At 45.8% G+C, this 1,126,011-nt stretch overlaps 11 protein-coding genes across 18 annotated transcripts; 7 read left to right on the top strand and 4 right to left on the bottom strand.

Annotated features, from left to right (window-relative positions):
* The first annotated feature begins 95,356 nt into the window (after nt 1-95,356).
* LOC136610193 (adhesion G protein-coupled receptor E1-like) lies at nt 95,357-247,189 on the top strand. Its single transcript, XM_066589435.1, has 26 exons — nt 95,357-96,038; nt 97,128-97,931; nt 118,149-118,328; nt 122,753-122,854; nt 131,391-131,570; nt 131,977-132,069; nt 135,144-135,191; nt 137,488-137,535; nt 148,224-148,403; nt 152,066-152,158; nt 181,117-181,245; nt 181,326-181,421; nt 183,022-183,204; nt 206,269-206,336; nt 209,948-210,031; nt 211,209-211,377; nt 214,369-214,479; nt 214,563-214,750; nt 225,077-225,244; nt 225,986-226,180; nt 242,233-242,468; nt 243,080-243,140; nt 243,228-243,319; nt 243,952-244,120; nt 244,209-244,307; nt 246,792-247,189. Exons 1-26 carry the CDS (start codon nt 95,357-95,359, stop codon nt 246,858-246,860), a joined length of 4,527 nt encoding a protein of 1,508 aa, XP_066445532.1. The 3' UTR covers nt 246,861-247,189.
* Nucleotides 247,190-329,570: 82,381 nt separating this feature from the next.
* Nucleotides 329,571-416,175, top strand: LOC136610830 (adhesion G protein-coupled receptor E1-like). 2 transcript variants are annotated; one of them, XM_066590026.1, is made up of 20 exons: nt 329,571-329,639; nt 345,815-345,847; nt 348,194-348,241; nt 349,918-350,010; nt 373,181-373,309; nt 373,587-373,682; nt 375,438-375,620; nt 386,571-386,638; nt 389,135-389,215; nt 390,317-390,485; nt 394,797-394,907; nt 394,991-395,178; nt 398,286-398,453; nt 409,191-409,385; nt 410,168-410,403; nt 411,427-411,487; nt 411,576-411,667; nt 413,469-413,637; nt 413,752-413,850; nt 415,763-416,175. In XM_066590026.1, the coding sequence occupies exons 1-20, from the start codon at nt 329,609-329,611 to the stop codon at nt 415,829-415,831; spliced, it is 2,319 nt and encodes a 772-aa protein (XP_066446123.1). In that variant the 5' UTR covers nt 329,571-329,608; the 3' UTR covers nt 415,832-416,175. The 2 variants fall into 2 exon arrangements, with proteins under 2 accessions (XP_066446123.1, XP_066446125.1); XM_066590028.1 differs by lacking the exon at nt 375,438-375,620.
* A 3,961-nt stretch (nt 416,176-420,136) lies between these two features.
* Nucleotides 420,137-427,036, top strand: LOC136610192 (adhesion G protein-coupled receptor E1-like). The gene is made up of 8 exons (XM_066589434.1): nt 420,137-420,163; nt 420,241-420,435; nt 421,218-421,453; nt 422,477-422,537; nt 422,626-422,717; nt 424,500-424,668; nt 424,757-424,855; nt 426,771-427,036. Exons 1-8 carry the CDS (start codon nt 420,137-420,139, stop codon nt 426,837-426,839), a joined length of 948 nt encoding a protein of 315 aa, XP_066445531.1. The 3' UTR covers nt 426,840-427,036.
* A 20,332-nt stretch (nt 427,037-447,368) lies between these two features.
* Nucleotides 447,369-479,295, bottom strand: TECR (trans-2,3-enoyl-CoA reductase). 2 transcript variants are annotated; one of them, XM_066593224.1, is made up of 13 exons: nt 479,168-479,295; nt 467,960-468,010; nt 465,869-465,920; nt 465,012-465,056; nt 463,097-463,200; nt 459,759-459,874; nt 456,718-456,823; nt 454,492-454,564; nt 451,980-452,023; nt 451,358-451,415; nt 449,555-449,643; nt 449,402-449,447; nt 447,369-447,755 (listed from the first exon to the last, which is right to left on the bottom strand). In XM_066593224.1, the coding sequence occupies exons 1-13, from the start codon at nt 479,180-479,182 to the stop codon at nt 447,628-447,630; spliced, it is 927 nt and encodes a 308-aa protein (XP_066449321.1). In that variant the 5' UTR covers nt 479,183-479,295; the 3' UTR covers nt 447,369-447,627. The 2 variants fall into 2 exon arrangements, with proteins under 2 accessions (XP_066449321.1, XP_066449320.1); XM_066593223.1 differs by lacking the exon at nt 479,168-479,295 and having other exon boundaries at nt 467,960-468,878.
* Nucleotides 479,296-528,068: 48,773 nt separating this feature from the next.
* On the top strand, nt 528,069-535,937 carry DNAJB1 (DnaJ heat shock protein family (Hsp40) member B1). The gene is made up of 4 exons (XM_066593222.1): nt 528,069-528,198; nt 531,225-531,476; nt 533,431-534,005; nt 534,524-535,937. Exons 2-4 carry the CDS (start codon nt 531,266-531,268, stop codon nt 534,752-534,754), a joined length of 1,017 nt encoding a protein of 338 aa, XP_066449319.1. The 5' UTR covers nt 528,069-528,198; nt 531,225-531,265; the 3' UTR covers nt 534,755-535,937.
* Nucleotides 535,938-578,592: 42,655 nt separating this feature from the next.
* Nucleotides 578,593-596,108, top strand: GIPC1 (GIPC PDZ domain containing family member 1). Of its 2 annotated transcripts, none has more exons than XM_066593221.1 (7): nt 578,593-578,708; nt 583,056-583,377; nt 585,678-585,863; nt 586,078-586,258; nt 590,887-590,993; nt 591,340-591,421; nt 595,246-596,108. In XM_066593221.1, exons 2-7 carry the CDS (start codon nt 583,093-583,095, stop codon nt 595,395-595,397), a joined length of 993 nt encoding a protein of 330 aa, XP_066449318.1. In that variant the 5' UTR covers nt 578,593-578,708; nt 583,056-583,092; the 3' UTR covers nt 595,398-596,108. The 2 variants fall into 2 exon arrangements, with proteins under 2 accessions (XP_066449318.1, XP_066449316.1); XM_066593219.1 differs by having other exon boundaries at nt 590,887-591,002.
* A 7,131-nt stretch (nt 596,109-603,239) lies between these two features.
* On the top strand, nt 603,240-620,136 carry LOC136610829 (prostaglandin E2 receptor EP1 subtype-like). The gene is made up of 3 exons (XM_066590025.1): nt 603,240-604,124; nt 604,426-605,295; nt 619,388-620,136. The coding sequence occupies exons 2-3, from the start codon at nt 604,489-604,491 to the stop codon at nt 619,631-619,633; spliced, it is 1,053 nt and encodes a 350-aa protein (XP_066446122.1). The 5' UTR covers nt 603,240-604,124; nt 604,426-604,488; the 3' UTR covers nt 619,634-620,136.
* A 6,065-nt stretch (nt 620,137-626,201) lies between these two features.
* LOC136612689 (serine/threonine-protein kinase N1-like) lies at nt 626,202-725,517 on the bottom strand. Of its 3 annotated transcripts, none has more exons than XM_066593214.1 (22): nt 725,494-725,517; nt 682,993-683,377; nt 682,610-682,743; nt 671,999-672,113; nt 661,984-662,129; nt 659,262-659,466; nt 657,627-657,809; nt 655,855-655,964; nt 655,064-655,207; nt 653,139-653,214; nt 652,047-652,161; nt 650,272-650,326; nt 647,246-647,301; nt 645,864-645,939; nt 641,686-641,777; nt 641,398-641,574; nt 641,145-641,207; nt 639,384-639,460; nt 636,395-636,537; nt 632,474-632,581; nt 628,642-628,722; nt 626,202-626,567 (listed from the first exon to the last, which is right to left on the bottom strand). In XM_066593214.1, exons 2-22 carry the CDS (start codon nt 683,345-683,347, stop codon nt 626,364-626,366), a joined length of 2,715 nt encoding a protein of 904 aa, XP_066449311.1. In that variant the 5' UTR covers nt 683,348-683,377; nt 725,494-725,517; the 3' UTR covers nt 626,202-626,363. The 3 variants fall into 3 exon arrangements, with proteins under 3 accessions (XP_066449311.1, XP_066449309.1, XP_066449310.1); XM_066593212.1 differs by lacking the exon at nt 725,494-725,517 and adding an exon at nt 715,280-715,357; XM_066593213.1 differs by lacking the exon at nt 725,494-725,517 and adding an exon at nt 705,700-705,831.
* On the top strand, nt 725,050-738,466 carry LOC136612692 (ATP-dependent RNA helicase DDX39A). Its single transcript, XM_066593218.1, has 10 exons — nt 725,050-725,171; nt 731,145-731,388; nt 731,584-731,804; nt 731,887-732,070; nt 732,741-732,859; nt 734,255-734,386; nt 734,641-734,750; nt 736,019-736,163; nt 736,262-736,409; nt 738,297-738,466. The coding sequence occupies exons 2-10, from the start codon at nt 731,181-731,183 to the stop codon at nt 738,311-738,313; spliced, it is 1,284 nt and encodes a 427-aa protein (XP_066449315.1). The 5' UTR covers nt 725,050-725,171; nt 731,145-731,180; the 3' UTR covers nt 738,314-738,466.
* On the bottom strand, nt 738,156-1,105,410 carry ADGRE5 (adhesion G protein-coupled receptor E5). 3 transcript variants are annotated; one of them, XM_066593215.1, is made up of 22 exons: nt 1,105,120-1,105,410; nt 1,080,138-1,080,167; nt 1,070,804-1,070,926; nt 795,126-795,185; nt 791,787-791,891; nt 790,099-790,257; nt 783,820-783,942; nt 781,139-781,255; nt 777,279-777,398; nt 770,991-771,037; nt 769,550-769,636; nt 768,432-768,597; nt 767,123-767,224; nt 760,425-760,615; nt 757,644-757,802; nt 755,976-756,167; nt 754,411-754,628; nt 751,982-752,048; nt 741,060-741,151; nt 740,253-740,421; nt 740,019-740,120; nt 738,156-738,687 (listed from the first exon to the last, which is right to left on the bottom strand). In XM_066593215.1, the coding sequence occupies exons 1-22, from the start codon at nt 1,105,160-1,105,162 to the stop codon at nt 738,658-738,660; spliced, it is 2,502 nt and encodes an 833-aa protein (XP_066449312.1). In that variant the 5' UTR covers nt 1,105,163-1,105,410; the 3' UTR covers nt 738,156-738,657. The 3 variants fall into 3 exon arrangements, with proteins under 3 accessions (XP_066449312.1, XP_066449313.1, XP_066449314.1); XM_066593216.1 differs by lacking the exons at nt 1,070,804-1,070,926; nt 1,080,138-1,080,167; nt 1,105,120-1,105,410 and adding exons at nt 803,264-803,302; nt 804,849-804,887; nt 849,077-849,358; XM_066593217.1 differs by lacking the exon at nt 777,279-777,398 and having other exon boundaries at nt 1,105,120-1,105,407.
* On the bottom strand, nt 985,285-1,066,749 carry LOC136613168 (adhesion G protein-coupled receptor E3-like). Its single transcript, XM_066594013.1, has 20 exons — nt 1,066,643-1,066,749; nt 1,060,684-1,060,743; nt 1,059,040-1,059,080; nt 1,056,202-1,056,306; nt 1,052,313-1,052,471; nt 1,041,199-1,041,321; nt 1,038,243-1,038,359; nt 1,030,448-1,030,509; nt 1,024,551-1,024,622; nt 1,022,090-1,022,282; nt 1,020,948-1,021,049; nt 1,017,261-1,017,427; nt 1,005,019-1,005,189; nt 1,002,088-1,002,282; nt 998,387-998,622; nt 997,061-997,124; nt 987,667-987,758; nt 987,301-987,469; nt 985,677-985,760; nt 985,285-985,602 (listed from the first exon to the last, which is right to left on the bottom strand). Exons 1-20 carry the CDS (start codon nt 1,066,747-1,066,749, stop codon nt 985,531-985,533), a joined length of 2,391 nt encoding a protein of 796 aa, XP_066450110.1. The 3' UTR covers nt 985,285-985,530.
* Nucleotides 1,105,411-1,126,011: the final 20,601 nt, after the last annotated feature.

Raw genomic sequence — 1,126,011 nt, 5'->3', positions numbered from 1 at the left:
TACAATAATATGGTAATTAACATGTTAGTAAAGTATCAAAAGTGAAAGAATTTGCAGAAAGTATAATCTTATTTATAAGGGAGCAGTTTATCCAATTAATACACAACTGCTCCATGATAAGCATGTGTGGGAGGCAGATACAAGGGTCTAACACATTCTGAACACGTTTGTATATGAACACGTTTAACTGCTTGCTATTTCCTATGAAGGTGGATATAACAGTTGATAGGTAGATAGACAGACAGACGTGTTTGCCTAGTCTGAATTAAGAGAAACATTTATTATAATTACTACAACAGTCCCTCCTTTTTGTTTCTTAGAGCAGTCAGGCGAACGTCTCAGCCAAGTACTTACAAATGCCTAATAGAAAGTGCCAGTATTCCTACGTGACTTCCTGGATCCCCCAACCAACGTTCCCATAATATGCATAAACAAAAAGTATCATAGGAAGGCACTACAAGAAGAGAGGATTGATCGAAAGCAAATTCAGCTTCAGAGTCAGTAGTCAAAGGCAAAGCATCATCATTAGAGATGAGCCAGCACCAAAATGCTTGGGTGCTCGTTATTCGGGACGAAAATTTCGCGATGCTCGAGGGTTCGTTTCGAATAACGAACCCCATTGAAATCAATGGGCGACCCGAGCATTTTTGTATATCGCTGATGCTCGCTAAGGTTTCCATTTGTGAAAATCTGGGCAATTCAAGAAAGTGATGGAAACGACACAGCAACAGATAGGGCAGGCGAGGGGCTACACGTTGGGCTGCATCTCAAGTTCCCAGGTCCCACTATGAAGCCACAATAGCGGCAAGAGTGCCCCCCCTCCCAACAATTTTTACTTCTGAAAAGCCCTCATAAGCAATGCATACCTTAGCTAAGCACCACACTACCTCCAACAAAGCACAATCACTGCCTGCATGACACTCCGCTGCCACTTCTCCTGGGTTACATGCTGCCCAACCCCCCCACCCCGCACGACCCAGTGTCCATAGCACACACCAAAGTGTCCCTGTGCAGCCTTTAGCTGCCCTCATGCCACACCACCCTCATGTCTATTTATAAGTGCGTCTGCCATGAGGAGGAACTGCAGGCACACACTGCAGAGGGTTGGCATGGCTAGGCAGCGACCCTCTTTAAAAGGGGCGGGGCGATAGCCCACAATGCTGTACAGAAGCAATGAGAAATATAATCCTGTGCCACCGCCATCAGGAGCTGCAAACGTGGGCATAGCAATGGGGAACCTATGTGCCACACACTATTCATTCTGTCAAGGTGTCTGCATGCCCCAGTCAGACCGTGGTTTTTTATAAATAGTCACAGGCAGGTACAACTCCGCAATGGGAATTCCGTGTGCACCCACAGCATGGGTGGCTCCCTGGAAACCACCCGCTGTACATAAATGTATCCCATTGCAGTGCCCTGGACAGCAGAGCTAACGTCAGATTAAATGCAGGTGGGCTTCGGCCCACACTGCATGCCCCAGTCAGACTGGGGTTTTTTATAAGTAGACACAGGCAGGTACAACTCCCTATTGTGAAGTCCGTGTGGACCGACAGCATGGGTGGCTCCCTGGAACCCACCGGCGGTACATAAATATATCCCATTGCAGTGCCCAGCACAGCTGAGGTAATGTCAGGTTTAATGCAGGTGGGCTTCGGCCCACACTGCATGCCCCAGTCAGACTGGGGTTCTTTAGAAGTGGACACATGCTGTTACAACTCCGTGTGGACCGACAGCATGGGTGGGTCCCAGAAAGCCACCGGCGGTACATAAATATATCCCATTGCAGTGCCCTGTAAAGCAAAGCTAACGTCCGGTTTAATGCAGGAGGGCTTCGGCCTAAACTGCATGCCCCAGTCAGGCTCGAGTTTTTTATAAGTATACACAGGCACGTACATCTCCCTAATGGGAAGTACATGTGGACCGACAGCATGGGTGGGTCCCAGGAAGCCACTGGCGGTACATAAATATATCCCATTGCAGTGCCCAGCACAGCTGATGTAACGTCACCTTTAATGCAGGCGGGCAAAAAATTAATTGGATTACACTGTAGGCGAGGGCCCAAAAAAATTGGTGTACCAACAGTACTAATGTACCTCAGAAAAATTGCCCATGCCCACCCAAGAGGGCAGGTGAAACCCATTAATCGCTTTGGTTAATGTGGCTTAATTGGTAACTAGGCCTGGAGGCAGCCCAGTTAAAATCAAAATTGGTTCAGGTGCAAGTTTCAACGCTTTAATGAGCATTGAAACGTATAAAAATTGTTTACAAAAATTATATGACTGAGCCTTGTGGGCCTAAGAAAAATTGCCCGTTCGGCGTGATTACATGAGGTTTCAGAAGGAGGAGCAGGAGGAGGAGGATGAATAGAATACACAGATTGATGAAGCAAAAAGGTCCGCGTTTTTGATGGTGATAGAGAACGATGCTTCCATCCGCGGGTGCAGCCTACGTATTGCTTAGGTATCGCTGCTGTCCACTGGTGGAGAAGAGAAGTCTGGGGAAATCCAGGCTTTGTTCATCTTGATGAGTGTAAGCCTGTCGGCACTGTCGGTTGACAGGCAGGTACGCTTATCCGTGAGGATTCCCCCAGCCGCACTAAACACCCTCTCCGACAAGACGCTAGCCGCAGGACAAGCAAGCACCTCCAGAGCATACAGCGCGAGTTCAGGCCACGTGTCCAGCTTCGACACCCAGTAGTTGTAGGGAGCAGAGGCGTCACGGAGGACGGTCGTGCGATCGGCTACGTACTCCCTCACCATCCTTTTACAGTGCTCCCGCCGACTCAGCCTTGACTGGGGAGCGGTGACACAGTCTTGCTGGGGAGCCAGAAAGCTGGCAAAGGCCTTGGAGAGTGTTCCCCTGCCTGTGCTGTACATGCTGCCTGATTTACGCGCCTCCCCTGCTACCTGCCCCTCGGAACTGCGCCTTCTGCCACTAGCGCTGTCGGATGGGAATTTTACCATCAGCTTGTCCGCCAGGGTCCTGTGGTATAGCATCACTCTCGAACCCCTTTCCTCTTCGGGTATGAGAGTGGAAAGGTTCTCCTTATACCGTGGGTCGAGCAGTGTGTACACCCAGTGATCCGTAGTGGCCAGAATGCGTGTAACGCGAGGGTCTCGAGAAAGGCATCCTAACATGAAGTCAGCCATGTGTGCCAGGGTACCTGTACGCAACACATGGCTGTCCTCACTAGGAAGATCACTTTCAGGTTCCTCCTCCTCCTCCTCCTCCTCAGGCCATACACGCTGAAAGGATGACAGGCAAGCAGCATGTATACCCTCAGCAGTAGGCTAAGCTGTCTCTTCCCCCTCCTCCTCATGCTCCTCCCCCTCCTCCTCAACGCGCTGAGATATAGACATGAGGGTGCTCTGACTATCCAGCGACATACTGTCTTCCCCTGCCTCCGTTTCCGAGTGCAAAGTGTCTGCCTTTATGCTTTGCAGGGAACTTCTCAAGAGGCATAGCAGAGGAATGGTGACGCTAATGATTGCAGCATCCCCGCTCACCATCTGGGTAGACTCCTCAAAGTTTTCAAGCACATGGCAGATGGCTGCCAACCAGGCCCACTCTTCTGTAAAGAATTGAGGAGGCTGACTCCCACTACGCCGCCCATGTTGGAGTTGGTATTGCACTATAGCTCTTCGCTGCTCATAGAGTCTGGCCAACATGTGGAGCGTAGAGTTCCACCGTGTGGGCACGTCGCGCAACAGTCGGTGCACTGGCAGATTAAACCAATGTTGCAGGGTCCGCAGGGTGGCAGCGTCCGTCTTGGACTTGTGGAAATGTGCGCTGACCCGGCGCACCTTTCCGAGCAGGTATGACAAGTGTGGGTAGCTTTTCAGAAAGCGCTGAACCACCAAATTAAAGACGTGGGCCAGGCATGGCACGTGCGTGAGGCTGCCGAGCTGCAGAGCCACCACCAGGTTACAGACTTTGTCACACACGACCATGCCCGGTTGGAGGCTCAGCGGCGAAAGCCAGCGGTCGGTCTGCTCTGTCAGACCCTGCAGCCGTTCGTGGGCCGTGTGCCTCTTCTCTCCTAAGCTGAGTAGTTTCAGCACGGCCTGCTGACGCTTGCCCACCGCTGTGCTGCCACGCCGCGCGACAGCGACTGCTGGCGACGTGCTGCTGCTGACACATCTTGATTGCGAGACAGAGGTTGCGTTGGAGGAGGAGGAGGAGGGTGGTTTAGTGGAGGAAGCATACACCGCCGCAGACACCAGCACCGAGCTGGGGCCCGCAATTCTGGGGGTGGGTAGGACGTGAGCGGTCCCAGGCTCTGACTCGGTCCCAGCCTCCACTAAATTCACCCAATGTGCCGTCAGGGAGATATAGTGGCCCTGCCCACCTGTGCTTGTCCACGTGTCCGTTGTTAAGTGGACCTTGGCAGTAACCGCGTTGGTGAGGGCGCGTACAATGTTGCGGGAGACGTGGTCGTGCAGGGCTGGGACGGCACATCGGGAAAAGTAGTGGCGACTGGGAACCGAGTAGCGTGGGGCCGCCGCCGCCATCATGTATTTGAAGGCCTCCGTTTCCACAAGCCTATACGGCAGCATCTCCAGGCTGATCAATTTGGCTATGTGCACGTTTAACGCTTGAGCGTGCGGGTGCGTGGCGGCGTACTTGTGCTTGCGCTCAAACAGTTGCGCTAGCGATGTCTGGACACTGCGCTGAGAAACATTGCTGGATGGGGCCGAGGACAGCGGAGGTGAGGGTGTGGGTGCAGGCCAGGAAACGGTAGTGCCTGTGTCCTCAGAGGGGGGTTGGATCTCAGTGGCAGGTTGGGGCACAGGGGGAGAGGCAGTGGTGCAAACCGGAGGCGGTGAATGGCCTTCGTCCCACCTTGTGGGGTGCTTGGCCATCATATGCCTGCGCATGCTGATGTTGGTGGCTCCCCAGCTGATCTTGGCGCGACAAAGGTTGCACAACACTGTTCGTCGGTCATTAGGCGTCTCTGTGAAAAGCTGCCACACCTTAGAGCACTTTGGCCTCTGCAGGGTGGCATGGTGCAAGGGGGCGCTTTGGGAAACAGTTGGTGGATTATTCGGTCTGGCCCTGCCTCTACCCCCGGCCACTGCACTGGCTCGGCCTGTGCCCACACCCTGACTTGGGCCTCCGTGTCCTCGCCCGCGTCCACGTCCTCTAGGCCTACCCCTACCCCTCAGCATGCTGTATTACCAGTAATGCAGAAACAGAACGCTGTAATTAAATGTGCCGCTTATTGGCCTGTGGTTGGAGGCTGACTTCGCTTACGGAACGCACAGCAGAGCCAGGAAAGAATTTTGCGCAAGCCTGCTGTAACACTTAGCTGGCTGCGTATGAATTAGGACAACTACCCCCAGCAGAGACCCAGTACACTGAGGACGGTCACAGGCAGCCCAAATAGCTTTTTTTTCCCAAATGTTTTTGGAAAAGCCCACTGCCTATATAGACTGTATATGTCTTCTGTCCCTGCATCACCACTACTGGCCCTGGACTATGTAAAATTACTGCAGACTGTTTCACTGTGGACAGGAATACAGCGGTGATGTAACAGGCAACACAGAGCCAGGAAAGAATTTTGCACAAGCCTGCTGTAACACTTAGCTGGCTGCGTATGAATTAGGACAACTACCCCCAGCAGAGACGCAGTACACTGAGGACGGTCACAGGCAGCCCAAATAGATTTTTTTCCCCAAATGTTTTTGGAAAAGCCCACTGCCTATATAGACTGTATATGTCTTCTGTCCCTGCGTCACCACTACTGGCCCTGGACTATGTAAAATTACTGCAGACTGTTTCACTGTGGACAGGAATACAGAGGTGATGCAACAGGCAACACAGAGCCAGGAAAGAATTTTGCGCAAGCCTGCTGTAACACTTAGCTGGCTGCGTATGAATTAGGACAACTACCCCCAGCAGAGACCCAGTACACTGAGGACGGTCTCAGGCAGCCCAAATAGATTTATTTTCCCAAATGTTTTTGGAAAAGCCCACTGACTATATAGACTGTATATGTCTTCTGTCCCTGCCTCACCACTACTAGCCCTGAACTATGTAAAATTACTGCAGGACGCAATGCTCTGGACGCAATGCTCTGCACGGCCGATATACAAAAAAAAAATTTGTGCAACACTGCAAAAAGCAGCCTCAACAGTACTGCACACGGTCAGATGTGGCCCTAAGAAGGACCGTTGGGGTTCTTGAAGCCTACAATAACTCCTAACACTCTCCCTATAGCAGCTCCAGCAAGACAGCACTTTCCCTGAACAATGTCAGAATGCATCTGTGGCGAGCCGCGGGAGGGGCCGATTTATATACTCGGGTGACACCTGATCTCGCCAGCCACTCACTGCAGGGGGGTGGTATAGGGCTTGAACGTCGCAGGGGGGAGTTGTAATGCCTTCCCTGTCTTTCTATTGGCCAGAAAAGCGCGCTAACGTCCCAGAGATGAAAGTGAAAGTAACTCGAACATCGCGTGGTGCTCGTTTCGAATAACGAGCATCTCGAACACGCTAATACTCAAACGAGCATCAAGCTCGGACGAGTACGTTCGCTCATCTCTAATCATCATACATAAGAGGGACAGCGTTGTCAATAGTCTTTGGGAAAAATCCTTGAAGCCACGGAATAATGCAGTCAATAATAGCAATATCAGTAAGAATACTAACTAAAGTTCCAGCAAAAGATGAAATCCGGTGGCTCCATCTGCTGAAATATAAGTTCACCAATCATGAAAAGGGTTTGGAGATGCCAGAATTTACTGCTAGTTCTTTAAAGAGGCTAATTAGACCCTTCAGAGCCTTTGTTCTGGAACCAGAGCTGTGAGAAAGATAACAGGGATTGAACGACCTAGGAGAAAGCATATGTTTATCATGGTAAGAAGAATCTTGCAATGAGACCCGTGTATCCAATTGGATTTGTCCTTCCAGCTGAACATCTGTAGCAGTGGTCAGGAACACTTGTTATGGACCATCAAGTCTGGGCTCTAGAGCTTTACAAACGTGTCTTTTAGTAACCACCCAATCTCCTAGTTTCACAGAATGAGTTCCTTCTAAGCTGTCGGGATCTGGAAGGTAAGCAAACACTCGAGAATATACATTGGTTAAATGTTTTATAAGAGCAATAACCCAGTTTGTCAAGCTACCATGCTACATCTGGAGTTATCGCAGCAAATACAATCCTAACCTTGGGGCCGACCCAAAAAGTACCTCATATGGGCTGAGGCCTATTCTGTCAGGTGTGTACCTTATGGAGTAGAGTACCAGGGGAAGGCACTTGGTCCATGGTCTATTGAACTCTGCCATGGCCGTCTGGATCGTAGTTTCTAAGGTGCCATTTAAGCTCTCTGCTCTACCACTGCTTTGTGGATGGTACGGCACATAAAAGGCCAGTTCTATGCCCCACGCTTTTTTTACTTTCTGCATCACTTCTCCCGTGGAGGGAGTACCTCGGTCACCTCAGTTGTCTCTGGTACTCTGTACCTGTATACCACCTCAGATATCAGGTTTTGGCGGTGGCATTTGTGAGCGCATAGGCCAGACTGGCTACCCTGAGAATGGGTCTACCCTTTGCAGTTAGATGTAGTCTACTTGAAGACGCTAGAACGGGTAGTCAGGACAAGGGATGCACTGCATGGAAACCTATACAGACCTACCCATGTTTTTCTGTGCACAAATTAGGTAGCCCTGTGTGTGTTTAGCTGCTGTGACACTAAATCCTGGTGCAGTCCAGTGACTAGCAACCACATCTGTCATAGCTGTTTTTGACAGGTGTGTATTTCCATGGGAGCCCGGAGCCATGATAGGATAGGGGCCTGTGGGAGACAAGGCTTGTTGGATACCATCCATTTATCTCCAGGTGTCTCTCTGCCCCTCTTGCTGATTCCCATTGTTCGTTTTCCCCCCCTTTGGTTGCCTGCTTTTCTAACTGAAGCGACAGGTCATAATCTATCTGAGGAAGTACCTGTACCGCCCCAACCCCTGGAGGTTTAAGTCTGGGCTTCTGTGTGCTTGTCTTCACAGCCTGATCAGCCGGGTGATTTATAGTTGCCTCTTTTGTGCCATCCTTGAATGGCCTTTTTTACTTTTTAAGGCCACTCTCGGGCAACAAGAGGGCTTCCATTAGTGCTTGTATACATTTTTTTTTTAAATTTGCTTTCAAAAATGACCTCGCTCTCCAGATGGGTCCGGAGTAGAGATGAGCGAGCACCAAAATGCTCGGGTGCTCGTTACTCGAGTCGAACTTTCCGCGATGCTCGAGGGTTCGTTTCAAGTAATGAACCCCATTGAAGTCAATGGGCGACCCGAGCATTTTTGTATATCGCCGATGCTCGCTAAGGTTTCCATTTGTGAGAATCTGGGAAATTCAAGAAAGTGATGGGAACAACACAGAAACGGATAGGGCAGGCGAGGGGCTACATGTTGGGCTACATCTCAAGTTCCCAAGTCCCACTATTAAGCCACAATAGCGGCAAGAGTGCCCCCCCCCTCCCAACAATTTTTACTTCTGAAAAACCCTCATTAGCAAGGCATACCTTAGCTAAGCACCACACTACCTCCAACAAAGCACAATCACTGCCTGCATGACACTCCGCTGCCACTTCTCCTGGGTTACATGCTGCCCCCCTCCCCCCCCCCCCCCCCGCCCCGCGCACGACCCAGTGTCCACAGCGCACACCAAAGTGTCCCTGCGCAGCCTTCAGCTGCCCTCATGCCACACGCTGGCCTCATAGCCATACCACCCTCATGTCTATTTATAAGTGCATCTGTCATGAGGAGGAACCGGAGGCACACACTGCAGAGGGTTGGCAGGGCCAGGCAGTGACCCTCTCTTTAAAAGGGGTGGGGCGATAGCCCACAATGCTGTACAGAAGCAATGAGAAATCCAATCCTGTGCCACCTCTGTCAGGAGCTGCACACGTGTGCATAGCAATGGGGAACCCATGTGCCACACACTATTCATTCTGTCAAGGTGTCGCACAGCTCAATCCACACTGCAAGAGGAAAGCCGTCTGCGCTCTGCCCCCTACCCAAGTCAGTCAGTGTCTTTGTGCCAGACAGGTCAAACACCGCGATGGGAGCTAAGTTTGCACCAAAAGCATAGGTGGGTCCTAGGAAACCAAAGACATGAACCAAAAATTGATCTGACCGGCCAAACATGGCAGACTTGCACCGTGGCCACGACATAGGCCTCGGCCCCCAGCTTCAGCAATCCTAGGCAGGAAGCGGACTTTCACTGCACCCAGGACATAGGCCTCTGCACAAACCCTCAGCAATCGCGGGCCTACAGAGGACTCCAATGCTAGCATAGCTGTGCACGTCTCATTAGCGCTGTATTGCTCCAATGCAGTGCCCCAGATAGTAGAGCTAACGTCAGATTAAATACAGGTGGGCTTCGGTCCACACTGCATGCCCCAGTCAGACCAGGGTTTTTTATAAATAGTCACAGGCAGGTACAACTCCGCAATGGGAATTCCGTGTGCACCCACAGCATGGGTGGCTCCCTGGAACCCACCGGCGGTACATAAACAAATCCCATTGCAGTGCCCAGCACAGCTGAGGTAACGTCAGGTTTAATGCAGGTGGGCTTCGGCACACACTGCATGCCCCAGTCAGACTGGGGTTCTTTAGAAGTGGACACATGCAGTTACAACTCCATGTGGACCGACAGCATAGGTGGGTCCCAGGAAGCCAACGGCGGTACATAAATATATCTCATTGCAGTGCCCTGTAAAGCAAAGCTAATGTCAGATTACATGCAGGTGGGCTTCGGCCCACACTGCATGCAACAACCTGACTGGGGTTTTTAATTCATAGACACAGGCAGGTACAAATCTCCAATGTAAAGTCCCTGTGGACCCAGAGCATGGGTTGCTCCCTGGAACCCACCGGCGGTACATAAATAAATCCCATTGAAGTGCCCAGCACAGCTGAGGCAACGTCAGGTTTAATGCAGGTGGGCTTCGGCCCACACTGCATGCACCAGTCAGACTGGGGTTCATTATAAGTAGACACATGCAGTTACAACTCCGTGTGGACCGAGAGCATAGGTGGGTCCCAGGAAGCCACCGGCGGTACATAAATATATCCCATTGTAGTGCCCAGCACAGCAAAGCTAACGTCAGATAAAATGCAGGTGGGCTTTGGCCCACACTGCATGCCCCAGTCAGACTGGGGTTTTTTATAAGTAGACACAAGCAGGTACAACTCCCTATTGTGAAGTCCGTGTGGACCGACAGCATGGGTGGGTCCCAGGAAGCCACCAGCGGTACATAAATATATCCCATTGCATTGCCCAGCACAGCTGAGGTAATGTCCGATTAAATGCAGGTGGTCTTCGGGCCACACTGCATGCCCCAGTCAGACCGGGGTTTTTAATTCATAGACACAGGCAGGTACAAATTCCCAATGTAAAGTCCCTGTGGACGCACAGCATGGGTGGCTCCCTGGAACCCATCGGCGGTACATAAATGTATCCCATTGCAGTGCCCTGCTCAGCAGAGCTAGCGTCACATACAATACAGGTGTGCTTCGGCCCACAGTGCATGCCCCAGTCAGAGTAGTAATCTGTACCTTAACAGTAACCGCGTTGGTGGGAATGTGGTGGCGACTGCAGGCCTAGTAGCGCGGTTTTATTTTGTTGGTTTTCGGTATGTTTCCAGGATTAAGTGGGCCGTGGCGGGGGGGTGGGGGGGCTCTCTTGTTGTGTCGGTAAAAGTGAAATTCTGGGACTGCCACTAGACGGACCAATGCAAAGGTATTTGCCAAGAATGTTTTCATTGTTGGAGGAGAAGGGGGATGTTTTTGAGGAACTACGTGTCCTCTCCACGTGTCCGTGGTTATATGCACCTTAACAGTAACCGGGTTGGTGGGAAATGGCCTTGCCACCATCATGCCTTTGGGAAGCCTCCGTTTCCACTCCCCAGTGACATAGCATTAGCAGCGGTATAGGCAGAGCCCAGAATTAGTAACATTTCAGCTGTAGCATTAGGCACAGGCCCCAGTAACATATCACTAGCAGCATTATAGGGGGAGCACAGTATTAGTTCTATTTCAGTAGTAGTAGCAGTCCAGACAGGCCCCAGTAACAATTCCGAAGCAGCAGTATAGGGGGAGCACAGTATTAGTTCCATTTCAGTAATAGTAGCACTGAAGACAGGCCACAGTAACATTCCCGTTGTAGCAGTTTAGGGAGATAACAGTCTCTTTCACATTTCAGTAGTTGCAGTATAGACAAGGCCCCAGTTACACTTATGTAGCAAAAGTGTAGGCCAACCCCACACACCTTGCTGTACCATGAGTGCAGGCGAAGCCCATAAAAATTACTAGGATTACACTGTAGGCGAGGGCCCAAAAAAATTGGTGTACCAGCAGTACTAATGTACCTCAGAAAAATTGCCCATGCCCAACCAAGAGGGCAGGTTAAACCCATTAATCGCTTTGGTTAATGTGGCTTAATTTGTAACTAGGCCTGTAGGCAGCCCAGTTAAAATAAAAATTGGTTCAGGTGCAAGTTTTAATGCTTTAATGAGCATTGAAACGTATAAACATTGTTTACAAAAGTAATATGACTGAGAAAAATTGCCCGTTCGGCGTGATTACGTGAGGTTTCAGGAGGAGGAGCAGGAGGAGGATGAATATAATACACAGATTGATGAAGCTAAAAGGTCCCCGTTTTTTATGGTGATAGAGAACGATGCTTCTATCCGCGGGTGCAGCCTACGTATTGTTTAGGTACCGCTGCTGTCCGCTGGTGGAGAACAGAAGTCTGGGGAAATCCAGGCTTTGTTCATGTTTATGAGTGTAAGCCTGTCGGCACTGTCAGTTGACAGGCGGGTACGCTTATCCGTGATGATTCCTCCAGCCGCACTAAACACCCTCTCTGACAAGACGCTAGCCGCAGGACAAGCAAGCACCTCCAGGGCATACAGCGCGAGTTCAGGCCACGTGTCCAGCTTCGACACCCAGTAGTTGTAGGGAGCAGAGGTGTCACGGAGGACGGTCGTGCGATCGGCTACGTACTCCCTCACCATCCTTTTACAGTGCTCCTGCCGACTCAGCCTTGACTGGGGAGAGGTGACACAGTCTTGCTGGGGAGCCAGAAAGCTGGCAAAGGCCTTGGAGAGTGTTCCCCTGCCTGTGCTGTACATGCTGCCTGATTTCCGCGCCTCCCCTGCTACCTGCCCCTCGGAACTGCGCCTTCTGCCACTAGCGCTGTCGGATGGGAATTTTACCATCAGCTTGTCCGCCAGGGTCCTGTCCTATAGCATCACTCTCGAACCCCTTTCCTCTTCGGGTATGAGAGTGGAAAGGTTCTCCCTATACCGTGGGTCGAGCAGTGTGTACACCCAGTAATCCGTAGTGGCCAGAATGCGTGTAACGCGAGGGTCTCGAGAAAGGCATCCTAACATGAAGTCAGCCATGTGTGCCAGGGTACCTGTACGCAACACATGGCTGTCCTCACCAGGAAGATCACTTTCAGGATCCTCCTCCTCCTCCTCAGGCCATACACGCTGAAAGGATGACAGGCAAGCAGCATGGGTACTCTCAGCAGTGGGCCAAGCTGTCTCTTCCCCCTCCTCCTCATGCTCCTCCCCCTCCTCCTCCTCCTCCTCCTCAATGCGCTGAGATATAGACAGGAGGGTGCTCTGACTATCCAGCGACATACTGTCTTTCCCTGCCTCCGTTTCCGAGCGCAAAGCGTCTGCCTTTATGCTTTGCAGGGAACTTCTCAAGAGGCATAGCAGAGGAATGGTGACGCTAATGACTGCAGCATCCCCGCTCACCATCTGGGTAGACTCCTCAAAGTTTCCAAGGACCTGGCAGATGGCTGCCAACCAGGCCCACTCTTCTGTAAAGTATTGAGGAGGCTGACTCCCACTACGCCGCCCATGTTAGAGTTGGTATTCCACTATAGCTCTACGCTGCTCATAGAGCCTGGCCAACATGTGGAGCATAGAGTTCCACTATGTGGGCACGTCGCACAGCAATCGGTGCACTGTCAGATTAAACCGATGTTGCAGAGTCCGCAGGGTGGCAGCGTCCGTCTTGGACTTGCAGAAATGTGCACTGAGCCGGCGCACCTTTCCGAGCAGGTCTGACAAGCGTGGGTAGCTTTTCAGAAAGCGCTGAACCACCAAATTAAAGACGTGGGCCAGGCATGGCATGTGCGTGAGGCTGCCGAGCTGCAGAGCTGCCAACAGGTTACGGCCGTTGTCACACACGACCATGCCCGGTGGGAGGCTCAGCGGCGAAAGCCAGCGGTCGGTCTGCTCTGTCAGACCCCGCAGCCGTTCGTGGGCCGTGGGCCTCTTCTCTCCTAAGCTGAGTAGTTTCAGCACGGCCTGCTGACGCTTGCCCACCGCTGTGCTGCCACGCCGCGCGACACCGACTGCTGGCGACGTACTGCTCCTGACACATCTTGATTGTGAGACAGAGGTTGCGTAGGAGGAGGAGGAGGAGGGTAGTTTAGTGGAGGAAGCATACACCGCCGCAGACACCAGCACCGAGCTGGGGCCCGCAATTCTGGGGGTGGGTAGGACGTGAGCGGTCCCATGCTCTGACTCGGTCCCAGCCTCCACTAAATTCACCCAATGTGCCGTCAGGGAGATATAGTGGCCCTGCCCGCCTGTGCTTGTCCACGTGTTCGTTGTTAAGTGGACCTTGGCAGTAACCGCGTTGTTGAGGGCACGCACAATGTGGCGGGAGACGTGGTCGTGCAGGGCTGGGCCGGCACATCGGGAAAAGTAGTGGCGACTGGGAACCGAGTAGTGCGCGTCCGCCGCCGCCATCATGCTTTTGAAAGCCTCCGTTTCCACAAGCCTATACGGCAGCATCTCCAGGCTGATCAATTTGGCTATGTGCACGTTTAACGCTTGAGCGTGCAGGTGCGTGGCGGCGTACTTGCGCTTGCGCTCAAACAGTTGCGCTAGCGACGGCTGGACGCTGCGCTGTGGGACATTGCTGGATGGGGCCGAGGACAGCGGAGGTGAGGGTGTGGGCGCAGGCCGGGAGACGGTCGTGCCTGTGTCCTGAGAGGGGGGTTGGATCTCAGTGGCAGGTTGGGGCACAGGGGGAGAGGCAGTGGTGCAAACCGGAGGCTGTGAATGGCCTTCGTCCCATTGTGTGGGATATGTGGGGTGCTTGGCCATCATATGCCTGCGCATGCTGGTGGTGGTGAGGCTGGTGGTGGTGGCTCCCTGGCTGATCTTGGCGCGAAAAACCTTGCACACCACAGTTCGTCGGTCGTCTGCACTCTCAGTGAAAAACTGCCACACCTTTGAGCACCTCGGCCTCTGCAGGGTGGCATGGCGTGAGGGGGCGCTTTGGGAAACAGTTGGTGGATTATTCGGTCTGGCCTGGCCTCTACCCCTGGCCACCGCACTGCCTCTTCCAACCTGCCCTGCTGCTGCACTTGCCTCCCCCTCTGAAGACCTGTCCTCAGTAGGCTTATCACACCAGGTGGCGTCAGTCACCTCATCGTCCAGCTGGTCTTCCTCCGAATCCTCTGTGCGCTCCTCCCTCGGACTTACTGAAATTACTACTACCTGAGTGATAGACAACTGTGTCTCATCGTCATCGTCCTCCTCACCCACTGAAAGCTCTTGAGACAGTTGCCGGAAGTCCCCAGCCTCATCCCCCGGACCCCGGGAACTTTCCAAAGGTTGGGCATCAGTCACGACAAACTCCTCCTGTGGGAGAGGAACCATTGCTGCCCAATCTGGGGAGGGGCCCGAGAACAGTTCCTGGGAGTCTGCCTGCTCCTCAGAATGTGTCATTTTAATGGAGTGAGGAGGCTGGGAGGAAGGAGGAGCAGCAGCCAGAGGATTCAGAGTTGCAGCAGTGGACGGCGTAGACGTCTGGGTGGTCGATAGATTGCTGGATGCACTTTCTGCCATCCACGACAGGACCTGCTCACACTGCTCATTTTCTAATAAAGGTCTACCGCGTGGACCCATTAATTGTGAGATGAATCTGGGGACACCAGAAACTTGCCTCCCTCCTAATCCCGCAGCAGTCGGCTGCGATACACCTGGATCAGGAGCTCGGCCTGTGCCCACACCCTGACTTGGGCTTCCGCGTCCTCTCCCCCGTCCATATCCTCTAGGCCTACCCCTACCCCTCAGCATGGTGTATTACGAGTAGAGCAGAAACAGAACGCTGTAATTAAATGTGCCGCTTATTGGCCTGTGGTTGGAGGCTGACTTCGCTTACGGAAAGCAGAGCAGAGCCAGGAAACAATTATGCGCAAGCCTGTAGTGAGACGTAGGTGCGTATGACTGAGCTACTGGAATTCACAGCGCAGAAGCAGTCAAGTGGCCAAAGGCCAGTGGTAGGCCTTAAGTATTTTGCTTCTATTTTTTTAAATGGTGAGCTGAAACACCAGACAGACCCTGTATGCAGCGTATATTATGTATACTGTTTCCCTCTAGCGGTATGACAGCGGTGATGTAACGGGCACAGCAGAGCCAGGAAACAATTATGTGCAAGCCTGTAGTGAGACCTAGGTGCGTAGGACTCAGCTACTGGAATTCACAGCGCAGAAGCAGTCAAGTGGCCAAAGGCCAGTGGTAGGCCTTAAGTATTTTGCTTCTATTTTTTTAAATGCTGAGCTGAAACACCAGACAGACCCTGTATGCAGCGTATATTATGTATACTGTTTCCCTCTGGCGGTATGACGGCGGTGATGTAACGGGCACAGCAGAGCCAGGAAACAATTATGCGCAAGCCTGCTGTAACGCTTAGCTGAGTATTAATTATAACTACTACCCCCAGCAGACACGCAGTACACTGAAGACGGTCACAGGCAGCCCAAATATAGTATTTTTCCCCAATTTTTTTGAAAAAGCCCACTGCCTATATAGACAGTATATCTCTTTCACCTTTCCCACTGTCCCTGCCTCACCACTACTGCCCCTATACTCTGTAAAATGACTGCAGACTGAGGACGCAATGCTCTGCACGCCCGATATACAAAAAAAAAAAAATTGTGCAACACTGCTCCCAGCATCCTCAATAGTACTGCACACGGTCAGATGTGGCCCTAAGAAGGACCGTTGGGGTTCTTGAAGACTAAAATAACACCTAACACTCTCCCTATAGCAGCTCCAGCAAGACAGCACTTTCCCTGATCTCTGTCAGCATGCATCTGTGGCGAGCCGCGGGCGGGGCAGATTTTAATACTCGGGTGTCATCTGATCTCCCCAGCCACTCACTGCAGGGGGGTGGTATAGGGCTGGAACATCACAGGAGGAAGTTGTAATGCCTTCCCTGTCTTTCTATTGGCCAGAAAAGCGCGCACATTTCTCAGGGAAGAAAGTGAAAGTAACTCGAACATCGCGTGGTGCTCGTCTCGAGGAACGAGCATCTCGAACACCCTAATACTCGAACGAGTATCAAGCTCGGACGAGTATGCTCGCTCATCTCTAGTCCGTAGTCATGAGCAATGCCATAGGTATAGCGTGAGTCTGTATAGACATTAGCCGCGTTCTTGTGAGCATGCCTCCATGCTTCTTTCAGAGCTTGCAATTTGGCTTCTCGGGCTGACATGCAAAATGGAAGAGGTTTGGCTTTGACCACATCATGTAAGGAGAGCACAACATAACCTGTATAGAACCTGCCTTCTTGACCATACCTCGATCCATCGATCCAAGAGTGAAAAATCAGGGTTATTTAATGACTGATCAACATGACTGAATCCCTTGTCTCCTGGGCCATTAGCTAGTGCATAGTCATGTGTATAAAGCTGAAAGGAAAAAACTATCAGGTGATTATTCCCACTTTCCTCCTTTCTCCAGAGGCAGCAAGGTAGCGGGACTGAGGGCGTTGCAACGCTGGAACGTTGAGTGGCACGAGCAGGGGCACTGTAGGTAAAAGTGACATTTCATGAAGCAAAATCAGAGCGAAAACTTATGACAGTGTCCTAAATTGAAAGCTATCTTACAACTTTTTTTTTTTTTCTTCAGCTGCAGTTAGTATTTCTAACACAAGAGGGTGCAACACAAGCAACAGGGTGAATGCGTGTTGAGTAGAGATGAGCGAGCCTACTCAGCCATGCCCCTTTTTCGCCCAAGCACCGCGATTTTCGAGTACTTCCGTACTCGGGCGAAAAGATTCGGGGGGCGCCGTGGGTGAGTGGCGGGTTGCAGCGGGGAGTGGGGGGGAGAGAGAGAGGGCTCCCCCCTGTTCCCCGCTGCTACTCCCCGCTCCGCCACACCTCTCCCCGCCCCCCAGCGCCCCCCAAATTTTTTCACCCGAGTACTGAAGTACTCAAAAATCGCGGTGCTCAATCGAGTAATTACTCTAAACGAGTAGGTTCGCTCATCTCTAGTGTTGAGTAATATGCTATGCTACAGGGTGTTGCCAGCCAGCCTGTGCTGGAATGCCTGGGGAGGCAATGTTTATCCTGCTTAGGGCTCCTGTCCACGGACAATAGAGCATTGCATTACTACGATAATCTGACCGTGAGTAACGCAGTGCACACTTTCCATAGCGTTACTATGTCTGAACAACATAATACACAAAAGAACAACATTGGAACATGGTAATGAGGTGATTAATATACGACAACATATGACCTGCGAAACTGAACGAGTAGTCTACCTAATCGAGTGTCCCTGTGGTCAAAAATACGTGGGAAGAACAAAAAATAAACTCAAAACACGCATAAATAACTATAGACTCAATATTAAGAAGAACTTTCATCTACATAGTGTATCCAGGCACTTTAATCATTATCATGGGTGTAATTATCAGGATTCAAGAGTAACCTCGCTGGAACATGTACCCTCAAAAGGAAATGTTCTGGATATACTGAATAAACACTCTGGTACCATACAGTCTAAATGAAGTTTTAGAAAAGATCTAGTATCTTTAAATATGCATTATTTTAATTATTTAACACAATACATTGTCTAGTCAGAAAAATGTTGATATATTTATGCTGCTTAATATAATTGATGTCATCCGTGCCGTTCTATTTATGCATTTACAATGCTTTAGTACTGTGTTTCCCCAAAAATAAGACAGTGTCTTATGTTAATTTTTGTTCAAAAAGGTTTAACTTTTTTACATGTATAGCTTGACACTATTTAAATTGACTTTTTTAATTAACTGTTAGCAGGGCTTACTTTTGGAGTAGGGCTTCTATTTCAAGCATCCTCAAAAAGCCTGAAAAATCATTTTGCATCCTCAAAAATTCTGGAAAATCATGCTGTCTTATTTTCAGGGTATGTCTTATTTTCAGGGAAACGGGGTATTTATAATTCATTATATCTATTAATTCTTACATCTAATATTAAATAATACACCTTCCTTTTTAAACATAGTTTTATATGATAGCCATATTAATTCATTCAAGTATCATTGTTAGTTCTATACCATGGCTACCTCATATCTATCTAAACAATTATCAGAGCCACAGGTCCTTATCACCATCAGAGCCACAGGTCCTATCTCTTTATCTTTATACATTATTTTGGTGGTCTTTTATCAACAGTTAGGGATTTGTCTAAGCTGGAACTATTCTTTATACTAACCCTAGGGAGAGGATTGGCTTCCAACCTATAATAGCGTTTATTGCTATTATGAGGACACTATTCAAACTACTGCTCAAACTGTCCAATTTTAGCCCCTTGATACTGACAGCCTAAAAAATCTTGGTTTGCGGCTGAGGCTTATAAATTTGGGACATTTGGTATAGCATAATAGTGCAATTATGCACATATTATTTAAGCTAGAAAAAGCCAAAAATACAATACCTGAAGGTCTGCAAAGCAGACACGGTCGCCATAGGCACGATCGCCATAAGGCAGGCACAATCGCCAGCGGCACAATCGCCATAGGGCAGGCGCAATGGCCGTAAGCCCTGGAGATATGCAGTCAGCCAGCCCAAGATGTCAGTCAGTGTGGCCCACTTTAGAGATACAGGGAAACCCGCTGTTATATCAGCCAGGGTTGATATCCTGTATGGTGGGTCACCATCCATCTATGGCTGGCATCTTTGGTATCGTTCACATGTGCAGGCTATTAGTATATGCAGTCACTCCTTCCCAATCTGGGCTGGGTTGAGTGGGTGACTGCATATTAGCCTGCCAAGAACAAGCTGCTCCTCCACTTTATTGTCCGGCTGACTGCATATCTCCAGGGCTTACGGCCATTGCGCCTGCCCTACGGCGATTGTGCCTGCCTTATGGCGATCGTGCCTATGGCGACCGTGTCTGCTTTGCAGACCTACAGGTATTGTATTTTTGGCTTTTTCTGTGAATAATGTCTTAGTTTTTTTCCCCTCACCTCTGTGATTTTATATTATTTAAGCTACTACCCTAGTAACCCTGTATTGCCAGCAACCCAAAATCTGGTGCAGCAACTGGGATTTATTATCTGGCGCAATAGTTTGAGTAACCCGCCTCTCTAACATATAAGTGTGGTGGTATTCCATTCCAATACACCAACTTAAACTAATCTTTTCATATCCCTACTGTACTTCTGAGGCGCCCCGGTACCTTGCGGGTCGCTAATAGACACGGATACCATATATTTATAGGGTCAGTGTTGTACTGAACACCAAATCACATCGTTCTATTATGACAAGGGTGATTATCATATAAATCTACTTGCTTGGTAGATCTCAGTATAGATGACCGGTATTGTCCAGTTTCAGCTCCTGATGAACTGCTCATAACCAAGCAGGGAAACGCATCGAGCCGTTTCTTTATATTTTTGAAAGTTCGTTGATTAATTTTTGGATATATACGTCTTCCTATATGAGTCACTGAGTTACTATGAGCTATGATTTCAAACTAATTGTCGTAATCCTTCGACAGAAGATCCGACATATATAGTCTCCCTACCTCATATACAAAAAAGTTGTTCCACACTTGGATATATGTTGAGACTAGTTGGTTTTCTGTTCATTTTGTACCATTCAATGAGTAACAGCAGCAAGAATTATTAGCTGCACTGTATTACTCATCACAAAAACCCCTGTCTGTAGTGCGTTTGTTTCTTTTTTTGTTTGTTGGCCCATGTGTGTTTTTAAAGGATATTAATAAAAGTAATACTTTTTAGTCTATATCTGTGAAAAGTTATGTTACCTAGATACGAAATTTTTACAAGCACTTTGTCTCGTTGACAAAATGCAATAAAGTTTGATTTGAAATATGGAACGCAACGTTCGTTCCATGGAACGGGCGATCAGGTGACAGTTCCCACAGTGGGATTCTCTTCTGCTGTGACGTCAGAGGAGGACATACGGCGTCCTCTAACAGCAAGATTACAGACTATCTAAGTGCATATATACCTGTGTTGTGTAATTGTGATATCACTGTGAGCTTGAAAAAGGCATACAGCCGAAACGCGTTGCTCAGTGTATTAATAAAATAGTTTAATGTTACCGGACATCTCGAGGCTCATTGATAGCTAGCCTTATCCACATGAGTGCAGAGATTTTTTCTTCTATTTGGACTAGTGTATTCCATATGTTGTCCCAGGCTTTCTATGTGATATATTTAGGAAATTTCTTTCGTCAATTCTTATTGAAAACTAGCACCGTGGTCAGAGTGAATCCTTTTGCGACAGATAATTTGTGGGTGGCTGGTTGGTGCATTGAGCACCATCGTTGGACCGGGCGGTGACATGCATGTGCGCTCCTGTGAGTGCAGCTCTATGCACAAGTCCCTAGTTATGGGATTCTGCTGGGAGGTGGTCGCCTCCCTCTCTCCGTCCCGGGGTGGAGGCTTCTGTTTATAAGGCTGGCAGTGAGGTCCATTCACTGCCAGTTATTGGTTTCTGGCAGTGTGTTTGCTTCCTGCCTCTGTCAGTCTCCTGTTGTCAGCTTGTTTACTATATCTGCCAGGTTATCCCATCTGCCTCGGTCTGCTTGTATTTTCTGTTGGTTTATTCATCTGCTCTTCCTGTCGGTATTCAACCCTGTCCCATTTTGGTACGCCAGCATCCCTCCTTGGTCCCTAGCAAGAGTAGAGACCGCCGCCCAGTTGCCCACCTGGGGTAAGCCAGGAGTGGAGGCAAGTAGGTAGGGACAGGGGTTTCAGTTTAGTTCTAAGGCAACCTTGGCTGGCGTATCATCGGGTAGGATACCGTAACATAACTGGCCCTTAAAATTATCCTGTGGGGTTTTGTTTGCTCTCCAATGAAGACTATGAGGGTCCTTTTTAGTCAGCTGCAGGATCTAGTGGGCATGATCCAAGACCTGTCCGGTCGTATGGTGGCCTAGGAGCAGCGAGTGTTGGCGCAGGCTCCGGCCGCTCCGTCTATCCCTAAGCTCAAGTATCCTCTCCCTGAAGTGTTTTCCAGGGAGAGAAGCAAGTTTTTCGTTTTTCAGCAGGCATGTAGACTATATTTCCAGATGCAGCCCGGATCCTCCGGCTCCGAGTTACAGAAGGTGGGATTAATTATGTCCCTACTGCGGGGGCCCCCCATACATGGGCCTACTCCTTACTTGAGAGTTCGGCTTGCCTGCAGTCTGTTGATTCATTTTTTCGGGAACTAGGAGGTATTTTTGATGAGCCAGACCGGGCGGGGTTAGGAGTGTCTCACCTCATGGCTTTGCGTCAGGGGCAGCAGTGTGCTGAAGACTATTGCTCTAAGTTTAGACAGTATGCCAGTGAAACCTCCTGGAACGAAGGTGCCCTCAAAGATGTGTTTTTGTTGGGTCTTTCTGATGCTGTCAAGGATCTAATTATTCCCCATTCTGCTCCCGTAACACTTAATGAGGCAATGGAATTGGCAGTAAAGACTGACAGGAGACTGACATCTAGAGAAAAGGAACATCAGGCCTGTAAATCCAGGGAGTCCTGCAGATCTGCTCCCATTTCTCCCATGCCAACTCCTGGGGCTGAGCCTATGGAAGCCGGACATCGGGTAGCAACCTGTCCACAGAAGCAATAGCAACATCCGTCTGAACCGGCGAAAAAACTACAGATACTAGGCGAGGAGGATAGCTAGGATCACAGGTATTCCCTAAGTTGTTGGTGCCTTGTCAGATTGGCTTCTGGAATTTTATTCGGTCCGGTCAAGCCTTTATTGATTCGGGTGCTGCCACCAATCTGATTAATTTAAATTTTTTGAGACCTCTGATGACTGAATTTTCCAAGCTGAAGCCCCCAATACGCTTCATCAGTATTGATTCAACCCCTCTCTTTGCAGGTGTTGTCCAATGGAGGACTCCCATTCTACAGTTCACTGTGGGTGCTCTCCATTCTGAGAATCTGTCTTTCCTGGTTATGGAAAAGATGTCTGTTCATGTCATACTTGGTATGCCCTGGTTGGCACTGCACAACCCCCAATTTGATTGGTCCACCTGGGAATTGACACATTGGGGGTCGTCCTGTCATAATCACTTCACTACTATAGCCGTGTGCTCAGCAGACACTATACTGGTCCCAGAGTATTTGTCGGATTTTGAGGACGTATTCTCCAAAAAACTGTCTGAGACTTTGCCTCCCCGTATGGAGAGGGACTGTGGTATTGATCTGATTCCCGACAGTCCCATATATAAGGGAACCATTTTTTATTTATCTGGGCATGAGCACGAAGCCCTTAAAGGGGTTGTCTCGCGAAATGAAGTGGGGTTATACACTTCTGTATGGCCATATTAATGCACTTTGTAATATACATCGTGCATTAAATATGAGCCATACAGAAGTTATTCACTTACCTGCTCCGTTGCTAGCGTCTTCGTTTCCATGGTTCCGTCTAAATTCGCTGGCAGCTTGCTTTTTTAGACGCGCTTGCGCAGTCCGGTCTTCTCCTTTCAGCACGAGCCGCTTCAGTGTGCTCCCCGCTACAGCTCTTCTGCGCATGCGCAGACGAGCTGTCACTGCTCGGGAGCGCGCTGGAGCGGCCATTCTGTACCATCCTCTGTTAGAGGAAGGTGCAGAGCCGCCCAGCTGTCCGGAGAAGCCGCCCAGATGTCCCGCCGTCCTGGTAAGTGATGGGCCGGGGGGGCTGTCATCGCTGTGCCGGGGGGGCTGTCGTCGCTGTTCCGGGGGGGGCTGTCGCTGCGATGGGGGGGCTGCCGCTGCGATGGGGGGGCTGTCGCTGTGCCGGGGGGGGGCTGCCGCTGTGCCGGGGGGGCTGTCGCTGCGATGGGGGGGCTGTTGCTGCGATGGGGGGGGCTGCCGCTGTGCCGGGGGGGGCTGCCGCTGTGATGGGGGGGCTGTCGCTGCGATGGGGGGGGCTGTCGCTGCGATGGGGGGGGCTGTCGCTGCGATGGGGGGGCTGCCGCTGCGCCGGGGGGGCTGCCGCTGTGCCGGGGGGGGGGGGGGCTGCGCCGGTTACCTGCTGCCTGGCGGTGGGTGACTGGTTGGCCGTGTTCACTCCAGGGGTCCCGTCGGCGGCTGCGTGGCGTCTGGTTGTCAGGGAGACACAGCTGGTAGCGTCTCGGGAGCACGCACGTCGGGCTGCAGCAAGCGAAGGGAAAAGAGCCGGCGGCCATCTTGGGAAAATTTTTATAAGTTGCTGAAACGCTGGAACGGTAAGTACAAACCAGCTAGAAAAGTCATTTACAGGGGGGCTTAGTAATGTATGCTTAATTAGGGGGACTGGGCAAAAAAAAAAATTCACTCCTGCCTCGAGACATCTCCTTTAAGTTCTATATCTCGGAGTCGCTGACCAAGCGACATATTCGGCCGTCCAGGTTCCCTGCTGGGAAGGTCTCTTCTTTGTTGAGAAGAAGGATGGGACATTGAGGCCTTGTGTGGATTATTGGGCTTTGAATAAAATCACAGTGAAGAACCAGTGCTCCTTGCTCCTGATTCTGCACTTGTAGCATCAGGTGGTAGGGGCCCACTGGTTTTTAAAACTGGACTTAAGGTGGGCTTACAATTTAATTTGCATTTGAGAGGAAGATGAATGGAAGACCGCGTTCAACATCCCTTTAGGACATTTTGAATGTCTGGTCATGCCCATCGGACTCTGTACTGCCCCCGCTGTGTTCCAGGGTTTTATGAACGCGGTCTTCCACAACTTTATTGGGGTATTTCTGGTCATATATCTTGATGACATTCTGGTGTATTCCCCAGACTGGGATTCACATGTGCGGCACCTGAGGTTCGTTCTGACCCGTTTGCACGAGTATCAACTTTTTGTCAAGTTGGAGAAATGTACATTTGGTACTAAACAAGTATGTTTCCTGGGTTATGTGGTCTCACCTACGGAGATTCTCCCAATGGGTCAGACCAGACAACCTTAAGGCTCTCCAGCGATTTTTGTGTTTCACAAATTTTTACCATAAATTCATTAAGAATTACTCGGTTATCGCTCAACCCTTGACCAATCTGATTAAGAAGGGGGCCGACTTGGTAAAATGGTCGCCTGTGGCCCTAGAGTCTTTTAGTCATCTAAAAAGAGTGTTTACTACTGCCCCGGTGCTTGTACAGCTAGATGCGCGACGACCCTTTTTCATTGAGGTGGATGCGTCTGAGGTGGGGTCAGGTTGTCTCAGGAAGTCAGTGGAAGATCTGGCTATAGTCCATGTGCATTCTTTTTGCGGAAGTTCAGTTCAGCAGAATGCAACTACTACGTGGGTAACCGTGAGTTACTGGTGATCAAATGGGCTTTAGAACAGTGGCAAAACCATCTTGAGGGGGCTAGATACCCCATTACCGTGTATACCTGAGAAGGTACAGGTCCATAAAATGGAAGAATCTGTCTCAAAATGGCCGCTAGATACAAAATGGAGCATTACAAGCTTGTGCGTAGTGAAACAATAATTCAAGCAGAAATAACTTTACAGCAGGGTATTCGGTGCAATGTCTAATGATTTGTTTTTATTCTTCCGAGAGCCAAGCCTGAAAAAAATCGTTATCAGAAGAAACCCTCCCACGCCCTGAGCTCTGGGAAAAGAATGAATCGTGCTAATAAGATGCTGCGACCATCCAAACTCACAAGGGAGGAATAATCATTTGAAGGACATTTCACATATTTATTCTCACTGCGCTGATTGTTGAACAAAGCACAATTCTTGATGTTTTTCTAACCCAATAAGATTAAAGCTGTGACTAATGACGTATTCCTTTCCTGTATTGAGAAACGCTATGAAAAGTTAATAAAGATTCAGTGTACGCGCCTTAAGCAGAGTGGGCTGTATACTTGCCGCGGCTCATCTCTACATATCTGTGGGATCTAAAACTATAAATCATATAGTTTTTGGCCTCCCTGATGCATCCAGGTATGAACTAATTTGGAACCCAAGGCTTGAAAGGTTAATGTGACCGGTCATGTGTAACGGTCCTTAACATACCGATCACAAGAATTTGGTGACTCACAGCTCATCAAGCCAGGTGGGCGTTGTTTTTCGACAGTTTTCATTTCGTCGTGACATATATCCCAGGAGAGAAGAACGTGAAAGCAGACACCCTGTCACAGAGTTTCGGGGCGCCGGAAAGTGAGATTATGACTCTTGAGTAAATCTTGGCACCTGGGGTGGTGGTGGCAGCTGTAGAGTCTAACTTCGTCCCTCAACTACAGAACTGTCAGCAGGACGCTCCTGGAGGGCAGATGGTTTGTGCCAGAGACCCTATGTCTCAGAATCAGGGAAGAATCTCATTTGTCGGTGTTCGCAGGCCATCCGGGATTTCAGGGGACCCTGGATCTTTGTTCTAACCACTTCTGGTGGCCAGGCATGTCTCAGGAGATCCACAACTTTGTTAAGGGATGCTCTGCCTATGCACACAATCAATGTAGTCGGCGCCCTCTGGAGGGTCCTCTGAGACCATTACCGGTACCTTCTCGTCCGTGGTTGCACTTTTGGGTAGATTTTATCACCGATCTACCGGAATCCCAGAAGTTCACCACTATCTTAGTGGTTGTTGACCGATTCTCAAAGATGGCATATTTCGTGGCGTTAAAGAAGCTACCTTTGGCAATAGAATTTGCCAAGATTTTTGTAAAAGAAATCATTCGCCAACATGGGGTTCCACAAAACATTGTATCTGATCGCGGGGTTCAGTTTATCGCGCAGTTTTGGCGAACCTTCTGCAGAAACCTAGGAACGTTGCTTTCCTTCTTGTCAGCATTCCACCCACAAACCAATGGTCAGACTGAGCAGAAGAACCAAGATTTAGTGCAATATTATGGTTGTTTGCTAGCAAAAAGGCTCATCAGTGGGCAGAGTTCCTGCTGTTGGCAGAGTTTGCGCTAAACAACCGCACTTGTTCTTCCACTGGGGTATCTCCATTCTTTTGTGTATACGGTCAGCATCCTCGCTTCCTTACAGTGATCCCTACTCCATCTGTCTGTCCTGCAGCCGACGTCACCACAGATGTGCTGCAGGGAGTATGGAAAGAAGTACAGAAAAACTTGGGAGCAATGGGGGCACATATGCAGTTGCATAGTGGGAGGAGTTTGTTAGTATCTGAATCTTACAGGGTGGGACAGAAGGTATACCTGTCTTCTAAAAATCTCAAATTAAGGGCCCCTTCCTTGAAGCTGGCGCCAAGTTACGTGGGGCCCTTTGTCATCACATGTGTGGTGAACCCTCTCGCCTATGAACTGGGTTTGCTAGCTACATGGAGGGTTCACAGGGTGTTCCATAAGTCTTTATTGAAATCTTTTGTCCCTCCGTGTATCACGGAGCATAGCTCATCACTGGCTCCTTTATGATTGGAGTACGAGACTATAATTGCTGTTGCTTCATGTGCCTCATGGTGAGTTATGATGCAGTTGGAGAAAAGTGTGCAGCAAGTCTTAGTTGTGGCTATAAGTGCTGTAATCTATGAGACTGACAGGATTCTGCAAATGTCATCTGGCCTGTTGTGTAAGAATCAGAGCTGGGCTTGGCAAGTGAAGCTCGCTAATGCTGTAGATTTTGAGATCCTTGGCCTCTTGACTGAGTTAAACATAGCCTTGCTTGGGACTGCTGAGTCTGAGAAGAAACCTCTACCTGAAGCATACCTGGATAAAAACCTGGGGGTACTAGTAGATTTAACTGGAGGAATCAATGTCAGTCAGCTGCTGCAAAAGCAAATAAAGTCTTGGGGTGCATTAAAAGAGGTATAGGGGCGAGTGATAAGAACATTATTCTTCTACTATATAAGGCACTTGTCAGGCCTCACATGGAATACGGTGTACAGTTCTGGACACCGGTGCTAAGGAAAGATGTTGCAGAGGGGGTTCAAAGAAGGACAACTAAATTAATAAATGTAATAGGAGGACTGGAATACACAGAGAGGCTATCAAAATTCGGATTATTCACCCTAGAAAAAAGATGGTTACGGGGAGATCAAATAACTATGTATAAATACATGAGGGGACAATACAAGGATCTCTCCCATGATCAATTTATACCCAGAACTTCGACGGTAACAAGAGGGCATCCTCTACGTCTAGAAGAAAGCAGGTTTCATCACCAACATAGAAGGGGGTTCTTTACTGTAGGAGCAGTGAGACTGTGGAACTCTCTGCCTGAGGACGTGGTGATGACAAAATTCCTAGAGGGTTATTGATCCGGGTCTTGGAGTCAGGTAGGAACCTTTAAAACATTGATCCGGGAATTAGTCTGACTGCCATTATGGAATTGGGAAGGATTTGTTTCCCCAAATGGGCTAAATTGGCTTCTGCCTCATTAGATTTTTTGGCCTTCCTCTGGATTAACAAGGGGGGGGGTAGAAACAGGCTGAACTAGATGGATATTGTCTCTCTTCAGCCTAACATACTATGTTATCATGTTAACTAGGGCGGTTACAGATGATACCTTGAGAAACTACTGTGGGCTAAGAAAGCCTTTGAGAAAAAGTGTGCAATATATTTCTATCATTTAAACCCAATGCTCCCAAAGCAAGTAGAATCATAGAATCCAACCCCCTGCTCAGTGCAGGATCAATAAATCATCCCAGACAGATATTTGTCAAGCCTCTGTTTGAAGACTTCCATTGAAGAACTCACCACCTCCCGTGGTAACCTGTTCCACTCAGTCATCACTCTTACTGTCTGAAAGTTTTTGTTCTAATATCTAATCTGTGTCTGCTCCCTTTCAGTTTCATCGTGCAAATGCAAATAGGGCTGATCCCTCTGCACTGTGACAGCCCTTCAGATATTTGTAGACCGCTATTAAGTCTTCTCTCTGCCTTCCTTTTTGCAAGCTAAACATTCCCAGATCCTTTAACCGTTCTTCATAGGACATGATTAGCAGAATGTTCACCGTCCTAGTAACTCTTCTCTGAATTTGCTCCAGTTTGTCTATGTCTTTTTGAGGCTTCTTTCACATGAGAACATATCGGCCGGCCTTTTCACGGCCGGCCAATATGCGCTCTGATCTGATGCATTGGATTTACATAGTTCTAAAAACCTTGTTTTGTGCCGTAATACGTCGGCCGCTGCATGGGCTCTAATGGGAGCCCATGGCAGCGGCCGTAAGTTGGAGGGAGTTTAGCAGCGTGGCTGGTAAGCTCCCTCCCTCAGTTCTCCTCCCCCCATGCAGGCTCACCTGTCTTCCTCCCCGCTCGTTCTGTGCAATGGGAGGGGATGGGACAAGGGTGGAGCAAAGTGTCGGTCCGCCCCGCCTCCTCCCATTGATGCTATTGACGAGGGGCAGGGTGAGGGCGGAGCTAAGCACTCACCCTCTCCCCGCCCCTTGTCCATAGCCATCAATGAGAGGAGGTGGGGTGGACTGGTTCGTGGCTCCACCCTGTCCTGCCCCCTCTCATTGCACAGAAAGAGCAGGGAGGAAGACAGGTGAGCCTGCGATGGGGAGGGAAAATGGGCGATGGCCTGGTGAGCTTGGCGCATTTGCACAGGGCTCACCAGGCAATCTGAACGGGCGCACAAACGTTTGATTTGTGCGCCCGTTCACCAAATTTTTTTCAACCGTTGTAGAGTATATCCGCTCGTGTGAAAGAAGCCTTAAAGTGCTGTGCCCAGAACTAATCTGCATCTCCTCCCTTTCAGTTTCATCCCATTGCTTCTAGTCTTTCCTTGTACAAATGAGAATAGGGCTGATACCTCTGCACTGTGACAGCCCTTCAGATATTTGCAGACAGCTATTAAATCTCCCCTCAACCCTCTTTTTTGCAATCTAAACATTCCCAGATTTTTTAACCATTCCTCCTTAGGGTGACTACCCACTACTGTTTTTTTCACTGCGAAATTCGCAGGATTTTTTTTTCTGCTGGGGTCTATGGGACTTGTAATGTTAAAATCGCGATCGCGCAAAATCACAATTTACCGCGAAAAATGCTGCGAATTTCACAGTGAAAAAAACTGTAGTGGGTAGTCACCCTTAGACATGATTTGCAGACCGCTCACCATCTTGGTAACTTCTCTGAACTTACTTCAGTTTGCCCATGTCTTTTAAATTGGGATGTCCAGAACTGAACACTGTATTCCAGATGAGGTCTGACTAAGGAAGAGTAGAGGGTGATAATGACCTCATGTGATCTAGACTATGCTTCTCTTAATACATCCAAGAATTGTGTTTGCCTTTTTTGCCGCTGCATCACACTGTTAACTCATGTTCAGTCTGTGATCTATTAGTATACCCAAGTCTTTTTCACATGTGCTGCAGCAGTACACGGACCAGAGCCAGGTGGTGGAACAGCGGAAAAGCAGATTTTTGTCACGGTGGCACCGCTGTCCTCCTCCCTGGAAACGATGCATTGCTGGTGTGGTTTCCACAGGAGAAAAAAAGGCAATTGTCAAGTTCGTGAAACCAGTCTGTATACAGACCAAGGTCTGTGCTGGACAAAGGAAAAATATAAAAAGGAGAAAAATAAAATAAAACATTTCTTTCCCCTGAAGTGGAGTGTGAGACCTTAATGCATATTTTAAATGGTGGGAAGGGACTCCAGGAGGCAGAATTAATGGTGAACAGATTTATCCAAGATAAAATCAATAATGCAAAACTGAGTGGTATGTCTCAAAACAGGGATGATTACGGAGGCCTGGTTGGGATAGGCACATGGGGCAGTAAAAGTGAGTATCCCTCCTCCTCCCATTCTTTCTGCAAACCCAACCCTTTTTTGGGGGATATCTATTGACCCCAGTGACAGGGTCGGGGTGTAAAAAATGATGCTCTGTGAACCTCCTCAGACTGTAATGCTTCCTGAAGTGCAGTGGTCTCAAATATAAGACGCTCAACAACTTGTTCCTTTAATTCAAGGAAAGACAGCAGTCCCTGTAATTTTTTTGTACATAACATAGGCATTATAGGTAGCAATCTGAATAAGATAGATCGTTACCTTTTTGTAACAGGCCCTGGCACAAGCACTTGGTCAGAGAGGTCTTCACCCCCCATTTATTTCTTTGGGCTGTGGTAGCCCCCCTCTCCCTTACCCCGACTGAGCTGCCTGCATGCATGGTGGAGAGCATATAGACCTCTTTTTTATCGTGCCATTTTACTGCAAGCAGTGGCCCACTCACAAGTGCATATATTACCACCTTTCCATTCGCCTGGACACTGGCGGTTGCAGGAATCCCACTCTATTCTTCCTTACTGTCCCGCAGGCCCCTGTGTTTGCATCATATAGGGCTTTATATAATTGGACACTTGTATATTAATTGTCTGGGTATACATGGCATTCTTTGGGTAGGAATGTTGACATTAATTCCCATACAATTTTTTTATTTATGCCTATGTTCTCTGGGCAATTTAGGGGATTAAGTTTGTTGTCCCTGCCTTCATAAATGAAGAAATCACAGGTGTAGCCAGTAGCGCTCTCACACACCTTGTATAATTTTACGCCATATCTGGTGCATTTAGAAGGGATAAACTGGCGATTTTCTAAAATGGCTCATTTTGTGCCTCTGCCCGGTTTGCCATCCGGCAGTCAACTTGCCGAGAAATTCCTTGATCACATTTTCCGCCTCCATGACTTTCCAAAGCATATTGTGTCTGATAGAGGGGTGCCATTTACATCTAAGTTTTGGAGATCTCTTTGTAAATTGATGGATATATTATTAGACTTGCTTATCACCCACAGTCTAACGGGCAGGTGGAGCATACCAACCAGATCCTGACCAGATATCTCAGACATTTTACCAATGCTCACCAGGATGATTAGGTCAGTCTTCTGTCCTGGGCGGAGTTTTCTCATAACCAGCATGTCAGCAACTCCACAAAATGTACTCCCTTCTTTCTAGTATATGGGCATTAACCCAGAGTTCCCGTGCCAGTCTCCCCGACTTCCGAGGTTCCAGCAGCAGCTTCTTCAGCAGAGAGTTTTGCAAAGATTTGGCAGGAGACCAAGGTTAATCTGGAGAGGTCAATCATTTCCATGAAGAGATTTGCTGATTGCAGGCATCGGTCCTCCCCACAGTTTGTCCCAGGGGATAAAGTGTAGTTTTCCACCAAACATATAAGGCAGAAAGTTTTATTTTATAAGTTCACCCCACAATTTCTGGGTCCGTTTGAAGTGTTGAAGAGAATTAATTCTGTTTGTTATAGGCTGTGACTCCCTCCCTCCTTGTATATCCCCAAGTCCTTCCATGTCTCTCTCCTCAAACCACTTGTGCTCAATAGATTTTCCAAAAATCCCAGACCAGATGCCAATCGAGTTACTTCTGAGAACATCATTGAGGTGAATATTCTTGATGTTAAGAAAGTCAGGAACAAAACCTTTTACCTAGTAGATTGGAAAGGTTACAGACCAGAGGAGAGGTCATGGGAGGCATCTCAGAACATCAACACTCCACGTCGGATTCAGGAATTTCTGTGGAAAACTGGCAGGGGGAAGAGGGGGCGTAAGGGGGGAAGTACTGTTAGGTGCACTGTTCAGACACAATCTTCTGCTTCTATGTCTGGCAAATATGGGCATCAGCCCATTCTCTCTGTTCCCTGAGCTTATATTCACTCTCTTCCAGCACTCCTAGGGTTAATAGCTTCTGGTCCCCTGTTCCGCTGATGCTCCTTTTCTAATCACTGTCCTATATAGCTGCCCTGGGCCTTTCAGACTTTGCTGCAGTGTTGTTGAGAGTTTGATCCCTTCCCCTCATGTCCAGCCGGTGCTTCAGCAGTTACCTTGCTACCTTGCGTTCTGCTTGTGCTTTGTGTTCTTCATTCGTGTACTCTGTAGTCTGTTGTTCCATTGTCTGCTTCTCTGTTTATCCTTGTCCGCTTGTTCCTCCTTTGTTTCTTTACTCGCCGGTGTTGTTCTATCTTTGTCTTATAGGTGCTCTGGCCCGTCAGAGGAAGTCAGCGCCTAATTGAAGACCATGGGGTCGTACTTATCGGGATGAGTGCTCTACTTGTAGGCAGGGGTCTCCTTCTCCTGGTTATTAGTTCAGGGCAAGATACCTTCCCTAGTTTCCATCGATATATGAGGATGTTCATCTGGTATCTTACCTCCCACACTGGGGTTGGCTGTAAGCCGTGCTGGATCAGATCTTCACCTACCTGGTAGCTTGACACAGTGGTTCCATATCCACAGTCCTTACACTTAGGTTGTTAACAGGAATGACTATAACTCTTGCTTATTCTCAAGTGGATCAAAATCAAACTATTGATCATTGAAACTACCTGTAACTGCTTGCTGATCGCTTCTGAAGACTGTTTCAACACTAACCGCTTGCTTCTCCTTATATTTGATTGTCTTTGATACCACTATTTACAGGATATTATACATACAGTATATGACCCGTGATGTCACAAGATTTATGTTGTCAATACCTGTGATGTCATGAAAGTAATGGATAGGGCTAGCATTATTTTTAAATACTTTTTCCGGTCTTAGCATCACAAAATACAAAACCTCCCATCCATACGCTGGTATGGGAAAATAGTAAAAAGACATTGTCAAGTTAATGCTTGCTACATCTGTACACCCAACTTTTTGATAGACAAATGGTAGGTCCTTCCACGAATGACAAAATTAATAAGACAAGAAGCTTACTTCACACCTACTGTAGCGAGATAATTCTCAGTTTAGGGCAATTCCACAACATATAACACAATAAACCTGCATTGGAAAGGCATTTTGGACATTTTGAAGACTCTCTAGCCCTAAACCTTTGCAGAAGAACAGAATTATAAAAGGCCCTGTGTATTATAAAAAGTATTTAGAAACTCTATATGAATTAGAGGAAGACAAAAACCACACCGATGTAAGAATCTTCATCCAAACAACATACAGAATAGGCCCACAATCTTGTTGCATTTCACCCGAACACTCATAAGATCATTCATGCGTGCCCCAGAAACTGCCTCATAAATCTTAGAAATTCCAGGTTTCATCATTGGGTTCACAAATACAATTTTAAATCTCCGAGTCAATTGTTTGTGGCTTTAATTTTAATAAAGGGTTTATAATGTGGCGATGATGAAATGTTGCTGTTTTATGGTTTTATGCTCTGAAATAAAGGTTTGAACGCTTCCCTTTAGTGGTTAGTTATCTTATTTGATGATTCAACAACATTCTGTGATAAAATTATTCCTTGCCTATGGTCAATTTATCATAGTTAATTTAGAAAAACTCTAACCATGATAGGGACTAGGCCAGGGTTTTTAACTGGAAGTATTTTGTTTTTTTGAACGACTTATCCAAAAAAATCAGCTGACATTTTTAACAAACATATTGCAAAAACCACACTGAGTGATAAAGATTACAAGTAATTCATGTCTATATGTCAGATAGTGATATGAAGTCAAGAGTCTGGGATCCAGACAAATATCAAGGTATCAGAAACCTCAAAAGAAGCTGAAGAAAAATCATATATGTGTGGACCGAAATAAACTAAGGAGGCACTGCCAACCAGATAGATCCACGAACCGTGGTCAAGTGGAATGAATGAAGGGAAACAAATTAAATTTAAGTGCTGCTCTGTAATACATGTCATAAGACAGTTGGATAAATTATCCATTTCTCTTATTAAGTCAATTAAAACCAGCAGATACGTGTTTTGGGGTTAGCCCCTTCAGTCAAGCTGGGTAGAACTAGTTAATTCTATTTCTGATTATTTTTTATATATCATTGTTTCTACTTTTTCTGATTATTTTTGATAATTTATCCCACTGTCTTATGATATTTATTGGAGAACAGGTCCTAAATACCAGGATTTTACCTTCATTTACTCCAGCCAATGATTTACAGTTATGCTTTTTATGCACAATAATAGGGAGACAACAGTCAATCAGTGCTGGAGAGTGGGGTGGGCAGGACTAGCCTCCAGCTCCTGAATACTCAGGACTACTTAGAGTAGTCCGCTATACATGTGTTACTACTGATAAAATCCAAGTTTCTCCAAAACTACTGCACAGATCCACACAGCATATCACTGTGATTAGCATGCCTGTCACTATGCTCTGCTGCCCTCGGTCTCTGTAAAAAAAATGTGTTCCTCAATTGCAACCAAGAAGGAGACAATGGCATGATAGACAGAGAAAAAGAAAAATGAGTGTGAATGCATCCTTATTGATCCAGAGTAAGGCACAGTATCCCTATAAAATGAACCTTAATGCAAGGATTGACTAATTGCATATTCACAAATGTAAAATTGCAGGTAGGGTGCGACAAGAGCTCAGATACAGCAAAGCAAATGGAGGCAAAGCGCACAGGTTGTAATAAATCTAGTATTTTTATAGACTGCAAAAAAAATTCAGTTTAGAAGAAGTTAACAAAGGCAATGTAACTGCAAATATAACACACAACCCACGCACAGTGCAAATATAACACACAACCCACGCACAGTGCAAATATAACACATAACCCATGCACAGTGCAAATACAACACATATCCCATGCACAGTGCAAATATAACACACAACCCATACACAGTGCAAATACAACACATATCCCATGCACCGTGCAAATATAACACACAACCCATACACAGTGCAAATATAACACACAACCCATGCACAGTGCAAATATAACACACAACCCATACACAGTGCAAATATAACACATAACCCATGCACAGTGCAAATATAACACACAACCCATACACAGTGCAAATATAACACACAACCCATAACCAGTGCAAATATAACACACAACTCATATACAGTGCAAATATAACACATAACCCATGCACAGTGCAAATATAACACATGAACCATACACAGTGCAAAGATAACACACAACCCACGCACAGTGCAAATATAACACACAACCCACGCACAGTGCAAATATAACACATAACCCATGCACAGTGCAAATATAACACATAACCCATGCACAGTGCAAATATAACACATAACCCATGCACAGTGCAAATACAACACATAACCCATGCACAGTGCAAATATAACACACAATACATACACAGTGCAAATACAACACACAACCCATACACAGTGCAAATACAACACAAATCCCATGCACAGTGCAAATATAACACACAACCCATACACAGTGCAAATATAACACACAACCCATGCACAGTGCAAATATAACACACAACCCATACACAGTGCAAATATAACACATAACCCATGCACAGTGCAAATATAACACATGAACCATACACAGTGCAAATATAACACACAACCCATAAACAGTGCAAATATAACACACAACCCATGCAAAGTGCAAATATAACACATAACCCACGCACAGTGCAAATACAACACATATCCCATGCACAGTGCAAATATAACACACAACCCACGCACAGTGCAAATATAACACACAACCCATGCACAGTGCAAATATAACACATAACCCATGCACAGTGCAAATATAACACATAACCCATGCACAGTGCAAATACAACACATATCCCATGCACAGTGCAAATATAACACACAACCCATACACAGTGCAAATACAACACATATCCCATGCACAGTGCAAATATAACACACAACCCATGCACAGTGCAAATATAACACACAACCCATACACAGTGCAAATATAACACATAACCCATGCACAGTGCAAATATAACACATGAACCATACACAGTGCAAATATAACACACAACCCATGCAAAGTGCAAATATAACACATAAACCATACACAGTGCAATTACAACACATAACCCATGCACAGTGCAAATATAACACACAACCCATACACAGTGCAAAGATAACACACAACCCATACACAGTGCAAATATAACACATAACCCATGCACAGTGCAAATACAACACATAACCCATGCACAGTGCAAATACAACACATAACCCATGCACAGTGCAAATATAACACATAACCCATGCACAGTGCAAATATAACACATGAACCATACACAGTGCAAATATAACACACAACCCATGCAAAGTGCAAATATAACACATAAACCATACACAGTGCAATTACAACACATAACCCATGCACAGTGCAAATATAACACACAACCCATACACAGTGCAAAGATAACACACAACCCATACACAGTGCAAATATAACACACAACCCATGCAAAGTGCAAATACAACACATAACCCATGCACAGTGCAAATACAACACATAACCCATGCACAGTGCAAATACAACACATAACCCATGCACAGTGCAAATATAACACATAACCCATGCACAGTGCAAATATAACACATAACCCATGCACAGTGCAAATACAACACATAACCCATGCACAGTGCAAATACAACACATAACCCATGCACAGTGCAAATACAACACATAACCCATGCACAGTGCAAATATAACACATAACCCATGCACAGTGCAAATATAACACATGAACCATACACAGTGCAAATATAACACACAACCCATGCACAGTGCAAATATAACACACAACCCATGCACAGTGCAAATATAACACATGAACCATACACAGTGCAAATATAACACACAACCCATGCAAAGTGCAAATATAACACATAAACCATACACAGTGCAATTACAACACATAACCCATGCACAGTGCAAATATAACACACAACCCATACACAGTGCAAAGATAACACACAACCCATACACAGTGCAAATATAACACATAACCCATGCACAGTGCAAATACAACACATAGCCCATGCACAGTGCAAATACAACACATAACCCATGCACAGTGCAAATACAACACATAACCCATGCACAGTGCAAATATAACCCACAACTCATACACAGTGCAAATATAACACATAACCCATGCACAGTACAAATACAACACATAACCCATGCACAGTGCAAATATAACCCACAACCCATGCACAGTGCAAATATAACACACAACCTATGCACAGTGCAAATATAACACACAACCCATATACAGTGCAAATATAACACATAATCCATACACAGTGCAAATATAACACACAACCCATAACCAGTGCAAATATAACCCACAACTCATACACAGTGCAAATATAACACATAACCCATGCACAGTACAAATACAACACATATCCCATGCACAGTGCAAATATAACACACAACCCATACACAGTGCAAATATAACACATAACCCATGCACAGTGCAAATACAACACATAACCCGTGCAAATATAACACACAACCCATGCACAGTGCAAATATAACACACAACCCATGCACAGTGCAAATATAACAAACAACCCATGCACAGTGCAAATGTAACACACAACCCATGCAAAGTGCAAATACAACACACAACCCATGCACAGTGCAAATATAACACATGAACCATACACAGTGCAAATATAACACACAACCCATGCACAGTGCAAATATAACACACAACCCATGCACAGTGCAAATATAACACACAACCCATGCACAGTGCAAATATAACACACAACCCATACACAGTGCAAAATATAACACACAACCCATACACAATGCAAATATAACAGACAACCCATGCACAGTGCAAATATAACACACAACCCATACACAGTGCAAATATAACACATAAACCATACACAGTGCAAATATAACACACAACCCATACAGAGTGCAAATATAACACACAACCCATACACAGTGCAAATATAACACATAACCCAGGCACAGTGCAAATAGCCGCCTGCTTGGCAAAGGCACTGTTATGATTTGATAAGAGCACCCCCTCCCCTTAGGGTGACTACTAGAGATCAGCGAGCACCAAAATGCTCGGGTGCTCGTTACTCGGGACGAAATTATCGCGATGCTCAAGGGTTCGTTTCGAGTAACGAACCCCATTGAAGTCAATGGGCGACCCAAGCATTTTTGTATATCGCCGATGCTCGCTAAGGTTTTCATGTGTGAAAATCTGGGCAATTCAAGAAAGTGATGGGAACGACACAGAAATGGATAGGGCAGGCGAGGGGCTACATGTTGGGCTGCATCTCAAGTTCCCAGGTCCCACTATTAAGCCACAATAGCGGCAAGAGTGCCCCCCCCCCTCCCAACAACTTTTACTTCTGAAAAGCCCTCATTAGCAATGCATACCTTAGCTAAGCACCACACTACCTCCAACAAAGCACAATCACTGCCTGCATGACACTCCGCTGCCACTTCTCCTGGGTTACATGCTGCCCAACCCCCCCACACGATCCAGTGTCCACAGCGCACACCAAAGTGTCCCTGCGCAGCCTTCAGCTGCAGTCATGCCACACCACACTCATGTCTATTTATAAGTGCGTCTGCCATGAGGGGGAACCGCAGGTACACACTGCAGAGGGTTGGCATGGCTAGGCAGCGACCCTCTTTAACCCCTTAATGACGCGGCCATTTTTCTTTTTCCATTTTCGTTTTTTCCTCCCCCTTTAAAAAAATCATAACTCCTTTATTTATCCATCCACGTCACTGTATGAGGGCTTGTTTTTTGCGGGATGAGTTGTATTTTTCAATGGTGCTATTTAAAGTACCATATAATGTACTGAAAAACTTTCAAAAAATTCTAAGTGGAGTAAAATGGAAAAAAAACGACATTTTGCCATCTTTTAGTACGTCTTGCTTCTACGGCGCACAAATGGCAACAAAAACGACATGATAACTTTATTCTATGGGTCGGTATGATTACTACGATGCCAAACTTGTTTAGGTTTTTTTTTACTATACTCCTCTTTTTTTTTTAAAAAGACATAAAATTTTTTTCAATTATTTTCTGTCGTCATTTTGTGCGCGCGATAACTTTTTTATTTTTCCGTCGACGTAGTTGAGCAAGGTCTCATTTTTTGCGGTATGTCCTGTAGTTTCTGATAGTACCATTTTGGAATACATATGACTTTTTGATCGCTTTTTATTGCGTTTTTTCTTCGAGACAGGGTAACTAAAAAAGTGCATTTCTGGCGTTCTTCATTTTTTGTTTCGGACGACGTTCACCGTGCGGGAAAAATTATGTGCTACTTTGATAGATCGGACTTTTACGGACGCGGCGATATCAAATACATATTTTTAATTTATTATTTAGATTTTTTAATAATAGATATGGCAAAAGGGGGGTGATTTAAACTTTTACAACTTTTTTTTTTTCAATTAAAAAAAAACTTTATTGATTCTTTTTTTTACTTTACTTTGAAGTCCCCCTGGGGGACTTTAAGATGCGATGCTTTGATCGCTCCTGCAGTATGACGTAATGCTATAGCATTACGTCATACTGCTTTTTGACAGGCAGCCTATGAAGCCACCCCACGGGGACGGCTTGATAGGCAGTCTGCTAAGGCAGCCCTGGGGCCTTTGATTAGGCCCCCGGCTGCCATGATACGTGCATGGCTCCCCCGATCTCACCGCGGGGGGGCCGCGCGGGACCCCCGAACATCGTTCGGGGGATTTAAATGCCGCTGTCAGAATTGACAGCGGCGTTTAAATGGTTAATAGCCGCGATCGGGCTCGCGGCTATTGCCCGCGGGTGTCAGCTGTTATAAACAGCTGATGCCCGCACTGTATGAAGAGAGGTTGCCACGCAACCTCTATTCATACATACCCCGACGCTCCATGACATACCAGGTACGTCATTGGTCGTTAAGGGGTTAAAAGGGGCGGGGCGATACCCCACAATGCTGTACAGAAGCAATGAGAAATATAATCCTGTGCCACCGCCATCAGGAGCTGCACACGTGGGCATAGCAATGGGGAACCTATGTGCCACACACTATTCATTCTGTCAAGGTGTCTGCATGCCCCAGTCAGACCGCGGTTTTTTTATAAATAGTCACAGGCAGGTACAACTCCGCAATGGGAATTCCGTGTGCACCCACAGCATGGGTGGCTCCCTGGAACCCACCGGCTGTACATAAATGCATCCCATTGCAGTGCCCATCACAGCTGAGGTAACGTCCGATTAAATGCAGGTGGGCTTCGGCCCACACTGCATGCCCCAGTCAGACTGGGGTTCTTTAGAAGTGGACACATGCAGTTACAACTCCCTGTGGACCCACAGCATGGGTGGGTGCCAGGAAGCCACCAGCGGTACATAAATATATCCCATTGCATTGCCCATCACAGCTGATGTAACGTCAGCTTTAATGCAGGTGGGCAAAAAATTAATTGGATTACACTGTAGGCGAGGGCCCAAAAAAATTGGTGTACCAACAGTACTAATGTACCTCAGAAAAATTGCCCATGCCCAACCAAGAGGGCAGGTGAAACCCATTAATCGCTTAGGTTAATGTGGCTTAATTGGTAACTAGGCCAGGAGGCAGCCCAGTTAAAATAAAAATTGGTTCAGGTGAAAGTTTCAACGCTTTAATGAGCATTGAAACGTATAAAAATTGTTTAGAAAAATTATATGACTGAGCCTTGTGGGCCTAAGAAAAATTGCCCGTTCGGCGTGATTACGTGAGGTTTCAGGAGGAGGAGCAGGAGGAGCAGGAGGATGAATAGAATACACAGATTGATGAAGCAAAAATGTCCCCGTTTTTGATGGTGATAGAGAACAATGCTTCCATCCGCGGGTGCAGCCTACGTATTGTTTAGGTACCGCTGCTGTCCGCTGGTGGAGAAGAGAAGTCTGGGGAAATCCAGGCTTTGTTCATCTTGATGAGTGTAAGCCTGTCGGCACTGTCGGTTGACAGGCGGGTACGCTTATCCGTGATGATTCCCCCAGCCGCACTAAACACCCTCACTGACAAGACGCTAGCCGCAGGACAAGCAAGCACCTCCAGGGCATACAGCGCGAGTTCAGGCCACGTGTCCAGCTTCGACACCCAGTAGTTGTAGGGGGCAGAGGCGTCACCAAGGACGGTCGTGCGATCGGCTACGTACTCCCTCACCATCCTTTTACAGTGCTCCCGCCGACTCAGCCTTGACTGGGGACCGGTGACACAGTCTTGCTGGGGAGCCAGAAAGCTGGCAAAGGCCTTGGAGAATGTTCCCCTGCCTGCGCTGTACATGCTGCCTGATCTCTGCGCCTCCCCTGCTACCTGGCCCTCGGAAATGCACCTTCTGCCACTAGCGCTGTCGGATGGGAATGTTACCATCAGTTTGTCCGCCAGGGTCCTGTGGTATAGCATCACTCTCGAACCCATTTCCTCTTCGGGTATGAGAGTGGGTCGAGCAGTGTGTACACCCAGTAATCCGTAGTGGCCAGAATGCGTGTAACGCGAGGGTCTCGGGAAAGGCATCCTAACATGAAGTCAGCCATGTGTGCCAGGGTACCTGTATGCAACACATGGCTGTCCTCACTAGGAAGATCACTTTCAGGATCCTCCTCCTCCTCCTACTCCGGCCATACACGCTGAAAGGATGACAGACAAGCAGCATGGGTACCCTCAGCAGTGGGCCAAGCTGTCTCTTCCCCCTCCTCCTCATGCTCCTCCCCCTCCTCCTCAACGCGCTGAGATAAAGACATGAGGGTGCTCTGACTATCCAGCGACATACTGTCTTCCCCCACCTCCGTTTCCAAGCGCAAAGCGTCTGCCTTTATGCTTTGCAGGGAACTTCTCAAGAGGCGTAGCAGAGGAATGGTGATGCTAATGATTGCAGCATCGCCGCTCACCATCTGGGTAGACTCCTCAAAGTTTCCAAGGACCTGGCAGATGGCTGCCAACCAGGCCCACTCTTCTGCAAAGAATTGAGGAGGCTGACTCCCACTACGCCGCCCATGTTGGAGTTGGTATTCCACTATAGCTCTACGCTGCTCATAAAGTCTGGCCAACATGTGGAGCGTAGAGTTCCACCGTGTGGGCACGTCGCACAGCAGTCGGTGCACTGGCAGATTAAACCGATGTTGCAGGGTCCGCAGGGTGGCAGCATCCGTCTTGGACTTGCGGAAATGTGCGCTGACCCGGCGCACCTTTCCGAGCAGGTATGACAAGTGTGGGCAGCTTTTCAGAAAGCGCTGAACCACCAAATTAAAGACATGGGCCAGGCATGGCACGTGCGTGAGGCTGCCAAGCTGCAGAGCCGCCACCAGGTTACGGCTGTTGTCACACACGACCATGCCCGGTTGGAGGCTCAGCGGCGAAAGCCAGCGGTCGGTCTGCTCTGTCAGACCCTGCAGCAGTTCGTGGGCCGTGTGCCTCTTCTCTCCTAAGCTGAGTAGTTTCAGCACGGCCTGCTGACGCTTGCCCACCGCTGTGCTTCCATGCCGCGCGACACCGACTGCTGGCGACGTGCTGCTGCTGACACATCTTGATTGCGAGACAGAGGTTGCGTTGAAGGAGGAGGAGGGTGGTTTAGTGGAGGAAGCATACACCGCCGCAGATACCAGCACCGAGCTGGGGCCCGCAATTCTGGGGGTGGGTAGGACGTGAGCGGTCCCAGGCTCTGACTCTGTCCCAGCCTCCACTAAATTCACCCAATGTGCCGTCAGGGAGATATAGTGGCTCTGCCCGCCTGTGCTTGTCCACGCGTCCGTTGTTAAGTGGACCTTGGCAGTAACCGCGTTGGTGAGGGCGCGTACAATGTTGGGGGAGACGTGGTCGTGCAGGGCTGGGACGGCACATTGGGAAAAGTAGTGGCGACTGGGAACCGAGTAGCGCGGGCCGCCGCCGCCATCATGGTTTTGAAAGCCTCTGTTTCCACAAGCCTATACGGCAGCATCTCCAGGCTGATCAATTTGGCTATGTGCACGTTTAACGCTTGAGCGTGCGGGTGCGTGGCGGCGTACTTGCGCTTGCGCTCAAACACTTGCGCTAGCGACGTCTGGACGCTGCGCTGAGAGACATTGCTGGATGGGGCCGAGGACAGCGGAGGTGAGGGTGTGGGTGCAGGCCGGTAGGCACTTGTGCCTGTGTCCTCAGAGGGGGGTTGGATCTCAGTGGCAGGTTGGGGCACAGGGGGAGAGGCAGTGGTGCAAACCGGAGTCGGTGAACGGCCTTCGTCCCACCTTGTGGGGTGCTTGGCCATCATATGCCTGCGCATGCTGGTGGTGGTGGCTCCCCAGCTGATCTTGGCGCGACAAAGGTTGCACACCACTGTTCGTCGGTCGTCAGGCGTCTCTGTGAAAAACTGCCACACCTTAGAGCACCTTGGCCTCTGCAGGGTGGCATGGCGCGAGGGGGCGCTTTGGGAAACAGTTGGTGGATTATTCGGTCTGGCCCTGCCTCTACCCCTGGCCACCGCACTGGTTCGGCCTGTGCCCACACCCTGACTTGGGCCTCCGCGTCCTCGCCCGCATCCACGTCCTCTAGGCCTACCCCTACCCCTCAGCATGCTGTATTACCAGTAGTGCAGAACAGAACGCTGTAATTAAATGTGCCGCTTATTGGCCTGTGGTTGGAGGCTGACTTCGCTTATGGAACGCACAGCAAAGGAAAGAATTTTGCGCAAGCCTGCTGTAACACTTAGCTGGCTGCGTATGAATTAGGACAACTACCCCCAGCAGAGACCCAGTACACTTGTGGATAGGAATACAGCGGTGATGTAAGAGGCAACACAGAGGCAGGAAAGAATTTTGCGCAAGCCTGCTGTAACACTTAGCTGGCTGCGTATGAATTAGGACAACTACCCCCAGCAGAGACCCAGTACACTGAAGACGGTCACAGGCAGCCCAAATAGATTTTTTTTCCCAAATGTTTTTGGAAAGGCCCACTGCCTATATACACTAAATATGTCTTCTGTCCCTGCCTCACCACTACTGGCCCTGGACAATGTAAAATTACTGCAGGACGCAATGCTCTGCACGGCCGATATACAAAAAAAAAAAAAGTGCAACACTGCAAAAAGCAGCCTCCACACTACTGCACACGGTTAGATGTGGCCCTAAGAAGGACCGTTGGGGTTCTTGAAGCCTAAAATACTCCTAACGCTCTCCCTATAGCAGCTCCGGTATCAGCAGCACTTTCCCTGATCTCTGTCAGAACGCATCTGTGGCGAGCCGCGGGAGGGGCCGATTTATATACTCGGGTGACACCTGATCTCGCCAGCCACTCACTGCAGGGGGGTGGCATAGGGCTTGAACGTCGCAGGGGGAAGTTGTAATGCCTTCCCTGTCTTTCTATTGGCCAGAAAAGCGCGCTAACGTCTCAGAGATGAAAGTGAAAGTAACTCGAACATCGCGTGGTACTCGTCTCGAGTAACGAGCATCTCGGACACGCTAATACTCGAACGAGTATCAAGCTCGGATGAGTATGTTCGTTCATCTCTAGTGACTACCCACTACAGTTTTTTTTCACTGCGAAATTCGCAGCATTTTTTTTTTCTGAAGGGGTCTATTGGACTTGTAATGTTAAAATCGCAATCGCACAAAATTGCGATTCTGCGGTAAATTGCAATTTTGCGCGATTGCGATTTTAACATTACAAGTCCCATAGACCCCTGCAGAAAAAAAAACGCTGCGAATTTCGCAATGAAAAAAAGCTGTAGTGGGTAGTCACTAGAGATGAGCGAACGTGCTCGGCCCCGCCCCTTTTTTGCCCGAATACCGCGATTTTCGAGTACTTCCGTACTCGGGCGAAAAAATTCGGGGGTCGCCGTGGCGGCGCGGGGGGTTGCAGCGGGGAGTGGGGGGGAGAGGGAGAGATAGAGGGCTCCCCCCTGTTCCCCGCTGCTACCCCCCACGCCGCCACGCCTCTCCCCGCCCCCCGGCGCACCCGAGTACTTTTCACCCGAGTAGTGAAGTACTCGAAAATCGCGGTATTCGGGCAAAAAAGGGGCGGGGCCGAACACGTTCGCTCATCTCTAGTAGTCACCCTTAGGGCGCCTACCCACTTGCGATTTTTTTTCCTGCGATGTTTTGCGTTTTTTCTCAAGAGCAATTAGTATAGAATGTGTTCTTGTCCATCTGGGGTTTTTTTTCCGTTTCGTGGGTTTTTTTCACATAGGAACTGTCAGTTGCATATGTGTCCTTATTTTTCTCTTAATGCACCCATGATTGTCGATGGAGGGCTGCAAAAAACGCGCAAAAACGCCGCGTTTTTCACGAGCGAAAATCGGCAACGCAAGTGGGTAGGCGCCCTTACTGTTCAGATGGGTGCAGTAGTAATGTACTGAATACTGCTAGCGGCGTGATGCTTGTGTAGGAAGAAAGTTCTACAAGCCACCATGATCAGAATGCTGGCACAGTCGTACTTACAGTTGGGGGGGATACCCCTTTCTCATCTCACAAGTGTAATGTCCTCACCAAAAGTTCCCAAAATGATCAGGCAGTGAATTCTGAAGTTAGCACTTTCTCCAACATCTAGGTTAATGCAGGTAGGTGCCTCTTTTGCTCCACAGTAAATGAAGGGTTAAGCTCTATTTCCCCTTGCAGATCTTAGCACAGTCCAGCACTCTGTATCAGCAAACTCCAGTCTTTATATCTCTTGTCAGGCTTCTCTAGATTTCCGCGTGTGGTGAAGATCTGGTCACTTGTTCCTCATTGAAAGTTTCTATCTCTAGCGGCCAGAGCTCAGCACAGCCCTGCAGAACACTACTCCAAAACTGCTTAGAACAGCACAAAAACAAAATGTTCCCCGAGCATGCTCAGTTCACTTTCTCTAGGAATGCTGGGAATTGTAGTTTACAGTACATCAGGGAAGTATGCATATAGCTCAGGTTTTCTTGTATCTGTAGCCACTACTAAGGTGAGCCCCTTACACAAATACAGAACAGCCATTCACAGCACCTGACAGGCTTCTCTGAGTAAAGTCTGAGGTCTCCTTGGCTTTATGCTTCTCCATCTGTGGGGAAAAGTAATAAGAGAACAATGAAAGCCATAATAGTACACCAAGAGAAAGACAACACAATTAATTCTAAATTTTCACTTAAAAGCATTCTGATAATCCCACTAAAATGCTTAAAAGCGTCCTCTGCTTTGGACAATCCCCATTTATTAGAAAAGTTCCTTGACTATAAGTGGATCATACATTTTCCCCTATTGAGCCTCTGAGATCCCCAGTGATCAGCTGTAATTTGGAGAGGTAGGAGGATGGTGTAGACACTGTCAGGGGTGATGAACTACGACACAGGTTACAGAGGAGGATGCAGACAAAGTTACAGAAACAGAAACTTTTTATTTTAAAGAATTAATTGAAAAAGAGCAATGTTATACGATGTTAATAATGATTAGACATACAAGACTGGATGTAATTCATAACACAGTTGGGCAGTCCTTTAGCTCCCTCTTGTGGTAACTGCAGGTTGTACATACATAGTCTACATTCAAGAGACAATCAATATAATACATCTTCTACCACATGTAGATCAAAATAAAGCAATATATCTAAGGACCCTTTTTAGCCCCAGAGCCTCTGTTCTCAGAGCATTACACAGTATCACTTCCTCCTTGAACAGACTTGCAAAATCGTATAAAGCAAGAAAATGAAGATAATAAAATTAGCATTCTTCTAACCAACTGCCCCCCCCCCCCCCCCCCGCGCGCGATGAGATTGCAGGGATTCGTGCAGGTATCATAGCAGCCGGGGGCCTTCTGAAAGGCCCCAGGGCTGTCTTAGCAGACTGCCTATCAAGCCATCCCTGTGGGTTGGCTTGATAGGCAGCCTGTCAGATTGCAGTATGATGTAATGCTATGGCATTACATCTTACTGCAGGAGCGATCAAAGCATCGCTAGTTGTGGTCCTTGTAGGGGGACTAATAAAAAAAGTAAAAATAAGATCAATAAAGTTTTACTAATTGTAAAAAAAAAGGTAATAAAAGTTTAAATCACCCCCCTTTTGCCACATCTATGATAAAAAAATCTCAATCATAAACCAAAAATACATATTTGGTATCGCCGCGTCCATAAAAGTCTGATCTATCAAAGTAGTGCATTATTTACCCCGCACGGTGAACGTCGTCCAGAAAAAAAATAAAGAACGCCACAAATGCACTTTTTCGGTCACCCTGTCTCCCAGAAAAAATGCAATAAAAAGTAATCAAAAAGTGGTATTTATTCTGAATTGGTACCAACGTAAACTACAGGATGTCTCGGAAAAAATGAGCCCTCGCACAACTACGTTTATTAAAAAATAAAAAGTTATTGTGCGCAGAAGATGGCGTCAGAAAATAATTCTTAAAAATTAAATGTCTTTGAAAAAAAATAAAAGTAGTACAGCGAAAACAAAGTATACAGGTTTGGTATCGTAGTAATCGTACTGACCCACAAAATAAAGCTATGTCATGTTTGATGCAATTTGTGCGCCATAGAAACAAGACGCATCGAAAGATAGCAGAATGTCTTTTTTTGTTCATTTTACTCCACTTAGAATTTTTTTTAAGTTTTTCAGTACATTATATGGTGCATTAAATGGTACTTTTCAAAAATTCAACTTGTCCCTCAAAAAACAAGCCCTCATACAGCTACGTCAATGGATAAATAAAGGAGTTAATATTTTTTTAAAGGGGAGGAAAAAACAAAAATGGAAAAAATAAGGGCCACGTCCTTAGGGCTCAGTCACACAGGCGTTTTTACACGCGTATAATCACACGTAAAAAACTTTCGCACTGTATGTATTAAAAAAAATGAATGACCACGTCCATGGCCACCCATATGTTCTATCTTTGGTGGTCACGCTTTTTTTTAATGCTCACAGTGCAAACATTTTTACGCGTGTATAAACACCCGTGTGACTGAGCCCTTAGGTGCTCAATATCTAGTGGAGGTTTGGTCTCCAGTGTTGAATGGAGCTCATTCTGAGGTGAGCTGGACAGATATATTAACCCCTTAGTAACGGCACTATAATGTTTTTACATCCTGCAGATGCAGTACGTGTAAGAAGTGAAATTGCAGGGTGACCTCCCTGCATATATCCCAGCTGCTGGATGTTTCTCCCAGCTGACACCTAGCGGCTGTGCAGCTCATTGGGGCTGTTAACTCTTTAAATGCCTCCAACAATGTTCGTGGGCCCCATACGATGAGATCACAGGGAGTCATGCAGTTGTCATGCCAGCCGAGGGCTTTCTGAAAGGCCCAAGGGCTGTCCTGGCAGAATGCCTATCAAGCCATGTTCGTAGGGTGGCTTGATAGACTGCCTGCCCAATCACAGTATGATGTAATGCTATGGCATTACATCGTACTGCAGGAGTGATCAAAGCATCACAAGTTGCTGTCCCCTCTGGGGACTAAAAAAAGAATAAAAAGATCAATAAAGTTTTGCTAATTATTAAAAAAAATAGTTTAAAAAGTTTAAAAAAAACAATTTTGTCATATTTATAATAAAATATTCTAAATAATAAATCAAAAATACATATTTGATATTGGTGCGTCCATAAAAGTCTGCATTATTTACCCCGCACGATGAACATCGTCAGAAAAAAAAATAACAACAAAAATGGGCTTTTTTAGCTTCATCGATTAATAACTAAAGGAGTTACGATTTTTTAAAGGGGAGGAGGAAAATAGAAATAAACAAAAAAAAAAGCTCTGCTACTAAGGGGTTAAAAGGATTGAATAAGCAAACACCAGACAACTTGAGTCTCAGGGTATTCCCATAGGCAATGGTAAATGTCAATGAAGAGTAATGCAAATGTAGCAGTTATGACTCCTTCTGGGCGATATTTTGAACTTACTTCAAGTTGTAACACGGCTGATGAATTCCAGCTGCTAAAAATCATTAAAGCCAAATTTTATTAGCCATCGCGTGGTAGTATCATGATCATTTTAATGTGGACTGTAAGATAATTTGCACTGAAAGGGACGTGAGACGAAGCTTCTCTTTCTCAAATGCTGTAGGAGAATTAGCCATGCGTCTATTAGAACCATTGGTTTCCTTTGATGTGTTCACATGTCCGTGTTTTACAGGCATGCAAATGCGCGCACTTGCAAAAGATAGGACAAGCCCTCAACATTGGTCCATGCTGCATGTAAATATTCCCCACAGAGAGTCCCCTCATCACTGAACACTGTGACAGCACTGTCACAGTGTTCAGTGACAAGGGGATTCCCACGGGGAGAAAAGAATCCCTTGCCACAGCTGTGAAAGCAATGGGATGCTGGAAACCCCTGCAGTGATTTTCATGGAAGAGCTGCAAATATAAGCTCTTCCCTGAAAATCATCTTTATGTTGTGTAAAAAAATAAAAAAATATATACTCACTTCTCCGCTGCTATTGGGGCTTGGAGCGTCTAGCCGCTTGGTCCCCCTGCACTGCTCTGAAGCTCTTTCAGCAGGCAGGGATTTAAAATCCCTGACCTGCTGAAAGGGCGGTGTATGATTGGCTGAGCGCTCAGCAAATTACAGGCAGCGATCAACCATTCATTGAATGAAAGCTGACCGCTTCCTGTGATTGGTCACAGCACTCATCCAATCAAGCTCACTTTTAGGACCCAAAAATATAAATTCATAAAAATTAACTTTTAATAAATATTGCTTAAAAACCTTATGGACACACAAAACAAAATCCACTATCCGGTAGGGAATGTGAAATTGTATCATACAGTAACACTTCAAGATCAGTATCGATCTTGGACGTTTTCTTTATTATGTCTTTTACGTCCAAAAGATAGCTCTTTTTTGGGGGGGTTTCTTGGTTTTAATGTTCCAAAAAACCTATGCATTTTTTCCGAACCTGAACATGTCGTCGTAATCAGCCGGAATCTACATGCAACTCATATAGTCCAATGTATAATAGACACGAGATGTTTTTATGTACAGAATAGACCTTGTAATTGCCCAGATGTTTTTATGTACAAAATAGACCTTGTAATTGCCCTACGTGTTTCGCCCACTGCGTGGGCTCCTCAGGGGCTCAAGTATCTCCTGGGATGATTCCCTGGAGAAAGGTTATCAGTCATCAACTGAGTATAGAAAATTGTTTATAGATTAGGACTATAATCCATTAGAGGCAATGAGTAAGTATAGGTAAGGTACTGTATTGAATTAGCACCCCACTATGAGGAGTGATCGCTGCAATAATTCCTCCTAAGCTGATATGCGGTACTTGATAGCCTAATAAATTATATAATATTTCCTAGAGGAACTGTGCCCAGTTATCACTTAGAGTGATGTCTTGGTCAATACCCAGATAGTCTGCGCACTAAAAAAAGTTCCCCAGGTAATGCATCGCTGTCTATTAGATCCTTTTAGTAGGTGAGTTTTGATATACTCAAAGGCTATCAATAGAATAGCTCCCACTAAATAGGGTTTTTCTGCAGTCAGGCAGATTCTCAGCCTAGTGAAGGGTTGTAAGATCCCCCCCCCCCCCTATCAGGATCAGATAAAGCAGAATGAAATCATAAAATAAATAGAACAAGCGGCGGCATGACAGTCCTGGTGGTGGACTGCCAGCATATCTCATTCATTGAATTATCAATGAATGGCTGAGCGATGCCTGTGATTGGCTGAGTGCTCAGCCACCCAGACACAGCCCTTTCAGAGCAGTGCAGGGAGACCAAGCGGCTAGACGCACCTAAGCCCCGACAGCGACAGACAAGTGAGTGTATATTTTTTTACCACATGCTAGGGATGATTTTCAGGGAAGGGCTTATATTTAAAGCTCTTACCCAAAAATCACTGCGGGGGGTTGCCAACAATCCATTGCTTATAATGGGGCCGCCGGCAGCAGTCGTGGCCCCATTGAAAGCAATGGGCATGGAGCTTCATTCACATGTGTGTTAGCATGACCGTGGGCATGTGGATTTGTGCGCAAATGAGTGCGTGCAAATGCACGCTCGTGTGAACAAAGCCTGATTCATTCACTCACTCGCCACTAATTCTCTAACTACCCGGTATCGTACAAACTTAAAATTTAGCCCGACCATTCTTTAGATCCTGAATAGGAAAAGTAAAGGGGTCACAACTTGATTATTCAACACAAAAGTAAGTGACCCCTATGTTGTGTAACTTCCCGATGTCATACAAGCATGAAATTTGACACAAACATTCTTTAGGTCCTACATACGAAAAGTATAGGGGTCGCAATTTGATTATTCAATGCTGAATACAAAAGTAAGTGACCACCTATGTTATGTAACTAATAGCACACATCTGTAGTGCACAAACATAAAATATGCCACAACCATTCTTTACGTCCTAGTAGGAAAAGTAAAGGGGTTGCAACTTCAATATTCAATTTTAAGTGTGAAAAACTGAGAAAATCTGCGGTACATGACAGTTATTTTCTCAAAAACCCATAAAGCCTAGGGAAATTATTTGTATACAGAGGAGAATCTACCTCAACTATATATGTATATACTGAGGAGACTCTACCTCACCTCTCTGTGTATATACTGAGGAGAATCTACCTCACCTCTGTGTGCATATACTGAGGAGAATCTACCTCACCTCTGTGTGCATATACTGAGGAGAATCTACCTTACCTCTATGTGTATATACTGAGGAGAATCTATCTCACCTATATGTGTATATACTGAGGAGAATCTACCTCACCTCTACGTGTATATACTGAGGAGGATCTACCTCACCTCTGTGTGTATATACTGAGGAGAATCTACCTCACCTCTGTGTGTATATACTGAGGAGAATCTACCTCACCTCTGTGTGCATATACTGAGGAGAATCTACCTCACCTCTGTGTGTATACTGAGGAGAATCTACCTTACCTCTGTGTGTTTATACTGAGGAGAATCTATCTCACCTATATGTGTATATACTGAGGAGAATCTACCTCACCTCTGTGTGTATATACTGAGGAGAATCTACCTCACCTCTGTGTGTATATACTGAAGAGAATCTACCTCACCTCTCTGTGTATTTAATGAGAACAATGTAACTGATCTCTATCTCTGTATACTGATCTGCATATACTGAAAGGAACTGGCCATGTACTGCAAGGATTGAGCATGCCTTTAAGAGTAAGAAGGGGCTGCAACCTCAACTCTGGGGTTAAATTTGCATAAAAAGAGGCGTTATCATTAAGGGTAAAAAGTGAGGAGAGTGCAGTCTGAGGAGCATTTTAACACTCCTCTATTTTATTCCTTGGTTCCTCTAAAGTAACCACGACTTCATAAGATTTTCCATGTGAACACCAGATAAACACCTGTACCAAATTAACTCAGGCGAAGCCGGGTATATCAGCTAGTTCAGTATATAGGAATATATACTTAAAGAAAAGTTGTTTTTCTAAAGATTGTCCCCATTACCTTTGGGTATCTTGTGTAGAACAGTTTATATAATGTCTGAAGGCCTTTTTACATAGCATTGGGATTGGGCAAGATCGCTCTTCGACTATTAGGTGATGTGAAAGGCATAACAGTTAGCCGATGAATGAGTGAACACTTGTTTGTTGGCCGATCATTGATTTTCAGCAAGCATAAAAATATTCTCTGTTTGCCTGTACATATCCCCGTGTAAAAGGAGAGATGTGCAGCTGACCTATGGGGACAAATGATTGTGCGGTCAAACATTCATTTGCACTTACAGCTGCCATTCTTCTCTTGTGCAAAAAGGAAAGCAAATGAGTGTCGATCGACATGCCTGTTGACTGATGTTCATTACATTGGGCCAAAAATTGGCCAGTAGAAAAGGAGCCTTAGTTGTGAGTAAACAAACTAGCTACATAGTAGCAAGACATTTTTGAAGTAAGCCTTATCATAAGTGACAGATATAAAATAATCATTTATGAGATCTGAAATCAAGCTATAACCAACCGCTTGTAGATTAGTAAGCATTACAAGGAATAAAAACCTAAAAAACTTCCGCGCTCTTGTTGTAGGTTCCTTATGGTGTACAAGATGTTTTGTTCATGACAACAGCACTGCTACCTTTATTTTGATACTTTGGATTTTTAATACATTTTTGGATATCGGGAAGAGTATCCTGAGAGGTTTATTATACACCATAAGGAGCCTACAACAGGAACGTGGAAGTTTTTGTGTTTTTATTCCTTCATTTTCCCCATGTGGTTATCTATTTTGGGGTATCTTCTTTTTCTGCTGCTCTCCGAACCACACAGGATCGTTGCAGGACCCTAAGCAGCTGTTACAAGTCAACCAGGACCTCCGATGCAGGCGGGATGTTCCTTTCTTCCATAAGGGCCCTTCTTGGCACCAGGGGAGTTCATCACTATTTTATTCACACATTGAGCCTATGTTGGGTGGCGCGGATCGCCTTTTGTTTTGTACACATTACAAGGAGATGTTCTATTTAAAAATATAATTCATAATATCAGAAGCTGAATGTGAAATTAATATCTTAGTTTACAGAATGCACAATCTGTTCCCTTGTCTTATAGGAGAACAGATAGAAATAATCTATTGAAGGTCTTTTATTGTACATAGAAAGGTGAAAACTGCTTCTTAGCTTCCTTTTCTTCTGCAGCTGCAGGTGGAGCTGCAATGTGCAACAAGCGGGAAGAGGCCTGCACTCCATAAGCTGTTTCTAAGGGGTGGCTAAGGAGCTATGTCATGATGGCAATGAGTGCAGTGCCATCTATGCAATCTTGTGCACAGATGAAGGTGAACAACAGAATATGGACGACTAATGGAATTAGGTGATCGTGACGCCAGTGCCTGGTTTAACCCATTTAGGACCAGCCACTATATATATACGGTGGCTGGTCCTGGGCTTAGAGGACCGCCGATAGTAAAAATACGGCGGTGCTCTAAGTCTCCTGCCTCTGCAATCAGTCAGAGCCAGGAATGGGTTATCAGCTGTTAGTAACAGCTGATAACCCGGAGCAGAAGGCAGGAGAGGTTTTTAACCCTTCCTGCCTTCTGCTTCCCCGATATACAGTGCTCAATGAGCACTGTTTGGGCAAAGTGAAAGTAACATGTACTTTCACTACGGGAGCCTCGGGGGGTCATGTGACCTCCCGGGATTCCCTTCTATGCAGAGCTGGAGGGTCAGACTTAGACCCTGGCAGCTCTGCAGGTGACTAATGTCACCACAGGGGTTGCTTTCCCCTGCAACTGGGGATCCTATGGACGCCCCAGCTACAGTGGGAAAATGTCAAATAAAGAAAAAAAAAAAGTGAATGTTCCCCAGAGGTCTTATATGACGTCATGGGGGACATAGATAGTAAAAAACACAGTTACATACATAAGTAAAACAAAACAACAGAATAAAACAACAATACATACAAAAGAAAGAGAATAACACAAAGCAGACGCCAATAAAAACCGTCGCCGTAAGAGCCCTATAAACCAAAACCATACATACTATATATCAAAACGTCCGAAATAAATAGAAGAACCCATTTCCATACGTTATTTTCGTGTAAATATAAAAATAATTTTTTAAAAAACTATAAATGTTAAAAAAATCATTTTTTTTTAGCATTCTATCCCCAATAAAACTAAAAAACTGAAAAAAAAAGTCAGTGAAAAAGATATTAAAAAAAATAGTCCTAGATGTCATGGGGAAAAAAAGCAGCAAAAATAATTTTGGTAGCTAAAGGAAAAAAAATTGAGCAGTAAAACCGCCACATGGGTAAAATCCCTAAGAAGTGTCTGGTCCTTAAGGTACAAAACAGCCTGGTCCTTAAGGGGTTAAAAGAACTTAGTAGGGAAATAAGACTAACACATGTATTTGAGTAAATTGCAGGTACACTGTTTTTCTTTTGGAATGTGGCAGTCTGCAGGAATATTAAAACAGTAAAACTTGCATACTCCACAGTTTAACACTTGATACACAAATAAACAAGCCCTAGGGAGGCAGCACCTGAGATGAGATGAAGCCTTAGAGATAACTGACTATGACTGAAACAAACAAAACCTCTATTATCTGACTAACAGTAAATTGCCATTCCTCATATGTGAGCTAAAGTTCTCCAGTACTCACTCTTTCCTTATGGAGATTCTCTGCAGCTTATCTGTGCTGTATCCATGTTGCTGTTTGGTCAAAAACAGAGCTAGAAGGCTGGCTTGAAGGATGTCAGGTTTTGAAGAGAACAGGGGCCGGCTTCTCTCAAATCCCTGGTTGACTAAATAACTACAGATAGAAATTCTGAAGGTGTAATTAAAACATCTCTAGTTACAGGGCAGAGAGTAGGGGAAGCCTGGCTGTGGCCCCCCCCCCCCCCACCCCACTCCCTCGCTATACTGCCTCACTTCCGCCTTCTCAGACTGTTATATTTTCTATTTGCGCCACATATGAAAAAACAGTAAGTCCTCAACCCCTCAAGGATCTTATTTCAGCTCAGCTGTGATTAGCTCTGCCCCTCAACCAATTATGTGACTTATTCCTTCTGCTAGGTCATGTGATCTGTAACATCAAAGGTCCTGTCTATTTTGCTAGACATAGGAAGTCTTTACCCCAGATCCTGTTGGGTACATACAGAGATTCTCCTCTTTCAACAGTTTTACAGTGAAATGACTAATTTACATTAACACTTTAGTTCCTTATTCTGACTCCATCTTCTTATTAAATGAAATCCAGCATAACTACCCTTTGCTAAATGGGCTAGAATTAGGACAGTGGCTCTTGACTTGCAGTTAAAGTGTTCTTATTCTGTAGTGCCACACTTCCAGGTCACTACAGAGTTACACAATGCCCTTGTAGTAATAATATCCACATCGTATCAGGGTAGATTAGTGTTTGTTGCATATGTGTAAATATTTATGTGGATGGTGATTTCCATCAATACATGATCCTTATGGGAAAACTGAAATGCCAGAGGCAGAGCAGGAAATAGAATCATGAGGGGTCTACATGATGTAACTTCAAGAACTTCAGTACTTTTTTGTTTTTTATCCAAAGCCAAGTTACAGTTTTGTCTTGTAGTTATCTGGTCAGAGAACAAATGCAGATGAATGAGCCTGAAGAGCCTCTTGTTAGGGTCGGAAATATGTTACTCCTACTGGACATTGGCATATCTCATCTCCCTGTAGGGGACCATAAAGCTGCCTAATGCTGATCCTTAACAAAAGATGCTTCCAGTGGACAGGTGGCAGTTGGTCAAGCACCCCAGTGTATGGATACCTACTATCCACACTTGTGCACTTGTACCATAACTGATAGTCTTGAGGCATCTATAAAAGGTTCAATAAAACACATGAAAATATTACTGTACACCAAGATCTGGCAATAACCAAACATTCTCACCAAATATAGAAGATAGTTACTATCCTACCGCATGGATGAGAACAATGTGGATCAGTGGAAGGCTACATTAGGGAAAGTCGAGAAGGCACCATGGGCTATCTAAGCAATACTTTATGACCTGCTTCTATCAAAGACATGTTAATAGATAATTTTGATGTTATGCATGCCAATTTTTCTTTTAAATCTATTTCTGTGCTGGAGATTTGGAGCTGTGTATCAGTCCTCTGACTGTTAACAAGATATGTTAAGAAATGGCACTCAATTTTGCATCTAAAAATGACAGAGTGAATATTTAGGTATAGTGCAGTAACGCTTCCTGGTTGGAGGTCTGCAAACAATAATGGCGATGAATGATCACACAAACAATGGTGAATTATGGATGATCATTCGTGTGGGCAATCATCCCTAATTGCCCAGTGTAAAAAACATTTCTAAACCAGTGTGATCGACTTGCTATATCGATGACCAGCAGTTCTTACTGGTAATATATCTGCCTGTGTAAGAGGACCTTTAGGCACGTGTTAATTCAAGCTGAGCTTTAAAGTTTATTTATAGCTGATAAGGTTACTTCTTTTTTTAATTAGAACCTGAAAATCATGGAAAGATGGAAATCAGGTTCAACAATTACATTAGTGTAGTGGCTCAGAGGGTCCTCCAGAATAGACACACATTCATAGTTCTGTCACACGTTGCTATGTGTTTCCAGGAGACATAGAAAGTTCCTTACATTGGAGAAATCCTGTTTTCCCCCTCTCTTCAAGCTTAGAGCTTGGCAACAGCTGGCTGCTTATTGGCTGTATGTGATGCCCTCACTGGTTGGTCGAGAGGGATGGTGAGAACTCAGAGCAGGAAACTGTATAGTGAGCAAGTATGCTGAGGGGGAGGTGTAACGGATAAAGTGCAGGAACAAGAGAGGAAGTGAAGGAGAAGTTAGTCAGTAGTCTGCTTAGAGAGTCTTCGACTTGGTCGTGTAGGAAAAGGTCAGCAGAGTGAGCAGCTACAACACGATATTTTCAGCAGGGAAGCCAGGATTCATCAGCTTCCTAGTCTACCAGCAATGAGAAGGAGAGAAGCTGGGACCCGTTCCACTAAAACAGTGAGTTACACTAAACTCGGTGAAATCAAGCCCAGGGACAGTGCAGAGGTCCATTTTAATCTCAACTCAAATAACTGCATCACCAACTTCCAGTAAGCCCAAAACATAACTAGGCCTGTGGGAATTTCTACTGTGTAACCTCTAGATACAGTTAGAGAGAGTGTTAAAGAGGAAACTGCATTCATTCAAATTCAACTGTATTTCAAACTTGTTGTTCTACTGCATACGCAATTGCTCTGCCTAACTTCTGCAAGACTGCCATTGTTATATTGTATCATCAAATTCAAGCTTCACTAAAACTGTGCACTTCCAGTTTACTACCAGGACTCGTGTCAAATTATTTCCGTCATTGACCCTTACAGTCCTGAATGAAGTGCTGGTGTCCCGTGACAAACCACCATTTATTATAAAAAGGAATATATATATATTTTGTGCCACTGTGCAGCGACTGAGTAGGATACCTTTGCCGCCATTGTGGGGAGATATTGCAGAGCCACCTGTGACATGCATTTTGCAATCCCCGTGGTCTCCTCCACTTTGGTGTGCCTTGCTCTGACGCTGCATTAGTAAATCAGGAAGTAGCCAGCTTCTCCTAGGTTGGTTTCATTGGAGATCAGTTTAGTTGTTTACCTGTCACATAATTGTGTAAGAAGACAGATAAGACATGTAACAGTTCCATTGTTCATACTCAGGCATGGACCCTGAACAGACCCTGAATATTATTTTGTGTCTGCTTTACCGTATGTAATGTTAGTTTTCAGTCTGCCCATTTTGGACAGTATTTAGAGGGACATGACAGACAGTGTCATTTTAACTGCAGAGTGCCCAGCTTGCTGAAATGGAGAATAATATTGAAAAACATCAGTAGGTTGCCTGTCATTGTAAAGCCAGCTTCACACAGTAGTATTTTGGTCAGTATTTGAAAGTATTAGGCTTGCTTCTAAGACTTGCCTTCCTTCTGCAATTTCCAGCAGATGCAGGTGTCTCCCTGTTTCCACCTTAGCCTGAACTGATGTACACTTCTTTCCAGCAATGGAGGGGTTACTCCCTTCAGTGTTCCAGCTCAGCTGCAAGAAATGAGCAATTACTTTCCTATTTAGCTGAGCTGGGAGTTCTGTCTCATTGCCTTAGTGTTGGTGTTGATTGTTTCACAGTCACCCAGCCTGGTCTCTATTTCTACGTTCCAACTTATTCTTTGCCTAGTGCTTTTCTCCATGTACATTTTTTCATTGCTTTCCTGCCTTTGTATAATTTTCGTCTTTATGGTAAGCCTGTACTGTTTTGCATTTATTGTGCTCCGCAGTGTTTCTCGTGATCAGTACATCTCTTCTGTGTCATGTCAGGGAGAGATAGCCCCAAGGTAAAGACCGCAGGGCCATTCTTGTCAGGACATTCACCCTGCTTCTAGGCAGGGCACTTCCCATACCCCTGTTTAGCTGAGGGTGAGATCTCCATCGAAAGTTGCCTGGTTGGAGACATTGGCCTTTGCTTGTACTAAGTATACCTTAGTACTACTCCCACTCACCAGTCGGACGGATTTGCAGTATTGCGCTCCAGTACCTCAGCCCTCTGGGATCAGCTGCCAACCTCACCGGTTCTGGACCACAGCCAAGCTGGTAAGTTGGCACAGTGGGCCCACACCCGCCATCTGTAACAGTAAGCTAAAGACAGGAGAGGGTCTAGAACTTGGAAAAGGTGCAAATGTTTCCATTAGGCTACATTCACACAGGCGAGTGTGAGTTTCTCAGCTCGATATCTCACTTGCCACTTGTGTTTTACATGCGGATGCAAGGCATTTTTTTATTATGTGATATTGCGATCCTCAGGCATGTTCCATGCTTGCTAGAGGTTTGCAAGTGTTTCCCATTGATTTCAATAGAAAACATCACATTGCACTCGCATTCACATTGCACAGCACACAAGTACCATGCAATGTATTTTAAGGTCCCATTGGAAATAATGGATGAGGTGTTCCAAGGGAACATAAAAAGACAGAACATGCTGTGATTTTTAACCTCCCAGCATCACTGCGAGGGAAAAAAATTGCTCATGTGATTAACTTTATTGAAAAGAATGGAGTTTTGTGAGTCTTGCAGGGCACAAAATTTGCTCAAGATTCCCACTCGTGCTCATGTAGCCTTACACTTATGGTTCAACTCTTCGTTACGATTTAGAAGTACTTATGCAAAATGCTAACTATTATCCTGCAAAAAGAAACTAAAATACATATTAATGGAAAAATGTATTTTTTTTTTAAAGAGTTCATATTAAAATAATACACATTTGGTACCACTACAAGGATAACAACTAGAGATGAGCGAACGTACTCGTCCGAGCTTGATATTCGTGCGAATATTAGGGTGTTCGGGATGCTCGTTACTCGTAACGAGTACCACGCGGTGTTCCGGTTACTTTCAGTTTCCTCTCTGAGACGTTAGCGCGCTTTTCAGGCCAATTGAAAGACAGGGAAGGCATTACAACTTCCCCCTGTGACGTTCAAGCCCTATACCACCCCCCTGCAGTGAGTGGCTGGGAAGATCAGATGTCACCCGAGTATAAAAGTCGGCCCCTCCCGCGGCTCGCCACACATGCCTTGTGAGTTAGCTGAGGGAAAGTACTATCGTGCTGGTGCTGCTGTAGGGAGAGCGTTAGGAGTCAGTGTAGGCTTCAAGAACCCCAAAGGTCCTTCTTAGGGCCACATCTACCTGTGTGCAGGCTGCTGCTAGCAGTGTTTTGGTTTTTTTTCTCAAAATCGGCAGTGCAGAGCATTGCACCCGGCATTAGGGACAAAAGTGGTGCATAGGCAGGGAGAGTGTTAGGAGTGAGTGTAGCCTTCAAGAACCTCAACGGTCCTTTCTAGGGCCAAATTTAACCGTGTGCAGTACTGTGCTGGCTGCTGTTAGCAGTGTTGCATTTTTTTTTTTTTCTAAAAATCGTCTGTGCAGAGCATTGCACCCTCCATTGATACTACAGGGACAGAATTGTGTAGGCAGGGCCACAACACAGTTATTGTTCATTGAATATATGCAGTGGGTCCTTCCCTTTGCAAAAAAGGAAAAGAAATTATATTTGGCCTGCCTGTGTCAGTCCTAAGGTCTCCGTGTACGTGTGTGCTGCGTGGACAACGTACAAAAATCAGACGCAACCAGCTACGGTTTACTGCAGGCTTGTGCCATTGTCTTTCCTGACTGGCAAATACCTGCTCTGCTAGAGTTAATAACTCTGCTACACTAAAGTTGTGTGTGACTTTTTCAGGGCCACACTACAGTTCTAAAAGTTATTGTTCATTGAATATACGCAGTGGGTCCTTCCCTTTGCAAAAAAGGAAAATAAATTATATTTGGCCTGCCTGTGTCAGTCCTAAGGTCTCCGTGTACGTGTGTGCTGCGTGGACAACGTACAAAAATCAGACGCAACCAGCTACGGTTAACTGCAGGCTTGTGCCATTGTCTTTCCTGACTGGCAAATACCTGCTCTGCTAGAGTTAATAACTCTGCTACACTAAAGTTGTGTGTGACTTTTTCAGGCCCACACTACAGTTCTAAAAGTTATTGTTCATTGAATATACGCAGTGGGTCCTTCCCTTTGCAAAAAAGCGAAAACATTATATTTGGCCTGCAGGCTTGCGCCAATTTATTTCCTGCCTGGGAAATCAAATCACTGGTAATACAGCATGCTGAGGGGTAGGGGTAAGCCTAGAGGACGTGGACGTGGCCGAGGACGCGTAGGCCCAAGTGAGGGTGTGGGCACAGGCCGAGCTCCTGATCCAGGTGTGTTGCAGCCGACTGCTGCGCGATTAGGAGAGAGGCACATTTCTGGCGTCCCCACATTCATCGCCCAATTAATAGGTCCACGCGGGAGACCTTTATTAGAAAATGAGCAGTGTGAGCAGGTCCTGTCCTGGATGGCAGAAAGTGCTTCGAGCAACCTATCGGCCAGCCACAGTTCTGCGCCGTCCACTGCTGCAAATCCGAATCCTCTGTCTGCTGCTCCCCCTTCCTCCCAGCCTCCTCACTCCACTCCAATGACACATGCTCAGGAGCGGGAACACTCCCAGGAACTGTTTTCGGGCCCCTGCTCAGATTGGGCAGCAGTGGTTCCTCTCCCACCAGAGGAGTTTATCGTCACTGATGCCCAACCATTCGAAAGTTCCCGGGGTCTGGGGGAAGAGGCTGGGGACTTCCGCCAACTGTCTCAAGAACTTTCTGTGGGTGAGGAGGACGATGACGATGAGACACAGTTGTCTTGCAGTGAGGTAGTAGTAAGGGCAGTAAGTCCGAGGGAGCAGTGCACAGAGGATTCGGAGGAAGAGCAGCAGGACGATGAGGTGACTGACCCCACATGGTGTGCAACGCCTACACAGGACAGGTCTTCAGAGGGGGAGGCATGGGCAGCAGCAGGGCAGGTTGCAAGAGGCAGTGCGGTGGCCATGGGTAGAGGCAGGGCCAGACCGAATAATCCACCAAGTGTTTCCCAAAGCGCCCCCTCGCGCCATGCCACCCTGCAGAGGCCGAGGTGCTCTAAGGTCTGGCAGTTTTTCACCGAGACGCCTGACGACCGACGAACAGTGGTGTGCAACCTTTGTCGCGCCAAGATCAGCCGGGGAGCCACCACCAACAGCCTCACCACCACCAGCATGCGCAGACATATGATGGCCAAGCACCCCACAAGGTGGGACGAAGGCCGTTCACCGCCTTCGGTTTGCACCGCTGCCTCTCCCCCTGTGCCCCAACCTGCCACTGAGATCCAACCCCCCTCTGAGGACACAGGCACTACCGTCTCCTGGCCTGCACCCACACCCTCACCTCCGCTGTCCTCGGCCCCATCCACCAATGTCTCGCACCGCACAGTCCAGCCGTCGCTAGCGCAACTGTTGGAGCGCAAGCGCAAGTACGCCGCCACGCACCCGCACGCTCAATCGTTAACCGTCCACAAAGCCAAATTTATCAGCCTTGAGATGCTGCCGTATAGGGTTGTGGAAACGGAGTCCTTCAAAGCTATGATGGCGGCGGCGGCCCCGCGCTACTCAGTTCCCAGTCGCCACTACTTTTCCCGATGTGCCGTCCCAGCCCTGCACGACCACGTCTCCCGCAACATTGTACGCGCCCTCACCAATGCGGTTAGTGGCAAGGTCCACTTAACTACGGACACGTGGACAAGCACAGGCGGGCAGGGCCACTACATCTCCCTAACGGCACATTGGGTGAATTTAGTGGAGGCTGGGACAGAGTCAGAGCCTGGGACCGCTCACGTCCTACCCACCCCCAGAATTGCGGGCCCCAGCTCGGTGGTGGTATGTTCGGCGGTGTATGCTTCTTCCACTAAAGCACCCTCCTCCTCCTCCTCCTCCTCCTCCTCAACCTCTGTCTCGCAATCTAGATGTGTCAGCAGCAGCAGGACGTCGCCAGCAGTCGGTGTTGCGCGGCGTGGCAGCACAGCGGTGGGCAAGCGTCAGCAGGCCGTGCTGAAACTACTCAGCTTAGGAGATAGGAGGCACACGGCCCATGAACTGCTGCAGGGTCTGACAGAGCAGACCGACCGTTGGCTTGCGCCGCTGAGCCTCCAACCGGGCATGGTCGTGTGTGACAACGGCTGTAACCTGGTGGCGGCTCTGCAGCTCGGCAGCCTCACGCACTTGCCATGCCTGGCCCACGTCTTTAATTTGGTGGTTCAGCGCTTTCTGAAAAGCTACCCACGCTTGTCAGACCTGCTCGTAAAGGTGCGCTGGCTCTTCGCACATTTCCGCAAGTCCCACACGGACGCTGCCACCCTGCGCACCCTGCAACATCGCTTTAATCTGCCAGTGCACCAACTGCTGTGCGACGTGCCCACACGGTGGAACTCTACGCTCCACATGTTGGCTAGGCTCTATGAGCAGCGTAGAGCTATAGTGGAATACCAACTCCAACATGGGCGGCGCAGTGGGAGTCAGCCTCCTCAATTCTTTTCAGAAGAGTGGGCCTGGTTGGCAGACATCTGCCAGGTCCTTCGAAACTTTGAGCAGTCTACCCAGGTGGTGAGCGGCGATGCTGCAATCATTAGCGTCACCATTCCTCTGCTATGCATCTTGTGAAGTTCCCTGCAAACCATAAAGGCAGCGGATTTGCGCTCGGAAACAGAGCCGGGGGAAGACAGTATGTCGCTGGATAGTCAGAGCACCCTCCTGTCTATATCTCAGCGCGTTCAGGAGGAGGAGGAGGAGGAGGAGGATGAGGAGGAGGGGGAAGAGACAGCTTGGCCCACTGCTGACGGTACCCATGCTGCTTGCCTGTCATCATTTCAGCGTGTATGGCCTGAGGAGGAGGAGTATCCTGAAAGTGATCTTCCTAGTGCGGACAGCCATGTGTTGCGTACAGGTACCCTGGCACACATGGCTGACTTCATGTTAGGGTGCCTTTCTCGTGACCCTCGCATTCAACGCATTCTGGCCACTACGGATTACTGGGGTACACACTGCTCGACCCACGCTATAAGGAGAACCTTCCCAGTCTCATTCCCGAAGAGGAAAGGGGTTCGAGAGTGTTGCTATACCACAGGACCCTGGCGGACAAGCTGATGGTAAAATTCCCAGCCGACAGCGCTAGTGGCAGAAGGCGCAGTTCCGAGGGCCAGGTAGCAGGGGAGGTGCGGAGATCGAGCAGCATGTACAGCCCAGACAGTGCAACAGTCTTTAAGGGCCTGGCCAGCTTTATGGCTCCCCAGCAAGACTGTGTCACCGGTCCCCAGTCAAGGCTGAGTCGGCGGGAGCACTGTAAAAGGATGGTGAGGGAGTACGTAGCGGATCGCACGACCATCCTCGGTGACGCCTCTGCCCCCTACAACTACTGGGTGTCGAAGCTGGACACGTGGCCTGAACTAGCGCTGTATGCCCTGGAGGTGCTTGCTTGTCCTGCGGCTAGCGTCTTGTCGGAGAGGGTGTTTAGTGCGGCTGGGGGAATCATCACAGATAAGCGTACCCGCCTGTCAACCGACAGTGCCGACAGGCTAACACTCATCAAGATGAACAAAGCCTGGATTTCCCCAGACTTCTCTTCTCCACCAGCGGACAGCAGCGATACGTAAGCAATACGTAGGCTGCACCCGCGGATGGAAGCTACGTTCTCTCTCACCATCCAAAACGGGGACATTTCTGCTTCATCAATCTGTGTCTAATATTCCTCCTCCTCCTCCTGCTCCTCCTCCTGAAACCTCACGTACTCACGCTGAACGGGCAATTTTTCTTAGGGCCACAAGGCTCACTCATCTAATTTTTCTAAACAATTTTTATATGTTTCAATGCTCTTAAAAGCGTTGAAACTTTAACTTGAACCAATTTTTCGTTAAACTGGGCTGCCTCCAGGCCTAGTTACCACTTAAGCCACATTAACCAAAGCGATTAATGGGTTTCACCTGCCATCTTGGTTGGGCATGGCCAATTTTTACTCAGGTACATTAGTACTGTTGGTACACCAATTTTTTGGGGCCCTCACCTACAGTGTAATCATAGCAATTTGTATGTTCTTCGCCTGCACTCATGGTACAGAAGTGTGTGTGGGGTTGGCCTACACTTTAGCTACATAAATGTAACTTGGGCCTTGGCTATACTGCAGCTACTGAAATGGAACTAAGACTGCGCTCCCACTATACTGCTGCTTCGGAATTGTTACTGGGGCCTGTCTTGAGTGCTACTATTGCTGACATGGAACGAAGACTGCGCTCCCGCTATACTGCTGCTTCGGAATTGTTACTGGGGCTTGTCTTGAGTGCTACTATTGCAGACATGGAACGAAGACTGCGCTCCCGCTATACTGCTGCTTCGGAATTGTTACTGGGGCTTGTCTTGAGTGCTACTATTGCTGACATGGAACGAAGACTGCGCTCCCGCTATACTGCTGCTTCGGAATTGTTACTGGGGCCTGTCTTGAGTGCTACTATTGCTGACATGCAACGAAGACTGTGCTCCCGCTATACTGCTGCTTCGGAATTGTTACTGGGGCCTGTCTTGAGTGCTACTATTGCTGACATGGAACGAAGACTGCGCTCCCGCTATAATGCTGCTAGTGATATGTTAGTGGGGCCTGTCCTAATGCTACGGCTGAAATGTTACGAATTGTGGGCTCTGCCTATACCGCTGCTAATGGTATGTCTCTGGGGTGTGGAAACAGAGGCTTCCCAAAGACATGATAGCGGCGAGGCCATTTCCCACCAACGCGGTTACTGTTAAGGTGCATATAACCACGGACACGTGGAGAGGACACGTAGTGCCTCAAAAACATCCCCCTCCTCCTCCAACAGGGAAAAAATTCTTGGCAAATGCCTTTGCATTGGTTCGTCTGGTGCCAGTCCAAGAATTTCACCTTTACCGACACTACAAGAGAGCCCCCCCACCATCCCCCCGCCACGGCCCACTTAATCCTGGCCACATTCCGAAAACCAACAAAATGAAACCGCGCTACTAGGTCCGCAGTCACCACCACATTACCACCAACGCGGTTACTGTTAAGGTGCATATAACCACGGACACGTGGAGAGGACACGTAGTGCCTCAAAAACATCCCCCTCCTCCTCCAACAGGGAAAACATTCTTGGCAAATGCCTTTGCATTGGTTCGTCTGGTGCCAGTCCAAGAATTTCACCTTTACCGACACTACAAGAGAGCCCCCCCACCATCCCCCCGCCACGGCCCACTTAATCCTGGCCACATTCCGAAAACCAACAAAATAAAACCACGCTACTAGGTCCGCAGTCACCACCACATTACCACCAACGCGGTTACTGTTAAGGTGCATATAACCACGGACACGTGGAGAGGACACGTAGTGCCTCAAAAACATCCCCCTCCTCCTCCAACAGGGAAAACATTCTTGGCAAATGCCTTTGCATTGGTTCGTCTGGTGCCAGTCCAAGAATTTCACCTTTACCGACACTACAAGAGAGCCCCCCCCACCATCCCCCCGCCACGGCCCACTTAATCCTGGCCACATTCCGAAAACCAACAAAATAAAACCGCGCTACTAGGTCCGCAGTCACCACCACATTACCACCAACGCGGTTACTGTTAAGGTACATATTACCAGTCTGACTGGGGCATGCAGAGACACCTTGACAGAATGAATAGTGTGTGGCACATAGGTTCCCCATTGCTATGCCCACGTGTGCAGCTCCTGATGGCGGTGGCACAGGATTCTATTTCTCATTGCTTCTGTACAGCATTGGGGGCTATCGCCCCACCACTTTTAAAGAGGGTCGCTGCCTAGCCGTGCCAACCCCTCTGCAGTGTGTGCCTGCGGTTCCTCGTCATGGCAGACGCACTTCTAAATAGACATGCGGGTGGTGTGGCATGAGGGCACCTGAAGACTGCGCAGGGACACTTTGGTGTGCGCTGTGGGGTTTAGGGGGGGCGGTTGGTCAGCATGTAAGCCAGGAGAAGTGGCAGTGAAGTGTCATGCAGGCAGTGATTGTGCTTTGTTGGAGGTAGTGTGGTGCTTAGCTAAGGTATGCATTGCTAATGAGGGCTTTTCAGAAGTAAAAGTTGTTGGGAGGGGGGGGGGGCCCACTCTTGCCGCTATTGTGGCTTAATAGTGGGACCTGTGAACTTGAGATGCAGCCCAACACGTAGCCCCTCGCCTGCCCTATCCGTTGCTGTGTCGTTCCCATCACTTTCTTGAATTGCCCAGATTTTCACACATGAAAACCTTAGCGAGCATCGGCGAAATACAAAAATGCTCGGGTCGCCCATTGACTTCAATGGGGTTCGTTATTCGAAACGAACCCTCGAGCATCGCGAAAAGTTCGTTCCGAGTAACGAGCACCCGAGCATTTTGGTGCTCGCTCATCTCTAATAACAACCCATAGAATAAATGTAACTTATCTATACTGTAAGGCGTAAGGCATAAAAAAATTAAAAGATGATGAATTTTTTCTCTACCCACCCAAAAATAAATAAAATGAATGTATATGTGATATAAAATTGTACCAATGGAATTCAATCCCTGGTGTGTTGGTGTGATCTGCATCCTGTTCTGCTGTGGATCGTTTGCCATCTAGGGCGAGGTAGGTCCGTAGGTTCCAGTGTGGAGCCATGCTTATCAGGGAGATCACTCTGCATTGCAGGCAGGTGTCATGTGGAAGTTGTCTCGTTAGAGTAGGGGCCAGCGAGACAATGAAGACCCTAGAAGTGGGCTGGTGGGCTTAAGTGACTAGGCCAATCCACAAACTAATACCTCATACTTTTATAGCTATTCCATCTGGTTATGTGTTTGGTGTGTTTGATGCGTGTTTTGGTCGCAGTTCTGTCCTTATGTTATGTCTGTCTGTGAGTCCAGTTCCCAGTATGCAGTCCTTCCCTTAGGTGTTTTGTTGTGCATTCTGTGTAGTGCTTAGGTCTCCAACCTGCTCCAGGCGTGATGCGTGCAGCAGACGTGACACCGAGGATGTAAAAAATTTTGAAAATTGCTTGGCGATTAAGGGGTTAAGCAAAGTGTCTTCCAATTTTTGCAATTTCAGTTTTTTTATTTTTCAGTCACTCATATGCCTAAAAAAAGTTTTTATCTTCCTTAATAGATTTGTCCGTTTCTTCCCCATTTTGTTCTTTACCAGCATTAATGTGTTTCCCCTCCGTCTGTCTAATTTGTGACAACTCTCTGCCACTTACTGTACATAAATAAGCAATTTTCTTTTGCTTCCCCATTCTTTTTTATGAGAATGCAGTATTATCAATGAAGTAAAAAATAAAAATAGAAGCAATTCGAGGTTCCACTCTTAGTTATGACTTAAAATACTTATGCAAAATACTGACTAAAATCTTGCAAAAAGAAACTAAAATACATATTATTTGAAAAAATGAATTTATTTATTTATTTTTTTAAAGAGTTCATCTTAAAATAATACACATTTGGTACAACCACAATGGTAACAACCCGTAGAATAAAGATAACTTACAACTTATTTATACAGCAAGGCACGGGGCATAAAAAAGAAAAATATGGTAAATTTTTTCTCCAACCCACCCAAAAATAAATAAATGTATATGTAACACAAAATTGTACCAATGAAAACTGGAATTCATCCAACTCATTCTGCACAAATAACTACCGTATATTCCGGCGTATAAGGCGACGGGGCATATAAGACAACCCCCCAACTGTCACCTTATACGCCAGGAATACAGTGGAGCAAAAAAAAAAAATCATTACTCACCTTCCCCGGCATTCTGCGGCGCTGCTGCAGGCTGTCGCTCCCTCCTGGTCCCCGGCAGAACATTGCTTTCTGGACGCAGGGCCGTCAGCCAATCACAGCCATTCAATGACATCATTAAATGGCTGTGATTGGCTAAAACACACGTGCCTTCAGCCAATCACAGTCATTCAATGATGTCATTGAATGGCTGTGATTGGCTGACAGCGTGTGCTAGCCAATCACAGTATTAGCTTTCTGGAGGCGGGGATTTCAAGCCCTGCGTCCAGAAAGCAATGCTCTGCCGGGGACCAGGAGGGAGCGACAGCCTGCAGCAGCGCCGCAGAACGCCGGGGGAGGTGAGTAATGATTTTTGTTTTTTTTTTTACACTTTCTTTTTTTTGTATTACCGGCGTATAAGACGACCCCCGACTTCAGAGCAGATTTTTCGGGGTTCAAAAGTCGTCTTATACGCCGGTATATACGGTAGCAGTTATAATGGCAGTTTGATCGACAGTTTTGAGTGATCACTTTGTGCTCTGAGCACGGTATACAGAAGACAAGCGTGGCCGCTTGTCTTCTGTATACTTCTGCTGTCTTCACGGAGCGCTCTGAGTGGGGTATGCAGAACACAGCTGGATCGCTGTCTTCTGCATACTCCGGCTGTGTTCATGAAGCGCTTAGTTAGTATACAGCTGAGTGCTCTGAGCAGGGTACGCAGAACACAGCTTGAGCACTGTCTTCTGCATACTCCGGCTGTGTTCTCACAGCAGGATACTAGCTGAAACAATAGTATCAGCGGTATCCTGCTATGAACTCAGTTCGTGGTCCTGATAAGGCTGATTGTTCTCTTTCAGCATGCTGAAAAAGAATGTTCAGAGACTCGTTAACAAAAACTGCACGATGTCAGTGCAGTTAGTCACAACGATTATCATTCAAAAGACAGCTTTGAGCGATTTTTGAGTGAGAATCATTGTGTCTAAACCAGGCTTTGGCCAGGAAGCAGAGCTGGGGTATTGCTCCCCTCACAGTACAGGTACTCAACAGGGAGCTACAGAGACAGATAGAGGGGCTGAAGAGGAGAGCCCAGCAGGCAGAGTGCCACCATGTGTACAGTGGCCAGTCCCCAATGTGCAGAGACATTGCAGGGGAACTATCCCAGGAGCAGGAAATCCTGCAGCTTTGCAGAACAGGGGACAAAATCAAACTGGAACACAACCAGCTCCAATGCTAGATATATCCTACACAGCAGACAGTAAGTGGAGAGATTAACCCTGTGCAGTTATGTGACAAGCAATCACTCATGAGACCTCCTCCTCTCCCAGGCAAAACTCTGGCAGCACAGGAGTATGCTGGGCAGAGTAGTTCTCCAGCACATTCATATCATTCAGAGCTCAGGGCGTCTCAATCACTTGCACTGACTCCGTCCTCTGACCACAGTTCTTCATACCAAATATCAATCTCTAAAACAGCAAGTGAACCGCAGATCATGTCAGCAGAGATTTTACATGCTTTAAAGGAACTATGGAACAGTACTTAAACCTTGCCGACCAAAACAGATCTGGAGCTGCAACTACAGCATATGGAAGAAAAACATGCTTCTGACTTAAGGCCCATTTAGACACAATAATTATCGTGACAGTTTTTAAGCGTTCACTTTACATAAGTGTGTAAATGAAGACTCGCGTTGTATGCAGAAGACAAGCAGGACCGCTATTTTCTGCATACAGCTGTTGTCTTCTCAGAGCGCTCAGCTGGTATACAGCTGAGCACTCCGAGCAGGGTATGCAGAACACAGCAGAGCACCCCCGAGTGGAGTATACAGAAGACAGCTGGAGCGCTTGCTTCTGCTGTGTTCTCTGATCGGGATACCAGCTGAAACAATAGTATCAGCAGTATCCCGCTGAGAACTAAACACGCAGTCCTGATAAGCCTCATCATCGTCTTTTAGCTTGCTGAAAGACAACGATGAGTGAATCGTTACCGAAAACTGCACGATGTCCGTGCGCTTAGACATAACAATTATCGCGCAAAAGATGGCTCTGAGCGAATTTTGAGCAAGAATTGCTGGGTCTAAATGGGCCTTTACAGGAAATGAAGCAATTGGTATATTCCTTGTCTGAACAGGTGTCAACACTAGAGCCGCTACTGGCGATGACCTCACAAGATCTACAACTCAAAATGTCGACATTCATGATATATTGCTGAGAGATCTTGCTCTCCACCTAGATGGCATTAAGAACAGAGGGCGCTGCAACAATTTGAAAATCCACGGATTACCAGAGGAAGTTCCTCAAGATGCCTTCTATGACACTGTGGTCACCATTTTCAATAAGATGCTGAACAGACCAGAGGACAAGATCATCAAATTAGACCGGATTCACTGCCTACCAGGCCCAAAGTCCAGGAATTTCAACAATCCTTAGGATATAATTTGCCACATGCATTTTTACAAGCAAAAGGAGGACATCCTGCATAGAACTTGGGAACCGGGCCCACTACCCTATAGAAATACTGAAATCATCATATTAATAGATGTTTCTAGACGTACCCTCCATATGAGGAGACTAGTGCAACCACTACTAGAAGTGGCTCAAGACGCAGATGCAAAAGCCTTTTCATATTATCTTATGAAGGAGAGGCCACACACACATAGTCCACACATTGGCAGATTTGGATGCTGCGTTTAGCTTTCTGAACACTCTGCCCATTCAGATACTGGACTGGACCTTTCCGCAGTTCTTCCTATTGCCTAACACTTAGAGGTATAGGGACGTACCCAAAACCTCAACTAATAGAATAGGGAGACTTCAGGTGGCGATATACCTCATTCTGCTCTAAATCCAAGGCATGGCTGAACTACTCATAAGGACTCTTACCTTTAACTCACAACGCATCTCAGGAAGTGAAATACCCAAACTCAGGCCTGACAGGAACAATGGTTTTTATAATCCACGCAATTTAAGAGCTGAGTAAAGAAATATTCTCAAGATCTTGTTCAGAACGTTATACCCCGTTTTTTCTTTTAGGCCATGAACTACCAGTTTTCAGGCACCACATATACAAATCAGTATTTGTGGTATTCCAGACTCTGTATTATTCTGCTTGTTTAATGGTTAAACATAAAGTTCATGAGATTTCTCTTACTGTCTTACTTGCTGCCAATTTCACTATTACAGGAATTTAACTGCCTTCATTGAACTGCTGTTCCGTGTTTCCCCACTAGGGTGTCTGGGATCTTGTCTCAGGTTCAGGATTTTCCGTCGGTGACATTGCCCTAAACATTTAAGAATTTTCTGGCTAAACTTTTACTGATATTCGGGGTGTCTGGACTCATGTCCCAGGTTCTTGATTTTCCCTCAGGGACACGTTTCCAGACGCTTCAGACCTTTTTGTTTAGATTTTACTGATTTTTAGTGGGATCTGTTTGTCCCAACTGTTTTGTTACCTTTCTAGTGCCTTGCTGACTCACCTACGCCTCCTTACTTACCACACCCCATCTTCCCTCTTCACTCCTATATGTTTCCCAGTTGCTCCTTAAATCTGCAATATGTCCCCTGATCTCACCAATCTTGTTTTTGCTTCTATAAATGCACAAAGTCTGAATGTTCCTAAAAAGCGGTCTTTCCTCCTCCGGCTCCTGTGGAAGAAAAGGGCTCATGTATTACTTATCCAAGAAACACACTTCTAAACGGATGCCAATCCAAGACTCTCAAATGCCTGCTTCCCAGATGGCTACCACAGCGCATGTCCAGATTCTAAAACGAAAGGAACTTCCATCATCAAAGCCAGTTCCATTTCCTTGGAACATTTGCAAACACGACTAGACGGTACCAGTACCTGTTCGTCAAAGATAAGCTGGCCAATGTACTGGTCACCCTAGCATGCAATTATATACTTAACTCAAGTCAGGGTACCTTTATGGAGAGGGCCCTGGAGGAGTTGAAGGAATTTAACCCACTAAGGACCAGGCACTGTAAATATACAGTGCCTGGTCCTGGGCTTAAAACCCCGCCGAAAGTAAAATTACGGCGGGGGTTATCAGCTGTTAGTGACAGCTAATAACCCAGAGGAGAAGGCAGGAGGTGTTTTTAATACTTTCTGCCTTCTGCTTCCCCGAGTACACAGTGCTCAATGAGCACTGTGTACTCAAAAGTGAAAGTAAAAGTGTAACTTTCACTCCGGGATCCGGGGGAGTCATGTGACCACTGGGGTTTCCTGCTATAGCAGAGCTAGAGGGTCATACTAGACCATGACCAGTTCTGCCAGTGACTAATTTCACTGCAGGGGTTGTTATTCCCTGTAACTGGGGCTCCTATGTATGCCTCAGCTACAGTGGGGAACTGTCAAATAAAAAAATAAGTGAATGTCCCCCAGAGGTCTTAGATGATGTCATGTGGGACATAGATAGTAAAAAACATAATTACATACATCAGTAAGTCAAAATTACTGAATAAAACAACCATTTATACATAAGAAAGAGAATAACATAAAGCCAACACCAACCAAAACTGTCGCCGTATGCGCCGTGTAAACCAAAACCATACGTATTATATATCAAAACGTCTGAAACAAATAGAGGAACCCGTTCCCATACTTTATTTTAGCATAAATATACAAAATTTTAAAAAATAACTATAAATGCTAAAAAATCTTTTTTTTAGCATTTTACCCCCAATAAAACTAAAAAACGGGGGGAAAAGTCAGTGTAAAAGATATTTTAAAAATCGCCCTATATGTCACGGAAAAAACATAGGAAAAATAATTTTGATAGCTAAAGGAAACAAAATACGGCAGTAAAACCGCCACATGGGTCTTCTAAATGCTTCTTCCTCCGTCTTCCACGTGGTCCTCTTTTGCTGTAATCCTCTCTCTTTCTTCTTCCTCTCTTCTGACTCTCCTCCCACTTCCTCTCCTAACTCCACCCGTTCCCTACTATACTTGCTCCCACTTAACCCTTTCGTCCCTGGCCCCCAGTCTCTTGCAGCTACATTATGCATTTTGCTGCATGCAATTCTATGAATATGGTAACAAACCCAGCCGTACTCTAGCCAGAGCCCCAAGGAACATGAGACTATGCTCTTTCATTCCCTGTATTTCTATTCCGGGGAGTCAATCTCTACATCTACCGCAACAGATCACGTAAGCGTTCTGGGACTACTTCCATTCTTTATACAACTTATCCCCCACTATGACAGAGGATGAGAGGATCTCACAACAAACTCAGATGCAAACTTATATCCAAGCCTTTAATATGAGCTGCCTTCCACAAACCGTAGTTCAAGCAATGGAGGCGCCCATCACTCTGGAGGAATTAGCATATGTTTTGAAAGAGTCTAAGCCTGGAAAGGCTCTAGGCCCAGATAGATTTCCCCTCACCTACTATAAAGGATTTTCTGAGATCCTTTCTCCTCATTTTCTCCAGATACCAGCAAATAGAATATCCCCCGTCCTTCATCCCATTATTCACAAAGATCAGGTGGGTTTTATACTGCTACGTGAGGCAACACCGCCAGAGCTATCAGCTTTATTAGCCATGCAAAACAATTAGTTCTCTCATTGAGTCTCCTATCAAAATACACTGAAAAGGCATTTGACAGAATAAATTGGGACTTTATGTTAGAGTCTCTCCAGTACATAGAAATGGGCACTAATATGCTAACTGGGATCTCTAACCTCTACTCTTCCCCAACAGCCACAGTGAAGGCCAATAGACACTTATCCTCCCTTTTTAATATAAAAAAACAACAGAAGGCAGGGATGCCCGCTTTCACCTCTCCCTTTCATTATATGTCTGGAACCCTTTCTAGTACATGTCAGATCCAACCCCAGTATATCAGGGATTCACATAGGAAATGCAACACACAAAGTCGCAGCATACGCAGACGACTTATAATTCTTTATATCTTCACCACGCATATCACTTCCTAATTTATTACTGGAATTACGCAATTATGCCCAACTCCCCAAATGAATTACCAAAAATCGTCAGCTCAATATCTCTTCTCCCCAATCATTGGTGACAGAGCTCAAAGACTTCTTTTCCTTTGTTGGGCTACTACCCACATTTAAACATTCACTTGACCGGAGACGTGAAGGATTTATATATGGTCAATTTCCAAAACTTATTAAATGAAATTAGATCGGACTTGAACAATTGGACAAAAGGCTTATTCTTGTGGCTGGGCAGATGTTCTATTTTCTAAATGAATGTCCTCCCACGTATCCTCTATGAGTTTCAGCCACTAGCCATCTCTATTCCCATGCTCTTCTTCCAACACCTAAACTCTTTAATGAACAAATTCATATGGGCATATAAATCTCCACGTATTGCCAGGGCTATTCTTTACAGATCTAAACTGGAGGGAGGTCTGGGACTTCCAAATTTGATGGCATACATTAAGCATCACATCTAGCATGAGTCATAGATTGGCATAGGTATGAGGATCTAAAACATTGGATATCTCTACAACAAAGTGTTATATCTGTACCATTGACCGCATTACCATGGCTTCTAGATAAAATTCCCATAAGTATTAAAAAATCATATCACAGTAGGATCAACATTAAAAGTGATATTGAAGACCGTTCCAAGATTGGAGGTATCTCCGGCACCATTCCTCCTTTTCCCTGTCCTGGGTAACTCTGGGCTTTCCCTCGGGTATGGAGAAAGGGATATTTCAATATTGGCAAGATAACCATTTCCTCCAAAATTGATCATGGATGTCCTTGGAAACGTTATAACATATCTATGACCCAGTACCGCTGTCTCCATGGCAGATCATTCAACTCTGTCCCTTTCTTATTTCACTACCTTCCCTAAGACTTTTCTCTCGTACTAAGATGCTCTTTGAACAACTGTGCAACTTCACAGTCTGAATCACCAGATCCCATCTACATAAAAAAATGGGAGCAAGATCTCTCAGTGTGGTTTACGGAAGAACAAAAAAAAAAAAAAAAAACTGCACCTTTACGCATAAATCTTCTATATCCAGTAGATTTTAAGAGTCAGGGCAGGTGTCATGTGGAAATTGTCTCATTAGAGTAGAGACTCACGGGACAACGAGAGCCCTTGAAGTGAGCTTGCAGGTAAAAGTGACTTGGCCAATCCATCAACTAATACCTCATACTTTTATAGCTATTCCATCTGGTTATGTGTGCAGATATGTTTAGTGCGTGTTTTGGTCGCAGTTCTGTCCTTATGTTATGTCTGTCCTTGAGTCCAGCTCCCAGTACGCAGTTCTTCCCTTTGGGGTTTCATTGTGCATTTTGTGTAGTGTCTTAAGTCTCCGTTCTTTTGAGACACGATCCACCCTTGCGTCCATGCTGAGGAGTGGTGCGCTTAGTGGACATGACACCGAGGATATAAAAATTACAAAAATTGCTTGGCAATTAAGGGCTTAAGCAAAGTTGTCTTCCAATTTTTGCAATTCCACAGTTTTTATTCTTTCAGTCATTCATTTGCCTAAAAAAAAGTTTTTATCTTCTTTCTTGTCCGTTTCTTCCCTATTTTGTTCTTTACCAGCATTAATGTGTTTCGCTTCTGTCTGTCTAATTTGTTACAACTCTCTGCCAGTATAAGCAATTTTCTTTTGTTTCCCCATTCTAATTTTAGGAGAACAAAGTATTATGTGAGAAACTATGAAAATTGAAGCAATTAAGTTTCTTCATCCATTCCATGTAATAATACCTTCATAGAAGGCCTGCATCTTCTTACACAATGTGGAGCCTGTTGTAATGTTATATGTCATCTAATGGGTGTTAAAAACTTTTCATTTTTATTTGAAACATAACAGAATAGGCAATTATAGTAGAATGTTTAAAAAACAGATTTTCCATACATACATACTTATATGTCCACCTTTGGATGAGCTCTAATTTGGTTAAAGGAAACTTGTCGTCATGTCTTTACTCCATAAACTGCACTTACCAGCGTATGGTCGCCAACATAAGTTTTTCAGAGCAGTCCATATCATGGGTGAGAAAAGTGTGTGAGTTTTGTGTGTTACGAGACACACAACTCCCATGAAAATAATCACAGAGACGGGAAAGTCTATCGTGTTTAGTTTACCAATTGAGCCCTTTCACAGTAACAGACTTAAAATTTATTGATTCTTTATTAAAGATATTTCTAAAATAACAAAAACGGGCTGACAAACATAAACAACATAAAGGACGAAGGATACAAAAGATACCCTTTCTTGACAATGGTCTCCAATATAGTTTATTCTTGTGTATGAAGAAGACTCGATGGAAGATAAGTGCTAAAGTGAGACTGCTGGGGCTCAAAAGTCAGTTCACCGTACAAAGGTAATGTATCGTGTGGTGGTGAACGTTTTGAGCTCCTAGTTAGTTGATGATAGTACAAAAATCAGCTGAAACAGATAATATAAATTCAGCTGAAGTGTAACAGATGTCAAAATCAATGAAATACTGTTCAGCAATGATATTGTTTCGTTTATAGGTTACAATATCTCCAGCTCATTTGAGCGGGTAGAAGTAAATTGTTCTCGTGGTGAAGATATTAAGGTGTATAAAGCTCGACGCGTTTCCCCACTTAAAGAAGGTGGTTCATCAGGAGCCTAGCTAGAACAGATAATTAACAGCACTCTCCTTGTCAGATTAGACCAAAGTAATGAAAAGTTCAGGCAATAGGAGATTAAAGCACTGCCAAAGTTAGCTCATCGGTGATGGCGAAAAGGCATTGAGGTCAGAAGTTAACACTCATTTACGATGATGAAATCGCTTATTTAGAATGATACTGAGTGATTTAAATAGATCTTTGGTTAAATGAGTGATAACTGCTGAGTGTAATCACATAAGTCGATACATAGCTGGCATCTATCAGGATACAATATAGAGCCAGCGAGTGACCTCTGACTAGTCAATCTCTATGATGAAAAGCGATGGATAGTGGACATATAAAGTGGCCAAATAATGGAGGTATAGACCACAGTGGACCAAAAAATAGACCACATTAATTATCAGAATGAGCCAGGTAGATAGGATATTATAATAACCTCCTTCTATTGGGCAAATGGTAGACTCCTTGTCCTAGGTAGAAAATAGGCCAAGAGGCCAAGTATAGTCCAAGTAATAGCCTATGCTTTCAATAGTAGGTAGCTAAGTCCTTATTCAACAATAGCGATATGTTATATAAACAGTCTCTAGTTGGTATAGAGAGAGAATCTAGTCAATAGCCTATAGGCTTAATAGCTGTTAAACTAGAGCACTAGGGAGCAACCAGAAAATAAATAAATGAACAGAAAGGTGATGCCTGTGGTTCACCATCAGAGCCACAGGCCCTACATTTATGTGAGCTTGACAAAGGCCAACATGGCCGAAACGTTGCCTGTTTTTCTGTGATGGGGGAATAAAAGTTTGGATATCAATATGCACCCTGGATGCTGCCAAAGTCTTTTTTTCATTTCTGGCTCTAGTGGAAGTGGTATTAGTTGAGACATGCCTGGTCTCCCCTGTGGGTAATTTGTCAGGGCTATTTAGCCTGGCCTGGTGCTTGGCTTAGGTGCGGTTATTTGCTGGCTGTGGAGGAAGCCAGAGCTTGGCGTTGGTAACCCTGTTTACCTGTGACTACGCAAAGCTAAATACAGCAGTATATATTTGTTTTAATCTTGTTTGATGTGTTATTTCATGATCCCACATATGGTCTGCTAGCATCCTGGGTAAGGATGAGCGAGCATACTAGGTAAAGCACTACTCGTCCCAGTAATGTGCGTTATCCGAGTATTTCTCTGCTCGTCCTGAAAGATTCGGGTGCCGCCGCGGAGCGGGGAACTGCAGGGGAGAGCGGGGAGGAACGGAGGGGAGATCTTTCTCTCCCTCTCTCCCGCCCGCTCTCCCCTGCTCCCCGCTGCGACTCACCTGTCAGCCGCAGCGGCACCCGAATCTTTCAGGACGAGCAGAGAGATACTCGGATAAAGCACATTACTCGGACGAGTAGTGCTTTACCGAGTATACTCGCTCATCCCTAATCCTGGGTATAAAGAATAAATGCAAAGAATGTCAGAATAAGGCCTTCTTCACACAGATGACACAGCATCGCCACGAGAAAATTACAGCGATATCGCATCGCTAGTCCATTCTATATTGCTTCTTCTTGTGGCAATACAGCGATTTTGTAGCGCCACAAAGTCGCATGAGGCACTACAAAGTTGCGTGACTTTGTAGCACCACATGCAAGGATGTGGGGTGGGCTTGAAATATAAGCCCTACCCTGAAAATAAGCCCTAACTGCAGATTTTCTTTTTTTAAGTATGCATCACCTTAAAAGCAATGTCCGGGGCTCCGCTGCAGCTTCCTTCTAGTCCCTGACTCTGGTCTTCTTCCTCTCTTCTGGCCGGGGATTGAAAAATCCTCACCTCCTGGAAGCACTGGCTGTGATTGGCTGCTGCTTAGCCAATCACAGCCAGCGCTTGATGAATGGCTGTGATTGGTTCATCGAGCGCTGGCTGTAATTGGCTAAGTGTCTGCCAATCAGAGGCAGTGCTACCATGGGGCAGGATTTTCTCAATCCCGGCCAGAAGAGATGAAGGAGAATTGTTTTGGGGACCCAAGAAGAAGATGCGGCCTGACAGCGCTTCTAAGGTGATGTGTATTTTTTTACTTTTTTTCCTGCAGCTAAGGCTTAGATTAGGGCTTTGACAGTAGGATTTCTTACTGTCAAAGTTGCATCACACCGCACAAAAATCGTGTTTTCACGCGATGCAACAGAAAGGAAAGCTCTATAGCGAAACTTGAGCTACAAAACTTCACGAGTTGCAAAATTGACAATTCCCAGTAGCTGATTCAAGTATTGGTTGGTTTTAGACAAGCTACAATTTTTTTCCATCTCAAGCCAAGGAGATTGCTTAACAAGATGTTCTATAGGAAGTGTTCAACATCTATATATATAAAGCTGAAAGCCCTCACTGACTCATTGACTGACTCACTGACTGACTGACTCGCCAAAAGTTCTCCAACTTCCTGATATCGTAGAGACATGAATTTTGGCACGAGCATAGATTGTCTCCAAAATAGGAAAAGTAATAGGGTCCCAACTCGATTATTAAATTTTAGCGCAAAATAATTGGCGTCGAAATTTTACGTACATAATCTAAATCTGTCACTTCCCAATGCCTTAGAAACTTAAAATTTGGCACGGGCATTGATTATGACATAAATAGGAAAAGCTAATGGGTCCCAACTCGATTATTAAATTCTATGCGCAAAAGAATTAGCGTCCAAATTTTACGTACGGAATGTATTTTCCTCACTTTCCGGTGTCATAGAAACAGGAAATTTGGCACGAGCTTTGATTATGTCATAAATAGGAAAAGCTAATAGGTCCCAACTGGATTATTCAATTCTATGCGCAAAAGAATTGGCGTCAAAATTTTACGTGCAGAATGTAATTTTTTCACTTTCCGGTGTCATATAAACAGGAAATTTGGCACGAGCATTGATTATGTCATAAATAGGAAAAGCTTAGGGGTCCCAACTCAATTATTCAATTCTATGCGCAAAAGAATTAGCGTCCAAATTTTACGTACGGAATGTAATTTCTTCCCTTTCCGGTGTCATAGAAACGTGAAATTTGGCACGAGCATTGATTATGTCATACATAGGAAAAGCTAATGGGTCCCAACTCAATTATTAAATTCTAGCGCAAAAGAATTGGCGTCGAAATTTCACATGCGGAATGTAATTTTTTCACTTTCCGGTGTCATAGAAACAGGAAGTTTGGCACGAGCATTGATTATGTCATAAATAGGAAAAGCTAATGGGTCCCAACTCCATTATTAAATTCTATGCGCAAAAGAATTAGCGTCCAAATTTTACGTGCGGAATGTAATTTTTTCACTTTCCGGTGTCATAGAAACGTGAAATTTGGCACAAGCATTGATTATGTCATAAATAGGAAACGCTAATGGGTCCCAACTCTATTATTTAATTCTAGCACAAAAGAATTGGCGTAAAAATTTTACGTGCGGAATGTAATTTTTTCACTTTCCGGTGTCATAGAAACGGGAAATTTGGCACAAGCATTGATTATGTCATAAATAGGAAACGCTAATGGGTCCCAACTCTATTATTTAATTCTAGCACAAAAGAATTGGCGTAAAAATTTTACATGCGGAATGTAATTTTTTCACTTTCCGGTGTCATAGAAACGGGAAATTAGGCGCGAGCATTGATTAAGTCATAAATAGGAAAAGCTAATGGGTCCCAACTCGATTATTCAATTCTAAGCGCAAAAGAATTAGTGTCCAAATTTTACGTATGTAATCTAATTCTCTCACTTCCTGATGTCATTTTTAGAGATGAGCGAGCACCAAAATGCTCGGGTGCTCGTTACTCGAGACAAATTTTTCGCGATGCTCGAGGGTTCGTTTCGAGTAACGAACCCCATTGAAGTCAATGGGCGACCCGAGCATTTTTGTATTTCGCCGATGCTCGCTAAGGTTTTCATGTGTGAAAATCTGGGCAATTCAAGAAAGTGATGGGAACGACACAGCAACGGATAGGGCAGGCGAGGGGCTACATGTTGGGCTGCATCTCAAGTTCACAGGTCCCACTATTAAGCCACAATACCGGCAAGAGTGCGCCCCCCCCCCCCTCCCAACAACTTTTACTTCTGAAAAGCCCTCATTAGCATGGCATACCTTAGCTAAGCACCACACTACCTCCAACAAAGCACAATCACTGCCTGCATGACACTCCGCTGCCACTTCTCCTGGGTTACATGCTGCCCCCCCCCCCTTCCCCCGCACGACAGTGTCCACAGCGTACACCAAATTGTCCCTGCCCAGCCTTCAGCTGCCCTCATGCCACACTACCCTCATGTCTATTTATAAGTGCGTCTGCCAGAGGAAAAGCAGGCACACACTGCAGAGGGTTGGCATGGCTAGGCAGCGACCGCCCCATAAAAGGGGCGGGCCGATAATCCACAATGCTGTACAGAAGCAATGAGAAATCCAATCCTGTGCCACCTCCATCTGGAGCTGCACACATGGGCGTAGCAATGGGGAACCTATGTGCCACACACTATTCATTCTGTCAAGGTGTCTGCATGGCCCAGTCAGACCGCGGTTTTTTATAAATAGTCACAGGCAGGTACAACTCCGCAATGGGAATTACGTGTGCACCCACAGCATGGGTGGCTCCCTGGAACCCACCGGCGGTACATAAAAAATATCCCATTGCATTGCCCATCACAGCTGAGGTAATGTCGTGCTTAATACAGGTGGGCTTCGGCCCACACTGCATGCCCCAGTCTGACTGGGGTTCTTTACAAGTGGACAGATGTAGGTTAAACTCCGTGTGCACCTACAGCATGGGTGGCTCCCTGGAACCCACCGGTGGTACATAAAAATATCCCATTGCATTGCCCATCACAGCTGAGGTAATGTCGTGCTTAAAGGGGTTGTCTCGCGGCAGCAAGTGGGGTTATACACTTCTGTATGGCCATATTAATGCACTTTGTAATGTACATCGTGCATTAAATATGAGCCATACAGAAGTTATTCAGTTACCTGCTCCGTTGCTAGCGTCCTCGTCTCCATGGTTTCGTCTAAATTCGCTGGCAGCTTGCTTTTTTAGACGCGCTTGCGCAGTCCGGTCTTCTCCTTTCAGCACGAGCCGCTTCAGTGTGCTCCCCGCTACAGCTCTTCTGCGCATGCGCAGACGAGCTGTCACTGCTCGGGAGCGCGCTGGAGCGGCCATTCTGTACCATCCTCTGTTAGAGGAAGGTGCAGAAACTGGAGCTGCCCAGCCGAGAAGCTGCCCAGCTGTCCCGCTGTCCCGAGAAGCCGCCCAGGTAAGTGATGGGTCGGGGGTGATGTTCACTAACAGGTAAAGGTCCCGGGCCACAGCGGTAGGCCCCCGGAGCCCAGCGCTAGGTTCCGGAGCCCAGCGCTGGGCTCCGGAACCTAGCGCTGGGCTCCGGAACCTAGCGCTGGGCTCCGGAACCTAGCGCTGGGCTCCGGGGCCTAGCGGTGGGCTCCGGAACCTAGCGCTGGGCTCCGGAACCTAGCGCTGGGCTCCGGAACCTAGCGCTGGGCCGAGGGGCCTACCGCTGGGCTGAGGGGCCTTCGTCTGTTGTCAGGGTCTAGCGCTGGGGAGCCGGGGCGTAGCGCTGGGGAGCCGGGGCGTAGCGCTGGGGAGCCGGGGGCTAGCGATGGGAAGCCGGGGGCTAGCACTGGGGAGCCGGGGGCTAGCGCCGGTTACCTGCTGCCTGGCGGTGGGTGACTGGTCGGCGGCGTTCAATCCTGGGGTCCGGTCGGCGGCTGCGGGGCGTCTGGTTGTCAGGAAGACACAGCTTGTAGCGTCTCGGGAGCGCACACGTCGGGCTGCAGCAAGCAACGGGAAAAGAGCCGGCGGCCATCTTGGGGAAACTTTTATAAGTTGCTGAAACGCTGGAACTGTAAGTAGAAACCAGCTAGAAAAGTCATTTACAGGGGAGCTTAGTAATGTATGCTTAATTAGGGGGACTGAGCAAAAAAAAAAAATTCACTGCTTCCTCGAGACATCTCCTTTAATACAGGTGGGCTACGGCCCACACTGCATGCTCCAGTCTGACTGGGGTTCTTTACAAGTGGACAGATGTAGTAACAACTCCCTGTGGACCCACAGCATGGGTGGGTGCCAGGAAGCCACCGGCGGTACATAAATAAATCCCATTGCATTGCCCATCACAGCTGAGGTAATGTCGTGGTTAATGCAGGTGGGCTTCGTCCCACACTGCATGCCCCAGTCTGACTGGGGTTCTTTACAAGTGGACAGATGTAGGTTAAACTCCGTGTGCACCTACAGCATGGGTGGCTCCCTGGAACCCACCGGTGGTACATAAAAAAATCCCATTTCATTGCCCATCACAGCTGAGGTAATGTCGTGGTTAATGCAGGTGGGCTTCGGCCCATACTGCATGCCCCAGTCAGACTAGGGTTCTTTACAAGTGGACAGATGCAGTTACAACTCCGTGTGGACCCATAGCATGGGTGGCTCCCTGGAACCCACCGGCGGTACATAAATATATCCCATTGCAGTGCCCTACTCAGCAGAGCTAACGTCAGATACAATACAGGTGGGCTTCGGCCCACACTGCATGCCCCAGTCAGACTGGTAATATGTACCTTAACAGTAACCTCGTTGGTGGTAATGTGGTGGTGACTGCGGACCTAGTAGCGCGGTTTTATGTAGTTGGTTTTCGGAATGTGGCCAGGATTAAGTGCGCCGTGGCGGGGGGGATGGTGGTGGTGCTCTCTTGTTGTGTCGTTAAAGGTGAAATTCTTGGACTGCCACCAGACGGACCAATGCAGAGGTATTTGCCAAGAATGTTTTCATTGTTGGAGGATGAGGGGGATGTTTTCGAGGCACTATGTGTCCTCTCCACGTGTCCGTGGTTATATGCACCTTAACAGTAACAGCGTTGTTGGGAAATGGCCTCGCCGCCATCATGTCTTTGTGAAGCCTCTGTTTCCACACCCCAGTGACATACCATTAGCAGCTGTATAGGCAGAGCCCAGAATTATTAACATTTCAGCGGTAGCATTAGGGACAGGCCCCACTAACATATCACTAGCAGCAGTATAGGGGGAGCGCAGTCTTAGTTCCATTTCAGTAATAGTAGCACTCAAGACAGGCCCCAGTAACATTCCCATTGCAGCAGTTTAGGGAGATAACAGTCTCTTTCACATTTCAGTAGCTGCAGTATAGACGAGGCCCCAGTTACATTTATGTAGCTAAAGTGTAGGCCAACCCCACACACCTTTCTGTACCATGAGTGCAGGCGAAGAACATAGAAATTACTATGATTACACTGTAGGTGAGGGCCCAAAAAAATTGGTGTACCAACAGTACTAATGTACCTCAGAAAAAATTGGCCATGCCCAACCAAGATGGCAGGTGAAACCCATTAATCGCTTTGGTTAATGTGGCTTAAGTGGTAACTAGGCCTGGAGGCAGCCCAGTTTAACGAAAAATTGGTTCAAGTTAAAGTTTCAACGCTTTTAAGAGCATTGAAACATATAAAAATTGTTTAGAACAATTAGATGAGTGAGCCTTGTGGCCCTAAGAAAAATTGCCCGTTCGGCGTGATTACGTGAGGTTTCAGGAGGAGGAGCAGGAGGAGGAGGAGGAATATTAGACACAGATTGATGAAGCAGAAATGTCCCCATTTTGGATGGTGATAGAGAACGATGCTTCCATCCGCGGGTGCAGCCTACGTATTGCTTAGGTATCGCTGCTGTCCGCTGGTGGAGAAGAGAAGTCTGGGGAAATCCAGGCTTTGTTCATCTTGATGAGTGTAAGCCTGTCGGCACTGTCGGTTGACAGGCGGGTACGCTTATCTGTGATGATTCCCCCAGCCGCACTAAACACCCTCTCTGACAAGACGCTAGCCGCAGGACAAGCAAGCACCTCCAGGGCATACAGCGCGAGTTCAGGCCACGTCTCCAGCTTCGACACTCAGTAGTTGTAGGTGGCAGAGGCGTCACAGAGGACGGTCGTGCGATCGGCCACGTACTGCCTCACCATCCTTTTACAGTGCTCCCGCCGACTCAGCCTTGACTGGGGAGCGGTGACACAGTCTTGCTGGGGAGCCATAAAGCTGTCCAGGGCCTTAAAGAGTGTTGCACTGCCTGTGCTGTACATGCTGCTCGATCTCCGCACCTCCCCTGCTACCTGGCCCTCGGAACTGCGCCTTCTGCCACTAGCGCTGTCGGATGGGAATTTTACCATCAGCTTGTCCGCCAGGGTCCTGTGGTATAGCAACACTCTCGAACCCCTTTCCTCTTCGGGAATGAGAGTGGAAAGGTTCTCCTTATACCGTGGGTCAAGCAGTGTGTACACCCAGTAATCCGTAGTGGCCAGAATACGTGCAACGCGAGGGTCACGAGAAAGGCATCCTAACATGACGTCAGCCATGTGTGCCAGGGTACCTGTACGCAACACATGGCTGTCTTCACTAGGAAGATCACTTTCAGGATCCTCCTCCTCCTCTTCAGGCCATACACGCTGAAAGGATGACAGGCAAGCAGCATGGGTACCGTCAGCAGTGGGCCAAGCTGTCTCTTCCCCCTCCTCCTCATCCTCCTCATGCTCCTCCTCCTCAACGCGCTGAGATATAGACAGGAGGGTGCTCTGACTATCCAGCGACATACTGTCTTCCCCCGCCTCCGTTTCCGAGTGCAAAGCATCTGCCTTTATGCTTTGCAGGGAACTTCTCAAGAGGCATAGCAGAGGAATGGTGACGCTAATGATTGCAGCATCCCCACTCACCACCTGGGTAGACTCCTCAAAGTTTCCAAGGACCTGGCAGATGTCTGCCAACCAGGCCCACTCTTCTGAAAATAATTGAGGAGGCTGACTCCCACTGCGCCGCCCATGTTGGAGTTGGTATTCCACTATAGCTCTACGCTGCTCATAGAGCCTGGCCAACATGTGGAGCGTAGAGTTCCACCGTGTGGGCACGTCGCACAGCAGTCGGTGCACTGGCAGATTAAACCGATGTTGCAGGGTGCGCAGGGTGGCAGCGTCCGTGTGGGACTTGCGGAAATGTGCGCCGGGGCGGCGCACCTTTCCGAGCAGGTCTGACAAGCGTGGGTAGCTTTTCAGAAAGCGCTGAACCACCAAATTAAAGACGTGGGCCAGGCATGGCACGTGCGTGAGGCTGCCGAGCTGCAGAGCCGCCACGAGGTTACGCCCGTTGTCACACACGACCATGCCCGGTGGGAGGCTAAGCGGCGCAAGCCAACGGTCGGTCTGCTCTGTTAGACCCCGCAGCAGTTCGTGGGCCATGTGCCTCTTATCTCCTAAGCTGAGTAGTTTCAGCACGGCCTGCTGACGCTTGCCCACCGCTGTGCTGCCACACCGCACGACACCGACTGCTGGCGACGTCCTGCTGCTGCTGACACATCTAGATTGCGAGACAGAGGTTGCGGAGGAGGAGAAGGAGGAGGAGGGTGGTTTAGTGGAGGAAGCATACACCGCCGAAGATACCACCACCGAGCTGGGGCCCGCAATTCTGGGGGTGGGTAGGACGTGAGCGGTCCCAGGCTCTGACTCTGTCCCAGCCTCCTCTAAATTCACCCAATGTGCCGTCAGGGAGATGTACTGGCCCTGCCCGCCTGTGCTTGTCCACGTGTCCGTTGTTAAGTGAACCTTGGCAGTAACCGCGTTGGTGAGGGCGCGTACAATGTTGCGGGAGACGTGGTCGTGCAGGGCTGGGATGGTACATCGGGAAAAGTAGTGGTGACTGGGAACTGAGTAGCGTGGGGCCGCCGCCGCCATCATACTTTTGAAGGACTCCGTTTCCACAACCCTATACGGCAGCATCTCACGGCTGATAAATTTGGCTATGTGGACGGTTAACGCTTGAGTGTGCAGGTGCGTGGCGGCGTACTTGCGCTTGCGCTCAAACACTTGCGCTAGCGACGGCTGGACGGTGCGGTGCGAGACATTGGTGGATGGGGCCGAGGACAGCGGAGGTGAGGGTGTGGGTGCAGGCCAGGAGACGGTAGTGCCTGTGCCCTTAGAGGGGGGTTGGATCTCAGTGGCAGGTTGGGGCACAGGGGGAGAGGCAGCGTTGCAAACCGGAGGCGGTGAACGGCCTTCGTCCCACCTTGTGGGGTGCTTGGCCATCATATGTTTGCGCATGCTGGTGGTGGTGAGGCTGTTGGTGGTGGCTCCCCGGCTGATCTTGGCGCTACAAAGGTTGCACACCACTGTTCGTCGGTCGTCAGGCGTCTCTGTGAAAAACTGCCAGACCTTAGAGCACCTCGGCCTCTGCAGGGTGGCATGGCGCGAGGGTGCGCATGGTGGATTATTCGGTTTGGCCCTGCCTCTACCCCTGGACACCGCACTGCCTCTTGCAACCTGCCCTGCTGCTGCCCATGCCTCCCCCTCTGAAGACCTGTCCTGAGTAGGCTTTGCAAACCAGGTGGGGTCAGTCACCTCATTGTCCTGCTGCTCTTCCTCAGAATCCTCTGTGCGCTCCTCCCTCGGACTTACTGCCCTTACTACTACCTCACCGATAGACAACTGTGTCTCATCGTCATCGTCCTCCTCACCCACTGAAAGGTCTTGAGACAGTTGCCGGAAGTCCCCAGCCTCATCCCCCGGACCCCGGGAACTTTCCAATGGTTGGGCATCAGTAACGATAAACTCCTCTGGTGGGAGAGGAACCACTGCTGCCCAATCTGAGCAGGGGCCCGAAAACAGTTCCTGGGAGTCTTCCCGCTCCTGAGCATGTGTCATTGTAGTGGAGTGAGGAGGCTGGGAGGAAGGAGGAGCAGCAGCCAGAGGATTCGGATTTGCAGCACTGGACGGCGCAGAACTGTGGGTGGACGATAGGTTGCTCGAAGCACTTTCTGCCATCCACGACAGGACCTGCTCACACTGCTCATTTTCTAATAAAGGTCTCCCACGTGGACCCATTAATTGTGCGATGAATGTGGGGACGCCAGAAACGTGCCTCTCTCCTAATCGCGCAGCAGTCAGCTGCGATACACCTGGATCAGGAGCTCGGCCTGTGCCCACACCCTCACTTGGGCCTACGCGTCCTCGGCCGCGTCCACATCCTCTAGGCCTACCCCTACCCCTCAGCATGCTGTATTACCAGTCATTTGATTTCCCAGCCAGGAAATAAATTGGCGCAAGCCTGCAGGCCAAATAGAATTTTTGCCCTTTTTTTTTTAAAGGAAAGGCCCACTGACTATATTCAATCAATAAAATATGTCTTCTGGCCCTGCCTACACAATTCTGTCCCTGGAGTATTACTGCAGGGCGCAATGCTCTGCACGGCCAATTTGGAAAAAAAAAAAAAGTGCAACACTGCTAACAGCAGCCTCCACAGTACTGCACACGGTTAGATGTGGCCCTAAGAAGGACCGTTGGGGTTCTTGAAGCCTACACTAACTCCTAACACTCTCCCTGCCTAACCACCACTTCTGTCCCTGTAGTATTACTGCAGGGCGCAATGCTCTGCATGGCCCGATATAGCAAAAAAAAAAAATGTGCAACACTGCTAACAGCAGCCTCCACACTACTGCACACGGTTATATGTGGCCCTAAGAAGGACCGTTGGGGTTCTTAAAGCCTACACTAACTCCTAACACTCTCCCTACAGCAGCTCCAGCACGATAGCACTTTCCCTCAGCTAAGTCACAACGCATGTGAGGCGAGCCGCGGGAGGGGCCGATTTTTATACTCGGGTGACACCTGATCTCCCCAGCCACTCACAGCACGGGGGTGGTATAGGGCTGGAACATCACAGGGGGAAGTTGTAATGCCTTCCCTGTCTTTCAATTGGCCAGAAAAGCGCGCTAACGTCTCAGAGATGAAAGTGAAAGTAACCCGAACATCGCGTGGTGCTCGTTACGAGTAACGAGCATCCCGAACACCCTAATATTCGCCCGAGCATCAAGCTCGGACGAGTACGTTCGCTCATGTCTAGTCATTCTATATGAAGGAAACGTCGCATGGTTGCCTCCCCGTGGTATTTCCTGGGTAACGCAGAGAACTATGCAAAATGGTGAACATATTTTTTTTCCTCAGTATCTCTAAAGTAACCACGACTTCATAAGATTTTCCGTGTGAACACCAGATAAATACCAGTACCAAATTAACTCGGACGAAGCCGGGTATATCAGCTAGTTCTAACATATGTTCTTTGTGCATTTATAGACATGTTGGCTGGAGGCTTCAGTGACCGTAAATCTGTGAAAGACAGTGTGACATATCCCCTCCTGATGGGTATGAATGCTTCCTATGCCATGGGTGTCATCCACAGGATCCAACTGGAGAAGCCACAATCCAGGATGTGGTTATCTGGGTCAAAGGCTTTTGTCCAGGACTCAGTGCAGAAACTCAAGGACTGTTTTACTCAGCATTCCAGATGTCCAAGACGCAAGATGAGACCATTGCCCAGAACCTCATCTGATGAGGAGTTTCATACTCTGGATAAGACTTATTCTTCTTCTTCTGAAGATGAGGATGTTGAAGGAAAGTTATAGTTTCTAATAGAGAAAATTAACAAATTTTTAAAATCCATCTGGTCTAGGGACCGGGATGTTGATTTGGGAGTAGCCTTGGAGTTCACCTCTAGGGCACCTATGCTCTTCAGAGTGGATGCAAAGCAATGATAGCAGAGTGGAAGCACCTGCAGAACGTTCTGGCCCTCGCTGAACGATAAAAGTCTATGTTCCCGAGCAAATGAATAACTGAAAGCTACCCCTAAGGTTGATATGCCGATTGTGAATCTATAGCATCACACAGTAGTACCAGCAGGGAACGAATCAAGCCTGCAAGATCTGATGGACTGTTAAGCAGATTGCACCCGGAATAGGTTCTATTTAGCATGATCTGTGGAAGGTTCTTTAGCAGTAGCCTCTTGAGGTGGCTCATGCATTTAGGTAAGATCTAACTGTAGTCCAAACAAACACAGACAACGGGGAACCCAGAGATGATATTCGCATGGCCTCATTGTACTTGAAAAAGGCCTACTCGTGTAAAGGCAGAAACGCGTTGTACTGAATTAAAATTGTGAAAACGCTTCCGCTGCCTACTACTATTTATATCTACCTGAGTAGAAGCACCCCCGTGAAGTAAGTGACGTGTCTTATCATTTCATTTTTGCTTCCCTTAATCAGTAAACCCATCTGAGCGCTGAGATTTTTTCCATTGTTTTTATCTCTCTCTGCCATATTTTATGACCGGAGCACATTTCAAGCCGCTCTCACAACATGTGGGATTTCTAACTGATCGACGGATTTCTTCCTCTCTTTCATAACGGAAGAAGATCTGTGAAAACTCTTCATGGATTCACTTGGATGCAACAAAGTACTTTTAGAATGTTGTATCAGTTAAATTGAATCTGTTTCAGTTACTGTTGCATTTCCATATATACTCTTCATTTCTCCCTCGGAGCGCTGCCTAATTCTTTCTAGTTCATGGCCTAAAAATGATATGTTCAGACTATGTTATGGAGTTCACAGCACTTCTAAGACTGATTTATCTGCACCTCCCATTAGTGCTAAGAAAAACAGGTGGCCCTAGAGGGCGCAATCTCTGTATACATAAGCAAGGCAGCACTAGAGTAAATGCCCTTTTCAGAAGGAGGAACAGGTATCAACTCTTCAGTTTTTCTGATCTTCAGGAGGGTGGAGAATGATCATATATCTCAGATATTTAAATCACTATATACAGAAGAGAAGATTCAGAAAGGAGATGATAAAATCCGTTATAAACATTCTACAGCCGGCGGATTTAATGGCTACCTTAGATTTCGAAGATGCTTACCTTCATATTACAATTGCTGGTCTGTAAAGAAGATCTCTAAGAATTGCCATTCACGTGGCAGGGGTTATCAAACACTTCCAGCTTCTAGTCATACCTTTCTAAATCTCTCTGCTCCATTTACCTTCACCAAGAGGATTTCAACTGTAGTAGCAGTCCTCAGCGTTTGGGGATTGTCTATCATCCCTTATCTAGACGATTGGCTCCAGTTTGCAGTCTCCAAAGAGGTCTTAACCAACCAGATATGTTCAGCAGCAGAGTTTTTCCAACAGTTGGGCTTGGTAATAAACTGGTACAAATCAGAAACCTTGCCCAGAACAGAAAAGAAATTCCTGGAGTTTATAATAAACTCCACTTACGTGACACTATGATTAACCCCTTCAAGGAAGGAGAGAGTGATAGCTGCTGCCAAATTTCTATCAATACTGAGATTAAGAACAATCAGTACCTTGATAAGAGACCTGGGCCTCATGACTGCAGCTATACAGGCAGTACCGTGAGCCTGTTGACATTTATGGCCTCTACAAGAAAAGGTCTTGAGCCATTAAAACTATCTCCCCAAGGGGTTGAACCAGAAATGTACCCTGTCTTGTAGGAACCATCTCTCCGTTCATTGCTGGAGCAACTTGATAGACGGGAGATATACAGTTCAACCTCTTTGGACGCTATTGTCCATGGATGCATCCCAATTAGGTTGGGACAACCCCTTTAAGTACTACACAATAAAATTTCAATGGCATGCAAGCATTTTTTGTGAATTCAGTAATATTGGGGCTTGAATACTCCTATGACTACTTTTATATTCCCTGAATTGCTCTTCTTATAAAAATAGCAGCATATTGAGTTGGATTAGTCACATATCGAATGGAGCATGCTGACTTTTTTTGTAGACTTCCTTGCGGCATGCCCTTACACATCCACGGTTCCAACACCTCCTAACAGTCTGGTCAGAACAGCCCAGGTGGTGGGCAATTCATCCAGTACGACCATCCATTTTCTTACATTTCAATAATGCACCCCCTCTCAAACTCTGTTAACTGGGCGAAATCTCTTTAATTGCATCATAGAGGCGTCTAATGGTCAACAAGCTCTACACAAACAGAGAAAGAAGTCCACTACACAAAAGTAGCCTTTGAGAGACTTTTTATAGACAAAGTGTGGAACCAATTTTAGGGCCTCAAGTGGCAAGACGGTTCATCTAATTACCACAACTCTAATCATTTCATATCTGCCTGAGATGTAATTGCATGCCGAGTTTTGCAGCAAAATGACAACTCCTTCTAGGTCCTTGATTTTCCTTTTACAAGGGAACTGCCATAGGAGAATTGAGAATTGCTTGGACCCCTTACTATGGATAAATTGTCAATATTGAGAAAGTCACCACAGCCTACAGCAACTCAATGATGCACTCATGACATGTTTTTGCAGCATGGTTATCATACTGGGACATGTGGGAAAAGGAGATTTAATAGTTATAGATTTATGGGATTTTTTTGCCATCCCAGGAACTGCTCCATGGACCTTTATGCCCATCAAAATAGGTCTTTCTTTTTGGCAGACACATCCCTCTGCATGATCATACGGATAAGCTGCTGATTATTTAGTTGAAAAGTAATATTGTGATTTGCCCCCCTAGGCAGTTGCCTCTATCTCTTAGCCTTTGTCCCAGTCACGGTACTGACAGATCTAGGTTTTTGGGCAAAATAAAATTTCTCTTTAATTATGAGCCATGGCTTTTATTTTGTGGAAGGAAGTGTAGTTTATGATGTTATTACTGCAGTGGATATGGGTATATTGAACACTTCTCTATTCACGTCTCTCACTTCTACGCATCTCTGCTTACAATGCAGACCTTAGAAAGACTTCTGCTGTTTGGTGAGTAGCTGGGATTTAGTGTTTTTTTTTTTAACTAGGGCAGCAAATAGAGATGCAGGAGAGATGAACCTGTGCATATCGGGTACCCTGCAGTCCCCTTTATATTAGAAAACTGCTAAATGTATTATTTTGTACTTTTAGTACAGTTTCACTAAGTATTTGGAGTGTTTGAATGAGGTTTTAGTAATCCTTATTGTCCACAGAAGACTGTAAAGTTATGGAGTTTAGGGATGAATCCAACCATCCCATCATCATACCTTTACAGGTTAGCCTGGTTGATAGCACTATGGAAACCATAGCCAAATGTAGTAGGGCTTAGAGAGCAGACTAGGCTTAAACTGTTGTATCAAACTGCCTGTATAGCTGGTGACTATGCTAAACTAACTATTTTTGTGAGTTATAACCTGGTATGAAACCCTTTCTCTTCCAGTGCATGGCTTTTTAGTAGGGGTTTCCTTTTTGATGACTTGTGAATGTTCTTGAGTTTCTTGTGCCAAACTCAATCTGGACTTTGAGTCCTGAGGGATGCTTGAGCAGCAGTCTAAGCAGTTACCTGGGCAAGTATGGGTTTCCTTAGCTTTCGTGGGGAGTGGTCACTTGTTCTTGCAGTGCCTACTGGTGTGGAGGGTCAGGAATGGTCCTGGGCACTTTCCCACATAGGGCAGCTTCACACAATCGTAGTACTGTACTTTTTGCGCACGCAGAGCCAATTTTACTTGTGTGTGCAACACACCCTTTCCATAGATTAAAAGGTTATTTGGTCTAAGGAGGTCCAGATGTGTTTTCTTTTCGCACATCCCCTTGTGTATTTGCACACCTCCCATAAACTTCTATGGGGGCAGGAAAATAGAGCAGGTCCTACTTTTTTCTGTGCGCATGAAAAACACTTATGAGAACAAACCCATTGGAATGAATGGGTTCTATTGTCTGTGATTTGTACATGCAGATTTTCATATGGGCGTATTTGTGCAGAAAATGTCCGTGCACAAAACACAGAGATTAGAATTCATTTACTTAATGAGTTTTTTCTCATGAGAGCGTTTTACACATGCATTTTGCTTACGCAGTAAAAGTAGGACCTGCTCTATCTTTCTGCATTTTGTGCAAAGGTCCCATAGAAGGCTATGGCAGTTGTGCAAATACCCAAAGGTAAGGGTGGGACACTGCGCAAAATGTGGGGAAAAGATTAAATGGCTATTAATTCCACACATGCAAATCTACCTCAACAGCCTCGCTCGTGCAAAGAGGTCCCACAGAGGCAAGCATTTTTGCACATAGGCTCATGTGAAGCCACCCTAAATGAGGGATTGCAATGGACCACATTCCTTTGCATTGTTATGTCCTCGGTTTTGCACCTCAGTGAGAGAAAGCACAAAGCTAAAGTAACTGTGAATGTGGAAATCAGTTGCTATTTAGTTCTTGGATTCTTGTATACGGGGAAAGGTTGCATTCATGCATGAAATCATATAATACAGACCTGTAGGCAAGGTTGTACTGGATATATGGTGCATATGTTTTGGAGAGAATAGATCGAATTTGGCACAGTATGAGCCCATAGCTGACTCTGGGTGCCATACTACAGAAAAATATTCTGAAATACAAAAGAGAGGCAGCCGCACAACCAACAGATACCACTTCCAGTAGGGAGCAAAATATAATCCAGTGCACGCTTCTCAGTAAAGGCCGAGACTTCAATAGAGCCAGAAGTATCAGTCCATAAATAATTGAAGAAGCAGCACAGCAGGAAAAAGAGGTCCTTTACAATGCTATCAGATGAATAAAATCTTCATTTTTATTGTAACATCCATAAAAGGCAGAACACGACGTTTCGCCCGACACAGCGTGCTTTGTCAAGCTTGTTCTGCCTTTTATAGATGTTCCATTAAAAATGAAGATTTTTTTAATCTGAGGACATCGTAAAGAACCTCTTTTCCCCACTGTGCTGCTTCTTCAATTATTTATGGACAGAAAAATATTCTGTCGCGCACCATTCAGTAGATCTCAGGCAGAGCTTTCCCCTAGAAACACTTAAAAAAAACTGAAGACTTCTAATTGAAAATTGGGTCTAACAAACGGAATCCCATGGAGTATGCTAGGATTTTCTTTACATATGTGATACTTTTGTATAAAACACAATGCTTATAGATTACAGGGTTAGCACCGCTGCAGCATGACATGCCCTCTGAATGCCAGGGAGATGACTGCACTAGTAAGAAGGGGAACCCTTTGGTGATCTAAGTTTGGTTTAGGAAAACCGTCCATTTTGCCTGAGCATTTAGAGAGATGCTTTACAGCAGCTTCATGGGCCATTCAAAAAATGGACAGGAGATCTTTATCTCCTCAGCCTCAATGCACCAAATAAAAAACCCGAATATAGGAAACATAACAATCTCTGATCACGCACCTGTAACAGTCTCTCTTACCAAACCGAGCTCAGTGAGCAAAAACTGGTCATGGAGACTAAACGAATCTCTGCTGGAAAACCAGGAAATAGCGGAAAAAATAGCTAAAAATTTGGACCTTTTCTTTAAAGAGAACGTTCAAACTCAAGACAAACAACCGCTGGTCTGGGAGACTCACAAAGCGGTGATCAGAGGTATATTCATAGCCCTAGGAGCAACTCAGAAAAAACGTAATCAAAAGGAGATTGACGACATACTTTCACAGATTTCTATACTAGAACGGATAGCAAAACAAAAAAAAGCACAAGAAGCCCAACCTAAATTAACAGCGCTTAGAGAAAAACTCAAAGATATTTTAAATAATAAATTCGCTAAATCCCTACTATACTTTAAACACCAGTTGTATGCACACGGCAATAAGGGAGGTAGACTCATGACCTCATACATCAAAAAAGCGAGGAGTAAAACATATATCCCCACAATTGCTGACGGAGCGGGAAAATTACATCACAGTTCCATAAAAATAGCTCAAGCTTTTCGAGAGTTCTACACAGACCTATATAATTTGAACAAACTAGACAACACTGAACTAGAAGATAAAAAGAAAAAAATTGAGGACCTACTTGCCCCATTAGCTCTCCCAAAACTGAACGAGGAAGAGGCCTGCGACTTAACAAAACCAGTAACTTTAGAGGAACTCACATCTGTCTTAAACAGCTTCGCACAACATAAAAGCCCTGGGCCAGACGGCCTCCCACTGGCCTATTATAAAAAATATCAGGGAATTATCTTACCTCAATTGGTTTCCTCCTTCAACGCCCTGCTAGAGGGAGCACAACTACCAAAACAAGCCCAAGAAGCTTACGTTACCCTTATACATAAGGAGGGGAAGGACCCCCATTTGTGCAGTAGCTACCGACCCATTTCGCTTCTAAATTTAGACGTCAAAATATGGGCCAAACTAATTTCTAGAAGAATTAATAAAATAATACCGAGGCTAATTAACGAAGAACAATCTGGGTTTGTGGCTGGTCGAGAGGGGAAAGACAACTCTGCGCGCCTTCTTCACATTATGAGATACGCCAAGAATAAAAAACTACCCCTAGCCCTGCTAGGTATTGATGCTGAAAAAGCATTTGATAGAGTAAATTGGACCTTTATGCGAGCTGTATTAGATAAATTTAATCTCCCTCCCTCCCTCACACGAGCTATTTTCTCACTATATTCGAACCCGCACGCAAAAATAAAAGTCAATGACATATTCTCCCTACCCTTTTCAATCTCAAATGGAACAAGGCAAGGCTGCCCCCTATCCCCTACTCTTTTCATCCTCTCAATAGAAATTCTGCTGCAGATGGTTAGACAAAGCAAAGATATACAAGGCCTAAAATTAGACCAACATCAAATAAAAACTCTAGCTTTCGCAGACGACATATTATTCATTCTAACAAATCCCGAAAAGAGCCTGAACAAAATCAATGAATTATTGCAATTGTATGGTACAGTCTCAAACTTCAAAATAAATGCCGCCAAATCTACTGTATTAAACATCACACTCCCTGTAACAGCCGTAAAAACACTACAGGCATCCTCACCCTTCAGCTGGGCCAAAACTTACATCGACTATTTAGGGATACGGATTACAAAAAACTTAGAGAATCTGTATAATAAAAATTTCGCTCCTCTTCTAGAAGAAGTGATGATGTTACTTAAAACATACAACTTACCATTCTTAACCTGGTTTGGCAGGAAAAACCTGATCCAAACATATATTGTACCAAAAATTCTATATAAACTCCAAATGATTCCAATTCGCCTACCAAACTCATTCTTCAAATGCATTAAGTCAAACTTCTCTAAATTCCTCTGGAATAATAAGCGTCCTCGCCTTTCACATAAATTGCTAACACAGAAAAAGGAGAGAGGAGGAATAAACCTACCAGATATTGAAAAATATTATAAAGCCATTCAGCTAAACAGATGGCTTGAACTAGTGAATCCATCTAAAAACCAAGTCGTAAGCTCTCTGGCACATGCCTCATATGGAACAACCTTCTCAAAGGACTTATGGTGCCCCTCAGGCAAAATTTACAAAAAAGCTACAAATGACCCACTTATAAGCGGTGCCTGCGAGATTTGGGACCTTCTACAAGAAGAATTAGCTCCTTTCCCCTCTCCTATAACACCCTTAACCCTTGTTCCAGGGATTTTAAACATAAAGCTGGATAAACATACAGAAAAACTTTGGACCCTTCTAAACAAACTTACAATAAACGACTTGTGGTTTCATCGGGCATCCAGAGATACACAACTCACTGAAAAACTACTAGCTCTGGTCCCGCATCCCCCTCTCGACCATCTACAGACCTTGCATTTATCAAAAACCCTTGATAGGTTCAATAGAACATTTTCATCCTCCCGCCCGCTGACGGATTTTGAAAGAGTGGCCACAGCCAGACAGACACACAACAGGAAACTCTCAACTCTCAAAAAGAAATTCATCGATCGGCAGGATATTTCCAGACCCACATTTATTAGATCCTGGGAAGCAGAACTTAAGATTAATTTGTCAGATAAAGAGGTTAAAACTATCTTAGAAAACGCTCATGGACACTCCAGGTGCATCAGATTGCAAGAAAATCATTATAAGTTACTAACACGCTGGTACAAATCTCCAGAATGGCTTTTTGCCTACAAACTCGCGAACTCCAATATATGCTGGCGGTGCAGTGAACACATCGGCTCTCTGGTGCACATCTGGTGGTCCTGCCCGCGAATAAAACCCTTCTGGGATCAAGTTGAGACAAAGATACGAGACATAACTAGCAGCGACTTTAGCCTCCTCCCGGAGCATGTCTTTCTTGCTAAACCGTCTGCAAACTACAAGCCCTCCAAAATAAACTTGATCACGCACCTTTTAGCAGCAGCAAAAACTCTTATTCCCTTAAACTGGCTTCAACCCCAAGCTCCCACCTTCTCGCAGTGGCTGTCAAAAGTCAACGAAATCCGTAGATTTGAGGAATTGTCGAGCTGGGCAAACAGAACGCATACACAATTTAGGGAAACTTGGAGTTCTTGGACTAATTCTTAGACTTAGCTGTAGGGTTTGGAATAGCCTATTATCTTAGGTTGACACAGCCGATTAAGACGTAAGCTGATTACTGACACGTTTCATACCTCTTTCTCATAAATGTTACACCGCCGGAGATGCAAGAGGTGCCTACCCCCTATCCCCCCCCCCCCTCCCCCCCCCCTTCCTTTTCACCGCCCTCCATCCTCTCTTGCCCTCCCCACCTCTCCTGCACCCCACAACTCTAACTCTATTATTACTTTCTTTCTACTTTTCTCGTTAAAAAAAAAATAATAAAGGAAAATCGATCTCGTTTCTGGATTTTGTGCAGCTAAGATTATATGCAACTATTATTACCTGTAATGTTACGAATTGTTGTTCATATTTGACTTCCTTCAATAAACAAAGAATAAACAAAAAAAAATGGACAGGAGGGGACCCCCTTACTTGTATGGAGACTGTATTAGTCATGTCCTGTGATCTGTGCAGAGGTCATTGTGCAGGGAGGGAGTAGATAGCCACAGCTGATCACCTATTGTGCATGGTGGATCCTATGTTATCAACATAACTGACCCAAATTTTGATTTTCACAAAGTTTGCTGCTTCAGTGGCAAAGTCAATTAACTATAGATTTTTATGAAGGAGTGATCCAGATAATTTGCAGTAAATCGCAAAGTCATTCCTTGCCATGAAAATTAACTTAATCACAAAAACCCCATTTGCACTGAATTTAAGCCCTGCTAACTTAATTTCAGTAATCTTCTTATTAGCTCAGGAGGAATTGTAAACGACGACAAGGCAATTGATATCACTGTGTCCTGCTGATTACATTATTAGGCCTTAGTCACACGGGCGTTTTTTCGCGCGATTTGCGGATCGCATGACGGATGCGCATCCGCAAATCGCGTGACCGATGCCCAAAAATCACCCGAAAATCTGCTCCTAGCCGCGTTTCATTAGAAACGGGCCGGAGCTGTCCAGCGCATTGCATTCAATGGAGCCGGCAATACAGCCGGCTCCATTGAAAGCAATGGGTTGCCGGACAGCGCGAGATGAATTGTCGGTAAGGGCTTAAATATATAAGCCCTTCCCTGCAATTCATCCAGAAATGTTTTAAAATAAAAAATATATATATACTTACCTTGTCCCGGCAGCCGGAGTTCAGCGCGGCCGGCTTGCAGTGGGTGTGAAGGTGGTGTGACTCAAAGCTGCCCCTGATAGGCTCAGCCTGAGCCAATCAGAGGCAGGTCTCACTCACACCCATTCATGAATTCATGAATGGGTGTGAGTGAGACCTGCCTCTGATTGGCTCAGCGCTGAGCCAATCAGGGGCAGCTTTGAGTCACACCCCCTTCACACCCACTGCAGGCCGGCCGCGCTGAACTCCGGCTGCCGGGACAGGGTGAGTATATATATATTTTTTATTTTAACACATTTCTGGATGAATTGCAGGGAAGGGCTTATATATTTAAGCCCTTCCCAACAATTCATCCAGCGCTGTCCGGCAGCCCATTGCTTTCAATGGAGCTGGCTGTATTGCCGGCTCCATTGAATTCAATGGGCAAACATCGTTCTTCTCTGCCACAGCTGTTACAGCTGTGGCAGAGAAGAATGATTTGTCTTCTATATGTTCTGAATGGGGTCGGCGCTGCTGCCGCCGGCCCCATTGAGCGCATATAGAGAAGAGAACAGGAATCGCAGATCGCAGATAGGTGCGATCTGCGATTTCTGTTCTATAATTTATCGGACGAGCGCATAAAAAGCGCTCATGTGTCCGATACCATTGCAAAGCAATGGTTTTAAAAAATCGCCGGACGCATGCGCATGCACAAATCGCGTGGAAAATCGCCCGTCTGACTGAGGCCTTAGGGTGCGTTCACACGAGCGTGTTTTTGTGCGTACATACACACGCGCAAAAACACGCTTCCATTTGCAACAATGCATTCCCTATGGTGTGTGCACATGTCCATACTTTGCAGGTGCGTGCCTGCAAAGATAGGACATGCGTGCACCATAGGGAACGCACGCATTGTTTTCAATGGAGCCGCGGCTGCCGGCGGCTCCATTGAAGATAATGGTCTTTCGGCACCCCTGCATTCTTTTTCAGGGAAGGGCTTTACATATAAGCTCTTCCCTGAAAAAGAAAAATTTTAGTATTAAAAAAAAAATGCAGGCATTCTCTTCAATGGAGCCGCTGCTGTGTCCCCCGCGGGGATGAAGAACAGTTTCCTTCTTCCCCACTAGTTAAAAGAATTCCCTGCTGTTATACTAGTTAAAAGAATTCGCTGCTGCTACATCTGCCACATCTGTGGCAGATGCAGCAGAGGAATTCTTCAATTCTCTACCGCAGCTGTCACACATGTCAGCTGCGGTAGAGGATTCTGCTGCCAGCAATTGATTTCAGGGAAGGGCTTTGAATATAAGCTCTTCCCTGAAAATCAAGTGGAAGTGGTTTAAAAACCCCCAAAAAATAGATACTCACCTCCCTTCAGCTGCCGGGGGTACAGCCGCGTCTTCTCCTGCTGTCCCCTGCACTGTGGTGCTGATCTATCACAGGCAGCTCTCCCCGAATAAATGATGGGCGAGAGCTGCCTGTGATTAGCTGAGCACCTCAGCTGATCACATCCAGCTCTTTCAGCAGGCAGGGATTTTAAATCCCCGCCTGCTGATAGATTTGCACCACAGTGCAGGGGACAGCAGGAGAAGACGTGGCTGTGCCCCCGGCAGCTGAAGGGAGGTGAGTATCAATTTTTTTTGCTTTTTAAACCACTTTCACTTGATTTTCACGGAAGGGCTTATATTTAAAGCCCTTCCCTGAAATCAATTGCTGGCAGCAGAATCCTCTACTGCAGCTGACATCTGTGACAGCTGCGGAAGAGAATTGAAGCCCTTCCCTGAAAAGCCATTAACGGGGATGCCGGCAGCAGGATTTTCTACTGCAGCTGTCATGTGTGACAGCTGCGGTTGAGAATTAAAGAATTCCTCTGCTGCATCTGCCATAGATGTGGCAGATGTAACAGCAGGGCATTCTTTTAACTAGGGGGGGGGTGAAGGAAACATCTGCTGCATGCAGTAGATGCGTTCTCCACTCCCGTGGAGGTCACGGCAGCGGCGGAGAGGTAAGTTTTCTTATTTTATTTTTGCACTAAAATGTTTCTTTTTCAGGGAAGGGCTTATATGTTAAGCCCTTCCCTGACAAAGAATGCAGGGGGCCGGCAGAGCATTTTTACGATGGAGCCGCCGGCAGCAGCTGCTGCTCCATTAACAACAAGCACACAGCTGTGTTCACGCGTGTTTTTGCTCGCACCTAGGTGCGGACATATGTACGCAACTAAGTACGCACAAAAACACGCTAGTGTGAACGCACCCTTAGAGCTGGTGGCTTTAAAGTAGGGATGGTGCTTGAAATCATTGTCTTCTGATAACCATGATTACCTCCAAAGAAACATGTTCTGTCATCATTGCTTTACATCCAAAAGGCTTTTCAGGCACGCACATTGCTGCTTGTACGATTGCCCCTAAATAAATCATCTATTGGATCATCAAGAACTTCCACGGGGAACTTTCAATTGCTGTGAAGAAAGCTTCAGAGCACCCAAGAAAGCCCAGCAAATGCCAGGACCATATCTTCCTGAGCCCATTCATGTCTGTAGTTGCTTTTCATCCAAGGCAGTGGGCTCACTCACAGTTTGGCAGAACACTGCCATGAATAAAGAATCATATATAAACATCCTGCAAGAGCAACTTCTCCAAAATATCCAGGAGCAATTTGGTGATGGGATGATTTAGTGAATCTTGCAGTGAGCAGTGGGTTGGATTCGATGAGCCTAGAGGTCCTTTCCAACTATACGATTCTATGAGTAATGTTTCTTCCAGCATGATAGAGCATCATATCACAAGGCAAAAGTGATAACTAAGTGGCTTGGTGGACAAAACATTGAAATTTTGGGTCCATGGCCAGGAAACTCCCTAGATCTCTACTCAAAAAGTGAGCAGATAAATAAAAACAGAGAAATTGTGATAATTCCAAGCACCGATTAGGCAAGAATGGGTTGCCATCAGTCAGGATTTGGCCGAGAAGCTGATATCCAGCACCCAAGGACGAATTGCAGAACCCTTGAAAAATAATGGTCAACACTGTAAATATTGAATCTTTGCCTAAACTTGATGTATTTATCAATGAACATTTTAAAACATATAAAATGCTTATTATTGTAGTTCAGTAACCATAGAAACATCTGACTAAAAGATCTAAAAACACTGAAGCAGCAAACTTTGTGAAAACCAAAATTTGTGTGAGTCTTAAAATTATTGGCCAATAGTATTAATCTCTGTGGTCAGTGTGAAAAATGCAGGATTTGGGGGTTTTCTTTTTAAATATAGATTGTGACCGAAAGTTAAAAGCATTAAAAAGTTTCTTAAAGAAATCTATTTAACATAAAAATGTAATTTATATAACAGGTCATTTTCTGATGACATATTCGCTTTAACGTTGCTTATTGAACCATAAAACCAATATTTAACAGATTATTTCTTCCTTAGGGCTCCTCCTCTTCTTGAACTGCTGTACAGCGAGAGGTAAATCACAAGGGAAATAAAAGGTTAAAATAACATTGGATGCGTAAAGGGGTGATATGTTGGCTGGATTTGGAGGGTGTAATAGACAAAGAGACGCTGGCTATATGTGGAGTGTGAGTGACCAGGGTGTATATACATATCATAGGACCATTGAACAATTCCAGACTCCTATAGGAACACACCCCATTGACAAACTGGTTTGTAACTCCTAGTTGTCAGTTTAGGAATAAATCACCAGAAGGAATAACAAAGAAAGAGCACAATGCAGAATTATAACAAAATATGCTCCTGAATTATTAATTTATAGGGAAAAGCTGGTTTATACTATGTCCAACATGTAAGGGGGTCTGAACTGTCCCCTTTACAACACTACTCAGCTCATTCCAGGATATTCCTGTTGTATAAGCAGATGAAAAGAAACAGAAAGTAGTAGTGTAGATGAAGAACACCCAGGTGTGTGTATATGCTGTAGGAAGTTAAAGGGTGAAGTTGTGGATGAAGTATATCTCCCTCCCAAGCTCTTAGTCTGGAAAGGGTCCAGACTAAGTCCATAACTTCCCCTTGGTTCTCAACTCAGCTGTAGGCACTGACCCCGATACTGGGGCATAAAAGGCTGCAGGTCTTTGGAGTCAGTGTCTAACAGCCTGAGGAAGAAACTCTCTGAGCACCCTGCGTGGTGCAGAGTTTTACCTGTTATATTGCATGGACCTTTGTGTTGCTGTTTTGTTGCCTGTCAAGCTGAGGAGGGAGCAACACCTCACTGCATGGACCTGAGCACCCTGCGTGGTGCACCTGTTGTTTTGAGAGGACTTCTCTATTTTGCTTTGCTTGGACTTTGACTTAAAATAAAACTAAAGCAAGTTTTATTGACTTTCTGCTCCAGTGTGTCTTTGCCGCCCCCACTCCCCTGGAGGACTTTCTTATAATACATATATACCCCATAAACCAATCAGATGTAAACACTTTATGATCAGTTATCCTGGAATATGGGGATGTGGTTTAGGTATGTAGTTGGGCAGCATGGTGGCTCATTGGTCAGCACTGTGCCCTTGCAGCCCTGGTTCAAATCCTACCAAAGGACAACTGCAGGGAGTTTTCATGTTCTCCCGGTGTTTGCGTGGCTTTCCTCAGGGTACTCCATTTTCCCCCAACACTCCAAAAACATACTAATAGGTTAACTTAGAATGTGAACCCCCATGGGGACATCAAGTGATGTACAGCACTGCGGAACAAGTATGCTTTATATTAATGTGTGAAATAAGTAGTTATCCACTGCCATTTTTGGTAATTTACATCTGAATATATACCTATTTGGACACTCTCCTTATGTATTAGTGTAAAAGGGGATTATCATAGAGGCTGTACTACGTACATTAATTGAGGGAGTAATATAGAAAAAGTCAAGTCCCACAATCCTCCTGAATAATTTCACAATTTCTTAATTTTCCAAAAAGATTTAGAAATATTTTAAGAGATGCTGCCAAAGGCAGAGGAAATAAAAAATAATCCAGTACCTCACAGGCAGAGGAGTTAAGCTAGAAGAGCCTTTCATGGTTTGATGGGAGTGAAGTTGTAGTGGCCCAGAACATTCATTCCCGGCCCCTTCTATAAGTGTCATACATTTCATGTCTTGTGTAGGTGCACTGTGCAAAATGTCTTGTCTTTGTTATGTGTATTGCACAGCTGCAGCAAATGAAGAGTTAAAGTTTGCATGAGACCAGGAGATGTCTGCAATGTATCAATTTATGTCCTGTCACATGGTATGAGTGAGGATATAAATATCAGTGTGTGAGAGTGGGAAGAGGTTGTTTTCTGAGGGTCACGTTCTTCTGAGACTGCAAGACTGCCAGCCACATGGGGGAACCTTCTAACCTCATGTGTTGAAGAATGGAGGAAGCGCAGCTGTTTCTGTGGAGCACTATACCAGGAACCATGGGGGAGAGGAAGCAAGAGGAGTAAGAGAGTGAGTTTGAGAGCGAGCGTGAAAAAGAAAAGGCTGAGATCTCCGCGCAGAGGTACAGTCCCGCTAGAGTGTCTTTGGAGCGACCCTTATCCTCCTCTGGAGAGTTTCTCTTCCAGGAGCGGTTCCTGTCAGATGACTTGGCCTGCAGGACCAGTGTCATCCTGTGTTTCCTCCCTGACCTCTAATCTACTGTTTTGCCTGCACAGTCATCTTGTGATTCTGTACCTTGTACCAAGTTACCTTCAAGTAAAGTTTGCCAGGGCCTGACCGTTTCCAGAGCTTGAGGTACTCAAAGTTACACAGTTGTGGACTCTTTCTTTCTTCCGCCGAAGTCCTATACCGGTGGGAAGGGAATGGTGGCGTCACCCGTGACAACCTGTCATTCCTTTGACTGAATGTTTATTGGCCATCCCTGTCCCAGGGGTGTCCGGAAGAGGCCCTGTGGTGCTCAGGCTGAGGTTGCGTGTAGCCCTCCGGGAAGGAGCCTGGTGAGTGGCATTGTGACACGGGACCGCTTTACCCTCCCAGCTCCTCTATGTGGTCCTCGTGTCCTGAGTGGACCCTATACTGAGTGCTATGCTCAGTATTACCAAAGCATTATTGGCAGCCCATCATGCACTATATTATACTAAATGTTTTTTTCATGTGAAACAGCAGATCCTAGTTTGACCTGAACAATGGTAAGGATATGCTGAGCTTTGTAAATTTGCAAACTAGAATTCAGAGGACCTTACATGTGAACACAATACCAATACTCAGGGGCATAACTAAAGGCTCAGAGGCCCAATGCAAATGTTCAGTTGCCTACCCCCTCCCTTCCATCTGTATCTGTACCCATACCAAACCATCCTGCATACAACTGCTAAACAAATTTACATACATGGTGTAAGCTTTCCAAACATGACTAACTTCCTGGGCTACTTAAAATAGTGAAAATCTGTTTGTAGCCCCTTAGGCTGCTTTCACAAAACCAGGAAAATTGTGTGAGATTTGTGAATTGAGAGACGCACAAATCTTGCATGAATATGAACCCCATGGGGTCATACACATGAGCGATTTTTTTATTCTTTTCATTTTTCACCCCCATCGCGGTGAGAGAAAGTATTGCAGCACGTCCTATCTTTGGGGGTTCCCTTGGAACAGCTCGCATTGCCCATTATTTTAAATGGGGCTGGCACATCATCACATGGCGTACAAGGTACACACGAGTGAGATGTGATATTTACCCATTGAAAACAATGAGAAATACTCTGCGATCCTAGAAACAAGCTGCACTCAAAGATGGCGGAATTTAGTTTTTTTTTCCATTTTACTCCACTTAGAATTTTTTAAAAGTTTTTCAGTACATTATATGGTAGATTAAATAGTACAATTGAAAAACACAACTCGTCCTGCAAAAGACAAGCCCTCAGACAGCTACGTCGATGGATAAATAAAAGAGTTACAATTTTTTAAAAGAGGGGAGAAAAAACCAAAAATGGGAAAAAAATGCGTTAATTGTGTGTAAACTATGCAATCATATACAGGAGATACCCAGGTTATACCAGCATGATCTATATCACTATATACAGGGAGAGGTATAAACATCTCCTGTATACAGTGATATCGACCATGCTGGTGTAGGACGGGTTTCACATCTGCGTCGGAACCACCGGCCAGAGATTCCGTCTCAGATTCGTCTCAAAATACTGGAAGAAAAAGCGCCGCATGCAGCAGTTTTTCTTCCGTCCAAAGGCTGAGCAGCTGGCCATCAATTATATTGACAATGGAAACAAACCATCGCTGTTCGATGCGATCCAGCCGCAGGGATTCCCCTTACCTACTTCCTGAATGAAACAGGAAAGGGGACCCTCCCCCTCATAGACTGCAGTTGTGACCAACTGCAGTTCCTTCCAGCCCCACCATCTCTCTCTATCCCCGCCCTCTTTGCTATGGGGGAGTCCTCTTTAGCCCCGCCCTCTCTCTCTTCCTGCTATGGGAGACTACCTCGGGGAGTCCCATCCAGCTCCGTGGGAACTAATAGGTACTTACAGCGGGATATTTAAAACTTGTTGTTCGGGGCTGCTGCCACGATCTCTCTCACGATCCCAAACTCCCAAACAGCAGCACTGTTTTTCTGCATCACGCAGCTCCCAAACATGTGAATGGGTGATGTTAGTGCTAATTAAGCTTGGGACTTGTGCACACAAAATTCATCCATTCACACAAAATTTTGGCGTGCGTAAGTCCCTCGTGTGAAATGCCCTTATTATGCTTTATCTATATACAGATGCAGCTCTGGGTAGACACTCCCCTCTCTGTAGGTTGGTCATGTGACCACTGCTCATTAATACTTTGCAACTATTTTGGCGGCTCCATCTAACATTTGGTCTTTTTTTATCTAGTGGAAGGTTTTGGATCTGCTTCCCTATCTGCGTCCTACGACTATTTTGGTAAGTGAATATGGCCATACTTTTCTGTGATTTTTGTAAATTTTTCCCTTCTCCTGTTATTTTTTCATATTAGTGTAGGGGCTCACAAGAAAATGAGGACCCCTGATGAGAGCTTGTGAGCTTCCATACTTTGGCCAAAATATTAACCAATACCTCACATTTATCAGTATTTATCAATATATCAGTTATTTGGCATGTTGGCCTTATATGCTGAGGGAGCTTGGGGTATCAACACCAATTTGGTTCACCTTTGAGATACAGGTCAGCCTGCTGATTTAACAATGGTGTAACTAATTGGCTGTAATACCACTATGATGCATCACACGTATCAATTGGCCTGAATCCTTTTCTATCGTTTATCCCTTATTGTGCTAGGCAGCCGCCCCTCCCCTCTGTAGATGTGTGTTTGGCCTCTTTTCAGTATTTTGTACCTTTTACGATGCTCCTCCATGTTGCACATTGCTGCCTGCATGTTTGCTTTTATCAATATTGTATCGTCTGCAACATGCAGTCTGACTGTTAGGGCTGGTAGGGGACAGATAGCCAGGGGGGTTCCCTACACCAGCACACTCCCATATCCCTACCTACTTGCCCCCCTGGGCTAATCCGCCGGGCGACAACTGGGCGGCGCACCCTGCTAGGACCTATTGACAGGGACCCCAAGGGAGAGGGACAGGAGACTGATGGTCAAAAACAGCCGGGTCAAAACCTACCGAGAGCAAGAACGACCGAGGGTAACACATCGAGTAGTCAGGAGCAGAGTCAAAGGCATAAATGGGTCAAAGAACAAAACAGTCGGGAACAGTATATACGGGTGCTAGCAGAGCTAAGTCTAACCAAACACTGGCAACCTCTGCTAGCACTCAGCAGCCTGAAATGTGGAAGCACCCACCCAGACAGGGCGGGGAAAGGTGACACGCCAATAGGGGAGATGATAAGATCGGCTCTCCCCGGGGCTGCGTACTATACAGAGAACCGCGAGGCCGACCAGAGGGACCGCGGCGGGGCACACGCCACTGACAGGAGCAGGCCACCACCAACACGCGGGAGCCCTGACACCTATGGCGTCAGGAGGAGCAGAGCGCGACCCCCTGGCCGCTAGCACCCCCAGAGGTAACCCTATACCTGACACTGGCTTTTGATGCTTGTGGAGCCCGGGACGTCAGTGCCAATGTGAATTGCTCTTTTGCATGTTCCAGCGTGCTTTATCCCTATCTGGGGGTTTGGGATATGCATTGAGTGATACACATTTGGCCTGGCAACCTTATTATGCTATAAGCAGCTGTAGCACTGGGTAGCCACTCCCCTCTCTGTAGGTTGGTCATGTGAGCGTTGTTCATTAGTACTTTGCACCTTTTTAGCTTTTCTAGCTAGGATTTGGTCTTTCTTTCTCTAGTGGAAGATTATGTACCTGCCTCCCTATCTGCATCCTACAAGTATATTGGTAAGTGAATATGGCTATACTTTTGTGTGATTTTGTAAATGTTTCCCTTCTCGTGTGAGTTTTCTAGAAATAAATTAGAATACACTATGCCCCAGAAATAGGACACACTGTGACCCAAGAAATAAATTATAATCTACACTGTGCCCTAATAAATGTTTAATCATCTTTTCTTCTCCGTCTGGGCCCAGACCACCATGAAGACTTCCAGAGACGTGGTCCAGTAAGCATGGCCATGGACATTACATTTCTTTAAGGCCGCTTCCACACGGGCGACAACGATATAGACGCGAAAAAATCGCAGTGATATCGCATCGGTAGTCCGTACAATATAGCTGCATTTTCTTGCAATGTTATCGTGATATAGTGTTGCTACAAAGTCACGCATGGTGCTACAAAGTTGCATGACTTTGTAGTGCTCTTTTGCCAGGATTTTTGAGGGGGCTTGAAATATAAGACCTGCCCCCCCAAATAAGCCCTAGCTGCATAAAAAAAACCCACTATGAATGGCTGTGATTGGTTCATCGAACACTAGCTCTGATCGGCTGGGCGCCGTGGCCAATCAGAGACAGCGCTACCTGGAGGTGGGAATTTTCCAATCTCTTGCATCAAGACAATTGCCAGGAACCGGGCTGAAGGCGCAGCGAAGCTGACAGTACTCCTTAGGTGATGTATGTGGGGTTTTTTTCATGCAGCTAGGGCTTATTTTAAAACTTTGACAGTAGGACTTCCTACTGTGAAAAAAAACGTGTTTTCATGCTATATGATGCAACACAAAGGAAGGCTCCATTGGGAAATATGGTCTACAAAAAAATCGCAAATTATGGCTGTATAAAGCATGATGCGATTTTGTATTCTCGCAATATTGCATGCTACAAAACATTGTTCGTGTGGAAGAACCCATAGGAAAGCATGGGCCTCACATACATGCGATTTGTCGCACTGCTAGAAAATTGCCCATGTGTAAGCTGCCTAACAGCACACTGGGTTAATGTCCTGGAGGTGGGGCATGAAGTCGAATTGTCAATTATGCATACACCCAAGTGAAGCCACCCTGAAAATGCACCAATATTGCATTTATCCATATGAATGAGCCCTTATTGACTTGGGTATATTTCCCATCCGTGTTGTCTATATTTCACACTGACCCATTATAGCCTATGACACTACTCACATGGGCGAGTTTTCACACGGTTGGATGGTCTGTGTGAAACAAATCCCTGCATGTCCTATTCTGGTCCATATCACGGATGCTACTAGAGCATGCAATGTGCCCTGTTCATACAGATTAGACACAACACAGATACAGTAAGGCCCAATTTCCACGCCATGCACGGATTCTGAGTGAGGAATCCCACACAGACTCCGCCAGTGCCTGCGGCCACGGACAGTTTTCTTACCTGCCCAGATATGGTGCGGGTCTCCTGCCTCCCGGCTGAATCTTCTTTCCTCTGCATGACAGATGCAGGCGGGCCACCCGGCCGGCGCTCCTCGAGCATGTGCAGAGCTTTTTATTTTTAAATCTCCTGCTTTCACGCGGATTCCGTGTCCACAGAAAATGGAGCTGCTGTGAGTTTTTTCCCTCGCATGTGATCTGCACGCCAGGAAAAAATGACATTTGCATGCTTTTAATTGTTTTGCGGACACTAATGCATCCCTATTGGAGCTTGATTTGCAGATCTCCCGCATAGGTGCCACAAATCAAATCTGCCCGTGGACATTGCGCCTTATTGTACATGTGCTGATTAGAGATGAGCGAGCACCAAAATGCTCGGGTGCTCGTTACTCGGGCCGAAATTTTCGCGATGCTCGAGGGTTCGTTTCGAGTAACGAACCCTATTGAAGTCAATGGGCGACCCGAGCATTTTTGTATTTCGCCGATGCTCGCTAAGGTTTCCATGTGTGAAAATCTGGGCAATTCAAGAAAGTGATGGGAACGACACAGCAACGGATAGGGCAGGCGAGGGGCTACATGTTGGGCTGCATCTCAAGTTCACAGGTCCCACTATTAAGCCACAATACTGGCAAGAGTGGGCCCCCGCCCCTCCCAACAACTTTTACTTCTGAAAAGCCCTCATTAGCAATGCATACCTTTGCTAAGCACCACACTACCTCCAACAAAGCACAATCACTGCCTGCATGACACTCCGCTGCCACTTCTCCTGGGTTACATGCTGCCCAACCGCCCCCCCCCCCACAGCGCACACCAAAGTGTCCCTGCGCAGCCTTCAGCTGCCCTCATGCCACACCACCCTCATGTCTATTTATAAGTGCGTCTGCCATGAGGAGGAACCGCAGGCACACACTGCAGAGGGTTGGCACGGCTAGGCAGCGACCCTCTTTAAAAGGGGTGGGGCGATAGCCCACAATGCTGTACAGAAGCAATGAGAAATCCAATCCTGTGCCACCTCCATCTGGAGCTGCACACGTGGGCATAGCAATGGGGAACCTATGTGCCACACACTATTCATTCTGTCAAGGTGTCTGCACGCCCCAGTCAGACCGCGGTTTTTTAATTCATAGACACAGGCAGGTACAACTCCCTATTGTGAAGTCCCTGTCGACCGACAGCATGGGTGGCTCCCTGGAACCCACCGGCGGTACATAAAAATATCCCATTGCATTGCCCAACACAGCTGAGGTAGTAATGTCGTGCTAAATGCAGGTGGGCTTCGGCCCACACTGCATGCCCCAGTCTGACTGGGGTTCTTTAGAAGTGGAAACAGATGCATTTATAATTCTCTGTGGACCCACAGCATGGGTGGGTGCCAGGAAGCCACCGGCAGTACATAAAAATATCCCATTGCATTGCCCAACACAGCTGAGGTAGTAATGTCGTGCTAAATGCAGTTGGGCTTCGGCCCACACTGCATGCCCCAGTCAGACTGGGGTTCTTTACAAGTGGACACATGTAGGTTAAACTCTGTGTGCACCTACAGCATGGGTGGCTCCCTGGAACCCACCGGCGGTACATAAATATATCCCATTGCAGTGCCCTACTCAGCAGAGCTAACGTCAGATACAATACAGGTGGGCTTCGGCCCACACTGCATGCCCCAGTGAGACTGGGGTTCTTTACAAGTGGACAGTTGTAGGTTAAACTCCGTGTGCACCTACAGCATGGGTGGGTGCCAGGAAGCCACCGGTGGTACATAAATATATCCCATTGCATTGCCCAACACAGCTGAGGTAATGTCGTGCTTAATGCAGGTGGGCTTCGGCCCACACTGCATGCCCCAGTCAGACTGGGGTTCTTTACAAGTGGACAGATGTAGGTTAAACTCCGTGTGCACCTACAGCATGGGTGGCTCCCTGGAACCCACCGGCGGTACATAAAAATATCCCATTGCATTGCCCAACACAGCTGATGTAACGTCACGTCAGCTGTAATGCAGATGGGCTACAAATTAATTTGATTACACTGTAGGCGAGGGCCCACAAAAATTGCTGTATCAACAGTACTAATGTACCTGAGAAAAATTGCCCATGCCCAACCAAGAGGGCAGATGAAACCCATTAATCGCTTTGGTTAATGTGGCTTAAGTGGTAACTAGGCCTGGAGGCAGCCCAGTTTAACGAAAAATTGGTTCAAGTTAAAGTTCCAACGCTTTTAAGAGCATTGAAACGTATAAAAATTTTTGAGAAAAATTATATGAGTGAGCCTTGTGGCCCTAAGAAAAATTGCCCGTTCTGCGTAATTACGTGAGGTTTCAGGAGGAGGAGCAGGAGGAGGAGGAGGAGGAATATTATACACAGATTGATGAAGCAGAAATTTCCCCGTTGTGGATGGTGAGAGAGAACGATGCTTCCATCCACGGGTGCAGCCTACGTATTGCTTAGGTATCGTTGCTGTCCGCTGGTAGAGAAGAGAAGTCTGGGGAAATCCAGGCTTTATTCATCTTGATGAGTGTTAGCCTGTCGGCACTGTCGGTTGACAGGCGGGTACGCTTATCTGTGATGATTCCCCCAGCCGCACTAAACACCCTCTCCGACAAGACGCTAGCCGCAGGACAAGCAAGCACCTCCAGGGCATACAGCGCTAGTTCAGGCCACGTGTCCAGCTTCGACACCCAGTAGTTGTAGGTGGCAGAGGCGTCACGGAGGACGGTCGTGCGATCGGCTACGTACTCCCTCACCATCCTTTTACAGTGCTCCCACCGACTCAGCCTTGACTGGGGAGCGGTGACACAGTCTTGCTGGGGAGCCAGAAAGCTGTCCAGACCCTTAAAGAGTGTTGCACTGCCTGTGCTGTACATGCTGCTCGATCTCCGCACCTCCCCTGCTACCTGACCCTCGGAACTGCGCCTTCTGCCACTAGCACTCTCGGCAGGGTCCTGTGGTATAGCAACACTCTCAAACCTCTTTCCTCTTCGGGAATGAGAGTGGAAAGGTTCTCCTTATACCGTGGGTCGAGCAGTGTGTACACCCAGTAATCCGTAGTGGCCAGAATGCGTGTAACGCGAGGGTCACGAGAAAGGCATCCTAACATGAAGTCAGCCATGTGTGCCAGGGTACCTGTACGCAACACATGGCTGTCTTCACTAGGAAGATCACTTTCAGGATCCTCCTCCTCCTCCTCCTCCTCCTCCTCAGGCCATACACGCTGAAAGGATGACAGGCAAGCAGCATGGGTACCGTCAGCAGTGAGCCAAGCTGTCTCTTCCCCCTCCTCCTCATCCTCCTCATGCTCCTCCTCCTCAATGCGCTGAGATATAGACAGGAGGGTGCTCTGACTATCCAGCGACATACTGTCTTCCCCCGCCTTCGTTTCCGAGCGCAAAGAATCTGCCTTTATGCTTTGCAGGGAACTTCTCAAGATGCATAGCAGAGGAATGGTGACGCTAATGATTGCAGCATCGCCGCTCACCACCTGGGTAGACTGCTCAAAATTTCCAAGGACCTGGCAGATGTCTGCCAACCAGGCCCACTCTTCTGAAAATAATTGAGGAGGCTGACTCCCACTGCGCCGCCCATGTTGGAGTTGGTATTCCACTATAGCTCTACGCTGCTCATAGAGCCTGGCCAACATGTGGAGCGTAGAGTTCCACCGTGTGGGCACGTCGCACAGCAGTCGGTGCACTGGCAGATTAAACCGATGTTGCAGTGTCCGCAGGGTGGCAGCGTCCGTGTGGGACTTGCGGAAATGTGCGCAGAGCCGGCGCACCTTTACGAGCAGGTCTGACAAGCGTGGGTAGCTTTTCAGAAAGCGCTGAACCACCAAATTAAAGACGTGGGCCAGGCATGGCACGTGCGTGAGGCTGCCGAGCTGCAGAGCCGCCACCAGGTTACGGCCGTTGTCACACACGACCATGCCCGGTTGGAGGCTCAGCGGCGCAAGCCAGCGGTCGGTCTGCTCTGTCAGACCCTGCAGCAGTTCGTGGGCCGTGTGCCTCCTATCTCCTAAGTTGAGTAGTTTCAGCACGGCCTGCTGCCGCTTGCCCACCGCTGTGCTGCCACGCCGCGCGACACCGACTGCTGGCGACGTGCTGCTGCTGCTGACACATCTTGATTGCGAGACAGAGGTTGCATAGGAGGAGGAGGAGGAGGAGGGTGCTTTAGTGGAGGAAGCATACACCGCCGAACATACCACCACCGAGCTGGGGCCCGCAATTCTGGGGGTGGGTAGGACGTGAGCGGTCCCAGGCTCTGACTCTGTCCCAGCCTCCTCTAAATTCACCCAATGTGCCGTCAGGGAGATGTAGTGGCCCTGCCCGCCTGTGTTTGTCCATGTGTCCGTTGTTAAGTGGACCTTGGCAGTAACCGCATTGGTAAGGGCGCGTACAATGTTGCGGGAGACGTGGTCGTGCAGGGCTGGGACGGCACATCGGGAAAAGTAGTGGCGACTGGGAACTGAGTAGCCCGGGGCCGCCGCCGCCATCATACTTTTGAAGGACTCCGTTTCCACAACCCTATACGGCAGCATCTCAAGGCTGATAAATTTGGCTATGTGGACGGTTAACGCTTGAGCGTGCGGGTGCGTGGCGGCGTACTTGCGCTTGTGCTCAAACACTTGCGCTAGCGACGGCTGGACGGTGCGGTGCGAGACATTGCTGGATGGGGAGGTGAGGGTGTGGGTGCAGGCCAGGAGACGGTAGTGCCTGTGTCCTGAGAGGGGGTTTGGATCTCAGTGGCAGGTTGGGGCACAGGGGGAGAGGCAGCGGTGCAAACCGGAGGCGGTGAACGGCCTTCGTCCCACCTTGTGGGGTGCTTGGCCATCATATGTCTGCGCATGCTGGTGGTGGTGAGGCTGTTGGTGGTGGCTCCCCGGCTGATCTTGGCGCGACAAAGGTTGCACACCACTGTTCGTCGGTCGTCAGGCGTCTCTGTGAAAAACTGCCAGACCTTAGAGCACCTCGGCCTCTGCAGGGTGGCATGGCGCGAAGGTGCGCTTTGGGAAACAGTTGGTGGATTATTCGGTCTGGCCCTGCCTCTACCCCTGGACACCGCACTGCCTCTTGCAACCTGCCCTGCTGCTGCCCTTGCCTCCTCCTCTGAAGACCTGTCCTGTGTAGGCGTTGCACACCAGGTGGGGTCAGTCACCTCATCGTCCTGCTGCTCTTCCTCCGAATTCTCTGTGCGCTCCTCCCTCGCACTTACTGCCCTTACTACTACCTCACTGCAAGACAACTGTGTCTCATCCTCATCGTCCTCCTCACCCTCTGAAAGGTCTTGAGACAGTTGCCGGAAGTCCCCAGCCTCATCCCCCGGACCCCGGGAACTTTCGAATGGTTGGGCATCAGTGACGATAAACTCCTCTGCTTGGAGAGGAACCACTGCTGCCCAATCTGAGCAGGGGCCCGAGAACAGTTCCTGGGAGTCTTCCCGCTCCTGAGCATGTGTCATTGTAGTGGAGTGAGGAGGCTGGGAGGAAGGAGGAGTAGCAGCCAGAGGATTTGGATTTGCAGCACTGGACGGCGCAGAACTGTGGGTGGATGATAGCTTGCTCGAAGCACTTTCTGCCATCCACGACAGGACCTGCTCACACTGCTCATTTTCTAATAAAGGTCTCCCGCGTGGACCCATTAATTGGGCGATGAATGTGGGGACGCCAGAAAAGTGCCTGTCTCCTAATCGCGCAGCAGTCGGCTGCGATACACCTTGATCAGGAGCTCGCCCTGTGCCCACACCCTCACTTGGGCCTACGCGTCCTCAGCCACGTCCACGTCCTCTAGGCTTACCCCTACCCCTCAGCATGCTGTATTACCAGTGATTTCACAGGCAGGAAATAAATTGGCGCAAGCCTGCAGGACAAATACAATTTTTCCCTTTTTTGGAAACGGAGGGCCCACTGACTATATTCAATCAGATAAGATATAAGTTGCACAGAAATGCAGTTATATGAAGTGCAGCAGAGCAGTGACTTTTCCCAGGTTGGAAATAAATTGGCGCAAGACTGCAGGAGAGCAGGACAAATACAATTTTTCCCTTTTTTGGAAACGGAGGGCCCACTGACTATATTCAATCAGATAAGATATGTGTTGCACAGAAATGCAGTTATATGAAGTGCAGCAGAGCGGAGACTTTTCACAGGCAGGAAATAAATTGGCGCAAGACTGCAGGACTGCAGGACAAATACAATTTTTCCCTTTTTTTGGAAACGGAGGGCCCACTGACTATATTCAATCAGATAAGATATGTGTAGCACAGAAATGCAGTTATATGAAGTGCAGCAGAGCGGAGACTTTTCACAGGCAGGAAATAAATTGGCGCAAGACTGCAGGACTGCAGGACAAATACAATTTTTCCCTTTTTTGGAAACGGAGGGCCCACTGACTATATTCAATCAGATAAGATATGTGTTGCACAGAAATGCAGTTATATGAAGTGCAGCAGAGCGGAGACTTTTCACAGGCAGAAAATAAATTGGCGCAAGACTGCAGGACTGCAGGACAAATACAATTTTTCCCTTTTTTGGAAACGGAGGGCCCGCTGACTATATTCAATCAGATAAGATATGAGTTGCACAGAAATGCAGTTATATGAAGTGCAGCAGAGCGGAGACTTTTCACAGGCAGGAAATAAATTGGCGCAAGACTGCAGGACAAATACAATTTTTCCCTTTTTTGGAAACGGAGGGCCCACTGACTATATTCAATCAGATAAGATATGTGTTGCACAGAAATGCAGTTATATGAAGTGCAGCAGAGCGGAGACTTTTCACAGGCAGGAAATAAATTGGCGCAAGACTGCAGGACTGCAGGACAAATACAATTTTTCCCTTTTTTGGAAACGGAGGGCCCACTGACTATATTCAATCAGATAAGATATGTGTTGCACAGAAATGCAGTTATATGAAGTGCAGCAGAGCGGAGACTTTTCACAGGCAGGAAATAAATTGGCGCAAGACTGCAGGACTGCAGGACAAATACAATTTTTCCCTTTTTTGGAAACGGAGGGCCCACTGACTATATTCAATCAGATAAGATATGTGTTGCACAGAAATGCAGTTATATGAAGTGCAGCAGAGCGGAGACTTTTCACAGGCAGGAAATAAATTGGCGCAAGACTGCAGGACTGCAGGACAAGTACAATTTTTCCCTTTTTTGGAAACGGAGGGCCCACTGACTATATTCAATCAGATAAGATATGAGTTGCACAGAAATGCAGTTATATGAAGTGCAGCAGAGCAGTGACTTTTCCCAGGTAGGAAATAAATTGGCGCAAGACTGCAGGACTGCAGGACAAATACAATTTTTCCCTTTTTTGGAAAGGGAGGGCCCACTGTCTATATTCAATCAATGAAATATGTCTTCTGGCCCTGCCTACACAATTCTCTCCCTGTAGTATTACTGCAAGGCGCAATGCTCTGCAGACAGCCGATTTTGAAAAGAAAAAAATATGCAACACTGCTAACAGCAGCCTGCACAGTACTGCACACGGATAGATGTGGCCCTGAGAAGGACCGTTGGGGTTCTTGAAGCCTACACTCACTCCTAACACTCTCCCTACCTAACCACCACTTCTGTCCCTGTAGTATTACTGCAAGGCGCAATGCTCTGCAGACAGCCGATTTTGAAAAGAAAAAAATATGCAATACTGCTAACAGCACCCTCCACAGTACTGCACACGGATAGATGTGGCCCTGAGAAGGACCGTTGGGGTTCTTGAAGCCTACACTAACTCCTAACACTCTCCCTACAGCAGCTCCAGCAGCAGCACTTTCCCTCAGCTAACTCACAAGGCATCTGAGGCGAGCCGCGGGAGGGGCCGACTTTTATACTCCGGTGACATCTGATCTCCCCAGCCACTCACAGCAGGGGGGTGGTATAGGGCTTGAACGTCACAGGGGGAAGTTGTAATGCCTTCCCTGTCTTTCAATTGGCCAGAAAAGCGCGCTAACATCTCAGAGAGGAAACTGAAAGTGACCCGAACACCGCGTGGTGCTCGTTAAGAGTAACAAGCATCCCAAACACCCTAATATTCGCCCGAGTATCAAGCTCGGACGAGTACGTTCGCTCATTTCTAGTGCTGATAGATGCAAATTGCGCCCAAGATTTTCAGGTGCAACTCCCCCTTACCTACTGGTATGTGTAAAAGCCCTTACGTTTCATTTGGGGGGAGGGGGGGGGGGGCAAACTGGATCTTTTGCCCCGGGTGCAGAAAACATAGCTATACCTCTAGTGGATGAATACAATGTGGGAGAGGCATGCTTTAATCATATTCTAAAGGCGGCCATTACTGTATATACAATGTACTTCCTGTGATGTTACAGGTAACTCTTTGTTGAATGCTCTTTACTAGGATTTCTTTACCTGCCTCTTGAAGCCACTCATTTTCCTCAGTGCAATCAATCTCTGAATGAATGTCCCGCTAATTCTTCCTGCAAGACAACAAGCCACGGATACTACTGTGCATGTGACCACAACTTCCTCAACGTCAAGGAGAAGATGACCATCACTTACCCGGGTGGGGAGTGTCTTGGTAATGTGCGCCGTCTTACCCTGCGCCTTGTTTTATTACATATGCATTGAATTAGGATGTTTTTAAGGTCCAATTATTGTGTAGAAAGTTGGGACCAATTTTTGTCTAAAATAAACTGTTGTTGTGCCCCAATGCAAAATCTGTCACAGGGCCCCACCTATCATGTGCCATCTATAGTACTGGCATGTTTCAGCACCCTTAGATAGTAGGGCACAAGTGCGAATATTACCTCAGCACATTAATACTTACGACCTTGGAAGACTCCATTAACAAATTAAGCACCACCATTTATAATCTCTAGAAATGTTGCCTAAAAGTTTTCAGGATGAAAAGGCCTCCCAATGGTGTAAAAGAGTGCCAGGTACATGCAGTTCCCATATCACATCCCCAGGCACTCTGTCAATTTTTCTATGACTCTCACCGATCCTTATACTTTATCCTCCAGAACGTTGTAATACAGAAAAAAACACCTCCCCATGTGCCTGTAGACGGGGATCTGTCCGTAGGGTCAATGAAAATGGACTTTATGTTTGTGCAGGTAAGTATCCAGCCAGAAGGTGACGATAAGTTTGGATTTGAGAAACCCTTGGATCAAGTGAAACAATCAATCACATCCTTTCGACTCCAGTAGGGTCTATTTACAAACACGACTCAATATGATATTTCCAATATAATTTTATAAACCCTTGATGAGCACACTGGTACCTGTTTAGTTCAGCTGAGCTATGGACCCCCATGAACTCTTAGCCTGGGTTCACACAGGGCGGATTTGTCGCGGCAATTCCGCGTGGAAATTTGGCGTGGCAAATCCGCCCGCGGCCGCTAAGCTCGGAATTAGCCAGCCATGTGGATGAGATTTCTCAGAAATCTTGTCCACACGGGACGGCCAATCCGCTGCGGTAAGTCCGGCTGAAACCGCGGCTGCGCTCTCCTCTATGGGAGCGCCGGCCGCAGCAAAAGAGCGAGCGGCCGGGCCGCTTCAAAGCCACCGCGTCGGTTCTCCCGGCGGAAATATCGCGGTTTTTGCTGCGGCCAAACCGCGAGATTTCCGACGGAAATCCGCCCTGTGTGAACCCAGCCTTACAGCTCACTAGTTTGACCCCATTTACATAATGATTCATTTACTTAAGCCCTTCCCACTCCAGGGCGTACATTTACGTCCTGGAGCATCGGGGTATGTATAAAGAGAGGTCGCAGGACGACCTCTCTTTATACAGCTCGGGCGTCAGCTATTTATTACAGCTGACACCCGCGGGCAATAGCTGCAATCGACCGCGCGGCTATTAACCCTTTAAATGCAGCTGTCAATTTTGACAGCAGTATTTAAATCCCCTGAATGACATTCGGCCGCGCGGCTATTAAGCCTTTAAATGCAGCTGTCAATTTTGACAGCAGTATTTAAATCCCCCGAACGACATTCGGAGATCCTGTACAGCCCCCCCCCACGGTGAGATCGAGGGAGTTGTGTGAGTGTCATGGCAGCCAAGAACCTTCTGAAAAGCCCCATGGCTGCCTTAGCAGACTGCCTATCAAGCCATCCCCGTGGGGTGGTTTGATAGACTGCCTGTCAAATTGCAGTATGACGTAACGCTATATCATTACGTCATACTACTGGAGCGATCAAATCATCGCATGTTGTAGTGCCCCAGGGGGGTTTAAAAGAAAAGTGAAAATAAGATCAATAAAGTTTTATTAAAACATTTTTAAAAAGTTATAAAAGTTTAAATCACCCCTCTTTTGCCATATCTATAATAAAAAAATCTAAATCATAAAAGAAAAATATATATTTGGTATCGCTGCATCCGTAAAAGTCCAATCTATCAAAGTAGCACATTATTTACCCCACAAGGTGAACGTCGTCTGAAAAAAAAAAGAACGCCAGAAATGCACTTTTTTAGTAACCCTGTCTCCCAGAAAAAACACCATAAAAAGCGATCGAAAAGCTGTATGTATTCCGAATTGGTACTAACGGAAACTACAGGACGTCCCAGAAAAAATTAGCCCTCGCACAACTTTGTCGACAGAAAAATAAAAAAAGTAATTGCGCGCAGAAGGGGGCGGCAGAAAATAATCTAAAAAAAATAAATGTCTTTGAAAAAAAAAGAGTAGTACAGCAAAAAAAAGACTTTCCAAGTTTGGTATCGTAACACTTGCACTGACCCATAGAATAAAGATACCATGTCACTTTTGTTGCAGTTTGTGTGCTGTAGAACCAGGACGCACTGAAAGATGGCGGAATGTCGTTTTTTTTTTTCATTTTACTCCACTCAGAATTTTTTAAAGTACATTATATGGTACAGTAAATAGTACCATGAAAAATACAACTCGTCCCGTAAAAAACAAGCTCTTAGACAGCAACATCGATGGATAAATAAAGGCGTTACGATTTTTTAAAAGGGAAGGAAAAACGAAAATGGGGAAAAAAAGGGGGCCGCGTCATTAGGGGGTTAAAGAAGTTGTCCAGCCACTTCAATTAAAAAAAAAAACACTAACCACTCCTATTTCAATACTTTGAGTTTTCCACTGGTCTCTGTACTTCCTGGTCACAGTGATTGGCTGCAGAGGTCACATGACCATGTTGACAGACTGGCAGGGGACCCGAGAAATGTAGTTATGGGAATAGTGGGGGATTGGTTAAGTGAGAATTACTCTATCTGTTATTTTACACTATTCTTGGTGGTGTTTTAAAAAATTTAAAGAGGTTGTCCAGTTACATTGATTAAATAGCACCAAGTGACTTAAAACAACAAATGAAGCAGTACTTACCCATTCTCTGCTGTTGGGATCCAGTGCCATTGCCCAACTGTCCTCCTGGTGATTGTTTTGGAAGATGATATCAGCAGACGCCATCTGATGGCTGTAGCCAATCATGGGCTGCAGCGTTCCCGCCCATTCTCCAGACATGAGTACTCATGTCCTGGGCACCATGATGCCAGGAGTTCACAATAGAGATGCTGCTGCCTCTGATTGGCTGCAGTGGTCAGGTGACTTCATCTTCCACAACAGTCACTGGGAGGACAGCAGGGCTACAGTAGCAAGGGACAGGTACTGAATTCATGAATGAGTGAGTGATGCCTCTGAGTGGCTGAGTGCAGGGACTAATCAGAGCCAGCTCTCAGCTGTCATTCAATAGCTAAGAGCTGCCTCTAATTATTCACAGTGCTCAGCCAATCAGAGGCAGCCCTTTCAACAGGCGGGGATTTTAAATCTTCGCCTGCTGAAAGCTCCTCATAGCAGTGCAGTAGAAGAGCCGGCTAGACGCGGCTGAGCCCCGGCAGCTGCAGAGAGGTGAGTAAAAATTTGTTTTTAGTTTTTACACATTTTTAGGATGGTTTTCAGGTAAGGGCTTATATTTTAATTGCTGGCAGCCAATTGCTTTCAATGGCGCCGGCTGTATTGCCACAGCTATGGCAGAGGATCGCAATCTTCACTATATGTTCTCAATGGGGTTGGCGCTGCGACAGCATCCAGTGGTTACACATATACAAAACACCGGTTTGCCACAGTTACATATATTCTGCGAACCAGTGTCCTATAATTTTCGCCGCAGGCCTTTTTCCGCATGTAAAATTTGCACATGTGACCGCTTACATTGAAAAGCATTGGTTCTATCTAGTGCGATCTTTTTTTACGTGCGGAAAAACACCCGTGTGACTGAGCCCTACATTTGGAAGAAGGCATTTTCACACCTTAACCTTCTTCATCGTCGTATTCTAAAGCTCCCGCTAGATGTGATCCAAGTTATTATCCCAATATAGATCTCACTACTTCACGCACTGGAGGCATTCTTATAATAGAAGACCTATTTCAGAATTCAATAATAAAATCATTCACCCAACTTCACAAAATGTTCTCTCTTCCACATAAATTCTCTATCTATATGCAGGTGCAGCACTGGGTAGCCATTCCCCTCTCTGTAGTTAGTCATGTGAGCGTTGTTCATTAGTACTTTGTGCCTTTTTTAGCTCCTCCATCTAGCATTTTGTCTTTCTTTATCTAGTGGAAGGTGATGGATCTGCCTCCCTATCTGCGGCCTATGACTTTTTTGGTAAGTAAATATAGCCATACTTTTCTGTGATTTTTGTAAATTTTTCCCTTCTCCTGTGATTTTTCCATATTACTGTAATGACTCACAAGAAAATGAGGATCCTTGACAATAGCTTGTAAACTTACGTACTTTGGCCAAAATATTAACCAAAACTTTGTATTTATTGGTATTTATCAATATATCAGTTATTTGGCATGTTGGCCTTCTATGCTGGGGGACCTTGGAGTGTCAACACCAATGTGGTTCATCTTTGAGATACAGGGCAGCCTGCTGATTTAACAATGGCATAACTAATTGGCTGTAATACCAGTATGATGTGCCACATATATCAATTGGCCTGAATCCTTTTGTATCGTTTATCCATTTTTGTGCTTAGTACTTTGCACCTCTTATCGCTTCTCCATCCAGCATTTGGTCTTTCTTTATCTAGTGGAAGATTATGTATCTGGCTTCCTGTCTGCATTCTACAACTTTTTTGGTAAGTGAATATGGCCATAGTTTTCTGTAATGTTTCCGTTCTCCTATGATTTTTCTAGAAATAAATTAGAATACACTATGCTGTAGAAATAGAATACGCTGTGACTAGAGATGAGCGAGCACCAAAATGCTCAGGTGCTCGTTACTCGGGACGAAATTTTCGCGATGCTCGAGGGTTCGTTTCGAGTAACGAACCCCATTGAAGTGAATGGACGACCCGAGCATTTTGTATATCGCCGATGCTCGCTAAGGTTTCCATTTGTGAAAATCTGGGCAATTCAAGAAAGTGATGGGAACGACACAGAAACGGATAGGGCAGGCGAGGGGCTACATATTGGGCTGCATCTCAAGTTCCCAGGTCCCACTAGTAAGCCACATTAGCGGCAAGAGTGGGCCCACCCCCTCCCAACAATTTTTACTTTTGAAAAGCCCTCATTAGCAATGCATACCTTCGCAAAGCACCACACTACCTCCAACAAAGCACAATCACTGCCTGCATGACACTCCGCTGCCACTTCTCCTGGGTTACATGCTGCCCAACCCCCCCCCCCCCCCGCGCGCGCACGACCCAGTGTCCACAGCGCACACCAAAGTGTCCCTGAGCAGCCTTCAGCTGCCCTGATGCCACACCACACTCATGTCTATTTATAAGTGCGTCTGCCATGAGGAGGAACCGCAGGCACACACTGGAGAGGGTTGGCACGGCTAGGCAGCGACCCTCTTTAAAAGGGGCGGGGCGATAGCCCACAATGCTGTACAGAAGCAATGAGAAATCCAATCCTGTGCCACCTCCATCTGGAGCTGCACACGTGGGCATAGCAATGGGGAACCTATGTGCCACACACTATTCATTCTGTCAAGGTGTCTGCATGCCCCAGTCAGACCGCGGTTTTTTATAAATAGTCACAGGCAGGTACAACTCCGCAAAGGGAATTCCGTGTGCACCCACAGCATGGGTGGCTCCCTGGAACCCACCGGCGGTACATAAATATATCCCATTGCATTGCCCATCACAGCTGAGGTAATGTCATGTTAAATGCAGGTGGGCTTCGGCCCACACTGCATGCCCCAGTCAGACTGGGGTTCTTTAGAAGTAGACACATGCAGTTACAACTCCCTGTGGACCCACAGCATGGGTGACTCCCTGGAACCCACCGGCGGTACATAAATATATCCCATTGCAGTGCCCAGCACAGCTGATGTAATGTCATGTTAAATGCAGGTGGGCTTCGGCCCACACTGCATGCCCCAGTCAGACTGGGGTTCTTTAGAAGTGGACACATGCAGTTACAACTCCGTGTGGACCGACAGCATGGGTGGCTCCCTGGAACCCACCAGCGGTACATAAATATATCCCATTGCATTGCCCATCACAGCTGAGGTAACGTCCGATTAAATGCAGGTGGTCTTCGGCCCACACTGCATGCCCCAGTCTGACCAGGGTTTTTAATACATAGACACTGGCAGGTACAAATCCCTAATGTGAAGTCCCTGTGGACACACAGCATGGGTGGCTCCCTGAAACCCACCAGCGGTACATAAATATATATCATTGCAGTGCCCAGCACAGCTAAGGTAACGTCAGCTTTAATGCAGGTGGGCTAAAAATTACTAGGATTACAATGTAGGCGAGGGTCCCAAAAAATTGGTGTACCAACAGTACAAATGTACTTCAGAAAAATTGCCCATGCCCAACCAAGAGGGCAGGTGAAACCCATTAATCGCTTTGGTTAATGTGGCTTATTTTGTAACTAGGCCTGTAGGCAGCCCAGTTAAAATAAAAATTGGTTCAGGTGCAAGTTTCAATGCTTTATTCAATTGAGAATTGAAACGTATAAACATTGTTTACAAAAGTCATATGACTGAGCCTTGTGGGCCTAAGAAAAATTGCCCGTTCGGCGTGATTACGTGAGGTTTCAGGAGGAGGAGCAGGAGGAGGAGGATGAATATAATACACAGATTGATGAAGCTAAAAGGTCCCCGTTTTTGATGGTGATAGAGAACGATGCTTCCATCCGCGGGTGCAGCCTACGTATTGTTTAGGTATCGCTGCTGTCCGCTGGTGGAGAAGAAAAGTCTGGGGAAATCCAGGCTTTTTTCATCTTTATGAGTGTAAGCCTGTCGGCACTGTCGGTTGACAGGTGGGTACACTTATCCGTGATGATTCCCCCAGCCGCACTAAACACCCTCTCTGACAAGACGCTAGCCGCAGGACAAGCAAGCACCTCCAGGGCATAGAGCGCGAGTTCAGGCCACGTGTCCAGCTTTGACACCCAGTAGTTGTAGGGGGTAGAGGCGTCACGGAGGACGGTCGTGTGATCGGCTACGTACTCCCTCACCATCCTTTTACAGAGCTCCCGCCGACTCAGCCTTGACTGGGGAGCGGTGACAGTCTTGCTGGGGAGCCATAAAGCTGTCAAAGGCCTTAGAGAGTGTTCCCCTGCCTGTGCTGTACATGCTGCCTGATCTTCGCACCTCCCCTGCTACCTGGCCCTCGGAACTGCGCCTTCTGCCACTAGCGCTGTCGGATGGGAATTTTACCGTCAGCTTGTCCGCCAGGGTCCTGTGGTATAGCATCACTCTCGAACCCCTTTCCTTTTCAGGTATGAGAGTGGAAAGGTTCTCCTTATACCGTGGGTCGGGCAGTGTGTACACCCAGTAAACCGTAGTGGCCAGAATGCGTGTAACGCGAGGGTCATGAGGAAGGCATCCTAACATGAAGTCAACCATGTGTGCCAGGGTACCTGTATGCAACACATGGCTGTCCTCACTAGGAAGATCACTTTCAGGATCCTCCTCCTCCTCCTCCTCAGGCCATACACACTGAAAGGATGACAGGCAAGCAGCATGGGTACCCTCAGCAGTGGGCCAGCTGTCTCTTCCCCCTCTTCCTCATGCTCCTCCACCTCCTCCTCCTCCTCGTCAACGTGCTGGGATATAGACATGAGGGTGCTCTGATTATCCAGCGACATACTGTCTTCCCCCGCCTCCGTTTCTGAGCGCAAAGCGTCTGCCTTTATGCTTTGCAGGGAACTTCTCAAGAGGCATAGCAGAGGAATGGTGACGCTAATGATTGCAGCATCGCCGCTCACCATCTGGGTAGACTCCTCAAAGTTTCTAAGGACCTGGCAGATGTCTGCCAACCAGGCCCACTCTTCTGTAAAGAATTGAGGAGGCTGACTCCCGCTGCGCCGCCCATGTTGGAGTTGGTATTCCACTATAGCTCTACGCTGCTCATAGAGCCTGGCCAACATGTGGAGCGTAGAGTTCCACCGTGTGGGCACGTCGCACAGCAGTCGGTGCACTGGCAGATTAAACCGATGTTGCAGGGTGCGCAGGGTGGCAGCGTCCGTGTTGGACTTGCGGAAATGTGCGCAGAGCCGGCGCACCTTTCCGAGCAGGTCTGACAAGCGTGGGTAGCTTTTCAGAAAGCGCTGAACCACCAAATTAAAGACGTGGGCCAGGCATGGCACGTGCGTGAGGCTGCCGAGCTGCAGAGCCGCCACCAGGTTACGGCCGTTGTCACACACGACCATGCCCGGTTGGAGGCTCAGCGGCGCAAGCCAGCGGTCGGTCTGCTCTGTCAGACCCTGCAGCAGTTCGTGGGCCGTGTGCCTCTTCTCTCCTAAGCTGAGTAGTTTCAGCACAGCCTGCTGACGCTTGCCCACCGCTGTGCTGCCACGCCGCGCGACACCGACTGCTGGCAATGTGCTGCTGCTGACACATCTTGATTGCGAGACAGAGGTTGCGTAGAAGGAGGAGGAGGGTGGTTTAGTGGAGGAAGCATACACCGCCGCAGATACCACCACCGAGCTGGGGCCCGCAATTCTGGGGGTGGGTAGGACGTGAGCGGTCCCAGGCTCTGACTCTGTCCCAGCCTCCACTAAATTCACCCAATGTGCCGTCAGGGAGATATAGTGGCCCTGCCCGCCTGTGCTTGTCCACGTGTCTGTTGTTAAGTGGACCTTGGCAGTAACCGCGTTGGTGAGGGCGCGTACAATGTTGCGGGAGACGTGGCCGTGCAGGGCTGGGACGGCACATCGGGAAAAGTAGTGGCGACTGGGAATCGAGTAGCGCGGGGCCGCCGCCGCCATCATGCTTTCGAAAGCCTCCATTTCCACAAGCCTATACGGCAGCATCTCCAGGCTGATCAATTTGGCAATGTGCACGTTTAACGCTTGAGCGTGCGGGTGCGTGGCGGCGTACTTGCGTTTGCGCTCAAACACTTGCGCTAGCGACGGCTGGACGGTGCGCTGAGAGACATTGGTGGATGGGGCAGAGGACAGCGGAGGTGAGGGTGTGGGTGCAGGCCAGGAGACGGTAGTGCCTGTGTCCTGAGAGGGGGGTTGGATCTCAGTGGCAGGTTGGGGCACAGGGGGAGAGGTAGTGGTGCAAACCGGAGGTAGTGAACGGCCTTCGTCCCACCTTGTGGGGTGCTTGGCCATCATATGTCTGCGCATGCTGGTGGTGGTGAGGCTGGTGGTGGTGGCTCCCCGGCTGATCTTGGCGCAATAAAGGTTGCACACCACAGTTCGTCGGTCATCTGCACTCTCAGTGAAAAACTGCCAGACCTTTGAGCACCTCGGCCTCTGCAGGGTGGCATGGCGCGAGGGGGCGCTTTGGGAAACAGTTGGTGGATTATTCGGTCTGGCACTGCCTCTACCCCTGGCCACCGCCCTGGCTCTTCCAACCTGCCCTGCTGCTGCACTTGCCTCCCCCTCTGAAGACCTGTCCTCAGTAGGCTTAGCAAACCAGGTGGGGTCAGTCACCTCATCGTCCTGCTGCTCTTCCTCCGAATCCTCTGTGCGCTCCTCCCTCGGACTTACTCCAATTACTACTACCTGAGTGATAGACAACTGTGTCTCATCGTCATCGTCCTCCTCACCCACTGAAAGCTCTTGAGACAGTTGCCGGAAGTCCCCAGCCTCATCCCCCGGACCCCGGGAACTTTCCAAAGGTTGGGCATCGGTCACGACAAACTCCTCCGGTGGGAGAGGAACCATTGCTGCCTATTCTGGGCAGGGGCCCGGGAACAGTTCCTGGGAGTCTGCCTGCTCCTCAGAATGTGTCATTTTCATGGAGTGAGGAGGCTGGGAGGAAGGAGGAGCAGCAGCCAGAGGATTCAGAGTTGCAGCAGTCGACGGCGCAGAACTCTGGGTGGTCGATAGATTGCTGGATGCACTTTCTGCCATCCACGACAGGACCTGCTCACGCTGATCATTTTCTAATAAGGGTCTACCGCGTGGACCCATTAATTGTGAGATGAATGTGGGGACGCCAGAAACGTACCTTTCTCCTAATCCCGCAGCAGTCGGCTGCGATACACCTGGATCAGGAGCTCGGCCTGTGCCCACACCCTGACTTGGGCCTCCGCGTCCTCGCCCGCGTCCACGTCCTCTAGGCCTACCCCTACCCCTCAGCATGGTGTATTACCAGTAGTGCAGAAACAGAACGCTGTAATTAAATGTGCCGCTTATTGGCCTGTGGTTGGAGGCTGACTTCGCTTACGGAACGCACAGCAGAGCCAGGAAAGAATTTTGCGCAAGCCCGCTGTAACACTTAGCTGGCTGCGTATTAATTAGGACTACTACCCCCAGCAGAGACGCAGTACACTCAGGACGGTCACAGGCAGCCCAAATAGATTTTTTTAGCCCAAATTTTTTGGGAAAAGCCCGCTGCCTATATAGACAGTATATGTCTTTCACGTTTTTCACTGTCCCTGCCTCAGCACTACTGGCCCTATACTATGTAAAATCACTGCAGACTGAGGACGCAATGCTCTGCACGGCCGATATACAAAAAAAAAAGGTGCAACACTGCAAAAAACAGCCTCAACAGTACTGCACACGGTCAGATGTGGCCCTAAGAAGGACCGTTGGAGTACTTGAAGCCTAAAATCACTCCTAACACTCTCCCTATAGCAGCTCCAGCATCAGCAGCACTTTCCCTGAGCTATGTCAGAATGCATCTGTGGCGAGCCGCGGGAGGGGCCGATTTATATACTCGGGTGACACCTGATCTCGCCAGCCACTCACTGCAGGGGGGTGGTATAGGGCTTGAACGTCGCAGGGGGAAGTTGTAATGTCTTCCCTGTCTTTCTATTGGCCAGAAAAGCGCGCTAACATCTCAGAGATGAAAGTGAAAGTAACTCGAACATCGCGTGGTGCTCGCCTCTAGTAACGAGCATCTCGAACACGCTAATACTCGAACGAGCATCAAGCTTGGACGAGTACGTTCGCTCATCTCTAGCTGTGACCCAAGAAATAAATTATAATCTATACTGTGCCCTAATAAATGTATTATCTTTTCTTCTCCATGTGGGCACAGAACACCATGAAGACTTCCAGATATGTGGTCCAGAAAGCTTGGCCAGGGGCATTATATCTCTTTAACAGCACACTGGGTTAATGTCCTGGACATGGGACATGAAGTTGAAATGGGTGGCCCATGTTTCATGGTACCCTCAAAACTTGTGGGACATTTATCTGTCTATTACCTCCTCAACCCCCTCCTCCTTCTTATCCTCTCATGCCTAGTATAGCAGCTTAATCCTATTCACTTGAATGGTACTGATCTGCTTTCAAGCCATTTGACCAATAAACATGACATCACAGAGCTGAGAAGAGGCCATGGCTCTCATTCAAAAGCTATTGCCATTGCCTTTTCCTCGGGGTCTGAAGTAGAAAACACCTGCCAATAAACTATTGATAATGCAAACAAAAATTTGGGGGGCTCAAGGGTCAAATAGAGTTAAAGTTAGTTGGGTCCCCTTACAAAATAGCCTTTATTGATATGTATGTAGTACCCCAGAGTTGGGGTCACACAGCATCACTATTTCCATCTGATATAATGTATGTGGATATGGTTCTTTTAGTGTGAAAATGTGTGTATAATGGTATGAAATTATGTGTATTACTTTAAATGGTTAATAATGGGTTAATGTCTGGTGTTGCTACTACTTAACACTGCGTGACTATGCAAAATACACCTTAACCTGCTCTCACTCTTGTCAGTCATCCTTTGCTAGCATTGGATTGGTTAGTCAGTGTCCCCCTAGCTCAGGATTGGTTAGTGAGAAGGGTATTAAAGGCTGGACGTGGGTGGGGTTAGCTAGTCTAGTCCAGGTTTGGAGAAAGTCTAGTCCAGAGGAACCTGAGATAGAGACTCGGGTGGCCCAAGGAGATTATCTACTATAGCTGGTGCTGTGGGAAGCAACATCCAAATGTGAGTACAAACCAAGCTTGTGCTGGAGAGAGAGTCAGAAGAGGAAAAAGAGAGAGTGTTAACGAAAGAGAAAGCAGGAATAAGTCATCAGTTAACCTTTTCTTGTCCCAGACAACTAACTAAATCTATAGTGAATGACGCACATGGAGTCTGTGATCTCAAAAGGGTCACAGTAATGTTGTTGATTAGAGATGTGATAAATGCTGCCAGATAAACTGAGTCGGACATAAGCATAGCAGGACGGATATACAGGAGGCTCTGTGCTAAAACTTCCTTCTCATGCACATGCACTTCACACATTTGGAAAAAAATATTGCATGCTTTACTTTTGTGCACACTTAGGGGGGGTGCGTAAATACGTGCACGATGCACAATACGTGGCGTAACTCCACTGCAAGAAGAACACATGTGAAACTCATTAAGCTAAATAGCCATTTAAATCTGGAGTAGTTTGTATCTCCTGTGCAAAGAAAAACCTTCCAGAAAGCACAAATAATGCAGTAAAATACGCCAATACACGCATAAAAAGAGTCGGATGCAATACACCCATGTGAGGCCACCCTAAATATGCACCAATATTGCATACATCCATGTGAATGAGCCCTTATTGACTTGAGCGTATCTCCCATCTGTGTGTTGTCTGTATATCACACGGACCCTTTATAGCCTATGACACTATTCACATGGGTGAGTTTTCACACGGCTGGATGGTCTGTATGAAACAAATCCCTGCATGTCCTACTCTGGTCCATATCATGGATGATAGTAGAGCATGCAATGTGCCCTGTTCATGCAGGTTAGACAGCACACAGATACAGTAATGGTGCCTTCACACTTGCAAATGGAGTATTGCCGCATTTTTTAAACCAAATGTCAATAGGACTTTCTAATGATAAAAACGCACAAAGATAGCAAAGCACAAACTTGCGCGATGTGTTGTCGACATTAGAAAGTCCTATTGACATTTGCGCTAAAAATACGAAGCTATATTGCGATCGCAAGTTTGAAGGCACCCTTAATGTCCATGTGCTGACTGATGCAAGTTGCTCCCAAGAGTCTCAGGTGCAACTCGCACTTACCTGTGTGTACAAGCCCTTAAATTTCAGTTAGGTGGAGAAGGGGGGAGCAAACTGGATCTTTTGCCCCGGGTGCAGGAAGCATAGCTACACCTCCGGTGGATGAACACAATGTGGGAGAGGCATACTATTAAATCACTGTATGTAGAGATCAGATTCTAGAGGCGGCCATTACTGTATATACAATGTACTTCCTGTGATGTTACAGATAACTCTTTGCTGTATGCTCTTTACTAGGACTTCGTTACCTGCCTCCTGAAGCCGCTCATTTTCCTCAGTGTAATTTTTTTCTGAATGAATGTCCAACTAATTCCTCCTGCGAGATAACAATCCACGGCCACTACTGTGCATGTGATGACAACTTCCTCATTGTCAAGGAGAAGATGTCCATCACTTACCCGGGTGGAGAGTGTCTTGGTAATGTGCGCCGTCTTACCCCATGCCTTGTTTTATTACATATGCACTGAATCAGGATGCTTTAGGCCTCCTGCCCACGGCCGGGTCAGATTCCGCCTGCAAACTATCGCAGCGGAATCAGACCTGGTGCCCCCAGAGACCAATACTCACCTCTACGGATCCGCCGATAGTATCTCGCCTGGCGCGCACGTGCAGTGCATGACACCCCGGCTCTGGGAGTATGGCAGTACGGATGAAATCCATTGACTGCAATAGAAGTCGTCCGTGCGTTTTTCTGCACAGAAAGCCCATGAGTGCCTAAAACTTTTTAGGATGAAAATGCCTCACAAGGGTATAAAATAGTTCCCATATCACATACCCAGGCACTCTGTCAATTTTTCACTGATCCTTATATTTTATTCTCCAGAACGTTGTAGTAGAAGAGAGAACCGCTCCCCATGTGCCTGTAGACGGGGATCTGTCCTTAGGGTCAATGAAAATGGACTCTATGTATGTGCAGGTAAGTATCTGGTCAGAAGGTGGCAATATGTTTGGGTTTAGTAATATTGGCCGCACCAGTCTAAGAACTCTTGGATCAAGTGAAACAACGAATCAAATTCTTTCGACTCCAATACGATCTATTTGCAAACACGACCCGATACGGTATTTCCAATATAATTTTTGTACATTATAAACCCTTGATGAGCACACTTGTATCTGTTTAGTTCAGCTGAGCTATGGACCCCCATGAACTCTTAGCGCTCACTAGTTTTACCACATTTACATAATGATTCACTTACTTAAAGAAGTTGATCAGCCACTTCAATAGAAAAAACAAATGCTAACCTTCCAATCCCATTTCAATACTTTAAGTTCCCCACCAGTCTATGTACTTCCGCATCACAGTGATTGGCTACAGAGGTCACATGACCATGTTGTGAGACCGGCAGGGGACACGAGAAGTGTAGTTATGGGAATAGTGAGTATTACTCTGTTTGTTATTTTACACTATTCTTAGTGGTGTTTTAAAAATTTTAAGGGGTTGTCCAGTTACCAGATAACATTGATTCAATAGCACCAAGTGACTTAAAATAACAATAGGAGCAGTACTTACCCATCCTCTGCCGTGGGGATCCAGTGCCATTGCTCCATCGTCCTCCTAGTGATTGTTGTGGAGGATGATGTCAGCAGAAGTCACCAGACAGCTGCAGCATCCCCGCCCATTCTCCTTGTGTCTTGTGCACCATAATGCCAGGAGTTCAGAATAGAAATGCTGCTGCCTCTGGTTGGCTGCAGTGGGCAGGTGACTTTCACTGACTTCATCTTCCACAACAATCACTAGGAGGACAGCAGAGATACAATGGCAGAAGACAGGTAAGTACTGCTCTGTTTGTTATTTTACAACACTTGGTGCCATTGAATAAATGTTGTCCGGTAACCGGACAACCCCTTTAAGTGGCCAGACAATCTCTTTTGACTTGCTCCTGTCTCATGACAGTTGCTACTTTAAGGAGTTGGCAATCCCTTTTTACTCTTGTTAGCTGTTTAGTCATTCATGACACTCTGTGACCCTAAAGGCGAGCTCCCACCATGTTTTTTGATTTTGCACTGCTTCTTCCCCGAAAACAAGCTGATCACAGGGTGCAGTACTGTTGTGACCCCCAAGTAATCTGTGGGGAATGCAGCAATAAGTTTTTTTTTTCCATTTTACTCCACTTTTTTAAAAAGTTTTTCAGTACATTATATGGTACATTAAACAGTACCATTGAAAAATACAACTTGTCATGCAAAAACTAAGCCCTCCGACATCTACGCTGATGGATAAATAAAAGAGTTACAATTTTTTTAAAAGGGGGGAGGAAAAAACAAAAATGGGGGGAAAAAGTGCCGTGTCCTTAAGGGGTTAATTGTGTGAAAACTGCAATCATACATAGGAGATACCCAGGTTATACCAGCATGGTCCATATCACTATATACAGGGAGAAGTATATACATCTCCTGTATACAGTGATATCGACCATGCTGGTGTAGTGGCCCAAAACACCTATTTCTGGTCCCTCCGTAATTGTTATACAATTCAAGTCTTTTATGTGCATGCACTGTGCAAATTGTCTTGTCTTCTGTTATATTGCACAGCTGCAGCATGCAAGAGGTTAATGACTGAAAGTAGCTGGGACATGTCTGGAAAAGTATCAAGTCTGTCTAGTCATGTGGTGTTGTATGAGTATAAATATGAGTGATTGAGAGCCAGGTGTAGTCTTCTATCTTCTTCAAGGGTTGAGAGTGGAGTGAGAGTGCCTGCCAAATGGGAGTACCTTCAACCCTCATGTGGTGAAGTGAAGGAAGCAGAGGAGAGGTATCCTGATGTCCACAATTCCGGGAACCACCTCTGAGGAGGGAGAGAAGGAAAGGAGTCCACCGTGCAGTAGTTAATCTGCTGAGCTTCAAGTGAGTGTCTGCGGAGTGTTGTGTCCCCCTTCGGTGTTATTCTGCATCCCGGAGTGTTGGTCCAGGAAAAGAGCTATACAGAGAGCGACTGTTGGCCCAGTTTCACCCTGTGTCCTCCTCCCTGAGCGTCTGCTAAACTGTCTGTTCTGCACTGGCGAGTAAAGCTGTATTCTACCAAACAAGAAGTAAAGTTTTCCAGTCACTGTCCATTCCCAGTGATTGAGTTTCCAAGTTTAATCATGCGTGGACTCTTTTATTTCTACCGCCGGATGATCAACGGTGTGAAGAAACGGTGGCGTCAAGAGTGAAAACTTCTTTAGTCCACTACACAACTATTAGGTAACCGCTGGCCCAGCATTGCCTGGATGAGGCCTAACGGTGCCTTGGCCAAGGTTCTGTGCGTCCCTCTGCGGAGGAGTCTGGTAGAGCCACCTTGACAAGTGCCATCTCTACTCCCACAACCTCCTCAGCGGGGACCTCGTGTCTTGACCGCTGCATTGGTGTAAGACCGGTTTCACATCTGCAGCGGAACCATCGCCTGGAGATTCCGTTACAGATCCGGCTCAAAATACAGGAAGAAAAAGCGTTGATTTTTCTTTCGGCCAAAAGCAATTATAGACAATGGAGTCCCACTGGCACTGTTCTATTACGTCCAGAGACTAATCCGTTCAGCCGCAAGGATTCCCCTTCCCTACTTCCTGAACGGAACAGGAAAGCGGAGTCTCCAATCCTGTGAATGGGTGATTTTAGTGCTAATTAAGCTTTGGCACTTGCGTGCACAAAATTCATCCATTCACACGTTTTTTGCGTGCAGTTTTTGATGCACTAAATTTATGTAATATTGCCCTCGTGTAATAGTGCCCTGGGGCCTTGTGTGGCACAGAGCGTTAAGGCAGCACAAGGTTGCAGGTTCAATCCCCGCTTGGTTCAGGTAGCCGGCTCAAGGTTCACTCAGCCTTCCATCCTTCTGAGGTCGGTAAAATGAGTACCCAGCTTACTGTGGTGTAATACACAAATTACCTAAAAAAATACCTAAAAAAAAAATTGCCCCCCCCTCTCTGTAGGTTGTTCATATAAGCGTTGTTCATTAGTACTTTGCGCCTTTTTAGCTCCTCCATCTAGCATTTGGTCTTTCTTTTTATCTAGTGGAAGGTTATGGATCTGCCTCCCTATCTGCGTCCTACGGCTATTTTGGTAAGTGAATATGGCTATACTTTTCTGTGAGTTTGGAAATTTTTCCCTTCCCCTTGTGAAGATGAAAATGAGGACCCTTGACAACAGCTTGTGAGCTTCTGTGCTTTGGCCAAAATATTAACCAATACATCGATATTTACCATGTATATCACTTATTTGGCATATTGACCTTACATGCTGGGGAGCTTGGGGTGTCGACACCAAAGTGGTTCGCCTTTGAGATACAGAGCAGCCCGCTGATTTAACAATGGCGTAACTAATAGGCTGAATTCATACGGATGTATGCGTTTTTATGTTTGTGTGCCCATTCAGATGGCCCAAGCCCGGAGCATATACGCCGAACCCGCAATGTTGTTTGGAAGGGGAAGACACTTTAGCTCTGCTGAACTATCACCCTTTCCCATACCCTCCCCCTCTTCTGTCTCTCGGCAAGAGGAGGAGGCTGGACGGTGTAGGAGCTAGTGTGCTAATCTCCTGCCCACCTTTTTGCTCATTGTTGCAGCCAGCAATGGTAGGGGGTGGGGCAGAGCGGTGATTAGCTCCGTCCCTCCCATTGCAAACAGCTAGAAAGGGGCGGAGAGGAGCAGGGAAGAGGGTTGGAGTTTAGCAGTCACACTGCTAAACTCCCTCCCACCTCCCTTCTCCGGCAGCTGTTATAGGCTCCCAGAGGACTTGAAAGCGCCCGGCCGAAATGCAGTATCTTGGCTAGCCGGGCGCTTTTATGCTGTGGAAATAGGCCCATGTGCACTGATGCTTTGTAAACCACGTGAAAACCTGAGCGATATACGCTCCTGTTAATCCAGCCATAGGCTGTAAGCCCGTATGGTGTGTAATGGCCCAGAGTTGAGATTCCACAGCATTTTAATAGCTACCTCATGTGGTGTGTGTACATGTGTAAACGTATTGTCAATTGTGTTAACTTATGTGTATTGACCTAGACAGTTCAACATCTGGTGTCTAGCCTGACTAACATGTGCATGACTGAGCACAATTCATCCTAACCAACTCTGTGTGTTGTCAGTCATCTCTGTCTAGCCCTGTGATTGGATGGAGAGCTTTCCCTTTAGCTCAGGATTGGTTAATGGGGCAATACAAAAAGTCAGTACTTGGGTGTGGTTAGGGGGAATGAGTAAGTCAGTCAGAGACTAAAAATGTAGTCTAAGGAAGTCGAGGCTGAGCTCAAGGCACTTCTGAGCTCAAGTCAAGTCCAGCTTAACCTAGGCTAGATCAAGTCTAGTGAAGTCTGGGAGAATTCAAGTCATGGAGCCAGCCGCAGGAGAATCTTTTCCCACCCTACCAAAAGGAATCTAAGTAAGGGGAGGCCCTGCATAGCTGGAAGTAAATCAGGCCTTGTAACCATGAGTTTATCATATCGCTGCTTAGTCAAAAGCCAGTGTGTCCATGGGAGAGCCTGCACTATTCCCTCCATTTTTCCACAAATAACCTCCCAGCGCAACAACCTTATCCTCCAGGAGAGAGTACAGGAATCAATGTCTATAATTTCATGTTTATGTGAAGATTGTTCTTCTACTGGCTAAACTGTCAAGTGTGGATAATGTACCCAAACCATGATATTCAGTAAACTGTGTATTTTTACTGTAACCTAATTGGACTGGTCTCGTTATTTCACCACGACATTAAACTCATAGGCACTGGCGTCACACCGAATCTGCATCATTGCTCTAGCTACCGATAACAACCCTTGTGTAATCCGGCTGCTGCACGAGCCACCATTTTACGCCAAGTAGCCACCACCATGGCCAAGCCCAAGGTAACAATCCCACTCGAACTACCCTGGCCAACTCCTGCTCGCTGCAGGTGCACCACACATATCAATATGCCCAACTCCTTTTGTATTGTTTATCCATGTGCAATTTTTGTGCTAGGCAGACGCCCCTCCCCGTCTGTAGATGTGTGTTTGGCCTCTTTTCAATGTTTTGCACTTTTACGATGCTCCTCCATGTTGCACTTTAGCTGTCTGGATGTTTGTTTTTATCAATATCTTATCATCTGCAGCATGCTATTCGGCTTTTGATACTAGGGGAGCTCGGGGTGTCAGTGCCAATGTGGATTGCTCTTTGGTATGTTTCAGCGCGCTTTATCCCTATCTGTAGATTTTGGATATGCATTGAGTGATACACGTTTGGCCTGGCACCCTTATTAGGCTTTATCTATATGCAGGTGCAGCATTGGGTAGCCACTCCCCTCTCTGTAGATTGGTCATGTGAGCGTTGTTCCTTAGTACTTTGCAACTTTTTTAGTTTCTCCATCTAGCATTTGGTCTTTCTTTATCTAGTGGAAGATTATGTATCTGCCTCCATAACTTCATTCTACGACTATATTGGTAAGTGAATATGGCCATACTTTTCTGTAAAATTTTCCCTTCTCCTGTGATTTTTCTAGAAATTAAAATCTATATATATATATAAAGACGAAAGTCCTCACTGACTCACTGACTCGCCACTAATTCTCCAACTTCCCGATGTCGTAGAAACATGAAATTTGGCACAAGCATAGATTATGTCCAAAATAGGAAAAGTAATTGGGTCCCAACTCGATTATTCAATTCTAAAAGCAAAAGAATTAGTGACCAAATTTTACGTACGGAATCTAATTCTCTCACTTCCCGATGCAACAAAGAATTACACAAATTTTTACCGCACAAATGTGAAATTTGCCATGACCATTCTTTGCATACTATATATTTGAAAATTTAAAGGGTTGCAACTAGAGATGAGTGAACGTACTCGTCCGAGCTTGATGTTCGCTCGAGTATTAGGGTACTCGAGATGCTCGTTACTCGAGATGAGCACCACGCGGTACTCGAGTCAATTCCATTTCCTTCCCTGCATGTTTTGTGCCATTTTCTGGTCAATAGACATGCAGGGAAGGCATTACAACTTCCTCCTGTGACGTTACAGCCCTATCCCACCCCCTGCAGTGAGTGGCTGGCGAGATCTAGTGACCGCCGAGTAGTTAAAGCAATCCCGCCCGCGGCTTGCCTCAGACACATGCTGGCAGAGATTAGGGAGAGTGCTGTTCCTGCTGTTCCTGCTATAGGGAGAGTGTTAGGCTACTGTCAGCGTCTTCAAGAACCCCAATGGTCCTTCTTAGGGCCACATCTTACCATGTGCATTACTGTTGTGGCTGCTGGGAGCAGTTTTGCACAAATTTTTTTTTTCATCTTGGGCTCTGCAGACTATTGTGTTCTCAGTCTGCAGCCAATTATGCAGAGTATAGGGGCTGTACTGGTAAGGCAGGGACAGTGCTAATGTAGAATCCTGTCAACAAGTCCCCAAAAAAAGCTCCTGCTTAGGGCTACTTGTGACCGTGCGCATTACCGTTGTCGCTGCTGGGAGTTGTAGTGGCTCACTATTAGCCAGCTTGGCCTTTCTGCAGCCTAGCGTATAATTTTTTTGGCCTACAAAGTGTATTAAATATCCGCTGTGATCCTGCAAGTGCAGGCCAATAATTGCCTAATTTTTTACACCCCTCTGTGCGTCCTGTCAACTTCACGCACAGCGTACAGCCACAGCCGCTGATAGAGGGAAAGACATATACACGCTATCTAGGCTGCTGGTTTAAAAAAAAAAAATTGGAAAAAAAATCCTCCTTAGGGCTACCTGTGAGCGTATGCAGTTTACTGCGTGGCTGCTGGGAGTTGTGGTGGCTCACTATTAGCCAGCTAGGCCTTTCTGCAGCCTAGCGTAAAAAAATTTCGGCCTACGGCGTGCATAACATAAACGCTGTCAGCCTCCAAGTGCAGGCAAATAATTGCCTTTTTTTACACCGCTTTTTGCGTCCCGTCAACCTCACGCACAGCATACGGCCACAGCCACTGATAGAGGGAAAGACATAAACACGCTATCTAGGCTGCTGTTTTTTTCAAAAACATCTGAAAAAAAAATACCTCCTTAGGGCTACCTGTGAGCGTGTGCAGTTTACTGCCTGGCTGCTGGGAGTTGTAGTGGTTCACTATTAGCCAGCTAGGCCTTTCTGCAGCCTACTGTATAATTTTTTTTGGCCTACAGTTTGCGTTACATAACTGCTGTCAGCCTCCAAGTGAAGGCAAATAATTGCCTAATTTTTTACACAGCTCTGTGCGTCCCGTCAACTTCACGCACAGCGTACGGCCACAGCCGCTGATAGAGGGAAAGACATATACATGCTATCTAGGCTGCTGTTTTTTTCCCAAAAAATCCTCCTTAGGGCTACCTGTGAGCGTGTGCAGTTTACTGCGTGGCTGCTGGAAGATATCCAGTCGTTATTCAGACGCCTCTGCATTATGCCAGTCGCTGCATTGGCTGCCCATCCACTGCAGAACTAAATTTAAACTCCTCTGCCTCACTCACAAAGCTCTGCATGGCGCTGCGCCACCATACATCACCTCCCTCCTGTCAGTACACCACCCAGCCCGCTCACTCCGATCGGCTAACACCCTCAGACTAAACACCCCTGTAATACGAACCTCTCATGCTCGCCTACAGGACTTCACCAGAGCAGCACCCATCCTCTGGAACGCTCTACCCCAAGGCATCCGGACAATTCCCGATGCACGAAATTTCAGACGTGCCTTAAAAACGCACCTCTTCAGGGAAGCATACCAAATCTCCTGACCTAGTCCCCCGCCCCTCCCTATGGTGCTCCACCCTGTTTGCCTTCTGATAAATGATCTGTACATAAAATTTCCTATTGCCTATGTTCCCCAACCCCTGCACCTCCTGTACCACCCTCAACCCATTTGTGTCTAACCCAATGTACCTTATATTGTAATTGTTGTATTGTTTTGCATTTATCCATGCCTGAAAGCGCTGCGGAATAAGTTGGCGCTATACAAATAAAGATTATTATTATTTATTATTATGTAGTGGCTCACTATTAGCCAGCTAGGCCTTTCTGCAGGCAAGCGTATAATTTTTTCGGCCTACAGTGTGCATTACATTACCGCTGTCAGCCTCCAAGTGCAGGCCAATATTTGTCTAATTTTTTACACCACTCTGTGTCTGCTGTATTCGAAATACACCATGCTGAGGGGTAGGAGTAGGCCTAAAGGACGTGGCCGTGGATGCGGGCGAGGACGCGGAGGTCCAAGTGAGGGTGTGGGCACAGGCGAAGTTCCTGATCCAGGGGAATTGCAGCCGGCTGCTGCGGGATTCGGAGAGAGGCAAGTTTCTGGGGTCCCCAGCTTCACATCACAATTTATGGGTCCACGTGGTAGACCTTTATCACAAAATGAGCAGTGTGAGCAGGTCCTGTCGTGGATAGCAGAAAATGCATCCAGCAGTGTATCGACCACCCAGTCTTCTACGCCGTCCACTGCTGCAACTCTGAATCCTCTGGCTGCTGCTCCTCCTTCCTCCCAGCTTCCTCACTCCATGAAAGTGACACATTCTGATGAGCAGGCAGACTCCCAGGAACTGTTCTCGGGCCGCTGCCTTGATTGGGAAAAAATGGTTCTTCTCCCACCTGAGGAGTTTGTCGTGACCGATGCCCAACCTTTGGAAAGCTCCCGGGGTCCGGGTGATGAGGCTGGGGACTTACGGCAACTGTCTCAAGAGCTTTCAGTGGGTGAGGAGGTTGATGATGATGAGAAACAGTTGTCTATCTGTGAGGTAGTACTAAGGACAGTAAGTCCGAGGGAGAAGCGCACAGAGGATTCGGAGGAAGAACCGCCGGACGATGAGGTGACTGACCCCACCTGGTTCGCTAAGCCAACTGAGGAGAGGTCTTCAGAGGGGGAGGCAAGTGCAGCAGCAGGACAGGTTGGAAGAGGCAGTGCGGTGGCCTGGGGTAGAGGCCGGGCCAGAGCGAAGACTCCCCCAACTGTTTCCCAAAGCACCCCCTCGCGCCAAACCACCCTGCAGAGGCCTAAGTCTTCAAAGATGTGGATGTTTTTTGGTGAGAGCGGGGACGACCGACGAACAGTGTTGTGCAACCTGCGCTGCGCCAAGATCAGCCTGGGAGCCACTACTACCAGCCTCACCACCACCAGCATGCGAAGGCATATGATGGCCAAGCACCCCACAAGGTGGGACGAAGGCCGTTCACTGCCTCCAGGTCGCACCACTGCCTCTCCCCCTGTGCCCCAACCTGCCACTCAGATCCAACCCCCCTCTCGGGACACAGGCACGAGCGCTTCCCGGCCTGCACCCACACCCTCACCTCCGCTGTCCTCAGCCCCATCCAGCAATGTCTCTCAGTGCAGCGTCCAGCTGTCGCTAGCGCAAGCGCAAATACGCCGCCACGCACACGCACGCTCAAGCTTTAAACGTGCACATTGCCAAATTGATCAGCCTGGAGATGCTGCCGTACAGGCTTGTGGAAACGGAGGCTCTCAAAAACATGATGGCGGCGGCCCCGCGCTACTCGGTTCCCAGTCGCCACTATTTTTCCCGATCTGCCGTCCCAGCCCTACACCAGCACGTCTCCCGCAACATCAATCGTGCCCTCACCAACGCGGTTACTGGGAAGGTCCACTTAACCACGGACACGTGGACAAGTATTGGCGGGCAGGGCCACTATATCTCCCTGACGGCACATTGGGTGAATTTGGTGGAGGCTGGGACCGAGTCAGAGCCTGGGACCGCACATGTCCTACCCACACCCAGAATTGCGGGTCCTTCCTCGGTTCTGGTATCTGCGGCAGTCTATGCCACCTCCTCTAAACCCTCCCCCTCCTCCTCCTCCTACGCAACCTCTACCTCTCAATTAAGAAATGTGAGCAGCGCGTCACGGCAGCACAGCGGTGGGCAAGCGTTAGCAGGCCGTGCTGAAAATACTCAGCCTAGGTGACAAGAGGCACACGGCCCCCAAGCTGTTGCAGGGTCTGACAGAGCAGACCGACCTCTGGCTTTCGCCACTGAGCCTGCAACCGGGCATGGTCGTGTGTGACAACGGCCGTAACCTGGTGGTGGCTCTGCAGCTCGGCAGCCTCACACACGTGCCATGCCTGGCCCACGTATTCAATCTGGTGGTTCAGCGGTTTCTGAAAAACTACCCGCACTTGTCAGATCTGCTCGGCAAGGTGCGCCGCGTCTGCGCACATTTCCGCAAGTCCACCACGGACGCTGCCACCCTGCGGACCCTGCAACATCGGATTAATCTGCCAGAACACCGGCTGCTGTGCGACGTGCCCACACGGTGGAGTTCTACGCTCCACATGTTGGCCAGGCTGTATGAGCAGCGTAGAGCAATAGTGAAATACCAACTCCAACATGGGCGGCGTAGTGGGAGTCAGCCTCCCCAATTCTTTACCAAAGAGTGGGCCTGGATGGCAGACATCTGCCAGGTCCTTGGAAACTTTGAGGAGTCTACCCAGATGGTGAGCGGCGATGCTGCAATCATTAGCGTCACCATTCCTCTGCTATGCCTGCTGAGAAGTTCGCTGCAAAGCATAAAGGCTGACGCTTTGCGGTCGGAACAGGAGATGGGGGAAGAGAGTATGTCGCTTGATAGTCAGAGCACCCTCATGTCTATATCTCAGTGCGTTTTGGAGGAGGAGGATGAGGAGGAGGAAGGGGAGGAGCAGGAGGAGGAGGGGGAAGAGACAGCGGGGCCCACTGCAGAGAGTACCCATGCTTCTTGCCTCCCATCTGTTCAGCGTGTATGGCCTGTGGACAAGGAGGAGGATCCGGAAAGTGATCTTCCTAGTGAGGACAGCGATGTGTTGCGTACTGGTACCCTGGCACACATGGCTGACTTCATGTTAGGCTGCCTTTCTCGTGACCCTCGCATTAGACGCATTCTGGCCACTACGGATTACTGGGTGTGCACCCTTCTCGACCCCCGGTATAAGGATAACCTTTCCACTCTCATTCCCGAAGAGGAAAGGGGTTCGAGAGTTATGCAATACCACAGGGCCCTGGTGGACAAACTGATGGTAAACTTTCCATCTGACAGCGCTAGCGGCAGAAGGCGCAGTTCCGAGGGTCAAGTAGCAGGGGAGGCGCGGAGATCAGGCAGCATGTTCAGCGCAGGCAGGGAAACACTCTCCAAGGCCTTTGCCAGCTTTATGGCTCCCCAGCAAGACTGCGTCACCACTCCCCAGTCAAGGCTGAGCCGGAGGGAGCACTGTAAAAAGATGGTGAGGGAGTACGCAGCCGATCATACCACCGTCCTCCGTGATGCCTCTGCTCCATACAACCATTGGGTGTCAAAGCTGGACACGTGGCACAAACTTGCACTGTATGCCCTGGACGTACTGGCTTGCCCTGCCGCTAGCGTGTTGTCAGAGAGGGTGTTTAGTGCAGCTGGGGGAATCATCACGGACAAGCGTACCCGCCTGTCAACTGACAGTGCCGACATGCTTACACTCATAAAGATGAACAAAGCCTGGATTTCCCCAGACTTCTCTTCTCCACCAGCGGAAAGCAGCGGTATGTAAAGATTCTTTTCGCTGCAACCACAGATAAAAGCACTCTCCTCTATATCACCGGTTAAACGGGGCATTTAGCTTTGTCAATCTGTCTCTGACATTAGTCCTCCTCCTGCTACTCCTCCTCCAGAAACAACATGTCATCGCGCTGAACGGCCAATTTTTCTGTCGCCCAAAAGGGTCATCTACATCTACCAATTTACTTTACAATTTTTCTAAGTTTCAAAAGTATTGAGACTGTAACATGAACCATTTTTTTTCAACAGGGCTGCCTCCAGGCTCTGTTACAAATTAAGCAACAGTGAGCTGTATCTTTAAAAAAATGTTTATGGGTTTCACCTGCCCTCTCGGTTGATAAATTTTTCAGAGGTACACTTGTACTCTTGGTACACTAATTTTTGGGGCCCACGCCTACACTCTTATCCAACTAATTTTTCCGGCCTTCGCCTACGCTCATGGTATCCCAATGTTTCAGAGGTTGGCCTATACTTTTACTACAGAAATGTTACTGGGGTCTGCCTGCCTGGCTATACTTCTGCTACAAGACAGTTACAGGGGTCTGCCTATACTGCTGCCACTTACATGTTACAGGGGTCTGCCTATACTGCTGCCACTTGAATGTTACAGGGCTCTGCCTATACTTCTGCCACGTAAATCTTACAGGGGTCTTCCTATACTGCTGCCACAAGGATGTTACTGGGGTCTGTCTATACTGCTACCCGGTTAACTTTACTGGGATTTGCCTATACTTCTGCCACGTAAATGTTACAGGAGTCTGCCAATAGTGCCACCACGTAAATGTTACAGGGGTCTGCCTATACTGCTGCCACGTAAATTTTGCTGGGCTCTGCCTATACTTCTAGTACAGAAATGGTGCTGGGGTCTGCCTATACTTCTAGTACAGAAATGGTGCTGGGGTCTGCCTATACTGCTGCTACAGAACTGATACTGGGGTCTGCATATACTTCTGCCACATAAATGTTAAAGTGGTCTGCCTATACTTCTGCTACAAAAATGGTACTGTGGTCTGCCTATGCTTCTGCTACATAAATGTTTCAGGGGTCTGCTTATACGTATGCAACAGAATGTTACTGGGGTCTGCCTATACTTCTGCCACATAAATGTTACTGGGGTCTGCCTATACTGCTGCAACTTAAATGTTACAGGAGTCTGCCTATACTTCTGCTACAAGAATGTTACTGGGGTCTGCCTATACTTCTGCCACATAAATGTTACAGGGGGTCTGCATATACTGCTGCTACACAAATGTTACAGGGGTCTGCCAATACTGCTGCTACATAAATGTTACAGGAGTCTGCCTATACTTCTGCTAATGAAATGTTACTGGGGTCTGTCTATACTGTTACTACAGAAATGTTAATGGGGTCTCCCTAGACTTCTACAACATAAATGTTACTGTGGTCAGCTTATACCTTTGCTACAGGAATATTACAGGGGTCTGTGTATACTATGGGTGCACTAAGTCTTCCCATCGCGGTGTTCTACCTATCTGGCCCGCCCAAAAAACCCAGACTGACTAGGGCTTGGATTGTGGGCTGAGGCCAACATGTATTTCCTCTCACGTAACCTCAGCTATCCGGGGCACTGCAATAGAATTTCTTTATGTACCGTCTGTGTGTTCCTGCTAGCCACCCATGCTGTGGGTGCACACAGACTTGCCATAGCAGAGTTGTACCTGCCTGGCAGTTTTAAAAAAAAACAAGAATGTCTAGGATATGGCGTGTGGGCCGCAGCCAACATGTATTTCCTGTCACGTAACCTCAGCTATCCGGGGCACTGCAATAGGATTTCTTTATGTACCGTCTGTGTGTTCCTGCTAGCCACCCATGCTGCGGGTGCACACAGACTTCCCATAGAGGTGTTTTACCTGTCTGTCCCCGAAACACTGACAGACTTGGGTAGGGTGCAGAGTGCAGATGGTTTACCCCTTGCGTTGTCGATGAGGTATCCGACACCCAAACAGAATGAGTAGTGTGTGGACATATGGAGTCCCCATTGCTATGTCACTCACAGCACCTTGGGCCACACAAGGTGTTTGCTGTGACAGAGGCTGACCCAGGGCCCACTCACATACTTCCCACACCGAGTATTGCTACATTGTGGAGATGTGTAGAAGTGCTGGGCTGACAGCTGAGTCCCCTTTATGCCCACGTTTGCAGCTCCTGACGGAGGTGGCACAGGGTTGGAATGAAGATCGAATGTCAATTTCTTATCGATTCTCTACAGCATTGTGGGCTATCGCCCCCCCCCCCCCTTTTAAAGAGGGTCGCTACCTGGCCCTGCCAACCCTCCGCAGTGTGTGCCTCTGGTTCCTCCTCATGGCAGACGCACTTATAAATAGACATGAGGGTGGTGTGGCTATGAGGCCAGCGTGTGGCATGAGGGCAGCTGAAGGCTGCGCAGGGACACTTTTGTGTGCGCTGTGGACGCAGGGTCGTGCGGTTGACCCCCTGTTGCGGCCTAAGTAGTAAAAGGTGACCCCCTCTTGCGGCCTAAGTAGTAAAAGGTGACCCCCTGTTGCGGCCTCAGTAGTAAAAGGTGACCCCCATCCCTATTGCAGCCTCAATAGTAAAAGGTGCCCCCCCCCCCCCATTGTGACCCCAGTAGTAAAACGTGATCCCCGTATTGTGGCCCCAGTAGTAAAACATGACCCCCATTATGGCCCCAGTAATAATAGGTGACCCCCTATTGCAACCTCATTAGTAAAAGGTGACCCCCACTATTGTGGCCCCAGTAGTAAAAAGTGACCCCCTATTGTGGCCCAAGTAGTAAAAGGTGACCCCCTATTGTGGCCCCAGTAGTAAAAGGTAACCCCCTATTAAAGCCCCAGTAGTAATAGGTGACCCCCTATTGCGGCCCCAGTAGTGATAGGTGACCCCCTATTGCGGACCCAGTAGTAATAGGTGACCCCCTATTGCAGCTCCAGTAGTAATAGGGTCCCCCATTGCCACCCTCTGCCATTGGTCCCCACTCTACTCACCTCTGCAACAGCATCCGGGCAGGCTGTAGGGAGGAACAGGATCTGAGGTTGCATAGCGACACAAATTACATGACCGCAGCTCATATGATCCGCCTTGATATGCCACTGCAGGTGCTGTTTCTCACTAAAACCTGTCCGAACATTGCTACAGCGGTGAGTAGTGCTAGGAAACCTAGACTGTTTGCAGAGCACAGTTTGGGAAACACTGTATTAGACAAAACCAGTCTAAAAGAAACACTATCCTGCCTTGCTAATAATGCACAAATGTCAGGGTCATGACTAACACTTGCTGCAAATGGTACACGCTACCATGCAGCTGTACACTGCTATGTACTGAAGATTCAGCAAGTGATTGGATCTCTGCATAAACTGCCAGCGTGTGTGATGAATGCTGCAGATAAACTGAGCCTGACATAAGTATAGCAGGTTGGACTACAGGAGGCTCTGTGCTAAAAGCCCAGCTCTCCCAACATGTTCACCAGAACTACTGGTGGGTAAGTGACCAAGGGGTCACTAACTTCTGCACTTAGAATTGAATAATCAAGTTGCAAACCATTTACGTTTCCTATATAGGACCTAAAGAATGCTCCTGTTAAATTTCACACTTGTACGACACGGGGAAGTTACATAACATAGGGGTGCACTTACTTTTGAACTTAGCATTGAATAATCGATCCGTGACCATTTACTTTTCCTATGTAGAACCTAAAGAGTGGTCGTGCCAAATTTCAAATTTGTACGATGCTGGGAAGTTAGAGAATTAGATTAGGTAAATTACATAGGGGTGCACTTACTTTTGCACTTACAATTGAATCATCGAGTTGTGAACCCTTTACTTTTCCTATTCAGGACTTAAAGAATGCTCCTGCCAAACTTCACGTTTGTACGACACCGGGAAGTTACATAACATAGGGGTCACTTACTTTTGTACTTGGCATTGAATAATCAAGTTGTGACACATTTACTTTTCCTATTTAGGATGCACCTATAAAATGGTCGTGCTAAATTGCAAGTTTGTACAACATCGGGAAGTTACATGACATAGGAGGTCACTTACTTTTGCACTTAGCATTGAATAATCGAGTTGTGACCCCTTTATGTTTCCTATTTTGCACCGATAGAATGGTCATGCTAAATTTCAAGTTTTTACAACACCGGGAAGTTAGAGAATTAGTGGCGAGTCAGTGAGTGCATCAGTCAGTCAGTGAGGGCTTTCACCTTGATATATATAGATGAGATTATTCACATGGTCAAGTTTTCACAAGGACTGATAAGCTGTAAGAAACAAATCCCTGCATGTCCTATTCTATTCCATATCACAGATGAAAATAGAGCATGCAATGTGCCCTGTTCATACAGATTAGACAGCACATAGATACAGTAAGCATCCATGTGCTGACTGATGACCCAAGATTCTCAGGTGCCACTCGCACTTACCTGTGTGTAAAAGTGGAAGGGGGGTGGTGGAGCAAACTGGATCTTTTTCCCCAGGTGCAGGAAAACATAGCTACACCTCTGGTGGATGAATACAATGTAGGAGAGGCATACTATAAAATCACTGTATGTAGAGATCATATTCTAGAGGCGGCCATTAGTGTATATACAATGTACTTCCTGAGATGTTACAGATAACTCTTTGTTGAATGCTCTTTACTAGGATATCTTCGCCTGCCTTTAGAAGCCATTGATTTTCCTCAGTGCAATCAATCTCTGGTTGAATGTCCAGCTAATTCCTCCTGCAAGAAAACAAGCCATGGCTACTACTGTGCATGTGACCACAACTTCCTTAACGTCAAGGACAAGATGACCATCACTTACCCAAATGGAGAATGTCTTGGTAATGTGCGCTATCTTACCCCGTGCCTACTTTTATTACATATGCATTGAATTAGGATGTTTTTAAGGTCCAATTATTGTGTAGTAGGTTGGAACCAATTTTTGTCTCAATAAACTATTGTTGGGCCCCAATGCAAAATCTGTCACAGGGCCCCACCTATCATGTGCCATCTATAGTACTGGCGTCTTTCAGCACCCTTACATAGTACGGCCCAAGTACGAATACTACCTCAGCAACTTAATACTTGCAACCGTCGAAGACTCCACTAAAAAGATTAAGCACTACCATGACCTGGGTTAGTCAGAGTCACTGACCGCTGTAACCAAATATCCCCACCTTAATTCCATAAAAATCCAGACTCAGAGTTTTGGATAAACTGGCCACAGCAACAATTTATTAAAACATACTAATAAATCAAAATTATAATTTTTCCTCTTGAAAAATATGAGGGGAGCTTCTTGAAGCCACAAAATCTGAAAATCTGGTGCTTAAAAATAACATGTTAAAACCAAACCTCGTCCCCAACCACACAGACTGGTTCAGGGGAACCACTAGCCACCTTAGTTGGCTAATATTGACATATAATATATCGGCCTGGAGGGATTTCCCCCACAGGCCATGTTCCCAGCACCAGACACCAACCAAAACAGCATAAAGGAGGGAGCACTAAAGCTGAGGCCATACCCCCCCGAAACCCCACCTCCCACCTCCCCAGCCAATATAAACTGACTACAAGCCCCCCACCCACCCGCCATAGCCAGCAAGGTGTGCCCCTCAAGCCTGCGCAGACCCCACAATAACCAATGCACTCTCAATGCCTTCCTTCAATTCAGGGCCCACATATCGATACCCACATCATTTTAAATGTACCCCATCTGACAACCAAAAATTACTCATCCCGGACTCAAACTCCACGTGTTGCACACTCACTCCCCCATTCTTCACCACAAAGCCGAAATGTATCTGTTCAGCTTAATCCTAGCATTGCTGAGCTTCTACACCAACCTGGCGTCTTCACGGCACAATCTCGAACCAAACCACAACCATACCAGGAAAGAGTGCACCCAACCCGCAAAATGTCATACTGAATATCCCTCCTCATTTTCCAAGCTTGGCGACTGCCAAGCCCCCCCCCCCCCCCCACACACACACACACACATGCAGCACCCACTCTAACCCTTGCCGCATAACCATTCACTTCCGGAAGCACCGGAAACCCCAACCAACGAATAACGGCAATCACTTTTGGAAATCCCAACTGTCTACTATTATGCCGTATTCTCGCTCTTTCTGCTGCCCAATAAACAAAGGAATGGCCCAAGATCCATACCAAAGTCGGGGACTTGTGTCCTGTGTAAGGAGGAAAAAAAATGAATTACAAATTACACCATCGACCTCCACTATCCTTATTAATAACCAACTGACCACAACATTCCACAGCCCCCTCCTTACCCCGTAGACTTTCTCCTCTGATGCACACCCATTGACCGAACATATGAATTGTAATGGCTAAATTCCCCTCTCCCAATCCTTTTAGCCTCCATTTCCGCCCCGATGCGGAATGAATGGAATGACAACCCTGCCCCTGCAGACCCAAGTCTGACAACACCTTACCCAAAACCTCCTTGAACTGAAATTTTGACAGAAACGATCCATCCAAATGCCATAACAAAGGCCCAACCTTACAGTTAACAAAAGCTCGGTGTTCCACCAAACACTTCACTGGGCACCCTAAATAAACTCACCCTCTTACCATTTCCAATCTGATCTGCAACCAAATCTCCCCCCTCCTCTGTGGGGTACACATTCGATAGCAATAAACCTACCTCCTTCGTTCTACTGGGGGCCACCAATTCACTTAATCGAAATGCCCCGAAAAAGGCTAGAGAAAAGGCGCACTAAAACAAACACACCTCAAGCTTATTGATGCAAATGCGATCAAGCATCCCCCTCCATTCGCCCCAGTAACTGAAATGTCACTTCCCTGCATGTGTGCTAACTCACCCTTTCCTTCTGGAACCCCTTCAGGGCTTGACACATCAGAAAATGTTTCATGATATCAGGCAACTCCCTCACTTTAAAACCAAATGCTAACTCTGCTACTAAACGACTGACCTTTGAAACTGACCATCCCGTGGCCAACGCTTTACCTAAACACCACAGCAGTGCTCACACCTTATCGTCCTCCGATTGTACATCACCAACATCCAATGTTCCTACTCGCGTCACGCCGACTCATATCCCGTCCAAGTCCCCGATGCCAGCGATGCTTGAATCAGGTGCTCTGGTGCACGTTGACTATATTCCAGAGTTGAAACAAGCACTGACAACTCTAATCATTGGCGTCCGGTACCAGCGACCGAAACCAACCCCACTGCAAACGAGTAAAGAATTTGCTGTAGAATTTTCCACACCCAGAACGTGCACCGCTACAAGCTACGCATTACCCACAACAAACAAGATAAAACCAGAAAACGTAACAAATTGACCACAGGGGGTGAATGCGCCGTGACCAAATTAATCGCCTGCACCACTCCCAAGTTATGACAGTGGAATCTCACTTTTTTATTCTGAAACAATTCAGCCCACACCACCACCACCACAGTGGGGAACAGCTCCAACAGAACCAAATTCTTCACCAACTCAGATTCCACCCATCAACCAGCCACAGCAATGCACACCAATGTCCTCTAAAGAAGGCCCCAAAACCAGCCCCACCAGCCACATCTGTGAATAAGTCACAATCAAAATTGTTAACTGATTCCACCATGAACAAAGATTTCCCATTATATTTTTCGAGAAAAGTCAACCAAACATCCAAATCGGCTTTTGAATCCGTCGATAATGGCACAAAATGGTGCGGAGACTTAACTCCCGCTGTTGCGCTTTCTAGCCTCCGACAAAAAACCCTCCCCATCGGCATTATCCTGCATGCAAAATTCAATTTTCCCAGCAACAACTGCAGGTTCTTAAGCGCCCAATGGCCTGAACGGACTTCATCTGCCTTGCCGTCCCCTGCCCTTAGGCATAGAGCTAGGGCGACAAAGCAGAGGGTCCCCATATTGACTCCTGAGGCAACGCCGGGCACATGGAATCCCCTCTTCTGAGATCAGTCGCATGGGGGGCCTGCTTCTTCGCACTAGTTGCTCATGTGCTGCTTCTCCCGCCGCCGCCAGAGCATTCCTAAGCACCCCTGCCCCACAATCCTGCAGCCAGCCTGCGCCGTGTACGCTAGCAACTATGCTAGCCTAAGAATCCCAGAAACATGTGCCACTATCTTTTCTTCGTTCTACCTAAAATGACACTCCCTTCTCGTTAGCCCTACCTCTCTTATACCCTCTGACGCCCCCTCCCTTCTCAAAACACCATATCCCCTCCTGCCATACACAAACAGCACCCCCCCCCCATATTCACCCCTAGTGCTCTGTTGTTCCTTAACTACCCCAGTCATGTGGGGCCTCCACTAGTGGCCCATGCGGACCCCCACTCCGGACCCTATTTTTATAATCTCTAGAAATGTTGCCTAAAAGTTTTCAGGATGAAAAGGCCTCACAAGAGCATAAAACAGTACCAGGTACAAAATAAGTTCCCATATCACATCCCAAGGCACACTCTGTCAATTTTTCCATGACTCTCACTGATCCTTATGTTTTATTCTCCAGAGCGCTGTAGTGCAAAAGGGAACCGCTCCCCATGTGCCTGTAGACGTGGATCTGTCCTTAGGTTAAATGAAAATGGACTCTATGTATGTGCAAGTAAGTATCCAGCCAGAAGGTGACAATGAGTTTGGGTTTAGAAATATTGGCCGCACCAGTCTAAGAAACCCCTGGAGCAAGTGAAACAACAAATCACATTCTTTCGACTCCAATACGATCGATTTGCAAACACGACCCAATATGGTATTTCCAATATAATTTTTGTAGCTTATAAACCCTTGATGAGCACACTTGCATCTGTTTAGTTCAGCTGAGCTTTGGAGCCCCATGAACTCTTAGAGCTCACTAGTTTTACCACATTTACATAATGATTCACTTACTTAAAGAAGTTGATCAGCCACTTCAATAAAAATACAAATATCTACAATTATGACACTACTTAGCATTGTTTCCTCCTGCCACTACCACACCACTCTCGAAATAGGAATTTTTCCTATATAGTGATGGGACACAGGGGTATTTCCAAAGCTTATGCAGTATTAAACTCCTCTTCCACCTCGTATATATTTACCTTCACTTCTAATTGGGGAAAAAGACAAATAGAAATCATTTTCTGCAGACCAATGGGCACAGGCATATTTAATAAGCTCCAAATGTTCCCGCTGTGCTAAGCACTTAGAAAGAAATCGAAAATTATTATAACTATGTTACTTGTTTTGCCCCTTCCCTTCCACATTCCGAAACCAAAGAGTTCAAGCAGCAAATTTAATAAAATGTACTAATACAGACAGAATAGGATTTAGTATGACAGCTTTACATCATTGAATTACAATTTCACTAGGCAACATTATTTTGTTCCTGTTAGGTTATTGTAAAATATAATGAAAAATAACTTTCATTTCGAAAAAAGTTTGGTTTTGGGGTCAGGACATCGATAATTAAAAATATAAGACTTTCGAATGTTTCAAGAACATACAATCATGAGCCAAAGTCATTATACAATGCAGAGTATGCCCATACAGTTCAAAATTAATGTAAATGTCTGGTTCTCTTTGATTGAGGATTGTGTACTTGGTCACCTTCACGTACCAGCCCCCAGATGTCGTCGCCCATCATATTCTCATTGTGTTGTCCTTGTTAGCGATGCTCAAATTGCTGCATGTCTTGGTGGAACCTTTCTCTTTGTTCCTCAGAGTATGCTCCCATGTTCTGCTTGAATTAATGTAGATGAGAATTCAGGATATGAACCTTGAGCAACATCCTGCAGCCCATAGCGTGGTATTTCTTCACCATCGTTTCTACCAACGTCACATAGTTGTTTGCTTTGTGATTTCCCAGGAATCCCTTAACCACTGCAACAAAATTGTTCCAAGCTGCTTTCTGTAATTCTGTGAGCAGGTCAGGAAATGTTGGACATTCTATGATCCTCTTGATTTGTGGTCCCACAAAGATGCCAGCTTTTCCCTTGGCCTCAGTCAGCTTCAGGAAGATGTTTAGTAGATGTTTCATCACTGTAGATTCTTTATCTAGAGCTGTGACAAACTGTTTCATAAGCTCGAGTTTTATGTGAAGAGGTGACATCAGAATCCTCTTAGGAGCTTAAGAGTGAAGTAAATACGTTCAGGCCAGTCTGGTCGATGGTAGTGTTCAGTTTTGGCTCTGCTATCCCAAAGACAAAGATAGCAAGGAAACCTTGTGAAACCACCTTGAAGACCCATTAGGAATGCAACCATCTTGAAGTCTCCAATTACCTCCCAACCATACTGATCGTACTTCAGAACTTGCAACAGGAATTTGACACTACTGTACTCCTCCTTGAGATGTGCAGAGTGAGCCACTGGAAGGGATTAATGAAAAGAACTAGACATTTTAATTAATCTTGAACTGTATGGACATACTCTGCATTGTATAATGACTTTGGCTCATGATTGTATGTTCTTGAAACATTGGAAATTCAAAATCATATATTTTTAATCGATGTCCTGACCACGAAAACAAACTTTTTATCGAAATGAAAGTTAATTTCCATTATAAGCTAGGCTTTGACTTTTTCTGACTTGGAGTCCTAGTTCATTACCTTTTACAAAAAAATAATATGGTCAACAATAAAATCTAATGATATTATTGTTATGTGGAAAACTATAACCACTTTGCGATCACAGGTCTTAAAATCAATAAAACATACGTCGAAGAAAACACTAACATGTTCGGTTTTCAAAACATAAATACTTCACCGGAGCCAAGCACATAACATAAATTCAGCCCCAGAACCAAGTTCAGTACATAAATAAACCCCCTGAACCAAGCATATAACAAATACAATACCAGAACCAAGAACTATCGTCCTTCTGTGTATGGTCCATTTCAGACAAACATATTATGAGCACATTTTTGGAACTGTAAGAATCTATTATGCTTTGAATCTGCATCAGCAGTTCCACTGTCTAGCGGGGACACTTGTCTTTATTACGGGCACAAAATTGTGCCCTTCATAAGCTAGTCTGATGGTGATTAGTATGCAGTTACCTTTAGTGATCACAGGTTATTGAAGTCTTTCGCTTTCCCTGTTCTTCTGTTTCTGGCCTGAAAACTCCAACTAGCCCTCTTCTAGCCACAACTCATCTTGCAATCTTATTGCTACCTCCAAAGCCTCTCTCAGTCCTCCCTCAATAGTCATAGTGATGCCCTTGTGACCTAATTTAATAATAGTGTCCCCTCTGTGGCACCACTGGACAATAGTGTCCGCTTTGTGCCCTGTTTGGCAGTAGTGTCACCTCTAGGACTCCACTAGGCAATAGTACCCCCTCTTTTCCCTCACACGGCATAGTGCCTTCTTTCTCCTGAAAATGCAGAGACAATGTGAATTGTAGACCACTTCCAAGACTTTGATCCTGAATCCGACTACTGGGTCTATTTGGGTCTACTGGGGTAAGTGCATTGTAACCAGTGGAAGCACTGTGTATACTGTAAGTGGTTTCAGAACAGTGTGTACTTGTGCTGAGAGATTAAACATTGTCATCCTTGTCAGCAATGTCATCCCTCCCTGTAAATATAACCAAGAACCAGAGACTTAACTAGTGCCAAGTCCACAATGCGCCATGTTTACTGAGTATTGTAAGTTATCCCTGTAATCTTTAGTGATGAAGCCTGTTTGCACCTTGATGACCAACTACTTTCAGGTTTTTTTTTATCGTCTCATTCCAGGAGCCATAACTTTTTTTTCATTATAGCCATATGAGCCTTGTTTTTTGTGGAACAATTTGTATTTTGTAATGTCATCATTTTGGGGTACATATAATGTATTGTATAACTTTTATTAATTTATTTTAGGGGGATTGGGAAAAAAAATAATGCCATTTGTTTTTTGGATTTCATTTTTACGGCATTTAGTGTGCAAAATAAATAATGTGATAACATTCTCTGGGTCAGCGCGATTCCGGTGACACAAGGTTTATACAGTTTTTATGTTTTGCTATTTTTGTACACACAAAAAACTTTTTTTTCTTAAAAAAATGCTTTTGTGTTGCATTCCCAGAGCCAAAATATTTTTATTTTTTACGGTAGGAGGGTCTGGAGAGATGTTAGGGAGTTTGGCAGAGAAAGAGAGGAGGTTATGGTCCGAGCACGGAAGAGGGGAGGTATTTAAGTGGGAAGCAGAGCAGAGCTGGAGGAAGACCAGATCCAGAGTATTGCCATCCTTGTGAGTGAGAGGGGCTGTGAGTTGTGAGAGACCAAGGGAGGAGGTGAGCAATAAAAGCTGAGAGGCAGATGGGGAGATGGGGTCATTCGTAGGGATGATAAAAGTACCTAGGATGAGGGTTAGAATTTCACAGGATAGGAAGTGGGGGAGCCAGGCATCAAAGTGGTCCAGAAACAGGTAAGGAGCTCCTGGGGGTGGTAAATAACTGCCACTCACATGGACAGTGGACGGAAAAGCCGTAGTGTATGTACCTCAAACGACGGGAGAGTGAGGGTACCAGGGGGATGACCTGGTAGGTACATTTAGAGGAAAGAAGAGCACCTACTCCTCCATCATGCCTGACATCTGATCTCGGGGTATGGGAGAACTGCAGACCATTGTAAGACAGTGCAGCAGGGGAGGCCATGCCAGATTGCTGTATCAACCTTTCTGTGAGAGCTAGCAGATTTAGAGATTTAGCAGTAAAAAAGTCGTGGATGGTGGGGAGTTTCTTACATGGTGACTGGCAGCTCCAGAGCACACATTAAGAGGAGTCAGGGGAGGGTATGCATGGGCTAGCAGTTGGGCTTGAGGGTTTTCTTAGTGAATCAGCTAGGGGGTAATAGTTAGGAGCAGTGGAGGGAGCAGGATTGGGAGAAATATCCCCAGTTGCTAGTAGCAGCAAGATAGCGAGGGTTAGCAGATGGTTAGGAGATTTATGAGGGCAACTGTTATGTTTCTCAGTGGCATTAGGGGTTTGAGGCTAAGTAAGAAAGTAAAGAGTGCATGCAAGCTGTGCATAGGTGAGGACAGGAGAGAGGGGCTAATGTGAATAGAATGCCCCAGAGGTGGGCATTGGAAAGAGGTTCTGAGACTGACAGCAAAGATGAGGACAGAGGTGACAGCATTAGTGATGGTTTTGAAGTGCAAGGCATTTTGGCAGAGTTTGTGAGCAACTTGTCTCCTGCCCTGTCGAACTGCCATAGTCAAACTGCATAACACACTTGATACAGCTCACACTTCATATAGCGTACATTCGCGAGGCAGCCACTCACATGGCTAACATGCTTACAATTTTAAAATGAAAGTTAAGGTACAACAAGGAAACAGATGGGATTGGCTAATCAAGTTCCAATTGACTGGGCAGCTGAGTTTAGCATTGCAAACCTACTGACTAAAAGGAGGGGGGGGGGGTATTTATTGCTCTCCTTAGATAATGCAAGCATCTCAGCAAGGATGGGTGAAAGATGCTATTTAGGGGAGGTGGATGGCAGAAATGACTAAAAGTAAAGTTTCATTTAGCCAGTAAAACGTACCAATGCAGACAGGACAAATGCAAAATACACAAGTCACAGCGCAATCAGCACAGATGGTTTAAGCAGAGGGGAATAGCAGAGCGGGTTTAACTTGGAGTGGGGTGATGCAGATAGATGTATTAGATTGTGTCTAATGAAATAACTCTTATTTGTATTTTATGTGTTATTGTTTACTGTCTTGTGTGTCTAAGGGAGGATTTTCCTATGAAGTGAGTAGTCGTGGCATATTTGGAATATTTAGATAGTCAGACCATGGTTGCCAAATCTTGAGGAAACTCTTAATGCAATTATTTCTCATAGCACACAATTTTTCACGGATCATCATTTTGGGGATTCTGGCTATAAGGGGCTCTGGATTATTATCCCCCATACAAATAAACTGGAAGAGTTTATGTTATTGGTTGTTATACCCTGTCGGCATGTCTGCCAGCAGGCAAAACTAGGGGTTGAGGGGGATTTGTCTTGCCTAAAACTCTCAAAACCAGGCTGGTTACCTTTCTCCATAACGATCTCGCCAATGGGCATGTCCACCAGGTATGTAAAACAGGGCCCATTGCCCTGCCCGCATCCTCTAAAGCAATTAGGAGATGTAGTAGGGGAGAACTTTTGTATAGATGTGGGGATGTAGTGAACCCTATGTAATATCTTGTAGGAAGTCTTGGCCAAGATCACCTGGTAGATGCCCTTGGCAACAAATACACAGCAGTGGTGCCATCTTGCCATTGATAGTGATATCTTCAGGTCCGTCTCCCAGTGTCTCGTGAACAGGAGTTTGTCGTCATGTGAGGGTTGATTCAGATTATTACAGAGAAGGGAAATCGTCCCCGACTGAAGGGGTGACCAGACACACAGTTTCTCAAACTGTGTATTGTATATTTGAGAATGGGATTGGGGAAGTATAGATTGCAAGAAGCTGTATATCTGGCATGTCTCTAGCCACAGGTGGCCTGGGACTGAGTATTTTTCTGTGATTTGCTGTATAGTCATAAGTCTTTATGTATGTAACCCGACTATTAGGGGATATATCTTATGTGGGAGGCGATTGAAACCTCCAGGGATATGCATCAGGTGATACCATTGGATGTACTTTCTTGTGAGAATCCGATACCTGAAACAGAATTCTGGAAAAAGGAGAGACGGAGAAATGTGCTGGGAACTTTGCTGATTTATTGTATATTAAACGAGGGGGGCGGTAATTCATAGTATTGAGAGACATCCCATTATAAGAATTATATTAACCAGCATATATGTCATGACAAGAGATTATGCAGCATGGAGATTATGGGTATTATTAATTCAAGCCCCTTTTACTAGATGCCGTGAGTCTAACTGCAAATAGTGGAATTATGATAAAGATCCGTTTTCATAGCTTGGTTACTTCTGATCAGGTCTATCCTGCACATACATTACAGCCACCATCATACCACGCAGGCGCTGTGTATCCTTAGTGGATGAATGGCATGCTGTTGATGATGCTTGTTACAAAATGCGACTGCTATCATTGCACATGCGCTAACAATCAGTGTGGATTGCACATGCGCTAACGCCGTTGCACCATCACGTCGTATTGACGGGATGATATTATGCGCTACGTTCCACTGAACTGTCTGGAATTACATGGAACAACACTGGAGATGTGTCACGGCAGGTATGGATGCCGGAACCACACTCCTGCAAAGGCGAGGAGGCAAATATGGAGGGGAGTGGAAATTCAATTCTGAATATTATCATCTCTCTTCATCAAGGGGAACTTCAATACATCGATCAGGGTATCCAACTGAAGCTGGCGAACCATGAGCTATGTAGATAGGTGAGTGACAGGAAGCAGATCGATTCTCCCTCCATGCAAGTAACATTAGCCTTCTCGCCTCCATGATTACCTAGTACTGAGGGGAGTTAAGACACTATAGTAGGAGGAGCCCTTTCAAGCACTTTCTTGATAGAGAACGATTGGATAATGACGTAACACACCTCCTATGGGTGGATCTGTTGGCTATCTATATAAAGGCTGAGATTCTAGTGGCTCATTTACACCAACAGCCCTCCATCAGGGCGGATGGTTTATAGGCTCAACATTTTGTTTCCTTGTATTTATTATTTTGTTTTTTGCTGGGAATGAATGAATACTGCTAGCAAAAGCTAAGCAGGATCATCCTTTCCCTCCAGATAGAGATTGAGAGGGAGATAAGGAATAGAGATGAGCGAACGTACTCGTCCGAGCTTGATACTCGTTCGAGTATTAGCGTGTTCGAGATGCTCGTTATTCGAAACGAGCACCACGCGATGTTCGAGTTACTTTCACTTTCATCTCTGAGACGTTAGCGCGCTTTTCTGGCCAATAGAAAGACAGGGAAGGCATTACAACTTCCCCCTGCGACGTTCAAGCCCTATACCACCCCCCTGCAGTGAGTGGCTGACGAGATCAGGTGTCACCCGAGTATATAAATCGGCCCCACCCGTGGCTCGCCACAGATGCATTCTGACAGAGATCAGGGAAAGAGCTGCTATAGGGAGAGTGTTAGGAGTGATTTTAGGCTTCAAGAACCCCAACGGTCCTTCTTAGGGCCACATCTGACCGTGTGCAGTAGTGTTGAGGCTGCTTTTTGCAGTGTTGCACATTTTTTTTAATTTTTTTTTTTGTATATCGGCCGTGCAGAGCATTGCGTCCAGAGCATTGCGTCCTGCAGTAATTTTACATAGTCCAGGGCCAGTAGTGGTGAGGCAGGGACAGTGAAAGACATATACAGTCTATATAGGCAGTGGGCTTTTCCAAAAAAATTTGGGAAAAAAAATCTATTTGGGCTGCCTGTGACCGTCCTCAGTGTACTGCGTCTCTGCTGGGGGTAGTTGTCCTAATTCATATGCAGCCAGCTAAGTGTTACAGCAGGCTTGCGCAAAATTCTTTCCTGGCTCTGCGTTGCCTCTTACATCACCGCTGTCATCCTGTCCAGAGTGAAACAGTCTGCAGTAATTTTACATAGTCCAGGGCCAGTAGTGGTGCTGAGGCAGGGACAGTGAAAGACATATACAGTCTATATAGGCAGTGGGCTTTTCCAAAAAAAATTTGGGAAAGAAAATCTATTTGGGCTGCCTGTGACCGTCCTCAGTGTACTGCGTCTCTGCTGGGGGTAGTTGTCCTAATTCATACGCAGCCAGCTAAGTGTTACAGCAGGCTTGCGCAAAATTCTTTCCTGGCTCTGCTGTGCGTTCCGTAAGCGAAGTCAGCCTCCAACCACAGGCCAATAAGCGGCACATTTAATTACAGCGTTCTGTTTCTGCACTACTGGTAATACACCATGCTGAGGGGTAGGGGTAGGCCTAGAGGACGTGGACATGGACGCGGGCGAGGACGCGGAGGCCCAAGTCAGGGTGTGGGCACAGGCCGAGCTCCTGATCCAGGTGTATCACAGCCGACTGCTGCGGGATTAGGAGAGAGGCACGTTTCTGGCGTCCCCACATTCATCTCACAAAAAATTGGGTCCACGCGGTAGACCTTTATTAGAAAATGAGCAGTGTGAGCAGGTCCTGTCGTGGATGGCAGAAAGTGCATCCAGCAATCTATCAACCACCCAGAGTTCTGCGCCGTCCACTGCTGCAACTCTGAATCCTCTGGCTGCTGATCCTCCTTTCTCCCAGCCTCCTCACTCCATTACAATGACACATTCTGAGGAGCAGGCAGACTCTCAGGAACTGTTCTCGGGCCCCTGCCCAGAATGGGCGGCAATGGTTCCTCTCCCACCGGAGGAGTTTGTCGTGACCGATGCCCAACCTTTGGAAAGTTACCGGGGTCCGGGGGATGAGGCTGGGGACTTCCGGCAAGTGTCTCAAGAGCTTTCAGTCGGTAAGGAGGACGTTGACGATGAGACACAGTTGTCTATCAGTCAGGTAGTAGTAAGGGCAGTAAGTCCGAGGGAGGAACGCACAGAGGATTCGGATGAAGAGCAGCTGGACGATGAGGTGACTGACCCCACCTGGTTTGCTAAGCCTACTGAGGACAGGTCTTCAGAGGGGGAGGCAAGTGCAGCAGCAGGGCAGGTTGGAAGAGGCAGTGCGGTGGCCAGGGGTAGAGGCAGGGCCAGACCGAGTAATCCACCAACTGTTTCCCAAAGCGCACCCTCGTCCCATGCCACCCTGCAGAGGCCGAGGTGCTCAAAGGTCTGGCAGTTTTTCACTGAGAGTGCAGACGACCGACGAACAGTGGTGTGCAACCTTTGTCGCGCCAAGATCAGCCGGGAAGCCACCACCACCAGCATGCTCAGGCATATGATGGCCAAGCACCCCACAAGGTGGGACGAAGGCCATTCACCGCCTCCGGTTTGCACCACTGCCTCTCCCCCTGTGCCCCAACCTGCCACTGAGATCCAACCCCCCTCTCAGGACACAGGCACTACCGTCTCCTGGCCTGCACCCACACCCTCACCTCCGCTGTCCTCGGCCCCATCCACCAATGTCTGTCAGCGCACCGTCCAGCCGTCGCTGGTGCAACTGTTTGAGCGCAAGCGCAAGTATGCCGCCACGCACCCGCACGCTCAAGCGTTAAACGTGCACATAGCCAAATTTATCAGCCTGGAGATGCTGCCGTATAGGGTTGTGGAAACAAAGGCTTTCAAACACATGATAGCGGCGGCAGCCCCGCGCTACTCAGTTCCCAGTCGCCACTACTTTTCCCGATGTGCCATCCCAGCCCTGCACGACCACGTCTCCCGCAACATTGTACGCGTCCTTACCAACGCGGTTACTGCCAAGGTCCACTTAACAACAAACACGTGGACAAGCACAGGCGGGCAGGGCCACTATATCTCCCTGACGGCACATTGGGTGAATTTAGTGGAGGCTGGGACCGAGTCAGAGCCTGGGACCGCTCACGTCCTACCCACCCCCAGAATTGCAGGCCCCAGCTTGGTGCTGGTATCTGCGGCGGTGTATGCTTCCTCCACTAAACCACCCTCCTCCTCCTCCTCCAACGCAACCTCTGTCTCGCAATCAAGATGTGTCAGCAGCAGCACGTCGCCAGCAGTCGGTGTCGTGCAGCACGGCAGCACAGCGGTGGGCAAGCGTCAGCAGGCCGTGCTGAAACTACTCAGCTTAGGAGAGAAGAGGCACATGGCCCACGTACTGCTGCAGGGTCTGACAGAGCAGACCGACCGCTGGCTTTCGCCGCTGAGCCTCCAACCGGGCATGGTCGTGTGTGACAACGGCCGTAACCTGGTGGCGGCTCTGCAGCTCGTCAGCCTCACGCACGTGCCACGCCTGGCCCACGTCTTTAATTTGGTGGTTCAGCGGTTTCTGAAAAGCTACCCACGCTTGTCAGACCTGCTCGGAAAGGTGCGCTGGCTCTGCGCACATTTCCGCAAGTCCCACACGGACGCTGCCACCCTGCGCACCCTGCAACATCGGTTTCATCTGCCAGTGCACCGACTGCTGTGCGACGTGCCCACACGGTGGAACTCTACGCTCCACATGTTGGCCAGGCTCTATGAGCAGCGTAGAGCTATAGTGGAATACCAACTCCAACATGGGCGGCGCAGTGGGAGTCAGCCTCCTCAAATCTTTTCAGAAGAGTGGGCCTGGTTGGCAGACATCTGCCAGGTCCTTGGAAACTTTGAGGAGTCTACCCAGATGGTGAGCGGCGATGCTGCAATCATTAGCGTCACCATTCCTCTGCTATGTCTCTTGAGAAGTTCCCTGCAAAGCATAAAGGCAGACACTTTGCGCTCGGAAACAGAGGCAGGGGAAGACAGTATGTCGCTGGATAGTCAGAGCACCCTCCTGTCTATCTCAGCGCGTTGAGGAGGAGGAGGAGCATGAGGAGGATGAGGAGGAGGGGGAAGAGACAGCTTGGCCCACTGCTGAGGGTACCCATGCTGCTTGCCTGTCATCCTTTCAGCGTGTGTGGCCTGAGGAGGAGGAGGAGGAGGAGGAGGATCCTGAAAGTGATCTTCCTAGTGAGGACAGCCATGTGTTGCGTACAGGTACCCTGGCACACATGCCTGACTTCATGTTAGGTTGCCTTTCTCGTGACCCTCGCGTTACACGCATTCTGGCCACTACAGATTACTGGGTGTACACACTGCTCGACCCACAGTATAAGGTGAACCTTTCCACTCTCATACCCGAAGAGGAAAGGGGTTCGAGAGTTATGCTATACCACAGGACCCTCGCGGACAAGCTGATGGTAAAATTCCCATCTGACAGCGCTAGTGGCAGAAGGCGCAGTTCCGAGGGCCAGGTAGCAGGGGAGGCGCGAATATCAGGCAGCATGTACAGCACAGGCAGGGGAACACTCTCTAAGGCCTTTGACAGCTTTCTGGCTCCCCAGCAAGACTGTCACCGCTCCCCAGTCAAGGCTGAGTCGGCGGGAGCACTGTAAAAGGATGGTGAGGGAGTACGTAGCCGATCGCACGACCGTCCTCCGTGACGCCTCTGCCCCCTACAACTACTGGGTGGCCTGAACTCGCGCTGTATGCCCTGGAGGTGCTTGCTTGTCCTGCGGCTAGCATCTTGTCAGAGAGGGTGTTTAGTGCGGCTGGGGGAATCATCACAGATAAGCGTACCCGCCTGTCAACCGACAGTGCCGACAGGCTTACACTCATCAAGATGAACAAAGCCTGGATTTCCCCAGACTTTTCTTCTCCACCAGCGGACAGCAGCGATACCTAAACAATACGTAGGCTGCACCCGCGGATGGAAGCATTGTTCTCTATCACCATCAAAAACGTGGACCTTTTAGCTTCATCAATCTGTGTATAATATTCATCCTCCTCCTCCTGCTCCTCCTCCTGAAACCTCACGTAATCACGCCGAACGGGTAATTTTTCTTAGGCCCACAAGGCTCAGTCATATAATTTTTGTAAACAATTTTTATACATTTCAATGCTCATTAAAGCGTTGAAACTTGCACCTGAACCAATTTTTATTTTAACTGGGCTGCCTCCAGGCCTAGTTACAAATTAAGCCACATTAACCAAAGCGATTAATGGGTTTCACCTGCCCTCTTGGTTGGGCATGGGCAATTTTTCTGAGGTACATTAGTACTGTTGGTACACCAATTTTTTGGGGCCCTCGCCTACAGTGTAATCCAATTAATTTTTTGCCCACCTGCATTAAAGCTGACGTTATATCAGCTGTGCTGGGCACTGCAATGGGATATATTTATGTACCGCCTGTGGGTTCCAGGGAGCCACCCATGCTGTCGGTCCACACGGAGTTGTAACTGCATGTGTCCACTTCTAAAGAACCCCAGTCTGACTGGGGCATGCAGTGTGGGCCGAAGCCCACCTGCATTAAACATGACATTACCTCAGCTGTGATGGGCAATGCAATGGGATATATTTATGTACCGCCGGTGGGTTCCAGGGAGCCACCCATGCTGTCGGTCCACACGGAGTTGTAACTGCATGTGTCCATTTCTAAAGAACCCCAGTCTGACTGGGGCATGCAGTGTGGGCCGAAGCCCACCTGCATTAAACATGACATAACCTCAGCTGTGCTGGGCACTGCAATGGGATATATTTATGTACCGCCGGCTTCCTGGCACCCACCCATGCTGTCGGTCCACAGGGACTTCACAACAGGGAGTTGTACCTGCCTGTGTCTATGAATAAAAACCCCGGTCAGGTTGGGGCATGCAGTGTGGGCCGAAGCCCACCTGCATTTAATCTGACGTTAGCTCTGCTGTCCAGGGCACTGCAATGGGATACATTTATGTACAGCCGGTGGGTTCCAGGGAGCCACCCATGCTCTGGGTGCACACGGAATTCCCATTGCGGAGTTGTACCTGCCTGTGACTATTTATAAAAAAACGCGGTCTGACTGGGGCATGCAGAGACCTTGACAGAATGAATAGTGTGTGGCACATGTGGGCATAGCAATGGGGAACATGTGTGCAGCTCCTGATGACGGTGGCACAGGATTATATTTCTCATTGCTTCTGTACAGCATTGTGGGCTATCGCCCCGCCCCTTTTAAAGAGGGTCGCTGCCTAGCCGTGCCAACCCTCTGCAGTGTGTGCCTGCGGTTCCTCCTCATGGCAGACGCACTTATAAATAGACATGAGGGTGGTGTGGCATGAGGGCAGCTGAAGGCTGCGCAGGGACACTTTGGTGTGCGCTGTGGACACTGGGTCGTGCGGGGGGGGGCGGGGTTGGGCAGCATGTAACCCAGGAGAAGTGGCAGCGGAGTGTCATGCAGGCAGTGATTGTGCTTTGTTGGAGGTAGTGTGGTGCTTAGCTAAGGTATGCATTGCTAATGAGGGCTTTTCAGAAGTAAAAATTGTTGGGAGGGGGGGGCCCACTCTTGCCGCTATTGTGGCTTAATAGTGGGACCTGGGAACTTGAGATGCAGCCCAACATGTAGCCCCTCGCCTGCCCTATCCGTTGCTCTGTCGTTCCCAGTACTTTCTTGAATTGCCCAGATTTTCACAAATGGAAACCTTAGCGAGCATCGGCGATATACAAAAATGCTCGGGTCGCCCATTGACTTCAATGGGGTTCGTTATTCGAAACGAACCCTCGAGCATCGCGAAAATTTCGTCCCGAGTAACGAGCACCCGAGCATTTTGGTGCTTGCTCATCTCTAATAAGGAAGTATAAGATAAGCAGAATAAATCCAAATTCTGCTAAAGATAGACAAGAAAGTACATGAGAAAGGGAAATATCAGGGTTTGTAATAAGAAGGGACAGATAAGAAAATATATAGTGGAGCAGAAATTCTAACTGCTGCGAGAAAAATAAGGATTTACCAAAAGATAGATAGAAGTGCAAGTTGAGCACAAGGAAATAGAAACTCACTGCAGTGGGCACATCATGTAAGAAATGCTTCTTGGGTTTCTTCGGTCATTGTACTGATAGATTCTTTAAAATGGTCAAATTAAGCATTTTTTCGTTTTTCTTCTGCCCACCCCGTGTGAGTACCATGGGGGGATAAAAGAAGCTACTAAGCAATTTCCCTTATGACTGGATGGATGATCACGGGGAGTGTCAAGGACATCACTGTATGGATGATCTTGTAAAGTGTCCAAATTTTAAAAAAGATATTGTATTTATATATACATAAGGAGGGGTGCATTTGGGTCCCTGAGGAGCTTGCCTCGAGCGAAATGCGCTTGACTAATTAGGACCACTCATTTCACCTCTCAACGTCGAGATGGATAATGTAACTCGGCTGAGCTGCCCTGCCCCAGACCACCCTGGGGACAGTGATCGGCTTGACTGACATACAAAAATTTTCGGAATTCTGATAGTTCTCCATCCTGGCATTCTTACCCTCCCCAGAATACCAGGGGGCATGGATCCCTAATTCCCCTTCCCCAAGGTCCCACATTGAAGATGACGACTGGGACTGGAAGGCACACATAAAGGCTCTACCCACTAAGGCAGAGATTAACTCCTCATTTCTCCACCTTTAAAACACTCACAAGCAGGCGGTAGCCCAGATTCAGAAAGGGGTGCAGCAGATTGGCCACAGGGTACTCGTAGTTGAGGAAGCCCAGGACCAAACCCTAGCGACCATTGAGTATCACCGACAGGTAATTTTGGCCCAATCTACGCAGATCTCCAACATCCTTGCTCACATAGATGACCTCGAGAGCAGGCACAGGAGAAACAACATTCGTATAAGAGGTCTCCCAGAAGAAGTCACCAACACACATCTGGAACACTGGGCTCGGGACATTTTTTGATTCCCTTACACAGAGGCCTCAGGATAAGCCAATAGAAATTGACCATATACACAGATCCCTGGGCCCCAAAACCCTAGATCCCAAATGCCCTTGTGACGTAATTTGCCATATTCATTTTTTCAAGGACAAAGAGGACATTCTAAAGTGGGCTAGGCACTCGGAGAAACTAACATTTGGTGACACGCCAATTCTGCTACTACCTGGCCTGGTGAGAAGGACTTTGCAGCCTTGCAAGGCAGTGAGGCCACTACTGGATGCACTCCAGGAAAAAAACATCCCTTATCGTTGGGGCTATCCTTTCCAGTTGGTGCCTGGAAAAATGGCAAATCCGCTTAGGAGGTGCGAAGGGTAGCGGATTTCCCAAACTTTCTGGGAACTTTCAGCCTCCCTGTGATCTCCTTGCCGGACTGGCTGGCTCTACCAACCCTTCCTGCCCAGACATCAGCTGAGCCTTGGCACACAGTGGAACCGAGACGCAGGAGGGAAGAACATAGCACCCGAAACACTCCGACCTGAAGAGAGCTTCTTAGCTTTAGGATTCGCTAATTACCCGTGCTGTGGTGTGTGGAAGCTCAACCACTTCAGGTTACTTTGGGATGTTCCCTGGCTGGTCTCTTACACACAGTGAGTTTCTATTAAATGTTCTATCTCTTCCTCGTTCTTTTCTCCTCTTGCCGCTTTTATATCGCTATGCTAGCATGTTTCCCCGATAGACACCCCCGATTGTAAGACGTATCGGGGGTTTCAGGGGGGTCGGCTAATATAAGCCGTACCCCGAAAGTAAGACATATGTCTTACTTTCGGGGAAACACGGGAGGCGGGTATTGCCGCCTCCTGCCCACGTCCGCGCCGTCCCCCTCTCCATACGTCACTGCGCCGTCCCCTGCACTTGTCACTGCCGCCTCCTACTTAAAATACGGCAATGCACACAGTATTAAAGGGGTTGTCCCGCGCCGAAACGGGTTTTTTTTTTTTTTCCATCTCCCCCCCCCCCCCCCCCCGTTCGGCGCGAGACAACCCCGATACAGGGGTTAAAAAAGAAGACCGCACAGCGCTTACCTGAATCCCCGCACTCCGGTGACTTCTTACTTACCTGCTGAAGATGGCCGCCGGGATCTTCTACCTCGGTGGACCGCAGGGCTTCTGTGCGGTCCATTGCCGATTCCAGCCTCCTGATTGGCTGGAATCGGCACGTGACGGGGCGGAGCTACAGGGAGCCCCATTGAGAAAAGAAGAAGACCCGGACTGCGCAAGCGCGTCTAATTTGGCCATTAGACGCCGAAAATTAGACGGCCTCCATGGAAACGAGGACGCTAGCAACGGAGCAGGTAAGTGAATAACTTCTGTACCACAAGCAGTGCTTATACCGTATGCTATATTTTGCCCCTAGACATGAGCGCTTCCGGTTCCAGTGGTAAAAGGAAGAGTTACACCGTGGAGTATATATAAGACATACCCCGAAAGTAAGACATAGTGGGGCTTTTGGGGATAAAAAGAAAGTAAGACACTGTCTTACTTTCGGGGAAACACGGTAGTTGTCTTAATCACAAACCCTGGTTCCCTTTTGAGGAATGCATTCTCTTCAGTTTATCTTAATTGCTAATCTAGCACCTCTAACTAATCTACTACTAAAATGTTGCCTGATACTTCAACAAACCCCTCCTGGGGTTTCATTTCTGTTGTTTGGGGGCCGGGCAGGAGCATCTCTCCCGCTGTTGTCTCATTTCTGCCTCTCCAATAGGCTGCACTACACACCGTGAGGTCCGTTTCCTGGTCCCTGACTTAGTTCCAGAATAATTCCGGTTGTACAGTTCTTTTTCTATGTTTTGCTATCCTGTTTATCCCTTTCTCCCTTCCCTCACAGTTTGCAGCGGCAGGAATTCTTCTAGTGGCAACACGGTATAGATAGTTTGACTTTCTGTTCCTACAACACTAGGGGTCTGAACAAGCCTTCCAAAAGAGGCCAGATCCTCAAACAATTTCATAAAAGGGGTTAAGATTGTACTACTGCAGGAAACACACTTCACTACAGGTAACATCCCCAACTGCAATTCGAAACACTACCCAAGACGGTTTCAATCACCTAGACTATCTCTTTATTTCTCACGATCTCCTGGACTTGGCCCTCCCAGTTCTCTGGGTGTATTTTTGTGGTCTGATCACGCTCCAGTCATTGAGTCCCTGAGGGAATTTACGGAGGGGAGGATAGGCCAATCTTGGGATCTTAATGACAACCTCCTGAACGGCCCTCTGTGTTTAGAGGCAGTAAGACAGGCGATACTGCACTTCGTCTCTGACCATGAGGCAGATTCCACACCCTCACCTATACAATGGGAGGCCCTGAAGTACGTGGTTAGGGCGATTTTCATCTCCAACTAGGTTAGATTAAAAGGAACACAGCCAGAGCTTAAGGAGACTGCTAGGGAACCTAGATTTACTGGAGTCCTCTAACAATAGGACCCCTTCGGATGCTCGCAGGACAGACATTTCAGAAACCCAGGGGAAAATCTTCTCTGCCCCTGATCAGTACACACTCTGCGCTAGAGACAGATGGAGAAGTGGTTTCTATGAGTATGGAAATAAATGCAGTCGGGGGTTGGCAAGGACACTCCATCTCAGGACTTCAAATCCCTATGTTGTTTCGATTAATTCTCCAACCAAAGGTGTGGTGCACTCAAATTTTTGGAATGTTTCAGACTTTACTACCAGAATCTATATAACCTGGGGGGATAGCCAGGGAGGGGGGCAGCCTCAAAACTCAGTACTCATCGACAAGTATTTGTGGCAGCCATTCGGAGGCTCCCACCTTGCTTTCAGGCCAGACCAGGGTTTAGCAGTATTCCTACCTCTCCTGGAGCTGAGGGGTGTGGTGGCTGCAAGAGGGATGTCAGTCATCACCTGGTGCTGAGTAGCTCTGCTCCTATTTAAGCAGTGCTAGCATTGACCCCAGTGCTGGTCAATGCTTCAGTTGCCGCTGGACAGCTGCTGAGGAACACATCCTAGCTGAAGCTCCTCCATGCTAGCTAAGTCCTATTTCCTCTTTGTTTGGTTTTCTGTTTCCCTTTTCTTTTGGTTCTAGGGCTCCCTGATAGGGACTTGTCAGTGGCCCAGGCACGAGTGCGGGTCCGCACCTATCGGAGCGATCGGCCCGCCGAGTAGGCAGGGCCCCTCTCCCGGGTTAGGGGTTTATAGGGAGAGGTTTCCCGCCGTCTTATGTTTCTTTTGCACAGGTGTGCCTTTTCGTTTGTTTTGGATATTGCATGCCCGGTTGGACGCAACAGAATTCAGGGAAATTCTGTGTGTATAGTATGAATCCCCTTGAGGTTTTGTCGCACCAGCTTGGAACGCTGGCTGCAGAGGTCGCAGAGGTAAAACAGCGACAACTTGCTCTACAGGTTCCCTGCAAGGAACCCAAGATTGAGCCACCTGAAAGTTTTTCTGGTGATAGGCAGAAATTCGGATCTTTTCGGGATGCCTGCAAGCTCTATTTTAGACTGCATCCAGTGTCTTCAGGGGACGACGCCCAGAGGGTGGGCGTTGTCATGTCCAGACTACAGGGGGCGCCACAGGCATGGGCTTTTTCATTGCCCCCGACGTCTGAGGTCTTAAACTCAGTGGATAACTTTTTTGCTGCATTGGGTCTTATCTATGACGACCCAGATAAGATATCGGTGGCTGAGGGGAAAATCAGACGTTTACGACAGGGAGACTCCTCTGTCGAGGATTATTGTGCGAGTTTCGACGTTGGGCAGCAGAAACTCAGTGGAATGACCCCGCTTTAAAGAGCCAGTTCCATTGTGGTCTATCCAATAAGATCAAGAATGTACTGATAGGTTATCCAGTACCCCGCAGTGTAGATGAGGCCATGTCTCTGGCTATCAAAGCTGGGAGACGGATTAGGGAGAGGCATCAGGAACTCTCCATAGATTCTGGCTTTTTATCTGCGGATGTGGAGGAGCCCATGCAGTTGGGGTCACTGGCTGGCAGGGTTAGGAGTGAGAACAAAGTACAGTGTAAAGGTCGATGCTTTTCCTGCAACCGCATTGGTCATATGGCTCAGTGTTGTCTCTGTCATAATTGCCAGCCAGAACTGGATGGCTTGGAGAATAGTGAGAGGGCCCCTCTAGGCCATCAAATTGCTTGGGTATCACCCTCCAGACTGGTGCTTCCTGCTGAGATCCTTTGTGACAGTGTTGGCAGTCCCATAAGAGTCCTTTTGGATTGTGGAGCTAGTATTAACTTAATTCATCGGGAGACGGTCAAACGTTTGGGCTTAGAGATAAGGGCTTTGGAGTCTCCCATCCTGGTATCCGCCATTGATGCTGCTCCACTATCGCAGATAAGTCTGAGGTTTTGTGTGCCTAATGTCCATTTAAAAATTGGGCTGTTCCACATGGAGATTATAACTTTATATGTCATAGAATCCCTCCCTTCGCAAGTAGTCATGGGGCTGCCTTGGCTACGTTTACACAACCCGGTAGTAGACTGGGAGAAGGGGGACATTGCTAAATGGAGCCCTGGTTGTCTGTCTGGTTGCATTTCTGTTGATATAGCTTCTATTCAGGCAGAAGAGTTGCTGGAAGTCATCGCCGACCTCTCTGATGTGTTTCCCTGGAGAGGGCAGACAAATTACCACTGCACAGACGGGGGGATTGTAAAATTGAACTTCTCCCTGACTACAAGTTCCCCATATCTGCCCCTGAGAGACTGGCGCTCAAAGATTATACCCAAGAGGGTTTTGAGATGGATCCTGAGAGGGTCCGAGCGGTGCAGGACTGGGGCTTACCAGAGAAAGTGAAAGCCCTGCGAAGGTTCTTGGGATGTGCCAACTACTTCCGTAGATTCATTAGGAATTTTTCGGCGATTGTGAAACCTCTTACTGATATGACAAAAAAGGGGTGCTTTCCTACTAAATAGTCCGCGGAAGCAATGCAGTCATTTCAGAGATTGAAGAAGTGTGTAGTTACGGCTCCTGTACTGGTGCAGCCAGATTCTTCTGGGCCTATTATTACTGAGGTCCAGAGAGAGTTACTGCGAGCAGTTCGGCGGAGAAAGCAAGTTGCAGACAGTCATCGCTCAGAGGGGGCGGGATTCTGTGTTGGGGACTTGGTTTGGTTGTCTGCCAGAGATGTAAAACTCAAACAACCGTCCGCTAAACTTGGCTCGCGATATATAGGTCCGTTTAAAATAATTGAGAAGATTAACGCGGTTGCTTTTCGGTTAGAAATTCCCAGTGCTATGAAGATTAACAATGTTTTCCACAAATCTCTGCTTAAAAGAGTCATTGATTCTGGGAATGACCCACCACCCCCGGCTCCTGAGCTAGTGGATGGGGAGGAGCAGTTTGTAATAAGTTGCATTTTGGACTCCCGGCGAGTCAGGAATTCCTTGCAGTACCTTGTACATTGGCGCTGTTATGGCCCAGAAGAGAGGTCATGGCTTCCTGCAGCAGATGTTCATGCGGTTCGTCTGATAAAAAATTTTCACAGATCAAACCCTGGTCGTCCTGGTCCTAAGGGTCCTGGGGCCCCTCCTAGAAGGGGAGGTACTGTTGCAGCCGTTCGGAGGCTCCCACCTTGCTTTCAGGCCAGACCAGGGTTTAGCAGTATTCCTACCTCTCCTGGAGCTGAGGGGTGTGGTGGCTGCAAGAGGGATGTCAGTCATCACCTGGTGCTGAGTAGCTCTGCTCCTATTTAAGCAGTGCTAGCATTGACCCCAGTGGTGGTCAATGCTTTAGTTGCCGCTGGATAGCTGCTGAGGAACACATCCTAGCTGAACCTCCTCCATGCTAGCTAAGTCCTATTTCCTCTTTGTTTGGTTTTCTGTTTCCCTTTTCTTTTGGTTCTAGGGCTCCCTGATAGGGACTTGTCAGTGGCCCAGGCACGAGTGCGGGTCCGCACCTATCGGAGCGATCGGCCCGCTGAGTAGGCAGGGCCCCCCTCCCGGATTAGGGGTTTATAGGGAGAGGTTTTCCTGTTTTATGTTTCTTTTGCACAGGTGTGCCTTTTCGTTTGTTTTGGATATTGCATGTCCGGTTGGACGCAACAGTATTTAGACACATTTGCACCAGGAACAATCCCCACAGAGGAGGTTGACAACTTATAAGATAACATATCCGAGCAGGAAATAAAAAACGTGATGAAGGACTTAAAAACGGGAAAGTTCGGGTCCGGACGGTTTTATTCCTCGATTTTATAAATCTTATGGTGACTTCCTGATCCCACCCCAGTTGAAATCATTTAGTTGCATCTCAAGAACATGCCCATTTCCTCTCCAGGCCCTTAAGGTGATAATTACGGTCATCCCAAAACCTGAGAAGGATTACACTTCATGTTCCAACTACCGCCCAATTTACTTTTAAACATTGACATAATCCTCCAAGATATTGGCTTCTCACTTAAAACCACTTATCCTGATATTGATCAACCAAGAGCAGACTGGCTTCATTCCAGGCCGTGAAGCCAGGGATAACACTATTAGGACAATATCCTTGATCTGTGGGGCTCGACTAACCGGAACTCCCATGTGCTTATTGTCTGCAGATGCTGAAAAGGCTTTCGAAAGATTTGTTTAGGCCCTAGGCTTATAGCCTGGATCCTGGCCCTTTACAATGAGCTGACAGCTTGGGTGCGGGTAAATGATTCTATTTCCACCCCCTTCAAGATCAGTAATGGAACGAAACAGGGATGCCCCCTATCCCCTTTTTTATATGTCCTGGTGATGGAGTCCTTGGCCGATGCTCTCTGGAATAACCCAGATATTAAGGGGTATAGGACAGGCACATCTGAACATAAGCTTGCTCTGATTGCGGATGATCTGCTAATGTACGTTACAAACCCACGGATAGCCATCCCGGTCACATTGGCGCAGTTTGAGCGATTCAGTAGAAACAGTAACTTTAAGGACAATGTAAATAAATCTGAAATTCTCAACATATCAGTCCCTCTGAAGGAGGTCTTGGCCATTAAAGCTTCTTCAACATTAGAGTGAAAGAATGACCAGATTAAATACGTGGGGGTCAACATCAACAGAGACCCTAATGACTTGTTTGATAAGAACTTTAAACCGATGTTGACTGGTTTTGGAAGAAATGTTAAGAAATGGTGCACACTCACAATTTCGAGGTTTGGAAAAATTAAATTTTTTAAAATGGACTCCCTTCCCAAGTTCTTACACCCATTCCAAACCCTACCATTGAAACTACATATCTGTCTGGACTATGGAAACTCTCAATAGATTTTGTGTGGAGTAATTCGAGGCCCAGGGTCAAATACAAGACCCTAATCAGACGTAAAGAGGGTGACGAAGTGGGACTTTCCCGCTTTTTGCTATACCACAAGGCAGCCATATGTAATTGTGTCCTGGACATCTTACACAACAGAGTGTCCAAGCTCTGGGTAGACCCAGTATGTGAGGACTCCCAGACTCTGACCTTGGGCTCCTCCTGGCTCCCACCGTCGGTGTCTCAAAAAGGCCCAGTTGGCGCCCCCCCCCCCTTCTTGGGCCAGCTTTTGAGGGCTTGGAATGTTGTTGCTTCTCGTTTTGAGCTGGTCTCTTGACCTGGCCCGCTCACCCCATTAGTGAGCAATTCTGACCTCCCACCTCTCCTAGAAGGCTCATCCCTCTTAGGAGATCAGAGACGTCATAACAGAGTCGGAAGTCCGCCCACTAAGCAAGATTCTAGGTGAGAGGGGCCCACAGACTGGAGCATGGTTCCAATACCTATAGATCAGACACTTCGTTCAGTCCCAGGACCCCCTGGTCTCGCTTTTGACTCCTCTCTCCCAGTTTGAACTGTTATGTATGTCTCCCATTCTGATTTTGGCGGGAGTGTCCTTACTGTACAGTCTCCTTTTGGCTACGGAGACCCGTAACAACTCATTGAAATTTTGGGGCGGCTGGGAGAGGGTGTTGGGGAAATCCTTCCCGGAGAAGCTATGGACCAAGGCCTTTAAACTGACACCATTTCTTGGCAATCTCTTCAAAGTTCCAAAAAACAAACTACAAAATCTTATCTCAGTGGTACAGGACGCCTTCTCGGCTTGCAAGGATGTTCCCCCAGACACCTGCTGGAGATGCTCCGGGCCGAGAGGCGACTTCACCTACATTTGGTGGTCCTGTTTCCTACTCCAACCATTGTGGTAGGACATTATCTCTCTCTCTACAACTCTGTTTACAAGGATACAGTAGTACTTTTTATAGAAGCATTAATGCTGTCCATGATCCCAGGACCCATATCAAAAATAAAGAAAGGCGCTCTCAAATTTTTCATTATAGCCATGAGACAGACAATTCCAAGGTTATGGAGGTCATTCTCCCCTACTACAAGGATATATGGCTGTAAATCCTTGATCAAATAGCCCAGATGGAAGAGCTTATCGCTTCAGAAGAAGGGAAATCCCAAAAATTGTTTGAGATATGGTCAGCTTGAATCCTATTCTGGAATTGCCCTAACCTAACTAACTGGCTCCAAACAGGTGTTTGGAGCCAGTTTGGGTCCTGGTCGGATTGCCGGCGGAATGGTTATAACTGTATGTGACGCTCTCCGCGAGGGTTCACACTAAATGGGAAGGTGGATGATGTTGAAATATGCTATTGTTTTACTAGATAATGTGAGTATATAGAAAAATCTGGTCCAAATTATGTCTTGACTTTGTTTATTGAAAACATAAAATATATTTGAACAATAAAATCTTCTTTGACACTTAGTTGTAACGGTATCTTTGAAAAGGACCAATTAGGACTTGTTTCACCTCTCGGTGTGGGAGTTGATATTGTAACTCGGCTGAGCAGCCCTGTCCCATACCATCTAGGGGACAGTGATCGAATTGACTGACATATTAGTATCTTCTTTGACACTTAGTTGTAATGATATCTTTTGAAAAATTAAGAAAATTACCCCTATATTAGAATTTGAAGGGATCTCATGATGGGACTTTCCTTATACTTTTTACACTATCTGGCGCAGCTATTCGCCCATCCTTAGACAAATTAATACTCTAACTCTATTAAGAATTAAGAAAACATAACACCCCCGTATATAATTGGAAGGAGTTGTGTAGTAGGATTGTTTGAAAGTCCTTGTCATATAAACTTCAACTGCCCATAGTGGTTGTTCACCATATTGAGGACATAATTATACTCTAACCTTAGGTAGATGTGTTTGCTTTGTTTTGTCATAACCCTCCATCCATGTGTGTTTTTAATATATTATTAAGTTATATTTTATAAATAGCCTGCTCAGTGAAAAAGATAGTCATAAGTCTATTTAATGTGGTAAAATGTTGTAATGAAGTCAGACTATTACTTCGCCACCACGTAAAACGATCTGTTAGCTTGCTGGGACGGAAGACTTGGTTGGGGATAACGGGAAATAATGGTCTAAGGTTAAGGCATGTTTGATTCTATTTAATTTCCATACTGTAAGGAGGTGGAAAGTGAGAGGTGTTGTAAAGTAGAAGGGCTAGATTTTATGTCCCAGAAACTGCATCAAATTTGGCCATTGTGGCCTTAAAGTTTGGGAGAGTAGTCGGAGGTCTAGTTAGAGTGAGCAAAATGTCATCGGCAAATAAACTTATTTTATACTCCTTCTACCCTTGTGTAATTCCGGCTATACTTGGATTGTTCCTAATTAGACAAGCTAGGGGTTCCATGGCTAAGGCGAACAATGCCGGGAATAGGGTAAACTCCTGCTTTATGCCCCTCTGAATATGTATTAGTTTCTGGTTTGAGCACGGGCGTTTCAGTGTGGCGGATGGGAAGGAATACAATGAGTGAAGGGCCGTGCATTCCCACCTTTTCCAGGACTGCAAAAAGATAGCTCCGGGAAAGGCTGTCAAAGGCCATTCCTATATGCAGTGCAAGAGTCAGCATAGGTGTCTTCTGGTGTGCAATATAGAAAAGAGGTTAAGAACTTTCCTGACCTTGTCTGGGGCTTGTCTTGATGGTATAAATCCTACCTGGTCTTTATATATGAGATATGGAAGTAGCAGGTTTAGCGAGATACTTGTCAGGATTTTGTAATCTAGATTTAATAGTGATTTCTAGTGATAAGGAGGGTCTTTATTTGGTTTCGTTGTTATTGTAATATGGGCTTCTAGGAATTCTCTAAGTACATGCTTCCCTGCTGGAATTTCATTATAAAGAAGCGTGAGGGTGAGGTGAAAAAAGTGATACATTTTTTGTAGTATAAGACCATGCAGCCATCAGGGCTAGGGGCTTTGCCTAATTTTAGGTTTTTAATCGATTCTTCTATCTCCTCCTCTGTAATTGGGTTATTTTATTGTTGGTTATAAGAAGAGTTGAGTTTTGGAAGGTTCAGGAATAGTTAACTAACATTAATTGAGGGAGTTTTAATCTGTCCCCTGGAACATGACCTGCCCATAACACAAGGAGGAGGACCCATGCCAAGCACTCAGGGGAGAGACTGGAGAAATGCGAGTATAAAGAGAGAGGAGAAGAAGTTATAAAATATTTTCAAGAAGTGATCGGCCGATGTACTGTGCACATACCCCTGCCCCCAGCCGACACATCGCAGGCAGAACAAGGGAGTGGGGGATGAGGGGGAAAGCAGCCAGCTCAATCATACATTACACATCAGTCGAGGCAGCTCTCAGGTTGATGTTTGTGTTCCTCATCTCGTGACTGTGGACCAGACCCTGCCCGGTCATTGGGGCCTGGGAGATACTCCGCCCTATGATCCTTGGGTGATTCCCATCTCGACCAAAATTCGCCGTCCCTTGTCCAGGGACCGCAGCATGAATGACCTCTAATTGATACGGACCAAGAGAGTAAACGGAAAGTTCCATCAGTATCTGATGCCCTCCTGTGGAAGGGCGATTGTGATTGGGCGTAGATCTCTCCTCTACCAGTGTCAATGGTACAAAAATTTGCAGTTGTACATGTTAATAACACCACTTGTTGATCCATGGGACATTCTGATCAGTTTTTATTCTGTTTCTTGTAAGGCGCGATAGGCAAAAAAAATAACTATTTTCATCATGTTTTTTGTATTTTCTTTCATGATGTGCACTGTGCAGGTTACATTATGTACTAACTTTTTTTCTAGGTCATTACGAATGCAGTGATACTGCATATTTGATTTTTTGTTTTTACATAGTAAAAGAAGAAAGGTGGGGTTTTGGTGTTTTTTAATTAATTTTTTTTTTTAATAATTTTTTTAATACTTTTTTTAACTTTTATCCCACTAGGGGACTTGAATATTACCATATTTTATCACTCTTCTAATACACTACTAGCAAACTATAATCAAGCCACTGGGTGCCATACCAACCCATCAGGCCCACAAAATCAAATCGCAGGGCTCCAATTGGTGACAGAAGGATCCCCTACTTCTCTCATCTTTTTACATGCCGTGGTCACACTGATCGCTTGTATAAAGTGTTAAACCCCGGGGATCGAAGCACCCGCTGAGACTTCTAATGTAGTGCCATCAAAAGACGGCACTGTAGAATAGAGCCCCTTAACAGCTGCTGTCAAAAGACGTAAGGGGTTAACAGAGATTGTGCCCAGTAGAGACTATAACTATCAAGCTCTGTGCCTGCCAGAGACTGTAACGTTCAAGCTACTTGCCACTGTTTGTAACCATTGCAGTTTGCACCCCAGCCAAAGTAAAGTTCAGATCCCTTATACTGCCTCTATTATGCCCCATCCTTGAGTTGAGTACTATGTTATGGTCAAAGGCCCCATATGAAAAGTGGCCCTTTTACATGTTTGTTTATAGTTTTGTACTGTCAGCACTGTTTGGGTGGGCAATGTCAGACTGTATAGGGACACATCCCCAAATGCTAGCACCCAGCTGTCAATTTGTATATAAATTTCTAGGAGAAATAAGAGAGAAACATTGCAATGCAGCATTACAAAAAAAGATGCTCTAAAATTGTTATATGATGGAAAATATAACAGTTTGCTAAGACAGACACATCTAGAGTAGTAGGTGGTCCTCTTTAAAGGGAACCTGTCAGTGGCAGACATGCCAATTTCAGAGGTCTGTTGCCTATATGTATTTGGACAAATGTTTTTGAGAACTTACAGCTCAAAAGGGTTGTCCGGTTACTGGACAACCCCTTTTCAATAGGACCCCCTGTGTAAAAAAAGAAATTGAAGCATACTTACCACTCCGTGGCCATTGCGATCCAACACTGCAACCCGCAGTGTTCCTGGTGATTCCCATGACGGATGATGTCACAGGAAATAGGGTGACCGATGCAGCCTCTCATTGCCTGCAGTGGCCATGATGATTTCCTTCAACAACATGGGTCCAAACACACCTTGGGACCGCCGTGGGCTGCAGTGTTGGATTCGGGTGGCCACAGAAGGGTAAGTAAATCTCTGTTCATTATTTACACACAGGGAGCCTTATTGAAACAAGGGTTGTTCAGTAAAACTTTGCTACTTCTATGATATTCACCCTCCACCTGATTGACAGGTTTCTCCCTATGCATGATAAGGGTATGTTCACTGGAAATGCAGAGTCTGCAGCATTTTACAGTACAAAAATTACGGATGAGATTTAAAAAAAAATTTCATCCACACACTGCAGAGAATATCATATCATTTCAAATGAAGGGGTGGAATCTGCAGCCAATCGTCACCATCTCACACATGCGGACATTGACATGGATCTACACTAAAGTACGCAGCTAATTTTCCGCTATGTGCGAGCATAGCCTAAGGCCACCTTCACACAAGCGAGAAAATCGTGCAAGACTTGTGCGTTGCAAAAAAGACAAATCTCGCACAAATATAAACCCCATTCTATTGAATGGATTCATACACATGAGTGATGTTCTCCCGCATTGTGGGGCAAACAAATCGCGGTATGTTCTAGCTTTATGCATGCTCTCGCATAGCATTTCCCGTTGCTGTCAGTGGTGCTGGTGGCAGAATTTCACCTCATGCCAGATGCACGCGGTGCGATGTGAGGTTTTCCTATTGAAAACAATGCGTAAAACTCCGCCACGGTTGTCAGCCACGCTGGAGGATCGCTACTTTCCCAAAGTGATGCGAGGCGGTTTTAGGGGAAATTGCATGGTGGCAAGCTTGATATGCGGCATTGATTCACAGCCAGATCTCGCGCTCGCCAACATGCTATGATTGTTTATTGTTCAAAATAGCATTCAAAGAAGCAAAAGTGAATGATAAATGTTCGGTTTAAACGTGAGACAACGACTGAACGACAATTAAGAATTGTGCACTTTTCATTCATCATTTGGTTTCAGCAGGACATTTTAAATTGCACATTTTAAGAAAAAAATACCAATTTCAAGAATCTTGTCCCCTGCCCTTAGCATGCTTGCTAGATCATTTATTGTGGTCTCCAATAGATATAACCAATAGAACCCACAGGTGATGCATGCTCAGTCTGTAACCTCTTGAGAGCACACCAAGGGGATTAAAGGGGTTGTCAACCTGTAAACTATTGGTAGCCTATCCTCAGGACAAGCCATGAAATGCAGATCAGCAGGAGTCTGCTATCTGGGATCCTCACAGTACAGTTGTTCGTAGGGCCAATGTGCTCATGCACTGAGCTGATTTCTACAGGAAGCAGACAGTTCCATTCCCACTGCAGTGGCAAGATTTGGTGTTACAGCCAAACTTCCCTTTGAAGTGAATGGAAACTTTAACTGCAGTAGCAAGCCTGGCCACTGCAGTGGTAACAGAACTGTTTGCCTCATGCAAAAATCAGTTCAGTGCACAAGCAAACAGCTGATAAATGAGGATCCCAGATGGCAGACTCTTGACGATCTACCATTGATGACTTGTCCTGAGGATAGGCCATCAATAGTTTACAACTGGACAACCCCTTTAATTTTCATTGCAACTAGGGCCACATGAATGCCTGACAGCTCTATTTACTACAGTAAATTCTATAGGAATGCATACCCCTGGATAACGGTGTATAAAAGTTTTGGCTCAAGGTTCTTTAATGGGTTTTTTCACACATTGGGGAAATGCTGCAGATTTTCGGCAGCAGAATTGTCTGTGTGTGGACATACACTAATTGACTTTATTCCAGAAAGTGTCAGACTGCGGTTCCTTGCATCCACCTGAGGAGATGAATCTGACTGTCTACCCTTCTTCTATATAGCACATGTGCACATCCAGTTTTAATTCAGCCTTTGCTGTTACCATTGCACACAAAGGACACATCATCCATAAGGTATAATAGATTATTTGTGAATTATCCCACAAGAAATAGAGCCTAGTGACAAGTGACTGGATCCAATCACCTCCAAATAGGGTTGTCTTCTACTAGACAATTAGAACCCATCATTATGTTAGAATCTGGTGCCCTGTTGGGCCGGTAACTCTGAGTCCCCTGAATAGTCAATAATTCATTTTTGTGTTATTTTTCATGCAGATAGATGTAGGAATAACTCAGATTGTCCTTCTGAAGCCACTTGTACTGCGGGAAAATGCTATTGTAAAACTTGTAGACCGGAAGAAAATAGCTGCATTACTTTGGTGAGATTGGATGGAGTTTGTCCAGGTAACCAGCTATATGATAATATTCTAATATTAATTAAAGGAGTTTTCTGTCATTTTCAATTAAATCTTTTTCTTCATCAGACCCGAGAACCACGACTGCTCCACTGCTGACATCAACTGTGAACATAGAAGTCACAACAGTGTACACACAACCGGAATCTTCGACACCACAACCAGGTGGGCGTTTTATTAGTGCCAGCAACTCAATGTGAGATTTTAGTTCTTCCAATGCTTAATTTCACTCCTTACAATGAGGTGATTGGTGAGATGCTAAATACAACATGTCTACAGACTGTCTTTTGCAATTTACTTAATATTAAAAATCCATAGAATCATCATATTTCTTTTTCATTGCCAATCTAATGAAAAAACGTGCTGACCACAGACCTCCGGAGTTTGTGGAGGCATGGGAAAGGAGTTGAGATGGCATATTCCTGGGGGGTCCTGGCAGAAAGCTTTTACATTACCACATAAGGGGACATCTTTCTCTAGACTTAATTATAAGATTCTGTCACACTGGTACAGAACTCTGAAAGCTTACACAGTTCTCTCCCTTATGCTGTAAATTCTCTAGGGGCGGGAGCAATATGTTCCATATTTGGTAGGAATGCTCTCCAAGACAGCCCTTTGGTTGGACATTGTGGGGTTATACAATGATATATGCAGCCTACTTGTTGTTCTCACAATTGAGATGGCCTTGTTGTCTATATACCCGGGATATGGTTATTGAGGGGCTCTACATGTTGTGGCAGCCTTGGTTAGACTTCAGGTCATCCCCTAAACTTGGGGAATGGTTGCCTTCGGAGGCAGACTTGACATAGGGCCCACACCCTACCCCTCCCACTTCACAGGTTTGGTGGCTACTCTCCCCTCTGGTCTATATCCAAACTATCTACATTTCTTCTAAACTTGTCCCCTGCAGGAGCAATTCGCATAACAGCTATACTCATGGCTCAACCACCCCATTACCTTACCTTCCCCCCCTCTCTTCCTTTCCCAAATTATACAGTTTCTGGGGGGTTTTTTCTCACTCCAGTTCCTCTTTCTAATTTTAGCTTGCACATTGCAACAGTCCACTCATCTTTTTTCTATAATAGAACGGGTATTGTCCATGGCTCAAGTTGTCAAACTGCTGCCTTATTCATAATTTCTGTGCCATAGTTAACAGAGCTTCCCTATAAAACAAGTCATATGAAATAAGAAAAAAATCGTAGCCTTTTGGTTGAAGGTTGCAGCCTTGCCTTTTCCTGACTAGAGGATGCCTGGGGTATCTAACTCCATGTCCGTGGAGGACCATTGCTTCTAACAGACAGTCTTCATTCCCCTGCTTTTATCAGAGTTCAGGCTTAGTCCTAGGACTATAGGCAGCAATCTTCAGCCTAGACTTTGGGAAATCTTTAAACTGTTGAGTGGAAGTTTGTGGAAGGCCTTGTAGGAACATGCCCACCTGGTAGCCTGGGGAAAATACCAGACTTTTATTGAGCAACAAAGTTTTATTTTCATATTTTTGTGGAATGGGGGGGGGGGGGTGGAAAATAACTGATTCATTCGTCAATGTCACAAAACACAAACTCTGACACTTGATGCCAGATATATACAATACCAGGCTTCAACTGAGCAAAAAAAGTTTTACTTTTGTACAGGAGTTTGTTTTTTTTCTGAAGATCAATGGATTCATTCCTTAAAAGTTTTTATTGGATATTTGATGGTAAACATATTATGTCTGGGTTGGCACATTTTATTTCTCAAGATTTTATTTAAACGTATTCTTCTTAAGCCCCAAATGCCACCACTGGTCAATCGCTCACATCAAGCTGGAACATGGAAGACACAGCAGCATACACACATCAGAGGATCAGAGAAATCACCTTCTACCCATTTACCACATCAACACCAGTAAAGACACACAGCATGTCTCAAAGAACCACAGAAGAACCAGGAACTACAACACCACAACCAGGTAGGTCTTTCGAAAGAGTTGTCAACCCAATACGAAATCTTAGTTTTTGCAATTATGAATTCTACAATGAGGTGATGTGTAAGATGCCAAATATAACATGACTTCATGATTTCTTGTATATGGCATTAATATTTAGAATTCATGATTTCTTGTATATGGCATTAATATTTAGAATTCAGAGAATTGCCATATTTCACTTTAATTGTGTGTAATATTGCAGCTCAGCCCCATAAGGGTGTGCCTATTCTTCGAAGAAACAGTGCAACTCTTGTTCATGGACTAGCACTAGAGATGAGCGAGCATCAAAATGCTCGGGTGCTCGTTACTCGAGACGAACTTTTCGCGATGCTCGAGGGTTCGTTTCGAGTAACGAACCCCATTGAAGTCAATGGGCGACCCGAGCATTATTGTATATCGCCGATGCTCACTAAGGTTTTCATTTGTGAAAATCTAGGCAATTCAAGAAAGTGATGGGAACGACACAGCAACGGATAGGGCAGGCGAGGGGCTACATGTTGGGCTGCATCTCAAGTTCCCAGGTCCCACTATTAAGCCACAATAGCGGCAAGAGTGGGCCCCCCCCTCCCAACAACTTTTACTTCTGAAAAGCCCTCATTAGCAATGCATACCTTAGCTATGCACCACACTACCTCCAACAAAGCACAATCACTGCCTGCATGACACTCCGCTGCCACTTCTCCTGGGTTACATGCTGCTCAACCCCGCCCCCACGACCCAGTGTCCACAGCGCACACCAAACTGTCCCTGCCCAGCCTTCAGCTGCCCTCATGCCACGCCACCCTCATGTCTATTTAGAAGTGCGTCTGCCAGAGGAAAAGCAGGCACACACTGCAGAGGGTTGGCACGGCTAGGCAGCGACCCTCTTTAAAAGGGGCGGGGCGATAGTCCACAATGCTGTACAGAAGCAATGAGAAATCCAATCCTGTGCCACCTCCATCTGGAGCTGCACACGTGGGCATAGCAATGGGGAACCTATGTGCCACACACTATTCATTCTGTCAAGGTGTCTGCATGCCCCAGTCAGACCGCGTTTTTTTATAAATAGTCACAGGCAGGTACAACTCCGCAATGGGAATTCCGTGTGCACCCACAGCATGGGTGGCTCCCTGGAACCCACCAGCTGTACATAAATATATCCCATTGCAGTGCCCATCACAGCTGAGCTAACGTCAGATTAAATGCAGGTGGGCTTCGGCCCACACTGCATGCCCCAACCTGACCGGGGTTTTTAATTCATAGACACAGGCAGGTACAACTCCCTATTGTGAAGTCCCTGTGGACCGATAGCATGGGTGGGTGCCAGGAAGCCACCGGCGGTACATAAATATATCCCATTGTAGTGCCCAACACAGCTGAGGTAATGTCGCGCTTAATGCAGGTGGGCTTCGGCCCACACTGCATGCCTCAGTCAGACTGGGGTTCTTTAGAAGTGGACACATGCAGTTACAACTCCCTGTGGACCGACAGCATGGGTGGGTGCCAGGAAGCCACCGGCGGTACATAAATATATCCCATTGCATTGCCCATCACAGCTGAGGTAATGTCATGTTTAATGCAGGTGGGCTTCGGCCCACACTGCATGCCCCAGTCAGACTGGGGTTCTTTAGAAGTGGACACATGCAGTTACAACTCCCTGTGGACCCACAGCATGGGTGGCTCCCTGGAACCCACCGGCGGTACATAAATATATCCCATTGCATTGCCCATCACAGCTGAGGTAATGTCATGTTTAATGCAGGTGGGCTTCGGCCCACACTGCATGCCCCAGTCAGACTGGGGTTCTTTAGAAGTGGACACATGCAGTTACAACTCCCTGTGGACCCACAGCATGGGTGGGTGCCAGGAAGCCACCGGCGGTACATAAATATATCCCATTGCATTGCCCATCACAGCTGAGGTAATGTCATGCTTATTGCAGGTGGGCTTCGACCCACACTGCATGCCCCAGTCAGACTGGGGTTCTTTAGAAGTGGACACATGCAGTTACAACTCCCTGTGGACCCACAGCATGGGTGGCTCCCTGGAACCCACCGGCGGTACATAAATATATCCCATTGCAGTGCCCAACACAGCTGATGTAACGTCAGCTGTAATGCAGGTGGGCTAAAAACTAATTTGATTACACTGTAGGCGAGGGCCCCCAAAAATTGGTGTACCAACAGTACTAATGTACCTGAGAAAAATTGCCCATGCCCAACCAAGAGGGCAGGTGAAACCCATTAATCGCTTTGGTTAATGTGGCTTAATTGGTAACTAGGCCTGGAGGCAGCCCAGTTAAAATTAAAATTGGTTGAGGTGAAAGTTTCAACGCTTTAATGAGCATTGAAACGTATAAAAATTGTTTAGAAAAATTATATGACTGAGCCTTGTGGGCCTAAGAAAAATTGCCTGTTCGGCGTGATTACGTGAGGTTTCAGGAGGAGGAGGAGGAATATTATACACAGATTGATAAAGCAAAAAGGTCCCCGTTTCGGATGGTGATAGAGAACGATGCTTCCATCCGCGGGTGCAGCCTACGTATTGCTTAGGTATCGCTGCTGTCCGCTGGTGGAGAAGAGAAGTCTCGTGAAATCCAGGCTTTGTTCATCTTGATGAGTGTAAGCCTGTCGGCACTGTCGGTTGACAGGTGGGTACGCTTATCCGTGATGATTCCCCCAGCCACACTAAACACACTCTCTGACAAGACGCTCGCCGCAGGACAAGCAAGCACCTCCAAGGCATACAGCGCGAGTTCAGGCCACGTGTCCAGCTTCGACACCCAGTAGTTGTAGGGGGCAGAGGCGTCACCGAGGACGGTCGTGCGATCGGCTACGTACTCCCTCACCATCCTTTTACAGTGCTCCCGCCAACTCAGCCTTGACTGGGGACCGGTGACACAGTCTTGCTGGGGAGCCAGAAAGCTGGCAAAGGCCTTGGAGAATGGTCCCCTGCCTGCGCTGTACATGCTGCCTGATCTCTGCGCCTCCCCTGCTACCTGAGCCGCGGAAATGCGCCTTCGGCCACTAGCGCTGTCGGATGGGAAGTTTACCATCAGTTTGTCCACCAGCGCCCTGTGGTATAGCATCATTCTCGAACCCCTTTCCTCTTCGGGAATGAGAGTGGAAAGGTTCTCCTTATACCGTGGGTCGAGCAGTGTGTACAGCCAGTAATCCGTAGTGGCCAGAATGCATGTAACGCGAGGGTCACGAGAAAGGCATCCTAACATGAAGTCAGCCATGTGTGCCAGGGTACCTGTACGCAACACATGGCTGTCCTCACTCGGAAGATCACTTTCAAGATCCTCCTCCTCCTCCTCCTCCTCCTCCTCCTCCGGCCATACACGCTGAAAGGATGACAAGCAAGCAGCATGTGTACCCTCAGCAGTGGGCCAAGCTGTCTCTTCCCCCTCCTCCTCATGCTCCTCCCCCTCCTCCTCCTCAACGCGCTGAAATATAGACATGAGGGTGCTCTGACTATCCAGCGACATACTGTCTTCCCCCGCCTCCGTTTCCGAGTGCAAAGCGTCTGCCTTTATGCTTTGCAGGGAACTTCTCAAGAGGCATAGCAGAGGAATGGTGATGCTAATGATTGCAGCATCCCCGCTCAGCATCTGGGTAGACTCCTCAAAGTTTCCAAGGACCTGGCAGATGTCTGCCAACCAGTCCCACTCTTCTGTAAAGAATTGAGGAGGCTGACTCCCACTACGCCGCCCATGTTGGAGTTGGTATTCCGCAATAGCTCTACGCTGCTCATAGAGCCTGGCCAACATGTGGAGCGTAGAGTTCCACTGTGTGGGCACGTCGCACAGCAATCGGTGCACTGGCAGAAGAAACCGATGTTGCAGGGTCCGCAGGGTGGCAGCGTCCGTCTTGGAGTTGCGGAAATGTGCGCTGACCCGGTACACCTTTCCGAGCAGGTATGACAAGTGTGGGTAGCTTTTCAGAAAGCGCTGAACCACCAAATTAAAGACATGGGCCAGGCATGGCACGTGCGTGAGGCTGCCGAGCTGCAGAGCCGCCACCAGGTTACGGCCGTTGTCACACACGACCATGCCCGGTTGGAGGCTCAGCAGCGCAAGCCAGCGGTCGGTCTGCTCTGTCAGACCCTACAGCAGTTCGTGGGCCGTGTGCCTCTTCTCTTTTAAGCTGAGTAGTTTCAGCGCGGCCTGCTGACGCTTGCCCATCGGTGTGCTGCCATGCCGCGCGACACCGACTGCTGGCGACGTGCTGCTGCTGACACATGTTGATTGCGAGACAGAGGTTGCATAGGAGGAGGGTGGTTTAGTGGAGGAAGCATACACCGCCGCAGATACCACCACCGAGCTGGGGCACGCAATTCGGGGGGTGGGTAGGACGTGAGCGGTCCCAGGCTCTGACTCTGTCCCAGCCTCCACTAAATTCACCCAATGTGCCGTCAGGGAGATATAGTGGCCCTGCCCGCCTGTGCTTGTCCACGTGTCCGTTGTTAAGTGGACCTTGGCAGTAACCGCGTTGGTGAGGGCGCGTACAATGTTGCGGGAGATGTGGTCGTGCAGGGCTTTGACGGCACATTGGGAAAAGTAGTGGTGACTGGGAACAGAGTAGCGCGGGGCCGCCGCCGCCATCATGCTTTTGAAAGCCTCCGTTTCCACAAGCCTATACGGCAGCATCTCCAGGCTGATCAATTTGGCAATGTGCACGTTTAACGCTTGAGCGTGCGGGTGCGTGGCGGCGTACTTGCGCTTGCGCTCAAACAGTGGCGACGTCTGGACGCTGCGCTAAGAGACATTGCTGGATGGGGCCGAGGACAGCGGAGGTGAGGGTGTGGGTGCAGGCCAGGAGACGGTTGTGCCTGTGTCCTCAGAGGGGGGTTGGATCTCAGTGGCAGGTAGGGGCACAGGGCGAGAGGCAGTGGTGCAAACCGGAGGCGGTGAACGGCCTTTGTCCCACCTTGTGGGGTGCTTGGCCATCATATGCCTGCGCATGCTGGTGGTGGTGCCTCCCCAGCTGATCTTGGCGCGACAAAGGTTGCACACCACTGTTCGTCGGTCGTCAGGCGTCTCTGTGAAAAACTGCCACACCGTAGAGCACCTTGACCTCTGCAGGGTGGCATGGCGCGAGGGGGCGCTTTGGGAAACAGTTGGTGGATTATTCGGTCTGGCCCTGCTTCTACCCCTGGCCACCGCACTGGCTCGGCCTGTGCCCACACCCTGACTTGGGCCTCCGCGTCCTCGCCCGCGTCCACGTCCTCTAGGCCTACCCCTACCCCTCAGCATGGTGTATTACCAGTAGTGCAGAAACAGAACGCTGTAATTAAATGTGCCGCTTATTGGCCTGTGGTTGGAGGCTGACTTCGCTTACGGAACGCCAGGAAATAATTTTGCGCAAGCCTGCTGTAACACTTAGCTGGCTGCGTATGAATTTGGAGAACTACTACACCCAGCAGAGACCCAGAACACTGAGGACAGTGACAAGCAGCCCAAATAGATTTTTTTCTCCAAATTTTTTTGCAAAGGCCCACTGCCTATATTCAATCAATATGTCTTCTGTCCCTGCCTAAGCGCTTCTGGCCCTGGAGTATGTCAAAGAACTGCAGAGTGTTGCACTGTGAACTGCAATACAGCGGTGATTTCACAGCCCAGACAGAGCCAGGAAATAATTTTGCGCAAGCCTGCTGTAACACTTAGCTAGCTGCGTATCAATTTGGAGAACTACTACACCCAGCAGAGAGCCAGAACACTGAGGACAGTGACAGGCAGCCCAAATAGATTTTTTTTCGCAAATTTTTTTGCAAAGGCCCACTGCCTATATTCAATCAATATGTCTTCTGTCCCTGCCTAAGCGCTTCTGGCCCTGGAGTATTACTGCAGGGCGCAATGCTCTGCACGGCCGATATACCAAAAAAAAAAAAGTGCAACACTGCAAAAAGCAGCCTCCACAGTACTGCACATGGTTAGATGTGGCCCTAAGAAGGACCGTTGGGGTTCTTGAAGCCTAAAATACTCCTAACACTCTCCCTATAGCAGCTCCACCAAGATAGCACTTTCCCTCCTCTATGTCAGAACGCATCTGTGACGAGCCGCGGGAGGGGCTGATTTTTATACTCGGGTGACACCTGATCTCGCCAGCCACTCACTGCAGGGGGGTGGTATAGGGCTTGAACGTCGCAGGGGGAAGTTGTAATGCCTTCCCTGTCTTTCTATTGGCCAGAAAAGAGCGCTAACGTCTCAGATGAAAGTGAAAGTAACCCGAACATCGCGTGGTACTCGTCACGAGTAACGAGCATCTCGAACACGCTAATACTCGAACGAGTATCAAGCTCGTACGAGTACGTTCGCTCATCTCTAACTAGCACCTCAGAACCAAGATGCACTCAAGAGTCATTGTATCTGAAAGCTCTTCTTTCTGATTGCATGGAGGAAAGGATAAATATTGATCTCAAAGAAAAGCCCATAAATTATTAGATGAAGTAGAAGTTGACTGCCAAAAGTACTGAGGATGGTTTTTCTTTGTTAGTCTTTAACCCCTTCATGACATGGCCTATTTTGGCGTTGAGGACCAAGCGATTTTTTTTGTATTTTTCCATCTCCATTTTTCAAAAGCCATAACTTTTTTATTTTTCCGTGGACGCGGCCGTATAAGGGCTTGTTTTTTGCGTGGCGAACTGTAATTTTTATCGATCCCAATTTTGGGTACATAGACTATATTGTAAATTTTTTTTTTTTTTTTAATGATAGCAGAGAGAGAAAACGCATCAATTCTGCCATAGATTTTTTTTTTTTTTTTTTACACCGTATATCATGCAGCATAAATGAGACTTTCCATTTTTTCTGCAGACCGGTACGGTTACAACGATACTAAAATTCTAACATTTTTTTTAGGTTTTCCCACTTTTCTGCAATAAAAACCCTTTTTTTTGGAAATCTTTTTTCTATTCTAAATTGCTGCATTCAAAGTCACGTAACTTTTTTATTTTTTGATGTACAGAGCTCTATGAGGGCTTATTTTTTGCGAGACGAGCTGTAGATTTTATTGGTACCATTTTGGCGTACATACGACTTTTTTGATCACTTTTATTGCGTTTTTAGTGAGGCAAAATGCTAAAAATGAGCATTTTGCCTCAGTTTTTTAGCTTTTTTTTTAGCGTTTTTTTCGGTGCACAGTCAAAAGCATGTGCAACTTATTGTACGCATCGTTACGGACGCGACAATACCAAATATGTGGGGTTTTATTTTTTTTTTTTACCTTTTTTTATGCTAATCTGAGAAAAAGCATAAAAAATGGTTTTTTTACTATTTTTTTTACATTTTTTTTAATTCATTTTTTAAATCTTTCTTTTTTTTACACTGTTTGTGTCCCTCTGAGGGACTTTAATCACTGCCTTGGTGATCGCTGTCATAAGGCATGGCAGAGCTACTGCTCTCCCATGCCTTATCGCTCATACAGCGATCTCAGGCATAGGCAATACAGGACGCCAGTGTCTGGCGTCCTGTTGCCATGGTGACAGGCCGGGCTCTCGCGATGACATCGCGAGTTCCAGCCGGAGACACAGAGGGAGCCGCGCTCCCGCTGTGAACTCTTTCCCTGCCGCGATCTACTTAGATCGCGGCAGGGAAGGGGTTAACAGTGGCGGGCGCATCTCTGATGTCCCCCCGCTGCTGTAGCGAGACGCCGGCTGTGACTGACAGCCGGCTCCCGCTGCGGGATAGCGCTGGATCACATATGATCCAGCGCTATCTCCAGGACGTAAGTTTACGCCCTGTTGCGGGAAGTACCCCGCTCCCAGGACGTAAACTTACGCCCTGCAGCGGGAATGGGTTAAGAACTGGGTTGGAACATTTAATTTCTTAAGATATTATTAAAACTTATTCTACATCAGTCCTACCTACCACCGTTGGTCCATGGCTGACATCAAGCGTAAACACGGGAAACAAAGCAGCATACACACAACCGGGATCTTTGACTCCACAACCAGGTAGGCATTTCGTAGTAGACCTAAGGAGATTGATTTGCTGCAGAAGGGTGAAGAGAATCTTATGTTCTGTTTCTTCTTTTACTTTCTGGTAACCTTTTACTGTCAAATTAAACAAATTGTGGAAGATTTAGTTTTAAATGAAATACTTTGAAGGGGATGTTTTTTTCTTCTGGAAACAGCGCCACTCTTGTCCATTGGCTGTTTCCGGTATTGCAGATCAGTCCCATAAGGATCTGCTTATTTTTCATAGAAATGAAATCCCTTTTGTCCATGGGTAAGAATACATTGACCAATACCTATTCTTGTTTTCTATTTAACTCTCTCAGTGATGAAAATAGGGATATTGACAAAGCCACCATTTCCTATGGGTTGTGTCTGGTATTGCGATTGAACTCCATAAGGGTCTGCTTATTTTTCTCAGAAATTGAACCCCTTTTGTACATGGGTTAAGTTGCCAACCTGCTGCTGTATTGATAATTGCAGTGCCATGACTAGAAGAGATTCTTCATAGAACAGGACCTAAAAAAAACAATCGGGGGTTGCAAATTCTTAGCTTTTTATTCAATTAAGCATAGTTTAAAAGGCTACAGCTATCTTTTTTTTCTTGACCAGAGTATACCTGACATATCGAGCTCCATGTCTTTGAAGTTCCATTCTTCGCAACAGACAGTCTTCATTCCACTGCTTTTACCAGGGTATAGACTTAGTCCCTGGACTAAGCAATCTTCAGCTTTGACTTTAGGAAATCTTGGAACTCTTCAATGGAATTTTGTGAAAACTCTTGTGGGAGCATGCTCACCTGTTAACACTATAAAAAAAATACCTGTCGGTATTCAAATCTGGAGACTCCGGTCTCCCAAGAAGTGAGTCTTCTGATTAAGATACTGACTGTTGCTGGACAGCTCTTTGATACTTTTTGCCCTAGTTCCTGGAATGTTGGAAACTTTGCCTTATTTTGCCTTTGATTGTCTGATTGCCTTTATATCTCCAACTTCCTCTAAAAGCTTGGCCTTAGCTAGTCTAGCTACTTGCAACCTCCACTGCTGATATACTGACCTCTAGGTAAATACAAGACCACAGATTTGTCTGAATCCTCTACTGCTGACCTCTTGTTAACTACCAGATCATGGTTTTTATTAATTTGCAACTGCTGATATTACATGAACCAACCTCTGGATAGATAAGGACCTCTGTTGCCATAATTTGCACTGTCACAACACCAGAACGTTGATACCAGATTGTTACAATACTAGACTTCAATTGAGCAGAAATGTTTTATTTTTGTTCTGGATATTTTATGCTGGAGATTTTACAAATTCATTCGAAAAAAGTTTTCATTGGGGATTTGATGGTAAACATATTATATCTGGGTTGGAACTTTTCATTTCTTAAGATCTTATTAAAACGTATTAATCTTCAGTCCTAAATGACACCATTGGTCCATGGCTCACATCAAGAGTGACCATGGGGGACACAGTAGGATACAAGCATCAAAGGACCAGAGAAATCCACTCCAACCAATTTACAACAATAGTAGATAATCTCAGTAGCAACAAACAGTATGTCTCAAAGAATCTCAGAGGAACGTGTAGTCTTACTTTCTCGTAATTCAGCACTGTTGAACGTTAAATTAAAGCAAACTCTGGACCATTTCTGAATTAAAGACCTTCTACTTTCTGGAAACACCAACCATGTTCATGGGCTATGCCCAGTATCACAGCTCAGCCCCATAAGGGTCTGCCTTTTTTTTCCAAGAAACAGTGGCACCCTTGTCCATGGACTAACAGCTCAAAACGTTGATGCACTCAAGCATCATTCTAGTGAAATATTCCTGAAGGAGATTAAAAGGGGTAGTCCTGACTAAGCAAGTTCTAATTTGCCAATCGGTGGGGTTCTGACTGCTGAGACCCTGACCAATCCAGATATATTGCACCCTGAATATTAACAATAGTGGCCTCGCATGCACATCACGGAGCCATCCACTTCAATTAAAATACTGGAATACTGAAATACTGGAGTTAGCCGAATTTAAGGCTCGACAAACTCCGGTGGTCCCATTCACTTCATTGGAACCACTTAAGATTGCCGAGTACTTGAACTTGTCTATTTCCAGTGGTTCCACTGAAATTGATGATTCAGTGGCATGTATGTGCGACAGCCGCTGTCAAAATCTCGAGACTTGGACTTGCTAGGGGCAATTTCTCAAGATTAGTGGGGGTCCCGAAATGGGTATACCCCTTAAAGTTCAGATGTATAAGTAACCGTTCACAAGTTAGAAAATACAGTCCCTTATAGCCAACTCAGCAATCTCTGCCAGTCTTGTTGAAGTGAATATGCTGCCACCACTGTCAAACCCTCAGGAAATGGTGGGCCTGATATCTCTGGATTAGTTGGGGTCCCAACAATCAGACACCCACTGTTATCCCTTATCCTGTGGCTACGGTAGGAATAACTGCTTTAATCGCAAAAAGTGAGGCTGGTGGGGTGCATTTTGAAACAACCGCCTTGGGCACCAACAAAAAGCTTGTCTGCTCTAAATAAAGGCCTCTTTCACACAGGCTACAAAATCTCTCTACAAAATCATCACTACAAAACGCATGTATGTGAAGCTCATGGTTTCCAATGGGTTCTTTCAGGCTACAAAACATCGCTTGTATAAAAGAACCCATCGGAAACCATAGGCTTCACATACATGCATTTGTAGCGATGACTTCGTAGCGAGATTTTGAGGCCAAAAAAAAATAATCTAATAAAATAATCGAATAATTGCAAACTAAATGATAATCGGAACCTCTGAAATTCTCCAAATGAACTGTTTTAATAAGTGTATGTAAGGGCTCCTTCACACTGCCGAGAAAATTGTTTCGAGATTTGTTTGTTGAGAGACACATAAATCTCCCACAAATATGAAACCCATTCTTTTAAATGGGTTAAAGGGGTTGTCCCGCGCCGAAACGTTTTTTTTTTTTTTCAACAGCCCCCTCGTTCGGCGTGAGACAACCCCGATGCAGGGGTTAAACAAGAACACCGGACAGCACTTACCTGAATCCCCGCGCTCCGGTGACTTCTTACTTACCTGCTGAAGATGGCCGCCGGGATCTTCTCCCTCGGTGGACCGCAGGGCTTCTGTGCGGTCCATTGCCGATTCCAGCCTCCTGATTGGCTGGAATCGGCACGTGACGGGGCGGAGCTACACGGAGCTACACGGAGCCCCATTGAGAAAAGAAGAAGACCCGGACTGCGCAAGCGCGTCTAATTTGGCCATTAGGCGCTGAAAATTAGACGGACTCCATGGAAACGAGGACGCCAGCAACGGAACAGGTAAGTGAAAAATTTCTGATAACTTCTGTATGGCTCATAATTAATGCACAATGTACATTACAAAGTGCATTAATATGGCCATACAGAAGTGTATAGACCCACTTTGTTTCGCGGGACAACCCCTTTAATTCATATTTGCGATGTTTTCCTGCAAAGCACCGCGTTGCAATGCTATGCAGAAAACATCACAAGTTCTTTCTTTTAGCGATATCACCCATTGAAATCAATGGTAGAAAATCGCTAAACAGCCTATGGAGCTGGAGGAATCCCCGATAGCAAAGAGAGAAAGGGGGGCACAGCTACAGGTGATCTCCTAGAGATCTCCCCATATGGGGAGAGATAGGGGGCAGGACTAGAGGACTTCCTCAAGAGTGGGGCTAGAGGGGGTGGGGCTAGAGAGGGGGCAGGGCTAGAGGGGGTTCTCGTAATGATTGCTCTCTAGCCAAGATAGGGATGGAGCTTGACGGAACCTGCCCTCTCTAACCCTGCCCCTATCTTTCCAAATATGGGAAGATCTCTAGGAGTTTCCCTTTCGCTCCGCCTCCCTCTTTCTCCTTGCTATGGGGGGATTCCTTCAGCCCCACAGGGATACAAGGCTGTTTCCATGTGAATACTCCTCTCGTCAAGGGGTTTTCAGAAGGATTGTAAGGGCGATATTGGGCTGTGAATCACAGCCTGGTATTGCCCTCGCCAGTGTGCAGAAGCTCTCAGGTTGTGGTAGGGGTGCTGGTGAGATGAGAGGAACCCACTTGAAGATACTGGATTGTAGGATCAGAAAACACATTATTCCCTGGTTTCTTCCTTGGTTCTGTATGTAGTACATGATTCAACTTGGTCTATGCCTCTAGTGCCCCACTCTTGGTAGACGGAACATGAAAAGAAATATACAAACGAAGAGATGCCAGCTCTGTAAAATGAGATTGATATAAAAGTTATAAATGGTAAAAGATAGCAAACTGAACTACGTCCATGCTTAAACGTAATTTGAAGCACACTGGCTTCTTGATTAAAGCTTCTCTGAAGTAACTATACTACTCTTTCAAAACACATATGGTCCAATTACCTACATCACCGTTTTCAGACATAAGAATATACATACATGGGCACAGCATGAGTACTGGGTATAAACCTCCTTATATGTTATCAAATATAATCCCAATAGGGGCGTGGCCTGGACGCTGAGCAAGATGGAAGTGTGAGGGAAGTGCTCCATCTAAGCAGCACCACTCAGGCCTCTTTACAGCAGCAAGCAGCCGCAATTATGGGGAAAACAACAAGGGACAGGAGCACGGAACATCAAGGGACCCCCCGCCCGGCAAAAGTGCAGCCCGATATGCAGCGCTTCTTCAGGGAGAAGAGCGCTCACTTACCGAGGCCTCCCTCCAAGATGGCACCGGCCCGGGAGCTCATCTCATCTCACAGTAAGGGGGAGGAGGAGGGAGCTTCCTCAGATGGGGAAGATTGTGAATCCATTTCAAAAGGGTTCATGAGGAACCTGATTTCTCAAGCCCTGCGCCCCATCAGCACAGACCTTGCAGAGATTAAAGAGGAGTTTAAGCAGATGGGGCACAGACTGGAAGATCTTGAGTCCTCCTCCTCGGCAGTTATCTCTCATGCACAACAGTTAGAGCAAGCTTTGAAAGAGCAGCAGGCACATCTAAACAGAGCTTTACTGTTACAGGAAGATCTTGAGAACAGGAACAGGCGCAATAATCTGCGTATCAAAGGTCTCCCTGAAGCTTTTACAGGAGACTCTCTATATAAAGTCCCCAAAGAAATCTTTGTGTCTCTATTAGGTGCTGAGAGAGCTGCCTCCATCTCGATTGAGAGAGTACACAGGGCATTGAGACCCCCGCCAAGCGATGCAGAGCCTCCGAGGGATATAATCTGCAAGCTCCTCTCCTTCCCAGACACCCTCGCCTTACTGAAAGCTGCCAGAGCCCATAGGTCTGTGCCCTATGCGGATGCATCTCTGCTTATATTTCAGGACTTAGCGCCTACTACACTAGCCAAGCGCCGTCTCCTACGCCCCCTCTTGGAGGTTCTCAGGGAGAAAGACATAAAATACGCCTGGCTTTTCCCGTTTGGTCTTGGCTTCTCATATAAGAGTAAGAGAGTCAACGTTCGCTCGCAGGAAGACCTGGAAAAAGTCTGGCTGTTACTAGAAATTGAACCTATCTCCCTTCCCTGCTGGCAGCCACTTCCGGACCTCCCTCACTTCCACCCGCTGGAGGCACCGGAGGGGGGGCAAGCCTCCGGTAGCACTAAATCCCCTAGAGGGAAAAAGAAAAAGTCAAGAGAGGACTTTCCTTGAGATCTGGCAGCAAAGGAGTCTTTTGTCTCAGAACCCCTACCTGGTGACCCCATGGACAGGGTAGGAGGGTCACCATTGCCGATGCAGGCCAGCAGGCGAGTTCAACGACTGAAACTCGCTACATTTCAAATCGGAGAGTTTTAGAGACCCGGCTGCGAGTCCCGTTTCCCCGTCAGGACATAACTAATTCCAGCCCGGGCTCTCGCTCTCGCCTCCATAGGGAGGCTTTCGTGTTCCAGGTTGGATGTTCCGTATCCACGTTCCTGTTCTCCCTAAGCCTATTTCAAGAACTTGAGTAATATTGTTTTGCCGTTACACTAAGATATAGTTATATGTATACCCCATGATCAGCCCAAGGGGCCCATGAGGGTGCCTGTCAGACCAGGCTATGTTGAGCTTTTTTGATTCCGATTGAGTCACTGGCTCTACACACCCCCAGTAGTACGCCCTCATCTTGGAGAGGGGATTTGGGACTATAAGTATCCCACCCCCTCCCAAAGTACTACTTGTAATAGTTAGCGGACCTAATCGTCTGCGCTTGTACCTTACTCGATTTACCTTCCTCTTTCCCAATCCCATTAGCCTTCCCATCCTCCCCTTCCCCCGGACCCACAACTCTGTATAACCCCTCCCTTTCTTGTATCCTTTTACCTCCTAAGCTACCATCTCTATCGCCGGGTACCACAAATCGTCACCTTTCACCAGTACTGAGGTGCTGTGTTGCTAGTTGAATTTTTGTTCTTCTTCTCATCCTCTGCTCTCTCTTCTGAACAGGAAGGATCTGATGGGAGACCTCCGGCTCACTTCCTTTAACGTGAGAGGCCTAAATTCGCCCTCTAAAAGACATAATGTCTCGCTCCTAACCAAAAGGTATGGCACAAAAATTCTTTTTATCCAAGAATCCCATTTTAAGGGGGACAGAACCTTTAATTTGCCAGGTAAACACTTCTCCCAAGCTTTTCACAGCACTCACCCTTCATCGGCATCAAAGGGAGTCTCTATCTACATACACAAGGATATTCAATTCACGGTAGAAACACAATACAGAGATGAGGAAGGCAGGGTCTTATTTTTAAAAGGAACGCTAAATAATGTTAAAGTTACCCTAGCCAATCTCTACTCTCCAAACTCGAACCAGATTCAGTGGCTTGTTCATCAACTAGAGACCTTGAAACACTTTGCTGTGGGCCATCTAGTGATAGCGGGGGACTTCAATGTCACCTTAAATCCGCTTCTTGACTCATCCTCGGGCCGCTCACAAATTTCACAAACCAAATTAAGGAAACTAGGGAGGTGTCTATTCGACCTGGGTGTGGTGGACGCTTGGCGTCTTCTTCACCCCTCGACGAAGGACTTTTCCTACTACTCATTGGTCCATTCCTCGTTCCAGAGGTTGGACTACCTCTTTGTCTCCTCCGCTCTCCTCGCGACCCTCGAGAGGGCAGAAATAGACACAATAACGATTTCAGACCATGCTCCGATTCATTTGGTTCTTCGGTCCCCCCACGGTGTGCCAAGGGAGTGGAGATGGAGATTGAATCCGTACATATTAGAATCTCTAGAGGACAGGGAGCATTTAAATAAATCGCTTGAGGAATATTTCCAGTTAAATAGTAATGGCGACACCTCGATCCCAATAACTTGGGAGGCTCACAAAGCCTTCATTCGGGGCCAGCTGATCTCTCTTGGATCTCGCATTAAAAAACGTATCCAAAAAGAGATAGATGAGAAGCTGATAGAGATTGCCAAATTGGAACACTTGACCAAACTCTCTCAAACCAAACTGAATCTTGAAAGCCTAGCCGCTCTCAGGACAGACCTGAGACGTTGTCTAGACTCCAGATTCAACAAAAAACAGCTCCACCTAAAACATATTTTCTTCGCTCAAGGGAATAGAGGGAGCAAATATATGTCGTCCATTATCAAAAAGACAAAGACAAAAAATTTAATTAAATCAATAAAAACCGAAAAAGGGGACTCGGTCTCCGCCTCATCTGACATAGCAAGAGAGTTCCAGGCATTTTATTCTAAGCTCTATAACTTAAAAGCTAACTCCACCCCTGAGGGGCAAAAAGACTCAACTCTACTAATAGACCAGTTTCTACAGCAGATAAATCTCCCTAAGTTGAGCTCCGCAGAAACATCCGCTCTGACCTCTCCGGTCACCCTACCTGAAATTCAAAAACTGATAGCATCATGCCCTCCGAACAAGAGCCCGGGCCCAGATGGTTTAACCATACACTACTACAAGACCTTCCAGGCTACCCTAGCACCCAGACTCGTGGATCTCTTCAACGACCTGTTGAAGGGTGCCCCACTACCAAAACAGTCCCTAGAAGCCCACATAACCTTGATCCACAAGGAGAACAAGGATCCTGAACTGTGTGGCAGTTATCGCCCAATCTCTCTGATCAACCTGGATGCGAAGCTCTGGGCCAAGCTTCTCGCAGAGAGACTGGGTACTTGCATGCCAATTTTGATCGGAGAGGAACAGGCAGGCTTCTCTAGGGGAAGGGAGGGGAGAGACAATTGCCTCAGACTTTTGCACGCTGCCCGATACGCCCAATCTCATAACATACCCTTGGCCCTAGTAGGCACAGATGCCGAAAAGGCCTTTGATAGGGTAGATTGGAGCTACATGGAGGGAGTCTTGCATCATTTCAACTTTCCCAGAGAATTTATTACATCCATTTTCTCCCTCTACTCGCAGCCGTATGCTCGACTCAAGATAAACGAGGTCCTCTCCCCTCCCTTCGATATAAGAAATGGCACGCGCCAAGGCTGCCCTCTTTCTCCAGCCCTCTTTATATTAGCTCTTGAACCTCTATTGCTGAAAATCAGACAGGACCCAGCCATAAGCGGCTTAAACTGCGGGAACAATTCTCTATCTTCTGCAGCTTATGCGGATGATATTGTGTTCCTAATTACAAATCCAGAGGAGGGGATACCGAGACTTACGGAGCAACTCGAGGAGTTCGGTGTGGTCTCCAATTTTAAAATTAATTTTTCAAAATCAACAATTTTGAATATCTCCATTCCCTTGGCCCGCTATGACGCACTCCGGACTAACACGCCCTTTTCTTGGTCAAACACCTCTATCGACTATTTGGGTATTAAACTCACAAAGAAAGCAGAGGACCTATATAATGCCAACTTTGTCCCCTTAATTAGTCAAGTGAAGAACTTGCTAAGGTCTTATGATGTTCCCTTCGCCTCATGGTTTGGCAGAAAAAACATCATTAAATCATACATCTTGCCAATCATAATCTATAAAATACGAATGCTTCCCATTCACCTGCCAAAAAGCTTTTTTAAATGTCTCAGCTCTGCCTTCTCGGGGTTCGTGTGGAGGCGGAGGGGGCCGAGACTGGCCCATAGCCTGCTGACAAGGAAGAGGGCGGAGGGCGGGATCGACCTTCCGAATCTCTACGAATTTTATCAGGCCTCTCAGCTGGGATATTGGATATGTCTAGTTAAACCCTCTAAAGACGGATTACCCCGAATCCTTGCGGAAGGTTGCGACGGAGACTCTCTGGATGCAAACCTGTGGTTCCCATCAAAGACTCACCTTAAGGGTCGAGGCTTTAATCCCCTGCTCAGAGGCCCCTGCGAGGTGTGGAACATGCTGAGACCCATACTAGCGCCGGACCCCTCTCCTATCCTCCCTCTACGTTCCATAGGCAGATTATTAAAACATCCTTCCGATCCATGCTCCGCCTCGATTTGGAGGAGAGCCGGATCTTTGACAATTTCAAACCTACAATCTTTAGCACACCTTCCCCCGGAATCCATTGTTCAGGCATTGGGCTTTGCTGATAACCTCTCCTTCTTACACAAAGCCCAAATTAAAAACACTGTTGAGGAATTCTTCATCTCTTACCAAGCATCCAGACAGTCATCGCCCTTTGAAAAAACTTTCCTGGAAAACAAACCCTGCCTAAGAAAAATTGCGTTCCTCCGCAAAAACTTCATCACCCCTCCCACAGACTACAAACCGGCATTTCTATCCTCGTGGGAGAAAGAGTTAGGCATCACGCTCACCCCACACGAATCCTCCCTGATACTCAAAACTTCCTTCGGGTGGTCGCCCTGCATCCTTGCCCAGGAATCCCATTATAAGTTATTAGCTAGGTGGTACAGGACACCTCAGTGGCTGTCTGACCACAATCTGACCACCCAGAACCTCTGTTGGAGGTGCAAAAGCGATGTAGGCTCCTACCTCCATATTTGGTGGGCGTGCCCATCCATCATGCCTTTTTGGAAAGGAGTAGAAAAGATTCTCCAGAAAATCTCCCCTGATTTTGCTCTCACTCCGGACACAGTCTTCCTATGGAGACCCTCCAGGTCCTTTCACCCGCAGAAGAACAAGCTGCTGGCATCTCTGATTGATATCGCTAAAGCCTTGATTCCCCCTCTCTGGCAACAAAACACACCACCCACACTGAAACAATGGAAGGACAGGGCAGACCTCCTCTACAATTTAGAGGAACTGCATAGCTGGTCCAATAACACATATGATAAATTCCTGCTGACGTGGTACCCATGGAAAGCCATAAGTGACTCGGACGTTTGGACCCGGTGAGCGGAGGTCTCCCATCCTTTCCCCCTTCTAGGACGGTGAGTCCCTCTTCTCTTTTCTACTCTTCTAGACGACAACCATGCTGATATAAAAGGATACCCACTCCTCCTACCCCCTCCCCCCCTCCTCCCCCCTCCCCCAGCACCTTCATACTCCCCCCCCCCCCCCCCAGAGTTCATGATATTGTTTTACCAATGTTTGTTCTATATTTTTCATATTGACTGTACTCTTTTGCGGGGCTCACACAAGGATTTAACTTAGAGTGTATGTTTCCCAGCCCCACCTTGAATGTGACTTCAGCTAACCCAAAGCGATTTGTTGACGCGCAACCAGGAGCAAATTTATGTAACTCAAAGCTGACTTGTACTCATTCGGGCTCTTCGTTGTGTGACTGTGTACATGTTATATAATAAAATCCAAATAAAATTGATTTTAAAAAAAATATATATATATATATATAATCCCAATAAATATACAGCAAATCGTTTTTGAAATTCAAGCCAGGGGGATATTGAGTGCCTAATTTTAATATTTCCTCCTGTTTCCACTTCTGGAGGGCGTCTTAACCACTCAATACCAAAAAATTTGAAGATAGCTAAAGACTTGCATGAAGTTCAACAAAATGTCTAGAAAGTCCCGAGGCATTTTGTTACCTTTCTCTATATTATAGATGTGTTCCATAATTCTTATTTTAAGACCTGTGCATTCTGTATATATTAAATTGAAATCTGTGCAAAATACATGGTATACTGCTTAGTGTCACAATTAATAAATGTTTTTTTAGGGAAATTGAAAGTATTATCGTAGAGATGAGCGAGCATACTCGCTAAGGGCAATTACTCGAGCGAGCATTGTCCTTAGCAAGTACCTGCCCGCTTGGAAGAAAAGATTTGGGAGCGGCAGGGAGAGCGAGGGGGAACGGAGGGGATATCTCTTCTCCCCCCCCCCCCCCCCCCGCTCCCCCCTGCTCACTCCCGCAACTCACTCACCGCTCACCCGCACCGGCACCCGAACCTTTTCTTCCGAGTGGGCAGGTACTCGCTAAGGACAATGCTCGCTCATCTCTAATTATCAGTATTGGAAAACTTTTGAGTCTTAGCCATACCTGCACATCGCACTGCAGCGCATGTGAAAGACTTTTCTGAGAAAGCCAACATTTCTCAGTGCTACACGATTTAAAGCTACTAGGAGATAGTGTATTGTCTAAATTTCTGTTCTAAAATGTGCTTCAATACCGGATCCTGTTTCAAAATACGGAAGTAAAAAATTATACATTTTTTAAATTGCATCAATTTTCTGCTAAATGCAGTGGAAAAGACTAGTCTATTTAAATGTTTAATATTCTCTCCTATCCTCCAAAAAAGTACTCCTCTATGTTCTATGTTCATTCTGATAATACTCTTGATTTCCCTATAAAAACATTTTTTGTGTGACTGCAAGCATGTAGTGTACAATGTATTTTTCACAGGTTGCAATTTAATATATACAGAATGTACAGTTTGTAAATGAAAAGTAGGAATTATGGAACACACCTGTAAGACCGACTCTACAAGGACGTAAGCACATTTGTCCTAGCCTGAGCGCTGCGTTTTTTTGCAGAATGAACGGTGCTTTTTTGCATGTATATCAGAGTATTTTACTGAACTTTTGCAGCTGCAATCATGTTCATTTGCGTGTGGCAAACAAAGGCCGCCAATTGAGTTGGGTAATTAGTCCACATGCATTTGCGCACTCCCCGTCGAAAGTACACAGAAAAAAAAAATGTTAGATTTTTTCGCTCAATTGAAATTCACACTCAAAAACGGCATTGTGAACGAATCCATTGAAATCAATGGGTTCTATTCTCTGCGTATTGCGAGCGCGAACATGTGAAGCCAGCCTAATATTGAGAAAGATAAGAACAAAGCTTTGGGTGTTGCTAGATATTGTGTTAAATTTCATGTAGGGTCTTTGGCTACCTTCAAATTTTTTGATATTGAGGGGGTTCAGAGGCCCAACAGAAATGGAATCTGAAGGAAATTTCTACTAAGCAGAGAGGCATATTGGATATTAAAATTAGGAACTCAATACCCGAATGGCATGGTTTTTGAAAAGTAATTTTCTGTATATTTTTGGGGATTATATTTAACTAGCTGATATACCCGTCTTTGCCCAGGTTAATTTGGTACTGGTGTTTATCTGGTGTTTACACGGAAAATCCTATAAAGTCGTGGTTACTTTAGAGATACCGAGGAAAAAAATATGTTCACCATTTTGCATGGTTCTTTGAATTACCCAGGAAACACCACGTGGAGGTAACGCACGCTTCCTTTTACCAAAATGACATCAGGAAGTGAGAGAATTAGATTCCATATGTAAAATTTGGACGATAATTCATTTGCGCTAGAATTGAATAATCGAGTTGGCACCCATTAACTTTTCCTATTCGTGACATAATCAATGCTCGTGCCAAATTTCAAGTTTCTATGACATCGGAAAGTGAGAGAATTAGATTCTGTATGTAAAATTTGGACGCTAATTCTTTTGCGCTTAGAATTGAATAATCGAGTTGGGACCCCTTTACTTTTCCTATTTTGGACATAATCTATGCTTGTGCCAAATTCATGTTTCTTTGACATTGGGAAGTTGGAGAATTAGTGGCGAGTCAGTCAGTCAGTGAGTCAGTCAGTGAGGGCTTTCGTCTTTATATATATAGAGAGAGAAAATACAAGGAAGTTTATACCCAGTAGTCATGCTGTGTCCATGTGTGCATGTATGTATATGTTTATGTCGGAAAACAATGATGTAGGTAATTGCATCATATGTGTTTTGGAAGAGTATTGTTACATCTGGGAAGCCGTGATAAAGAAGCCAGTGTGCTCCGAAACGCGTCCAAGCATGGACATAGTTCAGTCCGGCACCTTTTACCATTTGCAACTTTTATATGACTTGAATAAAGAAGATTCCAATTTACGGAGCCGGCATCTCTTCATTTATATTACTGCGGCTTGGTTCATGGCTAGCGAGTGCACCATAGGATCTTCAGTAGTAGGTGCTTTACAATTATGTTTCTAACGGCCATGATAACTATAGATAAACAGCAAACACACTTGCAGAATGATTCCAACAACATCACATTCCTCCCCTCCTTACGAAGATAAAAAGAATGCGGTACAACCATTTTCAAGGGGCTACAAAGTTAAAGTTTTCCGGAAACTTTTACTAAAGAACATAATCCATTAGGTGATGTAGTGATCTTCAGCATTTCTGATAGTGTTGAGCTACCTCATTACCAAATATCTGAGTTCTTTAACAAGGTGGTTGGTGGAGTTACTGAAGCAGATGTCAAAGTTAGTGGATGTTTGGGAACAAATTTGTTTCTGAAAGGAGGTCATCTTCATCTAACTTTTGGTTACTCCTGGATCACACCTGCAACGCTTCTTGAAATAGGACACATTGCCTGCAACCTGTTTGGGACTGGTGGAAATTAGGGTAAACCGAATTGGTCGCTGCTAGAATTGCAATCCTGTATAACTGAAATACCTTTAGCAGCTAATTATGAATTGTTATCACCAGTTGTAATGTGGTGGGAGTGAAGGTGACACAAGAGGAATCTACATTGGGATACTGGATTGCAGAGCCAGAGACCACTTTATTCCATGGCTTTAGGTCGGCTACCTGTGTCTGCTGGCCTCTTGCTATTCCCAGCAGATGCGGGCATCGCTCCACTCCTCCTGATTTCCATCAACACTGCAGGAGTTAATCCTCTCTAGTGCTCTCAGCTCAACTGCAGGGTAATCAGCTATCACCTCCCTATTTAGCTGATCTGGGGATCCTCCTTATTTGCCTGAGTGTTGGCATTAGTTTGTTCTTGCTCTCAGCAAAGCTACTCTGTTTCTGATTCCCGTGCACTGAACCTTGGACTTGTTATTTGAATTTTGCTTGAACTCTACCTGCCCTGACCCTTGGAATTGTTACCTGGACTTGCTTGAACCCGGGTCTCTCTTGTATGCCGCTAGCGGACCATATCCTGACTGAGTGCTTTGGCCTGTCTCGTGTTGCATTGCACCAGTGTTGCTGACTCCTGTCGGTCAGCTGCCAACTATTCCGGGAATATTCCAGGAGGTAACGGCCTGTTCGGTTTTCCGCTGCGAAGGCCATATCCCTGTACAGAGATCAAAGGGTGAAAACTGGGGAGCCGTTGGGATAACGAGCGAAGATCTTGCCCAAAGTCAAATCTGTTAGTTGATACATTGCCCTGTATGTAACATCTGCCTCAAATTGGACGGCTTCTTCTTCTTAATTAATCACTGGGGCAGATTTACTAATATTGCTTAGTAGACAAATGGACTTGAACTGCACCAGATTAATCATAGTGACTGCTGGATTATAAATTTGGTACATTTCTAGACCGTCTAGTCTAACTTTACACCACCTATTAGTAGGATGCGGAATATTCAGCACCAAAATCCACACCGCTATTGTGCAGATTTTGATGCAGAATTTAAAATGGGATCCTGATGGCAATTCCACATCAAAATCCACAGTCAGCGGTGCAGATTTTGGTGTGGAATTCAGCTATGGTATATTCCATAATGCTGTTGCAAAATATGGAGCATCTGTGAGGCGTCTGTGACAAAATCTGCATGTTACATTTACCATGGATTTCACTGTAGAATTGTGGCGGATTTCCCCCCACTCATCTGAAACAGTGAAATCCGCAGTGAAACTTTGCTCAATAAAGTGACATGATGTAAAATTATATCCACACCGCAGGTCAATTTACACTGCAGATTTTTCATGCCACATTTAGATGAGAGATTTGTAAGTTTGATCCCCTTCGGTATAGTGTAATACGCTGCAGGTTTTCCGCAGTGCTGCATTTGAACATCTCTTATTGTCTCTTCTCTCTTCCCAGTGATTCAGAAGTGTAATACTGCTTCCAGAACTAATGAGAGAGAGGAATGTAAAGAGCAGAGTCACATGGTATGTGATACTATTACATATGTGCGTAAACCTATAGCCATATACAGGTTAGAGAAGAACACAAAACTTTTGTTGTCCGAGTTAAGAAAAACCCTGTCATAGTGACAACAATATAATTAAATTCCAGTTGTCATTCAATAAGAAGCCTTATCAGGGAGCGACAAAACTACACTTTAAGGGCGCCTACCCACTGGCGTTGCCGATTTTCGTGCGTGAAAAACGCAGCGTTTTTCCGCGCGTTTTTCACGCCTTTTTCGTTAATTTCCATTGACAATCATGGGTGCATTAAGAGAAAAATAAGGAGACATATGCAACTGACAGTTCCTATGTGAAAAATTGCAACGAAACGAAAAAAAAACCCCAAATGGACAAGAACACATTCTATGCTAATTGCTCTTAAAAAAAAACGCAAAACGCAATTTAGCATCGCAGGAAAAAAAATCGCCAGTGGGTAGGCACCCTAATAAAGCAAAATTTGATCAGCTCAGAACTATTGGTAACATTAATTGGGACAACATCCTCAAAAATATCAGTACAGAGGAGAAATGGGAGAAGTTTAAAAACATCCTAATTACCTCCTGAGAGCAATTCATACCATTTAAAAATAAAAGAACCACAAGTAGAAAGAAACCAATGTGGATTGACAAGACTGTAAGGGGGTCAATAAACAAAAAAGAAAGCGTTTAAATTACTAAAACAAGAAGGCAGCGAAGAAGCACTAAAATCATACAGGGAAAAAAGCAAATCATGCAAAGGAAAGATCAAAATTGCTAAGGCGGAGGCAGAAATACTGATCGCCACAGAGAGCAAAAATAACCCCAAACAATTCTTCAATTATGTAAACAGTAAAAGGATTTGTATTGAAAGCACTGGCCCTTTAACAAATAATGCAGGAAAAATCATAGGAGACGATGGGGGAAGGCAAATCTATTAAATTGTTTTTTTTTTCAAATGTATTCACGAATGAAAAAGAAATGTCACACGAGATGCAGGTGAATAAAACAAACCTCCTGCTAAATATTGCATGCCTAACACGGGAGGAAATGCAAGCCAGTTAAAGAGGATTAAAATCGATAAATCACTGTCCACAGATGGAATACACCCAAGGGTTCTCAGGGTTCTAAGGGAACTAAGTGACGTGGTAGCTAGACCACTATTTCTTATATTTATGGACACTATAGAGACCGGGGTTGTACCACTGGATTGGTGCATTGCCAATGTGGTTACAATATACAAAGAGGGGTCTGAAAGAGAGCCTGGTAACTACAGGCCGGTAAGTCTCACTTCAGTAATTGGAAAAATATTCGAGGGGTTCATTTACCATAATCATGGGCAATACCTAATTTAGTCTCATCTGAGTTCACCACATCAACCTTCTCTAAAGCTTTGAGCCACCTTCATAAGGAAAAATTTGCCCAGGGTCTCAGATGATTCACAGTCTCGGAGCGTCAGTATTAGCCTACCAGAAAACATAAAATATAGTAACTCACCCATTATGGGGAAAGTTGAGTAGATCCAAGATATTCTGATCCAGTAATCCGAATTTCCCTCTTCTTCCCTTCCCGCCTATTACCACCCTCGCATTCCTTTTCTTATTCATTTTTGTGTTTTCACAGTTAATTATTAATAAACTTATAGAACAGCAGTAGTTTTGTGCTAAGAATAAGAATATTCTTTTTATTTGTCAATATATATCAAGAGATAAGAATCCAATGTCTTTCAACAACTGAATGTATTACTTTTCACACCACAAATATTGGATTGCTGTAATTTTTTTCAGAACAGATAATATCTATGGAATTTGACAAATGTATTTGGTTATTGTTAAGGATGAGCGAGTATACTTGCTAAGGCACTACTTGTCCGAGTAATGTGCCTTAGACGAGTATCTCCCTGCTCGTCCTTAAAGATTCGGGGGCCGCCGCGGAGCTTGGAGCTGCGGGGGAGAGTGCGGAGGAACGGAGGGGAGATCTCTCTCTCCCTCTCTCCCGCCTGCTCTCCCCCGCTCCCCGCCACGACTCACCTGTCAGCCGCGGCAGTCCCCGAATCTTTATGGATGAGCAGGGAGATACTCGTCTAAGGCACATTACTCGAACGAGTAGTGCCTTAGCGAGTATACTCGCTCATCCCTAGTTATTGTATTGATTGCACAATCTGTTTTCAATAAAAATGATTGAACATTAAAGATTAAGATGGGAATACCCCTTTCAGGTCGTAAGGGCAGCAAATGTGCACATAAAATCCCTACATTTACGCCTGCTGACTCCATCCATATGGGATAGCCAAACACAAAACCCATGTGTGTCGGTACACAAAGTCCCTGTGGTTCTCACTTGCAACATTCGTGTTCTGGCATATGGTGCCTCGTTTTGCCCTAGAATACCTAGTTATATATCATGCAATGGAACACCACTAGAGATGAGCGAGCACCAAAATGCTCGGGTGCTCGTTACTCGGGACGAACTTTTTGCGATGCTCGAGGGTTCGTTTCGAGTAACGAACCCCATTGAAGTCAATGGGCGACCCGAGCATTTTTGTATATCGCCGATGCTCGCTAAAGTTTTCATTTGTGAAAATCGGGGCAATTCAAGAAAGTGATGGGAACGACACAGAAACGGATAGGGCAGGTGAGGGGCTACATGTTGGGCTGCATCTCAAGTTCACAGGTCCGACTATTAAGCCACAATAGCGGCAAGAGTGGGTCCCCCCCCACCCACTGTCAACATAAAGATCGTTCTCCTCTGCCATAGCTGTAACAGCTGTGGCAGAGAAGAACGATGTTAGCCCATTGAATTCAATGGAGCCGGCAATACAGCAGGTTCCACTGAAAGCAATGGGCTGCCGGCGATCACAGGATGAATTGCCAGGAAGGGCTTAAATATATAAGCCCTTCCCTGCAATTCATCCAGAAATGTGTTACAATAAAAATATATACCGTATATACCGGCGTATAAGGCGACGGGGCGTATAAGACGACCCCCCAACTGTCACCTTATACGCCGGGAATACAGCGGAGCAAAGAATAAAAATCATTACTCACTTCTCCTGGCGTTCTGCGGCGCTGCTGCAGGCTGTCGCTCCCTCCTGGTCCCCGGCAGAGCATTGCTTTCTGGACACAGGGCTTGAAATCCCCGCCTCCAGAAAACACACGTGCCTTCAGCCAATCACAGCCAATGACAATGATGACAAAGCGCGCAAATTTCTCAGGGAAGAAAATGAAAGTGACTCGAACATCGCGTGGTACTCGTCTCGAGTAACGAGCATCTTGAACACCCTAATACTCGAACGAGTATCAAGCTCGGACGAGTATGCTCGCTCATCTCTAAACACCACATAATTTTTCTCACAAATGCAATGTACATGCATGAGAAAACACTTCTGTATACCTTCATACTGGGGCATATGTAGGTACAGTACGTGCCCGTAGTTCTCTATAGGAGTCGTAGTACCGATCCATAATATGGCTGTATGCCGGAGCGGTTACACTGTACAAGCAGGAGTCACCTTGTTAATAGGATGCTTAACGTGGCAGCAAATAACACGGCAGAAGAAAAGATGGAGATCATTTTGTGTAGAAGCATTTTAAGACCGTCTCGTTCATTTTCCTATAGAAATCCCATTGTGCTCTCCTGGAATCCTTGCGGTATATTACAGAAAATGCTTGTGAGAAAAAGAACACCAATACTACTGTCCAGGTAAGAAAAAACTAAGAAAACTTGGAACCTCTTATTGTCCTTTCTTCTGTCCATCCAATGAGCAGAGATGTAATGTGAAGCTTCTGGGCTCAGTATAAAACCTGTGGAAGGACCTTCCTCTTCCTCCAACCATCTGCTATTTACTCTATAACGGTATGTTTACACGTAACGGAAATACGGCGTATTTTCCACTGCAAAATCCAAAGCTTTTCCACAAAAGGCAAAGGGTCAAAATGCGCACCATAAGTGTGGAATTTGACTAGAAATCAGCTGTGTTTCTACAGCCACAGGGCTCTCCCTCATCTCTGAAGTCTTTGCGCTGTCGGCGCTTCCCTTACCCGCCACCTGCCGGGCCTCTGGTGAGCACAGAGCCGGTAATCAGGTGATGCCACTTCTGCATCACCTGACCAACAGTGCTGCACTCACTAGAGGCCACCAGGTAAAGGAAGCGTTGACAGAGAGAAGAACTTGGAGGTGAGGGAGAATATAAACTCCACTGCAAATTCCGCAGATTTTCTGCATTCAAAACAAAGCCACAATCCACACCACTGTTGTGTGTTCTGACTTAAAATCAACTTCATTTCAGCAGCTGATTTTAGAAGATACAGCACTTCCCTCATCTCCAAAGTCTTTGTGCTGTCAGAGTAACACGACACCCAACAGCCTGTAGTGAGCGCCCCACCAGGTGCTAGAACTTCCATATCAGTCGACCAGTGGCGCTGCACTGACTGCCGGCTGCCAGGTGCTGGGATATGCTAACAGCGCAAAGACTTCAGAAGTGGGCAGAAGCGCTGTATCTTCTGAAATCAGTTGCAAATATGCAGCTGGTTTTAAGTCAAAATCCACACTAATGACTGTTTTGGATGCAGAAATGCAGAATTTTCTTGACTAATTGAAAATTATATTGAGACCCCTTGTTTGGGATTGTTCTTCACTCATCCAAATTAAGATCATTCTGTAGGGCTGACGAGATGAACACTTGGTAAAATAGACCCTCAACATGGACAGAAATCCCACTGCTAGATGTGATGGGTACAACAAGTAGACTGATGTCTTGGCACATCCACAATGCACCACGGGGGACAACACTAGTATTGTTGGTGAACTTTTTTTTTCTCTTCTTCTTCTCCTTATGTCATTGGGCTTGCTCTGGAATGCCCTGCATTCATCTCCATAGGAAGTGGCAACTCAGATCACTAACATTCTCAATCAAACTTCATTGACAACGCTCAACATCACCAAACTCCAAAAGGTTGTTATTGCAGTAATAGAAAATGTGGAAACCTCACTACTGGCATCTTTCACTGTAGAGCTCAACAACCAACATATAAACACCTCTGAAATTGGTGAGTAGATAGATATGTATTTGATAAGCTACTTATAGGCAGTGAATATATACCGGAGTGACAAAAGGGGGCGCTGTGAATGTAGCTAACTCAAAAAGTATAACTTACCGATTCCTGACCTCCTACATTGCAACATCCTGGTATAAATATCTCATGCCTAAGATGTTTCCAAACTTCTTTATAACCACATATCCAAACAACTATGACTAATGAAAGGTATAGAAGACCCTTTATAGAGGTTTTCAGGAAGTCTAGTTCAACGGGGGGTGGCCTTACCTCCAGTGAAGCCCCATGCAGTGTGTTCAGATAACCCCTTATAATGTGCCATATAGTACCAAAATACCACTACCTAATCCATTATCTAGGGAAGGCCCATGCCTTTCCATAGGATCAAGCACTATGTATGAGATAATGGGTGCATGCTTAGCACTTTAGGATCAGAGGGGGCCCCCTTCAGTAGTGGCAAGTGATGTTTCCTGTCTGTTCACACAGGTCAGATAACCCTAAAGCTGCCCATATACATTACACTACATTGATGAAAACAGATTATTTCAAGCAAAACAATTATTCATTGGGTAAAACTGAACAACAAATTATAGTTTCTGCTGACTGACATTCATCATCTGGAAAAAAAAAAAGTGATCCGTGCCTGAAATTTTCACCCAATGGTCGGAAGAAAGATCTTTGATTGAAAGAATATTCCCACAAAGATCATTTGTCCATCGTTCTGTGTTAGTGAACATATATGGGCAGTTTGAATGACTATATTGGGCACTGTGGACTAAAATGTATATGACTGCATATACAAAACAATCATTCACTAGACAATCATTCGCTTGAGGTTGTTCAACCATCAATTTACTTCTATCTAATGTCAGATCCTGGGACCATTTCCGTCCTCCAAGATGACCATCTCGATCTTGGAACTACATAATAAACACACTGTGCATTTGTGCAATGGCAATGTTGGACTACTGATGCGATACATTAGCACTCTGATTGGCCTAACCTATCTGACTTCATTCTTAGAGCAGCATGAAGTGCCTTAGACTAATGATGCTTAGTATGCATTAGGTAGTTAGAAGACTGAGGTGACTTGGAAGATGGAAACTGGAGTCGGAAACCGGAAAATCCAAGGGAATATGGCAGGGAGGAAGGACAACTGGTAATATAATCCCTCTCCGGTCCCTTGACAAGATTTTGTCCTAGGACCAGATGGTCACTTTAAAGCCAATTCTAAATTCAACTTGGAAACATAATCCTACTTTGTAAACCATTTGCTGACATACTGTATGACATAGCATATGATACTATTTGGCACTCTTTGTTGTCAGTAATTTACATACTGTATGTAGTCTCTCACGGGTTTAGTTATATATAATTCCTATTTATATAATTAAAATGGATCTTCAGTCTTCGAAGTCCAAATAGAACATCTAAGGGACAGAAATCACTTCTGTGAAATCTATCAATATTAGTAAGTGGATCTGCATAGACTGAGGGAAGCATTTCTTAACAAATTCCACACCCGAGAGTGCACGCCGTCTCATAGGGAAACATTTGAGATGTAATCACGATCTTGGATTTGTCACAGAGCCATGTTCACACGGGCGGAATCCACATCAGATTTTTCAGTACAGATTGTGCCTCAAGAACTGTGGTGGAAATTGGCAGCGGAGTCGCAAATTTCTGCTACTGCTATGCACCTGTTTGCCCGTTGACCCATTTACAGATTTTGGGTGGTTTCAGACGAGTGTGTTTTTGTGCGTGCATACCCATGCACTAAAACACGCGTCTATTACAAGCAATGCATTCCATATGGTGTGTTCACATGTCTGTGTTTTACAGGTACACTAAAATTGTTGTTTTTAAGGGAAGGGCTTATATTTAAAGCCCTTCCCTGACAAAACAATTACGGGGTGCCGGCAGATCATTGCCTTCCATGGAGCCGCTGGCAGCAGCCGCGGCTCCATGGAATGCAATTCATGGACCTTCATACACGTGTGTTTTTGTGCATACATAGGTGCGCACCTATGTATGCACAAAAACACGCTCATGTGAAGCCACCCTTAGCCCTTATGAATGGGCAAATCCACTTGGCCTTTCCAATTCAAAATTTGCATCAAGAAATGATGTTATTCTTTTTTCTGCATATGCATTTCAAATCCACGTGCAGAAAAATTTGCAAAACAAACATTGAAACTAATGAGGCACTAAGGAGATACGGATTTGTTGCGGATTTAATGCTGAATCCGTGTAGATGCTACTGTGAACATACTTGTGGTGTAGAAGATCTGGAAGATAATGGCAGAGAATTCCATCACCATCTATACCTCTCACCTCAGAGGGATCAGCCCTGTTCTCATTTGTACAAGGAAAGACTAGAAGCAACGATTCTTGATGATTCTTACTTCAACAAACCAATTTGCCTGTTTAAATAGGCTACACAAGAGCGACTGAGCTAGCGGTGACGTCACTCGCTCATTCGCTCCTTCAAACGAGAAACGGCTCGTCTAAAAGCACCCTAAACCACAGTGGGGGACAGAAAGAAGGGAGGAGCTATTGGCATTAGAGCCAAACTACATGAGATAACAGGGACAAACTTAGGACTCTTTTACATGGAACATAAAGGGCCCTAAGTTTGTTCCATGTAAAAAGGCTCTAAGATTATTGGGGATTCTTTAAGTAGGGGGGAAATGTAGTGGCCCACAGTACTTATAATGGAGTGCGTTTATGTTTTTCTGCATCTCAATGTGTGACTACATATATTAACTATTGTTGTGGTATGTTGGCCTTTCCAGGTCACTAATCAGTTAATGTCCGTGTCTGTGTTATCTGTGTCTGCATGATTCTGTAGATTGCCCCTTCTGTCTGTTGATCACTCCTAGAGAATTGTGGAAAGTGGCAGCATAAATGGTAGCTTTTTCAAGCTAGCTTGAAAAAAGGCATTTTTGGGGGGCCATGTGTGATCTTCTTTTCTATCTCCTATAGAGGCTAAAATGCAGGTTGCTCAGGACTTCTGTGTTGATGAATCTTCCATGATCCTAACCATTGATGATAATAAAATGAAAGTACCGTGTTCACTTGTGAACTTCACGGGTGGTGAGTGTGAAGCCTATTGTACTGGCTATACATGTCTATTACTTCATCATATACTTATTCTGTATTATATCCGTGTTTATCAGGTGGAGCCATGTTTATCTCCTATAAAGGCCTCAATGACAAGTTAAATGGCAGCATTCTTGCATCTTTCGGGGATTCAGGTCATACAAATAAAGAAGAAGTGATCTCCTCGGTGATTGGTGGAGCTATCACAAAGAACAATACAGAGAATCTGCCCTCTCCAGTCACCTTCGATTTGCAACATCTGATGGTCAGTAAAGGACTTATGCATTTCTACTGTCATCAGTACTAGAGCAAAAAGTTACAAGCAACACACTTCATGTAGATAACATAAGGGCAATGCAAATTGATCAAGACCAGGAATACTGAGGGCGGCGTACGCGGGAGGAAATTTCTGTGACTGCTTACAGGGTGCAAAAATACAGATATTCTTTATTCCTCCTTCACAATTGCTGACAAGGAAATGTCTTCTGATACTCATCATGCCATTACTAGTGACAGAGTGGCATTCATTTTTTTAACCCCCTTAAGGACTAAGCACTGTAAATTTACTGTGCTTGGTTCTGGGCTTTAATCCCACCCAATCACAGAAATACGGCATGAGATTATAGCCTCTGCTCCTACAATCGGGTAGAAGCAGGTCGGGTTGTCAGCTGTAATCACAGCTAAGAACCCGGAAAAGAAGTGAGAAGCGGTTTTTAACAACTTCTGCCTTCTCCTTTTCCCAGTACATAGCGCTCAATAAACAAGTAAGAAAAAACTACAGAATGGAATTTAAAAATTTACATAAATAAAATGACCCAAAGCCGACGCCAACCAAAACCATCGCTGTATGCGCCCTGTAATCCGAAACCATACATATATTAAAATGTCTGAAACAAAATGAATGGAACCCATTCCCATACTTCATTTTAGCTTAAATATTATAATTTTTAAAAAAAACAACTATAAATGTTAAAAAAATAATCATTTTTTTTAGCTTTTTTTCCCCAATAAGACTAAAAAAAACAGAAAAAAGTCAGTGAAAAAGATATTAAAAATATTATGGGAGAAAAAACGCAGCAAAAATAATTTTTGGTAGCTGAAGGAAACAAAATAGGGCAGTAAAACCACCACATGGGTAAAATCCCTAAAAAGCGTCTGGTCCTTAAGGTGCAAAACAGCTTGGTCCTTAACCCCTTCCCACTCCAGGGCGTAAGTTTACGTCCTGGCAGCGGGGTACCTCCCGCAACAAGGCATAAATTTACGTCCTGGGGATAGTGCAAGACCTTAAGCGATCTTGCATTATCCAGCAGCGGGAGCCGGCTGTCAGTGATAGCCAGCCTCCCGCTGCAACAGCGGGGGTGCATCGTAGATGCGACCTCTGCTGCTAACCCCTTCACTGCCGTGATCTATGTAGGTCGTTGCATGGGAAGGGTTCACAGAGGGAGGGCCGACTGGTTGCCATGGCAACAGGACACCAAATACCAGTGTCCTGTATTGCCAGTGCCTGTGATCGCTGTAACAAGCGATAAGGCATTGCAGAACTTCTGTCCGATCATCGGTGCTATGGTGAAAGTCTCCTACAGGGACACAAATGATGTAAAAAAAAGATAAAAATAATGTACCAAAAAGAAAAATATTCTAAAAAATAAATGTGAAAAAAAAGGTTTCTTTTCTCATATTAGCATAAAAAATGGAAAATAAAATTAAAATCCCACATATTTGGTATCGTCGTATCCATAACGACACGTACCAAAAGTTGCACATGCTTTTATCCTGCACGGCACAAAGCGTAAATAAGAACCACTAAAAAACTGAGGCAAAAATTCAATTTTTTTGCATTTTGCCTTCCAAAAACGCAATAAAACTGATCAAAAAAGCTGTATATACCCCAAAATGGTACCAATAAAAACTACAGCTTGTCTCGCAAAAAATAAGCCCCCACAAAGCTCTGTACATAAAAAAATAAAAAGGTTCCAAGGACTTTGAATGCAGCGATTTAGAAATAAAAGAAAAAGATTTCCAAAAAAGGTGGTTTTATTGCAGAAAAGTGGAAAAATCTTTAAAAAAATATAAGAATTTTGGTATCGTTGTAATTGTACCGACCCGCAGAAAAAATTGATCGTGTCATTTATGCTGCATGAATAATGCTGTAAAAAAAAAAATCTATGGGGGAATTGATGTGTTTTCTCTCCCTGTTATCTTGATTTGCATGATTTCCACTGAAGTCAATGGGAGACTCGAGCATTTTTTACGGTTACCCATGCTCCGCATAGAAGAAGTTGTGTGACTCACCTGAAAACATCAGAAAGTGATGGAAACACTACAGAAACAGATAGGAATCAGCAGGGGCAGCATACATGGATGCATAGGAGGCTCCCAGGTCACACTATTAAGCCAAATTATGGGCAAGAGCCAGGCGGTCACCCCCCCCCCCTAATAATTTACTTGGGAAAGACCATAATCAGCAAGGCACATGCGCTGGCACATCTAAGCTAAGCACCACACTAGGTGTAACGAAGGCCAAACACCACCTGCGGGTTACACCACTGCCTCTTCTCCTGTGTTACATGCTGGCATTGCTGTCCAATCCCCCCCAGGACGCAGGCATGAGCCTGTGTCAACAGCATACTCAAATTTTTCCCTGCGCAGCGATCAGCTGCCCGCATGCCACACGGTTGCTTGATAGCCACACCACCCACATGTCTATTTATAAGTGCGTATTGGATGAGGAGGAACCGGAGACACACACTGCAGAGGGTTGGCAGGGCCTGGCAGCGGCCCCCTTTAAAATAGTGGGCAATATCCCACTATGCTGAGGAGAATTGCTGATACATTAACGTATGATCAAAGGTCCAATCCCATGCCACCTCCATGACAATATTGTCTGGAGCCACAAACGTGCCCATAAAGGGGACTCAGATGCCAGTCCTTCTACCCATCTCCACAATTCAGCAAAGCATGCTAACACCAAAGATTGGTTTGAAGCAGGAGGTGTTGCAAAAGTTTCCACCACAGGTATACACCTGTGGAAGTCTCATTAAATCAGTTATGCTTCCTTGGATCGCTATGAGGACAGTGTGATCCATGAAGAAATTTGAGTGGCCAAAGCAGGACCCTGCGCTGCGCAGCAGATCTGGGGCAGATTCTACATACCGACCAGCGCTGTCCCCCAGGGATGTGTGCGTTTATCAGACCCAAACCAAACTGGCTGTTTACCACTCAGAGTATTTTATGTCCGCTTAAATCCAACAATACACAGTGTACAATGAGTTCTGTCTTGCTATACAGTGCTGATCAGAATTCCAATGCCTATGCCCCCTTCATCACAAAATTGTCAGGAGACACAAACGTGGCTATGAAGCGGACTCTGATGCTAGTACTTCTACACATCTCCACAATTGTGCAACGCATTCTAAAACCAAAGATTGCTTAGATGCAGGAGGTGTCGCACAGGTAGCCATCACAGGTATACAGTGAACCTGTGAAAGTCTCATTAAATCACTTACGCTTCTTTGATCGCTACAAGAACAGCATCAACCATGAAGAAATTTGAGTGGCCAAAGCAGGACAATTCATTCTGTCTATGTGTCAGACAGCTGAACACTGTGCTGAGAAACCTTTGTGTACCCAGAGTATAGGCGAATCCCTGAAACATTTGTGTACCAAGAGTATAGGCGAACCCCTGAAAGATTTGTGTACCAAGATTATAGTCAAATCCCTGAAAAATTGGTGTACCCAGAGTATAGGCGAAGGATGGAAAAATTTGTTTACTAAGAGTAGAGGCGAAGCCCGGAAAAATTTGTGTACCAAGAGTATAGGTGTACCCCTGAAAAACTTGTTTATCCAGATTGCAGGTGAAACCCAGAATTTTTTTTTTAACATAGAGCTCGTACTTGCTTAATTTACTAACAGAGCCTGGAGGCAGCCATCCGAAAAAATTAGTTTTAACAGTGAACCCACAACCCATTCTACAACAAAAGATTGTTTTACCCAGAGTGCAGGTGAACCCCTGAAAGATTTGTGTACCAAAAGTATAGGCGAACCCCTGAAAAATTGGTGTACCCAGAGTATAGGCGAAGGCCGGAAAAATTTGTGTACCAAGTGTACAGGTCTATCCCTCAAAAATTTGTTTACCCACAGTGCAGATGAAACCCCAAAAAGTTTTTTTAACATACAGCTCATACTTGCTTAATTAGCTAACAGAGCTTAGAGGCAGCCCTCCAAAAAAATTAGTTTTCACAGAGCCTTTTGGCCCTCTGAAAAATTGACTGTTCACCGTGCTGACATGCTGCTTTAGGAGGAGGAAGATCAGAGAAGGATAGACCAAGCAACTTCTCATAGAGGGTGCATGGTTCTCCTGTTCTAGCTTAAGGAATCTTCATGTTCCGCTGCTTTCCACCGGTGGAGGAGAGAAGTCCGGGGAAATTCAGGCTTTGTTCATTTTTATGAGTGTAAGCCTGTCGGCGCTGTCAGTTGACAGGCGGGTATGCTTATCCGTGATAATTCCCCCAGCAGCACTAAACACCCTCTCTGATAAGACGCTAGCGGCAGGGCAGGCCAATACCTCCAAGGCATGCAGCGCAAGTTCGTGCCACATGTCCAGCTTTGACACCCAATAGTTGTATGGAGCAGAGGGATCACGGAGGACGTTGGTACGGTTGGCTATGTACTCCCTCACCATCTTTTTACACTGTTCCCTCCTACTCTGCCTAGATTGGGGAGTGGTGACACTGTCTGGCTGGGGAGCAATAAAACTGGCAAAGGCCTTGGAGAGTGTTCCCCTACCTGCGTTGGACATGCTGCCTGTTCCCCGTGTCTCCCCTGCTAGTTGGCCCACTGAACTATGTCCTCTACTGCTCATCCTCCAATACGTGCTGAGAAACAGACGTGAGGGTGGTCAGGCTATCAAGCGACGTATTTTCACCCCCCATCTCCTGTTCTATCCGCAAAGCATCAGCCTTAATGCTTGTAAAGCCTGGCCAACATGTGCAACGTAGAATTCCAGCGCATGGGCACTTTGCACAACTGTCGGTGCACTGGTAGCTGGAAGCAATGTTGCAGTGTCCTGAGTGTGGCAGCATCTGTGGTGGACTTTCTGAAATGTGTGCACATGCGATGCACCTTGCTGAGCAGGTCAGACACATGGGGGTAGTTTTTAAGAAAGCGCTGAACCACCATGGCCAGGCATGCCATGTGTGTTAGTCTGCCAAGCTGCAGAGTTGCCACCAGGATATGCCCATTGTCGCACACGACCATGCCTGGTTGAAGGCTCAGTGGCGAAAGCCACAGATCGGTCGGCTTCGTCAAACCCTGTAACAGCTCTTGAGTGGTGTGCCTCTTGTCTCCCAAGTTGAGGAGTTTAAGCACGGCCTGCTGACGCTTCCCCACCACAGTGCTGCAGCGCCTCGAGCTACCGACTGAAGGCGACGTGCTCACACGTGGTGATTGAGAGGTGGAGGAGAAGGGGGGGTGTTTGGAGGAGGTGGCATAATAAGCTGAAGAAACTGTGATCGATGTAGGACCCGCAATCCTCGGTGTGGGTAGCATGTGAGTGGACCCAGGGTCAGACTCTGTCCCAGCCTCCACAAGGTTAACCTAATGTGCCATCAGGGAGTTGTAGTGTCCCTGCCGCCAGCTCTTGTCCATGTGTTGGTGGTTAGGTGGACCTTCCCAGTAACCACGTTGCTGAGGGCATGGTTAATGTTCCGTGAGACGTGCTGGTGTAGGGCGGGGATGGCACAGCGGGAAAAATAGTGGCGGCTGGGGACCGAGTACTGAGGGACCGCCGCCATCAGGTTGCGAAAAGCCTCCATTTCCACTAGCCTATATGGCAGCATCTCTATCTGAGTAGTTTTGAAATATGCACATTTTAAAGATTGTGGCTGCGTATTTCTGCTTGCGTTCCAATGCTTGGGTTATCGACAGCTGAACGCTGCGCTGGGACACATTGGTGGAGGCAGTGGAGGACCATGGAGGTGAGGGTGTGGGTGCAGTGCCTACATCCTGGGAGGGGGATTGGATCTCAGTGACAGCATGTGACACAGGGGAAGAGGCAGTGGTGTGACCCGCAGGCGGTGAATGGCCTTCGTTCCACGTTGTCGGGTGCTTAGCCATGATATGCCTACGCATGCTGGTGGTGGTCAGGCTGGTAGTGGTGGCTCCCCTGCTGATTTTGATGTGGCGCAGGTTGCACACCACTGTTCGTCGGTCATCCACACTCTCATTGAAAAACCTCCAGACACTCAAATACTTAGCCCTCTGCACGGGAACTTGCCGTGAGGAGGTGCTGTGGGGAACAGTTAGGGAAGTATTTGTTGTGGCCCTGCTCCTCCCCCTGTCCACCGACTGCCTCTTTCAACCTGTTCTGCTGCAACACTTGCCCCCCCCTCTGAGCGGTGTTTTCAGTAGGCTTAAAGGGGTTGTCTCGTGAAATCAAGTGGGGTTCAGCACTTCTGTATGGCCATATAAATGCACTTTGTAATGTACATCGTGCATTAATTATGAGCCATACAGAAGTTATTCACTTACCTGCTCCGTTGCTAGCGTCCCTGTCGCCATGGATCCGTCTAATTTCCCCGTCTTCTGGCGATTTTAGACGCGCTTGCGCTGTGTGGTCTTCTTCCTGGTGAATGGGGCCGCTCGTGCCGGAGAGCTGGTCCTTGTAGCTCCGCCCCGTCACGTGTGCCGATTCCAGCCAATCAGGAGGCTGGAATCGGCAATGGACCGCACAGAGCCCACGGTGCACCATGGGAGAAGACCCGCGGTGCATCGTGGGTGAAGATCCCGGTGGCCATCTTGGTAAGGTAAGAAAGAAGTCGCCGCAGAGCGGGGATTCGGGTAAGTACTAAACTTTTTTTTTTTTTTTTAACCCATCCCTTGTGTTTGTCTCGCGCCGAACGGGGGGCCTATTGAAAAAAAAAAAAAAACGTTTCGGCGTGGGACAACCCCTTTAACAACCCAGGTGGGGTCGGTCACCTCATCATCCACCAGCTCTTCCTCTAAATACTCAGTCTGCTCCTCCCTCAGACTTACTGCCCTAACAACAACCTCACTGACAGACAACTGTGTATCATCCTCATAATCCACAAATAGCTCTTAGGTAATTGGAAGTCCCCACCCTCAGGACCCTGAGTCTGTGAAAGGTCCAAATTTTAGGCATCGGTCACGACATACTCCTCATGTGGCTATGGAACCATTTTTTCCAACTCAGGGCAGGGACCTCCTTTTCCTGGAGTAACCAGGCTGGGAGGAAGGAGGAGCAGCCTGAGGATTCAGAGGTGCAGTAACTTGGCTGGCGTGAGTGGACTGCGTTATCCGCTATCCACGTCAGCACTTGATCGCACTGTTGTGCTTTTAATAATGGTCTACCACGCGGACCTGCAAAATGTGAGATGAAGCTGGGGAGGGGAAATACGCGGTGCTCTACTAATCCCTCAGCAGCAGGCACTGTTTCACCCCGCCCAGGACCTCGACCTCTGCCCACGTCCTCGACCTCGACCCTTACCCCTAGTCTTCATCATGTTGAATAAAGCACTTGGAGTAAATGTTACGCAAAATGCTAGTTATTTTGCGTATGCTTATAGGCCAAAATAGACACAAGAAACAGTGTATATTACTGTTAGCTTGGGCTAATTCACCGCCCATATAGACTGGTAGATACAGTACGCTATGAGCAGGCCCAGAAAAATCTAAAACAGTGTATACTGCTGTTAGCTTGGGCTAATTCACCACCCACAGAGACTGGTAGATACAGAAGGCTCTAAGCAGGGCCAGAAAAAATTAAAACAGTGTATACTGCTGTTAGCTTGGGCTAATTCACTGCCCACAAAGACTGGTAGATACAGTACGCTCCAACACAGCACCAACACACGGGTATATAGCGTACGCTTTGAGCCCACAAAAAACTAAAAATCAGAGAAATTATAGTTTTCTTTCTTCCTATGTACTATGAGTACAGCCCTGGCAGTACACTGCATAAAACCTGTAACAATGGGCAGAATACGGCCGAGATGCTTGAAAAAAAATTTATGCATACTACTGGTCCCAGCCAGCCAAAATGCTGATGTACACAATGAGAGGAGTAGTAGTCCTAGAAAGGACTGTTGGGTTCTGGTAGTAAGGATCCCTGCCTAACCGCAACCTAATCCCTACCCTAATGCATTTCCTATAGCAGCAGCTCCATCCCTAAGCTCATGTAGCATGCGTCTGAGGCGAGCCGCGGGTGGACAGAATTTAAATACTCGGCGGTCAGCTGATCAGCCCAGCCACTCACTGCTGTAGACGTGCAGAGGGTTGGCACGTCACAGCAGGAAGTGGTAAAGCTTTCCCTGCATGTTTAGTGGCTAAAAAGTGGTGTTAAACATGCGGAGAGGGGCCTTAATAGTTTCTTGAGCACCGCGTGGTGCTTGAGTGAGTAACGAGCACCATTGACTATTTTAATACTCCTCTCTAATAATGACTCAATTTGGACAAAATATAGTTACTCTTATTATTTTTAGGTCCCCTATACATGGCAGCGGCATTTGCCAAAAGACTTGTATAGATGCACACTGAGTCCTTGCAGTTCCTTACTACAGAGCCCCTGATACTTATGTCCCTCCACTGCTGACTGTTTAGATGCATGGTCAGCTTTGACAGCAACACCTAAATCTGATCGTAGCAGTTACTGGTGGGTGTCAAGTATCAGAAACAGTTTATAGCTGCCAGGAATGGAAAAATGTACCAATTTTTATGCTATGCCAACTGTATGCATGCTATGTATGGGTAAAACATCTTGTGTGCACATTGGGCCAGATGCAATATGTGTCCAGACGCTGTAACGCATCTTTAGCAGGAGAGAAGCTTAGTCTACTTATACAAGTCTGTTAATGCCACTATAGTCTGAGGTGTGGTAACGCTGATTGAGGGGATATGACAAGCAGCTAGGAAGAGCATGCTTCTGTTGCAAGAAAAGAGCTGTGTGCCTTATTAAAAGAGGATTCATGATTAATTACTGAGTGGCGAATTACCATTTCAGTGGAACTCTGTACCGATCACAGGTGGACAAATATGCTAGCAATGTCAGGAAAGGTTCAGTAGGCCCACTTAAAAGTCTAGGGGTGTCTCCTTGTAGTGGCCCGGTAGGTCCTACAGGATGGTTGCACAATCACTGGTCCTTAAACACCCATTTATGTACTCCTGAAGAGACATTTCTGGTATTGTACGTCAGAAAAATGCAGTCTTTCCCCCTTCTAACATCTGGCTCCGGATTGGTTGCTGTCATAAAAATTCTCGATTGGTAGAAAGGGATGCAAGCTCAGGAAAATGAGTAGGGCCAGGTAGGATGTGAGGAGGAGTTAGAGAGCAAGTGCGGGAGAATAGAGAGGAAGTGAGGGAAGAGTTAAGGGGAGTAGTCTGGAGATAGATGAGGGAGGAGGTGCACAGCAGTGCTGCAGGAACTAATGCTGTTCGAAGTGGAGGAGAAGAGATAACAAGCTTCTAAAGACAATTGCAGTGTGGAGGAGAGCAAGTTGGGATCTTTGCTACATGACAACAGGGAGTGTTACTAGCCCCTGTTAAACTGAAGACAGGGAAAATACAGTTAACCCAAGTCTCCATAACTACAAAATCTGCATAGCAATCCTTAGGAAAACAACCCTCAAATAACTTGGCCTGACGGGATTCTGTCTAGAGTAACCCTAAACCAAGTGAGAGAGCAATGAAGATAGAACTGCTTAATTTCCTGAATGTACTGAAACCAGCATTATTGATTGGCTAAACTGAAACCTGCATACTGTGAATTGTACAAATGCTTCCAGTTAACAAACTGCTTAGTAAACTGTGTGCCTTCAGTTTACATCAAAGCAAAAGTGGACTTTTCTCAGTTATTTCATTACCATCTATTGGAGATTCCACCCCAAATGTACTGGCGTCAAGTAATACAGCCGTTAGACATAGTCGCTATAAGTTTTATCCCTGTTTCCACTGTGCCATTTGCTGTCATTGTTGGGAGGGATCGCAGAGCCACCTGTGACAACCATCTTGTTTACTCGTGGCTTGCCCACGCTTGGCCGCTACACCGTATTACGTCTCCTCAGAGGTTGAACAAAGCCATAACTTGCTCATGTACAGTACATGAGCCTTAATGTTTGATAACTTTTAAACTAAAGCCTACCCTCATGTTTGACGTATAATCACATGGAAGAACTGTCCAATTTAGCCCAGAGCATTTAGATGGTCTTCAATGAAGATCTGCTGTAGGTGACCATAAATGATTGCTGTTGGTATCTTCATAGCCTGGACAGAACTACCTGCTGATATTGCAATGAAGAAAGGATTCTCTGTCTTAGAACTTGCCGTGGTCATTGTATGGAAACAAAAGTAGCCCTTCAGCAGGTTCATGCAATCCATAGAAAAGAGGCAAAGGTCCCCTCAGCAGCTGCATATATTAACTGGGCCTATGTCTAAACTCTTGCTGTACAACAAAGTTCCGTACATACGTATCTGGTGCACTAAAATTCTTTTCTTGACTATTATTTGAACCATAATCCATTAAAAACAGTCGTGAGATTTAAAAAAAATTGTCTGATCTTCTACATCTATTTTCACATAGGCTGTAAAACCATTCCACAATTTGCGGTGTGTATTTTGGGACATAAAAAAGGAAATTTGGTCAACCTATGGTTGTAGAAGTAAGCAGTTAGACGGAGGGAACCGTACACGTTGTATCTGCACACATCTCTCCACCTTTGCTGTCATCATGGCACCCACTAAAATTCAGGTGAAGTACATATGATGTTGACTCATTAACTATTTATTTTTATATAGAAGTAATTCCACTGCCCTTGGAAATCAGACAATAATATGTAATGGGGTATAAGATCCAGGGGCATAGCTATAGGGAGTGTACCTGGTTGGTCCCTGGTTTCTGAGAAGACTCTCCACCACTTAAGAACTTAAGAAGACACCATAAATGCAGATGATCGGTAGGGCCCCAGGAACTGTAAGTTTTATCCTTGGATAGACCTTCCAGTATGACCAACCAATCATTCCCTTGTCTTCTCATAGGGCCACCTTTTCTTTTGTTCACCTCAAAATACTTCCTCAGCCAAATCACCCAAGCATATGTAATCTGAACTGGGGATTTAATAATCTTTCACCACCTATCCTATGTTTATGGTTATAGTTGCTAAAAACAATGTACATGTCATTCTTCTAGTAGGAAAACATGAGCTGAGAAAATTACCACATATGAGGTTCAAAATATACATAAATATTTTCAAATAAGGACTAACACCACTCTTACACATGATCTAGTTGAAGATCATACATGTCAAGTATAAATCATGAACTACTTGGAGTCAATAAACTTATTATAATATAATGAACACATAGGAAACTGATATAATGTCCTATAGATGACCAGCATTTGCAAGACTGTTCAAGCACAATTCTCTGTATTAGGTAGAGTACTGTAACTTATACTGTCACTTCTAATCCCTTATTGTTTTCTCAATTACAGGTGGATTTTGGCTTAAAACTTCTCTCTGTTATTGGTCTCAGTTTATCTCTTGTCTGCTTGTGTCTTTCTTTTCTCACCTTCATCCTCTGTCGGTCATTGAGAAGTGCTCACACTTCTGTTCTAACAGTTCTTTGTGTATGCCTCTTCTTGGGCCAACTTCTCGTCTTGGTGGGTCTTCAACAAACCTCAAATAAGGTAACTATTGTTTCAACTATTTTTGAATTTCTGCAAGTTTTCTACAAACAATGGTGGTGTCACTTTTTTCTCCTTCAGGTCTCAGTAAGACATCAGTTCATTGTCTGTTTATAGTTACTTTGAAGAGGTTTCCAGAATTAGAAAAACATGGCTGAGGTCTTCCAAAAAGAATGCCAAGCCTGTCCACTGGTTGTGTGTTGTATTGCGACTTAGACAATTCACTTCAATGAAGCTGAGCTCCAATAGCAGACGCAAACAGAAGAACGCAGCCATGTTTTCCTAATCCTGGATGACCTTTTGTTAACACTGAACAATCCTAAAGATCTTTAAAGGGTTTTCTGGGACTAAGATATCGGATTGGTGGGGTTCTGCTGCCTGGGACCTCCACCATTCAGATGTTTGAAAAGGCATCTTCTCAGACCTGTGACGTTACATTCTTCGGCCATGCTACCTAAGAGCAGCTCAGTCTTGAGATGCTAGAAGTGTAAGCTTTTGTCTCTACTGGAGGAAAAAGGGCATAGTCTTCAAGAGAGAATAGCTACATTGAAACTAATTAAGGAAAGTGAGGATTTCCTTGACAGAGTAGAAGAAAGTCTTCAAAATGTTGAAGGGAAAGGCATGTCCAGTGTACCTGCAGAAGCAGAAGGATGGAAGCATGTGACCCAAAAATGTAGTAGGATCAGGAGTCAACCAGCACCCATACTGCTCAGGAACTAGTACCAGGTTCTCACTCAGGGGGACCTGGTACTGGTTTCTGAGCAGAAGGAGAAAGAGGTACAGCAAGAAATGACTCTACTAAAATAGAATAGAGCAGAGGAGAAAGAGGTACAGCAAGAAATGACTGTACCCAAAAACAACAGCGCAGAGGAGAAAGAGGTACAGCAAGAAAGGACTCTACCCACAAAGAACAGAGCAGAGGAGGAAGAGGTACAGCAAGAAATGACTCTACCTACAAAAAAACAGTGCAGAGGAGAAAGACGTACAGCAAGAAATGACTCTACCCACAAAAAACAGAGTGTTACCATGCGGCGTTGCTGGTCCTCCCAGGGCGGTGGTGTGTGGGGTCCCATGGTCGGGGCGCTTTCCCTCGGTTTGTTGTCCGGCTGCCTGGGGCACGGGTGCCTGGCCAGCGTGGTGCTGTTTCCCTCAGTGTGCTAGCTAGTCCACCTCAGTTGGTCTCCTGCTTCAGTTATCTTGTCTCCTATACTTTGCTATTATCTGCCAGGTTTTTCCATCTGCCTCAGTTCTGCTTAATTTTGCTCATGTTGGTTATTTACATCTGCCTTTACTGTCAGTATTCTACTCTTTCCTTCAAGGTTCGCCAGCGTCTCTTTTTCGGTCCCTAGTGAGAGTAGGGATCGCCGCCCAGTTGCCCACCTGGGGTTAGCCAGGAGTGAAGGCAAATAGGCAGAGACAGGGGTTGTGGGGGAGATCTAGGGCACTCGGGCTGGCGTATCAAGGGTAGTATACCGTAACATAATAACTGGCCCTTAAAATTGCTCTCCTATGGAGGCCATGAGTACCCTCGCAAGTCAGTTCGCTTCACTTGTATTGATTCTACCCCTCTGACTGCAGGGGTAGTACAATGGAGGACTCCCATGTTACAGTTCACTGTGGGTGTTCTCCATTCTGAGGATCTGTCGTTCTTAGTAATGGAAAGGATGTCTGTTGATATAGTGCTTGGTATGCCCTGGTTGGCACTGCACAATCCCAGATTTGATTGGTTCACTCGGGAATTGACACATTAGGGGTTGTCCTGTCATGGTCACTTAGCTACTATATCCATGTGTTCAGCAGATACCATACTTATTCCTGAGTATTTGTCTGATATTCATGACGTATTTTCCAAGAAACTGTCTGAGACTTTGTCTCCCCATAGGGAGTGAGACTGTGGTATTGATTTGATCCCCAAACAGTCCCATCCCTAAGGGAGACATTTTCAATTTGTGTGGGAGTGAGCACAAATCCCTTAAGTCCTATATTTTGGAGTCTCTGTCCAAACGAAATATCAGGCCATCCAGTTCTCTTGCCGGGGCAGGTCTCTTTTTTGTAGAGAAGAAGGATGGGACATTGAGGCCTTGTGTGGATTATCGGGCTTTAAATAAAATTACTGTGAAGAACCCTGCTCCTTGCCCCTGATTCCTGATTTATTGAATCAGGTGGTAGGGGTCCACTGGTTTTCCAGATTGGACTTAAGGGGGGCTTACAATTTAATTTGCATCCGAAAGGGAGATGAGTGGAAGACCACGTTCAACACCTCGTTCGGACATATTGAATAGCTAGTCATGCCCTTCGGACTTTGTAATGCCCCCGCTGTGTTCCAGGGATTTATGAAGCGGTCTTCCACGACTTCCTGGGGGTATTTTTGGTCATATATCTCGATGACATTCTGGTGTACTCCCCAGACTGGGATTCACATGTGCGGCACCTGAGGCTGGTTCTGACTCATTTGCGTGAGTACCAACTTTTTGTCAAGTTGTAGAAATGCATTTTTGGTACTAAAAAAGTGTTTTTTCTTGGTTAAGTGATTTCACCCACGGAGATTCAAATGGAGTCTGAAAAAGTGGCGGCAATCTCCCAATGGGTCAGACCAGATAATCTGAAAGCTCTCCAGTGGTTTTTAGGTTTCGCAAATTTCTGCCGTAAATTTATTAAGAATTATTCTGTTATTGCTCAACCCCTGACCGATCTTACCAAGAAGGGTGCCGACTTGGTAAGCTTGTTGCCAGAGGCCCTAGAGGCTTTTAGTCGTCTCAAAAGGGCGTTTACTGCTGCCTCGGTGCTAGTACAGCCTGATGCGCGGCTACCGTTTTTCATTGAGGTCGATGCGTCTGAGGTGGGGGCAGGGGCTGTATTGTCTCAGGAAGTCAGCAGGAGACCTGTGTATAGTCCATGTGCATTCTTCTTGCGGAAGTACAGTTCGGCGGAACGTAACTACAACGTGGGTAGTAGTGAGTTATTGGCGACTAAGTGGTTTCTAGAAGAGTGGCGTCACCATTTTGAGGGGGTAAGGCATCCCATTACTGTGTATACTGATCATAAAAGCTTGGTATATCTCGCCAATGCTGAGAGACTCACAGCTCGTCAGGCCAGGTGGGCGTTGTTTTTCGCCAGGTTTAACCTCGTCGTTACATATATTCCAGGAGAGAAGAACGTGAAGGCAGACGCCCTCTCCCGGAGTTTCGGTTCGCCAGAAAGTGAGACAGTGGCTCCCGAGAATATCTTGGCACCTGGAGTGGTGGTGGCAGCTGTAGAATCTGATCTTGTTTGTTATCTACCAAATTGTCAGCAGGACACTCCCTCAGGGGTGCCGGAGGGCAGATGGTTTGTGCCAGAGTCCTTTCGTCTCAGTCATTGAAGAGTCTCACTCATCTGTTTTCACCAGCCATCCGGGGGTTCAGGGCACTCTGGATCTTTGTTCTAGACACTAGTGGTAGCCAGGCATGTCTCGGGAGATCCGTGACTTTGTTAAGGGATGCTCTGTCTGTGCACGCAGTAAAAGTCGTCGTCATCATCCGGAGGGGCCTCTGCGACTGTTACCGGTGCCTTTTCGTCCGTGGTCGCATTGATCAGTAGATTTTATCGCCGATCTACCTGAGTCTCAGAAGTTCACCACTATCCTAGTTGTTGTAGACCGTTTCTCAAAGATGGCACATTTCGTGGCGTTAAAGAAGCTACCTTCTGAGATAGAATTTTCCAAGATTTTTGTAAAAGAAATCATTCATCTACATGGGGTTCCTGAGAACATCGTATCTGATCGCGGTGTTCAGTTTGTTGCGCAATTTTGGCGAGCCTTCTGTAGAAACCTGGGAACATCGCTTTCCTTCTCGTCAGCATTGCACCCGCAAACTAATGGTCAAACTGAGCGGAAGAACCAGGATTTAGTGCAATATTTATGGTTGTTTGCTAGTGACAAGGCTCATCAGTGGGCAGAATTCCTGCCCTTGGCAGAGTTTGCGCTAAACAACCGTAATTGTTCTTCCACTGGGGTATCTCCATTCCTGTGCGTATATGGTCAGCATCCTCGCTTCCTTACAGCTATTTCTACTCCAACTGCCTGTCCTGCAGCTGGTGTCTCCACAGATGCACTGCAGGGGGTATGGAAAGTACAAAAGAACCTGGAAGCAACAGGGGCTCGTATGCAGTTGCGTAGTGGGAAGAGTCTGTCAGTATCTGAACCTTACAGGATGGGACAGAAGGTATATTTGTCCTCTAGAAATCTCAAATTGAAGGTTCCATCTTTGAAACTGGCGCCGCCTTACGTGGGTCCCTTTGTCATCACGCATGTAGTAAATCCACTTGCTTATGAACTTGATTTGCCAGCTACATGGAGGGTTCATAGGGTTTTTCATAAGTCATTATTGAAACCTTTTGTCACTTCGGTGAGGACACCTACTCAGCCTATTCTGGACAAAGGCTCAAAATTGTAATTAAAATGGCTGAATGAAATCTAAATAATCATACATTAAAGGGGTTGTCCCGCGCCGAAACGGGTTTTTTTTTTTTCAACCCCCCCCCGGTCGGCGCGAGACAATCCCGATGCAGGGAGGTAAAGAAAGCTTACCGGAGCGCTTACCTTAATCCCCGCGCTCCGGTGACTTCAATACTTACCGCTGAAGATGGCCGCCGGGATCCTCTGTCTCCGTGGACCGCAGCTCTTCTGTGCGGTCCATTGCCGATTCCAGCCTCCTGATTGGCTGGAATCGGCACGTGACGGGGCGGAGCTACACGGAGCCTGCATTCTGCACGAGCGGCTCCATAGAAGACTGCAGAAGACCCGGACTGCGCAAGCGCGGCTAATTTGGCCATCGGAGGGCGAAAATTAGTCGGCACTATGGACGAGGACGCCAGCAACGGAGCAGGTAAGTATAAAACTTTTTATAACTTCTGTATGGCTCATAATTAATGCACAATGTATATTACAAAGTGCATTATTATGGCCATACAGAAGTGTATAGACCCACTTGCTGCCGCGGGACAACCCCTTTAAGTATTTTCTGAACATTCCACCCTTGATTATTTAGAATCATTTCTGGTTTTCATTACACAACTTATTTTATACTACACTTCCACATTGTGATTGAAAATACATAAAATCAACATCCAATTAAACGTTTGAATATACCTTTTGACATATGATTCTATTTCCAAGTTCTATTAGCAACTTCCAAATGTTTTCTATATTTTTCATTTCCATAATATATTACATAAACAACCAGATAATGTAATGTCACATTTATTACACTGTTCCCTATATTTTCATTTGCTATCAACATAAAACCAATCTTGTCAAGTCTGGGCTCGAGAAAAAATGAAAAACAAAAAATTAAAAAACAGTTAGATGTTGAATACAAATGTCTCTTCCTGTAAAATTGTTTTTTCTTCTCTTGATCTTCTTTAGACCCTAAACCTATAGGGTCTCTGATGCAAGGATGCAGGGGGATTATTATGCCCTTACTGCTTTCCCTGGTTAGCCAAACAGACCCTAAGGAGAAACATGTCTCTGCCCATTACATTGGTATCAAACAATCTTCTCCATTCTGCATATCCAGAAGTATCCACAGCTGATTATAGAGCCCCTTTATTCCAATATTGCAGATGCCCTCTCTACACCACTTTGTTGCCCAAGGTCTTCAGGGAGGAGCTGTGAGGATTAGCCCTCCTTTGACGTCATCAGCTGGCGGTTATTATGCAGAAGACTGAGGTTCACTCCGGTGACAGTTTAGCAGCAGTCGGGCACACTTGTCAGTTCTTCAGGCTCAGTTGGATAGTCACAGCGTCTGGATAGATGCAGCATGCACTTAGAGAAGATGAAATTTTAAATCACACTTCGAAAGTCCCAATGTCCTGGCGGAAATAACTCAGTTGATTAATTTACTCAGTCCCAAATAAACTTGATCCAAAATAATTCAGTCCATGGTAGATTAAACAAAAGCTAAATCGCAGTCCTGGGCCTTGTGTGCTTTTCTTCACCCCTCCATAGATAAAAGAAAATTCTGTAGGTCAAATTTATCAATGAAACAAACTCTGCCCAGAGTTACCTGATAAGTTTTCTGCTGTAAATGAATATTACTAATCTAACTATACTCATTGAAGAACAAATAACTTCTATATACAGTATACATATAACTCATGAATAGAGATGAGCGAGCGCACTCGTCCGAGCTTGATACTCGTTCAAGCATTAGGGTGTTCGAGATGCTCGTTACTCGAGACGAGCACCATGCGGCACTCGACTCAATTACATTTCCTTCCCTGAGAAATTTGCGCCCTTTTCTGGCCAATAGAAACACAGGGAAGGCATTACAACTTCCTCCTGTGACGTTCCAGCCCTATCCCACCCCCCTGCAGTGAGTGACTGGCGAGATCAAGTGACCCCCGGGTATTTAAATCTGCCCCGCCCGCGGCTCGCCACAGACACACGCTAAGAGAGATCAGAGAAAGTGCTGCTGATGCTGCTGCTGCTATAGGGACAGTGTTAGCGTCTTCAAGAACCACAACGGTCTTTTTTAGGGCCACAGCTCACCTAGTGCATTACTGCTGTGGCTGCTGTGAGCAGTTTTGCACTATTTTTTATGTATATCGGGCATGCAGGCTATAGCGTTCTCAGGCTGCAGTCTGTACTTGAGTATAGGGACAGTATTGGTCAGGCAGGGACAGTGGTAGTGTAGAATCCTGTCTACAAGAACCCCAACGGTTCTTCTTAGGACAACCTGTGACCGTGTGCATTTAACTCCGTGGTTGCTGGGAGTTGTAGTACCTCAGTATTGCACAGCAGAGCCTGCGTGCAGCCTTCATTTAAACATTTTTCTGTCTGCACTTTGCATTGCGTCAGTTTGGTCTGCCTCTAAGTGTATGCCAAGAAACCACAAATTTTCTACAACGCTCTGTGTTATACGTGTGCTGTCTCACAAGTGCACGGTGTGCCTGACGCCCATAGATTGAAAGTGCAATACACACTGCATAGCCTCAGCCTGCATTGCATCGAAAAAAAAGGAGATTTAAAAAAGAAATCCTTTTTACGGCTACCGGTGACCCAGTGTATTTGCCTGCGTGGCCTGTGAGACTTCACGTCCATCCAAACTGCATAGTGTACAGCAAGGCCTAAGTGCAGCCTTCATTCAAATATTTTTCTGTCGCACTTTGCATTGCGTCACTTCAGTCTGCCTCTAAGTGTACGCCAAGAAACCACACATTTTCTACAACGCTCTGTGTTATACGTGTGCTGTCTCAGAAATGCACGGTGTGCCCGACGCCCATAGATTGAAAGTGCAATACACACTGCATAGCCTCAGCCTGCATTGCATCGAAAAAAAAGGAGATTTAAAAAAGAAATCCTTTTTATGGCTACCAGTGACCCAGTGCATTTGCCTGCGTGGCCTGTGGGACTTCACGTCCATCCAAACTGTATAGTGCACAGCAAGGCCTAAGTGCAGCCTTCCTTATAATTTATCTCTGGCTTCATTTTGCATATGGCCTCATGTCTATATCTCAGCGCGTGGAGGAGGGGGAGGAGGAGGAGGAGGGGGAGGAGCCTGAGGAGGAAAAGACAGCTTGGCCCACTGCAGAGGGTACCCATGCTGCTTGCCTCTCATCCATTCAGCATGTATGGCCTGAGGAGGAGGAAGATACTTAAAGTGATCGTCCTAGTGAGGACAGCCATATGTTGCGTACAGGTAACCTGGCACACATGGCTGACTTTATGTTAGCATGCCTTTCTCGTGACCCTCGTGTTAGACGCATTTTGGCCACTACGGATTACTGGGTGTACACACTGCTTGACCCACAGTATAAGGAGAACCTTTCCACTCTCATTCCTGAAGAGGAAAGGGGTTTGAGAGTGATGCAATACCACAGGGCCCTGGTGGACAAACTGAAGGTAAACTTCCCATCTGACAGCGCTAGTGGCAGAAGGCACAGTTCCGAGGGCCAAGTAGAAGGGGAGGCGCAGAGATCAGGCAGCATGTTCAGCGCAGGCAGGGGAACACTCTCCAAGGCCTTTGCCAGCTTTATGGCTCCCCAGCAAGACTGCCTCACACCTCCCCAGTCCATGCTGAGTCGGAGGGAGCACTGTAAGAAGGTGGTGAGGGAGTACGCAGCTGATCGTACCACCGTCCTCCGTGACGCCTCTGCTCCGTACAACTACTGGGTGTCAAAGCTGGACACGTGGCCCGAACTCGCGCTGTATGCCCTGGAGGTGTTGGCTTGCCCTGCGGCTAGCATCTTGTCAGAGAGGGTGTTTAGTGCAGCTGGGGTAATCATCACGGACAAGCGTACCCGCCTGTCAACTGACAGCACCGACAGGCTTACACTCATAAAGATGAACAAAGCCTGGATTTCCCCAGACTTCTCTTCTCCACCAGCGGACAGCAGCGCTACCTAAAGACCTTTGTCAATCTGTGTATGATATTCGTCCTCCTCCTCCGGGTCCTCCTCCTGAAACCTCTCGTAATCACCGCGAACAGGCAATTTTTCTGTGGGCCAAAAGGCTCATATAACTTTTCTGAATAATATTTATCTGTTTCAATTCTCATTAAAGCATTGAAACGTCCACCTGAACCAATTGTTTTTTATACTGGGCAGCCTCCAGGCCTAGTTAAAAATTAAGCCACAGTACGCTAAGCGATTAATGGGTTTCACCTGCCCTCTGGGTTGGGCATGGGCAATTTTTCTGGGGTACATCCTCCTCCTCCTCCTCCTGCTCCTCCTCCTCAAACCTCACATAATCACGCCGAACGGGCAATTTTTCTTAGTCCCACAAGGCCAAGTCATATAATTTTTCTAAACAATTTTTATACGTTTCAATGCTCATTAAAGTGTTGAAACTTTCACCTTAACCAATTTTTATTTTAACTGGGCTGCCTCCAGGCCTAGTTACAAATTAAGCCACATTAACCAAAGCGATTAATGGGTTTCACCTGCCCTCTGGGTTGGGCATGGGCAATTTTTCTGGGGTACATTTGTACTGTCGGTACAACAACTTTTCGGGCCCTCGCCTATAATGTAATCAAAGTAATTTTTATGGGCTTCGCCTGCACTCATGGTACACCACTGTGTCTGGGGTTGGCCTACACTTTTGCTACAGAAATGTAACTCTGTTCTGCCTACCTATACTTCTGCCACAGTAATGCTACAGGGGTCTGACTATACTTCAGCAACAGAAATGTTACTTCGGTCTGCCGATACTTCTGCTCCTGAAATGTTACCTTGGTTGGTGTATACTGTTACTACTGTCATTTTACTAATACTGGGCTCTGCCCATAATGCTTCAACGGAAATGTTACTGGGGCTTCACAGACTTCACATTAGGGAGTGGTACCTGCCTGTGTATACTTATAAAAAACCCCGGTCAGACTGGGGCATGCAGTGTGGGCTGAAGCCCACCTGCATTTAATCTGACGTTACCTCAGCTGTGCTGGGCAATGCAATGGGATTTATTTACGTACTGCCGGTGGGTTCCAGGGAGCCACCCATGCTGTCGGTCCACAGGGACTTCACATAGGGAATTTGTACCTGCCTGTGTCTATGTATTAAAAACCACCCCGGTCAGGCTGGGGCATGCAGTGTGGGCCGAAGCCCACCTGCATTTAATCTGACGTTACCTCAGCTGTGCTGGGCAATGCAATGGGATTTATTTATGTACCGCCGGTGGCTTCCTGGGACCCACCCATGCTGTCGGTCCACACGGAGTTGTAACTGCATGTGTCTACTTATAAAGAACCCCAGTCTGACTGGGGCATGCAGTGTGGGTCGAAGCCCACCTGCATTTAATCTAACGTTAGCTCTGCTGTCCAGGGCACTGCAATGGGATCTATTTATGTACTGCCGGTGGGTTCCAGGGTGCCACCCATGCTGTGGGTCCACAGGGACTTCACATTAGGGATTTGTACCTGCCTGTGTCTATGTATTAAAAACCCTGGTAGACTGGGGCATGCAGTGTGGGCCGAAGCCCACCTGCATTTAATCTGATGTTACCTCAGCTGTGCTGGGCAATGCAATGGGATTTATTTATGTACCGCCGGTGGGTATCAGGGAGCCACCCATGCTGTGGGTGCACGCGGAATTCCCATTGCGGAGTTGTACCTGCCTGTGACTATTTATAAAAAACCCCGGTCAGACTGGGGCATGCAGTGTGGGCCGAAACCCACCTGTATTTAATCTGATGTTAGCTCTACTATCCGGGGCACTGCATTGGGACAAACTACAGGAGCAATACAGCGCTAATGAGACGTGCACAGCTACGCTAGCATTGGAGTTCGCTGTAGGCACGCAATTGCTGAGGGTTTGTGCAGAGGCCTATGTCCTGGGTGCAGTGAAAGTCCGCTTCCTGCCTAGGATTGCTGAAGCTGTGGGCCGAGGCCTATGCCGTGGGCGCGGTGCAAGTCTGCCATGTTTGGCCGCTCAGATCAATTTTTTGTTCATGTCTTCGGTTTCCTAGGACCCACCTATGCTGTTGGTGCAAACTTAGTTCCCATCGCAGTGTTTGACCTGTCTGGCACAAAGACACTCACTGACTTGGGTAGGGGGCAGAGCGCAGACTGCTTTCCCCTTGCAGTGTCGATTGAGCTATGCGACACCTTGACAGAAAGAATACTGTGTGGCACATGGATTCCCCATTGCTATGCCCACGTTTGCAGCTCCTGATGGAGGTGGCACAGGATTGGATTTCTCATTGCTTCTGTACAGCATTGTGGGTAATCGCCCCGCCCCTTTTAAAGAGGGTCGCTGCCTGGCCCTGCCAACCCTCTGCAGTGTGTGCCTCCGGTTCCTCCTCATGGCAGACGCACTTATAAATAGACATGAGGGTGGTGTGGCTGTGAGGCCAGCGTGTGGCATGAGGGCAGCTGAAGGCTGCGCAGGGACACTTTGGTGTGCGCTGTGGACACTGGGTCATGCGGGGGGTTGGGCAGCATGTAACCCAGGAGAAGAGGCAGCGGTGTGTCCCGCAGGCAGTGCTTGTGCTTAGTTGGAGGTGTATCTCACACTCATACTTTTCCTGCCTTCAATCCATTCATTCAATATGCAAGGAAGTCTCCTACCTACACAAAGAACTATACATTTGCATACCTTGGTGTTACAGTCTGCACTTTCTCAGAAACCTGTTACCAGGATCCATAAGCATTGAACATATACAAACATGTAGACAGACTACAGACAAACATTAGACATTGAACAAGGCTCTTCCTGCAGCTAATGTTCATAAGAAAGACAGTCTGTTGTTTTTTTTCTAACACACATTAGTTCTTCTGAACTCCATATGCACTGGAGCTCCAAAAAATGAAAATTAAAAAAAAAAAACCTTCTCTGAATTAAGGCCTTTTTTTTTTTACAAAAGTAAAACTAACATGATCTATTATTTGGTGATATCACATGTCAACGAGTGACCAAAGTTCTGCTCTTGTATTTCTACAAACAAGCAAATAGGTTGTTAGCATCTCATCCCCCAATCAAACAGCCTTGAAGTCTACTTTGTAAAACAAAACATTAGAAAAAGGAAAAACATTTTTTTTTTAAAGCCAAAGTTCTCAGCCAGTACATCCTTGTCGGAATATTTCTCATCACCTGTTATCTTGAAGAGGAAAAGGAAAAATAAAAGTACAGTGAGACAAGAAGCACATTAAACAAAAAATTATAATTATTATAGTTCCACATTGGAGCATTTGGAGTTCTATCAGATACATTTTTCCCCAATTCTCCCCCAGGGTCATATAATCCCCTTTTCTTATACAGTTTCCACATCTCATCTGTACGGATCCCATCTACTTTCTCCAGTGGAAATCCAGCTTTCAATAAAGCTATGAACATATCTGTCCTGTTTAGTCCATTTCGTTTCCTATTACAATTTGGATTTTTATCTTGCTGTGATCCATCCTCATTAAGGACCGGACCCAATTCTCCCAACTGCCTTACCGCTTCCAGAACCTCAGTCACCGGATGACCAGTCTGATTTATTAATAGAGGCATGATTACTTCTTTATATGCAGGGGAAGCAGTTTTGATCATCTTATTTCTAACACTCGTGGTCAACACTCTTCTCATCAGATCATTTTGCTCATTCATCACAATTGCACATTTCATAATTTCTTCCTTAATTTTCTGCATACAATTGGACAAAGTATACCAAGGCTTCTCTGTATGCGGCCAATCAGAATCAGTAGGATATTTATATGTTATAACCGTCGCCACCACATCTAGTAGAGTGGATTGACCCTGCTGGAATTGTAAAGTCCTGAATGCTTCAGCTACCACTGGATCAGTTGACAAGTTAACAAATTTGGGTGCGTCTTTACCATCTACACTTACACCATCAAACATTCTCGCTATCCAGGTTATCAATGGTTCATCTGGTTTCTGTGCAAATCTTTCTATCTATCTGTTAAAAGTCCTCCATTACATCGCTATTCACTGGTCCTTTTGGAGTACTCACTGTTCTGCACCTCATGACAGGACTTGTTTATACAGGAGGCAGATTAATTTTTCTATGCTCATTAAAATGTCCAACTTCCTCAGCAGAGTCCCAAATATCTCCATCCCACTTATTAGGGTCCCAATCAACTCCTGCTTTAGCCACTACAGTATGAACCTTTTTCTTATTTACTCTCCCTCTGCGTTTGCGGTATTTGTATTGTGTGACCCTGACAACTGCCTTTTCTGCTACTGTACTGTATTGATCTGCTTTATCTATAAGCAAGCTCTTCTGACATTGGGCCATCACCAGAGAGCTACGCACATCACACACCTCTTTTTCCAGTTGTTGCACTTCCTGCAACGCACTCTGATATTTATCATGCATTTTCCGATATGCACGCAACAATATCCATCGTCTCCGACAGTAAATTCTTTGCCCTTTTCTATCTTTTCTTTCTGCAGACATTTCACAACATTCAAAGGCTCTCCAGCCTCCAACACATCATCCCACGGCTCACTTAATTCAACACACTGCAACCACTCAGCGGCCAATACATTATAGGGTGCTTTATTCCACCCTGGGATAACTGACAATTCAGACACTTCTTTGTTCTTAGCTATTGACATTTTCGTACTATTGCAGATATTCTTAAACATCGACATTTTCACGCTATGCTAGAATATCAGAATTTTCCTTTAAAACAACCTAGTATATTACTCTCTGCGTAATCCTGTTCACAGCGCCATTTATGTATTGCTGCAAGTTTATATTACACTTTAAAGAGAGTAAGACACTATAGAAGGTTTAACAATAAGAATTTATTAAAACCAAATGACAATTGAGCATAGTGGGGAATAATTGTCCTACGTTTGTAAACTATTGGATCTATATACAAATTATAATAGCTATATACAAAACATAAAGGTTGCAGATGTCACATCACAAAGTATAAAGATAGCAAGTTACATTACATTATCTACACATTATTAACTAAAGGTTACAGATCACATATTAACATCACCAAAGGGTTCCCTCACTTCTAGGGATTCAACAGATGACATCCTCATTCTGTCTCTGAAGCGTCCGGACTACTCAGAGCTTCTTATCCTTCCATCAGAGATTCCAAGACATCACCTCATAGATTCCAAAAGCTACTACTCCCTCTTAACTTGAGAAGATAGGACCTTTTATATATTATTCTAATACAGCTCACCAAGTCCTCATTCCAACAGGTTATTATATGGCTGCATACCAAACACTTCTAAACAAAATGGTACCAGCACATTCCTGTGTGAAGTGGACATCAAACAGTTGCATATGGTCATAAATATTTACTCCATGTTGTCTGTATACAAACCTAATTATACCTCTTCCTTGACCAAGATCTAATCTTAAATATCAATCATGTTGACTTCCCCCTTGTGTCCAAATAAATGGAATTTGCACATCAAAAGAGGGGACATCTCTTCTGATTTGCACATAGAACTGGTTTAGCCACCTACTCAGTATATTCTGATCAAAGGCTCAAAATTGTAATTAAAATGGCTGAATGAAATCTAAATAATCATATAATCAGCATTTTCCTAACAGGCAAGTGTCAGAAAAGTTAAAGCTGATAATGAATTGATTCTTGCAGAGGCCAAAAGCAATAAAAAAGGATTTGGGGCATGTCAAAAGCAAAAGAAAAATCAAAGATGCTATTGGATGCTTACAAGATGAAAATGGTGAATTGGTAAAAAATAATCTTGAGAAGGCCGAACTTTTAAATTCCTATTTTGTATCTGTTTTCTCTCAGAAAGTAGATGGAACATCAACTGATCTTCCTTGTGCTATTGGGGAATAACAGAACGCAGGCTATCAATAAGCTGAGAGATGGTGAGGGAACACTTAGCTAACTTAAATGAATTCAAGTCACAAGGCCCAGATGAATTACATCCTAGGATACTAAAGGAAGCAGAAGAGGTAATTTCTGAGCCACTCACCATAATCTTTGAAAATTCCTGGAGAACAGAAGTCCCAGAAGATTGGAAAAGGGCAAATGTTGTCCCTATCTTCAAAAAAGGGAAGAAAGTGGATCCAGGAAACTACAGGCCTGTGAGCCTGACTTCTATACTAGGAAAGATCTTTGAACAAATTATTAAACAGCATGTATACAAGTATTTGGATAAAAATGGAGTAATTAACCAGATCCAGCATGAGCTTGTAACAAACAAGTCAAGACAGACAAATCTAATTTCCTTCTATGACAGAATCACTGACTGGATTGATCAGGGAAATGCGGTGGATATAGTATATCTTGACTTTAGTAAAGCATTTGACAAAGTATCTCATACCATATTTATTGAAAAAATGACTAAATTTGGGATTGACTAGTTAACTATTAGGTGTATTCACAACTGGCCGAGTGATCATACTCAAAGAGTGGTCATAAATGGCTGCACATCCAAGTGGAAGAATGTATCAAGTGGGGTACCACAAGGCTCTGTCCTAGGCCCAGTGTAGTTCAACCTATTTATAAATGATCTGGAGGAGAGAATTGATGGAAAACTGATGACATTTGCCAATGACACAAAGCTAGGAGGGATAGCTAACACTAGGGAAGAGAGGGAGAGTATTCAAAAAGATCTAGAAAAGCTTGAACAGTGGGCGGTGACTAACAGAATGATATTTAACAAGGATAAATGCAAAGTCCTACAGCTGGGCAAGAGAAATGAAAAAAGCAGATACAGAATGGGAAGAATTGGGCTAAGCAGCAGCACATGTGAAAAAGACTTAGATATACTAATGGATCATAGACTGAACATGAGTCAACAGCCAAGTAGTGCAGCAGCCAAAAAGGCAAGCACAATTCTGGGATGTATTAAGAGAAGCATAGAGGATCTGAGGTAATAATTCCCCTTTACTCTTCCATAGTCAGACCTCATCTGGAATACTGTGTCCAGTTCTGGGCACAACACTTTAAATAAGACAGACAAACTGGAGCAAATTCAGAGAAGAGTTACTAGGATGATGAGTGTTCTGCAAATCATGTCCTATGAGGAACAGTTAAAGGATCTGGGAATGTTTAGCTTGCAAAAAAGAAGGCCGAGAGGAGACCTAATAGTGGTCTATAAATATTTGAAGGGCTGTCACAGTGCAGAGGGATCAGTCCTATTCACATTTGCACAATTAAACTGAAAGGGAGAAGACACAGATTAGATATTAGAAAAAAACTTTTTGACAGTAAGAATGATCAATGAGTAGAACAGGTTACCATGGGAGGTGGTGAGTTTTCCTTCAATGGAAGTCTTCAAACAAAGGCTAGACAAATATCTGTCTGGGATGATCTAGTGAATCCTGCACTGAGCAGGGGGTTGGACCAGATAACACTGGAGGTCCCTTCCAACTCTACCATTCTATGATTGTTAATTGGCTTGAGGTGCTATACCATGTACAGTGCTGGGTCTGATAAGCAGTGAAGTTGCCTTTGCACACACATGAGCGCTGCAGCCACTTCAAACAGCTGATGGATGGGGTCCGATTTGATATTAATGACCTATCCTGGAAAAGCCTATTAAGATCCCACATGTTCTTATCTTAGCTTGATTTAAACCTCATTCGGATTTCATTTTTCCCTCTCTCATCCTTATTATCTCTATTTCAGATCCTCTGTTCGGTGATTGCAGGCAGTCTGAAATTCTTCTTCCTGTGTGCATTTTGCTGGATGTCTCTTGAAAGCATCCTTCTCTTTTTGACTGTCCGAAACCTGCAAGCTCTGAATTATATGAACTCTCAACGCTCTCATTTCCCATATGTCTGCCTGGTTGGATTTGGAATACCCTCTATTATAATAATTGTCTCGGCATCATTACATCCAGATATGTATGGGGAGGAGACACAGTAAGTTCCATCAGCAAATCTAGAGAAATTTAGGTTTAATAAAGCCAATAACCCTCCTAAATATCTCCAGTGGTCAATTGGGTAATAGCTGAAACCTGAAATGCCCTGCTAAAACTATAGATGGGGTAGATTCTTTAAAACTTAACTGCCGAAGGGGCTATGAAGTGACTATTATTTCAAGCTCCAGAGCCCAAGGTGATCTTAGTTCACCCTACCCCAGAGTGCCATACTAGAGTAGTCTTTTTACTATCTTCTCTGGTGACCCTTCCTGGGAAAACTCATTATAATTGCAATGTATTAGACAAGACAGATGAAGTAAAGCACCTCTCTGGCCCTAGACAAACCAAGATGGCAGCACAGATTCTCTGACTACCTGATGCACACCGTTTATTGATAGTCTAAGACACTACACACTGGGATGATTTGCCAGTGCTGCTCATATGAGCAAGGCCGGCCAATCATCACAGCATATAGGGTCTTAGACTACCTAACACTCCGCATTAGTAGTTTAAGAGGCGATGCGGCCATCTTGGTTTGTCCAAGACTAAAGGTTCTCTTTAATAAAAAACTTATTATGACCACTTGTGTTTTTCTTCTTTTTTACCTTTTAGTTGCTGGCTCAAAATTGATTATGTCTGGAGTTTCCTTGGTCCGGTCTGCATGTTTATTGTTGTGAGTATATCGTATCAGCCTCAGCATCCCCTCCTGGTATATCTTGATCACTCACAGATATTAATCACTCTATGACTCTTTCATTAGGTCAATTTCATTCTCTTGACCCTCACATTCTGGCTCCTTAGGAAGAAGTTGTCATCTCTAAACTCTAATGTCTCCACTCTAAAACATACCCGGTGAGTCCAAGATGGAAAAAATAAAATCTGGTTGGATGCCAGTCAGAAGTCACTAGTGGGAAAGTTCCATTTTTGACTATAAGGTTATCAAATATATAAGTTCAGATGTAGCAGATGTTAACTTGACATTTTAGGCTATTTTCATATCAGCACAGTCAATACTCACACGATTGCACAATACGCTGTGCAATTCCTTAGGAAAAAGAACACATCTGGAGCTCAGTAGGCTAAATAAAATTATGGCATGGGGTCCAATTATGGCAGCGCCCATGTTGACTGGCCCTGTAAGCATGAACAGTACAGTAATATGTGCAAAAATACGCTCGTGTGAGGCTGCCCTAACTGTGGACATAACTGTGCTATACAGTAATGTGAAGTTTTCAGCTATTTATTTATGCTGACCCCCTAATATAATTTGGATTAAATTTAGTGGAACTGAAGTAAATTGGGCAAGAACATAGGTCTGGGGAATATTCATGAGGGTGGAAAGGTATAAAAAAAAGAGTGGTCAGGTGGTGTTCGAAGTCCACATGAAAAGGGGATGTGATAGAGAGTAATGCCAATTAAGAGTTAATTTTCAGGGTTAAAGTCAGACGATATAATTGCACAATTTAACCCTTTCCTTCCCGCAGCTTATTGACGTTCAAGGCCTTTTCCCAGCTCTTCATACTAGGCTGTACATGGATCATTGGCTTCTTTCAGTTCGGATCTGGATCCATTATTGCGTCTTATATCTTCACCATCTGCAACAGTCTCCAAGGAGTGTACCTCTTCATTGTACACTGTCTACTCAACCACCAGGTCATGTGACGTTCATCACCCGCTATTTCCACCTTCTCTCAATTCGGGATACTGAAAATAACTCTGTTCTTCTTACCTTTACTTCTAGGTACGGGAAGAGTATAGCAGAGCATACCGCAGGCTTTACTCTAAGCAGCCCGCGTCGGAGACCGTGTCTGGTAGTACCATGGCCATGACTATAAAACCGGTAAGTCTTAGTATTGTCTAACATCCTACTCTTTGCTGAGGTATAGCATTAGTGTTTTCTAGCTAGATTATCACAGTTACAGAGTCTCCTGCATTAATTTATCCCATAATCTCATGTCCCATAAATTGTGTTCAGCACCTCCTATAAGGGTCATCTAAACCGTAAAACCCTAATTATATATTCCAGACTCAAAAATTACTTTTTACATTTTTGAGCCTTTTCCCTCCTAATTCAAATAATTACTAAAATAATTTGTATTTACTGCTTCCATCAAGGTTTCTGGCATTTATTTATTCTATGCTTTTTTTTCAGGGTTGTCTAGTTGTAAACTATCCTGAGGGTAGACCATTAATAGTAGATTGGCAGAGGTTCGCCACCTGGGACCCTCGCTGATCAGTGGGTCAATGTGCTTGTGTACTGAGTGGATTTATGCAAGAGGCAGACAGCTTCATTCCCACTGCAGTGGCCAGGCTGGTATTACAGCCAAAGTTCCCATTGAAGTGAATAGGAACTTTGCATGTAATACCAAGTCTGACCACTGCAGTGGGAACGGAGCTGTCTGCTTCCTGCGGAAATCAGCGGAGTGTACAGGCGCCCCAATCCAGTGAACAGCTGTTCTGTGGAAGTCCTCGGTGGTGGACTCCTGCCACTCTACTATTGATAGCCTACTCTGTGAATAGACAATCAAAAACGTGCAACTGGATGACGCTATGAAATAGAAATTCTGGAGCATTACTTTTATAATGTTGTGTTATGTAGTTCCTCTGTTATTACTACAGCAAATGTATGAATACATCAAATACTACCTGCGACTATTCCTCTTGTCAAGGGGGTATGTCCCTACACTGACACTGTTCAATCAGTGTGGACAATATTCGACTCTGTTGGACACACCCTATTGACAAGGGGGATGGTAACACTCAGTTGTCAAATTATTCATACATCTCCATGAGGGATAACAAAGGAATGTACAAAGCAGGATTCTAACAACAGATGCCCCAGCTTCTTTATTTTATGGGGAATAAAAGTATTTACTATAACAGATATTATGGAGAGCTGAAGAATCCTCTTAAACCCTTAACGTTCCATGTCATACAGTTTCTTACAGCTGACACCTGACCATAACAGCTGCGATCAGCACTCTCGCTAATCACAGCTGTTAACCCTTTAAACACCCCGATCAGAGTTTGGTGGTCCCAAACGGCCCCTCGCAATGAGATTGTGGGGTGCTGTTCAGTTGCCTTGGCATCTAGGGTTTTCTGAAAGACCCCAGGGCTGCCATTGCAGATTGCCTGTCATATCATGGCATAATGTAATACTTTCATCATACTGCAGAAGTGATCAAACCATCAAAGGTTCGTGACCCCTATGGGGCCTAAAAAGGACATGTAAAAATCTGTTTTAAAAAGTTTTATTAATTATTTAAGAAAATAAAAAATAATAAAAGTTTTGGAAAAAAATGTTTGCTTTTTTGATCACCTTTTCTTCAAAAGAAAAAAAAATGTAATACAAAGCCATCAAAAAGTCATATGTACTCCAAAATACAAATAAAAACTACAGTAGATCTCTCAAAAAATGAGTCCTCACACATCTATGTCTATCATGTCATTCGTGCTGTAGTGTGCACACTGTAAAGACAAAACAACCCCCTCCCCCCCCCCAAAGATGGTGCAATTGCACTATTGCTTCCATTTAACTCTACTTAGAATTTTTAAAAGGTTTTCCAGCACATTATATGGTACATTAAATACTACTATTAAAAAATACAATTCGTCACGCAAAGAACAAGCCCTCATACAGCTCTGTTGATGCATGAATAAAAGAGTTTAGATTTTTTAAAAGAGGGAAAGCAAAAAGAAAATGAATAAAAAACTACTTTGTCCTTAAGGGATTAAGGGGAACCTGTCATTATAGGTTTATGCTGTCCTAACCACGGGTAGCATGGACACAGCATAGCAGGCATGCGTGCCTTAGGGTCCTTTTGCTCAGGAATGATGACCCTTTAGTGAATGGAGGCGCAGCACCCTGGAGATCTCGTCTGGCCCACCCACGTCCATTCATAGTACACAGGCAGTCATTCATAGATGAATGATTGCCTGTTTACATGGACCGATCATCCTTTGACTTTTACGTCAGCATGAACTGAACGATGAATGATAAGCAAACAAATTATTATTCGTTATTCAGTCGGCAGCGTTTACTCTGAAAAATGCTTGTTCAGTTTTGCACGATCCAGCCATAGACTGGAAAATAAGCGTTCCATGTGAAAGAGCCCATATTCTGAAACATACTTTGAAAATCCACTCAAAACGAAGCTTGGAGTCACAAGTCCTCTCTCTGCCCAGTTCGGTTGACTGACAGGACTCTCCCTGTTTGTGTCTATTTTTGGTATACACCACTAGCCCATAGTATATTTTTCATTATTACATATACATTGTTGTAGTTACCCAGATTACCCTCTAATGTATTGTGACACTTTCACAGAGTCAAGTCTCAGAGTCCTCAAAAGATGAGCCTTCATGCAGCTGGGAGAACAAGGAATTACGAGAATGAATGGACTCAACTCTCCTGCACCATACACATGAAAATTATAGTTTCAAGTCCTCAGAGTCCTGTATGAACAATATGAAGACATTAGAGGCCCAGAACAAATGACCACCTTCACAGAGACGAGAACAAAGTTGTATTCATCTCAGCTGCCATTATGTTGGTGAAGACAGGGAAGCTGTGTCAGAATTGGGTCCACCAAAGGAAATGATTCAGCAGATCATCCTCCATCTGTACAGAACATGCGCACATTAACTTTTACTAGCATTTTATTCTTTGTACACACATATCATCAATAAGGTCCAATAATTTGTTATGGGAATAAATCATATTCCAGAAGATTCCATTAGTCTGCTCCAAATTGGTTATAATAAGAAGCATCATGCATAATACAATCGCTTTTACGGTCCAACGTTACATCACAAAAGAGGAGAATACAAAAAGAGTTATTGTACTCATACAGGATTGGTTAATACAATAATATGGTAATTCACATGTTAGTAAAGTATCAAAAGTGAAAGAATTTGCAGAAGGTATAATCTTATTAGCAAGGGAGCAGTTTATCCAATCAGAATACACAACTGCTCCGTGAGAAGCATGTGTGGAAGGCAGATACAAGGGTCTAACACATTCTGAACACGTTTGTATACGAACACATTTAACTGCTAGCTATTTTCTATGAAGGTGGATATAACGATAGATAGATAGATAGATAGATAGATAGATAGATAGATAGATAGATAGATAGATAGATAGATAGATAGACGTGTTAGCCTAGGTTGATTTAAGAAACACATTTATTATTATTACTACTACATTCCCTCCTTTTCGTTTCTTAGAACAGTCAGGCGAACGTCTAAGCCAGGTACTTACAAATGCCCTAGTGGCAAGTTCCGTTTTTCCCACATGACTTCCCCGGATCCCCCAACCAACGTTCCCATAATATGCTTAAGCAAAAAGTATCATAGGAAGGCACTGCAAGAAGAGAGGATTGATCGAAAACAGATTTAGCTACAGAGTCAGTAGTCAAACACAAAGCATGATCATACATAAGAGGGACAGCTTTGTCTATAGTCTTTGGGAAAAATCCTTGAAGGCATCGAATAATGCAGTCAATAATAGCAATATCAGAAAGAATAGTCACTAAAGTTCTATCAAAAGATTAAATCCGGTGGCTCCATCTGCCGAAAGTATCAGTCCACCAATCATCAAAAGGGGTCGGAGATGCCAGAATTTGCTGCTAGTTCTTTAAAGAGGCTAATTGGACCCTTCAGAACCTTAGTTCTGGAACCATAGCTGTGAGAAAGATAACAGGCATTGAACAACCTAGGAGAAAGCATAGGTTCATCATGGTGGGGAGACTCTCTTGCAATGAGATGTGTGTATCCAATTGGATTTGTCCTTCCAGCTGAGCATCTGTAACGGTGGTCAGGAACATTGTTATGGACCATCCAGTCTGGGTTCTAGAGCTTTGTGGATGAATCTTGTGGTACCCACCCAATCTCCTAGTTTCACAGAATGAGTTCCTTCTAAACTGTTGGGATCCGGAAGCGAAGCAAACACTCAAGAATATACAATAGTTAAATGTTTTGTGAAAGTAATAACACAGTTTGTCAAGCTACCATGCTGCATCTGGAGTTATCACGGTAAGTACAATTCTAACCTTGGGGCCAACCCAAAAAGTACCTCATATGGGCTGAGGCCTATTCTGTCCGGTGTGCACCTTATGGAGAAGAGTACCAGGGGGAGGCACTTGGTCCATGGTCTATTGAGCCATGGCCTTCTGGTTCATGGTTTCTAAGGTACCATTTAAGCTCTCTGCTTCACCACTACTTTGTGGATGGTACGGAGCATAAAAGTCAAATTCTACCCCACCCCCACGCTTTCCTTAGTTTCTGCATCACTTCTCCCATGGAGGAAGTACCTCGGTACTAGGTACTCTGTACCTGTATACCACCTCAGATATCAGATCTTGGCGGTGGCGTTTGTGAGCGGGTATGCCAGACTGGCTACCCTGAGAACGGGTCTAGTCAGACCAGAACTAACACGTACCTGCCTACCCTGGACTAGGCTGGACTAGATGGACATTGTCTTCATTCAGCCTTACGAACTATGTTATATATGTATGTTACCCTTGGCAGTTAAACGTAGTCTACTTGAAGACGCTGGAACGTGTAGTCAAGACGAGGGATGCACTGCATGGAAATCTATACAGACCTACCCTTGTTCTCTGCACAAATCAGGCAGCCCTGTGTGTGATTAGCTGCCATGATACTAAATCCTGGTGCAGACCAGTGACTAGCAACCACATCTGTCATAGCTGTTTTTGACAGGTGTGTATTTCCATGGAAGGCTGGAGCCATGACGGGATAGCGACCTGTGGGAGACAAGGCTTGTTGGATATCATACATTTATCTCCAGGTGTCTCTCTGCCTCTCTTGCTGGTTCCCATTGTTCCCTTTTCACCCTCCTTGGTTGCCTGCTTTTGTAACTGAATCAACAGGTCATAATCCACTCGGGGGGGGGGGTCGTCTGAGGAGGTACCAATACAGTCTGAACCCCTGTAGGATCAAATCTGGGCTTCTGTGTGGCTGTCTTCACAGCCTGATCAGCCGGTTGATTTACGGTTGAATTCAGTCATGTTGATCAGTCATTAGATAACCCTGATTTTGTGCCATCCTTGGAATAGCCTTTTTTTACTTTTTAAGACCACTCTCTAGGGCAGCAAGAGGGCTTCCATCAGTGCTTGTACACATTTTCTGTTTTGTTTTTTTTTAAATTTGTCAAGTTTATCCAGCTTAGGGCTCCTGTCCACAGAGGATAGAGCATTGCGTTACTCCGATAATCCGGCCGTGAGTAACACAGTGCACGCTTTCCATAGCGTTACTATGGAAAGCACAGCCCCCTATTCACAAGCGGAGAATTGCTATGATTCAGCATGCCACAATTCTCCATGGTGTGCCTATCTATCAGAGAGGCTCACCTTGGAGAGCTGACAGTGCACCCCCCTCCTCCCCTGCGGTAGAAAATCTTGAAGGCGCGGGGATCTTTTTTCATTTTAAACTAGAAAATCGCTAGCGATATTCTGCCTCGGCCATGGACGGGGCCATATCCTGAATGAATAGAATCACAGTTTCAGTGGAAACTGACACTGATATATACAAAGGCACAGAAATAGAACAAAAACAAAAATGCAGCTAAAATTGACATCCTACTCTGAGCTGTCATGAAAGTGAAAAATTTTATCCCCAGTCAACATCTGCATTACACATTTTACATTCATCACAGCTTGAATACTGCTCATTAACTCTCATCCATCTATGCAGTCAAGTCTGTCTCTCTCATATAAATATTAAGAACCATACAATGCTCCACATACAATGTTAACTGCTGTTATGGATTTCAGGAAATTGTGGATCCACTGGACCAACCAAACCAAGCTGAAGACAGTCCCTGAGTGGTAGCTGACTCCTCAGATAGACGACTGTAGACAGGGAAAGGGGATCTGACTCTTGCCTGCAGGGAGAATGGTAGACCCTTACGTATAAGCAGAGTGACCACTCTCATAAGAGCAGCCTTGCGCTGCAATCTCGCATCTGACTATCCCTGCAGGGGAGAAACTCAGGACCAGAAAGAACTGGCAGGAGACAGATACAGGAAGATACACATATATAGACAGAACTGGTGACCATGCCAGCTCAGAAAGCGTACAGCAGACTCACAGAGACATAGAAGCATGGGATAGTTCACACCAAACGCAGTAGGATGCACATCGTTCACAGCAGGACATAATGCAGTAGGATGCACAGCAGGATGTACAGATATGCTTGAAACAGGCACAACAAAGAGAAGGGTGAGTGTGAAGAACAAACAAACATCAATTGGAAGGCATTAAAGTGCCTCAGTTCAGCTTAAATAGGGGTGTAATGACTAATGAACCCCTCAAGTAAGCTCAGAAGGAGAGAGCTGGGTAACCCTCTCAGTGCTGGACAAAAGCAGACAGGGAAAGTAGAGGGATGCTAGCAAATGGCCACAACAGCATCACACAAATAAAAATTTATAGAAGTGCTACAACTCCTCATCCTGCATACAAATTCATTCAATCTCTACCATCTCCCTCTGAAATTCCTGTTATCAGGAGCAACAAACCAAAGAAAAACATTCAGTCTTTAACTGTTTGTAATAGTAGAACTGTACAACAGATTCCACAGCAAACACCAGTAACACTAATATTTTCCTATAATAGGAACACTCATTTATCCTACAGGACATTATCACACTGAAAACACAACAGTAACACCATTTAGCAAGTATACACACATCCAACCAATCACAGAACTGACATTTACACAAATAACAGCAAGAATGTACCTTAAAATTCCTATGTTTCCTATTTTTAAGACAGTATAATTAATTTGATTCATTACAAGTTTCTATTCCATTCACGCAAAAGAGTACCACTGCAAGATTTACAAAGTCAGTCACACTCTGTGCCCCTTTTCCCCCTCCGGTTATCTATCTAACTATGAGGCTGGGAGGCAAGAAGGGGGGCTTTATGCCCACAGCTCCTTGCAAGCACACATTCCTTCTCCCGCTGAAAATATATGACAAGTGCTGAAAAGGAGGGGGGCAAGGTGGAGCTGCACCTTTGTGAGAATCAAGCATTAATCATTTATCTATTCCTATATATGTCTATTATCATACATCTTTTCCTATATATCTATAGGTGGCACAATAACATTCTTGCACTGTCTCAAGACTATTAAAGGCTATTATCATGTATTGATCCTTTTTCTCTCTCTCTCTCTCTCTCTGAAAGATTTTCTACTGCTGACTGTCTACTATCTTCTGATCCATATCAATGCTACTGTCACCCATAGTGGCCTTTCCCCGGGGTGCAGTCACCATCTGATCAGTTTTAAGACATCAAAACATACAGAACAAACGGTCACATATTTGTAAACAGGTTCTGCATGAACTTGCTTCATGTCATAGGCATACACAGACTATGAAAGGATTCCCTTTCTTCCCATTTCTCCTTCCCCCTGCAGAGTGGAAAAGATTTTTCCAGTAACAACATATGTAGGCAATTAAAGAACAATGCTAGGCAAAACGACTTGAGGTGGGCGCTAAACATAGACTGCAGGGCAGCTAATTGGGAGGGGGGGTTGCAGCCAGGATGGAGGTGTTTTGAATATTCCTATGCAATTCAGTAAAAAGGCACCTATCATTGCAGTGCAAACATCGGGATGCCAGGTAAAAGATACATCGATGGGAGGTGAGAAACCAGCTCATTTCTGCTGTGGAGCTAAGATGGCACTTGGGTGGTGGATAAAGGTATTGTTACAAAAGATTCTAAAATGGCTGCTGGGCCATGGCTGGCAATGAAATGGCCACCAAAGGCGTGGCCTGACTGGGTGATGGTGACAGGTGGGTCCAGGAATATTTCATACTAAACACATATCTAGGTATGCAGATTTCTATTGGCGACAATAACAACATGGCCCTCTAGGGGCAGGGCAATAGGGAGAAAAACGTCATCCATGACACGTCCAGGGCGGTGCCCTTAGATGGTGAAGGAAGGCTGGCCTTCCTTTGTCTTTAACTCAAAGCACATTGAACAATTGCCATCTTGTAACTGCAACTACCTTACTTCAACTTTATGTCACCTACTGAAACATACTTCAACAGGTCTCTGCAAACTTGAGATATCATCTTTCAGCCAAAATTCCTTCATTATCAGCTAACACATTTTTCAAATCTTTACATCTAAACAGTCTGCTACCTCCATCAATCATTTCCTTTGCAACAGTCTGCACTATTTCTTCAGCTGAGAACATTTTTACTACATTAACATCCATTTTCAAAATTAGCATAACCCCCATACGGATAAAAAGCTACCTTTTATGATCTAACTTTTCACTGTCAACTACTTAGCAATCTAAGGTCTGAAGTAATTAAAATAACATTGAGAATAAATGTTTCTTATCTGAAGAAATAAACGCCTTATCTCAAGAAGCCATCAAATCTGCGTCCAGATTTGGAAAATGGGGGTTTGCTATGGACGATGATAACAGCTTATTAGATGTCTAAACAACAATTTCACAGCTCATAGCAACACAGAACCAGTGAAATCACAAATCAGGGTTCGTAAGTAGACGAGTGACCATGAAATTACTCACCAAGCCTTGGCAAGCAGAATCACAGATGCACAATTGGGGGAGGGGAGAATAGAGCTCACTTGGCTGCAGTGTGTCACCATTGTGGACATCCGGCAAACCGCATGCCCATCAGTTGGATTCATATTTCCAAAGATCACTCATCAATTTTTACAAGTCGGGTGCCAGATGTTATGGGAATAAATGATATTCCAGAAGATTGCACTAGTCTGCTCCAAATTAGTTATAATGAGAAGCATCATGCATGATAATGTATTTGAACTGACTGGTGTTATCCATCAGCCTCCAATGCCCTTCTGATTTATTCAAAGGAATACAATCGCTTTTACGGACAAACGTTACATCACAAAATAGGAGTATACAAATAGAGTTATTGTGCTCATACAGGATTGGTTAATACAATAATATGGTAATTCACATGTTAGTAAAGTATCAAAAGTGAAAGAATTTGCAGAAGGTATAATCTTATCTGTAAGGGAGTAGTTTATCCAATCAGAATACACAACTGCTCCGTGAGAAGTATCTGTGGAAGGCAGATACAAGGGTCTAACACATTCTGAGCACGTTTGTATATGAACACCTTTAACCGTTTAACTGCTTGCTATTTCCTATGAAGGTCGATATAACAGTGTGTGTGTATATATATATATATATATATATATATATATATATATATATATATATATATATATATATATACACATGCTTGCCTAGGATGATTTAAAAAACAAATTTATTATTATTACTACAACAAGGTTATTTGTAAATAATTTTCAAATGCAGTTGTCTTCTGCTGGACCTCTGGGTTTCTGGGATCCACTGGACGATCACCTGCTACATAAACAAAGTGATTGTGTCCAAAGTCACTTCCAAATGAAGGTGTGTTCTGCTGGACCATTGGGTTTCTAGGATCCACTGGAGGATCATCTGCTAGATGATGGGTTATTCAAATGCAGCAGTCGTACTATTCGTCTATGCAAATCATATGTAAATTGCTGTAGATCCATACCATAAACTTCTAAGAAAATTGATTTCTACATTTTCTACTTGTCGTGGATTTATCTAGGTACACGGCGTAATCAATAGGAATATTTGCACCCTTCCTGATTAATGCTGAGAGATTGTGTGTACACTGGAAGAAAATCACACTAACACAGGCGTTCAGTGCATAAAATCTTCCCTGACTCTGTTTATTAGTAGGCGTGTAGCGTCTTTCATAGCATTGTGAGTTAACTGCCCTTTATGGGCATGCCGGAAATAGTGTAAGCCATACGTGTAAGCGAGTGATAGGTTACACCATTTAAGGTCTTCTTGTATCCGATCCTGCGTGTGCGTCTGTCGTCATTGACGTCCTTTATCACGTGGTTTCAGGCAGATTGCAGGCGACATCTTGGGTGGTTGATGGGAGGGGCAGGGGCGTGGTGAGCAGTGTGTCGTCAAATGACGCCTGAAGGTTATGTGCGAACAAACTAAAATATGCCCTGAGGTTATGTGTGGGTGTTCAACTAAAAGCTGCATATACTGATAGCGGTTGGCAGTCAAGATGTGGCCAGCACATCCTGTTCTGCTGGCTTAGACAGTGAAATAGACATTTCACTTTATATTTTCTCCAATGCAAACCCCCCTTTAAGCTGTCTGTTTCACTAACTGTCCATACACATTCCCAAAGTCCTTACCGGTTGACCCCCCTCGGCAACCCCAAATCTAGGCAAGCTCACCGAGCCAACCATGGACTCTTCAAAGCCTTTGCAACTGGACCACAGCTAGCCTGTTGGTCCCCCGTAGACACTGTCAGCTGAATACCAAGGAAGTTGATCTGCCCCTAAAGCTGGAGTGTGTTGTAAATTGGGGTCAGAGGCTTCAAGGAGGTGTAAGGCTTGTTCACATTCTCTGAGGACATGTTCAGCAGGCTCATAGTGGGGGCAGCTCTGGCAGCAGTGGTTTCACAGGTCCTCCGTATAAAGGGGATTACACAGCAAGCTACATTAACAAAGATAATTAACACACACTGGACAGCGATCCCTACTTGGGCTCTGCCACCAGAGGTCCTAGCTGGTCAGCAATTCCCTGTGGAGCATCTCTGGTGTAGTTGACAAATCTCTGTTGGTTATAATAGATATAGGTTATCCAATCTACATTTTTATTAACAGTAACAATAGTATTTAATGACTCCTATGCTGCTTTAACCTGATCCCTGGCTTTCTATTCATCTAGTACCCCCTAGGCACCCCTATGGCATCTATGTACACGTGTGGGGCAAAGCTACCTCCCGGGGTCTCGACCTCTCTTTTTGTTCGGTGGGGGGAGTGTTCTCTGTGGCATCTATATTGTCAGGTAGTATGTGTAGGGGCATTAAGGCCTATTCAAGGGCACATTCTCCAGTCCAGTCCTCCATTCCCCCTCAAGTCTGGTGCGTTTCTTCCTGTCACCACACACCCAATAAACATCTCCTAAGGAGTGGACTTGTCTCCTTGCTGGGGTTCTATCCTTCCGGGAGGCACAGTATCCATCCTTAAAATTCCATAGGAATCTACCATTGCTGTAGTTGACAAAGCAGGTGCAGTTTCCTGAATATATCCCGATCCCCTTCCCTGGGTGCGGTACTTTAGCAATAATAGGGTACTCTTTTTTCCATTTTTCATAGCCTGTCCTTTTGGTGGTGGTGCTAGTATAGAGTCTGAGAAGATAATTCTCATGGTCCTCTGGGAGCTCAAGAGGGACAGTTCCTAGATGGGTCTTGCACTGCCACAGACAGAACAACCAGTCCGGTTGTGTGTGCCCGCATTGTACTTCATCTATTCTAACCACAAGTTGCGGTCAGAGTAGCCAGTCTCTATGGCCATTGTGTCCTCAGGAGATGGAGCCTTCTTGCAGTGGGAGGCAGAAGTATCTCCTGTCTAGTTGCACTGATGTGGCCGTGGTCAGTAGCACCTGGTAGGGACCGTCGTATTTCGGCTCAAAGGAGTGTTTTCTAGCAAGACCCAATCTCCGGGAAGCAGGTCATGGGTCCCCATGTCAGTCTCTGGATATGGAAGGGAAGCAAGTACTTGAGAATATACATTAGTTAGGTGTTTTATGAGAGCAATAACACAGTTTGCAAAGCTACCATGCTGCATCTGGAGTTATCACGGTAAAGGCAATTCTGACTTTGGGGCCAACCCAAAAAGTACCTCATATGGGCTGAGTCCTATTCTGTCTGGTGTGTACCTTACAGAGAAGAGTATCAGGGGGAGGCACTTGGTCCATGGTCTATTGAGCTCTGCCATGGCCTTCTGGATCATGGTTTCTAAGGTGAATGGGTCTAGGTTGACCAGAATGAACACATACCTGCCCATCCTTTGCTGCTGGAAGTAGTCTATTTGAAGATGCTGAAATGGGTAGTCGGTACAAGGGGTGCATTGCATGGGAGCCTATACATACCTATCCACGTTGTGCTGTGCCCAAATCAGGCAGCCCTGTGTGTGTGGTTGGCACGCTAAATCCTGGTGAAGACCAGTGACTGGCAACCACATCTGTCATGGCTTTGGACAGGTGTGTAGTTCCATGGGAGGCCGGAGCCATAATCTCCCCCCACCCCCTTGGTTACCTGCTTTTGTAACTGAATCAACAGGTCATAGTCCACCAGGGGTGATGTCTGAGGAGGTACCTGCACCGCCCCAACCCCTGAAGGAGCAAGTCTGTGCTTCTGTGTGGCCTGATCAGCCGGGTGATGTGCGATTGCCTCCTTTGTGCCATCCTTAGTGTGGCCTTCTGTTGCGTTTTCAGGCCACTCTCTCGGGCAGCAAGAGAGCTGACATCAGTGCTTGTACACCTTTTCTGTTTTTAATTGCTTTTTCATTTGCTTTCAAGAATGACCTTGCTCTCCAGATGAGTCCGTAGTCATGAGCAATGCCATAAGCATAGCGGGAGTCTGTGTAGATGTTAGCCGCACTCTTGTGAGCATGAGGTTTCGGCTTTGACTACAACATGTAAGGAGAGCACAACATAACCTGTATAAAACCTACCTTCTTGACCATACCTTCATCCATGCACAAAGAGTGCAAATCAGGGTTATCTAATGACTAGAGATGAGCGAGCACCAAAATGCTCGGGTGCTCGTTACTCGGGACCAAATTATCGCGATCCTCGAGGGTTCGTTTCGAGTAACGAACCCCATTGAAGTCAATGGGCGACCCGAGCATTTTTGTATATCGCCGATGCTCGCTAAGGTTTTCGTTTGTGAAAATCTGGGCAATTCAAGAAAGTGATGGGAACGACACAGCAACGGATAGGGCAGGCGAGGGGCTACATGCTGGGCTGCATCTCAAGTTCCCAGGTCCCACTATTAATCCACAATAGCGGCAAGAGTGGCCCCCCCCTCCCAACAACTTTTACCTCTGAAAAGCCCTCATTAGCAATGCATACCTTAGCTAAGCACCACACTACCTCCAACAAAGCACAATCACTGCCTGCATGACACTCCGCTGCCACTTCTCCTGGGTTACATGCTGCCCAACCCCCCAACCCCCCCCCCCCCCCCCGCACGACGCAGTGTCCACAACGCACACCAAAGTGTCCCTGCGTAGCCTTCAGCTGCACTCATGCCACACCACCCTCATGTCTATTTATAAGTGCATCTGCCATGAGGAGGAACCGCAGGCACACACTGCAGAGGGTTGGCACGGCTAGGCAGCGACCCTCTTTAAAAGGGGCGGGGCGATAGCCCACAATGCTGTACAGAAGCAATGAGAAATCCAATCCTGTGCCACCTCCATCAGGAGCTGCACACGTGGGCATAGCATGCGGAACCTATGTGCCACACACTATTCATTCTGTCAAGGTGTCTGCATGCCCCAGTCAGACCGCGGTTTTTTATAAATAGTCACAGGCAGGTACAACTCCGCAATGGGAATTCCGTGTGCACCCACAGCATGGGTGGCTCCCTGGAACCCACCGGCTGTACATAAATGTATCCCATTGCAGTGCCCATCACAGCTGAGGTAACGTCCGATTAAATGCAGGTGGGCTTCGGCCCACACTGCATGCCCCAGTCAGACTGGGGTTCTTTAGAAGTAGACGCATGCAGTTACAACTCCCTGTGGACCCACAGCATGGGTGATTCCCTGGAACCCACCGGCGGTACATAAATATATCCCATTGCAGTGCCCAACACAGCTGATGTAACATCAGCTGTAATGCAGGTGGGCTAAAAATTAATTGGATTACACTGTAGGCGAGGGCCCCCAAAAATTGGTGTACCAACAGTACTAATGTACCTCAGAAAAATTGTCCATGCCCAACCAAGAGGGCAGGTGAAACCCGTTAATCGCTTTGGTTAATGTGGCTTAATTGGTAACTAGCCCTGGAGGCAGCCCAGTTAAAATAAAAATTGGTTCAGGTGAAAGTTTCAACGCTTTAATGAGCATTGAAACGTATAAAAATTGTTTACAAAAATTATATGACTGAGCCTTGTGGGCTTAAGAAAAATTGCCCGTTCGGCGTGATTATGTGAGGTTTCAGTAGGAGCAGCAGGAGGAGGAATATTATACACAGATTGATGAAGCAAAAATGTCCCCGTTTTGGATGGTGAGAGAGAACGATGCTTCCATCCGCGGGTGCAGCCTACGTATTGCTTAGGTATCGCTGCTGTCCGCTGGTGAAGAAGAGAAGTCTGGGGAAATCCAGGCTTTGTTCATCTTGATGAGTGTAAGCCTGTCGGCACTGTCGTTTGACAGGCGGGTACGCTTATCTGTGATGATTCCCCCAGCCGCACTAAACACCCTCTCTGACAAGACGCTAGCCGCAGGACAAGCAAGCACCTCCAGGGCATACAGCGCGAGTTCAGGCCACATGTCCAGCTTCGACACCCAGTAGTTGTAGGGGGCAGAGGCGTCACCGAGGACGGCCGTGCGATCGGCTACGTACTCCCTCACCATCCTTTTACAGTGCTCTTGCCGACTCAGCCTTGACCGGGGAGCGGTGACACAGTCTTGCTGGGGAGCCAGAAAGCTGTCAAAGGCCTTAGAGAGTGTTCCCCTGCCTGTGCTGTACATGCTGCCTGATCTCCGCGCCTCCCCTGCTACCTGGCCCTCGGAACTGCGCCTTCTGCCACTAGCACTGTCGGATGGGAATTTTACCATCAGCTTGTCCGCCAGGGTCCTGTGGTATAGCATCACTCTCGAACCCCTTTCCTCTTCGGGTATGAGAGTGGAAAGGTTCTCCTTATACCGTGGGTCGAGCAGTGTGTACACCCAGTAATCCGTAGTGGCCAGAATGCGTGTAACGCGAGGGTCACGAGAAAGGCATCCTAAAATGAAGTCAGCCATGTGTGCCAGGGTACCTGTACGCAACACATGGCTGTCCTCACTAGGAAGATCACTTTTAGGATCCTCCTCCTCCTCCTCTGGCCATACACGCTGAAAGGATGACAGGCAAGCAGCATGTCTACCCTCAGCAGTGGGCCAAGCTGTCTCTTCCCCCTCCTCCTCAACGCGCTGAGATATAGACATGAGGGTGCTCTGACTATCCAGCGACATACTGTCTTCCCACGCCTCCGTTTCCGAGTGCAAAGCGTCTGCCTTTATGCTTTGCAGGGAACTTCTCAAGAGGCATAGCAGAGGAATGGTGACGCTAATGATTGCAGCATCCCCCGCTCACCATCTGGGTGGACTCCTCAAAGTTTCCAAGGACCTGGCAGATGTCTGCCAACCAGGCCCACTCTTCTGTAAAGAATTGAGGAGGCTGACTCCCACTACGCCGCCCATGTTGGAGTTCGTATTCCACAATAGCTCTACGCTGCTCATAGAGCCAGGCCAACAAGTGGAGCGTAGAGTTCCACCGTGTGGGCACGTCGCACAGCAATCGGTGCACTGGCAGATTAAACCGATGTTGCAGGGTGCGCAGGGTAGCAGCGTCCGTCTTGGAGTTGCGGAAATGTGCGCTGACCCGGCGCACCTTTCCGAGCAGGTATGACAAGTGTGGGTAGCTTTTCAGAAAGCGCTGAACCACCAAATTAAAGACATGGGCCAGGCATGGCACGTGCGTGAGGTTGCCGAGCTGCAGAGCCTCCACCAGGTTACGGCCGTTGTCACACACGACCATGCCCGGTTGGAGGCTCAGCGGCGCAAGTCAGCGGTCGGTCTGCTCTATCAGACCCTGCAGCAGTTCGTGGGCCGTGGGCCTCTTCTCTCCTAAGCTGAGTAGTTTCAGCACGGCCTGCTGACGCTTGCCCACCGCTGTGCTGCCGTGCCGCGCGACACCGACTGCTGGCGACGTGCTGCTGCTGACACATCTTGATTGCGAGACAGAGGTTGCGTAGGAGGAGGAGGAGGGTGGTTTAGTGGAGGAAGCATACACCGCCGCAGATACCACCACCGAGCTGGGGCACGCAATTCTGGGGGTGGGTAGGACGTGAGCGGTCCCAGGCTCTGACTCTGTCCCAGCCTCCACTAAATTCACCCAATGTGCCGTCAGGGAGATATAGTGGCCCTGCCCGCCTGTGCTTGTCCACGTGTCTGTTGTTAAGTGGACCTTGGCAGTAACCGCGTTGGTGAGGGCGCGTACAATGTTGCGGGAGACGTGGTCGTGCAGGGCTGGGACGGCACATCGGGAAAAGTAGTGGCAACTGGGAACCGAGTAGCGCGGGGCCGCTGCCGCCATCATGCTTTCGAAAGCCTCCGTTTCCACAAGCCTATACAGCAGCATCTCCAGGCTGATCAATTTGGCAATGTGCACGTCTAACGCTTGAGCGTGCAGGTGCGTGGCGACATTCTTGCGCTTGCGCTCAAACAGTGGCACTAGCGACGTCTGGACGCTGCGCTGAGAGACATTGCTGGATGGGGCCGAGGACAGCGGAGGTGAGGGTGTGGGTGCAGGCCGGGAGACGGTAGTGCCTGTGTCCTCAGAGGGGGCTTGGATCTCAGTGGCAGGTTGGGGCACAGAGGGAGAGGCAGTGGTGCAAACCGGAGGCGGTGAATGGCCTTCGTCCCACCTTGTGGGGTGCTTGGCCATCATATGCCTGCGCATGCTAGTGGTGGTGGCTCCCCAGCGGATCTTGGCGCGACAAAGGTTGCACACCACTGTTCGTCGGTCGTCAGGCGTCTCTGTGAAAAACTGCCGCACCGTAGAGCACCTTGACCTCTGCAGGGTGGCATGGCGCAAGGGGGCGCTTTGGGAAACAGTTGGTGGATTATTCGGTCTGGCCCTGCCTCTACCCCTGGCCACCGCACTGGCTCGGCCTGTGCCCACACCCTGACTTGGGCCTCCGCGTCCTCGCCCGCGTCCACGTCCTCTAGGCCTACCCCTACCCCTCAGCATGGTGTATTACCAGTAGTGCAGAAACAGAACGCTGTAATTAAATGTGCCGCTTATTGGCCTGTGGTTGGAGGCTGACTTCGCTTACAGAACGCCAGGAAATAATTTTGCGCAAACCTGCTGTAACACTTAGCTGGCTGCGTATGAATTAGGAGGACTACTACACCCAGCACAGACCCAGTACACTGAGGACAGTCACAGGCAGCCCAAATAGATTTTTTTCCCAAATGTTTTTGCAAAGGCCCACTGCCTATATTCAATAAATATGTCTTCTCTCCCTGTGTCACCACTACTGGCCCTGGAGTATGTAAAATAACTGCAGACTGTTGCACTGTGGACAGGAATACAGCGGTGATGTAAGAGGCAACACAGAGCCAGGAAATAATTTTGTGCAAGCCTGCTGTAACACTTAGCTGGCTGCGTATGAATTAGGAGGACAACTACACCCAGCACAGACCCAGAACACTGAGGACAGTCACAGGCAGCCCAAATAGATTTTTTCCCCAAATGTTTTTGGAAAGGCCCACTGCCTATATTCAATAAATATATGTCTTCTGTCCCTGCCTCACCACCACTACTGGCCCTGGAGTATGTATAATTACTGCAGGGCGCAATGCTCTGCACGGCCGATATACAAAAAAAAAAAAGTGCAACACTGCAAAAAGCAGCCTCCACACTACTGCACACGGTTAGATGTGGCCCTAAGAAGGACCGTTGGGGTTCTTGAAGCCAAAAATACTCCTAACACTCTCCCTATAGCAGCTCCGGCACCAACAGCACTTTCCCTCCTCTATGTCAGAACAAATCTGTGGCGAGCCGCGGGAGGGGCCGATTTATATACTCAGGTGACACCTGATCTCGCCAGCCACTCACTGCAGGGGGGTGGTATAGGGCTTGAACGTCGCAGGGGGAAGTTGTAATGCCTTCCCTGTCTTTCTATTGGCCAGAAAAGCGCGCTAACGTCTCAGAGATGAAAGTGAAAGTAACTCGAACATCGCGTGGTACTCGTCATGAGTAACGAGCATCTCGAACACGCTAATACTCGAACGAGTATCAAGCTCGGAGAGTATGTTCGCTCATCTCTAGCTATCTGCTTTGGGCTTAGATTCCCTAAGTATATTAAAGAGATCTAAATGTGGAGAGATCTCCCTCCAATGAATTCCTACGTGTCTCCTTAAATACTTGGAGATGCGTGGAGAGATTAGGGTTTGCCAGTTTTTAGACCTACTTTAGTGCTGTTCAAGCGGGATTCTGACCCACTGATTTCCATCCACAATACTTTATTGGAATGTGTGGAGTGGAGAAGCAGCTGTTTATATATTTGTATTGCTAGATCAGCTGTAGGCATTACTTCACTGCTCAATTTATAGGTCCTATACTAACATTCTGCAGCGCTGTTATCTGTCTTCTAGTAGAAGAGGGAGACAGAACCTCGACTGCATAAATAAGTAGGGGTTTAATACTGGTGGACATCTATTAACTAGTTCCCTGCCATAGACAGTCAGCCTTCTCTTTATATGTATATCGTTTGTCTCCATATTTTTAATTGGATTTAATAAAAGTTAGTTTTTAGATTTTTTTTCTGTGACAGAATTGATGTATTTAGGAGAATTGTACTGCTTCTGTGAATAACAAATAGTAGGTCCTTTCACGAATAACAACATAAGACAAGAAGCTTACTTCACACCTACTGTAGCCAGATAATTCTCAGTTTAGGGCAATTCCACAATATATAACACAATAAACCTGTATTGGAAAGGCATTTTGGACATTTTGAAGACTCTCTAGCCCTAAACCTTTGCAGAAGAACAGAATTATTAAAGGCCCTTTGCATTATAAAAAGTATTTAGAAACTCTATATGAATTAGAGGAAGACAAAAACCACACCGATGTAAGAATCTTCATCCAAACAACATACAGAATAGGCCCACAATCTTGTTGCATTTACTCGAACACTCATAAGATCATTCATGCGTGCCCCAGAAACTGCCTCATAAATCTTAGAAATTCCAGGTTTTATCATTGGGTTCACAAATACAATCTTAAATCTCCAAAGTCAATTTGTTGTGGCTTCAATTTTAATAAAGGGTTTATAATGTGGCGATGATGAAATGTTGCTGTTTTATGGTTTTATGCTCTCAAATAAAGTTTCGAACGCTTCACTTTAGCGGTTCCTTATTTTATTTGATGATTCAACAACATTTCACGATAAAATTATTCCTTGCCTATGGTCAACTTATTATAGTTAATTTAAAGAAACTCTAATCATAATAGGGACTAAACCAGGGTTGTCAACCAGAATTTTTGGTTTTCTTGAACAACTTACCGTATATACCGGCGTATAAGACGACTTTTGAACCCCGAAAAATCTGCTCTGCAGTCGGGGGTCGTCTTATGCGCCGGTAATACAAAAAAAAAAAAAGTGTAAAAAAAAAAAATTTATTACTCACCTCCCACGGCGTTCTGTCGCGCTCCGGCAGGATGTCGCTCGCTCCGGCAGGCTGTCGCTCGCTCCTCGTCCCCGGCGCAGCATAGCTTTCTGAATGCGGGGCTTGAAATCCCCGCTTCCAGAAAGCTAATACACACGCCGGCAGCCATGACAGCATTGAATGGCTGTGATTGGCTAAAGCACACGTGGCTTCAACCAATCACACTATTCAATGACATCATTGAATGGCGCACGTGTTAGCAATCACACCCATTCAATGATGTCATTGAATAGTGTGATTGGCTGAAGCCACGTGTGCTTTAGCCAATCACAGCCATTCAATGATGTCATGGCTGCTGGCGTGTGTATTAGCTTTCTGGAAGCGGGGATTTCAAGCCCCGCATTCAGAAAGCTATGCTGCGCCGGGGACGAGGAGCGAGCGACAGCCTGCCGGAGCGAGCGACATCCTGCCGGAGCGCGACAGAACGCCGTGGGAGGTGAGTAATGAATTTATTTTTTTTTCTCCACTGTATACCGGCGTATAAGGTGACAGTTGGGGGGTCATCTTATACGCCCCGTCGCCTTATACGCCGGTATATACGGTATCCAAAAATCACAGCCAGCTAAAATTTTTATGAACATATTGAAAAAACCACACTGAATGATAAAGATTACAAGTACAGATGAGCGAGCGTACTTGCTAAGGCAAACTACTCGAGCGAGTAGTGCCTTATGCGAGTACCTGCCCGCTCCCCTCAAAAGATTCGGGTTCCGTCGGGAGTTTTTTTAATTGTAAAAAAAAGTTATAAAAGTTTAAATCACCCCCCTTTTGCCATATGTATTATTAAAAAATCTAAATCATAAAATAAAAATATGTATTTGGTATTGCTGCATCCGTAAAAGTCCGTGCATTATTTTTCCCGCACGGTGAACGTCGTCCGAAAAAAAATAAAGAACGCCAGAAATGCACTTTTCTAGCTACCCTGTCTCCCAGAAAAAAATGCAATAAAAAGTGATCAAAAAGTCGTATGTATTCCAAATTGGTACAGGACATCCCGCAAAAAATGAGCCATCACTCAACTACGTCGACGGAAAAATAAAAAGTTTTTACACGCACAAAATGACCGCAGAAAATAACTGAAAAAAATTAAATGTCTTTGAAAAAAAAAAAGAGTAGTATAGTAAAAAAAAAAACTATACAAGTTTGGTGTCGTAGTAATCGCACCGATCTTTCTTTATCAGGGAAGGGCATATATGTAAAGCCCTTCCCTGAAAAAGAATGCAGGGAGCTGGCAGACCATTGCTTTCAATGAAGCCGCCAGCAGCAACTGAGCCTCCATTGAAAACAATGCGCGCATTCCCTATGGTGCACGCATGTCCTATCTTTGCAGGCACGCACCTGCAAAGTACGGACATGTGAACACACCCATGGGAATGCATTGTTCTAAATACAAGCGTGTTTTTGTGCGTGCGTATGTACGCACAAAAACACGCTCGTGTGAATACACCCTGATACAGCGACGTCGATGGATAAATAAAGGAGTTACGATTTTTTTGAAGGGGGGGGGAGCGAAAATGGAAAAAGAAAAAGGGGCCATGTCATTAAGGGGTTAATAAAAAAAAATTTCATAATTTTTTTCCAATGTCTCATTAAGACCACTGGGTATCAGAGTGTTCAACCTATAAATCTAGAACATTTCACGAGCACGGAGTTTGGAGAAGGAATTGCAGGTTATATGTTCTAAGGGGGTGATTGTTAATTTTGTTGAATCCCTATGATGTTCCACTGTAAAATGGTGCGATCGCCGGACAACATTTACAGCGTTTCCTCCCGCAGCAATAAACTCCCGCTGGGATTTTTTATCAGACACATTTTTCTGAAATGTTTTATATGGATTTATATGGATTTCCCTTGTTCCTCATTGGAAGTTTCTATCTCTAGCGGCCCGAGCTCGGCACAGCCCTGCAGAACACCACTCCAAAACTGCTTAGAACAGCACAAAAACAAAATGTTCCCCCGAGCATGCTCAGTTCACTTTCTCTAGGAATGCTGGGAATTGTAGTTTACAGTACATCAGGGAACTATGCATATAGTTTAGGTTTTCTTGTATCTGTAGCCACTACTAAGGTGAGCCCCTTACACAAATACAGAACAGCCATTCACAGCACCTGACACAGGCTTCTCTGAGTAAAGTCTGAGGTCTCCTTGGCTTTATGCTTCTCCATCTGTGGGGAAAAGTAATAAGAGAACAATGAAAGCCATAATAGTACACCAAGAGAAAGACAACACAGTGAGAACAGGAGTTTATAATTATAAGAATATATTAACTAATTATAAATTATGATTTAAAAGCATTCTGATAATCCCATCAAAATGCTTAGAAGCGTCCTCTGCTTTGGACAATCCCTATTTATTAGAAAAGGTCCCTGACTATAAGCGGATCCTACATTTTCCCCTATTGAGCTGCTGATCAGCTGTAATTTGGAGAGGTAGGAGGATGGTGTAGACACTGTCAGGGGTGATGAACTACGACACAGGTTACAGGGTCGGATGCAGACAAAGTTACAGAAACAGAAACTTTTTATTTTAAAGAATTAAAGGGGTTGTCCCGCGAAAGCAAGTGGGGTATACACTTCTGAATGGCCATATTAATGCACTTTGTAATATACATCGTGCATTAAATATGAGCCAAACAGAAGTTATTCACTTACCTGCTCCGTTGCTGGCGTCCCCGTCTCCATGGTGCCGTCTAATTTTCAGCGTCTAATCGCCCGATTAGACGCGCTTGCGCAGTCCGGTCTTCTCCGTGTTGAATGGGGCTGCTCGTGCTGGAGAGCTGCTCCTTGTAGCTCCGCCCCGTCACGTGTGCCAATTCCAGCCAATCAGGAGGCTGGAATCGGCAATGGACCGCACAGAAGCCCTGCGGTCCACCGAGGATGAAGATCCCGGCGGCCATCTTCGCAAGGTAAGTAAGAAGTCACCGGAGCGCGGGGATTCGGGCAAGTACTATCCGTTTGTTTTTTTTTAAACCCCTGCATCGGGTTTGTCTCGCGCCGAGGCTATTGAAAAAAAAAAAAAACAGTTTCGGCGCGGGACAACCCCTTTAACTGAAAAAGAGCAATGTTATACATTGTAATAATGATTAGATATACAAGACTGGATGTAATTCATAACACAGTTGGACAGTCCTTTAGCTCCCTCTTGTGGTAACTGCAGGTTGTACATACATAGTCTACATGTGAGAGACAATATAATACATCATCTACAACATGTAGATCAAAATATAGCAATAGATCTAATGACCCTTTTTAACCCCCGAGCCTCTGCTCTCAGAGCATTACACAGTATCACTTCCTCCTTGAACAGACTTGCAAAATCGTATTAACCAAGAAAATGAAGATATTACAATGGGCGTTCTTCTAACCAACTATTCCTTCACGTATAAAGTAAATAGTCTCACCTCGTTTTATCCATTCAGGCTTGTAGCATATATTTCCAATAGCGGGAGTCATATACTCACATCCTTCATTAGCCACTCGATCCAGTGGTTTTCAAACATAGAACAAATTCAAGCAGGTGGGAACCTGCTTGACCACAAGAATGGCATAACCAGAAGAGGCTTAAAGGGGTTGTCCCGCGCCGAAACGGGTTTTTTTTTTTTTCAATAGCCCCCCCGTTTGGCGCGAGACAAACCCGATGCAGGGGTTTAAAAAGAAAAACGGATAGTACTTACCCGAATCCCCGCGCTCCGGTGACTTCTTACTTACCTTGCGAAGATGGCCGCCGGGATCTTCACCCACGGTGGACTGCAGGTCTTCTCCCATGGTGCACCGTGGGCTCTGTGCGTTCCATTGGCGATTCCAGCCTCCTGATTGGCTGTAATCGGCACACGTGATGGGGCGGAGCTACGAGGAGCAGCTCTCCGGCACGAGCGGCCCCATTCAGAAGGGAGAAGACCGGACTGCGCAAGCACGTCTAATCGGGCGATTAGACGCTGAAATTAGACGGCACCATGGAGACGGGGACGCCAGCAACGGAACAGGTAAGTGAATAACTTCTGTATGGCTCATAATTAATGCACGATGTATATTACAAAGTGCATTAATATGGCCATACAGAAGTGCTGAACCCCACTTGCTTTCGCGGGACAACCCCTTTAAGGATACAATAAACGGTCGCCTATTCGTATAAAAGGCATGTATGTAATGCTAGTCTATTCTTATTTGAGGCACGTATGTAATTTATGGTAAAAATTGATCTAGGCTATATACTAATATATTATAATGAATTGTTTAGACTATGGTACAGAGTGATTATATTGAAATATATTGAATGATGTTTTTACTATCTATAATGTGTATATGTTAAATTAATACAGAATAATGTTGCATTGCGATTAACATACCCAGTGTTTTTGTGCAATAATAATTTATTGATCCATTCTGTGCAATAGATTTACATAAGTTTATTTATGATTCATGTATCCATTCTAATATACATAGATAAAAGGAGTAATTCTCACCCTCAGGGAGCGGGGGGAAAAAATCCTTGAGAAAGTTAATAAAGGGTTAATGATCAGGTGATGCTTTTAATTAGATTTGTTATTTAAGTAGACAAGTTGGTGTAATTTGTGAGAGGTGATCAAGGCTCAAGGCGGGCTGAAACGCGTCCTCCGGACTAGTGATCATAATCTGCACGGATTATAATAAAGAGGAGTTCTTTTATTCACAAAACTTCAAGCTCCCACCTGCTTGAATTTGTTCTATGTTCCTTCACGTAGCAGTTGGTAAACTGAAAACATTGGTGTTAAGCATCTCTTGAGGCCGTGTGCCAATAAATGCTTTCCACCAGGGGCGTAACTAAAGGCTCAGGGGCCCTGATGCAAAAGGTGAACTGGGCCCCCCCCCCCCCCCTCTATCTGTATCTGTACCCGTACCCATACCTAAACCATGCTGCCCAGAGACATAACTTGAAGCTTCTGGGCCCCAATGCAAAACCTGTAACAGGGCCCCCAACTATAATGCTTTATTCATAGTACTGGGCTCCCTATATGGAGAAGAGAGGCCTTATGGGCCCCCTAAGGCTCCTGGGCCCGGGTGCAACCGCATCCCCTGCACCCTCTATAGTTACGCCCTGCTTTCCACACCATAAACAGCTTCTTAGTTTCTTTATAAAGTACAGTTTCACTTTAGCCCATTTTAAAAGGCAAACTACTTTATTGTCAACAAGACTCAGGGACGGTGCAGTATTGTGCGCCTATTCTTGTAAACATAGCTGTTAACCCTTTAAATGCCACTTTCAATTCTGACACTCAGCACTATAATGTTTTTACGTCCTGCAAATGAAGGACGTGTAAGAAGAGAGATCGTGGGATGACCTCCCTTCATATATCCCAGCTGCTGGCTGTTTCTTACAGACGACACCTGATGGCAACAGATGTGTGAGCTGTGCGGCTCATCAGGGCTGTTAACTCTTTAAATGCTTCAAACAATGTTCAGGGACCCGTATACCCCCCTCCCCCTTTACCCGCGATGAGATTGCGGGGATTCGTGCAAGTGTCAAGGCAGCGGGGGGCCTTCTAAAAAGGCCCCAGGGCTGTCTTAGCGGACTGCCTATCAAGCCATCCCTGTGGGTTGGCTTGATAGGCTGCCTGTCAGATTGCAGTATGATGTAATGCTATGGCATTACATCATACTGCAGGAGTGATCAAAGCATCGCTGGTTATGGTCCTTGTAGGGGGACTAATAAAAAAGTAAAAATAAAATCAATAAAGTTTTACTAATTGTAAAAAAAAAAGGTAAAAAAAGTTTAAATCACCCTCCTTTTGCCACATCTATAATAAAAAATCTCAATCATAAACCAAAAATACATATTTGGTATCGCCGCGTCCATAAAATGATCTATCAAAGTAGTGCATTATTTACCCCGCACGGTGAGCGTCGTCTGGAAAAAAAATAAAGAACGCCACAAATGCCCTTTCTCGGTCACCCTGTCTCCCAGAAAAAATGCAATAAAAAGCGATCAAAAAGTAGTATTTATGCTGGATTCACACGAATGTATATCGGCTCGGTTTTCACGCCGAGCCGATATACGTCATCCTCATGTGCAGTGGGGGGAGGATGGAAGAACCAGGAGCAGTAACTGAGCTCCCGCCCCCACTCTACCTCTTCTCCGCTCCTCTGCACTATTTGCAATGAAAGGAGGCGGGATGGGGCGGGGCTAAGTTCCGTGAATTAGCCCCACCCCCGTCCCGCCTCTCCTCCTTGCAAATAGTGCAGAGGGGCGGAGAAGAGACAGAGAGGGGGCGGGAGCTCAGAACACTGCTCCTGGCTCTTCCAGGCTCCCCCCTGCAGAGAGAGACGACGTATATCGGCTCGGCGGGAAAACCGAGCCGATATACGTTCATGTGAATCCAGCCTTAGGGTGCATTCAGACAGCGTCTCTCTCTGCAGGGTGGGGAGAACTGAGCTCCCGCCCCCTCTCTGCCTCCTCTCCACCCATCTGCACTATGTTCAATAAGGAGAGGAGGGGATGGGGCGGGGCTAATTCACAGAACTTATCCCCGCCTCCTTTTATTGCAAATAGTGCAGAGGGGCGAAGAGGGGGTGGAGAGGAGGCAGAGAGGGGGCGGGAGCTCCGTTCCTGCTCCTGGCTCTTCCATCCTCCCCCCCCCCCTTGCAGATGAGGACATGGTCTGAATGCACCCTTATGTAAGCCGTGTACCGGGGTGGGCTCCCCAGGATACAGCGAAGTCAAAGAGAAGGAAAACATCTCTGACACCAGTTCAGGTGCAAACCAAATTTTACTAAAGCACTGTGGCCCACGTGACCACAAACAATTGGTAACCCAACAAAACTCACATACACTCAGCCAGATGGCTGAGGCCCTTCTGCTGTACAGTGCTGTACTCCCCAAAGGGCGCTACTAAAATAGACTAAGCTTTTACCTAACAGGCAGGCCTAAATAAGCCGGCCCCTTGTTATCTATTAATACCACTACTAAGGAACAAAGGAAAGGAAGAGTGATCTGAGTACCGGCGGTGCAGCACAACAGCTTACAAACTTACCCACACTGACTCTATCCCTCCAGACCCAATACAATATGGAACATGTATAAAGAACAGCGGCTATATAGCCAGGTGAATGTTGTCCAGAAGCTTCTTACTGACGGCTGGATGTGGCCTGCCAGCCACTATGCCGATCCCGCTGAAGTGTGGCCTGACATGGTCCATAACCCTACCTAATCTAACTACAGGCCAAAACGCAGTCCCAAGTAACTTGGCGCCAAAATATGGTGTCTCGCTGCACATAGACCAGTCTGCTGTATGATCAGCCAAAAAGTCTAGACAGATGAGGGGCTCCTCCAGAAAAGTGTGCGGTACCGCAGAGAGACGTTACTCACTTCCTCAGTGGCATCCAGTATTGTCCACACAATATCCAGTCTCACTCCGGTTGTTCAGCAACATCCCCAGCAGCAAGTCTTCTCCCATCCAGCGGGCATCTGGTCAAAATCTGAATCCACTGCAGCTCCGGTCCCTTCAGGACATGACCTCCTTTCCTCTTCTGTAGCTCCACTCAGATGGCTCTCTCGACCAACTGTCACCTCACAGTGTACGCACGCTTTTTATCTACTCCCCTCCCGTGCGCAGACTGTAACCAGGCAACGGGTGCTCCAATCACATGCTACAATGGTCCTGTCACCTCACAGCTTGACCAAAATCTTTTCTGTAGAACAGTGACCTCTTGTGGACAAATAATAAAACACACAGTAGTGGACTATATACAGTAACAAGAACAATGTGCACATATTGGAGGCTGTCTCACCCTCTCACACTTACTTTGTAAAAAATTAAAAATAAAATTACACATGTGGTATCCCTGCGTCGTAATGACCCAGAGAAGGAAGTTAGTACATTATTTAACCCCTTAATGACACGGCCCCTTTTTTTTCTTTTTTCCCCATTTCTTTTTTTCCTCCCCCTGTTTAAAAAATCATAACTCCTTTATTTATTCATCAACGTCACTGTATGATACTTGCTTTTTGCAGGACGAGTTGTATTTTTCAATGGTGCTATTTAAAGTACCATATAATGTACTGAAAAACCTTTACAAAGTTCTAAGTGGAGTAAAATGAAAAAAAACAACATTCCGCCATCTTTCAGAGCATTTGTTTCTACGGCGCACAAACTGCAACAAACACGACATGATAACTTTATTCTATAGGTCAGTACAATTGCTACGATATCAAACTTGTATGTTTTTGTTTTTTTTTGCTGTAGTACTTGTATTTTTTTCAAAGACATTTAATTTTTTTAAATGATTTTCTGCCGCCATCTTCTATGCGCAATAACTCTTTTATTTTTCCATCAACGTACTTGAGCAAGGGCTCATTTTTTGTGAGATGTCCTGTAGTTTATGTTAGTGCTAATTTAGGGTGCATTCAGATGACCGTTTATCGGCTGATATACGTCGTCTCTCTCTGCAGGGGGGGAGGCTGGAAGAGCTGGGAGCAGTGCTCTGAGTTCCCGCCCCCTCTCTGCCTCCTCTCCACCCCCTCTCCGCCCCTCTGCACTATTTGCAATGAGCAATTTGCAATTTCTCCTCATTGAAATTAGTGCAGGGGGTGGAGAGGAGATGGAGAGGAGGCAGAGAGGGGGTGGGAGCTCAGAGCACTGCTCCCGGCTCTTCCAGCCTCCTTCGCCTGCAGAGAGAGACGCCGTATATCGACCGATAAACGGTCATCTGAATGCACCCTAAATTAGCACTAACATGAATACCTGGCTGATATACGGTCGTCTGAATGCACCCTTAGAATATACACGACTTTTTGAACACTTTTTTGTGCATTTTTCTGGGAGACAGGGTGACTGAAAAAGTGCATTTGTAGCGATCTTTATTTTTTTTTCGGACTACGTTCACCGTGCGGGGTATATAGTGCACTACTTTGATAGATTGGACTTTTACGGACACGGTGATACCAAATATGTATTTTTATTTTAGGATTTATATTTTTTTATTATAGATATGGCAAAAGGAGGGTGATTTAAACTTTTATTACTTTTTTTTTTTTAAGTGTGAAAAAGTCGTGAAAAAGAAAAAAATGATTACAATTTGGTATTGGCATAATCATACCGGCCTGTAGAATTACTATAATATATTATTTATAGTGCTCAGGGAATGCAGTGAAAAATAAAAAAACATGCCAGAATTACAGATGTTGTTCATCTTGCGACTAGAAAAAATGGAATAAAAAGCGATCAAAATTTTACATGTTCCAAAAAAATTAGATAAATGAAGACTAGAGTTCATCCTGCAAAAAACAAGGCCTTCTGGGGCTCTGGTAATGGGAAAATAACATTAATATGGCTCTTGGAATGTGGCGACACAAAAGCAAATCTTTAAGAAAAAAAATGTTTTAAATGAACAAAAATAGCAAAACATAAAAACCTGTATAAACTTGGTGTCACCAGAATCGTGTGACTCAGAGAATAATGTTATCACATTATTTATTCTGCATGCTGAACCCCGTAAAAATGACATAAAAAAAACAAATGGCAGAATTTCCTTTTTTTCCCCTAATCTCCCTACAATTTTTTTTACAAAAGTTATACAATACATTATATATACCTAAAAATGAGGCCATCAAAAAGTACAATTTGTCCCGCAAAAAACAAGCCCTCATATGGCTGTGTCAATGGAAAAATGAAAAAGTTATGGCTCTTGGAACGCGATTGCAAAATTAGTTGAAATTAAATGATTAGACCATTTAAAAAATCTGCCCTGGTGGGTCTGACGGAGGGTAAGAAACCCGCCACTCAAGGGGTTAAATGGTACTTTTCGAAAATTCAACTTGTCCTTCAAAAAACGAGCCCTCATACAGCTACGTCAATGGATAAATAAAGAAGTTAAGATTTTTTTAAAGGGGAGGAAAAAACAAAACTGGAAAAAAAAGGGCCTTAGGGCTCAGTCACACAGGCATTTTTACACGCGTATAATCACACGTAAAAATCTTCGCACTGCATGTGTTAAAAAAAAATGCTTATCCACGTCCATTGCCACCTATATGTCCTATCTTTGGTGGTCACGCGTTTTTTTTAACGCTCACAGTGCAAACATTTTTACGCACGTAAAAGCGCCTGTGTGACTGAGCCCTTAAGGGGTTAATATCTAGTGGAGGTTTGGTCTCCAGTGTTGACTGGAGCTCACTCTGAGGTGAGCTGGACAGATATAATAACCCCTTAGTAACAACACTATGTTTTTACATCCTGCAGATGCAGGACGTGTAAGAAGTGAGACTGTAGGGTGACCTCCCTGCATATATCCCAGCTGCTGGATGTTTCTGCCAGCTGATACGTGGCGGCTGTGCAGCTCATTGGTGCTGTTAACTCTTTAAATGCCTCCAACAATGTTTGTGGGTCCCATACGGCCCCCCACGATGAGATCACAGGGAGTCATGCAGGTGTCATGCCAGAGGAGCGCTTTCTGAAAGGCCCCAGGGCTGTCCTGGCAGAATGCCTATCAAGCTGCTCCGGCAGCCCATTGCTTTCAATGGAGCAGGCTGTATTGCCAGCTCCATTGAATTCAATGGGTGAACATCGTTCTTCTCTGCCATAGCTGTTACAGGTGTGGCAAAGGAGAATGATCTTTATAGTATATGTTCTCAATGGGGTCGGCGCTGCTGCCGCCGTCCCCATTGAGCGCATATATAGAACACAAGGAATCGCAGAACGCAGATAGGCGCGATCTGCGATTCGTCGTGTCCTATAATTTATCGCATATCCGCATAAAAAGCGGACATGTGACCGATCCCATTGCGAAGCAATGGTTCTATATATGCGCAGATCGCATGCGCATCCGCAAATCGCGGCAAAAAACGGTCGTCTGACCGAGGCCTAACTCTGTGTGCATAAACTGAGGAGAATCTACCTCACCTCTGTGTGCATATACTGAGGAGAATCAACCTCACCTCTGTGTGTATATACTGAGGAGAATCTACTTCACCTCTGTGTGCATATGCTGAGGAGAATCTACCTCACCTCTATGTGTATATACTAAGGAGAATCTGCCTTACCTCTGTGTGCATACACTGAGGAGAATCTACCTCACCTCTGTGTGTATATACTGAGGAGAATCTACCTCACCTCTATGTGTATATACTGAGGAGAATCTACCTTACCTCTGTGTGCATATACTGAGGAGAATCTACCTCACCTCTGTGTGTTTATACTAAGGAGAATCTACCTCACCTCTGTGTGTATACACTGAGGAGAATCTACCTCACCTCTGTGTGCATATACTGAGGAGAATCTACCTCACCCCTGTGTGTATACTGAGGAGAATCTACCTCACCTCTGTGTGTTTATACTAAGGAGAATCTACCTCACCTTTGTGTGTATATATACTGAGGAGAATCTACCTCACCCCTGTGTGTATACTGAGGAGAATCTACCTCATCTCTGTGTGCATATACTGAGGAGAATCTACCTCACCTCTGTGTATTTATACTGAGGAGAATCTACCTCACCTTTGTGTATTTATACTGAGGAGAATCTACCTCACCTTTGTGTGTATAGGGGACAAAATCAAACTGGCGCACAACCAGCTCCAAATGCTGGATATCCTACACAGCCCACAGTAAGTGGAGAGATTAACCCTGTGCAGTTATGTGACAAGCAATCACTCCTGAGACCTTTCTCTCCCAGGCAAAACTCTGGCAGCACAGGAGTATGCTGGGCAGAGTATTTCTCTAGTACATTCATATCATTCAGAACTCAGGGCGTCTCAATCGCTTGAACTGACTCCCTCCTCTGACTACAGTTCTTCATACCAAATATCAATCTCTAAAAAAGCAAGTGAACCACATATCATGTCGGCAGAGATTTCACATCCTTTAACGCATTTAAATCCATGTAAGAGCAGTTAGACTGTGGAACTCTCTACCGGAGGAAGTGGTGATGGCAAAATCCATAGAGGAGTTTAAAAGGGGACTTGATGTCTTTCTGGAGAAGAAGGATATTACAGGATATAAATATTAGGTTAAGTGTCAATCCTGGTATATAGGCAGGTAGGAACTATTAGGGGTTGATCCAGGTAACAGTCTGATTGCCATTAGGGAGTCGGGAAGGAATTTTTCCCCCAAAAGGGCTAATTGGCTTCTGGCCTTGGGGTTTTTGCCTTCCTCTGGATCAACACGGTAGGATAGACAGGCTGGACTAGATGGACATTGTCTTCATTCGGCCTTACATACTATGTTACTATTTAGGCTGGGGTCACACTAGGCGGATTCCCGTCGGAAATCGAGCGGTTTGGGCGCAGCAAACCTGCGGCCGGCGCTCCCATGGAGGAGAGCGCGGCGGAAATAAAAAAAAAATAGACATGCTGCATATTCTGAAGCCGCGGCTGTGGTCGTCGCAGCCGCGGTTCCAGCCAAGCTTACCGCAGCGGATTGGCCGTCCCGTGTGGACGCGATTTCTGAGAAATCTCGTCCATATGGCTGGCTAATCCCGAGATTAGCGGCTGCAGGCGGATTTGCCGCGGCGAAATTCCACGTGAAATTTCCGGGGCAAATCCGCCCTGTGTGAATGCAGCCTTAAACCTTGCCGACCAAAACATATCTGGAGCTGCAACTCCAGCGTATGGAAAAAACATACGCTTCTGACTTAAGGCCCATTTAGACACAACGATTATCACTCAAATTTGCTCAAAAGACATCTTTTGAGCGATAATTATTGTGTGCCTTTACACGGCAAGATGATCACTCAAAATTTGCTCAAACGGCAGTTTGAGTGACAGTTTTGAGTGTTCACTTTGCATAAATGTGTAAATGATGGCTCACGCTGCATGCAGAAGATAAGTGGGACCGCTATCTTCTGCATAAAACTGTTGTCTTTTCAGAGCTCTCAGCTGGTATACAGCTGAGCGCCCCGAGTGTGGTATGCAGAACACAGCTGAAGCGCTGTCTTCCGCATACTCCTGCTGTGTTCATGGAGCACTCAGCTGGTATATAGCTGATCGCTCCAAGTGGGGTACGCAGAACACAGCTAGAGCGCTGTCTTCTGCGTACTCCTGCTGTGTTAACGGAATGCTCAGCTGGTATACAGGTGAGCGCCCCTGAGTGGGGTATACAGAAGACAGCTGGAGCGCTTGTGTTCTGCATACGTTTGCTGTGTTCTCCGAGCGCGATACCAGCTGAAACAATACTATCAGTGGTATCCCGCTGAGAACTCAACTTGCCTAAAGACAACGATGAGTGAATCGTTACCGAAAACTGCACGATGTCCGTGCATTTAGACCTAACAATTCTCACTCAAAAGATGGCTTTGAGCGAATTTTCAGTGAGAATTGTTGGGTCTAGATGGACCTTTACAGGAAATGAAGCAATTGGTACATTCCCTGTCTGAATGGGTGTCAACTAGAGATGAGCGAGCACCAAAATGCTCAGGTGCTCGTTACTCGGGACGAGATTATCGCGATGCCCGAGGGTTCGTTTCGAGTAACGAACCCCATTGAAGTCAATGGGTGACTCGAGCATTTTTGTATATCGTCGATGCTCGCTAAGGTTTCCATTTGTGAAAATCTGGGCAATTCAAGAAAGTGATGGGAACGACACAGCAACGGATAGGGCAGGCAAGGGGCTACATGTTGGGCTGCATCTCAAGTTCCCAGGTCCCACTATTAAGCCACTATAGCGGCAAGAGTGGACTGGTAACACTCAATCACTTACCCGCTCACTTACCTAATAAATAATCAATGTCTTACAACTTCTTGCTGAAATTGTGGGGTAGGCCACAGCTTTATTTATTAAACGATATCAACAATAACTTTTTTTTAACGAGCGATCACTATCCATGCTGTCCGTGTGTTAATTCTTACAGTTCGTAAACCGTCCACTGAGGACGTTTGTAAGCCCTGTTCCTTCGGCTTGCAAACCTTCCTCTATTCCCTAACAGCATGGACAAATTCCGGGCCAAAACCAGCTGTGACAACTTCCAACGACTGTCCTTTCCAACCAGCCCACCTCCCCTCCCTCCCTGACCTTACGGGCGGGTGGGCGGGTGTCTCTTCTCTGTTCTTCTCACTTCTCCTCTTGTCTCCCGACTCAAGCTCCTTCCGCTGCCCCCCTTCTTTTCCTGTCTAAACTACACCCCCTTTTGCTCGCTCTGCTTAACCCTTACTGTGCCTGTTCCCAGTCATGTGCCGCCTCCTTAATTAGCTCGCGGCATTCAGGACTGGTAACACTCAATCACTTACCCGCTGACTTACCTAATAAATAATCAATGTCTTACAACTTCTTGCTGAAATTGTGGGGTAGGCCACAGCTTTATTTATTAAACGATATCAACAATAACTTTTTTTTAACGAGCGATCACTATCCATGCTGTCCATGTGTTAATTCTTACAGTTCGTAAACCGTCCACTGAGGACGTTTGTAAGCCCCGTTCCTTCGGCTTGCAAACCTTCCTCTATTCCCTAACAGCATGGACAAATTCCGGGCCACACGGGATGTGCCGCATTACTGCGGCTCATTCCGTCCCCACTCCACCAACCCGAGCTAGAGCTTTCTCAACCCCATCCTGCAAGCTGGATAGGAACGTATCCAACCCCACCTCATTGAGGTGAACACTGTCCCTCCTCAATGCCCCCTTTTCCTTCTCTTCCAGCTCCCAATGGTGAACCGACACCCCTCCAATGGACTGCACAAACTGCGAGATTCTCATGTTAACCAACCTCCTCGCTCTATCTACCGCTTCCAGGTTTCTTGCTCCATTCCAGTGTCTTCGCGCAACTATGTCTGACCAAACGATGATGCATCCATTAAAACATTCACGAAAACGCAGCAAGTCCTGTTTCATAATGACCAGCAGGTCTCGTGTCTTCACCTTACCAAGATCATTCCCCCTGGCGTGAACAACCAAAACCACTCTCCGGGGGGTACTTCTGGCTATGTCCACCACCAACTTCCACATGTCAGGCCATATTAGCCCCCGGACTGCGTGCCAGGTTACGGATGTTCCGGTCAGGCCTAGCTCCGATCCCAACGGCCGTACGGCTGCCCTCCTTTGCGCCCAATTAATGTAGGAGTGACCGACTATATGCACCTTCCACGGCTCTGCTGCTGCGAACAAATAAAACAAATACAAGGGCAAAAACTTGTAATCAAGCGCATATATAGAACACAAGGAATCGCAGAACGCAGATAGGCGCGATCTGCGATTCGTCGTGTCCTATAATTTATCGCATATCCGCATAAAAAGCGGACATGTGACCGATCCCATTGCGAAGCAATGGTTCTATATATGCGCAGATCGCATGCGCATCCGCAAATCGCGGCAAAAAACGGTCGTCTGACCGAGGCCTAACTCTGTGTGCATAAACTGAGGAGAATCTACCTCACCTCTGTGTGCATATACTGAGGAGAATCAACCTCACCTCTGTGTGTATATACTGAGGAGAATCTACTTCACCTCTGTGTGCATATGCTGAGGAGAATCTACCTCACCTCTATGTGTATATACTAAGGAGAATCTGCCTTACCTCTGTGTGCATACACTGAGGAGAATCTACCTCACCTCTGTGTGTATATACTGAGGAGAATCTACCTCACCTCTATGTGTATATACTGAGGAGAATCTACCTTACCTCTGTGTGCATATACTGAGGAGAATCTACCTCACCTCTGTGTGTTTATACTAAGGAGAATCTACCTCACCTCTGTGTGTATACACTGAGGAGAATCTACCTCACCTCTGTGTGCATATACTGAGGAGAATCTACCTCACCCCTGTGTGTATACTGAGGAGAATCTACCTCACCTCTGTGTGTTTATACTAAGGAGAATCTACCTCACCTTTGTGTGTATATATACTGAGGAGAATCTACCTCACCCCTGTGTGTATACTGAGGAGAATCTACCTCATCTCTGTGTGCATATACTGAGGAGAATCTACCTCACCTCTGTGTATTTATACTGAGGAGAATCTACCTCACCTTTGTGTATTTATACTGAGGAGAATCTACCTCACCTTTGTGTGTATAGGGGACAAAATCAAACTGGCGCACAACCAGCTCCAAATGCTGGATATCCTACACAGCCCACAGTAAGTGGAGAGATTAACCCTGTGCAGTTATGTGACAAGCAATCACTCCTGAGACCTTTCTCTCCCAGGCAAAACTCTGGCAGCACAGGAGTATGCTGGGCAGAGTATTTCTCTAGTACATTCATATCATTCAGAACTCAGGGCGTCTCAATCGCTTGAACTGACTCCCTCCTCTGACTACAGTTCTTCATACCAAATATCAATCTCTAAAAAAGCAAGTGAACCACATATCATGTCGGCAGAGATTTCACATCCTTTAACGCATTTAAATCCATGTAAGAGCAGTTAGACTGTGGAACTCTCTACCGGAGGAAGTGGTGATGGCAAAATCCATAGAGGAGTTTAAAAGGGGACTTGATGTCTTTCTGGAGAAGAAGGATATTACAGGATATAAATATTAGGTTAAGTGTCAATCCTGGTATATAGGCAGGTAGGAACTATTAGGGGTTGATCCAGGTAACAGTCTGATTGCCATTAGGGAGTCGGGAAGGAATTTTTCCCCCAAAAGGGCTAATTGGCTTCTGGCCTTGGGGTTTTTGCCTTCCTCTGGATCAACACGGTAGGATAGACAGGCTGGACTAGATGGACATTGTCTTCATTCGGTCTTACATACTATGTTACTATTTAGGCTGGGGTCACACTAGGCGGATTCCCGTCGGAAATCGAGCGGTTTGGGCGCAGCAAACCTGCGGCCGGCGCTCCCATGGAGGAGAGCGCGGCGGAAATAAAAAAAAAATAGACATGCTGCATATTCTGAAGCCGCGGCTGTGGTCGTCGCAGCCGCGGTTCCAGCCAAGCTTACCGCAGCGGATTGGCCGTCCCGTGTGGACGCGATTTCTGAGAAATCTCGTCCATATGGCTGGCTAATCCCGAGATTAGCGGCTGCAGGCGGATTTGCCGCGGCGAAATTCCACGTGAAATTTCCGGGGCAAATCCGCCCTGTGTGAATGCAGCCTTAAACCTTGCCGACCAAAACATATCTGGAGCTGCAACTCCAGCGTATGGAAAAAACATACGCTTCTGACTTAAGGCCCATTTAGACACAACGATTATCACTCAAATTTGCTCAAAAGACATCTTTTGAGCGATAATTATTGTGTGCCTTTACACGGCAAGATGATCACTCAAAATTTGCTCAAACGGCAGTTTGAGTGACAGTTTTGAGTGTTCACTTTGCATAAATGTGTAAATGATGGCTCACGCTGCATGCAGAAGATAAGTGGGACCGCTATCTTCTGCATAAAACTGTTGTCTTTTCAGAGCTCTCAGCTGGTATACAGCTGAGCGCCCCGAGTGTGGTATGCAGAACACAGCTGAAGCGCTGTCTTCCGCATACTCCTGCTGTGTTCATGGAGCACTCAGCTGGTATATAGCTGATCGCTCCAAGTGGGGTACGCAGAACACAGCTAGAGCGCTGTCTTCTGCGTACTCCTGCTGTGTTAACGGAATGCTCAGCTGGTATACAGGTGAGCGCCCCTGAGTGGGGTATACAGAAGACAGCTGGAGCGCTTGTGTTCTGCATACGTTTGCTGTGTTCTCCGAGCGCGATACCAGCTGAAACAATACTATCAGTGGTATCCCGCTGAGAACTCAACTTGCCTAAAGACAACGATGAGTGAATCGTTACCGAAAACTGCACGATGTCCGTGCATTTAGACCTAACAATTCTCACTCAAAAGATGGCTTTGAGCGAATTTTCAGTGAGAATTGTTGGGTCTAGATGGACCTTTACAGGAAATGAAGCAATTGGTACATTCCCTGTCTGAATGGGTGTCAACTAGAGATGAGCGAGCACCAAAATGCTCAGGTGCTCGTTACTCGGGACGAGATTATCGCGATGCCCGAGGGTTCGTTTCGAGTAACGAACCCCATTGAAGTCAATGGGTGACTCGAGCATTTTTGTATATCGTCGATGCTCGCTAAGGTTTCCATTTGTGAAAATCTGGGCAATTCAAGAAAGTGATGGGAACGACACAGCAACGGATAGGGCAGGCAAGGGGCTACATGTTGGGCTGCATCTCAAGTTCCCAGGTCCCACTATTAAGCCACTATAGCGGCAAGAGTGGACTGGTAACACTCAATCACTTACCCGCTCACTTACCTAATAAATAATCAATGTCTTACAACTTCTTGCTGAAATTGTGGGGTAGGCCACAGCTTTATTTATTAAACGATATCAACAATAACTTTTTTTTAACGAGCGATCACTATCCATGCTGTCCGTGTGTTAATTCTTACAGTTCGTAAACCGTCCACTGAGGACGTTTGTAAGCCCCGTTCCTTCGGCTTGCAAACCTTCCTCTATTCCCTAACAGCATGGACAAATTCCGGGCCAAAACCAGCTGTGACAACTTCCAACGACTGTCCTTTCCAACCAGCCCACCTCCCCTCCCTCCCTGACCTTACGGGCGGGTGGGCGGGTGTCTCTTCTCTGTTCTTCTCACTTCTCCTCTTGTCTCCCGACTCAAGCTCCTTCCGCTGCCCCCCTTCTTTTCCTGTCTAAACTACACCCCCTTTTGCTCGCTCTGCTTAACCCTTACTGTGCCTGTTCCCAGTCATGTGCCGCCTCCTTAATTAGCTCGCGGCATTCAGGACTGGTAACACTCAATCACTTACCCGCTGACTTACCTAATAAATAATCAATGTCTTACAACTTCTTGCTGAAATTGTGGGGTAGGCCACAGCTTTATTTATTAAACGATATCAACAATAACTTTTTTTTAACGAGCGATCACTATCCATGCTGTCCATGTGTTAATTCTTACAGTTCGTAAACCGTCCACTGAGGACGTTTGTAAGCCCCGTTCCTTCGGCTTGCAAACCTTCCTCTATTCCCTAACAGCATGGACAAATTCCGGGCCACACGGGATGTGCCGCATTACTGCGGCTCATTCCGTCCCCACTCCACCAACCCGAGCTAGAGCTTTCTCAACCCCATCCTGCAAGCTGGATAGGAACGTATCCAACCCCACCTCATTGAGGTGAACACTGTCCCTCCTCAATGCCCCCTTTTCCTTCTCTTCCAGCTCCCAATGGTGAACCGACACCCCTCCAATGGACTGCACAAACTGCGAGATTCTCATGTTAACCAACCTCCTCGCTCTATCTACCGCTTCCAGGTTTCTTGCTCCATTCCAGTGTCTTCGCGCAACTATGTCTGACCAAACGATGATGCATCCATTAAAACATTCACGAAAACGCAGCAAGTCCTGTTTCATAATGACCAGCAGGTCTCGTGTCTTCACCTTACCAAGATCATTCCCCCTGGCGTGAACAACCAAAACCACTCTCCGGGGGGTACTTCTGGCTATGTCCACCACCAACTTCCACATGTCAGGCCATATTAGCCCCCGGACTGCGTGCCAGGTTACGGATGTTCCGGTCAGGCCTAGCTCCGATCCCAACGGCCGTACGGCTGCCCTCCTTTGCGCCCAATTAATGTAGGAGTGACCGACTATATGCACCTTCCACGGCTCTGCTGCTGCGAACAAATAAAACAAATACAAGGGCAAAAACTTGTAATCAAGCGCATATATAGAACACAAGGAATCGCAGAACGCAGATAGGCGCGATCTGCGATTCGTCGTGTCCTATAATTTATCGCATATCCGCATAAAAAGCGGACATGTGACCGATCCCATTGCGAAGCAATGGTTCTATATATGCGCAGATCGCATGCGCATCCGCAAATCGCGGCAAAAAACGGTCGTCTGACCGAGGCCTAACTCTGTGTGCATAAACTGAGGAGAATCTACCTCACCTCTGTGTGCATATACTGAGGAGAATCAACCTCACCTCTGTGTGTATATACTGAGGAGAATCTACTTCACCTCTGTGTGCATATGCTGAGGAGAATCTACCTCACCTCTATGTGTATATACTAAGGAGAATCTGCCTTACCTCTGTGTGCATACACTGAGGAGAATCTACCTCACCTCTGTGTGTATATACTGAGGAGAATCTACCTCACCTCTATGTGTATATACTGAGGAGAATCTACCTTACCTCTGTGTGCATATACTGAGGAGAATCTACCTCACCTCTGTGTGTTTATACTAAGGAGAATCTACCTCACCTCTGTGTGTATACACTGAGGAGAATCTACCTCACCTCTGTGTGCATATACTGAGGAGAATCTACCTCACCCCTGTGTGTATACTGAGGAGAATCTACCTCACCTCTGTGTGTTTATACTAAGGAGAATCTACCTCACCTTTGTGTGTATATATACTGAGGAGAATCTACCTCACCCCTGTGTGTATACTGAGGAGAATCTACCTCATCTCTGTGTGCATATACTGAGGAGAATCTACCTCACCTCTGTGTATTTATACTGAGGAGAATCTACCTCACCTTTGTGTATTTATACTGAGGAGAATCTACCTCACCTTTGTGTGTATAGGGGACAAAATCAAACTGGCGCACAACCAGCTCCAAATGCTGGATATCCTACACAGCCCACAGTAAGTGGAGAGATTAACCCTGTGCAGTTATGTGACAAGCAATCACTCCTGAGACCTTTCTCTCCCAGGCAAAACTCTGGCAGCACAGGAGTATGCTGGGCAGAGTATTTCTCTAGTACATTCATATCATTCAGAACTCAGGGCGTCTCAATCGCTTGAACTGACTCCCTCCTCTGACTACAGTTCTTCATACCAAATATCAATCTCTAAAAAAGCAAGTGAACCACATATCATGTCGGCAGAGATTTCACATCCTTTAACGCATTTAAATCCATGTAAGAGCAGTTAGACTGTGGAACTCTCTACCGGAGGAAGTGGTGATGGCAAAATCCATAGAGGAGTTTAAAAGGGGACTTGATGTCTTTCTGGAGAAGAAGGATATTACAGGATATAAATATTAGGTTAAGTGTCAATCCTGGTATATAGGCAGGTAGGAACTATTAGGGGTTGATCCAGGTAACAGTCTGATTGCCATTAGGGAGTCGGGAAGGAATTTTTCCCCCAAAAGGGCTAATTGGCTTCTGGCCTTGGGGTTTTTGCCTTCCTCTGGATCAACACGGTAGGATAGACAGGCTGGACTAGATGGACATTGTCTTCATTCGGCCTTACATACTATGTTACTATTTAGGCTGGGGTCACACTAGGCGGATTCCCGTCGGAAATCGAGCGGTTTGGGCGCAGCAAACCTGCGGCCGGCGCTCCCATGGAGGAGAGCGCGGCGGAAATAAAAAAAAAATAGACATGCTGCATATTCTGAAGCCGCGGCTGTGGTCGTCGCAGCCGCGGTTCCAGCCAAGCTTACCGCAGCGGATTGGCCGTCCCGTGTGGACGCGATTTCTGAGAAATCTCGTCCATATGGCTGGCTAATCCCGAGATTAGCGGCTGCAGGCGGATTTGCCGCGGCGAAATTCCACGTGAAATTTCCGGGGCAAATCCGCCCTGTGTGAATGCAGCCTTAAACCTTGCCGACCAAAACATATCTGGAGCTGCAACTCCAGCGTATGGAAAAAACATACGCTTCTGACTTAAGGCCCATTTAGACACAACGATTATCACTCAAATTTGCTCAAAAGACATCTTTTGAGCGATAATTATTGTGTGCCTTTACACGGCAAGATGATCACTCAAAATTTGCTCAAACGGCAGTTTGAGTGACAGTTTTGAGTGTTCACTTTGCATAAATGTGTAAATGATGGCTCACGCTGCATGCAGAAGATAAGTGGGACCGCTATCTTCTGCATAAAACTGTTGTCTTTTCAGAGCTCTCAGCTGGTATACAGCTGAGCGCCCCGAGTGTGGTATGCAGAACACAGCTGAAGCGCTGTCTTCCGCATACTCCTGCTGTGTTCATGGAGCACTCAGCTGGTATATAGCTGATCGCTCCAAGTGGGGTACGCAGAACACAGCTAGAGCGCTGTCTTCTGCGTACTCCTGCTGTGTTAACGGAATGCTCAGCTGGTATACAGGTGAGCGCCCCTGAGTGGGGTATACAGAAGACAGCTGGAGCGCTTGTGTTCTGCATACGTTTGCTGTGTTCTCCGAGCGCGATACCAGCTGAAACAATACTATCAGTGGTATCCCGCTGAGAACTCAACTTGCCTAAAGACAACGATGAGTGAATCGTTACCGAAAACTGCACGATGTCCGTGCATTTAGACCTAACAATTCTCACTCAAAAGATGGCTTTGAGCGAATTTTCAGTGAGAATTGTTGGGTCTAGATGGACCTTTACAGGAAATGAAGCAATTGGTACATTCCCTGTCTGAATGGGTGTCAACTAGAGATGAGCGAGCACCAAAATGCTCGGGTGCTCGTTACTCGGGATGAGATTATCGCGATGCCCGAGGGTTCGTTTCGAGTAACGAACCCCATTGAAGTCAATGGGTGACTCGAGCATTTTTGTATATCGTCGATGCTCGCTAAGGTTTCCATTTGTGAAAATCTGGGCAATTCAAGAAAGTGATGGGAACGACACAGCAACGGATAGGGCAGGCAAGGGGCTACATGTTGGGCTGCATCTCAAGTTCCCAGGTCCCACTATTAAGCCACTATAGCGGCAAGAGTGGACTGGTAACACTCAATCACTTACCCGCTCACTTACCTAATAAATAATCAATGTCTTACAACTTCTTGCTGAAATTGTGGGGTAGGCCACAGCTTTATTTATTAAACGATATCAACAATAACTTTTTTTTAACGAGCGATCACTATCCATGCTGTCCATGTGTTAATTCTTACAGTTCGTAAACCGTCCACTGAGGACGTTTGTAAGCCCCGTTCCTTCGGCTTGCAAACCTTCCTCTATTCCCTAACAGCATGGACAAATTCCGGGCCAAAACCAGCTGTGACAACTTCCAACGACTGTCCTTTCCAACCAGCCCACCTCCCCTCCCTCCCTGACCTTACGGGCGGGTGGGCGGGTGTCTCTTCTCTGTTCTTCTCACTTCTCCTCTTGTCTCCCGACTCAAGCTCCTTCCGCTGCCCCCCTTCTTTTCCTGTCTAAACTACACCCCCTTTTGCTCGCTCTGCTTAACCCTTACTGTGCCTGTTCCCAGTCATGTGCCGCCTCCTTAATTAGCTCGCGGCATTCAGGACTGGTAACACTCAATCACTTACCCGCTGACTTACCTAATAAATAATCAATGTCTTACAACTTCTTGCTGAAATTGTGGGGTAGGCCACAGCTTTATTTATTAAACGATATCAACAATAACTTTTTTTTAACGAGCGATCACTATCCATGCTGTCCATGTGTTAATTCTTACAGTTCGTAAACCGTCCACTGAGGACGTTTGTAAGCCCCGTTCCTTCGGCTTGCAAACCTTCCTCTATTCCCTAACAGCATGGACAAATTCCGGGCCACACGGGATGTGCCGCATTACTGCGGCTCATTCCGTCCCCACTCCACCAACCCGAGCTAGAGCTTTCTCAACCCCATCCTGCAAGCTGGATAGGAACGTATCCAACCCCACCTCATTGAGGTGAACACTGTCCCTCCTCAATGCCCCCTTTTCCTTCTCTTCCAGCTCCCAATGGTGAACCGACACCCCTCCAATGGACTGCACAAACTGCGAGATTCTCATGTTAACCAACCTCCTCGCTCTATCTACCGCTTCCAGGTTTCTTGCTCCATTCCAGTGTCTTCGCGCAACTATGTCTGACCAAACGATGATGCATCCATTAAAACATTCACGAAAACGCAGCAAGTCCTGTTTCATAATGACCAGCAGGTCTCGTGTCTTCACCTTACCAAGATCATTCCCCCTGGCGTGAACAACCAAAACCACTCTCCGGGGGGTACTTCTGGCTATGTCCACCACCAACTTCCACATGTCGGGCCATATTAGCCCCCGGACTGCGTGCCAGGTTACGGATGTTCCGGTCAGGCCTAGCTCCGATCCCAACGGCCGTACGGCTGCCCTCCTTTGCGCCCAATTAATGTAGGAGTGACCGACTATATGCACCTTCCACGGCTCTGCTGCTGCGAACAAATAAAACAAATACAAGGGCAAAAACTTGAAATCAAGCGCATATATAGAACACAAGGAATCGCAGAACGCAGATAGGCGCGATCTGCGATTCGTCGTGTCCTATAATTTATCGCATATCCGCATAAAAAGCGGACATGTGACCGATCCCATTGCGAAGCAATGGTTCTATATATGCGCAGATCGCATGCGCATCCGCAAATCGCGGCAAAAAACGGTCGTCTGACCGAGGCCTAACTCTGTGTGCATAAACTGAGGAGAATCTACCTCACCTCTGTGTGCATATACTGAGGAGAATCAACCTCACCTCTGTGTGTATATACTGAGGAGAATCTACTTCACCTCTGTGTGCATATGCTGAGGAGAATCTACCTCACCTCTATGTGTATATACTAAGGAGAATCTGCCTTACCTCTGTGTGCATACACTGAGGAGAATCTACCTCACCTCTGTGTGTATATACTGAGGAGAATCTACCTCACCTCTATGTGTATATACTGAGGAGAATCTACCTTACCTCTGTGTGCATATACTGAGGAGAATCTACCTCACCTCTGTGTGTTTATACTAAGGAGAATCTACCTCACCTCTGTGTGTATACACAGAGGAGAATCTACCTCACCTCTGTGTGCATATACTGAGGAGAATCTACCTCACCCCTGTGTGTATACTGAGGAGAATCTACCTCACCTCTGTGTGTTTATACTAAGGAGAATCTACCTCACCTTTGTGTGTATATATACTGAGGAGAATCTACCTCACCCCTGTGTGTATACTGAGGAGAATCTACCTCATCTCTGTGTGCATATACTGAGGAGAATCTACCTCACCTCTGTGTGCATATACTGAGGAGAATCTACCTCACCCCTGTGTGTATACTGAGGAGAATCTACCTCACCTCTGTGTGTTTATACTAAGGAGAATCTACCTCACCTTTGTGTGTATATATACTGAGGAGAATCTACCTCACCCCTGTGTGTATACTGAGGAGAATCTACCTCATCTCTGTGTGCATATACTGAGGAGAATCTACCTCACCTCTGTGTATTTATACTGAGGAGAATCTACCTCACCTTTGTGTATTTATACTGAGGAGAATCTACCTCACCTTTGTGTGTATAGGGGACAAAATCAAACTGGCGCACAACCAGCTCCAAATGCTGGATATCCTACACAGCCCACAGTAAGTGGAGAGATTAACCCTGTGCAGTTATGTGACAAGCAATCACTCCTGAGACCTTTCTCTCCCAGGCAAAACTCTGGCAGCACAGGAGTATGCTGGGCAGAGTATTTCTCTAGTACATTCATATCATTCAGAACTCAGGGCGTCTCAATCGCTTGAACTGACTCCCTCCTCTGACTACAGTTCTTCATACCAAATATCAATCTCTAAAAAAGCAAGTGAACCATATATCATGTCGGCAGAGATTTCACATCCTTTAACGCATTTAAATCCATGTAAGAGCAGTTAGACTGTGGAACTCTCTACCGGAGGAAGTGGTGATGGCAAAATCCATAGAGGAGTTTAAAAGGGGACTTGATGTCTTTCTGGAGAAGAAGGATATTACAGGATATAAATATTAGGTTAAGTGTCAATCCTGGTATATAGGCAGGTAGGAACTATTAGGGGTTGATCCAGGTAACAGTCTGATTGCCATTAGGGAGTCGGGAAGGAATGTTTCCCCCAAAAGGGCTAATTGGCTTCTGGCCTTGGGGTTTTTGCCTTCCTCTGGATCAACACGGTAGGATAGACAGGCTGGACTAGATGGACATTGTCTTCATTCGGCCTTACATACTATGTTACTATTTAGGCTGGGGTCACACTAGGCGGATTCCCGTCGGAAATCGAGCGGTTTGGGCGCAGCAAACCTGCGGCCGGCGCTCCCATGGAGGAGAGCGCGGCGGAAATAAAAAAAAAATAGACATGCTGCATATTCTGAAGCCGCGGCTGTGGTCGTCGCAGCCGCGGTTCCAGCCAAGCTTACCGCAGCGGATTGGCCGTCCCGTGTGGACGCGATTTCTGAGAAATCTCGTCCATATGGCTGGCTAATCCCGAGATTAGCGGCTGCAGGCGGATTTGCCGCGGCGAAATTCCACGTGAAATTTCCGGGGCAAATCCGCCCTGTGTGAATGCAGCCTTAAACCTTGCCGACCAAAACATATCTGGAGCTGCAACTCCAGCGTATGGAAAAAACATACGCTTCTGACTTAAGGCCCATTTAGACACAACGATTATCACTCAAATTTGCTCAAAAGACATCTTTTGAGCGATAATTATTGTGTGCCTTTACACGGCAAGATGATCACTCAAAATTTGCTCAAATGGCAGTTTGAGTGACAGTTTTGAGTGTTCACTTTGCATAAATGTGTAAATGATGGCTCACGCTGCATGCAGAAGATAAGTGGGACCGCTATCTTCTGCATAAAACTGTTGTCTTTTCAGAGCTCTCAGCTGGTATACAGCTGAGCGCCCCGAGTGTGGTATGCAGAACACAGCTGAAGCGCTGTCTTCCGCATACTCCTGCTGTGTTCATGGAGCACTCAGCTGGTATATAGCTGATCGCTCCAAGTGGGGTACGCAGAACACAGCTAGAGCGCTGTCTTCTGCGTACTCCTGCTGTGTTAACGGAATGCTCAGCTGGTATACAGGTGAGCGCCCCTGAGTGGGGTATACAGAAGACAGCTGGAGCGCTTGTGTTCTGCATACGTTTGCTGTGTTCTCCGAGCGCGATACCAGCTGAAACAATACTATCAGTGGTATCCCGCTGAGAACTCAACTTGCCTAAAGACAACGATGAGTGAATCGTTACCGAAAACTGCACGATGTCCGTGCATTTAGACCTAACAATTCTCACTCAAAAGATGGCTTTGAGCGAATTTTCAGTGAGAATTGTTGGGTCTAGATGGACCTTTACAGGAAATGAAGCAATTGGTACATTCCCTGTCTGAATGGGTGTCAACTAGAGAAGAGCGAGCACCAAAATGCTCGGGTGCTCGTTACTCGGGACGAGATTATCGCGATGCCCGAGGGTTCGTTTCGAGTAACGAACCCCATTGAAGTCAATGGGTGACTCGAGCATTTTTGTATATCGTCGATGCTCGCTAAGGTTTCCATTTGTGAAAATCTGGGCAATTCAAGAAAGTGATGGGAACGACACAGCAACGGATAGGGCAGGCAAGGGGCTACATGTTGGGCTGCATCTCAAGTTCCCAGGTCCCACTATTAAGCCACTATAGCGGCAAGAGTGGACTGGTAACACTCAATCACTTACCCGCTCACTTACCTAATAAATAATCAATGTCTTACAACTTCTTGCTGAAATTGTGGGGTAGGCCACAGCTTTATTTATTAAACGATATCAACAATAACTTTTTTTTAACGAGCGATCACTATCCATGCTGTCCGTGTGTTAATTCTTACAGTTCGTAAACCGTCCACTGAGGACGTTTGTAAGCCCCGTTCCTTCGGCTTGCAAACCTTCCTCTATTCCCTAACAGCATGGACAAATTCTGGGCCAAAACCAGCTGTGACAACTTCCAACGACTGTCCTTTCCAACCAGCCCACCTCCCCTCCCTCCCTGACCTTACGGGCGGGTGGGCGGGTGTCTCTTCTCTGTTCTTCTCACTTCTCCTCTTGTCTCCCGACTCAAGCTCCTTCCGCTCCCCCCCTTCTTTTCCTGTCTAAACTACACCCCCTTTTGCTCGCTCTGCTTAACCCTTACTGTGCCTGTTCCCAGTCATGTGCCGCCTCCTTAATTAGCTCGCGGCATTCAGGACTGGTAACACTCAATCACTTACCCGCTGACTTACCTAATAAATAATCAATGTCTTACAACTTCTTGCTGAAATTGTGGGGTAGGCCACAGCTTTATTTATTAAACGATATCAACAATAACTTTTTTTTAACGAGCGATCACTATCCATGCTGTCCATGTGTTAATTCTTACAGTTCGTAAACCGTCCACTGAGGACGTTTGTAAGCCCCGTTCCTTCGGCTTGCAAACCTTCCTCTATTCCCTAACAGCATGGACAAATTCCGGGCCACACGGGATGTGCCGCATTACTGCGGCTCATTCCGTCCCCACCCCACCAACCCGAGCTAGAGCTTTCTCAACCCCATCCTGCAAGCTGGATAGGAACGTATCCAACCCCACCTCATTGAGGTGAACACTGTCCCTCCTCAATGCCCCCTTTTCCTTCTCTTCCAGCTCCCAATGGTGAACCGACACCCCTCCAATGGACTGCACAAACTGCGAGATTCTCATGTTAACCAACCTCCTCGCTCTATCTACCGCTTCCAGGTTTCTTGCTCCATTCCAGTGTCTTCGCGCAACTATGTCTGACCAAACGATGATGCATCCATTAAAACATTCACGAAAACGCAGCAAGTCCTGTTTCATAATGACCAGCAGGTCTCGTGTCTTCACCTTACCAAGATCATTCCCCCTGGCGTGAACAACCAAAACCACTCTCCGGGGGGTACTTCTGGCTATGTCCACCACCAACTTCCACATGTCGGGCCATATTAGCCCCCGGACTGCGTGCCAGGTTACGGATGTTCCGGTCAGGCCTAGCTCCGATCCCAACGGCCGTACGGCTGCCCTCCTTTGCGCCCAATTAATGTAGGAGTGACCGACTATATGCACCTTCCACGGCTCTGCTGCTGCGAACAAATAAAACAAATACAAGGGCAAAAACTTGAAATCACACGAACATATCACTAAAAAGAAACGCAGGGTACCAGGTGCTAACTTAAATCTCCCACAGTAAGATCGGGTCTCACGTAAGACTTATATGCTTGGGACTTCCATCTCCCAAGCCGTTTCAAACCGTCTTCATTCATCCCTCCAGTATCCGCCGACGTGGCCGCTCCGATTCTAAAGGAGTGGGTCCCGAATTCCTTCAGGTCGAGGCCCACTGTCCACAAACACGCTTTTAACCCCGCCGTTACTTGAAAACGGGTGAGCGGGAGGCCTGACGCGTGGACCAAAAACTGCTCCCCCGCCGGCCTTGATGCCATGTAACTGGCCGCCGTATCTACCGGGCACCATCCTGCGCCTAATCTAGTGATCGGCACCCACTCACCCCTACCGTACACGTCGGTTTTTGATTTTTTAATCCTGAAGCATAACCCGTCGTCCACCGCTACCACGTCGTCAAACATTAATCCTCCCGACATAAACTTGCTCTTCGGAACTAGCTCGCCGATCCTTAGCGCCGCAAAAAACGCCAGCAAGAATGCCATCCTGAACAGCAACACCTCGTAACCGTTGTAACACGTGACTTCCAAAGAGTCCAATAACTTGCACAACAACTGGTACGTAATCGGGCGACGGGAATCTAAGCCGGCCTTTTCTTTTTTCCGCCCGCGCACTGGCGAAAAAAGAACTCTTTTGTAACGTCCTTAAAACCGTGCAACTTTAGGAAAAATGCCACGCCCGCGAGGTGCTTTTTTGCCGAATCTACCGACGCCCGTCTCTCCCGCAGGGACGCTAACATGTCCAGGGTTGCTGAATGGGCCCTCTTGCCCCCAGCCATACAACCACCCGCAAACAACAACCATTTTTGCCACACCGCGTTATAATTTTTCCAGGTTCCCACCGCCACCGATGACTCGACAAGCTTCAGCAGCTCTGCTCTGCCACTTTCCACAAGAAATGCGGGCAGCGTACCCCCAGTGCATCCGCCTGTGGGTGCCGCTCTCTGAACTGCTCCATCTGTGAACGAGAGAGCGCGTCAGCTGCCACGTTTTCATAACCCGGTACATGCTTTGCCCGTAAATATATATTAAGCTGTAAACATCTCAGAACCACATGTCTCACGAGCGCCAACACCGGTGGGGAAGACGATGACTGCCGGTTAATAGTTTGCACCACCGAAGCATTATCGGACCAAAAACACACCTTGTGGTCTTGTAACTCCTCACCCCATAGCTCCACAGCCACCACCAACGGGAAAAACTCCAACAGAGTGATGTTTTGATTCCATTGTTTCTCCAACCAGGATACTGGCCAGGGTTCCCTGCACCAGTGATTCCGGAAAATGACACCAAAACCTGTTGACCCTGCCGCGTCCGCGAACAAGCTGAGACCTGAACCCGACCACTCCTCCTTTGGGCACACCACCTGCCCATTAAAGGCTTCCAAGAAGATTTTCCAGATGTGTAAATCCCCTCGTATCCCTTGTGTGACTCTTTTACCCCCACCGTCGCTAGAGATAGCCTCCTCGAAAAGACACGGCCCATGGGTATCACTTTGCACGCAAAGTTCAATAACCCCAAAAGGACCTGAATCTGACGCAACATAGCTTTTTTACATCTTACAACGTCGTTTACCGTCTGACGCAGTCGGGCAATTTTTTCTATTGGTAATCTAAAAACCATTTCCTTGGTGTCGATCTCGATCCCTAGGAAAGTTAGCCTTGTAACCGGGCCCATCGTCTTTTCTTCTGACAATGGCACCCTCGCCTCGTGCATCAGTGACCGGAAAGTGTGTAACAAAAAACCGCAGACGCCCGATGATTCCGTCCCAATGAACAGGAAATCATCTAGGTAGTGGGTCACCGATGAGATGCCCGTTTCAAACCTGAGCATCCATTCCAAGAAGGAACTGAACAGCTCAAAGTAATAGCAAGAAATCGAGCAGCCCATCAGCAGGCACATGTCGTAGAAGAACTGGTTGTCTAACTTGCATCCCAACAAGTGGAAACACTCAGGATGAATCGGCAACAGCCTAAAAGCCGACTCGATGTCGGCTTTTGCTAACTGTGCCCGAATACCTGCTGCTCTAACCAGAGCGACCGCTTGGTCAAAGGACGCATAAACCCCCGATGCTTGTTCTTTAGTAATGCCATCATTTACCGACTCCCCTTTTGGGAAGGATAGATGATGGATCAGTCGGAACTTGCCGGCCTCCTTCTTAGGGACTAGCCCCAATGGGGAGACCCGCAAATTCACAAATGGTGGTTCATCGAAGGGGCCGGCCATGCGGCCGGCCGCCACTTCTTTATTAACCTTTTCTTTCACTAGCTCTATATTTTCCAAAGCCGATTTCAAATTTGCGCACAGGATGGAAGCAGGCTGAAAGGAAAACGGGATTAAAAAACCATCGGTAAAACCCTGTCTAAGGATTCTTGCTTCCTCCTTCCTGTGGTATCTGTCGAGCCACTGGAAGAGGTACTTGCTTCTCACCGGGGTTCGGTGCTCCACTGGCACAGCCCCCAGTGACAGGTTGTCTCTGTTTCCTAAAACAGCGTACCGCGGAGTGTTGGCCCCCGCAGACCGAGCATTCGTGCCTAAACTTGCACGTTGCGTAGAACCTACAGTGGCCCTCGTTATAGAGCCAACATGAACCGTTTGGGCGTGGAGAGGCCGCAGGGGGCTGTTGCCCGCCCCCACGGCTCCCCCTTGAAAAGTAGGTTTTTGAGGGCCTTGCGCTAAGATGAGTTGCAACCATACGTCCGTAGCTTTTGTCGCCCAGCTTACGCCAGTACCCGAAATGCGCCGACGAAAGTCCTCGTCATAGCGCCACCACGCGGCACCCCCGTGCAGCTTATATGCACTGAAAATAGTGTTAAGATAGACCAACATCTCGGGACCTTTTTTCGGGTGCTGCTGGCATGTAATATATGCCAATACCGTAAATGCTTGAACCCAATTACCGAACGTCTTGGCGACCTTCGGTTTTTTATCTGAACGCTCCGACACCGTTTCTTTATCAACCGTCACATGGTCCGGAGACAACAAAGACCATATATCCACATAAACGCCTTTCCGAATCTTATCCAGTAATTCATCAGACACACCGACCCCAAGCGGGGCCACCCCGCAGAACAATGAGTCTGCGTATCTCAACCCTTCCGACGGGTCAACATCACCACCGGCTGCTAAGCCACCACACTCCTGCCCCGCAGGCGGGCCCGAGCCCCCTGGGGATCCACAGGACACCGATACCACATCTCTTTGATCCATTTTACTCAACACCGATCTTAACACCAGAACCAAATCATTTTTCTCCGCCGCCTTAGCGGGATCCATAACATTTTTCCACGCATTTAAACAGTCTGACTCACCGGCATGACCGTCCTCCGGTGCTGCCAAGGGCAAGGTCCCTGCCATCCTTCCTCCGGGGCTCCTGCCTCTGCTGTGCGATGGCTGCCGCGTACTCACATGCGGAGCTTCTCTCGCTACAGATCTCCTCATTGAACCAAGGTGGCCCAGCTCCGGCTGTTCTTGTGGTGTATCCCGCCTCATGTGGCGTATATTGTGCATGCTTGCTGGAGGAGTTGACGGAGGTGCTGCGTAGCGGTTGGTTTCCTGGTGGTGGCGTTGACCTGGACCCCTAGACCCGTCGCCCAGAGTCTCTCCGCTTGGTCTCCTCCTGCTTTCGCTTGCCTCCGCCCCTAATCTAGCGAGCTCACTTTCGCGCCTTTTCTGGTATCTCTCCCTCCTGGCTCTCTCACAATGTCTACGTTTGGCACCCAGGCCTTGCCTATTGCCGCTTGAGCGACTGGCGTACCCCTGTGAAGAATCACCCCCCCCCCTGACGATGGGGCCACCATGAAACGTGGATTGACATAGCAGAGCCTATGTGCGCTAGGGCCCGCGGTCGCCTGCTGCTGTGGAAAGTGATGTCTGCGAGCCGCGCGACTGCTATGCTCGCGACCCTGGGTGCTGCATGCGTACCCGGTGCCAGCGGGTGGGATATAGGTGACATACTGGCTATGGCGCTGCCTATGTGTGGAGTGACCGACATAGGCCCCGATTGGGGGTCCCTCCGGTATGAGGGCTACCAAGGGGGTCCCACTCTCTCCTGAGGTCTCCCCACTTTCCCTGCATGGTGTCTACACTACTAGCAGAGCTGGTGGCCGGGCTATATTCCCTGTCCCTCCCCCCCCTTCCCCCTGTGTTTCCCTTCCCGGGCAATGGGTTTAAGGGCCTGGCCACCGGGCCCTCTGGAGATTCTCCTCCCCCCCTTCTCCCCGGTACCTGGTGCTGCCGCTTTACTATGCCGCCATCTTGGGAGGTCCCGCTTTCCCGCCATGCGTCCACACGTGAATCGGGCCTCCTCGACTGCTCCGTGTTGTGTCCTTTTGCCGCGGCCGTGCGCCCGAATGCGCGCTGGCTCCTGGACGTGGAGCACCCGCTTGATGCTGCCGCTGCGCCTCTGCTGCCTTGCGGACTGCCGGCCGGCTGTACCCGCTGCTCCTCCGCGGGCGCTCCATATGCCGCGCGGTTTAAATTTCCCGCCACAATCCTCGTGGCCGCTCCTGCGGCCGATCCTCTTGGCGGCGGGGCTCGGGCTGAGCCTTGTTGGGGGTTTTTTCCTTCTCCTCGGGCGGCCTCACCCGGCATCCCCCGGTTGCTGCACTCCCTCGCTTGCCGCCAGAACTCCTGTAGCCGGCCCGAATGGCTTCCCCGACTCCGAACCCGATCTGCAGCTTGCGATGAGCTCTTCCAGCCACTTCGCGTCGTCCCGCTGGATCGTCTCCTGGATCTGTGTGCGCAGGTCACTCATCCTTGGATCTTGGGACTTCTGGCTTCCGCGGTACTGACGGTGTTCCCTTCTTCTCCACTTGCAGGTACTCTTTGCCGCGCCTCTCGTCCTCTTGCCGCTCCTTCCCTCTGCTACCCTCTCGCTGCTTCCAAAATTCTTCCTTCGCTCCTTGGAAATCTTCTTATGCTGCTGTCTCTTCTCTGTTCTTCTCACTTCTCCTCTTGTCTCCCGACTGAAGCTCCTTCCGCTCCCCCCCCTTCTTTTCCTGTCTAAACTCTACCCCCTTTTGCTCGCTCTGCTTAACCCCTACTGTGCCTGTTCCCAGTCATGTGCCGCCTCCTTAATTAGCTCGCGGCATTCAGGGCCCCCCCCCCCTCCCAACAACTTTTACTTCTGAAAAGCCCTCATTAGCAATGCATACCTTAGCTAAGCACCACACTACCTCCAACAAAGCACAATCACTGCCTGCATGACACTCCGCTGCCACTTCTCCTGGGTTACATGTTGCCCAACCCCCCCCCCCCTGCACGACCCAGTGTCCACAGCGCACACCAAATTGTCCTTGCGCAGCCTTCAGCTGCCCTCATGCCACGCCACACTCATGTCTATTTATAAGTGCGTCTGCCATGAGGAGGAACCGCAGGCACACACTGCAGAGGGTTGGCACAGCTAGGCAGTGACCCTCTTTAAAAGGGGCGGGGCGATAGCCCACAATGCTGTACAGAAGCAATGAGAAATATAATCCTGTGCCACCGCCATCAGGAGCTGCACACGTGGGCATAGCAATGGGGAACCTAGGTGCCACACACTATTCATTCTGTCAAGGTGTCTGCATGCCCCAGTCAGACCGCGGTTTTTTATAAATAGTCACAGGCAGGTACAACTCCGCAATGGGAATTCCGTGTGCACCCACTGGCTGTACATTAATGTATCCCATTGCAGTGCCCATCACAGCTGAGGTAACGTCCGATTAAATGCAGGTGGGCTTCGGCCCACACTGTATGCCCCAACCTGACCGGGGTTTTTAATTCATAGACACAGGCAGGTACAACTCCCTATTGTGCAGTCCGTGTGGACCCACAGCAAGGGTGGGTGCCAGGAAGCCACCGGCGGTACATAAATATATCCCATTGCATTGCCCATCACAGCTGAGGTAATGTCATGTTTAATGCAGGTGGGCTTCGGCCCACACTGCATGACCCAGTCAGACTGGGGTGCTTTAGAAGTGGACACATGCAGTTACAACTCCCTGTGGACCCACAGCATGGGTGGCTCCCTGGAACCCACCAGCTGTACATAAATGTATCTCATTGCAGTGCCCATCACAGCTGAGGTAACGTCCGATTAAATGCAGGTGGGCTTCGGCCCACACTGCATGCCCCAGTCAGACTGGGGGTCTTTAGAAGTGGACACATGCAGTTACAACTCCCTGTGGACCTACAGCATGGGTGGCTCCCTGGAACCCACCGGCGGTACATAAATATATCCCATTGCATTGCCCATCACAGCTGAGGTAATGTCATGTTTAATGCAGGTGGGCTTCGGCCCACACTGCATGCCCCAGTCAGACTGGGGTTCTTTAGAAGTAGACACATGCAGTTACAACTCCCTGTGGACCCACAGCATGGGTGGCTCCCTGGAACCCACCGGCGGTACATAAATATATCCCATTGCAGTGCCCAGCACAGCTGATGTAACGTTAGCTTTAATGCAGGTGGGCAAAAAATTAATTGGATTACACTGTAGGCGAGGGCCCCAAAAAATTGGTGTACCAACAGTACTAATGTACCTCAGAAAAATTGCCCATGCCCAACCAAGAGGGCAGGTGAAACCCATTAATCGCTTTGGTTAATGTGGCTTAATTTGTAACTAGGCCTGGAGGCAGCCCAGTTAAAATAAAAATTGGTTCAGGTGAAAGTTTCAACACTTTAATGAGCATTGAAACGTATAAAAATTGTTTACAAAAATTATATGACTGAGCCTTGTGGGCCTAAGAAAAATTGCCCGTTCGGCGTGATTACGTCAGGTTTCAGGAGGAGGAGCAGGAGGAGGAGGATGAATATTATACACAGATTGATGAAGCTAAAAGGTCCACGTTTTTGATGTTGATAGAGAACAATGCCTCCATCCGCGGGTGCAGCCTACGTATTGTTTAGGTATCGCTGCTGTCCGCTGGTGGAGAAGAGAAGTCTGGGGAAATCTAAACACCCTCTCTGACAAGACGCTAGCCGCAGGACAAGCAAGCACCTCCAGGGCATACAGCGCGAGTTCAGGCCACGTGTCCAGCTTCGACACCCAGTAGTTGTAGGGGGCAGAGGCGTCACGGAGGACGGTCGTGCGATCGGCTACGTACTCCCTCACCATCCTTTTACAGTGCTCCCGCCGACTCAGCCTTGACTGGGGAGCCGTGACACAGTCTTGCTGGGGAGCCAGAAAGCTGTCAAAGGCCTTAGAGAGTGTTCCTCTGCCTGCGCTGTACATGCTGCCTGATCTCTGCGCCTCCCCTGCTACCTGGCCCTCGGAACTGCGCCTTCGGCCACTAGCGCTGTCGGATGGGAATTTTACCATCAGTTTGTCTGCCAGGGTCCTGTGGTATAGCATCACTCTCGAACCCCTTTCCTCTTCGGGTATGAGAGTGGAAAGGTTCTCCTTATACCGTGGGTTGAGCAGTGTGTACACCCAGTAATCCGTAGTGGCCAGAATGCGTGTAACGCGAGGGTCACGAGAAAGGCATCCTAACATGAAGTCAGCCACGTGTGCCAGGGTACCTGTATGCAATACATGGCTGTCCTCACTAGGAAGATCACTTTCAGGATCCTCCTCCTCCTCCTCAGGCCATACACGCTGAAAGGATGACAGGCAAGCAGCATGGGTACCCTCAGTAGTGGGCCAAGCTGTCCCTTCCCCCTCCTCCTCATGCTCCTCCTCCTCCTCCTCAACGCGCTGAGATATAGACAGGAGGGTGCTCTGACTATCCAGCTACATACTGTCTTCCCCCGCCTCCGTTTCCGAGCGCAAAGCGTCTGCCTTTATGCTTTGCAGGGAACTTCTCAAGAGGCATAGCAGAGGAATGGTGACGCTAATCATTGCAGCATCGCCACTCACCATCTGGGTAGACTCCTCAAAGTTTCCAAGGACCTGGCAGATGTCTGCCAACCAGGCCCACTCTTCTGTAAAGAATTGAGGAGGCTGACTCCCACTGCGCCACCCATGTTGGAGTTGGTATTCCACTATAGCTCTACACTGCTCATAGAGCCTGGCCAACATGTGGAGCGTAGAGTTCCACCGTGTGGGCACGTCGCACAGCAGTCGGTGCACTGGCAGATTAAACCGATGTTGCAGGGTGCGCAGGGTGGCAGCGTCCATGTGGGACTTGCGGAAATGTGTGCAGAGCCAGCGCACCTTTCCGCAAGCAATTCTGACAAGCGTGGGTAGCTTTTCATACAGCGCTGAACCACCAAATTAAAGACGTGCGCCAGGCATGGCACGTGCGTGAGGCTGCTGAGCTGCAGAGCCGCCACCAGGTTATAGCCGTTGTCACACACGGCCATGCCCGGTTGGAGGCTCAGCGGCGCAAGCCAGCGGTTGGTCTGCTCTGTCAGACCCTGCAGCAGTTCGTGGGCCGTGTGCCTCTTATCTCCTAAGCTGAGTAGTTTCAGCACGGCCTGCTGACGCTTGCCCACCGATGTGCTGCCGTGCCGCGCGACACCGACTGCTGGCGATGTTCTGCTGCTGACACATCTTGATTGAGAGACAGAGGTTGCGTAAGAGGAGGAGGAGGAGGGTGGTTTAGTGGAGGAAGCATACACTGCCGCAGATACCACCACCGAGCTGGGGCCCGCAATTCTGGGGGTGGGTAGGACGTGAGCGGTCCCAGGCTCTGACTCTGTCCCAGCCTCCACTAAATTCACCCAATGTGCCGTCAGGGAGATATAGTGGCCCTGCCCGCCTGTGCTTGTCCACGTGTCCGTTGTTAAGTGGACCTTGGCAGAAACCACGTTGGTGAGGGGGCGTACAATGTTGCGGGAGACGTGGTCGTGCAGGGCTGGGACGGCACATCAGGAAAAGTAGTGGCGACTGGGAACTGAGTAGCGCAGGGCCGCCGCCGCCATCATACCTTTGAAAGCCTCCGTTTCCACAACCCTATACGGCAGCATCTCCAGGCTGATAAATTTGGCTATGTGCACGTTTAACGCTTGAGCGTGCGGGTGTGTGGCGGCGTACCTGCGCTTGCGCTCCAACACTTGCACTAGCGACGGCTGGAGGGTGCGCTGAGAGACATTGGTGGATGGGGCCGAGGACAGCGGAGGTGAGGGTGTGGGTGCAGGCCAGGAGACGGTAGTGCCCGTGTCCTGAGAGGGGGGTTGGATCTCAGTGGCAGGTTGGGGCACAGGGGGAGAGGCAGCGGTGCAAACCGAAGGCGGTGAACGGCCTTCGTCCCACCTTGTGGGGTGCTTGGCCATCATATGTCTGCGCATGCTGGTGGTGGTGAGGCTGGTGGTGGTGGCTCCCCGGCTGATCTTGGCGCGACAAAGGTTGCACACCACTGTTCGTCGGTGATCTGCACTCTCAGTGAAAAACTGCCAGACCATTGAGCACCTCAGCCTCTGCAGGGTGGCATGGCGCGAGGGGGCACTTTGGGAAACAGTTGGTGGATTATTCGGTCTGGCCCTGCCTCTACCCCTGGCCACCGCACTGCCTCTTCCAACCTGCCCTGCTGCTGCACTTGCCTCCCCCTCTGAAGACCTGTCCTCAGTAGGCGTAGCAAACCAGGTGGGATCAGTCACCTCATCGTCCTGCTGCTCTTCCTCCGAATCCTCTGTGCGCTCCTCCCTCGGACTTACTCCAATTACTACTACCTGAGTGATAGACAACTGTGTCTCATCGTCATCGTCCTCCTGACCCACTGAAAGCTCTTGAGACATTTGCCGGAAGTCCCCAGCCTCATCCCCCAGACCCCGGGAACTTTCCAAAGGTTGGGCATCGGTCACGACAAACTCCTCCAGTGGGAGAGGATTCGGAACCATTGCTGCCCATTCTGGGCAGGGGCCCGAGAACAGTTCCTGGGAGTCTGCCTGCTCCTCAGAATGTGTCATTGTAATGGAGTGAGGAGGCTGGGAGGAAGGAGGAGCAGCAGCCAGAGAATTCAGAGTTGCAGCAGTGGACGGTGTAGAACTCTGGGTGGTCGATAGATTGCTGGATGCACTTTCTGCCATCCACGACAGGACCTGCTCACACTGCTCATTTTCTAATAAAGGTCTACCGCGTGGACCCATTAATTGTGAGATGAATGTGGGGACGCCAGAAACGTGCCTCTCTCCTAATCCCGCAGCAGTCGGCTGCGATACACCTGGATCAGGAGCTCGGCCTGTGCCCACACCCTGACTTGGGCCTCCGCGTCCTCGCCCGCGTCCACGTCCTCTAGGCCTACCCCTACCCCTCAGCATGCTGTATTACCAGTAGTGCAGAAACAGAACGCTGTAATTAAATGTGCCGCTTATTGGCCTGTGGTTGGAGGCTGACTTCGCTTACGGAATGCACAGCAGAGCCAGGAAACAATTTTGCGCACGCCTGTAGTGAGACGTAGGTGCGTATGACTGAGCTAGTGGAATTCACAGCGCAGAAGCAGTCAAGTGGCCAAAGGCCAGTAGTAGGCCTTAAGTATTTTGCTTCTATTTTTTTTAAATGCTGAGCTGATACAGCAGACAGATACTGTAGGCAGCGTATAATATTATGTATACTGTTTCCCTCTGGCGGGATGACAGCGCTGATGTAACAGAGACAGCAGATCCAGGAAACAATTTTGCGCAAGCCTGCTGTAACGCTTAGCTGCGTATTAATTAGGACTACTACCCCCAGCAGATAGATACTGTAGGCAGCGTATAATATTATGTATACTCTTTCCCTCTGGCGGGATGACGGTGATCATGTAACAGAGACAGCAGATCCAGGAAACAATTTTGCGCAAGCCTGCTGTAACGCTTAGCTGCGTATTAATTACGACTACTACCCCCAGCAGATAGATACTGTAGGCAGCGTATAATATTATGTATACTGTTTCCCTCTGGCGGGATGACGGTGATCATGTAACAGAGACAGCAGATCCAGGAAACAATTTTGCGCAAGCCTGCTGTAACGCTTAGCTGCGTATTAATTAGGACTACTACCCCCAGCAGATAGATACTGTAGGCAGCGTATAACATTATGTATACTCTTTCCCTCTGGCGGGATGACGGCGATCATGTAACAGAGACAGCAGATCCAGGAAACAATTTTGCGCAAGCCTGCTGTAACGCTTAGCTGCGTATTAATTACGACTACTACCCCCAGCAGATAGATACTGTAGGCAGCGTATAATATTATGTATACTCTTTCCCTCTGGCGGGATGACGGCGATCATGTACCAGAGACAGCAGATCCAGGAAACAATTTTGCGCAAGCCTGCTGTAACGCTTAGCTGCGTATTAATTAGGACTACTACCCCCAGCAGATAGATACTGTAGGCAGCGTATAATATTATGTATACTCTTTCCCTCTGGCGGGATGACGGTGATCATGTAACAGAGACAGCAGATCCAGGAAACAATTTTGCGCAAGCCTGCTGTAACGCTTAGCTGCGTATTAATTAGGACTACTACCCCCAGCGGATAGATACTGTAGGCAGCGTATAATATTATGTATACTCTTTTCCTCTAGCGGGATGACAGCGATCATGTAACAGAGACTGCAGACCCAGGAAACAATTTTGCGCAAGCCTGCTGTAACGCTTAGCTGCGTATTAATTAGGACTACTACCCCCAGCAGATAGATACTATAGGCAGCGTATAATATTATGTATACTCTTTCCCTCTGGCGGGATGACGGCGATCATGTAACACAGACAGCAGATCCAGGAAACAATTTTGCGCAAGCCTGCTGTAACGCTTAGCTGCGTATTAATTAGGACTACTACCCCCAGCAGATAGATACTGTAGGCAGCGTATAATATTATGTATACTCTTGCCCTCTGGCGGGATGACGGCGATCATGTACCAGAGACAGCAGATCCAGGAAACAATTTTGCGCAAGCCTGCTGTAACGCTTAGCTGCGTATTAATTACGACTACTACCCCCAGCAGATAGGTACTGTAGGCAGCGTATAATATTATGTATACTGTTTCCCTCTGGCGGGATGACGGCGATCATGTAACAGAGACAGCAGATCCAGGAAACAATTTTGCGCAAGCCTGCTGTAACGCTTAGCTGCGTATTAATTAGGACTACTACCCCCAGCAGATAGATACTGTAGGCAGCGTATAATATTATGTATACTCTTTCCCTCTGGCGGGATGACGGCGATCATGTAACAGAGACAGCAGATCCAGGAAACAATTTTGCGCAAGCCTGCTGTAACGCTTAGCTGCATATTAATTAGGATCACTACCCCCAGCAGATAGATACTGTAGGCAGCGTATAATATTATGTATACTCTTTCCCTCTGGCGGGATGACGGCGATCATGTAACAGAGACAGCAGATCCAGGAAACAATTTTGCGCAAGCCTGCTGTAACGCTTAGCTGCGTATTAATTAGGATTACTACCCCCAGCAGATAGATACTGTAGGCAGCGTATAATATTATGTATACTCTTTCCCTCTGGCGGGATGACAGCGCTGATGTAACAGAGACAGCAGATCCAGGGAACAATTTTGCGCAAGCCTGCTGTAACGCTTAGCTGCATATTAATTAGGACTACTACCCCCAGCAGACACGCAGTAAACTGAAGACGGTCACAGGCAGCCCAAATATAGTATTTTTCCCCAATTTTTTGGAAAAAGCCCACTGCCTATATAGCCTGAATATCTCTTTCCCTGCCTCACCAGTACTGTCCCTATACTCTGTACAATGACTGCAGACTGCGGACGCAATGCTCTCCACGGCCGATCTACAAAAAAAAAAATTGCGCAACACTGCTAAAAGCAGCCTCAACAGTACTGCACACGGTCACATGTGGCCCTAAGAAGGACCATTGGGGTTCTTGAAGCCTAAAATAACTCCTAACGCTCTCCCTATAGCAGCTCCGGCACCAGCAGCACTTTCCCTGATCTCTGTCAGAATGCATCTGTGGCGAGCCGCGGGAGGGGCTGATTATATACTCGGGTGACACCTGATCTCGCCAGCCACTCACTGCAGCGTGGGTGGTATAGGGCTTGAACGTCGCAGGGGGAAGTTGTAATTCCCTTGTCTTTCTATTGGCCAGAAAAGCGCGCTAACGTCTCAGAGATGAAAGCGAAAGTAACTCGAACATCGCGTGGTGCTCGCCTCTAGTAATGAGCATCTCGAACACGCTAATACTCGAACGAGTATCAAGCTCGGACGAGTACGTTCACTCATCTCTAGTGTCAACACTAGAGCAGCTACTGGCGACGACCTCGCAAGATCTACAACATATTACTCAAATCATCGACTGTCATGATATATTGCTGAGAGATCTTGCTCTCCACCTAGATGGCATTAATAGCAGAGGGCCTCACAACAATCTGAAAATCCACGGATTACCAGAGGAAGTTCCTCTAGATGCCTTCTATGACACTGTGGTCACCATTTTCAATAAGATGCTGAACAGACCCGAGGACAGGATCATCAAATTAGACCGGGTTCACTGCCTACCAGGCCCAAAATCCAGGAATTTCAACAATCCTTGGGATGTAATTTGTCACATGCATTTTTACAAGCAAAAGGAGGACATCCTGCATAGAGCTTGGGAACAGGGCCCACTGCCCTATAGAAATACTGAAATCATCATATTACCAGGCATTTCTAGACGTACCCTCCATATGAGGAGACTAGTGCAACCACTATTAGAAGTGGCTTGAGACACAGTTGCAAAATATTGATAGGGACAGCCTTTACATATTATCTTATGAAGGAGAGGCCACACACACATAGTCCGCACACTGGCAGATTTGGATGCTGCGCTTAGCATTCTGAACACTCTGCCTATTCAGATACCAGACTGGACCTCTCTGCAGTTCTTCCTATTGCCTAACACTAAGAGCTAGGACGTACCCGAAACCTCAACCTTATAGAATAGGGAGACTTCAGGTGGCGATACACCTCATTCTGTTCTTAATCCAAGGCATGGCTGAACTACTCATAAGGACTCTTACCTTTAACTCACAACGCATCTCAGGAAGTGAAATACCCAAACTCAGGCCTGACATGAACATTGGTTTTTATAATCCACGCCATTTAAGACCCGAGTAAAGAAATATTCTCAAGAAAGTTATACCCCGTTTTTTCTTTTAGGCCATGGACCAGTTTTCAGGCGCCACATATACAAATCAGTATTTGTGGTATTCCGGTCTCTGTATTAGGGTGGACACCGACTGGCGTTTTTTTATCCACTGCACTGCGAGAGTAAGTGAAAAGTCTCGCAGCGCAGTGCAAGAAAAAAAATGGGATCACGCCGGCATATTGCCAGTCTTTTCAATGGGGCCAGCAGCAGCAGCGCTAGCCCCATTGAAAAGATATGGAGAATACTGTGGACTTCTTCCACAGCTGTTACAGCTGTGACAGCTGTAGCAGGAGCTTCCTTCATCCCCGCGGGGACGGTGGGAATGAAGGAATCCTCTGCCACAGCTGTCACAGCTGTGACAGCTGTGGCAGAAGTGCAGCATGCTATTCCATTGCTTTCAATGGGATCAGCGCTGCCCCGGTCCCATTGAAAGCAGTGGTTTGTAGCAAACCCTGCAGTATGATTTTCGGGGAAGGGCTTGAAATATAAGCCCTTCCCTGAAAAGCATCAATAAGTGGTCAAAAAATAATTTTAAAAATTACTCACCTCCTCGCTCAGACGCGTCCGCCGGCTGGCTCCCCAACACTGCTGTCCAGCACTTTCAGCTGTGCAAAGGGCTGTGCTGATTAGCTGAGCGCTCAGCCAATTACAGGTAGTGCTTAGTTATTCATTCATGAATAGCACTATTTTAGCTATTTATAATTTTAGATTCTAAAACAAAAGGGACTTCCAAAGTCAGCTTTCATTTTCTTGGAACATTTGGAAACACAACTAGACGGTACCAGTATCTGTTCATCAAAGGTAAGCTGGCCAATGTACTGGTCACCCTGACATCCATTTATGTACCCAACTCAGGTCAGGATACATTTATGGAGAGGGCCCTGGAGGAGTTGAAGGGATTTAAAGAGGGCACCCTGATGTGGGAAGATATGAACATTCCACTAGACTTAACCCCTTCCCGCTCCATGACGTACCGGTACGTCATGGCAGGCTGGTACTTCGCGCAAAATGACGTACCGGTACGTCATAAGGATAGCGCGAGATCATTACTGATCCCGCGCTATCCCGCAGCGGGAGCCGGCTGTCAGTCACAGCCGGCGTCCCGCTGCAACAGCGGGGGGAAATCGGAGATGCGCCCCCCGCTGTTAACCCCTTCCCTGCCGCGATCTAAGTAGATCGCGGCAGGGAAAGAGTTCACAGAGGGAGCACGCTCCTTCTGTGTCTCCGGACGGCTCTCGCGATAATATCACCATGGCAACAGGACACCAGACACTGGCGTCCTGTATTGCCTATACTTATGATCGCTGTATAAGCGATAAGGCATGGCAGAGCAGTAGCTCTGCCATGCCTTATGAAAGCGATCATAGGCATAGTGCTGCAAGTTCCTCAGAGGGACTCAAATAGTGTAAAAAAAAGACAATAAAAATGTAAAAAAAAGAAAAATGTAAAAAAAACCCTTTTTTATGCTTTTTCTAATATTAGCATTAAAAAAAGTTAAAAAAAATTAAAACCCCACATACTGGGTATTGACGCATCTGTAACGACGTGTACAAAAAGATGAACATGCCTTTTATTTTGTACGACAAAAAGCGTTAAAAAAACGCTAAAAAACAGAGGCAAAATGCAAATTTTTAGCATTTTACCTCACAAAAAATGCAATAAAAGTGATCAAAAAAGACGTACTTTCCCCAAAATGGTACCAATAAAAACTACAGCTCGTCTCGCAAAAAATAAACCATTATAGTGCTCCGTACATAGAAAAATAAAAAAGTTACAGGACTTTGAATACAGCTATAGAGAAAAAAAAAGATTTCCGAAAAAAAGGCTTTTTATTGCAAAAAAGTGTAAAAACCTTAAAAAAATATAAGAATTTTGGTATTGTTGCAACCGTACCGACCCGCAGAAAAAATTTAGTGTGTCATGTATGCTGCATGATTAACGGTGTAAAAAAATAAATAAAAAAATCTATGTCAGAATTGATGCGTTTTCTCTCCGTTATCATGAAAAAAATAATAAAAGTTTTACGATATTGTCTATGTAACCAAAAGTGGCACCGATAAAAACTACAGCTTGCCACGCATAAAACAAGCCCTTATACGGCCGCGTCGACGGAAAAATAAAAAAGTTATGGCTTTTGAAAAATGGAGATGGAAAAATACCAAAAATCGCTTGGTCCTCAACGCCAAAATAGGCCATGTCCTTAAGGGGTTAACAATAGACTCCTCACAGAGACACAGTAGTATATCAACTTTCACACAACATAAGATTCGTAAGCTCTTACGTGAATACCAGCTAATAGATGCCTGGAGAATAGAGATGAGCGAGCACCAAAATGCTCAAGTGCTCGTTACTCGAGACGAAAATTTCGCGATGCTCAAGGGTTCGTTTCGAATAACGAACCCCATTGAAGTCAATGGGCGACCCGAGCATTTTTGTATATCGCCGATGCTCGCTGAGGTCTCCATTTGTGAAAATCTGGGCAATTCAAGAAAGTGATGGGAACGACACAGCAACGGATAGGGCAGGCGAGGGGCTACATGTTGGGCTGCATCTCAAGTTCCCAGGTCCCACTATTAAGCCACAATAGCGGCAAGAGTGGGCCCCCCCTCCCAACAATTTTTACTTCTGAAAAGCCCTCATTAGCAATGCATACCTTAGCTAAGCACCACACTACCTCCAACAAAGCACAATCACTGCCTGCATGACACTCCGCTGCCACTTCTCTTGGGTTACATGCTGCCCAACCCCCTCCCCCCGCACGACCCAGTGTCCACAGCACACACCAAAGTGTCCCTGCGCAGCCTTCAGCTGCCCTCATGCCACACCACCCTCATGTCTATTTATAAGTGCGTCTGCCATGAGGAGGAACCGCAGGCACACACTGCAGAGGTTGGCACGGCTAGGCAGCGACCCTCTTTAAAAGGGGCGGGGCGATAGCCCACAATGCTGTACAGAAGCAATGAGAAATCCAATCCTGTGCCACCTCCATCAGCAGCTGCACACGTGGGCATAGCAATGGGGAACCTATGTGCCACATACTATTCATTCTGTCAAGGTGTCTGCATGCCCCAGTCAGACCGCGGTTTTTTATAAATAGTCACAGGCAGGTATAACTCCGCAATGGGAATTCCGTGTGCACTCGCAGCATGGTTGGCTCCCTGGAACTCACAAGCGGTACATAAATATATCCCATTGCAGTGCCCAGCACAGCTGATGTAATGTCATGTTAAATGCAGGTGGGCTTCGGCCCACACTGCATGCCCCAGTCAGACTGGGGTTCTTTAAAAGTGGACACATGCAGTTACAACTCCGTGTGGACCGACAGCATGGGTGGGTCCCAGGAAGCCACCGGCGGTACATAAATATATCCCATTGCATTGCCCAGCACAGCTGAGGTAACGTCCGATTAAATGCAGGTGGGCTTCGGCCCACACTGCATGCCCCAGTCTGACCGGGGTTTTTAATACATAGACACTGGCAGGTACAAATCCCTAATGTGAAGTCCCTGTGGACACACAGCATGGGTGGCTCCCTGGAACCCACCGGCGGTACATAAATATATCCCATTGCAGTGCCCTGGACAGCAGAGCTAACGTCTGATTAAATACAGGCGGGCTTTGGCCCAAACTGCATGCCCCAGTCAGGCTCGAGTTTTTTATAAGTACACAGGCACGTACATCTCCCTAATGGGAAGTCCATGTGGACCGACAGCATGGGTGGGTCCCAGGAAGCCACCGGCGGTACATAAATATATCCCATTGCAGTGCCCATCACAGCTGATGTAACGTCAGCTGTAATGCAGGTGTGCAAAAAATTAATTGGATTACACTGTAGGCGAGGGCCCAAAAAAATTGGTGTACCTACTGTACTAATGTACCTCAGAAAAATTGCCCATGCCCAACCAAGACGGCAGGTGAAACCCATTAATCGCTTTGGTTAATGTGGCTTAATTTGTAACTAGGCCTGGAGGCAGCCCAGTTAAAATAAAAATTGGTTCAGGTGCAAGTTTCAACGCTTTAATGAGCATTGAAACGTATAAAAATTGTTTACAAAAATTATATGACTGAGCCTTGTGGGCCTATGAAAAATTGCCCGTTCGGCGTGATTACGTGAGGTTTCAGGAGGAGGAGTAGGAGGAGGAGGATCAATAGAATACACAGATTGATGAAGCTAAAAGGTCCCCGTTTTTGATGGTGATAGAGAACGATGCTTCCATCCGCGGGTGCAGCCTACGTATTGTTTAGGTATCGCTGCTGTCCGCTGGTGGAGAAGAGAAGTCTGGGGAAATCCAGGCTTTGTTCATCTTGATGAGTGTAAGCCTGTCGGCACTATCGGTTGACAGGCGGGTACGCTTATCCGTGATGATTCCCCCAGCCGCACTAAACACACTCTCTGACAAGACGCTAGCCGCAGGACAAGCAAGCACCTCCAGGGCATACAGCGCAAGTTCAGGCCACGTGTCCAGCTTCGACACCCAGTAGTTGTAGGGGGCAGAGGCGTCACGGAGGACGGTCGTGCGATCGGCTACGTACTCCCTCACCATCCTTTTACAGTGCTCCCGCCAACTCAGCCTTGACTGGGGAGCGGTGACACAGTCTTGCTGGGGAGCCAGAAAGCTGTCAAAGGCCTTAGAGAGTGTTCCCCTGCCTGTGCTGTACATGCTGCCTGATCTCCGCGCCTCCCCTGCTACCTGGCCCTCGGAACTGCGCCTTCGGCCACTAGCGCTGTCGGATGGGAATTTTACCATCAGTTTGTCCGCCAGGGTCCTGTGGTATAGCATCACTCTCGAACCCCTTTCCTCTTCGGGTATGAGAGTGCAAAGGTTCTCCTTATACCGTGGGTCGAGCAGTGTGTACACCCAGTAATCCGTAGTGGCCAGAATGCGTGTAACGCGAGGGTCAAGAGAAAGGCATCCTAACATGAAGTCAGCCATGTGTGCCAGGGTACCTGTACGCAACACATGGCTGTCCTCACTAGGAAGATCACTTTCAGGATCCTCCTCCTCCTCCTCCTCAGGCCATACACGCTGAAAGGATGAGAGGCAAGCAGCATGGGTACCCTCAGCAGTGGGCCAAGCTGTCTCTTCCCCCTCCTCCTCATGCTCCTCCTCCTCAATGCGCTGAGATATAGACAGGAGGGTGCTCTGACTATCCAGCGACATACTGTCTTCCCCCGCCTCCGTTTCCAAGCGCAAAGCGTCTGCCTTTATGCTTTGCAGGGAACTTCTCAAGAGGCATAGCAGAGGAATGGTGACGCTAATGATTGCAGCATCGCCGCTCACCATCTGGATAGACTCCTCAAAGTTTCCAAGGACCTGGCAGATGTCTGCCAACCAGGCCCACTCTTCTGTAAAAAATTGAGGAGGCTGACTCCCCCTGCGCCGCCCATGTTGGAGTTGGTATTCCACTATAGCTCTACACTGCTCATAGAGCCTGGCCAACATGTGGAGCGTAGAGTTCCACCGTGTGGGCATGTCGCACAGCAGTCGGTGCACTGGCAGATTAAACCGATGTTGCAGGGTGCGCAGGGTGGCAGCATCCGTGTGGGACTTGCGGAAATGTGCGCAGAGCCGGCGCACCTTTCCGAGCAGTTCTCACAAGCGTGGGTAGCTTTTCAGAAAGCACTGAACCACCAAATTAAAGATGTGCGCCAGGCATGGCACGTGTGTGAGGCTGCCGAGCTGCAGAGCCGCCACCAGGTTACAGCCGTTGTCACACACGACCATGCCCGGTTGGAGGCTCAGCGGCGCAAGCCAGCGGTCGGTCTGCTCTGTCAGACCCTGCAGCAGTTCGTGGGCCGTGTGTCTCTTCTCTCCTAAGCTGAGTAGTTTCAGCACGGCCTGCTGACGCTTGCCCACCGCTGTACTGCCGTGCCGCGCGACATCGACTGCTGGCGACGTTCTGCTGCTGACACATCTTGATTGCGAGACAGAGGTTGCGTAGGAGGAGGAGGAGGAGGAGGAGGGTGGTTTAGTGGAGGAAGCATACACCGCCGCAGATACCACCACCGAGCTGGGGCCCGCAATTCTGGGGGTGGGTAGGAAGTGAGCGGTCCCAGGCTCTGACTCTGTCCCAGCCTCCACTAAATTCACCCAATGTGCCGTCAGGGAGATATAGTGGCCCTGCCCGCCTGTGCTTGTCCACGTGTCCGTTGTTAAGTGGACCTTGGCAGTAACCACGTTGGTGAGGGCGCGTACAATGTTGCGGGAGACGTGGTCGTGCAGGGCTGGGACGGCACATCGGGAAAAGTGGTGGCGACTGGGAACTGAGTAGCGCGGGGCCGCTGCCGCCATCATACCTTTGAAAGCCTCCGTTTCCAGAACCCTATATGGCAGCATCTCCAGGCAGATAAATTTGGCTATGTGCACGTTTAACGCTTGATTGTGCGGATGCGTGGCGGCGTACTTGCGCTTGCGCTCCAACACTTGCGCTAGCGACGGCTGGAGGGTGCGCTGAGAGACATTGGTGGATGGGGCCGAGGACAGCGGAGGTGAGGGTGTGGTTGCAGGCCAGGAGACGGTAGTGCCTGTGTCCTGAGAGGGAGGTTGGATCTCAGTGGCAGGTTGGGGCACAGGGGGAGAGGCAGCGGTGCAAACCGGAGGCGGTGAACGGCCCTCGTCCCACCTTGTGGGGTGCTTGGCCATCATATGTCTGCGCATGCTGGTGGTGGTGAGGCTGGTGGTGGTGGCTCCCTGGCTGATCTTGGCGCGACAAAGGTTGCACACCACTGTTCGTCGGTCGTCTGCACTCTCAGTGAAAAACTGCCAGACCTTTGAGCACCTCGGCCTCTGCAGGGTGGCATGGCGCGAGGGGGCACTTTGGGAAACAGTTGGTGGATTATTCGGTCTGGCCCTGCCTCTACCCCTGGCCACCGCACTGCCTCTTCCAACCTGCCCTGCTGCTGCACTTGCCTCCCCTTCTGAAGACCTGTCCTCAGTAGGCGTAGCAAACCAGGTGGGGTCAGTCACCTCATCGTCCTGCTGCTCTTCCTCCGAATCCTCTGTGCGCTCCTCCCTCGGACTTACTCCAATTACTACTACATGAGTGATAGACAACTGTGTCTCATCGTCATCGTCCTCCTCACCCACTGAAAGCTCTTGAGACATTTGCCGGAAGTCCCCAGCCTCATCCCCCGGACCCCGGGAACTTTCCAAAGGTTGGGCATCGGTCACAACAAACTCCTCCAGTGGGAGAGGATTCAGAACCATTGCTGCCCATTCTGGGCAGGGGCCCGAGAACAGATCCTGGGAGTCTGCCTGCTCCTCAGAATGTGTCATTGTAATGGAGTGAGGAGGCTGGGAGGAAGGAGGAGCAGCAGCCAGGGGATTCAGAGTGGCAGCAGTGGACGGCGCAGAACTCTGGGTGGTCGATAGATTGCTGGATGCACTTTCTGCCATCCACGACAGGACGTGCTCACACTGCTCATTTTCTAATAAAGGTCTACTGCGTGGACCCAATAATTTTGAGATGAATGTGGGGACGCCAGAAACGTGCCTCTCTCCTAATCCCGCAGCAGTCGGCTGCGATACACCTGGATCAGGAGCTCGGCCTGTGCCCACACCCTGACTTGGGCCTCCGCGTTCACGTCCACATCCTCTAGGCCTACCCCTACCCCTCAGCATGGTGTATTACCAGTAGTGCAGAAACAGAACGCTGTAATTAAATGTGCCGCTTATTGGCCTGTGGTTGGAGGCTGACTTCGCTTACAGAACGCACAGCAGAGCCAGGAAAGAATTTTGCGCAAGCCTGCTGTAACACTTAGCTGGCTGCATATTAATTAGGACTACTACCCCCAGCAGAGACGCAGTACAGTCAGGACAGTCACAGGCAGCCCAAACAGATTTTTTTGTCCCAAATTTTTTTGGAAAAGCCCACTGCCTATATAGACAGTATATGTCTTTCACGTTTTTCACTGTCCCTGCCTCAGCACTACTGGCCCTATACTATGTAAAATTACTGCAGTGCAGACTGTTTTCCTCTGGACAGGATGACAGCAATGATGTAACGGGCAACGCAGAACCAGGAAAGAATTTTGCGCAAGCCTGCTGTAACACTTAGCTGGCTGCGTATTAATTAGGACAACTACCCCCAGCAGAGACGCAGTACACTCAGGACAGTCACAGGCAGCCCAAATAGAATGTTTTTTCCCAAATTTTTTTGGAAAAGCCCACTGCCTATATAGACAGTATACGTCTTTCACCTTTTTCACTGTCCCTGCCTCAGCACTACTGGCCCTATACTATGTAAAATTACTGCAGACTGTTTCCCTCTGGACAGGATGAAAGCGGTGATGTAACGGGCAACGCAGAGCCAGGAAAGAATTTTGCGCAATCCTGCTGTAACACTTAGCTGGCTGCGTATTAATTAGGACTACTACCCCCAGCAGAGACGCAGTACACTCAGGACAGTCACAGGCAGCCCAAATAGAATGTTTTTCCCCAAATTTTTTTGGAAAAGCCCACTGCCTATATAGACAGTATATGTCTTTCACCTTTTTCACTGTCCCTGCCTCAGCACTACTGGCCCTATACTATGTAAAATTACTGCAGACTGAGGACGCAATGCTCTGCACGGCCGATATACAAAAAAAAATAAAAAATGTGCAACACTGCAAAAAGCAGCCTCAACAGTACTGCACACGGTCAGATGTGGCCCTAAGAAGGACCGTTGGGGTTCTTGAAGCCTAAAATAACTCCTAACACTCTCCCTATAGCAACTCCAGCAAGACAGCACTTTCCCTGAACTATGTCAGAATGCATCTGTGGCGAGCCGCGGGAGGGGCCGATTTATATACTCGGGTGACACCTGATCTCGCCAGCCACTCACTGCAGGGGGGTGGTATAGGGCTTGAACGTCGCAGGGGGAAGTTGTAATGCCTTCCCTGTCTTTCTATTGGCCAGAAAAGCGCGCTAACATCTCAGAGATGAAAGTGAAAGTAACTCGAACATCGCGTGGTACTCGTCACGAGTAACGAGCATCTCGAACACGCTAATACTCGAACGAGTATCAAGCTCGGACGAGTACGTTCGCTCATCTCTACTGGAGAATTCTTCACCTTATCACCAGGGACTATTCCTTTTTCTCCTTCCCACATAACTCTTACTCTAGAATAGAATATTTTCTACTTCGTCATTCTAGTCTACACTTTCTTTCAAAGGCATCTCACTAACATTGTCCCTCCCAATATCTCTCTACAAAACCTGGCACTGGCATCTCTACAAGTCTCTAACACAAAATCTGCTCCTCAAAACAGAGATTACCCAAAAATTACAAGATTACTTCTTGATTAATACCACATCTTATATAAGCACATTGTTCACCTGTGAGGCTCACAAATGTTACATTAGAAGATTTTTAATTGCAATGGGTTTCCGCATTAAAAAAGACCATAATGCACATCTAAAAGCCCTGCTGGGGCACTTATAGGCTTTATAGACAACACACAAGGCCACGTTGGACAGGACAGTAGAGGCAGAGTTGGTACAGCTACGCAATCAGATGAGTTCACACTGTTTAAGGCAGACAAAGGCATCATTAGCGAAATGCAGACGCTATGACTGAGGGCACATACCCTAACCTTCTCGCTTCCTTACTTACGTATAACAAAAACTTGTAATACTTCTTGCTGTTAAAACGTGGAGTAGGCCACAGCTTTATTAAAAAACATGTAAATTAACTCTTTTAAAATTTTTCAAAAAAACTATAAACCCTTCCCATGCTATGATCTATCCCGATTAATTGAATCCGCAAAAAACATTATTCGTAAGCCTCGATCTCCTTCGGGCTTGCTAACCTTCCTCGACTTATACTGCAGCTAGCATGGAAAGCTGTGACGACTTCCGAAACAACTCAATACCTCCATATGTCCACATAGCCAAAACCTTGCCAGTAACCCTCAAGGGTGGGTGGGCGGGTGTCTTCCAAATCCTTCTTCTTCCATCTTCCATGTGGTCCTCTTTTGCTGTAGTCCTCTCTCTTCCACTTAACCCTTTCGTCCCTGGCCCCCAGTCCCTTGCAGCTACATTATACATTTTGCTGCATGCAATTCTATGAATATGGTAACAAACCCAGCTGTACTCTATCCAGAACCCTAAGGAACATGAGACTTTGCTCTTTCATTCACCGTATTTCTATTCCAGGGAGTCAATCTCTGCATCTACCGCAACAGATCAGGGAAGTGTTCTGGGACTACTTCCATTCTTTATACAAATTATCCCCATCTATGACAGAGGATGAGAGCATCTAGGCCCAGATGGATTTCCCCTCACCTACTATAAAGAGTTTTCTGAGATCATTTCTCCTCATTTTCTCCAGATACCAGCAAATAGTATATTCCTTGTCCTTCATCCCATTATTCACAAAGATCAGGTGGGTTTTATACTGCTACGTGAAGCACGTGACAACAGTCAGAGCCATCAACTTAATTAGCCATGCAAAAAAAATTAGTTCTCCCATTGAGTCTCCTATCAACAGACACTGAAAAGGCATTTGACAGAATAAATTGGGACTTTATGTAAGAGTCTCTCCAGTACATAGAAATGGGCACTAATATGCTATCTTGGATCTCTAGCCTCTACTCTTCTCCAACAGCCACAGTGAAGGCCAATAGACACTTCTCCTCCCCTTTTAACATAAAAAACAACATAAGGCAGGGATGCCCGTCTTCACCTCTCCTTTTCATTATATGTCTGGAACCCTTTCTAGTACATGTCAGATCCAACCCCAATATATCAGGGATTCACATAGAAAACGCAACACACAAAGTCACAGCATTCACAGACGACTTATTATTCTTTATATCTTCACCACGCATATCACTTCCTAATTTATTACTGGAATTCTACAATTATGCCCAACTCTCCAATTTCTAAATTGATTACCAAAAATTTGCAGCTCTTAATATCTCTTACCCAATCATGGGTGACAGAGCTCAAAGACTTCTTTTCCTTCATTGGGCTACTACCCACATTTAGGCATTCACTTGACCGCTGACGTGAACGATTTATATATAGCCAATTTTCAAAACTTAATGAACATCCTCCCACAAATCCTCTATGTGTTTCAGGCACTACCCATCTCTATTCCCAGGCTCTTCTTCCAACATCTAAACTCTTTAACCCCTTCCCGCTGCAGGGCATAAGTTTACGTCCTGGCAGCCTGGTACTTCCCGCTACAGGACGTAAACTTACGTCCTGGAGATAGCGCGGGATCACATATGATCCCGCGCTATCCCGCAGCGGGAGCCGGCTGTCAGTCACAGCCGGCGTCCCGCTGCAACAGCGGGGGGGCATCAGAGATGCGCCCCTCGCTGTTAACCCCTTCCTTGCCGCGATCTAAGTAGATCGCGGCAGGGAAAGAGTTCACAGAGGGAGCGCGGCTCCCTCTGTGTCTCCGGACGGAACTCGCGATGTCATCGCGAGAGCCCGACCTGTCACCATGGCAACAGGACGCCAGACACTGGCGTCCTGTATTGCCTATGCCTATAATCGCTGTACAAGTGATAAGGCATGGCAGAGCAGTAGCTCTGCCATGCCTTATACCAGTGATCATCAGGGCAGTGGTTAAAGTCCCTCAGAGGGACACAAACAGTGTAAAAAAAACAAAGATTAAAAAAAGAATTAAAAGAAAATATAAAAAAAGAGTAAAAAAACCATTTTTTAATGCTTTTTCTCAGATTAGCATAAAAAAGGTAAAAAAAATAATAAAATCCCACATATTTGGTATTGTCGCGTCTGTAACAACGTGTACAATAAGTTGCACATGCTTTTGACTGTGCACGGAAAAATCGCTAAAAAAAACGCTAAAAAACTGAGGCAAAATGCTAATTTTTAGCATTTTGCCTCACTAAAAACGCAATAAAAGTGATCAAAAAAGCCGTATGTACCCCAAAATGGTACCAATAAAATCTACAGCTCGTCTCGCAAAAAATAAGCCCTCATAGAGCTCCGTACATCAAAAAATAAAAAAGTTACAGGACTTTGAATGCAGCAATTTAGAAAAAAAAAAGATTACCCAGAAAAAGGGGTTTTATTGCAGAAAAGTGGGAAAACCTAAAAAAAAATGTAAGAATTTTGGTATCGTTGTAACCATACCGGTCCGCAGAAAAAATGGAATGTCTCATTTATGCTGCATGAGTACCGCTGTAAAAAAAAAAAAAAAAAAAATCTATGGCAGAATTGATGCGTTTTCTCTCCCTGCTATCATTAAAAAAAAAAAGTTTTACAATATAGTCTATGTACCCAAAAGTGGCACCGATAAAAACTACAGTTCGCCACGCAAAAAACAAGCCCTCATACGGCCGCGTCGACGGAAAAATAAAAAAGTTATGACTTTTGATAAACGGAGAAGAAAATCCGCCAAAAATTGTTGCGTCCTTAAGCCCAAAATAGGCGATGTCATGAAGGGGTTAATGAACAAATTAATCTGGGCAGATAAATCTCCACGTATTGCCATGGCTACTTTTCACAGATTTAAACTGCAGGGAGGTCTGGGTCTTCCAAACGTGATGGGATACATCAACTATCACATCTAGAACGAGTCATAGATTGGCATAAGCATGAGAATCTAAAACATTGGATATCTCTAAAACAAAGTGTTACACCTGTACCTTTGACCACATTACCATGATTTCTAGATAAAATTCCTATAAGTATTAAAAATCACATCACAGTAGGACCAAAACTGAAAGTGATATTGAAGACCTTCCCTCCTCTTCCCTGTCCTGGTTCATCCGGGCTTTCCCCTGGGGTATGGAGAAACGAATATTTCAACATTGGCAACTTCACCTGTCTGAATCACCAGATCCCATCTACATAAAAAAAAATGGGAGCTAGATCTCTCAATGTCATTTACGAAAAATTACCCCTTCACGCATAAATCCTCTATATCCAGTAGATTTCAAGAGTCAGGGCAGGTGTCATGTGGAAGTTGTCTCATTAGAGTAGAGACCCGTGAGACAACCAGGACCCTTGAAGTGGGCTTGCGGGCTTAAATGACTTGGCCAATCAATGAACTAATGCCTCATACTTTTATAGGTATTCCATCTGGTAAAGTGTGCAGGTATGTTTTGGTTGCAGTTCTGTCCTTATGTTATGTCTGTCCTTGAGTCAAGTCCCCAGAACACATTTCTTCCTTTTGGGGTTTTGTTTTGCATTTTGTGTAGTCTCCGTCCTTTTGGGATGAGATTCATCCTTGCGCTCGTGCTGAAGCATGGTGCGCACAGCGGACGTGACACTGAAGACATAGAAATTACAAAAATGGCTTGGCAATTAAGGCCTTAAGCAAAGTTGTCTTCCAGTTTTTGCAATTCCACAGTTTTTATTTCTTCAGTAGAGATGAGCGAACGTACTCGGATAAGCACTACTCGTCCGAGTAATGTGCTTTATCCGAGTATCTCTCCGCTCGTCCTGAAAGATTCGGGGCGCTCCGCTGCTGACAGGTGAGTCGCAGCGGGGAGCGGGGCAGAGCGGGCGGGAGAGAAAGATCTCCCCTCCGTTCCTCCCCGCTCTCCCCTGCAGCTCCCCGCTCCGCAGTGCGTCCCGAATCTTTCAGGACGAGCAGAGAGGTACTCGGATAAAGCACATTACTCGGACGAGTAGTGCCTATCCGAGTACATTCGCTCATCTCTATTCTTCAGTGACTCATATGCCTAAAAACAGTTTGTATCTTGTTCCTTAATAGATTTGTCCATTTCTTCCCTATTTTGTTCTTTACCAGCATTAATGTGTTTCACTTCCGTTTGACTAATTTGTTACAACTCTCTGCAAGTTACTGTACATAAGCAATTTTCCTTTGTTTCCCCATTCTTCTTTTAAGAGAATGAAGTATGTGAGAAACAACAATGAAGTAAACAATGAAAATTGAACCAATTAACCCCTTAGTGACGGCCCCATTGTCTTTTAACGTCCTGCCATCGCAGGACGTGTATTGTGTTAATCATTTTCAATAATTTTGTGTCATCTACAAATATTGATATTTTACTGTGCAATCTTCCTACCAGCTCATTAATAAATATATTAAAAAGAATAGGGCCCAGTATTGCCCCCTGTGGTACCCCACTAGTAACAATGACCCAATCAGAGTATATACCATTTATAACCACCCTCTGCTTTCTTTCACTGACCAGTTACTCACCCGCTTACACACATTCTCGCCCAGACCAAGCATTCTAATTTCACATAACAAACTTTTATGCAGCACAGTATCAAATGCTTTGGAAAAGTCCAGATACACAAGATGCAATGATCTCCCCAGTCCAATCTAGAAGTTACCTCCTCGTAAAAGCTGATCAGATTGGTTTGACAGGAGCGATCCCTCATCAACCCATGCTTATATGGAGTTATACAGCCATTTACCTTGAGGAACTCCAGAATAGCATCTCTTAGAAACCCTTTACACATTTTACCCATAATAGAAGGTAGTTTAGAGGTCCCTACCCCTTTTTGAATATTGGCACCACAATGGCACCACTGGAGCCAATCCAGTGGAACAAACCACATCACTAATCACTTAAATATTAGAAGCAATGATCTATCATGTTACTTAATTCCTTTAGATAGTGTATGCCATTATAACCCAGCAATTTGTCTATTTAATCTTTGTTAGGTGGCTCTGCACTTCTTCCTGGGTTAGACTTCTAAAGTTAAGGGCATCTCTAAGCCATTCAAACTTTGCCTTTCTAAAGTTTACTATTTTTGTAGCTGCCCGATAAAACTCTGTATGGAAAGACAAGTGAAAATTTAGTACATTATGACCTATTTCCCAGGTGCTCCTCCAACCTGCACCCCTGTTAGTCTGTCAGGTCTGTTGATTAATACTAAATCCAAAATGGCTGTCCCTAAAGTTGGGTCCTATATAAGTTGGGTTAGGTAATTATCTTTAGTCACTGACACAAACTTGTTACCATTATAAGATCCGCAAGTTTCAGCTTCCCAGTTTATATCTGGATAAAGTCCCCCATAATAATTACCTCATTGTTATTTGCCACTTCATCTAATTGCCTCAGTAATAGTTTTCCAGTAGCTTCCGTTATATTTGGTGACCTATAGAAAACTACTAAGAGAATTTTATTATTGTTTTTCCCTCCGTGTATTTCTACTCATAGAGACTGCACATGTTCATCTTCCTCACATATATTTACCTATAATGTGGGCTTTAAACAGGATTTTACATGAAGACAAACCCCCTCCCCTTTTCGGTTTTTACGATCCCTTCTGAACAGACTGTAACTCTGTAGGTTCACTGCCCAGTCACAGCTTTCATAGTCTCTGTTACTCTCATGATGTTGTAGTTTTCCTCAGACATTATTACTCCCAGTTCATCTACTTTATTGGTCTGACTTCTAGCATTAGTCACCATACAGCTTAGAAGGTTTTGGTTATTTATTAAGTGTATCCCTATTAACTATCCTGTCAGTTCTAACTATACTAACCCCTCCCACTGCCTCACCCCCATTTCCATTACTTAGTCCAGGACTAGCCTCCCTGGATCTCTTCCCTCTGCTCCTCCTTCTAACTGTTCCCCATCTAGCTGCCTGCTCATCCTGTTCTCCCAAACTACCATCCACCCCCACATCTACCCCAGTGAGTGCCCGCTTAGTGAGCAGCAAACGCCTTTCAATATTGTCAATAGATCTCAGTGTTGCAAGCTGCGTATTAAGATCCAGGATCTGGGCTTCCAAATGTGCAATGTGCTTACATTTCACACAACAGTATGCACCCTCAATGGTTGTTCAAGGACTGCATACATGGCACAAGATGTACACTGGACGGCATTGTCAATCATGGGGCACATTTTAAATGGGGACTGTATAGCTAGATTAGATAAAAGTAATATATGCAAAAACTAAAATAGATAAGGAATAAATAAATACAACTGACTCTTCCAAAGTCCCTGAATTCAAAGTCACTAATCCTAAATCACACCCTTTAGAAACAGGACACCTAGAATACAGAATACACATTTATACATGTTTGCTTTATACAGCTGTTATCTGTAACACACCAGCTCCTCCTCTGTTTGGAAAGGGTGTCCATGGAGGATCTTCATTCTGTAGGCTGTAAGATGAGGCTGTCCAAGTCTGCAACATGCTATGCACTGGCTATCACAGCACCAATTGCAGCATAAAGTAGTAGAGCCCATACAATTGGTACTGCCAAGTGCCAGAGATGAAGAGCAAAGATATACAGTATACATGCTGCCGTACTGCAGGAAGTCAGGAAGTTTGGGGCACAACAAAACAATGATGCAATGCACAATTATAAAGTTATTTTGTTACACTTCTTGGGCAAAAGCATACTTTTAAAATTAGGGTATTTACATTTGCCACATGGAATGCAAATTATTGCCATGTGGAACAGTGGGGCAGATTCAGCAGATTCATGGGCAGATTCAGTAGACTCAACTGTGCAGAAATATGTGCAATACACAATACACTATTGCACACTATTGAGCATACCTAACCATTCTGTATTGAAGGTCTGAAGGGAGAAGCCACACCAATATCTGTAGGAAACTTGCTGGAATTTTTTTTCCAAAAATACATATGAACAGGACTGAGGAAATATTATTTTTTGAAGTTCTTGGCCCTTTCCTGATTGTTCAAGATGTAAACCAAATATGTGTTGACCAAGGCTCTGTTGAGAATGCAGAAGAATATTGAAGAGGCCATCTTCAGATTCCCCTTGTGACTATGTGTCTGGCACACCAATGATCATAAGTGTCTACCTTATATGACTCATTTAATTCATCAGTAGGATCAAGAGAACTGAACAAGACCACAGCCTTATTTTGTTTTTGCACACATGAAATGTTGTGATTGAATCCATAGATGGAGCTATCAACAGGTCGTTATCTTTTGGTTTTAACTCCAAAGCATGTCCTACTTCAAGATCCTACTGAACAACAATATTATGTCACTTAAAAACTTAAAGATGGGGTTCTATTTGAGCCACAATATTTTTACTATAAGAACTTCATTATGGGGTCAATAGTGACCCCTAAAGAGGTATTACCCAGTACTGGTGTATTTTGACGCCACCGGAAGCTAGGGGTTAGACAGGGGTAGCGCCCCTGTCACACCCCTAGCTGTCAATTGGGTCAATATCTGAAGGCCCTACAAGGTGCTGTAAGGTCTCCCTGTGCTGTACTGCAGTTAGCTGTCTTTCTCTCGGCCCCCGCTGCTTTTGCCTCCCTGGTGTTCTCCAGTGTACCCTTCCAGCTGTGTTCTCCGTGCTGCCGAGCGCCCTACACAAAAGTCATATGGTGCCGGAGGGGTGGAGAGCGAAGGGGGCCAAAGCTGCTTCACCTCGCTCTGCACTCCCTTATGCCAACCCCACTCTGCGCTTTAACACAGAGGGGGGCTGCGCAGGCGGGGAAGGCCCTTTCCAATTTGGCAATGAGCGCCTGTAGCAGGGGAACTGGATGGCAACTTACAAATGTCAGTGCTATCTCCTGTGAGGCAAGGAGTGTCTCAGCGGCCGGCAGCTTTCAGTAAGTGTCCGAGGCCGCTGTGGCCTCCGTGCTGCAGCACCGACAGGGAAGCCGCTTCACACTGCGCTGCTGTCCCTGCTGATGCGGTGAATGGTCACCCCTGTGCGGTGAATGTTCCGCCGGCCGGGAAGGAGCAGCATGATTTTCCTACAACGCGTTCTAGGCGGCTGGCGCGTAAATACCTTGCAGCTGTGGCTGCCTGCCTGCAGCGGGGGATGCTGTATGGTTTCCGCAACAATCTTTAGTGGGCTGCCAGGACCTGCAGCCCATCCAGCTCGGCAGCCAATCAGGTACAGGGGGAGTAACCCGCCTGTCAAACTTGACTCCACCAGTACTTGCTGGTGGCGTCAAAATACACCAGTACCGTATTACCCATTTCTATAACCAGAAAGTAACATGGATACAGATAAATTATGGTATCTTAATAGACCTTAAGTACCTGACAAAGTCACAAATGGATGTGTCATTAGCCCAAATAAAAAAAGTATAAATTTGGGTATTTTCAGACCCTACAGTGAAAACCGAAGCAAGGCTTAAAACGTGGTGCTTATTCTAAACACATTAAACACTCAAGTACAGCAAAAAATAAGAAGAAAAGTCCAGTAAATTAAAGGGGTTGTCAATTTACCAGACAACATTGCCTCTATAACTGCAACTGTATTAAAGTAACAAAAAGGCAGTACTTACCCCTCCTTTACCGCAAGCATTCAGTGCTGTAGCCCTACCATCCTGCTCCAGGTGAAGACAATGCCAATCATACGCTGCATCCTCACTATTCTGAACTCCTGGCATCATGGCACCCAGAATGTTGTGAGCACAAATGCCAGGAGATCAGATGGTGACGCTACAGCCTCTGATTGGCTGCAGCATTCAGGTGACTTCCAGTAATCTCATCACAACAGCAAACACTGGGAGGATGTTGGGGCTATAGCACTGGACCCCTGGGGCAGACAAGGGGTAAATACTGCTCTTCTTGTTATTCTAACACAGTTCAACCATAGCAGCAATGTTGTCCAGTAACCGGACAACCCCTTTAAATAATCAATTGTTGCATTTCCTCAGGAATCCAAATACAAATCAACCAGGAGCAACCTTCTCCTGATCCACAAGCAAAATTGACAATTCAAAGTAGCTGATTCAAGTATTAAATGGGTTGTCCCGCGAAAGCAAGTGGGGTTATACACTTCTGTATGGCCATATTAATGCACTTTGTAATATACATTGTGCATTAATTATGAGCCATACAGAAGTTATCAGAAATTATTCACTTACCTGTTCCGTTGCTGGCGTCCCCGTCTCCATGGAGCCGTCTAATTTTCGGCCTCTAATCGCCAGATTAGACGCGCTTGCGCAGTCCGGGTCTTCTTCTTTTCTCAATGGGGCCGCTCGTGCCGGAGAGCGGCTCCGTGTAGCTCCGCCCCGTCACATGCCGATTCCAGCCAATCAGGAGGCTGGAATCGGCAATGGACTGCACAGAAGAGCTGCGGTCCACCGAGGGAGAAGATCCCGGCGGCCATCTTCAACCGGTAAGTAAGAAGTCACCGGAGCGCGGGGATTCAGGTAAGCGCTGTGCGTTGTTTTTTTAGGTCCCTGCATCAGGTTTGTCTCGCGCCGAACGGGGGGGCTGTTGAAAAAAAAAAACCCGTTTCGGCGCGGGACAACCCCTTTAAGTACCACACCTCAGTGATAAAATGTAGCATAAATGGCAATATAATTGATGCATGTAACAATGAAATCCTTCAAATCTCAACCTCTATTAGCTGACGAGTTTGCCTTAAGTCCAGATTCTTTGGGAGCATAACCTCTGATGCCACAAGAGCCAATTAATGACTTATTTATAATCATCGCTCCAACAACTCTTTTTCGGGGTAGCTGGCCCTTATCAGCATTGCAGCTTGTATGAATAAACACTTTTACAGAACTTTTAACAAGTTGGGAGCTGATTGCATTATGTCCACTTGCTTGTTTTCTCCTAAACAGAAAAATATGTTTTTTGTTTGTTTTGTTTTTTTTTCACATTTTTTAACACTTTGGAACTAGAAGAAGTGTATAATTATATAAACCAACTATAGTTAAATTAGGCACAGGTCACGCTTAGAAAGGGGCGGAGCTAAGACTTATTTAAAGCACACTTCCCCATCTTGCAGTCTCCTAGTGAGCTAGAATATAGTCTTTGACTGTGGTTTTAGACAAGCTACAATAATTTTTGGATACATAGAGATAAGCATCCATCTCAAGGCTAGAAGACTGCTTAACAGGATGTTCCATAGGAAGTGTTCAACATTCTAACATAAGTTCTTTGTGTATTTATAGACATGTTGGCTGGAGGCTCCGGTGACCGTAAATCTGTGGGATGTGTCACCCACAGGATCCAACTGGAGAACCTACAATCCAGAATGTGGTTATCTGGGTAAAAGCGTTTTGTTCAGGACTCAGCACAAGGACTGTTTTACTCAGCATTCCAGATATCCAAGACACAAGATGAGACCATTGCCCAGAACCTCATCTGATGAAGAGTTTCATACTCTGGATAAGACTTATTCTTCTTATTCTGAAGATGAGGATGTTGAAGGAAAGTTATAGTTTCTAATAGAGAAAATTAACAAATTTTAAAATCCATCTGGTCTAGGGACTGGGATGTTGATTTGGGAGTAGCCTTGGAGTTCACCTCTAGGGCACCTATGCTTTTCAGAGTGGATGAAGCTTTAAACAAAGCAATTATGGCAGAGTGGAAGCACCTGGAAAAAGGTCTGGTCCTCGCTAGACGATAAAGGTCTATGTTCCCGAGCAAATCAATAACTGAGAGCTGCCCCTAAGGTTGATATGCCGATTGTGAATCTATTGCATCACACAGTAGTACCAGCAGGGAACGAATCAAGCCTGCAAAATCTGACGGACTGTTGAGCAGATTGCACCCTGAATAGGTTCTATTTAGCATGATCTGTGGAAGGTTCTTTAGCATTAGCCTCTTGACGTGGCTCATGCATTTAGGTAAGATCTAACTGTAGTCCAAACAAACACAGACAACGGGGAACCCAGAGATGATATTCTCATGGCCTTTAAAGCCTTAAAGTTAAGTTTCTTTGCAATGCATCAGCAGACTTTGTGGCCCCAGCCATGGACAGCGCATAATGCCTCAAAATACCATCTTTGTGGCCTTCCATATGAACCTGGAAAGTTATTTGGCTCCGAGCTTGATAAAATCATGGTAAGACTATTGGATAATTAGAGGAAATCCTTACAGCAGTCCTTTCAGTGCATATATCAAGGGCCCTGCAAGCAAGTGTGCAGTATCAGCATCACAATAATTAGAGAAGGGGTACTAGACTTTCAAGAGGCCAGACCAGAGAGAAGTCAGATTTATGATGCCATGTTAGTGGCTCACCTGGCTATATTAGATGCTCCGGTAGGAGAAGCCAAAAAAGAAATATGGGCTCACCTCACCAGCAGTATCGTTCAGTGTTGCAGGGAGATCTGAAATTCAACAGGAGCTCCGTCCTCAAACAGCCGACGGCAAACGGCCAAATTCCATATAAACAAAAAATAGAAGTGGAGGGGAGCTGCTACCGTTAAAAAAATTTTAGGTAGGAGGGCATTTCAATCTCTTCCTTCAGAGTTGGTTAACATCAATTCAGGGCCTATGCATACTAAAAATTATATGTTTTTTACTATGCTATGGAGTTCTCAGCACTTCTAAGATATTGATTTATTTGCACCTCTCATTTGTGCCAAGAAAAACAGGTGGCCCTTGAGGGCGCAATCTCCATATACATAAGCAAGGCAGCACAAGAGGAAATGCCCTTTTCAGAAAGAGGAACAGGTATCAACTCTTCAGTTTTTCTGATCAAAAAATCTTCAGGAGGGTGAAAAATGATCATATATCTCAGATATTTAAATCACTATATATAGAAGAGAAGATTCAGAAATCCGATATAAACATCCTACAGCCGGTGGATTTAATGGCCACCTTGGATCTCGAGGATGCTTTAAGGGAGGCTCTATTACACTTTTGGGTTGCCTCTAGGTTGGTTTCGTATGGTATCTTGTGACATATCACTCCACATTTGCTGTAATTGAGCCTCTGGACTGTGCAAAGTAATTGGCTGTCAAAGTTGGCATCCAGGATGGTCCCACACGTGTTCTATTGCCGATAAATCTGGCGACCAGGCAGCCTTGGAAGTATAGCAACTTTGTGAGGCATTCCTGTGACATGAGAGACAACACATGTGGTTGCAGGATGTCCTGAACATACTGCTGAGCTTTCATTGTCCCTCAAACCACTACTAGGGGTGACTGACTTTCATATGTAATGGACATCCAGACTGTCACACCAGCAGTGCTCAAACTAAACTTGGATTTGTCACTGAGGCAACCCACTAATACTCCATAGCAGTACAGTTTTGTTGTTCAAGGCACCACTGCAAACGAAGGCGACGATGGATGTCAAAGGCAGTACATGTAATGAGTACCGCAAGATCAAATGTCCTTCAGCCAAGTGCCTGGAAATGTTTCCGATGGCAGACAAAGAAACAGTTGGAGCTGCTGCTGTTTGTTGGACAATCAGACAATGGTGGTCTGTTGAGGGGGCCCCAAGCTCTGTCACTTTGTCTGCATGCTTTTACACATCCACTGTTCCAACACCTCCTAACAGTCTGGTAATAGCAGCCCAGGTGGCAGGCAATTCGTCCAATACAACCATCCATCTTCTTACATTTCAATAAGGCGCCCCCTCTCAAACTCTGTTAACTGGGCGAAATCTCTCAATTGCATCATAGAGGCGTCTAGTGGGCAACAAGCTCTACACAAGCAGAGAAAGAAGTCCACTACACAAAAGCAGCCTTTGAGAGCCTTTTTATAGACAAAAGGTGGAACCAATTTTAGGGCCTCAGGTGGCAAGACCGTTCATCTAATCACCACAACTCTCATCACTTGCGTATCTGCCTGAGATGTAACTGCATGCCGAGTTTTGTCAAAATGACAACTCCTTCTAGGTGCTTGATTTTCCTTTTACAAGGAAACCGGCATAGGAGGACTGAGAATTGCTTGGATCCCTTACTATGAATAAATCGTCAATATTGAGAAAGTCACCACAGCCTACAGCAACTCAATGATGCACTCATGACATGTTATTGCAGAATGGTTATCAGACTGGGACATGTGGGAATGAAGAGGAGATTTGACAGTTATAGATCTATGGGTTTTTTTGCCATCCCAGGAACTGCTCCACAGACCATTATGCCCATCCAAATAGGTCTTTCTTTTTGGCAGACACATCCCTCTGCATGATCATACGGATGAGCAGATGATTATTTAGTTGAAAAGGAATATTGTGATTTGCCCCCCTAGACAGTTGCCTCTATCTCTTAGCCTTTGTCCCAGACATGGTGCTGACAGATCAAGGTTTTTTGGCAAAATAACATTTCTCTTTAATTATGAGTCATAGCTTTTATTTTGTGGGAGGAAGTGTAGACTATGGTGTTATCAGTGCAGTGGATATGGGTATATTGAACATTTCGCTATTCGCATCTCTCACTTCTTCTGCTTACAATGCAGACCTCAGAAAGATTCCTGCTGTGTGGTGAGTAGCTGGGGTTTAGTTGGGTTTTTTTTGTTTATGTTTTTTAATTAGGGCAGCAAATAGAGATGTAGGAGAGCTGGGCCTGTGCATAGTGGGTGCCCTGCAGTCTCCTATATATTACCAAATTGCTAAATGTATTATTTTGTACTATTAATGCAGGTTCACCAAGTATTTGGGGTGTATGAATGAGATTTTAGTAATTCTTATTGTCCAAGAAGACTAAAATTTATTCCACAGGACAGTAAAATTATGGAGTTTAGGGATGAATCCAACCATCCCATCATCATACCTTTACAGGTTAGCATGTCTGATAGCACTATGGAAGCCATAGCCAAATGGAGTAGGGCTTAAAGACAAGGCTTAAACAGTTGTATCGAACTGTCTCTATAGGTGGTAACTATGCTAAACTAACTATTTTTGTGAGGTGTAATCTGGTTATGAAACACCTTCTCTTCCATTGCATAGCTTTTTAGTAGGGGTTTCATTTTTGATGACCTGTGATCATTCTTGATTTTCTTGTACCAAACTCAACCTGGACTTTGAGTCCTGAGGAATGCTTAAAGGGGTTGTTTCGCGGCAGCAAGTGGGGTTATACACTTCTGTATGGCCATATTAATGCACTTTGTAATATACATCATGCATTAAATATGAGCCATACAGAAGTTATACACTTACCTGCTCCGTTGCTGGCGTCCCCGTCTCCATGGTGCCGTCTAACTCTGTCTTCTCCTTCCATTTAGACGCGCTTGCGCTGTGCGGTCTTCTGCTGTGTTCAATGGAGCCGCTCCAGCGTGCTCGCGCCGGAGAGCTGGTATGCGCATGCTATTTGGTCTAACGAGGTCCAGATGTATTTTTTTTCACACGCAGTGTTTCACACACCCCTTTGTTTATTTGTGCACCTCCCATAAACTTTTATAGGGGCAGGAAAATAGAGCAGGTCCTGTGCACGTGAAAACCGCTTATGAGAACAAACCCATTGAAATCAATGGGTTCTATTTTCTGAGAATAGAATTCATTTATCTTAATGGGTTTGTTCTCATGAGAGCGTTTTGCGCACACATTCCGCTTGTGCAGTATAAAGTAGGACCTGCTCTATCCTTCTGCATTTTGTGCAGCAAAAGTCCCATAGAAGGCTATCGGAGGTGCACAAATACGCAAGGGGAAGGGTGTGACACCGCAAAACGTGGGGAAAAGAACACATCTGGACCTCATTAAATAGCCCTTAAATCCAAGTAAAGGGTGTGTGAATTGCTCCTGTTGTGCAAAAAGTACAGACACACGTTCAAACTGCTGAAACAAAACCCTCGTTTGTGTGCAAAAAACTTCACGCAGGGGCGAGTGTTTTTGCGCATAGGCTCTTGTGAAGAGGGGGATTGCAATGGACCACATTCTTTTGCATTGTTATGCCCTTGGTTTTGCACCTCGGTAAGAGAAAGCTCAAAGAAAAAGCAACTGTGTGAATGTGAAAATCAGTTGCTATTCAGTTTTTGGGCTCATCCATACGGGGAAAGGTTGCATTTATGCATGAAATCACATAATACAGACCTGCAATGCTGTATTGTCATATGCTGCAGTACATTTTGGAGAGAATACATCAAATTTGGCACAGTATGAGCCCATAGCGGGCTCTGGGTACCATACTACAGAAAAATATTCTGCTGCGCACCATTCAGTGTAGGGCGCTAGATGCAAGGCAGAGCTTTTCCCTAGAAACACAAAAAAAACCTGAAAGTTTTTAATGGAAAATTGGGACTAATAAACGGCATCCAATGGAGCACGCTGGGAGTTTTTTATAGATGTGATACTTTTGTATAAGACAGAATGCTTATACATTACAGGGTTAGCACTGCTGCAGCACAACATGCCTTCTGAATGCCAGTGAGAAGGGGACAGGGAGTGCAGGGCAGGCTAGGTAGGTGCTAGTGGTCGGGGACTCAATTATAAGGGGGACAGATAGGGCAATCTGCCACACAGTCCGGGATCATCCTGTGTTGTCTCCCTGGTGCTCGAGTTTGACACATTGTGGTTCGGGTTGACAGGTTACTGGGAGGGGCTGGTGAGGATCCAGCGGTCATGGCGCACATTGGCATCAATGATAAAGTTAGTGTTCAATGAAGGAACTTCAATAACAATTTCAGGGACCTCCGATCTAAGCTTAGGGCGAGGACCCCTAAGGTAGTTTTCTCGGAAATACTACCTGTACCACAAGCCACACCAGAAAGGTAGTGGGAGCTCAGGGAGGAAAACAAGTGGCTCCAGAGTTGGTGTAAGAAGGAGGGCTTCAGGTTTCTGGAGAACTGGGTTGACTTTGCTGTCGGCTACAGGTTTTACAGTAGGAATGGACTGCATCTTAATGGGGAGGGTGCAGCTGTGCTGGGGGAGAAGATGGCTAGAATGTTGGAGGAGTGTTTAAACTAGGGACTGGGGGGGAGGGTAAAATGAGAAACAGGGGGTAGACAGCGTAGATAGCGACCTGGGACCAAGTAATGGGAATGCGGGTTAAGTTGGGGGTAGGGTTAGTGCAGTTTGAACTGATAGAACAGCTAATAGGACTATAAGCAGCATAATAAATATAAAAAATAAATTGTATGGCAACAAATGCAAGAAGTCTGATCAGTGAAGTGGGTGAGCTGGAAGCGGTGAATTTACAGGGTTACAATATCTTCAGAAGAGACTGTGGGAACCAGAAAGTGGAAGGGGTATATCTGTATGTCGAATCGTATTTAATGCCGAGGCTACGAGAAGATATAAGTGTAGGAGAGAAACACGTGGAATCTCTATGAGTAGAAATACAGGGAGAGAAAAATAACAAAATCCTGATAGGTGTTTTCTATAGGCCACCAAAAGCAACAGAAGAAACTGAAAACTTATTAATAAGACAAATAGAAGACGTGTCAAACCGCAATGAAGTAACTATTATGGGGGACTTTAATTATCCAGATATAATATGGGAAGATGAAACCTGCGAATCTCACAAGGGTGATAAGTTCTTGAGGACAATTAAAGACAACTATCTTATCCAACTTGTGTGGGAGCCAACTAGAGGGAGGGCCATCCTGGACTTATTATTAACCAACAAACTGTATAGAATCATGGGGGGCAGGTTGAGGGACACTTGGTAAATAGTAACCACAATATAATTAATTTCTAGTTGTCATTTAATAAGAAGCCTTATCAGGGAGCGACAAAAATGTGGCTCTAGAAGACTGTAAGGGGGGCTATAAGTGAGAAAAAGAAAGCATTCAAATTATTAAAACAAGAAGGCAGTGAAGAAGCACTAAAAACAAACAGGAAAAAAAAAATCTGTAGAGGAAGGATAAAAACTGCCAAGGAGGAGGCGGAGAGACTGATTGCCAAAAAGAGCAAAAATAACCCTAAACTATTTTTCAATTATATAAATGGTAAAAGTATTTGCACTGAGATCACTAGCCCTTTAATAAACAATGCAGAAGAAATCATAGAAGATGATGGGGAGAAAGCAAATCTTTCAAATAGCTTTCTCGCAAGTGTATTCGTGAAAGAAGAAAGAAATGTCACATGAGATAAAGGGGGACAAAACGAACCCCCACCCCGCAAAATATCACCTGCCTAACTGAGGAGGAAGTGTCGATCTGGTTACAAAAGATAAAAATCGACAAATGGAATACATCTGAGGGTTCTAAGGGAGATAAGTTTCTTATATTTAGGGATCTTTTGAGCCCAGGGTTGTACAACTGGATTGGCGTATTGCCAATGTGATTCCAATATACAAAAAGGGGCCGAGAAGAGAGCCCAGTAGCTACAGGCCGGTAAGTCTTACTATAATAATTTAAAAAATATTCGAAGGGGTTTCTGAGAGATGCCATCCTGGAATACCCCGAGGAAAACGGTATAACTACTCATCAGCGTGGGTTCATGAGGGGTCGCTCATGTCACACCAACATTATCAGCTTCTACAATGAAGTAAGTTATAGGCTAGACCTGGGAGAGTCTATTGGTTTCATATATCTGAATTTTTCTAAAACATTTGACACCGTGGTTGATATATAAAATGAGATAGCTCTGTCTGGGCGAAAATGTGTGCACCTGGGTAAAGAATTGGCTCAGAGATAGAAAGCAGGAGGGTGGTAATAAATGTTTCATACTCTGATTAAGCCACCTTTGCAAGTGGGCTGCCACAGGGTTCAGTATTAGACCCCATTCTGTTCAATATATTTATCAATAACCTGATAGAGGGAATGCACAGTAAAATATCAATAATTGAATGGCTGCAACTAATTTATCGAGTGCTACAGTGATTTAATTGAGCCGCAGCACTCGAGAACCAATCAGAGTCAGCCCTTCCTGGAGGCGGGGTTTTTGAACTCCTGACCAGGAAGCACTGTGGAAAAACTACAAGCAAGTGTGACGGGCACCTGCGAGGAAAAGCGCGGCTGAGTAAACAGTGCATGTTAGGTGATGTATTGAGGGATTTCTTTTATGCAGCCAGGGCTTATTTTCATGGTAGGGCTTATATTTTAAGCCCCCCTGTTAGGGATATTCTAGGGGCCCCTCAGGTAATATGTTGCCGGGTTCCAAATTAGTAATGTGTTTCAGGCCTGAAAAAAGTTATTGTGACAGAGCAGACAGGTTGTATTCCAAAGAATTCTAGGTTTATTCTAAAAACATAGACTTTTATTGAGTAAGAAAGAGAGTGGCTTTATGCCAAAGCTGTATACAAGTTGTTTTGAGAAATATTGAGATGACAAATGATAACAGGCATCACTGCATAACACGAACATAGTCTAAACATATAGCAAGTGTAATCATGAGAAATAGACTGGCTCGTTACTACGAGACAAACAATACATTTTATCACTAAATTTAAGACAAAACAATTAGATAATTTTCATGAGAAGCACTGCACTAGTGATGTTGGTTGCAGGCCCAGAAAATTCATATCTCAATGTGTATAAGAGAATTGATCTAAAAGGGCATGAGATACTTAAAGGAGACACTAGTTAGTTTGCAAAGAAAATTATTCTCAAGCTTATAAGATAGCTGACTGGAGACAAGATGGACAGTTAAAACTAGAATAATAACATCCCCCCCAAAAAAATCCAGGCAAAAAAATGCTACGAGAAAACTCAGCGATATTGCACAGAACACAGATACAATATCATTGCGATTTTCTCCAGTATGAAAGAGGCCTTATGGCTGCAATACCAAGGCCAGTAGAAACGCAGAAGGTCTAGGCATTGAATATATATTACATCAGCCACCTTATATTGTTAGAAGTAATCTGAGGCAATAAGGAAGAAATGAAATAAAATATGCATAAAATTAAATTTATTGTTTTTCTGAAACATTCTTTTTGTAAGACTCAGTTTTCTTTCTCTCTTGGGACTGTATGGTTAGATTTTGCATATCATTTTTGCATATCAGATGTTATGTGTGTATGAACAGAATTTGATATACTGTAATTTATTTCCTACCTTGTTGCATCGAACCAGGTGGGCATTTAAAAAAAAAAACACAAAAATACAGTAGTCCCTCTGAGAATCTCCTACTGGGTGTGAATAGGAGTTCATATCACTTTTAATAATACATATAGCATCTATCAGGCTAATGCTAATACACCCCTTCCATCCCACCAATGTTCCAACTGAATCAAACTTACATCAACATACAAAACTTTGGGGACCTAAGTTTGGTTTAGGAAAACTGGCCATCTTGCCTGAGCATTTAGAAAGGGGAGTAGATAGTCAGAGAATCATAGATCATAGAATCATAGAATTGTAGAGTTGGAAGGGACCTCCAGGGTCATCTGGTCCAAACCACTGCTCAGTGCAGGATTTACTAAATCATCCCAGACAGATATTTGTCCAGCCTTTGTTTGAACACTTCCATGGAGGAGAACTCACCACCTCCCGTGGTAACCTGTTTCACTCATTGATCACCCTCATTGTCAGATAGTTTTTTCTAATATCTAATTTGTGTCTCCTCCCTTTCAGTTTCATCCCATTTCTTCTAGTCTTTCCTTGTGCAAATGAAAATAGGGCTGATCCCTCTGCACTGTGACAGCCCTTCAGATATTTGTAGACCGCTATTAAGTCTCCTCTCAGCCTTCTTTTTTGCCAGCTAAACATTCTCAGATCCTTTAACTGTTCCTCATAGGACATGATTTGCAAACCGCTCATCATCTTGGTAACTCTTCTCTGAACTTGCTCTAGTTTGTCTATGTCTTTTTTAAAGTGCGGATCCCAGAACTGGACACAGGATTCCAGATGAGGTCTGACTAAGAAAGACTAGAAGGGGATAATTACTTCACATCGTCAAGACACTATGCGTCTCTTAATACATCCCGGAATTGTGTTTGCCTTTTTGGCTGCTGCATCACATTGTTGACTCATGTTCAGTCTATGATCTATTAGTATACCCAGATCTTTTTCACATGTGCTTCTTAGCCCAATTCCTCCTATTCTGTATGTGATTTTTTTTTTTTCAATTTTTTTTCCCTAGATGTAGGACTTTGCATTTCTTTTTGTTAAATACCATTCTGTTAGTCACCGCCCACTGTTCAAGCTTTTATAGATCTTTTTGAATACTCTCTCTCTCTCTCTCTTCCCTAGTGTTAGCTATCCCTCTTAGCTTTGTGTTATCTGCAAATTTGATCAGTTTCCCATCAATTCCCTCCTCCGGATCATTTATAAAATATTAAACAATGGGCCTAGGACAGAGCCTTGTGGTACCTCACTTGATACAGTCTTCCAGTTGGATGCGCAGCCATTTATGACAACTCTTTGAGTACGATCACTAAGCCAGTTGTGAATCCACCTAACAGTTGACTTGTCCTTCCCATATTTGGTTATTTTTTTAATAAATATGGTATGAGATACTTTGTCAAATACTTTACTAAAGTCAAGATACACTATATCCACCACATTTCCCAGATCAACCCAGTCAGTGATTCTCTCATAGAAGGAAGTTAGATTTGTCTGGCTTGACTTGTTTGTTACAAAGCCATGCTGGCTCTGCTTAATTACTACATTTTTATGCAAGTACTTGCATACATGCTGTTTATTAATTTGTTTAGGATCTTTCCTGGTATAGAAGTCAGGCTCACAGGCCTGAAGTTTCCTGGATCCACCTTCTTTCCTTTTGTGAAGATAGGAACAACATTTGCCCTTTTCCAATCTTCTGAAATTTCTCCTGTTCTCCAGGGATTTTCAAAGATTATCGCGCGTGGATCAGTAATTACCTCCGCTGCTTCCTTTAGTATCATAGGATGTAATTCATCTGGACCTTGAGACTTGAATTCATTTAAGTTAGCTAAGTGTTCCCTCACCATCTGTCTGCTTATAGATAATAGCAAGAGAAGATCAGTTCCTGTTCCATCTACTTTCTGAGAGAAAACAGATACAAAAAAGAAATTTAAAAGTTCAGCCTTCTGAACATCATTCTTAACCAATTCACCATTTTCCTCTCGTAGGCATCCAATAGCATCTTTGACTTTTCTTTTGCTTTTGACATCCCCCACAATCCTTTTTTTGCTTCTGACCTCTGTTGCAAGCCTCAATTCATTATTAGCTTTAGTTTTTCTGATACTTGCCGTACACTTTCTGCAGACTGCATTATATTCTTCTCTAGATATTCTCCCCTCTTTCCATTTGATAAACATATTTTTCTTCCTTTTTATCATGACTGCAAGTTCTGTTTTCTTCGATCCTGGTTTCTTAAAATGCTTCCCATTCTTCCTTCTTTTATGGATTGTTAACGATTGTGCTTTGAGAATCTCATTTCACAATATTTCCTAACCTTCGTGGGCATTTCTGTCCTTAAGAACATCCAGCCATTGCATTCTTACTATCCTCTTTCTGAGTTCATTGAAATCTCCACTTCTTTAATCCAACCTTGAGGTCTGAGTTTTCTCAGGTCTTCCTCCCCTTTTTATCCAAAATTCAAGGATAGCATGATCACTGCCTCCTAAGGACCCAGCCACCCGTACTTCCCCAACCATTCCCTCCCTGTTGGTAACAATTAGGTATTACTTTTACTTTTTTCTCTTCTACCTTTTGGAAGATAAAGTTGTCAGCAAGAGCGGATAAGAATTTGTTGGATAGAGATTCCCAACAACGGTCTGGATAGTTAACATCTGATCACCCATTGTGAATGGTTGATCCTATGCTATCTACATAACTGACACAAATTTTGGTTTTCACAACGTTTGCTGCTTCAGGTTTTATAGTGGCAATTGGCATTAACTATAGATTTTTATGAAGGAGTGATCAGATAATTTGCAAGAAATTGCAAAGTCATTCCTTGCGATGAAAATTAACTTATTAACAGAAACCTAAAACTGAATTTCAGCCCTGCAACAAAATGACATAATGCTAACATCATTTCAGTGATCTTCTCGTTAGCTCAGGAGAAATTGTTAACGAGGACAAGGCAACTGATATCACTCTGTCATGCGGATTAAATTATTAGAACTGGTGGCTTTAAAATGGGGATTGTGTTTGAAATCATTGTTTTCCGCTAACCATGGTTACCTCCAAGGAAACATGCAGTCATGGTTGCTTTACATCCAAAGGGATTTACAGGCAAGCACATTGCTGCTTGTACGATCTCCCCTAAGTAAACCATCTATTGGATCATCAAAAACTCCCAAAGGGAACTTTCAATCGTTGTGAAGAAGGCTTCAGGGCACTCAAAAAAGTACAACAAATTCCAGGAGCATCTCTTAAAGAGGATTCAGCTACAGGATTATTTTCTCTGATGAAACCCCCTTCAAAATGTTTGGGACATCTGAAGGAATGATTGTCTGGAGAAGAAAAGATGAGCGCTACCATGAGTCCTGTGTCATGTCAACAGTAAAGCATCCTGAGCCCATTCATGTGTGGGGTAACTTTTCATACAAGGAAGTGGGCTCACTTACAGTTTTACAGAACACTGCCATGAATAAAGAATGGTATATAAACATCCTCTAAGAGCAACTTCTCCAAAATATCCAGGAGCAATTTGGGGATGGGATGATTTAGTGAGTCCTGCATTGAACAGTGGGTTGGATTCGATGATCCAGGAAGTCCTTTCCAACTATATAATTCTATGAGCAATGTTTTTTCCAGCATGATAGAGCATCATGTCACAAGGCAAAAGTGATAACTAAGTGGCTTGGTGAACAAAACATTGAAATTTTGTGTCCATGGCCAGGAAACTCCCTAGATCTCAAAAAGTGAGCAGACAAACAAAAACACAGAAATTGTAATAATTCCAAGCACTGATTAGGCAGGAATGGGTTGCCATCAGTCAAGATTTGCCCGAGAAGCTGATATCCAGCACGCCAGGACGAATTGCCGAAATCTTGAAAAATAATGGTCAACACTGTAAGTATCGAATCTTTGCCTAAACTTGATGTATTTATTAGAGATAAGCGAGCACCAAAATGCTCGGGTGCTCGTTACTCGGGACGAAATTATCGCGATGCTCGAGAGTTCGTTTCGAATAACGAACCCCATTGAAGTCAATGGGAAACCCGAGCATTTTTGTATATCGCCGATGCTCGCTAAGGTTTCCATTTGTGAAAATCTGGGCAATTCAAGAAAGTGATGGGAACGACACAGTAACGGATAGGGCAGGCGGAGGCCTACATGTTGGGCTGCACCTCAAGTTCCCAGGTCCCACTATTAAGCCACAATAGCAGCAAGAGTGGGCCCCCCCCCTCCCAACAACTTTTACTTCTGAAAAGCCCTCATTAGCAATGCATACCTTAGCTAAGCACCACATTACCTCCAACAAAGCACAATCACTGCCTGCATGACACTCCGCTGCCACTTCTCCTGGGTTACAAGCTGACCCCCGCCCCCCCCCCCCCCCGCACGACCAAGTGTCCACAGCACACACCAAAGTGTCCCTGCGCAGCCTTCAGCTGCCCTCATGCCACACCACCCTCATGTCTATTTATAAGTGTGTCTGCCATGAGGAGGAACCGCAGGCACACACTGCAGAGGGTTGGCACGGCTAGGCAGCGACCCTCTTTAAAAGGGGCTGGGCGATAGCCCACGATGCTGTACAGAAGCAATGAGAAATCCAATCCTGTGCCACCTCCATCAGGAGCTGCACACGTGGGCATAGCAATGGGGAACCTATGTGCCACACACTATTCATTCTGTCAAGGTGTCTGCATGCCCCAGTCAGACCGGGGTTTTTTATAAATAGTCACAGGCAGGTACAACTCCGCAATGGGAATTCCGTGTGCACCCACAGCATGGGTGGCTCCCTGGAACCCACCGGCTGTACATAAATGTATCCCATTGCAGTGCCCTGGACAGCAGAGCTAACGTCAGATTAAATGCAGGTGGGCTTCGGCCCACACTGCATGCCCCAACCTGACCGGGGTTTTTAATTCATAGACACAGGCAGGTACAACTCCCTATTGTGAAGTCCCTGTGGACCGACAGCATGGGTGGGTGCCAGGAAGCCACCGGCGGTACATAAATATATCCCATTGCATTGCCCATCACAGCTGAGGTAATGTCGTGTTTAATGCAGGTGGGCTTCGGCCCACACGGCATGCCCCAGTCAGACTGGGGTTCTTTAGAAGTGGACACATGCAGTTACAACTCCGTGTGGACCGACAGCATGGGTGGGTGCCAGGAAGACCACCGGCGGTACATAAAAATATCCCATTGCATTGCCCATCACAGCTGAGGTAATGTCATGTTTAATGCAGGTGGGCTTCGGCCCACACTGCATGCCCCAGTCAGACTGGGGTTCTTTAGAAGTGGACACATGCCGTTACAACTCCGTGTGGACCGACAGCATGGGTGGGTGCCAGGAAGCCACCGGCGGTACATAAATATATCCCATTGCAGTGCCCAGCACAGCTGATGAAACGTCAGCTTTAATGCAGGTGGGCAAAAAATTAATTGGATTACACTGTAGGCGAGGGCCCCAAAAAATTGGTGTACCAACAGTACTAATGTACCTCAGAAAAATTGCCCATGCCCAACCAAGAGGGCAGGTGAAACCCATTAATCGCTTTGGTTAATGTGGCTTAATTGGTAACTAGGCCTGGAGGCAGCCCAGTTAAAATAAAAATTGGTCCAGGTGCAAGTTTCAACGCTTTAATGAGCATTGAAACGTATAAAAATTGTTTACTAAAGTAAAATGACTGAGCCTTGTGGGCCTAAGAAAAATTGCCTGTTCGGCGTGATTACATGAGGTTTCAGGAGGAGGAGCAGGAGGAGGAGGATGAATAGAATACACAGATTGATGAAGCTAAAAGGTCCCCGTTTTTGATGGTGATAGAGAACGATGCTTCCATCCGCGGGTGCAGCCTACGTATTGTTTAGGTATCGCTGCTGTCCGCTGGTGGAGAAGAGAAGTCTGGGGAAATCCAGGCTTTGTTCATCTTTATGAGTGTAAGCCTGTCGGCACTGTCGGTTGACAGGCGGGTATGCTTATCCGTGATGATTCCCCCAGCCGCACTAAACACCCTCTCTGACAAGACGCTAGCCGCAGGACAAGCAAGCACCTCCAGGGCATACAGCGCGTTCAGGCCACGTGTCCAGCTTCGACACCCAGTAGTTGTAGGGGGCAGAGGCGTCATGGAGGACGGTCGTGCGATCGGCTACGTACTCCCTCACCATCCTTTTACAGTGCTCCCGCCGACTCAGCCTTGACTGGGGAGCGGTGACAGTCTTGCTGGGGAGTCAGAAAGCTGTCAAAGGCCTTAGAGAGTGTTTCCCTGCCTGTGCTGTACATGCTGCCTGATCTCCGCGCCTCCCCTGCTACCTGGCCCTCGGAACTGCGCCTTCTGCCACTAGCGCTGTCGGATGGGAATTTTACCATCAGCTTGTCCGCCAGGGTCCTGTGGTATAGCATCACTCTCGAACCCCTTTCCTCTTCGGGTATGAGAGTGGAAAGGTTCTCCTTATACCGTGGGTCGAGCAGTGTGTACACCCAGTAATCCGTAGTGGCCAGAATGCGTGTAACGCGAGGGTCACGAGAAAGGCATACTAACATGAAGTCAGCCATGTGTGCCAGGGTACCTATACGCAACACATGGCTGTCCTCACTAGGAAGATCACTTTCAGGATCCTCCTCCTCCTCCTCCTCAGGCCATACACGCTGAAAGGATGACAGGCAAGCAGCATGGGTACCCTCAGCAGTGGACCAAGCTGTCTCTTCCCCCTCCTCCTCATCCTCCTCATGCTGCTCCTCCTCTTCCTCCTCAACGCGCTGAGATATAGACAGGAGGGTGTTCTGACTATCCAGCGACATACTGTCTTCCCCCGGCTCTGTTTCCGAGCGCAAAGCGTCTGCCTTTATGCTTTGCAGGGAACTTCTCAAGAGGCATAGCAGAGGAATGGTGATGCTAATGATTGCAGCATCGCCGCTCACCATCTGGGTAGACTCCTCAAAGTTTCCAAGGACCTGGCAGATGTCTGCCAACCAGGCCCACTCTTCTGTAAAGAATTGAGGAGGCTGACTCCCACTGCGCCGCCCATGTTGGAGTTGGTATCCCACTATAGCTCTACGCTGCTCATAGAGCCTGGCCAACATGTGGAGCGTAGAGTTCCACCGTGTGGGCACGTCGCACAGCAGTCGGTGCACTGGCAGATGAAACCGATGTTGCAGGGTGCGCAAGGTGGCAGCGTCCGTGTGGGACTTGCGGAAATGTGCGCAGAGTCGGCGCACCTTTCCGAGCAGGTCTGACAAGCGTGGGTAGCTTTTCAGAAACCGCTGAACCACCAAATTAAAGACGTGGGCCAGGCATGGCACGTGCGTGAGGCTGCCGAGCTGCAGAGCCGCCACCAGGTTACGGCCGTTGTCACACACGACCATGCCCGGTTGGAGGCTCAGCGGCGCAAGCCAGCGGTCAGTCTGCTCTGTCAGACCCTGCAGCAGTTCGTGGGCCGTGTGCCTCTTATCTCCTAAGCTGAGTAGTTTCAGCACGGCCTGCTGACGCTTGCCCACCGCTGTGCTGCCACGTGGCGCGACACCGACTGCTGCCGACGTGCTGCTGCTGACACATCTTGATTGCGAGACACAGGTTGCGGAGGAGGAGGAGGAGGAGGAGGAGGGTGGTTTAGTGGAGGAAGCATACACCGCCGCAGATACCACCACTAAGCTGGGGCCTGCAATTCTGGGGGTGGGTAGGATGTGAGCGGTCCCAGGCTCTGACTCTGTCCCAGCCTCCACTAAATTCATCCAATGTGCCGTCAGGGAGATATAGTGGCCCTGCCCGCCTGTGCTTGTCCACGTGTCCGTTGTTAAGTGGACCTTGGCAGTAACCGCGTTGGTGAGGGCGCGTACAATGTTGCGGGAGACGTGGCCGTGCAGGGCTGGGACAGCACATCGGGAAAAGTAGTGGCGACTGGGAACTGAGTAGCGTGGGGCCGCCGCAGCCATCATACCTTTGAAAGCCTCCGTTTCCACAACCCTATATGGCAGCATCTCCAGGCTGATAAATTTTGCTGTGTGCACGTTTAACGCTTGAGCATGCGGGTGCGTGGCGGCGTACTTGTGCTTGCGCTCAAACACTTGCTCTAGCGACGGCTGGACGGTGCGCTGAGAGACATTGGTGGATGGGGCCGAGGACAGCGGAGGTGAGCGTGTGGGTGCAGGCCGGGAGACGGTAGTGCCTGTGTCCTGAGAGGGGGGTTGGATCTCAGTGGCAGGTTGGGGCACAGGGGGAGAGGCAGTGGTGCAAACCGGAGGCGGTGAAAGGCCTTCGTCCCACCTTGTGGGGTGCTTGGCCATCATATGTCTGCGCATGCTGGTGGTGGTGAGGCTGGTGGTGGTAGCTCCCCGGCTGATCTTGGCGCGACACAGGTTGCACACCACTGTTCGTCGGTCGTCTGCACTCTCAGTGAAAAACTGCCAGACCTTTGAGCACCTCGGCCTCTGCAAGGTGGCATGGCGCGAGCGGGCGCTTTGGGAAACAGTTGGTGGATTATTCGGTCTGGCCCTGCCTTTACCCGTGGCCACCGCACTGCCTCTTCCAACCTGCCCTGCTGCTGCCCTTGCCTCCCCCTCTGAAGACCTGTCCTCAGTAAGCGTAGCAAACCAGGTGGGGTCAGTCACCTCATCGTCCTGCTGCTCTTCCTCCAAATCCTCTGTGCGCTCCTCCCTTGGACTTACTCCAATTACTACTACCTGAGTGATAGACAACTGTGTCTCATCGTCTTCGTCCTCCTCACCCACTGAAAGCTCTTGAAACAGTTGCCGGAAGTCCCCAGCCTCATCCCCCGGACCCTGGGAACTTTCCAAAGGTTGGGCATCGGTCATGACAAACTCCTCCAGTGAGAGAGGATTCGGAACCATTGCTGCCCATTCTGGGCAGGGGCCCGAGAACAGTTCCTGGGAGTCTGCCTGCTCCTCAGAATGTGTCATTGTAATGGAGTGAGGAGGCTGGGAGGAAGGAGGAGCAGCAGCCAGAGGATTCAGAGTTGCAGCAGTGGACGGCGCAGAACTCTGGGTGGTCGATAGATTGCTGGATGCACTTTCTGCCATCCACGACAGGACCTGCTCACACTGCTCATTTTCTAATAAAGGTCTACCGCGTGGACCCATTAATTGTGAGATGAATGTGGGGACGCCAGAAACGTGCCTCTCTCCTAATCCCGCAGCAGTCGGCTGCGATACACCTGGATCAGGAGCTCGGCCTGTGCCAACACCCTGACTTGGGCCTCCGCTTCCTCGCCCGCGTCCACGTCCACGTCCTCTAGGCCTAACCCTACCCCTCAGCATGGTGTATTACCAGTAGTGCAGAAACAGAACGCTGTAATTAAATGTGCCGCTTATTGGCCTGTGGTTGGAGGCTGACTTCGCTTACGGAACGCACAGCAGAGCCAGGAAAGAATTTTGCGCAAGCCTGCTGTAACACTTAGCTGGCTGCGTATGAATTAGGACAACTACCCCCAGCAGAGACGCAGTACACTCAGGACAGTCACAGGCAGCCCAAATAGATTTTTTTTCCCAATTTTTTTTGGAAAAGCCCACTGCCTATATAGACTGTATATGTCTTCTGTCCCTGCCTAACCACTACTGGCCCTGGACTATGTAAAATTACTGCAGACTGTTTCACTCTGGACAGGAATACAGCGGTGATGTGACGGGCAACGCAGAGCCAGGAAAGAATTTTGCGCAAGCCTGCTGTAACACTTAGCTGGCTGCGTATGAATTAGGACAACTACCCCCAGCAGAGACACAGTACACTGAGGACGGTCACAGGCAGCCCAAATAGATTTTTTTTCCCAAATTTTTTTGGAAAAGCCTACTGCCTATATAGACTGTATATATCTTCTGTCTCTGCCTCACCACTACTGGCCCTGGACTATGTAAAATTACTGCAGGACGGAATGCTCTGGACGCAATGCCCTGCACGGCCGATATACAAAAAAAAAAATGTGCAACACTGCAAAAAGCAGCCTCAACAGTACTGCACACGGTCAGATGTGGCCCTAAGAAGGACCGTTGGGGTTCTTGAAGCCTAAAATAACTCCTAACACTCTCCCTATAGCAGCTCCAGCATCAGCAGCACTTTCCCTGAGCTATGTCTGAATGCATCTGTGGCGAGCCGCGGGAGGGGCCGATTTATATACTCGGGTGACACCTGATCTCGCCAGCCACTCACTTGAACGTCGCAGGGGAAAGTTGTAATGCCTTCCCTGTCTTTCTATTGGCCAGAAAAGCGCGCTAACGTCTCAGAGATGAAAGTGAAAGTAACTCGAACATCGCGTGGTGCTCGTTTCGAATAACGAGCATCTCGAACACGCTAATACTCGAACGAGCATCAAGCTCGGACGAGTACGTTCGCTCATCTCTAGTATTTATCAATGAACATTTAAAAACATATGAAATGCTTATTATTGTAGTTCAGTAACCATAAAAAAATCAGACTAAAAGATCTAAAAACAATGAAGCAGCAAACTTTGTGAAAACCCAAATTTGTGTCAATCTTAAAACTATTGGCCACAACTGTGGTATTAATCTCTGTGGTCCGTGTGAAAAATGCAGGATTTTAGGATTTTCTTTTTTTTAAATACAGATTGTGACCAAAAGTTAAAAGCATAAAAAAAAATTCATAACGAATTATATTTTACATAAAAATGTGATTTATATAATAGGTTATTTTCTGATGACATGTTTGCTTTAAGGTTGCTTATTGAACCATAAAACCTGTATGTAACAGATTATTTCTTCCTTAGGGTTCCTCTTCTTGAACTGCTGTACAGCGAGAGGTAAATCACAAGGGAAATAAAAGGTTAAAATAACATTGGATGCGTAAAGGGGTGATATGTTGGAAGGATTTGTAGGGTGTAATAGACAAAGAGACGCTGGTTGTATATGGAGTGTGAGTGACTGGGGTGTATATACATATCTTAGGATCATTGAACAATTCCAGACTCCTATAGAAACACGCCCCATTGACAAGCTGGTTTATAACTCCTGGTTGTCAGTTTAGGAATACTCTACCAAAAGGAATAACAGAGGAACAGAAAAATGAAGAATTATAGGAAAATCTACTTCAGAATTATTAATATGGGGGAAAAAAGTTTATACTATGTCAGATATGTAAGGTGGCCTGAACTGTCCCCTTTAATGTACTACTTAGCTCATGCCAGGATGTTCCTGTTGTATAAACAGATGAAAAGAAACGGAAAACGTTAGTGTAGATTAGGAACCCCCATATCCATAAACCAATCAGATGTAAACACTTTATGATCAGTTATCCTGGAATATGGGGATGTGATTTAGGTATGTGATTGGGCAGCGCGCTGGCTCAGTGGTTAGCACTGTAGCCTTCCAGCGCTGGGTTCAAATCCTACCAAGGACAACAACTGCATGGAGTTTTCATGTTCTCCCGCTGTTTGCGTGGCTTTCCTTCGGGTACTCCGTTTTCCTCCAACACAACGAAAACAGTCTTCAAGGGGTTAATTGTGTGTAAACTGTGCAATCATATACAGGAGATACCCAGGTTATACCAGCATGGTCCATATCACTATATACAGGGAGAAATATATAAATCTCCTTTATACAGTGATATCGACCATGCTGGAGTAAAACCAGTTTCACATGTGCATCGGAAACCACTGTCTGGAGAGTCCGTCACAGATCTTGCTCAAAATACTGAAAGAAAAACCGCTGCATACATGCAGCACTTTTTCTTCCGTCCAAAAGCCAAGCAGCTGGCCGGAAAGCGGACGGACACCATTATAGACAATGGAGTCAAACCAGCGCTGTTCGATTCTGTCCAGCCGCAGGGATTCCCCTTCCCTGCTTTCTGAACAAAATAGGAAAGCAGAATCCCCCCAGTGCAGGTGTAAAAGCTCCCTAACCTGGATAATAGTGATAACAGTAACAATATTGGGTGAATTTGAAATGTTGTCGTGACGCCAGTACCTTTTGAGTGGGAATGATCTTGTTGGGTTAAAAATAAAGAGTCTAAATCAGCTTTGTTAACATAAACCAAAGGTACACAGTTTACTCTAGACCTGCAAAAAATTTCAATAACAGTTCCAACTTTGCAGTTTTTCAATTAGTAGTAACTCCAACAGTTTAGAAAATTAGATGTTAACAGCAAACACAGGTACCAATTTCTTACTCTTTCTCCATTCTGGAAGATGCGCCCATCAGTCTAAGTTATCAGAGGGCTCCTCTGTATGGCTATAACTTGAACTTGCTATTTTTCCTCTGAGTTCCAAGGGAACTGCTCTTCCAGCAGGGATGAAAAAGACTCCACTGTGTCCTGCAGAGCTTGACTTGAGCCCAGCTTGCTTAAGCTCCACTTAAACTCTCCATTTTCTGCTTACTTTTTATCTCTTCTTTTTCCCTTCTGTTCTCCTCTCAGCTTCTCTCCTTTTTGATTTGCCCCATGCCCTGGCTTTTTATAGTTAGTCTCTTAACCAATCCCAAGCTATGAGGTGATCTACCTAGGCCTACTTAGGGTGACTGACAAGACACATAGGGTTGGGATAACACAGACACCAGACAATGACCTAACAGACAAAGCTAGTACACATACCAACACATAGTCTATCACATTCAACAGTACATAGATATACACACCACAGGAGACAGATATTAAAGTGCTGGAGAGCCCCTACTCTGGGGGACGACACTGGTTTAACTTATCTCAGCTAAACATATATAAATACATACAGTACTTACCAACTGCATGTATGTTTCTCTGGTCTCCTCCTCTGCTTGCCTGTACTCCTGTCCTCTGGTGCCTGACAGCATCAGTGCACGACCGGCCAAACCAATCACGTGGCCGGAGTGCATTGATAGAATCACCTCTAGCCCCGCCCTCTCTCTCCCTGCTATGGGAGATTCCATCAAGGAGTCTGCTTTAGCCCCACCCTCTCACTTTCCCTGCTATGTGGGATACCCTTGGGGAGTCCTCTCTAGCCCTGGAGGAACTAACAGGAGCTTACAGTTTTTTACATGCTGAATTTGGGCCCTCGTATGGAAGAGCCCTTAATATGCTTTATCTATATGCAGGCATAGGACTCTCTGTAGGTTGGTTATGTGAGCGTTATTCAGTACTTTGCACCTTTTTTAGCATTTGGTCTTTCTTTATCTAGTGGAAAATTATGGATCTAAAGTTCTATTTGCATTGTACGACTATTTTGGTAAGTGAATATAGCCATACTTTTCTGTGATTTTGTAAATTTTTCCCTTCTCGTGTGAGTTTTCTAGAAATAAATTAGAATACACTATGCCCTAGAAATAGAATAAACTGTGACCCAAGAAATTATAATCTACACTGTGCCATAATAACTGTATTACCATATTTTTTTCTCCATCTGGGCCCAGACCACCATGATGATTTCCAGATACATGGTCCAGTAAGCATGGCGAGGGGCATAACATATCTTTACCAGCACACTGGGTTAATGTCCTGGAGGTGGGGCATAACATTGAAAGGGATGGCCAATGTTTCATGGTATCCCCAAGACTTGTGGGACATTTATCTGTGTCTATTCCCTCCTCACCCCCCTCCTTTTCTTCTCGTGTCTAGTATAGCAGCTTAATCCCAGTCACTCGAATGGTACTGAGCTGCTTTCAAGCCATGTGACCAATGCACATGACATGACAGACCTGAGAAGAGGCCGTGGCGCTCACCCAAATGCCATTGCCTTTTTCTCGAGGATGTCAAGTGCGAGACCCCTGGCAATAAACTATTGATAATGTGAACAAAAGTTTGGGCAGCTCAATGGCCCACTAGGGTTAAATTGCAACCAATCCCACCACTGCCTTTGCCATAAGCTGAAACCCACAGTTGCGTCCCCTTAATAAATAAAAATAACTATTCATTGATATGTAGTAAAACATATTGTAATAACAATGAATTAAAAAGATTAGAGTCTGGCCCAAAGTCCACGGGTGGATTTTAATTTAAAAAATCCACGCGTGGCCCCCACACGGGAGACCCGCAGCTCTAGCTGCCCACAGAGATGCATTAGCATCCATAGGACAATTTAATGCATGCGGATGTGATTTTTTTTATTTTTTTTTTCCCAGCGTGCAGATTGCGCGCAAGGGAAGAAAGCGCAGCATGCTTCATTTTCCTGCGGATCCCGCAAGGACGGCTTTCATTTAAGTCAATGGAAGCCATCCCCACCGCGGCACTCCCGCAGCTGTCACTGTGGAGGTGCCTTGGATCCACGGGAAAACCGGAGATTCCAAAAAAAAGAAAGAGAGCACTGCGCATGCCGTGATGAAGAAAGAAGATTCGGCTGACTTTTCCTGTAGATTGGCCATCAATATTATAGTCTGGGAAACCCTCTTTAACCCCTTCAGGATACAGCTGTGCATGTGACCGCAACTTCAACGTCAAGGAGAAGATGACCATCACTTACCCGGGTGGAGAGTGTCTTGGTAATGTGCGCCGTCTTACCCCATGCCTCATTTTATTATTACAATGCACTGAATTAGGATGTTTGTAGGGTCCAATTATTTTGTAGTAAGTTGGAACCAATTTTTGTCTCAATGAACAAAATCTGTCACAGGTCCCCACCCTACCATGTGCCATCTATAATACTGGCATCTTTCAGCACCCTTGTATAGTAAGGCCCAAGTGCGAATACTACCTCAGCACCTTAATACTTACAACCTTGAAAGACTCCATTAATAAATTAAGCACCGCCATTTATAATCTCCAGAAATGTTGCCTAAAGTTTTTAGGATGAAAAGGCCTCACAAGAGCATGAAAGAGTGCCAGGTTCATTCAGTTCCCATATCACATCCCAAGGCACACTGTCAATTTTTACATGCCTCTCACTGATCCTTATGTTTTATTCTCCAGAATATTGTAGTACAGAAGGTAACACCTCCCCATGTGCCTGTAGACGTGGATCTGTCCTTAGGTTAAATGAAAATGGACTCTATGTATGTGCAGGTAAGGTGACAATAAGTTTGGGTTCAGTAATATTGGATGCGCCAGCCTAAGAAACCCTTGGATCAAGGAAAACAACGAATCACATTCTTTCGACTCCAATACGATCTATTTGCAAACACGACCCAATATGGTATTTCCAAAATAATTTCTGTACATTATAAACCCTTGATAAGCACACTTGTATCTGTTTAGTTCAGCTGCTCTATGGACCCCCATGAACTCTTAGAGCTCACTAGTTTTTACCCCATTTACATAATGATTCATTTACTTAAAGAGGTTGTCCAGCTACTTTAATAAAATGCTAACCCTCCACTCCCATTTCAATGCATTGAGTTCCCCACCGCATATATCTATATTCCACAACACTTCTGCTCATTTCACAACCTGATTGGTTGTTTGGGTTGGCCGATTCACAATTCCAGCAACCTGATTGGTTGTTTGGATTGGCTGATTCACAGTGATTGGTTGGGTTGAATCCAGCAGAAGTGTTGTGGAATATAAAGAAGTGACTGGCTGCAGAGGTTACATGACCATGTTAAGAGACCGTCAGGGAACCCAAGAAATGTAGTTATGGGAATAGTGAGGGATTGGTTAAGTGAGTGTTTCTCTGTCTGTTATTTTACACTATTCTTCATGGTGTTTTGAAAAATTTAAAGGAGTTGTCCAGTTACCGGATAACATTGATTCAATAGCACCAAGTGACTGAAAATAACAAATGGAGCAGTACTTACCTGTCCTCTGCCGTAGGGATCCAGAGCCATTGCTCCACTGTTCTCCTGGTGATTGTTATGGAAGATAGTGTCAGCAGAAGTCACCAGACTGCTGCAGTCAATCAGAGGCTGCAACGTCCCTGCCCATTCCCCTCTGGCACCATGATGCTCGGAGCTCAGAATAGAAATGCTGCAGCGGTCAGCTATCTTCTACTGACTTCATCTTCCACAACAATCACTGGGAGGATAGCAGGGTTACAGTGGCAGAAGACAGGTAAGTACTGCCCTGTTTGTTATTTTACAACACTTGGTGCCATTGAATCAATGTTGTTCGGTAACCGAACACCCCCTTTAAGTGGCCAGACAATCACTTTTGACTTGCTCCTGTCTCATGACAGTTGCTGCTTTAAGGAGTTGGCACTTTGGACAATCCCTTTTTAGCCTTGTTGTTGTTGTTAGCTGTTTAGTCGTTCATGACCCTCTGTGACCCTAAAGGCGAACTCCCACCTTGTTTTTCGGTTTTACACTGCTTTTTCCCTGAAAACAAGTTTGTTGTGACCCCCGAGTAATCTGTGGGGAACCTTTGTGATAAGTATTCATTGTCCCTGCAATATCTCCACAGGCAAATTTATTCTCAAACAACTTTATTGGAGATTTGTGCAGTGCAGAGCATGCTATGAAGCCAATAGATTCCCAATATTAGTGTACCATGTCTTCAACCGAACTATGGGTGAAGACATGGGGTGGCAGCCTTGAGTTACAGGGAATGCCCAGGTCACGCCCACAGCATCCACCTGGACCCGCTGTGAGTGTCCCCTCGCTGTCTCCATGTGCTCTCCCCGCTGGCCTCCTTTGGAGCGAGCCACACTGGCATCACCGCTGCCGTGCCCGTATCCGCTGTAAGCATCCTTGCCGCCCCTGTATCCGACCTGGCGCTGAGCCCACTGTATCCGTGTGCTCTCCCTGCTGGCCCCCTTTTGAGCGAGCCACTCGCATCTCTGCTCTCGTGCCTCGGACCCACTGCCTGTGTTCATGTCTCCATCAATGCCGCCCCTCTCCGGCCTGTAGTGTGCTCTCTCCGCCGGCCTCCTCATCAGCGAACCATACTCGCATCTCCACTTTCATTCTCTTGCGGGTCATAGGCCGCAGGGGCTCACCAGCTGCCGCTGCCGCTCTTCACATTTCGGCGCAGGAACAGGGAGTAGGAGGAGGAGAAGGAGAGAAGGTGTGTCTGTAGGAGCCAATCTTTAGCTTTGCCCATGACATGCGCGTTCCCTGTAACTGAGGCCGCCCAACTTATGTCTCCACTCATAGTTCCGGTGGAGACATGGTACACTAAGGCCTTATGTTCACGGGCACACCTGGTGGAATCCCACAGCGGTTTCCACCCGTAGCCATAAGTCCAAAAATGACATTATACTCACCTGTCCGGACGCTGCCTGGCACTCCACTGTCACGGTTGGATCTTCTTTCTTCTGCCCGGCGGATGCACTCAGCATGCCAGGCGCATGCACCGTGATGACTTTTTAAAAAATCTCCTGATCTCCCGTGGATCCACGGCACAGCCACAATGACAGCTGTGGGAACGGCTTCCATTGACTTCAATAGAAGACGGACCTGCGGGATCCATGGGAAAATGGAGTATGCTGCGATTTCTTCGTGCATGTGCGTTCCGCACACTGGGGAAAAAAAAAATCACATCCGCATGCATTAAGTTGCCCTACGGATGCTAATACATCCCTATGGGCTTCTAGAGCTGCGGATCTCCTGAGCGGATTTTATAATGAAAATCTACCCGTGGACATTGGGCCTAATACCTAGATTCCCCTCATAGAGGGTACTCCAATATAAAATAAGAAATAAGCAAAGCAAAAAGCAACCAAACAAGGTGCTGAATATAAGTAATAGAAATTTATTACATTTTTGCTGTATGGCTCGAAAAATAACATAGCAGCCCCCCCCCCCCCCCTTCCTTCCCAACACCCCCCATCATTTACTTTCTATTTATTCCTGTCAAGTAAGAAGTAGTAAAGGCAGACCGGGAAGTTGATCAGGTTTGCCAAGCTTTAAAAAAGAGCTCCATCTTTTCCTCAATTAGAAGCTGCAGCGTCGCTTTCCGAACTCCCAATATCAGTGCTAGCATCCTGAGCACCATGATACCAGGTGTTTGGGACGGTGCTGCTGTAGCCTCTGATAGGCTGTAGTGGTCACCTGACTTTCAGTTTTGGAGGATGGGAATGGGCAGTGGGTCCCAGTCAGCTGTGCCCCAGGGGCCGAAGACAGGTGAGTATGCATTATTTTCTTATTTTAACTACACAACCACTTTAAGTATTACCAGTGCCTGTTATAAAACAATGTCCAAATACCCTAAACAGTTGCTGTGGGTTTCTTGACTCACTAAAAAATTTCTTACCTTTTCTTTTCCCACAATAGAAGCTACCCTATACATTTGGAAGAAGGCATTTTCACACCTTAACTATCCCCCTCTGCATATGCTAAAGCTCCCCTTAGAAGTGATCCAAATTATAGATCTCCCTACTTTACGCACTGGAGGCATTCTTAAAATAGAAGACCTATTTGAGAATTCAATATTAAAATCATTCACCAAACTTCACAAAATGTTCTCTCTTCCACATAAAGAATTCTACAAATATCTACAATTCCGACACTTCTTAGCATTGTTTCCTCCTGCCACAACTACACCACTCTCGAAATATGAAGCTTTTCTATATAGTGATGGGACACAAGTTAAGGGTATTTCCAAAGCTTATGCAGAATTAAACTCCTCTTCCACCTCGCATGTATACACCTTCATTTCTAAATGGAAAAAAGTCCTTCAGAAATCCTTTTCTGCAGACCAATGGGCACAGGCATATGTAACCCATTTAGGACCAAGTACTATATGTAAATATATGGCGCTTGGTCCCAGGCTTTAAGCCAAGCCGTATGTAAAATTACGGCGGGGATTAAAGCCTTCTGCTTCTGTAATAAATCAAAAGCAGGACGAGTTGTCAGCTGTTAGTCACAGTTGATAACCCAGAGGAGGGAGAAAGGGGTTTTAACCCTTTCTGCATCCTCCTTTCTTCAGTACACATCACGCATTGAGGGATATGTACTAAAAGTGAAAGTGGAAATGTTTCTTCCCCCACGGAAGTCCAGAGGTCACGTGACCACCAAGATTCCCTGCTATTGCAGAGCTGCAGGGTCTTAATAGACCCTGATCAGCTCTGCTAGTGACTAATGTCACTACAGGTGATGTTTTCCCCTGTAACTGGGGTTCCTATGGATGCCCCAACTACAGTGCGAAAGTATTAAATTGAAAAAAACAAAACATGTGAATGTCCCTCAGAGGTCTTACATGATGTAACATAATTACAGAATAAAACAACAATATACACATAAGAAAGAAAATAAGCCAACCAAAACCGTCACTATATGTGCCCTGTAATCCAAAGCCACACATTATATATCAAAATGTCTGAAACAAAATGAGGAACCCGTTCCTGTACTTTATTTTAGCGTAAATATACTACAAAAAAAAAATAACAAGAAATGTTGGAAAAAATCATTTTTTTTGCGTTTTATCCCCAATAAAACTAAAAAACGGGGGGGAAAGTCAGTGAAAAAGATATTTTTAAAAAGCCCCATATGTCACAGAAAAAGAAAAACACAGCAAAAATAATTTTGGTAGCTTAAGGAAAAACAATAGTTCATTACTAGAGATGAGCGAGCACACTCGTCCGAGCTTGATGCTCGTTCGAGTATTAGGGTGCTCGAGATGCTCGTTACTCGAGACGAACACTACGCGGTACACAAATCAATTGCATTTTCCTTTCCTGCATGTTTAGCGCCTTTTTCTAGCCAATAAACATGCGGGGAAGGCATTACCACTTCCTGCAGTGATGTGCCAGCCCTCCACCCCCCCACCCACAGTAGTGAGTCGCTGGCAAGATCAGGTGACTGACGAGTACTTTAAGTGGTCTAGGCCTGTTCCCAGACTTTCACTTATAGCGTTCTCAGCCTGCAGTGCATTACACCGAGGTCTCACCATGAAACAGCACTTTAATATTTCCTAGACTACTGCAAAGTATTTCAGCTATAGCGTTCTTAGTTTGCAGTGTATTATGCAGAGTTTAGGGACAGAGCTGCCTATATAGGGAAAGTTTTACAGTCGTAATCTTCTGTACAATAACCCCAATGGTCCTTTTTAGGGCAACTTCTCACCTTATGCATTATAGTTGCATTATAGGCTGGCTGGGAGCAGTAGTGCATCAAATTTTTTTTTTATTACGCATCTAGGCCTGTTCCCAGCCTTACACTTATAGCGTTCTCAGCTTGCAGTGCATTACACCGAGGTCTCACCGTGAAGCAGCACTTTAATATTTCCTAGGCTACTGCAAAGTATTTCAGCTCTGCAACTGTGCAGAGCGTCTCACAATACCCTTTCCTTTGGGGGGTTGAGATAGCCACACTTACCAGCACTATCCACTGGCTTTAGAGTCTTCTCCCACTCCATACAGTCTCTCTTATCTACAAGTGTCTGCGAGTGGTAAATTACCCCTAGGTATCAGCGCAAGACAGCGGGTTAATTTTTTCAAGTCACAGCATAGAGCCTCCGCTATCTACAAGTCTCTGTGTGCGGTGAATTAGCCACAGTTGTCAGCACTGTACAGTGGGGTAATTTATTTGGGTCCTGCTCTATTCTTGGGTCCGCGTGGTAGGCCTTTATTACAAACTGAGCAGTGCGAGCAAATGCTATCGTGGATGGCAGAAAACGCGTCCAGCAATGTATCGACCACCCAGTCTTGTACGCAGTCAACTACTCCCGGACTAGGGACTGCTGCAACTCTGAATCCTCTGGCTGCTCCTCCTTCCCCCCAGCCTCCTCACTCCAAGAAAATGACATCTTCTGAGCAGGCAGACTCCCAGGAACTGTTCTCCGGTCCCTGCCCTGAGTGGGAAAAAACGGTTCCTCTCTCACCTGAGGAGTTTGTCGTGACCGATGCCCAACCTTTGGAAAGTTCCAGGAGTCCGGGTGATGAGGCTTGGGGCTTCCGGCAACTGTCTCAAGAGCTTTTTGTGGATGAGGATGATGAGACACACTTGTCTGTCAGTGAGGTAGTAGTTAGGGCAGTAAGTCCGAGGGAGGAGCGCACAGAGGATTCAAAGGAAGAGCAGCTGGACGATGAGGTGACTGACCCCACCTGGTTTGCTAAGCCTACTGAGGACAGGGCTTCAGAGGGGGAGGCAAGTTCAGCAGCAAGACAGGTTGGAAGAGGCAGTGGAGTGGCCAGGGGTAGAGGCAGGGCTAGAGCGAAGAATCCCCCAACTGTTTCCCAAAGCACCCCCTCGCGGCAAGCCTCCGTGCAGAGGGCTAGGTGCTCAAAGGTGTGAATGTTTTTTAGTGAGAGCGCGGATGACCAACGAACAGTGCTGTGCAACCTGTGTTGCACCAAAATCAGCCGGGGAGCCACCACTACCAGCCTCACCACCACCAGCACGCGCAGGCATATGATGGCCAAGCACCCCACAAGGTGGGCCGAAGGCCATTCACCGCCTCCGGGTCACACCACTGCCTCTTCCCCTGTGACCCAACCTGCGACACAGATCCACTCCCCTCCCAGGGCACAGGCACGAGCGCCTACCGGCCTGCACCCACGCCCTCACCTCCACCGTCCTCCACTCCATCCAGCAATGTCTTTCAGCGCAGTGTTCAGCTGTCGCTAACACAAGCGTTGGAGCGAAAGCGCAAATACGCCGCCACCCACCCACACGCACAAGCTTTAAATGTGCACATTGCCAAATTAATCAGCCTGGAGATGCTGCCGTACAGGCTTGTGGAAACGGAGGCTTTCAAAAACATGATGGCTGCAGTGGTCCCGCGCTACTCGGTCCCCAGTCGCCACTTTTTTTCCCGGTGTGCTGTCACAGCCCTACACCAGCACGTCTCCCACAACATAAATCGTGCCCTCACCAACGCAGTTACTGGGAAGGTCCACTTAACCACGGACACGTGGTCAAGTACAGGCGGGCAGGGCCACTATATCTCCCTGACGGCACATTGGGTGAACTTGGTGGAGGCTGGGACTAAGTCAGAGCCTGGGACCGCTCACATCCTATCCACACCCAGAATAGCGGGTCCTACCTCGGTGCTGGTATCTGCTGCATTTTATGCCACCTCCTCCAAACCCTTCCCCTCCTCCTCCTCCTCTGCCAACTCTATCTCTAAATTAAGAAGTGTGAGCACATCGCCAGCAGTCGGTATCGTGCGGCGAGGCAGCACAGCGGTGGGCAAGCACCAGCAAGCCGCGCTGAAACTAATTAGCTTAGGTGACAAGAGGCACATGACCCCCGAGCTGCTGCAGGGTCTGACAAAGCAGACCGACTTCTAGCTTTCGCCGCTGAGCCTCCAACCGGGCATGATCGTGCGTGACAATGGCCGTAACCTGGTGGCGGCTCTGCAGCTCGGCAGCCTCACACACGTGCCATGCCTGGCCCATGTCTTCAATCTGGTGGTTCAGCGGTTTCTGAAAAACTACCCCCACTTGTCTGACCAGCTCAGCAAGGTGTGCCGCGTTTGCACACATTTCCGCAAGTCCACCACGGACGCTGCCACCCTGAGGACCCTGCAACATCAGTTTCAGCTACCACAGCACAGACTGCTGTGCGACGTGCCCACACGCTGGAATTCTTTGCTGCACGTGTTCCCTAGGCTGTACGAGCAGCGTAGAGCAATAGTGGAATACCAGTTGCAACATGGGCGGCGGAGTGGTTGTCAGCCTCCGCAATTCTTTACTGAGGAGTGGGCATGGATGGCAGATATCTGCCAGGTCCTCAGAAACTTTGAGGAGTCTACCCAAATGGTAAGCAGCAGTGCGCCCATAATTAGCGTTACCATCCCACTGCTTTGCCTGCTGAGAAGTTCGCTGCTAAGCATAAAGGCCGACACTTTGCGGTTGGAACAGGAGACGGGGATGACAGTATGTTGCTTGATAGCCAGACCCCTGTCATGTCTATATCTCAGCGCGTTTTGCAGGAGGAGGAGGAGGGGGAAGAGACAGCTGGCCACACTGCAGAGGATACCCATGCAGCGTGCCTCTCATCTGTTCAGCGTGTATGGGCTGAAGAGGAGGAGGAGGATCCTGAAAGTCATCCTCCTAGTGAGGACAGCAATGTGTTGAGTACTGGGTATAAGGAGAACCTTTCCACTCTCATTCCCGAAGAGGAAAGGGGTACCAGAGTGATGCAATACCACAGGGCCCTGGTGGAAAAAGTGATAATAAAGTTCCCATCTGACAGCGCTAGTGGCAGAAGACGCAGTTCAGCGGGCCAAGTAGTAGAGGGGGCGCGGGGATCAGGCAGCATGTTCAGCGCAGGCAGGGGAACACTCTCCAAGGCCTTTGCCAGTTTTATGGCTCCTCAACAAGACTGTGTCACCACTCCCCAGTCAAGGCTGAGTCGGAGGGAGCACTGTAAAAAGATGGTGAGGGAGTACGTAGCCGATCGTACCACCATCCTTCGTGATGCCTCTGCTCCATACAACTATTGAGTGTCAAAGCTGGACACATGGCACGAACTTGCGCTGTATGCCCAGGAGGTGCTGGCCTGCCCTGCCGCTAGTGTCTTGTCAGAGAGGGTGTTTAGTGCAGGTGGGGGAATCATCACAGATAAGCGTACCCGCCTGTCAACTGCCAGCGCCGACATGCTTACACTCATAAAGATGAACAAAGCCTGGATTTCCCCAGACTTCTCTTCTCCAACGGTAGAAAGCAGCGGAACGTAATGATTCTTTTCGCTACAACAGGAGAAAAATGCATCCTCTATCACCACAAAAAAAGGGGAATTAGCTTCGTCAATCACTCTCGGATATTATTACTCCTCCTACTCCTCCTCTTAAAACAGCATGTCATCACGCTGAACTGCCAATTTGTCTGCGGCCCAAAGCCTCTGTTTAAAACTTTTTTACAATTTTTAAAGTTTCAAAAGTTTTTATACTTTAACTGAAACCAATTTTTTTGGAGGGCTGCCTCCGGGCTCTGTTACAAGTTATGCAACAGCGAGCTGTATCTTTAAAAAATGTTTATGGGTTTCACCTGCCCTCGTGTAGCAGCAGTGTAGGCTGACCCCAGTAACATTTCATTTGCAGCAGTATTGACAGAGTGCAGTAACTTTTCAGTTGTAGTAACAGTATAGACAGACCCCAGTAACATTTACGTAGAAGCAGTATGGGCAAAGCAGCAGATTCACATTTCCCTTGCAGCAGTATAGGGAGAGCACAGTATTTGTAACATTTCAGTAGTAGCAGTACAGTCAGACCCTAGTAACATTTACGTTGAAGCAGTATGGGCAAAGCAGCAGATTCACATTACCCTTGCAGCAGTGTAGGGAGAGCATAGTGTTTGTAACATTTCAGTAGTAGCAGTATAGTCAGACCCCAGTAACATTTACGTAGAAGCAGTATGGACAAAGCAGCAGATTCACATTTCCCTTGCAGCAGTGTAGGGAGAGCATAGAATTTGTAACATTTCAGTAGTAGCAGTATAGTCAGACCCCAGTAACATTTACGTAGAAGCAGTATGGGCAAAGCAGCAGATTCACATTTCCCTTGCAGCAGTGTAGGGAGAGCATAGAATTTGTAACATTTCAGTAGTAGCAGTATAGTCAGACCCCAGTAACATTTACGTAGAAGCAGTATGGGCAAAGCAGCAGATTCACATTTCCCTTGCAGCAGTATAGGGAGAGTACAGCATGTGTAACATTTCAGTAGTAGCAGTATAGACAGGCCCCAGTAACATTTACGTAGAAGCAGTATGGGCAAATCAGCAGATTCACATTTCCCTTGCAGCAGTATAGGGAGAGTACAGCATTTGTAACATTTCAGTAGTAGCAGTATAGTCAGACCCCAGTAACATTTACATAGAAGCAGTATGGGCAAAGCAGCAGATTAACATTTCCCTTGCAGCAGTGTAGGGAGAGCACAGCTTTTGTAACATTTCAGTAGTAGCAGTATAGACAGGCCCCAGTAACATTTACGTAGAAGCAGTATGGGCAGAGCCCAGTATTAGTTACATTTCAGTTATAGCAGTATAGACATGCCCCAGTAACATTTCCGTTGAAGCAGTATGGGCAGAGCCCAGTATTAGTAACATTACAGTAGTAACAGTATACACAAACCAAGGTAACATTTCAGGAGCAGAAGTATCGGCAGACCGAAGTTACATTTCTGTTGCAGAAGTATAGTCAGATCCCTGCAGCATTGCTGTGGCAGAAGTAAAGGTAGGCAGAACAGAGTTACATTTCTGTAGCAAAAGTGTAGACCAACCCCAGACACAGTGGTGTACCATGAGTGCAGGCGAAGCCCATAAAAATTACTTGGATTACAATGTAGGCGAGGGCCCGAAAAATTGGTGTACCGACAGTACAAATGTACCCCAGAAAAATTGCCCATGACCAACCCAGAGGGCAGGTGAAACCCATTAATCGCTTGGCTTACTGTGGCTTAATTTGTAACTAGGCCTGGAGGCAGCCCAGTCAAAATAAAAATAGGTTCAGGTGGAAGTTTCAATGCTTTATTAAGAATTGAAAAGTATAAATATTGTTTAGAAAAGTTATATGAGCCTTTTGGGCCACAGAAAAATTGCCCGTTCGGGGTGATTACGTGAGGTTTCAGGAGGAGGAGCAGGAGCAGGAGGAGGAGGACAAATATCATACACAGATTGACAAAGGTAAAGGTCCCCATTTTTTGAGGTGATAGAGAACAATGCTTGCTACCGCGGTTGCAGCGAAAATAATCTTTAGGTACCACTGCTGTCTGCTGGTGGAGAAGAGAAGTCTGGGGAAATCCAGGCTTTGTTCATCTTTATGAGTGTAAGCCTGTCGGCACTGGCAGTTGACAGGCGGGTACGCTTGTCCGTGATGATTCCCCCAGCTGCACTAAATACCCTCTCTGACAAGACCCTAGCGGCAGGGCAAGCCAGCACCTCCAGGGCATACAGCGCGAGTTCGTGCCACGTGTCTAGCTTTGACACCCAGTAGTTGTATGGAACAGAGGCGTCACGGAGGACAGTGGTACAATCGGCTACATACTCCCTCACCATCTTTTTACAGTGCTCCCTCCGACTCAGCCTTGACTGGGGAGGTGTAACAGATAGTCATGCTAGGGAGCCATAAAGCTGGCAAAGGCCTTGGAGAGTGTTCCCCTGCCTGCGCTGAACATGCTGCCTGATCTACACGCCTCCCCTTCTACTTGGCCCTCGGAACTGCGCCATCTGCCACTAGCGCTGTCGGAAGCATCACTCTCAAACCCCTTTCCTCTTTGGGAATGAGAGTGGAAAGGTTCTCCTTATACCGTGGGTTGAGCAGTGTACACCCAGTAATCCGTAGTGGATAGAATGCGTCTAACGTGAGGGTCACGAGAAAGGCATGCTAACATGAAGTCCGCCATGTGTGCCAGGGTACCTGTACGCAACATATGGCTGTCCTCACTAGGAAGATCACTTTCAGGATCCTCCTCCTCCTCCTCCTCCTCCTCAGGCCATACATGCTGAATGGATGAGAGGCAAGCAGCATGGGTACCCTCTGCAGTGGGCCCAGCTGTCTCTTCCTCCTCCTCCTCCTCCTCCTCCTCAACGCGCTGAGATATAGACATGAGGGTGCTTTGACTATCCAGCAACATACTGTCTTCCCCCGCCTCCGTTTCCGACCGCAAAGCGTCAGCCTTTATGCTTTGCAGGGAACTTCTCAAGAGGCATAGCAAGGAAATGGTGACGCTAATGATTGCAGCATCGCCGCTCACCATTTGGGTAGACTCCTCAAAGTTTACAAGGACCTGGCAGATATCTGCCATCCAGGTCCACTCCTCTGTAAAAAAAATTGAGGAGGTTGACTCCCACTACGCCGCCCATGTTGGAGTTGGTATTCCACTATAGCTCTACGCTGCTCATACAGCCGGGACAACATGTGGAGCGCAGAGTTCCACCGTGTGGGCACGTCGCAAAGCAGTCGGTGCACTGGCAGATTAAACCGATGTTGTAGGGTCCGCAGGGTGGCAGCGTCCATGTTGAACTGAGGTCTGACAAGTGTGGGTAGCCTTTCAGAAACTGCTGAACCACCAAATTAAAGACATAGGCCAGGCATGGCACGTGCATGAGGCTGCCGAGCTGCAGAGCCGCCACCAGGTTACAGCCGTTGTCACACACGACCATGCCCGGATGGAGGCTCAGTGGCGAAAGCCAGCGGTCGGTCTGCTCTGTCAGACCGTGCAACAGTTCGTGGGCCGTGTGCCTCTTCTCTCCTAAGCTGAGTAGTTTCTGCACGGCCTGCTGACGCTTGCCCACCGCTGTGCTGCCGCGTCGCGTGACACCGACTGCTGGCGACGTGCTGCTGCTGACATGTCTTTATTGCGAGGTAGAGGTTGCGTTGGAGGAGGAGGAAGGTTTAGTGGAGGTGGCATACACCGCCGCAGATACCAGCACCGATCTGGGGCCCGCAATTCTGGGGGTGGGTAGGACATGAGCGGTCCCAGGCTCTGACTCGGTCCAAGCCTCCACTAAATTCACCCAATGTGCCGTCAGGGAGATATAGTGGCGCTGCCCGCCTGTGCTTGTCCACGTGTCCGTTGTTAAGTGGACCTTGCCAGTAACCGAGTTGGTGAGTACAATGTTGCATAAGACGTGGTCGTGCAGGGCTGGGACGGCACACCGTGAAAAACAGTGGCGACTGGGGACAGAGTAGCGCGGGGCCGCCCAGGCTGATCAATTTGGCTATGTGGACATTTAAAGCTTAAGTGTGCGGGTGCTTGGCGGCATATTTGCGCTTTTGCTCCAACGATTCTCTTAGCGACAGCTGGACGCTGTGCTGAGAGACATTGCTGGATGGGGCCGAAGACAGCGGAGGTGAGGGTGTGGGTCCAGGCCAGGAGACGCTCATGCCTGTGTCATGAGAGGTGGGTTGGATCTCAGTGGCAGCTTGGGGCCCAGGGGGAGAGGCAGTGGCGCAAGCCGGAGGCGGTGAACGGCCTTCGTCCTACCTTGGGGGGTGCTTGGCCATCATATGCCTGCTCATGCTGGTGGTGGTGGCTCCCTGGCTGATCTTGGCGCGACAAAGGTTGCACACCACTGTTCGTCGGTAGTCCGCGGTCTCAGTGAAAAACTGCCACACCTTAGAGCACCTTGGCCTCTGCACGGTGGCTTGGTGCGAGGGGGTGCTTGGGGAAACAGCTGGTGGATTATTCGCTCTGGCCCTGCCTCTACCCCTGGCCCCCCACTGCCTCTTCCAACCTGTCCTGCGGCTGCAATTGCCTCCCCCTCTGAAGACCTGTCCTCAGTTGGCTTATCACACCAGGTGGGGTCAGTCACCTCATTGTCCAGCGGCTCTTCCTCCGAATCCTCTGTGCGCTCCTCCCTCGAACTTACTGCCCTTACTACTGCCTCACTGATAGACAACTGTGTCTCATCGTCATCATCCTCCTCACCCACTGAAAGCTCTTGAGACAGTTGCCAGAAGTCCCCAGCCTCATTCCCTGGACCCCGGGAACTTTCCAAAGGTTGGGCATCGGTCACAACAAACTCCTCTGGTGGGAGAGGAACCATTGTTGCCCAATCTGGGCAGGGGCCCGAGAACAGTTCCTGGGAGTCTGCCTGCTCCTCAGAATGTGTCATTTTCATGGAGTGAGGAGGCTTGGAGGAAGGAGGAGCAGCAGCCAGAGGATTCAGGGTTGCAGCAGTGGATGGCGTAGAAGACTGGGTGGTCCATAGATTGCTGGATGCACTTTCTGCCATCCACGACAGGACCTGCTCACACTGCTGGGTTTTTAATAAAGATCTACGACGTGGACCCAAAAATTGTGATGTGAAGCTGCGAACCCCAGAAACTGTCCTCTCTCCTACTCCTGCAGCAGCCAGCTGTGATTCGCCTGGACCAGGAACTCTGCCTATACCCACACCCTCACTTGGAACTCTGTGTCCTCGCCCGTGTCCATGTCCTCTACCCCTACCCCTACCCTTCAGCATGGTGGATTAAGAATCGAGCAGACACTGAGCGGTGTAAAAAAAATTTTGAATTATTGCCGCGCAGTTGGTGCCTGCCACCGGTTATACAACGCAAAATGAAGCCAGAGATAAATTTTAAGGAAGGATGCAAGTAGGACTAGCTGCGCACTATGCAGTTGAGATGCAGCTCAAGTCCCACAGGCCACGCAGTGATATGCACTGGGTTACAAGCAGCCGTAAAAAGGATTTATTTTTTAAAATTTGTTTTTTTCCAATGCAATGCAGGTAATGGAGCGTGTATTGGACTCTCCCTCTATGGCTGTCTGGCACCGTACACTGCGCCGGCAGCTGACTGGTAACACAGAGCTATCAAAAATATTAGTGCTTTCTTGGGGTGCAATTGGAGGCGGAGAGCGCTTACGTTACACTAACTGCCCCCAGCAAAAAATGAATCTGAAGACTGAACTCAGGCCTTGCTGTGCACTATGCAGTTCAGATTCACCTCAAGTCCCACAGGCCACGCAGTAATGTGCACTGGGTTACAAGCAGACAGAAAAAGGGTTTCTTTTTTTAAATTTGTTTTTTTCCAATGCAATGCAGGCAATTGAGCGTGTATTGGACTCTCCCTCTATGGCTGTCTGGCACCGTACACTGCACCGGCAGCTGACTGTTATTAACACAGAGCGGTGAAAAATATTAGTGCTTTCTTGGCGTGCACTTGGAGGCAGAGAGTGCTTACGTTGCACTAACTGCCCCCAGCAACAAATGTAACTAAAGGCTGAACTCAGGCCTTGCAGTGCAATGCTGAGGTACTACAACTCCCAGCAACCACAGAGTTAAATGCACAGGTAGCCCTAAGAAGGAGCATTGGGATTGTTTTAGACAGGATTCCACACTACCATTGTCCCTTCCTCACCAATACTTCCCCTATACTACGTAGTACAGACTGCAGCCTGAGAACGCTATAGCTGTAATGGGGCTGCACGCCCTATATACAAAAAAAAAAATGCAAAACTGCTCCCAGCACCCACAACAGTAGTGCACTAGGTGAGCTGTGGCCCTAAGAAGGACCGTTGGGGTTCTTGTAGACGCCAACACTCTCCCTATAATATCAGCAGCAGCAGCACTCTCCCTAATCTCTGCCAGCGTGCGTCTGTGGCGAGCCCCGGGCGGCGCCACTTTATATACTCGGTGGTCACTTGATCTCTTCAGCCACTCACTCCAGGGGGTGGGATAGGGCTGGAACGTCACAGGAGGAAGTTGTAATGCCTTTCCTGCGTTTCTATTGGCCAGAAAATAGCGCAAATCTTTCAGGGAAGGAAATGGAATTGACTCGAACACCGCGTGGTGCTCGTCTCGAGTAACGAGCATCTCGAACACCCTAATACTCGAACGAGCATCGAGCTCGGACGAGTATGCTCGCTCATCTCTATCAATCACCATGTAATAATTTAAACCAATACTTGGTCACCATGACCCAAGTAACCATATAATTTATGAAAGCCTTGTCAACCCGATGCCAGCCCCCATCCCACCATCCCACCATCAACTTTGTAATAACTTAAATGAGGACTAAGTTCTCCAAACTCAAGCCCCCCTCTCAAACCAATAATTGGTCAGCACAATACAAGTAACCATATAACTTATGAGACTCCAGCCCCCTGAGGGCTTCCCTTTTAATCGAATACCGCGACGGGGTAACACAAAAGGGGATGGAGGGCAAGGAATTTTCACTTGGATTTGTTAACTGCTGTTGCCTCACTAATCTCCAGGATTCTTATAGAGCAGCTTCCCCCTTAGTTCTTCAGCCAGCCAATCATCTGCTGTTACTAGGCCAGCAATTCTGCTCCTCTTTTTCCCTAATTTCTGCCCTTGCCAATCAGACACCATTGTACGGCCAGCTGCTATTGGGGCACATATTCAAGAATCTTCCAATGATGATCTCATCTAACCCTGAAATAAACTCAAGCACAAGGTTACATCCCTAACCCTCATAACTGAGGTCATATATATTATACTTACCATTAAATGCTCAGATCCAATGGCGCTTTTCTGCTTAATGGTTATCAAGCTTTCATTGGGATCTTATTGTCACCACGACACAAGTAACCATATAATTTATGAGGGCCTTGTCAAGCCGACACCAGTCCCTATACCACCATCAACTTTGTAATAACTTAAATGAGGACTTAGTTCTCCAAACTTAAGTTCCCCACAAGCCATGTCACCTCAGGACATGGCCCCACCACAAGCCATGTCCCCCAAGGACATGGCCCACCATACCCACAGTCTTCTCCATCAATTATTGTAAATTCATAATAAAAACTCAGTGTGTCTAAAAACTAAATCGTCTTCAAAGAGGGAGAAATTTTTAGAATGCTCTGTTTACTCACTTACGTATTTTAGAAAACTAAACTCATGAAGGGACCAGAGAAATTGGGGAATTATTTCAGATAAACACAAAATTACCGTAGGAAACATAAATCTAATGTCCAATAAATCTTGTTTGACTTTACATAATAACTCCAGTGTATTGACTTTCCAAACAGCATTTCCTCCAATATGTAGAAGAATATATTTTGTTCTTGCTATTAAGTTCCTCTAATAAAATGAACCAATTTAGCCCTAAACAATCATCCAAATAAATATAACATTTGGGCTCATCTAAAGCAAGGTCGATGGAGTATAGCTTTTCATTTGCCCTAGTCCAGAAAACTAGAATGTCCAACAACCCAAACCATTTTACTTATTCCACCTAGAAATAGAAAGAATTCAGTCCACTAACATATAAATTAAAACAAGCAGATGCCCATTGTATCAACACGGGGGGTTAATGAGTACACCAAATGGTCACTTTTACCTCTTTGTTAGTTTATTCATATAAGTTTTAGCAGAACATAAATGACTTGGTCTCCAGAGAAATGATAAAGTTTGCAAAAGTCCTTTCTATTTAACCCTTCGCAGTCCACAGGAGGAGCAATATCAGCTTGCTTCAGCACAGCACTTTATACAAGTAAATCAACTTAAATGTCCTTTTTCATTCGGTTCAATAAACAGTCCAACTGTGGTTCTCACCCACTCTCCAGGGCAGCTTCATTCAGTTGTCTTCAGGACTCACTCTGTTTTCACCCCAACCTTCCTGAGGCACATGAACAGTCTCTTTCAGCGTCCAGGTCTCTCTCCAGACCTCAATCCCAGGGCCAGAGCTCCCCAAGCGTCCCGCCAGAACAATGCAGCTCTCCGCCTGGTAACAGCGTCTATCTCTGTTTACAACAGAAGTCAAGTTAACCAGAAGTCTGGTCACAACACAAGTCTGGTTCTCCCAGACACACACACCTCCTCCTTAGTTCTACCTGTCCCTTTACATAGCTTGCTGGTTCAGGTGGAAGATCTGGCCGGGAGTAATATTGGACCGATCTACATCACAGAAGCTAACAACTTCTGTGACATACATCTTCCATTCCATACTATACCTGTGGGGTGTTTTTCCTCTTGTCTCAGGCACCATACTGACTGTCTGCTGCCCCCTACAGGCCACTCTCTGCAGTGCACCCCTACATCATCAACCCATTTTTTTATTTTTTTTTATTCTTATTTATTTTTTTAAACTGGATATCCTTAGGCTTGCTTCACACTGGCGTTGGAATCACACATTTTCTCTGCATTGCGATTCTGCGAGAGATCGCAAGATTATGAATCCTATGGTTCCCTATAGTTAACGTCACATCTGCGATCCTGTGACGCTTGCAATCCTGTGATCTCTACAATTTGCGGCATGTACATTCTTTTTGCGATCTTGCCCATTGTTTCCAATGGGGTCGGCGGCAGCAGCGCCAGCCCCATTGAAATCAATGGGAGATGCTCGGGATTCTCTGCCATTGCTGTGACAGCAGTGGCAGTGGACTCCCCATGATGAGGATTTTCAGGGGAGGGGGGTGGGGGGGGGGCTTGAAATATAAACCCTGCCCCGAAAATAATCCGTAACTGTAAAAAAATATATATATAAGAATACATCACCTTAGTAGCGCTGTTATCTTCAGCGCGTCTTCTTTCAAGTCCCCGCACTCTTCTTCCGATTCCCTTCTGGCCTGCCGTGGATTGAAAATCCCTACCTCCTAAAAGCACTGCCTCTGATTGGCTGAGCACGGTGACCAATCAGAGTCAGCACCTTCAGAAGGTCAGAATTTTCAATCCCCAGCCAGTAAAGAAGGAGAGGAAGAGTGCGGCAGACCTGCTAGAAGACGCGCCAGAGATAAGGTGATGTATTCTTTTTTTTTTGCAGTTATGGATTACTTTCGGGGTAGGGCTTATATTTCAAGCCCCCCTCCTTCTGCCCGATAACCCTTGTTGTGGAGAGTCCCCTGCCATTGCTGTCACAGCAGTGGCAGAGGATCGCGATCGTGTCCCATTGATTACAATGCAGCTGGCGCTGCTGCCACTATCTCCTGCCATTGCTATGACAGCCACAGCAGGAGATTCCTTCATCCCTGCGGGGATGAGAGGCTGTTTACCTGCAGAAACACCTAGCATCCAGTGCTTCAAGAAGGATTGCGAGAGCGATATCGGGAAGTCAATCACATCCTGATATCGCTCTCGCCAGTGTGTAGGAGCCCTGGGATTGTCCACTTGTAAACTATTGATGGCTTATCCTCAGGATAAGATATCAATTGTAGATCAGCAGGAGTCTGCCATCTGGGATCCTCACAGTACAGCTGTTCGCAGGGCCAGTGTGCTCATGCACGTAGCTGATTTCTACAGGAAGCAGACAGTTCCATTCCCACTACAAGTCAAGTAAATGGAAACTTGGACTGCAGTAGCAAGCCTCGCCACTGCAGTGAGAACAGAGCTATTTGCTTCCTGCAGAAATCAGTTCAGTGCACAAGCAAACAGCTAATAAATGAGGAACCCAGACGGCAGACTCCTGAGGATCTACCATCAATGACTTGTCCTCAGGATAGGCCATCAATAGTTATCAACTGGAGGACCCCTTTAATTTTCATTGCAACTAGGGCCACATGAATGCCTGACAGCTCTATTTACTACAGTAAATTCTTACAGCTGCACACAAGGATAGGAATGCATACCACTGGATAATCTATATATATATAAAAATGAATGTATGTATGTCTGTCTGTCTGTCCGTCCTTTATGCGCTACTACACCATTCATCCGATCACCATGAAACTCCCCCCCCCCCCCACGTAGATCATTCGATTTTCATCTTTGCCACTAATTCTCTCACTTCCCGGTGTCGTAGAAACATGAAATTTGGCACGAGCATTGACTATGTCATAAATAGGAAAAGGTAATGGGTCCCAACTCGATTATTCAATTCTATGTGCAAATGAATTGGCGTCCAAATTTTACATACGGAATCTAATTCTCTCACTTCCTAATGTCATCTATATATATAAAAATGAATGTGGCGCGCATGCGAGCATCGTCGACAGTTATGCCCCCCAGACAAAGATCGTTTGATTTCCATCTCAAGCACGAAAGCAAAAGGCATTTCGAGCAACGGGATGCGTGTTCAACTACAAAATGATGCATCCGCCGAACGTTTCGCAAGACAATTGCTGGGTATTCAGAATGCTGAGGTAAAATGAAAGCTGTGCTGTGATTGGTTGCTATTTCTTATACTGCTGAGGTAACATGAAAGCTGTGCTGTGATTGGTTGCTATTTCTTATACTGCTAAGGTAACATGAAAGCTGTGCTGTGATTGGTTGTTATATATTATACTGCTGAGGCAACATGAAAGCTGCGCTGTGATTGGTTGCTATTTCTCTTACTGCTGAGGTCACATGAAAGCTGCGCTGTGATTGGGTGTTATATATTATAAAGTTGAGGTAACATGGAAGCTGCGCTGCGATTGGTTGTTATATATTATATCGCTGAGGTAACATAGAAGCTGTGCTGTGATTGGTTGTTATCTATATATATAAAAACGAATGTATGTCTGTCTGTCTGTCTTCGCAGCAACGAGCGACGGGTAACCTAGTCTATATGTATAAAAATGAGTGTCTGTCTGTCTGTCCTTTATGCATTACTACACCATTCATCCGATCGCCATGAAACTTTGAGAAGTTGTTGAGTACACTCCTGGGAAGGTTTCTGGCATAGTACATCTATCCTACGATAGGTGGCACGCGCGCGTGCGAGCATCGTCGACAGTTATGCCCCCCAGACAAAGATCGTTCGGTTTCCATCTGAAGCACGAAAGCAAAAGGCATTACGAGCAACGGGATGCGTGTTCCACTACAAAATGATGCATCCGCCGAACGTATCACAAGACAATTGCTGGATATTGAGAATGCTGAGGTAACATGAAAGCTGTGCTGTGATTGGTTGTTATTAGAGATGAGTGAACGTACTCGGCCACACCCCTTTTTCACCCGAGTACCGCGATTTTCGAGTACTTCCGTACTCGGGCGAAAAGATTCGGGGGGCGCCGTGGGTAAGTGGGGGGTTGCAGCGGAGAGTGGGGGGGAGAGGGAGAGAGAGAGGGCTCCCCCCTGTTCCCCGCTGCTACCCCCCACGCCGCCACGCCTGCCCCCGCCCCCCCGAATCTTTTCACCCGATTACTGAAGTACTCGAAAATCGCGGTGCTTGATCGAGTAATTACTCAAAACGAGTACGTTCGCTCATCTCTAGTTGTTATATATTATACTGCTGAGGTAACATGAAAGCTGTGCTGTGATTGGTTGCTATTTCTTATACTGCTGAAGTAACATGAAAGCTGCACTGTGATTGGTTGCTATTTCTTATACTGCTGAGGTAACATAAAGCTGTGCTGTGATTGGTTGCTATTTCTTATACTGCTGAGGTCACATGAAAGCTGCGATGTGATTGGTTGTTATTTCTTATACTGCTGAGGTAAAATGAAGGCTGTGCTGTGATTGGTTGCTATTTCTTATACTGCTGAAGTAAAATGAAAGCTGTGCTGTGATTGGTTGCTATTTCTTATACTGCTGAGGTAACATGAAAGCTGCGCTGTGATTGGTTGTTATTTCTTATACTACTGAGGTAAAATAAAAGCTGCACTGTGATTGGTTGATATATATTATACTGCTGAGGTAACATGAAAGCTGTGCTGTGATTGGTTGTTATATATTATACTACTGAGTGAGCATAAAAGCTGTGCTGCGATTGATTGCTCTTTCTTATACTGCTGATGTAACATGAAAGCTGCGCTGTGATTGGTTGCTATTTCTTATACTGCTGAGTTAAAATGAAAGCTGCGCTGTGATTGGTTGTTATATATTATACTGCTGAGGTAACATGAAAGCTGCGCTGTGATTGGTGGCTATTTCTTATACTGCTGAGGTAAAATGAAAGCTGTGCTGTGATTGGTTGTTATTAGAGATGAGCGAACGTACTCGTTACGAGTACTTACGCACCCGAGCACCGCCATTTTCGAGTACAGCGGTACTCGCGCGTAAAGATTCGGGGGGCGCCGTGGCGGCACGGGGGGTAGCAGTGGGGAGTGGGGGGGAGAGGGAGAGAGAGAGGGCTCCCCCCTGTTCCCCGCTGCTCCCCCCCGCACCGCCGCGCCTCTCCCCGCCCCCCGGCGCCCCCCGAATCTTTACACCCGAGTACTGAAGTACTCAAAAATGGCGGTACTCGGGTGCGTAAGTACTCATTACGAGTACGTTCGCTCATCTCTAGTTGTTATATATTATACTGCCGAGGTAACATGAAAGCTGTGCTGTGATTGGTTGCTATTTCTTATACTGCTGAGATCACATGAAAGCTGCGCTGTGATTTGTTGTTATTTCTTATACCGCTGAAGTAACATAAAAAGCTGTGCTGTGATTGGTTGCTATTTCTTATACTGCTGAGTTAAAATGAAAGCTGCGCTGTGATTGGTGGCTATTTCTTATACTGCTGAGGTAACATGAAAGCTGTGCTGTGATTGGTTGCTATTTCTTATACTGCTGAGGTAACATAAAAAGCTGTGCTGTGATTGGTTGCTATTTCTTATACTGCTGAGTTAAAATGAAAGCTGCGCTGTGATTGGTTGTTATATATTATACTGCTGAGGTAACATGAAAGCTGCGCTGTGATTGGTGGCTATTTCTTATACTGCTGAGGTAACATGAAAGCTGTGCTGTGATTGGTTGCTATTTCTTATACTGCTGAGGTAACATAAAAAGCTGTGCTGTGATTGGTTGCTATTTCTTATACTGCTGAGGTAACATGAAAGCTGTGCTGTGATTGGTTGCTATTTCTTATACTGCTGAGTTAAAATGAAAGCTGTGCTGTGATTGGTTGCTCTCTCTTATACCGCTGAAGTAACATGAAAGCTGCGCTGTGATTGGTTGCTATTTCTTATACTGCTGAGGTAACATGAAAGCTGTGCTGTGATTGGTTGCTATATATTATACCGCTGAGGTAACATGAAAGCTGCGCTGGGATTGGTTGCTATTTCTTATATTGCTGAGGCAGAATAAAAGCTGCACTGTGATTGGTTGCTATTTCTTATACTGCTGAGGTAAAATGAAAGCTGTGCTGTGATTGGTTGCTCTCTCTTATACCGCTGAAGTAACATGAAAGCTGCGCTGTGATTGGTTTCTATTTCTTATACTGCTGAGGTAACATGAAAGCTGTGCTGTGATTGGTTGCTATATATTATACCGCTGAGGTAACATGAAAGCTGCGCTGGGATTGGTTGCTATTTCTTATACTGCTGAGGCAGAATAAAAGCTGCACTGTGATTGGTTGCTATTTCTTATACTGCTGAGGTAAAATGAAAGCTGTGCTGTGATTGGTTGCTATATATTATACTGCTGAGGGAACATGAAAGCTGCGCTGTGATTGGTGGCTATATATTATACTGCTGAGGTAATATGAAAGCTGCGCTGTGATTGGTTGTTATATATTATACTGAGGTAACATGAAAGCTGCGCTGTGATTGGTTGTTATCTATATATGTATATATAAACGAATGTATGTCTGTCTGTCTTCGCAGCAACGCGCGACGGGTAAGTTAGTGGTGTATAAAAAGGTCTCTGAAGGTTCTTTAAAAAAAAAACCTTAAATAGTTTTGTTCACACATTGAGGAAATGCTGCAGATTTTCAGCAGCAACATTTTCTGTGTGTGGACAGACACTAAATGACTGTATTCCAGAAAGTGTTGGACTGGTTCCTTGCATCCACCTGAGGAGATTATTCTGACAGTCTACCCTTCTCCTATACAGCACATGTGCACATCCAGTTTTAATTCAGCCTTTGCTGTTACCATTGCACACAAAGGACACATCATCCATAAAGTATAATAGATTATTTGTGAATTATCCCACAAGAAATAGAGCCTAGTGACAAGTGACAGGATCCAATCACCTCCAAATAGGGTTGTCTTCTACTAGATTGTTGGAACCCATCATTATGTTAGACTCTGGTACCCTGTTGGGCCGGTAACTCTAAGTCCTCTGAATAGTCAATAATTCATTTTTGTCTTATTTTTCATGCAGATAAATGTAGGAATAACTCAGATTGTCCTTCTGAAGCGACTTGTACTGCGGGAACATGCAATTGTAAAGTTTGTAAACCCCAAGGAAATAACTGCATTACTTTGGTGAAATTGAATGGAGTTTGTCCAGGTAACCAGCTGTATGATAATATTCGAATATTAATATAAGGAGTTTTCTGTCATTTTGAATTAATAGTCTATCCTTAGGATAACCCATCAACAAATAATCAGTCGAGATCAGACCACCAGAACCCCATCCGATCAGCAGAACAATGGGGCCACATTATTCTTTACAATTCAGCCTCATTTATTCTGCTGCACAGCGGGTATCCTTGGGGTCGGCCCCCACTGCACCTACATTGATGGTCTATCCTAAGTAAGGCTTCTTAAATCTTCTTCTTTATCAGATACAAATACCACCGCTGGTCCTTTGCTGAAATCAGCTGTGAACACAGAAGTCCCAACAGTGTACACGCAACCAGACTCTTCGACACCACAACCAGGTGGGCATTTTATAAGTGCCAGCAACTCAATGTGAGATTCTACTTTTTTCAATGCTTTATTTCATTCATTCCAATGAGATGATTGGTGAGATGCCAAGTGCAACATGACTATAAAGTGTCTTGCAATTTACTTAATATTTAAAATCCATAGAATCATTATATTTCATTTCCATAGCCAACTAATGGAAAACGTGCTGACTACAGACCTCCAGAGTTTGTGGAGGCATGCGAAAAGGAGTTGAGATGGCATATTCCTGGGGGGTCCTGGCAGAAAACTTTTACATTACCACATAAGGGGACATCTTTCTCCAGACTTCAGGAGCTTAATTATAAAATTCTGTCACAGTGGTACAGAACCTCGGAAAGCTTACACAGTCCTCTCCCTTATGCTGAAAATGCTCTAGGGGCAGGGGCAATATGTTCCATATTTGGTGGGAATGCTCTCCAGTGGCGGCCCTTTGGTTGGACATTGTGGGGTTATACAATGATATATGCGGCCTATTTGTTGTTCTCACATTTGAGATGGCCTTATTGTCTATACACCTGGGATCCATTGCTAGCGTAAAGAAGGGTCTGTTAAGGTTTTTTATCTAGGCTGTCAAGCAAATTATTCCTAGATTGTAGAAATCCAATTTACCCCCATCTAGAGTCCAATGGATAGAAACGGTCAATACTCTTGTGCGGTACAAAGAGATAAGAGCAGTTGAGGATATGGTTATTGAGGGGTTCTACATGTTGTGGCAGCCTTGGTTAGACTTCAAGTCATCCCCTAAACTTAGGGAATAGTTGTCTTTGGAGGCAGTCTCGACATAGGGCCCACATCCTACCCCTCCCACTCCATAGGTTTGGTGGCTACTCTCCCCTCTGGTCTATCTCCAGACTATCTTCATTTCTTCTAAGCTTGTCCCCTGCAGGAACGGTTCTTATAACAGCTATACTCGTAGCTCAACCACCCCATTGTTACCTTCCCCCCTCTTTTCCTTCCCCTTTCCAAGTTATACAGTTTCATTTTTTTTTCTCACTCCAGCTCCTCTTTCTAATTTTAGCTTGCACATTGCAATAGTCTGCTAATTTTGTTTCTGTAATAGAACAACTATTGTCCATGGGTCAAGTTGTCAAACTGCTGCCTTATTTGTAATTTCTGTGCCATAATTAAGAGAGCTTCCCTATAAAACAAGGCATATGAAATAAGAAAGAAATCTTAGCCTTTTGGTTGAAGGTTGTAGCCTAGCCTTTTCCTGGCCAGAGGATGCCTAGGGGAACCTAGCTCCATGTCCGTGGAGGACCATTGCTTCTAACAGACAGTGTTCATTCCCCTCCTTTTATCAGAGTTCAGGCTTAGTCCTAGGACTATAGGCAGCAATCTTCAGCTTAGACTTTGGGAAATCTTTAAACTGTTGAGTGGAAGTTTGTGGAAGGTCTTGTAGGAACATGCCCACCTGGTAGCCTGAGGAAAATACCAGACTTCAATTGAGCAAAAAAGTTTTATTTTCATATTTTCGCAGGGGGGGGGGTGAAAAATAACTGATTAATTCATTAATGTCACAACGCATAACTCTGACACTTGATGCAGATATATACAATACCAGGCTTCAAGTGAGCAAAAAAGTTTTATTTTTGTTCAGGAGATTTTTTTCTGAAGATCAATGGATTCATTCCATAAACTGTTTCATTAAATATTTGATGGTAAACATGTTATATTTGAGCTGGCACATTTCATTTCTTAAGATCTTATTAAAACATATTCTTCTTCAGCCCCAAATGCCACCACTGGTCAATGGCTCACATCAAGTGTCAACATGAAAAACACAGCAGCATACACACATCAGAGGTTCAGAGAAACCACCTTCTACCCATTCACCACATCAACATCAGTAATGACACACAGCATGTCTCAAAGAACCACAGAAGAACCAGGAACTCCGACACCACAAGTTGGTGGGCCTTTCGAAAGAGTTGTCAACTGAATGCGAAATCCTAGTTCTTGCAATTATCAATTCTACAATGAGGTGATGTGTAAGATGTCAAATATAACATAACTTCATGATTTCTTGTATAGGGCATTAATATTTAGAATTCATAGAATTGCCATATTTCATTTTAATTGTCAATCTATTGAAAACATAGTGACCTATGCGCACCCTTCTAGCACACTACAACCAATTAAATAGAGCCATCTAAATTGGAGGACATTGGTGCGTTGTTCATGTCAAAAGCAGATTGTGTTAAATGCTGTAGGAGAATTAAGAAAATCCAATTCTTCATTCTAGTCTTGATTTCTGGTAATCTGGCACTGTTGAACATTGAATTAGAACAATTCCTCTTTTCTGGAAATGCCATTATGTTCACGGGCTGTGCGTGGTATTGCAGCTCAGCCCCATAAGGGTGTGCTTATTCCTCAAAGAAAGTGCAACTCTTGTCCATGGACTAGTAGCTTTGAACTAAGATGCACTCAAGGGTCATTGTATCTGAAAGCTCTTCTTTCTGATTGCATAGAGGAAAGGATAAATATTGATCTCAAAGAAAAGCCCCTAAAATTATTAGATGAATTAGAAGTTGACTGCCAGAGGAACTGAGCATGGTTTTTCTTTGTTAGTTTTTAAGACCTGGGTTGGAACATTTAATTTCTTAAGATATTATTAAAACTTACTCTACATCAGTCTTATCTGCCACCATTGGTCCATGGCTCACATCAAGCGTAAACACTGGAAACCCAACAGCATATACACAACCAGGATCTTTGACTCCACAGCCAGGTAGGCATTTTATAGGCATCCTAAGGACGTTGATTTGCTGCAGAAGGGTGAAGAGAATCTTATGTTCTGTTTCTACTTTTACTTTTCGGTAACCTTTTACTGTCAAATTTTAAAAAATTGTGGAAGATTTATTAATAAATAAATACTTTAAAGGGGATGTTTTTTTCTGGAAACAGTGCCACTCTATTCCATTGGCTGTTTCTGGTATTGCAGCTCAACCCCATAAGGATCTGCTTATTTTTCATAGAAATTGAACTTTTGGCCATGGGTCAAGTTGCCAACCTGCTGCCATATTCATAATTGCAGTGCCATGACTAGCAGATATTCTTCATAGAACAGGACCTAAAAAAAACAATCGAGAGTTGCAAATTCTTGGCTTTTTGATTCAATTAAACATAGTTTAAAAGGCTACAGCTATCCTTTTTCTTGACCGGAGTATATCTGACATATTGAGATCCATGTATTTTGAAGTTCCATTCTTCGCAACAGACGGTCTTCATTCCACTGCTTTTACCAGGGTTTGGATTTAGTCCCTGGACTAAGCAATCTTCAGCTTTGACTTTGGGAAATCTTGGAACTCTTCAATGGAATTTTGTGAAAACTCCTGTGGGAGCATGCTCATCTGGTAACATGATGAAAATACCTGTCAGTGTTCAAATCTGGAGACTCTGGTGTCCCAAGAAGTGGGTTTGCTGATTGAGATACTGACTTTTGCTGAACAGTTCTTTGATACTTTTTGCCCTAGTTCCTGGCATGTTGGAAACCTTGCCTTGTTTTGCCTTTGGATTGTCTGATTGGCTTCATATCTCCAACTTCCTCTAAAAGCTTGGCCCTAGCAAGTCTAGCTACTTGCATCCTCCACTGCTGATATCCTATGTACTGACCTCTAGCTAACTACAAGATCATGCTTTGTCTGAATCCTCTACTGCTGACCTCTTGTTAACTACAAGATCATGGTTTTTATTAATTTTCAACTGCTGATATTACATGAACCAACCTCTGGATAGATAAGGACCTCTGTTGCCCTAATCTGCACTTTTCAGAACACCAGAACGTTGAATCCTGATACCAGATTGTCACAATACTAGACTTCAATTGAGCAAACAACTTTTATTGGTGTTTCCAGAAAGTAGAAGGTCTTTAATTGAGAAACGGTCCAGAGTTTGTTGTAATTCAACGTTCAACTCTGCTGAATTACCAGAAAGTAAGACTACTCGTTCTTTTGAGATTCTTTGAGACATACTGTTTGTCGCTACTGAGATTCTCTACTATTGTTGTTGTAAATGGGTTGAAGTGGGTTTCTGTGGTCCTTTGATGCTTGTAACCTACTGTGTCTCCCATGGTCACGCTTGATGTAAGCCATGGACCAATGGTGGCATTTAGGACTGAAAAGAGAATAAGTTTTAATAAGATCTTAAGAAATCAAAAGTTCCAACCCAGATATAATATGTTTACCATCAAATTCCCAATGAAAACTTTTTTTGAATGAATCTGTTAAATCTCCAGCATAAAATATCCAGAACAACCATGTTCATGGGATATGGCCAGTATTGCATCTCAGCCCCATAAGGGTCTGCTAATTTTTCCAAGAAACAGTGGCACTCTAACAGCTCAAAACCCTGATGTACTAAAGCGTCATTCTAGTGAAGTATTCCTGAAGGAGATTAAAAGGGGTAGTCCCAACTCAGCAAGTTATAACTTGCCGATCGGTGGGGTTCTGACTCCTGAGACCCCGACCAATCCAGAAATATTGCACCCTGAATATTAACAGTAGTGGCCACACATGCACGACACATTCACTTCAATTAGAAATACTGGAGTTAGAGGAGTTTAAATGCTCAATAATCTCCGGTGGTCCCATTCACTTCAGTGGAACCGCTTGAGATTGCCGAATACTTGAACTTGTCTATTTCCAGTGGTTCCACTGAAATGAATGGTTCAGTGGCATGTATGTGCGACTACCGCTGTCAAAATCTTGAGATCTGCTGGGGCAAATTTCTCAGGATTAGTGGAAGTCCTGAGATGGGTATACCTATTAAAGTTCAGATGTATAAGTAACCGTTCACAAGTTAGAAAATACAGTTCCCTATAGCCAACTCAGCAATCTCTGGCAGTCTTGTTGAAGTGCATATGCTGCCACCACTGTCAAACCCTCAGGAAGTGCTGGGCCTGATATCTCTGGATTTGTTGGGGTCCCAACGATCAGACGCCCACTGGTAAGCAAGTTATCCCTTATCCTGTGGCTACGGTAGGAATAACTGCTTTAATCACAGGAAGTGAGGCTGGTGGGGTGCATTTTGAAACAACCGCCTTGGGCACCAACAAAAGGCTTGTCTGCTCTAAATTAAAGGCCTCTTTCACACGAGCTACAAAATCATTGCTACAAAACACATGTATGTGAAGCCCATGGTCTCCAATGGGTTCTTTCAGGCTACAAAACATCGCTCGTGTGAAACAACCCATCAGAAACCACCAGCTTCACATACATGCCATTTGTAGCGATGACTTTGTAGTGAGATTTTCAGGCAAAAAAATAAATCCAATAATTGCAAACTAAATGGTGAGCGGAGCCGCTGAAATTCTCCAAATGAACTGTTTTAATAAGTGTATGTAAGGGCTCCTTTAAACTACCGAGAAAATTGTGCAAGATTGATCTGTTGCAACACACACAAATCTCGCACAAATATGAAACCCATTCTTTTGAATGGGTTAATTCACATTTGCGATGTTTTCCTGCATAGAACTGCGCTGCAATGCTATGCAGAAAACATATTACAGCAAGTTCCTTTCTTTTAGTGATTATTTATCATCCATTGAAATCAATGGGAGAAAATCGCAAAACAGCCTGCGGAGCTGAAGGAAACCCCGATAGCAAAGAGAGAGCGGGGGTGGGCAGGGGGACAACATGTGATCTCCTAGGGATCTCCCAATATGTGGAGAGATAGGGGGCAGAGCTAGAGGGCTTCCCCAAGACCGGGGCTAGAGAGGGGGCAGGGCTAGAGGTGGTTCTCACAATGATTCCTCTCTACCCAATAAGGGGTGAAGCTATAGGGAACCCCTCTAGCCCGGCCCTCTCTAACCCTGCCCCTATCTTTCCAAATATGGGGAGATCTCTAGGAGATTCCCTGTAGCTCCACCTCTCTCTCTCTCTCCTCGCTATGGGGGATTCCTTCAGCCCCCGCAGGGATGCAAGATTGTTTCCATGTAAAAAAACTCCTCTTATCAAGGGGTTTTCAGAAAGATTGTGAGGGAGATATCGGGCTGTGAATCACAGCCTGATATCACGTTTGCCAGTGTGCAGGAGCCCTCATGTTGTAGGGGTGCTGGTGAGATGAGAGGAACCCACTTGAAAATACTGGATTGTAGGATCAGAAAGCACATTATTCCCTGGTTTCTTCCTTGGTTCTGTATGTAGCATATGCCTCAACTTGGTCTACTCCCCCCTAGCACCCAACTATCGGTAGACTGAACATGAAAATAAATATACAAACGAAGAGATGCCGGCTCCGTGAAATGGAATCATCTTTATTCAATTCATACATACAAGTTATACATGGTAAAAGGTGCCAGACTGAACTACGTTCATGCTTGTACGCGATTCGATGAACACTGGCTTCTTGATCAAAGCTTCCTGGGTGCAACGATACTACGCTTTCAAAACACATATGGTCCAATTACCTACATCCCTGTTTTCAGACATAGGCATATACATACATGGGCACAGCATGACTACTGGGTATAAACCTCCTTATATGTTATCGAATGTAATCCTAATAAATATACAGCAAATCGCTTTTGAAATTCATGCCAGGGGGATATTGAGTGCCTAATTTTAATATTTCTCTCTCTTAGTACAAGTTTCCTCCAGTTTCCACTTCTGGAGGCCATCTTAACCAGAGTAGAGTAGACCAAGTTGAGGCATATGCTACATACAGAACCAAGGAAGAGACCAGGGAATAATGTGCTTTCTGATCCTACAATCCAGTATCTTCAAGTGGGTTCCTCTCATCTCACCAGAACCCCTACCACAACATGAGGGCTCCTGCACAATACCAAAAAATTTAAAGATAGCCAAAGACTTGCAAGAAGTTTAACAAAATGTCTAGAAAGACCCGAGGCATTTTGTTACCTTTCTCAATATTATAGATGTGTTCCATAATTCTTATTTTCAGACCTGTGCATTCTGTATATTAAATTGCAATCTGTGCAAAATATATGGTATACTGCGTGCTTGGTGTCACAATTAATAAATGTTTTATAGGGAAGTTGACAGTATTATCAGTATTGGAAAACTTTTGAGTCTTGGCCATACCTGTGCATCTCACTGCACCGCATGTGAAAGACATTTCCCAGCGCTACACGATTTAAAGCTACTAGGAGATAATGTATTGTCTAAATTTCTGTTCTAAAATGTGCTTCAATACCGGATCCTGATTCAAAATATGGAAGTAAAAAATTATATATTTTTTAATTATACCAATTTTCTGCTAAATGCAGTGGAAAAGATTAGTCTATTTAAATGTTTAATATTCTCTCCTATCCTCCAACAAAGTACTCCTCTATGTTTATTTTCTGCATTCTGATAATACTGTTGATTTCCCTATAAAAACATTTTTTAGGCCTCCTTCCCACGAACGGATTTCCGCCGCGTAATTCGCAGCGAAAATCCGCTGCGTTGCCCGCAGCTATTAGGTTCTATTGAACCTAATAGCACAATGCTCACGATGCGTAATTCCACCGCAGAATTACGCACCGCGATTTCTCCCGTCCTCACCCGCAGCATGCTCTATTTTCTGCGGGTGAGGACGGGCTGTACGCACTGACGGCTTCCATTGCAGTCAATGGAAGCCGTCCGTTCACGCTATCTCCCGCTGTAACCAGCGGGAGATAGCGTGAAAAAACGCTTTCCCGCCCACCGCCGCGCGTCATATGACGCCATATGACGCGGCCGGCCGCGTCACGTGACACGGCCGGCCGCGTCACGTGACACGCTCGGTGACGTGGCGGCGGTGGGCGGTGACGGGCGGTGACGCGGCGGCGGTGGGCGGGGAAGCGATTTCACGCTATCTCCCGCAGGTAAGTATAGGGGCTCTGGGGGGCGCCGTGACGGGCTTCACAGCGTAATATTATGCGGCGGAGCCCGTCACGCTCGTGGGAAGGAGGCCTTAGTGTGACACTAAGTACATAGTATACATTTTTTTTTCACAGGTTGCATTTTAATATATACAGAATGTAAAGTTTGTAAATGAAAAGTAAGAATTATGGAACACAACTGTAAGGCCGACTCTACGAAGATAAAAAGAATGAGGTACAACCATTTTTAAGGGGCTACAAAGTTAAAGTTATCCGGAAACTTTTACTGAAGAACATAAGCCATTAGTTGGTGATCTTCAACATTTCTGATAGTGTTGAGCTACCTCATTACCAGATGTCTGAGTTCTTTAACGAGGTGGTTGGTGGAGTTACTGAAGCAGATGTCAAAGTTAGTGAATGTTTAGGAACAAATTTGTATCTGGACGGCGGTCATCTTCATCTACCTCTTGGTTACTCCTGGATCACACCTGCAACGCTTCATGAAATGAAACACATTGCCTGCGACCTTTTTGGGACTGGTGGACATCAAAGAAGGAAATTAGGGTGAACAGGCATGGTCGCTGCTAGAATTGCAGTCTTATATGAAAAAATCCTGTATTACTGAAATACCTTTAGCAGCTAATTAATTATTAATTGTTATCACCAGTTGTAATATTGTGGTGGGAGTGAAGGTGACACAAGAGGAATCTACATTGGGATACTGGATTACAGAGCCGGAGACCATTTTATTCCATGGCGTTAGGTCGGCTACCTGTGTCTGCTGGCCTCTTGCTATTCCCAGCAGAGCAGGCATCGCTCCACTTCTCCTGATTCCCATCAGCACTGCAGGAGTTAATCCTCTCCAGTGCTCTCAGCACAATTGCAGGGTAATCAGCTATCACCTCCCTATTTAGCTGATCTGGGGATCCTCCTTCTTTGTTCCTGCTCCCAGTAAAGCTACTCTGATTCTGATTCCCATGCACCGAACCTTGGACCTGTTATTTTAATTGTGCTTGAACTTCGCCTGCCCTGACCCTTGGATTTGTGACCCGGGTCTCTCTTGTATGCCACCAGCAGACTGAATCCTGACTAAATGCTTTGGCCTGTCTCGTGGTGCATTGCACCAGTGTTGCTGACTCCTGTGTGTCAGCTTCCAACTATACTGGGACTATTCCAGGAGGTAGCGGCCTGTTCAGTTCTCCCCTGCGAAGGCCAGATCCCTGTACAGGGGTTAAAGGGTGAAAACTGATGAGCCTTTGGGATCATGCCTAAAGATCTAGCCCAAAGTCAAACCGGTTAGTTGACACATTGCCCTGTATGTAACATCTGCCTCAAATTGGATGGCTTCTTCTTAATTAATCACTGGCGCTGGTTTAGTAATATTGGTTAGTAGACGGATGGACTTGAACTGCACCAGACTAATCATAATGACTGATGGATTATAAATTTCGTACATTTCAAAACTGTCTAGTCAAACTTTATACCACCTATTAGTTGGATGCGGAATATTCAGCACCAAAATCCACTCCGCTATCGTGCGGATTTTGATGCGGAATTGAAAATAGGATCCTGATGGCAATTCCACATCAAAATCCACAGTCAGCGATGCAGATTTTGGTGTGGAATTCAGGAACAGTATATTCCATAATGCTGTTGCAAAATATGGAACATCTGTGAGGTGTGTGTGAAAAAATCTGCATGTGTTACATTTACCCTGGATTTCTCTGTAGAATTGTAGCGGATTTCACCCCACTCATCTGAAACTGTGAAATCTGCAGTGAAAATTTGCTGAATAAAGTGACATGCTGCAGATTTAACCCCTTAGTCCCATCGGGATTCTATGTCCTGGCCTGCTGGGCTTTATTCCTAGAGGACGTAGAAATATGCATCCTTTAGGAATGAAAGCCCTGCAGGCTCAGGACGTGATAGCTCCATGCTGCCAGTTACCGGAGGTAGCCGACAGCATGGAGCTGTTATCCAGGGCCGCGGGACCGCACCCCCCCCCATCACGCGATCGCCGGTTAAAGCCGGCGATCACGTTAAAGTCAATGAGAAGTGTAAAACAATTAAAGTTTCAGCTCCCCTTACGGATTGGATCCGTAAGGGGAGCAGAGAGTACTCACCCCCGATCCTCCTCACCGTCCGGCGTCTTCAATCCTCTCCCTAGCCCTGCCGCTGGCGTCTGCGCTTGCGCGCCAGATGCATTGTGCCGCGCGCATGCGCAGAGAGCCGGGAGGCCCGGGAAATTTAAAAACTCCCTACTCCCAGCTAGTATGAGTAGCCGAGAGCAGGGAGCTGTCACCGGGAGCCGCTGTATGCGGTTCCCAGTCACATGATCGCTGCTATCCATTCAGCGATCATGTAAAAGTTTTAAAAAAAGTTTAAAAAGTGTAAAAAGAAAAAGAAAAAAAGTTTGTTTCATCTCCCCTCATTGATTATATCCATGATGGGAGATGAAATTAGGTACCTTAAGCCCCCAGATTTATCCATAGACCTTGCCCGGCTTCTGAGCACGCGTCCGTCGCCAAAATGGCAGACGCAGGCGCAAAAGCCACAGATTGGCGGGGTAATTTAAAATCTCCCCGCACCTGGCTACTAAATGTAGCCAAGAGCCTGGAGATTTCATGGGGTGCCATGGTACGCTTTTCCCAGATCACGTAAAAGTTTTAAAAAAAGCTCAATTTTCACCTCCCGTCATGGATCGGATTCGTGAGGGGAGGTGAAATTACTTAAAGGGGTTGTCCCGAGGCAGCAAGTGGGTCTATACACTTCTGTATGGCCATAATAATGCACTTTGTAATATACATTGTGCATTAATTATGAGCCATACAGAAGTTATAAAAAGTTTTTTACTTACCTGCTCCGTTGCTAGCGTCCTCGTCTCCATGGTGCCGACTAATTTTTGGCCTCCGATGGCCAAATTAGCCGCGCTTGCGCAGTCCGGGTCTTCAGCAGTCTTCTATGGAGCCGCTCGTGCCAGAGAGCGGCTCCGTGTAGCTCCGCCCCGTCACGTGCCGATTCCAGCCAAACAGGAGGCTGGAATCGGCAGTGGACCGCACAGAAGAGCTGCGGTCCACGAAGACAGAGGATCCCGGCGGCCATCTTCAGCAGGTGAGTATGAAGACGCCGGACCGCCGGGATTCAGGTAAGCGCTGTGCGGGTGGTTTTTTTAACCCCTGCATCGGGGTTGTCTCGCGCCGAACGGGGGGGGGGTTTAAAAAAAAAAAACCCGTTTCGGCGCGGGACATCTCCTTTAAATAAGGCCACCAGTGATGTCCTCTGATGGGACCCATATCCGCGGACCTTTCCCCTCAGTTTTAGCGCATGCGCCCGTCGCCAAAATGGCGGACGCAAGCACAGAAGCTGGGGAGGGCAAGAGGAAATTTAAAATCTCCTTGCTCCTGGCTACTAAAGGTAGCCAAGAGCTTAGAGATGTCACGGGGGGCTGCGGTGAGCGGTCTTCGGTCACATGATCGCCATTATCCAATGGATAATGGCGATCACGTAAAAGTCAAAAGACAGTTAAAGTTTGACGCTCCGTTCAGTTTGGGCTCCGTTGTGCATCCAGACAGAAAATTAGGGCCACAATAGGTATGTTTCTGAACACGGGACAAATGGGGGTATACATTTTGGGGTGAAAGTCTTCATTCCTATGTGTGCTGTACGAAAAAAAACATTTTTAAAATGACATAATTGCCAAAAAAACAATAATCGTAATTTTTTCCTTCTGCTTTGCTTCGATTCATTTAAAAACAGTGGAGTCAAAATACGCAGTACACCCCTAGATTAAAGCGTTAAGGGGTGTAGTTTTTAAAATGGGGTCATTTGTGGGGGTCCTCTGGTCGCTCATGAGTTCTACAAGTGGGCAATGGGGCCTGAAACACCTTCAACCAAAATGTCTGTTCTGAAAACCACCTGCTGCTCCTTCCAGTTAGGGCCCCGTTGTGCATACGGACAGAAGATTAGGGCCACAATGGGTATGCTTCTGAACACGGGACAAACAGGGGTATCCAGTTTTGGGTGAAAGCCTCCATTCATATGTCTGCTGTCAAAAAAAAACTGTTTTTAAAATCACATAATTGATGAAAAAAACAAAAATCGTAATTTATTACTTCTGCTTTGCTTTGATTTATTGAAAAACTGTAGGGTCACAATACGTAGTACACCCCTAGATTAATGCGCTAAGAGGTCTAGTTTCCAAAATGAGGTCATTTGTGGGGGTCCTCCGCGTTTTGGCCGCTGGAGGGGTCTACAAGTGAGCAATGGGGCCTAAAATGCCTTCAAGCAAAATGTCTGATCTGAAAGCCACTGGCTGCTCCTTTCGGTTTTGGCCCCGTTGTACATACGGACAGAAAATTAGGGCCACAATGGGTATGTTTCTGAACACAGGACAAATGGCGGTATGCATTTGAAGTGTAAATCCTGTTCATGTGCACTATTGAAAAAAATCCTGTGTTAAAAATTACGTATTTGCAAAAATATTAAATTTTTTTTTTCTACTCTAAATTGCATTAATTCCTGAAAAGAAACGGTGGGGTCAAAATACTCCTGACCCCCCTCAGTGAATACACTAAGGGTTGTAGTTTTTTAAATGGGGTCATTTGTGGGGTTATCTATAATTCTGACACCTATGAGCCTTTACAATCTTGGCTAAAGTGTTCCTCAAAATGTTGATAAGTAATGTTAAATTTGTATGTCTCCTAAATGGTTAAAAAACAACGAAAGCTTTTCAAACATGCATTCAGAATAAAGTGAACAGATGGAAATATATATCTTAGCTAAATTTTATACAGTATGTTTGCACATATTTGAGATATTACAGTTGAAAATGTGAAAAAAATGTAAATTTTTTCAACATTTTCCCATTTTTGGCGTTTTTAATAAATATACACTAAGGGGTTAAAATCTGCACCACAGGTCAATTTACACTGCAGATTTTTCATGCCACATTTAGGTGAGAGATTTGTGAGTTTCATCCCCTTCGGTGTAGTGTAATACGCTGCAGGTTTTCCTCAGTGCTGCATTTGAACATCTCTTATTATGTCTTCTCTCTTCCAAGTGATCAAGAAGTATAATACTGCTTCCAGAGCTATTGAGAGGGAGGAATGTAAAGAGCAGAGTCACACGGTATGTAATACTAAGGAAAACCCTGTCATGGTGACCACAATATAATTCATTTCCAGCTGTCATTCAATAAGAAGCCTTTTCAAGGAGCGACAAAACTACACTTTAGTAAAGCAAAATTTGATCAGCTCAGAACTATCTGTAACATTAATTGGGACAACATCTTTAAAAATAACAGTACAGATAATAAATGGGAGAAGTTTATAAACATCCTAATTACCTCATGTGAGCACTTCATACCTTTTAAAAATAAAAGAACCACAAGTAGAAGGAAGCCAATGTGGATCAACAAGACTGTAAGGGGGTCAATAAACGAAAAAAAAAAAAGAAAGCGTTTAAATTACTAAAACAAGAAGGCAGCGAAGAAGCGCTAAAATCATAAAGGGGGAAAAAACAAATCATGCAAAGGAAAGTTCAAAATTGCTAAGGAGGAGGCAGAAAGACTGATCGCCAAAGAGAGCAAAAACAACCCTAAGCTATTCTTCAATTATATAAACAGTAAAAGGATTTGCATTGAAAGCACTGGCCCTTTAACAAATAATGCAGGAGAAACCATAAAAGCTGCTTAAAGAGGATTAAAGTCGATAAATCGCTGGGACCAGATGGAATACACCCAAGGGCTCTGAGGGTTCTAAGGGAACTAAGTGACGTGATAGCTAGACCACTATTTCTTATATTTATGGACACTATTGAGACCGGAGTTGTACCACTGGATTGGCACATTGCCAATGTGGTTCCAATATACAAAAAGGGGTTTAATCCTTTCCAATCCAATTTGTATCCAGATTTTCCTAGGGGGCTTACTCTTTTTCTGCCGTTATACAACAGCGCTATCTGCTGGCTAAAGCCAGTACTGCATGAGGTGACACGTTGGATAGGCTCCAACAGCAGAGAGGCTGGCAATATACAGTAAGAGAACCCCGACAGATGTTTACCAACACCAGAGCTGTATAAGCCTTAAATCATAATGTCTTCAGATGTCAGACAGTGGATTGGAAAGGGTTAAAAGAGAGCCTGGTAACTACAGGCCGGTAAGTCTTACTTCAATAGTTGGAAAAGTATTCGAAGGGTTTCTAAGAGACGCCATCCTAGAATACCTCAAGCATATAGCACAATGAATAATTCTGTTTCCGCAGCTCCAGAGCTATGAAGATAGCACAGCTCACTGTGCTATATGGTTTGCAGAATTCCCATTGATTTCTATGTGACTTATGGAAACAGTGTAGTGGAGGATGCTCAGCTATTTCTGTCCTCCCAACCACACATTCAGTGTTCGGTGGTGGTGGAGAGCAAACCAGGAGATACGTGAAGGTCCTGCTTCTGGGGCTCTTATCTATCAGACTTTTATTGCATGCCATCAAAGTCTAAGATAGGATTGGGGGCCCTGGTTAAAACATTTCAAAACAGACCTACCCGTTCATTTACTATAATCATGGGGGCGATACCTAATTTAGTCTCATCTGAGTTCACCACATCAACCTTCCCTAAAGCTTAAAGCCGCCTTCATAAGGAAAAATTTGCCCAGGGTCTCGGATGATTCCCAGTCTCGGAGCGTCAGTATTAGCCTACCAGAAAACATAAAATATAGTAACTTACTCATTATGGGGAAAGTTGAGTAGATCCAAGATATTCTGATCCAGTAATCCGAATTTCCCTCTTCTTCCCCCTCCCTACCTTTCTTTTCCCTTCCCGCCTATTACACCCCCACACCTTTTCTTATTCATTTTTGTGTTTCCACAGTTAATTATTAATAAACTTATAGAACAGCGGTAGTTTTGTGCAAAGAATAAGAATATTCTTTTTATTTGTCAATATATATCAAGAGATAAGAATCCAATGTCTTTCAACAACTGAATGTATTACTTTTCAAACCCCCCAATTTGATTTCTGTAATTTTTTACAGAACAGCTAATCTATGGAATTTGACAAATGTATTTGGCTATTGTATTGGTTGCACAATCTGTTTTCAATAAAAATTATTGAACATTAAAGTCTGAGATGGGAATACCCCTTTCAGGTTGTAAGGGCAGCAAATGTGCACATAAAACCCCTACATTTATACCTGCCAGTCTCATCCATATGGGATAGCCAAACACAAAACCCATGTGTGTCGGTACACAAAGTCCCTGTGGTTCTCACTAGCAACACTCATGTTCTGGCATATGGTGTCTCATTTGGCCTAGAATACCTAGTTATAGATCATGCAGTGGAACACCACATAATTTTTCTCACAAATGCAATGTACCTCCATGAGAAAGCACTTCTGTATACCTTCATACTGGGGCATATGTAGGTACAGTACGTGCCCATAGTTGTCTATAGGAGTCGTGGTATCGGTCCATAATATGGCTGTATGCCGGAGCGGTTACACTGTACAAGCAGGAGTCACCTTGTTAATAATAAGATGCTTAACATGGCAGCAAATAACACGGCAGAAGAAAAGATGGAGATCATCTTGTGTAGAAGCATTTTAAGACCGTCTGGTTCATTCTCCTCTAGAAACCACAGTCCACTCTCTTGGAATCCTTGCGGTATATTACAGAAAATGCTCGTAAGAAAAACACCAAAACTTCTGTCCAGGTAAGAAAAACTAAGAAAACTTGGAACCTCTTATTGTCCTTTGTTCTGTCCATCCAATAAGCAAAGATGTAATGTGAAGCTTCTGGGCTCAGTATTAAACCTGTGGAAAGATCCTTCCTCTTCCTCCAACCATCTGCTAATGCAAAGGGTCAAAATGCGCACCATAAGGGTGGAATTTGACTGGAAATCAGCCGTGTTTCTACAGCCACAGGGCTCTCCCTCATCTCTGAAGTCTTTGCGCTGTCAGCGCTTCCCTTACCCGCCACCTGCCGGGCCTCTGGTGAGCACAGAGCCGGGTAGTCAGGTGATGCCACTTCTGCATCACCTGACCAGCGGTGCTGCACTCACTAGAGCTCACCGGGTAAAGGAAGCGTTGACAGAGAGAAGAACTTGGAGGTGAGGGAGAATATAAACTGCACTGCAAATTCCGCAGATTTTCTGCATTCAAAACAAAGCCACAATCCACGCCATTGTTGTGTATTCTGACTTAAAATCAACTTCATTTCAGCAGCTGATTTTAGAAGATACAGCACTTCCCTCATCTCCAAAGCCTTTGCATTGTCAGAGTATTACGGCACCCAACAGCCTGTAGTGAGCGCCCCACCAGGTGCTAGAATTTTCACATCAGTCGACCAGTTGCGCTGCACTGACTGCCGGCTGCCAGGTGCTGGGAACTGCTAACAGCGCAAAGACTTCGGAAGTGGGCAAAACGCTGTATCTTCTGAAATCGGTTGCGAATATGCAGCTGGTTTTAAGTCAAAATCCACACTAATGACTCTGTTTTAGATGCAGAAATGCAGATTTTTTTTTAAACTAATTAAAAATTATATTGAGACCCCTTGTTTGTGATTGTTCTTCACTCATCCAAATTAAGAACATTCTGTAGGGCTGACGAGATGAACACTTTGTAAAATAGACCCTCAACATGGAGAGAAATCCCATTTTTAGATGTGATGGGTACAACAAGTAGACTGATGTCTTGGCACATCCACAATGCACCACGGGGGGACAACACTAGTATTGTTGAACTTTTTTTTTGCTCTTCTTCTTCTCCTTATGTCATTGGGCTTGCTCTGGAATGCCCTGCATTCGTCTCCATAGGCAGTGGCAACTCAGATCACTAACATTCTCAATCAAACTTCATTGACAACGCTCAACATCACCGACCTCCAAGAAGTTGTTATTGCCGTAATAGAAAATGTGGAAACCTCACTACTGGCATCTTTCACTGTAGAGCTCAACAACCAAGATATAAGAACATCTGAGATTGGTGAGTAGATACATATGTATTGTCAAGAACCATCTTATAGGCAACGAATATATACCGATGTGACAAAAGGGGGCACTGTGAATGTAGCTAACTTAAAAAGTATAACTTACCAATTCCTGACCTCCTACATTGCAACATCCTGGTATAAATATCTCATGCCTAAGATGTTTCCAAACTTCTTTATGACCATATAGCCAAACAACTATGACTCATGAAAGGTATAGAAGAACATTTATAGAGGTTTTCAAGAAGTTTAGTTCAATTAGGAGTGGCCTTCCCTCTAGTGAAGCCCCATGCAGTGTGTTCCAATAACCCCTTACAATTTGCCATATAGTACCAAAATATCACTACTATGTATGAGATCAAAGGTGCATGCTTAGCACTTCAGGATCAGAGGGGGCCCCCTTCAGTAGTGGCAAGTGATGTTTCCTGCCTGTTCACACAGGTCAGATAACCCTAAAGCTGCCCATATACATTACACTACAGTTGATGAAAACAGATTATTTCAACCAAAACAATCATTCATTATGTAAAACTGAACAACACATTATAGTTTCTGCTGACTGACATTCATCATCTGGAAAAAAAGTTTTCAGTCTCTGAAATTTTCACCCAATGACTGGAAGAAAGATCTTTCTCTGAAAGAATATTCCCACAAAGATCATTCGTCAATCGTCCTGTGTCAGTGAACATATATGGGCAGTTTGAATGACTATATTGGGCACTGTGGACTAAAATGTATATGACTGCATATACAAAACAATCATTCACCAAACGATTGTTTGCTCACGGCTGTTCAACCATCAATTTACTTCTATCTAATGTCGGATCCTGGGCCCATTTTCATCCTCCAGGATGACCATCGCAATCTTAGAATTACCTAATACACTGTGCATTTGAGCACTGGTGATGTTAGGCTACTGATGCGCTTCATTAGCACTCTGATTAGCCTGACCAATCAGAGAGCAGCATGAAGTGCCTTAGACTAATGATACTCAGTATGTATTAGGTAGTTAGAAGACTGAGGTGACCATTTTGGAAGATTGAAACAGAAGTCAGAAACCAGAAAATGAAAGGGACAAGGACAGGGAAGAAGGGCAACTGGTAATATAATCCCCCTCCGGTCCCTTGACAAGATTTTGTCCTAGGACCAGATGGTCACTTTAAGGTCAACTCTAAATTCAACTTGGAAGCATAATCCTACTTTGTAAACCATTTGCTGACATACTGTATGACATAACATATGATACTATTTGGCACTATTTGTTGTCAGTAATTTACATACTGTATGTAGTTATAAATAATTCCTAATTATTTAATTAAATGGATCTTCAGTCTTCGAAGTCCTACCAAATAGAACATCTAAGGGACAGAAATCACTTCTGTGAAATCTATCTATATTAGTAAGTGGATCCTCATAGACTGAGGGACGCATTTCTTAACAAACTCCACACCCGAGAGCGGACGCCGTCTCCTAGTCATGGTAAACTTTTGGGATGTACCGGTAATCATGATCTTGGATTTGTCACAGAGCCATGTTCACACGGGCAGAATCCACATCAGATTTTTCAGTACAGATTGTGCCTCAAGAACTGTGGTGGAAATTGGCAGTGGAGTCGCAAATTTCTGCTACTGCTATCCTGTTTGCCCGTTGATCCATACACGGATTCAGTCCCTATGAATGGGCAAATCCACTTGGCTTTTCCAATGCAAAATTTGCATCAAGAAATGATGTTATTCTTTTTCCTGCAGATGGATTTCAAGTCCACGTGCAGAAGAATTTGCGAAACAAACATTGAAACTAATGAGGCACTAAGGAGATATGGATTTGTTGCGGATTTAATGCAGAATCCATGTAGATTTTACTGTGAAAATACCTACGGTGTAAAAGATGTGGAAGATAATGGCAGAGAATTCTATCACCATCTATACCTCTCACCTCAGAGGGATCAGCCCTGTTCTCATTTGTACAAGGAAAGACTAGAAGCAACGATTCTGAACGATACTTATTTGAACAAGCCAATTTCCCTGTTTAAACAGGCTGCACGAGAGCGACTGAGCTAGCGGTGACGTCATTCGCTCATTCGCTCGTTCCAGTGAGAATCGGCATATCTAAAAGCTTGTCTAAACCACACTGAGGGACAGGAAAAAGGGAGGGGCTGGTGACATTAGAGCCAAACTACATGAGATAACAGGGACAAACTTAGGACCCTTTTACATGGAATGTAAAGGGTCCTAAGTTTGTTCCATGTAAAAGGGCTCTAAGATTATTGGGGATTCTTTAAGCAGGGGGGAACTGTAGCAGCCCATAGTTGGGCCCCCACAGCCCTTATAATGGAGTGTGTTTATGTTTGTCTGCATCTCAATGTGTGACTACGTGTAGTAACCATTGTTGTGGTATGTTGGCCTCTTCAGGTCACTAATCAGTTAATGTCCGTGTCTGTGTTATTTGTGTCTGCATGATTCTGTAGACTGCCCCTTCCGTCTGTCAATCAACCCTAGAGAATTGTGGAAAGTGGCAGCATAAATGGTAGTCTCTTGGTTAATAAGTAGGAAATTTTATTAATTCCAGAAGAGCAACGTTTTGGACAAAAAAGGCCTTTTTCAAGCTAGCTTGGAAAAGACATTTTTTGGGGATTAATATGTTGTTCTTATGGAATTGTCAGGGAAATTTCTGCGTACAGCACCAATCAGGCCCACCCCAGTGCCCCGCTGCCGGCGGTAAAGAAGAGACACCACACACGGAGGTCTGGTATAGTTCCTCACACAGGGACGTAACTGCGCACTTTATTACAGATAACATAGGGTCTTATACCCTTTGGTCTCATCACTAGGAATTGGTGATGGTCTCATTGGCTCAAATTCACCGCATAACCATATATGTAAAGTCCGGATTTCCGGCTGAGGCACTGATAGTTATATACGTAGTTGAACAGTCGTTATCTAGATAGGGCGCTTCTGGGAAAACAGCCAAGCATGCGGCCTTCGTGTCCGGTTCTTCCTTGTGGTGTTCAAGATACATTTTGTCTTCGCCTTGCAAGGCCTTTGGAATATCTGATGTAAGGCGACAGATTAAGTTTTTCTCATTTTAACTTTAAATAGAACTTGCATACAGGTATAAAAGCATAAAAAACATATGGCAATATATACATATACCATCACAGAAGTAATAAAGTGTTCTACTCATTAACCTAGAAACTTGCCCCTTTCCACAATTCTCTTAGGTTGGATATTCCTGGAGACCATGGGTTTAGGTCACCATTAAGTGGCTTTGCATGCTATTCGCCTCCTCCTGTGTGGAGTTTATTCTGAGTGCCGTGGCTCTTTTTTTCTCTTGTCAATCACCCCTAGTCTGGGTTGGGATTGGATAAAGAGATTTCCCCAGCTCGCGATTGGTTATCAGAGTGGTGATATAAAAGATAGCTCAGGAGTGGGGAGAGAGGAGAGAAAAAGAAGTCGTAGTGACAAGAGAAGAGGAAGTGAGTCAACAGATGGGTGCAAGGAGCGTCGGGAGGTAAAACAGGGAAAGCAGGATCCTATGGTGCCTAAGGGAGAGCGAAGTCTATTTCAATCCTTCAAGAAGGAACCAGATTCAGGGCAGACTTCGCTAAAGCCAGAAGGAGAGCAGTCAATCTAATCGTGAGTGTAATCAGCCCTGGCATAGTCAACCTACCATGTGCCCTTTTGAAAGCCTGCACAAGTTCCTCCATTAGTAATTAAGGCTAATCAGTTTATCTTCCACAAGAGAGAAAGAGTGAGAGAGAATTTGGCTTTGGCAATCTTGAAATGTATATGTCATGCCTATGAAATCAATTGTTTAAGTTTCTACTGTCTGCAAAAGTTTTCTCAATAAAAACGTTAACCTGTCATGCCGCAAGAGTTAGTAAAAACTGTGTGCATCTGGTTTTACACAAACTCCTTGATCTGAACTCTTTATTCCTTCACTACATCATACTCAGAGGCACTGGCGTCACATCAAACTTTCACCATTGCTTTCACCAAGTGTTTCTGTGAAATCCACCTACTGCATAGGTAAGTGTTCTATACGGAGTAGTCACCACCGTGACTAGGCCTTAGGTAGAACGCCTCCCCCCTCGAGCTACTCCTGCCAACTTCAGCTTGTTGCACCGCCTTTTCTGAATGAGTGTGGTGCTTGACTACTCTTTCATGGCCCAGTCTGTAATATAAGATGAGTTGTATATCCTTTCATTGTAATATCTTGGAGGGTGTACGATAGCACCCATGTGGATGCTCAACTCATCACTATACACCCAAATAATCATGCACAATCTTCTTTTCTATCTCCTATAGAGGCTAAAATGCAGGTTGCTCGTGACTTCTGTGTTGATGAATCTTCCATGATCCTAACCATTGATGACAATGAAATGGAAGTACCGTGTTCACTTGTGAACTTCACAGGTGGTGAGTGTGAAGCCTACTGTACTGGCTATACATGTCTATTACTTCATCATATACTTATTCTGTATTATATCCGTGTTTATCAGGTGGAGCCATGTTTATCTCCTATAAAGGCCTCAATGACAAGTTAAATGGCAGCATTCTTGCATCTTTCGGGGATTCAGGTCATACAAATAAAGAAGAAGTGATCACCTTGGTATTTGGTGGAACTATCACAAAGAACAATACAGAGAATCTGCCCGCTCCAGTCAGCTTCGATTTGCAACATCTGATGGTCAGTAAAGGACTTATGCATTTCTACTATATGTCATTAGTACTAGAGCAAAAAGTTACAAGAAGCTTACAACTTCATATAGATAACATAAGGGCAATGCAAATTAATCAAGACCAGGAATACTCAGAGCGGCGTACATGGGAGGAAATTTTTGTGACTGCTTACAGGGTGCAAAAATATAGATATTCTTTATTCCTCCTTCACAATTGCAGTCAAGGAAATGTCTTCTGATACTCAACATGCCATTACTAGCGACAGAGTGGCATTCGTTTTTTAAACTTGATTTGCATTATTGCCATGGGTAAGAGTAATGACCCAATTTGGACAAAATATAGTTACTCTTATTATTTTTAGGTCTCCTATACATGGCAGCGGTATTTGCCCAAAGGGCTGTATGGACGCACAGTGAGTCCTTGCAGTTCCTCACTACAGAGACGTTGATACTTATCTCCCTCCACTGCTGACTGTTTAGATGCATGGTCAGCTTTGACCGCAGCACCCAAATCTGATCACAGCAATTACTGGTGGCTGTCAGGTATCAGAAACAGTTGATAGCCACCAGGAATCGAAAAATGCACCAAATATGTAGCCACTGTCATGCCAGGAAATGTTAAGCGGAGCCTCCTGAAATGTGCTGTAGGAGTGGAAATGTTAAACTTCAACCTCTCAAATCACCACCACAAGATCTTTCTTATATATCTGGAACTATTTCAGAATCAAAGCAGTTCCTAAAGCACATAAGAAGATAAAACTCACGTTTCCAAATAACATCATTTGGTGCCACATTTATAGTTAGGGAAAGTGGCTTTCCAACAACTTTCAAAGTACAAGATTAGGTGTCCCACAAGATGGGATCTTTGCTACTTTTCCCCAAGTTTTTTTTTTTACAAAATTTACTTAATGGATAACCAACATCGGGTATATAAGCTAGTTATATTAACAGGAGCCTGCGCCTTAAAAGAGTATAGTGATGATTATTATGTTATGCCAACTGTATACATGCTATGTATGGGTAAAACATCATGTGTGCACATAGGGTCAGATGCAATATGTGTCCAGACACTATAATGCATCCATAGCAGGAGAGAAGCTTAGTCTACTTATACAAGTTTGTTAGCACCATTATAGTCTGAGGTGTGGTAACGCTGATTGAGGGGATATGACAAGCATCTTGGAAGAGCATGCTTCTGTTGTAAGAAAAGAGCTGTGTGCCTTATTAAAAGAGGATTCGTGATTTATTACTGAGTGGCGAATCACCATTTCAGGGGAACTCTGTACCGATCACAGGTGGACAAATATCCTACCAATGTCAGGAAAGGTTCAGTAGGCCTACTTAAAAGTCATGGGGTGCCGTGGTAGTGGCCTGGGAGGTCCTACAGGATGGTTGCACAATTACTAGTCCTTAAACACCCATTTATGTACTCTTTAAGAGACATTTCTGGTACTGTACATCAGAAAGACGCTGTCTTTCCCCTTTTTTTCACGGGTGATGGCCTATTCTGCCCAGTAACATCTGGCTCTGGATTGGATGCTGTCACAAAAAACCCTGATTGGTAAAAGGGGATGCAAGCCCAGGAAAATGAGTAGGGCCAGGTAGGATTGAGGAGGAGTTAGAGAGCAAGTGCGGGAGAATAGAGAGGAAGTGACGGAGGAGTTAAGGGGAGTAGTCGTCTGGCAGTAGATGAGGGAGGAGGTGTACAGCAGTGCTGCAGGAACTAACACTGTTCAAAGTGGAGGAGGAGAGATAACAAGCTTCTAAAGACAATTGCAGTGTGGAGGAGAGCAAGTTGGGATCTTTGCTACACGACAACAGGGAGTGTTACTAGCCCCTGTTAAACTGAAGACAGGGAAAAAACAGTTACCCAAGTCTCCATAACTACAAAATCTGCATAGCAATCTTTAGGAAAACAACCCTCAGATAACTTTGCCTGACGGATTCTGTTTAGAGTAACCCTAAACCAAGTGAGAGAGCATTGAAGATAGAACTGCTTAATTTCTTGAATGTACTAAAAAAAAGCGTTATTAATTGGCTAAACTGAAACCTGCATACTGTGAATTGTACAAATGCTTCCAGATAACAAACATCTTAGTAAACTGTGTGCCTTCGGTTTACATCAAATCTAAAGTGGACTTCTCTCAGCTATTTTATTACTATCTATTGGAGTTCATACCCCAAAGGTTCTGGCATCCCGTAATACAACCGTTAGACATAGTCACTGTAAGTTTTATTCCTGTTTCCACTGTGCCATTTGCTGCCATTGTTGGGAGGGATGACAGAGCCACCTGTGACAACCATCTTGTTTACTCGTGGTCTCCCCCACATTTGGCTTGCCCACGCTTGGCCGCTACACCGTATTATGTCTCCTCAGAGGTTGAACAAAGCCATAACTTGCTCGTGTACAGTACATGAACCCTAATGTTTGATAACTTTTAACCTAAAGCCTACCCTCATGTTTGACATATAATCACATGGAAGAACTGTCCTGATAACCTGCTGATATTGCAATGAGGAAAGGATTCTCTGTCTTGGACCTTGCCTGGTCTTTTAATGGGAAAAAGTAGTCCTTCTGCAGGTTCATGCAATCCATAGAAAAGAGGCAAAGGTCCCCTCAGTAGCTGCATATATTACCTAAGCCTATGTCTAAACTCTTGCTGTACAATTAAGTTCTGTAGATACGTATCTGGTGCACTAAAATTCTTTTCTTGACTATTATTGAATCATAATTAGAGATGAGCGAGCGTACTCGGAAAAGCACTACTCGTCCGAGTAATTTGCTTTATCCGAGTATCGCTGTGCTCGTCCCTGAAGATTCGGGTGCCGGCACGGAGCGGGGAGCTGCAGGGGAGAGCGGGGAGGAACGGAGGTAAGATCTTTCTCTCCCTCTCTCCCGCCCGCTCTCCCCTGCTCCCCGCTGCGACTCACCTGTCAGCCGCAGCGGCACCCGAATCTTCAGACCCGAGCACAGCGATACTCGGATAAAGCACATTACTCGGACGAGTAGTGCTTTTCCGAGTACGCTCGCTCATCTCTAATCATAATCCATTAATAACAGTTGTAAAAAATTTTTAAAAATTGTCTAACCTTTTACCTCTATTTTCACATATAGGCTGTAAAACCATTCCACGATTTGCGGTGTGTATTTTGGGACATAAAAAAGGAAATTTGGTCAACCAATGGTTGTAGAACTAAGCAGTTAGATGGAGAGAACCGTACACGTTGTATCTGCACACATCTCTCCACCTTTGCTGTCATCATGGCACCCACTGAAATTCAGGTGAAGTACATATGATGTTGACTCATTATTACCTATTTATTCTTATATAGAAGTAATTCCGCTGACCTTGGAAATCAGACAATAATATGTAATGAGGTACAAGATCCAGGGGCATAGCTATAGGGAGTGTACCTGGATGGTCCCTGGTTTCTAAGAAGACTCTCCACCACTTAAGAAGATACCATAAATGTACATGATCGGTAGGGCCCCAGGAACTGTGGATTTTATCCTTGTATAGACCCTCCAGCATGACCAACCAATCATTCTCTTGTCTTCTCATTGGGCCAACTTTTCTTTTGTTCACCTTCAAAATTCTTCCTGAGCCAAATCAACCAAGTATATGTAATCTGAACTGGGGATTTAATAACACTGGTCAACAAATCAAAACATTTTTTCTGTATCTGGTTTGGAAACAGGTTGATTTCAACTAACTTTGGGGTGCTGAATTCAGCGGAAGAATCAGAATCTATCTATCACGTCACATTTCTGAAATGCATAGAACCATTACATAGACAATAATACAGTATTGACAAATAGTGTATGGTTTTAAATACAAAAAAAAACATAACACTCAGAACTCAAAAATGTTTTTTCGATAATGTATTTATGAATGAAACTGAAAAAATACCGATATGCCGAGGTAAGAATGAAGAGAAGTGCTTCACGCAGATTACAAGAAACACTAAACATCAGTACAGATAGGCTTATGTCAGTAACCTTCCTGCTCAACTTAATTGTTCTGCCATCTAGTGACCATTTTTCGAAATGCATCCACTGTGTATTACATTCAAATAAAGAGTTTAGCTTAGTCACTGATTTAATTCTATATAAATAATTCCCCAGAAAATGGGAAAACACAAAAGCCTTTTTAAAAAAATTGAAAAAATCTAAATTACATAAAAACTAGAGATGAGCGAGCAACCAAAATGCTCCGGTGCTCGTTACTCGAGTCGAACTTCCCGCGATGCTCGAGGGTTCGTTTCGAGTAACGAACCCCATTGAAGTCAATGGGCGACTCGAGCATTTTTGTATATCGCCGATGCTCGCTAAGGTTTTCATTTGTGAAAATCTGGGAAATTCAAGAAAGTGATGGAACGACACAGCAACGGATAGGGCAGGCGAGGGGCTACATGCTGGGTTGCATCTCAAGTTCCCAGGTCCCACCACCAGGACTGTCATGCTGCCGCTTGTTCTATTTATTTTATGATTTCATTCTGCTTTATCTGATCCTGATGGGGGGGGGGGAATCTTACAACCCTTCACTAGGCTGAGAATTTGCCTGACTGCAGAAAAACCCTATTTAGTGGGAGCTATTCTATTGATAGCTTTTGAGTATATCAAAACTCACCTACTAAAAGGATCTAATAGACAGCGATGCATTACCTGGGGAACCTTTTTTTAGTGCGCAGACTATCTGGGTATTGACCAAGACATCACTCTAAGTGATAACTGGGCACTGTTCCTCTAGGAAATATTATTAGGCTATTAAGTACCGCATATCAGCTTAAGAGGTATTATTGCAGCGATCACTCCTCATAGTGGGGTGCTAATTCAATACAGTACCTTACCTATACTTACTCATTGCCTCTAATGGATTATAGTCCTAATCTATAAACAATTTTCTATACTCAGTTGATGACTGATAGCCTTTCTCCAGGGAATCATCCCAGGAGATACTTGAGCCCCTGAGGAGCCCACGCAGTGGGCGAAACGCGTAGGACAATTACAAGGTCTATTTTGTACATAAAAACATCTGGGCAATTACAAGGTCTATTCTGTACATAAAAACATCTCATGTCTATTATACATTGGACTATATGAGTTGCATGTAGATTCTGGCTGATTACGACATCATGTTCAGGTTCGGGAAAAAATGCATAGGTTTTTTGGAACATTAAAACCAAGAAACCCCCCCCCAAAAAAGAGCTATCTTTTGGACGTAAAAGACATAATAAAGAAAACGTCCAAGATCGATACTGATCTTGAAGTGTTACTGTATGATACAATTTCACATTCCCTACTGGATAGTGGATTTTTTTTTTTTTGTTTGTTTGTGTGTCCATAAGGTTTTTAAGCAATATTTATTAAAAGTTAATTTTTATGAATTTATATTTTTGGGTCCTAAAAGTGAGCTTCATCTCAAGTTCCCAGGTCCCACTATTAAGCCACAATAGCGGCAAGAGTGTCCCCCCCTCCCAACAATTTTTACTTCTGAAAAACCCTCATTAGCAATGCATACCTTAGCTAAGCACCACACTACCTCCAACAAAGCACAATCACTGCCTGCATGACACTCCGCTGCCACTTCTCCTGGGTTACATGCTGCCCAACCCCCCCCCCCCCCCCCCCCACGCACGACCCAGTGTCCACAGCGCACACCAAAGTGTCCCTGCGCAGCCTTCAGCTGCCCTCATGCCACACGCTGGCCTCATAGCCACACCACCCTCATGTATATTTATAAGTGCGTCTGCCATGAGGAGGAACCGGAGGCACACACTGCAGAGGGTTGCCAGGGACAGGCAGCGACCCTCTTTAAAAGGGGCGGGGCGATAGCCCACAATGCTGTACAGAAGCAATGAGAACTCCAATCCTGTGCCACCTCCATCAGGAGCTGCAAACGTGGGCATAGCAATGGGGAATCCATGTGCCACACAGTATTCATTCTGTCAAGGTGTCGCATAGCTCAATCCACACTGCAAGGGGAAAGCCGTCAGCGCTCTGCCCCCTACCCAAGTCAGTCAGTGTCTTTGTGCCAGACAGGTCAAACATTGCAATGGGAACTAAGTTTGCACCAACAGCATAGGTGGGTCCTAGAAAACCCAAGACATGAACAAAAAATTGATCTGAGCGGCCAAACATGGCAGACTTGCACCGCGCCCACGGCATAGGCCTCGGCCCACAGATTCAGCAATCCTAGGCTGGAAGCGGACTTTCACTGCACCCAGGACATAGGCCTCTGCACAAACCCTCAGCAATCGCGTGCCTACAGCGAACTCCAATGCTAGCGTAGCTGTGCACGTCTCATTAGCGCTGTATTGCTCCTGTAGTTTGTCCCAATGCAGTGCCCCGGATAGTAGAGCTAACGTCAGATTAAATACAGGTGGGCTTCGGCCCACACTGCATGCCCCAGTCAGACCGGGGTTCTTTATAAGTAGACACAGGCAGGTACAACTCCGTGTGGACCGACAGCATGGGTGGGTCCCAGGAAGCCACCGGCGTTACATAAATAAATCCCATTGCATTGCCCAGCACAGCTGAGGTAACATCAGATTAAACGCAGGTGGGCTTCAGCCCACACTGCATGCCCCAGTCAGACTGGGCTTTTTTTATAAGTAGACACAGGCAGGTACAACTCCCTAATATGAAGTCCGTGTGGACCCAAAGCATGGGGGGCTCCCTGGAACCCACCGGCGGTACATAAACAAATCCCATTGCAGTGCCCAGTACAGCTGAGGTAACATCAGATTAAAGGGGTTGTCCCGCGCCGAAACGTTTTTTTTTTTTTTCAAACACCCCCCCCCCCCCCGTTCGGCGCGAGACAACCCCGATGCAGGGGTTAAAAAAGAACACCGGACAGCGCTTACCTTAATCCCCGCGCTCCGGTGACTTCTTACTTACCCGGTGAAGATGGCCGCCGGGATCTTCTACCTCCGTGGACCGCAGCTCTTCTGTGCGGTCCATTGCCGATTCCAGCCTCCTGATTGGCTGGAATCGGCACGTGACGGGGCGGAGCTACACGGAGCTACACCGAGCCCCATTGAGAAGAGAAGAAGACCCGGACTGCGCAAGCGCGGCTAATTTGGCCATTAGACGGCGAAAATTAGTCGGCTCCATGGGAACGAGGACGCTAGCAACGGAGCAGGTAAGTGAAAAACTTCTTATAACTTCTGTATGGCTTATAATTAATGCACAATGTACATTACATAGTGCATTAATATGGCCATACAGAAGTGTATAGACCCACTTGCTGCCGCGGGACAACCCCTTTAAATGCAGGTGGGCTTCGGCCCACACTGCATGCCCCAGTCTGACCGGGGTTTTTAATACATAGACACTGGCAGGTACAAATCCGTAATGTCAAGTCCCTGTGGACCCACAGCATGGGTGGCTCCCTGGAACCCATCGGCGGTACATAAATGTATCCCATTGCAGTGCCCTGCTCAGCAGAGCTAACGTCGGATACAATACAGGTGGGCTTCGGCCCACAGTGCATGCCCCAGTCAGAGTGGTAATATGTACCTTAACAGTAACCGCGTTGGTGGGAATATGGTCGCGACTGCGGACCTAGTAGCGCGGTTTTATTTAGTTGGTTTTCGGAATGTGGCCAGGATTAAGTGGGCCGTGGCGGGGGGATGGTGGGGGGGCTCTCTTGTTGTGTCGTTAAAGATGAAATTCTTGGACTGCCACCAGACGGACCAATGCAGAGGTATTTGCCAAGAATGTTTTCATTGTTGGAGGAGGAGGGGGATGTTTTGGAGGCACTATGTGTCCTCTCCACGTGTCCGTGGTTATATGCACCTTAACAGTAACAGCGTTGGTGGGAAATGGCCTCGCCGCCATCATGTCTTTGGGAAGCCTCCGTTTCCACACCCCAGTGACATAGCATTAGCAGCGGTATAGGCAGAGCCCAGAATTAGTAACATTTCAGCGGTAGCATTAGGGACAGGCTTCAGTAACATATCCCTAGCAGCAGTATAGGGGGAGCACAGTATTAGTTCCATTTCAGTAGTAGTAGCAGTCAAGACAGGCCCCAGTAACATATCACTAGCAGCAGTATAGGGGGAGCACAGTATTAGTTCCATTTCAGTAATAGTAGAAGTCAAAACAGGCCCCAGTAATAATTCTGACGCAGCAGTATAGGGGGAGCACAGTCTTAGTTCCATTTCAGTAGTAGTAGCAGTCAAGACAGGCCACAGTAACATTCCCGTTGCAGCAGTTTAGGGAGATAACAGTCTCTTTCACATTTCAGTAGTTGCAGTATAGACAAGGCCCCAGTTACATTTATGTAGCAAAAGTGTAGGTCAACCCCACACACCTTGCCGTAGCAGGAGTGCAGGCGAAGCCCATAAAAATTACTAGGATTACACTGTAGGCGATGGCCCAAAAAAATTGGTGTACCAACAGTACTAATGTACCTCAGAAAAATTGCCCATGCCCAACCAAGAGGGCAGGTGAAACCCATTAATCGCTTTGGTTACTGTGGCTTAATTTGTAACTAGGCCTGGAGGCAGCCCAGTTAAAATAAAAATTGGTTCAGGTGCAAGTTTCAACGCTTTAATGAGAATTGAAACGTAAAAACATTGCTTACAAAAGTAATATGACTGAGCCTTGTGGGCCTAAGAAAAATTGCCCGTTCGGCGTGATTACGTGAGGTTTCAGGAGGAGGAGCAGGAGGAGGAGGATGAATATAATACACAGATTGATGAAGCTAAAAGGTCCCCGTTTTTTATGGTGATAGAGAACAATGCTTCCCTCCGCGTGTGCAGCCTACGTATTGTTTAGGTACCGCTGCTGTCCGCTGGTGGAGAAGAGAAGTCTGGGGAAATCCAGGCTTTGTTCATCTTTATGAGTGTAAGCCTGTCGGCACTGTCAGTTGACAGGCGGGTACGCTTATCCGTGATGATTACCCCAGCCGCACTAAACACCCTCTCTGACAAGACGCTAGCCGCAGGACAAGCAAGCACCTCCAGGGCATACAGTGCGAGTTCAGGCCACGTGTCCAGCTTCGACACCCAGTAGTTGTAGGGAGCAGAGGCGTCACGGAGGATGGTCGTGCGATCGGCTACGTACTCCCTCGCCATCCTTTTACAGTGCTCCCGCTGACTCAGCCTTGACTGGGGAGCGGTGACACAGTCTTGGTGGGGAGCCATAAAGCTGGCAAAGGCCTTGGAGAGTGTTCCCCTGCCTGCGCTATACATGCTGCCTGATCTCTGCGCCTCCCCTGCTACCTGGCCCTCAGAACTGCGCCTTCTGCCACTAGCGCTGTCGGATGGGAATTTTACCATCAGTTTGTCCACCAGGGTCCTGTGGTATAGCATCACTCTCGAACCCCTTTCCTCTTCGGGTATGAGAGTGGAAAGGTTCTCCTTATACCGTGGGTCGAGCAGTGTGTACACCCAGTAATCCGTAGTGGCCAGAATGCGTGTAACGCGAGGGTCACGAGAAAGGCATCCTAACATGAAGTCCGCCATGTGTGCCAGGGTACCTGTACGCAACACATGGCTGTCCTCACTAGGAAGATCACTTTCAGGATCCTCCTCCTCCTCCTCAGGCCATACACGCTGAAAGGATGACAGGCAAGCAGCATGGGTACCCTCAGCAGTGGGCCAAGCTGTCTCTTCCCCCTCCTCCTCATGCTCCTCCCCCTCCTCCTCCTCCAAAACGCGCTGAGATATAGACATGAGGGTGCTCTGACTATCCAGCGACATACTGTCTTCCACCGCCCCCGTTTCCGAGCGCAAAGCGTCTGCCTTTATGCTTTGCAGGGAACTTCTCAAGAGGCATAGCAGAGGAATGGTGACGCTAATGATTGCAGCATCGCCGCTCACCATCTGGTTAAACTCCTCAAAGTTTCCAAGGACCTGGCAGATGTCTGCCAACCAGGCCCACTCTTCTGTAAAGAATTGAGGAGGCTGACTCCCACTACGCTGCCCATGTTGGAGTTGGTATTCCACTATAGCTCTACGCTGCTCATAGCGCCTGGCTAACATGTGGAGCGTAGAGTCCACCGTGTGGGCACGTCGCACAGCAGTCGGTGCACTGGCAGATTAAACCGATGTTGCAGAGTCCGCAGGGTGGCAGCGTCCGTGTTGGACTTGCGGAAATGTGCGCTGAGCCGGCGCACCTTTCCGAGCAGGTCTGACAAGCGTGGGTAGCTTTTTAGAAACCGCTGAACCACCAAATTAAAGACGTGCACCAGGCATGGCACGTGCGTGAGGCTGCCGAGCTGCAGAGCCGCCACCAGGTTACGGCCGTTGTCACACACGACCATGCCCGGTTGGAGGCTCAGCGACGAAAGCCAGCGGTCGGTCTGCCCTGTCAGACCCTGCAGCAGTTCGTGGGCCGTGTGCCTCTTCTTTCCTAAGCTGAGTAGTTTCAGCACAGCCTGCTGACGCTTGGCCACCGCTGTGCTGCCACGCCGCGCGACACTGACTACTGGCGACGTGCTGCTGCTGACACATCTTGATTGCGAGACAGAGGTTGCATAGGAGGAGGAGGGTGGTTTAATGGAGGAAGCATACACCGCCGCAGATACCAGCACCGAGCTGGGGCCCGCAATTCTGGGGGTGGGTAGGACGTGAGCGGTCCCAGGCTCTGACTCGGTCCCAGCCTCCACTAAATTCACCCAATGTGCCATCAGGGAGATATAGTGGCCCTGCCCGCCTGTGCTTGTCCACGTGTGCGTCGGTAAGTGGACCTTGGCAGTAACCGCGTTGGTGAGGGCGCGTACAATGTTGCGGGAGACGTGGTCGTGCAGGGCTGGGACGGCACATTGGGAAAAGTAGTGGCGGCTGGGAACCGAGTAGCGCGGGGCCGCCGCCGCCATCATGTTTTTGAAAGCTTCCGTTTCCACAAGCCTATACGGCAGCATCTCCAGGTTGATCAATTTGGCTATGTGCACATTTAACGCTTGAGCGTTGCGGCGTACTTGCGCTTGCGCTCAAACAGTTGCGCTAGCGACGGCTGGACGCTGCGCTGAGAGACATTGCTGGATGGGGCCGAGGACAGCGGAGGTGAGCGTGTGGGTGCAGGCCGGGAGACGGTCGTGCCTGTGTCCTGAGAGAGGGGTTGAATCTCAGTGGCAGGTTGGGGCACAGGGGAAGAGGCAGTGGTGCAAACCGGAGGCGGTGAACGGCCTTCGTCCCACCTTGTGGGGTGCTTGGCCATCATATGCCTGCGCATGCTGGTGGTGGTGAGGCTGGTGGTGGTGGCTCCCTGGCTGATCTTGGCGCGACAAACCTTGCACACCACAGTTCGTCGGTCGTCTGCACTCTCAGTGAAAAACTGCCACACCTTTGAGCACCACGGCCTCTGCAGGGTGGCATGGCGTGAGGGGGTGCTTTGGGAAACAGTTGGTGGATTATTCGGTCTGGCCCTGCCTCTATCCCTGGCCACCGCACTGCCTCTTCCAACCTGCCCTGCTGCTGCACTTGCCTCCCCCTCTGAAGACCTGTCAGTAGGCTTAGCAAACCAGGTGGGGTCAGTCACCTCATCGTCCAGCTGCCTTTCCTCCAAATCCTCTGTGCGCTCCTCCCTCGGACTTACTGCCCTTTCTACTACCTCACTGATAGACAACTGTGTCTCATCGTCCTCCTCACCCACTGAAAGCTCTTGAGACAGTTGCCGGAAGTCCCCAGCCTCATCCCCCGGCCCCGGGAACTTTCCAAAAGTTGGGCATCGGTCACGACAAACTCCTCCGGTGGGAGAGGTACCATTGCTGCCCAATCTCGGCAGGGGCCCGAGATCAGTTCCTGGGAGTCTGCCTGCACCTCAGAATGTGTCATTGTCATGGAGTGAGGAGGCTTGGAGGAAGGAGGAGCAGCAGCCAGAGGATTCAGAGTTGCAGCTGTGGACGGCGTAGAAGACTGGGTGGTCGATAGATTGCTGGATGCACTTTCTGCCATCCATGACAGGACCTGCTCACACTGCTCAGTTTCTAATAAAGGTCTACGTGGACCCATTATTTGTGAGATGAATTTGGGGACCCCAGAAACGTGCCTCTCTCCTAATCCCGCAGCAGTCGTCTGCGATACACCCGGACCAGGAGCTCGGCCTGTGCCCACACCCTGACTTCGGCCTCCGCGTCCTCGCCCCCATCCACGTCCTCTAGGCCTACCCCTACCCCTCAGCATGGTGTATTACGAGTAGAGCAGAAACAGAACGCTGTAATTAAATGTGCCGCTTATTGGCCTGTGGTTGGAGGCTGACTTCGCTTACGGAATGCACAGCAGAGCCAGGAAACAATTATGCGCAAGCCTGCAGTCAGACCTAGGTGCGTATGACTGAGCTACTGGAATTCACAGGGCAGAACCAGTCAAGTGGCCAAAGGCCAGTGGTAGGCCTTAAGTATTTTGCTTCAATTTTTTTAAATGGTCAGGTGAAAAACCAGACAGACACCGTATGCAGCATATATATGTATACTCTTTCCCTCTGGCGGGATGACGGCAATCATGTAACGGACACAGCAGAACCAGGAAACAATTATGCGCAAGGCTGGGTATTAAACAGCGACTACTACCCCCAGCAGACACGCTGTAAACTGAAGACGGTCACAGGCAGGCCAAATATAGTATTTTTTTCCACTTTTTGGGAAAAAGCCCACTGCCTATATAGCCAGTATACCTCTTTCCCTGTACCACTGTCCCTGCCTCAGCAGTACTGCCCCTATACTCTGTAAAATGACTGCAGACTGAGGACGCTGTGGTCTGCACACCCGATATACCAAAAAAAAGAAATTGTGCAACACTGCTAAAAGCAGCCTCAACAGTACTGCACACGGTCAGATGTGGCCCTAAGAAGGACCGTGGGGGTTCTTGAAGACTAAAATAACACCTAACACTCTCCCTATAGCAGCTACAGCAAGACAGCACTTTCCTTGATCTCTCTCAGCGTGCATCTGTGGCGAGCCGCGGGCGGGGCAGATTTAAATACTCGGGGGTCACTTGATCTCCCCAGCCACTCACTGCAGGGGGGTGGGATAGGGCTGGAACGTCACAGGAGGAAGTTGTAATGCCTTCCCTGTGTTTCTATTGGCAAGAAAGGCGCGCAAATTTCTCAGGGAAGGAAATGTAATGGAGTCGAGCACCGCGTGGTGCTCGCCTCGAGTAACGAGCATCTCGAACAGCCTAATACTCGAACGAGTATCAAGCTCGGAGGAGTACGCTCGCTCATCTCTAATAAAAACCTTACGTGATACATCATTTCTACACCCAAAAAATCCATAAGAATTGATATATTGCACATCAGCTGTTGAGCAGTGTAATCTTTTGCCAACTATCCCATGTTTATGGTCAGCTTATTATTATAGTTGATAAAAACAATGTACATCTCATTCATCTAGTAAGAAGTCATAAGCTAAGAGAATAACCACATATGAAGTTCAAAATATATAGAAATATTTTCTTAGAAATCTTTGATCTTTATGATTTCCCACAGTCCCAAGCAGGCTAAATAGTGGAAAACACAAATCTCAGTCTAAGCCCTTGTTAAAGAGATGGGACCTTTTTCTAAGTACCACTCTACTCAACTTGTAACTGCAGCGATAACAGCAGTACCTTCACTCAGATCACCCTGTACTTGCAGTTTACAGTGTTACTCCTGAACTTCCACTTTTATGCAAGAGGAGGGATGATGCTCTGTTATGCCAACAGCACATGGGCGGATTTGCATTGCGCAATCGGGAGTGGGCATCTACCTCCGGATTCCGCAGCGAATACTGCCCATAACATGCTATTCAAAAACCGCTTTTTCCTCTACATGAGAGGAAATGAATTGAAATTTTCCGCTCGCGTGGGAAAAATTGCAGCATGGTCTATTTTTGTGTGGATTCCGTGCGGACAGCTTCCGTTGAATAATATTCATTCCATTGAAGAATATTCATTCCATTCAATACTATTGATTTAATGTCCAATAGATGACCAGCGTTTTCAAGGATGCTCAAGTACAATTCTCTGTATCAGGTGGAGTACTGTAACTTATACTGCCATGTCTAATCCCTTGTTGTTTTCTCAATTACAGGTGGATGTTGGCTTAAAACTTCTCTCTGTTGTTGGTCTCAGTTTATCTCTTGTCTGCTTGTGTCTTTCTTTTCTCACTTTCATCCTCTGTCGCTCATTGAGAAGTGCTCACACTTCTGTTCTAACAGTTCTTTGTGTATGTCTCTTCTTGGGCCAACTTCTCGTCTTGGTGGGTCTTCAACAAACCTCAAATAAGGTAACTATGGTTTCAAGTATTTTTGAATTTCTGCAAGTCTTCTACAAACAATGGTGTTGTCACTTTTTTCTCCTTCAGGTCTCAGTAAGACATCAGTTCATTGTCTGTTTATAGTTACTTTGAAGAGGTTTTCAGGATTAGAAAAAAACATGGCTGAGATCTTCCAAAAAGAATGCCAAGCCTGTCCACTAGTTGTGTGCTGTATTGCAACTTAGACCATTCACTTCAATGGAACGGAGCTGCACAGACAACTGTTAGGTGTGGCGCTGTTTTTAGAAGAAAGCAGCCATATTTTCCTAATCCCTTTGCTAACATTGAACAATCTTAAAGATCTTGAACGGGTTTTCTGGATCTAAGATATTGATGACCTATCCTCTGAATAGCTTGTCAATATCTGCTTGGTGGGGTTCTGCTACTTGGGACCTCCACCAATCAGATGTTTGAAAAGGCATCTTCTCAGGCCTGTGACGTTACGTTAATCGGTCCCACTGTCTAAGAGCAGCTCAGTCTCATTGACGTTAATGGGATTGAGGTGCTATACCATGTACAGTGCTGGACCTGATATGTAGTGAAGTTGCCTTGGCGCACACGAGTGCTGCAGCCACTTCAAAGAGCTGATCGATGGGCTCTGATCTGATATTGATGACCGATCCTGAGGTTACATCATCAACATCTTAATTCTGGAAAGCCTATTAAGATCTCACACATTCATATTTAAGCTTGATTTAAACCTAATTCTGATTTCATTTTTCACTCTCTCATCCTTATTATCTTTATTTCAGATCCTCTGTTCGGTGATTGCAGGCAGTCTGAAATTCTTCTTCCTGTGTGCATTCTGCTGGATGTCTCTTGAAAGCACCCTTCTCTTTTTGACTGTCCGAAACCTGCAAGCTCTGAATTATATGAACTCTCAACGCTCTCATTTCCCATATGTCTGTCTGGTTGGGTTTGGAATACCCTCTATTATAATAATTGTCTCGGTATCATTACATCCAGATATGTATGGGGAGGAGACACAGTAAGTTCCATCACCAAATCGAGAAACATTTAGGTTCAATAAAGCCAATAACCCTCCTAAATATCTCCAGTGGTCAATTGGGTAATAGCTGAAGTCTGCAAAGCCCTAAAGAGCCCACTAAAACTATAGATGGGGTAGATTCTTTAACACTTAGCTGCTGAAGGGGCTATGAAGTGACTATTAATTCAAGGTGATCTTACCACTGAATGCCGTACTAGAGTTGTGCTTTTACCATCTTCTCTGGTGACTCTTCCTATAAAACTCATTATAATTGCATTGTATTAGACAAGACAGATGAAGTACAGCAACTCTCTGGTCCTAGACAAGCCAAGATGGCAGCACAGCTTCTCTGACTACCTGAAGCACACAGTCTATTGTTGACACTACATGTTGCAATGATTAGCCAGTGCTACTCACATGAGCAAGGCTGGCCAATCATCAGAGCATTACTAATGTAGAGTGTACATCATGTAGTCTAAGGACTCATTTCCACGGGGAAAATCAGGCCCGCTGCAGATTCTTCATGGTGAATCCGTAGCGGGTCCCTCCTGCCCCAAAAAATAAGAATAAACTCACCTCTTCGGATGCTGCGGTTCTTCCTTCCTTCCCCGCGGGATCTTTTTTCTTCGGCCCGGCGGATGTGCTCGGCACACCGGCAGCGTTAATTATGGTACGGGTGTTCCGCAGATCCGGATGGCTTCCATAGGCTCTAATAGAAGCCTGCGGGAGCCATCCCCGTGGGAGACCCGCACTAAAATGGAACATGTCCGGAATTTTTCCCGCACGCGGATCGCTGCCTGAAGGGAAAAATGACATCCGCAGGTATTTAACTACCTGTGGGTGTCCAATGCATCCCTATGGGGCGCGGATCCGCGTGCAGGAAAAACGCTGCGGATTTTAACCCTGTGGACATGAGGCCTAAGAAGCGATGCGGCCATCCTGGTTTGTCAAGGGCTAAAGGGTCTCTTTTTAATGAAAAACTTATGATGACCACTTGGGTTTTTCTTTTTTTTTTTCCTTTAGTTGCTGGCTCAAAATTGATTATGTCTGGAGTTTCCTTGGTCCGGTCTGCATGTTTATCATTGTGAGTATATAGTATCAGCCTCAGCATCCCCTCCTGGTATACCTTGATCACTTACAGTACTACTTCTTCTCTATGACTCTTTCGTTAGGTCAATTTCATTCTCTTGGTCCTCACATTCTGGCTCCTTAGGAAGAGGTTGTCATCTCTAAACTCTAATGTCTCCACTCTAAAACATACCCGGTGAGTCCAAGATGGAAAAAGAAAATCTGGTTGGATGCCAGTCAGAAGTCACTAGTGGGAAAGTTCTATTTTTGGCTCTAAGGAGATTGTATGTATATATGTATGTATGTGTGTGTGTACGTGTGTGTGTATATATATATATATATATATATATATATATATAGTGAGACACTGAAGGGGTTAACTATGGACGGTCAGTATGTTCCCTCTCGATTCAGGTATTGCGCCTAGTGGGTATGAAGTGGATATGACACAGGGAAAACTAGGGATGTGATGGGATCTCCAGCAACTATATGCTGGTTATGCTTTTTATAAAATGTATTGGGCCTGGTTTTTCTGGAATGGATGGCAGGCTTAGTAGTGGGGCTGTCCATTTCACCCCCTCCACTCCAGGTCTTATTAGGGGGATTACCTCCCCAGGTATAAACGCTGGGTAATTAACCCAGCCCACAAAGTCTGCAAAGATGCGGACAGAGAGGAGGCCGGGTGCAGCTAGATGCTAGAAGCTGATGGGCTCAGGAGACGCCTTATCCCTGACCAAGGGACAAACTGGACTTTGGTACAAGTGTGTGGCTTTTGTACAGCTGCAGCAAGCCATACGTATAGTTGGGGAAGGACTATGTTTAGCTAGTGCTGGATAAGCAGGATTCTGTTTAAGGCCGCCTGCAGACGGCCAGGTCGGATACGGCTGCGAGAATTCTCGCTGCGGGACCTGACCCGAGCCCCTGCAGAGAGCAGCGCGTACTCACCCGCGCCCCGCAACTCCGGCTCTTTCATGTGCCGGATGCCGGGCAGCCGGCACATGCGCAGAGCGGAGCCGTCGGCCGGTGAGTGACGTTTCTGTGCGAGATTTCGCGCGGACAAACTGCGGCCGTCTGCATAGTATTGCGTTTGCTAACGCAATCCTATGGCTGCCTCCAAGGGCGGAAAATCACGCCGCGGAATTTCCGCCCCTCTGCAGGCGGCCTAAGCCTGAAGTTAAGGCTGTGTTTTGTTTAATGTTTGTGCTTTTCTAATAAACACAGGCCAAGCCTGTATGGACTTTATTGCCGTTGTGGTCTCTAACTGCGCTCCCTAACTCCCTACGCTCTACCTGAGAGGTGGGGGAGAGCGGGGAGGAACGGAGGGGAGATCTCTTTCTCACCTCACCTGTCACCCGCGCCGGCCCCCAAATCTTTAGAGACGAGCGGGGAGATACTCTGCTAAGGCACTACTCGCTCGAGTAATGTGCCTTAGCGAGTATACTCGCTCATCCCTAATTATGTCCAAAATAGGAAAAGGAAAAGAAAAGTAACCGGGTCCCAACTCTGTTATTCAATGCTAAGTGCAAAAGTATTGTCACCCCTGTGTAATGTACCTAATCTAATTCTCTAACCTCCTGGTGTTGTACAAACATGAAATTTGGCAGGAGCATTGTTTAGGTCCTAAATAGGAAAAGTAAAGTGGTCACAACTTGATTATTAAATGCTAAGTGCAAAAGTATTGGAACTCCTGGGTTATTGTAACTTCCCAGTTGTCGTACAAGCGTGAAATTTGGCAGAGCATTCTTTATGTTCTAAATAGGAATAGTGAAGGGGTCGCAACATGATAGTTCAATGCTAATTGCAAAAGTAAGTGCACCCCTATGTAATGTAATTTCCCAGTGTTGTATTCATGAGGTTGGGAAGGTAGAAGTAAGAATACTCAGGTCAGATGGTGTTCAAAGTCTATATGAAAAGGGACTGTGATAGAGATTAGTGCCAATTTAGGGTTAAAGTCAGACAATCTATAATAGCACAATTTAACTATTTCTTTCCTGCAGCTTATTGACGTTCAAGGCCTTTTCCCAGCTCTTCATACTAGGCTGTACATGGATCATTGGCTTCTTTCAGTTCGGATCTGGATCCATTATTGCGTCTTATATCTTCACCATCTGCAACAGTCTCCAAGGAGTGTACCTCTTCATTGTCCATTGTCTACTCAACCACCAGGTCATGTGACTTTCATCGCCCGCTATTTCCACCATCTTTCCAATATTATCACAATCTGCTTCCCTCAATCAGGGATACTGAAAATAACTCTGTTCTTCCTACCTTTACTTCTAGGTACGGGAAGAGTATAGCAGAGCATACCGCAGGCTGTACTCTAAGCAGCCCGCGTCGGAGACCATGTCTGGTAGTACCATGCCCATGATTATAAAACTGGTAAGTCTTAGTATTGTCTAACATCCTACTCTCTGCTAAAGTATAGCATTAGTGTTTTCTAGCTAGGTTATCACAGTTAGAGTCTCCTGCATTAATTTATCCCATAATCTAATGTCCCATAAATACTCAGCACATCCTCGAAGGGTCTTCTTAACCGTGAAATACCTTGCATTGTCCGCTTCATCAAGGTTTTTGGTATTTATTAATTCTATGACTTTTTTTAGGGTTCTCTAGTTGTAAACTATTGATGGTCTACCCTTAGGATAGGCCATCAATAGTAGATTGGCAGAGTTTCGCCACCTGAGAAGCTCGCTAATTGCTGGGTCAATGTACTTGTACACTGAGTAAATTGAAAGAGGGATGGTAACACTCAATTTCTTACAGCTGTCACCTGCTCACAACAGCTGCAATCAGCACTCCCGCTGATCACAGCTGTTAACCCTTTAAATACCCCAATCAGAGTTTCGGGTCCAGACCGGCCCCCTGCGATGAGATTGCAGGGTGCTGTTCAGTTATCATGGTGGCCGGGGCCTTCTGAAAGCCCCCAGGGCAGTCATATCGCAGTATAATGTGGTATTACATCATACTGCAGGAGCGATCAAACCATTGCAAGTTCATGTCCCCTATGGGGACTAAAAAAAATGTAAAGAAATAAAAGATAATCAAAGAAAAAAAAATCCTTTTGCCATATTTATAATAATAGAATCTAAATTTAAAAAACTCAAAGAAATATTGGGTATTGCTATGTCCATAAAAAATAAATAAACAGCAGAATTGGTCACCCTTTCTCAAAGCAAAAAATTTCATAAACTACCAAAAAGTCATAAGTACTCCAAAATACAAATAAAAACTACAGTACATCTCGCAAAAAATGAGCCCTTACACAAGTATGTCAACGGAAAATTAAAAAGTTATGGTTGTCAGAAGATGGCGCCAGAAAATAATTGTACTTATGTTTTTTCTGTAATACTTAAAAAAAATTATATAAATTTGATATCGTAGTAATCGTACTGACCCACAGAAGAAAGTTATCATGTCCTTTGTGCTGTAGTGTGTACACTGTGGAAACAAGACTTCCTCCCCAGATATGGTGGAATTGCACTATTTTTTTTCCATTTCACACCACTTTGAATTTTTTAAAAAGGTTTTTAGCACATATCATACATTAAATAGCATCATTGAAAAATGCAACTCATCCCGCTAAAAACAAGCCATCAGATAGCTTTGTTGATGCATGAATAAAAGAATTTTGAGGAAAAGAAAAACCGAAAATGGAAAGAAAAAGAAGAAATAGACTGCGTTCTTAAGGGCAACCTGTCATTAAGTTCATGCCGTCCTAACCACGGGCATCATGAACACACTATAGACATGTACATTGCAGGCATATATGCCTCAGGGTCCTTTTGCTCAAGAATGATGCCCCTTTAGTGAATGGCGGCGCAGCACCCTGGAGATCTCTTTTGGCCCACCCGCTTCCATTCATAGTAAACAGGCAGTCATTCATAGATGAAAGCCTGCCTGTTTACACAGGCCCATCATCCTTTGACTTTTATTTCTGCGTGAATTAACCGATATCATAAGCGAACGAATTATCATTCATCAATCAGTTATTGGCAACATTTACACTGAAAAATTATTATTCAGTTTTGCACAATCCAGCCATAAACTGCACTATAAGCGTTCCATGTGAAAGGGCCCGTATTCTGAAACATACTTTAAAAATCTAATCAAAACGGAGCTTGGAGTCACAAGGCCTCACCCTGCCCAGCTCGTTTGACTGACGGGTCTCTCCCTGTTTGTGTCTATTTTGAATATACACCACTAGCCTATAATATACAGTATGCTACATTATTACATATATATTGCTGTAGTTACCCAGATTACCCAGTAATGTATTGTGACACTTCCACAGAGTCAAGTCTCAGACTCCTCAAGAGAAGCGCCTTCGTGCAGCTGGGAGAACAAGGAATTACAAGAATGAATAGACTCAACCCTCCTGCACCATATGCATGAAAATTACAGTGTCAAGCTCTAAGAGCCCAGAACAAATTACCACCTTAACAGAGACGAGAACAAAGTTGTATTCATCTCAACTGGCATTATGTTGGTGAAGACAGTGAAGCAGATCATCCTCCATCTGTACAGAACATGTGCACATTAACTTTTACTTGCATTATAATCTTTGTGTAGTGGGCCGGGTTGGCCCTTCGGTCGGAAAGACGGTGGGGAAAACCTGATGGTATATCACAAGTGGCTCTACCGTCTCTACCAAAGTGTATCCAAAGCTGTGGCCAGCCCAACCTTGTACAGGGTCCAGTATTAACAACCGTGTCATCGGGGGGGGGGGGGGGGGGGCTGGGGTGGTGTTGTGGTCGGGGTGAGGTGGGGTTTTGCTCCTGTCTGCCCATGCGCCTTCGGGCGCCCCTTTCTCTTTCTCTGCATCCTATGTGTGTCTTTGTGTTCTTTCTCTTTCCTAATTTCCATAAAAGGTTCTAGTCTTAGTTTATAGTTTATGACCTCAGTTATTTGTAATTGTAGAATCAATTGAAAGTAGGAGGAAGTGCTAGTCCAGAGGCGCTGGTGTCATGTTAGTCGTTATGAATATAGCGGCAATATTTTTTTTAGCAGAGGCTCCAGCTGTTCTGATTACTAAGATATTTGCCTTTCCTAAATTTTTGAGCCAATGTTGCGGTCCTGCGCGATCTGCTGTAGGTTGTTTTTTTTTGCTTTGTCTTTATGTATAAATATGTTAACATTTCAATAAAAACATATTAAACAGAACAACCGTGTCAAATGAGTTCATCAGTTCCTCTTCCCAAGTGAGCAATCACCCATAATGAATAAAAGAGTCAACACGTCATCAGTCTCTGTTATCTGATGGACATTCTCCGGGGGTACATTCCTGACCATGAAGAGGAACACATACAACTCTCTTCCACCACTTACTCTGTCTTTCCTTTGACTGTTACAGCAACACTCAGTAAACTCTTGTCTTACGCTCAATTTGTCCCTTGACTCAGTAGATAAGCAGGGAACATGCGATCTCGACCCCCAACTCCATGAGCAGGATCTGAACTCCTAACTTCAGTCCCTGGAGGGGATGCATCCCATGGCAAATGAGATAGGCCCGAGGCTCTGCCCAGGCAGAAGCACGAGAGCTTCAGCCTCCCGCTCACACGTCTTCCTCCCCCGACTACATCTCTACTCTCTCCCTGTCTTCCCTAGACTCCGGCTCCTAGCTTCTCCAACCCTCCAATCACGCCTCACATAACATGTTAGAAGGGACAGACTCACCAACACAAAGATTGGTGACACCAACGCAGACGAACACAAATACACACAAAAGACAGTCCACATGAAATAGGCACACATCACCCAAAGATATCACACTCTGGGCCACTACATTTGTAGATATCATTGTACACACATTATCAATAAGATCCAATAGGTTATTTGTAAATCACTTGCAAATGAAGGTGTCTTCTGCTGGACTTTTGGGTTCCAGGGATCCACTAGAGGATCATCTGCTACATGGTGGGTTATTCAATCGCTGCAGTGACAGTATTCGTCTATGCAAATCATATGGAAATAGCTGAAGATCCGTACCATAAACTTGTGAAAAGTATAAATGCTGTTTTCATAGCGATACAGAATCTTCACTAGTTTGTTGAGTTACTAATTCGGAAAATGAGAGTATCCTGTTCTCTCCTCTTAACGGAGAGTAACTGGTCTAATAAGGTCGAATGCACACGGCCGGGTCAGATTTTGCAGGCGGGATCCCGTTGCGGAATCCGACCCTGTGCCCGGCCGGCGACCCCTGCGTACCTGTCCGGATGATTCTTCTCTGTGCTGCAGATGTGCCATCCGGCACACAAGGACAGTGCAGAGAATGCCGCGCTGTCGCTAGGTGATGATGTGGATCCTGCGGTGATTTCAAAATTGACATTCCAGAATTGGACGTCTTCCATTGACTGCAATGGAAGCTGTCTGTGCAAGTGCCACACAAAAATAGAGCATGCTGTAATTTTGCCTCCGTGGGTGGAAATCGCAAGTGATTTCCGCTCGTGTGCGTGGAAGAAGCGATTTTTACATTGCATGCTATGGACGGACACTGCTGCATTTGGATTGCGGATTCCGCAGCAAAAATCCACCCATGTGCATTGGGCCTAACATTAATAAAATACAGTAGAAGGGAGTTACAGAAACTACTGAGAGTACTTGTGCTCCAGAGTACTACAGGATTCTCTGGGAGGCCCAGTTTTCTTAGGATAGGCCATCAATATTAGATTGGTGGAGATCCAAACTCTTGGCACTCCTGCCAATCAGCTGTTTGAGCGTAGCTGCATTTTCAAACTTTACATCAGGCCATTTAGTGTATACTAGCTGATATACCCGGAAAGGTTCTCCTTATACCGTGGGTCGAGCAGTGTGTACACCCAGTAATCCGTAGTGGCCAGAATGCGTGTAACGCGAGGGTCACGAGAAAGGCATCCTAACATGAAGTCCGCCATGTGTGCCAGGGTACCTGTACGCAACACATGGCTGCCCTCACTAGGAAGATCACTTTCAGGATCCTCCTCCTCCTCCTCAGGCCATACACGCTGAAAGGATGACAGGCAAGCAGCATGGGTACCCTCAGCAGTGGGCCAAGCTGTCTCTTCCCCCTCCTCCTCATGCTCCTCCCCCTCCTCCTCCTCCAAAACGCGCTGAGATATAGACATGAGGGTGCTCTGACTATCCAGCGGCATACTGTCTTCCACCGCCCCCGTTTCCGAGCGCAAAGCGTCTGCCTTTATGCTTTGCAGGGAACTTCTCAAGAGGCATAGCAGAGGAATGGTGACGCTAATGATTGCAGCATCGCCGCTCACCATCTGGTTAAACTCCTCAAAGTTTCCAAGGACCTGGCAGATGTCTGCCAACCAGGCCCACTCTTCTGTAAAGAATTGAGGAGGCTGACTCCCACTACGCTGCCCATGTTGGAGTTGGTATTCCACTATAGCTCTACGCTGCTCATAGCGCCTGGCTAACATGTGGAGCGTAGAGTCCACCGTGTGGGCACGTCGCACAGCAGTCGGTGCACTGGCAGATTAAACCGATGTTGCAGAGTCCGCAGGGTGGCAGCGTCCGTGTTGGACTTGCGGAAATGTGCGCTGAGCCGGCGCACCTTTCCGAGCAGGTCTGACAAGCGTGGGTAGCTTTTTAGAAACCGCTGAACCACCAAATTAAAGACGTGCGCCAGGCATGGCACGTGCGTGAGGCTGCCGAGCTGCAGAGCCGCCACCAGGTTACGGCCGTTGTCACACACGACCATGCCCGGTTGGAGGCTCAGCGACGAAAGCCAGCGGTCGGTCTGCCCTGTCAGACCCTGCAGCAGTTCGTGGGCCGTGTGCCTCTTCTTTCCTAAGCTGAGTAGTTTCAGCACAGCCTGCTGACGCTTGGCCACCGCTGTGCTGCCACGCCGCGCGACACTGACTACTGGCGACGTGCTGCTGCTGACACATCTTGATTGCGAGACAGAGGTTGCATAGGAGGAGGAGGGTGGTTTAGTGGAGGAAGCATACACCGCCGCAGATACCAGCACCGAGCTGGGGCCCGCAATTCTGGGGGTGGGTAGGACGTGAGCGGTCCCAGGCTCTGACTCGGTCCCAGCCTCCACTAAATTCACCCAATGTGCCATCAGGGAGATATAGTGGCCCTGCCCGCCTGTGCTTGTCCACGTGTGCGTCGGTAAGTGGACCTTGGCAGTAACCGCATTGGTGAGGGCGCGTACAATGTTGCGGGAGACGTGGTCGTGCAGGGCTGGGACGGCACATTGGGAAAAGTAGTGGCGGCTGGGAACCGAGTAGCGCGGGGCCGCCGCCGCCATCATGTTTTTGAAAGCTTCCGTTTCCACAAGCCTATACGGCAGCATCTCCAGGTTGATCAATTTGGCTATGTGCACATTAAACGCTTGAGCGTTGCGGCGTACTTGCGCTTGCGCTCAAACAGTTGCGCTAGCGACGGCTGGACGCTGCGCTGAGAGACATTGCTGGATGGGGCCGAGGACAGCGGAGGTGAGCGTGTGGGTGCAGGCCGGGAGACGGTCGTGCCTGTGTCCTGAGAGAGGGGTTGAATCTCAGTGGCAGGTTGGGGCACAGGGGAAGAGGCAGTGGTGCAAACCGGAGGCGGTGAACGGCCTTCGTCCCACCTTGTGGGGTGCTTGGCCATCATATGCCTGCGCATGCTGGTGGTGGTGAGGCTGATCTTGGCGCGACAAACCTTGCACACCACATTTAATGTCCAATAGATGACCAGCGTTTTCAAGGATGCTCAAGTACAATTCTCTGTATCAGGTGGAGTACTGTAGCTTGTACTGCCATGTCTAATCCCTTGTTGTTTTCTCAATTGCAGGTGGATGTTGGCTTAAAACTTCTCTCTGTTATTGGTCTCAGTTTATCTCTTGTCTGCTTGTGTCTTTCTTTTCTCACTTTCATCCTCTGTCGCTCATTGAGAAGCGCTCACACTTCTGTTCTAACAGTTCTTTGTGTATGTCTCTTCTTGGGCCAACTTCTCGTCTTGGTGGGTCTTCAACAAACCTCAAATAAGGTAACTATGGTTTCAAGTATTTTTGAATTTCTGCAAGTCTTCTACAAACAATGGTGGTGTCACTTTTTTCTCCTTCAGGTCTCAGTAAGACATCAGTTCATTGTCTGTTTATAGTTACTTTGAAGAGGTTTTCAGGATTAGAAAAAAACATGGCTGAGATCTTCCAAAAAGAATGCCAAGCCTGTCCACTAGTTGTGTGCTGTATTGCAACTTAGACCATTCACTTCAATGGAACGGAGCTGCACAGACAACTGTTAGGTGTGGCGCTGTTTTTAGAAGAAAGCAGCCATATTTTCCTAATCCCTTTGCTAACATTGAACAATCTTAAAGATCTTGAACGGGTTTTCTGGATCTAAGATATTGATGACCTATCCTCTGAATAGCTTGTCAATATCTGCTTGGTGGGGTTCTGCTACTTGGGACCTCCACCAATCAGATGTTTGAAAAGGCATCTTCTCAGGCCTGTGACGTTACGTTAATCGGTCCCACTGTCTAAGAGCAGCTCAGTCTCATTGACGTTAATGGGATTGAGGTGCTATACCATGTACAGTGCTGGACCTGATATGTAGTGAAGTTGCCTTGGCGCACACGAGTGCTGCAGCCACTTCAAAGAGCTGATCGATGGGCTCTGATCTGATATTGATGACCGATCCTGAGGTTACATCATCAACATCTTAATTCTGGAAAGCCTATTAAGATCTCACACATTCTTATTTAAGCTTGATTTAAACCTAATTCTGATTTCATTTTTCCCTCTCTCGTCCCTATTATCTTTATTTCAGATCCTCTGTTCGGTGATTGCAGGCAGTCTGAAATTCTTCTTCCTCTGTGCATTCTGCTGGATGTCTCTTGAAAGCACCCTTCTCTTTTTGACTGTCCGAAACCTGCAAGCTCTGAATTATATGAACTCTCAACGCTCTCGTTTCCCATATGTCTGTCTGGTTGGGTTTGGAATACCCTCTATTATAATAATTGTCTCGGCATCATTACATCCAGATATGTATGGGGAGGAGACACAGTAAGTTCCATCACCAAATCGAGAGACATTTAGGTTCAATAAAGCCAATAACCCTCCTAAATACCTCCAGTGGTCAATTGGGTAATAGCTGAAGCCTGCAAAGCCCTAAAGAGCCCACTAAAACTATAGATGGGGTAGATTCTTTAACACTTAGCTGCTGAAGGGGCTATGAAGTGACTATTAATTCAAGGTGATCTTACCACTGAATGCCGTACTAGAGTTGTGCTTTTACCATCTTCTCTGGTGACTCTTCCTATAAAACTCATTATAATTGCATTGTATTAGACAAGACAGATGAAGTACAGCAACTCTCTGGTCCTAGACAAGCCAAGATGGCAGCACAGCTTCTCTGACTACCTGGAGCACACCGTCTATTGTTGACACTACATGTTGCAATGATTGGCCAGTGCTACTCACATGAGCAAGGCTGGCCAATCATCAGAGCATTACTAATGTAGAGTGTACATCATGTAGTCTAAGGACTCATGTCCACGGGGAAAATCAGGCCCGCTGCAGATTCTTCATGGTGAATCCGTAGCGGGTCCCTCCTGCCCCAAAAAATAAGAATAAACTCACCTCTTCGGATGCTGCGGTTCTTCCTTCCTTCCCCGCCGGATCTTTTTTCTTCGGCCCGGCGGATGTGCTCGGCACACCGGCAGCGTTAATTATGGTACGGGTGTTCCGCAGATCCGGATGGCTTCCATAGGCTCTAATAGAAGCCTGCGGGAGCCATCCCCGTGGGAGACCCGCACTAAAATGGAACATGTCCGGAATTTTTCCCGCACGCGGATCGCTGCCTGAAGGGAAAAATGACATCCGCAGGTATTTAACTACCTGCGGGTGTCCAATGCATCCCTATGGGGCGCGGATCCGCGTGCAGGAAAAACGCTGCGGATTTTAACCCTGTGGACATGAGGCCTAAGAAGCGATGCGGCCATCCTGGTTTGTCAAGGGCTAAAGGGTCTCTTTTTAATGAAAAACTTATGATGACCACTTGGGTTTTTCTTTTTTTTTTTCCTTTAGTTGCTGGCTCAAAATTGATTATGTCTGGAGTTTCCTTGGTCCGGTCTGCATGTTTATCATTGTGAGTATATAGTATCAGCCTCAGCATCCCCTCCTGGTATACCTTGATCACTTACAGTACTACTTCTTCTCTGTAACTCTTTCATTAGGTCAATTTCATTCTCTTGGCCCTCACATTCTGGCTCCTTAGGAAGAGGTTGTCATCTCTAAACTCTAATGTCTCCACTCTAAAACATACCCGGTGAGTCCGAAAAAGAAAATCTGGTTGGATGCCAGTCAGCAGTCACTAGTGGGAAAGTTCTATTTTTGGCTCTAAGGAGATTGTATGTATATATGTATGTATGTGTGTGTATATATATATATATATATATATATATATATATATAGTGAGACACTGAAGGGGTTAACTATGGACGGTCAGTATGTTCCCTCTCGATTCAGGTATTGCGCCTAGTGGGTATGAAGTGGATATGACACAGGGAAAACTAGGGATGTGATGGGATCTCCAGCAACTATATGCTGGTTATGCTTTTTATAAAATGTATTGGGCCTGGTTTTTCTGGAATGGATGGCAGGCTTAGTAGTGGGGCTGTCCATTTCACCCCCTCCACTCCAGGTCTTATTAGGGGGATTACCTCCCCAGGTATAAACGCTGGGTAATTAACCCAGCCCACAAAGTCTGCAAAGATGCGGACAGAGAGGAGGCCGGGTGCAGCTAGATGCTAGAAGCTGATGGGCTCAGGAGACGCCTTATCCCTGACCAAGGGACAAACTGGACTTTGGTACAAGTGTGTGGCTTTTGTACAGCTGCAGCAAGCCGTACGTATAGTTGGGGAAGGACTATGTTTAGCTAGTGCTGGATAAGCAGGATTCTGTTTAAGGCCGCCTGCAGACGGCCGGGTCGGATACGGCTGCGAGAATTCTCGCCGCGGGACCCGACCCGAGCCCCTGCAGAGAGCAGCGCGTACTCACCCGCGCCCCGCAACTCCGGCTCTTTCATGTGCCGGATGCCGGGCAGCCGGCACATGCGCAGAGCGGAGCCGTCGGCCGGTGAGTGACGTTTCTGTGCGAGATTTCGCGCTGACAAACTGCGGCCGTCTGCATAGTATTGCGTTTGCTAACGCAATCCTATGGCTGCCTCCAAGGGCGGAAAATCATGCAGCGGAATTTCCGCCCCTCTGCAGGCGGCCTAAGCCTGAAGTTAAGGCTGTGTTTTGTTTAATGTTTGTGCTTTTCTAATAAACACAGGCCAAGCCTGTATGGACTTTATTGCCGTTGTGGTCTCTAACTGCGCTCCCTAACTCCCTACGCTCTACCTGAGAGGTGGGGGAGAGCGGGGAGGAACGGAGGGGAGATCTCGTTCTCACCTCACCTGTCACCCGCGCCGGCCCCCAAATCTTTAGAGACGAGCGGGGAGATACTCTGCTAAAGCACTACTCGCTCGAGTAATGTGCCTTAGCGAGTATACTCGCTCATCCCTAATTATGTCCAAAATAGGAAAAGGAAAAGAAAAGTAACCGGGTCCCAACTCTGTTATTCAATGCTAAGTGCAAAAGTATTGTCACCCCTGTGTAATGTACCCAATCTAATTCTCTAACCTCCTGGTGTTGTACAAACATGAAATTTGGCAGGAGCATTGTTTGGTCCTAAATAGGAAAAGTAAAGCGGTCACAACTTGATTATTAAATGCTAAGTGCAAAAGTATTGGAACTCCTGGGTTATTGTAACTTCCCAGTTGTCATACAAGCGTGAAATTTGGCAGAGCATTCTTTATGTTCTAAATAGGAATAGTGAAGGGGTCGCAACATGATTGTTCAATGCTGATTGCAAAAGTAAGTGCACCCCTATGTAATGTAATTTCCCAGTGTTGTATTCATGAGGTTGGGAAGGTAGAAGTAAGAATACTCAGGTCAGATGGTGTTCAAAGTCTATATGAAAAGGGACTGTGATAGAGATTAGTGCCAATTTAGGGTTAAAGTCAGACAATCTATAATAGCACAATTTAACTATTTCTTTCCTGCAGCTTATTGACGTTCAAGGCCCTTTCCCAGCTCTTCATACTAGGCTGTACATGGATCATTGGCTTCTTTCAGTTCGGATCTGGATCCATTATTGCGTCTTATATCTTCACCATCTGCAACAGTCTCCAAGGAGTGTACCTCTTCATTGTCCATTGTCTACTCAACCACCAGGTCATGTGACGTTCATCACCCGCTATTTCCACCTTCTCTCAATTCGGGATACTGAAAATTACTCTGTTCTTCTTACCTTTACTTCTAGGTACGGGAAGAGTATAGCAGAGCATACCGCAGGCTTTACTCTAAGCAGCCCGTGTCGGAGATCGTGTCTGGTAGTACCATGCCCATGATTATAAAACTGGTAAGTCTTAGTGTTGTCTAACATCTTACTCTCTGCTGAAGTATAGCATTAGTGTTTTCTAGCTAGGTTATCCTAGTTACAGAGTCTCCTGCATTAATTTATCCCATAATCTAATGTCCCATAAATACTCAGCACATCCTCGAAGGGTCTTCTTAACCGTGAAATACCTTGCATTGTCCGCTTCATCAAGGTTTTTGGTATTTATTAATTCTATGACTTTTTTTAGGGTTCTCTAGTTGTAAACTATTGATGGTCTACCCTTAGGATAGGCCGTCAATAGTAGATTGGCAGAGTTTCGCCACCTGGGAAGCTCGCTAATTGCTGGGTCAATGTACTTGTACACTGAGTAAATTGAAAGAGGGATGGTAACACTCAATTTCTTACAGCTGTCACCTGCTCACAACAGCTGCAATCAGCACTCCCGCTGATCACAGCTGTTAACCCTTTAAATACCCCAATCAGCGTTTCGGGTCCAGACCGGCCCCCTGCGATGAGATTGCAGGGTGCTGTTCAGTTATCATGGTGGCCGGGGCCTTCTGAAAGCCCCCAGGGCACTCATATCGCAGTCTAATGTGGTATTACATCATACTGCAGGAGCGATCAAACCATTGCAAGTTCATGTCCCCTATGGGGACAAAAAAAAATGTAAAGAAATAAAAGATAATCAAAGAAAAAAAAATCCTTTTGCCATATTTATAATAATAGAATCTAAATTTAAAAAACTCAAAGAAATATTGGGTATTGCTATGTCCATAAAAAATAAATAAACAGCAGAATTGGTCACCCTTTCTCAAAGCAAAAAATTTCATAAACTACCAAAAAGTCATAAGTACTCCAAAATACAAATAAAAACTACAGTACATCTCGCAAAAAATGAGCCCTTACACAAGTATGTCAACGGAAAATTAAAAAGTTATGGCTGTCAGAAGATGGCGGCAGAAAATAATTGTACTTATTTTTTTTTAAGTATTACAGAAAAAACATTATATAAATTTGATATCGTAGTAATCGTACTGACCCACAGAAGAAAGTTATCATGTCCTTTGTGCTGTAGTGTGTACACTGTGGAAACAAGACTTCCTCCCCAGATATGGTGGAATTGCGCTATTTTTTTTCCATTTCACACCACTTTGAATTTTTTAAAAAGGTTTTTAGCACATATCATACATTAAATAGCATCATTGAAAAATGCAACTCATCCCGCTAAAAACAAGCCATCAGATAGCTTTGTTGATGCATGAATAAAAGAATTTTGAGGAAAAGAAAAACCGAAAATGGAAAGAAAAAGAAGAAATAGACTGCGTTCTTAAGGGCAACCTGTCATTAAGTTCATGCCGTCCTAACCACGGGCATCATGAACACGCTACAGACATGTACATTGCAGGCATATATGCCTCAGGGTCCTTTTGCTCAGGAATGATGCCCCTTTAGTGAATGGCGGCGCAGCACCCTGGAGATCTCTTTTGGCCCACCCGCTTCCATTCATAGTAAACAGGCAGTCATTCATAGATGAAAGCCTGCCTGTTTACACAGGCCCATCATCCTTTGACTTTTATTTCTGCGTGAATTAACTGATATCATAAGCGAACGAATTATCATTCATCAATCAGTTATTGGCAACATTTACACTGAAAAATTATTATTCAGTTTTGCACAATCCAGCCATAAACTGCACTATAAGCGTTCCATGTGAAAGGGCCCGTATTCTGAAACATACTTTAAAAATCCAATCAAAACGGAGCTTGGAGTCACAAGGCCTCACCCCGCCCAGCTCGTTTGACTGACGGGTCTCTCCCTGTTTGTGTCTATTTTGAATATACACCACTAGCCTATAATATACAGTATGTTACATTATTACATATATATTGCTGTAGTTACCCAGATTACCCAGTAATGTATTGTGACACTTCCACAGAGTCAAGTCTCAGAGTCCTCAAGAGAAGCGCCTTCGTGCAGCTGGGAGAATAAGGAATTACAAGAATGAATAGACTCAACTCTCCTGCACCATATGCATGAAAATTACAGTGTCAAGCTCTAAGAGCCCAGAACAAATTACCACCTTAACAGAGACGAGAACAAAGTTGTATTCATCTCAACTGGCATTATGTTGGTGAAGACAGTGAAGCAGATCATCCTCCTACTGTACAGAACATGTGCACATTAACTTTTACTTGCATTATAATCTTTGTGTAGTGGGTTGGGTTGGCCCTTCGGTCGGAAAGACGGTGGGGAAAACCTGATGGTATATCACAAGTGGCTCTACCGTCTCTACCAAAGTGTATCCAAAGCTGTGGCCAGCCCAACCTTGTACAGGGTCCAGTATTAACAACCGTGTCATCGGGGGGGGGGGGGGGGGGGGCTGGGGTGGTGTTGTGGTCGGGGTGAGGTGGGGTTTTGCTCCTGTCTGCCCATGCGCCTTCGGGCGCCCCTTTCTCTTTCTCTGCATCCTATGTGTGTCTTTGTGTTCTTTCTCTTTCCTAATTTCCATAAAAGGTTCTAGTCTTAGTTTATAGTTTATGACCTCAGTTATTTGTAATTGTAGAATCAATTGAAAGTAGGAGGAAGTGCTAGTCCAGAGGCGCTGGTGTCATGTTAGTCGTTATGAATATAGCGGCAATATTTTTTTTAGCAGAGGCTCCAGCTGTTCTGATTACTAAGATATTTGCCTTTCCTAAATTTTTGAGCCAATGTTGCGGTCCTGCGCGATCTGCTGTAGGTTGTTTTTTTTTGCTTTGTCTTTATGTATAAATATGTTAACATTTCAATAAAAACATATTAAACACAACAACCGTGTCAAATGACTTCATCAGTTCCTCTTCCCAAGTGAGCAATCACCCATAATGAATAAAAGAGTCAACACGTCATCAGTCTCTGTTATCTGATGGACATTCTCCGGGGGTACATTCCTGACCATGAAGAGGAACACATACAACTCTCTTCCACCACTTACTCTGTCTTTTCTTTGACTGTTACAGCAACACTCAGTAAACTCTTGTCTTACGCTCAATTTGTCCCTTGACTCAGTAGATAAGCAAGGAACATGCGATCTCGACCCCCAACTCCATGAGCAGGATCTGAACTCCTAACTTCAGTCCCTGGAGGGGATGCATCCCATGGCAAATGAGATAGGCCCGAGGCTCTGCCCAGGCAGAAGCACGAGAGCTTCAGCCTCCTGCTCACACGTCTTCCTCCCCCGACTACATCTCTACTCTCTCCCTGTCTTCCCTAGACTCCGGCTCCTAGCTTCTCCAACCCTCCAATCACACCTCACATAACATGTTAGAAGGGACAGACTCACCAACACAAAGATTGGTGACACCAACGCAGACGAACACAAATACACACAAAAGACAGTCCACATGAAATAGGCACACATCACCCAAAGATATCACACTCCGGGCCACTACATTTGTAGATATCATTGTACACACATTATCAATAAGATCCAATAGGTTATTTGTAAATCACTTGCAAATGAAGGTGTCTTCCGCTGGACTTTTGGGTTCCAGGGATCCACTAGAGGATCATCTGCTACATGGTGGGTTATTCAATCGCTGCAGTGACACTATTCGTCTATGCAAATCATATGGAAATAGCTGAAGATCCGTACCATAAACTTGTGAAAAGTATAAATGCTGTTTTCATAGCGATACAGAATCTTCACTAGTTTGTTGAGTTACTAATTCGGAAAATGAGAGTATCCTGTTCTCTCCTCTTAACGGAGAGTAACTGGTCTAATAAGGTCGAATGCACATGGCCGGGTCAGATTTTGCAGGCGGGATCCCGTTGCGGAATCCGACCCTGTGCCCGGCCGGCGACCCCTGCGTACCTGTCCGGATGATTCTTCTCTGTGCTGCAGATGTGCCATCCGGCACACAAGGACAGTGCAGAGAATGCCGCGCTGTCGCTAGGTGATGACGTGGATCCTGCGGTGATTTCAAAATTGACATTCCAGAATTGGACGTCTTCCATTGACTGCAATGGAAGCTGTCTATGCAAGTGCCACACGAAAATAGAGTATGCTGTAATTTTGCCTCCGTGAGTGGAAATCGCTAGTGATTTCCACTCGTGTACGTGGAAGAAGCGATTTTACATTACATGCTATGGACGGACACTGCTGCATTTGGATTGCGGATTCCGCAGCAAAAATCCACCCGTGTGCATTGGGCCTAACATTAATAAAATACAGTAGAAGGGAGTTACAGAAACTACTGAGAGTACTGGTGCTCCAGAGTATTACAGGATTCTCTGGGAGGCCCAGTTTTCTTAGGATAGGCCATCAATATTAGATTGGTGGAGATCCAACTCTTGGCACTCCTGCCAATCAGCTGTTTGAGCGTAGCTGCATTTTCAAACTTTACATCAGGCCATTTAGTGTATACTAGCTGATATACCCGGCTTCGCCCGAGTTAATTTGGTACTGGTGTTTATGTGGTGTTCACACGGAAAAGCTTATGAAGTCGTGGTTACTTTAGAGATACTGAAGAAAAACATATGTTCACCATTTTGCATAGTTCTCTGCGTTACCCAGGAAATACCACGGGGAGGTAACCATGCGATGTTTCCTTTATATAAAATGACATCAGGAAGTGAGAGAATTAGATTACATACGTAAAATTTGGACACTAATTCTTTTGCGCTTAGAATTGAATAATCGAGTTGGGACCCATTAGCTTTTCCTATTTATTACATAATCAATGCTCGTGCCAAATTTCCCGTTTCTATGACACCGGAAAGTGAAAAAATTACATTCCGCACGTAAAATTTTGACGCCAATTCTTTTGCGCTAGAATTGAATAATCGAGTTGGGACCCATTAGTGTTTCCTATTTATGACATAATCAATGCCTGTGCCAAATTTCATGTTTCTATGACACCGGAAAGTGAAACAATTACATTCCGCACGTAAAATTTTGACGACAATTCTTTTGCGCTAGAATTGAATAATCGAGTTGGGACCCATTAGCTTTTCCTACTTATGACATAATCAATGCTCGTGCCAGATTTCACGTTTCTATGACACCGGAAAGTGAAAAAATTACATTCCGTACGTAAAATTTCGACGCCAATTCTTTTGCACATAGAATTGAATAATGGAGTTGGGACCCATTAGCTTTTCCTATTTATGACATAATCAATGCTCGTGCCAAATTTCCCGTTTCTATGACACCGAAAAGGGAAGAAATTACATTCCGTACGTAAAATTTGGACGCTAATTCTTTTGCGCATAGAATTGAATAATCGAGTTGGGACCCATTAGCTTTTCCTATTTATGTCATAATCAATGCTCGTGCCAAATTTCCCGTTTCTATGACACCGGAAAGTGAAAAAATTACACTCCGCACGTAAAATTTTGACGCCAATTCCTTTGCGCTAGAATTGAATAATGGAGTTGGGACCCATTAGCTTTTCCTATTTATGACATAATCAATGCTCGTGCCAAATCTCCCGTTTCTATGACACCGGAAAGTGAAAAAATTACATTCCGCACGTAAAATTTTGACGACAATTCTTTTGCGCATAGAATTGAATAATGGAGTTGGGACCCATTAGCTTTTCCTATTTATGACATAATCAATGCTTGTGCCAAATTTCATGTTTCTATGACCCGGAAAGTGAAGAAATTACATTCCGCACGTAAAATTTTGACGCCAATTCTTTTGTGCATAGTATTGAATAATCGAGTTGGGACCTATGAACTTTTCCTATTTATGACATAATCAATGCTCGTGCCAAATTTCCTGTTTCTATGACACCGGAAAGTGAGAAAATTAGATTCCGTACGTAAAATTTGGACGCTAATTCTTTTGCGCATAGAATTGAATAATCAAATTGGGACCTATGAACTTTTCCTACTTATGACATAATCAATGCCCGTGCCAAATTTTAAGTTTCTATGACATTGGGAAGTGACAGATTTAGATTATGTACGTAAAATTTCGACGCCAATTCTTTTGCGCTAGAATTGAATAATCGAGCTGGGACCCAATTACTTTTCCTATTTTGGAGATAATCTATGCTTGCGCCAAAATTCATGTTTCTACGATATCAGGAAGTTGGAGAACTTTTGGCGAGTCAGTCAGTCAGTCAGTCAGTGAGTCAGTGAGGGCTTTCAGCTTTATATATATAGATTAGTGACATCCGTTTCTCCTGCTCATGCGCATAACCTTACATGTATCAATATTAAACTTCATTTGCCATTTTTCTACCCGTCCCCAACTTATCTAGGTCCATTTGCAGCCGCATATTGTCCTCCATTGTATTAATTATCTTGTCTAATGCTTTCTAGCTCTGAGCCAGTTCTTTACCCAACTACACACATTTTTGCCCAGACTGAGCTGTCTTATTTTGTATATTTACCTATTTTATGTAGCACGGTGTCAAATGCTTTAGAAAAATCCAGATATACGAGATTATTAGACTCTCCCAGGTCCAGCCTAGAAATTACTTCATTGTAGAAACTGATCAAATTCGTCTGGCATGATCAACCCCTTGTGAACCCATGCTGATGAGGAGTTATGCCGCTGTTTTCCTTGAGGTATTCCAGGATGGCATCTCTCAGAAATCCCTCAAATATTTTTCCAATTATTGAAGTGAGACTTACCGGCCTGTAGTTACCAGGCTCTCTTCTTGACCCCTTTTTGTATATTGGAACCACATTGGCAATACGCCAATCCAGTAGTACAACCCGGGTCACAATAGTGTCCCAAGATATAAGATCCCTTAGGAACCCCGGGTGTATTCCATCTTGGCCCGGCGATTTGATGATTTTGAACTTTTTTTAACCAGCTCTGCCCTTCCTCCTGAGTTAGTAAGGTAATATTTGGTGGGGGATTCCTGTTATCCCCTTGCATCTCATGTAACAATTCTTTTTCCTTCCTAAATACACTTGAGATAAAACTATTTAATAGGCTTGCTTTCCCTCTATCATCATCTATGATTTCTCCTGCATTCTTTGTTAAAGGGCTAGTGTTCTCATTGCAAATCCTTTTACCGTTTATATAATTGTAAATAGTTTAGGCTTATTCCTGCTCTCCTTGGCAATCAGTTTCTCTGCCTCCTCCTTTGCAGTTTGTATCTTTTCCTTACATAATTTTTTCCCTGTATGTTTCTAGCGCTTCTTCACTGCCTTCTTGTTTTAGTAATTTAAGCGCTTTCTTTTTTATACTTATAGCCCCCCTTACAATCTTGTCGAGCCACATTCGTTTCCTTCTACTTGTAGTTCTTTTATTTTTAAAGGGTATGAACTGCTCACATGAGGTAATTAGGATGTTTTTAAACTCCTCCCATTTGTCACCTGTACTATCATTTTTAAGGATGCTGTCCCAATTAATGTTGCCGATAGTAGTTCTGAGCTGATCAAATTTTGCTTTACTAAAGTTTTTTTTTTGTTGTTCCCCGATAAGGGTTCCGATTGAATGAAAGCTGCAAATTAATTATATTGTGGTCACTATTTCCCAAGTGTCCCTCAACCTGCACCCTCATGATTCTGTCCGGTTTGTTAGTTAATAATAATAACAACTTAGTCCAGGATGGCCCTCCCTCTAATTGGCTCTTGCACAAGTTTGGTAAGGTAGTTGTCTTTAATTGTTCTCAAGAACTTATCACCCTTGTGAGATTTGCAGGTTTCGTCTTCCCATATTATATCTGGATAATTAAAGTCTCTCATAATAATTACTTCATTGCGGTTTGACATCTCTTCTATCTGCCTTATTATTAAGTTTTCAGTTTCTCTTATTTTTGGTGGCCTATAGAAGACCCCTATCAGGATTTTGTTATTTTTCCCTCCCTGTATTTCTACCCACAGAGATTCCACGTGTTCATCTCTTACACCTATATCTTCTCGTAGCCTCGGCATTAAGTAGGATTTAGCATACAGACATACCCCTCCCCCTTTCTGGTTCCCACGGTCTTTTCTGAATAGATTGCAACCCTGTAAATTCTGAAAGTATGTAAGGTAGGTATCACCAAACAAAAAATACCCCAGCGCTCCAAAAAGTGCACAGTAGTAAAGGTGGAAAGACCCTTACTTCACAGAGGTGCCTCCACGGAGTGCACCCCTAATCCAGAGAAGCAATAATTCTCCCTGCAAGGGAACAGGGAACATGCGTTTTGTCTGAACATGCGTTTCGACTCATTAAAGAGCCTTTTTCAAGCATGTTACCAGTTTTAACAAATATATATATATATATATATATATATACACACACATACATAAAACATAATGTGTCTTACCCGCCATTCCTCTCGGTCGGCGATGCAGTTGCGTCATCAACCCTGTAAATTTACTGCCCTATCGTGCTTATCATCAAGCCATTTTTCTATTATTCCTACTATGTCGCAATTTTCTTCAGACATTCTTGCTTCAAGCTCACCCACTTTACTGATCAGACTTCTTGCATTCGTTGGCATACAATTTATATGTACCGTATATACCGGCGTATAAGACGACTTTTGAACCCCGAAAAATCGGGTCTGAAGTCGGGGGTCGTCTTATGCGCCGGTAATACAAAAAAAAAAAAAGTGTAAAAAAAAAATTTCATTACTCACCTCCCCCGGCGTTCTGTCGCGCTCCGGCAGGATGTCGCTCGCTCCTCGTCCCCGAAGCAGCATTGCTTTCTGAATGCGGGGCTTGAAATCCCTGCTTCCAGAAAGCTAGTACACACGCCGGCAGCCATGACAGCATTGAATGGCTGTGATTGGCTGAAGGCGCACGTGTTAGCAATCACACCCATTCAATGATGTCATTGAATAGTGTGATTGGCTGAAGCCACGTGTGTTTTAGCCAATCACAGCCATTCAATGATGTCATGGCTGCCGGCGTGTGTATTAGCTTTCTGGAAGCGGGGATTTCAAGCCCCGCATTCAGAAAGCAATGCTGCGCCGGGGACGAGGAGCGAGCGACATCCTGCCGGAGCGCGACAGGACGCCGGGGGAGGTGAGTAATGATTTTTTTTTTTTTTCTCCACTGTATACCGGCGTATAAGGTGAAAGTTGGGGGGTCGTCTTATACGCCCCGTCGCCTTATACGCCGGTATATACGGTATGTTGTTATTCTTTATATTCATTATGCTACTTATGGTCCTATTAGCTGTTCTATCTGCACTAACCCCACTCCCTGCTCGACCCCCATTCCCAATACTTGTTTCCAGGTCACTATCTACACTGTCTTTCCCGCTATTACTCTTTTTGCCCTCCCCTAGTCCCTAGTTTAAACACTCCCCCAAGCTTCTAGCCATCTTCTCCCCCAGCACAGCCGCACCCTTCCCATTGAGATACAGCCCGTCACTATGGTACAGCTTGTAGCTGACAGCAAAGTTCTCCAGGAACCCGAAGCCCTCTTTCCTGCACCAACTCTGGAGCCACTTGTTTATCTCCTTAAGCTCCCGCTGCCTTTCTGGTGTGGCTTGTGGTACAGGTAGTATTTATGAGAAAACTACCTTGGAGGTCCTTGCCCTAAGCTTAGGTCCTAGGTCCCTGAAATTGTTTTTGAGGGTCTCCCATTGACCACTAACTTTGTCATTGGTGCCAATGTGTACCATGACTGCTGGATCCTCACCAGCCCATCCCCGTAATCTGTCAACCCGATCCGCAATCTGTCGAACTTGAGCACCAGGAGAACAACACAACGTTCGACAATCCCAGTCTTTGTGGCAGATTGCCCTGTCTATCCCCCTTATAATTGAGTCCTCCACCACAAGGACCTATCGGGCTTCCCTGTGCTCCCCTTACCCTTCTTACTGGAGCAGTCATCTCTCTGGCGTTCAGAGGGCATGTCATGCTGCAGTGGTGCTAGCTCTGTAATGGTAGCCCCTTCATCTTCCAACTTTGCAAACTTGTTGGGTTGTGCCAGTTCAGGACCAGCCTCCCTGGTTCTCTTCCCTCTACCCCATATAACTGTCATCCAGCTAACTGCCTGCTTGGCCTGCTGTTCCGAACTACCATCTGCCACCTCCTCTACCCCAGCGAGTGTCTGCTCAGTGAGCAGCAAACTCTTTTCCATGCTGTCAGTGGATCTCAGTGTTACCAGTCGCTCATTTAGATCCAGGATTTAGGGTTCCAAATGTGCAATGTGCATGCATCTTGTGCAACAGTATGCACCCTCGATAGGCTGATCAAGGACCGCATACATTGCACAAGTAGCACACTGGATGACATCGTCAAGCATGGAGCACATTCTAATGGGCATCTACAAATTTACTTACAGAAGTAACGAGAATCAACTAGATCACACTCCGTACGTGCCTCTGCCCGTTCGCTACTCCTCACATGCCTCTGCCCATTCGCAACCCCTCACGTGCCTCTGCCCGTTCGTGACGTCTTTTTTTTTTCCAATGCAGGAAAAATATCTTCAAAGGTTCTCCTGAATATATTGGTCCCTATCATCACTGAAAAAGTGAGGCTGTGTTCTTGCACTAACCCTCTTCACGATCTTCTTCAGTATGATGCTTCAGAGAGGCACAGCAGATCTGGATGACCAGGATGGTCTTTACACCATGGTGATACGGTGCTGATGGTAACACGTTTAATCAAGAGACTAAAGGCCCATACTAAGACAAGGGAACAACTAGTCTAAGAGCTACTTTTTGGTGCTGATGCTGCGCTCCCACTCAGAGGTAGCGCTGCGGCGCACAACAGTCCGCTTTGTAGAAGCTACCAGACTATTTTAGTTGGAGATTAGTTTGAAGAAAACAGAAGTTCTCTATCAGCCCACACCTCAGGAAGGCCCACACCTCAGGAAGACTCCATTGGTGAGTCAGAACAGAAAGCTGTCCAGCAGTTTAGCTACCTCGGGTGTATCATCTCCTCAGATGCCAAGATTGAAAAGGACATTGACAACATATTGGCAAAGGCAAGCCGCACATTTGGCTAGCATTGCTCGGTCTGTGTTGTCTTGGAGACTTTGAAGAGTAACGGTAATTCTAAAGAGCTCTTTGTAATAGTTAACTTTTGTTCTAGAAAGTTCTGGAACGAGCAAGCTACAGTGCCACTTAGTATGCTGTTAGCTGTCAAACTTTGTAGTTCTAGGAAGTGTTAGTCTGCATTCACACAGCAGTATATGAAGTGTACCTGAGATTCTCGGTCACAACTCATCATACAGCACACGGATGCACGTCATGTGAGTAGCCTAATTGGATAGAATGGGTCCATGTTAATGGGCCCTTAAGATATAGAAGTTGTTGTTCTCTACATCTGCCTGGGTTTGTTTAAAGGGCAACACTTAGAGCAACTTTACAAGCAAAGCCTAGTAGTGGTTAAACTAGCCAACAGTCAACACAAAAAACCAAAGAATAGCATCTGTAGGTTGCTGCATTGTTTCCCATAGTGATTTAACCATGAGTAGCTGCTATTGGACACTGCAGCCATGTGAGTATTGTAAAGTCATACCCTGTTTCCCTAAAAATACGACATACCCTGAAAATAAGACATAGCATGATTTTCCAGAATTTTTGAGGATGCAAAAAGATTTTTCAGGCTTTCTGAGGATGCTTGAAATATAAGCCATACTCCAAAATTAAGCCCTGCTAACAGGTAATTAAAAAAGTCAATTTAAATATTGTCCAGGCAGCTATACATGTAAAAAAGTTAAACCTTTTTGAACAAAAATTAATATAAGACACTGTCTTATTTTCGGGGAAACGCGGTAGTAAATGCATAAGAATGATGGTGGCCAGTGACAAGGGACAGAAGAATTTCTATGATTAGTATATCACTACATTGTTTTTATTTATACCTACAAGGTTCGGGTAAAGCCCCACAAAACCCCTGTATAATTATACATTTATCATCATGTGTTCAATTTATTGACAGCCATCAATACCTGAAAGGCAGGTGTAAACAAGCCCTGTGACTGAGTGGGTTGTGGTGCTCTAGCCAGGCCTGTGCATCAGGAAATAGTGTGCCAGGTTTCAGGATACGATGCAGCCAACGGAGTTACCAAAATTAAACAAGCTTTATTGTGGAATACAGAAATGTAAAGAGCAGATGTGTTGGAACAAGAAAGTAACTTGACTTTTGTTCTAGAGATACTTAATGTTACCTGCACTAACTTAGTGGTATAAATAACACTCATAGGATAATAACAATAGTGAGAAAACAAGATTAACAATATTTAGCATAAATCAGTCCTGTATCATCAACACACAGTTCGTGTAATACAAGTATAGCGTTTGGCTTCAGTCTGTAATCTGCGAGCGACTGCCAAACGACCAGCAGCTGCAGCAGCGTCTGCCTACACAACAGGCCTGTTTTAATTAATCTAGTCCCTTTCAGTGTGCACATATATTACTTGTATTGGAGTCGATCCCACTTACAGTTTGTCACTTGGGATAGAAAAGTTTGCTGTCCAGGTGCTCCCCCAGCCAGTCTCCAGTTGCAGAGTCCAGGGAACCTTTTGGAGCAGCATTTGCAATTGTTGTCCTTCCTGCAGATCGTTGCTCCTTCACTTACACCGTGTTCCCAATCGATTCAAGGGGATCCTGTTACCTCACTTCCCAGCTGTTGTCCTTTTCTTACTGGCAGGGATGCATCCCACAATGTCCTCCACTTACTGGCAGCAGTTACTCTGCAGAATATTGCGCCCTTTCTCTGTCCTTCCAGCAGCACTTCAGCCACTACTGCAGTCTTTGCTTTGCTGCTGTGTCAACACAAACAGTTCCTTTTATAGTTTAATCAGCAATCAATCATTCCATACTCTCTTCAAATTGTCGCAAAAATTGTTGCACAAGCAAATTTGTCACATTTTACAGCCCTCTACCTTGGCAACCAGTTAACCACCTTTAGGCAACCTATTACACCTGTGTCTTCAACATTCGTCTTTCCAGACACAGTGCCATACATTTGATAGTGGCTGCACCTGGTATTGCAGATCAGTCCCATTCAGCTGCAATACCAGGCACAGACACTACTAAATGTTTGGCACTGTGTCTGATAAACAACGAGACAGTGCACTTGCTGGAGCACCACAGCCCCTTCAGTCAGCTGATCAGCGGGGTATCAGGAGTCCAACCCCTACCATTTACATATAGAGCAATTGTTTTTAAGAATCTGAAAGCATTAACTTTTGCTTTAGCCTCCAGCATACTGGCATTCAAAGCCTTGTCCAGCTCATCGTACCAAACTGTACATGAATCACATGCCTCTTTCGGTTCAGCTCTAACTCTCTTGCCATGTCTCACATCTTCATCACCTGCAATAGTCTCTAAGAAGTTTCCTCTTTCTTGAACCTCTTGTCTTTCGACCGCCAGGCCATGTAATTCTCTAATTCCAGTTATAGACCGTCACGTACGTTAATAATTTGCCCAAGGAATAATGTAAGTAAGTACTTGAATACATCCTCCGAGTAATACAGCACCCATAGATGTTTATTAAAAGGGTTGTCCGAGCATAAAACGTTTAATTAAATGGTTGGGCATGCTATAAAGAAAAAAAAGGACCGGTATTTGCTTGCCTTCTCCTCCCAGGTAGCAACAGAGCAACTCTGGTGAATCTCCCGCTGTTAGTGCTAGTCAGAAATCAGATGACTGCTGAAGCAGCCCATCCCTTTCTCCTGGCATCAGCGTATCAAGGTTTTAGTTTTGTTTTTTTTTCTTTATAGCATGTCCGGCCATAAAAAGAAAACTTTTTTTTTATACTTCTTCTTTATATACCCATTAAAACCCCACAATATCTCTGTATGCCTTTGATTCCATAATTACAATTGCGTACTTGCTTTTGGCTTTTCTTCATACAAATCCATAGATATCCACCAGATGGCGCTATTTACCATAGAATACGTGATATAAGCACTGGAACTATTGTTTCCTACTTTCTACCTCGAAACTAATGTTAATGTTTTAGAGAGGAATAAACATGTCTGGAGTGGCGGAAACTATAATATATCATCTCTGCTTTGTATATCGGGAGTCTGTTGTCTAACGGCGAGCTCTCCCCTCCTGCAGCTGTAACGAGCGGACCGGACCGCCGCTTAGAGATGTTAGATGGAAGGGCTATTGTATCTTCTAATATAGAATTTTCTCATATAAATGTCCTCATAATTCAGTTGTATATCTTCGTCTCTGCACAGCTGAATAGGCAGGAGCGGCGTCCCATACCTGTATGTCAAGTGATGATAGGTTTTAATATCTTTTATATTAAAATGTATACATTCAACATAATGTGAGCAGCTCGTTAGACTGGAAATGTCTCATCTACCTTTTAACTTTATTCGTTTAGTCGGGGCGACTCTCGGACACTTTATGGATCAGCCCTCTTCACGCGGTTCTGTTTTGTACTGCTTTTTTGACTTCGATCATTTGAGTTTCATGGGCTTTCTAACGTACTACTATAGTAAAAGATGCAGATATTCAAGTAATTCAAGTAATGTACTAACTTTGACCTAGAAGAAAAAAGTTAGAACATTATTTAACCCGCACGTCATGAAACAAAATACAAAAAATATGGCGAAAATAGCTAATTTTGCCAATCTTGCCTTCCAAAAAATTGAATAGAAAGCGATCAAAACATTGCATGGATCAACAAATGGTGATATTAAAGAGCTCATCCTGAAAAAAAAACCCTTTTACAGCACCGTTGCAGAAAAAAAAGTTTTAGAAGGTCTTTGAATGCAACGATAAACAAAAAATACATTTTTTTATTTTTTTTTGTGTGGAAAATTTGCAAAAAAACCCCAAACCTATATAAATTTGATATTGTCAAATTTGAATCACATAGGAGGGCACTAGCATGGGAAACTTAATTTGCTAGATAAATATTAGAGACTACAGACTTGGTAGAAACGCTTACATTGATTTGAAGGAATGCTGCCATCCAATAGGTGGCGCTGCAGAGGTATTGTTCCATTTTTCTTGTTTGCAGGTCTGAAGGAGAGATTTCACATTCCCTGTCATTGTACTAATTATTTACTGTTATGGTCATCCCTCCATTTTATTAATCTAAATGTTATTAATCCCAACATGTCTCTGCCCTCTGACCCTCTGTCTCTGATATTTATCTCATGCAAATGAACTACACCATGTTTCTGCCCTCCCATGTGAATGTATTAAATATGTCTGCAGATGTGTTCCATTATGCCTGAGGAAGGACCCTCTGAGGTCCAAAAGCTCGCTGTAACATCATGTATTTTTGTTAGCCATTAAAAGTTATCATATCTAGAAGATTATTTGTTTTCTCTTACTGGGAACAATCACAAACCCCGCTTTTTTTCATTTTTTCCATATGGCATTAATATTACCAGCCCCACATCATTACCCCTCCTCCACCAAATGTCCTGGTACATGCTATGCACCCCGGTAAGTAGTGTTCTCAGAGCATCTGCCAAACCCAGATTCAGCCATCAAGCTGCCGCATAGTGAAATGTGATTTATCACTTCAGAGAACACATTTTTAGTCCAACGATGATATGCTTTACATCACTCCACCCGACACTTGACATTGTGCACTGCAATCTTAGACTTGTGTGCAGCTGCTTGATCATGGCAACCCATTTGTGGAAGCTCTTGCTGCACAGTCCCCATTCTGATGTCACTTTCCGAGGTCATGCGGGACTCTATGGTGATCGAGTGATACAACAGAGGGGAAATGATTTTTGTGCATCACATACTCCAGCAGTCAATAACCTTGATCTGTGGTCTTGGGTTGTCTACCGCTTCATGTCAGAGCTGTAACTCCAAGATGCTTCCACCACACAATACTATCACTTACAGATGACCGCGGCACATCTAGCCGATCAGGAATTCACAAACGGACTTGTGCGGAGATGGTATCCCATGATAGTGTCATGTTTAAAGGCCCTGAGCTCTTCACTGTGACCCGTACTGCTACTGACCTTTGTCTACGGAGATGACATGACTGGTTGCAATGGCTGAAACACTTGAACGCCGTATTTAGGAGGGATGTTCCAATATATATTTTTGGCCATAAGGCATAGCAGATACTAGATAAAAGGACTGCAGTGTAACGACACTAAACAACCAAATGTAATTGAATAGGAGACGGCATTAAGCAGCATTTATTTACATATGTTAATACTTAGTGACCGGCCTATTTTTTGCCTTAAGGACCATGGGATTTTCAGCATCGCATTGCAAGAGCCATAACTAATTGACATAGTAGTATGAGGGTTTGTTTTGTTTTTGGAGTTGGAGATTTTAATGGCCCCACACTGGGGTACATATAATGTGTTGTAGAACTTAAATGACATTTTTTTTTTGGGGGGGGGGGGGGGGGGAGATCTAAATCCCCCGCAGAAATTCCACAACTATTTTTCGATTTTTTACAAAGTTCATCATTCAGTAAAAATAATATGATAAGCTTCTTATTTGTATCAGCACGATTAGGCCAGGCTCACATGGCCAGAAGTGGAATCTGCTTGTGAAAGCCCGCAGCCGATTCCAGGTGTGAGCCCAGCCGTGGCCTTGCGTACAGCCAAGTAATGTACTGCGCAGACATACGTACTCACATAGGCGGTCATGCACAGTACAGCATATTTTTGTCTATATTTCCCACGCCGGCACTTAGCGATGATGTAGGTACCTGCAGTGCATGCAATGTAATTGAGTATGGGTGCGGGTACATCCAGGACCATAGAGAACAATTGGCTCTATGTCATCCGCGGTAAAAATAGAACCTGCTGCATTCTGTTTTTTTGCGAGCGGATCACACAATTCTGACCCACTAATGTGAGCGGAATTGTGTAATCTAATGCATTCGATTGATCATGTATTACCACGGACCAAACGCTTGAGGAAACCGCAATGACTATCCGATTTTGTGAGACCGGCCTTTCTGCGATTTTTTTTACATTTTTCACTTCTTTTGCACAACAACAAAGCAATTGAATCCGCATCGCCGGGCAGCAGAGCTCTTGGAGGGCTGGTTTTTTGTTTATATTAGTACCACTTTGAGGCACATGTGGCTTTTGCAAAAAAAAAAAAGCAATGCCGGTGTGACTTTTTAAAATTATTTTTATGGCGCGATAAATAACAAAACATTTCCATTGTCTGGGTCATTCTGGACGTGTCAAAACCTACTGTGTTGCTTTTCAAGGGGCATTTTGGCCATTTAAAGGGAAGTTTTTGTGGGGAAAGTGTATATATTTTTTTTAAAACTAGATTTTCTTTTCGTTAATTAAACTTTATTGAACTACTTTTATGCAATGGTTAGTCCCTCAAGCATATGGCAGCAGCCTAGTAGACTCCGCAAAAGTCCTCGTTAATTGTTCATTCAGAGCATTTACACTGAACAATAATTTATTAGCCCTATGTACCGCGTTCCCCTGAAAATAAGACCCTGTCATATTACTTTTTGCCCAAAAGAGGTGCTAGGTCTTATTTTCGGGAAATGTCTTATACTTACCTAGCAGACTCGGTCCACGTCCGTCTTGCTGCTCTCTGGAGCTCCAACGCGTTTCTTGCAGTCCTTGGTTGCCCGCAGATCACTTCCTGGTTACGGGATTCATAAATCCCGCCTACAGGAAGCAATGGCTGTGATTGGTCCTTCAACCGCTGCTCAGTCAATCAATGCAGCACACAATGTACCAATACGATGGCTGATTGGTTCATCGAGCGCTGCATTGATTGGCTGAGCAGCAGTCAAAGGACCAATCACAGTCATTGCGTTGTGGAGGCGGGATTTATGAATTGGCTGAGCTGCAGCACTGATTGGCTGAGCAACGCTCGAGAACCAATCAGAGCCATCCTTTCCTAGAGGTGGGATTTATGAATCCCATAACTAGGAAGTGATCTTCTGTGGGTGGCTGAGGACTGCAAGAAGTGCGTCAGAGTTTCAGAGAGCAGCTGGGGGCCCTTGATCAAGCCTGCTAGGTAATGTATTCTATGGGGTTTTTTTATGCAGCTAAGGCTTATTTTTGCGGTAGGGCTTATGTTTCAAGCCTCCCCATAAAATCAGAGTAGGTCTTATTTTTGGGGAAACAGGGTAGTAATACATGTAAATAAATCCTGTTTCGGATTCTTGCTTAGGTGTCCCGTTACTTCTGCTAGGACAGTGTGTACTTGGCCATGTCATGTGGACAAGAAGCAGGTCTGTGTATTATGTTTATTCTACATTTGGAACAATCTGAGATGAATTGGTTTGCATTTTATAAGCTGCGTCACTTCGCTGTGCATCATTCCGCTTTCCACATGTTCCCGGGAAGTTCCTTGGGCAGCGATGTCCTGAGATTGTTTTTCCTTTCTAGGGTCGGAAATAGCGATCGCCGCAGAGCTACGTACGCAGCTACTTGATGGATGATAAATACTTTACTATGTGGTCAGAAAGCTCCTTCTTCATGGCTTCATTCACAGAAGCCTAATTCCTCACACAATAAATTGTGTCTGCGGGGCTCCGCTTCTCAGCAAGTACGCAGGGATGAAGTCACCATCTAGCTACAAGAGGGGCCTTGATGTGTATTGCATGGCATTCCCGAGATATTCTCTTTATTTGAGAGATCACAGCCACCTTGTTAAAGGAATTATAGGAAGTATTTGAGCCAGAGTTACATAAAAAGAAAGCCTATTACAAGGTCATGGTCTTGAACAATTCAACAGCTGGTCCATGCTACTCTAACCTATAGGACAACCCTAGATATCTAATGCACAAGAGTAGATTGTCTACCGCTGCATATATTGTTATATCTAAAGTCTTACCCTTATACAGTTGCCCCACTTCTAGCTGTTTTCCTGCAGGAAGCAGACAGCTCCGTACATTGCGCAGTGGCCCAAGTTGGTACTGCAGGCCAATTCAGTTCAATAGGACTCAGCCTGCAGTACCAACCCAGGCCCCTGTCCACTAGACAGAGCTGTCTGCTTCCTGCAGGAAAACACCTAGAAGTGGGACAACCCCTTTAACAAAACATGCCAATTTTGGTCTTCAAAGGGTATTTCCATTTCAGACACTGATGATAGATGCCATATTTCTGATAACTGTAGATCCTACCTCCATTCACAACACTACCCCCTCTGGTATACCCCTTTCTGTCTATGGTGGGCAGGTTTATGGAAAGAGGCAAGCAGTCTGTTTAGTGCTATTTCCATGACCATTTTGGCACTTTTTAGTAATCCTGGCTGCTGGTAGCTGCGGAAAACAAACATATCTTTATTTCAGAGAGCGGTTGTTTTAATCATGTTACATATGTTCTTTTGTATTTGGTTGCTATATGCTTTTTTTTTTAAACTATTTGTATGATTCCACTAATATGCTGTAAGTAAAGGCCGTATTGCCTGAAATGCATTAGCAGTAGATCTCTGTGTGTATCTTATGCATTTTTATAGAAGATTCCATAAAGATTTATATAAAGGGCACATGCTGGGCTTTCTCTTGTCTGCATGTCTAAAGTGGTCCGGGCACCTCCAATAGGTATACAGGTGAGCCAGATAGTCAATTTCATGATAGACACTATCCCACCCAAAGTATATGGGCACCACTATCAGTAGAATGCAGCGTGTCTTATTAGCACATCATGTGTCCTTCCTAACTAGAGATGAGCGAGCGTACTCGGTTCGGGTGTTTTTGGACCCGAGCACCGCTTTTTCCAAGTAACTGACTACTCGGACGAAAAGCTGCGGGGGGCGGTGTGGTGGAGGGGGTGGGGGGGGGTAGCAGTGGGGAACAGGGGGGAGCGCTCTCTCTCTCCCCCCGCACCCCCGAATCTTTTCGTCCGAGTAGTCAGTTACTCGGAAAAAGCGGTGCTCGAGTCCAAAAACACCCGAACCGAGTACGTTCGCTCATCTCTAGTCCTAACCCATTCTAAAAAGGATGCAGACCCTTGGAGGAGTCAGGCATAATTTGTGACAGGAACTGCACACAAGCCGATGTACGGGTTATGCCGTTGCACACAAGCCGCCCCTCATGAAGCACAATGCATCGGCCCACTGACAATGGTACAAGGAGCGTCGTCATTGGACAGGTGAGTAATAGAAGAACGTTCTATGGAATGATGAATCACACTGCTCCATCTTCAGCTCAGATGGACGGACCTGGATGTGGAGGAGTCTAGGGAATGCCAACAGTTAAGTACAGCAGAGGCTCCATTATATTGTCACTCCATTAGTTGTAGAGGCAAGAACCACAACCTTGGAGGTGTACCTTGATATTCTATACAATAATGTGCTGCCAACAATGTGGCAATAGGAAATGGTCAGCCATACTTCCACTAAGACAATGCACCTTGTCACACATCCAATGCTGTTTTATGTTGGTTTGAGGATCGGGATGTTTCATGATACGACTGGTCTGCGGAGTCCCAACCTGAACTCTACTAAACATCTTTGGGATGAACTGGAATGTTAGGTGAGGAAATATGAACAGCATCCATCTTTTTTGAGAGAGCTCACCAGACATTTGTAGGATGAATGGAGGGAAATAGCAGATGAAGTGTATCAGATGTTAGAAGAAAATATGTCACAGAGAGTATTCAATGTCATTAGAAGCAAAGGAGCCCCACTAAGTATTAACATATGTAAAAAAAAAAAAAGGAGAAAGAAAAAAAAAAAATGTTGATCCTTGCTCACGCATCAAATTACTTTAGGTAGGGTAGTATATTCTCATCTCACAGGTGAGCAAGCAGGAGTTGCAAATGGCACCCACCACCAAGCAGATGGGTAAGTATATTACCAAAATGAGAAAGCTTTTAAACAAAATAACACATTTCAGGTCTGAACTAGACCCTTTGCCAGGTTTAGCTCCAGTTACATATTCCCATTTCAGCCATATCTGGTTGAGATAGGAATAGCCCTTTAAAGAGCAAGGAAACACTTTCTTTAGTACTGATTTTGGACACGGTCAAGACCAGTGTATACTCTGATCTTGGTATTATGGTCCTTTAACACTGAACGATCTGTCAAGTGGAAGATGCCCGACAGGTCATCCCAGTGATAATTGTTCCTGTGTTTTTACACAGAACTGATTATCTCTAGTAAATGAAGGTGGAGAGGGATGGGTATCGTTCTGGCCCACCCACCTCCATTCACAGTAAACAGGCAGTCATTCTCAGGCCGATTCCACATTCAGTTTTTTGTATGCAGAAACTAAACAACACCCAAAAAGCAAACTCCTGAGTGGAGGAAAGGCTGACCATGTCAGGGAAGAGGACAAGGCAGTAGAACCATCCTCCTGACTTCAGAGTTGGTAGCTGTGGCGATTCCTGCCCTACAGAACTGTAAGTGAGGCCGGCCTCATTAGGAGACAATAGGTGTACACAGCACTAGGGACAAAACTAGTTAAACAGGCCTGCTGTTACAAAGGGCACTTCGCCAAAGAATGTGGACTGTTTAGTAATCTGCTGCTGTTCATGGTTATGTACTGAGATTCTGATACAGCGGCAGGAGCCTTCGGTAACAGAGACACTTGAGTGGGTTTTTATACACTGTGTTTCTATAGCCTGTGGTGATAATTATGTGACAACCCTATAAAGGATAGACTGCATGATCTACATTTCAGTTTACCGCCATAGTATTATTGATATTGTTCTTTTAACCCAATCTTGTATTGTACCCAAAGTATTAATAGTGAGCCATAGTTGGCACCAGGTTATTCCAGAGGGGAAAAAAGGTTTGATTGCTTGCTCCAAAAAAAAACCTGGCATGCTCATGCCACATCAGACTCCGTATGTGTGGAGGTGTTGTAGTGCTTCCGGGGAAAATGTGTCCATACACACAGGGGAACTGCCATACATGCTGTTTGGACACCTCTTTTTCACACAGAAGGTTTCTCAGGCAGCATCAGAGTAGAAAATTGGGCAAGCAGTACTTATCTCCTGGAGGACCAGAGTATATCTCCCGGAGGACCACAGCAGCGCCCCTTACTGAAATCAATGAGCATCTAATGAACTCCATTGGATTCTTCTGTCCCTCGAATACCAGGAGCCTCATACAATTGAGCGCGGCACTGTTATCTCAAGCTGGGTCGTCCAACAAAAGGCAAGACTTGAAAGTACTGGAACATGAGTCAGATTTGCCAATTACCGGCATAATCCACATGCTACATCATGGATTTTGGCACAGATTTCACCCTAAATAACTGTTCTACCCCCAGATAGAAGATATAGCCAAAAGGCCTTGTAGGTCCAGATCCCAAAAGGGTTTAAACATTATTATAAACGGTACTTTTAAGCCCAATGGATTCCGTAGGAAAGCAGGAGTTTAAAATAAAACAAAAAACTGTACTGCGCATGTGCACCAACTTACCAGCGGACACTTCCAAACATACACAGTACAGAAAAAAGACGACCCAGACAGGTACGTGCGGTCACCGGCCGCGGCCAGGGTCGGATTCTGCTGCGGGCTCCCGCATGTGGAATCCAATCCGCCTGTGGACATGAGTCCTTAGTGTGAGCGGCTTACAAAAGGGGGTGTTAAAGTGATACCAATTTTCAGGATATGCTGAGGTTGTGGTAGAGCAGCAGTGAAAATTCCTACCACATCATCACTGGTACATGTCAACATACACTAAAATACGCAAACGGAGCGAAAGGTCAAAAGGTGATCGATACACAACATTCCACCAAAAGACAACTATCATCAACTTATAAAGATGAACTTTATAATACCCCTCTAATTTATGAGTACCAAAAACGTGCTGACAAATTCAGTTAAGAGAATTCATCCCATCTCTTCACAGTAGAAAAAGAAAACATTCTTCCAGAGACGGCCCATGATGAGACAGAAGTGTTAGCGTTAGACTTCAGTGCGAGGTCCTTCAGTGCATACTTGGGAGGTTAGAGAGTTCTAGATTAGGGTTATGAGGGCAGTTAATGACCATTGAGGAGGAGGTCCAAGATCACAGGATGAAGGGGATGATGGGAGAGCGGAGAGGAGGGTAGTCCTTAAACTCCTTCAAGTAGCTTCGATGTTTTCCTTTGGCCCATATTGTCATTTGGATGAAGCCAACCAAGGAGAAGAGAGCAACTATGACAAAAGGGAAGGAAGGAGTTAAAATATGATAATCTTATTACTGTAAAAATATTGTTTAGATATGATAGCTTTTAATATCCAATAGAAACAAAAGACGTTTCAGCAAGCTTTCGAGGCTACTAGGTCTCTTCAGGCCTGATGAAGAGGCCTAGTAGCCTTGAAAGCTTGCTGCAACATTACTTTTTTTCTGTTAGCCATGAAAGGTATCATATCTACAAGATTATTTTATCTGCATTTCTGAGAACAATCACATTTTATTCTACTTTAGTACGTCTCTACACAAGATAAATGTAGAATCTGCACATAAATCTAAGACATATAGGGCAGGTGACGCATGATCTTATGATCTGACATCAGCTTTAGGCCGCTTCCACACGGGCTACAAAATCGCGCGATTTTGTAGCACTGCAAGAGTGCCACAAAACACATGTATGTGAAGCCCATGGTTGCCAATAGGTTCTTCCACCCCAGTGATGTTTTGTAGCCTGCGACATTGCTAGAATACAAAATCGCGGCATGCTCTATACAGCAGCAATTTGCTACGTTTTTTTAACCTGTTTCCCTATGGAGCCTTCCTTTCTGTTGCATTGCATGAAAACATGGTTTTCGTGCGATGCAACTTTTACAGTAGGAAATCCTACTGTAAAAGCCCTAAAATAAGCCATAGCTGCATAGAAATAAAAAAATAAAAAAACAGATAAGTCAGTTAACAGCCGCAGACGTACTTGTCTGCAGCTCCCTGGCACTTGTCTTCAGTCTATTCTTCCTGGTACTGGGTTTGAAAAACCCTGCCTCCAAGAAGCACTCCCTCGGATTTGTTCTCAAGCGCCGCAGCTCAGCCAATCAGAGTCAGCGCTTCATGAACCAATCACAGTCATTCACTGGCTCTGATTGGTTTTCAAGTGCCGCAGCTAAGCTAATCAGATGCAGCGCTTCCTGGAGGCGGAGTTTTTCAAACCCAGGACCAGGAAGAATTGCCTGCAGACAAGTGCAACAGTGGCTGTTAGGTGATGTATCTGCTTTTTTATTGCAGCCAGGGATTATTTTCAAGGTAGGGCTTTTATATAGTGGTAAGCCACTAAAATGGGGGATCCGACCACTGGGACCCCTAGTGATCACAAAAAAGGGGTACCCAAATCTCACTTGAAAATGGAGTGGCAGTGTTCATCCTCAACCGCAACTACATTCACTTCAATGGGACAGAAGAAGATAGCCAAGCCCACCAATGGAGCAGCAATGTGCATTGCCACTCCATTCACACAAGGAATTTCAGGGACCCGAGTTCTCATGATCACTGGGGTCCCAGCAGTCAGACATTTATCAGCTACCCTGCGGATAAGTAATAGGGTAAATAAGTAATAAGTAAAGGGATAAAGCCCTTCAAATCACTAATAACTTTTAAAGCTACAGACACGTCGCAGCAGCGATGTGTAGAAACACCCAGCAGATGTGGTTTTATGTCAACTGATCGCGGATTTCAAATACTTGTAATGGTCTTTTTTGGTGAGTAAACAGCAGTTTTACCTACAAAAACCTGGGGTCAATCATTTGAGAACTGTGCCGACCTGGCAATAATCAATTATTTCCATCCGCTCATTAGCAACAATCAATTAAGTTAATCAAAAATATTTCCTACTCACCAGGAAGACACTGGGTCATGATGGCAAATCCAATCCAGGAGCCGACCTGAGGCATGAAGGTAGACGTTATATTGAAGTAGACGACATAACATCAGTACAAGGTTAGGTTGTATCAATGATGATTAAATCAATCATACGGGCTCAGCCGCTTACCTCGTACGTGTAGTTAGGGCAGGACACCAGCAGGAAGATCCATGTGAACGGGTTACGAGTTGGGAAGGGAATCTTCCGTGTCTTTGAGCCTTTGAGTCAAAACATAGTAACGGAGCGAAAATGAACTTCTAGTTATTATACAGCGGATATAATACACATCTATGTTCTAAGCCAACTTGTGGTTTAACCCCTCAACCCCAGAGGACACAAGTTTACGTTCCTGGCCGGGGGGGCACTTTACACAACAGGATGTAAACTTACGACCTATGGATGGTGCAGGTTCAGAAGAGAGCTCATGCCATCCCATAGTGGAAACCATCTGTAACTGATGGCCAGCTTCCTGCTGCAACAGCGGGTATCAATTAGAACACAGATCTCCTCTCTTAACCCCTTACATGCCACAATCAATGTACTTCGTGACAAGTAAAGGGTTCACAGATGGAGCGTGCTCCCTCGAACGTCATCAGCCCACACAGTAAAAAAAAAAATCTTTAAAAAGAAAAAATGAAGAAAAAAAAAATGGAGGTGAAATGCTTAATTAAAATAAAAAAAAGTAATCAAAAAGCCGTATGTGCCCGAAAATAAAAAGTACAACTTGTCACGCAAAAAAACAAGCCCTCACAGAGCTCTGTCCATGGGGGGAAAAAAAAAAAGAAAGTTATGGGTCTTTAAATGCAGAGGTGTTTTATTCTGCAAAAACATTTAAAAAAAACAAAACAATTTGGGTAACTTCGTAATTGTACCAGCCCGCAGAAAAAATGTAGCATGTTGTCTATTGGCATGATTAACACTGCATAAACAAAAAGGAAACGCAACAATGGCAGAATTGATGTGCTTTCCCTGCCCTTCAAAAAAAAGGAACATTTGTTTAACAATACATTATTAGTACCCCAAAATGATACCAATAGAAACTACAGTTTGCCACACAAACACAAGCCCTGATACGGTCATGGCAATGGAAAAATTTAAAAAAGTTATGGCCTTTGAAATGTGGAGATGAAAATACCACCACCCCCCCCCCTTCCCTCAAAAAAAAAAATAGTCGAGTCGTTATGACCAAATAGGCCACGTCGTTAAGGAGTTTCGTTCCAAATTGGAAAGGATTAACGGGGCAGAACAGGATAAGATGGATTGGAGAGAGAGAGGCCAAACAACGGGCAAAGGTATATGGCTGCCCCTTGTAAGCAGCAAAAACAATTACCCCTGTACCAAAAAAGATGACAGAAGAAGAAGACAAAAGAAGACAAGCAACAAGAAGACTAAAGAATAAACGTTTGTTCCAGGAACCGTTACTACTGTTCATGATGATGGACTGTGAATACGCAGGAACCTGTCATTCAAAGGACTAAATGTTGAGAGAGAGACCTCGGGGGGGGGGGGGGGGGGAGAGGGAGGGGAGGAGGGGAAACAGTTGTATACAAAAATGCTATAAAGATATGTAAAAGGTGGAAAACGTTCAATAAAAAATACATCTAATTTTAAAAAAAAAGGAGTTTCGTTCCATGCAGACACCAATTACAAGTATCTAGCTACAGCCCAACCAAAACTTTGTAGTGCAATGACATTACTGCAGAATTATTATATTTTCCTGCACTTTGGGTGTGGATGTCACCCAATACAAGGACAGGCTAGCGCTCCGAGAAAGAGGACTGGCCGATCGGACTACAGTTCCATAAAGAAAAATGTTGGACAAATCAAATTCCTGACTTTGAATGACAACCATGACATGCCAGTGTGGGTTAATGTATCTGAACCCTCAATATTCTGCAATAGACACATTAGCACTTATGTCCTAGGACTTACCGGCTGGCCGCAGGTTCCTCAGAGCGATGTGTATGGAGAAATTACCCAGCTGACAGAACTAAGAGAGAAGATGTACAATTATTATCTGGCTTACAGTATTTGATTTTTCCATATCAACAAGGGGAGGAGCTATTTTCACAGGCAGCTCCCCTTCATCTTCATGCACAGGCTGACAGATATGCAGACACTGTGATAACGATGTCCACAGTCTCTGCCTTTCCTGCTGTTAAAGCATGTGGATGTGTGTGCACACATTATACACACAGGTTATAGTGGGTTTACTAAATACTGGGCCAGAATGTCTCTAAATGTAATCCTAGGAAAGCAGAGGGGTGAGCATTCAGATACTGCCTCCCTACTGATTTGATGAGAGACAGTGCAACGAATCATGGGAAGTAAGGGCAAGAAAGTCAGGACAGTGAACTACTGGCAGAATGCTACAAGCCCCCTCCCTAATAGGGGACAGCAAACAAGATAACAATAAAGAAGACCACCTGAAAATCAGAACTTACAGAAATGAAACAGAGTGCAAACAGCAGAAAATGAGAGAGTAAAGAGGACCAGGTGTATTTTAGAAAACTTTAAATAAAGCTTTTTAAAAAGGCAAGGTGGAATCTCTTACCAAGAATATGATGGTTGCCAGCTTCACCTGTTCTTCTCCATACACTGGTTAAAAAAAAAATTACATGTCATGGTAAAGGTAGACCTGGATCATACACAAAACTCCATACCAAATACTGAAATATGCCTAAATGCCCCTAAAAGGCCCACAACAGGAGGTTTCGATTGTAACAAGATGTCTGAGCCGTTACCTGTAAACCCACCCCATGTCTTACTACTGCAGCTCTGCCCTGGTGGATTGGATGCTCCATAGAAGCAGCGGCTCACCAGGACGTCGCTGAATAAGGAGCTGATTTGTATCACAGCAAGAATGGGATAAAATAAAAGTACTGAAAATAAACCACAAGTGAAAACAAAACAGATTACTAGATGGTATTGTATTCCTGGTCATCCCACGCAGTCATGGTTGTTTTTGCTCTTACGTTCCAGAAATTTCAATACCCCAAACTACAATATTCGTTACTACACTTACTAATGGTGACAACCAGACACATTTCCTTTAAGTTGGTTATAGGGGAATTCGCATGTTTAGTACCCACTGATTTCAATCGGCTCGCTCACACATCCTTTTTTAGCGTGCGCAAAACATGCATGTGGAAAAAAAGCAGCCTGCTCTACTTTTGTGCAACAAGGGTCCCCAAATAGGTCTATAGGGGGTGAGCAATACACTGCTCAATTCCACTGGAAAAAGAATACATCTGGAACTTTTGGGCTAAATAGCCGTTTAAATTGAGGCATGGTTGTGTCCGTGTGCAAAAACTATACCCTGCGAGCGCAAAAAGTACAGTAAAATATGCCGATATGCTAGCAGAAAAGACTGGTTCACTGCACAGATATGGTGCGCTGAGGCATGTACAATCGCACACACGCCTGTGGGAAGCCTCCATAAGTCTAGGACGATACAGCAGTCACCCATACCATTTCCCCAATAGTCACAGCAGTCCCTTTACCACCTTCTCAATCGTTACAAAAAAGCCCCTCAAATTCTCCAATCGTCACAGCAGTTCCACAACATTCCCCCAATAGTCAGAGCAGCTTTTTACCACTCCACCCAATAGTCAGAACATTTCCTCACCATTCCCCCAATAGTCAGAGCAGTTCCTTACCACTCCACCCAATAGTCACAGCATTTCCTCACCATTCCCCCAATAGTCAGAGCAGCTTTTTACCACTCCACCCAATAGTCAGAACATTTCCTCACCATGCCCCCAATCGTCAGAGCAGCTTTTTACCACTCCACCCAATAGTCACAGCATTTCCTCACCATTCCCCCAATAGTCAGAGCAGTTCCTTACCACTCCACCCAATAGTCACAGCATTTCCTCACCATTCCCCCAATAGTCACAGCAGTTCCTTACCACTCCACCCAATAGTCAGAACATTTCCTCACCATTCCCCCAATAGTCAGAGCAGTTCCTTACCACTCCACCCAATAGTCACAGCATTTCCTCACCATTCCAATAGTCAGAGCAGCTTTTTACCACTCCACCCAATAGTCACAGCATTTCCTCACCATTCCCCCAATAGTCAGAGCAGTTCCTTACCACTCCACCCAATAGTCACAGCATTTCCTCACCATTCCCCCAATAGTCACAGCAGTTCCTTACCACTCCACCCAATAGTCAGAACATTTCCTCACCATTCCCCCAATAGTCAGAGCAGTTCCTTACCACTCCACCCAATAGTCAGAACATTTCCTCACCATTCCCCCAATAGTCAGAGCAGTTCCTTACCACTCCACCCAATAGTCACAGCATTTCCTCACCATTCCCCCAATAGTCAGAGCAGTTCCTTACCACTCCACCCAATAGTCAGAACATTTCCTCACCATTCCTCCAATAGTCAGAGCAGTTCCTTACCACTCCACCCAATAGTCACAGCATTTCCTCACCATTCCCCCAATAGTCAGAGCAGTTCTTTACCACTCCACCCAATAGTCAGAAAATTTCCTCACCATTCCCCCAATAGTCAGAGCAGTTCGTTACCACTCCACCCAATAGTCAGAACATTTCCTCACCATTCCCCCAATAGTCAGAGAAGATGCTCCATTATTTCACCAACAGCCATTCCCACTTTGCTGATAATTACACATGACCCCCCAATCCACCCATTAGTCAAAGCAGTCCCCCACTATTTTCTCCAGTCATGGCTGCCCACCCCCAACTTCCCTCCTAGTGTCAGCAGCCTTCTGGCACTTCCCTGGTAGTCAGAGGAAGCATCTGGCTGTTGATTGCATGAAGGGTAGCAAGCAAGAACAAATTAGAAACATTAGTTTAGCTGTAACTCTCCTTTAAGATGAAGTGATGGGGAAGCCATCTAGTCACAGCAGGGCAGCACGTATTAGAGTTTTGTCGGCATTTCTACAAGAGTGGCTCACGTGTCCTGCAGGTCGGAGGTACCTCCCATATACATCTGCTTTATAACACTTAGATGTGCCACAGACTGGGAACAGCCACAACTGGCATTCCAACAAAACAGTCAGGTATGGAAATCTGAGAGGTGTGAACACTTACCTGGGGGAGTATACAGGGGGTGATTGATGTAATACGCCATCCAGGCCGCAAATCCCCAGTAATACATACAGTTCTGCAACACAGAGCAAAGCCATGAATGGGGGAACGTTAGACAAGAGGCATTTATAACAGCGTGGTGACAAACGCGGTAACACTGCAGTCACAATCTCAAGGTGTAATCACTATCAAGTCTTTATCGTCTGCACATGTTCACATGTAAGTCTCCTTCAGTACATGAACATTGTACACTGGTGACGAAAACACCCCCCCGGAGCTTGTGCAAGAGTTAAAGCCTTGTATGAGGTTAGAAACAGTGCCACTCTTGTCCATGGGCTGTGTCTGGTATTGCATCCCCCTAGTCACTGGGAATCAGGACTTCTAGTAGCGTTCAGGATGACACATTCTGTACACTTATAGATAAGGGGGCACATGTACTGAGATTGTCTAATAATTAGGTGTAATTACTGTATTTACATAGGTGTACATTATTTAACCTCCGATTGCAACGCGTTTTGTGAGAAAAACCTCTGATCCCCGCTGCTTAACCCTTTACATGCCACAGTCAGTACACCCACGGCATGTAAAACACAGAGGGAGGGGGGCTCCCTTTCTCCCTCATCAGACCCCGCAATGTGATCACAGGGCCGATGGGTTGCTATCGCACCTAGAGATTTGAATACAGCCTCTGGGTCTGCCAGCTACGGTGACCAATGAGGCCTCTGACTTGGCTTCATAATACACCTCTTATACTGAAGTATTGCATTGTATTAGAAGAATGCTAAAATATGGTGATATTAAAGTCCCCTAGTGGGACAAAAACAAGAAAAAAAAAAAAATTATATATATGATGAAAAAATAAATAAAAAACTATTTAAAAAAACATCAAAACCTCTTTTACTATGCAAAAATCACATATGTGGTATCGTTGTGTTCATAATGACCCAGAGGAAAAAAAGTTAGTACGTTATTTAACCTGCAGAGTGAACGTAATGGAAGAAAAAAAATGGAAAAAAATAGCTAATTTTGCCTATCCAGTCTTACAAAAAACAAAATATAAAGTGATTAAAACATCGCATGGATCAATAAATCATACTATTAGAAAGTACAACAGGTTGCAAAAAGACAACTCTATAAATTTGGAACTGACATAATCGCACAGGCCTGCAGAATTACTGTAACATATTATTTATGCTGCACGGTGAATGTCGTTCAAAATAAACAAAAACAACATGCCAGAAATGCAGATTGTGTTAGGCCTCCTTCCCACGAACGGATTTACGCCGCGTAAATCCGCGGCAAAAATCCGCTGCGTTGCCCCCTGCTATTAGGTTCTATTGAACCTAATAGCACAATGCTCACAATGCGTAATTCCACCGCGGAATTACGCACCGTGAAATCTCCCGTTCTCACCCGCAGCATGTTCTATTTGCCGCGGGTGTATGTGCTGACGGCTTCCATTGCAGTCAATGGAAGCCGTCCGTTCACGCTATCTCCCGCTGCAACCAGCGGAAGATAGCGTGAAAAAACGCTTCCCCGCCTACCGCCGCGCGTCATATGACACGACGGCGGTGGGCGGGGAAGCGTCTTCACGCTATCTTCCGCTGGTAAGTATGGGGTCTCTGGGGGGCGCCGTGACGGGCTTCACTGCGGAATATTACGCGGCGGAGCCTGTCACGCTCGTGTGAAGCCGGCCTTAATCTTGCCTCTAAAAAGCAATCAAAATATTATATGTTCTCAAAAATTTGATAAAATGAAGACTGAAGTGTACCCTGAAAAAAAAAGCCCTGATAGAGCTCCATTGGTGGAAAAATAGAAATCCTATGGCTCTAATGGCAGAATCCCCCCCCCCACCCCCACCCCCAAAAAAAAAAAACATTTGCAGGATATACAATACATCATATGTACCCAAAAACTATGCCATTAAAAAGCACAAGCCTTCATACGGCTGTATCGGGGGAAAGATTAAAAGGCTACGGCTCTAGGAATGCGATGAAAAAAACCCGGAATAATTAGTTGGTCATTAGGGCCCAAACAGGCTTCATCACTAAGGGGTTAATATTTATCACAGTGACTTTATGAAGGATACATTTGGAACATGTAAGCATTTTCTGGCGCAATCTTCGAAAAGCTAACCTGCGCCAATGTGTCTGCGCTACACAGAATGTTACCCCAGTTCTACACAAAAAATAATAATTGGTCTACAGACGCCAACATAGCAGAACGTACCTTGAAAATATTCCTGAGCGGCATGGTGCCGTGAGAGAAGCGATGTACGAAGAGGGTTTCCAGGAGACGCTTAATGTAGTGGAACGAGTGACAGATACAGGCCAGGCTGCAGGAGACAAAGAGATACACAAGTACATATATGTATGATGAACCCACACGGGGCCACAGGCATCAATACCGTCTAACAGTGAGAGGTCCTTGTTGTCCATAACAACCAATCACAGCGCAGCTTTCACCTCTGAAGCCGCTCTGGTAAAATGAAAGCTGCGCTGTGATTGGTTACTATGCACAAGAATCGTCCTATTGAAGACAGTTTTTACGAGGCCTACAACGTTACACACTGCGAGTATCATCCAAGCAGGCGCTATATATACAGATATACATCATCAGGAGAAGCGTGGGAACTAGAAATGTAAGGGAGGGGCTTGGAAAACGGAACAGACTTCCTGAACAGTCAGTGCTGTAGGACATTTTTAATTTCTCCTCCTATTTTTCCATCGCCGTAGCTGTCGGAGGGCTTGTTTTTTGTGGGACGGTATGATTACAACAATAGCAAAATGTAGTTTGGGTTTTTTTTTTTCCATACTACTTTTATGTATTACAATATCTTAAAAAAAGTAATTAGATATATATATATTTTCTGCCACCATCTTCTGACAGCCATAACTTATCTTTAACTCTCTATTGGAAGGGTTGCAGTGCGAGGTCTTGTTTTTTGCGGGGCGTTCAGTAGTTTATATTGGAGTATAGACAACTTTTTGATAATTTTTTCTATTAAATTATTTTTTGGAGAAGGGGGTGACCAGAAAAAAAAAAAGACAAAAAAGAAAAAACATAATTCTGGTATTGCGTTTTTTTGTTTTCTCTGCCGAAGTACACCGTGCAGAATAAATATTCTATTAGGCCCAATGCACACAGCCAGCTTTGCACTGCGGTATCCGGAGTGGGCGTCCACATCAAATACCTGCCATAAGCATGCAACGTAAAAGCGGGTTTTCATGCCCACGAGCGGAAATCGACTGGGGGGGGGGGACGTCATTATCGGTACGGTGCACGTGCACTGGACATCCGCAGCACAGATAACGAGAATCCAGAGAGGTACGCAGGGGTCATCGGTCGGGCAAAGGGATGGGTTCAGCTGCGGGATCCCGCATGTGGAATCCAACCTGGCCGTGTGCATTCAGCCTTATTTTGATAAATAGCACTTTTGCCGATGCAGCGGTAACAAATATGTTTTGGGTATTTTTTGTTTCCTTTTTTTTTTATTTTAAAAACAAGGAAAGTTTTTTTTTTACTTTTAGTATCCTTTATCTTTTATAATATAGGTACATCATAATTTATTGAACCCCTCCCCCTTGCAGGCCATTTTTTTTTTTTAATAACTCGTTTTTATTGAAATTTTTATGGTATACAAACATGAGCATATTATAAATACAACTCAAAAAGAAGACCGTACAGCTTATATTACTTTTACAGATGAATTGCAGTGGTTGATTATAATACCATACTGAACAATTTCTATAGTTTATGTAAAGGTGATGATTAACTCTCGGTCGCCTGTATGTCTTCAAACATTTTATTCCCCTCTTCCCCCCTCCCTCCATATCCCTTTATTAATCTACATTTTAATAAACCTATAACATCCAACTGAATATAACTATCCCGCTTCGTATCCCCCTAGCTCCTCCTCCCTTCCCCGGTCAGTCACGTTACTTTCAATAATCCTAGTCGGTCCATATTATCATTATTATGGTACCAAGTAGTGTTGGTAAACTGGGACATACATTCCAGAATTTCCCCGTGGCCAAGAAATTTTCCCATGAAATCCCTCCACTTTTTGAAAAAGTTAGGGGCTTGAGATTCTGCACATCGCCCAATCTCAGTTCTTTCCATTTTCAGGAGGTGTTTTAGCTGTTGTAGGACCTCATTTATCCCCGGGGGTTTGGGTAGCAGCCAGTTATTCAGAAGGCACCTCTTGCCGATCAGAAGTATGGTATGGGTCATATTAACCTTTCTCATCTGTTCTGGAAATGGGTGAAGTATAAATACTTGTGGTGTTAATTGCAGGTTCTGACCTCCTATGTCTTGCACCAACTTTTGGATCTCAACCCAGTATCTACTTATCTTCGGGCATTGCCAAATGCCATGTAAGAAATCAGATTTAGGCGTGGTGCATCTAGGGCAAGCTTGTAACCTTGTTGGGCCATTTGGATTCTGCTGTTTGTCAAACCCATAAATTGCTCCGTGGATTATCTTAAAATATGTTTCTCGCCACCGTTCATTTGAGATCACCTTTCTCACAGAGATCCATCTCTTAATTATTCCCTCGGGAAGCTCCGTGTCCTGTAGGTCGCGGGACCATTTTTTGAATAAGTTAGAGCTGTTCGCCGTCCTTGCAGGCCATTTTAATGCTGCAGCATCTAAAGTGTTAACCGTCGGGATCCCAGTTATCTTCAATTCTAGCTGCTGCGGTTGGGCGTCGACTGTACAAAGATAGCAGACACCCGCTGTGTATGAAGCGGCCCTGGCTCTAGAGCCGGCTCCATACAGACCCCATGTATATCTGATGTACATGTATGTGGGATGTCACATAGGCAGCCTGTCCATATAAAGGGCTGCATTACAGAACGCTCACATCTTCAAGTTGCCATCTGGGATTCATGTTTTAATTAAAGTACAAGAATAAGTTGAATGCAAAAAGGGACTCGGAATGCAGTGACAAGAACACATTTTCATTTTACTATGTAAAAGTAGTAAAACAAAGCAAAAATAATTAAAAAAACAAGCAAAAATTTTTTTTAAAAAGGTAATAAAATTGAGCTCTTCTGACCCAGTCTACACAGCAAAGCCAGAGGAGAGTGAGAACTGGATTGTTTCTAGAATTTTTTTTTATGGATATTCAACTTTAAAAAAAAATGAATCAAGACAAGTTTATAATAAAACTCTAAATGTACAGAAGTTGTTAAGTCTAATTATTTGTACACAGGTAATGACTACAGAAACCCATGGGGTGTAGCTAACACACGGGCACCAATACTCACTGTACCACGGAGTGTCGGCTCGTGATGAAGTCGTACTTGGGGCCATAGATGAAGGGGACTCGGAAGTAGAATAGTAAGTAGATGACCAGCGGCCCGGCGTACTCTGTGAGGAACACCTGGAGGGGGACAAGCACGATGGAGTGTAACAGATATCCATCTTGAAAGACCGCAGCACCATGTGGCACAATATAAACATCTTGTAGTTAATGCGCCACATTTTTTAAAGGGAAGAGGGAACAGCAAATCCACATCCCGGCGTAACGTAAGCTGACATCTACAATTAAACAGCAGGAGCCCAGACTGAAGGCACTTGCTCTGCGGTATGTGCTGCAATCAAGAGGACATTTAGCTTTGACTTTGATGTCCAGTGATTGAGGCACGCCTGGCAGCACAAGAAACGCTGGCATACCGCACTCATTAGTCTGACCGGCAGTGCCAGGACCAGTATAACTGCTCATACAGTACATGTCTTTCCCTATGAAAATAGACTGATCCGTGCCTATATACTGTGTGGATGCTGTACGCTTGTCTCTATACATGGGGGGGCTATGTAGCCTGTAAGGGAGAAGGCAGAAGCAGTTAAAAACTGCTTCTACCTTCTCTTCCGGGTCCTCGGCTATAGCAAACAACCGAAGACCCGACCCGCTCCTGCTACATTGCAGGAGCTTTAAAGGGGCTTTCCAGTTAAATACTATTGATGACCTATCCTCAGAATAGGCCATCAATAGTTATTGGCCTGGGGACCCCAACCAATCAGCTGAGCGGGTACTTGCTGTCAGTGCTGCAATAACAGAGGTCGGAGTGGAAACCTCCACGCCCACCTCCGTGTATTGGCCGGTGCTTGTAACTGCAGCTCGCGTTGATTTCAATGAGAGCTGTGCTTGCAGTTACAAGCGCTGGCCACTACATGGGAGGTTGGCGCTCCGACCTCTGCGTTATTGCGGCGCTGACAGCATGCACCCACTCAGCTGATAGACCAGAGTCCCGAGCGATGGACCCCAGCTGATCTATCCTGATGATAGTTCATCAATAGTATTCACCCTGGAAATCTTCTTTAATCCAGTGCCATATTTTTACTATTGGCTTGGATTAACCCTTTCCAATCCGCTGGCTGACGTCTTCCTACATTCTGATTGAAGCTTGTACAGCTCCAATGTCAGAAGACGTCCGAAAGGATATTCTTACCATCTATTGCCAGCCACTCCACTGTCAGAGCCTCTCTGGCGCACACACACCGGCTTTAGCCAGCAGATGGCACTGTTGTATAACAGCAAAAAGAGAAAGCCTTTTAGGAAACCCTGAATCCAAAGTTAAATTGAAAAGGGTTAAAGCACAAGACCAAGCGCTGTACATTTACTGTGCTTGGTTCTTAATGGGTTAAAGGCAGCACATGACCATGTTCATGCTTACCAATCACAGGCCTCATGAATCCAGGCCAGGTATGTACATCCTGGCCATGTATGTAAACGCGGAGTTTGAGAATAAACGTACTTTAAAGATCCTGTCCAACTGGAGCTCCAAGTCATGGGAAGATGGCCGCATGCACCGCCTGGATGGCCTACACTGACAGCTCTCTCCAGTTTGTGTTACGGCTGGTACCACACTGCCGCCACGACTTTGGGCTCCATTCAGACTGAATCGTCAAAGTGTGTTGATTTTGAAACACCACAGCGTTCCAGAATAAGACCTACATGCCCAGAATGTACCTACCTGTCTGTGGTTCGGCCACCATGGTGACAGGTTCCCTTTAATGTGAGTCAAGAAGGAAGATTTTTTCCTAAGACTACAACGGTAACTGCTGCAGATTTTTTACTCCCCGACTAGGTTTACTATACGGACCGCTTACCCGTTCCACAGTCGCTGAGCTCTAAAATAACATAAAATCTTTATGACCCACTTAACTGTTTAAGGGCTCAGTCACACGGGTGTATGCAACCAATTTTGGCGTGAGAAAAACAGATCAACTTCACTGCGCGTGTTGCATGCATTTTTGTTGCGCATGTGTGTCTCTTTTTACATCCATGAGCCATCTGTTTGTTTTTATGGCATTTTTTCTCCACACTTTTTCTTCTCACCGTTTCCTGCTTAAAAACCGCAGCACAAATCCATGTTCATTTTTAATGCTCTCATAGACTTTCATGGGCAATCTTGGTCCGTGACTACAGACCAAAAACAGGACATGCTGCCATTTTTTTTTTCCACACAAATCAGTTTGCATAAAAAACAAAACGCACATCTGAATACATCACTTAACTTTAATGGGTCCGTGTTTAGTCAGTAATACTGGCAGCGCATGAACAGATAATACGCCGGTGTGAATGCGCCCTTAGGGCTGCCCGCTCTCTGTGCTCACTCTGGATGCTATACCCCCATGCTTCCTGCTGCTCAGTGTGTATATGTGCAACGCTTCCCTCTATACAGGTAATAACTGCACCAGGAGGGGAGCATCAAATTAAAAGCATTTCCAGCTTATAAAAGGAAAGCTTAAAGAGAGCCGGTCACTTACGTTTAGCCCTATGAGCCAGGCTTATGGACTAAAAGCAGGTGAACCGTGAAGTCCAGGGATGCAGGTCTTATATTTACCTCCCCATTGTTCTCCCGGTTTGAGCGCTGAAAGTGGTCGCTCCATGCATTGAGCAGCGCTAAGTATTCCGCCCGATCTAATTTATAAAGAGCGGACTACTTAGCAGCACCGCACACTGCATTAAGCGGCGCCTTCCAGCGGGAAAACGACAAGGAACGTAAGTATGACACTTACATCCCTGGACTCCGCAGACCACCTACTTGTAGCCCAGAAGATTAGCTCAAAGGGCTAACAGTAGGTGACCATGTCTCTTTAATCATTTGAGAATGAAAAGTTTGGCAAACTTCTAACATACTCAGGGTTTCTATTATTCGCAATATTCAAGATCTCTGCTTGCTGCAAGGGAACCGAGTCATCAGAGCTTGTTGCAGTGTGGATGCATGTAGTTATCCCAGTCTGCTGCTATTTTTTTTTTCACTAGTAGTTCTTCTGCTTAGACTTCAGTTTCCTGTGAAATCCCAATTTTATCGCAGTTCTACACTGGAAGCCGGGTCCAGACGATCGGACTCTGAGCCACCAGCGGATGCCCTCGTGTTCATGAATGCCTACCACTCCCCTTCCCTTGAGGTCTCTGAGGTTCTGGGGATGCCAGAATAAGGATTTAGGCTGTACTAAAAATGTAAGTTGACAAATGTTCTGAAGGATCACAGTAAAGTGCAGGGGTCTCCAGAGTGTGACTGTCCAGCTGCTGCCCAACTACCACTCCCAGCATTCCATCAGGCCGGACGTTGGATTATTGATGGTGTATACTCACAGTGACCCAGCTGATCTGCGCTCCCAGGTCCCTGAAGTACAGCGTAGCGGTGGTCCCCACGGGCAGATTCTGCAGAATGTCCTCGTCTTTCAGCGACCTTCCCTCTGTGATACAATTGATAAGGTCATACAAGTTCAGCGGGCCATTTATCAAAACTAAGAATGACAAGACAGCTGTCATTGCTGAAAGGGTTCTGACCGACGGCTGCGGCAGCAAAGACAGTTTTGTTTTGGACAGTTTTGATAAATGAGGCATAAGCAGCAGATTTATGTCAACGGTCTACGGCTGCGATCACATGTAGCAGGATGGATGCAGATTTCCCATTGATGAAATGAAAACAGTGTCAAAATGTGTGCCATTGGTCTGGATTATGCCGCAGACGTTCCTGTAGACCCGCAGCAGGCTCCACGCCTTCAAGTGAAAGGATGAAATCTGCTGCAAATCCACCACTAAAGCGCGTCAAAATCCATTCCACATTTGACTTCATAATTCCACAGCGAATTCCACCATGTGAATATACCCTTAGCGAGCAGGATGTTTTGGTACTTCTGCTTTACTTATCTTTGTAACTATTTTTTTTTACATTTCTGTCCCCCATGACGTTATCTGGGGGTAATAAACATTGACAAAAAAACACCACTTTTTCACTGTAGCTGAGGCATCCATAGGAGCCCCACTTACAAGGGAAGAATCAGTAGTCACTAACAGAGCTGATCAGGGTCCTGCAGCTTTGCTGTGAGGGGCACTCAGCGGTCATGTGATCACCATGTTGAATAGCAAAAGTGACACTAACTATGCTATGTAGCCTGTAAGGCTGGGTTCACACAGGGCGGAATTGCCACAGAATTTCCGTGCGGACAGTCCGCATGGCAATTCCACCCGCAGCTCCTAATCCCGGGATTAGCCAGCAAAATGGATGAGATTTCGCAAAAATCTCGTCCACACACTGCGGCCAAACTGCACAAAAACTAACATGCGGCACGGAATTCAATTCCGCAGCATGTCAATTCTCTTTTTTTTGTCCCCCTCTCTCCTCTCTATGGAGAGAGAAAGCTGCAGCAGAATGCTGACGGCGAAACCGCTCCAAAACTCACGACTAGAAGCCACGGGTTTTGAAGCTGCACTTTTCCAGCGGAATTCTTACAATTTTTTGGTGCGGCCATTCCGCAAGAATTCCACTGCAATTCTGTCCCGTGTGACCCCGGCTTAAAAGAAAAGCCTTCTCCTCTATGTCCTCAGCTGTCACTAACAACCAAGAACCCAACCTGCTCCTACTAGATTGCAGGAACATGAACTTTACCACCACGCCATATTTTTACTATGGGCTGGCATTAATGCCAAGGACCAAGCACCGTAAATTTACAGTGCTTGGTCCTTAAAATTGTAGATCCAAGTCAGAGAAATCTGACAAGGATCTGAAGCTTCGAAGGCTGTGCAGACGAGGCCTCAGGCTTCTTTCACAAAATGTTAGATTTAATAAAATGGTCTAAAAGGGAAAAAAAACTGCCCATAGCAACCAATCACAGTGCAGCTTTCATTTCTTATAGTCATCTGGTAAACTGCAATCTGCTCTGTGATTGGTGCAATGACGACTGTTTTTCTTTTAGGCGGTTTCATAAATCTGCACCTGTGTTTCCGGTGTACATTTGCTGTTTTCCTGGAACATATAGTGTATACGGATCCAAAGACCCTCAGCCATCCGGTTTGGCCTTTGGTCAGGTGGTTTCCGTTTAGTGTGGCATCGATTGTTTTATTACAATGGCAGTCTTTGTCTGATGGATGCCACTATGTGATATCCGTTAAATGTCACATAGGAAAACTTCAGACGTACAATGAAGATGTATCATAAAGGAAGCCTTATATATTCAGGCTCATACCCCATACCATGCACAGTCCAATCCGTGAAGTGACTTACTGGGATCCAGACGCAGCGACTGGCGGGCAGGATACCACTCAGGATCTAATGAAGAGAAACAGAAAAATGACCCACTGAACATCCTGCATATTGTTTCCCTTGGTCTAATGGCAGAACTAACAATCCCCAAACATACTATAAGCAGAATAAGTTTAGAAGAGTACAAGTGTCAGCTTCCCTGACTGTCCTTTAGCAGGTACCCCGTGTGAGAATCCGCACAGTTATGGGAGCAAGGGATATTGCACTACATCTCTCTGCAAGCTGGGTGACAACTTCAGAGTCAACAGCAATGGCAGCAATACTGCTCGTTACCCAGCTTTCCCCGAAATAGTCATAATACGCAGAGCAACTTGTGCAAGCAGTGCTATACTTTTTAGGAGGGGCAGGGGTATGCCAAAATGTCAAAGCAAATCTGTCACCATCTTTTTGCACCCCCCTATAAGAGCAACATAAGGTAGTAACAAGGATGTTGATTACAGTGATAGATTTGCTGTATGTAGCTGTGGGAGATATTCACATCTTATCAGTAGCAGCTCATACACTCTGTATACATATTACTGTGCATACAGAGCTGGCAGTCAGTTTCCCAGAGGGTGCGGTGGGAGTGGCTAGCTGAAGCTCATGAATATGGAGGACTACTTCCTGTAGTCTTCCATGTGTGGCTGCTACTAATGAAATGCAAGTTTACCACTGGATGGCACAGGAGTCATTTGGGGGAAGGGGAAAAAAAAAAGAATAATTATTGAGGTGGTGCAATGCAGTAAAAGCTTTGTGCCATTACTCTAATATCATTAGCAGCTTGATAATTAATCCATTCACATGGGGACAGGGTTAGTAGGACACTTGCTAATACGTACGGGACTTGTTGAACATGTTCTTAATGTCTGTTATAGTAGCATTGGGCTCCACCTAGAAAACAATTAAGTAAAATAATCAGATCTCGTATTAACTACAATATATACTATCACCCTATATCTGCAACATGACCTGCTTATCCTGGAAGATATCAGGGAACATATCAGGGATCCCTATGGACAATCTTGTAGAGTTGTGCTGCCCAAAATCTCAAAGTGTAACTAAACTTTTTGACAACTTCTGAAGTTTTAATCAGTGGGGATCAGGGTGAAGACACCCACCGATTGCTAATATGAAGGGGCAGAAGTGCTTATCTAGGCGCTGTACCCAACTGGCTCCGCTCTGAGCGATGTATGGGCTCAACTAAAAAAAAAAAAACTGTTCTCTGAGGAGCAGCAAAGCATTTTAGGTTTAATTCCAAGCTCCACAGGCCCCTTCCTTCTGGGCTCACGTAACCTCACTGACATTATCTTCCGAGAGCTTTCAAAGCCAAGTTCCAACACCTAGTAATGAGGGGATATTTGTAAGCCTGTGCATGAATGACAAGACCCCTCTCCATACTGAATAGACGGGCATTTCTTACAGTTACATTTAGGCCAAATCTGTTTGGGAAAACATGCATGCTGGTACATCGCCCTAAACCGGATACCTATGAAACGGATCCGTGGAAGATATATGTAATGCAAGCTGATGTTCTGCAATAAATCTCCTGCTTTCAGGTCAGTGTTATGCGACAAGCTCAGGACTATCTCACAGAGGAATCACCATTACACTATTATTGAACCCTTCCAGTGCAGTTCTCTGAAGAGTGGCCAACGTGGTGACCTCTTTCCTGGTTCAATCATTGTCTACCAATTTTTTTCCTCCCGTTGCTCTTGCAAAGTAATCATGCCCTCTTCTTCAATACCGGTGAACCAGTATCTGGACCTTACTTTCCTACTTCCCTTTACTGCTGCCCTATTTCTAATATTTAACCTCCCATGCTCACTTTTTGTGCCCAACAAAGCCGTTGCCTCATCCTGATATACGTTATCTTCTCTTCAACCCCCCCACCACCACCACCACCACCACCACCAAATATACATCTTCACTACCAGCTAATCTCATGGCCATGTTCTACGTAGAAGCCTACCTGGCTGTCTAGGTTTAAGTACCTACATCACATTACCTACCTTGCCAACTAATGTGCTCTTGATGTTGCTGCTGCCCCACAGACTACCAAAACATACACTACCCCCGAGATCACTATAGGTTCATCTTCTTGCCCCAAATCTTAGCAGGCATGCATCTACTTTACTCCAAGATTTAAGAAAAATCTCTCCCGATGCTCACCCTTCTCTATTTCTTTCCATGTACCATCCATCAAGTGCAGTAGCGGTCAGTCATGTATCGTGGTCATCCTATGCCCCCTTCCACTTCATCCTTCCCCCCAATGCCTAACCTTTCCACTGCTCTTCGCGCACTTTTTGCCTATTCTCTTACGTTCTTAATAACATTTAAGCTCACCTGGTGTCCTCTCTACTGGGCGCATGGCAGATCTATCATCTCCATTTACCATCATCAACTTTCCATTCTATGCCCAACAAAGCCATTGCCTCCTCCTGATATGCATTATATTCTCTTCAACACCCCTCCTACCAAATATACATCTTTACTCCCAGCTAATCTCATGGCCATGGTCTAAGTAGAAGTCTACTTTGCTATCTAGGCTCAAGTACCTACATCACATTATCTACCTTGCCAACCAAGGTGCTCTAGGCGTTGCTGCTGTCCCACAGACTACCAAAACATACACTACCCCCGAGATTACCATGGTCATCCTATGCCCTCTTCCACTTCAGCCTTCCTCCCAATGCCTAACTTTACCACTGCTCTTGGCGCACTTTTTGCCCATTCTACCTTTCTGATATCATTTTCACTCAGATTTCTCAACTCTCATAGGTTTTTCTGGTGTCCTCTCCACTACTTGCCAATGAGCTATCCATCATCTATAGTACCCGCCTACACAACATGGCCTTTCGAGTACCACCTAAACAACATATACCTTCTCCCATTGGACCCAGAAGAACCAATCCATGCAGTGGGCTCCTTACCTTGTCCAGGAAGCAGAGCTTCTCCCTCGTCTTGGCATCAAGGATCTCCACCTCAAAATAAACAGTAGCACGTTTAGCGGGGGCTTTTTTCTTTGCAGGTTTAGAACGTTTTGCACTTGCTGCACTATCATTCTGCGACTTTGCCCGTTTTATTTCCGAAACCACAGAGTTCATATCCATGGCTATAAATCTCTTAAAGAAAGCGTATTGAGTCTTCTTTTACCCCGTCCGTCACGTTGACCACCAAGCTACTTCTGTATTGCCAAGTGTCTCTGCTTCCTTTCCTTAGTGACTCCCGATGATCTTATTCTCGGGGATATATTACTATCTCATCAATCTTTTTGCTTCCTCGGCAGTCTCAAACTTTCTCCATAAAAACAGACCTCTCTCTCCCCTAGGAAGCTGTCTCTACGACAGGTGTAGAAGTTTAGAACCAACTCTTGGATGAGATATCACTTTCTCATGCGTCCCATGTAGTTGCTTACATCGGGTCCTGCTCTTACACTATCTTAATATCTTCTCGTACTTTGCAGAGTTGCTCAAAAATATTAGCACATACAGGTTCTCTCTTCTACGTTCTCCCCCTTGCAGTCTCACACCCGGACTGTCCAGATGTAATATGAGGCAGATCTCTATATTTATCACTCACTAGGCTATTTCACATCTGCCGGTCTTTCTACACTTCCCCTGAGACTCCCACCCACTAAGGCCCCCACACATGGACACGATCGACTCCTTGATAGACCTCATCTTGTCATCTCTGCCCACTCTCTCTGGGTGTGCCAATCTCCTTGAATAATTATCACTTCTTCACCCAACTTCTCAGTCATTCCAGTTTATGATCCCCCGGACATGCTGTCCTCTTTTTTTTCCTTCTCAGCCCTCCCTCTAGCTGAGGATGTCTCTCTACACCTCTGCGGTTGTCTCTTGGTATTCATTGATCTCAGCAAATACCTAGGCTCCGTCCCAGGAACCTAAATATAGGCTGCTCCCCATACTACCTCCCCCTACGCAGCAAACACAAGACCCCCATACAACATGAGAGTGAGAAAACACACACCGTATAAGAGGCAAACCCTGAAAGAGGCGCTCCAGCAAGACATGAGACCTACCACAACAGAGGTGAGTACTCTCTGAATCATAGATACTCTGTTAACCCTTTCAGACCGCAATGATATCGATCAGGATATTGTGAATTACCTGGCAGGGTCAAACCTGACGAAATCGTATCTCACAGCAAATCCCCTGGTGGATTAGCACCCAGTAAAGTCTAGCAGTCATACCTGAATGGAGGACATCGTCCTCCTGCAACAGACGAGTAGAGTCAGGCTAGCAGGTCTGATTTTTTTTTGTGTTTTCTTTTTGTCTTTTGGGGTTCTTATTTTTCTAATACAGGAGATTGAAAGGAATTAGTGCAGCGATGCACAGCAGATACGGTCCTGGATAAATGGCTCTGGCAGATCTCAGGCAATTAAGAAGCGCTAATTAACATGGTTTTCCGATGGTTGACTTTTATAGCCTAGCACGGTCATGGCGTTCTTGTAGGTTGATTGATTTCCAAAGAGTTGACCACATATGGAGTCCACATATGCAAAAATTAGCTAAAATAAATCTTCCTATTTGTATAGCACCAATTTATTCTGCAGCGCTTTCAGGTAATTTATTACCCCTCACTAAGCTGGGTACTCATTTTATTGACTTCAGAGCCGGCTACCTGACTCAAGCCGGGGTTGAACTCGCAACCTTCAGGTCGTGAGCAAGAGCTTAGCACTCTGCGCCGCACGAGGCTCTAACAAGGACACCAGAGGCTCTAACAATGAGGCTGCTGCAACAAGGACACTATTGTTCTTGACATCAGTAGGTATCCCATCCGATAGAAACCTACAATATCTTTGGGAGAAAATCTCTTAATAGAAGGACTGATGCAAGGGGGAGTGGCAACAAGAAGGTGATTGCTGGTTATCCCAAAACTTTTCATTAGGTTTAAGATTTTTTGAGCACAACTTGATCACTATCCTGTTACCACTGGGGTTGTAAGTAGACCAAGACCTCCCTCCGGCTATCGATGTCAAAGATATTTCTGCTGAGCAATGGTCACATAAAATCTGGAACAGGAATATTAAAATGGTTATTCCTCCAAAATTATTTTTCACCTATCCGCAGGATAGGTGATAAATGTATATTTAATGGGTGTTCGACCGCTGGGATCCCAACAACGGCGCAGCGCAGGTCTTCCTAGTGAACAAAGCGGTAGTGTACTTATGTAATTACTGCTCCATTCAGTGTCTGTGGAGGAAGACGAGTACATCCATGATCATCATCATCCGCCCCAGAAAAGTTAATAAAGTAGAGGTTACACAGGAGCGCCACTGCTCCATTCACTAGGCAGACTCACAGTGCGCTGTTTTTGGGATCTGAGCGGTCTATCCCCCAGTGATCAATCATTGATCACCTATCTTATGGATAGGAGATTTTGGTGGGAATGAGATACGTTTAAAGGGAATCCGTTATTTTTTAGTGGCTCTCTTTAGGGGGGCAAAAGGCACGCTGATTACAGTGATAGGTCTACTGTGCGTATCTGTGCAGTAGTTTGGGAGAAACTTGCATTTTATTAATAGCACTTAGACACAGAGGACTAGTCCTCGATCTTCATGGACTGCAACTAGCGATGCCCACCCAGCCCTCCAGCTGTTTCTCTATGCCCAGTAATAGGCAGAGAGCAGTCAATCAGTGGCTGGAGGGTGGGCTGAGTGGAGCTAGTCTACAGCTCATGAATATCGAGGACTACCTCTTGTAGTCCTCCATGTCTGAATGCTACTGATAAAATGCAAGTTTCTCCAAAACAACTACACAGATGCATAGAGCAGATATATCACTGTAATTAGTGCGATGGTCACTACTTTACGCTGCTTTTTGAGAACTATGAAAAAGATGGCAACAGACTCCTTAAAGTTGAGGTCCAGGTTTGTATATTTTTCTCTTAAAGCAGCAGATCTGGAAAATGCTCCAATGAAAAAATGCATGGTTTTGTACGCCATGTTTTTTTCCCTACTGAAATCAGTGGGTGTCCTAATAGTCAAACCCCCATCAATACATACTAATATCCTTGTGAGAACTGCAGCAAGCCCTGTGTTTGGGGGCAATTTTTGTAAGCCTGTTTACTACGATCCCATCTGGCCTCTGGGTAAACCAACCTAGGTGTCAATTTACAAGCTGGCAAAAAGTTTCATGGATATCAATAGAACCAGCAGAAAGTATCGAGGAAGTATTTTCCTCTTGGGATTTCTAGAATAGCTCCCTGCATCCCTGGCAAGCATTAAATAGGACCGCTTCGTTCTTCTGGCATGCCTGTTTTAGTAAATACTGTTATTTCCCATAAGTCCAGGCAGGTCATGTTTCTCCTTGTGGAGAGCATCACTGGGGTGTCTTGTATAGGTCATGCAATGCTCCCTGGGAAAAAGCCATGCAAATATGTTCTTAATGCAAATGTATGCATTTACTAAAATGTAGGTGTTCCCATTCCGCTTGTCTACACAGTCTGATTGGACGGTATTAGTGTGTAGTTGACAAGGGGGCATGACCCATCATCTAACAAGCTGCTAGCAGGTGGAAGATTCCAACAAGCAGAGCATAATCCCAGCTGACAGGTGCCTGGCTCTGGCTGGTGGCTGTGTCCACTGTTAAGCCCCAAGGTCCACAGATACGGGATGTACAAAGTGAGGATGAAGTGGTAACCGATACTGCAGAGACAACATGGTGGAACTCAGGGGTCTTCTCAGCCGGACCTGCCAGACCACAGGTTTGTGTCCCAGATCCCCAGTACTATGTAAGGCACCGGACTGGATGAGCAACGCTGGGTGCATATATGTAGCACAGCCTGGCGGTATACCAACGTACTGCACGCTTGTCTGGGTATACTAGAGTGCAGGGAGGTCAAACCCAATCTCATTGAGGGCCAAATCAGCCTTATGGCTGCCTTCAAAGGGCCAATTGTAATTGGAAGACTGTGTGGTAAGGGCTTATTAACACGAACGTATTTGCGTATGGCAATCGGCCATTGAAGTGAATGGGCCAGTGAAAATGCGTATTTGTGAGCCGTTTCAATGGGTCCGCCTGCATTCTCTTTTGTGTGCAAATATGCAGTGTATTTGCAGTGACTCCAATAGTGGCTGCAATAGTAATAATGCCCCCCAATAGTAATAGTGCACCCCGCCGTGGCCTCCAGTAGTAATAGGACCCCCCCACCGTGGCCCCCATTAGTAATAGGACCCCCCCCACCGTGGCCCCCATTAGTAATAGGACTCCCCCACCGTGGCCCCCATTAGTAATAGGACCCCCACACCGTGGCCCCCATTAGTAATAGGACCCCCCCCACCATGGCCCCCATTAGTAATAGGACCCCCCACTGTGGCCCCCATTAGTATTAAGTACTGCCCATAGTGGCCCCCAGTAGTAATAAGTACTGCCCATAGTAGTCCCAGTAGTAACAGCGACCTCTCCATTGGTCTCTAGCCGAGCAGCATTCCACTCACCCAGCCTGCAGGTCCAGTCCAGCAGTGCACTCTGTGACTGCTTACCTCTCCCCTTGGCGCCTGCGCTGTGTACAGAATGGCACACACAGACACCTGGGGGAAGAGGTCAGCGGTGACAGACTGCACTACTACTGCCGCCGCCAGACTGGACCTACTGCTGGCGAGGTACATAACGTAAGGTGGCAGTGCGAATCGGCTCGTGGGCCATGTGTTTGTCACATTTGCTATAGTGCACTGGCCAACATTTGTAGCCATGTCACTAAGAACATGCAGCGGAGCTTCTGCACAGAATCTGGGAGCGTTGAAATCTCTGGGTAACACCCAGCTGTCAATGTATTCATAGATTTCCAGGAGGAACAACAGAGGAATGTTATAGTTCTAAGAAAAGACGCTTCAGCATTTTTATTTTATGGGCAATATAAGTATTTCGGAGAGCGAGCACGTCCTCCTGACACAGATACAGCGCGCCACCACCCTGTCTTCTGCTGATGCAAGCGCTCACTTGCCTTCCCAGCATCGAGTGATTACAATATCAGATGCATATTTATCTGGTAATCACGTGCAGCTCTCCGGGGCTCATGGACGCTGTGTGCAGCGCTGCAACAGGGGGACGGGCACAGTAGCTGGAGGGCTTTCAGGCAGCAGTAATCTCACTAAGGTGTTAACAGCGTTTCCACATAGTGGATGCGCGGCAGAACAGCAGGAGGCATCCCAGCGAGGTCCGCGTGTAAACAGCTGCAGCCCCCAACCAGGGCCACTGGAGTTCATGAGTCTTCAGGAGAGAAGCCATTCATTTAAAGGGGTGGTGCTAAAATTGCAAGCTATCCCCTATCCTGCAGTGACACAAGAGTCCCGTTTCCATGATAGGCGGGGGTCTCAGCAGTGAGACCCCCAATATCGAGAAGGGGACTACCATGTCCTTTTCTGCCCTTCACTGCGGGACTTGCTTCTTCCCCTGCAGTCATGTCAGCACAAAGGGAGTGCAGGCCGAGCATGTGCAGTCTATTCATTGCAATGGGGCTGATGGAAATACCTGAGCAGGTGCAGCACAGGTGTCCGCACAGTCCCATTGAGAGTGAATGGAGTGTTAGTGCATTTGTGTGACCAGTGCTACCTTTGGTCTCCTCCTCACTGCGAGGGGTGCAGTTACACCGCAGTGAGGAGGACAGGGGATACAGGACCCCTGATCCCAAGACCTCCACCAATCCTGTGGATAGGGAATAACTTGTAATTCTGGTACAACCCCTTTATTGAGCAATGGATACTGAATGGTCACTTTATTAGAGACCCCCATCTAGAATCGTGTTGGACCTTTTTTGGCCTTCAGAACCACAACAATTCTTCATAGCATAGACTCCACTAGGTGTTGGAATCATTCTGCAGAAATATCGGCCCCTGCGGACAGGAAGCTTCTTGTAGATGCCGCCGATTAGATGGAAGTACTGACATGTTCTGAATAGCTAACGGGAAGGGTTCATCAATTCATGCTGCTTGCGCCAAATTCTGACCTGCCATCAGCACGGGGCCACAGAGATCTGGATTCATCTGACCAGGGGATGATTTTCTGCTGCTCGGTGATACAATTTTTGTGCTCTTCTACCCACTAGAGTTTTGTCTTTCTGTTTGTCATAGCAACGATACTGGAATTGGTCGCCTGCTGTTGTAGTTCATCCGCGCTAAGGAACGACGAGTTGTGCGCTTTGACACGGTAGTTGGAGGAGGAGCATTGGATTTGGCTCAATTTGCTTGACTGTCCACCATCTGTCCATCAAAGTGATTCTTCACCTCCTCCTCTGACACCTTTCAAGAACGAATTCTTTACACCCACATGACCCCTTTTTGTTGGATGTTTTTCCTGATCACACCATTCTCGGTATACTCTCCACACCGCCACACGAGAAAACCCCGGAAGGCTGGCAGTGTATGAAATCCTGGCAAGTTTAGTACCAATGATCAGGTCTCGTTGGAAGTCACTCAGATCGCTGAATTCTCCCATCTAATTCACACAAACGGATTCACGTGACTTTATGCTACACTCGGGGTCACGGCTCTAATTTCCATATAGGGAGATGCTGATTGTAAAAGAAATGGGAGCTACAATGAAGTGGCCATTCCGGGTATATTTCTACCCAGTATGGTGCTGTACCATTGCCTCCTGTGTGGAGGAGGAGGTGGCTGCATGATGTCATCAGGGGCTGATATTAGTTTATAACATGATAGGTTATCACAGAAATATGATACATCAGCACTTAACACAAATGCAGTCTCAAGTCCCTTTCAGCACTGTGACTAGGCGCTTTTATACTTTTATCTCCTCTGTGCGGTGACCAGCGGGCCACAACTGCGTCCGACCAAAACTGCCAGATCCATTTTATTTATGGGGATTTTTCATGATCCGCGCCCAAAATTATAGGATTAGAAAAACATGTCTGCTTTCTTCTTGAAACCGTCTCAGGTTCTGTGTGGCTTTGCAGATAAGGTGCATTCACTTGAAATGGGGCTGAGCAGCAATACCAGACACAACCCATGTGTGGCGCTGTTTTTTTGGAAATCAGGACAATCCCTTTTATAAATTCATGTGCCATGAAATGTCATCCATAAGTGCTAATTCAGCGCTTCATGGCACGAATATCCGCTGGTACGGTTTACTTGGGTTATGGCGCCTGGACTTTGGCAAAGCTGGGGCAGACTTGACAAGTGGGTATATGGTTAAATATTTAGACTTTTCATAAACAGGTTGCCGCTTCTTGAAAACTAATCTAGCAAGCAACCGAGCGCCATGAGTCCGGTCTCAGAGACTCTCAGCGATCAGCTGCTGCCGACTGGACATACCCCTCTAGCAGAAATGTACTTTTATGTGCCGGCCTTTCCAAGGAAAGAGGCGTTTGGTCTGTCTGAGCGGGACCGCCCGTGGTGTCTATAGGCACTAGAAGGACCTGTAGACGGCAAGCGTAGACATGAGACAACACTATCAGGGCTCATTCACACAAGGGAATTTGCGCAGCTAACTTAAACACGCAAATAAACGCGGTCATTAGAACCAATGGTTTCCTAGGTTACCGTTCAGATTAAAGAATTTTAGCGCGCAAAAGAAGAAAAAAAAAAGGGGAAATTCTCTGCTGCGCGAAAATGTAACGGTTGACCTATCTTTGGTGTGCAAAGCACAAGGGTGTCCATAGTCTCCTATGGGAGACTATGCAAGCCGGCCGACGAGGGGAGAACAAGGGATTCCCCCACAGCGGGGATGGAGGACGTTCCCTTGTTCTTCCCTGCAGGAGACATCCCTTAAACTTCTCCATCCCCACTGCGGGGAATCCCTTGTTCTCTCATGCAGGGGAACCCCTCCATCCCCGCTAAAATAAAGGAGGTCCCTGGTGATGAAAGGAAGCCCCGGGAGAACCCCCTTCATTGCAGACAAGGATGAAGGGAAGCCCTGCTGTGGAGATGTAGGGGGTTCCCTTCCTCCCGCTCTCTCCTCCAGGAGCTGCAGCGCATTTTTTCTGTAACACGCAGCTCCAGATCCTGTGAATGGACGATTTTCACACTCATGAAGCTCGGGACTCGACCGAGAAAAATGGTTCATTACGTGATTTATTTTATGCAGCTGGATGCAATTTTTGGCGCGGCTATCTTCTGCACGATTTCTACGCCCGTGTGAATGAGCTCTTAGGCCGGCCTCACACATTCCTGTAATTTCAGCAGTGGATTAAGCTGCAGATATTCCACAGCATTATTTATGCTGCAGATTTTAACCCTTGAAATACAAGAGTGAAATTCACAGCAGATTCGCCATAAAAACCGCGGCCTAATTCACACCATTTAGACCAAATTCCCACGGCCGAGAAAATCGTGCAAGATTTGTGCGTTACGAAACACACAGATGTCGCACGCATATGAACCCTATTCTTTTGAATGGGGTAAAGAGCTATGTACTAAGAAAATTGGATACCGCGCTCCTAGGAACATCCATCTCCCGGACAACAGTCTCTTTCTTTTACCCCTTTTGAATGGGGTCATATACATGCGCGACTTTTTCCCCCGCATCGCGGTCTGAGTTTCTCGGATCGATGTCGCGCTCACCCGCGGCAGATTTCTTGCAGAAGTTTCTGTGACTGCCACATTTATCTGCAAGGCTTTCCTAGAACTCCGTGTCTTTTGACTGACACGAAGGGTTAACAAAGCAGCGGCGTTATCAGAGAACTTTACCCCCTCGTACCAGGGTACTCGTCCAATGGGTCACTGGCGCTGCCAGACGATAGGCCCGGTGACAACGGGAGCAGGGTCAGCGACAGCCCATAGCTTGACCAGTAGCGGGGCACCGCAGGCAGTAGGGATTACCCGCAGAGCCCCCTCTAACACAGAAGTCCCCAACTCCAGTGCTCAGGGACCCCCAACAGGTCATGTTTTCAGGATATCCTATAGTAAGAACACCTGTGGCAATGTCTGAGGCACCGACAATAATTACATCCCCTGTGCTGAGGAAATCCTGAAAACATGACCTGTTGGGGGTCCCTGAGCACTGGAGTTGGGGAACACTGCTCTAACAGACCCTCAGTCCATTGTTGTCATGGAGACCTGTGTGCGCTCAACTCCACATTCACATCTACATGCCCACTTGTGCAAAAATGCCAGTTATGTGTGTCCATTAATGTATTTGGTACCACACAAGGTCTCCATGACAACGGCGCTTGTCTCAGTAGTGCAGCCTCAGGCTTTGGGCCTGGACTTTCAAGTGACCAAATCTGAGCGCAGGCGTAAGATATAACAGGACGGTTTCACATCTTTGATGACGTCTCCCGTGAGAAATAACGAACGCGTCAAAATCCGGATCCGGTTATCTTTTTGGGACTATGCTGTGGGAACTAAAACCGTTGTCTCTGCCTCACGCGGTCGGTCGGGGCTGCGTACTATGTGCGTATCTTTCACGCTCATAATACGCAGCACACCGCTAAATCTGCTGTACCTTGTGAACTTAATGCGTATTTTAAACCCCCCATAACCTATAATACGCGCAGGATGCGCCAAAATAGGACCCGCGGGGTTTTCTGTCACACACAATATGCTTGTGAAAAAAAAAACATGTCTGAATGTCCGCATGTAAATCAATGGGCTTCTAGGACCCCGTATTACACACGTGAAAAACACACGCTAAGGCCAGATCCACACAGGCGTATGCATATTTGTGCGTGTGTGAGAGTGTAGCGTTTCGGCGGAGCGAACAATGCTTCTTTGTGCGCACACCAGCGTATTTTACTGTACTTTTTGCGCCCGCATGCCATGTTCATTTGCGCTCAAAAAACAAAGACGCAAAAATCCCCCATGGAGATATATACGGGAGTGTAAAAAACACCACAAACACGGATGTTACATGCGTGTAAATGGCGGTTTTACGAATGTTGCTAGGAGACATTGAAAACAAAAAAGTGACAAAATAGAAAAAAATTGGACCTTCTAGCGGGGTTATTATTTTTAAGGTATGAAAGGTGTACGACACGCACACACACGCGCAGCGACACGCGCACACACACGCGCAGCCACACGCGCGCAGCCACACACACACACGCGCAGCCACACACACACACGCAGCGACACGCACACACACACGCAGCGACACGCACACACACACGCAGCGACACGCACACACACACGCAGCAACACTGGTCCGTTTTTCCCAGACCAAACTGCGTCCGCCCGTGCGCAGGCGCACTACACTGCATCATTATACGCTGCGTCCACAACGGGCGTTTCGCTCAATAAAACATCACCAAGAGGAGACGCCACAAAACCCAGCAGACTGCTTGCCGAGGCTAAAAGATACTAAAGCAAGAGGCGGCATGCTGGCGCTACCGCCATAATGGCTGAAGACACGCACCATGTCACCCGTCCGGCCAGGTACGCCATGTGGCGTTGGGCTGCGTTCACACTTTGCAGGTTTTTTGCTGTATTTTTGAACCAGAGGGGAGGGGGGAAAAAACGTATCAAAACGCACGCACGCTTTTTTTCTTAAGTTCAAAATTGCAGCAAAGTAAAACGCAAAGTGCGAACGCAGCCGTGTGGGTACAGATTTCAGATCTGCGGCTAGTGCTTTGTGTTGCGCCAAATACATGTCGGGACTGCACAGGGCACGACCTTAGGCTGGGCTCAGACGACTGTAATTCGCTGCGAGGCGGCATGTAGCAAGTACGCATTGACATTCCGTAGTTGGCGCCATTCTCTATTTTCGAGTGTATGCACGCATAAAACATGCTGCGATTTTTATTGCGCACATATGACGTGTGAGTGGCAATATGGGACCTATAGGAGATTGCTACAGCATATCCCGCACACGTAATACGCGGTGACAGTACGCTCGTGTAAGTCCGGCCTAAATACGAACAGCTCACAGGGCAGGCCTAATAGAACTGCTGAGTAATGTGTTACTAAGGACTATGGGAGACCCCACCAGCCATCAGGCATTATCCTCTATGGCCCAATGTAACATGCTATCACTTCTCGCGTTCTACAACTGTTTTGTCCCTCAGCGGCCCCCGTCTATCAGCTCTCAGCTCAGGCCATCAGTCACGGAGGATTATACCAAGTCTCTAAAAAGGTCGTTCTGCAGTCCCAGAACAGCGGCCCTCCATTCACCCCTCCAATGCACTCGGAGACCTTGCAGACCGCTCACCCCTCAACCTACCTCATAGTGCTTCATGGTTCCGCCGGGCACTTAGGCCACAGTGACAGCAAGTCGAGTACCTGCCGGGGATGCAGACAGGGGCGTGGCCAAGTGATAGACAGATGACTTAACCAATCAGATCGCGAAACGGGAGTCAATGGGTGAGTGTTTAGAACGCTCAGCCAGTCAGAGTTCCAGTTCCTTCTATGGGCGGAATTAGAGTAAGGTGCAATGGGCGGGACGCGAGGGAGGGGCTTGAATGATTGACATATAACCTTCCAATAGAAAGCAAGATATGTATCATGCTTTCTTTCCAGCCAATGCGCGTCGGAGGTGTGGCGGTAATGATGGACAGCGGGCAGGCTATTTGTAGCGCGGCACATGGGAGGGGCTGCTGGTTACTCAGCGCCAAATCTATCAGTCATTGTAGCAATAGGGGAAGTAGCTGAAAGAGTTAAACCTGGCTACAAATCACTTAAAGGGGATCTCCATTATTAGTCGTTTGCTGCGTTTAAACGAGCGAAACTCAATGATAATCCTCCAGTTTAATCGCGAAGCAGCGAACGACCGACAAGCGAGAATCGAGAGTTTCTCATTCGCCGTTCAGTTCTACATAAAAATTCATCGCCGCCCATGCAGTTTAAACCGGCTGGGCTCAGACGGGCGTAAACATATGTACATGCGCTTTTGTGCTATCAGTTTGCATAATGGCAATGTGTTTTTGCGTGTGCGCAAAAAAAATAGAAAAACCTGCACGCATGCTCCCATTGATTCCAATAGGCGATGAAGTTTAATAGGTGGTATTTTTGTACGTAATAAGGACGAAAATAAGACATGCATATTTTTTTTGCGCAAACAAAATGCGCATGTGGACGAACCCATCGAAATCAATTGGCTGTATTCACTGCGTATTAGGATTTACACACGGAATACGCAGCGTAAACGCGCTCATGGAAATAAGCCATACTTATGTGGGCAAGTGCGATTTTGGTCAATGAAAAACAATTTTCCGCTTTTAATGCGATTTTTGTGTGTTTTATGCCTTTTTACAATTTCTACGCGTGATTCGCTCCGGACTTCCTGCTTCGCGTGATCTGTTTTTTGGAACACTTCTTTAGAAAATATTGGGCGATTATTTCTCCAAGTGTAAGCTCGCTCGTGTGCGTTCGGCCGTTCAGCTGACTGTGAGCTTTTTCTGTAGCGAGTTCTGTCCATCTTGAAATCGGACAGAATGCACACGGGGTGACCGCAGTCACCCTGTATAGTACTGAGGCCGGATTCACGGGCCAGTGTGATATTGGAACGAAGACTCGGCGAGATATCGCGCTTGCGTGTCCGCTTTACACAGTGATGCCAGGCGTTTTTCAATCAAAGACGCCTCGTATCACTTCTCTAGAATTGTGGTCCACGGGCGCGCGTCATGTGCGTTGGAGGATCCCAAGGTTTTCCAATTGGTTTTAGTGGCAACCATCACATCGCACAGCATGTGAGTGCCATGCAATGTCTTTTAGGGTCCCAGGGGAACGGCCAAATATAGAGCGCCGCTGTGAAGGAAAAACTCATGTGAAAATTGCCAATCAAAAGAATGGATTTCTTATTTGCATGGTGTGTCTCGCAACGCACAACACTTGTGGGAGATTCTCGTGTAAATTAAGCTTAATAATGACTCCCTTCATGATTCTAATAATAAGTGACCCCCATAGTGGCACCAGTAGTAAAAGTCTCTCCCCAGTAGTAATACTGTCTGCCATAGTGTCCCCAGTAGTATTAGTATTAGTATCTGCCATAGTGGCCGCAGTAGTAATAGTGTCTGCCATAGTGGTCCCAGTAGTAATTGTGTCTGCCGTAGTGGCCCCAGTAATAATAGTGTCTGCTATAGTGGCCCCAGTAGTAATTGTGTCTGCCATAGTGGTCCCAGTAGTAATTGTGTCTGCCGTAGTGGCCCCAGTAATAATAGTGTCTGCCGTAGTGGCCCCAGTAATAATAGTGTCTGCCGTAGTGGCCCCAGTAGTAATAGTGTCTGCTATAGTGGCCCCAGTAGTAATTGTGTCTGCCGTAGTGGCCCCAGTAGTAATAGTGTCTGCCATAGTGGCCCCAGTAGTAATAGTGTCTGCTATAGTGGCCCCATCAGTAATAATGTCTGCCGTAGTGGCCGCAGTAGTAATAGTGTCTGACATAGTGGCCCCGGTAGTAATAGTATCTGCCGTAGTGGCCGCAGTAGTAATAGTGTCTGCTATAGTGGCCCCAGTAGTAATAGTGTCTGCCATAGTTGCCCCATCAGTAATAATGTCTGCCGTAGTGGCCGCAGTAGTAATAGTGTCTGCTATAGTGGCCCCAGTAGTAATTGTGTCTGCCGTAGTGGCCGCAGTAGTAATAGTGTCTGCCGTAGTGGCCCCAGTAGTAATAGTGTCTGCTATAGTGGCCCCAGTAGTAATAGTGTCTGCCGTAGTGGCCGCAGTAGTAATAGTGTCTGCCGTAGTGGCACCAGTAGTAATAGTGTCTGCCATAGTTGCCCCATCAGTAATAATGTCTGCCGTAGTGGCCGCAGTAGTAATAGTGTCTGCTATAGTGGCCCCAGTAGTAATAGTGTCTGCCGTAGTGGCCCCAGTAGTAATAGTGCCTGCCATAGTGGCCGCAGTAGTAATAGTGTCTGCCGTAGTGGCCGCAGTAGTAATAGTGTCTGCCGTAGTGGCCCCAGTAGTAATAGTGTCTGCCATAGTTGCCCCATCAGTAATAATGTCTGCCGTAGTGGCCGCAGTAGTAATAGTGTCTGCTATAGTGGCCCCAGTAGTAATAGTGTCTGCCGTAGTGGCCCCAGTAGTAATAGTGTCTGCCGTAGTGGCCCCAGTAGTAATAGTGTCTGCCATAGTTGCCCCATCAGTAATAATGTCTGCCGTAGTGGCCGCAGTAGTAATAGTGTCTGCCATAGTGGCCGCAGTAGTAATAGTGTCTGCCGTAGTGGCCGCAGTAGTAATAGTGTCTGCCGTAGTGGCCCCAGTTGTAATAGTGTCTGCCATAGTTGCCCCATCAGTAATAATGTCTGCCGTAGTGGCCGCAGTAGTAATAGTGTCTGCTATAGTGGCCCCAGTAGTAATTGTGTCTGCCGTAGTGGCCGCAGTAGTAATAGTGTCTGCCGTAGTGGCCGCAGTAGTAATAGTGTCTGCCATAGTGGCCGCAGTAGTAATAGTGTCTGCCGTAGTGGCCGCAGTAGTAATAGTGTCTGCCATAGTGGCCGCAGTAGTAATAGTGTCTGCCGTAGTGGCCGCAGTAGTAATAGTGTCTGCCGTAGTGGCCCCAGTAGTAATAGTGTCTGCCATAGTTGCCCCATCAGTAATAATGTCTGCCGTAGTGGCCGCAGTAGTAATAGTGTCTGCCATAGTTGCCCCATCAGTAATAATGTCTGCCGTAGTGGCCCCAGTGGTAATAGTGTCTGCCATAGTTGCCCCATCAGTAATAATGTCTGCCGTAGTGGCCGCAGTAGTTTTAGTGTCTGCCATAGTGGCCGCAGTAGTAATAGTGTCTGCCGTAGTGGCCGCAGTAGTAATAGTGTCTGCCGTAGTGGCCGCAGTAGTAATAGTGTCTGCCATAGTGGCCGCAGTAGTAATAGTGTCTGCCATAGTGGCCGCAGTAGTAATAGTGTCTGCCATAGTGGCCGCAGTAGTAATAGTGTCTGCCATAGTGGCCGCAGTAGTAATAGTGTCTGCCATAGTGGCCGCAGTAGTAATAGTGTCTGCCATAGTGGCCGCAGTAGTAATAGTGTCTGCCATAGTGGCCGCAGTAGTAATAGTGTCTGCCGTAGTGGCCGCAGTAGTAATAGTGTCTGCCGTAGTGGCCCTGCAGCTGGGCAGCAACCCAACAGCATCAAGCATTTATCTCACTAAGGGCTCCCGCACACTGGCGAGAGTGATATCAGGATGTGATTGACGCCCCGATATCGCTCTCGCAATCCTTCAGAAGCCCTGGATGCAAGACGTTTCCGCAGGGCTGAAGGAATCTCCTGCTGTGGCTGTCATAGCGATGGCAGGAGATAGTGATGTTCTCCCATGGACATCAATGGGGCCAGCGGCGGCAGCAGCGCCAGCCTTACCGAAACCAATGGAACACAATCGCAATCCTCTGCCACTGCTCTGAAAACAGTGGCAGGGGACTCTCTACGACCAGGATTTTCGGGGGAAAAGGGGAGGGGCCTTGAAATATAAGCCCTACCCCGAAAATAATCAATAACTGTAAAAAAGAAAAATACAGCACCTTAGTAGCACTGTCATCTCTGGCGCGTCTTCTTGCAGGTTCGCGGCCCTCTTCTTCTGCTGCTGTTCTGGCTGGGGATTGAAAAATCCCCGCCTCCTGAAGTGCTGTCTCTGATTGGTCACAGCGCTCAGCCAATCAGAAGCAGCACTTTCAGGATGCGGGGATTTTCAATCCACGGCCAGAAGAGAAGCAGAAAAAGAGTTCCGGGACCTGCAAGAAGACACACCAGAGATGACAGCGCTTCCCGGGTGGTGTATTCTTATTTTTTATTTTTTTCTTACAGTTATTGATTATTTTCGGGGGGACTTATATTTCAAAAGTCTCGGAACTTAGCCCCGCCCCCGTCCCCTCCCATTGCAAATAGTGGTGAGGGGGCGAGAGCTCAGTGCGTTGCTCCCAGCTCTTCCAGCCACCTTTCCCTGCAGAGAGGGACACGTTATATCGGCTGGGCGTGAAAACCCGGTCATCTGAATAAGCCCTAATACACACATGCGTGTGCAATAATCTGCCACTAATAAACTACAGCATGGATTGCCATTCAAGTCAAGGACGCAGGTCTGACCTGGACTCTATTTCTGCCTGTGTGAACGACAGTCTACATCATAGTTTGGGAATAGTTTAACGGGATATACCCATCTGTTTACATGATATGCTATATATGTGTAATATACATAGATCTCACTGCTGGGACCTACACATATGTTGGGAATAAGGAGTCTTCAACCCCCACCAGCCAGTACCTAGCTATACCCCTGTCTAGGGGCGTTTGATCATGTGGCGGAAAATAAAGTATAGCAAAAAAAATAAAAACATGAAACAAACAGATTTTAATGGGGGACACTCCAGGGAAAATCTATATTGTTTGCCCTGGGTGCAATTGCCATACCAAGCATATTTCTGCAGTTGACTGCCTTGTGAGAGCCTCAATGTGACTCTCATAGGCATGAATAGAGAAAAGTCACTTCTAGGACTTAGAAGTCATCAGAGCATACAGCTGGTCACAACTGAGATCACGTGGGATAACCGGAGACTGGGGGAGAGCCAAAGACTCAGCAAAGTAGGGATTGGAAAGTATGTCAACTGCCCTGATATGCTCGGTATGGTATTTGCACCCCGGTGGTAGTGGTAAAAAGTTTTCCTAGACTGACCCTTTAATAGAACCCATGTAAAGTGAAATAATATTTGGTTTCCCTATAAACAACATATAGTATAAATATTAATTGTCCTGACAAAAAAAAGTTATTTGCTGCAGGCTGTTCCTAACTACTCACTATTGTCTGCGCCTCTCACACATCTTCTGAAATAACCAGAAAGACGTGAAATAATACCAATAATTAGCAAATAATAAATCAGAAGCAGTGGCAAATAAACAGCTGATGATTGTGTGCTGATCCTGTACCTCCAAATCTCATGGACCTCACCAAATGATGCTGGGTCTGAAAAAAAAAATGTACATATAAATATGAGATGAGATGACAGCCGGTCAGCTCTCCAGCTTACCTCTCAATAATTCTGTCACCGTATAGTGTAAGTACTCAAATACCAGCTATACATAGTGATAGTGTTTACAGTGCAGTTAACTCCAGTGATCACAGGTGATGTCTTCTTTGATTGGAATCTTCCGTTTTCATTTTTTTTAATCTGGGCCCAGACCACCATGACGACTTCTTCTAGCCATTAGTTGTCTCTGCAGACTCTTGCCATCCTACAGCTACCCATAGTAAACCTCTCAGTGTCCCCTCTGTAGCCTTACTTACTAACATTGACCCCCTTTGTGGCCCACTTAGTTAAAGTGTTCTTCTTCTGCATTATATAGAGGTATACAAGGGCTGAGCCTCTGTGGTCTACAGTACTGCGCAAAAATTTTAGGCAGGTGTGGAAAAAATGTTGCAAAGTAAAAATGCTTTCAAAAATAGAAGTGTTACTATTTTATTTTTGTCAGTTAAGGCTGCCTGTCCACGGGCGTTGTGATATCCTGCGGTGGATCTCCGCCGCCGGAGAGCAGGAGCCAGCAGACGGATTTCCGTGGTGAGCCTATCTGACAGATAGGCTCACCGGGGAGAATCGCTATGATTCTCTGCTCGTGGACAGGGGGGGCTGCACTTTCCTTGGCAACGCTATGGAAAGCGTGCACTGCGTTCCCCATGGCCGTATTATCGCCGTGGGAAACGCAATGCAAAAACGCCCGTGGACAGGCAGCCTAAACAGGTTGCCAAAGGTTAGAAAAATATGGCTGCTTTCTACCAAACTTCACCACCTTTATCCATGGGGTTGTTTCTGGTACTGCAGGTCCATCGAAGTGAATGGGAGCTGAGCTGCAATACTACACAACCCACGGACAAAGGTGGCACTGTGTTTGAAAGAAAACAGCCATGTTTTTTTTAACTCTGGACAATCCCTTTAACAAAATGAAAAGTGAATTAACAAAAGAGAAGTGTAAATCAAATCAATATTTGGTGGGACCGTCCTTTTTCTTCAAAACAGAATCAATTCTTCCAGGTACATTAGCATAAAGTCAGGGGCTTTGTGGGATTATAGTCAGGTGTATGATTAACCAATTATACCAGATAGGTGATGATGATCAGCATTTTCATATGTAAGTACAGTCATTAACAGAAACAGCTGTGTAGGAGGCTTAAAAGTGGGTGAGGAACAGCTAAACTCTGTTACAAAGGTGAGGTTGCGGAGCACAGTTTCATGTCATAGGTCATACACCATGGCAAAACTGATCACAACATCATGACACAAGGTAGTCTTACTACATCAGCAAGGTCTCTGCCAGGCCACTGACTCACTGACTCGCCAAAAGTTCTCCAACTTCCCAATATCGTAGAAACATGAAATTTGGCGCAAGCATAGATTATCTCCAAAATAGGAAAAGTAATTGGGTCCCAACTCGATTATTCAATTCTAGCGCAAAAGAATTGGCGTCGAAATTTTACATACATAATCTAAATCTGTCACTTCCCAATGCCATAGTAACTTAAAATTTGGCACGGGCATTGATTATGACATAAATAGGAAAAGTTAATGGGTCCCAACTCGATTATTCAATTCTATGCGCAAAAGAATTAGCGTCCAAATTTTACGTGCGGAATCTAATTTTCTCACTTTCCGGTGTCATAGAAACAGGAAATTTGGCACGAGCATTGATTATGTCATAAATAGGAAAAGTTCGTAGGTCCTAACTCGATTATTCAATTCTATGCGCAAAAGAATTGGCGTCAAAATTTTACGTGCGGAATGTAATTTTTTCACTTTCCGGTGTCATAGAAACGGGAAATTTGGCACGAGCATTGATTATGCCATAAATAGGAAAAGCTAATGGGTCCCAACTCAATTATTCAATTCTATGCGCAAAAGAATTAGCGTCCAAATTTTACGTACAGAATGTAATTTCTTCCCTTTCCGGTGTCATAGAAACAGGAAATTTGGCACAAGCATTGATTATGTCATAAATAGGAAAAGTTAATGGGTCCCAACTCCATTATTCAATTCTAGCGCAAAAGAATTGGTGTCGAAATTTTACGTACGGAATGTAATTTTCTCACTTTCTGGTGTCATAGAAACGGAAAATTTGGCACGAGCATTGATTATGTCATAAATAGGAAAAGCTAATGGGTCCCAACTCGATTATTCAATTCTATGCGCAAAAGAATTAGCGTCCAAATTTTACGTACGGAATGTAATTTTTTCACTTTCCGGTGTCATAGAAACGTGAAATTTGGCACGAGCATTGATTATGTCATACATAGGAAAAGCTAATGGGTCCCAACTCGATTATTCAATTCTATTCGCAAAAGATTTTACCTGTGGCTCACCATCAGGGCCACAGGCTTTATCTGTTTGTTATTTTACTCTATGTTTGGCACACTAGGTAGCCTTATCTTGGGGACCTATTGTTTGAGCAGAAAAATTTGTTGAAGCCTATTGTTGGCTGCCTGCTTGAATATTAGATTGGTTGTCTGAACTTTTGATAGGAGTCTAGCATTTCTACATTAGTGTTGCTGACATTGCAACACTTGTAGGAGGATAGGTATGCAGCTTTAAATACAGGATCCTCTTTAGCTGACCTATCTGAACATGCACCTGACTTTCTATTAATGTCAGTGCATATACTAGAAATTCTACATTAGTGCTGCTAACATTGCAACACTTGTAGGAGGATAGGTATACAGCGCTAAATACAGGATCCTTATAGCTGACATATCTAAACACGCATCTGACTTGTGACTACTGTCAGTGCATAAGTCCTTTATCCGAGTCCTCCTTCCTTCTTTACCAACGTAGCCACTATACCATCGGACCCTGCTGGCTTTTTGTCTAACGGTGTCTGGTATATATATATATACCTGTTGGTATACATCTCCGCAGACAACCCACTTTATTGCCAATTTAATCCTACTGATTATATATCCTAGAAGAGGAAGATAGCTTAGTCAATTAAATGATTGACGCTATTAATCCCACTAAAGATTTTTTGGTCAAATATACATCTGTGGCTCCTGATGAACCGCTCTAAAGCGAGCGGAGAAACGCGTTGAGCCGTATTTCTCTGTGACTTCACCAGTCATTCAGAGCCGTAGTTCTCTGCGACCTCTACATACGACTGTCACCAGTCATTCAGTGCAGGAACTCTGTATATGCACTAAAGTTATCCACTTATACTGACCATGCTATTGTGACCATTATCTACATTGGAGACATTGGATGCATAATTCAAACTTGCACCGAAATATATCTTCTCCTCTTTTTTGTGTTAATGTATGTTAGTACTGTTAGTCAGCCCGTATATGTTTTTAAGAGTTTCTAATAAACTATATTCTTTTAGTCTATACCTGTGAAGGGCTTTTAAGAAAAATTTACATATAGACTTCCCGTCTCTGTGATAAACAACTTGATTATTCAATTCTATGCGCAAAAGAATTGGCGTCAAAATTTTACGTGCGAAATGTAATTTTTTCACTTTCCGGTGTCATAGAAACGGGAAATTTGGCACGAGCATTGATTATGTCATAAATAGGAAAAGCTAATGGGTCCCAACTCGATTATTCAATTCTATGCGCAAAAGAATTAGCGTCCAAATTTTACGTGCGGAATGTAATTTTCTCACTTTCCGATGTCATAGAAACGTGAAATTTGGCACAAGCATTGAATATGTCATAAATAGGAAAAGCTAATGGGTCCCAACTCCATTATTCAATTCTAAGCGCAAAAGAATTAGTGTCCAAATTTTATGTACGTAATCTAATTCTCTCACTTCCTGATGTCATTTTATATAAAGGTATGGTTACCTCCCCGTGGTGTTTCCTGGGTAACGCAGAGAACTATGCAAAATGGTGAACATATTTTTTTTCCTCAGTATCCATGACTTCATAAGCTTTTCCGTGTGAACACCAGATAAACACCAGTACCAAATTAACTCGGGCGAAGCCGGGTATATCAGCTAGTATATATATATATAATATATATATACATACATATATACCACCAATTCTAACATATTTCCCTATGCTCCATCTATGAGAGAATAATAATATAAGTAAGCACTGAATATATATTTGCAGTGAAAATAAAAATAGAGAACTGAGGCAAAATAAATAAAATGCTAAAAACGCATGTAAATAGCAATTGTAGCGAGCTCAAACCAATGCAATTTGGGTACAGTTTGAGTGCAATTGCTTTCTTCTCTGTGAAGTTCTGAAAATCAGTATGGAACATATGTGACTCAGGACCTGCAATGAAAGCCTCCCTGTTTGTGCATTGCACAGACTGTGGGGGAGGTGTGGGCATGTGTGGACTTGTGCACCGCTGCCATATTTATATGCAGCAGCACTCGGTTTAGGGACGCAATTTCATTTTTTTACAAACATGGTATTGCAAAGCCCTTTTATTTTTCAAGGATACGAGGGCTAAATAAAAATATACATATCCTAGAGAGCACCTTTAAGGGGTTATTCGGGTGACATTAAAGGGGTTTTGTCATTATAAGAAAAAAAATCAATACTTACCTATTCTACCCCAGGCAGTCTTTTTACCACATCTTCTCCCCGATGATCTTCTCCTGGCTCCTGCAGTCTCCCGGGTCACATAACCGCAAGCCAGCTGGGTCCTCTTGCTCCTGTTTTTAAGTGTCCATTCTCAGGAGTCTCCTTCCAGCAGGTCAGCGTAGGTTACGTCACTAGTGACACAACATTCACTAGTGGAATGCCAAGCTAACGTCGAAACTCCCCGCGAGTGTTCATATACTATTGTCTCGTGACAGCATGCATGCGCAGTCTCGGCAATAGCTTGGCATTCCTTGCTAGTCACTAGTGACATAGTGTACATTGACCTGAAGGAAGGAAACTGCCGAGAATGGCAGCTTCGTTACCCAAAGAAGAATCATCCGGCTTGCGGTCAGGTGACCCAGGGGACTGCAGGAGACAAGAAGATCGGCGAGGAGAAAATGCGGTAAGCAGCCTGATTGGGGAGGAATAGGTAAGTATAGATTTTTTTTTTTATGACAGAACCCTTCTAAGTAATGCCAATCACCAGATAGGGAATAATTAGCTAATCGGTGGGTTTCCAACTGCTTGGTCCCCTTTAAATCGTCAGAACCAGGGTACTGTTTTTCCCTAGAGACTGGCAAAATGAAGTATCAGTGCGCATGCTTGGTCCCTGTTCCATTAATTTTTAATGGGAATGCAGAAAATAGTTGAGTCATGCGGATAGAGGATACCTTAGTGTCACTGGTATACCCCTTTAAAGTTTGAGGTAAGCTAAAGGGCAACAGACTGTGGATTTTGATGTAGACTGTACATAATATTCTCTTATATTTTTTCATAATACAAACTACCCAGAAGCAGAAGCCAGATACCAAGAGGTGCATCAGGAACATCAAGCAGATTCCATAGGAGTTGAGCCATCATCTGTAGTAGTATCTGCATCAGATCCGACCAAGGGAAGAGACTTGCAATTTCTCAAGAGCAGCAGTCCTCTACATCAAAGCTACTTTAGCCTCCATGTTACTTTGCCATCTGCTCATGAAGGGCAAAGGGAGCCAGCCCTGGTGCAGCTATAGATGCTGGCCCATGGATCCAGATGCATTACATGGCCACAGCCAAGCAACGTTCTCAACAGAGTCCACCATATCTAGCAAAGTCCATCGTGCTGACATCGAGCTGCATAAATACTCTCCATTTGCTGAAATTCTTCACAAAATGACAGAGCCGGGACAGACAATAGTTGAATACTCTATTCTTCTTATGGTCAAGTAAATGGGCCGAGCACATTAGTCAGGTGAGCACAACCTTTACTGCAAGGATGCAAGTGGTCCAGTGTATCCCGGATGGGAGAGATGGGGAGACCCCAATCGATCCCGCTTCTATCACCAATTATCACATATCGACTATTCCGAGTACTCTCACTGCTATGAACACTCACGGCAAAGCCTTGATCGATCACTCGAGCGGAATTGCAAGTGCGGAGTCGTTAGAATACAGATGGATTTGTACCCAGATTTCCTGCATGCATTGAAAGCGAAAGCTCAAATCACCACCTGATCTGGTCTAATGGCTCCAGCACTCTACAATACCTACACAGACTCGCTGTGTGCGGGTATTGTTTCCCAGGTAAGCTAGAACTCACACTTATGAATTATTAACACAATCTTCAGCGTTATGGTTTGTATAAAATGGACAAAGTTTGACTAATAAATTGCAGATTTATTCTAAAAAAAAGACTAGCGATGCTAAATATTGAGATATATACATATATATACACACACATATATATATATATAGATAGATATATGTATATACACAAACATATACAGAAAAAGCAGAAAAAGATGTTACAGTGGAGATAAGGTTTACAGGTATACACAACAGTCAGTACCTAAAATAAAACCAGGAGGAGATACAACAAAATACCAGATTTGGGATGTTCAACCCAAGGTTCTGATTGTGCGGAGTCACTGAAAGAAAAACAGGAAAGTCCTTATGCTGTGGCATATCTCCAAAGGTCTGACACACGGCCTCTCTGACCCCCAAGTTTTTAAAGTTTTCCCAGAACACACCTCTCCCCTGCCCCCTCTAAGCTCATTCAGAGAAGGGTGGGGTAAATGCATACATACCTGTGAAAACCATAATTCCCCATTTCGGCCATATCTCCGCAGGAGATCCTCCGATCGGGAATATATGCCTAGCATAATTTCGGTCATGATTTTATCTACTCAGCGATATCAAACGTGACGCATCAACTTAAACCAGGTACGCAGATACGCCATTTGGGGGTGTTTTGGGGCTCGTATTTCAATGAGTTTAGATGTGTTTTATTCAGCTGGCTCATCGGATTCCAAAAATATAATTCACATCGGGTCAGGACCTTCACATGACCAATAATCATTAGTAAAAGATTTTTTTCCCTAATTTGAATCTTGGAGCTGGAGCGGCTATGAGAAACCAGCTCCTCGATGAATGATTTTCCTGAGAAACGTCACAAAATGGATGACAGTGTAGCCAGGCCTGACACACGTAACAAAATGGCTGACAGCCTACCAGTCTCTATATCACACTGTGGTTCCTAATAGAAGACAGTTTTAATATGTCCAAGAAAAACAGCTTGAGATAGACTCAGCTGTAATCAGGGGCCATTTCTCTGTATGTCATTATTGGGGTAATATGGAACACTGAATGTTTGCTGGGGCTACATCTGTTTTTCTTGAACTGATACAGTGGGAGGGAGGACCGTCCCACATATTGCACATGGGCATTCCGTGCCTACATTGTTAACTTGTAGGGTTCGGATGAGGCAAGATGCTTCGGCAGAACTCATTATGGAACCAGTGAGTCACATGGGTTAGCTATTAGAGATGAGCGAGCATACTCGCTAAGGGCAATTGCTCGAGGTACTCACCTGCCCGATCGAGAGACAAGGTTCGGGTGCCGGTGCGGGGGAGAGGTGAGTTGCGGCAGTCAGCATGGGGGAGCGGGGGGAAGAGAGGGAGAGAGAGATCTTCCCTCCATTCCTCCCCGCTCTCCCCTGCCGCTCCCCACCCGCCGCCGGCACCCGAACCTTGTCTCTCGAGCGGGCAGGTACTCGCTAAGGGCAATGCTCACTCGAGCAATTGCCCTTAGCGAGTATGCTCGCTCATCACTATTAGTTATATTTCCATAAGGCCTATTATCAACTGCTAAACCGTGATAGGGACCAGTAGCTTTACTATCCCCAGGCGTATGCTTACATCTTTGACTATTTCCTGGCACTTTTAATTTGACTGTATCTGTGTCCTTCCGCTCTGTCAGTGCTCCATAGAGCACCAGGCATTTTTAAAGCCTTACGGCGATGGAGTCCTAGGTTCAAATCCAACTAGACAGCATCTGCATGGAGTTTGTATGTTCTTCCTGTGCTTTTGTGGGTTTCCTGTGGGTTTTCCGATTTCCTCCCACTCTCCAAAAACATGCTAACAGATGAATTTAATAATTGTGAGTCCCAATATAGTCAATGGGGCAGTTCAGTTCCGTCACACGACAGTTCAGTTTTGCCATTTTCCTCCCCGAATGGAACAGAAACCAGAGTGCTGATGTGAATGGGCATTTAGTTACTCCTAGCATATTCTACTGGAGCTGTTCCTACCAGTGGTGTAGCAAGGTCAGGTGATACCCAGTGCGGAAAATCTTTTTGTCACCCCCACATCCCCCAACACCTCCATCCCTTCATTACTTGCCAGGCATAGCTTCGTAAATTTTGTAGTGGCTGTGACTGGTACTCCTGCTTACTGCAGATCAGTCCCATTCCAGTAAGTGGCACTGAGCTGCAGAAACAGGCACAGCCACTATAAAATGCATGGAGCTGTGCCTGGTAAGTAATGAAGAAGTCACAGCTTCATCTACTCCATACTACACTGCACTCCACTTCCGGATCCTGTCCTGTCAGAATATCGCATCCAGTCTTGGAGCACAGTGTAGAAGTGAAAGAGCAGCGCCACTCTCCCATTGATTTCAATAGGAGTGAAGTCAGTGCACGCGCTTCCCATGCTGGCCACTGACAACAACATCCAGCTGAGTGCTTCAGAGCAGCGTTGTTTCTGTAGCTCCCATTGAAGTGACTAAGAGCTACAGAAACAGAGTAGCACAGCGTACTAGGCTTTTACGTAACTCCCTGAGTTACGGAAACAGCGTAGTGTGCTGTGCTATGCTGTTTCCATTGTTCCCATTAATTTTAATTGGAGCTACAGAAACAGCGCTGTGCTGAAGCGCTTTTCTGTTTTTGTAGTTAGTGGCTTCCTATCCTTGCTATGAAAAGCCAAGTTGGGGATACCCCTTTAAATGTGAAAGATCAGCTCTTACCTGATCTCTGCTGTTAGAGTTGGGTGGCAGTTTTGTGTTAAAGTCATTGTCCCACTTTTGCTTATAATGATGCAATTAGAATCATACAATCATAAAATGGTAGAGTTGGAAGGGACCTGCGGGGTCATCGGGTCCAACCCCCTGCTCAGTGCAGGATTTACTAAATCATCCCAGACAGATATTTGTCTAGCCTTTGTTTGAACACTTCCATTGAAGGAGAACTCACCACCTCCCCTGGTAACCTGTTCCACTCATTGATCACCCTCACTATCAGAAAGTTTTTTCTAATATCTAATTTGTGTCTTCTCCATTTCAGTTTCATCTCATTGCTTCTAGTCTTTCCTTGTGCAAATGAGAATAGGGCTGATCCCTCTGCGACTTGACAACCCTTCAGATATTTGTAGACCGCTATAAAGTCTCCTTTCAGCCTTCTCTTCTGCAAGCTAAACATTCCCAGATCCTTTAACCGTTCCTCATAGGACATGATTTGCAGACCGCTCACCATCTTGGTAACTCTTCTCTGAACTTACTCAGTTTGTCTATGTCTTTTTTAAAGTGGGGTGCCCAGAACTAGATACAGTATTCCAGATTAGGTCTGACTAAGGAAGAGCAGCGGGGGATAATTACCTCACGTGATCTAGACTGTATGCATCTCTTAATACATTATTTTGTGTCGCTCATGACAAGCATACTTATGCTTGTCTCTCAGCACATGACCCTCCAGGGTCATCAGGTGCAACCCACTACTCAATGCAGGATCACTAAATCATCCCAGACAGATGTTTGTCCGGCCTTTGTTTGAACACTTCTATTGAAGGAGAACTCACCCCTCGCATGGTAACCTGTTCCACTCATTGATCACCCTCACTGTCAAAAAGTTTTTTTCTAATTTCTGATTTGTGTCTCCTCCCTTTCAGTTTCATCCCATTGCTTCTAGTCCTTCCTAGTGCAAATGAGAAATGGGCTGATCCCTCTGTGACAGCCCTACAGATATTCCTTCACACTAGCCATGTTTTCACTGATGCGATATTGCGAGAAAAAAAATCGTGGCATGCCCTGTTTTTCTGCAATGTACGATTTTTTTAATTTTATTTTTATATCGCCCATGTTTCCATCCTTTTTATCACATCGCAACACATGAAACTTGCAATTTTCGTGCAATGCGTCTTTAAGATTAGAAAGTCCCATTGACTTTCGCAATAAAAAGATGCATGATTTTATCACGAGCAGCAGCAATGCTATGCAAGATTATTCTCAAGAAAAAGCATAGCTGATGCTCAAAAATCGCGGGAATAAAAAAAGGAGTTTTGGCGCGATTTTCTCGCGGCAAAATCGCGATCACCTGTGTGAAACTAGCCTAACAGTTGCCTTGCAAATCTCATATTTGGTCATTTTTTCAATAAGGATGGTATGAGATACTTTGTCAAATGCTTTACTAAAGTCAAGACCTACTATATCTACCGCATTTTCCTGATCAAGCCTGTCATAGAAGGAAATTAGATTCGTCTGGCATGACTTGTTTGTTACAAACCCATGCTGGCTCTGGTTAATTACTCCATTTTCATCCAAATACTTGCATACATGCTGTTTAATAATATTGTTCAAAGATCTTTCCCGGTATAGAAGTCAGGCTCACAGGCCTGTAGTTTCCTGGAACCACCTTAATCTTTCTTTTGAAGATGGGGACAATATTTGCTCTTCTCCAATCTTCTGGGACCTCACCTGTTCTCCAGGAATTTCAAAGATTACGGCAAGTGGTTTAGAAATTACCTCTGCTGCTTCCCTTTAGTATCCTAGGATGTAATTCATCTGGACCTGGAGACTTGAAGTCATTTAAGTTAGCCAAGCTCCTTTAAAGGATTCGCTTGAAGGGCAAACCAACTAGTGCGTTAACCACGATACACGATTTCTATTAAGTTAATGCTATATCTAATCAGCATTCATGGGAACTAATTGTCACATTAATAAAAATACAAGCGATCTATTCTAGGCATAGGAGCAGTCCGCCTCCAAGTGCCATTCAGTGACATGTGCAAGTGATACCCCCTGTTGGAACAGCATCAGGTGAATACTTTGAAGCGGTATTTGGCCATAAGAGATGTGCATAAGCAGAATTACTAGGGCACAGTGCCATGATCTACATGATATGACTGCTCAGCCTTTATAACATTCTCATCTAGTCTGTTTTTTCTTACAATTTATAAGTCCATATTAGGCCCAGCAAAACCACATTTTTTAATCAACCCCTTCCCACCCCATGACATACATGTTGTACGTCATGGTAGTGAAGAGGTTCCTGCGAAATGCCATTAGCAGGGCAAGCCGGCTATGACTGACAGCCGGGGTCCAGCTGTAATGGCAAGAATCGCAAAGAACAGCAATCCCTACGATTAACACCTTTCGCGCTACTATTAATGTTAATCGCAGCATGTACAAGGTTAACAGAGGAAGGGGGCTCCCTCTGTGACGTACTTGGCCCTCCACCAGCCAATCACCGAGGGCCATGGCAACTGGACACCCGTCAATAGCTTCTGATGTAAAAGAATCGAAATAATACACAACTGTACATAATTAATGCCATGTATTATCTGAGCAATCATAAGATCTCAGGTTCAACACATAGAAAAAAGTTTTAAAAAAATCTATGTAAAAAAACTTTTGCTCACTTTTCTAATATTTTGTTTTAGAAAAAAATATGTTTGGTGTTGTTGCATCCATAATAACCTGCACAATAACTTGAACACACCTTTTATCCTGCATATCCAACACCTAAAAAAAAGTACAAACAAATCTGAGCCAAAATGCTTTTTTTTTGCTCATTTTGTCTTCCCATAAAATGCAATAAAAGCGATTGGAAAAATTAAAAAATTACAGGTTTCTAAATGCCGCAATGGCAAAAAAAAACTATTTTCCCAAAAAGGAGTTTTTATTGTGAAATAGTGTAAAACCTAAAAAAAAATAATTGTGGTATTGTCATAATCATCATACCTACCCACAGAAAAAAGCTATCATTTCATTTATACCGCATAATTAATGCCATAAAAAAAAACAGGGTCAGAACTGATTTTTCACTCTGCCCCCCCCCCCCCTTCCACAAATTTATAAATGTTATATATGTACTTCAAAAGACAATAGCTCCTCATGCAATGAACAAGCTCTCAATTTTCCTGGAAAATGGAAAAACTATGGCTTTTGAAAAAGCAGAGATGAAAATCCCCTAAAATCATTGTGTCCTTAAATTCACAGGAAGTCACCGGATGTGTCCTTAAAAGGGGTTGTCTCGCGAAATCAAGTGGGGTTATACACTTCTGTATGGCCATATTAATGCACTTTGTAATGTACATTGTGCATTAAATATGAGCCATACAGAAGTTATTCACTTACCTGCTCCGTTGCTAGCGTCCCCGTCGCCATGGATCCGTCTAATTTCGGTGTCTTCTTGCTTTTTTAGACGCGCTTGCGCAGATGGGTCTTCTCCCTTCGGCTCAGCTCGGCAGCATCTGCGTTTTGGCTCCGCCCCCTTGTACGCGTCATCACGTAGCTCCGCCCCTGTCACGTGCCGATTCCAGCCAATCAGGAGGCTGGAACCGGCACACGTCATGGGGCGGAGCTACGCGATGATGCGTACAAGGGGGCGGAGCCAAAACGCAGATGCTGCCGAGCTGAGCCGAAGGAAGAAGACCCATCTGCGCAAGCGCGTCTAAAAAAGCAAGAAGACACCGAAATTAGACGGAACCATGGCGACGGGGACGCTAGCAACGGAGCAGGTAAGTGAATAACTTCTGTATGGCTCATATTTAATGCACGATGTATATTACAAAGTGCATTAATATGGCCATACAGAAGTGTATAACCCCACTTGATTTCGCGAGACAACCCCTTTAAGGGGTTAAAATAGTTTTATTGAATAGAAGTAATAATAGACATAAAAATACACACATTTGGTATCTCCATATAATTGTAATGAAGCTAAAAAGCTTGTACGAAGATAGACTTTTATTACCGATCCATAAGGTAGGTGATAAAAGTTTGATTGGTGGGGTCTCAGCCGATCCTGAGAATGGTGGCCCCATGTCTGCCCCCCTTCTCATTGGAAACTCGTTGCACCCTCAACACTGAGAAAGAGATTGAATGGAGCGATGGCTACGCATGTGCCGTGTTACTCCATTGATTTTCAATAGAACTGCCAGTGGTGGATAAGTACAAGCATTCAGCTATATTCCTTAACCCTTTCCAATCCAATTTGTATCCTGTTTTTCCTAGGGGGCTTACTCTTTTTCTGCCATTATACAACGGCGCTATCTGCTGGCTAAAGCCAGTACTGCATGAGGTGACACGTTGGATAGGCTCCGACAGCAGAGAGGCTGGCAGTATACAGTAATAGAACCCCGACGGACGTCTTCCAACATCGGAGCTGTACAGCCTTAAATCATAATGTCTTCAGAGGTCAGACAGTAGATTGGAAAGGGTTAAATGATTGGAGTGGAGACCACAGATTGTAGAGGTGTTAAACAGGTCTTTGCCTCCTTGACTTTCTTAGTGTCAACTGCTTGAATTAACTTCATCTTTCAGGCACTGATCGTTCACCCTCCAACCTCCCCTTTTTTTGCCTCAATTTTTTCCTATGTCTACATTTTATTATCTAGTTTATGGGTTTATTGCTCGGAAATGCCTATGCAATGAGTCTACTCAATTCCTTGGTACCTGTGCATCATAGATGGTTGCCTGGCCTTCAGTGGAATATCAATTTAAATAATATTTCTAATATTTTGACTCTATTGCAGACTCTAAATAAAACCATTTTGAACCAATAATGAACGGAGTGGCAGCCATCATTCAGTCTGACATCACATGTGGGTGAGAGATGCATGCCTGTAGGACAGAAGAAGTAGACACCAGGACCCCAGTTCTCAAGATCGGTGAGAAACAATCGTTAATTCAACATTCATTCCCAATACAGTTTCATCATTGTTGGCAGCACATTCCCCTTTCACATGGGGAGATGTGCTGCTGACAGCAATGATTTTTTTTTTCAAATCAGCCGGTGAACAAGCAATTGCTTGCTCATTGATTGGCTGAAGGCATAGATTTACATGGCCTGACGATGGTGCATTGGGCGAATGTTCATTTGCGATCATAGGTCCATGTAAAAGTGCCTTGACAGTTCTGATTTTTTTTACCACATCTCTGTTCACGACCTCACCATGTTACGGTAAACCTGACCAAGTTGCATCAACTACCTCTTAACCAACTTTAATTCCTGAGTAACAGTCTGGAGTTCCCCTCAGCAAAGACCAGATCCTAATTGGTGGGATTAATGGGTGTAAACCAGAAACCCGCAGGTGCTGCCCTCAGATCTAACCCTAAGCCAAATCGGTTTAGAGGGAGAACTGATGCACATCTGCTGCCCTGACGGGGGGGTTTCCCACAAGAGATGTATATTGTATAATACATCAGCCAGATATATCTTGAATGTCAAGAGATGGAGCTAATAGAAGGGGAGCACTAAGGAGGAGGGTATAACTCCGCTCTTTTTAAATCCGTTCTAGAACGTTACAGGAGCCGTCCGCCCTCCACATTCACACTCTGTAGCCTGCACCTTGTTTCTTAATTTGTGTAAATGTTTTATTGCATTCCACAGATCACCCCATGAAGTCATTAGTAGGAGAGAAGACAGGGAGTAGTTTAAGATCTGATTTATGACAGTGTTGTTGGTATAGGAATTGGAGAAGAGATGGAGGCGGGTGATTTGCTGAAGGTGTCGGTATGAGAATAAAATTACAGACCTGGCAATCTTATTAATATCATCATTACTTGTGATATCCCACACAGCTCAGCAGTGTGTGCCAATTCTCCAAGATCCTAATGAGTCACATAGGTCATCAGCCCCAAAAGTATTATGGAGAGGCTGAAGGGGGGGTGGGGTCAGCATGAGGTCTGATACCAGGTTAGGAAAATTAGGGAAGCAGTTCAGCTTCTTTGCAATCTGCAGTGGTCTAGTATGTCCTGGGTTCACAATTTAGAAGGCTATGGACAAGAAATCCGCTCCAGTAAGATTCTTGTCAGTCAGTGTGTAAGAGGGTCAGTCTTAGTGTGCAGCCCTTGACCCTGATACATTACTCCGCTTGAGGATAGTGCCGCAATCGAGGCGGACACAGTACAGTTCAATTGAAAAGAACTTTACCCCAGCTGGGGCGTTGTGGTTACAAACAGTGGCATTAAGCTTGGTAGTTACGGTCTTTAGAAGATAGAAAGCTTCACTGTTACAGTCTCTAGCAGGGACACAGTTTAGCAGTTAGTTTTAATGCAGCACACAGTTTGTATTATAGAATCATAGAATGGTAGAGTTGGAAGGGACCTCCAGGGTCATCTGGTCCAACCCCCTGCTCAGTGCAGGATTTACTAAATCATCCCAGACAGATGTCTGTCCAGCTTCTGTTTGAAGACTTCTATTGAAGGAGAAGTCACCACCTCCTGTGGTAACCTGTTCCACTCATTGATCATCCTCACTGTCAGAAAGTTTTTTCTAATATCTAATTTGTGTCTCCTCCCTTTCAGTTTCATCCATTGCTTCTAGTCCTTCGTTGTGCAAATGAGAATAGGGCTGATCCCTGCAATTGGACACACAGCATGGTAGTTAAAGTGGTTTTCTGACTTTTTTTCTACTTTGGATAGGGTCTGCCACTCAGGATCCCCGTCAATTAGCTGATCGTCTGGCCCACTGTTACTGCAGCAGGCCGGATGCTGTCATTAGTGGTCAGCACAGGAAGTGGAAGTGCTGGCTTTCCTTCCATTGTAATCAATGAAAGTGCCGCATTGCTACTCTACTTTCTTCTTCTTTCCCGGTGACGGCGTCACATCCAGTCCTAACCAGGAGAGAAGCAGGAAGTGGAATAGCAGTGCGGCGCTCACATTGATTTGAATGGAATTGAACCCGCTGCCCCCACTTCCTCCCAATGTCCGGCCCATTGCACTGACAGCAGACAAGATGATCAGTGGATGGACAAGGAAAAAAGGGCAGAAAACCCCTTTAATGTCTGTTTTAAGCTTACAAGGCCAACTAATTAGTAGACAAGGGATCACTGTGGGGTTGTACCTGGCTCAGTCTTTAGTTACACCTTTGATTTAGGAAAACTGTAGAATGCTGTTGGTTAGGAAAATATTATAGTTCCAGAGTAAAATCCAGTAATGCTAATAAATACTTGAGGTCACGCTATAAATGCTGTGTGTTTACCCGGTACACTGTACATGTGTTAGAGCTAACTAGTGAGGGAGAGTAAAGTATATTACAAAGGTGTTATAGACACTAGGGTTATTAGGAGAAATGGCATTAATAAATAATGTTTATTATGCATATGCCATAGTGTTATAGGATACATGCCGCAGAGATAGAGTGATATAACTGTATTGTAACTGTTTATTGAGGAACTGATATTAGGGTATGGCCCAATGTGCTCAGACTGCAAAGCCCAGAGAAGAAAAGAAGGTCCTCCCTTAGAAAGGGGGGGGGGGAAGAAAACACTGTGCTAAGGATAGGCCCGGTGAGACCCCACCCTAGATGGTCCCAGGTCGTTGTATGCAGTCAAGTACCAACGTCCGCTGGAGTATATATACTGGGCTTATATTGATTGTATCCTCAATAAACTGAAATTTTATACTCCTGTGGACGTTGGTACTTGACTGTATACGATGACCTTGGACCATCTAGGGTGGAGTCTCACCGGGCCTATCCTCAGCACAGTGTTTTCTCCCCCCTTTCGAAGTGAGTATCTTCTTTTCTTCTCTGGGCTTTCTAGTCTGAGCGCATTGGGCCATACCCTAACTGCTTTTGACCCCCATATTACACATATGGGGGGTTCACCTTTCTCCACATGTCGCTCTCCACCGCGGTGGATCATTTGAGAATTCAAAGATCTCCCTCCTTCCCTCCACTACTTATATTGTCTCCCAAAGTGCTGTCCCTCCTTTGTACCTCTACACTGAGGAACTGATGGTTAGAGTATAGCTTATACTGTTTATGCTTAATTGTGCAGTTGGATATTTGCAGCAGTCTCTGTCATGGGCGATGCGGATGTTTTTGTGAGGTCTTGAACCCAGACCCAGTGACTATTTGAAAGCATAAAGCACCGAGTCAACATGCTGGTTGGGACTTATATGTCAGTGGACAAATGAGAGGATATGTTGTGCCCCCCAAGGTGTTATTGAGTGAAGTATAAAAGATGGGGTGTAGCATGCAAGTTCTTTTTGTGTAGCTACGGAGGTGAGGTGCACAAGTGTGATGAGGCGGTGCAAGGTTGGCATGCTCAAGAAAACCCTGGTAGCCTGCGTAGAGATATTGGAATAAGCTGCACTGTGTGAGCTTTGAGAGATTCTGTGGAGCCTCCTGTCTGGAAGACCCAGTGTTTGGACAATCGGACTGCAGAAGCTGTGGTACAGTAGCTCCGGTCATATACCACTGTGTTGCTGAAAGAGAGAAAGCTCTCCACCACAAGGACTGAGTGTTAAACACGGAGTAACGTGCTAAGTGTCCATGGAGCCACAAGAGGCCTGAGAGGTTCAAGAGACTGCGTGTAACTTAAGTGGCCTGTAACGTAACTAAGTGGCTGTGAATATATTAGAAGCTTGATCATTTCCAACTGGCCTGTACTTGTGCTAGAGACTGAGACTTGTTCCTGCAAAGGCTGCCACAATGAAACAATGTTGTCAAAGAGCAAAGTCAACACTGCTACACAGTGTTCCAAACTGTGTCGTAATGCTCTGAAACTGTGTGTCGAGTTCAAGTGAATATATCGCTGATTCTAGTTAAATTGGATATACCACTGATTCATCTGTAGCTTACTGCTGTTTACCAGATTCCGTGCTCCGTCTCTTAACCCCAAGTGACAAAGCCTGTTTGCGCCTTAATGACCAGGCCAAATTTTGGAAATCTAATATGTGTCACTCTAACATAGGATAATTATGTGAAGGTTTTGCATATCCAAATAATTCTGACATTGTTTTTTCGACCCATATTGTATTTCATTTAGGTGATAAAAATAGAGCAATAGACTTTGTGTATATTTATTAAAAACACCAAAATGGCAGAAATTTTTCTTTTTAAATCAATTTTTTTTTCATATTTTCTACTGTACTATATCAAATATGGGCAAACCTACTGTACAGATTTTGAAGAGATATATTTCCATCTGTTTGCTTTATTCTGGAAGCACATTTGAAAAACATGTAAGTTTTTTTTGAGTAATTTAGAAGATGTTCAACTTTAACTTTAATTATTAAAATTTTGAGGTAACATTTTGTTTTTCTACACCAAGCCACGATTGCAAAGGCTCGTGGGTGTCAGAAAGATAGATGCCCCCACAAATCACCCCATTTAAAAAAATACACCTCTTAATGTATTCACTGAGCGGTGACATGAGTATTTTGAAATTACCCCATTTTGAAAACTAGACCCTTTAACGAATTCATCTAGGGGTGCACTGCTTTTACCCCTCAGTTTTTGAATGAATGTTAGCAATGCAGAAGGAAACAATTAGGGTTTTCATTTTTTTAGCCAATGTGTCATTTTAAAGACAGGTTTTTTTTCAGCACACATATGAATGAAGACTTGCACCCCATAATGGATATTCCTGTTCTTCCCATGTTCAGAAATATACCCATTGTGGCCCCCAATCCTATGTCTGTACTCACAAGATGGCCCAAAGAAGCATCCAGTGGCTTTGAGAACAGAAATTTTGTTTGTGTTTCGGGTTTCATTGTACATTTTTAGAGCAAAATGATTAAAAACTCCCACATCTGACCTAATTTGGAGAACTAGACCGCTTAACGAATTCATCTAGAAGTGAACTCAGCATTCTGACCCCACAATGTTTAACAGGAATTATTAAAAACAGGTGGAAATTTTTTTTTTCACAAATATGTCACATTCATGGCAGCTTTCTTTCTTTCAAGCAGGGAGAACTTAGGAAACGCACCTCAAGTTTTTTTGCACTGGTTCTTCTGTGTTCAGCAATACCTTCCTTGTAGCCCCAACCTGCTTACTGGACACATGGCTAGGCCTGCACCTGAGGGAACACCCGTTGGCCATGAGAGCACAACTGAATAAATTCGAAGCCTCAGAAAAATAAATAAATAAATTGACTACCTAAAAAGAATCCCCCTCTTTTCAACATTCCCTAAATCGTAGATAAAGTTAATAATGTAAAACTGTGTGAAATTTCTCAAAATAGGGGTAATTACTGAGGCCTGGTTGGGATGGGCACATGGGACAATAAAACCAGGTATCCCTCCTCCTCCCATGCTTGATGCAAACCTGATTTTGGGGGTATTTATCGAACTCAGTGGCAGGGGTGGGGTGTAGAAAGTGGCACTCTGAGCCTTCGCACCTCCTCACACTCGTAAGCTTGCTGAGCTGCATTGGTCTCACATAGAAGGCGCTCAACAAGCTGCTCCTGGAACTGCAGGAAAGTGAGTGTTCCCTGGGACTTCTTGTCGAGCATCTGAATAAGGTAGATTGCTACCTTTTTGTACCTGGCCCTGGTTTTTCGCTTCACCAGGTATGAACCTGTTGGTCTCCATTTCAGCAGTTTTCTGTAATTGCCGAGATAAGTTACGACTGACGGAACCCCTGGACCAAGACAAAAATGTGATATCAACAGAGCAAGCACACAGAGTGACACATATCAAAACATCTTAGGCTGGTTTTCACATACTGGGTGTCCGGGCTATATTCTACAGAGCTGTAAAAACACGCTGGCCCTGTAGACTAAAGCGCCGGGATATGTGAGTGTGACAGCCATCGGCTACTGGAGGAACTTAGGGCCTGGAGATGTCACCAGGGGCCGCTGTATGCGATCCCTGGTCACGTGATCAGTAAAAAAAAAAATGAAAGTTTCACCTCCCCTCATGGATCAGATTCATGAGGGGAGGTGAAAATACTTACCCAAGGCTCTCGGATTTTTCCCCCGACGGGATCTTTATCCACAAACTTTTCCCCGGCTTCTGCGCATGCACCAGTCGGCAAAATGGATGCAAGTGCAGAAGCTGGGGAGACTAAACATATCCTTGCTTCCGGCTACCAAAGGTAGCTGAGAGCTTGGGGCAGCGACCGGAATCCTCATTAAGTGGTCCCCGGCTACGGGACCGCCATTATCTAATGGCATGAAAAAGTAATGATCTACCTTAGGCCAGTCTTACACGACCGTATAGGAATTTGACCCGCAGTTATATGCAGATCGATCAAATGCATTGGATTACACAATTCTGCTGACATTAGTGGGTCAGAATTACGTAATCCACTCGATGAAAATAGAATGCAGCATGTGCTATTTTACAGCAGATATCCGTGACATAGAGCCCATTGTGCTCTATGGTTACAGATATACCCACAGCCCATACGCAATTTTTTGCAAAAAACTGTGGGGTCAGAATGCTCAGTACAAACCTAGATAAATAAGCTAAGGGGGTCTAGATTTCAAAATGGGGTCACTTGAGGTGGGCGTTTTTTTGTTTTGGCAGCTTGATGGTTCTATAAGTGAGCAATGGGGCCTGTAATTTATCCAGTTGTGTCCTGAAAGCAAATGGGTGTTCCCTCCATTATAGGCCTAGCCATGTGTCCAGTAAGTAGATTGGAGCTACAATGGGGGTATTGCTGAACACAGAAGAACTAGTGCTATAAAATTTGGGTTGCATTTCCCCAGTTTCCCCTGCTTGAAAGAAAAAAAATATTAGGGCCACAATGCATATGTTACTGAGCACAGGACAACCAGGTGTATCCATTTTGGTGTGCAAATATATAACAATTGCATTAACTTCAGAAAAAAAACTGGGGTCAAAATACTCATGACACCTCCCAGTGAATACATTAAGGGGTGTATTTTTACAAAATTGGGTCATTTGTAGGGGTATCTATCATTCTGATACTTATGAGCCTTTGCAATCTTGACTTGGTGCAGGAAAACAAAGTGTTCCTTAAAATGTTAATAATTGTTAAATGTGTACGTCTCTTAAATGGTTAAAAAAGTAAAGTTTTACAAATGTGCTTCCAGAATAAAGTAAACAGATGAAAATATATATCTTATCCAACTTTTGTATGGTGTGTTTGCACATATTTTACATATTGCAGTTTAAAATGTGAAAAAATGATAATGCTTTTAAAATTTTACCAATTTTGTCACTTTTAATACATATACATAAATTTTATCTGTCTATTTTTACCACCTAAATGAAACACAACATGTGGCAAAAAAAGCAATGTCAGAATCATTTGGATGTGCAAAACCTTTACGGAGTTATTCTATGTTAAAGTAACACGTTAGATTTTTTAACATTTGGCCTGGTCATTAAGGCGTAAACAGGCTTGGTCACTAAGGAGTTAAATCCCTCACATATTGGAAGTGTTTTCGCTCTTTATGTATTGTGGTAAATTTATGAATAGTACTTTTCAAAAACTGCTTCTTCTTAACATAAGAGGGATCTATAGAGAAAACCTTGACAGCTTTACTTGATGTGTCTAACTGAACCTCTAATTTGACAAATTGCTTTTTTTCTTCTTCCAAAATAAAGCTCCTAAGTCTGAATGATGTGTCCGTGACCTCTTTGTACTATTTTTCTTGAAAAGTGGGATATTCAGTTTTCTCTGCTGGTACAAGGTTTATTCTTAACCTTCTTTTACATAGCTTTTAAGAGTTTTGATTTCCCACCAGGACCTAATATGGTCCATAAAAGCACTTGTTGGTTTCTTAAATGCTAATTTAACTGAAAAAGAGATAGAAAAGGGGTGGAGCAAACCTGGTGTATATGATAGTCTGGGGCCTGATGGAATGCCAGGGGTTCCGAGGTCTCAAAGATCTGAACAGAAAAACAGGTGTATGTGTATGTGAAACTAATTTCCACTAGGAGGCGCTGCCAACGCGATCCACCAGATGATGGTTAAATTGACTCCCTAAAAGAATCCCCCTCTTTCGACATTCCGTGAATCTCAGATAAAATCAATAATATAAAACTTGTGAAATTTCTCAAAATAGGGGTAATTACAGAGGCCTAGTTGGGATGGGCACATGGGACAATAAAACCGGGTATCCCTCCTCCTCTCATGCTCGCTGCAAACCTGACACCTTTTTTGGGGGTATTTATCAAACTCAGTGGCAGGGGTGGGGTGTAAATAGTGGCGCTCTGTGAACCTTCGAACCTCCTCAGACTTGTAAGCTTGCTGTGGTGCAGTGGTCTCACACAGAAGGCGCTCAACAAGCTCCTCCTGGAACTGCAGGAAGGTAAGCCTTCCCGGGAAATTCTTGTAGGGCATATAGGCATTATAGGTAGCGATCTGAATAAGATATCATGTAACAATGAAAAAAAGTTAAAGTTTCACCTCCCCTCACGGATCAGATCCATGAGGGGAAATGAAATTACTTACCCAAGGCTCTCGGATTTGTCCCCCGGCAGGATCTTTATCCACAGACTTTTCAACGGCTTCTGTGCATGCACCCGTCTGCAATATAGACGCAAGCGAAGAAGCTGGAGAGGGCCTGGGAAATTAAAAATCTACTTGCTCCCGGCTACTAGCCGGGAGCCTGGGGCAGTGACCGGAGGCCTCATTGAGCAGTCCCTGGTCATGTGATTGCCATTACACAATGGTATAAAAAGATAGCGATCTACCTTAGGCACTTGTTGGTTTCTTAAATGCTAATTTAACAGAAAAAGAGATAGAAAGGGATTGGAGCAAACAGGTGTATATGTATGTGAAGCTAATTTCCACTAGGAGGCACTGCCGACCCGATCCATCAGATGACTGTTAAATGTGGAGCAAATGAAGACACAAAACTGGTAAATCGGCACTAAACTCCAACAGACAGCAGGATAGATTTATTCAACTTCTTTTTTGGCTGCGGAATACCCAAAAGCGCTTTTCCAGGGAACACCAGGGGAAGTTGTCTTGAGCCCCAAGAGTTATGACTTACCCAGCCTGACTGATGAAGGGCCTACCCCGAAACACGTATCTGTTGGTTTTAATTAATATAAAGAGAAGTTGTATAAATTTATTCCACTGTCTGTTGGAATTCATTGGAGAGCAGCGCCGATTTACCAATTTCACTGAAAAGGTTGGTGAAGGGATATTAGGTTCAGCATCAGAAAATACATCACCTTCGACCCTAGGGCACTGTTCCATGTCTATTGGCTGTGACAATAATCCAGCCATAGTAACTCCAGAGCAATTAGTAATAGTCCCAAAATCCAGAGGATTGCTGATATAGGTCTATTACCCTGAGGCATTATATTGCACTTTAATTACCTGTTTTTTAGTGTGGTTTACACATCATGGTTCGAATTATCGAAACACCAAACTAACAATCTGGATGCTGCGCATAACCTCATCCTGAGCATTGAAGCATTTTATATATCCAAGGTTGAGGTGGTTCTGCATCAGTATTCACCCAGTACAAAGTTTCTGTCCCCTGTGCAGTTGAACTTGGCATGAGAGGGTCAGTCACTATTAGCATATCTATCAAACCCTATTTTTAGACTGATGATGAAGCCATACCTGGCAGAAACGCATTGGGTATTCCCTTAGGGTCAATTTCTATGCTAATAAAATTTATTTTCTTCCCCTTACCCTTTTTACCATCTGTTGGGTACTTTATGAGGTTTTTTTTTCATCATGTTTAGTACTTTTTATCCCACCAGTCCAGTACGACTGGTGTGATAGAAGTGGAAAAATTATTGCCGTTTCTGTTCTTTATTTTTTTTTTAACATGTCCTATATATATTGACACAAGTATTCTACATGGAGTTTGTTTGCTATATTTTTAATCGTAACGAATAAGAAATTAGTTTTTATCTACTATTTTCTGAGTAATAGCTACTATTTGCCTATACTATAAGTGATCCAATTAACACCAATGGCCCAGACCTATTGTAAGAGGGGTCTGCTAAACCCTTTTCTGGGATACATATACAAGTGTAATATATCTCACCGTTATTGTTTTGTAACTGTTTAAACAAGTTTGCGCCCCCAAGTGGTCAAAGAGCAAAGTGAGATATAGGGTCTGTTCAGAAGTGATAAAAGTAGCCAGGCCCACCGGTGGATGCGGCAGTGTAACAAGAGTTTGGCTGACAACATTTGTGCTCACTCCTCCAGCCAGAAAGCTGAAGGACCCATGAAGGATTCCTGCAAAAGTCTAAACTGCCAAATTCCTTATGTATGTTTGAATACAGTTAAACATTAGCAGTCTCTGAATCTTTTCAGTTTAAGATACGGCAAAGATCTGGCTCATCAGATCAATAGCCTCCTAAAGGGGTGTTCCTATCTCCCTTTCGCTGGCTACTTCCTGGTTTCCCCTGGGTGGGATCTCGCCTCCTGACTGACAGCCTGAATTTACACACTCCTGCTGCCCTTGTATAAGTTGCAGGCATAGCATTGTCACCATGAAAACATCCCTTGTCCAGTTTATCCAACTGTGCTAGTTGTTGCTTTGTTCTCTCCCCATCCCACCTTCTTCAATCCTCCCTTCCACTCAGTACCTCCTTTCTTCTGTTAGGCCAGTCTCACATGACTGGATTTATATTGTGCATTCCGCAAGCATGCTCTATTTTGCCACGGAATCCGTGCAGATAGCCTACATTGATGTCAATGGAGACATCCAACCCGCAGTCCACACACAATTAACATTCCGGCGGTGCAGGAATTACAAACAAATTATGTAAACATAACATCAAAACTGCTAAGGAGGAAACAGATAGACTGATCGCCAAAGAGAGCAAAAATAACCCTAAACTATTCTTCAATTATATAAACAGTAAAAAGATTTGCACTGAAAGCACTGGCCCTCTAACAAATAATGCAGGAGAAGACGATGGGGGGGAGGCAAATCTATTAAATTGTTTTTTCTCAAGTGTATCCACGAATGAAAAAGAAATGTCACACTAGATGCAGGGGGAATAAAATGAACCCGCCGCTAAATATCACCTGCCTAACACAGGAAGAGGTGCAGAGCTGGTTAAAGAGGACTAAAATCAATAAATCGCCAGGCTCAGATGGAATACACCAAAGGGTTTTATGTGAACTAAGTGAGGTGATAGCTAGACCACTATTTCTTATATTTATGGACACTATTGAGGCTGGGTTTGTACCACTGGATTGGCACATGGCCAATGTGGTTCCAACATACATAAAGGGGTCTAAAAGAGAGCCTGGTAACTACAAGCCGGTAAGTCTCACTTCAGTAATTGGAAAATTTTTTCAAGGGGTTTCTGAGAGACGTCATCTTAGAATACCTCAAGGGAAACAACGGTATAACTCCTCATCAGCATGGGTTCATGTCAGACCAATTTGATCAGCTTCTACGATTAAGTAAGTTCTAGGCTGGACCTGGGAGAGTCTATTGATCTCGTATATCTGGATTTTTCTAAAGCATTTGACACCGTGCCACATAATAGGCTGATATATAAAATGAGGCAGCTCGGACTGGGCGAAAACCTGTGTATCTGGGTAAAGAATTAGCTCGGAGATAGAAAACAGAGGATGGTAATAAATAGTTCATACTCTGATTGGGCCAACGTCGCTAGCAGAGTGCCACAGGGGGTAAGTACTAGGCCCCCTTCTGTTCAATATATTTATCAACGACCTGATAGAGGGACTGCACAGTAAAATATCAATATTTGCAGATGATACAAAATTATACAATATAATTAATACAATGGAGGACAATGTGCGGCTACAAACGGACCTAGATAAACTGGGGGATTGAGCAGAAAAATGGCAAATGAAGTTCAATATTGATAAATTTAAGGTTATGCACATGGGCAGGAGAAACGGATGTCACCAATACACCGCATGCAGAATGTGACCCGTTCGTGTGAGCCCGGCCTCAGCTTGCATCTGCTATTTTGTTCTGCTCAACTTCTCGACTGTTATCACTGTAATTTACGAAAAGATAACAGACACATATGGCCATTTTATACGGGCCACAGCTGTTTAAATGACTGCACGAATGCTGACATCACAGCTACGGTCATTAGCACTTTGGCATAGTGTTTACACTGAAAGACATCACAGGGTCCTCACTGGCTGCTCGCTCAGCGCTTCACCTTCTATGTGAAGCACTCAGTGGGGAGCTTTTACACGTAACGAGAAGTCCGCAATCCAGCAAAAGTTTTTTCGTTGACTAAAAGTCAGCGATAAACAACCGCGAACGAATAGTGAACATTTACAATGAATGATTATCTCTCAAATCCATAAATGGGCCATTAGGGTCCTTTTACATGATTGCCCCTCACAGGAGTAGTGAAGGGTGAATGGAGGCGGAGCTCCCTCCATATCTATTCTGGCCTCCTGACTCCATTCACAGTAAACAGGCAGTCGTTCACACATAAACAACTGCCTGTTGGCGAATTGTTTTCTAATTTGTATGCCTGCAGAAACTGAACGACGAACGATAAGCGAACAAATCATCGTTCGTCATTCAGTCGCTGGCAGCACTTACACTGAATGCGCGATCCAGTGAGAATCTGTACTATAATAATTCCATTTAAAAGGGCCCTTAGAGCCGGCACACTTACAGCCCTGATAAGCAATAAACAAAGATCTACTGACCTCCATAGAATGGCTTTTGAGCTACTGAGCATACCCAGAAGTCACCCTATTGGGATGAATTGCAGAGCAGTGGCTTGGTGATGCTTGGTTTCCTTGTCAAGCAGCTGTACACTGTGATGTTAGAAAACTAATCTAAATATCCCTGCAGCAGTACATTTTGGACACATGAAGCAAATTGGGCATCTGCTTCAGTTCACTTATTGAACACATTGACCTAGACATAATGAACATTGATTAATGAGATGGGAATACCCTTTAAAAAAGAAGTCTTTTGTGCTGTCTTTGGCTTACTACTTCTTACACCAGGTGCCCTTGGTTTACTGACTTCACACTGGTTGTGATCTATACCTGACGCTCCGGTTTAAGACTGACACTTCCCTTGGATCACCACTCTGTTCTGTAGCTGTCCCCACTTCAGTGCTGCTGCATTAATCAGTGGCCAGGTATCTTCCTGAGACACAGTCCCAGTGCTTATCCATAACACTACAAGTAATGACAGATGCCCGGATTTATCCACTGTTCACAGCAGTTCTCTGCTCTTCCTGCTTCAGTTTTCCTCACCCGAACCCACATGGTCTTGATACCACTACACTGCTCTATCTTGCCTTCGGTCACCATACTTTCCCCAGGACGCCAGTGCCCTCTTCTGCTGGAAACAGGTACACCCGACCTTAACATTGAAGTAGCATTTCTGGGTGGGTGCTACATGTCTAAAAGGCAATCTGTTTCAGAATGCAGTTGTAGAATGTACAGATATTGAAGTTGTGCCGGAGCCTCTGCCACAGATAACGGCAGCAGAGGAGCTTTTTCTTATTAATTGACCCTAATCTCAGAAAACATTATTAAAGTTTCCATTTGACAGCAAGCAGAGATCTACAGAATGGTGAGCAACGTTATTACAATGAATAGAAAGCTTTCATTATACAACAATCTCAACAAAATAAAAGGAAACGTTGCTGAAGTAGCAATTGGCCAATATTGTGTTATTACTAAACTTGCTTTCTCATCCGTGGGAGTAGTAATACAGCAGGTAAGTTGTAAGGGATTCAAGTTCTCTACAGCGACCCTGTCACCTGATTGGCTGGTTTATGCTCGCCTGTAGTCTGTTCTTCATTCACTTGTCTCATGAGTTAGGTCCAGTGCATAGAACATATAAGGATAGGATTTTGAATGTCCCTTCATTATAGGAAATGACAATGAAAACATAATAGGGTTTATTTTTCAGGTTAGGTGGGCATAACTGATCGCTTCTAGCAACAGTACCCATATCACCACCTGTAACTACCCTCTAGATCAGCTGTGCTATGTGCGAACAGCTGGTGACATGGATCTGTAAGGTGGACAGTCTGGCATCTACATTGCCTGCAAGCTGATATGTTCCTATTAGGGAGACCCCGCCTGACTTGTGCTGGTTGTGGACTTAGCATAGCATTAGCAGAAACCACACTTTAATGACATTCATTAAGCACAATTTACACTTCAGAATGGCTTTTCCTTATGGCAAAACAGGAATGCAGGCAAGGATTGGTCCTCGTTATGTGCCCTACTAGGGTCATTCCTCTATTAGCTGAAGCATAGAGCCAAATTCAGTACAGACTTAGGCAATGAAACGATCAAAGCGTGAGGTCACAGCGATCATTACAAGCAGTAGGCACAACAGAGGCACTCCTGTGAGTCTTCTGCTTCCATGGAAGCTAAAGAATGCGGCACTGACCTGCACGATATGAAGTTGGAGCTTCCGGAACCGAATGTGGATGTGATTTCTGCTGGAGTTGCTTCTCTGTTTGCACGGACAACACTAGCCAGATGCCGCCCGTAGCGATCATTAAGCACCTGTGGGCGGCCATTGAACTGTCCACTGTGGGTTGTAATGCCTTCTATGATATTTTCTCGGTGTGACATTGTGGATTGAGGAATGTTATATGCCCGCACAACCTTGGTAATGTGATGTCCTATCCGCCTGGCACCCACGATTAGGCCTTGTTCAATCTCTAATAATTCACGTCACCTTGCCATGAGCACGCCGGCCAGTTGTGAACAGTCGAGTGGAAGGAGTAATTCCTCTTGGTTCTTCCTTCCACCATATGTCACTCAGACATTGGGCCTGGATACATAAGTTGGAGCCAACGCTTTCTGAGACTGCATTAAATTCGCTGCAGATAAGTAATTTGCCTTGTTTGCATTTTGAAAAAATATGTTGAAGTTTATGTATCATTTATGGAACAGATGAATATAATGTATCTGCCTTGTGGGTCTATTATATCTTGACTTAGCTGAAATGAGTCTTTTATCATAACCAGAACACCTCCCGATGTCGTAGTAAAGTGGGATTGGAAGACTGTAGGATATCTTCCTATAGGGTGTTTTATACGGAAGGCATGTTTTGATACTATATGTGCACAAAGGACATTATCCCACATAAATGCCAATGTCCTTTAACACTTAGGCCGCGGGATTTCCACCGCTGAAAGCCTGCATAGGAGTGCATTACAATACGCACTCCTATGCAGACGGCCGCGGTTTGGCCGCGCGAAATCTCGCGCGGCAAACAATGCCGCGGCATGTCCTATTTCTGTGTGGGGCTCGCAGAGCCTCGCACAGAAACGTCAATCACCCAGCTGCCGGCTCCGGTCTGCGCATGCGCCGGCTGCCCGGCAGCCGGCACATGAAAAATCCGGGGCCGCCGGGCGCAGGTAAGTACGCGCTCGTCCCTGCAGGCTCTCGGGTCGGGTCCCGTGGCGAGAATTCTCGCCGCCGGATCCGACCCGCTCGTCTGCAGGCGGCTTAGTGATACTACTTTAAGCACCATGTTTAATAGTAAATAAAATAAGCATATTTACGTAGATCTTCTTACGCCATGTCAGCCAATGGTCATACCTGGTATTCAATAAAGAAAGAGACGGGAGAACACTCGACAGTCCTTCACAAACTTGCGGATGAGAAGGGAAGATGTAGCAGCTCTTCTGAAGCTGGTTACCATACTGTGTTTCCCCCAAAATAGCTCCTACCCCGATAGTAGGACCGATCGGGTTTTCGGGGGAGGCTTGAAATATAAGGCCTCTCCCGAAAATAGGACCTATTTCAGGTGCCCCCCCCCAAAGAAAAAATCAATACTCACCTGCTCCACGGTGTCCCGATGGTCTCCGGCGGCGCTGCAGCGGCGCAGCATCCTCCTCATCTCACAGCTGATCTTCTGCTGGAGACGGGGCTTTGAATACCCATTCTCCAGCAAAGCGAGCGCTGTGATTGGCTTATCGAGCGCTGGCTGTGATTGGCTGCCAGCACTCGCTTTGCTGGAGGCGGGGTATTCAAAGCCCTGTCTCCAGGAGAAGGCAGCTGTGAGACGAGGAGGACGCCGCGGCACCGACGGACATCATCAGGAGGCATCAGGACGCCGCGGACCAGGTAAGTATCAGCCCCCCCCCCCCCAAAAAAAATAAGACACTGTGCCCTTTTTGGGGAAAAAAATAATATAAGACGGTGTCTTATTTTCGGGGAAACACGGTAGGTGGGGGTAAAAGTTCTTGTCTGTTTCCGAATTCTGGATGAATCATAATGTCCTTCCAGCAGCCAGATTTGGAAGTCCAGTGTATAGTATATTGATTGTCACCTCATTTTCGCAAAAGCTTATACAATAAAGAAACAGAAATAATTTTGAAGTTAGTTTTGTGATTCATCCAGTTTCTTTTACTGGGTCATTAATCAAGAAAACGTATCTTAATAATAAATTATAGGAGAATACAGTTGAAAACCATCAAAGTCGGCATAAAAGAGTGTGATTTAAAGGGTTAAATAACTGGGCCATTGTTGTCACATTGCCAAAACCCAGAGTGATATCGTGCGCTTGCTTTCAGGTTGGCATCAAAGTGGTTTTAGACATAAAAACTGGCATCAAAGTGTGCAAACAGCCCCATTGTACTGCTGTGAATAAGTGATATTTTCAGTGGATCAAATGACATAAAATTAATGATAAAGACATATTTGTCCCAAAAGCTGCAGTTCATCTCACAAATAATAAACCTTCGCAGCCTCATCAACGGAAAAATACATAAGCAATGGCTCTCAGAATATGGCCACCAAAAGCTACGGTCATTTTTTAAAGTGGTTTGCCATAATTGAACTGATCTGCAGAATAATGTGGACATGTCATTTTTACCGCACTGTGAATGCCATAAAAAGATAACCCAAAATATAATGGCAAAATTGGGTATTCTTCTTTATTTTAACCTATTTAGAAATGGTATCAATAGAAATACAACTCGTCTTGCAGAAAAACAAGCCCTCTGATAGCCTCGTAGATGGAAAGATTAAAATGCTATGGTCTCATAAGGCAGGGATGAAAAACAGATACATGGCTGGTTCTTAAAGGGTATTTCCAAGACCTGATTGATGGTTCAGAGTATCCTAACTAGAAAACCACTAAAGGGAACTAAGTTATGTCACTCATGGGCCAGGCTACGAGGAGTCCGGGGATGTAGTTTCTATGCTCATCCCACCCTCAGTCCCGATGCTGTCACCTGTGGTAGTCGGCGGCAGTGGACTCATCTGTGCAGTTGTGTGAATGCAGTCCGATAGAGAGCAGTGTGTCCGTGCGTGAAAACCTGCAGAGGTAAGTTCACTGGTGCCTGGAAACCTAGCTGTCACGTGATGATAATTTGTGCTCCTGGGTCTTGTAGTACTATGCACTTTCAGGAGCACAGCTCTGCAGGTGTGGGTTGATTTGGCTGCTAGGTTGTGTGGATTGCTCCAGCCAGCCAATCACCTGGGGTCTGCTGCACATAAATACTAGCCCCTATTGCTAGAGGGTGCTGGTGGATGTATATACCTTTACATCTCCTAGCTAAACACAGGGGTTAGGATACATCCATGTATGGACGTGCGTGTCTGAACTAGGTCCTATTCCATCTGTAGATCTGCAGATGGCTGTCCAAACTATGTTCTGTTCCATCCATAGGTGGGTGGATGCCCGTGTATGAACTATTTCCTGTTCCAGCTTTAGGGATTTGGACGCCCGTGTCTGAACTAGGACCTGTTCTGCCCATAGGGGTGAAGATGTCCGTGTCTAAACTAGGTCCTGTTCCACCTGTAGGGGTGTGGACGCTCGTGTATTGAACTAGGTCCTGTTCTACCCATAGGGGTGCAGACGCCCGTGTCTCAACTAGGTCCTGTCCCACCTGTAGGGGTGCGGACGCCCGTGTATTGAACTAGGTTCTGTTCTGCCCATAGGGGTGAAGATGCCTGTGTCTAAACTAGGTCCTGTTCCAGCCGTAGGAGTACAGATGCCCGTGTCTAAACTAGGTCCTGTTCCACCTGTAGGGGTGCGGACGCCCGTGTATTGAACTAGGTCCTGTTCTGCCCATAGGGGTGAAGATGCCTGTGTCTAAACTAGGTCCTGTTCCAGCCGTAGGAGTACAGATGCCCGTGTCTAAACTAGGTCCTGTTCCACCTGTAGGGGTGCGGACGCTCGTGTATTGAACTAGGTCCTGTTCCAGCCGTAGAAGTACAGATGCCCGTGTCTAAACTAGGTCCTGTTCTAGCCGTAGAAGTACAGATGCCCGTGTCTAAACTAGGTCCTGTTCCACCTGTAGGGGCGCGAACGCTCGTGTATTGAACTAGGTCCTGTTCTACCCATAGGGGTGCAGACGCCCATGTCTGAACTAGGTCCTGTTCCACCTGTAGGAGTGCGGACCCTCGTATCTGAACTAGGACCTGTTCCAGCCGTAGGGGTGCAGATGCCCGTGTTTGAACTAGGACCTGTTCTGCCCATAGGGGTGCAGACGCCCGTGTCTAAACTAGGTCCTGTTTCAGCCATAGGAGTACAGACGCCCACTTCTGAACTAGGTATGTATAAACACAACAGGTCAGACAGCGCCAATGGATATCGAACAGGCTCCCCAATGTGCTTTTCTCCTATCCTCCGTGAAGGAGGAGAGCTGCAATGACAGTAAGGGGGGACTCTCACCAGGAGAGTGGACCCCCAATAAGACAACAAACAGTAGGTTTTAAGTAAAAAAGTTATGCGCTCGTGGGAAAAGCAGTTAGGTCGAGCAAAATGTATAAAGAGTCCGTCCTGTAAGGGACGGAAGAGATATAAAATAGAATGGCACTTACTCGGAAGGAGGGGGGTGTATAGAACAAGAAGCCCCCTCCTCTGTGTGCTGACTCCTCTAAGTCCTCTCAGTCGCCGATGGTAATTGCGGAAAGCAAGTTGATTTGTCCAGTTTTATTTATATAAAATCAAGTTAACAGGAAGGCAACGCGTTTCGGTGCGACATGCACCTTTTTCAAGCCTATGCGTACATATATAGAAAGGTAGATTTACTCACATTTATAGGTATCAGAGTATCACTTTCATTCTGTGTGTGGCGCCATTTTGTGGGTGGAGCTATGTGGTTCTAGAGGGAGGAGTCTATGGTGATAGGTTGGTGTATGTCACATGTTTCGTTTGGTGACGTGGCTGCACAATCCGGATGTGTTACGTGGCATTGTATGCTTTACTTTCACTTTGGAATTGCGTGGTCACGCTACTTGAGCGTGCCACGTCATCACGGAGGGTCCTTGGTCATGTGACCTGATGACGCGATCGCGCTGTCAATGCGTGCCGCGTCATACTAGAAGAACCAGTGGATAGATGATGCGGTCACGTCGGGCGTGCGTGCCGCTCGTGATGTGAGTCACATGATTGTAATTACTTTGTCTAAGCATCATGCGTTACTATGGAGAGCGGTGTGCGTGTTACGTCATGTACTGGGTCACGTGATTGTTGGATGTACTAACGCTATTCAAGCGTTCTCTGTCTCTATGGAGACTGTGTAGTTCAGTCATATGGTCATTGGAGAACATATATGAGTTGTTTGTAAGACAAATAAGTATTATTTGCACAACAGAATAAAACCATTGTAATTAAAGTTAAAATGCATCCTATTTTTGAAAAATAAAAAAACAACAACAACATTTTTGTTCTAGTTCATACGTTGATGAAGATAGATACCAGCGAATATAAATATATATTAATAGGAGCTGCATAAAAGAGACCTAATGATCATTAAAAACGTATAGGGTCATCATATATGTTTCTATACAAAGGTGTATCTTATGGCATATATAACATCTTAGATGGTATATTAAGATATATCGTAGGAAAAACGGTATGTTCACCACTATATGTATTTAAAAATTCTTTTCCAGTGCTTCATTGAGCCCCTGGGGAAATAATGTCTGCATTTTGAATATCCAGTACATTTCTCTTCTTTTTAATAAAGAGAAGAGACCTGGTTTGATTATTTCAATTGGGACCACTTTGAGTCCTGTGGGATCCATATTGTGTATTAATTTGAAGTGACGGGAAACACTGTGTTTTTCAAAGCCTTTGATGATGTTGTAAGTCCACCAGAAGACCACCATTGGTACAGAACACAGGAGCCCCAGGGAGCTTTTTGGAACTATAGTTACATGATCTATTAGTTAAACACAGTGATGTGAATGGGACAATAGGGCTGAATTTACTTTTATAACAAGGAAACTGTAGGTTTATTCTGGCTTGGAAGTCTCCATTTAAATGTTCTAACTATTTGGTTTTTTTTTTTTTAAATTAAAGGATTGTGGGCAACCCCTTTAAGGGTTAAAATTAGTTGTCTTCTTTAACCCCTTAATCTTCACCATATAGACTTTTTAAGGCCGCCAATCTGAGTGCTTCTTATGTGCTAACTTTTTACGGTGGCTTTTCAGAAGACATTTGCAGAGCTGTGTGCGCTGATGTCCTGATGCCTCAGGCTGTTCCTAACAGCATCGGGTAGTGATCGGCGACCAATAGCATTGGTCTTCAATCGCTTAAACTCCTTAGATGCTGTTTTGACCACAGCACCTATGTGGACTGGGGTCCTCTCCCTCATTCCTATCGCCCCGTCCTCCACATGTGATTGGACAAATAATATACTCCGGGTCTGCCATGTAGGGTGGTATTGCCAGATTTGTAATAACCCGTACTATAAAGTTATTATTCTATTTATCCAGGATGCTGCATGTTGTAAATAGAAAAAGAAAACAATGCAAGAATTGCTCATTTTTATCATTCCACCTCTGAAAACAAATGAAATTTAAAAAAAATAGATCAAAACGTTGAATGCTCTATAAAATGGTACTAATGAAGACCAGCCCATAGCTCCAGACGGAAAAATAAAAAAGTCATGGCTCTCTAAATATGGAGTTGGAATTTTTTTCCCCTGTTAAAATTGCTTTTATTATGTCAAAGTACCGTATATACTCGAGTATAAAATGAGTTTTTTGTGCTGAAAAAGCCCCCCTCGGCTTATACTTGAGTATATACTAGGTAAAAAAAAACGTAATACTCACCTCCCAGCCGGTGTGTGTGCCCCGGCACGAAAGTCTTCCCGGCAGTGCAGCAAGCTGTTTGAGATTTCCCCGCTGTCATCTCCCTAAGTTTTATAATAAAAAATATGGTATAACTTATTGACTCAAGTATAAGCCTAGCTATACTCGATTATATACTAGGTTAAAAAAATGCAATACTCCCCTCCCAGCCAGCGCCTGTGTCCCTGATGCGATGGTCTCTCCGGCGGTGTGGCAAGCTGCTTCAGAATTCTCCCCGCAGTCATCTCCTTGCTTGACTTTGAATTCCCCCGCCATCAACACTGTGTAAGTAAGTGCTGTGATTGGATCGAGCACCAGCCAATCACAGCCAGCGCTTGGTCTAATCACAGCACTGACTTACACAGTGCTGGCGGCGGGGGAATTTAAAGCCAAACAGGGAAAAGACAGCGGGGAGAATTCTGAAGCAGCTTGCCGTACCGCCGAGCAGACCATTGTGCCGGGGACACAGACTCCGGCTGGGAGGTGAGGATTGCGTTTTTTTTAACCTAGTATATATTCGAGTCTAGCTAGGCTTATACTCGAGTCAATAAGTTATACCATTTTTTTTGTGGTAAAACTTATTGACACAGCTTATACTCGGGTCGGCTAATACTCAAGTATATACGGTAAATATATGGTACTGCCATAATTGTAATGACCCGCAGAATAAATTTAGCATGTCATTTATGCCGTATGCAGTACGGCGTATATACATTTGCTCCCAAAACATGCCATAAAAATAGATGAAGGACTGCCTGTTTACATGGGCCAATCGCTGTTTGAGGTTTATGCCTGCTGAAACTGAATGACAAACGATAAGTGAATGAATTGTCGTTTGTCATTCAGTCGCTGGCAGCATTTACACAAAAAATTGTCGTTCAGATTCCCGCGATTGTGGAAATATTAATAATAGTGGCGTTTGCAATGCCAGTCCTAATAAATTTCCCCCAATGTGTCAGGAGAAAACTGTCTCAGTATGATATCATTTGAATAAGTAAAAAAATTCCATAGTTATTAGCCATCCCCGATCGCAGCTGTTTAACAGCTTACAGGCACAGTCAATCCTGACAGCATCATGTAAACTGTCAGTTGGAGAGGGGGTGTCCGACTCACCATTGGCCCCTAGTGATGCGGTTGCGGGGTGCTGATGATTGCTGTTGCACTTCTCGACCTAGTGAAAGCTTACAGAGCTGCCATGTATTTAACTATAATATAGGGAATCTGTCAGCTCAAACACGCCGTCTAAACTGCAGGCATCATGATATAAAGCAGGAGGAGCTGAGCGGATTGATATATAGATTGTGTTTAATTCATTTTTTATCTCTGCACATTTTGAGCTGAACAGTCCAATGGGCGGAGCTATCAGTGATTGACAACTGTATATGACTGCACATACAGGGATCGGAAAGATGTAAATTATAAGTTATACAGCTCTGCTCCTCCTGCTCTATAACATGCTGGCTGCAGTTTGGGTAGTGCGTTCGAGCTGACAGATTTCTTTTAAACCTTGCTTGTGGCAGGGCTTAAAGGAGATGTCTCGAGGAAGCAGTGATTTTTTTTTTTTGCCCAGTCCCCCTAATTAAACATACATTACTAATTACCCCTGTAAATGACTTTCCTAGCTGGTTTGTACTTACCGTTCCAGCGTTTCAGCAACTTATAAAAGTTTCCCCAAGATGGCCGCCGGCTCTTTCCCCGTCGCTCGCTGCAGCCCGACGTGCGCGCTCCCGAGACGCTGCCAGCTGTGTCTCCATGGCAACCGGACGCCCTGCAGCCGCCGACCAGACGCCGCGCAGCCGCCGACCAGACGCCCCGCAGCCGCCGACCAGACACCCCGCAGCCAGGCAGCAGGTAACCGGCGCTAGCCCCCGGCTCCCCAGCGCTACGCTCCCGGCTCCCCAGCGCTAGACCCTCAGCCCAGGTGAAGGCCCCGGAGCCCAGCGCTAGGTTCCGGAGCCCAGCGCTAGGTTCCGGAGCCCAGGTGAAGGCCCCGGAGCCCAGCGCTGGGCTCCGGGGCCTTCACCTGTCAGTGAACATCACCCCTGACCCATCACTTACCCCCCTGGCCCAGCGCTAGTTCCCCCAGCCTAGCGACAGCCCCCCCATCGCAGCGACAGCCCCCCCCGGCCTAGCGACAGCCCCCCCATCGCAGCGACAGCCCCCCCCCCGGCCTAGCGACAGCCCCCCATCGCAGCGACAGCCCCCCCCGGCCTAGCGACAGCCCCCCCATCGCAGCGACAGCCCCCCCCGGCCTAGCGACAGCCCCCCCATCGCAGCGACAGCCCCCCCCCCGGCCTAGCGACAGCCCCCCCATCGCAGCGACAGCCCCCCCCCGGCCTAGCGACAGCCCCCCCATCGCAGCGACAGCCCCCCCGGCCTAGCGACAGCCCCCCCATCGCAGCGACAGCGACGACAGCCCCCCCCGGCGCAGCGGCAGCCCCCCCCCGGCCCATCACTTACCTGGACGGCAGGACAGCTGGACGGCAGGACAGCTGGGCGGCTTCTCCGGACAGCTGGGCGGCTCTGCACCTTCCTCTAACAGAGGAAGGTACAGAATGGCCGCTCCAGCGTGCTCCCGAGCAGTGACAGCTCATCTGCGCATGCGCAGAAGAGCTGTAGCGGGGAGCACACTGAAGCGGCTCGTGCTGAAAGGAGAAGAACGGACTGCGCAAGCGCGTCTAAAAAAGCAAGCTGCCAGCGAATTTAGATGGAACCATGGAGACGAGGACGCTAGCAACGGAGCAGGTAAGTGGAATAACTTCTGTATGGCTCATATTTAATGCACGATGTATATTACAAAGTGCATTAATATGGCCATACGGAAGTGTATACCCCCACTTGGTTTCGCGAGACCACCCCTTTAAATGGGAAAGTGAAAAATACAATATACTGCAGTACTGATGTATTGCAGTGTATTGTAGAAACGATCGCAAGTTCAAGTCCCCTAAGTGGACTAAAAATAAATGTAAATTTTAAGTCAAATAAGATTTGTAAAAATAAAAAAAGAATAAATTAATAAATATTATTTCAGAAGAAACCATTTTCCCCACAAAGTTATCAAAACAATAATATTGGCACCGGCACATCTAGAAAAGACTAAACTATAAAAATAGCACATTATTTAGCTCCCAAAATGCTAGAACTGGGTTTTCCTGCTTACCCTGTCTCTTAATAAACACTGAATAAAAAGTGATCAAAAGTCATGTGTACCAAAGCATGGTAGTAGTAACAATTACAGCTCACATCACAAAAAATGAGCCCCCACATACCCCGACATAAGCATAAAAACGTTTGGGGCTCTAAATATCATGACAAAATGCATTTTCCTTTTTTAATTTTTAAAGTAGTGAAAAAAAAATCTATGCACATAGTAGTGTCATAATGGTGCCGACCCAAAGAATGAAGTTACCGTGCCATTTTTACTGCACTAGGCTTTTAATTCCCTGACGGCAACATTTGAGTATTTTACAGAGGAGAGGGGCTGCTACCTCTCTAATAGTTCGAGCCCCCATGGCAGTGGTGAGGGAGGGGGGAGACAGAGAAGGGAGGATGCCAGTTCAACTTTCCTAGTGTCCTGAACAGCAGCTGATGGGCAGCTGGTTGATACTGCATCAATCCCTATACCACACCTCCCCCCGGAGCAGTTTACCATTGGCGCCTGTGGCACTATGCAGCCAATTGAGCAGGTTGGTGAAGTCTGTTGCCTGCACAACCAGAGAGCGGGATAATGCAGTCTTCAGGGCCGCGAAGGAACGTTCACAATCAGTGGTCCAGTTTACTACCTGAGGAAGTTTTTTCTTGGTCAGGTCAGTGAGAGGCTTGGCCATGGCACTGTAGTAGGGAACGAACTTGCGGTTGTACCCTAGAAGGACATAATCTGTTTCTTGGTTTTGGTTGTGGGCCAAGCCAGGATGGAGTCCACCTTTCTGGGCTCTGGCTTTAGCATTCCCCCTCCTACTTGGAAGATGGCAATATCATCCAAGTATGTAACTGCACACTCTTCAAGACCCTCAAGCAGATGATTAACCAAACTGGAACATTCTTCATGCCAAATGGCATCACTTTGGACTCGTACAGTCCAAACTGTTCTTCTGGGGTCATGGGTATCTGCAAAGTTGGCTCTCCCACCACTCCCATCCACAAGGAAGATACCCAAAGCAGAGCCGGGTGTCTTTGGAGAGCGAGCACTCTTCTTTTTGTTTTTGTCAGGACAGGTAACACACAGATCAACTTTGCCACAGGGAAAACATCTGTGGGAATCCATAACCAGCATGGAGGGACGAGAGAGGGATGACCCCTGGGGGGGGAGGGATAGGGGTTGGAAGAGTCAAGTTTCGCTTTAGCTCCTCTCCAGCTGGTCGCAGCTTTCTGTGCTCTCGCTGCCCTGTTGGTGGCATAGTCGTCAGTGATCTCAGCTGCAATCTTGGGCTTATGGTGCACGACGAACTGTCGCATATCCTCCGAGTAGATCTCTAGAAACTGTCCTTTCTACATCAAGTCCCGCATATCCTCCACTGTCGTGATGGATAGTCCTTGAGTCCATTGCTGGAAGGCGGTAGCAAAGCCACTCTGCGAGGTGGCATGGCAGTCTTTGGGTCCGATCCATAGAGACGGTAACTTTAGGCGGCACACCTCCACAGTGAGGTTGTACTTGCAGGTCAAGGCTGCTTTGCATAGAGTTCCACGAACACCTCCAGGGCTTTGCCTCTGAGCCTTGGGGTTAGGAACTGAGCCCATTCTCCATTTGGTATCTTGTACTGGTGACACGCCTTTTCAAATCCCACCAGAAAAATGTCCAAGTCGCCATCACAGGAAAGTCCTTTGCCTAGGGCCCCAAAAATGCTATGTTGCTGGACCCACGGGCTTGTGGGATGGAGGCCTGGCTATTGATTCAGGCCATTTGCAGTAGGTCTCCACATGCTGCCTGGCATTCTGCAGCCTCACGCTCAGCCTGGCACTCTGCTTTGCGTTTGGCCTTGCACACTGTGGCCTCTCATAGCTGAAAAAGGAGCTGCACATACTGATCAGGGTCCATGGTACTCAACAGCCGTAGGGCCCTCTGGGTAAACAAGTCCAAGTCCTGCTGAGAGCAGCTGCTGCCTGGGCCTCCTGGGACTTTATCCCTGGCCTGCTCCATAGGGGGGGCATCAGTCCCTTGCTCAGGATCTGCAGCGAGTGGGTGTTGGGTTCCATTCTCTACCAACAACTGGATCAGCTGTTCCTTCATCTTTCCAGCCCCATCCAGACCTCTCTCGGAACAGCAGGCTATCAGCGCCTCCTTGTTCTGCTTCTGATAAGCAGCTGCTATCTCCACAGTTGCTTGCCAAACAAAAGATAGAATACAAAACAAGAAGAATGGGGGGGACTATCTGAGGGTATGCATAGTATCCTTACTTCGAAGAAAAATGATATATTAGCACTGAGTCTAAACCTTGTGAAAGTTTTGTGGCGATCTTTGCAAAGAGTCCGCTAACTTTTTTTGTACGAGAATTAATTGCTTAGTTCTAGCATGAATATTTTAAACATCCCACCGCTGCCACCAATTTGTCAGGGAGAGAGAGGGGACCCCAATCGATCCCGCCTCTGTTGCCGTTTTGTCACGGATCAACAACTTTGAGCGTTCTTGCCGCCATGACCGCTTGTCACGGCAGAGCCTCGATCAATCACTCCGACGGAGTTGCAAGGGCAGGGCTGTTAGAATACAGGTGGATTTGTACTCAGCTTTCCCAGGCTCCTGCATGCGTGCAGAACGAAAGCTCAAATCACCCCCTGGTCGGTCTAACGTCTCCAGCACTCTACAATACCACATACACTCACTGCCACCACCAGCTTGCATGTCACTGGTAAGCTTCAACCCGGAAAATATGAATTATTAACACAATTTTCAGAGTTATGGCTCATTTTAAAACGGACAAGGCATGACTAATAAATTGCAGATTTATTCTAAAAACAGACTAGCAGTGCTAAAGATTTATAAGCATACAAAATTATACAGAAAAAAATGTTACAATGTAGATAAGGTTTACAGGCATACATAGCAGACAGTCATTTAAAATAAAACAAGCTGAAAATAAAGAAAGGTATCAGATTTGGGATATTGGCCAAGGTTCTGATTTGTGCAGAGTCACTGAAGCAAACGGGGAAGCCTTACGCCATAGCGTACCTCCAAAGTCTGACGATAGGGGTTCATTGAGCTCCGAGTTATAAAGCATTCTCCAGGAAACACCTCTCCTGCCGCCACCCTTGAGTTCATTTAGCGAAGGGTGGGTAGATGCAGACAACCTCTGAAAAACCATAATTCCCCATTTTGGCCACATTTCCCAGAAGATCCTCCGATTGGGATTATATGCCAATTTCTGGTCAGGATTTCATCCATTCAGCTATATCAAGCATGACACATAAATTATAATCAGGTATGCATATGCGCCATTTAGGAGGTTTCTGAGGCCGATACCTCAATGTGTGTAGATGCATTTAAGTCGACTGGCCCACCCGATTCCGAAAATATAATTCATATCGGGCTAGGACCTTCGCACAACCAGTAATCCTTATTAAAAGATTTTCTTCTGATTTGAACCTTGGAGCCAGGATATCTGTACGAACCATCTGAGGTGTCACACCTCCCTGGCAGGGGGTAATTAGCATCCCCCTGACACTGAGTAACCTTATTGCCTTCATAATCAAAGACTTCCTGAGGCCACATGGTCATCAAAGGCCTGGCAGTTGTGAGGGAGGGGGAGACAGAGGAGGGAGGATGTCAGTTCAACTTTCCTAGTGTCCTGAATGGCAGCTGGTTGATACTGCATCAGTCCTTTTACCATAGTGGGGTTACTATTATTGTTAGGGCTGATATAGGGGAGCGCTAATACTAAGGGGGCTACCGTGGGGGTCACTATTACTACTGGGGCTGATATAGGGGACACTATTACTACTGGGGCCACTCTGCACGTGGCAACGTACCTCAAGCTGATATAGATGTTTACACGTGGTGGAAATGCTACGAATATCCGCAACGTTAATTTCCACAACTATGGCCGCCTGCAGACGAGCGGGTCGGATCCGGCGGCGAGGATTCTCGCCGCAGGATCCGACCCGAGCGCCTGCAGGGACGAGCGCGTACTCACCTGCGCCTGGCGGCCCCGGCTGTTTCATGTGCCGGCTGCCGGGCAGCCGGCGCATGTGCAGACCGGAGCCAGCGGCCGGGTGAGTGACGTTTCTGTGCGAGGCTCTACGAGGCCCGCACAGAAATAGGACATGCCGCGGTTTGTTTGCCGCGAGAGATTTCACGCGGCCAAATCGTGTCCATCTGCATAGGATTGCGTTTGTTAACGCAATCCTATGCAGGCTTTGAGCGGCGGAAATCCCGCGGGGATTTCCGCCCGTGTGCAGGCGGCCTAAAACACAGTCAAAATCTGTACCATTGATGCAGATTTTGACTGGAAATCAGCTGCGTATCGGCAGACAAGATGGCCGACGCTATTTTCTAGTTACACTATCCACCATCTGAGTCGCCAGCGGTTATCACGTGAGCAGCACTGGCCAATCACAGGCAGAGCGGGTCCAGTGCATTGGTAATCCTACAGATTACAGGGGGTTGTGCCTTGAAAAGCCCTTTAAGTAGTCTAAAGATGGCGGAGGGGGTATATTCCCTGAAGTTGATTTAGTCAGCCATTATCCTGTTCAGCTGGTTTTGGACTGTGATTTTGGGTGGCCATGATGGGCGCTGCTGCCGCCATCTTTGCACTACTTGTTAATAGTGATTTGGTAGTGTTAATCAATGCACTATACCTGCTCTATGATTGGCCAGCACTGCTCACATGACCAGCATTGGCCATTCACAGAGCAGTGTGTAGAAAATGGTGGCAGCCGCCTTGGCTGCCCAAAAATGGTGCTTAGCAACCATAGAACTGAACAGCGCCAAACACAATCAATTCCAAGTAATTCCCCCGCTGACAGGGTTTTGCTCCAAAACTGAACGCCGCTTTAATGTTCCTTTCCCTACCATTTTTATTTTTGCTCCATATGTTTTGACCTTTTGCTACTTATACTTGGAGTAAACCATGCTATAGAAGCTTTCCACTGCCTGCACTATACTGTAACACACAGCCTGCAGCCATCTTGCTGTCACTACAGGCCAGCTGCACGTCTCAAGCAGGCATTGAGGTCTCTTAGCACTGTGTGAGGACAGCTTCCCTTATCCAGCAGAGAAAGGGTTAGCTGCCGCTTCCGGCTCTCTGACAGGAACGTAGATCCCACCGCTCACCACAAGGGGCCGCTCGTTCGTTCCTTAACGACCTATCACTCATAGACCGCCTCCTACAATTTGCTGATTGGCTGCGGCTACCACTTGCCGGTGATTGGTTGAATTTCGCGCGCTGAGCGCTGTGATTGGTCTACGCGGTCTGAAGTTTCTAGAGTGCGGAAGAAAGATCTGGAAGGTTCTGGAGGCGGAGCCGCGTCCCTACAAGTGACGGGCTGTGGCAGAGCGCGAGGAGTCCAGCGAGCGCCGGGGTCAGGTACGAGGGGCTGGGAAGTGCGTGTGGTGGGAGCGGGGAGGGCTGGGAGCGCTACGCGTCAGCCTTCTCACAGCTGAGGGTTTGTTACAGTTGTGCCCCCTCTTCTGTAAGTCTGCTCGGGGCTCGCTCACACCTGGGTGGTTCCTGCCTGCCACATGGGCAGGTGGTATGGGGTAACTAACTTTACTGGTAATGGTGCCTGGCACAGGGCGTGTTCTGATTGCACCCACCATCCTGGTGCGTCTAGTATACGGGGATGTGGCGGTTCCGTCAGATCCGGCTGATAATACTGCGTTTTTCTTCCATTGGACGCTGTTCTAGTGTAATGGGCGTACAGAGACGGAAGTGCCCGGCCGCAGCGACCCTCCCTGCCCCGTGCCCACCGCTAGTGTGACGCCCCGGAAGCTTCCTGAAAGTTATTGGAAACTTTGAGAACAGAAGAGATTGTTGCTTGTGGTGTTTTCTTCAAGCGGACTGGATACATTGTAACAAACCCTGAGCTGTGAGCCGTCATGTCCTGGATACATTGTAACAAACCCTGAGCTGTGAGCCGTCATGTCCTGGATACATTGTAACAAACCCTGAGCTGTGAGCCGTCATGTCCTGGACATCAGTTTAGGCCGGCCGCCCACGGCTGAGGTGTCATTGCGAGATCCGTGACCATAAATCGCACGCTCTTCATTGGAGAATCTCCACCCCCCCACCCCACCCCCGCGCACAAAATAGAATCTGCTGCGATTCTTCCCCGCGAGCGGAAAAATCACAGTTGACTTCCGCTCGTGGGCGTGGAGGAATCTTTTAATATGGCATGCTATGGACGGGCATTGCGGTGGAATTTGTGGCAGGCGGTTGGCCACGAATTCCGCATTGATGATCAGTCCGTGGGCATTGGGGCCGTAGGAAGAGGGGAAAAGAACCCCGGGGATAGTGTAAGGCGCATTGTCCACGGGCGGATCTGATTTGTGGAATCCGGATTGGGTGATCCGCGCGGAAGATTCACACATCTAGCCGCCCGTAGGGAAGCATGGGCGTCCGCACATAAACTAAAGCCTGCGGATTTGTTTTGCAGCCCTTCTGTTCCGGAAAACAGATCTCAGCACGCTCCATTTCACTGCGGTTCCCGTACGGACGGCTGCGGGATCCGATCGGCCCGTGGGCATTGGGCCTAATTCTTTAATAAAAGGCCCTTTTACACGGAACGCTTATCATTCAAATGAGCGAAAGTGACCAATAATGGTTCAGTGTGAACGCCGCCGGCGGTGGAGAAATCGTTGGCTTCTCGCTCACGTTCTGTAGCCATGATAATTGTCGGCTCGTTCACTAATCGTTGGGTTTAAATACTCATCGTTCAGGCTCATATACAGCGAATGTGAGCGACTGAGCGATGTGTCTGCTGTGTAAACAGGCTGCACGGGCCGACGATGACATCCACTCGTTCAGACATAACCTTTGGCGTAAACGGACGATGATTCGCCTGGACAAGTGTGATTTTGGTCAGTTTCCATGTGTTTTACATCAGGCCAGCTGCACACGGGTACATTGGCATTGCAAAATCCGGAGCGGGGTTCTGCATCAAATCCAGCCCATAGCATGCTATATGAAAACACGATTTCCTGCCTTGAGCGGAAATCTATTGCGATATTTTATTTATTTATTTCCCCTCGCAGGGGAGAAATCACGGCATGCTGCTATTTTAGTGCAGGCTACGCACGGTCGGCTTCCATTGAAGTCAATGCAAGCTGCCCGTCCCGCGCCATTCTGCAATCATCATTGCAGAATGGTCTCAGGAGCTGCGGCGTCCTCTGTATGGCACATCCGCAGCAGAGGAGAAGCTGGTGGAGAGGTAAGCTGGGGTCACCGGCCCCGGGCACAGGGTCGAACTCAGCTACAGGAATCCCACATGCAGGGTCCGTCCCGCCCGTGTGCCCAGCGGCCTCCGTTTTTGTTCAGTGTTCTAATACACAAGTGTAACACAGCTCATTAGTTTTTCACACATGTGAAGAACAGAAGGCCCAACTGATGGGGTTTACAGGAAACCTGTTGGCATCTTTCTGCCCCCCTCACTGGGAGCGCCATAAGGCACTGATTACTGCGATCTGTCTGCTGTGGGGATCTGTGCAGTAGTTCTTGAACAACTTGCATTTAGCAATAATACAGGACTATCCAGGACTACTTTTAAGTAGTCCTCTATGTATGTACGATTGCTAAAGGGCAAGTTTTTCAAAAACTACTGCACAGATCCCCACAGCAGACAGATCGCAGTAATCAGCCGAACAGTGAAAATAACAGAAATGGTGGATCTGGCGCCTAACAGACCTTAGTGTGGGCCGTCTGCCTGACAACCCGGGGTTATATCAGGGATCTACGCCGGAGGGGCAGAGCGGAGCCTTTGTTGCAGACTTAAAAGGAATCTTAGCTCTGCAGTTTTAGGGCTATGAGTGTAAACCATGAAGCTCCCCACTCACTGACAGCAAGCGGAGATCTTAAAAAAAAAAAGTGAAACAAAGTAATTAGTTGCTGACCTTTCAGCTGTGTTGATCGGCTTTAGTGTCCTTGGAGAGTAATGTATGCATGTGGTACGTGGCGTTCCTCGCTGTGTTTACCTGTGTATTACGTGGTGTTTGCTCTAACTTATCTGCGTGTAGACAAGTACTAATAAGCGGGGTATGGCGGTTGGGCGCACAGTACTACTGCTGTATTAAGGCCCCCATATACATTAGACTAGAACTACTGACTGGGTGGGATGTGCATTCCATGGTAGCTGAAATGATGCCTCCTTGTGGTTGCCAACTGTAGCACAATTTTGCTGTAAAATTGTAGGACCACCAGTCATCGTGTGCAGGCGTAGTGGCCGTCCCAACATGGGATCCCGGCCGCGGGGGTTGGCACCTAACTTTCCCAACTTGTGATCACCTGCAGGGAAAGGCAGTTCTGTATGATATGCCCATCACCTGAGGGTCCCATCCGCCCTGCATCCCCCTTGTGCACATAATTATGATACTAATGTGTTTTCCGTTCCTCCGCAGGTCTCCGGTTACATCACTAACTGGAACAATCAGCCAGGAAGATGGGCAAAGATTATTACAAAACTCTTGGCTTGTCCAAGGGGTCCTCAGAAGAAGATATCAAGAAGGCGTACCGGAAACAAGCCCTAAAATATCACCCCGATAAGAACAAGGACCCTGGGGCTGAGGAGCGCTTTAAAGAGATTGCTGAGGCCTACGATGTTCTGAGCGACCCTAAGAAGAGGGAAATATTCGACAAGTACGGAGAGGAGGGTATGTGACGTGTCTGTGGACACTTGGGGAGGATTATACTGATACATTTCCAGGGGGAGAGGAAAAAGTGTCGGAGCTGCCTGTCACTATTCTTTCTGAGAGCCCCTTGGGGACATAAGAGCAGCAACCTGATTGGTTATTTGGGAATGCTCCACTTTTACCTTGTAGTAGTTTTGCTAAATTTCCCTCATGTGTAGTCTGTTTGTGACCTTGCTCAAGTGTGGCAGTGCTTGGGTTAATATATAAGGGAATTGCTTTATCTGCAATGCCCTGATATACTCGCCCTGAAAACCCCAGATACAGCCTTAATAATTACCTCCCCTTCTATTCTGATTGGCGAGTGGAGGTGCACATGGCCGGCTCAACAACTCCTTTTACATATGGTGGAAATGCTGAAGACTTTCTATCCGGATTTCTAGGTGAAAAATCGACTGGCAATATTCTAGCAGCGAGGTGGCCAAGGTCTTACCGAGTCTCATGCACACACTCGCAGGAAACTTCGGCACGTCCATTGGCTTGCATTGTGGATTTTTAAATCTGCAGCATGTCCATTCTTGTTGCAGATATTTCCTATTGAGTTCCATGGGGAAGTCCATATCCACAACAAGCCCAGGTGTTGCAGGTTACCTGCAGATTTGCAACAAGATCTTCGCCAAATTCGAGACTTATGAATAGGGGGGATAAAAACAAACTTTCTTTGAAATCCAAAATTGGAGAACCCCATTCTGTAGCCCCCCTTGTCTAGACCCCTGCTGGTCTCTGTACACCAGACCTCCTGCAGTGACGTCTTCTCGCATGTGTTTGTACTACCCTAAAGGTGTAATCCGTTTCATATGTCTTCCACTCGGCTAGGAAGTGGCATGCGTTCCCTGACCTTAGCATTTACTCGTAGATGGGTTGTTACCACAGTGACACGACTGGTATGAGCTTTCCTTCAGTCACGACTGCGGGTGTGGCATCAGGATATCACCTGGTAACCAGTATACCTTTCCACCCCACACGCCCTAGTAAACCTGTGCAGACATGTTGGCTAGCACATGGTGTCTAGAAGTGTGAGCTTACCCGGCGGTGTGCAGTACCCTTCCCTCTGCGAGTGCCCTAAATGCCATATCGGTCTGCTTCCTTATTGTGTCCATAAGGCTCCAGCTATTATTGTCTTGTTTGCTTTGGTTAATTTGTCACTGAAGGAGGCAATGATTTCAGACGACTGGGTGGAATATTACACCGTATCATCCATGAGCCAAACATGGAGCCCCTCACCTCCCCGCTGACCGCTGGTGCTGCTTCCACTAATGATCTATGGCGGTGCACTGAGCAGATCCCGTCCCGTCGGAGCCTCGGTGTTTCTGCGGATCAGGACATGTCGGCTCCTGTCTTTTTCCTTAGTTTCAGTTCACTTGAAAGAAAATGAGGGCATCAAATGCAGGAGCTTCCTGACGCTTGGGATTTGTCTGACCTTGCGTTCCAGTTTGCTGCTAGCACTACTAGAGCCTACTCGAGACCCCATTCAGAGCTAGAGCGGGGGGCTACTAACAAGCAGCTTTGATGGATTCAAGCCATCCCTATATTTGGTGTTCATGTAATGCTACATGCAGCAGCTGCAGTTTACCCTGCAAATTCATCTTTGCTGTCTGGCAACCTGCTGCTACAGTAGCTGCTGCTGCGGCTCCCCTTTGAGGAGGGAGCGGTCATCGGGACAAGTTCCCTTCCCATTAGGACCTCCTTATTAAATGGCCCCTCATAGTGTAAGAGGTAGGATGTCTCATCACGCAGTGTGTAAATGTCATGGAACTTCCACAGAGGAATGTGTTGTGAAAGATCTGCCGCATTTACAGTACGAGCCACCTTAGGCTTTAAGTGGCTGAGGGCTGGTAGAAAGAAAGTCATCAGCCTGGTAATGCTGCTGCTCTTTCAATGGCTATTTCTTTAACTTTTTTTTTTTTTTTTTTAACAGGCCTTAAAGGAACCCCAGGAGGTGGAGGAGGCGGTGGTCACAATGGTCCTTCCTTCAGCTACACTTTCCATGGAGATCCTCACGCCATGTTTACAGAGTTCTTTGGAGGTCGTAACCCCTTTGATTCCTTTTTTGGTGGAAGGGGAGATGAGGACATGGACACAGAAGACCCCTTTTCAGGATTCGGTATGGGCGGCTTTGGTCATTTAGGTGGCTTCCCCAGGGCTGCCCCTGGACGTCGTGAGGCAATCCCCAAGAAACAAGATCCACCGGTAGTCAGGGAGCTGCCAGTTTCTCTAGAAGATGTCTATAGCGGCTGCACCAAGAAGATGAAGATCTCTCACAAACGTCTTGGCCCAGATGGAAGAAGTGTACACAGTGAGGACAAGATCCTCACCATCCAGGTGAAGAGGGGCTGGAAGGAAGGCACCAAAATCACATTCCCCAAAGAGGGCGATGAGATGCCTAACAACATCCCGGCAGATATTGTGTTTGTGCTGAAGGATAAACCTCATTCAGTCTTCAAGAGAGATTCATCTAATGTTGTCTACACAGCAAAGATCAGCCTACGAGAGGTGAGTGACGTATCCCTGTGTAATAGAAGTCCGGACCAGATAGCGGCTTGTCCTTTCCTTCTCATTTGTCCTATTAGGCTTAGTGAAGTTGTTGGTTAAAGCCCAGAGCTACATTCAGAGAAGATCGCTTATTTGGGTGGGCATCGAATTTCCCCGGCAAGACATAACATTATGGATTTCATGCCACACAACCTGTCTAAAGTGACTCCAGACCCCAATGAGCGGCTGTGACACAATCACATAGGGCAGTGATTCTCCAGCTGCTGCAAAACTACAACTACTAGTCCTGACGGCTGCATGGCATACTCTGTTACAGTTTTGCAGCAGCTCTAGACTTCCGGTTAGGGGACACTTCCTGGTAGGTTTCCCTGACCCTAACACAATGGCTGACTAGCAGGGATCAGCTACACAACAAGACAGACTATAGGTTTAAAATCTCTGTTCTGATTATCCTCATGTTGGTGTTACTTCTTCAGTACTGTAGTTTCCTCACTTATCACTGGTTTCTCCTCTTCCAGGCTCTCTGTGGCTGCTCCATCAACATCCCCACCCTGGACGGTCGCACCATTCCATTTGTCAGCAAAGACATAATCAACCCAGGGACCAAGCGCAAGATTCACGGAGAAGGACTGCCGCTCCCCAAAGCCCCAGATCAGAAGGGAGATCTCGTAGTGGAGTTTGATATCCGCTTCCCTGAACGTCTGCCTACAGCTTCTCGGGAAACGCTAGAACGGGTCCTGCCTGTGTAATGATCACACTTGACCCCACTTAAGATGACACAGACCAAAGCGGCACTGACAGGCTGCCCCCCCTCTACACGCCTGCAGTGCCTGAGAAACTGGAGACACAACAAGAGGGGGCATCGTGCTCATGAGCAAAGCATCCAATGAGCTGAAAAATAGATTTCTTATTATTTTATCTCGCATTATAAAAAAAAGTCCTGAACCAGCTACCACGGAACGTCTTAAGATGAGGATTTTAAGAGCCCGCTGCTTATTCCACTTTTTAGTTAGAAGCCTCACACAGATTAATTTTGTGGCGGTTGTATGTGCACTCATTTTTTATATTTAGTGTTGTATTTTGAAGCTGATCTGTTGGCGTTTGCAAGGATGGAGAGCAAGTAGCTGTAGCTCAAACGCTGCAGCCCTATGTAAATGTCTTGCGGTAGAGCCCATTGTTTTCCACTCATCTCACTTTTCTTTAAATGTCATATCTCAATTCCAGCGATAGGTCTGTGCTGACTGGCGTGGCATCACTCTGCACTGTGTGGTATTGCAGACGGTGCCCAATACTTCAGGCAGAGATCAGTATGGTTGACAACTTCCTGGAAGTGGCATTTAAAATAGAAGAAAGGCCAGTTCAGAAAACCTTCATCTCTTATGATTTTGCCTAGCGTGCCCATATTATGTACACGTAGCAAAGCCTTGTTTTAAATGGGAGGCACGTGTAGGGTTTTTTTTTTTTTTTTTTTTAAATGGCCTATTTTGTTGCACAGTTGCAGTTATGTGAACCAGCCACTAGCTGGCACCAAGGAGCTGCTTCTTTAGCTCCAGTATAAAAGCTTTGCAGCTTATATAGATTTCAAATGAGGGAGGACTGACATTAGGAACTAGTGCCTGGCTTATTCCAGAGTCCCCAGTATACATTTGTGTTGTAAATATTATATATATCTTTTTATTTTCCTCTGTTCTGTTCTTGGTTCATGCTGTAAATACATGTCCTGCAGGTGACTGGAGCTGTGTGAGGTTGGCTGGTGGATTATATGGCGTTTGGATACAGATATTTTTGTTGTATTGTTTGTATACGATGATGACATTTCCTAGTACTGTTTCGATGTCCAGCGACTGGCCACTTGATACACTGTAAAAGTGACATGGCGTTCCTGGACCACATGAAAACATCTCCAACACTAAATAAAGTATTTTCAATAAATCTTTTCTCCATGTCTTATTTCTTGGCTTGTATGATTGGATGCTAAACCTTCCTATCATGTCTGCCCAGAAACTCAGTGGCAATTCCACCCCGTGTGAACCCAGCCTATAGGTTTTATTAAAGAGTCTACAATGGAGACAAGTGGATCAGGTAATAAACGTGTCTGAAAAGAGGAGTATTCGCATCTTATATTTAACACCTCTTAAAATGCTACTCCAGTCAGGTGAGAACCCCAGGTCTTCCATATTCTTGGTAATACCGGCCAATATTAAGGGAGGTATCTGGTTTCGGGGGGGGGGGGGAGGCTGGTAAGGTTACAAAACCATAATACCCACTACTTGCAGTGCTGAGGCACTTGCGGTCCTGCGCCAGTCTTTTCTTACAAGTGATCAGCAGTGATATTTCATAGTGCTGGTGACTACTGCAGCAGTCCTCTTCTGTACTCTTCGCTCCTGTTGCTGAGCAATGATACCAATGGGGGCACATGACCGCTTTGGCTGATTTGGCTACAGTGGTCACATGGTGTCTGCATGCAAACACACACCTGGAGGGCCCTGGGTGCTGCAGCTCTGGATCATTGGGGCAGAGGACAGGTGAGAAGTGGGAGGGGGGAAAGGGTCCTCTATTTTATCACATCCAGCTTTTGGTTTTTCTCCCAAAATCTGGTCACCCCTTTAAAGCAACTTTCCATGGTAATACACTGTAAAAACACCCGGTGTCTGATCCTGAAGTCAGGGACTGAGTAACATGACTGCAGGATCAGACGCAGGGTTTGTTTTATAGTGTATAACCCTGGAGACATACGCATTACTTGTAAAATAAAAAACAAGCACCTAGCAGGAGTTGTCATTTTGTAGCAAAACTTGGCATGCAGTTACATCTCGGGCAGATATGCAAATGATTACAGTTGTGGTGTGATTAGATGAAGGGTCTTGCTACCTGAAGCCCTAAAAATGATTCCATCCTAATCCTATAGAGAGGCTACTTGTGTGTAGTAGACTCCCCTCCCACTTGTGTAGAGCTTGTTGACCCCTAGATGCCTCTGATGCAATCTAAGAGATCTCGTCCAGCTAACAGTGTTTTGAGAGGGGGTGCAAGAAGCTGGTCTTATTGATAACCAGACTGTTAGACTGACTTCACACGGGTGGGTGTAATATTGGGCTGTGAATCGCTACCTGATATCGTGCTCTCCAACATGCGATTTTTGCCACAGATGCAAGCCACTTTTTTTGTATCAAAACTGCGCCTCATCACTTCAGGGATGTAGCGATTCTCTGCCATGGCAAGGAATCGTGGAGTTTCTCTCATTGTTTTCAATGGAGAAACCCTTGGATCTTACCACGTGCACCTAGCATGTGGTATGATGCTGCTGCTGCCAGCCGCATTTGAGGCCAATGGGCTATGTGATGCAAAAGCATGGTCAAAGATGGGAGGTTCCGTGCTTTATGTATGACCCCCATCGAAAGAATGGCATTCATATTTGTACGAGCTTTGGGTCGTGCAATGCCCAAATCTTGCTTGTTTTTCTTGGCTGAGTGAAAATGGCCATAAGCGGTGTTGGGACCAGTGGCACCTAGAAGTTGACCAAGCTCAGGATGCCCATGGCAGATCACCAGTAGAGAGTATCGGCTCTTCATCCAAGAAGGTCGAGCAGCTCCAACTCTTGTTATCTGCCATCCAGAGACAAGTGTGACTGTTACAGGCCCCAGTGTCTGTCAGAACAATTTCTAGGCCCTTGGCTGAAGGACATCTTTGTATACCAGCATCCATTACGTGTACTGCCTTTGACACCCACCGTCCTCTCCATTTGTAATAGTGTTATGTGTTCAATACGTTTTATTGATTTTACAGATCCATTAACGTACAATAAATATAGTTGAGAATATCAATTGGCATTAAGAAACCTGGTAAATAGGTTATGCTGAATAAAGTTAAAAGCCAAAATTGAAACAGTTTGGTTCGTAGCCAATCACCTAACAAACTATAACACATAAACCACACATGGGGGAGACAAGGGTTAGGAAAAAGAATGGAGTGAAGTGGGATCCAGGTATTAACTTCTTGGCATCCGCCTCTGTATGATCGAGTGGTTTACTCTCAGGTGCCATCCTGTAGCTATCTGGTGAATATGGAGGTATTCCGGATGTCTGTCCAAACGGCCCACGTGTGGCAGAAGCCCTCATAACCCAGCTCAGTGTCTGTGAGTCTAAGCCCCTCCATGTGCTTAATATCATCCATCGCCTCCACCCATGCAGTCCTGGGTCATTCGATACCCTGCTTCTAGAACCTGGGTATTACCTGCCTCGTTGCCATGATAAAAAAAAATTTCAATAAGCCAGAGTTAAGCAATGGGGCATTGCTGGGATAGATAGACAACACTGCTAGTTCTGGTGTCAGGACTAGTGGCTCTTCTCACTTTCCCATTTAGATGCGTCACGTCTTGCCATATGGATGCTACCATGGGACACTCTCACCAAATGTGAAGCATCAATCCCTCACCAGCCCAGCAATGCCAGCAGACATCCAAGGTTGATGGGAAAAGCCTGTGTAGCCTCTCCGGGGTCATGTACCTTTGTGAGATAATTTTAAAATTTAGCTCCTAGACCTTGCTAGATATAGACATCATGTGTGTTAACTAAAAGCTTCTGCCCCAGAGCTTCTTGGGGAACGACCTACCCAATGCCTCCTCCCATGCCTCTATCCATCAGACGCTCCTATATATGAAAATCCGTGACCAGCACCACTATAGGAACCTAATCGTAGGTGGGCTATCCAATGCAACAGCTGAAGCAGGAGACCAGATCCAAGCTCCCAATATATCCAATAGTCAGAAGAAAAAGAATGGCAACATACCAAAACGTCGCTTGCTTGTGTGATGGGAGAATAAAATCAACATTGCTTTAGCACCATTGATGCTGCTGGAACTCTTTTTCTTCTGACTATCCAGATGCTTCTCTCGCAACTGGTTGTAAATCAACGAGAGCGTGTGCCTGGGCGCCTCTGAAGCACACCAAAGCCTCTCAAAGGAGGCGGGTCACACGTTCCAACCCCGTTCTGCTCTTATTTTCTTCAAATAACTGTGTATCTGGAGGTGTTGCATCTCCTGCACTTCACAGGTCCGTCACAGGGTTGCAAGCCTCCTGGTCCCATCAGCTACCCCACTCTGGCCTCCGTACCCCCCTCCCCCGGAATAAACCCCAGGCTGCGAAAAACCCAATATAGACGGGAGCTGTGGATTCCCGGCTAAAGGAGTGAGAGGCCCCCTGATCGTCATCCCACTTTCCCCCTTCCAGGCTCTGAGTAGAGTGACCATCGTGACTGACGCTTCCACTCTTTCCCAGTTAACTTTCTCCGGGATACAAAAATCTCCACATGTCTCGAAGGGATTGCCCTCCCTTTCTATGGACACCCATGATTTGTCTAACCCATTATGGAACAGATCTGATATGCAGGTTCCTATCGCAGTCTTATGGTACAATCGGAGATCAGGGAGACCCCACCCCCTCCGTTCCTTCTATTTGGTCAGACTCATATCTAAGCCTCTTTGATCCCCCCTTCCATATAAATATCATCAGGCCTTGCAGTGTATCACAAAAAACCTGGTGGGCAGCAATGCGCAGCGTGAAAAATATTGAGCAATTTTGGGAGTACATCCATCTTAACAGCACTCATCCTACCAAACCATGTCATAGGAATCCCCTGCCCAGCCCTCCAAGGCCCTTCCAAGGGACAACAGTAGCAGTTTGTAGTTTAGATCATATATCTAGGTTGGGTCTGCTGGGATTCGGACCACCAGGTATTTAATTGATTTATGTTCCCCAAGAAATGATCATTGCAATAGTGTTATGAATGTGAAAAATATACTGCTATGCAGCGGGAACGGGTTGTCTTCAGCAACAAATCCAGGTTGAGTTTTGGCACTGACTATGTCTGTGTTTGTGTCTGGAGACTTAGGAGTGAGCACCTCAATCTTGCCTTTTTTGTGGTGCAGCACACTGCCTCCATTGCTGAGGTGAAAATCTGGGGAGCCCTCACATATGACAGTCTGTCAGCCCTAGTAGTGGTACGAGTGACAATGACAGCTAAGTGATGTGTTCAGGACATCCTGCAGCCACATGTGTTCCTCTCATGGTGGCTTCCAAGAGGCATTTTCCAGCAGGATAATTCTCGGCTGCACACAACAAGGGTGTCTCAGGAGCCCCCACAACATTGTCACACTTCCATGGCCCGCCTGATTGCCAGATTTATCACCAAAAGAACATGTATGGGGCAATTTGTGATGCCAACTTCATCAGCCTACAAGTTTGCACGATCTAGAGGGTCAGTTACAGCAAATGTGGACTGATATGCCACAGGATACTATACAGAATCTGTATGCCTCCAAGGAATTGGGTCCTGGTTTGTTCGAACTCTAGTTTTCTCCATTTTGATATAAAGATTTCTTTGGAGACGATCCAAGACTAGCCAGACATGCCTGCGATGGTCCTCCAAGCTGTCAAAAACTATAAGCGTCATCAAGATAAGCAATAGCAAATTGATCCCAAAAAAATCTCAAAATGCGTCTGTCAGGGTGTGCTGCTGGGATCTGTAGTACTAAGGTTCTAGGAGCACACCTTCACAGGTTGGGGTTAATTGAGCTGGCTGAGTGTGGTATTCTCCATCAGCCAATCTCCTTTTATCTGCAGCACATAAAAACCAGCATCGCTCATTAGTTGATGCTGGTCTTTGTACTGTTTGGATGTATCTGTTCTGTGCCCACTCAGTGCTGTGTTTGCACGTAGGTCTGTTGTGTCTCTCTGCTTCCCTAAAGACTGTTTGGACACTTATAGTCCTTGTCTGTATCATATGCTGACCCCCTCTTCCCTAATCCTGACAGGTGCGGCCTCCGAACGTCTTATGTCTTGTCTGTGTGTCAGTTGGTGGATCCCTGACACAGTTCCCTATGTCAGCTCAGTGGCCGACTGTCTATCTCCCCTGTATGAGGACACTGTTAGACTTGCTGTGGTGTTTTATCTGTGTGCATGTGAGCTCTGGGTGGAGTCCGTGTTGTATGCACTACCTGTTGCAGTCTGGTGTGAGCAGTCCTGTTCTGTGCTCATTCTGTCTCTGTTTGTGGTGTGAACAGGTTCTATGTGTGGTGGCTGTAAGAAAGGTTGTGTGTACAGCTTGCAGCGTGACTTGTGTCCTGTTGCCTGTCCTGTACAGTTTGCAGTGTGACTTGTGTCCTGTTGTCTGTGCTGTTGCAGCTTGCGGTGTGAACTGTGTCCAGTGCCGCTGGACTCCAGGTAAGTGTAGAGACTAGCGGTATAGCCAGGAGCCATGACGTGGCCTGCTAGCTTCCATGTTTTGATCAAAATGTCAACTAATACCTGGTATTTATAGCTTAACACCTGCTACTAGTGTTTGCTGCTGTATGGTGTGATTCCAGCTCTGTGTGTCAGCTTGTTTTGTACAGTTGTCCCTGTCATGTAGCATGTGTATGTTTCCTGTTCTGGTGGGGTGGTTGCTAGGAGCAGCTAGGGCCCAAATCCGAAGACCGCTGGGCCACCCTTCATTGGGGCAATATCATCCTCCCTGTAGCACAGGGCCAGTTGTCTGAAACACGTGTGTGTACTCTTTAGTCACGATTGTGTGCGCCCGGTGCTTAGTTGTCCATACGATTGTAACAGCGTCATTAATTAAAATGCCAAACGGTGGCAGGAGCTTTGCAAAGGCCAAAAGACATAACCAGGTATTCAAAATGCCCATATCTCGTTCTAAAGGCGTCTTCCACTCATCCCTTAGGCGGATCTTATGAGGTTACACCGCTCTCTCAGATCGAGTTTGGTAAAGATCTTGGTGGATGGAGTCTTTCCAACAATTCCAGGATTAGGGAAGAGGGTAGCGATTTTTGACAGTAACTTTATTTAGTTCCCTATAATCAATGCATGGCCACAAGGTTGAGTCTTTCTTATCTGCGAAAAACGAAGGTGTCCCAGTTATTCTCTGAGTACCTTTAATTCTGGTTTGGAAAGCTTGTAAATTCGTGTGAAAGAAATGGTTGTTCCAGGGAGCAATTCTATTAGACATAATATGGCCATTGAGGGGGTAGTTGCTTGGATTTTTTCTTGCTGCAGACATCTCTGAATTGCTGATACTGAGGTGGCAGTTCATCAGAATTCTGCTGAAAATCATCAAAGGTTGGGGTGTATTCTAGAGCCGGTGATGACATTTGACACTTTTTCTTATAGTACTCGGAAGGGAATGGCCCTTAAGTCCCAGTTGATGGAAGAATTGTGGGTAGAAAACCAAGGGATTCATAGGATAACTTGAAACTTGGAGAAGAAATAAGATGGAAACTAATCATCTTATGGTGATCGCGGTCAATAATGATTTCAAGTTCGATTGTCTCATGAGTCACAGGCCCTGAAGACGATGGCTAACGGCGATCACGGAAAAGTAAAAAAGGTAAAGTTTCAGCTTGCCTCATGGTTTGGATCCTCTGTCCTCCATGATCTGGACCTGCCGCGGGTTTCTGCACATGTGGCGCGCATACACAGAAGGCTGGAGAGCCCCACAAATATAAAATCTTCGTGCAGTTGGCTGTCAAAGATAGCCGAGTGCAGGGAGATGTGACCGGAGACCGCTGTATGCAGTTCCCGGTCACATGATCACTGTTGTCCATCGGATAACAGCGATCATTTAAAGTTAAAAAAAAAGTTTAAAAAGTGAAAGATCGTATCCGTGAGGGGAGATGAAATTACATACCTAATGTCCCCGGATATATAAGAAAAGAGTGAGAATTGCCCCTTGTGTATAATCGTTCTATAATATAACACGAAAGATAAAAGATAACTCATCTGCTGCACAGTGGGTTAACCCTTTCCAATCCACTGTCTGACCTCTGAAGACATTATGATTTAAGGCTGTACAGCTCTGATATTGGAAGACGTCTGTCGGGGTTCTCTTACTGTAAATTGCCAGCCTCTCTGCTGTCGGAGCCTATCCAACGTTTCACCGCATGCAGTACTGGCTTTAGCCAGCAGATAGCGCCATTGTATAACGGAAGAAAAAGAGTAAGCCCCCTAGGAAAACCAGGGTACAAATTGGATTGGAAAGGGTTAACCCTGGCTGAGGGATTCCCACTGGCAACCTGTGTCCGAGTCGGCATATGGATAAATCCTTTGTCCACGATCCAATAGGCTGGGAGAGACGTCTGGAGCAGGATAAGCTAACTGGTTAACCAGAAGTTTTCAATTGTATAAGACCAAGGAAAGTATAAAACTGCCCCGCGCTCTTTTAGGACGAAGGTGCACTCTTCCCTTCAGGGAAGTGCAAACCATGGACATCCGTAATGGGTTAAATCCATACGTTTTTATTGCAACGCATTTTGGCACTAAAAAGGGCCTTTTTCAAGCATAAGATAAGATACACACACACATCTACACACAGATACATTTAGAAAAACTTACAATGAGGCGTCCATCATGCGTACTCCGTGGTACACTCTGACGTCATCATCGGGGAGGGACTTCCCCTCTTTGACGTGGGTTGATCACGTGACCTGATTTTGAAACGCAACGTGCGTTTTAAAGTTTAACTGAACTTTATTAGACGTGTTTTTTGTGAACAGAAAAAACACACACTTCCCGTACGCCTTTGAATAGAAACATTTATTCTAATTTGTAACTATTGTCAAATGCCGCCTGTTATATAATGACAGCTCAACCTATAATTTCCAGCCTAGTACTCAACCGCTTACTCTTCGCCACCTGTGCGCAGCCGCTTACACTTTTTTTTTTTTTAGTTTTTTGAACTAACCTCACACTCTCTCTCAATCCGCTAATCCTGCTTCACTTACACACTCCTACTCTAATACCCCCTCCCTTAGTCACAGACACACACCTAGACCCACAGGCACACACACACTAAGACACACACTTAGACCCACACACACACACAGAGTATACTTATCGGCTCTATTGGCAGCTCCTCCGCAGCTCCAGTGACATCACCTGCAGTCTCACCGGCAGGACCTCTCTCCCGGCGGCCACGCGCTCTGTCCTCCTGCCGCTCCGGGACCTGCTGCTCCGCTGCTACCTGCTGAACCAGCCGCTCCCTCGGACTCCTGGCGGTGCCCGTTACCTGGCGTCTGACATCACTTCCGCTATCTAGTAATCTGTTAGACCAAAAATATCTATGCTTTAGAGACAGTTGCAGGTACTTCTATTATGAATATTCTAACAAAGCAGGAAGGTACATGTCTTGTTTACACCGGTGAGCTGCCTATACTTACATTCCTAGGATCAAGAAATCGGCAGGGTTGGACACTCAAAATCCCTTCGAGATCCTTGAAATATTTCAGACTTTCTACTCTCAACTATACAAGCTCAAGGGACAGTTTGCAGACATGAATCCAGCTACTTTGACAGAGCTCATTTTTGGTTATATTGCGGAGACAGCACTACCGACACTAGACATTGACTCTAGAGAAGCATTAACGCCCATTTAGATGGAACGAGTTTCGGGCAAACGATGCCCGACACTTGTCTCCGCACATACTAGCTCCCGTGCACCTGGTAACATCATAAAAACCCTGTTGATAACATCCAGGTCAGAACCCTTATACTTGCTATCGATAGACGCAGAAAAAGCTTTTGGCAGGGTCCATTGGGGTTTTTTGGAAGCATCCCTCAACAAAATGATCTAGGCCCAACTTTCTTGGACAGAGTCTTGGCCCTTTAGTCTCGCCCTACAGCTAGGGATTGAGTAAACGGATTGCTATCTTCTTCCATTCTTATAAGAAGCAGCACCAGACAGGGTTGCCCCCTTACTCTACTGATCTATGTGTTGTGATGGAGCATATAGCAGTAGCAATTAGGAATAACTTCATTATCCAAGGCATACAAAAGCAAGGTGGTCACTATAAGACAGCCTTATATGCTGATGACCTTCTACTCTACATTTCTGAACCCCGAATCACTCTTCCTTCTTTGATGCAGGAGAGAAACAGCCATTTATCTAATTTTAACATAAATTACTCAAAAACTGAAGCACTAAATACATCTCTACCAACAGCAGAGAATAGACACATCTCAGAGATATTCCTCTTCAAGTGGCAATGGGGAGCCGTGCAATTCTTGAGGGTGTTGGTCCCCACAGACCAAAATAAACTATTCTCCTTAAATTACCAGACCCTCTTGGAGCGAACATTCTTCATATGCGATAAAAGACCTCTCATGATTTAGGCGGAAAAACACCCTTAAAATGGAAGTGTTACCAAAGTTTTTATAAATTTTCCAGGTGGTTCCTATTATACCACCTACTTTGTTTTTTAGATCACGGAGATCGGTTTTGATGAAATTTGTGTGGGGACACAGGAGACCTCACCTAGTAATCCATACCCTTTTTCACATCAAGACGAATGGAGGCGACGGTCTGCCAAATCTTAGACTATGCCACTTAGTGGCGGTCCTAACACATTTTCTAGACTGACACATCCACTCTGCTCATAAGGAATGAGTGGATTTGGAACTAGCAAATAGCTTAATCCTTCTAAGACTACTCCCGTGGATCTGACCCTGTGACAGGGTTCAGACCCTTTCCCCTAATTACCCCATAAAAGGATGCTTAAGTTATGGGATTCAAAAACAGATCCTATCGAGAGTAGACAGTCCCCTTACACCACTATTTTCCAACGCTTTGTTCCCACCAGGCAATACCCAAGAACACTTCATGGGATGGGAGGCAAGAGAGGATCCAAGAGTTCCCCTCATCCTTAATGGTTCTTCTACACTATCCTTTCAGGAACTGAAAAATAGATTCACTGAACGTTATCTTTCCTGGCTGGAATTCTACCAATTGCGTTCTTTCCTTACCACTCAAGGCGACAGAAAAGCATCTGAATCTTTGCTCATACCCTTTGAGAATCTGTTTACCCAGGAGTTCCCTCCGACACATATAGTAGCCCTGATATATGGCTTGTTGATTTGTGAGACCTTCCTGATAGTCCCCAGCTTCAAACCGGCTTCGTGTTAGAGCTGGGGGACGTAATCTTGCAAAATGACTGTCAGAAGGTGTTTATCTTCACACATAAATTATCCATGGTATGTGCCGCTCAAGAAAAAAGGTGGTACAGATATCCAACTCACTTTCATACCATTTTCCCTTTTTTTCCTGAGGTCTGTTGGCGCTGTGGAACCAATAGGGGCACTATGACACACATTTCTACAAAGTATTCTCTACATATAACCGAAAAAGATAGATAATACTCCCCAGGTTGCCTTTCTCTCCATACTGCCTGGATTAATTAGTGTACAGAAGAAAGGCTTATTTCACTTTTGCCTGGCTGCACCTAGAACGGTCATCCCATGCCGTTGGCGAACCACCATTGTCCTCTCGATGTCAGGATGGCAACAGGAATTGCCCCACGTATGCCATATGGAGGAACTATGCGCAGAACACTCCAGGGAAACGGATACATTTCTCTGGAGTGACAACTATGGATTGACTTCTAATCCTCATTGGAGTTCCGCAACCTATTTTCTCGATACTTACATAAGACTCAGGGTTGACCTGCATCCTTTGCTTGATGACAGAAGTTTCTATCTTCAGCCACCCACCTCATCCTCCCCGCTCCAACACTACTTATATATCTGTTTATTATTTATCTATAAGTTTAAGTGCTTATTGGGAAGGCAATTTCTTAATAGAATTTGACTGAGTGATGGTAGGTAGGAAATATGGATGTAGGAAGAGAGAGAATAGAATGAAATCAATAATAATAACCTAAATGGACTTTGTGCCATTGTATATACTTTATGCAGAGTGAGGGTCAGTCAGACGGAGGACAAAAATAAAATGAATTGATGAATGACAATAAAGGAGATACACTTGGTTGCTAGTAAAGGGGTGCAGGTCAGGCGTGGGACGGATGGAGGGGAGGGAGGAGAATAAAAAAAGAAACGGGTTTGTTACAATATGCATTGAATGCTTAGTGGGGGAAAGTGGGGAAAAGTTTACTTAATTGTAGAGATTCTATAGACCTTTGTTGAGCCTGTTCAGTTTATAGATCCAGGATCTCTCTCAGCATGTGTGTTTTTCAAATCTGTTTTCAATATCTGGTGGAATTTGTTCTATGGATCTGATGAAAAATGAGTTAAAATAATGCCTGCAGCACACTTGTTATATACTGAAGCTCCTTAGAGGGGTTCTGTCATTTAGAAAAAATTCTATACTTACCAATTCCTTTCCAGGCCGTCTTCTTACCACATTTTCTCCTGGCTCCTCCAGTCCCCTAGATCAATGGTCCCCAACCTTTTTGGCACCAGGGACCGGCTTCAAGCAAGAACATTTTTACAAGGCCCGGCAGGGTTGGGCGGGACATGGCCGGGGCTTTGGTTATATGGGGCGGGGTTATGAAGGGGGTTGGAGTTTAGTGCATACTTATTTAATTATGACATTTAGAATGTCCTGGCAGTACATACATAAGGCAGTATAATATATCCCCCGCCTGGCAGCACACACATAGGGCAGTATATAATCTACCCCCCCCAGCACACACATAGTGCAGCATATGATTTATCTCTGCCCCTCCCCCCCCCCCCAGCACACACATAGGGCAGCATATGATTTATCTCCCCCCCAGCACACACATAGGGCAGCATATAATTTATCTCCCCCCCCAGTAATAGACAGCCCTCCCCAGTAATAAGCAGCCCCCCGAGTAATAACCAGCCCCCCGCAGTAATTAGCAGCCCCCCCAGTAATTAGCAGCCCCTCACCGTGTAATAAGCAGCCCCCCCAGTAGCAAGCAGGCCCCCCACCAGTAATAAGCAGCCCCCCCAGTAATAGGCAGCCCCCCCCCAGTAATTAGCAGCTCCCCCCAGTAATAAGCAGCCCCCCCCCAGTAATAGGCAGCCCCCCCTCAGTAATAGGCAGCCCCCCCCCAGTAATTAGCAGCTCCCCCAGTAATAAGCAGCCCACCCCTGTAGTAAGCAGCCCCCCCCAGTAGTAAGCATCCCCCCCAGTAGTAAGCAGACCCCCCCAGTAATAAGCAGCACCCCTAGTAATAAGCAGCCCCGCCAGTAATAAGCAGCCCCCCCACAGTAGTAAGCAGCCCCCCCAGTAGTAAGCAGCCCCCCCCCCAGTAGTAAGCAGCCCCCCTAGTAGTAAGCAGCCCCCCAGTTGTAAGCAGCCCCCCCAGTTGTAAGCAGCCCCCCAGTAGTAAGCAGCCCCCCCAGTTGTAAGCAGCCCCCCCAGTAGTAAGCAGCCCCCCTAGTAGTAAGCAGCCCCCCCAGTAATAAGCAGCTCCCCCAGTTGTAAGCAGCCCCACCCTCAGAAATAAACAGCTCCCCTAGTAATAAGCACCCCCCAACCCATATACTTACCTCCTCCCTGCTGTCAGCATCGCTCTCTCTCTGCTTGTCCTGACGTCAGTGTGCAGCCCGGCACACTTCCTCCCCGAGTCCTCTCCTACAGAACTAATGAGCAGGGGACTTGGGGAGGAGGATCCTGGCTGCGCACTGACGTCAGTGTGCGCCGGGATCAGCGCGATTACCAGCGGGGAGCTGTGGCACCCCCGCTGGTATTCGCTTCAGTGGTGAGCGGCGTCCGCACGCCACGGGCCACATAACACAAGGCAGCAGGCCGGATTTGGCCCGCGGGCCTTGTGTTTAGAACAAAAGTTCCCGGCGGTGCCACAGACCAGCTCTAGACACCTAACGGCCCAGCCCCGGTCCGCGGACCGGTGGTTGGGGACCCCTGCCCTAGATCACGTCACCTCCAGCCGTCCGGATCTTCTTTTTCCTGTGATGTAGCATACATTCTTGGTATTCTGCTTCCTGCAGGTCAGTGTATCTAGTCACTAGTGACGTAGCGTTCACTGCCTTGCAGGCAATGCCGAATTCTCGGCAGCCTGTGATTGCGCATGTGTGGTGTCTCGCCACGAGTGTTCATATACTGTATGGACATTCGCAGCGAGACCCCGCACTAGGGCACTAAAGCAGGATGCCGAGGATTTGGCATTCCCTGCTAGGCAGTGAATGCTATGTCACTAGTGATATAGCGTACACTGCCCTGCAGGAAGCGAATGTACACTACATAACAGGAAGAAGAAGATCCGGACTGCTGGAGGTGAGATGATCTGGGGGACTGGAGGAGCCAGGAGAAGATGCGTTAAGACGATGGCCTGGGAGGAATAGGTGCTCTACTACATGGTACATACATTATGATTCCCACACATCACACACATAGCTCTTCTACATCCATCCTGATTACTACACATTACACACACAGCTCTGCTATATTCTACATCCATTTACATCCATCCTGATCACACACTGCACATGACACACACAGCTTTACTACATCCTGATTCACACACATACAGCTCTGCTATTCCACACATCACCAGACTTCTGGATACAGTGATCACCTCTGGTCATGTGATTCCTGACTCCACCCACACAGGGGATCAAATGATGATGACGTCAGCACAGGTCCTGGTAGTAGCTGCTGTTGGTTTATCCAGTATACAGTACTTTCTACCAAACTGCACAATGGCTCCTCCCACAGCAGTGACATCACCTTAGGTCCTTCAGCCCACCGGATCTCTATGGTAGCAGTAGGTCAGTGTCTCCTGTCAGGACTGCTGAATTGTGTTAATAACTGAGATAATAACGGCTTAGTTTTATTCCCATTTTGTTATTTTTGTCCTCCCCTTTTCAAGAGCCCTAACTTTTTTGTTCTTCTGTCGGTCAGGCTCTGTTTTTTTCAACATGTTGACGCCACCAGGGGTGCGGAGTGATGACATGACCAGGGACGGAGCATGAGAAGCACTCACATACTAACTGACAAGTGATCATTTTTTTTTTCTAATGACAAAACCTTTTAAAAGCCAAATGCTAGATGCAGAAATCAATCATACCAGGAATCCACTGGAAATACGTTGCACAATTCCACCAATGTGATAATATTCAGTTATTGTTGATAATAAAATGAAAAACTTTCATTTTGACACTGCAGATGGGCTGTGGATCCCACGGGAAAGCAGGAAACTTAAAAAAGTACTCCACTGCGCATGCATTGCAGCACGCTGGTCGGCGCACCCGCTCACATCCGCACTGGAGAAGATGGAAGAACCGCACAGCCATGCAGAGGATCCGGACAGGTAAGTAATGGCCTCTTGCCGCGGGCAAGGTAGTATTCCGCTGCAGGCTCCTGCCCGGGGAAACCGACCGGCCCGTGGACATGAGGCCATAGTGTCCTCTTAATGGGACTTTTGTCTTTCTTTAATTTTTGAAAGTAATCAAACCCCAAAAAATATACAACCCTAATTTTTAAAAAGTCAGGGGGCTGTGTAAAAATGTAAAGAAATTTAAAGAAAAAAAGAATGCGATGATTTGGAAATCTCATATAATCATATTTTATTCACATAGAACACATCTCAGAAGGTGACAGGGAGACATTTTTCCATTTCATTTCAAAAATGTAACCCCTCTAGAAACTGATGGCAGCAATACCTCTACATGTGGCTATCCCCTTAGGGCTTTTACCCACTAGTGTTTTTTTTAACGCTGCGATATTGCTGCAGTTTTTTTCAATGGGACTTTCTAATGTTAAAAGCGCATCACACAAAAATCGCAACTTTGTGCGATGCGATTTTAACATTAGAAAGTCCCATTGACATTTGCATTAAAAAACGCAGCGATATTGCAGCGTTAAAAAAAACGCTAGTGGGTCTAGATAGAGTCTTGTCAGTCGGATGCATGTGTCAGACACATTTTCTTAGGGGTCCCCTTACCAGAATACCAACCGGACCCCCCTCCCCACTCTATCACGTACTGCCCCCTTAGCCCTGCAACCCTTTGCAATACAATTTTGGATTCAGGGTTTCCTAGGGGGCTTTCTCTTTCTGCCATTATACAATGGCACCATCTGCTGGCTAGAGCCAGTACTGTGGTATGTGACATGCTGGAGAGGCCCCGAGAATAGAGCAGCCAGTAATATACAGTAAGAATACCCTGCTGGACATCTTCTGACATCGGAGCTGTATGGCCTTCAATCAGAATGTTTATACCTAGACAGTGGATTAAAAATGGTTAACCCCTACAAATTTTGTTACGGTATACTGCGAGGTGGAAAAAATCAAATCGATAACAAGGTTATTTTATTCAATAAGTGTTCATAGTATACAAAAACTTTTTTTTTTATCAAATAATTTTTATTGAAAATTTTCCAATTTTTCCAAAATACACAAATTCTCACTTCCCCAAGAATCAAACGAAAACAGCAGTTTAAATAATTCCCTCCCCGTCCCCCCAACCCCCTCTCATATTAACAGACCGAATTATCCATTACTGAAAATATTGTTCAAAATTCACCATATCTTACAGTATAACAGTATAATCCAAGGTTCCATGAGTTGCATTTAGGACATTCGATATCATTATGAGCAGTGTACTCCGTGAACATGTGACCTTATAAGATTTAGACAATCATAAAAAACATTCACCATATATTAAAAATCAGTGAGAATGATGAAGTTACTGGGTTCATACAACGTCTCTATCCATGCATATCTCCTAAAGACAATATAATATATCTGTGGTAGGGTACTTAGCTACCCAGTAACATCATACTGATCAGATTAAGTGGCGCCAATCCCGGAGGGTCAAACTATTTTTGCCACATCGTTATTAATTTCATCCCTATAGAGAGGAGGAACTTGTGGCTGAACTCTTGGAGTGCTGCTGTTCCTTTTTTTCTTCTTATTAATTTCATCCCCGCGCTACGTTTCATATATGTAACTTTTTCCCACAGTTTGTTGACTCTGTCACGGAAATCTTTTATTGTAGGAGGTAGCTCATCTAGCCAGTGCTGCGCTATCCGTTTTCTTGCTAGATATAGATGGCGCACCACTGTCAACGTTTCCGGCTCCTCTAGCTGCAGGTGATCTACATACCCGAGGATACACACGAGTGGCGTGTCCTGCAAGCTAACCGACTTGTCCCAATTAATAACCAGGCCAGCGTATAGACCATATTCATTAATTATATTTACAGCTGTTTGTAGGGAGCTCCCTGCATCTTCCAGAAACAATAACATATCGTCGGAATAGAGCCTTAGTTTTTCCTCTTTTCCGTTTCTCGCAAAGCCCTTTATGTTCGAGTGTGCCCGTATTATAATTGCAAGTGGTTGAATTGCTAGAGCAAGTAGTAAGGGGGAAAGGGGACATCCCTGAGGGGTACCTCTACTTAATGAACAAGTGTCTGTAGTATCCCCACTTATACCTACACAGGTCTTAGCATCAGTGTATGGAAGGCGCGTCCATCTCAAGAAAGCAAGGCCAAAGCCCATTTGATCATAACTTCTCACAGAAACAAGCATTCTACACTGTCAAAGACCTTGGCTGCATCAAGCGAAACCAGAATCCTGTCCCCCATCCCCAATAGGTTCTTCGAATATTAATTACTGTAGATTTTGAGGGTATAAAACCACTTTGATCTGGGTGGACCCAAAACCTATCTTTTGAGTGTATTTAGTTGACAAACATGGCCATTCACATGAAAATATCCTAGGACAGTGGTGGTGAACCTATGACACACGTGCCAGAGCCCTCCCTGCTGGCACGCGTCACCATCGGCCGCTCACCACATTAGTGAATGCCTGCAGGGGCCGCGGCTCCCCTGTCGGCATTCACTCATCAGCGCTGCTATCTGCGCTGATCCCGAAGCACACTGTGAAGTCAATGTGCAGCTGGGATCCTCCCCCTTCTTCCAACGTCTCCTAATTGGTTCCACGAGAGCAGGGGGAGGAGGCGTCTAGCTGCACACTGACGTCAGTGTGCACCAGTGATCAGACAGAAGAGGAGCAGCGCTTCCACGAGGAGGAGCGGTAAGTATGTGGGTCTCGGGGGTGGGGGTGGGGCATTTTTACCGCTGGGGGTGTGCGCATTATTACTGCTGGGGGGACCGCTGGTGGGGGGCATTATTTTTGCTGGGGGACTGCTGGGAGGGGCATTATTATTGCTGGGGGACTGCTGGGGAAGAGGGGGCAATATTATTGCTGGGGGACCGCTGGGAAAGGGGGGGGGGGCATTACTGCTGGGGGATCGCAGGAAAAGGAGAAGGCATCACTGCTGGGGGACCACTGGGGAAGGGGGGGGACATTATTACTGCTGGGGGGGACATTATTATTGCTGGGGGACCGCTGGGGAAGGGGGGGCATTATTACTGCTAGGGGACCGCTGGGGGGGCATTATTACTGCTGGGGGGTGTCACTATTATTATTGCTGGGGGACCGTTGGGGGGGTGTCACTATTATTACTGCTTGGTGGCCGCTGGGGGGTGTCACTATTATTACTGCTGGGGGGGCGCTCTGAGGGGTGTCACTAATATTACTGCTGGGGGGGCAGCTTTGGGGGTGTCACTATTATTATTGCTGGGGGACCGCTGGGGGGGTCACTATTATTACGGCTAGGGGGCCGCTGGGGGTGTTACTATTATTACTGCTGGGGGACCGCTGGGGGGGTGTCACTATTATTACTGCTAGGGGACCACTGGGGGGTGTCACTATTATTACTGCTAGGGGACCGCTGGGGGGGTGTCACTATTATTACTGCTGGGGGACCACTGAGGGGTATCATTATTATTACTGCTGGGGGGGGGGCGCTGGGGAATGTCACTATTATTACTGCTGTTGGGCTGCTAGGGGGGTCACTATTATACTGGGGGCCACTATCGGGGTCACTATTATCGCTGGGGGGTGTCACTATTACCGCTGTGGGGTGTGGCTCTTATTGCCTGGGTATGTTTACATGTGGTGGAAATGGGCAGGGCTGTTTCAAAATAGACAGGGTGCAGATTTTGATTGCTTTCTGGATGCGGAAATGCTGCAGAATTTGCCACAGAAATTTCCGCTGAGGACATTCTGCAGCATTTCTGCATCCAAAAAGCAGTTAAAATCTGCACCCTGTCTATTTTGAAGCGGCCCTTTCCTTTTTAGAACGACGGGGGTAAAATCATACACGTTGGCACTTTGCAGTAAATAAGTGAGTTTTGGGTTGCAGTTTGGGCACTCGGTCTCTAAAAGTTTCGCCATCACTGTCCTAGGGTGTTGGGGGGACATGTCAGGAACCCAGGGATGTGATTGCTATACTTTCCGGGGTCTCCTCTGACAATCGGTCCTTCTCTGAAGCCAGTGGCATCTCAATCTATTACAGTAAAGTGAGAAGCCATACTGCTGCATGGGAGAAGATGGTTTGTCAGCAGGGCTCTCGTGAGTAAAATCACATCCTCGGGTCCCTATCATGTCCCCGGTATTTCTGCAGATCAGGACACGTCTTCTGCTTTTGTCTTTTTCCTTAGTTTCAGTTCATTTGAAAACAAGGGCACCAAATGCAGGAGCTTCCTGACGCTTGGGACTTGTCCAACCATGGGTCACAATGCTGACTGTTACTTAGCATGGTGGCCATGTGCACTACTGGAACCCACTTCACACCCCAATCCGATTAGCTAGAACGAAGAGCTATCAGCAAGCAGAAGCACTCGCTTTAGTGGATTCAACCGCCCATATATTACTTGGCTGCAGCTTCCCCAGCAAATTCAGCTATTTAATGGGAGACAGCCTGCTGGTCTGCTGATAGCTGCTGCGGTGGTCTGAGACGAGCCATCCTCTTCTACTCTATCTCTATGACAGGTTCCCTTTCTATTAGGGCATCCCTATTAAAGCTTAAAACTGAACCAACTATATGGCTACTCGTTAGTGATGAGCGAGCATACTTGCTAAGGGCAAATGCTCGAGTGAGCATTGCCCTTAGCGAGTACCTGCCCGCTCGAGAGAAAAGGTTCGGGTGCCGGCGGCGGGCAGGGAGCTACGGAGGGGAGATCTCTCTCTCCCTCTCTGTCCCCCGCTCCCCCCTGCTGACTTCCGCAACTCACCGCTCCCCCGCGCCGGCACCCGAACCTTGTCTATCGAGCGGGCAGGTACTCGCTAAGGGCAATGCTCGCTCGTGCAATTGCCCTTAGCGAGTATGCTCGCTCATTTCTACTACTCGTAGTGCCAATATGGCGGTCAGGAAGTAAGGTGTCATGTGACTCCCTAGGGTATAGCTAAGAGCAGAAACAAAAGCAAGTAAGATGTTTTTCAGCCCCATCTGACATTGTTCTTTCAGGGCCAGGATTATGATGGCATTACTAATATCAATGTAAAAACCCCTTTGGTGTATTCAGGACATTTCATGTATTTGCATGTAAACCAATGACCTAAACTCCTCTTATGTTAACAGGTCTTGAAGGAACCCCAGGAGGAGGAGGAGGGTCCGAAGGTCCCAATGAATCTCCCCTCAGCTACACATTCAGTAGATGACAACAAGGACACAGATGACCTCATCTCAGAATTCAACATGGGTAGCTTCCGCACAGCTGCCCCTCAGGCCCCCAGAAAGTAATGCACCTACCAATGAGTATACAGCACAATAATTATCAAATATATCAAAAAGTTTATTGGAAAAAGCCAAGTGTGTGCTTATTATATTGATTTATCCGCTGATTTTTTACTTTACTTATTTTCAGTTTCGGATTTGGAAAATGTATCTATTTATTTGACATTTAATTCAGTTTTAAGCTCCTTATACTGAGATCATGTGTTAGATGTGTATTTCATACTTGTCACCGGGGAGCGCATCTGCACTTTCATCTTTTTCTTTTTAATATTCAGGCTTCAATATATTTATTATTGATTTTGTATCCTCTATTACTTTAACTTATCAGGCAGAAGCACGTTTTTCTCTAGTGGCATGCATTCCAGCTTGGAACTCGCCACTATGCGACCACAGCATGTAAAGGGCTGAAACCATTGGACCCCCGCAATGTGATCAGGGGTTCCTGATGGGTCTCTGTGGAAGTCCCCTAAAAGGACAAAAATTTTAAAAAAGTAAAAAATTTAAAAGTAAAAAAATTATAAAAAAATAAAAACACCTGTCTCCCTTTACTTTGTAAAAAATGTAAAATTAAAAACAAAATTACACATGTGGTATCCCTGTGTCATAATGACCCAGAGAAGGAAGTTAGTACATTATTTAACCCCTTAATGACACGGTCCCTTTTTCTTTTTCCATTTTCGTTTTTTTCCTCCCCCCTTTTAAAAAATCATAACTCCTTTATTATCCATCGATGTAGCTGTATGAGGGCTTGTTTTTTGCGGGACGAATTGTATTTTTCAATTGTGCTATTTAATGTACCATATAATGTACTGAAAAACGTTTACAAAATTCTAAGCGGAGTAAAATGAAAAAGAAAAATGACATTCCGCCATCTTTCAGTGCGTTTGGTTTCTACGGCGCACAAACTGCAACAAAAATGACATGATAACTTTATTCTATGGGTCAGTACGATTACTACGATACCAAACTTGTACAGTTTTGTGTTTTTTTGCTGTAGTACTTGTATTTTTTTCAAATACATTTAATTTTTTAATTATTTTCTTCTGCACCTTCTACCACAATAACTTTTTTATTTTTCAGTCGACGTACTTGAGCGAGGGCTCATTTTTTGCGGGACGTCTTGTAGTTTCCATTAGTACCAATTTGGAATATATACAACTTTTTGATCGCTTTTTATTGCTTTTTTTCTGGGAGACAGGGTGACTGAAAAAGTGCATTTGTGGCTTTCTTTTTATTTTTTTTTTCGGACTATGTTCACCGTGCGGGTAGAGATGAGCAAACCTACTCGTTTCGAGTAATTACTCGATCGAGCACTGCGATTTTCGAGTACTTCCGTACTCGGGTGAAAAGATTCGGGGGGCGCCGGGGGGCGGGGGGAGGCGTGGCGGAGCAGAGGGTAGCAGCGGGGAACAGGGGGAAGCCCTCACTCTCTCCCTCTCTCCCCCACTCCCCGCTGCAACCCCCCACTCACCCACGGCGCCCCCCGAATCTTTTCGCCCGAGTACGGAAGTACTCGAAAATCACGGCGCTCGGGCGAAAAAGGGGTGTGGCCGAGTACGCTCGCTCATCTCTACGTGCGGGGTAAATGATGCACTACTTTGATAGATTGGATTTTAATATACGCAGCAATACCAAATATTAGAGATGAGCGAGCACCAAAATGCTCGGGTGCTCGTTACTCGGGACGAAATTATCGCGATGCTCGAGGGTTCGTTTCGAGTAACGAACCCCATTGAAGTCAATGGGCGACCCGAGCATTTTTGTATTTCGCCGATGCTCGCTAAGGTTTTCATGTGTGAAAATCTGGGCAATTCAAGAAAGTGATGGGAACGACACAGCAATGGACAGGGCAGGCGAGGGGCTACATGTTGGGCTGCATCTCAAGTTCACAGGTCCCACTATTAAGCCACAATAGCGGCAAGAGTGGGGCCCCCCCCCCCTCCCAAAAACTTTTACTTCTGAAAAGCCCTCATTAGCAATGCATACCTTAGCTAAGCACCACACTACCTCCAACAAAGCACAATCACTGCCTGCATGACACTCCGCTGCCACTTCTCCTGGGTTACATGCTGCCCAACCCCCCCCCCCCCCCCGCACAACGCAGTGTCCACAGCGCACACCAAAGTGTCCCTGCGCAGCCTTCAGCTGCCCTCATGCCACGCCACACTCATGTCTATTTAGAAGTGCGTCTGCCATGAGGAGGAACCGCAGGCACACACTGCAGAGGGTTGGCACGGCTAGGCAGCGACCCTCTTTAAAAGGGGCGGGGCGATAGCCCACAATGCTGTACAGAAGCAATGAGAAATAGAATCCTGTGCCACCGCCATCAGGAGCTGCACACGTGGGCATAGCAATGGGGAACCTATGTGCCACACACTATTCATTCTGTCAAGGTGTCTGCATGCCCCAGTCAGACCGCGGTCTTTTATAAATAGTCACAGGCAGGTACAACTCCCTATTGTGAAGTCCCTGTGGACCGACAGCATGGGTGGCTCCCTGGAACCCACCGGCGGTACATAAAAATATCCCATTGCAGTGCCCATCACAGCTGAGGTAGAAATGTCATGTTTAATGCAGGTGGGCTTCGGCCCACACTGCATGCCCCAGTCAGACTGGGATTCTTTACAAGTGGACAGATGTAGTAACAACTCGCTGTGGACCCACAGCATGGGTGGGTGCCAGGAAGCCACCGGCGGTAGATAGAAATATCCCATTGCATTGCCCAACACAGCTGAGGTAGTAATGTTGTGCTTAATGCAGGTGGGCTTCGGCCCACACTGCATGCCCCAGTCAGACTGGGGTTCTTTACAAGTGGACAGATGTAGGTTAAACTCCGTGTGCACCTACAGCATGGGTGGCTCCCTGGAACCCACCGGCGATACACAAAAATATCCCATTGCATTGCCCAACACAGCTGATGTAACGTCAGCTGTAATGCAGGTGGGCTAAAAATTCATTTGATTACACTGTAGGCGAGGGCCCACAAAAATTGCTGTATCAACAGTACTAATGTACATCAAAAAAATTGGCCATGGCCAACCAAGAGGGCAGGTGAAACCCATTAATCGCTTTGGTTAATGTGGCTTAAGTGGTAACTAGGCCTGGAGGCAGCCCAGTTTAACGAAAAATTGGTTCAAGTTAAAGTTTCAACGCTTTTAAGAGCATTGAAACATATAAAAATTGTTTAGAAAAATTATATGAGTGAGCCTTGTGGCCCTAAGAAAAATTGCCCGTTCAGCGTGATTACGTGAGGTTTCAGGAGGAGGAGCAGGAGGAGGAGGAGGAATATTAGACACAGATTGATGAAGCAGAAATGTCCCCGTTTTTGATGGTGAGAGAGAACGTAGCTTCCATCCGCGGGTGCAGCCTACGTATTGCTTACGTATCGCTGCTGTCCGCTGGTGGAGAAGAGAAGTCTGGGGAAATCCAGGCTTTGTTCATCTTGATGAGTGTAAGCCTGTCGGCACTGTCGGTTGACAGGTGGGTACGCTTATCCGTGATGATTCCCCCAGCCACACTAAACACACTCTCTGACAAGACGCTAGCCGCAGGACAAGCAAGCACCTCCAAGGCATACAGCGCGAGTTCAGGCCACGTGTCCAGCTTCGACACCCAGTAGTTGTAGGGGGCAGAGGCGTCACGGAGGACGGTCGTGCGATCGGCTACGTACTCCCTCACCATCCTTTTACAGTGCTCCCGCCGACTCAGCCTTGACTGGGGAGCGGTGACACAGTCTTGCTGGGGAGCCATAATGCTGGCAAAGGCCTTGGATAATGTTCCCCTGCCTGCGCTGTACATGCTGCCTGATCTCTGCGCCTCCCCTGCTACCTGGCCCTCGGAACTGCGCCTTCTGCCACTAGCGCTGTCGGATGGGAAGTTTACCATCAGTTTGTCCACCAGCGCCCTGTGGTATAGCATCATTCTCGAACCCCTTTCCTCTTCGGGAATGAGAGTGCAAAGGCTCTCCTTATACCGTGGATCGAGCAGTGTGTACACCCAGTAATCCGTAGTGGCCAGAATGCGTGCAACGCGAGGGTCACGCGAAAGGCATCCTAACATGAAGTCAGCCATGTGTGCCAAGGTACCTGTACGCAACACATGGCTGTCTTCACTAGGAAGATCACTTTCAGGATCCTCCTCCTCCTCTTCCTCCTCCTCAGGCCATACACGCTGAAAGGATGACAGCCCAGCAGCATCTGTACCCTCAGCAGTGGGCCAAGCTGTCTCTTCCCCCTCCTCCTCATCCTCCTCATGCTCCTCCTCCTTAACGCGCTGAGATATAGACAGGCGGGTGCTCTGACTATCCAGCGACATACTGTCTTCCCCCGGCTCTGTTTCCGAGCGCAAAGCGTCTGCCTTTATGCTTTGCAGGGAAGTTCTCAAGATGCATAGCAGAGGAATGGTGACGCTAATGATTGCAGCATCGCCGCTCACCACCTGGGTAGACTCCTCAAATGTTCCAAGGACCTGGCTGCCAACCAGGGCCACTCTTCTGTAAATAATTGAGGAGGCTGACTCCCACTGCGCCGCGCAAGTTGGAGTTGGTATTCCACTATAGCTCTACGCTGCTCATAGAGTCTGGCCAACATGTGGAGCGTAGAGTTCCACTGTGTGGGCACGTCGCACAGCAGTCGGTGCACTGGCAGATTAAACCTATGTTGCAGTGTCCGCAGGGTGGCAGCGTGCGTGTGGGATTTGCGGAAATGTGCGCAGAGCTGGCGCACCTTTCCGAGCAGGTATGACAAGTGGGGGTAGCTTTTCAGAAAGCGCTGAACCACCAAATTAAAGACATGGGCCAGGCATGGCACGTGCGTGAGGCTGCCGAGCTGCAGAGCCGCCACCAGCTTACGGCCGTTGTCACACACGACCATGCCCGGTTGGAGGCTCAGCGGCGCAAGCCAGCGGTCGGTCTGCTCTGTCAGACAGTGCAGCAGTTCGTGGGCCGTGTGCCTCTTCTCTCCTAAGCTGAGTAGTTTCAGCACGGCCTGCTGACGCTTGCCCACCGCTGTGCTGCCACGCCGCGTGACACCGACTGCTGGCGACGTACTGCTGACACATCTTGATTGCGAGACAGAGGTTGCGTTGGAGGAGGAGGAGGAGGAAGGTGCTTTAGTGGAGGAAGCATACACCGCCGCAGATACCACCACCGAGCTGTGGCCCGCAATTCTGGGGGTGGGTAGGACGTGAGCGGTCTCAGGCTCTGACTCTGTCCCAGCCTCCACTAAATTCACCCAATGTGCCGTCAGGGAGATATAGTGGCACTGCCCGCCTGTGCTTGTCCACGTGTCCGTTGTTAAGTGGACCTTGGCAGTAACCGCGTTGGTGAGGGCGCGTACAATGTTGCGGGAGACGTGGTCGTGCAGGGCTGGGACGGCACATCGGGAAAAGTAGTGGCGACTGGGAAGCGAGTAGCGCGGGGCAGCCGCCGCCATCATGCTTTTGAAAGCCTCCGTTTCCACAAGCCTATACGGCAGCATCTGTAGGCTGATCAATTTTGCAATGTGCACGTTTAACGCTTGAGCGTGCGTGTGCGTGGCGTCGTACTTGCGCTTGCGCTCAAACTGTGGCACTAGCGACGTCTGGACGCTGCGCTGAGAGCCATTGCTGGATGGGGCCGAGGACAGCGGAGGTGATGGTGTGGGTGCAGGCCAGGAGACGGTAGTGCCTGTGTCCTCAGAGGGGGGTTGGATCTCAGTGGCAGGTTGGGGCACAGGGGGAGAGGCAGTGGTGCAAACCGGAGGCGGTGAACGGGCATCGTCCCACCCTGTGGGGTGCTTGGCCATCATATACCTGCGCATGCTATTGGTGGTGCCTCCCCAGCTGATCTTGGCGCGACAAAGGTTGCACACCACTGTTCGTCGGTCGTCAGGCGTTTCTGTGAAAAACTGCCACACCGTAGAGCACCTTGACCTGTGCAGGGTGGCATGGCGCGAGGGGGGGCTTTGGGAAACAGTTGGTGGATTATTCGGTCTGGCCCTGCCTCTACCCCTGGCCACCGCACTGGCTCGGCCTGTGCCCACACCCTCACTTGGCCCTCCGCGTCCTCGGCCGCGTCCACATCCTCTAGGCCTACCCCTACCCCTCAGCATGCTGTATTACCAGTGATTTGATTTCCCAGGCAGGAAAGAAATTGGCGCAAGGCTGCACTCAACCGTAGCTGGTTGCGTCTGATTTTTGTACGTTCTCCACGCAGCACACACGTACATGGAGACCTTAGGACTGACACAGGCAGGCCAAATATAATTAATTGAATTCGCTTTTTTGCAAAGGGAGGGCCCCACTGCGGATATTCAATGAACAATACGTTTAATAACTGTGGTGTGGCCCTGAAAACGTGTCACACAACTTTAGTGTAGCAGAGTTATTAACTCTGGCAGAGCAGGTATTTGCCAGTCAGGAAAGACAATGGCGCAAGCCTGCAGTAAACCGTAGCTGGTTGCGTTTGATTTTTGTACGTTCTCCACGCAGCACACACGTACACGGAGACCTTAGGACTGACACAGGCAGGCCAAATATAATTAATTCGCTTTTTTGCAAAGGGAAGGCCCCACTGCGTATATTCAATGAACAATACGTTTAATAACTGTGGTGTGGCCCTGAAAAAGTGTCACACAACTTTAGTGTAGCAGAGTTATTAACTCTGGCAGAGCAGGTATTTGCCAGTCAGGAAAGACAATGGCGCAAGCCTGCAGTAAACCGTAGCTGGTTGCGTTTGATTTTTGTACGTTCTCCACGCAGCACACACGTACACGGAGACCTTAGGACTGACACAGGCAGGCCAAATATAATTAATTCGCTTTTTTGCAAAGGGAGGGCCCCACTGCGGATATTCAATGAACAATAACTGTGTTGTGGCCCTGCCTACACAATTCTGTCCCTGTAGTATCAATGGAGGGTGCAATGCTCTGCACAGACGATTTTTTGAAAAAAAAAAAAAAATGCAACACTGCTAACAGCAGCCAGCACAGTACTGCACACGCTTAAATTTGGCCCTAGAAAGGACCGTTGAGGTTCTTGAAGGCTACACTCACTCCTAACACTCTCCCTGCCTAAGCACCACTTCTGTCCCTAATACCGGGTGCAATGCTCTGCACTGCCGATTTTGAGAAAAAAAAAAATTTTCCACTACTAACAGCAGCCTGCACACACGTAGATGTGGCCCTAAGAAGGACCGTTGGGGTTCTTGAAGGCTACACTCACTCCTAACACTCTCCCTGCCTAAGCACCACTTCTGTCCCTAATACCGGGTGCAATGCTCTGCACTGCCGATTTTGAGAAAAAAAAATAAAAAATTTCCACTGCTAACAGCAGCCTGCACACACGTAGACGTGGCCCTAAGAAGGACCGTTGGGGTTCTTGAAGCCTACACTCACTACAAACACTCTCCCTACAGCAACTCCAATAGAACAGCACTTTCCCTCACTAACTCACACGGCATCTGAGGCGAGCCGCGGGAGGGGCCGACTTTTATACTCGGGTGACATCAGATCTCCCCAGCCACTCACAGCAGGGGGGTGGTATAGGGCTTGAACGTCACAGGGGGAAGTTGTAATGCCTTCCCTGTCTTTCAATTGGCCAGAAAAGCACGCTAACGTCTCAGAGAGGAAACTGAAAGTAACCGGAACACCACGTGGTACTCGTTACGAGTAACGAGCATCCCGAACACCGTAATATTCGCACGAATATCAAGCTCGGACGAGTACGTTCGCTCATCTCTACCAAATATGTATTTTTCTTTTATGAGTTAGATTTTTTATATTATATGGCAAAAGGAGGGTGATTTAAACTTTTATTACTTTTTTTTTTTTTTTTTTTTTAAACTGTGAAAAAGTCGCGAAAAAGAAAAAAACTATTACAATTTGGTATTGGCAGGATCGTACCCGCCTGTAGAATTACTTTAATATATTATTTATACTGGTCAGAGAATGCAGTGAAAAATAAAAATACAAAACATGCCAGAATTACAGATTTTGTTAATCTTGCCACTAGAAAAAAAGGGAATAAAAAGCAATCAAAATTTTACATGTTTCTGAAATTAGATAAATGAAGACTGGAGTTCATCCCGCAAAAAACACGGCCTTCTAGAGCTCTGGCAATGTTGAAAAATGTTTTAAATGTACAAAAATAGCAAAACATAAAAAAACTGTATACACTTGGTATCACTGGAATCGTGTGACTCAGAGAATAATGTTATCACATTATTTATTCTGCATGTTGAACGCCATAAAAATGAAATCCAAAAAACAAATGGCAGAATTTCTTTTTTTTCCCCTAATCTCCCTACAATTTTTTTTACAAAAGTTATGCAATACATTATATATACCCAAAAATGATGCCATCAAAAAATACAACTTGTCCCGCAAAAAACAAGCCCTCACATGGCTGTGTCAATGGAAAAATGAAAAGTTATGGCTCTTGGAACGCGACTGGAAAATTAGTTGAAACTAAATGATTGGCCAATTTAATAAACCTGCCCTGGTGGGTCTGACAGGGGGGTAAGAAACCCACCACTGAAGGAGGTAATGGAACTAGTAAAAAAATCCTCCATACGGTCATATTGGTCCACTAGTGCTGTTCATGCAACCCCTGTATTTGCGTTAGAAATTCCCCGACAGCGATTTGAAAATATAATGTGTTTTTTCCATTTTGTTGATAATACCTAAATCCCCCCTAGAAATGACCCTGCGTACGACAGGTCATGTAAATTGAGGCCCCTAATATCCCTATTAAAAGATTATTTTTAAAATATATACACCCCTGATAAAAAACGTTTCCGTGGACGAGTCGCTAATGAGCTTCAAGAACCGCGTCTCATTCTGTCACTTCATACCCTCTAAACACGCCAGGTATGGCGTTAAATTATACAAAGTGTGCAAGAGTACAACGGGCTATACCTGTGATTTTTTTTTATTTATGAGGGCAGGGATTGCCACCTAAATCCCCCTAACTGCCCAGATAACATCGGCACAAATGGAAAAATAGTTTGGGAGCTCATGGGCCCATTTTTACATAAGGGGTACTATGTGTATACCAATAATTATTATTCCAGCCTCCCACTTTATAAAGCCCTATATGACGCAAATACAGGGGCCTGCCAGCCATATCTGGTGAAGAGTAAGACCAGGTCCCGGTATAAAAAGGTAGCGATCTTTCTACTTCAGATCGCTACCTATTATGCTTACATCATTTATAAAATGTCCCGGGAACGCTGAGTTTCCTGCAGATCCAGGAGCAGCTTGCTGGGCACTTTCTGTTACAGTCTGAGGAGGTGCGAAGGCTCACAGAGCGCCACTTTCTAAACCCCATCTCTAATCTAATTCATAGGGAATGGCAAAAAAAAAGGGGGGGGGGGGCTTTTTAGGGAGTCTTTTTTTCTGCACAACCAAGCAATTGGGCCTGGAATTTATTCAGTTGTGCCCTGAATCCAATCTGTGTTCCCCCCATTATAGGCCTAGCCATGTGTCCTGTAAGCAGATTGGGGCTATAATTGGGGTATTGCTGAGCACAGAAGAACTAGTGCTATAAAATTTAGGGTGCGTCTCCCCAGTTTTCCCTGCTTGAAACAAGGAAAACTGTCAGGAAAGTGACAAATTTGTGAAAAAAGTGATTCTTTTTCTTTTGCTTTATAATAATTTTTGCAGACAAATGTGGGGTCAGAATGCTCAGTACACACTTATATAAATGGGCTAAGGGGTCTAGATTTCAAAATGGGGTCACTTGTGGGGGGCATTCTATTGTTTTGGCAGTTTAATGGCTCTACAAGCGTGCAATGGGGCCTGGAATGTATTCAGTTGTGCCCTGAAATCTAACGGGTGTTCCCTGTATTGTAGGCCTAGCCATGTGTCCTATAAGAAGATTGGGGCTATAATGGGTATGTTTCTGAATACAGTACAAACAGGGGGATCCATTTTGGGGTGAAATGTCTTCATTCATATGTGTGCTGTACAAAAAGAAAGGACACAATTCGTAAACAAAAATTCATTCAGAAACCGTGGGTTCAAAATACACAGTACACCCCTAGATGAATTCGTTATGGGGTCTATTTTTCAAAATGGGGTCATTTGTAGGGGTTTTCCATCATTTTGGCAGCTCAAGGGCTCTACCAGTGTGTTATGTGGCCTAAAAGGCCTTCAAGCAATATTCCTGTTCTGAAAGCTACCAGCTGCTCCTTTTATTTTGGGCCTCTGTTGTGCATCTTAATATAAGATTAGGGCCACAATGGGTATGTTTCTGAAAACAGGACAAACAGGGGTATCCATTTTGCGGTGCAAGTCTTCATTCATATGTGTTCTGTACAAAAGAAAACTGTTTTAAGAATAACAGAACTGCCCCCCAAAAAAGAGCGCTCGCCATCGACTCTCTGAGGACTTCAGAGGTGAGACGCGGCCAGGCCAATCAGTAGGCGATGCTTCACTTGTGACGCGTCGACCACTGACCCGGGGCGGCAGTACTTGCTGTCCAGCAGTGGTCGGAGCAGTGACGGAAGCTGGCACTTTGGCAGCTTCTGTACTACGATAGAGAGGCTGCCGGAGGGACATCAGGAGAACAGCAGGTTGGTAGTGAACAGCCCGGTAAGGCACAGGTGAGTATAATTTGTTTTGCTGACAGAACCCCTTTACAATCATTCAAAAACTGTGGAGTCAAAATACGCACCCCTAGATGAAATTGATAAGGGGTCTAGTTTTTAAAATGGGGTCATTTGTGGGCTCTACAAGTGGGCAATTGGGCCTAAATCATCTTCAAACAAAATTTCTGTTTTTAAAGCTACTGACTGCTCCTTTCATTTTGGGCCCCGTTGTGCATACAGACAGAAGATTAGAAGCACAATGGGTATGTTTCTGAAAACAGAACAAACAGGGGAATCCATTTTGGGGTGCAAATCTTTTCATGTGCACTATAGAAAAAAAATCCCGTCTTTAAAATGACATATGTGCAAAAATATGACATTTTATTATTTCTCCTACAAACTTCATTAACTCTTTAGAAAAACTGTAGGGTCAAAATACTCATAACCCCCCTCAGTGAAGACATTTAGGGGTGTAGTTTTTAAAATGGGGTCATTTGTTGGGGTATCTATTATTCTGACACCTATTAGCCTTTGCAATCTTGGCTTGGTGCAGGAAAACAAAGTGTTCCTCCAAATGTTGACAATTAATGTTAAATTTGTACGTCTCCTAAATGGTTAAAAAAGAGAGTTTTTCAAATGTGCGTCCAGAATAAAGTAAACAAATGGAAATATATATATTATCAAAACTTTGTACAGTATGTTTGCACATATTTGAGATATTACAGTTGAAAATGTGAAAAATAACAATTTTGCAAAATGTCCCCAATTTTGACGCTTTTAAGTGTACACAAATTCTATTGGTCTATTTTTACCACGTAAATGAAGTACAACATGTGGAGAAAAAACAATGTCAAAATCACTTGGATATGCAAAACCTTTATGGAGTTATAATATGTTAAAGTGACACATGTCAGATATCCAAAATTTGACTTTGTCACTAAAGCGCAAACAGGCTTCGTCACTAAGGGGTTAAAATGCAAGAAGATGTGTAGCTTTAAGCTCTGGCCTGGAGACACAGATAGCCAAAAGCTGTGGGAACTTCTAACCTGTCAAAAAACTCGTGTGAGAATGGAACTCGTAACTGGACTTGTTTTGGTTATGTGGTTAGGCTGGGAGGAGGTAGCCCACCAGTCAGTAGTGAGAGCCATTTAACCCTTTGCAATCCAATTTTGGATTCAGGGTTTCCTAGGGGGCTCTCTCTTTCTGCCATTATACAATGGCACCATCTGCTGGCTAAAGCCAGTACTGTGGAATGGGACATGCTGGAGAGGCCCCCAACAACAGAGCAGCCAGTAATATACAGTAAGAATACCCTGCCGGCCATCTTCCGACATTGAAACTGTACAGCCTTCAATCAGAATGTCTTAAGATGTCAGACAGTGGATTGGAAAGGGTTAACCCCTTAGTGATGGCCCCATTGCCTTTTTACGTCCTAGCTAAGTGGGCTTTAATCCTAGAGGACGTAAAAACATGCATCCTCTTTGGATTAATGCCCTCTTAGCTGAGGACGTGACAGCATAGAGCTGCCATCCTGGGCTGCGGGCAGTCTCCCCCGGCCATTGAATAGCGCCGATCGCAATAAAGTGAAAAAAAAGTTACAAAAAGTTAAAGATTCAGCTGCCCTGATAGATCGGATCCATCAGGGTAGCTGAAATTACTTACCCGCCTTCTCCGAGGTGTCCCGTGGTAAAGGGATCCTCCGAGAACCGTTGACGCTCTTCTGCACATGTGCGCCAGATTAATGATGTCACGCGCATGCGCAGAAGGGCGAGAGCCCCAGAGAATTTGAGAGGGGCCGGGAACCAGGAGATGTCCCCAGGGACCGCAGTGAGCGATCCCTGAGCCTGTGATAGCGGCGATTAAGAAAAAGTTGAAAAAAAGTTAGTTTCACCTCCCCTCATGGATCAGATGGGGAGGTGAAAATACTCACCCCGGGTCCTCGGTGATGTCCTGGTCCTCCGGGACCTGAAGTCCCCTTCTGCGCATGTGCATCAACGTCAATCATCGGGTGCGTGCACAGTAGGACTCAGGACCCGGGAAATTTAAAATACCCAGGAGCAGAGAGAGCAGAGAGAGGTCCAGGGGGACATGATCACTGTTTTCTAATGGATAACAGTGATCATTTAAAGTAAAAACAAGGTGTAAAAAAATCCGTAATTTACAAGAAGCCCCGGGAACACTTGCCTTCCTGCAGTCCCAGGAGCAGCTTGTTGAGCGCCTTCTGTGTGAGACCAGCGTACCTTAGCAAGCTTACGAAGCCTCACAGAGCGCCACTTTTTACACCCCATCCCTGCCGCTGAGGTCAAGAAATACCTATCCCAACCAGGCCCCTGTAATTACTGCTGTCTTCGAAAAAACCTACACAGTTTACATTATTACTTTTATCTAAGATTAGGGGAATGCCAAAAAGGGTGCAGAGTATGTGGGGGAGGTGGGGGGTTATTTTTAGGGAGTCAATTTTTTTCCCCGCACAAGTAAGCAATGGGGCCTGGAATTTATTCAGTTGTGTCTTGAAATCCAACAGGTGTTCCCTCCATTATAGGCCTTGCCAAGGGTCCTGTAACTAGATTAGGGCCACAACGGGAATGTTTCTAAACACGGGACAAACAGGGGTATCCATTTTGGGGTGAACGTCTTCATTCCTTTGTACACTGTACAAAAAAAACTTTTGAAATTGACACAATTGCCAAAAAAATGAAAATCATGATTTTTTCCTTCTGCTTTGCTTAGATTTATTCAAATACTGTGGGGTCAAAATATGGAGTACACCCCTAGATGAATTTGTTAAGGGGTCTAGTTTTTAAAGTGGGGTCATTCTTTATCGTTTTGGCTGCTCAATGGCTCTACAAGTGGGCAATGGGGCCTGGAATTAATTCCGTTGCACCCTGAAATCCAACAGGTGTTCCTTCCATTCTAGGCCTAGCCATGTGTCCTGTAAGCAGATTAGGGCCAAAATGGGTATGTTTATAATTACGGCACAAACAGGGGTATCCATTTTGGGGTGAAAGTCATCATTCATATGTGTGCTGTGCAAAAAAAAACTTTTTAAATTGACACAATTGCCAAAAAAATGAAAATCGTAATTTTTTCCTACGGCTTTGCTTAGATTTATTCAAAAATTTTAGGGTAAAAATTCAAATACTGTGGGGTCAAAATATGCAGTACACCCCTAGATAAATTCGTAAAGGGGTCTAGTTTTTAAAATGGGGTCATTTGCTGGGGTTCTCTATGGTGTGGTCCGCTCAAGGGTTCTACAAGTGGGCAATGGGGCCAAAAACACCTTTCATTTTGGGCCCCATTGTGCATCCACACATAAGATTAGGGCCACAATGGGTATGTCTCTGAACACGGGAGAAACAGAGGTATCCAGTTTGGGGTGCAAGTCTTCATTCATGAATGTGCTGTACAAAAAAAGCTGTTTTTAAATTGACACAATTGCCAAGAAACTCATAATTTTTCCTTCTGCTTTGCTTAAATTCATTCAAAAACTGTGGGGTCAAAATACGCAGTAACCCCTAAATAAATTCATTAAGGGGTCTAGTGTTCAAAATGAGGTCATTTGTGGGGGTTCTCTATTGTTTTGGCCACTCAGGAGCTCTACAAGCTGTGCTTATGGGGCATAAAAGGCCTTCAAGCAAAATTTCTGTTCTGAAAGCCACCGACTGCTCCTTTCATTTTGGGCACCGTTGTGCATCCAGACATAAGATTAGGTCCATAATGGGTATATTTCTGAAAACAGGACAAACAGGGGTATCCATTTTGGGGTGCAAGTCTTCATTCATATGTGTGCTGTTCAAAAAAACCTGTTTTTAAATTGTCAGAATTGCCAAAAAAACGAAAATCATATTTTTTTTACTTCTGCTTTGCTTGAATTCATTCAAAAACTGTGGGGTCTAAATGGGCAGTATACCTCTAGATAAATTCGTTAAGGGGTCTCCTTTTTAAACTGGGATCATTTGTGGGGTTCTCTATGGTTTTGGCCACTCAAGAGCTCTACAAGTGTGCAATGGGGCCTAAAAGGACTTCAAGCAAAATTTCTGTTCTGAAAGACACTGACTACTCCTTTCGTTTTGGGCCCTGTTGTGCATCCAGACATAAGATTAGGGCCACAATGGGCATGTTTCTAAACACGGGAGAAACAGGGGAATCCATTTTGGGGTGTCAATCCTCATTTTCATGTGCACTATAGGAAAAAATGTCTTTAAAATGACATATTTGCAAAAATATGAAATTTTATTTTTTCTCCTCTAGATTGACTTAATTCCTGAAAAAAGACTGTGGGGTCAAAATAGTCATGAACCCCCTCAGTGGATACATTAAGGGGTGTAGTTTTTAAAATGGGTTCATTTGTGACACCTATGAGCCTTTGCAATCTGTTAAATTTGTATGTCTCCTAAATGGTTAAAAAAAAGAACGAAAAAAAAGAACGAAAGTTTTTCAAACGTGCATACAGAATAAAGTAAACAGATGGAAATATATATCTTAGCAAAAATTTGTACAGTATGTTTGCACATATTTGAGATATTACAGTTGAAAATGTGAAAAAACTATGATTTTTTCAAAATTTTCCCAATATTGGCACTTTTAATAAATATACATGAATTCTATTGGTCTATTGTTACCACCTAAATGAAGTACAATATGTGGCAAAAAAACAATGTCAGAATCACCTGGATATGCAAAACCTTTACAGAGTTATGATAAGTGACACATGTCAGATTTCCAAAATTTGGCTCCGTCACTAAGGCGCAAACAGGATTCGTCACTAAGGGGTTAAGTAAATTTAAAGACGGAGAGGCTAGGTTTTATTTTGTGTTATTTTCTGAAGTGGCTGATGTCTGTACTGCTGCAACCTACATTGAAAAGAATAAACGTCATTATGAGTTGGAAGATCCAACTTGGATTGAAGGAGGGCCCTGTAGTATCTAGCGATTCCCAGCTAATTCCCATCACAACTAACACAAAAATACACAAAGTCAGGCAGATTGCTATACGGAGGAGCATTGAACAAGTGCAAGATACTGATGAACAACCACTCACACACCTATATGCTTAGTATGATGATGAAGATTTATTAGTTCGGTCGTTGCCAACTTTCTCTCACTTTGTGGATCAGCATATGCCATGCTTCCCTGTCTTTGGACGCTTAGTTCTCTACTAGTACGGAATTCATTCAGGGTGATGTAAACACCAAGTGGTGTCTCCTGAGCTGCATATGTGATAACTTTGGAGGGGCACACCAGCCAGAATAGATTAGTCAGGGTTCCTTGTCTGGACCTTTAATGGGACGGCACTGCAGCACTCAGAACGGCCACTACAAAAAGTATGAGCAGCATGCCTCCTTCAAATATCTGATTTGTGGCAGTCCCAAGAGTCAAACCAATCGATCAGATACTGATATTGATGGTTTATCCATCAAATATAAGCCATCAGTTTTATAACCTGGATAAGTTCTTTGAACCAACAGGGAAAACCAAGAAAATATTTTGGAACAGGTTTTGCACCTCTAAAACACTTACTAATTTACAAGGAACGTAGCCTTAAGTATACAAGACAGGACCATAAGATCATAAACCATTTCACCATTAACAGGTTCATGAGTCTTCAGCACAAAATGATAATCATCAGTTACTTTATGCAGTCCACAGAAAATAGGTATGGGGTGGAGAAGGTCGTGTCCAGGATATACTGTGTGACCTCAATTACGTAGCTATTTTGGGAGTGGTGCTGACTGGACTAATTACTGCTATACATAAGGAGTTTGCAGAACTGTGAGCGGTCTGCAAATCATGTCCTATGAGGAATGGTTAAAGGATCTGGGAATGTTTAGCTTGCAGAAGAGAAGGCTGAGAGGAGACTTAATAGTTGTCTACAAATATCTGAAGGGCTGTCACAGTGCCGAGGGATCAGCCTTATTCTCATTTGTACAAGGAAAGACTAGAAGCAATAGGATGAAACTGAAAGGGAGGTGACACAGATGAGATATCAGACAGTGAGGGTGATAAATGAGTGGAACAGGTTACCACAGGAGGAAGTGAGTTCTGCTTCAATAGAAGTCTTCAAACAAAGGCTGGACAAATATCTGTCTGTGATGATTCAGTGAATCCTGCATTGACCAGAAGGGTTGGACCCGGTGACCTTGGAGGTCCCTTCCAACTCTACCATTCTTTGATAGATACCGTAACAGTTGTTGATCAATTATCCCCATGGCGAGGGTCTCCTCCAATAACAATCTCAGACCAGTCTGAAGGCGCGCTGTAGGGTCACTCCTCAGAGGCTCATATACACTGCTGTCTCCCAATTGACCTAGGATCTCACGTCTATATTCAAGAGCATCCATGACGACAATAGCACCTCCTTTATGGGCTGCTCCTATCGTAATGGAGGAGTCAGTATGTAATTCCCTTAATACAAGACTTTCACTTTTACTGATACTTGTTCTATGCCTCAACCTGTATCTCTGGGCCCTTAACGGCTACATATCTTTATTAACAAACTGTATGAACGTTTCAATACAGTGTTCAGCTGATGGTGGTTGGAACATTTTTTTGTTGCACAGTCCAACTCCCCTCAAAGTAAATCCCTCACGGGGGCTGGACTGCGCACCAAAAACCTACTCCAAATGAGGTTGTTCGGAAGAAGCAAAATAAGATTTAAGCCACAGCTTTCTAAATAGACTCCTACAGTCAAGGTCCAACTGGAACCAATCATTTCTTGGAATTGGACAAAAGGACAATTCTCTGGACAACGGGTCAGTCGGTGCAACAGTTAGTTGTTTAGAGGAGATATTTACCACTAGAAGATCCTCATTTTATGTGGATGGCGTCTGGCGTTCACCCTCATGATCACACTCATCTGGCCTCTTTTTGGATCGATGATGCTTCTTGCCTCCCCGTCTCGATTGTCGCCGTTGCATGTTTTTTCCTTGGAGGTAACCGGGGGGGGGGGGGGGGGGGGGGCGCTGATCCAAAAAAGTTTGAAGCGCCAGTAGTGGCTAGCTCATCAGTAGTATCCGAATCTGCCGTTGTGAATCCGAATCTAGTGGTAGCTTTCCTCTGTTGTTGCCTAGGTCGTCACTTACATGCTCCCTCAAACTGCACTTAGCCAGGTAATATTCCCTCAGTGTTGCTAGATGTAATTTCAATGATATTAAATGTTTCTTAGCTCCATCCAATTTCCTTTGAAGAATATTCACATTGGGGGAACTTAAAAAGGATCCATCAATCTCAGTGTCAGCCAATATGCATATAGCAATGTCTGAACCTTTGCATATTCTGAGATTGATGCTGCCGCATATTGGCTGACACTGAGATTGATGGATCCTTTTCAAGTTCCCCCAATGTGAATATTCTTCAAAGGAAATTGGATGGAGCTAAGAAACGTTTAATATCATTGAAATTACATCTAGCAACGGTGAGGGAATATTACCTGGCTAAGCGCATCCCAAGGGGTTTGAGGTCCATATACAACCCACATTGATGATGGATAATGCTGTGTTTTGCGCTAAATTTGTCAACATCTCAAATAAATATGCATTCGATACTATGCTGTTTAATATGGAGTTTCTTCAGATTGAAATTCAGGCCCCCTGTCCACAGCAGTTTATTCGCCGGCCAGCATTGCTATGGAAAGCGCCAGGCACCTGTCCACGAGTGGAGAATCATTGCGATTCTCCGCTCGCGGTGGGCAATTCGCAGCATGCTGTGAATTGCCCCGATTCTCCGCAGTCAGCCTATCTATTAGATAGGGCTGACCGGCAGAGATTCGCCGGCGGCTCCTGCTACCGGCGGAGCTTCACCGCGGGATACCGCATCGCCCATGGACAGCTGGCCTAAGAAACAACAGGGTGTGATTAATGATTGTGAGACGCAGATAAAAGTGCTTATACCTGAAACTGAGTGAAAGTTGAAATGCCAAAAAATCAAGGATACATGCGGCCGCATGTCACAAAAAGATATAAATGGCACAGGGACATGGACAACTACAAGTCAGGCCATATCTACAACTAGCAAAATTCCAAAAAACTACAAAGTAACACACAGTTTGAGGGGTGACGTAAACGACGTCCTAGGAGACAACAGAGGAAAGCTACCACTAGATTCGGATTTACATTGGCAGATTTGGATACTACTCATGAGCTAGCCACTGCTGGCGCTTCAGGCGGTCAATCTTTTTTGGATCAGCGCCCGCTAGTTACCTTCAAGAAGAAACATGCAACGGCGACAATCGAGACGGGAAGGCAGGAAGCATCACCAATCCAAAAAGAGGCCAAATGAGTGTGATCACGAGGGTGAACGCCAGACGCCATCCACAGAAAATGAGGATCTTCTAGTGGTAAATATCTCCTCTAAACAACTAACTGTTGCACAGACTGAGCTGTTGCCCAGAGGATTGTCCTTTTGTCCAATTCCAAAAAATGATTGGTTCCAGTTGGACCTTGACTGTAGGAGTCTATTTAGAAAGCTGCGGCTTAAAGCTTATTTTGCTGCTTCCGAACAACCTCAATTGGAGTAGGTTTTTGGCGCGCAGTCCAGTCCCCGTGAGGGATTTACCTTGAGGGGAGTTGGACTGCACCACAAAAGTATGTCCCAACCACCAGCTGCTGAACACTGAGTTGGAACGTTTCTACGGTTTGTTGATAAAGATATGCAGTCATTAAGGGCCCAGAGATACAGGTTGAGGCATAGAACAAATATCAGTAAAAGTGAAAGTCTTGCATTAAGGAAATTACATACTGACTTCTCCATTATGATACGAGCAGCCCATAAAGGAGGTGCTATTGTCGTCATGGTTGCCCTTGAATATAGACGTGGATCCTAGGTCAATTGGGAGACAGCAGTGTATATGAGCCTCTGAGGAGTGACCCTACAGCGCGCCTTCAGACTGGTCTGAGATTGTTATTGGAGGAGACCCTCACCATGGGGATAATTGATCAACAACTGTTATGGTATCTACTGGTGGATTGTCCTTTGACACCTATTTTATATACCTTGCCAAAGATACACAAAGGCTACAGCACCCACCGGGACCTCCTATAATTTCAGGGGGAAAGTCCTTGTTTTGAAATGTATCATGTTTTCTTGACAAAGTATAAGGACAGTTCGCGATGGGAGCCAGGTCTATATCAGAGACACGACTGACTTCCTAACGAGGATTAAAATCCTGATGACACAAGATGACGCAGTTTTAGTGACCTTCGATATAGTCTCATTATACACCAACATTAAACACCCTATGGGTCTTGAGGCCGTATGCGATAGTTTGGTTGGTTCACAGAACTCACAGGATGACATACAGTTTATACTTGGGTTATTTACCTACATACTGGAGAACAACTATTTTTTGTATGAAAACACCTAATACCTGCAGCAGCAAGGGACAGCGATGGGGTCCAATGTGGCCCCCTACTTACGCTCATGTATACATGAGCTGCATTGAGGAGCATTATATCTTCACCTCCCAATTTTGGACGCAAGTCCAAATGTGGATAAGATATACAGACGATGTGTGTGCTATTTAAACAGGTTCTTTAGATATTCTCATTGAATTTCATGAATACATCAATAACATCCTGCCTGAACTAAAATTCACGATTACGTATTCTACAGAGTCTATACAGTTTTTGGACATGCGAGTCTCAAAAACTGGGGGTCCGCTAACTACTGACCTCTACACAAAGGTGACGGATAGGAACAGCTTGTTACGATATGATAATTATCAGCCTCCTAAAATGCTCCATTTATTACCTTGGAGCCAACTTCTTAGGGTGCGCCGTATTGTGGATGACGAATTTATTAATGAATGCCTTGATTCAGTGGCGAATACATATATATACAGAGGGGCTACCCTGTCGAGCCTGTCAGTAATATCAGTGCTGAAGCCTGACAGGTCGATAGGGATTCACTATTAAACCCCCATACTAGGATTGTTAAATCTGAGAGGATACCATTTGATACCACATATGGCCCCCTAAGTGGTCGGATTTCGTCCATCATTAGAAGACATTGGCCGCTACTCTCTAAACGCTGTTCCAACATTGAAGAATTTCAGAGACCCTCGATTCAAGCTTATAGACAGGGAATGAATTTAAAATATCGATTGTTCTTGACAGCCCATAGGAGTAGTGGAGTATCTTCGCAGCAGGTTTCGGCACCAGTGAAAAAAAGGCAATTTTTCTTGTCTAGGGTTTTCCTGTTGCCATAACCTGCTGAAAGGTGATAGATTCCAATACCCATTGACGGGACAGAAATACTTTATACGTGAGAGATATACATGCAGGTCGTCATATGTGCTGTATGTTATCTCTTGTCCACACGGCCTGATTTACATAGGTGAAACAACATACGAAATCAGAAGCCGCATTGCTAGCCACCAAGGCACGATAAGAACAAAGAAAATAGAACTTCCTGTTGCGAAGCATTTTGTAGAGGCTAGACACTCGATCAGCCAATTGAGATATCGGGTCATCGACAATGAACCCTTTAATCCTAGGGGCGGAGACAGGATAATGAAGTTGAATAAAAGAGAACATAAATGGATCCATGAGCTTGACGCTCTAGCCCAATATGGGATTAATCTTGAATACAATGTTTCAGCGTATATATATATATATATATATATATATATATATATATATATATATATATATATAGTGTTGCGTTCAACGTCAGTCTTCTTGGTATGTGACTTATTACATGTAGTTGGGCAAAGGATAATACTGGAGCAATAGGGCATCTAGAACTAGGTGATATTAGCCTAATACCCATGGTTTGCGAAGGGTTTCCACCTTTTGTAAAGCCTGTGACATATTGTACTTGTCATTATTTATTTTGGTTGGTTCTGTATGGGTTTTTCAGCATGGGAAAGACATAATTATGATATATTTCTATGTTCCTAGGAGCCCTGTAGAGGAATAGTGGTCCTTATCCACTGGAGTGTCATACTGTTATGAGCAGTGCACCAAAGGAGCGATGACTGGAGTGGCTGCAGACTTAAGGCCCATTTAGACACAACAATTATTGCTCAGAATTCGTCTTTTGAGTAAATCGTTGTGTGTAAATGTGCTCCTCTTTCACTGTTCTGCCGAACGATTAATTTCAGTTCTGCCTGAAATCCATCATTCAGCAGAACAGCTGATAAGCAGGACTGCAAGCTGTGTTCTGCCCAGGGAGCGCTGATAACAGCTGATTGCATTGTATCAGCTGTTCTCAGCTGTCAGCCCTGTGGCAGATCAAAGGGAATGTAATCAGGGAACAGCGGGGCGTCTGTTTACTGAATACAGCTCCCAGCGGCTCACATGCTATTAACTGGTACTAATAGGCATTAGTAGCAAGTAGCAGTTTATGCAAAATGATTGCTCAAAAGCCATCTTTTGAGCGATCATCTTTGTGGTATAAATGCACAGTTAAATGCCTCAGTAGTAATAGTACTCCCACAGTGGCTGCAGCAGTAATAATGATTCCCACAACGGCCTCAGTAGTAATACTGACCCCCACAGTGGCCCCAGTAGTATTTAGTAACCCCCACAGGCGCCTCAGTAGTAATAGTACTCCCACAGTGGCTGCAGCAGTAATAATGATCGCCACAGTGGCTTCAGTAGTAATACTGAACCCCACAGTGGCCTGATTAGTAATAGTGACCCCCACAGAACCCCCCCTGAAACCCATATACTTACCTCCTCCTGGTCTTTCAAGCGTCACCACTACTCTTTACAGCGCTGCAGCAGCACTTCCTCCCCTAACCTTTTCTCTTGTGGAGCTAAGGAGCAGAGGTCAGGGAAGGAAGATCCCGAATGCACACACTGCTGTCAGTGTGTGCATCCAGCCATCTTTCTTGGCCATGTGAAAATGGCCTATGGTAAGGTGACTAGACGTCTCGAAAGCAGGGTCCCGGCGGAAAGCAGGACACAGGGTCCCAAAGCGGGACTGTCCCACCTAAATTGAGACGTCTGGTCACCTTATCAGAGGCCATTTTCACACGGCCAAGAAAACCGTGCGAAATTTGTGTGTTGCAAGACGCAGAAACCTCACACAAATATGAACCCTATTCTTTAGAATGGGGTAATATACATGCGCAATTTGCGGCGTGTCCTATCTCTGGGCGTGCCCTCGTATTGCATCGTCCATTGTTTTTCATGGGGCCGACGGCAGCATCGCTAGGTGCATGTGGTGCGATGTTTCTCCATTGAAAACAACGGCAGAAACTCCGCGATTCTCCTCCGCTGCGGCTCTCAGCATGTTGACGAGTGCGATATCGCGCACTGATTCACGACCCGATACCGCGCTCGCCCGCATGGTTAGCCTTAGGTAACCAAACTAGGCCACATCCCTAAAGGAGTTAAACCGTCTGTCCCACATAACTGAGGGACATTTATCACAGCATTAATAATTGTGACTGAAACGACGTTTTCACTTCCACTTTATTATATACCCACAGCTTGCATTAGCCAAACAACAAGATGGCGGCAGCAGCCGCCCCGCCTCTACCTCCTGTACCATCACCATAGTAACCAGCTAAACTACCACATTCCAAACCATGGTTTACAAACAAGCTTTATTGACAACCGTCCACAATACACAGTGCGCCTTCAGGTGGCCACGCCCACTCCCGTCTAAACAGCGTCTATGATTGGCCTTCGTTTCGCACAGTTTCCTCTGTCACCACGCCCCCTCTGACTAATGTGAGGAGAGTCACCGAAACCGGAAGCGGTACCGGGAAGCGCCTGACACGGGCGGAAGCGGCGGGATAGGGACCGGGGGACGGAGAGCGAGGACGAAAAAAGGTAGGTGGCCGTGGTGATACGTACCTGTGTGTGCTGGTGTGTTATATATCGTTGTGGTGTATTACCGACATGTAATGTATGTTCCGTATTTGCTAGCTGTGCTCCCTGCAGTAATGGCGGCTGTGGGTGACGGTAATCAGGTGACAGGGTTATGGCTGCTCCAGTGTCAGGGTGGCATCACATAGGCTTTAGTAAGATTATGGGCGCCGTAGCGCAACTCTTTTACGCCACACACAAGATTTTTTGGGGAATCTGACCGACTTCTCGTGTGACCGCGCCAATGATGGATCTGCCCGTGTAAACGGACCGCCGAGCGTGCTAGCGGGACCTCGTTAGCTCATTCAAACGATACATCGGCGAGTCTAAAAGGGCCCTCGGGCGCCATTCGTACTCCGTGTAACACGGACGGCGTAAACCCCATTGGCGGCCGCCTTGGGGTTTTTGCGCACATAGAAATGCAGTGAATAGCTGAAAATACGCAGTTTTGGTCCGTGAGAACGCGGTGTAATTCATGGCCTGAACCGTCACGCGGCGGTGAGGCGCTCGGAGTACGCGGTGCACTTGTGGAGGAACTCGGGCCGCCCACACGAGCGGATGGGATCGCCAGCGACGGGCTAGTGAGTTGGCCGCTGCGCGTCTGATTGTACACACGAGGGGTTACCATTATTGGGCTGCGGTTTTTGTTTCCCCCGGCTGTGCGGCCGTTCGTCTCCGCCCTCATGTGGCGTCCGGTACTGTCAGCAGCAGGGCAGCTGCGTCCGCCGGGGGTTCGCTGCCGGCGCTTGTCTCGTAGGGAGCGTGGAAGGTGAGATTGACTCCTCGTTAGTCCGGTCGCTGCACAGATTTACGCTCGCTGATGAATGGCGATGACTGATCTGCATCAGATTCTGCGCCAAACATCATTTTAAACGTTTTTGGTGTTGTGTGTGTTTTTAGTTTACTTTTTCCTGGACAGTAGGACAAGCCCTGTAAATGCCCCTCCGTAAAGATGGCCGCCCCTCCGTAAAGATGGCCGCCCCGCCGTAAAGATGGCCGCCCCGCAGTCGTGCGCAGACAGCAGAATAAAAAAAGTCTACAGTCAGAAAATTAAACCGGATTAGAAAAATGTCATGTTTATCTGGTTTAAATTACTGAAACGCTAAATAAATTGGTGCTTATAGCCCCTCTGGGGGTCATTCACATCACCCGATGCGTAAAACTCTGCAAGCGGCCAACCAGAGCGTTACGGGTCTGTGTGAGCCGACCGCACTGCCTCACATGGGCCTGCGCAGCGTAACGTCTTTTGTAATTCCACGCTGTGTCTCCTAGCGGGTTGTGTGTCGCCACCCTACGCGGGTATTGTGTAGGGCGGTGTTGTATACACTGCGGTACGTGAGCACGCTGCCAGCTGTTTCCCACAGGTACCAACATGCAGCGTTTACACGCTAAGGGCTCCTTCACATTGGCGACGCGAGTGAAAACGAATGATTATGAAACCAATGGTTTTCAATGGTTTCATTCCCACTTGAGATATTTTCATGCTGGGAGGGGAAGCTACAGGGGATCTCCTAGAGATCTCCCTATATTTGGAGCAATAGGGGGGCGGGGCTAGAGAGGGTTCTCATAGTGATTTCTCTCTAGCCAAAAGAGTGGATCCCTCTAGCCCGCTCCCTCTCATCCCCACTCTTTCGGAAGCATATTTTTATATTCCACAAAACTTCTGCTCGACCCGACCCAAACGCCCAGTTGCTGTGACTTGGCCAACCCAAACGCCCAGTTGCTGTGACTTGGCCAACCCAAACGCCCAGTTGCTGTGACTTGGCCAACCCAAACGCCCAATCTGGTTGCAAATCGAGCAGAAGTCTTGTGGAATATAAATATATGCCTTGGGGAAGCCCTCTAGCCCTGCCTACCTATCTCCAAATATGGGGAGATCTCTAGGAGATCCCCTGTAGCTCCGCCTCCCCTACTCTCCTTGCTGCAAAGGTTTCTTTCAGCCCCGCAGGGATGCGAGGCTTTCTTTTTGAAAACTCCTCGCATCCAGGGGTTTTCAGAAGGACTGCAAGGACAATATTGGGCCATAAATCACACCCCGATGTCGCCCTCACCAGTGGGGCAGGAGCCCTAAGGCGGTCTGCACACAGCCGGGTTGGATTCCGCATGCGGGATCCTGCAGTGGAATCCCCCCCCTGTGCCGGCCAGTAGCCCTGCGTACCTGTCAGCAGTCTTCATAATCTGCTGACAGATTATGCCGCGCCGTCGCTAGGCGATGACACGGATCGCGCGACCTTTCTGCAGTGATGATTGTGGACGGGCCGCGGGTCAGACGGCTTCCACTGACTGCAATAGAAGCTGTCCGTGTGGCATCCGCCTAGGATAGAGCATGCTGAGATATTATTATTATTTTTTCTTTCGCCTGCGAGCGGAGAATCACAATTGTTCCGCTCACATTAGGCCGGCATGCTACGGCCGGTATTTGCTGCAGACCCCGGAGGCGGACCCCTGTCTTGAATTCCACAATGCAAATGCGGCCATGTGCAGCCGGCCTAATGTGAACGGATCAATGAAAGTCCATGTACTCTCACTGACTCCATTCACTGCGTGTCACACGGCCGCAATACCTGCCGAAACATGAACGAGCCCTTAAAGAAACAGCGCCTCCCGTTCTCATTCTTGGCCCTGCGTTCCTGCAGCTGTGACTTTATTTTCCTGTCAGCAGAGCGGCATGAGGCCCCGACTTCATTTATTGATTTTAACGTAGCGAGTTGTTTTTTCTGTGTTTTGTTCCCTTCCTGTTACCAGTGACTATACCGGACAATGTCAGATAAAATGGAGGAAAAGAGCGAGGTTGTCTTTACGCCACTCCCGCTGCACTAAAGATGAGAGGTCTACTGCGGCTGGTGATTGGCTGCAGTGGTCACATGTGGCGGAGACACAGACAGCCCTTTAAACAAAGCCCAGCAGACTACTTAACCCCTTCCAATCCAATTTGTATCCAGGTTTTCCTAGGGGACTTTTTCTGCCATTATACAACAGTGCTATCTGCTGGCTAAAGCCAGTACTGCATGAGGTGACACGTTGGATAGGCTCCGACAGCAGAGAGGCTGGCAATATACAGTAAGAGAACCCCGATGGACGACTACCAACATCAGAGCTGTACAGCCTTCAATCATAATGTCTTCAGAGGTCAGACAGTGGATTGGAAAGGGTTAAAGACCTTCCTAGCATTTAGAAAAAAAGGTAATGTCTCGGTCAGCCCCTTTAATTAGACCTGCGGTTTGGGGTGGTGGAGTGACAGCCCTTTGTTCTCCAGTCCGGACTCTGCTTATACTGTAATATAGTATCGGTGGATCCTCACAGATGGGGGTTTTATCCAATGGCGGCTTTTTAGATCTTATGTGATCCATCTACTTATCCCTCTAGTATTCTGTGTACGTTCATTAATCCTGCGGTACCTCCCGTTCAGCCGCTGACTATTTCCCCTGACCCCGCTACACACGTTCCCTCACTTCATGAGCGAGGAAGAAGCCGCTGCCAGAAGATTGAAGATATGTTGTAGTCCGCACGCCGGACCCTTCTGTCCCCCGACATTGCCCCGTACACAGTGGATGGTCATCCTTCATCTGCATACGGCCACCATCCGTTATGGCTGCCTGGGTGACGACTGCACATATTAGATCTCATGTCTTACATATCTGGGCGGCGTTACATTTCTCTCCGCTGACACGTATTGGGCGAGTGTTACCGCCTGCAATAAATGCATGTGTGATGAATGAGCCAAGTCAAGTGTTTGACCTCTAGTAAAGTTTAGCAATATTCTATACATCGGTGTGTAATAAGGTGATGCTCTATGTACACCGTCCTACCACAAGTAACTGGGCGCCTGAGCAAGAATCACAACTAGTAAGTAGTTCCATATGTTCATACTTAGTGGGGCTCCTTTGGCCCTACTGACATCGGATACTCTCCGTGGCATATTTTCTCCAAAGGTCTGATACACTTCGGATGGTATTTCCCTCCATTCATCCTGCAAACATCTGGTGAGTTCTACTGATAGGGGTGTCCACGGACTTCTGGCAGGAAAGTGTACATAAATGAAAGTATAACTCGTCCTCTTTTACGCAGTTGTTTCCTAATCTTGCCTATTAAAGCTCTTTTTTTTTTTCCCCACCTAATCTAGCATGGGTGATCTCTCCGTCAGTGATTAGCTTTACTTCTATCTGTTTCTAGGAAAGCTGGGTAACTACTAATCCGACCCCCACATCTGCTTGTTTCCCAGCCTCCGTGATGAGTAAATGTGTCCACTGACACAATGATATATCCCAGGTTTGCCAATAACTGACTTTATCTTCCATTTTTTCCCCCCAGTTTATCATCAAGGACCGTCCGATACAAAGGAGTCCCGATGCCGCTGGGCCTTGGCCGAAGAAAGAAGGCTTCTCCGCTGATGGAGGAGGATGATGTGGGCGAGCGCACCGCATTGGGGGTATCTCATGCCGGTGGGGTTTCCGGCAGCTCGATCTCCCCGCAGATACCAGGCCTCCCACCCCCAGCTCCTGCCCTGCGGCCTCGCCTGGTCTTTCATGCCCAGCTAGCTCACGGAAGCCCTACAGGGAGGATTGAAGGGTTCAGCAACGTGAAGGAGCTGTACGCCAAGATAGCCGAGGCATTCAATATACCTACGAGTGAGGTGAGCGCACGTTGTACCTCAGCTGCACCCAGGGAGACCTTGGTAAGGCTGCCTGTCCACTGGCGTTGCGATATCCCGCGGGAGCCACCGCGGGGAGCAGGAGCCAGCAGACGGATCTCCACGGTGAGCCTGTCTGACATATAGGCTCACCACGGAGAATCGCGGCAAGTGCGCTTTCCATAGCAACGCTATGGAGAGCTTTCACTGCGTTCCCCGCGGCGCCATTATCGCCGTGGGGAACGCAGTGAACATTCGCCCGTGGACAGGAGCCGTAATGCTGTTTTTACATGGCTTGATTTGAGTCAGATAAGGAGTGACTATCGTCGATCTTGGCGCTTGTTTAAAAGGCCGATGCAGACTGCATGGTGGGTGAACAAGCCTTGGCACATCCCCCATACACCTTCAGCATTGCCGGCAGCACATCCTCTGTTTACATGGGGAGTGATGTAAAAGATGTGATCACCCGGCAAACAAGCGTCTGATCGTTTGTCAGCTAATTACCAGGACCTTCACACGGTGCAATGATCAGGGGAACAGACTTTTGGGCAGTCGTTCATTCCTGATCATCGGCCCCTGGAAAAGGCCATTCAAAGAGCTGATGTCTAATGAGATCCATATGCTACATACAGGGTGATCAGAATAAAGCTAGAGGTCTTCAGGGTCTATAGCGAAAAACTATCATGCAGAACCCAATAGAAGTTGGTGTTTATACTCAGTGGGGTATGAGGTTTAGACTTCTCAAAGAAATAAGCAGTACCAGATATTGGCACCAGGGGAGTATTTGGCGCTGTATGTGAATGCAGCTGATGAAAGGATTCGGTTATTTAGATGGGTGCAGTACGACTGCCGGGCTCACACTGCCTGAAGTGTCGTACTGGTTACACTTTATTATCAGCGAGGTGATTACCAATTCACCGAACGTGCGCAAAGAACGCGCATTGAACCTTATCTATAAGGAGCGCACTGTACCCTATCTATAGGAACATGTACAGGGAGCACCCGGTGCACCCTATCTTTAGGGGCCTGTGTGAGGAGCCCACAAGGTGTTTACCATATCTACAGGGGGCCTGTGCGAGATGCCCGCCCCAGTCTTTACCGTATCTATAGGGGCATGTGCGAGGAGTCGTCACCCCACCCCTATTTTTGCCGTATCTATAGGGGCCTGTGCAAGGAGCCTGCCCCAGTGTTTACCGTATCTATAGGGGCCTGTGCGAGGAGCCTGCCCCAGTGTTTACCGTATCTATAGGGGCCTGTGCGAGGAGCCTGCCCCAGTGTTTACCGTATCTATAGGGGCCTGTGCGAGGAGCCTGCCCCAGTGTTTACCGTATCTATAGGGGCCTGTGCGAGGAGCCTGCCCCAGTGTTTACCGTATCTATAGGGGCCTGTGCGAGGAGCCTGCCCCAGTGTTTACCGTATCTATAGGGGCCTGTGCGAGGAGCCTGCCCCAGTGTTTACCGTATCTATAGGGGCCTGTGCGAGGAGCCTGCCCCAGTGTTTACCGTATCTATAGGGGCCTGTGCGAGGAGCCTGTCCCAGTGTTTACCGCATCTATAGGGGCCTGTGCGAGGAGCCTGTCCCAGTGTTTACCGCATCTGTAGGGGCCTGTGTGAGGAGCCTGTCCGAGTGTTTACTGCATCTATAGGGGCCTGTGCGAGCCCCCCCAGTGTTTACCGTATCTATAGGGACCTGTGCGAGGAGCCCGCCCCAGTGTTTACCGTGTCTCTAGGGGCCTGTGCGAGGAGCCCGCCCCGGTGTCTACCCTATCTATATGGGCCTGTGCGAGGAGCCCGCCCCGGTGTCTACCCTATCTATAGGGGCCTGTGCGAACTACTCGTGCTGATATCTTACACTTGAACTACACCACATATATCCTTGGTGGCGGCAGCATTTAGTTGTTTTTTTTTTTTTCTTTGTGAAATCTAATCCCCATGCCTCAGTGAATATACACACCCTAGCTTAATTATGAGCGTTGCCCCCATCTAATAAGAGGAGCTCGTTAATACTGTTGGAAGAGCTGATCGGATGGGTTTTATTTCCTACAAGCAGTCATGTCGTCCTGCTTGCTGTTTTGCAGTAAACACCTTGTGCTTGTGGTGTGAGCAGTCGTCCTGCTCTCCTCGCTGCCGGTGACGGTCACACGATGAGTGCGGTGTATAATTATCACTTCTCCTAGCATGTTTTAGTCAGCGAACACATTCTTTGTGGTGAAGGAGATGACAGACTGCCTCCTCTGCACTGCGTTGTTCTTGCACTTCCCCGGCGGCTGATGCTAATTATTTTTCTCACTTTGGGGCTTGCAGGTAATGTTCTGCACACTGAACACTCACCGTCTGGACATGGACAAGCTCCTAGGAGGTCAGATAGGCCTGGAGGACTTCATCTTTGCTCACATACGTGGCCAGAAAAAGGAGCTTGAGGTGTACAAGTCTGAAGACTCGCTCGGCCTTACCATCACCGATAATGGCAGCGGTTATGCCTTCATCAAGGTAGTATAAGAAGATCTAAATTACTCAAGATTATTGTATGACTTTGAGAGGGCAGGATTTGGTCAGTCTTTTGCATCTCTCCATTGTAGTTGTTCTCTGCAGGTCCCGCTGCAGGTCCCGGCATACAAATACTGATGCCAGATGCTGACCAAATACTGCCATCCGATTGTGGCCTCACCCTGTGCTTTCTAAACTCTGACTTCTGTATCTCCAGCGTATTAAAGAAGGCAGCATTATACACCGGATGCAACTCATCAACGTCGGGGACATGATCGAAGCCATCAACGGGAGGAATCTAGTGGGCAGCCGTCACTTTGAGGTGGCCCGAACTCTGAAGGAGCTGCCCAAAGGAAGAATCTTCACAATGAAGCTGTGTGAACCCAGAAAAGCCTTTGGTAAACTATTACAATCCCTATTTAACTTCATGTATTTTTTTAACCTATTATATTTACCTGTAGGAAAAAAGCCAAACCAGCAGCAGGGCCACCGTGAGAACGGTACTGGTGATATTTCTATAAGGGGCGCATCAGTCCTAAAAAGAAGCCCACACTCGCAAAGCAGCGGCCCTTGCAGAATCCTGTATGGTAAATCAGTCGGCCTCTTTTAATACACCATAATGTGTTTGAATGGGCCCATTTACTTTACATATATGAACCATCAGGCCCCAATAAGGCGCAGTGTCCACGGGCGGATTTAAATTGCGGACGATTCGCAGTTCAAGCCCCCCATAGGGAAGCGTGGGGCGTCCGCACTTCATTTAACAGATTTGATTTGCGGATGCCACGTGCGGAAAATAAATCGCAGCATGCTCCATTTTACGGCAGATGGACTCCATAGATCGCTATAAAAGCGAGTGATCTGCAATGCGTCCGCAGTTCAATTGCGGATTTGTACACAGATACCTCTCTGGTTGTTTGGAGACCTACCAGGGAGGCGGCAGGCACTTTGGGGGTGCGATTTTTATTTTTTTCTTCTTCCCGCGTGGACAATCCACAGTGCATCCGCCCAGAAAAAAGACCGCATCCACAATTGCCGGCAAGCATTTAAAAATAATTTCCGCACTGTCATGCAGGTAATCCGCGCATGCTGTGGACATGAGGCCTAAAGGTAGTTTTACGCGGCTCATTACAAGATGAATATCAAGTGCCAATCAACCAGATGGCCTGTACAGATGCTGTCTGTATTGGAGACCCATAAATCGTACATTCCCCATACACTTTCATTGCTTTCGGTAGCCAGTCACATACTTGTACAGGAAGATGATTAGGGCTGGGCAGTTAGTCAAATAAATTAGATTAATTGCCACTTTGTTGAGGCATAATTCTAGTTTTCATCAGAATGGTGAAATCAAGACTATCCCTGCCCTCTGTGTGTGGGGTGAATGCCAGGCTTGGGGGGCAAGTCGGGTGTGGGGGACACCAAAGGGTAAGGCTGTGGTAACTGGTGGGCAGGAAGGACATGGGGGCAGAGAGCAGTGGATGGAGTCTGTGGGGTGCATGCATAGTACATTGGGCTTAGATGACTGGGATGTTTGCATAGTACACAGGGGGCTGGGATGACTGGGGGATGTGGGACCTTATCCTTCATGTGTACATAAGTGAAGTTCATACCTTTCTTTCTTCATAAGTACTGATTATATCAAAATTGTTCCATTCAACTCTGATAGGCAGCAATTCCTTAATGGTTAATTACTATGTGATTCTCTCATGTTTAATGGAATAGGTGCACACGGTGTGAAAACATGGTTGCCTAATTGAAAACAATGGGAGCAACTCCAATCCTTCGCGCCGGAGGATCACTGCTTCCCTAAAGTGATGCGAGGCGGGTTTGACATAAAAATGCCTTGCATGTTGGCAAGCTCGATATCGGGATTGACTCATGGCCTGATATTACACTTACCCGTGTGTGAAGTTAGCCTAGTTGTTGTTCATTACGCACGTTCTCTGTTTGTTCCCAATTCATTGACCCATGTTAAAAAAAAGTCTTGACCCTGTTATCGCACCCAATGCTGCTTGTAAATGTGCTTATTTTTATTTTTAACTCTTGCATGACCACACGACTCCACATGGCCTCCTTTTTGATTCCATCTCTGAAAGTCTCAGACCGGCATGTGATGGATTAATGCTAAACATTTATTCCAGAGTCCAGACTTTGTAACGCTGACCGGCGTCCATATCCCACAATGTAGTACATGGGAGTATTGTAGGCGCTCAGGGCAGCGGTTCGAGGGTGCGGCTGTTTGCTCAATTCTGATGGAAGCAAGTTTCAGTCAACAGATCACTGCATAGAGTATGGTCGATACTGCTTCAAGGGGTTGTCTGAGGAAAAGAAGAAAAACGTGTGTGTGTGTGTGTGTGTGTGTGTGTGTGTGTGTGTGTGTGTGTGTGTGTGTGCTCGTGTGTGTGTGTGTGTCACATAATCTCGTGTTTCAATGACTACCCAACAACTTTGTAGGGAGGTGTGCGCTTCAGCGACCATAAATGAACAGTAACCGCTCTGTGTAGTACAGACACAACAGTCGTTCGTACGATGTAGCGACTATTTCCAGCGCCGGTTGTCCCGTGTAAGCTAGGGGTTGTCTGAGATTAAAATAAAAATAGTAAATAGACTAAAGGTATTCAGGGATCTAACTGCTTGTTTTGTCTAGGGGAGCATCATTGGGAAATGAAAATGGTTACATTCACATAGAACCCATCCAGCTAGGTTGGGTAGCATTATTACAGACATGAGCCCATGTAAGGGTAGTTCCACAAAGGTTGGGCAGAAAGTGGGCGCACCCCATTATAGTCAATGGGGTCCAACTATTAAGGCCTCATGCCCATGGCCGCATCGGATTCCGACTGTGAAATCTCAGTGGATTTGGACCCTGCGCCCCCCAGAGACCCTATACTCACCTCTCCAGATCTGCCGCAGGATGGACGGCTTCCATTAACTGCCATGGAAGCCTTCCGTGCCATTTTACGCACAAATTAAAACATGAGGCGATTCTCCCCTCCGAGCGGAAAATTGCAGTTGATTTCCGCTCGTGGGCAGGGGAGAATTATTTAAGATGGCATGTCCATAGACGGACATTGCTGTGGAATTCCACATTGATACTGCCGTCCGTGGGCATTGGACGATAATTAATAAACCTGTGACTATTTTTAGGTGCGCTGAAATGAATGACTTCTCGCTCATGGCCATGTTTACATGTAAACAGCTGTCGCCTACATTTGGTCTATCCATTGACTGTTGGGGCTATAGTTGTCCTGTGTGTAACGCCCCTAATTTTCCTTGATTTGCATTGAATGAGAGCGCAAATGTTGGTCATGTGACAGATAATCAAAAAGGAGCCTGGTCGGAGGAACTTCTGGTCACTGGATTTGCAGGGTGTCTCAAAAATGTGGAAACGCCCATATAAAATGAAACCGGTTTGGCAGACAGTGATCCAATTTTGCACACAAGCTATGGGGGAAGAGGAAACCTATTAGGCCACGCACCAACGTAACAGCCCTTTTGAATGCCGCCATCTTGGATTCTAATCTGCGCTTGTGGTTGCTGTATCAGTGACAGTTTCTGGTCGTCTAGATTTTAGTTCATCAGCGACAGAACCTGTTTTCTGAATTTGGAAAGAAGTTTGGGCAATGCATTGTGGGTAATGGGAAATTTTGGTCGGATGGCATGGATCGAAATCTGCTGCGACTCATTCACATTGCCTGCAATGAAGGAATATCACAGCGTTAACATGAGAACGTATAAAGTTACGTTAAAATGACGCACTCCATTGTTTTACTGGCGGTTAGAAAAGTCTATATCCCACTCCTATCTTCCCGTTGAATCCAAGATGACGGCCTGGCCTAACAGGTTTCTACTTTCCCCTGCAGCTTGTATGCAAACTGTGATCACCGTCTGCCAACACTTTTCATTCTGTATGGGTGTTTCCATACTTTCGGGACACCCTGTATAACAGGAACGTGTCGCTGACTACAACTCCCATCTGTCGGATCTCACATGGGAGGCTTGTTGTGTCGTACGGGGCGGAGATACATGGGCTTGTCAAATATCACACATGATATACATGAAACGGAAATTAGTAGAGGAAAGAGGGCTGTCTATGGTTCAGCCACCTCCCTGCCAGGGGAAATGCAGAACTCCTCACCACATGCTAGGATGCAGCTGTCCCAGGAGGGTTTTTTTTTTTGTACTGTTCCATGGGTACGCATATAGATGGTATATGGCTGGTACTCTTAAATGGGTACCGTCATCACTGCAACTCTTATATGGATGTTTGTAAGGCTTATACTGTTAGGCCTCATACACACGGCTGGATTTGCATTGCGGAGTCCAAAGCAGGCGTCCGCCTCTGGATTCTGCAGCAAATACCGCCCATAGCATGCTATGGAAAAGTGATTCTTCATGCACACAAGCGGAAACCAATTGTGGTTTTGCTCGCTGATAAAAAAAAAATCGTAGCATAATCAATTTTTGCAGTGGACTCCGTGTGGACGGCTTCCAATGTAGTCAATGGAAGCCGTCTGATTTGTGGCCCTTCACAACTGACATCGCAGAAAGGATGCAGATTCTGCGCCATCACTAGGCGATAACACTGGAAAAGCAGGAGTTTAAAAAAAAAAAATCTGTACCGCGCATGTCCAACGGCGAGTCGTGCGGATCATCTGCAGTACAGAAAAAGCAAAGAGGCTACAGGTACGAACGGATGCCGCCGCTGCTGCCAGAGTTGGATTCCGCTGTGCGCTCCCACATGCAAAATCCGACCCGCCCATGGGCATGCAGCCTTATGCAGCTGGTTGTAACACGGCTGGCAGTATGGGCATTGATGGGACTGGCACTACTCCATGCAGAATGCTATGTGACTAATAGTACTAAAGGCCAACTGCTTGTTTGTTCCTGGGATCTGTGATTGTGTAATGCAGTAGCCCTAGTATTCAGATAAGCTGCAGTAAAAAGTGTGAAGTGCAGAGATAAGCTGTATAAGGAGGAGTGCGGCTCCTCTGTGTAATCACCACTCTCTGTCCCTTCTCAGATATGATCAGTCAGCGGTCCAGCTCGTCGTCCAGTAGTGCCGGGATATCTTCAGGGAGAGGAACGTTACGTCTCAGAGCCAAGGGGCCGCCGACCGTGGAGGAGCTGGTGAGAGAGGTGGGGTCAGTGTATTGGTGGCTGTTGGTGGAGGGATCGCTGTGGTATGAATACAAAAATCAAAAATGTTATCAAGTTGAATAGTCGGTGATCCGGGGATTATTCCGATTACTGGAATTGGAGTCTGGAAGGAATTTTTTTCCCTTTAAATGGTTTCTAAATGGCATTGGGGTTTCTTGCCTTCCTCTGGATCAACATTGAGCGAGAAATAGGCTGAACTGGAGGCCTAACCTACTATGTTACTATGATTGTGTTGGGTTTGTACTGTTTGGTGCTACATTTTGGGGGGATGATACAGATTGACCTCTCTGATACATATTTCTTTGCCTCCATCCAGGTGTCGGTCATTGAGGAGAAAGCCATACAGAAAGTGGACGATCTCCTGGAGAGTTATATGGGGATCAGAGACAGTGATCTGGGTGAGTTGATGACCGGTGTACGTAGATGGCGCTGCTGAATACCAGCTCTGGAGGCATGATGGGCCGTTTACACTGCATGATTATCACTCAAAATTAATTCAAACAAATCAGCGATGTTCATGCAGTGTAAATGCAAAAAAAAAATGCTCCCTATTCGTTCACAGGTTCTTATTGCTGACTTCAGTCAGCATAAAAACCACCGCTGGATCGCAGGCCTGTTGTTCAGTGTTAACCCTCCCCACTTTGAGCTGCAACCTAGAGGTCAAGTCTGTCAGTCTAAACACTCTGCATGAGCGCTGACAACCTTAGGGCTCATGTCCACGGGGAAAATATGATTTAGGATCCGCAGCGGATTACCTGCACGCGGATCCGCACCCCATAGGGATGCATTGACCACCCGCGGGTACATAAATACCTGCGGATGGTCAATAAAAGGGATTTAAAAAAAAAATGGAGCATGAAAAAATCTGGACCATGCTCCATTTTCGTGCGGGTCTCCCGCGGGCTTCTATTGAAGCCTATGGAAGCCGTCCGGATCCGCGGGAGACCTAAAATAGGAATTTAAAGAATTTACTCACCCGCAGCGGGCCGGGAAGCTCTTCTCTTCCTCACGGCCGCATCTCCCTTGCTTCGGCTCGGCGGATGTGCCCGGCGCATGCGCGCGGCACGTCGACGACGTGCCGCCGGCGTGAGGAATTCATCCGCCGGCCGAAAAAGAAGATCCGGCCGTGAGGAAGAGCAGAGCTTCGCCGCCCGCTACGGATAGGTAAATTCTTATTTATTCGTATTTTCAGCGCTCATGTCCGCGGGGCAGGAGGGACCCGCTGCAGATTCTACATGTAGAATCCGTAGCGGGCCCGATTTTCCCCGTGGACATGAGGCCTTAGAGGTGACGTCAACACCCCTGCAGACATTTACCCGACTGTCGTCCCGATTTAAAAAGATAATTGGGCTCTGGAGTCACTTAAAGGGGTTGTCCCGCGGCGAAAGTGAAAAATTTTTTTTTTCACTTACCCCCGCATTCTGCGCTGTTAAAAAGAAAGCATGGGTTAGTTTTTAAAAAGCACATTGCGCTTACCTGCATCAGCGTTCTGCAGCTTCTTCTTTTCTTCTTGTGAAGATGGCGCCGCTGGTCTTCTCCCACGGTGGACCGCAGGTCTTCTCCCATGGTGCACCATGGATTTTCTTCTCCTTCCTTGCGTTCCATTGCTGATTCCAGCCTCCTGATTGGCTGGAATCGGCACACGTGACGGGGCGGAGCTACGATGACGACGCAGTGACCAGCTCGCCGGCACGAGCGGCCCCATTCACCAGCCAGAAGACCGGACTGCGCAAGCGCGTCTAATCGGGCGATTAGACGGCACCATGGAAACGAGGACGCTAGCAACGGAGCAGGTAAGTGAATAACTTCTGTATGGCTCATAATTAATGCACGATGTATATTACAAAGTGCATTAATATGGCCATACAGAAGTGTATAACCCCACTTGCTGCCGCGGCACAACCCCTTTAAGACTTCCATCACCTTGTCCTCAATAAAGGACTGTTTAAATAAATGGTGATTGACTTAGGATACTCTGAGAGGCGCTAAGGGGTCTAGAGCGTTCTAGCTGTCCTTTTGGAAGCAGACCAGTGGGGGGCTCCTGCTGCAGCCAGCTGCCTGAAGCCGCTATTTATTACACGGAATGATTATCATTCCGTTTGAATTTGAACGATAATCGCTCAATGTAAACACGGCCAGCGATTGAACAGCAATTCGTTCTCATCATTCATTTCATGCAAGCACGAAAATCATTGTTGGCTCATTCGCAAATTGTTTGTTTAAACCCCGATCGCTCAGTCGTTCTCATTCACTGATGCCGCCAAATGAACGATCCTGTAAAAAAAATAAATCTATTCATCTTTGTGTTTAAACTGTGACATCATTCACTCAGGCAAATAATTGTCGCTTCGTGTAAAATAACCCGTACAGCAGAGATGGAGACCGAGCTAAACTTGGGGGAATGAAGGAAGGGATGGATTGTTGGTGTAGTTCTCTCCTGTCTAACGCTCTCCGCATACATTCAGCTAAACATTGAAGGGAGAAGGCTCTCTAGGGAAGAGCAGGATCACCCGGGCGACATATAAGCAGCCTTACTGGAGCTCTGGCTTACATGCAGTAGCCAAAGAATTCTTTATATCGCTTGTATATTACTTCAGTGTTATAGCGGATCGTGGTTTATAATCACTTTGTCCTTTCTGCATACCTGGCCAAGTAGTAGCCGGTCTAGGAGGCCGATCCAAATGTTGGAGGCCAGCAGTGCACGATGTGGGCCTGGATTGGTACTGCAACGGGGCATATGGGAGCCTGGCCTCACCATCACTAGAGGTTTGGCCACAGAGGTAGTCAGAACGGCAGTATTGGCATTCCTTCATCCCCCGAATTCTTTCTTTGGCTGACACAGATGACTGACTGCTGCTCCGGGGAGAAGGCTCTTGTAGAAGCCTCGGACTGCTAAGTGGATGACCAGCAAGAATTTTATTACTTTTTTCCCCTAAGCTTTGTTATAATGGAAATCTGTTATCGGCACTCTGACTAAGCTGGCTTATGATGGGCTTGTGCTTATAATGCACGCCAGCCAGGCTGAACAAGCAGAGCTGCAGTGTAAAGCTTGGGGAAAGAATGGCACAGCAGTTCGGGTCACTGATGACATGGAAGGTGGATTTCTGACTGGCTTTTAAACTTCCATTTATCACCCAGGAGTCATTAAAGAGAACCGGTCATCAACTATAAGCAACATAAACTAAGGTATGGCGCTTATGGTGTAGGTGACGTGGCGTGCGCACACTGCCATAAAGACAAATGGGAATTCACATGCACAGCCTTCTGAAAGGAGTCAAGCTGGCTGGGCATGGGCTGACTTTGACGGGGACACCGCAGGAATGGGTAAGCATGAGACGCAGCTCTCCAGGCTCCACGTCACCTAAACTATAAGCACCATAACTTAGTTTATGCTGCTTAGGAATTGTATCAAAATCGACTTATCACCTGTCTGTAGGACAGGACATAAAAGGATGATGGGTTGGGGTCCACCGCTGAGACCCCATCAATCCTAAGAATAGGGCCCCCTCCCCTCCTCACTACAAGCAGGTGAGGTAGTGATACTGTACATATGCGATTTGCCACTCCATGCAATCTCTGAGCCCGCAGTGAGGAGAAGAGGGGGGTAAGGACTGATGTTCTCAGGATTAGTGAGGGTCTCAGTGGCAAGACCCTCACCAATCAGACTTGAATCACCTATCCCATACATAGATTAATCAGAACTGTGTCTTTAAGGGATTTTCCTGGACATGAAAAAAATGAATATTCGCCTATCTTGGTGGCTTCTCGTCCAGCGCAGAAGCCCCATAACCCACTTCTTCATTTCAAGCCCTTTTTTTTTTTTTTAAATGTCCTGAAAACCCCTTTAATGCAGTCCAGCTGAGAAGCCGTGTCACTAGTATAGCCCTTATGTAATGTTATAAAACCTTACGTTAATCTCTGGTCACTCCACACACCGGGAGTCGTGCCGCCGTCAACGGTGTGTGGATGATGAGGGTAGTTATCTGGCAGGTTTGCCGCACATCTTGTCCCGCCATGCACTGATGGTAAACGGTCCCTGATGGTTAAACTGTCGGCTTCACAAGGCAGCTGCACACATCAACTCCATATTATTACTGCTTCATGTTTCTTTTTTTCTTCCCTGATGCATCATTTATTTAATTTTGCTTAATTGGATGAGTGAATGTGAAATCCGTGCCAGATATTCTGCATTAATCTGACCTTGTTTTGCCCTCTCCTACAGCTGGCACCATGGTAGAGCTGGGCATGGATAAACAGAACCCCGACGACTTCTCCCAAGCCTTGGACCGCACGCTCGGGGACTTCGCTTTCCCAGATGAGTTTGTCTTTGACGTCTGGGGGGCAATAGGTGATGCCAAGGCGGGACGCTACTAAATGACCTTAACCCCTGCACCATTCCCTTCCCCCTTAAAGGGGGTGTATCCGCTGCTTCCCGTCCACATCTCTATCATGCAGTCCCTGGAGGTCGGCACATCGGTTGAGGGGGGATTTTCTAAGGGCTAAACCACTGCTGTGAAGATCCTGGTCTTATTATGTCACTCCTTCCTGCTATTACATCACCGTCGTCTTCAGCGGAGACTGTCGGGAGGCGCCTGGCCTTGACTGATCCTCCAGGGTGACTGCTACAAACGGGCATGAACGTTAATGCAAACCCAGGATATACTGAGCTAGAGGGAGATGGCGGGCACGGACAATACTGCACACTACAACCTCTAGAGTAACACTCCATTACATTCCTTGGATGGATATCTAGTGAATACTAAGCTAATGGGATAGTTGGACCCCCACATCCGATGGTGGAGATGCGGTGACGTCTCCCCCCGTACAGAACACTTTTCTAATGTTAAAGTCTATAACTGCTAAAAGAGTAGTATGTTACACCCTCTGCATTCGGAAGAGGCCGGTTACTAGCGCCACCTACTGTCTGGGTGGCAGAATTGCAATAATGATTACGGTGCTTCTTGCTGGATCAGAGGGGTCATTGACCTAGATAATTTATGTCGTCAACTCACAAGTTTATTTTCTGTGTTCCCGATTTATGACTGTAAGAGAAAAAGAATTTATTAAAAGATTTTATACATAGGAGCTTCCGGGGTTATAATTTACCAGTCGGAAAAAATTAGAATGTTATAACCTTACAGCCAACTAATTGATTCCCCATCTCACCTGGCAGCCGGCCGGTATAGAGGGGCGACATCTCCTTCTGTAGACGGCCGGGTCAGGGCCTCCTTATCTTGGCTTCATATCCAGACCGCACAATGCTTCCAGAACTTAATGCATAGACAGGACACCCCGCACCTGTGTGACATTAAGGGGTCTACTATAAGACGCGCTAGGATGGGTCATCAATATAAGACGTCTCAGACAATCCCTTCAACAATGGTTGATTGGTGGGGACCACCGATCAGCTGATTGTCGGGCCTGCTGTCGGTACAGACAGCACTTAATGCAGATAGCATCGTCTGTATTGCAGTGGCCCGGTTTGGTACTGCAGGTGGTGTTTGTATTGAATTCAGTAGGCGCTATACTGGTAGTACCAAACTGAGCCGCTGCAGTGCTGACAGCTTTATCTGCTTCAAGTGCTGTCCGTACTGACAGCTGGCCCGGGGTTCAGCTGTTCGGTGGGGTTTGCCACTTAGGATCCCCACCTATCAACTGATGACCTATCCTCCATGATAGGTCATCAATAGTAGATGCGGACAACCCCTTTTATATGTTCTCTGGTTGTCTAGAGTGCTGTAGGGGTTAATATTTTATTCCTTGGTGATATGAGGTAGAATTGCGAGGATTAAAGGGGCATTCTGGACACGGGCTAGCATTTTAAAATCTAATGCACATCATCACAAGAAGTCATCGTATAGTCTGTTCACTGTACCGGGGCTAGATACTCTCTTAATTTGCTATGTTAGGAGATCTTGCGCCTGAAAAATATCTCCACTTCCTACCCTGTCCGTGGCCTCCAACATCCTGTGAGCAGTGCATGATGGGAGGACGGGGTGGAAGCACTGCAATGTGTTACTCATGTACAGTTCAGAGTGACTGGTGGTCCTGTCTGCTGCAGCAGCTTCCTCTGGCACTGAGAGGGAGCTTGGTGCTGGTAAGTTGTAGGACCTGTGAGCTGTGGGCGGAGCTTGCTGGGAGGTGATGCATGCACACACAGCAACAGATCGGCAGCTACACGGGAAGTAGAAAAGGTAAACCTATGGGTAAATGAGCCTCGTGTGGCGCAGAGTGTTAAGGCAGCAGAAATGCAGTCCTAAGCGCTCTCACGACCGCATGGTTCAGGTAGCCGGCTCAAGGTTGACTCAGCCTTCCATCCTTCCGAGGTCGGTAAATTGAGTATCCAGCTTAGTGGGGGGTAATAAATAAATTACCTGAAAGCACTGCGGAATAAGTTGGCGCTATATAAATAACAAGTTTTATTGTATGTATTTAAATCCATAGCAAACGCCACCAGGTATGAACTTGCACTTATGTACATTTTAAAGGGACATGTCGGATTATATGGTCATCATGAACTAAGTCTATGGGTTCATAGGATATGGGGCGTGGAATCTAGGGTGTACTTGGTATACTACCGTTCTCACTGTCGGGCCCCCTTGGTGCATGCAATGGACTTACCTCTGCAGTCGGTGCACATGCACACCCATAGTTAACAGTGTGCGCGCATGCACACTGACTGCAGAGAGGAGTCCAATGCACGGACTGAGCAGCAGTTTCCAAGGCTGCCAACAAGGGAATGAGGGGATAAGTCATTATAAAAAATATACCCTGGACCTCAGCGGCCCCTGTCCTATGAGCCAATGAACTTAGGTCATGCAAGCACCATAAACCAACGTGTGTGCGTGCGTGCGTGATTACTACACATGAAGTAATTCTGTAGCATAATTTCTTAGAACTCTGAATTTTTCTGTTCCTCTGTAATTCCTCCTGGAAACATGCAGATAAATCGGACTAATTCACAACTGGGTATTACCATTTGCCTCGTCAATAGGGCATGTCCTTACAGTTTGACACTGTTGTATCAGAGCTGGACCTGTAGGGGGCACACCCATTGACAAGGGGAACGTTAACGCAGTTGTCAATTTATTAATACGTTTCCAAGAAGATTAACAGAAGAACATTGCAGTGCAGGAAAGCGATGCTCCAGAATTGTTGGCCCGTGGGGAATGCAAGTATTTACTAAAACAGAGATGTCAGCAGGGCCGACAGATCCTCTTCAAGTGCAATTAAACCTGCCGCTCCGTCCCCATTTATATAGGGAGCAGGATCTGTGCACAAATATCTTCATTATTAATTCATGTCCCTCCGGAGCAGTAATCACCGCAGAGCTATTACCACCCGTGTTTACAGGAAGCATGGATGTATGGCCGTCTGCGGTGACTGATGACGTGCAGCGGCACCCATGGTGTATATACTGGAGGGTGACGTGACCTCTGCACGGACCGGGCCTCGTTCTGCGTGTTGCTATATGTATGTAGTATGTGTTGCCTCGGAGATGGGTTGTGTGTGGGAATTTGTCAGCTGCTTCTGTGAGAAGATTAGCAGTTCCCTAAACACTGAGAGCCCTTAATTCCTCCGAGACCCGCAGAGCTTCGCTCCGTTAACCCTTCCACGGTCCTGCCTTGCGTGGCTCGCCTGCATTAGATCAGTGTTCTGGGGAAGGACAGAGACTAGAAAGAGTTGGGTCACCTCGTGTGTCATTGATGTACGGCTCCTGTCAGAAGCGCAGCACGTCACAAAGCGAGAGGCCTTGAATCATCAAAGGCTGTTATTGTAACTCCTAATGCTCCCAGCTGTCTCCATGCTTCTACAGTCAATACACATCCATCACTGAGCGGCCGGCGCACTATTCTGCCGCACGGATGCTCAGTAATGCGTGGAAACACACGGCAGACTGCATGGAGTTGTTCTCCTCTGCCCGAAACGTCTAGTCACAGTTGTATCTGGGAAAGCTGGGTGACATCGGTACAAAGCCAAGCGTTGTCAACCATTAGGAGTGATTACCTGCCCTACAAGGGGCAGTTTGCACCCAATGAACAGGCCATGTAAAGCCAGTACAAATGTAAAGGGTTAATCCAGGTAGGTGAAATACCTGGCCTGCTGGTGCCAGCCCCTCCACTTATGGCACGGTCATGTGCTATAAAGTTGCATCCACCTTCCCAGCAGTGGTGATATCATCATTGGTCCTGGCTGTTCAGCCTTAGGTTAGAGGAGGTTTTGTCATAAGAAAATTATATATATTGCAAAGATGGGCACAGATGCAGCTTGGTGAATAAATAATGTACCAGAACCAAGCTCATATCATAAATACAATACCATAACCAAATTCAGTATATAAATACTGCACCAGAGCCAAGCTCAGTACGTAAGTACAGCAACAGAATCAAGCTTAGTCCATAAATTATACCTTAAACCAACCTCTGTGCATAGATACAATACCAGAACCAAGCTCATAATATAAATTACCATACCATAACCAAGATCAGTATTTAAATACTGCACCAGAACCAAGCTCAGTACGTAAGTACAGCGACAGAATCAAGCTTAGTCCATAAATATACCTCAAACCAACCTCTTTACATAGCTACAATACCAGAACCAAGCTCATAACTTAAGCAGAATTAAGCAATTGTGCTGTAGGACCGCCAATTGGGCTGACAGCGGAGCCTTGGACTATCAGAGGGGAAAGGCAGAGCCAGGAGGAGGATGATTGATGTAGCTCCACAAGATACTGTTGCATGTTAGATTAACAGGCATGGTGGACCTAAGTGGGGCTACTTCTGTCTCATGCCTCCCAACCTCACACTGGTGGCCACCACTTTGTGCGAATGTACAGGCCACATGTAGCTAAGGCTGGCATATAAATGAGCCGAACAGCCAACCCCCCCCAATGATGCCACAGACGGTGGCTAGGTGAAGAGAGCTCAGGTGATAGAACCTGGTTATAAGGTATCTCCCCTTCCTAGATTACCCCATGGGTTAGCTCTCCTGACCTGCCAGTTTTAGTAAATACTTGAATTCTCCATGAAAACAATTAAAAGGCATCTTTTCTTAGATTTCTGCATTGTACTGTTCCTCTATTATTCCTCCTGGAACTGTATGACTAAATTGACAACTGGGCATCATCATTCTCCTTGTCAAGGTGGCGGTTTCCTCCACACAAAAGCATGGCAACTAGCTGTAAGATGCCTATAGTTTTGCAGAGCAGTAATTAAAGGGGTTGTCCCGCGAAAGCAAGTGGGGTTATATACTTCTGTATGGCCATATTAATGCACTTTGTAATGTACATTGTGCATTAAATATGAGCCATACAGAAGTTATTCACTTACCTGCTCCGTTGCTGGCGTCCTCGTCTCCATGGTGCCGTCTAATTTTCAGCGTCTAATCGCCCGATTAGACGCGCTTGCGCAGTCCGGTCGTCTTCTTTTCTGAATGGGGCCGCTCGTGCCGGAGAGCGGCTCCTCGTAGCTCCGCCCCGTCACGTGCCGATTCCAGCCAATCAGGAGGCTGGAATCGGCAATGGACCGCACAGAAGACCTGCGGTCCACCGAGGGAGAAGATCCCGGCGGCCATCTTCACAAGGTAAGTAAGAAGTCACCGGAGCGCGGGGATTCAGGTAAGCACTGTCCGGTTTTTTGTTTTAACCCCTGCATCGGGTTTGTCTCGCGCCGAACGGGGGGGCTATTGAAAAAAAAAAAAAAAACCCGTTTCGGCGCGGGACACAACCCCTTTAATGCTGAAAACCATCATGTCTGTGGCTGAGTTATAGGAGTTAGTTAGAAAAAACAATTTTTTCTCTAGAAACAGCGCCACTCCTGTCCATGGTTGTGTTTGATATTGCAGCTCTGACCCATTTGCATGAATATGCAGATATCAAATATTTTACACTGCTTTTTGTGTTTTATTCCCATTATTGTCAGGCCCAAGAAGTAGTGAAGTTAAAGAAGCCATTTTGTATTGGTTTTTGCACAATCTCATCCATTCCTCTCTTCACTTTGCTTTCCATTGTTTGTTTGAAAAAGGATACACATTGATGGCCTATCATTAGGTCGGTACAAAACCAGAAACCCTACCAATCAACATAGACAAGGTGCTTCAATTCCTTCTGTGTTTTTCTAGGCACAGCACCGCATACACACATGTGGCTGTACCTGGTACTGCAGTTTGGAGCCAGTAAGGCCTTTAACGCTTTGCAATCCAATTTGGATTCAGGGTTTCCTAGGGGGCTTTCTCTTTCTGCCATTATACAATGGCACCATCTGCTGGCTAGAGCCAGTACTGTGGTATGGGACATGCTGGAGAGACCCCCGACAACAGAGCGGCCAGTAATATACAGTAAGAATACCCTGCCGGACGTCTTCCAACATCGGAAGCTGCACAGCCTTCAATCAGAATGTCTTCAGACGTCAGACAGTGGATTGGAAAGGGTTAATTTATTATTTCAGCCTGAAAAGCTGCAATAATCAGGCACAATATTAACACTTTACTACTAGACCATAATGTTTTAATACACTCATCGACAGAACAAATAAGGCACCCAGAAGTTGTTGGAATGGAATGAAACTTCATCTGTGTGATTGTGATGATGATATGTGGAAGGAATTACAATATTAGAGCAAAAGGATAACATTTATTGAGGAGAACTGTATAATTCAGAGGAGGTTCTAGTACCTTCTTGAGCCGCCTCTAGCCTGAATACATGCTGGGATGCGGTTGGACATGGAGGCTTACAGGCTCTGCATGTTCTCCTGCGGCACATTTGCCCACAGATGTTGTAACTGGGCCTCTACATCCTGCACCCTGGTAGGCTGCAGAGGCTGGCATCCCAGAGAGTCCCATAAATGCTCAATCGGGTATTAATCTACTGAGTGGGCCGCCCATGGAGATGTGGTAACCTGGCAGAGGCATTCCTGGGAATCCTGCATGTGGGCGAGCATTATCCTGTCTGTTGGAAGCCCTGCTAGGAGAGCCAACATGTGGTTGTAAGGTGTCCTGAACATGTCATTGTCCCTCGATCACCACTAGGGGTGGCCGACTGTTGTATATGATGGCCCCCCAGACCATCACACCAACGGTTGGAACAATGTGTCGCTCCACAACAAAGGCAGGATTTAAGCATTCACCAGTAGGCTTCCATACTCAAACTCGACAGTCGGCTCCCAAACAGAACCTGGATGCATCGTGAAAGATGATATGGCTCCAGTCCGTAGCAGTCCAGGTTTCTCATTCAGGACACCCCTGCAGATAAAGGCGATGGTGTTGGGGTGTCAATGGCAAGACACATAATTGGCAATGTGACACCAAGTTTCATTCTATTAAGCACCTAGAAATGGTTCAGACAGAGACAGTACTGTAATGAAGCTGCCACCTGTGTCTGGATGGTGGATAATGAATCTGTTGGATCTGCTTGTTGGCATGTCGAACAATCCTCTCTACTGGTGGTCTGTCTGGGCCGTCCGGAGCCTGTTCGCCATATGTACGTGCCCTCATGTAACCACTGCTCCTAACGGCTTGGTCAGAATGACCATCCAGCTTCTCACATTCCAATAATGAGTCCCCTTTTAAACTCTGTTAACTAGGCAAAATGTCTCCGGGTGCATCGTAGAGACGTCTAGTGGTCAACGGTCTCTCAACAAGACGTACACTACATAAAAGTAGCCTCTGAGGGCAACGGGGAAGCACTTTTATGGCCACTGGTTTTAAGACCCAGTATCTAATCAGACCACAACTGCAATAATTTCCATATCCGCCTGAGACATAACTGCATGCTGAGTTTTACAGCAATCTGACATTTCTCTCTGGGTGCATTATTGTTTCTTCACTGAGTGCATAATGATCCAAGGTAGCATCTTCACTTGAAATGTTACAGCAATAAGTGTTCCTGCAATCTATGTACTTTCCTCTTTCCAATTAACCCCTCGGCACATCTATATCCCAGTGATCCTCCTTGTCGTAGACTACAAATGTACAGAAACCCCTCTAATACTGTCCTACTCAGCCCTCCAGATGTCCAACAAAGCCCTCTTCTTCATCATTTCTGATATTACATTGCTGGGCTAGCATCCTAATAGCCTGTATATAAAGTCCACACCTCTGTCTCTGCTGCCTCGGTTCGGATAGTGCTGCAAAGAATGAAGTTTTCCAAGGTCCCAGAATTGGGGAATCTCCAGGGATTTGCTGCCTTATTAGGAGCGGCACCCTGCTGCAGATCACTGTGTCTCTGAGGGGTGGGGGTTAGATTTGATATCATACAAAAGGCCAGAAGTCTCGACAAACAAGAATTTGTGCCAGAAGAAAGAAGAGAGAATTAGGCAGATGGGACGGAAAACAAAGAGATGAGGAGACGGTGATAGAACAGTGGGATATTGTTCTGTGTGTTTGTGGAGGTTTATGTCTCAGTTTTCACATATTGACCATTGAACATAGACCATATACTATGGATACATGGCTATGGAGAAGCTGCGGAGACACCAGCAATAGGACCTGTTGTAAGAAAGTCTTCACTTGTGGGACTGGTGAACACATAGGAACTTTATCTTTAAGTGTCATATAATAGTTCACGAGAAGATGACTTTAACCCTTCTATTCCATGGTCATTGCTTACAGGAAAATGTAAGTCCTGTTGGTCTCTATCTCTTGAGACCTTGACTGAGATTTGGGTTTCTTGTATGTTCCTCAAGTCAATTCTTGCCTCCTAACTTTCCCTATTTTTCGAATGCTTGTTCTCACTGTTTTCTGTCCCTTTATATTGTCTTGCATTCTCTTCTTCTGGTCCTTTCGGAAGGAGGAGGAGGTAACATCCAGGGGAGGATGAGGGAAGCGTTAGAGATCAGTGCAAGCGCGATAGGGAGATTGAAGTACAGACAGCAGGCTGAGCTCTGAGACATCGCAGAAATCAAGTTCGTGAAGAAAAGAAGACACAATAAGTAATGGATCTGTTGATATTAAGAAGACATTGAACAGAAAGGGACACCTCTACAGTCTAAAAGGACTTTGCATGACATTTTTGTATTTTTAGGCGGTGTGAAATAAGATCCTCGGACATCATGGACTGTGGGTAAACCAGGGACACACCCCGGGATTGTCACACAAGAAAGGGTGAGTGTCAAAATGTTGGTGTTGGTTGAAGGTGTTAGCGATTAGGCTATCGTAAACTCTGTGTACTTTTCTATATTCTATACAGATGTATCCGAGCCGCGTTTTCTATGACTAATTGTGATTGCTGGTAATCGTGCCTTGTGTATCCGTACGTTGTAGGACTATTATTAGTGACACTAACGTTGGTTTCCCTTTTATTTTTCTCATTCCACCTTCCATCCTTTGCATTCTTTGCCTATGTTCTTCCTCTTGTTTCCCTTTGTTGCACTATGCTTTCCAAATCCATCATCTTCTGCAATAGCGTCTTTATGATTTATAACATTTACTATACTCTTTACAAAAACTAAACCTGTCTTCTTCACCGATGTATCCACCGCTACACCCCAACACCTCCCTTTCCACTGTGTTTTCCTCCATCCCTCCAACTTCTTTCTACTCTACTTCTCCATCATCTCCTCCTCGTACATCTACCCCTCTTCTTCCATCCCTTTCCATGGCTATTGGGGCATTATCAAATGCCTTGGGCCTCTGGATCCTGGCACGAGCCTACTCCGTCTCCCGAAGACTACGACGATCGAGGGCACAGTTTCTCCTCTTGGCTTCAGGGCTCCTTTTGACAGACTTGGCTGGACATCTTATAACTGGATCCTTTGTCCTGTGGCTCTATTCTTATGGAGGATTACCAATGGCTGGATGTCAATTTCTTGGTGGTTGCATGGTATTTTTTGGACTTTCTCCACTACTACTTGGGCTTCTTATGGCATGTGAGCGTTGCATTGGCCTTACAAAACCACTGTGGCATTCGGCTGTTGTTACCCAAACCCGAGCTCGAATCAGCCTTGGTGTAGCTTGGTGTGTAGCTCTTCTGGTGTCTACTCTACCACTACTGGGTTATGGTACATATGGACTGCAACCTTCAGGGACCTGGTGTTTTTTACAGGACCCGCCAGGATTTTGCCTACTGTTCTCTGGACTTGGTCTTGGATCGTTGGTGGCTGCATTGCTGTGTAATTTGGTAGTTGGAGTTACCTTGCTTCGAGCTAGACTCTTACGAGCCTCAGGAGAGGATCGCAGAAGGAGCCTTCGGGGTGCCCGTTCTCATGACCTGGAAATGATGGTGCAACTGTTGGCAATTACCATAGTTTCTTGTGTCTGCTGGAGTCCATTACTGGTGAGGAACTTTTTTGTATCCAATTCACTCTTCATTTCGATTATGCAGTAGACCTATTGCATTTGTTATCTTATCCCTCCCCCATGTTGGCAAACTGCCTTCTTGAATATAACTGCTAATAGAGATATTGAAAGGCTGATCTCACATGAGCATATTTATGCACCCATAATATGGACGAGTGTCTGGGCCCAACCACAGGTTTTACTGACCCGACTCGAGGCATCATGGGGATCTATGACCTGCAGTAGACCGGTATTCAGTAGACCTGCAGTCAGCCAGGACATTTGACTCTATTACAGACACTGGTCTAATCATTGAAAAGTTAGGCACCGACACCATAAGATTTATCTAAAGGCAGAGTGGAACTTTTTACTAGGCACAGTTCTTCATGGGACTCCAACAAGTGGAAATAAACAGAAGAAGACATAGGGCACAAATATAAATGTAGTATGATAGAAAACTACAGAGAGAACACTTAAAATGCTCACCTGAAGGGGTTATGCTGGTTTGGGTACAACTGTATTGCATGCCAATTACTCTACAGAGATCACCAAGTTTTGGTACCACCAGCTTCAAGCCAGAATGCAAATGGGGATGTGTTGTCCCAACCTGTTCACAAAGGGCAATAAAATCATCTAAGATGGCACTGTCCAATGGCATCATAAGCTGGATACCTCTGACACCAGTAGCTGTTTCCAGATAGTGGTATACAGTACAACGCGTTTCAACCCCCTCTGATTAAGACCATAGAGGGGTTGAAACGTGTTGTACTGTATGCACTGCTGTCCGGTTTGATAAATTCACTTGGCTACATCTACTGGTGTCAGAAGTATCCAGCATATAATTCCACCAAGCAGCGGCATTTCGATGTTTCTTTCTTAGTTTTATTGACCACAATTCCTTGTGTCATTTCAATGTCATACCTATAGGTCTACAAGCCTATTGAATGATGTTATCTTAGTGAGTTTCTACAGTGCATAAAAGAAACCGTTTGCTAACAAACTCAGCTCTGCTATATCTATGTACACAATGGCACTGATGGAATGCATTAAGCAATAATCTAAATAGACGTGCGTCACTGCAGCGCACAGACAGACACTGCCATAATACTGCAGTCGGATGGAGACATTAAAGGGACCTTAGTACCAGATCTGAGAAAGAAAAATAGACACTGATCATACTGAAGGGGAAAACTGTCCATGTCTCCTTTCCTGTCTGCATCGGCACTGCATACACAAAACGGTAGAATTATTAACCCATTGATTTACAGTCCTTTAAAACTTAGGTAAGGAAGAAGAACAAATAAATTGCTATTGTGCACACGCTCTACTATATACAAAGAATGGCAAGGAGGGTTATATATAGAGAGAGACTAGCACTGCTGCATGGCCAAGGTTATATATAACAGGACTAGCCTGCTGGTGGACAAAATTATTTATGAAGAGACTGGCACTGTTACAAGGGCAAGGTTTTATATTGATGTACGGGCACTGCTACATGGATGGGGTTATATATAAAGATACCGGCTCTAATACATGGACAAGGTTATATATAAGAGACTGGCACTGCTGCATGGAGAGGATTATACAGCGTGAGGCACAAGTCTGGATACACCTGTTTAATAGGAAGGGGGTCATGTAATATATCAGTCTTGGCTAGAATGTACTCGGAAACACACTGGAAGTGCCAGTTCTACTCCATCTTTACTTTTTTAACGGTTAATTGAGGGCAAAGTTGGTAAATTGTGGCTAGCACCCAGGGCACCCTTTTTTCATTGATGGATCACTTAATGGTGAGAAGTACCCCCAGATGTTACGGACACCATATTCCCATCTGTACTCAATGCGAACACTGAGTTTCCAAGTTACTTTTTAACAGGATGGTTCACCCCCACACTTTGCTGTGGAGGTATGCAGATGGCTGGATGTGCAAGTCCCTGGGCACTGGACTGGATGTAGAGGTCCAGCAGAATGGCCGCCAAGGTCGCCGGACTTAACGCCTTTGCACTATTATCTCTGGGGCCATTCAATGTGCCTTGTGTATTTGGAAAAAAATACACAATATGGTTCACCTGAAATAGTGGATTCTACAGTGCTGTGAAGAAATATCACCTGCAGTTCTTCAGTATTCGTGAAGAACGGGTTAAATGTTTAGCTTCGTGCATCCGGCAGACACATTGAACACATCATGTAAAGCACGGTAACTCCTAAACAACTAACTCTAGGTCAAAACTGATACTCCCAGTGTGTTTAGGAGTCAATTCTAGCCCATTTGAAAAGCCTGAGCTGAATATAATATGGTAGAGTTCAAAATGACATCTTGTCAACCAAAAACTGCGGTCTCCCTCTCAATTAATACTTGTACCCATCGAAGTCAATTTTCTCATTATTACACCAGTTAAACAGATGTGTCCAGACTTTTGCCTCACCCGGTACATTAAGGGACTGGTACATTATAGATAAAGAGACCGGCACTGCTACATATATAGGATACTATATACAGAGACTGGCATGGGGTGAAGTAGGGAAAGATGCTATTCCTATTGGCATAGAAGCACAAGTGCTGGCATGAGGAGTAGAGTGAAGTCGGCACTACTGGGTCTGAAGAAGGAGCCTTGGCATTTCTGAAGGTCTTACATCTAGAGCCTTGTCTGCTGGCGCCCCGCTGCCAGCATTAGTGGGTGCTGCTCATTATTTCATCTTTTATGTTGCTTCTCTGCCTTTTCATTCATGCCTCTTCTCTGTGACGGTCTCTCCACCTTCGCTCTTTTTTCGTCCTCCGTCCTTACCCCTTCCATGTCCTTTCCTCTCATCCTTGAGCTTCGTCCGGCTGACGGATGAGGTGACCGTGTCATGTTCAGTTATTTATGCCAATAATCCATGTTCTTCGGCCATGGGAAGAGGGAAAATCCAATCTATACATTTTCCTGCTGGGGTTGTGCTATTAACCCTATATATTACATTACCTCCATGCAGAACTAATGCCCTTTTCGAATCATACAATTTTATATTTAGGAAATAAGAAGGCGCTGACTCCAAGCTCAACAGGTCCAGAAACTGGCACAGGCTCAGTCTGCTTTAACTAACTCCACAAATATAGTTTGGTATCTGATATGTCCAGTGATGTAGGCCACTGGTTCCCAACCCCGCTACCATTAAATGATTGTCCCGCTTCTAGTTGTTTTGCTGCAGGAAGCAGACAGCTCCATACATTGCGCAGTGGCCAGAGTTGGTACTGCCGGCTGAGTCCTATTCATTTCAATAGGATACCAACCCAGGCCAATGTACAATGGAGGAAATTTACTAAGCTCAGAATTTCCTGTGCCGAGATTAGTCATTTTTACCTGGGCGCTGTATACATGAAGAGATGCACGCATCTTCAGGTATTCGGCGCATCCCTGGTGCCTCCATGCGTCTGACCTGGCGTATATTTCTGGTATAATTTACTCCAGTTTCTGGCGTAACTAATACATAAATATGTTGATTTGGGGTGGCTGTGCCCACCAGAAAGCTCTGCCTACTTATTGAAAAAGTGGCGTGGCTGATGCAAAAAAGAGAAAAGTTGCAAATTTTGATCAATTACAAATTTGCGCAAAAATGTGACTTTTTTTTACACCGGTTTCTGCCGTAAACCCTTTCATGAATGTGCTCTAATGTACGGAGCTGTTCGCTTCCTGCAGCAAAACAGCTAGAAGTAGGACAACCCCTTGAAGGACTTGCTGGAAATTGTCGTTCCATCTCCAGGAACTCCTCCACATCCTGTTACCTGCTGTGTTAGATTTATGGCAGACAGTGGTTGGCTTCTTCGCCTGCTGATATACAAGACGTCTTCTAGTGGTGAGTTCAGTTTTATGCCCCTACAGTACATGCGAAGGTTCTTTCCAATGTGGTCTTCCAAGGAACGCTTGACCAGGTTCTGAGGAGCCTCAAGGCTCCTAGAAACACGGATATTTTTTGAGAGTCATAGGACCCATTCTGGTCATTAGCAACTTCTTGTTGAGTTATGTTATTATCCGTCACACCTCACATCATATATACCTATTTATATACAACTACTGGCCCGATCATACAACCGGAACCACTTTCGGGTACATAAACCGCATTGGGCCACATTCATGTGACAGTTTGATTTAAAGTCATGTTAAAATGGCTAAAATTATGACATGCAGCATTATACCTGCAAAATGGGGAACGTTTTTTGTTACTTGCCAGATCTGCAAAGGGATGGAAAAAATAGTGGGTGTGGTCTATAAGGGGGCGTAACTTAGCCCAGATTTGTTAATTAGAGTAGATGGTAATAAATCTACACTGCTCACCGCAGGCATAGAACTCTTCTCCTCACTGTCAGACCGCTCAAAATATGGCAAATTTATTAAAGGGGTTGTCTGATCAACAACTTTAAAAATATAGGTGAATCTGGTAAACAGCAGATTTTGCCAGGGGAAGCCAAAGCCATCTGGGTGTTACCCCTGTACCAGCCACCGAAGGGACAATGCCCAGCTGGCTGTGGCTTAGCTTTGCTAAATCCACTGCTTATCAGAGTCAGTGGGACAGTGCAGGGTTTTGGGGGCTGTCTTGCCACCCCTAGTGGCAGGAGGCCAGCAGGGGTATTGGGAATAGCATAATATTAAAAAAAAAGCTTATTTTCAACACTGTGCTCCCCCATTATATCAGTCCATGACGCTACGGTCTTACCCCGCTGCTCACTTCAGGGTAGTGTTAGCATGTGATTGCTGTGGCCAATTAGTAGCCTCAGCCAAACCAACACTGAGGCCAGGAATTGGCCGCAGCAATCATATGATCGCGCGGCTTAGAAGTGAGCAGCAGGGGGGCCGTAGCAGCACGGATCAGAGCAAGGGAAGTAAGTATAAGCTGTTTTTTTACTGTATATGTGTGTATATGTGGGCACTATTATTAAGGTTGACAGGACAGGAGTGGGTACTATTACAGTGAGGGGACACTCAGATGCACTATTACTGTAAGGGGATACGCAGGGGCACTAACAGTGAGGGGACACTCAGGGGCACTATAACAGTGAGGGGACACTCAGGGGCACTATAACAGTGAGGGGACACTCAGGGGCACTATAACAGTGAGGGGACACTCAGGGGCACTTGACAGTGAGGGGACACGCAGGGGCACTATTACTGTGAAGGGGACACTCAGATGCACTATTACTGTAAGGGGACACTCAGGGGCACTATAACAGTGAGGGGACACTCAGGGGCACTATAACAGTGAGGGGACACTCAGGGGCACTATAACAGTGAGGGGACACTCAGGGGCACATAACAGTGAGGGGACACTCAGGGGCACTTGACAGTGAGGGGACACGCAGGGGCACTATTACTGTGAAGGGGACACTCAGATGCACTATTACTGTAAGGGGACACACAGGGGCACTATAACAGTGAGGGGACACTCAGGGGCACTATTACAGTGAGGGGACACTCAGGGGCACTATTTCAGTGAGGGGAAACTCAGGGGCACTATTACAGTGAGGGGACACTTAAGGGCACTATTACAGTGAGGGGACACTTAAGGGCACTATTACAGTGAGGGGAAACTCAGGGGCACTATTACAGTGAGGGGACACTCGGGCACTATTACATTGAGGGGACACTCGAGTACTATTACAGTGAGGGGAAACTCAGGGGCACTATTACAGTGAGGGGAAACTCAGGGGCACTATTACAGTGAGGGGACACTCGGGCACTATTACAGTGAGGGGACACTCGAGTACTATTACAGTGAGGGGACATTGGGTACTATTACAGTGAGGGGACACTCGGGTACTATTACAGTGAGGGGACACTCGGGTACTATTACAGTGAGGGGACACTCGGGTACTATTACAGTGAGGGGACACTCTGGTACTATTACAGTGAGAGGACACTCGGGTACTATTACAGTGAGGGGACACTCGGGTACTATTACTGTGCAGGGGACACTCGGGTACTATTACTGTGCAGGGGACACTCGGGTACTATTACTGTGCAGGGGACACTCGGGTACAATTACTGTGCAGGGGACACTTGGGTACTATTACTGTGCAGGGGACACTCGGGTACTATTACAGTGAGGGGACACTCGGGTACTATTACAGTGAGGGGACACTCGGGTACTATTACTGTGCAGGGGACACTCGGGTACTATTACTGTGCAGGGGACACTCGGGTACTATTACTGTGCAGGGGACACTCGGGTACTATTACTGTGCAGGGGACACTCGGGTACTATTACTGTGCAGGGGACACTCGGGTACTATTACTGTGCAGGGGACACTCGGGTACTATTACTGTGCAGGGGACACTCGGGTACTATTACTGTGCAGGGGACACTCGGGTACTATTACTGTGCAGGGGACACTCGGGTACTATTACAGTGAGGGGACACTCGGGTACTATTACAGTGAGGGGACACTCGGGTACTATTACTGTGCAGGGGACACTCGGCTACTATTACTGTGCAGGGGACACTCGGGTACTATTACTGTGCAGGGGACACTCGGGTACTATTACTGTGCAGGGGACACTCGGGTACTATTACTGTGCAGGGGACACTCGGGTACTATTACTGTGCAGGGGACACTCGGGTACTATTACAGTGAGGGGACACTCGGGTACTATTACAGTGAGGGGACACTCGGGTACTATTACAGTGAGGGGACACTCGGGTACTATTACAGTGAGGGGACACTCGGGTACTATTACTGTGCAGGGGACACTCGGGTACTATTACTGTGCAGGGGACACTCGGGTACTATTACTGTGCAGGGGATACTCGGCTACTATTACTGTGCAGGGGACACTCGGGTACTATTACTGTGCAGGGGACACTCGGGGGCACTATTACTGTGCAGGGGACACTCGGGGGCACTATTACTGTGCAGGGGACACTCGGGGGCACTATTACTGTGCAGGGGACACTCGGGGGCACTATTACTGTGCAGGGGACACTCGGGGGCACTATTACTGTGCAGGGGACACTCGGGGGTACTATTACAGTGAAGGGACACTCGGGCACTATTACAGTGAGGGGACACTCGAGTACTATTACAGTGAGGGGACACTCGGGTACTATTACAGTGAGGGGACACTCGGGTACTATTACTGTGCAGGGGACACTCGGGTACAATTACTGTGCAGGGGACACTCGGGTACTATTACTGTGCAGGGGACACTCGGGTACTATTACTGTGCAGGGGACACTCGGGTACAATTACTGTGCAGGGGACACTCGGGTACTATTACTGTGCAGGGGACACTCGGGTACTATTACTGTGCAGGGGACACTCGGGTACAATTACTGTGCAGGGGACACTCGGGTACTATTACTGTGCAGGGGACACTCGGGTACTATTACAGTGCAGGGGACACTCGGGTACAATTACAGTGCAGGGGACACTCGGGTACAATTACTGTGCAGGGGACACTCGGGTACAATTACTGTGCAGGGGACACTCGGGTACAATTACTGTGCAGGGGACACTCGGGTACTATTACTGTGCAGGGGACACTCGGGTACAATTACTGTGCAGGGGACACTCGGGTACTATTACTGTGCAGGGGACACTCGGGTACTATTACTGTGCAGGGGACACTCGGGTACTATTACTGTGCAGGGGACACTCGGGTACTATTACTGTGCAGGGGACACTCGGGTACTATTACTGTGCAGGGGACACTCGGGTACTATTACTGTGCAGGGGACACTCGGGTACTATTACTGTGCAGGGGACACTCGGGTACTATTACTGTGCAGGGGACACTCGGGTACTATTACTGTGCAGGGGACACTCGGGTACTATTACTTTGCAGGGGACACTCGGGCACTATTACTGTGCAGGGGACACTCGGGCACTATTACTGTGCAGGGGACACTCGGGGGCACTATTACTGTGCAGGGGACACTCGGGGGCACTATTACTGTGCAGGGGACACTCGGGGGCACTATTACTGTGCAGGGGACACTCGGGGGCACTATTACTGTGCAGGGGACACTCGGGGGCACTATTACTGTGCAGGGGACACTCGGGGGCACTATTACTGTGCAGGGGACACTCGGGGGCACTATTACTGTGCAGGGGACACTCGGGGGCACTATTACTGTGCAGGGGACACTCGGGGGCACTATTACTGTGCAGGGGACACTCGGGGGCACTATTACTGTGCAGGGGACACTCGGGGGCACTATTACTGTGCAGGGGACACTCGGGGGCACTATTACTGTGCAGGGGACACTCGGGGGCACTATTACTGTGCAGGGGACACTCGGGGGCACTATTACTGTGCAGGGGACACTCGGGGGCACTATTACTGTGCAGGGGACACTCGGGGGCACTATTACTGTGCAGGGGACACTCGGGGGCACTATTACTGTGCAGGGGACACTCGGGGGCACTATTACTGTGCAGGGGACACTCGGGGGCACTATTACTGTGCAGGGGACACTCGGGGGCACTATTACTGTGCAGGGGACACTCGGGGGCACTATTACTGTGCAGGGGACACTAGGGGGCACTATTACTGTGCAGGGGACACTCGGGTACAATTACTGTGCAGGGGACACTCGGGTACAATTACTGTGCAGGGGACACTCGGGTACAATTACTGTGCAGGGGACACTCGGGTACAATTACTGTGCAGGGGACACTCGGGCACAATTACTGTGCAGGGGACACTCGGGTACTATTACTGTGCAGGGGACACTCGGGCACTATTACTGTGCAGGGGACACTCGGGCACTATTACTGTGCAGGGGACACTCGGGCACTATTACTGTGCAGGGGACACTCGGGCACTATTACTGTGCAGGGGGCACTATTACTGTGCAGGGGACACTCGGGGGCACTATTACTGTGCAGGGGACACTCGCGGGCACTATTACTGTGCAGGGGACACTCGGGGGCACTATTACTGTGCAGGGGACACTCGGGGGCACTATTACTGTGCAGGGGACACTCGGGGGCACTATTACTGTGCAGGGGACACTCGGGGGCACTATTACTGTGCAGGGGACACTCGGGGGTACTATTACAGTGAAGGGACACTCGGGCACTATTACAGTGAGGGGACACTCGAGTACTATTACAGTGAGGGGACACTCGGGTACTATTACAGTGAGGGGACACTCGGGTACTATTACTGTGCAGGGGACACTCGGGTACAATTACTGTGCAGGGGACACTCGGGTACAATTACTGTGCAGGGGACACTCGGGTACAATTACTGTGCAGGGGACACTCGGGTACAATTACTGTGCAGGGGACACTCGGGTACTATTACTGTGCAGGGGACACTCGGGTACTATTACTGTGCAGGGGACACTCGGGTACTATTACTGTGCAGGGGACACTCGGGTACTATTACTGTGCAGGGGACACTCGGGTACAATTACTGTGCAGGGGACACTCGGGTACTATTACAGTGCAGGGGACACTCGGGTACAATTACAGTGCAGGGGACACTCGGGTACAATTACAGTGCAGGGGACACTCGGGTACAATTACAGTGCAGGGGACACTCGGGTACAATTACTGTGCAGGGGACACTCGGGTACAATTACTGTGCAGGGGACACTCGGGTACAATTACTGTGCAGGGGACACTCGGGTACTATTACTGTGCAGGGGACACTCGGGTACTATTACTGTGCAGGGGACACTCGGGTACTATTACTGTGCAGGGGACACTCGGGTACTATTACTGTGCAGGGGACACTCGGGTACTATTACTGTGCAGGGGACACTCGGGTACTATTACTGTGCAGGGGACACTCGGGTACTATTACTGTGCAGGGGACACTCGGGTACTATTACTGTGCAGGGGACACTCGGGTACTATTACTGTGCAGGGGACACTCGGGTACTATTACTTTGCAGGGGACACTCGGGCACTATTACTGTGCAGGGGACACTCGGGCACTATTACTGTGCAGGGGACACTCGGGGGCACTATTACTGTGCAGGGGACACTCGGGGGCACTATTACTGTGCAGGGGACACTCGGGGGCACTATTACTGTGCAGGGGACACTCGGGGGCACTATTACTGTGCAGGGGACACTCGGGGGCACTATTACTGTGCAGGGGACACTCGGGGGCACTATTACTGTGCAGGGGACACTCGGGGGCACTATTACTGTGCAGGGGACACTCGGGCACTATTACTTTGCAGGGGACACTCGGGCACTATTACTGTGCAGGGGACACTCGGGCACTATTACTATGCAGGGGACACTCGGGGGCACTATTACTGTGCAGGGGACACTCGGGGGCACTATTACTGTGCATGGGACACTCGGGGGCACTATTACTGTGCAGGGGACACTCGGGGGCACTATTACTGTGCAGGGGACACTCGGGGGCACTATTACTGTGCAGGGGACACTCGGGGGCACTATTACTGTGCAGGGGACACTCGGGGGCACTATTACTGTGCAGGGGACACTCGGGGGCACTATTACTGTGCAGGGGACACTCGGGGGCACTATTACTGTGCAGGGGACACTCGGGGGCACTATTACTGTGCAGGGGACACTCGGGGGCACTATTACTGTGCAGGGGACACTCGGGGGCACTATTACTGTGCAGGGGACACTCGGGGGCACTATTACTGTGCAGGGGACACTCGGGGGCACTATTACTGTGCAGGGGACACTCGGGGGCACTATTACTGTGCAGGGGACACTCGGGGGCACTATTACTGTGCAGGGGACACTCGGGTACAATTACTGTGCAGGGGACACTCGGGTACAATTACTGTGCAGGGGACACTCGGGTACAATTACTGTGCAGGGGACACTCGGGTACAATTACTGTGCAGGGGACACTCGGGTACAATTACTGTGCAGGGGACACTCGGGTACAATTACTGTGCAGGGGACACTCGGGTACTATTACTGTGCAGGGGACACTCGGGTACTATTACTGTGCAGGGGACACTCGGGTACTATTACTGTGCAGGGGACACTCGGGCACTATTACAGTGCAGGGGACACTCGGGGGCACTATTACAGTGCAGGGGACACTCGGGGGCACTATTACAGTGCAGGGGACACTCGGGGGCACTATTACAGTGCAGGGGACACTCGGGGGCACTATTACAGTGCAGGGGACACTCGGGGGCACTATTACAGTGCAGGGGACACTCGGGGGCACTATTACTGTGCAGGGGACACTCGGGGGCACTATTACTGTGCAGGGGACACTCGGGGGCACTATTACTGTGCAGGGGACACTCGGGGGCACTATTACTGTGCAGGGGACACTCGGGGGCACTATTACTGTGCAGGGGACACTCGGGGGCACTATTACTGTGCAGGGGACACTCGGGGGCACTATTACTGTGCAGGGGACACTCGGGGGCACTATTACTGTGCAGGGGACACTCGGGGGCACTATTACTGTGCAGGGGACACTCGGGGGCACTATTACTGTGCAGGGGACACTCGGGCACTATTACTGTGAGGGCACATAAAGGGAGTAGCTTAGCAAAGGAGCATGGCCTAATGGAAAAAATTTGCTGTGGCACCCCTAGTGCACTGCAAGAATTATTCCTCTTTTGGTTCTTCGAACATTGAAAGGTATGGACTAGTATTACACACAGACTATAAGGCTATCTTTAGTGAGAAGCTAATTAATATGAGCAAACAAGTGAGGGGTAAACAGCCATAGGTTGATGCCAAGTGATGGAACGGTGTGGAGGTTGTAACAACATGCTGTAGGTCCTCCTGGCCTGGAGTGGAGCAGTATACAACTACAGCAAGTGGCTTCTCTAGTCTATGTACTGTCCCATCTCAAATTGATGCAGTCAATATTTTAAAATTTCCAAAAACATTGTTCCAATGCCTGCCGTACATGGAGAAGCATCAGGAGACATCACTGTCATAGACTGTAAGGTAAGCAGGGACCGAAACCTCTGATAACCATGAGTGGCTGATGAGGTTTGAATAGAACGTACAGAATAAGAGCAATAAGTCTGCAGATGGACTTGGGTCAACTTGGAAATTAGGGACAGCTGCTGACTGAACCCATCTAGGTGACATCTGGTGGCATGTTGGTACATGTTTAGCATCTGTGCTTGTTTTAACTCTCAGTATTTGCCTCATTATAAGGCCGCCTGCAGACGAGCGGAAATCCCGCCGCGGGATTTCCCGCGGGATTTCCGCCGCTGAAAGTCTGCATAGGAGTGCATTACAATACGCACTCACCTGGCCGCCGGCTCCGGTCTGCGCATGCGCCGGCTGCGCGGCAGCCGGCACATCAAAGAGCCGGGGCCGTCAGGCGCGGGTGAGTACGCGCTCGTCCCTGCAGGCTCTGGGGTCGGATCGCGCGGCGAGATTTCTCGCTGCCGGATCCGACCCGCTCGTCTGCAGGCGGCCTAAGAGACTTGGGTGAGGTTGGACTACCAGTAATCTGTTGTCTACTTTTGTAACTCCTCTTTTGTGGTTCCATATCCCAATACCCCCTGGCAAACTGCTGATTTTGACCCAATGAAGTTCATAAGGTCTTATAGGGTAAATGATGAGGTAGTGATGCACCTCAGAGGATGGGATTACTTACTCCATTGGTCATTCATTCCCTTTTCTTGTTTATGAATCAAGGTACAAAAGAGAAACAGAAGGGCTAGGGAATACTACGGTATACACAAGACAAATTGATAGAAAGGGGGATTGGCTGGGGTGTAACCATAATGGGTGCAGCGGATGCAGTAGCACCTGGGCCCTGGAGACTAAGGTGGCCCATAAGATCTTTCATTTCTATATAAGGGTACCAGTTCTATGAATGAAGCATTATAGTCAGTGGGGCATTACAGATTCTGCATTGTGGCCCAGTAGCTTCAGATTGCACCTCTGGGATGGGAAGATGGAAAGTCTGTATACTTATTTGCAGCTTCTGTGACTGGGCGACAAAATACACATTTCCCTGAAAATAAGCCCTAGCTCCATTTAAAAAAAAGGAGCTCCAATGCGCTTCTTGCAGTCCTCGGCTGCCTACAGGAGATCACTTCCTGGTTATGGGATTAATATATATCACCTCCAGGAAGCAATGCTCTGATTGGTTTTCGAGCGCTGCTCAGCCGAGCAATGCAGTGCTCGATAAACCAATGTGATTGCTGTGATTGGTTCACCGAGCGCTACATTGATTAGCTGACTAGCGGTCAAAGAACCAATCACAACCATCACGTTGTGGAAGCGGGAATTATGAATTGGCCAATCAATGCTGAGGCTCAGCCAATTCATAAATCCGGCATCCACTATGCAATGGCTGTGATTGGCTAAGCAGCAGTCAAAAAAACCAAATCAATGCAGCGCTCGATGAACTAATCAGACCCATTACTTCCTGAAGGCGGGATTTATGAATCCCGTAACCAGGAAATGATCTTCTATGGGCGGCCGAGAACTGCAAGAAGCACATCAGAACTCCGGAGAGCAGCGGGAGGGACCTGGACCGAGCCTGCTAGGTAAGTATAATAAGTCATCCTCCAAAAATAAGACCTAGCGCCTCTTTTGGTGCAAAGAATTTAATATAAGACTGGGTCTTATTTTCAGTGAAACACAGTACATTTCCCTGCAGCCTCCATAGTGATTGACTATGAAGAGAGTAGAGCACTCATAAGCACATCATTTTCTCTTTGTTTGTTCAATGATTTGTTTAACCCCCTAAAGAAGTTATCCAGGTGCCCCTAAAAATCTGAAAACAGAGTGCACTGAGAATATGAAAAAAAAGTCATACCTCACCCATACCCCAGCCAACCCCGTTCTGCAAACACCTAGTTACTACTTCCTACTACAGCAGCAATCACGTCCCAACATGGGGACATGTGACCGCTACAGTTCATCATTGCCCGAAGCAAGCCTGTGATTGGATGCATTGGTCACATGTCACTGGGATCAGTGATGTCATTACTGCAGCCAAGGACTGAACACTAGCGGGATGGGAGTGGGAGGGGATCTTTTTTTCAAGTTTTTTTTTTTGCCTGGAAACCCCTTTAAAGGGGAAACTAAAAGTGTTTACCAAAATAGACCTGTCGGGTCATGTACTGCAGCACATTTGCTGTATGCTAATTTCTTTCCATTCCTTTATACGCAGGTCTCTGTGGTGATGCTACAGGCTGGCACACCACTGCCCCGGCCCAACTGGCTGCTGTTCACGGTGCGCTTGGCTTCATGTAACCAGATCTTGGATCCTTGGGTGTACATTCTCCTGAGACGGGCTGTACTACGTCGCCTCTGCAGCATCTTTGTGAGGCTTTCCCGCGTGCGCGGTGGGAAGCCAATCCGTTGGGATCCAAGGGACTTTCGAAGCTCGAACCATAGTGAAATCAGCCGCTTATAGGTTCCATGCATGAAAATACTCCAATAATCTCCAGAGAAAATGCAGGGATTTCTCTGAGAACAACATATGGACCACTAAATGTATCAATGGACCTCGTAGTTGCATGGTTGACACAGAAGAATCCAAGAGGGTAATCTACGTAGACCGGCCCTTGTGGACATGTACATAAATGGACGACTCTTATGGATGACTGACTCATAAAGTATGGTGGTACAATTGTCTTACTGGTGAGCATGACTAATATTGGGATTACTGTAGTAACTGCACTCCGGTACTCACAGATGCTGGCGGGTAACGGCTCCGCACCATTCTTTTATACTGGGGGGGCTTCTGTTGATGGAACCTCACAAATTTGTGCGAGAGAGAAGTCGAAGGACTGTGTAGCCTCACCATCTTTGTAATAAAAATAGAGGTTCAGTCTCGGTTTATTTGGTTGATTGGCAATAAGTATCAGTAGGAGATATCGCCATTGTCTTGCCTTAAAGGGGATCTATCGTTGCATTGTGCTGGTATTCTGTTGTTCTTGCTGGAAATGTATGAATTTAAGGGGTTGTGTCAAAATGCCATCCCTTGTTCATATGCCCTATTAGGGAACATGAAAGTCACATAGAAGCATCCCCCGATTTGGACCCACCTCTATGACCAGAATGGAGAGCAGAAGAAATGTCTCATTGCCTGCAGCTTGCCAAGAGCGGAACCCACGGCGATCAGCTATTCGCCCCAACCATGGGTTGTGAAAAGGGTTGTGCATGTTGGTACAATCCTTTTAATTGACAACTAGGGTCTTACTATTCTACTTGTCAGTGGGGTGTGATCTTGAGTACTCTGACCAGGGCAGTACTGATTGGACAGTGTCAGGTTTCGTATGGAGACTCCATACTGACAAGGGGAATGATAACACCCAGTTGTCAATTTAGGGGCATTTTAAGCATATTTAGTTTCTTAAAATCGTATGTGCGGTATACATTTTGATCTATTTTTGATCTAAAAAAAAAGATAAGTTTTTAGCTTGACAGTTTTTTTTCTTTGATCGCAAAAATCATTTACGTTAAGCATATGGAAACATACAGCCGTACGTTTGCCATTGACTGCAGTGTTAAAAAAAAGACTTACATCTCCATATGAGTTTTTTTTTGTTGGACAGAACCGCGTAACCGGCTATGTATTTCAATCCCACAAAAAAAAAAAAACCACACACATGAAGATGTCTGTTAGGCTAAACATAATGAAAAGTATGCATAGTCGGACTATGTGTACCCATTATAGCCTGTGGATCCGTGAAGCACCAGGTGTTTTACAGGTGTTTTACATATGTGGCCGGCCGCTTAGTCAGCGCTGTGGAATATGTTGAAGAATAAAGATTATTATTATTTCCAGGAAGACTTACAGAAGACCAACATAATGCAGAGTTTTGAGAAAAGTTTGCTTTAGGGTCGATACTCACTAGCGTTATTTTTTTTCTTGCGCTGCGAGAGCACGAGAAAACTCTTGCAGCGCAAGAAAGACGCCGCTATAGAACCGGCATATCGCTAGTGGCTGCAATGGGGCCAGCGGCAGCAGCACTAGCCCCATTGAAAGCATTGGGATAGAATGCCGCGCGCGGACTTCTGCCACAGCTGTGACAGCTGTGACAGAGGATTCCTTCATCCCCACGGTCCCCGGCTGTGACAGCTGTGGCAAAAGTCCACGGCATTCTCCATCTCTTTTCAATGGGGCTAGCGCGGCTGCCACTGGCCCCATTGAAAAGACTGGCGATATCCCGGCGAGATGCCGGCTTTTTTCTCGCACTGCACTGCAAGACTTTACCTTTACTCTCGCAGCGCAATGGAGACAAAATCGCCAGTGTGCGTCCACCCTTAGAGTTACAGAAATAGAAGTATTGACCTCATGGAGAGCCAACAGGTCCTCTTTAAGTGCGCAGATTAGTTGCTTTAGGTTTCTAAAAGACAAAAAGTATTAGTTGGTATTGAAGTTTATGAAAGCTACAGATTCTGTAAGATCTTCATGACCAGTAGAGGGAGACAGAAGCAGAAGAGGTTCCCAATCTAACCAATCATCTAGGATCCCAGGTAAGTAAACTTTGTGACGGTGGAAGACCAATATAATTTCCTCTAATGCTGTAGATCACGTCTACTTACATTCACTTCACCTTGAGAATTCTTAAAGAGTTCCTGCACTTTCAGATGACTTTACAGAATAAGCTGCCATGTGGGCACATGAGGAGTAACACCATTTCTGGCCATTATAGGACTTGTACATGGCATTTATCATCGGTTTTTCATTCTGCAGACTGTATCCTTAATTTTCAGTTCTCTCTGGCACATTTCTGAGTATCTCTCCCTTCTCCTCCTTTACTCCCTCTACATTTCAATAGACAGACAGCATGACTCCGCAACCTCCTTCGCTTGATGTTATTCGTCTTGGTGTGTCTGTTACTAGAGACAGATTTCACTTGGCAACAGGCAGTGAACAGCAAAATAGAAAGAAGGGAGACCCAAGTGGTCATGTCTTGGGGGCTTCTTCACACTGGTGATCACGATTTTGCAGCGAGAAAATCAAGGCAAAATTGCGTCTTTGTTCTGACGCTTTTTCAGCGATGCTTTTTTCCTGAGAATGACCTCGCATTGCATCGCTGCCGCTCTCGATTTTACTGTGTGAAAGTCAATAGGAGTTTCTAATGTTAAAAACGCATTGCACAAAAATCGCAAGTTTTTGATTTTTCAGCACAGAAATGTCATTTTAGGTAAAGTGTTTTACACTTTTGCTAGTTATCACATTGGCTATTATATTAATGCAAGTTGTCTCAAAGTGCGGTGACCATCTAGGTAGTTCCATGTAGAATGTTTCCTGTGCTTGGCCTATTATGTGTATAAACCCACAGTAGTCATCCCACCCTACAAAATGGTCCTTATCATTAAAGGGCCACTCTGGTGAACTTTTTTAAAATTCATTAATTATGTAGCTTTCCCCCAGTATATATACATGAGTTGGTGTTACCTTGGTTAGTTATTTCTATCAGATACTCCCAGTCTCTTTTCCCTCAGATGGTCATGTGATCTCAGTTCTGACCTGCTCAGATCTACTTGAAGGTATATATTCCTTTTCTTGTGGATTTCTCAGTCTGCGTGATGCTGTTACACAAGACTTGGCTGCAGGAGGGCAAAGTCATTCCTGTCACAGTTACTGCTGCTGATCACACCGCTCCTGTCACACAGTTATAATAGAGGAGATCACAGCTCATCCTTCTGACTGTATACTTATGGTCTGTAGCTTATGTAGAAGACTATAGAAGCTAATGATAATTAAACTGTGCCCCCTGCAGCTGTGTATAGCTGTGCAGATGCATTATGGGATAGAGGTGAAAGTTAAATAAAAAAAACAGTTCAGCATCAAGACTGTGGCTTATATGGGGGCTACACTGCAGGGAAGTGTCTGGAACACACAGAGGAAACCTCCAGGGTGTGATAGGAAATTGGGTGAGTGGAACAGGGTAAAATGTGTCCCTTTATGAATAATTACTGTAATCACAGTCTATAGCGGTAGTACCAACTGTCTCACCAGCTGCTGCTGTCAAGAACGATAGTAGATGAATGAAGATCATACAGAACGTCCTTCGGCGGTGCACGGCTCTATAGATGTTGTGTTACTACAAGTCACTCATTTCACTGATGTGCGGTTTTTGATGTGGAAGAAAAATTGTCTAATTTTGTTGGCAATTCTGCATGAAATCCTGCCATGTCCACTAGAAAAATACAATCCGCGCAGAATCTGCCACGGATTTGCTTTAAAGGGTATTTTTTTGCATGCAGATATCCGCACACATTTCTATCAATGTGATAGCAAAGTTGCCGATCCGCGCGGAATCCGCGGCAGAATGGAGCATGCCACGTTTTTTCTCCCGCGCGTGAAAAAACGTGATTCTTTTAAAATGCCATCCGCGGGTGCAAAAATCAATTTATTGTCCCGCAGATGGCCAATGATTCCCTATGGGCAAAATCCGCTGCGGAGTCCGCAATTCCATTTAGCTAGTGGACATGAGGCCCAAATCATTGCTTGCAAGCCACAGGACAATGAATGTGTCCGCACATTGCGGCTTCCATTGTAAATGGGGTCTATGACGCTACTGTGAACAGTCTTAGCCAGCAGTAACTGATGGGGTGGTGCAGTAGGTATTCTTAAGGCCCATTTAGACCCAACGAGTCTCGCTCAAAAATCACTCAAAGCCGTCTTTTGACTGAGAATCGTTGGGTCTAATTGCACGGACATCGTGCAGTTTTCAGTAATGAGTCGTTCATCGTTGTCTTTCAGCATGCTGAAAGACACCGATGAGCCTTATCAGTGCTGCGCACTGAGTTCTCAGCGGGATACCACTGATACTATTGTTTCAGCTGGTATCCCACTCGGAGAACACAGCAGGAGTATGCAGAAGACAAGCGCTCCAGCTGTCTTTTGCACGCAAACCAAGAATAAAAACGGACACGCTTACCAGTAGAGTATTGTGTGAGTCTAATTGTCAGGTGACACAATACACAGCAGCGAGATACCACCCGCCGTCAGAGGGGTAGTTTCAAACAGGAAGAAAGTGGAATCCCTCAAGCAAGGATGGCAATAAGAGAGGTTCTCCGGACGGTTGTGTTTACTCACATCTTAGCAACCCAGAGGCTCATGACGTCACAATCCCTAGTTGTAAAGGGACGGGTACCATCTGAGTTCTCAAAATTCCTAATGGGGCTGCAGTTTCTGATATATAAATTCTGACAAACGTTGCAATTTCTGCATGGATTAACCCTTTCCAATCCACTGTCTGACGTCTTAAGACATTCTGATTGAAGGCTGTACAGCTCCGATGTTGGAAGACGTCCGGAAGGGTATTCTTACTGTAGATTACTGGCTGCTCTGTTGTCGGGGGCCTCTCCAGCATGTCACATACCGCAGTACTGGCTGTAGCCAGCAGATGGCGACATTGTATAATGACAGAAAGAGAAAGCCCCCTAGAAAACCCTGAATCCAAAATTGGATTGCAAAGGATTAAAATCTGCTGCTTAATTCTGCACATGATTTTCCCAATTTATTTTTCCATCACCGTGAGGGCCACCAGATTCTCTATATTCTTAGGGCCAAAAATTGCCTTATCCGGTAGGAGGGGACCAATTGTATCTTGCTTAAAAAGTGGCCAATATCTTTCAGCCAAAGTGAAAACAAATATCTGGAGGGATTTAGGATCCTCATAGTGACTCAATATAATTAGCAGACACAGAGGCGTAACTTGAAGCTCCTGGGCCCCAATGCAAAACCTGTATCAGGGCTCCCAATTGTAATGCTGTATTCAAGGTTCTAGGCTCCCTATATGGAGAGGAGAGGCCTTATGGGCCCCTTAAGTCTCTTCTGGTTCATTAGTGATTGTGTCATTAAGTTATTCTTTACCCTAGATAATCAAGGATGCTGCTCACAACCCCTTTAGTGCCCTAGCCCACCAGGGATCTAAGCATCAATACTATGCAGCAGTTTTAATTTCCAGCTGATATGGATTACACATTTTATAGGCAACAGTGTTCTCAAGCCTAACTGCCCCAGTCACTAAGGCTCCTTTAGCATCAAATTCATCATGGGTTCTATCCTCCATGCAGAAAACTGCATGGGGATGGAACCCATGAGGGAACCTGGATGGCGCCATAGGGTTTACTATGTGTGATGGATACCTCTTTGGTCTCCGTCTCATATCATTTCCATCCCAGTCAGTCTTTTACATGGATGGAAAAGTACCGAGTTTGGCGCTTTTCTGTCCAGTGTAAAAGGCTCATGAATAGAAACTATGAGAGACAGAGAGGTTTTCATCTCACTTACTGTTTCCCTATGGGGCCATCCAGGTTCCATCCTGGGTTTTTCCCATGCAGTTTTTTGCATGGAGGATAGAACCCATGATGGTTCCATTGCAAAAATGCGATGTGAAAAGAGACGAACCATAAACTTTGGGGGAACATTGCTTATAATAATTCATGATGTAAATGGAATCAGCCATCGTGTAACAATGTTGTATATTGTATGTTAGTGTTGTATAGTGGGACAGACTGGTCAGCGTGATGGGTATTAATGATATAACAATCATTTTGAGTTGATCCTTGTCCTAGTTGTTAAGTTCATCCAATATCATCGTCATTCCCATTATTTCCTGCCAATTATTTCCCATCCACAGCTGACTGACTGGAATAACACAAATGTGACTCATGTAGTATTCTTGGACCAGGAATCACGTAGACTACAATGCATTTTTACAGCATTGTCTTGGCAGACCTGGTCCTACAATTATATATGCCGAAACCACTATTCAGAATTGCAGGGGCAGATGGACTATACAGGTGGTCCTCTCAAACAGGAGGCCAATACACAACGGACATAAGGGAATTGAAAATCAAGTTCAACAACCTGTGGTCTACATGATGGGTGGTCTTTTCAACAAGCTGTTTTTTTTTTTGGGGGGGGGGGGGGGGGAGGGAGGTTGCACTATATGCAACAGACCTCCAGGTTTTGTAGACAACGCACATATCTCAGAGGACAAGTGAAGACTCTGTAGTTAATAAAGATCTTTATTTACAACATCTGCCTGAGGTAGCGGGAAGGACGGCGATGGGGATGGGGCAGGCAGAAATGTGTTGAAGAATTGAAAACTAAAACAATACAGTGAAGATAAAAGAAATGAAGAAGAAGGTCTCCAGCTGTGGATATCTTTCTCTCAGGCACCGTCCCTCACATAGTCGAAGCCCAGAAACAGGCTCTGTTCTTTGGGGGTCAAAATTCGAGGTTCCCTTGGAGGTGTCAGCTCTGGTCCTTCACGTGTAAATTCAGGGTCAAAGTTGCTGATGTCATGCGGTCCTTTGACAGACGGAGTGAATGGAGGAGGCAATCGGCGAGCAAGGAGAGCCTCAAAGTCCAATTCCTAGCATAGAAAACAAGTAAAAGTTATGGATTAAGAAGCCAAACAAAAAACTCTATGGGCAGAGACTGGTTGAAAATAGAAAAATAAGTCATACATCTTATGTGGGCCATGGTTCACCGCAAGTGCCTCAGTCCGCACCGGTCCAATCTCAGAAGAAGCTTCAAGCAACCCTCTGGTTTCAGGAGGGAAACGAAGGGTATATTTATTACCTGCAGTTGTTCTTTTCTGCTGCCTCTCTGACTGTCCCGAGCCTCATCTTCAGCCATCGAAGATGGCTGCAGCAATTTACCAACACCTAATGCACACTGTGCACTGTTCTCTGGTTGGCCTGTGCTAATCATATGATCAGCTCTGGCCTATCAGAAAGCAGGTATATTGCATTGGTAGTCTAACAATACCAATGCACTGTGGAGATTGAAGGTTGCATTGGCCATTTTGGAAGGTGAAAAATGGACCCTGGAACTGGCGGATCATAAGGAGAGCAGAAAAGAACAACTGCAGCTAATATATACCCACCTCCTCCGGTTATGGAACAGAATTTCGTCCTGAAACCGGAGTGTTGCTTTCAGCATTCACATGCCGTTCATTGTGCACATCATCACTCAACCAATCACAGGCTTCATCAGTGATGCCTTTATTTTTGTTTGGTTCATCGTTGCATTCTAAAAGTCAGGACTTTTTTTAATTTTCCTTTGACATAACCGTAAGAGGGCTTGTTCTTTTTTTTTTTTAAAGCCACTATCTTGGTAATGTAACTCATCGATTAACTTCTATTAGAGGGGTTGTCTGCCCTTTTTTTTTAAACTAACGACCTATCCTCTGAGATCCCTGATTAGCAGCCCCCCATCGATTGGGGGGGGGGCAAACAACCCCTTTAATTCTTTTTGTGGAAAATGAAAAAAAAAATCAAAAATTTTGCAATTTTTTTGGTAAGCTTTATATTTTCCACCTTTTTGCACATGGCATAAATAACGTTACCTCTAATTTTGTGCAATAAAAACACTTTTTATTTGTTCTTTGGATGCTATATTCTGAGACTCGTAACTTTTTTCGTCAACGGAGCCGTGCGAGTACTTGTTTTGTTGCAGGGTGAATTGTAGTACTATTAGTACTATTTTGGAGTACAAATGACTCTTTGGTCATTTTTTTTTGAGGTGAGATGACCAAAATAACAGCATTCTGACATTGTCATTCATTTTTGTTTTCTATTTTGTACGGTGTTCCCCATGCAGAATAAATAATGCATTTGTTTTATAGGCGTTCCGGACATGACCATACCAATTATACGTCCATTTTCATTATATATTTTTTAATGACAAAAAGGTTTTTTTTTTTTCCTTTTTCCATACTTTTAGACATTCTGTCATTTTGTTTTCATGTTTTACTTTTCTTTTAGCTTCACTATGGCATTTGATCTTCAGCTTGCTCATATAAGTATTCAGACGGGTGTATTTTCTGTCTGCGTATTTATCAGGCTATACACTAGAGCACTTTTTCACATGAACTGATGATGTGTGTCGAATGCTCTATTTTCGGTCATATCACAGGGGAGAACAGGACATGCAAATAGTGCACTGTCTACCAGATTGGACGGAGGTGTCCATGTTCTGTCCAAGGCATGTTACGCCTGAGATTTGCAAATTGCAATCTGGTTATCTGAATGAGGCCTTATACTTGTCAGTGTAACGCTGCAGGCGGTCCCTGATCCCAGCTGTTGTGGCTGACACCCGCTGCTGATGGCACGGGCACAGTGGGTAATACAGCTGTTAGTGGGAACAACTCTACATGCGCCAGCATTGTCATTAGCAAAGAGAACATAAAACAATCCGCAGACACATAATAGGGAGGACTTACCAGAATTCTGCCAAAAAACATGTCATGTGACAAATTTATTATGTGTTTATAGACACTTTGTAGATTGGAAAAGTGTCTTGAAAAAAAGGGGGCGGCCGTGAGCTACTGTGAAAGGTTTGGCGCAGTTTCTGTCTGTCTGGCCTGGATTTATCCTGTCTCACTTTAGGACAGTAGTAATAAATCTCCCCCCCGGTGTATATATTACTGTACCGTTACTCACCTTAAAGAATGGCTGCTTCTTGACATCTTCTGCATCCCGCTCTCCCGAGCCCAGGCGCCTCTCGGGGTTCCTGCGCAGGAGCTGTGGAGTAATGGTCCGTTAGTAGCAGCTCAGACGGGGCTGAGATGAAAACATTGATACAACAGTGTGATGTCACCAAACGAAGTTAAAAAAAACCCAGTGTGATGTCACCGTTAACATAACCTTTATATCACATCTTTACCGAGATGAAACAAATGAACTTGGACTGAGATTTTTTACTATGATGACACTTGAAGGAACGTACAAGTGAATATAATAGCCCGCTCTGAGCTTACCTAGGTACAAGACAGGTTTCCTTAAAGAGGACCCAATTGCTCTTCTGACAAGTCTGTTTTAGTAGTTACTGATTTTAAGCATTCTAGAGTACATTTCTTAGAACTCTGCATTGTAGCATTCCTCTGTTATTCCTCCTGGAAATGTATGAATAAGGGCTCCTTTACACTGGCGAGGGCGATTTTGGGCTGTGATTCATGCCTCAATATCGCCCTCACAATCCTTGAAAAACTCTGGATGCGAGGCATTTTGATCAGAAAATATCCTCACATCACTGCAGGGATGAAGGAATCCCCGGCACAGCTGTCACAGCCACGGCAAAGGATCGCGGTGTTCTCCCATTGCAAACAATGGGCAATATCGCAAAAAGATAGAACATGCTGCGATTTTTTTTTTCCTGCATAGCGGTGCCATGCAGGAAAACATCACTAATGTGAATGAACTCATTCAAAACATTAAGAATGACTTTTTGACACCAGTGTGCAGGACCCCTAAATTGACAACTGGGTGTTAAAATTCACTTGGTCTATATGGGGTTTCCCTACACACTGATGTTGTCCTATTAGTGTTGACAATGTTAGGCTGTGCAAAGATAAACCCTACTGACAAGGGGAATGGTAACACCCAGTTGGCAATTTATTTAGATATTTCCAGGAGGACTAACAGAAGAACAGCACGATGTAATGGGGTTTTCAGATGCTTTTCTAATTATCGGGGTTGCCCTGGCTCCTGCCTGTTGCGTACATTCACTAATTGTCTATGATAGTTTCCTATACTCGGAGACTACATCTTCCGCACCGCACTCCACTAGCATCTCCACCAGCTTCATTCTTGCCAAGTACATCTACTTAATTGTATCCGAGTTTGCTCCATCCACTTCAAAGCCACATCCCTATACTACCAGTCCATGTTCTGTAAACAGTTTGAACACCTCTGATTGAACGCTGGACTTTGGCGCAATTGTGATAGAAGAGCAAGGAGTTTTAGGCAGAAAGTGGCTTTATGCAGGTGCGGTGGAAGTAATACAACAAGCCTGTGGGGAGGACATACGCTCAACACCAATGGAGCCGTGTAACCCTTTGGGGGTGGCATCACGTGACCTGAAACAAAATTTAGAGATCTGTACTTTTTTGGCACCGTGACTAAATTGAAAAGTGGCTTGTTTTAGTAAGTCTAGGTCATTGGGCAACTGGAAAACCGCTTTAAAGGGGTTGTCCCACAAAAAATATTGTTTCTAGTTACATACAGGCCATAATTATACACACCTCTTGTAGTTAGACTTATTAAAAAATGTTTCTATCCCCAGATATTCCAGGACTAATGCTAGAATAGCGCCACCTGCTGTTTCTATGCCAGATATTCCAGGACTAATGCTAGAATAGCGCCACCTGCTGTTTCTATCCCCAGATACTCCAGGACTAATGCTAGAATAGCGCCACCTGCTGTTTCTTTCCCCAGATATTCCGGGACTAATGCCAGAATAGCGCCACCTGCTGTTTCTATCCCCAGATATTCCAGGACTAATGCTAGAATAGGGCTACCTGCTGTTTCTATCCCCAGATACTCCAGGACTAATGCTAGAATAGCGCCACCTGCTGTTTCTATCCCCAGATACTCCAGGACTAATGCTAGAATAGCGCCACCTGCTGTTTCTATCCCAAGATACTCCAGGAATAATGCTAGAATAGCGCCACCTGCTGTTTCTTTCCCCAGATATTCCAGGACTAATGCCAGAATAGCGCCACCTACTGTTTCTATCCCCAGATATTCCAGGACTAATGCTAGAATAGCGACACCTGCTGTTTCTATCCCCAGATATTCCAGGACTAATGCTAGAATAGGGCTACCTGCTGTTTCTATCCCCAGATACTCCAGGACTAATGCTAGAATAGCGCCACCTGCTGTTTCTATCCCCAGATACTCCAGGACTAATGCTAGAATAGCGCCACCTGCTGTTTCTATCCCAAGATACTCCAGGAATAATGTTAGAATAGCGCCACCTGCTGTTTCTTTCCCCAGATATTCCAGGACTAATGCCAGAATAGCGCCACCTACTGTTTCTATCCCCAGATATTCCAGGACTAATGCTAGAATAGCGACACCTGCTGTTTCTATCCCCAGATATTCCAGGACTAATGCTAGAATAGCGCCACCTGCTGTTTCTATCCCCAGATACTCCAGGACTAATGCTAGAATAGCGACACCTGCTGTTTCTTTCCCCAGATATTCCAGGACTAATAGCGCGACCTGCTGTTTCTATCCCCAGATACTGCAGGACTAATGCTAGAATAGCGATACCTTCTGTTTCTTTCCCCAGATATTCCAGGACTAATGCCAGAATAGCGCCACCTGCTGTTTTTATCCCCAGATATTCCAGGACTAATGCTAGAATAGGGCTACCTGCTGTTTCTATCCCCAGATACTCCAGGAATAATGCTAGAATAGCGCCACCTGCTGTTTCTATCCCCAGATACTCCAGGAATAATGCTAGAATAGCGCCACCTGCTGTTTCTATCCCCAGATACTCCAGGACTAATGCTAGAATAGCGCCACCTGCTGTTTCTACCCCCAGATATTCCAGGACCAATGTTAGAATAGCGCCACCTGCTGTTTCTATCCCCAGATATACCAGGACTAATGCTAGAATAGCGCCACCTGCTGTTTCTATCCCCAGATATTTCAGGACTAATGCTACAATAGCGCCACCTGCTGTTTCTATCCCCAGATATTCCAGAACTAATGCTAGAATAGCGCTACCTGCTGTTTCTATCCCCAGATACTCCAGGACTAATGCTAGAATAGCGCCACCTGCTGTTTCTATCCCCAGATACTCCAGGACTAATGCTAGAATAGCGCCACCTGCTGTTTTTATCCCCAGATATTCCAGGACTGATACTAGAATAGCGCCACCTGCTAATACATCACCTAAGAGGCGCTGTCATCTTTGGCGCGACTTCTTCCCTGAAGCTCCCCGACACTTGCTTGTAAGTCTTCTGACAGCCCTTCCTGGATTGGAGGATCAAAATCACCGCCTCCAGGAAGGGCAGGCTGTGAATCTTCACAAACGCCCCTAAAAATCCTGGCAAAGGAGCGCTAGAAAGTCGCGCGACTTCGTAGTGACACAAAATCGTGATATCGCCGTGAGAAAACACACAGAACACAGATGCGATATCGCTACGGTTTTCTCACGACGATATTGTGTCACCCATGTGGAAGCGGCCTTAATGTGGATCCACAATGACTGTGATTCCAGTTCTGTCAGTGCTATCATATAAGACGTCCTCCTAACAGTCCACATTTTCTGTTTATCGTTCTTTTATATTAGGCAGCTAGAATGGAAGCACTGCTGCGGGTCATCATTTTTGATGCATTCAATGTCCCCTATGACACTGCTGCCTGGTGTAAGCTTGTAAATAACAGCCAAACACAGTCCTAATTATGCCTAATTAGATGGCTTAATATAGAAATAAGTGTTTCTGTTGCATGCAGTAATTGTACGGACTATGAATGCTCTTACCCTCCTCATGATCGCAATGGCTTCAGCTGAGAGGAATCGAGGATAGCGGACTTCATCATTAACAATGCTGTCAAATACCTCCTCCTCCTCGTCTCCTGGGAATGGGGACTGAGACAGAGAAGGAACTGGTTAATGATGATGTACTGGATACAGATAAACTGGAGGAAAACTTTATGCAAACTTTTCTTCACTGTATCCAACGTAAAGTCAAAATGTACATCCGATAGAACATTTGGTATTTGGATACGGCATCTCCCCACTCGTGATGTGACCAGAAGAGTATGACCACCTTGGGCAGAGGGGGACCATAATCTTCACCTTTCCTCCTCTCTTTACCTTTTTTTATTTTTACGAGTTTCAAAATTTGGCAGTAACGTAAAGGGTTGTCCCTCCCCCCTCCTCTCACTGCCAATGGACTCGACAAGACCACAGCCACTCGTTTCAGAATGATCACCAGAAGTTAGAGAAGCTGGACGCCTACTGATGTTCTGATTCTAGGGTGGCTTCCTTCTTGTCCAGCTGGAGCAAACTCTTTAAGTCATCCCATAATACCAACTCAAAGGAAACTGAACATAGACCAAACATCCCTACCTTACAACACAACTTTAGGCCTCGATCACATGGGCGCGGTTTAAGCGCAGAATAGGCACATGAAGACATTGCATGTATTAGAACCAATGGTTTCCTATAGAAGCCTTCAGATGAAGAAACGTTGGACGTGCAAAAAAACTCACATCTTCAAAAGATAGGACATGTGTGACTGCAATAGTCGCATGTAAGGTCCGGGCTTTGTGAAAAGATAGGAACTGACTTATCTTTGGTGCGTGACCCGTAGGAGTCTCCATAGACTCCTATGGGAGCAGGAGTTTAGCTGTGTCAGATGCTCTGAAAATAAGTCATTACGAGGATTTCTGCAGACTGAGGAAATTCCACACAGCAGAGGCGCCGATACAACCAGAAGCACATTTTAAATGCCCCATTGTAAACTCCTGTTAGTCCCCACAGGGATGAGGTAAGCCACAAGTGTTCTGTTTACCTCCCCGGGGGTTCCCTTAATCCCCACAGGGACTAACAGGAGTTTACAGGGGAACATTTAAAATGTGCTTCTGGGCAGCAGGTTTTAAATGCCCCCACTGTAAGCAGCTGGCAATTCCCCAGCAGCAGGGGACTCTCATCACCTCTCTACTCAGCTTCGGGTTCCTCAAGGGATTTCCTTATAGCGGCAAGAGAAAGGGGGGCTACGTTAGAGGGCTTCCCTGAGAGCATGGCAGGAGAGGGTGGGGCTAGAAGGAACCACTGTTTAGCACTGCCGCTCTAGCACTATGGGGATATCCCTCGGAGATCCCCTGTAGCCCTGCCCCCCTCTCTCACTGCTATGGGGATATCCCTTGGGGTAATTAACCCATGATAGGGAAAGAGAGAGCGAGGCTATGGGTTAATCCCCCATAGCAGGGAGAGAAAGCAGGGCTATGGGGGATTAACCCATAGCAGGGAGTGAGAGAGTGGGGCTATGGGTTAATCCCCCATAGCATATAGTAATCAGTGAGTGGCAGCATACATGGTGCAAAAAATAGAAATCTCTTAATTAAAATTATGACGTTTTGACCGCCTCGTCACGCTCAAATTACAATGATACCATGACAGCAATAAATACATAGAGATGAAACACATCACCCAATCACCAAAGGTCCAATTCATTAACTAGCAGTACTAGCACTTTAACACTGTAGTTGCCTAATCCGAATGGCATTATTAGATACATTTAAACAAACTTGTAACATATTATCCAAGTTCCACATCACAGTACTGACCAAATATGGTTAATGGAGACACCAAGCGCCCTAATCGTCTAACAGCGCATGCGCGGAATTTCCCCACATCTTGAAGTCAGGTTAGGTTGATATTACATCATAGTGCATGCGCGAGGTCTAAAGAGACATTGTGGCACTACGCTACTGCATGAATACATGCACATGCATGTATCATGCATCTCCTAACATGACCTTCCCATAGCACATGCGCACGATCTAAAAGGACATCGCAACACAACAATCCTCTGCATAGCTTATGCGCATGCGTACAATACACATCACATAGCACGCCCCTCTGGCCAAATGGACAGATCGCATAGAGTACTATCTATATAAAGTTATTCAAAGTATATAGTGCGCATATGTAAATTATTCACATACACTCGCATGTCACACTTCAGTTACAATGGTAACTCTAATCCAACCAGGCAGACCCAGCCTGGAATAGGCAAAGGATACCGGGAATCTGTCAACTATCTTCTCATTTTAATACCCACTCCCATATATAATCTTTCATTTGTTTTCATGGGAATGAATAGATAATCGAGTCCCAATCATTTTACTGTATTCACCCTCAAGCTCTCACCTGTATATTATATGATATTAATTAGATACACCTGAAATATACCCGTTATTATTGTTGCAACGCTTCTTTCTCTCTTTGTGCTATATAATTTAATATGGGAATTATAGACCAAGGAATCTCATTATGGAGATACACCTACAGACACCAGAACTCTCCCTAAATCATACTTCCTTTAGTTTATTTATGGGGAAATGCAACAAGCATTCTTGTAAAATAGTGCAAAAAGGAGTTTTCAGGGGGCAATACAAAAAGCAACTTTTTCAACAGAGACGAAACAATAAACATATCAAATACGGTGTCTCCAAGCATATGGAGTCAGAGCGGAAGTAATAATCTCCGCCTCTCTCAAATGGTTTGATACCATCAATTACTCTGAAGCGCAATTGGCTGTTTTTGCTCAAGGAAATGTCTGCGGATAGGGAGATCCATGTTACCGGTGCGAATTGTACTTTTGTGTTTTCCAATTTGCTCCCTTATCTACCTGGACAAAAAGGGCAAACTAAGACAGCCTTCAAATGTGCCAGATTCATCACAGTGACTCAGGCTGGATGGTAAATTTGTTGAATTTCAAGAGTGTCTAGTCTAGGTTTATACCACCTCTTAGTTGGCTTAGCTTATGCCAAAAATTGTGCCAAAATTTTGGTAGAATTTGCCGCAATATTTGATGCAATTCAGGACACATTCCTCTTTCAAAAAGTCATGCCTTCTATTTGGATGAGTTGGAAAAAATATCCAAAAGTGTCTAAAAACCCAAAATAAATGTAGCACAAAGCATGTAAGACTTTTTTCGGCACAAGTTGCCAGAAAACGGTTGTATTTTTAATAGTAAATCTGTCCCAATTGGCTTCATAATGCATCCAATATATCACCAATAGAGATGAGCGAGTGTACTCGCTAAGGCAAACTACTCGAGCGAGTAGTGCCGTATGTGAGTACCTGCCCGCTCGTCTCAAAAGATTCGGGTGGGGGCGGGGAGCGGCGGGGAGGAACGGGGGGGGGGAGATCTCTCTCTCTCCCCCCAGCTCCCCCTGCTCACTCCCGCAACTCACCGCTCTCCCCTGCCGGCACCCAAACCTTTTGAGACGAGCGGGCAGGTACTCGCATAAGGCACTACTCGCTCGAGTAGTTTGCCTTAGCGAGTACGCTCGCTCATCTCTAATCACCAACCCAATACACTGTAAACACACTCTTTCCCCCTCTATTATTCTAAAGAGATCTGAATGAAGGGTTAAGTTGGTTATTTCTGAATGCCCAGCTTGCACAAACCAGAGAACTTAAGCCTTTCCAACCTAATTGCAGATTCTAATGTGGAATTGCCGGAAGGATTCTTCTATTTGCAATTCCACATCAAAATCCGCATGTTAGCAGTGTGGATTTTGGGGCTGAATATTCCGCAGGAGAGCATAGTCCTCAACGCGGTTACGGAATATCTCGCCCCCTGTGAAAGGTCACATAACCTAACCTTCCCAACAATGACTTTGCAGATCAGAATTATTACCAAATTATTAATCCTTCCAGTCTTACCTCTCCAACCATCATCTCATATATAAGAACTCCAAAACCCCACCAGTCCACCGCTCGAGTGTAAGAGGCATCTGTAAGAACTTCAGGAGCCAAAAACTCTGGTGTTCCACAAAATGTAGAAGTGCGATCAGCCGGACCCATTCCTAATACACATATGTAGAAGCAGAGGTAAGTTGGCACAAAACGGTTTAATTCTGTAGGTCATTTTTATGGCAAGCTCTTAAGGACTATCTTATGTAAGCCAAAGGACATTGGCCAGTTTCTCCATCATAACCTTCTTCACAAGCTTCCCAGATATAGTCACCAAGGCCCATTATGTATAGTCCATATATGTGGAAATGCAACAAATGTATTATGTAGAAGCAGAGGGGCAACAGTTTACTAACGTACTACTTATATAAAACAATTAGAGACGAGGGACCAAAAAACATTTAAGTTACTCCATTTGATGGAGGACATGAATCGTTTGCTTTGTCATCACTAGAGGTGAGCGAGCACGCTCGTTCAAGGCTGATGCTTGAGAGAGCATTGGTCTTTTTGAGTAACTGCTTATTCGTCCGAGGAAATGTGGGGGGGGGGGGGGGAGAGAGATCTCTTACTTTCCCCCGCACTTCCCTGCCGGCCCCCCGCATTTGCTTGGACGAGTAAGCAGTTACTTATACAGTTGGGGTGGGGGACTAGTAGGGGTTCCTCAGGGGAACAATAATTTAGGAGCCATTAAGTAAACAATTCAACAGTATTCAGGATTTATCGTGAGTTCTGAGTTTCCATCATTGATTTGTTTGCAGAATTCAGTGCAACATAAACAAAGTGCTAAGTAGGAAACAAATGGGATCTAGTGAGAAATTAATGTGAGACATGGACTGTACAGCTTCCTAGTAAGGTGGTCTGAGAGATTAATGTGAGACATGGACTGTACAGCTTCCTAGTAAGGTGGTCTGAGAGATTAATGTGAGACATGGACTGTACAGCTCCCTAGTAAGGTGGTCTGAGAGATTAATGTGAGACATGGACTGTACAGCTTCCTAGTAAGGTGGTCTGAGAGATTAATGTGAGACATGGACTGTACAGCTTCCTAGTAAGGTGGTCTGAGAGATTAATGTGAGACATAGATTGTACAGCTTCCTAGTAAGGTGGTCTGAGAGATTAATGTGAGACATAGATTGTACAGCTTCCTAGTAAGGTGGTCTGAGAGATTAATGTGAGACATGGACTGTACAGCTTCCTAGTAAGGTGGTCTGAGAGATTAATGTGAGACATGGACTGTACAGCTCCCTAGTAAGGTGGTCTGAGAGATTAATGTGAGACATGGACTGTACAGCTTCCTAGTAAGGTGGTCTGAGAGATTAATGTGAGACATGGACTGTACAGCTTCCTAGTAAGGTGGTCTGAGATATTGATGTGAGACATGGACTGTACAGCTTCCTAGTAAGGTGGTCTGAGAGATTGATGTGAGACATGGACTGTACAGCTCCCTAGTAAGGTGGTCTGAGAGATTAATGTGAGACATGGACTGTACAGCTTCCTAGTAAGGTGGTCTGAGAGATTAATGTGAGACATGGACTGTACAGCTTCCTAGTAAGGTGGTCTGAGAGATTAATGTGAGACATGGACTGTACAGCTTCCTAGTAAGGTGGTCTGAGAGATTAATGTGAGACATGGACTGTACAGCTTCCTAGTAAGGTGGTCTGAGAGATTAATGTGAGACATGGACTGTACAGCTTCCTAGTAAGGTGGTCTGAGAGATTAATGTGAGACATGGACTGTACAGCTTCCTAGTAAGGTGGTCTGAGAGATTAATGTGAGACATGGACTGTACAGCTTCCTAGTAAGGTGGTCTGAGAGATTAATGTGAGACATGGACTGTACAGCTCCCTAGTAAGGTGGTCTGAGAGATTAATGTGAGACATGGACTGTACAGCTTCCTAGTAAGGTGGTCTGAGAGATTAATGTGAGACATAGACTGTACAGCTTCCTAGTAAGGTGGTCTGAGAGATTAATGTGAGACATGGACTGTACAGCTTCCTAGTAAGGTGGTCTGAGAGATTAATGTGAGACATGGACTGTACAGCTTCCTAGTAAGGTGGTCTGAGAGATTAATGTGAGACATGGACTGTACAGCTTCCTAGTAAGGCCTGGACATAGTCTGGGGACACGATCACTTTTATTATACAGGGTTATTCAAAAGGAAGGGGCAGATTTGGGGATTTAATTAAAAAAGAGGTACACAATCCACACACTACTGAAAGGAGGAAAGTTCAACATTTTGGATGACCTACCGGTAAGTTCCATTTTCCATTTGAAAGCGCCTCTAAAACCACATTTTCATGAGACGTGCGTGGATGACTAGTACTTTTCTGCTTGCATATGCAAGCAAGTTCAACAAATTTTCTATGCCACTCATAAATTTGCATGCAAGGAGGCGGCTGTTTTGGGATTTCACGCTGCGCTTAAACAATGGATTCACAGTAAGAAAACTCAATTGCATAAAACAATTTCTCCTGTCGTGACGCCATTTTCCTATAAACAAGAAACAGCACTGCAGTGTGGCAGAAAATGGAACTTATTGGTATGTCCTAAAAATGTTGAACCTTCCTCTTTTCAGCGATGTGCGGATTGCGTACCTTTCTTTCTTAGTTTGTAATTAACCCTTTGCAATCCAATTTTGGATTCAGGGTTTCCTAGGAGGCTTTCTCTTTCTGGCATTTTACAATGGCACCATCTGCTGGCTAGAGCCAGTACTGCAGTATGGGACATGCCAGAGAGGTCCCCGACAACAGAGCGGCCAGTAATATACAGTAAGAATACCCTGCCAGACATCTTCTGACATCGGAAGCTGTACAGCCTTCAATCAAAATGTCTTTAGACGTCAGACAGTGGATTGGAAAGGGTTAAATCCCCAAATCTGCTCCTTTTTGAATAACCCTATACAAACAAGTCATTGTATATGCAAAAATATATATACAAAGCACATAGACCAAGTACTAACCCTCCTTACAGAGACCATAATCCGCCAACTTCACATATCCTTCTGAGTCCAGCAGCAGATTATCCAGTTTTAAATCTCTGCAAAGGGATCAAAGATCAGTTAAACCTCTGTAATCTAGCGACCTCTAATTATACACTGACCCATTGTAATGTCTTATTCTTTTCACTCGATCACATGAACAAACACACAAAACCAACTGAACCATATATTGTGCAACCCAACTATGGTCATACATTGTTGACTATGTTCAACTAGATCCCTCATTGCACCAGCGGCGGCTCCATCACAGGAGATCATCTACTTCTTTCCTTTTTTGCATGACGATGGATGAGTAGCACAATTGCAAGCTAATCTTTTAACAGGCTGCACCATGTTTAGCACTTCTGGTTGGTTCATCCCATGCATAGCTAGTTATATGTAGACTGTAAATGTAGAGATATTTCTGGCAGTAAAGGCCCATTTACACGCAAAGACACTCTTTCAAACCATTGAAAGACTGACAGTTTTAGTGATCGTTTTGCATAAAGTGTTAATGGACACTAATGTCCATTAACACCTCATCAGCTTCATTTGCATGTAAAAGAGCCTCTGGGAGCTGTTTGCAGAGCACATCATGTGGTCCGAGCTCTGCACACAGCTCCTTTGTTCTTGCAGGGGCTGTCAGCAGAATACAATGTAATCTCTGACTCCCATGTGTAACAGTGTGCGGTCCCTGTTATCTCTCTCTGGCTGAACAATGGATTTTAAGCTTACCTTAAAATCATCGTTCGGCCGAAGAGTGCCATCGTTTGAACGATTTTCGAGCGATAATTGTTGCGTATAAATGGGCTTTAAGGCAATGCAGTAAAATGCTTCTAATAACTGCATCAATCGAATCTTTTGTGCCTGTGGCCAGCAATAAATGGCACCACTTATAACACCTAGTTTGACATCAGATCTTATGTACAGTCAACCATCACATATACTGAATGGCAACTGTATTACATTGTATGGAATAATGTATGTAAATTACACAAGTGACTCGGAAACAACAGGTTAAAATCAAGTAAGTTTTCCGTGGATCAGTTTCAGTGTGACTCTACATTAGATGGGTAAATCCATCAATCTGAGAGAATTCCAATGATGCCTGGTCATCGGTGTTGGACTAGCCGGGGCCGGGATTTCATACACAGCCAACGATGTGGAGAGTATACCGAAAATGGTGTGATCAAGGAAAACAGCAAAAGGGGATCCTGTGGAGGTCAACAACTTGGCAACAAAAGGGGTCATAGGAAGTTGCAGACAAATACAACGCTGGTGCTCCAACTGTCTGGATACATTGATCGACGTTCCTTAGCACCGATGGGCTATAACAGCAGATGACCAGTTCCAGCGTCATTGCTTCCTTATAGAAACAGAAAGGTGAAACTCCAAAGGGCAAAAGAGGGCAAAACTGAATCACTGAGCAGTGGAAGAACATCTCCTGGTCAGATAAATCCAGATTTCTGTTGCACCGTGTGATGGGAGGTCAGAATTTGGCACAAGCAGCATGAATCGATGATCCCTTCCTGTCAGCTGTTCATAACATGTCAGTACCGACTACAAGAAGCTTCCTGTCCGCAGGGGCCAATATTCCTGCAGAACCATTTCAACACCAATGGGAATCTATAACATGACAAACTGCTGCAATTCCGAAGGCAACCCACTACTAGATGGGGTCTCTAATAAGTGGTCATTTTGGAGAATACAGTCCCTCCCACCGCCTAGGACTCCTCTTCTCACCTGTACACGATGTTCTTACTGTGCAGAAATTGAAGCCCAAGTAGTACACACGCTGCATAAAACCTGTGACAGGAAATAGTGCATGGGTTAGCAGGTACGGTATATACATGTCACTCAGCACTATATACAAATTCTTTAGGTGTAATGCGCAGTAAGACATTGGGAATTGTTTATTTTAGTTTTTGGTTAGTTGGTGTGCGTGACGCCAGGACTTTTTCTGTAGCGCACCCAACAGACATACATATATACTCACGTTGCTCGCTGTTGGCTGAACACCTCTGTATGTATATGGGTCATCAGGTCTCCTCCAGACATAAAGTCCATGACAAAACAGACATGGTCAGAAGTCTGGAAACATCCCAGCAGACTAAGCAGGAAGGGGTGTGAGGCTCCGCTCACTGCTACGAACACCCGCTTTTCGCACATGAGACTGGAGTAAAGCAGAGGGATATAGTGATGAAACAATAGGTTATAACTGATGAAGCTGGATTAAACAAGTGCCCCTCCTAAGCTATAACTTAGCGCTAATGTACATACAAACCTCTCAACCTCATCCCTGGCGATGATATCTCCTTTCTTTAGAGCTTTGATTGCAAATAATTCTTCGGTTTCCTTGTACTCAGACAGCAAGACCTGAATAGAAGAACAATGCAAATATAAAACAGACAATAAAAAATCCAAAAGATTTATAGGAAGGAGCTCAAGAGCAGCGTGATATAATATGCAGGCTATGATGATGAGATGGCTCTAGAGGAAGACACAGACAAAATGTAGACGTTCGGGTTGTAAGATTTATCACACTACTTAGAAATATAGTGCAATTTATAAAATCCATATTCATACACCCCATTAGGTAATTCTGATAGAGGGGGGTCCTCTGCTCAGGATCCTCAACTCTTGAGGTTGGCTATAAAGAGCATCCCTCGCTCTGGAGGACCTATCCTGTCCTGCATTACATAGACAACCCATTGATTTGAATGGACATTGTGTAATGCTTAGCTTTTCCCTGTGGGGGCAGTGCAGGCAAACGGAACACTTACTATTAGCAGGATTCTTCATAGATTATAGCTGAATTGTGTGGGTTTCAGCGAGGGGAAACTTTGAAATCAGCTTACTGTGAGCCTTCTAACAATTAGGGATTTTTCAAAGTAGAGAAAGTCTTTCACTAAACTCTTATTTCTTATACTCTTCCAGCATGGGAAAGTCCAAAAAGATTGGTGTTAATGTGTCACTTTCCATATTAGGTCTGACCAAGAAGTGACAATAAAGACATAAGAGTGAGTTGCCATGTAATCGGTCAGTGTCAACTTAACTCTCCAGACATCACTTATATGTGGGCACCAAATTCCATCTTTGAGCCCACTGTTTTCATAAATTTTTCAAAATTTGTTAAATTCCTTAAAAAAAACACAAAACAGCAAAAACTTTCTAATACATCACCAATAACAATGTAGCAGCCATGGATAGGATGACATAGTGTATCCCACTGATCAGAGGGCCTCTCCTGCTATATGTATACCATGAGGATATTTCCTTCATTTTGACAGACAGTTAATTTACATACTTTTCTCCCAAGCAGCATTGCCAGAAGTATTGCACATACATAAGGGAAAGCCAGCTTAACCCCTTAGTGATAAGCCCATTTTTTGCTTTAAGGACCAAGCGATTGTCATTGTCGCATTCCAAGAGTCATAACTTGTTGACATAGCCGTAGGAGGGCTAGTTTTTTGAGGAGGGGACAAATTGTATATTTCAATGAAACCACTCTGGGGTTCGTATAATGTATTGTATAACTTTTGTTACAATTTTTTGGGGAGCCGATGAAAAAACCCTCAAAAATTCCACCATTGTTTTGGGGTTTTGCTTTTACAACGATCACCATTCGGTAAAAATAACATCATAATGTTCTTATCTGGATCAGCATGATGACTGCAATACCAAGTTTATAGAGATTCTTTTATTTTTTACTACATTTTCAAAGAAAAAACTATTGAATCTACATCGCCGCATTCTAAGATTGATAGAGCTCTGTGTGGTCCTGTTTTTTGCGGGAAGCGTTGAGGTACATATGACTTTTAGATTGCTTTTTGTTGTGTTTTTTGGGGTTAAACTGCCAGGATCTGAGCTTTCTTTGCATCTGGCGGTTAGGGCAGGAGCCTGGCCGTCAGCTTAGCCATCGCCTTAAACTGATGTATGTGCAGGTTAGGCGCCCATTAGTGAGGTCAGTAAAAAGACGTATGGATGATTAAGATACAGGAATCTTCTTTATTTATAATCTGTAAAACATTAGGTCTAGAGATGAGCGAGTATACTCGCTAAGGCACAGTACTCGAGCGAGTAGTGCCTTAGCCGAGTATCTCCCCGCTCGTCTCTAAAGATTCGGTGGCCGGCGCGGATGACAGGTGAGTTGCAGCGGGGAGCGGGGGAGAGCGGGGGAGAGAGAGGGAGAGAGAGATCTCCCCTCCGTTCCTCCCCGCTCTCCCCCCACCGCTCCCCGCCCCCCGCCGGCCCACGAATCTTTAGAGAGGAGCGGGGAGATACTCGGCTAAGGCACTACTCGCTCAAGTAATGTGCCTTAGCGAGTATACTAGCTCATCTCTAATTAGGTCCCATAGAAGGCGTGGCGTGCGGATACCATGTTACCGCAAACACGTCTGGCTTCTTCTTCACAGCTAAATGGACCTTACGGTGCTCAGTGTTAAAAACTATCATGGGTCAATTAGTTATGCAGCTGACATATACAGATGGTCCAATCCACAAATAGGCACATACCGTATGTAAATCTACTTTTGCATATGAATCTGTGTCATAATATACACCTGGGAGATAGTTAATATATATAAAGCAGATCACTTTTTTAATTTATACCCTCTGGATGGCCGAACCCCCATTGTAGGATCTAATATGCCTCTCTACACAAGACGCGCTTCTTCCAGTCCCGACATCTGACAGGTTTCTTACCTCCTTCTATTCCAAAGACTTTAAAACTAGCTAGTGAGCCTGCATGGTCTTCACTTTGTCCATTTACCTGTGACCAAAAAGCCTGACGGCTTCGAAACGCGTTTGTGTAACATGACTATAAGTAAAGAAGATTCCTTTACCTTAAAGGGATTCTGTCAGCAAAACCCCTTTTTTAACACTACCCTGCATCCTGCTCTGCATCCCGAACTAATCTAAGCTGTTGAAAGAAAACCATTAAAAAAACAAAGTAAACTTACCTAATCCCGTTGTATTTTTGTCTCCTCTTCCATCGGCCGACCTGCCCGCGTCTATCCTCTGACATCCTTGGAGAGTCAACGGTGAGTGCACAAGCTCGCCGGGAAGGGGGACACATGCACACTTGCCATCGACTCTCCTAGAATGTCAGAGGTTAGACGCAGCCAGGCCAATCAGTGGGCGCCGCAACACTTGTCACACATCGACCACTGACCCGAGCAGCAGTACTTTCCGTCCGGCATGGTCGAAGCAGTGTCGGAAGCCGGAACTTTGCCAGCTTCTGCCCTGCGATAGAAAGGCTGCAGGAGGGACAGGAGAAGAGCAGCAGCTTCCTGGTGAACGGCCCGGTAAGGCACAGGGGAGTATAGATTTTTTTATTTTCCTGGCAGACCCCCTTTAAGCTGGCTTTCCCTTGTGTATGGACTTTTGTTGCCGTAGACTTATGGCGTGGTGTGCATGAAAGGAATCATCTTGCAGTGGATCAGTACTATATAAATCCGGGTGAGTGCATATTGTTTTTCTATTGTGCTTCTTTGAAAGTATCATTGGTTGCCAAACACCACAGGATCTCTTCAATGAGAACAAGTACACCCAAAGCAGTGTCAAAGGCATCTCATCCAGCCAATCAGTACCCTGCTAATGAACCCCTAAAAGCCGGTCCACATAACCTGAATACATCAAAATGTGATTGTTCCCAGTAAGAGAAACCAAGTTATCTTGTAGATATGATAGCTTTTAATGACTAACAAAAATACATGATGTTAATGCGAGCTTCCGAACCAACGCATGGTTCTTCTTCAGGCTTCAAATCTATGCATGTATGGTGATAGCATATTTAATCATGATTTGGTCTGCATGGCCTTAATGTGTTTTCCACTAAATTATGTTTCTAATGTGCCAATCAGACATGTCATAAAATTGCTTTCAATGGGAATCCAGCTCTTAAGACCTTCACACATCCCTAAAACGAGGGGCCCAATTTCTCATTCTACATGAAAAAATGGATACACATGTGCTTATAGAGGGGCAAACTTTCCTTTAAGCACAACATGCTTTAAGAGTGCATACAACAAGGGGCTATCCAAAACTTATAAGTAAACTTACAATGTCTACGATGTTCTTGATTTTGTAATGTTGGCTGCTAGACCAAGTCTAAAGCTGCCCATATATATAGTTTAGATGACCGTCAGCCAATAGCTCTTCAGGTCAACTCTTTCAAGTTATCCAGTATGTATTTTTTCTCAATGGGGAATAATCCAATGCCAGACTACTCTGGCAGAAGCTTAATTCCCACAGGTACAAAGAATCAAACATGGTGACATCCAACATGTCTGATCCTTAACCCAACAACTATCATCAGAGGAGAGTTAGGAGACCTCCATATTTGACCGATCTCATGGAAATTAAAAGATTTTTCCGACTTTCATCTAATGGAAGTGGCACTTTAAGTGGCTTCCTCTTCTGACTACTATTCAACATTCAACCCTAATCCACGGCACTCACCTTTCCAAAGTGCCCTCTACCAAGGACGGCCAACAGTCGGAAGTCTTCCAGAGATAGATGTGAGACGCTCTGCGTTCTGTAAACAGGACAAACAAGTAGTGCCTATAAAGAGTATTAACCTCCTGCCCTGGACTTTTTTTTTACGTTTTAAAGTCCGGGGTGGTAAGTATGTTTTATAGATGAACCAAAAGATTTGTTGCTATAGCTGAAGATACTGCGTCTGTGATAGCAGAGAAGAAAATGATCTAATGAATAATTCAGGCGAGGAAGTATTACTTGATGTAACGGTTCTGGCTGGAGATATAAATCTGTGCAACAAATCACTGCCTCGGTAGACATAACTTTACTTCTCTTAATATCTAATGGCATTAATGGGGCAACGAGGATTTATGGGTTATTAGCATTACTGGAGGAGCCTACTCTCTTGCTTTCATCTCCATATAAGATGAAGTTGGGAAGAGCCCGAGAACTAGTTATGAGATATGAGGAAATATCAGCGTTCTGTCACCCAGGGGACATCTTTTCCAGCAGACTGTGAGGCATTGTTTTTACTGGAATGATTGGGAGTTAGATGTCATTAATTAGTAATGACAGTCAGTGGGAAGAGATAAGCAAAATGACTTCATGAATCAGTATGATTGGACGAGATGAAGTGATAAACCTCATTATCTTTGTGACCTGTGCCTATTGGATAAAGACATATGTACTATAGAGGTAGCTCCAGTAAAGGGGGGGGGGGGGGGGGCAGCCGAATTAATCTACATAAAACAGTGAGTACCTTTCTAAATATATTACTTATCTTCTACTGATCCTTATTGGAATGATGATATCAGGCTCCAACTCCAGTAGTACCCGAGCCATTTCCTTCTGTAGTGATGACGTCATCGGCCCCATGGCCTGAGAGCATCTCAGTTCCATTCAATTCAAGTAAATGGGGTTGAGCTGCTATACCAGGCACAGTGCTTTCCCTGGTATTGGCTGAAGTAGCTGTAGCGGTCACCAGAGTGCTGCTGTCACTTCATTTCAGCTGATCGTTGGGAGTCCTGACTAGCAGATCTCTGTTGATCAACTATCGATGATCTATCCTCAGAATGAGTTATAAATTAGTCCTGCAAAGCCCCTTTACCAGTAGCAGTCCAGAACTGCATTTACAATGCTACTGGACTCAGAGCTGAACTCACCCAGCATTCCCTGCTTGTTCAGTGTCTGCGGCTTTAGAGGTAAAATCCACGCAGGAAAATCAGCCTCAAACGCCACTGTGTGAATGTACCCTAAAGCTTTCCTACTACCCATCTTGTCTACAGGGAGAGGGATTGTAGTGGGGGAGAACTGTAATGTAGGGGTTAAAATAACATTCATACATGAGAAAGGTATGTACTGACCGTCTCTGACTCTCCCGTCTTGTTGCTGGGCTCTTTAGTACTACGGGGGCATCTACCTGTGAAGAAGACAGTGTTAATACATGGCACCTCGTGTCAGTTATCCAATGTTATAACATGGATGTGTTAAAGGGATTTGCAGTCTCTTCCATCATATAATGAAAAGTTCTGAAACTTTTTAATAAATATTGTGTTTAAATTACTCATCGTTTTCAAGATCTCTGCTTGTTTTCATGAATAGATGTGACCTAGTCCTGGTGTGTAGTCAATGCTCTGGGAGCCAAGTTCAGCAGATGATAGACCTCTTCTTTATGTTGGACTACCATATTCATCTTAATGGGGCTTGCTGATTAAATGAGCTTCCCGCTGAAGCAATCCCATTTAGAGGAATAGAAACCATCTTCACTTGTAGAAATGTCTGCGGTGAATGAACATCCCCAAAACGTTTCACTAAGGAGACCTCAAAGCTAAAAAGCACATTCCGGAGAGACGCTAATATACAATCACCAGGAGGCGAAATGTGATATATAAAAAGGCAACAACTACAATATAAATAGTAACAATAATCATAACTGCAAACAACACGAATACAGAAGAGTTCATGTTGTCTGAAGCATGGGGAGCATGAAGCTGGGAGGGCTATGCTCATCACCCCTGAGAATAAACACACTTTGAAGTTTGACTCCAAGTCATGGAGGCGGTCAACCTCAGCCTCTCCCAGCATGCAGATTGACAGACTTCTCCCTATTTACAAAAGGTGGAAGAGCATGCAGCAGGCAGGAAGAAGCAGATATGCCCCCCCCCCCCATACCGTGACTCGAAGCTCAGTCAAATTTTAGGGCCTCGTACACACAGGCGACATGGCATTCCCGCAAGAAAATCGCAGTGATATCGCATCGCTGGTCTGTGTGATATCGCTGCAGTTTCTTGCAGTGATACCGTGATTTTGTAGCGCTACAAAGTCGCATGTGGTGCTACAACTTTGTAGAATCACATGCGAGGATTTTCAGGGGGTGGAAGTGGCTTGAAATATAAGCCCTACCATGAAAATAAGCCCTAGCTGCAGAAAAAAATGTTAAAAATAGTATACATCACCTAGAAGTGATGTCCGGTTCCGCTGCAGTTTCTTCCCAGTCCCGGCACTGTTCTTCTTCATCTCTTCTGGCCGGGGATTGAAAAATCCCCGCCTCCTGGAAGCGCTGGCTGTGATTGGCTGATACTGAGCCAATGAGAGCCAGTGCTCGATGAATTGCTGTGATTGGTTCATCGAGAGCTGGCTATGATTGGCTAAACATTAGCCAATCAGAGGCAGCGCTTCCAGGAGGAGGGGATTTTTCAATCCCTTGCTAGAAGAGATGAAGTAGAATAGTGCCAGGGACTAGGGGAGAAGCTCCGACCGGGCTGACAGCGCGTCTAAGGTGATGTATACTTTTTTTTTCTGCAGCCAGGTCTTAGTTTAGGCTTTGACAATAGGATTTCTTACTGTTAAAGTTGCATTGCATCGCACGAAAATTGCGTTTTTGTGCGATGCGATGCAACAGAGAGGAAGGATCCATAGAGAAACGTGGGTTACAAATCCTCACGAGTCGCGGGCATCTAGCGGGACCCGCAAGTTTTTTGTGTTGGAATGTCACATGCTACAAAACATCACGTGTGAAGTAACCCATAGGAAAGCATGGGCTTTTCAAACATGCAATTTGTAGCAACATTACAAAATTGTGCGACTTTGTCGCCCGTGTGACCGAGGCCTAAAGTGTATTTCTTCTGAAACGCTACAGCATTGCAGAGTATCCCATACACAGGGGTGATGAGCATAGCCCTCCCAGGTTCATGCTGCCCGTGGTTCAGACAGCATGAACTTGGTGACAGAATCCCTTTAAATAAAAAAAGTCATTCAATTTTCTTTTATGCACAGCTCCACCTTGTGGTAATTGGTTGTATTGCTGTTTTGACAAAAAACAAACATGGACCCTGTATTATTGGGGCCTCTAACCTTTGGCTCCAGAGCTGCTGTGAAACAGTATTACAAGCATGCTGAGAGTTGTAGTACCTCAGCAGCTGAAGAGCCATGGGTAGCTGAAACCTGCTAGAAAATGTTTGCTTTTTCACATCTCTTACATCACTGGCTTCCTTCCGGGGGCCGGCGGGGGAGAGCGGGGAGGAACGGAGGGGAGATTTCTGTCTCTCCCTCTCTCCCCCCGCTCCCCGCCGCAACTCACCTGTCATACGCGCCGGCCCCCGAATCTTTAGAGGCGAGCGGGGAGATACTCGGCTAAGGCACTACTCGCTCGAGTAATGTGCCTTAGCGAATATACTCGCTCATCTCTAGTCTCCACTCTTAGGAACTTTCCAGAAATGCTTTTGACTAGCGATTAGCTACTTGAGACATGGGGTGTTTCTAAACATTAAATTCAATAGGAGCCATGCCTGCACTACCTAACCCGGGCTGCAGCAATATGGATGGCACGGTCTGCTTCCTGTGCTGTCTGTACTGACAGCGCTGATGGGAATCAGCTGATCGTGGGGATCCCGAGTGCTGGACACCCACCAATCATCTATTGATGAACTATCCTGAGGATTAAAAAAAAAATCTCCGAAGTCCTGGACAACACCTTATCAGAGGAAAGTATCAGTGCAGTCCATGGGCTGGGACCTCCATAATCACTGGAACAAAGGGACCGGCGCAGCCTACTGGACGCAGAGTCCCTTCAATGCTCAACTCAGAGGTAGGATTGCTGATGGAACTACTCTTCTCAGTAAATGGACATGTAGCGCGATGCTCGACTGTTATAGGTCCTGTGATTCTAGTGATTGGTGGAGATCTCATCTCAAGGTTCTCATCATGGAACATATCACAAGGACTTGCCAGCGGAACTTTACTTTATCCGTAATTCTGTTAAAACAGAACTCAGACTGCAGCAGTCATATTCTATTCTCTATTCACTGTTCCAGGACAAGGATGGTGTCCGAGTCTTTACATTGTGCTGAATCGTGGGATCCTGGGAATATATATATGTGATATTTCTTACCTCATCCTTTGTTTCCTGACTTGACTGAATTGTAAGCGAATCCAGTTGCAGCTCTCTATCAATAAAATCAGAATATATGACCAGAAGTGAGAGGAGACCAAAATGCGACCCCCATTATGGTGCCAAGTTTTGCCATGCTGCGCTGACCCCCCCTTCGCATGGCCCTTGAGCCAATCCCATGCATCCTTACTTGCTAACAATGCAATTCCTCCAGATATGGAGGTCCTGCACAAGTTCTCCCCACACAGTAGCAAATAGAATAAATTATCCGGGCACCGTCTCTCCCGAGGTTCCATAACTATTGCATTGTTTACCTTTATGGTATATACGCCTTTATATAATACACTCATTGTCAGAAAAAATTCAAACATCTAGAAGGAGTTGTCAGAATCAAATAAAACTTTTTTACCGGTATGCGTGAGTGTAATGTTGATATAAGTAAGTGATTACAATAGCAGAGCAAAACCTGAAGCCTCTAGCTTGGATGCAAGATGTGATACGGGCCAGCATGGAGGTATACTGGTCCCGTATGGTATCCTGCGGCATATCTGATATCGGTCCACATTGTTGTAACTGAGACTCTAGATTGGCTGTCAAAGTTGGCATCCCAGATGGTCCCATGCATGTTCTATTGGCAATAAATCTGGTGACCAGGCCACAGAAGTGTGACAATGTTGTGGGGGCTCCTGTGACCCTCCTTGTGTGTGTGGCCGAGCATTATCCTCCTGCCTCTTGGAAGCCGCCATGAGAGGAACACATGTGGCTGCAGGATGTCCTGAACATATCGCTGAGCTGTCATTGTCCCTCGTACCACTACTAGGGGAGACCGACTGTTGTATGCGATCACCCCCAGACCATCATACAAGCAGGGGGCAGCGTGCCGCTCCACAGAAAAATCAGGATAGAGAAGCTAACCCCGGGCTCTCCAGACACGAATACGCCCGTCGTCAGTGCCTAAACTAAGCCTGGATTCATTGCTGTAGACAACTCGGTTCCCCTCCATAGCATCCAGTTTTGTCGTTCACAACAGCACTGCAAATGGAGGCGATGGTGGGTGTCAAAGGCAGTTCATGTAATGGATGCTGTACGATCAAACGTCCTTCAGCCAAGCGCCTGGAAATAATTTCTACAGACACGAGGGCATGTAATGATGGTGCCACCTGTCTCTGCATGATAAACAGTTGGAGCTGCTCATGCTTGTCAGATGATCAGATGATCCTCTTTACTGGTGGTCTGTCGAGGGCGTCTTAAGACCGGTCGCCTTGTATGTATGCCCTCATACATATACTGGTCCCAATACCTCCTAACATTCTGGTCAGAACGACCCGGTGGTGGACAATTCGTCAATACGACCATCCAGCTTCTCACATTCCAAAAATGCGCCCCCTCTTAAACAAGTAGGTTCACCTGAGTGGTTCCCCCCTTGGCCTACAAAAAGCCTCTCGGAGGCTCCTTGTGTGTAGTGACCTCTTCTTCCGCTTGTGTAGAGCTTGTTGACCACTAGACATCTCCACGACGCAGAGAAGAGATTCCACCCAGTTTACAGAGTTTGAGAGGGGCGCATTAATCCCACCACAACTCTAATCCTTTGATTATCTGCCTGAGATGGAACTGCATGCCGGGTTTTGCAGTAAAATGACAACTTCTTCTAGGGGCTTGATTTTTTTTTGACAATGAGTGTAAGAACTCATGGATGATTCGCTGTAGTGTTTAAAACAATCATCCTGGATGCTACAGATCGATGGACAGAATGATTAACAAGTCACATGACTCACTCTCCGTGCTCCGCAGGACTGTACGCTCCAGTACTGGCAGGGATCGCTCTACGCAGGAGGCGGAGCCAGGTGGAAGGATCAATGTTCATCTGCCTAGCACGAAGGAAGGCCTTTCCTGTGTACAATAATAACACAATATAGGACATAGGTTAATACTGATATAAGATATACACCCTATTCATTATGGCAGAACAATATCAACAAGTAACGGCGTGCACATACATTATGGCCACATTGCAGCTACGGTGCGTTTTTCCTGTGTTTTTCCAAAAAAACACTCTGGCTTAGCCACACTTTTAGGAAATTGCAGCTGTGATGTGGCTGCAATGTGTGAACACAACCTAAATCTATATCGTAACCTGTGGGAAAAGAGAGGGCTCTGTCCAGAAGAGCTTACAATCTAAGGAGGGAGCAAATACAAAATGTAATAGTCAGGAGAGGCGCAAGAGATTATGAGAGTTGGATAATTGTAATGAGATATTAGGATGGAGGTGAAGATGGATGTGAAGAGCTGAATATTAGGGGATTCATTAAACTACTTTAATCAGTGATGGAGGATAAAAAGAAAGAAAGAGCATTGAGAAGCTCTGTAGTTACAGATGTGGGAAGAGTATGAGAGGAGAACAGCGGGCCAGAAGATGACCAAAAAGGTTAGTTAGGAGAGTATTTGGGGGTCAGGATATACTATGCAAACAGTCGATGAAATGCGTCAGCAAGTGTTAAAAAGTACAAACTACTATACAGCATGGGGCGTCGTGGGGCGTGACATGTGGGGCGGAGCAGGAACGGTATCCGTTTCTGTTAAAAGGGGAGCCACTAATGTCTTGTCATTCAAGGCTTGGGTTTACTATATGCATGGAGCTGTTTGGTGGCTGTATATTGGTATTGCATGGTGGCATTGTGCTGCACTGCTACTTACACTGTACAGTATATTACTTTTGCAGTGTATGGTGGTGGCATCATGTGTATAGCATCGTTATTTAGGGAACTATATGGAAGTTTTATGTGGTCAATGTATGGAATTATCAGGCCCCATGTTGTGTGACACTATTAATGAAGTACAGTATAGTACGGTTATTTTTTAGTAGAGACCTTGTTCTTTGGAGAAAATCTTCTTCTGTCGTCGTAGTTTGGAGAACCTTTCAATCACCGGATTATAGAAGGTCACCTGAAATACAGCGCAAATAGGTTTATATATATATATATATATATATATATACAGTAGGCCATGTCCATATGGCGACATTAACACCTAACTTACAAAGTCATCCATATCTAAGGACATATCTCTTCTGTCGGGGTAGAAGTCCTGCTCCAGTCCCACATAGTGAGAGACCTGCACATCCAACTCCAGTAAAGTGTGAGTAGTGATGGGGCTGGGGGGGGGCAGTGAGAAGCCCAGTGGGTCCTTTGGAGATGCGGTTGAGTATAAAGACTCTTTTAGACGGAACAATAAGTGTTCCAAAAAATTGTTCAAATGAGTGAAAGTAAATGCTAATCGCTCCTCGTTCATTGTATGCAGACATAAAGATCATCGTTAGCTCGTTCACTAATTCGGCTTAAATACTAATCGTTCAGTCATTCTCAGTCACTTATACAGCGAAGGCGAAAGACTAAATAATTTACACAGGCTGCACGAGAATCTCTGACATCATTCGCTCGGTCAAACGCTATATCGCTTGGTTTAAACGGACCCTAATTGGCTCATCCTTTTTCCTACTTAACAAACTATTAGGCTGCTTCCACACGGGCGACGCGATTTCATCGGTGGTCCGTGCGATATCACTGCGTTTTCTCATGGCGCTGGCGCAATTTTGTCTCGCTACAAAGTCACACGTAGTGCTACAAAATCACGCGACTTTGTAGCACCTTGTGCGAGTATTTTCGGAGTGGGTTTGAAATATAAACTCTACCTCAAAAATAAGCCCTATCTGCATCAATAAAACAAAAAAAATACATACATCACCTAAGAAGCGCTGTCAGCTTCGCCGCGTCTTCTCCCCGATCCCCGGCAATTGTCTTGAGGCATCTCTTCCGGTCAGGGATTGGAAAATCCCCGCCTCCAGGAAGCGCTGCCTCTGATTTGGTGAGCACAGCAGCGCTCAGCCAATCAGAGCCAGAGCTCGATGAACCATTCATTCATTGATTGAATGGCTGTGATTCGTTCATTGAGCGCTGGCTCTGATTGGCTGAGCCGTAGCGCTAGAGAAGGAATCATAGCCAGTGCTTCCTGGAGGCTGGGATTTCAACCTCCAATCCAGGAAGAGCTGGCAGAAGACTAAAGACCGGGTCTGAAGAGTAGTCATGCTCTGGAGCCTGACAGCGCCTGAGAGGTGATATATTCTTTTTTTTTTATTCACATAGGGCATTATTTTAGGGCTTTGACGGTAGGATTTCCTACTGTCAAAGTTGCATCGCACCGCACGAAAACCGCGTTTCCGTGCGATGTGATGCAACACAAAGAAAGGGTCCATGGGGAAACATGGGCTACAAAAAAAACACAAAAAACACAAATCGCGGCTGTATAAAGCAAGACGTGATTTTGTATTCTAGCAGTGTCGCATGCTACAAAACATCGCTTATGTGGAACCCATAGGAAAGCATGGGCTTCACATACATGTGATTTGTAGCGCTGTTGCATTGCAGGAAAATTATCCGTGTGGAAGCGGCCTTATTCTGCTTTTCTACAAGTAAGAGTTAACTTGTGCTGAAGTTACAACTTTGGTTCCGTGGTCCCTAAGGATACGTTCGCTTAGCGCATTCCGTCTGTAAAATCAAGGCAGGAATCCTCAGGTATTCTGTCACAGATTTTGCTCCAGATCCGCATGCGGATTGAGCCCCGTCAATTGACATGAAGAGACAGAAAGATTGGAGCGAGACGACATCCATAGAAGATCTGCGGTTAGTTCTCCAAGATGTCTGGAACAACCTCCCTGCCGAGCTCCTTCATGTATACATGTACAGTGGTGGATATCCATGATAATTACATGGATTTGCCTATACATATGTGGCATTACCTCACATAGCAGGGTTCCTTGTGGTTCCAGCTCCAGATACGTTTCTTTCCTTTGATCATCTAGAAATTCTTCTAGTTTCACATATTTGATAGCACAAAGTGAGCGGAAATCTCTCCTGTACACCGAGACCTGCAGCTCGCGGGACTGAAAACAGAGAATATACGATAGTTAGTACCGGTATTCTGCACATCAGGTGACCTCCAAAAAGGGTCGGGGACTGGTGCCTGTTCACCCCATTATTCCAACCCCTTGTAGTAGGTAAATGATGTGACCTTCCCTGTGTATTATGGCACTTTTACTTTGGATTAAGGAGTATTTGACTGATCTAATTAGTATAATACTAACAATGCTTCTTAGAGTTTGGATCCATAATGTATGATTCCTAAATAGTTAAAAATAATGGTGGCCTTATAAGTCTCCTGACACACCCTCTAGGTGCTCTCCTTAAGGAGAAACCATACCCTTTAGGACCTGCGTCTATAGGCCTCTCATTAGCCAAGCCAGAAACCTGCTGCACACTGATGAGGGACAGAAACCCCGAAACAGCTGTCTGTGTATTGTTATTATTGCTTTGGCTCACAATTCCCAGTCATGGTTACAAAACTTGTTTAAAAACTTTGACATTGACTTGCAGGAATGCTGCCTTCCAATAGGTGGCGCTGCAGAGTTTTCCATCTTCCCATCTGCATATTTCCCATAGTAGCATGGATAGCTTTATAAATCTTCTCACACCTTCTGGGTGCTCTCCCTAAGGAGAAACCATACCCTTCCTGTCTTACATAGTTGCTCACCCTCTCCAGTTGTAGCTTGAACACTTGATCCCACGTGTCTCGCCCTTCTGTCTTCCAAGCAGTCTGCCCGACCACCACATTATCCAGCCGCAAGACAACGCTGATCTCATCTGAGGACATAATCCAGGACAGGATCAGATATGATGTACGGATATAAGCACACATCAACACCGTATACATCTACAAATCCATCAGTAAAGCCAGAGTGAAGGTATTACATAGAACGGCCCAACCTTTTTTATCCCGGGGACCTTTATAGAGAATATGCCAGACTCAAGTTACAGAGGATAATCAAAATATGTAGAAACAGGATCAGGCGATACGAGCCCAGCTTCACATTCCGTAGTTATACTTTACACCAGTGTACGGTGACAGCGTTCTGCTTCTACTTCTTCCTCATCACTTTTAGCGTGATCAATAAAGGAGAATTAACCATATTCAACTTTTTTTGTCTGATCTTCCTCAGGAAAAACTTGCAGAAATTCATTTTAAGGCTACCTTCACACAGCCGAGCGCGATATCACGCTTATCAACGTGCAAAACCGCCTCGCATCACGCACGATGGAAGATTTGTAAGAGTTCCATTGATTTCAATGGGAAGCATCACATCATACTCACATGCATAGTGTTTGACTATCCCATTGAAAACAATGGGAGACGCATTCCGAGGGAAGCGAATAAATAGGACATGCGTTTTTTTTTTTACTTCGCAGCAATGTGAATACGGAATCCATATTCGTGCGAGCTTTGTGAGTCTGGCAACGTACAAAACGCACGCAAGATTCACGCTCGTGTGAATGTAGCCTAATGGTGGAGATGGGCTATGTTGGGGCTTAGAACTGTAGTATGAGGGCTTCAACTGAATATAGCCCTATTGAAATAAATTGGTGTATTCAAAGGGGTTGTCCCGCGCCGAAATGGGTTTTTTTTTTTTCAATAGCCCCCCCGTTCGGTGCGAGACAAACCCGATGCAGGGGTTTAAAAAAAAAAAAAACGGATAGTACTTACCCGAATCCCCACGCTCCGGTGACTTCTTACTTACCTTGCGAAGATGGCCGCCGGGATCTTCACCCACGGTGGACCGCAGGTCTTCTCCCATGGTGCACCGTGGGCTCTGTGCGTTCCATTGCCGATTCCAGCCTCCTGATTGGCTGGAATCGGCACACGTGACGGGGCGGAGCTACGAGGAGCAGCTCTCCGGCACGAGCGGCCCCATTCAGAAGGGAGAAGACCGGACTGCGCAAGCGCGTCTAATCGGGCGATTAGACGCTGAAATTAGACGGCTCCATGGAGACGAGGACGCTCGCAACGGAGCAGGTAAGTGAATAACTTCTGTATGCCTCATATTTAATGCACGATGTATATTACAAAGTGCATTAATATGGCCATACAGAAGTGTATAACCCCACTTGCTTTCGCGGGACAACCCCTTTAATGTATTATTTTAAAAAATTGCAACACGTTCCATTTTGGCCTGTGTTCATGCGGTGAAGACAGATGTTACATATGGATCAATTACTTGTTTTACACGTTGTTACGAGACAGTGGGACACAAAATGACATCAGTGAGGCCTTCTTGCATTTTTTTTTCATGTGCATGAAAAAGGCAGTGAATATGGATGCAATACAGATAGAAAAAATGTGCGATCATACCCCAAAAACGCACATACCCACACACGGACCAAAATTGCAATTTGAGTACTTAGGGGTTCTATATGGACAACCATCAAGATTTCCAATGAAGACAATTCACAAAGTTGCTATATACTTACTGGAATACTCATCACTGCGGCTCAGGCTGGAGGCTCGTGAATACATACTGCGTGACGTTCTTGCCCTCAGCGTCTTTCCCTCTAGGGGGCTGTTTCCAGGTAACCAGGCAGGTGAAGCCTTTGTACGGCCCGGCACAGAGTCTAAAAGGTCTGTACATCCCAAGAGGCGGACTTGTAGGATGCCTACAAGAAGAAAGTGGATTTAAAACCATAAATAGGAATAGACATATTTGATTCTGTCCTGAAGAATGAAGCATTTCATCACAAGTCTTGTGTTCGTGGTGTAGATACAGTGTTGCCTCGTTGTAATTCTAGAGGGATTGTGTGAGACTAGAAGAACAGGTCTGAAATCCCCGGCGATCCAAAGATAGCAGTGTAGAGGAGTTGTCCCAGATTTCTACTGTGGATGCAATAGATACTCTTGCTATGTGCTAATCGCAGGGACTCTCCGCTTTGGCTAATAGAGGGAGTATGAGCAGATGTCTGTACATATTATGGGACATTTCACAAGGGACGGAATTTTCCACAAGACGCAGCACAAATGCGGATTTTGCCAATTAGCGCTGATTTGTTGCATTTTTAACTGTGGAATACGTTCTGTGGGATTTTTTTCAGTTTATTCCTTTAATTGCAGAATGACATCTCCCGTATGTTAGAGATCCGCCACAACAATTCCCCAAGACGTCCTTAATTCCTCAGCAGGGAGGTTTTCTACTGCAGAACTTAATCTTGCAGATTTTAAGATGTGCGGAATTCAAGTCCCATAGGGATAATATTGTGACCCAGAAAGGTCTGCACGGACTAATTCCGTCCCATGTGAAAGGTCCCTAATAGGAAATATGGTCAGGGGTTGTCCTAATGTAATGGGACGTCCCTTGTAAATAATTAGCAAAGTTACTCCATGGTGTAAAAAGTGTAATGGCTCTCCTAGTATAGAATACCCAACTTCCAGGGGCAGAGAAGTTTTTGTAGGGGTTCTGCCCTCTAGATAATGAAGGGTTCTGTTCTGAGCAGTCAATTCCCTTATATTACATCTATATGTTCTGACAGGGCACCCCTTTAATACATTTATTGTCCAATTTAGGCACTGTTCACAGCTCCATCAGAGGCTCCATTCGGGGTTTGATTGCCACTGGCAGTGGAGACCACCCATTTGACAGTAGATAAGTATTCGGTTTAGAAAGTAACTGGAGCAATAGCTGGGAATGGAAATGATAGAAGAACTCTAAAACCACTGGAGGAATCAGAGGGGATTTTGCACAAAAGCTATGCAACCCATCTTGCTGGCCAGACTGCACCTCAGATCTCATGATATTATGGATGGAGTTCTTTCCATCATTATTGCAAAATATGTGGCGCAGAGTGTTAAGGCAGCAGTATGCAGTCCTAAGTTCGCGCTCACGAGCTGTAGGTTGCTAGTTCAATCCCTGCATTGTTCAGGTAACTGGCTCAAGGTTGACTCAGCCTTCCATCCTTCTGAGGTTGGTAAAATGAATACCCAGCTTGGTGGGGGGTAATAAATAAATTACCTGAAAGTACTGCGGAATAAGTTGGCGCTATACAAATAGCAAGATTTATTTTATGTTGATAAAACCCCATCCAGCACACATTGGTAGTCTCCTGGTCATACATTACCTGTGAGTGGAGCAGATTTGGAAAGGGTACTGTATGGAGGAGATGGTGATGATGCACCCAGTCTTGTTGGAGAAACACACATGGCCATCTCCTCTCGCAAGAGACATCTCTTTGGGTGGTCATGAGGTAGGTCCTCAAGACACTTCTGTAGAGATAGTGTCAAGAGATCAAGTCTTTGCCGAGACTCCACAAGGCGAGCCTGCACCTAGTCAACAAGAAGATATAAGTGTAAGTTAGCCATTGAACTTTATGTTATACTTTGCATGTAGAGTTTAAGGGGGACTAATATTGATTACCTATCCTCAGGAGAGGTCATCACTACTACATTTTGGGGGGGCTGACTCCAAGTACTTCCATTGATGAGCTGTTTGAAGGGGCTGCAGCACTTGAGCAAGCACTGTGGCCTCCTCTCTAGTCTGCAATGTCACATTTATTGGTCAAATGGCTTAAGAGCAGCTTATCTCATTCAAGTGAATGAGACGGATCTGCAATACTAGTCACTGCTGCTGTAAAATAAACCAAGCTATGGCTGATATGCAGTGAGGAGGTGGAGGTGCTCACCCGTAGGCTGCGGCCCCTTCACACAGCTGATCGGCGAGGGTGCTGGCAGTTAGCTCCCACACTGAGGATAGGTCATCAATGTTTTAGTCCTGGAACGCTAAGGGGTTATCTCAGCATATGCATGGCTGGAATGGATGATTGTGTAGCTACATGGATGAAGTGGCACAGAACTTTCCTAGTAGTCAGTATGCTGGTTGGACTTTCATGACATATTCTTATAGGAGGCTCATTCTCATCTAAGGTTTTATTCACAATTCTTTAGGTTGCTGAGCTCACATCCCCCGGCAACCCTTACATGTTCAGTGTCTGTACAGAGCCTCTTTGGTGATTTGTATTCTCCAACCTGTGCCCTTTACACTAAGCATTGTACAACAATCTGATGTTAAAGGAACAAAAAAAAGTTTCCAGAAATGCAGCTCAGTGCATTACATTGTACAAGCTCAGCTAAGCTATCAGGCATGTGTCTGTCCAAATACAATTGGTTCCATCTGTAAGCAGAAGGATTGTGATTGCAGCTCCGGATTGTAATACAGGCTATAACTCAGGATCAGTACTGGATAAGTAAAGCAATGGATTTACAAAGTTACCTAAAGTTTTATATATACCATTCTCTAAACGATGTTCAAAGATAAGCCTACATTGTATATACAGTAGTATATGTAATACGGAGAAACTGGGAATAATACTTTGCGTCACTAATCTAGTTCTGAGTAGGAGTTATAGTACATTAGGGGTCCGCAGTGCTATTCTGTGTGGTCATCAAACATGTTTGCTTGTCCGAGTCTGGGGGCTGCTTATATGTATTTCCCATTTCAGAGACGGGTGGTGTATAGCAAAGACAGGTAAGTACTAATAGCGCACTGTGTGCTCATCTCTGGAACCCCCATATATTGGCATGATGGGTACTTGAGAAAGGAGTAGATGAGGTGGAGAGGTGGCTAAGCATGCAGCTTACTTTATTGTAGTCTATGGAAGTAGTCAACACTTGGTTGTTTTCAGCAACTTGCATAAACTACAATCGAGAGAGCGGCCTACACAGTCTACTTCTTTCTGGAGTGCCATCCTCTGGATACTGTGGGAGGACTGGATGTGGAACTGGCACTTATCATACATTTATGGGCAAAAAAGTGGCAAATAAGGTTTAACACCAATAAATGTAAGGTTCTGCACATGGGCAGGAAAATACATGTTACCATCACACAGTAAATGGGAAACCATTGGGTAACACTTACATGGAAAAGGACTTGGGGATTTTAGTTGACTGTAAGCTTAACTGGAGCAATCAGTGTCAGGCAGCTGCTGCCAAGGCGAATAGGATCATGGGGTGCATCAAAAGAGGTCTAGTGGCACATGACGAGAACATTGTTCTTCCTCTTTACAGATCACTGGTCAGACCACCCATGGAATATTGTGGACCGTTTTGGGCACCGGTACTCAAGAAAGACATATCAGAGCTTGAGTGGGTACAAAGGCAGGCAACTAAAGTAATAAATGGAATGGGCGGACTACAATACCCAGAGAGGTTATCAAAATTGAGGTTATTCACTTTAGAAAAAAAGACAGCTGAGGGGCTTCCTAATAACTATGTATAAATATATCAGGGGACAATACAGAGATCTCTCCCATCATCTATTTATACCCAGGACTATGGCTGCAACAAGGGGGCGCCCTCTGCATCTAGAGGAAAGAAGGTTTCAACATTAACCCATAGGGGACTTTAGTTTGTGATCGTTTGACCACTCAAGCATTATAGTGCAACACCATAGTTCTTTGTAATGTGGGAGCCTATCAGTATTTCATGCTATGCACCGTGTATCCACAGACAGGTTCCCTTTCAATTCTTGCCACGCTTGGTTCAATGAAGTCTACGATATGTCTGCATGTGACTTTAATAAAGCTAAGATTTCCTTTCATCCCCATTCTATGTGGTTTTTGGATAATGTAAAATGTTCTCATGGACACAATATTACGGCAGCAAAGGGCATGTGCAGCTGAAAGTATATGAGAAGCAGAAACCACATGAGAAGTAATTGCTCCAGTATGGCTCATTAACTTGGGCCCACAACAATCAATTTGGTGGTTCTGAACCTAATGGAAGCTACTTTTGTGGTCAACCATTTAATTGTACACAGCAACCATATCAATAAAATTAAATACGGACCTCGTTGACCGCACTCTTGTCCTGAGCCTTAACACCTCCCAGCATCCTCACGGCATTCTCTGCCCCCTCCGACACGGCCCACTCTATCCGGTAGTGGTGTCTCAGCTCCTCGATGTGCATTTCAGTGCAGGATAATTCAGACGTGCCTAGAAAAGAGAATCAGACTCAAGGTTTACATAGACTGTATATTAGGAAGAGATATCTGATCATCTCCCATCATATACTGAAGTTTCCGTAAGACCAACTGATGGAGTGGCGGGTGGGAGGTCTCAAGGCTAGCAGAACTGAGAAAAAGCAATATAATTACAGGACTGCGAAATAAACATGATATTCCAGGGCACCAAGTTAATGGTTCCATCTTGGCCTTGTCTAAGAAATCCTAAGTAGAAAACCTCCTTTCCTATGAGCTCAAGATGCCTTTCTAGAACATATGGTTCGGTATAAGTTGTCTAACACAGACACTTCCTTTACGTGCTTCTGTAATTACATACTAAAATGTCTGCATCATACCGGTATATTATATTACACTATCCTACCAAAAGTAATTGGACACTTGAGCACAAATCAAAAGTAGTATTTATTCCCATATGTAAATACTCTCTACTAACATCTGATACACTTTTCTATGCTGGAGGTATATTATATTTCATATCCCCGTTCTTATTCTACCTAGAATTATCATTTAATAAATCCTGTCGATTTTTAATAGCTACAATATGAGAAACATTTGAGGCACCAACTGGGTAACTCCATTGTTTTGACCTATCAATTGCCGCAAGTTGCTGTTGTTTATAGGTTTCTTCCCCAGGAGTGGCCCGGAAGGTCGTCCAGGCTAGCCACACAATCATTAGTTCTGTAACACCTAGCTATGTGCTCCTAGGCGACATAGAAGGTGCTGAATGTCAAAAAGACCCTATTTTTCCTCTTTCTTCATAAGTTTAAGCTCACTACTTGGCAACAGCTGGCTGCTGATTGGCTGCTTGTCATGCTATCACTGATTGATAGAGGGAGTGAGCCAAAAGTGGGAAAACAGCAGGATGAGGCAGGATGTTGGGAGAGAAAGTGCTGGAGAGAAGACAGGAAGTGAAGGAGGAGATAGGAGAGTAGTGAGGAGACAGTCGTTGGAGGAAGACATGGAGGAGGTGTACAGCAGAGTGTGCAGAGGAATAGTGTTGTCTGGAGTAAGGAGCCAGGATTTACAAGTTTCTTATTCGAAAGCGGTGTGGAGGAGAAAGTTTGGGACTCATCTACAAAACAGTGAGTTACACGAGCCCCTGTTAACAGTAAAACTAGGGAAAGTGAAAGAGGCCCATCTTAAATTAACTTCATTAACTGCAGAGTAATCTTCTAGAAAGCACCCTCAGATAACTAGGACTGTGGGAATTCTACTGAGTAACCTCTAAATGCAAATAGAGAGAGAGAGCGTGGAAGATTAACTTGTGTTGTACTAAACTGAACTGTGAAGCAATGTTATTTGTTGAATGCAAAGCAATACCTCTTCCATTACTGCAAGACTGTAATTGTTGTTTTGAATATTACTAAAGCTGAAGTAAACTGCGTACCTTTAGTTTGCAAATCAAAGCTATTGGGACTTGTGTCAGTTATTTCGTCATTAACTCTTGGAGTCGCTGAAGAGGTGTTGGCGTGACAAACCACCATTGATAATTGTAAACCGTAGTAACCCTTTTGCCACTATGCGTGACAGAGCCAGGCCCTTTGCCGTCATTGCCGGGAGAGATCACAGAGCCACCCGTGACATCCATCTTGTTTACTCATGGTCTCCCCCACTTTGGCGCGCTCTGCTCGGACGCTGCACTAGTACAAGCTCTTTTAATCCTATCTAGGTCTCTTACTGGTCTCGCTTTTATAGAATGTTGTGGATGCGAACTCTCAGCATGTAAAATGCCATTACCAGATATCTCTTTTCTAAATAAAGATGTAGTTACTCTTCTCTTACTCAAAACTCCTACTAGTCATTGGCGTATTTATAGGGGAGGCAGGAGTCGCAGTTGCGACCTGGCCCCTGAGCTGTGGGGGCCCACAGGTCCCCCTCACCACATTGAATAGGCTGCTCAGCAGGTCAATGCGCGAGTCGGTGTCTGTGAGTGTCGGCGTGCATTGGTGGCTCAGGGGAGTGGCTCCATTAGGGCAGCGGCGGCAGCAAGAAAAACCTGTGCTGCTTAGCAGTGAGCAGCGCTTCATTAGTGAAAGCGGCAAACAGTTACCAGGAGGAGAAGAGGGGCGGGGTTAGGGCCGGGTTAGGGGCGGAGCCAGCAGCAGGTTTCAGTTTGAACATATGAAGACTTACCACCGGCACCGATCATCCCTCCCCCTCCTCCTTGGTAAAGGCAGTGGATGGATGAAGCACCAGGTAGGTACATGTATGGGACAGTATTCCTGTGTGTGCATGTATAAGCCTGCCTATGTGTATATACTCTATGTGGTAAACTGTGTTGTTTGTATACACTATATATGTGCATATATATATATTATATGTGTACAGTGTTCTGTGTATACACTGTATATGTCCCTGTATATTTGTGTATATATATACTGTATGTGTACAGTGTTCTGTGTATACACTGTATATGTGCCTGTATATGTGTGTTTATATACTGTATGTGTACAGTGCGTGTATACACTGTATATGTGCCTGTATATGTTTGTGTATATACTGTATATGTACCTGAATATGTTTGTGTATATATATATTGTATGTGTACAGTGTTGTGTGTACACACTGTATATGTGCCTGTATGTGTGTATATACTGTATGTGTACAGTGTTCTGTGTATACACTGAATATATGCCTGTATATGTGTGTATATATACTGTATGTGTACAGTGTTCTGTGTATACACTGTATATGTGCCTGTATATGTGTGTATATATACTGTATGTGTATAGTGCGTGTACACACTGTATATGTGCCTGTATGTTTGTGTATATACTGTATATGTGCCTGTATGTGTGTATATATACTGTATATGTACAGTGTTCTGTGTACACACTGTATATGTGCCTGCACATGTTTGTGCATATACTGTATGTGTACAGTATTCTGTGTATACAGTATATATGTGTCTTTATATGTGTGTATGTCTATAGGGCTAACAACACTGTCTTCTGCACCAGTCATGCTTATGATGCTCTGAGTTCAGCTCTGGAGACCCTTCGGTCAGGCTGGGACGCATTTCCAAACTCTGTACATAAAACAGATGGCGCCGAAGACAGTGTGGTTATTCTCTGCCAGAAGCTCCTTCTGGTGTGTACTGGAACGGTGGCATCACCCGTGACAAACTCTTTCCTTGTTCTACAATCTATTGGGCATCCCTTTCCTAGGGGTGTCCGGAAGAGGCCCCGCGCTGCCCTGACCTTGGCTGCGTGCATCCCTCCGGGAAGGAGCGTGGTAAGTGCTGCAGTGACAAGCCAGCATCTTGCCCTCCCAGCTCCTCAGCGTATGCCATGTGTCCAGGGTTACCCTACGGGACGCTGTACTCTAGTACTCTGTTGCACCACCTGGCATGGAAGCTCGAGTACCCTTTTGTATTGCCTTCAGCTTGTATACAACAAGTGATACAGGCAGGCATGGGGGCTCTAGTACCCTGTTTTACCGTCTCTAGCTTGGATGCAAGATGTGATACAGGTGGGCATAGAAGCTCTAGTAGCCTGCTGTACCGTCTCTAGCTTGGATACAAGATGTGATACAGGCAGGTATGGAGTCCCTAGTATCCTGTTGTACCAACTCTAGCTTGGATACAAGACGTAATACAGGCAGGCATGGAGGCTCCAGTACCCTGTTGTACTGCCTCTAGCTTGGATACAAGATGTGATACAGGTCGGCATGGAGGCTCTAGTATCCTGTTGTACTGCCTCTAGCTTGGATACAAGACATGATATGGGTGTGGTATCCTGACACATATAGTTCCGCTTTTGCTTTTACGGAGCTTCTAGATCATCCAAACTTATTGGCTGTTGAAGTTGGCGTCCTAGATGGTCCCATATATGAATTTGGTGACCGGGCATGGAAGTGTGACATTGTTGTGGGGGCTCCTGTGACCCCCCTGTGTGTGCGGCTGAGAATTATCATGCTGGAAAATATATAGAAGATGTCTAACTTATACCAGCTATACATATCTAATTATGTGCAGGAGATATGAGGTCTCTGCAGCCCTATCATTTGGCGTGCCCTGGCATCGCATCTCCCATTGATTTCAATGGTGCCAGCGGCCGCATTGTACCACTTGCTAGGTGCATGCAGTACAATGCGAAGTTTCCCCATTGAAACTACTTCCTCGAAGTGATGTGAGACGTTTATGATACAAAGATGCCTCTTATCCACTGCGAATTCACATATTGGTGAGCACGATATTGGGCCATGATTCATTGCCCGATATCGCACTCACCCGTGTGAAATTAGTCTAAAGTCATCTTCATACTTGTGATAAAATCGGGCAATGCAAGAGTGAGTAAAAATGCATGACTTTAAAACCAATGATTTTCAATGGTTTCATTCTCATTTGCGATGTTTTCACTCACGCCAAATTGCAATTTAAAAAATCTGCGATATTGCCCATTGTCTTCAATTGAATGGACACTGGTACGGGTGTGTGTGGGGGAGGGAAGGGGGGGATGACAATGGGGGGCCCGAGCTAAACTTTTGCACCCAGGCCCCTGAGCCTTTAGTTACTCCCCTGCTACTAGTCTTATATCAGATGACATTTCGAGGAAGAATAAAGTCAGGGATACAAGGGATATTAATAATAGAAGTAAGGATAGTGGGAGTAAATTAGCGTTTTCAACTCAATGCAGTGTGAATTATAAGCAAATTATTGACTTGGTATAGAAAAATATTCTGAGATTATATCAGGATGCTGTTTTAGCTGATATTTTTCATGACAATAACATCACTGCTACCTGTAAAACCCTTTATGTTATAGAGCGTGTCATCTTAAATATATGGGCCGCACCATTCGGGAACTCAAGAAGTGAGTAATGATTTTTATTCTTTGCTCCGCTGTATTCCCGGCATATAAGGTGACAGTTGGGGGGTCGTCTTATACGCCCCGTCGCCTTATACGCCGGTATATATTTTTATTGTAACACATTTCTGGATGAATTGCATATTTAAGCCCTTCCCGACAATTCATCCCGCGATCGCCGGCAGCCCATTGCTTTCAGTGGAACCTGCTGTATTGCTGGCTCCATTGAATTCAATGGGCAAACATCGTTCTTTTCTGCCACAGCTGTTACAGCTATGGCAGAGGAGAACGATCTTTATGCTGACAGTGGGGGGGGGGGGGGGGGCACTCTTGCCGCTCTTGTGGCTTAATAGTGGGACCTGGGAACTTGAGATGCAGTCCACCATGTAGCCCCTCGCCTGCCCTATCCGTTGCTGTGTCGTTCCCATCACTTTCTTGAATTGCCCAGATTTTCACAAATGAAAACCTTAGCGAGCATCGGCGATATACAAAAATGCTCGGGTCGCCCATTGACTTCAATGGGGTTCGTTACTCGAAACGAACCCTCGAGCATCGCGAAAAGTTCGTCCCGAGTAACGAGCACCCGAGCATTTTGGTGCACGCTCATCTCTAATTAAAACCATTAAAAAAAATGTTTTTATCGCTGCTAGGCACTTCATTCTGGTGCAAAAGGCCAATATTTCTAGTTTTAAATTTTATGGTTAAGAAAAAGTAGATGGGCCGGTCCGAGGAGGTAATTGGCACTGAATGGTTTTCCAACAAGACGTCTTTTGGATTTTGAAGTTAAACACAAGGTTTCCATTTGACATAAATTATATAGACAGGATTTAATGTATTCATATTTGAGTTGGATTTTCTCTTTCATGCTGATTGGTTACAAGTTGGTAGGTTGTGGTTTTAAGTACTTTTCATTTTGTATATTGCCATGAGTTAGGGTGGATTCACACGAGTGAGCGTGTTTATGTGCGTACATACGTGGGCACAAAAACACCCGCCTATTAGAACCATTGGTTCCCTATGGTGTGTTCACATGTCCGTGCTTTACAGGCGTGCAAACGCACATACCTGCCAAATATAGGTCATGCGTGCACCATAGGTCTGTTGTGCACATCAATATTCCCCAGTGGGGAGTCCGCTTATCACTGAATACCGTGACAGCTGTGGCAGAGGATTGCGATGTTCTCCCATAGCTTTCAATGGGACCAGAACTTCTGCAGTCCTATTGAAAGCAATGGGCTGCAGGCAACCCCTGCAGGGATTTTCAGGGAAGGGCTTTAAATATAATCATCCCTAGAATGTGTTAAAAAAAAAAAAAAATTATACTTACCTCTTCTCGGCTTCTGGGGCTCAGGAGCGTTTAGTCTGTCTTCTTGCTGCACTGCTCTGAAGCTCTTTCAGCAGCTGGGGATTTAAAATCCTCGCCTACTGAAAGGGCTGTATCTGATTGGCTGAGCACTCAGCCAATCACAGGCAGCTCTCAACCATTCATTGAATGATAGCTGAGTGCTGCCTGTGATTGGTCACAGAACTCAATAGAATTCATAGAATTCAATGAATGGCCAAGCACTGCCTGTGATTGGCTGAGTGCTGTGACCAATCACAGGTAGCACTCAGTTGTCATTCAATGAATGGCTGAGGGCTGTCTGTGATTGGCTGAGCGCTATTTTTCTCCGTTTTATTTCAGTTTCTATCCTCCAGAAATGGAGCAGAGAGACAGAAACCCTGTTCTACCCAGTATCATTAAGGGTTGAGGTATTAGATCCTTTCAAATGATTATGGAAATGGTTTGAAGAAATTGTAGGGTGTCAGCAGGACCGACCATTGTTAGAACAATTTTCCCAGCATTTACTGCAGGACTGTTCAAGATTTTAGATGAAGGATTCCCTCATTGTCAGGCAAGCTGACAAGGGAAGAATCATTGTGGTGTCCGATAAACATACATATAAGAAAGCAGCTCTGAATATATTACAAGATCAGGGTACATATAGAAAGATGGAACGGAATCCAACTTTGGATTTCAAGTTAATTTTACTAGGGAGTGTTTAAATCTTGTCATATTTAATGAAAAACAAGCAGAATGTTTAATTCTGGATATACCTATACCTGTAATACCTATTTTCAATGATTTACCAAAGATACGTAAAAATGTGACAACAATACCATTTAGGTACTCCTATGCATATACAACCCACCTCCAGACTCGTTAGTCAATATAGTAGAGGGAATATCATTTGCTTCTCTATACCCAGATACAATTACCACATGCATGGGAGACCTAAATTTACAAATGGACCCTCTACTAGATCGTTTTGGAGGAGCTCACTAAAACAAAGCCCCTAATACCACTAGTAGGTTAGCTGCTCTAATAGCAGAAGTAGGCTAGATAGATTTATGTTTGACCCTGTATCTGTATTTACTGGTTGTCTTCTGGTCTCCGTCCTTATTGTGTTGTGTGTTTGACTCTGTCTTCCTCCATAGCCTCCCCACTCCTGTCTTCTTAGTCTGCTTTTTGCCTTTTATGTTTGCTGCTGCCTGATTCTTATATCTTTGCCTGGTGTGTGCCCACTCCAGTCACCCAGCACTGGCATCTTGTACCGTTTTCTATGTGTACGATTGTTTTCTGTCATACCTTGTTCCTGACCCTAGTCTGTCCCTGTCCTTGTTTGTGCCTTTGTGCACTTCTGTCTGCTGCCAGATCCAGTCTCGGCACCATCCCTGGTTCCGTGGTTTGTACAGCTCTGCCCTGTGTCTTTGGTGCATCCTGTGCCCAATTTTTCTCACCTGTGTCCCATCAGGGATAGTCAGGCCCAAGAGGAAGACCGCGGGGCCATTCTTATCAGGACGCCTACGCTGCTTCTAGGCAGGGTTACCTGCATCTTTCTGACTAGTCAAGGGCTAGTTTTCCCATCTGTCCACCAGGGGTCAGCTGACAGCCACACCAGGAGTAGCCTAAAGCCAAACGGTTGGTTGGTCCAGTGGGTCCACACTCTGTGTCCGTAACACTATGCTGGTCTGGGACACCTTTAAATGTTATCTACATGGATGTCTTAAATCCTCCATCTCATTTGTTAAAAGAACTACAGACCAAAGAGAAGGAGATCTTAAAATTAAAAGCAATGGATCACAAAAAAAAAGAAAAATTATATATATATAAAAACCCCACTGAAGCTAATAAAACTAGATGACTGATACGTGGAAGAGAGTATTCGCAAGCCTATAAAATCTATTTTTTATCAAACAGAGAGTGTTTAAATTTGGCAATCAAAACCAGCCATATGGTTCATCAAAAAGCACATACTTACTGACGTAAAAATCGGGCTATATTATTCTTGGATGCTGCAAAAGCCTTCAACTCAATGAAATGGCCCTATGTACTATCTATCTATTTATCTTGGATCCCATAGAAGCCCATGCATTCCGGCCCAAAAGCCTGACGTAAAAATGCCTGGCGCTATATTGGTCCGGATGGGCGCTTTTATGTCTCAGGAATACGGCCATGTGATCTGATGCATTGGAATCCATTCCATCAGATTACGGCGTATATCGGCCAACCATGAAAATGGCCAGCTGATATACACTCGTGGGAATAAAGCCTTAGTGGAATAAAACTAGAAATAAGAGAACGGGATAAAGACTTGGGTGCACTTGATACAGGTAAGCGAAGCAGTAGTACCAAATGTCAAGTAGCAGCTAGAAATGTAAGTATGATTTTAGGGTATACAAAAAGAGAGCAAAAAACCCACGACCCAAATATATTATCCCTTTATGACTGCCTTAGATATCTAAGATAGGCATTATATACGTGTCGTCAATACAAAGAACAGGCACATGATGTACAAAGGACCAGAGGACACTTCCTACATGTAGAAAAGGTAAATAAGACAGCAATATATGAAAGGATTCTTTACTGTTAGAGTCATCAGGCTATGCAAGGCCCTTTCATAAGAGGTAGTAATGGAAGATACAATGACAGCATTCAAAAAATGTTGATGGTTGATGCTTTTCAAATAACTAGATTGACCCGATGTGTCTTAAGAACCGACTACAGGTAGTCCCCGACTTGCGAACAGGTTCCGTTCCAGGAACCTGTTCGCAAGTCAATTTGTTCGCAAGTCGAACAAATGCTTGTATGGAGCAGGATCGCGGGTGGATCCCGCTCCATACAACGTCGGGTGCCGGCTGTTCTTACAGCGGGCACCCGCCAGCAGCAGTTCCGACGAGCCGCGCCGCTTGTCAGAACTGTTAACACTTTAAATACCGCTCTGACAGCGGTATTTAAAGGGTTAACAGTTCTAACGAGCGGCGCGGCTCGTCGGAACTGCTGCCGCCGGGTGCCGGCTGTAAGAAACAGCCTGCACCCGACGTTCAGGGGGCCCGTACAGCGTCCCATGATGAGATCGCGGGACGCTGTGTGGTTGCTAGGCAGCCGGGGACCTCCTGAAAGGCCCCAGGGCTGCCTATGCAGAGTGCCTATCAAGCGCACGGCTTGATAGGCGCTCTGCATAGACAGCCCTAGGGCCTTTCAGGAGGTCCCCGACTGCCTAGCAACCGCGATCTGACCGGACAGGCTTCTATCAGGCTTGATAGAAGCCTGTCCGCTCCCTGCACAGCATGATGTAATGCCATAGCATTACATCATACTGTGCAGGACAGATTGTTCGTATCTTGCGAAATTCGTAAGTCGAATGTTCGCAAGTCGGGGACTATCTATATTTTAATTGGCAAGGACTTCAGGATAATCGTTCTCTCTCTCTTGTTTGTAGGCACTATTCTTTATATGAACGTCAGTTAGCAACACTTGACTTTCCATAGCGGCGCTGTTGGCTCGAGTGCAGCAGCGCCTCTAGACTTAACCTAGGAACTTTGACCCGGCCTGACAGTCACTCAATGTATCCAACTCAAATTTTATGATTTTACGGTGGTGATGAGGATGTCACAAATGTAATGACACCAAGATCATCCACCAAAGGTCACGCAAAGGGGTCAAAGTGGTGCAAGATAAAGCATGTAGGCTATTTATATTAGATGTTTACCTGCCCCTCCCGCCGATGTCTCCTGGGCTGCCCTTCGGATCTGAGTGCGTAGAATATGGATCTTGGTGTCACTCTCGGATAACATCTGCTGAGCAGCAGAAAGCAGCTTCTTGTCCTGTAATACGATGAGATAAAATCAGAAGGTACCAAACAAGGCAACGTTTGGTAATTATGATGTTTTTACTTTAAGATATATGAGTGTTTTTTATTCATCTATGGCGACGATTTTTGCAAAAATGGCAACAGGAAGTGCAGCCATATTGGCCACTATGTTTGAATTATAGTAAGTTCTCAGAAAGTAATGCTAAGACCCTTGGAAGGAGACTGGTCCATAGACTGATGCACAGGAAGCCTACAGCCAATAGGGCTCTATTAACAACTTTTGTTTCAGCAGCGATTTGGCCTTTTCTGGAGTTGTACCCACTCACACATTAATGCAAGGAAAGCAGTAAACTGGGACATCATCTAGGTGAGTGATTCCCAACAGGGGCGCCATGAGAACCTGCCACGGGTGCAGCAACACCTCAACTCTTCAGGAGGCAGCCAAAAACAAATTCAACCCTCCTCTAGCAGACGTGAAGCAACATACAACATCCTGAAGCTGACTACACAAACTCGAGCTATCTCTGGGCCCTCTTCCTGTGCCCTGTCTATACTCCTCATCCCATCTCCTCCATTCTTTGTGCTTCCTAGATTTACCCAGCTGAGGGACACATCCTCTTGATTGCCCAAAATGTTTTTATCATTGGGCTTCTTAGATGTCTTGTACTCCTGCACCCCAGAATGACAATGCCCTTGCAAAGGCAATAACAGCAGGTGCCCAGGAGTCACGCTTAGCAAAGGAAGCATCAGCTCCAAGAGTTGGGGTCTTCAAGCTCAGAGCTGGCTGGAGAGCACCATCATTATACAGGTGAGGTGGCTAAGAGAAGCCATGGACTGGGTGGTGCCAGGACCATGGGAGGAATACTGTCATATTGTGATCCTGGATCCTGTTGTTCTGTGGGTTTCCAGTAGTACACTGCTTCAGGTGTGGCTGATTTGGCTGGCTGATGGTGTGAAGTTCTCCATCCAGCCAATTCCCACCGGTCTGCTGCTTATAAATACCAGCCCCTATTACTAGACGGTGCTGTTCTTTTTTCATTTACCATTTATCTCATTCCGCCTCAGAACCCTGGTCCTTGGTGTCATGCATGTTATGCTTTGGTTTGATGCATAAGCTTCTAGGTGGAATACCCTGTTTGTCAGTGTGAATGAGTACCTGTTCAGGGTGTATGTCACTTGTCTGTTTGTACGTGTGAATGGTGTCCTGTTCAGTGTATGTGTTGTTTTCCATCTATAGCGAGCAAGGCCCTTAGGCTCCAGCATGGGGCCGTCCCTATTGGGACAATCGCCTTGCTTGTAGTCAGGACTCCTGGGATTTAAGTTGGCTTGTTAGAGTAGGGACTTATGAGACAACGAGGACACTTGTTGTGGGCTTGTGAGCTTACGTACTTTGGCCAAATTACTAACTACCTTATACAAATTAGCTATTCCATCTGCTTATGCATGTCGGTAACATAGTAACATAGTATGTAAGGCCGAATGAAGACTATGTCCATCTAGTTCAGCCTGTTTATCCTCCTATGTTGTTGATCCAGAGGAAGGCAAAAACCCCAAGAGGTAGGAGCCAATTAGTCCATTTGGGGAAAAATTCCTTCCCGACTCCCTAATGGCAATCAGACTGTTCCCTGGATCAACCCCTAATAGTTCCTACCTGCCTGTATACCCGGATTAACAAATAACCTTAGATTTATATCCTGTAATATCCTTCCTCTCCAGAAAGACATCAAGTCCCCTTTTAAACTCCTCTATGGATTTTGCCATCACCACATCCTCAGGCAGAGAGTTCCACAGTCTCACTGCTCTTACAGTAAAGAACCCTTTTCTGTGTTGATGATGAAACCTGCTTTCTTCTAAACGTAGCGGATGCCCTCTCATTACCGTCGCAGTCCTGGGTGTAAACAGATCATGGGAGAGATCCTTGTATTGTCCCCTAATGTATTTATACATAGTTATTTGGTCGCCCCTTAGCCATCTTTTTTCTAGAGTAAATAACCCCAATTTGGATAGCCTCTCTGGGTATTCCAGTCCCTTCATTTCACGTAGTAGTTTAGTTGCCCTTCTTTGAACCCCCTCCAGCACTGTAACATCTTTCCTGAGCACCGGTGACCAGAACTGTACATAGTATTCCATGTGAGGCCTGACAATTGCCTTATATAGTGGGAGGATAATGTTCTCGTCACTCGCCCCTATACCTCTTTTAATGCACCCCAAGACTTTATTAGCTTCTGCAGCAGCTGACTGGCATTGATTGCTCCAGTTTAGTCTACAATCCACTAGTACCCGCAGGTCTTTTTCCATATCACTTTTCCCTAGCAGTACCCCATTTAGTGTAAATTGGTGACATCCGTTTCTCCTGCCCATGTGCATAACCTTACATTTATCAACATTGAACTTCATTTGCCATTTTTCTGCCCAAGCCCCCAGCTTTTCTAGGTCGGCTTGTAGCTGTACCTTGTCCTCCGTTGCATTGATTATATTGGAAAGTGTTTTGGTGTTTGTTGTTTGCACGTCTGGTTTATCTGTCGTAGCATTTCAGTACAGATTGTTGTTGGTTTCTGTTGGCTGTGTTATTGTGTATGCACGTTCTCTCTCCCTATGTGAACAGAATCTTATGTTCGTCCTGGGCGTGGTGTGGTGCATCTTGCGCTCAGGTTGAACATAATGGAATGTCCAGACCATGTTTGGGTTGCGTCCCTGTAGGTCGTTGTCCTCCCGGCCTGCGCGGACGTTACATAATGACCAGCCTTTTATTTGCCTTCACCCTGGACGTGGTGCACTTTACGATCAGGGAGAATGTAACAAATACCATGAGTAGATGTGACCAATCACAATCAACGTCTGGTTAATTTAGGAATCAGAAGTGTGAATTAACAGTGGGGTCTGATGACTGAATTTTAATTTTGCTGTTCTGGGTCAGATTTAATTTTGGATGTGAGGTCTTAATTAATTTTGCTGTGTCTTGCGTGCTACTGGTGTTGATTCCACAATAAAAATCCACAGTATGCTCATTATGTTGAGGAATTACCAAATGTTATACTTTGCAATGCAAAGAGTGAAATCCCCATATACCACATAAAGAATCATTGTAAATTTGATCTATCTATCTACCTACTATCTATTTCATATCTATCTATCTATCTCCTATCTATCCATCCATCTATCTATCTATCTCATATCTATCTCATTCCTATCTAATCCATCTATCCATCTATTTATCTAATTTCTCATTCCTATCTATTTCCTATCCATCTATTTATCTAATTTCTATCTCATTCCTATCTATCTTATATCTCTCTCCTATCTATCTATCCATCTATCTATCTATCTATCTATCTATCTATCTATCCATCTATCTATCTATCTCTCTCCTATCCATCTATTTATCTAATGTCCATCTATCTCTCTCATATCTATCTATCTCTCTATCTATCTCCTATCCATCTATTCATCTAATTTCTATCTATCTCATATCTATCTATATATCTATCTCATATCCATCTATCTATCTATTTCATATCTATCTATCTCATATCTATCTATCTCTCCTATCCATCTATTTATCTAATTTCTATCTATCTATCTATCTATCTATCTCATATCTATCTATATATCTATCTCATATCCATCTATCTATCTATTTCATATATATCTATCTATCTCCTATCTATCTATCTATCTATCTATCTATCTATCTATCTATCTATCTATCTATCTATCTATCTCTCCTATCCATCTATTTATCTAATTTCTATCTATCTCTCTCATATCTATCTCTCTATCTCATATCTATCTATCTCATTTTTATCTATCTATCTACTATCCATCTATTTATCTAATTTCTATCTATCTAATTCCTATCTATCTATCTCTCTATCTCATATCTATCTATCTCATTTTTATCTATCTATCTACTATCCATCTATTTATCTAATTTCTATCTCTCTCATTCCTATCTATCTATTTATCTATCTATCTCATATCTATCTATCTCATATCTATCTATCTATCTATCTATCTATCTATCTATCTATCTATCTATCTATCTCCTATCTCTCTCTCTCATTCCTATCTATCTCTTATCTATCTATTTATCTATCTATCTCCTATCTATCTATCTATCTATCTATCTATCTATCTATCTATCTATCTACTAGCTATCTATCTCCTATCCATCTCTCTCATATCTATCTCTCAATCTCATATCTCTCTATCTCATATCCATCTCTCTCATATCCATCTCTCTCATATCTATCTCATATCTATGTATCTTGATAATTTGACTTACAGCATTGTAGTACATTTGCAGTTACATTATAGCGCATTAAAAGTCCCGTTAACATTTGCTACATATCTAGCTATCTATCTAACCTGTTTTTGTCTGTCTTTCTAATGTGAGGGTGTGGGGACAGAGAATAATTTCTCCATATTTCATGTTTCTCCATCACTTTTATTATGTTCAGATTTTCCTGACTGCTCAACATTAAACAGTCATCTGATCTAAACGAAAATGCCACAACTTCCTCCATCTGTATTGCAGCAATGCACCCCCACCCTCCAGCATTCTGTCCACAGCAGCGAATCGTGAACCTGCCCAATCATCGGCATTTCCCGTCTGTTTCCTCGCGTCACATTATAACCTTCCCCTTTATGTAGCCTAAAAATGAGAGCTCAGTGTGGCCTGAATTGAGCTATTCATCCTGCAGTGCGCACATAGGTCACCATTCTGCATTGTATACCCTTCCCTGCAGATTACTCCCTGACTCTGCAACCATTCTCTAAATATAGACTGATCATGGAATAGAACCCATGCCGTAAATTGGGATGTCCTGTTTATTTCCCCCTGGATAAGAAGTGGCCTACAAAATCATAGCCGTTTTTTGCTGCTTCCAACAGAGTCTGAGTAGCTCTGCTGACCGAGAACCAACACCAAAAATGGCTTTTCCAAATGTAAATATCTTGTAAATCAAATTTTATTTTGCTTGTGGGCAAAATATCAAATGTATGCAGTATCCTACCAAAAGTCATTGGAAAGCTGAGCAAAAATCAAGTTTGGGATCCGTGGGAGATATTCTCACCTCTTGGTGAGTCCATTTGGCTCCTGACTTTGCTTGAAATTGTGTGTTGTGCAGAATGCTAAGCTCTCACTCACGACCTGAGGGTTGTGAGTTCAATCCCACATGGTTCAGGTAGCCGGCTCAAGGTTGACGCATCCTTCTGAGGTTGGTAAAATGAGTACCCAACTTGGTGGGGGGAAATAAATAAAAATTACCTGGAAGCTAATAATAAGATTTTTTTTTTATTTTGGGTCTTCAAATGGTTGCCTATATCTCCCCTTCCTATCCCAATGTTTCATTATGTGTCTGTCTTCACTCCCTGATTAATCGTGTTTTCCGTTTTACTCTGGTATAAAAATGCGTTCTATTTGATAGTGTTTGACTGAAAGCTTGGACGTGGTTTACCATGTTTTCATTTGGATACAAAGGACTACTGTATGTTATTTTGATCTTGATTTGACTTGTCACTCCATAGAACGCTCTTCCATTGCTCAACTGACGATGCTCCTTGCACCATTGTAGACAGCCCGATGGTCTCTTTTTTGAGAAAACTGGCCAGATGTTTGCAGGATGAATGGAGGGAAATATCAGCTAAAGTGTATCAGACACTAGTAGAAAGTATGCCACAGAAAGTGTCTAATGTCATGAGGGCCAAAGGAGCCCCACTTAGTATTAACATATGAAAATGTATTCTTGCTCAGGTGCCCAATTATTTCTTTCATTTTTTAGATTTATTTTTTTGGGGGGGGAGTGGGTGGGAAAAGGGCTTTTTTGCTTTTATTTTTTAAATGTTTTAAAATGTTATTAAACCATTTTCTACTACTTTGTAGTCTTCATAGGGGATTTAAACTTGAGATCACTTATACTATATACTGCAATACTTAAGTATTGCAGTATATAGTCATTTTAATATTGCCTATTAAGCCCTTTCACATGCAGGACCAAAAGGAGTTGTGCAAAGTTATAAAGTTTAGCCCCCATCGACAGTAATTGGTCAGTGTCCAACTACTGGAACCCCCACTGATTCCGAGAATGGGAATCCAGTCTGTCCCAGAGTGAATGGAGTGGAGGTCACGCAGGCATTTCGCTACTTCATTCACTTTAATGACAGCGCTGGAGATTGCCGGAATGCTTGAACTTGGTACTGTCATTGAGGTGAATGGAGTAACAGTGCACCTGCACGACCTCCGCTCCATTCACTTGGCGACCAACCAGACCCCTATTTTCAGGATCGTGGTGGTCCCAGAGGTCAGACCCCCGTGATCATAAAGTTATCGCCTATCCTGTGCATAGGGGATAACTTTACAACTTGGCACAACCCTTGTAATAAGCATCCAATCATTGCACCCTAGGGAGCTTTCACTATTATCTAATTAGTTAATTGCCATGATCAAAGCTAACTCCATTTGTGTCAGTTGCTGGTGGCTTTCAGCTGTCAAAAAGAGCTGACAGCCACCAAATAGGGAGCATATTCATCTCCTAAGGGTGCCTACCAATATTTTTTCTTGGGCTGCAAGAGCGAGTGCCTCACAGCACAGAGAAAACTCTGCGATATCGCACACATCAGAGGGTGGCATCAGCACCAGCCCTATAGAGAAATATATGGAGTACATTGCGGACTTCTGCCACAGCTGTGACAGCTATGGCAGAGGATTTCTTCATCCCCGCAGGGACCGCAGGAGTGAAGGAATCCTCTGCCACAGCTGTCACAGCAAGTCTGTGATTCTATTCCATTGCTTTCAATGGCATCGGCACTGCTGCAGCCCCATTGAAAGCAGTGGGTTGTAGGCAACCCCCGCGGCGATGATTTTTTCGGGGAAGGGCTTGAAATAAAAGCCCTTCCCTGAAAATCAGCCCTAGCTGTAAAACCCAGCCAATGACACAAGCGCTTTCTGGGGGCGGGGATTTTTTCAATCCCCAGCCTCCGGAACATAGAAGAAGACTGCCATGCCGGAGAGGAAAGCTGGACAGCTCTTCTAGGTGAGTATGATTTTCTTTTTTTTTACACTTATTTTGGAATGCTAGGGCTGCTTTCAATGGGACCACAGAAGCGCTAGCCCCATTAAAAGCAATAGGATAGCATCACGGACTTCTGCCACATCTGTGACAGCTGTGGCAGAGGATTCCTTCACCCCCGCGGTCCCCGCGCGGATGAAAAAATCCTCTGCCATAGCTGTCACAACTGTGGCAGAAGTCTGCAATATATTCCCTTTGTTTTCAATAGGGTCGACGCTGAACGATATTGCAGATTTTTTTCTCTGCACTGCGAGACTTCATTGGTTTCACAATCATCGCTCTAGCATCGCAAGAAAAAATATCGCTAGTGGGTAAGCACCCTTAGCCCACTCCATACACCCTTCATGACCATATAATGTATTTTAGGTGATGTTGTCAGTAAGTGGTTAAGTAACCAGAAAACCCCATTCCAACTCTACAGGTGGCAGGTAGGGTCCCAGCAACTGGTAAACAGCAAGATGACTCAATTTGTGGCTTGTAGGTTTTTTTCATAATTCTTTGCACTGCCCATTGATTTGAAGTCATAGCTTTGTAGCACCAGATCAGTCCAGACACTGAGTGCTGCCAAACCACTGTTCAAAGCTTATGGGCTCAGTTCCCAGACAATGCCTGTGGTTTGAGGTAAAGGGTTTTGGGTCAGGTATAGGTATGCAAATTCTGACCCACATGAAGACACGCACACCTCTTCACGTATTCCGCACATCCCCGTGCACCTTCACCGAAATGTACGCCGGGTCCCAACCAAGCATACATTTCTGGCATAATTGATGCCAGTTTGTGGTGTAAATTACACAGAAATCTGTTGGTCCGGGGAGCCACGCACCCTCCTGACAAGCACCACTTACTTTCTGGAAAAGTAGCAGGGCAGGAGCAAGGAAAGTCCCAAAAGTTTTGAAGAAGTGGGACTTGTGAAAAAATGTGCCACTTTTCTACGCCAGTATTCTGGCATAGATTAGTTAGTAATTGTATATCGCAGAATCAGGGAGGCAAACAGGTTATATTTGCAAAGCTCGGACCTGTGAAATGAAAAACTAGAGATAACGGATGCCTTCCTACACAACATATATTGCAGGTGCACATATGCATCACTCACATCTCCTATGGGGTCAGAGTTCATGTAAATTTCAGTTTTGTATTGAATTTTGGGCATATACTGTAAGGCCTAACGCCCACGGCACGCAGTGCACCCACTGTGATGCGGATATCCGCAGCAGATGCACTGCGGATCATCTATAAAATGCTTTAAAATGATTTTTAAATGCTTGCGGGTGATCACGGATTGTGAGGATTTTCTGCAAGGATGTACGCGGATCATCTGCGCGGAAAAATCCGCAACCCCACCTCCAAGCCTATTTCCCACCTCCCTAATTGCTTCTAAGCTTCAAATCCTCAGCAGATCCGCAAATGCATTTAAATGTATTTGTAGATCGCTGCGGATCCTAAGCTCCCATAGAGTTGAATGGAGCCACATCCAAGCGGTATCCGCGATGAAATGGAGCAGGCTGTGATTTTAGATCCATGTGGATACTAAATAAGTACAATAAAATCAAATCCACAAACCTAAAATCATTTGCGGAAGCCCCATTTATTTCTATGGGCAGCAATCTGTGCGGATCTTCGTGGCTCAAATTATGGTATATAGCCAGGTATCCTACTTTTTTTTAGTTCATTTGGAGGTATTTTGCTCAAAGAGAGTTAGGAACCCATCCAATAAGGTTCACCTGGATGTGGTGCTGGGCCTATGTGTTTTGATCAAAATATGCAGAACCTTGCATTTCTATGTGGTTAGTATAAACAACAGGTGTGCAAGTTTATTCAGATATTGAATGTGTATGAGTACTGAAGCATGTGTTTCTGTCTAGACCAAATGACAGCTGAATATGACCCTCTCTGTTAAATGTTCTCTCATATCCAATTTTTCACTCCAATAGTGTAGTCACTGTTACGTCTGCGCAACAGCAGGGCACCGAGCCTCATCACGGAAGCAAGACGTCGTACACACATGCCAGAAGCACACACAGAATGCACACTGAACACCAAAAGTAGGACTGCGTACTGAACTCACAGGCAGACATAACATATCCCTACTCTAAGGAGACAACCACCATATGAAAACCTGCCAGCAAGCAGGGTGATTGTCCCGATAAGGACGGCCCTGCGATGGACCTACCGATCCCTGGATGGCAAACAATCCACAGCAGGATAGGACGCAGCTCAGACCAACTCACAGAATAGGACTGTTCACACCTGATGTTTGGAAACCTACATAGACACTGAACATGTTACTGTTCACACCAACAGCCCAGGGAATTGCAAGCAAGGTAGAACAGGACTGTTCATACACCTTGTCTGGCACCTGCACAGACCCAAAGAACATAACACTGTTCACCACACATCATGCATAAAAGCCAAACCCTAGGATGACAGAAAAACTCAACACAGAAACCCCACACAGAGCTCACATGCATACAGAGAACCCATAACTAGCATAAGTGTCTTTACACCAAGGGGAAAGAGTCAGACACTGTACTGACATACAGGGAACAGAATCAGGCATCACTCACCTGACACATACATAAGACATCAGACATCTGGAAGCCACACCTGTAAAAGGAAAGGGGAGAGGGTGTCTGCATATGCTGCAGACGGGGACTACAGGTGTCCAGACCATCCTCAGGGAAGGTGAGGCACACTATAGACTAGAAATGCATAGCATAGCTCAGAGTGGGATCAACACAGAATGCATAAACAAGATAAAATGAGTAAAATGACCAGCATTTTCTGGCAAGAGAAGCTGGTATTTATATGCAACAGACCAGTGGAGATCGAACACCACATCCAGCCTACTCAATTAACCCCCACCTGTGAAGATGTGCTCATGGAAACCTGTAGAATCACAGGCCCCAGCCGCACAACCTAACAGTCCCTCTCCTCTTGCAGCAGCTTTAGACAAATTTGACCCAAAGTAAATTAATAGAAATCAACCTGCTGTGAGTTTAGACACTTGTACAGAATTAGTGAAATTCGGATAAAGGCCACTACAGACAATGCGCTCGCCATTTATGATAAGAAAAAGGTTGCTGATAGGTCGTAATGTCGCTATGCAAATCATGCTACAATGTTCAATAAGTCCTTTCGGTTTTCAACAATACTCTTTATTCGCTAAAGCATGTTTTCCACTGCTAAACTCAATGAGTCAGCCTTAATCGCTACAATATGCTAATGAATGCTGTCCTGCAGATCTGACACTGATGCAAACCTGCCATGGTAGACCTGCTCCGCAACAGTACCGCCTATCCAAAAAAAAGTAATAACTGGCAAGCACATCATTTGAAGTGGCCATTGTTTGAATTTTGTTTCAGTTGCAGTAACAGAACGCCCTGCGGAGGCCTCTGAGTTGGGGAAGTTACATTTCACTAACCCTAAACTTTATGCTTACCTTGACTGAGCCATTACTGTACATCTGGATCATATTTTCTGCTCCCTGTCTCATTCGCATCTCAATACCCAACTGGCGTTCTAATCGGGACACACGAGCTTGCTGGCAGAGGACACCTGGGGAAAGTGGGTTAACTGAAAGAAAAGAACAAGAAAAATAATACAACTTGTTAGTATGGGTCGAAGAGAGTTCTGATTTTAACTCATTTGTCCATTAGTTTCCCAGGAGATAAGCAGCAGCAGATATGTCTGGCAGCCATGTATCCCTCTTCGGAAATAAAATATACACAGAACACATGGTATGCATGCTTTACACACACACACACACACACATATATATCACATTGTATACTGTATATACCCAGCTTTAAGAAATGGTATTACCTGACTTTAGTTTTGGTGATGTAGGAGAGACATCAAGGTCTTCTAGGTCCTGTTTCAAGCTATTCAGTCTTCTCTCACAAGTCCTAAGCATGGTCTCTACATGTCCCAGGTTCTTGCGTTCTGTGGTTGCTCTCATGAGCCTCTCTGCTCCTTCCTTAATCCTCAACTCTCTGCAGATCTCTCTGCGCAGGCGTTCTCGCTCTTCCTCCAACCCCTGTTGATCCCCCTTGTCAAACTCCATGCCTGACAGGCTTCCTCCATCTATGCTCTGGAGCTCTTCATTATGATCCCCAACACTTGACCTTTCTTCTCTTGCTGTTTGCATCCCACCTCTGTCTCTCGGCCCCTGTTCCATATTGTCACTGCATGGAGTACATACATTAATCTGTAAAAAGAAAATGGTAGAGGTGAAGCTCACAGATAACTAGAAGTGAACTGAAAAGTTACATTATACGGTTTACACCATGCGTTGATAATGGCATGTAAGACATAAAAAGCACAAGACCCTCAGCTGCAGTATCTGGAAAAAAGCAAGTACAGTTACAGCCAAGTTCTCCTTACCTGCTCATTTGCTGCTGTTTGCACCCTGTTTCGTGTATGTAATTTCTGATTTTTAGGTGGTCTTCCCCACTTTATTGTTGCCCTGCTGTCTGCAATCCACTTTCATGCAGGGAGTGTGTAGCAAACCTAGTATTCTGCCAGTAGTACACTGTCCTGACTTTCTTGCCCTTACTTATCATGCTGCATTGCACAGGCCTGTGATCAAATCTGCATTGGGGCAGTACCTGGATGCCCACCTTTCCGCTGCCCTAGAACGATTCAGGCATTCTTGATAAATGGAAAATGAAGGATGAAATCCAAGGGCAAAATAAGGGCGAAGATGTAAAATCCTTAATACTTTATTATTGGCTAATCATAAAAATATGTAGAGATATACAAATGTCTGATAGCAACCGGAGCGGTTGCTAGCAGACATTTGTATATCCTACATATTTTTATGATTGTCCCACAATAAAGTATGAAGGATTTTACATCTTCGCCCTTATTTTGCCCTTGGATTTCCTCCGTCATTTTTCACTATTTTAGTGGATTCCGGACGCAGCTCCAAGGACTGTCCATGCGCCTTTTTGTGACCCACAGGTGAGCAGCACATTTTGCTTTTTCCATTTTTCCTATTCTGGATAAATGGTGATTAAACCCAATATAATATCTATACAGACACAGGCACACATAAACAGACACCCTCAGGAGAGGCAGCTTGAGGAAGGCTATCTGGCCGAAACGTTGCTGCTGTGGTGATGGGGCAATAAACTATGTCTTCATTGCATCCCTTTATGCTGCCAGTTCTTTCAATTTTTTTTTATGGTATACCCTCAGGAGACGCAGAGATCGTGGAGATTGTTATCAATGCCTTCAGTTCTGTCAGCCTGCAGCCTCTCAGTACACGGAAACCACATGTCAAGATAGTTCCTCACCCCTTTTTTAACCCCTTAGTGACCAGGCTTTTTTGCTTTTTTCTATTTTTGTTTTTTCCTACTCCCTTTTAAAAAATTGTAGCTCCTTTATTTATCCATCGACGTCGCTGTATGAGGGCTTGTATTTTGCAGGACGAGTTGTATTTTTCAATGGCACTATTTATTGTACTATATAATTTACTGAAAAACTTTTTAAAAATTCTTAGCGGAGAGAAATGGAAAAAAAACCGACATTCCACCATCTTTCGGTGCGTCCTGTTTCTACGGCGCACAAACTGCAACAAAAACGACCTGATATTTTTATTCTATGGGGCAGAATGATTACTACGATACCAAACTTATATAGTTTTTTTTTTGCTGTAGTACTTGTATTTTTTTTTTAAGATACTTAATTTTTTTCAATTATTTTCTGCGGTCATTTTGTGCGCGCAATAACTTTTTTATTTTTCTGTCGACGTAGTTGTGCAAGGGCTCAATTTTTGCGGGATGTCCTGTAGTTTCCGATAGTATCAATTTGGAATACATACAACTTTCTGATCGCTTTTTATTACATTTTTTCTGGAAGACAGGGTAACTAAAAAAGTGGATTTCTGGCATTCTTTATTTTTTTTTTCGGACAACATTCACCGTGCAGGAAAAATAATGCACTACTTTGATAGATCGGACTTTTACGGACGCGGCGATACCAAATACATATTTTTATTTTATGATTTAGATTTTTTAGTAATTGATATGGCAAAAGGGGGGTGATTTAAACTTTTATAACTTTTTTTTTTTACAATTTAAAAAACTTTATTGATCTTTTTTTTTTACTTTACTTTGAAGTCCCCCTGGGGGTCTTTAACATGCGATGCTTTGATCGCTCCTGCAGTATGACATAATGCTATAGCAGTCTATCAAGCCACCCTGTGTGGATAACTTGATAGGCAGTCTGCTAAGGCAGCCCTGGGGCCATTCATTAGGCCCCCGGCTGCCATGACACCTGCACGGATCCCCCGATCTCACCGCGGGGGGGCCGTGCGGGACCCCCAAACAGCGTTCGGGGCATTTAAAGGGTTAATAGCCGCGGTCGTCCGAGCGCGGCTATTGCCCGCGGGTGTCAGCTGTAATAAACAGCTGACGCCCGCGCTGTATGGAGGGAGATAGCGGCACTACCTCCCTCCATACACGTCCTGCAGCTGCAGGACGTAAAAACACTATAGCGTGGTCACTAAGGAGTTAAGGAAACGTGTCCTTGTTAACCCCTTAAGGACATGGCCTATTTTGGGCTTAAGGACGCAACGTTTTTTTCAAAAGCCATAACTTTTTTACTTTTCTGTCGACGCGGCCGTATAAGGGCTTGTTTTTTTGCGTGGCAAACTGTAGTTTTTGATGGTGCCATTTTGGGTACATAGACTGTATTGTAAAACTTTTATTATTTTTTGTAAGATAATAGGGAGAGAAAACGCATGAATTCTGCCATAGATTTTTTTTTGCAGCGTTAATCATGCAGCATAAATGATACAATAATTTTTTTCTGCGGGCCGCTACGATTACAAAGATGCCAAAATTCTTCTTTTTGCAATAAAACCCCTTTTTTAGGAATTTTTTTTTTCTAAATCGCTGCATTCAAAGTCCCGTAACTTTTTTATTTTTCTATGTACGGAGCTCTGTGAGGGCTTATTTTTTGCGGGACGGGTTATAGTGTTTATTGATACTATTTTGGGGTACATTCAGCTTCTTTATCACTTTTATTGCATTTTTTGGGAGGCAAAATGCTAAAAATTAGCATTTTGGCTTTGTTTTTTAGCATTTTTTTTTACACTTTTTGCTGTGCAAAATAAAAAGCATGTTCAACTAATTGTACATGTCGTTATGGACGCGTCGATAGCAAATATGTGGGATTAAATTTTTTTTTTTTACCTTTTTTATGCTAATCTGAGAGCATAAACAGAGCATGAAAGGACCTAAAAAGGGTTTTTTGACATTTTTTTGTACATTTTTTTTTTGTACATTTTTCTTATCTTTTTTTTTACACTATTTGTGTCCCTCTGGGGGACTTACAGCACAGCACTGATGATCGCTGTGTATCTGGTGTCCTTTTGCCATGGCAACCAGCCGGGCTCTCTGCAATTATATCGCGAGAACCCGGCAGCCTCACAAAGGGAGCGCGCTCCCTCTGTGAACCCTTCGCATGCCACGATCTTCATAGATCGCGGCAGGGAAGGGGTTAACAGCGGGGGCGCATATCTGATGCATCCCCGCTGTTGCAGCGTTAGGCCAGCTATCAGTGACAGCCGGCTCCCACTGCCGGACAGCACGAGATGTGTCATGATCTCACACTATCCCTATTACGTAAAGGTACGTCATTTTGCGGGAAGTACCCCGCTCCCATGATGTACCCTTACGTCATGGGGAGGGAATGGGTTAATACAGAAGCTCTGCAGCTAACGACAGAGAGTGGATTGCAAAGAAGCTGGAAGGGAGACCAATAATTGGTCGCCACTTCAAATGTGATTTACAGTGGTAGAATAACAAAATTGTTAATGCAAGTATATTACAGAAATGATGAGACTAACACAAGCGAGTAGATAAGCAGAAGTTGTCTGAGAAGTCTAGTCAGCTATCCTACTCAATGATTAACCCTTTCCAATCCAATTTGTATCCTGGTTTTCCTAGGGGGCTTACTCTTTTTCTGCCATTATACAACTGCGCTATCTGCTGGCTAAAGCCAGTACTGCATGAGGTGGTACATTGGAAAGACTTCGACAGCAGAGAGGCTGGCAATCTACAGTAAGAGAACCCCAACAGATGTCTTCCAACATCGGAGCTGTACAGCCTTAAAGGGGTTGTCCCGCGCCGAAACGGGTTTTTTTTTTTTTCAACCCCCCCCCCGTTCGGCGCGAGACAACCCCGATGCAGGGAGGTAAAGAAAGCTCACCGGAGCGCTTACCTGAATCCCCGCGCTCCGGTGACTTCTCTACTCACCGCTGAAGATGGCCTCTTCCTCCGTGGACCGCAGCTCTTCTGTGCGGTCCACTGCCGATTCCAGCCTCCTGATTGGCTGGAATCGGCACGTGACGGGGCGGAGCTACACGGAGCTACACGGAGCCCCATAGAAGACTGCAGAAGACCCGGACTGCGCAAGCGCGGCTAATTTGGCCATCGGAGGGCGAAAATTAGTCGGCACCATGGAGACGAGGACGCCAGCAACGGAACAGGTAAGTATAAAACTTTTTATAACTTCTGCATGGCTCATAATTAATGCACAATGTACATTACAAAGTGCATTATTATGGCCATGCAGAAGTGTACAGACCCACTTGCTGCCTCGGGACAACCCCTTTAAATCATAATGTCTTCAGAGGTCAGACAGTGGATTGGAAAGGGTTAAACCATTGTGCTTAGATAAACAACCAAGAGAGAAAGGCCACAGCCCCTTAATTGTTCTGCTCTTGAAGGCTGTATGGTTCGGACCCCGATGAAACACAAATTAATAGCCTATCCAATGTTTTTCCTGGAAAACTCCTCCATGAGTTTTTCCATGATAGACTTTCATGGCATATTAATCACTGGGGCCACTTGATTCTGAGAATGGGAGTGTACAGACCCTGTTCCTAACAGGGAAGTGGCTTCCTACAGATGTAGTAAAGTTTAACTTGACTTAACATGTCAAGATAACTTTCTGTGCCATGGTTTGTTTAGCTTTTCACTTGCTTTACAATGGCTTTTGTTATGCTAAGAGAACAATAGCTTTTTAATGCCTTTACATAACCTGTCATAGAAAGTTGTTACAATCAAGCTATACTTTGTTACATCTATATGTGTGTATAACTAGACAGATATGGCTAAAATATCAAATACCGACGCAGTAAACACCACGCTTAACGATGCGGTAAACACCACGCGCACCAACCAGACTTCCACCAAAACATATATCCAAATGTTACTTGTATAGCTTATAAGTGTGGTTAAATGTGAACCAAATTTCTTCCATATTGTCAATGTTTTTATCCTCAATCTTCAAGTTTAAGGGAGATTATGTGTCTAGAGATGAGCGAGTATGCACGCTAAAGGCAATTTCTCGAGCGAGCATTGCCTTTAGCGAGTACCTGCCCGCTTGAGACGAAAGGTTTGGGTGCCGGCGCAGGGGAGTGGTGAGTAGCGGCAGTCAGCAGGAGGGAGTGGGGAGGAGAGAGGGAGAGAGAAATCTCCCCTCCGTTCTGCCCCGCAGCTTCCTGCCCGCCGCCGGCACCTGAACCTTTTGTCTCCAGCGGGCAGGTACTCGCTAAAGGCAATGCTCGCTCGAGCAATTGCCTTTAGCGAGTATACTCGCTCATCTCTATATGTGTCCCTTCCGAAATGTTCCATGGTCTGCTGTTGCTGAATGTAGAGGATTTGCTAATAGTCTAAATAACTGTATATCTATGGATTGTGTAAACAGTAATTAAACATATCATGATGTGAGGATAAAGCAGTCTATCTCATATTATTATTCCAGTTTCCTGAACTATACAAGTATTGCATGGCTAAAGTATACCTCCATATAAAACAACACAATTTCACAAGCCATTAAGACCCCAACATGAGAATGAGAATCACACTGTCCTTCCATCAGGCAGAGATGGTACTGGCTCTAGCTGGTCATGTGATGCTGTGCTGATGCACCATGGGATTGCTAGCACAGCAGAGAGGAAGAGAAAGCAGGGATAATTATAAAAATCAAGAAGGTGCCTGATGCATTGAAGGGACTGCAATATACAGAGTGTGACAGACAATCAGTTGAGAGGGGCAGAGATGGAAAACTGAAGCTGCTCTTTAATTAACATCACTTCAAAAAAGAGAATTTATAACTACATACTTCAGAGAATTCTCAAGCTAGGTGGTGTCTCAAATTTGCAGTGTTTGCGCTGGGCCTTTGACTGTGCTGCACCACAGTTCATGTTCTATGGAGTGGGGGGGGGGGGGGGGAGTAACAGAGAAGTAATGATAGCAGAGGCTGGTCTGTTGTGAGGCCTGTCTGTCATTTAGCCGAGTTGCAATGACGGAGAGGAAAGAAGCCAGTGATGCACATGCCCTTTATGATGGCGCTCAGGTGCAGGCATCTGCGAACACTACTGCATATACTTTGCACTGTGTGGCAGCCCAGACAGCATTAGAGGTAATATTGAATATTGAGTGCGTGATCATGCAGAATGCACAGAACGCTTTGACCAACCTGATAGCTTTACTGCCACTATACAGCAAAAAGTTTGGGGGAATTCGCTTGCTCCTCCTGCAACCTTGCTAAGAAATGCTTATGAAACATCTACAGTTGTATTTGCAAGCTCTGATGGAACTTTTAATACATTAAATCACTTTGCTGAGAAGGGCAAGCATGGCCCTGTTTTATATACTTCATCTTCATCTGCCTCTGTGAATACTATTATACAGGCTATTTCAGGCTAGTGATGTGCATATGCATAGTGATGCAGAAAATGAACCTATTCTATGTGATGTTTTTCTAGCTGTGACTAAAAGCAATACTGTATTGGCTTCCCACTCTGCTTGGGTTGGTAGCCTGAAAGCAGATGTTGGATTTGTAAAACATAATTTGCAGAAAGTTACTTAAAGATTGTCTAAAGCTGAGATACCTATTCATTAAATGGAAGAAGAAACTGTCCCTATGCAGAATACAATTAGTAAATGCGAGCACTTTATCCGTACTTTGCAATATAAAGCAGATGATCTGGAAAATAGACTGAGGAGACATAATTTACAACGGGTGGGGGTCCAGCAGAGGTGAATGGATTGGATCTGAAAGAATTGTTTTTGAGGGATGGCTGAAATCAATTTTTGGGGAAACTTTCTTTGCTGTGGAAAGGTCTCATAGAGTTCCTGCTACACTACCTCCACCTGACGCCATCTGCGTTATTGTCTGCAGTTTCGTAAAAACGTATGTGGTCTTTGAATATCGCATGCAGGTATTTTTATGTGTTTTTCTTAATTGTGGTTCAAAAATACAACAAAGAAAAAACATGAACATACCCCAAGCATACTCTCACACATGTGTTCAGAAGACGCAGCTCGAAATTGTGGCATTTTTAACGCAATTTCGAGCAGCGTTTTTGCATTGTGATGGGTGAGGAGGTGCACTAAAAATGCAAAAACGCTAAAATAGAACAAACAGCTCTCAAAAATCACAGCGTTAAAAACACTAAATTCGAGCTCAGATCTGATTAACCCTATTAAAATCAATGGCAGCGATGTACCGCAGTTAGCACAGCGCTCGGGATGCTGTGCTAATAGCAGTAAAAACTGGTGTGTAAGAGTGGCCTTAGGGGCTGCAAACTAATTTTCCTGTAGTGCAGGAAATGGTCATGTTTGGAAAGATTACGCCAAGGGGCTAGCTCATGTATGCAGCACGATTTAGGTATGGGTACAGGGTGGAGGGGGACCCCGAGCTGAACTTTTGCACCTGGGCCCCCGAGCCTTTAGGTACACCCCTGCAAATGAGGTATGCACATGGGTAGAAGAAACCACTGGAAAACACTGACATGGAAAAGGACTTGGGGATTATAGTTAACTGTAAGCTTAACTGGAGAAAACATTGGGAGGCAATAGGTTGAAGTGTATGGACATATGTGTTTTTCGGTGTTACATACTGTGTTACTATGTTAGATACTTTCTTACTATTTACAGCAATTCCCACTGAAGGTAAAATAAAAATGGGAAAGAGATTTCGGCCATATTAGTGAAGATAAACGGGCCGCAGTGTTGCATACGATTCCAATGATATCTCTATCTGAAAGTCGACAAGTATCGCAATTGTATTTAGTCCATAGAATCTACTGTACTCCATTAACGTTGTTTAACATGGGTATTAGATTAAACTCAGACTGCCAGAAAGTTTATTTGGATGGTGCAGACTTAATGCATATGGTCTGAAATTATATAAAATTGTGTGAATTTTGGAATTGAGTACTAGTGATAATTAGAAAATATATCTTTTTGATATTGGTCTTAACCCCAGAACTTGTATACTGGGTATTATTGATGGGTATATTCTTTTGGAAATTCAGAGTGCATTGTATCAGGCACGGAAGCTGATTACTGCCCGTTGGATGCAGCCCCTCCCCCCCCCCCCCCCCCCCCCGCCAGTATGAGATTTTGTCACAAAGATCAGAGAGGTTATATCCTTGAATAGGAAGATGTATCAAAAAAGAGGCTGACTGGCTACATTTGAGGAAATTTGGGACCATGGTCTGATTAATATAATGGATAGTTCATATCCAGTGCTGGTTACATTGAGGTATACTAAGTATTGTAGAAAAGTTGATGGGAAAGGGTGAGAGAGAGAGAAGTGAGAAAGTGAAGAAGATTTAGGCTGGGTTCCCTCGGGACGGAAATCGTGCAGAAATCTCATGGTTTGGCCGCACCGAAAAAACACGAGACTTCTGCGGATAAGTGCTGCTTTAAAACCCGTGACAGTGTGCCACGGGTTTTGGAGCAGTTCGGCTGCTGGCATTTTTTCCTTTGCGGCTTTCTCTCCCCATAGAGAGGATTGAGGCTGCAATGGAAAAAAAAAGAATTGAAATGATGCGGCTGTCAATTCCCATCCACAACGTCGGCTCAGCGTGGCTTTACCGCAAAGCATTGGCTGCCCCGTGTGGACAAGATTTTTACAAAATCTCGTCCACATGGCTGGCTAATCCCGGGATTAGGAGCCGCGGGCGGATTTGCTGCACAGAAATTCTGCACAGAATTTCCGCGGCAAATCCGTCCCATGTGAACACAGCCTTAAGGTTTTTTTTTTTCCTTTTTGTGTGTGTCAATACTTTTTTATTGGAGACTAGCTTACCCGTCGAGCGTTGCTGTGAAGACAGACACACATACATACATTCGTTTTTATATATCTAGATAACAACCAATCACAGCGCAGCTTTCATGTTACCTCAGCAGTATAAGAAATAGCAACGAATCGCAGCGCAGCTTTCATGTTACCTCAGTAGTATAATATATAACAACGAATCGCAGCGCAGCTTTCATGTTACCTCAGCAGTATAAGAAATAGCAACCAATCACAGCACAGCTTTTATTTTACCTCAGCATTCCCAATATCCAGCAATTGTCTTGCGAAACGTTCGGCGGATGCATCATTTTGTAGTTGAACACGCATCCCGTTGCTCGTAATGCCTTTTGCTTTTGTGCTTGAGATGGAAATCAAACGATCTTTGTCTGGAGGGCATAACTGTCGACGATGCTCGCACGCGCGCCACCTATCGTAGGATAGATGTACTATGCCTATAACCTTCCCAGGAGTGTACTCAGCAACTTCCCAAAGTTTCATGGCGATTGGATGAATGGTGCAGTAATGCATAAAGGACAGACAGACAGACAGACATTCATTTATATATATCAGGAAGTGAATTAGATTCCGTACGTAAAATTTGGACGCTAATTGTTTTGCGCTTAGAATTGAATAATCCAGTTGGGACCCATTAGCGTTTCCTATTTATGACATAATCAATGCCCGTGCCAAATTTCAAGTTTCTATATGAGAAAATTACATTTCGTACGTAAAATTTGGACGCTAATTCTTTTGCGCATACAATTGAATAATCCAGTTGGGACCCATTAGCTTTTCCTATTTATGACATAATCAATGCTCGTGCCAAATGTCAGGTTTCTATGACATTGGGAAGCGAGAAAATTACATTCCGCACGTAAAATTTGGACGCTGATTCTTTGGCGCTTAGAATTGAATAATCGAGTTGGGACCCATTAGCTTTTCCTATTTATGACATAATCAATGCCTGTGCCAAATTTCATGTTTCTATGACATCGTGAAGTGAGAGAATTAGTGGCAGTGATGGAAATCGAACGATCTACGTGGGGGGGCGTAACTGTTGACGACGCTCGCACGCGCGCCATTTATCATAGCATAAATGTACTATGCCTATAATCTTCCCAGGAGCGTACTCAACAACTTCCCAAAGTTTCATGGCGATCGGATGAATGGTGTAGTAGCGCATAAAGGACAAACAGACACGCAGACAGACATTCAATTTTATATATATAGATGGAGGAGATAATGTTTAGCTTAAATATAGTTATTGTCTGGGTGGAGTAATGTTGTGTTCTATGTATATTATGCTTATACGTGTATAAATGTGTAGACGTTGAAGAGTAATTGTATTTAAAAACATAACTTCAATAAACACTATCTGATTTACAAAAAGAAACACCTAAATACCTAACTTTTGGCTTATTTATCAATCACACCTCTTCACACCCGGCCATACACATAAGATAAGCAATGTGGGGCTGCAACAAGAATAGTCCACACATCAGGATGGGATCTGCATCCTAAGAAGAAGTATACAAATCTATGATGCCTTAAATGTAACTATGAAGATAAAGGATCGTGTAAAGGCATAAAGAAAAAAATCCAAACACATCTGTCCTGCGCTAACCCAACAAACTACATCCACATTCCGGAATATTCTTTGTATAAGGCGTATGTATCAGCTGTCACATAGCCTGATATTCCCATCAATTCAGTATGAACTAATATTTTCCTATTTCCTCCTCCTTTGTTCTTCAGTCTTAGTATGAAACTGATTAGCTTGGGTAATTCCCGTGAGGATTCCAGGACTGGATGCCTCTACAGAATATATTTCATACCCAGGCATGAACATTCTGTACATATCCTACATGCTCTACTAACCTATTGAGTAGCTAGCAACCCTCTGTCAAAGTACAGCGTGTTACGGGCCTTTTCAGACGGAACTGAATTGTTCTGCAACACGCAGTAGAATCTACCCCAAAATCGTAAGTCTAAATTTATGGATTTGAGTCATTTTTAATTTCGCCTCAAAATCTGTACATTAGACATGTGGATCTTTGAGTGTTGCAGAACAATTCCGCCCATGTGAAAGGTCCCAAAAGGCAATGGAACATCCAAAAAGTGCTTGGTTTTGATAGAGAAACCGTGGTGGCAGCTATATAGTCATACCAACTCCTGGGGGCCTAGGACGTATTGATCAATGTGGTGCACCAGTAAATAACATAAAGGCAGTGTTGGATCTAACGGTGTTTAAGAAAGTTTATTAAACTTTGGGGAGTTGGTCAACTATTCATTCCCATGATTTAAAGGTTGACTAACTCATTCCCACGAGTTGAAGGTGTAGGCTGACTACAACTATGAGGAGCTTTCACTTTAAAGAATCCACCCCTCTCCCAGAAATAATGAATGCATGGGAAGTCAAGGCAAATAGCTATCCAACCTTAAAGGGGTTTTCCCACTACCTAAAATTGCTTCACAGCTACTCTGTTATTCCCAGTTACTGCTGACTAGGACATGTGACTGCTGCAACCAATCACTGCCTATAGGAGGTCACTGCTGTAGCCAGTGATTGGCTGCAGCAGTCCTGGTTAGCGGTCACCAGAAGGTACAGAGTGGTTGTGAAGCTATTATAAGTTGTGGGGAAACCCCTTTAAGATCCCTTTAACATAGTCAGAATATTTCCGCATTCTGCAGCTAAAAAGGCTGCTGTGGAATTCCACTCCCATTACCTGCATGTATATGTGTGGATTTTGGTGCAGAATTTTCTGCGTTTTCAGCTGCGGAACGCAGAAATGTTCCGCCCATGTGACAGGGCTCTAAAGGGGTTGCACAAAATGCAATATGGCAATTTTTTCCAAAAACAGTGCCACACCTGTCCACTGGTTGTGCAAAGTACTGCAGCTCTGCCCCTGTCACTGCTATTTAGCTATACCAGCCCCAAGCCATGGAGCACTCTTTTCTGTTGTTTTCCTATAGGCTTCTCTATGGAAAAAATGAACACAGCCTGTGAAGTTAACAATAGCAAACAAATCATTAAATAAAATGGTCTTTTGATTTCACAGCAGCGGGTTTATAATCTGTCCCATAATTGTTACACAATAAGACTTCCTGTTTTACAGAAGAAATCTCAACTGCGGGACTCTTGTCAGGCCTTGACTAGAAGTAACTGTGTGATCTGCAGAGGATAATTGTCACATAATTGTATCTGGCGCTCACAGCTTCCTATGTAAATAGGAAGAAAGTAAAAGAGGAGAGGAAAAAAACACCCGATGCAAGGGATTATGGGAGAGAAGAGTAGATAGAAGATGCAAGAGATTATGGGAGAGAAGAGTAGGTAGAAGATGCAAGAGATTATGGGAGAGAAGAGTAGATAGAAGATGCAAGAGATTATGGGAGAGAAGAATAGATAGAAGATGCAAGAAATTATGGGAGAGAAGAGTAGATAGAAGATGCAAGAGATTATGGGAGAGAAGAGTAGATAGAAGATGCAAGAGATCATGGGAGAGAAGAGTAGATAGAAGATGCAAGAAATTATGGGAGAGAAGAGTAGATAGAAGATGCAAGAGGTTATGGGAAAGAAGAGTAGATAGAAGATGCAGGAGATTATGGGACAGAAGTGTAGATAGAAGATGCAGGAGATTATGGGAGAGAAGAGTAGATAGAAGATGCAAGAGATTGTGGGAAAGAAGAGTAGATAGAAGATGCAAGAGATTATGGGAGAGAAGAGTAGATAGAAGATGCAAGAGATCATGGGAGAGAAGAGTAGATAGAAGATGCAAGAAATTATGGGAGAGAAGAGTAGATAGAAGATGCAAGAGATTATGGGAGAGAAGAGTAGATAGAAGATGCAAGAGATCATGGGAGAGAAGAGTAGATAGAAGATGCAAGAAATTATGGGAGAGAAGAGTAGATAGAAGATGCAAGAGATTATGGGAGAGAAGAGTAGATAGAAGATGCAAGGGATTATGGGAGAGAAGAGTAGATAGAAGATGCAAAAGATTATGGGAGAGAAGAGTAGATAGAAGATACAAGAGATTATGGGAGAGAAGAGTAGATAGAAGATGCAAGAGATTATGGGAAAGAAGAGTAGATAGAAGATGCAAGAGATTATGGGAAAGAAGAGTAGATAGAAGATGCAAGAGATTATGGGAGAGAAGAGTAGATAGAAGATGTAAGAGATTATGGGAGAGAAGAGTAGATAAAAGATGCAGGAGATTATGGGACAGAAGTGTAGATAGAAGATGCAAGAGATTATGGGAGAGAAGAGTAGATAGAAGATGCAAGAGATTGTGGGAAAGAAGAGTAGATAGAAGATGCAAGAGATTATGGGAGAGAAGAGTACATAGAAGATGCAAGAGATTATGGGAGAGAAGAGTAGATAGAAGATGCAAGAGATTATGGGAGAGAAGAGTAGATAGAAGATGTAAGAGATTATGGGAGAGAAGAGTTAATAGAAGATGCAAGAGATTATGGGAGAGAAGAGTAGATAGAAGATACAAGAAATTATGGGAGAGAAGAGTAGATAGAAGATGCAAGAGATTATGGGAGAGAAGAGTAGATAGAAGATGCAAGAGATTATGGGAGAGAAGAGTACATAGAAGATGCAAGAGATTATGGAGAGAAGAGTAGATAGAAGATGCAAGAGATTATGGGAGAGAAGAGTAGATAGAAGATGCAAGAGATTATGGGAGAGAAGAGTAGATAGAAGATGCAAGAGATTATGGGAGAGAAGAGTAGATAGAAGATGCAAGGGATTATGGGAGAGAAGAGTAGATAGAAGATGCAAGAGATTAGGGGAGAGAAGAGTAGATAGAAGAGACCAGACTATAATAGCTAAACTTCCATGATAGCTGCTAAGCTTTATCAATGTATGTCTCTATTGGAAACAGTATACATAGCTGCCTCTAGATAATTAAACTATTAGTGATAGTCCCTACACCTCCCAACGTCAGACAAACACGAATAAATCTCTATTGTGATGCCCGTGTGCTGTGCAACAGATTGCAGAAAGACAGCTAACTGACCCATTTCAGCCGGTGGGCTCTACAGACATACACTTCATTTCCTGTAAAAAAAAATTGCAGCATGACGACAGTCATCCATTCATCAGGAGTACAAAAAAAAATTAAAATGTGTCCTCCTACTGTCACTGGTCAGGGCTAAGCAATTCAGTTTTTTGTACACAAGAATAGAAAGGGGATGACGCACAGATCGCACACAGACGTAAAAATATACATGTGCAACACGAGAAAACGTGGATTAAAATGAGGTTATTTTTTTTAACCACCAAAATGAGACAAGTTCTTGTAATCAAAGACTTACTTTTTTTTTTTTTTGCTAGAACTCCCACCACCCAGGACTAATACAATACTGTTATACTCTACACACAGGACACAACACCTCCCAACATATCCGACCACTGGAGATGACTATAATACAATTCTATTATACCTAGACCCCTACAACCACCATAAGGACCGACCACTGGACATGACCATAGAACAACTCTATTATATTATACATATAACACTATAACCACCATCAGGACCGACCACTGGACATGACCATAGAACAACTCTATTATATTATACATATAACACTATAACCACCATCAGGACCGACCACTGGACATGACCATAGAACAACTCTATTATATTATACATATAACACTATAACCACCATCAGGACCGACCACTGGACATGACCACAGAACAACTCTATTATATTATACATATAACACTATAACCACCATCAGGACCGACCACTGGACATGACCATAGAACAACTCTATTATATTATACATATAACACTATAACCACCATCAGGACCGACCACTGGACATGACCACAGAACAACTCTATTATATTATACATATAACACTATAACCACCATCAGGACCGACCACTGGACATGACCATAGAACAACTCTATTATATTATATATATATAACACTATAACCACCATCAGGACCGACCGCTGGACATGACCATAGAACAACTCTATTATATTATACATATAACACTATAACCACCATCAGGACCGACCACTGGACATGACCATAGAACAACTCTTTTATATTATACATATAACACTATAACCACCATCAGGACCGACCACTGGACATGACCACAGAACAACTCTATTATATTATACATATAACACTATAACCACCATCAGGACCGACCACTGGACATGACCATAGAACAACTCTATTATATTATATATATATAACACTATAACCACCATCAGGACCGACCACTGGACATGACCACAGAACAACTCTATTATATTATATATATATAACACTATAACCACCATCAGGACCGACCACTGGACATGACCATAGAACAACTCTATTATATTATATATAAAACACTATAACCACCATCAGGACCGACCACTGGACATGACCATAGAACAACTCTATTATATTATACATATAACACTATAACCACCATCAGGACCGACCACTGGACATGACCATAGAACAACTCTATTATATTATACATATAACACTATAACCACCATCAGGACCGACCACTGGACATGACCATAGAACAACTCTATTATATTATACATATAACACTATAACCACCATCAGGACCGACCACTGGACATGACCATAGAACAACTGTATTATATTATATATATAACACTATAACCACCAACAGGACCGACCACTGGACATGACCACAGAACAACTCTATTATATTATCAAGCTACTAATGACGACCTGTCCGTCTGTGCGTGAATGAGTGGCTTTGTGAGTGCTCCACCCCTGATCACATGACGGTGACATCATCAACGGTCCTTCATCCCCAGTGATGGAGTTACATGCTCCAACCCTGATCGCATGGCAGTGACATCATCACAGGTCCTGTACGCACACGGCTGCTGTCCGGCTAGGTGTTCGTTAATATTCTATTGCAACTGAGGCTGCAGAAGGTTTGTAGTCCGCACGTAACCTGCACAAGGATGCAGAACCTTTGATGACGTCACCGTCATCTGATAAAGGGCAGAGCATGTAACTCCCTCACAGGCAATGAAGGACCTTTGAAGACTTAATCGTCATGTGATCAGGGGCAGAGCATGTAAGTCATTCATTAGGGATGAGCGTCACCGTTATGTGATCGGGGCGGAGCATGACGGTGATGTCATCACAGGTACTTCATCTTCACTGCTGTGCTGCTTCTGATCCCTGTTGTATGGGATGAACAATGTATGTAGCAGAACTGTGTGTGTGACATGCATGTAGCACAGCTGTGTGCCGCATTGCGCCACCAGATTCCTTGCTTCTAGGAGAGGTACATACATAATATGGCACCACATGGGGTCACTGTAAAATCCGATTAATAATGCTGGACGGCATGATTGCTGCCCCGCTGCTCCTCTGTTCTCAGCCAGCAGAGCGGTATCACTGCAACTTTGATCTGTACAGGTGAGTCATTGGAAACAGTCCAGTTACGGTATTAACTGTCTAAAGTAGCATTCAGATGGTCATTGGCGAGTTGCGCTTATGAACAATTCCTTTTTGCGCACGTACCCGCGTATTATGCTGTACTTTTTACACTCACAGGTCATAGTTGTTTATGCACAGGGCACAACCATGCCTCAATTTAAATGGATATTTAGCCTAATGACCTCTATGGCGACCTGTGGTGTACAAATGCGCGCAAAAGTAGAGCACGCTGCGAACGCAAAAGAAAGATGCTCCATTTGGTATATAAGGGATATGAAGTCTGATATGTGTTTTTAAACAGCAAGTTGTGAACATACTGAGGTTGCCATGAGAGACAAGTAATCAAATCCACTATACAAGGGGTCTTACAATTAATATATTGGTCAATATCGACTGAATGGCCAGTCTGGTGTTCATCATGTCACCCCACTCACACTATGAAGACTGCTCCAGTGGGGACGTTGCTTTGTCTAAAACCTAACTGTTCTAATTAATTAAATAGTTAGATTGATAAAACTATTAATTATTTGAAAGAACACAAATACCCATCATGAATGTCAAACAGAGGAATCTATTGTACACAATAGGGATCGATCTGATCTCTTACATAGGCTTCCATCTGTAAAACCCTCCAGTCTACCTGCGGTCGTATTCTTCACTGAACTTAGTTGCGAATTTCAGGAAATACCAGATAGTTAATAAATATACACCTGTTCTACATATTGATCTTATCTTTGTATCTATTCTCTGCAACAATCATAGGAATGTAGCAAGAAAAGCCCCAACTCTGGGTCAGTTATATGACCCAGTCTATTCTCTGACCATATCGGTCCACCGGCCACCGGGCTCAGGCATCCTGGGGCATTTATATGTAGACATTCCAAATGTGGGGTTTGTTATGTATATCTCAAAAACATTTATTTCATGTGTCACTGCAATTCATTCAATATTAAACAATGTTAAACAATATGTTCATTGTAACAGCCCTTATGTAGGGGAGTTCATCACTTGTGTGTCATGTCAACTTCAGTATGTTAAAAGAAACAAAGCTGAACTGCCTAAAGGCCCATTTAGACGCAACGATTATCGCTCAAAAGACGTCTTTTGAGCGATAATCATGGCGTGCCTTTAAGCGTAAGGTGATCGCTCAAACGGGGCCGCTTGTCTTCTGCATCCAGCTGTTCTCTGCTTGGAGCGCCGGGTTGTTATACAGCCGAGCGCTCCGAGCGGGGTATTCATGACACAGCTGGACTGCTGTGTTCTTCATACCCCGGTTGTTCACGGAGTGCTCAGCTGGTATACAGCTGTGCGCTCTGTGCGGAGTATGAAGAACACAGCTGGAGCGCTGTGTTCTTCATACCCCAGCTGTGGTTATCCAAGAAGGTTTCTGCGCATTTTTTCAGCATACATGCTGGTAATTTCCCATCTATTCGCGCGGCAGGCATTGAACGGGTCAGTTGTCCCATTAGGGGCGGGACCACCATCAAAAATGACTTAATACAGAAACATACTGGATTCTTCGGTTGTAAATCAGCAACCCCCTTGGTTTATAAGAGATCTGACCTGAATTTGCGTTACTAAGGGTTAATTGTCAGGCGTTAGATTTCCCTTTTTTCTGCTTAATCACATGGTGACTTTTTTGTTTATTTATTAACGCATACGCTCCTCTAAATAAGCCCTAAAGCCGTGATTTTATGCATGCTGGATGCTTTTCTTGCTGCATTCAGATGAATGGGTTCATCCTCTGTGCGAGTTCTGTCCGCGTCGGACACAGACAAAACTTCCGCGAGATCATTGGCTGTGTAAGGGATTATTCAGAAGAGCGTATGCGTAAAAATGTTAGCCGCTACGGAAAGTATTTTCGCATGAACGAAGTTGGGAGATGGCAAGAAGCAGGCTGATACGTCCGTGCTAGCCGATCGATCGCTTTTTCTTTTTTTGCGATCGAAGTGCCAGTTCACACGCTTGTGGGTTACACCCTTCCTGTGGAATAGAATGGCAATTAAATGCCTAATTAGGGCCAGCTGTCTTCTTTTATTTGCTGGGTAACTCCCTCCCCCTCCCTTTTCTTGAGCTGCCATAGAACCTATGGCAGCTTTCTGTGTAACCCACCAAACAGAGTAGGTCCTACCTTATATTAATGTCTTATATCAATTTTTGCCCCAAAAGAGGCACAGTATCTTATTTTCAGGGGGAAGGGGCTTATACTCACCTGGTCCGCAGCGTCCTGATGCCTCACAATGGTCCCCGGCGGTGCTGCAGCAAGCTGCAGTGTCCTCCGTGCTGACATAATTTCTTTCTGGTCAACAGGGCTTTGGATACCCCGCCTCCAGCAAAGTGAGCGCCGTGATTGGATCAAGCGCCAGCGCTCGATGAGCCAATCACAGCCATTCAGTGATGTCATTCGCTGAATGGCTTGAATGATCGAGCACCGGCTGTGATTGGCTGGCGCTCAATCCAATCACAGCGCTCGCTGTGCTGGAGGCGGGGTATCCAAAGCCCCGCCACCAGTAAGAAACTGATATGTCAGCGCAGAGGACACTGCAGCTTGCCGCAGCGCCGCCAGAGACCATCGTGAGGCACCGGGACACCGCGGACCAGGTGAGTATTGATGTTTTTTTTTTTTTCCATGTAGGTTAGCTAGGGCTTATATTTCAAGCCTCCCCCAAAAACCAAAGTAGGGCTTATTATCGGGGGGGAAACTGTATATTTTCACGGACGAAGATTTTTCGTAGAAAAAACACTTTCATCTGAAAGAATCTACTGAAATCACGGACATCGCTTCATCATGTTAAATGCTCTGGTACGGAGTTTGAAAAAGGTGGTGAAGGGGAAGGTTTGTGCCTACGGCCAACTGAGTAGATTCTCAGTCAGATATTGCACATTAAACTGCCCTGTGTGAATGCAGCCTTAGGGCTTTTACCCACTAGCGTTTTTTTAATGCTGCTATATCGCTGCGTTTTTTTCAATGGGACTTTCTAATGTTAAAATCGCATCGCACAAAAATCGCAAGTTTGTGCTTTTGCGATTTTTGTGTGATGCGATTTTAACATTAGAAAGGCCCATTAAAAAAACGCAGCGATATAGCAGCATTAAAAAAACGCTAGTGGGTAAAAGCCCTAAGGCTGCATTCACACAGGGCAGTTTGGTTGCAATAAAAACAGCACCAAAAAGTGCATTGGTGAAACCCTGGGTGTTCTTGTAGTAAAATGTAGCAATAACGCATGCAGTTTTGTAAATGCACTTTTTGGTGCCGTTTTTCTTGCAATCGAACTGCCCCATGTGAATGGAGCCTGAGGCTACTGTCGCACGGCTGAAAATCTAATGCATGCTTTGTGTGTTGCAAGACGCACTAAACCTGCGCGGATATGAACTCCATTCTTTTGGAGTCCCTCAGGGCCTAAACAGATGGGCATGTTTCAGTCCCACTAACAGGACAAAACCAAACCATTGATTTCAATGGTTTTGTTTCCACTAGAGGGATTCTTGCGCATCGGGAAGATCTATCTTCCCGCTTTTTTCTCAACCTCATGCAGACTAGTACGGAGCTTGAATACTAACCACCCCCTACCCCCCCCCCCCCCCCAAAAAAAAAACAACTGGTTCATGCGCTGATAGTTGCAGTGAGCGTATTAGCGCATGTGCTCATGTGTTTTGCCCTGAGGCTGCATCCGCACGGGCTACAAAATCTCATTACAAAATCATGGCCACAATGTCAAGCCCGTGGTTTCCAATGGGTTCTTTCACAGGAGTGATGTTTCGTAGCGAGATTTTGTAGTCCGTGTGGATGCAGCCTCCCTGCCAGGTCTCTTCACAGAATACAGGTCAGGGGCGTAAGTAAAGGCTCAGGGGCCCTGATGCAAAAGGTGAGCTGGGGCCCTTACTCTATCTGTATCTGTACCCGTACCCATACCTAAACCATGCTATACAGAGACATAACTTGAAGCTTCTGGGCCCCAATGCAAAACCTGTAACAGGGCCCCCAACTATAATGCTTTATTCATAGTACTGGGCTCCCTATATGGAGAAGATAGGCCTTATGAACCCCTAAGGCTCCTGGGCCCGGGTGCAACCGCATCCCCTGCACCCTCTATAGTTACGCCCCTGCAGGTGATTGTAGGGACCCTTCTAACAAATAGGGATTGTCCAAAACTCCAGTGAGTGCGGAATATGAATATTGTGGTTATGTATATCAACTGCAAGAGGGGTAATTTAATGCTCTTGGGCTCCAGTGCAAAAGCTGTAAGAAGGTTCCAACTGTGACCTATCATGTATGGCGCTGATCTCATGGGGAACAGAGAGACCTTTGGGCTTCCTTAGAGTTCCTTTATACAGACCGCTGCGCCGCCATTCACTGTGGGAACAATCTTTTGGACATCTGCGTCCAACAGGTCGTCCCATGTAAAATGGCCCTTAGACTCAAGCGCCCAGATGTCATTGCTGTGCCCTCGGTTACACCAAACGTCTGAGTCCTGATTGAAGTGTTGAAGCTATTTAAATCTATCAAATACTTACATTATCTGATACCTTTTTTTATTACATACTCAAGATTTGTTTCTCCAAGCTACGGCTTCATTGTAGGTGATTGGATTGTAAATGGGAAGGGGCAATAATTTAAAAGAGGAGCTGATATGGTTGGGGCTCCTGCACTTGCACAGCATTGTGCCCTCTGGTGGCGGTGACTGCAAATTTGAGAAATTAGTTCAACTTCTTAAATGGAAAAACCTTTCACCCACACAGGCAAATAAGGCACTTGCTTAAAAAAGGCAAAGACTGGATTACTTTCATTAACGCCCTCCCTCCCGCAATACTTACTGAAAAGGACAAGCCTCATACATAATGTAGGAAAGTCACCAAAAACAAGTCAAAAACATTTAACAATGCTTATTTTCAGTACATTAACTTAGGGAAGAATGAAACAACCAATGAAGCCTTTCGGTCATAGTCGTAGAGACATAAACTGTTGATGCATTGGGTCTAGTACCTCCTAACTTCCGTAATGGTTGACTTCCTGACCCTCACCCGCAGTGCTGTTTTGTTAACCCCTTCTTTGGAAACTTCTTGGATCCTGCCCAAAATCTAGCATCTTAGAAAATATTGTAAAGATTTCTTCCTTGCACCCGACTAAAACCACTTCAGCGACACGTAACCATGAGCTTATCAACCATTCCTTACACCTACCCCATCCAAGCATGTACATCGCATCTCAAACCCATCCGGTAGCAAACACCTCCTATGTGGCACAATGACCCCTCCCTTTACACCTGCCTAGTTTCCGCTTATGATAGTCTCTACAAAGGAAGTGATAAACACAAAATGACCCGAAACCGCCAATGTCTTTTGAGGAGAGGTCTAGAAGACTAATAATGACCAAGTGGTCAACGTCTTCGCCTACATCGGAGTATATCCCCGGCACCGATGACTTCTCCTCTACTAATATAGTGGTATAATAACAATATGACATTATTACAGAACTTTGTACCCTTTAATAAACAATAAAAAGACACAATATGGACCCCAGAAGACATACATAGAAGACAAGACACACTTCAGAAGACCACGCAGAGTCAAATGTGACTTACCAACATTCGAAAAGGCACCGGCATGAATACAGATTGGCACGTAGCTGAAAACTTTGTGAATTTTCAAGGCTCCCTGCTCTGAAGCTCAACTTTAATGATAATAACATAGCAGAGCCGAATTAGTCATGATTTTTCACGACTGCTTTGTTAGTAAATCCCAATATAACACAATAGGTTGAGCCGTAGATGACACATTGTTATGAGTTGTGGCGAATGACAAACCCAAAACTACTACGTGTGAAATAAACTCAGCTCTGCTAAGCGCCAGAAACAATAGATGCAAATACAATTAAGAAGCACAGAGGATAATCCTCAGACATGAAACAATACTAGAGCCCTGGCACACATGACAATGCCCCGCCGGCTGCACCCAGACATCAGTACCTCTGCATCCTGCTCCTCAGTCGGTGTGTGAGGCATTATTTAACAAAGTAAGTGACACTCGCTCGCACTGTGTCACTAATGCCGCCCTTTAGCCACACACAGGATGACATGGTGTGTCACACACACACACTGAGTGACGGTCTCTTTGTGCCGGTCCCTCCCTGCATTTCCTGTGGATGTTCAGTACAGCAGATAGGCTTGTGAGCCTGTAGCCCATAGACCTAATATTACTGAGTCTAAGAGGACTGCAAGTGACTGTATGAATAGTACCCCTTCATAGGAGAGCGTGGGAGTCAATGTTGGGGGTCAGGAGACGCTGGGTCTTTAATACTTAGTTTTTTTAATGCAGGGTGCAAGAAGAATGGTGCAAAAGTAAAGCCGATTTATTCATACATGAATGCACATACCAGAGCTAGGATGGCGTAAAAAGATAGAAGAACTCTTCAGGTTTTTATTGCACCTTACAGAGGTTGGATGTGGGTGCCGTGGTGGCACAGAAGATATCATAAGTAGTCAGGTTCTACCCACATGCATCCTGGTATAGACTCTGTTATTGATCCCGCTATGTATTGTTTTAGGTCATCTAGTGTCACCAACTGCGCCCACATTGATGGTTTGAAAGGTGCAATCAAAACTTGAAGAGTTCTTTTTTTCATGTCATTCTGGCTGTTGTGTGTCAATTCATGTGTAAATAAACAGCTTTACATTGGCAACATTATTTTTGTATCATCCTGTATTGACTTGCTACATTTGGCCCACATCTGTTTTATAATCATAGATATATAGAATGATCACACAAACATAATAGAGACAGGATGAGATATATAGATAAATAGAATTGAGAGGGATAGATATGAGATAGATAGAAGAGATATATAGATTTCAGCCTATTTCACACACACCCCTCCCCCGCCTGTAGGTCCAGAGCAAGGCAAAAAAAACAAAACAATGAGCCAATTTAGCTCATTTGGAGGAAAAAAAACTCCTTCTTGACTCCATAATGGCAGCCAGAGTAATCCCTAGATCAACATCTGAGATCAACAACCCGCTGGTCACCTAATGTCTATATCCTGTAATATCATAGCGCTCTAGAAAGATATCTAGTCCCCGCCTAAATTCCTAAATGGATTTTGCCATCACCACATACTCAGGCAGAGAGTTCCACAGTCTCTTTCTGCTTTCTTTTAGATGTAGCGGATGCCCTCTTGTTACTGTCGCAGTCCTGGGTATGAACAGATCATGGGAGAGATCCTTGTATTGTCCTCTAATGTATTTATGCATAGTTATTTGATCGCATAGATAGATAGATACAAGATAGATATATGATAGATAGATATGAGATAGATAGATAGATGATAGATAGATAGATAGATAGATAGATAGATAGATAGGAGATAGATAGATAGATAGATAGATAGATAGATAGATAGATAGATAGATAGATAGATAGATAGGAGATAGATAGATAGATAGATAGATAGATAGATAGATAGATAGATAGATAGATAGATAGGAGATAGATAGATAGATAGATAGATAGATATGAGATAGATGGATATGAGATAGATGGATATGAGATAGATATGCGATAGATAGATAGATAGCTAGATAGATAGATAGATAGATATGAGATAGATAGATATGCGATAGATAGATAGATAGATAGATAGATAGATAGATAGATAGATAGATAGATAGATATGGGAGAGATAGATAGATAGATAGATAGATAGATAGATAGATAGATAGATAGATAGGGCAGATACATGAGGTAAAACCATTACCACAGAAGGCTTATCTCCCTCACCCCCTGGACCAGACACATGCTCGGCCAAGCCTTGTACTGTGGTTTACATTGTTATGGGGTGTATTAAGCTTCCCCCTTTTATTCCGTTGAAGTGGCTGACACTGTTATGAAGGCACTGTGGCGATTATTTTATGGCTGGATTAACATGGCTGTATACAAGTTCTGGCGCAACTTTCAGTGGACAGCAGACGGACACCCATCCGTGTGCTGCCTGATCTCTACGTGCTCCTTGCATGTGCTGTTCTTGTCCGTGAAAACGGGTGACCCCAGAAGACTCACAGCCTTTATATACAGCCATGTAAATGGGCCCTAACAGTTCTCTCTGCCGGGTGGTACAATGGAGGGCACAATGCCAAATACTAGTGAAGCACACAGTAGTTCTCACTCTTACGTAGCACTGTAGCTGTTAGTGTTGCTCATCTTGATCATCTGAGCGATAAAATCATCTCGATTTTCGCTAAATTGAATAGGCTTAGTCCAAACTGAATTTCCCATAATGCAGAGCTAAGCATGCAGCCAATCAGAAGTCAGGATGCCTTGCTGATGTCACCAACTGTGTCGTTCATGTTGCATCACATGACCTAGCCATATATAACATAGGCACAGTGTAACCAAGAGTCATTTTACAGTTGAGCACAGGACAGAGAAGCTGCGTCACGTTTACATATCCTTAACAGTGCACTGAGGCCCAATGCTCACGGCCGGGTCGGATTCCGAGTACGAAATCTCGCAGTGGAATCAGACCCTGTGCCCCGGCATTGACCCCCGCGTACCTGTCTTGTCTTCTCTCTCTGCACTGTGGATGTGCCATGTTTCATAGTGCCCCCAAGAGTTATGGGACTTTCATTCTTGTCTGTCCTCTCACCCTTCTCTTCCTCCACCTCTTCATATCACCTTTCTACACCCTCCACATCAGCATAGATATCCGTATGTGACAAAATCCAACACGTGGCTGACCCTGCACAATCCGAAGCCAGGCAAGCTCATGGTTAACAATGGGGCCAACCTGCTGGCAGCCCTTCGCCTCGGCAATCTCACAGGTACCTCGCCTGGCCCATGTGATGAACCTGGTAGTGCAGCACTTCCCAAACAATTTGCCAAGTTTGCATCCAGTGCTGGAAAAGGCCAGGAAACGGTGCTCGTACTTGAGGGGTTAACACCAAGCCGGCTCTCGATTGGTGGAGTTGCAGCAACAGCTCGGTCTACCAGCCAACCGTCTCATCTGTGCCCTCAATGGTGGAATTTCAAGTTGCATACATCGTAGAGGTAAGCCAACAGCAGAGAGCGATCATGGAGCACCAGATAGGGTATGCCGTTAGCAGGCGCTGTATAGGAGGTCAGTCACTTGATGCCGGTGGAGTGACTGCAGACCGAAGAGGTGTGTACCGTTTTAGCCTGCTTTGAGGAAGCAACCAAAATGGTCAGTGGTGATTATATAGGATCAGAGGCACGGGACGGGGCTGCACAAAGTTCCTTCCATCCATCACTAACCCCAGCTATTCTATGTGGATAGTGGTACCAACTGGAGGACACTCTTAGGCCTGACCCCAAGGAATGTAGGCCATCACCTTTAGGGCTCTTGTCCACTGGCATATGCGTAAAATGCTGCAGGCCACTATGCAGTGTTTCACCAATTTTGTAAACACTGGCTCTGAGAGCAGAGTGCTGGCAGAAACCGCATATGGCTGCGTGTTCACTGCACATGGCCGCATATCACACGCACACGGATATGCACAATGTGAGTTTTTTTTCTTTTAAATTTCCCGCTCTGTTCCATACGTTACTCATACCGATGTATAGTATGGTGGCAGAGAAATAGAGCATGCTGCGATCTATCTCTCGTGTGTATCGATATGCAGTGTCTATATGCACATGTGCATGGCTCAATAAAAGTCCATTACTTTCATTGACTTCATTCCCTGCATAATACATGGTCAAAACACGGATGGGGACATGAGTCCTTAGGCACTTTGAGGCATATGAGTGCTTCTATACTGTGGTGCTTGCAGAAGGACCGTCGCATTACCCACATCAAAACATCAGATCATTACTGGGTGGCCATCCTCCTTGATCCCCGCTGTAGGGCCAAATGAAAAATCTCATTGCGGCACTGGAGAAAGACCATAAAATGCAACAATATCAGGGAAGACTGTTAAGCAGAGCATTTCGCCATGACCGCGGGGATGCATCTGCAATGAATCGCAGCTCTGTGCCTCATGGCGGATGTGCAGGAAGCTGTCACAGCAGCACCACCACCGGTGGCAGGGGAAGTCTAACAGAGGTATGCCATAGTTTTCTTATCCTGTTGCAGCCTGCAGCAGAAGTAGAAGTTAGAACTGACAGTCACAGGCAGTACTTATTCATGATGGTCCAAAGTGTAAGCTCCCTCATGGAAGCACTCAGAAATGGCATTGGCTCCTTTTACTTCTGGTTGTCTAAGCTGGATGAGTAGTCGGAGCATGCCCAACAAGCTTGAGAAGTCCTTGCCTGCCCCGCTGCCAGTGCGCTATCAGAAAGGGTGTTCAGCAGAGCTGGGGGTGATAACTGACAGGCATATCCGCCGGTCCACGGACAATGTGGATCACCTGACATTTTTATAAATGTACCCAGCATGGATTCCACCTGATTTCTGCACCCCCATGGTAGATTCCACTGATTAGCTAGCTCTTTGGCTGACTGATGGTGTGGAGTTCTCCAGCCAGCCACTCATCCACAAGGGCAGCAGCGTCCTCCTGGAATCCCACAGAACTACAGGTCCCAGAAGCACAGCGTGACATCATGTTTCCACGGGGAGAAACACTCATGTACCTGGAGTCCTGTGATACAAAGCATCTTCAAGTATTCCTGCTTCTTCCAAATTCAGCTTCCTTCAGGACCTACTCAAAGTAATGTCCCCAACAGCCCTGTATCCTGCATAAGTAAACACGCCATCTGCCGGATCCGGAGGGAGCATTTAGTTCTGTACGTAATTGGGTAGGTAATGACTCTTCATGTATGTACTAATCTGTTATTTCTGCAACGAGAGACCCCATATTTATGATCCGAGCAATGTAATGAAGGCCCATCAGCGAGATCAGCTCTCATTTACCTGGCCTTCACACAGGCCAATTTAGGGCTCTTTCACACAAGGAACCTATGCGGGCCCAAATTCAGAAAGTCAAAATAATGCGGCTAAACGCACGGGATGGGAGAGAGAAAGAGAGAGAGAGAGATTGGGGCAGCACGCCCAAAGTCCCGAGCAGAAAGTTTTAAACATCCTGCTGTAAGCTCCCTTTACTACCCGCGGGGTTAGCGGGGACTCCCCGAGGGAATCCCCCATAGCAAGGAGATAAAGGGCAGCGTTAGAGGTGAGCCCCCCCTCTCTCTCCTTGTTATGGGGAAATCCTTTGGAGAGTCCCTCTAGCCGTGCCCTTTCTCTCTAGTCCTGCCCCTTTCTCCTCCGCTATGGGGGATTCCCTTGGAGAGTCCCCTCCAGCCCTGCTCTCTCTCTCTCCCCTATAGCTCTGCCCCCTCTCTCCCTGCTATGTGGGATTTCCTCGGGGAGTCCCTTCCAGTCCCACTCTCTCCCAGCTAGCCCTGCCCCCTGTTTTTAGCCTCACTCTCTCTCACCCTAATATTGGGGATTCCCTCAGGAATTCCTCTCTAGCTCTGCTCTCTCTCCCCGCTGTGGGGGATTTCCCTGTAGTGGGGAGAGAAGGGTTTCCCTGCAGGAGGTAATTACACTGACTGTCATTATGCCTTTTAGCCCTTAAAGTACCCAGTAGTGGTCAGGTCCTATCTTTTCGCGCAGCAGGAATTTGGAGTTGCTAAATTTCAGTCAGTTAATGAGGTCCCTTTTTTGGCGAAGCGCTTTTTGTGCACAGCTAAAATTCCATGGTGGTTCTAATAGCGATCATTTGTCTTCCATACATTTGAACATTTTTGTCAGCACATCCCACATTCACACTGAGGGCTCATGTCCACGGGCGAGTCGATTTCCGTATGCGGGAGCTCGCAGTGGAATCCGACCCTGCTTACCCATCCGGGTATTCTTTTTTCTGTACTGCGGATGTGTGCGGAAGCCCCAGCCGATGCGCCGGTGCATATGTGCAGTAGAGTTTGTTTTTTTTAAAACTCCCACTTTCCCGCAGAATCCACAGTCCATCCACAATGTTAATTGCCGACCGGCCGCGGATCGGACAGCTTCCATTGACTTCAATATAAGCCGTCCGTGCGGGCGATCCGCATTGAAATGGAGCATACTGCAATTTGATTTCTGCACCCAAAGGACCGCAAATAAAATCTGCATGCTTTAATTCAGTTGTGGACGCCCATGTTTCCCTACGGATGGCTTGAACTGTGGATCATCTGTGCGGGTGCCCCGCATGGATTCAGCAATGCAAATCTGCCAGTGGGCATTGGGCCGGAGGAGATGTGCTGCTGACAACCATAATTTTTTCAGCAGCACAAAAGATGCGATCAGCCGATGGACTAATGTTTGTCTTTTCATAGGTTGACATCGGCCGATGATAGGGCAAATGAACATACCTATGAACTTTCGTGCCCATTAGGCCGTGCAAAAGGACCTGAACAACAAACATGAATTACAAACTTAACCCAATCTGGACACTTATCTACAAAACAGTGACAACTTTTTTTCTATTGAACTTTCATGAAATCCTTAGGAAATGTGTAGAGTGGTGGCCTGCGAATGGATGCGGAGCTACAAGTGCCCAGTGCTGTAATACCAGGCGGTAGGTCAACTGAATAATACTTCTCCTATTGCATATTTGACCTAGATGGTCATTTGTAAAGGATGAGTAGAGGAGGACCATGTAATGACTTCCAGAACACGTGGTCATACTTATATATTGCTACAACAGCAACCATCATTGTTTTGGGTCCTCTGGTTCTCAACATCAAGGAAGGTTACCATAGCCATGACCAGTGTGCCAGGACCACATTGCCTCACAATCAAGACTTCAATGTACTGGTTTTGCCCTGACTTTTAGCTAGACTTTGCCTCAATCACAGATTAAAAAGGTTGTGCCAAGAGGACATCCCAGGGCATATGAACATCATAGAGCAGGGTCCACTATTTGAGTCCTCCCCTCTATTACTGAGATGCTCAGTAAGGGCTTCTTCCCACGAGCATATGCGTTTTTACGTGCACCCGCCGGCACAGTAAAAACACCAGAACGGGGGCGCACAAATCTAACGTTTGTGCGCCCGTTCAGACGGCAAGGGCCCGTTGCATATATGCCGAGGCCACAATGCAGTTGCCTCCGCTTGCTAGCTCACCTCCACTCTCATTCCCTTCAGCTATTTGCAATGGGAGTGGGCGGGGGAGCTAAGCATCAGCCCCCTCCTCTTCTCCGCAGCCAGCAATTGGAGGGGGCGGAGCTTAGCTCCACCTCTGTCCCGCCACCTCCCATTGAAAACAGCCAGAGGGGAGGAGAGAAGGGGGAGAGAGTTTAGCAGTCACGCCTCCCTTCTCCGGCTGCTGTCATTGGCTCCCATAGACGTCTATGGCAGCATCCGTATTCCGGGCACAAAGATAGATCCAGGACTGTCTTTGCTGCCTGGCATAAAAGCACCCAGAACTATATTTGCCGGCCAGGCGCTTTTACGCCGCTGGAATACACCTGTGTGATTTCATGCATTGGAATCCAATGCATCAGATTGTAGCGTATATTAGTTGGCCGTGAAAACGGCGGCTGACATACACTCGTGTGAATAAGCCCTAAGAGTGGCTCCCATCCTGGCGTAGCTTCTGCTGCCTGTTATTGCAGAACAGACATTTATGTGATTAGCCTTGAATAGCTGGCTGTGGCTGGCCCTGGCACAATCAGTTGTTTGCCAGGGTTCCGGAGAATGAGTATTAGGGTGATCAGCTGATTGCCTTGAGACTTACATTCTCAAAGTGGTTGGCACAGCATAGGGGTAACTTTATGATAAGTGGGGTCTGATCACTAATATCTCCATTGATCCTGATGGTCTCCGCATGAATGGAGCAGAGGTCACACATGGACGCTGCTGCTCCATTCTGTTCAATGACAGAGTTGGAAATTGCTGTGTATGACCGCTCGGCAATCGCTGGTACGGTCATTGAAATTAATGGAGTGGTAGTGCATGGGCATGGCCTCTGTTCCATTCATGCACCAACCACAAGGGAACCCGTTCTCTGGATTGGTGGGAGCCTGAGCTCCAGTGGATCTTTACCGATCATAAAGTTATCCCCTATTCGTTGGATATATTAAATCTCCTAGTACAGTAACTTTCTGGTAACCCACTGGCACCCTGGGCACTTGCCCAAATTGTTCCCTAGCCAAGCACATATTGGTTATGTAACAAAAGAATTGGTCTTGTCAACAAAAGTAACCAATTAAAGTAGTGAGCAATTAGGTAATTAGCTATGAGATCGCAGGGGAACGGGCAGGTGTCATGAAAGGCCCCAGGGCTGTCATGCAGAATGCCTATCATACCATGCCTGTGGGGTGGCTTGATAGACTGCCTGCCCGATCGCAGTATGATGTAATGCTATGGCATTACATCATACGGCAGGTACAATCAAAGCATCGCTAGTAGAGATGAGCAAATGTACTCGGTAAGGCCGATTTCGCAATCGAGCACCGCGATTTTCAAGTACTTCACTACTCGGGTGAAAAGTACTCGGGTGCGCTGTGGGTGAGCGGGGGGTTGCAGAGGGGAGTGGGGGGGAGAGGGAGAGAGAGAGAGCTCCCACCTGTTCTGTGCTGCTACCCCTGCTCCATCACGCCACGCCCCGCCCCACAGCGCCCCCGAGTACTTTTCACCCGAGTAGTGAAGTACTCGAAAATCGCGGTGCTCGATTGCGAAATCGGCCTTACCGAGTACGCTCGCTCATCTCTAATTGCTAGTTGTTGTCCCCTCTGGGGACTAAAAAAGAAAGTAAAAATAAACTCAATAAAGCTTTACTAATTATTAAAAAAAAGTAATAAAAGTTTACAAAAAAACCCTTTTGCCATATTTATAATAGAATCTAAATAAGAAAACAAAAATACTTTTTTGGTATCGATGCGTCCGTAAAAGTCCGATCTGTCAAAGTAACGCATTTTTTGGTCACTCTGTCTCCAAGAAAAAATGCAATAAAAAGCGATCAAAAAGTCGTATGTATTCCAAAATGCTACTAACGTAAACTACAGGACATCCCGCCAAAAAAAATGAGCCCTTGCGCAACTATGTCGATGGAAAAATAAAAAAGTTATTGTGCGCAAAAGATGGCGTCAGAAAATAATTTAAAAAATTGAATATCTTTGGAAAAAAATACAAGTGCTACAGCAATAAAAAAAAACTATACAAGTTTGGTATCGTAGTAATCGTACTGACCGATAGAATAAAGCTATCATGTCATTTTTTCTGCAGTTTGTGCACCGTAGAAACAAGACGCACCGAAAGATGGCGGAATTTCATTTTTTTTCCATTTTTCTCCACTTAGAATTGTTTAAAGGTTTTTCAGCACATTATATGGTACTTTAAATAGGACCATTGAAAAATACAACTTGTCCTGCAAAAAACAAGCCCTCATACAGCGACGGCGATGGATAAATAAAGGGGTTTTCAAACAGGGGGGAAGGAAAAAACAAAAATGGCAAAAAACCAAAAAGCTTGGTCACTCAGGGGTTAACTAAGTTGTAATGGCAGCTTCTATCCAGAGATTTGCTCTACAATCTTCATCTTGGCCTTCTTTAGAAAAATAAAACTAACAGTAGAGTGAAACAGACTTGAGGAAAATGGGTAAAAAGTCAACATTACCATCCAGAGTGCGAACACAGCGTGATAAATGTCTACTGCTCGACCTCGTGGACTTGTTGTCATATCTGCCTCCTGGATACGTTACTCCATATCCTCCACTAATAGTAACATCTGCTGCAAGTCTAGACGGGGAAGATGGATTGTGGCCATTATTTCCTCATATCTTCTAAGCAACTACCAGTAACCGGTATAAAGATAAATCACACAACAAATAATATCCTCCAGCATGGTGACTAGTGGTGGCAAAGCTAAGATATATCATACCTGCTATGATATGCGCGGTCAGTATCTGGCAGAGCGCCAAGACACTGTCCCACGTGGCATACACTAACTATGGAAGGATTTTCTGCAGTTATAAGGTCCATTTACACGCAAAGACAAACTTTCAAATGATTGAAAGATTGACAGTTTTAGCGATCGTTTTGTCCAGTAACACTTTATTATCTTCATTTGCGTGTAAAAGGGTCTCCGGGAGCTATTTGCAGAAAACAGCATGTGGTCTAAGCTGTGCACACAGCTCCTTTGTTCTTGCACGGGCTGTAGGAAGAATACAATGTAATCTCCGACTCCCACACAAAACACAGCGAGCGGTCCCTGTTATCTCTCTCTGGCTAAATGATGGATTTTAAGCTCACCTTAAAATCATTGTTCAGCCGAAGAGTGAACGATGGCAGCGTTTACACGCAACGATTATCGCTCATATGCCATCTTTTGAACAAATTTTGAGCGATAATTGTTGCGTGTAAATGGGCCTTTACTGTATAATTCATTCAGTGACGGGGCAGACTGATCATTTGGGCAGTGTCTGAGGTGCAAGCTCTCTGGCTACACACTGCCTAAGGCCTCTTTCACACGAGCGCTTTATCGCGGCTATTTTGCCAAGATAAAACGCCGGATGAAAATCGCGACTATCTGAAGCATTGGACTCTAATGCATTTGTTCAGATGGGTGAATTTCCGGTGCATAAAGTTGGTTGGATAGAATAGGACTTTTGCTGGAATACACTGGCCGTTCCCATAGACTTCTATGGGAGCCTATTAGAGCCGACAGAAAAGGGAAGGGGGAGAGAGTTTAGCAGCAGCTCATGTTGCTAAAGTCCCTCCACCTCCCCTTGCCGGCAGCTCCCATAGGTTTCTATGTGAGCTTCTATTGCCGCCATCAGCTGGCACGGGGAAGGGGAGAGACCTTAGCAGGCAGTGCCATGAGAGTGGGGCGAGAAAACTCGTGGCTTTCTCCTGTTCATGCGATTTTCGCCTGTAATGTGGTTGAATGAAAATCGTAATGCCCGTGTGAAAGAGGCCTAATCCGAATATGTCCAAAGTTCTGTGCTGATTAATGTCTCAATATATCTTTATTGCTGTCCGAGCTCCATATCCCATTACAGTAGAGGAATAATGTGCATACTACAGGGATAATAGAGGAAATGATATCACACTAAGGCCTTACTCACAAGAGCGTTTTTACGCGGCTAATTTAGTCGCGACAAAAAATTGCGACCATCTGAAGCGTTGGTTTCCAATGTACTCATGCAGGTAACCGATATTTAGCCATGTAAAAAAGCATTGGGAAGGATAGGACATCGGCGACCGAATACGGCGGGCAGTTTTATATGCGGCCGTAAAAGATAGGTCTTGCATTATCTTTTGGGTGAGATATGCTGGCAGCTCCCATACACTCCTATGGGAGCTGCTAAAAAAACGCTGCGAAAAGCTTACAGCTGGCTCTATTGGGCCATTGGAAGTCATGACGAGGATTTATGCCGACCGAGGGAATTCCAGGCTGAGGCGTATTTTTTCGTTAATAAGCCACACCTGGCCATGTGAATGGCTGAGAAGATCGAGACTTAATCGTGTGAAAACGCCTTTTCATGATATTAAAGGGTACATACAAGCGAACGTATAAATGCGGTTGTGTGAAGGAGGCCTAAAGGAATTCCTGTCATGATGACATCACAGTACAGAGATAATGCACATAATGATGTCACTGTAAGGAGAAAACGTACATAATGATATAATTATCACTATTTACATCACAGTACAGGGATAATGTACAGAATGACATCACAGTGCAAGGAAAATGCACATAATGATGTCATAGAGCAGGGATAATGTACATTATAATGTCACGGTGCAGGGATAATGTACATAATAATGTCATAGTACAGGGATAATGAACATTATGATATCACGGTGCAGGGATTCATAGTACAGGGATAATGAACATTATGATATCACGGTACAGGGATAGTGCATCTTATGACATCACAGCACAGGGACAATACACATAATGAGCTAACTTTGGGGATAATGCACATAATATCATAGTAAAAGTATAAAGCAAATAATGATATAACAGTACAAGCCTAATGCACAAAATGGTATAACAATACAGAGATTATACACGTCCCAGTGCAGGGATAATGCACGTAAGGATAGCATAGTACAGGAATAGTACACATAATGATGTCATAGTACAGAGATAATGCACATGATGACATCACAGTACAGAAATAATGCACGTAATGACGTCATAGTACAGGCATGACATGCACACTGACATCACATATTAACATACATGATACAGGATTACATAGTGCTGCATGCAGTGCTATTTCTTCCCATTTACTAATAGAATTCAGTGAGGAAGTTTCCAAACGGACTCTCTGAAGTTGATGTGAACAGGCCCTAATGGCTAAAGAGCTTAACTCTATTTGAAAGCCCCAAGCCCTCTGAGTTCTTCCCCCAGCAGAGTCTGTCTGGCAGCAGCTACAACTGGGAGCTCACAGCATACAGTTTATACTGCCCCAGTTGTAGTCTATGTGTGAAACATTTGCAGTGGGCTCCCCCTAGTGGTAGCTAGTCAGAGGTAAGCTGCATCAGAAGTCAGCAAGGAAAGGGGAAGGAATAGGTAGGTGAGAACTCGGTACTGTCATGTGACATGAGTAATAAATCTATTGATGTTAGATATAAAGTATAATAAGTACAATAAAGACACAATCAATGGGAAACAAACATAAAGAATCACAGCACAGGGTCATCAAAAGAGCCAGATTACTGCACAGGTAAAACGCACATGAGTACCAGGAAAGTATTCCCAGCACATATGGGGAGCTGATCTGTATACAGCTGTTTATAACTGGTCAGGAATCATATAGATCGCCCCCTAGTGGTGTAATATGTAGCAAGAGATTTTTGTTGGAAAGAAGTCTGGCAGCAGCTTATCTCCCTTGAGGACAAAAGCATCTGGCATGTTGAAATCTGTTGTTTTGCGGGTTTTGTTTTTATGTTTACATATCATCTTAAATCTCTGGGTCACTCCGATTATAGCAATACCAGATTCATATAGTTTACTTTTTATGTTCTACTACTTTGGCACAATAGAAACACTTCTTGAAAAAATACTAGTTATTTTTGGGTTATTACATTCCGAAACCCATAGCATTTTTATTTATCTCTCCATGGAGCTGTGTGGGGACTTGTTGCAGAATACACAAAATTAGCAATTTTGGCATTTACACTCCTCAACATTGAAACTGCAAGACCAAGATGGAAAAGTCGTGGAATTATAGAACTCGCAGAATCGCCAGAAATGTTAATGATATGCAAATAATGAAAAATGGAAACAAAATATTGAAAACATTTTGATTTATTCAATATGGAGTAGGAGCGTCACGTGCAGAAATACACGCACTTACACGCCTCGGCCTGCTATCAATGAGGTTATTAATGGTTGTCCTGATGGCTCCCTTTGCAATTGCTGAACAATGATGTCCCGAATGTGCTTGATGGGAGACAAGTTAGGAAACGCTGCAGGCGATGGTAGTGAGTTTAGACCACGCAGGCGGATCACAGTTACACAAGAAACATGCGGCCTGGCATTGGGACATAATAGAGAAAGGCCCGCTCCACTGGTTCCATGATCACATGCATCTAGAGGGGTCTGGCTACTGTACATTACGCCACCCAACATCAAAATCCCGAAAGTAGGACTGGTGTGACATGCACTTCTGAAGGTGTCTTCATGGCGATGCCCACTTGGTTTCTAGATCTATCTCCAGCTATCATTGCATCCGAGACAATAGTGGAACTCATCTCTGAAGACGATAGACCTCCATTCCAGCCTCGTTGCCGTCTTGCTCTGTAGCATGGTATCCTTTGAGAGCGGTGGTGTGAGGTTAATGGAACATCTATCGCTGGACATCTGGCTCGTAGCCCAATGTCCTTCAGGTACCTTCTGATGCTTTGTGTAGACCCTGTTCGATGACTTAGTCTTGGGATGTGATGTTCCATTTCACTCGCAGTACAGACTGGATCACTATGCGCCATTTTTCTAATGTGATGATCCGTCCATGTAGAGGTTCACCAATGTGCACCTCTTGCTGTCATTCGAATTGTTGTTTTCCCAACCACTGGGAGATGCAACGTTGACCAATGCTGACCTCTTGGCCTATGTACGTAGCAATCTGCCGGAGTGATAAACCAAGGCCTCTCAGTTCAAGGATTTGGTCCTTCTCAGTTTGCAACAAGTGGCGATCACTGTCATATTTACGAAGAGAAGGCATCGCACAATACTACCACACGACTAAATCTGTTTTTTGAGGTTTCATGTGGCTGAAAAAAAATTAACTTTCGATCCGGCTTTTATACCATTGAAGCCAATGATTGGAGCGCGGTGCTTGAACACTTGTATGTCTCAGCGACACCATCTGCTTCCTCAATTTGTATAACCTTACAGTTTGTACTTCTTGGTGTTGCAACTTCACTGTTGAGGAGTGTGTTTTACATAATAAGGGAAGGGGGGGGGGGGGGCAGCATTTACTACATCTAAGGGGTTAAATGGCCAGGACCAGAGAAAGATTCCAGCGGTACCCATTGTGTGTTGGCAGGGAATACAGGTGATGGCCAATAATCGGGAATTTACAACGAAAAATTGCTAAAAGTGATCTCGGTGGTGTCTTATGTGTGCGAAGCACACCACAGATGGAAAGTCAGATTCCTCAGTTACTTTTAATAATTAGTGAAAAAATTACGAAAAGTTGCAGCTCTCCAGACTACTTCGGTCTCTTCATCAGGTATGGGCTAAGGGTACATTTAGACACAAAGATGATCACTCAAAAGATGGCTTTTGAGCGATCATTTTGCATAATCTACTAATTGGTACCAATGCCCATTAGTACCAATAAGTAGCTTCGGAGCCACCAGGAGCTGAATTTAGTCAGAGGACCACCCGCTGTTCTCTGAATACATTTTCTTTGTTCTGCCGGCGTGGCTGACAGCTGAGAACAGCTGAGACAATGCAATCACCAGTTATCAGCGGTTCCTGGGCAGAGCACAGCATGCGGTTCATCTCATCAGCTGTTCTGCTGAGCGATGGATTGGATTTCAAGCCGAACTGAAATACATCATACGGCAGAAAACTGAAAGATGGGCACATTTACACGCAAAGATTATTAAGCGATAATCGTGTCTAAATGGGCCTTAACGCTAAATCTGACTAATCACATAGTTGTACACAAATGGACATCGAAATAGTGAGGTGAATGAAACCATGATGTCAAGCAGAGCTAGGAGTATGAGGAGGAGAGGAAATAATGGGAGCAGCTCATAGATAAGGAGAGTGGGTGTCTTACAGTCCTCTGATTGAGGTCTGGTCCGTGGTTGTGATGTCTCCACAAGGTCTGAGGAGCAAATTTCTTAGGTGATGTAGAAGGACATAAATCCATGTGACACATTCCTGATCTGAGGGTGTCAAAACTTGTCACAAACTTATATTCCCAGACTCTCCGGTCTTGGTAAGATTTGTAATGACCTTTAATGCCAAAATTGTTACTTCTGTGATGTTATGGTCGGGGCTCCCAAAATGTTTCCTTACAGGTAGTTCTGTCCTTTTTTCCCTTTTATTGTGTAATGATGAGCCCAGGGGGAAGAGTTAATGTTTCTACACAAGGGTGTAGGCAGTGTTATATAGGCCATGCAATGCTCCCTGGGAAAAAGCTATAGAAATCAGTGATGGAATAATTGCTCCACACTGCCACCTATTGGAAGGTAGCTCCCTATGAGACAATATACAACCTTAACAAGCCTTGTAACACGACTAGGGATGTAAGCCCAACCTGAATATCCATGTAACACAGTGTGCAAGGCTTAAAAAGGAACATGTCCATCCATCGCAGCCTATTATCCTGAGCGTTGACCCAGAGGAAGGCAACCCCTGACCCTCTCCCAAGAGGTAGAAGCTAACTTTCCTCATTTTAGGGAAAAACATTTCTTCCCGACTCTAAGGCTGCATTCCCACGAATGTATATCGGCTCGGTTTTCACGCCGAGCCGATATACGTCATCCCCATCTGCAGGGGGGGGGGAGGATGGAAGAGCCAGGAGCAGGAACTGAGCTCCCGCCCCCCTCTCTGCCTCCTCTCCGCCCCTCTGCACTATTTGCAATGGGGAGAGGCGGAACGGGGATGGGGCTAATTCTCAAAAACTTAGCCCCGCCCCCGTCCCGACTCTCCCCATTGCAAATAGTGCAGAGGGGCGGAGAGGAGGCAGAGAGGGGGCGGGAGCTGAGTTCCTGCTCCTGGCTCTTCCATCCCCCCCCCCCCCTGCACATGAGGACGACGTATATCGGCTCGGAGTGAAAACCGAGCCGATATACGTTCGTGGGAATGCAGCCTTAATGTGCAATCAGAATAATCCCCGGATCGCCGACCCTTCTGAAGTAATCAGTGACTATAACATGTAATATTACAAATAAATAATCCCAATTTTGACCACCTCTCTGGGTATTGTAGGTCACCTATTCCGTTTCTTACTTTAGTTTCCTGCCCTTGAGTCCGCTGAAGCTGATATGTCTTTCTTGAGTACCAGAGCCCAAAACTGTCCACAATATTCCATGTGTGGTCTGACCAGTGACTTGTAAAGACGAAGAACAATATTCCCGACATGCGCTCCTAGACTTCTTTTGATGCACCCCATGATCCTATTTGCTTTGGCAGCAGCTGCCTGACACTGGTTTCTCCAGTTAAGCTTACTGTTAACTAAAATCCCCATGTCCTCTATCATGTACATACAGGTTTTTGGGGTTCTTGACCCTTATTAATCCACAGTAGGATTCTGGTTGGCTGAGTGAGAGGCCATCAATGTGACTCTGGGGTGTATAATGTTTCTCCTTGTGGAGGGCACCTTGAGGGTATAAAGAGTCTTACATAGGCCATGCAGTAGGTGGTACTGTGGAGGATCACGTTGTGTGCGGATGACAGTCTCTTCTTGTTCTAAGCTTCCGCCCTGTTTCCCCTACATCAAGATCCCCAGTAGGACATCAGGTAGATAGAATTAAGATGACCACATTTGGTGAAGCCCCCTGGGATCCTGTAGTCCTGATTTGTGTTGGGAGTCGTTATCTTGTCTCTGGTCATTATGTATGGAGGTTTTGCATTTCTTCTGGTTGCAGGGACATATTTCTGTTGTTGGAGGCCAGTGAGCTTCTGATCGTCATGTTTCTCGTATTACGGGGCTGCCTATAAGAGGGGGATTGGGAAATATTGATTGTAAGCTGTCATCTTTTTGTAATATTGGATGTAGTTTCCATGCAGCTTCCATCGGCATCTCCCACTGTGGGTTGTAGGTGACCCCAAGAGGTACCCAGCTGTGGGTTGTAGGTGATCCCAAGAGGTACCCAGCTGTAGGTTGTAGGTGACAGCAGGAGGTACCCAGCTGTGGGTTGTAGGTGACAGCAGGAGGTACCCAGCTGTGGGTTGTAGGTGACAGCAGGAGGTACCCAGCTGTGGGTTATAGGTGAGAGTAAGAGGTACCCAGATGTGGGTTATAGGTGAGAGCAAGAGGTACCCAGATGTAGGTTATAGGAGACCGCAAGAGGTACCCAGATGTGAGTTATAGGTGAGAGCAAGAGGTACCCAACTGTGGGTTATAGGTGACCACAAGAGGTACCCAGCTGTGGGTTGTAGGTGACTGCAAGAGGTACCCAGATGTGGGTTATAGGTGAGAGTAAGAGGTACCCAGATGTGGGTTATAGGTGAGAGCAAGAGGTACCCAGATGTAGGTTATAGGAGACCGCAAGAGGTACCCAGATGTGAGTTATAGGTGAGAGCAAGAGGTACCCAACTGTGGGTTATAGGTGACCACAAGAGGTACCCAGCTGTGGGTTGTAGGTGACCGCAAGAGGTACCCAGATGTGGGTTATAGGTGACCGCAAGAGGTACCCAGCTGTGGGTTATAGGTGAGAGCAAGAGGCACCCAGATGTGGGTTATAGGTGACCGCAAGAAGTACCCAGATGTGGGTTATAGGTGAGAGCAAGAGGTACCCAGATGTGGGTTATAGGTGACCGCAAGATGTACCCAGATATGGGTTATAGGTGAGAGCAAGAGGTACCCATATGTGGGTTAAAGGTGACCACAAGAGGAACCCAGCTGTGGGTTGTAGGTGACCGCAAGAGGTACCCAGCTGTGGGTTGTGGTGACCGCAAGAGGTACCCAGCTGTGGGTTGTAGGTGACCCCAAGAGGTACCCAGCTGTGGGTTGTAGGTGAACCCAAGAGGTACCCAGCTGTGGGTTGTAGGTGACCGCAAGAGGTACCCAGCTGTGGGTTGTAGGTGAACCCAAGAGGTACCCAGCTGTGGGTTGTAGGTGACCGCAAGAGGTACCCAGCTGTGGATTGTAGGTGACCCCAAGAGGTACCCAGTAGTTTTCGTGGCATGTCTTGTATTGTATCGTGCATTTAGTCACTGGAAATGGCCCTTGTTTCCAGTAGCTTTCGCTACTCAGTCTGCCGGTGGTTTTGCTTGTTGCTTCTTTGTACGGTATATTTTTGTTTACTCTTCTGACGGTGATGCCAGATTGGCGCGTTGTCAGACACACAACTGTGAACCCCTTTCTTTCGAATGGGGTCATATACACAAGCGATATTTTCCCAGTGAGGGAAAAAAAATCTTTTCTTTGGGCATTCCCTTAGAATGCCTCGCCCGTTGTTTTCAATGGGGCTGACAAAACATTGTACTGCGTTCGTGGTGCACACGAGCGCGATGATTCCATTGAAAACAATGGGAAACACTTGCCGTTCGCTACTTCCCTGAAGTGACACAACACCACCTCACAACGGCGGGGAGATGGCGCGTTGCCGAGCGCGATATCGTGGGACATGAGCCTCGCCTCTACTGCAGAGCGCCGTGTCGGCCATAAACTTCAACGCTGCTGCTGTTTTTGTGCGATTGCGGAAACGTAGTTTGATTTTGACAACAAGCAGTTGGGGGTCGGAGCCAAAATCTGCACCCGGGGACATTTTTACTGCTAGAGCTGAACTTTTCCACTTTTGGGGGCTCAGGATGTAGTCGAATTCATTGCGGTGACCTGCGCCAAGAGATGTTCAGGCGCAGAAGTGGCGATTTGGTTGTAAAAGCAATGATTTGGTTACCAAAAACATCCACAAGCATAGTGGAGGTCAATGATATAAATATATTAATGATTTTGACATTCTAATGTAAACGGACCGTCATTGCTGGCCTTTGCACTCATTTTGAATAGTAGAACTGTTTTGTTATACCGACTAATAAAGTTGGTTTAAAAAAGAAAAAAAAAGCTTTTCTAAACGGCGTCTCTAACATCGCCCTTGCATTGGTTCTCCCTGTAGTCCTGCCTTTCGACTTGTCCAATCAGCTGCCGTACTCGTCTTAACAAAAGCCCGGTATCTTCCTTGTTCCATTGAACGCTAGGCTCCTCCCACTCTTTTCACGGCCCATTTCAAGACGCGAATGTTCTGACGTCATTCAGAGTAGACCAATCAAAACGAGTGGGAGGAGCTTCTTTTTAGGCCTACTAGCTTCTGGGCCAAGCCGCGGGGTCGGGTCGCAGCACACGTGGAGGTGTAGCCGGAGGAGCGCAGAGGTAAGCGGGACGCGGCGTTGGCATGCTGTGGCGGAGTAGCTAATGGGTGCAGAGAGCGCGCGATGCGGGGTCTGGGAAGCTGGGAGTGCGGGATGTGTGGCCGGCGGGCAGGCAGCCGCAGTACATGGCGGATGGTCCGCCGTCTATTATGGGAGCGGCTGGTCCTGTGTGTGCGGCAGTAGGATGGGTCATGGCGGGGAGGACGCGGCGGGAGGGAGGCCTTCCTGCTCGGATCGCTCCTCTATACAGCCCGCCGTATTACACCCTAATGTTAGCTGGCTTCGTACTAATAAAGTTGGTCGTATCGAGCGCGTGCTCTTACCTCCTGCGCTGCACTCTCCGTCCTTGTCCGTTTCAACCAACTTTATTGATATGAAAACGGAAAGCACAGCGAGCTAACTTTAATATTTTTTAGCTTTTTCTTCGCATTTGCGGCTGGAATCCTCCACTGCTCCCTGTTATCAGTCATTTCAGTACGGGTGGAAGGTGTTTTTTGGCAGGGCTAAGGCCTTTCTCCCTCCAGCCGTGCTGGTGGCTCAGCTGCCACAATGGCCGCTGAGTCCTCTGATATCACCACATAGTTGAGATGCCTTAGGCCTGACATCAGATTGTCACATTTTAGGCCGGGCTCACACGACTATCGTAATGCGCTGTTTTACAGTCGGATGGAACTGCGCATTGTCACGTTTTTTGCTTGCGTGTTTCTTGTCTCCTAGCAACATGCGTGAAAACCCGGTGCATATGTAACGTGACTGCGTGCGCTCTTCGTTTCGAAGTGCCCATAGAGAACAGTAGGGCTGCATCGCACATAATACACGGGAAAACGGAACCCGCCGCGTTCTTTTCTGTGTCGTGCGTTTTACCATTAACCCTTTCCAATCCAATTTGTATCCTGGTTTTCCTAGGGGGCTTACTCTGTTTCTGCCGTTATACAACAGCGCCATCTGCTGGCTAAAGCCAGTACTGCATGAGGTGACACATTGGATAGGCTCCGACAGCAGAGAGGCTGGCAATATACAGTAAGAGAACCCCGACGGACGTCTTCCAACATCGGAGCTGTACAGCCTTAAATCATAATGTCTTCAGACGTCAGACAGTGGATTGGAAAGGGTTAAAGCCGCGTGCTGTTTTTTTTTCCCTCCTTTTCCACGTGGGTGACAAGTGGATGTGAATCTGCTGTAATCTGATCGGCTGGGGTCTGTCGCTTGGGCCCCCGACCGATCAGCTGAGCGGAAACATACTGATAGTGCTGCAATAACAGGTCGGAGAGGAAGCCTCCACACCGCCCTCCGTGTAGTGGCTGAGGCTTGTAACTACAAGCACGACTCTCATTGAAGTGAATGGGAGCTGTGCCTGCAGTTACAAGTGCTGGCCACTAGACGGAGTCCAGCGACCTCTGTTGTTGCAGCGCTGACAGCATGCGCCCGCTCAGCTGATCTGTCAGGGTCCTGAGTGACGGACCCCGGCTGATCAACTATTGATACCCTGTTTCCTTGGTCCTCATCCCTCCCGCTGCTCTCCAGAGCTCTTGCAGTCCTCAGCCGTCCACAGATGATCGCTTCCTGGTCATGGGATTCATAAATCCCACCTCCAGGAAGCAATGGCTCTGATTGGTTCTCCAGCACTGCTCAGCCAATTAGTGCAGCGCTCAATAAACCAATGCCATGGCAGCTGTTTGGTTCTCAAGTGCTGGATGAACCAAACAGCCGCCATCGCTTCCTGGAGGCAGAATTTATGAATCCCATCACCAGGAAGCGATCTTCTGTGGGCGGCCGAGAACTGCAGGAAGTGTTGGAGCTCCGGAGACCATCTGGAGGACCCGGACCGACTGTGCTAGGTAAGTACTAGAAGACCTCCACCAAACATGTGCTGCTTTTGGGTCAAAAATAATATAAGACAGGGTCTTCTTTTCAGGGAAACACAGTAGGTCATCAATAGTATTTCTACGGAAACCCCCTTTAAAGGGGTTGTCCCGCGAAAGCAAGTGGGGGTATACACTTCTGTATGGCCATAATAATGCACTTTGTAATGTACATTGTGCATTAATTATGAGCCATACAGAAGTTATTCACTTACCTGCTCCGTTGCTGGCGTCCTCGTCTCCATGGTGCCGTCTAATTTTCAGCGTCTAATCGCCCGATTAGACGCGCTTGCGCAGTCCGGTCTTCTCCCTTCTGAATGGGGCCGCTCGTGCCGGAGAGCTGCTCCTCGTAGCTCCGCCCCGTCACGTGTGCCGATTCCAGCCACTCAGGAGGCTGGAATCGGCAATGGAACGCACAGAGCCCACGGTGCACCATGGGAGAAGACCTGCGGTCCACCGTGGGTGAAGATCCCGGCGGCCATCTTCGCAAGGTAAGTAAGAAGTCACCGGAGCGCGGGGATTCGGGTAAGTACTATCCGTTTTTTTTTTTAAACCCCTGCATCGGGTTTGTCTCGCGCCGAACGGGGGGGGCTATTGAAAAAAAAAACAAAAAGCGTTTCGGCGCGGGACAACCCCTTTAAGTGCAACTGTTATCGCTAAAAAAAAAAAAAATTGTTCAAATTTGCAGGGTAATCGTTCAGTAGAAGCGCAGCCGACCACGAGTGAAAATTTATTCGCACATTGTTTATTTCATGCGAGCAAGAAAACCCCTGCTGCCTCGTTCGCTCGTTCTCACTATACAGCGGCTGAAGAATCAACTTTAAACTGAGCAGATCGTGTCATCGTTGGCTCGTTCGCTGCGGCGAATCATTATTGCTACGCGTAAAATTAGAAATAAAAGGGAGTCAGTTGTTCGCTGCCCCATAAACCCCGCCGTGGGTCGAATTCTCACAGCTGATATTCTCGCACAAGTTTTTACATGTTGCCAGGTGCGCAAAGTTTTGAAAGGAAATGCAATCCGTTCTATGTAACGGGCATGTTTATGTTGCTTTTTTTTCCTCTCGTAGCGATAAATTCACAGCGTGTTCTAATTTTTCTTGTTCTTTTCTATGGGAGCAATTAAAAAAAATAAATCTCGATGCAATTTTCATGGAAGTGCAATGTGACTTATTTTAGCTTTTTTATACCGTGTTTCCCCGAAAATAAGACAGTGTCTTATATTAATTTTTGTTCAAAAAGGTTTAACTTTTTTACATGTATACCTGCCTGGACACTATTTAAATTGACTTTTTTAATTAACTGTTAGCAGGGCTTAATTTTGGAGTAGGGCTTATATTTCAAGCATCCTCAAAAAGCCTGAAAAATCATTTTGCATCCTCAAAAATTCTGGAAAATCATGCTATGTCTTATTTTCAGGGCATGTCTTATTTTCAGGGAAACAGGGTAGCAATAGCTTTCAGTTTTCATACACGTTCAGTTACGGTTTTCTATCAGATCAGTGGGATCCCTGATGATCAGCTGATTGAGGAGGTCACTGCACCCAGGTGAGCGCTGTGGCCTCTTCGCAGGCCTGGAAGCAGCGGAGTCCCATTCTATCTAATATCGGGCACAGCTGCTATACAACGTGCCCAAGCAGCGCTGGCACTTCAGATGATCGTGGGGATTCCGAGCGGCAGACCCCGCTTATCAACTATTGATGATTAGTAGTGTAGATCCTCAAAAGTCCCTTTAACAAAACGGGGAGTTTGCCGGGTCCAAACTTCTGCAGAGCTTGCAGGATCATTACTAAAGTCACAGGCGGGCGCATTAACAATTATGTAGAAAAGGCGATTTGAAGTGTGAGCAAACCTACATTGTAAAGACTGCCAAACAGCATCTGACATCTCAGCTTCCTGGACCCTCCGCCTGCTCTATGGGTAATTCTTAGTTTCACATGTGGGAGTGCGTATATGGGTAGCAACGATGTAAAAAGTTGCGTCTCCTCTAAAGCTTAAAGGGGTGGTCTCGCGAAACAAAGTGGGTCTATACACTTCTGTATGGCCATATTAATGCACTTTGTAATGTACATTGTGCATTAATTATGAGCCATACAGAAGTTATAAAAAGTTTTTTACTTACCTGCTCCGTTGCTGGCGTCCTCGTTCCCATGGAGCCGACTAATTTTCGCCCTCCGATGGCCAAATTAGCCGCGCTTGCGCAGTCCGGGTCTTCTGCTCTCTTCAATGGAGCCGCTCGTGCAGAATGCCGGCTCTGTGTAGCTCCGCCCCGTCACGTGCCGATTCCAGCCAATCAGGAGGCTGGAATCGGCAATGGACCGCACAGAAGAGCTGCGGTCCACGGAGGGAGCAGACCCCGGCGGCCATCTTCAGCAGGTAAGTATGAAGACGCCGGACTGCCGGGATTCAGGTAAGCGCTGAGTGGTTTGTTTTTTTTAACCCCTGCATCGGGGTTGTCTCGCGCCGAATGGGGGGGGGGGGGGTTAAAAAAAAAAAAAAAACTGTTTCGGCGCGGGACAACCCCTTTAAAGGGGTTGTCCCGCGAAACAAAGTGGGGGTATACACTTCTGTATGGCCATATTAATGCACTTTGTAATGTACATCGTGCATTAATTATGAGCCATACAGAAGTTATTCACTTACCTGCTCCGTTGCTAGCGTCCTCGTCTCCATGGATCCGTCTAATTTTCAGCATTTAATCGCTCGATTAGACGCGCTTGCGCAGTCCGGTCGTCTTCCATTCTGAATGGGGCCGCTCGTGCCGGAGAGCGGCTCCTCGTAGCTCCGCCCCGTCACGTGTGCCGATTCCAGCCAATCAGGAGGCTGGAATCGGCAATGGACCGCACGGTGCACCACATGGTGCACCGCGGGTGAAGATTCCGGCGGCCATCTTGCTTAGGTAAGTAAGAAGTCGCCGGAGCGCGGGGATTCGGGTAAGTACCGGACCGTTTTTTTTTTTTGTTTTTTTTTAACTCCTGCATTGGGTTTGTCTCGCGCCGAACGGGGGGGCTATTGAAAAAAAAAACCCCGTTTCGGCGCGGGACAACCCCTTTAAGTAATGATAAGATGCTCGTGACGACATCCCACGTGTATGTAGAAGTAATCAAAACGTGACATGAGAGGGGATGTCAGGGATGTATCGGGACCTGTGGGTGATCATCATGGCAGCGGTCCCCTGTTTGGTTTGTGAGCTGTAGCAAGACGGTAGCTCTCGGTTTGGCAAGATTCATACTAATGTGCCATGTCTTGTAGACAGACCTGCTTTCCATTAAAGGGATTGTACCCCAATTGCATGGTATCTCCTATCCGCATGATGGGAGATAACCTGCTACGGTCTCACCACAGAAACCCCTGCCAGTGTGGAGAATGGGATTCCCGTGTCTCGCTATACCTGACACTACGGGGTCACTTCTTCTCCCGCAGTGACATCGCTGTGAACTGGGCTCAGGACGAGCGTGTGCAGTCAGCCCTCCATTCACTTCTGTAGGGCTGACTGAAACGCCCAAGGGTTTGCCCTTCGGCTATTTCCACCATTCTAGTTGAAGGTGAATGGAACACTTGTGCGACCAGCACTCCAGTCAGTCTCCTCCTCACTTTTGGGGGGCTGCAGTAACCCTGCAATGAGGACGAGGGAGACACAGGATTCCCATTCTCAAGATGGGTGGGGGTTTCAGCCGTTAGGCTGCTACCAATCAGCAAGTTATCCTCTGGATCGGGGCTAACTTGGAATTGTAGTAGAACCCCTTTAAATGGGTTGTCCCACAAAAATAATCATCCCATACCTATGGATAGGGGATAAGTTATGTGGTGGGGGTTCGGAAGCAGTGGCGGCTCTGGCATTTTCATTGTTTTGCTTCTGGGGATGGAGCTGGACAGAATTCGGGTGGGGATACGCCTGCAAGTGTGAATGTGCCCATAGCGGAGCAGAAGTGTGCCGCCATCTCTGGCAGTCCCTTAGATAGTGCCTGACCACCACTCCATTTAATCACACGTGACTTGTGGGGGTCCCAGCAATCCGACATCCACTATTCACATACTTATCACCCATCCTGCTAGTAGGGCACAAATTCTATTCATGGGACGACTCCATTAACGCACATTTCCTTTCTCTGACAGGCCAGGAACCTATTGACTTTACTCTCAGACTGCACCATGACGGAACAAGATGTTGAAAACGAGTTGTTGGACTATGAAGAAGACGACGAGCCCCAGGCACCCACCGAGGCCGCCGCACCAACCGGCAGAAAGGAGGTCAAAGGCTCCTATGTGTCCATCCATAGCTCTGGCTTCCGAGACTTCTTGTTAAAGCCCGAACTGCTCCGAGCCATTGTAGACTGCGGCTTTGAGCACCCCTCTGAAGGTAGGTGCGATGGAGAACTCTTCTCAGGCTATAGGCCCACCTTATGACCCTTTTACATTGGACGTCAGTCGAGTAAACTACTGCATGAGTGCTGACGTCACCGCTAAGGGGTTGATTACTGATGGGCACCAGATATGTTCAGACTATGTACTCTTTCTTAATTTTGCATTGACTTTCCTTATTTTCTTGTTGCAGTTCAACATGAATGTATTCCTCAGGCCATTCTTGGAATGGATATCTTGTGCCAAGCTAAATCTGGTATGGGGAAGACTGCCGTCTTTGTCCTAGCCACTCTTCAGCAGATCGAGGCGATCGAAGGACAAGTATCGGTTTTGGTCATGTGCCATACACGCGAGCTAGCATTCCAGATCAGCAAGGAGTACGAGAGGTTCTCTAAGTACATGCCTGCAGTGAAGGTAGGTGGTCTATGACTCGGCCTTGGCTGTATGTGGGGGGTTTCCTTTGCATCATTTATTTACGTTGTTTTTGTGGTTGCAGGTTGCTGTCTTCTTCGGTGGCCTTGCCATGAAGAAGGACGAAGAGACAATACGCAAAAATTGTCCTCATATTGTGGTCGGAACTCCGGGTCGTACTCTAGCGCTTGTTAAGCTAAAGATACTCAACTTGAAGAACGTCAAACACTTTGTTCTGGACGAATGTGACAAGATGCTGGAGCAGCTGGGTAACTGGAGTGTGAGCGCCGGGTGTATGGAGGCAGGCAGCCCTGGAACCCCTTAGTGACCAACATACGCCTTTTTACTGACCTCACTAATGTGCTTTAAACCTGCACATGCATCATTTGAAGGCGGTGGCTTGGCCAACTGACAGCCAGGCTCCTGCTCTAACTGCCAGGAGCAAAGAAGCCTCAGATCCTGGCAGTTTAACCCCTTAACGGGCCACAATCATTAGCGACTCCAGTGGTAAGCAGATGACTGGTGAAGGGACTCCTTTTATTACCCATTGACACCCATCGTAACTTAGCAATGAGTTCCCTTAGCAGCTGGAGGCCTGGCAAAGGCCTCCGTTTCTGCCATGTTGTTCGGCCTATTAGATTGACAGAGGCAGCGTTTAATAGGCTGATGTGTGCCCCCCCCCCCCCCCCCCCAAATCTTCAGGGACGAGCCAGCAGTTACCCGAAAAAGGCGATGCCCTCTCGCCTTACCGAGTGTGCTCGCTCATCTTTACCCTTTAGACCTTAAATAGGCTGGTCACTAAGAGGTTAAATCCTCTCTGGGAATTCTGAATTAGAGGGGGATAACCTTGTTCAGAACCCCCATTGGCTGGTGTTAATCCCTCTGGGATAGCTCTATTTCGGGGGCATGGTGTGATAAGTTTGTATGGTCTTCCCTTAGATATGCGCAGAGATGTGCAGGAGATATTCCGCCTCACCCCTCACGAGAAGCAGTGCATGATGTTCAGCGCCACGCTCAGCAAGGAGATTCGCCCAGTCTGCAGGAAGTTCATGCAGGATGTAAGTCACTGATGTTCTTGGAGTACACTGTTGCTGCTGATTGTTTTTTTTTTTTGCTAATTGTGGCCCATTTAGTTGCAATAAAGACCATTATCATAACTGGAAAATATATCAGTGCAGACTTCTAATGCTGTCTACTGTCAGGGGGTTCTTTACTGTAAGAGCAGTGAGGCTATGGAACCCTTTGCCTCAGGACGTGGTGATGGTGAACTTGCTGAAAAGAGTGTCTGGATGCCTTTCTTGAGTGTTACAATATTACATGTTGTATCACTGATTACTTCAGAAGGTCGATGATTATTCTGATTGCCAGATTTGGGCTCTAGAAGGATTTTTTTTTTCCCCCCCAAAATTAGGACAACCGGCTTTTAACCCCGATGGGGGGGGGGGTTGCCTGCCTTGGGATTTTACAGCCTGTAAAATCATGCAGAATCCAGCCCTGACCACAGCCGGCGTACCTGTAGTTACCGTTTTTGGCTTGTGTTTTTTTTTTTTTTGTTTTTTTTCCCTGTACTGCGGATGATCCGGACGGCTCACGGTCAGACATGTGCAGTGCAGATTTTCCCACGCCATCGCTAGGCAATGACGTGGGTCCTGCAAACTTTCCGCAATGTTAATTGTGGACTGCTCGGATGGCTTCCATTGACTCCAATGGAGCAGGATCCACTCAGGTCACAGCATGCTTCTTTTCTTTAAGTGTGCAGCTGGCCTAAGTTTCTGGCTGGAAATCTCCCAATATTCCCTGCAGGTTCAGTGTCTGCACAGAGCTTGCACTGGTGATTTGTATTGTACTTTCACCCCCTCCCCTCAGATGGTCATGTCTTATTAATTCTGACCAGCTCATAACTACTTGGGGTTATGATGTCTGAAATCAGTCAATTACATGAATCCAGCCACAAACTGGCTACAGGGGAACACAGACACTCTTATCAGTTACTGACGATCACATAGTTATACAGTCAGGGGTGAGGGGAGATATTCTCCCTTATATGTATGGTCTGGAGCGTATTTAGGTGAATATAGAAGGTAATGATAAACAAACTTTCCCCCAGCCGGCAGAAATGGTATATCCTCAGCTAATGCTTTGTTGATGCAACATGGGATAGAAGTGCAACAGGCAAAATATCACTTAAGATGGTGGCTGATAAGCATCAGACAGGGTTACACTTCATGGAAGTGGCTGGAATAACAGGAGACCTACAGAGGGGCAAGCATGGCAAACAAATATGTTCACAAGTGACCCTCTTATACTAGTTTTGACTGGCATTTTGAAAGACGAGCCGCTGTTTTCTTGGGAGACTTCATTAGTCCTAACACTAGTAACTGTTATTTACATGTCATGGTTGAATTTGTTTACTTTGCCATTTTGTGACTTTTTGGTTTTAACTTTGTTCATAGCCTATGGAGGTGTTTGTGGATGATGAAACCAAGCTGACACTTCATGGCTTGCAGCAATATTACGTCAAGCTGAAGGACAGCGAAAAGAACCGCAAGCTGTTTGACCTCTTGGATGTGCTGGAATTTAATCAGGTTGGTATGGAAAAGCTACAGTCTGGTCTGCAGGATTTAGTGCTGGTAAAGGGGTCCAAATACTGAATTGTACGACAACACTTATGAGCCATTAACATCGGAGTAGTTGTTCCCCACCCCACCCCCATTTCCCTGCTTGGAGAGTCAGATTGTGTAACTCTTCAGAGGGGTGACTGAACATTAGGGAAAGTTATCCCTAGGGTAAAGATCAGTGACTGATTACTGTACTGACTTTCTACATGTGACTCTTGTAGGTGGTGATCTTCGTAAAATCCGTGCAAAGATGTGTGGCGCTGGCACAACTCCTGGTAGAACAGAACTTCCCAGCAATTGCTATCCACAGGGGAATGCAGCAAGAGGAGAGGTGAGTTCTTGTGTTGGAGATTCATTCCAAAATTAAAGGCAGTGTCACATTTTCTGTATGTATGTGGTTTCTCTTCTGTCCTTCCAATCCACTGATTCCAGGTCCTGGCTGTCTGTCCAACCTTGCCGGTGCAACCTTCATCCCTGCTTTACATTGGTAGTGTAAGACTACTAATGCACTATAGCTGCTGTCTGATCGTCCAGAGTTGCTCATGTGGTGATCGGGGCACAATATGCGTTAGGTAGTTAAGTGCTGCAGCCATTTTGCTGCTGTAGAGTCTGTGCAGCTCCTTCACATAGCTGCTTGTCCTGCTGCTTCTGATGGCACACAGCTTCTCACAGCTCTCTGTTCTCCTTTCTTTTACTCGGTGTTTGAATTGGGCTGGTGATAGACAAGCTTATTCCAGTAGCATTTATGCATCCGTAATACAGGCTAACAACGTTTCCTGAAGTTGGAGAACCATAGATTTTTGCTATAAAGCATAAGAGTTTGAGTCAGGCCCGGGCACTTGTCTGTATTACAGACAGATAAACACTGCCAGAAAGTACTCATCTGCCACCGGCCTTGGCAGCAGTGAGCGGGTAGAGGCTTTACAGTGCAGATCAGAATGGAAAGGGCGGTGAAATGCATCAGTGAGGGCGGAATCATACCAACTGTAGATGGAGGGAGAAAGGGCACACAGGACAGTTTGCAAGGGGGAAGAAGATTAATTGGGCTGTAGATAGATTGGAGAGCATCCACTGCAAATTCTGCACAAGAAGGATGAGTTACACACTGCATAGCGTCCATGTTGGTCACCACTACAGAGAAGAGATCTCATGGGTTGTAGAAGAGATAATCAATACAGGAATAAAGTTGTGCTGAAACATGAGTAAGTGAAGGCAGTAGCATCCTGGACCTCACATCATCCAACATGTGTTACCACTAGGGACATGCTCACATGAAAATATAACTAGAAGGCTGTCAACTGCCTATTGGGGTCCTGAAAACTTAAGAAGTGTTCCAAAACTGCAGTCTGAAACTTGTGGAATTTTATGTACAAAACACTTCAATATTCATGTTGAAGGTGTCCAGAGCCTTTAATTCCTGATTTACAGTTCTAGTGGTTGTCATTGGAAACTTGGCTGAGTCCCAATAGTACGGTTCAGATTATTACCTAATGTAAGGAATATAGCTAAGGATGGGGAGACCCTGAGCCAGCAAGGAGTGCTGGTCTAATGCAAGCTGGAATATGGTGAACATGTATAACAAACGTCTCTGCTCCGCAGGCTGTCCCGATACCAACAGTTCAAGGATTTCCAGCGAAGAATCTTGGTTGCTACTAACCTCTTTGGGCGTGGAATGGATATCGAAAGAGTTAATATTGTCTTCAATTATGACATGCCTGACGACTCGGACACCTACTTGCACAGGGTAAGGGTGCTGAATGTAATAACTAACTTGTGTGCCCATCTCTGCAGTCGTATAGCCTTATATACCGTGCCAAATATGACTTCCTCTCCCCGGTCCAGGTGGCTCGTGCAGGTCGCTTTGGCACTAAAGGTCTGGCTGTGACTTTTGTGTCCGACGAAGAAGATGCCAAAATTCTGAATGATGTCCAAGACAGATTTGAAGTCAACGTGGGAGAGTTGCCCGATGAGATAGACATATCCACTTACAGTGAGTATTAAATATTGTTGGCACACTGAACAATTATACTGGGGTATTGGCTTTGGAGAAGGGTGCATATCGCTAGAGGAATGCCATTCGGCAGTATGAAAAGCTGTGGGATAAATGGTTACCTATGCCAGGCTTGCACACTTACACTTAGAGATAGAATAGGACTGGGTTGTAACATGGCGTGTTACGGCTCATTCTACAAACTATATTGTATTAGACCTTGTCCGGGTGTAGGCGGAGGGCACTGCCACGCAGATTAAAGACTTGTCTGATGGACACTTTTATGAGGAATCGCCTGACCAGTGGAACTGCGCTTTCTATAAGGCTGCTGCGTATTGGGTGAAAGGCCATAGACCTCCAATCCCAATTTGCAGAAATGCTGCAGAATCTTCTTGCTGTGGAAATTCTGCACCGTTTGCGCTCTGATCGTACCGTAGGACTAATTACAAGCAACATGCAGGCGGAGAAACGTTAGTTGCGTCCGGCACCTGGACTTGTCATGGTGATTGAACGGACTTTTCCAGGTGTTGCCTGTAATCTGCATTTTGTGTGCACCCAATATGCAGTGAATGGAACTCATTGACTTCAATGGGTTCATTCACATGAGTGCATTTCATTCGTGCAAAAGCAGCATGGCCTGCACACAAGTTGTACATATCAGACTAAACTAAACTGGCCATTGAAATCAATGCCTGCATTTTTATATAATGTGTGCAGATATGCAGGGGGGTGCACATCTCTTGCAGGTGTCTTGTCTGGTTTCAAAGGAATGGAAAACAAAACTTGGGGACCTTTCACATAAGACAGAATAGGACGCCCCGCAAGCCGTAGTAAAGTCCGCAGGCTGACTGCCATTCCACATCAGAATCTGCAGTTAGATCTGCAGTTTTGGTGTGGAATTCCATGGCTGCGCCCTTCGTTGGGTCTCCTTTTGCTTCTGCACTGTACAGGTTAATAGCTACAGCTTGCAAACTATACTTTTGTGGTTTAGTTACTCACGAGGTTAGTTATAACAGTTATAGCAATGCACCTCTGACCGCTACAGCAGTCAGTCAGAGCTATGGTGATCTCATTCAGACAGAAGGTCCATCTATTGCACTTGCAGCAGCACGCTGGGTGGCCTCATGTCCACTAGGAAATTCGGGCCCGTGTGAATTCTCCATGCAGAATCCCACAGCGGGACCCTCCTTTCCCGGGGACATAAGGCCTGAAAATAGATTTTTCTTACCTGTCCGGACGCTGCGGGTTCCTGTCTGTCGCGGCCAGAACTTCTTTCTCTCTGCCCGGCGGATGCGCTCAGCACTTTTTTTTTTTCTTTTTGAACTCCTGCTGTCCCGCGCCGGAGAGCAGAAATTCAGCTGCAGGTGTACAGTGGGATCGGACGGCTTCCATGGAAGCCTGCGGGAGCCCTGCAGAAAATGGAGCATACTGCGTTTTCTCTCACGTGCGGGAGAAAATGCAAATCCATTAAAATGCCATCCGCGTGCAAATTACAATTTAATCGCTCGCGGATGGCCAATGGATCTCTATGGGCAAAATTGAATGCGGATTCTGCAGCGGAATCTGCAGTTCGATTTTTGCCAGTGGACATAAGGCCTTAGTTCTATCAGTGCCAGTGATCAGGACCTTACTTGGGAAGGTGCGCCCTATTTCTTGCTCCTCAGTCCCTACATGGCGCTCTTAACTGTTTTGCAGCATCAGACCTGCTGACAGACTCCCTTTGAATAAGCTGATAATGACAAGCAGTACCTGTATTGCGGTTTATTAGCATGATATACAAATACAGTGCATTTCTATATAAATATGTAGCTTATGCAGAAGCTCTCTGAGAAGACTATTTACACCTGAAGTATGGAAGTTATTGACACGTCTTTCTTTTCTTCACAGTTGAACAGAGTCGATAACCCTGCCCTCTGATGTCCCGTCTGGCTGCTCCGCCCGTTCCAGGAAAAAATCTTGGTTTTAAAACATTGTGGGATTTTTTTTTTTTTTTTTTTTATTATTCATGGTTTTGTGTAAAGAAGGGAAAAATTAAACTTTTTTATGGTTTGATCTTGCATTTGTGACATCCTTCTGAAATCGTATTTGGGGTCTCTGGTTAGGGTTTTCATTGTGGTGGTCTGTGGGAGTTACTCTTCCGCTGTATTGGAGGCAGTCACTGTAGTCTATGGCCAAGCCGACACAATAGAGCTAACATTTTAGGAAGACCGCTGTGATACGGGGTCCCGTTGTGGCCACACAACCTTCATCATAAGCCAGACTCCTTGCCTTTCTTGCCCTGTATGAAGACACATTAGAAAATGCAGATTACTGTGAAGTGACCCACACAAACCACAATTGTCAAAACGAATGTTAAGGCTGTCCTCGTTGCCCACAGCGCTCCTTTTATATGCAGGCTGTTGGCCAGTAATAAATGAGGCCCAGTGCTGTTCACTGATGGCAAGCAGAGGTGTTACTTGGGAAAATTACATGAACAATGTGTGGCAAAAATATATACAGCGCTGGGGCTACCGCAGAGTCTAACAACCAAGGTGCATCATACAAGGAAGCTCAGTACATTAAGACATGCCAGTCTGTTGGCTCTGCAGAGCCTTTGATTGTTATAGGATGAGCTCTAAAGAGCAACAGTCTCCCATCCATAAGGTAGCAGATAACGATTTTATTGGATGGGACCAACTACAGAGACCCCTACTGATGAGAATGGGGGTCCCAAGAATTCTTGGATTAAGGGAATAGTGTTCATGTAGCATGCCACCACTCAATGCGCTTTATTGGGACTGCTGGAGATAAGAGTTCAAATACACTGGTTTTATAAAATTTTAAGTGGAGAGAAATGTGGAAAAAAATAAATAAAAATTCCCCCTTTTGCTGAATCTTTCTATGGCTCACAGCTGCAACAAAAATGACATTTACTTTATTTGGGTGAGTACGATTACCAAAATGCCAAACCTATATACTTTGGAGAAAAAAATTCCTTTTTTTAAAAATTTTCTGCCGCCATCTCCACGCAATAACTTATTTTTTCGTCAACCTAGTTGTGCGAGGGCTAATTTTTTGTGGGATGTCCTGTAGTTTCTGTTGGTACCATCTTGGAATAATACGACTTTTTGATTGCTTTTTATTGCTTTTTTTTGCGCCTGCCGTACATCATAATGTTATTGAGCAGGCAGTCAGATGGCTTGATAGGCATTCTGCCATGACAGCTTTTTAGAAGCCCCCTGATTGCCATGACAGCCGCACAACTCCCTGTGATCTCAACGTGGGGGGCTCTATGAACTACGTGGCTTATCAGAGCTGTTGCTGCCAAGTGTCAGCTGTAAGAAACAGCTAGCAGCTGCGATATATGATGGGGAAACTACCACGTGATCTCCCTTCATACATGTCCTGCAGCTACAGGATGTAAAAACACTAGAGGGCTGTCACTAAGGGGTTAACATAAGCACCAAATACACATTACATAGGTATTCGCTCTGTACTGCACGGTACGCAGGCCACATCCGCCCATGTGAGAGCCCTATAGTGGTTTTCCAAACAAACTTTATCTAATAGTAAAACAAGTTCTGACCAAGGCTCCTCCTGGACGCCTTCCTGTGATCCCACCCCTCTTACCTTGGTGTTTGTGTGTGAATTGCTGGTGTTGCTGAATTCGGAGTAAACTGGAGACTTGAAATGAGCGATTGCACAGAGCCACCTCTTGTAGTCGGCCCGCACCTGTGGAGGAGAGGACCGGGAATGGATATGGGAGACAGCATGCTGTGCGGTCTACTAGGACTATGAGCGACTGCAGTTGACTTTCCCATGTCCTTCAGCTGCCCCCACCCCACGTTGCGCCCCTTCTCTCACCTTTTTGTGCATCAGGCAGTGCAGACAGAAGATCTGTAATCCTTGCAGAGTAGTGAGGACAGTGAATGCATATATGAAAAAGGGTGTAGCAGAGCTGAACATGAAGAACCCGAAGGCCCAGCAACTACCCAGGATGCACAGCTGCGCCAGCGATGTGATGGTCAGGGTCCTAAAAAATTGACGACAATCAATTAGCCATATATAAAGTGAGTATACATGTACATACTATATAATACACACCCAATGCTATAATGAGCCATGGCTTCAAGGGTGCAGTTACAGGAGCGCCATTAACACTTGTATACTAGTGCTAATGCCACGGCCGCACCTGCACTTACCGGAATTACCAGAAAACCGTATGCAGTAGCTATTAGCGCATGTGTGATAATGCCCTAACTGATATTACATTGTGAGGTTTCCACTGTAACTGATGATGGACCAGAGGTACAACTACAACTCCCAGCATCCCATGATAGTCTGTAGATTACAGTTAGAGACTAATGGAAACGCCAATACCCTTTGAGCAGCCTTACTGGATTGCCATGCCATCAGATGTGTATGGGGCAGCCTGAGTTTCCACTCAGTGATGCAAGAATTGGCTCCCTAAGAGAAAACTGTTGCCAGAGATGTCTGACGGCTGCTTATCTCCATAGTGAAATAAACTTGCCAGCTCACCTGACCCCAGTATATGGTTATGATTGGCTGTATTCCAATCTTATGTGTCTGGAGAGATCTGTCATTGATAGAATATACAGCCTTTGCCCTCTGTGAATGGTAACATTCCGCCATGGAACGGAGGTCACTCACCTGATTCTTTTCAGTTTTCCTTGTTCTGGATTGACGGACGACATTTTCTCAGCCAGTTTCCACACAGTGAGCACAAAAATCCCACAGTTCACCTGAGCAGGAGAGATGTGTTAGTAGAAGCCTGCAGGGGGCAGCATGGAGCTACACTCTTGTCAACAAAAATCAAGCACCTAGAAGTCATTTTGTAGCAAAACTCAGCATGCGGTTACATCTCAGGCAGATATACAAGTGATTAGCGTTGTGGTGATTAGATAGACGGTGTTGTCACCGGAGGCCCTAAAAGTGGCCTATAAGAGGCTCTCGGAGGCTCCTTGTGTGCAGTGAATTCTTCCGCTTGTGTAGAACCTGTTGACCACTAGATGCCTCTACGACGTAGAGAAGAGATTTCACCCTGTTACCAGAGTCTGAGAGGGGCGCATTATTGGGATGGGAGAAGCTGGAGGGTCATATTGATGAATTGCTGCCCACACCGGGTCTGTTCTGACCAGACTGTTAGGAGGTGTTGGGACCAGTGGATATCTGAGGGCACACAAGGCGACCAGGCTCAGAACACCAGTAGAGAGGAGCGTGTATAGTTGTACAGTACTGGAAGTCCTGTATGTGGTGTGCGGAGCCTGCGGTGTATAGTTGTACAGTAGTCCTGTATGTGGTGTACGGAGCCCGTAGTGTATAGTTGTACAGTACTGGAAGTCCTGTATGTGGTGTACGGAGCCCGCAGTGTATAGTTGTACAGTACTGGAAGTCCTGTATGTGGTGTACGGAGCCCGCAGTGTATAGTTGTACAGTACTGGAAGTCCTGTATGTGGTGTACGGAGCCCGCAGTGTATAGTTGTACAGTACTGGAAGTCCTGTATGTGGTGTACGGAGCCCGCAGTGTATAGTTGTACAGTACTGGAAGTCCTGTATGTGGTGTACGGAGCCCGCAGTGTATAGTTGTACAGTACTGGAAGTCCTGTATGTGGTGTATGGAGCCCGCAGTGTATAGTTGTACAGTACTGGAAGTCCTGTATGTGGTGTATGGAGCCCGCAGTGTATAGTTGTACAGTACTGGAAGTCCTGTATGTGGTGTATGGAGCCCGCAGTGTATAGTTGTACAGTACTGGAAGTCCTGTATGTGGTGTGCGGAGCCGGCTGTATATAGTTGTACAGTACTGGAAGTCCTGTATGTGGTGTACAGAGCCCGCAGTGTATAGTTGTACAGTACTGGAAGTCCTGTATGTGGTGTACGGAGCCCGCAGTGTATAGTTGTACAGTACTGGAAGTCCTGTATGTTGTGTGCAGAGCCGGCTGTTTATAGTTGTACAGTACTGGAAGTCCTGTATGTTGTGTGCGGAGCCGGCGGTGTATAGTTGTACAGTACTAGAAGTCCTGTATGTGGTGTGCGGAGCCCGTGGTGTATAGTTGTACAGTACTGGAAGTCCTGTATGTTGTGTGCGGAGCCGGCTGTATATAGTTGTACAGTACTAGAAGTCCTGTATGTTGTGTGTGGAGCTGGCTGTATATAGTTGTACAGTACTGGAAGTTCTGTATGTTGTGTGTGTGGAGCCAGCGGTGTATAGTTGTACAGTACTAGAAGTTCTGTATGTTGTGTGCGGAGCCCGTGGTGTATAGTTGTACAGTACTGGAAGTCCTGTATGAGGTGTGCGGAGCCCGCAGTGTATAGTCCTGTATGTGGTGTGCGGAGCCCGCAGTGTATAGTCCTGTATGTGGTGTGCGGAGCCCGCAGTGTATAGTCCTGTATGTGGTGTGCTGAGCCCGCAGTGTATAGTCCTGTATGTGGTGTGCGGAGCCCGCAGTGTATAGTCCCGTCTGTGGTGTGCGGAGCCCGCAGTGTATAGTCCCGTATGTGGTGTGCGGAGCCTGCAGTGTATAGTACTGTATGCGGTGTGCGGAGCCCGCAGTGTATAGTCCCGTCTGTGGTGTGCGGAGCCCGCAGTGTATAGTCCCGTATGTGGTGTGCGGAGCCTGCAGTGTATAGTCCTGTATGCGGTGTGCGGAGCCTGCAGTGTATAGTCCTGTATGCGGTGTGCGGAGCCTGCAGTGTATAGTCCTGTATGCGGTGTGCGGAGCCTGCAGTGTATAGTCCTGTATGTGGTGTGCGGAGCCGGCAGTCTATAGTTGTACAGTACTAGATGTCCTGTATGTGGTGTGCGGAGCCCGTGGTGTATAGTTGTACAGTACTGGAAGTTCTGTATGTTGTGTGCGGAGCCCGTGGTGTATAGTTGTACAGTACTGGAAGTCCTGTATGTGGTGTGCGGAGCCGGCAGTGTATAGTCCCGTATGTGGTGTGCGGAGCCGGCAGTGTATAGTCCCGTATGCGGTGTGCGGAGCCCGCAGTGTATAGTCCCGTATGCGGTGTGCGGAGCCCGCAGTGTATAGTCCCGTATGTGGTGTGCGGAGCCCGCAGTGTATAGTCCCGTATGTGGTGTGCGGAGCCCGCAGTGTATAGTCCCGTATGTGGTGTGCGAAGCCCGCAGTGTATAGTCCCGTATGTGGTGTGCGGAGCCCGCAGTGTATAGTCCCGTATGTGGTGTGCGGAGCCCGCAGTGTATAGTCCCGTATGTGGTGTGCGGAGCCCGCAGTGTATAGTCCTGTATGTGGTGTGCGGAGCCCGCAGTGTATAGTCCCGTATGTGGTGTGCGGAGCCCGCAGTGTATAGTCCCGTATGTGGTGTGCGGAGCCCGCAGTGTATAGTCCCGTATGTGGTGTGCGGAGCCCGCAGTGTATAGTCCCGTATGTGGTGTGCGGAGCCCGCAGTGTATAGTCCCATATGTGGTGTGCGGAGCCCGCAGTGTATAGTCCCGTATGTGGTGTGCGGAGCCCGCAGTGTATAGTCCCGTATGTGGTGTGCGGAGCCCGCAGTGTATAGTCCCGTATGTGGTGTGCGGAGCCCGCAGTGTATAATCCTGTATGTGGTGTGCGGAGCCCGCAGTGTATAGTCCTGTATGCGGTGTGCGGAGCCTGCAGTCTATAGTCCTGTATGCGGTGTGCGGAGCCTGCAGTGTATAGTCCTGTATGTGGTATGCGGAGCCGGCGGTCTATAGTTGTACAGTACTAGATGTCCTGTATGTGGTATGCGGAGCCCTTGGTGTATAGTTGTACAGTACTGGAAGTTCTGTATGTTGTGTGCGGAGCCCGTGGTGTATAGTTGTACAGTACTGGAAGTCCTGTATGTGGTGTGCGGAGCCGGCAGTGTATAGTCCTGTATGTGGTGTGCGGAGCCGGCAGTGTATAGTCCCGTATGTGGTGTGCGGAGCCGGCAGTGTATAGTCCCGTATGTGGTGTGCGGAGCCCGCAGTGTATAGTCCCGTATGCGGTGTGCGGAGCCCGCAGTGTATAGTCCCGTATGCGGTGTGCGGAGCCCGCAGTGTATAGTCCCGTATGCGGTGTGCGGAGCCCGCAGTGTATAGTCCCGTATGCGGTGTGCGGAGCCCGCAGTGTATAGTCCCGTATGCGGTGTGCGGAGCCCGCAGTGTATAGTCCCGTATGCGGTGTGCGGAGCCCGCAGTGTATAGTCCCGTATGTGGTGTGCGGAGCCCGCAGTGTATAGTCCCGTATGTGGTGTGCGGAGCCCGCAGTGTATAGTCCCGTATGTGGTGTGCGGAGCCCGCAGTGTATAGTCCCGTATGTGGTGTGCGGAGCCCGCAGTGTATAGTCCCGTATGTGGTGTGCGGAGCCCGCAGTGTATAGTCCCGTATGTGGTGTGCGGAGCCCGCAGTGTATAGTCCCGTATGTGGTGTGCGGAGCCTGCAGTGTATAGTGCTGTATGTGGTGTGCGGAGCCCGCAGTGTATAGTCCCGTATGCGGTGTGCGGAGCCCGCAGTGTATAGTCCCGTATGCGGTGTGCGGAGCCCGCAGTGTATAGTCCCGTATGCGGTGTGCGGAGCCCGCAGTGTATAGTCCCGTATGTGGTGTGCGGAGCCCGCAGTGTATAGTCCCGTATGTGGTGTGCGGAGCCTGCAGTGTATAGTGCTGTATGTGGTGTGCGGAGCCCGCAGTGTATAGTCCCGTATGCGGTGTGCGGAGCCCGCAGTGTATAGTCCCGTATGCGGTGTGCGGAGCCCGCAGTGTATAGTCCCGTATGTGGTGTGCGGAGCCTGCAGTGTATAGTCCTGTATGCGGTGTGCGGAGCCTGCAGTGTATAGTCCTGTATGCGGTGTGCGGAGCCTGCAGTGTATAGTCCTGTATGCGGTGTGCGGAGCCTGCAGTCTATAGTTGTACAGTACTAGATGTCCTGTATGTGGTGTGCGGAGCCCGTGGTGTATAGTTGTACAGTACTGGAAGTTCTGTATGTTGTGTGCGGAGCCCGTGGTGTATAGTTGTACAGTACTGGAAGTCCTGTATGTGGTGTGCGGAGCCGGCAGTGTATAGTCCCGTATGTGGTGTGCGGAGCCGGCAGTGTATAGTCCCGTATGCGGTGTGCGGAGCCCGCAATGTATAGTCCCGTATGTGGTGTGCGGAGCCTGCAGTGTATAGTCCTGTATGCGGTGTGCGGAGCCTGCAGTGTATAGTCCTGTATGCGGTGTGCGGAGCCTGCAGTGTATAGTCCTGTATGTGGTATGCGGAGCCGGCAGTCTATAGTTGTACAGTACTAGATGTCCTGTATGTGGTGTGCGGAGCCCGTGGTGTATAGTTGTACAGTACTGGAAGTTCTGTATGTTGTGTGCGGAGCCCGTGGTGTATAGTTGTACAGTACTGGAAGTCCTGTATGTGGTGTGCGGAGCCGGCAGTGTATAGTCCCGTATGTGGTGTGCGGAGCCGGCAGTGTATAGTCCCGTATGCGGTGTGCGGAGCCCGCAATGTATAGTCCCGTATGCGGTGTGCGGAGCCCGCAGTGTATAGTCCCGTATGTGGTGTGCGGAGCCCGCAGTGTATAGTCCCGTATGTGGTGTGCGGAGCCCGCAGTGTATAGTCCCGTATGTGGTGTGCGAAGCCCGCAGTGTATAGTCCCGTATGTGGTGTGCGGAGCCCGCAGTGTATAGTCCCGTATGTGGTGTGCGGAGCCCGCAGTGTATAGTCCCGTATGTGGTGTGCGGAGCCCGCAGTGTATAGTCCCGTATGTGGTGTGCGGAGCCCGCAGTGTATAGTCCCGTATGTGGTGTGCGGAGCCCGCAGTGTATAGTCCCGTATGTGGTGTGCGGAGCCCGCAGTGTATAGTCCCGTATGTGGTGTGCGGAGCCCGCAGTGTATAGTCCCGTATGTGGTGTGCGGAGCCCGCAGTGTATAGTCCCGTATGTGGTGTGCGGAGCCCGCAGTGTATAGTCCCGTATGTGGTGTGCGGAGCCCGCAGTGTATAATCCTGTATGTGGTGTGCGGAGCCCGCAGTGTATAGTCCTGTATGCGGTGTGCGGAGCCTGCAGTCTATAGTCCTGTATGCGGTGTGCGGAGCCTGCAGTGTATAGTCCTGTATGTGGTATGCGGAGCCGGCGGTCTATAGTTGTACAGTACTAGATGTCCTGTATGTGGTATGCGGAGCCCTTGGTGTATAGTTGTACAGTACTGGAAGTTCTGTATGTTGTGTGCGGAGCCCGTGGTGTATAGTTGTACAGTACTGGAAGTCCTGTATGTGGTGTGCGGAGCCGGCAGTGTATAGTCCTGTATGTGGTGTGCGGAGCCGGCAGTGTATAGTCCCGTATGTGGTGTGCGGAGCCGGCAGTGTATAGTCCCGTATGTGGTGTGCGGAGCCCGCAGTGTATAGTCCCGTATGCGGTGTGCGGAGCCCGCAGTGTATAGTCCCGTATGCGGTGTGCGGAGCCCGCAGTGTATAGTCCCGTATGCGGTGTGCGGAGCCCGCAGTGTATAGTCCCGTATGCGGTGTGCGGAGCCCGCAGTGTATAGTCCCGTATGCGGTGTGCGGAGCCCGCAGTGTATAGTCCCGTATGCGGTGTGCGGAGCCCGCAGTGTATAGTCCCGTATGTGGTGTGCGGAGCCCGCAGTGTATAGTCCCGTATGTGGTGTGCGGAGCCCGCAGTGTATAGTCCCGTATGTGGTGTGCGGAGCCCGCAGTGTATAGTCCCGTATGTGGTGTGCGGAGCCCGCAGTGTATAGTCCCGTATGTGGTGTGCGGAGCCCGCAGTGTATAGTCCCGTATGTGGTGTGCGGAGCCTGCAGTGTATAGTGCTGTATGTGGTGTGCGGAGCCCGCAGTGTATAGTCCCGTATGCGGTGTGCGGAGCCCGCAGTGTATAGTCCCGTATGCGGTGTGCGGAGCCCGCAGTGTATAGTCCCGTATGCGGTGTGCGGAGCCCGCAGTGTATAGTCCCGTATGTGGTGTGCGGAGCCTGCAGTGTATAGTGCTGTATGTGGTGTGCGGAGCCCGCAGTGTATAGTCCCGTATGCGGTGTGCGGAGCCCGCAGTGTATAGTCCCGTATGCGGTGTGCGGAGCCCGCAGTGTATAGTCCCGTATGTGGTGTGCGGAGCCTGCAGTGTATAGTCCTGTATGCGGTGTGCGGAGCCTGCAGTGTATAGTCCTGTATGCGGTGTGCGGAGCCTGCAGTGTATAGTCCTGTATGCGGTGTGCGGAGCCTGCAGTGTATAGTCCTGTATGTGGTATGCGGAGCCGGCAGTCTATAGTTGTACAGTACTAGATGTCCTGTATGTGGTGTGCGGAGCCCGTGGTGTATAGTTGTACAGTACTGGAAGTTCTGTATGTTGTGTGCGGAGCCCGTGGTGTATAGTTGTACAGTACTGGAAGTCCTGTATGTGGTGTGCGGAGCCGGCAGTGTATAGTCCCGTATGTGGTGTGCGGAGCCGGCAGTGTATAGTCCCGTATGCGGTGTGCGGAGCCCGCAATGTATAGTCCCGTATGCGGTGTGCAGAGCCCGCAGTGTATAGTCCCGTATGTGGTGTGCGGAGCCCGCAGTGTATAGTCCCGTATGTGGTGTGCGGAGCCCGCAGTGTATAGTCCCGTATGTGGTGTGCGAAGCCCGCAGTGTATAGTCCCGTATGTGGTGTGCGGAGCCCGCAGTGTATAGTCCCGTATGTGGTGTGCGGAGCCCGCAGTGTATAGTCCCGTATGTGGTGTGCGGAGCCCGCAGTGTATAGTCCCGTATGTGGTGTGCGGAGCCCGCAGTGTATAGTCCCGTATGTGGTGTGCGGAGCCCGCAGTGTATAGTCCCGTATGTGGTGTGCGGAGCCCGCAGTGTATAGTCCCGTATGTGGTGTGCGGAGCCCGCAGTGTATAGTCCCGTATGTGGTGTGCGGAGCCCACAGTGTATAGTTCCGTATGTGGTGTGCGGAGCCCGCAGTGTATAATCCTGTATGTGGTGTGCGGAGCCCGCAGTGTATAGTCCTGTATGCGGTGTGCGGAGCCTGCAGTGTATAGTCCTGTATGCGGTGTGCGGAGCCTGCAGTGTATAGTCCTGTATGTGGTATGCGGAGCCGGCGGTCTATAGTTGTACAGTACTAGATGTCCTGTATGTGGTATGCGGAGCCCTTGGTGTATAGTTGTACAGTACTGGAAGTTCTGTATGTTGTGTGCGGAGCCCGTGGTGTATAGTTGTACAGTACTGGAAGTCCTGTATGTGGTGTGCGGAGCCGGGAGTGTATAGTCCTGTATGTGGTGTGCGGAGCCGGCAGTGTATAGTCCCGTATGTGGTGTGCGGAGCCCGCAGTGTATAGTCCCGTATGCGGTGTGCGGAGCCCGCAGTGTATAGTCCCGTATGCGGTGTGCGGAGCCCGCAGTGTATAGTCCCGTATGCGGTGTGCGGAGCCCGCAGTGTATAGTCCCGTATGTGGTGTGCGGAGCCCGCAGTGTATAGTCCCGTATGTGGTGTGCGGAGCCCGCAGTGTATAGTCCCGTATGTGGTGTGCGGAGCCCGCAGTGTATAGTCCCGTATGTGGTGTGCGGAGCCTGCAGTGTATAGTGCTGTATGTGGTGTGCGGAGCCCGCAGTGTATAGTCCCGTATGCGGTGTGCGGAGCCCGCAGTGTATAGTCCCGTATGCGGTGTGCGGAGCCCGCAGTGTATAGTCCCGTATGCGGTGTGCGGAGCCCGCAGTGTATAGTCCCGTATGTGGTGTGCGGAGCCCGCAGTGTATAGTCCCGTATGTGGTGTGCGGAGCCCGCAGTGTATAGTCCCGTATGTGGTGTGCGGAGCCCGCAGTGTATAGTCCCGTATGTGGTGTGCGGAGCCCGCAGTGTATAGTCCCGTATGTGGTGTGCGGAGCCCGCAGTGTATAGTCCCGTATGCGGTGTGCGAAGCCCGCAGTGTATAGTCCCGTATGTGGTGTGCGAAGCCCGCAGTGTATAGTCCCGTATGTGGTGTGCGGAGCCCGCAGTGTATAGTCCCGTATGTGGTGTGCGGAGCCCGCAGTGTATAGTCCCGTATGTGGTGTGCGGAGCCCGCAGTGTATAGTCCCGTATGTGGTGTGCGGAGCCCGCAGTGTATAGTCCCGTATGTGGTGTGCGGAGCCCGCAGTGTATAGTCCCGTATGTGGTGTGCGGAGCCCGCAGTGTATAGTCCCGTATGTGGTGTGCGGAGCCTGCAGTGTATAGTGCTGTATGTGGTGTGCGGAGCCCGCAGTGTATAGTCCCGTATGCGGTGTGCGGAGCCCGCAGTGTATAGTCCCGTATGTGGTGTGCGGAGCCTGCGGTGTTATAGTCCCGTATGCGGTGTGCGGAGCCCGCAGTGTATAGTCCCGTATGTGGTGTGCGGAGCCCGCAGTGTATAGTCCCGTATGTGGTGTGCGGAGCCTGCAGTGTATAGTGCTGTATGTGGTGTGCGGAGCCCGCAGTGTTTAGTCCCGTATGCGGTGTGCGGAGCCCGCAGTGTATAGTCCCGTATGCGGTGTGCGGAGCCCGCAGTGTATAGTCCCGTATGCGGTGTGCGGAGCCCGCAGTGTATAGTCCCGTATGTGGTGTGCGGAGCCTGCAGTGTATAGTCCTGTATATGGTGTGCGGAGCCTGCGGTGTTATAGTCCTGTATGTGGTGTGCGGAGCCCGCGGTGTATAGTTGTACAGTACTGGAAGTCCTGTATGTTATGTGCGGAGCCTGCAGTGTATAGTCCCGTATGTGGTGTGCGGAGCCCGCAGTGTATAGTCCCGTATGTGGTGTGCGGAGCCCGCAGTGTATAGTCCCGTATGTGGTGTGCGTAGCCCGCAGGGTATAGTCCCGTATGTGGTGTGCGTAGCCCGCACGGTATAGTCCCGTATGTGGTGTGCGGAGCCCGCAGTGTATAGTCCTGTATGTGGTGTGCGGAGCCCGCAGTGTATAGTCCTGTATGTGGTGTGCGGAGCCTGCAGTGTATAGTCCTGTATGTGGTGTGCGGAGCCTGCAGTGTATAGTCCTGTATGTGGTGTGCGGAGCCTGCAGTGTATAGTCCTGTATGTGGTGTGCGGAGCCTGCAGTGTATAGTCCTGTATGTGGTGTGCGGAGCCTGCAGTGTATAGTCCTGTATGTGGTGTGCGGAGCCTGCAGTGTATAGTCCTGTATGTGGTGTGCGGAGCCTGCAGTGTATAGTCCTGTATGTGGTGTGCGGAGCCTGCAGTGTATAGTCCTGTATGTGGTGTGCGGAGCCTGCGGTGTATAGTCCTGTATGTGGTGTGCGGAGCCTGCGGTGTATAGTCCTGTATGTGGTGTGCGGAGCCTGCAGTGTATAGTCCTGTATGTGGTGTGCGGAGCCTGCAGTGTATAGTTGTACAGTACTGGAAGTCCTGTATGTGGTGTACGGAGCCTACGGTGTATAGTCCTGTATGTGGTGTGCGGAGCCCGCGGTGTATAGTCCTGTATGTGGTGTGCGGAGCCCGCGGTGTATAGTCCTGTATGTGGTGTGCGGAGCCCGCGGTGTATAGTCCTGTATGTGGTGTGCGGAGCCTGCGGTGTATAGTCCTGTATGTGGTGTGCGGAGCCTGCGGTGTATAGTCCTGTATGTGGTGTGCGGAGCCTGCGGTGTATAGTCCTGTATGTGGTGTGCGGAGCCCGCGGTGTATAGTTGTACAGTACTGGAAGTCCTGTATGTGATGTGCGGAGCCCGCGGTGTATAGTTGTACAGTACTGGGATTATCTGGGGGGAGTTCAATAAATATCCTACATTGGACGAATCCAGGGGGCAAGAGACGTGCGCACCCCCTGTGCTGTGCGGGTACTACAGCTGTATACACTTTGTGTCATGACAGACTCTCATATGCTGAAACGTTTTGTGAGGCAAGAGCGGCTGCTGGAATAAATAGCTGCCATTTTGTGAGAGAACAGGAGACGCTGCAGCAGCAGAACAGGAATCTGTGAGGGGAAATCAGAGAGCAGCATTTTGTCAGAGAACACTAGCTGCTCAAACGGGCCACCATTTTCTGACAGGATAATATAAAGTCCAAACAACAAGCCACCATTTTGTGAGAGGCGGCAAACCACCATTTTATGATGATCTGGCAATAAGCCTCCACTTCATCCTACATGTGGGTGCCGATGTCCGTCCTCTCCACACACACACACACATACATACATACATACATACATACATATACACGCACACACACACACCCCTGTAGACCGAAGAAACTATCATAGGACCTCCAAGAATATGTAGGGACTAACGTATGTCTCTGCATCCTTATGGACATCAGTAGGTATTTATTTGGTGTAGTAAGAGGACGGTGATCTGAAGTGGATTGTCCTTGTTGTATCTGACAGGGTTGTGAGGTACAGCTCAGCGATGGAGTAACAGCAATGTGGCTGCGGCCCATTCCGGTGTGATCTTGCGGTCGCCGTTTTTTGTGGGTTTGTGGTGTTTCTACCGTACGGTTACCCCTTCAGCGGACCTATCCTGCAGTACTGGTCATGACCAGCAGGTGGTCATTATTTGTATAATCAGATTTTTTATATATTGTAGACAAAATATGGTTCCGATAATTTTCATATCTGACTCTATGGCCGCTTAGATGAAGATGCCGAATTAATATGACATACGAGTATGAAAACCGACCTACCAGGATGATGACGCACACGGGTCCCATGAAGGCCCAGATAAAGCCTCTCTCCAGAGACAGCCAGCAACTACGAGAGAGGAGAGAGTTTACTTTATGTCGCTGTTTGTTATGGGTTCGCTCACCGCTGTGATTCAGATTCATAGTCACACACTATATATATATATATATATATATATATATATATATATATATATATATATATATATATATATATATATATATAGCAGAGATGAGAATATACTTTTATCACAACGGATTCAAAATTCTGCACTGATTCATTTCTTAAAGTGACCCTCTGAGGAAAGTCTGACAATGTCGCTTTTGCGCACGGCGAGTCCTAAGTATCTCTTCACAGCTGCAGCATGAGAACTGAACAAGCAGGGGATGCGGCGTGCATGAAGATTCGCGGATTTGTGGACTGTCAGGGACCAAGTAAGTACAAATATTTGTACTTGCCTGTTTTTTGGGGGTATTTTGGAGGTCACCTTAATCCCCTAAGGCTACCTACACACGGGCGAAACTTGATCCTAATCTTGCACTTGATGGTGTGCATTTTCCCCCTGATGCGAGGTGTTTTTATGGCAAAACCGCCTCCCATCAGTACCGTGACGTAGCGATCCGGCGCTGCTTTCAGCCACGTTACAGCATCGGCAAGTGTTTTCCATTGCTTTGAGAGGGAAATCTCGCATCGTGGGCACATCATACGCCGTGCAAAGTGTTTTACTGTTCCATCGAAAACAATGGGTGATACGTTCCGGGGAAAGCGATAAGATAGGACATGTAGCAATTTTTTTTCCCGTGCCATGACGCTCATGCCTATGACTCCATTAAAAAAAAATGGAGTTCATATTTGCGCAAGAGTTCGCAACGCACAAATCTCGCACGAGTTTCTCCGCCGTGTGAAACCAACCATCACACAGGTAATATGGGGCCATATCACGCTCCCCACCAAGCGAAATTCTCAGGGATGCGAGGCGTTTTCATGTGAAAACAGCCTCGCGTCACTTCAGGGATGAGGGGAACCTCCAGCGCTGCTGTCACACCCGCGGCAGAGGATTGTGGAGTTTCTCCCATTGCTTTCAATAGGCCCGGCACTACTAGAGCATGCCGACAGATACAGCAGGCTGTGATTTGTTTCCTGAATCGTATCGCGGTGCCATGCAGGAAACAAAAATAGCTTATCTGTATGACTCCATTCAAAAGCATGGGGTTCATATTTGTGCGTCTCACAACGCACAAATCTTGCGTGATTTAATCGATTGTGGGAGGCTGGGCTGATGCAGCATTTGGACGGCTGTGTACGAGTTTTGTCTGAGATTCTTGGGTACAACTTGCATCGGACCGCGCCAGTAAACATGTCTTACTCTGGTCTGTGAAGCTATTTCACCATTTTGGGGGGGATTTATCTGTCAAACCACTTTAATGCCATGGTCGATGACTGTAAGGTTAAACTGCGTACAGGAGTAATTAGATGTGTTCAGCACTTTTTTTCTGGTGAAAAAAAAGACCTGCATGTGTGACAATCAGAGAGCAAATATGCTCTCTGATTGATAAGAGGAAGTGGTGATAACATGAAGAAAAGCCCATGTTACCCTCCTATGGGACAGACAGGAGCATCACAGATGGTTCTCTGTCACCTGCACCTGCTTACCCCCACTCTCCCCCTTCTGCTCTGCACATAGACTGAAGTATTCCCAACCCCACATCAAATGGCTGCAGCTCCGGCTCTATCAGTGCTACAGAGGAGAAGTGATTTTTGTATTATTCTGCTTGACAGATAATAGGTAGCCAACTCAGAATGTAAACTGCATCCATCCAAAGGAAAGGCATATCCAGACCATAATACAACATTTCGATCTATCCCAGACTCTATTCATACTGGGTGTAATGTGGACATATAAAGCACAGAATGAATATGGAGAGGAGCTTTATGCTTTATATGCCATAATAGACCCAGCTAGAATAAGGTTGGCTGTACCTTTCCTTTGGATAGATGGAGTTTATATTCTGAGTTATCTACCAATTATCTGTCATGCATAATAAAAAAAATCACGTAATGGGCAATGAAAATGTAAATGTATTCTTTGTTACAAGGAAAGAGCTTATTCTGTTGCTGATGTTAACCCTTTCCAATCCACTGTCTGACCTCTGAAGACATTATGATTTAAGGCTGTACAGCTCCGATGTCGGAAGACGTCCATCGGGGTTCTCTTACTGTATATTGCCAGCCTCTCTGCTGCTGGAGCCTATCCAACGTGTCACCTCATGCAGTACTGGCTTTAGCCAGCATGTGGCGCCGTTGTATAACAGCAGAAAAAGAGTAAGCCCCCCAGGAAAACCTTGATACAAATTGGATTGGAAAGGGTTAATACTTCTTTATACATTTACACTTAAACATGACCATCTTCCCTCATTGGCCTTTCACTCACTGTTTTTCAGTTCCGTATCCGTCAGGGTATATCGCTGCACTTATCGTGACGATCACAGCCGGCGTCCCGTACCCCACCGCCAGGAGGTATCTCTTCTTCAGGTGGGTTTTGAATACTGTGACCAGCATACGGTAAAGCTCCAAGCCTTCCAGAAACATCCAGCAAAAGGAGCAAAGGTAGAAAGTGTGAAGAAGTCCCGCAACTATCTTACACAGGACCTAGGATGCAAAAACGTGGCCGTTACCAAATGCTGAAAAGGTTTAACACAAGACAGGGTGTGATCACCGGTACTAAAGCAGTAGGGCATTCATTCCTCCACTGGACTGTAGTGATAATGGCTTCGTCCTCCTAACAGAGATCATTAAAATAAGTTTAGCGTCCAGTGACCACTGTGTTAAATATCTCCTTGTAAAAAGGAAGGATCAATGTACCTAGCAACGAGTCTGACCTCGGTAATCGGTTGATACAATAGCGCCGCCATCTTGAGGTACCAAAATCGTCATGCCACACGGATAAAAATTAATGTAGCTCTGGCAAATAGTGAACATTTGGGAAAATTGTGGTGTAAAGAATTGCAAAAAAATTCTTTCTTTCGCAAAACGTCCCGACATATGGCGAATAAATGGCATCAAAGTAATCAAAAAAACTCATCTGGGTGGATAGAGCGGCTCATGAGAATTACAAAAAGTCTATCGCGAGCGTCATGAGGGGAGTTCCGCGCTTCTGGAGTCCCAGTCGAGCACAACTGCTCTTACTTACACACTTTAAGCTTCATGAAAACACATTTTAATCTAGATTGTCTGCCCATCGAATCTTCCATGACTGGGTGGTAATAATATAGATGTAACTTTCGCCCGTCCATCTCTTACCATGTGTATGTGACTTCTCATATCACAGACCCGTTGGACATCCACTTTTTTTGGAAAATGTGTAAATTTTTTTAGAATTAGAGAAATTACATTCAAAAATAAAATTCCAAACCCATACCGACTAGATAATTTATTTCAACAATACCTATCTCGTGGCTCATGATAAGATTATAAATACTGCCTGTAAGGGCTCATTCACACATGGCTAGTTAAAGCCCGTTTACACGGGACGAATGTCGGGCAAACGATGCCCGACACTCTTGCCCGCATACACTCGCTCCCGTGCTGTTACACAGAAGCGAGTATTGCTGGCGCGCTCAGAGCGGCCAGCAGTGGGCCGGGGCGGCTGTAGGAGATTTCTCTCCTCACTCTCCCCCCGCCCCTCTCCATTCACTTAACACAGCGGCTGTTCAGTACTGAACGGCTGCTATTTACACTGAACGATCATCGCTCAGAATTTTATGCAGCTTAAACGATAAGTGATGATCATTCAGTGTAAACAGCAGCCGTTCACCACTGAACAGCCGCTATGTTAAGTGAATGGAGAGTGGCGGGGGAGAGCGAGGAGTGAAATCTCCTCCAGCCTCCCCACCCTCCTGCTGGCCGCTCTGTGAGGAAGGAACAATGGTGCAAAACAGATGAAAATATACAAGATTGTGTAGATATAGAGCTAAATATAAATATGACGGAGGTTACCTTGTAGTCACTGGCTGTGATCCCAAGTAAAAATATGCAGTTGCCAAGCAAGAGGCTGATGCACAGGTGCGTGTGAATTGTGGTACGGGTGCCACGGATGGAGCGGCAGAAGCAAAACGTGATGATGGCCAAAACAAGGCAGAAGATGGAGATGGAGAGCCCAATTTGTGTTATGAGAGTCAAGGACCAGCTCTGTAATGCAATGGGTTATGAGTTAGTTACACCATTTATTTTATACAGAATAGTTCCATATGTGCCGCCCGCTATAAAGTGTTTATTGACAATCTGCTACTTATATTACAAGCTGCGATACATCATGATCTACAGCTCACTGTGTCCTCCCTGCTATGTAGGTGAATCATCCCTACTGCCAGCAATAAAGAAGAAAATAAGATTATACTTCAAATAAGGTAAATCCACCTAAAGTTTCATTCTTCATAAGACCTAGCGCTTCCAGGCTGCTGTGTCTTATAGAACTATTGTAGTCATTGCATGAATGATCAACCACTAGACAGTGAGCCTACAAGATCGATATGTGATAAAATGAAGAAAAACCTAATGGAAGTAAACAAGGTAATAAAACACATGGCAAAACATTTCTGTATGGGATAATACACTGAAGCTAATGAAGAACCACTCTTTCAATAGAGAGGGAAGAGTTAAAACGGTTCTCCCACTTCTAGCTATTTTGCTGCAGGAAGCAGATGGCTCCATGCACCGCCCAGTGGCCCGGGTTGGTACCGCAGACTGAATCCCTTTCAGTTCATTAAGACTCAGGCTGCAGTACCAGCCTGGGCCACTGTGCAATTTACGGAGTTGCCTGCTTCCTGCACCAAGACAGCTAGAAGTGGGACAACCCTTTAGTCAATCAGTGGCTTACACAGTAGAAGAAACCTCCCACACAAGCAACTTCTATAAAAAGTTAAAGGGGTTTACTGAGTTAGATTTTTTTTCTGGAAAATCCTGCTCTCCATGCCCCAAAATAATAACATATATATAAATATACTTGCCCCTCCTGGCTACCCACATGCCCAGGGCTGCAGCTCCTTTCTCTGCATCTGGTCTGTTTATACAGGCTGCAGTCAGTCTGCTGCAGGGATGTCACAGCCTTCTGCAGCCAATCACAGGCCTTAATGCTCGAATACTGAGGTCTGTGATTGGCGGCGGTAGTCTGTGACGTCCCATAAACTTTTGAACAATTACTTGGGATAAAATGCACTCTTTGTTTATCTCATCCCTTATAAAGACACAGCAACACACGTTTCAGCCACACAGGGCCTTCATCAAGCAAGCATGAGGCAAATACAAGCATGATGCCTGCTTGATGAAGGCCGTGCATGGCTGAAACGTGTGCTGCTGTGCCTTTTTTATAAGGGATGAGATAAGCAAAGAGTACATTTTATTTTTTCATACCTCTGGTGCCTTGGGCTTTTCTCCATATATTAGTGTCAGTTCTGGTTTGGTGGAAAGACCCAGACCCCTACGAGCAGCACGGAGGAGCAGGTGGTGCAGGGGGAACAATCTTGTTGGCTTTCTAATTATTACTTGTAAACAGGTTACTGGAAAATGCATTTTAACATTATTATGTTACTATACAATCCACTTATATTTACAGAATATCCTACACACCAAATCATAAAAATGGTCAAACATATTGAAGCGTCTCACCTCATAATCTTGCAATAGCATTAAGACGGCAAAACTGGTCAAGTGGGAGCAGTTGCAGGTTATCCCAGTGTTATCCCTGTTCACCAACACACAACCTTTACTACTCCAACTGTTGTCCACCACCGACCAGGACACGCAGCTCAGGTTCTCGGAGCGCACCTGAGAAATAAACAGCTTTTGAGAAGAACGGTTATAGCATAGGGATGGGTCCAATTCTTGATATAAGGCTTGGAAATCATTCTTTAATGTGTAACTATAGGTTCGCAGGAACTGATCTCAGGAGAACATGAAGGGAAAGTGGAAATTAAATCCCCATGCCCCTCCCAAAAAATGAAAGTACTCTTAAAGGAGACAGTGGGGTGAGCACTCCTGAATTAGACTAACTTCACATGGGAGAGTCCCATATGGGGCCGTGAATCACAGCCCGATATCTCACTCGCCAAGATGAGATCACAACCACCTTGCTTCACTGCGGAAGTGATCTTCCAGTGCAGCTGACAGACGTTGCGCAGGATCACAGAGTGTCTCCCATAGTTTTCAATGGGAGACCTCGCATTACATTCGCGTGTACCCAGTGCGTGGTGCGATGCTGCCGCCAGACCCATTGAAAACAACGGGGAATGCGCTGTGAGGGTATGCCCAAAGATAGAATGTATGGTGCTCATGTGTATGACCCATTCAACAGAATGGCGTTCATATTCGTGCGAGGCTTGTGTGTCTTGCCGTGTGAAAATGGCCTTATTACTGGTGCTTTCCATCATTTTTTCATATAGATGTTGAGAGATATAGAATAAGGCTAGGGTGACACAGCAACTTTGGTTACAACACAAGTCACACAACCAAAGATCATAGCGAATTCCTGCGACATTACGGCATAACAGAAGTCAATGCAGTCACAATTCCGCAACTGTAACCTGCAGATTTCAAGAAATCGAGCGGTTTTGGATTCCTTGAGATCTGCGTGTTGCAGTCACTTGGGGGTTGTAATGAAGCCGTGTTTACTTCCATTATGTTCTGATGTTGCAGGGCTACTGCAGCATCCCGTAGGGTGACCCCAGACACAGGGCATATGTTGAGGAGGTGGGAGGACAAAATAGACACTGGTCACGGTGGCACTTACCATGCTCCCTCCAGGAGTGACACACGTAGCCTCTTCTGGGCACCCCTCGGAAAGGGATACCCAATAACTTTGCGAACAGGGATAGCAGATGTCACGGGTGACGCCAGCATTCCGTTACCCACCAGAAAGACCCTTGGCAGTAAATAATTGAGCCACAGACTGGAGTAACGTACCTCAGATCCCCCGGAACGGTCAGGGCCTGGCAAAACTTTACTTCATATAAAGGCACAGTTTACACAGAACAGACATGCAGGCAAACAGCAATATTATAGTACCTCTACACGGTGATCCCGAGGCACAGGATGGCCGCATAGGAACAGCAGGATTAAAGTATCTCTGCATGGGGATTTGGCCTTGACTCACCACCAACACGCTCACACTCTCTTGGGGCTCACTACTCCACGGATACTGCCATACAGCGAGAACCACTCTTACTTCTCCATTTTTCACCACATGGTAGTTAAAGGTACCCCCGTGTGGCTGGCACTTTCAATGGAACACCCAGAATCGAAGAACCATAAGCTCAAAAGCCCTCAACACACCCAAAGCACTCATATTTATATCCTCACTCACACCACGAGACAAGACAAATTGATACATTGCAGACATCTCCCCGTCTCTTGCAAACACCTAAGGCCGCCTGCACACGGGCGGCAAACAAACCGCAGCATGTCCTATTTTTGTGCGGGGCTCGCAGAGCCTCGCACAGAAACGTCACTCACCCGGCTGCCGGCTCCGGTCTGCGCATGCGCCGGCTGCCCGGCAGCCGACACATGAAAGAGCCGGGGCCGCCGGGCGCGGGTGAGTACGCGCTCGTCTCTGCAGGCGCTCGGGTCGTGTCCCGCGGCGAGAATTCTCGCCGCCGGATCCGACCCACTCATCTGCAGGCGGCCTAACTCCTCATTTGCTGCAGCTGTGCAATACACATAACAGAATGACAAGACACTTTTGCACAGCGCACCTACAAAAGATTCGACATGTATGACACTTATGAACGGACCAGCAACATAGACTTCTGGCCACTGCACTACAATGCAAACTTAGGTCTATGTGATGCCCAAAGTCGCCATGTAGTCCTAGCTTTTTAGGGTGCTTTCACACGGGCCAGACTTAGCTCGCATTACGCACCCAATTCTGTACCTTAGGCCTTACACACACGAGTGCATGCGCAAATACGCTCACTGCAATGGAACGCATGAACCAATGAAAAGTTTTTTGTTTTTTTTTACTGTTTAAATTTTGCGCTAATGTGTGCAAAAAAAAAAAAAAAAGCGGGTAGATAAATCCTGCCCTATCTTTTCTGGCGTGTAGTAATAATGCACGAAAATCCGGCTAGTCAAAATGAAACTATTGAAATCGATGGTTTCACAGCGGCATGTTTTGCGGCCATGATTTCTATGCCCACAAAACCTGACAAAATCACGGTCGCGTGTTTCGGCCCCTAATCTGCCGCTGCAAACACAGCACTAAAACCCACAAGTCTCATTCTGCATTTTGGATTAGAATGAAGTCATTTTCAATTCTGCATCAAAAGTCGCAAGAAGCCGCGTAGAATTTGGTGCGGGACCCACTGCAGTGTGCGGTGCTTCCTGCGGTGTAACTCCACCTCTGTGAGAACCCTTATGTGTTTGTGGTGCAGGCGTATGCATGGGAATCCTTACCGGCTTTGTGAAATTCAGCGTCATTGACACGGATTCTCGGAGACTGGAGGTGTTTTCGATGCCAAGGAAGATGCTGACCACGGGGGAGACGAGTGCAAAGCTGTGTGTGCTTGAGTTTTCTTCCAGAAGATCAGCCCCTTCCAGAATGTGATCGATATTCGTATACTCTATGCATCCTAATAACGCCACCGCTGTGGGAGAAACGCGGGGGGGGGGGGGGGGAGGAGAAATAAAACGGATTTAGAGGCTACAATTAATTATGGCAGAAGACTCGCATCTGAATCAGAGGAATGTCTACCGCAGATGACATAATATTTGATTATTATTATAAGGCCAGGTTCGCACGAACGTATTTGCGCAGCATATTATGCACAAACAATTTGCGCGCAGTACGCAGTGAATAGAACCCATTGATTTCATAGAAACGGAATTCATAACACAAATGTGAACACCGCTTAGGGCCCAATGCACACGGGCGGATTCCACAGCAATGTCCGTCCATAGCATGCAATGTAAAATGATTCTTCCACGCACATGAGCGCAAATCACTTGCCAAAGCAGCATGCTCTATATTCGTGCCGGACTTGCAGTTAATGGAAGCTGTCTGACCTACGGCAATTCAGAAATGTCAATTTCGAAATAGCCGCGGACCCACATCATCACCAGCTTTTTCTGCACTGCGCATGTGCGCCAACCGGCACATCGGCAGCACACAGAATCCAGACAGGTACGCGGGGGGTCACCGACCAGCACAGGGTCTGATTCCGCTGCAGGATCTCGCATGTGGCAGCCATCCCTACCGTGTGCATTCGGCCTCACAGTGATGATGATTAATATGGATGTTAGTAACTGAAAGGGGCTGTCTTATCAGAACAACCTCTGCCCGTATGCCCTATTAGGCCACTCTCACACCGGCCATTTTTTTTACAGCGTTTCAAATGCCTCTATTCATTTCAATGGAGCTTATCAGATAAGCGTTCGAGTGTAATGGGATAATTACACCCATGTGAAAGGCCCCTTAAGTTGCCCTCTCAGGACACCCCTCTATGAATGGATAGCAGGTGAGTAAGTACTATTCCCATTCTGAACCCACACCCCATTCAGTTAGGCCAGCTTCAAACGATCGTATTCGCGTGCGCAGTATGCAGAGCAAAGGACGCATTCACCTCAATGGGTTTTTCCACATTTCTGTATTTGGATTGTGCAAAAAAAAATAAAACCTGTTCTATTTTTCTGTGTATTTGCGCATCATGGTAAGAGCTGATCGTCGGGGCAAGACAAATACATTGTCCCTAATGAATTGTGCATTTTGTTTATATCTTGTGTACTGTGCATTCACACCAAAAATAATTCCTATTCCTGCCATGTGGGCCATGTTCTTTACTCTTCATGGGAGTGTGGTGATGGTCAGACCTTGGTTTCGGACAGCTGTATGAACAGCACACATCATGTAAGTCCGCAGCACTCACTTTATTATGTGCCCTGCAAAGTTTAAAATGCAGATGCAGCGCCACAAAATCCAGGAATCTCTCAAGTCACCATTAGCAGACTATGTAGTGACGGCATCCACTCCGTCACCCAGATGGATGCTGTTTTCTAAAAATGTATTAACTGCAACATTAAAAAAACAACCCTCACAAAAAGTCACATCAGTGCTCTACCAGCAGGCTGGCTTAAAATGTCAACCATATATCTATAGTACCTACCCAATCTAACATCAGTGGTGTAGAAACGATATTTTCACACTCCGGGCAATAGTGCAACAAATTTTAGAATGGTCATACAATATTAGATACTATTGTTGCAAAACATACTCTAAAAATAGCACAAAGAAAATGAAGAACGGCACCAAATTATTACATAAGGGACATTATGTTCCAAATTTAACATTTCCACCATTGTGGTAGCACATTTTACTGATGCTCCAGGTTCCAGGTATTGTTCTATTATCAGCTAATAATAACTATGGGCACAATTCATTGTGTGGCAACCACAGTACGTAAAATCAAATGGTTTCTATCAATACCTTAGAGTATGGTTTTCAGGCCTCGGTCACACAAGCGCTGTTTTAGCGCAGTATAGGTGCGCATAAATAAACGTGCCTATACTGTGCTTAAAAAAAAAATTTCATGAACAGGCAGCTGCTCACTGGAGCTTCTACACTTTAAAACGGTCATCTGCTCCAGGAGGAGAGAGAGAAGAAGCCCCGCAGCGCTTCGGGATTTCCCCATAGCAAGGAGAGAGAGAGCAGGGCTATGAGGGGTTTAACCCATAGCCCTGCTCTCTCTCTCCCTCTCTCCCTGCTTTGGGTTAATCCATAGCCCTGTTCTCTCTCCCTGCTATGGGGGATTAACCCATAGCCCCTCTCTGTCTCTTCCTGCTCTGGAGATCCCCAAGGGATATGCCCATAGAGCAGAGACAGTGTGCAAAGCTAGAGAGGGGGCGTTGCCTTAGGGCTTCTCAAAGGGATTCCCCATAGCAAAGATAGAGGGGGCAGGGCTAGAGGGTGGATCCCTCTAGCCCTGCTTCTCTTCCCATGCTTTCAGGGAATCCCTGTAACCCTGCCTCCTCTCTCTCCCCACTATAGGGAAATTCCTTGGTGAGAGAGGTGTAGGGAGTCCCTTACTGCCCCCCCCCCCCGCTGCTGGGGAATTGCCCAACAGCTGGGCAGGAGGAATACCCCGCTGCTTACAGCGGGATATTTAAAACATGCTGCCCAGAAGCACATTTAAAATGTCCCACTGTAAATTCCTGTTAGTCCCTTCAGGAATAAAGGGGACACTCAGGGAGTCCCCTCATTTCTGCGTAAGTTTACAGGAGGAGTTTACATTTAAAATCTTCTTTTCCTGCGCAGGAGTTTCTATAGACTTCTCCTCCTGTAACATATATATAAAGGTTTCCATCATGTCTCCCTTCTCTCCTCCTGTAACATATATAAAGGTTTCCATCATGTCCCCCTCTCCCTTCTCTCCTCCTGTAACATATATAAAGGTTTCCACCATGTCCTTCCTTTCCCTTCTCTACTCCTGTAACATATATAAAGATTTCCATCATGTCCCTCTCTCCCTTCTCTCCTCCTGTAACATATATAAAGGGTTCCATCATGTCCCCCTCTCCCTTCTCTCCTCCTGTAACATATATAAAGGTTTTCATCATGTCCCCTCTCCCTTCCCACCTTCTTACACATATATAGAGATTTCCATTATGTCCTCCCCTCTCCCTTTTCCTCCTGTAACATATATAAAGGTTTCCATCATGTCCCCGCTCCCTTCCCTCCTCCTGTCGCATATATAAAGGTTTCCATCATGTCCTCCCCTCTCCCTTCTCTCCTCCTGTAACATATATAAAGGTTTCCATCATGTCCCCCCTTCTCTCCCTCTCCCTTCTCTCCTCCTGTAACATATATAAAGGTTTTCATCATGTCCCCTCTCCCTTCCCACCTTCTTACACATATATAGAGATTTCCATTATGTCCTCCCCTCTCCCTTTTCCTCCTGTAACATATATAAAGGTTTCCATCATGTCCCCGCTCCCTTCCCTCCTCCTGTCGCATATATAAAGGTTTCCATCATGTCCTCCCCTCTCCCTTCTCTCCTCCTGTAACATATATAAAGGTTTTCATCATGTCCCTCCTCTGCCTTCTCTCCTCCTGTAACATATATAAAGGTTTCCATCATGTCCCCCCCTCTCTCCCTCTCCCTTCTCTCATCCTGTAACATATATAAAGGTTTCCATTATGTCGCCCCTTTCACTTCTCTCCTCCTGTAACATATATAAAGGTTTCCATCATGTCCTCCCTCTCCCTTCTCTCCTCCTGTAACATATATAAAAGTTTCCATCATGTCTCCCCTCTCCCTTCTCTCCTCCTGTAACATATATAAAGGTTTCCATCATGTCCTCCCTTTCCCTTCTCTCCTCCTGTAACATATAAAAGTTTCCATCATTTCTCCCCTCTCCCTTCTCTCCTCCTGTAACATATATACAGGTTTCCATCATGTCCCCGCCTCTCCTTTCTCTCCTCCTGTAACATATATAAAGGATTCCATTATGTCCTCCTCTCCCTTCTCTCCTCCTGTCGCATATATACAGGTTTCCATCATGTCCTCCTCTCCCTTCTCTCCTCCTGTCACATATATAAAGGTTTCCATCATGTCCTCCCCTTTCCCTTCTCTCCTCCTGTAAGACTGTTTTAGCATGTGGATGCTATTCTGCAAGCCCCGTGCAGGAACAGTCGCAGAAATCTCTGCAATAAATCATGCATGTGAATTAATCCTGATATGTAAATCCACAGTTCTCCTACTGTGAAGTAACATTTAAGCCCCATTTACTTACCTTACCATCGTTTGCTTTTCTGCCGAACGATGATTTTTAGTTCAGCATAAAAACAATCGTTTGGCCAGCCGTCTGATAGCAGGGACCGCATGCTGTGATTCTCCGCGTGAGTGCTGATAACATTGTTTCAGCTGCTGTCCCGCTGGAGAACAATGGAGCTGTATGTAGATAACAGACCACCCGCTGTTATAAGCATACAGCAAAGGGAGGCTTATTTGCACGCAAATGAAGCTACTAATGGGCATAAGTGCCCATTCGTAGTTTATGCAAAATGATCGCTCAAACTGTCATTCTCCATATCTTTTGAACAAATTTTGAGTGATCATCTTTGCGTGTAAATGGGGCTTTACTCTCTATTTAAAACTTTCATTTGTGATTAGACTTTTCTAAGCCCCACCGTACTTAATCACTAGTTAGTCCACATTCACCCTAATTAAAATGGCTTTTGCAAAAACCGTTACATGTGAATTTCCATGCTGTGAGTTTACACATTGAAATCAAAGACGAAAAGCTGTACCAGAAATGTGGTTTCAAGCACAAGATCGAAATGAGATTAAATATCTTTCTGTTACCGAGTGCGGAGGATGAAAATCCAATTTTACTTGGTGCCAAGAAAAGTACACAAAGCTGGATCTGATGGCGGCTATGGAAAAATAAAAGGGCCACTCCGGTGATTTGATCTAATTCATCCACTATGTAGCTTTCCCCCAGTATATATAAGTGAGTTGGTGTTACCTTCGTTACTTATTTCTTTCTGTCAGAAACTATTTCTTAAGATGGTCATGTGATCTCAGTTCTGCCCTGCTCAGATCTTCTAGGGGGTTATGTATTCATTTTCTAGTCAATTTTTCAGTCTGTATAATCTTGTGACATGGCTCTACTACTAAAACAGCTTACAGGACGATACAGACACAGCTACTGATGGTGATCACACAGCTCCTGGCACACAGTTATAATAGAGGAGATCACAGCTCATCCTTTTGACTCTGTACCTATGGGCTGTAGCTTATTTAAATGAATATAGAAGGTAATGATAATTAAACTGTTCCCCTAGCAGGCAGAAATGGTGTAGCTTTAATTGATGCTGGGCTGATGCATCATGGGATTGATTGAAAGTGAAGGTAAAAAACACTCACCATCAAGATATGGTTTCTGATTCTAATTTTTCTAACATGATTGATGTGTGGAATAGGGAGGATTATAAGCTTTGTAGCCCTGCATCAGACAAGCGATACCAACAGACCCACAGCTGAGTTAAAAAGTCTGTATAACTTACTCCTCTACTGGCCGGGCACCTGGAAGGTTGGGATAGACTCACTGTGCTATAAGCATCTTTTACATGCAACTGTGTGTAATGAAAGATACAAGGGGGTGCTAAATGGGGTTTACCAACACATACATAAGGGTCGGTAATAGTGCGAAAAATGTAAAAAAATGACCCCCTCATGGTGTTTTCTGTCCAGCACCGCTGATCTGTTTCCCTCCACTCCCCGCTGAAACACGAGGTGAAGAAGTCCCATTTAGCACTCACATGATCACTGCACTTAATTTTGACAGTACCTTTTCTGCTAAGGTACTTTATGCAAATACCCCACCCAGCTACCCACAGGTATAATTACCAATTTTGTAGTACCACTAATATAACTTTTATCGGACAGCTCTTGCGCACAGCGATCACCGCCTCCGTGGGCCAAACTCGGATTTCAAATAGCAGCGCAGGTTATTTGTTCCGCCAATAGAAGCGCAATCGTGGAAGAGGTTTTTACCCATGAAACTTGAATAAAAGATTCTATTCTGGAATCTACGGAAGTGTCAGAGTTTTGTTTCTATTGCTGTTTACGGTGTCCCTGCACCTGTCCGCGCACCCTGCGGGAAGTGTATGCATGGGTGGGCTGGCGTATGGGGCTGCATCTATTTGCTCCATCACATGCCAAATCCTGGAGATATTCTCCCATAGACGCATTCCTTCTAGGATGGACTACTGCTGCCACACGCTTGGTGCTTGTAATACACTCCTCTATCGGGTCTATGTGCCAACATACATGCGGTTTTGTTACGTGCATGAGGCTAATTTCACACGGGTGAGTGCGATATGGGGCCGTGACGCCAACATGTGATCTCACATCACTTCGGGGAAGCAGCTGACAGTCGCAGCAGAGGATCACAGAGTTTTCCCCATTGTTTTAAATGGTTAAACCTCAGACGGCCTGCACCTAGCGCTGCGATGTGAAGGCATGCCCACAGATAGGACGTGTTGCTCATGTGTATGGGGTTCAGATTTGGGCATATCACAACGTGACTTTCTCAGCCGTGTTAAAGCGGCCTAAGCACTAATACTACTAGCAGCACCAAAGAACAGCGGTTACCTGTATTCCCAGCGGCTGTTTTAGAGTCCAGGCTTATACGGCTTTTTATGCCTTCAAGTAAGAGCGTGCCACTATCTGAAGTCCCCGCAGAAAGCTGAATACCTGTGGGAACATAATTCGCTGTTAGGCTTCAATGATTTCCTGTCATATAAGTAATTAACTTTTTGTACAAAGTTTGACAATAAAAATGGCGTCTGGTAATTGTAACGGGTGTCAGCCTATGATAGGATTCCTCTGTCTGTACATCACATCCGCACACAACTGATTAAATGACTCCATTCATATGCTCCCTTAGCATTGATAGCATTGCTGGACCCCAGTCTGGCAGGGTCAAACACTGACCCCAGCAAACAATGCTAGGGCGGATATGGAGGTGTTGGGCCTCGTTCACAGGGCACTTGCAGTATCAGATCTACACCGGAGTTTCCCAACAAGGATGTGACTCTTTAATCTGCACCAGAAGGCTGAGCTCTAGAGTTTGATTTGGGTCTGCACACGGATTTAGCCCTGGCAATGGGACAAGTCCATGTGCGGCAATCTGTCAGGTCAATTACGGATCAAGCCATGCCGTATGAACTACGGTGCAGATTTCTATAGCATTTAGGTTTCGCCACAGATTTAGGAGTGGAATCTGTCATGCAAACAGGCTGTGTGAACGGGGCCTTAAGCTTCGGAGGCAGCTGTTGTGGACTGCAGAGTAGTCGTCATTCACAGTCGGTTTTCCCCGGCTGTGCTCTTTGGCAGAGCCCCTGATGGTATGGGCGAGTGGTATCATGCAATTGACATTGTCGGGGGAGATTGAAAGGACTTGTATAAATGGATTGCCTATTATTTAAACTAAGTTTTTTGGAATCCATATAAAAAAAAATTATATATCCTGAATTATTGCAGTTTTCACACTGATTATTATTTTAGATTTTACAATTGGTTAAAAAAGATAAAACCTTCACTTTAAGAGCTCTCTCACACGGGCGTCTTCTCCTACGCACCGCCGGCGTACCTCCCACACAGGGAGCAGCCAGCAGTATTGCCAAATCCCCATACCCTATCTTGGGGCTCATGCGAGTGTAATATGCGTAATAAGATATCTGTGTGTGAGAGGCACCGTTGTAGGTTATGTAAAGTTAGTTATCGCGTATTACGCGCGTGCAAAAAAAACCCACTTGTAATACGTGGCAAAAAAATGCTTGTGTGAGAGAAACATCCCCACATCAGTGGTCTGTAGCAGGAGAGCGTCAGTGTGTTCCCCAGCATACAAGTCCTATAAACGTGGCATCACAACAATCATGAGCGCCGCGGTGATACGCACTGGTCGTCGTCTTGTTGTTGACATAGGACTTAGTTTTCTGTTCCAAACGAGCCAAGGCCTGCACTGTTCGTTCCAGCTCCCTCAGCAAGGTCCCTGCTTCCTGGAGTCTGACCGTCTTATTGCCATAGTGGAACCCATCGATCAGAGAATCCAAGTCTTCCAGAAGCTTTCAGAAACAAGGAGGCCAAAAGTGGTTATTAGAGAGATCAGTGCTTCTCATGAGATAAAAACATTCTGATGCATCGCAAATATTAATTAAAAAAAAGTTATTTTTGCCCTTTAAGGGGGGGAATCCAACTAAAATGATCTTATGATGTCATATATGTGGGAAAATCTAATTGGTAAAACCTAGAGGGTTCTATAGAAAATTTGGTACTTGTGGGTTTATCTGTCACCACTTTTTTCATTCATTTCACAAATGTTTCACCAATACATATGCGTAAGACCCCATTTACACTGACAGATGATCGCTCAAAAGTCGCTCAAATGACAGTTTGAGTGACAGTTTTAAGCGATCATCTTTGCATAGTCTATAGTAGCTAAGTAGCTACTAAAGAGCTATGCAAGCGGGGCTGGACACAGCCACTATCACTCGGCAAACAATGCAGCTGTTCTGCAGAAGCAAACAGTTGTATTGTTCTTCCTGATTACAGCTTGTGTTCCACTGTGAACCACCAGCAGGACACGGCTGAACAATCTTATCAGTGCTGCCGACTGTGATAACAGCCTGCACCGCTGATAAGAGTTCATTGCTCAATTCTAGAAAACTAGAATTGAGCGAGGAACTAATTATGCGCGAAAACTGCACAATGTTCGTGCATTTAGATGCAACGGTTATCGCTCAAAAGATGGCTTCGAGTGAATTTTGAGCGATAAACGTTGTGTCTAAATGGGCCCTAACAAAACCCTCTTTTTATCCAAAACATAGATATTTATAATATTATTCAGGTATATCATAAACGCGGCAATAGCCTGCAAGGTAGCATTGAATGGGTAAACTCAAGAAAGTGGTGACTGATAAACAACAAGTACCCAAAATGTAAAGGATGGACTCCGTTGCACCGACTTGTTTGCTCTCTAAACCCCTGTTATTCATTACGGATTGCCTGGCTACTCACCTCCTCCACGGAGACCTCCGGCTGGCCGGGGACGTCCTCACAAAACGGTTTAAATTTATTTCTGAAATTCTTCAGCTTGCACTGAAACTGGATAAAGAGAGAGAAATGTGTCCTCGTTACATGACGCAGTGCTAATTATTACATATTTCCATCAGAGGCGTAACTATAGGGGGTGCAGGGGATGCGGTTGCACCCGGGCCCAGGAGGCTTAGGGGGCCCATAAGGCCTCTCTTCTCCAAATAGGGAGCCCAGTACTATGAATAAAGCATTATAGTTGGGGGCCCTGTTACAGGTTTTGCATTGGGGCCCAGAAGCTTCAAGTTATGTCTCTGTGCAGCATGGTTTAGGTATGGGTACGGGTACAGATACAGATAGAGGGGGGGGGGGCCCAGCTCACCTTTTGCATCAGGGCCCCTAAGCCTTTAGTTACGCCCCTGATTTCCATCATTCTGTTACCCCAAATCTAGCTTTATTTGCCCCCTCCAGTCACTCTTAGGGCTCTCTCACATGAGCGTGTTTGCTCGCGCAAAATATGTGCACGCACTGAGTATTGAGCCAATTTTTTTTAATGCGTTCATTCTTACTTTTCTTTTTTTGTGCGCACATTTCGCTCTAATTTTCTGTGCAAAGCACCCCATAGGAGTCTATGAGGGTGCGTAAACGCGCAAATATGTACACGTGGGTATGTGAAAAATACTGCGCATACCAGCGAACACCAAAACCTCATTTGCCTGAATAGTCATTTAAGTCAGGGGGGATTTCCCCGCCCAAATGAAGTAATGGTGCCTGCGCAAATATGTACAGTATTTGCACAGACACAAACCACTGCGCAAATTAGTTGCACAGCAGCGAGCGTTTCTGCGCTTACACTCATCCGAGTAACGGCAGATTTAGGGCTCCTTCACATACCCCTCCTTCACGTGGGGGTATTTTTCATAGTATTTTGTGAGCCAAAACCAGGAGTGGGTCCAAAATAGTGAAGGAACGCACGTCTTTCCATTCTACCTTCTCATACTTTCACACACGATGTCGGATCTAGATCAGAGTTTTCCGACGTGGATCTGACATTTTAATCCTCAGCAGAACTCCAAGTGCTCAGAGTTTTACTGCGAATCTTCATGTGGATCTGAGCACAATTTTAGTTGAGGCAATGGGGCAAATCTGTGTGTGATTTCCCTGCGGATATATCTGCAAAAATTGACAGGTCAGTTCTTTATTTATGTGATATGGACTTCAAAATTCATATTCGGAAAAATCGTTGCCGTGTGTACTGCGGCGTGCGTTTCCGTAAGATTCAGTAGAATGCTAAAATGATGCAGATCTGGGTGTGGAATGCGCAGCAAAATGATACCACGTGAACGGGACGGTAAAGGGTTTCTGAAGCTTATGGTGAAGGGTTATTGTAAACCTTGCAGGACAGCAGCAGGACTGTATCCCTTACCGGCTTATCTGCACACGGCTCAGAGCTCATATTGTATTTGCATTCCACTAGAGAGAAAACAATAAATCACATTTAAGAATAGTAATACGGGAACAAATGATTATAGAAGGATTTCCTTACAAAAGAACGATGACCATGCATGCAAAACGGCTCGTTAGTGGTGCTGCCTAAGATGACGATTACTAGAACGTGTACTCTCTGACAAGGCCGGCTGCACACAGGCGGATTTGCATTGCGGAATCTGGAACGGGCGTCTGCCTCCGGATTCCGCAGCAAATACTGCCCATTGCATGCAAGGGAAAATCGCTTGCAGCATATTCTATTTCGGTGCGGATGGCTTCCATTGAAGTCAACGGAAGCCATCCGTTCCGCGGCCCGTCCACAGTGATAGAATGCGCTTAGCCACCGCACAGTGTCACCTGCGCTGCGCATGTGTCCACCGGGGTCTAGGGCCGGGCACCAGGTCGGATTCCGCTTCGAGATCCCACATGCTGAATCCGACCTGGTCGTGTGCATTCAGCCTTAACCAACTCACCAGAGAGAAAGATCATCATTGCTAACATGTAGGTCATTGTTGTGAGATGTGTAACTGCTCAGCATGTAGCACTGGACACACGTGCCCCCCCCCCCTCTCCTTTCCCGATGCTGCAGGAGATAATCTAGAATTGATATACTACAATGATGGGAGTGACTGTGTATGAGACGGCTCTGTACATTCTACAGTGTTTAGATTGCTTCCACAGCTAAAGCTAAGCTAAAAAAAGCTGCACATATTATACATTGAAAACAACACCACTACTCACCTTTTTCATCCCACCGATCCAGCCGGTGCTCCATTGATTCCCTGACAGTCTTTGTCCATGACCTTTCGGTAATGACATGCTGTTACGGCACATGACTGTTGCAGCCAATCACTAGCCTCAGAGGTCATATGCCAAACGTAGGCTGGATATGTGTGTTCCACCTGAGTAACTCGGGCATAACACACATCAGATGGACACCCGTCCACGTGCTCTCCAGTCTCTACGGACACTGCAGACAAACTAGGGCCTTTCTTATTAAAACACTAGAAGTATCCTTAAAAGGGTTGGTCACCTTCAATTAATATAAAAAAATGCTTTAGAAATGTGATTCGAGGGACTTACTAATGTATTGTGCTTTTATTTATGCACTGCTCCATTCTCAAGAACTCGTGAAGCCCCCAACCCTCGTCCACTCCTGACTGCTCCTCACTCCATAATATGGCTGATTGTGGAGGGGCATGTGACCACAGACCACTCCTCCACTGTGCCGGCGCTTCTTGTATTATGGAAGAGGCTGAGTGACCTCTATGATCACATAACCCTCAATGGTCAGCTATCTTATGGATGGAGGAGCGATGAGGAAGCAATTCTCGCAGTGTGACCCGACCCGAGCCCCTGCAGAGAGCAGCGCGGCACTCACCTGCTCCCGCGGCTCGGATCTCTCATGCGCATGCGCAGACCGGAGCCGGCGGCCAGGGAGTGATATTTCTGTGCGGGGCTCGAGTATGCCGTGATTTGTTTGCCACGCGTGATTTTGCACAGACAAAATCACGGACGTCTGCATAGGATTGCGTTTTGTAATGCAAGCCTACGCAGGCGTGTACAGGTGGAAATTCTGCGGGAAATCCCGCTGCGGAATTTCCACCCGTGTGCAGGGGGCCTTAGGTTACAAACTTAATTATTTAGGATTTACTTTGACCAAAAAATTTAAAAAAAAAACAAGAGAGGACAAAGATGCAGATTTAAATGTAGCAATGGAGGACTGCTGAAGAGTATATGTAAAAAAGCTCTCAACTAATGGAATTGTGCTGAAATGGGCACATCTCCAATGAGCAGCCAATGACTCTGTGCATATAACCACTTCACGGTTCCACAAGCTGTGATAGAAGTGGAGAGGCATCGTCCAAAAAAACCTCAAAGCCACTGTAAAACGTAGACGAATGGCTAGAAGACCATCACCTAGAATCAAATGGTAGGAAATCCCAACGGCACTGTGACCACACCAGTACATACCGTATAGCCAAATGTCTTTAATGAATAGTATAGCAATAAAATAGTACAGTGTGTTTCCACGCCTCCTGGGGTCTTCATCAGGTACAGATATATGTCCTGGTGTGGTCATGTTGGGATTTATTAGCGTGTGGCTCTACAAATTGCTGACTTTGTGTGGCAATGGATGAGTGGAAGTTGCAGGGAAGGAAGGAAGGACCTGCATATTGTGTTGTTTTGTTTCTATCACTGTTCATGGTGAAAACAGTAGCTGTCCGCACTAGGATGTAAGAATCTGTAAATCACATATGGTTTTATACAATCAAAAGAATAAAAATGTATAGCTTTACGTCCCCAAAGGATAGAATGGGTCAAACACAGTTGAAATGCAGACTTTTGACTGTTTGACCTCCCATATGTTTCTGAACATTTTTTTGTAGGATGAAAAAGTGTAGCCTGCTAATTTTTCTGTGCCACAAAAAAAAAGTCTATATTTGCACACGTTTTTAACATTTCAGTCAATGAAAAACATATGGAAGCTTATGGTTGTAAGTTTCCATACGCTTAAGGGCTTATTCAGATGTATATCGGTTGGGTTTTCATGCCCGGCCGATATACGCTGCCCCTCTCTGCAAGGGGACGGGACAGAAGCTAGTGCATTGAGCTCCCGCCCCCTCTCCGCCCCTTGCTACTGTTTGCAATGGAGGAGTGGGACAGGGTGGAGCTAAGCCCCCTCTATCCCGCCACCTCCCATTGCAAACAGTGACGAGGGGCGGAGAGAGCTTGGTGAGGGGCGTGAGCTCAATGCACTTGCTTCTGTCCCGTCCTGCCTCCTCCCCTTGCAGAGAGAAGGAGGTGGGGCTTCACAAGCCGCACAACCTGGAGGGGGTGGGGCTTCACAAGCCGCACAACCTAGAGGGGGTGGGGCTTCACAAGCCGCACTCCAGAGCCATTTAAGCAGTGGATGCCAGCTGCTGCTGTGTAAGGGGAAGTGTGGCAGCGCTACCCCCGTACAATTTTATGTGGTGAATTAAAATCCATGCTGTTTGCTGAATCTGGAATTCTGTAAACTGATTTTATTATCTTTATGGGCTAGTAAAGAGAAGCTGGTATAAGTCACACTGTAGAGTAACTCGCTCCTTCATCAGAACGAGATGAATGGACGCTGTGGAACATCACTGTTTCTGCAGGAGATCTGTGCAGGCGCTTGCAGCTTCTCAGAAATAAGGGCTAATGCCCAAGGCCGGATTTCCGCCGCAAAGGCCTCATTCGGGCCAGCACAGATTCTTCATGCAGAATCCCGCCGCGGATCCCTCTTTTCCCGCAGACATGAGGCCAGAAATCCTTAATACTTACCTGTCTGGACGCTGTGGATCTCCCCTACGTCGTGGCCGGATCTTCTTTCTTCAGCTCGACAGAGGTGTTCGGCATGCCAGCAGTGTGCCGCGCGCATGCGTCGTGCACATTTTTTTTTTCATTTCTGCTTTCCTGCGGTTCCGCGGCAGAGCAGAAATTAAGCTGCAGCTGTGCCGTGGATACGGATGGCTTCCATAGGCTTCAATACAAGCCGCGGGAGCTGTCCGTGCGGCAGACCTGCAGGAAAATGGAGCATGCTGCGATTTCTTTCCATGCGTGCGACCCGCCGCCGGGAAATAATCCCATCCGCATGCTTTTAGCTGCCCTACAAATGCTAATGCATCCCTATGAGCAGCGAGACGCACTGATCTCCCCCCGGTGGACATTGGGCCTAAAACTTGTCTGAAATCCGCGGTGTTTCATCACGTCTATTAGGTTCTATTGAGCCTAATAGCTCAATGTGCACGCTGCGGAATTTCACCTCAGAACTCCGCAGCGTTAAATTACCCGCGGCATGTCCGATTTGCCACGGGTATACATGCGGACGGCTTCCATTGTAGTCAATGGAAGCCTCCCGTCATGCTATGCTTCTGTTGTAGCACATGCGTCATGTGACACTGCCGGTGCGTCATGCGCTGTACTGTGCATGCGTGCCAGCAGTGTCATACGGGTGCTACGTAGCGGATCCGGAGGTGAGTATGTGGTCTTTGGGGGGGACGCCGTGACGGACTCCGCTGCGGTATTCAGCTTGCAGAGCCCGTCACGGCCGTGTGCATGAGGCCCAATAGCTATATATAGATATGTATATATAATAGATATATAGTGTCCCGCTATACTGTGCTTGGGATCCTGATTCTGATCAGCTGTTGACACCCGGGGAATCTACGAGCTCTGAGTCACCATTTTGATGCATGGGAAGTTAGAAAGCTACAATCATTTAAGCAAGTAAGGTTATTCTTTGCACTATATAATAAAGTTATACAATTTTCTAATATTGCAATTAGCTTAAAACGCGTAAGCGGCTTGGCGGTTATTTTGGACACACAACATGTTTATAATGGAGTATTAGAGTGTAATGTTTTTAACTTTTATTGTGGCTGCTGGAGAACTGCAAGTAGTTTTTTGTTGCATGTGTTCCCTGGTCACTGGAGTGCTACTAGTGGACTGTACACTTAACTGGAGCAATCGATGCCAAATGTTTTTAAAAGCGCAGTCACTTTTAAGGAGTTTTTGGGGTCTTCATCTCCACTTTCCAAAAGCTATAACCTTTTCATTTTTGTCCACATTGCAGTATGAGGGCTCGCTCATTACGTGGTGAGCTGGAGTTTTCATTGGGACCATTGTGGGTCACATATAATGCATTGTATAACTTTTTTTTAGTGGGCAGGGTAAAAAAAAACCATCAATTCTGACATTTTGTTATGACGTTACCATGTGATATAAATGACATAATAACTTTTTCTATACATCAGTACAATTAGAATGATAGCAGCATTTTAGATTTTTCCACTTTTGCACAATAAAAGCCTTTTTCCTGAAATATAAATTATTTCTGGCCTTCCCAGAAAGTCCTGCAACTTTTTATGTTCTCCATCGATGCAGCTGTGTGAGGGCTTGTTTTTTTGTGACAAGCTGTAACTTTTATTGCTACCATTTTGGAGCACATACTTTTTTGATGACTTTTATGGCTTTTTTAAGGGAGGAGAAATTAACAAAAATAGCATTTTGCTTTTGTTTTTTTTTTATTCTTCTTTACAATTTTCGCCATCCATTCAATTAATTCTACGGGTTGTTACGGATGTCGGTGGTACCAAATGACTTATTTTTTAATTTTTATAAAGTGGGTATTTTTATCATTTTTTAAAAATATTTTTGGCCATATTATTATTTTTTTTTACATTTAGTCTATGTCCCTGTTGGGGATTTAAACATGCAATCAGATCATCATTCAGATAACACACTGCAATTTTCTGTATTGAAGTATATTATCGCTATTCTTTGAATTATAAAATTATAGAGCAGAGCTCCCCAGAATTGTCACATACTGAACTGAAGGTATGAGTCACCTGGGTGAATGGGAGTGACTTAATTAGTTGTCACCTCATCACTCCACCCTAAATCTAAGAGGGCATGTGACAATGGCAATTCCTTAGAATACCTGCCTAGAGGTTCTGCTTTGGTTGGGACCCGGACTCAGTAGGCTGGATCCAGGACACTGGCGTAACTATCAAGAATGCAGGGGATGCAGTAGCCCCCAGGCCCCGAAGCCTAAGGGGTGCCATAAGGCCTCTCTTCTCCATATAGGGAGCCCAGTACTATGAATAGAGATGAGCGAGCGCGCTCGGTAAGGTCAGTTACTTGAGCGAGCCTCGCACATCTCGAGTAACTGCCTTCTCCTCCGAGCGTGCTCGGGGGGGGGGGGGGGAGAGTGAGAGAGCTCCCTCCCTCTGTTAACAGCTTACATGTCGCAGTCAGCATTGACCGCAGCATCTAATGGGTTTTTGGCCAGAATCAGAGTGGTCTCCAATATTTGCCATTGAAAGGGGTCCCTGGCTGTCAGTTACATCTGCAATCTTGCGGCAATTCTGCAAATGTGAAATCACAGGAAGTGCTTGGTCCCTATGACGTAATAGTAAGTCATGAGGCAGGAGGGGGTTAACCATCACTCCATGCAGCACAACTCTTCTACATCGGCACCTATTCTCTATAAAGGTGCATTGGTAGATTTTGCAACAAAGTAGGTCCTACAAAAATCATCATACGTTTTTGTGAATATTAAGTTAGATTATAAGAATTGGTAGTAAACACAGAAGCATTGGTACAAGGAAGCAAGAAAATGATAGTTTACAATGTCACGCAACAGGAAGCACACATACATAAGGCAAGCATGTGCTAATACAGCAGGAGCACTGATATTCACCAATGCATAGTGGGGACGGTACTCCCAGGGAAACTGCTCTGTATCCTCTGTCTTGGCAGGAGTATGATATGGAGTTATTTTTTTTAGCACATATAACTCCTTTTCGACACGGGATGTCCGCTATAAAGGGAAGTGTACAAAGACAGTTACAGCACATTATATAAAGGGGGGTATTTACTAAGACCAGCATTTCCTGCACCGGGTTTAGTAAGATTTCCCCCAGTGAACGGTGCGTTGAATTCATGAAGAAGCGATTCCATTCATCGCATTCCTGCACATCCGTACGCCTTCACTGAAATACATACGCCTCGTCCCAGCGAGACATATATCTCTGGAATAATTTACCCCAGTTTGTGGCGTAAATTATACGTCTGTCGGCCTGGGGCGGCCACACCCCTTCCCAAAAGCCCCACCCATTTTCTGGAAAAGTGGTGGAACTTGTACAAGTGGGAGAAAAGTTAGTAAATTTTTGCGCAAGCTGGTCTTGCACAAAAAAATTGCGACCTTTCTACAACAGAATTCTGGTGTACATTAGATAATAGATATCCCTGTAAGTTTTATATCAATGGTCAACTTTTCACCCCACCTGGAGGATAATAGTCTGGTTCCTGCATGTCCGCCATATGTCAGTAAATTCCTATCTGGGAATACTAGGCAGGAGTTCTGATATGCAGGATCATATAAATAAAACTGTGTTGGATGTATCAGACATTTGTGATGAAATACACCTTGAGCTGATCAATATCAGCATCCATATCACACTTGTTGATGACAGCTGGGGACAGTCATAGATGACAGAAACAACATACAACTCTCTGTATTTGGGTGTATAGAAACACATTCCATCAGAAACTGTACAACCATACTATGAGATGACCAATCAGAACAGGCCACATTATAGTCAATGGCTAAATGTGGATAAAAAGACGGTCTAGAGAAGAGACAGAAGAAAGAAAGGAGGAAAAAAGAAGCCACCAGACCACAAATCCGGATGATTACTATCTTACCTCACTTTCCTATACTGTCTTACAAACCCCCCTTATATCTCTCCTTGTACTCTCTTTATCCTTTTTGTCCAAAGACCTTCCACTCAATCTTTCCTTCCTCCCTTCACAGTTCCCCTTTCATAGTTCATATCCTACACCCATCATTCTACCCTTTTATAGTCCTGTTATCTCATATGCTATTAGATTCCCCATAGCTATAGGGAGAGATAGAATGCCAGGTGGGGGACAAGCCATGTATGTATACAAGGCTAGGTTGGTGAGAAAAGGGTATTTAGTACTGGGGTCCTTCACCATATTGCAATTGTGTATTATTTTAGCATATGGATTGCATATTTGTTTATTTCTACGTATTGAAATATACTGATTTTATATTGCTGTTAGTGAAAGGAATATGACTCCATGTTCTAACCTATGCGTAGCGATTTTGTAAGCAAGTAGCCATCTTTTGTGTCTCTTTTCACTGTATTCATGTGTCCTCTTTCTGGAGGATTTATGGATTTTATAAGCCTTGAATGAATTACTAAGGCTTTTGCTCCAGAAGATAGTTATGTGGCATTTAGACTGGTCGGCGAGTCAAACTGACATGTTCCTAGCTGTTCACATATGTTCCAAAACATTCTCTCTAAAAAACCTATGGTTTAGATTTACTGTTCCAAGAAGTTAATAATGTATGGTCAAATCTGCGCCAGCGTATATTTGGTTGACATTTTAGATGTTAAATTCCTTATCTTGCATATTCATATTTTGTTTATGTTTCATTGATCAATGGTAATAAATTAATTATAATTGATTTTAATTATTGTAATTGAAGCATGTGCCTCTATAAAAACAGTTGCCTGTCAATCAATAAACAGATTACTTTGATCACGCCAAGTGTTTGTTGTGGTGAGAGTTAATCTCCTGAGCTCACCTTACCTCTAACTAAGAATTTGGACCCAAAAAGCAAATCATGTGGCAATTTTTTTTGCACTAATTCATAACCTACACCCATCATTCTTCCCTTTTATAGTCCTGTTATCCCATATGCTGTTAGATTCCCCATAGCTATAGGGAGAGGTAGTGTGCCAGGTTTATACATTAGGTTGGTGAGAAAAAAGTATTTACCACGGGGTGCTTTACCATATTGCAATTGTATATCATTTTAGCATATGGATTTCATATTTGTTTATTTCTATTTATCAAAATATACTGATTTTATATTGCGGTTATATATCATTTGTAATATACTGTGATGTATTGTTATACTAGTAGTCAACAAAACTGTTATATGTCATTATAGAGCCAGGTTTACTGGAGAGATTAAAAACTGCAGTTATCTTACGAGTGAGATACATGTATTTTACACAGACATGAAGGTATGCATGAAGTCTTAATTCATATCTACTCGAGAGGCCACAAGCCATACTTAATGCTCAACAAAAAAAATAAAAAATGTATCCCTTATCCACAGAAGTAAGTAAGTATCTGATTGGTGGTGGTTCGATAGCTGGGACCTGCACAAATCACGAGAGCGTGATTCTCAAGTTCCCTGTGCCCAAAACTATATATAATAAGTATATACATCATAACGCCTCTTCAGCTTTCTGGAATCTGGCCGGTGATGTCAGCAGGTTTTCTGTCCTGGTGACGTCCTGTAAACATGTCATGTGGGTTTCTAATGCAGAAGCCAAATGGCAGATTTATGGGATGTCACTGATGACATCCCTGTTGAGTCTTCTATCGGCTGCAGGGGTCATGTTGGTAAACAACTGACCTGACCGCTGCAGACAATGTGAACAAGGCACTGGAGGACAGGAGCGGTGACGGGAAAGCAGCACACCAGCAGGGAGGCGAGTATTCTCTTTTTTTTTTTTTTCAACGTGACCCATCAGTTCACTGACACCAATATTTAACTCGGAAAACCCCTTTAACAGAGAAATTGGTGCCCAAAAATTTAGTAATAATAAAAAAATATAATAAATAATGCTATTGAAAATTATAACTCGTCCTGTTAAAAAAACAAGCCCTCCTACGTTTACCTTGATGGAAGAATAAAAAAAAGTTATGGTTCTCTTAATATGGAAATGGAAAAAAAAAATGAAAGGACAAAACAGGACGTATCCTTAAGGGTTTAAGTATACATTGAAGAATATATATATATAATTTTGGTGTGGACTTCTACTACTGGGGAGGCCAAACAGATTGAGAAGTCCTGCCGACCAACCACAAGACTTCTCAATCTGTTTTTCTAGACTGTGAACGGATTGCAGGATAGGTGAACATTTATGATCGTTGGGTGCACCATCATTGGAACCCCCACTCATCACTACAATGGGGGTCCCAGTACCCCATTCCTCCTCCTCCTCAGAGTTGGGCAGTGCAGAATTTGATTGGAGCACTGGTCAAGTAATGGATACTGCCACTCCATTGAAAATCTATTGGACTGACGGAGATAACCAACTACAGTGTGCTACGGAGGACAGAAGAGCACATTCACAATACTGAAGACAAATGGCACTGAAGGACCATCTTGCATGGATCACTGGGCTTAAGTCATTGTGATGCAATCATGACAGATCAGATTTTCTAATTAAAGACAATCAGATTGAATATAATGGCATATAAAGTGAGCGTAATATGGGCATTTTTGGGCCCATATTACAGATAAGTGTCCTGGCCCGACCATGAGTCTACTGACCTGAACTCATAGTGTCGTAGGGATCAATGATGCTGTGAGTTCGGGTCAGTAGACCTGTGATCTGGCCAAGACATTGATCTGATGTACGGGCACAAAAATACATCTGTATTAAATTTGACTGAAAGTGTCCAAAGAAAAAGCAAAAAAAACACATGGAAATATAACGTTGTACTCACCTACACATCTGTTGGAAATGTTTTTGTATCCCTCAGTACAAGTACAGTAATATGAGCCTGGTGTGTTGCGGCAGATCTGGTTAGAACCACATTTAATCCCACCAGTTTTGCATTCATCTGTGAAGATAACATCAGGGTCGTCAACCTAACTAGTTCTGTGTTTCAGGACGGTTTAGCAACAACATAACTGACCGCTAATATTGTTGATGTGCAGATTGGAAAACCTTAATAAATGACAAAGAGCAGTGATAAATGTCTACAGCCCATAATACTGATATGAAGACATTAGCGGCATCCACTGGGAATAAGACCTACAAAACCATAATCTGTATAAACTCCTTCAGTTTAAAACATAGTCACAGACCCTTTTTTTCTTTCTTACAAACATTGCTAAAACATTCTTCTTCTGTGGACCATCCCAGGACTCCAGGATGGTTGGCGGCCCCGAGTGATGATGCCGCCTTGCTAAAAAATAACTTATATAAAACACTGATTTTGGATAAAGGTGACCTGTCAGCAGCATACAGATAGAATTGCCTTCTTGGTGCACACCGTGTGCTCGTTTGGGCTTTTCCGCATAAAAATTCTGCAATAGAGTACAGTACGATTTTTAACAAACAATATTCACTAAATAGCGGGGGAAAAAATGCAGATTTGAGTCATGTTTTCAATCTTCAACTCTGCAGGAAGCTCTAGTTTTTGTGAAAAATTCACTGCAGATTTTATCCATTTCAATGAGTGAAATCCTGCAGCTAAATTTGCGCCAAATCCACCAGATTTGTGCTGCAGAAACACACTGCATTTTTTCCCACTGTGTGTGAAAGTAGCCTAAAAAACCCCACTGCAATGGCTTATCCTCTCTTCGGCATACACTCTTTTTGTAAAAAGTTGTCATTTTGCTGTAAAATTTGTCCTGCAGTTCCATCTCAGGCAGATATACAAGTGATCAGCGTTTTGGTGGGATTAGATGAACGGTCTTCTCATCGGAGGCCCTAAAAGTGGTTCCCCCCTTGGCCTATAAGAGGCTCTCGGAGGCTCCTTGTGTGTAGTGACCTCTTCTTCCGCTTGTGTGGAGCTTGTTGACCATGAGATGCCTCTACGATGCAGAGAAGAGATTTCACCCCGTTACCAGAGTCTGAGAGGGACATTATTGGGATAGTGAGAAGCTGGAGGGTCATATTGACAAATTGCCGCCACCTGGCCCATTCTGACCAGACTGTTAGGCCGCCTGCAGACGGGTGGAAATTCCGCGGCGGGGTTTCCCGCCGCTGGAAGCCTGCATAGGATTGCGTTAACAAACACAATCCTATGCAGATGGCCGCGGTTTGGCGAAATCTCGCGCAGCAAACAAACCGCGGCATACTCTATTTCTGAGAAACGTTACTCACCCGCCGCCGGCTCCGGTCTGCGCATGCGCCGGCTGCCCGGCAGCTGCCACATGAAAGATCCAGAGCTGTGGGGCGCGGGTGAGTACGTGCTGCTCTCTGTAGGCGCTCGAGTCGGGTCCCGCGGCGAGAATTCTCGCTGCCAGATCCGACCCGGCCGTCTGCAGGCGGCCTTAGGAGGTGTTGGGACCAATGCATGCGGGTTATTTTCCGCTTTTATAGTCTTGTTATCCCATATATTGTTATATGACAAGCCGTGTGTATGTACAAGGCGAACTGGGTAGGAAAAAGGTATTTAATTCTGGGTTGTTCTACCATTTTGCAGTTGTATATCATTTTAGCATATAGATTGCATATTTGTTTATTTCTACATATCGAAATATGCTAATTTTATATTGTTTTATATATAATTTGTAATGTACAGTGATGAATTGTTATCCTAGTAGTCAACAAACCTGTTATATGTCATTATGACAAGGTTGTTGTGTATCACTGCACAGATTATAAGGTAAAAGGCAACAGAATAACTTTAATACAAGGAGGAACACAAGGTAACCCCAAGTGACCCTAATAGACAGGCGTTATTAACATTTAATAATTCTCCTAGCGGTATAACAGCCACCCGTGTTACTCTCTTTGTGGCAAAGAATAATAAAGGTTTTTTTAGGAAAACACAGAAAGACATCTTTACTTACTGGAGACATTAGAAACTGCAGTTATCATACGAGTGAGATACATGTATGTTACGCTGACATGAAGTCATGCATGAAGTCTTGATTCATACCTACCTAGTGTTAATGAAAAGAGATGATCCCCTATCCCCAGGATAAGGAGTTAGGCCACTCTCACACATGCCCTTTTTACCGTGGTGTTTTGAATGCCACGGTAATCGCGCTACAAGGCTCCCATTTTTCCTAATGGGGTCTTGCAGACCCACGCTTGAACGTGGCATTTTATAACGCTGCGATTTTCTACCTCTGCCTGCTCTATTTTGCCGCTTATTCACATTTTTTAACGCACCTCACCACCCATCACAGTGATGAAATGCATTAAAAAGCGTTGTCAAACTCAGTAACCTGCGTTCGAAAATACCGATAAAAATTCTGTTAAAATGCTGTGATCAAAATTGCGCCATTTTACTTACGCCATGTGTGAGAGTAGCCTAAGTCAGTAGACCTGCGGCTGACCAAAAACACTCATATGTTGTACGGGCACAAAAATGCATCCGTATTAAACTTAACTGAAAGTGGCCAAAGAAAGAGAAAAAACCACCTGGATATATAACGTTGTACTCACCTATACATGTGTTGGAAATGTTTTTGTATCCCGCAGCACAAGTACAGTAATATGAGCCTGGTGTGTTGCGGCAGATCTGGTTAGAACCACAGATACCCGGATCATCACTGCATTCATCTATATCTGTGAAGAAGGTAATATCAGGGTCGTCAACCTAACTAGTTCTGTGTTTCTAGACGATTTATCAACAACATACTGTAACTGACCGCTACTAGTTTTGATGTGCAAATTGGAAAACCATAATAAATGACAAAGAGCAGTGATAAATGTCTACAACCCACAATACTGATATGAAGACATTAGCAGCATCCACTGGGAATAAGACCTACAAAAACAAAAACCTGGACAAGCTCCTTCAGCTTGAGGGCTCAGTCACATGGGCGCATCGGCACCCGTACACCAGTGCCAATGTGCCCACGTGACTGACAGTTAGAAGACGGCCGTACCTGAAGACGGACGTCTCTCTCCAGCGCTGATGAAAGAACACATGACCGGCAATGGAGCCGGTCACATGTTCTTTCCTCTGGTGCTGCAGAAAGACGTCCGTCTTCATGTACGGCCGTCTGCTATCTGCAGTAACTGAGCCCTAAATCACAACACTTAAATGTTTCTTCTTTTTCACGGACATTGATAAAATGTCCCTACTTCTGTGGACCATCCCAGGACTCCTGGATGGTTGGCGTCCCCGGGTGATGATGCCGCCTTGCTAAAAAATAACTTGTGATACAAAACACTGATATTGGATGAAGGTGACCTTCAGCAGCAGATAGAATTAGTTAGCACAAACATTCCACAACAGCGTACAGTACAATGTTTAACCAACTCTATTTACTAACACCGGAAGAAACTGCGCTGTAGATTTGAGTCGCATTCCAGATCTTCAACTCTACAGGAAGCTCTATGTTTTGGGGAAAATTCACTGCAGATTTTATCCATTTCAATGTAATGAGTGAAATCCTGCAGCTAAATTTGCACCAAATCCACCACAAAATCACATGTGAATTTCATGCAGATGAAGTAACCAAAAGAGAGAACCCTGGAGTGGCTTATCCTCTGCATATTATGTAAGAAATGGGAAATGTGGACTTCCTTTGAAATTGAGATGTGGTTCTGGTGTTAAGACTGAGCTTGTTTTTCCATTTAGTAGTTTTTTTTGTTTTTGAAATCACAGTTTATAAAAAAAAAATTGATATGATTTTTCTGTGATTATAAAGATTGAAGTAAAGACCAAAAAATAAAAATAGCTCTGAAGCATATCACTGCTACTTTTTTTTTTTTTTAATGAAATCATGACCGGAAATATGCCAGGCACAAATGCACAATCAGAGGATCTTCTGCAAAGATATGGGGAATTATTATTTTTCCACAAGGGTTGCATAGCTACACACCAAACCTCCTGAATGACAACAGAAGGGGTGGGGGAAGGTGTGCTCTGAGTGACCCTTTATAATTCGGGGCTCCACAGACCACTGTTGTCAGACTTCAGAGATATGCCTTGGCGTAAGGCTGCTCCCATTGCTTCAGTGACTCTACACGGTCCAGGAATTCAACTGATATCCTACCGGGATATCTTTTTTAAAATTTTCTTCCTGTTTAGTTTAAAATACTGTCTTGTTGTGTATACCTGTATATCTTTATGCTCCCGTGTAACAGCCTTTTTGCATATTCTATGTATATATATATATTTATTTATTTATATTTGCACTGCTAGTCTTTTTCTAGAATAAATCTTCAATTTATTAGTTAAGTCTTGTACCTTTAAAAACGAGCCATAGTGCTGGAGTGCGTTAGACTGGATCAGGTAGTGATTTGAGCTTAAGATTCGCATGCGTGCACAAGCCCGGGAAAGCTGGGGACAAATCAGCCTGTATTCCAACGACTCTAAGCTTGCAATCCCGCTACAGTGATTGATCGAGACTCGGCCATGACATGTGGTCATAGCGGTGAGGCGCTTGGAATAGTCGAACAGTGACAAAGTGGTGATAGAGGTGGGATCTGTCGGGGTCTCCCCTTTCTCATCCATGATAGGGGTAATTGGTTGGGATGGGCACATGGGGCAATTAAACCGGGTACCCCTCTTCTTCCCATGGTTGCTGCAAACCCAACACTTTTTCTGAGGGTTTTTATATTGACCTCAGTGGCAGGGATGGGGTGTAAAAAGTGTCGCTCTGTGAACCTTGGTCCCTCTCAGACTCGTAAGCTTGCTGAGCTGCATTGGTCTCACACAAAAGGCGCTCAACAAGCTGCTCCTGGAACTGCAGGAAAGTGAGTGTTCCCTGGGACTTTTTGTAGAGCATGTAGCCATTATAGGTAGCGATCTGAATAGAGCGCTATCTTTTTGTACCAGGGCCTGGTCTTTTGCTTTACCAGGTATGGTTGAAGCATCTGGTCAGAGAGGTCTACACCCCCATAAATTTATTATATTCTGTGAAGCAGACAGGCTTTCTTTTGTCCGTGGCAGTCCCCCTTCTCCCTTACTGCTACTAAGGTGTCTGCATCCACAGTCCAGAGCATGAAGAGGAGTTTTTTGTCATGCCACTTGACTGCAAGCAGTGGGTCACTTGTAGGCGCTTACAACGCCCTCATTTCCACGCTCCTGGGCGCAAGGGGTTGTGGGAATTGCGTTCTGTTTTTTCTTACTGTCCAGCAGGCCCCTCTATTGCATCATGGAGGGACTTGAATAGTAGGACACTAGTATAGTAGTTGTATGTATACACACTGTACTGTTACCTAACTTACCTCCCAAACAATTTTTCCATTGATGCCAATATTGATTTGGCAATTTGGGGGATTAAGGTAGCAGTCCCTGCCTTCATATATAAAAAAAAAAGTCACAGGTAAAGCATGTTGTGATCTCACACACCTTATATAATTTGACGCTAAACCCGGCATGTTTGGATGGGATGAACTGCTAGGAGGAAAGCCGGCCCTTGAAGATCATTAGGGACTCGTCAACTGACATATTTTCTTCAGGGATATACATTTTATCAGAGAGATTAGGGGCCTCAATTTGTTGAATCGATCATAGGCGGGGTCATCTGAGGGGACTTAGGAATTATTTGTTAAATGGAAGAAACTGTGTTACGACTTACCAAACAACAAAAATTTAAGAGGAAAAAAGTTAACAGGGGTGTTCTTCACTTTGTGGATGAAGAGGGCGATAAGGGTGTGAAAAGGGGGGGAGTACTTTCTTTAACGCGTTCCCTCTCTCTACAGCACACGATCGGTAGCTCTATATCTTTCTTCTCTCACAAAACTACTTGGTAAGGGGAGGGAAGTAAATACTAATCCTGTGCTGTATGTACTAAACAAATGACATGGATCACTGTAATATGTGTGTCACATCGATCCGTGCCACCAGGGGCATGCAGATCTCTGAAAATAGGAAGCCATTACACTCTCCGGACCGCAACTTTATTCTGATGTGGTACTGTAAAATGACCGGGTATCAGAATAAAGCCCTTTAGTAGCCACTGTCAAAAGACATATGGGTAATTGTTAAAGGGTTAAATCCACAGCAGAAAGCTTCTCCGCTGCAAAATTTAATTTTGAAGTTTTAAAAATAAAGATGCAGATTTTTACTGTTGTGGTGCCCCATAGAGACAGCATTGTGATGCAGTAATATCCACACATCCTAGTTCCGTGCCATGAAAGGTCCCATACCGGGGATTCCTGCACTCATCTACATCAGCCAGGAATAAGGTAACTTCACCTCAATAGAAAATAACTTTATAAATGTAGTTTGCCTTCAAGGAGAAAACATTGCAATGGCTTCTCCTTCCTGCTACATCTTATGTGATGTATGTGGCGCCTCCTCGGAAAGTGAGCTGAGGCTTCCAATTTAACACTGACGTAAATATGCAGTAAATCAGAATTAACTTTTTCAGGGTTTTTTTTTTTTAGCAATATTAGTAATGAGTTAAATGAGTTGTATTAATCCAGCCGGAAGCTCGTTGGTGCCGCATTCTCTTGTTGTTTCTGCCAGCATTCAGTTATAGCATTCCCATAACCACTGTAGAACAAGAGTAACCAGCAGAGAGCAGGCAGAAGGGGCGATGGGCCAGAAGGGGTCCGACGTTTAGGGTTTAATATACGGGGTCTGTCACATGTAATGCCCTTTTGTAAGTAGTATAGTATAAACGGATGAAGAATTGGGCGTATGACTCATGCAGAGTCCTAACATCACAAGTCCATTCAAAAAATCTGAGGCAAACAGCAGCGTGCATGATGGCAAAGATCAGGAAGACGAGTTTCAGCGACTACAGAAGAAAAGGCTGCTGAATTATCAATATTGTCGTTACGAAACCCTCAAAAATCCAGTAATCATCTGTCAGGAGAACCCAGTGTTAGTGACAGAAGTGTTCGAAGGTTGCTGGAGAAAATGAAAACCAAGTCATGCATACCCCGTCTGGTACAGGGTGGAGCGCAGTAATTTGCTAATTTGGGAGTGAAATAAAAAAATAATGAACTTGTAAAAACTTTATTTTATATTTTATTTACATTGAACAGTAGTGGAATTTACAAATTATTTGGTTTTAAATATTGTATCTGGCAAATGTTGACCTTCGCTATCCACACACTGCTGCATACGTTGCATTGCAATGATCGAGTGGTTATTTGAAAAATACGCTTCAACACAAAATGAACGCTCCTCACGTGTCCACTGCATGATGGCAACTGAAAAGCAGCTGCAGACAAACTTCCCGTCAGCCACTATAAGCAACGCCCACTCTCCCCTCTCTTCGACCAACAGCGCTGCCACAACCTGCAACTCAAAAAAGCAACACCCTGGAAGACCTAAGGAACAATATTGACGCTGAGATTGCCAGAATACCAAAAATAAAGTTTTTACAAGTTCATTATTTTTTTATTTCACTCCCAAATTAGCAAATTACCGCGCTCCACCCTGTACATCCTTAGATGATGGAGGGTGCATTGTGATGTGATAAAGAGGAGGCTCCATAGGGAAACATGGGCTAGAAAAAGCAGCAAAACGCTTTCATAACTTTGTTTTCACTCACTCTCGCATCGTGCAATTTAATCGTAAGTGTGAAGGCAGCCTTGCTGACAAAAGATTGCATACACTATGTCGGAGGGATCGTTGCAGCCTCTAATATATCATATAATTGACATATCTTCATATATAAAACATTGAAACACATAGATTAACATATGACTACTAATTATTAGGAAATTATAGCACTTGTTTCTGGTGGCGCAATGCGGCATACAGCTCTGCTACATGCACGTCACACACAGCACTGCTACATACATTTTTCATTTCATACAACAGGGATCACAACCAGCACTGCAAACACAAATTACCCCCTGGTCATGTGATCCAGGACTCCCCCCACACAGGTGACTGATCACATGACAGTTACATCATCACAGGTGCTGTAAGCACATGGCTGCTTTACAGGTTTTTAATAAAGTGGAGGACTGTGATGATGTCACCGTCATGTGATCAGGGTCAGAGCTCAGAGACCCGATGACTGATCCCATGACGTGGCATCTTCACATGTAAAGGCCCATTTACATGAAACGATCACTTTAAAAATAAAATAAAAAATCGCTAAAAGGCGATCGTTTTAGCAATAATCGTTGCATCCAAATGTGTGCCCATCGTGCACTACTAGCTGATCGTTAAATTCAATCCAACCTAAAAATCATCAGTCAGTCTCATCAGCAGTTCTCTACTGGGAGTGCTGATAGCATTGCTTTCCCATGGAGAACAAAGAATCCGAATGCAGATAATAGCCATCACGCTAATAACTGCATTCAGCAAAGGCTTCATTTGGCTACTTAATTGCTCTTAGGTAGCTGAGAAGCTACTTAATAGTTTATGCAAAATGATCGCTCAAAGCTGTCACTCAAACTGTCGTTTGAGCGATCTTTGAGCGATTATCGCTACGTGTAAATGGGCCTTAACTCACACATTCACTCACTCACGGACAGGTGGTTGTTAGTATTTTGATAATAACATCTCTAAACTAATATGTGATATGGGATTAATACTTGATATGAGATTTATGACAAGTATTAGAATCTAGAGGAATGTACATATCACATATGAAACCTGCAAATGAGAAAGGGCAGAGATCATAGCCCAGTCCGGAACAGTCAACACTCAAGATTTGAGCCACTTCTCTCACTGGCCGTGTACAGTTACAGGAGTGCAAACACGAATCTGACTGCAGTAATGAATGGAATATGGAGGGTAACATATATTTACGTCCCATATGTAGCTCTTTGTTGCTTTTGCCGCACATTACTGACCTGTACACACGTTCTTCTTCTTGTCATTGGAAGGACAGAATTCTGTCTGATTGTCTTTCTGGTAGCCATTATTACATTTACAGCGATATCCACCCACCGTGTTTTTACAGCCAGTGTGAGCCCCACAAGCATCTGTGCTCGTGCTGCACTCGACTATATCTGAAAAACAAGAGAAAGAAGAGAAAACAAACCCGTGAGTGTCATTAGTTTGCCCCAGTATATTATAAATTAGACAGTATGGTCCCTGCGCTCTAATGGGCTTTGAACTAATTATACAGTATATGATGGCCAATCAATAGTAAATGGATATATTAGACTGTTTGCACACAGCATTAAACCCTTGGGGCTGCAACTCATATAGTCATGGCAGCGAGTAGCCTCACAATCCTGCGATAATGTTGACAAGATGATGCCATTGGCTGCTGCGGGTGGCAGGGCTTCAGTCGTAAGCAGTTTTTGCATGTGGAGACACAACCTTACATCTCATACTGTCTTCCTGCACTTTGCTTCTGTAGATACCAGTATATAGATTTTAGGTGATGTCTTATGTGCAGTAATATAAGGTGACCAGATTTTCCCAGGGTCAAAGCGGGACAAAGGGGTGTGGTCAGGGGAGGGGCTTATCACACTGTATGATTTTACCTCCGTCATTATAAAAAGAATGGGGTTGTTTAAAAAAAGACAGGGAGCAAATTCTGCAGCATTTCTGTATCCAAGAAACAGTCAAAATCTGTACCATTGGTGCAGATTTAGACTGGAAATCAGCCGCTTATCCGTAACCGATTTTATACTATCCAACGCTCCCCCTCACCTCCTCCTTATGACTATTTTTTGGATGCAGAAATGCTGTGGACATTCTGCAGCATTTATGCCACATATAAACATACCCCGAGTCAGCTTGAGGTATGCTACCACATGCAGAGTGGCCCCAGTAGTAATAGTGACCCCCCACAGTGGCCCCAGTAGTAATAGTGACCTTCCTTAAAACCGGCCTCAGTAGTAATAGAGCCCCGATATACGTACTTCCCACCTTCTTGTCTTCAGAGTGCTGCTGCTCCTTCGCTTGACGCTGCTGCGGAATAGGTTAAGGGAGTCACAGGGATATGAAATATGAGTTGGCCCAGACAATAAGATGGATGGCTTCTTCATTACTACCAGTATAACTTACAAAGAGGTGGGAATGGCCAGGAGTACGAGGAGGTTGTTAGGTGAATCAGGAACTCTAACAAGCTAGTTATTGTCAGGTAAATTGCTGCTGGGCTGTCACTGGGGTCACTCTTATGACACTATTATTGGGTGGCACTATTTATGAAAGGCATTACGTTGGGATTAATAATTGATGAAGACACTCTGCTGGCACTATTAATAAGGTGGGTTTTCTGCCACTATTAATTTTGGCACTTTGCTATCAATATGGACACTTTGCTAGATTTTTTGAAAAAAAGAGGCAAAGGAAGACAAGAGCCACTTATACACAGTCTGCCCAGCATTAATTAGTGGGCACACATTGTATGTTCGTGATGGATATCTGAATACCGCAGTAGATATTAAATCATTTCATGGCAACGTAAGGAGGATAGTAAAGTCTCAATTTTGCTGCCAGCTCGTTAGTTTTTTGGGGCTGGTCAGGAAGGGGTTAATAAATGTCCACCATTGTAGCTGTTGCCACAAACACACACAGCACTTACCTGTACAGTCTCCTTGTGTGTCTTCTCCATATCCTGGGATACAGGGGTATGATTTATCATAGGTCTCGTTTACTCCACAGATTCGATTATGGCAGTTTGTTTCATCTGAGGGATAATAAAAGTAGTCAGTTCAGCTTTTACTGGAAACCTCCCCATTTAACCCCTCGTGGCTTTATCACTGGTACACGTGTCTGTCACATATACTAATAATAGGTTTTATAGATGAAATGGAGAAAATATTCTAACCCCGGTCAACAGATCAGGATAACCACAGGAGTCCAACACAGCCGGACTCCCACAGTAATAGCTAGGATCGACGATGAGTCTACTCCTGGCCATTAAATCCTTAGATGCCATGGATAATGCTGACCAGAACATCCAGGTAGTTTGACAGATGGGAGGGGGGCTCCCTCTGTCCCCATCTGCCCCCATAATTGTAAATGCAGGGTGCTGATGTGTTGTCATAGCAACTGGAAGCCTAAGGAAGGCCTCTAGAGCTGCCTTCAGTACAGTCTAATACATTAGGTGCAAAACCTAGACAAAAAGAATAATACTCTGGTATACTAAAGTATTACAAAATGGATCAAGCAATCACATTATTACATTATTATGTTACAAAGTTATGTCTCTTTGAATGCGGCGAATTAAAAACTTTTTTTATAGTGAAATGTGCTATTATTGTAGAAAAAATAATAAAAGATAAAAAACTATGCATATTTGGTATCACAGAAATCACACCAACGCATAAAATAGAAGTAAGATATTATCCAAATCGATGGTTGAATTTTTGAGATTTTTTTTTTAATCTCTCCCCCCTCCAGAAAGAGTTAATCAATATGTTTCATGTACTCCAAAGGTGCTATTGAAAAATTGAATTCACCTTGCAAAAAACAAGTCTTCAGAGAGCTGCCTTAGGGCTCCTGCAGACAACCGGGTCGGATCCTGCTGGAGAATTCTCGCAGCGGGATGTGAGCTGTGCCTCTGCAGTGACCCCCACGGCTCACCTGCTCCTGGCGTCTCCTCCGCTTAGCTATGTGCCGGCTGCCGCCCAGCTGGCACATGCACAGAGCAGAGCCGGCATGTCACTAGTTCGAGGCTCGCACAGAAATAGGACATGCCACGATTTGTTTACCGCGCGAGTTTTCACGTGGTCAAATCGCGGCTGTCTGCAGAGGACTGCATTATCTAATACAATCCTATGGCAATGGGCACGGGCAGAAATTCTCCAGGAAATTCCGCTGTGTGCAGGAGGCCTTAGAGGAGTTTCCCAGGTACACATACTCTATTGATGAGGTATCCTCAGGGTAGGTCATCAATAGCTGATCTGCCGGTGTCTGCTGTTCAGGAGCCCAGCTGATCAGCTGAGCGGGAGCATGCTGTCAGCACCACTATACACAGAGGTTGGAGCGGAGGCCGCTGCTCTGATGCCTGTGTAGTGGCTGGTGCTTGTAATTGCAGGCTGGGTTCTCATTGAAATAAATAGAAGCTGAGTCTCTGATTACAAGCACCGGCCACTACACAGGGGTCAAAGCAGCAACTTCCACTCCAACTCCTGTGTATAGGGGCGCTGACAGCATGTGCCCGCTCAGCTCCCCAGTGGCGCACACCGGCTGATCAACTTGAAGATAGGTCATCAATAATGTTTGTGCCTGGAAAACCCCTCTAATGAAAAAAGTAAAACGCTATACCTCTCTGAATGAGCCAATACGAAAACAAAAAAATATTCCTGTGGGCCTTTATGCCAAAATAGCCTCAGTACTTAAAAGGGTTAATAAGAAGTTGGGCCCATTTACAGCTTAACAGCTTCCAATCTGCTGGAAAGGCTTTCCACTAGAGTGTAACCAAAAGATCGGAGCATTTGTGAGGTTGGGCACCGATCTTGGATGATTGGATGAGAAGGTCTGGCTCCTAATTAGTGTTCCAGTTCACCTCTGTAATAATATACCATTTGTTTGTATCACTAAGGCTGGATTCACACGAACGTATATCGGCTCGGTTTTCACGCCGAACCGATATATGTTGTCCTCGTGTGCAGGGGGGGGGGGGAGAATGGAAGAGCCAGGAGCAGGAACTGAGCTCCGCCCCCTCTCTGCCTCCTCTCTGCCCCTCTGCACTATTTGCAATGAAAGGAGGCGGAATGGGGCGGGGCTAAGTTCCGAGAATTAGCCCAGCCCCCGTCCCGCCTCTCCCCATTGCAAATAGTGCAGAGGGGTGGAGAGGAGGCAGAGAGGGGGCGGGAGCTCAGGTCCTGCTCCTGGCTCTTCCATCCTCCCCCCCTGCACACGAGGACAACGTATATCGGCTCCGCATGAAAACCGAGCCAATATACGTTCGTGTGAATCCAACCTAAGACTAGTTTCACACGGGCAAGCACGATATCGCGCTTGTGAACGTGTGATGTCCCTGCGGATGCGAGGCGTTTCTCTGTCAAACACGCCTCCCATCACTTTTGGGAAGTGGAGGATCGGCAAGTTTTTTTCGACCCCATTGAAAACAATGGGCAAGGTCTTCCTAGGGAACTCCCAAAGACAGGAAATGCAAAACTTTTCCTCGCACCGTGATGCGGTAAAACATCGCTCATGTGTATGACGCCATTCAAAAGAATGGGGTTCATATTTGTGCGAGATCTGTGCATCTTGCAACGCATAAATCTTGGGCAATATTTTTGGCCGCGTGAAAATGGCCTAAGGCCTAATTTACATGACCGTATGTTTACTGCATATTACGCGGACACTTTACGCCCATGTGATATGCGGTAACTTGCAGGCAATCAATTACATTGCCTTATGCAGTTACGCTTACAATAGGGTGTTGAAATTGTATAATAAGTAGGCGCAAAAAAGGATGCAGCATGTTCTATTTTGCCGCATATATAAGGAAGATAGAACCTGTTGTTCTCTGTGGGCGGCGTGTATACGCACCCTCACCAAATGACCAAGCAGGAAATATAAATTTAAAAAAGCAGGTGCACTGCGCATGACAGCATGCATGAGTACGTGGTCATGCGCAATACAATTACGCCGCCATATGCAGAGTCCCAGCCAGCTGAGCTTTACGCTTATGGCCGTGTGAGCCGACCTAATGCTAGAGCTACACAGCAACTTTGGCAATGATAGGAGTTGTGGGACCAGAGATTGTTGTGTAGTGATTGAGGGTAATGGGGTCACGTCGTGACCTCCAGTTTACCACAACTGCAACCTGCAGATTGCAAAATATACCCCAAATTTTCCAGCAAGCCAAGTAATGAATTTATTACATGTTTTATTACATTATTTGCTGTGTAGATATCGTTAACTACACCGTATAGTGCATCTCACACTATCAAACGTTGATACATACTTGGAAGTAGAGTTCTGATGGGACAGCTTAAGCTTGACTGGCTCGTTGATATGCTGAGAGCTGTAACAGAACAAAGTGTTACTCATATAAAAACACACAAATCCTAAAAGAGCAACAGTATAGACTAGTAACCCATGGTTCTTGAGAGGGGAACACAAGACCCCACGTGGACCGCTACTGGTTGTGGTTCCTTCAGAAGCCCTCCCAAGAAGCATGGGTTACTGGCATATATTGGTTGATTACTTTCACATATGCATTATCCCTTTTGTTGAGGTTTTTTGTATTGTTGTTCATCTATAGATGTGGTAGACTATCCTTGGGGGAATGTCCCCATGTGTATTGGCAATGCTTGTAATGCAGAGTAATATTTAATTGGGAAGCACATCTCAGTCTATCTAAGGGCCCCTTTAGACGGGACGAATGTCGGGCAAATGATGCCTGACACTCATCCCTGCAAGTACCCGCTCACGTGCTGTTGCACAGGAGCGGGTATCGTTGCTTCATAGCGGGGCGGCTGCAGGAGATTTCTGTCCTTGCTCTCCCCCGCCCCTCTCCATTCACATAACATATAGGCCGTTCAGTACTGGGGGCGACATCTGGGGGCGTGCCTGTCACTGATCGTGCCCAACCCTTGTCTCCACCCCTACCTGTGGGGGAGACAAGATACAACAGTACCATGAGGGGTTACAGCGGATGTGTGTATTGCACCACAGCACCAGTGGTTGTTGCTATATTCATGTTCTTAAGCGGTTTTAGCATATATATGGCTCTCTAATAGAGATCTTTGGATTTCTATATTGTTGATTATGTTATCTATGGTCATCTATTTTTGCACACTAATTTCCACATTGTACATTTATACACTGTCCTCCGCCCCCCCACATCTAAAAAAAACCAAAAACTAAAAGTAATGCAATAAATTATTCACCACACAATGAACAACCCCTCCTTTGGCTTTGTTGATGGAGGAATAAAGTTATGGTTTCTAAAAAGTAGAGATACAAAAATCCAAAAAACACCATATCCTTAAGTATCAAACTAGGCTTCGGCCTTAAGGGGTTAATGGGAAAACCCTGTCAAAGAAATGCAGTAATTACTTAGAAGCTGCCTTCTGCTTACTCGGATTCCCTTTGTCTACTATTATGCTTAAAGACAACTGGAGGAAGCACCTATGTTTGTTACAGCGCTGTACTTTATAATGACAGTGAGCATGCCACCTGTTTTTGGTTCTAGTTTTTATTGTTCTATGGCTCAATAATAATGATGGATGAAGCGGCGCCCCCCCAACACTCCCATCCTCCCATTGCAGATGGCAGCAACCTTGGCTCATGCCCCCAATACATTTCTTTTTGGCGGTGCTCTAGGTGTGCTGAATACATGAGGAGAAAATCACAAACGTCTGCAGATTTCCTCCAGAACAAATGCATGTTCAGGACATACAACTCTGCCTTTTACCATACCAAATAAGCCAACTTCACCGGTCTCATCTCCTCACTATCGAAAACCCCCCAAACAACTGTTTGAAACTTTTCATTCTCTCCTCAGCTCTAAGGTATAGCCCCCTGTGTCAGAGCTTGGTGTTGAAGATATAGACGCTTATTTCAAAGAGAAAATTGACAACATACGATAGGAAATAACTTCCCAGTCCTTGGGTAACTTTGATCCCCTTTTCTCCTGTACCCCCTCTAGTTCACTCTCAGCATTTGACCCAACAAAAGGAGAATTATCCAGGCTCTTCTCTTCCTGCAACCTGCATAAGTGACTCTATTTCCTCACAGCCCCTACGGTCTCGCTCCCCAGCTATCATCGGTCAACTCCCCTTATTCTTCAGTGCTTCAGAAAAAGTCTCTTGCAGATGTCCAATACGTTTCCCTAAGGGCTTTACTTCCCACAAGGAATTTGAAGATGTCCTGACCAGAGAATGAAATCTCGCATCGGCAGCCTCCATAGCAATACAAATGACCTTGTGGCTGAAATCCTGGGATGCTGATGCAGCGTCTAAAAAGGTCCTTAACTGGACTTCCCATTATAGGTTCTCATCTTTTCGGTGCTCGGCTAGATTAAATTATTTTGGAAGCCACAGGTGTTAAAAGCTCCAACCTTCTTCAGAACAGATCTAGCTGAACAAGATCTTCCCAGAAGAGGTGCTCTCAATTTTGTTCCTTTCAGTGCTCCAGTTCATGTACCGAGGATATCAAGAAAACCACCCAGGATTATAGGAAAAAACTTTCCTTCTGTCCCTGACCATCCCCTGGCATCCCCGTCCACAGGCTCTCGAGCCCTCCTCCACAAACTCCTCTGCATGAAGGGTGGCCCCCACCCCAGTCACTCAGGGTGGGGGGATGACTTTCCCGCTTCTGAGGCATCTGGTTTTCCCATGTCTCTAACACCTGGGTTCAGGAAGTCATCTCTTCATGGTATGCCACTCCCAATAAATGTGTTGGAACTTCAGGCCATGCTACTGTCGCTTCATCACTTTGTGCAACACCTGTCAAGGTTCCCATTCCGTGTCCAAACGACAACTCGTCGGCTGTCGCATACATAAATCATCAAGGCGGAACCCACAGCTCAATAGTCATGGAGGAAGCAGAAAAAATCCTAACACACCTTACGGCAATCTTGGCAATCCACAGAGAAAAAGTCGACCCGGGAGAATGAATACTTCATCCTGATGTCTTTCAACACCTGTGCCAAAGAGGGGGTCTTCCAGATGTCGACATGATGGCTTCCAGAATCAATTGCAAGATTGCAACCTTAATGTTAAAGTCAAAGGATCCTCAAGCATGGGCAATGCACGCTCTTGTAATTCAGTGGACAGACTTCAAGTTTCCCTACATATTTCTCCCATTCTAGCTCATTCATCACTTTCTCAAGATCAAACAGGAAAGTCTTCCAGTAGTACTCATGGGCCCAGATCTGCCTCAAGACACATGGTACACGGACCTAGTTGACCTACTCATCGACTCTCCGTGGTGTCTTCCATTTTGAGACAATTTTCTCTTGCAGGGACCCCTCTTCTACCAGAGTTTAGCCACGCTTTGTTTAACTCCATAGTGGTTGAAGCAGCATTCATGGGGGATCAGGGTTTTACTGAACATGCCATCCAGACTATGGTGAAAGCTCCTCCTCTCAGGTTAACCACTGGTGTGGAAAGCTTTCTTTCTCTTGTGTGAACAGTGTAGTTTTTACCCCATGTGTTTTTCTCTTTCCGAACTACCTCATTTTCTCCAAGCAGGTCTAAACATGGGATTAGGCCTCAGATCCTTGAAAGGACAGGTATCAGCCCTGTCCATCCTTTTCCAGTGCCCTTTGGCTTAAATACCGGCTATCCACAGATTCATACATGGAGTTGCCAATATTCCTTCTCCCATTTGTTCTCCAGATTCACCTTGGGACATAAACTTTGTCCTAGATGCACTTTTGACATACAAGGTGGTATTTTTGGTGTCTGTCACCTTCATTTGACAAATATCGGAGCCAAGCCTCCACATCACACCAGGGCAATGTGGCTCTCCATCCTGTGCCCTCTTTCCAACCAAAGGTTGTGTCATCATTCCACATCAATGAGGACATTTGCTACCATCCTTCTGACCTGTGCATGCACTCTTTGGAGGCAGAGGTAGCATTTGGGGAAATCCTAAGGCCCTTCTCTAACATAAGAAGACCCCAGCCAATATTATTAGTGGAACATAGTGGGTTGAGGACTGTTTTAGATTCTGCATTGGAGCTCTGGAGGTTCCTGTGTAGGGTCTCGTATTTCAGCATTCATATGAATGGGCTTAAGCTGCAAAATCAGGTTTATGAAATGTAAAAAAAAAAAACAGACCATTTTTTCTAATCCTGAAAAACCCCTCCAAAAGTAATTTTGCCTCCTATCTTGCAGGTAGTAAATCTAGAGGACAAGACACATAAGCAGGACTGAGATTTAGCCGCTTCTTTCCAGTTCTACTGTGTAAAATCATATTTTGTTACTGAAACTCTTGCCTCTGACTCCAATAGTCACATATAGGTACTTTTAGCAAACCAAGGCTCCATCTGGCCATTCGCCCACATTGTAAGCAGCATTTCCTGCCGCAGCTCTTCGCTGTCTGCGGGGAGCCTTTACATACTATGTGGTCTTTATAGAAAACAGGAAAGGCTGCAAAATAATTTTTATAATTATTTCTGATTGTGATTCTGAGAAACATCTGGCTGCATTTTCATCAATTTATTCAGAATTCTAACAAAACCAGGAAAGGCTTAGTCACGGCTCATCTCACGCATGAAGCTGGGGCTCCACAGTGACATTGCTCCACCATGGGACATGTTTTGTACTTTTAGCCCCTCTTCACATTTCCGTCATCATTTTACTTGTCCTGTCCTGTTACAGGAACAGAAAAACAATTATGACAGACACCAATGGCACCCGATAGAACCCACCGACTGTAATGGGTTCTGTTGGGTTTTCATCGTGACGTTCGTCATTCTAAAAGAAAAACATTTGCTGAATTCCGCACTTTTTAAAAAAAATTCATTATGCAAAATCTTACATGAAGGCTCCTGACGAAAGAGCAAGTCATGTGCAGTATATAGTTAGTATTGGTATTTTGAAACCTACAGCAGCTGGACAGGTGGGGTAGGCTAATGATGTGTATTTAAAAATATTGCTAAAATCCGACAGTTCCTCACTACAGACACGTTGAAGACACATGTTGTCGCCTCCATCCACTCCCGACTTGACTACTGCTACTCGCTATTTATTGGCCTTCTCCACACCAGACTCTCTCCACTCCAATCCATACTAAACACGGCAGCTAGGCTCATTTTTCTATCCAGTTATTCAGACGCCTCTGCACTATGCCAGTCACTGCATTGGCTGCCCATCTACTGCAGAACTAAATTTAAACTCCTCACCCACAAAGCTCTCCATGGCACCATGCCACCATACATCGCCTGACTCCTGTCTGTACACCACTCTGCTCGCATACTCCAATCCGCTAACACGCTCACCTCCAGGACTTCACCAGAGCAGCACCCATCCTCTGGAATGCTCTACCCCAAGACATCCGGACAATTCCCGATGCACGAAACTTCAGACGCTCCTTAAAAATACACCTATTCAGGGAGGCATACCAAATCTCCTGACCTAGTCCCCCTTCCCCACCCTATAGCTCACCACACCTTTCACCCTGCATATTGCATATGACCTCTATCCCTGCACCTCCTTACCGCCCCACCCGGTTTGCTTCTTAATAACTGATTTTCACATGCAATTCCCGTACTGCCTGTGTTCCCCCATGCCTCATCTCTCCCCCACCCTGTATCACCCCCACCTCGTTTGTTTCAAACTGATTGTATACCACATGTAATTGTTGTATTGTCTGTGTTCTTCCATGCTTGAAAGTGCTGCGAAATAAGTTGGCGCTATATAAATAAAGATTATTATTAATTATTACCTAAAACTGGACTCTTGTGAAATGGCATGCAATGCAAAATGATGGGATCTACTTAGAGGGATTTTTCACCTCCAAAATGTAAACAATACACTAGTTTCCACCATGGTAGCTATGTAAACAGTCAACTGTGAGTGAGTCCTATAACACATCTGGATGTATTTATATACTCTCGCCTGAAACAGGCCTAAGGCATATTTAAAGAGGTTGTCAAGATGAGGCAACCCTTTGAAGTGTGAAAGATAAGCAAAAAGGCATTATAGATTTCTTAATGATATAAAAAAGTGAGTAGATAGCATCCATATACCGTACATATTATGCAGATGTTTGAATCATGGAATGGTAGAGTTGGAAGGGACCTCCAGGGTCATCAGGTCCAACCCCTGCTAAGTGTAGGATTCACTAAGTCATCCCAGACATAAATAAATCTTGTTATATGTATAGTGCCAAGTTATTCCGCAGCGCTTTCAGGTAATTTATTTATTACCCCCCCACCGTACTGGGTACTCATTTTACCGACCTCGGAAGGATGGAAGGCTGAGTCAATCTTGAACCGCCTACCTGAACCAAGCGGGAATTGAACTTGCAACTTTCAGTTCAGGAGTGGGAGCTTTTGAACCTTCCTACCACAAGCGGGTAATGATTATTTGTCCATCACGTCTGATACCCAAACATTTTAAATCAGTTACTATTAGCTTTGCCATACTGTGTAGCACGGAGTTGTTTCCATTAAAGATCTGATCTCCAATTTTGTGGTTTTAGCATCTGCAAACTGTTTTACTTAAATCTGCAGATTCCGATGTGGTCAGTAAAGTCGTTTGCATTTAGAAAATGTCATCTTCGAACTCTTCTAAAATCTCTACATCTCTAATCGTGGTCATGACTGCTTCTGGGAACCACGTGGCCATCAACCCTCTGTAAACAACCTTATCAACTTCTGATCATCTTAGCTGCTTTAAAGTCAGCCACTTGCAGAAGCTTCCTGAGCTGTCTCTGTTCCCGTCCTGCCCGGCTCACAAAGACCCAATTGTGTTTTAAAGAATGGGCTTTCATGTGCAAATTAAGATAAACCTCAAAAAATTATTATTGATGCATTAGATTAAATAACTAATAAGAGCCTCAACAAGTGACAGCAAGTCTGAGGCCGCCTGCACAAGGGTGGATGTTTGCTGTGGAATCCACGGCGGGCGTCCACACCACAGATCCGCAGCAAACACTGTCCACAGCATGCTATGGGAAATCGATTTCTTCTTGAACATGAGCGGAAACCAATTGCGGATACTAAAGTGGCCACAGTGTCCAGTAACCAGACAACTCCTTAAACACAACAGAGCTTCAAACCAGGCAGCTAAAGTTGGGTAATACTCCAGTACCCAGAGTATTCTTTTTTTGTTTTTATGGTAACGAATGTTACATCACATGAACGCCTTATGTGTCTAATATATGTTTTCAAAATGTTGTGTTTGCAGCTTATGGCAACAGTGATCTAGGCACGCGGGCAAACAAAATGGCGGAGTCTAAGGCGATATTCACAGTAGATGAGAGCAGAGGAGTGATAAAATTCTTATTTCTGCAAGGAAAGTCCGGGAAGGATATTCATGGTGATATGTCGCAGACATTGGGGGATCAATGCTCTTCATATTCTACAGTTAGGAACTGACGGGCCACTTCAGCACCAATGATGAGGAACGTCCTGGACGACAGAGAGGTTGTTGTTCCGGAGATCGTCTATGCTGCGCACAACCTCATACTGGAGAATCTGACAATTTCAGCTAAAGGAATAGCAGACATCATGGGGATTTCTCGTGAATGTGTATCTGCTAAGTGGGTCCCCAAAAGTTTGACAACAGATCAGAAAAGCATGCAAATGAAAACGTTCCAGTCCATTTGTCAGAGTCTCCGGACTGATAAGAACTTCCTGGATCGACTGGTCACCATGGATGAGACCTGGATTTATTTGTATGACCCTGAAACGAAGGAGCAGTCAAAAGAGTGGAGGCACAGTGGTTCTTCTCGCCCAAAGAAGTTCAGGGTGCAAAAATCAGCCACTAAGGTGATGGCGTCTGTGTTCTGGGATAAGGGGGGCGTGCTGCTAGTGGACTACCTTCAAAATGGTTCCACCATCAATGCAAGGTATGACATTGAACTTCTGGTCCAATTGAAGGCAGCTCTGAAGGCCATAAGGTGCGGCAAGCTGTCCAAAGAAATCTTGTTCCTGCAAGACAACGCCTCCTCTCATACTGCACAAGCGACCATGGCAAAACAGGTGGAGCTAGGCTTCCAGCTGGTTGACCACCCACCTTATTCACCAGATCTAGCTTCCTCCGACTATCAACCTTAAGAAACACCTCAAGTGTACCAAATTTCACACTATTTCTGATGCCATGGCTGCCACAGATGACTGGTTTGAGGCACAACTGAAATCCTTCTTATAGCAAGGCTTACAGAACTTGGAATACCGATGTAAGAAGTGTGTTGGCCTCAGTGGAGAGTATGTGGAATAAATGTAAAGTCTCATCTTCCTATCTCGTTTCTTTCTGGGTAAAGCCAAAGACTTATCAGCAGCCCCTCGTACACCACCATCGTAGCATAACCTATTCTTCTACAAATCTAACTGTCCTACTTGGTATATTGAAATACTAAAGATACCCAATAGAATCGATTGAAAGAAGATTTTTGCTGATAAATGGAGAATACAATTATTACCTGTGTTTGTGAGTGATTTGATTGCTGCAGTTGGAGGATCTGGAAAAAGAAGATTGATTACATTAAGCCCCATACTACACTTTATTATACATGGCTGTGAATTCTTCTCTTCAGCTCTGTTGTAGACTATATAATCCTCAGTAGGTTTTAGAATATGTATACTTTTGTGACCATTTGTTATTGTTGCTACAATGCATCTAAGAATCCAAATGAAGCACTATGAGATGCAGATATGAGCACCTTTATTGGTTACTGGCTATCCACAGACCGGGGTGCAGTCTGACACTGCAGTTATGTGTTCTTCTACATGCCCTCTCTTCTACTCTCTGTCGGTTAAAGGGCTTGTGTGATTACAAAACTATTTTTACAGCTGGCATTAGGATAAAAATTAAAAAAAAACAAAAGAGAGAGCATACACACCCGTCTTTTCCCCCACCCCCACCCTCCCGGCACACAGTTAAGCCCTAGCTTGGATGTTCTCCAGAAGTTAGGTGACTGCTGCGACCAATCAGAGGCCTCAGCACCAACTGTTTGAACTCCTCGCATCAGCGCTTACATGCTGAGCGCCATGATGCCAGGAGTTCGGGATGGTAACACTCTGATTGGCTAAAGCAGTCTCCTGACTTCCTGTAGATGTGTCAGGAACAGGGCAGCGGGAGTCACTCAGCTGTGTCACCAGGGGCCAAAGACAGGTGACTATGTTCTCTTTTTTTGTTTTATCCTCATGCCAGCTTTAAGGCATTAAAACTACATTTGCATGGCGTGGTCTACCCTGTTCGAGAGTACTGTCGCAGAGCTTCAGAAAACAACGTCCAGATGGAGCCCTGAATGGCTCGATAGGCTGCTATGAAATGTAGCCTAAGATGGCATAGCGAGTGGAGTAAGACTGCTTTCACATCTGCACTGGAAGCTCCGTCACAGATCCCAAACGAAATACTGGCCCAAAAAGTCCTGCATGCAGGACTTTTTGGTCTAGTTTTTTTTGTGCCAGACAGCTGAGCAGAAACCAAATGGACCCATTATAGTCCGTTCAGTGATGTTTGATTCCATCATGAGACAGATCCATTTGGCCAGGCGATTTCCCTTTCCTGCTCCCAGAACGGAGCAGGAAAACAGAACCCTCGACACAGATGTGAAAGCAGCCGAACACATGAATGACACATCTGTATATAGTATATATATCATGTTCAGCTCTCCTCATGGGATAGAAGGGAGATAAGACTTAACATTTGTGTTGGATGTGGAGAGCGGATTAAAAACAAAATGTGAGACAGTCAACGAAGTGTCATTGTTTAGACAGAGTACAGACCCCATTGTCTTCTGTAATTGTTACAATGTGTTATGTAAAGGGGAAGGGGAAGTAGATGGCGCTGCATAAAGAAATATATAATGATAATTCTGGCAACTCTACCTGAAAAACTAAAATGAGAAAACAAGCAAAAATACATTTGTTATAAGTTTGTGCAGTTCCAGACTTTCAGTTGCCCCATAACCCAGTTTTCTAGAACTAATGAGTGGATAGATAGAGAACAAAACAAACATTAGAATTCCCATATAAATAGTAACTTGGGAGGTTTATTCTCACCTGTGCTGGATAATGGGTTGTTTGATGTGCTCATAAGGCCTGTAAAGAAGACAAATTCGACAATCATTTGAGACTCTCCACTGACATATAGTGGATTTGGTACATTTAGGCTATATGCAGACAGACATTTTAAAGTTGCGCCCAAACCCCCCCCCCAATTTATACTTTTGGTATGTATCTGTGAAACTCCCCCCCCCCCCACACACACTTCCACCTTTTTTTCTCTCTTTTTCTTCCTTCTCTTTCTCTTCTTTGTTAAATTCCTTTCTACTAAGCTATACATATTAAACCTATATAAAGTTCAATTTGGTTATGCTAAAAGTTGAAACTAAGATATTACCTCCTTTTAATTTGACAACATCGATGTATAGTTATCTATTTCATTATAATAACATTAGTAAGCCAGATCCATAGATTAGGCAATGTAGAAGCTTGAATCGTTAACCTCATAAGTCTTAGGGGATTTATCACATCTGTGCGGCACACGAGCACCTTGCTCAGCATGGACGCAAGGTGACAGTCACGCTCACTGCAGTTGTTAACTATGCACTGTAGAACAGTGCGCGCCACACCAGGAATATGAAAGACAGTACGGTATGTAAAGCCCATGAGGTACAAGAGCACCACACTCAGCACGGGCGCAGGATAACGTACACACTGCTGTAAATAGTAGAACAGCATGCTATGCTGATCAGTAGCGCCACTCCAGGGAGAAGGAAGCTTTGCCTTAACCTAGCAAGAAAGTGAAGAGTCCGTTCCTAAGAGGGGAGTCATCGCCTCGATAAAGGCAGCCACACTGTCTTCTTCCTGGGCCCTGATTGTCCCTATCGGAGCCCCTGGAGAGATGAACCGACACAGCAAAACAATACAAAGATGAAAACAGAAATACAACTGAATAGGAAATCACAGCACTTATCTGGATAGGTAGCAATACACCCAGCAGAGGAACACCACTCTCCAACTACTCCTCTGTGGAACTGAATAAGCAGCGGTGAGCAAAGGGAGGGGTAAGAATATAAAACTCTCCACACCTGAGGATTGGCAGAGCAACCAGAGAACTATACCTCCAACCTTCTCCCAGGAATGACTAATCATCAGCATGCACCAATGCAGCATAGAGAGACAGCAACCAGCAGTCTCTGCACATGGTGTATTAACCCTTGTCCTGCATAACAAGGTGACAGGTCTTGGCCTGTGTCGAGGCCACCATGCCATGACGCTGTCACGACCGACAAGTACCACGTAATCATGAAATCAAAAGGAGAAATACATAAACTAAAATGTGTTTTGAAACGACACAAGAAAATGTTCTGGTTAAATGTTTCAATTTATTTGGTCCTGCAAGACCTACGTGCTACTGTCTATTTTATTTTAATATAAATGCAACACAGAGCTCCAGAGTTATTTCATAAAGAATACAAATATTTAAAAAAGACATATCAGAAGGGGTGACAGGTCCACTTTAAGAAAATAGATGAAACTGTTCTCCAAGTTACATTGTGCCACTGCAAAATGATCAAAATATCCAAAAGTCCTAAAGCCAGTTCTCAAAGACATGGGTGTGTGCCATTCTTGTCCGAAAATCAGACAAAAATAGGACATCCTGCAGTTATTTATTTATTTTTTATTTGGACTATTTGACCGAGTTAAAAAAAGCCCACGTGGATACGTCTATGGGTTGTATTTCCGCCCAATTTTCATACTGATTTTTCAGTCTGGAAATCTGATGTCAACATGGTTTGTGTGAATGGATCCCTATATACTGGTTGAGCCCATAGTTAGGGTTTCAGTTTTTTTAACTTCACTGTTCAATTCTATTTCTCTGCTCCAAAAACAGGACTGAGCGATGGAAAGCCTGAACACCTCAGCCCTAAGACTGCATTCACATCTTTTATCTGTTGTAATGAATCTGTATTTTTTTTCTATTCAAAACTAAATTTGTAGCTGATGCAAATGGATCCTTCAAAAAACAGACAGTTCATTCCGTTTTCATCACTTTGATGTCCATAATGATCAGTTTTTAACATTGTTTTCTGCATTTAAAGTGCGGTTTCACATCAGCGTTCAGTTTTTTTCAGTTTTTCTATTCCATCCTCCTAAGGGCAAAACCACGTGGGCGTATGCGCCACTATGGAGCGTAGTTGAGCATGAACTTTTCTTTTTTCTTTCAGGCCATTCAAACTCTGCGCAACTTTGAAAAAAACTGTGTGAAGATTGGTCATGCCCTATCTTTCATCACCTGTACTATTAAGGGGCAAGAATACCGCTAATGAAAACTAAACCATTGAATTCACACCCATTTGAAGAAGCCCCGAGAACAGAGAAAAAAACACATCCTGTAAAACCACCATTGATTTCAAGAGGCCTTTTTTCTTCTCAGTCCACGTCCGGTCTTCTCCGTTCCACTTGGTTTACGTCTTTTTGGCAGAAAAAAAACCCTGAACTGCAGGGCTTTTTTTTCCCATCCAAAATTATGGAAGCCAAATGGAACGGAGCTTTCAATTTTTCTTAGCAGTGCTGTAAATGGGGTATAGACGCAAATGGAAACTGTTTGTATCTGTTTAACGGAGTCATTTAATACAACTGCGTATGTGCAGGAGCGATCTAGAGCTACATTCGAACAAACAAAAAAGGATCTGTTAGAAACTGATCATAATGGATTTCTAACTGATAGCAATGGGCGCTGTCTGTTTTTTTGACGGATCCGTTAGCTTCAATATGCATCAGTTAGACGTCCTTTTTTGGTTTTAAAAAGAGAAAAGATGGATCTATTAATAACAGATAAAAGAACACTTTAAGCCATGTTCACACTTCCGTCGGCTTGTTCCATCATAAATACTGCAGCGTTTCGGGATTAGTCACTTTTACGGATTGGCGACCGTTCTGTGTTGCGCGGATTCCCTGGCTGCATGTCTTTTTTTTTTCCATTGCGGTCTCGCTGCTCTTAATAGGAACGCCGGCCGCAACGGCAAAACATGCGGCCAAGCAACTCCAAAGCCTGTGGCTAAGTGCCACGGGTTTTGAAGCAGCACTTTCCTGGCAGAAATCTCGCAGTTTTTCGCTGCAGCAAAACCGCAAGATTTCTGGCGGGATTCCGTCCTGTGAGAACCCAGCCTAAAAGTACACAAACCTTGATGGACTAGACTGTTTCTGAGGGTGGTGGCTACCAGGATGTTGTGTTAGTGCTGTAAGCCCAGTGAAACAGCTGGTGATCACCATTATAGTACCTTGAGGGTTTCTTTTTTATTGTATTTTCATACAGCAAGGCAATGCAGTGAAACCTCTTCAAAAGACCAACTCTTTGAGAAGACCACCACCTCATCCAGGCTGGATTTTCTGTGATAGACTTTCAGTTCCATCATATGAAAACTGGCCATCTTCTTTGAGGAGACCCCCCAGAAGGCCACTTTTCAATGCAATTTTGGGTGGTCATCTCATGGAGGTTTCAATGTATTTGGGTTTTGTGGATGTTGGAAAGCTTTGATTCTAAATAATAGAACATCAAGGATGGAAGAGGCACAAAAATGTGATGGAAAGTTTAGGAAAAATCCGAGATATTAACAGACTGCAGGAAACAGAAATCTTCTGAAGCTCAGAGGTCGCTTTGAAGGGAGGAAGACTACAAGGTTATAAAAGTGAAGGACTCTATTTTTAATAAAAAGCTGGATAAATCCTTGGAACAGTCCCAGCAGTTATGGCGGGGCCTCTGTGATATAATTCACAAAGGCAAGAAACTAACACAGGGGAACTTAGCACTGCTTTATGATATTGGTCATTGTCTGACATTGGGATATTTATGACATTGATCACGGCATATAAGGGGTTAACAGTGGAGATCGGTGTTCTTACAATCCCCACTGTTGCAGCGGGAGGTTGGCTGTTGGTCACCACGAGCTCCTGCTGCAGATGGTGTGGACTCATCTCCTGAGCCCACGCCATCCATATGTCGTAAATGTATGTCATTATGTATGAACCTCTTCCTACCTAGAATATACCGTACATATACATCCTGGGGCGGGAAGGGGTTAATAATCAGTATCCTAGTATTGAAAAACCTACAATAATGTGGTTGCATAAATATTAGAGATGAGCGAACACCAAAATGTTCGGGTGTTCGTTATTCGTAACGAACTTCCCGTGATGCTCGAGGGTTCGTTTCGAACAACGAACCCCATTGAAGTCAATGGGCGACCAGAACATTTTTGTATTTCGCCGATGCTCGCTAAGGTTTTCATGTGTGAAAATCTGGGCAATTCAGGAAAGTGATGGGAATGACACAGTGACGGATAGGGCAGGCGAGGGGCTACATGTTGGGCTGCATCTCAAGTTCCCAGGTCCCACTATTAAGCCACAATACCGGCAAGAGTGGGCCCCCCCCCCTCCCAACAACTTTTACTTCTGAAAAGCCCTCATTAGCATGGCATACCTTTGCTAAGCACCACACTACCTCCAACAAAGCACAATCACTGCCTGCATGACACTCCACTGACACTTCTCCTGGGTTACATGCTGCCCAACCGCCCCCCCTCCCCCCCACAGCGCACACCAAAGTGTCCCTGCGCAGCCTTCAGCTGCCCTCATGCCACACCACGCTCATGTCTATTTAGAATTGCGTCTGCCATGACGAGGGACCGCAGGCACACACTGCAGAGGTTGGCACGGCTAGGCAGCGACCCTCTTTAAAAGTGGCGGAGCGATAGCCCACAATGCTGTACAGAAGCAATGAGAAATAGAATCCTGTGCCACCGCCATCAGGAGCTGCACACGTGGGCATAGCAATGGGGAACCTATGTGCCACACACTATTCATTCTGTCAAGGTGTCTGCATGCCCCAGTCAGACCGGGCTTTTTAATTCATAGACACAGGCAGGTACAACTCCCTATTGTGAAGTCCCTGTCGACCCACAGCATGGGTGGCTCCCTGGAACCCACTGGCGGTACACAGAAATATCCCATTGCATTGCCCAACACAGCTGAGGTAGTAATGTCGTGCTTAATGCAGGTGGGCTTCGGCCCACACTGCATGCCCCAGTCTGACTGGGGTTCTTTATAAGTGTACAGATGTAGTAAAAACTCCGTGTGCACCTACAGCATGGGTGGGTGCCAGGAAGCCACCGGCGGTACATAGAAATATCCCATTGCATTGCCCAACACAGCTGAGGTAGTAATGTTGTGCTTAACCCTTTCCAATCCAATTTGTATATGGTTTTCCTAGGGGGCTTACTCTTTTTCTGCTGTTATACAACGGCGCTATATGCTGGCTAAAGCCAGTACTGCATGAGCTGACACGTAGGATAGGCTCCGACAGCAGAGAGGCTGGCAATATACAGTAAGAGAACCCCGACGGACGTCTACCAACAACGGAGCTGTACAGCCTTAAACCCTAATGTCTTCACAGGTCACACAGTGGACTGGAAAGGGTTAATGCAGGTGGGCTTCGGCCCACACTGCATGCCCCAGTCAGACTGGGGTTCTTTACAAGTGGACACATGTAGGTTTAACTCCCTGTGGACCCACTGCCTGGGTGGGTGCCAGGAAGCCACCGGCGGTACATAGAAATATCCCATTGCATTGCCCAACACAGCTGAGGTAGTAATGTCGTGCGTAATACAGGTGGGCTTCGGCCCACACTGCATGCCCCAGTCAGACGGGTTCTTTAGAAGTGTACAGAAGTATTAAAAACTCAGTGTGCACCTACAGCATGGGTGGCTCCCTGGAACCCACCGGCGGTACACAAAAATATCCCATTGCATTGCCCAACACAGCTGAGGTAGTAATGTCGTGCGTAATGCAGGTGGGCTTCGGCCCACACTGCATGCCCCAGTCAGACTGGGGTTCTTTACAAGTGGACACATGTAGGTTTAACTCCCTGTGGACCCACTGCCTGGGTGGGTGCCAGGAAGCCACCGGCGGTACATAGAAATATCCCATTGCATTGCCCAACACAGCTGAGGTAGTAATGTCGTGCGTAATACAGGTGGGCTTCGGCCCACACTGCATGCCCCAGTCAGACGGGTTCTTTAGAAGTGTACAGAAGTATTAAAAACTCAGTGTGCACCTACAGCATGGGTGGCTCCCTGGAACCCACCGGCGGTACACAAAAATATCCCATTGCATTGCCCAACACAGCTGAGGTAACGTCAGCTGTAATGCAGGTGGGCTAAAAATTAATTTGATTACACTGTAGGCGAGGGCCCACACAAATTGCTGTATCAACAGTACTAATGTACATCCCAAAAATTGGCCATGGCCAGCCAAGAGGGCAGGTGAAACCCATTAATCGCTTTGGTTAATGTGGCTTAAGTGGTAACTAGGCCTGGAGGCAGCCCAGTGTAACGAAAAATTGGTTCAAGTTAAAGTTCCAATGCTTTTAAGCGCATTTAAACTTATAAAAATTGTTCTGAAAAATTATTTGAGTGAGCCTTGTGGCCCTAAGAAAAATTGCCCGTTCAGCGTGATTACGTGAGGTTTCAGGAGGTGGAGCAGGAGGAGGAGGAGGAGGAATATTAGACACAGATTGATGAAGCAGAAATGTCCCCGTTTTGGATGGTGAGAGAGAACGTAGCTTCCATCCGCGGGTGCAGCCTACGTATTGCTTACGTATCGCTGCTGTCCGCTGGTGGAGAACAGAAGTCTGGGGAAATCCAGCCTTTGTTCATCTTGATGAGTGTTAGCCTGTCGGCACTGTCGGTTGACAAGCGGCTACGCTTATCTGTGATGATTCCCCCAGCCGCACTAAACACCCTCTCCGACAACACGCTAGCCGCAGGACAAGCAAGCACCTCAAGGGCATACAGGGCTAGTTCAGGCCACGTGTCCAGCTTCGACACCCAGTAGTTGTAGGGGGCAGAGGCGTCACCAAGGATGGTCGTGCGATCCGCTACGTACTCCCTCACCATCCTTTTGCAGTGCTCCCGCCGACTCAGCCGTGACTGGGGAGCGGTGACACAGTCTTGGTGGGGAGCCATAAAGCTGGCCAGGCCCTTAAAGACTGTTGCACTGCCTGGGATGTACATGCTGCTCGATCTACGCACATCCCCTGCAACATGGCCCTCGGAACTGCGCCTTCTGCCACTAGCGCTGTCGGCTGGGAATTTTACCATCAGCTTGTCCGCAAGGGTCCTGTGGTATAGCAACACTCTCGAACCCCTTTCCTCTTCGGGAATCAGAGTGGGCAGGTTCTCCTTATACCGTGGATCGAGCAGTGTGTACACCCAGTAATCCGTCGTGGCCAGAATGCGTGCAACGCGAGGGTCACGAGAAAGGCATCCTAACATGAAGTCAGCCATGTGTGCCAGGGTACCTGTACGCAACACATGGCTGTCTTCACTAGGAAGATCACTTTCAGGATCCTCCTCCTCCTCCTCCTCCTCCTCAGGCCATACACGCTGAAAGGATGACAGGCAATCAGCCGGTGTACCGTCAGCAGCGGGCCAAGCTGTCTCTTCCCCCTCCTCCTCATCCTCCTCATGCTCCTCCTCCTCCTCCTGTACGCGCTGAGAAATAGACAGGAGGGTGCCCTGACTATCCAGCGGCATACTGTCTTCCCCCGCCCCCGTTTCCGAGCGCAAAGCAGCTGCCTTTATGGTTTGCAGGGAATTTCTCAAGATGCATAGCAGAGGAATGGTGACGCTAATGATTGTAGCATCGCCGCTCACCACCTGGGTAGACTCCTCAAAATTACCAAGGACATGGCAGATGTCTGCCAACCAGGCCCACTCTTCTGAAAGGAATTGAGGAGGCTGACTCCCACTGCGCCGCCCATGTTGGAGTTGGTATTCGACTATAGCTCTCCGTTGTTCATAGAGCCTGGCCAACATGTGGAGCGTAGAGTTCCACCGTGTGGGCACGTCGCACAGCAGTCGGTGCACTGGCAGCTTAAAGTGATGTTGCAGGGTGCGCAGGGTGGCAGCGTCCGTGTGGGACTTGCGGAAATGTGCGCAGAGCCGGCGCGCCTTTACGAGCAGGTCTGACAAGCGTGGGTAGCTTTTCAGAAACCGCTGAACCACCAAATTAAAGACGTGGGCCAGGCATGGCACGTGCGTGAGGCTGCCAAGCTGCAGAGCCGCCACCAGGTTACGGCCGTTGTCACACACGACCATGCCCGGTTGGAGGCTCAGCGGCGCAAGCCAGCGGTCGGTCTGCTGTGTCAGACCCTGCAGCAGTTCGTGGGCCGTGTGCCTCTTATCGCCTAAGCTGAGTAGTTTCAGCACGGCCTGCTGACGCTTGCCCACCGCTGTGCTGCCACACCGCGCGACACCGACTGCTGGCGACATGCTGCTGCTAACACATCTTGATTGTGAGACAGAGGAGGAGGAGGAGGAGGAGGGTGCTTTAGTGGAGGAAGCATACACCTCCGCAGATACCAGCACCGAGCTGGGGCCCGCAATTCTGGGGGTGGGTAGGACGTGAGCGGTCCCAGGCTCTGACTCTGTCCCAGCCTCCACTAAATTCACCCAATGTGCCGTCAGGGAGATGTAGTGGCCCTGCCCGCCTGTGCTTGTCCACGTGTCCGTAGTTAAGTGGACCGTGGCAGTAACCGCGTTGGTGAGGGCGCGCACAATGTTGCGGGAGACGTGGTCGTGCAGGGCTGGGACGGCACATCGGGAAAAGTAGTGGCGACTGGGAACTGAGTAGCGCGGGGCCGCCGCCTCCATGATACTTTTGAAGGACTCCGTTTCCACAACCCTATACGGCAGCATCTCAAGGCTGATGAATTTTGCGATGCGGACGGTTAACGTTTGAGCGTGCGGGTGCGTGGCGGCGTACTTGCGCTTGCGCTCGAACACTTGCGCAAGCGACGGCTGAACGGTGCGCTGAACTACACTGCTGGATGGGGCCGAGGACAGCGGAGATGAGGGTGTGGGTGCAGGCCATGAGGCGGTAGTGCCTGTGTCCTGAGAGGGGGGTTGCATCTCAGTGGCAGGTTGGGGCACAGGGGGAGAGGCAGGGGTGCAAACCGGAGACGGTGAACGGCCTTTGTCCCACCTTGCGGGGTGCTTGGCCATCATATGTCTGCGCATGGTGGTGGTGGTGAGGCTGTTGGTGTTGGCTCCCCGGCTGAGCTTTGCGCGACAAAGGTTGCACACCACTGTTCGTCGGTCGTCAGGCGTCTCTGTGAAAAACTGCCAGACCTTAGAGCACCTCGGCCTACGCAGGGTGGCATGGCGCGAGGGGTCGCTTTGGGAAACACTTGGTGGATTATTCGGTCTGGCCCTGCCTCTACCCCTGGCCACCGCACTGCCTCTTGCAACCTGCCCTGCTGATGCCCTTGACTCCCCCTCTGAAGACCTGTCCTCCTGAGTAAGCGTTGCACACCAGGTGGGGTCAGTCACCTCATCGTCCTGCTGCTCTTCCTCCGAATCCTCTGTGCGCTGCTCCCTGGGACTTACTGCCCTTACTACTACCTCACTGCAAGACAACTGTGTCTGATCGTCATCGTCCTCCTCACCCACAGAAAGTTGTTGAGACAGTTGGCGGAAGTCCCCAGCCTCTTCCCCCGGACCCCGGGAACTTTCGAATGGTTGGGCATCAGTGACGATAAACTCCTCTGGTGGGAGAGGAACCGCTGCTGCCCAATCTAAGCAGGGGCCCGAGAACAGTTCCTGGGAGTGTTCCCGCTCCTGAGCAGGTGTCATTGTAGTGGACTGAGGAGGCTGGGAGGAAGGAGGAGCAGCAGACAGAGGATTCGGATTGGCAGCAGTGGACGGCGCAGAACTGCGGGTAGACGATAGGTTGCTCGAAGCACTTTCTGCCATCCAGGACAGGACCTGCTCACACTGCTCATTTTCTAATAACCGTCTCCCGCGTGGACCCATTAATTGGGCGATGAATGTGGGGACGCCAGAAACGTGCCTCTCTCCTAATCGCGCAGCAGACAGCTGCGACACACCTGGATCAGGAGCTTGGCCTGTGCCCACACCCTCACTTGGCCCTCCGCGTCCTCGGCCACGTCCACGTCCACGTCCTCTAGGCTTACCCCTACCCCTCAGCATGCTGTATTACCAGTGATTAGATTTCCCAGGCAGGAAATAAATTGGCGCAAGACTGCAGGCCAAATATAATTTTTGCCCTTTTTGGAAAACGAAAGGCCCCACTGCCTCTAGTGAATGAATTATCTAAGTTTAATAACTGTGCTGTGTCCCTGCTTATGTGTCACAGAACGTGAGGGTAGCAGAGTTATTATAACTCTTGGAGAGCAGGTATTTTTTTTTCCCAATTAAGGAAAGCAAATGGCGAACCCAGCAGTAAAGCGTAGCTGGCTGCGTATGATTTAGCAATGTTTTTCACGCAGCTCACACGTCTACACAGGCGTAAGGACGGACACAGGCTGGACAAATAGATTTGTTTTCAGTTTTTTCCCACCAACAGGCAGCACTGCGTATATTCAATGAACCTGCGAAGTTTAATAACTGCGCTGTGTCCCTGCTTATGTGTCACAGAACGTGAGGGTAGCAGAGTTATTATAACTCTTGGAGAGCAGGTATTTTTTTTTCCCAATTAAGGAAAGCAAATGGCGAACCCAGCAGTAAAGCGTAGCTGGCTGCGTATGATTTAGCAATGTTTTTCACGCAGCTCACACGTCTACACAGGCGTAAGGACGGACACAGGCTGGACAAATAGATTTGTTTTCAGTTTTTTCCCACCAACAGGCAGCACTGCGTATATTCAATGAACCTGCGAAGTTTAATAACTGCGCTGTGTCCCTGCTTATGTGTCACAGAACGTGAGGGTAGCAGAGTTATTATAACTCTTGGAGAGCAGGTATTTTTTTTTCCCAATTAAGGAAAGCAAATGGCGAACCCAGCAGTAAAGCGTAGCTGGCTGCGTATGATTTAGCAATGTTTTTCACGCAGCTCACACGTCTACACAGGCGTAAGGACGGACACAGGCTGGACAAATAGATTTGTTTTCAGTTTTTTCCCACCAACAGGCAGCACTGCGTATATTCAATGAACCTGCGAAGTTTAATAACTGCGCTGTGTCCCTGCTTATGTGTCACAGAACGTGAGGGTAGCAGAGTTATTATAACTCTTGGAGAGCAGGTATTTTTTTTTCCCAATTAAGGAAAGCAAATGGCGAACCCAGCAGTAAAGCGTAGCTGGCTGCGTATGATTTAGCAATGTTTTTCACGCAGCTCACACGTCTACACAGGCGTAAGGACGGACACAGGCTGGACAAATAGATTTGTTTTCAGTTTTTTCCCACCAACAGGCAGCACTGCGTATATTCTATGAATAATAACTGTGTTGTGGCCCTGCCTATACAATTCTTTCCCTGCAGTATCAATGGAGGGTGCAATGCTCTGCAGAGGCGATTTTGAGAAGCCCAAAAAAAATGCAGCACAGCCAACAGCAGCCTGGACAGTACTGCACACGGATAAATATGGCCCTAGAAAGGACCGTTGAGGTTCTTGAAGGCTACACTCACTCCTAACACTCTCCCTGCCTATGCAGCACTTCTGTCCCTAATGCCAGGTGCAACGGTCTGCAGAGGCGATTTTGAGAAAGAAAAAAAAATGCCACTGCTAACAGCAGCCAACACACAGCTATCAGTGGCCCTAATAAGGACCTTTGGGGGGTCTTGAAGCCTACACTAACTACCAATTCTTTCCCTACAGCAGCTCCGGTATAAACAGCACTGTCCCTCATCTAACTCACACCGCATCTGAGGCGAGCCGCGGGAGGGGCCGACTTTTATATTAGGCGAACACCTGATCTCGCCAGCCACTCACAGCAGGGGGGTGGTATAGGGCTTAAACGTTGCAGGGGGAAGTTGTAATGCCTTCCCTGTCTTTCAATTGGCCAGAAAAGCGCGCTAACGTCTCAGGGAAGGAAGTGAAAGTAACCAGAACACCGCATGGTGTTCGTCACGAATAACGAACATCCCGAACACCCTAATATTCGCACGAATATCAAGCTCGGACGAACGCGTTCGCTCATCTCTAATAAATATACACACCGTAAAATGAATACTTTGCTGATGTACTCTTTACTTTATGAGAACATTCAGTCTTTTTGGGTAGGTGTGTATCAGCATGGCACATCTTGACTTGGCAATCTTTGCCCATTCTTCCTTGCAAAAGCTCTTCAAATCTATCAGATTGCGAGTGCATCTTGTGTGTAGCGCCCTATTCAGGTCAGCCCACAGATTTTTAATGAAATTCGGGTTTAGGCTCTGGCGGGGCCATTCTAAAACTCCGATCATCTTTTAGCAAAGCCATTCTATTGTTGATTTGGAGGTATGCTTCGGGTCGAAAGGTGAAATTCCTCTTCATCTTCAGCTTTTTAGTCAAGGCCTGAAGGTTTTGTGCCAAATATTCATAATTCCCTCTAACTTGACTAAAGCCCCAGTTCTAGCAGCAGGAAACAGCCTCAAAGCATAATGCTGCCTTCACCATCTTCACTGTCGGTATGGTGGTCTTCTGGTGACGCAGTGTTAGCTTTTTGCCAAATATACCTTTTGGAATTTTGGCCAAATAGTTCAGCCTTGTTCTCATCAGACCATAACACGTTCTTCTACATACTTTCGGAATACTTGATGTAGGTTTTGGCAAAACATAGCTGGGCTTTAATGTTTTTCTTTGTTAGAAAAGGCTTCTGTCTTGCCACCCCTCCCCCACAGCCCAGACATATGAAGAATACAGGAGATGGTTGTCACATGTGCTACACAACCAGTCCTGGCCAGAAACTCCTGCAGCTCCTTTAATGTTGTTGTTGGCCTCTTGGCAGCCTACTGGACCAATTTTTTTCTGGTCTTTTCCTCAATTTTTTTGTACCAAATGTGATCCCCTTCTTGCTGACGTCTTCACTCTGTTCCATGGTATAAGTAATGTCTTGGACATGTTTTGGTCCTCTTCTCCTTACTAATACCTTCCAATAATTCAACCCCTTTGATGTGCTGTAAGCTCTTTACGGACCAACTAAGGAAATGTCAAGAAAATGCAACTAGAAGAGCTGAACTTTATATGGGGGGAAATCATAATCCCTGTAAACAATGGCAGCGGGGTGCTGACTACTACTTATCATGAGTTTAAATGTGATTGGCTAATTCTGAACACAACCACATCCTCAAATATAAGAGGATGTTCACACATATGTAACCACATTATTTGAGTTTAGTTTTTTTTTGTGCACCCTAAATGATTTCAGTTTGTTTTTCAGTGGAAATAATTCCTTTGTAGTTTGCTCTTACGTTTATTTTCTGTCAGTCTGTCCCCCGCTCTGACCTACATCTGTCTGCTGCCAACACTGTCTGGTTCTGTCTGTGTGCCAGTTCTCTCTGGTTCTGTTTGTATGCCATCTCCGTGTATTAACGCTTCAGGGATAGTCAGGGCTGCCTTTATCTAGGGGATCGCCTTGCTTATTAGGTAGGGTCCTGCCATGCTCCCTGCAGTTTGGGGTCAGTTGTCTTGCTAGTGTTATGACCGCGGGACACGAGGACCCTTGATGGCTGGGCTTGCGGCTTACGTAACTTGGTCAATTCACGAACTAATCCCTCATATTGATATTACAGCAATTCCATCTGTTATGTGTGCTGTTATGCATTGTGAGTGTTTGGGTCCTGTTGGCATTCCCTATCCGGCTATTTCCGGTAACATTTGTGTGGGCCCGGTGCTCACTTGTCCGCACCAACATAACAAGGTGTTCTGGCTCTGGTGGGAGTGGTGCTTGGCTTCTGTGCTTTTTTAGCCTTCTTCTGGCTGTGAAGGAAGCCAGAGTTTGGAGCTAGTTCCTCTGCTTACCTGAGTCTTGACAAAGCTAAGTGCAGCAATTATTGTTGGTTACATATTGTTTGCTGTGGGTTTCTCCTATCCCACGTGTATGTGGTCAGGTGCGCCTTTCTCAGGGCAGGTTAACTGTGTATAGGCAGATCCCTTCTCTGGGTAGGTTCTTTAGGGGCAGCGTTTCCCTTGTTCCCGTTGTCTTTATTTTTTGCCACTGTTGGGTGTGCATTTACGTTAATATTTCAGGTTACGGATCCAGCGCATCCTGTTTGGACGTGATATCAGTTTTTTACCACATTTCTTTTTTACTTCCTCTGGATCAACATTGCAGGTTAATAATCTGAACTGGATGGAGGTATTTCATTTTTCAGATTTACAAACTATGTTCTATGTTGCTCTTGTAAAGCACCCACAAGTGTGATGTTAGGGTAAGACAACAGAAGGGAAGTCTATGGATACCTTTACAATACTATAAGGCAGAAATTTTCCTTCCATCAAGAAGTTTTGTGGGACCCTTCTTGTCTTCTTGCTATAGTAGATGAAGAGGAGGGAAAAATCCCTCCCACTGTGGGCTCGTTCTTCACCATTTACTGTGAATACAATTACAGGTCAATTTGCCAGTAAATACAAAGGAAGTTGTGCATATTATGTCTAAGTACAATTACAGTGACACAGTCAGTTCTGTAGAAGTATTTCTTAAAGGGTTTGTCTGGGACCTCAGGAGAGGTCATAGAGTTTCGTGTGGTGCAGAGTGTTAAGGCAGCAGAAAAGGAAGTCCTAAGTTCTCACTCACAACCTAAAGGTTGCAAGTTCAATTCCCACGTGGTTCAGGTAGCTCACTCAAAGTTAAGTCAGCTTTCCATCCTTTCGAGGTTGGTTAAGATGAGTACCCAGCTTGGTGGGGGATAATTAATAAAAAATTACCTGAAAGCATGGCAGAATAGGTCGGCACTATACAAATAACAAGTTTTATTTGTATTTATTTTATTTTTATCAATAGTTGATTGGTGGGGGTCCACCACTTGGAATCCTCTCCAATCAGCTGATCGCTGGGGCTGTCAGTGAGGACATTGGTGGAGCAGCTACTGGTAGTGCTGTCAACACTGCAGTACCCTGGATTAGTACTGCTGGCACAGTTTCCATTCAATTCTTCAATAGTAAAAGTCCCGGAAAAACACTTTAACCCTTTGCGATCCAATTTTGGATTCAGGGTTTCCTAGGGGGCTTTCTCTTTCTGCCATTATGCAATGGCGCCATCTGCTGGCTAAAGCCAGTACTGCGGTATGAGACATGCTGGAGAGACCCCTGACAACAGAGCAGCCAGTAATATACAGTAAGAATACCCTGCCGGACGTCTTTTGACATCGAAGCTGTACAGCCTTCAATCAGAATGTCTTGAGACGTCAGACAGTGGATTGGAAAGGGTTAATAAATACTTGTACATTACTGACAGTGTCAATGTAAATCTACTTAGGGGTAATTTGCACAACTTCTCCTCTATTTACCAGCACATCTGAGGATAGGTGATCAATAAATAAAGTCCCCGACAACCCTTTTAATGCAAAACCACTAGAACTGCAATACCAAATACTGAAACCACAACGTTTCTAAGAAAAAGCAATGTTGACTATGATTCTTAGCACAGACAAGCCAAAGTATGGTTTATAAGGAAACCAAATAATCTATAGAGATACAGTATATGTTCATTGCTGTTCAGATCTCATATACTGTATGAAACAACCTCCCATATCGGTCAGGAATAGGAAAAATTGTTATAAGGGACCTGCATGCTTCTAGGATCATGAAAGCCTGCATCATCCATCCCAAAACAATACCCAAGAACTTACCGCTTATCACACTTCAGCTCTCAAAACCTTTTTTTATATTTTCCTTGACATTTCTGAATCAAGCCTTGTTTTAAGGGGATTTTTGTAGCTTTCATGCTGATAACTTATTCGTAGGAAGTCATTAATCAGATCAGTGGGGTTTGACTCCCAGCACCCCTGCTATTTCGAGGGGCCATTGTGATCTGGTGAGTGCTATGGCCTCTTCATTGTGTACTAGGCACAGCGCCATACATTATATAGTGGCTATGCCTGTTATTACTGCTCAATCTCATTCACTTGAATGGTACTGAACTGCAGAAAAGGCATGTGACCACTAAACATGCCGTCACAGGCCAAGGAAGAGGTAACAGCTCATCGGCGGGGGCGACAACTTATCAGATATTGATGACCTATTCTAAGGAAGGAGGATGAGTATGGAAAATAAAAATGAGTCACAGTCAGCAGGACTGTAGCTACACAGCCAAACAGCCAGTCTGTTAAAAGAGATACTCCAGGCAAAATCTGAAAATACAGCTATTGTCCAGAGTGGAGGTGATGAGCCCCAAAATCTCCCTTATATAATTCAATCTGCATTGGTGTCTTCGGTAGGCCATTCTTGAAGCCTGCCTGTATGCTCATGTAGTCTGTGCATGAGTAATTTCCACTATGAATCCCCAAAACAGCAGAGACCATGTAGGTGACACTTTGGGAATGCAATGGGCTCCTTCACTTTAGGAGATAGCTATGGTTTTTGCTTCTGCCTAGAATAAAGAATATCACTTGGAAGACTTGGAGGTACATGCTAATGGGCTTCAAAGATCTGATCTTCTAATATGACATGTTAGGGGTTGCTTTTGAGTTGACTTTCCCTATGAAGGTTGATCCAGAGATTATTCTGATTGCCATTATAGAGTCGGGAAGGAATTTTTCCCCCGAATGGGCTAATTGGCTTCTGCCTCTTGGGGATTTTTGCCTTCCTCTAGATCAACTAGGGGGTTGAGACAGGCCGAACCAGATGGACATTGTCTTCATTCGGCCTAACCTATTATGTTACCATGTATGAGCAAACCAGTGGCTAAGCAGCATCATAAGTTGTTCACAACGAAAAGCATCTAAAGCTAAAGAACACATATAGAAGAAATACAAGAAACCCGTTGTTTCCTGCAAGTGTATCAATAAGGAGTATCAGATTGGGCAGAAACAAAAGCGGATTTGTTACCCAGATTACATTTTTTAAAATTTTGCCTTTAGAAGGGCAAGTGTTTCCCACAGGCCTACATGCTTAAATATCTGTTTAATAGCAGAAAACACTATAATAAAGCCTGTGGGGATGTTATATACGGGAGTAGGAGGCAATCTTCAAGGGGCACTCACTTTTCAGACAACTTCTGTTCAGGTAAGTCAATGGAAGCCGTCATATCGGCAGCACAGCCACTGTCATTGTAGCTGTGCCGTCGATCTGCGAGAGAGCAGGAGATTAAAAAAAATAAGTGAGCACAGCGCATGCACGCGGCACGCCGCCGGACAGAAGGGGAAAGATCCAGCTGCGATGGAGGAGAGCCCCGAAGTGTCCAGACAGGTGAGTAAATGATTATTTTTGGCCACATGCCCGCGGGTACGGGTGGAAACCGCTGCGGGATTCCACACTTGGAAACCGTGCGTGCCCGTGGGCATGAGACCTAAATCGCAGCATGCTCCATTTTATCGCATGCGGATGTGGCTCCATTCATCATACATTTAAATACATTTGTGGATTCACTGTGAGTTTGAAGGTTAAAATCCATTAGGGAAGTGTTGTTGCGGATTTTTTCTCAATTGTGAGGGAGCGGTCATCTTCATAGGTTCACTCCCTGCACTAACAGTCTGACAGATCTGCAGACACTGTGTAAACAATCTCCACATTCCCCACCCCTCCTGCTATTATAGCACCTGTCTGTACACATTACTTTGAGGTTACTAATCATTTGGCCAGAATGTCTCTGAATGCCCAACTACTACAATTGTCCTGGAACTGTAGACGAACGGGCATTCAAATTCTGCCTCCCTGATGATTGGACCAGAGACAGTGCAATGCAGTATGGGAAGTGAGGGAAAGGAAATACAGCTCAGTGAACTACTGGCAGAATGCTAGGCTTGTGACACGATCATTGCCTAAAAATAGACAGCAAACAGCAGAAGAATGGAGAAGACCACCTGAAAATCAGAACGTACAGACTTGAAACATGGTGTAAGCAGCAGCAAATAAGCGGGCAAGGAAAATCTGCTATATTTTGGAAAACATGTTGAAATACACGTACACTTTAAAGGTGTTTTACACAAAAATACTAATAATGACCTATCCTCAGTATAGGTCATCAATAGTTGATCGGCCAGGGCCCACCGCTCGGGATCCCGGCCAATCAGCTGATTGTAATTGCAGCTGCAGCTCTCATTGAAATCAATGGGAGCTGTGCCTGCAATTACAAGCTTCTGCTCTGACCCCAGTGTATAGAGGTGCTTTAGGCGGGCGCCCAATCAGTTGATCGGCCGGGGTCCCGAGTGGTGGGCCCTGATTGATCAAGCTATTGATGACCTATCAATAGTATTTTTGTGGAAAACCCCTATTGTCACTACGGGGGGATGTTTCCCCTGTAACTGGGGCTTCTATGGATACCTCAGCTACAGTGGAAAAGTGTGAAATAAAAAAACTAAAGAACGATTGACCCCCGGACGTCTTATATGATGTCATAGAGAACATAGATGGTAAAAGAAGTAGTTACAAAAATAATTGAAAAAAAATTACAGAATAAATGAAAAATATATTTATTAAAAAAAAAATGACTCAAAGCCAACGCCAACCAAAAGCATCGCTGTAATCCAAAACTATACAAATGATATATTAAAACAGAATGAGGAACCCGTTCCTGTACTTTATTTTAGCGTAAATATGCTAATTAAATAAAAATACATTTTTTTAAAATGTCTTTTTAGCTTTTTACCCCGAATAAAACAAAAAAAAATGTAAAAACATTTTATAGGTGACAGGACCGTTCATCTAATCACCACAACTCTAATCACTTGTATATCTGCCTGAGATTAGAGATGAGCGAGCACCAAAATGCTCGGGTGCTCGTTACTCGGGACGAACTTTTCGCGATGCTCGAGGGTTCGTTTCGAATAACGAACCCCATTGAAGTCAATGGGCGACCAGAGCATTTTTGTATTTCGCCGATGCTCGCTAAGGTTTTCATGTGTGAAAATCTGGGCAATTCAAGAAAGTGATGGGAACGACACAGCAACGGATAGGGCAGGCGAGGGGCTACATGTTGGGCTGCATCTCAAGTTCACAGGTCCCACTATTAAGCCACAATAGCGGCAAGAGTGGGCCCCCCCCCCTCCCAAAAACTTTTACTTCTGAAAAGCCCTCATTAGAATGGCATACCTTAGCTAAGCACCACACTACCTCCAACAAAGCACAATCACTGCCTGCATGACACTCCACTGCCACTTCTCCTGTGTTACATGCTGCCCAACCCCCCCCCCCCCCACGACCCAGTGTCCACAGTGCACACCAAAGTGTCCCTGCCCAGCCTTCAGCTGCCCTCATGCCACGCCACCCTCATGTCTATTTATAAGTACGTCTGCCACAGGAAAAGCAGGCACACACTGCAGAGGGTTGGCATGGCTAGGCAGCGACCCCCCCATAAAAGGGGCGGGCCGATAGTCCACAATGCTGTACAGAAGCAATGAGAAATCCAATCCTGTGCCACCTCCATCTGGAGCTGCACACGTGGGCATAGCAATGGGGAACCTATGTGCCACACACTATTCATTCTGTCAAGGTGTCTGCACGCCCCAGTCAGACCGCGGTTTTTTATAAATAGTCACAGGCAGGTACAACTCCGCAATGGGAATTCCGTGTGCACCTACAGCATGGGTGGCTCCCTGGAACCCACCGGCGGTACATAAAAATATCCCATTGCATTGCCCAACACAGCTGAGGTAGTAATGTCGTGGTTAATGCAGGTGGGCTTCGGCCCACACTGCATGCCCCAGTCAGACTGGGGTTCTTTAGAAGTGGAAACAGATGCATTTACAACTCCCTGTGGACCCACAGCATGGGTGGGTGCCAGGAAGCCACCGGCGGTACATAAAAATATCCCATTGCATTGCCCAACACAGCTGAGGTAGTAATGTCGTGCTTAATGCAGGTGGGCTTCGGCCCACACTGCATGCCCCAGTCAGACTGGGGTTCTTTAGAAGTGGACACATGTAGGTTAAACTCCGTGTGCACCTACAGCATGGGTGGCTCCCTGGAACCCACCGGCGGTACATAAAAATATCCCATTGCATTGCCCAACACAGCTGAGGTAGTAATGTCGTGCTTAATGCAGGTGGGCTTCGGCCCACACTGCATGCCCCAGTCAGACTGGGGTTCTTTAGAAGTGGACACATGTAGGTTAAACTCCGTGTGCACCTACAGCATGGGTGGGTGCCAGGAAGCCACCGGCGGTACATAAATAAATCCCATTGCAGTGCCCTACTCAGCAGAGCTAACGTCAGATACAATACAGGTGGGCTTTGGCCCACACTGCATGCCCCAGTCAGACTGGTAATATGTACCTTAACAGTAACCTCGTTGGTGGTAATGTGGTGGTGACTGCGGACATAGTAGCGCGGTTTTATGTAGTTGGTTTTCGGAATGTGGCCATGATTAAGTGGGCCGTGGCGGGGGGATGGTGGTGGTGCTCTCTTGTAGTGTCGTTAAAGGTGAAATTCTTGGACTGCCACCAGACGGACCAATGCAAAGGTATTTGCCAAGAATGTTTTCATTGTTGGAGGAGGAGGGTGATGTTTTGGAGGCACTATGTGTCCTCTCCACGTGTCCGTGGTTATATGCACCTTAACAGTAACAGCGTTGGTGGGAAATGGCCTCGCCGCCATCATGTCTTTGTGAAGCCTCTGTTTCCACACCCCAGTGACATACCATTAGCTGCGGTATAGGCAGAGCCCAGATTTATTAACATTTCAGCGGTAGTATTAGGGACAGGCCCCACTAACATATCACTAGCAGCAGTATAGAGGGAGCGCAGTCTTAGTTCCATTTCAGTAATAGTAGCACTCAAGACAGGCCCCAGTAACAATTCCGAAGCAGCAGTATAGGAGGAGCGCAGTCTTAGTTCCATTTCAGTAATAGTAGCACTCAAGACAAGCCCCAGTAACAATTCCCATTGCAGCAGTTTAGGGAGATAACAGTCTCTTTCACATTTCAGTAGCTGCAGTATAGACAAGGCCCCAGTTACATTTATGTAGCAAAAGTGTAGGCCAACCCCACACACCTTTCTGTACGATGAGTGCAGGCGAAGAACATAGAAATTACTATGATTACACTGTAGGTGAGGGCCCAAAAAAATTGGTGTAGCAACAGTACTAATGTACCTCAGAAAAAATTGGCCATGCCCAACCAAGATGGCAGGTGAAACCCATTAATCGCTTTGGTTAATGTGGCTTAAGTGGTAACTAGGCCTGGAGGCAGCCCAGTTTAACGAAAAATTGGTTCAAGTTTAAGTTTCATCGCTTGTAAGAGCATTGAAACGTATAAAAATTGTTTGGAAAAATTATATGAGTGAGCCTTGTGGCCCAAAGAAAAATTGCCCGTTCGGCGTGATTACATGAGGTTTCAGGAGGAGGAGCAGGAGGAGGAGGAGGAATATTAGACACAGATTGATGAAGCAGAAATGTCACCGTTTTGGATGGTGATACAGAACGATGCTTCCATCCGCGGGTGCAGCCTACGTATTGCTTAGGTATCGCTGCTGTCCGCTGGTGGGGAAGAGAAGTCTGGGGAAATCCAGCCTTTGTTCATCTTGATGAGTGTTAGCCTGTCGGCACTGTCGGTGGACAGGCGTGTACGCTTATCTGTGATGATTCCCCCAGCCGCACTAAACACCCTCTCTGACAAGATGCTAGCCGCAGGACAAGCAAGCACCTCCAGGGCATACAGCGCGAGTTCAGGCCACGTGTCCAGCTTCGACACCCAGTAGTTGTAGGGGGCAGAGGCGTCACGGAGGACGGTCGTGCGATCGGCTATGTACTCCCTCACCATCCTTTTACAGTGCTCCCGCCGACTCAGCCTTGACTGGGGAGCGGTGACACAGTCTTGGTGGGGAGCCAAAAAGCTGTCCAGGGCCTTAAAGAGTGTTGCACTGCCTGTGCTGAACATGCTGCTCGATCTCCGCACCTCCCCTGCAACCTGGCCCTCGGAACTGCGCCTTCTGCCACTAGCGCTGTCGGAGGGGAATTTTACCATCAGCTTGTCCGCCAGGGTCCTGTGGTATAGCAACACTCTCGAACCCCTTTCCTCTTCGGGAATGAGAGTGGAAAGTTTCTCCTTATACCATGGGTCGAGCAGTGTGTACACCCAGTAATCCGTAGTGGCCAGAATGCGTGCAACACGAGGGTCACGAGAAAGGCATCCTAACATGAAGTCAGCCATGTGTGCCAGGGTACCTGTACGCAACACATGGCTGTCTTCACTAGGAAGATCACTTTCAGGATCCTCCTCCTCCTCCTCCGCCTCCTCCTCCTCAGGCCATACACGCTGAAAGGATGACAGGCAAGCAGCATGGGTACCGTCAGCAGTGGGCCAAGCTGTCTCTTCCCCCTCCTCCTCATCCTCCTCATGCTCCTCCTCCTCCTCCTCAACGCGCTGAGATATAGACAGGAGGGTGCTCTTACTATCCAGCGACATACTGTCTTCCCCCGCCTCCGTTTCCGAGCGCAAAGCATTTGCCTTTATGCTTTGCAGGGAACTTCTCAAGAGGCATAGCAGAGGAATGGTGACGCTAATGATTGCAGCATCGCCGCTCACCACCTGGGTAGACTCCTCAAACTTTCCAAGGACCTGGCAGATGTCTGCCAACCAGGCCCACTCTTCTGAAAATAATTGAGGAGGCTGACTCCCACTGCGCCGCCCATGTTGGAGTTGGTATTCCACTATAGCTCTACGCTGCTCATAGAGCCTGGCCAACATGTGGAGCGTAGAGTTCCACCGTGTGGGCACGTCGCACAGCAGTCGGTGCACTGGCAGATTAAACCGATGTTGCAGTGTCCGCAGGGTGGCAGCGTCCGTGTGGGACTTGCGGAAATGTGCACAGAGCCGGCGCACCTTTACAAGCAGGTCTGACAAGCGTGGGTAGCTTTTCAGAAAGCGCTGAACCACCAAATTAAAGACGTGGGCCAGGCATGGCACGTGCGTGAGGCTGCCGAGCTGCAGAGCCGCCACCTGGTTACGCCCGTTGTCACACACGACCATGCCCGGTTGGAGGCTCAGCGGCGCAAGCCAACGGTCGGTCTGCTCTGTCAGACCCCGCAGCAGTTCGTGGGCCGTGTGCCTCTTCTCTCCTAAGCTGAGTAGTTTCAGCACGGCCTGCTGACGCTTGCCCACCGCTGTGCTGCCACGCCGCGCGACACCGACTGCTGGCGACGTCCTGCTGCTGCTGACACATCTAGATTGAGAGACAGAGGTTGAGGAGGAGGAGGGTGCTTTAGTGGAGGAAGCATACACCACCGAACATACCACCACCGAGCTGGGGCCCGCAATTCTGGGGGTGGGTAGGACGTGAGCGGTCCCAGGCTCTGACTCTGTCCCAGCCTCCACTAAATTCACCCAATGTGCCGTCAGGGAGATGTAGTGGCCCTGCCCGCCTGTGCTTGTCCACGTGTCAGTTGTTAAGTGGACCTTGCCACTAACCGCATTGGTGAGGGCGCGTACAATGTTGCGGGAGACGTGGTCGTGCAGGGCTGGGATGGCACATCGGGAAAAGTAGTGGCGACTGGGAACTGAGTAGCGCGGGGCCGCCGCCGCCATCATACTTTTGAAGGACTCCGTTTCCACAACCCTATACGGCAGCATCTCAAGGCTGATAAATTTCGCTATGTGGACGGTTAACGCTTGAGCGTGCGGGTGCGTGGCGGCGTACTTGCGCTTCCGCTCAAAGACTTGCGCTAGCGACGGCTGGACGGTGCGGTGCGAGACATTGCTGGATGGGGCCGAGGACACCGGAGGTGAGGGTGTGGGTGCAGGCCAGGAGACGGTAGTGCCTGTGTCCTGAGAGGGGGGTTGGATCTCAGTGGCAGGTTGGGGCACAGGGGGAGAGGCAGCGGTGCAAACCGGAGGCGGTGAACGGCCATCGTCCCACCTTGTGGGGTGCTTGGCCATCATATGTCTGCGCATGCTGGTGGTGGTGAGGCTGTTGGTGGTGGCTCCCCGGCTGATCTTGGTGCGACAAAGGTTGCACACCACTGTTCGTCGGTCGTCAGGCGTCTCAGTGAAAAACTGCCAGACCTTAGAGCATCTCGGCCTCTGCAGGGTGGCATGGCGCGAGGGTGCGCTTTGGGAAACACTTGGTGGATTATTCGGTCTGGCCCTGCCTCTACCCCTGGACACCGCACTGCCTCTTGCAACCTGCCCTGCTGCTGCCCTTGCCTCCCCCTCTGAAGACCTGTCCTGAGTAGGCGTTGCACACCAGGTGGGGTCAGTCACCTCATCGTCCTGCTGCTCTTCCTCCGAATCCTCTGTGCGCTCCTCCCTCGCACTTACTGCCCTTACTACTACCTCACTGCAAGACAACTGTGTCTCATCGTCATCGTCCTCCTCACCCACTGAAAGGTCTTGAGAAAGTTGCCGGAAGTCCCCAGCCTCATCCCCCGGACCCCGGGAACTTTCCAATGGTTGGGCATCAGTGACGATAAACTCCTCTGGTGGGAGAGGAACCACTGCTGCCCAATCTGAGCAGGGGCCCGAGAACAGTTCCTGGGAGTCTTCCCGCTCCTGAGCATGTGTCATTGTAGTGGAGTGAGGAGGCTGGGAGGAAGGAGGAGCATCAGCCAGAGGATTCGGATTTGCAGCACTGGACGGCGCAGAACTGTGGGTGGATGATAGCTTGCTCGAAGCACTTTCTGCCATCCACGACAGGACCTGCTCACACTGCTCATTTTCTAATAAAGGTCTCCCGCGTGGACCCATTAATTGGGCGATGAATGTGGGGACGCCAGAAACGTGCCTCTCTCCTAATCGCGCAGCAGTCGGCTGCGATACATCTGGATCAGGAGCTCGCCCTGTGCCCACACCCTCACTTGGGCCTACGCGTCCTCGGCCACGTCCACGTCCTCTAGGCCTACCCCTACCCCTCAGCATGCTGTATTACCAGTGATTTCCCAGGCAGGAAATAAATTGGCGCAAGCCTGCAGGCCACATAGAATTTTTCCCTTTTTTTTAAAAGAAAAGGCCCACTGACTATATTCAATCAGATAAGAAATCTGTTCCACAGAAATGCAGTTATATGAAGTGCAGCAGAGCGGTGATTTTCCCCAGGCAGCCAGCAAATAAATTGGCGCAAGACTGCTGTTAAACGTAGCTGGCTGCGTATGATTTTTTTACTATCTCCACCCACCACACACGTACACAGAACGCTGAGGACTGACAGAGGCAGGCCACATAGAATTTTTCCCTTTTTTTTTAAAGAAAAGGCCCACTGCGTATATTCAATCAATAATATATGTCTTCTGGCCCTGCCTACACAATTCTCTCCCTGTAGTATTACTGCAGGGCGCAATGCTCTGCACAGCCGATTTTGAAAAAAAAAAAAATGCAACACTGCTAACAGCAGCCTGCACAGTACTGCACACGGTTAAATGTGGCCCTAAGAAGGACCGTTGGGGTTCTTGAAGCCTACACTCACTCCTAACACTCTCCCTGCCTAACCACCACTTCTGTCCCTGGACTATTACTGCAGGGCGCAATGCTCTGCAGACAGCCGATTTTGAAAAAAAAAAAATTGTGCAACACTGCTAACAGCACCCTCCACAGTACTGCACACGGATAGATGTGGCCCTGAGAAGGACCGTTGGGGTTCTTGAAGCCTACACTCACTCCTAACACTCTCCCTACAGCAGCACCAGCAGCAGCACTTTCCCTCAGCTAACTCACAAGGCATCTGAGGCGAGCCGCGGGAGGGGCCGACTTATATACTCGGGTGACACCTGATCTCCCCAGCCACTCACTGCAGGGGGGTGGTATAGGGCTTGAACGTCACAGGGGGAAGTTGTAATGCCTTCCCTGTCTTTCAATTGGCCAGAAAAGCGCGCTAACGTCTCACAGAGGAAAGTGAAAGTAACCAGAACACCGCGTGGTGCTCGTTAAGAGTAACGAGCATCCTGAACACCCTAATATTCGCACGAATATCAAGCTCGGACGAGTACGTTCGCTCATCACTACCTGAGATGGAACTGCAGGACGAGTTTCGGCAAAGCAACAACTTCTTCTAGGGATGAGATTTTGTTTTTTTTTCAATGAGTGTGTTTATGGAATTTGGTCTCTATTTATTTAAACAAACTAATCTGGGGTCTGTAGTTATTTTGGGGGTCTTTATTCCGTTTGGAGTGATATATATATATACACACATATACTACGTGATTGGAAAGCATTAGGTTAGAACAGCCTATTTAAATGCTAAAAACAAAGTTTGTGTGATGCTTCCTTGGAATCAGATGTCACCCACCCAAAAATAGGCATGTTGTTTGTGTATATGCTATATATTTAGGTGTGTCTGTTTGGCTTGTTGCTAGTGTACGGCCGTCCCGCTGTAAGCTCTTCTGCGCAGGGCCCTCCCTCCTCAGATTGTTTTTTGCCGGTACATGTTCCATCTGATTTACAACGTCCGGCAGAATATGTTGGCGCTACATAGGATTAGTATTATTGTCAGTGACCGCAATCTCCTGCTATTTATATGCTGATAGTTCCTTTTTGCTGTATTTGTTTCTTTTTAATACATTTTATTGAGAACAGATTGTTAGAGAACTTTCGCATGGAATTACGCCGCGGGACGCAGCCAAATATAAAGCTGCGGAATTCCACATCAAGACCTGCAGATCTAAATCTGGATTTTGATATGAAATTGCCCGCACGTCTTAAGCTATTTTCCATTCTGCATCAAAATCTGCAGTTAGCCTGTGGATTTTCTTACAGACTGTACCGCGGCTTGTGGTGCGTCGTGCAGCCCATTCCGTCCCATGTGAAAGAAACCTACTGTATACTGATGAGGAGCAAACACCCCGAAACAGCTGTCTGTGTATGGATTCTGGTGTAACTGCCTATTCCCAATCATTGTTTCACAGACTTGTTAAAAAGTCAGACATTGATTTGAAGGAATGCTACCATCCAATAGGTGGCGCTGCAGAGGTATTTATTTGCATAAATTACCCAGAGCAGCATGTGTCGCCTTACAAGTTTCCTCACTCACCTTCTAGGTGTCTCCACACCCCTTCTGGATGCTCTCATTTGGCAAAGAAGATGCCATCCCCTGTTCCACTAACCCCCTTAGGTGTCTTTACACACTTTTTGGGTGCTCTCCTTAAGGAGTGATGACACCCCTCTTGAGAGATAGATATATATCTATGCACGCACGCACGCACGCACGCCCTTTGTAGACTGTGCTGTATAGAGCATTTTCACTAGTGCGATGGAGCTGACTCTGTATATCTGATAATACTGGCATGGAGCTGAGATGATCAGTGAAAGTGATAAACGCAGCGCTGACATATCAGGCAAGAGCACTGAAGCTGCTAGAAGTAACATTACCTGATTTTATCATGACTTGTGGACAGTGCTGTGCTTCTGATGGCCGTTTATGTGAAAGGGTTAATGTGATGGTTATAATTTCCTGTTCTTTGTATTGCATCAGCATATTGTAGGTGTTTCAGCATACTGCTGCGGGTTCCTGTGTCAGCAAGATACTTACATATCAGCTTTTACCCTTCTTACATTGGCCTGTGTGTATATAGTGTGTGTTAGAGGGGAGGGGGGCAGATGAAGTCGCAAGTCACACTTCAGGAAATCTCATTCTATACTCCAGTCTCCGCCATCAGCAGGACGCTGTTCCCACAACTACTTTGTGATTTGACTGGTAATTATATTAAAGTCTACATTACAGACAGCGCTGACCGGCTTCACAATCAGGTGGATTTACATTAGTGGATTTTGTTTCTCAGTGTCGATTGTCAATGGGGCTTTCTAATGTTAAAACTGCATCGCACAAAAATCACAAAGCACCAACTTGCAATGCGTTTTTAACATTAGAAAGTCCCATTGACATTCGCATTAAAAAAAAACCACAAGTGTGTGGGAGCCCTAAGGGTTCATGCCCACGGCCGGGTCGGATTCCGACTGTGAAATATTGCAGTGGAATCAGACCTGGCGCCCCCCGGAGACCCTATACTCACCTCTCCGGAATCCGCATCAAGAGTCTCAGCTGGCGAACCGATGCGCATGTGCAGGGCGTAACACGCTGGCTCTGGGCTGCGACACAGATTTTCGCGATACTTCCGCTGTGCTCACAGCGCAGAGTATCGCGGGACGGACGGCTTCCATCGACTGCAATGGAAGCCATCTGTGCGATTTTCTGCATGGAATAGAACATGCTGCGATTCTCCCCCACGAGCGGAAAATCACAGTTGATTTCCGCTCAGGGGAAGGGAAAAATCATTTAACACGGCATGTCTATGGACGGCTATTGCTGCAGGATTTGCGGTGGGCATCTGGCCACGAATCCCACAGTGATAATCTATCCGTGGGCATTGACCCTTACAGTGATTACAGAAATTGCCCCAAAAAAGCATAAGAATATGCAAAACATGTAAATATGCTCAAAATCTGCAGCTGCGGCCGCCTACACACAGAGGACTGTTTTATCTGACAGATTACTTGTTATTTAGTTACCTCTATGGAAAGGTCTATAAAAAGGTATCCGCTGTGTGTAATGTAAAACAAGAGGAAAGACACATTGTATGAATATATATACTATATGTTAAAGTAATATACCCATCGGGCCATGAATGTCTGCTAAGCAGGGTCCTACAACCCACATAGATAAGACACCTGCGGCAAATGTCCTGAAATGCGTCCAGCCATCATATACTATATAAAGATGCTATAGGCCTCCTGCAGGTGGGCGGAAATTCTGCAAAGGGATTTCCCAGAGAATTTCCGCCCGTGCCCGCCTGCATAGGATTGCATTACATAATGCAATCGTATGCACACGCACGGAAAACACGCACGGAAAACAAATCGCGGCATGTTCTATTTCTGTGCGGGTCTCGCAGAGGCCCACACAGAAATGTCAGTAGGGACTCGCCGGCTCCGCTCTGCGCATGCGCCGGCTGAACGGCAGCCGGCACATAGAAGAGTGTAGGAGACGCGGAAGCAGGTGAGCCGCACTGGTCACTGCAGGGGCACGGGTCGGATCCCGCTACGAGAATCCTTGCAGCAGGATCCGACCCGGCCGTCTGCAGGCGGCTTTGCAGCGTGAGCTTATCATATCTTACTGAATGCATGTCTTTCCCTGGTAGGTGGTTGTATCATGCTTACTTTTTACCCCAGGGCCCAACAACTAGGTTATGCCTGCCGCAGGATCCACCTGGCATTGAGAATTATAATTAAAAGATTATTTTAGCCCCCCCTCTAACAGGTCAGGTGTTCAGGATTTCCTCAGTATTGCAGAGGTGATGTCATTATTGCCAGCGCCTCAGACATTACACAGGTGTCCCCTCTACAGGATATCCTCAAATCATGACCTTTTTGGGGACTGGAGTTTAGGAAACACTGCGGTATGTCGCCCATACTGAAGTTCTGTAGGGCGTCAGCAGAAAGTGACCTATTGTACAAATCAAGCTTTTATGTTATACATATTTTTTTACAAATTTTTGTTGTTTTTCTTTTGTTAATTATCAATATCACAATCTGTATTTAAAAGGAATTGTAAAACCCTGCCAGTTTTCACACTGACTACTTGGCCTAATAATAGTGTGACACTTCGTGTAATCACCTCATTATCAGCACAGAGAGGTCACAGTGGAAGGTGACACCTTTATATAGATAACACAGGATCCATGGTTAATGTCACAGCTCACCTCCTCCCCGCACAGAACATGCCTAGAACACTCTCCAATAGAAGTCAATGGGTCAGCTCCTGTCCGTTGTGTGATAGTCCAGGAGTTCTGCAGTAAAGCATATCTCTAAATGCTGTTATCTGCAGCTCAAGTAAGTTGTCCGCCTCCATAGTCACGTACAGACATTAGAATAAAAATGTAAAGTCTGAAAAAAAAAAAAAATGGAATATGTTTCACTATCTGGTTTTAATTAGAAATATGGGTGATACATTCCCTCTCAGCTACTACAAGTAGTTCAGAAGGCAGGGGTTCTGCATAGTACTTATCCAATAAAAAGATAACTTTGTGTCCTTTGGCGGGGCAGGGTTAGCGGATTTATGCTTCACCCTTGTCAAAATGTTGAAAGGAGCGTTCCTTGAAATGTTCTATAATTATCCGGAGGTTCCCTTGACTTTTAGAGATAACAGGAAGTCATAGGTTATTTCTGAGAGTGGTTTTATACTGTGGGTTTCATCCGCTTTGGCCATCATATTCTTCTGGGGTTTTTTTTATGTTACTTTATTCCCTTTTTAACTCTGTAAAGTATTCAGATTCGTTGCCATAGTGGAGATGAATTTGCCATAGTTGAAGTTATTGTACTGATATTAAAGGGCCACTCTGACAACACACATTTTTCCATCCTTGCACCCCTCAACTGATTATCTATCACACTCTGGAGGTTAACTATGTATACTGCAGTCACTTCCATGGAGGACAGACTCCTGTTTGATGTTTATCAGGCACCATTTGATGCTGAGATTTTTACTTTCACTTTCACACCAATCCCATGATGCATCTGCACAACATTAAATGAGCAGCTAGAGACGTCACCATCTATGTTGCTGGGAGAACACTGTCATTATCTTCTTTATTCACCTAAATAAGCTACACACCATAAGTACACAGTCAGGAGGATGAGCTGTGATCTCCCCTATTATAACTGTGTGACAGGAGCTGTGTGATCATCATCAGTAATTGTGATAGGAGTGTCTGTATCCTCCTGTAAGCTGTTTTAGTAGTAGATCCATGTAACAAAATTACACAGACTGAAAAATTGACTGTGAATGTCTGTCCCCCCCTCTAGGCAGTAACCAAAAGGCATAACTAACCAAAGTGACACCAGCCCACTTATATGTACTGGGGGGGGGGGGGGGGGGTATAGCTGCATAATAAATGGAAAAAAAGGTACCGGAGTGGCCCTTTAAGAATATGCAGAAGTGCAGCTAAGCCTTTCTAATGTTACAGCATAGAAGACAATTATCCAGCTTGAATGACAGCCTTTCTAATGGTCAATCATACATGTATTACCCAAATGTTTATACCTGAATTCTGCCATAGAGTACCCAATAATACTCCCACATAGTAGTGCAATATAGTGCTCACACAATAATAAAGTTCACTGCCTAAATAATACTTCCATACTTGTGTCTAGGGGCGTAACTATAGAGGGTGCAGGGGATGCGGTTGCACCCGGGCCCAGGAGCCTTAGGGGGCCCATAAGGCCTCTCCTCTCCATATTGGGAGCCCAGTACTATGAAAAAAGCATTATAGTTGGGGGCCTTGTTACAGATTTTGCATTGGGACCCTGAAGCTTCAAGTTACGCCTCTGCTTGTGTCCACATAATATTGCCCTTTGCAGCCCAAGTAATACCTTCATACTGCGCCCACAAAACACCACAATAAACAGTAGCTCTGCTGAAAAACGGACATAAATGTGTTGCTAAACATGCCCCACTACTTCCTCTCCCCGATCATGAAGAGTGTCATCCTTGGTAGTCTGACGCTCGGAACCACCTTTACATCACAATCTAACAGTAAAATCTCTGGTTTCTTCAGAAGAGCTTTCAGGATTCCCATAATTACTATGATCTTATATGACTAATCTATTTCTGTTCCTCATATAGCCACACGATAGCAATGTGGTTTTCTGAAAACTGGACAGATCATACTTTAAATTTTTGCGGCCGTCTTCTTTCCATCTACATGGCAGAAGGACACTATATTCCTTCCTACCAAAATGGTGCAGAGCACAATATCCGCTTTTATCCGAAGTGCTAAGAATATGCTGTTGAAGAAAAATGTCACATGAAGACAATATGTTCTCTTACTCAAATGTCACACTTGGGTAACTCCCCAGTGCGTCTTGTCATAAGGGCATTATATCCTCTCCTGTTCAAATTCCAATATGGAAAGTTGTTGCAACAGTGGAAATAAATGTGCAATATTTGATATCAGTGATGAGCAAACTTTTGAAAGTTCTGTTCAGCCGAATTAGTTCAAACCAAATGGTAAGTTTACCAAAACCCCTAAAACGGGCGTATAACAATATCTAAGAGCCATAAAAGACCTGTATAACACTCTCAGAGTGCCAAATACAGGGCTTCCATGGCTCTTAGACAGTGGTATACACCAGGGTTAAGGGGTTTTGGTAAACGTCCGATTTGGTTCAATTAAACAGAACATTTCGCAAAAGTTCGGCGAACTGGCTGAACTAAACTTTTCAAAAGTTAGCTCATCACTAATATCAAATATTGCACATTTAGACAGTGTTAGACACCCGGGGTAGGGACTAGAGGTGAGTGAACTAAACCAGTAGATCTCTATGTTGCGTAGAACTTTGCTGAAAGCTCGGTTCAGGTTTGTGTAAAACCAAACTTTTAGCAAAGTTCTTCCCAAAATAGGGCTCTACTGGTTCAGTTCACTCAACACTAGTTGATCTTATTATTCTGTATGTGAAATAAAACTCCTTCCAGTTCTAATACCACAAGAACGCGATATACATAAGCAATACCATGCCCAGAAGGTCTATTGGACTGAAATCTGATGACTGTGCAGTGTTTAGCTTACTGTAGATTCATCGTCTTGTAAAAAGAGTTGTCCCATCAAAACAACCATTGCCCATATGCCCAATTTAGGGGTTCACAGCTCGGGTCCATCCTCTATTAGGTTGGGCTCACACAGGCGTGTTATTACCGCATGTGAGATATGCAGTACTTCTTAAGCAATCAATTATGCAGCTCCGCTCACATTAGCATGTCGGAATTGCGTAATACGTGAGTGCAAAAAAGGACGCATGCACTATTTTGTTGCGTATTTGCGCCCATTGTTCAGCTATAATAGTGAACATCTGTGAGCGATCTAATCAAAGTGCTAACGACCACTTGTCTGTCAATCTGTGTGTGTGTGATGTGTGAGTTACATGCAGAACCTGACCAGCACCTGTGGTGTCAGTTACCGGCTCTTAGCTCCACGCCCTGATCACATGACATGTGACATCATAACAGGTCCTTTATCCTCATTCTGCACTGAATGAAGAATTATGGGCAGACTACATGCCCCAAAAACCCCTGCGGCCTCAGCTGCTATGGATACATCAGTACTCAGTTGGCAGTTTGTAGCTGGACACCTGTGTGGAGACTCCAATAAATGACACCTCACAAATTTACACATACACGGCTCGTGTGCTGACAGGACCCGTGATGATGTCACCGTCATGTGATCAGTCACATGGTCTCTGAGCTGAATGAGGGATTATGGGCGGACTACATCCCCCACAAACCCCTGTGGCCTCAGTTGCTATGGATACAGCAGTACTCAGTTGGCAGTTTGTAGCTGGACACCTGTGTGGTGACTCCCATAAATGATACCTCACAAATGTCCACATACATAGCTGATAGTGCATACTGACCAACAACATTGCAGCATAGTCCTTCAACACTATCTGCACATCTTCTGAACATGATGTTATGTCATCTCAAGTGCTAATGCCACTAACACCAGTCCAGCCTTCATCTAATCATGAACCATTGTCTAGTGCTGAAACAAACATGTCACCACAGAGGGTTCAATGCTGCTGTGAAGCTAATGCAGCTTACATGACACAGCGACAAGCCACGATGTCACCTCAGCCACCAGCTGAAGTTTGTAAATCTTGTGCAGCAGATATGCGAAAGCTATGTAGCAGAGCTGTGTTTGTGTGACATGCATGTAGCAGAGCGGTGTGGTGCATTGTGCCACCGGAAATACTGGTGCTATAATTTCCTATTATTAGTGTCACTAGAAGAAGAAATATTTAAAAATGCAGTATCGTGAATAGTATCACCACCAGCACAAATACCACTAGTGAAGGAGCTACACTCATCAACAAATTAATGGGTTGTCCAGGGTTAGAAAAACATGGCTGCTTTCTTCCAAACACAGCGCTATACAAGTGAATAGGAGCTGAGCTGCAATACCAGACACAAACCACAAACAAGAGTGGCACTGTGTTTGGAATAAAGCAGTAATGTTTTTCTAACCCTGGGCAACCCATTTAATCTAGGTGCAGTATGTACCCACCAGATCACTCTATGTCCTCTATACTCCATCCACCCAAATGTCATTAGAATATTATATCACCTGCTTTAAAACTATACTCTGTAACCATTATAACCTTCCCAAACATTACAGCTTTTTCTGAGCCCCTATCACATGAGAGGCTTTTCCAACAAATTGGGAATAAATTATCCCTTCCCCAAATCTACTTCTTCCTTTATCAGTCAGAACCTTGGTGAGCAGCATAAACAACATACATGTATTCTAGTAGGGCATATGGACATCATGTAGGGGACCCCCTATATGAGGCAGAAGAGAGAGCTGGTTGTCTCTGGCAGACTCCTGCCATCCATGCTTAGACATATATGACATAGATAGCCATTCATCTGAATGACCTCCATATAATATTACATTCCTCCTGTCGTGGCCACACAAGGATTCCTTCAGCAAAATCGGCGGTTTGCCAGGGGTGTCGGGAGCAAGCATTCTGGAAGGAGTTGCCTCGCCGTGTCCAGTGTGACGTTCGTCTCTGGAATTCCACTCTGAATGCTCAACATACAATTATTTGTTCTCCCTGTAGCTTAGAGAACAAGCAACCATTGCTGGTGGACATCAGAAACAGTCTACAAGTTATTGTCCAACACACCCATAGCAGCTTAGCTTAGGGCCCTACATCATATTACTGTACAGATAACACTTTCCAGGATGCAAGTTACCAGGGCAATGCTAAGAGGCGTCTTTGTGGTGCCCCAGTGGCTACCTGAACACGAGGCCCATGCTGAGGAGCTAGGAGGGTAGAGTTGGCACTTGTCACAGTGGCTCTTACCAGACTCCTCCCCGGAGAGGCGCACGTAACCTCGGACCAAGTACAGACTGGAACAGCGATTACCTATAAACGTGTGGTGAACTGAAGACTTGTCACGTGTGACGCCACCGTTCCTTACTCACCGGAATAACCCTCAGCAGAGAAATGAAGGACGTCCACGCACACAATTATCTTTAGTACCTCAGTCCCTGGGAACAGTCAGGGGCTGGCAAAACTTTACTTGTAGCTTGACAGTGAACAGCTTAATATACACCAGTGCAGGTAGGACAGTAGACTTGAGGTCAGGGAGGAAACTCGGGATGATATGGGTCCTGCAATCCACGTTATCTGTCAGGCATCGCTTCTAGATGGGGAACTCTCCAAAGGAAGATAGAGGTAGGGTCACTCCACAGACACTCACTTGAAATAGACTTGAATCTCTGCATGGCGGACTCTTCACTTAGCTCTGTTTCTCACAAATGGTTCCTAGAATTGGGGACCTGAGGATACCTCTCTTTCTCTTCCATCACTCTTTACCACATGTGAGTTGAAGGTACCCCCATGTGGCCGATACTCCACTCTACTCTCAAATGAAGAAGATGATGAAAGGACCCCTCCTTGCTCTCAGGCACGCATACTTATAATCTCTAACATACCATGTGACAGGACATAAATTGATACTTTTTCAGACATTACGCAACTACATCCAGACATTAACTCTTTACTTGCTGAAGCTGTGCAATACACATAACAAAAGACTAGACAGTTTGCACAGTACATCTACATAAAAGATACAATATTTATGGAGGGGCCAGAAATAAGTGTTTTCGGGCCACTACATCTTCACTGAAGCCTGCAGAATTGTGAATGCAGCTCTGGAGAATAATACAGGCATTAACTAAAGATCAGTACAAGATAATTAATGTAAAATGGTTTTCCAAACGCAATCAACTTTTTAGGTAAAAACTGCTTATATATAAACTCTTAAATGCAGTGTAAAGGAGATCATACACTAAATAGCCACTTATTAAAGACAGCGGCCCTTCCATGATTGGAAATGATCCCCATGACCCCAGAGTGCTAGACTAGTCGGTGCCAGGAACTCAAAAACTGCCAACTTTGTGGGGTTTGACCGTACAACAGTGTAGAGAGTATTCCGAGAATGGTGTGAATGAAGAAAAACATCCAGTGGATGTAAACATCAATAATATAATGATACCAATAATGCTTCTGATGAAGAGGCAGTGCACAGTCAAGCAAATAGCAGCGAAATACAATACTGGTGTTATAAATAATACACAACCGGTTATTCAATAGCACGGATGGCTACAACAGCAGACAACCAGTTCCAGCATCGTGGCTATCTAATAGAAACAGGATGGTGAGACTCCAGAGGGCAAAAATTGGATCACTGAGCGTTGGACCGTTACCTAGTCAGATGAATCCAGATTTGTGTTGCACCATGCTGATCGGAGAGGTCAAACATTGCTGCAAGCAGCATGAATCGGTGAACCCTTTTTATTAGCTCTTTGGAGCAGGTCAGTACCTCCATGTAATTTGCAGCAACTATAAGCAGATATCCTGTTCAGCTTTATGCCACAAAGAATTGCTGTGGTTCAGAAGATCAAAGGAGGCCCGACGCACTTCTAGATGGGGGTCTCTAATAAAGTTGTCAATCAATGTTGGAAATGCAGCAAGGCCCACAGGTTTTGGTGGCTGTTTCTGTGGTGCTTTGAGCTGTGGCACTAGATATGCACCGTTAGGCCTCCCTCACAGGCGTTTGCAGAAACGTTGCGTTTTTCAATGCTGCGTTTACTGCAGATTTCGCCCGGTTTCAGCAGCTCTGACATGCCTTATGCCAGCGTTATGGCTGCGTCTTCAGCACAGCTGAAAGCGCAGCCCAGGGTGTTGATAAAAGAAAAAAATCAATACTCACCTAGCTGGTGAAGTCGCTGTCCCCGCGCCGCTGTCAGGACCTTGTGAAGCCAGCCTATTGCTCTGATTGGCTAAGCGCTGCTGAGTGACAGATGGCTGAGCGAGTCAGAGCCAGCACTGGATGCGTCCAATCACAGCCATTCAATGAATGAATGGCTGTGATTGGACGCATCCAGTGCTGGCTGTGATTGGCTGAGAGGGCTGTCAATCAGCGGTGCTCAGCCAATCAGAGCAATATCTCGTTGGAGGCAGGGATTTCAAATCCCCGTCACCAGAGAAAAATTTTTCCCTGCCGGCTGACAAGTCCCGAGAGTGCTGCCGGTGACAGCGACATCAGATGAGTATGGATTTTTTCTTTTAAACTCCGGCAATGTAGCTGGGGTGTTTAGTGCTGCCAAAAAGCGTGGTACCAAGTTGTGCCGTGTTTTCGGCAGCGCGGAGACCGCTGCCCATTCATTTCAATGGGCAACACAGGGCTGAAAACGGCCAATGCTGTCAAAGCGCAGCATTGAAGACGCTGCGTTTTCTGCCTTGTGTGAGCAACCCCATTGAAATGAATAGGAGCCTTGTACAGCTTTTAGGGCAGCGCTGAAAAAGCAGCCTGTGTGGGGGAGACCTTAGAGAGTTAACCAGAATGAATGAGGATAAACAGCAACTTCCTGGAAGAAACTCAAATCAGCAATTTAAAATTGGGTAATTTCACATTGATGAAACATTCCAAAATTTTGACTCAGCAGGATTTCCCAATGTAAACCGAGGTATCTGTTCCTCTTCAAACAAGAGTGGAGAATGTAATGCAGGAGTTCATGTAAATTCATCTCAACGTTTTACAAGGCAGGTAACACATGAAAACCGCGTGAACGACACCTCGTTCCCCTTCCGTCCTCCTTGTGCACACACTGCACTCTGCTGACAGCTGAAGATAGCACCCCAAATTAGTGAGAACGGCCACAGAAACAGCAGGGCTCAGTGACGTCAATCACCTAAAACACTTTGGACCACCAAGCTGCCAGATTTAGAAGCGCTTCAGATCATTGGACGTTGATATTAGGAACAATCAGTGAGCAATGACCATCAAGACATAGCTGAAAAACATAGGATCAACATTTAAAGGGATTTTTTTTTCATTCATTGTGGAGCTATCCACCCAATAGGCATAAATGGGCTATTATTACCTTGGTTAGTTGAAGGAACTCCTGGCATTCTTCCTCTTCATACGGTCATGTGATCTCAATTCTGACCAGTTCAGATTTACCTGGGTTTATGTGTTCTTAGATTAAAGGGGTTGTCCCGCGCCGAAACGTTTTTTTTTTTTTTTTCAATAGCCCCCCCGTTCGGCGCGAGACAAACCCGATGCAGGGTACCTAGATCCCCTCGCTCCGGTGACTTCTTACTTACCTTGCGAAGATGGCCGCCGGGATCTTCACCCACGGTGGACCGCAGGTCTTCTCCCATGGTGCACCGTGGGCTCTGTGCATTCCATTGCCGATTCCAGCCTCCTGATTGGCTGGAATCGGCACACGTGACGGGGCGGAGCTACGAGGAGCAGCTCTCCGGCACGAGCGGCCCCATTCAGAAGGGAGAAGACCGGACTGCGCAAGCGTAATCGGGCGATTAGACGCTGAAATTAGAGGGCAGCATGGAGACGGGGACACTAGCAACGGAACAGGTAAGTGAATAACTTCTGTATGGCTCATAATTAATGCACAATGTACATTACAAAGTGCATTAATATGGCCATACAGAAGTGTATACCCCCACTTGCTTTCGCGGGACAACCCCTTTAAGTTAATTTCTCAATCTGTGTGATGCTGTTACATGAACCTACCACATAAATTGCCTAGTGGTGGACACTGGCACTCCTGTCACAGTTACTGATGATGATCACACAGCTCCTGTCACACAGGTATATTAGAGGAGATCACAGCTCATCCTCTTGACTTGAAATTATGGTCTGTGGCTTATTTAGAAGAATATAGAAGGTAAGGGCGGTGTTTTTCCTGCAGCAGAGATGGTACTGTCTCTAGCTGCTCATGTAATGTTATGCTGTTCCATCATAGGATTGATGTGGATGTGAAAGTAGAAATCTAAGCATCAAGATGGTGCCTGATAAGTATCAAACAGGGGGCTACACTGCATGGAAGTAACTGCAATACACAGAGGAGAAATCTAGAGTATGATCGGCAATTGGGTGGGGAGGCAGGGATGGAAAAATGTGTTTTCACCAGAGTGGCCGTTTAAACAGTGTTCAAGTTCCCTGCAGCACCCCCAGAGAGGGATATGAAGCTTTGCAAAGTGGCCATTCACAGCAGTTAGTAGTTCGTGTGATGCAGGAATGAATGGGTCCTAGACAACCGCTTTAAGTCAGGTAAATGTAGTAAAACACTCACTCGGGTCTTCAGGCTTCCCACAGTACCAAACTCATGTAACAAACTGCAAAACTTTGGGTCAAGCAATCCCTTCCAGCAAGTATTGCTCAGACCGGGCTGTACAGGAAAGATGACCACAAGGGCTTTTCCATAGGTCTCTATTAGAATCTTAAAGGGGTTGCATAACTTATAGAAACCAATATCTGGGGGGTCCCAGCAGCAGGACACTATTGGTAGGAGACCCTTCTAACAAAAAAGGAAACAACCCTTTGAATGCAAGACCATTCCATAATTGATTGCTACACTGGGACTATTTTTGCTCGCTGCCAAGTTAGCTGGAATTCTGGACCATCTGGTGCGGGAATAAATATTCCTGTGTATATGTTATGCACATAGCTGTGTACAGCCGCACACCCCGCCGCGCCTGTGTGCCCACAATACTCTGCACCAGCCGTATGCCAGGGGGTGTATATGTTATGTATATAGCTGTGTACAGCCGCACACACCCCGCAGCGCCTGTGTGCCCACAATACTCCACACCAGCCGTATGCCAGGGGGTGTATATGTTATGTACATAGCTGTGTACAGCCGCACACCCCGCCGCTCCTGTGTGCCCACAATACTCTGCACCAGCCGTATGCCAGGGGGTGTATATGTTATGCATATAGCTGTGTACAGCCGCACACACCCCGCCGCGCTTGTGTGCCCACAATACTCCACACCAGCCGTATGCCAGGGGGTGTATATGTTATGTATATAGCTGTGTACAGCCGCACACACCCCGCCGCGCTTGTGTGCCCACAATACTCCACACCAGTCGTATGCCAGAGGGTGTATATGTTATGTATATAGCTGTGTAGAGCCGCACACACCCTGCAGCGCCTGTGTGCCCACAATACTCCGCACCAGCCGTATGCCAGGGAGTGTATATGTTATGTACATAGCTGTGCACAGCCACACACACCCTGCAGCGCCTGTGTGCCCACAATACTCTGCATCAGCCGTATGCCAGGGAGTGTATATGTTATGCACACACCCCGCAGCGCCTGTGTGCCCACAATACTCCGCACCAGCCGTATGCCAGGGGGTGTATATGTTATGAACATAGCTGTGTACAGCCACACACACCCTGCAGCGCCTGTGTGCCCATAATACTCCGCACCAGCCGTATGCCAGGGGGTGTATATGCTATGTACATAGCTGTTTACAGCTGCACACCCCCGCAGTGCCTGTGTGGACACAATACTCTGCACCCTCCATGTGCCAGGGGGTGTATATGTTATGCACATAGCTGTGTACAACCGCACACACCCCTCTGCGCCTGTGTGAACACAATACTCCGCACCAGCCGTATGCCAGGGGGTGTATATGTTATGCACATAGCTGTGTACAACCGCACACACCCCTCCGCGCCTGTGTGAACACAATACTCCGCACCAGCCGTATGCCAGGGGGTGTATATGTTATGCACATAGCTGTGTACAACCGCACACACCCCTCCGCGCCTGTGTGAACACAATACTCCGCACCAGCCGTATGCCAGGGGGTGTATATGTTATGCACATAGCTGTGTACAACCGCACACACCCCTCCGCGCCTGTGTGAACACAATACTCCGCACAAGCCGTATGCCAGGGGGTGTATATGTTATTCACATAGCTGTGTACAGCCGCACACACCCCGCAGCGCCTGTGTGCCCACAATACTTCGCACCAGCCGTATGCCAGGGGGTGTATATGTTATGCACATAGCTGTGTACAGCCGCACACACGCCGCAGCGCCTGTGTGCCCACAATACTCCGCACCAGCTGTATGCCAGGGGGTGTATATGTTATGTACATAGCTGTGTACAGCTGCACACCCCCGCAGTGCCTGTGTGGACACAATACTACGCACCCTCCATGTGCCAGGAGGTGTATATGTTATGCACATGGCTGTGTACAGCCGCACACCCCTCCGCGCCTGTGTGAACACAATACTCCACACCAGCCGTATGCCAGGGGATGTATATGTTATGCACATAGCTGTTAACAGCCGCACACACCCCGCCGTGCCTGTGTGGACACAATACCCCTCACCAGCCGTATGCCAGGGGGTGTATATGTTATGCACATAGCTGTGTAAAGCCGCACACCCTGCCGTGCCTGTGTGAACACAATACTCCGCACCAGCCGTATGCCAGGGGGTGTATATGTTATTCACATAGCTGTGTACAGCCGCACACACCCCGCAGCGCCTGTGTGCCCACAATACTCCGCACCAGCCGTATGCCAGGGGGTGTATTTGTTATGTACATAGCTGTGTACAGCTGCACACCCCCACAGTGCCTGTGTGGACACAATACTACGCACCCTCCATGTGCCAGGAGGTGTATATGTTATGCACATAGCTGTGTACAGCCGCACACCCCTCCGCGCCTGTGTGAACACAATACTCCACACCAGCCGTATGCCAGGGGATGTATATGTTATGCACATAGCTGTTAACAGCCGCACACACCCTGCCGCGCCTGTGTGGACACAATACCCCTCACCAGCCGTATGCCAGGGGGTGTATATGTTATGAACATAGCTGTGTACAGCCGCACACACCCCGCCGCGCCTGTGTGGACACAATACCCCTCACCAGCCATATGGCAGGGGGTGTATATGTTATGTACATAGCTGTGTACAGCCGCACACACCCTGCAGCGCCTGTGTGGACACAATACCCCTCACCAGCCAGCGTATGCCAGGGGGTGTATATGTTATGCACATAGCTGTGTACAGTCGCACACACCCTGCCGTGCCTGTGTGGACATAATACCCCTCACCAGCCATATGCCAGGGGGTGTATATGTTATGTACATAGCTGTGTACAGCCGCACACCCTGCCGTGCCTGTGTGGACACAATACCCCACACCAGCTGTATGCCAGGGGGTGTATATGTTATGTACATAGCTGTGTACAGCCGCACACCCTGCCGCGCCTGTGTGGACACAATACCCCTCACCAGCCATATGCCAGGGGGTGTATATGTTATGTACATAGCTGTGTACAGCCGCACACCCTGCCGTGCCTGTGTGGACATAATACCCCTCACCAGCCATATGCCAGGGGGTGTATATGTTATGCACATGGCTGTGTACAGCCGCACACCCTGCCGCGCCTGTGTGGACACAATACCCCTCACCAGCCATATGCCAGGGGGTGTTTACTTTGGAAGGGATACAAACATAACAGCAGCAAAAACCCCTTTTCCTCATCAGTACATTGTAATCACACGCTGCAGGATGTCCTTACATTGTAGTACACGCTGTACAGATGTAGCAGAGCTAACCGGGTCATTTAACTCTTTGCGGCTGCATTGTTTGGGATAATGCGGGAGGTTTGCATTCCTACAAAAAGCACAGGAAAGACGTTGTGATGGGATCCGCTGCTCCAGTGACAAACTCCTCTCTCCACTATCTGACCAGCTTAGTTCTGCTACATTCACTTGTTGAGTGAACATTATATTGTATAGATATCTCTACATTGTTTATATTACTACTAGCAGACTTCCTATATAAACAATCTATAATAGAGCCCATGTAACATAAGTAAGATTCCCTCTGCAGGGTTCGTCACATTATGATACCAGCCTAGTAGATACTCATGTAATGCCCACTTATCATCATCATCATCACTAGCGTACCCATATACTACAGAACAAAAAGTGCCAATTCTTCTTTTAACAAATTGAACGAGCCCCCACCCCAAATATTCCCCAAATTATCCTTTATTCGTGAAATTGATGTAAATACATGACTGCTAATAACACCACTTTATATAAGGGGTCTCCATCCTGAGTCTCTGCAGCCACACCAAGGGCTTATTGTGATGAGTAATGGGCCCCTGTGCCGTCCTTGTACTTCCCAGCCGGCGCACGGACCCATCGTAATCTATCAGGCTGTTCAGACGAGCGATCCTTCACATGGATGGACTAATTGCGTGGAAGTAATCGCAGCATGTCTACTCTTGCCTGTTTTCACGTAGAGTATAGCGCATACAATGCACGGAGTCCGAGTGGCTCGGGGACCACAAGGTGGGTGTCTGTGTGCTGTTCAATGCAGGTTGCGCCCGAGGGTCTTGGCGCAACTTGCACATGGCCGTCTGAGATACCCCACCACGGCCCTACAGCCACAGGACTTCACACGAGCGTATGAATAAAAACACCCGCCTCAGCGCAATGTATTAGCGCATGAACGAGGTTGGATGAGGTAGATTTGCGCGCTTGTCTGCGCATACTACTATACTTCTTGCGCTCGCAGGGCCAGTTCACACGCGGGTGCGACACACCCCTTCCGTGGATTAAAAGGCTATTTAGCCTAATAAGGTCCAGATACGTTCTTTTCCCCGTGGTTTTGCGCAGTGTCACACATTCTCTTGCTTTTTTGAGCACCTCCCATTGATTTCTATGGGACCCTTGCTGCGCAGAAATGCAGAAAAATATAACAGAACCTATTTTTGTGCGCCAATGAAATGTACGTGAAAAACACATCCCATGAGAATGAACCCGTTGAAGTCAATGGGTTTTATTCTCTGTTTTGTCCGCATTTATTTTTCGTGCGCAAATACAGTCGTGTGAAGAAGCCCTTAAAATAACAAAGAATTGAGCCAAGCTCTATGATTATATCAAAAACCAAGAATCACTTTTCAGCAGGTTTAATAAACTTTTCTGATTCTGCACTTTGTACATGTTGTACTTTTAATTGTTGCAGCTATCATTGGCCCTCCGCGTCCCCTTTACATTACAGTCCCATTCTATTATACACAGGTAGCGAAGCTTAACTCGCCTCTGATCACCTACTTCCACAAGTTATCTTAAAAGTCATTCAAAAGTAATTATTGGAGTATCTTAACACAACAAAACCCATTAAAAAGTTTTGAAAGGGCAAATAAACTGTACAAAGTTACCATAACACATTAAAAAGTCAAGTTAAACTTTGCTACATCTGTATATCCCGTCGCTTTATGACCTCATTCACCAATAGTAAGGCGGGGGTGCTGATAGCCCAGCAGAGAACTGCCGCTATTACACCAGAAATCACACCATTGTTTTTGTCCTCTGATATCAGAATGGAAAAGTGACACATTTTGCAGCACGCTGCGATTAAAGTAATAAAATAGTGTCGTAGGATCACTTCACATCAGATCCATTGACACAGATGACATCTGCATGCCCCCCACCCACCCCTCTTCCCATGAACCGGATTTAGGGACCACAAATAAAAGCATTTTCCAAAGTTTATAAAGTTCATAAAGTTTACCGTTCACGAGAAGCGTCATCAGGCAAATCCCCGTATTCCAAAAGTGTGACATGTCAGCTGTTGTATGTAATCCAGTGTATCCAGAAGAAGGGGCGCCCTTGTAAACTGTGTACTATATCTCTGTGCCCACTGTAACTTCACATAACTGCTGACTACTTCCTATCTGCAGACAGCCCCTCCATATAGGATGTAGGGTGACCAGTGCTGTATGCCCTCACTCTCTCTTCTGTATATGAGACTAGTCTGTCTGCCCTGTCCTTCCTGCTCTCTCATTCTATGTACATTTAGGGGAAGTGACTGATATAGGGGGGTGTAAGAGTAGCTCGTCATCAGGATACAGTAGTGAGAAGAAATCGGGGGTGTGGAGGAGAAGAGGAAAAAGAGGAGGAGAGACATCAAAATGTTCCAAAGAGGAAAAAAGTGCAATAAAAATAGAAAGTAATGCGGCGCGCCGGGAGTATTATATGATTATGTGTAGAGCAGCCTGGCATCAGGTCAAGTAACTACTGAGCCGGGAAGTAATAGTCATACGGGGCATCGGAGGGTGAATACAGGGGTTATAACACAGCACTGTATCATCTGGCCATTATAGGATTAACTAATAAGAACTCTGAACCTCCATAAAGCCAGCAGTTTATACAAGTGACTAAGAGGTGACATAAAGTAGTGATATGACGGCAGGGATATTCGGGACTTCCCTGACTTATCGCCCAGTCATACCGCGATATGTTTGCTGTATTACACATGTGAAAAAGCACACGTCCTATTTGGTGTGTATTACACACAGTAAACGCACAATTAGGGCTCCTTCACGCGGCCGTGTGTGCGCACGCTAAACCATGGAGAATGGATCCATTGATTTCAACAGGCTTGTTTCGTGTGTGCGCAAAATAATAGGTCCGGCTCTATTTTTATGCAATTTGTGCAGCGAAACTGCAATACAAGTCTATGGCAGGGGCGAAATTACACAGAAAGGGAGCGTCACCACGTGCAAACTGGGCGCGTGGAAATATTGCAGTAATATGCGCAGAAACACGCAGGCTGATTATGTGGCTCTTCAGACCTCGTCCATACGCAAATACGCTGCTGTCCTTACAGTCTAGTACATAAAATACACAGGGCTTATTCACACAAGCGTATATCAGCTGACCGTGAAAACAGCTGTACGATATACGCTACTGTGTGATGCACGGGGCGGCGTATACTCTGTTGGCTGGGGAGAGACAGTTTAGCTCTGCTAAGCTGTCTTCCCTCCCCCTCGCCGGCTCTCTGCAAGGGGAGGAAGCGGGACAGGGTGGGAACTAGTGTGCTGAGATCCCGCCCCTCTCCGCCCCTTACAGCTGTTTGCAATGGGAGGTGCGGAGCTTAGCTCTGCCCCGTCCCACCCCCTCCCATTGCAAATAGCGGCAAGGAGTGGAGAGGAGAAGAGAAGGGGAGGGAGTTTAGCAGTCACGCTGATAAACTCCCTCCCACCTCCCTTCTCCGGCAGCTGTCATTGGCTGCCATAGGGCACTTTTACAATGCAGAAATACACCCATGTGCACTGACACATTGTAAACCAATGCATAAGAGTGGCAGCGTATATCGGCCGGAGCATGAAAACCTGGGACGATATACGCCTGTGTGAATAAGCCCTTCAGCCAACTTCACATGACCGTATACATTTTTACGTTCACCCGTACGCGTCATATAATCACATGAATGAAGATTTGCCGCAACTGAGTCCCACTCTTTATTCACATGTTTCATGCCATTCACACGGGGCGCTGCTGCATATAGGCAAAAAAATAGGCAGAAGCGTTAAAAAAACAGCGATCCACAGAAATCCTCGGAATGACAATTAATGCTTAATTATGGCCGACTATCTTCTTTCCCCAGCGTTGTACGCAGGGTAACTCCCTGCCCCTCCCTTTTTTCCAGCTTCAATAGAAGTCTATGGGAGCTTGCTTGATATTTCAGCAAATGATAGGGCAAGACCTATCTTTTCACACGGCGTTAAAAAAAACGGAGACCGAAAACAGTCGCGTATGTGCTATTTTCCTGCCGCGTTTATTGTATGCGGCAAAAAAATCGTTCATCTGAATGAACTCATTGGAATCCAATGCTTACCATGGTCATATTTTTTCGGCAAATATTTTTTATGCGGGTTAATACCTACATAAATAAGGTCGTCTAAATAATCCCTTAATATGCATGTTACGTGTGTATTTGCTGCGTACTGCATATATCGCATGAAAAAAATACATGCACAATATGCAGGCTAAATGCGCTCGCCGAAGGCCACTCTCACACAAGTGTAAGCGCAGCATTTTAACCCTTTCCAATGCACTGTCTGACGTCTAAAGACATTTTTATTGAAGGCTGCACAGCTCCGATGTCGGAAGACGTCCGGCAGGGTATTCTTACTGTATACTACTGGCTGCTCTGTTGTCGGGGGGGGGGGGGGGGCTCTCCAGCATGTCACATTACGCAGTACTGGCTCTAGCCAGCAGATGGTGCCATTGTACAATGGCAGAAAGAGAAAGCCCCCTAGGAAACCCTGAATCAAAAATTGGATTGCAAAGGGTTAAAACAGTGTTTTTAACGCAACCCATCATTGCAATGGGTGATGTGATCCATTAAAAAAATGCTGCAACACACTAAGATAGAACATACAGCGTTTGATTTAGTGCACCTTAGAAACACTGCGCTAAAATGTTCGTCTGAGAAGCACCAGTGAAATCAATGGAGGCTCAGCACAGCGTTTTAGCGGGCGTTCCAAACGCTGCTAAATGCTGTAAAGAAATGCCTGTGTGAGATTGGCATAAATCAGCCTTAGGGCATATTCACATGTCTATATATCTGCTGGGTTTTCACACCCGGTCGATATACGGTGTCGCTTTCTGCAAGGGGAGGAGGCTGGCTGGGCTGGAAGCAGTGCACTGAGCTCCCGCCCCTCTCCATTGTTTGCAATGGGAGGGCGGGATGGGTGGGGGCGGAGTTAAGTTACACCCCCTTCCATTGCAAATAGTGGTGATGGGCAGAGCTCAGTGCATTGCTCCCAGACCGCCTCCTCCTCCTGCAGAAAGGGATACCGTATATCGGACGGGCATTAAAACCTGGCCGATATACGGACGTGTGAATAAGCCCTGAAAGTTTACCAAAACGTTGTATTAAAGAGGATATAAAAATCTGTGCATATAAATAATAAAGACGTAACCATCAGAATATGCTATATATTTACCGTTCTGATCGGTCACTGACATGGATACAGCAAGGTAAAAGGCTTGAGAGCACAGAGGTGTATCTCCATGGTGTAAAAGTGTTCGGATGGGTGCTTTTACGCTGGCGGCAACGGCTGCAGTGGCTCCTATGGGAGCCCATGACAGCGGCCGGAGAAGGGAGGTGGGACGAAGTTTAGCAACGTGACTGCTAAACTCTCTCCCCCTTCTCCTCTCCGCCTCTTGCCGCTGTTTGCAATGGGGCGGAGCACACTTCTGGCTGCATGAGGGGCTTTCTTAGCTGGAATATCCTATAGTGAACCCTAGCTAGCTAGTAGATGGCTGAGTATCGGAAGCATCCTCTCTCCCAGTTATCCTTGGGGAGCTGAAAAGCCTACAGCCAATATAGTTAGTGTGGGGCTTATGGATGGGACGGCTCTTATGATTATCTACGCCGAGCAGCCAATCTGGTTCAAATAGCGCGACCCTCTGCTAGCTGACCAACTGGCAGGTCTCAAAAATCTTTTTTGACCTGCCCTGAATATAAGGGATATAACTATCGGCTGAGAGGAGAGATATAATGAATCCCACCGGCCCTACAGATTTTCAAATATATCGATCGCGCTATAGCTCAGTCTCAGACTTATAGAAGGTTCAATTGAGTATACATAGTATGAACTCTTTCCATGAGTAAAGCTATAACAGGTTTCTGATGACACAGAAACGCGTCGAACTGCCACTAATCTGAACCGCTATTAACCCTTTCCAATCCACTGTCTGACGTCTGAAGGCATTTTCATTGAAGGCTGTGCAGCTCCAATGTCGGAAGACGTCCGGCAGGGTATTCTTACTGTATATTGCTGGCCGCTCTGTTCTCAGAGGCCTCTCCAGCATGTCCCATACGACCGTCCTGGCTCTAGCCAGCAGATGGCGCCATTGTATAATAGCAGAAAGAGAAAGCCCCCTATGAAACCCTGAATCCAAAACTGGATTGCAAAGGGTTCATCTTGAAGAGACGATCACTTTACTGACATGCTATCCATGAATATATGAGCCTAGAACTCATCTTATGCCCTTAGGCTCAGCAGTTTACAAGCTGTGCCACCTTCATGCACAGCTACGGCCAGTTTGTTAGGAGGTAGACGTCGGTTTTATCCTATTACTCCTGTATGAAACATCCAAACAAATACTGCTCCCCATATTACATCACGGGGGCCACTATTCGCCTCCTTTGGTAGCATTGTTGAGTAGGCACAAAATATCTCCTGAAGCAGGAGGAACACATTGAGGTACCCCTGTGCCAAATCAACTAAAATACTACTAGTTTAGACTCATGAGCCAAGGAGTTTTTTAGGCTGAAGGTTGATGGAAATCAAATACAACCCCCTTCCGTTGTAGTATGCTGTTTAATATCTGACCCTATATATGGCACTACATTCCTGAGGGAAAGGTCCCACCGGTTTAGTTTTTGTGTATGTTTGTCCTTGGTAGCCTTTATGTTTTTAACATTTAAATAATAAAGATTGACAATTTTAGCTGTCTACAACTGTGAAGGGCTTTGGAATTTGAACGTATGGATTATATAACTGCCTCAGTGAAAACGAAAGGTGTATTCTTGGGCTACAAACTAAAAAAGGTTAAATTCGAGCTGCTCAAAGAATGATAGACTTGTTCACACAGCATTCTGTGAAGGCTCAGGACCACTACCATTTTTATTTCACACACGGCAAAGATATACTTGAACATAATACAGTTTCAGGGTTTCTAACTCACAGGGTACCAGTCACTATCCCCCTCCCAGGGTGTTTGGAGGGTGTCCTTCTCTATCAGACAAGTCATGGGCCCTAGTTTGGTCCGAACCGGACCTCAGGCTTCCGGTTCCTGACACTGTTACCGCAGCCTCTCATTCTGGCTTTGTGACTGGAGCCAGGGAGCAAGGGACTGAATGTGTCTGGAGATTTTAGCTCTTCCAGATACACCCGTACAACTGTCCCTGCTGATTAGCATACCTTCCTGTACACAGAAGGCCTGTTTACAGCTCCCTGCAGGCCCTTCTGTGCACTGCCTTGCTACAATATATATACACGCACACATATGTGTATAGATACAGAGCACATTCAACCTAATGCATATATGGATATATATTTATATATATATCTATCTATATATCTACACACATACACACATACATACATACACACAAGCAAATAGAAAAAAAAGGGTTACATAAATAGAAAAGAAAACTAATTATCATCTATTTCACTATTCTAGCCAATTAGGGAGGTATCTGTCTCTAGCTCTTATCACTTATAATTTCTCACCCTCTTCTTTCCCAGTGAGCTGCAGGTAGTTCCCATCTAATTATACAAAAAATGATTGCACTTTTCAGACTTCAGCGAGGTGACCTTGTACTCCTCCGATTGCTTTAAACTTGAGCCAAGTATTTGTACACATTTTAGCAAAGAGAAAGATCTAAAGGAAACTTTTAGATAGAACAAGGCAACATGGAGTATGAGAGAACATTATGGCTCCTCTCACAGGATCCATCCGGCTTCCATCATGTCCTCTGGCATGTTCCTGGAGAAAAGTAAGTGTACTATGCTATTTGGGACAGATCTGCGTCTGAGGCCTTCAATGCAGATGCGAACATAGCCTAAATTAATAGATATCAAATATGAGAAAACATAGGCACAAGCAGGGGCGTAACTATAGAGGATGCAAGGGATGCGGTTGGACCCAGGCCCAGGACCCTTGGGGGGCCCATAAGGCCTCTCTTCTTCATATAGGGAGCCCAGTACTATGAATAAAGCATTATAGTTGGGGGCCTCGTTCCAGGTTTTGCATTGGGGCCCAGGAGCTTCAAGTTACGCCTCTGGGCACAAGTTACAAAAGGTGCTAACTGTAACAATATAAACCATAGCTATTAATGATGATCATGTTTGCTACTAAACCACAAGGAAGTTGCCCTTATGAAAGGACCTGTGCAGACAAGGTGGAGGGAAGGTATATCACATACCATGAGAGAAAAGGAGGAGGAATGTGAGGCACCAGAGAGAGTAGGAGGACCTGGCACTGAAAGCACCAGATACAGAGTGTGAAGGAACCGTTCAGACTTGTCATGTCTTATAATACTCTGGACAGCTTGTATAGGGATTTTTTAAATTTTGAGTTGTAAAACTAAAACATTTTCATGAACGTAGATTACAAAATTGATAAGACACACTCAAGCATTTAATGAACATAAGTTGTCTGAAAACCTTGGTGTGCTTTAAGATCTCGTTGAATTTGTTAGTTCGAGATCTCAAATTAAATAATTTGTTGATTTGGAAAGTGAGGTTAGTAGTGAATACCGGCAGGGGCCTCCTCTCCTAATGTCTCCTTATTAGTTCCGCGAGAGCAGGGGGGGGGGGAGAGAAGCGTCCGACAGCACACTGATGTCACAGGGTGCACTGGGATCAGCGCCGCTAGCAGTGCCGAGCAGAGGAGTAGCAGCGCTTGTACGAGGAGGAAGGGGTAAGTATATGGGGGTATTAGTGTATCTTGACGCCACCAGGAAGTCCTGGTGGAGTCAAGAGTGACAGGGGGGTAACGCCCCCTGTAGCTGGTTGGCTGCACAGATGGCAAGGCAGTAGGTCCTGGAAGGTGATAACATGTGTCTGAAAAAGGCATACAGCGTCGGGCACTTGCTGGGCCAGCCTACGAAGCAGTGAGGATAGAGAAGTAACTTCTCCTGCACACCACTTGGGCCCCCACCCATGTTACTTACTGATGGCGGCCGCGGCGAGGGGAGCCACTGTCATATCACGCCGGACGCACAGTGCAGCAGCAGAGCAGGGATGGCAAACCAGCGCGGACGCATATTGTCCAAGTTGTTGCCTTCTCCCGCAGGCCAGTAGCGCACCCCAGCATGTGACATTAGGGCCACAGCAGGGAGGGCTCAGCGTCGGGGAAAAATCACTGTGAGAGCCGCCAGGATGCACTGTGCTGAAGCACAGCAGCGATTGCAGTGCATCGCGGGACCACAGCAGGATCCTCAACGGCAGCACCGACACATGGGCACTAGGTGTGGGCAGGGGAGCCACCTAAGGGAGCACACAGGCCCCGGGCTGCTTGCAGCACGTAAGCCGCCCGGCAAAACTGAACGGACGCATGACAGACAACCAGCGGTGAGAGTCAGTGCTGGACCCTGTACATTACTGGTATGACCCTCGTCTCTTGACGCAAACCCCTAGCTTCCCGTGGCGTCAAGATACACTAATACCGTATATGGGTCTCAGGGGGGTGCTATTACTACTGAGGCTATTAGTAATAGTGTTCCCTATATCGGCCCCAATAGTAAAAGCATTACCACTGAATCCACTGAAATCCCGCCCCCATATGACCAAAGCCCCGCCCCAAATACTAAGCTCATTATAACTGGCCCCAAGGAAAATGGCAGGTCTGGATAGTCAAAAACTCCCATCTTCTCTTTCCACAGATGGAACATTTAAACAATGCAAAAATAGCACTTAGATGATCTGTTGGTTTATGCCAGATCCAAAGCACCTCGAACTTCATCTCTTGACTGTCTCCTCTGTACCAGGCCCAAGAGTGCACTTACAGTATCCACATGCGGTGCTCACTTCTTGTCTAGGTCCTGCACAGGCATGCCAAAATACATGTTGTAGGCACAGCAGAAGTTGCCTTCCATTATTCTACGCTTGACCTAGTTGGTGGTCAGGAAGACAGCACTCAAATAGCAAAAACAGTCTGCATGGTGTTTACAGCTACAAGAAGTCGTCAGCATTGGAGAACGTGAATCTGAAATGACAGCAGCATGCGGATTATGTAATCGACCACCGCAGTGAGAGAAATGTTTACATGTAAGGACTCATGAAATCTTACTTGTTACAGTACAATGGATGTTTGACGACTACATGTAGGGATTAATCAGGGAAAGTGACATCATTTACAATAGGAAGAGTATTTTTAGACAGAATTGTGTTTTCTATGACATTTAAGTGTTGTTTGATTTTACATTATTTTGACATTATTGCGTTGAATAGAAAGCCTTCAGCAACTATATTCTTAAAAGGATTTTCCGGGACTTTTTAGATTTTTTCTATTGATGACCTGTTCTCCAACAAATAAATTAAGTGTGAAGGTGCACAATAAGCCATGGCTGCAAGAAATACAGTAACAAACCTGCTTCAGCACCCGACACACTTAATATCTGCAAACAAATACATAATGGTTCTTTGTACTAACCGCATAAAAATGCGGGTCCTACAGAGTAGGCAAAGGGTTAATAGGTCATAGGGACCACGCTATGAGCTCTTAAAGGGACAAAGGAGGCACCCTTCAGGAAAAAAAAAACAGTTTTTCCCTGAAATCCGGGTAAAAGGGCATCTGCTTAGCAACAGCACCCCTCTGATTGGCTGCTGTCAGCTATTTATTTGATTGGTCATTCTCTCCATTTGAAAGGAGTTCGTTGATTGGAGGGAACTGACCATGTGACCGGAGACAGGGAGCGCCCTGGTCACATGGCCAGTTCCCTACAAACACTGATACTGGTGGAGTAGGAGGAGTTCGGAAAAAGCCCGGGAAGGTGAGCTAGGGTGGGGGAGAAGGAGTGAGTGAGCAGAGAGGAAGAAGCGAGAACAGGAGGACTGCAGCCAAAGGGAGAGCGGGAGAAGCAAAAATGATGCAGGAGTTGGGAGTCGTGACCTGGGTGTGCCCGGAGTGAGCGGAGTCATTCTTAACCCTGCCAGAAAGAACCTGGGACAGGGCGGACCCCGCGGGAGCTGTAAGGAAGTTGGCCATTGCAACTGTGAGTGGAACTTGTCCCTGCACAGTCAGAGGTCAGAGTGTCCACAGTAGAGCCTACACCTTTCCCTCCATTCCTCCACAAATCACCTCCAAAGTGCAGCAACCACTTCAATTAGTCAGGCAGCCTCACCCCATTCGTTAGGAGAGAGTCAAGGAGTAAATGTACGGCATTGCAACTGTTAGGAAGTAACTGGAGACTTTACTGTTTCTTAAATTGCCAAGTGAGAATTGCACCCAGTCTGCAAGTTTGAGTAAACTGTGTGCCTTTGGTTTTACTGTCACACCAAACTTACACTAATCACCAATTGCACTTGCCAAGAGTCCTATTGCAATCCCACCTATTTGTAAGAGCCACCATTTCTGGCAGAGTAGCAACCACCATGACGAGGTCAGAGTTAGCGCACCCACTCGAGCTATGCCTGCCAATTCCTGCTTGCTGCACGATTTGATCAAAACTGTGTATGCCCATCTGCCACGTCAAGGCGAACCTTAATGAATAAGTACCTAGCTCTATAGACACCTCTCTTCAGGTGTTTATAGAGCTAGGTACCCATCCATTAAGGTTCGCCTTGACGTGGCGGATGGGCATACACAGTTTTGATCAAATCGTGCACCAAGAACCTTGCATTTTTATGCTGTTAGTCACTAACTAAGCAACTGAGAACCACTGCACATTACGATATAACATGGGCCCCTGTTGCAATGATGAATACACAAGTTAAAAGCATTAGGCTTTCTCTGGGCTTCACCTTGAAAATACAGACTAACCAAACAAACAATGGCATATATAACAGTGTAATATGCAAACTCCAATCTCTTCCCCTGAGAGGGTCTCCACTGCTTGCCGGCTGAGCAGACAGATAATGCAGTCAACAGGGCTGATTATCTTGTATAGTGATAATATGTTCATCATGAAGAGTCTCAGACATTTATCATCATCATCATCATGGCACACAATGATAATCATGTGAGAATTTCCTGTGTTTTCTTGAGTTGCATGAGGAGAACAATAAAAAAAAATCAGTGTAAGACTACTTTCACACAAGTGCGAATCTCGTGTGAGTTTTGTGCGTTACGAGACTCACAAAACTCATGCGATTTGAACTCCATTCTTTTGAATGGAGTTATACACATGAGCGCTGCTGCCAGGGAAAAAAATGGCTGCATGTTCTATTTTTTTGTGTTTCTTAGAACACATTACCCATTGATTTCAAATGAGACCTTAAATACATTGCATGGCATGTGATGTGCCTGCACGTGCGATGCAAGATATCCAAATTCCATCAATGGAGAAGGCATTCGATCTTCTCTCACGTGTGAAACCCGCGCAAGAGGATTGGGATTTCACAGAAGCAATGCGAGATATTTTTGCCTGAAAAACGCCTATATTCACGGGTAGAACACATGTTGACAAGCGCAATATCTGGCAAGTTTCTCAGCCCGATATTGCGCTCGCCTGTGTGGAACCAGCCTTAACCCTCTCCAATCCACTGTCTGACGTCTGAAGACATTCTGATTTGAAGGCTGTACAGCTCTGATGTCGGAAGACGTCCGGCAGGGTATCCTTATTGTAGATTACTGGCCGCTCTGTTGTCAGGGGCCTCACCAGCATGTCCGATACCACAGTACTGGCTCTAGCCAGCAGATGGCGCCATTGTATAATGGCAGAAAGAGAAAGCCCCCTAGGAAACCCTGAATACAAAATTGGATTGCAAAGTGTTAAAGCATAAGATACAGTAATTGTGGAGGAGGGTTTTTCAGAAGTAGTTGCTGTAGTTATGAATGTTCATAAAGTGGTTTTCCAGAAGCGGAACTTAAGATATTGATGACGGGGGTGATAGAAGGGGCCACGGCATTTGATCAGATATGTGATGTCATCTTCATCAGTCACATGGCGTAACAGCAGCTCAGTCCCATTCAAGCCACCTGCTGTACAGGAAAGAGGTTGAACACTGGCCAGTGCGCTCATGGCAAGGTGGCGCAAAGTATCGGAGTGGTCTGGCAGTGGGTGCTAGATGGATGGGACTTTCCATTTCCGAAATTGTACCGGAACTTAACATTCCTTGATCTACAGTGTCATGTGTGTACTGGGAAAATGTTATAGAAGGTATTACCCCACTCACAGTGGCCATCTATGGGTGCTTAAAGGGGTTGTCCAAGTTAAAAAAAAATCTAAACAGCTAATGCTTTAAAATAACAAAAGAAACAATACTCGCCTCTCTTCTCGCCTAGGGAAAGAGTGTACTGACTCCTGCGGCTGTCCCAGTCTCTGTTAGCAGTGACAGTCAGGTGATGGCTGAGGAAACAGTGTGTCGGTTTCTGTGATGGTCCCGATCTCTGCCAACAGCAGCATTCAGGTGACTTCTGTAGCCAATCAGAGGGCACGGTGTCACTGCCCGTTCTCCTGACATCATCTCTGCAGTGCCATGATGCCAGGAGTTTGGAATTGTAACGTTGCAGCCTCTGATTGGTTGCAGCAGTCAACTGACTTCTGTTGTTGGCAGGGACCGGGACAATCGCAGACGCCATTACACTGTTTGCCAGGGAAGAAGAGAGGTGAGTATACTTTCTAATGTTATTTTGAGTCATGGCCAGCTGCTTAGAATTTTTTTTAAACTGACAACCCCTTTAATGATCAGAACTGGCAGCTTCTGGCTAGAGTTGTCTGTGTGAGAAGATAAGCAGCGTTGGCAGAAATCACACCCACATTCAATGCAGGAGGCCCCACACGCATATTGTGCAGATCAATGCAACATTCCTTAGCTTCCATGGCATACAGAAGCAGAAGACCCACCAGGGTGCTTCTGACAACACCATGACACTAGGCACAGCGCCATGAGGTTGCTAATTGGACCATAGAGGACTGGCAACATGTGTAGTGGTCCAATTAGTCATGGTATTAATTGATTTACACTGATGGTAGGGTTCATGTGTGGAGTGGACCCCATAAAAGCATGGAATCCAGTTGTCAAAAGTCACTGTGCAGACTGGCAGTGGTTCCATACTGGTATGGGGTGTGTTCTCCTGGCATGGGTTGGGTCCACTGCTCTGCCTAAATACATTGACCGCTACCTGCTATGTTCAGGCCCAAAATGTCCAGAACTGGTTCAAGAAGCATCCTGGAGAGTTCCTATGAATAGTGTGGCCCACATATTTGCACAATACGAGCCCTATTAAGCATCTATGGGATGTGGTGAAGAGGTCTATATGCACTTGAGATCATGCACCTACAAATAACACTGAGCTTTGGGTAACTATCCAGACGCCATCTCTCAACATACCTCCAGACGCATTCCATCACTTGTGGAATCGCTACCACATTGAGTTGCTGCATTTTGCTGTGGTAGAGCGAGTCCTATGGGATATTATTTCCTGTCCCATGACCTTTGGCATGTCAGTTTAGTATCCAACTGGAGCTCTGTGTCAGATATGAATCAACACAGAACCTATGACCTATAAAATGTTATGGTGTTAAAAGCAAATAAGGTTCTCGTTAAACGGTTCATAAACATTGGTCAAATGTCTGCTGTGGAGAGCAATCCAAACTGGACAAATTGGATTATACCTGACCGATAGAAGAGTTCTTTCTCTTGGTGATTACACAAGCTAGAGCTTTGATATATGGCCAGGTGAAGACTCTACTCTGAAAGGTCTTTGATGATTGACTTCCTGAACGAAGGTGTCATCCTAAGGATCAGTGATCATAAGGGTATATTTGCATGCAAAAGATTTGGGGCAGAACTTTCTGCTACATAAAATCTATTCTATTAATCTGAAAATAGATTTGTGCAATCTTGCTGATTATGTGAAAATTCTGTCCAGGGCAGCAGACTAGACCAATAGCCTGATGGGCGTTAGTAAAGTGGCGGAGATAATTTGTCAAGATCTGATTGGTATGTTACATCTACCCATTAGATTGTGGGCGCTAAACAGAAGAGAAGTCCAAAGATACGCCCATGAGTTTACAAAGGGACCTCCAGAACTTAGAAGTGAATTGGACCCCCCTATCGGACACTATGTGCAGGGGAAATGCATGGAGCTGGAAGGTATTATCGATGAACTTCTCAGCTAGCTGGTGAATGGTAACCTGGGCAACGGAACGAAGAGAGCCATTTTGGAGAACCAGTGGATGACCACCCATATGGCCGTGCAACCACCGGAAGGAGGCAAATCTGTGATGAAGTCCATGGCTATGTGCTGCCACGGAGTCTCGGGAATGGGTAAAGGAAGAAGAAGCCCAGCGAGTTTCTGTTTCATAGACTTGTTGTGGGTGAAATTAGTGCACACAGAGACAAAGTTGCGGATGTCGTTCATCGTGGATGTCCATCAGTAGAGATGACAAATTAATTTGACAGTCTTACAATGACTGGAATGTCCAGCTACTTTGGAACAATGTCCGCAGGACAAGACTAGCTTTCTTTTCGATTCGGGTGCAAAAGTCTTTCCAGCTGTCCTTAACACAGACAGGAGCCATGGTTAACATTCTGGCATGGTCTATGATAAATTGTGAGCTCTTCGAATACCCCAGACAGTGCGTCAGCTTCAATATTCAGTATCTACATACAATAGCCTCAGCCGCACAGTTGGTGGCATTATCAAGAAACATTGGCCTTTATTGACATTGGATGGCTCCACGATACCTGAGTTTAACAACACACCTCTATTGGCATATAGAAGAGGCATGAGTATAGGCGATCGTTTGGTCCATTCCCATTTTGTGCCCAAGAAAACTGGTGTCCAAACCACTTTAAAACCTCCCAAAAGGGCCAATTTTCCATGCCTTGCCTGTTGTTGCTGTAACAACTTAGTTAGGGGAGATAATTTTTGTCACCCCCTTAGAGGCAACAGGTACAAAATTAAAGGGAGGTATACTTGTGCTTCATCATACGTGATCTACCTCATCACCTGCCCATTTGGCATGGGATACGTTGGTGAAACCACCATGGAGGTGAGGTCACGTATGGTGAAGCACAAAAGCACCATTAGGACGAAAAATTTGCAGTTACCTGTATCACGGCACTTTGTAGAGGCTAGACACAGCATTAGCCAATTCAAATATAGGGTCATTGACCATGTTCCCTTGCTCCCTAGAGGCGGGGACAGAGAGTCATTACTGAAAAAGCGTGAGCTTAAATGGATCTACGAGCTTGATACGATGTCCCCCAAAGGACTTAATCAAGAATATGCCTTTCAGCCATTCCTCTAAGAGTCTTGTAACATACATCAGGATATGTATATGTGCATATATTCTTAGAGATACACTACCGTTCAAAAGTTTGGGGTCACATTGAAATGTCCTTATTTTTGAAGGAAAAGCACTGTACTTTTCAATGAAGATAACTTTAAACTAGTCCTAACTTTAAACAAATGCACTCTATACATTGCTAATGTGGTAAATGACTATTCTAGCTGCAAATGCCTGTTTTTTTGTGCAATATCGACAAAGGTGAATAGAGGCCCATTTCCAGCAACTATCACTCCAGTGTTCTAATGGTACAATGTGTTTGCTCATTGGCTCAGAAGGCTAATTGATGATTAGAAAACCCTTGTGCAATCATGTTCACACATCTGAAAACAGTCTAGCTCGTTACAGAAGCTACAAAACTGACCTTCCTGTGAGCAGATTGAGTTTCTGGAGCATCACATTTGTGGGGTCAATTAAACGCTCAAAATGGCCAGAAAAAGAGAACTTTCATCTGAAACTCGACAGTCTATTCTTGTTCTTAGAAATGAAGGCTATTCCATGCGAGAAATTGCTAAGAAATTGAAGATTTCCTACAACGGTGTGTACTACTCCCTTCAGAGGACAGCACAAACAGGCTCTAACCAGAGTAGAAAAAGAAGTGGGAGGCCGCGTTGCACAACTAAGCAAGAAGATAAGCACATTAGAGTTTCTAGTTTGAGAAACAGATGCCTCACAGGTACCCAACTGGCATCTTCATTAAATAGTACCCGCAAAACACCAGTGTCAACATCTACAGTGAAGAGGCGGCTGCGGGATTTTGGGCTTCAGGGCAGAGTGGCAAACAAAAAGCCATATCTGAGACTGGCCAATAAAAGAAAAAGATTAAGATGGGCAAAAGAGCACAGACATTGGACAGAGGAAGACTGGAAAAAAGTGTTGTGGACGGATGAATCCAAGTTTGAGGTGTTTGGATCACAAAGAAGAACGTTTGTGAGACGCAGAACAAATGAAAAGATGCTGGAAGAATGCCTGACGCCATCTGTTAAGCATGGTGGAGGTAATGTGATAGTCTGGGGTTGCTTTGGTGCTGGTAAGGTGGGAGATTTGTACAGGGTAAAAGGGATTCTGAATAAGGAAGGCTATCACTCCATTTTGCAACGCCATGCCATACCCAGTGGACAGCGCTTGATTGGAACCAATTTCATCCTACAACAGGACAATGACCCTAAACACACCTCCAAATTGTGCAAGAACTATTTACAGCAGAAGCAGGCAGCTGGTATTCTATCGGTAATGGAGTGGCCAGCGCAGTCACCAGATCTGAACCCCATTGAGCTGTTGTGGGAGCAGCTTGACCGTATGGTACGCCAGAAGTGCCCATCCAACCAATCCAACTTGTGGGAGATGCTTCTAGAAGCGTGGGGTGCAATTTCACAAGCTTACCTCAACAAATTAACAGCTAGAATGTCAAAGGTGTGCAATGCTGTAATTGCTGCAAAAGGAGGATTCTTTGACAAAAGCAAAGTTTGATGTAAAAACAATGTTATTTCAAATACAAATCATTATTTCTAACCTTGTCAATGTCTTGACTCTATTTTCTATTCATTTCACAACGCATGGTGGTGAATAAGTGTGACTTTTCATGGAAAACACAAAATTGTTTGGGTGACCCCAAACTTTTGAACGGTAGTGTATGTATATGATGATTTTAACTTTATATGTATGTATGTATGCATGCTTACTCTTGTTTGTTTCTATTTTTGCAGGACCCTCCTGTCGCTGGTTTCTTCGTCTCATGTCGGCTGTATTTGTTATTTCAAGCAATTTGTCTTTTATGCATTTGCATATATTTTCAATAAATCTATAAATTGGCATTTCAGAGATTTCCCCCCTTTTTTTTCTTGTTTATGTCAAAAAATTGTTTGGTGGATCAGTCACTATAGTATGGGCTTGAGAGAGATGTGCTTGTGATTTGGGAGCATAATAAATTGCATGTGATATGCATTCCTGGTAATCACCCATATATTATATGGTGGGGCACTATATAGACATGACTGATCTTTGGTTGTCTTTGCCATGATGGAATTATGAAGCAGTTAGTGTCACTGTGATTTGAATATAATCCCTTTGGTCCAATACTTTATAGTATCTAAATAGTCTTTTTCCGATGTGTTTAATAACATTTTTGCACACTTCAATTATATCCAGTCCACCTTGATTAAAGTCCATTTGTTCTAATAAGGAGTTACTATGTATTTATGACATAGGGTAATCATCTTTATTTTTATGTCTTGTATAGTATATTTTTATGACATGGATGCTTTGAGCTATGTTATGCAGCGGTCCGCTATGTTGCCGGCATATGAGGTGTTAAGAGGACCCTCTGCAATCCGGCGCATGTGCTGGGATAATCCTTGGCTCTTCCGCGCTCCATCTGAGCTCTCGCGATGATTGGGACCCCACGCATGCGCAGTTGCATCCGCGGGGCCGCAATGTCGGCAAGCAAATGATGTCATCAGCTGTGCGTCCGGCATTAGTCAGGACGTGGAAGACGGGGCAATCAGCGACGGATGAGGTATACCTGCGTATTGAATGCTGTCATTGGTTCTACTATTTCACATTTCACCTATATATATTGTGCACTTGTATGGATATGTATTAGCTTGAGGAAGGCCAACGGCCGAAACGTCACTACTAGAGATGAGCGAGCATACTCGCTAAGGGCAATTCCTCGAGCGAGCATTGCCCTTAGCGAGTACATGCCTGCTCGAGAGACAAGGTTCGGGTGCCGGCGCGGGGGAGCAGTGAGTAGCGGCAGTCAGCAGGGGGGAGCAGGGAGGAGAGAGGGAGAGAGAGATCTCCCCTCCGTTCCTCCCCGCTCTCCCCTGCAGCTCTCTCCGCGCCGCCGGCACCCGAACCTTGTCTCTCGAGCGGGCAGGTACTCGCTAAGGGCAATGCTCGCTCGAGCAATTGCCCTTAGCGAGTATGCTCGCTCATCACTAGTCGCTACCTTAACTGTAATGGGGTAATAAAGTATTTTGTATCTTTCTACATCCCTGTATGCTGCCAGTTACTACTATCTTTGTTTGAGCTTCAATATTCTTATCTGCAGGCTGAAAATGTAGGACAAAATCTAATCGGGAAAAAAATTAGGCCAACCAGGCTTGACGAGGGTTGAGTTGCTGTGCTGCCTGCAGATAAGGTAAGTTCTTATGGTCAGTATAAACCACTATAGGCTGAGAGGCCAATAGTACAGTGTCTCCAATGGAATAATTCCGTTCCGCAGTAGAAAAAGATTTGGAAAAGAATGCACACATCACCATTCTCCCCGAGACACCTCTCTGCGACAGGACTGCACCCGAAGCATAAACCTCTACAAAAAATTGTTTGGAAACCTCTGGTCCGTGTAAAACAGGTGCTGATGAAAAGGCTAGCTTCAGGGCTTGGAAGGCGGTCTCAGGCTTCGGAGACCACTGCTTGACATTCGCTCCTTTGCAAGTGAGAGCAGAGATGGGCGATGTTAAGGTAGAAAAGTGCGGGATGAACTGTCGGTAGTAGTTTGCAAAGCGCAAAAAATGCTGATGGACGAGGCCAGTTCAGTACGGCAGATACCTTGTCAGGATTCATCTGCAAACCCAGCTTGGACACTATGTATCCTAGAAAAGAAAGAGAATCACTTTCAAAAATACATTTTTCGAACTTGGCATAAAGATGGTTCTCCCTTAACCGCTGTAGTATAGTACGGACTTGTCCGCGGTATGATTGGACATTAAGCAAGAAGATCAGGATGTCATCAAGATACACCACAACACATTTGTAGAGAAGATCCCTGAAGATGTCATTCATGAACTCTTGAAAGACGACTGAGGCATTAACTAGACCAAAAGGCATTACTAAATACTCATAGTAAACCTCGCATATTGAAGGCGGCCTTACACTCGTCACCCCTGCGAATGCGTATTAGGCTGTAAGCTCCTCGCAGATCAAACTTCGTGAAGATCCATGCACCACGCAGACAGTCGAACAGCTCCGAGATTAGGGGAACTGGTATTTGTTCTTAATAGTAATCCTGTTCAGGCCCTGATAGTCTTTGCAGGGATGGAGTGACCCGTAATTCTTCTTAACAAAGACACCAGCAGGAGATGATTTGTGAATGAATCCTTCGGCTAGGTTGTCTTGACGTATTCAGTCATAGCTTGAGTCTCAGGAAGCGATGGGGGTATAACCTGCCCCATTGAGGTGAGGAACCTAGCACCAGCTCAATTGGGCAGTCATAGAGATGATGTGGTGGCAAACACTCTGCCTCCTTTTTGTCAAAAACATTGGCAAAGCCGCAGTAGGCCTCCGGCAGGCCATGGAAATTCTGGGGGAACTGTCAGGCAGTGGACAGGCTGAATTGGGAGTAGGCACTTGGCATAGCAGGATGTTCCCAAGCGTAACACCTTTCGTGACCTCCATTTTATACTGGGATTATGTAGACAAAGCCAGGGCAGAACCAGTAACAGTGGACTGGTTGCCCTTGGAAGGACCAGCAGGGAGATTTTCTCTGAGTGAAGAACACGTTTTCACAGCTCCAACGGTTCTGTGACAAATTGAATGGCTTCGGAAAAGGTAAAGACACATGAATAAAGAATAGCTGCGATCAAGTCCTGATGTTTAGATGCATATTTTCTGCTGTTCACACAGGCGGCTACATTGTAGAGGCAAAAAAATGCGCTGCAGCACAGAAATCCCTCAGTCGGCAGTTATCCATGGAATAAATAGAGCCAGCTGCCTTTTCCCTGCGTTGGACAAAGGTAAACTCCCTCCCCCTCCTTTTTTTTTTTAGCTCTGACATGAGTCTATGGGAGTTTCCAGCATATCTCAGCTAAAGATAGGGCACGGCCTATCTTTGGATACAGAGTATGAAAATTGACAGCCGAAAACGGTTGCCAATGTGCCTTATTTGCCAAAAAATTGCGACTAATAGAACCTATGGAAACCTTCAGATGAACAATTAGTAGCTGTGTCAAAAAATCGCAACAAAAAAGATAGGACATCAGCGGCGAAATTCAGCGACTGCAATTTCCTGTTGTGTCAAAAATAGGTCTTGACCCATCTTTCGGCAGAAAATCACAGAAGCCTCCATAGACTCCAAGGGAAGACTATGTGAGCCGTCTGGCAAAGGGAGATGAAGGGATTTCCCCGCAGCAGGGAGAGAAAAAGTGATGAAGGAAAGCCCTGGGGGAACCCCCTTCATCGACAGGACTCCCTTCATCTCAGCGGGTCTGGAGGAATTCCCCAGCAGCAGAGTTGGAAGGATATCCCTGCAGTGGGGAGAGAGGGATTCCCTTGCAGGGGAGAAGGAGGATTTCCCTGCAGCAGGAAGAGAGGGGCTCCCCTTCATTCCTGCCAAGATGAAGGGATTCCCCAGCGATGAAGGGAAGCTCAAACGGGCTTTCCTTCATCTCTCTCTTCTCCCACAGCAGCAGCGTTTTTTTCAACGACACGCAGTTTCCAGTTGTGTGAATGGGCAATTTCACCGCTAGTGAAGCTGGGGACATGATAGTGGGAAATCGTCTATTCATACGATTTTCTTGCGAGTTAGCCTCAATTTTTTTGCGTGGCTAACTCCTGTGTGATTTTGTAGCCCATGTGAACGTGAGCCTAAGACAGATGTAAACTATATCCATCATTAGACTCATTTACACTATAATGAGCCCAGAATTCACACAAAACGTCACTTTCACATATTGAAAAATTTCTCTAGGACTACTGGACAACATGAAGAACCTCATACTGCTCCTTTTAAAATAAGAGTATTATCTGTGACCTATGAACAGACTTGAGGAACATTTTACTGACCAGAAAGCAAAAACAATAATAACATCTATTTGACCATTGCACAATACAAAAACTGTATTATTGACCTCTTTCTTAATAGAAAACAAAGTTGTGGGCCAAATCATAAGACAGAGAACATTTAGATGATCAGTATACAGTGATTTATATGTACAAGATATACAAATATAGGAGAGATTAGAACCAGTAAACATAAAGCAGTTGTAGAACACTACATAATATATTCTAAATATCACCAACTTATAAATTAGCCATCCGAATACGGGATCTAACCAAGCAAGTGACAAGGTATAGGGTCCTCCCGTGTGAGACTCCTTTGTGGGGTAATAGAGAACACTCATCTTTATAAACTTCCTGATTGTAGATATTGGATAGAGCATGGAAGACCATCGTTTCACATCTATTTGTTGGGTTGCCTTCACATGGGCGAGAAAACCGCACAGGGTTGTGCATTGCGAGATACACAAATCTGAAACTCATTCTTTTGAATGGGGTCATACACATGACTAGGGTATAACGGAGTCGTTCCCAGCTGTAGCCTTAAAACATGTAAACCTCTGCTGATCACCCCTCAAATGCCAGAATAACCACAGACACCAATTATCTTTTTGGGTAATTTGGCCACAGCAGCCATTTTATTACAAACACAAATTAACATCAAATTAACATATCATTAACCCAACTCAACCATAATAATTAACATTTCCCACCAAAGAGGGAAGGGCCTTGGAGCCCCAAAAAACTTCTCGCCTCACCATTTTAGGGAAATATCTGAAATGCCTCCAATTGCCCACCAAATGATTCAGGAGACCTAATTTCTCAATTGTGTCCAGCCACAAGCCAACTGACTCAGGAGACCCAATATCGCCAATTGCCTCTAGCCGCCCACCTCCGGACTCGGAGACTCACTAGCCTTTACAAGACCAGACACTCCACCATCTTTGCAAGGACTCCGCCCTGTCAGGGTGGAAAAGGTGGCTATCCAGCCCCTGCCTTCACCCCACCCCACTTTTATGCCAACTCCAAGGACCTCCCCCACCCGCTGCTGCAATGACAATGCAACATATTCCCCCATCACCTACTCCAATTTCTAAAATTAACCATACCATCCCCTCACTATAAGTTCCCATAGGGCGGGAGGGTGGGACTTCCTCATTCTCCTTGTTTTCTCCTCTCTCTTCTTTCTTCAGCTGACGCTCCCACTCTTTAGAAACTCCTGACCCAGGTTTCCCGTACTTTGAAACCCCACCCCCTCCTTCTCCTCCCCCTTCTTTCCCACTCCTCATTAACCCTGTCATGAGCTTCCTCCACCCACGGGCTTGCAGGCCTCTGCTACGGCTTTTTGAGTGATGTTTTCCTGCATGGCACCGCAATATGATGCGGGAAACAAATCGCGGCATGTTCTATCTTTCTGCATGCGGCAGGGGATCGCTTCTTCTCCAAAGTGATGCAAGGCTGTTTTGACATGAAAACGCCTCGCGTTCTCGGGGAATTCACATGGAGGGGAGCACGATAGAGGCCTATTCTTAGGATAGGCCATCAATACCAGATCATTCCTGGCACCTCCACCGATCAGCTCAGTGGCGGGGCTGTAACGCTCAAGTAACAACTGCAATCTTATTAGTTTGTCAGGCACAGCTCTGTATGTCTTGAATGGGACTGGGCTTTTGCAGTGCCACGCTGGGATACTGCACAAAGTATGGCGTTCTGGGGCACAGTAGCTCCTGCAAACAATTGATGGGGGGCGACAGGTAACGGATCTCATGACGTCTGATATTGATGGGTCCATCACTACGGATAGGTCATCACTAAAAAGCTTCTGAAATACCCCAAGAGGTCTCTGCTCCGAGAGAGGGATGTTGCCTGCCTTTGGATCATAATTAGGTCTGAGAAAGGGAGATCTTGGAGGTCCTTTTTTAACCTACCCATGTAACTAGGTAACTGTATAAACAGTAATAATTAATAAATGACATCAGTGATCGTCTTCTCAGAAGTGGATGGTTTTACTAAGTAGAGCACTTCATGTTTGGGGATTTTTATTTTCTAAATTAGATTACTACTGGGAAAATAAAATGATGGAATTTGATAGTGGGAGACTGAAGTCTATTTCATGGGATGTATAATGAAGGAAACATTTCCCTTTCATGGATGAAATGACGGGCCTAGCCTTTCGGATTGAGAAATACTACTAAAAATGGACTTGCTCTGTCAAATAACTGACCGTAAAAAAACACTCTCTTTAATGAAATCTTGAAATCCAAGTGCATACATGCTGTTATGAGGCATGGGCGAGAAAATCGTGCGAGATTTGTGCGTTGCGAGACGCACAAATTTCGTACAAATGTGCATCTCATTCTTTTTTTCCTGCACAACACCACAATGTGATGGTATGCTGGGAACAAATCCCGGCATGTTCTGTCTTGCTGCGTGAACTCACATTGTACCGCCCATTGTTTTCAATGGGGCCGTTACTTTTCCTAAATAGGAAAAGTAAAGGGGCCACAACTTAATTATTCAATGCTAAGTGCAAAAGTAAATGCCCCCTTATGTAATGTAACTTCCCGGTGTCGTACAAACTTGAAATTTGGCACGACCTTTGTTGAGGTCCTAAATAGAAAAAGTAAAGGGGCCATGAAGTATGGAAAACTGAAAATCCACGATACATGTGGTTGTTCTTTTCCCAGGGAAAGGATTTATATACTGAGGAGAATCTACCTCACCTCCTTGTGCATATACTGAGGAGAATCTACCTCACCACTCTGTGTATATACTGAAGAGAATCTACCTCTCCTCTCTGTGTATATACTGAGGAGAGTCTACCTCACCTCTCTGTGTATATACTGAGGAGAGTCTACCTCACCTCTCTGTGTATATACTGAGGAGAATCTGCCTAAACTCTCTGTGTATATACTGAGGAGAATCTACCTCACCTCTGTTTGTATATACTGAGGAGAATCTACCTCACCTCTACGTGTATATACTGAGGAGAATCTACCCCACCTCTGTTTGTATATACTGAGGAGAATCTACCTCACCTCTATGTGTATATACTGAGGAGAATCTACCTCACCTCTGTTTGTATATACTGAGGGGAATCTACCTCACCTCTGTTTGTATATACTGAGGGGAATCTACCTCACCTCTGTGTATATATACTGAGGAGAATCTACCTCACCTCTGTTTGTATGTACTGAGGAGAATCTACCTAACCTCTCTGTGTGTATACTGAGGTGCATCTACCTCACCTCTGTGTGTAAATACTGAGGAGAATCTACCTCACCTCTGTGTGTATATATACTGAGGAGAATACACCTCACCTCTGTGTGTATATACTGAGGGCAATCTAACTGACCTCTGTGTGTATATACTGAGGAGAATATAACTGACCTCTGTGTGCATATACTGTGGAGAATATAACTGACCTCTGTCTGTATATACTGACGAGAATCCACCTCACCTCTATGTGTATATCCTGAGGAGAATCTACCTCACCTCTGTTTGTATATACTAACGAGAATCTACCTAACCTCTCTGTGTATATACTTAAGTGAATCTAACTCACCTCTGTGTGTATATACTGAGGAGAATCTACCTCACCTCTATATGTATATACTGAGGAGAATCTACCCCACCTTTGTGTATATACTGAGGAGAATCTACCTGACCTCTACATGTATATACTGAGGAGAATCTACCTCACCTCTCTGTGTATATACTGAGGAGAATCTACCTCACCTCTCTGTGTATATACTGAGGAGAATATAATTGACCTCTGTGTGTATATACTGAGGAGAATCTAACTGACCTCTATGTTCATATACTGAAAGGTTGTAAAGTACATAAGGAAGCAGCCATGGACTGCAGGGATGCAGCATGCCTTTAAGGCTAAGAAAGGGCTGCAACCTCCAGTCTGGGGGATAAATTTGAATAAAAAGGGGCGATACCTTTAAGGGTCAAAAGTGAGGAGAGTGGAAGGGGCTTCACATTCTGCAGAGGGACATCGATACATGCAGTCTGAGGAGAATCTAACGCTCCTCAATGTGTATACATATTTTATTCCTTAGTTCCTCTGAAGTAACCACGACGTCATAAAATTTTCTGTGAGAAAAACACATAAAAACCTGTACCAAGGTAACTTTGGCAAAGCCGGATATTTCAGCTAGTCAGATATAACCACATCTGCTCCAATCAAACAGACAGAAAGGAACATTTATACCACCTTTAAAGGACATTTTTAAACCAGGGCTACCATTGATGACCAAATCACTAGAGCCACCAGGATACCGCAATCAACTACTCCAATACACAGAAAAGGAAGAAAGCAATTGTGTACCTCCAGTAGTGACCTACAACTCACAGCTGGAGGTACTAAGGAAAACTGCAAAGGAACTCCATCATAGCCTACACAAGGATGTGACCGTCTGAAAACCATATTCCTGACCCTCCGCTTTTGTGTTATAGGCAAACTCCAAATGTGAAGAACTTTATAATCAGTGCATTGCCCTCTGACAGACAAAAAGGAACTTATCCCTGCACTGTAAGGAGCTGCAAGACCTGCTCACATGTACTGACCAGCATGGTAACAAGATCCCGGGGACATTCACATGTTGTGTACCTGATCCCGTGCAGTAAATGTCCTGTTGGAGCCCTTTATGTTGTGGAAACAGGAAAAAAACTGAAAGCCAGTATGAGATCGCATCGCCACCCGATTTAAGAGAGAAAGACAGAATTACCAAAGCATTTTTTTTGTCACGGACACAAAATACAACATATGAAAGTTATTATACTTAAAGGCAATTTTAAGTCCCAACGTCACAAAAGAATTTGGGGATATAAGTTATAAATAACTTTGATACCATCAAAAACAAAATGAATCTCTGAGTTTTTTTTTTTTGCATCAGTGGAGATTATGAGAAATGAGAAACCCAGAGCAGAGGTAACACATTGGACTCGTGGTGACCCCCTCACATCAATTTATGTTTAATCCTTTTATTAATTTTAAAGTTATAACATAATATATACAGATTTCAAAAGTAATAATTACAATTAACTATAGCAGGGTCGCCAAAGGACCAGCTGTGTATACTCAGGATAGGACTGTGAGCTGGGGGTGAAAGTCCATATAGTCCAAGAGGTCCTTAGCTTTTATATAAATTCCAAGTCAGAGTTGAGATCTCTTCTGGAGTGTTTGCTTAACTTTTTAGCTCAGAGTGAATCTGTGTTATGTGAGTTTTTTAGGGAATGGCTTGCAAATACCAGGACAATGCTTAATATTAACTTAAGTGGTTGTTAAAGCAACATTGAGGTAAAGGTATAGTAAATAAAGAGAAAGATCAAGGGACAAAGATATGAGAGGAAGACAAAGAGGGATGGAGTAGGGGATAGAAAAAAAAAAGAACCGATAAGCAAAGAGGGAGGTGAGGGGTGGGAAGAAACAGAACTATACGTATGGTGGGAGAAGAAACCAAAGAATGGGATATGGGAACGGAATGGGGGGGATTGTTGGCCCCATCCAATCGCTCCAATAGATTCATGAATTTTGGCATATGCTGGAAGAAGATCCATGGCCAGATCAAGGGCATCTCCTGCCAGCAATTCTTCCATGTGCATCAAATAGTTCAGCTCTTGAATATGCTCTACTACGGAAGGTGTGTGGGTGGTTCTCCAATGGCGCAGAATGACAGTTCGTGCTGCTTTTAAGAAATGACGCAATAAACCTTTCTTAGCCTGGGCAAACGATCCTGTAATAATAGAAAGTAGCGCCAATTTAGGTGTTGCGACAACTCGGTACCATCTTACCTGTTTATGGATCTGAAAAACCACATTCCAGAAGGGACTGAGTTCTGGGATGTCCCACCACACATGAAGCAAGGTACCTCTCGAAAAGCCACAGCGCCAACAGGAGTCCGATATTGGCAGATTAATACGGTGAATGAGGTCTGGACATCTATACCACCTGATGAATAATTTATAATTTTTTTCCTGTGCGCGCAAGCCAACAGCAATTTGTATGAAAATGTAAATGCCCTATCCCAATCAGAGTCCGATATCGAAAGAGACAACTCACTCTCCCACGAACTAGCAAACTGGGGGTATCCCTGAGTGACCTGTGATAATATAATGTACTAGATCTTGGAGAAGATGCGGGTAGAGGGGTGCTATGGTAGAAAAAGGGTCTTCAATTGGAGTCAGTAAAGAGTTTGATTGGTGGAAAACAGAAATGTTTTTTAGGAAAGAGGATACTCCATCCTGGAGATCTTGATATTGGGATGAGATGCCTGGAAGGATAGAAATGAAGGCAAAATATTGTCAGGCATTCTGTTGCATAGCCGGATGTCTTCAGTATCTTACCAACAAAAAAATGTACGCATGTACATTGCAGGTGGGAACGCTGGGTTATGAAAAAGGGGGGTTAAAGCCCCTGCGCAGGTTGGGAGGTCGCCTCTGGCCCTAAGCCCACCCCAAATTCTCAAGCAAATGGTGGAAAGGAGAGTATGGGGAACAGAATAGGGTCTATCCTCGGGAGACAGCCTCGGCAGTGTGTGTAAGTAGGGCCATGCCAACTCTGTCTCAAGGTCCACCCACTGTTTAGAAGCCCCAATGTACACGGTTGAAAGCCTTCTAAGCGTCAACAGAAAGAAGGCAGAATGGGTTATTTAGAGTCTTAGCTTTGTCTACCATGAGAAGGGTTTTGTTACTGTTGTCCCTCGCCTCTCTTCCCTGTATGAAGCCCACCTGGTCATTATGGATGATAGAGGGTAAAATGGGACTTAACGTGTTTGCCAGGACCTTTGAAAAGAGCTTAACATCAATGTTGATAAGTGATATGGGTCGGTAGCTCGTACATAGTAATGGGTCTTTCCCAGACTTCAGCAGCGCGGCGACACTTTGTTCAATATTGTTAGGATAAGTGTGAAGCTCTCACTGAAAAGTTTAAAGAACCTGCGCATGAACCCATCTGGGCCTGTAGATTTGCCTGCGGGGGAAGTTTTAATAACCTCACCAAGTTCTTCTTTAATGTCCTCCTCTATGGAGGCTGCAAGATCTTGAGGGATGGTGGATAAAGCAGTCTCATCTATATAGGATTTTATGAGTGCCTCAGGAGCCATATTCCTTGCCACTAGCCTAATTTAGTATTCACTGTTATGCTCCTCCCTTTCTGGTATTTATCTAAGTGCTATTAATCACAACATGTCTGCGCCCTCTTATCCTTTTTGGAATTAGTTTCAAGTGCAAATTAATCCCAACGTGTTTGTGCCTTCCCATGTGATCATGTGCATATGTTTTTATATAAATACATCTTTAGATCTGTTCCATTATGCCTGAGGAAGGACCCTGAGTAGGTTTGAAAGCTCGCTATAACATCATGTGTTTTTGTTAGCCATTAAAAGGTGTCATATCCACAAGATTACTTGTGTATATACTGAGGAGAATATAACTGACCTCTATGTGTGTTTACTGAGGAGAACCTATCTCACATCTATGTGTATATACTGAGAAGAATCTACCTGACTTCTACGTGTATATACTATGGAGAATCTACCTCACCTCTCTGTGTATATACTGAGGAGAATCTACCTCACCTCTCTGTGTATATACTGAGGAGAATATAATTGACCCCTGTGTGTATATATTGAGGAGAATATAACTGACCTCTGTGTGCATATACTGAAAGGCTGTAAAGTACATAAGGAAGCGGCCATGGACTGCAAAGATGGAGCATGCCTTTAAGGCTAAAGATCAATTTACATGGGATGAATGTCAGGCAAACAATCCCCGATACTCGTCCCCGCATGTCCTTGCTCCCGTGCTGTCACACGGAAGCTAGCAGAGCTGGCTTGCTCACAGATTCGTCCTGTGTAAATGGACCTTAAGAAGGATCTGCAACCTCCAGTCTGGGGGTAAATTTGAAAAATGGTTAGTTACCGTTAATGGTCAATAGTGATGAGAGTAGGAAGGGTGGCACATTCTGCAGAAGGATATCAGTACATGCAGTCTGAGGAGAATCTAACGCTCCTCTATGTGTATACATATTTTGTTTCTCGGTTCCTCTGAAGTAACCATGACTTAATAATATTTTATGTGCTGGTTAGAAAGGTCTCTTGACATTAAGATGATCGCAAAGAGTCCTACTGCTGGGACCTGAAGTGATCATCTGTAGTTAGTTTCCTGCAGCACCATCACAGGGGAAACTACATATTACACAGTACCCATTCATATCAGTGGGTTTTCTGTGTAAAGTAGGACAGAAAAAACCCTCCAGAGATGATTTGCTGCCTACTTTTGTCAAGGGATGAGGATCTTCCTCTACTAACTTTTAATTACCTAACAGGATGTATGAAAAATGGGTTATCTGCTTTCTTTCAATAGGCCAGACTAGAAGATATATGTTTGGACTTAAAAAGTAGAATATGATTAAAAGGAAAATACATTTGACGACGCAGGAGGTACAGTATGTGAGAAAGGAGAAATACAAAAAGGCTTCAGAGCAGAACAGGAAGTTCCCTTGTAAGCAATCTTTCCCAATTTTTGACATTGTGCCCACATACACAGGGCAGAGCTAGACATTGGCATGTAGACCATTTGTCCATATACTTATATTTAGCTCTTTCTCAGAGCCATGGATTAATGGGCTTTTGCAAGGCCACAGCAAGTTGGGGTGATTTTAAAATAGACATTTGGTGAAATTCATTTTTTAAATTTATGTGCTGCCTTACAACACTATTTTTTTCATTAAAAGATATGTCTACACATTGCCCCCTTGATATTTATGAAGCTGTCTAAACAAAACTTGTCTTTGTTGCCCATCGCAACCAATCAAGATCTTATATTCTGCTCTGTTGTATTTGTTAACATATATTTATTGCAGCCATGGCTCCATATTGCTTATACAGAGCTTCACCAGGTGGGTAAAGTGGTATTAGCATCTCAGAGAATGACCCCATCTTGACTCACAATACCCCATTGGATGCCACATCCAATGTACAAGAGGCGTTCAATGTGGAGTGTAGCGAAAGAGAGAGGTGAACTACAGTGAAGGTGTGCTTGAAAGTTGACTTGATGTACAGGTTAACTGAATCAAAAGCATATGGTAGGTGCTGCCATCCCGGGAATGCTGTCTAAAAATGTGGTCTAAGCATGGAGATAATGGACTGAGTACTAAAGATAAAAGGCTGGTATGCGGCACAACCTTATATAAGATGGAAAATTGTACTAAAAGATAATGGAAAAAAACACTTTTCTTTATTGAATCCAACAGTTAGAAGCGTTTCGATGCAAACAGCCTCTTCCTCAGAAAATGTGAGCGTACACTATTAGTATGAGAAAACAGTAATGGGTGAGTGAAGGCCACAGATAAGGAATAGAGATGAGCGAGCACCAAAATGCTCGGGTGCTCGTTACTCGGGACGAATTTATCGCGATGCTCGAGGGTTCGTTTCGAGTAACGAACCCCATTGAAGTCAATGGGCGACCGGAGCATTTTTGTATTTCGCCGATGCTCGCTAAGGTTTTCATGTGTAAAAATCTAGGCAATTCAAGAAAGTGATGGGAACGACACAGAAACGGATAGGGCAGGCGAGGGGCTACATGTTGGGCTGCATCTCAAGTTCACAGGTCCCACTATTAAGCCACAATACCGGCAAGAGTGGGGCCCCCCCCCCCCCAACAACTTTTACTTCTGAAAAGCCCTCATTAGCATGGCATACCTTAGCTAAGCACCACACTACCTACAACAAAGCACAATCACTGCCTGCATGACACTCTGCTGCCACTTCTCCTGGGTTACATGCTGCCCAACCCCCCTCCCCCCTGCACGACGCAGTGTCCACAGCGCACACCAAACTGTCCCTGCGCAGCCTTCAGCTGCCCTCATGCCACACCACCCTCATGTCTATTTATAAGTGCGTCTGCCATGACGAGGAACTGCAGGCACACACTGCAGAGGGTTGGCACGGCTAGGCAGCGACCCTCTTTAAAAGTGGTGGGGCGATAGCCCACAATGCTGTACAGAAGCAATGAGCAATATAATCCTGTGCCACCGCCATCAGGAGCTGCACACGTGGGCATAGCAATGGGGAACCTATGTGCCACACACTATTCATTCTGTCAAGGTGTCTGCATGCCCCAGTCAGACTGGTAATATGTACCTTAACAGTAACCGCGTTGGTGGTAATGTGGTGGTGACTGCGGAACTAGTAGCGCGGTTGTATTTTGTTGGTTTTCGGAATGTGGCCAGGATTAAGTTGGCCGTGGCGGGGGATGTTTTTGAGGCACTACGTGTCCTCTCCACGTGTCCGTGGTTATATGCACCTTAACAGTAAACGCGTTGGTGGTAATGTGGTGGTGACTGCGGACCTAGTAGAGCGGTTTTATTTTGTTGGTTTTCGGAATGTGGCCAGGATTAAGTGGGCCGTGGCGGGGGGATGGTGGGGGGGGCTCTCTTGTTGTGTCGGTAAAGGTGAAATTCTTGGACTGCCACCAGACGAACCAATGCAAAGGCATTTGCCAAGAATGTTTTCATTGTTGGAGGAGGAGGGGGATGTTTTTGAGGCACTACGTGTCCTCTCCACGTGTCCGTGGTTATATGCACCTTAACAGTAACCGCGTTGGTGGGAAATGGCCTCGCCGCCATCATGTCTTTGGGAAGCCTCTGTTTCCACACCCCAGTGACATACCATTAGCAGCGGTATAGGCAGAGCCCAGAATTCGTAACATTTCAGCCGTAGCATTAGGACAGGCCCCACTAACATATCACTAGCAGCATTATAGGGGGAGCACAGTATTAGTTCCATTTCAGTAATAGTAGCACTCAAGACAGGCCCCAGTAACAATTCCGAAGCAGCAGTATAGGAGGAGCATAGTCTAAGTTCCATTTAAGTAATAGTAGCAGCCTACACAGGCCCCAGGAACAATTCCGAAGCAGCAGTATAGTGGGAGCGCAGTCTTAGTTCCATTTCAGTAGCTGCAGTATAGCCAAGGCCCAAGTTACATTTATGTAGCTAAAGTGTAGGCCAACCCCACACACCTTTCTGTACCATGAGTGCAGGCGAAGAACATAGAAATTGCTATGATTACACTGTAGGTGAGGGCCCAAAAAAATTGGTGTACCAACAGTACTAATGTACCTCAGTAAAAATTGGCCATGCCCAACCAAGATGGCAGGTGAAACCCATTAATCGCTTTGGTTAATGTGGCTTAAGTGGTAACTAGGCCTGGAGGCAGCCCAGTTTAACGAAAAATTGGTTCAAGTTAAAGTTCCAACGCTTTTAAGAGCATTGAAACGTATAAAAATTTTTTAGAAAAATTATATGAGTGAGCCTTGTGGCCCTAAGAAAAATTGCCCGTTCAGCGTGATTACGTGAGGTTTCAGGAGGAGGAGCAGGAGGAGGAGGAGGAATATTAGACACAGATTGATGAAGCAGAAATGTCCCCGTTTTGGATGGTGAGAGAGAACTATGCTTCCATCCGCGGGTGCAGCCTACGTATTGCTTAGGTATCGCTGCTGTCCGCTGGTGGAGAAGAGAAGTCTGGGGAAATCCAGGCTTTGTTCATCTTGATGAGTGTTAGCCTGTCGGCACTGTCGATTGACAGGCGGGTACGCTTATCTGTGATGATTCCCCCAGCCGCACTAAACACCCTCTCCGACAAGACGCTAGCCGCAGGACAAGCAAGCACCTCCAGGGCATACAGCGCTAGTTCAGGCCACGTGTCCAGCTTCGACACCCAGTAGTTGTAGGTGGCAGAGGCGTCACGGAGGACAGTCGTGCGATCGGCTACGTACTCCCTCACCATCCTTTTACAGCGCTCCCGCCGACTCAGCCTTGACTGGGGAGCGGTGACACAGTCTTGCTGGGGAGCCATAAAGCTGTCCAGGCCCTTAAAGACTGTTGCACTGCCTGTGCTGTACATGCTGCTCGATCTCCGCACCTCCCCTGCTACCTGGCCCTCGGAACTGCGCCTTCTGCTACTAGCGCTGTCGGATGGGAATTTTACCATCAGCTTGTCCGCCAGGGTCCTGTGGTATAGCAACACTCTCGAACCCCTTTCCTCTTCGGGAATGAGAGTGGGAAGGTTCTCCTTATAGCGTGTGTCGAGCAGTGTGTACACCCAGTAATCCGTAGTGGCCAGAATGCGTGTAACGCGAGGGTCACGAGAAAGGCATTCTAACATGAAGTCAGCCATGTGTGCCAGGGTACCTGTATGCAACACATGGCTGTCCGCACTAGGAAGATCACTTTCAGGATCCTCCTCCTCCTCCTCCTCAGGCCATACACGCTGAAATGATGACAGGCAAACAGCATGGGTACCGTCAGCAGTGGGCCAAGCTGTCTCTTCCCCCTCCTCCTCATCCTCCTAATGCTCCTCCTCCTCCTCCTGAACGCGCTGAGATATAGACAGGAGGGTGCTCTGACTATCCAGCGACATACTGTCTTCGCCCGGCTCTGTTTCCGAGCGCAAAGCGGCTGCCTTTATGGTTTGCAGCGAACTTCTCAAGATGCATAGCAGAGGAATGGTGACACTAATGATTGCAGCATCGCCGCTCACCACCTGGGTAGACTGCTCAAAGTTTTGAAGGACCTGGCAGATGTCTGCCAACCAGGCCCACTCTTCTGAAAAGAATTGAGGAGGCTGACTCCCACTGCGCCGCCCATGTTGGAGTTGGTATTCCACTATAGCTCTACGCTGCTCATAGAGCCTAGCCAACATGTGGAGCGTAGAGTTCCACCGTGTGGGCACGTCGCACAGCAGTCGGTGCACTGGCAGATTAAACCGATGTTGCAGGGTGCGCAGGGTGGCAGCGTCTGTGTGGGACTTGCGGAAATGTGCGCAGAGCCGGCGCACCTTTACGAGCAGGTCTGACAAGCGTGGGTAGCTTTTCAGAAAGCGCTGAACCACCAAATTAAAGACGTGGGCCAGGCATGGCACGTGCGTGAGGCTGCCGAGCTGCAGAGCCGCCACCAGGTTACGGCCGTTGTCACACACGACCATGCCCGGTTAGAGGCTCAGCGGCGCAAGCCAACGGTCGGTCTGCTCTGTCAGACCCTGCAGCAGTTCGTGGGCCGTGTGCCTCCTATCTCCTAAGCTGAGTAGTTTCAGCATGGCCTGCTGACGCTTGCCCACCGCTGTGCTGCCACGCCGCGCGACACCGACTGCTGGCGACGTCCTGCTGCTGCTGACACATCTAGATTGCGAGACAGAGGTTGAGGAGGAGGAGGAGGGTGCTTTAGTGGAGGAAGCATACACCGCCGAACATACCACCACCGAGCTGGGGCCCGCAATTCTGGGGGTGGGTAGGACGTGAGCGGTCCCAGGCTCTGACTCTGTCCCAGCCTCCACTAAATTCACCCAATGTGCTGTCAGGGAGATGTAGTGGCCCTGCCCGCCTGTGCTTGTCCACGTGTCCGTAGTTAAGTGGACCTTGCCACTAACCGCATTGGTGAGGGCGCGTACAATGTTGCGGGAGACGTGGTTGTGCAGGGCTGGGACGGCACATCGGGAAAAGTAGTGGCGACTGGGAACTGAGTAGCGCGGGGCCGCCGCCGCCATCATATCTTTGAAAGCCTCCGTTTCCACAACCCTATACGGCAGCATCTCAAGGCTGATAAATTTGGCTATGTGCACGTTTAACGCTTGAGCTTGCGGGTGCGTGGCGGCGTACTTGCGCTTGCGCTCCAACACTTGCGCTAGCGACGGCTGGACTGTGCGGTGCGAGACATTGGTGGATGGGGCCGAGCACAGCGGAGGTGAGGGTGTGGGTGCAGGCCAGGAGACGGTAGTGCCTGTGTCCTGAGAGGGGGGTTGGATCTCAGTGGCAGGTTGGGGCACAAGGGGAGAGGCAGCGGTGCAAACCGGAGGCGGTGAACGGCCTTCGTCCCACCTTGTGGGGTGCTTGGCCATCATATGTCTGCGCATGCTGGTGGTGGTGAGGCTGTTGGTGGTGGCTCCCCGGCTGATCTTGGCACGACAAAGGTTGCATACCACTGTTCGTCGGTCGTCAGGCGTCTCTGTGAAAAACTGCCAGACCTTTGAGCACCTCGGCCTCTGCAGGGTGGCATGGCGCGAGGGTGCGCTTTGGGAAACAGTTGGTGGATTATTCGGTCTGGCCCTGCCTCCACCCCTGGCCACCGCACTGCCTCTTGCAACCTGCCCTGCTGCTGCCCTTGCCTGCCCCTCTGAAGACCTGTCCTGAGTAGGCGTTGCACACCAGGTGGGGTCAGTCACCTCATCGTCCTGCTGCTCTTCCTCCGAATCCTCTGTGCGCTCCTCCCTCGGACTTACTGCCCTTACTACTACCTCACTGCAAGACAACTGTGTCTCATCGTCATCGTCCTCCTCACCCACTGAAAGGTCTTGAGACAGTTGCCGGAAGTCCCCAGCCTCATCCCCCGGACCCCGGAACTTTCCAATGGTTGTGCATCAGTGACGATAAACTCCTCTGGTGGGAGAGGAACCACTGCTGCCCAATCTGAGCAGGGGCCCGAGAACAGTTCCTGGGAGTCTTCCCGCTCCTGAGCATGTGTCATTGTAGTGGAGTGAGGAGGCTGGGAGGAAGGAGGAGCAGCAGACAGAGGATTCGGATTTGCAGCAGTGGACGGCACAGAACTCTGGGTGGATGATAGCTTGCTCGAAGCACTTTCTGCCATCCACGACAGGACCTGCTCACACTGCTCATTTTCTAATAAAGGTCTCCCGCATGGACCCATTAATTGGGCGATGAATGTGGGGACGCCAGAAACGTGCCTCTCTCCTAATCGCGCAGCAGTCGGCTGCGACACACCTGGATCAGGAGCTCGCCCTGTGCCCACACCCTCACTTGGGCCTACGCGTCCTCGGCCGCGTCCACGTCCTCTAGGCCTACCCCTACCCCTCAGCATGCTGTATTACCAGTGATTTCCAAGCCAGGAAAGAAATTTGCGCAAGCCTGCAGCCAAAATAGAATTTTTTCCCTTGTTTTTCAAAGGAACACCCACACTGCGTGTATTCAATGAATACTACTAAGTTTAATAACTGTGTTGTGGCCCTGCAAATGTGTCAGAGAACTGCAGTGATGCAAAGTTATTCGCTACAGCAGATCAGGGATTTCCCATGCAGGAAAAAAATTGGCGCAAGCCTGCAACCAAAATAGAATTTTTTCCCTTGTTTTTCAAAGGACAAGCCACACTGCGTGTATTCAATGAATACTACTAAGTTTAATAACTGTGTTGTGGCCCTGCAAATGTGTCAGAGAACTGCAGTGATACAAAGTTATTCGCTACAGCAGATCAGGGATTTCCCATGCAGGAAAAAAATTGGCGCAAGCCTGCAGTAAAACGTAGCTGGCTGCGTCTGATTTTTTTTAACGTTCTGCACGCAGCACACACGTACCCAGAGCCCTGAGGACTGTCAGAGGCAGGCGAAATAGAATTTTTTCCCTTGTTTTTCAAAGGAAAAGCCACACTGCGTCTATTCAATGAATAATGTATGTCTTCTGGCCCTGCCTACACAATTCTATCCCTGTAGTATTAATGCCGGGTGCAATGGTCTGCACAGCCGGTTTTGAGAAGAAAAAAAAAAAATATGCAACACTGCTAACAGCAGCCTGGACAGTACTGCACACGGATAGATGTGGCCCTAGAAAGGACCGTTGGGGTTCTTGAAGCCTACACTGACTGCTAACACTCTCCCTGCCTAACCCCCACTTCTGTCCCTATTGCAGGGCGCAATGCTCTGCAGATCCAATTTAAAAAAAAAAAAAAAAAATACAGTGCTAACACAGTACTGCACACTATTAGATGTGGCCCTAAGAAGGACCGTTGGGGTTCTTGAAGCCTACACTGACTCCTAACGCTCTCCCTACAGCAGCACCAGCACGATAGTACTTTCCCTCAGCTAACTCACAAGGCATCTGAGGCGAGCCGCGGGAGGGGCCGATTTTTATACTCGGGTGACATCAGATCTCGCCAGCCACTCACAGCAGGGGGGTGGTATAGGGCTTGAACGTCACAGGGGGAAGTTGTAATGCCTTCCCTGTCTTTCAATTGGCCAGAAAAGCGCGCTAACGTCTCAGAGAGGAAACTGAAAGTAACCGGAACACCGCGTGGTACTCGTTACGAGTAACGAGCATCCCGAACACCCTAATATTCGCACGAGTATCAAGCTCGGACGAGTACGTTCGCTCATCTCTAATAAGGAATAAAAAAAGGAAAATACTTATGAAAAATTCTAAAGGATATCAAAGTATTGACAAAAAAGCAACACAAAAGATGGCAATTTAAACACACACACACACACATATATATAAGTTTGTGTTATATAGGGAGGTTTCACTATGTACTGCAGCAATAGCAGGAATGAGTGTAAAGTACACAAGTGATATGATACTCATGAAGCTAATACGATGCAATGAAAACAAAAATAACAGATCCGTAAATATCATAGAGAAATTACGTATTTGGCCAAAGCTTTGGCAGCTAAAATAGTTTAGAGAATTAACCCTGTAAAGCACCTCACATAAAAGTCCTGAGGATGTCAGAGTACCAAAACCCAAACCTACTGTGCAATCCAGTTAGTTTCTCTACGGGAAAACATTACAGACAACATTACACAATAACACAATAATCTCACTGATATTCGGTTCCTCATATTCCTCACCACAGTCATTAAACCATAAATATATGCTTGCAATTTTAAATCAAGAGTTGCAATTCTTTTATAATAGTTTGCTATTATACTGCATGTTCTGTATATGTTATCTTCAGTGGGGGCTAAGTTAGAGATATCCCCAGCACAAGTGTGAGTTATTCTATTGGGGCACCTCCTAGTACTTAGGGGCTAACATATGATGTATTTTGTCTCTGTTTTATGTATGGAATACAGAAGTGTGTTCTGGCCTAACCAAGGGTCTCCTGACCTATGATGCTCGGAGTTCGGGTCAGGAGACCTATGGTCAGGCAGGAACACACTTTTGTATTCCGGAAGTGTGGTTAGTCTCTTAGGAAGAATACCTTTGTACAACAACATGACATGAAATCCGACAGTCCATTATTACCATTTCATGATCATCAGAAAACTGGTAGTCACCTGTGTTAAGATTGACATACCATAATCTAAGGGGGCTTTTGGATTTTTAGTCCTATCTGATATGCAGTTAGGTGATGTTGGCCATGAGATTTGCGGACATAGCACACTAACTTTTATCATGTGGGCATTAAGGTGCTTTTACACAGAGTAATATATCATTTGCCTGAGCAAACAACCGAACAACTTGTTTGCTTTCAAATTTCTCGCCATTTTGCTCATTCGCTTGCTCATTTCGTAGCGTTTAGATTGAACTATTCATTTTTCAGGTGGGCTTGAATATGTCCGAACAAAGCTGTAAGTATGTGCGTAGAAGTACATGATGGGCTGTTATAAGAACAAAAGCGAGTTTCAATACGCCCACAAAGTGCTTTACTATTGGCTGTTAAAGCACCGGATGATCGCATACGTACATCATGAAGTACGCCACAAGAACAATATGAGAAAAACCTTAGGACTCGTTCGCTATTCTGATCGCCTGGAGAGTGCGGCTGACGCCTGTGAGATAGTTCTTTTCCTTTGACCTCTCCACAACAGAATGAGGATTACTTCATTCGATCGCCTGGAAATATTGCTCATTTCCTCGAGGAAATATTTTCAACAATTTAAATGGTCCCAACTATGAAGGCGAGTGTTCTCGCGTGTATGTTCTGTTACTACGCCCCAACAAACAACCACCACTCCCCTCGAGTCAGCGAATGATTGAAAGATGTCTGTTTAGACCAAACGAAATTCAAACAACGAATGATAATTTTTTTGGAAACATTAAAAAAAGCGTAGATGAGATAAAAGGTATCTGATGATGGTGAAAATAAAAACTTAAAGGATCTGAGTGCTAATGTAATGAAGTTATAGAAATATCTACTTATTGAGCACGGGTAAGCTGAGGAGCATTGCAATGTTTGCAAGGCTGATTTAGTGATCTCCTGCTCTTACATGAAGATTGTAAATGTGTATTTCTGAAGTTTGCAGTTTTATAGGCTCTGGAAATAGTGCAACCAGGCAGGTTCCTCTTTGACGCCTCGTTTCTCAAAGAAAGAGGAAATGATCATTCTAATGCAACACTTCCACTGTTCCATGTATCTGACCTATTGTAGCTACAGAAGCTGGAATTGACCAGACCAACTCCTAAGAAACAATACAAAAATTACAGAACCACAGTTACATAGTAATCAGTTGATGGAAACAATAGGGGTGAGGGTCCTGCTCCAACGAGCTTACATACTACAAGTAATGGGGGGATACAGAAGGTAAAGGGCTGGAAATGTGCACAGTATGGCGAGGTGGAGAGTGAGCGATGCTATACACATAGACAATGGTCAGACATTTAGCCGTGTGACGGCAGAAACAGTATGACTGCAGGAGCGGTTTATGATGGCTAGCAGGGATTGCAGTCAGTAGGTCAGGGAGCATGTTATCAGGCGGAGTACAGAGGGGTTTGTTTAGGGAACGCGGTATGCCTCCATGAAGAGGTGCGTTTTTAGAGCACGCCTGAAGTTCTGCGAGTCCTGGATTGCTCGGGTAGCCTTTGGTAGTGCGTTCCAGAGGACCGGTGCTGCTCTGGAGAAGTCTTGGAGGAGGGAATGAGAAGTTCGAATTAAAGGGGCGCTCAGTCTGGTTTCGTTAGCAGAGCGGAGAGCCCGGGCTGGGTGATGGATTGAGATGAGGGAGGCAATATAGGGGGCGCTGCACTGTGGAGGGCTTTGTGGATGAAGGTAGCGAGTTTAAATTGAATTCTGTATTTAACGGGCAGCCAGTGCAGTGACTGGCACAGGGCAGAGGTGTCAGAGTAGCGGCTGGACAGGAAGTTGAGCCTGGCTGCCGCATTCAGGATGAATTGGAGAAGGTAGAGTCTGGTGCAGGGGAGGCCAATCAGCAGCGAGTTGCAATAATTGAGCCGAGAGTGGATGAGGACAGCAATAAGCGTTTTTAGCGTGTCTACAGTGAGAAAAGAGCGGATTCTTGCGATGTTCTTGAGGTGCAGCTGACATGTTCGGGCCAGAGATTGGATGTAGGGGGTAAAAGAGAGATCAGAATCAAATATGACCCCAAGACAGCGGGCATGTTGTCTAGGAGTTATGGTAGCGCCACACACTAAGATGGAGATGTCAGGAGGAGGTCGGTTAGTGGAGGGCGGAAATACCAGTAAGTCAGTTTTAGAGGTTTAGTTTTAGGTAGAGAGAGGACATAGTGTTAGAGACAGCGGACAGACAGTCGGTGATGTTTTGGAGGAAATGATAAGGACATGCACATTTAATCACGCCTAAACACAGTTTAACCCCATAGATGCTGCAGTCATTGCTGACTGAGACAAGCAGTTTTATAGAAAAAAAATGTTAAAAACTTTTTCTCTCCTTACACAAGGCTTTAAATATTGAAGAGCTAAAAATAACAATAAAAAAACTACACATAATTGGTATCACCACATCTATAACAATTAGAGATGAGCGAGCACGCTCGTTTCAGGCTGATGCTCGATCGAGTATTGGTCTTGTCGAGTAACTGATTACTCGACCGAGCATCACGCGGGAAGGGCGGCGGGGGGCAGCGCGGGGGAGCTTGGGGAGGGGGGGGGGGAGAGAGAGAGATCTCTCGCATGGTGCTCGGTCGAGTAATCAGTTACTCGACAAGACCGATGCATGATCGAGCAACAGCCTTAACCCCTTGAGTGGCACGCCCGGAAATTTTCCAGGACGAGCTCCACTGCTCATAGCGACATAGCCCGGAAGATTTCTGCTGTGTTAACCCTTTACATGCTGCAGTTTATGTGACTGCAGCATGTAAAGGGCTGTCACTGCAGCATGTAAAGGGCTGTCACCATCGGACCCCCGGAATGTGATCAGGGGGTCCTGATGGGTCCCTGTGGAAGTCCCCTAAAGGGACAAAAAATAAAAATAAAAAAAGAAAGTAAAAAAAATTATAAAAACACTTTATAATAACTTGTCTCCCTTGTGGTATCCATGCGTCGTAATGACCCAGAGAAGGAAGATAATACATTATTTAACCCCTTAATGACCTGGCCCCTTTTTTTCTTTTTTCCCCATTTCTTTTTTTCCTCCCCCCTGTTTAAAAAATCACAACTTGTCTCTCACACATGTGGTATCCATGCATCGTAATGACCCAGAGAAGGAAGTTAATACATTATTTAACCCCTTAATGACATGCCCCCTTTTTTTCTTTTTTCCCCATTTCTTTTTTTCCTCCCCCCTGTTTAAAAAATCACAACTTGTCCCGCAAAAAACAAGCCCTTATATGGCCATGTCAATGGAAAAATGAAAAAGTTATGGCTCTTGAGACGCAACTGCAAAACTAGTTGAAATTCAATGATTAGACCATTTAAAAAAAAAACTTGCCTTGGTGGGCACGACAGGGTGGTAGGAAACCCGCCACTCAAGGGGTTAAACGAACATGCTCGCTCATCTCTAATAACAACCCATTCTATAAAATAATACATTACTTATTCAGCATGGTAGATTCCATTAAAAAAATCTTTTAAAGAAGCCAAAATAGAAGTTTTTTGTTTACTTGCTGCCCCAAAACAGAAATAAAAATAGTTAAAAAATCGTACAATAAAAACTGTAAGTTATTCTGCAAAATACGCCCTCATATCGACTGAAAAACAAAAATGTTCTAGTCCTGGAATGTGGCGCCACACAAAAAGTGTTTTTGTAACAAAAAAAAGTCTTTATATTGCGCAAAAATTGTAAAACAGAATAAATCTTCTATAAATTTCATGTCATAATTGTACTGATCTGTAGGATAAAGGTAACATAATATTTATACCACACTGTGAATACCATAAACATAAATTGTCAAAAACAGTGGGGAATTAGGTTTTTTTCCATTGTGTTCCCAGCAAAATCTAAATAATAAAAGTCATATAATACAGAACTCGTCCCGGAAAACACAAGTTGCCATACAGCTACACTGACAGAAAAATAAAAAAGTTATGACCACTGGAACAGAAAAGGGGAAACGATTTACTGACTCTTAAGGCTAAAATTAGTCATGCCACAAAGGAATTAAATATACACTTATGGCGACTGAGTTCTGCACCAAATATATTTACATGAAACATAAATCCAAAATCTACATTAAAAAGGGGCATTTTTGGGATGGTTTCTTCAATTTTAATGTGAGTGTTGGGGAGGGGTTAAGAGTCCATCCCAACTCCTATGTATGTCGCTGGATTATGGGTAACTGTGTGTACAACAATATATATTCTACCCTCATGAGGACAACATTTTTGACCACAAGCTAATTTTTGGTACAAAAAGTAAACTCTGCTCACATCACGTTTCAGCCTTGTGTTACAAGTATGAAGAATTCCAAGTAAAAAAAATTGCTTTTTTCTTAAAAAGTCCTTTATTTGCAATAAAAATGAATTTTTACAAATATGCATAATTGGTATTACTGCATCCGTAATGACCTTTTAAACTCTAAGTAAATAGCTGTGCAAACCTCTGTAGTTGTGTGACATCAAAAGGAAGGAACAAAAAGTCATTAGATGTTCTCTGCAGATGATGACCTCAGTGGGAGTGAAAGCAGAAGGATGAATAGAGCTGGTGAGAAGGTTCAGCAAGATGTAAAGTTAACCATCAAAGACACAAATGTTAAAAAAGGAGAAAAAAATACACTAGATAGGTTATGAACAGTTGATCAGCAGGAATCTGCCATTAAGGATCCTGGCCGCTCAGCCATTCGCCGGACTGCTGGCTCTCTGTGCTGATCTGGAAACAGAGAGCTTTGTACACTTTGCGGCTGCCCAGGTCAGTATTGCAAGCACAGCTCCCATTGAATTCAGTAGGTACAGTGGCAGCCAAACCAACCTGGGGCTTTTTAAAATGTACAGACAGTGGCAGCAAATAGCTGATTGGTGGGAATCGTGAGCAGTAGACCCCCCACCAAACTATTAATAAACTATGTTGAGAATAGGTCAATTATGAAAAGCTGGAAGACCCCTTTAAAGAAAGGCTTCATCAAACCATCTACATTTCCAGCAAGGGCATCTTTGCTCATTAGGGAAAATGGTGAGCCATTAGTGTTTGATGATCATTGATCATGCAGCATTGTGTCTACTTTTTTGCTTACATGGCCACAACAGCTCATTTGTGTCATCCGACCTGTGTCTGGTATTGATGTCCCTTCCCATTTATTTGCATATGTCTACAGTACTTTTTTCCCTAGGCTATGAGCTTTGTATATCTTCAGACATTGTAATTAGAAATATCTAGGTAGTACTCTGCCACGACTTTCCAACCCATTGACATGATTATAGAATGGAACTCGCTAGCATTCCTTGATTATGTGAGGGAGTGGTTCCCGCACAGTGCATAATTGCCAACATAATTTGGGACCTTTAAGTTTCATCCTCAGGACCAGACCCAAAATGCCCAGGAATGTCAGCTGTGGGGTATATTTGTGCAAACTCTGTCCCCTTTGAAGTTGTTTTCTGGAAGCAGTTTCATTCCATTCACCAACTGGAAGTAAAAGGGATGAGACAAGTTGAAAGCACAAACCCTGACTGACATGAGTAGGAGAGTCCACGGACTGTCCTGGTGAAATCAGATGGATTTGGAATTTAACAATGAAGATCAGGAGGTCAGACTATAGCTCCAAGAGCTATCTGGTTGGACTTGTACTTCCTGGTCCTGAATGGATTTACCTCGCTAGCCGTCGAGTAAAAAAAACCACTGAATTTCAGAGAAAAAGACTGCACACTTTTTACACCTGCGGGTCCTGGAGCAAAGCAACATTTTAATCTTCGTCTGGAAGTGCACTTTAATGTGTCATCCGTACCTGCAGAGAGTTGGTCGAGCGTCCCTGGGGGAAAAGATAATGTTTACATGATCATAGTTTTGGTTATAATCAGAGATGAGCGAGTATACTCGCTAAGGCACATTACTCGAGCAAGTGGTGCCTTAGCCGAGTATCTCCCGGCTCGTCTCTAAAGATTCGGGGGCCGGCGCGGGTGACAAGTGAGTTGCAGCGGGGGGGAGAGAGAGATCTCCCCTCCGTTCCTCCCCGATCTCCCCCGCCGCTCCCTGCCCCCCGCCGGCCCCCAAATCTTTAGAGACGAGCGGGGAGACACTCGGCTAAGGCACTACTCGCTCAAGTAATGTGCCTTAGCGAGTATACTCACTCATCTCTAATTATAATGAATAACTATTACATTAGGTGGAGGGTTCTTAACAGCTATTTCAATGAACTAGGATGTAAGCTTAAGGCAAGGACCTCCAAAATAGCATTTTCTGAAAAACTAACTGTGGTGTGGCACGTTTTGTGTGCGACGTGTCACATTAAAAGGCAGAGGGAGATTAGGGAGCTTAACAAGTGGTTTAAGAGTTGATGTAAGAAGGAGGGGTTTGGGTTCTTGAGGAACTGGACTAAATTTGCTGTTTGCTACAGGTGCTACAGTATGGACAGGCTGCATCTCAATAGGTAGGGTGCAGCTGTGCTGGGGGAAAAGATTGCTAGAAGGTTGGAGGAGTGTTTAAATTAGGTAATGAGTAGAGATGAGCGAACGTACTCGTCCGAGCTTGATGCTCGGGCGAATATTAGGGTCTTCGGGATGCTCGTTACGAGTACCACGCGATGTTCGGGTTACTTTCACTTTCATCTCTGAGACGTTAGCGCACTTTTCTGGCCAATTGAAAGACAGGGAAGGCATTACAACTTCCCCCTGCGTCGTTCAAGCCCTATACCACCCCCTGCTGTGAGTGGCTGGGGAGATCAGGTGTCACCCGAGTATAAAAATCGGCCCCTCCCGCGGCTCGCCTCAGATGCGTTGTGACAGAGATCAGGGACAGTGGTATCGTGTTGGAGCTGCTGTAGGGAGAGTGTTAGGAGTTAGTGTAGGCTTCAAGAACCCCAACGGTCCTTCTTAGGGCCACATCTAACAGTGTGCAGTACTGTGGAGGCTGCCTTTTGCAGTGGTGCACATTTTTTTTTTTTGCTATATCGGCCGTGCAGAGCATTGCGCCCTGCAGTAATACTACAGGGACAGAAGTGGTGGTTAGGCAGGGCCAGAAGACCTATTTTATTGATTGAATATAGTCAGTGGGCCTTTCCTTTAAAAAAAAAGGGAAAAAATTCTATTTGGCCTGCCTCTGACAGTCCTCAGCGTTCTGGGTACGTGTGTGCTGGGTGGAGAACTTAAAAAAAATCATACGCAGCCAGCTAAGTTTAACAGCAGGCTTGCGCCAATTTATTTCCTGGCTGGGAAATCACCGCTCTGCTGCAGTTCATAACAGTGCAAGACTGCAGTTCTGTGACACACTGCAGGGCCACAACACATTTATTATTGATTGAATATAGTCAGTGGGCCTTTCCTAAAAAAAAAAGGGAAAAAATTGTATTTGGCCTGCAGGCTTGCGCCAATTTATTTCCTGGCTGGGAAATCACCGCTCTGCTGCAGTTAATAACAGTGCAAGACTGCAGTTCTGTGACACACTGCAGGGCCACAACACATTTATTATTGATTGAATATAGTCAGTGGGCCTTTCCTTTAAAAAAACAGGGAAAAAATTCTATTTGGCCTGCAGGCTTGCGCCAATTTATTTCCTGGCTGGGAAATCACCGCTCTGCTGCAGTTCATAACAGTGCAAGACTGCAGTTCTGTGACACACTGCAGGGCCACAACACATTTATTATTGATTGAATATAGGCAGTGGGCCTTTCCTTGAAAAAAAAAGGGAAAAAACTCTATTTGGCCTGCAGGCTTGCGCCAAATTTATTTCCTGGCTGGGAAATCACCGCTCTGCTGCAGTTAATAACAGTGCAAGACTGCAGTTCTGTGACACACTGCAGGGCCACAACACATTTATTATTGATTGAATATAGTCAGTGGGCCTTTCCTTTAAAAAAAAGGGAAAAAATTCTATTTGGCCTGCAGGCTTGCGCCAATTTATTTCCTGGCTGGGAAATCACCGCTCTGCTGCAGTTAATAACAGTGCAAGACTGCAGTTCTGTGACACACTGCAGGGCCACAACACATTTATTATTGATTGAATATAGGCAGTGGGCCTTTCCTTGAAAAAAAAAGGGAAAAAACTCTATTTGGCCTGCAGGTTTGCGCCAATTTATTTCCTGGCTGGGAAATCACCGCTCTGCTGCAGTTAATAACAGTGCAAGACTGCAGTTCTGTGACACACTGCAGGGCCACAACACATTTATTATTGATTGAATATAGTCAGTGGGCCTTTCCTTTAAAAAAAAAGGGAAAAAATTCTATTTGGCCTGCAGGCTTGCGCCAATTTATTTCCTGGCTGGGAAATCACCGCTCTGCTGCAGTTAATAACAGTGCAAGACTGCAGTTCTGTGACACACTGCAGGGCCACAACACATTTATTATTGATTGAATATAGTCAGTGGGCCTTTCCTTTAAAAAAAAGGGAAAAAATTCTATTTGGCCTGCAGGCTTGCGCCAATTTATTTCCTGGCTGGGAAATCACCGCTCTGCTGCAGTTCATAACAGTGCAAGACTGCAGTTCTGTGACACACTGCAGGGCCACAACACATTTATTATTGATTGAATATAGTCAGTGGGCCTTTCCTTTAAAAAAAAAGGGAAAAAATTCTATTTGGCCTGCAGGCTTGCGCCAATTTAATTCCTGGCGGGGAAATCACCGCTCTGCTGCAGTTCATAACAGTGCAAGACTGCAGTTCTGTGACACACTGCAGGGCCACAACACATTTATTATTGATTGAATATAGTCAGTGGGCCTTTCCTTGAAAAAAAAAAGGGAAAAAACTCTATTTGGCCTGCAGGCTTGCGCCAAGTTATTTCCTGGCTGGGAAATCACCGCTCTGCTGCAGTTAATAACAGTGCAAGACTGCAGTTCTGTGACACACTGCAGGGCCACAACACATTTATTATTGATTGAATATAGTCAGTGGGCCTTTCCTTTAAAAAAAAAGGGAAAAAATTCTATTTGGCCTGCAGGCTTGCGCCAATTTACTTCCTGGCTGGGAAATCACCGCTCTGCTGCAGTTAATAACAGTGCAAGACTGCAGTTCTGTGACACACTGCAGGGCCACAACACATTTATTATTGATTGAATATAGTCAGTGGGCCTTTCCTTTAAAAAAAAAGGGAAAAAATTCTATTTGGCCTGCAGGCTTGCGCCAATTTAATTCCTGGCGGGGAAATCACCGCTCTGCTGCAGTTCATAACAGTGCAAGACTGCAGTTCTGTGACACACTGCAGGGCCACAACACATTTATTATTGATTGAATATAGTCAGTGGGCCTTTCCTTGAAAAAAAAAGGGAAAAAACTCTATTTGGCCTGCAGGCTTGCGCCAATTTATTTCCTGGCTGGGAAATCACCGCTCTGCTGCAGTTAATAACAGTGCAAGACTGCAGTTCTGTGACACACTGCAGGGCCACAACACATTTATTATTGATTGAATATAGTCAGTGGGCCTTTCCTTTAAAAAAAAAAGGGAAAAAATTCTATTTGGCCTGCAGGCTTGCGCCAATTTATTTCCTGGCTGGGAAATCACCGCTCTGCTGCAGTTCATAACAGTGCAAGACTGCAGTTCTGTGACACACTGCAGGGCCACAACACATTTATTATTGATTGAATATAGGCAGTGGGCCTTTCCTTGAAAAAAAATGGGAAAAAATTCTATTTGGCCTGCAGGCTTGCGCCAATTTATTTCCTGGCTGGGAAATCACCGCTCTGCTGCAGTTCATAACAATGCAAGACTGCAGTTCTGTGACACACTGCAGGGCCACAACACATTTATTATTGATTGAATATAGGCAGTGGGCCTTTCCTTGAAAAAAGAAGGGAAAAAACTCTATTTGGCCTGCAGGCTTGCGCCAATTTATTTCCTGGCTGGGAAATCACCGCTCTGCTGCAGTTCATAACAGTGCAAGACTGCAGTTCTGTGACACACTGCAGGGCCACAACAGATTTATTATTGATTGAATATAGTCAGTGGGCCTTTCCTTTAAAAAAAAAAGGGAAAAAATTCTATTTGGCCTGCAGGCTTGCGCCAATTTATTTCCTGGCTGGGAAATCACCGCTCTGCTGCAGTTAATAACAGTGCAAGACTGCAATTCTGTGACACACTGCAGGGCCACAGCACATTTATTATTGATTGAATATAGGCAGTGGGCCTTTCCTTTGAAAAAAAAGGGAAAAAATTCTATTTGGCCTGCAGGCTTGCGCCAATTTATTTCCTGGCTGGGAAATCAAATCACTGGTAATACACCATGCTGAGGGGTAGGGGTAGGCCTATAGGACGTGGACGCGGGCGAGGACGCGGAGGCCCAAGTCAGGGTGTGGGCACAGGCCGAGCCAGTGCGGTGGCCAGGGGTAGAGGCAGGGCCAGACCGAATAATCCACCAACTGGTTCCCAAAGCGCCCCCTCGCGCCATGCCACCCTGCAGAGGTCAAGGTGCTCTACGGTGTGGCAGTTTTTCACAGAGACGCCTGACGACCGACAAACAGTGGTGTGCAACCTTTGTCGCGCCAAGATCAGCTGGGGAGGCACCACCACCAGCATGCGCAGGCATATGATGGCCAAGCACCCCACAAGGTGGGACGATGCCCGTTCACCGCCTCCGGTTTGCACCACTGCCTCTCCCCCTGTGCCCCAACCTGCCACTGAGATCCAACCCCCCTCTGAGGACACAGGCAGTACCGTCTCCTGGCCTGCACCCACACCCTCACCTCCGCTGTCCTCGGCCCCATCCAGCAATGTCTCTCAGCGTAGCGTCCAGACGTCGCTAGCGCCACAGTTTGAGCGCAAGCGCAAGTACGACGCCACGCACCCGCACGCTCAAGCGTTAAACGTGCACATTGCAAAATTGATCAGCCTAGAGATGCTGCCGTATAGGCTTGTGGAAACGGAGGCTTTCAAAAGCATGCTGGCGGCGGCGGCCCCGCGCTACTCGGTTCCCAATCGCCACTACTTTTCCCGATGTGCCGTCCCAGGCCTGCACGACCACGTCTCCCGCAACATTGTACGCGCCCTCACCAACGCGGTTACTGCCAAGGTCCGCTTAACAACAGACATGTGGACAAGCACAGGCGGGCAGGGCCACTATATCACCCTGACGGCACATTGGGTGAATTTAGTGGAGGCTGGGACAGAGTCAGAGCCTGGGACCGCTCACGTCCTACCCACCCCCCGAAATGCGTGCCCCAGCTCGGTGGTGGTATCTGCGGGGGTGTATGCTTCCTCCACTAAACTACCCTCCTCCTCCTCCTACGCAACCTCTGTCTCACAATCAAGATGTGTCAGCAGCAGCAGCACGTCGCCAGCAGTCGGTGTCACGCGGCGTGGCAGCACAGCGGTGGCCAAGCGTCAGCAGGCCGTGGTGAAACTACTCAGCTTAGGAGAGAAGAGGCACATGGTCCACGAACTGCTGCAGGGTCTGACAGAGCAGACCGACCGCTGGCTTGCGCCGCTGAGCCTCCAACCGGGCATGGTTGTGTGTGACAACGGCCGTAACCTGGTGGCGGCTCTGCAGCTCGGCAGCCTCACGCACATGCCATGCCTGGCCCATGTCTTTAATTTGGTGGTTCAGCGCTTTCTGAAAAGCTACCCCCACTTGTCATACCTGCTCGGAAAGGTGCGCCAGCTCTGCGCACATTTCCGCAAATCCCACACGCACGCTGCCACCCTGCGGACCCTGCAACATCGGTTTAATCTGCCAGTGCACCGACTGCTGTGTGACGTGCCCACACAGTGGAACTCTACGCTCCACATGTTGGCCAGACTCTATGAGCAGCGTAGAGCTATAGTGGAATACCAACTCCAACTTGCGCGGCGCAGTGGGAGTCAGCCTCCTCAATTATTTACAGAAGAGTGGGCCTGGTTGGCAGCCATCTGCCAGGTCCTTGGAAAATTTGAGGAGTCTACCCAGATGGTGAGCGGGGATGCTGCAATCATTAGCGTCACCATTCCTCTGCTATGCCTCTTGAGAAGTTCCCTGCAAACCATAAAGGCAGACGCTTTGGAATCAGAAACGGAGGCGGGGGAAGACAGTATGTCGCTGGATAGTCAGAGCAACCTCATGTCTATATCTCAGCGCGTTGAGGAGGAGGGGGAGGAGCATGAGGAGGAGGGGGAAGAGACAGCTTGGCCCACTGCTGAGGGGACAGATGCTGCTTGCCTGTCATCCTTTCAGCGTGTATGGCCAGAGGAGGAGGAGGAGGAGGAGGAGGAGGAGGATGGGGAGGAGCATGAGGAGGAGGGGGAAGAGACAGCTTGGCCCACTGCTGAGGGTACAGATGCAGCTTGCCTGTCATCCTTTCAGTGTGTATGGCCAGAGGAGGAGGAGGAGGAGGAGGAGGAGGAGGAGGAGGATGGGGAGGAGCATGAGGAGGAGGGGGAAGAGACAGCTTGGCCCACTGCTGAGGGTACAGATGCAGCTTGCCTGTCATCCTTTCAGCGTGTATGGCCAGAGGAGGAGGAGGAGGAGGAGGATCCTGAAAGTGATCTTCCGAGTGAGGACAGCCATGTGTTGCGTACAGGTACCCTGGCACACATGGCTGACTTCATGTTAGGATGCCTTTCTCGTGACCCTCGCGTTACACGCATTCTGGCCACTACGGATTACTGGGTGTACACACTGCTCGATCCACGGTATAAGGAGAGCCTTTGCACTCTCATTCCCGAAGAGGAAAGGGGTTCGAGAATGATGCTATACCACAGGGCGCTGGTGGACAAACTGATGGTAAACTTCCCATCCGACAGCGCTAGTGGCCGAAGGCGCATTTCCGCGGCCCAGGTAGCAGGGGAGGCGCAGAAATCAGGCAGCATGTACAGCGCAGGCAGGGGAACACTCTCTAAGGTCTTTGACAGCTTTATGGCTCCCCAGCAAGACTGTGTCACCGGTCCCCAGACAAGGCTGAGTTGGCGGGAGCACTGTAAAAGGATGTTGAGGGAGTACGTAGCCGATTGCAGCACCGTCCTCGGTGACGCCTCTGCCACCTACAACTACTGGGTGTTGAAGCTGGACACGTGGCCTGAACTCGCGCTGTATGCCCTGGAGGTGCTTGCTTGTCCTGCGGCTAGCGTCTTGTCAGAGAGTGTGTTTAGTGTGGCTGGGGGAATCATCACGGATAAGCGTACCCACCTGTCAACCGACAGTGCCGACAGGCTTACACTCATCAAGATGAACAAAGCCTGGATTTCACCAGACTTCTCTTCTCCACCAGCGGACAGCAGCGATACCTAAGCAATACGTAGGCTGCATCCGTGGATGGAAGCATCGTTCTCTCTCACCATCCAAAACGGGGACATTTCTGCTTCATCAATCTGTGTATAATATTCCTCCTCCTCCTCCTGAAACCTCACGTAATCATGCCGAACGGGCAATTTTTCTTAGGGCCACAAGGCTCACTCATATAATTTTTCTAAACAATTTTTATACGTTTCAATGCTCTTAAAAGCGTTGAAACTTTAACTTGAACCAATTTTTCGTTCAACTGGGCTGCCTCCAGGCCTAGTTACCACTTAAGCCACATTAACCAAAGCGATTAATGGGTTTCACCTGCCATCTTGGTTGGGCATGGCCAATTTTTTCTGAGGTACATTAGTACTGTTGGTACACCAATTTTGTTGGGCCCTCACCTACAGTGTAATCATAGTAATTTCTATGTTCTTCGCCTGCACTCATGGTACAGAAAGGTGTGTGGGGTTGGCCTACACTTTAGCTACATAAATGTAACTGGGGCCTTGTCTATACTGCAGCTACTGAAATGTGAAAGAGACTGTTATCTCCCTAAACTGCTGCAATGGGAATGTTACTGGGGCCTGTCTTGAGTGCTACTATTACTGAAATGGAACTAAGACTGCGCTCCCCCTATACTGCTGCTAGAAATATGTTAGTGGGGCCTGTCCCTAATGCTACCGCTGAAATGTTAATAATTCTGGGCTCTGCCTATACCGCTGCTAATGGTATGCCACTGGGGTGTGGAAACAGAGGCTTCACAAAGACATGATGGCGGCGAGGCCATTTCCCACCAACGCTGTTACTGTTAAGGTGCATATAACCACGGACACGTGTAGAGGACACATAGTGCCTCCAAAACATCCCCCTCCTCCTCCAACAATGAAAACATTCTTGGCAAATACCTTTGCATTGGTCCGTCTGGTGGCAGTCCAAGAATTTCACCTTTAACGACACAACAAGAGAGCACCACCACCATCCCCCCACCACGGCCCACTTAATCCTGGCCACATTCCGAAAACCAACTACATAAAACCGCGCTACCAGGTCCGCAGTCACCACCACATTACCACCAACGAGGTTACTGTTAAGGTACATATTACCAATCTGACTGGGGCATGCAGTGTGGGCCGAAGCCCACCTGTATTGTATCTGACGTTAGCTCTGCTGAGTAGGGCACTGCAATGGGATATATTTATGTACAGCCGGTGGGTTCCAGGGAGCCACCCATGCTGTGGGTCCACACGGAGTTGTAACTGCATCTGTTCACTGGTAAAGAACCCCAGTCAGACTGGGGCATGCAGTGTGGGCCGAAGCCCACCTGCATTAAGCACGACATTACTACCTCAGCTGTGTTGGGCAATGCAATGGGATATTTTTATGTACTACCGGTGGGTTCCAGGGAGCCACCCATGCTGTAGGTGCACACGGAGTTTAACCTACATCTATCCACTTGTAAAGAACCCCAGTCAGACTGGGGCATGCAGTGAGGGCCGAAGCCCACCTGTATTAAGCACGACATTACCTCAGCTGTGATGGGCAATGCAATGGGATTTATTTATGTACCACTGGTGGGTTCCAGGGAGCCACCCATGCTGTAGGTGCACACGGAGTTTAACCTACATCTGTCCACTTGTAAAGAACCCCAGTCAGACTGGGGCATGCAGTGTGGGCCGAAGCCCACCTGTATTAAGCACGACATTACCTCAGCTGTGATGGGCAATGCAATGGGAAATTTTTATGTACCGCCGGTGGCTTCCTGGCACCCACCCATGCTGTGGGTCCACAGGGAGTTGTTACTACATCTGTCCACTTGTAAAGAACCCCAGTCTGACTGGGGCATGCAGTGTGGGCCGAAGCCCACCTGCATTAACCACGACATTACCTCAGCTGTGATGGGCAATGCAATGGGATATTTTTATGTACCGCCGGTGGCTTCCTGGCACCCACCCATGCTGTGGGTCCACAGGGAGTTGTTACTACATCTGTCCACTTGTAAAGAACCCCAGTCAGACTGGGGCATGCAGTGTGGGCCGAAGCCCACCTGCATTAACCACGACATTACCTCAGCTGTGATGGGCAATGCAATGGGATTTATTTATGTACCACCGGTGGGTTCCAGGGAGCCACCCATGCTGTATGTGCACACGGAGTTTAACCTACATCTGTCCACTTGTAAAGAACCCCAGTCTAACTGGGGCATGCAGTGTGGGCCGAAGCCCACCCGTATTAAGCACGACATTACCTCAGCTGTGATGGGCACTGCAATGGGATACATTTATGTACAGCGGGTGGGTTCCAGGGAGCCACCCATGCTGTGGGTGCACACGGAATTCCCATTGCGGAGTTGTACCTGCCTGTGACTATTTATAAAAAACCGCGGTCTGACTGGGGCATGCAGACACCTTGACAGAATGAATAGTGTGTGGCACATATGTTCCCCATTGCTATGCCCACGTGTGCAGCTCCAGATGGAGGTGGCACAGGATTGGATTTCTCATTCCTTCTGTACAGCATTGTGGACTATCGCCCCGCCCCTTTTATGGGGGGGTCGCTGCCTAGCCATGCCAACCCTCTGCAGTGTGTGCCTGCTTTTCCTGTGGCAGACGCACTTATAAATAGACATGAGGGTGGCGTGGCATGAGGGCAGCTGAAGGCTGGGCAGGGACAATTTGGTGTACGCTGTGGACACTGTCGTGCGGGGGGGGGGGGGGGGTTGGGCAGCATTTAACCCAGGAGAAGTGGCAGCGGAGTGTCATGCAGGCAGTGATTGTGCTTTGTTGTAGCTAGTGTGGTGCTTAGCTAAGGTATGCCATGCTAATGAGGGCTTTTCAGAAGTAAAAGTTGTTGGGAGGGGGAGGGGGGGGGGCCCACTCTTGCCGGTATTGTGGCTTAATAGTGGGACCTGTGAACTTGAGATGCAGCCCAACATGTAGCCCCTCGCCTGCCCTATCCGTTGCTGTGTCGTTCCCATCACTTTCTTGAATTGCCCAGATTTTCACACATGACAACCTTAGCGAGCATCGGCGAAATACAAAAATGCTCGGGTCGCCCATTGACTTCAATGGGGTTCGTTACTCGAAACGAACCCTCGAGCATTGCGATAATTTCGTCTCGAGTAACGAGCACCCGAGCATTTTGGTGCTCGCTCATCTCTAGTAATGAGAGAGGGGTAAGCTAGAGGGATAAGATAGTGTAGACGGGGATCTGGGACTAAGTAATGAGAATTAGGGTGTAGAATTGCAAGGGTTTAGTATAGTTATAACTGGTAGAACAGTTGGTAGAGATACATTTAAAATAAAAAATAACTAAAAGCTTCTGATCAGCATTGTGACTAACACTAGAAGTGTAAGCAATAAGGTTGATGAACTAAAAGTAATATTGTCTGAGGAAAACTATGACATAGCAGAAGTAACTGAGAGCTAGTTGGATAAGACCGTCTCCACACGGCCAGATTTGCATTGTGGAATACGGAGTGGCCGTCCGCCTCCAGATTTCACAGAAAATGCCGCTCATACCATGTTATGGAAAAGTATTTTTTTCTCTACATTCGAAGAAACTAATTGCGATTTTCTACTTGCAGAGGAAAAATCACAGCATGCTCTATTTCAGTGCGGATTCTGCACAGACAGCTTCCATTCCCTTACTGCAATGACATTGCGGAAAGATCACACTAAAAATAACTACTTTACCCAACTTGTGCAGTACCCAACTAGAGGAACAGCCATTTTGAACTTAAAGGGGTTGTCCCGCGCCGAAACGGGTTTTTTTTTTTTTCAACCCCCCCCCCGTTCGGCGCGAGACAACCCCGATGCAGGGACGTACAGACAGCTTACCGGAGCGCTTACCTTGATCCCCGCGCTCCGGTGACTTCTATACTTACCTGTGAAGATGGCCGCCGGGAACCTCTTGCTTCGTGGACCGCAGCTCTTCTGTGCGGTCCACTGCCGATTCCAGCCTCCTGATTGGCTGGAATCGGCACGTGACGGGGCGGAGCTACACGGAGCCGCTCTCTGTCACGAGCGGCTCCATAGAAGAACACAGAAGACCCGGACTGCGCAAGCGCGGCTAATTTGGCCATCGGAGGCCAAAAATTAGTCGGCTCCATGGAGACGAGGACGCTAACAACGGAGCAGGTAAGTAAAAAACTTTTTATAACTTCTGTATGGCTCATAATTAATGCACAATGTATATTACAAAGTGCATTATTATGGCCATACAGAAGTGTATAGACCCACTTGCTGCCTCGGGACAACCCCTTTAATATTAACCAACACACCTTACAGAATAATAGGGGAGCAAGTTGAGGGACACTTGAGAAATAGTGACCATAATATAATACATTTACACTTGTCTTTCAAAGGGGAGTTTTATCGGGGACCTTTAAGAATATTAAACTTTAGGAAGACAAAGTTCCATCAGCGGGACAAATTGTTCTCAGAAATAACAGTACAAACAATAAATGGGTAATGCTTAAAAACATCTTAAACACTCACTGTGAGTGGCTCATATGTTACAGGAATCATCATCATCATAGGCTATCACTCGTGGCTGAGCATGATTGCCTTCCAAGTATTAGGGGCTTAGCGGTGGGTCCAGATGACTATAGACACCTATTCTTGATCTGCAGATTCTTTCACAGTGGGGACACTGGTTTCCAAGTGGAAGATGGTGGCGATAAGGATTGGCTTGACGTTCTTTCCTCTTAGTATGTTTCTCCCTTTCACTATCCATTCGTGCCTCTTCAAAATTCACAGTGCTGTTGGTAATGGCTGACCCCCAAATTGAGTGCTCAAGGGCCAGGGCTTTCCAGTTCTCGATGTCTAAGTCACAGTTTTTAAGGTTAGCTTTAAACCCATTTTTAATTATCTTTTGCTGTCCACCAACATTCCATTTTTCATTCTTGAGTTGAGAGTATAGTAATTGCTTTGGGAGATGGTAATCGGGCAATCACATAACATGATGAGTCCAACAAAGTTGATGGTGATGGATCATTGCTTTAATGCTGGCGGTTTTTGCATCTTACAGAATGCTGATATTTGTCCGCCTGTCTTCCCAAGAGATTTGCAGGATTTTTCGAAGTCAACGCTGATGGAATCGTTCCAGGGGTTGAGACGGTTTCAGGGGTTTGCTAGCACTTCTTGCAAGGATTTTCCCTGTGGAAGTTAGAAGGGATATACCTTTTTGAAAAGGGTGATAATAGCGGCGTTCTTAAATTCTGCCGGAATTTTCTCGGTCGCCCACACTTTTTTAATCAGCTGGTGGAGTTGTGTCCGCTTAGGTCCACCCTCTTTAAAGATTTCAGCAGGGATCGCATTCGGCCTGCTGGCTTTGTTATTTTTTAATTGGCTGATAGGTTTGGATTTACAAGACGTAATGATAGTGCTCTTTCTAACATGGTGCAGTTGATTTTTTGTCCTTAAGAAGCCTGGTTCCATCTGATGAATGCTTGCGGTGTATACCATGATTTGTTGGACCATAGATGACCTTTGGGGCTTTAAAGAATCCTGTGCATCATGCATATTTGCAAAATGTTGGATTTCTTGATAAAACTGTTAGGAATAAGAGAAAACCAATATGGCTCAATAGAAATGTAAAGGGGGCAATAAACAGGAAAAAATAAAGCGTTTAAACTACCAAAACAAGAAGGCAGCGAAGAAGCGCTAACAACTTATAAGGAAAAAAAATAAGTTATGTAAAAAGCAGATAAAAGCAGCAAAGATGGAGACAGAGAAACGTATTGCCAAAAACTAACCCTAAACTGTTCTTCAATTATATAAATAGTAAAAAGATTAATACTGAAAGTGTTGGCCCTTTAATAAATAATGTAAGAAATGTTGTAGAGGATGATGTGGAGAAAGAAAATCTATTAGTTTTTCACTAGTATATTCACGGGAGAAAATAAAGCGTAAGATGAGATGCAAAGTAGTTAAGTAAACTCTCAACTAAATGTCACCAGTTTAACCCAGGAAGAAGTGCAGAGCCACTTTAAAAAGATTAAAATAGACAAGCCATGGGGTCCCCATGACATACACCCCTGGGTTTTAAGGGAATTAAGTAATGTGATAGACAGACCATTGTTTCGTATATCAAAGAACTCTAGAGTGACAGGGGTCTGTTTCACTGGATTGGCGAATATGTGGTGCCAATATACAAAAAGATGTCCAAAAGAGAACCTGGAAACTACAGGCTGGTAAGTCTTACTTCTATTGTGGGTAAAATGTTTGAAGGGTTTCTAAGAGATCCTATACTGGAATACCTCAAGAAAAATAGCTGTATAATCCTGTAACAGCATGGGTTTATGAGGGGTTGCTCCTGTCAAACCAATTTGATCAGCTTTTGAGTTCTAGACTGAACCAGAGAGAGTCATTGGATCTTGTGTATCTGGACTTTTCTAAAGCGTTTGATACTGTGCCGCACAAAAGGTTGGTATATAAAGTGAGAATGTTTGGTCTGGGCGAGAATGTGTGTAAGTTGGTACGTAACAGGCTTAATGATAGAAAGTAGAGGGTGATTATTAACCCCTTAATGCTCCAGGGCGTACAGTTACATCCTGCAGCTTCAGGGTATATATGAAGGGAGAGTGCAGGGGGGATCTTGCTCCATACAACACAAGTGCTCATCGGAGCTGTTAACCCTTTAAGGCCTTAGTCAGACGGGCGTTTTTAGCTGCGATTTGCGCATGTGCATGCGTCTGGCGATTTTATAAAACCATTGCTTTGCAATGGTATCGGACACATGAGCGCTTTTTATGCGCTCGTCCGATAAATTATAGAACAAAAAAATCGCAGATCGCACCTATTTGCGATCTGCGATTCCTGTTCTCTTCTGTATATGCGCTCAATGGGGCTGGCGGCAGCAGCGCCGACCCCATTGAGAACATATAGAAGACAAATCATTCTTCTCTGCCACAGCTGTAACAGCTGTGGCAGAGAAGAACGATGTTTGCCCAATTTTTTTTAATTTTAACACATTTTAGGATGGATTGCAGGGAAGGGCTTATATATTTAAGCCCTTACCGACAATTCATCCCGGGCTCGCCCACAGCGCATTGCTTTAAATGGAGGCGGCTCTATTGCCGTCTCCATTGAATGCAATGCGCTGGACAGCTCCGGCCCGTTTCTAATGAAACGCGGCTAGGAGCAGATTTTCGGGTGATTTGCGGGCAACTTGCGCGCACCGGTCACACGATTTGCGGATGCGCATCCATCATGCGATCCGCAAATCGCACGAAAAAACGCCCGTCTGACTAAGGCCTCAATGTCACTGTCAATTCTGACAGCGGCATTTAAATGCCACGACCAATGTTTGGGGGTCCCACACTGCCGCTTGCGATAAGATCGTGAATTGCTGTGTGGGAATTATGGCAGCCGAAGGCCTTGAGAACGGCCCCAGGGCTCTCATTGCAAATTGCCTATCAAGCCATTCCCGTGGCATGGCTTAATAGAATGCCTGTCAGATCGCGGTATAATGTAATACTATGACACAAAAAAAAAGTTAAAATAAGTTAAAAAAAGTTTTACTAATTATTAAATCAAATAAAAAGTAATAAAAGTTTAGCCCCGCCCCCTTTGCCATATTTATAATAAAATAACATAATCTAAATAATAAAATAAAGATATATATTTGGTATCGCTGCGTTCATAGAAATCAGATCTATTAAAGTATTTGCATTATTTACCATGCAAGGTGAACATTGTCAGAAAAAAAAAAAACAATTTAAAATGATTAAAAATTTGTATGTATTCAAAAATGGTACCAATGGAAACTACAGGATGTCCTGCAACAAATGAGCCCTCGCACAACTATGTCGACAGAAAATAGTTAAAAAAATAAAAGTAGTACAGCAAAAAAAACCTATATAAATTTGGTATTGTACTAATCATACTGACCCATAGAATAAAGTTATCATGTCATTTCTGTTGCAGTTCGTCCGCTGTAGAAACAAGATGCACACAAAGATGGCGAAATTAGTTTTTTTTCCATTTCACTCCACTTAGAATTTTTTAAAAGTTTTTCAGTACATTATATAGTACATTAAATAGCAGCATTGAAAAATACAACTCGTCCCACAAAAAACAAGCCCAGATACAGCTACATCGATAGATAAATAAAGGAGTTACAATTTTTAATGGGGGGGGGGGGGGGGGGAACAAAAATAAAAAAAAACCGGCCACGTTCTTAAGGGATTAATAGTACATACTATGATTGGGTCACCGTTACTAGTGCGGTACCACAGGGGTCAGTTTTGGGCATTATTCTTTTTAATATATTTATTAATGACCGGGTAAAAGGATCTCACAGTAAAATATCAATATTTGCAGATAATTCAAAACTATGTAAAGTAATTAACACAAGAAGACAGAATACGGTTGCAAATGGATCTGAATAAGTTGGTGGCAGAAAAGTGGTAAATGATGTTTAACACCGATAAATGTAAGGTTCTGCACATGGGCAGGGAATACATGTCGCCATTACACACTGAATGGGAAACCACTGGGGAACACTGACATGGAGAAGGATTTGGGGATTTTAGTAAACTGTAAACTTAACTGCAACAACCAGTGTCAGGCAGCTGCTGCTAAGGCAAATAGGATCCTGGGTGCATCAAAGGAGGTCTATAGGCACATGTCGAGAACATTGTTCTTCCTCTTTACAAGTCATTGGTTAGATCACACATGGAATATTTTGGACAGTTTTGGGCATCGGCACTCAGGACGGACATATAAGAGCTTGGGCGAAAGGAATGGACGACTAAAATACCCAGAGAGCTTATCAAAATTGGTGTTAGTAATTAGGTCACCCCTCAGCTCTCTAAAACTAAATATGTATAGAATAGATATATCAGGGTTCAATACAGAGATCTTTCTCACAATTTATTTATACCCAGGACTGTGACTGTAACAAGGGGGCATCCTCTGCATTTAGAGGAAAGAAGGTTTCTACACCCACCCAGGGTTTATTGCAATTGCCAGACTTGAAGGAATTTTTTTCTCTTACATGAGGAAAATTGGCTTTTACCCCATTAGCGTTTTTTTTGCCTTCCTCTGGATCAACATTGGGGGTTATAGGCAGAACTAGATGGACATTTGTCTTTTTTCAGCCTAACATACTATGTTATGTTACTATTGATGGAAAAAGAGGTAGCAGTCCGAGCAATTACTGAAAGGTTAATTTACAGTGACAGAAAGTATTCAGGGTGGAAATACAATATAGAGAACTACAGAGTGTCGTAAATTTAGGGGAATGAGAAAGAGGAAGAATGATAACCATCATAGTGTAATATTCATGCCATAACGGGGTTAATGCTGATGAAGTGATTACGTACATGAAATTACTTTCGATGCTTCCTTTGGGGCAGAAATTTCTGAAAAGAAAAGCGAAATTTAGAGTTGTGTGTGAAAGGGAAGAAAGAGCCACTGTGGGAAATAAAAGACCCCAGAGAGGATACGGCAGATGGCTAAAAAATACACATATTTTACAGGATTCGCTGGTTCTGCTTACAATAAAACTAGAAAATATCCACAAATGTGATGTAAATAGTTCATCATGTACACTTACAAAATTATTATGTTTTTTTTCGGCTGAAATTTTTGAAATTGTAACCAGAATTAGTCCATGGAAACAGCCATACTTTATATCTGGTTCTAGGAAAACATGCCATCAAACAGCAAGCTTTCGAGTTACCTAGGTCTGTTCATCGGGCATAGTATGACAGTGTCTGACAAAACATACACAGTACATGAACACAAAAGAGCAGAGACATCGTGTAATAAGTGGACATAAAAAACAGAACAGATTGAGATTGAAGGGTAAAGGACCTTTTACAGAGCCTAATTTCGGCTGGGCTCACACGGCCATAAGCGTAAAATGCTGCGGGGGTCACGCAGCGTTTTACAGCTCTGGAGTCGGGGGTGATCCAGCGTACTGCTGCGTATGGTGGCAAAATTGTACTGCGCACGAGAGCGGATTTCATATATGCTGTCATGCGCCATACATCTGTTTGTTTGCTTTTATTTCCCGTGACGGCACATATGCATGCCAGCCATACGCAATGTAATACGTGCCCATAGAGAACAATGGGCTCTATCTCGTGTATATATGTGGCAAAATAGAACATGCTGCATTCTTTTTTGTATTTGCGTATTACACAATTCCATCACGTTTCTGTCATCGGAACTACATAAGGCAATGTAATCGATTGCCTATAAGTTACCACATATCACACAAGCATACAGCACCAGCATAATATTGATTATTGTCTGGTGAAAACAGGTTATAGTTGTCTCTCAGCCACTAATGAAAAGCTTTGCAAGGAGGTGCGTGCGACTTCCACTAAAAGCTGTTTGATTCCCACCCTTTTTCTATATTTTGCCCTCCCACTTACTGCTCATTCATTCCTGAAAACACATAAATACGTACGAGTGATCGTCAACCAAACAATCCCCGCTGATCTTCGAAAGAATACTCGCTGCTACGGTCTTTCGCTGGTTTAGCCTTTAAAAGAGCAATCAGTGCTGTGGCCTCTTGCAGCAGCAGGTGTTCATTCAATGGACTCGGCAACGAACGAGTGTATTTTGGGCAGAGGGTCAACATTTCAAATTCAGACCCGCCAAAGAATGTCCCACACCCAAACTGTTCAGTGAACAATATTTACACCTGTATAAATACTCCTAACAATTTGATTGGTGATCAGGAAATTGTACAACAAATGACAAACAACTGCTGTTTGTTAAAGCAGACAAATGTCGCAGGCAGAGGTGTTGTGATACAGGCTTCAGAATACAGTACAGCAGAAGGAGTAACCAAAGTATACAATATGGAAACGGAAGTGAAAGGCCAGGTAAAAATACACAGCTAATTAATACATTTGAGATCCTTGCTATTAGAAATGGAATTAAAGTACAAAGACAAAAATTTCAGAAGGCAAGTAGAGGAGCAAGAGACACCGATCACAAACTAAATTGTTTCTACACAAATGCACAGAGCATGGGAAACAAACAAGGAGAATTGGAGCTCCTAACACAGGAAGATAAATATGATGTCATAGGCATCAAAGACACTTGGTGGAATGATGCACATGATTGGAATACAAGGCTTGAAGCATACAACTTATTTATAAGAAACAAACCTAAAAAAGGGGAGGAGGTATTGTGTTGTATGTTAGGAAAACAATAATCTCCACAGAGTTTCAAGCTTCAGAGCATGGGAGTCCTGTAGAAACTGTTTGGGTAAGAATACAAGAAGAAAACAACAGAGAGGACACCATTGTAGGCATTTACTATAGGCCACCTGGTCAAGCAGAAAATATGGATGAACTCTTTCTATACCAGATGGCCAAGCTCTCAAAAAGCAGGACATAGTAATTATGGGAGACTTTAACTATCCAGACATTTGTTGGGAATCTCTCTCAGGTAAAATTTATGGATCTAACAAATTCTTATCCGCTCTTGCTGACAACTTTATCTTCCAAAATGTAGAAGTGAAAACAAGGGGACCTGCTATCTTGGACCTAATTCTTACCAACAGGGAGAGAATGGTTGAGGAAGTAAGGGTGCCTGGGACCTTAGGAGGCAGTGATCATGTGATCCTTGAATTTTGGATAAAAAAGGGAGGAAGACCTGAGAAAACTCAGACCTCAAGGTTGGATTTTAATGAACTCAGAAAGAGGGTAGGAAGATTCCAATGGCTGGATGTTCTTCAGGACAGAAATGTCCATGAAGGTTGGGAATTATTGTGAAAAGAGATTCTCAAAGCACAATCGTTAACAATCCCTAAAGGAAGGAGGAATGGGAAGCATTTAAAGAGACCAGGATGGATGAACAAAGAACATTAATACATGCTAAAAAGGAAAAACAATATGTTTATCAAATGGAAAGAGTCAACATATCCAAAGTAGAATGTAATGCAGTCTGCATATTAGATATCTGACAGTGAGGGGGATCATCGAGTGGAACAGGTTACCACGGGAGGTGGTGCATTCCTTTTCAATGGAAGTCTTCAAACAGAGGCTTTGATTCTATGATTCTATATTTAGAATACAGAAGTAAAAGAATAATAATTTATATTTTTGAATATCTGTGCACTTTCTGCAGATGAAGAATCTGTACTAACAGCAATACCTCCTGAACAATATCAATAACTCTGTCTTGACTAATGTTGATACCAACTCAGAGAATTGCACATTACAAGGTATAATGCATAACTCCTCTTTCAGGTTTCATACTTCTCCAACCTCTAACATCATCTCTTGTTCCTCTCACACAATATCTCCACCAACGAATGGAAGGGGTTCAGGCGATAGTCACTTGGCAACAGTCCACTTTTTTCAAGCCAGTCTCTTTCTGTGAAGCTGGCTTGCTGGCTAACTGTTTGTGATCCTCCTCAGCGTGCACATGCAGTGTCCCTTTGAGGCTGGCCCCACTTACAATTTGTTGTACAGGGGTTGCAGCTTTTACCGACTCCAGTGGACCTACAGCACTGCCTGGGGGATCGGGAGCTCTATCAGTTGTCTCTTCGGTGTTATAACTGTTGTGCCCATGTTATAACTTTGAGATATATGTACACAATTATGCAACATTTACCTTCCATCAATGACATACAGCACATGTATGTCCTTTTGCAGGGCAATGGTTAAAGAGAAACCTCGAATAGTTACACTAGTGAGTACAATTGCACCGTCAAGAGAGCCAAACTGGGAGTAGAATGCAGAGAAGAAATTACTACAAGCACAAAAACATTTTATCTTGAAGAATGCGGAATTTAAATGAGTTTATCACGGAGGAGAGGTTGTCTTCAAGAGGGTCACTGACCCCTGCTATAGCTGGTCAGTAGTGGGGCAGAGGTTAGAAGTCTGCCTCTTCTAGAACATGTGTTATGTTTTTCATTTAGCTTTTCTATGTGAGTAGCAGCCAAACGGAAAGCAACTATTCCGATTACGTTCCCATTGATGTCAAAGGGGATGGAAGCGCTTCGGTTCAGTTTGCCTCCATTACCTTTAATTTCCATTTTTTAATGGGAATAATAGTGCAGACTGATTGGACGATTGTTTACATGAAAAGAATACGAAAAACACTTCCGTTTTTGGTTTTTAATACTTTAGTTAATGGGTGATTAGTCCTGAATGGAAAGGTTTCTGTTTGGTTCCATTTTTGATGTCCGTTTAATGGATCCTTCTTGAAATAAGTACACACAGAATGTTGGAAATACAAAAGAATACAAAACGTATTAAAAACAGATGTTAAAGGAAGAAAACGGAAACAAACTGGCAAAAACTGTCCGTTTTTTAACAGATCCTATTGGTTTACATTTGTTTACATTTGAATTCAAATTTGTTATCTGTTCCATATAAAAAAAACTGATCGGTATGAAGTGAAAATCAAATCGCTGATGTGAATGAGCCCTGATTATGATCCTAACATCTAACAATGGAAAGCAGAAAATCTGTACCTAAAGGGTCTTCCTCTCCTACAACACTGATGGCATATCACTACAGTATTGTGCAAAAGTTTTATCAAGCTTTTCAAAAATAGGATTGGCTCCAAATTTATTCTGCAGCCGGACAACAACCTCAAACATCCAGCCAATGTCATTAAGAACCATCTTTAGCGCAAAGAAGAACAAGGGGTCCTGGAAGTGTTGATTTGGCCCCCACAGAGTCCTGATCTCAACATCATCAAGTCTGTCTGGGATTACACGAAGAGACAGAAGGATTTGAGCACAACAACTTTCACAGAAGATCTGTGCTTAGTTCTCTCAGATGTTTATAAAAACCTAACTTCTGAGTTCCTTCAAAAATTGTGTACAAGTTTACAAAGAACTGATGCTGTTTTGAAGACAAAGGGCTGTCACACTAAATATTGATTTGATTTACATTTCTCTTTTGTTCCTTCACTTAATTGCATTTTTTTCATTGACAAAAAAAAACAAAACACGAATACGTCTATTTTTGAAAACATTTTTACTTTGCAACATTTTTCCACACCCACCTAAAACTTTTGCACAGTGCTGTAGATGAATGTAGTATATCCGGAATCGTCTGACAAGTAGGTGCTACAAGTAGGTGTCACATTGTCCTATAACAATACCTATCATATATCTATCACTGACTAAATACTTCCTTAGTACTATTCTGCTTAAAGGGGTTGTCCCGCGAAACAAAGTTGGGGTATACACTTCTGTATGGCCATATTAATGCACTTTGTAATGTACATCGTGCATTAAATATGAGCCATACAGAAGTTATTCACTTACCTGTTCCGTTGCTAGCGTCCTCGTCTCCATGGTGCTGTCTAATTTTCAGCATCTAATCGCCCGATTAGACGCGCTTGCGCAGTCCGGTCTTCTCCCTTCTGAATGGGGCCGCTCGTGCCAGAGAGCTGCTCCTCGTAGCTCCGCCCCATCACGTGTGCCGATTCCAGCCAATCAGGAGGCTGGAATCGGCAATGGACCGCAGAGAAGACCTGCGGTCCACCGAGGGTGAAGATCCCGGCGGCCATCTTCGCAAGGTAAGTAAGAAGTCACCGGAGCGCGGGGATTTGGGTAAGTACTATCCGTTTTTTTTTTTAAACCCCTGCATCGGGTTTGTCTCGCGCCGAACGGGGGGGCTATTGAAAAAAAAAAAAACCCGTTTCGGCGCGGGACAACCCCTTTAAAGGTGTTTTTAGACGGAACGATTATTGTTCAAAAAATTGTTCAAAGGAGCAGAAATGAACGATAATTAGAGATGAGCAAACGTACTCGTCCGAGCTTGATATTCGTGCGAATATTAGGGTGTTCGGGGTGCTCGTTACTCGTAACGAGCACCACGCGGTGTTCCGGTTACTTTCAGTTTCCTCTCTGAGACGTTAGCGCGCTTTTCTGGCCAATTGAAAGACAGGGAAGGCATTACAACTTCCCCCTGTGACGTTCAAGCCCTATACCACCCCCCTGCTGTGAGTGGCTGGCGAGATCAGGTGTCACCCGAGTATAAAAATCGGCCCCTCCCGCGGCTCGCCTCAGATGCCTTGTGACTTAGCTGAGGGAAAGTACTATCGTGCTGGAGCTGCTGTAGGGAGAGCGTTAGGAGTTAGTGTAGGCTTCAAGAACCCCAACGGCCCTTCTTAGGGCCACATCTACTAGTGTGCAGTACTGTGTTAGCACAGTATATTTTTTTTTTCTTTCCAAAATTGGATCTGCAGAGCATTGCGCCCTGCAATAGGGACAGAAGTGGGGGTTAGGCAGGGAGAGTGTTAGGAGTTACTGTAGGCTTCAAGAACCCCAACGGTCCTTTCTAGGGCCACATCTATCCGTGTGCAGTACTGTCCAGGCTGCTGTTAGCAGTGTTGCATTTTTTTTTTTTTCTCAAAACCGGCTGTGCAGAGCATTGCACCCGGCATTAATACTACAGGGATAGAATTGTGTAGGCAGGGCCAGAAGACATACATTATTCATTGAATAGACGCAGTGTGGGTGTTCCTTGTAAAAAGCAGGGAAAAAATTCTATTTGCCCTGCCTGTGTCAGTCCTAAGGGCTCTGGGTACGTGTGTGCTGCGTGCAGAACGTTAAAAAATCAGACGCAACCAGCTACGGTTGAGTGCAGCCTTGCGCCAATTTCTTTCCTGCCTGGGAAATACCTGCTCTGCCACAGTTAGTAACTCTGCAACAGTAAAGTTCTGTGACAGTTTTGCAGGGCCGCAACACAGTTATTAAACTTATTATTCAGTGAATAGACGCAGTGGGCCTATCCTTTTAAACAAAAGGGAAGAAAGTATATTTGCCCTGCCTGTGTCAGTCCTAAGGGCTCTGGGTACGTGTGTGCTGCGTGGAGAACGTAAAAAAATCAGACGCAACCAGCTACGGTTGAATGCAGCCTTGCGCCAATTTCTTTCCTGACTGGGAAATACCTGCTCTGCCACAGTTAGTAACTCTGCAACAGTAAAGTTCTGTGACAGTTTTGCAGGGCCGCAACACAGTTATTAAACTTATTATTCAGTGAATAGATGCAGTGGGCCTATCCTTTTAAACAAAAGGGAAGAAATTATATTTGCCCTGCCTGTGTCAGTCCTAAGGGCTCTGGGTACGTGTGTGCTGCGTGGAGAACGTAAAAAAATCAGACACAACCAGCTACGGTTGAGTGCAGCCTTGCGCCAATTTCTTTCCTGCCTGGGAAATCAAATCACTGGTAATACAGCATGCTGAGGGGTAGGGGTAGGCCTAGAGGATGTGGATGCGGCCGAAGAGGCGGAGGGCCAAGTGAGGGTGTGGGCACAGGCCGAGCCAGTGCGGTGGCCAGGGGTAGAGGCAGGGCCAGACTGAATAATCCACCAACTGTTTCCCAAAGCGCCCCCTCGGGCCATGCCACCCTGCACAGGTCAAGGTGCTCTACGGTGTGGCAGTTTTTCACAGAGACGCCTGACGACCGACGAACAGTGGTGTGCAACCTTTGTCGCGCCAAGATCAGCTGGGGAGGCACCACCAACAGCATGCGCAGGCATATGATGGCCAAGCACCCCACAAGGTGGGACGATGCTGTTCACCGCCTCCGGTTTGCACCACTGCCTCTCCCCCTGTGCCCCAACCTGCCACTGAGATCCAACCCCCCTCTCAGGACACAGGCACTACCGTCTCCTGGCCTGCACCCATACCCTCACCTCCGCTGTCCTCGGCCCCATCCAGCAATGTCTCTCAGCGTAGCGTCCAGACGTCGCTAGCGCCACAGTTTGAGCGCAAGCGCAAGTACGACGCCACGCACCCGCACGCTCAAGCGTTAAACGTGCACATTGCAAAATTGATCAGCCTAGAGATGCTGCCGTATAGGCTTGTGGAAACGGAGGCTTTCAAAAGCATGATGGCGGCGGCTGCCCTGCGCTACTCGGTTCCCAGTCGCCACTACTTTTCCCGATGTGCCGTCCCAGCCCTGCACGACCACGTCTCCCGCAATATTGTACGCGCCCTCACCAACGCGGTTACTCCCAAGGTCCACTTAACAACGGACACGTGGACAAGCACAGGCGGGCAGGGCCACTATATCTCCCTGACGGCACATTGGGTGAATTTAGTGGAGGCTGGGACAGAGTCAGAGCCTGGGACCGCTCACGTCCTACCCACCCCCAGAATTGCGGGCCACAGCTCGGTGGTGGTATCTGCGGCGGTGTATGCTTCCTCCACTAAAGCACCTTCCTCCTCCTCCTCCTCCAACGCAACCTCTGTCTCGCAATCAAGATGTGTCAGCAGCACGTCGCCAGCAGTCGGTGTCACGCGGCGTGGCAGCACAGCGGTGGGCAAGCGTCAGCAGGCCGTGCTGAAACTACTCAGCTTAGGAGAGAAGAGGCACACGGCCCACGAACTGCTGCAGGGTCTGACAGAGCAGACCGACCACTGGCTTGCACCGCTGAGCCTCCAACCGGGCATGGTCGTGAGTGACAACGGCCGTAAGCTGGTGGCGGCTCTGCAGCTCGGCAGCCTCACGCACGTGCCATGCCTGGCCCATGTGTTTAATTTGGTGGTTCAGCGCTTTCTGAAAAGCTACCCCCACTTGTCATACCTGCTCGGAAAGGTGCGCCAGCTCTGCGCACATTTCCACAAATCCCACACGCACGCAGCCACCCTGCGGACACTGCAACATAGGTTTAATCTGCCAGTGCACCGACTGCTGTGCGATGTGCCCACACAGTGGAACTCTACGCTCCACATGTTGGCCAGACTCTATGAGCAGCGTAGAGCTATAGTGGAATACCAACTCCAACTTGCACGGCGCAGTGGGAGTCAGCCTCCTCAATTATTTACAGAAGAGTGGCCCTGGTTGGCAGCCATCTGCCAGGTCCTTGGAAAATTTGAGGAGTCTACCCAGGTGGTGAGCGGCGATGCTGCAATCATTAGCGTCACCATTCCTCTGCTATGCATCTTGAGAAGTTCCCTGCAAAGCATAAAGGCAGACGCTTTGCGCTCGGAAACAGAGCCAGGGGAAGACAGTATGTCGCTGGATAGTCAGAGCACCCGCCTGTCTATATCTCAGCGCGTTGAGGAGGAGGAGGAGCATGAGGAGGATGAGGAGGAGGGGGAAAAGACAGCTTGGCCCACTGGTGAGGGTACACATGCTGCTGGGCTGTCATCCTTTCAGCGTGTATGGCCTGAGGAGGAGGAAGAGGAGGAGGATCCTGAAAGTGATCTTCCTAGTGAAGACAGCCATGTGTTGCGTACAGGTACCCTGGCACACATGGCTGACTTCATGTTAGGATGCCTTTCTCGTGACCCTCGTGTTACACGCATTCTGGCCACTACGGATTACTGGGTGTACACACTGCTCGATCCACGGTATAAGGAGAGCCTTTGCACTCTCATTCCCGAAGAGGAAAGGGGTTCGAGAATGATGCTATACCACAGGGCGCTGGTGGACAAACTGATGGTAAACTTCCCATCCGACAGCGCTAGTGGCCGAAGGCGCAGTTCCGAGGGCCAGGTAGCAGGGGAGGCGCAGAGATCAGGCAGCATGTACAGCGCAGGCAGGGGAACATTCTCCAAGGCCTTTTCCAGCTTTATGGCTCCCCAGCAAGACTGTGTCACCGCTCCCCAGTCAAGGCTGAGTCGGCGGGAGCACTGTAAAAGGATGGTGAGGGAGTACGTAGCCGATCGCACGACTGTCCTCCGTGACGCCTCTGCCCCCTACAACTACTGGGTGTCGAAGCTGGACACGTGGCCTGAACTAGCGCTGTATGCCCTGGAGGTGCTTGCTTGTCCAGCGGCTAGCGTCTTGTCAGAGAGTGTGTTTAGTGTGGCTGGGGGAATCATCACGGATAAGCGTACCCACCTGTCAACCGACAGTGCCGACAGGCTTACACTCATCAAGATGAACAAAGCCTGGATTTCCCCAGACTTCTCTTCTCCACCAGCGGACAGCAGCGATACGTAAGCAATACGTAGGCTGCACCCGCGGATGGAAGCTACGTTCTCTCTCACCATCCAAAACGGGGACATTTCTGCTTCATCAATCTGTGTCTAATATTCCTCCTCCTCCTGCTCCTCCTCCTGAAACCTGACGTAATCACGCTGAACGGGCAATTTTTCTTAGGGCCACAAGGCTCACTCAAATAATTTTTCTAAACAATTTTTATACGTTTCAATGCTCATTAAAGCGTTGAAACTTTAACTTGAACCAATTTTTCGTTAAACTAGGCTGCCTCCAGGCCTAGTTACCACTTAAGCCACATTAACCAAAGCGATTAATGGGTTTCACCTGCCCTCTTGGTTGGCCATGGCCAATTTTTTTGATGTACATTAGTACTGTTGATTCAGCAATTTTTGTGGGCCCTCGCCTACAGTGTAATCAAATGAATTTTTAGCCCACCTGCATTACAGCTGACGTTACATCCGCTGTGTTGGGCAATGCAATGGGATATTTTTGTGTACCGCCGGTGGGTTCCAGGGAGCCACCCATGCTGTAGGTGCACACGGAGTTTAACCTACATCTATCCACTTGTAAAGAACCCCAGTCTGACTGGGGCATGCAGTGTGGGCCGAAGCCCACCTGTATTAAGCACAACATTACTACCTCAGCTGTGTTGGGCAATGCAATGGGATATTTCTATGTACCGCCGGTGGCTTCCTGGCACCCACCCATGCTGTGGGTCCACAGGGAATTATAAATGCATCTGTTTCCACTTGTAAAGAACCCCAGTCAGACTGGGGCATGCAGTGTGGGCCGAAGCCCACCTGCATTAAGCACAACATTACTACCTAAGCTGTGTTGGGCAATGCAATGGGATATTTTTATGTACCGCCGGTGGGTTCCAGGGAGCCACCCATGCTGTCGGTCCACAGGGACTTCACAATAGGGAGTTGTACCTGCCTGTGTCTATGAATTAAAAACCGCGGTCTGACTGGGGCATGCAGACACCTTGACAGAATGAATAGTGTGTGGCACATAGGTTCCCCATTGCTATGCCCACGTGTGCAGCTCCTGATGGCGGTGGCACAGGATTATATTTCTCATTGCTTCTGTACAGCATTGTGGGCTATCGCCCCGCCCCTTTTAAAGAGGGTCGCTGCCTAGCCGTGCCAACCCTCTGCAGTGTGTGCCTGCGGTTCCTCCTCATGGCAGACGCACTTCTAAATAGACATGAGTGTGGCGTGGCATGAGGGCTGCTGAAGGCTGCGCAGGGACACTTTGGTGTGCGCTGTGGGGGGGAGGGGGGGCGGTTGGGCAGCATGTAAGCCAGGAGAAGTGGCAGTGGAGTGTCATGCAGGCAGTGATTGTGCTTTGTTGGAGGTAGTGTGGTGCTTAGCTAAGGTATGCATTGCTAATGAGGGCTTTTCAGAAGTAAAAGTTTTTGGGAGGGGGGGGGGGGCTACTCTTGCCGCTATTGTGGCTTAATAGTGGGACCTGTGAACTTGAGATGCAGCCCAACATGTAGCCCCTCGCCTGCCCTATCCGTTGCTGTGTCGTTCCCATCACTTTCTTGAATTGCCCAGATTTTCACACAAGGAAACCTTAGCGAGCATCGGCAAAATACAAAAATGCTCGGGTCGCCCATTGACTTCAATGGGGTTCGTTACTCGAAACGAACCCTCAAACATCGCGATAATTTCGTCCCGAGTAACGAACACCCGAGCATTTTGGTGCTCGCTCATCTCTAACGATAATCGTTTGATCTAATTGCGAGCCAATGACTGAATGATGAGCGAGAATCGTTCGCTATTCGTTCGCCGTTCACTTTATGCAGGCGTAAAAATCATTGCTGGCTCATTCGCTTATCGTTCATTTTGTTCAGTCTCTGTATTCGCTTATAAACGGATTGAACGATTCTCGTATGAGTTAGCGGTGACGTCATTCGCTCGTTCTAACAAGAATCAGATCATTTAAAAGGACCATTACTTGCATGTGTGTCAGTGTAGTGGGACATCAACAGCTCTGCAAGTAAGTGCAGCCATATAACAAGGAAGTGAGAACCAAAAACCAGACCTGTATTAGGTAAAAATAAGTTAAAGGGAATCTATCATAGAGGAACATGATGTCCTGCGGCTGGCAGGATGTAGCAGACAGGAGGAGCTGAGCAAATTGATGTCTAAAGGTTAAGGCAGTAGCAAAGGGAACAAGGGACACTTAGAGCGGATGCCGGGCATGACACGGGGGGGGGGGGGGGGGGGCAGGTCACCTAGAAAAGGGGGGAGGTTGGAAAGGGTTAACTAGAGTTAGGGGAGTGTAGAGAAGTTTCTGGAATAAGGGTGGTATGGCGGTGATTGGTAGAAAAATTAGGAGGCAGGGGGGATATATTAGGTAAGGGGTGCGAGGCAGCGCCATCTTAGAGCTAGAAGTGAGAGTGACAAGTGTGACACTTACCATGTCTGGAATAGAGACACTCTTGCAGGAGCTCAGGGCAGCGGCCAGTATCCACGGTCAGGACTGGCTGCAAGAGCAGGTGGCCGGGATGTTAGGTATGAGCAGCGGTGGTTCCGGCAGTTTAGGAGAGGAGGTCGCGGCGGGACAGACATCCGTCATGACTGAGGGAGGATGAGGTCACCCCTCCAACTCGCCGGCGGCTGCGGAGCCCCTCCGGGGACCCTCGGGGCTGCGGTTCTCTCCCTAAGGATCAGGGCAGGGAGCAGCAAGTCAGGAGGAATCCTGTCAGGCGTCCGGCGGGCACGGTGAGCAGGGGCCCTCGCTCCGGTCAGGGGGCGGGGCCTGCAGCATCCGACATCATCAGGCAGCAGGACTGAACGGAGGTCTCCCCTAGCGATGTACCGACTGGGGGAGCCTCTGGGAAGCAGCCGGAGAGTAGAGGAACGGCCGTTGGGGCTGGTGTCAGCGATGGGAGCAGGGGCAGAAGGAGCCTCTCTACGGTGGCCCTGCGTGGTGAAGTACCGGCCAGGGGTCAGACCAGGCAGAGCAAGAAGAGTCAACAACCTTCGGTCAGTCAGCGACAGAATGCGGAGGGCGCTAGCGGGAGCAGTGCACACAGAGTCCGGTCAGCAGTGTTTGTTCCGGGTTGGGAGCAACATGCGGGGACCAGTGGAAGTGCGGCAGTCGAGCTGGAGATACGGCGGCTGGAGGAAGGAGAAGTTGAAGAGTCGGGGAGTGACGACGAGGCGATGACGTCCGGGGATCCGGCTGGTGGTGACACAGCGGCCATGCAGCCTGGTGAGCATAGAGTCATGTCTTATATGTCTAATGCTTTACGTGATTGTGTTGCTTTGGATGAAAGGGGGGGGGGGTGTGAGTGTTGCTGGAGGTGGTGAATTTGGGGGTGAATTGAGGGAGTTGTTAGAGACGGTACGGGAGTTGTTGCAGCGTTGTGACAGGGACAGCGGTGCGGGTTTATTAACCCCAACTCCGGTGTCGGCTTGGGTTCCGGTAAGTAGCGGAAGTGCGTCGGGGGTAGGGGACGGCCCGGGTACATCAGTAGGTCACCGCGCCGGGGGGATTACAGTGGCAGTGCAGACGAAGAAGGATGGGGAAGCAGTTAGGTTAGACGACAGGGTCAAAGGGGAAGTTTATGTCTGTTTCGAGGGTCCGTTGGGGGCCCATTTGAGGAAAGAGGTGCATGAAAAAATCTGGAAAGACGAGTACGTCGAGATCTTTTCATTGCTTCCTCTGGAAAAATTTAATCTAGAGAAAGGTAAGCGAACGGAGTCGAAAAAAGAGGAGGAGGAGAAGAAACGGTGGAGACTTATCCCCCAAACGTTTGCAAATTGGTTGCAGGCGTTTGCTATTTTGGCCGGGGTCATTGGAGAAAAGGCGCCCGAAAATTTGTTCGGCCCTCTTCTGCTATATGGACTCTATCGGAGAGGCATATAGGACGTACGGTGGTCAGGCGTGGTTGCGCTACGACGAACAATTTCGTCAGCGCAAAGCGGTGCGCCCGATTATCCGGTGGGATCACAAGGATATTGGCTTGTGGCTCAGGGTTATGGCCCCGACGCGTTACGGACAGTCCTTTCCTGGGAGCGCCGGTCCGTCCGGCGCAAGCAGTGGAGGAAGCCTTGCCGCGGGGGGCGGGACGTCAGGAGTGCGAAAGGCGGGTTTCTGCTGGCAATATAATGAAGGCCAGTGTAAATTCGGAGCAAGTTGTCGTTTTAAACACAATTGCTCCGTGTGTAGCGGGACGTCCCACGGTACCGCCAAATGTTTTAAACGGGGAAAGTGTAAGACCGGAGGGACAGACGGGAAAAGGGAGGACGCCGGTGAAGGTTCACGAGATGGCCCCCTTTCTAAATAGGTATCCTGATGTAGAAAAGGGCCGGTTGTTGTTGCAGGGTTTTTCTGAAGGTTTTAAAATTCCAGCGCCTACGCATCGGGTGCCCTGCGTGTCGAAAAATTTGCGTTCAGCGTTACAATTTCCGTCTGTTGTTAGAGATAAGTTAGAGAAGGAGGTGCTGTTGGGTTGCATGGCGGGGGCCTTTTTCGTCTCCTCCGGTTCCCAATTTAGTAATCTCTCCATTGGGGGTGGTTCCGAAGAAGGAACCAGGAAAGTTTCGATTCATTCATCATCTGTCTTTTCCAAAAGGTGAGTCAGTGAATGACGGGATAGCTCCTGAACTCTGTTCGGTAGTTTACACGTCTTTTGACGCAGCCACGAGATGGGTGCAGAGATGCGGTAGAGGGGCACTGCTGGCAAAGACAGATGTTGAATCAGCGTTCCGGTTGCTCCCGGTTCATCCCGATAGTGTTCACTTATTGGGGTGTGTTTGGGAGGGGAAATTTTTTGTGGACCAATGCCTACCAATGGGGTGCTCGATTTCGTGCGCCCTTTTTGAGGCATTTAGTTCATTCCTGGAGTGGGTTGTTAAGGACGTGTCCGGTTTGCAATCTATTTTGCATTACTTGGACGACTTTTTGTGTGTTGGTCCGGCAGGTTCGGGTGTGTGCAGTGCCCTGTTGTCTACGGTGCAGTGGGTGGCTAAAAAATTTGGTGTTCCGCTGGCGCCAGAAAAGACTGAGGGTCCGGTTACGAGTTTGAATTTTCTTGGTATCACGATTGATACTGAAAGGATGGAATGTCGCCTGCCAGAGGATAAATTGAATTAACTTCGGTTAGATTTGCAGACGGTGTCGGGATCTAAAAAGGTTACCTTAAAAACGTTACAGTCGTTGCTCAGGAAGTTAAACTTCGCGTGTCGGATTATGCCAATGGGGCATGTGTTTTGCAGAAAAATGGCGGGAGCAACGACGGGAGTGAAGGCCGGTCATCACTTCGTGCGGATCTCAGCAGAGATCCGTGCAGATTTGGCGGTTTGGTCTTCCTTTTTGGTCAAATACAATGGGAGGTCGTTGTTTATCGAACAGGCGGTGGATAATTTTGACTGCGAGTTATTCACGGATGCGGCAGGGACGTTCGGTTTTGGGGCATTTTTTGGGGGGCAATGGTGTGCCGGTCAATAGCCGGAGGAATGGCGGCGATACGGGGCGGTAAAAAATTCAGTGCTACTGGAGCTGTTTCCAATAGTGGTAGCGGTATCGGTTTGGGGGGAATGGTTCAGGAACAAGAAGGTTCGGTTCCATTGTGACAACATGGGAGTAGTACAAGTGATTAATAGCATGTCAGCTCGGTCGCCGCCAGTAGTTGATTTATTGCATCAGTTAGTTTTGCTTTGCTTGTCGTTGAACGCGTGGGTGGTTGCGGTCCATGTTCCGGGGGTGGACAACAATATAGCAGATTCCCTTTCTCGTTTTCAGTGGGATCGTTTTCGGGAGTTGGCGCCGGAAGCGGAACGGGAGGGTCTGCGTTGTCCACCCGAGCTATGGAGTGTGGTCGACGTGCGGCGGAGCAGCTGATTGCCGGGTCGTTGACACAGGTCACATGGACAGCTTATCTTGCAGCTTGGGAGGATTGGCAGTGTTGGTTGGGGACTTTGAAGGAGGAGTTGTCAGAAGATGAGCAGGTTAATGCATTATTGGCTTGGTTGGGAAACGTAGCTATTATGCGGTGGTCAGTGGCGAAAGTCAATCGGTTTATGGCAGGGCTAGCATTCGGTTTCAAGTTTAGAGGACTGCAGGATTTGACTAAAGTCTTTTTGGTGCAGCAGGCATTGAAAGGATTCCGGAGGGGTAGGTGGGAGAAGTATAGGAGGCGTCCCATTACTTTTGAGTTGTTGGAGAGGATGGGGGCAGAGTTGGGGAGTTTTTGTTCCGATGTTTACGAAATGCGGTTGTTTTGCTGTGCATTTTCTTTTGCATTTTTTGGGGCATTCAGGTTGAGTGAATTGGTGTCACCCAGTAAGTTGGTGAAAGGGGGTTTAGATTTTGGTGACGTAAATGTGGTAGACAGAGTGTTGCATATTTGGTTGCGATAGTCAAAAACCGATCAAGATGGAAAAGGTAAGAAAGTGTGTTTGGCGCAGGTGCCGGGTGCATTGATGTGTCCAGTACGTTGCTTTGAGGAATATGTAGAGTTGCGGCAAGGGGATGGGGGACCATTTTTATGTCACAAAAATGGGGCCTTCTTGTCGTGCTATCAGTTTAATGTGGTGTTAAAGGGAATTGTGGCGGCTTTGGGTTTAGTTGGAGGAGGATATTCGTCACATTCATTTCGTATAGGGGCTGCAACGGAGGCGACACGGTTGGGTTTATCTGGAGAGGTTGTGAAAAGGATTGGGAGATGGGAGTCGAGGAGATTTCAATTATATGTTCGTCCGGATCTGGTGTAAGTGGCAGTGAATGTGCGGGTTATGTATATTAAAAAAAAATAAAAATAAAAAAAATAATAATAATAAAAAAATAAATAAAAAATTTTCTTTTTCTGGCAGTTGGTCGGGTGATTTGTGGAAATTATTTGTGTTTTTTTATTCCATTTGCAGGTCTCAGAGATCCAGCGTTGGTCTGGCTGATGAGCCATTCGTATGTTTATTGGGCTGCAGAGAGGGCAAAGGTTCGTCCCATGGGGAGACAGATGGGGTTCAGCAAGGAGGCGGTCGTAGTGCGTTGGCTAGGAGAGAGGGGTATGAAATGGGGCCAGGTGCTGCGGCAGGTGGACTCTTACGCCAGAATGGACAGGAGTCCAGATATTTTAGTTTTACACGTGGGAGGGAACGACTTGGGGAATCGTTCGGCGCGAGAATTGCGCCGTGACATTCAATACGATTTTTTGCGTTTATGTTGCCTGTTCCCTCAGATGACAGTGGTATGGTCAGAGATTATACCAAGAAAGAGTTAGAGGGGTGCCCGTTCCTTAGTAGGAATCAATAGGGCAAGGGTGAAGCTCAATAGGCATGTTTCAGCGTTTGTGGCAAGGAATGGAGGAGTCAGCGTTAGACATATCGATTTGGAGAAAGGGGAAGGTAATTATTGGGCTGGAGACGGTGTTCACCTTAATGATATCGGGATCGATATCTGGGTAGTTGGGATTCAAGAGGGGATAGAGAGGGCATTGGGTTTGTTGGGGGCGGCGCAGGCCTAGGGGTAAGCCGTGCTTGCATTGGCGGGTGGGGGGGTCCTTGGAGTCGGTGGAAATTGTGTGGGGGGGAGTTGGGTGGGCAAAGTGCTCACCTGTTTAGACTCCCTCCTTAGTATATTGGTTACTATCTGGTGCGGTTACTTGGTTGGTGGAGGGGGCAGTAGACTCCCTCCGGTTTAAGTAATGGGAGTGTTAGCCACCCAATGGGCGGTTAATGTTGCCCTTGAGCCTGTAGTCCGGCTGTGGGGCGAAGTATTTTTCAGAGTGGTATAGTTCCACCAGATTTTGTGGTTCCAAGGACCCTCCCCCGTAATGGTTTTTTCTGAGTAATAATTTCAATGTTATTTATTGTTAGTAATAAACTGGCTGCTGTGGCCAATTCATCCAAAGAAAGTTGTTGTGTCGTTATTAGGGAGGGGGCTACAGCATAGGTGGGTCTGCCCTTCCCGGGTCATGTCCCGGAGTAGAGTAAGGACTCCACAGCACTTGCTTGACTACCTCCTGTGCATTGGCTATGTGGAGGTGATACTGGAGGTACAAAAAGGGGGGGGGGGGGGAGATGAGGCATGGGGGAACACAGGCAGTACGGGAATTAAATGTGTAAATCAGTTATAAGAAGCAAACAGGGTGGGAGCTGTAAGGGGGTGCAGGGGTCGGCTGGTTGAGGGCCGAAAGACGAGGAGTGGACGAGGAGGAAAAATAGGGGTGGAGAATAACCCATACAGTTATGTTTGTTGTGAACAATGATACTATAAAAGTGGTGAAGAGAGTGAAGTGGTAACTTCAATAGTTGAGGTGCTGCCTGACCAGATGACGCACCACCTGGGGGGGGCGTGATAGAGTAAGAGAATAGAACTAAAAAACTGGCAGCGGAGACGGCACAACACTCCAGGTTAAAGCAAATAGGAAGTGACCAAAGGTTTGGGAAACTTCTCCTTTTATTTAAAAAGTACGTGATCAGCAGATCACGTACTTTATTAAATAAAAGGAGAAGAAAGACGAGGAGGTCAGTTTTTGAGAGTTTAACTTTGAGAAAGAGGGAAGACATGGTGTTGGAGATAGCAGTGAGATTTTGGAGGAATGGTGCTGAGATGTCAGGGGACTAGGTATATAGCTGGGTGTCGTCAGCGTAGAGATGGTAGTGGAGGACGAATTTGCGGATGGTTTGTCCAATTGGGGCTGTGTAGATAGAGAAGAGAAGGGGACCAAGGACTGAGCCCTGGGGTATCCTGACAGTGGGAGGGAGGGGAAAGGAGATAGAGCCAGCGAAGGAGACTTTGAAAGAGAGGTATAAGGAGAACCAGAAGAGAGTAGTGTCCTTTAGGCCAATAGAACGAAGCATAGTGAGAAGGAGGTCATGGTTAACAGTGTCAAATAGAGCAGAGAGGTCAAGGAGGATTAGTAAGGAGTAGCAACCTCTCGACTTTGCCATCATCAGGTTATTTGATACTTTTCTGAGGGAGGTTTCGGTTGAGTGTAGCAGCGGAAACCGGACTGGAAGGGGTCAAGGAGGGAGTTATAAGAGAGAAAGCATGTGAGGTGGGAGTACACCAGGCGTTCCAGTAATTTGGAGATGAAGGGAAGGTTTGAGATGGGTCGGTAGTTGGCAGCGTCGGTCGGGTCGAGGGTTGTTTTTTTTAGCTGAGGGGATATGATGTAATGTTTGAATGAGCAGTGGAAGGTGCCAGAGGTTAGGGAGGGATTGCAGATGGTAGTGAAGTGGGTAATGACAGCTGGGGAAAGGGACTGGAGGAGGGAAGGGGGTCGCTAGCGCAGGTGGTGGGGCGAGCAGCAGAGGCAGTCTGGAGACTTCTTCATCTGTCATTGGTTCTAACATACAATGGGTGGGAAAGGGCTAGCCGTGCAGTTTTCGGAGATTTCTTTTTGGATGTTGTAGATTTTTTTCTTTGAAATAGGCGGCTAGTTCTCCAGCACTGACATCCGTCATGGAAGCCTGTTCTTTGGGGCTGAGGAGGGAATGGAAGGTATTGAAGAGTCGTTTGGGGTTGTGGGATAGTTAGGAGACGAGGGAGGTGAAATAAGCTTGTTTGGCGTGGTAAAGGGAGAGGTTATGAGTTTTAAGTATGAATTTGAAGTAGAGGAAGTCTGCGGGTTGCTTTGATTTTCTCCACAGCCGTTTGGCTGCCGGAGAACACTGCCGGATGAATCGCATTGGAGATGTGAGCCAAGGTTGCTGTGGTCTATGGTGGACGGCTCAGGTCACGGAGAGTGCTGCTTAATTCACAGCATGTCTGAGGGTGGTGTGGTAATGTTGGGCAGCCAGGTTAGGGCAGGAGAGAAGGGAGATAGGGGATAGGGAGGACTGGATGGTCTTGCCGAAATGATGGGTGTGGACAGTCTGGAGGTTCCTAGAGGTGCGATAGATAGGAAACTCACAGGAGATGCTAGGGTGCCTGATGGAGAAAGAGAGGAGGTTGTGATCCGAGAGTAGAAGGGGGGAGTTAGTAAAGTGGAAGGCAGAGCAGAGGCAGAGGAAGATGAAAATTGAGAGGGTTGCCGTCTCTGTGAGTTGGGGAGTCTGACAGTTGTAAAGAGGGAGGTAGAATCGGACTGCTGTATCCACATTTTGGTGAGGGTGAGCAGGGGGAAGTGTTTGGTGGTGAAGAGGCTGTGGATAGTGGGGAGTTTGTTGCACGCAGATTGGGAGTTCCATCGGGTGCATTTGAATGGGGCAGGGGGGCGCATGGGCTAGTGGGATGGTTTGTTATGATTGGGGGGGGGATTTGGGTAGAGAGCAGTGGGGGGTGGGCCAGGATTGGGGGATATGTCCCCTGGGGCTAGTAGTAATAGGGTAGCGAGGATGAGCAGGTGGTTGGGGGTTTTGTGAGGGTGGCTAAGGTGTTTCTTGGTGGTGTGGGGGTGATGGAGGCATCTGAGGAAGGTGAAAAGTGCAGCGACCTTTTAATCTTGCCACATCGTTTCGACAGTGTGAATATACCCTAAAGCGGAGCTTCTCAGCTCCAATCCTCAAGTTTCCCCGACAAATCATGTGTTCAGGATTTCCTTAGGGTAGAGTCATACAGAGAGCCACTGACATGACTGCAGACCAGATTGGTGTGCAGCTGCTGTGATTTTAACATTGACTGGTAAGTGGACGGATGATTTTGCAGATAAACTGCAGTTTATCTGAAAAAATAATGTGTCTGATACAAGTATGGACTGACATTGCAGTAACTGCAGTAATGCTGGCAAGATCCTCAGTGTTGCCAATTATCCAGGAATTCCTGAACGTTCAGTAAAAATAGGGGAGTTTTTTCTAGTGTCTGTGAAAAATATTAGATGCACCCGTAAATTTTTAGAGGCTGGTGGCACTTGAGCAGGTTATTATGATTGCAATTATCATCCTTCTACACCTCACAGTAAATGCTGCTAATGAGTTCCTATCAGTATCTGAGCTGTAGACGAGCATTATATATAATCTTTAGTTCTCAGGGTTAGCAACCCTGAAGATCGTGTGGCCATTGGCTGCAGTAGGTGGGCAGCGTTGCAGTTGTATTGAGGTTACCACAACAACCTCATGTGAGTTACCCTCAGAGCCTCCGGGTGGGACAGCCACCTTTTTCAAAACTCAGCCATGGCGGCAACCGGGTAAAGCGCCCCTTCTGTCCCCACTACCCTACCACGAAGAAAAGGGAACTCGGAGGTAGGCGAGATTACTGATGAGTTCTTAGTGATAATAACCTTCACTAGAACATCAAGTATCTCTAAGCTTATTTTATGCTTCACTAGTAAGCATGAAATATGTTTTACATGTTCACATTGTTCAGAAGTAATTAACCCTCTAAAGTAGTGATTCCCAACTTTTTTACTGCGGGGGAACCACAAAAAGATGTTTCCACTCCTGGGGAACCCCCAATGCCATTCCTACCCCTGAAAAGCGTTGTGTAAGGACAGAAGAAGCTTCTATAATTCTATACCAGTGCTGTAATTTGCTTCAGACATGTTTACTGCTTTGCTCAGCATCTATCAGGAGCCAAAAATCAGTTTGACTTCCCTATAGTAAACGTGATCTTGTTCTTGTGCTCATGGGAACCCTGGTTGGGAAACACTGCTGAAACAACTCGTCTATTTTAGCCTTCGGGTCGGGTTGACTGTAACTTTATTTTGCTGTTTTTTCCATTGACGAAGCTGTATGAGGGCTTATTTTTGCAGGACTAGTATAATTTTTTTTTGCGCTATTTTGGATACACTTACGTTTATTGCTTCACTTATTTTGAGAGGCCATTATCTTTTTGTATATTTCTTTTTGGCACTATTTACTGTGCTGTATAATGTGTTCACTTTAGGCTGCCTGCAGACGGCCGGGTCGGATCCGGCAGCGAGAATTCTTGCCGCGGGACCCGACCCGAGCGCCTGCAGAGAGCAGCGCGTACTCACCCGCGCCCCGCAGCTCCGGATCTTTAATGTGCCGGCTACTGGGCAGCCGGCGCATGCGCAGACCGGAGCCGGCAGCCGGTGAGTGACATTTCTCTGCGAGCCCCACACAGAAATAGAGCATACCGCGGTTTGTTTGTCGCTCGAAATTTCGCGTGGCCAAATCGCTGCCGTCTGTATAGGATTGCGTTTGTTAACGCAATCCTATGCAGGCTTCCAGCAGCAAAAATCCCGCGGGAAATCCTGCTGCGGAATTTCCGCCCATTTGCAGACGGCCATATTCTACAGGTCAGTACAATGGCAGCAATATAAAATAGGTGCACATTTTTATGCTTTGGTATTTTTTTTACAATTAAAGCATCTTTTATGGTGAGTCGTATTTTGAGAGCCACCATTTTTTTATTTTCCCATTAACCTATCCATGTATTGGCTTGTTTTCAGTTGAACCCTTCGCAGAATAGACGTAACAAAAAATTCAACTTTTATGAAATGGAATATTAAAAATTATTTTTATATAGGGGTCAAGACACACACGCACAATGTATCGCCACACCTTCATCCACATAATTTTTGTTGTGGTGTGGCGATACGTTGTGTGTGTGTCTTGAGCCCTATATAAAACTAATTTTTAATACTCTATTTAATAAAAGGGAGGCCGGAACCGGGGCCCGCAGGGCTGTAGGTGAAGGCGAACATGACGGGGTTAACGGGGAGGAAAGGGTTAATATTTTAAATGAAAATAAGGTGAGGTGGAGGTTAAAAGGGAGGGGGTAATGAGGGGGAGCGAAAGGATTATGGGATAGAAAGAGCGGGAAGGAAGGGGGGAGGAGTCATTCCGGGAGCAGCAACGGAAGAAGACGGACCTGGAGCCTGGACGGGGAGAAGAGTGAAGACCGAAGTAGGAAGACAGCAGAAGAAGAATAGAAGCGCAGCGGCTGAAGAAGGACGGGAGGACCTGAAGCAGAGGACGATCGGGTGAAGACAGAAGCAGTAGAAGTCTTACCTTGAAGACCGGAGGTAGAAGACCGCTTGGGAGAAGACCGGAGGTAGAAGACCGCTTGGGAGAAGACCGGAGGTAGAAGACCGCTTGGGAGAAGACCGGAGGTAGAAGACCGCTTGGGAGAAGACCGGAGGTAGAAGACCGCTGGGGAGAAGACCGGAGGAAAGAAGACCGCCCGCGAGAAGACCGGAGGAAGAAGACCGCTCAGGAGAAGATCGGAGGTTGCAGCCATCAAGAAGAGACTAACAAAGTCGGCTCCGGGGAGAAGAAATGGAAGCACTGATGGAGAGGATCCGGGCAGCGGCAGCTGAACGAGGAATCGGTTGGCTCGAGAGACTGGCAAGTGAGGGAGAGGCGGCGGCAGTTCCGGAGAGGGAGAGGAGGCCGCGTCGGGCGCGTGCGCCGGAGAGGCTTAGCCCCGAGCACGCGCCGGCGCCGCACAGGGAGCCCATCCATGGAACCTCCAGCCGGGCCACCCCCCGCAGCGGCAGGCGGGGGGGCCAGGGCTGGGAGGAATCCTAATCGGCGGCGTAGCGCAGCGTGCAGCTCAGGTACCCGGGCTGGGAGGGGGCCGGGACCTGCGGCAGCACAGTCGTCTCCAGGAGCAGTTAGAGGGGGGGGGGGGGGCGCTCCAGCGGTGAGGGTAGCAGAGAGGAGCGCCCTTGTCCCAGTTCGTCAGGAGGATCCGGAGTGAGAGCGAGCAGAGGGTCCAGAGCTGCTGGAGGTGAGCAGTGTGGACTCAGTGGGAGGGTTAGCCGGGGGACCAGGGGGGGGGGGGGAGTCGGAGCAGGTGATCGAGGAAAGAGGGGGACAGCAGCAGGCTGGTCCGGAGGATGTCACTAATGCCGTTTTTTTGAGTTCCAGCGGGGCGGCTGCGCGCACAGCAGAGAGGCGGCAGTCGGCGGAGGAATCAGATGGACCGAGCGGAACATGGACGGATTCCAGGACGAAACGCCAGGAAGACGGAGCGGCGGCTGGTGGGCCCACAGCACCTGCGCAGCCCAGTGAGTTTACCACACAAAACACTTTAAATGTTATTGCTAGATCTGTGCCTGCCAGGGGGAATAGAGGTATAGCCTAGTGGTGCGGTCGGTTTTGCCGGTGCGCATGGGGGGGATAGCGATTTGAGGGCACTGGTAGGTTGTATGTGGGAGTTCCTGCGAAGGCAGGAAATGGGGCCGGTCGGCTTGCCGGGTAGTGGGTCGTCTGGTAGGGAGGGCTCCTTAATGGGAGCCCCCGCCGGGGCGGCGGGGGGAGTGCAGGCAACTGGAGCAGGAGGGCTAGGCGCGGGGCCGTCGCCGGTGGCGGCATGGAGTACTTCAATGGCAACCCCCTCCAGTAGGGTAAGTACGCTGGGGGGCAGCTCGGGGGGGGGGGGGGGGGGTTGAGGAAACGGCGTCGGGGGTGACAGTTGCCGTACAAACGGAAAGAGACGGGGAAGCGGTGCGGTTGGACGATAGGGCAAAAGGGGAGGTATATGTGTGTTTTGAAGGCCCATTAGGGGCACACCTCAAGAAGGAAACGAAGGAAAAGATATGGCGGGACGAATTTGTAGAGATATTCTCCCTCTTGCCTTTGGAGAAATTTAATTTGGACAAAGGCAAAAGGACGGAATACAAGAAGGAGGAGGAAGAAAAACGCAGATGGCGTTTAATTCCGCAAACATTTAATAATTGGTTGCAGGCATTCGCCATATTGGCCAGCGTAATAGGGGAGAAGGCGCCGGAGAACTGTTCCGGCCTCTTCTGTTATCTAGATTCTATAGGCGAGGCGTATCGGGTTTACGGGGGTCAAACCTGGTTAAGGTATGACGAACAATGTAGGCAACGTAAGGCGGTGAGGCCGTCAATCCGGTGGGACCAAAAAGATATTGGTCTATGGCTTCGGGTTATGGCACCTAGTAGATTCAGGCAGCCTTTTCACGGGGGAGCCGGGCCATCAGGCCTGGCTTCTACCTCACAGGGGGGAAACCAGGGGGGTCAGACGGGGGGTAACAGAGTCGGTTTGTGTTGGCAATTTAACGAGGGCCAATGCAAATTTGGGCCAGGCTGCAGATTTAAGCATATCTGCTCACACTGTAAAGCTGGGTCGCATGGAGCATCTAAATGCTTCAAGAAAGGAAAAGGAAAGGCCGCAGGGGGGGGGGGTGGAAAAAGGGAGGACGCCGGTGAGGCTGGAAGAGATGGTCAGGTTCCTAAATAGGTATCCTGACAGGGACAAGGCAAAATTGTTATTAGAGGGTTTTCGGGAGGGGTTTCACATTCCTCCCTCGATGCACGAGATTCCATTCTCGACAAAGAACTTACTCTCGGCCATGAGGAATCCGGAAGTTGTTTCGGAAAAACTCGCAAAAGAAATTATCTTAGGAAGGATGGCAGGCCCCTTTCAGGAGCCTCCCTTCCGGAACTTCATGGTGTCTCCCCTAGGAGTAGTCCCTAAGAGGGAACCGAATAAGTTTCGGTTGATACACCATCTTTCTTATCCGAAAGGGGCTTCAGTGAACGATGGTATAGATCCGGAGCTCTGTTCGGTGGTTTATACATCGTTCGATGCTGCACTGAGATGGGTAAGAAGGTACAGGAGAGGGGCGCTGTTAGCGAAAGCTGACATTGAGTCGGCGTTCCGCCTTTTGCCCGTTTCTCCAGATAGTATTCGCTTACTAGGTTGTTTTTGGGGAGGTAAGTATTTCGCCGATAGGTGTCTGCCCATGGGATGTTCAATCTCATGTGCATACTTCAAAGCCTTCAGCACTTTTTTGGAATGGGTAGTGAAAGACACTGCAAAGCTGCAGTCAGTAATTCACTACCTTGACGATTTTTTTGTGTATTGGTCCTGCAGAGTCGCCGATGTGTGCGACTCTGCTGGAAACGTTACAGTGGGTAGCGGACCGGTTTGGGGTGCCTTTGGCTCCCGATAAGACAGAGGGTCCCGCAGCTTCCCTTCAGTTTTTGGGTATCTGGATTGATACGGAGGCGATGGTATGTCAATTACCGGAAGATAAGTTGTGGGATCTAAAATGCGAGGTGGAAAAGACATGGAGCGCTAAGAAAGTCACGCTGAAGGGGCTTCAGTCATTATTGGGCAAGTTGAATTTCGCTTGCAGAATAATGCCTATGGGGCGAATTTTTTGTCGTAGAATGGCGTCGGCCACGGCGGGAATTCAAGCCCCGCATCACTACATCAGAGTGGGGAGGAGTTTAAAAGGGGACCTAGCAGTCTGGGCGTCCTTTTTAAATAAATACAACGGGAGGTCCATGATAATCTCGGAAGTAAGTGAGAACGTGGACTATGAGCTATTCACAGACGCGGCAGGGAGTGCTGGATTCGGGGCATATTGCCAAGGGCAATGGTGTGTCGGGGAATGGAGGGAGGAAGGTTGGACAAAGAATCTGGTATTGTTGGAATTGTTTCCAATAGTGGTGGCCGTCGCGCTTTGGGGCGATCGCCTTCAGAACAGGAAGGTGCGGTTCCATTGCGACAATATGGGGGTGGTGCAGGTGATCAATTCTTTGACTGCCTCATCACCCTCGGTGGTGAATTTGGTACGCCACCTGGTATTGGAAACATTGCAGTTGAATATTTGGATAATGGCGGTGCATGTGCCGGGGATTGAGAATTCAATCGCGGATGCTCTTTCTCGGTTTCAGTGGGAGCGATTCAGGACCCTGGCCCCCCAGGCGGAGGACCGAGGGAGGACGTGCCTGTCTCATCTTTGGAGTGTGGTAAGAGAGCAGTGGGGCACCTAATCGAGAGGTCACTGGCTCAGGGTACTAGAGCTGCGTATATCGCAGCATGGCAGGAGTGGGAAGGCTGGGTAGGACAGCTTAGGGTAGGTGAGGCGGAGGAGGATAGAGTGGGGGCGTTGTTAAGTTGGTTAGGGAAGGTAGAACAGGATAATGTTACGGTGTCGCGAGTTAACCGGTTTATGGCAGGGGTAGCGTTTGGGTGCAAGTTAAGGGGGGTGGGGGATATAACGAAGAATTTTTTAGTGAGACAAGCGTGGAAGGGTTTTAAGAAAGGTAAAGGGAGGGTGGATTCACGTAGGCCAGTCTCGTTTGAGTTGTTGGAAAAAATTGGGGGGGTACTGGAAGGCCTCTGTGATGCTTTGTTCGAAAGATCGTTATTCAGGCTAGCTTTTTCACTGGCATTTTTCGGGGCATTTAGGGTGGGGGAGTTGGTTTCCCCTAGTAAATCAATTGGGGGAGGTCTACAGGTGGGGGATGTAAGGCAAGTTGATGACCATTTAGAATTGGTCATACGCCGATCTAAAACGGATCAGGCGGGGTGGGGACAGTTGATTAGATTGGGTAGGGTTCACGGGTCAGTAATGTGCCCGTGACGGCATGGGTCAATTATAATGGGGTAGCGGGCAAGAGATTAGGCCCTTTACTGCAGCACGAGGGGGGCCAGTTTTTGTCACGCTTCCAGTTTACAGCGATCTTTAAAAAGGCGCTGAGGGAGCTCGGTTTAGATGAGTCGCAATTTGGGACACACTCGTTTAGGGTGGGGGCGGCGACAGAGGCACAGGCGCAAGGTTTGTCGGGCGAGTCGATCAGGAAAATCGGTAGGTGGCAATCTGGGAGATATAAATTGTATGTTCGCCCCCAGTTGCTGTAAAAGTGTTGGGGGGGGAAGGGGGTCTAATTATAAATAAGGGGTGTTGGTCAATTTTGTTTTTTCCCTTTTGTTTCAGGTCCACAATCGGCGTTAGTGTGGATTATGGGCCACTCATATGTTTATTGGGGGGCGGAGAGGGCTAGCGTAAGGCAGGACGGGAGACAGTTGAGGTTTCCTAGGTCAGAGGCGGTCTTGAGATGGTTGGGGATTAGAGGGATGTCTTGGTGCAAAGTGTTGCAGGAGTTTGAGAGGATGGTGGGTTTAGACAGGGCCCCGGACATAGTCGTTATACATGCTGGGGGGAATGATTTGGGGAAAAGGCCTTTTAGGGATTTATCAAGGGATATCAGGTATGATATCCTGAGATTGTTAGCGGCGCATAGGAGGATGGTGGTGGTGTGGTCGGAGATTGTGCCAAGACAGGTATGGAAATTTGTGCGGACGGCAAGAGGCTTAGACAAAGCGAGAATAAAACTTAATAGAGAAGTGTCTCGCTTTGTGGGAAGGAATGAGGGGGTCGTGGTGCGACACATAGACCTGGAGTCTGGCAGGGGGAATTATTGGAGACAGGATGGGGTTCATTTAAATGAGATAGGTTTGGATTTGTGGTTAGAGGCAGTTCAGGAGGGAGTGGAGCGCGCCTTGGTGTTGTGGAGGGCGCAGGATTGAGGTTTCAAGCCGTGCTGGCTGTGGTGGTTAGGGAGGGGTCCTTGGAGTCAATATACGAGGGGGTAAGGGGGGAGGCAGGGGTTAGTAGAGTTACCTCCTCCCCCCCTCTGGTTAGTTTTAAATTGTAGGTGGGTCTGTCGCCTCTTGTTTTTGGCAGGGGGTTACCTGCTAAAGTGGTGGTTGGTGATAGCCGGGGTATGGCTAGATAGCCTCGGGGTCGGGAGGTTGGTGACTCGAGGTAAAATGGCGAGTCTCCTGAGTCAGGTGATTGGAGACGGGAGGCGTGGTTTGGAAAATAGGGTCTCCCGAGTCAGGATTTTTAGGAGACGGGAGACAGTGACACCTATTTTCCTTGGTTGGTGAGGCGACAGATAGTTTTGTTGGGAACTCCAAGGATCTCTCCATAGTAGTTAGGGTCAGGGTTAAAAAAGTGTTATTTAGGATTTATTGTTGTATGTTTATAATAAATTGGCTGCTGTGGCCAAATTTAATCCAAAAAGAAGTTGTCGGTGTAAGAGGTCACAGCGACGACTCCGTTGTACCTAGTCAAGTTGAATTTTTAGTTACGTCTATTCTGCGAAGGGTTCTAAAATTACTATAGACTGCTTTTGCCTCTGAAATGTTTTCAGTTTCAGAACTATAGTGTTTACTGGTACCATTCCTCTTTATAATTTTGTTTGGGGGGGTGTTTAAAAAAAACTACAAATTGGCCTTTTTGTTGTTTTTTATGTTATGTGCCTTGCAGTATATATAGCATGTAAACCTTATTCTATGGGTCATTATGATTATGGTAATACCAAATACAATAGTTCATTTTTGTGCATGCAGAGGAAAACAGAGATCCATAGTGTGGTGCAGTGAAAGGTGCCAAATTTATTAAGAGGTCCGTGGGTGAGAATGTGAAGCCTGGACTACGCAGGTTATGAGCTGAATTTGATTTGTACTTTGATTTATGCCACGTTCTGGTGTAAATTATAGCAAATCTATCAGGCCATGAGGGGCCACAACCCTTTTGCTAAACCTCAATCACTTCCACAAAAGTGGTGAGCAGTGAGTAAAAATATCGGAAAGTTCCACATTTTTTTGCAAGTACAAGTTGCGTAAAATCGTTTGTCTTTTTTTATGCTAGATCAATTTATCACTTACAGGCAATCTATGAAGCAATGGCTCTGGCACAGCCTAATAGACAGATACCTGTGGCAGAATTGAGGTCTTTGATAAGCCCCCAGATGCCATGGTTACCCATTGGCACCTCACAAATCCCTCCACAACTTTGTGCGCAGAGCCGCAATGACCTTGAGTGACACCTTATTTGGGATCTGCGTGATACAGATTGCATATCCGCTTGTGCACATCCGGCTTGACTCATACTTGTGCACACCATAAATATGGAACAACAGGTACTGTTATGTAAGAGTAAGGAGTCAGTGACTATAAATAATCCAAACTATAACCTGACTGTGGTGCATTGCACTAATACTACTACAGGGAACCCGATGTGTACACCGTATCACACAAGATATTTTAGGATATATTTGCTGAGATGATAAACTTCCAAGTCCTCTTCAGACAAGAGGATGCACTGACTGGTATAATCCCCTCCTCTATTCACCTCATTGTGGACAAGTACATCATGTGGAGCTACAGCTTCCTGCAGATGCAGCGAACAGAGATAAGGAAGATACATGTGATATAAGTAATATCTGCTGGATGAGCTCTAAGCAGTAGCAGGGCTGCAGACTGCAGATAGGGCAATTGACTAACATCAGTACTTATCTGTTCATCATCTTCATCACTATGAGATGACTAATAGCTTCAGAATGTTACTTCTAGGAAATGTTCTGCAATTATTTTTTTACTGCTTAAAGGGGGTTTCCCCAAAATGTAGATGTTTCTGCTGTTTGCAGATTAGGGGATAATGTTATGATGGCTCGGGGTCTCACTGCTGTGACCCCCCCTGATCCTGAGAACAGGGGTCCCGTGTCCTCATCTTCTCGTCACTGCAGGGATGCTTCTTCAACCCATAGTGACGTCACACTGAATGGAGCAATGGCCGAGCATGTGCAGCAACTGCTCCATTCACTTCAGTAGAGCTGATGGAAATTGCCGAACATTTATACCTCGGCAATCTCCAGCAGTCCCATTGAAAGTGGACTGAAAGTAGATTTTAGGATAACCTCTTTAAACATTTTTTTCTGTGGCAGGTAGAGGTGTAACAATGCAGGATTCAGGTTACAATGTAGCAGAAGGAATAATCAAAGTCTACAGTATTTATTTAAAAGGCATAAAATTAAAAGTGAATAATTAAACTAAGCGCTGTCTACTATTAACTCCAACATAGGACTAATAATACCTTGTGAGCAATCCATAGTGACAGTAATTTCCTACAATAGGCCTGCTGAGTAACTATATTTTATTCCTTTCTGGTGTACATCCCCAGTGTCCCTCATGAGGCCGGCCTCACTTTCGGTTTGATGCACTACAGTTGCCACTTCTAATAACCCAAGCGATCCTGCCTTGTTGTCCAGGGGTCGGGAGCACTACCCTTTGTTCCTCTCTGTGCCTCGCTGCTGTCTTTGGGTGATCTGTTCCTCTCCGAGCCCGGACAGCGCAATCCCCAGTTCTTTCAGGCCCAGTCCAGCGTCACCTCAGCGCTGTAGTCTCTCCCTCTTCGGCCAGCCTGGCGGCAGGCGTGTGCGCAGAAGCCAGGGTAAGTTCTGTAGATAAATCTGGGGGCCTTAGTTAGATAATCTCATCTCCCCTCATGGATATGATTCATGAAGGGAGATGGAACTTACATTTTTTTTCTTCTTTTTAACTTTTTTTTAACTTTTTTTTAACTTTACATGATTGCTGTTATCCACTGGATAGCAGCGATCATGTGACTAGGAACCACATACAGCGGCTCCTGGTGACATCTCTCTGCTCTGGGCCACACATGGGAGCCAGAGAGATTTTTGCATTTCCTGGGCTGTGCGCCCTTCTGTGAACACGCCCTGCGTATGATGTCTGTTGCGCATGTGCAGAAGGCGCCATCGGGACCAGGAGGCCAGAACGCCGCAGGACATTGCGGAGGATGGAGGTGAGTGCTTTCAGCTGCCCTGATGGATCCAATCCATTAGGCCAGCTGAATCTTTAACTTTTTAAAATCTTTTAATTGACTTTCATACCAATTATTCGGTAAATACCGGCAATCATGTGACCTGGGGGAAGTCCCGTGGCCTGGGATGACAGCTCTGGGCTGACGTCTACCTCTGGTAACCAGCAGCATGGAGCTGTCATGTCCACAAGGTTTTAATCTCCACAGGGAGCATGTTTTTATGTCCCTGGGGATTAAAGCCCAGGAAGCTAGGACATAAAAAGGCAATGGGTAGGTCACTAAGTGGTTAAATGAAAAATGCAACCCGTCCTATCCTTGTTTCCCACTGTGGTGTCACCACAAAAATGAGACAGAAATACCCCGTCCTTGGCCAGCTGTACAGGGATCAGAGGCATCGCTGCAGAGTGTGTAGGAGGTTATAGATGCACCTCAGTGCCTGAGGGGGTCCAGAGACCCCTCTGTCACATAAGACACAGGTGCTATAATTGGTAGGTGGGGACCTGCTATAGATTTTGCCTTGCGGTTAACAAATGCTTTGTACAACACATCACAATGAAGATGCACTCAACAACTGAGAAAATATTTCTCCTTTGACATGTTGGTTACTGTCTTTCATAACTGCTTACAGAATATGAGCAAGAGATCTACGTAATGTATGTACTCAGTAAATGTCACATAAGCTTGGTGACTGGGGTCCGTATACTCTGGGTTTTCTTGGTTACTTGTATCTATGTTGTAAACATGTAGTTTGGGGAAGGATCATGGCCGCACCACTTCTGAGGAAGTTGTGTATCTACAAAAAACCAATGTGGTGACTACAACCGCGAGCTAACATTATGGTAGACTGTTATTACCATAGAGAACTGGAAAACAAGTAGGAGTCAAAATTGTCAAAATGTAGAGAAAGTTCTAGAACTATAGATACACTGCCTTGCGAAGGCATTAACTCTTTTGGTGTTTTTCCTGCTTTGCTGCAATACGTATAACCTGGAATTAAAATGGATTTTTGGGGGGATTTGTACCATTTGCTTTACAAAACATGCCTGCTAGTTTGAGGGGGCAAAATATTTTACTGTGATACCCAAAATAATGAAGACAGAGGCCAGGCTCACACGTGTGGAGCTCCGTATCACTGCGTTTGTGATCGCTCATGCCTACGCATGACAGTGTTTCACGCACGCTGTCACGCACTGGTTTCGTGTTTTTTTTTTTGCATTTTTAAGACATCTTTCACATGTTTCATAGACTCGATTGCGCATAATAAGCAGTAAAATAGAGCATGCTGCATTTTTTTTATGTGTACTTTAACCTATTAAGGACCAGGCACGGTAAGTATACAGCGCTAGGTCCTTAATAGGTTAAAGTACACATTAAAAAAAAAAAAAGAATGTCCTCCAGAGGTCTTACATAATGTCATGGGGGACACAGATAGTAAAAAAACATAGTTACATATATCAGTAAAACAAAATAACAGAATAAAACAACAATACATACATAAGAAAGAAAATAACACAAAGCCGATGCCAATAATACTAAAAAACGGGAAAAAGTCAGTGAAAAAGATATTTAAAAAATCACCCTATATGTCACAGAAAAAAAATGCAGTAAAATAATTTTGGTAGCTAGAGGAAACAAAATAGGCCAGTAAAACCGCCACATGGGTAAAATTCATAAAAAGTGTCTGGTCCTTAAGGTACAAAACAGCTTGGTCCTTAGGGCTTATTCAGACGACCGTATATCGGACGGGTATTCACGCCGTCCGATATACGGCGTCCCTTTCTGCAGGGGGAGGAGGCTGGAAGAGCCAGGAGCAGTACACTGAGCTCCCACCCCCTCTCCGCCTCCTCTCCGCCCCTCTGCACTATTTGCAATGAAAGAAGGCCGGCTGGGGGTGGAGCTACATTCTGTGAGTTAGCTCCGCCCCATCCAGCCTCCTCCCATTGCAAATAATGCAGAGGGGCGGAGAGGGGGCGGGAGCTCACTGAACTGCTCCTGGCTCTTCCAGCCCCCTCCCCCTGCAGAGAGGGACGCCGTATATCGGCCGGCGTGAATACCCGGCCCATATACGGTCGTCTGAATAAGCCCTTAAGGGGTTAATTGACTCCATTCACCACATATTAGGCATGCATACATGTAATTGTTCCCAGCAGGAGAAACCAAGTAATCTTGTAGATATGATACCTTTTAATGACTAACAAAAATACATGATGTTATAGCGAGCTTTCAAACCTCTGAGGGTTCTTCCTTAGGCATAATGAAATAGATCTGAAGAGGCACGCATATTTATACATTGCACATGTAATACGCAATTAAATTATGCTCGTGTGAGCCCAGCCAAGAGCAGAGAATTTTAATGTTTGGCATGCCTTGATAGACTGCCTATCAGAAAGCAGTATAATGCAATAAGTTCTATCCTCCATGCCTCACCAGAGGCTGCCTCACCTGATGTCTCCAGCACTAAGTGTCCAGCAACAAGTGTGTTATGCTGTCGAATGATGCAGTTATACAGCGAAGTTCGACAGAGCAGGAGACAGTTAACATGCACAACTGTCCAAAGCCTGGAGGGAAATACTCTGCTCTTTGCATTAATCTCCGTTACTATCCTCTTTTCAAGCCTTCACACTTTCTTCCAACGCCCAGCCCCAACACACTCCATCCACATCAGCCCCTCTCTCCTCTCATCACCTATGTATGGCTCCCATGCACTGTTCAACTTCCTAAGACGCCTTCAACCCCCCAATACTGCAAAGAAACACCTTAGCCACCCACACAAATCCCCTAGCCATGTGCTCACCCTTGCTACCCTGCTACTCCAGCTGCAGGGGACATATCCCCCAACCCAGGCCCACCCCGTACTGTTCACTACCAAAATGCCCCCCCCCTGCCCCATTCAAATGCGCCCTATGGAACTCCCAATCTGCGTGTAACAAACTCCCAACTATCCATGACCTTTTCACCAGTAAACACTTGAACTTGCTCGCCCTCACGGAAACCTGGATACAGCAGTCCGATTCTACCTCCCCCGCTGCATTGTCCTATGATGGCCTGCAGTTCTCCCACACCCCCAGATCAGATGACAGACGCGGCGGAGGAGTAGGCATCATCCTCTCCCCAAACTGTACCTTCCAGGTCATTCCCTCAGCTCTCTCGCTTACCTTCCACTCCTTCGAAGTCCACACCCTGCGACTCTTCCGCCCACTGCCTCTGCGTGTCGCAGTTATTTACCGCCCCCCAGGTCCCGCCCGCCTGTTCCTAGACCACTTTGCTGCCTGGCTCCCCCACTTCCTATCCTGTGAAATCCCAACCCTCATCCTTGGTGATTTCAACATTCCTACTAACGACTCTAGCTCCTCATCTGCCTCCCGGCTTTTAACACTTACCTCCTCCCTTGGCTTATCGCTAATCTCCGACTCCCCCACTCATAGAGATGGTAACACTCTTGATTTAGTTTTCTTCCGTCTCTGCTCTGCTTCTCACTTTACTAACTCCCCACTTCCACTCTCAGATCACAACCTTCTCTCTTTCTCAATCAGGCACCCTAGTATCTCTCCTGACCCTCCTATCTATCGCACCTCTAGGAACCTCCAGTCTGTCCGCACTAAACAGTTTGCCGAAACTATTCAGTCCTCCCTATCGCCTATCTCTCGCCTCCCCTGCCCTAACCTGGCAGCCGAATACTACCACACCACCCTCAGCCGTGCCCTGGATGAAGTGGCACCGCCCGTGACGCGAGCCGTCAAACGCAGACCACGGCAACCCTGGCTCACGTCCCAAACGCGCTTCATCTGGCGGTGCTCTAGGTGCGCCGAGCGGCTGTGGAGAAAGTCAAAGCTGCCAGCAGACTTCCTCCACTTCAAATTCATGCTTAAAACTTATAACCTAGCCCTTCACCATGCCAAACAAGTTTACTTCACCTCCCTTGTCTCCTCACTATCCCACAACCCTAAACAACTCTTTGAGACCTTTCACTCCCTCCTCAGCCCCAAGGAACAGGCCCCTGCAACAGACCTGACTGCTGGAGAACTAGCTGACTATTTCAAAGAAAAAATCGACCACATTCGAAAAGAACTCTCTGAAAGCTGCATGGTTAGCCCTGATTCCAGTTTCATCAGCACTGCACCAAGCACCTACTCACTATCTACGCTAGAACCAACGACAGAGGAAGAAGTCTCCAGGCTGCTTTCCGTCGCCCGCCCCACCACCTGCGCTAGCGACCCTCTCCCCTCTCACCTCCTCCGGTCCCTTTCCCCAGCTCTCATTACTCACCTCACTACAATCTGCAACCTCTCCCTAACCTCTGGCACTTTTCCCTCCTCATTCAAACACTCCATTATATCCCCTCTGCTTAAAAAACCAACCCTGGACCCGACTGATGCTGCCAACTACCGACCCGTCTCAAACCTCCCCTTTATCTCCAAATTACTGGAACGCCTGGTCTACTCCCTCTTTACTCGCTTTCTCTCTGACAACTCGCTCCTCGACCCCCTCCAGTCTGGTTTCCGCTCTCTACACTCGATCGAAACTGCCCTTACAAAAGTAACAAATGACCTGATGACTGCAAAGTCGAGAGGTGATTACTCCCTACTAATCCTCCTTGACCTGTCTGCTGCTTTTGACACTGTCGGCCATAATCTCCTTCTCACTATGCTCCACTCTATTGGTCTAAAGGATACTGCTCTCTCCTGGTTCTCTTCCTACCTCTCTGACCGCTCTTTCAGTGTTTCCTTTGCTGGTTCTATCTCTGCTCCACTTCCTCTCGCTGTTGGGGTACCCCAGGGCTCTGTCCTTGGTCCCCTTCTTTCCTCTATCTATACTGCCCCAATTGGACAAACCATCCACAAATTTGGCCTCCAATACCATCTCTACACTGATGACACCCAACTATACACCTCCTCTCATGAGATCTCTGGACCATTCCTCCAAAATATCACCGACTGTCTGTCCGCTGTCTCTAACACTATGTCCTCCCTCTTTCTCAAACTAAACCTCTCTAAAACTGACCTCCTTGTCTTTCCACCTTCTAACCGACCTCCCCTCAACATCTCTATTCCAGTGTCTGGCACCATCATAACCCCCAGACGGCATGCCCGATGCCTTGGGGTCACACTGGACTCTGACCTCTCCTTTGCCCCCCATATCCAATCTCTGGCCCAAACATGCCACCTGCACCTCAGAAATATTGCTAAAATATGTCTGTTCCTCACCACGGACACGCTAAAGACGCTCGTGGTTGCCCTCATCCACTCCCGGCTTGACTACTGCAACTCGCTACTAAATGGCCTCCCCCGCACTAGACTCGCTCCACTCCAATCCATACTAAATGCAGCAGCTAGACTGATTTTTCTATCCAGTCGTTATTCAGATGCCTCTGCATTATGCCAGTCGCTGCATTGGCTGCCCATCCACTGCAGAACTAAATTTAAACTCCTCTACCTCACTCACAAAGCTCTGCATGGTGCTGCGCCAGCATACATCACCTCCCTACTGTCAGTACACCACCCAGCCCGCTCGCTATGATCGGCTAACACACTCAGACTAAACACCCCTGTAATACGAACCTCACATGCTCACCTACAGGACTTCACCAGAGCAGCACCCATCCTCTGGAATGCTCTACCCCAAGGCATCCGGACAATTCCCGATGCACGAAATTTCAGACGTGCCTTAAAAACGCACCTCTTCAGGGAAGCATACCAAATCTCCTGACCTAGTCCCTCGCCCCTCCCTATGGTGCCCCACCCTGTTTGCCTTCTAATAAATGATCTGTACATCTAATTTCCCATTGCCTGTGTACAAATAAAGATTATTATTATTATTATTATTATTATGTTCACGTTTCCTACAGGTTAATCACAGAGTCTATATATATTGCATCCAACTAAGCCCTTCACAGATATGGACTAAAAAATAATAACTTTTATTTATATTCTTTAAAACAACATACATGGGCCGACAAATAGACTAAACATAAGAGACAAGGGGTATAATGATGGGTGATTCAGAAATATCTCATCAAATAGAATATCAGAAGATAAGATATTTAGGTCCACCGATACTGTCAATCCCAACGCGCTGTTATTCAAGGGACAGACTGATTTATGGATGTCGAATTAAGTATAGAACAGTCCCCGTTTATCTTGTAAGGCCTCATGTCCACGGGCTTTAAATCCGCAGCGTTTCTCCCGCACACGGATCCGCGCCCCATAGGGATGCATTGGACACCCGCAGGTAGTTAAATACCTGCGGATGTCATTTTTCCCATCAGGCGCGGATCCGCGTGCGGGAAAAAAATGGACATGCTCCATTTTAGTGCGGGTCTCCTGCGGGATCCGCAGGAGACCTGTACCAGAATTAAACTCACCTGCTCCGGACGATGCGGTTCTTCCCTTCTTTGCAGCCGGATCTTCTTTCTTCGGCCCGGCAAATGTGCCCAGCGCATGCACATGGCACGCTGCCAGCGTGCCGAGCACATCCACCGAAGAAAGAAGATCCGGCCGCGAAGGAAGGAAGATCCGCATTGTTCAGAGCAGGTGAGTTTATTCTGATTTTTAGGCCTCATGTCCGCGGGGCAGGAGGGACCCGCTACGGATTCTACATGAAGAATTTGCGGCGAACCTGATTTTCGCCGTGGACATGAGGCCTAAGATAATGATTTGATAGTTAGTCTGATATGTGTGAAAATTCACAAAAACTTCCCAATGGAAGAAGAAGCAACAGCTCAAAATCAGCTCGACGCGTTTCCCTACTCCATTAGGAGTAGTTCATCAGGAGCTGATAGGAGTAACTGACTAGTACCATTTAAAGATACTAATATATACTGGACAGCTTCACAAATTAGCCAGCAGCCCTTGTCATAATGGAGCAAAATGTGTTGGTGCACATTATAGTACTGACAGAGCGCTGATGATAGACTCTATGCATGTCATAGTAGCTAGTCATATCCTAACATGAGTCCTGTAGATGAGGGACTCATGAGGTAGGGATATTAGTTATGCTAATTTAGACACAGAGAGATGAGCTGACACCCAATAAATGACAAGGTGGTTAGCTCAAACCAGATGCTTAACCCCTTAGTGACGGCCCCATTGCCTTTTTATGTCCAGGCCTGCTAGGCTTAATTCCCAGAGGACGTAAAAACATGCCTCCTCTGGGAATGAAAGCCCTGCAGGCTCAGGACGTGATAGCTCCATGCTGCCGATTACCGGAGGTAGCCGACAGTATGGAGCTGTCATCCCCGGTCACGCGATCGCCGGTATCTACCGGATACCGGCAATCGCGTTAAAGTTAATGGAAAGGAAATTAAAGATAAAGTTTCAGCTCCCCTTACGGATCGGATCTGTAAGGGGAGCTGAGAGTACTCTTCCCTGTCCTCCGCGCCGTCCGGCATCTTCTGGGTTCTCCCCGGCCCTGCCGCCGGCGTCTGCGCATGCGCGCCAGACGCATTACGTCACGCGCGTGTGCAGAGAGCCAGGAGGCCTGGGAAGTTTAAAAACTCCCTGCTCCCGTCTAGTATGAGTAGGCGAGAGCAGGGAGCTGTCACCGGGAGCCGCTGTATGCGGTTCCCGGTCACATGATCGCTGCTATCCAATGGATAGCAGCGATCATGTAAAAGTAAAAAAAAGTTTAAAAAGTGAAAAAAAAAAGAAAAAAAGTTTCTTTCATCTCCCCTCATGGATCATATCCATGAGGGTAGATGAAATTAGGTACCTAAAGCCCCCAGATTTATCTGCGGACCTTGCTCGGCTTCTGCGCACGCGTCCGTTGCCAAAATGGCGGACGCAGGCGCAAAAGCCGCAGATTGGCGGGGTAATTTAAAATCTCCCCGCACCTGGCTAAATGTAGCCAAGAGCCTGGAGATTTCATGGGGGGGGGGGGGGGGGCATGGTACGCGTTTCCCAGTCACATGATTGCCGTTATCCAATGGATCACGGCGATAACGTAAAAGTAAAAAAAAGCTCAATTTTCATCTCCCGTCACGGATCGGATCCGTCATGGGAGGTGAAATCACTTAAATAAGGCCACCGGCGATGTCCCCTGATGGGATCCTTATCTGCGGACCTTTCCCCAGTTTTGGCGCATGCGCCCATCGCCAAAATGGCGCACACAAGCGCAGAAGCTGGGGAGGGCAAGAGGAAATTTAAAATCTCCTTACTCCTGGCTACTAAAGGTAGCCAAGAGCTTAGAGATGTCACGGGGGGCCGCAGTGAGCGGTCTTCGATCACGTGATTGCCATTATCCAATGAATAATGGCGATCACGTTAAAGTTAAAAGACAGTTAAAGTTTGACGCTCCGTTCAGTTTGGGCCTCGTTGTGCATCCAGACAGAAGATTAGGGCCACAATAGGTATGTTTCTGAACACGGGACAAATAGGGGTATAAATTTTGGGGTGAAAGTCTTCATTCCTATGTGTGCTGTACAAAAAAAACTATTTTTAAAATGACATAATTGCCATAAAAACAAAATCGTAATTTTTTCCTTCTGCTTTGCTTCGATTCATTTAAAAACGGGGAGTCAAAATATGCAGTACACCCCTAGATTAATGCGTTAAGGGTTGTAGTATTTAAAATGGGGTCATTTGTGGGGGTTCTCTATCGTTTTGGCCGCTTAAGGGTTCTACAAGTGGGCAATGGGGCCTGAAACACCTTCAACCAAAATTTCTGTTCTAAAAACCACCCGCTGCTCTTTTTGGTTAGGGCCCTGTTGTGCATAGAAGATTAGGGCCACAATGGGTATGTTTCTGAACAAACAGGGCTATCCATTTTTGGGTGAAAGCCTCCATTCATATGTCTGCTGTCCAAAAAAACCTGTTTTTAAGATCACATAATTGATAAAAAAAAAAAATTGTCATTTTTTACTTCTGCTTTGCTTTGATTCATTCAAAAACTGTTTTGTGAAAATATGCAGTACACCCCTAGATTAATGCACTAAGAGGGCTAGTTTCCAAAATAAGGTCATTTGTGGGGGTCCTCCGCGTTTTGGCTGCTCTAGAGGTCTATAAGTGGGCAATGGGGCTTAAAATGCCTTCAAGCAAAATGTCTGATCTGAAAGCCACCAGCTGCTCCTTTCAGTTTTGGCCCCGTTGTACATACGGACAGAAGATTAGGGCCACAATTGGCATGTTTCTGAACACAGGACAAACAGAGGTATCCATTTTGAGGTGTAAATCCTAATTTTCATGGGCACTATAGAAGAAAATCCTGTGTTTAAAATTACGTATTTGCAAAAATATGAAATTTTATTTTTTCTACTCTAAATTGCATTAATTCCTGAAAAGAAACTGTGGGGTCAAAATACTCATGACCCCCCTCAGTGAATATATTAAGGGTTGTAGTTTTTAAAATGAGGTCATTTGTGGGCTTATCTATAATTCTGACACCTACGAGCCTTTGCAATCTTGGCTTGGTGCCGGAAAATAAAGTGTTCCTCAAAACGTTGATAATTATTGTTAAATTTATACGTCTCCTAAATGGTTAAAAAAAAAAACTAAGTTTTTGAAACGTGCATTCAGAATAAAGTGAACAGATGGAAATATATATCTTAGTGAAAATTTGTACAGTATGTTTGCACATAATTAAGATATTACAGTTGAAAATGTGAAAAAATTATATTTTTTTTCAAAATGTTCCCAATATTGGCACTTTTAATAAATATACACAAATTCTATGGGTCTATTTTTGCCAACTAAATGAAGTACAATATGTGGCGAAAAAACAATGTCAGAATCACTTGGATATGCAAAACCTTTACGGAGTTATGATATGTTAAGTGACACATGTCAGATTTCCAAAATTTGGCTCTGTCACTAAGGCGCAAAGAGGCTTCGTCACTAAGGGGTTAAAGATGGACCTCAGTTGTCATATCCCATATACAGGGTAATAGACAGCTGTGGGCTACGTATAGCCAGGTATAGCACTGATTGAAAAAAGTGTCTGTATCTTGGTCAAAGACACTATCGTCAATGGCTTAACGATTTAACTGCCAATAGACGAAAAACAGGAGATCTAGCCTAATTTCTAGTCTTTCTAATGGGCATAAAAAAATCCCTAGCTAGTACTAATAGAGCACCAAAATAAAAATAGGAATGGAGAGATAAGGCCTGTGGCTCTGATGGTGAACCACAGGTGAACCATCATCTGGAATACTCTGTCCAGTTCTGGGCACCCCACTTTAAAAAAGACAGACAAACTGAAGCAAGTTGAGAGAAGAGTTACCAAGATGGTGAACAGTCTGCAAATCATGTCCTATGAGGAACGGGTAAAGGATCTGGCAATGTTTAGCTTGCAATAAAGAAAACTGAGAGGAGACTTAATAGATATCTACAAATACATGTTATCTGAAGCTCTGTCACAGTGCAGAGGGATCAGCCCTATTCTCATTTGCACAAGGAAAGACCTGAAGCAATGGGATGAAACTGAAAGGGAGGAGACACAAATTAGATATTAGACAGTGAGGGTGATCAATGAGTGGAACAGGTTGCCTTGGGCGGTGGTGAGTTCTCCTTCAATAGAAGTTTTCAAACAAAGGCTGGACAGTAGAGATGAGCGAGCGTACTCGTCCGAGCTTGATGCTCGTTCGAGTATTAGGGTACTCAAGATGCTCGTTACTCGAGGCGAGCACCACGCGATGTTCGAGTCAATTCCATTTCCTTCCCTGAATGTTTTGCGCCATTTTATGGCCAATAGAAACGCAGGGAAGGCATTACAACTTCCTCCTGTGACGTTCCAGCCCTATCCCACCCCCCTGCAGTGAGTGGCTGGCGAGATCAAGTGACCCCCAAGTATTTAAACTGGGGCAGTGCTGGTGCTGCTATAGGGAAAGTGTTAGTGTAGGATCCTGTCTTCAAGAACCCCAACGGTCCTTCTTAGGGCCACATCTGATCGTCTGCATTACTGTTGTGGCTGCTGGGAGCAGTTTTGCAAAAATTTTTTGTTTTTGTATATCGGGCATGCAGCCACATTACAGCCATAGCGTTCTCAGGCTGCAGTCTGTACTACATAGTATAGGGACAGCGTTGCTGAGATAGGGAAAGTGGTAGTGTAGGATCCTGTGTACAAGAACCCCAATGGTCCTTCTTGGGGCTACCTGTGACCGTGTGCATTTTACAGGTTGTCTGATGGGAGTTGTAGTCCATCACTATTGCACTTAGGCCTGTTTGCGGTCTTTCTGACTATTTTTTTCTGCCAGGAGTTTGCCCTACTATACTGCTCTCAGCGACAAAGACTATGCGCATAATTCCAAGATTATTTACACCGGCCTGTGTCTGCAGTGAATTAGAGACGCACAGCATACGACCACAGCAACTGATAGAGGGAAAGTGATATACACACTATATATCCTGTATTCTTTTACAAAAAAACCCCAAAAAGCTCCTTGGTTGGGCTACCTTTGACTGTTTCAATTTCACTGGGTGTCTGATGGGAGTTTTAGTCCATCACTATTGCACTTAGGCCTGTTTGCTGCCTTCCTGACTATTTTTTTCTGCCTGGAGTTTGCCTTACTAGACTGCTCTCAGCGACAAAGTCTACGCACATAATTCCAAGATTATTTACACCGGCCTGTGTCTGCAGTGAATTAGAGACGCACAGCATACGGCCACAGCAACTGATAGAGGGAAAGTGATATACACACTATATAGCCTGTATTCTTTGACCAAAAAAAACAAAAAGCTCCTTCCTAGGGCTACCGCTGACCGTTTAAATTTCACTGCGTGTCTGGTGGGAGTTTTGGTGCATCACTATTGCATTGCTAGGCCTGTTTGCGGCCTTCCTTCCATTTTTTTCTGTCAGGAGTTAGCGTTACGATTCCGCTCTCTGCATGAAAGTGTACGCATATAATTCCATAATTATTTACAGCGGTCTGTGTCTGCTTTATTCGTAATCCACCATGCTGAGGGGTAGGTGTAGGGGTCGAGGATGTGGACGCGGGCGAGGATGCTGAGTTCCAAGTGAGGGTGTCGGCACAGGCCGAGTTCCTGGTCCAGGTGTATCCCAGCCGGCTGCTGCGGGATTAGGAGAGAGGCAAGTTTCTGGGGTCCCCAGCTTCATATCACAATTTATGGGTCCACGTGGTAGACCTTTATTGCAAACAGAGCAGTGTGAGCAGGTCCTGTCGTGGATGGCAGAAAATGCATCCAGCAATGTATTAGGCACCCAGTCTTCTACGCAGTCCACTGCTAAAACTCTGAATCCTCTGGCTGCTGCTCCTCCTTCCTCACACCCTATACTGCTGCTGCAAATATGGTACTGGGGTCTGCATATGCTTCTGCTACATAAATGTTACAGGGGTCTGCTGATACTGCTGCTACAGAAATGTTACAGTAGTCTGCGTATACTGCTGCTAGAGAAATGTTACTGGGGTCTGCCTATACTTCCACTACAGAAATGGTACTGGGGTCTGCCTATACTGCAGCTACAAAAATGTTACAGGGGTCTGCCTATACTGCTGCTACAGAAATGTTCCTGGGGTCTGTTTATACCTTTGCTACAGGAATGTTACAGCGGTCTGTCTATACTATGGGTGCACTAAGTCTTCCCATCGCGGTGTTTTACCTATGTGGCACAAATAATACAGTGACTGACTAGGCCAGAATTGCTGGCCGAGGCCAAGTTGCTTGGCGGGGCGAAACTCTCCCATGGGCACTCTGATTACTTCCTGTGTAATACCATATTTGTACACTTACAGCATAGGCTAGGCCAAGGAACTCAAAGACGCCCCTTCCAGTGTTGAGCTATTTATGTTGCGACACATGGATTTCCCGTTGCTATGTAACTCAGGGCACCTTGGATCACAAAGGTGGAGGCTTGGAACTGAGCCTGACTCTGGGCCCGCTAACGTGCTTCCCACACAGACTATTGCGGGTCCTGGTCATGGTGTCTTGGGCTTGTAATGCCACCTCCTCCTCCTGCTTGGGGTCAGGGGATCAGCACTGGGTAACATGTATTTTCTCTCGTGTTACCAGTTATCTGAGACACTGGTTTGGGCCAAACAAGAGGAGCGTTACTGCATTGATAAGACCTTCACAGCTGTACTAGCATCGGAGTCTACTCTATGCCCACGATTGCTGAGGGTGTGTGCTGAGGCCTATGTACTCGGCACAGTGAAAGTCTGGCATGTTTGGGCAGTATCATTTCTTTATGTTTATTACTGTCTTTGGGTTTCTTCGGCTCGCCTACGATGTGGGTGCACAAAGACTTCCCATAGCGGTGATTTACCTGTCCGGCACAAAGTCACTGACTGACTTGGGTAGGGTGCATAGTGCAGATGCCTTTCCCCTTGCGGTGTTGATAGAGCTATCCGACACCTAGACAGAATGAATACTGTGTGGGCGCATGGACTGCCCATTGCTATGTCAGTCGCAGCACCTTGGGTCTCACAAGGTATTTGCTGGGACCGAGCCTGGCCAAGGGCCCACTCACATACTTTCAACACAGGCTACAGCGGGTCCTGGTCATGGTTTCTTGGCCTTGTAAGGCCACCTCCTCCTCCTGCTTGGGGTCAGGTGATCAGCAATGCGCATCATGTATTTTCTCTCGTGTTACCACAGTTATCTGAGAAACTTGTTTGGGCCAAAGGAGAGGAGCGTAACTGCATTAATGTTACAGGGATCTGCCTATACTTCAGCTGCAGAAATGTTACAAGGGTCTGCCTATACTTCAGCTGCAGAAATGTTACCGGGGGCTGCCTATACTTCAGCTGCAAAAATGTTACAGGGGTCTGCCTATACTGCTGCTACACAAATGTTACAGGGGTCTGCCTATACTGCTGCTACACAAATGTTACTGGGGTCTGCCTATACTGTTGCTACAGAAATGTTACTGGGGTCTGTCTATACTGTTACTACTGAAATGTTACTGGGGTCTGTCTATACTGTTACTACTGAAATGTTACTGGGGTCTGTCTATACTGTTACTACTGAAATGTTACTGGGGTCTCCCTGGACTTCTGCAACATAACTGTTACTGGGGTCAGCTTATACCTTTGCTACAGGAATATTACAGGGGTCTGTGCATACTATGGGTGCACTAAGTTTTCCCATCGCGGTGTTCTACCTATCTGGCCCAAAATAAAACACTGACTGACTAGGGCATGGAGTGTGGGCCGAAGCCAACATATATTTTCTCTCACGTTACCACAGCTATCCGGGGCACTGCAATGGGATTTCTTTATATACCTTCTCTGGGTTCCTGGGACCCACCCATGCTGTGGGTGCACACAGACTTCCCATAGCGGAGTTGTACCTGCCTGGCACTTAAAAAAAAACCCAGACTGACTAGGGCATGGAGTGTGGGCCGAAGCCAACATGCATTTTCTCTCACGTTACCACAGCTATCCGGGGCACTGCATTGGGACAAACAAGAGGAGCGATACAGCGCTAATGAGACGTTCACAGCTACGCTAGCATCGGAGTCTGCTCTATGCCCGCGATTGCTGAGGGTTTGTGCAGAGGCCTATGTCCTGGGCGCAGTGAAAATCTGCCATGTTTGGGCACTCTGATTTCTTTATGTGTACTGTCTTTAAGTTCCTTGGGCCCACCCATGCTGTGGGTGCACACAGACTTCCCATAGAGGTGTTTTACCTGTCTGTCCTCAAAAGACTGACAGACTCGGGTAGGGTGCAGAGTGCAGATGGTTTACCCCTTGCATTGTCGATGAGGTATACGACACCCAAACAGAATAAGTAGTGTGTGGACACATAGATTCCCCATTGCTATGTCACTCGCAGCACCTTGGGCCACACAAGGTGTTTGCTGGGACCGAGCCTGGCCAAGGGCCCGCTCACATCCTTTCAGCACAGGCTACAGCGGGTCCTGGTCATAGTTTCAGGGCCTTGTGAGGCCACCTCCTGCTGCTGCTTGGGGTCAGCATGGCGCATGATGTATTTTCTCTCGTGTTACCACAGTTATCTGAGAAACTCGTTTGGGCCACAGGAGAGGAGCATAACTGCATTAATGAGACCTTCACAGGTGTACTAGCATCGAAGTCCGCTTCCTGCCTGCGATTGCTGAAGCTGTTGGCCGAGGCCTATGTCCCGGGGGAACTGCAACGGCGCCAGGTTGGGCCGGTGGAACTTTTTCCTAGCTAATCCAGTCTTTGGAGCGGTGAAAGAAAACGTAACGGAATTACTGAGACCTTCACAGGTGTACTAGCATCGAAGTCTGCTTCCTGCCTACGATTGCTGAATCTGTTGGTTGAGGCCTATGTCCCGGGGGAGCTGCAATGACGCCAGGTTGGGCCTGTGGAACTTTTTCTTGACTAATGCAGTCTTTGGAGCAGTGAAAGAAAATGTAATGGATTTACTGAGACCTTCACAGGTGTACTAGCATCGAAGTCCGCTTCCTGCCTACGATTGCTGAAGCTGTTGGCCGAGGCCTATGTCCCGGGGGAACTGCAACAGCGCCAGGTTGGGCCTGTGGAACTTTTTCCTGGCTAATGCAGTCTTTGGAGCAATGAAAGAAAACGTAAGTGATTTAATGAGACCTTCACAGGTGTACTAGCTTTGAAGTCCGCTTCATGACTACGATTGCTGAAGCTGTGGCCCGAGGCCTATGTCGTCGGCGCAGATTAAGTCTGCCATGTTTGGCCACTCTGATTTCTTTATTGTTCATCTCTTGGGTTGCGTTGAACCCACCTATGCTGTTGGTGCACACTTAGTTCCCATCGCGGTGTTTGACCTGTCTGGCACAAAGGCACTGACTGAGTTGGGTAGGGGGCAGAGTGCAGATGGCTTTCCCCTTGCGGTGTCGATTGAGCTATCTGACACCTAGACAGAATGAATACTGTGTGGGCACATGGATTCCCCATAGCTATGTAACTCATGACCACGTTTGCAGCTCCTGACAGAGTTTGGCACTTTATTGGAATGAAGATCGAACGTCAATTTCTCATCGATTCTCTACAGCATTGTGGGCTATCGCCCGCCCCTTTGAAAGAGGGTTGCTACCTGGCCCTGCCAACCCTTTGCAGTGTGTGCCTCCGGTTCCTCCTCATGGCAGACGCACTTATAACTAGACATGAGGGTGTGGCATGAGGGCAGCTGAAGGCTGCACAGGGACACTTTTGTGTGCGCTATTGACGCAGGGTTGTGCGGGGGGGGGGGGGGGTTGTGCAGCATGTAACCCAGGAGAAGAGGCAGTGATGGGTCCTGCAGGCAGTGATTGTGCTTGGTTGGAGGTAGTGTGGTGCTTAGCTAAGGTGTGCCTTGCTAATTAGGGTTTGTCCGAAGTATTGTTAGGGGGGGGGGGGAGGGTGCACTCTTGCCACTATTGTGGCTTAATAGTGGGACCTGGGAACCTGAGATGCAGCCCAGCATGTTGCCCCTCGGCTGGCCTATCCATATCTGTGTCGTTTCCATCACTTTCGTACGTTTTGAAGATTTGCACAAATGAAAACCTTAGTGAGCATCGGCGATATACAAAAATGCTCGAGTCGCCCGTTGACTTCAATGGGGTTCGTTACTCAAAACAAACCCTCGAGCATCGCGGAAAGTTCGACTCGAGCAACGAGCACCCGAGCATTTTGGTGCTTGCTCATCTCTACTGGACAGACATCTGTTTGGGAAGCAAATAGGCAGCCAGCGGCACACTGCAATCATCCACTCAGTGGGGGAGAAAACAATGCTAGGTGCCAGCAACACAACGACTGTTGACCCACCGATCTTCTATACGCACTCCAACAATAAGAACAGGTGTGCAGCACTCAGGAACTAGTATCATACTCCATATGGTATTATGAAAAAATTCAAACCATTTGTGTCTCAATGGTATCCATCAGATATGCAACGTTTCGACCTATGTGGTCTTTGTCAAGCATCTGTCTGGGATGATTTAGTGAATCCTGTGCTGAGCAGGGGGTTGGACCCGATGACCCTGAAGGTCCCTTCCAACTTCTCCATTCTATGATTCAATTCTATGATTCTAGCTAAGTTGATGGATAAATAAAAGAATTATGTTTTTTTTTTTTTAAAGTGAGGAAGAACAATCGAAAATGGAAAAAAGGGCCGCGTCCTTAAAGGGTTAAAGTATGAAAACACATATAAATAGCTGTGAAGAACATACACAATGGAAATTATTTTAGTACCTGAAACTAAAATCTAGTTACCACTTAGGTAAAGGGAAACCAGACAGCAGGAAGTAATGAGCAAAACTTCTGAGAAATCATTGCTCTTCACACTTAGTGGTATGACTTTACAAAAGTACAGTAAGTAAAATGCTAAGGTGATGGAAAATTCAGAAAATAACTCTGTATAACCTTTCTTTTAAGATCATGGAAAACCCCTTTAAGCTTGCCACTCTCATGAAAGTTTGATCAGCGGTGCAATGCAGCCAATCACTCACCTGTAGGATCGTTCGCAAGAACAATGCCCCCAGCAGCTTGCCGGGCCACACTAGTTGGCAAGGGACATTATGATTTAAAGTGCAAAACAAGAGGCTGGCCTTGTGCCAAGTGGTGAGCGATTGGCTGATTTTGGCTGATCACGCCATACGCTTTTATTTTTAGTTGACCACGGACAACATCTTCAAACTTGACGGATCACTTTTGTCTTTGCCTGCCATTGGCCAATGCAAGTGATACTTCATGTTTTTTTTTTTCAAATAATGGCTTCTTTATATGGCTAAAATTGTACATTTTTGAAGACTTTAATCTGCCGTTTTTGGTGACTTCCTGCATGCAGCTAGCAGTAGACTTGCGTTGGGCAATAGGAGGGGGTGGGAGCAGCATAAAAAAATTCCCCTTCCTGTGTTCAGCACTTCCTCAACTATGAGCCTATAATATTAGAAATGACAGGTTCCCTTTAATTGCAATGCGATAAAATACTTTTGGGGGCAGGTGCTAAATCTCCCCCTGCTAGCTTCCCTTTTGAGATTTTTAGGACTAACATATCATGTCATTATTTGTATCATCATGCTCTCACCAAATATCTGACCAAACTGAATTCCTCTATAAATTTACCAAAGGAAATAATAATAGATTTTACAATTGTTATTTCTTTCAATTTATATCATATATTGATTGGTTTAATTTGTCAGTTTGGGAGATCTCTGCTTGTTGTCAATTAATTTAATCCCTTATTGACGAAGCTGTTTGCACCTTAGTGACGGAGCCAAATTCTGGAAATCTGACATGCGTCGTTCAACATAGCATAACTCCGTAAAGGTTTTGCATGTCCAAGTGATTCTGAGGGTGACTACCCACTACAGTTTTTTTTTACTGCGAAATTCGCAGCGTTTTTTTTTCTGCAGGGGTCTATGGGACTTGTAATGTTAAAATCGCGATCGCGCAAAAACGCAATTTACCACAAAATCGCGATTTTAACATTACGAGTCCCGTAGACCCCTGCAGAAAAAAAACGCTGCGAATTTCGCAGTTAAAAAAATGTAGTGGGTACTCACCCTGACATTGTTTTTTCGCCACATGTTGTACTTCATTTTGGTTGTAAAAATAGTCCGATATAATTTATGCATATTTATTAAAAGTACCAATATAGAAAAAATTTTGAAAGAATTGTCATTTTTTCACATTTTCAACTGTAATATCTCAAATATGTCCAAACATACTGTACACATTTTTGATAGGATACATATTTCCATCTGTTTACTTTATTCTGGATGTTTTTTTAACCATTTAGAGGACGTACAAATTTAACATTACTTTTCAGCATTTTGAGGAACACTTTGTTTTCCTGCACCAAGCCAAGTTTGCAAAGGCTCATAAGTGTCAGAATAATAGATACCCCCCTCAAATGACCCCATTTTAAAAACTACACATCTTAATGTATCCACTGAGGGGGGTCATGAGTATTTTGACCCCACAGTTTTTTTTCAGGAAATAATTACATTTAGAGGAGAAAAAATAAAATTTCATATTTTTGTAAATATGTCATTTTAAAGACATTTTTTTCCTATAGTGAACATGAAAATGAGGATTGACACCCCAAAATGGATCCCCCTGTTTCTCCCGTATTCAGAAACATACCCATTGTGGCCCTAATCTTATGTCTGGATGCACAACAGGGCCCAAAATGAAGGGAGTAGTCGGTGTCTTTCAGAACATAGTTAGGGCCAGAAATATTTGGACAGTAACACAATTTTCGCGAGTTGGGCTCTGCATGCCACCGCATTGGATTTGAAATGAAGCCTCTACAACAGAATTCAAGTGCAGATTGTAACGTTTAATTTAAAGGGTTGAACAAAAATATCTGATAGAAAATGTAGGAATTGTACACATTTCTTTACAAACACTCCACATTTTAGGAGCTCAAAAGTAATTGGACAAATAAACATAACCCAAACAAAATATTTTTTTTTCAATATTTTGTTGCGAATCCTTTGGAGGCAATCACTGCCTTAAGTCTGGAACCCATGGACATCACCAAACGCTGGGTTTCCTCCTTCTTAATGCTTTGCCAGGCCTTTACAGCCGCAGCCTTCAGGTCTTGCTTGTTTGTGGGTCTTTCCGTCTGAAGTCTGGATTTGAGCAAGTGAAATGCATGCTCAATTGGGTTAAGATCTGGTGATTGACTTGGCCATTGCAGAATGTTCCACTTTTTTGCACTCATGAACTCCTGGGTAGCTTTGGCTGTATGCTTGGCGTCATTGTCCATCTGTACTGTGAAGCGCCGTCCAATCAACTTTGCAGCATTTGGCTGAATCTGGGCTGAAAGTATATCCCGGTACACTTCAGAATTCATCCGGCTACTCTTGTCTGCTGTTATGTCATCAATAAACACAAGTGACCCAGTGCCATTGAAAGCCATGCATGCCCATGCCATCACGTTGCCTCCACCATGTTTTACAGAGGATGTGGTGTGCCTTGGATCATGTGCCGTTCCCTTTCTTCTCCAAACTTTTTTCTTCCCATCATTCTGGTACAGGTTGATCTTTGTCTCATCTGTCCATAGAATACTTTTCCAGAACTGGGCTGGCTTCTTGAGGTGTTTTTCGGCAAATTTAACTCTGGCCTGTCTATTTTTGGAATTGATGAATGGTTTGCATCTAGATGTGAACCCTTTGTATTTACTTTCATGGAGTCTTCTCTTTACTGTTGACTTAGAGACAGATACACCTACTTCCCTGAGAGTGTTCTGGACTTCAGTTGATGTTGTGAACGGGTTCTTCTTCACCAAAGAAAGTATGCGGCGATCATCCACCACCGTTGTCTTCCGTGGACGCCCAGGCCTTTTTGAGTTCCCAAGCTCACCAGTGAATTCCTTTTTTCTCAGAATGTACCCGACTGTTGATTTTGCTACTCCAAGCATGTCTGCTATCTCTCTGATGGATTTTTTCTTTTTTTTCAGCCTCAGGATGTTCTGCTTCACCTCAATTGAGAGTTCCTTTGACCGCATGTTGTCTGGTCACAACAACAGCTTCCAAATCCAAAACCACACACCTGGAATCAACCCCAGACCTTTTAACTACTTAAATGATTACAGGTTAACGAGGGAGACGCCTTCTGAGTTAATTGCAGCCCTTAGAGTCCATTGTCCAATTACTTTTGGTCCCTTGAAAAAGAGGAGGCTATGCATTACAGAGCTATGATTCCTAAACCCTTTCTCCGATTTGGATGTGGAAACTCTCATATTGCAGCTGGGAGTGTGCACTTTCAGCCCATATTATATATATAATTGTATTTCTGAACATGTTTTTGTAAACAGCTAAAATAGCAAAACTTGTGTCACTGTCCAAATATTTCTGGCCCTAACTGTAAATTTTGCTTGAAGGCGTTTTAGGCCCCATAGCACTTTTGTAGAGCTCTTGAGCGTCCAAAACCAAAGAGAACCCCCACAAATGACCCCATTTTGAAAACTAGACCCCTTAACGAATTTATCTAGGGGTGTACTGTGTATTTTTACCGTACAATTTTTGAATAAATCTAAGCAAAGCAGTAGGAAAAAATTACAATTTTCATTTTTTGGCAGTTGTATCAATTTAAAAACAGTTTTTTTTGTACAGCATGCAAATGAATGAAGACTTTCACCCCAAAATGGATACCCCTGTTTGTCTCGTGTTCAGAACCATACCCCTTGTGGCTCTAATCTACTTACAGGACACATGGCTAGGCCTATAATGGAAGGAGCACCCGTTGGATTTCATGGTACAACGGAATAAATTCCAGGCCCCATTGCCCACTTGTAGAGCCATTGAGCATCCAAAACGATAAAGAACCCCATAAATGACCCCATTTTGAAAACTAGACCTCTTAACGAATTCATCTAGGGATGTACTGTGTATTTTGACTCCACAGTATTTGAATGAATCTAAGCAAAACAGAAGGAAAAAATTCCGATTTTCATTTTTTTGGCAACTTTGTCAATTTAAAAACTGTTTTTTTGTACAGTGTACATAGAAATAAAGACTTTCACCCCAAAATGGATACCCCCATTTGTCCTGTGTTCAAAAACATTCCCATTGTGGCCCTAATCTACTTACAGGAAACATGGCAAGGCCTGTAATGGAGGGAACACCAGTTGGATTGCACGGCACAACTGAATAAATTCCAGGCCTCTTTGCTCACTTGTACGGAATAAAAATTGACACGTTAAAAAAATTATTCCCCCCTCCCTCCACACCCTTTTCGGCGTTCCCGAAATCTTAGATAAAAGTAATAATGTTAACTGTGTGGTATTTCCGAAGACAGGGGTAATTACGGAGGCTGGTTGGGATGGGTACATGGGGCAATAAAACTGGGTATCCCCCCACCTTTCATGCTTTTTGGGGGTATTTCGCAGCAGGTATGGGTGTAAAAAGTGGCGTTCCGTGAGTCTCCGTAAGCTTGCCGAGGTGCGGCGGTCTCACACAGAAGACGCTCAACAAGCTGCTCCTGACACTGCATGAAGGCGAGCGCTCCCGGGGCTTCTTGTAAATTATGTATTACAGGTAGTGGTCTGAATAACGCCGGGCTCACACGGCTGGATGTGGAATCCGCTTGCGGAGGCCCGCAGCAGATCCCAGCTGTGAGCCTGCATACGGCCGCGTATTGTACTGCGCATAACTGCCTACAATGTAGTTGCGTATGGGCTGCGGGTATATCCGCGACCATGGAGCACAATGGCCTCTATGTTGCAGATATCCGCAGTAAAATAGAACCTGCTGCATTCTCTTTTCTGCGAGTGGATTAAGCAATTCTGACCCACTAATGTGAGCGGAATTGTGTAATCCAATGCGATTAATCTGCGTATTACTGCGGGTCAGACGCATGCGGAATCCGTAATTCCTATCCGGTCATGTGAGACCGGCCTAAGGTAGATTGCTACCTTTTTATCACGTGACCGGCGACCGCTCAACAAGGTCACTGCTCCAGGCTTTCGGCAACCATTGGTCGCTGGGAGTAAGGAGATTTTAAGTTTTCTGGGCTCCCCGACTCCTGCGCATGTGTCCGGTGTTTTGCCGGTGGTCGCATGTGCAGAATCCGGGAAAGTTCACAGAGGAAGATCGCATCGGGGTTCAAATACGGAGGCCTCTGGTAAAAGATTTCATCTCCTCTCACCGATCGCGAACACGTGATCATGAACCGCTCACCTCAGCCCCCCGTGAAATCTCCAGGCTCTCGGCTAAGTTTTGTAGCCAGGAGCAGGGAGATTTTTAAATTAACCTGGCAATCCACGGCTTTTGCGCATGTGTCTGCCGTTATGGCGAAGGGCGCGTGCGCAGAAGCTGGGGTAAGGTCCGCGGATAAATCGGGGGCCTTAGGTACGTCATTTCATCCTCCCTCATGGATATGATCCGTGGAAGGAGATGAAATGTAAGCTTTTTAAACTTTTTTTTACTTTTTAAAACTTTTTTTTAACTTTTTACACCTTTTTTTTTACTTTAAATGATCACTGTTATCCATTGGATAACAGTGATCATGTCTCCATTGACATCCCTCTGCTCCTGGCAACACATGGCAGCCAGGAGCAGAGGGATTTTGATGTCCCGGGGCTCGAGTCCCTCTGTGCGCGCGCCCGATGATTGACATCGGGCGAGCATGCACAGAAGGGGACCTCGGTTCCCGGGAGACCAGGACATCGCAGAGGACCTGAAGTGAGTATTTTCCGATCCGATCCATGAAGGGAGGGGAAACAGACACTTTTTGAAACTTTTTAAAAACTTTTTCGCGATCGCTGCTATCCACTGGATAGCGGCGATCGCGGGCCCGGGGCCTCGGGGACATCTCCTGGTTGCCGGTTACCTTCAGGAGCCGAGAGCCAGGAGATTTTAAATTTGCCGGGGCTCCCGGCCTTCTGCGCATGCGCGTGACGTCATACGTCTGGCGTGCATGCGCAGAAGAGCGGCTCCAGGTCCCAGAGGACCCTTTCACCGCGGCAGACTTCAGGGAAAGCGGGTGAGTACTTTCAGCTGCCCTGATAGATCCGATCCATCAGGGCAGCTGAATCTTTAACTTTATTTACTTTTTTTGCGCTATCCAAAGATAGCGCCGATTGCATTGCCGGGGGGACTGCCCACAGCCCAGGATTATTCATCTCATTTCTATCTATGTATCCCATATCTATCTCATAATCTATCTATCTACCCATGTCATATCTATTTATCTATCTCATATCTATCTATGTCTGTCTATCTATCTATCTTTCTGAGGTATATGTATCTATCTATCTCATATCTATCTTATATCTATCTGTCTCATAATTATCTATCTATCCATCTAATATTTACCTCATATCTATCTATGTATGTCATATCTATCTCATATCTATCTATGTCATATCTATTTATCTATCTATCTATCCTATATCTCTCTATCTTATAATTATCTATCCATCTATCTCATATCTATCATATCTATGTATCTATGTCATATCTATCTATCTATCTTAAATCTGTCACAAAATTATCTATCTATCTATGTATCGCATATCTATCTCATATCTATTTATCTATCTATCTATCCATCTATCGCATATCTATCTATCTATCAATCACATAATTATTCATCTATCTCTTTTCTATCTATCTATCGCATATCTATCTCATAATCTATCTATCTACCCATGTCATATCTATCTATCTATCTATGTCATATCTATCCCATATCTATTTATCTATCTATCTTATATCTATCCCATATCTATCTATTTATCTATCTATCCTATATCTCTTTATCTTATAATTATCTATCCATCTATCTCATATCTATCATATCTATCTATCTATCTTAAATCTATGTCACAAAATTATCTCTCTAATATCTATCTATCTATCTATGTATCGCATATCTATCTCATATCTATCTATCTATCTCATATCTATCTATCTATCTATTTATCTATCACATATCTATCTCATAATCTTTGTATCTACACGTCAGATCTATCTATATATCCAATATCTATTCATCTATGTATCTATCTTTTTATCTATCTATCTGTTTTACTCTTCTGGTTGACAAGTGAACCATAATATGGGTTTTTACGTCCTGTACCGCCATGTGCTAAGCAACTGTTACTTCCTTCTTACATTTTTTATGCAGATTGTGAACAGAGTGTGAAATGTTCATTTCTTCTTGTTGTTAGCAAGCACCTTTGCAACTAGTCATTATTAAAATTTTCTTATAGTTTTGTGTCAACAGCTCCTATGAAGACCTATGCATCTTTAGGGTGAGGCTTTATTCATATGAGCATATATACGCGGCTATCTTGCTGTGTTTTCATGCCCGGCCAATATACGCGACCATCCGAGGCATTGGATTCCAATGTATTCGGTCACACGAGCGAATTTACAGTGTGTAAAATCGTTGCACCGTAAAAAAATGGAACATACGGGACCGAAATCTGGCAAGCTATTATATGCTGGGTAAAAAGATAGTTTTGGTTCTATCTTCCAACCGATATTCACTGGTGGCTCCCATAAACTCCTATGGGAGCTGGAAAAAAAGGTGCCTCTATTTAGAATTTTGAAGTCATTCCGAGGATTTAAGCCGAGCAAGGTTTTTTTGGGCGGGGGCGTACTTTTTAACTTAAACGTCACGCCCGGTTGTGTGAGTGGACGACAAACGCTAATTATCTCTGCCCGTCATCGCTGAAAATTGTTCATTCATGTGAATTTACGGAGCAGACGAGTGAACGTAAAAACACAAATCGCATAAACAAGAGAAAGCCGCGACCAAGTCTTAGCTAAATTTCACATTTTCTCACTCATTTACACGCTTGAGTGTGGTGCATATATGGCGCAGCTAGGAATTCTCCGTTGGCTGGGGGGAGAGAGTTTAGTGATGCGGCAATAGAAGCTCCATAGAAGCCTTTAGCCGCTGCTAAAGTCCCTACCCCTCACAGCCCCATCCCTTCATGGCAGCTCCCATAGGCTTTTATGGGAGCTGCAGGCTTATCGCGGCCAAAAGAGAGGGCAAGACCTATCTTTTCCAGCCAGCTGATTTTACGCGCCGGAAAATCGCCCATCTGAATGAATATATGGGACTCCAATGCTTCAGATGTGTGCGATTTTCGGCTGACATTTTATTGCGGCATAATAGTCACGTTAAATCGTTCGTGTGAATAAGGCCTTAAGATTTATGGCAAATATGCTTCATTTTCAGTTTAGATTCATTGGAACAATAAAAGATGTCTGCAAAGTTAGAAATCTGAAATAATATATAAATTAGGTTCTAATAAGCAATTTGGAAGCAGACAGACACTTTGTAGAGCAATATAGGAAACGTATTAAGAGGAAGCATGTACAGGAGGCTAAAGTCACGTACCACATTTTGCTGCTTATGGGGTTTCCGCTGGCTTTATCAAAGTGCTCGCTTCTTTGTCTAAAATGCTGTGACTAAATGTGGGATGATATAATGATTGGAATGCAAGGCTTGAGGATACAACTTATTGTTGAAAAGACATAGGTCGGTCTGACAAGAACACAATTTTCCAGTGCGCCACACGTGGTGCCAATAGCCCATTGATTTGTATTGGACCACTTAAAACTGTGATTAATTTTGCATTCATATTACTCGCCCCCCAAAAAATTGCAGCATGCACTACCTTGGTGCATATTATGTGCGCAGCACGGCGGCACGAGCCTGGCCTCAGGGCTCACACTCACGCAATAGATTTTTCTGCGATGCAAGACTAAGTGAAAACGCATGATAATGAAACCAATGATTTTTAATGGTTTCATTCTCATTTGCAATGTCTTCACTAAGCCACGCAGTGCTAAGAAAAACCTGCAATATCGCCTATTGTCTTCAGTGGGGCCAGCGGCAGCCCCATTGAAATCATATGGAGTACATCGCGCTCCCCTGACACAGCTGTCACAGCTATGGCAGGGGATTCCTTCATCCCCACGGTGACCTCGGGGATGAAGGAATCCCCTGCCACAGTTTGTTTTGAAAAAGGCATTTTTAATGCGATTGTTTTTTTTCCCCCTATAGGCTTGTTTATAAAAAAATGCATGGTTAAAATGTTTCTAAATAAAAAGCCACTAGAAACCCTTCTACAAAATGCCATGAAAAATGCTAGAAACGAATGGCAAGCCTTTAAAAATGATAAAGAAATAATGTGTGATGGAGACCTTAAGGCTCTTTTCATGCTACAATTGTCTTTGCTCTCCTGCTTTCTGGTGCAGGGTTCTATCTTATATCCCGAAACTGACATTAAAATGGAACCCTGGAGGAAACCAACGGCCATCTCTTATTTTTTGGATTTAGAAATATGACCTTATTGAAGATTCATTCATCATCATTTTATTGAATATTATCTGCAAGTACTTTTCTGTTTGATCGATCAGTTTTTGATAGGTGTCTGGTACTGTGATGAGCACTGGCGTAACTATAGGGGATGCAGGGGATGCGGTTGCACCAAGGCCCAGGAGCCTTAGGGGGCCTATAAGGCCTCTCTTCTTCATGTAGGGAGCGCAGTACTATGAATAAAGCATTATAGTTGGGGCCCTTTTACAGGTTTTGCATTGGGGCCTAGGAGCTTCTAGTTACGCCTCTGGTGATGAGAACACATTAAACTCCAAAGCAAGGCCATAAAGTACTTTTGTTTTATTGCCAATGTTGTGATTTTGTAGTCAAGGATGTTGGAAGAGCGTGCCGACTTTATCTCTTATCTCAACAACAAAGTCTCCAATATACGTACTTCTGATATATTCCATTTCGTAAACCATGGTAGAATTCTTGGATCTGCGGCTTCAATTGGACTGTAATGTAATTTACACTTTGCTGTTCAGAAAGGCCACGGCTGCCAACAGTCTTCTTGAAGCTTTCATGCTCACCGCACCAAAAGAGGAATTCCTATTGGACAACTTCTAAGGCTTAAATGTAGCTGTACCGACTTTAAGGATTTCAAGATGCAATCTAAGGATCTCACACAACGATTTCAGAAGCAGAGTTTAACATTATTGCTAGAGTCTATCAAGTAGCAAGTAACTGTGATTGGAAGGACCTCCTGGAACCAAGATCAAGGACTATGGATGGTAATTAGCAACTAATTAAACAATATAATAACCAGTTGGATAGGTTAATATGTATTCTGAGTTTACATTACCAGATTCTCCATTCTAATCCAAGGAATAGGGCAGTGATTCCTACTAAACCACTACTTACAGCCAGGAGGGCCTATAATCTTAAAGAATAATTAGTATTCCTTGGCCTCCATGTTCCCCGGACCTTACGCCTTGTGATTTTTCCTCTAGGGGAGGGTTAGAGTCTACATGCCCGCCTCACCACCCACCATGTATGATCTGTGAGGATGCATCACAGAAGTCCTTGCATCAATCAATCGTGACATGCTACATGTACATGGAACTTGACAACAGGCTCGATGTGTGGAGTGACAAAGGAGGCTCACATTAAAGACCACTGATGGGGAAAACATTTGTGATGTTGTCAACAAAACATTTTGAGTTTCTGTTTCCATTGATATCAAATTTATGTATCTGAGTGTCATTAAAGTTATCGGCGTTTCACATTGGAAAGATCATCTGTAATAAGGCCTCGTTTACACAAACGGTATTTTAGTGCTCCAATACTCGCGCTGAAAAATCATCCACTTCATTCCCGTGGGGAATCCTTTCATCCTATGAGTCGCAATTGCGACCCGGACCCTTAGTGAATGGGGGCCCTCAGGCCCCCTGCCATATGCCGTTTCCCTGCCACAGCCCATGGGCCGGCTGGGGGGAACTCAGAGTGGGAAGGGACTGTTACCCGGTGAGCCGGCAGTCAGTTGCAGGCTGCAAACTCCCCTGGAGCTCCTCCCTTCTACTGATAGACTGCAGTTGTGACTGGTCACAACTGCAGCCTATCAGTGTACTTCCGGCAGCGTGATTGGTCCGTCCGGCAATGGCTTATAGTGAAGAGTAGGGCGGAGTCAGCAGACCATACAGTACAACAAGATATGTACCGCATGTAAACTTGTATGTATAGCTAGTATAAGTTACACCAGCTGTACATATATAATTATATACAGGAGATCTCCAGGTTACACCAACATGCTCCATATCACTATATACAGAATGCACAGCTTATACCAGTTGTACATATATAATTATATACAGTACCCACGTTAGGCTGCTTTCACATCTGCATTGGGGATTCCACTTTTCTGCTCCATTTGGGGAGCAGGAAAGAGGAATCCCCATGGTCAAACAGCATAGAAAGGAATCCATTGACTATAATGGGGTCCGTCCGCTCTCCGGCCAGCTGCCTGCACTTCTGTTTCTTCCGGTATTTTGAGCCGCATCTGTGACGGAACCTCCGATTGGAGGTTTTAGCGCAGATGTGAAACCAGGCTTACACCAGCATGGTTGATATCACTACATACAGGAGATGTATATACATCTCACTGTATATAGTGATATGGAGCATGCTGGTCCACAAGTTTCTTTTTTGTTTATATTTCCTACGCCATGCAATGGTGTGTATACACACCATCCATACGCAATGTGATTATATATGGGCCGCATTGATTACACACCCATAGAGAACAATGGTCTCTCTTGCACATAATATTCCACACAATAGAACATGCTGCGTTCTTTTTTAAGCTTGGGTATCAGGCAATTTCTACTTGCAAATGTGAGCAGGACTGCATATAACAATGTATTTGCTTGCCTGCGAATTACCACATATCCCATGTGTGTACAGCGCACGTGTAATACGCGGTAATTATACGCTTGTTTGAGCCCGGCCTAAGAAGCTACCAACAAATTTTCATGCAGTCCAGGAAATGAGTCATGTTTGGAAAGCTTTTGCCAAGGGGCTAGATCATGTATAGAAATTTGTTTTGCAGCTGTAGACAGCACAGTTTAGGTATGAGTACAGATGAAGGGGGGCCCAAGCTAAACCTTTGCACTCAGGCCCATGAGCCTTGAGTTACGCCCTTGTCCCCATCTTTCAGAGTGTAGTAGCGGAGGTGAAAGGTCCTGGTGTGTGAAGAATCTTTTGGTGTTAAGATCCTGCGACCAATCAGATGTGTGGGAGGAGTCATAATCAGCCAGTAAGAAGGCAGGAAACTAAAGTCTTTCCACTCATTGCAACAATCATTTCTACCCTTCATTAGAATAAAAAAGATGGCTGCAGCAGAGTCGTATGTGTGTACACAGCGTAGCAGAGCTTTGTGTCTAGCAGATATGTCTGTATATAGCAGAGCTGCGTGTGTGCAGACCAGAGCTGTTTGTGTATAGTAGAGCTATGTGTATAGCATGTATACAAAGGATGAGAACACCAAGTATAAGGCTACATTCACTCGGACGCTTCTGCCCTGTGCCAGTCACTGCACTGGCTGCCCGTCAAATCCAGAATTCAATTCAAACTCTTCACATTCATCCACAAAGCTCTCTACAGCACCGCACTGCCCTACATTGCCTCCCTCATCTCAATCCACCAACTAACCCGCACCCTCGGCTCCACTAGTGAAATCGGATTGAGTACTTTTTAACTAAAACCTCTCATTCCCGCCTCCAAGACTTCTCCAGAGCAGAACCAGTCCTCTGGAACGCACTACCCCAAATCTATCTGGGCAATCCCTGACTCACATAACTTCAGTCATGCTCTAAAAACGCACCTCTTCAGAGAGTCATACCATATTCCCTAAACCAAACCCCTCTGTATTTCACCTGATAACATGCTCCCTGTCCTAGTGACTGCAACCCTGCTAGCCCCCATCAACTGCCCCTGTAGTCATACTGATTCAACCACTATACAGCTTAGTGTCTGACCATGTGTATAGCATCCCTAGCTCTCCACCCGTCATACTGTACACATCTCCTGCCCCTTTACCTTCTGTATCACCCCATTATCTGTAGTATGTAAGCTCGTTGGAGCAGGACCCTCACCCCTACTGTTTCCATCAGTTGATTACTACATGTACTTGTGGTTGTGTTTCTGTTCTCCTTGTCTTGTAAGCGCTGCGGAATATTTTGGTGCTATATAAAGATTATTATTATTATGGAGCCAAAACACTTTGGCCCGATATCAAGCTCGCAAACAGTTGATTCTCGCCGTTATACGTTGCATTTTTGCTTAAAATTCACATCGCAGCATGTGAAAGGAGAGTGACTGCTTCCCATTGTCTCTAATGGGAAAAATGGCACTTGTGTAGTGGCCCAGAACATTTAGTCTTCGCCCCTCCATAAATGTCATACATATAATGTCATATGTAGATGCCCTGTGCAGAAACTGTCTTGTCATTAGTTATGTGTATTGCACAGCTGCATTGGTTGAAGAGTTAATGTCTGTGAATGTATCCATCTCATGTCATGTGGTATATTTGTAGTCTATAAATATAAGTGATTGGGTGTGATAAGGAGTTCTTCAGAGATTGTTCATCAGAAGTTCTTCTGAGTGCCAGCCACATGGGGGTACCTTAAACCCTCATGTGGTGAAGAGAATGGAAGAGGAAGAAAGGTATCTTCAGGACATCAATGTGAAGAACCAATAGCAAGTGAGGAGAAAATGTGAGTGAGTGAGTACAAAGGTGAGCCCAGACCACCATGCAGAGGCACTGTGTCTAGAGAATATCTGAGGAGAGTCTGCCCCTTCCCTTTTTCTAGGAGCAGTCCCGGACAGATAACTAGGACTGTACGGCCGTTGTCATCCTGGGTATACCCTTTCCAGGCGTGGCTCTGTACAAGTCCTAAGTTTTCCCAGGCCCTGACTGTTCCCAGGGACTGAGGTACTAAAAAGTTAACAGTGTGTGGACTCTGCTTATTTCCGCTGATCATTGGACTCTCCTCTTTATCAGACCACTTGGAAAGTTATAATTAGTATGAAATATTTTTTGCTATCTTGTGTTGTCTACACCCGGGGCGAGTTTTATGGTCTGAAAAATTTGATTCAGGTTGTCAAGTTGTTTTTGTCACAATTGTAGTAAAATGTATATTATTTTGCATTCGGTGTCGGCACTAATCCGTCAGTAGTTTTTTTTGTTGCTCACAAAGCATAATTATAGCACATGTTAATTTATAGCAACCTAAATGACCAGTTTCCACATAGATTTACCCCAACATTGTTTGGAGATTAGACCATGGTTGGTTGGGACAGTTTGGCCGGAGTCACCTATAAACTTCTGCTGCACCTCCCTGACTTATCATGAAGTTTTCCTTCATGACAAATGGCATCATGTGGCTTCAGTTAGTTACGGTTCTAGTTGTCTTTGGCGCACAGATTGATGTAGCTTACTCCGCTGCTCATCCCAGTGAACATCTAGGAACCCTTATATTCCACCGGTAAAGTAAATGACTTCCATCAGACCTGTTCTGCTTCCTTTTTGAACTAGTTAATAACTGAATTGTTGAAAACGGAAGCCTATGATCACAGCCTAAGACTAATTCAGTCTTCACACATTGATAATATAATGTTACACACCACTAGATATTCATAAGTGTTTTAGGTGTCAAACATCATATTGTATAACCTCTTCCTCTGTCTCCTATAGAGGCCTCTAACACAACCAACATTCAATAACATAAATGAACGGCGACATCTAGTGCCCACTCAGCAGTACTGCACATGTAGAGACATCTATAATAAAGAAAAACAAGCATAACTAAAATATCAAACCAAATCCAGTATAGTCTTCACAATTCATAATCCGCAGTATATCCCATAGCAGTGCCAGACACTGTGGTTAGAGGGCCTCCATAGACCAGCCAGTGCTACTACCTTGCCAACCATCCTTAGTTATCCCATAATAGTAACTGCCACAGTGAACCCCAGCCACGGTGCCCCATAATAGTGATAGCCAACCACAGTTCCTCCATAGCAGTGCCAAGCAGCTTTACTACTCACATATGTGCACAGTGCCCCTAGAACTGTGGCACACAGTCACCCAGCACTATTACAGTGACTGGTGATTCCTCTGCCACCAACATAATGCATGCCAGCTCTTTTAAACCATGTCAACAACCCAGTGCCCCCATAACAGTGACATTCACAGTGCCTTCATAATGTAATATATTTACCTTCTTAATTCCCCTACAGTTTGGGATGAGCTCTGTTTCTTCTGCAAGAAAAGGATGTTACAGTTTTGGACAAAGAGAGCTTATTGTACTTTAAACAGCTGTCACTCCGGTTCTGTAAGGGCTTTTGAAAAGCTTCTGGTTCCATTTTAACCCTTTCCAATCCAATTTGTATCCTGGTTTTCCTAGGGGGCTTACTCTTTTTCTGCTGTTATACAACGGCGCTCTATGCTGGCTAAAGCCAGTACTGCATGAGGTGACACGTTGGATAGGCTCCGACAGCAGAGAGGTTGACAATATACAGTAAGAATACCCCGACGGGCGTATTCCAACATCTGAGCTGTACAGCCTTAAATCATAATGTCTTCAGATGTCAGACAGTGGATTGGAAAGGGTTAAAGCCAATAACCTGACTTAAAGTCATTTGAAATTGGGTCAGGAATTCTGAATTTGCAGGGGAACATCAACATGTTTTTTTCTTCATGATATCACTTCCCCCCTCCCGTTTCATTAATCAAACAGCATATTTACTCCCTGATTGTCACAAATGGGTGTCTTTTTTTCCCCAGAAAAGGAGTGAAAAGATGAGCACTTGCTAAACTAATCACTCCGCTACTCTTTTAACCCTGCAGATGCTGCAGTCATTGCTAATTGTGGCATCTAGACATTTTTACAGAGAAGTTTTACGTTTGTTTCACCGGTTTACACAAGGCTTTAAACATCTAAAGAATAAAAAATGCTCATAATTAATATGGCCACATCCATATCAACCCGTACTATAAAATATTACATGTATCCAGTTTCTTCACGGAATTTACTAGATATATTCTTCCTGCAGATATGTTATATTAGAATATTATTATATATTAGTATCTGCTCAGCACCTCAATTTGTAATAAAGTTTATTCGCAGTTATATTTTAATGTTTTTTCCCAGTGAGTGGATTGTTATAAATTATTCAGAAACTTTTCTGCTTACATAACTCACATATACATAAAAATAGCACCAAAAAACAGCTTAAAAGTGTTCTGCAAAACAAATAAGCCTTGTCAAGCTCTGTCAATAAACAGATAAAAATGTTCTGGTTTTCGAATGTGGCACCAGGAAAAAGTATTTTTGTAAAAAAGTATTTATATTGTGCAAAAGTAATAAAACCTCTATAAATTTGTTGTCATAATCATAATGGCTCCTAGAATGAAGGGAACATAATAATTACACCACAAGAGATTTAAAAAAAAAATCCCAGAAAATAATGGTGAGATTGATTGTTTTCCATTCCTCCCCCAGCAAAAACATTAAGAAAACGTACTCAATGCATTATATGTACTTAAAATGAGTTCTGCTAAAAACGAGAACTTGTCTCATACAATACAAAGTGTCATACAGCTACACCGATGAAGAAATAAAAAATGCCTCTGCATTTGAATGAAGTTGTGGTTAATTCTGCACGCTGCCGCTCTATCGAAAGTCTATGGGACTAAACGATTATTGTTTAAATGTTCATCCCCCGGTTGTTAGCATGCGATTAGACTGAACAATAATCGTTCACTTTTCGTTCGGCATTCATTTCATGCAGGTATAAATATCATTGTTGGCTCATTCACTAATTCAGTTTATATATAGATAAATATAGATAGCCAATCATTGTACTCACATATGCGTGCATACATGCATACTATAACATGCGTCTATTAGAACCAATGCATTCCCTATTTGTGTGTGCACATGTCTGTGCTTTACAGGCATGTGCCTGCAAAGATAGGACTTGCGTGCACCACAGGGAATGCAATGGAGCTGCGGTTGCTGCCGGCTGCTCCATTTCAGACAATGGTCTGCCGGCACCTCGTAATTGTCTTTCAGGGAAGAGTTTTAAATATAAGCTCTTCCCTGAAAAACAACCATTTTAGTGTAAAAGAAAAAAATTACATATATATATATATATATATATATATATATATATATATATATATATATATATATACTTACCTGTCCACGCTGCCATGTCCCCTGCGGGGATGAAGAACACATCTGCCACATGAGGCAAATGTTTTCTTCATCCCCGCAGGTAAAAAGAATTCGCTGCTGCACCTGTCACATCTGTGACAGATGCAAAGAAGGAATTCTTCATCCCTGGTAGAATAAAGAATTCCCTACCACAGCTGTCACAGATGACAGCTGCGGTAGAGGATCCAGCTGCCAGCATCCTGTAATTGTTTTTCAGGGAAGGTTAAGGTTAAGGGAAGGTTTAAGTTTTAAATGTAAACGAATCACAGGCAGCTCTCTCTTAATGAATGACAGGGGAGAGCTGCCTGTGATTGGCTGAGTGCCTCAGCTACTCAGAAGCAGCTCTTTCAGCAGGCGGGAATTTAAAATCCCTGCCTGCTCAAAGAACTGCATTGCAGAGCCTGAGGACAGTGCAGAGAGGATGTGGCTGAGCCCTGGCAGCTGAAGGAAGGTGAGTATATATATATATATATATATATATATATATATATATTTTTTTTTTTTTTTTTTTTACTTTGCCTTGTTTTTCAGGGAATGGCTTATATTTAAAACCCTTCCCTGAAAAACAATTGCAGGATGCCGGCAGCTTGGTCCTCTACTGCAGCTGTCATCTGTGACAGCTGGGGTAGGGAATTCTTTATTCCCATGCAGCATGAGGCAGATGTGTTCTTCATCCCTGCAGCGGACACGGCAGTGGCGGACAGGTAAGTATATTTTTATTATTTTTATTTTTTTACACTAAAATTGTTGTTTTTCAGGAAGAGCTTATATTTAAAGCTCTTCCCTGAAAAACAATTACAGGATGCTGGCAGGGTATTGTCTTCAATGGACACGCCGGCAGCAGCTGCGGCTTCATTAAAGACAATGCGCACCTGCATACACGCGTGTTTTTGCACATACAGGGGTGCGCACATATGTACGCACCTATGTATGCACACATTCGTGTGAAGCCACTCTTAGCCAATGAAGAGAATTGCTACAAAGAGCATCTCTGGAAGACCCAGCATGCTGGTGCATTACACAGAAAACCCATTAATTTCACTTGGAAGTATGTAATACTTCATTCCCCCTGTGGTGACGCTGCAGGGAAATTGAAAACTTTATGCTAGGTTGCCTCACATAGTTGATAACTGGGTGACCACTACTAGCACCTCAGTCACCAGCTTATAGTCAGAGACTTTTGTAACAGGTAAAGATTGTCCAAAGCAAGGAGCCCCTTTGACTGTTTAATTATTAGATAGGATGAGTCATTTTGCCCTGTGTGGAAGTGTCACACTATTATTGGGCTGTATGGTTGGTGTGAAAATGCAGGATTTTAGGATTTCTTAACACATCGATCATATATAATAATATATAAAATATAACTAATCAAAAACTCAAGACACACAGCCCTGCTAGGAAAAAGAAATGAAAATGCTCCTAAATTTTTATCACTGCATTCATAATCATCAAAAGTTAAGGCCCATTTGCACGGAACGATGATCAGTCAAAATTCGCTCAAACGACAGTTTGAGTGATAGTTGTGAGCGATGATCTTTGCATAACTCTAAGTAGCTAATTAGCTACTTAAGAGTTAATGCAGTTGGAGCAGGAAACCACTGATAACTCAGAGAACAAAGCAGCTGTTTTGTATATGCAAACCGCTGCTTTGTTCTCTGTGCTTTCAGCTGGTGTCCTGCTGAGAGCTGCCAGCAGGATACCAGCTAAAAGAATGCTATCAGCACCGCGCGCTGAGATATCAGTGTGCGGCGCTGATAAGGCTCATCACTCATTTCTAGCTTGCTAGAAATAAGTGATGAATGAATACTGCATGAACAGTGCACGATGGTCGCGCGCTTAGACGCAACAGTTATCACTCAAATAGTGGTCCTAGAAGTAATAGTGCCCCAGTTAATGGCCCTAATAGTAATAGTGCCCCGTTGGCAAACCCAATTGTAATAGTGCCCTCATTAGTGGCCCCAATAGTAATGGTGTCCCTTTTAGTGGTCCAGTAGTAATATTGCTCTTGTTAATGGCCCCCAGTAGTAATAGTGTCTCTGTTAGTAGCCCCAGTAGTAATAGTGCCCCTCATTCGGTCCCAGTCACTTCGCCTTCTCTGCTGCCTCTCCGTTCCACTCGCTGTCCCTTTGGATCCCGCTGATCTACTATGGCCTCAATCCCAACAGCCGGTCACATCCTTGATGGCACATGACCACTGCAGACAATCACTGGCCTCGGTCATGCTAACACTTAGGGTTATTTAGTTTAGATAAAAGACAGCTGAGGGGCGACCTAACAACTATGTATAAATATATCAGGGGACCATACAGAGATCTCTCCCATCATCTGTTTATACCCAGGACTGGGTGTCCTCTACGTCTAGAGGAAAGAAGGTTTCTACACAACATAGAAGGGGGTTCTTTACAGTAAGAGCAGTGAGACTGTGGAGCTCTTTGCCTGAGGATGTGGTGATGGCGAAGTTGATAAAAGAGTACAAGAGGGACCTGGATGCCTTTCTTGAGCGTTACAATATTACATGTTATATCACTGATTACTTCAGAAAAGTCAGTGATCCAGGAATTTGGCTCCTACCTCATTGAGTGTTTTTTTTTGCCTTCTTCTGGATCAACATTGCAGGAAAGTAGACTGAATTAGATGGGCATGGGCACAAGTCTTTTTTCAGCCAAAAAAACCCTGTTACTATGTAATGCTTAGGCCAGGAATTGCAGCGGCATGTAATCAGCTGCAGGGAGAGCAGTGGGATCGGAAGGTACAACGAGCGGAGCGGAGAAGGTGAGGCTTTTTTGTGCGGGGGTGGAGAGGTGCGACATGCCTCCTGCTGAATCAGGGACGGTTGGGCGGCATGTCTATAGACTTCTACAGTACTTCCCTATGCCTTCGAGCCTTTCTTTATGGCAAATGGCATCAAGTAGCTTCAGTTAGCCTCCGTTCCATACGGTCTCAGATGTGGCTGGTGAGCAGAATGATGGAGCTTAGTACGCTGTTCATCCTTGTGAGAATATCAGATCTGGTGCAGAGCCCAAGATTAATTCTGCTTTTACACAACGATAAAAATGTTACCGAGAACTATTGCATCTTTGGTCACATTGTTTTAAAGTATTTAACGTTTTCTTAGGTGTATTATGCAAATACCATTATGGATTTCTGTCTCCCAAGGAGGCCTCTAATGCAGCCAATGCTCAATAAAATAAAGGAACAGCTACATCTAGTGGCCACTCCATAGTACTGCACATGCAGAAACATCTGTAATAAATGTTAATACATATCACAAAGATATGAGAGAAAAGATCTGTAAACAACTGCCTGTTTACTGTGAATGGAGGCAGTTGGGCCAGAATGATCCTCGGCCGCTGCGGCTCCATTAACTGAGCAATGATCGTTCCTGTGTAAAAACACAGGAACAATCATCACTAGGACGGTCTGTTGGTTATCACCTCCCAACAGGTCATCCCATGTAAGAGTGTGGAAAGATATGATTACCCCAGGCAGCTTGAATTCATGCCCAAGTGATTTTCCAATCACATATGTTGAAAGTTTGTTCCAAGCATCTTCTATCTTATTTTTGTGTAAAGTAATATTCTTTTGACATTACTTCTGATCTTTCCCCAACTTATTTCAGATTGTAACTAGAGATGAGTGAGCACCAAAATGCTCAGGTGTTCATTACTCGAGTTGAGCTTTTCGTAATGCTCAAGAGCTCGTTTCGAGTAACGAACCCCATTGAAGTCAATGGGCGACCTGAGCATTTTTTAAGGTGACCAATGCTCCGTATAGGGGAGGTTGTGTGATTCACCTGAAAACATCAGAAAGTGATGGAAACACCACAGAAACAGATAGGGAATGGCAGGGGCAGCATGCATGGCTGCATCTGAGGCTCCCAGGTTGCACTATTAATCCAAATTGTGGGCAAGAGCCTGGCGGTCACCCCCTAGCAGTTCACTTGGGACAGATCATAATCAGCAAGGCACACGTGCTGGCACATCTTAGCTAAGTACCACACTACCTGCAACCAAGGACAATCACTGCCTGTGGGTGACACCACTGCCTCTTCTCCAGTGTCCAACCCCCCCCCGCACGACCCTGTGTCCACAGCATACTCAAATTTTTCCCAGCGCAGCGTTCAGCTGTACTCATGCCACACGGTTGCTTGATAGCCACACCATGCTCATGTGTATTTATAAGTGCGTACTGGATGAGGAGGAACTGGAGGCACACACTGCCGAGGGTTGGCAGGGCCTGGCAGCGACCCTCTTTGAAATTGTGGGCGATAGCCCACAATGCTGATGAGAATTGCTGATAAATTAACGTACGATCATAATTCCAATCCCATGCCACCTCCATCACAAAATTGTAAGGAGCCGCCAACGAGGGCATAAAAGGGACTCAGATGACAGTACTTCTACACATCTCCACAATTCAGTAACGCATTCTAAAACAAAATATTTCTTTTAAGCAGGAGGTGTCACAAAAGTAGCCACCATAGGCACACAGTGACCCTGTGAAAGTCTCATTAAATCACTAATGCTTCCTGTGAATGCTCCAATCCAGTATCTCAGATAACTGTGGTAAAACGAGAGATAAGACATGGGGACCAGCGCTGACCCCCAGGGATGCTGCGTTTATCAGACCCAAACCAAACGGGCTGATTACCACTCAGGGTATTTTACGTCCAAAAATACGCAATGAGTTCAGTGCTGATCAGAATTGCAATTCCATGCCACCTCCGTCACAAAATTATCAGGAGACACAAACGTGGCCATAAAGCGGACTCAGATGCTAGTACTTCTAAACATCTACACAATTCAACAACGCATTCCAAAACAAAAGATTTCTTTTAAGCAGGAGGTGTCACAAAAGTTGCCACCACAGGTCTACAGTGAACCTGTGAAAGTCTCATGAAATCAGTTATACTTCCTTTGATCGCTACAAGGACAGCATAAACCATGAAGAAATTTGAGTGGCCAAACCAGACACAGTTGCACCCCGCCCAGGACCTCTGCCTCTGCCCACACCCTCATTCGGGCATCCACGTCCTCGTCCTCGACCCTTACCCCTAGTCTTCATCATGTTGTATAATGTACTGAGTCAAAATGCTACACAAACTGCGAGGTATTTTACGCACACTTTAAGCCAAAAATAGGCAGCGTAAAATGTGCACAGTCTTGTGTGTCCCTCGATCTGCACTATATAACACTTGGGCCTATTATGCAAATGATTTCAGCCATAAACAAATGAAAAATGGGAGGAGTTTTGTTAGTTCTTATTTAGTCTCTGTACACCAGTAGCAGTATACTGTATAGAAGCGGTAACAGTATGCCGTATACAGCCAGGATGTTTGTGAATGCTTTGTGTGCACTACTGGTCCTAGGCAGCCAAACTGATGATGCACACAATGAGAGGAGTTGTAGTTCTAGAAAGGACTGTTGGGTTCCAATAATTGAAATCACTTGCCACCTCCGTCATAAAATTTCATGAGCCACAAACGTGGGCATAAATGGGACTCAGATGCCAGTACTTCTACACATCTCCACAATTCAACAACCCATTCTACAACCAAAGATTTGTTTTAGGCAGGAGGTGTCACAAAAGTTGCCACCACAGGTATACAGTGAAACGGTCAATGTCTCATGAAATCAGTTACGCTTCCTTTGATCGCTACAAGGACAGCATAAACCTTGAAGAAATTTGAGTCGCCAAACCAGGCACAGTTGCACCCTGCCCAGGACCTCGGTCTTTGCCCACACCCTCATTTGGGTGCCCGCGTCCACATCCTCGTCCTCGACCCTTACCCCTAGTCTTCATCATGTTGTATAATGCACTGCGTCAAAGTGCTACGCAAATTTTTGCATACGTTTTAAGCCAAAAATAGGCAGTGTAAAATGTGTACAGTCTTGTAATATGGTGTGGATCAACAGGACACACATTTAGGCCTATAATGCAAATGATTTCAGCCAAAAACAACGAAAAAATTGAAAAATGTTAGTTCCTATACAGTCTGTGTACACCATCAGCAGTATACTGTATAGAAGTAGTAACAGTATGCAGTATACAGCCGGATACTTGTGTGCACTACTGGTCCCAGGCAGCCAAACTGATGATGTACACAATGAGAGGAGTTGTAGTCCTAGAAAGGACCATTGGGTTCCAATAATTCCAATCCCATGCCACCTCTGTCACCAAATTGTCAAGGACCACAAACGTGGCTATAAAGCAAACTCAGATGCCAGTACTTCTAACCATCTGCACAATTCAGCAATGCATTCTACAACCAAAGATTGGTTTTAAGCAGGAGGTGTCACAAACGTTGCCACCACAGGTCTACAGTGAAACTGTCAATGTCTGATGAAATCAGTAACGCTTCCTTTGATCGCTACAAGGACAGTAGGACCTATGAAGAAATTTGAGTGGCCAAAGCAGGACAATTCATTCTGTCTAGGTGTCAGATAGCTGGACGCTGTGCTGGGAAACATTTGTGTATCAAGAGTATAGGCATACCCCAGAAATATAGGTGTACCAAGAGTATAAGCGAACCCCTGAAACATTTGTGTACCAAGAGTATAGGCGAACCTTTTAAACATTTTTGTACCAAGAGTATAGACAAGGGCCGGAAATTTTGTTTACTGAGAGTATAGGTGAAGCCCGGAAAAATTTGTTTGCTAAGAGTATAGGCGAACCCTGGAAAATTTGTGTACCAACAGTATAGGTGTAACCATGAAGAATTTGTTTACCCAGAGTGCAGGTGAAACTCCCAAATTTTTTTAACATACAGCTCGTACTTGCTTAATTTGTTAACAGAGCCTGGAGGCAGCCCTCCAAAAAAAATTGTTTTTACAGAGCCTTTTGGCCCTCTGAGGAATTGGCTGTTCAGTGTGCTGACATGCTGGTTTAGGAGGAGGAGGAGGAGGAAGATCACAGGATAGACCAAGCTACTTCTCCCCTTTTTTGGGGTGATAGAGGGTGCATCATTTCCCTGTTCCAGCTTAAAGAATCTTTATGTTGCGCTGCTTTCCACCAGTGGAGAAGAGAAGTCAGCGGAAATTTAGGCTTTGTTCATCCTAATGAGTGTAAACCTGTCGGTTCTGTCAGTTGAAAGGAGGGTTCGCTTATCTGAGATAATCCCCTCAGCAGCACTAAATACCCTCCCTGATAAGACGCTAGCGGCAGGGCAGGCCAGCACCTCCAAGGCGTACAGCGCAAGTTCGTGCCACGTGTCCAGCTTTGACACCCAATAGTTTTATGGAGCAGAGGGATCACGGAGGATGTTGGTATGGTCGGCTATGTACTCCCTCACCATCCTTTTACAGTGTTCCCTCCTGCTCAGCCTAGACTGGGGAGTGGTGACACAGTCTGGCTGGGAGCCATAAAACTGGTGAAGGTCTTGGAGAGTGTTTCCCTGCCTGTGCTAGACATGCTGCCTGTTCCCCGCTTTCCACTGCTAGTTGGCCCACTGAACTATGTCCTCTACTGCTAGCATTGTCAGATGGGAACTTTAGGATCAGCTTTTCCACCAGAACCTTGTGGTATTGCATCACGCTTGTAATCCTTTCCTCTTTGGGGATTAGAGTGGAAAGGTTCTCCTTATACTGTGGGTCAAGAAGGATAAACACCCAGTAATCTGTGTTGGCCAGAATGCGTCTAACGCGAGGGTCATGAGAAAGACAGCTTAACATGAAGTCAGCCATGTGCGGAACACATCGCTTCCCTCAATAGGAGGGTGACTCTCAGTCTCCTCCTCCTCTACAGCCCATACACACTGAAAAGATGTGAAGGAATTAGCATGGGTACCCTCTGCAGTGTGGGCAGCAGTCTCTTCCCCTTACTCCTCCTCCAATACGAGAAACAGACCTAAGGGTGGTCTGGCTATCAAGCAACGTATTTTCATCCCCATCTTCTGTTCTATCTGCAAAGCGTCGGCCTTAATGCTTAGCAGCGACCTTCTCAGCAGGCAAAGCAGCAGGATGGTTACGCTGATAATGGCCGCATCGCCGCTCACGATTTGTGTAGACTCCTCAAAGTTTCCTAAACCTGACAGATGTCAGACATCCAAGCACACTCCTCTGTGAAGAACTGCGGAGGCTGACTACCACACCGACGGCCATGTTGCAGTTGGTATTCAACAACGGCTCTACGCTGCTCGTAAACCCTGGCTAACATGTGCAACATTGAATTTCATCGTGTGGGTATGTTGGACAACAGTCGATGCACTGGCAGCTGGAAGCGATGTTGCAGTGTCCTGAGGGTGGCAGCATCTGTGGTGGACTTTCGGAAATGTGCGCATACCCGAAGCACCTTGCTCAGCAGCTCCGACAAATTGGGGCAATTTCTTAGAAAGCGCTGAACCATGAGATTGAACACGTGGGCCAGGCATGGCATGTGTGTTAGTCTGCCAAGCTGCAGAGCAGCTACCAGGTTGCGCCCATTGTCACACACGACCATGCCTGGTTGGAGGTTCATTGGCGAAAGCCACAGATTTGTCTGCTCCATCAAACCCTGTAACAGCTCTTGGGCGGAGTGCCTCTTGTGCCCTATGCTCAGGAGTTTCAGCACAGCCTGCTGACGCTTCCCGACTGCAGTACTGCAGAGCCTCGAGCTACCGACTAAAGGAGACATGCTCACACATGGTAATTGAGAGGTGGAGGAGGAGGGAGGTGTTTTTGGGAGGTGGCATAATAAGCCGGAGAAACTATGACCAAGGTAGGACCCGCAATCCTTGGTGTGGGTAGCACGTGAGCGGACCCAGGGTCAGACCCAGTCCCAGCCTCCACAAGGTTAACCCAATGTGCCGTCAGGGAGATGTACTGTCCCTGCATGCCAGCACTTGTCCACGTGTTGGTGGTTAAGTGGACCTTCCCAGTAACCGCGTTGGTGAGGGCACGGTTTATATTCCGTGAGGTGTGCTGGTGTAGGGTGGGGATGGCGCAGCGGAAAAAATAGTGGCGGCCTTGGGACCGAGTACCGAGGGGCTGCTGCCGCCATGTGGTTGCGGAAAGCCTCCGTTTCTACAAGCCTATATGGCAGCATCTCCAGGCTCAGTAGTTTTGAAATATGCACATTTAGCGATTGTGCATGCGGGTGGGTGGCTGCATATTTTCGCTTGCGTGCCAATGCTCGGGTTATCGACAGCTGAGCGCTGCGCTGAGACACATTGGTGGAGGCAGTGGAGGACCGTGGAGGTGAAGGTGTGGGTGCAGGCCGGAGACGCTCGTGCCTGCATCCTGGGAGGGGGATTGCATCTCAGTGCCAGCAGGTGACACAGGGAAAGAGGCAGTGGTGTGAGCCGCAGGCAGTGAATGGCCTTCATTCCACCTATCATATTCCTGCGCATTCTGGTGGTGTTCAGGCTGGTAGTGGTGGCTCTCCTGCTGATTTTGCTGCGGCACAGGTTGCACACCGCTGTTCATTGGTCGTCTGCGCTCTCAATTAAAAACCTCTAGACTTTCGAACACCTAGCCCTCTTGCCGTGAGGAGGTGCTGTGGGGAACATTTGGTGGGTTGTTTGCCCTGATTCTCCCTCTTGACACCCCACTGCCTCTTCCAACCTGTTCTGGTTCTGCACTTGCCTCCCCCTCTGAAGCCCTGTCTTCAGTAGGCTTAGCAAGCCAGGTGGGGTCAGTCACCTCATCGTTCCCCAGCTCTTCCTCAGAATCCTCTGTCTGCCCCTCCCTCAGACTTACTGCCCTAACAACAACCTCACTAACAGACAACTGTGTCTCATCATCATCATCCACAAAAAGCTCTTGAAACACTACTTGGAAGTCCCCAGCCTCATCACCTGGACTGTGTGAAAGGTCCAAATTTTGGGCATCGGTCACGATAAACTCCTCAGGTGGCTGTTGAAACGCTTTTTCTGACTCAGGGCAGTGACCTGAGAACAGGTTCTGGGAGAATGCCTGTTCAGAATCTCTCCTTTTCCTGGAGTGACCAGGCTGGGAGGAAGGAGGAGCAGCCTGAGGATTCAGAGGTGCAGTCCCTTGGCTAGCATCAGTGGACTGTGTGGAAGACTGGGTGTTGGATAAATTACTGGACTCGTCTGATATCCACGTCAGCACCTGATTGCACTTTTGTGCTTTTAATAATGGTCTACCACGCGGATCTGCAAAATGTCAGATGAAGCTGGGGAGCGGAGATATGCAGCGCTCTACTAATCCTTAAGCAGCAGGCACTGTTTCACCCCACCTAAGACCTCGCCTCTGCCCACACCCTCATTCAGATGCCCACGTCCTCGACCTCGACCATTTCCCCTAGTCTTCATAATGTTGGATAATGCACTTGGACTAAATGCTACACAAAATGCAAGTTATAGGCCAAAGTAGATACAATAAACAGTGTATACTGTTGTTGGATAGCGTAGATTCCCACCACCCAGGCACGGGTATATACCATAGGCTTTCAGCAGGCACCAAAAATATTTCAAGTGTGTATACTGTTGTTAGATAGCATAGATTCACCGCACCCAGACATGGGTATATACTGTACGCTATCATGTCTGCCATGCTATTCTATTGCTTTCAGTGGGATCGGCGCAGTGGTTTGTGAATGAATAGCTAAGCACTAGCTGTAATTGGCTGAGTGCTCAGCCAATTAGCACAGCCCTTTCAGCAGGTGGGGATTTTTAAATCTTCGCCTGCTGAAAGTGCTGGACAGCAGTGGCATGGAGCCAGCCTCAGGACGCATCTGAGCGGCGGAGAGGTGAGTAATTATTATTATTTTTTTTTAACCAGTTAATGATGATTTTCAGGGAAGGGCTTATATTTCAAGCCCTTCCCCGAAAATCATGCAGCAGGGGTTGCCACAAACCACTATTTTCAATGGGACCGGCAGCACCAATGGGATAGCACGGCAGATTTCTGCCACAGCTGTGACAGCTGCGGCAGAAGTCCGTGACATTCTCCCTATGCTTTCAATGGGGCTAGCGCTGCTGCTCCATTGAAAACACTGGCGATATCCCGGCGTCTTTCTTGCGCTGCGAGGTGAGTGTTTACACTTGCTCTCGCAGCGCAAGAGAGAATAAAATGCCAGTGGGTATCAGCCCTCAAAATGGGAAAGGTATTTAACATTAATTATCCTAATGTCTACTATGCCCCAGAAGAAGCTGTATGGCCGAAACTCTGGGTTGGCCGGTGTATGTGACGTGATTATCACTATTATTGTGGCGCTTTTTATACTTGTTCATTGTGAGTATAATCATGAAAGATATGTAGGATCTCATCCTCTGTCCCAGAGAAACGGAAATAAAAACAGAATTAAGCGTTTCACTTTTCTTCCCCATTGATTTCAATGAGTTTTCATAAAAAAAAACAGATATATAGTTCCATTTACCTCCATTCCGTTTTCAAACAGAACAACTAGCGCATTATAAAATGGGTAAAGACTCAGACCCCCAATATCTGTATACATTTATTATTATCAATCCATAAAACACAGGCCAAGTAACAGCAAACACAAATCTCATTTTAACCTCAAAGGTAGAAATCGGCGAAGAAAATGATGTATATTTTACATAACAGATAAAGAAACTGTTGGTGCAAAGAAAAAATACATAAAGGTCATCAAGCATAGAAAGCCTGAAAGTACAAATCTAATACTGCAATCACTTCACATTGGCTCCTCCTTCCCGATCCATGATGTCAGCTATGTCCAGTTGACAGTTCTGTCGGAGCTCTTCTCACTGCTCATGGGTTTAGTGATTTCAGATAAGTTCATCTGGGGGTAAAAGGATAGAGATTTAGGCTTTAGATTGGCTCTAAGGGAAAATGAATATTGTAGCGGACACTTACTGATTTATTGGTGGTGATCGGGGTGGTGTCATCTGATGAACGTTTCTGAGTTCTGCCGAACAGTTTTCTGTACTCTTGTCTCACCTGCAAAGTACACAAAAGTGCAATAGATAACTTTGGGGCTCCAGCAAATCTTTCCATGTTTACACTCTTATGGCACACGGGCGTGGTTACAGTCCACTTTTTGGACCGAAAACCGGACGAAAATAGCATGCATTGACAGTTGTTTTTTTTTTAATGACACTGATAGTCCGAGAACAAAATATCGCACCATGTCCTATTTTTGTCCAATGAGATTAGCACATGTCAATGTGTTGTGTCCAGCAAACAGATGGGATGTCCGAGTGCAGTCTGATGCAAGTTGTATCAGCCGCGGTGGAGGATCACTACTTCCCCATGTAAAATTAGCCTAAGGCCTCATGTCCACGGGCACGTACGGTTTCCTAGTGTGGAATCCCGCAGCGGTTTCCATCCATGCACGCAGCCATGAGGCCTAAAAATACATTTTCTTACCTAAGCCGGTGGGGGTCTTCTCTGTCACGGCCGGATCTTCTTTCTTCTGCATTGCGAATGTGTCTGGGACGCGCTAGCGCCGTGTTTTTTTATTTAAAAAAAAAATCCTGCTTTCCTGCGGATCTTCAGCACTGACACATTGTCAACTGCGGATGGGACGGCTTCCATGGAAGGAATCCGCAGAAAGTGCAGCATGCTGCGATTTGTATCCCGCGCGTGCAATCCAGGATAAAATGACATCTACAGGTATATAGTTACCTGCAGATGCCCAATGATTGTCTGTGGGCATATTGAACTGCAGATTCCACAATTCAATTTTGCCCGTGGACATGAAGCCTCACAAAGTATATGTGAGTCACAAAGTATATGATTTCAAACAGCGCATCCTAGAAGAGATTACCGGCAAAGATAGTGAACAAAGAAAAAAGAGATTACTACAAGTAGTAGGGTACAAGTAGTGATAGAGGGTACAAGTAGTGGTGGAGGGTACAAGTAGTGGTGGAGGGTACAAGTAGTGGTGGAGGGTGCAAGTAGTGGTAGAGGGTAGAAGTAGTGGTGGAGGGTACAAGTAGTGGTGGAGGGTACAAGTAGTGGTGGAGGGTACATACTGCACATGCCTAAAGATGTATGAGGAGCCTTGAAACATTACCGTGTTTCTCAATAAAGTGTGTTTTAATCCACTGATCTGCCTTTGAAATGATCCCAGGTTTGTTATGAAAGACTTTTTGCCCTTGGGTAATATTAAATGTAATTTTTAAAGACACTGTCACCTACTTTTAGCTCTATAAACTATGCCTATGGGCTGAAAGTAGGTGACCCATGGAGTCCGGGGATATAAGTTATACTTATCTTCCCCGTCATGCCGCTGGTGTGAGCGCTGGAAGCCGCATACTCTATGCATTGAGAGGCATGCCAAGTAGTAAGCCCATTATAAAATTACAACGGGCAGACTACTTAGCGCTGCACCGGGAAAACCACAGGGAAGGTAATTGTAACACTTACATCCCCGGACTCCACAAGTCACCTACTGCTGGCACATAAACTTAGCTTATAGGGCTAAAAGTAGATGAAAGATTCCCTTTAAAGATGATCCTTCACAAGCAATCATTACCTGGTTATTCAGGATACAATGTACAAGGAAGATGTAGACGCCTTGCAGGCTGTTACATATGGTGAATATATAGGATATGACCACGGCACCCTCTCCAAATTGGAAGTAGCCAATACCCCAAGTACAGCCAAGAATAAATAACTGAGCCAAGGCTTTGAACGTCAGTGACCTGAAGGGGCAAGAAAGGAAAATCAGGAATGAAGTGAATGGAAACTAAAACACAGTTGTAAAGAAACGTATATTAGATCTCCAGGTGGTATTTCTTATCCTGTTACTTCTTATAGGTTTCATCACCTCTCACCGTAGCGGCAGCAGCGGGTCGTGGAGTATTACCATACCAATGCCCGGATCCCCTCACATACTAACCTACTGTTCTTCAGGGTGGACACATTTGTGTTCAGAGTGGCGAGCCGCTTCCTGAGGAGTACGATGGTGCAGACCAGGAGGGTGGTGTTGGACTAGGAAGAAGAGGAATAACATAAAAGAGAAGGTATAAGGGCTTATATAATGAGTATATCCAAATGGCTTCAATCACGTAATCATAGTGGACTACAATATATGCACAGTATGAAGGTTGTAACAAGGGGGAATACAAAGAAAATCTCTCTATACCTATGGACACATTCAGAACTACATTCAAAAGGCCCTGCGAATCAGCAGTCTTCAAAGTCTAGTGTTCATAGCAGTCAGTGTCAGAGGACGATGGGGGAAAAAAATGTGACAATAGACCCCATAGAAGCGGAATCAACTCTCATGTTATTATTTATCTGCTGATGTTCACAGATCCAACGACACTATCGCGTTTTGGGGCTAGGCTTGAAGAAGGGTCCCTATAACCCCGAAACGCGTTGCGTAGCCATCTTTATTATTACTTGTGTTTTTACTGTATCTGTATGTACAGCCCTGTTATTTGTTAACTTCGATTAAAACGACTGGAAAAGGAGTCCTGTGATTTCCTGAGCAACCTTCAGTTGGGTGACTTGGATTGGGGGGAGTTGGGTAAACCCAAGGCCCCCCCCCCCCTGTGAGGTGAATCCATAACTTTTCCATACCTTTCAGGTACTTCAGTAACATGGAGCACACAACATACCTTTTGTGTAAGATAAATCCCTTCATGGAAAAGACTTTTCCTTTGGTCGTTCAGTTTTTCCCACCCTTATTGCATCCTGCTACATCCCCGTGGGTATATGTGCTGCTGTGTTAGGAGGCCAGGAGAGGCAGACCTCATTATGCCATTCTTCTTTCCTGCAGTCCTGACAGCGGCAGATATCTACCCTCAGGAGGAGGCGCTTAGGCCCTTTTTATAGGGTGTGTTCAACTTTTCAATTAACTCTTCGGGTCACCTGTCCAAAATACGTGGTTTCTAGAGATGAACGAGCACCAAAATGCTCGGGTGCTCGTTACTCGGGACAAAATTATCGCGATGCTCGAGGGTTCGTTTCGAGTAACGAACCCCATTGAAGTCAATGGGCGACCCGAGCATTTTTGTATATCGCCGATGCTCGCTAAGGTTTTCATTTGTGAAAATCTGGGAAATTCAAGAAAGTGATGGGAACGACACAGCAACGGATAGGGCAGGCGAGGGGCTACATGTTGGGCTGCATCTCAAGTTCACAGGTCCCACTATTAAGTCACAATACCGGCAAGAGTAGCCCACCCCCCTCCCAAAAACTTTTACTTCTGAAAAGCCCTCATTAGCAATGCATACCTTAGCTAAGCACCACACTACCTCCAACAAAGCACAATCACTGCCTGCATGACACTCCACTGCCACTTCTCCTGGGTTACATGCTGCCAAACCTCCCCCCCCCCCACGCGCACGACCTAGTGTCCACAGCGCACACCAAACTGTCCCTGCGCAGCCTTCAGCTGCACTCATAGCCACACCACTCTAATGTCTATTTATAAGTGCGTCTGCCATGAGGAGGAACCGCAGGCACACACTGCAGAGGGTTGGCACGGCTAGGCAGCGACCCTCTTTAAAAGGGGCGGGGCGATAGCCCACAATGCTGTACAGAAGCAATGAGAAATATAATCCTGTGCCACCGCCATCAGGAGCTGCACACGTGGGCATAGCAATGGGGAACCTATGTGCCACACACTATTCATTCTGTCAAGGTGTCTCTGCATGCCCCAGTCAGACTGCAGTTTTTTATAAATAGTCACAGGCAGGTACAACTCCGCAATGGGAATTCCGTGTGCACCCACAGCATGGGTGGCTCCCTGGAACCCACCGCCTGCACATTAATGTATCCCATTGCAGTGCCCATCACAGCTGAGGTAATGTCATGTTTAATGCAGGTGGGCTTTGGCCCTCACTGCATGCCCCAGTCAGACTGGGGTTCTTTAGAAGTGGACACATGCAGTTACAACTCCGTGTGGACCCACGGCATGGGTGGCTCCCTGGAACCCACCGGCGGTACATAAATATATCCCATTGCAGTGCCCAACACAGCTGATGTAACGTCAGCTGTAATGCAGGTGGGCTAAAAATTAATTGGATTACACTGTAGGCGAGGGCCCCCAAAAATTGGTGTACCAACAGTACTAATGTACCTCAGAAAAATTGCCCATGCCCAACCAAGAGGGCAGGTGAAACCCATTAATCGCTTTGGTTAATGTGGCTTAATTTGTAACTAGGCCTGGAGGCAGCCCAGTTAAAATAAATATTGGTTCAGGCGAAAGTTTCAACGCTTTAATGAGCATTGAAACGTATAAAAATTGTTTACAAAAATTATATGACTGAGCCTTGTGGGCCTAAGAAAAATTGCCCGTTCGGCGTGATTACGTGAGGTTTCAGGAGGAGGAGCAGGAGGAGGAGGAGGAATATTATACACAGATTGATGAAGCAAAAATGTCCCCGTTTTTGATGGTGATAGAGAACGATGCTTCCATCCGCGGGTGCAGCCTACGTATTGCTTAGGTATCGCTGCTGTCCGCTGGTGAAGAAGAGAAGTCTGGGGAAATCCAGGCTTTGTTCATCTTGATGAGTGTAAGCCTGTCAGCACTGTCGGTTGACAGGCGGGTACGCTTATCCGTGATGATTCCCCCAGCCGCACTAAACACCCTCTCTGACAAGACGCTAGCCGCAGGACAAGCAAGCACCTCCAGGGCATACAGCGCGAGTTCAGGCCACGTGTCCAGCTTCGACACCCAGTAGTTGTAGGGGGCAGAGGCGTCACGGAGGACGGTCGTGCGATCGGCTACGTACTCCCTCACCATCCTTTTACAGTGCTCCCGCCAACTCAGCCTTGACTGGGGAGCAGTGACACAGTCTTGCTGGGGAGCCAGAAAGCTGGCAAAGGCCTTGGAGAATGTTCCCCTGCCTGCGCTGTACATGCTGCCTGATCTCTGCGCCTCCCCTGCTATCTGGCCCTCGGAACTGCGCCTTCTGCCACTAGCGCTGTCGGATGGGAAGTTTACCATCAGTTTGTCCACCAGCGCCCTGTGGTATAGCATCATTCTGGAACCCCTTTCCTCTTCAGGAATGAGAGTGGAAAGGTTCTCCTTATACCGTGGGTCGAGCAGTGTGTACACCCAGTAATCCGTAGTGGCCAGAATGCGTGTAATGCGAGGGTCACAAGAAAGGCATCCTAACATGAAGTCAGCCATGTGTGCCAGGGTACCTGTATGCAACACATGGCTGTCCTCACTAGGAAGATCACTTTCAGGATCCTCCTCCTCCTCCTCCTCCTCTGGCCATACACGCTGAAAGGATGACAGGCAAGCAGCATGGGTACCCTCAGCAGTGGGCCAAGCTGTCTCTTCCCCCTCCTCCTCATGCTCCTCCCCCTCCTCCTCCTCCTCTTCAATGCGCTGAGATATAGACATGAGGGTGCTCTGACTATCCAGCGACTTACTGTCTTCCCACGCCTCCGTTTCCGAGTGCAAAGCGTCTGCCTTTATGCTTTCCAGGGAACTTCTCAAGAGGCATAGCAGAGGAATGGTGACGCTAATGATTGCAGCATCCCCGCTCACCATCTGGGTAGACTCCTCAAAGTTTCCAAGGACCTGGCAGATGTCTGCCAACCAGGCCCACTCTTCTGTAAAGAATTGAGGAGGCTGACTCCCACTACGCCGCCCATGTTGGAGTTGGTATTCCACTATAGCTCTACGCTGCTCATAGAGCCTGGCCAACATGTGGAGCGTAGAGTTCCACTGTGTGGGCACGTCGCACAGCAATCGGTGCACTGGCAGATTAAACCGATGTTGCAGGGTCCGCAGGGTGGCAGCGTCCGTCTTGGAGTTGCGGAAATGTGCGCAGAGCCGGCGCACCTTTCCGAGCAGGTCTGACAAGTGTGGGTAGCTTTTCAGAAAGCGCTGAACCACCAAATTAAAGACATGGGCCAGGCATGGCACGTGCGTGAGGCTGCCAAGCTGCAGAGCCTCCATCAGGTTACGGCCGTTGTCACACACGACCATGCCCGGTTGGAGGCTCAGCGGCGCAAGCCAGCGGTCGGTCTGCTCTGTCAGACCCTGCAGCAGTTCGTGGGTTGTGTGCCTCTTCTCTCCTAAGCTGAGTAGTTTCAGCACGGCCTGCTGTCGCTTGCCAACCGCTGTGCTACCGTGCCGCGCGACACCGACTACTGGCGACGTGCTGCTGCTGACACATCTTGATTGCGAGACAGAGGTTGCGTAGGAGGAGGAGGAGGGTGGTTTAGTGGAGGAAGCATACACCGCCGCAGATACCAGCACCGAGCTGGGGCCTGCAATTCTGGGGGTGGGTAGGACGTGAGCGGTCCCAGGCTCTGACTCTGTCCCAGCCTCCACTAAATTCACCCAATGTGCCGTCAGGGAGATATAGTGGCCCTGCCCGCCTGTGCTTGTCCACGTGTCTGTTGTTAAGTGGACTTTGGCAGTAACCGCGTTGGTGAGGGCGCGTACAATGTTGCGGGAGACGTGGTCGTGCAGGGCTGGGACGGCACATCGGGAAAAGTAGTGGCAACTGGGAACCGAGTAGCGCGGGGCCGCCGCCGCCATCATGCTTTTGAAAGCCTCCGTTTCCACAAGCCTATACGGCAGCATCTCCAGGCTGATCAATTTGGCAATGTGCACGTTTAACGCTTGAGCGTGCGGGTGCGTGGCGGCGTACTTGCGCTTGCGATCAAACAGTGGTGCTAGCGACGTCTGGACGCTGCGCTGAGAGACATTGCTGGATGGGGCCGAGGACAGCGAAGGTGAGGGTGTGGGTGCAGGCCAGGAGACGGTAGTGCCTGTGTCCTCAGAGGGGGGTTGGATCTCAGTGGCAGGTTGGGGCACAGGGGGAGAGGCAGTGGTGCAAACCGGAGGCGGTGAACGGCCTTCGTCCCACCTTGTGGGGTGCTTGGCCATCATATGCCTGCGCATGCTGGTGGTGGTGGCTCCCCAGCTGATCTTGGCGTGACAAAGGTTGCACACCACTGTTCGTCGGTCGTCAGGCGTCTCTGTGAAAAACTGCCACACCGTAGAGCACCTTGACCTCTGCAGGGTGGCATGGCGCAAGGGGGCGCTTTGGGAAACAGTTGGTGGATTATTCAGTCAGGCCCTGCCTCTACCCCTGGCCACCGCACTGGCTCGGCCTGTGCCCACACCCTGACTTGGGCCTCCGCGTCCTCGCCCGCGTCCACGTACTCTAGGCCTACCCTTACCCCTCAGCATGGTGTATTACCAGTAGTGCAGAAACAGAACGCTGTAATTAAATGTGCCGCTTATTGGCCTGTGGTTGGAGGCTGACTTCGCTTACGGAACGCCAGGAAATAATTTTGCGCAAGCCTGCTGTAACACTTAGCTGCCTGCGTATGAATTAGGAGGACAACTACCCCCAGCAGAGACTCAGAACACTGAGGACAGTCACAGGCAGCCCAAATAGATTTTTTTCCACAAATGTTTTTGGAAAGGCTCACTGCCTATATTCAATAAATATATGTCTTCTGTCCCTGCGTCACCACTACTGGCCCTGGAGTATGTATAATTACTGCAGGGCGCAATGCTCTGCACGGCCGATATACAAAAAAAAAAAAAAAAGTGCAACACTGCAAAAAGCAGCCTCCACAGTACTGCACACGGTTAGATGTGGCCCTAAGAAGGACTGTTGTGGTTCTTGAAGCCTAAAATACTCCTAACACTCTCCCTATAGCAGCTCCGGCACCAACAGCACTTTCCCTCCTCTATGTCAGAACAAATCTGTGGCGAGCCGCGGGAGGGGCCGATTTATATACTCAGGTGACACCTGATCTCGCCAGCCACTCACAGCAGGGGGGTGGTATAGGGCTTGAACGTCGCAGGGGGAAGTTGTAATGCCTTCCCTGTCTTTGTATTGGCCAGAAAAGCGCGCTAACGTCTCAGAGATGAAAGTGAAAGTAACTCGAACATCGCGTGGTGCTCGTCACGAGTAACGAGCATCTCGAACACGCTAATACTCGAACGAGTATCAAGCTCGGACGAGTACGCTCGCTCATCTCTAGTGGTTTGGTTTCGGAAAAAATCCCCATGTAAAAGTAGAGATAGAGACACAGCCGCCACCTGGAAATAACTATTCAAGTATTACGGCTCATTCACATGGTTCGTATTCTCACCGCGTATTATGCGGTGAATAGAGTTAATGAAAAAATGAAAGTAACTGGATTTTCATTGATCCATTCACACTTATGTATAGTCATTATATACGTTATCGCATGTTACGCGTGGAATTTTATCGCGTATTATGCGCGGAAGAGCCCTATTGTTCTCTATGGTTGCGTATGATATGTAACGCCAACGTAGGTTCTAGCGTAACGGTTGAGTTTATCACGCATGTTGCGTATAATAATTTTTTTTTTTTACAGCTGACTTTTTTTTTTTTCTTGCGAGCGTAACATACAATGTACATACGCATGTATACGTGTGCAAGAAGACACACGTACGCATGGAAAATTGGAGGGATACGCAAATGCAATGCTGCAATTTACGCATACGCCTGTGTGAATGAGCCCTTACACGCAATCACTACACGCAAGTGTGACTGAATTCTTGAAAATCAATGTATTTTCGTTGACTCCGCGTATTGTGCGCACGTATATTGTGTGAGTAATACGCAATGAAATTACGCTCGTGTGAGCCTGGCCTTAGTTACAGTTACTTGATATTCTCCCTGTGAAGGTCCTGTGTTTGTCTCTGAAGGTATGTAGTTCAACATTACAGGTAGGTGCACTATATGGTGATGATATGTGGCTGTGATGATATGGAAAGGAGCAGGTGGAGAGGGTTCGGAATCCGACATCCACCTCTACATCCGTCATTATTAGAGATGAGCGAGCATTGCCCTTAGCGAGTACCTGCCTGCTCGAGACGGAAGGTTCGGGTGCCGGCGCGGGGGAGCGGTGAGTAGCGGCAGTCAGCTGGAGGGAGCGGGGGGGGGGGGGTGAGGGAGAGAGAGATCTCCCCTCTGTTCCGCCCCGCTCTCCCCCACAGCTCCCTGCCCGCTGCCGGCACCCGAACCTTCCGTCTCGAGCGGGCAGGTACTCGCTAAAGGCAATGGTCGCTCGAGCAATTGCCTTTAGCGAGTATACTCGCTCATCTCTAGTCATTATATACTGACACGTTAATAGATGCTGAAAGGATGATTTTTACTTTGAACTGTACAAAACATGATGTATAGAAAGCGAACAGCACGGTACGGTCAAAGTGAAGTGGAAGCGTTCGCTATCATAAGACAAACACAATAATATAGTCAGCAAAGTCAATAGGAAATATAGAATTTGCTCTACATTTTGACCAACTTGCGTCTTGCTCAAGCATAACGGAGGACTGTATGACGAAAGGAAAGAAGTATGGCACAAAGGGAATAGGCAGCATAGCATAATAGGTGAAGATGGCAGCCCAGAGCTGGTCCAACTGGAGTAGAATACAGCTTTAACAGCGCTAATGCAAATCAGGTTACCATGGTAGGACATTGGCATAGTGTGCGACCCTTCAAAGTCAATGGAAATGGCAAATAGTGTAGATATTGGGACAAGCCTATGCTCCTTGCACAACACACCCAATCTCAAGATCTTTGGTAGATTAATTAAACAGATCTAGTAAACAAGATAGATGAGCAAAGTATAACAGGTAGTGCAGAGCCAATGTATACAGTAGAATGTACCCGAAATAGGAGACACGCATGACTTTGGGCATATGCTCTTGCTGACTTCACTCATTATATTATAGTGTGTTTCGTTACTCTATAATACACTTCATTATTTCTCTTGCTGTGATCCTTACATCCTTCATTATCGAGAGCTGCATTCATAATTCTGCAGGTTTCAGAGCTGACCTCACCCAGCATTATTTGCAGAATCTGATCCTGCTCTGGTGATTGGCATCTGGAAAACGTACTTTTTACATCAAGCACCGAGCACTTATCTGGTATAGAGGAAACTAACTCATCCAGGATGACACTGCGATATTGAATATTTACTACGCTGTTAGGAATATAAATTTTGATGCACATATTTACCATTTTTGCAGCGTCCCATAGGGTGACTGCGGACACATGGCATAAACTGAGATACTGGGAAGGCAAGATGCTGGCTTGTCACGGCTGCTCTTACCACCCTCTCTCCCAGAGGGACGCACACAGACATGGCCAGAGCAGCGCTGGGTCTCTTCCAGACACCCCTAGCATGGGGATGCCAATAAACATTTGAACAGGCAATGAGGGTGTCACGGGTGATGCCACCGTTCCGGTACCCCCGGCATGAACATATACGAGCCACAGACAGGAGTATAGTACCTCAGGTTCCTGGGAACGGTCAGGGTCTGGAATAACTTTACTTGAATGAACACTCTAACAATGCAAGGCAAAAATAGACAGTGTTCCAAGTGCAGGTAGCGTTATAGATATATACAGACAGACTCGAAGATGAGTACCTCCGCACAGCGATCCCGGACTTCAGGACGCTTGTGTGTGTGACAATTGAAGATGTGTGTCTCCACCCAAAGGTCCCAGACTTCTGGACACTTGAGCGTGAACAATTGAAAGAACTGGAAGAGTACCTCTGCACTGGGCCTTGTGTAGGAAAGACTTAGGACTGGCACACGCTCTCGCTCTCTGGGGCTCACTTACTGATCATGCTGATCCTTGCGTTCGGGAAATCTCTCCTCCTATTCCATCTTCAACACATGAGGGCTGAAGGTGCCCCCATGTGCCTCTGTACTTTCTCTCTCAGCTCTAGAAGATGGAGCACGATGGAAGAACAACAACTACCACAACCCTTTTCCTGCTCTCAAGCACTCACATTTATACATTCACTCGCACCTCGTGATAGGATAGAATTTTTACATTTACAGACAGTCAGCTCACAGTTTGCAGATATTAACCTCTCATTTGCTGCAGCTGTGCAATACACATAACAGAATGACAAGACAATTTTGCACAGTGCACCTACATAAGACATACATGTATGGAGGGGGCCATGAAAGCATGTACTGGGCCACTACAATTTCCACTAACAACCAACACAATTATAAATGCAGCTCTGAGCTATAATTCCACAACTCAGCATTGCGACTGACCTGAATGGAGCTTTCCTGCAGCCCAGTGGTGGCCAGGAAGCTGGACCGCAGGAAAAACAGGGAAGGCAATGTAGCTCCAAACCAGCACTGTGGCACCTTCATTATCAGGATCATGGAGGTTGCACAGGTAGAAACCCCACAGATCATAATGTGGTGGCATATGCTAGCAATATGCCATGACTTTATAAGTGGGAAAATGTGTTTTAACTCTTTTGATGATCAGTTTGATATTATAGTATGTACTTACGATGATGAGCACAGCGACCGGACCAAGGAAACTCCAAATCAGAGAATCGGGCTCAAGCCAACAACTGTAGGAAATATAAGATATAATGTAAACGTTTATGGAGGTTCATCTTATATTATACATCTAATAATAAGCTTTTCTAGGCCTGTAATGTAATTTTACTCATACTGTTTCCAATATTAGCCCTATTGGAAGCAGAAGAGGATAACTGGATCAACATAAGCGTTCCACATTCCAGTTTTAGCATATGGCAAACTGGGCAGTTGCCCAGGGTCTTGTTTTTTAAGTGGTCCTTGAGAAGTAGAACCCCAGGATTTATCTGACAGGAGAGAGTTAAATCATTCCACTTCATTGTCAGTCCTAGTATTGATATGTGAGACTGTACAATAGTGCTATTTGCCATTATAAGGCAGTGTTCTGACATAATAAATTGGGTATAAAAGGACACATTTATCTATGTTTTCATAAATATATATAAGGAGGAGAGAAATGGCCTAAAAATGGGGAGTGGTGGGATAAGGGCCCTATTAAAAAAAAGAAAACCCTGCACATATATAACGTACCCCATATGGAAGTCTATGATCATCTGTCTCATGTATACACTTGTTTGAATTGCCCATATGAGAGCAGTGTGTATTGTGCCAAGGGCAAGATCAGATCCTACAAGAATAAGGCTAGGTGCGCACTAGCTGTGTGTCCAAATGTGTCTGAGAGCCTCAACTGCAACCTACCCCAGGCAGCACATGGTCACAAGTCGGTGTGCTGCCCAATTTATGTAGAGGCGGTGCATTAGTATCCCCTATTTCTCGTCTAAGACATGTCATGAGTTTTTAACGTGGATCATTGGTCTGTGTGACAAAATTGTATTGTGCATGTCCTTATACGGCCCAAAATACACTCGTGTACAGGTGGTCCAAAGAAGAGAAAAGTGAAGGAATAACTTTCCTCTGGCAGAATCTAATCTTTCTTTTAATAAAAAGTGTTTGGCTGTCACACATAGCATTCATTCATGTAAAGTCTATGAAAGTAGTAAGACTACTCATAAAGAAAATCAATAATGGACTTCTCCCGTGCTGCACCTACACCCTGGGATGCTTTTGCTTGAAATGAAACCTTTGATCCACTAGATCTGCCCTGTTCAATTGTAAGTGCTATTAAGTATCTAGGAGTAACACCTGAAATATGAAGCAGGACACCACGTAAACTTGCCTGGAGAATGCCACCTACCAGAGTGCATAGTGTCTACTGTAAGGTTCACAAATGAAATATAATTTAGACATCTGAAAAATAGCTCACTGGACTTAGATAAGCCTGAAAAGGACTTACTAGAATTTTGTGCCATAGCCATGTGGCTGAACCGCTGCGGAGATCCCAACAATGATAGCAGGAATCCCAAAACCCAGCAAACACATCACTGGGAAATTTGAGCGCCGAGAGGTCATATAATTGACAGCTCGTAGGTTCCGGACGGTCATAAACAACAGAACACTCTCTATGGACATCCAGCAGAAGGCACAGAGGAATAAGAAGTGGAGGCCACCGGTAATGATAGAGCAGAGGATCTGTATGGAATGTGGAAGAAGAAAGTGAAAGCTGAAGATGTGAAACATACGAGGATAAGAAGTATATTTTATGAGCAGTGGGTAAGTGTTCTCATCAACATGCAAGACTTCAGGAAGCTCATCTCTTGCCCAGAGTGAAGAGTAGTAACAAAGAGCATCTCTAAGGCCTCATGTCCACGGGGAAAAGAAGAATTAAAATCCGCAGCGGATCCACGCCCCATTGGAATGCATTGACCACCCGCGGGTAGATAAATACCCGCGGATGGTCAATAAAAGTGAATAAAAAAAATTCTGTAGCATGAAAAAAATGGACATGCTCCATTTAAGTGCAAGTCTCCCGCGGGGATGGCTCCCGCAGGCTTCTATTGAAGCCTATGGAAGCCGTCCAGATCCGCAGGAGACCCGCGCCTGAATTAAACTGACCTGCTCTGGGTGATGCAGATCTTCCTTCCTTCGCGGCAGGATCTTCTTTCTTCGGCCCGGCGGATGTGCCCGGCGCATGCGCGCGGAACGCAGCCGGCGTGCCGAGCACATCTGCCGGGCTGAAGAAAGAAGATCCGGCCACGAAGAAGGGAAGACACGCACAGCCCGCAGCAGGGGAGTTTATTCTTATTTTAATGCCTCATGTCCGCGGGGCAGGAGGGACCCGCTGCGGATTCTCCATGGAGAATCCGTAGTGGGCCTGATTTTCCCCGTGGACATGAGGCCTAACTCTGGAGGAACGATCTGGTACTATATTACACTGACGCCACATTGATATGAATGAGTACTATGTAATTCCTAATTTGCACTTTGGTGGTGCTGCAGGGAAATTGAATATTTACTTACAGATTACAGCTGATCACTGGGGTTCTCAGCAAGAGGACACTTTGTGATCGGTTTATTGTCGAAGAAGAAAAAAGGATTGTCAGAAGCAGAGGACCCTTTTACCATTATATTAAAGGCGTAATCTCACTTAAGACACTGTTGGCAAACCACAATATGTAACTGTCATATCTCTAATCATTGTAAACACAGTGGGGCAGATTTGCTATTGAAAATGTGCCAGATTTCTGGAAAAAATTTCTCCAGAAAACTGTCTTAGACACTTTGCACTACATTTCTAATAGGTTTTAAACACTTTCAGGCATTTTTTTTGCTGCACCTGAAAAGGGGGCAGGACTTTGCAGGAAGAAGGATATAGCGTCAATGTGACATGGGGCAAGATCTGGCAAAAACTAAGCCAACTAATTAGTAAAAAAAAGTTAGATAGTAGTATCTAAAGATGGTCCAGATTTATCTTTCAGCATGAACCACTGTGATAAATGTTACGCATTTTAACACTGTCTAAGTTTACACTTTCTATTAGACAGTATTAGTAAATCTGCCACAATATTCCAAGATTGAAGTGACAGTCGCTTCAGGAATGTGGTGCAACCAGCCATACAGTGGAGGACACGAGCAGTGAAAAATGGTGGATATCACAGTGGCATAGCTACTCCTGTCTTTCATGGACAGCAGAATGTAGCCTGAAAAAATAACAATATAGCTTTCTGGCTTTTGGGTGCTACCCGCGAAGTCAGGCAGGGCAAGATGTTAGTTGTCAGTTCATGATGCCAGCCTGTATACAAGTCAAGGCCTGTGCTGGACAAAATAATAATAAAAAATGGGGGGAAAAAAATAAGACTTTTCTTTCCCGTGAAGTGTAGTGTGGTACCTCAGTGCATATGTTTGGTGGTGGGAAGGGACTTCAGGAAGCAGAATTAATGATGAAAACATGCACAGTTTATCACAATAACAGACTTCAGATTTCTTAGTGCAAATTCAGAGTTACTTTACTTTGAGATATATTATTTCTTAAGCAAGTACTATTAGAACACGGGCAGGCATGAAGTGCTGACTTTCCATCTGGACACAAACGGGCCCTCTAACAGTAATTAAGCATGGAATTTCTTTGTAAACAGCTAATAGCACTTCATTTTAGCAGTCAGCAGGGAACACAGCTATTACCTACACCCATTTGACACTGATGTAATATCCTACCAATATGCCATCAATATCCTACAGCGAGTTAGTCCCCTTACCTGGAATATAGAGTAGAGCCCTTTCTCTAATGAAGCATGGAATAATCAATTGTCAGTAGTTTGTGGTGTTGCACTTATTCCTAAAGTGCTTATCTGGTTTAAAAACCTCATTTTCAATTACCCATTTTGAAAATTTTGAGTTAATAGTTAGGAATCCTCTATTCAAGACCCTCATCTATTACCCAAAGAAAAGTGTGGCACCAAAGATCTAGCATGCCTATGCATTACACATAAAACTCATTGATCTCACATGAGTGTTATGCCTTATTTCGCCTGTGGTGGCACTGCAGGGGAATTGAACATTTGCTGCCAGGTAGCTCTCCAAATTACAGCTGATTTCTGGAATCCTAGTAGCAGGCCACCCAGTAATCAGCTTATCGCCAGAGACCTTTGTAACCAAGGCTGTGAAGTCAATGTCAGTTTTGGGTGGAGTTCGAAACGTACCAACTAGAACCCCGGTTTCAAGAAAAAACAGTTACATATTTAATTTAGTACAATTTTTATTAATACAGAAATTTTACATGAGGTATTTATGAAGAAAGCCTGCATGCTCCGTTCTGCCAACACACTCTGACTTGACTCCCCCCTAATACGAACCTCACATGCTCGCCTCCAGGACTTCACCAGAACAGCACCGACCCTATGGAACGCTCTACCCCAAAACATCTGGACAATCCCTGATGCACGGAACATCAGACACACCTTAAAAACATACCTCTTCAAAAAAGCATACAACTCCCCTGACCTAGTCCCCCACCCTCCAATTACGTCCATCATGTACATTTTCTGCCCCCATACCTCCTGTACCACCCCACCCATCCTGATTGAGCTCCCCGCTGTGGAATAAGTTAGCGCTATACAAATAAAGATTAATATTACTATTAAAAAAGCACAGTCAGAAGTTTGGCTTGTAATAAAAAAGATTGTCCAAAGCAGAGATCCCCTTTAACTGGAGTAACAGATCTATCATGAGAAAACAGATACCAGATAAACAAGAGGAAGTTGGGGTCTACTACGGTTCAAGCAGTATTAATTTACCATGCTAGACTTTTCTTAAAGGTATTGTACCATGATTTAAAATTGCTTCACAACCACTCTATCCTTCCTGGCTGCTGCAACCAATCACTGGCTATAGAAGGCCACTGCTGTGGCCAGTGATTGGCTGCAGCTGTCACGTGTTCTGGTCAGCCGCAACAGGAAGGACAGAGTGGTTGTGAAGCAATTTTAAGTCATGGGAAGACCCCTTTAATGTTACACACTAAACCCAAAATTCTTAAAATAAATTCTTGGCTGACGCAGTTGTAACTCAATGACTTTCCTTCCACAGTATTTCATTTTAAATGTAGCTTCATCAAAGACCGTCCACCAGGAAACTAACCGAGTGATATTCTGGGCAACTTACCTTGTACCTTGTTCCACGAAATCCCACCAAAAACAGAACTTGACCCAGGAGAAGACAACTGCACAAAGCTGTCAGAACAGACGTGTGAGCGCTCCTCAGGGAGCGACAGAGGATGAAGGTGAGAAGAGACAGCATCAAGCAGAAGATAGACAGACTTAGGCCAATCTCAGAAACAATGTCATGACCAGGATCACTCTATGAAGACAAATAATAATAATGAAATATTTCATAACATTGTTAGAATCTGTACGGGACTGGGTTACGTTGGACTCACTGAGGGTCCCCCTCCACTTACACAAAACAAGTACACAACGTTTCATTGCATCATAATCTTTCTTGTTATCATTGCACACACCTCACATATGATCAGTAAGATCTAAGACATTATCTATGAGAAATAGAGCCTAGTATCAAGGGATTGTTTCCAAAGTCACCTCCAAATGGGGCCAGCTTGTAGACCTCTCAGCCAAGTATTCTGTCTGGCCCAGTGAAGGACTCCCTAGTGCTCTGGGGGTGCCAGTTGGTTAAAACCCCATCCCTCACTAATTTACCAACAGCTCTAGATTGCTAGGGATATGTATTAATTTGAAGGATTCATGGCAGTAGATTTTAGTGATAGTAATGGGTTGGTCTTTGGTGATGTCAAAATTACACTTCATTACTATAATGAACTACTGTCAGATAATTTTGGGCACATGAACTGTCTGTATGGAGGATTACATAATTCTAATACGCACTAATGAAAAAAATGTTAATGTCTGTAATAATGTTATAATAATAATCATTCAAAAACCTCACATTCTGGTGTTCGTACCCAGAGGCATCACTGAATGTCCTGGGCCCCAATGCAAAATATGTAACAGGGTCCCCACATCTACCATGTGCCATTTATAATAATGGTGTCTTCTCATGTTAAAGAGGCGCCTTGGGGCCCTTTCAGATACTAGGACTCAAGTACAACTCAAGTGCTACCTCTGCCCACCATAGTTACACCAGTTCCCATGTGTACCTGAGAGCTACACAAAGATGAGGTCACACAGACCTCACTTTCCAGCTTCCTACGGTCTTTTGCCATTTCATTTTGTAGAAAGCGAATTCTCCAGTGCCAACCACTGATTGGCTGGAAAATGGTGCTCCATCTCCATTCAAGAATTCCATACCGAATTCCCTAAAACAAACCCCTCTGTACTCTGCCTGATAACATGCTCCCTGACCTACTGACTGCAATCCCTGCTAGCCATCATAAACCGCTCCTGCAGTCATACTGTTTCTGCCGTCACACGGCTAAATGTCTGACCATTGTCTATGTGTATATCACCCCTCACTCTCCACCTCGCCATACCGTGCACATCTCCAGCCCCTTTACCTTCTGTATCACCCCATTACTTGTAGTATGTAAGCTCGTTGGAGCAGGACCCGCACCCCTATTGTTTCCATCAATTGATTACTTTGTAACCGTGGTTCTGTAATGTTTGTACTTTTGTCTTTCTGTATCCCCCCTGTCTATGTAAGCGCTGCGGAATATGTTGGCGCTATACAAATAAAGTTTATTATTATTATTATTATTATTCAAGAAGAGGTTCAGTTATCAGCAATCAATGGTGGACAGATACCACCAATCAGTCTTCAAAGAAATTCTGCTGCAACTACACGGAATAATGTGTAGTAAGAATATTAGGAGACATCTGTGGTCTATATGGTCACAGAACTCCTTGGGGCCGCTAATATTCTTATACTTTACAGTGAGTGGGGCAAAATCCCTTATATGATCATGTTCAGCGGTCAGTTCTCTGGATTGTTTAGGTTTTATCATCTCCTTGTTTGGGTCTTACCTTGCGTTGAAATGTAACTTATGCAAGGGGTTGTCTAATCAAGATAACCCACTTATACAGGCTCAGACTGGTCCATAGGGGAACAGGTGAATCTCCTAGTGGGCCCCCAACGCCCACAGGAATGGTGCAGGCACTGTATACCCTCCGCAATACATACTAATAGGCAGAGTATAGCAATATTTGCATGACAACTGTTTATTGGACCCCTAAAATAAATTTTACTGGCGGGTACTGGGCAGCACATTGCAATACTGCATCTATATGCCCTAGCAGAGATGGGACTTTTCTGGTGGGCTCGAGATGCTTTTGTATTACATGGATTGTCATTCATCTTATAGGCTACTATGAAATACTACATTTTCCTGCACTAATGTTGGGTTGGCTATGGCTTCCCTCATCAAAATCAGTTGAGTGTCCCAGGAACGGCATTTGGAGTGATCTGCTCATTGCTCTGGTGGCTATGTTTTCCAAGAGGTTGTCTTTGGTGGGATAACCCATTTAAACAAAGCAAATAACAATTTTAAAGGAGTTGAAGCAAGATTACAAGTTATTTCCTATCCAGGGAGTAGCTTGCTGATCAGTGGGAGTCTTGAGATCCCATGTCCCCCATCCTTCTCACGGTGGGCTTACTAAACCTCCCCACAGTTAGGAGGAGACTGAATGCAGTGCTGGTCACTCAAGCGCATTTGCACTCTATTCATTTTCAATGGGATTCCAGAGATATTCAAGCGGCACGCGCTTGGGTATTTCCGTCAGCCTCATTGAAATTATTGGAGCACTGTCTGCGAATGTTCAGTCAGCACTGTTTATATACTGACATCACTGCAGAGGAAGAAGCAACCCCCACAGTGACAGGCAGAACAGGACATGGGAGTCCTGTTCTGCAGCTTGGTGGGGTTCTTAGAGTGAAACCCCCACCGATCAGCAAGTTATCACCTATCCTACAGATAGGTGGTCACTTGCAATTTTCGTACAACCCCAGCAGTGACCCATAACACAACTGACTCTCCTTAATCACCACTGATCAAAATTTCAATGGAACAGTAAATTAGAGGTCCATTTGCACTTAGCTTTGTTCAAAATCATAGCCCTTAATTACCTCATGTTTTGCTGGCATCAAAAGTAATGCAAAGCTGGATAAATGGTTGCAGGAGCATGTCGTGTGTGTGCTATTAGATTCAGAAGACTTTTTGATACATCCGTCTTCACTCCAATTATTCTTTTTAGGGTCCCAGAAGACACAGGTCAGCTCCTGAGAGGACTTGGGAACCTGAAATGATAACAATTTAAGACCTTCATTAATAAGGTTGTGCTCGTTACTGTATTCCTAACACGCTGGAGCATTGGGGAAAGTCATATGAACTACATCCATAGACATGAAAGCTTCCCAGTTGTTGCTGTTGAACGATTAAGTGAGATAAGGGAAAGATTTCCATCGTCCTCATTTACAGGACTTGTATGGAGGCCTAGAGCTCTGATTTCCCTCCCATGATCATGATTGACCCATACGGATTCCCTTGTAGCAGAGCACAAATCATTTTCTGATTGGCATTTCTCAAATTGGCATTTTGTGCAATGGTTTACAGTTGTAACTATTAAACCTGTTGATACATTTTCACAAAAGGGACTAGAAAAAAATCTAACCTCCTCAAAAATACCTTTGTATGCCAGGCTGTTTCATACCTAAAGGACCAGAGACTTTTTAGGTATTACCCATGTGGTGGTTCTACCATCCTATTTTTTTTGTCTTCAGCTACCAAAATCATTTTTGGTGTGTTTTTTTTTTTCCTGTGACATACGCCTATTTTTTATATATAGTTTATTCCCTGACTTTTTTTTGCTTTTTTAACATTTATAGTTTTTCTTTAAATTCGTATATTTACACTAAAATTAAGTATGGGGATGGGTTCCCCATTTTGTTTCGGACCTTTTGATATATAATATGTACACTTTTGGATTACAGGGTACATACGGCGATGGTTTTGATTGGCGTTGCCTTTGGGTCATTTTCTTTATAATGTATATATTTTTATTTTACTAGATTGAGCCAACGTTCTCTACATGAACATAAAATGTTTGGAAAATTGTAGTAAAGGTTTTAAGAACTGGTTATTTTAATTGGCAAGGACTTCAAGATAAACTATATTTTCAGTGTACAAACGTCCATCGGAGCGTATCCCTTGAAGTAAATCAGGGTATATTTAGACTTTTAAGCTCTCTTTCTTGGTGACTCTCGAAAAAGCTACATACAACATTCCATGAATGAACACAGGGCACTCAAGGTGAATTCAAACATTGTTGAAAGTCTGTCCCTGAGATTTGTTGATCGTAATCGCAAAGGCCAGTCAAAGCGGAAACTGTCTTTGTAAATAAAAAGGGCAACTCGGTTTCAGGAGATGTTAGCTTCATTTTCGAGATAATTGCCTCAAATCCTGCTTCTTCACCGGGTATAGCAGTACAAACCAGGCAATGATTTTGAATCTCTTTCACACTTAACCGAGTTCCATTCAATAAGCCCTCTTTCAAGTTAAGGTTTCTAATCAGCATTATGATAGCTCCAACTTTTAGAGTTAACTTAGGGGGTAGAAAGCCTGAAGGAGTAAGTGAATTGAGAAACTCAGTTGGATGGTTGACTGCTGTAGATAGATCATCGCACTCAATAAAATCAATTGAATTAAAAGTTACTGAGCTACCATTAATTCGGGATATAACTAGAGATGAGCGAGCACCAAAATGCTCGGGTGCTCGTTACTCAGAACGAACTTTTCGCGATGCTCGAGGGTTCGTTTCGAATAACGAACCCCATTGAAGTCAATGGGCGACCCGAGCATTTTTGTATTTCGCCGATGCTCGCTAAGGTTTTCATGTGTGAAAATCTGGGCAATTCAACAAAGTGATGGGAACGACACAGCAACGGATAGGGCAGGCGAGGGGCTACATGTTGGGCTGCATCTCAAGTTCACAGGTCCCACTATTAAGCCACAATAGCGGCAAGAGTGGGGCCCCCCCCTCCCAAAAACTTTTACTTCTGAAAAGCCCTCATTAGCAATGCATACCTTTGCTAAGCACCACACTACCTCCAACAAAGCACAATCACTGCCTGCATGACACTCCGCTGCCACTTCTCCTGGGTTACATGCTGACCAACCGCCCCCCCTCCCCCCCACAGCGCACACCAAAGTGTCCCTGCGCAGCCTTCAGCTGCCCTCATGCCACACCACCCTCATGTCTATTTAGAAGTGCATCTGCCATGAGGAGGAACCGCAGGCACACACTGCAGAGGGTTGGCACGGCTAGGCAGCGACCCTCTTTAAAAGGGGCGGGGCGATAGCCCACAATGCTGTACAGAAGCAATGAGAAATATAATCCTGTGCCACCGCCATCAGGAGCTGCACACGTAGGCATAGCAATGGGGAACCTATGTGCCACACACTATTCATTCTGTCAAGGTGTCTGCATGCCCCAGTCAGACTGGTAATATGCACCTTAACAGTAACCGCGTTGGTGGTAATGTGGTGGTGACTGCGGACCTAGTAGCACGGTTGTATTTTGTTGGTTTTCGGAATGCGGCCAGGATTAAGTGGGCCGTGGCGGGGGGATGGTGTCGGTAAAGGTGAAATTCTTGGACTGCCACCAGACGAACCAATGCAAAGGCATTTGCCAAGAATGTTTTCCCTGTTGGAGGAGGAGGGGGATGTTTTTGAGGCACTACGTGTCCTCTCCACGTGTCCGTGGTTATATGCACCTTAACAGTAACCGCGTTGGTGGGAAATGGCCTCGCCGCCATCATGTCTTTGGGAAGCCTCTGTTTCCACACCCCAGAGACATACCATTAGCAGCGGTATAGGCAGAGCCCAGAATTAGTAACATTTCAGCCGTAGCATTAGGACAGGCCCCACTAACATATCACTAGCAGCATTATAGGAGGAGCGCAGTCTTCGTTCCATGTCAGCAATAGTAGCACTCAAGACAGGCCCCAGTAACAATTCTGAAGCAGCAGTATAGTGGGAGCGCAGTCTTAGTTCCATTTCAGTAGCCTTAGTATAGCCAAGGCCCAAGTTACATTTATGTAGCTAAAGTGTAGGCCAACCCCACACACACTTCTGTACCATGAGTGCAGGCGAAGAACATACAAATTGCTATGATTACACTGTAGGTGAGGGCCCCAAAAAATTGGTGTACCAACAGTACTAATGTACCTCAGTAAAAATTGGCCATGCCCAACCAAGATGGCAGGTGAAACCCATTAATCGCTTTGGTTAATGTGGCTTAAGTGGTAACTAGGCCTGGAGGCAGCCCAGTTTAACGAAAAATTGGTTCAAGTTAAACTTTCAACGCTTTTAAGAGCATTGAAACATATAAAAATTGTTTCGAAAAATTAGATGAGTGAGCCTTGTGGCCCTAAGAAAAATTGCCCGTTCAGCGTGATTACGTGAGGTTTCAGGAGGAGGAGCAGGAGGAGGAGGAGGAATATTAGACACAGACTGATGAAGCAGAAATGTCCCCGTTTGGATGGTGAGAGAGAACGTAGCTTCCATCCGCGGGTGCAGCCTACGTATTGCTTAGGTATCGCTGCTGTCCGCTGGTGGAGAAGAGAAGTCTGGGAAAATCCAGCCTTTGTTCATCTTGATGAGTGTTGGCCTGTCGGCACTGTCGGTTGACAAGCGGCTACACTTATCTGTGATGATTCCCCCAGCCGCACTAAACACCCTCTCCGACAAGACGCTAGCCGCAGGACAAGCAAGCACCTCCAGGGCATACAGCGCTAGTTCAGGCCACGTGTCCAGCTTCGACACCCAGTAGTTGTAGGGGGCAGAGGCGTCACCGAGGATGGTCGTGCGATCGGCTACGTACTCCCTCACCATCCTTTTACAGTGCTCCCGCCGACTCAGCCTTGACTGGGGAGCGGTGACACAGTCTTGCTGGGGAGCCATAAAGCTGGCCAGGCCCTTAAAGACTGTTGCACTGCCTGGGCTGTACATGCTGCTCGATCTACGCACCTGCCCTGCTACCTGGCCCTCGGAACTGCGTCTTCTGCCACTACCGCTGTCGGATAGGAATTTTACCATCAGCTTGTCCGCCAGGGTCCTGGGGTATAGCAACACTCTCGAACCACTTTCCTCTTCGGGAATGAGACTGGGAAGGTTCTCCTTATAGCGTGGGTCGAGCAGTGTGTACACCCAGTAATCCGTAGTGGCCAGAATGCGTTGAATGCGAGGGTCACGAGAAAGGCATCCTAACATGAAGTCAGCCATGTGTGCCAGGGTACCTGTACGCAACACATGGCTGTCCGCACTAGGAAGATCACTTTCAGGATCCTCCTCCTCCTCCTCCTCCTCCTCAGGCCATACACGCTGAAATGATGACAGGCAAGCAGCATGGGTACCGTCAGCAGTGGGCCAAGCTGTCTCTTCCCCCTCCTCCTCATCCTCCTCATGCTCCTCCTCCTCCTCCTGAACGCACTGAGATATAGACAGGAGGGTGCTCTGACTATCCAGTGACATACTGTCTTCCCCCGGCTCGGTTTCCGAGCGCAAAGCGGCTGCCTTTATGCTTTGCCGGGAACTTCTCAAGATGCATAGCAGAGGAATGGTGACGCTAATGATTGCAGCATCGCCGCTCACCACCTGGGTAGACTGCTCAAAGTGTCGAAGGACCTGGCAGATGTCTGCCAACCAGGCCCACTCTTCTGAAAAGAATTGAGGAGGCTGACTCCCACTGCGCCGCCCATGTTGGAGTTGGTATTCCACTATAGCTCTAAGCTGCTCATAGAGCCTAGCCAACATGTGGAGCGTAGAGTTCCACCGTGTGGGCACGTCGCACAGCAGTCGGTGCATTGGCAGATTAAAGCGATGTTGCAGGGTGCGCAGGGTGGCAGCGTCCGTCTGGGACTTGCGGAAATGTGCGCAGAGCCGGCGCACCTTTACGAGCAGGTCTGACAAGCGTGGGTAGCTTTTCAGAAAGCGCTGAACCACCAAATTAAAGACGTGGGCCAGGCATGGCACGTGTGTGAGGCTGCCGAGCTGCAGAGCCGCCACCAGGTTACGGCCGTTGTCACACGGCCGTTGTCAACCATGCCCGGTTGGAGGCTCAGCGGCGCAAGCCAACGGTCGGTCTGCTCTGTCAGACCCTGCAGCAGTTCGTGGGCCGTGTGCCTCCTATCTCCTAAGCTGAGTAGTTTCAGCACGGCCTGCTGACGCTTGCCCACCGCTGTGCTGCCACGCCGCGCGACACCGACTGCTGGCGACGTCCTGCTGCTGCTGACACATCTAGATTGCGAGACAGAGGTTGAGGAGGAGGAGGAGGAGGAGGGTGCTTTAGTGGAAGAAGCATTCACCGCCGAACATACCACCACCGAGCTGGGGCCCGCAATTCTGGGGGTGGGTAGGACGTGAGCGGTCCCAGGCTCTGACTCTGTCCCAGCCTCCACTAAATTCACCGAATGTGCCGTCAGGGAGATGTAGTGGCCCTGGCCGCCTGTGCTTGTCCACGTGTCCGTAGTTAAGTGGACCTTGCCACTAACCGCATTGGTGAGGGCGCGTACAATGTTGCGGGAGACGTGGTCGTGCAGGGCTGGGACGGCACATCGGGAAAAGTAGTGGCGACTGGGAACTGAGTAGCGCGGGGCCGCCGCCGCCATCATAGCTTTGAAGGACTCCGTTTCCACAACCCTATACGGCAGCATCTCAAGGCTGATAAATTTGGCTATGTGGACGGTTAACGATTGAGCGTGCGGGTGCGTGGCAGCGTACTTGCGCTTGCGCTCCAACAGTTGCGCTAGCGACGGCTGGACGGTGCGGTGCGAGACATTGCTGGATGGGGCCGAGGACAGCGGAGGTGAGGGTGTGGGTGCAGGCCATGAGACGGTCGTGCCTGTGTCCTGAGAGGGGGGTTGGATCTCAGTGGCAGGTTGGGGCACAGGGGGAGAGGCAGCGGTGCAAACCGGAGGCGGTGAACGGCCTTCGTCCCACCTTGTGGGGTGCTTGGCCATCATATGTCTGCGCATGCTGGTGGTGGTCAGGCTGTTGGTGGTGGCTCCCCGGCTGATCTTGGCGCGACAAAGGTTGCACACCACTGTTCGTCGGTCGTCAGGCGTCTCTGTGAAAAACTGCCAGACCTTAGAGCACCTCGGCCTCTGCAGGGTGGCATGGCGCGAGGGGGCGCTTTGGGAAACACTTGGTGGATTATTCGGTCTGGCCCTGCCTCTACCCCTGGCCACCGCACTGCCTCTTGCAACCTGCCCTGCTGCTGCCCGTGCCTCCCCCTCTGAAGACCTGTCCTGTGTAGGCGTTGCACACCAGGTGGGGTCAGTCACCTCATCGTCCTGCTGCTCTTCCTCCGAATCCTCTGTGCGCTGCTCCCTCGGACTTACTGCCCTTACTACTACCTCACTGCAAGACAACTGTGTCTCATTGTCATCGTCCTCCTCACCCACTGAAAGGTCTTGAGACAGTTGCCGGAAGTCCCCAGCCTCATCCCCCGGACCCCGGGAACTTTCCAATGGTTGGGCATCAGTGACAATAAACTCCTCTGGTGGTAGAGGAACCACTGCTGCCCAATCTGAGCAGGGGCCCGAGAAAAGTTCCTGGGAGTGTTCCCGCTCCTGAGCATGTGTCATTGTAGTGGAGTGAGGAGGCTGGGAGGAAGGAGGAGCAGCAGACAGAGGATTCGGATTTGCAGCACTGGACGGCGCAGAACTGTGGGTGGATGATAGCTTGCTCGAAGCACTTTCTGCCATCCACGACAGGACCTGCTCACACTGCTCATTTTCTAATAAAGGTCTACCGCGTGGACCCATTAATTGGGCGATGAATGTGGGGACGCCAGAAACGTGCCTCTCTCCTAATCGCGCAGCAGTCGGCTGCGACACACCTGGACCAGGAGCTCGGCCTGTGCCCACACCCTCACTTGGCCCTCCGCATCCTCGGCCGCGTCCACGTCCTCTAGGCCTACCCCTACCCCTCAGCATGCTGTATTACCAGTGATTTGATTTCCCACGCAGGAAATAAATTGGCGCAAGCCTGCCGGCCAAATATAATTTTTTCGCTTTTTTGCAAAGGGAAGGCCCTACTGCGTATATTCAATGAACAATAACTTTTATAACTGTGGTGTGGCCCTGAAAAAGTGTCACACAACTTTAGTGTAGCAGAGTTATTAACTCTGGCAGAGCAGGTATTTGCCAGTCAGGAAAGACAATGGCGCAAGCCTGCAGTAAACCGTAGCTGGTTGCCTTTGATTTTTGTACGTTCTCCACGCAGCACACACGTACACGGAGACCTTAGGACTGACACAGGCAGGCCAAATATAATTTTTTCGCTTTTTTGCAAAGGGAGGGCCCCACTGCGGATATTCAATGAACAATACGTTTAATAACTGTGGTGTGGCCCTGAAAAAGTGTCACACAACTTTAGTGTAGCAGAGTTATTAACTCTGCAGAGCAGGTATTTGCCAGTCAGGAAAGACAATGGCGCAAGCCTGCAGTAAAGCGTAGCTGGTTGCGTTTGATTTTTGTACGTTCTCCACGCAGCACACACGTACACAGAGACCTTAGGACTGACACAGGCAGGCCAAATATAATTTTTTCGCAAATTTGCAAAGGGAAGGCCCTACTGCGTATATTCAATGAACAATAACTTTTATAACTGTGGTGTGGCCCTGAAAAAGTGTCACACAACTTTAGTGTAGCAGAGTTATTAACTCTGGCAGAGCAGGTATTTGCCAGTCAGGAAAGACAATGGCGCAAGCCTGCAGTAAACCGTAGCTGGTTGCGGTTGATTTTTGTACGTTCTCCACGCAGCACACACGTACACGGAGACCTTAGGACTGACACAGGCAGGCCAAATATAATTTTTTCGCTTTTTTGCAAAGGGAGGGCCCCACTGCGGATATTCAATGAACAATAACTGTGTTGTGGCCCTGCCTACACAATTCTGTCCCTGTAGTATCAATGGAGGGTGCAATGCTCTGCACAGACGATTTTTTGAAAAAAAATATATGCAACACTGCTAACAGCAGCCAGCACAGTACTGCACACGGTTAAATTTGGCCCTAGAAAGGACCGTTGAGGTTCTTGAAGGCTACGCTCACTCCTAACACTCTCCCTGCCTAAGCACCACTTCTGTCCCTAATACCGGGTGCAATGCTCTGCAGTGCCGATTTTGAGAAAAAAAAATAAAAAATTTCCACTGCTAACAGCAGCCTGCACACAGGTAGATGTGGCCCTAAGAAGGACCATTGGGGTTCTTGAAGCCTACACTCACTACAAACACTCTCCCTACAGCAACTCCAATAGAACAGCACTTTCCCTCACTAACTCACACGGCATCTGAGGCGAGCCGCGGGAGGGGCCGACTTTTATACTCGGGTGACATCTGATCGCCCCAGCCACTCACAGCAGGGGGGTGGTATAGGCCTTGAACGTCACAGGGGGAAGTTGTAATGCCTTCCCTGTCTTTCAATTGGCCAGAAAAGCGCGCTAACGTCTCAGAGAGGAAACTGAAAGTAACCAGAACACCGCGTGGTACTCGTTACGAGTAACGAGCATCCCGAACACCCTAATATTCGCACGAATATCAAGCTCGGACGAGTACGTTCGCTCATCTCTAGATATAACCTTATAGTTTAGATGCTCAACATCTTCGTTAAGTGGACTAAGGATAACTTTTGACAAATTAGTTTGGAAGTCTTTTATATGAATGTTGGCACCATAAATCTTGTCAATCAAGTATTTAGTCAAAATACATTCTTGAGGCACATTGATGCTGAAAGGTGATATTTTGTTGTTTATGGGCAATCTTCCACTTCCAAGTTTAAGGCAGCACTCGGCGTAGTTAACTTCATCCGCACCAACTCGAATGTTTTGTGTCAAGTGTCTTACTGTAACATGAGTCCAACATTTGCTTTCTGTGAAAGACTGTTCAACGATTGCGTTTTGGTTTCCATGTTTGATAACAGGTAGAACTTGCCTGAAGTCTCCACTAAAAACAACAATTTTTCCACCAAATGAATCTGTGTAATTATGGAAGCAATGCATTCAAACACAAGTTGGGTTTCTGTCTCCAAATGGACCATGAATCATCATTTTTGTTACCACTTCATATAATTCTGGTGCATCGCATGGGTCCAGGATTTTAGCGAGTATCAGGCAATTTGATGACATGTTTGGATTTTACTGTCTCTGTAAGCCAGTGTTTCTCAACTTCAGTCCTCAGGACCCCTCTACAGGTCATGTTTTCAGAATATCCTATAGTACGGACACCTGTGGCAATGTGTGAGGCACCAGCAATAATTATATCACCTGTGCAATACTGAGAAAATCCTGAAAACATGACCTGCTGGGGGGCCATGAGGACTGGAGTTGAGAAACCCTGCCAAGGGTCAATAAAATGTGTGCATGAGGTAGACCACGTTTCTGGAACTTAATTGTATACATGAATGCTTTGTGAGAACCAAAGAGCTTGTTAATTGTGAGGTCTTGCATCCATGCTTTCTGCTTCTCCTTAAACATTCAAACAGTCCAATCAGGTCTGGACTGTGGAGTTGATCCTCAAAATTAATTTTGTACTCTGGCCAATCAGGATTGCAAGTAACAGTAATGAACAAATCCTGTGCATCCGAACCATCACCATTACATCTTGCTTATTTTGGTAATAGTTTTGAGGACTGCCTGTGAAAGCCGATGGTAAATATATTTGATTGGCCACTTATGTCTGGCTCTCTGTGAGCGAGTTGATCAGCAAGTCCAGCATAGGTTTCAACATGTAAAGTTGACTGGTTAAACTTTATGCAGTTTAAACAATATTGTTCAACTTTTAAGAAAGCATCAATAGCATACTGTTCGAAGAGTTTACCATTTGCATGAAGAATGCTGAAGCCTTCACGGATCGCCAAGTGATATTGGCAGAACTGAAGTTGTGTAATAGGGTTTCATTCTGTTGAACTTAAATGAACTTGCCAACCACTGTATGGCATCCCACTTTCCCACCCATGGGTGCCATAAGGGAATAGAAGTTGGTAAACCAAGGGATTTGCAAAGTGAACTGGTAACAGGTAATATCTACATTTCACCAGCTTCTCAGCTTAAGACAAAAAAAATCACAGAGGTGAGGGAAAAAACAAAGACATTATTTACAGAAAAAGCCAAAAATACAATACCTGAAGGTCTGCAAAGCAGACACGGTCGCCATAGGCACAATCGCCATAAGGCAGGCACAATCGCCACCGGCACAATCGCCGTGGGGCAGGTGCAATGGCCGTAAGCCCCGGAGATTGTGCCTGCCTTATGGCGATCGTGCCTATGGCGACCGTGTCTGCTTTGCAGACCTTCAGGTATTGTATTTTTGGCTTTTTCTGTGAAATCAGCTTAAGACAATATGCTATTCTGAAGTCATCTCTCCATTGGTTAATTGAAAAACGGTTTCCACTTGGTCAGCTGTTGGAAGGTTTCATCTTCTATCAGCTCCACCGATATCAATTAATCTAAGGTTGATTTCATCTTGACATCCCCCGCTGTTTTCGGTGTGATAATTGGCAGCAGATTTGAATTGATGAATGTAAGGGTTACAGTCCAATAAAATTTGTTGAATTTTATCCAAAAGATCTTTTGAAAGGTTTTCATTTGCTGGTATTGATTGTCTTTAATTTGCTGCCTTTTCAAAGTCCAGGACCCAGTTTTGAGCAAAGCGCCACTGTTCACCAGGATTAGGATGAAGTGATCAAAGATGATGGTACACTTGTCCCTCAACAGTAAAACGTTTTGGACCTGAACCAAAGTGGCGCTGCTCAGCCGTAAATGCTGCCACAGCCATGCCGCTGTTTGGTTGATGGGTGTGTTTCAAGTATTGAGGACTGGATGCTGTTAACTCTTCAAATGGAGGATGGATTGGGAATGTTTCCAATAGGAGCTTTCCATTCCGGTAACACAGTTTGTAGTGGTCACGGTTCCATTCAGATTGCAAGTGGCGGGCGTAATGCTGGCAAATGTTGTCCATAGATCCCAGAGTTTGAACTGCAGTATGGAGTGATGTTGACCTACTAGAGATACACTTGCGATTATCGGCTCTATGTAGTCGAGCCAAGGATTAGACTTGAGCTGTTCATCGTCCACGGCTTGGTCTTCCATGTTTTGGGGACATGGCAACAGTCAAACTGGCAAGCACAGCTCTTGATATGAACGTCGCTTATCACAACTTGACTTTCCCTAGTGGCGCGGTTGGCTGAAACACAACAGCACAAAGGCCATTTTTTGTTTTTTCATTTATTGTTTTTTCCTCCCAACTTTCAAAAAAATTCCAATTTTTAATTTTTCCTTTTACATAGCTACAAGAGGGCTCTTGTTTTCTGGAAGATCACTTCCTGGTTACGGGATTCATAAATTCGGCCTCCACAAAGAGATGGCTGCGATTGGTTCTTCCAGCGCTGCATTGCTTGGCAGAACCAATCACAGCCGTTGTGGAGACGGGATTTATGAATTGGCTGAGCTGCGGACGTTGATATGAACATCGCTTAGCAACACTTGACTCTCTCTAGCGGCGCTGTTAGCTGAAGCACAACAACGCCACCAAACTTAACATAGGAACTTTGGCCTGACAGTCACTCAATACATCGAACTCAAATTGTAGGATTTTACGGCAGTGATGAGGATGTCACAAATCTAACACCAAAATCATCCACCAAAGGACACACAAAGGGGTCAAAGAGTGGTGCAAGAAAAAGCCTGCAGGCATTTTTATATTAGATTCTGTAATTTTGTTTCACTTATTTTTGTAACCATTTTCTTTTACTATCTATGTCTCCATGATGTCATATAAGACCACTGGGAGACATTTACATTGTTTTTGTTTTTCAATTTGACACTTTTTCACTGTAGCTGGGGCATCCATAGGAGCCTCAGTTACAGGGCAAGACATTCCCCTGTAGTGACATCAGTCACTAATAGAACTGATCAGGGTCTGTAAGGACCATGCAGCTCTGCTGTGCCAAGGGATCTCAGTGGTCACGTGATCACCGGGTCGCATAGTGGAAGAAACACTTCCACTTTCACTTCTTGGTACATAGCGCTCACTGAGCGCTATGTACCCAGGAAAGGAGAAGGCAGAAGCAGTTGAAAAAAAGCTGCTCCCTTCTCCTTCGGGTTCTCAGCTGTGACTAACAGCTTGCAACCTGACCTGCTCCTGCTTGATTGCAACAGCAGAGCCTTTAATCCCATGCCGTATTTTTGCTATCGGCGGAGATTAAAGCCCATGACTAAGCGTCATAAATTTACTGTACTTGGTTCTAAAAGGGTTAAACATGCATTGCCTACTGAATTGTTAAGCTAACCCTGATCCTTATTATACAAACCTGAATATGTGCAAGCTGGAATGTGACATTTTCAGTTAGCTTTCCGGTAATGGCACCAGTGACCACCCTTGAATTGATTACAAGCACCTCATCCTCTTCTTCAAAGGGAGATAATTTTCCATTTAAGCTGGATTTGAGGTCTTTGTAGACAATAAATATGGCACCATCTGAAAGAACAAAGTCAATATATACAATCCTTTATCTATGGTATAGGAGCAGGGTAGGAGCAGGATTGTGGCAACCAAGCTACTACAGTTGGTTGCCACGAGCAGGCAATGAAATAATGCTCGTGATCCTACTATATGCAGTCTGCAGCTCTATTTATGCAACTTTACACCCATACTGATGTCACAGGAGCCGTGGTGCAAGTCACAGTTTTTGCAACCTGCAACCCATGGTCCGGACAACCTGCGACTTGCACTACGACTCCACTAACTTCAATGTAAGAATAAGGTTGTAGGGCTACACAGCAGTCTTCGAACAGTAAGCAGCAGCACGCCCTTTGGAAAAACTTTGAGTGCTCACCCCCAGGCCACACCATAAATTGCCCATATACTCATAGAACAGCACAAATAGCACACACTCCAGGATCCAATGCAACAATGGGTACTTTATTGGATCAACTCCAGATGTCAACAATAGAGCAACATTTTGGGCGAATTGCCCTTTATCAAGCTACACAAAAAATTTGCATATGTGATTGTGCAAGTGCAGGTAAAACAAGCTTCAATTAAATACATGCACATAAGGAGTGCATAGAAAGAGATATCTAGGTAGTTGGAAGTCCAAAGGTAAGAAATATATGGACAACTGGAGGGCTGAGAGATATAAAAAGAGAAATAGCGTATATACTGTATAAATAAATAATATACCATATATACTCAAGTATAAGCCGACTTTTCAGCACATTTTTTTATGCTGAGAAAGCCCCTCTCCACTTATACTCAAGTGAGGGACTAGGTAGAGAAAAAAAAAAAACACACAATCCTCACCTTTTCAGCCGGCATCTGTGTCCCCGGCGCAATGGTCTCCCTGGCGGTGCGGCAAGCTGCTTTGTAATTCTCCCCGCTATGATTTCTCTGCTCGGCTTTGAATTCCCCAACGTCAGCTAGTAAGTGCTGTGATTGGATTGAGTGCCAGCCAATCACAGCCGGCGCTTGATCATTCACAGCCATTCAGTGAAGGACATCACTGAATGGCTGTGATTGGTTTATCGAGCACCGGCTGTGATTGGCTGGCACTCGATTTAATCACAACACCTACTAGATGATGACAGGGGAATTCAAAGCCGAGCAGGGAGATGACAGCAGGGAGAATTACAAAGCAGCTTGCCGCACCGCCGGGGAGACCATCGCGCCGGGGACACAGACGAAGTCTGGGAGGTGAGTATTGCGTTTTTTGTTTTTTTTTACCTAGTCTAGCTAAGCTTATACCCAAGGCACCTAGTTTTTCCAGTTTTTTTGTGGTGAAATTAGGTGCCTCGGCTAATACTCGGTTCGGCTTATACCCGAGTATATACGGTATATATACACACACAAAATTGGCAAACCAGGGGAAAAAAATAAAAGCAGGAAAAGAAAAACAATAATACCCAGACAAACACTAGGAGGGATAGTCTGTAGAGATGAGCGAACTAACTCGTCCGAGCTTGATATTCGTGCGAATATTAGGGTGTTCGGGATGCTCGTTACTCGTAACGAGCACCACGCGGTGTTCTGGTTACTTTCAGTTTCCTCTCTGAGACGTTAGCGCGCTTTTCTGGCCAATTGAAAGACAGGGAAGGCATTACAACTTCCCCCTGCAACGTTTAAGCCCTATACCACCCCCCTGCTGTGAGTGGCTGGGGAGATAAGGTGTCACACGAGTATTGAAATCTGCCCTTCCCGCGGCTCGCTACGGATGTATTCTGACATTAGTTCAGGGAAAGTGGTATCGTGTTGGAGCTGCTATAGGGAGAGTGTTAGGTGTATTGTAGGCTTCAAGAACCCCAACGGTCCTTCTAAAGGCCATAAATCGTCTCTATATGCGCTCAGTGGGGCCGGCGGCAGCAGCGCCGACCCCATTGAGAACATATAGAAGACAAATCCTTCTTTTCTGCCACAGCTGTAACAGCTGTAGCAGAGAAGAACGATGTTTGCCCATTGAATTCAATGGAGCCAGCAATACAGCAGGTTCCATTGAATGCAATGGGCTGCCGGCGATCGCAGGATGAATTGTCAGGAAGGGCTTAAATATATAACCCCTTCCCTGCAATTCATCCAGAAATGTGATACACTAAAAATATATACCGGCGTATAAGGCGACGGGGCGTATAAGACGACCCCCCAACTGTCACCTTATACGCCGGCAATACAGTGGAGCAAAGAATAAAAATTATTACTCACTTCTTCAGACGATCTGCGCCGCTCCTGTAGACTGTCACTCCTTCCTGGTGTTCTGCGGTGCTCCTGCAGGCTGTCGCTCCCTCCTGGTTCCCGGCAGAGCATTGCTTTCTCTACGAAAGGCTTTAAATCCACGCCTCCAGAAACACACGTGCCTTCAGCCAATCACAGCCAATGACAGTGATGTCATTGAATTGCTGTGATTGGCTGTGTTTCTGGAGGCGGGGATTTCAAGCCTTTCATAGAGAAAGCTTTAGTCCGTGGACCAGGAAGGAGTGACAGTCTGCAGGAGCGGCGCAGATCGTCTGAAGAAGTAAGTAATGCTTTTTATTCTTTGCTCCACTGTATTGCCGGCGTATAAGGTGACAGTTGGGGGGTCGTCTTATACACCCCGTCGCCTTATACGCTGGTATATATTTTTAGTGTATCACATTTCTGGATGAATTGCAGGGAAGGGGTTATATATTTAACCCCTTCCCGACCATTCATCCTGCGATCGCCGGCAGCCCATTGCATTCAGTGGAACCTGCTGTATTGCTGGTTCCATTGAATTCAATGGGCAAACATTGTTCTTCTCTGCTACAGCTGTTACAGCTATGGCAGAGGAGAACGATCTTTACGCTGACAGTGCGGGGGGAGCCCACTCTTGCCGCTATTGTGGCTTAATAGTGGGACCTGGGAACTTGAGATGCAGCCCAACATGTAGCCCCTCGCCTGCCCTATCCGTTGCTGTGTCGTTCCCATCACTTTCTTGAATTGACCAGATTTTCACACATGAAAACCTTAGCGAGCATCGGCGAAATACAAAAATGCTCGGGTCGCCCATTGACTTCAATGGGGTTCGTTACTCGAAATGAACCCTCGAGCATTGCGAAAATTTCGTGCCGAGTAACGAGCACCCGAGCATTTTGGTGTTCGCTCATCTTTAATAGTCTGTAAAAGACTGCAAAACAAGGCGGAAAATACAAGGTTGAAGAAGAGTAGCTGAAAACAAATGGGAGCTGAAACACACAAGATCTTCTCTATGCTTGTACAGGCTATTCCCACCTATTGTTTCTCTGGGTATTATTGTTTTTCTTTCCCTGCTTTGCCAATATTGTGTCCATACCCATTAATTGCTATTCCTTTATTTTTATATCCCACAGCCTTCCCGAAACGTTGCTTTATAGTTGTCATCTGGAGTTAAATGAAGTACTCCTTGTTACATTGGCACTTGGAGTCGGCGCTACCTATTTGTGCCTAAGTGTAGGACTTTCCGCACACATGCATCATTATAGTCTCCTAGTCCTTCCATATTTCGGGTTACCGTTCGCTTGATTTGACATGGGACATGGAACTTTCATAAGGTTGTCGTTCAAAATCAGTGCAAAGAAGCGGCAGCCATCAGGAACAAGCTGCATGGAGACATCTGAAAAAAAAGAGATGTAGATTTTGGGAAGCATGGATTTTTATACAGATTTTCATAAATGACACCTGGAGCGCGTGGCGGACAAGAAGTGCGAACACAGCCTTAGGGGGAGAGTTGTGAAAGGATTTTAGAATGTTCTATGGATTTTAAGGTTATACAAGTCCGAAAATGTCTCCGAAACATACAAGCGAGTGCTGAGTCTTTAAACACTTTATATATACAAGGAGAAAATAATCCATATTTGTCTATATGATGAGACCTTCACCCTTTCCTATCCAATTTCCCCGCACCCACATCCTCAGCAACTCTTATTTATTTTGGGTGGGAAAGCGAATTGTGGATTCCTTGAATTTACTCAATAGAAACACATAAAAATGATGTCAGGATGCTTTCATCAGCAATTGTATATGTATATTACAGTAGGTAGGAGAGAAGTCCGACATCAGACCTCTCTCCTGCATACTGTGATATACATATATAGAAGAGAACTCTGACGATGGCCCTCCCTTCTGCATAGTGTTAGAAACGTGTCGGACCTCCTCCAACATGGGAGCTATGCAGGGAAATCTCAATGTTGGACGAGGTCTGACACTGGATTGGAAAGGGATAAATGGGTTGTGTTAAGATAGAAAGTTATTCCATATCCACAGAATAAGTGATGACCTTCTGATTGGTGGGGGGTCTGACCACTGGGACCCTCACTGATCCAAAGAATGGGTGTGTGAAAAATCCCTGCATGGATGGAGCAGCGGTCACTTTGCTTTTATTTTAAACATCAAGGATCAGGAAGACAGAAAAAATGGACAGTGGAATCAAGTCGGAGCTTGTGGATAGAAAAGGATAGTGCAGAAATCTGCTAAAAAACTGTTCTTGGCATTTTGTATTTGAATTATTTGTAAATTGGGAAATAACAGCGCACTGATCTTTTACAAGCAGCTATTTTTGTAGGCACGTACATTGCTCTAATGTTTTCGTCCTCCTGGCCGAGTACAAAGTAATATAACTGGGGTTGGGGTGGGGGAGTGGAGACATATACTCACCTAGTTCAGCTGTTGTGATAGTTTGGTTCCGTGGCTCATCAATAAAAGATTTCAGCGTCAATCTCTCCACATTTTTTAGAATTTCTGTCCTCCGTTCATTGTTTTTTGTGCTGTCAGCAGTGAAGGAGTCATTCTGTGCATTAAGTATATTACTGAGTCTGTTTATTGCATTTTTAAGTTGATGTTGAGGCTTCTATGGAGAGAATAACAGAGTATTAGTGTACAGCATGAAGAATAAACATACAAGGACATATGTGCTATGGAGGCCGTTTCTTCAGCTCGTTTGGGGCCCAGGATATTGTAAAGATATTAAAAGTCTCTCTCAAAAGGAACTAGTAAGTTCCTAAATAAAAGACCTAATGGTCATATAGCCGTCTGATCTGCAAGAGATGGGAAGAAGCTAGCAAATATCATCAGGCCTTCCTATCCCAGAATGAGGGGAAAGTGGCAAGAACTACGGTCACTTAAAGGGATTGTATGGTTACCGGACAACGTTCCCCCTATAGAGCCCACTGTGCTAAAATAACAAAAATAGCTATACTTACCTGTCCTCTGACACCTCATTTCAGCCCTGCAGCCTCACCGTGGGCTTGGTGCTTGTTGTGGCAGATGATGCCATTGGAAGTCACCTGACCGAACCCCTGGCATCATGGATGTCAGGAGAATGGGTAAGTACTGCTCCCTTTATTATTTTAGCACAGTGGGCCCTATAGGGGGAATGTTGGACAACCCCTTTAAGAGGTTATTTCTTCTGTACTGTATGTTCCTACAAGAAGGGCATGATTCTAGTGTCCATAATCCTACAGCTCGACTTGAACATCCGGATGAAAACCAGGTTACATATGTAGGATATAACAAGCTATTCTGGATGACAGCTGCTGGTTATCACACGCTGATTGGCCAGAACAGAATGTAAGACAAGATTCGTAGCAAGAGACCTAACACTAATGATGGCCATGCAAATAAGATAAATGGCCGCAAGTTATCACCCACTAATTAATGACCATTTAGCAAGAGTTAATGGTGCAGATTTACAGTACAAAATACAAGGTTTCTGGCGCAAATTGCAGCAGAAAACTGTCAAAAATATTTTGCACCACATTTAGTATGTGTTTTAGACACTTTCAGACATGTTTTTCGCTGTGTTTGACAAAGAGTTGTTCCTTAATAGAAAAGGTGGCATGGCCTACATGTGGCACCATATACCAAAAATTGTGCCAAGAGTTGCATTAAAAATTGACGCAATTTCTGGTGTAAATGAAGCCAGCCAATAGGTGCTATAAATGAAGACTAGACCGTCTTAAAAATTGACAAATGTATCATTCAGCAGAGTCACTGTGATAAATCTGGTATATTTTAAGACTGCCTAGTTTAAGTTTGCTCTACCTATTAGGGTACGGTCACATGTAGCTGATTGGTGCAGATTTTCAGTTGTGGAAAATCTGCACCAAATCAGCTACATGTGAACGTACCCTAATAGGTAGAGCAAACTTAAACTAGACGAGATCCGTGTCAAATTCCTCACCAAATGGTGCCGATTTTGAACGTATAATTTGTTACAAGTCTACGAAATCTACCACATATGAATGAACCTTTAGGCAGTATTAGTAAAACTGACCCAATCAGTCAAAATGTTATTGGTCATATGTATGTGATGTTAGTCACTCTTGTATAAAGACAACTAAAATATTATGCAGGTGATACCATTATTGGCTAACCAGAAAGTTATATTTACTGTACAAGCTCTCAGAGACCCCTTCATCAGGCCATAACAACTGAAGCACTGAGAGACAAGCAAAGCAATTAAAGGTTACATCAAGATATTGTACATGGGGTGAAACATCATTGAGATAAGCCGGAGCAATAAAAGTTAGAATTGTGTATGTGTGGAAGGATAAAAGGTGATGACCTAGGAGGTCACAGATCTGAAGTCACTGATGGTGGTGTGAAGTGTCCATATAATGGAGCATGAACCCAGGGGTTCAATTTAGCCCTTATGTCAATTTTCGGAAAGTTCTTATCAGTTTGCTTTCCCAGACAGATCTTTCTCACTATGGCCTGCTCCAGAAAAATGATTCCCCACAGACATAGATTCATCCGGTAATCTTTGCTTAGTTTGTCCAATATGGGTTCTACTGTTGACAAGGTGTTTTCTTAGGTTCATTACAGCCAATGGTGTTCGTAAGGCGCCATCTGAGTCCGGCATAAGCCTGATCCAGCACCTTTGGATTTTCTGCTGCTTGATTCCGAGGATGGAGCCAAATAATGGAAAAGATTACCACTTGTGTGAACCTAACCTTACTTAGCATATAGCACTGCATTGTAATGCATGTTACTGTTAGGTGGACTGAACATCACATTATCATTTGAACAACATATGAAAGTATTACATGTTCATATCAGATATGAATATACAGTATGTATGGTCATATATACATATAGGCTCCTCTGATTGACTCACCTCTGTGGTTATATTTGTACAGGAAGAATTCAAAAACAGTAATGTGGCCCGCAAGAACAAGCAGGCCGTATCCTGCAAGATCAGAGACAGTGGTCATCAAACTAAAACTCTTACGGGTGCCATAATATCAGTGCTTATATTCTGCCGTTAGAAGCTTTCATGCAATCTGAGAGAAGCCACGGAGGCCATTAGTCTTGACACAATATATTGCCCCTCTAAAACAGATTTGTAATACTGCATATTTTCTCCAGCGTATATGTTTGTGTTTGCAGTTGGCTGGTGCGTACAACTTCACAACTATATAATGAAAGTGGAGCCAATGCTCACTGCAGCGACTAATATTCTCTATGCATTCTATATACACTAATTAATGTTCTCTTACTGTATCTGCAATAGAAAACAAACATACTCCAGGGAAAGCATCTGGTAAATGCACACTAAGGCTGCCTGTCCACGGCCGAGGCGGAATATTGCTAGCGATATTCCACCACGGGGAATATCCACTGACAGGTCTCCGCAAGTGGAGAATCGCTATGATTCTCCACTCATGGACGTTGGGCTGTGCTTTCCATAGTTAGCCTATGGAAAGCGTGTCATGCGAGAACTAGCCCGTGGACAGCCAGCCTTAGGGCGAGCACCCACTGGCGTTTGCGTTTTCCGCGGGAAAAAAACGCAGCGTTTTCGCCGCGTGTCCCGCGGTTTTTTCCGCCCGTTTTCCGCGGCGTTTTTCGCGGCGTTTTCGCGGCGTTTTCGCGGCTTTACAAATTAATTTCCATGGAGAAAAATAAGGACACATATGCAACTGACAGCTCCTATGTTAAAAACGCAAACGCAATGCAAAAAAAACGCCAGTGGACAGGAACACATGTTATCTCTATGCCTGTGCAGGAAAAACGCAAAACGCAAAACGCAAAACGCAGGTAAAAAAACGCCAGTGGGTGCTCGCCCTTAAGGTACCTTTACACAGGATGACTATGTAGAGGCCAAGAGCTACAGGCCACTTCAAAATGTCTTTCATGTTTGTCTACTGCGTTTATGTTGTCAGCAATTTTTGAATGCATGAAGTGTATGTGGTGCACCTCTGCAGTGCTGAAAGTGGTATGTGAGATGTCTGGAAATGTATCATTTTGTGTTGTGAGTTTGTGGTCACCTGATCATGGTTTATATTAATGTTTGCAGAATGTGAGTGCAAGTCAGTCTAAGTCAGTCTGAAGCAGTGTGTAGCGGAGTCGAGTTTGGAGTCTGGTGTAAGTCAGTTGACAAGAAAGTGAGTTCTTGGCCTAGTCTAGCCTGAACCAGTCTGAGAGACAGGACGCTTGGAATATCTGTTGATGTGTCTTTGAAGCACTGTACACAGCATTCCCCTATGCTGTGGAAGTGAGAATGGAGGAAGCCGAAAGGTATCAACCATCTCCCTTGGATACCTCTTATCCCATGTTCCGCAGAGTTGAGTATCCGCCGTCTTTGCTGCAATCGTGAGGAGAGAGAGAACTGTAGAATATTCTCCCGTGAATTCCATTGGTCGCATTCACCGTGGAGGAAGGAATGGTGGTGTCACCTGTGACAACCCCATAGAAAGAACCAAGGTAAACCAGTTTTTGGTCACCCTCTGTTTAAATAGCCTGCACTTGGCCCTGTTGGACATGTCCCTGGCTAACCCCCGGGTAAGAGACAGTAGAGCCATTGTGACAAGGCCTATAACTCATCCCCGCTGTCTCCTAAGCTAGGGCCCACTCCTCAGATGCTGCAACTGTCAGGCACATTAGTGTCTCGTAGCAGTCCCAGTTACTATCGCTCCTCTGCTTTACAAAGAAGCAATAGTCATTCAAGTGAATGGAGGTAGAGATATGTATATTGCAGTTACCTCTATGCAGTGCAGCCTCCTGACTGATACTTATCAGTCACTATCTTGATGCAGAGATTTCTCCTTGCTGTGCTCTGCCTGCGGAGATCTGATTACAGCTGATAACATTGTATCAGCTGTTCTCAGCTGTCAGCCCCACTGGCAGATCAAAGTGAAAGTAATTAGGAAACAGCAGGAGGTCTCTTTCCTGAATACAGCTCCCAGGGGCTCACAGGCTGCTACTAGGTATTAATAGGTAATAGGCATTAGTGCCAAGCAGTAGTTTATGCAAAATGATCGCTCAAAAGCCATCTTTTAGTGATCATCTTTGCAGTGTAAATGCGACTTTAAAGCGACCCTTTGATCCTGAAGAAACAAAGATGGCCACACCAGGTCTCTGACTAGCTGATGCACATTGTGTATTAGTATACATCATAGGTCTAAATCACTACTGTTTTGATTAACCAGAGCTGCCCATGTGAGCAGTGCTGACCAGTCCAGGCAGAATGTAGTGGCCCAGAACAACGGGGCCCCTCCATAATGCATGAATGAAATTGTCTTGTGCCTACGTGTTGTCAGTGTCTTTTGTGTTGCCTCAATATGATCTGTATTGCATCGCTGCAGCAGTGAATGAGTTCATTGTCTGGTATCCGAGAATGTCTGGAAATGTATCTTGTTTTTGTCACGTGATCATGTTTGATATATGTGGGTGCAAAAGTTGTTGGTTCCTGGCAGCTGTTGGAGAGAGGGGAGCTGCCAGAGACCCATGCGGACACTTTCAGTCAGTGGGGACCATGATGGAAGAGGGAGAAGGGTGACCTCCACTTTCCCTGGGCTTGTTTCACCCAGGAGATGCCGGAGGTTTTAACCCACTGAGGTACTAGAGAAAGCGAAGACAGTTGCAGAGTGGAGAGCGTGTTTGATGTGAGTGCTGACCGGTAGAAAGCTGAAAAGGAGAAGAAAAGTTGTGCTGGTGTAGTGTCCCAGAACAACATCCTGGAGCCCTCCATAATTGTCATACATGTCTGTCTTATGTGGATGCACCGTGCAAAACTGTCCTGTCTATTTTCTGTATGTGTGTTGCACAGCATCTGAAGGGTTAACTCTCTTAAAATCATTGCCTGTCAGCTCTGTCTGCATGCTGAATGTATCTATCTTACAGTGTCATGTGGTACAGGTGAAGTTATAGAAGTGAGTGTCTGAGAGCGGGAGTGATAGTTGATCATCTTCCCATGCTGTTGGAGGACTCACAATGATGCAGGGAAGCACCTTTAGCTTCCCTGCATTGAAAATGGAGAGAAAGGAGAGGCTCCCTATGAGAAGCTGAGGATCTTCCCTTTTATCCGATCCGTTGGAGAAACCGCAGAGGGAGACATCTCTGGTTTCCCAGCTTCTAATATGGAGGAGACAGAGAGACAGCCTTACCACATGTGAAACGCATGAGAGAACGAGTGAGTCTCAAAAAATCCCCAGAGAGAGAGAGACATTCCCCCAAGTAATTCTGTATAAAGAGATCGTTTGTACCAGGTACCCGTTCACATTGCGACACCTATTTTTTCTGTGTGGCCAATGGATCACCACACAGAAATACGTGATTTTATGTGTGGGGTGCATTTAAACTAAGTCTTCTGCTAAGTAATTTTGTCTTGCAAGAGTGTATGTGGAGAGATTGCTGTCTTTTTGCCTGCTCCGGAGTATATTTTGTGTCCAGGACCGGTGACATATAGATAACGTGGACTATAGGGCCGTATTGTTCCTGTGTAATTTTATTCCCAACCTCTGAGCTTCTGCCTGTAACTGCTGCCGTGAATGTACCTGTAATTACCTGTATTGCAAAGTGAAACTAAGTAAAGTTTTGCCGGGCCGCAACCGTTCCTGAAGACCCGAGATACGATATACTTGTCCAGTGTTTATTACTCCACCGTATATGAATGCCTGTGTGTGGAACGGTGGCGTCACAAACTGACAACTACTACACACCTCATCCTGAGGACTACTGGCCCTATCCTCTGCTGCGATAACTCCATCCGGGACCAGAAGTTGGTAAGTGCCACCGTGACAGGTCTACGCACTACACCCTCCCAACTCCAGCCGTATGCGTGGGTAGAGAGTTATTTCCCTGCAGTATCCCACCATGGGTATTGCACTGGGACCGGAACCATACAGATAACTGAGACTGTAGACTACCTGGTGTACCCATGATTTCCCTCGCTGTTGCATCACTTTGTGAAGTTTGTACGGAGTATCTTGCTGGTGTGGATTGTTTCTCGTTGGACTGTAAATAAGTTTATCCAATTGGCCCTGCCAACCGTTCCCAACTTTGCTCATTTAAACTACTCCGTGAGTGTGGACCAGTTTTTTCATTGTCCGGATCCACTGCTAAGGAAGGAGCAGTGGCATCACTCGTGACAAACTGAAGCCTAGGTACATTGCACCGTGGGCTCCCTGTTTGTAGGCCGTCTCTCAGCTACTTGGACGGGTCCTGTGCTACCCTCAGGGTGGGAGATGGTAGAGCCCCGTGACAAAGGCCAGACCTACCCTGCTGTCTCCTAGGCTGAGGGCCCGCTCCTCAGACACTGCAAGAGCAGGGTCTTAGACTACCAATGCACATTAATGCACAGTGTACATCAGGTGGTCAGAAAACTGGTGCAGCCATCTTTGTTTCTCCAGGACCGTAAGGTCGTTTAAGGGTATGTTCACTCTACATTTGAACTTTGTGGACTATAATATTCCTTTTGGCACAAAATGTCATAAATGAAAAGAAACCTGTTGAAACGGAGACCTATTGATTTCTGCTTCAACAGCTTTGTAGAATGACAGAGATAGAACGGTTGGACGAAAACTATCTCGTTCACGTTTTCAGGATTTTGGATGAAAACCAGGATGGAACCCTTGGACGGAAGCTCAAATGTGGTGTGAACATAACCTAGGATTCCAGTCTCCGTTTCCTTCTAAGGTGAATATCCCCTTCTTGTCCTACTTGTAAGACTGATGACCTATTAATAGGTAATCAATAGGCGATCTGCTGGGTTAATCAGCTAATCATGGGGCTTGGTATTTTAATGTACAGAGTAGCTTAATTGCTGGAGGCAGGCAGCTCGGCACAATGTGCAGTGGTACTGCATTCACTTAAAGGGGTGGTCTCGCGAAAGCAAGTGGGTCTATACACTTCTGTATGGCCATATTAATGCACTTTGTAATATACATCGTGCATTAAATATGAGCCATACAGAAGTTATTCACTTACCTGCTCCGTTGCTAGCGTCCCCGTCGCCATGGTTCCGTCTAATTTCGGTGTCTTCTTGCCTTTTTAGACGCGCTTGCGCAGATCCGTCTTCTCCCTTCTTCTCCCTTCGGCTCCGCTCGGCAGCATCGGCATTTTGGCTCCGCCCCCTTGTACGCATCATCGCGTAGCTCCGCCCCATGACGTGTGCCGGTTCCAGCCTCCTGATTGGCTGGAATCGGCACATGACGGGGGCGGAGCTACGCGATGACGCGAAAAGGGGGCGGAGCCAAAACTCCGATGCTTCCAAGACCAGCCGAAGGGAGAAGATGCATCTGCGCAAGCGCGTCTAAAAAAGCAAGAAGACACCGAAGTTAGACGGAACCATGGCAACGGGGACGCTAGCAACGGAGCAGGTAAGTGAATAACTTCTGTATGGCTCATATTTAATGCACGATGTATATTACAAAGTGCATTAATATGGCCATACAGAAGTGTATAGACCCACTTGCTTTCGCGAGACCACCCCTTTAAGTGGGACTCAGGCTTCAGTATGATGCCGGACCACTGCAGAATACATGGAGCTCTCTGCTTCTGGCAACAAAGTTCTGTATATTAGAACAATGGCCTTAGTGATTAGTTTTTGATAACCTATTTTGGTGAGAAGAATGCCTCTAAGACTCAATTACTGTATCACAGCCTGGTCCCTCCGGAGGATCCTCTGTTGGGCTGGTTCTCCATCATTTACGTCACTTTTGGACCTTACGTATTTAAGACACGGCTTGTAACTAGATAATAGCGTCTTTACATTTGCATAACTACAATACTTACTTGACTCTTATCACAGTTCTCCTTTTCCTTCAACAATGAACTATTAAAGTTACATGGATTTTCTAAAAAGAAAAGATATGTTAGAGCCTGTTAACCGCAAGCATTTATAGTGAATAACAGATATTAATGTCCATATATCAGCACACTGCAGCTGAAGTGCGTGGACAGTATATTGATAGGGGTAAATGTGAGCCGTCATTCTGCTCATGGGTCTACAGGGTCAACTAGTTCTCATCACAGTGGGTATTATTATTACTACCATTAGGCCTCATGTACAAGGCAGAGCAATGTGTATGGACCCTAAAGAGGCCTTATATATGAAATACAAATGGGGATTAAATACATAATATATGGACAATTTCTAAGAACAAGTAATATAACCATGTCTTCCTGATTGGCAAATTATTTCAGGGGTTACAGTTGGAGAGAGTCTCGTGTGTTAGGGTAGTGCATTCCGGAGTGTAGAGGAAGCGCGGTAGAAATCTTGGAAAAGAAAAGACAAGAGAACAGCAATCTTCGGTCCCCACAAGGTTTTGTGGGGACCGAAGATTTTATGTGGGGAGGTATCAGGCTATTAGGTCGGAGATGTATGAAGGGGACAGGTTGTGGACAGCCACAAATGTCATTGTTGGGACTTTAAAATCTATTAACTGGGCAACAGGTAGTCAGTGAAGGACTTGATAGAGAAAGGTAGAGATACATGGATAGAGGTAAATTAACAAGAAATTGGAAATAAGGATGATTTGGAGGGGTGCAAGAATGTTAGTGGGAAAACCAAACACGTTGAAGTTGCAATAATCTAGTTCATAGGTTCTCAAGCTGTGGTAGGTGTATACCCTTTGCGTACATCACATGTCTCTAGGGGGTATTCCCCCATCCTTATGCTGTGCTTTTAATAGGAGCAGAAAAGTATATGTTCATAGTCTTGTTGGACTTTGAAGCAGTTTATTTTAGTAGTGGTATGTCTAGTCATGTATGTGGTATATCTAATCATATATGAGTTGTATAAGTTATGCCAATCACTGATAGGTTATGCTTTAACCCTAGATCAATTAAATTAGCACAGATTCCAGTAAAACAGGTTCGTTACTTAAAGGGGTTGTCCCGCGAAAGCAAGTAGGGTTATACACTTCTGTATGGCCATATTAATGCACTTTGTAATGTACATCGTGCATTAATTATGAGCCATACAGAAGTTATTCACTTACCTGCTCCGTTGCTAGCGTCCTCGTTTCCATGGTGCCGTCTAATTTCAGCGTCTAATCGCCCGATTAGACGCGCTTGCGCAGTCCGGTCTTCTTTCTTCTGAATGGGGCCGCTCGTGCCGGAGAGCGGCTCCTCGTAGCTCCGCCCCGTCACGTGTGCCGATTCCAGCCAATCAGGAGGCTGGAATTGGCAATGGAACGCACAGAGCCCACGGTGCACCATGGGAGAAGACCTGCGGTCCACCGTGGGTGAAGATCCCGGCGGCCATCTTAGCAAGGTAAGTACGAAGTCGCAGCAGCGCCGGGATTCGGGTAAGTACCGGACGGTTTGGTTTTTTTTACCCCTGCATCGGGTTTGTCTCGCGCCGAACGGGGGGGCTATTGAAAAAAGAAAAAACCTGTTTCGGCGCGGGACAACCCCTTTAAGAAGCCTTCCTTTTGTGGCTGGCTAACTAAATCCATCTGTATTTACATGCAAATCCAGTTGTAGAGGGGAGTGATGCTCTTCTTACCCCTCTACACTACAGCAGTTCCCTACCACTCATTACAGAAGCTTCGGCTGCTGGGACTTAGCCCCGACCCCTTCTCCCATCTCGGGATCTGGGGAGGAGGTAAGTAAGGGGTTAAAAAGAGCTATGACCTGCGTCAGAAACACTATCTTTTCTCCTTAGAGAGAGCACCCAGATGGTGAGTGAGGAGACTGAAAAGGCCATTCATGCTCCTCTGGGTAATAGGCAAATAAGGGAAGCTCCGTGAAGTTGCCCGTTCACATGATCTAAGGTGCAGGCTGAGTGCTTTCAAGGCTCCCATAGCAGCCTATGGAAAGTGCGCAGCAAAGATAGACCATGTTCTATCTTTCGCGCACCTCGGGGCCAACATGCACACGCATGTCCTATCTTTGTTATGGGGAAAAAATACCGTACAAGCAGCACTCATTCATTGCCCTGCAAGGGCAGGATCCAGGGGTGCACAGCCTCAGTCGGAACCCGGACCACGATTCCACAATCCAAGGAGAAAGTGAGGTGTAGAGGCAGCACTCAGATGCAGTAAAATACAACAAACTTTATTCCTCAGTCATAAAATTTGGCTGCAACGTTTTGACCAGTCTTCTACTGGTCTTTGTCAAGCTTGAAACGTTACGCACTGAGGTCAGTGTAATACATGGATGTGTTGGGTCCATGAGAGCGATTGTCACTCCATGCAGCAATAACAGAGCACAACTCTTCTACATCGGCACCTATTTATATTAATATTATAAATGTGAAAGTAACCCTGTCAGCCTGTTTGTTAATTTTTCATGGCTAAACCGCTGAAGCGATTTCGATGAAATTTGACAGGGAGATAGCTTGCATCTTGAGGAAGGACATGGGCTATGATTTATCTGGAAAATTTATCAAGTAAAATATAAGCTCTTCCCTGAAAATCAATCCAAAAATGTGTAAAAAATTTTTAAAAATGTATACTCACCTCTTTGCAGCTGCTGGGGCTCAGCCGCGTCCAGCCCGCTCTTCTTCTGCACTGCTCTGAGGAGTATCCAGCAGATGGGGATTTAAAATCCCTGCCTGCTGAATGGACTGCCTCTGATTGGCTGAGCACTTTGATCAATCAGAGGCAGCTCTCAGCTATTGAATGACAGCTGAGAGCTGCCTCTGATTGGTCCCTGTGCTCAGCCAATCAGAAGCAGCACTCACCCATTCATGAATTCATAAATGCGTGAGTGCTGCCTCTGATTGGCTATATTGCTGGCTCCATTAAATTCAATAGAAGAACATTGCTCTACTCTGCCACAGCAGGAATCCCCTGTGGCAGCTGTCACAGCCGCAGCACCGGGTAGCGGGCAGTGCTCTTTTTGAGTGGATAATAGCTGCTAGCAGTGTTTTTTCTGCCGTGATACCCACTTCGGTCACGCAAATTTTTGAACGCATAACTAATGCGGTCAAAAATTTGTTCGTTAAAACGCCCGTGTGACTGAGGCCTGAAGGGAAAAGTTGCTGTTTTGGTCCTATTAATACGTAATCTTGATGCGCCAAAACTGTGCAATGGCACACGATTAAAAATTACGCACATAGGGTGAAATATTGTAAGAGCCATTATTATGACTGGAATAGCAAAAGCAGAAAGTGTTTTAATTCCACGCATACCGATAATACTGACGGATTTGCCTTTTCAATTCAAAAGGCTGCAATTCCCTCTAAAAAGAGCATTTGTGATGATAATCAATAAGGCTCAAGGGCAAACACTTAAAGTAGCAGGTGTACATTTAGAAAAAACATGTTTTTCTCATGGGCAACTGTATGTGGCGTGCTCACATGTATAAAGCCCACAAAACCTGTATATCCTGGCAAAAGATGACAAGACCAAAAATGTACAGAACTGTACTGGTGGCAAATTGCAGTTACAGTCCTTTCACTATTTCAACTTTTTATGTTTCAATATACAGCAAAACGCGGACCAAATTCCACACGGAAAACAAGCTAATTCCCTATAAAGGTGTATTAGAAGATTTTGTAACTAACTAGTTTTAATTTGATCATCATACTTTTATCCTAAATATTAAATTAGAATTGGTAGTAAACACCGAAGCATTGGTACAAGAAAGCAATAAATGATAGTTTATAATATCACGCAACAGGAAGCATACAAACATGAAGCAAGCATGTGCTAATACAGCAGGAGCACTGATATTCACCAATGCATAGTGGGGGCGGTACTCCCAGTGAAAATATTCTGTATCCTCTGTCTTGGCAGGTGTATGATATGGAGTTATTTTTTTTAGCACATATAACTCCTTTTGGACACGGGATGTACACTATAAAGGGAAATGTACAAAGACAGTTACAGCAGATTATATAAAGGGAGGAATTTACTAAGTCCAGCATTTCTTGTGCCGGGTTTAGTAAGATTTCCCCCCAGCAAACAGTGCGTTGAATCAATGAGAAGGTGAACGCATTCATCGCATCCCAGCACATCCGTACGCCTTCACTGAAATACATACGCCTCGTCCCAGTGAGACATATACACTACCGTTCAAAAGTTTGGGGTCACATTGAAATGTCCTTATTTTTGAAGGAAAAGCACTACTTTTCAATGAAGATAACTTTAAACTAGTCCTAACTTTAAACAAATGCACTCTATACATTGCTAATGTGGTAAATGACTATTCTAGCTGCAAATGCCTGTTTTTTTGTGCAATATCTACAAAGGTGTATAGAGGCCCATTTCCAGCAACTATCACTCCAGTGTTCTAATGGTACAATGTGTTTGCTCATTGGCTCAGAAGGCTAATTGATGATTAGAAAACCCTTGTGCAATCATGTTCACACATCTGAAAACAGTCTAGCTCGTTACAGAAGCTACAAAACTGACCTTCCTGTGAGCAGATTGAGTTTCTGGAGCATCACATTTGTGGGGTCAATTAAACGCTCAAAATGGCCAGAAAAAGAGAACTTTCATCTGAAACTCGACAGTCTATTCTTGTTCTTAGAAATGAAGGCTATTCCATGCGAGAAATTGCTAAGAAATTGAAGATTTCCTACAACGGTGTGTACTACTCCCTTCAGAGGACAGCACAAACAGGCTCTAACCAGAGTAGAAAAAGAAGTGGGAGGCCGCGTTGCACAACTAAGCATGAAGATAAGCACATTAGAGTCTCTAGTTTGAGAAACAGACGCCTCACAGGTACCCAACTGGCATCTTCATTAAATAGTACCCGCAAAACACCAGTGTCAACATCTACAGTGAAGAGGTGGCTGCGGGATTTTGGGCTTCAGGGCAGAGTGGCAAAGAAAAAGCCATATCTGAGACTGGCCAATAAAAGAAAAAGATTAAGATGGGCAAAAGAACACAGACATTGGACAGAGGAAGACTGGAAAAAAGTGTTGTGGACGGATGAATCCAAGTTTGAGGTGTTTGGATCACAAAGAAGAACGTTTGTGAGACGCAGAACAAATGAAAAGATGCTGGAAGAATGCCTGACGCCATCTGTTAAGCATGGTGGAGGTAATGTGATGGTCTGGGGTTGCTTTGGTGCTGGTAAGGTGGGAGATTTGTACAGGGTAAAAGGGATTCTGAATAAGGAAGGCTATCACTCCATTTTGCAACGCCATGCCATACCCAGTGGACAGCGCTTGATTGGAACCAATTTCATCCTACAACAGGACAATGACCCTAAACACACCTCCAAATTGTGCAAGAACTATTTACAGCAGAAGCAGGCAGCTGGTATTCTATCGGTAATGGAGTGGCCAGCGCAGTCACCAGATCTGAACCCCATTGAGCTGTTGTGGGAGCAGCTTGACCGTATGGTACGCCAGAAGTGCCCATCCAACCAATCCAACTTGTGGGAGATGCTTCTAGAAGCGTGGGGTGCAATTTCACAAGCTTACCTCAACAAATTAACAGCTAGAATGTCAAAGGTGTGCAATGCTGTAATTGCTGCAAAAGGAGGATTCTTTGACGAAAGCAAAGTTTGATGTAAAAACAATGTTATTTCAAATACAAATCATTATTTCTAACCTTGTCAATGTCTTGACTCTATTTTCTATTCATTTCACAACGCATGGTGGTGAATAAGTGTGACTTTTCATGGAAAACACAAAATTGTTTGGGTGACCCCAAACTTTTGAACGGTAGTGTATCTCTGGAATAATTTACCCCAGTTTGTGGCGTAAATTATAAATTAATTTGTCAGTCCAGAGCAACTACAACCCCTCCCACCAAACCCACCCACTTTCCAGAAAAGTCGCAGGACCGTTACAGGTGAAGAAAAAATTGCTAATTTTTGGCGCAAGCAGGTCTTGTGCAAAAATTTGCAATTTATCTACACCACAATTCTGGTGTACATTAGTTAATATACCTTTAAGTTTTATATCAACGGTCAACTTTTCACCCCATCTGGAGGATAATAGTGTGGTTCCTGCATGTCTGCCATATGTCAGTAAATTCCTATCTGGGAATACTAGGCAGGAGTTCTGATATGCAGGATCATATAAATAAAACTGTGTTGGATGTATCAGACATTTGTGATGAAATACACCGTGACCGGATCAATATCAGCATCCATATCACCATTGTTGATGACAGCTGGGGACAGTCATAGATGACAGAAACAACATACAACTTTCTGTATAGAAACGCATTCCATCAGAAACTGTACAATCATACTATAAGATGACCAATCAGAGCAGGTCACATTATAGTCAATGGCTAGAGGTGGATAAAAAGAAGAAAGGGCAAAAGAAGTCACTAGACCACAAATCAGGATGATTAGCTTCTTACCCCACTCTCCTATACTGGGGTATGATACTATTGGCTGCACTGGTCATGTGGGTAAACAACCATCATGACCACTGCAGAGCATTTAAACAAGGCAACGCAGGACAAGAGCGGCGGTGGGAGAGCAGCGCACTAGCAGAGAGGTGAGTGATGGTGTTTTTTTTTTTCAAAAATAATGATAATGAAAAATATAACTTGTCCTACAAAAAAAACAAGCCCTCCTACGGTTATGTTGATGGAAAATAAAAACTTATGGTTTTTGTAATGAGGAAATGGGAAAAAAAATTAAAATAATAATGAAAGGACAAAGTCAGATGTATCCTTTAGGCCTTGATCACACGGCGACAAAGTTGCGCGATTTTCTCACGTTGCGACAAATTGCATGTATGTGAAGCCCATGCTTTCCTATGGGTTCCTTCACATTTGCAATGTTTTGTAGCGTGTGACATTGCAATTCAAAAACCTTGTGGGTTTCGCGACCTGCGAGGTTTTATAGCCCATGTTTCCCTACAGCTCCTTCCTCTATGTTGCATTGCATCACACGAAAACACAATTTTTGTGCGGTGCGATGCCACTTTGACAGTAGGAAATCCTACTACCAAAGCCCTAATCTAAGTCCTAGTTGCAGAAAAAAACAAAACACATATATCATCTAAGAAGCGCTGTCTGGCTCCGGCTCTTCTTCACCCTAGTCCCTAGCAGTTGTCTTCAGCATCTCTTCTGGCCAGGGATTAGAAAATCTCCGCCTCCAAGAAGTGCTGCCTCTGATTGGCTGAGGGCCACAACTCAGCCAATCAGAGCCAGTGCTTGATGAATCAATTACAGCCAATGAAAGTCACAGCATTCAGCCAATGAGAGGCAGCACTTCCTGGAGACAGGGATTTTCCAATCCCCGGCCATAAGAGATGCTGAAGACCAGTGCTGGGGACCGGGGAGAAGAAGCAGCAGTTTTATGTTTTGCAGCTCGGGGCTTATTTTCAGGGTAAGGCTTATATTTCAAGACACCCCCCCTCCCGAAAATACTTGTAAGTGCTGCTATAAGGTCATGCGACTTTGTAGCGCCATAAAATCGCAGTATCCCCGTGAGCAATTGCAGCAATACTGCATGGACCACCGATGCGATATCGCAGCCATTTTCTTGTGTCCATATCGTGTCGCCCGTGTGAAGGAGGCCTTAGACCTGTTTCACCCGGGCTACAAAATCATTGCTACAAAACGCAATGCGCAGTACGGGCACAAAAATACACCCAAATTAAACTTGACTGAAAGTGTCCATGGATAAAAAAAAAAACATGGAAATATAACGTTGTACTCACCCATACATCTGTTGGAAATGTTTTTGTATCCCTCAGCACAAGTACAGTTATATGAGCCTCCTGTGTTGCGGCAGATCTGGTTAGAACCACATTTAATCCCACCAGTTTTGCATTCATCTGTGAAGAAGATAACATCAGGGTCGTCAACCTAAGGGCCCTTTTACAAGCAACGATATTGCTCAAAATTCGTTCACATTGCTGAAAGTGAGCCATAATGGTTACTTGTAAATGCGGCAGTCGCACAATCATAGTTTAATTATGGATTTGAACCGGTACAAAATCTATCGTTGAAGCCGCTGATAGATTGTGCAAATTTCCTTCATTCAACCACCTTAGTGACCAAGCCTTCTTGCATCTTAATGACCAGGCCAAATTTTGGAAATCTGACATGTGTCACTTTAACATAAAATAACTCCATAAAGGTTTTGCATATCCAAGTGATTCTGACATTGCTTTTTTCGCCACATATTTTACTTCATTTAGGTGGTAAAAATAAACTGATAGAATTTGTATATACTTATTAAAAGCGCCAAAATTGGGAACATTTTGAAAAAAATTGTAATTTTTTCGCATTTTAACCCCTTCCCGCTGCAGGGCGTAAGTTTACGTCCTGGCAGCCTGGTACTTCCCGCAACAGGGCGTAAACTTACGTCCTGGAGATAGCACGGGATCACATATGATCTTGTGCTATTCCACGGCCGGAGCCGGCTGTCAGTCACAGCCGGCGTCCCGCTGCTATAGCGGGGGGGGCATCGGAGTTGCGCCCCCGCTGTTAACCCCTTCCCTGCCGTGATCTAAGTAGATCGCGGCAGGGAAAGAGTTCACAGAGGGAGCGCGGCTCCCTCTGTGTCTCCGGCCAGAACTCGCGATGTCATCGCGAGAGCCCGGCCTGTCACCATGGCAACAGGACGCCAGACACTGGCGTCCTGTATTGCCTATGCCTAGGATCGCTGTATAAGCGATAAGGCATGCTAGAGCAGTAGCTCTGCCATGCCTTATAACAGTGATCATCAGGGCAGTGATTAAAGTCCCTCAGAGGGACTCAAATAGTGTAAAAAAAACAAAGATTAAAAAAATGAATTAAAAAAATGTAAAAAAAGAGTAAAAAAAACATTTTTTTCTGCTTTTTCTCAGATTAGCATAAAAAAAGGTAAAAAAACGACGCGTACAATAAGTTGCACATGCTTTTGACTGTGCACGGAAAAAAACGCTAAAAAAAACACTAAAACACTGAGGCAAAATGCTAATTCTTAGCATTTTGCCTCACTAAAAACGCAATAAAAGTGATCAAAAAAGCCATATGTACCCCAAAATGGTACCAATAAAATCTACAGCTTGTCTCGCAAAAAATAAGCCCTCATAGAGTGCCGTACATCAAAAAATAAAAAAGTTACAGGACTTTGAATGCAGCGATTTAGAAAAAAAAAAAGATTTCCAAGAAAAAGGGTTTTTATTGCAGAAAAGTGGGAAAACCTAAAAAAAATGTAAGAATTTTGGTATCGTTGTAACCGTACCGACCCGCAGAAAAAATGGAATGTCTCATTTATGCTGCATGATTAACGCTGTAAAAAAAAAAAAAAAAAATCTATGGCAGAATTGATGCGTTTTCTCTCCCTGCTATCATTAAAAAAAAAAAAAAAAAGTTTTACAATATAGTCTATGTACCGAAAAGTGGCACCGATAAAAACTACAGTTCACCACGCAAAAAACAAGCCCTCATACGGCCGCGTCAACGGAAAAATAAAAAAGTTATGACTTTTGATAAACGGAGAAGAAAATCCGCCAAAAATTGTTGCGTCCTTAAGCTCAAAATAGGCCATGTCATGAAGGGGTTAAACTGCAATATCTCAAATATGTGCAAACATTCTGTACACATTTTTGATGAGATATATACTTCCATCTATTTACTCTATTCTGGAAGCACATTGGAAAAACTTCATTTTCTTTAACCATTTAGGAGATGTACAAATTTAACATTGATTATTAACATTTTGAGGAACATTTTGTTTTCCTACACCAAGCCAAGATTGCAAAGGGCTCTACCATCTCCTCCCCTGATGGTAGCATGGAACCCGACCAAGTTACTGCTTGGGAGTTTCATAGGAAAAAACTAATCCGTGGTTTACCTTACGGTCCTTTGTCACTCATGACACCATCGTTTTGTTCTCTGCGTTTTGGAGCATGATTTTGTTGCCCGTGTGAAAGAGGCATAAAGGTATATCTATACATTGAACAATATATGTAATTTTTGTGTGAACTACTGGGGAGGCCAAAGTAGAAACAGATTGAGAAGTGCTGCCGACTAACCGCAGCATTTTTCTAGACTGTGAACTGACAGCAGGATAGGTGAATATTTATGATCATTGGGTGCACCATCATTGGAACTCCCACTCATCGCTGTAATGGGCATCCCCAGACCCTCATTCTTCCTCCCCAGAGTTGGGCAGTGCAGATTTTAAATGGAGCACTGACTGGTCAAGTAATGGATGCTGCCCCTCCATTGAAAATCTATTGGATTGACAGAGATAACCAAGCACAGTGTGCTACGGAGGACAGAAGAGCACGCTCACAATACTGAAGACAGATGGCACAGAAGGACCATCTGTCACGGATCACTCGGCTAAAGTCATTGTGATGCAATCATGACAGATTAAACTTGTTAATCAAAGACAGTCAGACTGAATACAATGACATATAAGGGCTGCTTTCAAATAAGCATAATATGGGCATTTTTGGGCCCATATTACAGATAAGTGTCCTGGCCCGACCATGAGTCCACTAACCTGAACTCATAGTCTCATAGGGATCAATAATGCTGTAAGTTCGGTTTACTAGACCTGCGGTCTGGCCAAGACATTCATCTGATGTACGGGCACAAAAATGCGCCCGTACTAAATTTGACTGAAAGTTTCCATAGAGAAAGAAAAAACACATGGAAATATAACGTTGTACTCACCTACACATGTGTTGGAAATGTTTTTGTATCCTTCAGCACAAGTACAGTTATATGATCCTGGTGTGTTGTGGCAGATCTGGTTAGAACCACAGATACCCGGATCATCGCTGCATTCATCTATATCTGTAAAGAAGATAACAGCACGGTCGTCAACTTAAAGGCCCTTTTACAAGCAACGATATTGCTCAAAATTCGTTCACATTGCTGAAAGTGAGCCATAATAGTTACTTGTAAACGTGGCAGTCGCACACTTTTAGTTTAAGGATGGATTTGAACCTGTAAAAAATCTATCGTTGAAGCCGCTGATAGATTGTGCAAGTTTCCTTTATTTAACCAAATTTTGGAAATCTGACACGTGTCACTTTAATATAAAATAACTCCGTAAAGGTTTTGCATATCCAAGTGATTCTGACATTGCTTTTTCACCACATGTTTTACTTCATTTAGGTGGTAAAAATAAACTGATAGAATTTGTGTATATTTATTAAAAGCGCCAAAATTGGGAACATTTTGAAAAACTTGTCATTTTTTCACATTTTAAACTGCAATATCTCAAATATGTGCAAACATACTGTACAGATTTTTAATGAGATATATACTTCCATCTGTTTACTCTATTCTGGAAGAACATTGGAAAAACTGAAGTTTTTTTAACTATTTAGGAGACGTACAAATTTAACATTCATACATTTTGAGAAACATTTTGTTTTCCTACACCAAGGGCTCATATGTGTCAGTATGATAGATACCCCTGGAACGTTCGAGGAGCAAGCCCACAGCCGAGGAGATGGCGGGGTAGATTGAGGCTTTGTCATGGGGTCTACCATCTCCTCCCTTGGTGGTAGCATGGAACCCGATCAAGTTACTGCTGAGGGAGTGTCATAGGAAAAAACTAATCCGCAGTTTACCTTAGGGTGCTTTGTCACTCATGACACCATCGTTTCATTCTCTGCAGTGAATCCAAAAGTTGAAATAAAACAGTCCACACACAGGGATCACTTTCTGAGCAAAACCAGAGACGGTCAGTAGAGCTCACTTACTTAAATAAATGATGAACAGTTCACAGACTTTGCATTAGCCAGCAGGACACCGGTGTAGACAAATTAGTGGTATGACAGGGAGGATTCACAGGATGGCAGACAAATCCACAGTCCCAGTTATCTGTGGGGTTCTGCTCGAGGCAACTTTCTTTACTCTTTCTCTCCAGCTCTCTACCGGTATACACTCACGGTCAGAAGTCACACTCAGTGCTACCTGGAGGTTCCTCTCACACTCTCTCAGTTCTCCATCTTAGCACTGAGGAGGCCAAGGTGAATTGGTCCTAGGACAAGCATTAGGCCACCACTCAGCCTCTTCTGTTTTCCCAAGGCAGGCTCCACTACTTGCAAGGTTCCTTGGACTGAATTGGACTCTGGCAAGTCCCAGACGCACACTGACTCCCACTGACTTGCAGAACCTCTTGCAAACACATATACATAGCATGATCACATGACTTACAACATGATACATTTCCCAGACATAACCCAGACATTAACCCATTCAGTGCTGCAGAGGTGCAATACACATCACAAATGCATAAGCATAGAAGACACTGACAATAAAAGGCACAAAACAAATACATTCATATTTATGGAGGGGCCCCATTTACACCTCCACAAATGATCCATTAAAAAAACGACACCTCTTAATGTATTCACTGAGGGGTGTCATGAGTATTTTGACCCCACAGTTTTTTTTTCATGAGTTAAAGGAGATGTCTCGAGGAAGCAGTGATTTTTTTTTTTTGCCCAGTCCCCCTAATTAAACATACATTACTAATTACCCCTGTAAATTACTTTCCTAGCTGGTTTCTACTTACCGTTCCAGTGTTTCAGCAACTTATAAAAGTTTCCCCAAGATGGCCGCCGGCTCTTTCCCCGTCGCTCGCTGCAGCCCGACGTGCGCGCTCCTGAGACGCTGCCAGCTGTGTCTCCATGGCAACCGGACGCCAAGCAGCCGCCGACCGGACGCCCCGCAGCCGCCGACCAGTCACCCACCGCCAGGCAGAAGGTAACCGGCGCTAGCCCCCCCCCCCCCCATCACAGCGACAGCCCCCCCGGCCTAGCGCTAGTTCCCCCATCACATCGGCAGCCCCCCCGGCCTAGCGCTAGTTCCCCCATCACATCGGCAGCCCCCCCGGCGCAGCGACAGCCCCCCCGGCCTAGCGCTAGTTCCCCCATCACAGCGGCAGCCCCCCCGGTGCAGCGACAGCCCCCCCCGGCCTAGCGCTAGTTCCCCCATCACAGCGGCAGCCCCCCCGGCCCAGCGACAGCCCCCCCCGGCCTAGCGCTAGTTCCCCCATCACAGCGGCAGCCCCCCCGGCGCAGCGACAGCCCCCCCCGGCCCAGCTCTAGTTCCCCCGGCGCCAGCCCCCCCCCCCCCCCCCGGCGCAGCCCGGCGCAGCGGCAGCCCCCCCCCCGACCCATCACTTACCTGGGATGCTTCTCGGGGCTGCTGGGCTGGGCTGGGCTTCTCCGCTGGGCAGCTCCAGTTTCTGCACCTTCCTCTAACAGAGGAAGGTACAGAATGGCCGCTCCAGCGCGCTCCCGAGCAGTGACAGCTCGTCTGCGCATGCGCAGAAGAGCTGTAGCGGGGAGCACACTGAAGCGGCTCGTGCTGAATGGAGAAGACCGGACTGCGCAAGCGCGTCTAAAAAAGCAAGCTGCCGGCGAATTTAGACGGAACCATGGAGACGAGGACGCTAGCAACGGAGCAGGTAAGTGGAATAACTTCTGTATGGCTCATATTTAATGCACGATGTATATTACAAAGTGCATTAATATGGCCATACAGAAGTGTATAACCCCACTTTGTTTCGCGAGACCACCCCTTTAATGCAATTTAGGAGGAGAAAAAAATTAAATTTCATATTTTTGTAAATGTGTCATTTTAAAGATAGGATTTTTTTCTATAGTACACATGAAAATGAGGATTTGCACCCCAAAATCGATACCTCTGTTTGTCCTGTGTTAAGAAACATAGCCGCTGTGGCCCTAAGTCTGGGGCCCTATGTCTGTATGCACAACGGGGCCCAAGCCAAAAGTAACAGCCGGTGGTTTTCAGAACATAAATTTTGCTTGATTGCGATTTAGGCCCCATTGCCCACTTGTAGAGCCCTTGAGCGGCCAAAACGATGCAGAACCTCCACAAATGGCCCTATTTTGAAAACTGGACCCATTACCGAATTCATCTAAAGGTGTGCTGTGTATTTCGACAGCACAGTTTTTGAATGAATCTAAGCAGAGCAGAAGGAAAAAAATATGATTTTTAAATTTTTTTGGCAATTCTGTCATTTTAAAAACATAGCACACATATGAATGAAGACAATCACCCCAAAATGGATACGTTTATTTCTCCCGTGTTCAGAAATATACCCATTGTGGTCCTAATATTATGTCTGTATGCACAATGGGGCCCAAACAGAAAGGAGCATTTAACTTCAACTGTTTTTTAACTTTTACATGATCCTCATTATCCATTGGATAACGGTGATCAAGGACTGCTCACTGCTGCCCTCAGTCACTGCTCCAGGCTCTCAGCTACCTTTAGTAGCCACAAGCAAGGATATTTTAAATTTCCCAGGCTCTCCCCAGCTTCTGCGCTTGCGTCTGCCATTTTGGTAACGGGCGCATGCATCGAAGCTGGGGAGAGGTCCGCGGATAAAGATCCCAGCGGGGGCATCGCTAGATGCATAAGTAATTTCACCTCCCTCGCAGTTCGGATCCGTGACGGGAGGTGAAACTAGCTTTTTTTTACTTTTATGTGATCACTGTTGGATAACCAAGGACCGCGTGGAGGCTGCTTTTAGCAGTGTTGCACATTTTTATTTTTTTTTTGCTATATCGGCCGTGCAGAGCATTGCGCCCTGCAGTAATACTACAGGGATAGAATTGTGTAGGCAGGGCCAGAAGACATATATTATAGATTAAATATACGCAGTGGTCCTTTAGAAAAAAATATTTGAAAAAAAACTATTTGGCCTGCCTGTCACTGCGCTCAGTGTTCTGGGTCTGTGTCTGCTGCGGGTTGTAGTTCTCAAAATAAATACGCAGCCAGCTAAGTGTTACAGCAGGCTTGCGCAAAATTCTTTCCTGGCGTTCCGTAAGCGAACTCAGCCTACAACCACAGGGCAATAAGCGGCACATTAAATTACAGTGTTGTGTTTCTGCATTCCTGGTAATACAGCATGCTGAGGGGTAGGGGTAGGCCTAGAGGACGTGGGCGCGGCCGAGGACGCGGAGGCCCTAGTCCGGGTGTGGGCACAGGCCGAGCTCCTGATCCAGGTGTATCGCAGCCGACTGCTGTGGGATTAGGAGAGAGGCACGTTTCTGGCGTCCCCACATTCATAGCACATTTAATGGGTCCACGCGGTAGACCCTTATTAGAAAATGAGCAGTGTGAGCAGGTCCTGTCGTGGATGGCAGAAAGTGCTTCCAGCAACCTATCGTCCACCCAGAGTTCTGCGGCGTCCACTGCTGCAACTCAGAATCCTCTGGCTGCTGCTCCTCCTTCCTCCCAGCCTCCTCACTCCATGAAAATGAGACATTCTGAGGAGCGGGCAGACTCTCAGGAACTGTTCTCGGGCCCCTGCTCAGATTGGGCAGCAATGGTTCCTCTCCCACCAGAGGAGTTTATCGTGACTGATGCCCAACCATTGCAAAGTTCCCGGGGTCCGGGGGATGAGGCTGGGGACTTCCGGCAACTGTCTCAAGACCTTTCAGTGGGTGAGGAGGCCGATGACGATGAGACACAGTTTTCTATCAGTGAGGTAGTAGTAAGGGCATTAAGTCCGAGGGAGGAGCGCACCGAGGATTCTGAGGAAGAGCAGCAGGACGATGAGGTGACTGACCCCACCTGGTTTGCTACGCCTACTGAGGACAGGTCTTCAGAGGGGGAGGCAAGGGCAGCAGCAGGGCAGGTTGCAAGAGACAGTGCGGTGGCCAGGGGTAGAGGCAGGGCCAGACCGAATAATCCACCAACTGTTTCCCAAAGCGCCCCCTCGCGCCATGCCACCCTGCAGAGGCCGAGGTGCTCAAAGGTCTGGCAGTTTTTCACTGAGAGTGCAGACGACCGACGAACAGTGGTGTGCAACCTTTGTCGTGCCAAGATCAGCCGGGGAGCCACTACCAGCAGCCTCACCACCACCAGCATGCGCAGACATATGATGGCCAAGCACCCCACAAGGTGGGACGAAGGCCGTTCACCGCCTCGGGTTTGCACCGCTGCCTCTCCCCCTGTGCCCCAACCTGCCACTGAGATCCAACCCCGCTCTGAGGACACAGGCACTACCGTCTCCTGGCCTGCACCCACACCCTCACCTCCGCTGTCCTCGGCCCCATCCACCAATGTCTCTCAGCGCACCGTCCAGCCGTTGCTAGCGCAAGTGTTTGAGCGCAAGCGCAAGTACGCCGCCACGCACCCGCACGCTCAAGCGTTAAACGTGCACATAGCAAAATTTATCAGCCTGGAGATGCTGCCGTATAGGGTTGTGGAAACGGAGTCCTTCAAAAGTATGATGGCGGCGGCGGCCCCGCGCTACTCAGTTCCCAGTCGCCACTACTTTTCCCGATGTGCCGTCCCAGGCCTGCACGACCACGTCTCCCGCAACATTGTACGCGCCCTCACCAACGCGGTTACTGCCAAGGTCCACTTAACAACGGACACGTGGACAAGCACAGGCGGGCAGGGCCACTATATCTCCCTGATGGCACATTGGGTGAATTTAGTGGAGGCTGGGACAGAGTCAGAGCCTGGGACCGCTCATGTCCTACCCACCCCCAGAATTGCGGGCCACAGCTCGGTGGTGGTATCTGCGGCGATGTATGCTTCCTCCACTAAACCACCCTCCTCCTCCTCCGCAACCTCTGTCTCGCAATCAAGATGTGTCAGCAGCAGCACGTCGCCAGCAGTCGGTGTCGCGCGTCGTGGCAGCACAGCGGTGGGCAAGCGTCAGCAGGCCGTGCTGAAACTACTCAGCTTAGGAGATAAGAGGCACACGGCCCACGAACTGCTGCAGGGTCTGACAGAGCAGACCGACCGCTGGCTTGCGCCGCTGAGCCTCCAACCGGGCATGGTCGTGTGTGACAACGGCCATAACCTGGTGGCGGCTCTGCAGCTCGGCAGCCTCACGCACGTGCCATGCCTGGCCCACGTCTTTAATTTGGTGGTTCAGCGCTTTCTGAAAAGCTACCCTCGCTTGTCAGACCTGCTCGGAAAGGTGCGCCGGCTCTGCGCACATTTCCGCAAGTCCCACACGGACGCTGCCACCCTGCGTACCCTGCAACATCGGTTTAATCTGCCAGTGCACCGACTGCTGTGCGACGTGCCCACACGGTGGAACTCTACGCTCCACATGTTGGCCAGGCTCTATGAGCAGCGTAGAGCTATAGTGGAATACCAACTCCAACATGGGCGGCGCAGTGGGAGTCAGCCTCCTCAATTATTTTCAGAAGAGTGGTCCTGGTTGGCAGAAATCTGCCAGGTCCTTGGAAACTTTGAGGAGTCTACCCAGGTGGTGAGTGGCGATGCTGCAATCATTAGCGTCACCATTCCTCTGCTATGCATCTTGAGAAGTTCCCTGCAAACCATAAAGGCAGCCGCTTTGCGTTCGGTAACAGAGCCGGGGGAAGACAGTATGTCGCTGGATAGTCAGAGCACCCTCCTGTCTATATCTCAGCGCGGTGAGGAGGAGGAGGAGGAGGAGGAGGAAGATGAGGAGGAGGGGGAAGACACAGCTTGGCCCACTGGTGAGGGTAGACATGCTGCTGGCCTGTCATCCTTTCAGCGTGTATGGCCTGAGGAGGAGGAGGAGGAGGAGGAGGAGGAGGATCCTGAAAGTGATCTTCCTAGTGAGGACAGCCATGTGCTGCGTACAGGTACCCTGGCACACATGGCTGACTTCATGTTAGGATGCCTGTCTCGTGACCCTCGCGTTACACGCATTCTGGCCACTACGGATTACTGGGTGTACACACTGCTCGACCCACGGTATAAGGAGAACCTTTCCACTCTCATACCCGAAGAGGAAAGGGGTTCGAGAGTGTTGCTACACCACAGGACCCTGGCGGACAAACTGATGGTAAAATTCCCATCCGACAGCGGTAGTGGCCGAAGGCGCAGTTCCGAGGGCCAGGTAGCAGGGGAGGCGCGGAGATCAGGCAGGATGTACAGCACAGGCAGGCCAACACTCTTTAAGGCCCTTGACAGCTTTATGGCTCCCCAGCAAGACTGTGTCACTGCTCCCCAGTCACGGCTGAGTCGGCGGGAGCACTGTAAAAGGATGGTGAGGGAGTACGTAGCCGATCGCACGATTGTCCTCCGTGACGCCTCTGCCCCCTACAACTACTGGGTGTTGAAGCTGGACATGTGGCCTGAACTCGCGCTGTATGCCCTGGAGGTGCTTGCTTGTCCTGCGGCTAGCGTCTTGTCAGAGAGGGTGTTTAGTGCGGCTGGGGGAATCATCACAGATAAGCGTACCCGCCTGTCAACCGACAGTGCCGACAGGCTAACAGTTGTAAATGCATCTGTTTCCACTTCTAAAGAACCCCAGTCTGACTGGGGCATGCAGTGTGGGCCGAAGCCCACCTGCATTAAGCACAACATTACTACCTCAGCTGTGTTGGGCAATGCAATGGGATATTTTTATGTACCGCCGGTGGGTTCCAGGGAGCCACCCATGCTGTGGGTCCACAGGGAGTTGTAAATGCATCTGTTTCCACTTCTAAAGAACCCCAGTCTGACTGGGGCATGCAGTGTGGGCCGAAGCCCACCTGCATTAAGCACGACATTACTACCTCAGCTGTGTTGGGCAATGCAATGGGATATTTTTATGTACCGCCGGTGGGTTCCAGGGAGCCACCCATGCTGTCGGTCCACAGGGAGTTGTAAATGCATCTGTTTCCACTTCTAAAGAACCCCAGTCTGACTGGGGCATGCAGTGTGGGCCGAAGCCCACCTGCATTAAGCACGACATTACTACCTCAGCTGTGTTGGGCAATGCATTGGGATATATTTATGTACCGCCGGTGGCTTCCTGGCACCCACCCATGCTGTGGGTCCACAGGGAGTTGTAAATGCATCTGTTTCCACTTCTAAAGAACCCCAGTCTGACTGGGGCATGCAGTGTGGGCCGAAGCCCACCTGCATTAAGCACGACATTACTACCTCAGCTGTGTTGGGCAATGCAATGGGATATTTTTATGTACCGCCGGTGGGTTCCAGGGAGCCACCCATGCTGTGGGTGTACACGGAATTCCCATTGCGGAGTTGTACCTGCCTGTGACTATTTATAAAATAACGCGGTCTGACTGGGGCGTGCAGACACCTTGACAGAATGAATAGTGTGTGGCACATAGGTTCCCCATTGCTATGCCCACGTGTGCAGCTCCAGATGGAGGTGGCACAGGATTGGATTTCTCATTGCTTCTGTACAGCATTGTGGGCTATCGTCCCGCCCCTTTTAAAGAGGGTCGCTGCCTAGCCGTGCCAACCCTCTGCAGTGTGTGCCTGCTTTTCTTGTGGCAGACGCCCTTATAAATGGACATGAGGGTGGCGTGACATGAGGGCAGCTGAAGGCTGGGCAGGGACAGTTTGGTGTGCGCTGTGGACACTGGGTCGTGGGGGGGGGGAAATTGGCAGCATGTAACCCAGGAGAAGTGGCAGCGGAGTGTCATGCAGGCAGTGATTGTGCTTTGTTGGAGGTAGTGTGGTGCTTAGCTAAGGTATGCATTGCTAATGAGGGCTTTTCAGAAGTAAAGGTTGTTGGGAGGGGGGGCCCACTCTTGCCGCTATTGTGGCTTAATAGTGGGACCTGGGAACTTGAGATGCAGCCCAACATGTAGCCGCTCGCCTGCCCTATCCGTTTCTGTGTCGTTCCCATCACTTTCTTGAATTGCCCAGATTTTCACAAATAAAAACCTTAGCGAGCATCGGCGAAATACAAAAATGCTCAGGTCGCCCATTGACTTCAATGGGGTTCGTTACTCGAAACGAACCCTCGAGCATCACTAAAATTTCGTCCCGAGTAACGAGCACCCGAGCATTTTGGTGCTCGCTCATCTCTATTAATGAGTTTTAAGTACCGAAAAATAGTACAACTAAAAAATATAAGTCAACCTACAAAACTTAAGCCCTCATACTGCTACAGTGATGGAAAAACGAAAAAGGTTATGGCTGCTGTAATAGGGGAAAAGAAAAGGATAATAAAGATTGCCATGTATGAGCGCCAAAACTTACACTAGATTGGGGACTAGCGGATGACAGCATTCACACAATATGAGGACTGACTGATCGCAGCGTTACACTAAACTGTGGAGTTTAGCGTGACTCTAAACTCTGACTAATGGCAGCATTTACACAAGACTGATGGCCTACAGTGTTTATACAAGTTTGGGACCCCCCTCATTACTAGATTGGGGGTCCTGAGTCCTCCGTTCCTCCTCATCAAGGTTATAAGGTGCATCCTACCACTTCACTCAATATCTATGGGTGAGATCCATAAAGTACAGTATACATTATTATACAGACAGAAGAGCTGCACACAATATGGACCTCAGACCTTACAGAAGGACTATCTGTCACCAACTACTGTGTTATTGACATCTAACCATGGCTGATAAGGTGCTTCTCCACTGCCAGGAACAAGCCCAATTGACCTATTTGCAAGTGGATTGGGGCTCCTTCAGCTACATTAACATGGAACAATCAGATGTTCTGTATGTGGCCAAATAATGGTGAGTACAATAGTTTGTTGGTAATGATGGAACTGTATGCGCCCGATGCATCGCCAGTTGCATATAACACTGGGCTTCCAGCAACAGATGATTTTTGATACCATATAAAAGATTGTCATCACCCGACAAACAAGCATTTGCTCATTTGATGGATGACCGATGATCATCTGGATATGAGCAGATGATAAAGGGAACGAATGGTCAGATGAACATTCATAAACCATCATCTGTCAGTGTAAAAGGACCTTAAGACTTGATAGATAAATAGTCTGGCTGAATGCAACGGCAGATAAAGAGGGGAAAAACGCATGGAAATCTGTCATAGTACTCACCTACACGTGTCGGGGGTGTTTCTGAATGCATCATTATACAATTATATGAACTGGGTGTGTTGCAGCAGATTGCGTTAGACCCACAGAGACCTTTCACATGCCTTCTGTGGAGCGACTTGCGGAATTTATTGCATTTTATTCCGCAGACATTAATTATGGAATTACATACCCTGCATGTTGGAAATCTGCAACAACAATACCGCAAGGGTTCCTTATTTCCACAGCAGAAAGCTTTTCTGCTGTGAAGTTGATTCTTGCGGTTTTGAAGAAAAGACACGAGGATTTTAACAGGTGCGGAATTCAAGCCCCATAGAGATATCATTGTGATGCAGTAATACTCATGTATCCTAGTTCCGTGCCATGAAAGGTCCCATACCGGGGATTCCTGCACTCATCTACATCAGCCAGGAATAAGGTAATGTCCCCTCAGCAGAAAATAACTTTATAAATGTAGTTTGCCTTCAAGGAGAAAACATTGCAATGGCTTCTCCTTCCTGCTACATCTTATGTGATGAATGGGGCGCCTCCTCGGAAATTGGGATGAGGCTTTGGATTTAACATAAATATGCAGTAAATCAAAAGTTACATTTTTTTTTTTGGGGGGGGGGGGGGTGTCTCTATTTTTGCAGCAATATTTATAATCCGTTAAATATTAATACACCCGGAGGCTCGTCGGGGCCGCTTTCTCTCCCTGTTATTTCTGCCAGCATTCAGTTAAAGCATCCCCAAAAAACACTGTAGAACAGGAGTAACCAGCAGAGAGCAGGCAGAAGGGGCGATGGGCCAGAAGGGGTCCGATGTCACTGTTATGGAGTGAAGGGGAGTTATTTCTTCAAAAATTTGAGCCACTTCTGTCACGAGCCGTGTACAGTTACAGGGTATAGTATTCACAGGAGTGCAGATACAAATCTGACTGCAGTAATAAATGGAATATGTAGGGTAACATATATTTGTGGTGTTGGTTTACGTCTCATACTGTATCTCTTTGTTGCTTTTGCCGCACATTACTGACCTGTACACACGTTCTTCTTCTTGTCGTTGGAGGGACAGAATGCTGTTTGATTGTCTTTCTGGTAGCCATTATTACATTTACAGCGATATCCACCCACCGTGTTTTTACAGCCAGTGTGAACACCACAAGCATCTGTGCCACTGCTGCACTCGACTATATCTGAAAAACAAAGTGGAGAAAACAAACCCGTGAGTCCCATTAGTTTGACCGAGTATGTTACAAATTAGACAGTATGGTCCCTGCGCTCTAATGGGCTTTGAACTTATCATATACTTGGAGATATACTTGCGCGTTGCGCAGCTATTAAGACTTTCCCACAACTTAAAATTGCTTCCCAGCCTCTCTGCACTTCCTGGTTGCTGCTGACCAGGACATGTGACTGCTGCAGCCAATCACTGGCTACAATAGAAGGTCACTGCTGTGATCAGTGATTAAGAGAAAAGAAAAAAACTGGCAATGGAGACGGCGCAACACTCCAGATTAACCCCTTCCCGCTCCATGACGTACCGCTACGTCATGGGAGGCGAGTACTTCGCGCAAAATGACGTACCAGTACGTCATCGGGATAGCGCGAGATCATGACTGACCTCGCGCTATCCCGCAGTGGGAGCCGGCTATCAGTCACAGCCGGCGTCCCGCTGCAACAGCTGGGGGGGGGGGCATCGGAGATGCGCCCCCCGCTGTTAACCCCTTCCTGCCGCAATCTAACTAGATCGCGGCAGGGAAAGAGTTCACAGAGGGAGCGCGCTCCCTCTGTGTCTCCGGCCGGCTCTCGCGATGTTATCACGAGAGCCCGGCCTGTCACCATGGCAACAGGACGCCAGACACTGTATTGCCTATGCCTATGATCGCTGTATAAGCAATAAGGCATGGCAGAGCAGTAGCTCTGCCATGCCTTATGACAGCGATCATAGGCACAGTGCTGCAAGTCCCTCAGAGGGACTCAAATAGTGTAAAAAAAAAGAAAAGAAAAATGTGAAAAAAATGTAAAAAAAAAACTTTTTTTGTGCTGTTTCTAATATTAGCATAAAAAAAATTAAAATCCCACATATTGGGTATTGACGCATCCGTAATGACGTGTACAAAAAGTTGAACACGCTTTTTATTTTGTACGGCAAAAAGCGTTAAAAAACGCTAAAAAACAGAGGCGAAATGCTAATTTTTAGCATTTTGCCTCACAAAAAATGCAATAAAAGTGATCAAAAAAGCCGTACAATCCCCAAAATGGTACCAATAAAAACTACAGCTCGTCTCGCAAAAAATAAGCCCTTATAGAGCTCCGTACATAGGAAAATAAAAAAGTTACAGGACTTTGAATGCAGCTATAGAGAAAAAAAAAAGATTTCCAAAAAAAAGGGGTTTTATTGCAAAAAAGTGTAAAAACCTAAAAAAAATTAAGAATTTTGGTGTCGTTGTAACCGTACCGACCCGCAGAAAAATTTAGTGTGTCATTTATGTTGCATGATTAAGGCTGTAAAAAAAAAATCTATGGCAGAATTGATGCGTTTTCTCTCCCTGTTATCATAAAAAAAATAATAAAAGTTTTAGGATATAGCCTATGTACCCAAAAGTGGCACCAATAAAAACTACAGTTCGCCACGCAAAAAACAAGCCCTTATACGGCCGCGTCGACTGAAAAATAAAAAAGTTATGGCTTTTGAAAAATGGAGATGGAAAAATACCAAAAAATCGCTTGGTCCTCAACGCCAAAATAGGCCATGTCATTAAGGGGTTAAAGCAAATAGGAAGTGACCAAATGTATGTGAAACTTCTCCTTTTATTTAATAAAGTACGTGATCAGCTTATGAAAACGCGTTTCTGAGATAACCCCCTTCGTCAGTTCAGCTGGTGTTTAAAATATACAGGCAATTGGTGGGTCCCAAAAGGGTTAATCATTAGATCTGTTTGCCTGTGGAGTGCGGGTCAGCCAGGGCAGGAGCAGGAGAAGTTCAGTGATTGGCTGCAGTAGTCACATGTCCTGGTCAGCAGCAACCAGGAAGTACAGAGCGGCTGTGAAGCAATTTTAAGTTGAGGGGAAACTCCTTGAAGGTCATAAACCCAATACAATACTTTGCAGTCTAGACCACCATGTAATTTGGCTTGTGTTGGATGTCGGAGGCATGGTGGAAATATACAACATGGGGTAGGAATGACTGGGTTGTGCGAGGATAGGTTGAGGGACCTGCACCTATAACATATGTATGATATTTCCTCTGGATATGCCTTAAAAGTCAAGATTAGAAGACCCCTTTAAGAGTACTTTTGAATTCCAGAGAGCGGGAACTCAGCTGCGGGTGTGCCGCGGATACGGACAGCTTCCATAGCCCTCTATGGAAGCCTGCGGGAGCCATCCGCGCGGGAGACCCGCACACAGAATCCACGCCTCAAGGGAAAATGACATCCGCAGGTATTTATTTACCCGCGGGTGTCCAAGGCATCCCTATGGGGCGCGGATCACACGCGCGGGACACCCACTGCGGATCTGTCCCCGTGGACATGAGGCCTAAGGGTCAACAACTCACTCACAGAATTGAATCTAAAAATGGTTCCTTTATTATATAATAATTAAAAACAGAGCAAAACATATGGCTTTGCAGCCGTATAGTGATTAATATGGCTGCCAAGGAGTGGTTTACTTCTATTTCCATTTTAAAAAATCTATAAAAAAACAAAAAAAAACACCCACCCACCTTCCCACTTTTGCTGTAAATGTATCTCCCTCTTAGCTTTAGCTGCAGCCTGTGGATATTGGTGATAATTAGAGATGAGCGAGCGTACTCGTTTCAAATAATTACTCGATCGAGCACCGCGATTTTCGAGTACTTCCGTACTCGGGTGAAAAGATTCGGGGGGCGCCGGGGGGCGGGGGGAGGCGTGGCGGAGTGGGGGGTAGCAGCGGGGAACAGGGGGGAGCCCTCTCTCTCTCCCTCTCCCCCCCCACTACCCGCTGCAACCCCCCACTCACCCACGGCGCCCCCCAAATCTTTTCGTCCGAGTACAGAAGTACTCAAAAATCGCGGCGCTCGGGCGAAAAAGGGGCGTGGCCGAGTAGGTTCACTCATCTCTAGTGATAATCATCCAAATACAGAAATATTTGAAGTAAAGACACAAAAGCAGATCGGGTCGAGGTGGAACAAACTAAAATTTGGGGCAGGGCATAATTTTAGTATTGTTGGATAACATACATTCTGCAAGACAGGAAGATATTAACGCAGGAACACTTGATGCTCATGGAAAATGTGTCCGTGTCATGCAGCATGTCTAAAATTGGTGGACGGTGTTCAAAAAGGTGGCACATTTTTAGGGAAAAGGACAACTTTTTATTTTTTTACTTTTTATATATATTTTTTTCTTTTTTTACTGTACCTAATTATTTTTTATTATACTCTGGGGCAATAAATTAGCAAGGAACACATTATCCATGTGTTCCCTGCTATCTTCACATACAGATTACTGCTAACAGTGATCTAATGGTAACAGCTCGTTAGATCACTGTTCACTGTGTATTTGTATTCAGACAAGCAGAGAGGATACACCGTCTTCTCTGCACACCTCCAAGCCCCTGTCTACAGAGGGAATCCCTATAACTTTATTATTCATGTCACAGGATTCCTAGCACCCTCCTGGATGTGGAAGCCGTGCTTCTGCATTTGGAAACACAGTGCTGTATATGAGCGCTGTGTCCGGGACTCTTTGTGACAAGGAACTACGGGATTGGACTGTCAGTGTGGCCGGCCGCTCCTGCTGATGGGACTGCATGCAGGAGTGTGGAGCGCCACCGAACAGCACGGAACTAACAACCCACCTACTGTTTTTTGTGGGCTGGTCAGGAAGGGGTTAATAAATGTCCACCATTGAAGCTGTTGCCACAAACACACACAGCACTTACCTATACAGTCTCCTTGTGTGTCTTCTCCATATCCTGGGATACAGGGGTATGATTTATCATAGGCCTTGTTTACTCCACAGATTCGATTTTGGCAGTTTGTTTCATCTGAGGGATAATAAAAGTAGTCAGTTCAGCTTTTACTGGAAACCTCCCCATTTAACCCCTCGTGGCTTTATCACTGGTACACGTGTCTGTCACATATACTAATAATAGGTTTTATAGATGAAATGGAGAAAATATTCTAACCCAGGTCAACAGATCAGGAGGTTGTCATCAGACAGCCCAGCACTGTTCTGTGTGATGGCAGCAGACAATGCAGGGACGCTTACCCCCTGACCTGTAAGTAGGCCATATGTAACAAGGTGAAGGAGCACAGTCGTTCCCTCCACACATACAGGTCAGCTGCTGCTGAGGCTATTAAGCTTCTCTGATAGTGGCTCCGCCCCCTTCCAGCTGGAGGGTAGAGGGTAGCTGACAGGTACTCTAAGCGTCCAATGTGAGTGATGCTCTGCAGCCTGGATAATGTGGTGGTGACACACCTAATGTATCACTGCCCAGAGTCAGCCCTAAGTAGGGAAGTTTGCAGAAGGCAAGACCCCGACCTACTCCAAAGAGCCAAGAATCTTCTAAGCTAAGCAAGCACCCTATAAACAAAACAGTTAAGTGGCGGAGGCCGTGATGAGCAATTACACAGACGTGCAGCCAGAAAACAGGCAGAGAGACCATGGGACCTTCTTAAAGGTCTGTACAACTGCTGCTGCTCAGATGAAGTGAGGATTGGCCATACCACCAAAGCCGAGGACCACTCAGAGTGTGGAAGGAGAGGGAATCATCCTCTCCGCTATAGCTTGGAAGCAGAGACTGAGTGGGCACTTTAAAGGTCTGCCCAGTGAACGCAGCACAGATGAAGATGGGAACCAAGTGCCATGGAGAGGACTATATCTGGCAAAGTGGATGTCGAGACCAGTTATAAGTGTACTTGTTCCCATTGTAATGTGCCAAATCCCTAGCAAGGGTGGGGGTCTTGGACCTGATGGGACAACATGAAATGGTTAACATCAGCGTGCGGAGTTAAGTTTAGCACCATGGTTAGTACAAGGCCTTGCATAATTATTCAATAGGATGATGTAATGTTATATGTTTATGATGTAGTGTATTATGGGTATTACATTTGTTATGGTGCAGCAAGGCACTTGGTGGATAGTCCATGTATGGGCTGCTGATGGATGATTTGTGAAATTGTGGTAAAGTGCGATACATCTATCAAGGCTTCCATATACCATGGTAGTAGCTCTGAGGGATGGATGAACCAAAGTAAGTGACGAGGAGGGTGTATTTTAGTTATAGGCCTGTATTGTTTGCTAGAATGTTGACAGGGATGTGTAATGTCCCTGTGAGATGCTACAATCCTAGCAGCTTTCTGTATAGAGAAAGAGTACCGTAAAGAGGGATTTCTCCACATGTATGTGGATTGGAACCATTCATAAGGGCGTTGTCAAATTTTGTTTAGTTCGCACATATAAATGGAAGAGCCAAGCTGACATGTGTATTCATTCCGCCACTGGGAAGAACCTATAGGCTGAAGTGTTACTGTAGCTTTAAGAAATTAATATTGATATTTAATATTATACTGTAACATTTAAGGATACTGTCAGCATCTTTTTGCCCCCCTCACAGAGAACACCGTGCCTGTCACACTGATTACAGTGGTATGTCTGCTGTATGTATCTGTGCAGGTGTTTTGGAGGAACTTGCATATTATGAGCTGCAGGATAGCCACACCCACCCTGCTTTCCAGCCAATGATTGGCAGCTCTCTCTCTCTCTCTCTCTATGCACTTGTAATAGGCAGACAGCCATGACTGGAGAATGGAATGGTTGGAGCTAGCCATGAATATCCAGGATTACTTTTAGAACTCCTCTATGTATGTGATACTAACTAATAAAATGTAGGTTTTTCAAAGACTACTGAACAGATACATAGAGCGGGCATATCACTGTAATAAGTGTAACAGGCACTACCTGCCCTCAGAGAAAAGATGGTGACAGAATCTAATTAAGTGTTCGAACCCTCCGATGGAATATCAAGTAAATATCTTTGGTAAATTTTGGGGGGGGCTAAAAGAGCTGCCTCTGTCCCCGTTGGTCACCACCACGCCAGGACATATCATCCACCTGCTTCACATACATAGCTTTAGAGATGTGCTACAAAAGTGACTACCATGACTAATAATGTTGAGCGGTCTATTAGCAATTACTTGTGACACCATAGGGGTATTATAGGCTATATTGCCAAAAGTATGCATACACCTGATCAACACGCCTGTATGAGCTTGATGGGTGTTAACCCCTTCTGATTTCCAGGACAGAAATGTATTGGTATTAGGCCTCCCTGATGGACATTTACGCCATACTCATTATACAGGAACAGAAGCTCTGCCTGCATGATAGCCACAGAAGCCCAACACAGCCGGACTCCCACAGTAATAGCTAAGATCGAAGATAACTCCATTCCTGGCCATTAAATCCTTAGATGCCATGGTTAATGCTGACCACAGCATCCTGGTGGTTTAACAGAGGGGAGGGGCTCCCTCTGTCCCCATCAGCCCCTATAATCGTAAATGCAGGATGCTGATGTATTGTCATGGCAACTGGAAGCCTAACAAAGGCCTCTAGAGCTGCCTTCAGTACTAATAGATCCTAAGAGATTAGGTGCAAAACCTAGACAAAGGGAATAATACTGTGGGATCAAACAATCACATTATTACATCATTACATGTTACAAAGTTATGGCTCTTTTTATTATGTGCCATTTTTGTACAAAAATAAGAAAGCATACAAAACGATACATATTTGGTATCAGAGAAATCGCACCAAACCCTAAAATAGAAGTAAGATATTTAATTAGAGGCACAAGATGTAAAAAGCAAAATCAGTGGTTGAATTTATGATATATTTTTTTAATCTCCCCTCCCCCAAAAACGTTATTCAATGTATAACATGTACTCCAAAAGTGCTATTGAAAAATAGAATTCATCTTGCACAAAACAAGCCCCCAGAGAGCTGCCTTAGGGCTTCTACCCACTAGCTGAGTCGGGGCTATATATTGGGGTTGGAGCGGAAGCCGTTGCTTTGACCCCAGTGTGGTGGTCAGCACTTGTAATTGCAGGCTGGGGTTTCATTAAAGGAGATGTCCCGAGGCAGCAAGTGGGGTTATACACTTCTGTATGGCCATAATAATGCACTTTGTAATATACATTGTGCATTAATTATGAGCCATACAGAAGTTATAAAAAGTTTTTTACTTACCTGCTCCGTTGCTGGCGTCCTCGTCTCCATGGTGCCGACTAATTTTTGGCCTCCGATGGCCAAATTAGCCGCGCTTGCGCAGTCCGGGTCTTCTGCTTTCTTCTATGGAGCCTTTCGTGCAGGATGCCGGCTCCGTGTAGCTCCGCCCCGTCACGTGCCGATTCCAGCCAATCAGGAGGCTGGAATCGGCAGTGGACCGCACAGAAGAGCTGCGGTCCACGAAGATAGAGGATCCCGGCGGCCATCTTCAGCGGTAAGTATTGAAGTCACCGGACCGCCGGGATTCAGGTAAGCGCTGTGCGGGTGGTTTTTTTAACCCCTGCATCGGGGTTGTCTCGCGCCGAACGGGGGGGGGGGTTTAAAAAAAAAAAAACCCGTTTCGGCGCGGGACATCTCCTTTAAAATCAATGGGAGCTGTGCCTGCAGTTACAAGCACCGGCCACTACATAGGGTTGCTGACACCATGCGCCTGCTCAGCTGGGTTCCCAAGCATCGGACACCGGATAATCAACTATTGATGAGCTGCCCTGAGGATGCGTCATCAATAGTATGTGTGGGAAACCCCTGTAATGGAAAATGTAAAACGCTATACCTCTCTGAATGAGCCAATAGGAAAACAAAAAATATTCCTGTGGGTTTTTATGCCAAAATAGCCTCAGTACTTAAAAGGGTTAATGATATGTTGGGTCCCTGTGCAGTAACAACAGCTTCCAGACTTCTGGAAAGGTTTTCCACTAGAGCGAAGCATTTGTAAGGTTGGTCACAAATGTGCAGGAAAATAGAGTATATTGTGTATATTTTTGTGTGACTCAATTCCGCACACCAAATATGCGCATGTGAAATCAATGGGGTTTATTTTCTGCTTATTGTGAATTTTGCCAGGAGTTGTGTGACCAGAGCTCACCGTGTAGCGATTGAGCTCAGTGGGGTCACGGTGCGACTTGCAAGTTGCCACGACTGCAATCTGCTGATTGCAAAATTTCCACCAAATTTTCCGGCACACCAAGTAATGAATTTATTACATGTTTTATTACATTATTTGCTGTGTAGATATTTTTGACTACGCTGGATAGTGTGAGGACCTCAGTGCATCTCACACAATCACATAAACCACAAGCTCTTTGCACTGACGAACGCCCTTTGACATCTGTATCTGCAAAACATTGATACATACTTGGAAGTAGAGTTCTGATGGGACAGCTTAAGCTTGACTGGCTTGTTGATGTTCTGAGAGCTGTAACAGAACAAACTGTCAGTGATAAAAAAAACACACAAATCCTAAAAGAACAACAGTATAGACTAGTAACCCATAGATCTTGAGGGGGGAACACAAGACCCGACGTGGATCGCTACTGGTTGTGGTTCCATCAGAAGCCCTCCCAAGAAGCATAGGTTACTGGCATATATTGGTTGATTACTTTAACTCATGCATTATCCCTTTAGTTTAGTTTTTTTGTATTGTTAGTTATCTACAAATATGGAATGAGTATCCTCGGGGGAATGTCCCAATGTATAGTAATGCACAGTAATATTGTATTGGGAAGAACATCTCTGTCTATGTAAGTTATGTCGGCTTTGGCAACTGTAACTATTGATGTGTTTGACATTTCAGCCAGCACTCTGCCTGCACACCTTTGCTACTGTGGGTTCTATCCTGACTAGCTAGGGTTAATATCTCCTTTGCTTACTAGTTCAGGCTGCATTCACCCGAATGTATATTGGCATGGTTTTCACTCCGAGCCGATATACGTCGTCCTCATCTGCAGGGGGGGGGGGGGGGGGGAGGATGGAAGAGCCAGGAGAAGGAACTGCGCTCCCGCCCCCTCTCTGCCTCCTCTCCGACCCTCTGCACTATTTGCAATGAAAGGAGGTGGGACGGGGGTGGGACTAAGTTCTCAGAATTAGTCCCGCCCTGTCCCGCCTCTCCCCATTGCAAATAGTGCAGAGGGGTGGAGAGGAGGCAGAGAGGGGGCGGGAGCTCAATTCCTGCTCCTGGCTCTTCCACCCCCCCCCCCCTGCAGATGAGGAGGACGTATATCGGCTCGGCGTGAAAACCGAGCCGATATACGCTCGTGTGAATGCAGCCTCAGGTTAATTAGTCAATTAGTCCTGATGGACTGGCTGATGTGGTGGCTGGTAATTGACAGTTCTTTCAGCTAATTGGTTTCTCCCTTTTGCCTATGTAATCCAGCTCTTCCTGGCTGGGAGCTGCTGGTTATTTTTCAGTGTTCCTGATCAGGTAAGCTTGCTCAGTGCTCCTGTCTGTTGTCTGGCTCCTGTGTTCTGACTTGTCTTGTGTTTCTGTTTGACTTGCATTCTGTGTTCTCGTCTTTTATTTATTGTCAGTTTCTGTTTGTCCCTGGTTTACTGTACTCTGGTTCCCCTCTGACCTTGGACCTGTCCTCATTGAAGTTGTGGGGTCGTCCCTTTCAGGACCCTCCGTGGTGGGTTCTATTGAAGGGGATCCGAGTGCGCTACTCTGATCGCTATCTCTCATTTCAGTCTCCTCTTGCGTCTAGACACCTGAGTAGCAATCTGACGCGTCAATCCTAACTGCTCCAGTACCAAGTCATCTCAGGGGTTTGTTAGCAGTCCAGGACGAACGTAACAATGTGCTTTCTTTCATGCAAATACTTACCTATAACACTTAGAATCTATTATATCACTGCCTGAGGAGCTCTGGCAGATGTTTGTATTTTACTACAGCACCAGTGGTTTTTTGCTATATTCATGTTTTTAAATGGTTTTAGCATTTATTTGGCTTTTTAATAAAGATCTTTGGATTTTTATATTGTTGTGTAGGTTATTTATGGTCATTTTTTTTTTTTTTACAAACCATTTTTCACCTTGTACATTTTTTTACCTCTACGTGAGTCCAGTTTAAAAAAAAGAAATAAATAAAAAAAAATGTAAGAACAGATGTGTGGTTTTTTTTGTTTTTTTTTTTACCCCAAGGCAGGACTTGAACGGCAAAATCAAAAGTTGCTGAAGTATTGCAGTATAAAGTACAAACTATTAAATGATCAAAAGATCAAGTTCCCTATGGGAATGAAATGAAAGTTTAAAAGATTCAGTAAAGTGTTGTGTTTTTTTTTTATATAAAAAAGATTAAAAGTTCAACACAGCCTCCTTTTCTCATTTTTGCTATAAAAAAAACTAAACAATTACAAACCAACACATATTGATTGCCATGTACGTAAAGGTCCAAAATATTAAAATATCACAGTATTCTTCCCATGCGGTAAATGCTGTAAAAAAATAATAGTGGGGAATGCCAGAAGTGTGTGTGTGTGTGTTTTTTTGTTTTTTTTAAATCCCGGCTCCCAAAAAATTTGAACAAAATGATGTATGCACCCCAAATGGTACTAATAAAAAGTACAGCTCACTCCGCAAAAAATTAGCCCAAACACAGCCCAATCGATGAAGAAATACAAAAGTTACAGGTCCAAGAATCTGGTGACGCAAAGCAATTTTTGTTTAAGAAAAAAAATGTATCCACTTCTTAAAAAAAAAAAAAGCATCAAAAAATATATATATAAATTTGGTATCACTGTATTCGTACCGGCCCACAGAACTCAGTTCAAATGTAATTTTTACTGCTATGGGAACAATGTAAAAACGAAGCCCACCAAAAATGGTGCAATTGCATTTTGTTTTCATTTCTTTTCACTTAAGGGGTGCATTCAGACGACTGTATATCGGCTGGGTTTTCACGTTGGTCGATATACGGCGTCTCTCTCTGCAGGGGGAGGAGGCTGGAAGAGCCGGGAACAGTGCTCCCAGCTCCCGCCCCCTCTCTGCCTCCTCTCCACCCCCCCTGTACTATTTTCAATGAGGAGAGGTGGGACAGGGGCGGAGCTAATTCCCAGAACTTAGCCCCGCCTCTTCTCATTGCAAATAGTGCAGAGGGGTGGAGAGGAGGCGGGAACTCAGAGCACTGCTCCCGACTCTTCCAGCCTCCTCCCCCTCCAGAGAGATGCCATATATCGGCCGGCATGAATACCTCGCCGATATACAGTTGTCTGAATGCACCCTAAAATTTGTAAAAGTTTTTCCATACATTACATGGTACCATTAAAAATACAACTCGTCCTGCAAGAAACAAGCTCGCATATGGATATGTCAATGAAAAAATTAAAAGCATATGGCTTTGGTTACCAAAGAAACCGTCTCTTGACTCCTCCTGTGCTGCCCACTGCTAACCAGTCTCTAATCTCCCCTTCATCTCCAAACTCTGGGAATGTCTGCTCTACTCTCACCTCATAAGCTCAGATAACTCTCTTCCTGACTTCATCGGCCCTCTGCAATGTAATCTCAGAGGGCCAAAGGTTTGCCAAGGCAACCGGATGCCATACACTGGTTTCTGGGCCTGCCATGGACAGTGATTTTTATTGTGGGCGATACTGCATTGCAGTACAGCAGTACTGCAAAGCATATCATAGCGATTAGACCTTTTATGGTTCAAGTACTCTACAGGAACATAAAAAATGTAAAAAAAAATATATAAAAATAGTGTATAAAAAAAAGCCAAAAAAAATTGAAAAACTTTTTTTGTGCACTTTACTATGTTTGTATTAAAAAAACACATTTTAAAAACCCACATCTTTAGTATCATCGTATCTGTAATGACTTGCACAATAAATTGAACAATCTATTTATACTGAACAGCAAGAACTGTAAAAAAAACACTAAAAAACAGAGGCAAAATTATTTTTTTATTTATTTTGCCTTCCCAAAAAGGCAATAAAAGTGATCAAAAAAGCTCTATTTAGCCCAAAATTTTACCAATAAAAACTACACTATATTGGCTCATTGGAGTTTTTCCACCTTCACCTGAACCACCAAGGACGGGATGGGGAGTTGAAACAGGCTGAACTAGATGGACATTCTCTTCATTCAACCTAGCATACTATGTTACAGCTCGTCACGCAAAAACAAGCCTTCACAGACTTCCATCCATGGAAGAATAAAAAAAGTTATCAAATGGTACCTCCTCTACTATTTCTTTGCATAGAAAAGTTGATTGGTTTCCCTTGCAACAAGCAGTAAAAAAAACAAGAGGATAGAGGAATCAATATCTGGAGAATGGAGCATTTTGGAAATATCCTATGGGCGAGTACATTGTTCTGTGATTTCTAGACAAATGGTGCTGTTACACATAAAGGAAAACTGGTCAGATCAGTGACCAAGTCACTTGCAATTTTCAATGGCCACCAGGTCTGGGATCGGAACCATCTACTCAATGTCCATGGAGGCCATATTATCAGAGACTGCTTCAATAACATAGTCTAACTGCACACTTAGCGTGGCATCACACGAGCGTGTTTTTGTGCGTGCATACGCGCACACAAAAACACGCTTCTATGGTCAGCCAGCACCGCTGAATTGTTTTTCAAGGAAGAGCTTTACATAAAACCTCTTCCCTGAAAAACAAGAATTTTAGTGTAAAAAAAAAATTAAAAATACTTACCTGTCCGTCGCTGTTGAGTTGCCGCGGGGATGAAAAACACATCTGCCGCATGCGGCAGATATTTCCTTCATCCCTGCGAGGAAAAAGAATTCTCTGCTGCACCTGTCACATCTGCAGAATACACAGTGGAGCTCTGGAGAGCAGCTGGAAGACACATACCGAGTCTGCTAGGTAAGTATTAGAGTTGAGTGAACGTACTCTGCCGAGCTTGATGCTCGTTCGAGTATTAGCATACTCGATGGTACTCGTTACTCAAACAAGCATCATGCCGTGTTCGACCCCGCCCCAGTTTTTGGCTCTCCCACGCTGTGACGTGCCTGTTTTGGCCCCACTGCAATGCAGCGTGAGTGTCAATGGCAAATTTTTGGGCAGGGGGAGAGAGAGAGAACACGAACCAAGAAAAAAAAAAAAGCTCGGGACCCGGCGTTCCACATACAAAAATGCTCGAGTCTCCCGTTATAGCCAATAGGGTTCGTTACTCGAGTAGAGCTCTCGAATTTTACAAAAAGCTCGACTCAAATAACGCGGACGCGAGCATTTGGGTGCTCGCTTATCTCTAGTAAGTATTCCCTTTTTTCCTTAAGTTTAACACAGCTAGGGCTTATTTTTGGGCTAGGTCTTATATTTCATGCCTCCCAAAACGGGTTTTGGAACGACACACTGTACGGGATCGAGGAACTCGTCAACCGGCATCACCCAGCCCCAGCTTCCCCTTGGCAGGGCCGGAGGGACACAGGCGGGTGAGTCATCTTGTCGCAGGGTTTGGGATTTTTCAGTATCCAGAAGTGACAGAAATAATAAAGATTTTATGGTAGCACTTAAGGCGCTGGTAAATCGATTTGATGTGGATAAAGGGCTAACAGTGTCCAATGCTCAGCCAGGGGGCTTAGCCTCACCTGTGGTTGGTGAATTTTATCACGCACCTGGAAGCTTGCCTACGGGGGCGAGCGGAAGGGGCGAAGAGTTGTGCAGTGACGGCCTAAAATTCGCAGATTCTTTGTTCTGTGGGGTAGCCCCGTTGGGAGTGGGCTTGGTGGATGATGTAGTTGAGAAAATCAGAAGTGGTTTATACGTGGATATATGGTCACTGCTGTCGGTGGAACATATTTCAGTTGATAAGGAACGTTTTTCGGAATGTGGAGTGGATAAAAAAGCAAAGGTAGCCAAAACTTTTGGTAATTGGCTATAGGCATTTTGACATTTGCGCACGTGGTGTGTCAGCAACACCCTCAGAAGGGTCCAGAGTTATTCGTTTACATAAATACCATCCACAGCGCTTACAAACTGCACGGCGGATCTGCATGGTGGCGTTACAACGAGGATTTTAGACACCATATTTCGAGTTTGAAAAATATAAGCTGGGCTACAAAAGCAACTGACATTTGGATCCAGCTTATCCTGGCTCAGAAGGCCTCAAAGCCATTTTTTTTCAAGGAACCGCCACAGGCGCCATGGGCAACAGGCACCTGTGCCCCAAAGCCCTCTGGCTCTTATTGGTCATTCAACGAGGGTCACTGTCGCTTCTACACCTAATGCAAATTTCGTTATGAGTGCTTAGTCTGTGGGGGATCACACGCGGCGGTACGATGTTTCCGACGCCAGAGAACGGCGGTCACACCTGGGGTGCCCGGCGCAGCAACGAACCCCGGTGAACGTCAAGTACCTGGAGCGGTGGCTCGACAGGTACCACAAGAAGCAGGAGGCAAAACTGCTTAGATCAGGTTTTACCGATGGTTTCGTTATCTCGTTCACCCCAGGTTGTTCGCTCATGCTTAGTGGTAACCTAAAATCCGCTCGAGACAACAAGGGGTTGGTGATTAAGAAGTTATTCAAAGAAGTTGCTCTGGGTCAGATGGCGAGTCCCTTCCAGGAGCCTCCATTCGGGAACTTGCAGGTTTCACCTTTGGGATTGGTACCGAAGAGGGAACCAGGCAAGTTCCGACTTATCCATCACCTATCCTTCCCGACGGGCGATTCAGTCAACGACGGGATTTCAAAGGAGCAAGCGGCTGTATGCATCTTTTGACCGAGCCATTTTTCTAGTTCGACAAGCGGGGCCGGCGCTCTTTTGGCTAAGGCGGATATCGAATCAGCTTTCCGCTTGCTCCCGATGCACCCTGATTGTTTCCATCTTTTAGGCTGTTGCATCGAAGGTCTTTATTTCGTGGACATGTGTTTACCTATGGGGTGCTCGATTTCGTGTTACTATTTCGAAGTGTTCAGTTCCTTCTTGGAATGGATGCTTAGATTTGAGACAGCCGCCTTATCGGTATTACACTATTTGGACGATTTCCTTTTTGTCGGGCCCCCAAATTCCGAAGTTTGCGGGTTTTTATTAGCATCGTTCCGGAGACTAAAAGAAAAAGCCAGCATTCCGCTATCGGAAGAGAAAACGGTTGGCCCATCGTCGTGCCTAGTTTTCTTAGGCATTGAAATAGATGCGGAAAATATGTTTTTTTGTTTACCGGAAGATAAAACCGCGCGCTTGCGGCAAATGGTAGAGATGATTTGCAGTTCACGCAAAGTTATCCTGCATCAAATGCAGGTACTACTGGGTTTGCTAAATTTCGCATGTCGGGTCATTCCCATGGGACGCGCCTTTTCCAGGCGCTTGTCCCTGGCAACAAAAGGGGCTAAGGAGCCGCATCATTTTATCAGGGTGACAAAGGAGATGCAGGCAGACCTGCAAATTTGGAAGGTTTTTTTCAAAACTTTCAATGTGTAGGTCATCTATCAAGAGAAGGAAGGCGGAAACGAAGAGTCGTGCCTGTTCTGGAACGCGTCGGGATCGTGTGGTTTTGGAGTAATTTTTGGAAACAAATGGTGTAGCGCCCCATGGCCAGAAGCCTGGGTGGAGAGAGAGTGGGTAGAAAACCTAGTGCTGCTCGAGATTTTTCCTCTAATGGTTGCCATGGAGATATGGGGCCCGGATTTGGCGAACAGTAGCATCTGTTTTTGGTCAGATAACCAGACGGTGGTGAGGGCAGTTATTAAGCAGTCGTCCTCCTCCTTTTTAGTGTTGGCGGCGCTACGCCATTTGGTACTACGTTTTTTGCAACATAATATGAAGTTTAAGGCAAGCCATGTTCCAGGCTATTTGAATAATACGGCTGACGCTCTTTCTCGATTCCAGATGAAGAATTTCAGGGAGCTGCACCCGACGGCGGACGTCGAGGGGGTATGTCGCCCTGCTTTATTGTGGAAGATAATAGAAGGGAGCTCCTAGCCTTGATGCGAAAGTCAGTAGCGGAATCCACATTGAAGCGGTATAATAGCCTTTGGAAGCGATGGTTCGTGGCCGCAGGGGGGGGGGGGCGTTTTTCCGGAAACGGAACGGGCCAGGTCGGTAACTTTAGATATATTGGCGGCCTTGCGCAAGAATGGGGCATCGGCGGACGCAGCCAGAAAACATGTGTCGGCTATCGCCTTTTTGCTGCGTCTTCACAGTAGCCGCGACGTAACGAAGGATTTCGTTTTTGGACAGATATTGAAAGGTTGGAAAAAGGAGAAGCTGACTCGGGACGGCAGGCACCCGATCACGTTCGAACTACTCTGCGCGATGCTAGAAACCTTGGAGTTGGTTTGGGAGGACGAAGCAGTGACGTTTCTTTTTCGTGCCGCTTTTTCGCTGGCTTTTTTCGCAGCTCTAAGATTGTGCGAATTTGCTTTCGGCTAGCAAAAGCAAACTGGGGGGTCTTCTGTTTTCCGACGCCGTGACCGAAAGCGACAATATTAAGATTTGCGTTCGCAAGTCGAAAACCGACGTGTACGGCGCGGGCGAATGGTTGCATATCGGAACCCTGGGGACCAAGTGGTGCCTGCTCTTTTTGATAAAAAGTTTTTTGACCCAGCACAGCAGAGCGGGTCCGCTGTTGGCGCATGCGTCGGGCTCCCCGTTGACAAAATTCCAGTTTACGGCGATAATCCGGGCGTGCCTTGCAAAGCTGGGTTTTACGCTGGGTGAATTTGGCTCGCATTTGTTTAGAATTGGAGCTGCCACGTCAGCTTTTGCTTGCGGCTTACGCGGTGAAGAGGTGAAGAAGGTGGGTCGATGGAAGTCGGAGGCTTATCGGGCATAAGTCAGACCGGATTTGAGAGTTTTTATAATATAACAGGTTAAGGCTTTGATGGTTGTTGTTTGGGGTCCTTTTCTTTCCCCTTTTGTTTGGTTTGTTCAACAGATTCCGACTGAACAGTCTGGGTAGTGGGCCACTCGTATATATTTTGGGCAGAGAAGAGAGCCATGTCCAGGCCTATGGGCACGGATTTGGGACTAAGAGATGCACAAGTACGGTGGCACGGCATCAGAGGCATGCAATGGACCAGGCTGCTCCATGAAGTGCTAAAAATCAGCAGCTGGTCCCCGGATAAAGTTATACTGGTCATCCACACAGGAGGAAATGATTTGGGCATAGTAAAATTAGGCGAATTGATAGCGCTAATGAAGCAGGACTTATGTCGCTTTAAGAAGTTTTTTAAAAGGGTTATTCTAGTATGGTCGGATATTGTAGCCAGAAGGTTTTGGAGGGAAGCAAGGAACACAGAAGAAATAGAGAGAGTTAGAAAGAGTATAAACTTTAAAATGTCCAAGTTCGTTCAGTCGCTAGGGGGTGTAGCCATAAGGCACTGGGAGTTAGAGAAAAGGGAGATGGGGATGTTTAGGAGCGATGGAGTACATCTCAGCGACATAGGGATGGACACTTTTTTGTCGGGATTACAAGATGGGGTGGAGGCGGCCTTCTTGCTGGCAGGTGGGGGGCGGAATGCAGCGTAGGATTACGCTGCATCCTTCGTGGCGGAATTTTCTGGACTTCCCATGCCAGCAATGGATGGAAGGGCTTTTCAGGCCCATTATCTGGCTTTCTTATGCCTTGTTGTTTTTTCTAGTTTTCACACAGTTTCAATTTCATGGCCGTTTTTGGCATGGAAAGGGATGAGTGGATGATTGAATTTGTTTAAAAAATATTTCAATAAAGCCGTGGCCTACCCACATTTAAAAGCCAGCAAGTCTTTTTGGTCATTTCGTTCAGTGTGGGGAGCAAAGGGGTAAGTGGGTTTAGAGTCCCCCCAGTCCTGTATGCCTGCTTAAGACACTCCTCAGAAGTATACCTGGAGCATTCCTCTGGTCTGTACTCCTGATGTACACTGCAGGCTCAGTACTGCACCACACTTATCAGAACTGTCTAGCAGAAAAGCTGTCCTGTTGCCCCTATGGAAACCAGTTAGAGCTCATCTTTCATTTCTTAAACCCCTTCCTGACATCCGCCATGCACATGCTGTGGTAAAATGAGAGCTGCACCGTGATTGGTTGATATGGGTGACTTATGCCACTACATGGCTATAAAGTGCCATACGTCAAAGGCATCTCTCAGACCTATGCACTGGCCAATCCTCCCAACATGTGAATGGACCTTTATGAACACATTGTTGCCTGCATTGTATATCATTTGTATAATGTGTCTGTACTAAAACCCTATGAAACTTGCCTGACTTTATATTTTACTTTGTATTTGAAGCATTAATGTAGTTATCTGCATGTTACTAGGTGTAATGTGGTGTTACATGTATCACTGCATCTGTTACTTTTGTTGCTCTGCTGCCCCCTTGTGTAGGAAGACCACATTTCTCCTGAGCACTCTTTCTGTTTCCTCTACTGTAAACGATTCAAGACCTTCCACCTCCTTAGTACTGTTGAGCTTATTATTGTCATAATCAGTTTAGTCTCTAAAATAAAATAGCCAAACAGACTTTTTAAATCAATGAATATAAAAAAGAACAATACAGCAACCTTGTGATTAGACATAACAAAATAACAGACGCTCACCTTTGCAGAGTATGACGCCCTTCTTTATACATTGGTAGTATCCCGTTGTGCATCGGCATAAAGTTGTGTTGGCACAAGGTACATTTGCTGGGCAGATCCAGTTGTTTGGGCATTGTTTCTCACCTGGGAGTAACACATTGTTTCATATGATTACACAGTTATACAGATTGAGAAGGGCCATCGTAATTAGTTTCTGTATTAATCCCAACAATTACAGATACAAAACCCATGGGAAAGGACCAATCATCAGCCGATAGAGGAGTGAATACTCATTCATTCATCTGACCAGAGGTATATCTCCCTAGATGTACATGTAGCTTGTGGGGACAAGCAATCATAACTATAACCAGTTCTCAGACTACGAAAAAGAAAATCAAATGAACGCCGATCGACATGCGAATTGATCGGTGCTTGATACATTGGGCTGAAAAGTTGGCTCATGTAAAAGAACTTTAAAGGGGTTGTCCATTTATTCCTGTGTGAAAATAATACATAGAGACATACTTACCCTTTTGCAGCAACCAGTGACCAGCACTGCAGAGGTGGGGTTTGTTGTGACAGATGATATCACAGGAATCACATGACCACTGCAGCCAATGTATTGCATTCTTGAACTCCTGCATCATCACACTCAGGATGTGAGCGCCATTGCCAGGAGAACGGGCGTGACACTGCAGCCTCTCCTTGGATGCAGCAGTCATGTGATTTCCTGTAACATCCTCTGTCACCACAAACTCAAGGACCATAGCAGGCTACAGTGTTGGATCGCAGCATCCGCCGAGGGGTACGTTTGTTATTTTCCCACAGGGGATCCTATTGAAAAAGTGTTGTCCAGTATCTGGACAACCCCTCTAACAATGAGGCACCTTATGTTATCAGACTTCCCAGTGTTTTCTGATAAATCAACTAGGAAAAGGAGTCAACAAACTGGTAACTGGAGGTTGCACCCAAAAAGAAAAATCTTATGGGCCATATAAATTGAAAATACACACATAAAAGTGGACATCCTTTTTACAGATAAAATGTAACCTTTAATAGAACAGAAACCCTATCACAGTCCCATTACTTTACTGCCTAAGCAGGGTATCCTCCCTGAGAAAGGCAACCCCACTCTCAAACCTATCAATAGAAAACCCTACACTGCAATGTAGGAAGATAGAGCTAACTAGAGAAAGGAGAGGCATATGGCTCAGTCACACGGTCGGAGATCCGCGCGCAACTCTGCACGGAAAAAAAAAATGCACCGCAGATGCTGACGAAAATCCGCACCTGCCAAAGAAAGAACATATGGGTGGCAATGGATGTGGTCATGCGGATTTTCGTCCGCATGCGGTGCAGACGTTTTTCCGCACAGAAATACGCGCAGAAAGCTGTGTGATCTCCGAATAAAATATGACCATTGATACAGGCACTATAGTTCTAAGACATATCAGTACTGAGAAGTACCAACAAAAGTGGCAACAAAAATAGCATACAGTATCTTCCTACAGAAAATCCCTGGACAAAACCAAATTCCAAACAGAGACTGAGTTCCAACGTGTTTCCCCCATAAATCATGGGTTCATCAAAGAACAATTAACGTAATAGTTTAAGACTAGAGATGAGCGAACACCAAAATGCTCGGGTGTTCGTTATTCGAAACGAACTTCCCGCGATGTTCGAGGGTTCGTTTCGAATAACGAACCCCATTGAAGTCAATGGGCGACCCGAGCATTTTTGTATTTCGCCGATGCTCGCTAAGGTTTTCATGTGTGAAAATCTGGGCAATTCAAGAAAGTGATGGGAACGACACAGCAACGGATAGGGCAGGCGAGGGGCTACATGTTGGGCTGCATCTCAAGTTCACAGGTCCCACTATTAAGCCACAATACCGGCAAGAGTGGGCCCCCCCCCTCCCAACAACTTTTACTTCTGAAAAGCCCTCATTAGCAATGCATACCTTAGCTAAGCACCACACTACCTCCAACAAAGCACAATCACTGCCTGCATGACACTCCGCTGCCAATTCTCCTGGGTTACATGCTGACCAACCCCCCCGCACGACCCAGTGTCCACAGCGCACACCAAGTTGTCCCTGCGCAGCCTTCAGCTGCCCTCATGCCATGCCACACTCATGTCTATTTATAAGTGCGTCTGCCATGAGGAGGAACCGCAGGCACACACTGCAGAGGGTTGGCACGGCTAGGCAGCGACCCTCTTTAAAAGGGGCCGGGCGATAGCCCACAATGCTGTACAGAAGCAATGAGAAATAGAATCCTGTGCCACCGCCATCAGGAGCTGCACACGTGGGCATAGCAATGGGGAACCTATGTGCCACACACTATTCATTCTGTCAAGGTGTCTGCATGACCCAGTCAGACCGGGATTTTTACTTCATAGACACAGGCAGGTACAACCCCCTATTGTGAAGTCCCTGTGGACCGACAGCATGGGTGGCTCCCTGGAACCCACCAGCGGTACATAAAAATATCCCATTGCATTGCCCAACACAGCTGAGGTAGTAATGTCGTGCTTAATGCAGGTGGGCTTCGGCCCACACTGCATGCCCCAGTCAGACTGGGGTTCTTTAGATGTGCTTTCAGATGCATTTATAATTCTCTGTGGACCCACAGCATGGGTGGGTGCCAGGAAGCCACCGGCGGTACATAAAAATATCCCATTGCATTGCCCAACACAGCTGAGGTAGTAATGTCGTGCTTAATGCAGGTGGGCTTCGGCCCACACTGCATGCCCCAGTCAGACTGGGGTTCTTTACAAGTGGACACATGTAGGTTACACTCCGTGTGCACCTACAGCATGGGTGGCTCCCTGGAACCCACCGGCGGTACATAAAAATATCCCATTGCATTGCCCAACACAGCTGAGGTAGTAATGTCGTGCGTAATACAGGCGGGCTTCGGCCCACACTGCATGCCCCAGTCAGACTGGGGTTCTTTACAAGTGGAAACAGATGCATTTATAATTCCCTGTGGACCCACTGCCTGGGTGGGTGCCAGGAAGCCACCGGCGGTACATAACTATATCCCATTGCATTGCCCAACACAGCTGAGGTAACGTCAGCTGTAATGCAGGTGGGCTAAAAATTAATTTGATTACACTGTAGGCGAGGGCCCACAAAAATTGCTGTATCAACAGTACAAATGTACATCAGAAAAATTGGCCCTGGCCAGCCAAGAGGGCAGGTGAAACCCAGTAATCGCTTTGGTTAATGTGGCTTAAGTGGTAACTAGGCCTGGAGGCAGCCCAGTGTAACGAAAAATTGGTTCAAGTTAAACTTCCAACGCTTTTAAGCGCATTGAAACTTTTAAAAATTGTTCAGAAAAATTATTTGAGTGAGCCTTGTGGCCCTAAGAAAAATTGCCCGTTCAGCGTGATTACGTGAGGTTTCAGGAGGAGGAGCAGGAGGAGGAGGAGGAATATTAGACACAGATTGATGAAGCAGAAATGTCCCCGTTTTGGATGGTGAGAGAGAACGTAGCTTCCATCCGCGGGTGCAGCCTACGTATTGCTTACGTATCCTTGCTGTCCGTTGGTGGAGAACAGAAGTCTGGGGAAATCCAGGCTTTGTTCATCTTGATGAGTGTTAGCCTGTCGGCACTGTCGGTTGACAAGCGGCTACGCTTATCTGTGATGATTCCCCCAGCCGCACTAAACACCCTCTCCGACAAGACGCTAGCCGCAGGACAAGCAAGCACCTCCAGGGCATACAGCGCGAGTTCAGGCCACGTGTCCAGCTTCGACACCCAGTAGTTGTAGGTGGCAGAGGCGTCACGGAGGACGGTCGTGCGATCGGCTACGTACTCCCTCACCATCCTTTTACAGTGCTCCCGCCGACTCAGCCTTGACTGGGGAGCGGTGACACAGTCTTGGTGGGGAGCCATAAAGCTGTCCAGGCCCTTAAAGACTGTTGCACTGCCTGGGATGTACATGCTGCTCGATCTCCGCACCTCCCCTGCTACCTTGCCCTCGGTACTGCGCCTTCTGCCACTAGCGCTGTCGGCTGGGAATTTTACCATCAGCTTGTCCGCAAGGGTCCTGTGGTATAGCAACACTCTCGAACCCCTTTCCTCTTCGGGAATGAGAGTGGGCAGGTTCTCCTTATAGCGTGGGTCGAGCAGTGTGTACACCCAGTAATCCGTTGTGGCCAGAATGCGTGCAACGCGAGGGTCACGAGAAAGGCATCCTAACATGAAGTCAGCCATGTGTGCCAGGGTACCTGTACACAACACATGGCTGTCTTCACTAGGAAGATCACTTTCAGGATCCTCCTCCTCCTCCTCCTCCTCAGGCCATACACGCTGAAAGGATGACAGGCAATCAGCCGGTGTACCGTCAGCAGCGGGCCAAGCTGTCTCTTCCCCCTCCTCCTCATCCTCCTCATGCTCCTCCTCCTCCTCCTGTATGCGCTGAGAAAAAGACAGGAGGGTGCCCTGACTATCCAGCGGCATACTGTCTTCCACCGCCCCCGTTTCCGAGCGCAAAGCAGCTGCCTTTATGCTTTGCAGGGAATTTCTCAAGATGCATAGCAGAGGAATGGTGACGCTAATGATTGCAGCATCGCCGCTCACCACCTGGGTAGACTCCTCAAAATTACTAAGGACATGGCAGATGTCTGCCAACCAGGCCCACTCTTCTGAAAAGAATTGAGGAGGCTGACTCCCACTGCGCCGCCCATGTTGGAGTTGGTATTCGACTATAGCTCTACGCTGTTCATAGAGCCTGGCCAACATGTGGAGCGTAGAGTTCCACCGTGTGGGCACGTCGCACAGCAGTCGGTGCACTGGCAGCTTAAAGCGATGTTGCAGGGTGCGCAGGGTGGCAGCGTCCGTGTGGGACTTGCGGAAATGTGCGCAGAGGCGGCGCGCCTTTACGAGCAGGTCTGACAAGCGTGGGTAGCTTTTCATAAAGCGCTGAACCACCAAATTAAAGACGTGGGCCAGGCATGGCACGTGCGTGAGGCTGCCGAGCTGCAGAGCCGCCACCAGGTTACGGCCGTTGTCACACACGACCATGCCCGGTTGGAGGCTCAGCGGCGCAAGCCAGCGGTCGGTCTGCTGTGTCAGACCCTGCAGCAGTTCGTGGGCCGTGTGCCTCTTATCTCCTAAGCTGAGTAGTTTCAGCACGGCCTGCTGACGCTTGCCCACCGCTGTGCTGCCACACCGCGCGACACCGACTGCTGGCGACATGCTGCTGCTAACACATCTTGATTGCGAGACAGAGGTTGTGGAGGAGGAGGAGGAGGAGGGTGCTTTAGTGGAGGAAGCATACACCTCCGCAGATACCACCACCGAGCTGTGGCCCGCAATTCTGGGGGTGGGTAGGACGTGAGCGGTCCCAGGCTCTGACTCTGTCCCAGTCTCCACTAATTTCACCCAATGTGCCGTCAGGGAGATGTAGTGGCCCTGCCCGCCTGTGCTTGTCCACGTGTCCGTTGTTAAGTGGACCTTGCCACTAACCGCGTTGGTGAGGGCGAGTACAATGTTGCGGGAGACGTGGTCGTGCAGGGCTGGGACGGCACATCGGGAAAAGTAGTGGCGACTGGGAACTGAGTAGTGCGGGGCCGCCGCCTCCATGATACTTTTGAAGGACTCCGTTTCAACAACCCTTTACGGCAGCATCTCAAGGCTGAATTTTGCTATGCGGACGGTTAACGTTTGAGCTTGCGGGTGCGTGGCGGCGTACTTGCGCTTGCGCTCCAACAGTTGCGCAAGCGACGGCTGGACGGTGCGCTGAACTACACTGGTGGATGGGGCCGAGGACAGCGGAGGTGAGGGTGTGGGTGCAGGCCATGAGGCGGTAGTGCCCGTGTCCTGAGAGGGGGGTTGGATCTCAGTGGCAGGTTGGGGCACAGGGGGAGAGGCAGGGGTGCAAACCGGAGGCGGTGAACGGCCTTCGTCCCACCTTGTGGGGTGCTTGGCCATCATATGTCTGCGCATGCTGGTGGTGGTGAGGCTGTTGGTGTTGGCTCCCCGGCTGAGCTTTGCGCGACAAAGGTTGCACACCACTGTTCGTCGGTCGTCAGGCGTCTCTGTGAAAAACTGCCAGACCTTAGAGCACCTCGGCCTCTGCAGGGTGGCATGGCGCGAGGGGGCGCTTTGGGAAACAGTTGGTGGATTATTCGGTCTGGCCCTGCCTCTACCCCTGGCCACCGCACTGCCTCTTGCAGCCTGCCCTGCTGCTGCCCGTGCCTCCCCCTCTGAAGACCTGTCCTGTGTAGGCGTTGCACACCAGATGGGGTCAGTCACCTCATCGTCCTGCTGCTCTTCCTCCGAATCCTCTGTGCGCTGCTCCCTCGGACTTACTGCCCTTACTACTACCTCACTGCAAGACATCTGTGTCTCATCGTCATCGTCCTCCTCACACACAGAAAGTTCTTGAGACAGTTGGCGGAAGTCCCCAGCCTCTTCCCCCGGACCCCGGGAACTTTCGAATGGTTGGGCATCAGTGACGATAAACTCCTCTGGTGGGAGCGGAACCACTGCTGCCCAATCTAAGCAGGGGCCCGAGAACAGTTCCTGGGAGTGTTCCCGCTCCTGAGCATGTGTCATTGTAGTGGAGTGAGTAGGCTGGGAGGAAGGAGGAGCAGCAGACAGAGGATTCGGATTTGCAGCAGTGGACGGCGCAGAACTGTGGCTGGACGATAGGTTGCCCGAAGCACTTTCTGCCATCCACGACAGGTCCTGCTCACACTGCTCATTTTCTAATAAACGTCTCCCGCGTGGACCCATGAATTGTGCGATGACTGTCGGGACGCCAGAAACGTGCCTGTCTACTAATCGCGCAGCAGACGGCTGCGATACACCTAGAACAGGAGTTCAACCTGTGCACACACCCTGACTTGGCCCTCCGCGTCCTCGGCCGCGTCCACGTCCTCTAGGCCTACCCCTACCCCTCAGCATGCTGTATTACCAGTGATTTGATTTCACAGGCAGGAAATAAATTGGCGCAAGACTGCAGGCCAAATATAATTTTTTCCCTTTTTTGAAAACGAAACGCCCCACTGCCTCTAGTGAATGAATAATCTAAGTTTAATAACTGTGCTGTGGCCCTGCTAATGTGTCACAGAACTTGAGGGTAGCAGAGTTATTAACTCTGGCAGAGCAGGTATTTTTTTCCCAATTAAGGAAAGCAAATGGCGAAGCCAGCAGTAAACCGTAGCTGGGTGCGTCTGATTTTTTAACGTTGTACACGCAGCTCACACGTGTCCACAGCCCTTAGGACGGACAGAGGCAGGACAAATAGATTTCTTTTCCCTTTTTTTACACCAAAAGGACCCACTGCGTATATTCAATGAACATGAGAAGTTTAATAACTGTGCTGTGGCCCTGCTAATGTGTCACAGAACTTGAGGGTAGCAGAGTTATTAACTCTGGCAGAGCAGGTATTTTTTTCCCAATTAAGGAAAGCAAATGGCGAAGCCAGCAGTAAACCGTAGCTGGGTGCGTCTGATTTGTTAACGTTGTACACGCAGCTCACACGTGTCCACAGCCCTTAGGACGGACAGAGGCAGAACAAATAGATTTCTTTTCCCTTTTTTTACACCAAAAGGACCCACTGCGTATATTCAATGAATAATAACTGTGTTGTGGCCCTGCCTACACAATTCTTTCCCTGTAGTATCAATGGAGGGTGCAATGCTCTGCAGAGGCGATTTTGAGAAAAAAAAAAAATATGCAGCACAGCTAACAGCAGCCAGCACAGTACTGCACACGGTTAAATATGGCCCTAGAAAGGACCGTTGAGGTTCTTGAAGGCTACACTCACTCCTAACACTCTCCCTGCCTATCCAACACTTCTGTCCCTAATGCCGGGTGCAACGCTCTGCAGAGGCGATTTTGAGAAAAAAAAAAGTCACTGCTAACAGCAGCCAACACACAGGTATTACTGGCCCTAATAAGGACCTTTGGGGTTCTTGAAGCCTACACTAACTGCTATTTCTCTCCCTACAGCAGCTCCGGTACCAGCAGCACTGTCCCTCATCTAACTCACAAGGCATCTGAGGCGAGCCGCGGGAGGGGCCGACTTTTATATTCGGGTGACATCTGATCTTCCCAGCCACTCACAGCAGGGGGGTGGTATAGGGCTTGAAGGTCACAGGGGGAAGTTGTAATGCCTTCCCTGTCTTTCAATTGGCCAGAAAAGCGCGCTAACGTCTCAGGGAAGGAAGTGAAAGTAACCCGAATACCGCATGGTGTTCGTTACGAATAACGAACATCCCGAACACCCTAATATTCGCACGAATATCAAGCTCGGACGAATACGTTCGCTCATCTCTATTTAAGACCAAAACGATATTTCAAAAAAGAAAGAATATTTGTACAATTCAAAGGACATCAGCAAATATGTAAAAAATGCCATACATTGGCTAGCTTAAACATAAAGTCAGAGAAAAAAAAGTATACTTAGCTCCAGATGCACAGATTAGCGAAAATCCTATTCATGTAGTGCAGGGATAGGGAGAGTATAATACATCTCCTTAGAACTATGACGAACAATGCATGTCCACCCTCATCGGTAGCCAGGGGGATATCCCGCTTATCTCCTAAAATAATAGGACTGTGATATTGTTTCTTTTTTAATAGTATTATTATTGGTTATGTTTGCAGCCAATCACAGACCTCAGCGATCGATTAGGTATAATGGAGATACTCGCTGATGCTGTAGGGACTGGGGATGGATGAGTGGAGGATCTTTTATTAATTTTTTTTAGCATGAGCAGCCTATAAGAAAAAAAAAACTTGGAAAAATCCTTTAAAAAACACAACTTTATAGGACAAGGGAGAGAGCACATGCATACTTAGCATGATCTCTTCATTTACTTATTTATAAACAGTATCTTTGATATTCAAGTTTGCAACCTACCCATTAGTGAAGTCACACAGTAAGTTACCGCATCCTGATTTTTTTTTTCTTAGATTAAGCTCACTTATCAGCTTTAGGCTTCTTTCACATCAGCGCATATCGCCCGGCCATTTCACGGCCGCCCGATATGCACTGTGATCTGATGCATTGGATTTCAATGCATCAGATCATATGGGCATATTTATGAGACGTAAAAAAGCCCGGCCGGCCAATATAGCTCCGGGCGTTTTTACGCTGGCCCATGGCAGCAGCCTTAGGTGGGAGGGAGTTTAGCAGACAGAAAGAAATATTTGCTTTACAAAGTTTTTCTAGCATGTTGGAATATGTGTTTGTGTGGCATCCATAATTTGTAATTCTCCTTCTCGTTAATACAACAGGCCATAAATCTGTAACATGTCTAATGTGTTTAAGGGAATTTCAGAAATAGTCTGACTTTTAAGAATTTCATCTTCTTTTACAGGTCGAATCTCACCTTGTTGAGCGATGGTATGAATGGTGAGACCTGTGAATAGAAAAAGAAACAATCAGCATTGGTTTAAACCAGTGATTCGGTCCCAGGAACCTTAAACCAGTGAGCGACCCACCAAAGAACCGTAACGTGTTTGTAAGCATAAAGGAAATTTTTGTTGCTACCTTTCTGGCATTTTTTTGTTTCCTCCTCCGGTCTAAAATGTGACACATTTATCGATACATTTTTCGCATCTTTAAATACAACGCCAATTCCAAAATTGCCAGAACGCTGTGTATAATGTAAATTAATGCAAAGAAAAAATGAATGCCATGATTTGAAAATCTCATATAACCATATTTTATTTACAACGGAACATAGAACACAGATTAGAAGGTGAAAGGGAGACATGTTTCTTTTTCTTAAAAAAAAAAATTAACTCAATTAGAAATTGTGGCAGCAACACAACTCAAAAAGTTGGGACAGGGGGCATGGCCTAGCAGCCGAAGGGAGAAATCGCAGGGCTCCATCGCACCTGCTACCCATGTAGGAAAATGAAGTTCCAGCACCTCCTCTGCCCCTAAAAGAGAGCATTACGGGTCACACTAACCCTCCTCAGGCCAGGTGAGCTTCCGCAGTGCTGCACCTCCTGCCATCCTGTGGCAATAGCTTGCGACCCGTTCCGGCCAGCTGTAGCCCAGGAGCCTCCGGCCTGCATCTACAGCCCCCCCCCAGTCTGACGGATCTCAGGCTCTCCCACATACCAGCCTGCGGTGGGCGCCGCTCCTGACCCTCTCTGGCAGGGTGAAGGAGATTCTCCTGCATCATTGGGGCTCCTGCCGGCGGCACCGCTGATGCCAGCACCGAGGAAGAGGCTCCTTCACACTGCTTCCCGCCACCGAGCGCACCCTTGCAGGCTCCGGTGACTGCAGTGAGTGAGAGATCACCTCCCCTCCTCTCTGAGACTGGGACAGAGGGCTCTGTGGCCCAGTAATCATTTCTGTGGGGCCGCTGACCCAGTGTAGGGAAGCCCCCTGCACACTAGGTGGCCGCCATCTTGTGTGGGGGCACGGATCAGCAGGCTCTCCATTGCGGCTGCAGAGGAGAGCAGCTGGAAAGGAAAAAAGAAAAAAGTGAATAAAATGATTTAGAGACTTCCTCTGCGGTTTATTACATTTCTGCCTTCTAATTAGGATTGCTTTCTCCCTTTGAATTACTATAGGGAAGCTCTAGCACGACACAGTGGTGGAAAAGCAGTATTACAATCTACAATTACCTATAGAGGCACTAGACCTGAAGAACCTGGTATAATAAAACGTAGTATGTGAACACAGTCCATTCCCTTCTCTCCCAGCGTAACGTTATTCAGACAGGCCAAATGGGAAAGCTTACAAAAACAGCAAATATTGAAAACGCCAGAGAATCTAAGACACCAAAAAGACCCCAGGATCCTGCAAAAAATTGCTGAAAATCCCCTCATGGTACCCTACATATAAACCAGCCAAAACAGATGCCACCTGAAGAAGATAATAAATTCTACACCGCCTCCCCTACAGGTTGAGAAAGCGAATCTGAAGACAACTCGCAGATAGTTTCTGACGCAGAGTTAAAAAAATACATGAAGGCCATGCCTGCTACCAAAGATTGCATCAAAGATCTCTTTACAGAATTCATGCAGACGGTTAAGGAAGAGATATTAGATGTAGAAAAATATATAAAAGAAGTACATACTAGAATCAACACCCTCGAGGACGTATGTGCCACAATGATCACCCATGCAGAGAAAGATAAGGAGATCCTGATCAACAAGCATAAAGAACTCTACCTCCAAAAAATCCACATAGATGATCTAGAGAACCCTCCGGATGGAACAACATATGTATACGGGGGATTCCAGAACGTGTACCTGACAAAGAGATCTTTAATACCCTCTCCCAGATTTTTAATAGCATATTGGAGAGACGAAGGCACGGATCTTGGCCTGGAAAGGGCTCATAGGGTTTTAGGCCCAGGTCTGTAAAATCGGACAGGCCACATGATGCTCTCTGTTGCCTCCAAAAGCTTTAAAACCATAGAAGAAATTTTATATAAAGCCGAGGTAGCCAAAAGATTAGAATACGATGACAAAGAAATCCAGATCTTCCAAGACGTCTCTAAATTTACTTTAGATCTAAGAAGGCAACTTCAACCCCTTACAAGAGCACTGAGAGAAAAATAAATGCCCTATAAATGGCTCTTCGCTTTTGGCCTGGCCATCTCATGTGTAAACAGAACCTGGATTATCAAAACATTGGAAGACCTTCCCCTGGTCTTAAACAAATTAGACCTTTCCAACATCCAGATCCCAGACTTGACATCAGTGGAAGAATCACTTGACCTGCCTCCTCTCTCCAAAGTGGATTCCTTGACACAAATCACCCCAAATAAGCCAAGGAAGATGAGAAAAATGGAATCCCACCACACCAGATCCCCCAGAAGAAGACCTTGACTATTCGACCCTTAACCAGATGGGACATTACGCGTATCTACAACCTTTCATTCCCCCCTGGGGAGATAAGTAGTGATTTCATGTTTTTCAAGAATACAATTTGCCCATTTTCTCTTTTTCTCTCTTTTTTTAATTGTATCTTCGGTTACCCTTGGAGATCCGATTTGAACAAATTTGATTTGGGCCATTCAGTTGATCCCATCAAACCTTGACAATATAAGAACGTAAATGTTCCTACCTTGTTTGCGGGCCTCCCACCCCAAACTTTGATTACTTGCTCCCCTCACCCTTAGCAAGCACTGCTGATCCTAAGATACAACAAAACCCAACCCTTAGAATAATTAATGGCTAAGCTACATATCGCTTCCTTTAATGTTAAAGGCATTAATGTCCCACAAAAGAGATCCCAAATCCTACACTATTTAGAAACTAACAAAATGAATATCACCTTTCTACAAGAAATGCACTTTAAGAAGAGTTACACCCCTTTATCGAAGAGCAAAATATTCACTAAATGGTATAATGCCTCTTCTCCACTTAAAAGACATAGAGGCATGGCGATCTTAAATAAAAATCTCCCATTCCAATTTTTGGACGTCCAATCAGATCCAGAGGGACATTATATATTCCTCAAAGGCACGATCCTTGATAAAATGTACACCCTAGCAAATATCTACTTCCCAAATAACAATCAAGTAAACTTCTTTCTCAAAATTTTTGACCAGCTAGCAAAAATTTAAAGGAGGACATCTAATACTTGGGGGCGATTTCAATGTACCCCTTCAGCCCTCGATCGACACATCTAATGGCACATCCTCATATCTTAAACTTAAAGAAAATAAAAAAAAACTGTTTTCTGAGCTAAATTTGGTTGACCCCTGGAGGATACAGAATTCCTACTCAAAAGACTTTTCTTTCTTCTTGCCAGTGCATGAAAAATACTCCAGAATAGACTACATCTAGATACCGCACCATCTACTCAGCTCTGTGATCAAATAATCCTACGACTTAATTCGTCTTTTGGACCATGCCCCCTTCTCCCCAGAAATAGCCTTTACAGCAACAAAAAAGATGCCTAACTTACTGGGTACTAAACGACAGCCTCCTCCAAAACAGAAGGGACCTTGCTACTATCCAACGATATATCCAGACATGTTTTTAAAGATAACGCAAGTTACCTCACAAAACCAGCAATACTATGGGCAGCTCATAAGGCAGTAATGCGAGGCCACTTAATACAAATAGGTTCTAGAAGAAAAAGTGAAAGAGACAAAGAAAAATCTGACCTAATTTAACATATTAAAAAATTAGGACTACAACACAAAAAACAACCGTGCGTTATAGAAAAAGATCTCTTTGATCTACGCACAAAATTAAGCGGATCGCTCAACTAAAAAAAGACTGAAAAACATCTCTACTATGCTAAATTTAAGCATTATGCCTTATCAGACAAGTGTGGGTAAAGACTAGCTTCCCTGATCAAAAAGCAGAACTCTAAAACATTTATCACTAAAATCAAAGATAAAAAGCACCAACTTCACCACACGATAGAGGAAATAGCCAAAAAACATTCTGTGCCTACTACTCTGACCTTTGTAATAAGGCAACAGTCCAGGCCTAGATTGCCTCAGCTCCATTATTATAAAACATGTAAAGACACCCTAATCCCGGGCTTACACAAACACTTCAACCACATTAACACCACAAATGATTTCCCTAGAGAAGCTCTCACAGCCCACATCTCCCTTATTCCCAAGGAAGGGAAAGACAATACTCTCTGCAGCAGCTACAGGCCAATCTCACTAATCAACAATAACATTAAATTGTATGCAAAAATCCTCGCTAACAGAGTTAAGCTGCTTCTCCCAAACTTCATCAACATAGAACAAGTGGGATTCATCCCCCACAGGGAAGTGAAAGACAACACTACTAGACTTCTAAATCAGACACACAATGCCAGATACACCAAGACCCTATTAGCGCTTCTCACTACTGATGCAGAAAAGGCATTTGATTGGGTAAATTGGCTATTTTTCAAAATGACTCTACAGAAATTTAGTTTCCCGGACAATTTCATCGATAAGATCATGGTCCTTTACAAAAAACCCTCAACCGAAATTAAAGTTAACGGAAACCTTTCCCCCTCCTCCAATATTAAGAATGGTACAAGGCAGGGCTGCCCACTTCCTCTTTTATTTGTTCTTTCGATGGAAGTCCTCTTGGGAAGAATTAGGCAAAACCAACATATCAGGGGTTTAAAATGTGGGCGAGCAGAACACAAGACAGCATCCTTCACAGATGATATCCTGTTATTCATAGCCTACCCCTGTCCTCTCTCAAACCACTCCTGAGAGAATTCAAGCTTTTTGGTCAAATCTCAAATTTTAAATTTAATTTCTCAAAATCAGAGCTAGATAAGACTACGTGGGCCCATCTATCTAAAATATCCCCATTCAAAAACACCTGTTCCCTGTATCATATTTAGGAACTAAAATCCCCCTAGACTTGTCTGACATATACAATCGGAACTTTATTCCACTGCTAGACAAAATTGAAAAAGATTTAGGCACATGGATAACACTCCAGACCTCATGGCTGGGAAGGAAGAATCTAATTAAAATAATAGTTGTACCAAAAAAGTCCTCTACCTGCTACAAGTCCTTTCTATAGAAAAATATTACCAATTTATCTGGCAGGATAAAGGCCACAGAGCAAACTATGTAACACAGAAATCATGGGGGCATAGGATTACATGATTTTGAATCCTACCAAAATGCTGTTCACTTAGCCCGAATGATCGACCTGACACACCTCTAAATTAACAAACTTTGGACCGAACTAGAACGCCAACCCTTAAGGACCAAGCTCTACTCATCATCCTGGTTAACCCCGCATAATAAACCCTTGCTGAAAGAAATCACTAAACCTCTCACTGCAACCCCCTTTAAAATCTGGCATAAATTAAACAAAAAATGCAGATTCATACCCTATATAAGCGGATATACTCCTTTCTTAAATTTAATGCCAAACAAACTAAAACAACTAAAAAACTACCTTTTGGAACACTCTAAATATCCCAACACACCATCTTCGAAGCTTTTCCATAATAACCTGTTCATCTCAATACAAGATTTTTAAAAGGCGCTATGTTTACAGCAACTCAATGAAAGGGGCTATGATGTAATCAAAGACTCAGTATCTGTTTTTCAGTCAGACATCCTTAATACCAACCATGACTTGCCTGTTCATAAGCTCTTTGGAAAAGGCTACCCCTTTAGAGGGATTATCTCTAAACTGTACTACACACACATATAATACAGACTATCCTTCATACAGCAATCGTTGAGCGATCTCAGCATAGCACTGATGAAGTTAAGACCATCCTAAAAAATTTGCACTCAGTATCAACATCAATAGATACCAAGAGCTAAATTATAAAATATTCTCCAGATGGTACAAGACCCCAGATCTTCTCCACAAAATCAATCCAAATTGCCCTCCTCTATGTTGGAGATGTCTCATAGTGGAAGGTACACTCTCACATATTCTGTTCTCTTGCTCACATCTACAGCCTTTCCTGTGCGAAGTGCAAAGAATGCGAAATCTTATTTTTAAAAAGAAGCCCTTGACGGATATAGACAAAAAATAACTTTATTATTATCCTTTAAAGAACGTATATGGGCCAACAAACAACAAACACGACTATGACAAGGGAGACAGTGATGAGTAACCAAATTTGAAACCATTAATGGTTTAAGGTTAAGAACTCATCTGATAAATTTTTTGATAATTTGGCACAATGCCAATATAATCGCTCTGCTCATCCAATATATGATGGCAATTTTGGATGGAGGGCAGAATGATTATGAGTGTCAGATCAGTATGGCTAATTCCGACGTGTGATTTATCATATGAGATAACGGCTCATGTTTCTGACAGTAGATGTTTTTAGAAATAAACACGGCTCAATGGCTCGTACTACTGACATAAATCTTCTTGAAAAAGAAGCCTACAGCTCAAAAAGAAAACTGCTCGACGCGTTTCCCTGTTTTATTATAAACAGTTCATCATCAGCTGATAGTCCACCAGTTGTGACCAGTGTAGTGCACCAACTGTGTATATAATGTCAAAAAACTGATTATCACCAGTCAGGCTTATTAGGATCTACTGAGTAAAAAGGTCTAAAGATAATTTGCCCTTGTCGTCATAGGACAAATAGCTTGGTGTCAAATATGACACTAACAACTAAGTGTTGAAGTGTCAGTGTGCAACATCCTCCTCGCAAGATGCAGGGGTAAATGCAACTTCTCAAAGATTCGGATTTTGTTAGAAAAAGTAAATGATTTTAATTAGCCAACATAGGATACCACCAGCCTTAATGATTGGCAAGGTGAATCATGTGGCGAATTGCCCTGGGGTGATTCGGCCATAGTTGCAATAGAGAGACAAACTATAGTTGTCAAGAGCAACAGGGTTATATTCAGCCCAGAAAAAATTGGATAGTGTATGCACAATAGCAAAAAACACTATTGTGGTATAATCCCACAGCAGTGGGGACAAAGCACCAAAGAAGATGAAACCTGTTCTCTCTACAATGCTGGCATATAGATAAATAATCCAGCCTTACAAAATCCCTATCTATGAGAAAATATCAGGACTAGAGATGAGCGAGCATACTCGATAAGGCAAACTACTCGAGCGAGTAGTGCCTTATTTGAGTACCTGCCCACTCGTCTCTAAAGATTTGGCTGCCGGCGCGGGTGAGATGTGAGTTGCGGGAGTGAGCAGGGTGTCGCGGGGGGGGGGGGGGAGAGAGTGAGAGAGAGATCTCCCCTCTGTTCCTCCCCGCCCTCCCCCTCTGCTCCCTGCCCCGGCAGCCGAATCTTTAGAGACGAGCAGGCAGGTACTAGCATAAGGCAGGTACTCGCTCGAGTAGTTTGCCTTATCGAGTATACTCGCTCATCTCTAATCAGGACACCAAAAATAAAGATGAAAATAACAAAATAGAGCGATAGGGCCTGATGGTGAACCACATACGCCTGTGTTGCATCACCATCAGAGCCACAGGCCCTATGGTTCTATTGTGTTATTTTCATCTTTATTTTTGGTGACCTGATATTTTCTCACTTATTCTGAAAGAAGAAGTAATACTCCCACCAAAATGTTTCCTGCTCAACATAATCCCCCTGACCTTAACAGGAAAGAGAAATGCATCACTCCCATTCCTAATTGACGCAGCCAAAATACTAATTCCCAGACGCTGGAAGGAAACGGATCCTCCCAACATCTGGGAATGGCTAAACAAGATCAGCCTACTTAGCAGCCTTGAAAAAACGAGACTTCTGCAGGATGGAAAGGTAGAAAAATATCTTAAAACATGGGCCAAGTGGATTTCATTTAAGAATAGATAACCTCCACCCCTCAGCTAAACCCATTAGCCAAGGTGTATACTTCCTTAATACAATGCATTTTCCATTTATCTCTGTGAACGGATCAACAAGCAGAGCTTCTATTCCCCCTCGTTCCTGCCCTAAGCTTTACCTTTGTTAATTCTGTCTAACTTTTTGTAATTCTCTTTATTGATGTTGCAATGCAATTTCACATTTACGATTTGAGGTGAGATTTTGGGTGTGCTGTTACACCCGTACCTCCATTCCCCTTTTCCCCTTCTGCTGGGGAAGGTGGGGCAGGGATAACAAGCTGGATTGTAGCTCTTCTCTTGAGTCCGCAGGGCACGGTGTCCGTGTTTTCCAAAAATAATTTCATATTTGATGCATCTGACCACAAAACAATTTTCCATTTTGTCTCAGTCCTTTTTAAATGAGCTTTGGCCCAGAGAAGACGCCAGCGTTTCTGGATTGTGTTGGTATATAACTTCTTATTTGCATGATACAGTTTAACTTGCACTTGTGGATTGCACTGCAGACTGTGTTCACGGACAATGATTTCTGTAAGTATTCTTGAGTCCATGCTGTAATTTGCATTACAGAATCATGGCTGGTTTAACCCTTTCCAATCCACTGTCTGACCTCTGAAGACATTAGGATTTAAGGCTGTACCAACTCCGATGTTGGAAGACATCCGTCGGGGTTCTCTTACTGTATATTGCCAGCCTCTCTGCTGTCAGAGCCTATCTAATGTGTTACCTCATGCAGTACTGGCTTTAACCAGCAGATAGCGCTGTTGTATAATGGCAAAAAAAGAGTAAGCCCCCTAGGAAAACCAGGATACAAATTGGATTGGAAAGGGTTAAATTTTTGTGACACTAAAGGGTTAATTTAAAAAAAAAATGAAGTGGAAAAATGTCTCTCTTCCACCTTCTGCTATGTGTTTATGTTCTGTTGTGAATAAAAGTATTATATGAGATTTCCAAATCATTGCATTATTTCTTAACATTTATTTCCACTTGACACAGCGTCCCAGCATTTTTTTGAATTGGGTTGTATGTCTGGAAATGTGGAGTCATTTTGTACAACACCCAGTTACTGGATTGAGATTGCAACAAACTTTGTGACATTTTAAAAACAAGACATCCCAGCAAATGCTATGCTCTTTTCATGTGCAGCAAGTGGTAGCTGTTTTGACCAGCTGACCCTTGCCTACAATGGGCAGGATTAAAGAGACCGGTGATCCTGGCCATTTAACTTCCAAATGGCTAAACAGTGGGGATCTTCCCCATCACCACATTGCTCCCCACCACGGGAGTCTGATTGGTTGCGCCAGTCTAATGGGTTGTCATGAATGACTTTCCAAAATTGTGCCCAACAACAATGAGTAATGCCAACCCAGCACATCAATTGTATTGCAAGTATTTGCGTGTAACGTGAAAAAATGTTGACAATTTTCAGAAAATGGTCAGCTAGTCTGAACTGTCCTCTTTGGCCTTCTAAAGTCTATATTGTAAGGCCAGCTTTAGGCTACATTTACAAAATGTATCACAAAGTTCTTATAAAAATCAGGAGAAGATCAAATTAGAGGAATACAAGCAAATCCTTCTCATGAAATGTCTCAGCTTTCCTCTGGGATCCAATACAATTTTAGCACAGAATAGAGAACTTCTATGTAAAGTGTATGTGAATGAAGTCTTATCTGATAAGAATGAGATTATTCCAATGTGGACAAAGATATCTAAACAACTGAATTGGTGCATGTAGATATGACTTTATTGTATGTTGAAGTGTATAGGTTCATTCCATGCCAAATCATCACAAAAAAATGAACTTTTCAACCCAACAGTCTCAGATTTCCCATAAATTTTATAGAATGGTAGAAGACATGAAGTAATTTAGAGATTTAGCCCTCAGAGATACGCAGTATTCATACAGCAGGGTTTCAAACATGAGAAAAAAATGTGGAATTTATGCATACCAGGTAAAAAAAAAATGTATAGCTTTGCTTCTGGTAGAGCTTTTATCTCGGGCTCGTTTTGAAGACAATGGAGCATACGTTTCAAAAAAATAGTTTTATGATAAAATATTACATTTTTTAGTCAAGGTCACATGATGTAAACTGTGACCTTGAATATCTAAAAAAGTCTACTATTTTTTTAAGGAATAAAACATGTAATACGGGTAAATGTAATCTCTCCATGGTGCAAGTTTCATTTGGGGATGGCTTTGGGAATAGAAGTAAAAACAAATATGAAATTGGTATAGGTCACCTTCAATGTAATACCTTAGCACTTCTAATGGTGACGCGATTGGATACGAGGATACCTATGTGCATTCAGTCCTGAGAACCTAGAAAGGACCCCCTGGCTGTTTGTACACTACTAGGCTTGCTGTTAGATCGTAAGTGTTGCTCTGACAACAGCTGGTATCATAGTAACACAGATCCTAATGTATTCGCACACAGGAGTATGCTAATACATCATAATTTCAAAATAAACATAAAATAGTAACCTTTTAATGGGATTTAGAAAAGGTAATAAAGTTTCATAAATTTTTTTATAAATCACTTTTAAAAAGTCTGCAAAAAATACTTTAAAAAATTGAGTTATAAAATATATTTTTTTGAAGATACATTACATAAAAACAGGAAAACCTACACTTATTAAGTATTCACGCAACGGTAATAACCTGCCGAGTTTATCTTACAAGCTATTCAGTGGGAAGCATTAACACTTTAAAAAATACACAAAAGCCACTGCTGAAAATCACTTGCTTACTATATTCGTATTGTAAAAAAAAAAGATATACATTACACAATAATTTATACTGTATGTACCTTGAAACAGCATGGAAAAAAATACCATTTTTTGCACTTAACATGAGGCCTATGCAGCATCAATAAAAAAAAAATCTTAATGCTGAAATGCACGGAGGCAAAGAAAAACAAAAATTAAATGGTGAAGATTAAAGGGTTAAGGGGAAGGTCAGGATTTCATCACATCTACGATTGTCAGGTCTAAATTACGTCTGCCATTTCTATCCTTTATTCCGACCATTACTTCCATGCTAAAGTTGAGACAAGTTTTGAAGTTTGTCCTCTTTCTGTACCTTCTATAGAGTTGTGATGAGTGACAGTACGGAAAACATGTTCGACTGCCAACCCATAATTTCCTCCACACTTTGGATGTGTTGATGGAGAGGGACTGCGGACACGTGGTCTCCTGATTGGTAGTAAAAATGTATTTCCATTGTATTATTAGTAGGCAAAGCAGTCTAATGGAACTTAATGGATGCAAATATCTTAACTGTTGATTATGCAAAAAAACATACAGCCAAGGAATACAACGCTCATGTGCTCTTCTACATACAAGATGTAAGCTAGATGAGAATAAATCAATCCTCATGGCTTGATGAACCTCTCAAAATGGCAAAGAGTCCATAGTGGAAAATGATAGGAGATACCACCAACAGTCCAGATAATGTTGAATTAATGACTGTAATATCCTAGACCACATGTGTCGCTGTGGGACTAATATGGCCACTGCCTCATTTTATGTGGCCCGTCGCCCATGTAGTATTCCATTCACCCAGTTTGCAGGTCTGGTGACGAAGATGCAGTCTGATTGCTGACCTCTCTCCAACGTGTCTGCATGCACCATTCTGTATGCAGTGCAGGCATTGAAAGGAGAGGTCAGTGGTCAAAGAACTGTGCACTGCCACCACCGGACCGGACCTGCAGACTGGGTGAGTGGAATGACTGTTGGGATGCTGCCCGGCCAACTGCCGACTCGGAGGTCGTTATTACTACTGGGAATTCTATGGGGATCATTTATTTCTACTGGGGCCTGCATGAAAATACATTCTCATGTGAATGAACCCATTGAAATCAATGGGTTCTATTCACTGCGTATTACGTGTGCAAAAGTTGCATACATAATACGCTGCACAAATACGCTTGTGTGAACATACCTTTACTGTTCAGTCTTACGATTACAATCAGTAATGCAAAAAAATTACAAACAGAAAAAGCAAAACAGTCACATACTAGGCGTGAAAAAAATCGTATTAAAATAGTTAGACCGCAGGCCATTTCCCTTTATACCTGTTAGAAAATACTATTTTTGTGCCCATGCTAAATTCTGTAGAATTGATTTAATTCAACCACATTGGAGGACATTTCAGCATGAACTTTTTATTTAAGGTCCAGCCAGAGCTTTTAATGGTGTTCAGAACTTTAAAGGGTTTTTTCTAGTAATTGGTTGTGGTGGGGGATTGGTGAAGGCAATGGTGGCAGTGGGGGGTGTACCGTTGAATAACTCGTTCCGCAAAAAACAAGCCCTCATACAGCGACCTTGATGGATAAATAAAGGAGTTACAATTTTTTTAAAAGGGGGAGAAAAAAACAAAAATGGAAAAAAAGGGTCTGCGTCATTAAGGGGTTAAACGTTGGCCTTCTTAACATCATTTTTAACCAATTCACCATTTTCATCTTGTAAGCATCCACTAGCATCTTTGACTTTTCTTTTGCTTTTGACATACCCCCCAAATCCTTTTTTGTTGCTTTTGGCCTCTGTTGCAAGCCTTAATTCATTATCAGCTTTAGCTTTTCTGACACTATCCCTACAGTTTCCGCAGACTGCATTATATTCTTCTTTAGATATATCCTCCCCACACTTTCCATTTGATAAACATATTTTTCTTCCTTTTTAACATGTGTGCAAGTTCTGTGTTCATCCATCCTGGTTTCTTTAAATGCTTCCCATTCTTCCCTCTTTTTGGGATTTTTAACGATTGTACTTTGAGAATCTCATTTCACAATATTTCCCAACCTTCTTGGACATTTCTGTCCTTAAGAACATCCAGCCATTGGATTCCTCTTACCCTCTTTCTGAGTTCATTGAGATCTGCCTTTCTGAAATCCAACCTTGAGGTCTGAGTTTTCTCAGGTCTTCCTCCCCTTTTTATCCAAAATTCAAGGATAGCAAGAGCGGATAAGAATTTGTTGGAGCCATTACTTTTACCTGAGAGAAATTCCCAACAAATGTCTGGATAGTTACAATCTGCCATGATCACTATGTCATGCTTTTGAGAACTTGGACATCTTCGCTTGTCCAGGTAGCCTTTAGTAAATGCCTACAATAGTGTCCCTTCTGTTTTTCTCTCCTTGTATTCTTACCCAAACAGTTTTATAAGTCTTACTTATAAATTAGTTGTATCCTTCAAGCCTTGTATTCCAATCATGTGTATCATTCCACCAAGTTTCCGTGATGCCTATGACATCCTATTTCTCTTCCTTCATTAGGAGCTCTAATTCTCCTTCTACACTACAAGCCCACATGACAGGCTTATGGGTCTTCTGGCACGTTGACGTCACCTGTCAGATGCCGAAATGATGGTCCGGCACCGTGGTGAGTATATATTTTTTATATAGTTATGGGTATGAGGAAATGCTTAACTGAGCCTAACAGTGTGAACCAGCTCTAATGCAGTCAACACTGAGCCAACATGCCCTTTTACCAAATATGAGTGCTGTTTTCAAATTATTGTTTGCACTTTTTTGTAGATAAACAGCAGTTTTGCCTACAAAAAAATGTTTGGACAATAATAATTATTTGAAAACTGCACTGATTTACGGTAAAACTGCACGTTAGCTCTGTGACCATCTGCTTCACTGTCATACCTCGGTTCTGCTATGGTTGCTAAGTCTGTCCATACAATTAAAGTGAAAGGAAACAAGACACTAATCTAATTCACCAATATTTTAACCCCTTTGCGATTACCGATGGTAAATTTACGTAATCAGAGATTTCAGCGCTGTAATAACCTCTCTTCCCTCTGGTCTCCTGTCAGTGTGACATTGGAGGAGAGAGAAGCTGATCATATTGTAAAACACCACATAAACTCTACACATTAATGCCTTCAATTACAGTAACCTATGCTATTTAATTAGTACAGGTGATTGTATAGTGTAGCATTAAGTATTAATAAATTAACCAGAAAAAGGTACATTTATAAGGGTGTCACAGATGACAGGGTTTGTAGATCTAACAGTCACTAACCTATGACGTATGGAACCAAGGGGCAGACCGCAGGGTCGAATTATTTTCAGCTTCCTGAATCCTGCACTCATGTAAGATGGAGCACAATTTTCACCTTGCATGGCCTAGCACGCCCCAATAAAGCTCGCTGCCACCACTGACTGTTTCTGACGGGTAGGTTAGCCACCTCGGTTTCCACCAGCCAACACACAAATAACACACTTTAGGGTTATGAATCACTTAAAGCGTTCAAGTAACGACTAATAAATATTTATTTCAAAAAGGGTTTGTAGTGCTTAGATAAAAAATATACAAAAGGAGATATTTACAAAGGGTAAGGAGCATACAAATACACACAAAACAGTATGAAAATAAAGAGAAATAAAATACCAGTCTATTAAGTCTTTACATGTAGTCCTGGAGCGAGGAGGATGTGGAATAGGGGACAGGCTGGCATTAGATGCCACTGACAAATAGGGAAGCAGATTCTGTTAATTTTTAAAGCCTCCTCTGAGTCTCACCTCCGCTGACCTGCTTTTGACATCATCAATGGCCTAGCTGAGTATATGCGCAGATCTTCTGAAGGAAACCTAATTTAACATTTCGGATATATTTCCCTAGAAGACTCTCCAATAGGAAAGCTATTTTTCATATGAATTTTCCTACTCATGAATACCAAAAATGATATGTGACAAATGATTAGCTTCCCAGATATCCGATTCTCTGGGTCCCGGGAGTTTCACGGCAGCAGGAGTGGATGCACTATGGCATAGTACACTCACGGTTCCGAAAATATAAATGTGCTTGAGCTGGGTACTTTGGATTACCCATAATCCTTGTTATTAATTCCTTCTGTGATTAATGACAGTATGACACGCCGCAAGGTCTGGGTTTCTACATTCAACACAAGATGAGAGACATTGGTGGAGGAATAAAACCAGTTGACATCCCCTTGTAATATCCCTTTTCCATTCTTGTTTGTCCGAGCAAACAAACTAGTGGCGTCATCTCCGACTCATAGGCTGTTGGGCAGCCTGTTTAGACTGCCGATTTTCATTGAGGATCATGCAGTTCTCATTCACTGATCGTTTAGTGCTATGGTTCTCAACCTTTTTCAGCCCAGCGTCCTTTTTAGGTATTGGGATGGTGGTCAGCGCCCCCCAAGCCTTACTAGTTTAAGCCCAGTTAAAGTCTACCTTGTTTACAAAGTTAAAAGTAAAAATTAAAATACCAAATACCTTTTTTGGAAAGTTTTATAGTGTTTAACAAATTAGCATTAATTGTGAAAACATGTCTCCAAAAATTACCAAAGAAGTATTTTAGTCAGCTACATTTTAGCTGCTAAAATGTAGGAACTAAATATTTAAAAACAGGTTAATTGTGGATGCAAAAAGAAATAGATTTTATTGCAGAAGATAATTTTTTGGGGAAAGCAAGGAATAATACCATCCTTAATTATCATTCAATAGAAACGTACAACATATAAAGAGAATGCAAGATACGCCTTAATCCTTAATGGCTGGAAGACTAATTAAGATGCAAGAACAATGAAATTTGACTAATAATAATAATAATGTTTGCCACAATCAATCTGTGTCATTAATGGCTGCCTTGGGCCTGATAAGCGGATGCCAATTTTGCAAATTCTAGTTCTATCTTTGTCAACTGCAGTCTTAAGTCACCCATTACACATATCTGAAATTTGTTTCTCGCTTTTGTCAGGAGCTGCTGAACCGCACTGAAGCCCCTCTCCACTAAGTACGTAAATGGAAAAGCTAACACAAGCAACCTAACTTCCTGCCACAGGATAGGATAGAAATTCTTCACTTTCAACCAAAAACATTCATAGCCACATTGTTGAAAAAGTGCTTGGGCTTCGCTGTTGTGTTTCAAGTCGATCAACTGCTCTTGTAATCTGGGATGAAATTCTTCTGTGTCTGCTGAAAATGGATTTAGTGCCCACATTGGTATTTCAAGTGTACAGAGATCATTAAACCAAGTTTGTACGTCTTCTTTGGCTTGTTTGAGGTGTGAGCAAAAAATGTCTAAGTCTGCATCTTGAAGTTTGCTTCTGTCTTCGTGTGCAATTTCTTGAAGACTTGGAAACTGACAGAGCTCGCGTCGACTCAGGTTTTTGGTATGAAGGTCCAGTTTGGCAATGAAGGAAGAGATTATACCTTTAGCCCTAATGAAATTCATTTTCTTTCCTTGTAGCTTTGTGTTGACTTTGTTGAGTTTGTCAAATATGTCTGCAAGATAGGCAACCTTAAGACGTCGTAGTTCGATTGCATCACAAAGACTTGGGTCAATTGGCCAAAGAAACTAGACTACTGTGTCAAAAAGTTCATTGAAACATCATAAGCACTTTCCTCTTGACAGCCACCTCACTTCAGTTTATAGGAGTAGGCATTCGAATTCTTCGTCATGGTCTTGACAGAGCTTGCGGAAAAGACATTAGTTAAAAAGTGCGCTTTTATCTTGTTAACAGCATTAATTACATAGCGCAGAGAATCATGCAATCTCTCACATAAATGTTTACCAACAAGGTGCTGCCGATGGATCACACAGTGGACTGCCATTATGCCAGGATAGCAGATTTTAAATGGGCTATAAATCCGCGATATCGACCAATCATGGATGCAGCTCTGTCAGTTGCACAAGCAAGTACTTTTGTTAAAAGGGTGTTTTTTTCTTGGAAAATTTCTTCCACTCTTTTGTATATAGAGGAGCCTTTCGTGTTAGTGGTTACATTTCTGGTAAACAACAGTTCCTCTACTACCTCTACATTCTGATTAATGAAACTAATGTAAGCCAGCAGCAATGCTTCATCGTTGCTAACCATTGATTCGTCAATTTGCATTACAAATTCTGTGTTCTTTAACATGTCCAAAAGCATTTCTTCCACATCCAATTCTTCTTGAAATGGTGTCATTATTTAAAGGGATTGATTTCACCATGGCACACGTGTCCGGCCCCAGCATAGTACTGACAATCTCTTTAACTGCAGGTAACACAAGTGTTTCCCCAATAGTATGTGATTTGCCACATTGCGCTATTAATAGAGACTTTATAGGAAGCAAGGAGGCCTTTGTCAGCATTGAGAGCAGTTTTTACAAATAGCTTGCCTACAGTGCTGCGGTTCATAAACTTTGACTTTAAACTTTGAAAAAATGAAATAGGCTTACCCACATTGTTTGAATGCATTTTTGCAAGATGATCACTCAGTCTTGAAGGCTTCATAGCTTCATTCTAAAATGCTTTTTCACAAACAAGGCCCAAGGGAAGGTGTCCGTTTGTAGGAGAAGGACTGAATTCGTATTTCAAGTATTCATTTGAATATTGATGGCTTTTTTTTCTTCTCAGCCATTTTTATAAAGTATGCTTCAAGAATGCACTGCTTATGTCGCTCTATCATATAATGCTGTATGACTTTTATAACTCCATGACTCCTCTAGAGATCAATTACACTAGATAACCTAAAGAACAACCTAACCCGCTGTATTCTATAATGCCGCTGATTGGCTGAAAGTTTCAATTGTGTGGGTCTGTGGGAGTTGTAATTTATATTAGTGTTCTGGAAAGACACTTAGCGTCTACTAAGACTACAACGCCCAGAGATCCACACAAGTGAAAGTTTGAAGCAGTTCCAGCCAATCAGCGGGTTAGGTTGGGCTGTAGGTTATCCAGTGTTATGAAGTGTGATTGATATGTAGCTGAGTCATGGAGTTATAAAAGTTATACGTTATATTATAGAGGCGCGCTGGCTGCACACAACTCCCATTACACATAAGTGATTCATATGGAAATAATTGTCTCGGATTTCATCGGTTTCGGATTTCACCGATTGGTTTCGGATGGATTATCAACGAAAATCGGGGTATCACTACTAGTTTTTAGAAAAATATAGTTACAAGCCAAAAAAAAAAAATCAACAAAGCAAATACAGAATGCCCCTGTGAAGGCTATGGGCCCTGTATACTTCATCTTGTCTCCTATGAACATTTCTTATATGAACTTTATGCACACTTTATAATTTCCAGGAATAAAAATCAGACGGTCATCTCAGCAGCGCAGCTAAAAATTTATTTTAGATCCTCTTTTATTCTACATTTTAAATTCCTAAATTCCTCTTTTCTTCTATATTTTAGATCTTATATCCTCTTTTCTTTCTCTGTGCAAAGTTTAGCGGCAGTTTCCCATAAATGTATATGAATATGCAAATCTTTAGTAAACTGCTATACATGTATATTGGCATAATGCCACTCGCCTTGGCTTTTGGTAAAAAGGAAGATGATTTTGGAATAAACTTCAGATTGCTTATAGACACAGCTCTGATCTCTGTGTCAATTACTTTCTCACGGCGGCCGCCATAACCACCTTTTAATTTGGAGCATCACAGCATATAGACGGAACCATTGAATTTCCCTGACACTCCCCCTACCGCCCCTTTTTGTTCCAATGTTTCCCTTCCACCCCTTTTCGTTCCACCACCCCCTTGAAAAGTAAAAATGCCCTCCACATTGAGAATCACTGATTTAGTGTTCCCCATTTAAACTTCCCGAGCTGGCACTATTTTTTTTTTAATGCCGGCTGAAACTGAATGAAGAACCGCATGATTCTTGTTCATCGTTCAGTCATTGGTTCATGTTCAAACTGAACAATAATCATTTAGTTTCGCTTGCTTAACCCCTCAAGGACATGGCCTATTTTGGGCTTAAGGATGCAACGATTTTTGGCAGATTTTCATCTCCATTTTTCAAAAGCCATAACTTTTTTACTTTCCTGTCGGCGCAGCTGTATAAGGGCTTGTTTTTTTTGCGTGACGAACTGTAGTTTTTATTGGTGCCATTTTTGCGTACATAGACTATGTAAAACTTTTATTATATTTTTTATGATAACAGGGAGAGAACGCATCAACTCTGCCGCAGATTTTTTTTTTAAAAGCGTTAATCATGCAACATAAATGACACAATACATTTTTTTTCTGCAGGTCCGTACGATTACAACGATACCAAAATTCTTATTTTTTTTTAGGTTTTTCTACTTTTCTGCAATAAAAATTCCTTTTTTGGAAATGTTTTTTTTTTCTATTTCGCTGTATTTAAAGTCCTGAAACTTTTTTATTTTTCTATGTACAGAGCTCTGTGAAGGCTTATTTTTTGTGAGACGAGCTGTAGTTTTTATTGGTACCATTTTGGGAAATAAACAGCTTTTTTGATCACTTTTATTGCATTTTTTGGGAGGCAAAATGCTAAAAATTAGCGTTTTGCCTGTTTTTTAGCATTTTTTTACGCTTTTTGACGTACAAAATAAAAAAGTGTGTTACACTTTTTGTACATTTCGTTACGGACGCGTCAATACTACATATGTGCCATTTAAATTTTTTTTTACCTTTTTTATGCTAATATGAGAAAGCACATTTTTTTAAACATTTTTCTTTTTTGTACATTTTTATTAGCTTTTTTTTACACCATCTATGTTCCTCTGAGGGACTTAAAGCACAGCACTGATGATCGCTGTGATAAGGCATTACGATCGCTTATACAGCGATCCCAGGCACTGGCAACACAGGGCGTCCTGTTGCCCTGGCAATTGGTCGGGCTCTCTTCGATTATAATGCGAGAGCCCGGCCACTTCACAGAGGGAGCTAGGTCCCTCTGTAAACCCTTCCCATGCTGCGATCAATATAGATCGCGGCAGGAAAGGTGATAATGGCAGGGGGTGCATATCTGATGCACCCCTGCTGCTGCAGCCGGAGGCCGGCTATGACTGACAGCCGCTTCCCACTGCGGGATAGCGCGAGATCATTACTGATCTCGCGCTATTCCTATGAGGTAAGGGTACGTCATTTTGCGGGAAGTATCCCGCTCCCATGACGTACCCTTATGTCACGGGGAGGGAAGGGGTTAAATAATTTCATGAACTTGGTAACTTTGTTATCACCACAACAAAGGGCTTCCTTGCTGGTCCTAAAAGGAGCAAGGAACATGAAAGACCCTTCCAGTATAGGTGTGAAAGGCAGTAGAATGAATAATGATGAGCTCTGCTTGTCAGGAAATACACTGGACCAACTGCTTAGATCCAATGAGCTTTCTCTGGACCAAAAAGGGGACAGATTGATACGGAAAGATGAGTGACGATCTACCAGTACAATTTCATCACGTTCACACATGGCAAATTCCGCATTACAACATTGGGGTTGATTTTGACATGTGTTTTAATGCGGATTCACAGCTGAAGGCGTGAAGTCTGCTGCAAATCCGACTCAAAATCCGTGTCAAAATTCACATCAAAGGTGTAATGCAAAGTTTGATGCAGATCTTGGTGCAAATTTTTCAAAGTGGAAAATCCGCACCATTTTTCTTGCGTGTGAATGTAGTTTTACATGAATTTATCAGTTATTTATTGCCTCAAATAATTCAATTGTTATCTGAATAAAACATTATGAATTAAATGAAAATTAAAATGAAAAACAATATACTTCAAAATTTAAAACATTGATGTTAACTAGAGATGAGCGAACCTACTCGGCCACGCCCCTTTTTCACCCGAGCGCCGCGATTTTCGAGTACTTCCGTATTCGGGTGAAAAGATTCGGGGGGCGCCGTGGGTGAGTGGGGGGTTGCAGCGGGGAGTGGGGGGGAGAGGGAGAGAGAGAGGGCTCCCCCCTGTTCCCTGCTGCTACTCCCCGCCACGCCTCCCCCCGCCCCCGGCGCCACTCGAATCTTTTCACCCGAGCACGGAAGTACTCAAAAATCGCGGTGCTCGATCGAGTAATTACTCGAAACGAGTATATTCGCTCATCTCTAATGTTAACCCCTCCATGACGCAGCCTTTTTTTTCCCCATTTTCGTTTCTGTATGAGGGCTTGTTTTTTGCGGGACGAGTTGTTGTTTTTAATGGTGCTATTTAAAGTACCATATAATGTACTGAAAAACATTTAAAAAACTATAAGTGGAGTAAAAAGAAAAAAAAATGACATTCTACCATCTTTCAGTGCGTCTTGTTTTTACGGCGCACAAAATAAAACAAAACTGACAGGATAACTTTATTCTATAGGTCAGTACGATTACTACGATACCAAACTTGTATAGTTGTTTTTCTAAGACATTTAATTTTATTCAATGGTTTTCTGCCGTCATCTTGTGCGCGCAATAACTTTTTTATTTTTCCTTCGACATAGTTGAGCAAGCGCTCATTTTTTGCGGGATGTCCTGTAGTTTCCGATAGTACCAATTTAAAATACATTTTAATCGACTTTTTAATCGCTTTTTATTGCATTTTTTCTGGGAGACAGAGTAACTGAAAAAGTGCATTTTTGCCGTTCTTTATTTTTTTTTTCAAACGACGTTCACCGTGCAGGAAAAATAATGTGCTACTTTGATAGATCAGACTTTTACGGACGCGGCAATACCAAACATGTATTTTTATTTTATGATTTAGATTTTTTAATAATCAATATGGCAAAAAGGGGGTGATTCAAACTTTTATAACTTTTTTTTTTTTTTACAATTAATTAAACTTTGTTGATTCTTTTTTTACTTTACTTTAAAGTCCCCCTGGGGGACTTTAACATGCAATGCTTTGATCACTCCTGCAGTATGACGTAGTGCTATAGCATTACGTCATACTGCCATTTGACAGGCAGTCTATCAAGCCACCCCACGGGGATGGCTTGATAGGCAGTCTGCTAAGGCAGCCCTGGGGCCTTTCAGAAGGCCCCCAGCAGTCATGACACCTGCACTGCTCCCCCGATCTCACCGCGGATTGACAGCGGCATTTAAAGGGTTAATAGCCGCGAACGGTTGAACAGCCGATCCCGGCTATTGCCCGCGGGTGTCAGCTGTATTAAACAGCTGACGCCCGCTCTGTATGCAGAGAGGTGGCCCCGCGACCTCTCTGCATACATATCCCCGACACTCCAGGATGTAAATGTACGTCCTGGAGCGTGCATGTAAATGTACGTCCTGGAGTGGGAAGGGGTTGAAAGAGTAGCTGCACTTTCAGAAAACTTTTGACATGTCAAAAGTATTGATCAGTTGGGTTCCCGCTGCTGAGACCCTCACTAGTCCCTGGAATGAGGCTTCCAGCAGCTGAATACTCATAGAGGTGTATAGAAGTATAGTGTCCCAGAATATCATCCTGGTCCCCTCCATAAATGTCATACATGTGTGTCTTATGTAGATGCACTGTGCAAAGCTGTCATGCCATTTCCAGTTTGCATGTTGAACAGCTGTGGCACTTGAGAGGTTAACTTCACTAAAATCATTGTCTGCATATAACTATCAGTCTGTCATGTCATGTGGTATGAGTAAGGGTATAAATAGGAGTGTTTGAAGGCAGGAAAAGGTCCATCTTCAGAGAGTTCCAACTGGTCTACCACCAAACACAGAGCCACATGGAAGCACCTTCAGCCTCCTTGTGTTGAAGATGGAGGACAAGGAGAGATATCCCGTAGTGACTGTAGTTTGGATGTGAGTGGAGTGAGCCCTAAGTCTAAGAGAGAGCCTTTGTAAGTAACCACTTTTTCTGGCAAGACCCAGTGCAGAGGTACTAATTCAAAGCCACAAATTTTTCCTACACAGCCGTCCAAAGTTAGGATCACCGCGTAGAAGTACAATTCAAATCACACCCACGCGTCTCCAGTGTGGGGTGCAAATCCTAACAGTAAACAATTGCTAGTGGAGTGACCTCTACCCCCCTTCCTCCTCGGGAGTACTCCCAATCCAGGAGCAGTACCTGACAGATAACGTGGACTGTAGGATTGGTTTCATCCTGTGTATCCTCCTTGACCTCTAGCTTTCCTTTTTTACCTGCACTGTGAAGAATCGTACCTGAATTGGTGTGTAATAATTGTTTTTGCCAAAGTTATTCCAAGTACAGTTTACCAGGCCCTAACCATTTCTGGGGACCCGAGGAACTAGAAATCAGTGTCTGGTTATTCTCCGCCGTGTAGCATACCGGGGTGTGGGAACGGTGGCGTCACCCGTGGCAACTACTACCCCCATCATCCTGTTTATTAGCATTCCCTATCCTAGGGGTGTCGACGGTGGCCTGCAATCTTGCTCTGGCCTTAGCTACGTGTCACCCCTCTGGGAAAAGGAGCCTGGTAAGTACCGCTGTGACAAGCCAACACTTAACCCTTTCAGCTCCCACGTCTGTCAAGTGTCCGGGGTCTCCCTAAGGGACATTGCAGAAGCATCTTATAGTTTTTAGGGTCATGATGCTGCACAATGTGTGTAGGCTTATATTGTTTTATGTCATGGGACTGTATGAAGCTTATTTTCGTGATTGTCCTTGCCATTATTTTTTTTGTTCATAAGGCACTGACCAGTCATGACAAGCATACGTGTCATTAAATGCCAAGTGGTTGTTCAGGATTAGAATAATATGACAGCTTTCTTTCTAAAATAGCGGCACACCTGTCCACAGGTTGCATGTGGTATCGCAGATGAGAACCATCTACTTTAATGGAATTAAACTGCAGTACCAGACACCACCCACACACAGGTGTGGCACTGTTCCTGAAAGAAAGCATCCATGTTTTTCTAACCCTAGACAACCTCTTTAAAGGTGTGACCCAAATCTTATGACTTAGGGTGGCTTAACACAAGACAACTAACATCCGAATAATCACTTGATAAAGCGATTGTAAAGGCCCATTTACACCAGCCGATCGCTAAAAAAAAAATCACTAATCGGCGATTGTTTTAGTGATAATCGTGCGGTTTTCGGCCACTGCTAGCTGATCGTTAAATTCAGTCCAACCTAAAAATCGTTGTTCAGTCGTATCAGAAGTTCTCCACGGGGAGTGCTGACAGCATTGTTTCCCCTTGGAGAACAAAGGATCTGAGCGCAGATAAGAGCCCTCGGGCTATTAACTGCGTTCAGGGAAGGCTTTATTTACATACATAATTGCAATAAAGTAGCTGAGTAGCTGATCATTATGCAAAATGATCGCTCAAAGCTGTCACTCAAACTGTCATTTGAGCGATCTTTGAGCGATCATCTGCTAGTGTAAATGCGCCATACGTTGTTCTGTGCAAACATCAATTGAGTGATGAACAATAGTTTGTTTACTGGTCACTCAGTTTCAGCTCACCTGAAAATAGTTGCTGGTTGATTAATTATTGATTAATTGATTATCATCGGGTGTAAACAGGTAAGGGTTACAATGGCTAGCCAAGAAACCATGCAAGGAGGTGCGCACTTCAGCCACCGCAAACATGTACAACAATTGCTAACAGTTGTTCGGACGCTAAAAACCCGCCGTAGTGACTATTTTAAGCAACTATTCAAATTATAGTTGTCCTGTGTAAACCAACCCTCAGGGCTCCTTCACACGAGTGTAAGCGTTTTTACATTTGCTCGGACGCTCTGGGAACTCGCATGAATGGACGATTTTCAACTATCAGGTCCCGAGCTTACTTTGCGTCTTCTCGTCCATTCACACAGTCAGGGGCAATGTTTTGGCTAAAAAATACATTGCAGCCTGGAAATCCCTCGCTCGGCATAAATCCTCGGAAGGACTTCAGAAGCTTAAATAGAGGCACCTGTTAGCTTTTCACAGCGTCGGCCGCTGCTAAACTCCCTCCCCTCCCTTTTTTTCCCAGCTCCCATAGGAGCCTATGGGAGCCGCTGGCAAATGTTGTATTTTTTACGGTGCGGTGTTTTTACGTGCTGCAAATTGCCGATGTGAATGAATGCATTGGAAACCAATGCCCCAAATAGTCGCGTATATCGTCTGGGCATGAAAACGCAACTACACAGCCGCGTATATATTCTTGTATAAATAAGCCCTTATTCAGTCCTTTCTTAGCACATAAGCCATAGTCATTACATTAGTATTTTATTTAGACCTTTCACTGATGGTCCACATCCTTACGATATCACTTATAACGCAGACTTGGTAGCCATAATAATTCACATCACCTTAATTTTACTGACTTTCAATACAGCATAACAATTAATTTGATTTAGTTCCAGAACTTCTACCATTATTCTGCAGTCTCCATCATAGCCCATAGTCAGTGACCGGTCATACAGCTATATAGTGTATAAGATAAGGCAAGACACACACAGAGCATTACCGATTATCAGCAGCAGTAAATGTGCGGAGAACCTCCAGTCCATTCCAAGATCCTTCGGTCGGGATACGTTCTATATATTGTCTCTCTGGTTTACTGATACCTGAATGTCTAGCACACTGCTTCATGTAGAAAAGTACTCCGTATGTATTAAACAATTTCCATTTTCGAATGCTGTTGGCTAAGATCACTTTCCTGTTCTGACCACAGCATCACCACTGCTCTATTAGTCCAATAGATCTTGAATATTTCTGTCTATGTGGGGTTTTCTGTACAAGGTCTCCACCCTCAGGGCTGGTCTTCCAAAGTGAGAGCTACTTCTGAACATTCCTAGGCTCCATTCACAGACTGCATTCCCTACCCTAGTAACTATTCACCATTCTGTAAAGGTGATACATGTCCTCTTGCCATGATATCTGTGCGATTGCCTTTGAACGTTACTTATTTTTCATGCCTGGTTGCATACATTTAAGAGGAAGTTATAGGAGTGGTTTGCTTCTGCTATCTAGACAAAGTATAGTCAGAGAAGTATAACTAGTGAAATGGATGAAACAGAAGCAGAGAAATTCCCATACTACATGAATTGGCAATAGAGAATTACATATAGTGAATGTCACATATGACCCGGGTCATACCTGTGGCCTGTAAAGTTTCATGTAGACATGCTGGACCATCATCTCTGCTCTTATCTCTGATGACCAATGCCTCGTGTTCTTCGCTCAGCCAACGACCTACAACTTTTCCCTTATTGTATCCATATTGGAATACACCATCTGACCGGGTTCCTGACATTTCCCTTCCACTCTGACCTCAACTCTCTTTCTGTACCACTTAATACTTTTTGACCACTCGTGTGCTTTGTAATCTGGTGGCAGCCGGTGATAGTTTCTTTTCTGCCACATCCATGTCGTTTAACCATTGTCCTTTAACTTTGAAACTTGTGAATAGAGATGAGCGAACGTGCTCGGCCACGCCCCTTTTTCGCCCGAATACCGCGATTTCCGAGTACTTCCGTACTCGGGCGAAAAAATTCGGGGGGCGCCGTGGCGGCACGGGGGGTAGCAGTGGGGAGTGGGGGGGAGAGGGAGAGAGAGAGGGCTCCCCCCTGTTCCCCGCTGCTCCCCCCCGCACCGCCGCGCCTCTCCCCGCCCCCCGGGCGCCCCCCGAATCTTTACGCCCGAGTGCTGAAGTACTCGAAAATGGCGGTACTCGGGTGCGTAAGTACTCGTTACGAGTACGTTCGCTCATCTCTACTTGTGAACTATGTTTCCAACTGTATCTCTAGGAACATTCAATGCATTTGATATCTTTTTGTATCCTTAAGGGCTTTTACCCACTAGCGTTCTTTTTCACTTATTCCCGCAGCTTAAAACCAGCTGGCCAGCAAAGATAGCGCATACGGTGCGCATTCCGGTCGGGCGTTTTTATGTTGGCCAGAAAAGATAGTTCAGGAACTATCTTTCAGCCGGAATTTGGGGGCTCCCATAGACTCCTATGTCTGCTAAACTCCCACCCCGTTCCCTCCTCCTCTCCGCCCCTTGCCAGTTGTTTGCAATAGGAGGAAGCGAACGGGGCTGGAGCTAGTTACTCCTGCCCCCTTCCCTGGCTAAGAGCCGGTGAAGCGGCAGAAAGGGGGAGGCAGTTTAGCAGAGTTAAACTTTGTCTCCCCATCTGACGATATCCCGGGCTTGGCATATACTCGCTGGTCCTGGGACGCCTGAATGGGCGCACAAACAGGAGATGCAGCCGTGACTTGGTCATGGCTGCCTCTCGGTCACGCGATTTTCGGTCGTGCTGTGGCCGTGACACGGCTGACTAAAAATCATGTACATTCAGGTGAAAGAGCCCTTACCTCGTTTGTGCAAGGCAATTATATCTTCTCTTAACTTTTTGGACCACTTTCTGGAATAAAGAAACGATGCCCGACACTCGTCCCCATGTATACTCGCTCCCGTGTTGTTACACAGCAGCGAGTATTGCTGGATTGCTCACAGTGTGGCCTGTAGGGAAGCAGGCCGGCTGGAGGAGATTTCTCTCCTCGCTCTCCCCTGCCCCTTTCCATTCACTGTAAGCACCGCACTGAACAGCTGCTGTTTACACTGAACGATCTTCGTTTTCAAGCATGCTTAAAACTGAACGACTGAACGACTCTCGTTCAGTCATTCAGTTTCTGCATGCATTTACACAGGACGACTATCGTCCAAGAGCCTGCGGGAGCACGGGGTTTAGAACAACTACAACGATAATTGTCCCATGTAAAAGGGTCTTTAGCCATATTACAAACATGCAATTACTGTAAATGTCACAGTCAACAAAACCCTAGCCAGTCCAGGTATTTGGTGTGTTTTATCTGAAGCACATCTGATGCAACTAGTGAAGCCCTTGATTAGTTACATCAGGTGTGCTTAAGACAACACCTGATTTTAAAATTTGTACTCTTATGAGAGCTTCTATTCAGGGGTTTGACTAGTTTTGAGACTGCAGTCGTTCTTAAAAGTGGCATTTTGTGTTATATTTTGAGAAACCACTTGCTATATTAGCAGTGATGAATTATTACACGACAATAACGAATAAACACCTTGCTTATTTACGAAGCCTTTTTCCACAGATTTGTGACGTCATTTGTAGCGGAATAACAGCATATTATTTTTACAACGTATTTTCAAGTGATGTGCACCACAATAAATGAAAAATTATGAATGCCTCTGCCACTTATTTTTTTCTCTTATGCATGTGGGTGTGGCTTCCGTCTGCCGATGTTTCCGTCACATTTATGAAGCCAAATATCAGAAAACAGGCACATAGCACAGATTAGACCAAGTAAAACTTGGTTTACACAGCATAGGAAGTGCATTTGGCGCATTTTCTCCACTAGCTATGTATTTGTCAACTTTAGTATAATTATATTGCGCAGTATTTCAGCCTGTGAGGTCAATTTTGAGCATAGTCAAAAAAGCTATTTAATTTTGGTGCATCAGGGTGGTTTTTGGCACAAATAAGCATTTTTTTAGTGCATCACGTTGGTGCTCACATTGCTCTTTTTTTTATAAACTCTTCACACATTTTTTATTATTTTAGTGGGATAACATTCTTTATACGTGAATCTAGATGCTCAACCACTCTGTGTAACATTTTCCCCAGCATGCTCTCTAAATCAGGCAGATTCTCACTTTGAAGTCTCTAGCATAAATTGTGTCACGCCTCATCCATTAACTGTTTCCTAGGCTGTGTGTCTCAACTATAAAATTTTGCCAAAATTTTGCACATTTCAAAAATGCTTGCTGCATCTACTAGAATTTTTGGAGCCTCCAAATATTCATCACACTTACAAAACTTTCAACTCTTTCATAAATATGGTGTGAATTACACCTGTTGGCCACTAGTATAAAACTGGCCCAAATTATGCCTTTATTGATAAATAAACCCCCTTGGTTTTGGGGGGATTTCCAGTGATGATGTGGCCTTACCTTTTTTAACATGCAATGCTCTACTCCTGTATAATACTAAATTGTAATTGAACATTAAAATAATAAATAGGGCTTAATTTCAGTTCATCGTGTTCACTGTATATTCAAGGGGATTTTATTGTTCAATAATAAGGGGTTTGCTCTTGTATATGAGGCACTTGATCAAAACTAATTACTTTTAGACTCTCTATCATTCTTAGATATTTCTATATTAGAATGGCTTTTATTGTTCAATAAGCAGAGATATGCGCTTGTATATGAGGAATTTGATCAAAACTAATTACTTTTAGAATATCTATCAAGCAGTCTGTCTTTCTCAATTTTGTTTTTGTCTTGATGTAATTACGTGGCGTGGTGGAACCAAGACATAAGCCTTTTAGGATAAATTACAAGACCTTTGAATATGTCTGTAGATGTGATGACCAAATGATTTCAAGTATCTGCCATGCATGAAGACCAAAGAAGGTCAAGTAAGGTGAAGGTCACCATAGAGATCAAGTTCATTTAAGTCACAAGTTTTCAAAAGCAGTGATGAATGGCCCGGAAAATATACTACAGCTTGTCAATCTTAAGGGCTAACCATGCGGAAAAATAGAGTGAATGGACGATTTCCCGTAATCAAGTCCTGAACTTACTTAGCGGTGAAATTGCCCATTCACCCGATCTGGAGCTGCATGTTGCAGGAAAAAATGTGCTGCTGTTCAGAATTCTTTCCGTCGGTAGAAATCCACCTAATGACTTCTAATGTCTAAACTACAGATATCTGTCTTCTTTTTTCGAGCGTTGAACTCCCTCCCCCTCCCTTTTTTCCATCTCCCATAGGAGTCTATGGACACTCCAGCGCATCGGGCACCAAAGATAGGTCAGGTCCTTTCTTTTCCCGCAGCAGTGGATTTCAGTCATGCATGTCCTATTCTTTCATCTGAAGGTTTCCATAGGAATCTATTGGTTCTAATAGTCAAGATTTTTTTTCGCTTGTAAATTAGCTGTGTGAACATGCTCGTGTGAAAGTGGCCTACAGCTCATGATCTGAGCATAGTTTTCATTGTTAAGCATGAAGTTTGTAGTGCCAGACCATGAGGTCACAGATCACAAGTTGTCAACTCGGTGGCCACTTCAGTTGACATGCTCATAGGACTGTAGACTTGCACATGGTCTCCATGTGTCATCACATGGTAATTCACCAGGTGCAATATTTTGGAGCTATTTTTCCCTCGAAATACAGCCAAAGCATATCATATTATAGAGACTTCTAGTAGATCACATCATATAGTCTGTTGTTATGTCCGAGCTGGATGTACTATAAATATTATGTGCTTAAAGGACACACGCAGTACAAATGCAGATAACATAAAATAGTATGTAAGAAAACATAAAAGTGAGGAAATGGAGAATTTGAGCCTAACCTATTGATACAAGGAGACCCTACCTAAAAGTGGAGCGCTTGCACTGATGAGGGCAACCCTATGTCAAAAATCTGGGGCAACCTTGACTCTCCCTAGTGGCATGGAATCTGGCAAAAGTTAGATGTTGAATAAGTAAATTAACCTCAAATGTCCAGGAAATAAGATGTTAAGAACACCCCAGATAAAATAAATCACCAGACAGACTAATCTGAGCTGAGATGCAAGACAAGACCATAGGCCACCAACTTGACTAGTAACACCTTCAGACTGAGAGTATGACTAGCATCTTCTGTGAGGAGGAGCCAGAATAAATGTGAATAAACTAAAGTTGATTGGCCAGCAGTGATATATACCTCCAAGTGGACCAATCAATCCACACACTGACCAATAAGTGTCCTCGTTGGCCTCTAGCACTGAAATAAAAATGACCATGCATTGGTGTGAGGATTATGTGGAATGGGTCTGATGCAGTAAGGTCACCCCGGTCCAGATACTCCGACGTAGCCGGCAAACCATGACACCTGTAAGCTGAGCTGTAACGTCTGATTTCCAAAACTATAGAGCACTAAATTCCCTTTCGTAACACTCAAAGGTGTTCATCTATGAAAAATGCCTTACAAACTATTTTAAGCAAACTGCCAATGATTTTAAGTAGTATTTTTCATTGAATGTTGAATTAGATGTTTCCACTATGTGAAATCTCTGAATGGTGTAATACCAATCTGAGAGCTCTAAGATATGCTGCAACACCCGCATTCTGAAAATCATGGATAGATACATAAGGATTAAGGATGAGCTAGTATACTCGCTAAGGCACTACTCGCTCGAGTAATGTGCCTTAGACGAGTATCTCCCCGCTCGTCCCTAAAGATTCGGGTGCCGCCGCGGGGCGGGGAGCTGCGGGGGAGAGCGCGGAGGAACGGAGGGGAGATCTCTCTCTCCCGCCCACTCTCCCCCGCTCCCCGCTGCGACTCACCTGTCAGCCGCAGCGGTCCCCGAATCTTTAAGGACGAGCGGGGAGATACTTGTCTAAAGCACATTACTCGGACGAGTAGTGCCTTAGCGAGTATACTCGCTCATCCTTAATAAGGATCCCATTTATGTTCTCTTCTGACATGTCAAGAAGACTGATCATTTTGTTCACTTTGGAGATCAGTGATGCCAAACACAAATGGCAGCCATTTATCTCCCGATTCTATACCGAGGAACATCATATGGCCGATAGCTGTCTCTTTTCTGTGAACCTTTAGAGACCGCATGTGAACTGCAGAATTTACGTAAGAAGTTGTTCCTGAGAAGAGCAGCGGTAGACACAGAATACTTCAAAAAGAAGAAGTACTACGTAAATATGTAGCAAGTACTGCTGTACAGATAAGATAAGAAAACAGGAAAACACGTCTTACTTTCCAAAAAAGCTCAGGGGCTCAGATGCAAAAGTCCCCAACACCCCCGCACTTGATGACTGCTGGATGTGGTCTGTTCGGTGCAACACTGGGTCTCTTAGGAGGCTCACTCATGCAACACCAGCAACCTGGGATGTTGCTAATGTGTATGATAGTTATTCAGTCTAAATGTGAGCCAATGACTGAATGATGAATGATGCACTTCTCATTCGTCATTCAGTTTATGCAGGACTAAAAATCATTCTTGACTCATTCACTTGCCGTTTAGTTTAACCTCTTAACGCCAGAGGGTGTAACTGCACGTCCTGGCAGGGAGGTACTTAGCGTAACAGGACGTACAGTTACACCCTAAGGATAGCATGAGATCAGAAGAGATCCGGCGCTATCCTGCAGCGGGGGCCAGCTGTTACCAACAGCAGGGGTGCATCGGGACAGCAACCCCCGCTTTAACCACTTACACGCTGCGATCTATGTAGATCGCGGCATGTAAAGGGTTCACAGAGGGAACGCGCTCCCTCTGTGATGTCATCAGACTCCCGATATAATTGCGGAGAGCCCAACGGTTGCCATGGCAACAGAATGCCAGATACAGGAGTCCTGCATTGCCATTGCCTAGGATCGCTATAACAAAAATCTTGCAATGCTTTATCATAGCGATCATCGGTGCTGTGGTGAAAGTGCCCCACAGGGACACAAATAGTGTCAAAAAAAGGATCAAAACAGTGTCAAAATAAAAGAAATGTGAAAAAAAACAACCTTTTTTGTGCTTTTCCCCATATTAGTATAAAAAAAATTTAAATCCCACATATTTGGTATCGTCATATCCGTAATGACTCACACAAGAAATTGAACACACTTTAACCTGCAAAGCAAAAAGCGTAAAAAAAACCCCCGTTAAAAACGGAGGCAAAATGCTTATTTTTTTCATCTATATATATAAAATTGAATGTATGCGTGTCTGTCTCTCTGTGTGTGTGTCTGTCTGTTTGTCCTTTATGCACTACTACACCATTCATCCGATCGCCATGAAACTTTGGGAAGTTGTTAAGTACACTCCTGGGAAGATTATAGGCATAGTACAACTATCCTATGATAAATGGCGCACGTGCGAGCGTCGCCGACAGTTACGCCCCCCCCCCCCACGTAGATCGTTCGATTTCCAACATTGCAACTAATTCTCTCACTTCCCGATAGCGATAACATGAAATTTAGCACAAGCACTGATTATGTCATAAATAGGAAAAGTTAATGGGTCCCAACTCGATTATTCAATTCTATGCGCAAAAGAATTAGCGTCCAAATTTTACGTACGGAATCTAATTCTCTCACTTTCCAATGTCATAGAAACTTGAAATTTGGCATGAACATTAATTATGTCATAAATAGGAAAAGGTAATGGATCCCAACTCGATTATTTATTTATAAGCGCCAAAGAATTAGCGTCCAAATTTTACGTACGGAATCTAATTTTCTCGCTTCCCGATGTCATAAAAACTTGAAATTTGGCACGAGCATTGATTATGTCATAAATAGGAAAAGTTCAAGGGTCCCAACTCCATTATGCAATTCTAAGCGCCAAAGAATTAGCGTCTAAATTTTACGTACGGAATCTAATTTTCTTGCTTCCCAATATCATAGAAACTTGAAATTTGGCACGAGCATTGATTATGTCATAAATAGGAAAAGTTAATGGGTCCCAACTAAATTATTTAATTTTAAGCGCAAAAGAATTAGCGTCCAAATTTTACGTACGGAATCTAATTTTCTCGCTTCCCAATATCATAGAAACTTGAAATTTGGCACGAGCATTGATTATGTCATAAATAGGAAAAGTTAATGGGTCCCAACCCGATTATTCAATTCTAAGTGCAAAAGAATTAGCGTCCAAATTTTACATACAGAATCTAATTCTCTCACTTCCTGATGTCATATATATATATATATATATATATATATATATATATATATATATATATATATATGAATGAATGACTGTCTGTCTGTCCTTTATGCATTACTACACCATTCATATAATCGCCATGAAACTTTGGGAAGTTGTTGAGTACACTCCTCCGAAGATTACTGGCATAGTACATCTATCCTACGATAGGTGGCGCGCGTACGAGCATCGTCGACAGTTATGCCCCCCCCAAAAAAAAGTTTGAGTTCCATCTCAAGCACGAAAGCAAAAGGCATAACGAGCAACAGGATGCGTGTTCAACTACAAAATAATGCATCCACTGAACATTTCGCAAGACAATTGCTGGATATTGAGAATCCTGAGGTAAAATGAAAGCTGTGCTGTGATTGGTTGCTATATATTATACTGCTGAGGTAACTTGAAAGCTGCGCTGTGATTGGTTGTTATCTAGATATATAAAAACGAATGTATGTATGTATGTCTGTCTTCGCAGCAACGCGCGACGGGTTAGCTAGTTTTGTTAATAAAAAAAACAATAAAAGTAATTAGACATGAGCGAACGTACTCGTTTCGAGTAATTACTCGATTGAGTACTGCCATTTCGAGTACTTCACTACTCGAGTGAAAAGTACTCGGGGTCGCCGGGGGGCGCCATGGGTGACTGGGTTAGCAGCGGGGAACAGGGGGGAGCCCTCTCTCCCTCTCCCCCCCACTTCCCGCTGCAACCCCCCGCTCACCCACAGCGCCCCCCGCCCTTACCGAGTACGTTCACTCATCTCTAAAAGTAATCAAATAAGTTGTATGTACCCCAATAAAAACTACAGCGTGTTATGCAAAAAGCAATCCTTCACAGAGCTCCGTCCATGGCAAAAAAAAAAGGTAAAGGACTTGAATGCAGCGATTTAGAAAAACAAATCATTTCCCAAAAAAGGTGTTTTTATTGCGGAAAAGTGGAAAAACCATCAAAAAAAAAAAAAGATTTTTGGTATCGTTGTAATCATATCGACTCACAGAAAAAAAATGATTGTGTCATTTATGCTGCATAATTAACACTTAAAAAAAAAATCTATGGCAGAATTGATGTGTTTTCTCTCCCTGCAATTATAAAAAAATTAATAAAGCTTTTACGATATAGTCTATGCATCCAAAAATAACATCAATAAAAACTACAGTTCGTCACGCAAAAAACAAGCCCTTATACGGCCGCATCGACAGAAAAATAAAAACGTTATGGCTTTTGAAAAGTGAAGATGAAAATTTTCAAAAAATTGTTGCGTCCTTAAGGCCAAAATAGGCCAAAAATCGTGTGGAATGAAAAAAGTTGCGATCAAATCCTGATCTTAATTAGCGTTTTCTCGTCTATTCACACAAGTAGCTGTGGCCTATTGGCGAAAATATATGCTACAGCGCAGAAATCCCTCTGTTGGCCTAAATCCCTGGAATGATTGCTAATGCTTAAAGGGGTTGTCCCGCGCCGAAACGGTTTTTTTTTTTTTTTTCAACCCCCCCCCCCCCCCCCGTTCGGCGCGAGACAACCCCCGATGCAGGGGTTAAAAAAGAACACCGGACAGCGCTTACCTGAATCCCCGCGCTCCGGTGACTTCTTACTTACCCGGTGAAGATGGCCGCCGGCATCTTCTCCCTCGGCGGACCGCAGGGCTTCTGTGCGGTCCATTGCCGATTCCAGCCTCCTGATTGGCTGGAATCGACACGTGACGGGGCGGAGCTACACGGAGCTACACGGAGCCCCATTGAGAAAAGCAGAAGACCTGGACTGCGCAAGCGCGTCTAATTTGGCCATTAGACGGCGAAAATTAGACGGCAACCATGGAGACGAGGACGCCAGCAACGGAACAGGTAAGTGAATAACTTTTGATAACTTCTGTATGGCTCATAATTAATGCACAATGTACATTACAAAGTGCATTAATATGGCCATACAGAAGTGTATAGACCCACTTGCTGCTGCGGGACAACCCCTTTAACTAGAGCCAGCTGTAATCATTTCCCAGCATTGGACACTGGTAAACTCCCTCCCCCTCCCTTTTTTTCAGCTCCTACAGATGACTATGGGAGTCTCCAGTGTATCTTGTCAAATTATAAAATTTTGCCGTATAAAATTGGTCATCGTTTTCGGTCACCGATGTCCTATTTTTCCAGGTGAAATGTTTTTTATGTGCCTAAAAATCGCTCATCTGAATGAATACATTGGAATCGCTGCATATATACGCTCATGTGAATAAGGCCTTAGGTGCAGGGGTTTAGCTCCAGGATACCTCATAATAATGCTGTAACCATATAATAGACAGACAAATGAAACTGTAGTTAGGACAGTTGCTCTTGACTTGCAGTTAAGTACTTTTAGGGCTCCCACCCACTGGCGTTTTTTTTTCCCTGCGAAATTCGCAGCATTTTTTTTCTGCTGGGGTCTATGGGACTTGTAAAGCTAAAATCGCGATCGCGCAAAATCGCGATTTACCGCGAAATCGCGATTTTGCGCAATCGCGATTTTAGCTTTACAACTCCCATAGCCCAAAGACCCCTGCAGAAAAAAAAAAACGCTGCGAATTTCGCAGTAAAAAAACGCTAGTGGGTGGGAGCCCTAATACTGTAGTGCCACACTTCAAGTTACTACACAGTCAAGGATCTTCCTCAGGCTAGCAGTACCAAACAAGACCACAGCTGCTGTGGGTCATGACAGGACAGTGGTTTATCACCCAAAAGGATCTCAGGATAAACAGCTTTGGTATGGCTTTCAGGCTGGGTTCAACTCTACTCTCACAGAGCTTGTAGATTTGACTGTAATACAACAATGTGCTTTGCTTTATATTTTGTGTTATGTATATAGTGTTTGTACATTGCTCTCAGGGTTTGACAAAGGTCTATAGAATTAGGACCGAAATGGGGTCAAATTTAGTTTCCCTACAATAAACATCAAGACTCAAAGGGTGAACACCCACTGGCAATCCGTTATCCTTGCGATGCGACTGTGAGTGAAAACTCATGATAATGAAACTAATGATTTGTAATGGTTTCATTCTCATTTGCGATGTTTTCACTGTAACCTCGCATCACGAAGAAGAATCTGCAATATCGCCCATTGTTTTTAATGGGGCCAGTGGCAGCAGCGCTAGCCCCATTGAAAACATAGGGAGAACGTTGCCCTCCCCTGACACAGCTGTGACAGCTATGGCAGTGGATTCCTTCATCCCCGCGGGGACCGCATGGATGAAGGAATCCTCTGTCACAGCTGTCACAGCTGTGGCAGAAGTCTGTGATGCTATCCCATTTCTTTCAATGGGGCAGGCACTGCTGCTGCCCCATCGAAAGCAGTGGGTTTGCAGAGATGATTTTCTTCTCTCCAGAAAGCGCTGCCTCTGATTGGCTGAGCGCTGTGGCCAATTAGAGGCAGTGCCCAGCCAATCAGAGGCAGCACTCAGCTTTCATTCAATGACGGTCCCTGCAGTGATAAAGGAATCCCCTGCCATAGCTGTGTCAGGAGAGCGCAATGTTCTCCCTATGTTTTCGATGGGTCTAGCTTCCTTCAAGATATCATCCAGTCATGCATTGCATTATGTCTAGCAATACTGTGTCCACATCATGTAGAATGTTGGTTTCCCAGTTTACGGTTCCCTTCCTATCCGCTTTTACACTTTCTACTATAGGAGTATAACACTGCATCACAACAAGAGCCCACAACAAGATCACCAGCTGGTGGACGTTCTTGTTGTTTTGCAACTGCTTAACCCCTTAGTGACAGCTCCATTGCCTTTTAACGTGGGCTTTAATCCTCAGAGATGTAAAAACATGCATCCCCTGAGGATCAAAGCCCTGTAGGCTGTAGACATGACAGCTCCATGCTGTCAGTTCCTGGAGGCAGCCGACAACCTGGAACTGTCATGAGAAGCTGTGGGAAGCCCCCCCCCCCCTTCCCCGATCATGCGATCGGTGATTTAATCGCGCTGATAGCAATAAAGTAAATAAAAAGTGAAAAAAAGTTAAAGCTTCAGCTGCCCTCACAAATCGCATCGATGAGTGGGTGCTGAAACTTCTCACCCCTGTCCTCTGCGATGTCTCGCGACAATCTGGTTCGAAAAGGACCTTTGGCCATCTTCTGTGCATGCGCACCAAAGGAAAAATGGTCGTCGCGGAACATTTGAAATCTGCTGAAGGTAGCCGGGAAGCAGGAGATATCTCCAGGTATCGTGGTGACCAGTCCCTCAGCCCGCGATCGCTGTTATTTATTGGAGAAGTTCTAAAAAGTAAAATAAAGTTAAAGTTTCACCTCCCCTCATGGATTTGATCCATGAGGGGAGGTGAAAATACTCAACCCTGTTGTCAACGATGTCCCGCGGTGATATGGTCCTTCCAGGACCTTACGTCGCCTTCTGCACATGTGTGCCTGACGGAAACATCAGGTGCGTGCACAGTAGAACTCTCACTCCCAGGAGATTTAAGGTCCCTCTGCTCCCGGCTAGCATGTGTAGCCAGGAGCAGAGAGTTATCACCGGGCACCGCTGTATGCGGTTCCCAGTCACATGATCACTGTTATCCAATGGATAACAGCGATCATCTAGAGAAAAGGAAAGGGTAAAAAAAAAAAGAATTAAAAAAAGTTAAAAAACTTAAAGTTTTACCTCCCATCATGGATCATTTTCATGCGGGAGGATGAAATTACGTACCTAAGGCCCCCAAATGTATCCGTGGACCTTACTCTGGCTTTTGCACACATGCTCGTCGCCAAAATAGCAGACACGGATTGCCCGGGTAATTTAAAAACTCCCTGCTCCTGGCTACCAAACGCAGCTGAGAGCCTGGAGATTTCACAGGGTGCCGAAGTACACGTTCCCTGGTCACGTGATCACTGCTATGCAATGGATAACGGTGATCATGTAAAAATAAAAAAGTTACAATTTCTCTGTGCGTTGTTTTTGAAATTAAAGAATATGGATTAACCCCTTAGTGACCAGTCCTGCCTAAGTGGGCTTTAATTCCCGAGGACGTAAAAACATACGTATAGTCTTAGGGGACCCTAAGGCTATATGAACAGTTCCTTTGTATAGTACCATATTATGGAGTTTTTCCCTTGTAGAAGCAATACACTATGAAAAGGGATTGTCAATATCATATAACCCCATGTGTACAAAAATGATAAAGAATGTTTACTTGCACAGAAATCCCTTTTTTTCTGTAGGTTTACTTCTAATGATGTATAATAATTCATTTTACACCTTTAGATACTGAAAAAAGCAAATACGATTGTGGCATTAAAATCCATTTCAATTCACCACATGCAGGAACAAAAATAATTAGATTTAGATGCATTAATTCAATTTACTATTTACGTGGCGTGCATCCCAATCCTCACAACTAGCTGCGGTAAATAATTAAAGCCATCATAAATCGGGCTAAATAGAGGTATTTGATGGAGGGGGCTGATTGACTAGATGCCGAAGGTAAATCTGTTTATTATTGTATCTCAGTTTTAACAATGCATTTTCCTCATGCTTCTCTGTGTTAAGTTGGTCAATGACTATACATAATAGATGATACTGAAGGTGCTTGTGTGGAAGGGATGTCCTCTCGGGGAGGGGATGAGTCACTCATTTTGTCTTATATCCTTTTCAACCAGTTTTCTTCACTTCCATAGGCTAAACATGTATGCTAATGTGAAAAGGTTGTTAACCCTTCATCCATTATCAAGTTGTACTTCAGGTCTCATCTCTGGGTTGACATCTGGGTTCATTCTCCTTATAGGCTTTTATCTGCTACCTAATATTAAAATTTAGTACCAGAGAGTTTAAACTCAGTCCCTGGCTGATAACTTCCATTGTATGCAGCTATCATACCTCACTGGCTACTCTAGGATATGCTAGGTTCACAGTCTTGTTCCAATCCTGATGAAAGGTTAAGGGCAAGGCCCAGGGAATCCCTTATGGGCTTTTTACATAATTAATCATGAAGAAATATTCGTCCAAAATTTTGTCAGGGAGAGAGATCGATCCCACCTCTATCACCTTTTGATAACTGATCAACTAAGCTAAGCACACTTACTGCTACTAATTTATCACAGCAGAGCCTCGATCGATGACTCTAGTGGGATTGCAAGCGCAGAGTTGTTAGAATACAGGTGGATTTGTAGCCAGCTTTCCTGGGCTCCTGCACGCATGCAGAACGAAAGCTCAAATCACCCCCGGTCAGTCTTACATCTCCTGCACTCTACAATACCACATACACTCACTGCCACCACTAACTTGTATCATAGGGAAGCTGGAACCTGGACTAGGAATTATGAACAGAATCTTCAAAGTAATGGTTTGTTTTAAAACGGACAAGGCTGACTAATAAATTGCAGATTTATTCTAAAAAAAGACTAGCAGGGCTAAATATTTATAAATATTTAAAAATATACAGAGAAAGATGTTACAATGGAGGTAAAGTTTACAGGCATACACAGCAGACAGTATTTTAAAATAAAACAAGGAGAAAATAAAGAAAAGTACCAGATTTGGGATATTTGCCCAAGGTTCTGTTCGTGCAGAGTCACTGAAGCAAATGAGAAAGCCTTATGCCATAGCATATCTTTGAAGTCTGACAACTGGGTCTCTGTGAGCCCCTGGTTCTTAAAGGTTTCCCCAGAACACACCTCCACGCACCCTCTCTGAGGTAATTCAGGAAGGGGTGGGGGTAGAAGCATAGTTACCTGGAAAAAAAAACACAATTCCCCATTTTTTCCATATCTCTGCAAGAGATTCTCCAATTGGAAATATAGGCCCGGTAAATTTCGGGTCATAACATTATCTATTCAGAAATATCAAGCACGACACGTAAATAATAACCAGGTATGCAGATACACCATTTAGGGTTGATACAGGGCTATATCGCAACATGTGTAGATGTGTTTCATTTAGCTGGCCCGCCCAATTCCAAAAATATAATTCATATAGGGCTAGGACCATCACACGACTAATAATCCTTATTAAGAAATATTCCCTTAATTAAAGTCTTGGAGCCAGGAATCTGTGGGAACCATCTGGGTGTCCCATCTTCCTAGCAAGGGGGTTATTAACATCCCCCTGGCACTGCCTTAACTTTATGGTAATCCAAACAAAGGCCACATGGTCATCAAAAGCCTGGCAGTTGTGAGGAAGGAGGGGGGGGGGGCAAGGGTTGAGGATGTCAGTTCAACTTTCCCAGTATCCTGAATGCCAGCTGATGGGTAACTGGTTGATATCCTTATACCACAGGTTTGTTTACTTGATCACTGTCCTATGTAAAGGTGCCAGTGATTAGCTGAAAATGAGTAAATGGGGTGATTGCATCTTTCATAACAGGACCGAGGTGTTACATAAGGCCTAATGCCCACAGCCGGATTTCCACCGCGTATAATGTGGAAGAAATCTGCAGCGTTTCACTGGAGCTATTAGGTTCTATTGAACCTAATGGCTCAATGTACATGCTGAGGAATTCCGCAGCATGTCCTATTTGCCGCGGGAATATGAGCGGACAGCTTCCATTGTAGTCAATGGAAGCCGCCCATCACGCTATACTTCCGCTGTAGCACAGCAGAAGTATAAGTGAATATGCACCCCGCCCACCGCCGGCCGTATCATATGAAGCTTCCGGTACATCATGTGACACTGCCGGCGCATCATATGACACTGCCAGAGCGTCATGCGTTGTACTGCGCATGCGCACTGGGCAGTGTCATGCGGCAGCTACGCAGCGGATCCGGAGGAGAGTATGGGGTCTTTGGGGGGCACCATGACGGACTCCGCTGCTGTATTCTGCTTGCGGATCCCTTCACAGCCGTGGGCATAATGCCTTAGGGTTCAGGCTACGACAGAGAACACGGAGGCATAAAGACATGATTTGTAGTATTTAAAATTGAATACTAAATGGATTTGAAACAAATGGGTTTGACAGAAAAACAATTAACAGGGTTACTTAACAATAACAATGTGTTCTCAAATCTGGAATTCTATCACAACTAGAATCCGCCCGAGGCGGCAGCAAATGTTACACACTATTGGATATAATGACTTTGCATTGCACTATTTTTTAACCAAGACAGTATTAGCTCTCTTTGAATAGTCCTTCTATGTCGCAATTAACAAGGTAAACAAATCTGAGTTCACTACACCCAGCTATATATTGCTCCTAGTTATAGCTGGTCGGATGACCACATACAGAGCTCTTATTTAAGACATATAGGGGACAATATATCAACCTAAAAGTGGCATTAAAAAGTTGCAAATTTTGGCAGAAAGTTTGTAACTTTCTCATGCTTATCCTGCTCATGCTAGTGACTTTAAAAGTGGGTATGGCTTTGCTGGAGAGAACATGGTCACTCTAGTCTGGCAGATTTACAGGGAGTCTGTCAGTTCGAACATTCTGAACAAACTGCAGGCATTATGTTATAGAGCAGGAGGAGCTGAACAGATTAATATATAGTTTTATGAGGAAAGATTTAGCTGAACTTGAATTTTATTCATTTAGTCCTCTGCACATTTTCAGCTGAACAGTCCAATGGGCGGTCCTATCAATGATTCACATACATTCATACACAGATAGCTATCAGTCACTGATAGCTCCACCCATTGGACTGTTCAGCTCAGAATGTGCAGAGGTTTAAATGAATAAATCACAAGTTATACTGAATCTTACCCCATAAAACTATTGTGGCAAGTTGGGGTCAGTTGCCTATTAGGATCGGACTCTTTCAATCGGGATGGGTGGGCACTATAGGCATAAAGGCTCTAGGAGACTAGCAGTTTCTTATAAATTTGGCTTCCACCAGCATTTACTCCATACACAGCACAGTAAACTTGTGAAAGATACAACAGCATACAATGTTCAGGGTTCACAAACCACAGGGACTCCATCACTATCCACCACCTGGGGTGTCTAGAGGGCGTCCTCCTCTATCAGACTTGTGACAGGCCCCAACTGGTCCACACAGACCTCAAGCTCCAAATGCCTGATAGCTGATCCTACAGCCTCTCGCTCTGGCTGGCAGCCAGCTTCCCCCTAAGTGTGGCAGGAACTAATCCTTTTATCTTACTTCCTGCCACACCTACAGGTGTTTTCACTCCTTTCAGGTTATCAGAATGCCTGTCTACGGCCCCCTACAGGCCACTCTGTGTACTAACCTATGACACTAGATATTAATCTGCTCAGCTCCTTCTGCTCTATAACATCATGCCTTCATTTTGGACAGCGTGTTCGAGCTGGCAGACTCCATTTAGGTATAATGTTTGCCAGAAACTAGTGTAAATTGGAAATATACTGCAGCTCATAGCTGGTGCACATTTCTTTTTAGACACACAGACAGCCCGAGGTGTACCTCTTAATGTACTAGCTGCATCTAACTCCAACTGGGATCATATAAAGATCGGGATCTGAAACACCAGTCTTAATAAAGTCCACCCATAATCCTCTTTGGAACACCTTTCTGTCCTGGATTAGTGTCATTTTGACCACTGTCTTGAGAATTGGCATGTTTACAGGGATTTTTGAAGCCCTGTTTAAAATGCACTAAGCCTAGATCATCCATCCACACCTGCATACTGCAAAATGCTTCTCTTCAAGTGTCTGGATATACGTATACATGACAGTAAGTAATACTATTTATACCAAAATTGCTTTCAAATCTGCAGAGGAAAATTGCTATCATCTGACATTCAGTTACCATAACAGTCAATGGATATCTAATATACTAAGGGATGACTTCCCTGCAACGAGAAAAAACAGTATGCTGATGAGGCCTCTGGAATCCAATGGAAGAGTTTATGAGATTTCTCAGTAAAGGCTATTACTTTAAAGGGGATAGCCAGAAAGTCTGCAGAGACATCACAGCTCTGGGCCGAGACAGGGAAAAAAGTATTCTGTGTAAAGGAATATATATTATGAGAAACCTACCTGGCACATCATTTTTTTATATATTACATTTTAAATTAATTTCATAGACTTTGGAATCTATTCAAACTCAGATAGTGTTTCCTGTTGCAATCATTTATAACAGGGTCTTGCCGACGACAATCACTGATGAGCGCTGTACGGTCTGATAAACAGCAACATAACATATTGCGTTCAAATGATGATGGCCGCTAGTCTCACCGAATTGGAACTCACATTGAAATGAAGTGCTGATAATGTGCCTCTTCCTGCCAGGTATAGGAAGATGGTAACTGGGAGCCACCACTGAGTATTTGGGTTAGGGGTTTTCCAGACTAGCCTATGGACAGTGTTGACACTGCAGTAAAAGAGATATGACAGCCTTTATTGGTGCTGCTCATTGGACACCCAAATCAATGGAAGGAGAAGTCCAAAAACTATTAAAAGTGATGTACTTTTTATTAGTGCACAATACTATGAGTTCAACCATGGAACAAGGTCTTTGTCAGGCATAAACAATCGCAGCAAATTGTACATTTAGGGTATATATAGTAAATTCAATAGACAAGATCGGCAAGCTACTCAAGTGGCCACCAATGGGAGCATACAGTGTTATGTAAAAGTATGCTAATTTGTCACATTTAAATGTATAAGTTCTCCCAACTACAAGTCTATGGGAGAGTGCACACAGAGCTCTGAAACATATCTGTTTTTTGTGCCTTGCGCTGACTTTAGAGAGTGGCAGAGCTGGATCACGGTACCAGGTGAATATAAAAAATACATCACACTGCTCCCTGTGGTTCCCTAATAGGACCATAATGGTAGTTTATGATGTTGTGGGGATGTGACAGCTTCCGTATAAGATCTTACTGTAGTATCTCAATGGGATTTAGGTCAGCTGGGTTCTTGCACTAGTGGGCCTCAGAGTGGGGTTCTTGCATCAGTGGGTCTCGGAGCAGGGTTCTTGCATCAGTGGACCTCGGAGCGGGGTTCTTGCATCAGTATAGAATATGAAAGGTCTGAAGGAGGTCAAGAGGGGTGTCCTTAAGGAGAGCCCCCCCGGAGGGGATTGTGGAGACAGCTGGGGGAAGAAGTGGGTCGGGGGATGACATTGTCTCTTCCCAAGGAGAGCACCCGGAGGGAGTGCTATTCCCAATCATTGTTTTAAAGACTTGGTAAAATCTCATATATTGATTTGAAGGAATAGGTGGCACTACAGAGGTGTTGTTACATCTTCCTTATTTGCAGGTCTTAAGGAAAGATAACACACAGGCCTGTGATCATAAAACTGTCACATTCCTTATCAGTGGAATAATTAAGTATTTACTTCTCTGCTCATCTTGGCTGGTATTGTTTTAAGTGCAAATTAGTCTTGCTATGTCTGTGCCTTTTCATATGTGTACATTTGTACAGATCTGTCTCATTATACTTGAGGAAGAATCCTGAAGGGGTTCGAAAGCTCGCATTAACATCATGTATTTTTGTTAGCCATTAAAAGGTATCATATCTACAAGATTACTTGGTTTCTCTTGCTGGGAACAATCACATTTTGGTCAGAATTTTGGCTTGGCAACTCTAAAACCTTAATTTTCTTTATTTTTAGCTATTCAGAGGCGGACTTGCTTATATGCATTGGATCATTGTCCTACCACATAACCCAACTGTACTTTAGGCCACAAACTCGCAGGCTGACATTTTCCTTCAGGATATTCTGATAGCAGAATTTCTGGTTCCATCAATTATGACAAGTCATCAAGGTCCTGCACAAGTAAAACAGCCCCACCACCCCCACCACATGTGTTGTTCTTAATGTACAATGCACTTTTTGCCTTTACACTAGATGTAACAGGACCCATATCTTCCTAAAAGTTCCACCTTTGATTCATCAGTCCACATAATATTATCTCAAAAGTCTAGATGTTTTTGGCAAATGCAAGATCAAGTTTTGTGTAACTTTTGGCCAGCCGACTGTACAGAGTAGGATGTCAGTTCACCATGTTGGTAGAATCCCTGTCAGGTGTACGGGAGTGCAAGAACGCCAGTATTAAACAGCAAACGAAGAATGTAATCCCAATAAAAAGTGACTTTTTTTCCCAAATTCTGAGTAAAATGTGATTATTCCCAGCAAGAGAATAATGTCTATGCCTTGTCATAAGTATGTATGTTATAAGTATGTATAAATATTCATGCCTCTTCAGATCTATTCCATTTTAGCCTGACGAAGAGCCCGAGAGGTTCGCAAGCTCGCTATTGCATCATGTATGTTTGTTAGCCATTAAAAGGTATCATATCTACATGATTACTTGGTTTCTCTTGCTGGGAACAATCACATTTTGCCCTACTGGCTAACACGCTACCAAACCTTTGTTTTCATTAAATTCTGAGTAAAAACATCTTCACTAGAGATGAGCGAACGTACTCGTCCGAGCTTGATGCTCGGGCGAATATTAGCGTGTTCGGGATGCTCGTTACTCGTAACGAGTACCACGCGGTGTTCTGGTTACTTTCAGTTTCCTCTCTGAGACGTTAGCGCGCTATTCTGGCCAATTGAAAGACAGGGAAGGCATTACAACTTCCCCCTGTGACGTTCAAGCCCTATACCACCCCCCTGCTGTGAGTGGCTGGGGAGATCAGATGTCACCCGAGTATAAAAATCGTCCCCTCCCGTGGCTCGCCACACATGCCTTGTGACTTAGCTGAGGGAAAGTGCTGCTGCTGGTGCTGCTGTAGGGAGAGCGTTAGGAGTCAGTGTAGGCTTCAAGAACCCCAACGGCCCTTCTCAGGGCCACATCTACTAGTGT

The sequence above is a fragment of the Eleutherodactylus coqui genome, chromosome 2, assembly GCF_035609145.1.
Source record: "Eleutherodactylus coqui strain aEleCoq1 chromosome 2, aEleCoq1.hap1, whole genome shotgun sequence".
In the NCBI taxonomy this organism is placed as follows: domain Eukaryota; kingdom Metazoa; phylum Chordata; class Amphibia; order Anura; family Eleutherodactylidae; genus Eleutherodactylus; species Eleutherodactylus coqui.
The sequence above is the reverse complement of the archived record's forward strand: the minus strand, read 5'-3'. Positions and strand labels throughout refer to the sequence as shown.

Bases quoted from the DNA above. Each gene is read 5' to 3' on its own strand.
- LOC136610193 (XM_066589435.1), top strand. From the start codon at position 95,357: ATGACCTCATACATCAAAAAAGCGAGGAGTAAAACATATATCCCCACA. The intron at 135,192-137,487 runs GTAAGTGAATAT...TTCTTTATCTAG, and splicing joins TGCGTCCTACGGCTATTTTG to TGGAAGATTATGTATCTGCC. The intron at 183,205-206,268 runs GTAGGTCTTTCG...CTCTCTTCCCAG, and splicing joins AACTACAACACCACAACCAG to TGATTCAGAAGTGTAATACT.
- LOC136610830 (XM_066590026.1), top strand. From the start codon at position 329,609: ATGCAGACCTCAGAAAGATTCCTGCTGTGTG. The intron at 350,011-373,180 runs GTAAGGTGACAA...TTTTTCATGCAG, and splicing joins TGGACTCTATGTATGTGCAG to ATAAATGTAGGAATAACTCA. The intron at 411,668-413,468 runs GTGAGTCCAAGA...TCTTTCCTGCAG, and splicing joins TCCACTCTAAAACATACCCG to CTTATTGACGTTCAAGGCCT.
- LOC136610192 (XM_066589434.1), top strand. From the start codon at position 420,137: ATGACCAGCGTTTTCAAGGATGCTCAA. The intron at 420,436-421,217 runs GTAACTATGGTT...TCTTTATTTCAG, and splicing joins TTCAACAAACCTCAAATAAG to ATCCTCTGTTCGGTGATTGC. The intron at 422,718-424,499 runs GTGAGTCCGAAA...TCTTTCCTGCAG, and splicing joins TCCACTCTAAAACATACCCG to CTTATTGACGTTCAAGGCCC.
- TECR (XM_066593223.1), bottom strand. From the start codon at position 468,139: ATGGATATGAACTCTGTGGTTTCGGAAATAAAACGGGCAAAGTCGCAG. The intron at 454,565-456,717 runs GTACGTTCTGCT...TCTGTGTTGCAG, and splicing joins CGCTCAGGAATATTTTCAAG to AACTGTATGTATTACTGGGG. The intron at 452,024-454,491 runs GTAAGTGTTCAC...TTTTTTAACCAG, and splicing joins CCCCCTGTATACTCCCCCAG to TGTATGGAGAAGAACAGGTG.
- DNAJB1 (XM_066593222.1), top strand. From the start codon at position 531,266: ATGGGCAAAGATTATTACAAAACTCTTGGCTTGTCCAAGGGGTCCTCA. The intron at 531,477-533,430 runs GTATGTGACGTG...TTTTTTTAACAG, and splicing joins CGACAAGTACGGAGAGGAGG to GCCTTAAAGGAACCCCAGGA. The intron at 534,006-534,523 runs GTGAGTGACGTA...CTCCTCTTCCAG, and splicing joins CAAAGATCAGCCTACGAGAG to GCTCTCTGTGGCTGCTCCAT.
- GIPC1 (XM_066593219.1), top strand. From the start codon at position 583,093: ATGCCGCTGGGCCTTGGCCGAAGAAAGAAGGCTTCTCCGCTGATGGAG. The intron at 586,259-590,886 runs GTAAACTATTAC...GTCCCTTCTCAG, and splicing joins TGAACCCAGAAAAGCCTTTG to ATATGATCAGTCAGCGGTCC. The intron at 591,422-595,245 runs GTGAGTTGATGA...CCTCTCCTACAG, and splicing joins GATCAGAGACAGTGATCTGG to CTGGCACCATGGTAGAGCTG.
- LOC136610829 (XM_066590025.1), top strand. From the start codon at position 604,489: ATGTATCCACCGCTACACCCCAACACCTCCCTTTCCACTGTGTTTTCC. The intron at 605,296-619,387 runs GTGAGGAACTTT...CTTTATACGCAG, and splicing joins TCTGCTGGAGTCCATTACTG to GTCTCTGTGGTGATGCTACA.
- LOC136612689 (XM_066593212.1), bottom strand. From the start codon at position 715,342: ATGACAACAAGTCCACGAGGTCGAGCAGTAGACATTTATCACGCTGTG. The intron at 655,965-657,626 runs GTAAGTATATAG...TTATGTCCTCAG, and splicing joins CCGCAGTGATGAGTATTCCA to ATGAGATCAGCGTTGTCTTG. The intron at 652,162-653,138 runs GTCTCTACTAAA...TATTGTACACAG, and splicing joins GATTTTCTCCAAAGAACAAG to GAAAGGCCTTCCTTCGTGCT.
- LOC136612692 (XM_066593218.1), top strand. From the start codon at position 731,181: ATGACGGAACAAGATGTTGAAAACGAGTTGTTGGACTATGAAGAAGAC. The intron at 731,805-731,886 runs GTAGGTGGTCTA...TTGTGGTTGCAG, and splicing joins AGTACATGCCTGCAGTGAAG to GTTGCTGTCTTCTTCGGTGG. The intron at 734,387-734,640 runs GTTGGTATGGAA...TGACTCTTGTAG, and splicing joins ATGTGCTGGAATTTAATCAG to GTGGTGATCTTCGTAAAATC.
- LOC136613168 (XM_066594013.1), bottom strand. From the start codon at position 1,066,749: ATGAGCGAACAACCTGGGGTGAACGAGATAACGAAACCATCGGTAAAA. The intron at 1,022,283-1,024,550 runs GTGAGTCAATCA...TTCTCTCCATAG, and splicing joins GTACAAATATAACCACAGAG to AAGCCTCAACATCAACTTAA. The intron at 1,017,428-1,020,947 runs GTAACCCGAAAT...TTGTTCTTTCAG, and splicing joins CATGTCAAATCAAGCGAACG to ATGGTGCCATATTTATTGTC.
- ADGRE5 (XM_066593215.1), bottom strand. From the start codon at position 1,105,162: ATGGACTGGAGGTTCTCCGCACATTTACTGCTGCTGATAATCG. The intron at 752,049-754,410 runs GTGAGTGAAAGG...CCTCTCTCGTAG, and splicing joins GGATACGGAACTGAAAAACA to TTGCTGGCTGTCTCTGGAGA. The intron at 740,121-740,252 runs GTGAGAGAAGGG...TCTCCTCCACAG, and splicing joins ACTGCCTGATGCACAAAAAG to GTGCGGGCCGACTACAAGAG.